Source organism: Schistocerca piceifrons, chromosome 5, assembly GCF_021461385.2.
Source record: "Schistocerca piceifrons isolate TAMUIC-IGC-003096 chromosome 5, iqSchPice1.1, whole genome shotgun sequence".
NCBI classification, from domain to species: Eukaryota; Metazoa; Arthropoda; class Insecta; order Orthoptera; family Acrididae; genus Schistocerca; species Schistocerca piceifrons.
Window position 1 is genome coordinate 483,113,472 of NC_060142.1, and position 1,153,433 is coordinate 484,266,904.

Sequence of the window (1,153,433 nt, forward strand, 5' to 3'; positions counted from 1 at the left end):
CCACCATCAGTTGTAATAAATTTTATTTTCTTCCACTGAAGATTGTTTTTATGAACTGCCCTCTCAACTCCTTTAAAAATATCTTCGCCAGTGGTCGTCCCGTGAATACTGTGAACATCAAGGAGCTCTTCATACACTTCATAATTTTTGTCAGTCCCTCGAATAAAAAGTAGTACTTGAGAAGTATCTGATACATCTGTTGACTCATACACGGCCAAAGAGAACCAGTCTAAGTCTTGATTTTTGTCACGCAGTTGTGCTGATATATTTTGTGCAATGTCATCTATTCTTCGAGCTACAGTGTTTGCCGAAAAACTTGTGTTTTTAAATAAATTAACTTTTTCTGGACACATTTCTTCTGCTGTTGCAGTAATGCAGTTCTTAATTAATTCACCGTCGGTAAATGGCTTACACTGTTTCGCTACTAAATGAGCTACACGAAAACTAGCACGAGTTGCTGCATGTTGTTCAGCATTTACTTTCTTAAACAGCGACTGCTGGGTTTTTAGCTGGCGTTGCAGAGACTCATACATTTCTAATCGTTCGCATCCTGTAAACTTGGAGTAATTCTGAGAGTGCTTAGTCTCATAATGACGTTTTATATTGTATTCTTTGAAGACTGATATTGCTTCATTGCAAATGATACACATTGGTTTGTTGATTGACTCCACCACGAAATATTGACATCCCCAGTGCTCTTAAAAATTCTACATTCCCTGTCAACCTTTCGTTTTTTTCCATATTTGTACAGAACTTCAAAAAAGATTATAACCTGAAAATAAAATTGTGCTATTTAATACTAATAAAACTAGGGAGTAGTCTGCCTAAACAAAATGCAATGACTTTATGCTTAAAATACTTTAATTACTAAATTGAATACTCACAATTACACTGTAGTTCCGCTAAAAAATACAGTGAAAAAATACTCAAATCGTGCTATACGTATTTAGATTTTCCGATTTTCCTTATCTCTTCGAATTCAAACTCTGAATTGTCCCACACTTCGTCGTCTCACCTACTAGTACAGCGCATAAAACACTAAAAAAATCGTGAGACACTCGCAACATAGACACAATCACGCAACTTTGCAGGACGCTTTCGTGAAGCATGTGAAGTGACATACTTTTTTGTCGGTGAAATTCGCCGGAATAAATAAACCAGAATTTCGGTCAGGTACGTTCACCAATCAAAATTATGTAATTAAATAAAAATCGTAGTTCGTTTCAGTGCTGGCTATTCCCACAACCTTAGATTTTTGGGATTTCATCTTTCCTTTAGCCTTACATTACGGTGATCATGGAATGTTAGGATGCTTTAATCTCACAAGGCAGATCTTGGCCCTTACGACTTCGTGGAGGAGTCAATGTGGCCTGCGGACTATAAAGTTTGGAGATCCCTGCCCTAGAACTACTTAAACCTAACTAACCTAAGGACATCACACACATCCATGCCCGAGGCAGGATTCGAACCTGCGACCGTAGCAGTCGCGCGGTTCCGGACCGAAGCGCTTAGAAGCGCTCGGCCACCGCGGCCGGCGGGGTGAAAACTCGTTGGAAGCCCGTACAGGAGACATGCTGCCCCTGTAGCCGTCCGTAACTGTAAAAGTGTCGCCGTTGCAGGATTTTGTGCACGAGTCGACCGCTCGATTATGTCCCATAAACGATCGATGCGTAGCCAAATCATTGACTCGAACTGTCCAGAATGTTCTTCAGACCAATCACGAACAACTGTAGCCCGATGAGATGGCGCATTGTCATGCATAAAAATTCCATCGTTATTTGGGAACATGAGGTTCACGAACTGCTGAAAATGGTCTCCAAGTAGTCGAACATAACAAATTCTAGTCAGTGATCGACTAAGTGGGATGGTGACTACCAACTGTGGGCAAAATGGGGAGACACCAAAAAAACATTACCACCCATAATGAAGTGTAGGAGAAACTTTGGCATTCAAAACAGTTTCCAGTCGTCTTCGGATGGATAAATATAGACTCTGTATGGTTTTCAACCGAATATTGTACCAATATAGAATGAGATTTTCACTCTGCTGCGGAGTGTGCGCTATTATGAAACTTCCTGGCAGATTAAAACTGTGTGCCGTACCGAGACTCGAACTCAGGACCTTTGCCTTTCGCAGGCAGGTCCTTTACCAACTTTTTTTTCCGCTTTTTTCTATGCAATAATCTTTATCCAACAAACTAACTGTACACAATGCAACAGTTCTTCAAGGTACAATTTATACATATACAAATGATTGTTAGTTTAACAAAAAATATTAGAAAAACATTAAATACAACAAAATATAACACATTCTGTCTTATTTTTATTTCTCGATGCATGAGAACGTGGATAAATGTGTTGCATCATGTGACGGGTAGGCATGGCACACCCCAACTTTGAGGGGGGTCAAGGAAGTCGCTGCGGAGATAACCAGCAAAGCTTCGTCGGTAAGATGGTTTTCGGGTGAGGGTGCTATGCGTGATCACAACTTTGTACCAGAAGTCGAGAACTGTATGCGAACCACTCTGAAAGAGGTATTCTAAAGCCTGTCCTCGTAACCAGATAGCGTATGGTGCTTAGCAAGAGGGTAGTGAAATGTCTGAGGCATCAACAAGAAATCTGGGGTTACCGTCGTTGGCGGGGCACGGAGGTAAAAGCCGACGATTCGTTGGATGAGGAGCCAAACGTTTCATTTCAGGGGGCACGTAAGACGGTGCTCGTCGGTGTCTTCGATCTGACAGTCAGGGCAGAGTGGGGAGCTGCCCAGTGCTATGCGATGAAGTCGATTATTAGTCGGGAATTTTCCATAGACTAGAACATACCAGAGTGCAGACACAGACAACTGTAAAAAGAGTGCATGCACACACCCCCAAACCGTGGATGAACTGAGCTATCCAAGCCCGACTCACGATCCGTCCTCACAGCTTCAGTTCTGCCAGTGCCTCGTCTCTTACCTTCCAAACTTCGCAGAAGCTCTTCTGCGAAGTGCCTCGTCTCTTACCTTCCAAACTTCGCAGAAGCTCTTCTGCGAACCTTGCAGAACTAGCACTCCTGGAAGAAAGGACATTGCGGAGACATGGCCGAGCCAGAGCCTGGGGAATGTTTCCACAATGAGATTTTCACTCTGCAGCGGGGTGTGCGCTATTATGAAACTTCCTGGCAGAGTGAAACTGCGTGTCGGACCGAGACTCGAACTCGGGACCTTTGCCTTTCACGGGAAAGTACTCTACCAATCTTCCTACAAAACAGTGGCAAGTTCAGGTAACGTAGATAGAGGTCGATATCAACGATGCACACCTCTCCAAAGTAGACAACAAAGGCTCATCCGACAAAACAGCATTCTTCCATTGCTCCATAGTCCAGTTTTTATGACGTCGACGTCACGTTTCCCTGTACCGGGCATTTTCATCGCTGATGAGTGCTTTTAGAGCTCACCCTGGAATTCGCTGCGTTTGCTGCTCCATTTTTTCCTGCTGATATGGATTGCGAGTGCGACATCCAGTTCGGCAGTGACTTTTGCAACAGTTTTCCTCTTTTTTTTCCATCACAATCCTCTTCGATGATCATCTGTCTCGATCACTCAAACACCTTTTCGTCTTCAATGTGACTTAGCGGATGATGTTTCTTCGCTTTCCCTGTATGCGATATAAATCTTAGGAACGGTGCCTCATGAAATATCAGACAATTCGGCTGCCTTGGTTAGGAAGAACGAGGATGAATTGTCGCATTTCTTCTTGTGACCACAGTCACTCACTTACAATTTGCCCGCGTCTGAATTCCTTTAGCTCGGAGACAATGCACTCACAACTACGGAGAACACTGTTCCGATCACGGCTCACACTTGGAATATTTTGAGAACATTTCTCATGTGTTCTTAGTGGTCAAATAGAACAGCATCTCCATTTTTGTTCAAGCACATATTTCCACCTGCTGTAGTATAAAGTACTACATCATCAATGCTGTCAGAGCCTCCATTTCACCATGGATTTTTTTATCTTAGTATGGATCAAACGAAATTGGTCAACAAAAGATTAGTTTTGATAGTCAGTCGTTATGTACAATTATTTATAATAAACTCCCCCCGTCCCACACTGTGCACTAGGCGACACCATTGTGAAACGAATAGAGCTGTTGCACTAATTGGTCTATTGGTCGAAATAAAGCTATGTTCAAATGAAAGGCGCTACTGTTCTCTCATGCTATTGCCTGTCTGTCTGATATCTCACAAGCCCCCATTCCATCACAAAATTCCAAGTTGGATCCAAAATTGCTGCCGTTTTCGTAACACAGCCTCATATGTTCTCCTGTTTAATACTATTTGACTTTAAATTTACTTTTTTCCACCCGGTTTTGTTTTAGAAGAGTGTTTCCACATCTGTGTACTACTCTATACATCTGTTTAGTGGATGAAAGGAAGGGAGAAGGTCACACAGACTGCCACACTGAATAGAACGAAGGAACAGCTCAGTGTATGTCACAATGTGAGGAAGCAGTAAAATATGAAGCCATATCCACCGCCTCTATAACACACCTAGAAGTATTACGAATTTAACGCATGACGATAGCGAACAGTTATGGTTACGAACACTGCGCCATGTCCTCATCTCTCTTTTTTCAACCACATACTGATGACAAAAAGCTTTCACCACCAGAATTTGAAGCAGATATTCTGCATGTAGTGCTGACTGACTAGCTGCGTTTTGTCCTTGTAAACAGGGCGGGCATTACTGACTGCAAATGTGGTAACTCACACACAACGGCAGGTCTCTGAGACTAGGAAAGAAATTTATTTCACGTATCTTTCCGGCTGTAATTTTACCAAACTCGTACGGCACATTTGCTCGTAAGTATTTCATCTTTAATCTGCGTCCAGCAATATTCATTAGGTGTTTCTGTGTAAGTCGGTGGTTCACAAACACTCCATTTTACTTTCTCCTACTTAGATAACGCTTTTTGATTGCAGCCCCACCCTTCCATCGGTAGGATCTCCAGTCCTGAAGTACTAAATGTCCTTCAGAAGCACAACCTAATCATATCCCATTATCCCAATCCTCTGCAGAAATCTGTCTCTTCACTTCTCCAGATGTCTACATAATCTTCACATCACTGTGCCAGATACATTTGTCCTATTTTTGATTCCATTTCTTCCATCTGTCTGTCCAGAGTTGCTCATCAACTCTCCAGACATAAACCTCTGGTCGCTACATAGAAGTACGAACATCATCGCCATGTAGCTTATCACGCGTTAACCATCGCTACGAAAGAGTGATCATCGCATCTAAATCATCTGGTTTTAGTTATATCATCCGTATGTTTTGATCTGTCTATGTTTATTTTAACCACATTGTACTCAATCGCCGGCCGAAGTGGCCGTGCGGTTAAAGGCGCTGCAGTCTGGAACCGCAAGACCGCTACGGTCGCAGGTTCGAATCCTGCCACGGGCATGGCTGTTTGTGATGTCTTTAGGTTAGTTAGGTTTAACTAGTTCTAAGTTCTAGGGGACTAATGACCTCAGCAGTTGAGTCCCATAGTGCTCAGAGCCATTTGAACCATTTTGTACTCAATCATACTGTCACTCGCCCAGATAACTGCATGGGTTAGCACGCCTCTTATGGATTTTGTGAAGACGCGAAAGCTCCGGATCGAATCTGCCCGGCGGATTAACAAATACGACCGATCTTCTGGCCAGCCTGGATGTGGTAGTTAGGCGGTTTTCCACATCCTACTACGTGAACGCCGTGTTGGTGCCCACGACCCGCCTCAGTTCCACGATTCGCAAGTATTTCGAAAACGTTGCCACACTTTCAAAAAGGATGGACGCAGATGGTTGTTCAACATAAATTAACCCCCCTGTAACGCGAGGGGAAGAGATGACGACCAAGATTAACATGCCGACCCTGTAACGATACTGATCAAGCCAGGGAAAATGGAAAAGAATCTCTCTTATTGTACTGCTAACGAGTAATTACATAATGGAAAGAAGTCGGTGGTTACACGTTAATCGAGGTCATCTCAGAGAGAAATGGAATGCACTGCCGCACTTTTTGTTCAGTCGATAAACTGAGCCTTTCGCTGAACGGCTCGCGAGGGTATCAGTGTTTGGCTGTGTGTAGAAACGTCAAAATACGAGCTGCTGTTTGAGGAGGCGAGAAACCGCAGCCATTGGCAGAGTTTTAGTGCTGAGATAAGGCGTTGCCAGGGAAGGCTTTTACTACCTGCTTACGTGGCCGGCTCGCGGCAATGGGCACGAACACTTATTCGTCCGTCCGTTTAGCCCGCTCTTCGTGAAAGAAGGTGCCGCGTTTTACGCCAAAACTTGTTTCTCTATCTTTCGATCACTTCTTGCGCACTTTGTAAGCTTGACAGGTGACGAAAACTGGGTTCACCATTCTGAGCCCGAAACATAACGACTGTCGATGGAATGACGCCAATCGCGCTCCCCACAGAAGAAAAAATTCAAAGCAACTGCTTGCACTGGTAAGCTCAAAATCACTGTGTTCTGGGTTTGTGAAGGTGTCTACATCTACATTTACGTGATTACTCTACTATTCACTACAAAGTGCCTGGCAGAGGATTCAATGAACCACCTTCAAGCTGTCTCTCTACCGTTCCACTCTCGAACGGCACACGGGAAAAACGAGCACTTAAATTTTTCTGTGCGAGCCCTGATTTCTCTTATTTTATCGTGATGATCATTTCTCCCTATGTAGGTGGGTGCCAGCAGAATGTTTTCACAATCGGAGGAGAAAACTGGTGATTGAAATTTCATGAGAAGATACCGTCGCAACGAAAAACGCCTTTGTTTTAATGATTGCCAGTCCAATTCCCGTATCATGTCTGTGACACTATCTTCCCTACTTCGCGATAGTAGAAAACGAGCTGCCCTTCTTTGTACTTTTTCGATGTCATCCGTCAGTCCCACCTTATGCGGATCCGACACCGCACAACAATACTCCAGAATAGGGCGAACAAACGTAGTGTAAGCAGTTTCTGTAGTAGACCTGTTGCATCTTCTAAGTGTTCTGCCAATGAATCGCAGTCTTTGATTTGCTCTACGCACAATATTATCTATGTGATCGTTCCAATTTAGGTTATTTGTAATTGTAATCCCTAAGTATTTTGTTTAATTTACAGCCTTCAGAATTGTGTGACTTATCGCCTAATCGAAATTTAGCTGATTTCTTTTAGTAATCATGTGAATAACTTCACACTTTTTCTTATTCAGAGTCAATTGCAACTTATCGCACCATACAGATATCATATCTAAATTTTGCAGGTCGTGTGTGTGATTCTTATTGATGTGATGCCAACAGGTGGTAACATTAATTCAGAAGCGTATGTCGTCATACTCAAGACGCGCTTCCGGAGATTTCGGCGCCACAACAAACCAAAAGATGCTGCAACACGATAACGCTCGGCCCCATACACGTCTGGGGACTGCTGAACACGTTGAAAAACAGGGTTGCACAGTGTTATCCCATCCTCCCTACAGTACTGACCTAGCCTCCTCGGACTTCCACTCTTTTAGACCATTAAAAGATGCCATTCGTGGAAGACTATTTTGAGGACGATTGAGAGATGTTTCACACAGTGAAGCGCTGGGTCGCCAACAGGACAAAGATTGGTACCGACAGGGCATACACGTTCTTGTTTCGCGCTAGAGGAAGACCATAGAACGGGATGGAGATTACGTGGACAAGTACGATGTGTAGATAAAACATCATTCTTTCGTGTGTTTAATTATCATTAATTGCAAAAGAATGACCCCGTTATTCACTTTCAGTGGTTCAGGGAAACAACAGGAGATAAGAATGCGTTTCCGTACTGTCACCTAATGAACAAGATAGGAGCGTACATAATCCAGCTTTGCGACCGGATTGAAGTTCGTAACAAATTGGACATACTTTTATATTAACGCAAACAATACTTCTAACCATCATAAGCACCAATAAAAAACTTTCATTTTTTATCATTTTTAAGGAACCTCATGCCTTAAAGAAAGGAACACAAAGGTAATGACTTTCATAGAGCAAGGCAACTGACAAAATTTTTTATAAAGTAAGTATAGAAGTGTGCTGATCATTAGAAAATGGGGCTTCGCCTGTAAGTTAGGAATAAGCCAAACTGTTAATGTTTTGTTGGAAAAAATGTGTTCTAGGTTCATTTATGTAACGAAGAGTGAAGTATTTAAAAGTTGTATTCGTAGTGGATGATAAATGTTCACTAATATGTGAATCTTTATTTTTAATACTGGTGATGTGTGAATCTTGATTTTTAATACAGGTCTCTATAGTATTCAAAGTATTAAGCAAATTGAAATCTCTGATGCATTTTTCCTCCACCTATGCATTGTGAACATTACGAGGGTGGTAGACAATCGTAAGTACGATGTAGCAGTAGCCGCATACAATAAGCAAACGTAGCCTTTGATCAAGCGTGTGGAATAACTACTAGTGTGGCAGCGATTGTAGCACATCACCGTCGCAGTCAGGGATAGCGCTAACTAGAAATTACACTTAACTGCGAGAGGAACTTTCCAGAAATGCAGTACAGGTTGTCTAAGGGCGAATCGCGCGCTGTCTTTCCCTACCGGTGATGGGTAGGCCCGCTAAGTATCGAAGAGAAACATTAATAACACACAAATCAGCCAGAAAATTATGCTCTCCGACCTGCTATAGACATAAAATCATCCAGGCAATAGCGGCGTCACTTGTCGAGGAATGACTGCTAGTCAGACACACGCAGGGTGCATGTAGTGTTAGTGAACGTGCAGTCAGTGTGTAGGTTGGCAAAAGCGCGCTATCTATCTGAGTTTGATTGACGGCAGATTGCGATGGCCCGGAGGCATGGCAGGAGCATTTTGGAAACTGCACAACTTGTCGTGTGTTCGAGGAGTGCTGTGGTGAGTGTCTTCAGTACCTGGCGAAACCTAGGTGCAGCCACGTCCAGGCGTCGTAGGGCTGGGCAGCCACCCGTCATTGCCGGCGTGGGTGGCCAAGCGGTTAAAGGCGCTACAGTCTGGAACCGCGCGACCGCTACGGTCGCAGGTTCGAATCCTGCCTCGGGCATGGATGTGTGTGATGTTCTTAGGTTATGTAGGTTTAAGTAGTTCTAAGTTCTAGGGGACTGATGACCTTAGAAGTTAAGTCCCGTAGTGCTCAGAGCCATTTTTTTGAACCACCCGTCATTACAGACGTCGGACGTGACAGACTGGTAAAACAGGACAGGCGGCGAACTGTGGCGACACTAACATCAGACTTTAATGCTGGGCAGAGTACAAGTGTGTCTGAACACACAGTGCACCGAACAATCCTAGCGATGGGCCTCTGCACCCGATGGCCCGTGCATGTGCCAATGTTAACACCACGACATCGGCAGCTACGACTGAAATGGGCACGTGACCATCGCCACTGGACGTTGGCGCAGCGGCAGAGCGTTGCAGAGTCTGATGAATCCCAATTTCTTCATCATCCCGATGGGTGGGCGCGAGTCCGTTGTCTTCCAGGTCACATGTACGGGTCGTCGGCTGCGGAGACCCATCGTTACGAGTGTTTGGTGCACTGTTCAGACACATTTTCACTCTGCCCAGCATCAAAGTCTGATGTTAGTTCCGCTATAGTTCGCCACCTGTCCTGTTTTACCAGTCTGCCCAGCTTGTGACATTCGACATCTGTAATGACGGGTTTCCGCCCTACCCTAAGACGTCTGGACGTGGTTTCACCTTGGTCTCGCCCAGTATTGAAGACACTCACCACAGCATTCCTCGAACACACGACAAGTCGTGTACTTTCCAAAATGCTCGTGCCAAGCCTCCGGGCCATCACAATCTAAATGGCTCTGAGCACTATGGGAGTTAACATCTATGGTCATCAGTCCCCTTGAACTTAGAACTACTTAAACCTAACTAACCTTAGGACAGCACACAACACCCAGTCATCACGAGGCAGAGAAAATCCCTGAACCCGCCGGGAATCGAACCCGGGAACCCGGGCGTGGGAAGCGAGAACGCTACCGCACGACCACGAGCTGCGGACCATCACAATCTGCCCTCGGTCAAAGCTATTCTGCGCACGGAGACAAGCTGGCGGCGGCTCTATTATACTTTGGGGAACATTCGTGTGGGCATCCGTGAGTCCAGTGGAGCTCGGGCAAGGCCAAGGAGTATCGCACACTGGTTGCAGACTACGTACACTTCTTCATGACGATCATGTTTAGCGAGGGCAGTGACATTTTCAGCAAGATAATGCGGCATGTCACAAGGCCAGGAGTGTGACGGAGTGTTTTAAGGAACACAAATGATATGCTTGCCGCCCAACTCGCCAGATCTGAACGCGATCGAACACATCTGGGATGTGACTGAAGGCGGCGTCAGAGCTCATCACCTGCCTCCCCGGAATTTACTGGAATTAGGTGACTTTTGTGTCAACTCTCTCCAGCGATTCAGCAAGGCCACATTGTTTCCACGCCACGACGTGTCTCCGCTGTCATCCGTGCCAAATATGGACGTATCGCCTATTAGGTAGGTGGTCATAGCGTTGTGCCTGGCCGCGCTGAATTAGCCGAGCGGTGTGAGGCGCTGCAGTGATGGACTGTGCGGCTGGTCCCGGCGGGGGTTCGAGTCCTCCCTCGGGCATGGGTGTGTGTGTTTTGTCCTTAGGCTAATTTAGGTTAACTAGTGTGTAAGCTTAGAGACTGATGACCTTAGCAGTTAAGTCACATAAGATTTCACGCACATTTTAACATTTGTTGTGCCTGATCAGTGTATATCATGTAAATAGGAAGAGATGTGATAGGTTCAACAACAAGCATTCTAGGATGAGATTTTCACTCTGCAGTGGAGTGTGCGCTGATATGAAACTTCCTGGCAGATTAGAGCACTTGCCCGCAAAAGGCAAAGGTCCTAAGTTCGAGTCTCGGTCCGGCACACAGTTTTAATCTGCCAGGAAGTTTCTTAACAACCATACTGCCCCCGCATCATTAGCGACAGGAGTAGGAAAGACGGAACGTGATACTGATAAACAAAGTACCCTCCGCTATACAAAAATCAACTATCTTGAGGATTATAGACATAGATATAGATGTAATTTTGGCTGGCACGCAGGGATGTGAACCCCGCGCTTTCCGTGTCTCCCCAGACGTTAAATAAGCACGTTTCCCGTCATCTCTTGAAAGCGGTATACTTCACGAGTGAAGTGCTGCTCGTGACGATCCTTCTCGGAAGGGCGTGTGGTGTGCCCGCAGCGAGCGGGGTAAGCGGTGTACACAGCGAGTAGCGAGCCACATCCGGCGCCCTCCGCCCTCCGCCCTCCGCCCTTCACTCATAATGCAGCCCGCGCCTTCTGCTTCCGCGCGGGTCTTTACAGCCGGCACTTAAGGGCGCTTCCGGAAAGAGTGCGGCCCGCGCTGCTCTGCAGAGAGAGATTGCGGCGATTAAGGCGGAGGAGCTCAGGCACGCTGAATGTAGGCGCAGCCGGCTAGCTGTTCCTGCTGCGACGGCGGGGAGGAGGGAATTAAAAAGAGACGGCCGCATGGACAGTCGGAATTCAGGTCTCACAAAGACAAAGCTGAGCAGAAAGGACAATTTAGGTTCCGAAAATAAAGTACGGGTTGATTCCGTGATGATGTTCCAAACTCTCAGGGGTGATGGAGAAGGATAAATGCATCAATTTTAGGTATAAGAGGAAACCTACTTATTTCCTTCTTAGCCTCGCCAGCGCTCATGTTAAGGGCCCCAACTTCCGAGCCTTAACTATGACTTACAAAACTCACACTAAATACTCCCCAATACCTCAGATAATTTCCACTGTTGGTGGACTAGTAACGGCGCACATAACTTGACGTCAGCGAGACCGAAAATCGGAAGTCTACGGTACAGTAATAACGAATTCCACTTACCTGCACAAATTTCAAAAGTTGCTACATGCACAAAAGATGTTGAAAATGGTGGTGTCCTTCAGCGTCAATGCCGGCATGGCATCGTCACACAAAGTTCTTTCGGTGTCGTCTGAACAGTGTCGCAAGTAGTAAAAATTCTTGCCAGGAGATCCTCTTCAGTCTCGATGGGCGTCTCGTACACAAAACTTTTTATATGGCCCCACCAGAAGAAATCAAGGTGGGTGACATCAGGTGAACCTGCTAGCCACGAAACGGGACCTCCTCTGCCTATTCACTTTTCAGGGAATGTTTGATACAGGTGTTCACAAACCCTCAGTCCAAAGCAAGGTGGCTCTCCACCGTTTTGGAACCACATACATTGACGAATCGCAAGTGGAACGTGTTCCAGGAATCCTAAAATCTTAACCAGTACAGGTATTCCACTGTCAGAGGTATCAGAAAGATTTTCGCTTACAACCAGGGTACTTTACCTCAAAGTGATACATTCACCCTTCTCCATTATCCCTATAAGTTTGTAACACCGTCACAAAATCACCCTAAACGTGAAGAATATCACAAGACCTAAAGAGAAACTGTGTTGACGTCGCCATCCGACAGAGTCGGAACATTGTGATACACGTTCCTGGGCGTGGGTGGGACATTGTCGTGTACTGTAGCGAGCTCATAGCCAAGAAGCCTCATCCAGTGGATGCGATGTTCCAAACTCTCAGGGATGATGGAGAAGGATAAATGTATCAATTTTAGGTATAAGAGGAAACATATTATTTCCTCCTTAGCCTCGCCAGCGCTCATTTAAAAATGTGTCTCTTATTATTACACGAGATGACATTGGGTTGGACGAGTAAAAAACCTCCTATTAATGTATGTTTGTAAAAATATTACTTATTTGAGATGTGAGCCACTTTTTTCAATGACCAGCTTTTTTCTGTTGCACTCACCATCCATTCTCACGTATGCTTCATCTTTCACGTCTCAAGGGATCATGAACTCGTGCAAACGCATCTGCCCTGGATTTACACTCTCTCTCTCTCTCTCTCTCTCTCTCTCTCTATCTCTCTCTCTCTCTCTCTCTCTGACGTGTGCACGTTGTCAGTAGCCGTGGAGTACGCCATCACTTTCAAATGCGCCATAGCTGTATCTATGAGAGATTAGCGGGTGCCGAACGGGGAGGCTACGCTACGGGAACCCCTCGACCAATCTGTCGCTCATGAAACGTTTAGGCTAGGTACTGTCATGCGAGCCACGAGAAATGGGATGGTACCCGTCATGCATAAAGTAACTCTGTTGCATTTCACAAAGTGCAGTGCTTTCCAATAGCGCAAGTAATTTGTCGTGTAGAAAATGGTGTGAAGCACCACGTGCTAATCATACAGTAACAGCAAACGGAACATGATACCTCGGTTTAATGATCGCTAGAGGCTTGCCTCTCCCTACACATAACTATTTTGATAGTTTACTGTACCAATCTTTGTAAATTACTTCTCAGCCATTCTCGACATACCTAAAATGACTCATGTCTCAACAAGTCTTTTTCTAAGTTTTACCAGTACTATCTCCACTAGGAAAATGCGATTCTCTCTTTTTTTTAAACACCATGTACAGTATGGGATCAAAAGTATCTGGGCACCCCTAAGTAATGCGGAATTCACTAAACGTCACGAGGGACGGACCCGCCAGTATAAACGGAAGCAGGGAGTACTTTGAAGCGGTAACGGCAGAATGGGTCGGTTAGGAGAGTCCGGTGACTTCGGGCGTTGGCTTAGTCATTGGATGTCATCCATCTGAGACTTTCAAGCCATGTAAACCTCCCCATGTGAACTGCTGATTATGTGATTGCGAAGTGGAAATTCCAAGCAACAACTGCTATTAAACTGATACCAGGCAAAACCCATGTACTATAGGGGAGGAAACGTCGAGCTTTCTCGAAGGCGGATGTAAAGTATCACATGAAATCAGTGGAAGGAATCACTCCAGAGTTCCCATGTGCTACCAGCAGTCCAGCTAGCGTTATGGGTACGTGTAGGTAATTCAAATGAATGGGGTACAATCGGTGACAAGCTTCTCTAAGCTATACATTTCTGTTGTGAATGCTAAACGACATCCGAAGTGGTGTAGAGAGCGTCTCTTTCATACAGTGGATGAATGAAAAAGAGTGTCTGACGAACCACGCTATACTCTGTGGCAATAAGATGGACGGGTTTCGGTTTGGTGGAAACTTAGAGAAAGTTACCTGTCCCCCAGTGTAGAGCAAACACGTGGTTAAGATGCCACCCTGTTCCGCAACTTACGAAAAGACCAAATGCAGCCGCGCGGGATTAGCCGAGCGTACTAAGGCGCTGCAGTCAAGGACTGTGTGATTGGTCCCAGCGGAGGTTCGGGTCCTCCCTCGGGCGTGTGTGTGTGTGTGTGTGTGTGTGTGTGTGTGTGTGTGTGTGTTGTCCTTAGGATAATTTATGTTAAGTAGTGTGTAAACTTAGGGACTGATGACCTTAGCAGTTAAGTCCATAAGATTTCACACACATTTAAACAAGACTAAATGCAGAAGGCTATGAACACATTATAAAGCATTATGTATTTCATGCAGTAGAGTAACAGATCGGAGACGATAACTGGTTCAGCAAGATAATGCAACGTGCCATAAAGCTGCATCTATGAAGTAATGGTTTGTGGACAGTAACATTCCTGAAATTGACTGGCCGGTCCAGTGTCCCGTCTTTAGTCCAATGAATCAGCTTTGGGTTGAGTTATTTTATTAATTACCTGCCCTCCTCTTGACAGTCAAAGGTTGCTGACGCAAACTTGATTCTAACATCGCAACTCGTACCAGCTATCTACATCGCATTAGCGCTTGCACTGTGAGAGGTCCTTGTATCGATACTTCATCAACAGCCAATGTATTGTAACTGAAGAATCAAGGCATATGGCAGTTTTGGAACTGAAACAGCTAACTTCAAAGTGAACAGTAATACAATCAGTAGATCGGCTAAAACGTAAGACTAGTGCAACAATTGGACTGTGCCGTTGCTCTGTGACGCATTTAATTAGGATTTTTAATTAACAGCCATCAATTTCGTGGTGGTAGGCAAGCTGTTTACCACAGAGGGTGCCCTCATGAAGTTCGAGTGAGAGATCTGTCGCAGTAAGACAAGAGAAGTGATACAAATTTATGTAAGTTTTGGTCGCTTGCTAAGGAAGCCCCATTTCAGTGCACTTCTTCAACTCCTTTCTTGCGAGTCTGCGGCACGAAACTTCCGATGGTGCATTCTAGAACAGCGCAAAGACACGCATTTGGCAAACTCCTGGTCCATCGATTTTAATAAAACTTATTACCTTGTAACGACACAGTTTAACACCGAGGAGAAGACGCCCACTAATACACCGAGAGGTAAAAGTTCCTTAATAATACGAGCAAACTCATTGTTTTGGGTCAAGGTTGTACTGGTGTGTCACGTTATGAACAGCAGTTGATCTTCGTAGCTACAATAGCTCCTTTTCAGATGATAACCCCATGTTCTCCTTAACTCTCACAAAAATGCTAAATTGGCTATAGGTGAAATACTAGAGCTTTCGTCGATTTGGAAAGCTTCTTGTTGATGAAATCAATTATCAGTTATCAACACGACTGCCAGTTGGAGATCAATATTAATGAGTAAGTACGCAAAAAATTTCATAAAAGTGATAAACGTGGCAGTATCAGGTCTAGCGTGTACACATTTCGTATTTAAAAGCGACAGAAGGTACTGGGAAATTTTTTTACTACGTAATTGTACCCGTATGGTGACAACACAGTATTAGTATTCTTAACGTTTTGTTTTTCGCCATATTCATTCGAACATTTTTATTGTTGTTCGTGGAACAATACTTTTTACTAATATGCTTGGACGGTTTTTGAAAATACAAGTATACTTAATGTTTTGGGATGTAGCTTCTCGCAGACATTGTCGAACGAACACAAACTGAATGGTAAGCGTGCTGTCTAAGAGCGCTGGCAGGCGATGTTTAAATGGCAATAGAGGTGAAGTAGAGTCGGCTTTGATCCTCAAATTTGTCACGTTTCCTTACTATTTTTTGAGAAATGTTTCACTACGAATAATAAGGAGGACACATCATAGTACTCCTATTTGCACAAATCTCTATTGCCGTATGAAATGTACACTGCCTGACAAAAAATGTGAAGCACCTACAAGTGTAGCAGGAAGCGAAATGAAACTTCACAGGTTGGAACGGTATATGAGGGTGTTTCAGTTATTACAAATTGGACTCAAATTTACAAAAAACTTGGCAGTATGAGCCCACTTATGACAATGGGGCCTGGATGTATGCATTGACTCGGTTGTGAATGGAGTCATGAAGCCGGTGAATGCCTTTCTGAGGGGAGCTGGACCACAACTGTTGTAATTTGTCCTTGACATATTCTATACTGTCACTAGGGGATGCAGTTCGATCTGGTCACACACATGCTCTATCGAAGCAGGTCTGGGGTTCTTGCCGGCCAGGGACGTACCTCAGTATTACGCTGATAGTTCAGAGAGACATGTGCCACGTGTGGACTGGACGTTGTCCAGTTGAAAAACGGCACCACAGTACTGTAGAATGGGAGGTGGCGCATGAGGACGCAGGATGTTCCTGACGTAGAGTTGTGGCGTCAGGGTTCCCTCACCCACCACAACCTTGACCTGAAGTGATACCCGAAGGCTTCCGAAGGCATGGCACTTGGGTCATACTGCTATGCCCCTCCAAATCATTGCCCCTCTCATAAGGTCGCCTCTATACTCGCCGACGATGGCAATCTGTAGTAGTGAAGAATTGCAGTTCATCGCTGAACATCATGCGGCGCAATTCATCAGCAGTACACTCTTCGCGGCCACGGCAGCACTCCAAACGCTACCGTTTGTATTTTGGTGTTGTCGGCAGCCGACGCATAGCTCAATAATTGCCTACTCCGGCGGCTCAAGTCTCCGGCCAATGGTGCGGCCTGACACAAGACTTTTCAGTGTGTCCATACTTGTTGTTGAAAGGGAGGAGCTGATGAGAAGGAGGTACGTTGTGCTTGGTGCTCGAAACGGCGATCCTCGCTTGTGGTGGTCAGATGCGCTCTATCGGAACCTTGACGACGAGCGTATCTGACTCCACCTTGGCCCACTGTCATATCCGAATGTCCGAAAAATCTCGATGGTGCTCGATTCGACGAGCCGGCTCAATGGAGACCTACACTACTGGCAATTAAAATTGCTACACCACAAAGAAATGCAGATGATAAACGGGTATCCATTGGACAAATATATTATACTAGAACTGACATGTGATTACATTTTCACGCAATTTGGGTGCATAGATCCTGAAAAATCAGTACCCAGAACAACTACCTCTGGCCACCTGGGCATTGAGTCAAACAGAGCTTGGATGGCGTGCAGAGGTACAGCTGCCCACGCAGCTTCAACACGATACCACAGTTCATCAAGAGCAGTGACTGGCGTATTGCGACGAGCCAGTTGCTCGGCTACCATTGACCAGAAGTTTTCAATTGGTGAGAGATCTGGAGAATGTCCTGGCCATTTCAGCAGTCGAACATTTTCTGTATCCAGAAAGGCCCGTACAGGACCTGCAACATGCGGTCGTGCATTGTCCTGCTGAAATGTAGGGCTTTGCAGGTATCGAATGAAGGGTAGAGCCACGGTTCGTAACACATCTGAAATCTAACGTTCACCATCACGCCGGGTGATACACCAGTATGGCGATGACGAATACACGCTTCCAACGTGCGTTCACCACGATGTCACCAAACACTGATGCGAGCATCATGATGCTGCAAACAGAACCTGGATTCATCCGAAAAAATGATGTTTTGCCATTCGAGCACCCAGGTTCGTCGTTGAGTACACCATCGCTGGCGCTCCTGTCTGTGATGCAGCGTCAAGGGTAACCGCAGCCATGGTCTCCGAGGTGATAGTCCATGCTGCTGCAAACGTCGTCGAACTGTTCGTGCAGGTGGTTGTTGTCTTGCAAAGGAATCGAGATGTGGCTGCACGATCCGTTACAGCCATGCGGATAAGATGCCTGTCACCTCGACTGCTAGTGATACGACGCCGTTGGGATCCAGTACGGCGTTCCGCATTACCCTCCTGAACCCACTGATTCCATATGCTGCTAACAGTCACTGGATCTCGACCAACGCGAGCGGCAATGTCGCGATACGATAAACCGCAATCGCGATAGGCTACTATCCGACCTTTATCAAAGTCGGAAACGTGATGGTACGCATTTCTTCTCCTTACGCGAGACATCACAACAACGTTTCACCAGGCAACGCCGGTCAACTGCTGTTCGCGTATGAGAAATCGGTTGGAAACTTTCCTCATGTCAGTATGTTGTAGGCGCCAACCTTATGTGAATGCTCTGAAAGGCTAATCATTTGCATATCACAGCATCTTCTTCCTGTCGATTAAATTTCGCGTCTGTAGCACGTCATCTTCGTGGTGTAGCAATTTGAATGGCCTGTAGTGTAGAATGAGATCGATTACTAACTCTGTCAGCTGCTGATAACTCTGTATCACACGAGTACTCTGCATCTCCATGTCCTTCACAGCGATCACTTGAATTCTGACACTACTGTCGCATTATCTATAGTCAGCCAGGCCTGGTAACAAAATTAAGCACGAAGAACACTAACGCATTTTGGCGGTCGTTCTACCTGCCACAGAGAATTGTAACTCTCATGGTTTACATATCCGCCAATGATGTGTACGTGTAAGAAGTGACATTGATGACCGACCACATCTTCCGGCAGCTTCACTTTTTTTCTCTCAGGCATTGTGCAGACGACGGAAATATTAATTCGAAAAGGTGATATTAGATAATGGGGTATATTGATTACAAGTTTCTTTGTTGAAACGAGAGAACAGTCACAAATACTAGCAAAGATTATGCAGAAAACGTAATGGGTTTTATGTGAGCGGGTTATTGCTATGGAAACTGTGTAATTCGACAGTTTCATAGAAGCGTCTCAGAATCGCGGTTGAGCTGTAATGATGACATTAACGCGCCCAATAGCGTTTTTAATTAAATTAGAAGAAGGAATATGAACATTCGGTTAGCAATTATGAACACTGTCTGTTAATGAAAAGGCATTAAGTTGTAAGTAAAATTGTCCACTTTTGTCTTTGATATTACTACGTCAATGTTAATCATACGATAGTAACAGAATGCATAGAATGAATTAGAAATAATACACTACTGGCCATTAAAATCACTACACCACGAATATGATTTGCTACAGACCCGAAATTTAACCGCCAGGAAGAAGACGCTGTGATATGCAAATGATTAGCTTTCCAGAGCATTCACACATGGTTGGCGCTGGTGGCGACACACCTACAACGTGCTGACATGAGGAAAGTTTCCAACCGATTTCTCATACACAAACAGCAGTTGACCGGCGTTGCCTGGTGAAACGTTGTTGTGATGCCTCGTGTAAGGAGGAGAAATGCGTACCATCACGTTTCCGACATTATTAACGGTCGGATTGTAGCCTATCGCGATTGCGGTTTATCGTATCGCGACATTGCTGCTCGCGTTGGTCGCGTTCCAATGACTGTTGGCAGATGGAATCGGTAGGTTCAGGAGGGTAATACGGAACGCCGTGGTGCATCCCAATGGCCTCGTACCGCTAGCAGTCGAGATGACCGGCACCTTATCCGCATGGCTGTAACGGATCGTGCAGCCACATCTCGATCCCTGAGTCAACAGATGGGTGACGTTTGCAAGACAACAACCATCTGCACGAACAGTTCGACGACGTTTGCAGCAGCATGGACTATCAGCTCGAAGACCATGCATGGCTGCGGTTACCCTTGACGCTGCATCACAGACAGGAGCCCCTGCGATGGTGTACTCAAAGACTAACCTGGGTGCACGAATGACATAACGTCATTTTTTCGGATAATTCCACGTTCTGTTTACAGCATTATGATGGTCGCATCAATGTTTGGCGACATCGCGGTGAACGCACATTGGAAGCGTGTATTCGTCATCGCCATACTGGCGTATCACCCGGCGTGATGGTATGGGGTGCCATTGGTTACACGTCTCGGTCATCTCTTGTTCGCATTGACGGCACTTTGAACAGTTGACGTTACATTTCAGATGTGTTACGACCCGTGGCTCTACCCTTCATTCGATCCCTGCGAAACCCTACATTTCAGCAGGATAAAGCACGACCGCATGTTGCAAGTCCTGTACGGCCCTTTCTGGATACAGAAAATGTTCGACTGCTGCCCTGGCCAGAACATTCTCCAGATCTCTCACCAATTGAAAACGTCTGGTCAATGGTGGCCGGGCAACTAGCTCGTCACAATACGCCAGTCAGTACTCTTGATGAACTGTGGTATCGTGTTGAAGCTGCATGGGCAGCTGTACCAGTACACGCCATCCAAGCTCTGTTTGACTCAATGCAGAGGCGCATCAAGGCCGTTATTACGGCCTGAGGTGGTTGCTCTGGGTACTGATTTCTCAGGATCTATGCACCCAAATTGCGTGAAAATTTAATCACATGTCAGTTCTAGTATAATATATTTGTCCAATGAATACCCGTGTATCATCTGCATTTCTTCTTGATGACAACAATCGAATTCAGCCCATAAAGAGACGGGTGTTTACTCTGATAGTAGCTTTCAGTTTTTTTACGAAGTCGTGGACATGGACATGTCCTTTGTTAGTAAGGGAGCGACCGGATATTTGTGGTCCCCAAAATCTCCTGAGAAAACATGCAAGGAACTTCCCGACAGAATAAAGTTTCCATTGCTCCTGCGATGTTTCTGCTAAATCTTCATCGAAATTGAACAAATGCTATTTATTTAATGACCAAGAAATAATCTCTGAAACGCAAAAATGTCGTTAACATCAGATACGAATGACAGTCCTTCACCACCGTCGGTAAGTCAGGCGAAGCGTATCAGAGAGATTCGCTCTGGGGATTGGCTGCAGTCAGTACAAGCAGCAGGAAAAGCAGCTAAAACAATAATTAGGACATGGGCAACAGGAATGAGCTTATTTCGAACAATATTTTATACATCTGAAGATTTTAGGGCCTATATTGTAGGACTGTGGTTGCTCAATTTCTTGTTTTGAGGAAACGACCGGCGTCTGAGAGCAATATGAAAGCGTGGCGTCTGTTCTTTCGGACTTGTCAGAAAGAACAGACATCACACGGAAACAGCAGCTGTGATACACATTACGTAAAATGAAGGTGGAGTACAGATAAAGGAAAGGAACTGATGATATCAGCTGCGCAACGACTTTATACGGAATCAGCGTTGGTGGTTGAAAATGAGTGACGGACTGGGATTCGAACCCGGAATCTCCTGCTTAGTGGGCAGTTGAGTTAACCACTGCACCACAGTGTTAATCGCAAATGCGAGGACTATCTCGATACGCTTCTCTCCTGACCCACATTCTCACCAAGCGCCACCTACGATCCACAGTCACCGTCCTTATCCTCCACGTTCACTAATTTTAGGTCTCCTCTGGACGTCGAATTCAAATTTGCATCAGCATTGATGGTTGTGGATTCATAGCCCATCGAGGCATATGAATTATACGGATATAATATAATATAATTGATACGCCTTGATGGGGTGCGAATCCACAACCTTCAGTGTAGATGCACATTTACGTTTGACCTTCAGCTTGAATCTACGAATAGCGAGTGCGGAGGAAATGGACAGGGTCTATGGCTCAGATATGGCGCTAGGTGAGAATGTGGGTCATGAGAGGAGCGTGCCGAGACAGTCCTCGCATTTGCCATTAACACTGTGCCCGGGTTGTGCAGTGGTTAACGCAACTGCCTTGTACACAGTAGATCCCGGGTTTGAAAACCGGTTCGTCACACATTTCCACTCGTCGCCCCTGGTTCCGCATAAAGTCCTGATGCAGCCTTCCCTTTCTCTTCCTTTCTCCTCCCTCCAACTTCAAATTACATATTCTCATAGGTAACTGTGAAAGTGTCAATAAGAAAATATCGTAAGGAAAGTGAAGAGATTTTGTTACTCTCCAAAACATGGATGCCTAGAGAAACAACAAAGGATGCAGATCAGCCAATTTTGGTATCAGTGTCGAAAATCCATTCCTATCAACTTCAGAAACCTGGTTCTGTTTCCAGTTACCGGGATCCTACAAGAGAAGAAGCCATTACTCCTTAAGAAACACGTATAGCCTTCCGTCTCCACTATATCCCACCTGGCAGATTTCTGTGACTTGATGACGCACCCTGACGCGAAAGGTTTTTGGTTTGCACGATGAAGGCTGTGTGTATGGAGACCCGATAACTATCGCTGATTCCCAAGTTTGTAAAAGGGTGAATGTATGTACGAAGACCCAACAACAATCGCTAGTTACCTAATCACATTATTGGAACAGCACAAATTGGAAAAAAAGTGGGAGAATACACTTAGCTAACGTTCCACAACATCCCGGCCCCTTCCGCTTTGCAACTAGTTCACCCAGCACCATTTGTACGCCACAGTCAGCGAGTTAGCCAGTAGCGTTTGTAAGGTGCGGCAAGCCATCCACCCTTTAGGGCGAAGATGGTGTTTTCAAGTGGATTTCTCGGGTAGGTGAGTGTCGGTATGGATATAGAAAAGGTGCCGCAACCCATGCGGGACGGAGGTTGTTCAAAATGGTTCAAATGTCTCTAAGCACTATGGGACTTAACATCTGAGGTCATCAGTCCCCTAGACTTAGAAATACATAAACCCAACTAACCTAAGGACAACACACACATCCATGCCCGAGGCAGGATTCGGACCTGCGACCGTAGCGGTAGTGCGGTTCCTGACTGAAGCGCCTAGAAACGCTCGGCTGCACCGGCCGGCAGCGTGTCCTCCTTTTGATTTTAATCAGTTATCCCCTTGTGTTTCAGATATTATCGGTGGTAACTGATAGAAAATGGTTCGAGATGATGTAGTAGTGTAGTAACGGTTTTCGGGGTTAATATTCCAGTCTCGTGCTCGGATCTGAGGGCTGTGACGGTTTTCCATTGAGTGGCTTGCTGTGCTTCGCAAGGATTTGAGTTAACTTGAGGCACGACATGCTGTGGTGGGGAAGTGTATTTTAATAGTTGTGGTAGTCAGCAGTGGAGATCTAGCAATGTCGTGAAGTGCTAATAACCCGTCGTGCGCGGTCATGCACAGGGGCACGGCGCTCGGTATGAAGAAAGTAACCGCATCTTTAGGTGGCATTGCGTGGCTGAGAAGAGTGGCGTAAGGTGGATGCTAAGCGCCTTTAATTGATGTGACGTTGGAAAGGCGTTGTGGCCGATGAATTCTATGAGGCTGAATAAAAGTGAATCGACTTCGGCATCTACAAGTCTTTAGAACTTCGTTCATTGCCCGTGCTTCAATTCTTTTAGTGGGTTACACCCTGTACTTAAGAGCACTAACTGCTATTAGATTTGCGTCAATTTTTTACCTTATCTTTATCTGCTGGCAACACTTGAAAGACAGGGGTTTTATGACTAAATGTTCTGTTAATGGGGTTTTAAAATTTTTTTGTGTTTTAGGTTTTACTGACCTAGCTTATTGAAAAAGACTCTTACTTAATCACACTAATTTGCAACCATAGATCCATTGTCGTACAGCAGTAATCGATTTGCTATTTGACAGTTACTGTTAGAGTTTCATTGCGTACAAGTAAAGTAACTACTGAGCAATTTTGGCGGCTCCATTAGCTGACGCCGGGTATCCTTTATTTAAGTATATTCTTTAAAATTTCTTCTTATGCACGAAAATATTCTTTAATAAAAACAGTTGCTGTTATTGTGTGTTATAATTCCCGAGCTCTTGGTAGGTTTTGGTCGTTTAAAACAATTGTACTTTGTTTTTATATGTAAGCTCGTTCCTTATTTTAGACCAGACTTTTCACGCTAACGCATGCGGCCGCTGTCAAAGTAGTATGGCGCCCAGGGGCCTTATTGTTCCTGTTTGTAACAGTTTTACAACCAATAATGTTTTTGAACTGGAGCTATTTAATTAATGTAAGGTATTGTAATAAAGTGTCTTGAATTTACATTTTTGTAACTTCTGCCTTATATCCCGAGCACTCTCGAGATTGAACGTAATTTATTCCTTCTTCTCGTGTTTATGATTGCTCTTTGGCTGTATTTTACTAGCTAGAATTACATTTTCATGTTCTACTTTGTCGATAAAACTGGAGGGACCGTTGATGATTTATTAGTCTTCCAGGAGCAGTTACAGTTTTAAGCCTGTCTCACGGATTAAGGTGAAGATGACCCTTATTTAGACTGATTTAACAGTATAGCAATGCTCAGGGTTAATCCGGATCCGCCAACAAATGTTTCTGGGAACATCCACGGAGCAATAAGTCGCTATGAATGCGTAGATTCTCGCTGCAGCCTTCGTTTGTTTGTCTGGTTATTTGTTTTGCACATGATCAGAGCCGCACCTCATTAAGTGTTGGCCATCTTGTATCTTATACCTTTACGGAACATGAAATACATTTTGTAAGTAATAAAAGTAAGCTGACCACGTAGCTTCTACGCTTTTACGTAACCAAACCAATTACTTTTGATGTAAGTATTGTTGTTGCTTTGTACTCAAGAGAACTTTCTTCTGCAGAAGCAAAGGGAAGAGTTTCCTGGTATTACTGTTAAATGCGAAAGTTGTTTATGAACAATAGAAACATGTTTTCTCTAAGTTTGGCGAAGTATTGAAGCAATTTTCCACATATTTTTGTTTTGCGTGTTTTTAATTTACTTTTTTTGATAAAATCACGTTTTTTAGTGCTGTGTGATGAATCCGTATTTCTTTATTTTTCCAGCAATATCCATCTTTTTTACGTTACAAATCAACAATTTTAGCATAATACCTGAATTAAACATTAACAATTTCAATTTTGCTGTAAATATTGTTTATTTTTAAGTAACTGACAAGAGGATGCAGAACAAAAATGTTCCGCAGGTTACACGGCCCTTTATATATCCTCACTCAGGTTCTACACAGATCACCACTTTCCGTTTCTAGGGGAATCTGATAACACACTGATCATGTGTGTAAACAAAGCGATTGATATCAGGTAACGCACGATAGGTATGCAACACATCTAACGTACAGATAACGTTGGCACGACCTTAATAGATCAAGGGTATTAGGAAAACTAGCATAGTCTACACTTACTTATGATACCCTGCAGCAGTTTTGTAGCTACACTTACGACCTTCCGAAGGAAGGAGGGAAGCTTTGCTTTCATGTCGCATCGACAGCTATGTCATTAGAGACAGAGCACAAGCTCGGATTTCAAAAAGAGGAGAAACGAAATCGCCAGTGTCCTTGTCAACGGAAACATCCCGGTATTTACGTAGAGCGATTTATGGAAATCACAGGAAACCTAAATGTGGAAGGCCGGACGGGGATCTCAGCTACCACCCTGCCAAATGCGAGTGCAGTGTGCTAACCATTGCACCAACTCTTTCGATATAACCATTCGAAATCGAGGCATTTTCCGCTTACTTTTTCGTCACAATACTGGCAGTGGAAATCACTGTTAGCTGGGCACTGATCGTGGTGCTGGCGTGTAAACACAGTACTGCCGCAGCCGTCGCCCCGTGACGTCACTGTTCGCCCGGGCCCGGTCGCCGATCTTCCGTCCCGGGGGTGTGTTTGCCCGTACGTTAAGCGGCCAGCCCTGTGACGTCCCGCACTTACGTAATTAACCGCTGTGTGCCCGGCGCATACAGCGCCGGCCGCAGCACGCCAGGCGGCTCTCCGCTGGCGGACCCCGCCTGCAGCCAACTGATGGCGCCAGCGATTCAGGCACCAGCCGCTGATTCTGTGTTTCTATCCGGGAGATGTCGACGTTATTAGCAAGACCTTTTCTCTGAGCCAGCCGCCCAAACGGAAGTTTATCGCAAAGATTTGAAAACACTAATCGTCAACGACTTTTCACTGCGCTGCGAAAATTTTCCACTTGCTTATCCGTGGTATTCTATACAGGGTGTTACAAAAAGGTACGGTCAAACTTTCAGGAAACATTCCTCACACACAAAGAAAGAAAATATGTTATTTGGACATGTGTCCGGAAACGCTTACTTTCCATGTTAGAGCTCATTTTATTACTTCTCTTCAAATCACATTAATCATGGAATGGAAACACACAGCAACAGAACGTACCAGCGTGACTTCAAGCACTTTGTTACAGGAAATGTTCAAAATTTCCTCCGTTAGCGAGGATACATGCATCCACCCTCCGTCGCATGGAATCCCTGATGCGCTGATGCAGCCCTGGAGAATGGCGTATTGTATCACAGCCGTCCACAATACGAGCACGAAGAGTCTCTACATTTGGTACCGGGGTTGTGTAGACAAGAGCTTTCAAATGCCCCCATAAATGAAAGTCAAGAGGGTTGAGGTCAGGAGAGCGTGGAGGCCATGGAATTGGTCCGCCTCTACCAATGCATCGATCACCGAATCTGTTGTTGAGAAGCGTACGAACACTTCGACTGAAATGTGCAGGAGCTCCATCGTGCATGAACCACATGTTGTGTCGTACTTGTAAAGGCACATGTTCTAGCAGCACAAGTAGAATATCCCGTATGAAATCATGATAACGTGGTCCATTGAGCGTAGGTGGACGAAACTAAAATGAGCTCTAACATGGAAACCAAGCGTTCCCGGACACATGTCCACGTAACATCGTTTCTTTATTTGTGTGTGAGGAATGTTTCCTGAAAGTTTGGCCGTACCTTTTTGTAACACCCTATATTTGTACAGCCGGCCGGAGTGGCGGGTTCGAATCCTGCCTCGGGCATGGATGTGTGTTATGTCCTTAGGTTAGTTAAGTTTAATTAGTTCTAAGTTATAGGCGACTGATGACCTCAGAAGTTAAGTCGCATAGTGCTCAGAGCAATTTCCTATACTTGTACATTTTACTCGATGTCAAACAAGATTATGACTTTGTTTGGCCTTAACTAAAAAAGCTGGTATTTAACTGATAAACATTGTTTGTTTAGTGCCGCTCTAGCCGAGGTGAAGATAGCCAACTTTTATTTTATTTACTGAGTATAAGTGGGCTGTAGCATCACCAAATGGTAACACGAAGGTTAGAACTAAATAATACGAACGCTCGTCTTTAAAAATCATGGTTAAATATCCCGTTAGGCACTTTCTCACCAAGCAGATGGAACCATTCCTCTGTTAAGTTCCCCCCACCCTCCTCACGCCACCCCACCTCCACCCGCACCCCTCACCCCTCACGCCAAGAAATTATTTATTTATTATTATTGCATCAAAGTGCAGTTAAAGTGTTCGCACCGTAAACCATCATTCAAAATAGCCTACTTTTTTTATAACCAGCCAAAAATTATTTTTAAGAGTGTCTTCGAACGTAGAAAAGTGAGTCACAAATTCCTAATCTCCCCTATTCCTAAACAAGAAATCCTATTACGAGCAGTACTGCCATGTTAGAGCTTCAGTAACATCACACTTTCGGAATCACGCCGCATCTTCCATTCGGGGTAGTCAAACGGTTTCATTCGGAAAAAATTTTGACGAAAATTAGCTTACATTGTTTGGATAAATTTAAATATATTATAAAGTCAGGAATTTGTTGAATGTCGGTCACCTCAATATTATGTGGAACAAATACAAAAAGAAAAAGAAGACACTCATTCTATAGAACCAGCTCTCACAAGGAAAAGTCGTATTTGGTATTGGTAGGACTCAAACACGGAAGGTGTGCATTAAAAGATTGATTTTTCTGAGAACGGCAGTTAAAAGTGTACGTACCGATTAAATCTCCCTAACACGTACGGCAAAAATTTTATCAAATGAGATGACTGTAACACTGATGTATTTACGTCATTTTCTAAATGCTGAGTACCGAGACAGGCATTTGATTAATCCAGCGTAGTTACTAGCGTATTATACATAAGGTTTCAATGTTCAAAAATTGACTTGGAAAATTATCTGGAATTTACTGAAAGAAGAAAAATTCCAGTTCCATTCGAACGCAAGGAAAGTCATTAACAAATTCGAAGAAATGGCAGCGACGAAATGTACTCTTTTCTAAAGCAATTGTAGATTACACAAGAACGGGTTGTCATTCATCCACAGAAATTCAGACATCTCACTCAAAGTGTCTCCAGCAGAGTTCGAGGCGTCATATAGGCGAATGGTGGACGCACCACATATTTATGTCCACTAACACGTGTACAAGTATTTTATCAGATAATGTATCTGTAATTCAAAGCTACGGTACGAGAACTTAATAGTTTTCCGCAATGACCACATTTTAAGATCTTTAAAAAGGCGGCACATCTATCGAATGTTTTCAGAATGACAAGAATTTCGTAGTTTATTCTCACATGTCAGCAGCTTTTGTCAGAAGTTTGTACTAGATACAGCAACAGTTAGCTCAACACCTAACAACATCCACAGCCCGACTATTTAACACTTACACTGAAGCGCTAAAGAAACTAGTATAGGAATGCGTATTCAAACACAGAGATATGTAAACAGACAGAATATGGCGCTGCGGTCGGCAACTCCGATATAAGACAACAGGTGTCTGGTGCAGTTTTTAGATCGGTTACTGGTACTATAATGGCAGGTTATCAAGATTTACGTGAGTCTGAGCTTGGTATTATAGTAGGCGGACGAGCGATGGGTCACAGCATCTCCGAGGTAGCGTTGAAGTGATGATTCTCCTGTACGGCCATTTCAAGACTGTACCGTGAACATCAGGGATCCGGTAAAACATCAACATCGCTGCGGCCGGATAACGATCATCCAAGAACGGGACCGACGACGACTTAAGAGAATCATTCAACGTGACGGAAGTGCAGCTCTTCCACAAATTGCTGCAGATTTCAATGCTGGGCCATCAACAAGTGTCAGCATGCAAATTATTCAACGAAACATCATCGATATGGGCTCATGTACCCTTGATGACTGCACGACACAAGGCTTTACACCGACATTGGAAACATGTCGCTTGATCGGACCAGTCTCGTTTCAAATTGTATCGAGCGGTTGGACGTGTACGTGTATAGAGACAACCTCATGAATGCATTCAGCAGGGGACTGTTGAAGCTGGTGGAGGATCTGTAATGCTGTGGGGCGTGTGCAGTTGGAATGATATGGGACCCCTGATACCTTTAGATACGACTGTGACAGATGACACGTACGTAAGCATCCTGCCTGGTCATCTGCATCAATTCATGTCCATTGTGCATTTCGACGGACTTGGGCAATTCAAGCAGGACAATGCGACACCCAACACGTCCAGAATTGCTACAGAGTAGCTCCAGAAACACTCTTTTGAGTTTAAATACTTCCGCTGGCCACCAGACTTCCCAGACATGAACATTATTGAGCACGTCTGGGATGCCCTGCAACGTGCTGTTCAGAAGAGATCTCCACCCCCTTGTACTCTTACGGATTTATGAACAGCCCTGCAGGTTTCACGGTGTCAGTTCCCTTCAGCACTACTTCAGACATTAGTCGAGTCCATGCCACGTCGTGTTGCGGCACTTCTGCGTGCTCGCGGGGGCCTTGCACGATCTTAGGCATGTGTACCTGCTTCTTTGACTCTTCAGTGGATGTTGAGTCTCGATTGCGTTTCCTTCATGTAACTTTTATGTTTTCCTATGTGTAATGTAATATCTGTGTTTCAGTGTTCTGTTACTCATCGTATATATAAATGATTGTTCTTTTTGGAAACACGAGCGCCCGAAGACACTCCTTAGGGACTAACCATCTATGGTAACTTCGTACCTACGCAAACGACAGAATGAGGCGAGTCCCTGCACATCAGCCACTAACTAGCTTCCTAACTGAGCCTCTGCCATGAGAACTGGCAATCGCAGGGAAGCCATACACGACTCACAAACAAACCCCCAACATGTATCACACTGCCAGTTCCTTCAGGACCACCGAACTGATAGACCAACAACGACACGGCTATGTTACAGGCGCAGGAGCAGCAGCAGCAGCAGCTGGCCCAGGAGACATCGTCGACCCAGCAGCAGCAGCGCTCGCCTCCTCGACAGGACTTGCTTCTATGGTACTGATGCATGATACCCAACCGCTAACATAACCTTACCTTGCACGAGCTGTCGCAGATAGCAAGAAACCGCTACTGCCCTTACTACCCAACCTGACACTGTCGCAGAGGTTTTTTTCCCTTGGCACTTGCCTTGGCACTTTTTTCCATCTGCCCTTCAAACCGCTCTTCTTTCAAGCTTGACTCTGTCGAGCTTTTTTCGACCACTTCTATCACCCAGATGCGCCCGTATTAATGGGTAACCCTACCCAGACGCACGGATAACATCGCAGTTCCTCGCTCCTGCGATCTCCTTGATTCTAAACACTAACAATGCAGAGGAGACAGTAGGCCTTTTGAGTTGGTCACCATGCTTGTGCGAGCGTGGAGGGGCTACACCCATAAAATAAAATAATATCTGTAAAGTTGCTGAATATAAGTTTCAAAACTACTTTCTATCACAAAAGTATTACGTCAAAGTATTGTGTCTAAAAATGTTTCATTAGTAGCGAACGTAGAATATACAGATGTAAAATTTGCAGGAAGTCCCTGCACAAAGAAAACTTGAAGTTAGGAATATAAAAGGTGGTTTGACGTGAAAGACCGACAGAAGTCTTTGGAGCACAGATAGTCGGATTAGGCAACCCGTTCGACTTCCTCCAGGCGTTAGAGCAGCCACGACGCTGAACTGGTGTCGACGTTCCTGACAGGTACATTTGTACTGTGTTCAACAAAGGTACGTGGTTGGGACCGAGGGGCGAAATGGGGAGACTTAGAGGAACCTTCGCCGTTTTATTCACGCCCATGTTAATTTTTCATCGCTCCCTCCCCTCACTACCCCGGTCCCCTCCCTTGCACTACCGCCCCCCCCCCCCCCCTCTGTCCTTTCCTTGTCCGCGCCACATGAGGGCTGAAAAAGAGTAAATACCCTTTACTGCTTCGAATGACGTTCATATTTCGTAGAATGATTCTGAACTGTCGCTAGTGGTTCCACCCTGCACACCAGAGCAAAAACTACGCTCGCACTGCACTGGAACTGGGTCAGATCACGTTCAGTGGTGTTGTAGCCCAACGGTGTCCTTGGAGTGGGTTTGGAACGCTAGGGGGTGGCAGCAGTGTCAAACGTTGTCAAGAACATCGTCATGTTGCTCACTGCACTGCTAACTGTCGTTTTCGACCACGAAATGTGTGGTAATCAACGTCCCAAGGGAACAGGTGGTTACACTGACTACAGTTATTCCATCCCCTGAGGTGTTTTCGTGTCGATTCTGACCGGAGGCTGTCTGAAATGTTTTGCTAGACTGACAATAACAAAACCTCATGCTTTCAACACTAGGTGTCGCGGTTCTGACCTCCATCATAGAGACGTCAGAAGGAGTGAAATGTGGATAAGACAGAATGTGACGACCTTCACATCGCGTGACACGTCCGAGGTGGGCTGGGCAGAATTGTGGCGAAATTTGTTGAAAATGTGACATCATTAATCCACCTTACACGTCACATGAACTTCTGAGCTGTGGCCTTTTCTTCGCATGGGTTCGACACCTTGCTTTCTCAAGCGCCGCCGAACCCAAGAGTCGGCCGCCACGCTTTGCTAAATTTAACTTAATAAATGTTTTACAATAATGTAGCGCTGTCACTACTGACTTCATAACGGTTAAAAATCTATTCATAAGAATGCACAGGATCTTAAAAACGAGTATTCTGTGTTTTGCGAGGTGGTAATATGGACCAAAACAGGGAAATATAATTTCCAGTAACGATGTGCACTAAAATGCATACCTTCAGAGCTATCATCACTTGCTGATCTCCGATATTGTCAAACACATCTCTTCAAAAATGGCTCTGAGCACTATGCGACTTAAATTCTGAGGTCATCAGTCGCCTAGAACTTAGAACTAATTAAACCTAACTAATCTAAGTACATCACACACATCTATGCCCGAGGCAGGATTCGAACCTGCCCCCGTAGCGGTCGCTCGGCTACAGACTGTAGCGCCTAGAGCCGCACGGCCACTCCGGCCGGCCACATCTCTTCCACTGCAAGTTTCTTGCTGTTGCGAAAGACCTACCGAATGCAGTAAACAAATGAGTAGCCATTCCTGTGTTACTGTCAATAGATACAGTACGCTGTTAGTTTTTATACTGTAAACCGTATTCACAGTTCTGGGCTGGTGCAGCACAAGCTAATGGAAGCAGTTTTTGTTTTGATGAGTTTGTGGAATGCTTTTACACTATAGGTTTATCTTTGCACTTACCAGCATAATTGAAGCCTATTATTTCTCGCGGAGAATAACTGATATGATCGTCTGTTACGGTCTGTCAAATGGAGGCAATGTTTGCCATTTCCGTTGTGGGATAATAAGCTCTCAGTACGTTTCATTAGAACTAATGGATGCGCTGCACCTTCCCAGAACTACGAATACGATTTGCGTTAATGCCACTAACTGATGTTTACTGCATGCTGTAACAGTAGATAATAACATAAGAATGTATACTCATTTATTTACTGCATTCTGTAAGTCGTTTCTAATGACAAAAAGTTGGCAGCAGAAGAGATGTATTCCACTATAGTGAAGATGAACAAATACTCATAGCTCTTAAAGTTAGAGCTCATGTATAATGGAGTTTTTTTATTGTTTTAGTCCACAATAGCACCTCTGAAAAATGTGGAATATCATTTTACCATTCTGTATAGCGTCGCCACATATATGATGATCCCAGCCAACGGCGAATAAACAGTTGACATTATTTCAAAAAGATAGCAGGCAAACAGTTCTTTCATTTTCCTTGTTGTCAGGTTGCAAATGAGATACCAGTAGTGCACATTATTAAGATAGTTGGCAACGAGTGCTTGCAAGTATGCTGGTTGGATTGCAACTTGCGTCGTCAGCGATACCTTTTGCTATTCTGGACATTCGGAGATGCTCATAGTGGTTGGGAATGGCATAGAATTAATGCTACCGTTGTTATTGTATTACCCATGTTCTTGTACGCCTACAATGAATACCATGCAGACATTAATCTTATTAGTTGCTGTTGATGGCTAATCTTGGTTGATACGCATCAGTGCGTTGCATAAGCGTTGTTGGATTAAGGTTTTTTGCCAGGAAATGGGCCACTGGCAGGAAACATAAGCACTCTCTCTAGCCGAGGGCTTTAACGCACACCTGTGTAGTGGCAGTTGGTTCGAATACTGATGATGTAAGAAATTTTGATCGCTGATCAGCAAGGGGAGACGAGGTGGTAGCACACAGTTTCTGATCATCAGACTCGTCCCACTGTCCAGTGGAAAATTGTAAACCTCCCTACAGCGATTCATACGAGTGGAAGCATGTAATTTGTCCGTATGTTGGGTACCTTAAGCGCTGTGGTCCCCTTGGTGCTATTCGAGAGAGATAGTCTTTGAGGCGGTTTCAGATTCCACCCTCTCCGTTCCCTTCTACCGTAACAATAGAAAGACTACACTACACTACAGAAGCGGCAGTTACTGCCTTCCACGCCACGCAGATACACACTAGACAGTGGGTAACAGGTCAGAGTAAGGAAACGGCAAACCACCTCGACTAGGGCATTGCCCAGTACGACAATACGTTTGCCGCATCTGCCCCCAGAGCTCGCTTCCTGAGTGTAGGCTGACTTTTTACTACGTCGAAACGTATGTCAAACAAAAATGAAGATTTTAGGGAGCATGAACTATACAACCAATGTTTTCACAATTAAGGCAAATTAAAGGATTAACACATTTTTCCTCTAATGGCTCTGAGCACTATGGGACTTAACATCTGTGGTCATCAGTCCCCTAGAACTTAGAACTACTTAAACCTAACCAACCTAAGGACATCACAGATATCCATGCCCAAAGCAGGATTCGAACCTACGACCGTAGTGGTCGCGCGGTTCCGGCCGGCTACATTTTTCCTCTATTCCTAATTAACACATTTGTAGTAAACTCGTGAAATTACTCGAGTGAGGTATAAAAGATGATTGGTACATTCATCGTCGCGTGTGTGAAGACTTCCATGATGAATACTACTGAGGGAAGCTCTCAGGTTCCCTGCCTGGTGGTTGTGTTGTGATACCTCGGCGTTTCGTCGAGTATCATTCCACCTTTTGGCGAAGTTAAGATGTTTTACGGAAGTCCCTATATTTATACTGGTAGGGCGGCCACACCTTTCACCTGTCTAATAGTTGTGTTCCGCTAAAGTGGTGTTGAGATTGCGATCGAATTTCTCCATGGGCACTCTTGGTCAGTGTAGTGTGGTGCCGGGCACGCCCTCTTCCCATAGCTGCTAACGCGGTATTCCACGACGAACTGATGATCTTCGTCCCTCTTGAGAAGACAGACAGAGAATCCATAAAAGATCTACATCTATATATATATAGATACTCCGCAAACCACGGTACTGTGCTTAGCGGACGGTACCCTGTACCGTTACTGGTCGCTTCCTTTCCTGTTCCAATCGCAAATAGAGAAAGGCAAAAACGACTGCCTACATGCCTCCCTATGAGCCCTACTATCATGTACGTCTTCCTGGTCTTCAAGGATAGTGTTTGTTGGCGGAAGTAGAATCGTTTGGCAGATTCAAATGCCTGTTTTCTAAATTTTCTCAATAGTGTTCCTCGAAAAGAACGTCGCCTTCCCTCGAGGGATTCCCATTTGAATTCCCGAACTGCTTTGATGTCTTCTTTCAATCCGACCTGGTACGGATCTCAGACACTAGAGCAGTACTCACCACGATAAAATAAGGGAAAGCAGAGCTCGTACGGAAAGATATAGGTGTTCATTCTTTCTGCGCGCTGTACGAGATTGGAAAAATAGAGAATTGTGAAGGTGGTTCAATGAACCCTCTGCCAGGCACTTAAATGTGATTTGCAGAGTATCGAAGTAGATGTAGATGTCGCACCAGCGACATATCTGCAGTTTCATTTGTAGGTGAACCACTCTTTCCCAAAATTCTCTCAATAAATCGAAGTCGACCATTCGCCTTCCCTGCCACAGTTAGATTGCATATCGCTTTGCAACGTTACCCCTAGATATTTAAACGACTTCACAGTATCAAAAATGGTTCAAGTGGCTCTGAGCACTATGGGACTTAAAATCTGAGGTCATCAGTCCCCTAGAACTTAGAACTACTTAAACCTAACTAACCTAAGGACATCACACACAGCCATGCCCGAGGCAGAATTCGAACCTGCGACCGCAGTGGTCGCGCGGTTCCAACCTGAAGCGCTTAGAACCGCTCGGCCACACCGGCCGGCTTCACAATATCACGCAGGACACTAGCAATCCAGTATCCGAACATATCAGGTTTGTTCTCCCTACTCATCAGCATTAATTCACATTTATCTACATTTAGAGCAAGCTGCCATTCATCACACCAACTGGAAATTTTGTCTAAGTCGTCTTGTAACTTCATACAGTTACTCAACTTCAACACCTTACCGTACACCATACCATCATCAGCAAACAGCAGTAGATTTCTGCCCAACCGTTTCCCCAAATAATTTATTTATGTATAGAACAACAGTGGTCCTATCACATTTCCCTGGGACCCATCTGACGATACGGTTGTCTCTCATAAACAATCGCTTTCGAGGACTGGGTTCTATTACTTAAGAAGTATTCGAATCACTCAGATATCTGCGAATTTATTCAGTATGCTTGTACCTTCATTAACGGTCTGCAATGGGGCACCGTGTCAAATGCTTTCCGGAAATCTAGAAGTATGGCATCTGCCTGTTGCCCTTCATCCATAGTTCGCAGCTGAGTTTCGCGCGAACGATGTTTTCCAAAACCATGCTGGTTCGTGGACATAAGCTACTCAGTCTCAAGGAAGTTGATTATATTCGAACTGAGAATATGTTCAAGGGTTCTGCAGCAAACCGATGATAGGTATATTAGTCTACAATTTTTCGGGTGCGTTGTCCTTTCTTTTATCCTTCTTATGCAGGGTGTTACAAAAAGGTACGGCCAAACTTACAGGAAACATTCCTCACACACAAATAAAGAAAAGATGTTATGTGGACATGTGTTCGGAAACGCTTAGTTGCCATGTTAGAGCTCATTTTAGTTTCGTCCACCTACGCTCAATGGAGCGCGTTATCATGATTTCATACGGGATACTCTACCTGTGCTGCTAGGACATGTGCCTTTACAAGTACGACACAACATGTGGTTCATGCACGATGGAGCTCCTGCACATTTCAGTCGAAGTGTTCGTACGCTTCTCAACACAGATTCGGTGATCGATGCATTGGTAGAGGCGGACCAATTCCATGGCCTCCACGCTCTCCTGACCTCAACCCTCTTGACTTTCATTTATGGGGGCATTTGAAAGCTCTTGTCTACGCAACCCCGGTACCAAATGGGAGACTCTTCGTGTTCGTATTGTGGACGGCTGTGATACAATACGCCATTCTCCAGGGCTTCATCAGCGCATCAGGGATTCCATGCGACGGAGGGTGGATGCATGTATCCTCGCTAACGGAGGAAATTTTGAACATTTCCTGTAACAAAGTGTTTGAAGTCACGCTGGTACGTTCTGTTGCTGTGTGTTTCAATTCCATGATTAATGTGATTTGAAGAGAAGTAATAAAATGAGCTCTAACATGGAAAGTAAGCGTTTCCGGACACATGTCCATGTAACATATTTTATTTCTTTGTGTGTGAGGAATGTTTCCTGAAAGTTTGGCCGTACCTTTTTGTAACACCCTGTATACTGGAGTCACATGCGTTTTTTTCAGTTGCTTGAGAACTTGTGCTGGACAAGAGATTCACGATAAATGCACGCTATGTAAGGGGCAAAAGCCGTTGAGTGCTCTTTGTAAACTCGAATTGATTCGGTCCGGACGTGGTGATTTATTTGCTTTCAAATCTTTCAGTTGTTTCTCTACGCCAGGGATGCTTATTAATATGCAGTCCGCATGGGAGTCTGCCAGCTCGGCATGCACACATCCTAACCATCCTAGCAAGAGTAACTGAAGAAGTAACCTATAAAAGCAGACAGAATTCTAGATATGCAATTTCCTACCCTCTTGGTGCGTCATCAATGGTCGCTGATGCGTAGCAGGCTGTTCAGTGAGCAACTACAACGCTACAGACTGAATGAACTTACACTTACAAAAACGCGAGATTGAACCTCTTAAACAGAACAAAGACGCACGAAATGTAATAACTATACTACGAGGGAAACACAGAAAAAGACAAACACTTAACTGGCCGCTCTGTTGTTGTATATAAGCTGAGAGCTGGAGCCTGACGTGAAAGGAATCCATAGAAATAACGATTACCGAGTATCACGAGAATTTGGACGAAGGTTATCTCCTGAGTTTGCAATATCTGAGATCGCTAATATAGCCAGAGAATTAGCGACATTAAGTCTTCCCGAAAATTTCAGGCGAGATGGAAACTGATAACTACTTTGACACGAATTCGAATCAATCGTCGCTCAACTACTTCAGACTTACATAGGATAGGCATCAAGGATAACTCTTTCTGTGAATGTCAAAAGGAAGGAGATGGAAACCACGTGCTGTCTTCCTGTAGTTTCCCCGAAGCGCAGAAAAACCACTTACTGAAAAATCTTGTGAATTTGAACGTGGCCTTTCTAGCACATATTCCTGTCACTCATACTCTTTTCCCTAGCCTTTATCCAGTCTAATTCTGGATCCGTTTTTTCCAACACGTGTTCCTATCGTACACACTTGTGACTTTCTTTTCCCTAGCGTTTATCCAATCTAACATGGGGTCCGTTTCTTCAGGCTTCGGCACATTTTTGTTTTACTACTTAGTACTGTGGCCGGGTGCCATTCCAGGCGCCACAATCTTCAAGGTAACGTAAGGGAGGGAAGCTATGTGCGTCATCTGCCTATGAATCGTGTAAACTTTGTTCCGTGTGTGATGGTAAACCATCCACTGTTCGTGTAAGATAGTATCTCAGGTGGAATTTGGGGCCAGCCCAATATTGGCCTAAACGAGCTTGAAGAACTGCCTAAAAACCACATTGAGGCTGACAGGTGTACCAGCCCACGGCCGTTAATGCGCCCCGAGGATGCAATCCCGGTCTAGCGCACCTCCCTGTCTCGCAAGCTAGAGCGCTACGCGTTAACTACGAGGGCTGTCCAGAAAGTAAGTTACGATTGATCACGAAATGAAAATCACAGTGAAAATCGGAAATGTTTCATTTGTAACAGTTAGATACACCTTTCAGTTACTTCTCTACGTAGTCGCCGTTCTGACTCAGACATTCGTCGTAGCGTTGTACCAACTTTCCAATACCCTCATCATAGAAGGCAGCCGCTAGTGCTTTCCGCCAATTCTCTACGCTGGCCTAAAGTTCGTTGTCTGTGCCAAAATGTTGTCTTCATAGCCAGCGGTCCGTTTGAGCAGAGATGAAACACAGTGGGAGACAATTACGGGCTGTATTGTGGGTAACCAAACATTTCCAATTGAAACGATGCAGGAACATCTACATTGCCCATGCAGAATGAGGCTGAGAATTGTCTTGAAGAAGAAACCGCACGACAGTTATGTAATGTTGATTGCATAGCCTCAGGGGAAAATTCTCACCAGGCCCTCGTACTTGGCGGGAGAGACTCTTTTCTATAACATCTTTACGCGCTCACTAAGAGCTCAGGAATGAAAAGAGCGACATAATTCTACCTAGAGTCATACTAGAGACACTCCCCAACACATCTTTGCAAAGCTTTATCGGATTTTCATAGTCGTTTCCATTTCGCGACCGATCGTAACTTACTTCCTGGACAGCCCTCGTATAAGAGCAATCCCCTCCTATTATAGACAGAGCATTTTTTTTTTTTAATTTTATACGAATTAGTTACGTGTGTAAATGAAATTTGGTTTACTATAATGGTGTAAGCAGTATAAGTCCATATATTTATATTGGTGACTCAACAACATCACATCAGCATTTACATCATTGCAAACAAAAGATTATAGATATCACAAGTCTTATATTTTTAGGGTGGTTAGTACCTCCAAGAACGTGTGGCATGAGCAAGCCATTAATGTTTATTTTCCCCTAGGCAGCAGATCAGGTGTTTAAATGTGGACACGTGGACGTGGAACGGTTAGTGTATACTAACAGGTGAAATCAACTTAGTGCTGCAGGTACAGCCATGCAGAGAACATCAGTTCACAGAGTCTGTGATGTGTTTGTGGGAAGACTGTTCGAAGCAGAGGAAAAATAACCAACACACTAATGTGTGTACATATTAAGATACCACATAGAAAAATATCTGCACTGATACCCGTTACGTCATGAATAAATTCGCATAAACACTTATATCTAGGCGTAAATTTCCCAACCTCTATTTCAGTGCTTTTTTATTCTTTTTTTGCTATAGTTGAGATCATGGTAAAGATGTTTCAGCTGTAAATATTGTGCCTACGTGGACACTGTAACTAATCTGAAATCATTGCGCCAATTATTTAAACTGAGGTGTGTTTGTATGTATGACTCTATTTCTGTGCCAACCTGTTGACGGTGCCCGCATCTCGTGGTCGTGCGGTAGCGTTCTCGCTTCCCACGCCCGGGTTCCCGGGTTCGATTCCCGGCGGGGTCAGGGATTTTCTCTGCCTCGTGATGGCTGGGTGTTGTGTGCTGTCCTTAGGTTAGTTAGGTTTAAGTAGTTCTAAGTTCTAGGGGACTTATGACCACAGCAGTTGAGTCCCATAGTGCTCAGAGCCATTTTTTGAACCTGTTGACGGTGCAGTCCAGTAAACTTAAGTATAATAATAATAATAATAATAATAATAATAATAATAATAATAATAATAATAATAATACTAGTAATGAAGCTCTGCATACCTGTGACAATTCATTAGATAGTTAGTATGATACTCGTGAAAATGTCGTGGCATGTAAATAATGCCACCAACCTGCAAACCTCAGAGCTTTCCATCAGATCCATTACATCTTAAATCATGAAACAATATACCAGGTGTTCCAAAAATCAATTCAGAAATCTATGATTGGATCCCTCAAATAATAAAAAGAAGTGTCTAGTAAACAAGGGCTCTAAAATGCATTTCTTAAAAGCTATAAGCACCTCTTCAATCTTCGATATTGTAATTCAGATCTCTTATAGTGTAAGCTCTTCGCTTTCAATATTTTGGGAGGAGGTAGTACGGACCAAAACAAAACAAAAAACAAAAAATTAAAAAATTTAAAAAAATAACATTTCCAGTAAACACTGGCTCTAAAATACACTCCTGGAAATGGAAAAAAGAACACATTGACACCGGTGTGTCAGACCCACCATACTTGCTCCGGACACTGCGAGAGGGCTGTACAAGCAATGATCACACGCACGGCACAGCGGACACACCAGGAACCGCGGTGTTGGCCGTCGAATGGCGCTAGCTGCGCAGCATTTGTGCACCGCCGCCGTCAGTGTCAGCCAGTTTGCCGTGGCATACGGAGCTCCATCGCAGTCTTTAACACTGGTAGCATGCCGCGACAGCGTGGACGTGAACCGTATGTGCAGTTGACGGACTTTGAGCGAGGGCGTATAGTGGGCATGCGGGAGGCCAGGTGGACGTACCGCCGAATTGCTCAACACGTGGGGCGTGAGGTCTCCACAGTACATCGCTGTTGTCGCCAGTGGTCGGCGGAAGGTGCACGTGCCCGTCGACCTGGGACCGGACCGCAGCGACGCACGGATGCACGCCAAGACCGTAGGATCCTACGCAGTACTGTAGGGGACCGCACCGCCACTTCCCAGCAAATTAGGGACACTGTTGCTCCTGGGGTATCGGCGAGGACCATTCGCAACCATCTCCATTAAGCTGGGCTACGGTCCCGCACACCGTTAGGCCGTCTTCCGCTCACGCCCCAACATCGTGCAGCCCGCCTCCAGTGGTGTCGCGACAGGCGTGAATGGAGGGACGAATGGAGACGTGTCGTCTTCAGCGATGAGAGTCGCTTCTGCCTTGGTGCCAATGATGGTCGTATGCATGTTTGGCGCCGTGCAGGTGAGCGCCACAATCAGGACTGCATACGACCGAGGCACACAGGGCCACCACCCGGCATCATGGTGTGGGGAGCGATCTCCTACACTGGCCGTACACCACTGGTGATCGTCGAGGGGACACTGAATAGTGCACGGTACATCCAAACCGTCATCGAACCCATCGTTCTACCATTCATAGACCGGCAAGGGAACTTGCTGTTCCAACAGGACAATGCACGTCCGCATGTATCCCGTGCCACCCAACGTGCTCTAGAAGGTGTAAGTCAACTACCCTGGCCAGCAAGATCTCCGGATCTGTCCCCCATTGAGCATGTTTGGGACTGGATGAAGCGTCGTCTCACGCGGTCTGCACGTCCAGCACGAACGCTGGTCCAACTGAGGCACCAGGTGGAAGTGGCATGGCAAGCCGTTCCACAGGACTACATCCAGCATCTCTACGATCGTCTCCATGGGAGAATAGCAGCCTGCATTGCTGCGAAAGGTGGATATACACTGTACTAGTGCCGACATTGTGCATGCTCTGTTGCCTGTGTCTATGTGCCTGTGGTTCTGTCAGTGTGATCATGTGATGTATCTGACCCCAGGAATGTGTCAATAAAGTTTCCCCTTCCTGGGACAATGAATTCACGGTGTTCTTATTTCAATTTCCAGGAGTGTACATACCTTAAGAGACCGAACGCTTATTCGGTAGAAGAGATGTGTTTCATTGTAGCGAAGATCGAGTGCTCATACCTCTTAAGCTATGTTCCTTAGAGCCGATATTTACTGGACATTTTTTCTTGTTTTGGTCCATAATACCACCTCTCAAAATATGTAAAGGAAAGAGTTTGCAATGAAAGCGCTTTGTTTCACAGCTTCAAAGATGAAGTGCTCATGTCTATTAAAGTATGGTATGCTCATTAGTGCACATGTTTACTTAGACTTTTTTTCTTATCGTAGCATGAAGAATCCCTTCCTGAAATTTCGTCGTCTATTTTTGGGACTCCCTGAAAGCCAGAACCGGTCTGCAGACGTGCGTGTTGCTGACGATGCGTATTTAGGTGTGGACCCCGAAGTCAGCACAGGGACATGGAGAGAGACTGCACGCCGCGTTGTTATCCCGGGCGGCACGGCGCGGTCACGCCAAGCAACTTTTAATGAAAGTAGCGGCGAGACGACGGGAGACGAGCACGCGCAAGGAGCGCGACCGGCAGAGCTGGCTCCGAGAGCTAGGCGCCCATTTGATATGCAGCCCGCCTTACGGCTTTGTCCGACATTGCGTCTGCATCCTAGGCGACCGCCAAAGCAAGCCGAAAGCAGCTGTAGCCATCAGGGCTGTTGGTGATCGTACATAGTCGTTACCGAGTAACGGGAATTCCACGTGACACGAGGTACCGTTCCATTACCGGCTGAAATGTTTCGTTACTCGGCTGATTTCTTCCCCGCACGTAGTTCGTACCCGACCAGAGCCGAGTTGGTACTCCCCTTATTCGTCCAATTTGTTACCTTCAGCGCATTGCGAGTAACCGAGAGATTTCGTTGCTCGCTGTCTTTTTTTTCCGACACATTCGTATCGTCTCTGTAATTTTTGTTTTCCTCAAGTTTCTTTTTTGCATCAGAGCAAATCTTTAGTGAAACTGAGTACCAAATACATGTTGCCAACATTGTAACTTGAAGTGTTCATTTGTTAACCAGTGTCTAGGTAAAACAGTATGGACTTGAGAGTCCGCCATGATAAAAACCCTAATTGTTAAGTACTTTATCCATTATCAGCAACAGTATTTCTGTTTGTTGAAATAATCAGCAACCATTTGCACAAAACAAATTTTATGCCTTCATGGGCTTCACAGCAAAACGCTTCGAGGACAGACAAACTAAAAGCCACTAATCTTTCACCCACGTAGTTGGACTAACAAAACACACACCACACATGTGAGCCTAATCACAGCTCATTTCACAGTTCAACCAATCACAATGCAGCTATAACAATTTGCCTGAGGAACCACTCGCAATTGAGTTACAACCGATTCCCAGACGCTTGATACAGGGTAGACCAGAAACACATACATCAAGCAAACTCACTACCAAGCCTCTCTGACACGAGTTTATCGATGACTGCCGCAGGAAACAAACCTAACTTGATGTTGCTAGAACATGAACGAGGCTAGTCAGTTCATTCACATTTCAAAATATGGTACCAAGCCATGTGACAGTAGAGAAAAACAATTAAAAACACCTTCCATTTTCAGGCGCATACTGCACAGGATCTAACACACTGCCGATTTCGTCGCACATGACAGAACTCACTATGAGAATGCTGCAACCGTTATTACTGAAATATTGTACAGGATATCAATCGGACTGAGCAACTCAGACATCAATGTACAGCTGGCCGTACTAAACACCGAGAGTAAGCTTCAGAGGATTAAACCTCTAAACATTTCGCGTGTATGGCAAACGTAAATATCCTATTAGTAGCGGCACGTTACGCTGGAAAACTCGCCAAAAGATCAAAACGATTTCGTTAGACGTGGAGCCAAAACTGCCGGCAATACACGCGCTCCCTGGTGCAAAACATGAGACCGACACAAATTAAAAACTATTCCTACAAGCAGTGCGCACACCAAACAAACACAACACATATTCATAATCACTAACCATGAGTCATTTACTAAACCACTTTCAGTGGAGCCAACGCATTTCAGAACACGTGATTCATGATAATTAAGAACACAAACACGTACCACATACACCACGAACGACGGGGATTTTGGCTTGCCGGTCCCTACAGGAAATAACTCTTACTACAGATAGCAGAAGATCAGAATTCAGTCAGATGCTTCCAACATTCTACGAATGAGTAACCACGATCAAACAACAGGACCAAGTACTTTTTAAGCCGTTCAGCTACACGGAAGAATACTGTACACTACACAGCTCCACTGTACTAGATGTGATAGATATGACGGCTCGAGGGAAAGCCTGTCACAATAATTTATAAATACGTAACTTGACGCCTCGGCGATACAACGAGGGAAAGCTATAACTACAAGCACAGGAGGCGGCTATTACTGGTAGCTAGTTCCGCACTATTCCATGTTGCCGGCCGCAGTGTCCGAGCGGTTCTAGGCGCTTCAGTCTGGAACCGCGCGACCGTTAGGGTCGCAGGTTCGAATCCTGCCTTGGGCATTGATGTGTGTGGTGTCCTTAAGTTAGTTAGATTTACGTAGTTCTAAGTTCTAGGGGACTGATGACCTCCGACGTTAAGTCCCATAGTGCTCAGAGCCATTCCATGTCACTCGACAGAATACCAAGGTTTCTGGCCGTTGCACGCCTCAGGTCGTGAAATCCGACGCCAGAGGGAGTCACTTTGACAGCAGCTCCGAACACCGCAGGTAGCGCTGTTTCCAAAACATCGGAGGGCAGGCCCACAGGGCACTAGAGACATCCGTGGCTGTCGGTTTCCTTTGGACGAAGACGTGCACGCCGGGTACAATCATGGTTCCCCAAGCAAACACAAACGTTTTTCCATGAAGTCAATGACCATTTTGTCTCGCAGTATGATTAATGTATTAACAGTTATGGCGATTACATTTTAATTAATACACTGTTTACTTACTTATTTTTCATCTGTCACGTCATCATTTGAATGTCTCTTACAGAAACGACTGTTCAAGTGTAGAGGACCAACTCTAATGTCTCATTTATGAGCACAGTTATACTCACAACTTGCTAGGTTACCAGAAATGCATTAATGTGGAATGGTTACATCAGCAACGACGTTCAGTAAAGAAAATAACGATCACCGAACGCTTGGATAAGGTTGGTTGGTTGTTTTGGGGAAGCAGACCAGACAGCGAGGTCATCGGTCTCATCGGATTAGGGAAGGATGGGGAAGGAAGTCGGCCGTGCCCTTTCAGAGGAAACATCCCGGCATTTACCTGGAGCGATTTAGGGAAATCACGGAAAACCTAAATCAGGATGGCCGGACGCGGGATTGAACCGTCGTCCTTCCGAATGCGAGTCCAGTGTCTAACCACTGCGCCACCTCGCTCGGTCTTGGATAAGGGTATGTGTCTTGACAATACCGAAAACATATGTTGCTTAGACAGACCCATTAGCCACAGATCACTGTTAATGCCAAGTTCACCACGCACTTGTTCCCAGGAGCGGAGAACTGAACACCACATAGTGCAGCTCTATCACAGGCACACAAAAAAAGAGAGAGAAAGAAACCGAAAAGGTGCAAATGATACACTGGCAGTAAACCTGTACACAAAACAAAACAGTCGCTAAGTAATCGTGAAATTCCTCGCGTTGTCAATGTGATGTAACTTCCAGATCACGGGTGACGTGTATCACATCCCACAATACACGCAAAATAAAATGTACAGAACGAGAAAACAGAAAATTTCGAAGCCAATATATGTCGCCGAATTTTCTTCAGTGGAAATGCGTCTCGTAGGCTATCACAAGAGTGGAGACGAGGACACTGCAAGACAGAAAAAAAGTAACTTTCATTTTATTTAAGTAAAAATTACGGTGTGAACTGTTACAAATATATGGGTAACAAAGGTAAAAATAAAACTATACATTTTGCAGAAAGATCCATTAAAGATTACTTTATTGTAAGAGACGAAATGAGTCTGAAAATTAAATTTTACCACCTCAGCAAGAAAAGTCGTTTAATTTATGAAACGAATGTTGTTATACTCGCTGCAGAAAATTGTCACACAGCTAATGGCCACATAGCTGTATTTATGTCCCTACAGAGCGAAGAAGGTATTTAGCCCGATTAAAATTACTTGATAATTGACATCTGTCACTTGCTGCTCCAGCGTAGCCACATACGCTGCCGGTTACTGCTTGGTTATAGGGGACACACGAACACGGCGGGTCAAATGACAAATGAAACGGAGCACACAGCGAGGTATGTCCGAAATGCGAGATGCTCTGTCTACAGCTGATGTTATGTGCCCAATGACTGAACTGCTGCAGACGACACGTTTTGTAGCCACGAATTTAAACTCACTTCCTAGCCTAACCGCAACCTCTTGACGTGCAATGTATCCGAGAAAACGGCAAGCTGTGGCAGAACTACATTCACGACAGCTTTGTTCACGGCGTTTAAGATTAACTTCGAAGAGCGAATTCAAGATAGAAAAAATTCATAATATGTTTGTTTACATAGCCACCTCCCGCAACAAAATTTCAGTTTTAGCTGTAAAAGCAAACTGATTTCTCCCTGTCATTGGTTATCTGAAATGATTGACACACTGGTTACAAGGGATGCCGCGATACCAACCGATGAGCAGCGTTAGCTGGCACTTGGTTACAGATTATCGCCGACACAGATTCCAAATGAAAAATAAGAGCAAATATAAGAGTCAATATGACGATGAAAATGACGCGGCATCCAAAGCATTACAAATAAAAAAATTACATTTAAACCAATTAACTGAATAAAAATGATGAACTGTGTCTTTAGATCTGATTTAGAAACATAAAAATCTCCCCTTCCCTTTTATGACTTTCGAACATTCGATCTTTTATCGTAAGGTTTACACGGTAACCACAACGCTATTCCATTACACTGTAAAGCGCTCTTGTATTTACGACTCTGGTGTTGCAGTCACAAAGCTTAATAGACAGCCTTAAAAAATTCGACTTAATTCAGTGTGTTACAAAGCTTATCTACCGTAAACTCATCTCTGTTATAATAAGTATATAAATGACGCTGACTCGCATCTTTTGCAGAAGGATTCAGTAGTGTTGGTTAGTACTGTGTGTGGAAGTTGTGTATTTAGTCAGCGTGTGTGTGTGTGTGTGTGTGTGTGTGTGTGTGTGTGTGTGTTTGGTGTCGTTATAACATGTGCTGAAATATGAAAAAGAGGGCCACACCCAGGATTCAGGATGCAAACACAAGACAGAAAGCCTGACGGGGAACTGGAAGCGAATTAATTGTTGTGGCAGTTTGGGAACAGCGAACGGTTCGGGCGTGGCGTTGAGCGCTCTGATTGGAGGAAACCAGCTAAAGTGCCTGCAGTGTCGACTATCAAGTAATTTTAATCAGACCATAGTGTGCGATACCACTTACACTACCAGTCCTACGCCATTCAGGAACTAACAGGCCGCCTTTCCAGCATAGAGTCACTTTGTATCGTGCTGGTCTGTACTTTATCTGCCTCGCTGGCACTGTGCGTGCGTGACTGGGCTGCTTATTAGAGCTTACTTGGACAACTCTTTGGATTGCGAATGCTCGATGCTAATAGACTTGCGTGACCTCGAACTGTCCGGATTTTCTCCTGGTATTTGCCTACGACTAACGACGACCCACACGAACTAATTTTGTCAACTGTCAAGTGATAATTGCGCATTCATCCTTATTGCGTAATGAACAGTGTTGGACATTACATCACGTAACTTGCCTTATAATGCAGCTGGGATCTGGAGTATTTTACGAGAGTACAAAGAAAGTATGACTTGGCAAGTTCCCTTGAGATTTTGCGTCAAAATATGTAATCCCAGCTTCAGCTTCATCTATACTCTGCAAATAACTGTGAAGTGCATGGCAGAGGGTACATCTTGTACCAGTTACAAGGTCTCTTCCTCCTCCTATTCATGTGGGGAGCACAGGAAGAAGGTGTGTACTGTAATTAATTTTGTCCTCACAATTCTTCGGGAGTGATACGCAAATTGTTAAGATAAACTCACAGTTAAAGTTGAAAAAATACTGGGCCCGGCAGGAGTACAATTGTTCTTATGGGAAGTTCTATCGGTTTACACAAATTTCAGTTAAGACGCATTACGAACTCATTTTTCAGTGCCTAGCGTAATTAAATTTCGTTTTAATACAAACTTTTAATGTTACAGTATTTTTAAGTGTTAATTTTTCCAAAATGAGTACAAGAAATGTAACTACAAAGCTAACAATCCACTGTTTACTTGTTTGTAAAGTATGGCAGGGCAGCAGCTGCGATAATCACCTCAACAGTCAACTTGTACAATGCATTTAAATAAATTGTGAATTAACATTTATATATGTATCTGATGCTTAGTGTCATAACCAAATCGAGTTATAATACTGAATAAAAATTTAAAAACAGTAGCATGCGAAACACGGTAAATAGGAAAGAGACAGCTCTAAAGGTACAGATAAACGTAATACACTTCATCTATGATAATTAAGAATGGAGAAAAAATCATTAATGCTGCTGCATCAGATTCAGGAAACAGATCTAAGCAACTTCGTAGCGCTGCGCGTGAAGTCACCGAGACATTACCGCTGGAACTGAGGGTTTATGTTTCTTATGCCATGACTTGGTCCTACTCATTCAGGGCAGCATGAACACGAACCAGCAGGTTTATTTCAACATTCTAGGGGACTATATGTTGCTCTTTCTTCTAAATCTTCGTGATGATTACACTGTCAACAGTCTTGTCTTCCAAGACAACGGCAGTATTGACAAGGCGGCCGGCATGTGTTCCTGGCTTGACAGCCACTGAGACATCCTGCCACAACTCGACTGGCATGCCAACACACGCGTCCCTCTGAGGTGGTACAATTTGCGATTTGATACGTAATGTGACTTGCGATGTGATAGAGAAGCAACCCACATTCGTGGACTGCATAGAACCAGTTAGAGGGGTCCATACTGGGACGATAGTGCTACAACATTGACACCTACCTCTATTGTGCATCCCAGTACAAGACTGAGTGCTGGCAGCTCCGTGCAACAGAACAGTTCAAGAGACAAGGAATGGAGGACCCAATATCATGACGTCTGATGCGCCTCGAGAAAAAAATTGTTTTACCTAAATGGATTAAAGGTACATCTGTCTCCGTAAATAATTTCTCAGTAAAGCTTTTATATTTTGCGTAAAAAATATGAAACCACGGTTTTCGATTCCATATGCTGTTAATTACACAGTCTTTATCATTCGATTCTAAGGAAACTATTCAGTAAAAAAAATTATTATTTTTTTCATCTTATAGTTTCACATTTCGGCTAGGTAACGAACTGGTTTTTTTTCACTATTGCCCACAGTTACCGTCATACTTCAAAATTAAGTAAACCGCTCTGCATATTTTGAAATGTTTACAGCGAAAAATGCAGTTCCTGGCCAACTTTAGTTTGTTGCAACGTAGATCACACAATGCTGAATTTGAAACGCAGGTGTACATCGAATTTGTTCAATACTAACACCTCTTTCCAGTCTCAAGTAAATATTAGTGATATACACAGATGGGGAAAAAATCACAACACCAAGAAGGAGTTGTGCGAGATAAACTAAAGCTGGCAGGCATGTTTCTATACCTGAAGGATGATGTCTGTTCAAACTTCGCGCCAGTGGCACAAGAGCAGCGCTAGTAGGCTCTCCTTGGCAGAGCGTAGGGGACGATGCAGGGGACCCGCACCGCAAGGTCCTAGCGGAGGTGGTTTGCCATTGCCTTCCTCAGACCGTAATGGGGATGAATGACGATGATGAAGACGACACAACAACACCCAGTCATCCAGAGGCAGGTGAAAATCCCTGACCTCGCAGGGAATCGAACCTGGGACCACGTGCTTGGGTAGCTAGAACGCTAGCAGTGCCACTATCAGGATACAAATCAGGTTCGCTTTAACGCTGCAGTGGTCGTGAGCAGGGCGCAAGCGCGGAACAGAAGACGGAGTTTGACTTTCAACCCCGTCGCGCGTATGCTGGGAATTTTTTGCGCCGGCTAGGAAACGGCAGTAGTCTTCAAACCACCAGGGGGAGAGAAAGAGAGAGAGAGAGAGAGAGAGAGAGAGGGAGAGAGAGAGCAGTCTTTGATTGCGTTGACTAACCGTGGCATGAGATGCGCTGACGCCCTGCAACGCCAAAGCTGTGCTCTGAATTTTTGTCCTGCTACTTAATCAAGGGTGAGCATTCTCTGGAATCCGGAATCCACCTAGGAGTATTTTTTCCTACAGTTCAGTCAGGTCGTTTTGCACTGGTGTTGGTGATATTCCGCTTACCGTGTCTTGGGCTCGAATTCTAGTTGGGAGAAAATGTTGCTTTTGTTGAAACTGTTACCCTCATCCTGCACTCTAAGTAACATTAATCTTAAAACTGTAACCAGTGGTTTTTACTTTATGTTAAAAAGGAAGAACTTAATATCTAATTTTCCTAATTCAAGATCTTATCCTGGTCATCAGTTTATTCCTACTTTGAGAAGTCATTTGAGACTCATTTGTCTGCCATAACGTATAAACTTATGTTGCTTCTCTGTCCGTTTTAGAAGCCCGCTGGTTAGTGTGTACCGTAGAGATTATTTAGTGCATGGTGTGGGTGCACTGGCGATTTGGACCAACGGTTGCCTGAAAATGTTGAGACTACTGAAATTAAACACGCGCCTGCTCAAGGAATGTACATGATGCACTGTGTTCGCACATCTGGGTATAGGTTCACGACTGATTTCATATCCCGTGCAGTTTTCTTGACTGGTAGTGCTATTGTTTTGTAAATTCTGTTTTATTGTATTTTTTCCCCTAAACTACTCAGTCTGTAGGCCTCTGATAAAGGTTCACTGCAATGCAATTTTTTGCGAATGAAAATCGTTAGCTCGTCAGCTTTGGCAGCCACACTCTGTTTTACTGTAAATGTGTAAAGTTTTGATATCTGCTTACTACTGTAAACTCTGACTGGACGCTGTTTAAGCAATTAGCTAGGATTTACAACCTTAGTTGCTTAAATTTAAAGTGGGCTACAGTCCGTACTTACGTCTAGTCATTCTAATGTGCAGAAGCCCGCTCTATGTGTAACTGTTTATAGCAGAAACCCGGTAGTTATTTCGAAAAATTTTGTTCAAATCAGAGCGGGCTAGAACCCATGCAAAGATAACGTACATTATAGATCAAGTTCTCAATTGATCTAAGGGCAAAACGCCATTAGTCTTTCTTAAAACCAGAAATAGTCGATGTACAGGGTGATTCAAAAAGAATGCCACAACTTTAGGAACTTAAAACTCTGCAACGACAAAAGGCAGAGCTAAGCACTATCTGTCGGCGAATTAAGGGAGCTATAAAGTTTCATTTAGTTGTACATTTGTTCGCTTGAGGCGCTGTTGACTAGGCGTCAGCGTCAGTTGATGCTAAGATGGCGACCGCTCAACAGAAAGCTTTTTGTGTTACTGAGTACGGCAGAAGTGAATCGACGACAGTTGTTTAGCGTGCATTTCGAACGAAGTATGGTGTTAAACCTCCTGATAGGTGGTGTATTAAACGTTGGTATAAACAGTTTACAGAGAATGGGTGTTTGTGCAAAGGGAAAAGTTCTGGACGGCCGAGAACGAGTGATGAAAATGTAGCACGCATCCAGCAAGCATTTGTTCGCAGCCCAGGAAAATCGACTCGCAGAGCTAGCAGAGAGCTGCAAATTCCACAATCAACTGTATGGAGAGTCCTACGAAAAATCTTAGTTATGAAACCTTATCGTCTGAAATTGGTTCAAGCACTGTCTGCAGTTGATAAGATTAAAAGAATCGATTTCTGTGGTTTTATCCTTGCTCAAATGGAAACAGATGAATCTTTCGTTTCAAAGATTGTGTTTAGTGATGAAGCAACTTTCCACACTAACGGGAAAGTCAACCGTGACAATGTCTGTATATGGGGCACTGAGAATCCGCGGGAAACAACTCAGTATGAACGTGACTCGCCTAAGGTGAACGTTTTCTGTGCCATTTCAGCCAATAAAGTTTTTGGTCCCTTTTTCTTCGAAGGTGCTACTGTAACTGGACTACAGTATCTGGAGATGTTAGAGAATTGGCTGTTCCCTCAGCTCGAACAAGAAGCACAACAATTCATATTTCAGCAGGATGGAGCGCCACCACATTGGCACTTATCTGTCCGTAACTACCTGAACGTCAACTACCCGAGGCGATGGATCGGCCGCCAGGCAGCCCGTGACAGAGCACTTCATCACTGGCCTCCAAGAAGCCCTGATCTTACCCCCTGCGATTTTTTCTTATGGGAGTATGTTAAGGATATGGTGTTTCGGCCACCTCTCCCAGCCACCATTGATGATTTGAAACGAGAAATAACAGCAGCTATTCAAACTGTTACGCCTGATATGCTACAGAGAGTGTGGAACGAGTTGGAGTATCGGGTTGATATTGCTCGTGTGTCTGGAGGTGGCCATATTGAACATCTCTGAACTTGTTTTTGAGTGAAAAAAAACCTTTTTAAATACTCTTTGTAATGATGTATAACAGAAGGTTATATTATGTTTCTTTCATTAAATACACATTTTTAAAGTTGTGGTATTCTTTTTGAATCACCCTGTATTTTAACCAAATGTTTGTGGGCTAAGGCCCAGTTCTTTTCTGTAACAGTCTATTTAGTTGGATCTAGCTGGATGGTCTTTTTGTGAAATGACATATCAAGTCAGTTTTTGGTGAAAATGAGTTACTGGTAGACACCATTTCTAAGATTGTAGACGCATCGTTCAGTAACTAAATCTGGTGCTTAGACTGGCACGAGAAGCCTGATTTTTTAAAAATGTAATCTCTTAGTAAGTCACATTACGTTCCACCATAAGCAATTTAAAAAAAGTTCATCTTTCAAGTGCCGTGTAACGAATGGAGACAAGCTGGAAGCGCGCAAAAATGCGATTCTTCAACTGTACTCTGTAGCTGAAAAGAGTGTGAAGGAACTATAGCCTTTATTATTGCTAGGAAAATTGCCAACGGGTAGATTGCGCCAACAAGAAAACAAGGGGACAGACGAAACAGAAATTGTGCAACAAATTAAAGAACATATACGTTCCCGCCCCGCAAGCATCACTCACAATGCTTCAAGTGAAATTAAGTATCTTCATTCGGCTCTGACTACTACAAAGTTTTGTTGTTTCTCAAGGGAAAGTTTCCATATTCACAGGTGTAGTATTCATCACATTTAAAGATATTCAGAGTTTGCTTTGAATCGTCTCTACGTAAACCACAGGTTGATATTTGTGGTATTCGAGAACAGCTCAGAGTTAGAGAGTCGTACTTTAAAAACGATGAAGCAGCAGTCTGTGAAAGAAAAGCTTAAAAGGTTTACAAAAGTGTATGAGAGATTGAACAACTACCTAAAAACAGTAATACCATTGGGAGTCTCACGTTCGATGTCATGCACAACTTATCCGTGCCATGCATTCAAGTTCAAGAGGTGCATCATTACAAGCAGCTTTCTATTTTGCCATTTACAGTACATAATCTTTTTGCACCATGGAGGCGAAGGGAAGAAAGGCACAAATGAAAAACGTTAACAAATTTTCAGATATTTGGATGAGCATGCTTTCCCGAAGATCAGAGAACTTCATCTCCTTAGCGATTCCTATGGAAGATAAAGTAAGAACCATTGGATGATAAGATTGTTACTAGACGTCACAGACAATAAGAAATTTGACAAATGTGATTACCGCTTTCAATCCGCGATCACTCATTCTTAAGTGTGACGGGGAGTTTGATCTTGTAAGGTGAATATTCAGAAAGAGAGGTAGCTACGATGAACCGTAGAAGTTTGTGAAAATACCTGTTCTGCAGCAGTTCCTGATAAATTTAATATTCACATGGTTACATCGGAGGGTGTACTAATTTTTAAAACATGGTGGCCAAAACAGTACAAGCGAACATGCTTATCAGAAGAATGTAAATCAAGTACAGTTCCACGATACCAAAAACAAGCTTCACCATTGCTAGTTTCATGAATTTTGAATACAACTAAGCCAACACGTAGGGCTTTCGATAAAACACACTTTCGTACTCAGGCAACAGAATCATTTGAATGTCACATGTGTAATGCCAAGAGAAGCAGCATGTGATGATGAAAAATTTCCTATCAGTCATGATAAAATTAAAGACTTACCTAACACGAAATATATAGCAGATGAACATAAAATTTTATAGAGCTCTCTTCCACAGGAAAACAAACAATCTTCTGGGTAATTATGTTTTATAACTTACTGGTATTCGTTAAATGAAATAACCTATGCTATTCGTTTATTCTAAAAGAAGTGAAAACAAAGTATTATTATTGTATATATAATATTATTCGATGTTTTTCCTAAAATACGTGCATTTATTTATGTTTATTTATGTAGAGGTGTAAGTGAAGAAAATTTTCAAAACTTCAACTTTTTTTGTGGGTGCCCTACACTGCTCATGTCTGAAACCTTCCCATTAAGCGATCATACATATACGGACAAATACATTAACGAATGTAAAGTGTGGCGGGCAGAAGCCTGATGAGTTTCTAAAAATTTGATGTGGTTTTATAATTCTGTAATGATTATTTATGTTATGAAATGAAAGTAACTGTTCAAGTACCAATGTATACTTAATTTGTATTGCAGTTATTTGCTGTACAAATAAAATTTTGTAAATAAGTGTTCATTGGCTTACCACTTAAGGATCTCTGCACAAACCTGCTCTGTGGTTAAACCTCCATCAACTGCATGTGAGAGATGGTACGCACTTTCACTACAGGGTCGATCTCGTAATCCCGATGAATAATGTATGGGGCTCCCATACAGAGCCCAGCCAATGGGCTATTCCAATCTGCTGAACAGGTCTGTCCCAACCCATTCGCATGTGTTTGGCCGATTTTAACAATGGTCAGATCCACAGTCTGAGTGCGTCAGTTTGCCGGTCGACCTCTACCGGCCGGCCCTGGCTGCTAGCTGCCAGTCCACATTACTTCAGTGCAGGCAAGCCTTGGCCCACGAGGAAGACCGGCCGTGGCACACACATCAAAGCATGTGACACTGCAGGTCTTTGAGTGCCAGCAGCCGTCTCCAGTGGGGACCGAATAACTACACTCATGCTCATAAAAAGGATAATGCTGATGCCTGGTGAAACAACGCTCTGGTGGGCGGTTTGCGGGTTTAAATCACCTCGGGTTATGATCATGCGGTGCGTTTGACCTGCGCTCGTTGCACGTTGGCGCTGGCAGCAGTCCACATACGCAGATGTGTGTTGGTGCATGTCAGAGTACGGTGCAGCGAGTAAGTGTGCAGACGTTTTCAGATGTGCTAATGGTGTCAGTGTGTTGAAAATGGCTCAAAGAGCACATATTGATGACGTTACGAGGGGTAGAATACTAGGGCGACTGGAGGCTGGTCAAACACACACGGGCCCTCCGTGTGACACAAAGCGTGATCTCAAGATTACGGCAACGATTCCAGCAGACATCAAACGTGTCCAGGGGCTACATTTCGGGACGTCCACAGTGTACAACACGACAAGAAGACCGATATCTCACCATCAGTGCCCGCAGACCGCCACGGAGTACTGCAGGTAGCCTTGCTCGGGACCTTACCGCAGCCACTGGAACAGTTGTCTCCACACTCACAGTCTACAGATGACTGAACAGACATGGTTTATTCGCTGGGAGACCTGGTCACAGGAGAGCCAGTAAAGCCTGGTGTCAAGAAGTCAGTACATGGTCAGTGGAACAGTGCTCCCAGGTTGTGTTCACGAATGCGTCCACGTATAGTCTGAGCAGTGATTCTCGCCAGGTTTTCGTCTGGCGTGAACCAGGAACCAGATATCAACCCCTTAATGTCCTTGAAACGGACATGTATGGAGGTCGTGGTTTGATGATGTGGGGTGGGATTATGATTGGTGCACGTACACCCCTACATGTCTTTGACAGAGGAACTGTAACTGGTTAGGTGTATCGGGACGTCATTTTTCACCAGTATGTCCGCCTTTTCAGGGGTGCAGTGGGTCCCACCTTCCTCCTGATGGATGGTAACGCACGGCTCCACCGAGCTCCCATCGTGGAGGAGTGCCTTGAAACAGAAGATATCAGACGAGTGGAGTGGCCTGTCTGTTCTCCAGACCTAAACCCCATCGGGCACGTCTGGAATGCTCTCGGTCGACGTATCGCTGCACGTTTTCTAACCCCTACGACACTTCAGGAGCTCCGACAGGGACCGGTGGAAGAATGGAACGCTGTACCCCAGCAGCTGCTCGACCACATGATCCAGAGTATGGCACCCATTGTGCGGCCTGTGTACGTGTGCACAGTGATCATAGCCCATGTTGATGTCGGGTACATGAGCAGGAAACAGTGGCGTTTTGTAGCACATGTGTTTTGGAACGGTTCTCTCAACTTATCACCAATACCGTGGACTTACAGATCTGTGTCGTGTGTGTTCCCTGTGTGCCTGTGCTATTAGCGCCAGTTTTTTGTAGTGCCACGTTGTGTGGCACCACATTCTGCAATTATCCTTAATTTATGAGCATTAGTGTATTTCAGAAAACTTTAATAGTTATTGACTACGCATTTAAATGCATGCAAACTCTCGCCACATGACCAAGTTAAGATCTTAAGTCGGTACCTTTTCAATTACATATTGATTTCCCGTGGGCCCTGCACGGAGCCGGGCATTCGCGAAGTGTGGTGGACCAGCTGACTAGTGCGGCGTCACAAGTTCGTTGCAGCCCACGTATTTCTCGTGGGCCCCCAAATACAGGGTGTTTCAATAATGACCGGTATATTTGAAACGGCAATAAAAACTAAACGAGCAGCGATAGAAATACACCGTTTGTTGCAATATGCTTGGGACAACAGTACATTTTCAGGCGGACAAACTTTCGAAATTACAGTAGTTACAATTTTCAGCAACAGATGGCGCTGCAAGTGATGTGAAAGATATAGAAGACAACGCAGTCTGTGGGTGCGCCATTCTGTACGTCGTCTTTCTGCTGTAAGCGTGTGCTGTTCACAACGTGCAAGTGTGCTGTAGACAACATGGTTTATTCCTTAGAACAGAGGATTTTTCTGGTGTTGGAATTCCACCGCCTAGAACACAGTGTTGTTGCAACAAGACGAAGTTTTCAACGGAGGTTTAATGTAACCAAAGGACCGAAAAGCGATACAATAAAGGATCTGTTTGAAAAATTTCAACGGACTGGGAACGTGACGGATGAACGTGCTGGAAAGGTAGGGCGACCGCGTACGGCAACCACAGAGGGCAACGCGCAGCTAGTGCAGCAGGTGATCCAACAGCGGCCTCGGGTTTCCGTTCGCCGTGTTGCAGCTGCGGTCCAAATGACGCCAACGTCCACGTATCGTCTCATGCGCCAGAGTTTACACCTCTATCCATACAAAATTCAAACGCGGCAACCCCTCAGCGCCGCTACCATTGCTGCACGAGAGACATTCGCTAACGATATAGTGCACAGGATTGATGACGGCGATATGCATGTGGGCAGCATTTGGTTTTCTGACGAAGCTTATTTTTACCTGGACGGCTTCGTCAATAAACAGAACTGGCGCATATGGGGAACCGAAAAGCCCCATGTTGCAGTCCCATCGTCCCTGCATCCTCAAAAAGTACTGGTCTGGGCCGCCATTTCTTCCAAAGGAATCATTGGCCCATTTTTCAGATCCGAAACGATTACTGCATCACGCTATCTGGACATTCTTCGTGAATTTGTGGCGGTACAAACTGCCTTAGACGACACTGCGAACACCTCGTGGTTTATGCAAGATGGTGCCCGGCCACATCGCACGGCCGACGTCTTTAATTTCCTGAATGAATATTTCGATGATCGTGTGATTGCTTTGGGCTATCCGAAACATACAGGAGGCGGCGTGGATTGGCCTCCCTATTCGCCAGACATGAACGCCTGTGACTTCTTTCTGTGGGGACACTTGAAAGACCAGGTGTACCGCCAGAATCCAGAAACAATTGAACAGCTGAAGCAGTACATCTCATCTGCATGTGAAGCCATTCCGCCAGACTCGTTGTCAAAGGTTTCGGGTAATTTCATTCAGAGACTACGCCATATTATTGCTACGCATGGTGGATATGTGGAAAATATCGTACTATAGAGTTTCCCAGACTGCAGCGCCATCTGTTGTTGAAAATTGTAACTACTGTAATTTCGAAAGTTTGTCTGCCTGAGAATGTACTGTTGTCCCAAGCATATTGCAAAAAACGGTGTATTTCTATCGCTGCTGGTTTAGTTTTTATTGCCGTTTCAAATATACCGGTCATTTTTGAAACACCCCGTATATAGCGTCCGCCGAGCAGTTAGCGTTGCCCACACACAGTCAGATGGAGTGGCAACGGAGCCGGCGCACCGGTCGGGCTGTGAATGGGCGGCTGAAGAAGTGTCACCACCCCGGGCGTTTTCTGAGGCGGCCCGGTAAACGGCAGGGCGCGGCGCGGCGCTGCGTGGCCCGCTATAGCCCAGTGAAGCACGCGGGAGGCGAGCGCGGCGGCCGCCGAGGACCGCACCGGGCCCGGGCAGAGGGCTCTCTTCAATTAGAGAGCTCTGCCGGCGAGCAATTAGGCCCGCAGCGGTGGGCCCGGCAGAGCTCCTCGTCCGCCACCGCCGCCAAGCAAAGCGCAGGTCAGGGCCTGCAAACCGCGCGCCTGCTCTGCTCTGCCGCGGCTCGCGTAGCGGCGCCACTGTAGCGCGAAGCACTGGCAGCGACCGCAGCAGTACGGTCTGCTGCAGCGCCCAATCTCAGCTCGCGTCAGCTCTGCTGCGTACCGTAAGGTCCGTGTCCTAACACAGAGAGACACTGTCGCCTACGCATTTCCTATTTTCTTGTCACAAAATTACACGCTGAATATCCAGTACCTGTGTAATCTCCCCACGGAAAATTACCCTCTACCACGCAATAATTAATAATGATCAACCAAATCATCCACATGTATTTACGTTTGAAAAGTATCTGATCAGATTTTTTAGTAATATATGCGCCGACAGCTCGTCGACGCCAAGGTATTTTTCTAGTACGTTTATTCTTTGGAACAACAGAGGTACAGAAATGTATGCTCCATGGTTATTATAGAGAGAGAGAGGAACAGCTTCGGAAGTATCGGTTGGAAGATTTTCGGATTGCTAAAAGAGATTTATTTACTCTTCTTCGCACTAAAGCGAGCTAGGAAAGTTTGTGCCGCTAGCGTGATAGATAAAGAGAAAGAAAAACCTGTAAAAGAAAATTACATGAGACTTAGAACCAAAAGAAAACGGAACATGTACGGAAATGGATTCAATATACAATTTTCCTCAGAAATAAGGTTTGTGACCATTTTATTCTAGAGTGAATGACGAATGAGTTCTCTGTCTGAACCATTGATGATTGTCTGGGCCCTGTAATTAATTGGGAAGTTTCAGCTGTGACGAAGAGAGCCTGCAATCTCTGAGTTTTTTGAAATCGTCCAAAAAGGCTTCGTCCACATCTGAAATTTTAGATCTGTCGTAAACTGAACGAATTGTTCAAACGATCGATTTTCCCAACTGAATGCAGCGCTTAATAATAATAACAAATGTAAAGATCTTTTCTAGCAAGCCAGCCGCTGAATATTAAGACGAAGGGCTCCACCAGAGATTCTACTAGGCTGATTTCACGTAAATAATATATTTAAACTGTACACAGATAATGGACAGAGAGAGAGAGAGAGAGAGAGAGAGAGTGAGAGAATCCTCCATTAGCATAATTGTTTCTCTGTCTTTTCACGGATCAGCCTAACTAGAAAACACGAAGCCCTGACTTTATTGTACCGATTTATGTGTGAGATGGAAAGAGCGATAAAGGCGACAGATACACTTCTGTACAGACAAAACATTACACCAAGTTAGCGGCAAGCTGCATTCACATAGACTTTCATCATTTACAAAAGCAGAGTAGAATTCATTATACTTGACGATTTTGTCATCGCACCTCTCCCCTTTTTCTGGGCCTCAGTCTGTAAAACCGTAACCCTTATACATTGTGTAAGTAGGCTGTTTAGGTTTTTATGTTGGTAACACCACGTAGCGCTCTGCATGAAAGTCACTGACTGTGCTGGTTTGCGTTGTTGTAATATTAGATATTGTAGCGTTGGGCAGTTGGATGTGAACAGCGCGTAGCATTGCGCAGTTGGAGGTGAGCCGCCAGCAGTGGTGGATGTAGGGAGAGAGATGGCAGAATTTTGAGAGCGGACGGTCTGGACGTGTGTCCACCAGAAAGAGTAAATTTGTAATACTGCATATCATGAACCGCTATATATAACGACTTTTGAACACTATTAAGAAAATACATTGTTTGTTCTCTATCAAAATCTTTCATTTGCTAACTATGCCTATCAGTAGTTAGTGCATTCAGTAGTTTGAATCTTTTATTTAGCTGGCAGAATTGGCGCTCGCTGTATTGCAGTACTTCGAATAACGAAGATTTTTGTGAGGTAAGTGATTCATGAAAGGTATAGGTTATTGTTAGTCAGGGCCATTCTTTTGCAGGGATTATTGAAAGATTGCGTTGCGCTAAAAATATTGTGAGTCAGTTTAATGACGATCAGAATAAGTAAAGAGAGATATGTCTGAGTAAGTTCAGTTTTGCACATCTGTTTGAAAATCAAATAACGTAAGTGGTTTACCAGCACAGTAATTCATAAATGTTTCCAAGGGGAGATTTCAATTGAAGCGCCAAAAAAGAAAAAAGAAAAAAAAAAGAATGGTAAAGGCATGCGTATTCAAATACAGAGATAAGTAAACAGGTAGAATACGGCACTGCGGTCGGCAACGCCCATATGAGACAACAAGTGTCTGGCGCAGTTGTTAGATCGGTCACTGTTGCTACAATGGCACGCTATCAACATTTAAGTGAGGTGGTGGTAAGTTCCGATGGGACCAAACTCCTGAGGTCAACGGTCCCTAGGCTTAACACTACTTAATCTAACTTAAACTAACGCTATGGACTACACACACATCCATCCCCGAAGGACTCGAACCTTCGACGGAGGAAGCCGTGCAAGCCGTAACAAGGCGCCCCTGACCGCGCGGCTACCCCGCGAGGCCAGTTAAATGATTTGAACGTGGTGTTACAGTCGGTGCACGAGCGATGGGACACAGCATCTCCGACCTACCGACGAAGTGGGGATTTTCCCGTACGATCATTTCACGAGTGTGCTGTGAATATCAGGAATCCGGTAAAACATCAAATCTCCGACATCGCTCCAGCCAGAAATATATCCTGCAAGAACGGGACCAAAGACGACTGAAGAGAATCGTTCAGTGTAACAGAAGTGTAGCCCTTCCACAAATTGCGCAGATTTCAGTGCTGGGCTATCAACAAGTATCAGCGTGCGAACCATTGCACGAAACATCATGGGCCTTCGGAACCGAAGGCCCACTCATGCACGATTGATGACTGCAAGACACAGAGCTTTACGCCTCGCCTGGGCCAGTCAACGCCGACATTGGACTGTTGATGGCTACCGGCCAGAGTGGCGGTGCGGTTCTAGGCGCTTCAGTTTGGAACCGCGTGACGGCTAAGGTCGCAGGTCCGAATCCTGCCTCGGGCGTGGATGTGTGTGATGTCCTTAGGTTAGTTAGGTTTAAGTAGTTCTAAGTTCTAGGGGACTGATGACCTCAGATGTTAAGTCCCATACTGCTCAGAACCATTTGAACCATTTTTTGTTGATGGCTGGAAACATATTATGTGGTCGTTACAAATTGTATCGAGCGGACGGACGTTTACTGGTATGGAGACAATCTCATGAATCCGTGGTCCCTGACCGAGCGAGGTGGCGCAATGGTTAGCACACTGGACTCGCATTCGGGAGGACGACGGTTCAACTCCGCGTCCGGCCATCCTGATTTTGGTTTTCCGTGATTTCCCTAAATCTCTTCAGGCAAATGCCGGGATGGTCCCTTTGAAAAGGGCACGGCCGACTTCCTTACCCAGCCCTCCCTAATCCGATGAGACCAATGACCTCGCAGTTTGGTCTCCTCCCCAAAAATAAAACCCCAACTTCCCCTCATAGAGGCCTTCATGGCCCCTGCATGTCAGCAGGGGACTGTACAAGCCGGTGGAGGCTCTGTAATTGTGTGGGGCATGTGCAGTTGGAGTGATATGGGATCCCTCATTACTCTAGATACGACTCTGACTGGTGACACGGACGTAAGCCTCTTGTCTGATCTCGTGCATCTATTCATGTCCGTTGAGCATTACGACGGACTTGGGCAATTCCAGCAAGACAATGTGACACCCCACACGTCCAGTATTTCTACAGAGTGGCTCCAGGCACGCTCTTCTGAGTTTAAACACTTGCACTGGCCACCAAACTTCCCAGACATGAACATTATTGAACATATCTGAGATGCCTTGCAACGTGCTGTTCGGAAGAGATCTTCACCCCCTTGTAATATTACGTATTTATGGACAGCCCTGCACATTCATGGTATCAGTTACCTCCACCACTACTTCATACATTAGTCGAGTCCATGCCACGTCGTGTTGCTGCACTTCGAGGTGCTCGCGGAGGCACTACACGATATTACGTAGGTGTACCAGTTTCTTTGGCTCTTCAGTGTAGGATAGCTTAGCTGCCAGTATCTCTGTCTGGTAAGGCCCCTTTTTCTTTGAACAAGGTGGCGTATCTAATTCAAATCTGTCTATATTTAATTCTATGCTCTCTTGCTGATGTAAAACATTTAAGCGTCTAAGCTAATTAAGTTAGAAGATTCGCTCAGTTATGTCACATATTTTGAAACTCACAAACGCATTCTCATCGTAATCTTCCATTCAAGAATTAGCCTGTTGCCTGTTCCGAACTCACAAATAAAATCACTCGCAGCTTGTTCGAGGTCTTCCAAAATCTCTTTTCCCATTCGTGTTGTTGTTCAGGATCTTCTGAGGAATTCTGTTTCCTGGCATTCTCGTGTGGTGTTGTCTCCAATCTTCGTTTCTAATCATCTCTCTTCTTACGCAGCCCTTCGTCTTTCTTGGCAACCTCATCCCTGCTGTTTGCAGAAATGGTTCAAATGGCTCTGAGCACTAGCCGGCCGCTGGTGTCCGAGCGGTTCTGGCGCTACAGTCTGAAACCGCGCGACCGCTACGGTCCCAGGTTCGAATCCTGCCTCGGGCATGGATGTGTGTGTTGTCCTTAGGTTAGTTAGGTTTAAGTAGTTGTAAGTTCTACGGAACTTATGACCTCAGCAGTTGAGTCCCATAGTGCTCAGAGCCAGAGCTCTGAGCACTATGAGACTTAACTTCTGAAATCATCAGTCCCCTAGAGCTTAGAACTACTTATACCTAACCAACCTAAGGACATCACACACATCCATGCCCGTGGCAGGATTCGAACCTGCGACCGTAGCGGTCGCAGGTTCCAGACTGTAGCGCTTAGAACCGCTCGACCACCCCGGCCGGCGAAATAGATACAGTAACCGTGGTAACTGCAGTAACACAGCAAGTGCTTTTAAGAAGAAAGTGAAATGCAACTATAGAACTTCGAAATCTCCAGAGAAGATTGAAAATGCAATTTTTTATATTGATCTAATGTTTAAAGAAATAGAGAGATACCTACATTGTGTGTGTGGTGAACAACTGAAACTAAATGCCGCTCTGTTTAGGTTTAGGCTGAAAAGTCTCAATAATGTGCGGTAAATGTGGAAACGTTGGTGCATTCCGAAAGAGTGCCATGATTAGAGAGAAGAAAAGAGTGTATGCAATCAACCGACAAATTGTTTACACTTTGCGGTTCTTAGGACAAGGTTTGTCAGCAATCAGCTTGTTTTGTGGATTGATGAACCTTCCTCCTCCAATAAAACAAACAACATACAACCTGATTGTTGACAGATTTCAGGACTGCCTTTGTCTGTAGCAGAAGAGTCAATATCACAAGCTGGTAATGAAGAAAAAGCTTTGGAGCAGAGTAATGAAATTGCTGTTAGTTGTGTCAACAGTCATTGGGGTAAAATGTTGTGAAGTTCTTGACACAGAGGTACTATATTTGAGTTGTAAATCTTGTCAATTTTGGAAAAATAAAAAGAACACTGTAGAATATGCTTAATGGATGGAGAAGCATGAAGGTAAATTCAGCATTAATCATACAGAAACATCTGGCAGTATGGAAGCAGAAGGGATGAAATCAATTTTCATGCGATCTGAAAAGAGCATAGTGTAAAATATTGTAAATTCATTGGAGATGGTGATGCGACAACTTTTATATCAATTTCTAAAATGCAGCCATATGGTCCAGATACTCCTGTGGTTGTGGTAAAGTATGAATGTGTTGGTCACATACAGAAGAGAATGGGTACGAGATCAAGAAAGTTGAAGGCAGACTATAAAGCAACAAAACTGTCAGATGGAAAAAGTATTGCGGGAAAAGGTCGCTTGACTGATAGTGCCATAGCAACATCAACCAGTTATTATGGCAATGCAATCACAGCAAATAGCTCATCTGTTGAAAATACGAAACAGGCTGTCTGGGCTGTTTGGTTTCACAAGTCTTCTACAGATGACAATCCAATGCACTCACTTTGCCCAAAAGGAGCTGATAGCTGGTGCCCGTACCAAAAAGCTTTACATGAAAATAATATGAAAATGTATAAGCATAAAAACAGCGTTCCAGTTGCAGTAATGGAAGCAATTAAGTCAATCTTTCAGGATCTTTGTGACCCAAAATTGTTAAAAAGGTGTGTGGGTGAATTCACTCAAAATCCCAATGAGTCATTCCACTCAAAAATTTGGAAAGTTTGCCCAAAGACTGGCTTTTATAGAAAGAGAATAGTACGAATTGGGACTTATGATGCTGTGGTTACTTTCAGTGTTGGTATGGATGGCAGATTAAAGGTTTTTGAAGGACTGGAAGTACCTTTGGGCCACAACATCATAACATATTTTAGGAATGAAGACATGCAGAAAATATGCAGTTCCCAAAAAAGGCAAAACGGTCCACGAAGGATTCAAGAAAAGCAAGGAAGAGGCTCAAGTTACAAAATGAAGCTAGGAAAGAAGACGAGCATCTGGGCAGTTTTAGTTCAAAAAACTTATATTAAGGTGCAGTAAAAAGATTTTCGAACTTCAAAGTTGATTTTCTCGGTTCATGTATTTCTAAAATGGTTTCCCTGGTAACTCTTTGTTTGATGCTCATACTATCTTCTAATTTTCAGTGAACACTCACGATACCATGATCTACAGCATGGACTACAAGATCTGAAGAAAAATGAAAATTTAATGATTTATGATTTTTTTTTTGTTGTATATTTTGAACGAAAACCTTTTTATATATTAGTTTTTTAATAAAAACATTTATATAAAGAAAACTTTGATGATTCTAGAGGATAATTGTGTATTATACCTATAATTCTAAATTACAATAAATTCAAAGTATTGAATACTTATTGTTCTATAACGAAAACCTTGATAATATGCACATTTGAGTTGTTAAATTTTCATCGACAATTGGGACTTTATCAACCTTCTATATGATACCTCGGGAGCAAATGTCTCTTCCAGCAACAAGTAATTAGCCATCGATAGTTTGGCAGCAAGTGTACCCTGACTTAACTCTTCAAAACCTGACTATTTCTGCCAGTGTAAGAATCGATTCAGCCAGTTACAGCAGACCTTCCGAGTTCTGACCAATAATAAATTTCTAAATAAGTTACACGCACTCCTGAGTGCCCGGTTTTTGCCATGTTTAACCAAGGATGTTCTGGCACAATGAGTAAGTCAGAAAATCTGACCCTCTCCATGAAAGGTTGCTAATCCTAGCCAGCTGACGGGCCTACACAATGACACATGCGGAGAAAGTGAGCCTTCTACGGCAATAATTGTTGTAAGTCAATCAGAGTGCTCATCTCTAGAATTTTAAATGAACATTTTTTTCATGGTGTGACCCCAAAGAAAGAGCCAGTCTCGGAACGCCCCCATTCTGGCAGCTACACCTGGATTCACATGTTATCTATGGAAAATTATTTCTTTTAGCGTCCTACACAACAGAGCTTTATGGCAGATAGGCCGCTCCATCTCACCTGCTGTTATGAACTCTGCTTCTCCTGCCTGCTCAGGCCGACAGTATTCAACGTTTATGACTCCGTATACTCCTTTCAAGTAAACTTTCATGCTGCATGAGTAATTAAACATCGATAGTTTAACAACGTCGCCTGACTTAACTCTTCGAAACTTGACTATTTCTCAAGACTGCAGAAAGTAACAGGCCTCCCTCACCATAATAAAAGGAAATGAAGAGAAGTAATTAGCAGAGCAATATTGAATACTGTCTGCAGTTATGATGCTGCTTTAAGGGATTGGCTACATTGACAACTGGGATAGGTGGATCACAAAAATGTTGCGTGATGGTTTTAGGTTATATTTCTATGTAGGAACAGCTTCAAACCAGCGACTCTTGTGTTTTAGATTGGCTCTGAGCACTATGGGACTTAACATCTGTGGTCATCAGTTTTAGATTGGATTCGGCCTTTGTTGGCTCTGTCAGTGTGAAGGGTTTCTTCGAAAGCGTGCCGTTGCAGCCATATGTCCCACAGTTCATACTCTCCTGCTCTTCTGCGTTGTTGTCCATTAATTATAAATCGATATGCTACTTTACTGGATGTATTATGACCGAAATTGAACACAGCGCGAATAGCAGTGACTGTTTTGAAAACGTCGACATTGTTGTTGTTGTTGTGGTCTTCAGTCCTAAGACTGGTTTGATGCAGCTCTCCATAACGTCGACATGCCCCAAATCATACGCACTCCTGAACTTCGTGCATATGTGTCTGCAGCACAAATTGTGTTATAAAAAGAAAGGATGAGATTCAAAAAGGTATGATATTTACCCAGGTTGAACTGTTACCCATTTTCAATCTAGTGATTTATTTTGGTCGGCATCCCATTACTGTTGTTAATCTAATTGGTATTAACGCAAGTTAACAGACAATATATCAACCTCCTAGAAGGAAATCATTAAATTGTGTTATTGATTTGTACTACATTTCCTAACTATTCAAGATTTTTCCTCATTTTTGGGTAATGTGTGTTTACGAAGTAGTAGTTATTTGAGCTACAGCTAACTGTGAATATACTACTATGGAATGACAAGTATGCTGTTCTTTGTCCTGGTGCAGGAGGAGAGAAGAGAGAAAATGTGGAGGTAGTGACCGCGAAAGCGCTCTGAAGATCTGTTGCTGTTGTTGTTCTTATTGTACAGACGTCATTTCACTGAGCCTTATTCTCTGTAGATTCTAACAGTGTCTGCGCGACGCATAAAAGACTCTTGTGTCAGTTACCACTGTGTAAGATTTGTGTGTCACACGTTTCTGTATATAAAATTTAGAGCTTTACCGTACAGCTGGCCCGGATCTTCTTCATTTTTACTGACAGCACCATGAAAAGTTCCTGCAGAGTACAGCTTTAAAGTACATGAGCTTAAGAAATTGTTTGTAATGCGTATGTTTATTTGATCATCCGCATTCTTTCACGTTGTATGAAGTGGGAGATATTTACGGAAAGCTTGTCTCCACTGACTGAATATATGAAAATCATCTCCAGAGTTGAGCTGTCTGCCGTCGGTAGACAGTACCCCCCTATTTAAAAAGGAAAAGAACGAAAAACGTTTGGTACTTACCGGTGTACGTCGTAATTGCTGCTTAGACCCACACTGGCTCTGTAATAAAAAAGGTCTGCTACAGTTTCACGATTCCACTGCTTAAATGCTCTCCGGTGACGACGTATTACCTACTTTACCAAACCCGAAGATTCTGACTGCGTGGCGCTCTCCATTTGTCCCGTTGTCATTCATCTCCGTCATTTGTTGTCATCGATAAACTGTAACAATTTGCAATTGGATGTTCGCAGTAATCGATGGTGATTTCGACTTCAGGTTAGTGATTTTAATTCCATTGCAGCAGTTTTCTCTAGCACCAGCCACATTCTAATCTGATGAGGCTGCTATTGGTAGCATTTTTTATATTAGCGATGCAATTTGGACCTTGTAATGACGCAGATGCTGGGACGGATATCAAGGTACGACCTCTGGAGAGGAAGAGATTACCGCCAATATTTGTTGGATGCTACCTTAATATAAGCTTCATATGGGCCATAATGTTTAGCTTTAAACTATTAGACAAATTAATATACTTACCACAGGTTTTTCAAAGAATATGCTCTAACTGTCATATGTCGGTGGAGAAACCGTTACCCAAATTAATTGCAGTCTTCGCAGTCCTCAAATGTTAGCGCTTGTCAAGAGACTATTTACCGCTGCGCACTGCAGTTTCTGCACAAAGTAATTTTTGAAATATCTATTAAGCTTCAACGATTCAATCGCTGCTGTTGTCATCTGCCACGTCATTTTCTCTTGAGCTGGTTCATATTTGCAGGTTTGCGTATAATATTGTTCCTAAACCGGCATAACAACGTCGATTTCTTGTTTCCCTAGTAGCTTTCGACATCCTTAATCATTTAGTACGTACAACCTTCATGTAGGGGGGAGTGTTGCATCCAGTGGACAATGTACCCAGGAATACGTGACTTTACTTGATTGGTGCTTCGGTCCAATGAGTGGTTTTAGATTCACTTAAAGGAGTGCGCACTACAAACGGCCACAAGCCGTTTTTTGAATTTTCTATTTTTTTTGTGTTATCAAACACGAGGATGTGTTTTGTGCAGCGTTTGTAAATATTATGGGCACTATGTATATAAGTAATGTATAATACATTAAAGTTATCTGGAAGGTATTGTTAATTCCCTATGGCCAGTGAAATTCTGTATGTTTTTAAAACCAGTTGCGTAATGTGTGGACAATGCAGCCATAGTTTGTCAGTCGTGAACAATTGTGTACCTTGAACTGAAGAAGGTTTTCAGTATTTGAAAATAAACTGAATTTCTTTAATGTCTTCACAATTTTCTCTGTCTTGTAAATGGAAATCTGCATTGGCTACCAACAGCGTCTACTTCGAAATGTTTTTAAGTTGTAACTGGTTTTTCATAATTTTTTTCTTATTGAGTGTTAGTGTGCTGTAGAATAATAATGTAATACATAGGCTACAGTACCAATGAGATTTTGTCGATTATAGCACTTTTAAATTTGAACAGAATGTTTGATCCTTGTTACATAGTTTTTCACATTTGAGAAAACCTTAATAATGGCTCAAAGTCCGAAACAGTAATAGTGAAGTGAAATAAATGGAGGCCTACGCGGAAAGTAACAGCCGTTTTGAAATAAAAATTACCAACATTGAAAAACCAGGTTTTACTATGCATACACTCTTAAGCTATTTTTTACATAATCGCCATTCAGACTGAGGCACTTGTCATTCCATGGCACAAGTTTTTCTATACCATCTTTGTAGAAATCTTCCGGCTGCGATTGCAACCACTGGTTTGTACTGGCATGCAATTCGGCGACAGTATCAAAGCGTTGTGCAGCTAGCCACGTCTTCATTGCTGGACAGAGGTGGTAGTCGCTCGGCGCCAAATCCGGGTTCTATGGTGAATGATCAAACATCTCCCATCCAACACACCGTAGGAGCTTTCGGATACAATTGGCCTTATTTGGGCGTGTGTTGTCGTGAAAAAGCAAAATTTCTGCGGTAACTTTTCCCCGACGCTTGTTTTGTATCGCTCACTTTAACTTTCTCAGTGTTGAACAACTGGTTTGCAGTTTTTTGCCAACATAAACCTAATCATAGAGCCCACCTCACAAGTAGCGGGATTTTCTATTGCAGCGTACATCTTAACACGTCACAGAAAGCAAAGCAGCAGGCACGCAGACCACATGCAACCACCGCTGGATGCATATTGAATGCTGGAACATTATGGCACAAAGATGGCGGCTGTAGCCACGCCCTGCGCCGTGATAGACCAAAACGTCAGTTACTTTCTGGGTAGACCTCGTAGTTGCCTACAGTCAACAGTGAACATGATGTCTTTCAAAAGATTGTGCATGACTGTGAACACCGACCATGAGAAGTTACAGTTTTTCAGAGTTATTTTTTGTGTTTTTAGAAAACGCCTGTAGCACGCATTAAGTGAAAGCTGTAATTTCAAAATGGATAAGAAAATACATTAAACTTGTATTACGGTGCTGGCTAGAGGTGAAAATCTGAAATGTGTTGCAAGTTACAACACTCTCGCCTATTTGATATTTCACCAGTACTGACTCAAAACACCTCGTTACTGTATCTGCACCCAAAACATTTCCTATTCGTTCACATCAGTTCTGAGCTTTATGCAGAGATGAGTAATTTATTGCTGACACAACAGTTTATTCAAAAGCTGTCTAAATGCAGTTCCAAATTCGCTTACCTTTATTTCCACATGACCAGTTTAAGGTCAGATGCCCATTTTTAGATCTATTACAAAAATTTTAAATTGCATATGGTTCACATTACAAGTGGTTTAACATTTATGTCTAGAAAATTTCAACATCCTTCAGAAATGTATCACAATATAATACTTGTGCAACATATCATTTGCTACAGTATGAGAGTAACTTCTCGAATACGAAACCGAAAGTTCACTGTCTTAACTAGCCATACACTATCGTGTTGCGGATGTATCCTCGTAAGTATAACATGAAACATTGATGTGGGATTTAATAGCGTTAAAATATTTTAAAACAACTTTTTAAAGAACATTAACAAAAAACTTAAAAAATTTTGTAATAACGACCCCAACTGGTGCAAAGCCTGTAGCGCTCAGAAGTGTCCTACATGAACTGATATAATACCTAAACATGTTCCTAAATTAGACATATTAAACATAGGTGAGGAGATTAACATTACAAAAAATTTTGAAAGAGCTTAAAAACTTCCAAAAATATCTTCTCCTCCTTCCATTTGGCGATAGTAGACTGAAATAACTCATACTTTAAAATTTTAAGTATGCATGACATACAAAACATAAATCATGTGTTTAATATCATTAAATCTTTAAAAGAAACTTTACAAAATTCCCTAAGTATCTTCTCTTGCTGTTATTTGGCGATCGTTGAGTTTCTACTGTGCCAGGCTGAACACCGTGCCATGCTGAAGTTTTCTCTGCCGTGGCCAGTTCACCGTTGCCAGTGCACTGAGGGCTGGCGCAGCTGGTGGTAGAGCATCTTACATCATGCAGAGCAAAGCTGTAATATCTCTTTAAAATGTTCGTAATGCTACTACGCATGCTGTCGCTTTGCTCATTACGTAATTTCTCTCGGTCTTTCAGTTGGTGATACTATATTTCCAATTCCTCCAGCACATTCACATAAAAACTTTACGGAGCTCTGCGAAACACTTTAATTTGCTCATTTATTACGCTAACCTCATGCCTCCCATCCTTTACGTGCGCTCCACATTCTGTTCGGTCACTGTGACTACATTGTGCTTTGTTGTAGAAATAATTCAAAAGCCAATATCGCTTAAATACTGTTTACTGGATAACCGGTTTTAACACACTGAAGTTGCCATCATCGGATCTGTATGTAGATACACGTTAATCTACATAAAGATCCGATGATGGCACCTTTAGCGTGTTGAAACCGGTTATTCAGTAAACAGTATTTAAGTGATCTTGGCTTTTGAATTATTTCTGCAACAGAGCGATCGCCCCACTACGCACTGTGTGTTCAATGCAAAATTTTACTTTGCATTGAATTTCGAAATTTCGACCGTTTGATCTATGTAATACTCATCACACACCGCGCATTTAATCTTGTGAACACCGGAGTCATTCTATTTATTTTGCTCCGTTGCGTGCGCCATATGCCCTTCATTTTGATACGCCATTGCGATTTTTTTTTTTTTTTTTTTTTTTGGAAAGAACTTCGCACCTCTCTTCGGCTTATGCCCTTCGTATGACAAATATATCCGGTTTCGATAGTTTAATCCACCGACGCTTTTTTAATCTTTATTGAAAATAAATGTGCGTGTGTCCTCAAAAAACGCGCAGCGTAATATTTCTGTTACTGTACATCCATGAAATTTCGGTGTGGACAGAACAACTAGAGCCTAATATTCTGGATTTTAAACGGTATACGTAACACGAACAAAATTTTTAGCTGATTATCTGACTTTGACTCACTTGTTAGACAATAAAAGGAATTATAGTGCAAAATCAAAGCATTTTTAGTTCCATATTTTTATAAAAGTTCAAGTACATTACGCACTTCTAAAATAAAACCTTTACAAAGTTAGCTATAATATACATTCAACCTAATATACTGATTCCACCCATCCAGCACAAGTGGAAGAATAAATGCATTCTTGGATGAAGAAGTACATAAACTCCTTTTTACCAGTTTTAGAGCCCGGGCCTCATTGTGCAAGCGATCAGGAAGATGAGGGCGAGGATTAAAAACATTGTAGAAACCATGGTTCACCTGGTCCAGTTGACAGAAACCTATGTTGGGCCCTTCCTTGAGTTACAGCAAAGAATTGGACGGTAGTGAAGACGGAGGCATTGGACATCCGTTCGGTGAAGCTGGCAGAGGTGGCGTTTCAGTTGACAAAATTCACTTTACGCCTGATTTGGGTCAAGCGGCAGAGTAATCAGCGTCTGTTCACCAGAGCTGCCGCCGGAACTTAACATTCTGGAACCAAACCCTTCAATTTTAACCATAGGTTCTTTTTTCCAAACTGAACCCTGTAATTCGAAGTACACTAACAGAACATTTTAATAACCATAAAATTACCCGTGTTGTAACAACTCCTTCGCCACCTGTGCTACAACTAGTCTATAGGATTCTGGGGAGACTTGGATGAGATGTTATATCCCAAATCAGAACAAATCTGAGTTCTCTGGTCAATTGCAGAACAAAAACAAAACTGTGGCGCAGTCATCACTAACTCACTCCTAAAGCTCTACAAAATAGAAGGGACAAAAATTAGTCATGCAAGAAGTAGTAGTGTCAGATGAGAACACTATGAAATTTTAAAAATTACACGATGTTCACTTGTGAAACAGACAAAAAGTCTTTAAAACTACATCTCATCTGAAGTTGCATTCAGTGTTCCAAGACATTCTTAGTTACATGATCGAAATAAAACTTGTGAGCAACAGATTACTGATAACGTCTTCGAAATGTGCAAATGAATATCTACACACTCTGTAACGCACATATGTGAGTCAACCGAGAAAATAAACCTAGGAAAAGCAAATAACTCATGGTAGATGGGAGAAAATACAACCGATAAAATTCCACAAAATGGCATGAAAATTCTAATGAATTTCAATGCACTGTTATGGAAAAAGAGGAAATTTAGGAAAATGACTGGTGAAAATCAACCGATCAGAATGTAAAAGGGTAGGTGGAACCACACAGAAATTTGTCTCAAAATTATGACAACCCATTTTAAGATGAAAGCCTCAGAACATAAAAAGCATGGCGATTGCCCAGCAAGAATGTAGGCGAATTAAAAAATTGATCATATCATAGTCTCGTATCCATACTAGAAAAAAAAATTTAGTGTTCAAGTACGCAAAGGAGTAAATATTGACACAGACCGCTACCCAACCCAAATTAAATTAAATTTCAAGCCCAAAGCTTTAGCAAAAGGATGTCAGTAACCTCTAAACTTGCAAATAGCAAACTCCAGTCACTACTGTTAGCAAACGAACTCGACAAAAAGCACAAAAACACAAAATTGGGGATAGATCGAACACAAGCTTGTCAAAATTGCACGAAACCAAATTCTTTTACAAACGAGCAAAAACGTCCTTGGTGGAATGAAGATTGTGAATAAGCTGTAAAATCTCGACGCAAGGCATGCAAAACTTAGAACAGTAAAAAATAAGAAAATGCACTTGACATGTTCCTGGTGACTAGAAAAGGAACTTAAATGAACTGGGAAACAAACACACAAAATGAGAACAGTTGACCCGGTGAAATTAAGGAAGACTTTTAAAATAGGCTACACCAGGACTTTTTATAAAACCTTTAAAAAAGCTTAATGGGTACTAGCGAAAAATCTCTACAACAGGAAGTAAAATGCAGGAAAATGGTAAACATTTTTAGAAACCATCTACATAAGCATGAGTTCAAAAAATGGCTCAAATGGCTCTGAGCACTATGGGACTTAACATCAGTCCCCTAGAACTACTTAAACCTAACTAGCCTAAGGACATCACACAACACCCAGTCATCACGAGGCAGAGAAAATCCCTGACCCCGCCGGGAATCGAACCCGGGAACCCGGGCGTGGTGAAGCGAGAACGCTACCGCACGACCACGAGCTGCGGACTAAGCATGAGTTCATGGAAGGATTTCCACCAGATATTTATGTGAAAACCGATCCATTTTCAGAAGCACAAAGTGAAGAAGAAATTCTTAGAGAAATTAAAAGGTTACAAAATTCTTGCTGAATTTCTGATGTCAACTGGCTACAAAGCATTAATAGAAATCACATTTATCATGAAAATTGCCCTATTACATTCACCACGTAAACAGAAAGAAGGGGTATTAATAACTATAGAGGGATTCTCTTCTTGATAACACATACAAAATGATCTCTCATTGGACCGAGCACAGAAACAGCAACAAGAATACAAAATTGGCTAGTATAAAACAGGTTTCAGACCGAATACATTTCATGAAGAACAATTTTTAATTCTGAAACTAAGTCCCAGGTATCAAAAAATTAACAATAAGAAACTATTTCGTAAATTAGTTGACTTTAACAAGGCTTATGGACCGTAAGCCTCACTTGAAAATTCTAAAAGAATAGTGTTTGGACCACAAAAAGGCTGCATTTATTAGCGAAACACTCAATGGTACAAAATGTATGATAAAATTCTGGAGGGAAATTTTGGAACATTTTAAAATTAAAGCAAAAGTGAGACACGCTGATGGATTTTCTCCATTACTTTTCAGCTGTTCCCCTAGAAAGAATAATCCAAGAATGGCGGGAACTAAAATCGGAGCTTAAAACTGACGAACCAGCCAAATTAGGAAGAACCAGAATAAGGACACATTGTTTAGATTTTGCAGGTGACCTAGAGGTTCTTTGTCAGGACACACGCACCATAAAGCAAATAGAAGTTCTTAAAGAAACAGAGGAAAGAATGGGGCTCCAAATATCGTTAAAAATGTGCCCAGCAACTATCTGGCATCCAGAATTATAAAAACTAACAATGAAAAGGTCGAGAGAGTTTCTCAGTTCAAGTATTTAGGCAAAAGCTTTCGGGGAAATGGCATAGAAAAGACTGGTTGCGAAATTGGTTGTCACGAAATGGAAACATCTTTAAACCTTACAAGAGACATCTTTAACAAAAAGTACATCTCAAAATACGCCGAATTCAGACACTGCAACAGTCATCAAACCAGAGTGTCTTTATGAGGCTGAGACAATAATTTACACAGCAAGACAGACGCTGAAAAAAATTCAAATGAAAGAATGAAAAGTATCGGAAAAAGTGCAAATTATGTTGAAGAATGTACGTACAGACTTTAGAGTAAGTAAAGAAATTGAAAAGTAACCAAAGTATATTGCGATATGAAGAAACGATGGCTAAAATTATATTGGTATATTTAAAGAATGAAACAACCAGATTACATGATACGTTGTGGAATTCTATGTCCGTAAAGACAAAATTGAAGCTGAAAATTCGCACTGCTCAGTTGACCTGGCAGAAAAACCCAAGAATGCAGGAACAGTGTGATCTTACTAGCGGAAAGCAGTCCATTCTGAGAAAATTAAAGTAATATCGGCACAAAGTAAAGCTAAAACAATGATATGTTAATTGAAGATAGCCAATCAGATCATTGTGCGCGCACATTCAAGCAAGCTGCCGGAGGCTGTGTCACTAAACGTGTCCTTAGCTTGGTTTCCTCAAATAGAACAAACGGAGCTTTTGCTCACCTAGCTTAGATTTATCACTTCCGAGGGTACGTTTTAAGTGGTAATGGACATTTCAACAGGTGGTAACTCACGACCTCACTGATGTCTCTGCAATACCTCATATTAGCATCTGCAAATGAAACGACCAGACTGGCTAAATTCAATGCTAAATTTCTCGGTCCCCATAAGTAACAGGTCAGTGCATGTGACTGCTATGCGAAGGACCCAGGTTCAATTCCCGGTACTGCTACGGATTTCTCCTTTGTCAGTCCAATTTCGTCATACTTGTTGATGAGATACCGGAGTGAGAGATAGCGGCTACAAGGTCTGGAAAGATCACAACGGCCGAGAGAGCGGTATGCTGATCCAATACTCTACGTTAACGCATCTGAGTGGTGCCACTGACAGAGGACGACGCGGCGGTCGGCCGCAACCGAATGGTACATTAGGGCCTGAGCATGGAACAGGTGGATCATAGCAGTAAGCTATTACACAGGTACGACGAAATGCTAGACGGTATAATCAGTTATTTCATGAATTACGAGGTAACTGTGATACTACGAAGCACCATCTCACATTCTTGCATTAGTTATGAAGTTGTACCTCATCGTCCCCCGTAAAAAATTTCATTATAAAACACTGTATAGCATTTACACTGTCCAGACATATTAACGTTACTTCTTGTCAAAAAGCCTGAATAATCACCTTTCGCAGCATGGACCTCTGCGAGACGAGTGAGAAGAGAGTCATTGAGGTTCTGGCAGGTATCGACACTGATGTGGAGCCATACCGACTCTTGTACCGTTGCAAGCTGCGCTAGATTTCTCGTTTGAGAATCCCTGGTGGTCCCACAGATTCTCGACTGGGTTTAAATCCGGAGAATTTGGTGTCCAGGGAAGTACGGTAAACACATCCTGGTATTCTTTGAACGATGAACACTCACTGCAAGCAGTGGGACACGTTGCATTGTCCTGCTGGTAGACGCCATTGTGCCGAGGAAAAACAAACTGTGTGTAGGGGTGGACACGGTCCCTTACAACAGACGCATGTATCTGTTGATCCACTGTGTCTTCGAAAAAGACGAGATCGCCCGAAGAACGCCAAGCAAACTTTCCTGAAACCATAAGCCTCCCTCGTCCGTCCTTGACCCTTCCGACAAAGTGTTTGCTCTCAGTCCGATGGAGCATAAGATGTGACACATCATTATAAAAGGCCAACTGTCGCCAATTAGTGGACGCCAAGTTGAGGTACTGTCGTGGCAATTCCAGCCTTCGTCGCCGATGACCATGTCAGCTTGAGCGCATGAACATGGCACCTGCTGCAGAGGCCCATATCAGCAAATTTCGCTGAGGAGACACTGTTGGTTGCCTCTTGGTTCAACTGGATGATCAGTTGCTCAACAGTTGCACGTCTATTCGCCTGTACAAATCACCGCAGCCGTCGCTCACCCCTGTCAACAACGGCCCTTGGTGCACCACAGTTGCCTCATCGCCAGTTTTGGAAGCACTACTTTGCCAAGAACGGCAGCAGGGCAACAGTTTACAAACTTAGGCGTTTCAGATGTGCTTCCACCCTTGGCCCGAAAACCAATGATCGTGCCCTTATGGGCGTCAGATCAATTGCTCCGTTTCCGCAGTACAATAATAAATGTATTATTTTACGTGTCCCACTTCGACACGCTATATATGCCCTCCACTACCAGAACCCTCATACGCCGTCTGAGAGGGGGTGTTGCAAATTGACGTCGAACGTAAGCGGTGCACACGTTACTGTGGCTAGATCGCATATTACAGTGATAAGAGTGTCACCACGGTTAGTACTGTATAATCAAATTCGAGATTCCAATATGCAACTGCTTAAATACAGTTAATTCCGTTACTATTGTAAGTAGGCTGTTTAGGTTTTTGTGTTGGTAACGTCACGTAGCGCTCTGTATGAAAATCACTGGCTGTGCTGTGTGCAGTCTGTGGCTGGGTTGCATTGTTGGAACATTGTTATTGTAGTGTTGGGCAGTTGGCTGTTAACAGCGCGTAGCGGTGCGCAGTTGGAGGTGAGCCGCCAGCAGTGGTGGATGTGGGGAGAGAAATGGCGGAGTTTTGAGAGTGCATGATCTGGACGTGTGTCCATCAGAGACAATAAAGTTGTAAGACTGGAAGTCATGAACTGCTATATATATTATGACTTTTGAACACTATTAAGGTAAATACATTGTTTGTTCTCCATCAAAATCTTTCATTTGCTAACTATGCCTATCAGTAGTTAGTGCCTTCAGTAGTTAGAATCTTTTATTTAGCTGGCAGTATTGGCGCTCGCTGTATTGCGGTAGTTCTAATAACGAAGATTTTTGTGAGGTAAGCGATTCATGAAAGGTATAGGTTATTGTTATTCAGGGCCATTCTTTTGTAGGGATTATTGAAAGTCAGATTGCGTTGCGCTAAAAATATTGTGTATCAGTTTAGCGTTGATCAGAATAGGTAAAGAGCGAAATGTCTGAGTACGTTCAGTTCTGCTCAGCTGTTTGAAAATCAAATAACGTAAGGAGTTTACCAGCACAGTAATTCATTAAATTTTCTAAGGGGACGTTTCACTATTAATCAATGGCTATATTACGTTCACAGACGCAGGCACGCATTTGAGGTAGTCTTCCTTTACCATTTGAATGTAGAGAAGCTGCTTGGCATTATCGATTGAAAGTTAACTGGGCCAGTTGTGTCACCAAACCGGACTACCGTGGCCATGTACAAGCCTTTTCAGTTATTATCGTCAGTGAGTGATCAGATGTGGAATTCTCAGGAGGCCTCGTTTGATACCCACTTTGGTCAGCGGATGCCCCTTCCGTTATATGTGAAAGTGTGTGGGAAAGTAAAGAATAACACAACGGAGGAGCGATCGCTAGCACTACCTAAACAGCCATTCCCATGAGAGGACACTTCACAAAACTTTCTGTTGATACGTAAGATAACAGATCACTGAATCTGTTATAGAGATATTAATGATAATTTAAGTGATAAAAAGCTAGCTTTCTGTCAATAAAGTGCACAAATTAATATGTTGTTAGATTCTTTTTTGAAAGATTTCTTCTCCACACAATATTTTGAAAGCTGTAGTCCCATAACAAGTGAATACTAGTATGCGTTGCGCATACTCAGATTAAGTAACATTGTACACAGCGCATTATCTATTCACTTGCATTCTCGTCATCCTGTAGGAATATTTCAAGGCAAATACTTGTTTTAGTACACTGAAGAGAGTCGAAAACATTTATAAGGAATTGTAAAATTCAGTATCGACTTTTTGTTGTTAGGCTTCTCTCTTATTACATAAGATCATCACTATTAGATACAAGCTGCGCAAAACACTGTTCAAAAGTAATGTGAAGGATCAAATGAAATGCACAAATAAAAAATCTGCTGTGCTCTTTTTTGGAAGGTGTCTTCTGTGCATAAGATATTGATAGCTGTAGACTCATAACAGCTGAATATTACTATTTCTTGCGGATACTAATTTTAAACAAGATTTTACACCATGTGTTATTTATATAACTGCGTTCTCATGATCCTGTAAGAATATTTCAAAGCAAATAATTGTTTTGGCAAACTGAACAGAATAAAAAGATTTGAAAAAGATTTGTTGGATGCTATGGATGCATGATCGATCATATTTCTAGCGCTCAGTTAAGTAGGTTGTGCATAAATGTTTTCAGTTATCAAATATTCAAACTGATAAAGATAAGTGCAGTTGGTTAGTAGCAACGAATGAGTTCAGTATTGTCTCTTAAAATGTTTAATTAGTTTGTATTCATTCTGCGATTTTCTTCCGTTAAATTTGTTTTTTGTGCGAGTTCGGCTGCAAATAGGAAGTGAAAGTGAATTTTGTGCTCAGGCGACATTACTCCAAACACCATCCAGTTGACCACTGCAGGATCCAAGGGTGAGACGGTTTGATAAAGGTTTCAGATTAGATTCTGTAAAAACGGCGAAAAAAAAAGAAAAGAAAACTGTAGGCTATACGTATGAACACTGAAAAGCATTATCGTGTAAACTTTATTGGAACACATCAAGTATCTTGCGTAACTTAAAATGTTGTTGTGTTAGAATCAAAGCGTCGTGTAATCTAAGATTATAATAAACAATTACATAGTGTCAGTGGATGTAATTATAAAGACACAAATAAAACTATTCCCGCGTCGACATTTATTGACTAGAACTACAATTTTCCAGATAAATTAACCTGAAATTTGAACAGATCAAAGCTGTTGAGAGACACTGTTAAAGCTGAAGTAGTAATTTAAAGATAGCGTAAGCTGATAAAATTTTGAGCACATATATTATGCAAATTTCAGAAATGAGAAATGATTGTTCTCTGGTAACACAGAAATTGCTTAGAAAAACACTCTGCAGACATGCTCTGCAGACATAAAATACAATCAATGGAGTACGCCAGACTGTTCGCAATTTTTGTTTTATAATCGACTTTTTATACCAGGTATATCCTGTAGGGAACAAGTAGACGTAAGGAATAACAATCTTTATTGAATTACTCTGATAGGTTGTTTACATAATCTTCGAATCTAAAATTCCCTTCGGTAAGCAACAATAACTCTCATTGCACACTTGGTCCCAGAATGTGCTGGATATGTGCATTTCTGCTGCTGCTCCTGCTGCTGCTGCTGACGTCACAGTGTCGGCGCTCACAGACGTCATTGCTGCGGTGAGCGCCACGGACAGACAGCTGCCATGTCTGCGTATTGTGATGGCAGCGGCCATTGCGAATCTTTCTGCAAGTCAATGATTTTACATACAAGTCGGAAAAAACATACTTCTGTAAGTGTTTTCAACAAATATATGCCGTAGATCTCTCTCTGGAAAGGCACACACCAACTGTCTTGTGCCTATATGACAATCATACCTTTTACTTACCAATTTCATGTTGTATATACATCTTTTCAACTAAATGGAAATGCCGTGTGGCTAGAGCCCCCCGTCGGGTAGACCGTTCGCCTGATGCAAGTCTTTCGAGTTGACGCCACATCGGCGACTTGGGTGTAGATGGTGATGAAATGATGACCCAGCAGGGAATCGAACCCGGGCCGTTACGCATGACATTCCGTCGCGCTGACCTCTCAGCTACCAGGGGCAGACTTCAACTAAATGAAAACCCAAAAATCGAACGAGGAATTTTACCCACAGTTTGTGGTTAAACCTATTTCATCACGAAGTTGCTCTACACATCTGTTCTGACCTATAATTCTTTATCTTTAGCTTTTTTTTCACAATATAGCTTAATAATGTGGTGTGGGAACAGCACAGGTTTGGAGTAACTGAGGCGACAGCCGAACTACAATCTTCGTGTATACGGGACATGTAGAACGAAGTTCGCAGTTCGTGGTCTAGTGGATCACGCGCTCCCGTGTTCGATTCCCGGCCGGGTTGGGAATTTTCTTGCCAGAGGACTGGATGATTGTGTTGTCCTCATCATTTCATTATCATCATTATTCGCCACAGTGGCTAAATTTGACTATGTGAAAAAATTGGGACTTTGTACGGGCGCTGATGTCCACCCCACAAACGGATCATCATCAACACGTGTAGGACGAAGCTGATGCAGAAATTTGAGGAGAGGGGGAAATCTCATCCTCTGATAGAGGATACGTGCAGAAGACGAACACAATAGTGAACGATGACGCCAGTTTTGCCTTAACTTTTCTAGTTTCTCAAGTGCTAAAACACATATTCAAGTACTTTATACCGTTTTTATTGTGGATGAGATGCAATGTTTTTCGGCTTTCAGTTTCTCTCAGGTTTTCAATAGACTGCACCAGAGTTATGTCTATGAATTTCCTTCTCAGGTGAAAACATAGATAAAAGGTTGTTACAAGGAAATATGCATTTCTATAACGATTCAATTTAGCGACCTTCTGATATTTCAAGATATTCTACAGGCTTTTTAACGCTTCAGGTCTAGGATCTATTCAGTATGAGGGGAGTCCAAGAAGGAAGTTACTTATCTTGTCCCACGCCAAGAGTACTTCGTAATAAGAGTGGCACGTTGCCAGAAGAGATTACATGTTCTGATTTTCCTAGAAACAGAGTTCTACTGCGGTGCAGATAAGAGGTGTGTCAGAGTGTGGGAGTGGAATGTCACGGAATCTGGAAATTTACTCCAAAGCTGAATTACGAAGGACAGTACTCCTCTTGCAGGCAAAAAATCTAAATTGCACGCACATTCATCACGGAATTCTGGTGGTACATGGATCAAATAAAATGACACATTCAGCCATAATGAAGTGGTGCCAATGATTTGACGAAGGTGGAACATGCGTGGGTGATGTTACTCAGGAAGGAAAGCCATCGACATCGATCAATGATGATAATTCCCAGGCAGTCGAGGAACTGAGTCGCAATAAAAAAAGATTTTCCGACGATAAGGATGTTTCACTACTGGCCTGGCAAGATGACGATGATGATGATTATTATTATTATTATTAATATTGTTAGTTTGTGGGACGCTCAACTACGCGGTTATCAGCGCCCGTACAAATTTCTATACTCAGTCCAATCTCGACACTTTCATGAATGATGATGAAATGATGAGGACAACACAAACACTCAGTCCCCGAGCAGAGAAAATCCCCAACCCGGCCAGGACTGGGCCGGCTAGTGACACCACGCACCAGATGTGTGGTCGCGAAGCGCTGGCTCAGTGGTCAGCTGGCATTCGGTGCCGACAAGAACACTCTCTTCCGAGCCATATTGCACTGTTCACAACAGTGCTGGGGATTTTGACAGTGCACTGAGGTCAGCGAGCATGGGACAAATGCCCAGTCTGTCCACGAGATGTGGACATGGCGCACCCCTGTACCTGAAGAAAGTACATTACATGTATATGTCTGCAACATGAACATTGTGAATTTGCGACCGATTAACAATGACGAACGCAATGGTTATCTTGTGAGGATCGGAACGATCACCCTGACAAACCTATATCTGCTCCCCCACCCTTCAATTGGGTTTGCGCTACCTAATATTACCGACTCATTAAACAAATAAAATAGATGCCTCTTATAATTTCTTTGCTATTAAGCAACTGTTACATCAACCAGAAGCTTGGGTGGAGTCTTGCGTCGTACTGAACTTGATGTTGTTGGAGGAGCACTCTCGTGTTCTCCAAAAACGATGTCAAAGTTAGCGTAAGGAGGGCCATGCGTGAAGCGTTCAGTGAATTCGAAAGTAAAATTCTATGTACCGACTTGACAGAAAATCCTAGGAAGTTCTGGTCTTACGTTAAATCAGTAAGTGGCTCGAAACAGCATATCCAGACACTCCGGGATTATGACGGCATTGAAACAGAGGATGACACGCGTAAACCTGAAATACTAAACACCTTCTTCCAAAGCTGTTTCACAGAGGAAGACCGCACTGCAGTTCCTTCTCTAAATCCTCGCACAAACGAAAAAATGGCTGACATCGAAATAAGTGTCCAAGGAATAGAAAAGCAACTGGAATCACTCAATAGAGGAAAGTCCACTGGACCTGACGGGATACCAATTCGATTCTACACAGAGTACGCGAAAGACCTTCCCCCCCTCCTAACAGCCGTGTACCGCAAGTCTCTAGAGGAACAGAGGGTTCCAAATGATTGGAAAAGAGCACAGGTAGTCCCAGTCTTCAAGAAGGGTCGTCGAGCAGATGCGCAAAACTATAGACCTATATCTCTGACGTCGATCTGTTGTAGAATTTTAGAACATGTTTTTTGCTCGAGTATCATGTCGTTTTTGGAAACCCAGAATCTACTATGTAGGAATCAACATGGATTCCGGAAACAGCGATCGTGAGAGACCCAACTCACTTTATTTGTTCATGAGACCCAGAAAATATTAGATACAGGCTCCCAGGTAGATGCTATTTTTCTTGACTTCCGGAAGGCGTTCGATACAGTTCCCCACTGTCGCTGATAAACAAAGTAAGAGCCTACGTAATATCAGACCAGCTATGTGGCTGGATTGAAGAGTTTTTAGCAAACAGAACACAGCATGTTGTTATCAATGGAGAGACGTCTACAGACGTTGAAATAACCTCTGGCGTGCCACAGGGGAGTGTTATGGGACCATTGCTTTTCACAATATATATAAATGACCTAGTAGATAGTGTCGGAAGTTCCATGCGGCTTTTCGCGGATGATGCTGTAGTATACAGAGAAGTTGCAGCATTAGAAAATTGTAGCGAAATGCAGGAAGATCTGCAGTGGACAGGCACTTGGTGCAGGGAGTGGCAACTGTCCCTTAACATAGACAAATGTAATGTATTGCGAATACATAGAAAGAAGGATCCTTTATTGTATGATTATATGATAGCGGAACAAACACTGGTAGCAGTTACTTCTGTAAAATATCTGGGAGTATGCGTGCGGAACGATTTGAAGTGGAATGATCATATAAAATTAATTGTTGGTAAGGCGGGTACCAGGTTGAGATTCATTGGGAGAGTGCTTAGAAAATGTAGTCCATCAACAAAGGAGGTGGCTTACAAAACACTCGTTCGACCTATACTTGAGTATTGCTCATCAGTGTGGGATCTGTACCAGATCGGTTTGACGGAGGAGATAGAGAAGATCCAAAGAAGAGCGGCGCGTTTCGTCACAGGGTTATTTGGTAACCGTGATAGCGTTACGGAGATGTTTAATAAACTCAAGTGGCAGACTCTGCAAGAGAGGCGCTCTGCATCGCGGTGTAGCTTACTCGCCAGGTTTCGAGAGGGTGCGTTTCTGGATGAGGTATCGAATATATTGCTTCCCCCTACTTACACCTACCGAGGAGATCACGAACGTAAAATTAGAGAGATTAGAGCGCGCACGGAGGCTTTCAGACAGTCGTTCTTCCCGCGAACCATACGCGACTGGAACAGGAAAGGGAGGTAATGACAGTGGCACGTAAAGTGCCCTCCGCCACACACCGTTGGGTGGCTTGCGGAGTATAAATGTAGATGTAGATGTAGATGTCTTACCCCTTGGAACTTCAGTTCACTGTTATAGTATGACACAATGCTACAGATAAAAAAATGAGATAGTAAATCGTTATCTGCTGATCCACAAAGGTATTCGACATACCGCCGTCAATAATCAAAATCTGTTTGGTTCAGATACGTTTTACATCTCGTAGTTAAATATTCCCAGAAAAGATCACAGCAGATTCGTTTTTACACTCTTGTCTATATAATCTAAAACTTTTTTCAGAATATGTGAGGAGGGGGATAGTGGGCTCTAGCTGCACTGTTTCCAGATTTCAAATCACTTCTTCCCCCAACCCATCGACTGCACTGTTCCCCTACTGGCAGACAAAAGAATATGTTGTGGTTTCTTAACCCCATTATCCAGAACAAAAGAACGGTACAATACACCCTTTCCCTCCCCCCCCCCTCCCCCCAGCGAGTAACAAAAGATATGACAGGGCTGTCACCAGTGGTATAGGAAAGACAGTACGGTCCAGGACGATTTATTACCTTCTCCCACACACACAGCCTCTCCCAAACCCAGGACAGACATAATACAGACCTAGACCCAGAATTCCCCCGAATCTATCACAAGGGTTGAAGTCGTTGAAAGTTCGATGAGATTTCGGGATTGCAGCCGGATCACGTTGACTTCTTGTGGCAAGAAGTCAACGTGATCCGGCTGCAATCCCGAAATCTCATCGAACATTCAGTACGCCGGGAAAACTTCAAGAATCACAAGTCATTGGAAGTCTCCCGCAGAAATACTGAGCCATGCTGCCGCTATGACCGTCCATAATTGCGAAAGTGTTGCCGGTGCATGATCTTTTGCTCATGCTCATTTCGCGCGATCCTGATGGCCAAATCATATGCTCCAATTGTGCATAATGTTCCTCAAAGCAATTGCGACCAATTGTGGCCCCGTGATGTGGGGCATTGTCATCCATAAAAATTTCATCGCTGTTTGGGACGTGAAGTCGATGAATGGCTGCACATGGTCTCCTAGGCAATGATTGAATCAGTTAGGCCAAAGGACTCAGTTCGTTACATATAAACGCAGCCCACACCATTGCGGAGCCACCACCGGCCTGCACAGTGCCTTGTTGACAATTAGCGCCCATGGGTTCGTGAGGTGTGCGCCACACTCTAACCAACTGAAATCGGGACTCAACTGACTGGACATGGTTTTTAGTCGTCTAGGATCCAACAGACATGGCCATGAGCCAAGGAGATGGATTGCAGGCTATGTCGTGCTGTTAGCAAAGACACTCGCGTCGGTCGTGCGCTACCACAGCCCATTAATGCCAAGTTTCGTCTCACTATCCTGACTGATAAGCTACTCTTACGCCTCACATCGATTTCTGCTGTTATTTGCTCGTCTCTTAGGACTGACAGCTACCCGTTTGCCGCTGCTCTCGTTCGTTTAGTAAAGGCCGTCAGCCACTGCTTTGTCAGTGGTAAGAGGTATTGCCAGACATTTGGTGTTGTCGGCACACTATTGACACTGTGGTTCTAGGAGTATTGAATTCCCTAACGATTCCCGAAACGATGTCCCATACTTGTAGCTCTAACTACCGCACTGCGTTCAAACCCTCTTAAATTCCGCCGAGTGGCCATGATTACATTGGAATTTTCACAGGAATCACCTGAGTATAAATAACCTCCCCGACAATTCATTGGCCTCTTATACCTTCTATAAGCGAAACTATCGGCATCCGTATATGTGCATATCGCTATCACATGACTTTCGTCACCTCTGTGTATGCAGTTTATACTATCAATGATTAATGAAAACCACTTCATCTGCATTTTTCTACATTTCTTGCGTTTCGACCGGTTTCGTTTCTTTGAACATCTTCAGGTTGCCAAATTGTGCTGAAGTCAGTACATAGATAGTCTGGTTGTCGTATGTTATGTTAAAGGCAACATCAAGATCACCGATCGGAAGGAATCTGTCGACCACTTGGAAAGAGATCGACTGGTTCTTCACGACCAGTGATTTTGGATGTTGTCTTTAACATTACATACGACAAGCAGACTATCTATGTCTTGATTTCAGGTTCAAACGGCTCTAAGCACTATGGCACTTAACATCTGAGGTCATCAGTCCCCTAGAACTTAGAACTACTTAAACCTAACTAACCTAAGGACATGACACACATCCATACCCGAGGCAGTATTCGAACCTGCGACCGTAGCAGCAACGCGTTTCCGGACTGAAGCGCCTAGAACTGCTCGGGCACAGCGACCGGCTTGATTTCAGGACCCGACAGTCCAAGATTCTCAAAGGAATGAAATCGATCATAACGTAATAAATGAGTAAAAATACAGATGAAGTGGTTTTCATTAGTCATTAACAATAATGTCAGCTATGGGCACAAATTGATCAAGACTGTTCAAAAAATGGTTCAAATCACTCTGAGCACTATGGAACTTAACATCTGTGGTCATCAGTCTCGTAGAATGTAGAACGTAGAACTACTTAAACCTAACTAACCTAAGGGCATCACACACATCCATGCCCGAGGCAGGATTCGAACCTGCGACCTTAGCAGTCGCGCGGTTCCGGACTGAGCGCCTAGAACCGCATGGACACCGCGGCCGGCGATCAAGACTGTTTCTACTGTCTTTGCGTTGGGTACCTTGAAACAGCGGGAATGAGCTCAAGCATGATAAGGAAAAACAAAGTCACAAGCGCCTCCGTAGCAGGTGTGACGAAATTGTCGCTCGTCGGAAATAATAATCTCCTCATGACTTCCTCTATATATCTCCGCCCCCTTCCCATTTTAGTTTCTTCTAACCCATTAACTTCTTCTTCTCCTTCGTCTCCTCCTTCCATTTTCCTTTACCCTTCCTAACTTTTTTCTCCAATCGCAGAACTGACACCATTCCTCCCCCAGTGACAGCGTCCAGCGCGCGCGCCTCATTTGGAATTCCCTAACTACGCCACTGGCTGGTTATTTACCTGCTGTGATTTGGGATAACTTCGTAAAACCCACAAATCTGAATGCTTGAACTGGAAATGACCTCGCTACTCTACTTCACTGCGCCAGCTCGCGTGGCTGAAGTGCATGTCGTCGATGACGACAGAGCGACAAGTGTTAGCAGAGATGTGACGTCGTCAACCGCCCCCGCTGATGTAACACAGCGGAGTTAACACGCGTAGCGTCGGGCAGTGGAGCATTGCGCAGTGTGTGTGTGTGTGTGTGTGTGTGTGTGTGTGTGTAATGGGGAACAGCTGCGTGGGCTGCGGCCGCGTGACGGATGGCTGTGACACGCACAGCCGGCCCCCTTGTGATACAGGTCAGCTCTGCGTGCCCGGCTGCCAGCAACTAGGTCAGGCACATTCCAGACCACCAGTCCGGAGCCAGCGCCCTACCTTCCGTTTCCAGGTCAGTTTTTTATCGAGCCTCTTATAACAGCGTGTAACATTTCTGGCACTTCCAGCAATGATTACTTTATTCTCAATCAGAGCATCATAAGTAGCGGGCACCAGATGTCACTAGGAAGTAATGATCGGTATATGCGACCACGTGTCGTTTTGTAGATGGCACCAGAGTTCATCTCCTTCGTGTAGCTAACGTGGAACCGACTGAGCGACCCTGTACTCTAATTGGCTACTGTTCATGAGTACCAAAATATGTAACGTCTTTACTTATTATTTTCTGAATAAGACGACAATAGGAATTTGCGTCAGTTTAAAGGATCTCTCACCAACGTCGTCATTAGCAAGTACTTTTGAAAATAATCTGACAACAACATTTGTAAGACACAAAAAGCTATGAACAGCCCAAATCACTTCGTGCTGGCACGAATGATGCCTAACGGCAGTGAGCCGTGCTGGCTGTAAAGAGAGTTCAAGTTCTTTCCGGCGGCCAGTGAAATTTTGTTTTGTTAAGCTAGGTGGCTAGAATTTAAGTCCTGTCGGTAGCGGCCGGCCGAGGTGGCCGAGCGGTTCTAGGCGCTACAGTCTGTAACCGTGCCATCGCTACGGTCGCAGGTTCGAATCCTGTCTCGGGCATGGATGTGTGTGATGTCCTTAGGTTGGTTAGGTTTAAGTAGTTCTAAGTTCTAGGGGACTGATTACCTCACAAGTTAAGTCCCATAGTGCTCGGAGCCATTTGAATTTCAACCTGTCGGTAGCCAGTAAATACTGGTGTGTATTTTGTGCCGCGAGTTTGTGAGCACTGCAGAGCGGTCATACAGTGGAAAAGTGTTCTCTATTGTCATTTGTGTATTAAAATTGTGTTGATTAAAGGTGTGGATTATTTTGCTTGCAGATTCGTGGCACACAATTTTATGGCGAATGTGGTTTTGTTGTTTTAACCACCGGCGTATCAGAAATAAAATAATTGGCACCCCTTTTGAAATTTCAACAGCGACGCTTAATAGTGTGTCTGAGGATGAACATCCATTTCACGCACAGTAGAAATACATTTCAACCAACAGTACATGATCAAAAGCCGACGTATCACCTTTCACTGTTCTGCTACAAATACCTAGAATAAAGACACAACTTAGATACAATGTGCAGAACTTTGCAACCTTTTCCGACGAGAGTCAACATCCAACAGCGCCCCCCCTCCTCCCCCCCCCCCCTCACTCTCCATCTCCAAAGATCGCAGTTTCAGAACAAATGAGGCCAATACGGAGGATAATGTGGTAACATTTTAGGGGGAAGGCTATAATTAATATATCTGTTGAAATGTGGTGCTACAGAAGAATTCTTAAGACTATATGGCTAGATAACGTAACTAATGAGGAGGTACTGAACAATCTTGCAGAGAAAAGAAATTTGTGGTGCAGCTTGAATATAAGAAGGGATCTGTTGGCGAGACATATTCTGGGGCATCAAGATATTGGAGGAAATTTGGGAATCGCAGGCGGAGAGCAAGAGATGAATACAGTAAAGCGATTCAGAAGAATGTAGTTGTCAGTAGTTATTCGGAGATGATGAGGTTTGCACAGGATAGAGCAGCATTGAGAGCTGCATCAAACTCGTCTTCGGACTGAATATCACAACAACAACGCTTTAATAAGAGATTAAAAGACATAAGGGTCGTTCCGAAACTGCAGCTTCCCATGTTTTGTTTTGAGTGTCGGACGCCAGATTATGTTCGTGTGTTATTAATTATTGTTTTGAGTGTCGAACGCCAGATTATGTTCGTGTGTTACTAATTATTAAATCGTCCTGCTAATGTCCTGTTAGTGCAGTCGTTGTGCTGCAGATAGCAGCGGTAGGTTAGCGTTCCACAATGACATTGACTTGCGTACAAAGGAAGTCTTTGTCACTGTATTCCCCATATCTCAAAAAAATTGAGCCAATTGAAATCTATCGACGCTTGCTCTAGATGTCTAAAGACCACACAGTGCACGTGGATTGTGTGATGGGGAGGGTACGGCATTTCAGGAGTGACGAAAAGGACGTGCACGACAAGACGCGCCCCTGCCGACCATGTTCAGCTGCCATTCCTCATTATGAACAGCTTCTCGACCAATTCATCAGTGACGACCGGGGGATTACGATCAAGAAATTGTGGGCACCCCTGAAATGTCGGTTGCAACGCCTTACGCAAGATGTTACGCAATCTTGGTTATCGGAAAATGAGTTTGACAAGGGTCGTGCAAAAGCTTACACAAGGCTAAAAAAAATGACACTCAAGGCGAATTTACCGGGAACTTGCAGACCAACACTAAGATGACGGATACAAATTTCTGAACGCCACCGTCACTGCTGATGAGACGTGGTGTCATAGCTATATGCCGGAAACCAAAAGGCAGTACATGAAGTGGCCACATGTTCTCCAAAAACGAAGTAGTGCAAGACACAGTTCACGGAGAGGACTAGAATCCGTACTTTCAGCATGTTGGCCGTGAATCTCAGCCACTGCGCTACGCTAGCTTGGTCGAGACTTGGCTAACGTTACGGCTACAGAAGGTGGGCACAAAACTTCGATTTTCTCACAAACTAAGGACCGTCGCATTGATTTCGTTAGAGATGGAGCATGATAAGCCTCTCACGACAAGTCCCTCTAGAAAATACCTAAGTTATAAACTTTCGTGATTAATAACTCTGATGGTCCTCTTGTGGGTAAAATGGTGGCGGCCTTGGGACAATCTGACAATTTGTCAGATACACTCATACAAATTTTTTGCAGTAACTACTCAAGCAGTATTTGTTACACAGAGCAATAATCTTAGACGAATGTGGCCGAAGGAGGTCGCAGTTGTATTCCAGAATCACTCTTGAATCCGTGTTCTCAAATCTTTCAGTCATCGGCGGAGATCTGTGTTAAAACTCTCAGCTTATCACAATTCACCATTTCGCGTCATAAACTAGGAATTATATTCTGACTTTCGTATTGACTTCCGTTTAACTGCATGTTGACATTTCAGTGTTTGATTTTGCTCTGGTAGTGTGACATCCGGAAGTTCCTTCAGAACTAGTACTCGTCTCTACAACAGGCACTATTATTAATAACTTACCGAAAATGTTTTGCCCACATGTGAGGGCAAAATTATGTATTACAAGAAAGGAGACTGCACCGAACCTGACGCTCGTACGACCAGATCCCCGGAGCGCTCTGCCAAGCTACGATTTCGCGCGGTGGCTACCTCGCCTCGTAACACGGTACTGGGCAGCTAGCCGCTTACCTCAGATACTGACGTTAAAGGTACTAGGAACACATCCCCTTTGTTCGTATATGTATAATTCATTACTACCCGACCGTGATATTCAATTATAATCACTGCTATGAATATCCCATATGCCCTATGATGATCGAGAACAATTTGGCCTGTTTGTGGGTGATGTTCAAGGAATTGTTTAACTCTCATTGTTACCCGGAAAGAAAGAAAAAACAATGATTTACCAGATGAGGTACAAAATCAATTTTAAAGTCCCTCTAACAATATAAAGGCATATAAAAATAAACGAATTTCAGAACCCAGCAACACCTTTTCAGACTGAATCCACAGAAGGGCTGTATACTTGAATGTTATACGAGGGTCAGTCAAAAAGTAATGCCTCCTATTTTTTTTTCTACGTTTAATTGTCAGAAAATTTAAATGCAATTACATAGGTTGAAAACCACAACATTGAGGATCATTTTGTCATTTTTCAATGTAATCTCCGCCCATCTCTACAGTTTTGGTCCATCTTTGAACAAGGGCATGTATCCCAGCACGGTAAAAATCACAGCTCTGCTTCCTAAGCCATTGACGCACGGATGTTTTGACGGCCTTCTCATCTTCAAAATGAATCCCACGATGAGCTTCTTTTAGTTGCCCGAACAGATGGAAGTCTGATGGTGCCAGGTCAGGGCTGTATGGGGGATGAGGCAAAACTTCCCATCCAATTTTGACAATCTCGTCAGAGGTGTGACGACTGGTGTGTGGTCTTGCATTGTCATGCAAAAGAAGAACATCTGCCATTGATTTTGTTGGGCGAACTCGCTGAAGATGTGCTTTAAGTTTGTTGAGGGTTGTGACCTATTGAACAGAATTTATTGTGCATCCCTGCTCCAAAAAAGCAACCAGAATCACACCCTCTGTATCCCAGAAAACTGTTGCCATAACTTTCCCTGCCGATCGCACAGTTTTGAATTTTTTCTTCCTCGGCGAGCTTGTGTGACGCCACTCCATTGACTGCCTCTTTGATTCGGGTTCAAAAAAATGCACCCATGTTTCGTCCCCGGTCACAATTTTTTTCAGAAACTCATCTCCCTCCAAACGGAAGCGCTGCAAGTGTTGGGAGGCTATTGTTTTCCTTGCCTCTTTATTCTGATCGGTTAACATTCTTGGAACCCACCGTGCACAAACTTTTGAGTACCCCAATTGTTTAATAATCGTGATCACACTGCCTTTACTAAGAGAAATAATGCGACACACTTCATCTGCAGTCACCCGACGGTCACCACGAATGATGTCATCAACATGCTGAATGTTGTGTGGAGTCACTGCACTCACCGGCCTGCCGCTCCGCTTTTCGTCAGTCAACGGTGTTTGCCCTTCAGCTTCCTTACAACGACGAACCCATCGTCTAACAGTGCTGAAATCCACTGTCACAACACCATACACCTTCTTCAGTCTTTCATGAATGCGTATGGGCGTTTCACCTTCTGCATTCAAGAATTCAATCACACAACGCTGTCTCAAACGAACATCGATGTCGGCCATCTTACAAACTTCTGCTGTGCTGCCACCTGTTGACACAGAAAGTTACTACTGCTGTGGATTGCAGAAGAAGGTTTGAGGAATGGCGCCAAATTCAAATTTTTCACTTAACTTAATTTCTTTAAGTAGAAAAAAAATGGGAGGCATTACTTTTTGACCGACCCTCGTAACAATAGAAGTACAGCACTAGGAAACCAGTCGCTTCGGACATGAGCAAATAATAGATAATTCCATATACGAGGACAAATCGAAAAGTCTTTGCCCCCTATATTTACTGCTGTAAAAGCGAAGTCAACGTATCCGTTCCCAGCGTTGTACCTTTCTTGGTTCGTGCTGGCCCTGGCCCTATTTGCTGGAAACTCCGCTGCACGGCGCTGCTGTCAGTTATTAAAGGCGGTGGTTGTTCTTCACGTGTCCTCGGCGTTAGAGCAACGAAGTGTGATTCATTTTATATGGAGCAATGGACGAACGCCCGTCGAGATCTACAAGGAAATGCAGCCCACAAATGGGGAAAACCGTCTCGCTTTGAGAACTGTGAGGTGGTTGCGCTACGATTTCGACAAAGGCCGTGAAGTCTTGCATGACAATGAGCGTTGGGGGAGCCGGCGTTCGTCTCAGACTGACAACAACATTTCCTGCGTGGATGAAATGGTGAAAGCGGATCGGCGTGTGCACCTCACGGCCGTTTCCCGGGAGCTTGGCATACTGTATGTGAGTGCTTACGACATCATTCACGGGTCCTTAAGGTACCGGAAGGTTTCATGTCGGTGGGTGCCTAAGCAGTTCGATGACATGATGAAAGGCAAGCGAATGATGTCTTTACTGGATTGGTAGCCCATTTGGAATTGGTACATCTGGAATGGTACTCCAAGGAGGGTGAAGGTTTTCTGGACCGCATTGTTATAGGCGGTGAAACGTGGATACCGTATTGCACGGCGGAATTCTAGCAGCAGAGCATGGTGTGACCAAAAAAAAACTCATTCAGTGCCATTCGTTGGGAAAGTGATGTTAACGGCCTTCTGGGATAGCCGTTGATCGCTGCTGCTGGATTTCATACCACAAGGTGCAACCATCAATGCAGACGATCATTTTTCTACACTGTCACGACTGAGGGTTGCCATCAGGCGAAGGCACCAAGGGATTCTCCATGTGGGCAACATGATTCTGCTCTACGAACGTGCGAAACCACATGTGGCAATCATAACTGACGAAAGGCTCCGGGCATTTCACTGGGAGATTGTGGACGACCCATCATATAGTCCAGACCTCGCCCCTAGTGATTTCCACGTTTCTGGACCGCTGAAGCAGTTCTTGGCAGGACAGCAATTCACAATTAACAGTGGAGTCGGACGAACTGTACAGCAGGAGCATCTCAAATCAGTGCTGCGATCGGACAAATGTGTGAACCGGTGTGGAGAGCAAGAGGAAAATTAGTGCAAGGTATGTGCTCTAGGATGTATATTCGTCTTTACCTGTATTTACCTTACTTTGGGTAGTGAAAAATAGGAGCAAAGACTTTCTGATTTGCCCTCGTACGCTTTTAGGAAGGAAGTTAGTACTGTGAGCTAGAAACGAGAGCTCGCTCAAGAGAGATCGATACGTTCGTATCTTATAGTTTTCTGTCGGAGATAGTGAAGTGAATTTTGTGAAATTTTCTGCCGAATATATCCGCATCATTGGTAATTTAAATGAAATAGTTTTACAGGTTGTCATCATGTATTGCATACTGTTTAAAGTTAGTTAGATGGTTCATTTTTCAAATGTACTCTAACTAATCATTATATTGAAACATATTAACGTAGCACACCTCTGACTATGACAAACAGGATTGACTTATGAGTAAGATAGATACAGGTACTACGGAAAAAGTGTACATGTGTTAAAGCGCAAGAAAAAGCAGGAAGTAGGGCATGTGAGCATCTTTAGTTCTTGCAGATGTCAATAATTGATCTTACCCTACCAGGACACGGCGCATTAAAGCGAAAATACGCTTTTTGATCAAAAGTATCCGGACACCTAATACTGGACATTAAATTGGAGTTGATCCACCGTGCACCTTCATGGTGGTTTGAACTCCACTGCAGACACTTTGAATGAGATGTCTGAATGTCGGTGAAGGAATGGCACCCTCTTCTTCTTCAAGATCCGAAACCACAGTAGGAAATGATTCTGGGCGCTGAGGTCTGGAGCAAAGTCAAATTTCTGACTCATCCCAAAGATGTTTCATTGGTCTCAGGTCGAGGCTCTGACAAGCCAGTAGATGTGAGGAGTGTTATTGTCCACAAACCATTGGCTCTTATAGGTGCTGATCTATGACAGGGTGCATTGTCATACTGATACAAACAACCACGGTCCCCGAACTGTTCCTCTATCGTGCTCAGTACACGATGGCGTGAAATGGGCTCATATACTTCCGCATTCAGCGTTTTTTTAAGGGCAATAAGGGACGACACCGTAATTACCAAATACACCACCTCCTCCCTACTTCACTATTGTCATTACAGATGATGGCAGGTCACATTCTTTATGATTCACCAAACCCAAACACTTGCAGGATGACAATAATTTCCGCAGCTCGTGGTCTTGCGGTAGCGTTCGATTCCCGGCGGGGTCAGGGATTTTTCGTGCCTCGAGATTACTGGGTGGTTTTGTGTCGTCTTCATCACCATCATCATCCATCCCCATTACGGCCGGAGGCAGGTAATGGCAAACCAGCACCACTAGGACCTTGCCTAGTACAGCGATGCGGATCTCCTGCATCGTCCCCTACGCTCATCTGAGTACGGAACCACATCATCATCATCATCGAGGAAAAAACGTAAATTAGTTACAAACTACGGCGTGCACAAACTTTATTCAACAGATAAAACTAACTACAGATATTCGGATTTAGGTTATAACATGTTCAATATGTCTACCATCATTGGTGATGTGGCGCAGACGAATAGCGAAATTCTGCATGGCCCGCTGAAGCGTCTCAACATCGATGCTGTCGATGACCTCCCGATTGGCTGTTTTCAGCTCAGCAATGGTGTTGGGGTATTAGTGTACACCTGTACAGGAGTCGCATATGTTCAGATCCGGAGAACATGGTGGCCAATTGAGATCCATACAAATGGCCTCTTGATACCCCAGGGCTAGAATGTGGTCCACAGAGTGCTCCTCCAGGACTCTCCTGCTTCGATGGAGTCGAGCTCCGTTTGCATGAAACACATCTTCTCGAAATCGGTGTCGCTTTGGATAAATGGGATGAAATGATCTTCGGAAACCTTCACGTACCGTTCGGTAGTCACCATGCCATCATGGAATACCGCAGCGATTATTCCGTGACTGGAAATCGCATCTGTTGAGGGTTAAGAGGCTTCTCGATCGCGAAATGCGGATCCTCATTTCACAAATGCCCCAGTTTTGCTTACTGATGAAACCCTCCAAATGAAAGTGGGCTTCGTCGCTAAACCAGAGCACACTAATTCCCATCGTGCCTCGCGGTCAATCGGGCAGTTTGAACGTCCTAACGCAAACCGTTCAGAAGTTATGACGTTCTTATTTCATGTAGTTCAACAATTGTAACCCTGTACATCGCATTGCCACAGAGTGTAGCGTGTTCTATCACTGCATATCACTATTTTCAGTCACCCACTATCCAGTGGTGTCTCTTTACACCAGCTTAAGCTCCGCTTAGTACTTACTATAAAAATGTGTGGCTCCTAAACTGATCGAGCATTGCACGTCGTTCTTCACGACCTTTTACGCACAGTCATTGTGCTGGCTGGACAGCTTGTAGCACTTTGGAACTCAGAGGGAATCCATCTGCTGATTTCATGTTATATGTTACAAATGCTCGACGGTTCCTGTCCACATGCTGCCTGGGCTCGGTTACGCTGTGGGTGTTCCTTGGCGTCTCCAATTCATAATTACATCACCGACAGTCTACTTGGGCTACCTTAGAAGAGTTGAAAGGTCACTAATGGATTTGTTACTCACATGACTTGCAGTAACTATCCTACGTTCGAAGTCACTATGCCCTCCTGACGGACGCAGAATGCTGCTTCCCTACTAACAACGCAATATTCCCCCACCCCTTTCATACTGGTGGATCGACCGGCTCTCGCCACATCTAAAGGTCAATTGCACATTCCATAGAGGTGCCCGGGCACTTTTTAATACATGGTATATTGGCACTCTGCCCAAAATAGGTAATTATAGTGGCTTAAAACGAAAATAATAATTATCATTAAACATACATAATGCAGTTAGACGAAAATTGTAATACTGACACTGTCCTTTAACTTTAGAGCACAACCATCGTCCCATGTTTGCAGCCGCTAAGTATTTATTACTTCGCACGGTAGTTTTTAATACCTGTAGATCAATGGGCGGAACGTAAGATACGCGTCCTGGCAAGGGAAATTTTGTTGCAATTAACTCGAATAAACATAAGGTTAGAGCTGTTTTCGAATTAAAAGCCATTAGCGCAGTACTTAAGGTTTATTATATCATGGTTTAATTCTGTGATAAAAGATATGATGCAATGAACTAGTGAAATAAAATGAAAAAGTTCTGTTTTTAAATTTATTTAGCTTTTTAACAGAATTAATTTGTAGTTCGTGGCAGCCCGTAATAGTAGATTACACGGGGAAATATAAAAAAAGGCGTTTTACTACAATTTTAGCTTCACAGTTGCTTTTACTTACAATTAAAATTGTACAGCAGCTACAAGTCGTAAGTAACTTTCCTTTACTGACATGATTCACTCGACAGACGTGAGCATTTGCAGACATTAAGCAGCTAAGAGCCACACGTTAAATGTACCTGGCTGTATATAGTGACGACGTCATACGTAAAAGTTACATGTATGACGGCTTCACTATATACAGCCAGGTGCATGCAACATGTGGCTCTTGGCTGCTTAATTTCTTAAGATGCTCGAGTCTGTCCAGTGAATCACGTGAATAAAAGGCAGTTACATGCGACTTGTAGCTGCTGTACAATTTTAGTGTTTTACCGTCGCCGTTGCTCCTGCAGGCGATGCCTACGCTCGCAAAGTTTGTTCTTACGTTGTAATTCGCCTGCAACGACTCGTACAGCTGCCATAGAAATACTGCATAGTGCGCACCAACGACAGTTACATGCATCATAATGCTGTAATAGTGATGTTGACACATTTTTATAGGTTTTCCGACTGGTGGTAATATAATTATTACAAACAAATGAATATTTCACAAAAAATAAATTCATAGTTTTAAAATTTGTACATTTCACTACTGCGTTTCCCGCTAAAGCGTATACAGCGGTCGCGTGATCATAGCTATGACGCTGCGAGCCAGTAAGCAACCTATCATATGCTGTGGATCTTAAGGCACCGTGCATGTTTCTTGGTTCGGATTAAATTAGTTACGCAAGAAATCGGATTCTGTTCCTGGAAATCGAGGTTATATCTCCGATTTGCAACACTCACTTTCGAAGACATGACTTGCTGCAAACTCCTTTTGCTTTTAGGGGTTGTGTGACTTGTAAAGAAAGAATGTGTTAGAATGAAAATCGCTGCTTACTACTGTCATTTCACGACATAAAATCTCGTTCCGATACAATGAACTAATTTCCACTGTGATGCACGTCTCCTGAAGGCACTTTACGCAGCAGAAACACGAGAGCTTCATTGCAGCGATTTTTCACGCCACGCAGCGAACTCACCGACGACAACCGCCTCCATACGCAGTTAAGTTCAACTTAACTATTACGCCACATATTTTGTAGTGCCATTTGTAAAGGCTGTTGATTACATTATTGCCCTTCTATACTGTTGCTGTAGCTGCTCGATGGGCGCTTTAGAAGATTATCAGAAATAACTCTACGCCTGTAGATTGTTTATGACTAGTTCTGGCATCTGTCAGTTTTTACTATGCTACGTATTGCCTTCAACCACCCAGTCAATTATGATTACTTCACGATGTCTGACACAGAAAACGCTGATAACAACAATCAGTTGCAGTGTCTTATGAGAGTATGGACGAAAGCAGGAGCTATTATTTTGCCTTTTTTTTTACGAAGTACACAACTTTAAAGACAGAACTTCTACTGAAGATTATGAATATTCTAAGGATCGTTTACAGGAACTGTCAAGATCAACCGATCTTGATAACAAAATACGTAATCTTCTCGTTGACGATAATAATGCTGTTGACGTGTCAAAACCTGACGAATACACAGAGGCAGCCAAGCGCGCAATTTTACCGTCGTCACGGGAAACAGAGGGGAACGTATGACTTCTATGGATTACATCACCGTCTTTGATAAACAACCCGCCGCGACAGTCAATCCACCATCTAATATTAGACTGCCCACTATAAAACTTGATACATTTTTAAGCGATGTTGAGGGACGAGCTTGTTTCTGAGAACAGGTCCAGAAATTGATTGAGCAAGACCCCACGATATCCATATACATAAAAAGATTTTTCTTTGTGGCTGTGCCGGCCGGTGTGGCCGTGCGGTTCTAGGCGCTTCAGTCTGGAACCGCGTGACCGCTACGGTCGCAAGTTCGAATCCTGCCTCGGGCATGGGTGTATGTGAAGTCCTTAGGTTAGTTAGGTTTAAGTAGTTCTAAGTTCTAGGGGACTGATGACCATAGATGTTAAGTCCCATAGTGCTCAGAGCCATTTGAACCATTTGAACCTTTGTGGCTGTTTAAAGGGGAGCCAAAGCGTTTAGTTGGCGGTATCGCTGAGAGTTCTGACACACACGAAGAAATTAAGAGAATTCTCAGAAGATAGCATGGCTATAAAAACAGAATTATAGAAGCTCATTTGGACTATTTGGAAGCTATGAAACCAATACCCTTCTCGAATCCAGACTGTCTTAATTCTACCTTTATTGATAACAACAGACGCGGCCAAGCTTTGCGCGCGCTCGCTGAAGACGTAAATGCTTACGGTCGCGTACTAGTACTAAAAATTCTCAGATCATTTCCTGATCATATCTGCAGACGTTGGCCTATTCAGCTCAAAAAAACAGCTTCTCAAAAGGAGGCATACCTCAGTTATAGGAATTTATAGGAACAGGAATAGCGCTTAATTCAAAGATGATACGTTGCGACATTAAAATCTTGACTTCAGCTTCCGCAGTTGCGACCGTTCAAATCCGTGCTAAGGAGAAACACAACCCAAGGGTAATAAAAATTATTGTCCATTTTGCGGCCATTGTAAAGAACGTGGCCATTAGTGCAAGAATTTACGAGGGTCGTTCAATAACTAATGCCTCACTTTTTTTTTTTCTCAGAACGTATTATTTTATTATTAAGAATCAGAATTTGGTGTCAATATACATCAACATGTCTTGTCCATGTACTATTTTTCTACGTATCTCCATCACGTTCTATGGTCGTGCGACAAGGTTGTGGAAGAGCATGTATTCCCTGCTGGTAAAAGCTCTTGTCCTGTAGGCGTAGCCATGTTTTCACTGCATGACTGACTCTCTCGTCATCTTCAAAGTGTGTTCCCCGTAGAAAATCTTTAAGCGGCCCAAAGAGATTGAAGTACAAGGGTGTCAGGTCTGTACTGTAGGCTAGATGAGGAGGCAATGATGTCCAACCAAATCTGACGATGTGTCTAAATCACTGCAGACGCACTTCCAATGCTGACCGATAATTGTAGAGCCAATTGTCGAGTTATGATGCACTGGTCGGCGCGATTAATGGCATCCACAAGAGTCAGCATGTCTGGAGCAGTGGCTGTGACAGGACGTCCCGAGCGTGGCTGATCGTGGAGCTCTATTTCTGCATTTCCTAAGGCTATAACTTTCTTTATCCATCGCCATACACTGCGCAAAACTTTGTGGATATTCACCACAAAAGAAATGGCTCTGAGCACTATAGGACTTAACATCTGAGGTCATCAGTCCCCTAGAACTTAGAACTACTTAAACCTAACCAACCTAAGGACATCACACCCATCCATGCCCGAGGCAGGATTCGAACCCGCGACCGTAGCGGTCGCGCGGTTCCAGACTGAAGCGCCTAGAACCGCTCGGCCACTCCGGCCGGCTATTCACCACAGTTTCTTTTTCTGCACACAGGAATTCAATAAAAGTATACTGCCTGTAACGTGAGTCGTATGTAGACGCCATTTTGACGCTGTACTACGGCTCTGCCATCTGCCAGAACGGTTTGAAATTCACCGGCTCACAGAACAAACATCAAATGTGAAACACCAACAAGGATGTTTGTCTGTCTATATTAATGGCTCTTTAAAGAAAATGTTTGGAATTACTTCATGAGCGACCCTTGTAGTAACGTTACTGACACCACAGAATGAAAACAGAAATTAAAAGTCGCTAACCGGTGTTGTCTATAACTAAAAAAAGGATATAACGTGTAAAATTGCGGAGAGAAGGGTCGAGGCTTTTGCGCTAATTGTTAAAAAATCCACATGACAAGCCGATATGCGCGAAAGATACGACATGTAAGAGAGTAGCGCGGAGTAAAGTCGCTTCTGTTTGCAAAATTGACGCAATTACACCCTCCTTCACATTCTTGCAAACTGCTCCGGTGAGCATCGTGGCACCAACAGGATTAAGCAGACTTGCTCGATACGAGCCAGATAACGGAAGCCTAGCCTCTACAGGAGGTGGGCACAAATATGGGAATACCAAAATCACACTGCCATGCCTATCACGGTGTAGTAAAACCAGTGGACTTGAAAACAGCATCGTCACGCGATGGACAAATACAGGTCCAGTATGGAAGTTTTATAGGATTCTTCCTGCAAATCAGAGGCAAGTTCAGGGAACAATCAGGGTTCTGGATAGTGATTACACACTCTTCTCTCCAAAGTACACCATAAAGGCTCAATAAAATCGAGATATGGTGGCTGTAGTGGCCAGGGGATTTGCGATAATTCATTCTCCTGTTCACAAAACCAGTCCTTGACGATACGAACTGTGTGAACATGGGACTTGTCGTCTTGGAACACAGAATCGCCAATGGGGAACAAACATCGTACCTCGGGATGGACCCCATCAGCCAAGCCAATCGCATAATCTCTAGGGGTAATGCGATCTTCCAGAATGCCTTGGGGTTCGTGGAATAGCGCGATGTGGCTGCCCAAAATCATCATCGACCCCAAGGCATGCGTCACTCCTGGGACGTAAGATCTGCCGATGTAGGAAACATTGCGAAACAAGACTCATCCGATCAAATTATTTTCATCCATTGACCATAGTTCAGGTCTTATGGCTTCGGCACCCCGTTTTTCTGTTACTGTCATCTGCATCAGTAATGAGTGGTTTTGGAATTCCAGCTACATCTACATCTACGTGATTACTCTGCTAATCACAATAAAATGCCTGGCAGAGGGTTCAATGAACCACCTTCAAACTGTCTCTCTACCGTTCCACTCTCCAATAGCGCGCGAGAAAAACGAGCACTTAAATTTTTCTGTGCGAGTCCCAATTTCTCTTATTTTATCGAGATGATCATTTCTGTCTATGTAGCTGGGTGCCAACAGAATGTTTTCGCAATCGGAGGAGAAAACTGGTAATTCAGATTTCATGAGAAGATCCCGTCGCAACGAAAAAGGCCTCTGTTTTAATGATTTCCACTCCAACTCATGTATCATGTCTGTGACTCACCCTGCTATTCCCTCCTTTTCGAGTTCCCTTCCAGTTTTGGTGCTGACAGAATTCACGTGTTGGACATTCAGTTCTGCAGTAACTTTTGCAACTGTCGTCTTCTTATTTTTCATCGCAATCCTCTTGTGTGACTGTCTGTCGGCCGGCCGTTGTGGCCGAGCGGTTCTATGCACTTCAGTCCGGATCCACGCTGCTGCTACGGCTGCAGGTTCGAATCCTGTCTCGGGCATAGACGTGCGTGATGTCCTTAGGTTAATTAGGTTTAAGTAGTTCTAAGTCTAGGGGACTGATGACCTCAGATGTTAAGTCCTATAGTGCTCAGAGCCATTGTTGTGACTATCTGTCACGATCGCTGACACACAAACTCTGACCAGTGTTGTGGCTTAGCGGATGATGATTTTTCCGCTTTCCCTATGTGGTATGTAGCTCGGATATGGCGCCTCTTGAAACACCAAACACTTCGGCTACCTTGGTTAGGAAGCACGAGAACGAATTGTCGCATCCACCCTGATCACCACAATTGCAAGAGCTTGGTTACGGAGGGACGCACCATATGGGCACCAACGATTTGCACAATAATTCACTTAGTTCCAATATAATACACTCGTAGCTACACAGAACACTATTCTCACCACTACTGGCAGTTGGAAAGTATTGAGGACATCAGACAAGTGCCGATCGTGGTCAAATACAACAGCGCAACCTGCAGGCTCTGCTAGCATCTGCGTTTATGTTCAGACATGCGTTTCCCTCAGTATCTCGATACTTTCGTCCAACCCCTGTACAAACAGGACCTGCCCAGACAGGGCTCATCACAGACTTAGCGACAGCACGGCCTTGTCCAGCAGTCCAAGCTTCACTTACCAGCGTGTCCCGCCTGCTGCGTCACGTCGGCGTCCGTGGCTATTTTTGCGGCGCGCCATGCTGGCTAAGCGCTGCCGGGGACGGAACCTGGCGGCTGAGTGCGCGTTCTTCGCGGACAAGCGGACAGGTCAATATTCTGCGCCAGCTAGCCGAGCCTTAATTAGAAATTAACATGGATGAAACATGGCGCTCGTCAGCCAAAATTACGACGGACTGCACTGCTGATGGCACAGGCGCCGGGGCGAAATCGCGCCTGCCGACGGGGAAGCGAACTTGCAGAGGAAGCGTAATTAAAACGTTGGAATAATTACGCTTCTGCAAATCTCCACCGTAACAGTTTCCTTACCGCTGACTGGCTTTCTCTGTGAGGAAGAATTTCTGTGGCACAGAACAGAGATGCTGCTTTCTCGGCGGGAGAAAGCACGTCCGTTTCATCCGAAGCGACGTTGTTCCGCTGTCAGTTTGCAAATAAAACAGACGTTTCGCTGTCTAGCGTACACAGCTACATCTTTAAACAAGAATCTTTAGTATTCTTATTTAACGGATCCGCCGGCCCTACTCTCAAAATACCTAAGTACTCTGCATTTTGGTATGTTCGGAAAATCACATACAGGTATATACATGAAGACAGTAACTGTTCTCGAAAGAACAGATACTGTAGATGACCGTGCAGCTTTTCCCTGGAATAAATGATAACTAACTGAAACCCTCAGCTGCCGACAGGTGTTGTTGATATACCTCGATGTGAACAGCTGAAAATGTGTGCCCCGACCGGGACTCGAACACGGGATCTCCTGCTTACATGGCAGACGCTCTATCCGTCTGAGCCACCGAGGACACAGATGAATAGCGCGACTGCAGGGACTTATCCCTTGCACGCTTCCCGTGAGTGAATGGGCAAATGTCTTCATATATATAGCTATAAGGCTACCCAGCCATTGACCTTCGTCTGTGCTAAAGCGCACAGGTTGCCCAAACTCTTACGGGAATCGCCAAAGTGTGCGCGAGTAATGAGTGAAGGAGCAAATGTCTATAAGGTACATCACGTAGGTAGAATTGTGGACAGCTGGGAATGTCTCACGGGAAGCGTGCAAGGGATAAGTCCCTGCAGTCGCGCTATTCACCTGTGTCCTCGGTGGCTCAGACGGATAGAGCGTCTGCCATGTAAGCAGGAGATCCCGGGTTCGAGTCCCGGTCGGGCCACACATTTTCAGCTGTTCACATCGAGGTATATCAACAACACCTGTCGGCAGCTGAGGGTTTCAGTCAGTCATCATTTACATACAGGTATCGTAAAAGTAGTGCACCGATTTATAAAACAATATACGTGGTGTCTGCTCATTCGGACATGTCCAAAATCTCAGCACCACATATACAGGACTTTACAACCATTTCCAGGAGTGTATTATCCAAAATACAGTGTGTTAAAATTACCGTCTGAATGTTCTGAGGCAGATTATCGTCGTTGAATAAAAGCAGATACACGGAATCCGAGATGTGTTCTTTGACGTAACCACGATTTCTTCCAAGTAGCTACATAAGGACTGCTCTAATAATTTCAAGACTTCATCGGAATATCAAACTGTGACGTATGATACTGTATTCATATTCGCGCCGTTACTCACTCTTCTGTATTTAGCGTAACTGTCAACGACATCTCTTTGTAACAAGGAAAACCAACAATCGTCAAAAACTTTCAGCTAAGATGTCATCTTGAAGTTGTCTGTTTTCAGTTTCGATAACACGGACACACAGTCGATATCTCCGTACTAACCGTTTTACTGTAACAAATCTTGTTTACTCTATCGAGATTGATTTCTGGAATGAAAAACATAACTTACGTCACAAAATAGTCAATATACACTGTTTATTAATCGCTTCACGAACCGTGCTTCTGAAGGCTTAACCTCTAAGAACTCATCCTTAATAAATGAACTTATTATTCACTGTGTGCTTCCGAAGAAATAAAAGTTAAATCAAAGATGATGAAACTCAGTTGATATACATCATATTTACAGTTGTTTTGTAGATAAAAATGTGTAGATGTCACATTACTAAAAAAAACTGACTAAGGGGATTAAAAGAGATTAAATTTGAAGTTATGATGTATTTACAACTTACGAACAAGCGAATAACTTTCCTTCTCTTTAAGCTGAATTGTTAAAATTTTATTATTGGGTTGAAAGAAAAAAGTTTTTTTATTATAAAAAGACCGTAGTTTCTATTTCTTTTTTTACGGATGTAGAAATGTTCACAACACGATGAAATTCTCTCATACGTTGGCTTCTATTGTTATGACCTCACTTTATGAACCTGACCGACGCGGTTCTTGAGTCGTGAACCTCATCACAAGTTTGGAATGTAAAGCGGCTTGTGCTACAAAAGGGACACGGGCAGTCCTATAGCCAAGGAGCAGCTACCGTACTAGCGGAGAAATATTTTACATCAATTTTGTGTGTATTCAGGACAAGGCAGCCCGGTAAGAAAAAACGCCCGTTAGCTCAGTAAGGACACAAAAAAGAAAGAACGTTACGTTCCGTTTCAATGATTCCTCGACGTCGAGGTCCTTCAGGACGGAGCGCTAGTTTAGCTGAAGAAGGACTGCTGAACCACCCAGACATTCGCCTGCACACAGACGTGTGGCTGGCAACGCAGGCAGCTTTATTTGTGGGCTGTGGGTTTAAGTCAAGTCACTTGCCTTGGGTTACAGACGTTTTTATTCTGGCACGGATGAATGTAGCTCACGGCTGAAAAGAATTAATGATATTAACCGACATTTAGTAAAGGTAAAGGTAAAATCGCACAGCGCTGTTCGCTGGAAAACCCCGACGACTTTTTCAGCCATCTAATTGGAAAGGCTTCCCTTGGCGAAGTGTTATTGATTTGTCTTAAACGTATCTGTCACATCTAAATTAGTTGGCATTTGGCAGCTGGACTGGATAGACAGCTAGCTAGCTGCACATCTCCAGCCAGCAAGAAAACGATGGGAGCATTCTGTTTCAACTCCGCAGCCAGTTCTCCACTATGAAACTAGTCTGTGCCTAACAATTTCCGCTTGTTTCAAGAAGAAAAGTAACTCCTATCTTAATAAAAATTATGAACTGCTTTTGTTACTGTTAAATACACAGTAGAGATCTAGACTATCAGTGAATTTCAGAATTTGACTTAATTTTTGAAGGAGGCGGCGATTTTAAACACTGTACTTAATCCGATTAATTATCGAGAACCTGCAAAGAAAATTTCGGCTCGAAATATCTGTTGCAGAGTGAGGTATTTTGGTAGCAAACGTAAAAAGTAAAATTTTTCTGTGTGTTTAACAGTTCTCGAGATAAGACGTAATAAGTTTGAAGCCGTTTCCCGCACGGAGAAATTTTACTCGTTTCAAAATAAAAGTTACAAAGCTCCGGTCCTAATTAAAATTCATTGCCGGTCTTTGAATGTTAGAGATCTAAAGCACATTAATTTCAGATTTTTTATAGAGATTTTGTAGGAGGCAGCGTTAAGAGGCATTTTTCTCTCTCGCTGCGAAGAGCAGAATAATGTGTTGGTTGACGCATGCAGTGCTTATCTCGTGGGGCCCCACAGGAAATGGGGACAGCGCAACAAACTTGTGACGTCACACTAGTCGCCTTGTGAGACACTCAATGCGAACTCTTGGATATTTCCGGGCCAAGCGGCAAATCAGATGTCAATAAAGGCCTTAACTTTTTCGTGTGTTATCGAGAGCGTGGGTCAATTTAATACCACGAAGTGTTAAAGTGGTCTCAAATAATAACTCACTTGCCGCTGGAGACGCTCGCTGCAGCTCTAAGACCTGTAGTGACACGTGGTGTGACGTACGAGCCGCGGCCTGTCTTTCTCGTGGACCTCGCTATCGCGAAAACGTTGCAACTTCAGAGCTTAAGGGTCAGATGCTAAATAATTTAAATCAGATTATTGTATGTATGACTGTAATGAGCGCATGTGCAGTTTTGGTGTCACGTTTGTAGTGTCGATGAGAGAGAGAGAGAGAGAGAGAGAGAGAAGAAAGTGGAGAGGAACTCAGTACCGCCAAAAGCGTGCTCCTACTGAGCAGCGCAGCTTCACACCCACCGGTCGCATTACATTTCATTGTTTGATTTTTGTATTCTTAACACAACTTTTTTTATTAATAATATTCTTCTCGGGTCTGCAGCTGGATCAGGAAGTAATCTTGACATAATATTTCCACGGTCCACCTGGCCGCCATCTTCAGGTGAATATGCTGTTGCACAATCCCGCCGGAACTGAATTCAAACTGCGAGCGGTTGCGCCGCGAAACGACAGGAGCGCGTGCGCAAGTAATCGTCGTTAACTGCCCTCTAGGGCAAGTTAACGGATAGCCCCTCAGTGGTGGAAGCTGACAAAATCGATAAATTGCCACTATTCATATGGGTGACTCAAAGACCGTGTCTTTTTAATTTCTGACAGAACAGCGTTCAAAATGTTATTTAAAGGGTAATCCTTGTCTCTGTTTATAATGTTGTCAGGTAGTCGAATTTCAATGAACTCTTTTAAAACACAGTCCCATTAGCGAGACGCAGAGTTAACTGTTTGTGTCTCTTCGTACAACATTTTATGTCCCTCGGTAGGACAGTGTTCTGTCACCGCACATTTCGCAGGCTAAACCAAGTGTGTGTGGCGCTTTTCCTCAACATATCGGTCCTGAATGGTAAGAATTGTTTGACCAATATAAGCTTTCCCACAATGGCAGGAATTTTGTGCACACTGGGCTTCCTCAATCCCAAATCACCTTTTACTGAACCAAGAATCTAATCTTGGCTGGCGCACGGAAAATAGTTTCGATATCATACCATCTTAAAATTCTTGCTATTTTCGAAGACATGTTCCGAGAATATTTTCACCTAAGCTAGAGGGCAGTTACGTCACGTTCTTGTACACACGCTGTTGGCCTTCCGCAGCTTATAAAAGAGCCGCTGCTCGTAGTCTGAGTTGAGTTCCGGCGAGTTCGTGTACTCCACCTGAAGACGGCATCTGGGTGGATCGCGGAAACATTGTGTCAAGATGACTTCGTGATCCAGACCCTAGAAGAATATTACCAGTTATCACGTCGGGAAAGTCTATGTAGTCACAGTTTTTTTTATTATTTATTTTTTCCGGTCTAAATAACCGGCGACACCGGCTATCAACTGTGTACAGACTTGTGTACATGACTTTTTGGAAACGTCTGATGATCAGTTATTGTACGGCACCTCTTTAATCACCCTCCCACCCCCTCTCCTCCCTCACCCCCCAATCTCAGAGCTCCCAAACCTGCTGTCAAAATCGGCGTAGGCTAGTAATAGGGGCCTCAGCTGGGGAGACGGGTGTTGGTTAGCCAAAGAGTATCACTCGGTCGGTCGTATTTTTTACATTTTCGAGTACAATAGCGGCTAACTGTCGCAGTAGAAACTGCCTCTTGACTCAAATTTATAATTTCTTTTCAATTTATTTATAAATTAATGTCTTTTTAGAAAAGGCTTTAGACATTGTTCCTCGCAAGCGGCTTTTAATGAAATTGCATGGCTATGAAATATCATCTCATTTGTGCTACTGCATTCGTAATTTTCTGTCAGAAAGATCACAGTTAGCAATAAATTAGGGTAGTCATCTAGTAAAAAAGGAGTGGGTCCTCAAGCAAGTGTTGCAGGCCCTCTGCTGTTCCAAATCTATATGAACGCTTAGAACAACGGTCTTAGATTGTTTACAGACTATGCTGTCGATTACTGTCTACTAACTTCATCAGAAGATCAAAACAAATTATAAAATGATATCATGTTGCCGACAGTTAACCCTGACCAATGAAAAGTGTGAAGTCCTTCACATGCGCATTACAAAAATTTCGTTACGTTCCGGTTACACGGCAAATAACACTAATTTAAACCCTGTAGCCGGCCGGTGTGGCCGAGCGGTTCTAGGCGCTACAGTCTGGAACAGCGCGATCACTACGGTCGCAGGTTCGAATCCTGCCGCCGGCATGAATATGTGTGATGTCCTTAGGTTAGTTAGGTTTAAGTAGTTCTAAGTTCTAGGGGACTGATGACCTCAGATGTTAAGTCCCATAGTGCTCAGAGCCATATTTTTTTAAGCCTGTAGATTCATCTCATTACCTAGGGCTTACAATTACAAACAATATAAACTACAATCAGCTCATAGATAATGTTGTAAGGAAGGCGAATCAAACGCTGCCTTTCGTTGTCAGAACACTTACGAGATGCACCCTAACTATTAAAGGGACTGCCTACTCTACGCTTGCCCGTTCTCTGGTAGAGTCTGCTGTGCGGTACGGGATCCTTATCAGACAGGATCGAAGTAGTACATCGAGAAAATTCAAAGAAGGACAGCTCGTTTTGTAATATCGCGAAATAGGAAGTGAGTGTCACGGAGCGGGCGTGTGTGTGTGTGTGTGTGTGTGTGTGTGTGTGTGTGTGTGTGTGTGTGTGTGTGTTGTCCATAGCGTAAGTTAGTCTGCGTTATATTAAGTAGTGTGTAAGCTTAGGGACCGATGACCTAAGCAGTTTGGTCCCATAAGATCTTACGGCAAACTCTAAACTATCTGAGTGTCAAGGATACAGTAAGCAAATTGGGGAGGCAATAAAAAAAAAAGGCGTTTTTCATTGTGACGAATGTAAAAAATCATATTTCTCTCCGAACGCCAAAATATTTTTTTTAAGTCCAACATACAGAGCGAGAAATGATCACTATAACAAACTAAATGAAATAGCTCGAACGGAAAGATTTAAGTGTTTATTTTTTCTACGTACCATTCAACAGTAGAACGTTAGAGATATAGTCTTGTCTGAAAGTAGTTCTTTGAAGCCTTCGTCAAGTGTGAAATCGCAAGCTAAATATGTGGATGTTGATGTAGAGTTTTTTTATCACTGATTACTATTAATATCATTTCACACTACGTTTGTTCATATTCTATCATTGATTTATTATTAATGTCATTTCAGACTACGTTTCTTCATATTCTCTGATAGGTTGTGTGTTGTAAATATAATTATTGGTACTAGGAGTGTGGTCTGCTTCTGAAGATGTTTCGAGAAGAAAGGAAACAAGTATGCCCACTGCTCTTGCGGTCTCGCTCCCAGGTTTGTGGAGGCTGTTGGAAGTAAGGGGACGTTTCACTTGCGAGTGGAGGCGTGGTGCAAGATTTTATGTTGGTGGATTCATCAGTGTCCACAGCAGGGGCACTCCTCGGGCTACAAGTAAGACGTCGTTAAGGAGAAGTGGGCCTGACAAATTCGCCGACCGCCCAACGCCAGGACAGAATGGCAGAACCGCTAGAGCCCGGTGCGGCCAATGTCGGCGTCAACCGACGATGCCACTGCAAAACCATTTTCTTCAGCACCAGCAACGACTGATGACGCCTCAGCAAAAGAACTACGTGTTTTCTTGAATAACAGTTTTAATTATAACTGTTGACGTTTCTAGTGTAGTATTGCTATTCGTTGTTCATTGTTAGCCAGACAGGATCCTTTAACCTCTATCAAATTGAAATTCCAGTCATCTTTAATCATGAAATATTGAGAACTAGTTTAACATATGAACCAAGCATTTCAATTAGAGAGTTTTTTATATTTAAACAACTGCAGTTTTGAAGTCAGGTATGGTTTAAAATTTCTTTGAAGAATAACGGACTTTGGTCTCAAGGTCGTTATTCGCAGTTATTATTATTTGAAAACGTTCTGGCACCCGAATTTTTGTAGTTTTCTGCTACATTTGCCGAGTGTTCGCCCGACGTTCAGTATTTCCACGTTGCTGCGCCATTTTGAATAAAAAGTGTTTAATAAGCTAGAAGTGAAATAACAAATATATGCGAATTTACTCAGTTCATATTTTTTATACCGAAACCTTACTGTGTCTTAATGTTGTTCAATATCCTGTGTGTATCTGGTTCATTTAGAAGTAATTACTTCTACGGCGATATATGAACTCCTAAAGCCACTTTACGGTGTATAGTGAAGGGTACTTTGCGTACGACCCTCACTTCCCCCCTTTACTATTCCAGTCGCGTATGGTACACGGGAAGAGCAGTTGCTGGTAAACCTCAGTGTGGGCTCGGACTTCTCTAATCTTACCTTCATGGTCTATTTTCGAGATATGGGAGGAAGCAATTTATTGGTTGGCTCTTCTAGGAAAGTTTGTTCGCGCAATCTTAACAGAAAGTCACACCGTGGTGCCCAACACCTCTCTTGTAATGTCTGTCATTGGAATTGGAAGAGCATCTCCATGACACTTCCGAGTCTGCTAAACGAACATGTGACGAAACGCGCCACTCTTCTTTGGATCTTCTCAGTTACCTGTATCAGTCTATGGATTCAAGATTGACGAGAATATTCATTTATCGTTTTAACGAAAGATTTGTAAGCAGCTCTGTCGTGCGTGTTACAGTGCGTATTTCAAAATTGTTAGATAATGTCTTTTCTGAAAGACATGAATTGCATCCGCTCAGACAATGTTAATATTTGATTCATTAAGGGTGCTGTACGATTCTGAATATCATTGTTCACGTGTACATGGTAGTGTACAGGACCTAAGTTGAAAAATTTCATATAATTAATACCACAGAACAATATTTTTATTAAAATACGGAATCAAATTAAGGGAAGAAATATTCTCCATTTTCTATCTGAAGAATATCTGAAGTTAATCAAATTCAAATGGCTCTGAGCACTATGGGACTCAACTGCTGTGGTCATAAGTCCCCTAGAACTTAGAACTACTTAAACCTAACTAACCTAAGGACAGCACACAACACCCAGCCATCACGAGGTAGAGAAAATCCCTGACCCCGCCGGGAATCGAACCCGGGAACCCGGGCGTGGGAAGCGAGAACGCTACCGCACGACCACGAGATGCGGGCTGAAGTTAATCAATGCAAAAATAAAAGACGATATACTCGTAAATAATCAAGAGAGAAAATTTACACGCCAGCGTAATAAGAACCATATTAATGAGTAGTTGACTGAACACTGAGGACAGTGTTATTAGTTTATTTTCGATTTAACTGGCATTATACGCACTTCGAGTCAGGTATGTTGAGATCAGCACTATTAATGGAATTTATTAACAGTTACAATAAAATTTTTGAATGTAGGGCAGGTGTCTGTTTCGTAGCATATTTCACTCATTCCCAGTATGATCAGAGGTTTTTCGCACTGAAACTTTGTTTCGAAACAGCTCGAAACACTACCATATGGCATTAACGTAATTACAAGGATCAATATCTAGCAGTGCTACAACCCGAATCATCAAGTTTAAGCGGACAGGAGGCCAAAGCTTTACATTCCGATACTCTACTATTAGCAATCATTTCGGAAATCCCTCTCGAGGGACAACAGCACTACCAACCGATAAAAAGTCCGTTTCAATATTTTCACCAAGTGCAACATTTCGTTAAGAGAATCTGCGTTCGGCGACTCCAAACTGACGTCAGGTAATGATATATTGAGTTCCATGAGTTGAGATGTTCTTACGAAAACGTCTTTACGGCGACAAACATTACGGTATATGTGAAAATGTCGTAGTAACTGCCCTTGTCACCTACGAGCAAATGTTTTTATTTTTCCTTAAAATGAGTTTTCGTTAGAAATCATAACACAACAATGTGAAGAGATTTAATACTTGACTGTAATAGTCTAAACAACATGGAATATAAACAGGAAGGGTGCACAGAACTGCAAAGTTAGCACTACATTTTGATTCGTAGCAACTGATACATTAGACAAAATGATAAAAGGGACAAGGGCTTACAAGCTGAAACATTTGTATCCCGCCTGGAAGGCGAATGAAGGAAGCGAGTAGCAGCAGGTGAGGTAAAGCACTTCGGTACTGCAGTTAAAGATGTGTACTATAGGCAAAAAGAAGTTAAAAAAGGTTACATAACTTTGCGATGATGAACTTGTAATTGCGAAGCCGTATTCCCGTCGTAAGTAGTACAAAGTCTCAGAACCAAGCTATCACTCTCTGATAGTAGACGCGACGTTTCCAGGCCGCCTGCTCTTGATGAAATGGACAGAAAGCAGAGCGGCGCTCTTTGAGCTCCACAACGTCGGCCAGAGGGCGCTGTGGTCGGCTTAGTTCGTCCGCTCTCGTAGTGACAACCTACGAGCGTTCATCTACGCTGTGGCATCAGAACTATCGATACCACAGAAACCTCATCCATGAGGCCAAAAAACCACGTCCATCTAAAAGACTGTAGCTTCACTAGTCTCAACACATGGGTATTTATAAATTTTTGACGAGTTGTTAGTTTAAGAGTAAGTTCCACGGTTTTGCGTCTTTTATGTTCGAAATATATTTAAAATATGTGTCGATTGCTCGCCTTACATAGGCTGCCGAGGTATTTGCTGAAGTCAGCAGATGTTTTGGAACATACTACTGTTAACGAGCTTAGTTTGAAAGTACTAAATCACATCTATATCTGCATCTACATCAATAGTAAACAAGCCTCCTGACGGTGTGTGGCGGACGGTACTTCTGGAACCACTAACTGGTTCCTCTTTCCCTGTTCCACTCGCGAATGGTGCGTGGGAAGAATGACTGTCGCTAAGCGTCTCTGTTAGCTATAATTTCTCTAATTCTCTTGTCGTAGTCATTTTGCGAAATGCATTTTGGAGGAAGTAATATGAAGTAGCATGTTGCCTTAGTCTTCCCGCAAAATATTCTCGTGAAATTACAATAGTAAATCCCTCCGTGATGCACAAAAAAAATGGCTCTGAGCACTATGGGACTTAACTTCTGAGGTCATCAGTCCCCTACAACTAAGAACTACTTAGACTTGTCTAACCTAAGGACATCACACACAGCCATGGCCTGGAGACTGATGACCTCGATGTTTAGCCCCCATCAAACCCCAAAACCAACCAACAAACATCCATGCCCGAGGCAGGATTCGAACCTGCGACCGTAGCGGTCGCGCGGTTCCAGACTGAAGCGCCTAGAACCGCTCGGCCACTCCGGCCGGCTGTCTGATGTCCTTAGGTTAGTTAGGTTTAAGTAGTTCTATGTCTACGGGACTGATGACCTCAGATCTTAAGTCCCATAGTTCTCAGAGCCATTTGAACCACTGCGGCGGGCACGGAGCCTCTCCGTCGTTTCTAGGCCCCCGGTTAACATACAGTACATACATAGAATAGAATGGTCACTGAGTGGCTGAATAGCTGATTTCGATCCGCTTACTGATTTTAGGTAGGACCAAAATCCCTTAAGTTTTTTAGGCATATCGGTTGACAAAAGTTGAGTTTCAGAGTCGTTGAACGCTTCTCTCATTGCTCTACTTACACTCCGTTTCGTCAAGCTTTTGGCTGTTAGCTAGGTTTCCACTTCTCTTACATCTGTATCGGAGCTATGTATGTTTACATATCAGTTGTGCCGTGGAGCGGAAAATTCGTGATGGTCAGCGTCTTTGACGCTGGGCGGTGGCGCCATCCTGGGCCGGAAAACGGAGCGAGAGGCGGAGAAAGGCGTTCAGTGTGAGTTTGTAAGTAGGCTGTTTAGGTTTTTTTTATTGGTAACGCCACCTCTGTATGAAAATCACTGGCTGTGCTGTGTGCAGTCTGTGGCTGCTTTGCATTGTTGTAATACTCGCCATTGTAGTGTTAGGCATCTGGCTGTGAACAGCGCGTAGCGTTGCGCAGTTGGAGGTGAGCCGCCAGCAGTGGTGGATGTGGGGAGAGAGATGGCGGAGTTTTGTAATTTGTCATGAACTGCTATATATATTATGACTATTAAGGTAAATACATTGTTTGTTCTCTATTAATATCTTTCATTTGCTAACTATCCCTATCAGTAGTTAGTGCCTTCCGTAGTTTGAATCTTTTATTTAGCTGGCAGTAGTGTCGCTCGCTGTATTGCAGTAGTTCGAGTAATGAAGATTTTTGTGAGGTAAGTGATTTCTGAAAGGTACAGTTTAATGTTACTCAGGGCCATTCTTTTGCAGGGATCTTTGATAGTCAGATTGCGTTGCGCTAAAAATATTGTGTGTCAGGTTAAGCACAGTCATGTATAAATTGTTCAAAGGGGACGTTTCATAAGTTGACATGAAGAGGTGACTGGTTCCTCCTGGGAACTCTCAGTAGGGGATTGGGGGCGGATTTGTCTGGCTAAAGCACTCAGTGGACCTTGGGAGTGGTCAGTGTTTATCCTGATTTTGCGGTCGGTCATGCTTATGGAGGTATTGTGGGACTGTGCCCTGAGGCGGAAATTGTTGGATTTTGTACGACAGCAGTATACTGCATGACGTATGGACAGCAAAGGATTAAGGCGGTACGTCTAATCGAAAGTTCTACACCTGTATCTCTGCTCTATAACGTGTGCCTACGTTTTAAATTACGCAGTCTGTTGTAGACATTAGTGGTGACAAATCAGTATTCCGTTAATATTTTGTTGCTAACGGTTGTGGTTACATCAAACAGTTGTCTCTCTCAGGAGCAGTTCTAAGTCGGATGTCAGATCGAGCCGGTTCTCCTTTCGCCATAACCTTTCTCATTATATGTGTGCCATATGCAACGCCTGGGCAGACGGATGTGGAATGAGGTATTTCTGTGTAATAAGAGCAGAGTGAATTTAAAGATTTGCGTTGCAATGACTAACATTCAAATATACATGTATGTAGAAACTGGTATTCAAGTACGCTGAAGGACTGTCCGTCTATTTAAGAAGAAAAGGGCCTTCGTTGCTTTGCTCATGCTGTTAACACACGATGGTTGAGTTAATTTCATGACCAGTAGTAACTGAGACTTGTGTAAAGACTACTAGCTTAGTCCTGTCGCTGTAATTTTCTCGCAACTTAGTAAAATGGTGTGGGTATCTGTCCTTAGCGATATCGGTTTCAGGAACTATTTATGGTTGTTTTCAGATTACGTGATGAACTATCTGATGTAATGTTCGCGGATCTCCAGTGAATATTGTCAGTACTACTAGTCCGGCGTCATTTCCCGCTATATGGTGCGTGGCGGTTGTCTGCATAGCGGATCTGGGAACTACTGGGTCGCCTGTGTTGTCAAACAAGCTGCTGTCAAAAGAAATGTACTAATCCCCGTCACGTGTTGGTAATTTAATGTATCCTTATGGGCTGTTACTGCTAACTCCTTGTGACAGTGCTTGAAATGCTTACAATGCCTGCTGAGCGATGTGTGGACACAAACTGTAAAATTTCTTCAGTTACTATTTCATGGTTAGTAGAAAATTGTGCCTGTTATACGGAGTTGTGCACATAATTATTATGGTTTTGCGGTTTTTCTGGTCAGTCTGTTTCAAGTAAATTTTAAGTGTGTAAATGGCCATTATGCTTTTATGATTTTTATCGTTAAGTAACGAGATATAAATTAAAATTAAAAAAAACCAAATATGATCGAATGTGTGTGTGAAATCTTATGGGACTTAACTGCTAAGCTTACACACTACTTAACCTAAATTATCCTAGGGACAAACACAAACACCCATGCCCGAGGGAGGACTCGAACCTCCGCCGGGATCAGCCGCACAGTCCATGACTGCAGCACCCCAGACCGCTCGGCTAATCCTGCGCGGCAAAAATTTAAAAAGAAGTAGCTCTATTTAGCTGCTATCTTCCGTGGATTATTTAATTGAAATCTATTTGGTAAATACCTACTGGAATATACACTCCTGGAAATTGAAATAAGAACACCGTGAATTCATTGTCCCAGGAAGGGGAAACTTTATTGACACATTCCTGGGGTCAGATACATCACATGATCACACTGACAGAACCACAGGCACACAGACACAGGCAATAGAGCATGCACAATGTCGGCACTAGTACAGTGTATATCCACCCTTCGCAGCAATGCAGGCTGCTATTCTCCCATGGAGACGATCGTAGAGATGCTGGATGTAGTCCTGTGGAACGGCTTGCCATGCCATTTCCACCTGGCGCCTCAGTTGGACCAGCGTTCGTGCTGGACGTGCAGACCGCGTGAGACGACGCTTCATCCAGTCCCAAACATGCTCAATGGGGGACAGATCCGGAGATCTTGCTGGCCAGGGTAGTTGACTTACACCTTCTAGAGCACGTTGGGTGGCACGGGATACATGCGGACGTGCATTGTCCTGTTGGAACAGCAAGTTCCCTTGCCGGTCTAGGAATGGTAGAACGATGGGTTCGATGACAGTTTGGATGTACCGTGCACTATTCAGTGTCCCCTCGACGATCACCAGTGGTGTACGGCCAGTATAGGAGATCGCTCCCCACACCATGATGCCGGGTGTTGGCCCTGTGTGCCTCGGTCGTATGCAGTCCTGATTGTGGCGCTCACCTGCACTGCGCCAAACACGCATACGACCATCATTGGCACCAAGGCAGAAGCGACTCTCATCGCTGAAGACGACACGTCTCCATTCGTCCCTCCATTCACGCCTGTCGCGACACCACTGGAGGCGGGCTGCACGATGTTGGGGCGTGAGCGGAAGACGGCCTAACGGTGTGCGGGACCGTAGCCCAGCTTCATGGAGACGGTTGCGAATGGTCCTCGCCGATACCCCAGGAGCAACAGTGTCCCTAATTTGCTGGGAAGTGGCGGTGCGGTCCCCTACGGCACTGCGTAGGATCCTACGGTCTTGGCGTGCATCCGTGCGACGCTGCGGTCCGGTCCCTGGTCGACGGGCACGTGCACCTTCCGCCGACCACTGGCGACAACATCGATGTACTGTGGAGACCTCACGACCCACGTGTTGAGCAATTCGGCGGTACGTCCACCCGGCCTCCCGCATGCCCACTATACGCACTCGCTCAAAGTCCGTCAACTGCACATACGGTTCACGTCCACGCTGTCGCGGCATGCTACCAGTGTTAAAAGACTGCGATGGAGCTCCGTATGCCACGGCAAACTGGCTGACACTGACGGCGGCGGTGCACAAATGCTGCGCAGCTAGCGCCATTCGACGGCCAACACCGCGGTTCCTGGTGTGTCCGCTGTGCCGTGCGTGTGATCATTGCTTGTACAGCCCTCTCGCAGTGTCCGGAGCAAGTATGGTGGGTCTGACACACCGGTGTCAATGTGTTCTTTTTTCCATTTCCAGGAGTGTATAATTCACAGAACGCATACCGAAAAAGCGAGATTGTGATTAATGATTTAATAATTTGTAATCTCTGGTGAATGTTTAGTTTTAATAAACACCTAGTCCTTACTCCACATTACCTTCTGGTACAAATTTTTCTAACGGCTATTAAACCACGGAAGGTCTTCCCAATCACTTAAGACCTTGCTACGAACATGGTTGCATAAGGCATACTGAACGGAGCTTTTTTTCCTTTTGCGCATCACGTGCTCATTCTAGGCACTACTTATTTGATGTTGACTACTCAGACACAGTGCAATTTGTATCCCGTCACGATAGCTGAGCAAAAATATTGTCCTACCTTTCTTAATATTCCTGGTAACGCCCGTAGTCATAGTTGCTGTCACAGCCTTATGATCGGATACTTTCCTCTACTTTAACTGACTCGATTAGTTTTATGAGTAGCTGCGTATCGCCTGGAACGTAATCTGGTGGATGCACTGTTGGAATATTCACAAGGATTTTTCTTGCCCATCTCGTGCACCTTTCTGCACACAGCCGCAGTTTCACCAGGAGCAGTTCAGACTAACAACCCTCTCTAGAAGGAAGACCTCTGACGTCGTGTGTGAACCGAACGACTCACAGTTTGTTCTATTTGTTACGCCAAAACTACTGCAGAGGGATCTGACTGTTAGCAAAGGACTTCATAAGAACACTTCCGAGAAGAAAGTATTGCCCATGCAGCAGCTCGCTACATGATAAATGTACCCGTCAGTTCAAGTACGGCGTTATGATGCCTAAGCGAGAATTCAGTTAACTAAATGAATTTTGAGCACTTTTCTACCGCTCTTATTAAGGTACAAGCGTATCCTAAAAAATGCTATGCGCAGGTGTCCCATGTTTAAGAAGAGGGGTTATTTATTACTTCAAAAATTTTCGATGGTCCACCATTACCTTCAACAGTTTCTGTCCGCTGAATACTGGATGAAAGTATGCCAACTGACTATTTTTAGTGCACCAGCGCCCCGTTGCTGCCATATGAAGGTGGGCAGGGACAAGCCCCCCCCCCCCCCCCCCCCCGGCTATAACTGTATACACAGATATCAGTGTAGAAAGCGTTGTTAAAACCCCATCAGGAAGTCGCAATATCCAACTCTGTAGGTAGTACATGCAAATACGTTTCGTACTAAATTTTTTCTCCGAAAAACTCCTCCACTCTTTGTTATGTTAGTGATCAAATTTCATGTAAACGAAAGTTCCTCCGTTACCTTATCATTCCGATTAATGACCTTAAAACTTCTGTAATCACTCACAGAAGGTCCTAACAACAGAAACAATAGAAATTATAGATAAGAACCTCAAAACTTATTGTCAACTCCCTGATGATCATATTAAGGGAATATGCACACTAATAAAGCTCATAACAGAACAATATTACTTCCAATTTAATAATGAATTTTATTTAGAAGAAGATGGATTACCAATGGGGTCCCCACTTGCAGGAGCCTTAGCAAATATTTTTGTAAACCACACTGAACAGACCATTTTCACAAAAAATGGTTCAAATGGCTCTGAACACTATGGGACTTTACTTCTGAGGTCATCAGTCCCCTAGAACTTAGTACTACTTAAAATTAACTAACCTAAGGACATCACACGCATCCATGCCCGAGGCAGGATTCGAACCTGCGACCGTAGCGGTCGCGCGGTTCCAGACTGGAGCGCCTTGAACCGCTCGGCTACACCGGCCGGCATTTTCACAAAAACAGTAGCAAAAGAATACAACATATTATATTGGTTCAGGTATATGGATGACGTCCTACGGTTAATAGATGAACCACAAAAAAAAAATTGAAAACCAAAGCAGAGGGAAAAATCCTGTTGAATAACCAAGTACACATGCTAAGCAATTCATTATTTACACTAACAGAAGAATAACGTTCGCAAATAGTATTAACAGATTAATACTGTCCAATATGATAATAATAATAAATAATAGAACCCAACATCTTTACACTCATCCACGAACCCCTTCACAGAACACTGAAACGAAAAGTCAAATCAGCTGTCGCCAAAGTTGTCAACCACTCGCTAACAATAAGTACAACCCCCCCCCCCCCCTCTCTCTCACTCTCTCTCTCTCTCTCTCTCTCTCTCTCTCTCTCATACACACACACGTCTTTAGGTTGGCAACAGATGGGTAAACATACCTAGCAAGATGAAACATGTAATGTAGTCGCAATATTTACGTTGTGGAAAACAGTGTACGACGAAATAGGAAATAGTTGTACCGAGTGGCAAAAGAACAATAGTCCACCACAAAAAAGAGTGAGAAACATGGTGAACAGTGTGTGGAAGGCGAGAACACAAAGATGTGATTATATGGCAGTGATAAACGTGGTAGTGTGACCTCCAGACCAGATGTGAGGAAACGCAGATCAGCAAATAATAAGTAATTACTTTTTTTACAAAAAAATCGCGAAGTGAACTGCTTAATAATCTAAAACTAACAAAACTGTATTGTTATAGATCCCGCTGATGATGCTTTAGAATAGGAGGAAGCGAAACGCGTCTGGAATAAATAAAGCAACTAGCAGCAGGAAAAGGCAGTTTTGTTTACAAAACAAGTATCCATATACATTATCCGATCAAATGTATCGGGTAACTGTCAGTATCATGAATGTAGGGTGTGTCCATCCCCTACCTTTTGACGACTTGAGGAGGCTTTCAGTGATTCGCCTGAATGTATGCGGAGGGATGGGAGTCCGTTCATCCTCAAGAACAAAACAACGGAAAGTAGTGATATTGGACACTAGAGTCTGGGGCTACTTCGACATTCTAACTCATCCTACTGGTGCAGCATTGTATTCCGGTTGGGAGTCTGGGCAGACAAGTCCATTTCAGAAATGTTATTGTCCACAAACGATTTTCTGCTTTACGATAGGCTGCCCTGTAATGCTGATACATACAACTGACCCCTCCGAACCGTTCCTGTACTGTACGCAGTGCACATTCCTGTAAAACGTATTAATATTCTCCCGAATTCAGCGTTTTCTTCAGCGTAATAAGGGGAGCACACCATAACCACGGAAAACAACACCCCCCTCCAAACCGTAATACCACCTCACCTGTGCTTCACTGTCGGCACTAAGCCCTCTCATCGTGCTGTCACAAAGTATCCCGTGACTGATAACTCCAAACCTTTCGTTTCCAGTCGGCTGCTGTCCAGCGACGTCTCTCTTTACACAGCCTCGAGTGCCGGTCAGTACTGACCACGCAAATGTGGGACTTATGAGGCCTTGTTCCACCAACATGTCCCATTCTTTTTAACTCCTACCGCAATCACGAGCTATTCCTTCCGATGATTTCATGCCATTTTTTTTTACCCTCCCCCTCCCCCCCCCCCTCCCCCCGTCCTTCGTAAATGAAGTATTCATAGCCTTAGTTTAGCTTAGACATTCCTTCGCGCTTCCACTTCGCAATCACAGACGTGACCAGATTTAGAAAGGTTGAAATGTCTCTGATGGATGTACTGCCCAGGTGACATCGAATAAGTAGTCCACGTTGGAAGCCGCTGAGGTCACTTGAGCAACACGTTTTGCTGCCAGTGCCTCCCTACCGACAGCACAATGCTTCCCGCCTTCTTTTACGCTTGCTAGTCCTCTGGTGATACACAATGGTCAGTTCCGGATTACATAGGTGCGTCCAGGTACTTCTGATCGCATAGTATAGCCATAGAGCGAATGATGGCAAACATAGACGTGCAAAGAGTGTTCCCCGTGATACGCAGACGCTGTCTCCTGCGTTGCGCAGGGAGCCAGTATCTTCACGAGCAGGCTACCGGCGCTGCGCGATTCTCCAGCTCGTTGCTCGGACGGTTTGACCGGCAGGGAAAGTACGAGGGGCGTTTGAAATGGCCGTACAAAGTCTGAGAGATTGTCATGTTTAGTTAGTACCATCTTTGAAAAGAACGTACACCAGGTTTCAGCCATATTGGTGTATTTCTTTGTGTTTGGCATTCGTGTGAATCAAGGAAGTTGAATGATTGTCAAACCATGTACGAAGAAGAATTTCGTTTGGTGATTGAACATTACTTTATGAAAGGCATAACGACTCAGGAGACATTACGGTGACTCTGCACCTTCGATTAGAAACGTTCATAAGTGGTTTCAAAATTTTCGGAGTGGCCATATGCGCACAAGTGAAGCTGAACGTTCTGGACGCTCTGTGGAGGTTACGACTCCAGAATTCATTGATAAAATCCATGATATGGCGATGGATGACAGAATAGTTAAGGTGAGTGAGATTGTTAGTGCTTCTGGCATCTCGAATGAAAGGTTACATAATATTTTGCATAAACATTTGGAATTGAGAATGTTATCCGCAAGATGGGTTCCGCGATTGCTCACGCTTGACCAAAAACGGAATCGTGTGAAGTGTTGCAAGGATGGTTTGCAGCTGTTCAGGAAGAATCCGCAGGACTTTAAGCGTCGTTTCGTCACTGTGGATGAAACATGGATACATTACTATACTCTTGAGACCAAACAACAATCTAAACAATGGGTTACTAAGGGAGAATCTGCACCAAAAATGGCGAAACCAGTCCTTCGGCCAGAAAGTTCATGCGACTGTCTTTTGGGATTCACAAGGGATAATCCTCATCGACTATCTGGAAAAGGGTGAAACTATTACAGGTGGATATTATTCATCGTTATTGGTCCGTTTGAGAACCGAGCTGCAGGAGAAACTCCGGCGATTGGACTGCAAAAGAGTCCTTTTCCATCACGACAATGCACCAGCACACACCTCAGCAGTTGTGGTCGCAAAATTAATGGAAACAGGATTCCAAGTCGTTCCACATCCTCCGTATTCTCCAGACTTGGCTTCCTCGGACTACTATTTGTTCCTCAATTTGAATGGCTGATGGGACAAAGATTTTATTCAGACGAGGAGGTGATTACAGCAACTAATAGCTATTTTACAGACTTGGACAATTCCTATTATTCGGAAGGGATCAACTAATTAGAACAGCGTTGGACGAAGTGTGTAAGTCTAAAAGGAGACTATGTCGAAAAATAAAAAAGGTTTATCCCAAACACGTAAGTAGTTTTTATTTTTGCACGGATTTTTCAAACGCCTCTCGTAGACCGGTTAGGAATGGCCTTGGGAAGCAATCCCAGAACATCGTCTGCGCCGTTTAGCATCTGCTCACACAACTGGGTACTGAGTGAAACTGAAAACTAACAACATAAATTCGGTGCTTCGACTGATGAATCAGTTACTGTCGCCTGACCTCAGTACGGGAAAGGTTAATAAAGTGCTCTTCTTTTCTTGTGAATCATTGCTGCTTTTATCGTGGTTCGTCAATTTTCAGAACAGTAGACGTTGGGGTTATGAAAATCCTTAGGAATTCCATCGAGAGCAACTGCATGTTGTGAGAACGGAAGCGTCATATGCTATTTGTGTAATACGAATTTTGTGGCTCATATTTTCCTACCAAGCTATAACTTCTGATGGGTATATGAACAGTATATATTACTTTTAGCAGTACAGTGCAAGATTATGCACCACCGATGCTTCTATAACAGTATTACGGGGATTAAGATTATGGGAATTGGCCTTTGAGTGAGAGTTTGTGCACAGACCTGTGATCAGACGCTACTGAAAACCCAGTCTGAAGTGATAAATGGCGCAACGATTTACTCGGACTTCTTTCACACGCCACTCCCAGCCCCGTTAGTTCCTTCCCGGTTCAGACCAACACCCGTTGCCACACAGTCCGAGCAACGGGTCGCAGATTGATTCATTGATAGCAGCCACAGTCTGCCCGCAAGGCTGCTAACGTATGCACAACGGCGGCGAAAACGATTGGGTCGCATTTGAAACTCCGTCTATGCCAGAGTTAAGTCAATAGTCATGTTCGCGTGGCAACTGTTAGCGGAAACCGGAAGGCCGTGCATAACAGAGGTATAATTTACCCTCCATCGTAAACGTGCGGAGGCTTGCGCAGCGTGAACATAAAAGCAGTTCTTGTGGAGAGGTCAATATTCGGTTTACGACCCGTGTGCGACTGCGTTCAATGCAACTGGGAACGTGTCACAGTAGTAGCTGCGACGGCAGTAATAGTCGGCTACACACTGAGATAGGTACCTGGCTGCGTCCTACAACACCGCCGTCTTGCTCAAAGCGTTACTTCCCTGCTCGGCATAACATATCGATATCCTTAATATACACTGATATGCTCTCTGAGGTTACGGAAACTCAAGAATTCTGAATAATGTGTTTACCAAGTTTTTGCTATCTGGTCCTAACCAGTTTACAAGACTGGATGGGATGACACTACAGATTGTGCACAAAAATGAGCGCTTGAAGCAGTCGCAAGAAAGGAAAAAAAAAAAAAGAAAAGGAGGTTGCAGTATGGAAGAGACAGAGGAAGCCATCAACGAAAACCGAAAACCTTACTAACTCCTATCAGAAAGCAGAGAACAAAAAGCAGAGAAGGAGTACAAAGATAAGTGAAGTCACGCTAAACATTCAATAAGAAAACGACACAAAGATTCGTGGGATGAAATGATTACAAACACTGAACATGAAATACAGGACATAATTTTGCTTATAAAATGTTGATGAACTTAAATCTATCTGAAAAAGACAACGCTAGAATTAATGAATAAAGAACAATGGATGAAACATTATAAGAAACTGTGGAATAATGAAACTGATGGATCAAATATGCAGCACGTGACACCCCAATACAATAATTTTCTCCATAACACTACACGACCGCCAACAAGTTTAAAAAAGTCGTAAGGCGTGCAGCTCAGATGGAATAAACTTATTAAGCATGGAGGTGTTCCGTGTCAGTTAAGGCTTTTAAACTTGTTCAGTGAATGCTGGAGAGGTTATAAAGTCACGGCTGATTAGAAGACCGCAGAGATAATCTCGACTATTTAACAAAAAAGTTGCATTTGAAAATTACAGTCGTGTAAGAATTTTGAATGTAGCTTATAAAATTTACTCAAAACATTAAGTAATCGCTTCAAAGCAATAGCAGACGCATTTTTCAGAGAGTAACAAGATGGGTTAGGCAAGGGACGCTCCCCCGAAGATAGAATTTTCAGCGTTAAAAGAATTCTAAAAATCATCGCGGTCTAGAAACACATATTGCTTTCATTGACTCGGTTCTTGGAAACAGAGTATGGACAATAATGGAAGAAAGAGGGTATACCATACATCTTAAACAGACAATCAAAAACGTACATGAAGATTGCAGCTACCAGCCGGCCGGGGTGACCGAGCGGTTGTAAGCGCTACAGTCTGGAACCGCGCGACCGCTGCGGCGCTGGTTCGAATCCTGCCTCGGGCATGGATGTGTGTGATGTCCTTAGGTTAGTTAGGTTTAAGTAGTTCTAAGTTCTAGGAGACTGATGACCTCAGAAGTTGTCCCATAGTGTTCAGAGCCATTTGAACCAATGGTGCAGCTTGCCACAGACACATTTCAACATCTGCACTGAGAATCTCACAGGAAATGGTAGAATGAAGTACTGAAAAAAAGAAAAAGATAGAAATATCCTTTAAAGGCTATGCCGTGTTCTGATTTTGTAGCCTTAATATATAATAATGGGGCAAACTTACAACATTTGGTGTATAGATTATATGAACCAGAAAGACAACTCCACAATCGGAAAATACCCAAAATTGAAATTAAAGTTATGTCTCACATAGGTAGAATTCTTACTGAAGACAATACACTGGAACAAATCTTCAGCTTTAGATATTTAGAATGCAGTGTCAACCTGAATAATATATGAGGAACTACCAATAGAATCTTAAAGAACAAGACAAGGAAGGACACAGAATTAAAGTTTTACAAATAGTGGCTGTGCCTGTCTTATCCTGAGGCAGTAAATCTTGCATTGCGTAAGAGGAAAACATAGGAAAACAATCATCTGAAATGAAATTTGTAAGATCGGTCAAAGGTTGCTCAAGGCGGGAACTTATAAGAAATGAGAATATACCAGAAGAATAAGAAACATTTACCTTAAATGATAAAATGGAAGAACGTATAGACAAATGGAGGCAACTTATTATACGTAGTATGAGGACAGAATATACACTCCTGGAAATTGAAATAAGAACACCGTGAATTCATTGTCCCAGGAAGGGGAAACTTTATTGACACATTCCTGGGGTCAGATACATCACATGATCACACTGACAGAACCACAGGCACATAGACACAGGCAACAGAGCATGCACAATGTCGGCACTAGTACAGTGTATATCCACCTTTCGCAGCAATGCAGGCTGCTATTCTCCCATGGAGACGATCGTAGAGATGCTGGATGTAGTCCTGTGGAATGGCTTGCCATGCCATTTCCACCTGGCGCCTCAGTTGGACCAGCGTTCGTGCTGGACGTGCAGACCGCGTGAGACGACGCTTCATCCAGTCCCAAACATGCTCAATGGGGGACAGATCCGGAGATCTTGCTGGCCAGGGTAGTTGACTTACACCTTCTAGAGCACGTTGGGTGGCACGGGATACATGCGGACGTGCATTGTCCTGTTGGAACAGCAAGTTCCCTTGCCGGTCTAGGAATGGTAGAACGATGGGTTCGATGACGGTTTGGATGTACCGTGCACTATTCAGTGTCCTCTCGACGATCACCAGTGGTGTACGGCCAGTGTAGGAGATCGCTCCCCACACCATGATGCCGGGTGTTGGCCCTGTGTGCCTCGGTCGTATGCAGTCCTGATTGTGGCGCTCACCTGCACGGCGCCAAACACGCATACGACCATCATTGGCACCAAGGCAGAAGTGACTCTCATCGCTGAAGACGACACGTCTCTATTCGTCCCTCCATTCACGCCTGTCGCGACACCACTGGAGGCGGGCTGCACGATGTTGGGGCGTGAGCGGAAGACGGCCTAACGGTGTGCGGGACCGTAGCCCAGCTTCATGGAGACGGTTGCGAATGGTCCTCGCCGGTACCCCAGGAGCAACAGTGTCCCTAATTTGCTGGGAAGTGGCGGTGCGGTCCCCTACGGCACTGCGTAGGATCCTACGGTCTTGGCGTGCATCCGTGCGTCGCTGCGGTCCGGTCCCAGGTCGACGGGCACGTGCACCTTCCGCCGACCACTGGCGACAACATCGAAGTACTGTGGAGACCTCACGCCTCACGTGTTGAGCAATTTGGCGGTACGTCCACCCGGCCTCCCGCATGCCCACTATACGCCCTCGCTCAAAGTCCGTCAACTGCACATACGGTTCACGTCCACGCTGTCGCGGCATGCTACCAGTGTTAAAGACTGCGATGGAGCTCCGTATGCCACGGCAAACTGGCTGACACTGACGGCGGCGGTGCACAAATGCTGCGCAGCTAGCGCCATTCGACGGCCAACACCGCGGTTTCTGGAGTGTCCGCTGTGCCGTGCGTGTGATCATTGCTTGTACAGCCCTCTCGCAGTGTCCGGAGCAAGTATGGTGGGTCTGACACACCGATGTCAATGTGTTCTTTTTTCCATTTCCAGGAGTGTATTGTTGTAAACAGGTGCAAGCCCTCGGGAAAAAAAGACATTGGAAGATCGAGAAAAAGGTAATCTTAAAATGTGTATCTTAAAATGTGTATACGGAACAGGCATATTGACTAAACCTGAGAAGGAGAAGGGGAAGAAGAAGAAGAAGAAGAAGAAGAAGAAAAAGATGACGATATTTAGATGGGAAGGACGAAGGATTGAAGATTAAGATCCCCATCCAGCTCGAGGTTCTTGTAAGAGTAGACGGAGGATTAACTCAGACGCCAGTAGGATGTAGGACGCAATTGGCTGTTATCTTTTAGCAAATCATTTAACTGAAGTAATACAAGATACCAGTGAAAACACACAGAAGACTAACCAGACAGGGATTCAAACTTCAATCCTACAGGGTATCTGATATTAAAGCTCCAATTTCAAAACACTGTAGAAATCAACAGACGTGGGGCACAAGGCTGTTCTTCAGTTTGTTGCAGAAGTTTCATACAGTCAAGGTGAAAAAGAGCATTGGTACGATGTCTGCTTAGCGTCTAGAGAAAATGATTAGTAAATTTGAAGCATCTGAAATACAATGTGGCAGACGGAGGAAAGCAGTTGAGCCGGCATCTGTCGAAAATGAGGCCACAGCATTGCAGGAGCGGCCAAACTGTGGTATGTAAATATTCCGTGCACGGGTAATCGCCCGAAGGTTGGACATACCTGCGAGTACAGTACATAAAATACTACGAAATATGATGCCTAACTATCCATACAAAATTACCTACGTTAAGGAGTTGCTTTCTGTTGACCTGTCAGTAAGAAAGACTTTCGCTTTGGAACTTCTTGCTCGCATGGAAGTGGACAATGAAAGGTCATGCAACATTCTGTGGACAGACGACGCCCATTTCCATATCCAAGGACACGTCAATACGCAGAATTGCAGAATATAGGAAACGAAAAATACTTCATTCTGCCGTGCGGGATTAGCCGAGCGGTCTAGGGCGCTGCAGTCATGGACTGTTCGGCTGGTCCCGACGGAGGTTGGAGTCCTCCCTCGGGCATGGGTGTGTGTGTGTGTGTGTGTGTGTGTGTGTGTGTGTGTGTCCTTAGGATAATTTAGGTTAAGTAGTGTGTAAGCTTAGGGTCTGATGACCTTAGCAGTTAAGTCCCATAAGATTTGACACACACAACACACACATACTTCATTCTGCGCAGGTAACTGTGTGAAGCAGGTTGTAAGGAGGCTAAAATCTGTAGTGGAAGACAGATATTGGAATACATCCAACAAATAATTGAGGACGTAGGGTGCAAGTGTTGAAAAAAATAATACAGAAATCACTGTACCCCCGCATGCTGTCGGGTTGTTTGTTTCCATGTTCTTCTGTATGCGCATCGTTGGTATTCCCATTTTCTCGTTTATTGCTATTCGCTGTCTGATCACTTAGTCTAGTGCTAATGACAATACATGTCCCTGTTAGACTGGCTGGCTGGTTTGGGGGAGGAGACCAGACAGCGAAGTCATCGGTCTCATCGGATTAGGGAAGGACGGGGAAGGAAGTCGGCCGTGCCCTTTGAAAGGAACCATTCCGGCCTGGAGCTATTTAGGGAAATCACGGAAAACCTAAATCAGGATGGCCGGACGCGGGATTGAACCGTCGTCGCCGGCCGCGGTGGTCTCGCGGTTCTAGGCGCGCAGTCCGGAACCGTGCGACTGCTACGGTCGCAGGTTCGAATCCTGCCTCGGGCATGGATGTGTGTGATGTCCTTAGGTTAGTTAGGTTTAAGTAGTTCTAAGTTCTAGGGGACTGATGACCACAGCAGTTGAGTCCCATAGTGCTCAGAGCCATTTGAACCATTTTTTTTTGAACCGTCGTCCTCCCGAATGCGAGTCCAGTGTGCTAACCACTGCGCCGCCTCGCTCGGTCCCTGTTAGGCACCAGTGTCGATTTCAGTCGCTGTACCTAGTGTTTGTATATTTATTAAATATAATTCATTTTGGTTAGTTGTAAATGACAACAGTAGCTGGCTTTCAACGCTTTTCTACGAGCCCGCACTTGGCAGTTCCTTGCTTCTTTAATCGCTGCGTGGCAGCCTTACCCATTTATGTCGGGAGCCTTCCCTCCTTAAGGCATGCAGATCTCGTAAGGATCATTACACGTATTTCGGTCCAGCTGAGATGCATCACCGGCCTGACGCTCTGGTCGTTAGCGGTACACGAGAGCTGAGCGCCCCCTCTGGGCTGTGACGCCCCCGGCAGCAGGTAGCGTGCGCCGCGCCCCTTCCCACAGCCTTATCCCTTCCCTCCACCCCCACACCCACCCCCACCACCATCAACCAGCAGAGACGGCACTCATCTTGGCAGCGTCGCCGATCCCCGGCGTCCTTTCAGACGATTTAATGAGCACAGGCCGGGGAAGAGGAGCCCGTATTCCCGGCCGGGGCAAATGAACCACACTGGCTTAAAAAATAAAGTTACGCCTCCCGGTCCGACAGGAGACGCGGCCGGATCTTTTTCTGTTTTTTGCCCGTTTTTCGCAGAGCACTGCCGCTGACGAATAAAACACCGTTTAAGCCACTGTGGCGCGAGGCCCGGTATTGATCCACCGGCGGCGGGGGCGGCGGTGGGCGGCAGCCGCCTCCAGCCTTCTTACCGCCTCCCCATTCATGTGGCCACATTCCACGCCACGCCACAGTTGCCGCCGCCACCGCAGTTTAGCCCACAGCGCGCGCTCTGTGCGGTGTGTGCTGTGAGCTGTGATCTTCCGCTGTAACAAAGCCCTGGGGTTTGCTGGCACTCAGCCCACTCAACCGCAAATCCCCGAAATCTCGGCCGCAACCAGGCAATGCTTCCCTGTTTACAGTAAAGGTTACGGCTTTCTAATTGTTGAAGGGCCTCTAAAGTCCAACAGTCAATCGTTTGGTTTCTGACTTTTCGGTCATCAGTCCTCTGGTTTGATGCAGGCCACCACGACTTCTCTTCTGTACTAACTTCTTCATCTCAGAATACGATGTGTATGAGAAAAAGAGACTGATTTTTCATGTACCAAAGGCTTGTATTTTTTCAAACAACAATATTGTCCCCTTGAAAGTAGTTCTCTTCGTCAGCTATATACCGACGGAATCGCTTTTCCAGTCGTGGTGACAGCGCTGAAAAGCTTCAATTTGTGGCGCCCTTACCACGTTGGTCACATTCTTTTGGACGTTATGCAGAGTCCCAAATTGATATTCTTACGCCTCATTTTTCAATTTTGGGAAAGGAAAAAAGTCACAAGGACTCATGTCAGTTGAATTCGAGGGCTGTGGAACAACCTGGGTGCCTTTTGAGCTCAAATTTTCCGTGATAGAAGTAGCCTTGTGACATTAGGCGTTGTCATGATGCAGCATCCACTTGTCTGCAATAACTGGTATCACTCGATTCATCCTTTTCTGAGCCTTTCAAGAACGTCTGTAAAACATTTGATTGACATTTTGTCCTGGAGTAACAAATTCTTTGTGTACTATACTCCTACCGTCAATAAAGCATATCAGCGCTATTTTGATCTAGAAACGATGGAGAGGCTTTGTCCCGCCTTAGCCCTCAGTGGTTCACAACAGGCCACAGCAGTCCACCCACCTCACCGCCGCCCCATACCGAAACCAGGGTTATTGTGCGTTTCGGCCCCCAGTGCCCCCCCCCCCCCCCACCCCCCGTGCACCCGGAACGTCTCGTACCAGAAAAGTGTAACCCCAAATGCCTGCGTGGCAGAGCAATTATGGTGTACGCGTACGTAAAGATAGTGTTTGCGCAATTGCTGACATAGTGTAACTGAGGCGGAATAAGGGGAACCAGCCCACATTTGCCGAGGCAGGTGAAAAACCGCCGTAATAGCCATCCACAGGCTGGACGGGACACCGGACCTCCACACAAATCCGCCGGGCGGATTCGTGCCGGGGACCGGCACGCTTTCCCACTCACGAAGCAGCGCGTTAGACCGCGTGGCTAGCTGTACGGACGAACCACTCGTGGTCGTTCCAATTCTCTCAATAAAATCAGCGCACTCGTTTCTTCGGTTGTCCATATTCTCAGATGAGAGATTTTTCGGCACCGTTTTGGCATAAGCCTTTCGCATGTGCAAATCTGCGATTCAAATTTTGATGTGCGATAAAAGTATTTAACAGGTTATCCATTATTCCTATTGTTAAACGTCAATCTGACCTCACAAGAGCACGCACAAGTTCGACTTTTTCGTCCGTTTGAAGTTGAAGGCCTCCCTGAACGAGGTTCATCTTCAATATGTTCTCGGCCTTACAAAAATGATTTGTGCCAGTGAAAAATTTAGTGCTCTTGCTAAGGCCTGTTTCAACATTTCAAAGATTACACTCGCGGATTACCCAAACTTAACACAAAACCTGATTGCAAAACTTCACTCTATATTTCTCTGCTCCATTTTCGTAACACACGACAAAAACGTAACTTCACTGATGGTGGTCTCAAAAATCGCGAGACGGCAATTCGGAGCTAAAACTGGAACTGAGTACCTGGAAGGGATGAACACCCCAGCCTACAAAAAAATTGCTCTGAGCACTATGGGACTTAACTTCTGAGGTCATAAGTCCCCTAGAACTTAGAACTACTTAAACCTAACTAACCTAAGGACATCACACACATCCATGCCCGAAGCAGGATTCGAACCTGCGACCGTAGCGGTCTCGCGGTTCCAGATTGTAGCGCCTAGAACCGCTCGGCCACTCCGGCCGGCCCAGCCTACACAAGTTCAACAACACAGCGTTGCCAGATCGCTCGCAGTATTGTCAGTCTCGTTACTTTTCTCACACATTCTCTTCCGCCTAACGTCACCACCTGCGTTCCCGTTCAGTTTTTACTTTCCACAGCTCGCCCTAGCACCATGGAAGTTATTCCTTGATGTCTCTTAATACACATGCTATCATCCTATCCCTTCTTGCTGTCAATGTTTTCCATTTGTTTCCCTCCTCGCCTGTTCTGTGCAGAATCTTCTCATTTCTTATCCCATCAGCCAAATTAATTCTCAGTATCCCTGTATTGTACTCTATTTTACACTCATCGATTCTGATCCCTTTCAGCTTTCCCACAATTCGTAATTCACTTCCACACAATGTGTGCCCCAAATATATTTCCTCACAACATTTCAGATCGGTTCTGTATTTCTAGATTTCCGGAAGCCTTTTGACACTGTACGACATAAGCGGCTTGTAGTGAAATGGCGTGCTTATGGAATATCGTCTCAGTTATGTGACTGGATTTGTGATTTCCTGTCAGAGACGTCACAGTTCGTAGTAATTGACGGAAAGTCGTCGAGTAAAACAGAAGTGATTTTTGGGGTTCCCCGAAGTAGTGTTATAGGCCCATTGCTGTTTCTTATCTATATAAACGATTTCGGAGACAATCTGAGCAGCCGTCTTAGGTTGTTTGCAAATAACGCTGTCGTTTATCGACTAATAAAGTCATCAGAAGATCAAAACAAATTGCAAAGCGATTTAGAAAAGATATCTGAATGGTGCTAAAATTGGCAGTTGACCCTAAATAACGAAACGTGTGAGGTCATCCACATCAGTGCTAAAAGGAACTCGTTAAACTTCAAATAAATTGAAGTAAATACCTAGATATTTCAATTACGAACAACTTAAATTGGAAGGAACACATAGAAAATGTTGTGGGGAAGGCTAACCAAAGGCTGCGTTTTATTGGCAGGACACTTACAAAATGTAACAGATCTACTAAGGAGAGTGCCTACACTACGCTTGTCCGTACTCTTTTAGAATACTGCTGCGCGATGTGGGATCCTTCCCAGATAGGACTGGCGGAGTACATCGAAAAAGTTCAAAGAATTCCAGAACGCTTTGTATTATCGCGAAATATGGGAGAGAGTGTCACTGAAATGATACAGGATATGGGCTGAACGTCATTAAAGGAAAGGCGTTTTTCGTTGAGACGGAATCTTCTCACGAAATTCCAATCACCAACTTTCTCCTCCGAATGCGAAAATATTTTGTTGACACTGACCTAAATAGGGAGAAACGATCGCCACGATAAAGTAAGGGAAATCAGAGCTCGTACGGAAAGATATAGGTGTTCGTTCTTTCCGCGTGCTATACAAGATTGGAATAATATAGAATTGTGAAGTTGGTTCGATGAACCCTCTGCCAGTCAATTAAATGTGATTTGCAGAGTATCGATGTAGATGTAGATAAATGTGCTCTTTTCGTGTGCTAGTTTGCGTCTTAGGCCCTCTTTGCTTTGTCCATCGTACGTTGTTTTGTTGACAACGTAGCAGGATCCCTTCACTTCGTCTACCTTGTGGAACCCAACTTTGACGGTAATTTTCTCGCTAACCACTTGTGCTATTCCTCATTACTTTCGTCTGTCTCCGTCATACAATATTCTGTACTAAGTAGACTCTTCGTACCATTCAGTATTTTCTGCAATTCTCTCTCTCGTTTTGGCTGAGGATAGACAGCATTGTTACTAGCAAATCTTATGATAGTGTTTTAGCCTGAATTTTAATTCCACTCTCGCATCTATCGGTTTCTTGCTATTCCTGTCAGCAGCTCGTGGTCTTGTGGTTAGCGTTGCTCACTGTCTATCCGGGGGTCCGGGCTCGATTTCCGGTCGGGTCGGGGATTTTCTCCGCTCGGAACTAGGCGTTTGTGTTGGCCTCATCATCGACGCGACAAGTCGCCGATGTTGCGTCAACTAAAAAGACTTGCACCAGGCAAGCGAATTACCCGGAATAGAGATCCCGGTCACAAATGCCATACAACATTTTATTTTATTTCATTTCCCTCATTGTTGTGTTGCGGACTCACAAGTGGTGAGGGGGGGGGGGGGGGGGGGGAGGCACGACATTCGGATCACGGACTTACTTCAAACTTCGTATTCCTTTAGTAGTCCAGTAGGACAACATAATGTGCAACTGTAAGACATGCTATGTAGGCTATTTGTAGAAAATCGCAAGGGAAGATCTACGCATCAAAAATACCTCCCGCAGTCGGAGAGAAAACGTTAAAAGAAGGAAGGTTTTATACATCGACAATGACCTATTAGCCCGGATGTTTTAAGTGGAGTTTTGTGAATGCCTCGATATCTCAATAGCAGCGCATGTTAAGGATGTGCACATGTGCAAGATGGGGCACTTCAAAATCGCATCATAACCTCGAATGCACTACGCTTACGCTTATTCGTCTGCGACGTCAAGTCGAACTTGCTGAAGTTCAAGAGACCCATCACAGCGTGTGACGTTACAACGTAAGCTCAGGCCAAAGACTGGGGTACATCAGACGGCTAATTAGCTAAAACGCGAAGTGCAAATATATTGGAACCTTTCATTTTATTCATAATTCATTTAATAGTAATTCTTGGATAAGCTCCAGTGTCGTTAAAGTGACCAGGTGTGTAAGGCTTGAATGACGATCTGTTACAGTACAGACGTGAATGGATGGCGTCACTGAGGTTCTGGTATGTACCAACAGGGATATGGAGTAATATCGACTCCAGTGCCGTGGCCAGCTGCGCTGTGTTTCCGGTTGAGCATCCATGGCATGTGGAGCCTGATAGTGGCAGCCCTACAGATTCCCGACTTGGTTTAAAACTGGTCAGGTGAGTATGGTAAACTTCATTAGGGCTCTCTTTGAGCCACGCACGTACCGTAAGTACACAGTAAGCTGTGTGACCCCTTACATTGTCCTGCTGGTAGATGCCACCACGCCGAGCAGAAACAGACGGCATGTAGCGGTGGACATGGTCCAGAAGGACAGATGCATATATGTGTTGTTCCATCGTGCTTTCCAGAATGACGAGATGGCCCAGGTAATGCCACGATATAGTTGTCCAGACCATAACGCTCCGTCTTTCGGCCTGGACCTTTCCGACGATTGTTGGAGGGCCGTACACGCCGAAGGACATCTGTCCAATGGAGCATAAGACGTGGTTCATGTGAAAAGGACACTTGTCGCCTTTCAGTGGATGTTCGGTTACGGTATTCTTATGAGTGACCGAGCAAATATTTGAGACACATCGCCGCTGATAATCGACACGAAAGGGTTCTAGGGGGTGGTACAATCGGTGCCTAGTAAACCAAATTTGATTCCCACAAATTTCGTGGTTCAAAACAGCGTTTCTCGGTGCGATGAGGAATAGGGGGAAGTTCTTCGCAACCTTTCACACTGTTGACAACCTCGGATGTTTCACCCCTTACTTAAGGACATAGTCGGGTTGCATCACCATTGAACGTGATTCCACCAGTTTGAAGTACTGCGCGACCGCAATTTTTGCTCTCAGGTGTTTGTGTTAATCACTAGAGAAGATTCAAAATCGTTTAAGGAATTTTGAACGTATACGTTCAGAAGTTTCGACACCATGTTAGTTTGGCGGCAGCTGCAGCACCTACAGGCTATGCAACACCTTTGACAAATCTGGGTTGCGGTTTGCCTACTTTCAGGCGCTGGAGCAGCCTCGAGGCTCGAATTGATATCGAAGTTCCTGACAGGTACATTTTTTAATGCGCTCAAGAAAGTTGCGTGGGTGACACCGACGAGGGGGGAGTGACACTTTACCATTGCATTCACGCATATGTTAATGTTGGCTGATGGCGCCACAACAGGGCAGAAAACTGGAGGTCTGAAGAAGCGTAAGTACTCTTTCTCCTACGGATCACATTCAAATTTCGTTGAATGGTTTTGAACGGTCCTTAATGATTTCAGTTTGCACACAATGTGACATCATTAACCCACGTTACAGCTCACATCAGCTCCTGAGCTGTGGCCTTTTTTTGCACGTGTCGACACATTGTTGTTTCAAGCATCACCAAGCCCCAGGTGAGACGTCGTTGCATGGCATCACTATTTTGCACCATTACAGACGAAGGTTGTACTCATCTTTGACCTAAATTTCAGTGACTTACAAGTTCGTGGCGCTCTCCATCGGTAATGCTGGGATTCAATATTGTGCTGCCCCACCCTTAGCCTTGATGACAGCTTCCACTCTCGCAGGCACACGTTCAATCAGGTGCTGGAAGGTTTCTTGGGAAATGGCAGCCCATTCTTCACGGAGTGCTGCACTGACGAGAGGTATCGATGTCGGTCGGTGAGGCCTGGTACGAAGTCGGCGTTCCAAAACAACCCAAAGGTGCCCTATAGGATTCAGCCTAGTCCATTACAGGGATGTTAATGTCGGGGAAATCGGAGAAAGACGAAGGTAATGAGAAGTAGTAGAAATGAGAACAGCGAGAAACTTAACATCAGGATTGATGGTCACGAAGTCAATGAAGTTAAGGAATTCTGCTATCTAGGCAGTAAAATAACCAATGACGGACGGAGCAAGGAGGACATCAAAAGCAGACTCGCTGTAGCAAAAAAGGCATCTCTGGCCAAGAGAAGTCTACTAATATCAAATACCGGCCTTAATTTGAGGAAGAAATTTCTGAGGATGTACGTCTGGAGTACAGCATTGTATGGTAGTGAAACATGGACTGTGGGAAAACCGGAACAGAAGAGAATCGAAGCATTTGAGATGTGGTGCTATAGACGAATGTTGAAAATTAGGTGGACTGATAAGGTAAGGAATGAGGAGGTTCTATGCAGAATCGGAGAGGAAAGGAATATGAGGAAAACACTGATGATAGGACATCTGCTAAGACATGAGGGAATGACTTCCATGGTACAAGAGCGAGCTGTAGAGGGCAAAAACTGTAGAGGAAGACAGAGATTGGAATACATCAAGCAAATAATTGAGGACGTAGGTTGCAAGTGCTACTCTGAGATGAAGAGGTTAGCACAGGAAAGGAATTCGTGGCGGGCCGCATCAAACCAGTCAGTAGACTGATGACAAAAAAAAAAAAAAAAAACCCAATCCGTCACAGGCCATGCATTATGAAGAGGTGCTCGACCGTGTTGAAAGATGCAATCACCATACCCGAATTGCTCTTAAACAGTGGGAAGCAAGATGATGCTTAAAACATTAATGTAGGCCTGTGCTGTGATGGTGCCACTCAAAACAAGGGGTGCAGGCCCCCTCCATGAGAAATATGACCACACCATAACACCACCGCCTCCGAATTTTACTGTTGGAATTATACATGCTGGCAGATGACGTTCACCAGGCATTCGCCAAACCCACACTCTGCCATCGGATCGCCACATTGTTTACTGTGACTCGTCACTCCACGCAAGTTTTTCCACCGCTCAGTTGTCCAATGTTTACACTCCTTACACCAAGCGAAGCGTCGTTTGGCATTTACCGGCGTGATGTGTGGCTTATGAGCAGCCGCTCGACCATGAAATCCTAGTTTCCTCCCCTCCCGCCTAACTGTCATAGTATTTGCAGCGGATCCTGATGCAGTTTGGAATTCCTGTGTGATGGTCTGGATAGATGTCTGCCTATTACACATTAGGATCCTATTCAACTGTCGGCTGTCTCTGTCACTCAACAGACGAGGTCGGCCTGTACGCTTTTGTACTGTACGTGTCCCTTCACGTTTCCACTTCACTATCACATCGAAAACAGTGGACGTAGGGATGTTTAGCAGTGTGAAAATGTCACGATCATACGTATGACACAAGTGACACCCAACACCTGACCGCTATGGAAGTCCGTGAGATCCGCGCAGCGCCCCATTCTGCTCTTTCACGACGTGTGATGATAACTGAGGTTGCTGATGTGGGGTACCTGGCAGTAGGTTGCAGCGCAGTGCACCTAATATGAACAACGTATAATTTCGAGGGTATACTTTTGATCACCTAGTGCACCTTGCTACCGTCATCCAAGGCCCTGAGTTTTGTGGGTCATTTTGCTATCCATCTTATAGATGGGTGTGACCTGCGCTTTCTTCCAACTGTAGGTCACACATATCAGGGTTAAAACGGGAGCTAAATGAGCTACTAATGTTATGTACTTCTTTGAACACAATGGCAAGTAGAGGGGCGCTAGAGAATTGTGCAGCAACTGTCGTTGTACGAAAGCTAGACAGGAGCAGAAATGATTTGCGAACATGTTAAGGCAACAGAAATAATATTTACTTAACTCTAATTTCTCACAGTGTACGAGGACTAATTACAAATAACGCAGCATGAATTAGAGCCGAACTCATTCAGTAACAAATAGGATGAGGCTCATCGCACTAAGCAGGAACGATAGTGTCGTAGCGATGATGCTCCAAGAGCAAGTGGATTGAGTGGGTGCCGCCGCGCCGGCTGTCCTATACTGTGGCGGCAGAGGGGGCTCGCGATGCACAGCCGCTGGAGGCGTGGCCGCGTAGATGCGCACCATTGGGCCTGTCACATGGATGCTTATAGTTCCGTTGCTATGACGCCCGTGATACCACAGCTAATTCTTTATAGAATCTGATAGGGATTCAAACGAGCTATGGTGCCTAACTCTGTTTAAGAAATTTCAGCTTTTTGTCAACACTACTCCACTAATATCGATGTAACCTATCTTTGCAGAGGTAAGGGAATTAAACTGGAGCAATACTCGTCGACCTTCATTTGTAACAGAACATCTCAAACAGAATACAGCAATTCTGCTTTTGCTTTGTGAACCTCAGTTTCAGTTCCTGCATCAGCCATGAGTATCTGGACACGTAACGTTGCCGCCACTGACAAACGTTACACGTGGTCAGAATTGCTTTTGTCAGAGGTCTTTAATATTGTGCTACGACATTCGTTGAAGGATCTACTCATTGTTCTACTGACAGTGAAAAGTGTTTTGTTTCGTAATTCTCTGTCTATAGTCCTATACCTTGTTTGACACCTAACGTGCAATAGTTGCTGTTTGTTTAAAACTTTCTTTACAGAGACTGTGTGGAGTGTATCTCCCATCACAAACTGTTCTGCTAGATACATATGGGTCCAGCGCTTGGTCAGTTATTATTCTAAACTTTACCAACAATTCCTCTACATTCTCCCATCTTTCTTTCTTTCTTTCGCTTGTGCCTGTTCCCACAATGACGCAGGGTCGGCATGGTTAATTGGATTTGGCAAGGTTAATTTAAGGGATGGCCGGATGTCCTTCCTGCTGCGACCCTGTACCCCCCAGCACGGAATTAGTGTACCCCAACTGTCTGTGTCTAGTGTAATCCATGGAATAGTACGAACGTGTTCAGATGTCTGCAAGCCGAGTAACTGAGGCGGCACTTGGGGCCAGCCCGGTATTCTCCTAGCGGAATGTGGAAAACCGCCTAAAAACCACATCCAGACTGGCCGGCACACCGGCTTCCGTCATTAAGCCGCCGGACGGATTCGATCCGGGGCTGGCGCGCCTACCCGAGTCGAGGAAGCAGCGCATTAGGGCTCTCGGCTCACCCGGCGGGTTTCCACTTTCTCCCATCTACATTTAAATACATAGAGGTACTCATTCGATATGAAACATGCACCTCTTTATTTAGCTTCCTGCACATATATAACTTTCTGTTTACTTTAGTCGTCCTCCTGAATGTGATAATCACATTTGCTACAACGGCTAAATGGGAAATGGTACCGCGGATATGCTTTAAGTTGTAAAGTGTATTATTTGCCTTTAAATCTAATATACACTGCGCGACACAACTAAAGGATCACCTTTTCGAAACCCTCTAATTGTCTCCTATTATGATGCATAAGTTTGAAATTTGGCTCAAAGGTACCAACAACCTTCCTCTGTAATGGTGACGCCTTCCTCGGGCTCTGACGCTTCAAACAGCAAAGTCTCGACATACGCGAGACAAAGGCCAGGGCACAGAAGTTCATGTGACGTGTAAAGTGGATTAATAATGTCACATTGGCACCACATTGCACCATAGTTTTGTTCAACGGCATTGTTGACGTGTCACACGATGCGAAGGGCGTTACACCCCCTCTTACCCACATTTCAAACCCTTCTTTTGGTGCCTGTGCGGTGAAGTTGAGAATCTTTGAAGCCCATCGTTGAAATCAGCGGTGTCTTATGGGTGATATAAGAAAATTTTTTAGACATACAGACGCTTAGAATCAGCACGAAAAGGCTTCAGGGTCTGATATAAAAAGCACCAATGAAACCACCCCCATCCCTTCAGGCGTTGATTCCCACGAATTAGGCTGTTGATACGACATTCCGCGGAGTGACGAGCAACAGGACAAGTTCTTGACAACGTTCGACACTCCTGACAACCCTTGGACTAATCAACACTTCTCTAAGTACATTGTGGGAGGTACAACCCCGTCGAATGTGATCAGACCCCTTTGGAGTGTAGCACCACCTTAATTTTCACTCTGATAAACAGGGTGAAACCACGAGGGTCCGTTCAAAACTCATTCGACGAAATTCAGACTACATCCTAAGCAGCACAGGGTGTTTATGCTTTATCAACCCTCTTGTATTGCGCCCTTGTGTGGCGTGATTAGCCGGCCGGGGTGGCCGAGGGGGTCTAGGCGCTTCAGACTGGAACCGCGAGACCGCTACGATCGCAGGTACGAATCCTGCCGCGGGCATGGATGTGTGTGATGTCGTTAGGTTAGTTAGGTTTAAGTATTTCTAAGTTCTAGGGGACTGATGACCTCAGATGTGAACTCCCATAGTGCTCCGAGCCATTTGAACCATTTTTTGTGGCGTGGTTACTGGGGGAGGGGGTTGGAACATTGAATAGTTAGTGACTAGAATGGCAGAGGGTCTCTCTTCGACAAGCATTAAGCTGAGTGGCTCTGCATTGGTGCTCTAGGGCCCTGCCTGCTGGCATACGGAAAATGAGGGGTGTCGAAGGGACTGGCTGCCATCAGGTGGTAGAGCACTAGGCGCGTACCACATAGCTGAATGAGTGTCGAAGTCTCTACACAAGTACATTTTTAATGTTAACTTATAATGCATTCTGGCCCGAGCTACAGGAGTTGGCGAACATGTGTGCGTGAGGTGTCCTTGCTTGTGTGTATGAATTGTGTGTGTTTCTCTTTTGCTGATGAAGCGGCTAATCCCGGCGGAGGTTCGAGTCCTCCCTCGGGCATGGGTGTGTGTGTTTGTCCTTAGGATAATTTAGGTTAAGTAGTGTGTAAGCTTAGGGACTGATGACCTTAGCAGTTAAGTGCCATAAGATTTCACACACTTTGGAACATTTGGAGCTGATGAAGTCTGTGGCCGAAAGCTTTGCGTAAGTGTCTTTCAATGTTCCCTGTTTGCAATTTAACGTGTCTTCTTTACGGTAAGTAGCACTCTAACTTTTCCTACGTTTTTGATATTCTTGCCTGGAGGGTTAAAAAAGCATAAACATACTTTGCTGCTTCAAATTCCATCCAAATTTCGTCGAATAGTTTCCGACGGTTCCTAGTCGTTTCATCGTGTATACCAGAGCAAAAGCTGCGATCGCGCTATACTCAAAAAGTGTCAGATGACTTTCTTTGGGGTTGCAGCCCCACGATGTTCTTAGAAAGGGGTTGAGTAGTCCATCGGTACGGCTCAAATGGCTCTAAGCACTATGGGACTATGAGGGACATCTGAGGTCATCAGTCGCCTAGACCTACAACTACTTAAACCTAATTAACCTACTGACATCACACATCCATGCCCGAGGCAGGATTCGAACCTGCAGCCTTACCAGCAGCACGGTTCCAGGCTGAAGCGCCTAGAACCGCTCGGCCACAGAGGCCGGCTAGTCCAGTGGTAGGCAGGTGTGTCGAACGTTGTCAAGAACGTCACTTCGTGGATGTTTTTTCGAGCGCATAGTGTATGGGAATCAGTGCATGAAAGGAAGGGGTGGTTTCATTGCGTCCTTTATATCACCCTCTGAAGCCTTTCCATGCTGGTTCTCAGCGGCTCTCTGTCTGAAAATTGTCCTATGCCACCCACAAGAAACCGCGTAACTTCAACTCTGGGCGTCACGGTTCTGTCCACCATCGCAGAGGCGTCAGAAGAAGGGGTGAAGTGTGGCTAATAGGGGTTGTGACATCGTGTGAAACGTCTACGGTGGCGTTAGGTAACATGGGGCGTGTCGACTTTCCCAGCGGGTGACACGTCCACAATAGCGCTGGGCAGAAACATGGTGAAATTTGCTGCCAATGCGACATCATCAACCCACGTTCCACGTCACAAAGACTTCTGAGCTCTGGCCTTTTTCGTTCGCATGTGTCGACATCTTGATGGCTGAAGTGTCGTCGAGCCCGCGGAGAGGTCGCAGGGAGCCACGATTTCGCACCATTACAAAAGAAATACACTATGTGATCAAAAGTATCCTGACACCTGCAAAAACATAAGTTTTTCATATTAGGTGCATTGCGCTGCCACCTACTGCCAGGTACTCCATATCAGTGACCCCAGTTGTTTCTAGACAACGTGAGAGAGCAGAATGGGGCGCTCCGCAAAACTCACGAACTTTAAACGTGGTCAGGTGATTGGGTGTCACTTGTGTCCCTACGCGAGATTTGTACACTCCTAAACATCCCTAGGTCCACTGTTTCCGATGTGATAATGAAGTGGAAACGTGGAGAGACACGTATAGCACAAAAACGTACAGGCCGACCTCGTCTACTGACTGACAGAGACTGCCGACCGTTGAAGAGGGTCGTAATGTGTAATAGGCAGACATCTATCCAGACCATCACACAGGAATTCCAAACTGCATCAGGAGCCACTGCAAGTACTATGATAGTTAGGAGGGAGGTGAGAAAACTTGGATATCATGGACGAGCGGCTGCTCATAAGTCCCAAATCACGCCGGCAAATGCCAAACGACGCGTAGTTTGGTGTAATGAGCGTAAATATTGCATGATTTAACAGTGGAAAAACTTTGTATGGAGTGACAAATGGAAATGGAAATGAGCGTACGGCTTTGTGGGCCGGGAGTCCCCCATTCAGGGAAGTTACGTGGCGTGACAAATCACGGTACGCAATGTGGCGATCCGATGGCAGGGTGTGAGTTTGGCGAATGCCCAGTGAACGTCATCTGCCACGTCATCGGAGGCGGTGGTGTTATGGTGCGCTCGTGTTTTTCATGGAGGGGGCTTGCATCCCTTGTTGTTTTGCGTGGCATTATCACAGCACAGGCCTACATTGATGTTTTAAGCACCTTCTTGCTTCCCATTGTCGAAGACACCTTCTTGCTTCCCACTGTCGAAGAGCAATTCGGGGATGGCTATTTCATCTTTCAACACGATCGAGCACCTGTTCATAATGTACGGCCTATGGTGGAGTGGTTACACGACAATAACATCCCTGTAATGGACTGGCCTGCAAAGAGTCCTGACCTGGATCCTATGGAACACATATGGGATGTTTTGGTCTGCCGACTTCGTGCCAGGCCCCACCGACCGATATTGATACCTCTCCTCAGTGCACTACTCCGTGAAGAATGGGCTGCATTTCCCAAGAAACCTTCCAGCACCCGATTGAATGTATGCCTGCAAGAGTGGAAGCTGTCATCAAGGCTAAGGGTGGGCCAGCACAGTATCGAATTCCAGCATGACCGATGGAGGCCGCCACGAACTCGTAAATGATTTTCAACCAGGTGTCCGGATACTTTTGATCACATAGTGTATGTAGGTAACTTTGAGCCAAGTTTCAAACTTATGCCGTCATAACAGGAGAGACTTATGGGGTTTCGAATAAATGGTCCTTTAACTGTGGTGCGCAGTGTATTTGTGTCATAAGCGAGTTTTCAAACTATCTTTTCGATGTGGTTTTCTGACAAAGTATGTTGTATTGAGAATTCGTAGAAACAAAACAGTCATGGATCACAAATTTCATTACTTAATTCATTTTCCGGTTTCGATAATTACCATCATCTTCAGATGCATCTAATAAGTGAAGGACGTGCTTACTTAACACTATTGTTTTGCAGGATGGCTTGGTTCGCCACCACTTAGAAATCTATAATTAGCGTAATCGGCTACTGTATGACTGAAGTCAAATACAGTGATCTCATTATGCTTTGGGAACGTATGTAATAACAAGATGAGGTTTCCTCTAAAAATTTTAATTATATATTGTTGTAAGTCTGATGGTCGATACAAGGACTAGTTGCACAGTTACGGTCATCTTTGATACGGAGTGTTACCCATACATTTTTACTCTTTCTATCTCAGCGAATTTAAGTCGAAATCTAGTGGCAAGCCAATACTGTAAGAACTACAAACACTGGCACACTACTGACACAGAAAATCCAAATTTCCTTTCAAGAAATTTACATCTTCCATTCGCGTTTCCCTTACTGATTTCACCTGTTCGTCCCATACAATATCGCTTCTTAGGGTCACCCTCAAACGTTTAAGCGATGTATCAGATACGAAAAATTAATCGTCTCGTAATTGGTTACTGTTGGGTTCTTTACACCTGTTACGAGCGGTATGCCGTATATATCGACATTCAAAGAGAACTGAAATTCAGTATATGAATTGGAAATAACGATTAAGTCATTCTAAGTCCAACGATATACTCGTAGAACTGTAGACAACAGCACAGTAGACGAAAAATCTGTGCGCGCTGGTGACAATACCCTAAAGAGCTTTAGCAGGTATTCAGAATATTAGCAGTCCTGTGACGCTCCGTTGTGACACACTTGTTACTATCGTCCTTATTGAAAACTTGCAGTAAAATACAACTTTCTGTCATATATCAGTTAACAGTTCTTCAAGACAATCACATATCCTCGGTGGTATTACGCATGATCGTGTCTGACTGTCAGTTCATGCTGTGATAGACTGTCAAATGTCTTATGGAAGTCTAGTGGAAGTCTAGGAAGACAGGTAGATTCTACCTGTTAATATTTAATAACGTTTCAAGGTATTGTGTATGAGTGTGAATAAAGCGAGCTGTTTTAGGGACGAGCGCTTTTTCTGAAATCGTGCCGATTCTTAGACGGAAACTTCTTTTTCACCAGGAATGTAATAATGTACCAGCTTGCAATATGCTGTAGGATTCCAGAACAGACAGAGGGTAGGGATATTGTGCACCCGTCCTTTTATTCTTTTTACAAACAGAAGTAACCTTCATTCGTCGACAGTCATGCGAGACTGTTCACAGCTCGAGAGATTCTCAATAAACAAGATCTGAAAAATGCTCCAATATCGCTGCTTATTCAGTATAAACTCCAATAGCAGTTCAGCGCCGTCTTGTATCTTTCTTCGATTTAAATAGTCGCAGTTGCTTTTCATACTGAGAGGTTTTATTTCAGCACAATCCATTTGAGAGTTACTGGAAGTCAAGCAGAGTGACGTGTATCTTGAATACATGTTTGAACACAAAATTCACTATTTCCGATACCTGGCTTCAGTCTTAAAACCAGACTGATCGATAAGAGATTGGCTGTATGGCTTCGTCTGCAGAACGAGGCCTCATGTAAAAGTTGGTACCTCGCAACGGCACCACAACCAAAGACAGTCGTTCGTTAAACGAATCGGAGATGTTGGCGCAGAGACGCCTTCAAGTGTTTCCCTTATGACCGAGGGCAGTGCCGCCCGCCCAAGTCTCCATATAATCAGCAACCACTTACAATCATCGCTTACGACAACAACAACAACAACGTCTTATCACAAATTCGGCTGCGCGCAATAAAATAATTATTCATAACTTTGTATCAGGATGCAGACAATTTTACTGTGATGTGAAATAGTCATTCTCCAATGAACGAAGCACTAAATGTTGTGTCAGCGACAGTTGTTGTTGTTGTCTTCAGTCCTGAGACTGGTTTGATGCAGCTCTCCACGCTACTCTATCCTGTGCAAGCTTCATCTCCCAGTACCTCTTGCAGTGTACATCCGTCTGAATCTGCTTAGTGTATTCATCTCTTTGTCTCCCTCTACGATTTTTACCCTCCACGCTGCCCTCCAATACTAAACTGGTGATCCCTCAATGTCTCAGAACATGTCCTACCAACCGATCTCTTCTTCCAGTCAAGTTGTGCCACAAGCTCCTCTTCTCCCCAATTCTATTCAATACCTCCTCATTAGTTATGTGATCTACCCATCTAATCTTCAGCATTCTCTTGTAGCACCACATTTCGAAAGCTTCTATTCTGTTCTTGTCCAAACTATCTATCGTCCACGTTTCACTTCCATACATGGCTACACTCCATACAAATACTTTGAGAAATGCCTTCCTGATATTTAAATCTATACTCGATATTAACAAATTTTTCTCCTTCAGAAACGCTTTCCTTGCCACTGCCAGTCTACATTTTATATCCTCTCTACTTCGACCATCATCAGTTATTTTGCTCCCCAAATAGCAAAACTCCTTTACTACTTTAAGTGTCTCATTTCCTAATCTAATTCCCTCAGCATCACCCGACTTAATTCGACTACATTCCATTATCCTCGTTTTGCTTTTGTTGATGTTCATTTTATACCCTCCTTTCAAGACACTGTCCATTCCGTTCAACTGCTCTCCCAAGTCCCTTGCTGTCTCTGACAATTACAATGTCATCAGCGAACTTCAAAGTTTTTATTACTTCTCCATGGATTTTAATACCTACTCCGAACTTTTCTTTCGTTTCCTTTATTGCTTGCTCAATATACAGATTGAATAACATCGGGGATAGGCTACAACCCTGTCTCACTCCCTTCCCAACCACTGCTTCCCTTTCATACCCCTCGACTCTTATAACTGCCATCTGGTTTCTGTACAAATTGTAAATAGCCTTTCGCTCCCCTTATTTTACCCCTGCCACCTTTAGAATTCGAAAGAGAGTATTCCAATCAACGTTGTCAAAAGCTTTCTCTAAGTCTACAAATGCTAGAAATGTAGGTTTGCGTTTCCTTAATCTATTTTCTAAGATAAGTCGTAGGGTCAGTATTGCCTCACGTGTTCCAACATTTCTACGGAATCAAAACTGATCTTCCCCGAGGTCGGCTTCTACCAGTTTTTCCATTCGTCTGTAAAGAATTCGCGTTAGTATTTTGCAGCTGTGACTTATTAAACTGATAGTTCGGTAATTTTCACATCTATCAACACCTGCTTTCTTTGGGATTGGAATTATTATATTCTTCTTGAAGTCTGAGGGTATTTCGCCTGTCTCATACATCTTGCTCACCAGATGGTAGAGTTTCGTCAGGACTGGCTCTCCCAAGGCTGTCAGTAGTTCTAATGGAATGTTGTCTACTCCGGGGCCTTGTTTCGATTCTGGTCTTTCAGTGCTCTGTCAAACTCTTGACGCAGTATCATATCTCCCATTTCATCTTCATCTACGTCCTCTTCCATTTCCATAATATTGTCCTCAAATATATTGCCCTTGTATAGACCCTCTATATACTCCTTCCACCTTACTGCTTTCCCTTCTTTGCTTAGAACTGGGTTTCCATCTGAGCTCTTGATATTCATGCAAGTGGTTCTCTTTTCTCCGAAGATCTCTTTAATTTTCCTGTAGGCAGTATCTATCTTACCCCTATTGAGATAAGCCTCTACATCCTTACCTCTGTCCTCTAGCCATCCCTGCTTAGCCATTTTGCACTTCCTGTCGACCTCATTTTTGAGACGTTTGTATTCCTTTTTGCCTGCTTCATTTACTGCATTTTTATATTTTCTCCTTTCATCAATTAAATTCAGTATTTCTTCTGTTACCCAAGGGTTACTACTAGCCCTCGTCTTTTTGCCTATTTGATCCTCTGCTGCCTTCACTCTTTCATCCCCCAAAGCTACCTATTTTTCTTCTACTGTATTTCTTTCCCCCATTCCTGTCAATTGTTCCATTATGCTCTCCCTGAAACTCTGTACAACCTCTGGTTCTTTCAGTTTATCCAGGTCCCATCTCCTTAAATTCCCACTTTTTTCAGTTTCTTTAGTTTTAATCTACAGTTCATAACCAATAGATTGTGGTCAGAGTCCACATCTGCACCTGGAAATGTCTTACAATTTAAAACCTGGTTCCTAAATCTCTGTCTTACAATTATACAATCTACATGATACCTTTTAGTATCTCCAGGGTTCTTCCATGTATACAACCTTCTTTCATGATTCTTGAACCAAGTGTTAGCTATGATTAAGTTATGCTCTGCACAAAATTCTACCAGGCGGCTTCCTCTTTCATTTCTTAGCCCCAATCCATATTCACCTACTATGTTTCCTTCTCTCCTTTTTCCTACTCTCGAATTCCAGTCACCCATGACTACTAAATTTTCGTCTCCCTTCAGTACCTGAATAATTTCTTTTATCTCATCATACATTTCATCAATTTCTTCATCATCTGCAGAGCTAATTGGCATATAAACTTGTACTACTGTAGTAGGCGTGCGCTTCGTGCCTATCTTGGCCGTAGTAATGCGTTCACTATGCTGTTTGTAGTAGCTTATCCGCACTCCTATTTTTTTATTCATTATTGGACCTACTCCTGCATTACCCCTATTTGATTTTGTATTTATAACCCTGTATTCACCTGACCAAAAGACTTGTTCTTCCTGCCACCGAACGTCACTAATTTCCACTATACCTAACTTTAACCTATCCATTTCCATTTTAAATTTTCTAACCTACCTGCCCGATTAAGGGATCTGACATTCCACGCCCCGATCCGTAGAACGCCAGTTTTCTTTCTCCTCATAACGACAGTATCAAATACATTACCGTCAGGACAATGATTGTTTCCAAAGTTAAGTATTTGGCATCATCAAATTTTAATAAGACATATCTGAAACGTAAGGGACAGTTAAATGGAAACCGAACGTCCACCACAACCGGATCATGGAATGGTTCCACTGAAAAGTTATCACCACATGCGTTAAGACATTTATCCCATTGGGAGACGATCAGTTCCTGTATCGTAAAACGCTGCTGGTCGCTGTTGCATCCACAACCACATCCACTCTTGCACTTCCTCGTCCGACTGAAATCGACGTCCACCCACGTCTTTCTTCAGGTCACCAGAGACGTTAAAATCAGACGGTGAAGGACCCAGGCTGTACGGGGGATGTTGCAGTGTTTCCTGAAGAAATCGCTGAAGCGTAGCCTTCACCGGATCGGAAACGGGCATTACCGTACAAAAGGATGATTTCGTTCGACAGCGTTCTTGGACTTTTTGACTTTATGGCGCATCACGGTTCCTGAAATGTGTATTCTCTGTGCTACACAATGATTGCGGTTTCACGCTCGAGGTTCTCGACGAGCAGCGGACTCTTGCAGTCGAAGAAAAAGGTCACCATGACCTTGCTGGAAGTTGCGTGAACAACTTTGGATTTCTTTGGTGGGGAAATGTTGGTTTCTTCCACTGTTGGCTTTGCCGTCTAGCCTCGGGCTGCAGGAATGCTTTCGGACGGAATCATCCTGTTGCACTAAAATGCCCCCGCCAATCGAAGAATACTCATCAGCAATTTGGTTGCGAAACACTGCAACACCCTCCGTACAGGTTGGATCTTTCACTGTGTGACTTTCATACTCATAGCGACCCGAATATAGACATGCGTGGACTTGGGTTTCAGTCGGACGGGGATGCAAGAGTGGGTGCGGTGTATACCCCTCAGCGTCCGAACGCGTTCTACGAAACAGGAACTGATCATCTCGTCTGCCAGTGGGTTAATGTCTTAAAGTGTGTGGTGGTAACTTTTGAATCGAACCATTTCATGGTCCCGTTGTGGCGGACGTTTGGTTTTCATTTGACTGCCTCTCATAATCTAGACTTGCTGTAATACACCACAACTATCGAGCTATCCATTGATTTTGGGTAAGTTCGGAACGTCCCACGAGTTGTTTCATGGGCTTTCCACAAGAGCCAGACTGGATCTTGTAGGGTTCTCGCGCAGCCTTTCTTTACGGAACCGAGAGAGGTGCCGTAGCAGTGAAACTCTGGATTCGAATTTCTGAGAATGGCGTTCAAATCTCCGTCAAGCCGAACAGTTTAAGGTTTTCCGCGGTTTTCCTAAATCACTTAACACAAGTGCCGGGATGGTTTCTTTGAAAAATAAATAACCGGTATCTTTTCCTGTTCCGAGATTGTGCTTCGTCGCTGAACACCTTAACATCGAAAAAATGTTTATCGCTTATCGCCCTATTTTTTATTTTTGTTAATGATTCACGAGTTTCCTTTACATTCTCTTTTTAGTGATATTGTAACAGTATCAGCTGTCGTTATACAGGGTGTCATGTGTGCCCTGTGCAAAGGAATACTTGAAGCTATCTGAAGTTCTGCAGTCCTCTATAAAATGTATTGGGAGGCGCCAGCAACAGGAAACAACAGGAGAGACGGGGTTTTACGTTCCACCACTGGTGTGTGTTCGTTACCTGTGAGCTGAGAATCGTCCTATACTGACGTCAAGTGTCGCGGACCGCCACCAAGTCTGCAACTCGACCGGTCATAATCAGCTATTTGCTCCTACATACTCATTTCAGTGGCAACAAGGCCATGTTAGTTAATGACCCACAACCTTGAGCGTTCCTCAAGAGCGGCGTGCCTTACACAGACGTTCAGAAATCGCAGTTTAGCGTAAGCACTTGCTTTAATTAATGTCATACCGGACACTGAATGACCTACAAATATCTCTTCTCATGGGACGGTCGTAAGTGGTCAAGTAGCGCCATCAACAACAGCAACTTCCTTATGCAATAGCGACCTACATTCCTCCTACAAGCACTTCAGTTTTGTCCTGTACGGTACGGTTTAGCATCTGTATATAAAGATATGCTACAGAATGGAGCCCTATAAAAACATTTCTAGGTGACGAATCTGAAGATTTATTCCTAGAAAAAAAATCTGTGGGTCACCTACGAGTCTTTATTCGCAGACTTGGAAAGGACGGATGACAAAAATGAGAAAGTTATTGTTCGGGAGACTGTATATTTCAGACAGACAGACAGAGAGCAAAAAAGAGGGAGTCTTACGTCAATAGTTCCGAATGACAAATTTTCGACAAAATTTTTGTAGTCAGTCTCTTTTATATCATAAAGTACGCCGACAATCTTTCGCTTATCCTTAATAGCTCACCTGGCGTGAACATAAATTCAGTATTAAATTTTTTCCAATGATGTAACTCTGGGAATCGATTTTTCGAAAACTGAACTCCATAACTGTCTATTAGTCCCAAAGAACATCCGCTATCGTATAAATTACTGGAAGGCCTGTTCATCGCAGTGCTGTAATTGTTAGGAGGCGGAGTGAACACCGACTTGGACGTAATGTTTAGTACTGGTCGTGAAGCCTCGTCGTATAGGTAAACTAGTGTCAATTCTGTAACAAAGTCAGTAATAAACTACAAGAGAAAAAACTCGAGTATTTATTTTTTATATTTAAAAGGTACAAAGTATTCCCTTACCCTAACGCAGCCACTACATCGTCTCCATGTTTCGACGCAAGGCAAGAGTCGGAGGACCAGGGCGCAGCAAATATCGCCTCGACGCCGACAGCGCCATTTCCTCGAGCTTGCGGAAGAGTGGTAACATATTCACTTTGCGGAAATCGATCATTCGCTCTCCAGAGTTGCCGTCTGCCACTAATTCACATGATACAGAATCCAAGAGCGGTTTCTCGTGAAAATTTGTGTGACATGGCTACGCCTCTCACGACAAACGGAATTCTGTCACCGTAAACAAAACTGCACATAGGATGAATTATAAGTCAGTTCTGACGTGTTGATACTTCTGATATTAAGGTACATTTGGATTTTACAAACTGTTCGAAATAGACTCTGCAGCATTACATACAAATTTGTGTCATAAAGAAGGCATATCAGAAATCATTGAAATTTTACATCAGTACTAGCTGTAGAGGGCCAAGCGATGACGTGGCTGAGTGTGGTTAAATGGAAAAGATTAAGCGAAAAATCACATGCTAATCTCCTTCTCTGCCCTGCTTCTCTCCATCTCCTCTTCCTCCTCTCTTTGTCAATTTCCCTCTCCTTCCCCCTCTCTCTGTTCATCACCTCCGCCTTCTTCTCTCTGTCCCACTCCTCGCCTTCTCTTTCCATCTCCTTCTGCCCCCGTTGTCCTTCTCCTCCTTACTGCTCTTCACGTCAATTTCCTACCACCCATCTGTCCATCTCTTCTTCTCTCCTCTCACTAGCCTTACGCCTTGTTTATTACACTACTGGCCATTAAAATTGCTACACCAAGAAGAAATGCAGATGATAAACGGGTATTCATTGGACAAATATATTATACTAGAAATGACACGTGATTACATTTTCACGCAATTTGGGTGCATACATCCTGAGAAATCAGTACCCAGAACAACCACCTCTGGCCGTAATAGCGGCCTTGATACGCCTGGGCATTGAGTCAAACAGAGCTTGGATGGCGTGTACAGGTACAGCTGCCCATGCAGCTTCAACTCGATACCACAATTCATCAAGAGTAGTGACTGGCGTATTGTGACAAGCCAGTTGCTCGGCCACCATTGACCAGACGTTTTCAGTTGGTGAGAGATCTGGAGAATGTGCTGGCCAGGGCAGCAGTCGAACATTTTCTGTATCCAAAAAGGCCCATACTGGACCTGCAACGTGCGGTCGTGCATTATCTTGCTGAAATGTAGGGTTTCACAGGATCGAATGAAGGATAGAGCCACGGGTCGTAACACAACTGAAATGTTACGTCCACTGTTCAAAGTGCCGTCAGTGCGAACAAGAGGTGACCGAGACGTGTAACCAATGGCACCCCATACCATCACGCCGTGTGATACGCCAGTATGGCGATGACGAATACACGCTTCCAATGTGCGTTCACCGCGATGTCGCCAAACACGGATGCGATCATCATGACCCTGTAAACAGAACCTGGATTTATCCGAAAAAATGACGTTTTCCCATTCGTGCACCCAGATTCGTCGTTGAGTACACCATCGCAGGCGCTCCTGTCTGTGATGCAGCGTCAAATGTAACCGCAGCCATGGTCTCCGAGCCGATAGCCCATGCTGCTGCAAACGTAGTCGAACTGTTCGTGCAAATGGTTGTTGTCTTGCAAACGTTCCCATCTGTTCACTCAGGGATCGAGACGTGGCTGCACGATCCGTTACAGCCATGCGGACAAGATGCCTGTCATCTCGACTGCTAGTGATACGAGGCCGTTGGGATCCAGCACGGCGTTCCGTATTACCCTCATGAACCCACCGAGTCCATATTCTGCTAACAGTCATTAGATCTCGACCAACGCGAGCAGCAACGTCGCGATGCGATAAACTGCAATCGCGGGAGGCTACAATCCGAGCTTTATCAAAGTCGGAAACGTGATGGTAGGCATTTATCCTCCTTACACGAGGCATCACAACAACTCTTCACCAGGCAACGCCGGTCAACTGCTGTTTGTGTATGTGAAATCGGTTGGAAACTTCCCTCATATCAGCACGTTGTAGATGTCACCACCGGCGCCAACCTTGTGTGAATGCTCTGAAAATCTAATCATTTGCATATCACAGCATCTTCTTCCTGTCGGTTAAGTTTCGCGTCTGTAGCACGTCATATTCGTGGTGTAGCAATTTTAATGGCCAGTAGTGTATTATCGCAGACACAGATTATGTATGAATGTTTAATAGAGTATCCTTTAAAATTTCAACGAAATCGGTGAAGAAATAATATTACGTATTTATTTATAGTGTACATAATATCTCTTTAAAAAGAGGTGTACCAAAACAGGCTTATTCGAGTGCAAACTAGTGTCAAATTTCAAGCCAGTCGATCGACGTCCTTTCGAGTTTTGCTAGCACCAAAATACGCAGGCTGAATTTTTATACACTGACGCAAAAAAATCGCAGCAACAAGGAGGAGTTGTGCGACGTAAACGAAAGTCGGAAAGTCGGCTGGCGTGTTCCTATATCTGAAAGATGATCTCTACTTAAATTTCATGCCAGTCACATAAAGGTGGCGCCAGCAGCAACACTACCAGTTTTAAAACCAGGCTTGCTTTAACCACACGCTGAATGGTCATGAGAGTTAGTTACCTTTAAGATTGGACGTGCTGAGTTATTTTAGTCAATGCTGCCGTTTAGATGACAAAGATGTCATTATGAGTACCGCACTGAGTTAGGGCTACGAAAGGCTGAATGTTCCTTCTGCAATATTGCAGAAAGACTTGCCAGGAATGTAGTCGCAGTACATGATTGCCGGCAGCGGTGGTCACCAGAATGTAAGATCGCGTGAAGATAGTGCCCCGGTGGGCAACGTGGCACGACCGAGAAAGAAGAGCACCGTGTTCAGCGTATGGTTCTGGTGCATCGTACTGCGTCTGTAGCAGCAATTTGAACAGCAGTTGGTGCCACAATGGCACAACAAACTGTTGCAAATCGGTTACTTCAAGGAGAGCACCGAACCAGATGCCATGTAGCGAGCTTTCAACTGACCCGAAACCGCGGCCATTTGCGACTTCAGTGGCGTCAAGCGAGAGCTCACTGGAGACCAGGGTAGGTTTCTGTTGTGTGTTCTGATGAAAGCTGGTTCTGTGTATGTGCTAGTGATGGCCACGTGTTGGTTAGAAGGAGGCCAGTTGGGGACCTGCAACCAAGGTGTCTGCTTGCTAGACACGCTCGACCTTCACCTATAGTTATGGTCTGGTGTGCGATTTCGTATGACAGCAGGAGCACTATTGTGGCTATCCCATCCATCCTGGCTGCAGATTTGTCTGCCAGTCTGGTGATTCGACCTGTTGTGCTGCCAGTCATGAACAGCATTCCAAGGAGCGTTTTCCAGCAGTATAACGCTCGCCCAGATATCACTGTTGTAAGCCAACATGCTCTACACAATGTCGATGCATTGCCTTGGCCTCCCCGATCAACAGATCTGCGCCAAGCGAGCACAATAAGGGACTTCATCGGTCGACAATTCCAGCGTCATCTACAAACAGCATTAACCGTCCCTCTATTGACCGGCCAAGTGCAAAAGAATGGAACTTCATCCCACAAACTGACATCCGGGACCTGTGCAACACACTGCATGTACATTTTCATGCTTATATTCAACGTTCTGACTGTTACACCAGTTATTAATGTATCAGCATTTCACATTTGCAATGACTTACCTCGCACTTACATTAACCTGTCACCTTGAAATCTCAGTCACTTAAATATGATACCTGGGCAAATGAATTCTCGAAATTTCGTTACTACACGTTAATATTTTTTGGTGTTGCAATGTTTTTCGTTAGTGTGTATAAATACATGTTGCAGATATACAAAAGTAAATAAACAAACAAAATTGGTTCAAATGGCTCTAAGCACTATAGGACTTAACATCTGAGGTCATCACTCCCCTAGACTTAGAACTAATTAAACCGAACTAACCTAAGGACATCGCACACATCCATGCCCGAGGCAGGATTCGAACCTGCGACCGTTGCAGCAGCGCGATTCCGAACTGAAGCGCCTAGAACCGCTCGGCCACAGCGGTCGGCTAATAAACAAACACATGTACAGAATAATAACACCATATTATTTCTCTTAAATGAGTATTTGTTGGTCTCCATGTGCAGTATTAAGAACCTTTGCAGGTATTGACACAGAATGAGGCAGGCTACCAAAGTATTCCGATGAATACATTCATTCTATATGTTTAGATATCAAGAAGGTTTTCGACACCGTTCGTCACAAGCGTCGTCTAACTAATCTGCGTGCCTATGGAATATCGCCTCAGTTGTGCGACTGGATTCGTGATTTTATGTCAGAAAGGTCACAGTTCGTAGTAATAGACGGAAAATCATCAAGTAAACAGAAATAATATCCGGCGATCCCGAAGGAAGTGCTATAGGCCCCCTATTGTTCCTGATCTGTATAACCGATATAGGAGGCAATCTTAGTAGCAGTCTTAGATTGTTTGCAGATAATGCTGTCATTTACCGTCTTATAAAGTCATCAGATGACAAAACGAGTTGCAAAATCATTTAGATAAAATGTCTGTGTGGTGCTAAAAGTGCCAGTTGACGCTGAATGAAGAAAAGTGTGAAGTTATTCACATGAATACTAAAAGAAATCCACTAAATTTAGATTACACCATAAATCACACAAATCTGAAGGCTGTAAATTCAACTAAATACTTAGAGATTACAATTGCAAATAACCTAAATTGGAACGATCAGATAGATAATATTGTGGGTAGACTAAACCAAAGACTGCGATTCATTGGCAGAACACTTAGAAGGCTCAACAGGTCTGCTAAAGAGACTGCTTACACCACGCTTGTCAGGCCTATTCTGGAGTTCCGCATCAGTTGGGACTGACGGATGACATCGAAAAAGTAGAAAGAAGGGCGGCTCGTTTTGTATTATCGAAAAATAGGGGAGATAGTGCCACGAACATGATATGTGAATTTGAGTGGCAACCATTAAAACAAAGGCGTTTTTAGTTGTGACAGGATCTTCTCATGAAATTTCAATCACTAGTTTTCTCCTCTGATTGCGAAAACATTATATTGGCGCCCACCAACATAGGGAGCAATGATCACCACGATAAAATAAGAGAAATGAGGACTCACACAGAAAAATTTAAGTGCTCGTTTTTCCCGCGCGCCGTTCGAGAGTAGCCGCGCGGGATTAGCCGAGCGGTCTTGGCCGCTGCAGTCATGGACTGTGCGGCTGATCCCAGCGGAGGTTCGAGTCCTCCCTCGGGCATGGGTGTGTGTGTGTTTGTCCTTAGGATAATTTAGGTTAAGTAGTGTGCAAGCTTAGGGACTGATGGCCTTAGCAGGTAAGTCCCAAAAGATTTCACACACATTTTTCGTTCGAGAGTGGAACGATAGAGAGCCAGCTTGAAGGTGGTTCATTGAACCCTCTGCCAGGCACTTCATTGTGAATAGCAGTGTATTCATGTAGATGTAGATGAATAATCTTCTGGATGGGTTCTATAAGAGTTCGAAGCTCAGTTGTCACTCATAGGCTATAATTTTTTGATACACACCTCTTTAACTGTCATCCCGGCTTAAATATTCTGCAACCTGTTCGTATGACACATTGTGGGAGCATTCAGGTTCAAGCGTTTAGCCCTAAAGATAAACTATAAACGAAATTCAGCACTCCTAAACAACTCATTTTCATCTGAACAACAGTTACGGTTGCTCCGCTCAACCAAAGCACCTGTATCCGTTAGCATGTCGTTCCGTGCTTTGAATGCCCTGTAAAATTCTGAGCATCTGAGTATTTCCTGCACACTATTTCCGTATGTAACACATCTGTACCGTAGCGAAAATTGGTATTGGCTATATGCTTAGGAGAATTTAAGTTCGCCCTGAACCATTTTACATCGCAATGGTCAGCAGTGAGTGGTACGTATAACTTCCTTCCGTACTTAGCGACCAATGAACTTACTTTTTACGAACGGGTCGTGTCAATAGCAAGACGAGTGAAAGAGAGTTGCAGCCTTACAAGCGAAAACAAAATTTTCTTGCCATATTCATCGTGAATATCGCAGCAGTTCTGACCGCCTTATGGGAATGGGAGATGGGGGGGGGGGGGGGCAGGCATTTCAACGAAAGTCTTATTACAAGCGTGTTGGAGTGCACTTGAGGTTGATAAAAAAAACTTAAAACCGCTATTTGGGTAGGCGGCAAGATTTTTTATTCAGTCTTTATGTTGATGAAGATATGATACTGTCTAATTTTTAATCACCGCGTATTTCTCTTAGCTTCGATAATACGTGTCACAACGAATGGATGAATCCGTGATTCTATCGAAGTAGGTTTTTTAGAATGGCAAAAAACCAATCACTCATTTTAGAAGGACAGGTTTGGAACATTTCCTACATCTCCTCAGGTGGTTTAACTCCCCATCGGGATGTATCATGCAGATGACGCATACTTTACTTACAATACGCGAGACCAGCCTGCCTTCGACTATGTACGACGCTGTTTTCACCAATCGATGTCAGTGCTTTTAAAAACTGGTTCCTTGTTTTGTGCCATTTCGTCAAATTTTTTAGATGTGCAACAGAGATAACAGGTACTAGGATGATACAGGTTGTGATCGAAAGCATCTCCTATGCAGCAAATGAAGAGCTTCGCAACTCAGTTTTAATGACGCCGTTGATCATTATTCACACTCATTTTACGACCTTAGATCACAATTTGTAACAGGGTAACGCATAGTTTATTTGAATCACAGTATGTACCATTCGCATGAAATATCTACACTGAACGCAAATCACCTGAACATGACTAGCGTGTGCTCGAAACAGGTATTGGTTTACAGAAATATACGTTCTTCTGGCACATAATGTCTTTAAAATACAACATTTATTTCTCGTAATTTTTATATGCTTTAAGAAGGGAACTACTGGATTTTCTAAAACAGTAGTGAATTATTTCTTCCGTTAAACAACTTTCTACGTGTCAAAGGTCATTTCAGCTGTTAGGTTTAGAGGTAGTAGAACATCCGTGGGGGAGTGTCTTAGTATGGTGTTAAATTTAACCGGTAGGGGGCTGAGGGTAAGAGAACGAAGGCAGAGGCAGAGAGAGAGAGAGAGAGAGAGAGAGAGAGAGAAGTGCGGTACTTGTGTGTTTGCGCAGGCTGCAGCAGAGCAGAGTTGCCTGGGGGAGTTTTCGTGCCGTAACAGAGCGACGCGGCCCAGTGAAGGCAGCCTTTTAACGGTTTTCATCACGGCGGGGAGGACGTTTCTCGTTTGCATGCTGCGGCAGTCGCTAGGCCGCCTCCGAAATGCTCTAAATCAATACGGCGCCTGTGCCATGCCGGCGGTTATTGAAAGCAGAAATTGCCTCCCTCGTAAATAATCTTGTGGTACACAAAAGCGAGTCTGCACGGAATGCATAAGATAGCAAGGGCATCGATACTGGCTAAAATTGAGAGCTACGCAGAGCTGATCATTTGCTCACTCAGACGGCCGTGCGTCTTCACTTATCGGGCTTCTTCTTTGTGCTGTGTTTCCATCTCCCACTGCCCTGTCTGCACCAGCAGCAGAATACGTTCGATTTATTTGAGTCTCTGTCCTTCAGCTTTGATCGGAATACCCTTTCGCAATACTCCACCGCGTTGTCATTTTATGAGAAAATGATTGTAAGCACGGTAAGTTATCCGGCGAATAGTCGTACAAAACATCGACGTCATTCGAACATTCAAGCGCTATGTGCGACACAGAACATTTAAAATCTGAATCGTAGCGATCTCTCGAGGTGAACAACATCAGCTGATAGCTGCTGACTAGAAATCTGAGGAGAAGGCACTGTGTGCGGGCTTTTTGAAGGCAACGGGGAAAAATGTGTCGACCTCTGCAGTACAATGAATCGAGCGCGACCACAGAATAGCCAGAATACGGAAAGGAAAGCGGAGGGTGGCTCCTTTGCTTTATATGAAGTCAAGGGTTGTGAGTGAATGTGAAACGATAGCAGCCTCCTGCTACGGCTCTAAATAGACGTTCTTACGAAACAGAAGTAGTATAGCCGACTAACTGGAAGCTTTTACGAACGGAAACACTAACGAAACGAGTTATAATAAGTTGTTAGTTCAAAACTTATGAAAAATGGTTCAAATGGCTCTGAGCACTATCGGACTTAACATCTGAGGTCATCAGTCCCCTAGAACTTAGAACTACTTAAACCTAACTAACCGAAGGACATCACACACATCCATGCCCGAGGCAGGATTCGAACCTGCGACCGTAGCGGTCGTGCGGTTCCAGACTGAGCGCCTAGAACCGCACGGCCACCCCGGCCGGCAAAATAACACATAGGTATTACTTTAAATGAAGACAGTAGGCTGCATTAAAATTTAATTTATATGAAGTGTTTGAATTAGGTAGAGACCCATAAGTTCACTCTAACATATTACGTTATATGAATCATAACCGTCTAATAAATGATAACTGAGAAGTATCAAAAAGAAAGTTTTGTCATGCTTTGTCTAAAATATGAAATGTCTTTCATTTTTTCTATTTTGAAACTGTTGGTGCAGAATGTCTTCTTCTTCATCATTTTCTTTCACAAGTAAGTTCACGATTGAGATGCAGGATAATTGCACCTGGCACCGTCAGGTAGCGTCCTTGATGCCAGTATCCTCAAATAAAACTCTTCAATTTCTATTTTCTCCATACTGCAGTGAGAAATTGTTTCCGTTCAAACTTTAAAAACAATTTCGATATGTTAGCTACATTTAGTACGCTGCAAAGTGACAGTTAAAGTGAACCAAACGTAAAACAGCCAGTGACCACATTTTTCACCACAAACCCTTCAAATCTTATCCTGCAGAGTATTTGAAAATTATCGTAGTAGCTTCGATCAATGTCGAAAAAAATAGACTTTTATCATCAAGCGGTGATATGAAACTATAAGATACGAAAGAAAACAGTTTGTGTACCAAGGCGAATGAGAGGTATTATATACTGCAGTGCAGAAAACGCGCAAATGCTTAACATGTTGTTTTAAGTTTTTTAAAACAAAAAGGGGACTATTTACCGAGAAAATAACTCCAGGAGTAGTAGCTTTGCTTCATTTACATACATATTTTTTTCATTTTAGTGAGCTATTATTGTCAACAGCAAAAAAAACTGAATACTCATTTTTCTCATGTACTGCTATCAGCCGCTTCGTGGGAATCTCTCTTTACTTTCCTGAGTGGTACATTAAACAAATGTTTACTTGTTTGTAATCCCAACAGCCAAAGTGGACAATTAGTGAAATAAACCAAACGTATCCTTTCGCCTTTGTCTTTAGACACAACTGATTACTAAATTTTTGTGCATGGATGTAGCAGAGTTTCCATTCTATGTACTCTCTGTTCTGTGGCGAGACCGTCTTGTGGGGCCATACAGTGATGGTGGTCGGGAGCATGGGCGTTGAGAGGTAGGAAAGCATCAAGAAGCACAGAACATTCCTGTGTGGTAGTGTGCTGCCAGGTAGAGGGCAAAGCAGACAGAACTAACCGCAGGCCGCAGCACCCAGTTTAAGGCTACATGAGAGCATCTGTAACATTCATACTTACGTGAAATTTCGTTCATCATGTTAGACGTTTCAGGGAAGTCCGAAACTGTGTCATTCACGACTTAAATATTGAAAGCTTCGCCAGTTACTTATGTTTGGAAGTTAGCACAAATGTTTCGAGAATGTATTCTCATTTTCAGGTACATTTGTACATCTGTTTACATGAATGTGTGTGTGAAACCTTATGGGACTTAACTGCTAAGGTCATCAGTCCCTAAGCTTACACACTACTTAACCTAAATTATCCTAAGGACAAACACACACACCCATACCCGAGGGAGGACTCGAACCTCCGCCGGGACGAGCCGCACAGTCCATGACTGCAGCGCCTCAGACCGCTCGGCTAATCCCGCGCGGCTTTACATGAATTTGTTTGGTAAAGTTTGCACGCGTGATTTTCTGCCTCTCATGTGTCTTTCTGCGGTTAGAAGGTATCTTGTCTCCATTACACAGACTATCACATATCATAGTATCGCAATATCTCTGTAGCATGTTTTGTAAACAAACAGTGAAGTGGCGGTTTGCAAGTATGGTACTCTGTGTAACGGAGGAGGCACAGTACCATCTAACCTCAAAAAGACAAAAGAGCGGAAGAAAAATCACACATGCAAATATCACCAAACGTATTCACGTTAACAAATGCACAACTTCTTTTTTGGTCTTCACTCTTCTGACTGGTTTGAGTCGGCCCGCCACGAATTCATCTCCTGTGCTAACCTCTTCATCTCAGACTAGCACTTGCAACCTACGTCCTCAATTATTTGCTGGATGTATTCCAATCTCTGTCTCCCTCTACAGTTTCTGCCCTCTACAGCTCCCTCCAGTACCATGGAAGTAATTCCCTCATTTCTTAACAGATGCTCAGCACAAAGTGTTTCGAGAATTTGTTCTCATTTTCAAGTGCATTTGTACATTTGTTTATGTGAATAACTACTACTTTTAGCTTCAGATGACAACGAAGCTACTTTGTTTTGTAAATATCAGTTTTTTTCTTGCGGCAACTTTATTTTACTCCTTAATGTGTCTTTTCCGGGACTTCGAGCTGATAAATCAGCTTCACTTCCAACAGAAACAACTGTTATGGGACGCTGTATTGGAGTTTCTGTGTTTACATCAGTGTTGAAATTTCTATTCACGTTTTCTACCTCAAAATAATACATATGTGTTATATTAAGATATGTATTACATGAAAGAACAGATACCATCTTCATATAGTTAAGGCTAACTGACCATTGACCTTCTCCTTATCAGTGTTTTCCACATATTCCTTTCCTCTCCGATTCTGCGTAGAGCCTCCTCATTCCTTACCTTATCAGTCCATCTAATTTTCAACATTCCTCTGTAGCACCACATCTCAAATGCTTCGATTCTCTTCCGGTTTTCCCACAGTCTATGTTTCACTATCACACAATTCTGTACCGCAGCCGTACCTTCTCAGAAATTTCTTCCACAAATTAATGGCGATATTTGATATTAGAAGACTTCTCTTAGGCAGGAATGCCTTTTTTGCAATAGATAATCTGCTTTTGATGTCCTCCTTGTTCCGTCCGTCTTTGGTTATTTTACTGCCTTGGTAGCAGAATTCCTTAACTTCATCTACTTCGTGACCATCAATCCTGATGTTAAGTTTCTCGCTGTTCTCATTTCTACTACTCCTCATTACCTTCGTGTTTCTTCGATTTACTCTCAGTCCATATCGTATACTCATTAGACTGTTCATTCCGTTCTGCAGCTCATGTAATTCTTCTTCACTTTCACTCAGGATAACAATGTCATCAGCGAATCGTATCATTGATATCCTCTCACCTTGAATTTTAATTCCACTCCTGAATGTTTCTTTTATTTCCATCATTGCTTCCTCGTTGTACAGCTTGAACAGTAGGGGCGGAAGACTACATCCTTGTCTTACACCCTTTTTAATAGGAGAACTTCGTTCTTAGTCGTCCACTCTTATTATTCCCTCTTGACTGTTGTACATATAATATATATACCCGTTTCTCCCTAAAGCTTACCCCTACTTTTTTCAGAATTTCGAACATCTTGCACTATTTTACACTGTCGATCGCTTTTTCCAGGTCGACTAATCCTATGAACGTGTCTTAATTTTTTCTTTATTCTTGCTTCCATTATTAACCGCTACGCCAGAATTGCCTCTCTCGTGCCTTACCTAAACGGATCCTCGTCAATTATCTTTTCCATTCTTCTGTACATTATTCTTGTAAGCAACTTGGATGCATGAACTGTTAAGCAGCTTGTGCGGAAATTCTCGGACTTGTGAACTTTGCACAGTTGCACTTGAAAATGGGAATAAATACTCGAAATGCATTGTGCTAAGCAACAAAACATAAGTAACAGGTGCTGTTTTTATTATCTGAATAATTACGTGAAATTCTTAGTGCATCGTAACATACTATTCCCCAAATATCTAGTTAAACCGGCACTATGCGGCAAGTCACGTGGAAGAGTTTGCAAAAAAAAAAATAGAATATTTGGTACTATCCCCCGTTGGCCCCCACCTGGCACCAATTAGTTACTCATGGCACTGACCGTACTTTTATGGCTATCTGAAGTAATTGAATAAAATACCGCCAACAGATTACTCAAAGGGTCCTCTGGAAGGGTAGCCACGCACATTCATCAGAATAGAAATGGTCTGGATCAAAGGGCATTGGTACAATCTGTGAAGATAACACTACAGAACGATGTAGATGTTTTCTTTTTCCTTTGCTTGCTTTTTCTTTGTTTTCTGTTTTGTTTTCGTGATACATTCGAAGAGCTATTTTAGGATAACTTTTAGCCGGCCGCTGTGGCCGACCGGTTCTAGGCGCTTCAGCCCGGTACCGCGCGACTGCAAGGATCGCAGGTTCCAATCCTGCCTCGGGCATGGATGTGTGTGACGTCCTTAGGTTAGTTAGGTTTATGCAGTTCTAAGTTCTAGGGGACTGATGACGTTAGATGTTAAGTCCCATAGTGCTCACAGCCATTTGAACTATTTAGGATGAATTTTGTAAATTTATTTCTTTGTGCAATTTCGTTTCTGTTTACATCATGAAGTTGGTACGAATGTAATCGCTATTTACATTTTACTGGTGCTGTATGTTTGTACTTTCATTAACATGTTATTTAAAAGCATTTACCATGAATATGATAATGAGAAGTTGTAATTTTGTGTGAAATTAAAATTGTTGCTCTCGTTGTAGTGCTGAGTGATATCGGTTGAGCGATGTGGAAAGATATCGATAAATCGACAGGGGAAAGTGTTGTGCACATAGTTCCGTGTTGTCAGCGCGTACACAACTTTCCCACTAGAGAGCACCCCGCTAAGCACAACAGCGCAGGCGCAGCGCTCGTCCGTCTCCGCGCTACGAGATGGGGCTGCCATAGAGACGGACCAAATTCTGCTTCCGTCGATCCGCGTATTAATATGTAACGCAGCCAGTGAGATTGCTGCTAACGGAGAACCTTTTCTCCTCGCGGATCACACTCGCGCAGTGATACATGAATGTGCGAGGTATTATAACGAGTGTACAGACCTCCGATTAGTCAGTCTGCATTTGTCTGTACCAGTCTGCATTAGTCTGTACCAGTCTCTACGAGTTCTACATTTGTCTGTACCAGTCTATAGTCAAGTTTCAGTCTGCGCCTAATAAGATTACCATATTCCTGTACATAGCCATGAAGATAAATGTATAGACACTTTCGTCAAGTATCAGAGATATATGCGAGAATAAGATTAACTTCCCAATGCCGAAGGAACTGCAGATTGACAAATTTGGTCACTGTCAATCTGCTACTCTAAGTATGCAAGTAGCATTTCTATCGTCTGACCTAACGGCAGAAGATAAACACGCCACGATAAGATCACGAGACATATTGCTGACACTCGCCTACTTCGTTAGAGCGACAAGTCAAATAATCTGATGGTATGTGTACTGAAGGTCTTACAGTACGCACACCAGAGAAAGCATCCATAACAAGGCTGGAGCGAGGATAAGAAGTAACTTGTGGTGCTGCGTGAATGCTTGTGTGTACTGTGTGCGTGACCGATGTAATCATTGATACGCTTTTGTGATTCCGGTGTGTACCGCGTATAAGGAACTAAATAACAACACGTGTCGCGTTGCTCATAGTGGAACTGCTATCGGCAAATTAATCTTGAAAACTATGACGTGCAGACCGCTAGGCTGTGTAAATCCTGTAATCACATCGTTTTCATTGTAGACAGCACAGACTGTTTAGTGCATAACGCGATCTATTAAATTAAAATGTAGCACGGTAAAGCATTCTCTTGGCATGAACTGATATCAGGAACATTAATCTTGAATATACGGCGTGTAGATTGCAGCATATATAATGTGACTGCGTGGTAAGTACTGAGTGCACCACTGTCTCTTTGGTACCTACCGTGGACTGTTAATTCAAATTACGAATAGGTTGGTTACGTGAATGCGTGTTGTTTGTTCCCTCGGTGATATCCGAAAGAACAGACAGAACGCGGGTACTGCAGCTAATATATACACTACTGGCCATTAAAATTGCTACACCACGAAGATGACGTGCTACAGACGCGAAATTTAACCGACAGGAAGAAGATGCTGTGATATGCAAATGATTAGCTTTTCAGAGCATTCACGCAAGGTTGGCGCCGGTGCCGACACCTACAACGTGCTGGTATGAGGAAAGTTTCCAAACGATTTCTCATGCACAAACATTAGTTGACCGGCGCTGCCTGGTGAAACGTTGTTGTCATGCCTCGTGTAAGGAGGAGAAATGCGTACCGTCACGTTTCCGACTTTGATAAAGGTCGGATTGTAGCCTACCGCGATTGCGGTTTATCGTATAGCGACACTGTTGCTCGCGTTGGTCGAGATCCAATGACTATTAGCAGAATATGGAATCGGTGGGTGTAAGAGGGTGATACGGAACGCAGTGCTGGATCCCAACGGCCTCGTATCACTAGCAGTCGAGATGGCTCTGAGCACTATGGGACTCAACTGCTGAGGTCATTAGTCCCCTAGAACTTAGAACTAGTTAAACCTAACTAACCTAAGGACATCACAAACATCCATGCCCGAGGCAGGATTCGAACCTGCGACCGTAGCGGTCTTGCGGTTCCAGACTGCAGCGCCTTTAACCGCACGGCCACTTCGGCCGGCGCAGTCGAGATGACATACATCTTATCCGCATGGCTGTAACGGATCGTGCAGCCACGTCTCGATGCCTGAGTCAACAGATGGGAACGTTTGCAAGACAACAACCATCTGCACGAACAGTTCGACGACATTTGCAGCAGCGTGGAGTATCAGCTCGGAGGCCATGGCTGCGGTTACACTTGACGCTGCATCACAGACAGGAGCGCCTGCGATGGTGTACTCAACGACGAAACTGGGTGCACGAATGGCAAAACGTCATTTTTTCGGATGAATCCAAATTCTGTTTACAGCATCATGATGGTCTCATCCGTGTTTGGCGACATCGCAGTGAACGCATATTGGAAGCGTGTATTCGTCATTGCCATACTGGCGTATCACCCGGCGTGATGGTATGGGGTGCCATTGGTTACACGTCTCAGTCACCTCTTGTTCGTATTGACGGCGCTTTGAACAGTGGACGTTACATTTCAGATGTGTTACGGCTCGTGGCTCTACCCTTCATTCGATCCCTACGAAACCCTACATTTCGGCAGGATAATGAACGACCGCACGTTGCAGTTCCTGTACGGGCCTTTCTGGATACAGAAAAGTTCGACTGCTGCCCTGGCCAGCACATTCTCCAGATCTCTCACGGGTCTGGTCAATGGTGGTCGAGCAACTGGCTCGTCACAATACGCCAGTCACTATTATTGATGAAGTGTGGTATCGTGTTGCAGCTGCATGGGCATCTGTACCTTTACAGGCCATCCAAGCTCTGTTTGACTCAATGCTCAGGTGTATCGAGGCCGTTATTACGGCCAGAGGTGGTTGTTCTGGGTACTGATTTCTCAGGATCTATGCACCCAAATTGCGTGAAATTGTAATCACATGTCAGTTCTAGTATAATATATTTGTCCAAGGAATACCCGTTTATTACCTGCATTTCTTATTGGTGTAGCAATTTTAATGGCCAGTAGTGTATTATGTAAAGCGAAGGCGGGCGACAGAAAGGAAGGGGAAGGGGAGGAAAGAATTATATAAGTGATGAATAAAAATATATGCTTGACCGGAGATCCAACCGAGGATCTCCTACTTACTAGGCTGCTGTGCTAACTACTGGCCATCTTAACACAGTTTTTACCGCAAATGCGCGAACTATTTTGGCAAACTCCCCGGCCGACTAACATTCTCACCTGGCGCCTCCTATCCGTACGTGTCCTCCATGCTCGCTAATTTTAGATTCCCGCCGGAGTTCAGACTTTCGACAGGAATCTAAAATTGGCGAACATGGAGGACATGAACAGGAGCTATGGATGGGTGGCGCTAGGTGAGAGTGTCAGTCGACCCGGCAGTTTGTCGAGACAATATGCGCATTTTCGATAAATGTCAGGGGTGTGCAGTAGTTAGCGCAACTCTTAATAAGTAAGAGATCCTGGGTTTAAACCCCGGTCAAGCACACATTTTCTCTCATCGCTGCTCATTCCGCGTAAGAGTCCTGACGCAGCCGATATCATTAATTCATTCCATTTCGTACCTCCCCCCCCCCCCTCCCTCTTCAGTTTTCAGAAGAGATTAATGTTCTTTCGTATTGTGGACAGTAGTGTTGCGAAATGCGCCGAGTCGCTATCGAACAGGAAACGATAAATTTGAAACTGTGACTATTAAGACGTTGAGCGCAGAGCTGATTTTACTGGGCTTTCCGCTGAGGCAGCTGTCTCGAGTGCCGGCGACCACCTGACATGTGTAGTTCGAGTGAAATGGAAAACGTGACGAACAGAAGTAGTTTTATCGAAAACCAAGAACTGTTACTGAATATAATAACGGAAAAACAGCTGTTCGCAATTCTGATGATACGAGTGCATGCAGCAATCCATTGAGAAAGACAGTAAAATGGTATCGAAAGTTAGCATTCCTTCTCTTTTTGTACACCGTTGTTGTGATGCCTTACGTATATCCCAGTGCGTGGCGCGACGGAAGGTGTCAATCACGATATTTCGGAAACAGCTGGCAGATGCGTTCTCTTACAAACTCCAGTCAGTATCGATACGTGAAGAAGCAAACACCTGCTTAGCTGAGTGGGTACCGTGTATGCCTACCATGCTACGGGTCTGGGTTCGATTCCCTACCATGTTGGAAACTTTCTCGGCTCGTGGACTGTGTGTTGTGTTGTTCTCATCATCATCGACACCCGAGTCGTCCAGTGTGGCGTCACCTGGAGTAACACTTGCATCTCGGTGGACGAACTTCCCCCGGCCATCAGTGCCTTATGATCATTTCATTGGTTTTCGTATTACAAGACAAGCACAATAATATTTGGCTGAAATACAGCTATGATGTTAACTAAACTCGTAGTTACCGGTTTTGATACGTGCAAATCTAAACCCCACCTTTGTACCGAATGTCTTAATAAATTTCATTAAAATTACAACACTTGTTTCTGAAAGTCGTTGTTGCCGTTCCCATGCACTGATGTCATCCAAACGAAAAGTACACTGTCAGTCCGGACGGACTGACGTTCGAACTAAAAGTACACTATCACACTCAGAGGACTCAGGCCGCCCAAACCCAGAGTCCACTGTCACTCCCAAGGGACGCGTGACGGCGTCGGAATACGTCACGTGTTAGGTGAGTAGAGTATGTCTTACTTTCGTCACTACATGTAGATAAGCGTTCACAGCGGGCGTGTACGACCAAGAGGGACAACAAGACGATGATCATTATTGGACTGCACGCTTAAAGTTTGAGGACCAACGACGCGGACGGCGACGACTCGCCGACAGCACCAGCTAAATGAAGATTAATTTATCATACGGAAGCTCAATCCACGTGAAAAGTCGTCAAAAGAACTTTATATTCAACTTAATATTGTGTTCAAGTTATGTTACTTTTTCATTTTCACTATCTTTCGAAAAACTGAAGTTGCCGTTGAAGTCGAACTGCATTTTTTTCAGTATCTTTCAAAATTTAAGATTGAAATCTTTTTTTTTCAGTATATTAATTGGTTTTACATATGTCATTTCCTTGGAAGTCTTTTATCTTACTACACTGTTCTTATTATTGCAATTATTAGCTGAGATACTAAAGTCCTCACTCGCAATTTCGCGTTCGCTTTTAATATACATATTTACTTATATATGATATTTGTGCATTTTTTTCCAATGTTTTCGATTTTTGTGTGTAGATTAGTGTCCTGTGATGATCAAATACGGGAGTTGTACAGCGTCCGCCATTCTATTAGAACACAGTAGCCCAAGATGACTTGTCCATTGCGTATGGTGAAATATTTCGTTAGGGTGAAGCTTTTTGGTTTTGGCTGATGGATGAATACTCATCATGTTATAGTCTTATGAGCTTTCCTTGCGTGAATGGGCGTAATTTTCACCTAATTTTTGAGGAAAGTTAAATATGCTTGTTTGAGTTCCATCAAAAGCTACGTTCACGAGGTATCAGAGGAGACGCATCAGAATTCCTCCAGTTTTATTAGATAAATAAGGTCATTTCAATGGTCTAACACCTGAGGGGATGTCCTCCCCCGGTAGCTGAGTGGTCAGCGTGACAGAATGTCAATCCTAAGGGCCTAGGTTCGATTCCTGGCTGGGTCGGAGATTTTCTCCGCTCAGGGAGTGTGTTGTGTTATCCTAATCATCATCATTTCATCCCCAGCGATGCGCGAGTCGCCGAAGTGGAGTCAAATCGAAAGACTTGCACCAGGCGAACGGTCTACCCGATGGGAGGGATTCGCTACACACGTATCTGACGGGATCCTGTTTGGTCACAGACCATACTCTCAGGGTTGAATAGCAATACTGTGCCTGTCGATCGATTGCAAACCTGCAAGGTGGGTACGGGTAGCAACAAATAGTGTATTATTTCGGCTGGATATCCAAAATAATTTATAAACACATGTACCTTGGGAAAACGACATACGTTCTTAATGAATTTCAGTCCACAGATAAAATGATAAAAACGCAGAGAAGTCCTATGAGCAGGGGAGAAGACAGAGGAACAACTGCCCCAGTGATTTGCCACGCACGGAGAGTTTACGCCGTAGTGCAACGTGTCTTGCTGTGGCGACAACGGTCTCAGAGCCAGTCGGATCCAACGCCGGAAGCAGAGGCTCATCCATCACGGAAGCGGCTGCACGACACCTATCCACTCTAACACTGGCCGTCTGCAAGTAGGTCCAAAAAAGGATGGCATTTCCTCCGCGGCTGGCTTCAGGACTGACGTTCGCGAGGTATCAGGAAAAACAGAAGAATTTCTTCTGTTAGGTTTCCTCGTAAGGTCGATTTTGCGTGACGCCAGAGACTGACAATATCTGTGTCGTCCTTGCCGAGCTTGAACCTAAGGCCCTCAATCTCACTTCAATCCCAAGAAGCGGCCATTGTACGAGAGGCGTTCAATAAAAAATGCAATATATTTTTCTTTCTGAAAGCAGGTTGGTTTTATTTAGAATTCCAATACGCCGTATTATTCCTTACTCTTCTTGGCTACGACAACGTAATCTTCGTTCAATTGGACAGTCTTTCGCCACGTTATTGGGAGGGCCTGTATGCCCGCGTGATACCACTCTAGTGGTCGACGTCTGTGTCAATGTCTTTTTGTATCAATAACCTGCCCACCATCCACGTATTGCTTCCCGTGGAGTGCATCCTTCATTGGACCAAACAGTTGTAAGTCTTCCGTTAGGTAGCGACAAACCCATCGGTCTCACAGCTTTCAGTACCCCAACTGTCGGACGAGTGTGTCAGCACTACCAACGGAGACGTCATGTTGAGCTGCAAGTTGTTTGATTGTGAAACGTCGATCATCTCGAATGGAGTGTCCGCACGTTTCAACACTAAGGGAGTCACAGCAGGGTGCAGCTGGACGGCACGCGGGAGATCAGACAGGTTTGAGCGACCTTGTTGCGATGATGACAGATGCCTCGCTCAACGACTCACCCGGCTTTTATTCACAGTCTGGTTTTCCGCCGAAAGAAACTCAATGACAACTGTCTGCTTGCAACGCACCTCTGTTCCCGACGTCATTTTGAAGGCTACATATAGCGGCGCCACCAATCGGAGCTTCAGGAAGCATTAGGGGCTGAAGTGGAAACATTCCACGACGTCCTACAAGAAATTCCGCATTTTTTCAACCCAAAATGGTCGAGAAAGAGAGGGTTGCATTACTTACTGAACACCTGTCGTACAAAATTTCTCCCAATATGCGACCAAGAGTTACATCTGGCCAGATACTGGCCATGCCCTTCCGCTGATATCACCCTCGTTAACGTCACTGACACATTAAAAAAATAGATCTATATACTTTCCCAATATCAGGTGTCTAGCTTTGTGGTGACGAATCGAAACATTCGTCATAAAATTTTCATAATGTATAGTAGGCATGTAATTAAAGTTTACATATCATGACGAAACTTTGTGGATTATCATAATATGGGAAGACACCAATAATATGATGGAACCAGTGTAAGAATGTTTGTAGTAACTAAGCTATCTTGAGATGATAAATTCCTATTTAATTTTCATTCAATTACAAACAAATCGAACAATATGCCTTTACATATGTGTTAACTTGGGAATAACGGAAGCCATGTTGTGCAAGAGAGAGAGAAATCTATGTGCATCGACATAACCGCGGTTGAAGGACTCTCCTATTCTAGTCACACGATTCATGTCGAAGCATATAGGAACTTCACGCCATTGTTTTGAAGTTAACTTGTTTCCCTTTCACCTTTCAGATAACGAATGCAGAGGTTCTGTAAAGACTTGGGGATAAGTAACTTGACAAAGGAAGGGATCGATTGACAAGAACCACTCAGAGTTATTCAAGCAATTTTAAATTTGGTGATGGATGGAAGTGAGTGGGAGGTAATAATTTTACAGGAAAACAGAGACTTGGCTACAATACTGAGAGGTTCCCATGCCCTCTTTTGCACGTCGCCTCTCATTTTCATCAATTTTATTAATGTTTTATGATGATAGACCGAATAAGGTTATCTTAATGAGAGTATTTGTACGAGAGCTCAAAACACTTCTCACTTGATTGAGGTGCATATTGGGAACTGTACGTGATCTTGCATTTAGTTTCCTCTGTTACTTTCCTGGGTGGCCTGTTGAGGGGCGAGCACCGGAGGACATGGCACACTGCATTTCCAGAGGGGGCTGCAATTCCATGCTTACTGAGAGGGTCGTACATCAATAAGCTTGAGCACCTGGTGCGATGACTGACGTCAGTCGAGTTTCGCCTATTGTATGCAGGGCTAAACGACTGGTGAACCGTATGAGTGTCGCCGCAGTTTAAGTGTTTACCATTCCGGTGTATCTGGAACGAAGACTGCTGGCGCGGACTGACTGCATTGTCCTCATGATTCTGAGAATACTTGTGGACTGTGCCCTGCTGGGCGCGACTGTCTGAAGCCAGATGGCCGGTGGTCTAGGCATGTTGTTTTCGTAGCCGGTAAAACGGAAATTTCAGTGCCCACAGTTGAATAGCAGAGGCATGATTGGTCAACTGAAACTGAGGCCAGTTGACGTCATAAAGACCTGCTTGAAATTGGAGAGAACGCTCGCCACTGGCGTGAATGATGTTCTGAGGTAGTGTGGGGGAATTTTGGAATCAGCACTGAATACTGATTCGCAGTTTTCGAGGGTAGTGGGGAGTTGAGTAATGTTGGCTTCGCTCTTGCATTGCGCGGAGGTAGGGCATTCGGTAACTGATCTTCATCAGAGTCGGACGGTCTTGAGACTTAGTCGCACTTTTTCGGCAGAACTTAGAATTCTCGGACAGCCTTCGAGGCTAGGGGTTGAAACAGAGTTGCTGCACAGCAGAAGTCGGCGCCTACATCATCAGAACGCTGCCTAACGACGACGTGCTGCGAATTTCAGAACTGGTAAAGTATTTTGCAGCTTCGGCATTGTAGGACCTATCTTTTTTATACTGAAGTCCTCAGCAGCACGCTCGCTCGATTTGCTACAAGTCCACCTTGCTTGTTGCTCCATGTGAACTCATTTGAGCTCTCACTACTAATCGCAGTACTCGGGGAGTAATATTTGATTCCTTAGGACCTCCAGTCATTATCGCCAGTCTATTAGATCACAGAGAGTCGGAGCCCCTTGTTCTTTAGCCAACTTTTGCTCTCACAATAGTTCATTATACCATATCCTTTAACCTAGTGTTTCTGTCGATAATCAAGTGCCTTTATGTTCTGATGTGCAATAAATGTCATTGTAATATTTAATCCGCATATAATTTCATAATAGACGCAGAATTCAATTTCCTGTCATTTATTTTGACAAAATTCCCTTGTTTTTTTTTTACTGAGTAGATAATGATTTTTATTAAATTATTGTGAGTGTGCACTCCTTATTTTCCCAACTAGCAGGGTCCACCATCAATTCCTTTCATTACCGTTGTGCACATAACCAATTACGTGGTAGGCGAGGAGGGGGTCGAGTGCATGACCAGTTTTCATGTAAAATTCGCCAGAATTAAAGAGGTACAAACTGTTCTCCACCCCAGTACCTCGCAAAATGTGGCTTCAAATATAGATTACAATAGTTGTACAGAGATGAAGAGGCTTGTAATTGATATATTACTGAGGGAAGTTGTATCAAACAGAGCTTTAAACTGAACACAACAACACTACATTCCTTATTGAAAAGACCACGTGACTTGGGTTCTGGGTTTAGGGATGTTTTAGACGAGCTGCTGCCGGCCGAAGTGGCCGTGCGGTTAAAGGCGCTGCAGTCTGGAACCGCAAGACCGCTACGGTCGCAGGTTCGAATCCTGCCTCGGGCATGGATGTTTGTGCTGTCCTTAGGTTAGTTAGGTTTAACTAGTTCTAAGTTCTAGGGGACTAATGACCTCAGCAGTTGAGTCCCATAGTGTTCAGAGCCATTTGAACCATTTTTAGACGAGCTGCTGTTAATTCTAGATTTAGAATTCGAGCTATTACGTTTCTAATACTCCAGTGCAGCAGACCTGTGCTAAATACAGTTTTGTTGAGACTGATTTTTGAAATGATCGTGTGGGTTCCATGCTTAAATTGAATGTAATAAAGATAGTTATATAGTATTTGACAGTCTTATTTGCAACCACTTCGTATGCATCTCATAGTCTCTGCCGACTGTCCACATTTAACTTACTTATACCCTCACTCAGTCTAAGTTCAGTGCAACACAGGCATATACATTTGACAGCACAAAAAATGGCGGTGCCTGGAATTTGAAATGCCCGAAGTGTAACGGACGAGCCAGTTACTTTACAGAGTGTATATTTCTACTCATAAACGTAAAGACACGTTTTATTAAATGCCAGAACGATTCGCGCAAGCTCTAAGCACACACAAGAAAGTCTGCTCTTTGTCCTAGAATTTCAGACGCGGAAAATCCACTTGAAGCCATGAGGTGAAGTCAGGGTCGTAATAACACTAAGAAAAAGTTGAATATCATAGGCTTTACCGTGCGACTGCTACGGTCGCAGGTTCGAATCCTGCTTCGGGCATGGATGTGTGTGATGTCCTTAGGTTAGTTAGGTTTAAGTAGTTGTAAGTCTAGGGGACTGATGACCACAGATGTTAAGTCCCATAGTGCTCAGAGCCATTAAGTGCTCAGAGCCATCATAGGCTTTTTGCACTGTTACTTCGTAGTTTGGTGGCACTGTTGACAAACTCTGAAGCAACTACGCGACGGCAGAATTCGAGTCGTACCCCACTATTGGCAATTATTTTTTGTTTCAATGAGTTAACTGATTAACCTGCAGAAATTACGAAAGTAACAGAAAAAACAGGTCACGATATGTAATCCGTTTTTCTTTAGTATCTGGAAAGGACACATCATGTGTTTTCCTTAAGATCTGACATCCCTTTCAAATGCCTTTCGCTTCAATGATCAATTACGTCCTGCGAGGTGAAGAATATATAACGTCAGTAATCAATCTATCATTTTCTGCATCTCCTCCCGGGTAGCTAAGGCGACGTTATAAAAGGTCGTCGCGGATTCTTAACACCGTATCAAAACATTTTTCTCGTACGATCCGTTTCGCTTTCGCCCCTACGTTTTCAACGAGTTGAAGTCGGGTGCAGGACGAAGCCAGCTGAGAAGGTAAATTCTGTTCTGCACTCCACTCCTTCACCACAGCTGAATGATTCTTCTGGAAACAGATTAATCCCTAAGAATATTGTCGTCGCACTGATGGGATCATAAAAGTACCGACGATATGAGCTTACTGGGCAGCATGAAGTCGGTCATGTGCCCTCTGAAGCACCCAGGGAAGGACGTCCAATCCAAACTCCCATAAGCTCTGCGAGACGACTCACAGATATATTTGGCGTTGAAATGGACACATCTGACCTATACGCTCGTACGTGAATCACGAGTCGCTATGGAAAATTCTGATTCACTTGAAATTACAACATTCTGTCAGTCATGGTAGATACTTTCCCCGGGAAATGCTCATCAGTTCGTTAATGATCGTCACGGAGATTCCTCTTGATGGCTGTTTGTTTACTTCGTAGTCCAGCCTCCCAACCATGGCAGAACCGGTGTTAACAGACCTGGGAAATGCAGTAGTATGTTTGAGCTGCGCTACGTTTAGGAAAGGACTTTGCTGTGATGTGCTTATAAGTTCATTATCCTTTATTGACGTTGTTACACCCCAACGTACAGATCCCAAATGTATAGTTTTCTATAATATCAAGATATTGTTTGATTCATCGCTGCGCAGTGCCATAGCGTCAGGCGCCGTCAAACTCCCTCTCTCCTGAAGTGCAATGTCGAGCTCGCGATTAGCCTGTTACCAATGAGTCATGGCTCATGAATGTCTATTCCAGAACGTATGCTGCAATGATAGATATAGCTACCCTCGTCAGACTGCCAGTCGGTGCAGCAAAATACTGCCACCATACGGGGATGACATTACTAGACATAAGTTTTAGAAAACAGTCACAGCGTTTGAGTGCTTCAGAACTTTAAACTGGAGAGTTGGTGCAACCGCCGAAGACGTCCTGAGTTCAAATTCCTATACATACACCTCTACATCTACATCCATACTCCGCAAGCCACCTGACGGTGTGTGGCGGAGGGTACTTTGAGTACCTCTATCGGTTCTCCCTTCTATTCAAGTCTGGTATTGTTCGTGGAAAGAAAGATTGCCGGTATGCTTCTGTGTGGGTTCTAATCTCTCTGATTTTATCCTCATGGTCTCTTCGCGAGATATCGATAGGAGGGAGCAATACACTGCTTGACTCCTCGGTGAAAGTATGTTCTCGAAACTTCAACAAAAGCCCGTACCGAGCTACTGAGCGTCTCTCCTGCAAAGTCTTCCACTGGAGTTTATCTATCATCTCCGTAACGCTTTCGCGATTACCAAATGATCTTGTAACGAAGCGCGCTGCTCTCCGTTGGATCTTCTCTATCTCCTCTATCAACCCTATCTGATACGGATCCCACACTGGTGAGCAATATTCAAGCATAGGGCGAACAAGTGTACTGTAACCTACTTCCTTTGTTTTCGGATTGCATTTCCTTAGGACTCTTCCAATGAATCTCAGTCTGGCATCTGCTTTACCGACGATCAACTTTATATGATCATTCCATTTTAAATCACTCCTAATGCCTACTCCCAGACAATTTATGGAATTAACTGCTTCCAGTTGCTGACCTGCTGTATTGTAGCCAAATGATAAAGGATCTTTCTTTCTATGTATTCGCAGCACATTACACTTGTCTACATTGAGATTCAATTGCCATTCCCTGCACCAAGCGTCAATTCGTTGCAGATCCTCCTGCATTTCAGTACAATTTTCCATTGTTACAAACTCTCGATATACCACAGCATCATCCGCAAAAAGCCTCAGTGAACTTCCGATGTTATCCACAAGGTCATTTATATATAATGCGAATAGCAACGGTCCTACGACACTCCCCTGCGACACACATGAAATCACCCTTACTTCGGAAGACTTCTCTCCATTGAGAATGACATGCTGCGTTCTGTTATATAGGAACTCTTCAATCCAATCACACCATTGGTCTGATAGTCCGTATGCTCTTACTTTGTTCATTAAACGACTATGGGGAACTGTATCGAACGCCTTGCGGAAGTCAAGGAACACGGCATCTACCTGGGAACCTGTGTCTATGGCCCTCTGAGTCTCGTGGACGAATAGCGCGAGCTGGGTTTCACACGATCTTCTTTTTCGAAACCCATGCTGATTCCTACAGAGTAGATTTCTAGTCTCCAGAAAAGTCATTCTACTCGAACATAATACGTGTTCCAAAATTCTACAACTGATCGACGTTAGAGATGTAGGTCTATAGTTCTGCACGTCTGTTCGACGTCCCTTCTTGAAAACGGGGATGACCTGTGCCCTTCCAATCCTTTGGAACGCTACGCTCTTCTGTAAGTTTTCACGTTGTGAGGTAACGGAGTTAGCGTGGCCGCACCGGCCGCTCGGCGGGTGGGGGCCGCTTGGCAGGCCGACCACGTGGTGCCGGACGTTGGCCGAAACAAGAGGGGTCCAGCCCGTTAGCGTGGCTGGGAATTCCATGATGACACTATGCAACCGACGGTGCTTTGTGTCGATGAAGGAGATGCCTATGCCGGGAGTGCCAAAGATGGTGGACTTTGTGAAACCATAGTAGCAGACATTTCACAGTTCGTATAGAAATTAACTTGTAGCCAGATGAATCATGACACCTCAAAAAGAAACATGTACATTACCATTATTTGTACGACTATTCTGATGGTGTAATCAGATTTTCAATATCTTTATTAGTTTAAAGTTTAGTATCTGATGGTAAATTATACAAGTAACACCAACCAACGAATTTCAAAAATTTAAACTGTTCATCCGATTTCGTGGATAGATGTGTCGTTAGAAAGCTGTTAGTGTAAACCTAAATTTGTATAAATTACAGGCATGTAACTTGAATAGTACATAAGTTATTGGAGGTCAATGTGGCCGATTACATTCGATCAAGTCAGGCCATAAGTACTCCACAGTTACACAAAGAAACGGTAGTAGCATGCTTATAAATATATTTATTCGTCTATGTCTTTGTTTATATTCAACATATACTATTCATGAAGAAATTGGTTAAATATTTACTGTATTTTAGAAAGCACAGAGACATTAGGCTTCTGCACTATCTCAGAAGGGGTGTCCAGCTTACTGTAGCCCTATTACACTACCTCATACAAAGTCAGTCAGGTGTTGATAATGGCGTTTTTGTCCCCTTAACGACATTCTTGGCTTACATCAACTCACCACGTCCAATATCAAAGATAACTAACTCTAACATCCGTTACAGCGTGTATTTAAAGCAAACCTTATTTGTATTCTGGTAGTAACGCTACTGACGCCACTCTTATGTGACATGTGCGAATTTTGAACAGACATTATCTTTCAGATGTAGAAAGACGCCCGCCAACTTTCGTTTATGTCACAGAACTCCTCCTTGGTGCTGCGAATTTTTCCCATCTGTCTAGTTTCAAATTACGATTTAGGCAGTCTGTTATCATTAACTAAGTTTCTAAATTAATTTTATAACTGCGAATTCCTTCACTTAAGCTGTATTTGCTCTAGGTCTACTACTCAACACTGACGTATGAAAAGCTGTGGTGGACAGGGACTCGAACCTGGATTTCTCACTTGTCACGAGTGGTCGCGTTAACCTCTTTGGCTGTTCATTCACGCTCCACGAAAACGACCCAAAACATTTAAGGCGACCGCTCGCGATCAGTAAGAAATACGAAATCGAGTCCCGGTCTGACCTAATTTTTATATATCGCTATTGAGTAGTGGGTCTATACCTAATACGCTTATGTCAAGGCATTCTTAGTCAGGCAATTAATTCAAAAAAATATTTAGTACAGCTGTAGATAGTAATCAGTCTCTGTTCTTGCAGACATGATAGTAAGCATTATCTAATTACCAGTATACGTGATTTCATGAACGCAGTCCAAGTCTATTTTCCAGAAACTATAGCCGAGATTACATTAAACAAGCATGTACGGGAGAGCCTTTTATTCGGCATACAACATTCCATTAGAACTACTGAAAGCCTTGGGAGAGCCAGTCCTGACGAAACTCTACCATCTGGTGAGCATGATGTATGAGACAGGCGAAATATCCTCAGACTTCAAGAAGAATATAATAATTCCAATCCCAAAGAAGGCAGGTGTTGAGAGATGCGAAAATTACCGAACTATCAGTTTAATAAGTCACAGCTGCAAAATATTAACGCGAATTCTTCACGGACGAATGGAAAAACTGGTAGAAGCCGACCTCGGAGGAAATCAGTTTGGATTCCGTAGAAATATTGCAACATGTGAGGCAATACTGACCTTACGACCTATCTTAGAAGAATGATTAAGTCCTAGAATTAGTAGACTTAGAGGAAGCTTTTGACAATGTTGACTGGAATACTCTCTGTCAAATTCTAAAGGCGTCACGGGTAAAACACAGGGAGCGAAAGGCTATTTACAATTTGTACAGAAACTAGATGGTAGTTATAAGAGTCGAGGGGCATTAAAGGGAAGCAGTGGTGGGAAGGGAGTGAGACAGGGTTGTAGTCTCTCCCCGATGTTATTCAATCTGTATATTGAGCAAGCAGTAAAGGAAACAAAAGAAAAATTCGAAGTAGGTATTAAAATCCACGGAGAAGAAATAAAAACTTCGAGGTTCGCCGATGACATGGTAATTCTGTCAGAGACAGCTAAGGACTTGGAAGAGCAGTTGAACGGAATGAACAGTGTCTTGAAAGGAGGGTTTAAGATGAACATCAACAAAAGCAAAACGAGGATAATGGAATGTAGTCGAATTAAGTCGGGCGATGTTGAGGGAATTAGATTAGGAAATTAGACACTTAAAGTAGTAAAGAAGTTTTCCTATTTGGGGAGCAAAATAAATGATGACGGTCGAAGTAGAGAGGATATAAAATGTAGACTGGCAATGGTAAGGGAAGCATTTCTGAAGAAGAGAAATTTTTTAGCATCGAGCATAGATTTAAGTGTCAGGAAGTCGTTTCTGATGGTATTTGTATGGAGTGTAGCCATGTATGGAAGTGAAACATGGACGATAAATAGTTTGGACTAGAAGAGAATAGAAGCTTTTGAAATGTGGTGCTACAGAAGAATGCTGAAGATTAGATGGGTAGATCACGTAACTAATAAGGAGGTATTGAATAGAAATGGGGAGAAGAGGAGTTTGTGGCACAGTTTGACCAGAAGAAGTGATCGGTTGGTCGGACATGTTCTGAGGCATCGAGGGATCACCAATTTAGTTTTGGAGGGAAGCGTGGAGGGTAAAAATCGTAGAGGGAGACCAAGAGATGAATACACTAAGCAAATTCAGAAGGATGTAGGCTGCAGTAGGTACTGGGAGATGAAGAAGCTTGCACAGGATAGAGTAGCATGGAGAGCTGCATCAAACCAGTCTCAGGACTGAAGACCACAAAAACAACAACATGATACAGAGAATTTATACATTTTGAATGTTCTTTTGGCTATTATTACTAGACACATTGTCAAGGCAAAGTTCAGAAAGAGATTGTTTGACCGATAATACTACACGATATGCTTTCCAAATGTCTATTTTTTTCTAAAATTAAGCTGTAGTGATCTGAACACTTTTTCTAGAGTTACGTTCGAGTTATCCCCTATCAGTGTTTTAAGGCCCATCGAAATCGATGGGTCGTCGTGTGTTCATCTTCCATCTACATCTAAATACATCTTCGGCAACTGACCATAAGGTGCATGTCGGAGGATAACTTGTACAACTACTATTCATTCACTATCCTCTACCACTCGCAAATGGAGAGAGGAAAAGGAGACTATATACAAGCCTCCTTACGAATCCTAATTTCTCTTATCTTGACGGTCTTCAAGCGAAATGTAGAATCTGCAGCATTACAACAGTTTTGCGGCAGATGCATATATCGGTTCCCTATTTTTTTTTTTTTTTTTTCAATAGCGTTTCGCGAAACTGACATCTTCAAAATGGCTCAAATGGCTCTAAGCACTGTGGGACTTAACATCTGAGGTCATCAGTTCCCTAGACGTAGGACTACTTAAACCTAACGAGCCTAAGGACATCACACACATCCATTCCCGAGGCAGGATTCGAACCTGCGACCGTAGCAGCAGCGCGGTTTCGAACTGAAGCGCCTAGAACTTCTCGGATTCAGAGGCCGGCATCTGCCGTCTTCCCTCAGGGGATTCCTATTTGACTTCACATAGCATCTCCAAACCTACCAGTTACAAAATTTAATAGTAAGCCTCTGAACTGCGTGCTGCAGTTAACTGCCAAAAATTTGGACATGAGGATACCTCTGTTTGCGTGCTGCTGCTCTTGTACTCAAGGAATAATCATTTTTTACACTATTCGCCCTTCTGCTCCACTGTGAAGGAATTAATTTATTATTTCTATATTATTACTTTAACATTACCCTTTTTCGGCTGTAGGTAGCGTTTGTTATACTGTATCAGAAATAATAATAAGTTTTTGCAGTAGTCATAGCCATCCCGCATGTGTGGTCAGACAGCAAATGTTTTGACCAGTTACATCATACTTGCCACTAAAAGTGACCCTCTCATTTGATTTAGAGCCTAAAAACTGTACATTTACTGTATGAAATAAATTGAATACCATCGAAATAGGGGTATATTTTCTATGTAGTATGTGTCTCTTACAGCAAGGAAGGAAAAGAAATTATTAATACTTAACGTAGAATCGAGGGCAACGGCCTTGCCCCAGTGGATACACCTGTTCCCGTCAGATCACCGAAGTTAAGCGCTGTCGAGCGCGGCCGGCACTTGGATGGGTGACCATACAGCCGCCATGTGCTACTCGAGCGAGCAGTAGCGGCTCCGGTCACAGAGGACCGTCCATAACGACCGGGAGAGCTGTGTGCTGATCGCATGCCCCTCTTATCCGCATCCTCAACTGAGGATGACACGGCGGTCGAATGGTCTCGATGGGCCACTTGTGGCCTGAAGACAGAGTTCTAACATGGAATCGAACCTCTGCTCTTGTGCATAGAAAGGCTACAGCTTGATCGCTCAGCTACAACAACGAGCAGCAAATATTTACCTCTTAAAGTTTTACATAGTGTATCTGTATCTATTGGCAGCAGAATAAGTTTTGTATCTTCTTAGGCAACGTCTAGAATATGCACAGGTACATTTTTCTGTAATATTTCAAGTAATAGTTCCTCTTTTGCATGTTCTCAACGTAATCTGTAAAAACAGCGTATTACATTTCATTTCCATCAGTATAGCGGACACAGACGCCGGCTGCGTTTTTCTCTGCACTTTTTGTACTGTTAAGTGTACGTAGCTCAGCGCACTAAAAGCCTACTACCCCACATTGCACTCCTACATGAAATGTCCTAAATAACTGCAAGCGTAGTGAACTTGCGACGTTCAAGCCGTCTGAGTACTGCCCGGAAGCGAATTTCCTCCATAGAGATCAGAAAAAATTACAACTTCGCTCGTTTGTATTCTCCAGCGTGAATCACAATGAAAGAGTACACAGATTTTGTGTCGACTCGAAAACCACAGCAGACATAAAGAGAATGAGAGAGAGAGAGAGAGAGAGAGAGAGAGAGAGAGAGAGAGGTAGACAAACTGCGTCACTTGTCGCGAGAGATTTCGCTCTGTTGACGTCCCGCAAACAGCGAAATATCGAATTGCGTTCGAAATATATGCAGCACGGCCCATTAGAGCGATGAAATATTTGGTGCGGTAGGACGCTAAACAACGCATGCAAATGAAGTTTGTTGGCATTCCGTGCTTATATCGGATCCCGGAGCGCGACCGTTATGAACGGCTACATTAGCGCATTACGGCGGATCGAGCAAACAGCGGCGCGCGGAACGAACGACAGGAGCCGGCGTCGGCAACGGGGCTCTCGCTGCCGAGTTAGTGCACTGCCGGTGGCCGCCCCGCCAGGCGTCAGTTTAAGGCTGGCCGCTCGGCAATTGGCCGCTCTGAAAGATTAATCGGCGTGTGATGAGCGTTTTTGAAACACCTGTCACCGGCCATTCAGCCGACCTGAGGTTCCGCGCGGCTGTAATAGCGGCGCGGTAATGAGCCGCGATTACCAAATATTGTGCCTCTCTCCCCCGAGCACCGTTTAGCGCCGGCTGCCCCGGAGACAATGGCCAAAAATTGCCCTCATTGTTTCAAATGACTCCTAATTGGAGCTCCAAGCGTTCTGAAATTTTACGATGCTGCACCTGCAATTTGTACGCGGCGCCGCTACGATACTGGATGGATTTACGGCGAACTATAGCGGAAAACAGAGGGAAACGAGGCGCTGCAAACTTAGGCCTCTGACAGAAATGAATGTTAATGTGCGACAGGAGCGAAAGGTAAGTAGCGAATAAGAGAACCAGTTCTGAGATTTCCGGTCATTCTTGAAAAAACGTATGATTTTGTATAGTCTACGAGTATAAGAACCGCTTACAAAAGGGTAGGACCGATTTTGAGAACAATTCACTATTAACGATAGAATTACTGCTGCAGGAAGACTGAATTTTCAAAAAGACTCATCTGATTGCACAATACAGTACTTCTACATGGGAGAAAATAGAATAGGAGATAAAATTTATCTGAAGGTGGCAGGACGTCAAACGGGTCGACTTGGAGCAGGAGAGGCACCACAGGGCATTTTAATTTCCACTGCGTATACTTTCACAAATAAATACTTACAACTTTGTCAGCGTGACCAGGAAGGATTCAAGATTCAAATTCATAGCAATGAAAGTTCAAAAACATAACCAAATATTTTTTTTTTTTTTACAAGTGAAATTTCATAATTTTTTCGCTTACTATTGGCTGCATTTGTTGCTATAGGTACACTTTTCTTCATAAGTAAGAGTGATTCTTCGATGAATTTTGCACAGCATACAAACCATACTTACATGTGCATGAAACTATAGAATTTATTTAATTTATGGAAAAATGAATGAGCTGTTACATTTTAAACTTCATATTTAGAAGAAATTCAAATTTTATAATTATTTATCTCAACTGTTACCACAGATTTTAATAGATTTGGAAAATTCTAGAGTTTTGCATTAAGGAGCTTGTGTTTAACAAGCAGTGCAAAATTCGTAGAAGAATCTCTCTTACTTATGAAGAAAAGTGTACCTATAGCAACAAATGAAGCCAATAGTAAGTGAAAAAATTATGAAATTTCACATGTAAAAAAATTTATTTCCTTCTGTTTTTGAGCTTTTACTGCTACAAGTGTGAATCCTGAATCCTTCCTGGTCATACTGACAAAGTTTTATGGATTTATTTGTGAAAGTATAGACAGTGGAATTTAAAATGTCCTGTGGTGTCTCTCCTGCTCCAAGTCGGCCCGTTTGACGTCCTATCCCCCTTAAGCCTAGAACTACAAAGTTTTTATTTTCAAAATAACTATTCTTTCTGACGCATGCACGCACACACACACAGCCACACCACACACACACACACACACACACACACACACACACACACACGTGGAGTAACTTTTACAAGCCACTGTAAGCATAATATACACACGGAAGACTGTCGAACTCGTCCTATTCTTTTCCGAGTTTGTCTGAAGCTACTGCATTCACTGCTGTAGCTATGCTGCATCAGCCTTCGACTAAAGTCGTTGGAAACGAAGGCGCATAAAAGAAATGCGCCTATAATGTAGATTATCATGAAGTAACAGTGCTCAAATGGACGCTGATTCAAAATTTATTCTTTTTTGTATAGTAGTCACTGGATGTAAGCCGACGAATTTACTGAGTCGTTTCGATCCTAATGATCATTAGAAAATCTGAAAGAGCTATAGAGAACAGAAGAATAGTGTAGCGGAGTTGTTTAACATACAAGCAATGACAAACAAGAGGAAATGCAAAATCAGAGTGCACAACCACCACATACTGCTGCGTGGGATAAAATTTCATACGATCAGTATGGTGTCGTGAGCATATTACACGTTCCAAGATGATAACAAAATGGTCACCATATGGCACTGGTATGACATGTCGAAGCGTTAAACACAAACACAAATGTTCATACGTAAATATAAAGGGTGACAATTATTGAACTACCTGAATAAAACGTAAATTAGTTTCAAACTACGGCGTGCACACGCTTTACTCAACATGTAAACGTCACTAGACATATTCGGATTTAGGTTATGACATGCTTGATATGCTTGCAGCCACTGGCGATGATGTGGCGCAAACGAAAAGCGAAATTCTGCATGACCCGCTGAAGTGTCGGAACATCGATACTGTCGATGACCTCCTGAATGACTGTTTTCAGCTCAGCAATGGTTTTGGGGCTATTGCTGTACACCTTGTTTTTAACATAGCCCCACAAAAAGGATTTTCATGAGTTCAGATCAGGAGAATATGGAAGCCAATCGAGGCCGATGCCAGTGGCCTCTGCGTACCTCATAGTCAGAATGCAGTACCAAAGTGCTCCTCCAGGACATCAAACACTCCGTCTTGAGATGGGCGCTGATATGTCATCTCACTATACACGCTCCTCTCGGAGTTAATAGGTTGGTAGATAAAATAGTGGTGGAGGAAAGAAATCACTTGGATACATATATAGATGGATGTGCCATTTAATTAAAGTGAGATTGGTGGGAACCACATGATAGTCCCAAAATTATAATTACGAGATATTTGAATTTTGATGAAGCATGATAATCTGAATTCATATTAGCCAGCACCGGCCGCGAGAAAGCATTATCAGCATGAAGGCGTAGGTGCTCGTAAAGAACTCCAGTCATCTTGGCGGGAGTTCAGACTTCGGTGTCTCGAAGTCCGGAAGTCTGGCATAAGAAGAACATTCGTAACAGTGAGAAAACATAAAAATATGACGAAGTTTGTAGGGACGGACTTCCCGCAGGTATGATCTGGTGAAGTAGCCCAAGAAAAAGCAGCAAGGAAAAGGAAAAACTGTCCATCATAAAATTACAGATTATCAGAGGAAGGAGATAGGAGAAATTATGTCATGCACCTATATGAGAATGTCTCCGCTGGAGGCACAGAGTTAATCCATTAGAATAAGACAAGCGTTAGTATTCCTCAAGTGGATTGTCTGTGTCGGTGCAGCACAGAAATGTTGGCAGTGGACATGGGAAGCCATTGTTCAGAGAAAATGCAGCTGGTGTTCAAAGAGATCGGACGTACAGTGAAAGTAAGCCTCACCTCTAAGGGATATTAAGCTTTGTCTTTGCTCATACAGAGTTAACAATACCTAATCAAATACAGTTACATAGGCAATGGATTTGATTAGTATTGACAAAGTTTATTTTGATTTATTAGTACATATGCAGAATTAGATAATGATAGGTAATGAGCAAAGCTTATTGTGTGATAGGTCGTCATTCCAACTCATGTGCCGGCCGGAGTGGCCGTGCGGTTCTAGGCGCTACAGTCTGGAACCGCGGGACCGCTACGGTCGCAGGTTCGAATCCTGACTCGGGCATGGATGTGTGTGATGTCCTAAGGTTCGTTAGGATTAAGTAGTTCTAAGTTCTAGGGGACTGATGACCTCAGAAGTTGAGTCCCATAGTGCTCTGAGCTATTTGAACCCTATGAACCAACTCATGTCGGTAAGTGGGATGATATGTCCTCTCCAGTTGTTTACTGCTGCAGAGTTGTGATTGTATTGTCGGTGATGAATTCTTGGCCGTGACCGCAGGATTAGATATTTTTAATGTCTTGGAGAACATCATGCTATTAACTCACTCCCAAAATCTAAATTGTCCTTGCATTCTGGTTTTAAGTCCCACCTGGCAGAGAGCGTAAAACATATGCTGCACTCTATGGCAGTGTTGTGGCAGCTCAGACTTACAAATAAATACGCGAGTAATCATCTTGTGGTGTTGCAGTTCTTCTTATGTCCGTGCTTGCTATGAAAATAGGACGAGGAAATCCGCCCAATTCAGTTTCGTTTCACCCAGACATGTTCCAGCACTTCTTGCACTATCTTCAGTGGTCTCTATTAATTTTATTACAGTAAAATTGTTGTTACGTATTAACATTTACAGAAACTTTTGGTACAAAATATTTACAATTGTGAATGAATAATTGTTGTGAAATAATATACATAATTTGTTTACGGTTGACAGTTGATATGTATTAACGATCTGATGCACTTTATGCTGTTTATCACATTACGTCTAAAGTTCTAGTTTAATTGGTAAAAGAGCGAATGTGTGCGTTAATTTATAAACCTTACATGAAGCTATTGTGTATTTATGTTGGTAGCTAGTCTGTTACACAATCTACGACTTGTCATCTGCAAACAGCAAACCGTAATTTTTATTTTTCTGTTTATTATGCATGTACGAACGGAAATGAGTGATCGATTGACAACGCTCTTTCTACGAATTTTCAAACATGGGCAGAGTTATCGCCGCCATTACGAGATGTTGTAGCTGTTTCGCGCCTTACCCAGAAAAAAAGGCCACGAAATAAGTGAATAATAGACAGCTGTTATTTATTTTCTATTTCGTCTCATTATTTTTTGCAGTGATGAGGTGGACTTCATACTTCTGTGGTATAATAATTCTTTCTCAATTTTCTGAATTCAAATAATTGATGTGCAAAAAGAGGTACACAGTTTTTTAATCCTCCTGACAAATGTGAGGTTTGGCACTAAGGAGGTTTTCCACTTCCGCTCTTCGTACAGTTTTATGAAATCGAACGAGTCTTTTTTAAACACTCTATACAAGATGAAGAGAACCCATTGAAGAGGAGTAATGGGAACAGACTATTGTGTCACATCATCACACATCCTTTCCTTGTTCTCATGCTTTAGGCTTCGATTTTATTTCCAGGTAGAAAGAGTGATCCGTTGTGTAACTCCTGGAGTTATTTAGTCAATTTCTTGTGCACTAGTAATGCGGATGAGGCACTTAGAGTCACATGGAAAAGCATGGGAAGGGCTATCCATTTATGGCATTTTACGTACAAACATGAGAAGAAAGAGGGAAAATTAATGGCCAATGAGATTACTGAACACAGGTCACACAGCCTCGAATAGGAAAAAGATGAGGAAAGAAACTAGTCGCTTGTCAGGGACTCGGTTCGAGTATTTCCGTTAATAGATTAACAGCAAATTACCGACATCTTACCCGTCTCCTAACCAGAGTTGACGCACGCTCGTGTGGTGGCGCTGAGCTGTGAGGCAGTCGTTTTGAATCCTGCAGCTGAAAGAAATTTTCACAGCCAATTTTTGGCCGGCACGGAGAGGAGAACGAATGACACAGAGCTGCTAACCACCAGGCTCTGTGCCAGTACCATAGGTAATATTCTAAACCTTTTCGCAGTTTCTCTGGGAGTGAGGCCATATGACAATCTTGATGGTGACCCGTCCGTTGGACGGGAAAGTTACTCTCGGAAGCCATCTTGATACCATTCTAGATGCGTAGGCTGTGTCCAGCACTGGGATTCACCTACTCTTTCTCTTATCATCGTACAACACACATAGAATACCAGACACCACAAAAACCGATAACAGTCACCAACACTCAACATATATACTTATGACCAAACTCACACCCTGCTAGGAAGAAGAACCTTCCTGATCAGGCTCAGCATCTTCCAGCCACAAACGCAATACCAGTCTTTACGGACACGTAAAGCTAGGTGACCGACCGGAGTTTGAACCTCTGTCTCTCCGCCGAATACCAGTACAATCCCTTAAAGCATGTTCCACCAGGGTTGATTACAGCTACACGAAATCTCATAAAAACCTTGATACATCAGATAATAGGGTCATTTTCCTTAGTTTGTGGTGTAAAGTGACCCCATTCAAAACATGTAAGTCTATTGAGTGTATGTGAATAGTGCATAGGTGCATACAGAATTCCGACAGATAAAATCCACTGATAAGAGAAGGACCCACGTATTTAATAATAGGGATACTGTGTGAGATATCCACTTTCACAGCCCAGCTTCCTAACGGTCGTTTATGTGTAGCACTCATTCCGGAAATACTCTGTTCGAATTGTAACTGCGCAAGCAATTTTCATCCGTTATCTTCTTACTAATTCATCATTTATGCATAATTCCACTCTTGTATTAAAGTTTCCTGCTGTTATTACTTCTGGTGGTTTTAACTTGGTTGAGTTGGTAGTCTAATGTATTATTTCCACTTGTAAGAAGGGGAACAGATTAGATACTAACTGCTACAGACGCATTAGTGTGAACTGCTCATTTGGCAAAATTACGTATGAGAAAATAAGGCAGAATGTTGGCCACCATACTGGGGAAGAATAGATCCTGTACAGGTACGATCTTCACTTTACAATAGCTGATGGAGAAATTTATAACAGTACGGAAGTAGTAACACATTGCCTTTGTAGCTCTAGCAAAACATGACACTGTTTCTAGAGAAAAGTATAGGCACTATGTGCAGAGATAATAAGGTATAGATTAAAAGAGGGTAGAAATTAGCAGAACCTATTTATACCACAAAAGGACTGAGACGACGTTCTAGTCTGTCACTCATCTTGTTCAATTTGCTCACAGAAATGGATTTCCAAAGATAAAACAACACTTGTGGTGGAATGAGAATTATACCTAATGATGTACAGATGTTTTCGTTATGTTTCACCACGTGAGGTGGCGCAGTGGTTAGCACACTGGACTCCTTTCTGGAGGACGACGGTTCAAACCCGCGTCCAGCCATCCAGATTTATGTTTTCCGCGATTTCCCTAAATCGTTCCAGCAAATGCTGGGATGGTTCCTCTGAAAGGGCATGGCTGATTTCCTTCCATCCCCCCCCCCCTTCCTTTCGTTATGTTTCGCTGATGATGAAGCCATTTAGCACGATGTTGAGTTTATGATACGACTTTTACGTCAGGAATATATATATCTATGGCAGCAAATAGTGACACTAGATCTGAAGCATACATCAATGACGGAGCAGTGAGAACTGTCGATTTTAAACTTTCTCAAAATGAATGAGATAAAATGAAACACTGATACATAAAATTAAAAGAAAATCCAGAATGAGATTTTCACTCTACAGCGGAGTGTGCGCTGATATGAAACTTCCTGGCAGATTAAAACTGTGTGCCCGACCGAGACTCGAACTCGGGACCTTTGCCTTTCGCGGGCAAGTGCTCTACCATCTGAGCTACCGAAGCACGACTCACGCCCGGTACTCACAGCTTTACTTCTGCCAGTACCTCGTCTCCTACCTTCCAAACTTACAGAAGCTCTCCTGCGAAACCTTGCAGAACTAGCACTCCTGAAAGAAAGGATATTGCGGAGACATGGCTTACCACAGCCTGGGGGATGTTTCCAGAATGAGATTTTCACTCTGCAGCGGAGTGTGCACTGATATGAAACTTCCTGGCAGATTAAAACTGTGTGCCCGACCGAGACTCGAACTCGGGACCTTTGCCTTTCGCGGGCAAGTGTTCTACCATCTGAGCTACCGAAGCACGACTCACGCCCGGAACTCACAGCTTTACTTCTGCTAGTACCTCGTCTCCTACCTTCCAATATTTGGAAGGTAGGAGACGAGGTACTGGAAGAAGTAAAGCTGTGAGTACCGGGCGTGAGTCGTGATTCGGTAGCTCAGATGGTAGAGCACTTGCCCGCGAAAGTCAAAGGTCCCGAGTTCGAGTCTCGGTCGGGCACACAGTTTTAATCTGCCAGGAAGTCAAAAGAAAATCGTTTAAGTGATGTACTTTTTGAGAACGTCAGATCATCAATGGTCACAGAAAATTTTCGAATGGAGATTACGTGACAGACGTAAACGACAATATCAACGAAATAGTGGAGCATCGCGGTGTACGCAACGAAACCCTGAAGGAAAAGGCTTGGCAGAAGATAACATAAATGCAAGAAAATGTTTTTATGAGGTGATCTTTGTCTTATTAATTCTGTATTATTATTATTATCATTAATTTTGATCCCATTATTTGCCCTGAATGAATGGCAAAGATGGTGTAAAAATCACTACACGGTGCAACATCGTTGCTTAAATTCCGAAAGTTCTCTATAGTGTCTGTACCAGATGACTCAAACTTCGCAAGGGAATGATGCTCAGTGGCTCCAAATAGCGAAGACTGAGAACCCGTAAGGGCTTTTCGAGCCAACAGTTCAACGCGACACTTCTTTTCTGTAATGGAAGATGCACTTTCTCCTACACTATTCTTGGGTGTGGGGGGGTGGGGGGCGGAGTGGTCAGAAGGGGCTGCGAAAACTGGTCAGAGATACCATCGAGAAGCAAAAACAAATGATGAAACTTCGCTTTTCCTATTTCCAGAAAGCACAAGTGTATCTGTAGAGAGCCTCTAGAACAGTAGAGATATTTCGTCACACAACTACTCTGACACACGAAATGACACTGTCCTCTGTAACATGTACTAAGTATCCATCTATACTTAGCAAGCCAAATTGTGGTGTGTGGCTGAGGGTACTTTGTGTACCATTGTAACTTCCTGCATTTCCTGTTCCAGTCGCAGATGGTGCGCGGCAAGGACGGTTGTTGGTAAGTCAGCTCTAATCTCTCAGATTTCACCTTCATGATCTTATCGCGAGATACACGAAGGAACAAGCGGCTTCTCGTTTCTCCTTCAAGCAGTTCGGAACTCGGTATTCGCAACCTCTGAGTGGTTTTGAGTATTGCTAAATGCCGGATCAAAAGTAATACTGGTTTCTGTGTTACCGGCAGCAGCAGGAGTCCCTAGGACGGTACGTACGATTCTTCCCCAATTCAGACATACCAAAAATTTCTACAGCGTATCGGTGACTGTTATGAAATACTGTCAGTCTGCACCTGCGGTTAAAATAGCGAAAATACCATTGAACGAACAGGTATAATGAATAAAATTTCTTGAGTTGTTTAGTGAAGAGAAAGAAGGAATGGGCGAAGGCAGAAAAAAAAAGAAACCGAGGAAGCTCCACAAATTCAAAAGAGAGCAAGCATCCTGTCTCCTGTAGAAGTGACTATCCTGGTACTCAAGTGAAGTGGTTTTGGAAAATAGCGGTAAACGCAAATAATATCTGCCGGATGGACGTAGGGACTCAGTATCTCATTATTACGGCACGCTGGTCTGTAGCTGTCCTGAGACCCTTTCGTCGAACCGACGGATTTCACTTTCCGAGGCACGAACAGGTCGCAAGCCAATCTCATTAGCATTAAGGAGAGCGCCATCGTTAGAGGAAGACCGACTTCTTCCACCGGAGCTCTAACAACCCAAGTTTCTGGGCTGCTAACGATTTGACTAATTATTACAGAAGAACGGTCTCACTCCACTTTCTGGCAAAACTTTTGTTAGGAGGAAACATCCCTGACGGCAGACATCTCTTGTGAAATTCTGAATATTTGTGATGTTTTGTTTTTTGACATCTAGATACGTCCAGTTCTGTTTCGTGTCCAATTTACTCCCAAAAATTCAGGAATTTCAGCAAATTATGTGGGCAGTTTTGAGTGACATTATGTACGCCGTACGCTACACAAATGTTTCAGACAAAAATGCATGTGTTATTTAGAACTTTTTACGATTCACAGGCCCCTCATATCCTTGATGAATCTTGAAGAGTACATGGTGTACCTGTATAGCTACCCCATCACGTAATAAGCAATTTTCGGATATTCACTGGGAAAATACATTGACTATATTTCTCCAAATGAAATTCTCTCATTTCTTCTTTTTTGCTCGAGGTTAACACGGGGTTTATGCGAGAGAGAACAGTGTTTTCCTAGGCTCCTCTCGAATAGCTGTGTTCTGAATTTTATGCGTCATTATTTTCTTGACACTCATCCTCTTTACTTGCGGCAGCAGTAGAATTTGCTTAACGTACCGATGACGACAATGACATCTCATGTAAGCAAACTCTTGACAAATCGCGAATTTTTCCATCTACTCTCAGGATGGTAACTGTTTTTCCATGGAATTAGGTTTGTATGGTGTGCACATCGTACGGTGCACCGACTAGCACCCCTTCAATTTTCGACAGCGTTAACTGACTCAAATAACTTATCGCAGATTGTGTATACGAACAAGATAGAACAGATTCTCCTCTTCACCACGCGAAATAACATCATGTTATCTCTTATACTTTCTCTATGAGCGATGTGGCCCATCTGCTTTCCGCTATTGATGTATTTTCTTACTTTCTTCAATTTTACTCCAATTCTCGGATGAGGTGTTAATAGCGTTTAACGACTAGAAGGAATATTTACTAAAATGGAGTACTGGTATCTATTATGGACGTAGCTCGGTTTGGCGTCTAGGTGTTGTAAATGTTATCAAGATAATAACGTCCTATAACGTTTCATTGTTCACCCTTGGAGTCCGAATTTAAGAAGGGAAAGTAACGAACTCGACACAACGAATACAACAAATTTAACCAATGTTAACAATTACATAACAAGCGAGAAAATCCCACTTAATATGTCACAGAATTGATAAAATAGTTTGGATTTACATTAACAAAACTTATTTTCGCGTAAGTCGGATCTAGAATTGAATATATTATTTTATTTTCGGTGACTGAAGGCGTGCACTGAAGGACAGTACTTTCATTACTATAATTATTAGTTTCATTTTTGCTGCTTTGGTTATACACTATTTGAGGTGTAAAAATAGGGCGCCTCTCCTTGCAAGTTGTATGTGACACTGTCTTTCCCAGAATCTATTGCAGTTAAATAAATTTTGGTGTTTTGCTGTTACATGATATAAATAAATGCTGCCACGTTTCGGCTATGTTACAGGCAGCCTTCATTAGGACAACTAGTTGTGACGTATCCCTCCAGCTGTGTATCGCTGTTATGTAAAATGACACGGACGTCTTTGACTCCCCGGGGGGTAATTGGAGGACAAGAGTAGTGATGAACGAGATTACTTGATTAATGAGGAGAATGTCCGATATTAATTTAAAGTGATCATCGTTTACGGCCCAAACATAGTATTCCTAGCGTTTATCCAAACAGATACTTATCAGCGGAAGGTATAAGATAGAGGTTACACGACACAGCACACACGTCGGACAACAACTGGCTTTGCGGGTTGCCTGATACACAGGCCAAGGGGCCGGCTACACCTGTGAAGCACACACGTCTTGTAAACACTTTGTTATGGGAACCAGCAGGCACTGACAGCATCAAGGCAACGTCGAGGACTGTCAGCAAATTTCGCCGACTCGGTGACGTAAACCAATAAAAACTAAAATAAAATTCTTCCCGCAGTAACGAACTGATACTTCTCCCCCTGTATCCTGCCAGCTTGTTAGCAAACTCGATGTCGAGAAACGACTATCGTGTGGCAGCTTCTGGGATAGCACGCATGTAGCTGTACCGACATTTAGCAAGTAGTCACCCTAATGGAAGCTATGTATAACATAGGCCGTAGTGTTGGTTAGTTTTATTTGAATCATGATACCGGTACAAACACAACAGAAATTCAGTGAAATAATAGTGATCGTTGTCTGAGAGTGTGTCGATAGAGTTCTGGCTCACGCTGTATGCCCGTCACGAAATTTGGCCCAATTGTGGATCTTGATCCTCTTATGTATACACACCACATACATTGTAACAGCAGTGTCAGGTCGACTCAATGGGAGAACATTCAAAATAAATCGAGCCAGACTATTCTTCGGACATTGTTCTCAAGTTAGTAGAACACTAAAATTTTGTCTCTAACACATTCAGTATGTGATAAAAAGTATCCGTACAACCCCAAAAATATACATTTTTCATATTAGGTTCTTTGTGCTGCCACCTACTGCCAGGTACTTCATACCAGCGACCTCAGTATTCATTAGACATACTGAGAGACCGGAATGGGGAGCTCCGTGGAAATCACGGACTTCGAACGTGTGTCATATATCTGCACGCGAGTTTTCCACAGTCATAAACACCCCTAGCTCCACTGTTTCCGATGTGATGGTAGAGTGGAAACGTGAAGGGACACGTACAATACAAAAGCGCACAGGCGAGCCTCGTCTGTTAACTGATAGAGACCGCCGACAGTTGAAGAGCGTCGTAATGCCTAATAGGCAGATATCTATCCAGACCATAACACAGGAATTCCAAACCGCGTCAGGTCCCACTGCTAGTACTATGAAAGATAGGCGGGAGGTGAGAAAACTTGGATTTCATGGTCGAGCGACTGCTCATAAGCCACACATCACGCCGGTAAATGCCAAATGACGCCTAGCTTGGTGTAAGGAGCATAAACACTGAATGATTGAAAAGTGGAAAAACGTTGTGTGGAGTGATGAATCATGATACATAATGTGGCGATACGATGACAGGGCGTGAGTTTGACGAATGCCCAGTGAGCATCATCTGCCAGCGTGTGTAGTGCCAACAGTAAAATTCGGAGGTGGTGGTGTTATGGCATGGTGGTGTTTTTCATGGAGTGGGCTTGCACCCCCCTTTTTTGCGTGGCACTATCACAGCACAGGCCTACATTGATGTTTTAAGCGCCTTTTTGCTTCCCACTGTTGAAGAGAAATTCTGGGCTGGCGATCGGGCACCTGTTCATAATGCACGGCCTGTGGTGGAGTGGTTACACGACAATAACATCCCTGTAAAGATCTAGCCTGCACAGAGTACTGACCTGAATACTACAGAACCCCTTTGGGATGTTTTGGAACGCCGACTTCGTGCCAGGCCTCACCGATCGACATCGATACTTCTCCTCCGTGCAGCACTCTGTGAAGCATGGACTTGCATTCCCCAAGAAACCTTTCAGCACCTGATTGAACGTATGCCTGCGACAGTGGAAGGTGTCATCAAGTCAAAGGGTGGGTCAACACCATATTGAATTCCAGCACTACGATGGAGGGCGCCACGAACTTGTAAGTCATTTTCAGCCAGGTGTCCGGATACTTTTGACCACATAGTGTATCGTCTATACATATTTAAATTGAAGTCCCACGCCTCGTTTTTCTGTCTGTATCTTTTGGTTAATTTCAGGAGATAGTGTTGGAATTTTGATACGGTTTTCGTAACAGAATACTTTGCGAGAAAAGATTTTATATATCAATGATTATTTATAGTAATGAGTGTATAGTATACGAGTAGATACTGTTGTCTGTTCCGTAATTAATTGGCGTTTGGAGTGATATGTCATAGCAATGATGGGAGCTACCAACTGGTCAGCAATAGTGGAGGCGGTATCTGCAGGGGCAACCAGTACATTAAACAGCTGCTGCAACTCCAGATAACGGCAAAGCTTGACCAGATTCTCGACAAATTATAAATTAAAGTCTTTTACTGCAATATTCTTTCTGTATGTGAACGCACTACAATTAGGAAGCTATTGCAGAGATTTCGATATGGTTTTAGATAAACGGATTCACAAGGAAGGATTGTGTGTATTTCTTTTCCGAGTCTTCAGTCTTTGGTTTGATGCGGCCCGTCACGAATTCCCCTCCCGTGCGAACCTCTTCATCCCGGAGTGGCACATGCAGCCCATAGTTTTGCAAGTGATTTATGACTAATTACTACAACGTCTCCAGTTACAAATGAAAAATTTTATGTTGTCTAAGGTCTGTAGGTGCAAGTTCCAGATTTATATGAAATATCGCTGAAAAGATTTAAGTTTAATACACTGAGGTGACAAAAAATCATGGGACAGCGATATACACATATACAGATGGCGGAGGTAGTATCGCGAACATAAAGTACGAAAAGACGGTGCATTGGCGGAGATGTCATTTGAACTCTGGTGATTCGCGTGAAAAGGTTTCCTACGTGACTAAAGACGCGCGAGGGGATTTAACACACTTTGACGCTGACTGGTGGTTGGAGCTACACGCATGGGACTTTCCATTTCGGAAGTCGTTGGTATTCAGTATTCCGAGATCCACAATGCTAAGGGTGTGTCGACAACACCAAGTTTCAGGCATTATTTGTAATCACGGACAACGCAGTGACCGACGGTCTTCACTTAGCGACCGAGAGTTTTGGCTTTTGCGTAGAGTTTTCAGTGCTAATAGACAAGCAACACTAGATAAAGTAACCGCAGAAATCAATGTGGGACGTACGGCGAACGCGTCCGTTTAATGAGTCATGGCAGCATGCGACCGACGCGAGTTCCCTTGTCAACAGCACGACATCACCTGCAGCGTTTCTCCTGGGCTCGTGACGACATAGGTTGGGCCTTACATGACTGGAAAACCGCTGCCTGGCCAGGTGAGTTCCGATTTCAGCTGGTAAGAGCTGATGGTAAAGTTCGAGTGTGGCGCAGACCCCACGAAGACATGGACCCAAGTTGTCAACAAAATGGCTGTGAGCACTATGGGACTTAACATCTGAGGTCATCAGTCCCCTAGGCTTAGAACTACTTAAACCTAACTAACCTAAGGACATCACACACATCCATTCCCGAGGCAGGATTCGAACCTGCGACCGTAGCAGCAGCGCCGTTCCGGACTGAAGCGCCTAGAGCAGCTCGGCCACAACGGCCGGCACCCAAGTTGTGAACAAGGCACTGTGAAAGTTGGTGGTGGCTCCGTAATGGTGTGAATTGTGCTTTCGTGGAATTGACTGCATCCTATGGTGCAACTGAACCGATCATTGATTGGAGACCATTTGCAGACACTTATGGACTTTTATGTACCGAGACAACGATGGATTTTTTATGTATGACATTTCACAATGTCACTGGGACACAATCGTTGGCAGATCGTTTGAAGAATATTTCGGACAGTTAGAGCGAATGATTTGGCCATTCAGATCACCCGACGTGAATCTCACCGAACATTTGTGGTAGGTAATCGAGAAGCCGGCCGGAGTGGCCGAGCGGTTCTAGGCGCTACAGTCTGGAATCGTGCGACCGCTACGGTCGCAGGTTCGAATCCTGCCTCGGTCATGGATGTGTGTGATGTCCTTAGGTTAGTTAGGTTTAAGTAGTTCTAAGTTCTAGGGGACTGATGGCCTCAGAAGTCCCATAGTGCTCAGAGCCATTTGAACCATTTGATAATCGAGTAGTCGTTTCTTGCACGACACCCTGTACCTGCAACACTTTCGCAAATATGCACGGCTATAGATGCAGCATTGTTCAATATTTCTGCAGGGGATCTCCAATGACTTGTTGAGTGCACACCACGCCGAACTTCAAAAATGGCTCTGAGCACTATCGGACTTAACTTCTACGGTCATCAGTCCCCTGGAACTTAGAACTAATTGAACCTAACTAACCTAAGGACATCACACACATCCATGCCCGAGGCAGGATTCGAACCTGCGACCGGAGTGGTCGCTCGGTTCCAGACTGTAGCGCCTAGAACCGCTCGGCCACCCTGGCCGGCACCGAACTTCTGCTCAATGTTGTGTAAAAAGGAGGTCTGACTCAATATTAGGAGCTATCCCATGACTTTTGTCACCTCAGCGTAGACACCGATATCCGAAACGGGTCTCGAAAGCAGAACTTCTGCTTAATGAGGCAGCTACCGAAGGCCGAGACAACGGAGCAGGCACTAGACTGCAGGTCTCTATCTTTAGAGATACGCAAGAAAATCGCTCTGGTAAAACTTTGTAACGAAAGATTGGCGGGAGGGGGGGCAATGGAATTAGAGATATAAAAGTAAGCAAACAAATGCTGTAAGTCACACCGTGTGCTGTTGACTCATCAGCGGGGAGTGCGAGCGTCAAACAAAAGGCCGCCGCGGCCCGCGCGCAGCCACGTCCCGGCGTGTCGGCGAGTAAAAGGTTCGGAAACAAGTTTAGTGCGGCCGCGATAACCAGCCAAGTGCATTAAAGCACTCAGCCACCGCAGCCAGCACCCACCTCCTCCCATCGCCGCCGTTTTTATGCAGCCCCTGCCCCCACCTCACCCCCCCCCCTCTCTGCTGCCGCGTCGTCCCGCGACAGCAGCGCCGGTCCAGCTCTGATCCGCGTTGACAAGTGACAGTCGACGCACCTGCCGGACACGGCCGACCTGCAGTAAAAAGCTTTCCCTGTCCTCTGACCGCCGCGTCACTCTCACAACCTATACAGCACACCGACACCGTTTCCACCTTTATTTCCACGATCACAAATTTATCTTGTTCAACCTACTGAAAAGAAAGATTTTTATAAACTTTGTAAATGATTACACGAGTGTTCTGCATACGATCTGGTTCAAGAGGTTCCGGTGGAGGCACGTACACTACTGGCCTCTCAAATTGCTACACCAAGAAGAAATGATGATGATAAACGGGTATTCAGTGGACAAATATGTTATATTAAAACTAAGATGTGATTACATTTTCACGTAATTTGGGTGCATAGGTCCTGAGAAATCAGTACCCAGAACAACCACCTCTGGACGTAATAACGGCTTTGATACACCTGGGCATTGAGTCAACCAGAGCTTGGATGGCGTGTACAGGTACAGCTGCCCATGCAGCTTCAACACGATACCACAATTCATCAAGAGTAGTGACTGGCGTATTGTGACGAGCCAGTTGCTCGGCCACCATTGACCAGACGTTTTCAATTGGTGAGAGATCTGGAGAATGTGCTGTCCAGGGCACCAGTCGAACATTTTCTGTATCCAGAAAGGACCCTTCAGGGCCTGCAACATGCGGTCGTGCATTATCCCGCTGAAATGTAGCGTTTCGCAGGGATCGAATGAAGGGTAGAGCCACGGATCGTAACATATCTGAAATGTAACGTCCACTGTTCAAAGTGCCGTCAGTGCGAACAAGAGCTGACCGAGACTTGTAACCAATGGCATCCTATACCACCACGCCGGGTGATACGCCAGTATGGCGATGACGAATACACGCTTCCAATGTGCGTTCACCGCGATGTCGCCAAACACGGATGCGACCATTATGATGCTGTAAACAGAACCTGGATTCATCCGAAAAAATGACGTTTTGCATTCGTGCACCCAGGTTCGTCGTTGAGTACACAATCGCAGGCGCTCCTGTCTGTGATGCAGCGTCAAGGGTAACCGCAGCCATGATCTCCGAGCTGATAGTCCATGCTACTGTAAACGTCGTCGATCTGTTCGTGCAGATGGTTGTTGTCTTGTAAACGTCCCCATCTGTTGACTCGGGGATCGAGACGTGGCTGCACGATCCTTTACAGCCATGCGGATAAGATGTATGTCATCTCGACTGCTAGTGATACGAGGCCGTTGGGATCCAGCAATGCGTTCCGTGTCACCCTCTTGAACCCACCGATTCCATATTCTGCTAACAGTCATTGGATCTCGACCAACGCGAGCAGCAATGTCGCGATACGATAAACCGTAATCGCGTTAGGCTGCAATCCGACCTTTATCAAAGTCGGAACCGTAATGTTAGGCATTTCTCCTCACACGAGGCATCACAACAGCGTTTCACCGGGCAAGTCGGTCAACTGCTATTTGTGTGTGAGAAACTTTCCTCATGTCACCACGTTGCAGGTGTCGCCACCAGCGCCAACCTTGTGTGAATGCTCTGAAAAGCTGATCATTGGCATATCACAGCATCACCTTCCTGTCGGTTAATTTTCGTGTTTGCAGCACATCATCTTCGTGGTATAGTAATTTTAATGGCCAGTGGTGTACATTAGGTCTGAAATTTATTACCTAGAATTTTATGCGATCTCGTGCATGTAATTGACATCTGCATTCCGAAACGAGACTATTTCTATATTTACAGCTTATGCATGGCTGAAGTATTACTCAGTGACGATTATCATGTTGGGCATGTTTTTAATATTATGATGGCGATATGTTGTATTTTACTGAAGATTTTCGATTATTTTTAACGTACTTCCGCTACAACATGTAATCCAGCTGTCACTAATATCCTTCTGAAGAAGGCATATTTATAAACGTTGAAATCATGTTCAGGCGGTTTGAATAAACCTTCCATTTAGCAGCTGATTGGCTGTTTATTATTTCTTCACGAAAAAGTGTAGAATTAATCGCATTAGCATCTTGTACTCGATTCTCTTTGTAGGTACCTAATCACTTAGGCTCTGAAGACTGTCTTGAACAACTAGTGATTGCAATAGTGTGTATAATTTGCAGGTAACTTCGCAGTATGACGCGACATATCATAAAGTTGCACCACCTCTAGCCTGGCTGCACGCCCTGATTAGTTTGGGCAGTGTGCCATAAAGCCGTCGTAACTATTCTAAGGCAAGGTGGCACACAATTGTTGAAAAGAGCCGGCGGGGTGGCGGAGCGGTTCTAGGCGCTACAGTCTGGAACCGCGGGACCGCTACGGTCGCAGGTACGAATCCAGCCTCAGGCATGGATTTGTGTGATGTCCTTAGGTTAGTTAGGTTTAAGTAGTTCTAAGTTCTAGAGGACTGATGACCTCAGAAGTTAAGTCCCATAGTGCTCAGAGCCATTTGAACCATTTTTGTTGTAACGAGTCCTTGATATCCCGGATGCCGGTTCTAGGATGGAGCTGACGTCCAAGCTGGACTCACAACTGTTCTATTAAGGACAGGTCTGGGGATCTTGCTGGCAATAGTAGTACCTCAACATCAAGCACACTGTTCCCAGATATAGGTAGCATATGTGAACGAATATTCTCCTGCTGAAAAATGACGCCACAATACTGTCACATGAGAGGTAACACATTCTACTGCTGCAAAATGACACCACAGTACTGTCACATGACAGATAACACATGAGGACGCAGTTTTGCCCTGGCATATTACCAGTGGTGACCTGAAACCTACGTCTGCATTTACATGGATACTCTGCAAATAACATTTAAGTGCTTGGCAGTCGGTTCATCGAGCCACCTTCACAATTCTCTATTATTCCAAATTCAAAATGGTTCAAATAGCTCTGAGCACTATGGGACTTAACGTCTGAGGTCATCAGTCCCCTAGAACTTAGAACTACTTAAACCTAACTAACCTAAGGACGTCACACACATCCATGCCCGAAGCAGGATTCGAACCTGCGACCGTAGCGGTCGCGCGGTTCCAGACTGTAGCGTCTGTAACCGCTCGGCCACCCCGGCCGGTCTATTACTCCAATCTCGTATAGAGCGCGGAATGAACGAGCACCTATATTTTTCCGTATGAGCTCTGATTTCCCTTATTTTATCGTGGTGATCGTTTCTCCCTATTTAGGTCGGCGCCAACAAAATATTTTCGCATTCGGAGGAGAAAGTTGGTGATTGGAATTTCGTGAACATTCCGTCACGACGTAAAACACTTTTCTTTTAATAATGTCCAGCCCAAACCCTGTATCATTTCAGTGACACTCTCTCTCATATTTCGAGATAATACAAAACGTGCTCCCCTTCTATTAACATTTTCTATGTACACCGTCAGTCCTATCTGCTAAGGATCCCACACCGCGCAGCAGTATTCTAAAAGAGGATGGACAACCGTAGTGTAGGCAGTCTCTTTATTAGATCTGTTACATCTTCCATGTGTCCTGAAAATAAACGCAGCCTTTGGTTAGCCTTCCCCCACAACATTTTCTATGTGTTCCTTCCAATTTAAGTTGTTCTTAATTGTAAAACCTAGGTATTTAGTTGAATTTACAGCTTTTAGATTTGACTGATTTATCGTGTAACCGAAGTTTAACCAATTCCTTTTAGCACTCATGTGGATGACCTCATACTTTTCGTTATTTAGGGCCAATGCCAATTTTCCTACCAGTCAGATATCTTTCCTAACTCGTTTTGCAATTTGTTTTGATCTTCTGATGACTTTATTAGTCGATAAACAACCTAAGACGGATGCTGAGATTGTCTGTCAAATCATTTATATAATAAGGAACAGCGAAGCGCCTATAACACCACCTTGGGGAACGCAATAAATCACTTCTGTTTTACTCGATGACTTTCCGTCAATCACTACGAGCTGTGACCTCTCTGGCAGCAAGCCACAAATCCAATCACATAACTGAGACGATATTCCATAAGCATACGATTTCACTACAAGCCGCTTGTGTGGTACTGTGTCAAAAGCTATCCAGATATCCAGAAATATGGAATTGATCTGGAATCCCTTGTCAACAGCACTCAACACTTCGTGTGAGTAAAGAGCTAGTTGTATTTCACAAGAACGGTGTTTTCTAAATCGATGTTGACTGTGTGCCAATAGACCGTTCTCTTCGAGGTAATGCATTATGTTCGAATACAATAAACGTTCCAGGATCACGTTGCATATCTACTTTAATGATATCGAACTGTAATTTAGTGGATTGTTCCTACTACCTTTCTCGAAATTGGTGTGACCTGTGCAGCTTTCCAGTTTTTGGGTCCGGATCTTTTGTCGAACGAACGGTTGTATATGATTTAAGTATGGGGCTGTTTTATCAGCATACTCTGGAAGGTCCCTATCTTTTATACAGTATGGACCGGAAGACTTGCTTTTATTAAGTGATTTAAGTTGGTTCACTACTGCGAGGATATTTACTTCTACGTTACTAATGTTTGCAGCTGTTCTTTATTCGAATTCTGGAATATTTACTTCGTCTTCTTTTGTGAAGGCATTTCGGAAGGCTGTGTTTAGTAACTCTGCTTTGGCAGCACTGTCTTCGATTGTATCTCCATTGCTATCGCGTAAAGAAGGCATTGATTGTTTCTTGCCGCTAACATACTTCACATACGACCAGAACTCTTTGGATTTTCTGCCAGGTTTCGAGACAAAGTTTCGTCGGGGAAACTATTACAAGTATCTCACATTGAAGTCGACGCTAAATTTCGAGCTTCTGTAAGAGATCGCCAATCTTGTGGATTTTGCGTCTGTTTAAATTTGGCATGTTTATTTAGTTGTTTCTGCAACACCGTTCTGACACACTTTGTGTACCAAGGAGGATCAGCTCCGTCGTTTGTTAATTTATTTGGTATAAATCTCTCAATTGCTACCGATACTATTTCTCTGAATTCAAGCCACATCTGGTCTACACATATATTATTAATTTGGAAGGAGTGGAGATTGTCTCTCAGGAAGGCGTAAAGTGAATTTTATCTTCTTTTTTGAATGGGTATATTTTTCGTTTATTTTTGGAGTATTTAGAGGCTACCGTGTTCAGTCTCGCTACGTCAACCCTGTGTTCGCTAATCCCTATATCGGTTTTGATACTCGTTATTAACACAGGATTCCTTGTTGCTAAGAGATAAAGTGTGTTTTCACAACCGTTTACTATTCGTGTGGGCTCATGAACTGACTTCTCGAAATAATTTTCAGAGAATGCGTTTAGTACAATTTCGGATGATGTTTTATGCGTACCACCGGAATTAAACATGTATTTTCGCTAACATATCGAGGGTAAATTAAAGTCACAACCAACTGTAATCGTATGAGTCGGTTACGTGTTTGAAATAAAACGCATGTTTTCTTTGAACCTTTCAGCAACTGTATCATCTCAATTGGGAGGTCGGTAACATGATCCAATTATTATTTTATTCCGGTTGCCAACAATGACCTCAGCCCATACTAACTCACAGGAACTATCTACTTCAATTTCGTGACAAGATAAACTACTTCTAACAGCATCAAACATGCCACCGCCAACCGTGTTTAGACTATTCTTTCGGAACACCGTTAGGTTCTTCGCAAAAATGTCGACTGAGCTTATCTCCGGCTTTAGCCAGCTTTCAGTGTCTATAACAATTTGAGAATCAGTGCTTTCTACTAGCGCTTGGAGTCTGGTACTTTCCTAACGCAGCTACGACAATTTACAACTGTTAAATCGATGGTTCCTGTATCTAAGTTCTTCCTGTGTTCAGCTTGCACCCTTTGTGACTGAAGCCCTTCTTGTGTTTTCGCAAGACCCTCTAACCTAAAAAACCGCCCAGTCCACGCCACACAGCCCCTGCTACCCGTGTAGCATCCTCCTGCGTATAGGGGATACCTGACCTAATCAGCGGAACGCGAAGCCCAACCACCCTTTGGCGCAAGTCGAGGAGTTTGCAGCCTATACGGTCGCAGAACCGTCTGAGCCTCAGATTCAGACCCTCCACTCGACTCTGTACCAGAGGTCCGCAATCGGTCCTGTCGACTATGCTGCAAATGTTCAGGTATTCTTTCATCTTGCAAGCAAGACTGGCAGCCTTTACCACTTGTGTTAGCCGCTCGAAACCAGAGGAAATCTCTTATGATCCAAAGCGACGCACATCACTGAGACCGACGTGAGCAACCACCTGCAGTTGGCTGCACCCTGTGCTCTTCGTGGCATCCGGAAAGACCCGTTCCACACCTGGAATGACTCCACCCGGTATGCACACGGAGTGCACATTGGTGTTCTTTTCCTTCTTGGCAGCCATGTCCCTAAGGGGCCCCATAACGCGCCTAACGTTGGAGATCCCAACTATCAATAATTCCACCCTCTGTGCTTGTCCGGATCTTACAGGCTGAGAGGTTTCCTCTGAAACAGGACAGGCGACAGCATTTGCCTCAACGACAGTGTCAGCCTCAGACAGCACCTGGAACCTGTTTGCGGCCGCCTGGGAAGTCTTCCGCCGCCTGTTACGTCCCAGGGCGACCTCCTCCTCGACCACAGGTGAGGGGTCAACCTCAGTGCTAGCGGTAACTGGGCTGGCCACGGGTGAGAACCGATCGGATGACTCGGACGTTGTGGACGTCAGTTGGATCCTCACGGCCAGCCCATAACATTGGTGCCCATCCACTGCAGCCTCAAGCTGCGTAGCCTAAGCCATCACAGCCTGAAGGTGTAATGACTGGCAGTTATCTCTCAATATTAGTAAGTGTAACCTACTGCGTATAACAAGGCGAAAATCACCATTAATGTACGAGTACAAAATAAATACCTAGTATTTTGAAGCAGTAACTTCCGTCAAGTATCTGGGTGTGACTACTCGAAATGATGTCAAATGAAATGATCAGATTCCACAAGTAACGGGCAAGGCGAACTTTAGATTGCGGTTTGTTGGTAGAATTCTGAAGCGATGCAGTCTTTCAACAAAGGAAATAGCTTACAGTACGTTAGTTCGTCCAGTCTTGGAGTATTGTTCGTCTGTATGGGTCCCTTACCAGTTGGGTCTGATTCAAGAAATTGAGAAGGTCCAAAGAAGAGCGGCAAGATTCGTGACTGATACATTTAGCTATCGCGTGAGCGTTAGAAATATCATAGAAAGTTTGAAGTGGGACACACTTGCAAATAGGCGGCTCGCTAAGCAGAAGGGTCTGCTCACTAACTTTCGAAATCCGATCTTTGCCGAGGATGTGGAGCATATATTATTACCACCAACTTTCAAATCGCACAATGATCACCATTCAAAGATAAGGGAAATTAGAGCTCGTACTGAGGCGTTCAGATAGTCGGTTTTCCCTCGCGCGAACCGCGGGTGGAACAGACTAGGCGAAATATGACTTTCTCGCGAATTGTGCCTTCCTCCACACACCGCTTGGTAGCTACCGGAGTATATATGTAGATGTAGAAGGTGAGAGCGATGTGTCACCAACTCGCCTGGCATCCGCACACAACAATCGTAGTCCCTGTCCATACTAAGGGCCGTGGACCATATTAATTAAATACACAGAAACTCAAGAAACTATACTATTAAAGCACACAGATGATATAAAATTCGTTCCTGGTTAGGAACTTGTAAACAATATCGGTTAGTTCCCTGTTGCTACTTGTTTCTCGGCCGGCTGCAGTTGCCTGACTCATGTATCACTGTGACGCCAGGAGTGGGCTATTACCACTGTAATTCTCCAAAATATTAAGCCAATGGCCCTGCCGACGCCGGTTCCTGTCAGATCACCAAAGTTAAGGGCTCTCGCCCTTGACTAGCATTTGGATGGGGCACCGTTCGGTCTGCCGAGCGCTTTTGACAAGCGGGCTACACTCAGGCCTTACGAGGCCAATTGAGGAGCTACTTGACTGAGAAGTAATGGCAGCGGTTACGAAAACTGCCAACGGCCGGGTGAGCGTTGTGCTGACCACATCTCCAAAACCGCACCAGGGACGCCAAAGGGCTGAGGACGACACGGCGGCCGATCGGTACCGTGGGGTCTTCCAGGCCTATCCGGACGATGTTTGTCTGTTTTTCCAAAACACTGCGAGTATAGGATCCCTTGCAAGGTGATCCCCATACTCACCGATGATGATCCTGTGGGGCAAGTCAGAATCGTGATTCATCACTGCACACGATACGACGCCATTCAACAGCAGTCCATGCTTATTGGCCGTGGCACCACTCCAATTCAACCCGTTTGTGTTGTGGTGTTAATGGCAGCCTAAGCACTGGAAGGTAATTCCGTACTCCGGTTGCTACTTGTCCCCGACCAATCGTGCGGCGTGACACAGAATGTTGGAGGGGGCCCATTTCTTGTCCTAAGATTGGAGGCACAGGTGTGAAGGGGTTGTGATGCGCTTGGTGCACAATACGGTGATCCTCGCTTATGGTGGTCAGACCGAAACCTGGACGACCAATACACCTGAATTCAAGTTCTTCCCATGTACTCCAACATCAGTTCACTGCTGCTTCCAAATGTCCCACAATTCTGGACAACTCCACTGCGCTCTGGCGGCCGTTCTACGTGCCACAGAGAATTGCAACTCAAATCATTTGCATATCCACCAACGGTGTGTATGTGTACGAAGTTACATTGACATCCGATCATGTCTTCTGCGTATTCCACTCTCTCTAGGCAGTTGGTCTACTTTAGACTGCGCAGTTACAAACACGCCTGACCTTGGCGATAGTGGTGATGTAAAGACAGGATTTGTCAGTCATGGTGTCTTCTAAGCCAAGAAGCTTACTAAAGTTAATCCAAGGAAAATGGCTAGGAGAGATTTTATACTGGAAAGAGCAGATAGTATACTACTTAGATTAAGAACAGAGCTCATTTAGTTCCAAGGTAGTGAATGTAGACATATTATGGACAAAATTTAAGATGACTGCAAATCACACCGTGATGAAATACGTTTCTAGTAAGTGGATCAGCAACAGTAAAGACTGGTTTAATAATAGAATTCAGAAGATGCTGAGAAAACATATCTTGTTGCACTCCTGGTTCAAAATTGAACGCAGAAATCTAGAGAACCATAAACCACACTCATGCTCATAAATTAAGGATAATGCTGATACAGGGTGAAACAACGCTCTGGTGGGCGGTTTGCGGGTTTACATCACCTCGGGGTATGACCTTGCGGTGCATCTGACCTACGGTCGTCGCACGGTGGCGCTGGCGGCAGTCGACATACGCAGAGGTGTGTTGGTGCATGTCAGATTACGGTGTAGCGAGTAAGTGTTCAGCCGTTTTCAGATGTGATAATGGTGACTGAGTGTTGAAAATGGCTCAAAGAACACATATTGATGACGTTATGAGGGGTATAATACTAGGGCGACTGGAGGCTGGTCAAACACAGCAGATCGTAGCACGGGTCCTCCGTGTGCCACGAAGTGTGATCTCAAGATTAGGGCAACGATTCCAGCAGACAGGAAATGTGTCCAGGCGCAACAGTTCGGGACGTCCATAGCGTACAACACCACAAGGAGATCTATATCTCACCATCAGTGCCCGTAGACGGCCACGGAGTACTGCAGGTAGCCTTGCTCGGGACCTTACCACAGCCACTGGAACAGTTGTCTCCAGACACACTGTCTACAGACGACTAAACATACATGGTTTATTCGCACGGAGATCTGCAAGGTGCATTCCACCGGCCCTTGGTCACAGGAGAGCCCGTAAAACCTGGTGTCAAGGACACAGTACATGGTCATTGGAACCGTGGTCCCAGGTTATGTTCACGGACGAGTCCAGGTATAGTCCGAACAGTGATTCTCACCGGGTTTTCGTCTGGCGTGTACCAGGAAACTGATACCAACCCTTAATGTCCTTGAAAGGAACCTGTATGAAGGTCGTTGTTTGATGGTGTGGTGTGGGATTATGATTGGTGCACGTATACCCCTGCATGTCTATGACAGAGGAACTGTAACAGGTCAGGTGTATCGGGACGTCATTTTGCACCAGTATGTCCGCCTTTTCAGGGGTGCAGTGGATCTCACCTTCCTCCTGATGGAGGAGCTGCCATCGTGGAGGAGTACCCTGAAACAGATGATATCAGGCGAATGGAGTGGCCTGCCTGTTCTCCAGACCTAAACCCCATCGAGCACGTCTGGGATGCTCTCGGTCGGCGTATCGCTGCACGTCTTCAAACCCCTAGGGCATTTCAGGAGCTCCGACAGGCACTGGTGCAAGAATGGGAGGCTATACCCCAGCAGCTGCTCGACCACTTGATGCAGAGTATGCCAACCAGTTGTGCGGCCTGTGTACGTGTGCATGGTGATCATATCCCATATTGATGTCGGGGTACATGCACAGGAAGCAGTGGCGCTTTGTAGTACATGTGTTTCGGGATAGTTTTCTCAACTTGTCACCAATACCGTGGACTTACAAATCTGTGTCGTGTGTGTCCCATATGTGCCTATGCTATTAGCGTCAGTTTTGTGTAGTGTCACGTTTTGTGGCACCACATTCTGCAATTATCCTTAATTTATGAGCATGAGTGTAGTATAAATTCATGTATCTATATAAAGGCCGATGCACGAAGTATACAACTGCTATCATCGTCATACCTTAGCGAGAGATCAAGCCAAGAAAACCAGAAAATTTTCTCATTACGCCAAATCTCGCCAAAGCAGTCAAGGCTTACGTTCAGTCAGCCGGTTCAAATCCACGTCCGGCCATCCAGATCTTGGTTTTGAATGGTTTCACTAAATCGCTCCAGGCAAATGTCGGCGTGGTCCCTTTCAAAGGGCTTGGTCGATTTCCTTCCCAATCCTTTCCTAATTCGAGCATGTGCTTAGTTTCTGATGACCTAGCTGTCGACAGGACGCTAAAACATTAGTCTTCCTCCTTGCTTTTCAGTCACTCGTAGACCAGACAGGTGTGGCAACACAAGGCAGCAAAAGGGAAGCAAAAGTTTTAAAGTTCACTTTTAAGAAATCTTTCATGCAGGAGGAGTCCACAAGCTTACCGTCGTAATCAAAGGCTGAAAAGTTGCACAAAAAAATGGTTCAAATGGCTCTGAGCGCTATGGGACTTAACTTCTGAAGTCATCAGTCCCCTAGAACTTAGAACTACTTAAACCTAACTAACCTAAGGACATCACACACACCCATGCCCGAGGCAGGATTCGAACCTGCGACCGTAGCGGTCGTGCGGTTCCAGACTGTAGCGCCTAGAACCGCTCGGCCACTAAGGCCGGCAAAAGTTGCACAGTTCACAACAATATTCAAGACAGGTAATAGGAGTAATCCACCAATTACAGGCCCATACAATTAACGTCGATATGCAGTAGGATTTTGCAACGTGTATTGTGTTCGACCATTATGAATTACCTCGAAGACAACGGTCTATTGACACACGGTTAACACGGATTTAGAGAACATAGTTCTTTCGAAAACAGCTAGCTCTTTATACACACGAAGTTTTGAGTGCTATTGACAAGTGATTTTAACTTGATTCCGTATTTCTAGATTTCCAAAAGGGTTTTGACACTGTACCACACAAGCAGCTTGTAGTGAAATAGCGTGCTTACTGCATATCGTCTCTTTTATGTGACTGGATTCGTGATTTCCTGTCAGAGAGGTCACAGTTCGCCGTAGCTGACGGAAGTCATCGAGTAAATTAGAAATGATTTCTGTCTTTTTCCGAGTCAGTGTTATAGGCCCTCTGCTGTTCCTTATCTACATAAATGATCTAGGAGACAACATGAGCAGCCGTCTTGGGTTGTTTGCAGATAGTGCTGTCGTTTATCATCTAGTAAACTCATCAGAAAATGAAAAGAAATTGCTAAACGATTTAGAAAAGGTACATGAATGGTGCGAGACTTAGCAATTGACACTAAATAATGAGAAGTGTGAGGTAATCCACATTATTGCTGAAAGAGATCCGTTAAACTTCGATTTCACTATAAATCAGTCTAATCTAAAGGCTGTAAATTCAACTAAATACCTGGGAATTATGATTACGAACAATTTAAATTGGAAAGAACATACAAAAAATGTTGGGGGGAAGACAAACCACAGACTGCGTTTTATTGGTAGAATACTTAGAAAATCGAACAGACCTACTAAAAAAGACTGCCCACACTACGCTTTTCCGTCCTCTTTCAGAATACTGCTGCGTGGTGTGGGATCCTTACAAGATAGAATTAACGGAGTATATCGAGAAAGTTCAAAGAAGAGTAGCACGTTTTATGCTATAGCAAAATAGCGAAGAGAGTGTCACGGACATGATACATGATTTGGGATGGAAACCATTAGAAAGGCGTTTTTCGTCGCTGCTAAATCTTCTCATGAAATTTCGATCACCAACTTTCTCCTCCGAGTACAAGAACATTTTCTTCATGCCGACCTTCATTGGGAGAAACGGTCATCATAATAAAGTTATGGAAATCAGAGCTCGTACAGAAAGATAGGAGTGTCCGTTTTTTCCGCACGCTGTTCGAGAGTGGAACAACAGAGAATTATGGTGAAGGTGGTTATATGAACCCACTGCCAGGGAATTAATTTGCAGAGTGTTCATGTAGATGTAGATGTAGACAATCGCAGAGAAACCTGTATGGAGGACATAGCGATACGCATCTCAAGCGCTGAAGAGCAGCTGAAATATTTGATAACAAGAGTCGTCAGGGGGGTATCAGAGCATGTTATAGCGAAGATAACAACCTTATTTCAAGGTTACTGATTAGGTAAGACTTCTGCTCACCCCCCCCCCCTCCCCCTCCATCATGGAAACACCGCATCTGGGGCAAAGGAGAATGCGAATGCACTCGTTTTGTTTACTTCATTTTACTACTGCAGTCGGTCACCCCCACCTTCCTTGCTACTCTATATGAAAGTGGAATTAATACAAAGGTTTTAAGAACATTTCAAATGCCCTCCTTCAGAATCAGAGGGCAGTTTAAATTTTTAAAATTTAAATTGGTATTGGACTCGAACCGATACCGTTTTCTGGCCGTATTTTGCTTGCTATAAACCTGTGTTTTATATCCTCTCTACTTCAAATATCTTCAGTTACATTGAGACAGCAAAAGTCTGGGATAGTCGTATGCACTTATACAGATGTCGGTATTATTGCGTAGATATGATATAAAAGGGCAGTACACTTGCGGAGCTGACATTTGAACTCTCGTGATTCATATCAATAGGTTTTCCGACATGATTATGGCCGTAAGACGGGTATTAAAAGACTTAGAACGCGGAATGGCGGTTGGAGCTACACGCATGGTACATGTAATTTCGGATATTGTTAGAAAATTCAATATTCCGAAATACACAGTGTCAACAGCATGCTGGGAATAGCAAATTTCAGACATTACCTCTCATCATCGACAACGAAGTGGCCAACGACGTTCACGTAACAAACCAGAGCAGCGCCGTTAGCATAGAGTTCTCCGAGCTAACAAGTAATACTGCGTGAAACAGCCGCAGAAATAAATATGGAACTTACGACGATAGTATTCGTTAGGACAGTGCGGCGAAATTTGGCGTTAATGGGCCATGGTAACAGACGGCAGACGCGAGAGTCTTTGCTAACAACACCACAGCGCTTGCAGCGCCTCTCCAGAGCTTGTGAGCATGTGGTTGGACCCTAGACGACTGGAACCCTGTGGGCCGATCAGATGAGTCCCAGTTTCAGTTGGTAAGAGCTGATGGCAGAGTTCGAGTGTGGCATCCACCACACAAAGCTATGGACTCAAGTTGTCAACAAATCACTGTGCAAGCTGTTCGGGGTTCCATAATGACGTGGGCTGTGTTTACAAGGAATTTGCTCCAGCTGGATCGATCATTGACTAGAAATGGTTTTGTGCGGCTACTTGGAGACCAATTGCAGCCATTCATGATATGTGCCAAAACAATGATGGAATTTTTATGGATGACAACGTACCACGTCATCGGGCCACAATAGTTCGCGATTGGTCTGAAGAATATTCTATACAGGGTGATTCAAAAAGAATACCACAACTTTAGGAATTTAAAACTCTGCAACGACAAAAGGCAGAGCTAAGCACTATCTGTCGGCGAATTAAGGGAGCTATAAAGTTTCATTTAGTTGTACATTTGTTCGCTTGAGGCGCTGTTGACTAGGCGTCAGCGTCAGTTGATGCTAAGTTGGCTGTAACTGGACTACAGTATCTGGAGATGTTAGAGAATTGGCTGTTCCCTCAGCTCGAACAAGAAGCACAACAATTCATATTTCAGGAGGATGGAGCGCCACCACATTGGCACTTATCTGTCCGTAACTACCTGAACGTCAACTACCCGAGGCGATGGATCGGCCGCCAGGCAGCCCGTGACAGAGCACTTCATCACTGGCCTCCAAGAAGCCCTGATCTTACCCCCTGCGATTTTTTTTTATGGGGGTATGTTAAGGATATGGTGATTCGGCCACCTCTCCCAGCCACCATTGATGATTTGAAACGAGAAATAACAGCAGCTATCCAAACTGTTACGCCTGATATGCTACAGAGAGTGTGGAACGAGTTGGAGTATCGGGTTGATATTGCTCGTGTGTCTGGAGGTGGCCATATTGAACATCTCTGAACTTGTTTTTGATGAAAAAAAAACCTTTTTAAATACTCTTTGTAATGATGTATAACAGAAGGTTATATTATGTTTCTTTCATTAAACACACATTTTTAAAGTTGTGGTATTCTTTTTGAATCACCCTGTATATTCCGAGTGAATGATTTGGTCAGACAGATCACATGATGCGAATCCCATCGAACATTTACCGGATGTAATCGAGGGGTCAGTTCACTTGTAAGGTTGCTATTATTTCGCACCTTACAAACACTCATCCACATACTTTGCCGTGATCTACAAACACAATTAGGTATCATGTGATAGGTTGTACATCGTATATATGAATATATAAATGAGACTGACGTTGTCACGTACACCTTCTAAATAACTGTAAACGCTTATTACATGAAAGGTGACGGAGTGTCTTTGTTAACAGAACGGCGCAAATAATGACTGCCTAGACTAGCAGAGGTTGGAACGACAGTGGAAATGAAACGGCAGGCGGAACTCAAGCCCTGGGTGGAAGGGCCACACATGTGTGTGTTGGTCCTGCTTAAACACAGGAAGTAGCAAGACGGACGTTGGGACACCTGAGCGCTAGAGCACAGTAGAGTCGCGACTGGGCGGTATTGTAGCCGGGTGGGAAGGATTATACATCGGAAACTACGAAAATCATGGACGCAGCTGAGAGGAACGAGGAAGCATCACCTTGGAAATCATGAAGGCTGGGTTATTTCCGCGGGTTTTTACTCAGAACCGCACCACTGAACGGGTATAGGTTTTCCTCGCAAACTTTCCGCGCTGGACGCAAAAGACTAAAATACGGTTGGTCGGCGTTCCGAAGAATATGGAGAGAGGGACAAAATTCCGTGGTTTCGGGAATATGATTCGTTTTCGAAATTACGAGGGTGGGGGAGCCGAGTCTTGCTGGGAAGCCGGCGTTGGAGGGACGTGGTCTTCTGTTTTGAGCGTAGTTCAAAAAATGTGCAAATGTGTGTGAAATCTTTTGAGACTTAACTGCTAAGGTCATCAGTCCCTAACCTTACACACTACTTAACCTAAATTATCCTAAGGACAAACACACACACCCATCTCCGAGGGAGGACTCGAACCTCCGCCGGAACCAGCAGCACAGTTTGAGCGTAGTAGTATAGTAGTCAGAGGACCGGCTACTGAAGTCCTAGTGTTTGAAAGAGTTTTATTTTGTGGCTGTAGTTCTTCCATCGACGCAGACGTGTACGAGAACCAGCACGCCGACGCACCAGACGCAGTGCATACGGTGATATCGCAAATTGCTTCGGCTCATTACAGATATAAATAGTAATATCAAAAATTGAGTCCACCTTGATGCAAACACCGTGTTTTTTGTTTATTTCTTTATTATCCCAAAGTAGTTTCGGCGACAAATGTCACTATCATCAGTGGTTTTTCTTTTTAATCTAAAAGATTCAGAAAATGATATCGTTGTACAAACACAGTAAAACATAATTACATTTTTACAAATCGTCTTCTGAAATATAGTTTTATATTGATACTTTTATACTACCTTATTTATTGTATGCTACAGCATGTTTTAAGCTATTATTGGCGCTGTTTGTGACATATTTTCTGTGCTCTTTTTCTGTTTCCGGCTTTTTATTCTTAGTGAACATCTTATCTGCCACCATGTGAGCGGCTGTTAGTAAACAAATACTCAAAGGTAAACTACGTATGTCAGCAGTATATACTTAGGGTTGTGGTAGTGTTTGCGGAAACCAATTATTTTGGTGTGTATTTAGCTATAGCTTAGCTATTCGTGTACTCACGTTCGTTGGATGGTGTGTGGCTGCTTTTTACACAGAAAAACAAAACTTTTGCACTTTGTTTCTGATCCATAATCTTACGCCATAAACAGCTGTGATCACGTTAGTTTATTTCCACTAAGGTTCCACACCACTGAAGATCATCTTTGAAAGTAGTGTCTTCTAGTGTTTGGTACCTAAATAATGTCAGTCATTTCCCGTTATTAATGTTAAATCGGGTGGCAATAAAAGGGGGCAGAGTTGGGCAATTGATTAATAATTTTACTTAGGAAATATAGAAATTTGTCATAAAGGGTGTTTTTTTAATCTGCAATAAACGTATAATGAGAAACAACGTTTATCATTAAGTAGTATCAGTTACCTTCACCATTCAGTTATATTTAGATTGTAATTTATGGAATTAAGAGATCTTAAGATCTGTTTCAGGGGGTAGTCAGACAGTGCCAAATCATCATTTTAGCGTTTATTATTTTCCGTTGCGCACATTCATTTTACACCTGCTTGGAGTAGCATCTTGGTCACTTTCACAATTATGGAGGCGGTATGGCTCAATATTTCTGAAGGGGACTTCCAGTTACTTGCTCAATCCATGCCACATCGAGTTGGTGCACTATGCCGGCCGGGGTGGCCGAGCGGTTCTAGGCGCTCCAGTCTGGAACCGCGCGACCGCTACGTTCGCAGTTCGAATCCTGCCTCGGGCATGGATGTGTGTGATGTCCTTAGGTTAGTTTTAGGTTTAAGTAGTTCTAAGTTCTAGGGGACTGAAGACCTCCAAAGTTAAGTCCCATAGTGCCTAGAGCCATTTGAACCATTTTCTGCACTACGCAAGCCAAAAGGAAGTCCGACACGATATCGGAAGATATGTCATGATTTTTGTCACCTCAGTGTATTTTGCTGCCGAAATAGCAAAATTCATCTACTACTCTTAATGTCCCATTTCCTGATCTGGTTCCCTCAGCATCGCTTAACTTAAATCGAAATGCTACATGAGTTACATTAGGAAGCCCTGGAGGGAAGGAGACACTGTTTTTACGAAATACTGCTGAGAAAGGTCAGAGAGCCGGCATTTACGAGAGAATGCAGAATGACTAGCGTCACAGTGACAGCGGGTCGGCTGTCCGCGCTGTGACATCGATTAGAGGCTGTCGCTGTGGGTGTGTGCGAGGTACCGGGCTCAAGCCTCGATGGGCGTGTGCTGTGCAGTGTGCACCGAGCGGCAACCCTCAGCACGTGCCAGTGAGCTGCTCGGCTCTGCCTGCTTCCTGCTCATAGGGCGGGTCGCTGCTGTTACACCTGCTGCCGCAAACCACCTCGCTGCCGACGCGGCTGTACAATGACCAGCCAGAACATTACGAACACCGACCTACTACTGATACAAACCCGTCCAGACGGTAGCAGCGTCACCTGGAGAGGAATGACTTCTAGTCAGTAGTCAGACACACGCACGGTGCATGTAGTACCAATGAGCATGTTGTCCGTGTGTATCCGAGTTTAACAGAGGGCAGATTGTGATGCACCGGAGGTGCATATATGCTATATATATATATTTCGAAATGTTCCTGCCGATCCTCCGGTGCATCACAATCTGCCCTCTGTTAAACTCGGAGATATATATATTCAATGTCAGTGCTGAACAGGGACAGGAGACTCAGGTTTTAGACATCATTACTTCCTCAAGTTTAGAGCAGTACACTTCGATTCCTAACTTTGGCCAGACTTCTCCTTTGGGAATGCGCAAAGATTCCAGCTTTTTAAGACGGCGTAAGCGAAGTCTGACGAATTCGAGTGACAGCCACCCGCATCATCCGCAGTCTACAACTTGGCACAACTACTACGGTTAGGATATCAAGCGGCATCAGTAGGTTAGGAAGAAATGAAGTTAGTAAGTTAAATTCATGAGCCACATCCAAGATCTAGCCAACAGGAGTAGTTGCATGTTATTTTCATTGGAACCTTTACGGGATCACGTTGTTGTCGGTCTGTCTGCCTGTCCGTCGTTTAGATTCTAAAAGACTCATTTTCTCATGAATGGATAGATGCATCAAATTGAAATTTGTGTCAAATACTAAGGATTCCAGGGTGAAAAATTGAAGCTCCTGAAGTCAGTGCAATCAAAAGATACAGCAATTTACGTCACATATTTCGACACTCGCAAACTCATCAAAACTTGAATGATGCTTCCCGTTGGCCTAGAATCATGAAATTTGGGCAGAAGCAAAGTTTCACCATATAAGTAAAGGAAAATTGCCGGAAATTGTGAATATCATACGAAAAAATATTCCTCTTGTCATTTGTTATCCGACTTCAAAATTTTCTCGGGAGTCTTGGTACTTCCGGGACCGATATCGTGCCAAAATCAATGTCGATAATGGCATAAATCGTCGATATTTTCGATTCAAGGTATGGATGAAGTTCCTATACACACAATTCAGTTTGTTCGGAACCCTGAGAGTACGAGTTCTACTCGCATATGGTCAGTTTTTTACTTGGCACGATCTTATAATCACTGCGCCTCTAAGGCGGCTATGTTTCATACAATTAATATTCTAGGATGTTGATTATTCGTAATCCCTGTCTCCCTTTTTCAGGACTCTTCCGATGTGCTAGTGTATCTCAGTAAACTGTTCGCATTACATCTTTCTTTTAACATGTGTTGAATTAAACCTTATGTCATTGATCGACCTTTGCACACTGAATGTGATTGCAATTGGCTTCACTTGGACCAAGGTTTAACTTAGTTGTTAGTTAATCCGTTTTCCATGCAGTATACTTCATTGATTTTGTGAAGCCTAATACCAATGACTCAGGTTACCACGGCACCCATTTGATATCGTTAAACGCGTGGCGTGACATTTATTGATTTAGTAACTGAGTTCATTGGAGAGCGATCGGCTGATGAACATTCAATAGCTTTCCGAGAGGAATGCGTTCAGGCTCGGCTGGATTTTCGGAATATGATCTCCTTATTTTTCTGTTCACAAAAGTTGAGTGACTTGTATTTTCAGCACACAAAGCGCTGTTTTTATTTATATCTAAACTATGCATTTTTCTTAGTGACCTGTGCAGTGTTTTCCTCTTAGTTCCTTCTCCGAATCGTTTAGTCCCCAAAACAACTTTGCACTATCACATATTACACATGGGTACATAAATAGAAACCGTGTGATCATTATTTTATGTAAAGGCAGCCGACGATTAGTATAACAAATGGAAAACAGAAATAATGACTCATACATCAAAACATTTCCATATATTTGAATACTGTGCTAAAACGCTAAAAGATCTGAAAGATGCTTGTGTGGAACACGGAATTTGAATCAATACAAAGAGTATGGTGATCGGTGAAGGAAGGAGACTGGCAGATATTAAATAGGAAGCGCTATTATTAGCCAAGTAAGAGCATTTAAATATCTTGGAAGTACAATTACTGTAGACTTGAGATGCAATTAGGAGGTAAAAACTCGCATTGCTCCAGCGAAGGAGCCATTCAATAGCAAGAGGAGATAATTATGTGACCTATCATTACTAGATAAAGGTCTGAGGAAAAGACTAGACAAATGTTTTGTCTGGAGTGTGGCACTATGTGGGGCAGAAATATGTACACTGAGACGAGAGGATGAGAAAAGACTAAAAGTATTTGAGATGTGGATGACAATGGAGAGGATAAGCTGGATGGAAGAGTAAGTAACGATAGAGTGTTGGAAAGTGTTGTCAGAGGAGAAGACTGCTGCAGATTATAAGACAAAAGAAGAAAAACTACGTACATGGGACATTTGTCAATACTGGAGTGCCTGCAAACAGACACGCTGGAAGGTCTAGTTTGTAGAAGGAGTTTGAGAAGAAGGTAGAGATACAGAATGAGAGACGACATAAATGGAAGCAAAAATTACGTGGACCTCCCTAAATACACGCAGTGGAGTGAATAATATTTTTCAAATTTACTGGCACACTCAGCTTTGAAATTACATATCCTTATCTTCTATGTTTTGTTCGGATATGAGTTTTTGCTTTATGTTATTTGCTCTGCCAGCTGTGAAGGACTTGTTATTGAAAATGATTCTCATAAAACAGTTTTTCTTATTCTATACACATACAGAGTTTGTTTCCTACGTTTTATTCTTCCTTTGAATAACGACGCTTCCTTGCAGTAGCGCATGCGACGTAAAACTTTTTTTTCGGAAACTTACTCATTGGCGACGGCTGGTTGTACTTCCTACCTCGTTGCTGTCAAATTACTCTTAAACAAAGCACTAGATCAACTATTTTACCTTATGTATGTACTTAAGAGTGAGATTCACAGACAAAGCGTCTGTCGAGACGGAAAGAGGAAGATTTATTTTTTATTTTTGGTTTTTATTTGCAGGAGGACTGTACGAACTGCGTTCTTTGTCACTGTAGCTGAGCTATAATGTTGCTATTGCTCTTACCTAAGAGCACCAACTTGTTGCGGAAGGGCAATGTTCAATCGCAAAAATGTTCAAACGTGTGTGAATTCCTAACGGATCAAACTGCTTAGGTCATCGGTCCCTAGACTTACACACTACTTAAACTAACTTACGCTAAGAACAGGACTCGAACCTCCGGCGGGAGTGGCCGCGCAGTCCGTGACATGACGCCTCAAACCGCGCAGCCACTCCACGCAGCTGTTCAATAGCAATTTGGAACTATCTAACAGTTAATGAAGGAGAGAATAAAACTCTACACAATATGAAATGCACCAAAACAGAGGAATTTGATGAAATAATTGAGTCTAATTAGTTTTATGTACATATAACTCATAACAAATTTAATGTATTACATGGAAGAAGAGAACATACTAGCTCTGCATTGATATACCATTGGTTTAAGTAGCTGACTCGGGAAGACCGAAGGTCGCCTTGCCCGCTCTGACTACTACTCTACATTTAATTCTGCAGTTGAAACAGTTCCTGCCGATTTAGTCATTGTTTCCGCAAGGCTCTAGTCTGAACTACTCGAGCGAGTCCGTGCTGTCTATCGTAACAGACGCACAGCTATTACTAAAAGATTGTGCTAGTTACTACTCCTTCACTAAATATTATCAGTGCTTATGAAATTACGAGCACTGCCATAAAAACATTGCTACAGCTGACCTACCACTACATTTATGCGAGTAAAAACCTGCTTTCTGTCGTGTGATTGTCCCTACGGGTTATCAGTACGGTCCATATTCACAGCAGTTACAAACTGGCTATCGATCGGTGTATAGCCCCTTCTGTTGCGTCTGGAAATGTGGTGGTTTCTTCATTTGATGTTGCCAGCGACGTCATATCACGCAGCGAGATGAAGAGACACATGCATTTATGGTGTAAAAGATACAATAAATTTTCCTCATTACGGGCACTCACGAAACTGCCGCTCATTAGAGCATCCCCAGGTCTACTGATTCCATCGCCACTGTGCACTATACGTTTTCTGGAATCATCAGTCTTCTGACGGGTTTGATGCGGCCCGCCAGGAATTTCTCTCCTGTGCCAACTTTTTAATCTCAAGGTATCATATGCAACCTATGTTGTCAATTATTTGCTGGATGTATTCCAGTCTCTGTCCACCTGTACAGTTTTCATCTTCTAGTTCCCTCTACTGCGATGGAAATCATTCCACGATGTCTTAACAGTTGTTCTATCATCCTGTCCCTTTTTATTGTTAGTTTTTCCATATATTCCTTTCCTTGCCGATTCTCCAGAGATCCTCCACATTCTTTACGTTATCAGTCCATCTGATTTTTAACATTCTTCTACAGCACCACATTTCAAATGATTCGTTTTTCTTCTTTTCCGGTTTTCCCATAGTCCAAGTCTCACAAACATATACGCTGCGTTCCAAACGTACACTCTCAGCAATGTCTTCCTGATCTTAAGGACTATGTTTGATACCGGCAGACTTCGTTTGGCAAGGAATGCCCTTTTTGCCAACACTAGTCTACTTTTTATGTCGTCCTTACTCCGTCCGTCATGGTTTATTTTGTTGCATAGGTAGCGGAATACATTGCCTACTTGATCCCCAATTCTGATGTCAAGTCCTTCTCATTATTTTCGTTCCTCTTCGATTTACTCTCAGTCCATATTCTGCACGCATTAGTGTGTTCATTCCGTTCAATATATTCTGTAATTCACTTTCACTGACGAAAGCAATACCATCAGCAAATCTTATCATTGATATCATTTCACCAGGCATTTTCAATCTCTATCTCAACCTTTCTTTTTTTCCGTCATTGCTTCTTTGATGTGTATATTTAACAGTAGGGGTGGGAGGCTACATTGCTGTCTTACTTCCTTTTCAATCCGAGCACATCGGTCTTTGTTCCCTCTTGGTTCCTATACAGAATGTGTATTATCCGTATTTCCCCACAAGTTACTGCTTTTTTTCTCAAAATTTCGAATATCTTGCATCATTTTACATTGTCGAACGCTTTTTCCAAGTCGACAAATCCTATGAACGTGTCTTGATTTATCTTCAGACTTGCTTCCATAGCAACCGCAAGGTCAAAAATGCCTCTCTTGTGCCCTTACCTTTCCTGAAGCCAGACTGATCGTTCTTCTTCTTGTTGCGTTACGGCCTCTGTAGGACCACGGGTAGCCCCTTCGTGGACTGCATTTTGCTCCTCTTCTCCCAGAACTTCATTCTTTCTCTTCTCCTCTCCCGCTCTTCTCCCGAGATCTTCAGTTTCCGTTTCTCCTGGCGGCTCCACTGGTGACATTCTAATCTTTTCCTGTATTCTTCTCAGTCATTGATCTCCGGCATATTTGTCGGTGTATATTTGTTCCTCCAATTTTCCTTTCCTTCGACCTTGATTCCCAATTCCAACCGGTCCTTCCGAAGTTCAACAATCCACTTGGTTCCTGTCTTTCCTCTTGTCCTCCCTGTGGTTTCCAACACTCTCTTCGTCATTCTGTCCATATTCATCCTAACTACATGCCCAGCAAACCTTGCCCTTTTGAGTCTGATTTCTCCGGATATTGTTCTCATGTTCCGGTACAATTCTTCCCTAGGTCTTCGCATCCACCTCTTTTGGGACCTAGTATTTTTCTCAGTATTTTCCTCTCTTCTTTCTGTAGTTGCTCTGCCCCATTTCTTTCTAGTGTTATCGTCTCAGCAGCATATAATACTGCATTCCTCACAGTTGCCTTGTAGTGGCTCATCTTTGCCTCTGTGGATATATTCTTTTTATTGTATACTTCTCTCGTCATGCAGAAGGTTGACCTCATCTTCTTTATCCTCTCTGTTATTCCCTCCTTGCTCTTGTTCCTTCCTGTTATAAATTTTGCCAGGTATCTAAATTTGTCCACGATTTGCACAGTGCCTTCCTGTGTTTCCCAGTTTGCAGTGGTGTTTAATGTCTTTGTCTTGTTATAGGCGATCCTCAGTCCCACCTTTCTGGCTACCTTACTTGAGTTGTCGAGTTGTGTCTTTGCGTCTTCTTCCGTCTCACTTACTATTGCTACGTCATCTGCAAAGGCTAGGCAGTCCACTTGAGCCCTGTTGTCCTTTTTGTCCCCCACATGGGTCTTTGGTATTCCCATTTCCTCGTTTATTGCTCTCCACTGCCTGATCACTTCGTCCAGTGCTATATTGAACAACAATGGTGACAATCCATCTCCCTGTTTAACACCAGTCTTGATCTCAAATTCTTCTGACAGTGCTCCTCTGAATCTCACCCTTGCTTTTGTGTCTGTCAGAATTTTTTCTATGCGTTCTTCTGTAGTTCCATCAAGTCCTCTGTTCTTCAGGATCCTAACAAGAGTCTGTCTGTCGATGGAGTCATATGCCTTTGTGAAGTCCACGAAGGTTATTACTGCCTTTTTGTTTTTTAAGGCCCTATGTTCTATCACTTGCTTCAGGGTAAATATCTGTTCTACACAACCTCTCCTCTTCCTGAATCCCGCTTGGTAGTCGCCAACTGTACTTTCTACCTTTTCTTTTACTCTCTTGAGCAATAGTTTTGACAACACCTTGTATCCGACCTCTAGGAGCGATATTCCTATGTAGTTGTTTGCATCTCTCTTGTCCCCTTCTTGTGTTTTGGTACTACAATTGCATTCTTCCATCCTTCTGGCAACTTCTTTGTTCTCCAGATCTGGTGAATTATGTTGGTCATGTTGTCTATTGCTTTGTAGCCTCCCCACTTTATCATCTCGGCTGCTATACCATCTTCTCCAGTTGTCTTATTATTCTTCAGATCGCTTATGGCATGTGCGACTTCATCCCTGGTTGGAGGGCGTGGCTCTCTCTCTTTTGTGTCAGTCCCCAGTTCCAGCTCTTCTTCAGGTGGTTCACAGATCAGCAGGTCGTGAAACTGCTCTACAAAAATCCGACAGTTCTCCTTCGCACTGACAGCCAGCTCCCCTTTCTTATCTCTTATAAACAGTTCTCTACTCTTGTATCCAATCAGACTCTTCTTGAATTTCCCTAAAAAGTGTCTGCTGTTGTTTTTCTTGAAGTTGGTCTCAATCTCGTCTGCTTCATCTTCTGTCTTCTGGTCCATCTTATTGTTCGGGCTGCTTCCTTTCTTGCTCCTAAGAAAACTTTCCAATTTTCCGGGTCCTTCTTGCTGCTCCAGTCTCTCCAGGCTTTCCTGCGAGTCTCTACCGCTTCCTCACATTCCTTGCTCCACCACCAGTACTTCCGTTTCCTTTCTTCCTTTCCCCATAGTTCAGCCTGTTTCGCCATATTTCGCTTCATGTCGTCCCATTCATTGAATGACTGAATTCCTTCCTCATATCTGGATCGATTGTGTCTTAATTTGTCTCTGTCTACCTTCATGTTTTCTGTTCTTCTGTTCGTCTGTGGCAGTCTGTCCCTGTTTGGAATCCAAAGGCACTTAACTTCTGTAAGATAGTGATCCGATTCTATTCTTGTGTTCTTCCTGACTTTTGTGTTCATTATCTCTTTAGCATTTGTCCAGATGATTGCTATGTGGTCAATTTGGAATTCCCCAAGGAGGGGGCATGGGTTTGCCCATGTCTTTTTCTTACACGGTTTGGCCCTGAAGTGTGTTGTCATCAATCTCATTTTGTGTTCTCCACACAGTTCAATTAGCCTTTCTCCATTTTTGTTTGTCCGCTGGTGTGCAGGGTACTCGCCCACTACTCCTTTATGCTGCTCCTCTCTTCAAATCTGTGCATTATAATCTCCTACTAGTATATTTACATGTCTATATGGTATGTTTTTCAGTATATCATTTAGCTCTTCCCAGAAACTATCAGCAACTTTCTTGTCTTTCCTGTTCTTGTCATTTGTAGGTGCATGTCCATTTATTATTGTATACTTTTTGTTCCCTGCTTGAAACGTCAGTGTTGATATCCTTTCTGACCTGCTCTTCATTTCAGTTATGCCATCCTCGTATCTCTTGTCTACTATGAACCCTGTACCAAAGCATCCAGGTGCATGTCTTTCCTTTCCCACTTTAACTCCTGGTTTCCCCTTCAGTATTATGAAGCCTTCTGACTCCACCGTGTCTTCGTCAGTGTATCTTGTTTCTTGCATCGCTAATATTCCAATGTTTCTCTCTTTCATCTCATCTATAACCTGTTTACGTTTACCAATCCCAATCATTGTCTGTACATTTATGGTTCCAATCCTGAAAGTGTTTTTAGTTTTAATCTTCTTCCCTTACGCACTGTTTGGCAGGTCCCCCAGAATCCTAATGCCTGCTTGCGTCGACCTTGGTCAACGGGGGATTGTCCCCCTGGGGTAATCTCGATTCCATAGTGCGATCCATTCCATGAGCTAAAGAATTTTTTGATGGGACGGCTCATGTCCGTCCAGTTATACGACTGAAGTTGTTAGCCCCAGAAGTTGTGTTCAGGCCGCCCTTACATGGGGACACAGACCCCTTTGGTAGCCGCCCCTAACATGGAGTACCGCCGCTACCTGATACATTTCAGTGGCTCTTCCGCTCTCTCTGCCGTTGGGAAGCGACCTTCCTCTTCCGCCTTCGAGACCGTTGGCCGGGCTTCGCCTGTAACCCTAGGTAGGGGCCCTAACTGGGTGCTACCATCCGGAGCCAGATGGACCCAGGTTTTTTTACGAGGTTGTTACTCCTCCCCCTCCTCCTTCCCCATGACTTGCGAGATGGGACCCCGGGCTTGGGACCGGCAATTTAACAGATCCTCAGTTTTCTTTTCCGTTCTTCTGTATATTATTCTTTTCAACAACTTAGATTCACGAGCTGTTAATCTGATTATTCGGTAATTCTGACACTTGTCGGCTTTTGCTATCTTCGGAATTGTGTCAATGACGCTTTTCCAAAAATCTCATAGTATATCGCCAGTCTCGTACATTCTACTCACCAACGTCAATAGTCGTTTTGTTGTCATTTACCCAATGATTTTAGAAATTACGATGGAATGTTATCTATCTCTTCTGCCTTATTTGATCTAAAGTCGTCCAAAGCTCTTTTAAGTTCTCTTTGTAATACTGGATAAACTACACCGGTCAGAAAAGTTGGGACCCACAGGAGACATCAAGCAAACACCGTGTAACATCGCTCTAGTGTTGAAAGTCGTCTCGATTCGGTGAGGAAAGGTCACGCGATTCTTCAGGCATGCAATGTCCATCGAAAACCAGGCATTGACGATTATTTCCCATTGAGATACCAAATTGCTGAGGTAACTGTATTCCACCCGCTATTGCTAATAGATCCGTCCATTCTCTATGGGATTATGATTGGAAGATTTAGCGAACCATTCGTGGAGCGATACCGTGCATGAGCGTCAAACCAGGATCACATGTGTGCAGCCCTGTGATTATGGCTGCGGTCATCTAGGAAGATGGAAATAACCACAGCATATTCTTCGTCAGGAGGAACAGTAAACAGCAACACCTGAATGCCTATTATGTTGAAATAAATATCCTGGTTCAGGAAACGTGAATGAGTGCCTCCAAAACATGAATCAAAGAACACTCTGAACTACATTTTCCAGACAGTGCAGATTAAACGCCTCATTAGGCGTTTGGTGCACTTCACCATTTATCATTGTCACTGACAAGGTTTCAGTTAGGATCTTTCACGAGCGCTGTTCTTACGCCATGGTACATGGCTACAAGGAATGTACGAGTCCATGTAGACATACTGGACAGTCTAAATGGATACATCAACAAATCGGGCAACTTCATTCATGGTGTAACCGTGGCCATATCCAACCACAATCGCTTCTTACTGCCATTATGTCTCATTTCCATGACAACTCCTCTCATTGTGCTAATTGTATACAGCTGGCTGGCTCTTTCTCTCTCTCTCTCTCTCTCTCTCTCTCTCTCTCTCTCTCTCTCTCTCTCTCTTTCTTTCTCAAGACCAAAACGTATGGAGGGTGTCCCAGAAATGTTGCGACAAACGTAGAGGGTTTGTAGAGGGTGTGTTGAGGAACGAATCAAGTATTGGAACCCGTGTCTGAAAACGTCATCCAACGACGGTACAGAGCGTTGAAGTTATAGGCGCTGGCGCCTTCAACTAGGCCACCCAACTGACAGAAAACATGATGGCTCTGAGCACTATGGGACTTAACTTCTATGGTCATCAGTCCCCTAGAACTTAGAACTACTTAAACCTAACTAACCTAAGGACATCACACACATCCATGCCCAAGGCAGGATTCGATCCTGCGACCGTAGCGGTCGCGCGGTTCCAGACTGTAGCTCCTAGAACAGCTCGGCCACTTCGGCCGACAGAAAACATGACTTCGTATGCTTATGGACCTCATGAGGAAAGTCTCGCTATGAAGTTTCTTATTCAGTGACCGTGACTGATCGTCATGCTCGCTAGTGGGGGAGACAGACCTAGCTGCTATGGAGACAGGCCTTGTCTCTTCTCTTGCGTTAATGGATGTCGGTTTTGGACACGAGTTTCTATCCGCAGTATTTTTTATTGTATACCGAAAAGCATTGGAGATTTTAGAGGGTTCCAGGAGAAAAATAAACTACAGAGGGAGAAGCGTGTCTGAAACCTTCATCCACAAAGGCATCAAAGCATTGTGTTCACAGGAAACAAGGCCTTTCCATGCAGCCGCTAGCTCCATCTTCTCCACTCGCGATTGTGGCATTCAGGTGCGTTCGTAGGATAACAAAAAGCGTTGCAAGATGCTCTACCTACAGTCCGTCAATGTACAAAGTCACGTTTCTTGCGAAGGGGTTGGCCTACTCTCTGTCAGCGCCTGTAACTATGACGCTCTCCAGAGACGAGAGAGAGAGAGAGAGAGAGAGAGAGAGAGAGAGAGAGAGAGAGAGCGAGAGCTAAAGGCCTTCAAAACGTATGTCCTGTGGTCGGTATCCGGCAAAAGGCGTTCAGTAGTGAAGTGAAGTTTTCAACAATGGACAACCTTACAGTAATCGCAAAAATAGGAAAAAAGCAGCAGAGGTGAAAAAGGGCATGAAACGTTTCCAGAGAAACAAAAAAATATGCGGCCTCTATGAAAATGCAGAGGGCTGCCGCCTGAGGCGCTACCTCTGGGGGTAGCGCCGTGTTTGGGAATTGGCCACATAAATTTGTATTAGCGCCCCGCAGTAAATCTCTGCAGGAAGTGGCGACAGGCGCTCTTAAAAAGGGCTTATCTGGCGGCGCGAGATAGCGCCGCGTCCCGCCCTTATATCAGCGGCCGCGAAGACATCGGCCCCGAGGGCGGCGACTGCGGGGCACCGCCAGGTGAGCGCCTGACGAAGACAAACGAGCACCGGGCAGACACCTTACAGATTTCGTACCCGTCAGCCACAGGTCGAGTACTTCTTTTATGCAACGACAAGGAGAGAATGCCCTGATACCCCACGCAGACGTTGCCAAAGTCAATGAAACTTTTTATGTTAGAAGAAGATGGAAGATTAGATTTTAACCCGTGGACAGCGTTGTCATTAGCGATGGGGCACGAACTCTGACTACGAAAGAATGGGTGAAGGAAATCGGCCGCGCCCTTTTAAAGGGACCATCCCAGCATTCGTCTGGAGCGATTTAAGGAAAAAAGAACCTAAATATGCATGGTCGGACGGGGATTTGAATCTTCGTCTTTCGAATATGAGTCCAGTGTGCTGACAACTGCGACATGTCGTTCGAATTTTTTTTTTTTTTTTAAAAAAAAAAAGGTTGGTGCTGGTTGTTAGTGGCTCAGTAGGTAACTGTCACACCATTAATCCAGAGGTTCGTTGTTCGATCTCCAGTCAGTCGTAGTGTTGTTTGCCCTCAGTTATCGCTTATTTTCACTTCTGGCAATGATTTACTAATTTGTAAAATGCCACGTCACACTGTGGTTCGCAGCCCAGGTTAAACTGTGGGTCCTCTCATGACTGGCTGGATAAATCCGTTCAAATGGCGAAGGTAGGCAAGGGCATACCATCACTTCTTACAAGACCACGAACAGTAACGAAAAGCGTAAATTGGGTAAGCCATTCAGGGCTAGTGCTCTAGGCGCTGTTAGCGATGAGACGCAATTTTGTGACTGGCGAAAAATTGACGAAAGGCTAAAGGAAAGCGGCAGAATGAGAATAGAAGGGGACAAAGAAGGAGAGGGGAAATGATTGGAAGACACTAAAATGGGATGGGAGTGGAAATGTATGAAAGAAAATCACGAAGATATTCATATTGGAGAGTTCCATTTCTTCCTGGTATGACTCCACTTGTTTCTTGTTTCCGGCTGCTAGATAGACTTATGCCAAATAACCCAACACAATGAATGTGTAAGGAGCATATTTTGATTATTCGTTTCCTTTGTTGCGATTTTGCACCGATTGGCAATGAAATAATGAAACGGGAATCCATTCATTGTAGGATGCAATGCGACTCGTACAAGGAAGAATTATTGAAATGTGTACTTTTTATTTCACAGTAACCTTTTGATCTCAATGAAAAGGCGAAGCTGTAACGATGAATTAGATATTGACACCATTAGTGGGATTTTGATCTAATCACTTCCAGTTTCATCATTATTACTTAACAGGTCCGCATGTCATCAGTACTACCATTTTTGTAGGTGATGTACTTGTGAAGTGAGTTTGCGTGGAATATTTTATTCCAAATAATCTATATTACTATCTCCTAAAATATTTACGGTTCTTCCTCAAACACCTTGTATTTATACGTGTTTATAGCTATTCCTTAACTATTTTTGTACGCCATGGCATTGCCGTCTAACGGATCGTCTAACTAAGATGCATCGAATTGCCAGTACACGCTAAGCCCAAAGGTCTGCTCCTTGTGAATGCAGTACTTGAGTCGGTGTTTGCATTGGTGGGCATAGCGAGGTCGGTTATGGAGTGCACTACATTACCACCTACGCCTTTCACCGACATAAGACGCATTGAAGAGCGTAAAATTTGCTACATATGTTATGTGGTTTCACAGACAACCTACATTGCTTTCATCTGTGCGCAGGAGAACGATTCGTCAACTTCTTATCAACGTGTGCCTTTCAAGCACATGTCCTCCGCACTGTGTATTCGAGAGCGCTAACCTTTGTGTGATACGCCGCCACCCAGACATGAAATGTCAATGATCCGCTGAAGAATAGCGGCACATTTTGTTTTCTGGTGAATGTTAATTTTTTCTTTAAGCAGGAGGCGTTCCCATCAGGCGTTAGAGTCGCAGCAGTGATAACTAATCAAATATACACTTTGTAAAGTCTCAGTTTGAAGTATTATTGTTTTCGCCTGCGAGAGCGCAGCATTGTAAATAACATAGTTGGCTTGTAAGCGTTCCGTGATTTTTTTCAAACTTGTGTATTCCGTGACTTTACTCATGATTTTTTTTCTGAACGTAGACTTGGCTACGGAAGGACGTATTTTCAGAGGAGGTGTACTTCTGCTGTTAAAAAGAAACGACAGCCGCCATTGCTGCTAGATATCAGAAAATATGAATTTTTGTCAATATACTCTCATTTAAGAAGCTGAATATATACTTTAATAGCTGAGCACTGAGGAGAACGTTTTCGTGAAATAATAACTGTTAGCTTAAAAGGTAAAATTTTTTTCATTCCTCCAGTGAATGTTATGCTCATCTTTCCTCTCCTAGTAATTACGATACAAAGCGCAAGCAAGCAGAAGACTTATGATTTTGAATGCTAGGTAGTACTGTGCGATCCCTATTCAATAACACGGTCTTATGAAATGAACAGATTATATTTTTTGAAAAGCGAAAATTTGTGGAACGTGCCCTACCGACACGGACTATCACAGTTGTTCAGAACCGTGTCCGTCTGACTTGCTCTTCAATAACAGCGTCGAGAATTTTTGAGAGATACATTACGACGCAGATCTTGAAAAGCTGTTTTTTACGCCGGCTGCTCAGAAGAACTTTAATCTTGGGTGCGCTCGATTGCACTCCGTAGATGTCACGTATTACTGCAAAATTAATAATTTACTCATTTTCAGCGAAGAAGACAGTAATTAAGATCCACAGCCCTAAATATTTTATTTTTGATGAAAAGGTCAATTTCAATTTTCATATTCAAACTTAACACCAAAGGACACATTTATTTAAATCATTTAATACTAGGACGGAAGGAGGACCTGGTAAGAGTAGGGAACAGTAGTAATAATTAATTTTGGAGCAGAAAGTTGCGAGTCTGCCTGTCTGTTTGTTCTTTTTGCTCTTAGCAAGAATACATAATAAATTTTCTAGTAGCCGTGGGAGGGTCATTAGAACGTTATACTTTCTTTCTTTGTTTAGAGGAAGGGAACGACTGCCTGCTTTGTTACGACTATTTACCTGACAAAAACGTATACAGTCAAAAGTCGTCGAGCAAGTTCCTATCACCTCTGCGAGGTCAGCCTTATTGCATCACCCGCCTCCGTATACGACGTCACATTCACTCAGTCACCACGCTGGCACCGCAAAGGAAAATAACACAGAAAAGGTCGTCATACTGAATTCAGTTTTCCAGATTGTTTCACCGTGAAAGATCGTAAAGCGTTCCCTCCTTTCAATCGTCCTACGCGCGTCGTAGTGACAGATATTGAGATGAAATGAAATGTCGTGTGGCTACGGCCTCCCGTCGGGTAGACCGTTCGCCTGGTGCAGGTCTTTCGATTTGACGCCACTTCGGCGACCTGCGCGTCGATGGGGATGAAATGATGATGATTAGGACAACACAACACCCAGTCCCTGAGTGGAGAAAATCTCCGACCCAGCCGGGAATCGAACCCGACCACTCAGCTACCGGGGGCGGACGGATATTGAGATAACCGATCGTAAAACAGAAAAGCATCTACAACCAATTAGTAGTTGAAAGGCATCACTATCAGATTCCACAAAGATTATTTAAAAGAACTTGCCCCCTTTCTAGCAGCAGTTTATCGTAGATCGCTGGCGCAACGAAGGGTACCTAATGACGGGAAAAAAGTGCAGGTATTCCTGTTTTCAAGAAAGCCTGTAGGACGCATGCGCATAATTATAAGCCTATATCGTTCACATCAATCTGTTGTAAAATTAAGGAACGCGTTTTATGTTAAAGAATTATGATGTTTTTGGAGAACGAAAATCTCTTTTGCAAAAATCAACATGGATTCCGCAAATATCTTGCGAAACTAAGCTCGCTCTGTTCCTCCATGAGATCCGTAGCGCTGTAAACAACGGTGCTCAGGTTGATGCCGTGTTCCTTGATTTCAGCAGGACATTTGACACCGCCACACACTGCCAGTTAGTGAAACAAATACGAGCTTACCGTGTGACGGACCAAATTTTCTACTGGATTCGAGACTTCCTCGCAGATAGAACTCAACACGTCGCACTTAACGGAACAAAATCGACAGATGTAAAGATAATTTTCGGTGTGCTCCAAAGAAATTCGACAGGAGTGTTATTGTTTGTAATGCGTATAAGTGCTCTAGTTGGAAGTGTCGGAAACTCTTTAAGACTGTTCGTAGATAATTCGGTTGTCTATAACAAAGTAGCATTGCCAGAAGACAGTGTCTATTTGCAGAATGACCTCCAGAGGACTGATGAATGGTACAGGCTCTGGACGTAAATAAATGTAACCTACTGTGCATACACAGGAAACCAAATACACTACTGGACAACTGCAACACTGACGATAAACTTCTGGAAACACTGTCTGCTGTAAAATATCTAGGAGTAAGTATCCAGAATGATCTTACGTGAAATGACCTCATAAAACAAACAGCGGGAAAAGCAGATGCAACAATGAGAGTTATGAGAACAATCTTAAGAAAATGTAGCTCGTCCACGAAGATAGTGACTTACAAGACGCTTGTTCCAACGATTCTTGAGTAGTCATAAATATGGTATCCTTGCCAGGTAGGACTTTTAGAAGGGTGGAGAAGATCCAACGAAGAGTAGCAGGTTTCATCAAGAGATCGTTTAGACAGTGTGAGAGCGATTCAGAAATGGTCAGCAAACTCGAGTGGCAGATGTTACAAGGGAGGCATTTGTATCCCTGAGAGGTTTAGTACTGAAATTTCGAGAGAACACTGTTCCACCAAGAGTCGAAAAACACATCACTTCCTCTCACACATATCTCTCGAAATGACCACGAAGAGAAAATTTGAAAAAATAGATGTAATACAGAGGCTTATTGACGATCCGACGATCATTCTTAGGACGCGTCATTCACAAGTGAACCAGGGTATGGGGATCAGTTCGTTGCACCCGAAGTTCCCTCTGCCACACACTGTCAGATGGCTTGCGGAGTATGGCATAAATATAGGCATACGTTAGCGAGGTGGCGTTGGACTCGGTGTCAGCCGCTTCAAACCCACGCTGCAGAAAAAAAGTTTCACCCCCAGTGTCTGGCCAGAAAGGGGAGCTAAATGGGTGGCATACACTCATTGATCACTAGACTTTGTCCCATTATCTTGCGCACAATTTGAAACCTCTCCGCAGTGTTTCAAGGAACGGGAGAATGTGGCAGTCTTGATAGAGATGTATCCGACGGAAAGGAACGTTGGATTTGATGAATCCCTTGGTGCTATTTGAGAGGAATAAGCTATGTGCTGTCACCTGGTTTCACCCTCTCTCATAGTCATCAACAATACGAACAAAAAATATAAGCTAAATATTACTCACCCACTTAAAACAGTTCACTGGTAGCCATGTAACACTACGACTTGTGTAGTACTGGCGCCAGGCGAACATGTAACCCTCGAGCACTGTATAAGCCAGTCAGCTGAGTGGAATCAGTGCAGTGGGGCCGTCGTGGAAACGAGACAGAATGGAAGAAATGAGCGATAGTGTTTGCAAGTGGCCCTGGCTAGACCGTGAATGAAAAAAAAATGGTTCAAATGGCTCTGAGCACTATGGGACTCAACTACTGAGGTCATTAGTCCCCTAGAACTTAGAACTATTTAAACCTAACTAACCTAAGGACATCACAAACATCCATGCCCGAGGCAGGATTCGAATCTGCGACCGTAGCGGTCTTGCGGTTCCAGACTGCAGCGCCTTTAACTGCACGGCCACTTCGGCCGGCCCGTGAATGAAGTTGTCCGACAGGCTAACGTATCAACGCCGATTTTACAACGTGTCTATAAGGGATGGTGTACACTTGTAGCTATGCAACACTATCTAAGAACAGTGGTCACAATAATCCTAATCCTTAGGGATTCGAGCCCTGTAACACTAACCAAAACGGCCTTGCTGTTGTGGTACTGCGAACGGCTGAAAGCAAGGGGAAACTACAGCCGTAAGTTTTCCCGAGGGTATGCAGCTTTACTGTATGATTAAATGATGATGGCGTCCTCTTGGGTAAAATATTCCGGAGGTAAAATAGTCCCCAATTCGGATCTCCGGACGGGGACTACTCAAGAGGACGTCGTTATCAAGAGAAAGAAAACTGGCGTTCTACGGATCGGAGCGTGGAATGTCAGATCCCTTAATCGGGCAGGTAGGTTAGAAAATTTAAAAAGGGAAATGGAGAGGTTAAAGTTAGATATAATGGGAATTAGTGAAGTTCGGTGGCAGGAGGAACAAGACTTTTGGTCAGGCGAATACAGGATCATAAATACAAAATCAAATAGGGGTAATGCAGGAGTAGCTTTAATAATGAATAGGAAAATAGGAGTGCGGGTAAGCTACTACAAACAGCATTGTGAACGCATTGTTGTGGCCAAAATAGACACGAAGCCCACGCCTACCACAGTAGTACAAATTTATATGCCAACTAGCTCTGCAGATGATGAAGAAATTGAGGAAATGTATGATGAGATAAAAGAAATTATTCAGATAGTGAAGGGAGACGAAAATTTAGTAGTCATGGGTGACTGGAATTCGACAGTAGGAAAAGGAAGAGAAGGAAACGTAGTAGGTGAATATGGATTGGGGCTAAGAAATGAAAGAGGAATCCGCCTGGTAGAATTTTGCACAGAGCATAACTTAATCATAGCTAACATTTGGTTCAAGAATCATGAAAGAAGGTTGTATACATGGAAGAACCCTGGAGATTCTAAAACGTTTCAGACAGATTATATAATGGTAAGACAGAGGTTTAGGTACCAGATTTTAAATTGTAAGACATTTTCAGGGGCAGATGTGGACTCTGACCACAATCTATTGGATATGAACTGTAGATTAAAACTGAAGAAACTGCAAAAAGGTGGGAATTTAAGGAGATGGGACCTGGATAAACCGAAAGAACCAGAGGTTGTACAGAGTTTCAGGAAGAGGATAAGGGAACAATTGACAGGAATGGGGGAAAGAAATACAGTAGAAGAAGAATGGGTAGCTTTGAGGAATGAAATAGTGAAGGCAGCAGAGGATCAAGTAAGTAAAAAGACGAGGGCTAGTAGAAATCCTTGGGTAACAGAAGATATACTGAATTTACTTGAAGAAAGGAGAAAATGCAAAAATGCAGTAAGTGAAGCAGGCAAAAAGGAATACAAACGTCTCACAAATGACATCGACAGGAAGTGCAAAATGGCTAAGCAGGGATGGCTAGAGGACAAATGTAACGATGTAGAGGCTTATCTCAAGAGGGGTAAGAGAGATACTGCTTACAGGAAAATTAAAGAGACCTTTGGAGAAAAGAGAACCACTTGCATGAACATCAAGAGCTCAGATGGAAACCCAGTTCTAAGCAAAGAAGGGAAAGCAGAAAGTTGGAAGGAGTATATAGAAGGTCTATACAGGGGCGATGTTCTTGAAGACAATATTATGGAAATGGAAGAGGAGGTAGATGAAGATGAAATGGGAGATATGATACTGCGTGAAGAGTTTGACAGAGCACTGAAAGACCTAATGCGAAACAAAGCCCCAGGAGTAGACAACATTCCATTAGAACTACTGACAGCCTTGGGGGAGCCAGGCCTAACAAAACTCTACCATCTGGTGAGTAAGATGTATGAGACAGGCGAAATTCCCTCAGACTTCAAGAAGAATGTAGTAATTCCAATCCCAAAGAAAGCAGGTGTTGACAGATGTGAAAATAACCGAACTATCAGTTTAATAAGTCACAGCTGCAAAATACTAACACGAACTCTCTACAGACGAATGGAAAAACTGGTAGAAGCTGGCCTCGGGGAAGATCAGTTTGGATTCCGTAGAAATGTTGGAACACATGAGGCAATACTGACCTTACGACTTATCTTAGAAGCTAGATTAAGGAAAGGCAAACCTACATTTCTAGCATTTGTAGACTTAGAGAAAGCGTTTGATAATGTTGACTGAAGGTGGCAGGGGTAAAATACAGGGAGCGAAAGGCTATTTACAATTTGTACAGAAACCAGATGGCAGTTATAAGAGTCGAGGGGCATGAAAGGGAAGCAGTGGTTGGGAAGGGAGTGAGATAGGGTTGTAGCCTCTCCCCGATGCTATTCAATCTGTATATTGAGCAAGCAGTAAAGGAAACAAAAGAAATATTCGGAGTAGGTATCAAAATCCATGGAGAAGAAATAAAAACTTTGAGGTTGGCCGATGACATTGTAATTCTGTCAGAGACAGCAAAGGACTTGGAAGAGCAGTTGAACGGAATGGACAGTATCTTGAAAGGAGGGTATAAGATGAACATCAACAAAAGCAAAACAAGGATAATGGAATGTAGTCGAATTAAGTCAGGTGATGCTGAGGGAATTAGGTTAGGAAATTAGACACTTGCTGTAGTAAAGGAGTTTTGCTATTTGGGGAGCAAAATAACTGATGATGGTCGAAGTAGAGAGGATATAAAATGTAGACTGGCAATGGCAAGGAAAGTGTTTCTGAAGAAGAGAAATTTGTTAACATCGAGTATAGATTTAAGTGTCAGGAAGTCGTTTCTGAAAGTATTTGTATGGAGTGTAGCCATGTATGGAAGTGAAGCATGGACGATAAATAGTTTAGACAAGAAGAGAATAGAAGCTTTCGAAATGTGGTGGTACAGAAGAATGCTGAAGATTAGATGGGTAGATCACATAACTAATGTGGAGGTATTGAACAGAATTGGGGAGAAGAGGAGTTTATGGCACAACTTGACTAGAAGAAGGGAACGGTTGGTAGGACATGTTCTGAGGCATCAAGGGATCACCAATTTGGTACTGGAGGGCAGCGTGGAGGGTAAAAATCGTAGAGGGAGACCAAGAGATGAATACACTAAGCAGATTCAGAAGGATGTAGGCGGCAGCAGGTACTGGAAGATGAAGAAGCTTGCACAGGATCGAGTAGCATGGAGATCTGCATCAAACCAGTCTCAGGACTGAAGACCACAACAACAACAGGGATTCGAGATAAGTTCACGCCTTGTCAATGGCAATCGACTGAAAATTAGACATAAAATGCTGCTGTTATTGAATAACTGAACGGCAGCCACTTAACGACGAGCGCTTTTACGATCCTCCTGAATTTGCAGTACACATCATGTCTGTCACTCGTTTGACCAGCCTGCCGATCAACGTGTCAACTGCAAAACGCCGGAGCAGTGATCTCTCCTGAAATGCTAAGGTATTTGAACCCGAGTCAGCCAATAAAATACTAGGCGATAGTTTCGCTTGATCCGGCCCTGGCTTGGATGCACACAAGGCACCCTACTTCCTGGATGATCGTCGTTCAGTGGCACAGGTGTACTGACTCCTCTTGCCGTCGTTTCAAGCACACCATATAAAGCCGATATTCAAATGCATATTGCCGTGCGAATTGTGTTTAGCTTGACAGGATTATCGAGTTTGCAATTTCGTGTGCTAAATTTGGGTCTTTGTTTGACTTAGGATTTGTTCTATAGCAGGAGTTATCTCCAATCCGTTTGGATGACAGGCATCCTAAACCTGAACCGACTTACACGCATCTCAACTCACTTTAAATGACAAATGGTTCAAATGGCTCTGAGCAGTATGGGACTTAACATCTGAGGTCATCAGTCCCCTAGAACTTAGAACTACATAAACCTAACTAACCTAAGACATCACGCACAACTATGGCCGAGGCAGGATTCGAATCTGTCGCCGTTGCGGTCTCGCGGTTCCAGACCGAAGCGCCTAGAACCGCTCGGCCACTCCGGCCAGCTTTAAATGACATGTTCATTCCACGTGGAATTCTATTTTTGTAATTTGGTTTTGAGATACTGTACAAAAAGCTTTTAAAATCAGCCTGTTTCAGTATGTGAGTACAGCTACCAGTCCTGAATTGTGTGTATGATTCCTGATTCCGTTATAGTGTCTGTCAGTTTAATTTGCCTATAGACATTCATTAATTTACTTCACCTTAGATTTAGAATTGTGTTATTAGATCAATATACGAAATATTTATTTAACAGGTTGGAAATAGAGATGAAAGATTACAAAGTTCAAGAACAAGCCAGCACTTGTGCGCTCTGTAATGGGATTACTCCTGCGTTGAGGCAAGCATCAACTTTCTGGTCCTAGTTAACGAACTCGAAAAGCCTCGGAACGGTTTACTTCAGCCCACCTCAGCTTATATGCTTGATCAAAGTTATTATTTAAGTGGGGGAAGAGAGTGCTCACTGGGAAGGAATAACAATCACATTACTATTGAATCCGAATTCAAGCACTGTTCCATCTGTTAGTTCACACAGGTATAGCAGTGATTATATAGCAATGTAAAATAGAAAATCTGTCCCATTAGCGACGAGTAGTAGCACCAAACGCTACTACGCCTTATTTAGGAACTGTCTTCAGTTAATTCCTCGTCTCTCAGGACGTTATGTACTCGTAATCTTGTTAGAATAATAAACTTTTTGTTCCTGTCGTTGACAGGAGCGAAACATCTTAAACTATAGGGCACGTTCGTTTCAGCCAAAAAACATCTACTGAACATCTTAAAGTGTATTCAGTACTTGTTACTCTAGAAAACAAACTCTAGAGTAAAAAGTACTTAAGCAAGGTTCCTGTATTTTTTTTATTATTATTATTTCTGTAAAGTCATCTTTGCCAACCGAATATTTCATTTCGTAGTCCGTAATACTTATTTGTGAAACTATATTCATTGTGAATGTGTATTCTGGTTTGAGAAAAAGGACAAGGGCTGGCCTGGGTGCCCGAGCGCTTCTAGGCGCTACAGTCTGGAACCGCGCGACCGTAACTGTCGCAGGTTCGAATCCTGCCTCGGGCATGGGTGTGTGTGGTGTCCTTAGGTTAGTTAGGTTTAAATAGTTCTAAGTTCTGGGGGACTGATGACCTCAGAAGTTAAGACCCATAGTGCTCAGAGCCATTTGAAGCAGTTGAGAAAGGACAAGCATTCCTACAAAGAGCAAAACTCGAAGGAAAGTTCCTACAGTTACATGCCCGAAAACCAATAACTGTCGAGATATGGGCATTTTACTTGTGCCGAGAAATGTGTTGCATTCGGTGGTGTAGGTCGTCCTTCTGTTGTGGTTCATTGCATGGTGTATTACCAATGCCACTGCGCTTGTAATAGAGGTCCATTCCAAGCTGTGACTGAGTTTCTTTTGATGGAAAACCAGAGCTTCACAGATATTCATAGGCGCTTGCGGAATGTCTACGGAGACCTGGCAGTGGACAAACGCAAGGCGTCTGTCATCACTGCAATAAGGTCGCTCAAATCTGTCCGATTTACCGCGCGCCAGCCGGCAGTACACAACTGTGATTCCTGCAGCGCGCGCACTCTCATTCAAGGTAATCGACGGAGGCAAACAGACTTCTCCTTCGCCAGGACAACGCAAGCCCTCACACAACACTGCGCACCAGAGAGGAGCTCACAAATCTTCACTGAAATGTCCTTCCTCATTCACCGTGCAGCCCGGATCTCGTACCTTCCGACTTCGGTCTGTCTGATCCAATAAAGGATGCACTCCGCGGGAAACATTACGTGGACGATGGGGAGGTTATTGATACAGTAACTCGTTGGCTCCGACGTCGATCAGAAGCGTGGTACTACGCGGCCATACAGGCTTTCCCAGAAAGGTGGCGTGAAAGGCCGTAACACTGTACGCAAATTATGCTGAAAGTTAGGGTTTAGTAGTCAAAGGAATGCGCAATAATATTGTGTGTTGGAATCCTGTATAAAACTAACCACCTTTCAGAAAGAAATAAGTTTTGCACTACATATTGAACGCATCTCGTATTTTGCGTTTGAAGACTTCACTAATAACTTTCATGATGTAACGTGATGTGGTTACGATGAATCCAAAGCGTGAGAGAGTCGTAGGTAAGGAGCAATACAACAGGTTTTGAAGTCAAGGCAACCCAAAGCTCGCCTTATTTGATGAAGTTACGAGGTGTAGCTAGAAAAAAACCGGACTAATACTGGTGAAACAATAAAACGAATGCAATAAGGCTGAAAGTCGTGTGGCCTGTCACGTGACTCTCGTTCCGCCTACTGCTCGAGTTTCATCTGCCTCCTGTACTCAGTCTGTCCGTGGCGTCTGTTTTAAGTAGTTGACGTTTTGTCTGTGCGTCGGAAAATGTTGAGTGTACAGAAAGAACAGCGTGTTAACATCAAATTTTGTTTCAAACTAGGAAAATCTGCAAGTGAAACGTTTGTAATGTTACAACAAGTGTACGGCGATGATTGTTTATCGCGAACACAAGTGTTTGAGTGGTTTAAACGATTTAAAGATGGCCGCGAAGACACCAGTGATGACACTCGCACTGGCAGACCATTGTCAGCAAAAACTGATGCAAACATTGAAAAAATCGGTAAACTTGTTCGACAAGATCGCCGTTTAACAATCAGAGCAGTGTCTGAGTTAACAGGAGTTGACAAGGAAAGTGTTAGGCAGATTCTTCATGAAAGTTTCAACATGAACAAAGTGTGTTCAAAAATGGTTCCAAAGTGTCTCACAATTGAACAGAAGGAACGCCGAAGAATGATTTGTTCTGACATCCTGGAAAATATTGAAAGTGATCCCACCTTCTTGCAAAATGTTATTACTTGCGATGAATCGTGGTTTTTTACTTACGATCCCGAAACTAAACGCCAATCGATGCATTGGAAAACTCCTGGTTCTCCACGACAAAAAAAGGCACGGATGTCAAAATCGAAATTCAAGGCAATTATGATTGTTTTTTTTTTTTTTTTTACATCAAAGGGATTGTGCACATTGATTGGGTACCAGAGGGACAAACAGTGAATCAGCATTACTACATTAGCGTCCTGGCTACCCTACGTGAGCGAGTACGGAGAAAACGGAACGATTTGTGGAGAAAAAAGTCATGGATCCTTCACCAAGACAATGCCCCAGCTCACAGTGCGTTGTCAGTGAAGACGTTTTTGGCAAAACACAACATTCCCATCTTAGATCATCCACCCTACTCACCTGATTTGGCCCCCTGTGACTGTTTTCTTTTCCCTAAAGTCAAGTCAGCTTTGAAAGGAACTAGATTTGAGACTGTTGAAGCAGTAAGAGGAAAAGCGACGGAAGTAATGTATGGACTTACCGAAAATGATCTGCAGCATTGCTATGAACAGTGGAAAATTCGTATGGAGCGGTGTAGAGACCGAGGAGGAGAGTACATTGAAGGAGATAACATGAAATTGTAAATAATTGTAAATAAATGTTTTTTCCAGCATCAGTCCGGTTTTTTTCTAGCCGCACCTCGTATGTTGGCGTACTCACCACAACACCCCACATCGTGGCGAGAGTCACCACAACCGGTATGCAGTCTGAGAGCGCGCTTCTGCACCACTCGCGCAGGTACCGCCTCTGTAAATACGCTCTACAAATGGGAAATCGACAGTGACACGCGATGCACAAATCGTTTATGATGCTATTAGTAAATATCTACGTAAATAAACGTGGGACGACAGTGGAAAATCTTCAAATTATAAGCAGTAGTACATATGTGAAACCAGGTTTATTATCCATCTTGATTGCGGTAATTTTTTTTCAATGACTGTTTTCAATTTGACATGAACCATCCTCAGATCTCTAGAAAACAGTAAAATAACTAATCAGCAAATACTCCACCAACGGCCGCTGTCAGCAGACGGCTAGTCAGTTCGCGACTCACCACCAAAGCAGCGACCAGACGAGGAAGCAGACCACAGGTTAGACAGGCCTAGAACAAGGCCATGGCCATGGACATGGGCACCGCCCGTCTCTTATGGGGACCGATAGGGTGACGGTCGGAAAAACTCGACTTTTTTATCATGCATTTCGAATGTGTATACACTGAAGAATTATTCCCCAAAATATTATTCGCGAACTCCAAAAAGTAACTGTTCTGTGAGGGTTTGAAGCCTAGCGTTCACTGCAAGCATCGGCCTTAGAGAACCGGTTCAGCGCTCACACTTCGTTCGTTGCGTCCGTGAGATGTTTAGGGCTGATTCTAATACAGTAAAATTTGAGTAAGCCTGGTTGTTTGATCAGTTTCACTCAAAATGTGAACGAAAGTTTCAATAGTCTCATTTGGAGATACGCTCCAAAAATAACATCCAGGCAGAACGAAATTGTAAATATTGCTTAAAATTTGGCCGCAAGTCTATTCAATGTAGGCCATACTGCTTTAATGCACGTGGAAAATACCCTTCAAATCAAAATCGGCGATGAAATGCCCGATTCTGTGAAGACAGAGACGCCAGCGGCGATGCACTCAGCGACGAAAATGAGGGCCTATCAGGTCAAAGTAGCACAAAGCGGCCATCCACTAGCCGGAGTGATGATTATTATGGACCAGGCATCGATAATATCCCATAAGTTTCAAGCTTTGTCCTTTTTCCTGTATGATAAATTCTTCTCAAACTTTAAACGCGTTTGGCATGATTGTCGTCGCTCACGCTACAATTTTCATCCGATTTTAATGATCTGTGGTCTCCCTTGAAGCAAACTGAATTCTCTTCAGTTCGTGGTAGCCGATTTCTTATGTTGCTATTTAGTTTTTTTTTCGGCCAGAAACGTGGGGTCCAAAAAACTCCCATTTTTTCAAATGTCTGTAATTTCGCCATTTTTTTCAAATCCATAGGATGAACTAAAGTTACATCTGCAAGGATGTTACTTTCATCTTTCAGTTACAGCGACAACCGTCGATCTACATACTTTCAGAGTTGCCACGAGAAAAACTCTATTAGACAGCGAAGATATTAATATTTTTCTGTAAAAAAAAATACCACTAAAAGCTTCAATGTATGGTTTATTCATTGCAGCGAAGCTCATTTGTCTACTACTTTCCAGTACGGAGAAAAAATCCTTAATTTGAGCATATTTTCGTCCGTCGTCCTGTCGTTCCCGCTTAAATTACAAAATTCTTCATGATATTTGTATAATGTATTTTAACCTTGATAACACACATATTTTAATTAAGTACACCCAAGAACAGTACCCTTACAAAACAAGCAAAAATTAACATTAATTCAATGTGAGTGCACGTGTTTTATTAACATGTGACAAATTTAGCAGACGCCATCTGTTGAAAGTATTATGGGCTATATTAATAAAGTGGATTCTGCCAAATCACTATTTAATTACGGGACGTCACATATTAATTTTGCTGACAGTCGGACGAGTTACTCTCGTAATCGATACTATCAAGAACGTTCTGGTGCATTTGATGTTTGATGATGGCATGGTATGATAACTTTGTGCTTCGTGGAATAGTTGCTTATTAGTTATTGTACTGTTGTCTACAGATCTGAAGATGGCTCATGTGGAAACGGAACCGGTCACTCAAAAAATTAATGCAGTCAAGACGGATAATAAATCTGTTTTGAAACCAGTGTTTGCGGATTTTATCTCAAACGGGATTATATCATATTTTGCAAAGTTTCTGAAACCAAATAGACTGGAGTGCTGTGCCAGCTCGCACATGTGCCTACCAACAGCCAAAAACGACACGTAGTACACTAATAATAATAACAATAATTTGTGATAGATATTTGGATATTTGGTATCAGGTGACGTTTTAACGCCTCTGTCGCGTCCGCAGCTCGTGGTCGTGCGGTACCGTTCTCGCTTCCCACGCCCGGGTTCCCGGGTTCGATTCCCGGCGGGGTCAGGGATTTTCTCTGCCTCGTGATGACTGGGTGTTGTGTGATGTCTTTAGGTTAGTTAGGTTTAAGTAGTTCTAAGTTCTAGGTGACTGATGACCATAGATGTTAAGTCCCATAATGCTCCAAGCCATTTGGACCAAGCCTCTGTCGCTTTTAGTGCGTAGGTGACCATACGTATGGTCATTGACAGGCACGGTAAGTCGTGAACTATGTTGCAGTCTGATCGTAAACATATTATCCAGCACCAGAAGCAGTAGTAAGAAGTTCGCTGGCGTTTCCGAAAGTGTCTGAGTGTGTAAATAATAGCACGAATACCTGGAGTACATACCACTAAATTGTGGAACAATGGCCAATATTGTTTTCTTTTAACTCACGACAGGCTACACAAGACTGACACAGAAAAATGCTAGACGGTTTCTCACTGATACAGTGGGTCGATATACCATTAAAATTACACCGTTACAGCGTTAAATTGGCCTTATTTTTAACAGTGTAGCTTCTTTTTCCTTTCATCGCCCCCCCCCCCCCTCTCAGTGGACTAAGTAAGTACTTTTTACTGCTGATCTTGTCAGCCGTTCCGACAGTCAACAAACCAAAAGCTCTGAATTGACATAAACAAAATGTCCAACCGAAGACATGATGAAAATGGACTTCTCTATTTAATTCTAGGAAACGAAGGGGCAGAGGAGCTCTTAAGTTCCTTTAATGTTCGGATTTTTACGGCGGCGGGGTTGTATCACGTTCCGGAATTAATAACAGACCCAGGATTTACGGCTGTTATAAAACTGAGGCGGATATATCTGCACATCACCTCTGGTAAAAGATCCGCTAGGTCAGATTTCTGGCCAAGCTGCGCACGTAGTAGCAGCGGCATCACCCCTAAAGTAGTTTATGTATTATTTGATGACTTCCGGTCGGCCTGCAGTCACTTATCTCCCTCACGGCCAGGGAAGCAGTTTGGGGACACAGCTGCACTTGCGGTTGCAGAAAGAGGGCGGGAGGCTGTCATTAGGATATGGAAGATAGCGAGAGACGGCCACGCAGCTCTAAATCGCTTCCTAGAGCATATCTTACAGTTATATTACAGAGATAGTGGGTGATAACTGTGAGACATAAGGTCTCATAGCGGGTTTTCAATAATATTCACCCGATTTCACAAAGCTGCTACATGAATGACGACAGAAAATTGCGGTGGCTTGTAACTTGAGCACAGGACTATAAATATGGGTTAGAGGGCTACTGCTTAAGAGCTCTAAGACGGCCGTTTAGTAAGCAATGAAACACATTCTTGTCCTTGGCCAGTAAGGTGGGACATCGTAGAATATTCCTGCTTCAGCACCTATAACGTCAAAAATTTCCGATGTGCGGCGGCCCTATAAGTAGCCTTCAAAATGGCATCTGTAACAAAGGTACATTCTAAGCAGAGTGCTGTCACTGGGTTTCTTTTGGCGGAAAGCCAGAGCAGGTATTCAAAAATGTGTGTGAAATCTTATGGGACGTAACTGCTAAGGTCATCAGTCCCTAAGCTTACACACTACTTAACCTAAACTATCCTAAGGACAAACACACACACCCATGCCCCAGGGAGGACTTGAACCTCCGCCGGGACCAGCCGCACAGTCCATGACTGCAGCGCCTGAGACCGCTCGGCTAATCCCGCGCGGCCGAGCAGGTATTCAAAGGCGCTTGTAGTACATCTACGGAGACCTAGCAGTGAACAAAAGCACGGTGAGCCGTTAGGTGAGGCGTCTGTCATTATTACACCAAGTTTGCGCGAGCCAGTCCCATCTCTCGCATACGAGCCAGCCCCACACAGCTGTGATCCCGGCTATGCTGGAATGTGCAGACACTTACTCGAAGTGATCGACGGATCACAATCAAACACCTGTCTGCGCAATTGGACACCTATCAGAAGGCCATAAAGAGCAACGAAGGACCGTCTGTGCGGAATTCTTTACGAAGCTGATCGTGACAATTTTTTTCGAACGTTGTTACGGGCAATGAAACATGGGTTCATCAGTTGGAACTGGAAACAAAACAGAATCGATAGAGTAACACCACACCACCTCTCGTCCAAAGAAAAAGTTCAAAGACGCACTCCCAGCCGGTAAAGTCATGATGATGATCTTCTAGGACCCTGAAGGGGTCAGTTTGTTTGATGATCTGCATCATGGAGCAACGATCACTTCTGAAGTGTATTGTGCTGTCCCCAGGAAATTCAAGAAACGACTTCAATGCAAACGAACTTCACCTTCTCCATGATAATGCAAGGCTTCACACAAGTCATCACACCCAAAATAAGCTCAAGAAACTTCATTGGACTGTTCTTCCTCATCCACCCTACATCCCGGATCTCGCACCTTCCGACATCCGCCTGTTTGCCCAAATGAAGGATGTACTCCGTGAGAATCAGTATTTGAATGATGGATAGTTTATTGATGCAGCAAGACGTTGGCTCCGACCTCGACCAGTAGAGTAGTACCATTCGGGCATACAGGCCCTCCCAGTAACGGGGTGTAAGGCCGTCGCATTGAACGGAGATTATGCTCAAAAATAGGGTTTTGTAGCCAAAAGAGTGGGAATAATATGGTGTACTGGAATCCCGAATAAAACCAACCTGCTTTCATTAAAAAAATTGTTGCATTACTTACCGAACGCACCTCGAAGAATTTTCAAATGCAAGCATACTTACACCTTATTTAAAAATATGTTGGCTCCATGCCGCCGTTGGATAAGCAGCTGCAGCAGCAAGTCGTATACCCCTAGCTTACTTATTTGTTACATAGTTTAATTCTTAATTTCTTTGCGTGTTTTTGGGTACTTGCATTGTTTAATTCATAAATTTCGGGCGTATTATAGTATTTGAGAGTTGTAGCATCGCGCTTTAGAGTTTACTTCGTAGATTCTTACTTAAATTGCGCGTATGTTTCGTATAGGAGGTGTAATTTCGAGTTTTAGTTCCTGTAATCGTAAATTCAGGCAGATTGTAGCGCAGTCGTTAGGCATTTGTACAGGTTAGTTAATACATTCTTTGCGTGTTTCCCTTGCGTTATCTAGGCACGGACTCGTGTTTCAGTAACTGTTGTTCAACATCGATTAGGGTCCTTCCGGATGCCATGAGGAGCACAGGGTGCAGCCAGCTGCAGGTGGTGGCACATGTCGGCACTAATGACATGTGTCGCTTTGGATCTGAGGAAACACTCTCTGGATTCCAGCGGCTCTCTGATTTGGTGAAGGCTGCCGGTCTTGATTACGAGATGAAAGCAGAGCTCACCATCTGCACCATCGTTGACAGAACCGACTGCGGACCTTTGGTGCAGAGCCGGGTGGTGGGTCTGAATCAGAGGCTCGGACGGTTTTGCGACCGTGTTGGCTGCAGATTCCTTGACTTGCGCCATAGGGTGGTGGGGTTTCGGGTTCCGCTGAATAGGTCAGGAGTTCACTACACTCAGCTGGCGGCTACACGGGTAGCGGAGGCTGTGTGGCGTGGACTGGGCGGTTTTTTAGGTTAGAAGGCCTCGGGAAAGTACGGGGTGGGCTGCAATCTCAAAGGGTGCATGGCAAATACAGGACGTGCTTGGATCAAGAAACAATCGGAATTGTAGTTGTAAATTGTTGTAGTTGTGCTGAGAAAGTACCTGAGCTTCAAGCGCTAATAGAAAGCACAGAAGCTGAAATCGTTATAGGTACAGAAAGCTGACTTAAGCCTGAAATAAGTTCTGCAGAAATTTTTACGAAGTCTCAGATTAGGAAAGATAGATTAGGCAGAATTGGTGGTGGAGTGTTTGTGTCTGTCAGTAGTGGTTTATCTTGTAGTGAAGTCGAAGTAGATACTCCGTGAGAATTGGTATGGGTGGAGGTTATACTTAACAGTCGAACTAAGTTAATAATTGGCTCCTACCGACCCCCGGACTCCGATGATATACACTCCTGGAAATTGAAATAAGAACACCGTGAATTCATTGTCCCAGGAAGGGGAAACTTTATTGACACATTCCTGGAGTCAGATACATCACATGATCACACTGACAGAACCACAGGCACATAGACACAGGCAACAGAGCATGCACAATGTCGGCACTAGTACAGTGTATATCCACCTTTCGCAGCAATGCAGGCTGTTATTCTCCCATGGAGACGATCGTAGAGATGCTGGATGTAGTCCTGTGGAACGGCTTGCCATTCCATTTCCACCTGGCGCCTCAGTTGGACCAGCGTTCGTGCTGGACGTGCAGACCGCGTGAGACGACGCTTCATCCAGTCCCAAACATGCTCAATGGGGGACAGATCCGGAGATCTTGCTGGCCAGGGTAGTTGACTTACACTTTCTAGAGCACGTTGGGTGGCACGGGATACATGCGGACGTGCATTGTCCTGTTGGAACAGCAAGTTCCCTTGCCGGTCTAGGAATGGTAGAACGATGGGTTCGATGACGGTTTGGATGTACCGTGCACTATTCAGTGTCCCCTCGACGATCACCAGTGGTGTACGGCCAGTGTAGGAGATCGCTCCCCACACCATGATGCCGGGTGTTGGCCCTGTGTGCCTCGGTCGTATGCAGTCCTGATTGTGGCGCTCACCTGCACGGCGCCAAACACGCATACGACCATCATTGGCACCAAGGCAGAAGCGACTCTCATCGCTGAAGACGACACGTCTCCATTCGTCCCTCCATTCACGCCTGTCGCGACACCACTGGAGGCGGGCTGCACGATGTTGGGGCGTGAGCGGAAGACGGCCTAACGGTGTGCGGGACCGTAGCCCAGCTTCATGGAGACGGTTGCGAATGGTCCTCGCCGATATCCCAGGAGCAACAGTGTCCCTAATTTGCTGGGAAGTGGCGGTGCGGTCCCCTACGGCGCTGCGTAGGATCCTACGGTCTTGGCGTGCATCCGTGCGTCGCTGCGGTCCGGTCCCAGGTCGACGGGCACGTGCACCTTCCGCCGACCACTGGCGACAACATCGATGTACTGTGGAGACCTCATGCCCCATGTGTTGAGCAATTCGGCGGTACGTCCACCCGGCCTCCCGCATGCCCACTATACGCCCTCGCTCAAAGTCCGTCAACTGCACATACGGTTCACGTCCACACTGTCGCGGCATGCTACCAGTGTTAAAGACTGCGATGGAGCTCCGTATGCCACGGCAAACTGGCTGACACTGACGGCGGCGGTGCACAAATGCTGCGCAGCTAGCGCCATTCGACGGCCAACACCGCGGTTCCTGGTGTGTCCGCTGTGCCGTGCGTGTGATCATTGCTTGTACAGCCCTCTCGCAGTGTCCGGAGCAAGTATGGTGGGTCTGCCACACCGGTGTCAATGTGTTCTTTTTTCCATTTCCAGGAGTGTAGTTGCTGAGCAGTTCAGAGAAAATTTGAGTCTCGTAACAAATAAATACGCCACTCATACGGTTATAGTTGGTGGGGACTTCAACCTTCCCTCGATATGTAGGCAAAAATACTTGTTCAAAACCGGTGGTAGGCAGAAAACATCTTCCGAGGTTGTCCTAAATGCTTTCTCCGAAAATTATTTCGAGCAGTTAGTCCACGAACCCACGCGAATTGTAAATGGTTGCGAACAAAAACTTGACCTCTTAGCCACAAACAGTCCAGAGCTGGTAGAGAGCATCATAACTGATACAGGGATCAGTGATCACAAGATCGTTGTAGCTGGGCTCAATACCGTTTCTTCCAAATCCACCAGAAACAAACGCAAAATAATTTTATTTAAAAAAGCGGATAAAGTGTCACTAGAAGCCTTCCTAAGAGACAATCTCCATTCATTCCGATCTAACTATGCAAATGTAGACGAGATGTGGCTCAAATTCATAGATATAGTAGCAACAGCAATTGAGAGATTCATACCTCATAAATTGGTAAGAGATGGAATTGATCCCCCATGGTACACAAAACAAGTCCGAACGCTGTTGCAGAAGCAACGAAAAAAGCATGCGAAGTTCAGAAGAACGCGAAATCCCGAAGATTGGCTAAAATTTACAGACGCGCGAAATTTGGCACGGACTTCAATGCGAGATGCCTTTGATAGGTTCCACAACGAAACATTATCTCGAAATTTGGTAGAAAATCCAAAGAAATTCTGGTCGTATGTAAAGTACACAAGCGGCAAGACGCAGTCAGTACTTCGCTGCGCAGTGCCGATGGTACTGTTACCGACGACTGTGCCGCTAAAGCGGAGTTATTGAACGCAGTTTTCCGAAATTCCTTCACCATGGAAGACGAATGGAATATTCGAGAATTTGAAACACGAACACCTGCTAGCATGACTTTCTTAGAAGTAGATACCTTAGGGGTTGCTAAACAACTCAAATCGCTTGATACGAGCAAGTCTTCAGGTCATGATTGTATACCGATTAGGTTCCTTTCAGATTACGCTGATACAATAGCTCCCTAGTTAGCAATCATATACAACCGCTCGCTCACCGATAGATCTGTACCTACAGATTGGAAAATTGCGCAGGTCGCACCAGTGTTTAAGAATGGTAATAGGAGTAATCCATCGAACTACAGACCAATATCATTGACGTCGGTTTGTAGTAGGGTTTTGGAGCATATACTGTATTCAAACATTATAAATCACCTCGAAGGGAACGATCTATTCAAAAATGATTCAAATGCCTCTGAGCACTATGCGACTTAACTTCTGAGGTCATCAGTCGCCTAGAACTTAGAACTAATTAAACCTGACTAACCTAAGGGCATCACACACATTCATGCCCGAGGCAGGACTCGAACCTGCGACCGTAGCGGCCGCTCGGCTCCAGACTGTAGCGCCTAGAACCGCACGGCCACTCCGGCCGGCGAACGATCTATTGATATGTAATCAGCATGGTTTCAGAAAACATCGTTCTTGTGCAACGCAGCTAGCTCTTTATTCGCACGAAGTAATGGCCGCTATCGACAGGGGATCTCAGGTTGATTCCGTATTTCTGGATTTCCGGAAAGCTTTTGACACCGTTCCTCACAAGCGACTTCTAATCAAGCTGCGGGCCTACGGGGTATCGTCTCAGTTGTGCGACTGGATGCGTGATTTCCTGTCAGTAAGGTCGCAGTTCGTAGTAATGGACGGCAAATCATCGATTAAAACTGAAGAGATATCAGGTTTCCCCAGGGAAGCGTCCTGGGACCCCTGCTGTTCCTGATCTATATAAATGACCTGGGTGACAATCTGAGCAGTTCTCGTAGGTTGTTCGCAGATGATGCTGTAATTTACCGTCTAGTAAGGTCATCCGATGACCAGTCTCAGTTGCAAAGCGATTTAGAAAAGATTGCTGTATGGTCTGGCAGGTGGAAGTTGACGCTAAATAACGAAAAGCGTGAGGTGATCCACATGAGTTCCAAAAGAAATCCGTTAGAATTCGATTACTCGATAAATAGCACAATTCTGAAGGCTGTCAATTCAACTAAGTACCTGGGTGTTAAAATTACGAACAACTTCAGTTGGAAAGACCACATAGATAATATTGTGGGGAAGGCGAGCAAAAGGTTGCATTTCATTGGCAGGACACTAGGAAGATGCAACAAGTCCACTAAAGAGACAGCTTACACTACACTCGCTCGTCCTCTGTTAGAATATTGCTGCGCGGTGTGGGGTCCTTACCAGGTCGGACTGACGGAGGACATCGAAAGGGTGCAAAAAGGGCAACTTGTTTTGTATTATCACGTAATAGGGGAGAGAGCGCGGCAGATATGATACGCGAGTTGGGATGGAAGTCATTAAAGCAAAGACGTTTCTCGTCGCGGCCAGATCTATTTACGAAATTTCAGTCGCCAACTTTCTCTTCCAAATGCTAAAATATTTTGTTGAGCCCAACCTACATAGGTAGGAATGATCATCAAAATAAAATAACAGAAAACAGAGCTCGAACAGAAAGGTTTAGGTGTTCGTTTTTCCCGCGCGCTGTTCGGTAGTGGAATGGTAGAGAGATAGTATGATTGTGGTTCGATGAACCCTCTGCCAAGCGCATAAATGTGAATTGCAGAGTAGTCATGTAGATGTAGAAACATGAAAAGTCAAGAATTCACTTCGGGCTATAAGTAGCAAAATCATGGTTCAGAATAATGGCCTGCCAAAGATTTCTGCATTAGGAAAATGGTTTAAATGGCTCAGAGCACTATGGGACTTAACTTCTGAGGTCATCAGTCCCCTAGAACTTAGAACTACTTAAACCTAACTAACCCAAGGACATCACACATATCCATGCCCAAGGCAGGATTTGAACCTGCGACCGTAGCGGTCGCGTGGTTCCAGACTGTAGCGCCTAAAACCGCTCGGCGACTCCGGCTGGCTCTGCATTAGCACCCATGGTTTTCAATCTGTGTATTGCTTAGATCCCAGGCACCAAAACACACAGATTTACTTACGCATACGACCTGGCTATCTCATATCAAAGTGGGAATGTTAATGCCGTCGACAGAATTCCGTATATAAACATGAAAGTACTGAGCACCTACTACTCCAAATGCCATCCACAGCCAGACTCTAAGAAAAAGACCAACACCATAATCCATCTGAACTATAGAGATATAAATAGAAAACTACAGCTCTGTATGAATGGACCCGGCCACAGTGGAAGAGCGGTTCTATGCGCTTAAGTCTGGAACTGCGCGCAGGTCGCAGGTTCGAATCCTGCCTCGAGCATGGATGTGTGTGATGTCATTAGGTTAGTCAGGTTAAGTAGTTCTAAGTTGTAAGGGACTAATGACCTCAGACCTTAAGTCCCATAGTGCTCAGAGCAATTTGAATCATTTACTGGGAGCTGAGATGGTAAGTGACGGTCCGCTGATAATCAGGCAGTCAAAGGTTAATTGGAATTTGGAAAAGATAAAGAGCATAGGAGTGGGAACAGCACTGCATAAATATTGATTTAGGTCCTCCTAATATTTCTTATGGCCCAGGTGGCCTGACAGCTAGAGCACTAGACTCAGGTCCTGCAGGTTCTGAGTTCACTTCGAATAAGGGTGGGGATTTTTCCTCATTCCAATCCCAGATCCACTCATCCGGCTGTGAAAATGGGTACTGGGGATCTTTCCCGGTGGTAAAATGCGGCCGGAGAGAGCGGCCCACCAGCCGTCCCTTTCCTAAAGCCGCGGCGAATAGGAAGGCTGCATAATACCTAGAGTTACTGTACATTTTCTTATGTCTTATCTCTCATCAGGGACAGAATGGCAGTAAGGCGGACAGTTGTCTTACAACGAACTGCACGGGTAGCTGTGTACAAGAGGGGCCTCAAATAGCCCGGCGCGCGCCACAGTCGCCGGCTCTGCGATGGAATCGAAGCGCGGCCGGGTGTGTGGCGTGACAGGGTGGACGCGACACCTGACACGCAGGCGGTCAGCCACCTGTCCTGGACGCACGTCATCCGAAGGCCGCGGCGTGACGTGACGTGACGTGAGGCGGGGCAGGGCGTCCAGGCGCTAGGCGTTCCCTCGGCCCCTAATGGGATTGCTCTACCGGCCTCCGGTTTGCGCGCGCATCACCGTGACGTGGCACCAGCGTCATTCGGCCGCGGCCTTCATGCTGTCGCTTTGCGGGTATTTACCTGTACATTCTCTTGTGACTGCCCCTGCTCCCTTTTCCACACTGGCCAACAAAACTTTACTTTTTTTCTGAAAAGAGCAAAGCTTTGTGTTTTCGGTTGTGATGATTACAAAAATGTTAGTGAAAATGCCAGATTAGCTCTCGTCTTGAGGTTACTGCCTACTTAATCTTAAGCACATACAGGAGATAGGAAAAATAATGTGAACAATGGTAGTAATGGGATAGTTGTGTTTGACAGTCAACAGCGCTGTAAGGCACGTGTCGCGCTCGACTTTCCATATTCAGTACGGACTAGGCATCAGTACAGATTCTTTAAGAGTAGTGCACACTTCTAGCCGAGCGATCTAAGGCGCTGCAGTCATGGACTGTGCGGCTGGTCATGGCGGAGGTTCGAGTCCTCCCTCGGAGTGTGTGTGTTTGTCCTTAGGATAAGTAGTGTGTAAGCTTAGGGACTGATAACCTTAGCAGTTGAATCCCATAATATTTCACACACATTTGAACATTTGAAGGAGGACAGATTTTAGGGGCCCGATTAGCTGGAGCATCAGTAACCAAGACAGAAAACTTATTGAATGCTTCAAGAGCAATTCTTTCAACAGTCATGACAGCCTACACAAAACATGGCAAGACATCATCGTGTAAACGTAATAGCGGGCGCAAACCAAATCTAAATGACAGAGATCTTCGCACGCAAACACGAACAACACAAAACTAAAGCGGCTAAAGTGACAGAGGAGCTCAATAGCCATCTTCGAGATCCCCTATCTATCGACACTGTACGCCGAAAACTCCATAAAGCGAATATTCATCGACGAGCTGCTATAATGAAACCATTAGTGACGACAACCAACGCAAAGAAGCGTAAAACATGGTGTTAGGAGCATAAATCCAGGACAGCTGATCAGTGGAAACACGTCATATGGTCCGACGAGTCAACGTTTCCGTTATTTCCGGTTTACGCCTGAAGAACACCAAAAGAAGCCTACAATCCTGATTGCTTGGTTCCAGCGGTTTAGCTTGGAGATGGAAGTGTGATGGTGTGGACAGCCATATCATGGTATTCTGCTGGTACCATCATTACTCTCAAAGACCGTTTTACAGCCAACAATTATGTGAACATTTTAGGTGATGATGTGCACCCCATGATTCAAATGTTGTTCTCCAACAATGATGCATCCATTCACACAGCCAGGACAGTACAATCGTGGTATAAGGAGTATATAACTGAACTGCAGCGTCTTCCCTGGCCAGCACAGTTCCCAGATTTGAACATTATCGAACCCTTGTGGGCGGTGTTGGACGCAGACTTCGAAGCAGATTTCCTTCTCCCTCCTCACTACATTAGTTAGAAGAGGTTCTGATCGAGCAGTGGCAGAACATTCCACTGGAGACTATACAATCATTAAACGCCTGTATTCCAAGAAGAATCGCAGCTGTATTACGAGCAAATGGGAGTCCTACTCCTCAGTAATAAACCGTTCCCAAGAAAGTATAGGTGTTCACATTATTTTGCCTGTCCCCTGTATTTACCTTGGTGTTATCCCTTGGAGAAAGGTCACTGAAGGTGCAACTACTTTGCCTGGCATTTGTAGTTTTCTGCTGGTGATTCCCTGATTAATGTCCAGCTAACACTAATACACTCTACCCTCCTTGTTACCTGGTTTCTGTGTCCTGATATGCTGACGGAATCGTTCTCCGCGCTCGTCGGTTACAGTACCACAATCGTCCGGAAAGAACTGAGAATCTAGAACATGTAACTTTAAGGACACTTGCACCCCAGTCTACTACAGCAGTGCGGAAGATTTGGTACAAGATCGTTATAGTTTTCTGCCCTCTTATTTCCTAGGAACTTTGTTGACACTTGCACATAGCCATCCAAAGCTAACTTTTAATCGTATCAGGATGGTGTTGAAATGCTCATCGTTGTACCGTTTGCGTATCTACCGATCCACAAATATGCTCTCTTTTATTTTCGCCTCACTAGGACGTGGAAATTTCTCACTTAAACAGAGAAATACTTCCCCACATTTGTCCACAGTCTTAGCGAAATTTTTCATTTGGCCCGTTTTGTATGAACATCAAGGAAGATTATGTTTTTGCATTCGACAAGTGCTTCGTGCATAACAATGTGAGGTCCTGGTTCAAGTGGCTTAGGCCAATCTTTCTTTTTATAATGAAGTGCTTTGTGACTGTCCGAGAGGCACAGGAAGCAACAGAATTTGGTTTAGCAGTGCAGTAGCCCAAGTAATATTGTAATATTTTTGGCTTTGTAGCCATCATATTCACCTACAAGAAGCTGTTTCTAGAGCGAAAGAGAAGGCAGCAGTGGAAAGATGACGTAATGTGGTGTGAGGTACCGATGATAGATGGTTTTTCGGTACGGGTATCGTGAGAAAGACCGCCTAAATTGTGGTCCTTCTCCGCGATTGGCTACTGCATTCGGAAGTTGCGCGCCAAAATGGTAATCTTCTGTTATTAATATTAGACAAACTACGCAGCGTATTTACTTCCATTTCATATTTAAAGCATCTCTCAATAGCGGGCTATCATTCCATTATTTCACAATTATTAATAATGAGCAGAATAACAAGCAGCTGCTAAAGGAAAAGGTAGACGAAGCGCCTCAGTGATCTTCGGATCGCACCTTATTTGGATGGCGGGCGAAATGGTTCGGCTGTAAGATCAGAGCTGTTTTGGGAATATGTCAGGACAGATATATTGTCTGCCGCGGTCGGTGTTAGTTAAAGATTCATTGTCAAAGTATGGTTATTTGGACCAATTAGTTGAGAACAATGTTACAGTAATTACGGAAATACGCAGTTCATTAATTTGTTCAAGAATAGAACTTATTTGTGAGTCTAAAGTGGAATGTAATTGAGAATTTGCTCGTGCTCTGACAATAAAAAGCGAGTGGCATTGATTGGAAGAATGCAGGTTGGTGAACTTTTATTAGAACTTATACATCCCACTCAGGGCGGAGGAAGCAATGGCGCCGGCCGCGGAGGCCGTGCGGTTCTAGGCGCTCAGTCCGGAACCGCGTGACTGCTACGGTTGCAGGTTCGAATCCTGCCTCGGGCATGGATGTGTGTGATGTCCTTAGGTTAGTTAGGTTTAAGTAGTTCTAAGTTCTAGGGGACTCATGACCACAGATGCTAAGTCCCATAGTGCTCAGAGCCATTTGAACCATTTGAAGCAATGGCACCTCGCGTGCACTGTACTGCAGTCTTAATACAAATGAGATTAGTGATACATCATCTGTGTTAACACAGAGGAGGTATGGAGAAGAGAAATGTTTTTGAGGGAAGGGGTTTATCATATGCACGTATATCTTTCCCTCACACCCACTCTCTTTTTCAACTTGCCGTAATACGCCGAAGACATTCAGATGCCCGGAAATCAGCCACTTGAACTTGTAGTTCAATCGCAGTAACAACTTTTATTGGATGTTTCCTTCACGTAAGACGTATACGCAATCAGAATCGATGGTAACACGTTTCCACTGTGCAGTAGCACACACTTCAGATTTACGTTGGACAAGTCGATGAACAACCCCCACTGACCACTTTTATAGGCAATGCTTCTAGCTGCTATTAGTCCCTGTACATCACTAGAAAATACTAAGTTCTTTTCCCTTTCGAAAAATTGAAAGAATAGCATATGGCGGTTACGGAACGCAGGCACATTTACCTTCTTATCAAGACAATTCCACTGTTGCAGTCTTGATTCCAATAGTTCAACTTCACCTTCCAGCAGTTTTACATCTCTCACTAGGTCATAAAGTTCACACTGTGTTACTGTGTGAATCTCTGTAAACTCATCGTTACGCAAGAAATCGGGATACTTCGAAGAACTGATTTTTTGAGATGGCGGTGAAGCACTTGTTTCACTCTGCCCTCGTCACTATCACAGTCAGGTGGGACAGGAACAGGCATTCCGTCTACCTGAGGCACTTGTCGCATGGTCGACAGGATGTTAGGATACGTCAAGGAAGCCTTTTTCTTCTTGGAAGTACCATATATTAATGGAGCTGTCATACAAAAGAAATAATCATTCACAGGGCTTAGTGCAGGGCCGGCCACGGCGTGTCGAACTTCACGTGTGCAGGATTTTCGGGCCACGGGTGGGCCAAGCCCTGCCTGTCACTCGGCTTTGTTCGGTCCTCCTCGGAAATGCCACGAAGCGCGACATTTCCTTTAACGTTGCGGTGCGGCATTTTTCGGTCGGCACAACTGTCTTCAGTTCGACAGAACAGTACTGTCAGCCTGTTAAACCTCCGCTGTTTGTTCGTGGCATGAAGGATATCCACTGGTCCTGTGGCTGTTTGCACAACGGAGCCAGTCTAGCGATCTATCGTCGGAATCTTTTAAAATCGATGGGGATGACAAAAGAGAAGGATGAGAATTATTAATTCGCATAAGCGACAGGTACTGCATATTTGCTATGAAACGACATTACAATACTATACAGAAAGAATTAAAAGATTTAATTGATGATGAAAGGGCAAAGAATTATAGATCGACAGGCGGGAATTTATTGTTTTGTGCCTCAAAAAGCGCTTTGTGTTGAATTTTCAGGCCTTGAGCAAGTGAAGAAATTGGGTTACGAATACTAAAATTTCTGAAGTCAGAGACATTATTCCATTGTCACTTGCTACAGTTTGTATGGAACTGAACAAACAGTAAAGAGACTTCATTTGTTACTGCAAAGCACATAGGTTAAGACAAGGGACATGCCTGGAACGACTTTTCGATTTAAAACTCACTACCGTTTAATTTCTTGAAGGATAAAGGAGTGCAGGATAAAAGTTAGAACATCCGGAATGGAATGCAGACTTCGCAATTTAATTGAACTTTACTGCAGACTGCCCACAATAAGACACTGAGAGTAACTTTTTTCCCGATTTGATGGAGATGCATTTAAAAAGTAAATCTCGTTGTATAAGGGACACATTCTGACAAATACAGCCCAGTTCTCTAAGCTCAACGACACTGATGAAAATGCGGTGTTTGAAGAATTCATTATGTGCTAGGAAGAATTGCCAGGATTGTTTTATAAAGATTTTGACGACAATATCAATTTAACATGAGTTTCCGAGCTGTTTTTGAGACCTTTGCCGTTTCAGTTGAAAGTGCTCCTGTGCATGTTCAGATGTAGCTGATTGCAAGGTAATTCTAGTTTTAATCACAAATCTTTTTAAGTTAAAACTGTCTAGGACATCTACATTACTTTTCTCAGGTAGATTTTCCACCTCTCCATAATGAAATTGTAAAAGTGCATCAATATTTCGATCGACATATTTGTGAGAAGGTCCTTTTCTCGATTACGAAACTAAATAAGTCACGAATACTTGGCAACTTGAGGGCAGAACTCTGTGAAATTGTCTGTGTCTGTCCGTATGCCGACAGTTTTTACCATATAAAAATTATGTCTTCAGAACGCCAAAAATAATTAAATAATACTGAAAATTTGTTTGGTTGTGACCTACGATGCTGAGAAATACGAACTATAAAACCAAGTCGCATGCAGTGTGACTACACTGCAATTAAAAGCGACGCTTTCGCATTTTTCCCCTATTCCCCCTCCTCGTACTCGAATGCTGTGGTAGTGGGGGTAACGTGAAGCGAGGCTGAGCGCTTTGGCAATTGTACGCCGAAATCCTGGCCGCCGTGGTTTAATAATTCTCGCCAGATCATGTGTATAGGAAAGCCCATGGAAGACCTTTTACAATTCATCCACAAATGAAGACTCGAGACACAAGATATACAACATACATTATGAGCCCAGGGCTTGTCCTGGTGCCCGATTTCACAGCCAAAATACCGTCTGTAAGGCGTTATTGGCCACCATTGCGATTTCAGTGTAGCCAGTCCACAAATGCAGAAAAATATTTTCAGCAAGTTTATACATTTGCGAGGCATATTGAAAAACAGGAATTTCAATGCTCACACACACTAACTGCTCTTCTGTAACATGATCTTCCAGCACATAAACAGAACACAGCTTGTAACAGATTCCAACTACGCTTAAATGAAACATGGTCCGCTTCTCCCTTTTCCCCGTCCCCTTCATGCTACTAGCCTGAACTAAAAACAACAACAAAATTCCGTTGGAGAATTGCGGAATTTGTTGGTGGCCATCGTGGAATATTCCCACTTCAGCCTGTATTGTTTCGCAGAGTTCCGATAGATGGCGACGTTATCCGTAGCCTTCAAAATGGCGTCTATAACGAAGATGCGTTCCAACCGGAGAGCTGTCATTTGACTTTCTTCTGGCAGAAAATCAGGGCATCACAGATATTCGTGGGTGCTACGTCTATGGCGACAACCTGGTACTAAACAAAAGTACGGTGAATCGTTGTGCGAGGAGTCTGTCATCATTGCAACAAGGTCGCGCAAACACGTCGATCTCCCACGTGCCGGCTGGCCGTATACAGCTTTGACTCCTACAGTGTTGGAACGTGTGGACACAGTCATTCGAAGTGATCGACAGATCAGAATCAAACACCTCAGTTCACAACTGGACGACGCCTCTGTTTGTGCTACAGCAAGAAGTTGGCTCCAACGTCTGGAAGTTCAGTGGCACCACGGGGCTTACAGGCCCTCCCAGAAGGCTCTCGTATGGCCGTCGCAGTGAACGGAAATTACGTTGAAAAATCGGATTTTGTAACCAAAAGAGAGGGGAACAATATTATGTATTGGGTTCCGCAATAAGACCAACCTCCTTTCAGAAAAAAAATGTGATGCATTAGTTATTGAATGTCCCTTGTAGATAACATCTGCGTTTCCCAAACGAAGAAATATTTTTTAGTGTGCTTTGGTGATGTATTGAGCAAAATGCTTATCCGAAGTCATGAAATACTGCACCCTCCTAAATGAAGTTCACTCATGGCTTTCAGAATATCATCTGAGAAAAAAGCGAGTTGGCCTCCACGTGTCCGTTATTTTCAAAATTCAAGCTGTTGACGTGGAGAAGTTCATTCTGTTTGAGATACCTCATTACGTTTAACATCAGAATATGTCCTCCGAGTTCGGAAGTCAATGATATTGGACGGTAGTTTTGTGTATGAACTCTACTCCCCTTGTTGTTGACGGGTGTGACCTGTGTGTTCTTTCGAATTCTGAGTACAGCCCCAAGTTCTGCACAGAACCGAAAAGAAATTCCGTTGGAATGTTACAAGTTTAGCGATTTCGGCTGTTCCCAATGCCTCGGAAACTAATATACTACTAATGTTTGCACTTGTGCAAGGCTTATATTGGGACGTACTCCTGGATCCTTCTTTGTAGTGAAACACTTGAAAACGGAGCTGAGCAGCTCTATTTGTTTTCTTTCGGTTTCAGTATCTGTGTTGCCCACAAACCGCCGCCCTGTAATTTACGGGAATTGAGTGGCCTGCGAGTAGGCATCTGATGCCATAAGCCTCCAGAAACTCATCACGGACTTGTGGAATCCATGCCACATAGGATCGCTTCTGCATTGTGTTCCAAAGGTGGTCCAATATTTTATTGAGCAAGTAGTCACAATTTTCTTCCTCATTAGTGTGTGTGTTTGACTCAATTAAAGCGTATCCTAAATTATCGTCTACCTTGGCATACGAAAACCAGTGGAATATGGATTGCATTAAACGCTTCTTTTACAGTTCAAAATATCCGTCGTTCAAGTACCATGAATAAAACACACACCTCCAAGTATCCCACCTTGACATGTAGAAGCAGCAAATACCTGTTCATCTTATACCGTATGTTCACGTCAACGCTGCCCTGCCTTCCATCGGCGCTACAGACAGCTGAAGGGTCACTCTAGCTTCAGATGATTTTCATTATATGCTGTTGCAACCAAAGCAACCTCAAGATCAGACACTACTCACGTGCCTCCGCTGACACTATAAGATACCTGATACAAAGGCTCCAATTAAGTCTAACGTACAACTAGTAGCTTGCAAGACGATATCTACATGTCAGACGTAAATTTCGTATGTTATTGTTGGCTGGGATATGTCAGTGGGTGAGTTCAGATGCCTGCCGAAAAGGGTGTTCTCTCTCGATGTACGTTGGCCCCTTACCTTATGGATATATGACAGTTGTGTCGTATATGTATTTATAGAACGTAGATGAATATAATTAATGAGTGTCTAGTTTAGTGTTATGTTTGCGTTGGATGACGATGATGAGAGAAGGGAGAGGGTGAAACCATGTGCCGCCAGGTATCCTACTCCTCTCGAAAAGCACAGAGGGGGCCGCCGAGCTTAAGCGTCCCCTTTCGACTGACGGATCACCGTCAACAGTATCCTCACTTCAGGAGACACTGTGCGGAGGTTTGGAATTTAATCCAGGACATTGGCGCGATGTCTGCTGATCTGCAACTTTGCGTCACCACCTCTCTTCCCCTTGCTGGTGAAATACTGGCAGTGAAATCTTCATAGACAGCAGGATTTGTAACCGGCTTACCTCCGACTCAAGGTCTACTGCACAGGCGTGCATCAGCGACCGCGGCTCCGGAGGCAAGTTATGATACCGGTTAAATTACTAAACTACAAAAAATGCAAGTTGAACATGGGAACTAAATTCTTCCACTATCTTGGATACACAAAAAATTATTATCCAACCCATTCTCACTTCTGCTTATGTATCCTGGAAATCAGTATTCCAAATTTCTACCATTACCTTCAATTTATTGAATGAAATTATTTACCCCTTATTTCCCACGTCCGACCATCGCTTCCATCCCGTTTTAAGCACGAGTTAATATATCTTAAAACAGTATGAATATTGTAACTAATCCATCGCTTTCAGAAAGTCCGAAATACAGCGTCCCACCGTTTCCATACTCATGAATCCCGGCTTGCTGCTGACCCTGTAGCAATACAGTTCTCTTTTCCTACACAACCAACTCTTCAAAACTTCTCTCTAAATAATTCCAGTAGACTGCCTCTCCAAAATATAGGTCTCCTTTCCTTGTCTGTAGTGATCAGCGTGCAGTTTTCCATACTCATCCTTCCACATCCAGCACCATTTCCCAAAATTGCAGTCGCCCCCTCGAGACTCCCATACTTACCCTCTCAAATCTTGTAACTTCTAACTACCTGCTCACCTGCTTGATGCCATTGTCTCCCAAGAGCTACATCGTCCCATATGCTGGAGCACAGCATGTATGAATCACCATAAAACTATGATAACCACACTAAAATTTCATGTTACTTATTCTTTGACATTCACTGACACAACAAAAATTTCATACCTGGTATGAAGATTACAAATTGGCTGGTGTGACCCAGCCCCCAACCTGCAATTCGACATTATCAGTAAAGGAGAAAAAAGAAATTACCTCAAATATGTTTGATCGATGTAATTCCGGAACAGTTGTTTAAAAAGTAAAGACCTGGCATCGATTTCATGGCAATTTTGACACGCCGTGTGAACTTTTTTGTCTCATTAAACTGACTGACTTACCATGTGTTAATGATTATTTGCGAAGCATCACAATAATAAAATGACGACAGGCTTGTAGATGTTGGTGACCGATGCTGATCAAGTTGTCTGAGTTGGTCGATGTAGTACGACGTAAGTTGGGGAAGCTACTTGATAAGGACGTTGAGGATTAGATTTCTGCAATGAGATGTACAAGGAAGCAGCTGAATTTGTGATGAAATCGGTATAGGGAGTGTATTGTTTTGAGTTTCGGGGTCCAGTTAGCTATCAGGACTGTGCTTCCAAAGAACAGGATTTTTAATCTTACAGAAAGAGGTGAAACTCTATTACATGACGTTACGTACTTTTTGAACAGATGCCTGATTCTCCAGATTTTGGAGAGAGGCGTCTAATTCGAAGCCAGGTACGGGTGTGAGGCTCAGCGTGGGCTGAGGGGAAAAGGCTATAACCATCATCAGGTTTCATTCTATCCTTTGTTTTCGGCAATAATCGACCATAACAAAATTACAATCCCAATGTTACAGTGGACAAGCATCCACACAGTGTACACATACGCGCTTACTCATTAACGAGTTCTTATTGGCAGCCTGTGGACTGCTAGGCATCGTCTAATTCAAATCAAGCTTTACTGTTGTTGTAGAACGACTGAAGTTTAAAGAAAAACTCAGTTCCCTTTAAAATATAGCTAACAAAACGGAAAAAACTTTCACCTGTGACATTTAAGAACATAATAAGACACTTAAATATTAATTGTGTATAGAGTGTGCGGAGTAACTAGATTATATACATTACATACAGATGCCTGCGACGTTCATCACTGACGGAATAATTGAGTAAATTCGATAGTCGTTTCTTAACAACAGCACGGGTTTTGGATACACGTCGCACTTCTTTTGAAGACTGTGGACATAGATGTAGATAACTGAAGACAACGCAAAGAATTGGTGTTTTGTCAAACATATCAAACATCTCTCATGCGCAACCACTTTCTGGACAGCGATTAAGTCTGAAAATACTTAAAGTCGAACTTCTGAGCTCCTAAGTTGCATTATGTCTGGAAAATAAACTAGGTTGGAGTGTCGACGTTTGTGGGAGACGGTCAGTCGACAACCATCTCTTGCGGTTACCTGTAGAAAGTAAAAATATCTCTCAAATATAGAAATACGAGTAATCGTAGGTCATTAAAGAAACCAACCTTATAATCCTTTCCTAGTATTTGAATGTCTCTTGTTCTTATTTGAGTTCTTAGACACATACCAGTGAAAAGGAATTTTAGTGGCAAGTATTTGTACGATTTTTAATGGACCCTGCCCCCACGACCAGTCCAGTTGCAGATGAGGATGATCTGTCAGGTAGTGGTGTAGTCCTCTCGAATGGTAGGAAAACCTTGTCGGGTCCCAAAAAACCAACCAAAAACAATGCCCACAGTTACAATTGTGATCTTGGCCACCCACCGTATATGATAGTCTCGCCCCAACTGAAGAATAATATCCCTCCTTAAATAGTAATCGCAATTAATGAATTATCGAGAGACGAATATGATCTGGAGATGAAGTAGGCTGATATCCGTTCAACCAATCGCCATCAGTGTAGACTTGGTGATGAACAATTATTCTCTACCTGTGTACAATATATCATCGTCCTATGCTGAATATCAGCGAAACTACTCCTCGCAACGGGGTTCATAATTTAGCACTCAGCGTAACGTGGAAATGAATTCTTATTCTTTTATCTTCAGGTGATTTCTCAGTGTATCTGGTTTCCGAGTAGCAAGAAGTACACCCATTCTTATAAAATGTTTGTACTCATGCAACAGGCTCTTGCCTCTAGAGCATTTTAAATCGTAACACAGGTAGCAGAGTCACAAACATTCCTTCAAGGGCTCAGATGGCAGCTTGCTATAAGATTCTTCTACGCGTTCATTGTGAGAAGCTCTAGATGTGCTTTACTACATTCTAGAAGAAAAGTATTTACATGGATTTTCTTTACCCTTGACCAAAAGAAAAGGTAAGGAATAATGACATGTACAAGATAGGAGAAAGTAAAGTACACGAGAAATGAAACATTTCGCCTTGTCAGATTACTTGTAGGCTGGTGATGTCTTCATCCAGTATCTGGTGGTGTACAGCATTTAACGATGTACGCCATTTAAAGATCGATATTCTTGTGATAGCTGTGTGCTGTTCCAGAGAGAAATCCAAGTACTGTATTAATTACATTCCGCCGAATTAAACTGTCAAAAACCATCTTGAGTTAAATGCAGCTAAATATATGTACAGAGCGAATCAGCTGTCTCTATCTGTAGGTTTTATGCAACCTGCGCCTTCAAAACCAGTGCGAGATTTTCATATTCTCTCACTCGCTACGTGAAAACTGTAAATTTAACGTAGCTGAATTTTTTAACGGAATAGGTTTCTGCCGGAGGCCACAGTTTTCGATTTATTCAAGGAAAACGAGGTTTGAATGTCACTTTTGTACGTATTTTGAATAATTCGAGAACTATAGTCTGTACCGAGAATGAATCCTAGCTCAAAATTCAACTACATGAAATTTACTACAGAAAGGTCCTGTTCATTTTTTCTGTAGGACTAGTAGTCCGCGCAAAGCGAGAGGGAGAATGTGGAAATCTCGCAGATGGTTTTTGAAGGCCTTGTGGGTTACATAAGACCCATAGCTGGTCCAGCTAAATCACCCTGTATGTGAAGCTTAACTACATTACTTGCATTTTATCAGTTATCACATAGTATGGCATGTATCATGAAACAAATAAATGAATACAACATGAAAATATCAGTCAAAATATTGGAGCACTATAATTACTATTTTCTTTTTAAATATAAGTATAAAACTGAAGTAATGTTAAAACACAACCTTCTACCAAGCTGCAGTTTAGTAGAATAATAAGTTGCTGATTCATCATCATCTGAAAACTACAAATACATTTTCGTGCAGTTTTAAAAGAGCTAAGCTACCTTAGCATATTATCAAATAATGTAAGTTTCTACCAATTTAAATTGGTACAATACGTCAGAGACATGCAGCTGCGAATTAATAGCTTTATTAGGCATTAATTATTTTATTGATAAGTGGAAACGTTTGCTTCGATGAGAACAACATTTTAAACCAACTTCATTAGTAATAGTGAAAACAGTAAACTACGTAATAACCTGGAACAGTATGATAAATTATGTGGAATACCTTGTTCACCATGCTCGACTTATGTTACATGTGGTAGCTGAGGTGTGCACGCTGAGAGCTTGTAGAGTCTGTGACTGTCTGCTGGCATTCTTCCGATAGTGGAGGCAATAAAGGGGGAATCGGCGAACGCTGTAGTCGCAGGACATCAGTCATGCGAAGATTGTGTTTTTACTATTTCCATTTCTCGCTGTACATGCGCCGGCGTTTCTTAATCCCACTACCTTCAGGCGAACTCAAATCTTCTCTTGATAACAGCATTCCAAATGGAACGGAATTGGATTACGCTGCATATAAACTATATGACAATCACTTTCAGTTCTAACGTCGAGGAAACAAAAATAATTTAAAAAAGGATTTATCCACATGCTCATAGAATAGATTGAAGACAAGAGAAAATTAGTGAGCTGTGTAGCGAGAGAAGTATGCTACTTATGGATTCTGCATGTTTTCGTTTAGAGTAACTTTAACACTGGTATTTTAATAATGAGTTTTAAAATGCAACTATTGTAACTCGCATGTTACGGGAGTCCGATGAATCGGTACATGCACCTTCATTAAACGATAATTTTACGGTAACCACACTGAAACGTTACTAAAGATGAGCACTTTTATAATTTTGTTTTAATAAATGTAATATTTAAAGTACTGCAAAAATTCTTCAATTTTGGGACCACAATGAGGAAACAAAACTTCGATACACTTTGTAACTAACGAAGTAACTCCTTGGAAATGAGCATAAAGCATTTGTTCTGGCGACGGACTAATAATAAACAGCTCGATGATAGTAAATGAGAAGTAGGCGTAAAGGTGTGCTGGTGTTCCTGCCTTCCGTATGCAGTATTTTACCAGCAGGGAAGCAATGCTAGTGCAGGAGACAGGTTGGCTTTTTAAAAATCGTGTTCTTAAAATAAGCAGACCTGAACATATGAGGAGGGACTGAGACCTCATTTGTAAGGTAGTGCACTGTTCGTCGACTCCTTGCTGCTGCTAACAAAAAAATAACGAACAGCGCGTAGCAGATACACTTCGTGTTATGGGCGTACTTTTCATGATGATAATTTCATGAAAGATGAACGCTAAAAACACCACGTCTTTGTAGTATTCCATAAGGGAGAGTTTATCAGAAACGAAGAGACAAAATTATTCTTTCAATCAAGGAATGAAACAAATCAGGCGTTACATTTTTGTTGCTTTTTTCATAAGCTGTTTAGGTCATAAAACAGAAAATATTTGTGAGGAAACTGATTAATCGTTATTACTGAGAATGAAAACTGGCCGGTTTGTAACAGAAGAGTAAAATGTGATTTGAAATCACAGAAAAGAACACATATTTATAAAAATAAACGCGAATAGCAGCCAAATGATTCGCTCAAGACATTCCCATGCTCAATGACAGCGAGGAACAATTACAGAACGCAATGAATGGAGTGAATTGTCTACTGTGCACAGAGGGCGTTCCTGGGCAAGAAGTCTACTAACATCGAACATCGGTTCTAATTTGAGGAAAAAATTTCTGAGAATTTACGCCTGGCGAACAGCATTCTATGGAAGTGAATCGTGGACTCTGAGAAAAACGGGAAAAATGAAAATCGAACCGTTTGAAGTCTGGCGCTATAGGAGGATATTGAAAATTAGATGGAATGGTAAGATAAGAAATGAGGAGGTACTACGTACATTCGGCGAGTGCAAAAATACGTATAAAACACTGAACACTGACTAGAAGAAGGGACAGGATGATGGGATATGTGTTAAGACATCAGGGAATAACTTCCATGCTACCAGAGAGGGCAGTAGAGCGTAGAAACTGTAGGAGAAGACAAAAATGGCAGCTGTTCAAATGGTTCAAATGGATCTGAGCACTATGGGACTTAACTACTGAGGTCATCAGTCCCCTAGAACTTAGAACTACTTAAACCTAACTAACCTAAGGACATCACACACATCCATGCCCGAGGCAGGATTCGAACCTGCGACCGTAGCGGTCACGAGGTTCCAAACTGAAGCGCTTAGAACCGCACGGCCACACCGGCCGGCAGGCAGCTGTCTAACAAAGAGCGTGAGCGAAGTGCATTTTGAGAAGAGAGAAAAGGGTATGCAGGATGAAAACAGCACCGGGAAACTGCGAGGAGCTGTAGAGGGTGTCTAGAGGTACAAATTGATGGTGGAAATCCACGTTCAGAATCGTCATCCAATGACGCTGCAGAGAGGCCAATGCCTGCCTCTTTGGCATACCTTCGGCAGCAAGTGTCAGTTCGTTTCTTCCACCCTTGAGCTTGTCGGTCGCTACAGTGACGTTGTCTAGTGTATAGCATGCTGTCAAGCTCCAATGGCGTAAGAACACATGTTTGCTGCAGATGAGTTGGCCTAGCGGCACACACTGGACCCTTTAATGTCGACACACTGAACGTGGGTTCCAGCCCTCAGTTTCACTCTCAAGACATTTACAAACTTGTGAAATTGGTCACTGTCGCTTTGTTCCTCTATTTATAACTGCTTGATAACTTTAACAAGTTTCAACAGCCGCGCGGGATTAGCCGATCGGTGTAAGGCGCTGCAGTCATGGACTGTGCGGCTGGTCCCGGCGGAGGTTCGAATTCTCCCTCAGGCATGTGTGTGTGGGTGTGTGGCCTTGGGATATTTTAGGTTAAGCAGTGTGTGAGCTTAGGGACTGATGACCTTAGCAGTTAAGTTCCATAAGATTTCACACACATTTTTTTAAGCTTCAACAGACTCACCGTATTGATATCGGAAGGAGAAAGCAGTATTTGGATGATCAAGCAGCAAAGAAAGAGGATGATACACGCATTTAAGGTGTGGTTCTATTGAAGGGTCCGCAGCTCGTGGTCTTGAGGTAGCGTTCTCGCTTCCCGGGGTTCGATTCCCAGCGGGGTCAGGGATTTTCCTGCCTCGAAATGACTGGGTGTTGTTGTGTCGTCTTCATCATCATCATTCACCTCCATTACGGTCGGAGGAAGGCAATGGCAAACCACCTCCGCTAGGACCTTGCCTAGTCGACAGTGCGGGTCTCCCGAACCTACCCCTATGCTCCTCGGAGTATGGGATCTCATCATCATCATCATAATCATCATCATCATCATCCACAGAAGGATGTTGAAGATCAGACAGAACAATAAGATAAACGAGTATGTTCTCCACAGAACCTGTAAGAAAATTGTGCAAAAATAATGACGAGAAGAAGGTACAAATCGTAGGACGTGTGTTAAGACATCAGAGAATAACTCTTGAAGAGCAATACACGAGGCTGGGGAAACACATGCTGCACAGTAAACAAAATACAGTTGTATATGTGAACGGACCATAACGATTAAAACTAGGCTGAAGTAGAAAAGGCAGAAACAGTACAGGCAAGATGGTAACAACAGACGCACAGATAAATGCAAAGTTCTTGGTGGTTGTGATCACAGCGGTACGCCAAGGAAATATGACTAATCTCCACTGAAGAGCGGTGAAAAGCAAACAAGTTTGAAGAAATCGCAATACCAGGAGACATGGGGGAAATCAACAGACGAGGGGAAAGATAGGTAATATTGAAACTGATAAATGTAGTAATAATGTAAGGAAATAACAGAAAGCAAAAGAAAATTGGTTACGTCAGTCGTAAAGAAATTAAAGTTGGCTGGAATTGCAGAAAACGTATAGGCTAATTATAGTAGTTTACAGCGCTATCACATATGTTTATGCTGTGTACAGTAAACTTCTAGGATGGCTCGAGACAGCTTGCTATCTAGCGATTTGTATAAGGAAGACTGTCTGCAGATGAAGTGTTCTCCTTCCGGCACAACTAACATGTACAACAATGGGAGTATGTTCTTTTTCTCCAGATCTACATGGTGAAGCAGTGTAGTAATTTACTGCGGCTCTACTCCTCCACATATTCAAAATGAGAGAGTTGTAGCTATTTACTGTGACCCTTGTAACTATTACGCTTGTATTGATTAAGCTGTGAGGTAACAGTAATAATTGCTAACTATCGTAATAGGAGAGAGGGATGTAGACTGTCCACTGAGGAAGAGATGCTGGATATGTAATTTAACGCGGGAGTCCATGAAGATCCTTAGCTTCGAGCATTGTTACCGCGTTAGTTAATGGGTTTACATCATAGTGATAGCCGAAGTCACAGTATATTACTATCGCTAACTTCACCCAAAGCAGATTCGATAAAGGGGAAGGTACTCGTATTGTTTAACGCCTTACTTTCTGTAAATACTGCACCACTCTATGTTTCTGCACAATTACAGAACCACCTAATCCTAGGAGTCTGTTAGAGGAACTTAGAAACAGTCGAAGTACAGCATTTAAATTGGGGAATTTTTTTACGTAAGGTGTGAGTTTCAAAAACATGTTGTCCTCAACTAGGTTACGTTTATGTTGTCTGATTTCCTAAGTGGTAGCGTTTCTATGGTGATTGTGTGACATACCTTTCTTGTAAGGTGAAACGCTATGCTATTGGATCTCTTCTTTGTGTTTGCTACTCTGCGTATCATCTTCACGAAGAGGCTGTTCCTAAGTAGTGTGACTGTACCCTCATTGTGACGGAAGTGTGACAGAAGTTGTTCAGAGGGTAAGTACGATATAAACAACTGGTGTGGCTGTTTGTATCGCATAACAATTGCCTAGTTGACTGAAATGATTGCAAACATTGTATTGAGAAACAGTAAAAGTTAGACACAAAGATGATTACAGGTCATGAAAACTGGCGTGTTGAAATGGATAGTTCTTTTCTCCTGGAAAAATCGATTGTAGAGCCTTGTATCTGTCTTTCCATGCCACTATCAGTTCATCGTCGGAGCAGCTGAATCCTAAAGGAAATTACGGAAAGATGTATATGCAGAAACGAGACATCACCTACGCTTTGCTCAGCAGTAATTTTTTGAAGGCATAAACGCGTTCCATTTTGGGGATGTCACATATGTAATATGGCTTTGCATTTCTCAGGTTGTTTAGCTTTGGTTTTCTGGATGTTCGTTGATGCTATTTGTATGCCCATCGCCTAGATAGTCTCCACCATCGTTATTAATTATTTTTATGGCTACAAACAGTTGTAACTCCTAAACGAATTGGTTGGTCAGCGTAGCTCACAACTCATTCTCGCTGATGTTCCAACATTAGGAATTAACTACAACACAAAGAGCAACACACATCGGATTTAATGGTGCTAACTCGAAAACAAATACAACCCAAGTCATTATATACACTCCTGGAAATTGAAATAAGAACACCGTGAATTCATTGTCCCAGGAAGGGGAAACTTTATTGACACATTCCTGGGGTCAGATACATCACATGATCACACTGACAGAACCACAGGCACATAGACACAGGCAACAGAGCATGCACAATGTCGGCACTAGTACAGTGTATATCCACCTTTCGCAGCAATGCAGGCTGCTATTCTCCCATGGAGACGATCGTAGAGATGCTGGATGTAGTCCTGTGGAACGGCTTGCCATGCCATTTCCACCTGGCGCCTCAGTTGGACCAGCGTTCGTGCTGGACGTGCAGACCGCGTGAGACGACGCTTCATCCAGTCCCAAACATGCTCAATGGGGGACAGATCCGGAGATCTTGCTGGCCAGGGTAGTTGACTTACACCTTCTAGAGCACGTTGGGTGGCACGGGATACATGCGGACGTGCATTGTCCTGTTGGAACAGCAAGTTCCCTTGCCGGTCTAGGAATGGTAGAACGATGGGTTCGATGACGGTTTGGATGTACCGTGCACTATTCAGTGTCCCCTCGACGATCACCAGTGGTGTACGGCCAGTGTAGGAGATCGCTCCCCACACCATGATGCCGGGTGTTGGCCCTGTGTGCCTCGGTCGTATGCAGTCCTGATTGTGGCGCTCACCTGCACGGCGCCAAACACGCATACGACCATCATTGGCACCAAGGCAGAAGCGACTCTCATCGCTGAAGACGACACGTCTCCATTCGTCCCTCCATTCACGCCTGTCGCGACACCACTGGAGGCGGGCTGCACGATGTTTGGGCGTGAGCGGAAGACGGCCTAACGGTGTGCGGGACCGTAGCCCAGCTTCATGGAGACGGTTGCGAATGGTCCTCGCCGATACCCCAGGAGCAACAGTGTCCCTAATTTGCTGGGAAGTGGCGGTGCGGTCCCCTACGGCACTGCGTAGGATCCTACGGTCTTGGCGTGCATCCGTGCGTCGCTGCGGTCCGGTCCCAGGTCGACGGGCACGTGCACCTTCCGCCGACCACTGGCGACAACATCGATGTACTGTGGAGACCTCACGCCCCACGTGTTGAGCAATTCGGCGGTACGTCCACCCGGCCTCCCGCATGCCCACTATACGCCCTCGCTCAAAGTCCGTCAACTGCACATACGGTTCACGTCCACGCTGTCGCGGCATGCTACCAGTGTTAAAGTCTGCGATGGAGCTCCGTATGCCACGGCAAACTGGCTGACACTGACGGCGGCGGTGCACAAATGCTGCGCAGCTAGCGCCATTCGACGGCCAACACCGCGGTTCCTGGTGTGTCCGCTGTGCCGTGCGTGTGATCATTGCTTGTACAGCCCTCTCGCAGTGTCCGGAGCAAGTATGGTGGGTCTGACACACCGGTGTCAATGTGTTCTTTTTTCCATTTCCAGGAGTGTAGATGCGAATGTTTTTATTTGTTTTAGATTTTTCTCTTCACCACATCAAACTCTGTGCTTGTTTACGTGCTAAACATTTTTTCCGTGTCGCTTATCTGTGACTTTGCATTATTCTTAAAGTATAGTGTACTTGGACAAGCGAATTGAACTATAGTCTTTTACATTTAAAAATTAAGGTTCATTGCCATTACTTTTATACCACTAATGTAATTTTCAACGAAATATATTAACACAGGGCATTATCTCAAGTTATTGAGAGGTAACGAATCTCGTATTGATTCCAAATGTAATGAGTGATGAGACAATCCGCATTAGCTACTAATAATGAACTATGCTTTATTCGAAAGTTTATGTATTTACATGCATGCATAAAAGCAGCGTTAAGGATTGTTCAGAGATATTAACATTTCTTCAACACAACATGAAAGGAGAAGAAAGTAAGACCGCTGTGAATTAAAAAACCACTTTTGTATCGATATTATTTCCTGCAGTAACCGTTTTTATACACCCGGCATTGTGCTCAATGTTGTTGTTGTTGTGGTCTTCAGTCCTGAGACTGGTTTGATGCAGCTCTCCATGCTACTCTATCCTGTGCAAGCTTTTTCATCTCCCAGTACCTACTGCAACCTACATCCTTCTGAATCTGCTTAGTGTATTCATCTCTTGGTCTCCCTCTACGATTTTTACCCTCCACGCTGCCCTCCAATACTAAATTGGTGATCCCTTGATGCCTCAGAACATGTCCTGCCAACCGATCCCTTCTTCTGGTCAAGTTGTGCCACAAACTTCTCTTCTCCCCAATCCTATTCAATACTTCCTCATTAGTTATGTGATCTACCCATCTAATCTTCAGCATTCTTCTGTAGCACCACATTTCGAAAGCTTCTATTCTCTTCTTGTCCAAACTATTTATCGTCCATGTTTCACTTCCATACATGGCTACACTCCATACGAATACCATCAGAAATGACTTCCTGACACTTAAATCAATACTGGATGTTAACAAATTTCTCTTCTTCAGAAACGCTTTCCTTGCCATTGCCAGCCTACATTTTATATCCTCTCTACTTCGACCATCATCAGTTATTTTGCTCCCCAAATAGCAAAACTCCTTTACTACTTTAAGTGCCTCATTTCCTAATCTAATTCCCTCAGCATCACCCGACTTAATTAGAGTACATTCCATTATCCTTGTTTTGCTTTTGTTGATGTTCATCTTATATCCTCCTTTCAAGACACTGTCCATTCCATTCAACTGCTCTTCCAAGTCCTTTGCTGTCTCTGACAGAATTACAATGTCATCGGCGAACCTCAAAGTTTTTATTTCTTCTCCATGAATTTTAATACCTACTCCGAATTTTTCTTTTGTTTCCTTTACTGCTTGCTCAATATACAGATTGAACAACATCGGGGAGAGGCTACAACCCTGTCTTACTCCCTTCCCAACCAATGCTTCCCTTTCATGTCCCTCGACTCTTATAACAGCCTTGTGCTCAATATGCTTTGGTTATTTTATTGCAGTACTTCCACCTAGTCTGTCTGGATAAGAAAACATTCCTTAATTCTTACAACTGTAGGAGTGCAGCTCGCACAACACAGATGTTGCAGATGTAGATCAGAAAAAAAACATCTTTCGCACTGTGAGCAACACAAAACGCTCAAAGAATGTTTTGTACCACCCTCATGTCTTGCATAATTTTCGGTTATTTTCATTTCAGAATAATCCTCTTTCTCGATACTCTTTTGACAACAGGAGAGCCCTATGTGCAGCCAGCTGTGTAATGGACGTAAAAAGTAAACGTCTGTTTGCATTGGAATTTATCAGGGCACGCTGTACCTCCAGTGTCGAATTGTGCAATGTTTCTTACGTACACTGTTCAGACCACCAACATGTATCGAAGAGTCATTTCACGCTTACATGTCAGACTGTGGGCACACAGACAAGGCGAGTTTTCAGGGTCGGAAGTTGCGCGCAGAATTGTCGTGGCATAAGACGTGTAGTTTCAATCAACACCAGCTGGTCACAGCTGAGTACAAATCACGACTCATAGGAACCCCGAGGAGAATGTTTATTTAGAGGCAGCTTGGAGGGCAAAGTTCCGATGCACCAGTTGAAGTAACCTCGTGTCGCAGAGGAAACTGTGGTGTAGTGGTTATGATACTGGACTATTGCCTGCATGGTCGGGAGTTCAGAACTCACTTGAACTTTAAGATTTTAATTTCTATATTCGGTTCGAGTACATTCTAGAAGTATCCCCAAATGTCAAGAATCATTGTACTGGTATGTTCTGTAACTGTATATATACCATATGTGTTCTGGCCGGAGGCAGTTCGCTCCGCGCTCTTGTATGTGCAAGTGCTGAATAAACCTTCGTTCAGTGAAGTTAGTGTTCATCTAATTACACCTAACCATGAACATATTTTGATTTCAGATACCTGCAGACAAGTAAATTTTAGAATCTGTTTTATTTTGTTTATCCCCTAGTTTTACTTCATATTAACACTTTTCATAATGTGTATCCTTTCATTGCCTGTTGTCATTGAAGCAGAACATAAACGAGATGTCTCCTGAACAGCAACGTGGAATGTAAGATAACTGATAGTGGAAGGGAAACTAGATATGCTAGGAACGAGAGAAGAGCGACTTCCAAAGAGTAGATGTTCTAATAGCGGGGATTACAGATTCCTAACATAATGAAAACGAAAATGGAAGCAGAAGCGTATAATCAGAGTGTAGATTCGGATTTATTCGAAATGTGGTGGAGCATTACGTACGTGGAAGTATTGATGAAACTGCCATGACATGAAATGGGAACTAGCTAAAGAAGCGTTCTTTGAGATGGGAAATAAAATTCTGTACAGAGGGAGGCGGAGGAGGAGACGGACAAACTGTAGCCTCAGCACAATGAAAGAAAATATAGAGCGAAATATAGCACGATATTAGGCAGGATACTGACAATACAGAAATGCGATGAACAGATAAAGAAAGCATGTGGAGAATAGTTTAAAATTAATGAGGGAGAAGGATTAAACTATGATGAAAGGTAACATTGAGCGAGTGTACCAAGATCTTCAGTTCAATGACCGAGCGGCTCTAGGCGCTTCAGTCCGGAACCGCGCTTCTGCTACGGTCACAGGTTCGAATCCTGCCTCGGGTATGGGTGTGTGTGAAGTCCTTAGGTTAGTTAGGTTTAGGTAGTTCTAAGTCTAGGGGACTGATGACCTCGGATGTTAAGCCCCATTGTGCTTACAGCCATTTGAACCATTCAGTTCAAAACAAGACTTTACCAAATAAGTGAAAGAGGACAGAATAATAACAGATGATGAAAAAGTAGCAGTATTATGTATACAAACTGTAGGAAGGAAAATATTATGATGAGAACTCTCTGGAAATGAAGAAATCGTCAGAGGACTAAATGAGCTGCATGATCATACAGGTTCGAAACTAAAGTCGCTCGGAGAAAGAACCCAAGAGACATTGTTTAAAATGCTAATCAATATGTACGTGAAGGGGGAAACAATCCACGATTTGCCGCAAACGGGTACGATAATTATCCTGAATACCATCAACGCAAAACAGTGCAAGCAGTGTACAGGGCGTCCCAAGAATGTTGTGACAAACTTCAATAGACTGTACAGGGTGTCTTGGGGAACAAATCTAGGATAGGAAACCGTGTCGGAAACGCCATCCAACGATAATACAGAGCGTTGAAATCATAGGCGCCGATTCCTGATACTAAGCCATCCTTCCGGCAGCAAACGTGACTTTGTACATTGACGGACCGAGTCCTCAAAATAAAAGCCATGTTGCTAGTAAAATAAGACGTTCCGATGTCCCTATTGAACACCTCGCCAACTTGAAATGTTCGAAAAGCAATAACATCTCTGTTATTGAAAGCCTCCAATCCAGAAACACCTTTAACGGTACTACCATCGTACCGTACAATAGCAACAGTTATCCAGCTATTACCAAGCTGTGGAGCTTTAGTTTTGGGAACACTAAATTGCAAAACACCTCCACAAAACGTAGACGGGCCCTGAAGAATCACTTGACCTCCAAGACCTGACGTTGTAGTAATTTCAGCATCATCTTTGGCCTTATAAACAGGAAGGCACGAACGCCTAAATCTCCTCCTATAGCGAGGCATGATCTCTGTGTGATCTTCGATGCTGCTGCACGCGCGGCTGCACGACGAATGACGCCGTATTTACTGATAACAACACTGATATAGCTGCCCGGAATGGTATCTAAAACGCCACATCCGGTCTGGCAACTTGAATTTAGTGCTCGCACAGTGTTGCTTGTTGTTCAGTGATCGCTACTGATTGCCACGTACGCCAGTGGAGAAGACGTAGCCAGCTGCTGCGGTGGTGCTCTGTTGCCTTGACGGATGGCATGGGTTTCCATCAGCAGTTTATTTTTGTCCTGAAACCCTCTAATGTCTCCCATGTTTTCTGGTACACAGGAGAAAAGTAAACTGCGGGTGGAAACTCGTGTCAGAAACCATTATCCTCCAAGGCAACAGAGTATTGCATTTAGAAGAGACAAGACCCGTCTACGCAGCAGCTAGCTTCAACTTCTCCACCGGCGATCATGGCAATCAGTTGAAAATCAGTGAATAACAAACACCGTTGAGAGACGTTCCGCCTATGGTCCGCTGGTGTACGAAGTCATGTTTGCTAGTGGCAGGCGACGGCGTCTATAACTTGGACCCTCTGCAGCGTCATTGGATGACTTTCTGGAAAAGGGTTTCTATTCTCCATTTGTTCCTTAAGGCACCCTCTACAACCGCTCGAAGTTTGCCGCAACATTTCTGGACACCCTGTAGAAAAAGCAGGCTCATATTTTACTACAAAGGAAAGGTAGTGAAGGAATTCTCTGAAATAAGTATCACTGAATATGATCCAACGTGCCGGTTTTCATTACCTAATTAGCCAGAAACAAAAACAATCTGTCGAATGCGGTTTACTTGTTTTCAGCAAATATTGTACATTAGTGAAAGGAAAGAGAACATGACGATGAGATCTTATGTGGTTGAGTGGAAGCTCTGTTTTGACAAGGATTAGAAACGAAACCAACCATAGCCGTTTCAAAGAAATTATCCTTCTATTTTCCTGAAGTGAAACTATATACACTCCTGGAAATGGAAAAAAGAACACATTGACACCGGTGTGTCAGACCCACCATACTTGCTCCGGACACTGCGAGAGGGCTGTACAAGCAATGATCACACGCACGGCACAGCGGACACACCAGGAACCGCGGTGTTGGCCGTCGAATGGCGCTAGCTGCGCAGCATTTGTGCACCGCCGCCGTCAGTGTCAGCCAGTTTGCCGTGGCATACGGAGCTCCATCGCAGTCTTTAACACTGGTAGCATGCCGCGACAGCGTGGACGTGAACCGTATGTGCAGTTGACGGACTTTGAGCGAGGGCGTATAGTGGGCATGCGGGAGGCCGGGTGGACGTACCGCCGAATTGCTCAACACGTGGGGCGTGAGGTCTCCACAGTACATCGATGTTGTCGCCAGTGGTCGGCGGAAGGTGCACGTGCCCGTCGACCTGGGACCGGACCGCAGCGACGCACGCATGCACGCCAAGACCGTAGGATCCTACGCAGTGCCGTAGGGGACCGCACCGCCACTTCCCAGCAAATTAGGGACACTGTTGCTCCTGGGGTATCGGCGAGGACCATTCACAACCGTCTCCATGAAGCTGGGCTACGGTCCCGCACACCGTTACGCCGTCTTCCGCTCACGCCCCAACATCGTGCAGCCCGCCTCCAGTGGTGTCGCGACAGGCGTGAATGGAGGGACGAATGGAGACGTGTCGTCTTCAGCGATGAGAGTCGCTTCTGCCTTGGTGCCAATGATGGTCGTATGCGTGTTTGGCGCCGTGCAGGTGAGCGCCACAATCAGGACTGCATACGACCGAGGCACACAGGGCCAACACCCGGCATCATGGTGTGGGGAGCGATCTCCTACACTGGTCGTACACCACTGGTGATCGTCGAGGGGACACTGAATAGTGCACGGTACATCCAAACCGTCATCGAACCCATCGTTCTACCATTCCTAGACCGGCAAGGGAACTTGCTGTTCCAACAGAACAATGCACGTCCGCATGTATCCCGTGCCACCCAACGTGCTCTAGAAGGTGTAAGTCAACTACCCTGGCCAGCAAGATCTCCGGATCTGTCCCCCATTGAGCATGTTTGGGACTGGATGAAGCGTCGTCTCACGCGGTCTGCACGTCCAGCACGAACGCTGGTCCAACTGAGGCGCCAGGTGGAAATGGCATGGCAAGCCGTTCCACAGGACTACATCCAGCATCTCTACGACCGTCTCCATGGGAGAATAGCAGCCTGCATTGCTGCGAAAGGTGGATATACACTGTACTAGTGCCGACATTGTGCATGCTCTGTTGCCTGTGTCTATGTGCCTGTGGTTCTGTCAGTGTGATCATGTGATGTATCTGACCCCAGGAACGTGTCAATAAAGTTTCCCCTTCCTGGGACAATGAATTCACGGTGTTTTTATTTCAATTTCCAGGAGTGTAAAACATATGTGGATCATTAGATCGAGATAGGAACACCGGTCTTCGTTAATACTGAGTGCCCTGTCTTAACCACTGCCCTACCACGCTCGGTTAAGTAGCAAGTTTATTTCTGTAGCCAACTGACTGGCTCCTTTTTTGTTGTAACAAAAAAAGAGCAAAATATCTGAAAATGTCTATAGCAACCAGCTTTCTCTACAACCTTCCTTCTCCTTTAGAAAAACATGTGTCTGGGCGCCTAACAGAAATGCTTGCGAATGTCACAACTACCACCAAATCATGTTACTACTTCCAAATTTTATCAACAGGAACTGTCTGTCAAAGAGGTCACAGTTAATATTTTATTAGATAACGCAGTCGCACATAAATACACAGCGCACAGATACTTGATAGACGATGCTCGCACATTAGCACTGAAACAGAACACCTTGAATGAGAAGTAAATTCCATCAAAAATATTTAGGTGTACCAATTACTCAACAATCCAAATGTAAAGCTTATCCAATAGGCTTAAGGCAACATTAGCTGTAAAGGAGCAAAACTAGACAGGGTGCAAATGATGTGTGTTCACAGAGTACAACGTACCGTAGTGGTGTAAATGAAATCAAGACAAACAAATTTCTTTATGGTCCATAAAGCTGGGAAACAGTTTCGAATTTGCCTACAAAGTTCACCCACACTACAGAGCTTGTGCTCTGCACGAAATTTTGGCTGGAATTGTCCCTGAATATTAAAATCGCATTGTCTTGCACCTAGAAAATGTGAAATTGACGTTTGTGTAAATTTTATCTAAAAATATTTTGAATTTTACCAGCATAAAATTAGCGATTACATCGTTTTGTTTGTTTGACCTTCTTATTACTGAACTTCTGGGCTTGTAAGGATTACGTTTAGATTTAATTGTAAGCGTAATTGGTTTCTTGATAAGTTTTACAGAAGTTTTTATTTCCTTTCATTACCTTCAAGGGAAAGTTTAAATTAGTAATGTTGAAGAAATAGCTATTAATGCCGGTGGCGTAAGAGAGGGAGAGGATACTGAAAATCGCGCATGCGCAGCAGCTTACATGTCTTCTTATGGGCCAATTTGAGGCTGTTTCCCGGCTTGACACTCCACAAGTGCCCTATACCAATTTGTTGGTCTCGATTTTCCCTAGCCCACTGTGATACCTAGTAAACAGTTAACGTTTACACTCTGTAGAACAGCCATCATACAAGTACAGAGATTACTATACTTATACTTTAAAAAAATCTAATTCTGTGCTTACAAAATAAGTGGGTGGAAGTGGACATGAAGAGATGAACACAAAGAGGGGAAGAGAGGGAGCGGATGAATAGAGAGAGAGAGAGAGAATAGGAGGAGGAGGACAGAGAGAGTGGGAGGAAGAGACGGACAGAGAGAGTGGAGAGGAGGAGATGGTCAGAGATAGTGGGACAGAACATGGATAAGATAGGGAAGGAGGAGGATGAGATGGACAGAGATAGGGGGAAGAGGAGATGGACAGAGAGAGGTGCAGGAGGAGATGAACAGGACAGGGGGAGCAGGAGACAAACAGAGGACGAGGTAGACAGAGAGAGGGGAGATGGAAATAAACAGAGAGAAGGAGAGGTTGAGAGGGATAGAGACAGACCACAAGCGTCCTGTACCAAATTGTTGGTCTCGACTTCCTCTACACCACTGTGGTACGTTGTAAACAGTTAACTGTTCACACTCTGTAGAAAAGTTACCATATAAATACAGAGATTACTATACCTATAGCACATTTTCGAAAGAAACTTCTAATTCTGTCTTACAAATAAGCTACAGTTGTGGGTGGAAGTGGATATTCCTTTCAGATTCAGTGGTTGCATGGTATTGTATTAGTGTTACGAAATACAGTGTGCAACAAAAATGTACTTCACAAATTGCAGGGCACATACCTCACACATAAACGAAGAAATTGTGTTACATGAACATGGGTCTGGAAAAGCTTTATTTCCATGTTACAACTCATTTTCTCTACCTCATTAACCATTGGAAACACGCACGAACAGAAGGCACCAGCATACCAAATGCAACTCTTTCTCACAGGAGATGTTCAATATGTCTCCCCTGAGTATTCATACATGCATCAATGGCTTCAAACTTTTTCCTATCGAAGCATCTTCGATCCATACATCACATGGGCATCTAGCATCTACATTTGTGTATACTGCCATTCCATGAGTCAAGTCTGTGATTAAATCTATGCAGTAACCCGTGTGCTTGCAACGGTCATAGTATTCGCTAAAACAGTTGAAGTTATCTGTAAACAAGCAATGATGTACGTCGCATGGCAGCAGGGACATGTAAAACAAAAAACTGGCGGTGCACAACGTAACCAGACGTCACCAAGAGTGCATGTTCTCCAGGATTCTAACGTTCTGTTCTTGTGCGTTTCCCTTTATTAAGGGGAGTTTTACTATCTTTGGCCCGAAGAAAGCATGTTCTTTGAGAATTTTTGCTCGGGATGTGCTATAGATATCAATGTCAATTTTGGTCAAAATGTTTATAGATATTTTCTCTACAAACTGGAATTTTTTCGACCGTAAATGTCGAAGAGCAAAGGCGGAAGTGCGGTCTGAACGAAACAAAATTTCGACGTAGACCTCCACGCGCGGTATGTCAGGTCAGCCGGCACGTCTGAAATCAAAATTGGTTGACGTTAGCGAAGTATATAAGATTCTTTAGGAGTTGTACCTCGCTTAAATTATTTGGACCATAGGATGCAAAATGGCGGCCATCTGAAAAAATTTGGTTTCTTTCATCGATTTTTCGACTTCGTCGGCCACGTAAAAATATTTATAGTTGATGGATCGGAATAAAAGTGGTACAACTCCTAGACAATTTAGTTATTTTCGTCGGAAACAAAGAATCAATCCAGTCGGTTCACTAGGTTTGAAGTTACCATACACGCCATAAACAAAACGTCATTTCGAGTAAAACGCGTTTGAAGTTTTGACTATATATAAATGCAATATTATGCAACGTACGTTCAATCTGCTATTCAGGGTCCAAAAACTAGTCCTTCCTCTTCCTCATAGAGGGCGTTCTGCTCGATCTGGGCCATCCTGCGCTGCTCCAGAGCTGCTCGTACGGCCGGTGACAAGCGGTTTTCGGCCGCTTGAATCCGGTGGTCGTCCGAATGCCTGGTGAACTGCGTCGAATAGAGTCCCAGGATGACGTCCATCGTTGTCATGGTCTTCAAAATTGCTGAATACCCTTCGTTGAAGCTGCTCACTGCCAGGAAATTCGCAATCTCCACAGTCTTCGCACCAGAATGCAAATGCTTGGAGGCTAACTTCCAAACACACGCGTTCAAACTTTCATTTGAATTTTGTGTGTTTCCTCCCAAGCACCGGTGCAATAACTCGTCCTCCGAAAGAAAAAAACTGGTGCGTGAAAAAGGCCGATTTCAGGCAGGTGCATGTTTTTGTTCAACCGCGAATAACAAACATTTCCGTTCCGTATTCGGAAAAACCGTTTCATGGGTGGATTCTAAACACTTTTATGGATCCAAAAATGCAATTTAAAAAATATCGATTTTTTGAACCAAAAGATAGTAAACCTTCCCTTAATGAGTTGGAGAAAGTTAGTTGTACCATGAAAACAGAGCGTTTACAGAGCCACGTTCATATAAAATAATTTCTTTGTCTCCATGAAAGGAATGTGTCATGCAAATGTGCTATACATTTGTTTATACCCTGTATACCATATACATCAATCCTGTTCTGGTGATTACCACGTGGTGGTGTAATGTGAGGAGACATCATCACGCATCAGCTGTGAGACGTCATAATCACCGTATGTTCCGCTATGTAGCAGTGGAAATTATTTAATGAGGATTCTCGTATAAATTTCGAAGTTGTCATGATACAGAATGGAAAAAACGTCTGAAAATCTCTAGTAATGTGTAGCTGAAGCTTACGATAGAACTTTTTATTGTGTATGAAAATAAATAAATTTTCAGTGGATCCTAAACTACGTATAGATAGTTTACGCTTTTCATGTAGTCACTTTACGTACTCAGAAAGGAATAAGCTCTAGTCTCTCAAAAAGAAAAGAAGGTGAAAGCATTTTTAAATGACTCTTAATTTTCTCCGTTAAAATAGAACAGAACGAAGAAAAGCTATTTTTTAATTCTTACTGGAAGCGCTCTGAATAATTTAAATGAAATTTAGAATGTCTCTGACAAGCATATGAAAGGATATTCCGCACCACAATACGGCGTGTAGAGTGAGAAGCATCTAATATAGTGCTCCACTTTGCGAAAAGCTAAATAAAAATGTTTTTCCAATAAGATACGTATAGGTATAAATGTTTGTTTTTAATCAAGAATTGCTAAAGAGAGTAAGAAAGTGAAAACTGTAAGTATTCGATACAAATGCTGCAACTAGTTATCGAACTACGGCGCAAATCAGATACTGGAAGTTTTAATGAGTAACTTCCAATTTAGACTGTTGCTTCTTCTCGTGCAGATAAGAATAAAGTCTATAACTGTAATGAAAACCCATGCATAATTCATGTAATACTTGATAATGTATATAGTATGAATACGTAAAAAGTGAAGTGAAGTAGAGAGAAAAATGTATGAATAGAATAAAAGTGTGTGCGTAATAAAGTATGCACGAGAAATCGCCATGCACTGTAGGGCAGAGTGGTGGTACCCGAGTCACCAGGGGGAGTTGGACTGCCGCCACGGCCCACGGCCGACGCCTGCAGCGGGATAAGAAGAGGAGAGAGGAATACTCTGACTGTGAGCGGCACCTGAAAGAGAGCGCGCCTGTTAAACAACACCGACAGCCTCTCGCCGCCCAGCGCACAGCCTCAGACGCGCAACAGCTTCCATGCTTACACTACCACCAAAAGATACACACAGTCATAGCACAGTCATTATCATGAACACATTGCCGACATCGCAGTATCGATTCTGCTGCACGGAGGTACTCAGCAGAGCAGACGAAAAACTAGGAGAGAGGTCTTCGTTCTGTTCGGATAACAAAGGCAGCGATCCTCGCAGAGTGAATATGTGTGCCTCCAGTCGGAGACTCGACGTTAAACCTGTGACTGCAGCGGTTAACACTCCACTTGTAGAATTCAGTTGGCTGGAAGTGGATCACTCCACAGCTCACCAACTTTACGTTTTTTTTATTTTTTTATTCTAAAGGTTTCACGTTCCAACAGTAAGGGGAGGATGACAAGGCCAGCCTCTGTAGACACATTTTCATTACATTTGTCTAATAAAGGAAAAATCAGTGACAAAACATACCACGATCTTTCTGGGAGATACTTCCTCTGTGAATCCAGATCTGACTTCAGAATTTCTGTATCGGTCTCAGTTTCCATGTGATATTGATTTGTGCAAATGCTTACATCAGCGTACGTACTACACCATTATATGTGTCTTGTAAAAAGAAAAACAACAACTTTCTGCCAGTATACAAATTAATCAAAGAAACGAGCAACGTAAGAGTAAAGAAAAGTGAATAGAGATACATGTTACGTTATCATGCTACTGACTGAGTCACTGGGTGTGTTGGACCTTCCATCGAGCTACGGACCCCCTTGAAGATGTCTCCCGCAGTCAGAGACGAAACATTGGGAATTGACCCAGAATTCATCAACCGACCACGGCATAACAGCCCGGATAATTATAATGGACATGATATTTCCGGCCGTGAAAGTCTACATTTTAGTATGTTATGTTATGTTAACTGGGGACCTAGAAACGACGGAGAGGCTCCATCCCCGCCGCAGCTGCAGTGGTCCACAACCCCACGACGACTACCGCAGTTCACTTCACCCCTAAGCCGCCCCACACCGAACCCAGGGTTATTGTGCGGTTCGGCCCTCGGTGGACCCCCCCCGCCCCCCCCCCCCCCCCAGGGAACGTCTCACACCAGACGGGTGTAACCCCTGTGTTTACGTGGTAGAGTAACGGTGGTGTACGCGTACGTGGAGAACTTGTTTGTTCAGCAATCGCCGACATAGTGTAGCTGAGGCGGAATAAAAGGAACCAGCCCGCATTCGCCGAGGCAGATGGAAAACCGCCTAAAAACCATCCACAGACTGGCCGGCTCACCGGACCTCGACACAAATACGCCGGGCGCTCCTTCCCGCCCGGAAAGCCGTGCGTTAGACCGCACGGCCAACCAGGCGGGCGAATAAAGATACATAATATTATTTTCTTCCTGATTTGCTAAGATATTTTACCTCTGGAATGTCAGTTTTTCACTGTGACGTATATGTCTTAAAGCGGATGGTAAATTAGGGTATTACACAGTTTTCTTTGTTTTAGAGGTGATCGCAGCTATTTTTGTCATAAAAAAATAACAGCTTGTTGAGAAATCTGTTGGTTGCCTTCAAATCATGGGGACACCAAAGGACATGTGATCTGATCATTTTAACCAGTCTGTCAGGACTGTAGCACATGTCGAACAGCATATGTGAGAGGCCAATGTTTTGTCTTGATCGACAACCTTGCACCACAAATAAAGTTCGTAATGTGGTATTACGTATCGATACGCCCCACGGGCGTCAACGTTGTAAGTTGGAATTGCACGTTTCCGTCTGAAGCTGACAGTGGTCGCGCGGGATCTGGTGGAACCAATGGGGTGCGCCCGCTGAGCCATGCTTACAGTGGCTGTGGACTGTGAGCACCCTCACTGCCGCTATATAGGATGGCCAGACACTGGACACACTTGTGCTTGGAGCCACATCACTGTGGGATGCTATGTAGACGCCGTGTAATCGTGGCACTGACACCATTGTTCACGCTTCAGAACAGTCAGTCTCTTCCTGGCTGACATTGTGATAGTTGTACTCTGTTTCTTGCTACATTATTTGTTCTGAGTCTTCGTATACTTGGAGAAACACAAGTTAAGTACATCTTTTGTTTGTCGCTTTAAGTTTTTCGCTAATCATGTCTACTCCCGTCCGGCTATTCTACAACGACGGCTGCCACACCACACTTTAGCCCACCTCTCATTACCGTCATGTATGAAGTCGTACACAAAATGCAGCATTGTCTTTACAACAGGATTAAGTGTGCGTTTTTGCGATTACAGGGTTAACGCGCCACAGATATAACAAGGAGAAATGGGTTGTTTATACAGGTGAAGACATTCCTCTTTCTGAATTCGCATAAAGCTGAAACTTTCTCGAATCTGCAGCAACTAACTCCGCAAGGTCAGAGCTCTCTCACTACTGAAACTGATGCAACAAACATAGTGCGATGCGACGTAACACCAGGGTGACATACGCGCCTCCTTCGTATCCTGGCAGTGAACGTCGGAACTGGGGATCAGGCATGGAATTCCCTGTATATATTCCGACTGTTTACCAACAATTACAGCCGTAAAAATAAATAAAAGCAAATAATTACGCAATACCAAAGTAACCAATATGCAACCTTTTCAAGTTATTTTATACATAGATTGTAATGCATCACGAAAGTTTCGAATTCCGTATGACAAAGATACTGTTGAGCAGAGTGGCCGCATTTCATTTATCACAAGGGGAACGAACGCAGATAGGAGTCTTTTGTTCCAAGTATATTCTAAGTTACACTTATACTCGAATGAGACTCTCCAATTTCCACAGTAGATGTTCTACGTTGAGTGAACCTTTGTGTCCTTCCTCAAACCAGTGCCACACCAAGCTGTAAATCAGAGCTTTGGATCTGGGAGGAATGAGGCAAGTACAAGGAGACAGACTGTGTCACAGTTTATTATGTCTCCCAACGGTAGTGGATCCGCGTGGCATAGTCGAGTGAGCGGCGCTTGCTCCCGATCACTCGCTATCCACGTCGTTCGGGCCTACTTGCTTTCAGGGAGGAGAGCACTTTTCGAGTGCGACCGAAAATGGTCGTGGTCCCCTTCAGCGACTAAGAAAGTATGGATGTGGTGCCCACGAAAACTACGGGCCACGCAACGAACTTGGGGCGACACACCAGTAGCCTTATCCGCCATACTTCGCGAATGCTCTACACTGTGCAGGGCCCACGGGGAATCAGTATGTCAATGAAAACATACCCACTAAAGGTCTTAACTTTGTTGTGTGTCATGGAGAGCTTGCAATCATTTAAATGAACAGTTAAGAATTATTAAACTCGTCTGAAATCGTTACTCGCTTCCCGCCGAAGACGACTGCTGGCACTGGTAAGACCTGTAGTGTCACGTGCTCTGAAGTACGCACCACGGCCTGTCCTCGTGGGCCTCGACATTGCGGTTAGTGACGTCACAATGCAGCTCTAGGTCTAGCAAGAGCAAATCGTGTGGTCACTGCAACATCACGGCCACTGTGACATTGTGTGAGGTAGTGTCGGCCATCTTCTGCAACTTCTGCCAGGCTGTGCCAAACTTACTCGTCCTCACTCTTGCACACCGCAGCCTCGTAAACGCAACACGAATCGGGCACGCGCTTGCAGTGCTCTAGTCCCACGTTTCTCAACCTTTTTTCCTTTGCAGTACACCCAAGTACTTTTCAAACTTTCGCGACGCTCTATGGAGTGATATTTTTTTTCCTAGATGCAAAATAGCAAACACAAATTACAAACAAAAATTTTTATTACTGATATACATGTAATCATAAATAATGATGGGCGATTTCTTACGAATTGAACTACTCCAAGAAACGATTTGGTGATAATTTTTTATGCTCTAGACATTTTATCTACAGAATATTAGAATACATTAAAAATATCGCAGCACACATGAAACACGTATTCGTGACACAGTAGTGTGTCACCACGGCACGTTGATTGAGAAACGTTGCTCTAGTCTCTCCCCCCCCCCTCCCCCAATCACCCCCCCCCCCCCACACACACACACTAAACAGAACATGCACTCTCACCCATTTTTACCACGCCACAGAGGCCTTAGATTAATAGTAACAGCAATAAGACATTAAAAAGTTTCAATATAATTATATATATATATATATATATATATATATATATAATATACATGATAATTTATTATGCACTATGTAATCGAAAGTATCCGGACACCTGGCTGAAAATGACTCACTAGTTTGTGGCGCCCAAGATCGGTAATGAAGGAATACAGTATAGTGTTGGCCCACCCTTAGGCTTGATGACAGCTTCCACTCTCGCAGACATATGTTCAATCAGGTGCGGGAACGTTTCTTCGGGAACGGCAGCCCATTCTTCACGGAGTGCTACACTGAGGAAAAGTATCGATGTCAGTCGATGAGGCCTGGCACGAAGTCGGCGTTCCAAAACATCCCAAAGGTGTTCTGTAGGATTCAGAATGAAAGGTGCAATAGCCAGCCCCGAATTGCTCTTCAACAATGGGAAGCAAGAAGGTGCTTAAAACTTCAACGTAGGCGTGTTGTGCGATAGTGCTACGCAAAACAACAAGTGGTGCAAGCCCCCTCCATTAAAAACATGACCACACCATAACACAACCGCCTCCGAATTTGGCAATACATACGCTAGCAGATGACGTTCACGTACCCACACCATGCCATCGGATTGCCACATCGTTTTCCGTGATTCGACACTCCACACAACGTGTTTCAATTGTTCAATCATCCAATGCTTACGCTCCTTACACCAAGCGAGACGTAGTTTGGCACTTACCGACGTGATGTGTGGCTTATGAGCAGCCGCTCGGCCATGTAATCCAAGTTTTCTCATCTCCCGCCTAACTGTCAAGTACTTGCTATGGATCCTAATGCAGTTTTGAATTCCTGTGTGGTGGATCGGATAAATGACTGCCTATCACACATTACGACCCTCTTCAATAGTCGGCGGTCTCTGTCAGTCTACAGACGAGGTCGGCGTGTGCGCTTTTTTGCTGTACGTGTCCCTTCACGTTTCCACTTCACTATCACATCGAAAACAGTAGACCCAGGGATGTTTAGGTGTGTGGAAATCTCGCTTACAGACGTATGACACAAATGACACCCAATCATATGACCACGAACGAAGTCCGTGAGATCCACGGAGTGCCCCATTCTGCTCTCTCACGATATCTAATGACTGATATGGAGTACCTGGCAGTAGATGGCAGCGCAATGCACCTAATACGAAAAACGTATATTTTTGGTGGTGTCCGGATACCTTTGCTGACATAATGTATATAAGATTCAATATAATTATAAAAATCTGTTTAACAGCGAAAATACCGTATAAAATCTCTTACTATACTAATAATTTGTATATTAGTTGTTAGTACACCGCTTTATCATATGTTCCAAGAAATTTCATTTTAGAGAAATATATCATTTTTAAAAGCAATCATCCCAATATTTAAGTACATGTGTCATACAACCGAGGCACTGAGAACCATTATGGTCTAAAGAACAGAAACAAAGTTTAGAACAAAATAAATGTTTGTGAAAATTAAATTTATAGGCAAACCAAAGATTGTATTTATTATTAGTATTAATTCACAAAATTTCCATGTATAGGCTAGTGACAACAGCGTCTTTTGACACTTGCAAAGTTTGTAATTAACGTGAAACCAGAATCAGAATATGAAAAACAGGCACTAAAGGCACCACACACACGATTATGACGTATTCCAGCACTGTATGGTCCTCGTGATCATCATTTTCATTAAGAAAACTTTCTGCCTTGAGCTTCAGATAAAACTGCCAGTACACCAAGCATTACTACGACGTTCATAATGTAAACACTAAATTACAGTGATAATCCTGGATAACAATTGAGTAGCGCAGATAAACAAAATTACGCTTTATTCTTTGCGCGTATATTGGAATGAATATCCTAGAAATTAGTGAGACACCTTTTCGTAAATGTTCATATATACAGTGTGGGGCTAGAGACATAGATAAAGCTGGTTCACCATAGGATCAACGTATGTCAAGAGCATGCATACATGCTACAATCTCAGAATAGATGTTTATGTGCTTTAGTCCCTTATGGTTCTCATCGCCGCAATCGATTTAAGAACTGTAACAGAACTTTAACGTTGTTATAGTTCTAAACCATGTGAAGCTCGAATAACGGTAGTTAAAACAGTTAAAAAATTTGCATGCTTTGTATTGCATATTAATCACTTACAGTAAAATCGACTGCTCCATTCCTTTCGATAAATTACATTCCAAATACAAATTTAGGTGGATATAAAGTATTCTTGTAAAGGAGACGAGACGTTTTCCTGAAGAAAAGGTTTCGATTTTTAAAAATCTTTCATTTATGACACCAAAAAATATGAAGTGGAGTAAGCAAGTTTCAGTGTATCGATGGTACTAACAGCGTATCGTCTTCTGAAAATGAACGCAGCTCCATTCAGTTCCTGCGGGAAACAGTGAACACGAGCGTTCCACGACAGCTAATCGTCTCTCTTTAATCTGGAGTGTTCTGCTCCACTTATCGTTCCATCATTCCAAGAAAGATAACTGACAACGTGATCAGAACTGTATGTCAGAAAGTATGTATAGTACATTAGCTGATTGCGGAATTCATGAAATGTATTAAAATATTGGTACGGATGCATCGTACTTACCGTTCAAGCTGTGTGCACACTGTTCACTTCCCCCCACTCTTCCAGCTAGTGTAAATCATTCTACTGCGAGTAAGTTGTCTCTGAAGTATTAGATTACAGCAGTTCGTTTCTGTGAATTTTTATAATATTTTATACTTCGTTGTAATTGTTAATGAGGACGTAAAATCGTGGTCTCTGTGATGACATTAATATGCTGCCCATCCGTGTTAGATAAGAGGAGGAAATACGTTCTCCATGTACCCTGTTGTCTGGTATGCTTACACGCTCCAGCGAGTTCGGACACATGTGGTCAGAGCAGCTGTAAGACGGCAGCTACTTACGTGTCTGCTTCCGTCGCGATTAGGCGTACCGCACCGTTGACAGCGAAGCCGTGACGTGGAAACGAGGTAACGTAAATTCACGATGGTATTTATTGAGTATTCATGCTGCCGTTGGTCTCATAAAACTACAGGACATTGTGTCTGCAAAGAAAGACAAAACTACTAAGGTAAAACAATGAAACATCGAACTGTTACGTCTTTGCGATTTCTTTTGTGTTGCTAAAACAAGAGTTCGGATTATCGAATTGGAGAAGAAAATATCATTCTTACCAGCTCATAACTTCCAAATAACATTTTCCATCTTAAATTCAAAGGGCTGGCTCAACATTTAAGACGAATTTAAAGTCATTTATTTGTATATCGATAACTACAAAAAGGTACAGTGTGTTAACGAAACTAATAACTACAGAAATAAGTTGAATCGTATGCAAGTAGCTCAATTTTATATTGCATTTTTAAGCTATACATGGACGTTTAATATGAGAACCGACTGACTGTCGCCCAAATAACAGAAGAAACTCTAAGACACGTACTACTTCTTTATGGTAATGTCGAATACGTTCTGCTCTACACCGAAGTTTCGTACCGTCCCCACACCACTCCCATCCGCACTCCGATTCCAATACCCCATAAAGCTTCGTACTTGGCTGATAAATCCTTCGGCGCCAAGTGATTGCTCTTATCGCTAAGTGAACTATGAGAAATACGATATTCAGTCATGTAAGAAGACGCAAAACGCCACGAAAATCAAGACGCGTCTGGGGAAAAACTTTCTTAATATTCAGTACGATTCTCACAGAAATCATAATTACTATGAGACCTATCGTAAATATGGCCTTCCAACCAAACCTGTATGTGTCACTAAAGTGTGTGAAAATGCACGAAACAATTTACGCAAATGTGATTAAATCATACAGCAAACAAACTGATGAGCCAAAACATTATGACCGCCTGTGTAAGAGACTGGCGGCTCTGGGTGGTACGGATTCGACGAGTAGGTTTCTGGAGTTCTGCGGCAGCAGATGTCGCCATAGGAGTCACTCAATTTCCGTAAATTATGGACCGGTGGTTTGCGGGGAGGAAATGGCGCCCCTTAGCCTTCAGAACGGGCGAATCTGGTTAGCAATGAATTAATGAGAGTTCACTCTCAGTATGCAAGAGAACACCAGGATTGGACAATGGAACAACGTTTGTCTTCACCGACGAGTGTAGGACTTGTCTGTTGTCTGATGATCGCGGTTGGAGAAGTGAGCGGGTACCGACACACATTTCAGCTATGCAATCCGACGAGAGGCAGCGCCGTCATATTTTGGACCAGTGTCGTCGAGAATCGTCGGGCGCCTCCCACTGTTGACGAGCGTAATTAGTATAGGGACAGGACCCTCCAACCATATTTCAAGACTTACAGGCAACATTTCGGAGACGGGTTTGCCTTTTAAGAAGACAGTTCACGAGCACACCGCGCACACTTTGAGAACACTTTTCCCGAGCAGACAGGAGTTCACGGAGTGGAATGGTATGCGTTATCTGCTAATATGAATGCGACTGACCACGCTTGGGGTTAGTCTAAACTTGCAGAACGTCTTCGTCACAAGGTCGCTGCACATATTCTCGATGACCACTGGAAGGTCGCCCTCGATGAGTGGAACAAGGCTAAGCGAAAACGTCACGAACATCCTGTGGACATCATGCCAAACAGGATCCGAGCACGTTGCACGCAACGGAGTGTGGCAACACGGTACTGAATGTTGCCCGGCTGCAGATTTTGATTTCACAGACGTGCACTTTATAACAGGCTGTCTTCATTTGGTGGTACTTTTATCTTCATTTCACAAGAGAGTTATTTTTAGTTTCATAGTGCTTACATTTTCATTCTCTGCTTTCGTTGCATCTCAGCCCACAAAGAACAGCGAATAATCAGCTCTTGGAAGACTTTTCTTAATGGTTTATACAGGATGGGGAAGATACATTGCTGAAAATAGCTAAGGAAAACGGACATCGTTGGAGAGGAATAATCACAGGTTGTGACTGTCGACATGAAACATAGTACGTACGTAATAGAGCTGAAGTGGTATATTTGTAACGAAAAATGGTACAGATTTCACAACATGGGAAAGCAGAATAACAACATAAATAACGTTCATGTTTGACACAGGTCAGACTCCAAACATTAAGTCGATATCGGACCCTGAACAAGAAGGATGCCCTCCTCGGACACTAATGCACAGTTTGCACCTGTTATTCATGCTGTAGAGTTCTTGGCGATATTTTCCTATTCCTTTCTCAAGGCGGTTTTCGGTTCTTGCACGGTTCGGAGGAGGGGTGTTCGGAAATAAACACTTATACCATGGACATTCAGGCATGCTCTATAGGGTTTAACTTCGGGGAGTACGCAGGCCGTCCCATACATTCAGTATCTTCACTTCCAAGTATGTGCGACACTTTAGTGGCGCTGTGCGGGCTGGCTATATCGTCCATAAACAGGAAGAGGGGACCTGCCGCATCCCTAAACAGACTGACACGATCCAGAATGCATGAAATGAATTCACAATTGCGAATAAGGACAACCATCAGATGTAGAATGGAATGACGACAATGAAAATTTGTGCCGGACCGGGACTCGAACCCGGATTTCCCGCTTATCTCGAGCGGTCGTCTTACCATTTGGCTGACCAGACCCAAACTTCCACATGTTGGTTATTGCAGTGCCTGTGTTATTCCCATTACGATGCAAAGTTCCTTCGGACATGGATGCACGTCGAAAGGCACTGTGCATCGTAATTAGAATAACACAGGCACTGCAATATCGAATTTATTCGCCGATACCGGGAAAGCAGCTTTCAAGAACGACGTCTGACCTGCACGGGAATATACTTAATGGATGTACGAGTACAGGTCGTAGACGCATGGTTGACGACATATGGAGGTTCGGTTCAGGCCTTAAGTCGTGCACGGATAGTCAAATGGTAAGCGGGAAATCCGGGTTCGGGTCGCGGTCCAGCACAAATTTCCATTGTCGTCATTCCATTCTACAGCTAATGGTTGTCCTTACTCGCAGTTGCGAATTCATGTATTTCATAATTGTTGTAGTAGCATGTCCAAAGGAACTTTGCATCACAATCAGAATAACACAGGCACTGCAATATCATAGTGATTCAGAGCAATCTGCCTGCTACAGCGTTGTGCTGTGAAGGTTCCTCGCGTAAATGTACGCAGCGTTATTCCATCATTTTGCGTAACGCCTGCCCACACCGTATCGCCTAGGCCGCACCGACGACGTTCATGAATGTTCTGTTGTGTGGGCCGTGTTCGCCTCTCTCTGTCCACACTAACTGGTGGCCACAATCGCTAGCAACAATAAAGCAGTATTCGTCGGAGAACATCGCTTTGGACCATTGTTGCTGACCCCAACTATCATGCTGCCTACACCAAGGAACTATTTCTGAACAGTGGCGTGGTTGAAGTGTAACGCATTCATCGAGCACACAAACCAGCGTGAGTTAATCGCCGCGACATGCTTCTGTCAGACATACGAATACCGGCAGCGTTTCTAAGGGCTGCAGCGATCTTCTTAGGAGTGAGATATCTGTTTCCTTTTCGTCACTAGGGCTACGTATCGATCCTCTTGCGGTGTGGTGGTCCGCCTACGACCACCGTCATGGTTTCACACAGAATTTTATCGGCCTTTTTTAGTCGCGAGATGACGCTTTTCGATACACCCATTACTGCGGGCACAATAGTGACTCTTTGACCGGCTTTGAACCTTCCAATTTCTCGTCCACGACCCTAAGCACTCAAATGATGTTTTACAGACATGTTTCCATACCCCATGGAATGTTGCACTAATCGGTTCCAAACAACCTTCGTCAGTTGTACTGTATAGACTATCGAGTGCATAGCGAGCGTTCTTGTACAGGCTTTGCTGCAGTTAATAACACGTTCCGCCTCCTACATTTTCTTTTGTTATCATTGGTTGAGCGTTCCGTAACAACTGTCGGTTATTCCGAAGCAATTACCATTGTTCGTTACTAAGTTGTTCCTAAGCAATAGTCAAGCAGTGCAAAACTGGCCTGGAAATTATTTCTTGAAGCGTAAAATAGGAAACCAAACTTACGTCATGCACATTTTTGGTGCATTTTTTAGGTTGGGTTGCCTGTTTTAAGGTGCATGAAATAATTTCCAGGCCAGTTTCATTTTTCGCTGCCCATAAAACATCTTGTGCCATGATGAAGCAGCTTTGGCTCACGTGCACCCACGTAACATGAGAAAAGGAAATAAAAAAACTATTTTATTAGTGTTTTTGATGGCGCACGCGTTGCCGTCAATTCCCTGTGAAATTTTGATTTTTGGTTGTTGAACTGGGACCTTTAGAAAGGAAGGAAAAACACATCTTAAAGCGTTCTAGATTCTTGCGCCTACGGATGATGCCACTCAGTGTCCACTGCTACGGACACAGAAGCTCAAATAACTCAATGGCGAAGTAAGATGAAGATACTGACTGTATAGAATGCGGGGGAGTTTTTCCTTCCTGACCTCCAAGTACCAGAACAGTGCAGATGAAGAAGACGTTTGACACGGGACATGAATGAACAAGTACTGGCATACTTACATCAACTTTTATAGTCATTAAAATTCCGATATGGAAGGATAGAGAACACAATAAAATATTTTTTCCGAAATATGGCAACCATACAGACCTCGGGTACCCTGCAGCTCAAGAAGCCACAACTGTCGCAAAACGAAGTCAGATGTACTGGACAGAATGATTGCAATGACAAGCTATGGTCCGCATTACCAAAAGAAAAGTGAAGAAGATTATAATGTAATTAACTACGAACGTCTTCGGAAATCATTTATTATTTTATTAATCACTTTTGTTACTAAAGAAAATAGATTTACTAGTGGTGTATAACTTGAAAAGTGCTTGTAATATTAAGGTATTCCATAAAGTCGACTGAAAAACTGAATTATGTTCTAATATGCCTCATTATTTCACCTTAATCGCCTTTGGCACGGCAACTACTGGCTATCTGGGGGAGTCTCTGCAAGTACAAGAACGTAGTTAATAGGAAACAAATCCACCACGAAAAATGAATGTTCCTTGCAAAATAAATATTGTAGAAAACAGCAGAACACTCGTATAACAATGATAATTAAGTTTCCAGTGTAATTTTCTATCTGAAGGTAGTAGGATACAGCTCGAGTGTATCAAAACAGTTATATAAGCGTAGGAAGTAGTAATTATTTTCACGAGTGGTCACGCTCTCTCATGATTTCTTTCTGTCCCAGAAATACCTGTTTTCGGCTTTGTTAGAAAAAGTAGTGTTTTTTATCACTGTGTTTGCTTTATCAGCGTTTTGAGAGTGCTGCTTCTTCTTTGTGTAATTTTGTTCCTTTATGTATTGCTTTAACTTTACCTCCGGCGTATTCGGTTAGTGCAGTTCGAGTGTGTTACTCGCAAGTTTGTCCTGCTTCTTTTGCGATAACGAACTTACAAAAAGATAAAACACGGGAACAGACAACTGAAGACTGTGGGCCAGAAATAAATAATCAGAATGTTGATTTTAAATTGGTAATGACAATGCAGAAATGCTCGTTTCCTTATTCATTTCGAACCCCTTTGAATGTTTATTTGAAACTGCTGTCTGGTCGCTGGGTGCTCTAGCTCTTCTTTATCGTCAGCTCTACGAACAAATTAGGTTACACGTATATAATTACGATTAATGAAACGATTCTTTCATTCGGACTATATTTAATGAGTAAATTAATATGTAGGTGTGTAATTCCTTTACACAGCTTCTTTATCGTATTATGATTGATCAGGAGACTTGCCCCATCACGGGCATAGTACACTCCTGGAAATGGAAAAAAGAACACATTGACACCGGTGTGTCAGACCCACCATACTTGCTCCGGACACTGCGAGAGGGCTGTACAAGCAATGATCACACGCACGGCACAGCGGACACACCAGGAACCGCGGTGTTGCCCGTCGAATGGCGCTAGCTGCGCAGCATTTGTGCACCGCCGCCGTCAGTGTCAGCCAGTTTGCCGTGGCATACGGAGCTCCATCGCAGCCTTTAACACTGGTAGCATGCCGCGACAGCGTGGACGTGAACCGTATGTCCAGTTGACGGACTTTGAGCGAGGGCGTATAGTGGGCATGCGGGAGGCCGGGTGGACGTACCGCCGAATTGCTCAACACGTGGGGCGTGAGGTCTCCACAGTACATCGATGTTGTCGCCAGTGGTCGGCGGAAGGTGCACGTGCCCGTCGACCTGGGACCGGACCGCAGCGACGCACGGATGCACGCCAAGACCGTAGAATCCTACGCAGTGCCGTAGGGGACCGCACCGCCACTTCCCAGCAAATTAGGGACACTGTTGCTCATGGGGTATCGGCGAGGACCATTCGCAACCGTCTCCATGAAGCTGGGCTACGGTCCCGCACACCGTTAGGCCGTCTTCCGCTCACGCCCCAACATCGTGCAGCCCGCCTCCAGTGGTGTCGCGACAGGCGTGAATGGAGGGACGAATGGAGACGTGTCGTCTTCAGCGATGAGAGTCGCTTCTGCCTTGGTGCCAATGATGGTCGTATGCGTGTTTGGCGCCGTGCAGGTGAGCGCCACAATCAGGATTGCATACGACCGAGGCACACAGGGCCAACACCCGGCATCATGGTGTGGGGAGCGATCTCCTACACTGGCCGTACACCACTGGTGATCGTCGAGGGGACACTGAATAGTGCACGGTACATCCAAACCGTCATCGAACCCATCGTTCTACCATTCCTAGACCGGCAAGGGAACTTGCTGTTCCAACAGGACAATGCACGTCCGCATGTATCCCGTGCCACCCAACGTGCTCTAGAAGGTGTAAGTCAACTACCCTGGCCAGCAAGATCTCCGGATCTGTCCCCCATTGCGCATGTTTGGGACTGGATGAAGCGTCGTCTCACGCGGTCTGCACGTCCAGCACGAACGCTGGTCCAACTGAGGCGCCAGGTGGAAATGGCATGGCAAGCCGTTCCACAGGACTACATCCAGCATCTCTACGATCGTCTCCATGGGAGAATAGCAGCCTGCATTGCTGCGAAAGGTGGATATACACTGTACTGGTGCCGACATTGTGCATGCTCTGTTGCCTGTGTCTATGTGCCTGTGGTTCCGTCAGTGTGATCATGTGATGTATCTGACCCCAGGAATGTGTCAATAAAGTTTCCCCTTCCTGGGACAATGAATTCACGGTGTTCTTATTTCAATTTCCAGGAGTGTACATTAGGCGATATGACACGCACTCACGTGTAATAGGAGCAGAGTAACACTTCGACGGCCTCAACTAGGAATTTCGTAAAAGATTTATCTCCATAACTACTTCACTAAAACTGCACCTCCCTTTTAGTGTAATTCGACTTAATTTTTATTTAACTGTCTTTATCGTACAGCTTTTAGAATAGAAATACTGGTTTCGGATATGCAATAATCATCTTCAGACTACGTTGTTGTTGTTGTTGTGGTCTTCAGTCCTGAGACTGGTCTGATGCAGCTCTCCATGCTGCTCTATCCTGTGCAAGCTTCTTCATCTCCCAGTACCTACTGCAGCCTACATCCTTCTGAATCTGCTTAGTGTATTCATCTCTTGGTCTCCCTCTACGATTTTTACCCTCCACGCTGCCCTCCAATACTAAATTGGTGATCCCTTGATGCCTCAGAATATGTCCTACCAACCGATCCCGTCTTCTGGTCAAGTTGTGCCACAAACATCTCTTCTCCCCAATCCTATTCAATACTTCCTCATTAGTTATGTGATATACCCATCTAATCTTCAGCATTCTTCTGTAGCACCACATTTCGAATGCTTCTATTCTCTTCTTGTCCAAACTATTTATCGTCCATGTTTCACTACTTCCATACATGGCTACACACCATACAAATACTTTCAGAAATGACTTCCTGACACTTAAATCTATACTCGATGTTAACAAATTTCTCTTCTTCAGAAACGCTTTCCTTGCCATTGCCAGTCTACATTTTATATCCTCTCTACTTCGACCATCATCAGTTATTTTGCTCCCCAAATAGCAAAACTCCTTTACTACTTTAAGTGTCTCATTTCCTAATCTAATTCCCTCAGCATCACCCGACTTAATTCGACTACATTCCATTATCCTCGTTTTGCTTTTGTTGATGTTTATCTTATATCCTCCTTTCAAGACACTGTCCATTCCATTCAACTGCTCTTCCAAGTCCTTTGCTGTCTCTGACGGAATTACAATGTCATCGGCGAACCTCAAAGTTTTTATTTCTTCTCCATGGATTTTAATACCTACTCCGAAATTTTCTTTTGTTTCCTTTACTGCTTGCTCAATATACAGATTGAACAACATCGGGGAGAGGCTACAACCCTGCCTTACTCCCTTCCCAACCACTGCTTCCCTTTCATGTTCCTCGACTCTTATAACTGCCATCTGGTTTCTGTACAAATTGTAAATAGCCTTTCGCTCCCTGTATTTTACCCCTGCCACCTTTAGAATTTGAAAAAGAGTATTCCAGTCAACATTGTCAAAAGCTTTCTCTAAGTCTACAAATGCTAGAAACGTAGGTTTGCCTTTCCTTAATCTTTCTTCTAAGTTAAGTCGTAAGGTCACTATTGCCTCACGTGTTCCAGTATTTCTGCGGAATCCAAACTGATCTTCCCCGAGGTTGGCTTCTACTAGTTTTTCCATTCGTCTGTAAAGAATTCGTGTTAGTATTTTGCAGCTGTGACTTATTAAACTGATAGTTCGGTAATTTTCACATCTGTCAACACCTGCTTTCTTTGGGATTGGAATTATTATATTCTTCTTGAAGTCTGAGGGTATTTCGCCTTTTTCATACGTCTTGCTCACCAGATGGTAGAGTTTTGTCAAGACTGGCTCTTCCAAGGCCGTCAGTAGTTCCAATGGAATGTTGTCTCCTCCGGGGGCCTTGTTTCGACTCAGGTCTTTCAGTGCTCTGTCAAATTCTTCACGCAGTATCGTATCTCCCATTTCATCTTCATCTACATCCTCTTCCATTTCCATAATATTGTCCTCAAGCTCATCACCCCCTGTATAGACCCTCTATATACTCCTTCCACCTTTCTGCTTTCCCTTCTTTGCTTAGAACTGGGTTTCCATCTGAGCTCTTGATATTCATACAAGTCGTTCTCTTATCTCCAAAGGTCTCTCTAATTTTCCTGTAGGCAGTATCTATGTTACCCCTAGTGAGACAAGCCTCTACATCCTTACATTTGTCCTCTAGCCATCCCTGCTTAGCCATTTTGCACTTCCTGTCGATCTCATTTTTGAGACGCTTGTATTCCTTTTTGCCTGCTTCATTTACTTCATTTTTATATTTTCTCCTTCCATCAATTAAATTCAATGTTTCTTCTGTTACCCAAGGATTTCCACTAGCCCTCGTCTTTTTACTTACTTGATCCTCTGCTGCCTTCACTACTTCATCCCTCAAAGCTACCCATTCTTCCTCTACTGTATTTCTTTCCCCCATTCCTGTCAATTGCTCCCGTATGCTCTCCCTGAAACTCTGTACAACCTCTGGTTCTTTCGGTTTATCCAGGTCCCATCTCCTTAAATTCCCACCTTTTTGCAGTTTCTTCAGTTTTAATCTGCAGGTCATAACCAATAGATTGTGGTCAAAGTCCACATCTGCCCCTGGAAATGTCTTACAATTTAAAACCTGGTTCCTAAATCTCTGTCTTACCATTATATAATCTATTTGATACCTTTTAGTATCTCCAGGGTTCTTCCATGTATACAACCTTCTTTCATGATTCTTAAACCAAGTGTTAGCTATGATTATGTTGTGCTCTGTGCAAAATTCTACCAGGCGGCTTCCTCTTTCATTTCTTAGCCCCAATCCACATTCACCGACTATGTTTCCTTCTCACCATTTTCCTACACTCGAATTCCAGTCACCCATGACTATTAAATTTTCGTCTCCCTTCACTATCTGAATAATTTCTTTTATTTCATCATACATTTCTTCAATTTCTTCGTCATCTGCAGAGCTAGTTGGCATATAAACTTGTACTACTGTAGTAGGTGTGGGCTTCGTACCTATCTTGGCCACAATAATGCGTTCACTGTGCTGTTTGTAGTAGCTTACCCGCATTCCTTTTTTCCTATTCATTATTAAACCTACTCCTGCATTACCCCTATTTGATTATTTATTATAACCCTGTAGTCAACTGACCAGAAGTCTTGTTCCTCCTGCCACCGAACTTCACTAATTCCCACTATATCTAACTTCAACCTATCCATTTCCCTTTTTAAATTTTCTAACCTACCTGCCCGATTAAGGGATCTGACATTCCACGCTCCGATCCGTAGAACGCCAGTTGTCTTTCTCCTGATAACGACATCCTCCTGAGTAGTCCCCGCCCGGAGATCCGAATGGGGGACTATTTTACCTCCGGAACATTTTACCCAAGAGGACGCTATCATCATTTAATCGTACAGTAAAGCTGCATGCCCTCGGGAAAAATTACGACTGTAGTTTCCTCTTGCTTTCAGCCGTTCGCGGTACCGGCACAGCAAGGCCGTTTTGGTTATTGTTACAAGGCCAGATCAGTCAATCATCCAGACTGTTGCCCTTGCAACTACTGAAAAGGCTGCTGCCCCTCTTCAGGAACCACACGTTTGTCTGGCCTCTCAACAGATACCCCTCCGTTGTGGTTGCACCTACGGTACGGCTATCTGTATCGCTGAGGCACGCAAGCCTCCCCACCAACGGCAAGGTCCATGGTTCATGGGGGGGCTTCAGACTAAAACAGAAGTAAAAAAAAATAATAATAATACATACTAGCTACCACATTAAGAGGTTAAAAACAAGTGACAGCACTTATAATAAAAACAGAAATAAACCTTTCATTCTGCTGGACTGCAACAAATCAAGTCAAAACAACACGAGTAAATAGGGCCACGCATACTTCAATTAGTCATATACAGAATGCAAAGGGATCCTACGGGCCTTCGATGCACACATAACGTACAAATAAATATACAAAGTAATTAAAAGGAATTTCATGTAAGCGTACCGTTCTTTAAAATATTCTTAGCTAAATATAAAAAGCAAGATTTTTAAAAAATATTTATACATATGAAACATATATTCGTCTTCTGACAGTTGAAATTGGTCAGAATTTTCCAAAATGTTCAAGAAACAAAAATTACTTACAGAAATTATTTTAAAACTGAATATACAGAGAAGGCTCTAAAATAAGTCTTATAAAAGAAATAGACGGAATAAACTTTGATAACATTCATATTATCCTTCTCTCATATACCAGTTTATATTTTGATTAGGACAGTTAGTATTAAAAATGAAAATCGAACTGGAACGGAAGCAAAGTACCGAAAATAAGTAAATTATGAAAGTATTACAACAAAATAAATAACAGATAGCGTAATTTATTCTAGGAAGGAAGTAGAGTGTATTTAATTTTAAGAATTATTTCTGTAACCAATTTCTATTTTTTTTACGTTTTGATAATTTATGACCAGTTTAAACTGTCAGAAAACGAATACATATTTCATAATGATATACTTTTTTTTTAAATTATTGCTTTCGTATATACAATTTAGAATATTTTAAAGAACCAAATTTTTAACTGAAATTCCTTTCAATTACTTTGTGCGTTTATTTGAACGTTACGTATGCACAACAAAATCGCTTTCCATCTGGCTGAAGCATGCATTGCAGTTCTGACTCCTGCTATTTTTACATGTTGTGATTCGTTGCAGTGCAACAGAGTGAGAGGTATATTGTGTTCTTTTTAACCTTTTAAAGTGATGTTCTTCCTTTTACTTGTATTATAGTGTCTGAAGATGCTTATAGCATAGCCTAAACGGTAATTCTATTCAAAACGCTGTCCGAACTAGACAATTAAATGAAAAATTATGAAAATCATGATCGCTCCCTAGATGATCATTTTATGCCAACTTCTATTCGTCTGAAGCTGTAGCTGACTTGATTTGAGTACCACTGTCTTACTGTGGAAGAAACATGCGATGCAAAGAAACTCATTAGTCACCACCACAGACTGGAGTTAAATATTAATTCGTCCCTTACAAAAAGACGCAAAACATTATTTACTATTCAGTTCCGTATGGCTCGAATTCATGTTTGATCTTTTATGTCGTTAAGAAAACTCCCGAGCACGACATAATACACTTGATGACAATAAATAACGTTAGTCTTAACAAAATAAGCAAGCGGAAGAATCGGAAATCACGACCTACAGTGTTTCAAAACTATAATGTATTCTGCCACTTCGTCCCGTAGCAGAGCTAAGCGGATTACTGTCTGTACCTCCATACGTGATCAGACCCGCTGTACGTGCTATGCTTTTATTTTCGCTTGACAGGTGGTAAGAACTACACCAATGCGTCGTGTACCAATTTCGAAATCACAGATTGTACATAAAGCTCTGCGAAGAAAATTCAGCAGTTACGAAACACATATCATTGTAGTACTAGTGCGCGCGCACACACACACACACACACACACACACACACAACACCAAATCGCTAATGACGAAGTATTGGTTTAGGTGAATAATACTTCTCTCCTGTATTTTCAGTTATTAATTGTTATATCGAGTAATCCGACGCTTCTATGTGAACATATTTCTAAGGTGCAGGTTCTTCTGTAAACTGTTTGACATACTCTACATTCTACCCTTGTCTTATTTTTGAGATGAGTGTAATCCTGGATTCGGATACACGTAGTATATTGGGGTATATTGATCTGTAGACCCAGAGGAGATATTTGTCTACTTTAGCGAAAAATAAAGAAAAACTAAGGTAGTTGCGCGAAAACAATGTTCCAAACAAAACGTTGATTGATTTAATGTATAGGACGCTGTCAGAGCAGATTCGCTTCTCTGTGAGTACAACGTATCTATAGTTGTCCTCACAATAGCAAAAGGCATTATAGCCCACCGATATACACTCCTGGAAATGGAAAAAAGAACACATTGACACCGGTGTGTCAGACCCACCATACATGCTCCTGACACTGCGAGAGGGCTGTACAAGCAATGATCACACGCACGGCACAGCGGACACACCAGGAATCGCGGTGTTGGCCGTCGAATGGCGCTAGCTGCGCAGCATTTGTGCACCGCCGCCGTCAGTTTCAGCCAGTTTGCCGTGGCATACGGAGCTCCATCGCAGTCTTTAACACTGGTAGCATGCCGCGACAGCGTGGACGTGAACCGTATGTGCAGTTGACGGACTTTGAGCGAGGGCGTATAGTGGGCATGCGGGAGGCCGGGTGGACGTACCGCCGAATTGCTCAACACGTGGGGCGTGAGGTCTCCACAGTACATCGATGTTGTCGCCAGTGGTCGGCGGAAGGTGCACGTGCCCGTCGACCTGGGACCGGACCGCAGCGACGCACGGATGCACGCCAAGACCGTAGGATCCTACGCAGTGCCGTAGGGGACCGCATCGCCACTTCCCAGCAAATTAGGGACACTGTTGCTCATGGGGTATCGGCGAGGACCATTCGCAACCGTCTCCATGAAGCTGGGCTACGGTCCCGCACACCGTTAGGCCGTCTTCCGTTCACGCCCCAACGTCGTGCAGCCCGCCTCCAGTGGTGTCGCGACAGGCGTGAATGGAGGGACGAATGGAGACGTGTCGTCTTCAGCGATGAGAGTCGCTTCTGCCTTGGTGCCAATGATGGTCGTATGCGTGTTTGGCGCCGTGCAGGTGAGCGCCACAATCAGGACTGCATACGACCGAGGCACACAGGGCCAACACCCGGCATCATGGTGTGGGGAGCGATCTCCTACACTGGCCGTACAACACTGGTGATCATCGAGGGGACACTGAATAGTGCACGGTACATCCAAACCGTCATCGAACCCATCGTTCTACCATTCCTAGACCGGCAAGGGAACTTGCTGTTCCAACAGGACAATGCACGTCCGCATGTATCCCGTGCCACCCAACGTGCTCTAGAAGGTGTAAGTCAACTACCCTGGCCAGCAAGATCTCCGGATCTGTCCCCCATTGAGCATGTTTGGGACTGGATGAAGCGTCGTCTCACGCGGTCTGCACGTCCAGTACGAACGCTGGTCCAACTGAGGCGCCAGGTGGAAATGGCATGGCAAGCCGTTCCACAGGACTACATCCAGCATCTCTACGATCACCTCCATGGGAGAATAGCAGCCTGCATTGCTGCGAAAGGTGAATATACACTGTACTAGTGCCGACATTGTGCATGCTCTGTTGCCTGTGTCTATGTGCCTGTGGTTCTGTCAGTGTGATCATGTGATGTATCTGACCCCAGGAATGTGTCAATAAAGTTTCCCCTTCCTGGGACAATGAATTCACGGTGTTCTTATTTCAATTTCCAGGAGTGTATGTCCAGTATCTTTTTTCACATGCCTGCAAATTTGGACATGTTATAGGTACATAACGGACAACTTTATACCTCGACGATGAGACAGAAACACCACAAGCAGGTACAATTTTGTCGAATCCACTTTTTACTTATCGTGACTAGTTTGCACTTGAGACCATCTGAAGAGGGCAGAGCATATTTCTCGATTAATTACACCGTACATTCTGAATGATAAATACATAAAGTTGCACAAGAAACGAATACCATCGTCTGGAGATGAGCTCAGAATGGGAACTAGGAGCAAATAAGTCAGTTATGACTGGTTTTCGTGTTTTAAACGCAATAGAAAAGTTTGGAGCCCATCATGGATAAATCGTCTCTGTATACTGGGAGAGTCACTAACTATTGCCACCAAGAATAACTTCGAAAGTCTGATAGGAGCTGAAAGGTTTGTGGGACAAACGTTGCATGGGACCACGGGGGCTATAATTGGACGTTCGTTTTTTGTTGCTAGGTGGGGCCGCTTGATAGATATGAAGGTCAACTTTATTTTTTTTAAATGGTATGCTATAGTTTGGTACTTATTTTCTGATAGCGGCTATCGAGACGAATCTGATGACATGTAACAGTAAGGTCTTTGAAGGTCAACGAAGGTCACAAAGGTGGCATGAACATCCATTTACAGAAAGTGTTCGAAGTGATGACCATTGGTATCAATGCAGTGCTGCAATCTTCTTATCATGGATTGAGTGGTATTTCTCACCAAATCGGCACGTCTTTATAAACAATGTCTTAATGTCTTTTACGAATCTCCACAAGAAAAAATCCAGAGGCGTCAAGTCTGGCAAACGAGCTGGCCACACCACATCTCCTCTGCATCCAATACAGCGATTTGGGAATTGTCTCTGCAACTCATTTCTAGCCATCAGCGAAAAAATGTGCTACACCCATCGTGTTGATACCACATTCTAAAAATGGTTCAAATGGCTCTGAGCACTATGGTACTCAACTGCTGAGGTCATTAGTCCCCTAGAACTTAGAACTAGTTAAACCTAACTAACCTAAGGACATCAAAAACATCCATGCCCGAGGCAGGATTCGAACCTGCGACCGTAGCGGTCTTGCGGTTCCAGACTGCAGCGCCTTTAACCGCACGGCCACTTCGGCCGGCCGATACCACATTCTGTTCTTTGTTCTTAAAGGTATTTCTTCCGATAACAGACCTAATGTCACTTGCAGGATTGTGGTGTACTTCCTCCCATTAAGATTTCCTTCGATGAAATAGGGGCCTATAATTCTGTCCTCCAGAATCCCACACCATCCATTAAGCGACCACGGTTTTTGGTGTGCAACTTTCCACAGCCAAAACGGATTTTCAGTTGCCCAATAATGCACGTATGCAAATTAATATTTCCATGGATCATGAATGTAGCCTCGTCAGTAAATAAAATCAAATTAATAAATGTGTCATTTCTCTGAATCTGAAGTTGACCCCATCGGCAGAATTCGGTGCGACGCATACAATCCGTACCAGTTAATTCTTGGTGGAAACTGATATGGTAAGGATGATATTTATGGCGACGCAGAACACGAACTATGTTACTCTGGCTCACGCCAGATTCCCTTGCGGTTTGACGCGAAAACACTAGGATCTCGAACCACAGTGGCTAGAGTACCAGTTTCCGTTTCCTCGTCAGTAACTTTCCTTTGTCGGATATGCCTCCGATGCGTTAAAGATCCAACTGTTCTCAATTTATCATACACATATTTAAATGTACAATGTGTAGGGTGAGTACGTTGAGGACATCTTTCAGCGTATAAATCTCTAGCTCTCACTGAATTTCGTTGGAATTCTCCGTAAATGAGAAGCATATCGACCTTTCCTTTGAAAGAATACATCATTCACATTCGCTTGATTCGACGATACTAGTCTTACCGTTCCTATTAGTGTTGTATTGAGAAACCGTCGAATGGTGTTTACATGCCAATGGCACGTTAGATGCATACGGCGTATTCGGCGAATATTTACTATTTGCACAATATACGACAGAGAATTTCTCAGAGCATGTTCTTCGATAAGTGATAAGGAATACCACCGTAAGACTTCATCGTCTCCTGACCTTCATTGCTCTCACAATCATATTCCACACATCAAGACGCTTCATTCGAACCCAAACTCGATAAGATAAAGTCAATGTTGTGTGAATTCTTGTAAACGATATGCAAATAACTAATAAATCGCAAGTGCTCACTGTGGTTGAAATACTCGAGGCTAGCGTACACACATACATTCCAGACACGACGGAGACAGGAACTTTTAGTTCGAGAGAGGCAACCGCACGCCAGGAGGCCAGTCCCAACCCATCTACGTCAGCCGGTGGCCGCCCGTGGAGCGGACAGCGTTCGCCCGAGGGAAAGGAGGAACGACCCCGCGTTCAGCTTAAAAGCAAATTCCGCTACATTGTGTGGGAGCGGCCAGCCTACGCATTCTTTACACATAGCACGCTGTTTTAGAGATTTTCACAGGGAGACAACAAACGCCAAACGCCGATACTACAGGTTTCCGGATTGGTCGCCTTAAACGAAACGTCATTCTCCCGTTTTAGAAGAGCAATGCTGATTGGCAGACGATATTTCTGACGCCTTGAGCTGAAGGAGTAATGGAAGAGACCGAAAGATATACCCCTTCACGTCTGGTGTGAAGAGGCGCCGTTCCGTTGTCGCTCTTGGAGCGAGCAACAAGTCTCTCCTCTGTACTTCACTGGGAGAGCACCTCTGTCGAGAGCGAATCGGAGTGCGACTCTCTATATTGAGTCCTTGCTATTAAGCGTTGTTCACTGTGTTGGCCGACTGACACACTTCTAGTGTGGTATGAACGGACAGAATTATAGTTAAACGCCTGCGAGCGAATTTTTGAGTGGCATCGCGGTGGACTGGTTATCTGACCGGTGTACCACGCCAATAGTTAGACTAGGGGCGAATAGGAATCCTTGACTTCATCAAGGCGTAGGGAAAGTTTGATTGGCGAAGGTCAATCCAGATAGAACGAGAGTTATCTTATTTGTCAGCAGCGCAGACAGCAGTCATCGCAGCTTACGGTATAGTGCGCTACAGCTATTGCAAGCCCCATATTTCTTCCACAACGGTACACTTCACTGCATTTCACATGCGACAGCCTCTACCGTACCTAACAACATTCTAAAGGATAATTATTCAAGTTGAGTAAGCGCGCCTCTCAGCCATTCTGCCAAGTCAATAACAATCTTTGTATAGAAATTTCATTAGCCAATCCTATCCTTGAGAGATAACTTCACATTCCTAAAAGAACCAGGATATACCTTGTTCAATTCATAACTAGTAGTGCCATTGTGATTTCTCAGTATTTTTGCTAAATAAATAATAATTTTCGTTAGTTTCATGTTTTTCTTACACTAACTAGCTCTACTCCAGTACCCAAGTATCCCACTAGTTAGGTAAGAAATTTTGTGAATTTTTGTGCAATTTCCTGACAGCGGACGACTCCAGAAGATATTTATTGCTGAACGTTAGGAGCGTCTGCCTGACTTCTGTAGTAGTGTGGGAGTGGAAATTGCATCTTGCAGGAGCCACAGGGTAAAGGGTACATCTCAAATTAATCCGTTGCGCAGAATAACAGAATCTCAGATCAACCACACACGCTCACACCATTTAATCCATGATAAGAAGAGTACAGCACTACACTGATACCAATGGTCATCACTTCCAGCACTTGCTGTAAATGGACGTTCATGCCAGCTTTGTGACCTTCGTTGACCTTACTGTTACACATCATAGGATTCGTCTCGATAGCCGTTATCAGAAAATAAGTACCAAACTATAGCATCCCTAAAAAAAAAATAAAAAAAAAAAAAAGTTGACCTTCGTATTTCTGACGTGAACCCACCTAGCAACAAAAAATCAACGTCACATTGGGGCCCCCGTTGTCCCATGCAACATTTGTCCCACAGACTTTTCAGCTGCTTTCATTATTCTAGATGGTAACAATTAGTGACTCACCCTGTACAATATATACTAAATAACGGGCGTATTACTACTTTGCTCAGCAGTACATGGTGTTTTGATACACAAAAGTGAAATTCTTCTGAAGAGAAATTCATCGTTTAATTGCATGACAAACGTATCGCCTAAGGTATTTAGTCTTCGTCTCGCGTGATGTAAAAGTTATAAAACAAAGATACCATCAGGAAACAGATATACCATTCTGATTGTGCCGTGGAGTGTGAGAAACTAACTGTGGTTGTTTAAAATAATTTTAGCAGAAGGGGTCTCGTGTGGCGTGAGAGGTACCATCCGCTCACATCGCACATTTTCATGTCCGTCACCGAATTAGCTTAAAATGCATAGAGGTCAGTTCACCAAACAAACTATTTTATGATGTTGCTGCTTTAACATTTTAGAGTACCTACAGAGATGGGGAGATTGTAATTACCTTAACAAGGAATATGTCATGATCTTTATCTGAAGTGGATTGTTTTCTGTTGAATGGTTGTATTGCGTTATTGATTTTTTCACTCTAGCTGCATTGTAGAACGCATACAAAAAAATGCAGTCTGACGATAATTTATAAGTCATAATTAAACGACATTTCCAAAAAGCCGCAAGTTCTGCTCAGATAATAATATTTTACTACTGTATTGCAACCATGGATGTTCATTTGTCACAGTTTCGCAGATGAGTTAATATGACTCATGACCTCTTAGTGTCCGTTTGTGACAAAACAGTGGATTTCTTAAACGCGATCTGCTGGTACAAAGATCGTTGTCCACATCGACACACTACATACAGCATGAAGTTCTAAGGAAAGCAGTTGTGTAGGATGTTTTACATTATCCGCAGAAAACCCTTCCCGCAATGGTTATGAAAAAGAAATTCTGCTTATACTTCAAGCATATTGCTACAGACATGTTCGTATAACGTCCCATTACCCCTGGGTGCATCAGATATTAGCTAGTTCCCCTCAGCTGCAGAGTCATCAACATTAGTGCTTAACTAACTTTTAGAATGAAAAAGAATTATGATTGAATACTTTTATGTTGAGAGTGGTGAAAGACAGTTTCTGCAGCTGTTTTATTATATAATGAACTAATGGTTCTGCTTATTTCTAACAAACTTTTTTTATAGAATGATGAAGCACTTAGCAGCGCATCGCGAGTGCTACCTGTAACTCCTCTTCAGAAAAGAAACCTAACTATCCACATTGAGGATAGACATTTGTTAAAAAAATATGCTTACTCTACACTACTTCTCTGCGTAGCAACTCTTGAGTCACCCAACTTTACTCTCCCATTTGAAAGCAACCAAATAAAAATGCGTGCGCTGAACTTACTGTTTGTAAATTACTTCACTACTGAACACCTTTCTTCGGAAGTGGTAGAAATTGGAAGACCTTATTCTGCCAATTCATTATGTTTGACCAATGCCACTAACATTAATAACACTGTGTTGGCCCTACAGCAATTTAGTAACCATTACGCAGTTACTGTTGTGTTGTGATGGATTATCTGCTACCAAGTGAATAATCAAGCAGTTTCTGGTCTACTGTGGGACTATTTTCAGGTCCGAGATGTCAAATAATATTTGATACACGTGTATCAATTTTCCTTTCATAGATGCGTGACACCATAGTAAAATGTTTGTGTGTAGTAAGTGGCTACGTGAAGAAAAATATTTTCATACATTCGTTTCGTAAGTTTTATCCTCAACCAAACTATGTCACGGTTTAATTCTCGTATTTCAAAAAAAAGAAAGAAAATAAGGACAGGGAACTTACTAACCAGTGTTACAATCTTGCAAAATGGTGATACTAATACTGATCTTTAAAAAATATCTGTTTCCTAAACGGAACACCATCGACCATCAAATTATTGTTTTTTTACCCCTAAGAAAATTTCATTTTACCACTCAGGGGGTAATTACCCCAGATTTGGAGCCACTGTTCCAAAGAGATTTGTTGTTCACGCATTTGTTCACGACACACACACACACACACACACACACACACACACACACACACACAGGAGAAATTATCGTTATTGTTTGAGGAATTACACGAGGATGCAGACGTAACTTTAGTTCTTAAAATTATTTATTTGTTCTACGGTATCTGTGATGCACCTTAAATGACATTTCGATATAATAAACTAATTGTACGAGCAAGTGTTGTGTAAAATAGGCACCTTTGGGTATTTGCGTACCTTGGTGGACGTATATCTCAGCTGAAATCAGACAAAGTGAAAGCAATTATTTCTGTTGATTTGTAACATCGAAACACTTCAGTGACCAATTTCGTTCATTATTTACGCATATATGCTTCAATTGCTTACAAGATTTCCAATAATTCTTATTAAGATCTGACCTCAACACTGTTTTGACTGATTACATTTTAGTTTTATTGCGATGTGGAAATTTTAGTGAACTACTAATATTCTGGAGCTTTTATTTTGTTAGCGTCCCGAGGCTTCATGCTCCACAAGATGCAAAATGACATTTTGAGGTTCATATACCACTTGCGCAAAGGGACTGTGACAGTTTCATAATTTCCCGTAATAGACAAAATGATACACTGAAATTCAGATCCAAAATAACAGAGGCACTCTGAAAGCAGGTAAAAGATATAATGAAATAAGACAGGTAGGTCTTCAGCCAGTATGGAGACAGAACTACTATGCAAGAAGCATCGGGGTCCAGCAAGACCGACTCCAGATTAGTCTACCCGAACAGACGCAGTAGGTTATTGGCCTCAGGTTACAAAGATATGTAAAAGACTATATTGTAAAGGACGGACAGTATACACATGTGGTAAGTTAATATTCTTCTGCTTCTGACAATTTCGTAAATAAGAATACACAAGGTGTAATGGGTAATAAGTGCAAATATTTCTGTTGGTGACTGAGGACGGTGTACTGGATGACATTACTTCAGTATTTAAGTAATTTGCAGACTAATAATTATAGCTATTACAAGTGGTTTGTTTTTAGGCTGGTTAGTACCTCCAAATACGTATGGCAAGTGCTATTAACGCTTGTTTTCTCCTGGGCAGCAGATCAGGTGATGACGTGTGGACACGTGGACGCAAAACGGTTAGTCCATACTGACAGGCGTAGTCCAGTGAGAGGTGGAGTAACTGCAATGCAGAAAATATCAGGTCCTAAAGTGTGTGATGTGTTTGTGAAGAGACTGTTCGATGTACAGAAAAACAATCAAAACACTGATGTGCATACGTGTTAAGGTACCACGTATAAAAATATTTGCACCTATACCCGTTTCATCCTGTATTTTACTGTCTTTAAAAAGTATGCCAACACGTATTTCTCATATTTAATGATGTAAATCTATAGATTTATCATAAATATATTAAATAAAATTGTTTTACTGAATGAAGTGATGAAAGCATTCAATTTTTCGAATGCCTGTTGTAAATATGCAACACACTGAGTTGTACCTGACAGGTATATCGTACCTTACATTTGACGCTTCATTACTGGCTACAAAGTACGATTTTTGATTTTTTCTTTCAAAAGGAAATTTATTCAGGCATTAAGCGCTTAATATTGATTATAGATGGCAGAAACAGTTTTGTTAATGTCTTTCACTCACTTTGGTAGATTACAGTGTAGGGGCGTGTTATGTAGCAGTTTAAAAATGTGGAAGAACAGATTACCAAACGAAAACGTACAAAGAATACTTAATAGGCAGTATGAGTTTCATTTTCCTGGTCTTCAGGTACTTTGACTACTGTCGGTCCTGGTCTTTCAGTATCTCTGGGTAGAGAAAATCAATCTTCACGTTTCCCGCGCTCGTCAAACAAAACTAAATTTCTAGAATGAAATTTTTACTCTACAGCGGAGTGTGCGCTGATATGAAACTTCCTGGCAGATTAAAACTGTGTGCTGGACCGAGACTCGAACTCGGGACCTTTGCCTTTCGCGGGCAAGTGCTCTACCGACTGAGCTACCCAAATATGACTCGCGCCCTGTCCTCATAGCTTCAATTCCGCCAGTACCTCGTCTCCTACCTTCCAAACTTCACAGAAGCTCTCCTGCAAACCTTGCAGAACTAGCACTCCTGGAAGAAAGTATATTGCGGAGACATGGCTTAGCCACAGCCTGGGGGATGTTTCTAGAATGAAATTTTCACTCTACAGCGGAGTGTGCGCTGATATGAAACTTCCTGGCAGATTAAAACCGTGTGCCGGACCGAGACTCGAACTCGGGACCTTTGCCTTTCGCGGGCAAGTGCTCTACCGACGGGGCGCGAGTCGTGCTTGGATAGCTCAGTCAGTAGAGCACTTGCCCGCGAAAGGCAAAGGTCCCGAGTTCGAATCTTGGTCCGGCACACAGTTTTAATCTGCCAGGAAGTTTCAAAAATAAATTTGATGAGGCTTGCAAAGTAGAGATTCTCCACCTGTTCTGTGGACAATATTCGGTACTTGGGAAAGGACAGCACAGCCGGGGCTGGCGTGAGGCGAAACAGCCGCACGCAGCGGGCGCACTGCTGCAATCAACTCGACAGCGAAAGGGCTAAAAAATATTGTCTTGCTAAAAATATACCATAGTTCATTCAATATGTACTGCTGTAAAACTTACGAGTGTGTCTGTACTCACCTCTTTGTATTGTCACTCGTCCAATACCCTATTATAATTCATTTTACGATTGAGGATAAAACAGGTGGACACAATTTAGGTGACTCGACCAATATAGTCACTACAGAAGAGAGGCCTCACTGTTGTAAAATTTGGGAATAGATTTTCATTTAGCTCTCATTGCGTCTTCTTACTTCAAAGCTGCCAGGTCATTTGCTGGAGCCTGCCTAGCACGTAGTCCCGGCGCACTGTAGGCGGCTATGGAGTGTCGGTCAATGCGTGGAGGTTCCCCCTGAACAACGCGGGCCAGAAATACTTACCGGGACGGGGCGTGCCGTCACTTGAGACTGCGTTCCAGGCTGCACTCGGCCCCTGGGCTATTTCTGGAGTAGAGGCGCGCCTCGGTGACGGCGCACGTCATCTGCGCCGCCGTTCCAATACGTGCCGGCCAAAGTCTCAGAGGGGCGGCCTCAGCTGTACGTGTATACTGACAGGCTGCTGCAATAATCGGTTGCAGCAACCGCGACTCTGACGCGATATTTGAGAGGGCTCGATCTCGCCTGATGCCAAGAACACCAGAACCGTTATTTTTGATGTGTAGAAATAAATATCTGCCCGATTGACCGCACACGCCCAATTTCAAAACGCTCGAATAGGCTGCTTTGAGAAACGAATTTCAAAGCTGGATGTATTAGGGTCATTCGGTAAGGAAGGTCCAATTTCTTATAAAATAGACGATTACTTTTCTTTCAAAAATGTTTTTATTTAATACCTTACATGTTTCTCTATTTTTTCTAGGTAGTTTCCATGTATGTGTAAACATCTGTCATAACGTTCTATAAGCTTTTGTATCACTAATCCATAGCTGTCTGCCACCTATGAGGATAGCCAGGGTCATCTGCTGCTTTCTTGTCGCCGTCTGCTACGACGCGCTGGTCATCGAGAAACTCCTTTAGGTTGCGGATCTAGTTGAAATTGTGAATCGCCGATGGGCACGAATAGTTTCGTCCACAGCTTATACCAAAATCTTCTGAGACCACTCATAATCGGTCTGACCGCGGTTCATCATGGGCATTTTCTTGCCCTTCTTCGAGACCTCTCACCCACTCACTCACTTTGCTGTCACACATCGCATCGGGACCATAGACCTCACTTAGCTGTCGATGAACTTCAGCTGCTGCCACGTTCCTTGCTGTCCAAACCGAATCACTAACCGTATTTCACAGTTGGCGGACTGATCAATTGTTTTATCGTTTTGAACTCACACTGTAAACAGAACACTCCCACATACCAATGAAAATGACGTCGTTTGGCGAACAAGACATGCAAGGAGTCGGTGTGCATGCGCGTTTCAATTTTCGCGCGGAATTCGATTACCTACGATTGTTCGGAACTTACTTTCTGAATAACCCTCGTATTAAACGCTGTATGTAACACAAGGGCGAAAGGTTTGTAGAGTACCCTGTCAGATGTTTCAGAGCGTGCACAGGTCCTCCGCATCTGAGCTGTCCTAGCTGTTCACAGTGTTGTCGACTGCTATTCGTGTCTCAATGAGCTACCTGCCAAACTGTGTATATGTGGGCACACACAAGCGGAGTTATTAAGTTTTAATTATCACCGCGAAAAATAAAAATTACTTAATTTTTGGTTTGTTTGGAAGTGTATGTCTGCAGTCTTGGTACACACTGAATTCCCCGCGCTACAGTACCATACCACACCGAAAGCTGATCCCGTTAAGAAAAAGGAAACGGGCTCTGCCATTTTATTTTGGCTCTTCTAGCGCCAAGTTGCCCTACTGTGACGAGGGGAATTCATTGTCTGTTAATCGCATGAATTTATTTCCCGATATAATAATTAAAACTTTATTACTGCTACTCAGATGTGGGAAGAGTGTGATTCCAGCATCACAATTTTCAGGATATGTTCTAAACCCATAATGGTAACTGTATAATAAACTCTAAGACAAAAAAAATCGACACACCATGAAGGAATTATCCGAATAGGATGGAAAGCAATACATGTGATGTGCGTGTACTGACAAACAAACGACTACAATTTCAGAAAAGTCTGATGATTTATTCAAGAAAATGACCTTCACAAATTGAGCAAGTCAATAACGCTTTGATCCACCTCTACAAGCGGTTATTCTGATTGGCATTAACTGATAGACTTGTTGAATGTCCTCGCGACGGGTGTCGTGTCAAATTCTGTCCAATTGGCGCTTTAGATCGTCAAAGTTCCTACCTGACTGGAGGTCCCCTGTCCGTAATTCTCCAAACATTCTCAGTTACGGAGAGAGCCGGCGACCTTGCTGGCCAAAGTAGTGTTTGACAAGCACGGAGACAAGCAGCAGAATCTCTCGCCGTGTGCGGGCGGACATTATCTTGCTGAAAGGTAAGCCGAAGGTGACGTGTCTTGAAGGGAAACAAAACGGGGCGTACAATGTCGTTGACGTACCGCTGTGCTGTTAGTCTGCTGCGGATGACAACCAAAGGGATCCTGGTATGCAAAGAAATGGCACCCTAGACCACCACTTCTGGTTGTCGGGTCGTATGGCGGACGACACTCATGTTGGGGTCCCACCGCTGCTCAAAATGGTTCAAATGGCTCTGAGCACTATGGGACTTAACTTCTGAGGTCATCAGTCCCCTAGAACTTAGAACTACTTAAACCTAACTAACCTAAGGGCAACACACACATCCATGCCCGAGGCAGGATTTGAACCTCCGACCGTAGCGGTCGCGCGGTTCCAGACTGCAGCGCCTAGAACCGCTCGGCCACTCCGGCCGGCAATGCGTTGTTGGTTTGGTCAATTTGCGAAGCTCTTTCTTTTGAATAAATCATCCATTTTTTTCTGAAATTGTAATCATTTTTTTATCTGTTCATATACATCCCATCTACCGACTTCCGTACCATTCAGATAATTCGTTCGTGGTGCATCGTTATTTTTGTTTGTTATTTTTGTATCCCAGAGTGTATGCTACACTGCTGTACGATTGTCAGTTAAAGTGGTAAGCCAAAAGCTATAGAATTTCACTTACCGTCAGCGATTAGATTTCTTAACGTAAGACTGCACGCACTGACTGTTGATGAAATAGGTGTAATATGCACTCAGAATAGTAATCGTTACCATTTCGTCAGTTCAAATTTCGAAGATATGAAAAAAGCACACACACAAAAAACATCGATACCAAAGATAATAGCTGTCGTGTTTTTGGATAAAATAAGTGTGGTAGTCTTATGGAACCGAGACAGTCAACAACATGTGACAAGTTCTGTTCAACGCTTTCACAATCGACGATGCTAAAGGCAGTAACTGGAACGGTCTTCGTTAATGATAATGCATGCAAGGCCTCACGTGTACATCCGCAGCTGCTGGTGTGTTTTTGGATAAAATAGATGTGGTGGTCTTATGGATCCGAGACAGTCAACAACACGTGACGAGTTTTGTTGAACGCTTTCAGGATCGACGATGCTAAAGGCAGCAACTGGAACAGTCTTCGTTGACGATAATGCATGCCCGGGTTGACTTGTACATCCGCAAGTTCTGGTGGGAACTTTCCGTCCACCCTGCCTACTCGCGCCACTGCTTGTACGTCGCGGCATAGGGTGATTGTGAATGTTCTGAACATAGAGACGCTTTGAAAACGTCGTTTTTAAAGAGAACGTAGTCAAGGTACCGGAAGTTCCCAGAGAGTGATGTTGACTGCGGCAAAAAATGAAGAGATTTGATAAAAACATTTATCTGAGTTTATTTTTTATTTTGATATTCTTCTTACGTAATAGTACTATTTATTTACAAAACTTTTGCCTTATGTAAAAATTCCTGGTTTGAATGCGAAGTTGAAATAATTATGCAACAGCTGATGCCAGGTAATTTCAGAGTTCACAGGAGGAAAATATCACCAGTTCTCTGCGACACAGATGTATAATCTATTCTTTGTAGCTCGCTAGTCATTAACCTGTCTACAGTCAAAAAAATAAAAAGAAGTAAACTGTTTACCTAAGAAAAGAATTATTTTTGTGCCATTCTATCGCCAGTCAGTTGTATAAGGTCTGCCACCATATTTAACCACTGAACGAAATATAAAACTGTTGAGGCTTCTGTGGCCAGTTTTTCACGTATTGCCTAATTGTCACGTTTTGTCTCAGCGCCTTCGGCTGACGCTTGTTCCACGATTTTTCTGAGGTTTTGGCAGTACTTTTGACTGGCAGTGCCAATGCTTCAATTTCCATTGCTGAAGATCTTATGATGGTGGACACCGAAAAGCTGTATAACGTGGTACATCAGTGAAAAAGTTTGTTGTGATCGACTCATAAGATGTAATTTTGTGCACACAGCTTGCTGATATCTGTCGACAACGATCTGGTTTGCATTCCGACAGAAAATCAAAGTGACGGAGCTCCTCCGGAACTTCACGCAGATCGACGTACAGAAAGGTTTTTCGTCCGTCATAAGAAATACTCTGAATGAACTAATACTACCATATGCAAAATAAAATGAATCAATTATGAACGAAATATATTACGTTTCTGAGTGAATTACATTGGAATACGATTAGAGCATATAACTGATGACGTAATTTTCACTTTAGTTTTCTCAAACTTCTCGTAGACTCTGCTTCATTTTCAATAAATAGTACAAGTTATAGCACGCGACTGTAGCAAGCAAGGAACGCCACGTTTTTACATCAGGTTCGTAAAGATGCATGAAGCTGAACTAGTTATTAATGTAAAAATCTTGAATCCTTGGTGCTCTGTAGCTTCCAGATGTTTATTAAGGGACATCTTCTATACGCCATGAGTTGCACTAGAAATTTTTATTTGTCGAAACCTATTTTCGGATTTATAACCCATTATCACTGGCATCTGATATAGAGGAACAGCCGCCCGTTGTCGCCGAGCTGTTCTAGGCGCTTCAGTCCGGTACCTTGCTGCTGCTACGGTCGCAGGTTCGAATCCTGCCTCGGGCATGGATGTGTGTGAAGGTGTTAGGTTAGTTATGTTTAAGTAGTTCTAAATCTAGAGCACTGATGACCACAGATGTTAAGTCCCATAGTGCTTAGAGCCATTTGAACCATAGAGGAACAAAAAAACTGTTGGTGCATCGACTTCTACAAAATGAAATCGGTATATATAGTAGAAGTAATGTTAGTCTATTTACATTATGTTCCTCTGTAGTAGTGACATGAGTGTAAGCTAATACGGTATAATCTAGAATCTGTTCTGTTACACAGTATACAGGTTGTCCTGTATGTTACTGCTGTCAAATCTTAGACAGTGACAATTCGTGAGTACTTTGACATTACAATCACAGAGTGTAAACGTGGAGCTGACAGGTCAAAGAGTCTACATCGTGTGTCTTTTGTTATTCCTAAGCTCAAATTTATATATGTCAGTGACATGCATTCATACATGTTGGCTTATTTTGCAGCTTTACAAGTTTTGTATATTCTACCTTTATATACCAACTGCCGAAAAATTGTAATTTACATATAAGAACGTATGTCACACACTTAAGTAAATATATCTGTGACAAATACCAAAAGACAGGTAATGTAAAATCTTTGACATGTCAGTTACACTTTTACGCTATGTGACAGTTACGTCAAACGTTATCAGTATTTGTCACTGCCTAAGATCTGACAGCAGGAACATACATAACAACCAGTGTATTATATGATAGGACAAATTTCATATCCTATCGTGTTAATTGAGACGCATGTCATTATTAAAACTTACATAATGTGAGTAGACTTATACAGGGTGAGTCACCTAACATTACCGCTGGATATATTTCGTAAACCACATCAAATACTGACGAATCGATTCCACAGACCGAACGTGAGGAGAGGGGCTAGTGTAATTGGTTAATACAAACCATAAAAAAATACACGGAAGTATGTTTTTTAACACAAACCTACGTTTTTTTAAATGGAACCCCGTTAGTTTTGTTAGCACATCTGAACATATAAACAAATACGTAATCAGTGCCGTTTGTTGCATTGCAAAAATGTTAATTACATCCGGAGATATTGTAACCCAAAGTTGACGCTTGAGTACCACTCCTCCGCTGTTCGATCGTGTGTATCGGAGAGCACCGAATTACGTAGGGATCCAAAGGGAACGGTGATGGACCTTAGGTACAGAAGAGACTGGAACAGCACTTAACGTCCACATGCTAACACCTTTTTGTTGGTCTTTTTCACTGACGCACATGTACATTACCATGAGGGGGGAGGTACACGTACACACGTGGTTTCCGTTTTCAATTACGGAGTGGAATAGAGTGTGTCCCGACATGTCAGGCCAATAGATGTTCAATGTGGTGGCCATCATTTGCTGCACACAATTGCAATCTCTGGCGTAATGAATGTCGTACACGCCGCAGTACATCTGGTGTAATGTCGCCGCAGGCTGCCACAATACTTTGTTTCATATCCTCTGGGGTTGTAGACACATCACGGTACACATTCTCCTTTAACGTACCCCACAGAAAGAAGTCCAGAGATGTAAGATCAGGAGAACGGGGTGGCCAATTTATGCGTCCTCCACGTCCTATGAAACGCCCGTCGAACATCCTGTCAAGGGTCAGCCTAGTGATAATTGCGGAATGTGCAGGTGCACTATCATGCTGATACCACATACGTCGACGCGTTTCCAGTGGGACATTTTCGAGCAACGTTGGCAGATAATTCTGTAGAAACGCGATGTATGTTGCAGTTGTTTGGGCCCCTGCAATGAAGTGAGGACCAATGAGGTGGTCGCCAATGATTCCGCACCATACATTTACAGTCCACGGTCGCTGTCGCTCTACCTGTCTGCGCCAGCGAGGATTGTCCACGGACCAGTAATGCATGTTCCGTAGATTCACTGCCCCGTGGTTTGTGAAACCCGCTTCATCGGTAAACAGGTAGAACTGCAACGCATTCTCTGTTAATGCCCATTGACAGAATTGCACTCGATGATTAAAGTCATCACCATGTAATTGCTGATGTAACGACACATGAAACGGGTGAAAGCGGTGACGATGCAGTATGCGCATGACACTACTTTGACTCAGTCCACCGGCTCTCGCAATGTCCCGTGTACTCATGTGTGGGTTCATGGCAACAGCAGCTAACACACCAACTACACCCGCATCTCCTGTGACGGGCCTGTTACGGACCCGTTTGATTGCTACGACCATACCTGTTGCATACAGTTGGCGGTAGATGTTTTGCAATGTGCGGCACGTTGGATGCTCTCTGTCCGGGTACCGTTCTGCATACACCTTGCAGGCTTCAGCTGCATTTCGTCGACACTCGCCATAGATGAGTATCATCTCTGCCTTTTCAGAGTTCGAATACACCATGGTCACAGTTCCTACAACACTACATTATCACAGACGTCTGGTAACACGGTGTACTACAGTTGGTCTGCGTGCGGAGACGAATGCAGAATAACAATAGCAGCAAGCGCTACATGCGGACACTGCGACAGCTAGACCAAACCACAACAGCCACACTCGTAAACACGGTCGTCATCGTAAACATGTCCCTGCAGATGCTGCTCGCCGACCGTGGCCCGTGTCTGTTAGAACACGCAACTGAACGTCGGAGGTTTCAAGCGTCAACTTTAGGTTACAATATCTCCGGATGTAATTAACATTTTACAATGCAACAAACGGCACTGATTACGTATTTGTTTATATGTTCAGATGTGCTAACAAAACTAACGGGGTTCCATTTAAAAACACGTAGGTTTGTGTTAAAAAACATACTTCCGTGCATTTTTGTATGATTTGTATTAAACAATTACACTAGCCCCTCTCCTCACGTTCGGTCTGTGGAATCGGTTCGTCAGTATTTGATGTGGTTTACGAAATATATCCAGCGGTAACGTTAGGTGACTCACCCTGTATTTCTGCTACTCTAAGGGTTTCCAGAACTTCCAGTTACAAACTTCTAGGACCTGTAGAGGGGAGTGGGTACATAATATGATTACGTACGCTTTCCCGGCGGGACTCATCAGCAGAAGCAGCATTTTCCTGAAGATGGCGACCAGTTGGATCGCCGAAATATCGAGTCAAGTTGATTTTAGGATCCGGCAGCAAACCCAAAGAGACTTTCAAGGGTACATAATATTTTGAACAGAAACCAATGTTCGGAAACCTACATCTGAAAAACATGTTTGCTAGATAGGTATGTCACAGGGTAGTCATGGTGGGATGAGGTTACGTCGGATCGGCTGATGTCACCTCACGTCTGTCCTACCTCTTCGACCACGTTCGAGTGTCATTCACGTTACTGTGAGTGTTACAGCAACATGGCTCAGAACACGTTTGTAGAATACACCGACATGTTATTTCTGAATGGCGCAGGTCACGTTAGTGGAAGAGCTTTATCAGGCCCGTTCTCCGCAACGTCCGACTCCGTCGCACATCATTTTCTCCACAACTACGCAACGCCTTCGAGGAGGGGTACCTTCACCGTCAGCAGACGTGACTCGCGCGTTCCAAGGAGACCATACACATCTGAATTGGAAGAGGTCGTGCTGCATCCAGTTAAGGAGAAACCTCCAGTGAGTACAAGAGCAGTTGGAAATTTTGGAAATTCGTGGTAAGTTCCTATGGAATCAAACTGCTGAGGTCATTAGTCCCTACGCTTACACACTACTTAATCTAACTGAAGCTAACTTACGCTAAGGACAACACACACACACCCATGCCCGAGGGAGGACTCGAACCTCCGACGGTGGAAGCCGTGCGAACTGTGGCAAAGCGCCGTGGCAATGCGCAGTTGCTTTGGCTGTTAATAAGTGGAATTGGAAAACAAGTGATGTGCTGGGTTACGGCTAATAAATTACTTGTAAAAGTGGTTTCGTTACCAAATGTTTTCAAATAGTTGTAGCACGGAAACGGCACATTCCCGCACTTGCATTCCCAGTCAAAATATTATCTACTCAATCTGCTTTAGAAGTCCTAGAATTTTGTAACGAAAATTTTCGAACACACTATAGATACTTTTGTCATTTTGTAGAAGTCGATGTATATACAGTTGTCTGTTCCTTTATATCAGATGCTGCTGATGACGAGTTACAAACCCGAAAAGCGGTTTAAGTAAATAAAGATTTCTATTGCAGCCCAAGGTGTATAGAAGACGTCCTTTATCAACGTTATTAATGAAGTTGAAGTGTACACAAGATATAGCGTATAGTATTAGTGTGCTAATTATTATCATTTTGGATTACCGTTCTGTTTCAGCTGAAAAAATAATTTTTTTCAGTTTTCCAAGTAATCTTACGGGTTAATAAAAATCCCGACATCCTTGGGTTGAGAATTCGAAAACAAACAAAGTTCCATATGACATGTATTTTGCTCGTGCAATCTGCAGACATTCACGATTCACAAGTGTTGCGCTGAGCATGCCTACGGCTGCAGCAGCGGACGGTACCTGAGCCAAGGCGACGCTGCGGCAAGTACTCACCATCGGGCGATCTGGCGGTTGAACGGATGATAGACGAACTGTACAGAGGCCGTGGCTGACGCGGGGTTCGAGCCGGCAGTTTTCCTGCAACACAAAGCATCGGCTAGAAGTCGTTCCGTACAGTTTGTGAGCTGGTCAGGCATACAGTGAATCTTCAACAGTGACAACTTATTTCTTCATAGCGCTTATTGCTAGTTACTATAGGAGTTCGTACACTACTGGCCATTAAAATTGCCACACCACGAAGATGACGTGCTACAGACGCGAAATTTAACCGACAGGAAGAAGATGCTGTGATATCCAAATGATTAGCTTTTCAGAGACACCTACAATCTGCTGACACGAGGAAAGTTTCCAACCGATTTCTCATACACAAACAGCAGTTGACCGGCGTTGCCTGGTGAAACGTTGTTGTGATGCCTCGTGTAACGAGGAGAAATGCGTACCATCTCGTTTCCGACTTTGATAAAGGACGGATTGTAGCCTATCGCGATTGCGGTTTATCGTATCGCGACATTGCTGCTCGCGTTGGTCGAGATCCAATCACTGTTAGCAGAATATGGAATCGGTAGGTTCAGGAGGCTAATACGGAACGCCGTGCTGGATCCCAACGGCCTCGTATCACTAGCAGTCGAGCTGACAGGCATCTTATCCGCATGGCTATAACGGATCGTGCAGCCACGTCTCGATTCCTGAGTCAACAGATGGGGACGATTACATGACAACAACCATCTGCACGAACAGTTCGACGACGTTTGCATCAGCATGGACTATCAGCTCGGAGACCATAGCTGCGGTTACCCTTGACGCTGCATCACAGACAAGAGCGCCTGTGATGGTGTACTCGACGACGAACCTGGGTGCACGAATGGCAAAACGTCATTTTTTCGGATGAATCCAGGTTCTGTTTACAGCATCGTGGTGGTCGCATCCGTGTCTGGCGACATCGCGGTGAACGTACATTGGAAGCGTGTATTCTTCATCGACATACTGGCGTATCATCCGGTGTGATGGTATGGGGTGCCATTTGATACACGTCTCGGTCACCTCTTGTTGGCACTGACGGCACTTTGAACAGTGGACGCTACATTTCAGATGTGTTACGACCCGTGGCTCTACCCCTCATTCGATCCTTGCGAATCCCTACATTTCAGCAGGATAATGCACGACCGCAGGTTGCAGGTCCTGTACGGGCCTTTCTGGATACAGAAAATGTTCGACTGCTGTCCTAGCCAGCACATTTCCAGATCTCTCACCAACTGAAAACGTCTGATCAATGGTGGCCGCGCAACTGGCTCGTCACAATACGCCAGTCACTACTCTTGATAAACTGTGGTATCGTGTTGAAGCTGCATGGGCAGCTGTACGTGTACACGCCATCCAAGCTCTGTTTGACTCAATGCCCAGGTATATCAAGGTCGTTATCACGGCCAGAGGTGGTTGTTCTGGGAACTGATTTCAAATAATACCCGTTTATCATCTGCATTTCTTCTTGGTGTAGCAATTTTAATGGCCAGTAGTGTATAAACACACACATAAAGAAACTTGAACCAAGTGTTGGTGACGCACCAGGACAGTACCAAGTTACCTACTTAGCTTCCTCTGTGGGATTTTATGGTTTAATGGTTAAGTGCCGTAGTACTAGGATGAGTAGGATATGTGAATGTTGTGTGCGGACGCTGCAGGAGCTGGCTGCAGTTCGCGAACAGCTGAAGACGCTCTTGTCCGGGATCAGCCATCTTCGGGCCGCTGGCTCGGGGTATAGCGGCGGTGGAGGATCTGGCGCGTCGCATGGGGCACCTCAGGTGTCGTTTGTTTCAGCCTATATTTCTGTTGCCGTGGCACCTTGCACTGTATGCAACGCGATGGCTCCACCGCCACCTCTGAGTGGCGGGTAGTGATGCGTTCGCATCACCAGAGACGGACTGTGAATGTGGAGGCAGACGGCCTGACCTCGCCCATTCACACTGTGAGTAGACATGTAGCCACTCCTTCAGCAGGGTCCGAGCATGCACACGAGGTGAGGAGCTCCAGTGTTAGATGCTTCCCTTAGGGAAATAGCACCCAGGGGTGGAAAGAAATCTGCTGTGCACTCAGTATGCCTGCCAGGGACATCATCCTAGATGTGGAGGTGGTCCTGCCTATGGTTATCGAGCGTGCAGGGTGCAGTCGTCTGCAAGTAGTGGCACGCAATGACACCAATGATGCATGTCGCATGGGTTATGAGGCCAACCTCAGTTCATACTGGCAACTGGCGGAAGTGGTGAAGACTGCTGACCTCAAGCATGGGGTGCAAGCAGAGCTCACAATTTGCAACATCGTTCCCAGAATGGATTTAGATGCTTTGGTTTGGAGCCAGATGGAGGGTCTCAACCAAAGGCTCCATCATTTCTGTGACGGTCTTGGCTGCCGTGGACGTGCATTACGGGGTGGAGAATTGTAGGACTCCTCTTGATGGGTCAGGGGTCCACTACACAGAGGAAGCAGTTACTTGTGTAGTAGAGTGCGTACAGAGGCAATGTGGGTGTTTTGTTAAGCTAGGCGGTAGTTTGAGATCCTCTGATGAAGACACGCCAGATGATACGCAGATAGCGAAATAAGACCGGGACGAAAGTAAAAGCACTTCAGCTGTCAAAATTTTATTCTCGGAACCGACAGCTGGATGAAACCTGAATCAGAAACTTCTGAAATATTTAGCCAGGCATGGGACGGATATCGAAGAGATAGATTACACTCTTGAGAAAGGGGAGTGTTTACTACAGTCGACACAAATATTGTGTCTATCGAGATGCAAACTGAATGTAGTTGTGAAATTATCTGTATGCGAGTAACAGACCTAGGTGAAGTCACTTTATCTGTCAGGTGTTTTTACCAGCCATTTGATTCCACCGTGACAGTTTTACAACAATTCAAAGAAAGTATACGTTAAGCAGCGCGGTAATACCCAAATCATGCAGCACTAGTTGGAGGCGACTTTAAACCACAGAGTATAGACTGGAACCTCTACGGATTCATTGCACCTGGCACAAGCAGATAATCTTGTGAAGTAGTTTTGAACACGTTTACTAAAAACTGTATTGAGCAGCTAGTTTGGCAGCTCAAACACAATGGGAATATTTTAGACCTTGTAGCTACAGACGGGGCTGACCTTTTCGACAAGGTCAGTACATAAACAGACATCGGTGGTCATGACATCTTCATAGCGGCGCTGGTTACTAAGGAAGGCTAGGAGAGTATTTCTGCTGGAAACAGCAGATAATCAGCTGTTAGCACCACATTTAGACAATGAATGGACATCATTTAGTTCCATTATGACGGACGTATCGGAGTTATGGCAAAAATTGAAAATGGTTGTAAATCGCGCTGTGGAGTGGAGTGTGTCGAGCAAGTGGGTTGAGAACGGACTTTTCCGTGGTTTAATAACATAATTAATAAGAAAATTCGGAAAATCCCGAGAAATAGGAGACTGTTGCACTCTCGGTTCAAAAAACAAAGAGCAAATTCCGACAGCCAAAAGTTGTAGAAATTCACGCGTGTCCAAAAATATAAATGTGCAAAGTAAACAACAATTTAGACAATCATGCTTTAACGGAAGATCTTGCCGAGAACCAGAAAAAATTCTGGTCGTACTTAAAATCATTAAACCGGATGGATCACACAGTAATAGACAATCCTTGCATAGAGAATCAACTGAAAGAGTTGAAAACAAATAAACCACAAGGCTCTGATGGAATTCGAATTCGGTTTTACAGAGATTACTCTGCGGCATTGGTCTGTTACTTAGCTTGCATTTATCGCGATTCTCTGAGCCGCGCAAAGTCTTAAGAGCCTGAAAAAAAGTACACGTGACTAATGTATAGAAGAAGCGTAAAAGAACAGATCCGCAAAATTACAAACCAACATTCTTAGCATCGGTTTGCTGCAAACATCTTGGTCATATTCTGACTTCAAATATTCCCTGAGACGGAATAGCTTCTGTCTACAAATAAGCACTAATTCAGAAACCATCGCTAGTGAAAAACACTGCTTGCCTTTTCTCTCATGTTATCCTGCGATCCACAGATGAAGGCCAACAGATGGAGTCCACATTCCTAGATTTCGGGAACGCGTTTGACACGATAACCCACTGCAGAATACTAACTAAGGTCCAAACATTTTGGCTAGGTTCCCACAAATGCGAGTGGCTCGATATAGAACCCAATTCGTTGCGGTAGCTCATCAAGGGCTAGGATGTTACAAGGAATGCACCAGGGTAGTGTGATAGAACCGCTCTTACATTCTGCACATAGAAATGACCCGACGGACAGGCATCGTTGAGTGACTCTAGGAGGATATCGGATTAATTAGACATCATTTTTAGTTGGTATAATGAATGGCAGCTTGCTCCGTATGTTGAAAAATAATCCCGTAATTATCGAATGCAGCATTAGTAGTCTGTTGCTTGACACGGTCACGTCCGACCTAGGAGTAACGTTGCAAAGCGGAATGAAATAGGACGACCACTTAACGTCGGTAGTAACGAAGACGAATAGTTGACTTCAGTTTATTATGAGTATTTTAGGAAAGTTTAGCTCATCTGTAAAGCAGACCGTGTATAGGCCACTAGTTCGACTCATTCATGGTATTGCTCAAGTGTTTGGGATCTGCACCGGGGCGGATTAAAGGAAGATTTCGAAGCAATTCAGAAGGGTGCTTCTAGATTTTTTACCGGTAGGTTCGATCAATACGCATTAAGGAAACGCTTCGTGAACTTAAATGGGAATCCTTGAAGGGAAGACGATGTTCTTTTCAAAAAATACTGCGTAAATTTAGAGAATCGCCGCTTGAAGCTGACTGCAATACGATTCTACTGCCGCTAACGTACATTTCGCGTAAGATCCACGAAATAAGTGGAATTAGGGCTCGTACAGAGGCATCTAGACAGCCGTTTCCCTCTCGCTCTCTTTGAGAGTGGAACAGAAAAGAAAGTGACTGGTGGTCGTACAAGGTACCCCCACCATATGGTGGTTTGCGGAGTATGTATGTTGATGCAGATGTAAATTTAACTATTCCGTCCCTGATAATGCAGTGTGTTTGTGTGGATCCTATACTCTTTTCATTAAACGTGTGTTTATTCATACGTCTGTATATAAGGTGAACCATTTATTTTGAGGATTCCGAATACATTTTTGTCCCGGATACAAAACAAAAATGTGTCAAGCAAATGGTGTTTATCTACCAGAGGGACATTAACCAGTAAGATTGCCTTTATCGAAACTTTATTTGTTTGTTATGAAGACGTCAGCAGTGGTACATCTTTCAGATAGCAACATATATTTATTCGGTAATCCACTTCCTATTTCAAGACCTGTTCAAAAATGTATCACGTATCCACGTAAAAAAAAAAAGTCTGCTTAATAAGAAACAGAAACGGAGATTTTAATACTGTTTTGTAGTGAAGGTGGCTATAGATGAACTTGTCCTGTTTGAGCCAGTGTCAACGGAAAACTGCTTATCGTATGGGTACCCAAATTATTACAAATAATGTTCAGACTGTGTGCTGAAGGATTTGCCTTGATGGTCGTGTCAATGTAATGACTTGCCGTTAGGCGCAGGTACTGGTACGGCGACGTAGGATTGAAACACAAATATCAACGACCGAGGACGTACACGATGAACGGCACACGTTACTGTGATCTATTACGCCAAACGTATGATTCCTCATCTACGGGAGAAAGGAAGTTTGGACTCATTTGTTGCGATTCACGATGGAATTCCACCTCATATTTCTACTGAAGTCACATTTGGAGGAAACCGAATCATTTGCCGATCGTTCCAAACTGCGAGGCCACCACAATCAGTAGATTTGGACCCGTGCGATTTTTGGCTGTAGGACAGGGTTCATCAATGGGACACTAACACACGTTGGAGGTTGAAGATAAGCATAGCGAGGGAGGTAGCAAAAATTCCACCTGGAATGTTTCAGACAACATTAGAGCAATCTGCAGTGCGGTTCCAGGTTGTCGTGGATGCAGATGATCGTGACAATGAGCAACGTTTGTAACTCAGAACGTAAATATGGTGCACAATTAACAAATTTTACCCTCTCACGTGGAAATTAAGATGTATTTCTTTCAATAATTTGTGTGTTATTTCCCTTCCGCATGTCCTTACAAATGTTTCAGCAAGGTTTCATTGTTCTACGCTCACTCGTTTTTCATGGAGGTCCTTTCGGGTAGCGAAAGTTTAATTATAACCACCATGCACTGTAATCCGTTGTGGGAACGAAAGGGCTAAAATATTCAAAGGTGCTGTTATTGGCGACTATGGACAGTGATACGCCACGGGTTTGATAAAGAATTCACCGCTGCTTCCAGTGTCGCCTGACGAAGTGAATTACAAGCGAGTACGACGCGTTCCTGCATGTTCGGTAGAGGTGCTGCAGTATCGCAATAGACGCCTTATATGCGTCCCCTAAGAAACTAAGTCCAGAGGAGTTAATTCAGCAGACAATCAGGTCAATTCAGTGATATACCACGACCAATTCATTGGGTAGGATACCTTATGCTAAGATCACGACGTGCCCGCAATGCGTTATGTGCTGGACATCATCGCCTCGGTACCACCTAAGTATTTTGGCTCTTAGAGGCACTTTATCCAGACGACGAATAAGAATTCGTACGAAAAAGCTGGCATGTGCCTTGCCGTTCAGGTTACCATTGATGAAACAAGCGCCAGTAATTGTTGTACCAAGCATCCCATATCAGACACTAACTCTCCTCTTACACTGGTGCCCCACCCATTTAACTGTAAGCTATTGCGGGTTTTCGCTGGTTCAAATGGCTCTGAGCACTATGGGACTTAACTTCTGAGGTCATCAATCCCCTAGACTTAGAACTACTTAAACCTAACTAACCTAAGGACATCACACACATCCATGCCCGAGGCAGGATTCGAACCTGCGACCGTAGCGGTCGCGCGGTTCCAGACTGTAGCGCCTAGAACCGCTCGGCCACTACGGCCGGCTTTTCGCTGGTTCAGTAATGCATCTTCTTTGTATTTACCTGTCCTTTTTGTTTGAGAAGGAACATTCATCGGTAAAAGAACACTGGAGCAGAATTTCCGATTGGCGAGGATTTGCTGCTGTGCCCACTTACAGAACCGTACACGCCTATGGATTTCTATCCCATGCAATTCTTGGTCTGATAAGGATGGAACTGATGACTTGATGGAATGTGATGTACGCTGGTCTTAGGAATTCCAGTCTCCTATTTAAGCTGTCGTGAGCTCACGTGTGGATTCATTGCAATAACAGGGAGTACAGTAACTTCGACGGCTTCATTTGTGCTTGTTAGCGGCGACCGCGTTGCGTTGGGCTGAAACTTCCCGTCTCCGGAAGTGTCACAGAGAGACTAGAAAACATCCGTCGAGAATGTGTGTGCTTCACAGGATTTTCTGTAGAGATTCACTGCCTAGATAGCTACACCCACTTTCAACAATAGTGAAGGAAAAGTAATGATGATTCGGTTTTTAATTAACTACTGCTTTTACTGCACACAACATGTCATTTAAAAGGACTACAGTTGAAAGATGTACGTTTATTTGAGTACGTCTTTACTTATAGTATATCCTATCAAGTGGATACGGAATTTTATCATTTTTATATGCCTTCGTAATCATTTCCTATTTCCGGCCGATTTCCTTCCACATCTTCCCCTAATCCGAGCTCGTGCTCTCTCTCTTATGACATTGTTGTCGACGGGACGTTAAACACTAATCCCACTCCTCGTCGTCCTCCTCCACCTCCACCTCCTCCTCCTCCTCCTCCTCCTCCACCTACTACTCCTCATCCTCTTTCGTAATCACATTCTGTATTGCATGAAATCCATTCTGTTAGCTTGACTATGAGCTAAGGCGAGCTTTGTGCTCTAAAAATGGCTCTGAGCACTATGGGACTTAACATCTGAGGTCAGCAGTCCCCTAGAACTAAGAACTACTTGAACGTAACTAACCTAAGGACATCACACACATCCATGACCAAGGCAGGATTCGAACCTGCGACCGTAGCAGTCGCGCGGTTCCAGACTGGAAAAAGCAAAGACTGATGGCAGAGGATCCCAGCGCCCCGTGTCTTGGCGTACGTGGAACGACGTAGGCGTAGGTGGAACGACGTTTCCCACCGAAGTCGTGGGCAAGTGTTCCCATCCGTTGTTAGAAATGTATGATATACGATTTGAGTTCTTTCTAGAGAATCTCTCAGTTAAAACGAAAGGATAAGGAATGCGTAGGGCGCGCTTTTGATGCGAGCCGATTAGATCGTTGTGTTGTGCCCGGAAGTTAGGCCCCTGATTGGCTGGAATGTGCGCCAAAAAATGCTTCCTCTCAGGGTATCGAGAAGCGAACGGTGGGCAGTTGAAGACGGGGCGGTCTGCAGTCTGGACATGTTGGAGATGCTGCCGGACTTTGGGGACACGCCTTACAGCTGAACCACGAGGCAACAACGATGAAACACAATGCGACTGCCTGCTGGCGTACTACTAGTTACGTCGCGATCAGAGCTTGTTCGTAGTCACAGTCCTGTGAACCAGAGTATTTCCGTATTACTGTAATCTTCGCCGTTTGTGTCATAAGGTAAATTCTTTACACCGCCCCCCCCCCCCCCCGCGACCCGCCCTTTTTTTAGGTTGACCAGTTTGTTCGTTCTCTTGCTTCAATAACTGCACCTAGTATCCACTTTTCTCTCGCTCTCCTCTCGTCCCGCGCAAATCGGTTAACGAATTTGTAAGTTTATCAGTTCCGCAAATCTAAAAATGGTTCAAATGGCTCTAAGCACTATGGGACTTAACATCTGAGACTTATAACTACTTAAACCTAACTAACCTAAGGAGATCACACACATCCATGCCCGAGGCAGGATCCGAACCTGCGACCGTAGCAGTCACGCGGTTCCGGAGGCAGGATTCGAACCTGCGACCGTAGCAGTAGCGCGGTTCCGGACTGAAGCGCCTAGAACCGCTTGGCCACAGCGGTCGGCCCCGTGAATCTCTGTGAATGAGTAACAGCAACTTTCTCTCTTGTTCTTTGCTCTCAGCAACGCTTATCTCGGTTGCAGCATGTTGGGTGATGATCCCGAAGCTTATAAAATTCTTTGCCTTGTTACCGTGCCGTAGAGGCAACCCCCTAACCCCCCCCCCCCTCCCCCAATTCTGATCACTTTGTCTGCTAAGATATTGCCAAGCCTTCCAAGCTTTCATTTTGTTAGGGACTGTGGCAATTACCTTCGTGTAAAGGTAACTGTTAATAAATCCAAAGGTTTAAATTCAGTCTTATTACTTCAAGCCCTCCCTCCCTACCCCCACCTCCAAGATCATTTTCAGATGCATCAGGCAATAGATTAAGAAACATATGAGTCACGAATAAACATTGTGTTTGTCTCCAGTGTTCGTTGTGTTAGGTTAAATATATTGCTTCACATGTTTTCAGAGCAAATATTTTACCCGATTTTCATTAATCACGGTGTAGCTATTGCACTTACGGAGTACGACACCATCTTCAGTTTATGTGTTAAAGGAACAACAAGAAATCTTTCATTAGGGTATTGCTGTCACGTTTTTCCCTATTTTCAGCCAGAAATACGGACTACGATCACCAGTTTACGTTCAGACTACTCCATGTTATCAAACTTAAAAACGCAGCCGACAGCTTACACGGTATTGTACTACGTGTACTCGTATTGTAAATGAAGAAAACTTTATTGCAGTTACTTTTCTGCTATCTTACATTCTCGATAGATGAGAAGGATTTGTACCTTCTCTTCGTCGATGTATATTGTACTCACATAAATGTTCAGTTTAAGGCAGTTGATTGAATTACGGTGCGTATTTTACTTGTTTTATCATTTGCTTACTGTAAAACTATAGCAAGTGGACGAGTTACACCACCAAGTTGTTTTCCATGTTTACGTGATCCGTTTATAAACAGGTCTTGAAGAGAGAAAGTGGATTACAGAATTAAACATATATAGAGAGCTATTGAAAACATGTAGAGATGCTCATATCTTCGTAACGAACAGTTACGAGTAAAATAATTATGCTGGTTTGTGTCCCTCTGGTAGCTAAACGATATTTGTTTGCATGAACTTCCGCTGAAATTTTCCAAAGAGGGGGCAAGATTCAAAACTTAACATTCTTTATTCTTTGATTCGGCGAGGTTAAAATCGTATCGTGCTACAAGAACTAGAGTTGACAATAAGTACAATGATCGCAATGTCTGTCAGACGATTCATAGATTCAGCTGAACATTGTTTGAACAGAAATTAATTCGAGATCTGTGCAGTCTTTTTGTTTCATCAATACGAATACAAGTTCGACCTTTTCGATTCAACAACATGAAATTGCATGCCCCATATTTTAAAACCCATTCATCCAACTAACTAGAAGGTAAACTAGAAACACTTACAAAAAATATTTTTTTTCATATACCAATAATGTTTCACACTGAAAATTAAAAACCTTGAATATAGAAGAAGTCTGAAAACTTGAGAACATCATGTCCGTTGTTAACAAAAGCAGGTACGTCACTGATTAATATTGTTCAAAGTTGGAAAACAGCATATAAACTTTAGAAATGATTACATAACTTTGATACGATCTACAAAAATTCGTTTGCTTACAAAAGTTCACATCATATTATGGTAATGCATCTACTGAGTTATATTGATTTTGCGCTAGGAATAGGCCCCAGAATTTGCGCGCCACCGTCCTGGAGTGGTCCATATTTGCAGTTCGTTAATGGCTGTAGACGAAAATGGCAGAGAATATAGTAATAACTATTTTGGTAATTTTCTGTATATCTTTACATTTGCCATGTTTGCAGGATAGTACAGCAACCACCAAATATTCGCAAGTTATAGAGTCGTTTCTAAAGCCACAATAATTCCTGTTGCACACGGCGGCGCTAGATCTGTATCCGGTTAAAACACAAACACTTCGGCTAGCTTGATTACAGAAGCATTCACCATACGAGCGCCAACAACTTGCTCGTGTTCGAATTCACTTAGCTCCTACATAATGCACTCACATCCGTACAGAATATTGTCCTGACAATGAGAGATACTTGTAACGTATCTAGGGCATTGCACAGGTGCCGTTCGTGGTAAAATACCACAGCGCAATATGCATGGTAGTTTAGCATCTACATTTGTCCAAGCACGCGTTTCTCGCAATGTTTCATATATTTGTCCAACCACTGTAAATAAAGAATGAAAAATTTCTTTCGAAATGAATTATTCAAAAATGGGTCTGAGCACTATGGGACTTATCATCTGAGGTCATCAGTCCCCTAGAACTTAGAACTACTTAAACCTAACTAACCTAAGGACATCACACACATCCGTGCCCGAGGCAGGACTCGAACCTGCGACCGTAGCAGTCGCGCGAATAAATTATTCACGCCCAAAATGAAACATGTTTTTAATTTGCAAAACGGGCATGTAACAATTTAGTAGAATGAAAATAATATTTATAGCTGGTATAATTACGCAGAGCAGTGACACTGCATAAGCCGTCCACAATATTATTGGATCTTGTAGTGAGGGTGCTTCGGTCAGCTTATCGTGAGTTTTTATCGTGATATTTCACGAAGACGCGCGGAACCACTTTGTAGTGTATGCTGAACTGTCTTGAAATCATTCACAAGGCGATGCATTTTCCTTGGTCACCGCTGTAATTGTTTACTGTAACGTCAACGCTGCCATGGGCTGAGAAGATGAACTGTGAGCAGCAACATACGTCCTGACAGCATCTCAAACACGTTTTAATATCCTTATTCAAGAATAAGAATTAGGATGATTGGGTTTAACGTCCCGTCGACGACGTAGTCATTAGCAACCGAGCACAAGCCAAGCTCGTATAAGGGAAGGAAATCGGCCCTTTTCTTTCCGAAGGAACCATCCAGACTTTTCCCTTTTGCGATTCAGGTATGTTACGTGAAACCTAAATCTGGATTGTTCAGCTGTGATTTCAGCCGCAGACCTACCGAATTTGAGTCCAGCGTCTTATCACTGCATCGCTTGGCTCATCCAGTCACGTTCTGTAGAATGCAGTTCGGGAGATCCTGCACCGTAATGTTTGTAGCTGAAGGTATTAGCTCTAGAGGCAAGCTATACTGCATACCGTATTACTAGTCACAGTATTTTATTTGACCGAGGATAATTTTACGGTGATAAAGCATCTTTCAGCGTAATACAAGGGAAGTCTGTCCCACTTATCTAGACCACACCAAATGGGTTTTTGTTGAGGAGGAGAACAAAAAATGTATCAAACAGCCGTCCGCAAAAGCGGGTAGGCAGCTGGGGGGGGGGGGGGGGGGCGCACAAGAGGGGTAGCTTGCCCCTCCTGGAATCTGAGCTACAGATTACAAAATTCTCATGTCTTTGTAAAAGTGATCATCTGTGATTGCACTACACCGTAGATCTAGTAACGCCGAGTGCAACAGGAATTATTTTGGCTTTAGAAACGATTCTGTAGCTTTGCATTGCTTGGTGATTGCTGCGCAGTCCTGCAAACATGGCGAATATGAAGAGCATCGTCAAGGTATGGTTTTGTGAATACGAGGATGAATTATCACACCTCCCCTGGCAACAGCAGTCACCAGATCTCAATATTTTTGAGCCTTTGTGGTCTACTTTGTGTACGTGATGGCTAACCACGTCTGTCGTCTTTACCTGAACGTGTCACTATTTTGAAAGAGGAATGGTGTAAGACCCTCTTGAAAGCAATACATGACCTGCATTTATCCGTTACGAGACGACTGGAAGCTCTTCTGAATGACAACGGTTTTCCTATAGCGTATTAGGCATTGTAATGTGTTGTGTTTTTGGTCACCCCTTGTTTTTATCCGCCCCCTGTATGTTGTGTCGCGTAGTTTGCTTTTGGTTCAGTATCACAACGTTTGAGAGATACATTTTGCCGTTTTTCTTGCTGATTTTTCCATAGTTTATAGAGAATACTAGCCATACCCGGCGAACTTCGTCCCACCTCAGAAAATCTTTATATGTTATAGCTGACCCGGCAAACGTTGTTTTGCCATACAAATTATCCCTAGTATATAAGAATAATGTATACGTGTAACACAATAGCCGTTGTTCGCGGGATCTCGTGACACAAACAATAATAATGGCCGAAAACTGTGTAGAGAGTGACAAAAAGCTTATGGGGAATTCCGGCAGTATCAGCCACTATTAGTTCTAGCGTTTCTATGGTAGATGGCGCGGATTTAACAATTGCAGCCTATACACAGCTCGTCCATGAGCGTACAAACATAGCGGCAATTTCGTGTCGAAACGTGTTAACCAGCATTATGAATAAGGCCAAGGGCACACGCATCAATTTTTATCGTGCGTAAAAATATTGTACCATTAAATTCTTTTAGAGGAACAAAGGAGAGCATGGGAAGTTCTTTGTTCCACTAAAAGAATTTGATCGTACGATATATTTCCGTACGATAAAAATCGATGCGTATGCGCTAGTCCTAAATGCCAGTTTGGCGAATGACGCGTGCTACCTAGTTAAACTTCTCGGTCTAGTTACGTCGATTCAAAGAGGGATATTCGAGTCGTTGCTTTTGGTACGTTTTCTTCAATTACCCATCTATCGAATAGTGAAAGACTATCACTGGTAGACACCTGGCGGGTATAACTCATCAAGTGATAATTCATTGGTTATCGATAGGGGTTGAAAATTATTAAATTACTAAAATCGCTATTAAAAAATAGGGGTTAGTGGTAGAGAGGTGAAAATTTAGGGTTGCGTGTTTTTTTTAATGCCACATCATAAAAAATAAAAATAAAAAGTTCTGTCCAAAAAATAAGAAAAAATTTTTGGGGTGGATCACCCTTATCACATAGGGGTATGAAAAATTGATTACGACCGATTCTCAGACGTACCGAATATACATCTAAAATTTCATCAGAATCAACAGAGCCGTTTCGGAGGAGTTCTAGCAACTAACACAGTGACACGAGAATTTTATACATAAGGATATTACTGGAGAATTAGGAAAAAGGTGACAAGAATGTTATGCAAAAGTACGAGGGTTGGAACTTTAATTGTGGCAACTATTTATTTACAGCTCGTACAAAACAGAAACGTGTTTCAAAGTTTTACTGACCTCCAAAGTAGCCACCAGCATTGCGTATAACCCGTTGCCAGGGATGTGGAAGTCGTAGGATACTCTTAGCAGTGCCAGTTGTGATGACAGTTCGAGCGGCGCGGTCTATTTCCCGACGAATTTGTAGCAGTTCTGAAGCGAACGCCGTGAAGAGTTTCCCTCAGTTTAGAAATCGAGCTGAACTCACGAGGGCTTAATTCAGGGGAGTGCAGTAGGTGATGTAGCACTTAGCAGCCCCATCATTAAAGCAAATCAGGAAGTGTACGTGCTTGAGCATTGTCCTGCAAAATGATGGCCTGGCCAGGTCCTGCAGAAAGTCTCATCACTTGTGTCTCTATGCTGTTCACTTTTGAACCACAACCTACATTCGCTTCAGAAATGCTACAAATTCGTCGGGCAATAGACCGCGCTGCTCCAACTGTCAACACAACTGGCACTGCTAAGAGTATCCTACGGCTTCCACATCGCTGGCAACGGGTTATACGCAATGCTGGTGACTACTTTGAAGGTCAGTGAAACTTTGAAACACGTATCTTTTTTGTACGAGCTGTAACTAAATAGTTGCCACAATTAAAGTTCCAATCCTCGTAATAAGCCTTTCACTGTCATCATGTCATGCGAGGCAGTGTGTTGGTGTATGAAATGAAATCGTTGTTTGACACTGTGAGACGATAGCAAAGAAATGTGGGCCGAGGACGGCAGCAGGAGCGCGAGATACGTGGCGGCGTCGCGGCCCTTGTTTTGCGACCCACGCGTGGCGACAAACAAAGTGTTTGCCCGCACGGTGTGGCAGCCGGCCTGTCGCAGCCGGTGCCTCGGAAATCAATGGCCGGCCGCGAGGACCCACTCAGGGCAGCCCAGGCCAGGACTTACGTCGCGGCCTACTCCGCTATTGGCTCCCGTAGGTCAATAGCGGCCGAGCGCTGGGAGCAGATCCACGTGAAGCGACGGTTAACGTCGTTGTGCGTCCGACAGTCACGGCGCGTCCCCTACAGTTGAGTGTAATACAAATCAGACGGCTGCGTGTGTGGAACAAGTAATTGGTGAAGTGCCACTGAGATACGTAAGTAGTGGAAAAATTGGTAAAATGACTTAATATAGTTTCCAGACAAAATTAAACACACTGGTCAAAATGCACTATGCGACAAAAGAGGACGCACCACAAACAAATTATCCGAATGGGACGGAAATCGATAGATGTGATGCATATGGAGACAACTTCAGAGAAATTGCATGATTTATCCAAGAGAAATAGCTTCACAAACTGAGCAAGTCTATAACGCATTAGTCAACCTCTGTCCCATGCGCAAGCATTTTTCGGCTTTAAACTGGTAAGGCTGTTGGATGTACTCCAGACGGATATGGTGCCACCTCTGATGACTAGCGCGTTAGATCGCCACAATCTCGATCTCGATGGAGGTCCCTACCCCTAATGATCCAGATGTCCTCAATTGGGGAGAGATCCGGGGACCTTGTGGCAAGCACGAAAACAAGCAGTAGAAAGTCTTGCCGTTTGAGGGCGGCCATTATCTTCTTGAATTGTAAGCCCAGTGTGGCTTCCCATGAAGGGCAACAAACGGGGCGTAGACTGTCGTCCACGTACCGCTGTACTGTAAGGGTGCGGTGCATGACAATCAAAGGGGTCTTGCTATGAAATGAAATGACACTCCAGGCCATCACTCCCTGGCATTCCCAAAATAGAACTTCGCTTGGCATTACGTCGTCAGGTTTTGGGCCTTTGGGATGCAGAATGGCACATCCTTTCTTCGCCGAACAAGCTCAGGGCGGTTAAGGATTCTACAACTCCGTGGCGGTCCTCCTTACGGGCCTCTAGTAGGGCCTGTGTCGTCCTATGCCGGCTCCGCATCGGCCATACTTGGCTGACTCACGGTTATCTCCTCCGTCGTGAGGACCCCCCTCTATGTCTTTGTGGATCGATGTTGACTGTGGCTCACGTCTTATTGGGCTGTCCCAACTTGGCCGCCCTGCGACGGACTTTTGGCTTTCCAGACTCGCTACCCGTGGTGTTGGCTGACACAGCCTCAGCCGCGGATCTCGTTTTACGTTTTATTCGTGATGGGGTTTTTTATCGCTTTATTTAAGGGGGGACCTTCCACCTGCTCGGTGAGTGAAGGGGATGGTAGGCCCTCTTGCTCCCCCCTTCACCCCGACTGGATTGGCTTCAACTGGGCTTGGTGGTTCACCCCAGCCCTTTGCCTTCCCACTCCTTTCCTTATGGGGTTTGATATGTCTTGAGCGTCACTCTTGTCTCCTGTGCTTCTTCCTTCACCCCCTGTCATTAGTCACTTTCTTTCCCTCACCTCTTCTTCCGCTCTTATCCTTCCTTCCCTGTCAATAGTTTATCATTTTATGGACATTTTAGTTCCCTCTTCTAGTACGGGATTTTATCGGCTCTAGTTACTCCAAGGTCGGAGGGACTGATAACCGCTTAGTATGGTCCCTTCTCCACCCAACCAATCATCATTCCTGGTTGTCGGATCGTATGGCGGGCGACAGTCAAGTTGGTATCCCACCATATTCTGCGGCATCTCCAGGCACCTCTTCGCTGGTTATCGGGCCTCAGTTGGAGGCAGGGCTCATCACTGAAGACAAGTCTACTCCAGTCGATGAGATTCTAGACCGAATGTGCCGGGCACCACTGCAGCCGAGCGATTAGCGTATTATTCCAACCGGCTTCTTTGAATCCAGCTACACGTCCTCTCTCAAAGGCTTATATCGGCGTATATTGTTCAAAAGACTGTCTGCGAGGCATAGTTACTGTCCATCTGAGTACACGGAATGAAATTCTCAGAGACTTTATGCTCTGGTATAGAGCTGTTTACTATACCTGCCAATTGCGTGGCGAAATTGCGCTGCAGCGTCAAACATTCAATCTTCCTTCACCAAACTTTACTATTTTGCTTTTCCGTCAATACCTTTATGATATAAATTTATGAGCAATTTGCGTAAGTACTTCGTGGTGTGTTGTTTCTTATCACTCTCCATTTCTTTTTCTTTAATTTTTTTTTTTATTTTCTTCTTCGAGTGTATTAGTCGCCCCCTTAAAGGAGTACATGTCCGCCTCTTTGGCTAAGTGCTAAGCGTGAATGACTAAAATGTGGAGGGCCCGGGTTCGATTACAGTGGCTTATCTTCTTTGGATAAATGGAACGGGACCCATTCAGCCTAGCGATGCCATCTGAGGAGCTGCCTGAAAAGAAGTAGCAGCTCCCAAGTTTGGAAGGCCAACAACGGCTGGGAGAGTTTTGGTTGATCCCATGACCCTCCATAACGCATCCGTGTGGCGCCGTATGGTGTAGGATGACACGGCGGTCTGTCGGTTCTCGCGGTCCTCTGGGCCTGATCACGGAGCACTTGCGAACACTATAGCTGGTGTGTAAATGTTACCAGATACTTATATGAATCTCCACCGATCACGTAAATAATGGCAGTGAACTGGCGTATTTGTGCCAGTCGCCTGTAAAGAACCAGCGCATTAAGAGGGGTCGACCTGGGGCGTGACAGGATAGCAAAAGGAGCTATCCGGTCTGGAGAAACCCATGATCATAACGTGTATGAAGTCCGTTTTGTTGGTACATAAAAGTGAGTTGTCCAATATACACTATGTGCTCAAAAGTATCCGGACACCTGTCTGAAAATGACTTACAAGTTCGTGGAACCCTCCATCTGTAATGCTGGAATTCAGTATGGTGTTGGCCCACCGTTAGATTTGATGACAGCTTACACTCTCGCAGGCATACCTTCAAACAGGTGCTGGAAGGGTTTTTGGGTTATGGCAGCCCATTCTTCACGAAGTGCTCCACTGAGGAGCGGTGTCGATGTCGGTCGACGAGGCCTGACACGAAGTCGGCATTCCAAAACATCCACCGACATACAAATTAAGTGATGAAATATCAGGACCTATTGGACATGGTCGATCTTCTTGAAGTTAAATACAGGAAATATTACACTACTGGCCATTAAAATTGCTATACCAAGAAGAAATGCAGATGATAAACGGGTATTCATTGGACAAATATATTATACTAGAACTGACACGTGATTACATTTCCACGCAATATGGGTGCATGGATCCTGAGAAATCAGTACCCAGAACAACCACCTCTGGCCATAATAACGGCCTTGATGCGCCTGGGTATTGAGTCAAACAGAGCTTGGATGGCGTCTACAGGTACAGCTACCCATGAAGCTACAACACGATACCACAGTTCATCAAGAGTAGTGACTGGCGTATTGTTACGAGCCAGTTGCTCGGCCACGATTGACCAGATGTTTTCAATGGCTGAGACATCTGGAGAATTTGCTGGCCAGGGCAGCAGTCGAACATTTTCTGTATCCAGAAAGGCCCGTACAGGACCTGCAACATGCAGTCGTGCATTATCCTGCAGGGATCGAATGAAGGGTAGAGCCACGGGTCGTAACACATCTGAAATGTAACGTCCACTGTTCAAAGTGCAGTCAATGCGAACAAGAGGTGACCGAGACGTGTAACCAGTGGCACCCCATACCATCATGCCGGGTGATACGCTTGTATGGCGATGACGAATACACGCTTCCAATGTGCGTTCACCGCGATGTCGCCAAACACGGATGCGACCATCATGATGCTGTAAACAGAACTTGAATCCTTTTGCCATTCATGCACCAAGGTTCGTCGTTGAGTACACCATCGCAGGCACTCCTGTCTGTGATGCAGCGTCAAGGGTAACGGCATCCATGGTCTCCGAGCTGATAGTCCATGCTGCTGCAAAAGTCGCCGAACTGTTCGTGCAGATGGTTGTTGTCTTGCAAACGTCCCCATCTGTTGACTCAGGGATCGAGACGTGGCTGCACGATCCGTTACAGCCATGCGGATAAGATGCCTGTCATCTCGACTGCTAGTGATACGAGGCCGTTGGGATCCAGCACGGCGTTCCGTATTACCCTCCTGAACCCACCGATTCCATATTCTGCTAACAGTCATTGGATCTCCACCAACGCGAGCAGCAATGTCGCGATACGATAAAACGCAATAGCGATAGGATACAATCCGACCTTTATCAAAGTCGGTAACGTGATTGTACGCATTTATCCTCCTTACACGAGGCATCACAACAACGTTACACCAGGCAACGCCGGTTAACTGCTGTTTGTGTATGAGAAATCGGTTGGTAACTTTCCTCATGTCAGCACGTTGTAGGTGTCGCCACCGGCGCCAAACTTGTGTGAATGCTGTGAAAAGCTAATCATTTGCATATCATAGCATCTTCTTCCTGTCGGTTAAATGTCGCGTCTGTAGCACGTCATCTTCGTGGCGTAGCAATTTTAATGGCCAGTAGTGTATTTTTCGCTGTGTCGCTGAAATCAGTATTGTATTCAGTGCTACTGTTCAGAAATAAGTGAGGTGATATGCACATTCTATATATATAAAGGAAAGGATGTAGTTTGACTTTTACAGTTTAAACCTCAAATAGTATATACACATATATAATAGATACAATTGTGAATCCCTGGTGAAACAACATTATTGAAAAAACCTCAATAAAACGCAGAAGCAGCAAGCCAGATCCCTACTATACCCTGTAAGCAATATAGACAGACCTAACAGGACAGGATGTAGTTTACCTTTTACAGTTTAAACCTTAAATAGAGTAAGTAACATTTTAAAGGCAATTGGTTTCTCTTTGTTTTTATATGTCCCATAGACGTTAGGTATATGTTACTTCAGTTCAAAAAAATTGTTCAAATGGCTCTGAGCACTATGGGACTTAACATCTGAAGTCATCAGTCCGCTAGAACTTAGAACTACCTAAACCTAACTAACCTAAGGACATCACACACATCCATGCCCGAGGCAGGATTCGAACCTGCGACCGTAGCGGTCACGCGGTTCCAGAGTGAAGCGCCTAGAACCGCTCGGCCACTCCGGCCGGCTTACTTCAGTTCAAAAGATAAATAACCAGCCGTCATGAAAAGTGTGGTTTATAAGATAATATCCCATGAGTGGCAGCCTTACTATAATGGACAGACGGGGAGATGAATCTGTACTATGTTCAGAAAACACCGTTGAAGCTGGAGATTAAAGAAGCCAGATTCTGCCTTTGACGAACTTTGCTTAGACTAGAGCTACAACTACGTAATAGATGTAGAAGTCCTGCATATAGAGGGAGAGGGTGCAAGATTCATTCAATCAGTGATGTTAGAAATTAAGAAACAGGTATGTGCATAGCCACATTTATTATTCAATGCGCAAGTTCTGTTCAGTTGTTTCTCCTTTTAGACAACGTGACAAGCTCTTCATAGGAGAAGAAACTTCGTGCATGAATAGATAAGGACAAAAATTCCCAAACCTGTACACAGCCCTACTCCAGTGCATGTTTAGTTATAGTCTAAATGCTGTCCATATGAATTCTGTAAACCTATGAGCAACTGCGCCGAAATTGTCGACGGGTATAACTTCCATAGTTTAAGTCAAGAACAAATAAATTACACTGAGGTGACAGAAGTCGTGGGATAACGATTAAAACGTATACAGATGGCCATAGTATTGTGTACACAAAGTATAAATAGGCAACATATTGGCGAAACTTTCGTTTGCACTCAGGTGATTCATTTTCTGATGTGGTTATGGCCACACGAGGAGAATTAACAGACTTAGAACGCGGAATGGTAGATGGAGCTAGACGCGTGGGACATTCCATTTCGGAAATCGTTACGAAGTTCAGTAGTCTGTGATCCACAGTATCAAGAGTGTGCGGAGAATATCAAATTTTAGGCACTACTTTATCCAGAGGCTGACGGCCTTCACTTAACGACCGAGATCAGCGGCGCTTGCATAGAACTGTCAGTGCTAACAGACAAGCAACACTGAATGCAATAACTGCAGAAATCAGTGTGGCACGTACGACGAACGTATCTAGTAGGACAGCAATGACAGCAGACGACCGACGTGAGTGGCTTTTTTTAATAGCACGACTTCACCTGCAGCTCCTCTCTGGGTTCGTGACCATATTGGTTGGACTGTAGACGAATGGAAATCTGTGGACTGGTACGATGAGTCCCAATTTCAGTTTGTAATAGCTGTCGGTAGGCTTCAACTGTGGCGCAGACTCCGCGAAGCCATGGGCCCAAGTAGTCAACAAGGCATTGTGCGAGCTGGTGGTGGCACCAAAATGGTGTGGGCTGTATTTGCATAAAATGAACTTGGTCCTCTGGTTCAACTGAACCGATCATTGACTTGTTTGGGTACTGGGAGACCATTTACAGCTTCTCATGGACTTCATGTTCCCAAACAACGACCTACTTTTCATGGATGACAATGCACCATAACACCGGGCCACAATTGTTCGCGACTGTTTTGAAAACATTCTAGACAACTCAAGAGAGTGATTTGGCCACCTAGATTGCCCATCATGAATCACAACGAAGATTTATGGGTGGAACCGAGATGTGAGTTCGTACACAAAATCCTGCACCGGCAAAAATTTTCGCAATCTTGGACTGCTGTAGAATCAGCATGGCTCGATATTTATTCAAACTATACCTATTCAAAAAAGCTGATAAAAATTCACTTGACGCCTTCCTGAGAGAGAATCACCACTCATTCCAAATTAATAACGTAAGTGTACACCAGATGTGGCTTAGATTCAAAGAAATAGTATCGGCAGCAATTGAGATATTTATACCAAATAAATTAACAAACGACGGAGCTGATCCTCCTTGGTACACAAAACGGGTTAGAACACTGTTGCAGAAACAACTAAACAAACTTGCCACATTTAAACAGACGCGAAATCCCCAAGATTGGCAATCTTTTACAGAAGCTCGAAATTTAGCGCCGACTTTAATGCGAGATGCTTATAACAGTTTCCGCAACGAAACTTTATCTCGAAACCTGGCAGAAAATCCAAAGAGATTCTGGTTGTATGTGAAGTATGTTAGCGGCAAGAAACAATCAATGCTTTCTCTGCACAATAGTAATGGAGACACCATCGAAGAAAGTGCTGCCAAAGCAAGCAGAGTTACTAAACACAGCCTTCCGAAATGCCTTCGCAAAAGGAGACGAAGTAAATATTCCAGAATTCGAAACCAGAACAGCTGCCAACATGAGTAACGTAGAAGTAAATATCCTCGGAGTAGTGAAGCAACTTAAATCACTTAATAAAAGCAAGTCTTCTGGTCCAGACTGTATACCAATTAGATTCCTTTCGGAGTATGCTTATGCATTAGCTCCATACTTAACAATCATATATAACCGTTCGCTCGACGAAAGATCCGTACCCAGAGACTGTAAAGTTGCACAGGTCACACCAATATTCAAGAAAGGTAGTAGGAGTAATCCACTAAACACAACTAGCTCTTTATTCACATGAAGTGTTTGAGTGCTGTTGACTAGGGATTTCAGATCGATTCCGTATTTCTGGATTTCCGGAAGGCTTTGACACTGTACCTCACAAGCGGCTCGTAGTGAAATTGCGTGCTTACGGAATAGCGTCTGCCGGCCGTAGTGGCCGAGCGGTTCTAGGCGCTTCAGTCTGGAACCGCGCGACCGCTACGGTCGCAGGTTCGAATCCTGCCTCTGGCATGGATGTGTGTGATATCCTTAGGTTAGTTAGGTTTAAGTAGTTCTAAGTTCTAGGGGACTGATGGCCTCAGATGTTAAGTCCCATAGTGCTCAGAGCCATTTTTTTGGAATATCGTCTCAGTTATGTGGCTGGATTTGTGATTTCCTGTCAGAGAGGTCACAGTTCGTACTGACGGAAAGTCATCGAGTAAAACAGAATTGATTTCTGACGTTCCCCAAGGCAGTGTTATAGGCCCTCTGCTGTTCCTTATCTACATAGACGATCTGGGAGACAATCTGAGCAGCCGTCTTAAGTTGTTTTCAGATGACGCTGTCGTTTATCGACTAATAAAGTCATCAGGAGAACAAAACAAACTCAAAACGATTTAGAAACGATATCTGAATGGTGCGAAAAGTGGAAGTTGACCTTAAGCAACGAAAATAGTGAGTTCATCCGCACGAGTGCTAAAAGGAACTCAGACTTCGGTGACACGATAAATCAGTGTAATCTAAAAGCCGCGAACTCAACTAAATACCTAGGTATTACAATTACGAACAACTTAAATTGGAAGGAACACATAGAAAATGTTGTGGGGACGGCTAACCAAAGACTGCGTTTTATTGGCGGGACGCTTAGGAAATGTTTAGATTACTGCTGCGCGGTGTGGGGTCCTTACCAGATAGGACTGACGGAGTACATCGAAAAAGTTCAAAGAAGGGCAGCACGCTTTGTATTATCTCGAAATATGGGAGAGAGTGTCACGGAAATGATACAGGATTTGGGCTGGACATCACTTAAAAGGCGTTCCTCGTTGCGACGGAATCTTCTCACGAAATTCCAATCACTAACTTTCTCTTCCGAATGCGAAAATATTTTGTTGACACCGACCTACATAGGGAAGAACGATCACCACAATAAAATAAGGGAAATCAGAGCTCGTACGGAAAGATATAGGTGTTCGTTCTTTGTTCTTCCATATAGAATTGTGAAGGTGGTTCAATGAGCCCTCTGCCAGGCACTTAAATGTTATTTGCAGAGTATCCATGTAGATGCAGATGTATTTCTGCAGGGGACTTCCAACGAATTGTTGAGTGCATGCCACGACGAGCTGCTGGACTACGCCGTGCATAAAGAGGTTCGACAAGGTATTATGAGGTATCCTATGACTTTTGTTATCTCTGCGTGTATATTTTAAATTCTAAATTTACTACACTTTTGCATTATTTTATTTTGTGTCAAAATTGCAAACTATGTGAAAATATAATTTACATTCCTTCGAATAAAATTGTCACGTATTTTTCTTGCCGTCTTTACATTTTAACATTGTGCACTTCAAGAGTTCCGTAGACTTCAACTGTGTAATACGTATTCGTTACCGTTACAATGTTACGAGATATTGACCTTGGCCTTATTAATACAGATGGTGCGGGAGATATTCAGCTGCTGTACGCGAGAGTCGATTCAGCTGGGCTACTGAGGTGTGACAGGAACGCGACACGTCGGGTTATTAGGGGGCGTCCGCAGAGGGAGATTAGCCGCCACTTGCATCCAAAACAATAAGCAGCAGGGGCGGAGGGTGGGGTAGTGGGGAGGGGGGAAGGGGAGCGGCGGAGTAGAGCAGAGGGGGGGATTCCCGCCTGTCGCCGCTTTTCATCACCAGGCTGCCCCGCCACGCCACGCTGGTTTTATCGGAGCCACAAAGCGGCCGCGCGCAGATGTAATTATACGACAAAAACGCCGCGCGGACACGGCCGCGCTCCTAACTGTATTACGGGCGGAGCGCGCCCGTCACAACTTCCCTCCGCCCTCTGCATTCCTCTGTCCCAGCGCGCGTGCTCCACCTAACTTGCTATCACTACCTTCCACACAACTTGTTTCTGTGTGCGGTTGTATCTGTTCCTTTCCCCTTTTTCGTTTAGATGTAGCCACGGACTGCTCCCAGTCAAAGACTCTGAGGCGGAGCCGCCCTAAAATAAATAGTAAATAAATTTTCGACAATTATCGGGATGCATTTCGAATTTCCTCCACGCAGATTTAAGTAATCACAGTAACCTGTTTTAAATCTTTAGAGAATGAAAACGTGGTCCAAGTGGGCTGTATTCTTTTTATTATCCGTTCAACTTGCCAGTTTCAACCGTGAGTCATTTTCAAGTTCATATCTTAAGCTTCCAGTTTCATATCAAAATTGTAATGCATTGCTGGTAAATATGGACAGGTAGACTTAGAGAAATATTTTGACAATGTTGACTGGAATACTCTCTTTCAAATTCTGAAGGTGGCAGGGGTAAAATACAGGGAGGAAAAGGCTATTGACCATTTGTATGGAAACCAGATGGCAGTTATAAGAGTCGAGGGACATGAAATGGAAGCAGTGGTTGGGAAAGGAGTGAGACAGGGTTGTAGCCTCTCCCCAATGTTATTCAATCTGTATATTGAGCAAGCAGTAAAGGAAACAAAAGAAAAATTCGGAGTAGGAATTAAAATCCATGGAGAAGAAATAAAAACTTTGAGGTTCGCCGATGACATTGTAATTCTGTCTGAGACAACAAAAGACTTGGAAGAGCAGTTGAACGGAATGGACAGTGTCTAGAAAGGAGGGTATAAGATGAACATCAACGAAAGCAAAACGAGGATAATGGAATCTAGTCGAATTAAGTCGGGTGATGCTGAGGGAATTAGATTAGGAAATGAGACACTTAAAGTAGTAAAGGAGTTATGCTATTTGGGGAGCAAAAGAACTGATGATTGTCGAAGTAGAGAAGATATAAAATGTAGACTGGCAATGGCAAGGAAAGCGTTTCTGAAGAAGAGAAATTTGTTAACATTAAGTATAGATTTAAGTGTCAGGAAGTCGTTTCTGAAAGTATTTGTATGTAGTGTAGCCATGTATGGAAGTGAAACATGGACGATAAATATTTTGGACAAGAAGAGAATAGAAGCTTTCGAAATGTGGTGCTACAGAAGAATGCTGAAGATTAGATGGGTAGGTCACATAACTAATGAGGAGATATTGAATAGAATTGGGGAGAAGAGGAGTTTGTGGCACAACTTGACTAGAAGAAGGGATCGGTTGGTAGGACATGTTCTGAGGCATCAAGGGATCACCAATTTAGTATTGGAGGGCAGCGTGGAGGGTAAAAATCGTAGAGGGAGACCAAGAGGTGAGTACACTAAGCAGATTCAGAAGGATGTAGGTTGCAGTAGGTACTGGGAGATGAAGAAGCTTGCACAGGATAGAGTAGCAGGGAGAGCTGCATCAAACCAGTCTCAGGACTGAAGACCACAAAAACAACATCGTACTTCTCTACGTATGTGACAAAAAAAAAATACGCGCAGTCATACGATGTATACCTGTCCACATGTACGAGCGATGTTTCACAATGTGAAATTAAGCTGCATGCTTAAGATGTTTGCTTGAAAATGACCCACAGTTGAAACTGGCCAGTTGCATGGATAGTAGACCAGCCTACTTGGACCATATTTTCATTCTCAATTCACTTTGAGACTGTGGACACCCATAAAAATAAAATTTAAAAAGTTTTCAATCTGTTGCTAGTGAGTGGTGATTTTCAAACAAGCAATGCTCCTATTACGGCAGCACAATGAAATAGCGAGTAGCCCCATGTAGCAGAGATTCTAGGGCGTGGCTGATACAGAGTACACCTGTTATGGTCTCCTAAAAGACTCAACTGACTGCTTCTGGATTCATACCAACCTGAACAATGAACGGGAATTAGCAGACTGGCTGAATCTTCACTCTCGAATTCAAGTCCTTATATCAATATATTATGCTTTCACTTGTTATTAATCTAAGTTAAATTTACGTTTTTATGGTGTTAAATATACTCTTTTGTTTGTGACATACGAAATTCTACACACTGTAATAAAGGCATGCTGATTTGTACATGACTCAGTAGAATGAACTAGAATACGGCAACTACCTAGTGGCAATTCCACAATCAACTGTATGAAATAACAGAAACAGGTATCGCTAATAATACTTGCTAACTAATTCTTTCCTCGCTACTGCTATTTGCTTGATAAATGCATTATTTATGGTAATTTTTATTTTCACTAATTGTGCATTTGACGATTTTCGCAATGAGTATGTTAGAAATATAAAAGGAACGTTAAAGATGAGATAAAAACATGTCACCAACTTCAGGGATTTACTGTTGACATCAAAACGTTACAAAACGTGCATATCAACATGGGTCAGAAAATCCTTTGTTACACAGGTATGAATGGAATTCCCTATAGCGACCTCTGATTGTAAGACTTACCTCACATGAGCATTTTTACTCAGGTTCTTATTTGCAGTTGGTCATGGCATTTCTTTTGTTTTATCTGTCTGTTCTTTGTTCTGTTTCAGAGTAGCTTCAACCACATCTCGTCAGAAAGATGTATACAGTATCTAAAATGACGGATGTGCTCTACATGTGAGGCCTAGCAGATGGGAATGCCGTCGCTAGCACGTCAGCTTTTTCCTGTATGTCACCCTGGGAGGCAGTTATCGTGTGCGAGAATTCCAGCAAAGCTTGTGAGAGACAGGCCCAGTTGAGAAGAGAGTTGTAGACGGTGGGAGACCATGCGGTGTACGTACGCCTGACCTTGAACAACGAGCTGTTCGCAGTATGGATGAGTCTCCATCAGCTAATACGAGAAGGGAAGGCGTTAATGACAAGACGACCTGGAACGTCCTGCATGAATGTACCCTTATCACCTTTAACGGGAGCAAGGATTAAATGAAGCAGACTCTCAGCCAAGAATAGCTTTCTGTCTATGCATGTTAGGGCACTTTCTGCAGTTCTTAGCATGTTCGTTATTCACCAATGACGTTGGCGTTTCAGATGGAGGCGTCTTCAGTTATCACAAGAATCTCGTTTGGGCTTATGAAAACGCTCAACAAGTGCCACAAGACAGACAACAGAGGTTCGGCCTCAACGTGTGGGCTGAAATCATTCGTGATTATCCCACTGGCCTCTACTTCTTAGCGCAGTGTCTTATTGGACAATCATATCTCCATCTTCTTATGTTATATGATTTTCGTCATTTACTTGATCGCGTATCTCTAGATGTCATTCAACCAATGTGGTTTACGCACGATCGTGCTTCACCTCACTGATCACGGATCGTTTGCCTGTATCTCAATAGTAAAATTTGCCAACAGATGGATTGGTTGAGGGGATACACTACATGGCCAACCCGATCACCAGATATGAATCCAATGGATTTCTTCATTTGGAAACATCTAAAATCCTTGGTAAATTCAGCTCCCGTACCTATTGCCGATGTTCTGAGCGAACGTATCCAAAATGGTTTTGACCAAATACGCAAGACGCCAGGAATGTTCCATAATGCACGGCAAACTATGGAACACCAACTCAGGGGATGCGAGGAAGCAGGAGTTGGTCACATAAGCCATTTTTGTAAATGTAAATGTGTTTGGTAAATCCATAATTTTTGTGCCATGAATTATAAATCCTTTCATACTTCCTAACGAAGTATTTGCGGAACTATTTCCATTTGAACTTTTTGCAGTGTTATGATGTCAAGAATAAATCCCAAAAGTTTCTGGCACCTGTTTTTATACACACCCTTGTCTGGGGCATTTCCAGACTGGCCTTCAGCCTCGAATCTCATTGACTGTTGTATTATTGTCGGCAGTGATGAGTCCTGCTTCGAACGTAGCGCCGATGAACAGCGGAGACATGTCAGGAGACACCCCAGACAGCGGTAGGATACCTAACTGACTGCCGCCAGCCATGTGGTCCGACAACTAGGATGGTCGGATTCCCATTTCTTATCATAGCAGCACACATTTGGTTGTCATCCGTGGCAACCTTACAGCACAGCGATACAGAAGGTCTCATTTTGTCGCCCTTCATGGCAAACTATCCTGGGTTTAAATTTCAGCAAGATAACGCCAGCCCGCATATGGCGAAAGTTTCTACTGCTTGTCTTCGTGCTTGCTTAACCCTATGTTGGCCAGCAAGGTCACCGTATCTATCCTCAACTGACAACATTATGGACATCTCTCCAACCAGGTCTGGATTTTGACGATCTAAAGCGGCAATCAGACTGAATTTGGCACAATTTCCCTCACGAGGACCTCCAGTAACTCTGTCAATCAATACGAATAACTACTTGAATAAGGGACAGAGGTCAGTCGTTACTATGACCATTTCCGATAGATGCGATGATCGAAGTTGCGACGAATTTTCACACGCTATTTTATCCATGGGCCTATTACTCAATAGCGTGCTCCACATCTCTCCTTCAATATCAAACACCCACGATCATCCCATTAGTACAATATCAAACCACATACGTCCTAAATCGTGGCCGTACCTACGAATTACACTGCGCCTTTCTCCATCTACACCTACATGTACATTCCTACTCCACAAACAACATACGACTATATGCTTCAGTATGACTCCAGTTTCTTGTCATCTTGTCTTTACAGTCCTTACGAGGGATGTACGTTGGTGGTTGAAGAATAGTTCTGCTGTCTGTCGCAAACCCTAGTTCAGTTAACTTTCTTGTAGTCGCTTTTCTTTATTTTCTATTAACAACAAAGTGGGAACGGCGGTTTATTGTAATTTGCATGATGTAAATTTCAGTTGCTCAATTCTTGCCTCCATATCTTAAAAGTTTGTTCGTTGCAAAAATACAGCTATGATCATAACTTATGTAAACTCTGTGGTTGTATTGCGGAGAGTGTTATTTTTGTCTTTAAATTAATAACGCCAGAGGTAACCAAACGAAAACTTTTTTCTTTATTTTCATTGTCTCCAGAGTGAGAGAAACTATTTCAAGGAACTGAAAAAATAAAGATTCTCTGAACTGCAGTATTAGTTCATTTTGATTACAACTTTCTCTGAAATCCGAAATTATTTTTTTGGTAACGCGCAGTAACATCTGACAAAGTGGTTGTTATTGGTAAAATTTAAGAACTACGAGTAGGTGAGCGTTTAGTCAACCAGTGTTAATAGCCGATAACGGCGGAAAGAATTGTCTTTTTTCGTTATTACTGTTCATGTGGCAATGAAATAATAATTGTACCTGTATTATAGACGGAAGCAGCAATGTCGAACTGTTGTACACAGTTTGTATATGCATTTACGTACGATTGTAGGCCGGCCTGGGTGGACGAGAGGTTCTAGGCGCTTCAGTCTGGAAACTCGCGACCGTTACGGTCGCAGGTTCGAATCCTGCTTCGGGCTTGGGTGTGTGATGTCCTTAGGTTAGTTAGGTTTAAGGTCTAAGTTCTATGGGACTGATGACCTCTGATGTTAAGTCCCATAGTGCTCAGAGCCATTTGAACAATTTACGATTGTAAGCTAGTAGCTATGTGGTACAGTTCATTCAAGACTATAATCTGAATTAGTCGTAAAATTTTCTTCCATCTCTTATAATCGTTTTTGTCTTTGAAGTAATAGAGCTGCATTTTGTTTGGTGGATCAAAAATGGTTCAAATGGCTCTGAGCACTACGGGACTTAACTTCTGAGGACATGAGTCCCCTAGAACTTAGAACTAATTAAACTTAACTAACCTAAGGACATCACACACATCCATGCCCGAGGCAGGATTCGAACCTGCGACCGTAGCGGTCGCACGGGTCCACACTGTAGCGCCTAGAACCGCTCGGCCAGCTCTGTCGGCGTTTGGTGGTTCGACTGGGAAACCGATGATCACATCGGAGACTGCCAAATACACCATCTCCAACAGAAGAATACCAAGCAAAGCACTATGGCGTTCAGTCCAACCTTGTTGTTGATGACTGCTCTACTTCTGACTCCCCGAGTTTAGAAATAGAACTGAGTAGGCGCCCATGTTTGACTGGAGTCCCTCACCACATGCAAGCTCGCGAGACTAGGAAAGCGGGTTGTTTTAGTCATATTTATTGCGATAGCAGTTTAGAAATGTGGACAGCGTTGGTGCAGAGTATGATCATCAAGAGCAGAACTAGAAGCAGTAGCCATTCAAGATCAGCTACTGGATACACACTTCCTTCAGACTTCTCCGAGGATCACGATCTTCATCCAACAAACGGTGAGGTCATCGATTCCATCGGATTAGGGGCGGGTGGAGAAGGAAGACGGCCATGCCCTTTCAAAGGAACCATCCCGGCGTTTTCCCGTAGCGATTTAGGGAAATAATGGCAAACCCAAGTCAGGATGGCCGGACCTGAGTTTGAATCGTATTCCTCCCGAATGAGAGTCCAGTGTGTTAACCACTGCGCCGCCTCGCTCGGTCATTGCGTATTTCTCTCAGATACCTTCTGTACTATACTTAGCAGTTCTTCCTACGTATCGCGCAAGTTTCATAGAGATATGTTGCATGGCAGTGAAACATCATGTGAACGTTAGTTTCGTCTGTAAAGCATTAGACACCCGTAGTTATTTGATTTTAAAGTCTGCTCTAAAACTCACTCTGTTACGCTCTTGTAATCCTTGTTTAAATTTATCTACATCAGAAACAAACAGCATAATGTTATCTGCACAACGAAGGTGGTTCAGCGATGTTCCAGCAACAGATTTTCCCTCTCCCTTCTCCCATTTGAAGATCTGAGAACTTCTCCCACGACTAATGAGATTAGTTTTGGTGATATGAAACCTCTCTGTTTGATTCCTCTATCAGTTCTGATTTTCTTGTCCTGTGTAACGCTTAAATAAGTGCTAAGATAACTCAAAAATTAAAACTACGTGGACGAATTGTATAAAATATTGCGACTGTTAAGAATCACTAGATACAGAGAAGATAAAATTTCTTTGAACAAGCTGGAATCGCAGGTAGCTCTTAAACTAACAGTGTTATGTTTAAAACCCAAATGCCTTTGATTGCACGTATCTTTTATCATGATAATGCAGTTAGGTGACACAATTCATAGAATATCTCCTAATACCGTGTCGGACCTTCTTTTGCCTGGTGCAGTGCAGCAATCCGATATGGCATGGCCTTAACAAGTGGTTGGAAGTCCCATGCAGAAATACTGAGCCATGATGCCTCTGTAGCCGACCGCAATTGCGAAAGTATTGCCGGTGCGGAATTTTGTGCACAACTGACCTGTGGATTATGTCCCATAAATGTTCGATGGGATTGATGTCGGGCGATCAGAATGTTCTTCAAATGGTTCAAATGGCTCTGAGCACTATGGGACTTAACATCTATGGTCATGAGTCCCCTAGAACTTAGAACTACTTAAACCTAACTAACCTAAGAACATCACTCAACACCCAGTCATCCACAATGTTCTTCAAACCAATCGCTAACAGTTGTGGCCCAGTAACATGCCGGATTCTCAACTATAAAAAATCCATCGCAAATGCTGCAAACTGTCTCCAGGTATTTATCAGTAAACACTTCCGGGCTAAGTTGCCGTGGTCGATCTGTAGAAATTCTTCTACCTGACGTTTCGTTCTCAACTACGGAGAACATCTTCCGAGGTGAGTCGACGACTGGCTGCAAGGAGCTGGGGCTGCCGCTTATATGGAGATCGTAGAGGGCGCCACCACACGTCACGTGGCGTCGATGTGTGGCTATCTCTGGCTATCGTCTGTTCTCTCGATTGCAGGCAATAGATTGTCACCTGATTGATGCAACGTCGACCGCCATATATTGTTCAATTTTAATCCTTCTTCTTTACAATTAAAATTGTATTGATGTTTGTGGATTTCAATTGCCTCTCTATACATACATGTATAATAGTGCGACGTCCTCGCTAGCACACTTGTCTCACCAAATTTTATTTCGTGATCTCCATCCTTAAAAACATGTTCCGCTACTGCCGATTTGTCGACATGTCCCAAGCGACAGTTTCTTTTGTGTTCCGTCAACCGTGTATTGATGCTTCTTTTTGTAGTTCCTATGTAAACCCCGCCACAACTACACGGAATTTTATATACCCCTGGGGTGGCTAGGGGGTGACGAGCATCTTTTGTTGATCTTAGGCATTCACTAATTTTCTTAGTAGGTCTGAAAATAGTCTCCACCTGAAACTTGGCTACTACTTTTCCAATGCGATCAGTGATGTTATGGATGAACGGAAGAAATACTTTTCCAGCTGATGGTTGTTGCTGTCTCCTATTTTTAGGCATTTTTCTACTTGGGTGAAGTGCTCGGTTAATCTCGTTTTTCGTATAACCATTTTTCGCAAAAGCCATTCGTAAATGATTTATTTCTTCTTGTAAGTAGCCTGGTTCACAAATATTATTGGCCCTATCCACTAGTGTTTTTATGACCCCCCTCTTTTGCCTAGGGTGGTGGTTTGAGTTCTTATGGAGGTAGCGATCAGTATGTGTACCTTTCCTGTAGACCTTATGTCCTAAGGTCCCATCCACCCGTCTCCAGGTAGCCGAATATAACCACTTCCAGTCAATGACTGGTTCAGTTGGACGAGAGGATGCAGTCCATTACATGTAAACACAGCCCACACAATTATGGACCACCACCATATAGCACAGTTGCAATTGTTGACGATTGGGTCCATGGCTTCGTAGATCTGCGCCACACTAGAACCCTACCATCAGCTCTTACCAACTGAAGTCGGGACTCATCTGACCAGACCACGGTATTTCAGTCGTCTACGATGCAACAGATATGGTAACGAACGCAGGAGAGACGCTGCAGGTGATGTCGTGCTGTTGACAAAGGTCGTCTGATGCCATAGCCCATTAACGCAAAATTTCACCGCACTGTCGTATCAGGTACGTTCGTCGTACGTTCCACATTTATATCTGAGGTTATTTCATGGAGCGCTGCTTGTCTGCTAGCACTGACAACTCTACAGAAACGCCGCTGTCCTCGGTCGTTAAGTGAAAGCCGTCGGCCACTGCGTTGTCCGTGGTGAGAGAGAATTTTAGGAACACTTTTGACACTAAGGATCTAGAGGTACTGAATTCTCTAAAGATTTTCGAAATGAAATGGCACGTTCCGTATTCAACGCCTGTTAATTCCCGTCGTACGGCCACAATCACGTCGGAACTGTTTTCACGTGGATCACCTGAGTACAAATGACAGCTCCATCAGTGCACTGCCCTTTATACCTTGTCTGCACGATACTACTGACATCTGTATAAGTGCATATTGCTATCACATTGCAGTGCGATTACTGCTATTGGCGCTCAGTCCAATTTCCGGCTTGCTTTCGGACGGTTCTTGTGATGTTTGCTCGATACTACACGAGGACGAGATTCACATAGGATCTGCAGTCCAGACGCTCTCTGTGATGAACTCCCGCCGTCATCAGCTAGATCTAGAGGGGCGATGGTTATCTCCCGACCCCCCCCCCCCCTGCCGCCTGCCCCCCCCCCCTCCACCACTCTCAGTACCCGTACTGCTGCCGAGAGCGAAAACAGATGCCTGCGGAAATGACGCGGGTGCTATTCCCAGGGCGCACTTGCACGTGAGCAGGCAGCATGGGACGTAATTAAACTTCAGCCACTTCTGGCATGTCCTGGGAGGACTAGGATGCGAACACAAACCTTAATTTGCCGGAATGCGTGTGGTGTGACGTATATACCAACGCTTCTGGGAATTGTAGCCCCGACAGATATACATTTAAACTCTGAGCTACGTATCAGATGTTACATAACTGATAGTACATAAATCAGTAGGTTCATGGACAAGTCGTAAACCCTGACTTTACAATTCACTATGATTTCATTCCGCAATTTGGGGAAATGGAAGCTTCTGTAAGTCAGTTGTCTAATCAAAGATGAGTGGGTAACTCCCTGGTGCATTCTCCTTCCATGTAAATAAAACATACACAAAAACTGTTAACTCAGAACAAGTGTGGCTATCGAACAAACAGTCGTCAAACTAAGCGTGTAGCAACTAGCTGCACCGCTTACATAGGTTAGCATCGAGCGCGAGAAATTTAGTAGGGTGATGCTCTGCAGCGACCTGGAATCGTAATATACAATGTAGTAATTTAAATTCCTATCAGTATGAAATAGTATAACCTCAATAGAGAAAAAGCAAATAAAATTAGCAGGTATAAGAAAAGTATTTCATGGTATCAAACTGTACCAACTACAATATTTTTCCGCTGTGTAAAGGCAACAAAAACTAAACTTAAGACATGAGTAGCATGTTTCTCTAGTGTAAAGTGCAGGAAAAATTGTTAAAGGAAAAGTTCAGGAAAAAATTTTAAGCTTTGGTACCGAAGTTGCAGGAAGTAAATGCAGTGCCTCCTTGTGATGAACTAACTTGTCAAGGAAATAGTGCTATCTTGTGAAACTAAAGGAAAGTATCGCAAGACGTATGTGAGGAAAGCAACGCTTGCGAAGAGGATGTGGTGTCGACAAACAAGGCACCCGCGACAAGATGTTACGCGGGATATAAGTCTCCGTTTATGCAACCGCTCGTTTAAAAGCTGGCCATCTTTCCTTATCGTATGTCTAAAAATCTTTAAATCTTATAATCTATCCAACCTCCACTCTTTGTTTTGTTCATGCAACATTTCCATTTTGTCTGCTCTTTTCGGATTATGACCTGACGTTAACAAATATTGTGCGAAAGTAGAATTATGGATATTGCTATTGTTTTTAGTCAAAAGGTGGTTTTTTTATATCTAACATTAAACGCCTTCCCAGTTTGTCCGATGTAAAACACAGGACATACGTCGCATGTAATCCTGTAGGCATTCGAGCTGCGTAAGGGATCGATTGTGGTTTTGATAGCATGGAGTATGTTTTTCTGAAGCCATATTCTTTGATAAATAAATGTATTACTCATTATGACATATTACTTACAAAAATAATTGAAACATGCCTTTCATTTTCACTTTTCCCGTTTTTAAAGTCACCTAAGTTAGAAACTCCATTCGTTTTCTTCTTAAACATTTTGTGTACAAAAGATGGATCATATCCGTTGTTACAAGCTACCGTTTTAATTAAATCCATCTCTTTCCCTATTTCTTAAAGGTGTACTATTGCACGATTTATGGCTGAGTGAGGAAAAGCCATCTTGTGGAGCTTAGGGCATTGTGAGTAAAATGATATAATTTGATCCATACCAGTTGCTTTGCGAAAAATATGGAAACTCGTTCCGTCATCTTTAATCTCGAGTTTGAAATCTAAAAAATTTATTTCATGATTTACATTTTGTAGCTCAAAAATAAATTTAATACTATTGAACATTCCAGAGAGCTGCTTAATTTCATCTTCCATTCCATTATGTACAGTTAAAATGTCATCAACATACTTCGTATGAAATATTTAATTTTGTAGGTGGATGACTTTCAAAAAATTTCCTTCTAACGTATTTATAAAAATGTCGTCCAGAATGTCCGCTAATGGATTGCCCGTTGCAAGGTCGTGTGACGGTTGATACAGTTTTCCATCAAACTCGAAACTGTTGTATTTTGCTACCATTTTTAACAGACACATTAATACTGTAATGTATTCACGAGTTATTTCTTTCTTATTTGACCTCAGGGTCTTCTCCATTATTTCTAAAGTCATTGGAACCAACTGACTGGTAAAAAGGTTAGCAATTATGAAATAAATTAGTTTAGTTTCTCGGCTACACTTCAGAATCTTTTTATTTTATTTTTTTTTTGCCAGGTCCTGTCTGTAAGTTACTGAAAAGATATTTCGAAAAACATATGATTTTTTATCTTTCAATGCAAAACTGTTGCTAATTCAGTGTATCCAATGGTAATACTGTTAACCACCAAACGAATTGGACGGTTCTGTTTTATGGACTTTAAACCTGGATTGTAGCTTAGGAACCGGTGGATTCAGGTTAACCAATCGCTTTCTTTGAAATGGTTTTAGCAATTGCTTGGAATCACCTATAGCGATCGTAATTTCTTTGTACAAGATTATAGTCGGCCCCTCCTCCAATCAATGTCAAACGAAATAACTGCTTGCGCAAGGGCTATAGGTGGCCCAACGCATTATTGACTTGGTCAATCTGTGAATCTCTTTCTCATGCATAAATCATCCAATTTTTTAAAAACTGTAACTATTTGTTTGTGTGTACATGTAAGTCGCATCTAGCGATTTTCGTCCGATTTGTATAATTGCATCGTGGTGCCTCTGTTTTGTGTTAGAGTGTATTTTTGACCTTCCTTTTGTTTTTAAACTAAGCGAATCTCTCGCTAGGTAACAAATGTTTCCTTTGTGTAGTCGCGGTACTCTGGTGTAACTGAGAAGACAGAGCTGTGACTCAGAAACATTTACGCTGAGAGTATCGCTAACTATTCTTCGGTATTCTTACGATATGCAAATAAATGCTGCACGGAACGAATTTTCTCTGCATACAGCAGCCGATTTAAATTACTTTTATACTGTTGACTAAAGCCGTAGGATCAAGTACCATCTGTGACGTTGGAGCGGTGTTAACAGTTACTGTACGTTTATTCCCCCTAAATAATGTAGCACTGACAGGAATGTCCATATGTGTGCTTATTAAGATGTGTAGATATACAATGGATGGACCATACATGAAAAAAAATGCATAACCGTCCCAATTCGTGGTTAGCAGAGGAGGAAAAAAAAAACGATCTTCTGAACTGATCATAACTGTCAAAAAATAGTGTGTTACTTCTTAAACGATAAACAAAAATAAAAATGCCACTATCTGCAAATGAATGTATAAGTAATGACAAAGAGTGTAGATTAATCCCTAATAAACATTTATGACTACAAACGTATCAGATGGTTACATGAAGACCATACTAATTTTATGGGCACTTGACACACAAAAATATTGATCATCGATACACGAAATAACGACATTGCTCGCAAACTTTACAGCATAGCGGAATCACATGCCGCTTGCATGTTCTGACAAAGTACGAGCCACCTGTCAACTGCAATCACCCCACGTTATTAACATTCCTGCTGTTTCGTTACGCTTCGAGAGTCACTGCACAAAAAGATAGCCTGTCGCGTTGTCAGTTATCGAGGACTGTGGTGCAGCCTTTGGAAGTATGCTGGTACGCGGCAATGTGTAGCGAATGCTCACGCAATAGGCACCCGGCCCGCCGAAAGCCAAGGATTACAGGTTCGGAGTGTCAGCTCTAGTGCGCTGATACCACAACTTTCTGCTGGCGTTAATTACCAGCCGAAACAAATTCCTCTTCATTCTACGGCAACCATTAAGCACTTTATCACCGGAATGAAATGTTACGCTCTCTCATAACAACAGCTACAAAAGAGAATATTACAGCCATCTGTTCCACAGATTACGAACATAAACGCGGTTTGGGCCTGTTTGAATACCATGCAAGCTGTATGGTCGGCCACAGAAACATAGGCTTATGTTATTTGTGCAAGTGGAATAGAAAAATAAATTTTGGGGAATAGTACGGTTGAAAATGTTTTATATTCTATATATTTTGAATGTTTGTTACAAAAAACTAAAATAATATAAATACCACCGTTTTAGAGGTGAACAGAGTGAGAGAGAGATTCGAACATATCTTCACCAGGCAGTACGAAGAACAGAAGAAAACGATAATAGAGTTCAACGTTCCTCTGACTTCGTGGCCGTCAACGACTGCTTTACACGTAATGTTTTTGTTTACAAGCAAACTTTCTCCAAAAAGCAAGGATATCACCGATTGCTGGAGGAGCAAAAATCGCATCTACTCAACGCCTCCCACGCATATCCTATGCTTAAGGGAAGGCAGTTGATATCTTTGCTTGCCAGGAAAACTGTGATGTCTTTGCTTCTTGGATAAACTCTGATCGTAAACAAAAACTTTAGTACAAAGTACATGTCTAAAGCAACAACTGTCATTAGAAATATTGTGAAATGTTAGTGTGCAACCATTGATGGTGCAAGAGATGGTGTAGTGTGGAGCGTGCTGTTTACATTTGAACATTTTGTGCTTGCTACCAAGAATATGTAAGGGCAAATGATGAACGAAACATGCTTCACTATAAAAAATTTAACGGATAAAAACTTTTTCACTTCATATGTTTTCAATTGCACTGACATTAGCACATTTTTCGAAATTATATAACTCATCTTTACAGCCAATAAATTGTCTCTAACTATTTAGATACTCTTATGCAAGCAACAGGCAACATGATACTGACGATTTTGACAAGGTTCTAAAACAAGAGTAGGTATCTTAAGGGAGCAATAATATGTCTAAATCGGTCATGGCTATAAAAAAACTTCTTAAAATTATTTGTGGCTGGTTGCGACCTCGCTCAACAATGTTTAATTGAATGACAACTATTTAGATTAACAAGATTCGGCGTCAGTAATTTTACGACACTTCCAATAGCTTCAATCATTTCTGTCTCGTATGAAGCTTGGTGCTTGCTTTGTAAATTTCTCTAAAATCATGATTTAAACTGGAAAGAGCCTTATAGGGAACAACAGTTTAAAAATAAAGAGAAAATGACATGGGAAGCTGCTTTTTAGATATAAGTAGTACATTTAAGCGTGAGTGCTTCATTTTGATCTAAAACACACTCAAGAATAAATTACGAAACATTGTACCACTCTCCTGCGTTTTGAAGTAATATTTGCATTTGAGCTTTCATGTCCGGCGTAAGTTATAAGTAATAAAGTAACAAGATGTGTTGCACATCAACGTATAGTCAGTCGTGCTGTAAAAAGTCACGGCGAGCCCCAGTATTTACGGGAAGTAACGTATCGAAAGGTTAACTGCTGAAGCTTGCTTCGCACTTAGAAAAAGCTGATGGACTTGAAACAATAGGGAAATGGTGCCGTGAAAAAATTTGTTAACAGTCATATAACAACAAAACACTACAGACATAAGTTCTTTAACATAAAGTGAAAAAATAAATTTATCTTGTTACAGATAATGTATGTAATCGTTAATGATTTCGCTTATACGATCTTAGTTCTCACATTTGCATTGTTTTCAGATTGGAGACAACAATAGGATCAAAAAACATGGAGAACTGAATCATATTCAGTTATCTGTGAGGTCTTGCGTCCCAACCGTCAATAGTATGATCGATATTCTAACGCGTTTGAGAAAAATGGAACCAGTCTCTACTTACTTTATCATCGTCACACCTGACTTGCATTCTACCAAAACTATTTCATTTCGAAAGTGCGTACTGTGTGTGAATCATTGTTCGTTATCTTAATATTTTTCCTCAGGCACATCTTTTATTTCATCTCGAACATTCATCTAAATTGTGACAGGCCTTGGACGCTATTTTCATAGGCTTTTGAAGTAGAACTTTCATCAAGAAAGCAAGATAACAGTATGGAGATAGTATCGTCATGGCTAATAAAGAATTTTTGAACAAAAAGTAGTGAGTTCTACATTGTTATACACATCACTAACGACACGACCCGTCTTCGCGCGTGTACCATTAAATATCTACGGCCAGATGATTTGACTGGCGCAATTGTTTTCTTCATGGTTAAGAATAAAACTCAGAGAACAACACCAATATGACATCTTTCATATAACTTAAACAATGTAAGCAGCGCACGGTAGGAACATTGTCTTTGAGGCATGAATGTTAAGCTTAGCATTCACTGTGATCCATTTTTGAGACTCCTTGCCGCAATTCTTTATTGTGGACCTTTTATGGCAGACTTCGCCGTTTCACGCAAATAACGGTGCCCGCAAGTCCGTTTCATTCAAGAGAAGCAGAAACCTGAAAATTGAGTCATCTAGTACTCTGCAGAAAGAACGCATGGCATGCAGCAAAGTTACTGAAGTACTGTTTTGGAAAACGTTTAACTTGAAGGATAACACATAAAACACTACATGTTTTGGATTCGCATGTTTTTTCGCTATGCAGTTGTTCTCAAACGATTGCAGAGAAACTATTGGTTAAAAATATTTGATTATTAAAAATAGTGAGTCCTCAAACCACACCCTGCTGATGAGGTAGTTATCTTTCCGTTACTCATCATGTTTACCGATACTTCAAAGCTGAGAATTGGCAGTGAATTAAGACTGCTCATTGCGACTGGTAATCTGAAGCTATAAGAAACTGGCAGTTTGAAATTGTGAACATATTTCAAAATGTGTCCCTGAAACATCTGTAGAAGTAGTTCGAAATCTTATGTAATTATCGGCAAGAAATTTTGGAATAACAATCAAGAAGGTCGTGCTTATGTCTTTATGATATTTAAAAGCCCTAAATCTCATTCCCGATAATGGAGATTCGTTTACCAGTCTTCTTTATGATTTGAAAATATCAAAAATATTGTGCCCCACCAATCAGATAATCGTATTGGCATCTACATCTGACCCAAGGAAAGCAGGAAGCCTGAGTCACTCGCTGAGCTGCTGCAAAAAACCAGGTACAGGTGCATCCCAAGCTGCGCTTTACTCTATGCATAAATAACTGATAAGGACGGGTTTTGGATTCGCATACTTTTCCGGTAGGCAGTTGTTCTGAAGCCGGCCGGGGTGGCCGAGCGGTTCTAGGCCGCGCGACAGCTACGGTCGCAAGTTCGAATCCTGCCTCGGGCATGGATGTGTGTGATTTCCTTAGGTTAGTTAGGTTTAAGTAGTTCTGAGTCCTAGGGGACTGATGACCTCAGCAGTTAAGTCCCATAGTGCTCAGAGCCATTTTAACCATTTTTTGTTCTGAAACGACTGCAACCAAGGCGACTCTAACCTGTTACCAGACCGAGACAAATAGAGCTGCAGACTAGCGTGGAATCCGACCCACGTTTCGTTTCTGGCGAATCTCCACATCATTGGGAGGTGAATGTTAGGTTAAGAGGCAGAGTGGGAAGAAAATCTGACCTTGTCAGAATTTGATCGTGCAACCTTTACACTATTAGCCAAACACTCTTCTTTTCTCATTTTGCCTAACTATATATTTATCTAAGTTTAATAAAAAAAAGAAACAAAAATCAAAACTACCCATACTTGGCGCCGCCAGTTTTACCCTACCATAAAAAAATGAACAGTCTCTCTTCAGACATTGCCACTAATTATTCCTAAAAATTCTGCCATGGCGATAGTACCTACGGTTATATTTTCTTTTATTTTTTATATTTTAATACACAATTATAATTAGTAAATGTGTACAAATGAAATTCTATAAAGCATTATGTTACAAAAAATGATATTCAAAGGATAAACAAAAATGACATTTGTGTATTACTTGTGCTACTTCACCTATAAGAATCTTTCTTCAAGAAATAGAGCGACTGGTTTTTTCTTGTCCACTGCCATTGGCGTTTTCTACCAACAACAAAGACCCTGTAAAAATATTTACAACAGACTCAATCTGAATGGTCGCCTGCCCCTACCATGGATGTACTTCTCTATCAAGTAATGGGAGACTCATTCTACTTTGCCTCAATGATTGCAACTTTCCATGAATCAGCCGGTCTCTTTCCTTTCTCTCTGTTTACAATTCAGGACATTCTGTCTTCAATGTGATTGTGATGCTGTGCGGATGTCAAATTGAGCATGACGCTCCATAACTGGGGGTGGCAAGGGGGGAGGGGCGAGGGCAGGGGTGTTAATGAAAACACTGCGTAAACAGTTTGTGCAGACCGTACGGCACCCCGATGTGCATTCGAGGAGTTTGTGAGTCTTTTGCAGGTACCACCAGAAATCATGCTCCACTTTCTCCCCTTAGCCGAAGATGTAGTCGGGTTATTTCCTTGAACCATGTACACGCGTAATATTTTGTGCGGAGAAATTAATAGTCATCCGAACAGAGGGGGGTCCGAGGTGTGTCGTGGAAGTAACAAGTTAAGGTTATGTGTGTCAGCCGCTAACGTTGGACGAGATGCATGTGAAGCGATATGAACGGGACCGGCTGCTTTGGCCGAGCGGTTCTAGGTGCTTCAGTCTGGAACTGCGCTGCTGCTAGGTCGCAGGTTCGAATCCTGCCTCGGGCATGGAAATGTGTGATGTCCTTAGGTTAGTTAGGTTTTAGTAGTTCTAAGTTCTAGGGGACTGCTAACCTCAGATGTTAAGTGCCATAGTGCTCAGAGCAATTTTTTTCACTATGAACGGTGTCGAGGAGGCGACAGTCAGGGCAAAATGGGAGTCCATTATCCGATAGCGTGGAATCAGCGTCTAGTTACATATTTTCTATTGGTGACTTGACACTATGTAGCGTGACAGTGGCGGGCAGAAAGTGGTGCTGGATCGTTTTCCACACTCGTGGCCAATCGAGTCTTGAGTACTACCTACCACGTTATGCGGAACCGACCGTAGAAGGGTGATGTAAGATCTTTTCTCTTCGGCGACTGCAATTCGTGGAGGTCCGAATCACATAGCTGAATAAGAGAATGAATGTTGGTACATGGGGGATCTGTGTCACAACATGTACCGACACGCGCGGGACATGAGAGACGAGAACCAGAACGTCTAATAGACGACCAGAGGGAGAAGCATGTTGACTGGTTCATGGTTTCAACATATTGTGCATATAGAGGGCAGCTGCCAGTGCCTAAACGTTAACCAGATGGTTCAAATGGCTCTAAACAGTATGGGACATAACATCTGAGGTCATCAGCCCCCTAGACTTGGAACTACTTAATCCTAACTAACCTAAGGACATCACACAAATCCATGCCCGAGGCAGGATTCGAATCTGCGACTGTAGCAGCACCGCGGTTCTAGACTGATGCGCCTAGAACCGCTCGGCCACAGAGGCCGGCCGTTAACCAGTCCCAGCCCTCCATGGTGCAGGGGGGAGCGTGGTATTGGCGTAATATATTTTAAATAAATGTCCTGTGGAATGGAATAACCGAAGGCCGACTGAAGTATGCTATCCATCACCGCAGGAACGACCTGTGCCACGTGATTGAATTTCGACGTCACGTAGAGGTTCTCGTATTCCACACGCTGCAGCTGTTCCAAGTTCTGGAGGTTGTTCTGGCGCACCATCACGTGTACAATACGTAGTAGCCATCGATAGTTCGCAGCGGACGTTCAGCATACACCCTTCGTTAACGTGACTTCCAAATATCTCAGTCCAGTGACCGCCGCGAGTGGCCGATAGCACGTTGCCGAAGACCGCACCTGATACCCAACGCCGCCAACTTGTTAATGTTCAGAAGACTGCCTGCTGCCTATCTGTATTGCTGGATCCAGTTTATTGTGCTGCGTACTTCATCAGTGGAAGGAACCAGCAGTAGCAGGTTGTTAGAGTGCGCCCTATGGAAGAAGGTAATGTCCAACAGATAGCCTGCAGTTGTGACCTCTGAGGAGTTGATCGAGCACGACTGCGTGAAGGTAGGTAGAAAGAGGGCAACATTTGCCGTAGAGACTTCTTAATGGGTATTGGGCCCTCCGCCCATCTGTTGACTTGGACCTTGTGCCAGAAGGCGCCGCAGGGTGTCAAGAAGGCTATGGGTAAATCCCATGCATTCTATCACCCCTAGGAGAAAGCTATGGAGCACTCTATAGAAGGTCTGGTCAAAACTCGCTCTCACGCGGCACGCCAAGGTGATCATTATTAAGCCCCTGCAGTTGCTGGTGGTCATTTGTATGTTGGCGTCTCCCCCTTGCGACGTCTGTTCGAGGGCGAGGATCATTGGCAATGTCGTCTTAATGAGGTCAGCCAAAAGCCTGGCAAAGGTCTTGAAGTAAATGTTCCACATTGTAAGTAGCTGATAGTCACTGGCCGATTGTCCTCACGCTGGCTTGTGTACTGCTATAAGAAGTCCTTCGACTAAGGTAGGAGGAACAATGCAGTCCAGTGAAGCGAGTTCGTTTAACACTGTAATCCAGAGGGGCTCATAAAGTCATGGAAGATCTGGCTGAACTCGATTGGTAGGCCATCAGGCTCTGGAGATTTGTTGACCACACCCTTACCCAAGACATCCTCCACCTCTCCACCTGTTGCCTTGTCGATAGTGCACGTCACCTGTTGTAACACTTCTACAGTGGCCTCGACATCTATAGTTCTTTCCTGGTGAACATGATGAAAATGGACTTCCATTACATTCACTATGGTTGCTTGGGTTGTCAAGAGCAACTGTCTTGCATTGTAAGGCGTGTGAGTAACCTTCAGCGATGTCTGTGCATATCTGCCAAAACGTGGTGCATAGTGTGTGCCTCTCAGCTATTCGGTCCTATCTTCGGTTCTGTTCTTGTTGTCTTTCCAGTGATGGCGGTAGAGTGCCTAAGTACCTGAGCATGGCATAGTAAACGTCCAGGGTCTGTCGGTGCCACGAAGCTATATCCTTGCCAAATTGCACAAGTGACTTGCGGATTGCCGGTGCCAAAGTCGAGGGGTATCGGGAGTGACGTCGTTCGTAGTTCGCTTGCGTTGCGGCGACTTACCGATGGCAATCTTAGTCCTGGAGGTGAGTTATGTTCGTCTTCTAAAAGCCGTTACTGTACCAGACCTGTAGCGGGATAAGATGCATCATGCAGTTATAGGTGCTGTGATCGGAGGAAGGCAGAGGCCATTGTTCAGTGATCCCTATTCCCTGTGAAAGACCTGTGACACATATACGTGATCCAGTCGGCTCGCTGAATGACTGGTAAGATGCGTGCGTTCAGAGCTGTCGCAGTGTACGGTGCATAACGTTGCATAACCACAAAACCATAAAGATTCAAATTTCCTGCAATAATGTGAAGTCAGCTCCTGTGGCTCTATAGTTTCCCTCAGGAGTTGGATCTTGGCAGTGGAGCTAATCATGTTGACATTCATTGTCGCTAAGTGGTAAGCCAGGCAGTTCGGTGGTTAGGCAGGGTTGTGATATCGCAAGTGACGTCACACCCGTCCGACTGTGGCACTCCCGGTGGTGTTCAGACTGGATGGACCTGCAGCACTCAGTAACCCAGGATCGGAGTCCTGTCAAATCTTGATCTCCTTGGCCCACGACTTGGGCACAGTAGTCTATTGAAGTTCCGTAGGGTCGTATTGGTTCATAGGAAGGGACCGAGCTGCTTCGAAGCCTGCACTGGAACCTTTCTGTTAATGACTATTAATTGCAGAGGACTGGCAGATGAACGTTCCCATCCTGCTGTCCATTCTGCAGGGGTAATATCTTTGGCAATGGTGTCAGCCTCGCGGTCAGCGTCCTGAAAGATCAGTTCTTTATTCTCCAGGCTTTGTTTTCCGGGTTTCGGTGAATATTGTTTTCGTGCGTGGCCTTCCATGTCGGACAATGACACTGACATGCCTCACTGGCACAAAGTCTGCAGTTGGTGCGATAAATGAATCGATTGCCATCCTGCTCTCGGAGGTGCCTGCAGTATTTGGTGGTAACGATGGCGTTGTACAGAGTTGTACTACCACTGACCACGCTGATTGATCGGCGTGGCGTTGGTCTACAGAGGGTTGTTATGGTACAGCATCGTTGGTATAATTTGCCTTTACGGATGAGGACTTCGTGTACACTATTGATTAAGTCACTGGAGGATTCTCGGCGTCGTTATAAGTAGCACGTCCTGCAGTGGAAGTTGTGTGATCCGGTGCTGTAGGCACTCAGAATGTAGGTGACCTCCCTTGCCGCATCCGGAACAGATTTTAGGCTGGCTGTCATAAATAATTATGGTCCAGCAGCCTTCTATCTGGAGGTATGATGGTTCGTGTCATCGGAGTTCGATGCCAACCTGGCATACTCCATTGAGGACATCTTAAATTGGGTACACTTTTCTGCCATGTGTTCTTGTAACATGCTGTAGGGTCAGACCGCCGCCACGTCGTTTGAGGCAGACATTTCCGTATGCAAGACAGAAACGGAGTCCTTGCTTCATCACTTGATGAATCTTCTCACATATGGCGTCACGATGTCGACAGCTGGGATTTTGGCCTCCTCTTTTAAAAAGATGTTAGACATCGAGTGCTGTTGATCTAGCAAAGTTGTTTCGAAAAGCGAACTTCAATGTTGATTATCTGTGTTGATTGGCCATGATCTTTTCGTGCTATAGCGTCACGTCATTGTTGGCCAGAGGAGGTAAACAAGGCGAGCATGCTTCCGCTGCAGGAATAAACACGTAGCATATCCGCTCCACTCGGCTGCCTGAGTTGGACTGTCGCTTGACCACCGAGTGCTTGGTCACACTTTCTAATAACTCAAGGCAGTGCTGCTCTCATGAGTTACCACCGCTGTTCGGTAGGTGGCAGGGGCATCGTTTTCAATATATACGTATATATTGTGGCATAACAATTGGAGAACATTTAATGCATATTGCGTTAAGGGGCTCACTACTACTCACATGTAAAAGCTGACATTAACGGAAAGCAACACGTTGTTCTTTGAACAAGGTAACAACAAAGCAGGCTTCACGCAATTTTTCCAAGGACAACTTCGCATAATACCCACTTTGACAGTTGCGTGTGACAATTACCGCTAGTTATTTGTCAAAAAATGTTACCCATAAACTGTAGCTTGGGCCCTTATTTAAACGGTGCTGCTGCAACTGATTGGCAGTGAAAGCAAGTTGACGAGGCACGTTCGACTGCCCCACCCCATGCCACATTCCACGCGATGTTCGGATTGCGGCTGCGGTACAAACATGCTAAACCCGTGGAGCTCGTACGATGCGTATCGGCTTTACAAATTGGTAATCGGAAATCATACGGCTCACTTTCACTGACAAGCATAGGATAATGCTGGCAACCAGCCACTGACCTACTTTGTATCTCTCCTAGTTTTCCAGCACTGAATTAAATCTTGTATTTGCTACGTAATTCGATAAAGATTAGTTTGAGAGGGGTCCAATGTTTAATATACTTCAGTCGTACTACGGAGGAGAGGGTGAAATTCCGTCCCGCCAGCTATGGGTATGTTACTCTTCAAGGTACTCATTTCTTACTGCATACAATCTTTTTGCGTGGCGATGAATGGAAAGTGATGTCTGCAAGGTACAGTATATACAGTATGAGTCACCAGACCCCTTTTACTTCGTGAACGGATACACATTTCGAAACGTGGTTTTCGGCAGATGTTAGAGCGTCGAGGGATACGTATGTTTTTGTCTGGTCAATGTTTTTACCGCTGATATGAAATGAGAAATTAAATTAGGTACTTTTTTAAATGGAACGGTGTACTTTTTATAACTGCATTCGGTAGCTCTTGAGAAGACAATTACAGTGATATAGCATTTTTAATGTTGATATTGAAACCTATCGTAAAAAAATTCGAGAAATGTCCTAGAATGAGAAAGCACGGGAGACGGAAACGGTGTTTGCAGTGAAAACACTGCCAAACAGGCGTCTCGGAGCAGGCTGCGTAGCTATATACCGTACGGTAGACCTGCTCTTCGAGAATAAAGCTTTATTTCCCCCTGAACCAACTTACGACCTAGATGCAGATGCACCTATGAATGTTACGTATGGAAATACGACATGGGCTAGAATCTAGCGTATCACAAAGGACTTAGAAAAACTATTCCACATTTGTGTATCCTCCCAGATTCAGGTGAGCTGAAACACAGTAATCAGTTGTTCATTCTTTAAAAATAAAGGGGTCTTATACGCTGCTAAAATCAACTATTGTATTAAACATCTAAATGTTCGAAGGAAGATTTGACCTTTCCTTTTCAGTACTTGTTTGTGTGCTTCTTAGAGGTAAAATACCTGCTGTCGGACAACTATCTCTGTCTACACTGCTCTAAATAATATCATATTAAATACATTCGTTGAACTAAACAATTTATTAAAAATACTTTTGGAGCACCTGTACACCGTAAAATAAATATTCCCCTTAAAAAAGTTTGTTTCATGCTGAACGTAAGCGCATAATGACAGTGTTACCAGCTACGTGCAATATACGCTGTCGACTTCTTTGACATTGCAATGCAATTTCGTACACACGTAACTGAAATAAACAACTTACTAACAATGATTTGGTAACCACCCAAATCACATAAAATAAATTTTGTCTTCCAAAAAAAATAACTCTTTCCTTTATTTAAGCACGCGTTCAAACTGTTTTCCATGGACTGAAAGGCAGGTCTGCAGTCGCCGTTCGTAAGAATGATGAACAGATGCTGCGAGCGAAGAGCTTCTCTTCTTCTGTCTCGATGAGTGTGAACGTCGTTACTTGGTCCGCGGGAGACAGTGAACAATAAATATTACTCCAAAATTTTTAAATACAAAGTAAATGACTAGATTCCCATTTTGTCACAATGTGCGCGCAAAATACCGCCCCCCCCCCTTTTTCTCCTCCCGCCACCTTGGTATTGCCAGAGGTAAGAGCTATGAGCACTTCTTTATCTCTGTCCTGCAAGCTCTTCGCTTTCTCTCATAAGCTTGCTCTCATGTTGGCATCGCCCACACAACAATTCCTTGCTCCACGAGCAAACACCTAGTTCCTTTTAGTTTTTATTTTTCAAATACAGCATCGTCATGGCGGTGATGACGGGTACAGCAACAGTGGTGGTCTCCCCCAAACTGAGGGCTCACTCTTCCCGTGCCTCTTTCGTTCGACGTTACGCTCTGTCACCGATGACAAGAGAAACGCAATCTGCATGAGCAGTGTATCTGCGAATCCCTTGTTCGCAACCGCATTCGCATTTCTTTAGTCCGCATCTCCATTCGAAGTCCAGCGCTCCCGACCAAACGACTTTATTTCATTGCTCCAAAGTCCGGGTTTTATGGCTTCGGCACCTCGCTTTACTGTTTCGGTCATTTGCATAGCTGGTGAGTGTTTTTGGAATTCCAGCACCCCTGAAATGGAACGCCCTTCATGTTGCTTTGGTGCAGATATGGTTAGAGGATCTTACAGTTTTGAACATGGCTGTTATTTAACAACCCTATATTAGTTTCAGTATAAGATTAAACAGACAATCGGTTGCATATAAACGTTAGGTACACTGACCTAAGTTTCGACACCTACTAGGGGTGTCTTCATCAGACTGAAAGTTGCTAAATCGTAAAATTACACTGCTTTACGTCTGACTCGAGCATAGCTACACCAAATTCTGACTGTTGCTTTTTAGCAATGTAATTTTACGATTTAGCAACTCTTCATTCTGATGAAGACACCCCTGGTAAGTGTCGAAAACTAGGTCAATGTACCTACTGCTTGTGTGCAACCGGTTGGCTGTTTAATCTTATACTGAAAGTTCACGCGTCTGGTATTCAGTCCTGCAGTGACTTCTGCAGCTGTCGTCTTCTTGTTTTTCGCCACAATCCTCTTCAATGCCCGTCTATCAAGGTCACTCTACACACGCTTTCATCCATGTTGTGCCACAGACCATGATGTTTCTTCTCTACCCATGTACTCGGTACAAATTTTATATGTAGTATTTCTTGAAACACCAAACACTTCCGCTACCTTGGTTACGGAAGCACGCACCGTACGAGCACCAACAATTTGTTCACGTTCGAATTCACTTAGTTCCGATACAATACACTCACAGCTACACTCCACACTGTTCTGACCACGACAAACTTGCAACGTACAGAGAACACTGCACGAGTGCCGTTCGTATTCAGATGTAACAGCGCAATTTGAAGTCATGGCTAGCTTCTACATTTATGTCGAAGCATTTCTCAAGGTCTTTCCGTATTTCTCTCCAACCTCAGTATAACCATAGCAACTGGAATGAATTTAAGTAGGTAATAAAACGTCGAAGATAAATAACTTTGTGTTTATATGGTATTATAGTTAAACTACAGTCATAGAAGGAAAAGAAACAGAAAAAAAGTCGTCAGTAAAGAGTCACAAATTGATATTCATTCAGTTATCGACGGAAAATGCGAAAATTATAAATATTGTCGATCTGTGGACGAATATGTGACGCTGCAGCGTAATTTCACCACGCAGCTGGAAGTATATTGAACAGGAGACATATCGATACCAGGGCACAAAGTCTTCGCGTATTTCATTTCGTCTACTCAGACAGAGAATAGCTTGGGTGAACGATATACGCAGACGTCTGCGTTTGAGGGAGGACGTGTAGTTGGGCTCATAGGAGCTGGTTGGGGTAATCGGTAAATCGCTCGACATTTGAATACGAAAGACGCCACTATTCCACGATTATGGCAGGAACGGGTGAACCACACCGAACATAGCGTCGAGAAGGGAACGGCGGACCTAGAGAGACGCCAATACGTGAAGTCCGAGCACTCGACAAATAGACATGCAGAGGTCCTGATTCGTCATTATCATTGATCCGACGTCAACTGGTGCTTCAGTGACCCACAGTCCTTTAATAGGAGGCTCACAGAAAGGGGGCTGAACTCAGGACGCCCCTTGAGTTGTATTCCATTGACGTACACCAACAACACGTCTGCATTGGTGTCGGGCACATTCCGCCTGGAGTCTTACCGTCTCATTGACTGGAGTATAATTGTCTTCAATGATAAGTTCTCTTCAAATTGAGTCCCAAAGACCAGTGACGACGTGTCTGAAGACGCCCCGGAGAACCGTGGTGTACCAGCCTGACTGTCGCCCATCATATGGCCCGTCAACCACGAGTGATGGGGCTACTGTGCCATTTCATTTCATCGCGGAACCACTTTTACTGTCATCCGCGGCATCCTTACAGCACTTCAACGACATTCTACGCCCCGTTTTGTTGCCCTTCATGGCAAGCAATCCTGGACTTACATTTCAGTAAGATAATGCACGCCCACACGTGACGAGAGTTTCTTCTACCTGTCTTCGTGCTTGCCAAACCCTACCTTGGTCAGCAAGATCACCGCATCTCTCCCCAATTGAGAGCGTTTGGAGCATTATGGGCAGGGCCCTCCAACCAGTCCGGTATTTTGACGATCTTATGCGCTAATTGGACGGAATCCTGGACGATGTCATCAGGAGGACAACCAGCATCTCTATGAATCAGTGCCAAGCAGAATAATTGCTTTCATAAGGACCAGAAGTAAATCGACGTGTTTTTGCCTTGTTCGATCTGTAATGCTCTTTCTCTTGAGTAAATCATACAATTTCTCTGAAATTCTAAACATTTTTTTTGTCTGTACGTGTACATCGCATCTATCGATTTCTGTCCGTTTGGACGATTCCTTCATCGTGCGTGACTTTTTTTGTGTTTTACAGTGTATTTTAACAATATATACACCACCATCTAAGCTACACAAGCACGACTCACGCCCCGTCCTCACAGCTTTACTTCTGCCAGTATCTCGTCTCGTACCTTCCAAACTTCACAGAAGCTCTCCTGCGAACCTTGCAGAACTAGTAATCCTGGAAGAAAGGATATTGTGGAGACAAGGCTTAGCCACAGCCTGGGGGATGTTTCCAGAGTGAGATTTTCACTCTTCAGAGTAGTGCGGGCTGATGTGAAACTTCCTGGCAGATTAAAACTGTGTGCCGGACCGAGACTCGAACTCGGGACCTTTGCCTTTAGCGGGCAAGTGCTCCACCATCTGAGCTACCCAAGCACGACTCACGCCTCGTCCTCATAGCTTTACTTCTGTGAAGTTTGAAAGGTAGGAAACGAGATACTGCCAGAAGTAAAGCTGTGAGGACGGGGCGTGAGTCGTGCTTGGGTAGTTCAGTTGGTAGAGCACTTGTCCGCGAAAAGCAAAGGTCCCGAGTTCGAGTCTCGGTCCGGCACACAGTTTTAATCAGGCAGGAAGTTTCATTATCAGCGCACACACAACTGCAGAGTGAAAATCTCATTTTGGAAATACATACACCACTATGAAACAGCTGGACAATTAAAATCATTCCATAAATCAAGTTCACACCTGGCCTTCATGACTATAAGTAATATACTGCCATAAGAAAGAATCACCTTGTCGTACCATCCAGACACTTTCTCCCCTCTCATGTACCATTCGCAGAAGTTTAGGTGGAGGGAAATGAATACTACCCTGCAGTGTGCTGTGAAACTTCGTAAGAACTGCTGTTTCAAGTCAGCTCTGATCTCACCAACAGCATGCACCATTAGTTACTCTTCTTCACTGCAGTCGGCAAGTACTGTTGAAATACTGTTGAAACACGTTGGTCTTGAGTCACCATATCACGAATGAAGTATGTCCAGTAGCAAGGACATCACAGTTATTTGTATAACCACCAGTGTTACATTCATTATACCCAGTTTTTGTGCATCGTGTATTAAGGCTGCTGGCAAATAATTAATACCATAAACACAAATTGAAATTATTTACTTGACAACTCCTCACATTCTATAAGCGAACTTATGAACAGACTAGTTGTTAATGAAGTGGCCAAGGAGAGCTCTGTCGAAAGCTCAAGGAATTGTAACCACCAGACACCGCTAGCAAGCGGCGTAGGGTGGTTACAATTCCTCGAGCTTTCGACCGAGCTCTCCTTGGCCATTTTCAAGTGGTAAATGACTGCCTGTCGCTATATAACGATAATGACGATGCCACATCTACACAGTAGTCGTTGATCAGTTGACAATTCCCAAGTACAGCTCCGACAAAAGCTCGTGGGATTTTAACCATCCCACGCCGCTGGAAGCCTGATAAGATTTAATTAACTCAAATCGCTGTGAGACCATGCAGTCAGACTTGCTGTTACTGGCAACTCCACTCACATATCAGTAGTTTTGTTGTAATGAGCGATGGTGCTGAACGGAGTGGCCACGCGGTTTGAGGCGCCATGTCTCGGATTGCGCGGCCTCTCTGGCCGGAGGTTCGAGTCCTCCCTCGGGCATGAGTGTGTGCGCGTTGTTCTTAGCGTAAGTTAGTTTAAGTAGTCTGTAAGTCTAGGGACCGATAACCTTAGCAGTTTAGTGTCATAGGATTTCACACACATTTGAACATTTGATTTGAGTGACGGTGAGTAAGTAAGCTATAACGTCAGTTGCCCTCACATGCCTGTCTGTCTGAAGAAGCACAGCTTGTGATGTGTGTTCACCCTCACCAGCCACGATGTATGATGCGGCAGCATATGCAACCTCGCCTCGGAACAGTGTGTTCGGAGGGCCATGGGAAGAAGCACGCATCTGCGCAACATGCTATTTAAGTATCTGTACATAATACAGGCTGATTATAATTAAAGTTAAGCTTTCAAAACGCTGTAGAAATGGCACCGATGGCCAGAATGACGTCAAATTGCAACAGAATATTATCGGAGAAGCGGGAAAACGTATGGTAGAAGGAAAAAAAATAGCTTGAAAATTGATCAATGGATGGCGCTGTATGTGTCAGAATACGTAAATGAAAACACCTGTCATGCGCACGACCCATTGAAATTGGTATAAGCACTCCGGGTACACGGCTTTTAGTCCCTTCGTGTCTGCGACGTTCGCCATGACTGTCTCGATGCAGGATCACGCTCTGCTTGTAAAGCTGTATTACAAGAATGATGACTGTGCACACGTCGCTCTGCAGAAGTTCCGTACAAAGAAGGGTTTAAAAAAAGGCTTTGGTCCGATGACTGCCGTGGGTCTGGAGAAAATGATTCGGAAATTCGAAAAGACGGGTTCTCTTGGTGTGCAACCTGGTAGGGGAGGAAACGAATTGATTCGACGTCAGTGGAAGCAGTGGCTACAGTAATTTTGGAGGAGACGAGTCACCTGCAAACGTGTAGTGCACGGAGAATTGCCCGAACCCGTAAACCGCGTAAAATGATACGAAACTTCCTTCTTTGCTATCCGTTCAAAATTACCCATGTGCAAGAGTTACTTCCTGTTGACCTGCCAGCGAGAGAGATGTTGCTTTAGAATTTCTTGCTCGCATAGTAGTGGACAATGATTGGCTGTGGAAGATTTTGTGGAAAGACGAAGCCCACGTCCATCTGATAGGATATGTAAATACACAGAATTGTCGAAATGAGCAACGGAAAACTCACACGCAAATCAACCAGTACCACTTCAGTCTGAAAAGGCCACTGTGTGGTGCGGGTTTGCCGAATCCTTTATCATAGGGCCGTATTTTTCCTTAGAGACAGTTGCTTCCGGTCCTGTTGCATGTACCATCACGGGTAAGCGCTACGAGTGTCTTTTGTGCAACCACGTCAGTCCATCTCTCTAGCAACGTGGATGTGAGGATGGGATCATTTTTATGCAAGATGGCGCACCTCTGCACATTGAAAATCCATTTAAGCAGCTGCTGAAGCGCCATTTCGGAAATGCTAGAATTATCAGTTGCCATTTCCCTACAGCCTGCGGAGTCAGGGATTTTCTCTGCCTCGTGATGACTGGGTGTTGCGTGCTGTCCTTAGGTTAGTTAGGTTTAAGTAGTTCTAAGTTCTAGGGGACTGATGACCATGGATGTTAAGTCCCACAGTGCTCAGAGCCATTTGAACCATTTGAACCTACAGCCTGGCCGTCCCGATCACCTGATCTTAATCCTTGTGACTTCTGGATGTGGGTTTCTGAAAGATGTTGTGTTCAGTGTTCCGATTGCAAATCTAACTGTAATGGAGGCACGCATTGCGCAACGTAATCTGAACGTGACCCTGGCATCACTTCGATCAGTTGTGGAACATACTGTTTCTCGATTTCAACTTGTTGCAGAAAACTTTAGACAGCATATTGAACATGTTTTGCGTCAGTCACACGGAAGTTAATAATCGGATTTGATTTTGATTGCTGATTTTTAGGCGGTTTTTGCCATCAGGACAATTAAAATCTGATGTGTTCGATGCTTTTTACGCGGTTTTGGCCTCAGGACAATTAAAAACCGGTGCGATTTATGCTTTTTCTGCGGTTTTTGGCCTCAGGACAGTTAAAAACCGACATGAGTGATGCTTTTTTGTGGTTCTTGATCTCATGACAATTAAAAACCGATTTTTCCCATCCGATGTGCTATGACCTTGCCGTGGCGGATGCGCTTAAGTAACTAACAGTATCATACCCGTACACCCATACATACTGAGTGGTACAGTTTAACGTCAAACGTACACCGCAGGCATTGTTGTAAGATTCATTTGTCATTTGTAGTCGACCACTATTAAATTATAATGCTGCATTTTGTAACTATTTCTTTCTTCTGCCAGACGTTTTCCCCCTTCTCCGATAATACTCCATTGCAATTTCACGTCATTCTGGCCAGAGCGGTTTGAAAGTTTGATTATAAGCACCCTGCACAATGTGTACATTGTGCAACATATTTAATAATTTTTAACAGGGTTTACGTTCACTAATGTAAGAAAGATGTTTCACTCTCCGCTTCAGCCTCTTAGGGGTCGATCTTGTTTTTCTATTTTCTAACTTCGTAGAGAAGCCTTTGTTCTTCCTCAGGGTTCAAGATATCTCCATACTACATTTAATGGAAATCGGTTCAGCAGTGTAGTTGTGAAAACGTAACAGACAATGTTACTTTAAAATTTAATAATATTAGATATACCAGTAGGGAAGTGTGGCTTACACATGTTGAGGATTGCATAAGCATTGTCTTCATTACTTAGAATCGCAGTATGTAGAACATATCAACCAATAAACGTATTTTCAATCAACCAATAAAAACATTTACACAAATATGATAAACTTCAAAAGTCAAAGAGTACGTAGCTTCTCCAAAGAGTATACAGTTTCCCTAATTTGCGTTCTGTTCTTCAGATCAATAAATATCTTGTGCTACACACTTCCTAAGGTAGCCTATGTTCTGTCCCAGCGTTCAAACTATCTCCATACCAAATTTCATCGAAACTGGTCCAGCCGTTTAGCCGTCAAAAAGTAACAGAGAAACAGACTTTCGCATTTGTAATGTTAGTATAGATACTATGTAAGTGGTTGAGTTACACATATCACATTTTGTTGTGGATTAAAGTTAAAAAAGAAAAAAAAATCCAGTGATGTAAATGGGCAGCAAGTAGCCATGTTTCCACAGAGAAACATTTTTAAACCTACTGGCACGTTCCGTATAATAATGAGTATGAACCAGGGAACATGCAGAAAAATTAAACAAAAGTCTCTTAGACAAGGGAAACGTGCTCTCTAACCAGCTGGCCATGACACTGAGGCTAGAGCCGTCGGACATGCTGCAGGGCTCTTCATAACAGCTGGGACAAAATTCGAGTGCATACCTGACGGCAGTAAGTCCGTACATACGGGCAGATTACATTCGGGAGGAAAACTGCTTAGGCCTGCACTCGCCCTTAACGAATTCCGGAGCACGGCCAGTACGAGCAAATACCGCCGCGAGCAAATATTGCTCTGCCGAGGAAAAGAACGAAAATAGCGCGCGCGCTGCCGCTGCCCACTGTCGTGGTGTCGGCAGCAGCAATTAGCGGGGGCGGCGCGGCGCAGGCACGGCTAGTGGCGTCAGTCACAGTGGGGGCGGGGCAGCCCCCGCGACGCCGACGGGGCTCGTTAAACGTGCGCGCCCACCCCCGATCCGCTGGAATGGGTGGCGGTGCGGGGGGAGGGGGGGGGGGTTTGAATTAAAACTGCTCCCCCTGCTCACCTATTAAACAGTTCGCCAAGTGTTGTACGCCCAAACCATTGCGCGCGTACAGGAAACTCGACGAAGAGCCACCGAAGACAAAAACTACTAGGGGCCTTCAATAAGTAACGCAACACATTTTTTGGACAATGTCGGTTGAAAAAATACGAAATTTGCTGTGGGACATTGTGGGATATTCCCACTTCAGCTCCTATGGTTTCATGAAGTGGTGGTGGCGCCATATGTAGCCTTGAAAATGGCGTCTGTAACGAAGGTACGTTCCAAGCAGAGCTGTCTTTGAGTTCATTTTAGCGGAAAACCAAAGCATCCCAAAGCGCCTCCAGAATGTCTACAGAGACCTGGCAGTGAACAAAACCACGGTCAATCATTGAGCGAGGCGTTTATCATCATCACAACAAGGTCGCGCAAACCTTTCCAATCTCCCGTGTGCTGGCCCGCCGCACACAGCAGTGATTCCTGCAATGTTGAAACGTGCGGACACTCTCATTCGAGGTGATCGACGTATCACAGTGAGACACCTCGCTGCTCAACTGGACGTCTCTGTTGGTGGTGCTGACACACTCGTCCACCAACTGGGATACTCAAAAGTGCGTTCCCCTCTAAGATTCTCGCAGCATAACAGAAGACCCTAAAGAGCAACAAAGGACTATCTCTGCGGAATAGCTTGCGCGTTACGAGGCTGATCTTAACAATTTTTTGCTGAACATCGTCACAAGTGTTTGAAACATCGTTTCAAACAAAACGGCAATCAACGAAGAGGTACCACACCATCTCTCCTTTGAAGAAAAAGTTCAAAGCCGGACCTCAGCTGGACGTTACAACGGTCTCCTGGGACTCTGAAAGGGTTATTTTGTATGAGTAACAGGAACTACTTCTTCATGCCAATGCAAGGCTTCACACAAGCCCGCAAACCCAAGAGGTGGTCACAAAACTTCAGTGGACTGCTGTACCTCACCCACCCTACAGCCTGGCTCTCGTACTTTGTGACTTCCATCTGTATGGCTCAATGAAGGATGCACTGGGCGAGCAGCAGCACATGATGATGGGGAGGCTATTGATGCTGCAAGACGCTGACTCCAGCGTTGATCAGTATAGGGGTTCCATTTGAACACACAGGCGTAAGGACGTCGCACTGAGCCGAGGTTGGTTGGTAGTCAAGGGAACGGGGCAGTAATATGGTATATTGGAATGCTGAATAAAACCAACCTGCTTTCAGAAAGAAATGTGCAGCATTACTTACTGAACGCTCCTCGTAGATACGAGAGGGAATGTAGGAACAATGAAGGGAGCTGGGGTCTCTAGGGAACAACATGCTCTCTGACAGGCACTGTAAGGTATTCCTGAATGGACAAGCTAGCAGATGAAAGATTCCAAATAATGACCTACCTCAGGGATTAATTCTGGCCCCTACTCTTATTAACGTATGTATCCATGACGTGTCAGAGATGGACTCTATGAAAATCCGGTACACAAATAACCGAGCACGAGCCTTCCACAATAAAGATCTTAGGCACTACGAGAATGTGCTTACAAGTGATCTGACGAAATTGAATGATTACTTCCTCAAACGGAGAGCACAGCGTAAACCATTTACGACTGAGACTACAGCATCCTATCTAGTAATATTAAGACAAGGGAAGTTAGATATAACTTTCGATGGAAAAGAAGTACCCATATGTATAACCCAATATATCTAGGAATCAGTCTCGGTCTAGCCGGCCGAAGTGGCCGTGCGGTTAAAGGCGCTGCAGTCTGGAACCGCAAGACCGCTACGGTCGCAGGTTCGAATCCTGCCTCGGGCATGGATGTTTGTGATGTCCTTAGGTTAGTTAGGTTTAACTAGTTCTAAGTTCTAGGGGACTAATGACCTCAGCAGTTGAGTCCCATAGTGCTCAGAGCCATTTGAACCATTTTTTTCAGTCTCGGTCTGTCCTTGACATTCAAACAACAGCGCACCATGTAACCTAATAAACTGGACAGAAGAGTGAACCTACCTCGCAAGACTGCCTGAAGCAATTAAATTGTGAATGCCAATACTTCTGCTTGTGACTGTTGCGCTACTCTGAGGGAAAACAGCACCCACGTCACAAAGATAATGTACCTTAACGAATCCAAGAGATTTATCACTGGTACTTTTATATTTGTTCCCATTCAGCAGTTACCTGTCCTAGCTAACATTGCCTCCCAAGATCTAAGGAGGAAAGCAGTTAAGGTAAACTTGTTCAAGAACATCACAACTCAAAAACTTTCCCTTGTATGACCTTTACAAGATTGATCAGTAACTCGTCTGAAATCACGCAAACCACAATGGGTTGATTCAGAAGATATCAGATCTTTTGACGTGCCCTCCAAGTGCCTTGGAAGATTCCAAGTACCCGGCCAAACCTGGTCGAAGCTGAACCACATTAGAACAGATCGAGGAAGGTATGGCTACACTTTGAATAAGTAAGATTTCCGTTCATCTGCTAACTGCGATTGTGTAGCGGAGGATCAAATAATACAGCTCATTCTTAAGGAGTACCCGTTTCGAGCATTTGACCGTTATCTAGGGACTCTACATCCGGTGAATCCAAATTCTCTGAACTTGTCGTCGAATTTTGTGTTGCACAACCATTTTTGTCAAAATAGCAACCTCTTTAATTAAATTTCAATAAATTAATAAATCCAGCCAGTCTCAATTAACCCGAAACTACGAGTGAGAGTACAACTATGATGAAAGTTAATGTCAGTATTGACATATTCCATAACAATGATTCCATATTAAATTCTTCTTATGGTGATCTGTTTAAATGTAGCTGGGAATCTTACTGACTGCAAGCTGCAAAGGCCACCCGAGGAGGAGAGACAGCCAATGTCCAGCCATTAATAGGGACCACAGACCTTCTCAAAAGGCAAACACCGCCAGGAGAAGGAGACGCACAGGTAGAAAGTTCGGCACAATATGTTGCAAGCAGGCTAAACTCCGTCAAAGAAGAGCTGTCTGTGTTGTGTCTGAAATGACGGAAAGCCGTTGTATCGTATTTTCAATGTGTCAAGTCCACAGGCGCCATAGAGAACACTCCACGTAGTGGGGGAGAGCCGTATTATAGCGCCCTGCGCACCGCAGGAAGCTAGAATTCTGGGAACTGCAAGACCGAAGCGGTGCAAAGATACTATCTCTCAAACGGAACGAGACGGGGCGCCATCCAGCCTTTTTGTGTTTAAGGACGCAAGGCCCACACTCTTCAGGATGGCGCCAAGTTCATTGCCTTGTTGTTGGCTCTTTTAGGAACAGTAAGAACAGCTGCATTGGATAACATAAACAAATACTCGAGTGGAAGAACTGAAACCGATGTGTGTACGTAGAGAAGGCCTAGTTGGCTAAAATGTGAGACAGGATGGATGGTGGGAGTCGGGAGTTGCTTGTTCCTGAGTTGCAGAAAACGCTCGCACGACTGGTTAATTATGTTTGAATTAAGTATGTAAGGCCGATTGCTGCATTATTAAATGGATCTGACTGGTCGACAGTCCCAAGAATCTCTGTCATTGGTGTGCAAAATCATGCAAAAGGAAAAATTCTGCTTCTTCCTGGGAGCACACTGTAGAATTTTCATCCACCTGAGGTGCACGAGGCATCCTTCACTGGACAGAATTACTTTGATTCCGGACCGTGATGGACAACAGCCTTCGACACAAGCTAGATGACAGAATTTTGAGCGGGACTGCTACGGTCGCAGGTTCGAATCCTGCCTCGGGCATGGATGTGTGTGATGTCCTTAGGTTAGTTAGGTTTAAGTAGTTCTAAGTTCTATGGGACTGATGACCACAGATGTTAAGTCCCATAGTGCTCAGAGCCATTTGAACCATTTGAACAGAATTTTGAGTCAACACAAACCGGCACCGGTAGCGGTAATTATCGCAAAATGCTGCAGCGTTTGCAAACGAAGTGAGAGGATGTGCGCAGATTCTTTATATTGACGTTAGGGCTTTTATATTTCTAATTCAAGTACATATATTAGCAATCTCAAACACAACATTTGTTTGATCAAGATACTGGGTGAATGCTTGATTCGTTCTGTGGTCCTTTCTTTCCATCGTGATTTACATGTCTGACATTTCTGAACTTATTCGTTGTCAGAAATGAGGTGAATGCCTTAAAGGCAACACAACAACCTCCTTACCCTATCTTTACCAAGGTGCTACTATTTTAATTCCATTGTAATTTGTTCTAGTGTTTAACAGATGTAACAAATTCATGTCCTTGTGCACTTGTGTTTAACCTGATATCTACAACAAATTTTAATAAACAAGGTTTTATAGTGACCGTTGTTTCATTCGGTAATTTGATGAAACTTCATATTTTAACACCTTTGAGTTACAGCACCCGCGTTTCATTAATGCTAGGGCCATCCCTGTTCAATACAATAAATTCATTTAGCAACAACTGTAACTAATTTCAAGTGATTCTGTGAGAAGTGAGCTGAGTATCGGTAAGGTCACCCGGTTTAGCTGTTTTTGACATCCACATGGGTATACTGATTTCCATTCGACTGTAGATACTTTAATGAAGTTGTAAGACGGTACGATATATAGTGCAGGAAACATCACATAAATATGTTGTAACGCTGTCTCTGCCTTTGATAATGGCCTCAGTTTGTGGAGGAAAAGAATTACAAGTTCCTCCAGGTGTCCAGCAGGCAACTGAATCCACTTACTGATGATTTGATCCCATAGATGGCAACACTCAGTCACCAAGAATGTTCAAAGAAATTTTTTGCTACATGTCGAATATGTGGACCCAAGTCATGGAGCGAAACATACTCCAAAAGCATCACTGAAACACCTTCAACCTGAGCTAAGCCCTAAGTCGTACGAAGTTACCAGCATACGGAATAGGTTCACAGATGTGTGAGTGGCTCGAAGACTTCTTAAGCAACAGAATCCAGTACGTTGTCCTCGATGGTGAGTGTTCATCAGAGAGAAGAACATCGTCAGGAGTACCCCAGGGAAGTGTGATATGACCGCTGTTATTTTCTTTACTCATAACTGATCTGGCGGACAGAACGAGCAGCAATCTGCGGTTGTTTGCTAATGATGCTGTGGGGTACGGGAGTGTGTAGAAGATGAGTAACTGTAGGATAACAAAAGATAACTTACACAAAATTTCTAGTTGGTGTCATGAATAGTAGCTGGCTCTAAATGCAGAAAAATGTAAGTTAATGCGGACCAGTAGCAAAAGCAAACGTGTGATGTTCGGATACAGCCTTAGTGGTGTCCTGCAGATCAAAGTCACGTCGTTTGATTATCCGTGCATAACGTTGCAAAGCGGTATGAAATGGAACGAGCATGCAAGGGTTGTGGTAGGGAAGACGAATAGTCGACCTCGGTTTGTTGGGAGGATTTTAGGGAAATGTTGTTTATCTATGTGGGAGATCGCATATAGGACGCTAGTGCGACGTATTCTTGGGTACCGGATCGAGTGTTTGGGATCCGAACCAAGTCGGATTAGAGAAAGACGTCGAAGCATTTCAGAGGCGAGCTGCTGGATTTATAGACGGTAGGTTCCAACAACACGAAACCGTTTCAGAGATGTTTCGGGATCTTCAAAAGAAAGTACTGAAGGGAAGGTGACGTTTTTTTTTCGAGTAACACTATTGAGAAAATTTAGAGAACCGGTATATCAAACTGACAGAAGAACAATGGGCACGTCGAAAGACTGTAGGTCATTTTCACCAGTCTGTCATGTCTCTTCACTAACCCGTCATATTGCGCTGATTCAATACAACTAATTCGCACGTACACGATACTTAATTGCTTCGATTTTCATCAGTGGTGAAGGGTGACATGGCCGACTGGTACCACCTCAACGACGTGTACAGCGCTCTAAACTGGCCCGTATGCTCTCATAAGAGGGGTGAGTAATACGAGGGGGCGATCAATAAGTAATGCATCACTTTTTTCTCGACAAATATCGGTCGAAAAAATACTGAAATTGATATAGGAGATTGTTGAATAGTCGCGCTTCAGCCCCTATAGTGTTCCGACGGGTGGCGGCTCTGTAAGTACCCTTCAAAATTTCTTCTATAACGGATGTACGTTCCAAGCGGAGATCCAGCGCTGAGTTTCTTTTGGCAGAAAACCAGATCATCGCATGCATTCATAGGCGCTTGCAACTGGGAGACAACAAAAGCACGGTGAGTCGTCGGGCGAGGCGCCTATTATCATCGCAACAAAGTGGAGCAAACCTTCAAATGGTTCAAATGGCTCAGAGCACTACGGGACTTAACATCTGAGATCATCAGTCCCCTAGACTTAGAACTACTTGAACCTAACTAATCTAAAGACATAACACACATCCATGCCCGAGGCAGGATTCGAACCTGCGACCGTAGCAGCAGCACGGCTCCGGACTGAAGCGCCTAGAACCGCTCGGTCACAACGGCCGGCTGGAGCAAACCTTTCTCATCCACCCTACAACCTGGATCTCGCACCTTGTGACTTTTATCTGTTTTGCCAATGAAGGATGCACTCGGCGGGAAGCAGTACGTGGGAGATTATTCATGCATAAGACGTTGGCCCCGAAGTAGACCAGTAGTCTGTAAATTAATGCAGATGAATAGGGAAAAGAATCCTGTAATGTCTGAACACTCCATTAGTAGTGTAGCGCTTGTCACAGTCACGTCAATTTAATATTTGGGCGTAACATTGCAGAGCGATATGAAGTGGGACAAGCATGTAATGCCAGTTGTGAGGAAGGCGGATAGTCGTCTTCGGTTCATTTGAGGGAGGACATAGAAGCGATTCAGAGGCGGGCTGCTAGATGTGTTACTGTTAGGTCTGATCATTACGCGAGTGTTACGGAAATGCTTCAGGAACTCGGGTGGGAGTCTCTGGAGGAAAGGAGGCGTTCTTTTCGTGAATCGCTACTCAGGAAATTTAGAGAGGCAGCGTTTGAGGCTGACTGCAGTACAATTTCACTGCCGCCAACTTACATTTCGCGGAAAGACCACAAAGATAAGATAAGAGAGATTAGTTCTCGTACAGAGGCAATCGGCAGTCATTTTACCCTCGTTCTGATTGGGAGTGGAACAGGGGAGAAGATGCTAGTTGTGGTACGAGGTACCCTCCGCCACGCACCGTATGGTGGATTGCGGAGTATGTATGTAGATGTAGAAGCGTTAAGTGTGGTTTGTGCAGTATCGGCCGCTGACCGGTCGGCCGCACCTTCGATTACGCGCGCCGCCAGTTACGCCCCCACGTTTCCTACAGACGCCACCGAGGCACGAGGGCGCTGCCACGAAAGATTACGTCGCTGCCAATGATACGCAAAGAACCCATCTCCGGAATTCCAGCGGTGGGTGTACTTAACTTCGAACGTGTACGTGCTGTGCCCCTTCTTTTCCGTGAATGCCAGTTGAATAACATTTACAGGCTTTCATAGTTTCCAGGGCTCGACATCTTCTGAATAGACGTTGTTTTGAAGAGTTACAGATTTACAGATCTTTTAATCTGTATGCACACTGATCTGCCAAAACATTATGACCACTGCCCACCGTGACGTTGAATGCCGGCTGGAGCCTTTGCGGGCACGTGACTCGGTAACAACAGTATGTAAGCGGAGCAGATACGGACAGGCCATCATCCTAGCGAAGATACGAAATACAAATGGCCAAATCCACTGAGATAAGCTACTTTAACAAAGGACGCTTGCTTATTAAGCAGGGTCTGTGAACGAGTATCTGGAAAACGGCGAAGCTGGTCGAATGTTCACGTGCTACTGTCGTGAGCATCCATGGAAAGATGCAGAAGGACAGTGAAACTATCACTAGGCGCTAAATGGTTGCACGTCCACGACTACTCACAGAACGTGGGGTTCGGAGGCTTGTCTGCTGTTTCAAATAGGATAGATGGTAATATGTGGCATCTCTGGCGAAAGAACACCATCCTGCTGCACGCACACGTGTTTCAACGTACACTGCTGAACATGGAGTTCCGCAGCAGATCAGCCGTACGTGTTCACATGTTGACCCAACGACATCGTCAGTTACGGTTGCATTGGGCACAGGATCATCGGAATTCGGCCGTCGATGAATGGAAACGTTTCTGGCTCTTCGGTAGAACCACATTTTTGCCACACTCGGTCGCTGGCCCTCTCCACAAACGCCGTCATCGACGTGATGATGATGAAGTCCCATACTCCTTGACAGAGCATAGGGGAACGACGCGGGAGACCCGCACCGCCTTACTGGGCAAGGTCCTAGTGGAGGTCGTTTGCCATTGCCTTCCTCCGACCGTAATGGTGATGAATGATAATGATGAAGACGACACAACAACACCCAGTCATCCCGAGGCAGGTGAAAATCCCTGACCCCGCCGGGAATCGAACCCGGTACCATGTGCTCGGGAAGCGAGAACGCTACCGCGAGACGAGCTGCGGACTCATCGAGGTGAACGGAGACTCGAAACGTGTAGTGCGCCACGGATGTAGGCTGTTGGGAGCAGCATTATGCTATGGTGGACTTCTTCTGCGCTTGTATGGGACCTGTGGTAATAATCAAAGATACGCTGACAGCAGTGAACCACCTGCATCCATTCATGTTTGATGTCTTCCCCGACAGCGATATCATTTTTCAGCATTGTAACTGCCCGTGTCTTGGAGCCAGAACCGTGCTATAGTGGTTTGAGGAGCTTTATAGTGAACTCACGTTGATGTCTCAGCGCCTGATATAAATCGTGTGGAAAGCATCTGGGTCGCTATAGGGCACCGTCACCGCGTGGGCAAATCAGCGGCCTGTCATTTACGCGAATTACATGGCCTGTGCGTAGACATCTAATGCCACATACCTACACAAACCTACCAAAAAAGCAGTCGGATCCCTGATACGCAGAATCAGTCATGTATTTCGTTCTAGAGACCGACAAACAATATATTAAGCAAGTGATCATAATGTTTTGGGTCCTCAGTTGAGTGGTAATGTACTCGGCGCAATTGGAATGTGTCCGTCGCTGAGGCCAGTGCAGCTTGCTGCCCACTTCGACAGCTGCTGACAGATGGAGGCTGGACTCTGTAGAGGGCCGCTCGAACGGAACTTCTGTGAAAGGAAGAAAGCCAGGAAGGACGATTAGTTCTCAGTATCCTGTTGGCGAGGAATTCCTCAAAGATAGAGCATAAGTTCGTGTTGGGGAAGGGAATGTACCGTGCCCTTTCAAAGGAATCATCTTGGCAATTGCCTCAAATGGGTTAGGGAAATCTTGGGAAACATAAATCTGAATGACTGGGTAGGGGTATGAGCAATCAGTCTCCCAAATGTGAGTCCCGATTCTTACCGTTGCCTCACCACGCACGTACCCGGTGTAACATGATCATTTTTATTGAAACTGTCAACTAACGTATTTTAGAGAATTATTTGCAAATTCCATTGATCATCAGTTGTACATCTCTGTAATTGGAGATCTGGATTAGATCGCGAGTGACTGTTTTTCGCCTTACTGTTTGTTCCTCTTCTTTTCCTATGTACCTGGTGTACGTTTCAAAGGCCCGAAGGCCTGAAAGTGGGTTGCGTGAGGTAAGTGTCCTCTTAAGAGGAATTTGTCGCTATAAAACTGTTGTGCTCTGGGCAGGCACCTGACCGCAGGTAGCGAGATAGGCCTTCTCGTTCCTCCAGCTCGCTCTTCAAGAGGATTGCTGAACACACGTTCTTCTATCGTTAGAAACGTGGAAGTCCTCACAGAAGCCTTTTAGCTAGGGAGTTAGGCAGGTGTGGCTCACCTTGTGGCATGTGAATGTTCGTTACAATACCTCAGAGCAACGTTCAGTTTAAACTTTCAGAATACCACCTTCTTATAGGAACGTTGTGGTTGTACCCAATAGCACCCTACAGCACAAGACCTTGACCTGACGTTGTTTGTCTTCTGCGAATTCAGTCACTGTGATGCATTTCCCCTGTCTGCAGCGAATCAAAATGCGGCCATCATTTTCAAACAAATAAACCTGGATTCGTCCGAAAACACTATCTGACGCTATTCCTGTCCCCAGCGACATGGTTCCATACATCATTGACGTCCAGAATGTTTCTGCACATTCGTCAAAAGTAGGCGGAGAAGGGGATGAGGTGCACGTATCCCAGGCCACAATAAACAGCGACGGAGTGTCGCCCCTGATAGTGCACGATGTGTTACACGTTTCCACTGTTGCGCCAGGGCCGAGGAGGACGGAGATTTGTCGTGCAATGCCATTCGGATGAAGTGTCCATCTTCTCGGGGAGTGGTCTTTGTGACGCGATCTGACCATCTCGTCATTTTCTATGCTCTTCCGCCTGAATCATTCGGCACACACCTGTTGCACTGCAGAAACACTTCGTCCCACACGCGCAGCAATTTCACTGATGGACGCATCACATTCTCTCATGGCAATGATTTGCCCTCCTCAAAACTCACTGATTTGATGGTACGGTTCACGCATATGTCTGCGAGGCAACCTTCACGTCTGCTCAAGTCACACTGGTCCATTACCTTCGGTTCATAGCGACGAGAACTACAGGCATATTTTACGCGTAAGGTGGTGTTGCGCCGTGATATCGGTGTTGACCTTATACCCGCCGGCCAACATGGTTCAAATGCTAATCATTTCTGCAGAACATAATAATGTACGTGTCGTGTGAATATGATCTCTCTATCTATAGTCGTTGCCAGCCGCTCGTGGTCTCGCGGTAGCGTTCTCGCTTCCCGAGCACTGGGTTCCAGGTTCGATTACCGGCGGGGTCAGGGATTTTCCCTGTCTCGAAATGACTGGGTGTCGTTGTGTCGTCTTCATCATCATCATCATTCATCCCCATTACGGTCGCAGGAAGGCAACGGCAAACCACCTCCATTAGGACCTTGCCTGGTTCGGCGGTGCGGGTCTCCCGCATCGTTCCCCTACGCTGTCACGGAGTATGGGACACCATCATCATCATCTTTAGTCGTTCAAGGTGCTCTGTTTTTATGAACATGAGTGTATAATGAGATAGAAAAAGGTAGGAGACTGTTCAAGGCTGTTACGAATTTTTCATTCGTCCGAACTCTGAATCCCTATCCTCAATGGGAAACGATTTTCAGTTCTGCAGCAACGCAGCCGAGCTACAGACGGCTCCTAATATACTTCGTTTCAGGCTGTGGTAAACACTTCACCTTAGGCTTTTGTAGAGTGAAGACTTTTGGTTAGGACAGGAGAGATGACTGATGAGGCGAGCCTTGCTGCCACTGAGGAACGTCCGTACTTGAGCACTAAGAACAAAGCGAGGGCGGAAGTCATTCTCCAGCCGCTGTTGCCGCTGGCTACCTTATTCACGTTGTGCGTGCTTTGGGAAGACGAGCCATCGTCGCACCCGCCAACGACATTCAGACGCCAAGTCAATTCACACCATTTAGGAGCCGAGTACGCATTGTTAAAGTTACTTATCCAGCTTTTACTCCCAATGCCCATTCCGGCAATTCTATACTGTTCTCTCATATCTCACTACTTTTAACTAACAACTTCGCAGTCACTAGTCATACACGCGAACTATTAACATAACTTTGTTTCATCCTCCCTAACCACCTGTTCCGACCTCATAATTCAGCGTTATAATCTCTTTTTCACTTGCCAGCGGTTTTTTAAGAAATCAGTGGGTAACTTTCATGTTCAAAGTCAACGAATCTATTTGTTATAGTGACCATTTCTTCCCATTCATAGCCATAAGCTCGTCCCATTAATATGTTTACATGTGTGGTATGGTACCTATTTGTTTCAAGCCCTACAAATATTCATTTAAATAAGACGTTTTCCATTGTGCGACAGTATCCTTGTTTTCATTTAATTTGCATGATCCTTTGGGGTGGTACCTCATTCTGTTGGGGACCAGAATTTGGTAGTGTGCATCCTACGGGTATGCTTATAGCACAAACGACACCACACACTGGTCATGGCCTTTGAATTCGTTTATTCCGAAACGGACGCGTAGTGACGTAACGAATTATACAGTAAGTACTTTAGGCGTGCGCAGAAGTGGTCGAATTGAGTGGTGCGTCGCACTGCCTGGCCTCGTCTTGTGAGGTGCAAAAAGTATCGATAGGACTGTATGTAGAAATCAACCGAAAAGTAACTTCGGAATTAACGCAGGGGAGTTTTACAGAGCTGAAACCGTTCACGTAAAATACACGAATGAGCTGGCAGGTATAATTGGAAGCTCTGCGATGCTGTTCGCAGACAATGCTGTTGTCTTAGGAAGGTTGCAACGTCACAAAATCGTTGCGAAATGTGGGAAGATCTGCTGAAGGCCGGCTATGGATGCAAGGACTAACGGTTTACGTTCTGAGTAAATAACTGTAACTTATCGCGCATTTATTACTATTAATAACAGATCATTTGGAACGATAAGTACCACAAGGTACCCATGAGTAAACGTCTTTTACGACTTGTCGTGTTATCTGTCCTGTTTTACTAAATAAAGACAGGTCGTTTAATATCGTTACCGAAACTCTGGAAAAATTCGTAACCGATTTGCTTCAGATTTTCACACAGTACTTTAATGAAAGTTCCGACTGATAAGGGCAACATATTTTTAAAATATTTATGGTCTATAAATACTTAAAAATACTATATAAAGCGTAGCTGTTGTTAGCAAAAATCTCGAAAATTTTTTTACCGTTTTACTTCAGTATTTTACGTGATACTCTCATAAACTTTCGCAAAACCGTAGGCTATGTAATGCTTAATATATATACATGCTATAGTACTGAATAAAGACATACCGCCGTTTAATTTTGCTACCAAAAACCTCAGAAAGTTCTAGCCCGATTTCATCCAAATTTTAACACGACACACTAATACACTGTCGGAAGGACATAGGCTATATATTTCTTTAACATACAGTTTTTATGAATATACCTATACTATATAAAGGGGAAACGCTGTTACCAAAAATTTCTAAAAGTTCTTGACCGATTCATTTCAGATCTTTAGACGATAATCTACTAAACGCTTGGAGATACAATGGCAACATATTATATAAATTCTAAACCGAGGTTTGGCAACAACAATAAACAAGGCTCAAGGTCAGAGAGAGGTGGAAGACGAAATGGACAGAGTGTGGAGGGTGGGGAGAAAATGGACGTAGAGAGGAAGATGGTGGAGATAGACAGTGAGAGGAACAGAGGAACAGATGGACAGAGAGCGGGGAGAAGAGGTGATGGGCGGAGAGAGAGGGAGAAGCAGGTTAGGGTGTATATCTAATTCCCATGCATATTCATTAATTGTGAAGATTTTTCTGGGTTCGCTAGTGACAATATAAAAATAATTTAAGAATAATATCAGCCAGGCTGAAATTCATTAAAAGATGATGATGTTTGGGGTGTGGAGCGCTCAACTGCGCGGTTATCAGCGACCATTCAAATCCCCAATCTTTGCTCAGTCCAATCGCACCACTTTCATGAATGATGATGAAATAATGAGGACAACAGAAACACCCAGTCATCTCGAGGCAGGTGAAAATCCTTAACCTCACCGGGAATCGAACCCGGGACCCCGTGTTCGGGAAGCGAGAAAGCGACCGCGAGACCGCGAGCTGCGGACCAGTAAAAGAAAGTAAGGAAATTCAGCCACTAAAAAGGTTATTCGACCGTCTACCGAGTATTGCTCTTCAACCTGCGACCCACCTAGGATTGATATGGAAATCTGAGAAGACCCAAAGAACAGTGGCACTGTTCCAAATGGCTCTGAGCACTATGAGACTTAACTTCTGATGTCACCAGTCCCCTAGAACTTAGAACTACTTAAACTAACCAACCTAAGGACATCACACACAACCATGCCCGAGGCAGGACTCGAACCTGCGACCGTAGCGGTCGCGCGGGTCCCGACATTAACGCCTAGAACCGCTCGGCCACCCCGCCCGGCAGTGGCACTCTTCGTCAGGGGAAGGCTTACTAAGCGCGACAGCCTTACAGAAGTGTTCCTGAAACTACAGTGTCAGTCGATGCAGGGGAGGCATTGTGTGCCATGAATTGGTATACTGTTAAAATTACGAGATCGAACATTTCAGGAAAGATCGGGCAACTTATTACTTCCTCCCACCCATGTCCCGCGAAATGACCAAAACGAAATATTCAGAGAACTCAGAGGTCATGCGGTGGCTTACTGATTGCAGCCTTCCTACGCAGCGTTCGCGAATGATACCGGAAAACGAACAAACGAGAGCTGCACGAGATGTACCCCACAAAATAACGAAGCTTGCGGAATGTACATGCACATGTGGAGTCTCTAAATAGTTGTTTTGTAATACCCATAATGGCAACTAACGTGATACCAACGCTCATTTCAGACTCCGTGTTAAGTTGCTGAGTGAAGTTGTTGGGACGTGGGTTTCTATTACGCAGAGAATAAGCTTGAGTAAAGAATTTACTCTGGAGTCCGGCCAAAGTTAATGTACATTAGAGAATGCGCAATACTGATGACTCTCACCGTTTCATTACAGCTGGAAATCGGGTAGTATTCGTGAGGGAAAGATTCCATCTTACATGATCTATAAAAAGCATTAAAAGCATTTTCAAATCGATTTGCTTCCGTACTGGAACGCACAAAATTTGTAGCTGAGTCTTTCATAAAGCAAGAAGATCAAGACATCTAGATGTTTCCAGATACATCGGTTCCATGATATGTCAAGCGAATCTTCAGACTACAGAATACCTGCCGACTTGATACCTGCCGTCTTACCTACCCCTAGATACATATTGCTTCTCATAAATGTGTAATGTCGCGTTGCCATTAACACGAGGTGTAATATCCTCCATCCCTTCAGCAGTTGCTATTCAGAATGATCTGAATACATAGGAGTTGATAACCCACCTTGAATCCCAAACCATCATATCGGAATAGTAATGGTTGCCAAGCCGCGAAAATAGTTCTGTGAAATTTACGCCTAGCCCGAAACATAATACACTGCTAGCGACAGTGCGAAACATAATATACTGCTGACCATTTCAATTGCAAAACTACAAACATGTTAAGAATAGAACATCAAAAGTGTATTACACTGAAGAGCCGAAACGTTATGACCACCTGTTTGAAAGTTTGCTTGTCCGTCTTTGGGACGAAACACATCACTGATTCTGCATGTCAGGGATCCGACAGTTTGTTGGTAGGTTTGGAGAGGTATGTGTCATTCGATGTCTACGCAGTTGTTGCGTAATTCGCGTAAATATAGGCCGCCAATTTCCTTAAAGGGTGATGGCGCCAGATAGCTACCTAGATTAGTTCCATAGGAGAAGGCAATTTGGTGGCCAAAACATCAACTTGAGTGCACCATAACGCTCCTCAAACCACTGTAGCACGGTTCTGGCTCCGCTCCGAGGCACGGATAATTATACTGTAGAAAGACGTTATCGCCGTCGGGGACAATATCAAGCATGAAGGGATGCAGGTGGTTAGCAGCTATCAGTGTGTCTTTGATTACTGCAACACGTCATATGCACGCGGAGTAGAATATCTCGAATAGCATAATACTGCTACCACCATCCTACGTCCGTGGCGCGCTGCATGTTTCGAGCCTCCGTTCAGCTCGATGACGGCGTTTGTGGGGACGACCATCGACCTAGTGTAGCACAAATGTGATTCACCCGAAGAGATGACACGTTTCCGTTGATAGAAGGTCGAATCCCGGTGGTCCGTACCCAGTGCAGTCATAATTGACGATGTTGTTGGGTCAACATGTGAACATGTGTGGGTGGTCTGCTGCGGAGATCCATGTTCAACAACGTACGATGAACGATGCGCTCCGAAACACTTGTGCGTGCACCACCATTATGCTCTTTCTGCAGAGATGCCACAGATCACCATCTATCCTACTTTACAGAGAAGACAAGCCTCGGAATACCGTCTTCTATGAAGAGTCGTGAACATCCAATCATTTAGCGCCTAGTGGTAGTTTGACTGTCCTCCTACCTGTTTCCGTGGAAATGAAATGAAATGATCACAGGCTCTGCGTAATAATCAACTGCTCTATGTCAAAGTTGCTTATCGCAATGGATTTCCCCATTTGTAGCTCACATCTTCGCTAGGGCCATCTCCGTCCATGTCTGCTTGGCTTACATACTTCTGTCACCGACTCATGTACCCGCAACGCAACCAGCCGGCACCCAACGTCGCGTTGGGCAGTGATCATAATGTTTTTATTGGTCAGTGTACATGCCTGGTACTGCAAATGATTAGCACCCCAGCACAGCCATGTAAAGTAATCAACAACGTACTGTATACGGGAAGTTCCAGGAGGAATGGTCGGTATTCAGGCGTATGACAGGAACGATCACTCGAAGTAAAAGTCAGCTGAACACGGGCTCTGAACTGCATACCTTAAGAGCTACAGCACATCCTCGTCTTCGATACTGTGAAACACATCTCTTCCATTGCAAATTCTTTGCTTTCTATATATTGAGAGGTAGTAGTGTAAATCACAACGAAACAAAAATGTCCAGTAAACATGAGCTCTAAAGTGCATACCTTAAAAGTTATTAGACTTGCTCATATTCGCTGCAGTGAAACACATGATGTCTCCCACTGAAGATGTGCTCATAGCTCTTAGTGATACGTACTTTACAGCTCCCGTTCATTAGTGAAATTTTCTCACTTTTGTCCCTACTTGCTCCTCCCAAAATATGGAAAACAAAGAACTTGTAGTAGAAGAGATTTGTTTCACGGTATCGAAGGTGAGGAACTACTCGTAACGCTTAAGGTGTGCATTTTACAGCCCATGATCACTGTACTTTTTTGTTTCGAATGACTGTACCTCTCATATCCGTGAATACTGAGCATTCCTCTACATCAGGAAAGAAACCAGAGCGCTGTTGTAAGAGTCGCAGGATACGAAAGACAAGCACTAGTGGAGAAGGTAGCGAGATAGGTTTGCACCCTATCTTCGATGTTATTTAATCTCTAAACTGGCATGAGCAAAGGAAATCAAGGCCAAATTTTGAAAGAGAATTGAGGTTCAGGGAGAAGATGTAAAAACATTAAGATTTGGCGATCAAGTTGTAATTCCGTCAGAGACAGCAAACAACTTCCAAGAGCATATGATCGGAATGAATAGTGTCTTGAAAAGGGATTATAAGCTGGACGTCACAAAAGTAAAGAAAGGGTAACGGAATGTAATAGATGTGGGTGGCAGTACCTATTCAGAGATAATGGAACTTCCATAGGGTGGGCTAGCGTGGAGAGCTGCATTAAAACTGCCTGCGAACTGAAGACGAGAACAGCGACAACAACAAAAACAAGATGGGGAAACATCTACCAACACGTGTCGGAATTAAATACTGCCAAGGCCGTGGTGCTCTATCGGACCAGCAGTTTATTGTTTCGTGAGACCGGCCGGGGTGGCCGAGCGGTTCTAGGCGTTACAGTCTGGATCCGCGCGACCGCTACGGTCGCAGGTTCGACTCCTGCCTCGGGCATGGATGTGTGTGATGTCCTTAGGTTAGTTATGTTTAAGTAGTTCTAAGTTCTAGGGGACTGATGACCTCAGAAGTTAAGTCCCATAGTGCTCAGATCCATTTGAACCATTTTTTTGTTTCGCGAGACAGCTGGAACGTGGAATCGAAGGGCTTAAGGACGGTCGTCCTCAACGCGATGCAAGATCTCAGCGAACGCGTTGCGAAAGCGCCCGAGAGGGGAAATGTTGTTCGCTAGGGTGTACAGCGTCATACAGCCACGTCACGTACACTGAGTTAGGAAACAGGTTTGTTTTCAACAAGACAAGAACCCAAACAGATACTGTGATGAGATACGGAGCACCTAAACACCGGCGTTTTTGCTACTTCCCTTGACACCGTGACGGAGAGGGGGTCACTGACAAGGGTGCGCTCAACGAAAATTCTGTACGCAGGAGGGGAAAACGTCTTATTCTCAGCGAATTCCGGTTTTGCGTACAGCGTCAAGTCGGACATAGCCGCGTGTGCAAGTTCCGAAGAGAATGGACGTTGCAGGATTGTGTTTGCCGTCGCCATGGGAACCCAGCATCGGAAGATACGGTACAGTGTGCCACTGGGTACACAACTCCAAAGCCTCTGGTTCGCACAGCAATTAATTTGGAAAACAAACGTTACAGTTTTGACGTGTGAGGGCCATTGGCTGTACCGTATCTTCAAGGTTTCCCTAACGTTACGTTTCAGCGAGATAACGCAAGACCGCAGGTTGGCCGTGCCATCATGAGTTACCTGGGTTCGACTACTACCCTGGCCAGCGTGTTCTACAGGTCTGTCATAGCAACGCTGAGAAACACCACGTCCAAAAATTGTAAACATGGCCGACCCGCGCTCACACAGTATTGACAGAATCAGAAATGACTGATTTCGCCAGTAAAGATAACCGTCACTAGGAGGCCCCAATACAGGTACAATGCCATCAATGACAAAACCATTACTGTAGACAGAAAGAAATTCTCATAGGCTAGGTAAAATACGTTAAATAGGAGATAAATTGGATAAATACAGGGCGTACGTAATGTTCGGAAACACTTTCAATTATTTATTGCACAAGAACCAAACATTGTACAGATATCATACATATGTCATTTTGAAGAGAAATCCTGAAAGTTTTTTTAATGTATACCGCCACAGCGTAGTTTGGTAATTTGCCGATAGTCAGCGCTAGTCGCAAAAATGGCGTGTTCAGGTGCGGAGCTACAAAAAGAGACAGCTGATTCATTAAATGGCCTCCCCGATCACTAGATCTCAATCCGGTGATGTTTTTCTGTGGGGACACATTAAAGATCTGGTGTATGTACTGCCTCTAGCACGTGGTGTAGCAGAGCTCCGGGAGAGAATACGACTGCCACAGTGGACGATGCCAGGCTGGGGCGGGTATGGCAAGAATTCGATTACCGTATTGACGTCTACCGGGTCACTTATGGTTCGCAAATCGAATGTTTGTAAAAAAAAAATTCTTCAGAGTTTCTCTTCAAAATGCAATATATATGACATCTGTAAAATGTTTAGTTCTTGTGCAGTAAATAATTGAAAGTGTTCCGAACTTTATGTACACCCTCTATTATTACATAATCCTATCCAATACTAGAAGCATGGGGTTCAAGCATGCGAACGTAGTACAATTAAATAAAAAAGATTTAGAAACCAGTAGAAGAAATGCGGCAGAGCTACGTAATACAACAAACAGTCGGAAAGCTGACAAACGATAAGAAGATAAAATAAAAATAATTATATAACGTTCAAATTAAAACCTTCCTGAACAGAAATCTTCATAACTAAAAATTTAGTGAAACTATGAACGGGGGCACGAGTTAGAAGGTACATATGCGGGAACGCTTGTCAGTAAAAAATTTAAAATTTCTTATAAAGAGTGACTAGAACTAAAAGACGGTCATTAATTGTCAAGAGCGTATAGCCCAAAAGACAACCTGGTGCGCGCGGATCGGTCATCGCCGGCCGGGGTGGTCGTGCGGTTCTAGGCGCTACATCTGGAACCGCAGGACCGCTACGGTCGCAGGTTCGAATCCTGCCTCGGGTATGGATTTGTGGTGTCATTAGGTTAGTTAGGTTTAAGTAGTTCTAAGTTCTAGGGGACTTATGACGTCAGAAGTTAAGTCCCATAGTGCTCAGAGCCATTTGAATCATTTGGATCGGTCACCGACACTTTGCGCTGGGCCAGTGTTAACAGTTTATGAGCTTGTCTCACTCTTCTCTGCTATGACTGGCGAACCACATCACACGAGGTAAGGTGGCGATTGCACTTTTCAGGTATTCTCGGGTCGGTTTGGTGGATATTATACCACCTTTTACAGTGTTTTTCAAGTTCGTTTACGGGGCATTTTAGGCGTACTGTACGAATGCTTTTTGACAATAATTATAACATTTTTTATGTGCTTTTCTATCCTTTACGTCTTACGTACTTACGTTTTTGGTTTTCACTTTTGAGTATAGACGCTCAGGATAGGACCAAGATCGATTTTTTATCGTATCCATTTTTCGTTGTACTTCCAGATAACCTGACGATTCCCTAGCCTGTTGCAATGTATTGTTTTTGAGCCAACGGATTGGAATAAATTCTAGTACAGTACATAAATGTAGAAAATATTTGACATGGAAATCAAACGTTATGCACCAAACTACCCGTAGAATGTTATTCTTCAGTTTCTCCCGGCGTATTTGTTGCTCGAACAGTCCACGGGTCTACTGCCGGTTCGTAGTGTCCAACGGGCACAATATTTCGGCGATCAGACATGTGGCCATCGTCAGGTGCGCGACAAACTGAGCTTCTGAGGGCGGGCGGCCGATTTAAATGCCCCCCCCCCCCTCCCCGCGGGGGGCCGCTCTCTCCGTCGTCCGAGCCCGCGCGCCGGCGGTCGCGAAGACGTGGGCGTCGGAATCTGTCGTAGCGTCGTGTGCTTGCTACGTCTGCCCTGGTCGCCAGTTCGTACTTCTTGCTGAGAGTCTTGTTAATTACATCATTCAGTGCCGGGTCCCAAGCCTTGCTGAGATTGTAGCCGCGATCTCGGTTGGTAAGATCTTCCCTGGTGCGAATTTCGATAGCCTCCCTTATGACGCTGTCCCAATATTTAGAGGTCTGAGCGAGGATCTTGGTACGCTCATAATCCATCTCGTGTTTCTCGGACGAACAGTGCTCTGTTACCGCCGACTTATTTGGATATTTCAGTCGAGTGTGCCTTTGATGTTCTCGGCAACGATCTCCTATGGTGCGTACTGTTTGTCGTACTGTTGTCAGTTCGTCAGCGCACCTGACGATGGCCACACGTGTGATCGCCGAAATATTGTGCCCGTTGGACACTATGAACCGGCAGTATACCCGTGGACTGTTCGAGTCCCCGTAGAATGTTTTCCTCTTCACTTGTGGGAAACGTTTCCCGAAAGTCTGTCGGAAACTTTTTGTTACCTGGTGTGAACAGAGACTTTTAACAGCAAAACTAAACTCTTCCAGAAGCACTACATAACCTTCATCATTCATCACAGGTGTCATCGTTCTCTTGAATTTTCCTGCCGCTGCGTTCGTTTATCGCCGAAGTCTTTCTTCGTCGTTTGGCTCGGTCATCCAATCACCGGCGCGATCGTCACTCGCCGCGGACGATCTGTCGTCGCCGTCTGTATCGTTAGGCGGCGCTTACTTTGGTGTTGTCGTCACTGCAGTCTCTCTCTCATCAGGGCAGTCTTCCTATCATCGCCTGCCCCAGTCGCCATTACCTACAGCGCCACGGGCAAACCTCTGATTCATCGTTATTTATCAGAATTATTTATAAGTCAACCATAACAGACGCTCTGTCTACTATAACGGCCGCCAGCTAAGCTTTCTGTTCTAGCAGTCACTTCAAGTTTTATAACTACCATCCCCTTCCATACAGCGCTACAAGATTTCTTACTCTCCGCGCGGGATGACAAAATTGTCGACTTGCTGCATCGTTCCAAGGACTGGTCGTCCTCCTTTGCTTAAGTCCTTTCGACAATTGGGACAAAAGAATATAAAACAGGAACTGAGGAACATTAATAAAGAAAATCGGCTGTGTTGTATTGAAGACAATCATCGTGGCACTTGCCTTCATCATATACGGAAACCATGGGCAACCTAAGTCTGGATTGCCAGTCGGGGATTCGAACGGCCACCCTCCTAAATGCCAATCCAGTGTCCTATCGCTCACGGCGGCGCGTCAATCGGCGCGAGCATACAGAAAACACGAACATATGCTGACTATACATGACAGTTTTAAGGTTTCTAGTATATTTTTTAGTGTTGAATGAAAATGATGTGATCTTTCTTTTTTATTCGATGTATCATACTTCACATTCGTACATTGGATATTTTTCAGACACAAGTCTTCAGTAGTCGATATACGGGGTGTTCAAGAAGTCTCTCCGCAGTGCCTTATGATTGTTAGCCGCGCGTGCCGTATGCCGCAGTGAATAGTTATTAATTTATTGAATATTCATTTTTACTTACAAATTTTCACATTAAATGTTGATAGTGTCCCCCCTTTTGCTGAATACACAATTCATTTCGTCTAATCATGTTTCCAAACACAAGCTGTAACATTTCTTCTGTAACAGAAGCAATGAATGTGGATATTGCAGTTTCCAATTTATCTATGGATTTTGGACGGTTTTTATAGACAGTTGCTTTCGCTGCACCCCAGAAGAAAAAGTCAAGTGGCGTTAGGTCAGGCGATCGTGGAGGCCAAAGTCCCTGTGAAATTATGCGATCACCAAAAACATCAGCAAGCAGTGACATGGAAACGCGAGCTGTATGCGTGGTTGCACCATCTTGTTGAAAATTACCGTTCAGTATTTTACTCGACACAAGTTCTTCTATGAATGGGTACAGAATATCACTGCAGTATCGTTGTGTGTTTACTGTTGCTTTGAAAAATATAGGACCCACAATCCGACGTCTAGAAATTTCAATCCAAACTCCTATTTTCACAGAATGAAGTGGTTCCTCATGAACACACAGTGGATTTGCAGTACTCCACATACGAGAATTTTGCGGCTTCATGTACCCGGATAAATGAAACCACGCCTCATCAGTCAAAAAGTTTTCATTAAGAATGTCCATTCCATTTTGTTAAACGAAATTTTTTAACCACTGACAATAATGCAATCTCTTGCCATGATAAATAATTTTCAGTTTTTGCACGATTGTCACTTTGTACGGGAAAAGTTCTAATTTTTTCCTTGCAGCTATGTGGGCCGTTCCGACAACCCACGCCCGGGTTCCCGGGTTCGATTCCCGGCGGGGTCAGGGATTTTCTCTGCCTCGTGATGACTGGGTGTTGTGTGATGTCCTTAGGTTAGTTAGGTTTAAGTAGTTCTAAGTTCTAGGGGACTGATGACCATAGATGTTAAGTCCCATAGTGCTCAGAGCCATTTTTTTTTTTTTCGTTCCGACAATAACATCGATTTCCTGGGCGAGATTTCTTACTGACTTGTTCATACTAATGGACATTTTGTCGTAAATATCGAGTAGTTTATCCTCAGACAAAACGCTAGGACGACCACGTCTCGGTGCATCTGTCACTGAACCGTACTTCGAAATTTGTTGCCGGCAGGAGTGGCCGTGCGGTTCTAGGCGCTATAGTCTAGAACCGAGCGACCGCTACGGTCGCAGGTTCGAATTCTGCCTCAGGCATGGATGTGTGTGATGTCCTTAGGTTAGTTAGGTTTAATTAGTTCTAAGTTCTAGGCGACTGATGACCTCAGAAGTTAAGTCGCATAGTGCTCAGAGCCATTTGAACCATTTTTGAAATTTGTTAGTCAAATCTCGCACAGCATCGCGATGTGGGAGTGTTGTCTCCAGGAAAACTGAATTAAATGTTAGACGAACTGAAACTGTGTATTTACCGCCAGCTTTGAACACTTGTTGGACTAAAAACACGCATTCTTCAATGGTTAGCATTAAACAGCGACAAAAACGAAACAAATGAACAAATGAACTGAACTTACGCGTTCACGTCAACACGTAAGGACACACACCATCGCATCGATACTACTGACGGTGGCTCAGATAAACGAAACAGCGGAATGTTGGGAGAATCCACTTGAAGGGAAGTAACCCAGGCAGGTGAACGATCATACGGCACGCGCCCCTAACAGTCATACGGCACTGCGGAGAGACTTTTTGAACACCCCGTGTAACGCCACAGAGGTTCTGAGTACAAGCAATATGATCTTTGGTTGTCAGTAGCACTGTCGTTGCTGGTAGCGTTTTGTGGCAATTAAGGGAGAGATTCGGGTGCTGGTTACGCTGCTGAGTTGTCTACATTTACATCTACATCTACGTGATCACTCTGCTATTCACAATAAAGTGCCTGGCAGAGGTTTCAATGAACCACCTTCAAGCTGTCTCTCAATCCTTCCATTCCCGAACGACGCTCGCGAGAAACGAGCACTTCAATTTTTCTGTGCGAGCCCTGATTTCTCTTATTTTATCGTGATGATAATTTTTCCCTTTATAGGTGGCTGCTAACAGAATGTATTCGCAATGAGAGGAGAAAACTGGTGACTGAAATTTCATGAGAAGATCCCGTCCCAACGAAAAACGCCTTTGTTTTAATGATTGCCACTCCAATTACGTATCATGTCTGTGGCACTATCTCCCCTACTTCGCGATAATACAAAACGAGCTGCCTTCTTCGTGCTTTTTCGATGTCATGCGTCAGCTGTCCGAAAATTGCTGGCAGAGCACCGAGGTACTAATGCCGAGAATGATGAATTTTGAAAATATAATTTGGTAAGGACTGATTTGAGAACTGTGAAGATTTTCAGGTAATGTTGTTGCTCCATCGCTTGCTCACGAATCATTTATGGTGAGTTCGGGAGATTTTCGGTGACTTTTCTTTATTGGTTTAGGTTAGCTAGTTCGACTGGTGAGACGTGATTAAACAAAGGTATCTGCTCACATGGAGTTATAGGCTTATCAGTCCTTTACTAGTCTATTAATTAATTTCATGGTAGGGTCATATTTTCATAGCAAATTATTTTCGTTTTGATGATTGTAATCGTTAAGGAGTGGTGTCCATAATACAGTTTTGAATGTTAGTCTGTTTTCAATTACTTAATAAGTTGAGTTTTTACCACCGTCTCCCCACGAAAATTTGGTTTCGTAGATATGTGTCGTCACATTGCACTGAGCGGAACACAATCATCCTAAAGTGAGCATGGTATGTTTAGCATAACTGCTCTTCCTTGTATTGCACTTGTACATGGCTTTCTCTTCTTCGCTGGTTAGCTGCTGGGCTGTATTTTAATATTCGTCACCTTCGAGTTTTAATGAGTTTCCGTTGCCACAGGTAAGCCACGCAAATGCGTTAGGACCCGTTTAATAACAGTCAGGACACAACAAGATCATTTATTGTTAAACTTTGGATTTCAAAATTATTGTTAGGTTCAGTTTAAGTAAAGTTCGGTTCTGGTTATCATTTCTTATGCAGACATTCATCATCTTAGTTTTGTGTGTTGGAACTGCAAGATACGTACTGTGACGTCACACATTTTATCACTGTTCACCACGACACAATGCAGAACCTCACAGAATAGATAATTTAGTATAAAGGCTTATGTTTTCTCATTAAGTTTGGTAAAAGTTAATTGTATCACAGTTTTACAATTTTAGACATTTGGCGACTCTTTTATTAGGCAGCGTTTACGTAATCACATTACTTGCATTGTTCAGCTTCATATTCATCACACACACGAAGTTAAGAAAACGAAACCAGTCCAGCTCAGTTAACAGAATGCAAGAACAAACCCAACAAGTTACACAATAAATCAGTTAAGATAGCAGAAAGCTGTGCGAGGATTACAAGATTTCTTGAACAACATTTATATTCAAAATACCTAATGAGCATATACTTAATCACGAATATAACGATATTTCAAAAGTGAACTCATGTTGAGGCGTGGCGCCTTTATGTTGCTCCTGTCTGGAGCCTGTGTATCGGAGAATGACTCATGCGTGCACAGTGACATAGTCTGAAGAGGGTTCAGTCGAGTACGTAGGCAACAGCCTCAAGCTGCACGACCGAAGTCAGCACCGCCTGCAGCTGTGAGCGAAGGGATACCAACTCAGCCCTCATCCGAACACAGCAATCACAGTCCCTGTCCATTCTAATCGATTTTGAACAACAGTTACTGAAACACGAGTCTGCGCCTAGATAACGCAAGGGAAACACACAAAGAATCTATGAACTAACCTGTACAAATGTCTAACGACTGCGCTATAATCTGCCTGAATTTACGATTACAGTAACTAAAACTGGAAATTACACCTCCTATACGAAACTCACACGCAATTTAAGTAAGAGTCTACGAAATAAACACAGAAAAGAAGCTTTATACGTATCTTTCTGCTCTGTAGATGTGCACCAACTGGGAGCTCAGGCGGCAGGGAGCACACTGGCTGTGATCAACCGACACTGGCCGTCCAAAACAAAAACAGAAGACAGACGACTACGCGAATTTACACTATACAGGTACTAAAGCGCGATGCTACAACTCTTAAATACTATAATACGCCCGAAATTTATGAATTAAACAATGCAAGTACACAAAAACACGCAAAGAAATTAAGAATTAAACTGTGTAACAAGTAAGTAAGCTAGGAGTATACGAGTTGCTGCTGGCAGCTACTTATCCAGGAGAGCTTTTAACTGCTCTGTCAATCAGTGCCAAGCCGAATAATTGCTACCACAAGGGACAAGGGTAGGCCAACGCATTATTGTGTGTGTGTGTGTGTGTGTGTGTGTGTGTGTGTGTGTGTGTGTGTGTGTGTGTTGTGTTGTGTTGTTTGGGGAAGACCAGACAGCGAGATCATCGGTCTCATCGGATTAGGGGAGGACGGGGAAGGAAGTCGGCCGTGCCCTTTCAAAGGAACCATCCCGGCATTTGCCTGGATCGATTTAGGGAAATCGCGGAAAACCTAAATCAGGATGGCCGGACGCGGGATTGAACCGTCGTCCTCCCGAATGCGAGTGCAGTGTGCTAGCCAACGCATTGTTAACTTGATCAGATTGAGAAGGTCTTTCTGCTGACTAAATCAACGAATTTTTCTCAAGTTGAAATCATTTGGTTGTCTGTACATGTACATGACATCCATCAATCTCGATCCAATTCGAATAATTCCTTCGCGGTGTGTGGTCCTTTTTTTTTCTTTTTCTTGAGTACTTTTAGTCACGTATTGCTTCCATAGTGTAAAGTCACGATAAGCAAAATTTCGTCTTGCACTATACCTCCATGTGTTGAAATTTTAATGGTGAGGAGTGTATGCTCCGCGATTTTACTTCTCATTCAAAATTCCATTTCGCCTCAGCGTCACTTTAGCGGGACGCTAAAACATAAATAGGATTCGGTTACGGTCGGCACTCGGTGTGTCGCAGTGAATTTGCGTAATCTGTACGCGCCTGTAGTTGTAGTTGTAGCCGCGGCTGCCTGTGTGAGCGGTTGGCTCGCACGCCGATGGCTCGGACGCACGCAGGGCCGGCGTCGGATTGCCACAAGCGCGGCAGCTGGTGGCTCGCCGGATTACATTAATGAAGAGCCCCGAAATAATTGCTTCTGGCCGCGAACACGAGCCGGCGGCGTCGATCGCGCCTTGGCTTCTCGAGGGCGTTTCATTTGACCCGAGGGACAGCAAATTCTGTTGACCGACCAAGCGCAGTAAAGAATCTAGTTACGCGTCCAGGCTATTTTAACGTCCGCAGAACACACCTAATCCCACTACGAATATCATGTTTCAATGTACGGCAGCCGTGGTGGTCATTTACTGGAAACTCAATGAAACAGCCGGCACAGTAACACGAAACTGAAACTAAATTTGCTACACTGAAGACCCAAAGAAACCGGTACACCTGCCTAATATCGAGTAGGACCCCTCGATCACGCAGAAGTGCCGTAACACGGAGTGGCATCGACTCGACTAATATCTGAAGTAGTGCTGCAGGAAATTGACACCATGAATCCTGCAGAGCTGTCCATAAATCCGTAACAGTACGAGGGGCTGGAGATCTCTTCTGAACTGCATATTGCAAGGCATCCCAGATTTGCTCAATAATCTTCACGTCTGGGGAGTTTAGCGGCCATCGGAAGTGTTTAAACTCATAATAATGTTCCTGGAGCCACTCTGTAGCAATTCTGGACGTGCGGGGTGTTGCATTGTCGTGCTGGAATTGCTCAAGTCCGGCGGAATGCACAATGGACATGATTTGATGTACGTGATCAGACAGGATGCTTACGTACGTGTCAACTGTCAGAGCCGTATCTAGACATATCAGGAGTCCCACGTCACTCCAATTGCACACGCCCCACACCATTACAGAGCCTCCACTAGCTTGAACAGTCCGCTGCTGACATGCAGGGTCCATGGATTCATGAGATTTTCTCCATGCCCGTACACGTCCATCCGCTCGATACAATTTGAAGCGAGACTCGTCTGACCAGGCAACATGTTTCCAGTCATCAACAGTCCAATGTCGGTATTCACGAGTCCAGGCGAGGCGTAAAGCATTGTGTCGTGCAGTCATCGAGGGTACACGAGTGGGCCTTCGGGTCCGAAAGCCCGTATCGATGATGTTTCGTTGAATGGTTGACACGCTGACACTTGTTGATGGCTCAGCATTGAAATCTGCAACAATTTGCGGAAGGATAGCGCTTCTGTCACGTTGAACGATTCTCTTCAGTCGTCGTTGCTCCCGTTCTTGCAGGATCTTTTTCCGGCCGCATCGATGTAGGAGATTTGATGTTTTATCGGATTCCTGATATTCACGGTACAGTCGTGAAATGGTTGTAAGGGAAAATCCCTACTTCATCGCTGCCTCGGAGATGCTGTGTCCCATCGCCGGTGCACCGACTGTAACACCATGTTCAAACTCACTTAAACTTTGATAACCCGCCATTGTAGCAGCAGTAACCGGTCCAACAACTGCGCCGGACTCTTGTTGTCTTACATAGGCGTTGCCGACTGCAGCGCCGTATTCAGCGTGTTTACGTAACTCTGTATTTCAATACGCATGCCTATACCAGTTTTTTTGGCTCTTCAGTGTAGATTTAAATGCAATAATCATCTTTTACAGTTTGAGAGGCAGTAGATTTCACAAAATGTACAAGAATTGCCATGCTATAGAGGATACGCCTAAGACGGATCAATCTAATTTTAATATTGCTACCACATGCTTCAAAAATTACATTAAATGTTGTAGATAACAGATGAAATGCTAAAATAAACCGAAGACTAGGCGAACAGAATAGGTAATAAAACGAGGAGACTCATGCTAACGCATCAAATTAATTTAGAAAGAAGAATCGAGAAGAACGTAAAAAACATATGAAATGTTCGTCGACCTATAGAAGACGGTAGATTCCTTTCGAGAAATGAACCGAAATTAATTGAAATGATAGACTATTAATGCTCTGTTTATTCTACATTCAGAATAAAGAAGTAAATAGTGATGGCATTAAAAAGAGACTAAAATTATAATGTACTTGGGGCAAGATTCAAATAATTAGTTTTAAAAAAATGCATTACTACCGGTGAAAAATAAAACACAAGGCATAGTCATAGACCAAAAATAGTCGGTTTTCAAGAGATCATTCATTTAACGTATCTAATGTGTAGCTCACAAAACGCGTTAAACATTTGTTAAATATTATTCGGAACTGGACCCATCGCATGAACAGAGCGGCCGATAGTGTCCCAGATGTGCTCAATAGGACTGACATAATATATGGCCTGGGCGGCCACACAGAAACTCTTATGTTGTTGCAGTTTTGTTCAATCAATTCTGACACAATTTTGGACGAGGGGGTGTTGCATTGTGTAGTTAGGTGCACAAATAGCACCTTGGTGCGAATAACCAAAAGCACGTTACCGAAAAGCAAGTTTCTGCATCGTTCACAGGTGAGATGACAGCGTATGTATCAAGGTCCTCATTTCATGTCAATCCCTCCTACACAAAAACAGCACCACCAGTTGTCTGAACAGCAACCTGTCACCAAATCGGGTGCATCGCCTCATTTTGCTCGTATCCTTCCAGCGGAATGTACAACAACACATCATACTAAGTGGCCTCTCTCCATTCTTCGACTACAGAACTGCAGGCGCGGGACAGAGCGGCGTTGTGTTTACTTCAGCTGTGGTGTGGTGTGCTAAAGGAGACGGCGGATAAACTTCGCACAGCCTGTCGTAAGGTGCCGAAGTAGACGGACAGTACCTCCCCTAATGACACGGCAGTCTGTGCGACTTGCATAGCCACGTGGAACTCCTGTGTATGCGCATAGGCCAAGAATCTGCAGTGTGTCGTTCTCAGTGCTCTTCCTATACGGTTAGCGCTTCATAGTTGTGACGTAGATAACCGTCATGTTTCATAAGCCGGTATTACACGGCATACCTAACGCGTAGAAGTCAGATGCAGACGGCACGTCACCTAGTGGGAGAACGGGTGTAGCAGCGATTTTAGCACACAGTTTATCCGCCCGGGAGAAATAGGGACCGCTCTATTTTGCCGTGGATCAGCTTATGCGCCGTAGACGAGGTGTACATGCGCATGAGCACAGCGCAGCATTTCGAGCGGACCATCTGCTTGTTACTGTTTTCACTTGTCGGCAGCAGACGAGAAATACGTTAGGTCTTGAGGCCTCTTTTGGCTACTGTGCAGGGGAATTACACATTTTTTATAAAATACAATAATAAAACAGATGAAAATTCTCTTTTCTTGAACTGCCGTTGAGAACAGCTGCATTTGTAACGTCAGCTTCTTATGGTACTAATGGAATGAAACAAAGAAAGTATAAGTGCTCTTATTGAGGCATACAGCAAGGAAAGGTGACTATGTGATCCTCTAGAAACTTTGTACCATAATCAGTTATGTCTACAAACGTTTAATTCTGAGTTTACATGTTTTACGTAAATGTCTATGTTGTTTTGTTTTCGACACGTGTACGTATCACCTTAATTGGTGAAAGTACCGCATGTGTTTGATTTGACTACCTCTTTTGCATTATTTCAGTTTGCCAGGAAGGACGGTGTTTTATAGCAGTTGTGCCGGCCCCGAATAGCGAGAACTGTAAAAACCTTTTTGCGTCTTTGCTATCGCACTATTGTGAAACAGCTTTCCTTATTACTGTGTCGCTTGTGTGAATCCCGTCATGTATTATCGACGGTAGCTTGTCAATACGAGGCGTATCCATTCTGACGAAGTTCCTATATTCCCGAGGATTTCTGAACCTCAGTTCTTTCATTAACAGGGAATATATGCCCCTGCCTCCACCTCTTCTTCCCAGCCAGGGTCCAACCCAGTTCTTACTCCTGGCACTTTTGTACGTCGTCGTTCCGTCCTTCTCCTAACGACTAAGACGGGTGCTGTCACGGCAAATGCTGCATAGATAATTGAGTCCACCTTGTCGGAAAAACTGTGAAACGTAAATATAGGTAATCATTTGCTTGTACCACATGACATAACATGAACATTTTAGTTTAAAATTCTGTATAATCATAACGCAATTTCATTCTTTCTGCACAAGAAAGCAGTAACTGCTTAATGAATAGGGACTTAAACGTCTCAGAACTTTCAATGTCAGAAAACAGCAGCTTTGTAAAAACATCAACTTTCACAGTCAACGACGTAAACAAACATGCAGTTCCGAATATGTAACCTTGGGTCGCTGGCGCAGAGTTACACATTATGTGTATCATGCAGTAAAGTGAGATGCTCATACGAACGTGACATAAAAAATGGTTCAAATGGCTCTGAGCACTATGGGACTTAACATCGGTCATCAGTCCCCTAGAACTTAGAACTACTTAAACCTAACTAACCTAAGGACATCACACACATCCATGCCCGAGGCAGGATTCGAACCTGCGACCATAGCAGTCGCGCGGCTCCGGACTGAGCGCCTAGAACCGCTAGACCACCGCGGCCGGCGAACGTGACATAAGGATAGTGCAATTCCATCAGATAAATGTCTTCTAGTAATCTTTAACATTATAGGATTCTAAGTTGAACAGCGAACTTTAAAATCTCAAGAGGCACGTCATTCCCTGTACATCAAGGCTGGCCACAGCGTGCCAAACTTCACGCGAGCAGAGTCTGTGGACTGCGTGCAGGCTAAGGCCCGGCCTGTCTCGGCTTTGCGCGGTCTTTGTCGGAATTACTCGGTACAGCACGATATTTCGTTCACGATTTATTTTTCGATCGCCACAACGGGCCAGAAGGTGGGCCGCGGGCTCTGAGTCGTAACTCACCTGTCTGGCCCGTTGGTGTGACCAACGGCAAAACGTTAGTAGAAGTTATTATTACTATGTACTGCAGTACTAACATTTTAGGTTTGACAAGGCAAATATCTGGCATGTTTTACTTTAATTTTATATTGTGACGTTGGAACGTCCCCTTAGAAAAATTATAAATGACTGTGCTTAAACTGACACACAATATTTTTAGCGCAACGCAATCTGACTTTCAAAACTCCCTACAAAAGAATGGCGCTGACTAACAATAACCTACACCTTTCATGAATCACTTACCTCACAAAAATCTTCGTTACTCGAACTACTGCAATACTGCCAGCTAAATAAACTACTGATAGGCATACTAAGAAAATGAAAGATTTTGATAGAGAACAAACAATGTATTTACCTTAATAGTGTTCAAAAGTCATTATATATATATATATATATATATATATATATATATATAGTTCATGACATTCAGTCTTGCAAATTTACTGTCTCTGATGGACACACGTCCAGATCATCCGCTCTTAAAATTCTTCCATCTCTCTCCCTACAACCATCACTGCTGGCGGCTCACCTCCAACTGCGCAACGCTACGCGCTGTTAACAGCCAACTGCCCAACACTACAATAGCAAATTCCAACAATGCAAACCAGCCACAGACTGCACACAGCACAGCCAGTGATTTTCATATAGAGCGCTACGTGGCGTTACCAGTATAAAAACCTAAGCAGCCTACTTACAACGTTTCTGAAGAAGGATACATTATTATAGCCGAAGTCTAGGTAAAGTTTCTTAGGTTATGCAACTGGAGACTGAAATTTAATATAATTAAATGTTAACAAGATACAAAGCTGTATTTTCCTTTCCTGACGTACGATGCGTGACACGTGTAGGTTGTTTAAACTACAGTACACCCGCTTCGTACTTATTCTTAGTCGAATTTCCTTCTCTACCTCACTTTCATTCGACAATGTTGACCTCAGCTACTTGAATTTATAACTCCTTCAAAATTATGACCGTCCATACTGATGGCGTCCGCATCATTTTGTCGACGAGAGACTACCTTATACTTTGTTTTCTAATCACTATCCAGTAACACTTGTTTGCTCGCTTCTAGCACAAATCCAGAGGTATTTGCCGTCATCTCAATTAGTGTTGAGCCCACAATCACCACGTCATCCATTACTCTACATTAATTATTTTACGGTGTTGTGGTTTTTTTCGACAGTGTATTTAAATATCGACTGGTATTTTTTATTATTATTAGTATTATTGTAATTATTAACAGTATATATCTCAATAGAAGGCAAAGAAGTTTCAGTTTATGCTATGGTTTAATATTTTTTTGTCACTTCATTAACATAACTAGCAGCAGTTGTTCATAAAATCTCGCAATTTTTCCTCATATAAGTAGTTCAGTTTTTCTTAATTAGCCTGGTTACTTTGAAGACTATACCTCATGCTGGTGAATTGGACACCCTGTTTGTCCATTTCCCTCTGTTAAAAAAAAAAAGAAAGAAAACCAGTTTGTATTCTACAGACTATGTATCCAATAGTAGCGCAGCTAATTTATGCTTGGATTTCGGCACCATAACAAAACCAACAATTATTTTCAATACGGTACTGTTAATATAGCGCTTTCAGTTCCTCTCAATAAATGCAGTCAAACTGTAATGCTATATGCCGATGTTTTCATGTAGTAATGTAAAATTGACAATGACGTCTTTTACGGCTTACATCTACTAAACTGGAGGAGTATAATGGCTGACTGCCAGTCGAAAATACAAGGGAAGCATTTGGTAACGAAGAGATATTCCTTAATTTGACTTTGGAGTGCCTCTGGCGCCTTTAGCTGGCAATAAAGTATTCGGCCTTATGGAATCATCAGGTCTGGCCTACCCAGAGACTTTGGTACGTCTCCATCAGGAATGGAAGCCGCCCGCCTCGAGTTGTGTTGGCCTCCCCCACCTCTTACCCCTTCCCTCCCCACCCCATCACCTCAGCAGCGAGACGCCAGTCCATGTTATTAACTCCGCGGGGGACGTTACAGTTTAATGGCGCCACTGCGCTCGCGGAATGAGTTAGGCCGTATTATTGCTAATGCAACAAACCGCTAACTGCTTCCGCGACGCAGTGCCCCAGCTAATACCGGGCGCCAGGAATTCAGCCAATAGAAACGGTAACTTCTCCCCGTTTCACCTATCTGCGTACAGTCCTACGCATTATACACTGAGGTGACAAAAGCCGTGCGATAGCGATATGAACTTATACAGATGGCGGTAGTATCGAGCGCACAAGGTATAAAACGTCAGTGCATTGGTGGAGCTGTTTCTGTTCTTCGTCGTGTGTGCTTCATCGCGGGTTTAACGTGTCTTGCTCTGGAGTGTTTAATACTGTGGCCAACTTTTAACCTGTGTGTGTGACTTCAGTGTCTTTTCATGCTCTTCGAATCGCCAATTGCGTTTTTTTTAACTTTATGTCGACTTTTTAATTGTCCCCCCATGAACGTCGCCATGTCAGTGTATTTTTACCTCCATTATCTCCCCTTACTCAGGTTTTGTGTTCCCTTTTTTATCGCCCTTATATGTATAATTTTCTTTTTGTATTAGCTGTCATGTCACACGGCTGAAGAGTGGCGGATTGTGCCGCTGACAGCTCTCCCCTGCCCATATGGGGCAGGGGAATGAAATCACAACAAAGAAAGAAAAGAAAACGGAGCTGTCATTTGTGCTGAGGTAATTGATATGAAAGGGCGTTCGACACACATTAACAGATTTTGAACGCAGAATGGTAGTTGGAGCTAGGTGCATGGGACATTCCACTTCGGAAAAAGAGGAATTCGGTATTCTGAGATCCACATTGTCAAGACTGTGCCGAGAACACCAAATTTCAGACATTACTTCTCAATACAGACAATGCAGTGGATGTCGGCCTTCACTTAACGACCGAGAGCAACGGTATTTGCATAGAGTTGTCAGTGCTAACAGACAAGCAACACTGAGTGAAAAAAACGCAAAAATCAATATGGAATGTACGATGAACGTATCCGTAAGGACAGTACAGTGAAATTTGGCGTTAACAGGTTATGTCAGCAGACAACCAATGCGAGTGCCTTTGCTATCAGCACGACATCGCCTGCAGCGCCTCTCCTGTGCTCGTGACTAAGGTATCAGTTGCACCGTATACAGCTGGAAAACAGTGGCCTGATCAGATAAGTCCCGATTTCAGACGGTGAGAGCTGATGGTATGGTTGGAGTGTGGCGCAGACCCCCAAAACCATGGACACAAGCTGTCAATGAGGCTGTCGGTGACTCCATAATTGGTGGGCTGCGTTTACAAGGAATGGAGTGGGTCCTCTGGTCCAACTGAACCGATCATGACTGGAAATGATTATGTCGGCTACTTGAAGACCTTTTGAGTCATTATGGACTTGATGTTCGCAAACAACTATGGAATTTTGATGGGTGACAGTGCGCTAATCACCGAGTCAAAATTGTTCGCGATTGTCTTGAAGGACATTCTGGACAACTTGAGCGAATGATTTGGCTATCCAAATCGCCCAACATGAATCCTGTCGACCGTTTAAGGGACTTTAATCGAAAGATCAGTTCGTGCATAATCATCTGCATCGGCAACTCCTTCTCTATTTCGGACGGCTATACAGGATGTTTGGGGAGGAAAGGTCAATACTTTACACAGTGATAGTATAAGCAATTCTCAACAAAAAATGTTATATGAACTTAGGTCCGCAAATGCTTAGCTAGGGAGGTATGGGTATTGAAAGCAACTTTAATTCTGCAAAACCGATGTGCACAACGCGAATGTATACGCAATACAACTGGACCGTAATGTTATTTTCATGAAAACAATATTACAGAGAGGACAGTTACGTTACACATTTTTACATAATGTTTATTAACTTTGCATTTAGTATATAATGCATTACAACATGCATGTTACATGTATTCAGTTGAAAAAGACGTAGCACGTGTTTTACAAACGGCTTTAACACTTACCGTACAGATGTTGTACAGTTCACAGAACAGGTTCGAATATCCCACCATGAGCGTCAATGCACTTTTGCGCTCTAGCGATAACATGTTGTGTTGCTTGTTCAGTTGCCTGTGGTTGGTTCCTAATCAATCCAGCAACGTCCAGGAAGCGACGAAGCAGTTCACCTCCTGTACTTATCTTCACTTTGTACATCTCTGATTTCATCCAACCCCATAAACAGAAATCTAAAGGTGTAAGGTTAGGTGACCTTGGAGGCCAGTTAGTAGCACCGCCACAGCCAATCCAGCGATGAGGGTAGGTGCGGCTGAGATAGTCCCTCACACGTAAGGTAACATATGGAGGGGCACCGTCGTGTTGAAAGTACATTCCAGTTCGCTTGGCTAAAGGAACGTCTTCCAATAGTTCCACAAATCTATTTTCCAAAAAGTGCAGGTACCTCTCTCCCGTCAGTCGCTGTCAAAAGGTTACCGGTCATGCCGCACCAAACATTTATGGCAAAAAGAGCTTGGAAACTTCTGCCAACTGAAGCGTGTGTATTTTCCCGTGACCATCGATCGGTCTGGCACACCGTTTTAACCTGTCAGAAAGTTTCATATCAGCGCACACTCCGCTACAGAGTGAAAATCTCATTCTAGAATGACTATTCTCAATTTCCCAGTGACAGAATTGAAGTCGTTGGGCATTGTCGCAAACGCGGAGATTTTTGGCACGCTGAATGTGAAATGGATACAGGCTTTCCGCATGTAATATTTCCCATACACGTGTCTGTGGGACATTCATAGACAGCGACATTCTTCGTATGCTCGTACCGGGACTTCGCTCAACGCTTGCCATAATTTCTTCCTGTTCTTGCAAAATTTGTTATCTTGCACGCTCTGATGAAAAATGTCTACCTGGAAGAGAGCCTGTAGCACGCAAAGTGATGAACACTTTGGTAAACACCCCGCGATGAGGTAATCGTCGAGTCGGAAAGCGCTTGTGCAGCGGTAGCATTACCGTCGCTGAAGCAGTACACATACACCATATCTGAGTACTCCTCATTTCTCTAGACGTGTAGCATTGTTAGCAGCGCTTGCACGAACACAGTTAACACCATATACTACACAGGTGACCTATACGTCGCCGGTACACTACAAAATGCGGCTTAAACAGCAGAACTGCGCAAACAACGGATGATTGTACGACGTACATCACGTGACCGTAATACGTGGTAGGTGCCATAGCGTAAACATGGCATGTACCCGTGCATTGTTTGCAAGAAAATCACGTTATTGTCCAGTTGTATTGAGTATACGTTCACGTTGTGCACATCAATTTTGCAGAATTAAAGTTCCTTTCAATACCCATACCTCCCTAACGAAGCATTTGCGGACCTATGATCATATAACATTTTTTGTTCCGAATTACTTATACTATCTCTGTGTAAAATATTGACCTTGCCTCCCCAAACACCCTGTAGAGGCAGCATGGGTCAGTATTTGTGCAGGGGCCTTCCAACGACTCGTTGAGTGCATACCACGTCGAGCTACTGCATTACGCCGAGGAAAAGGAGATCCGATCTCACTGTACAATAGCATATCAAAATTAACTGAAGATTCTAGTGTCAGAAAAACAACACAAAACTTACTTCAGAAGAGCTCATCGTCAAGACCAATTGCAGTGGATTCAGTCAAAGAATGTAACTGTGGTGTCACCGCCAGACACCACACTTGCTAGGTGGTAGCCTTTAAATCGGCCGTGGTCCATTAGTACATGTCGGACCCGCGTGTCGCCACTGTCAGTGATAGCAGACCGAGCGCCACCACACGGCAGGTCTCGAGAGACTTACTAGCACTCGCCCCAGTTGTACAGCCGACGTTCATAGCAATGGTTCACCGACAAATACGCTCTCATTTGCCGAGACGATAGTTAGCATAGCCTTCAGCTACATTTGCTACGACCTAGCAAGGCGCGGTATTCAATTGATAATTAATATTATGAAGCATGTATCGTAACGAGAGATGTTCTACAATTGTGGATTAAAGTTAAGTATTCTACCAGTTTCCTCCTGTTTTGCTAGTCTTATTTCTCTGACCTGTTCCAGACCTAACGCCAGTCAGCGTGTAATTAAACGCGTGCATTTCGGCCTCCTCTAGCAACACTGTGTTGGCTCTTCTGCCAACACAGCAGTAACACAAATAGAAAATTGCACTATGTAACAAAAAAAAAAAGTGCCGGCCACGGTGGCCGAGCGATTCTAGGTGCTTCAGTCCGGAGTCGCGCTGCTGCTGCGGTCGCATGTTCGAATCCTGCCTCGGGCATGGATGTGTGTGATGTCCTTAGGTTAGTTAGGTTTAAGTAGTTCTAAGTTCTAGGGGACTGATGACCTAAGATGTTAAGCCCCATAGTGCTCAGAGCCATTTGAACCATTTTTGAACAAAAAAGATTGAAGTACTCGTAAGCAAAAGACATGATAAAATTTCAGTGTAACTTCGTAAACTTACGCACCGTCGGCGAATATGTAAATGAGAAGAGTTTAAACTGTCTATCATAGGTAGAATAGGCAGCAGAGTGAAATAGCGTTGTTTGTGTTAAGTATTGTTACATTCCTGATACAATATATGAGCGCCGCACAGCGTCAGATGTTGAGTATTCGTTGTGAAATTTATGGACGGATGACGTGTACTCCTACGAGACGGCGTTATCTGCAACTGACAAAGTCTGAAACAAGCCTGATTTTGGGCTTCTATTTAGTATGTTGGTCGAATCGTGCAGTACTCTGATTTGCTGGGCATTCGGATCTTACAAAAAGTATGTGAATTGCTAAGGAACCAAACTGCTGAGGTCATCGGTCCCTAGACTTACACACTACTTAAACTAACTTACGCTAAGAATAAGACACACACTCATGCCCGAGGGAGGACTCGAACCTCCAGCGGGAGCGGCAGCGCAATCCGTGACATGGCGCCCCTAACCGCGTGGCCACTCCGCGCGGCTCAGATTTTACAGTGGCCTAGTGTTGGACTGCATGGGAACGTGAGGACTCCCACACTCGTCGTCAGGATTCCGATCAACCCTGTCTGTCTACCCTCAAGTTAAGAGCGTCAGATTGTGCACAAAGCACATCGTCACCCCTGCACATCTCCGCCTGCCATCCGTGAACAAGTAATGGACTCCCTACAGTATTCTGTGTCATCCCGCACCGTTAGTCAGAGATTAGTAGTAGTCGAACAAGGGAATTAGTGTTCTACTCTTAAGCTGCCGTTAACCCCATAATGGAAACGACTGCATTGGGAGTGGTGCTCTCACAGAGAAGCATGGGTTGCTGACGAGTGGCGTAGTGTCGTCGAGTATAGCGGCTCCAGGTTCTCCAGTAATAATCACAAACTAAATCGTTCGTTAAGCTGGTCTTGCCTTCCTCCCTAATAGCTGATAGATGTTCAGCACATTGGAGTAAGACATGTTGATACTATCACAGAAGACTGCTCGGTTACGATATCAAGCCTCTGATCAAGTGCTCTTCCACTCATCACTCCAAAAGTTGATCGTACAGTCTAGTTCTAAACTCCAAGCTCAATTCCACTATCGTGTGTGCACGTGTGTCAGTTACTCGCTAAGCCGTCAGGCGTCGGGCGTTATGTGTCAGGCGTTAGGTGTCGAGTGATTACCACACCCCCCACTCAGCTCGCTTTGGGACATGATGCCTGGACCTCTAGATTCGAACCTCCACATTTTCCCGGGCGTACGCTACCAGCTCTCCTGCTGCTTAGTCTTCTCGAATTGCCCTATAGAACCTTATTTTTACAACTTTTGCTAATGAATGCTTATTGAATGTTGTTACTCGTATTCCGCGGGTTTTAAGCTTTGAAAGCGGTTTCTCTGTTGTTCATGTACAATATCCAGTCCAGATCATTTTGATACAATGTAACCATCCTATTTAAGCAGCTTCCTATGGGAATGGAGCTTTATAAACAGATTTTTCGTGTCCTATAATGTAGTAAACATGCCCCAGTCCATCATTTTCGACCAGGACTTCAACACGTGGCTACGTACCAGTGCTATTAACAGTAAATGGAGATATTTTATATTCCCGAGTCATAGCCTGATTTCGCCAAACACTGTCTTTAAAACAATATTTAAGACTTGTCAGCACATCTGCAATAGTTTTTATCTTTTCCCGGTTGCAGTTTATATTCTTCCTTTATGGCAGTTGTCTTCACTGCTCGTTGGGGCGCATTCGAAGACTCATCACTGAGGACAGTTCTACTCGAGTCAATGAGATTTAAGACCGAAGATGTGTCTGGAGACGCTAGTTCAAGCAGTTGGATGCCAAGTCGATTGTCGCCCGCCATACGGCCCAGCAACCACGAGTGGTGGTCTGGGGTGCCATTTCATTTCATGTTATAGCCGGACCATTTTGGTTGTCATCCGCGGCACCCTTACAGCACAGCGGTACGTTCAAGATACTCTACGGCTCATTTTGTTGCCCTTCATGGCAAGCCATCCTGGACTTACATTTCAGTAACATAATGCCCGCCCATACACGGTGAGAGTTTCTACTATCTGGAGTCTTTGTGCTTGCCAAACCCTACCATGACCAGCAGGGTCACCGGATCTCTCCCCACTCAAGAATGTATGGAGCGTGGTGGGCAGGGCCTTCCAACCAGCTCTGGATTTTGACTATCTAACGCGCCAATTGGACAGAATTTGGCTCGATTCCCTCAGGAGGATATCCAACAACTCTGTCTGTCAATGCAAATAGGAATAACTGACTGTATATGGGTCAGAGATGGACCAACGTATTGTTGAGTGGCTCAGATTGTGAGTGAATTATCCAATTTTTCTGAATTGTAATCAGTTGTTTTCCCGTACACGTATGTCGCATAATGTAGGATAACTCTTCCGTGGTGCGTCTTTTTTGTGTATTTGTAGGCAATACAGTAAGAAGGAGTGCTTTTTTTCTGATGATATGTTCTCGGTTAACTTTTCGAGTCAGATTAGAACAAAATCTCAAATTTTAATGTTTTGATTCTTGGAACTGTAATTTGACATTGATTTATTGTAAATATAGATACCTGGGTCTTGTTTTAGGCGTACAAAATGAAAGACGTTACAGAATAAAAGCTCGGCGTACAAGAAAAGCAGAGTTTTACGTTAAGCTTCTGAGAATGACAATCTTGAGAACATTATTGTTTTGAAGACGAAATTAGACTGTACGTAACGACTAACAAGCCAGTTGCCTCCAAACCTTTGTACGCTGCCTCGCAAGATTTTACTCATTACTGAAATTCGTTCGCACGAGGTGTGAAGGATTGAGGTGATGTGTCAGACGTCTTAGCGACAAACAGTCCAGAGGAAATACAAAACATCTAAGCAGATACAGGCAGCAGTGATCAAAGGGCAGTTGTAGCGAGAAAGAAACAACGTACCAACCAAATCCGCCAAATTAAACTCAGAGTATATCTGTTTAAAAAAAAATACATAAAAATTCTCTTGACGCCTTCCTGAGGATCTCATCAGAAGTCCCATATTAACTACGTCAGCGTTGACCGGATGTGGCGTAAATTAACAGAAATAGTGTCGACGGCAGCTAACGTTTTGTACCAAGTACAAGTAAATTAATAACGGACGGAAAGATTTGCCATAATACAGTAAACAGACCAGGGCACTATTGCAGAAGCAACAAAGGAAGTATGTCCAATTTAAAAGAAGGTAAAATATTGAAATTTGGCAACTGTTTTCAGATTCTCAAAACTTAGCGCAGACTGTGACCGAGATCCTTTAAATAGTTGCTACAACGAAACTGCTTAGAAATATGGCTGAAAATTCAAAAAAATTCTAATCATATATAAAGTACACCAGCAGCAAGACACAATTAATACCTTCACTACGAGATGGCAATTATAATGTTCCCGATGACAGCGCCACAAAAGCAGTGATGCTTAGCACGGTTTCCAAAAATTCCTTCACCAAAAAGGATGCATTAAATGGTCCTGAATTCGCATCAAGAATAGCTGCCAACATGAGTAATTTGAGAGCAGAGATCCTTGGTCTAACGAAGCAGCTTAATAAAGGCCAGTCTTATGATTCAGATTGTACACCAGTTAGGTTCCTTTCGGTGTATACTGATGAAACAAGTGCATCACATACAATTTTTAGCTCGGTTAAAGATACAGACCTAAGGACAGAAAATTAACGCTGGTCGTATCAACAGCAGAAAGGAAACAGAAGTAATTGGCTGAATTATAGTCCGATATCACTGACATCGATTTATAACTGGTTCTTTATTCACACGAAGTAATGATGTTATCGACACGTGATCCGAAGCTGATTCCCCATTTCAAGATTTCCATAAGGTTTTTGATACTGTTTTTCTTCTTATCAAACTGCGAGTTTTTGAATCAGTTGGCGGACTGGATTTTAGAGATTACCTGTCACAAAGACCTCAATTCGTAGTAACTAGTATGTTGAAAATTCAACCAAATACTAACGGATTACATTTAGAAACACCTTATTGGAACTATCACACAACAAATGGTATGGGGACGGCGAACCAAAGACTGTGTTTTATTGGGACAGAACACTTAGAAGATGTAAGAAATCTATTATAGCTGCCTCCACAACGCTTGTGGAGCCCCTTTCGGGATTTTACTACCTGGTATGCGATACTTAATTCACTGAAAAAATGGGAGACACAGAAAAATCTCAAAGAAAGTTGGCATGTTTTGTATTATCGCGAAATAGGTGAATCAGGGATAATGTAACGAGTTGGGGTTGGCTGTTATTAAAACAAAGGCGTTTTTCGTTGCGACGAAGTCTTTTCATGAAGTTTCGATCACCAGCTGTCCCCTCCGAATGCCAAAATATGTTTTTGACTCCCATATTTAGAGGTATGACTGGTAATACAATACTTGGAAAGTAAACTTGGAGGAAATGGCACTGCCCAATCTGTTATTCTTAATGGAGCAATTTTTTTTGCGGATATCGACTTAATTTTTCACTGGACGTCACAACTGGAGCAGCTGGCAGTGGGTGGTTTACACTCGCAATCGTCCGCTGTGAGAACGCTTCCCTTCCTGGACTAGAATCTTTTGCCGACCGAGATGTCATCGCCTACAAGACATGGCATTGTGGAATCGACCCGAAGACACAAAGTAGACCTTGTTTCGTTTATAGTCGAGAAATAGTCTGAAAATAGTTGTGTTGAAATTCTGCCAAATATTTAAATGCAACATGTTCGTATCATGAGAGTCAGCAACTGTAATGATGTTTAAGACAATTCTTATCTGTTGTTCTGTTGCAGTTGCACATTTTAATCACATGGTATGTTTCGATCACTGAGGATCATCTTCAAACCTAAAACAAAGTAAAACTGAATATCTATCAGCTAATATTTTACGATAAGTAGAAAAAAAGAAAATAAGTTGTACATGAATGTAAAATTTACCTAAGTAGTTGTGTCAGCAAACCGTACCGTCTACTGCGAGCAGCATATAAGACTACTGAAACTCCAGTCAATCTTCAAATTGGTACATGTTGGAAGCAGGGGAAAGAGGCGGGAGAGGAAAGAAAAATGGAGTGAGGGTGACTGGGATAGGGGAAAGGAAACAGGGAGGGGATGGTGGGGAGGTATGAGTTTAACAAGAGTGACCTTGTTAAAATTATAAAATGTACAATTACATAAAAATTCTCTTTAAATTCTAATAGTGTAGAACGATGGATATGAAAAATGTAAACAGCGTAAGAGACGAAAGTTATGAGATGAAACGAAGGAGATACAGAGTAGGCAAAAAGGCACGGGATGGGGGGAGGGGAGGTAAGATTAGTGGCAAAGATGCTAAGGGCACCTTTCCCCTCCCTCAACCACCCTCACTCCGTTTCCCTTCCTCATCCCTCCCTCGAATATAAGCCTATCTGAAACATCAACCATAGTTGCAAAACACAGTACTCTGGTATGTTTTTGCGAGTAGACGAGACAGATTGCTGACGCAAATACTTGGACAAATTCTACGTTTATGTACAATTTCTTTTCATTTTCTCCGCTTGCTGTCAAATATTTGATGGTATGTATTTAGTTTTATGTGCAACTGAGACTGAATAATAAATAAGAATTATCTTAAAGTTAAGTGTGAATTGCAGAGTAGAGATGTAGGGGTAAATGCAGTTCTCCGCCAGAACGTAATTTCAGTTACGCAGAAGAGTAAGGCGTACAATAAGTGCCCAAAATGTGAGTGACATTCTAGTCGTACACGATTATGTGAAAAGGTTCTCACCAAACTCGTTTACTGCCAAACTGCATAGATTTATTTATTGTAAGTACGGAAGGTACGTATTTTTTCCTTTTATTTATTTTTTTAATTTTCAGGCTGAATCTCACGCAGAAAGCTAACAAGAAAGAAAAGCTTCCTTCATCTTGATTGTTGGGACTCTTAAATAGATCGCATATTTTGTTGGAGCTATGTTTGTAGTTGACTAATTTTTAACTATAAAGCGTTTTTATGAATTAGTTATACAAAAGTAGTTCTTAATTGTGGAAAGGGTTAAAAACTTAGAGTAACGTTTGATGCATCACTGAGTGGAGTTTATCTTCAAGTCTTATTCGCCCCTAACGGTGTTAATTCTTGACATTGCCGCTATGTGGCAAGCGCGAATGAGTTATTCCAACAGTCATCGTGGAGTCGTATAATGGTTGCACTGCATGCGCAGTGTTGTATATGCTTTCATGAATACAAATCCGCTACTACAGCTCAGAAACAATTCAGAACTAAGAATCGCAAACCAACACCCTGCAGGCAAGCTGTTATTAATTGGTGCAATCGTTTCAACAAAACTGGCTGTGTATCATATAGGACTCCGGTCAGGGTCAGCGAGCCGTCTCTGATGCAGCAACTGAACATGTTCGCCAGTCTTACGTTAGTAGTCCGGATAAATTTACGAGACGTGCCAGCTTAGCATTGGACATGCCTAGTGTTAAACTGTGGAAGGTACTACGGAAACGTCTGTCACTCAGCCGGCCGGGGTGGCCGAGCGGTTCTAGGCGCTACAGTCTGGAACCGCGCGACTGCTACGGTCGCAGGTTCGAATCCTGCCTTGGGCATGGATGTGTGTGATGTCCTTAGGTTAGTTAGGTAAGTAGTTCTGAGTTATAGGGGACTGATGACCTCAGCAGTTAAGTCACATAGTGCTCAGAGCCATTTGAACCATGTGAACCACGTCTGTCACTCAAACCCTACGAATTGGCACGTTTGGAAGCTTTAAGAGGAAATGACATAGAAAAAGGAGCTGTGTTTTGTGTAGAAATGGTTAACGTATTGTATACTGAAGATGATTTTGTTAATATAATTGTGTTCTGCCACGGAGCCATCTTCCATTTCTGCAGTAAATTGAATCGGCATAATGTTTGAACACAGGGTGAGCAGAAACGACGTCACGTAATCGAATGTGTACGAGACTTGCCTAGCGTAAATGTGTTTTTGTTCTGTGAGCTAAAACAAGATGTACCGGCCTTCATTTTTTGCCGAGTCAACTGTAACTGGTGTATGGTACCTGGACATGCTTGAGCATTATCTAATGCCACAGTTACAACGGGATTAAGGCACTAAGCACTGTGGTACTTAACATCGGAAGTCATCAGACCCCTAAACTTAGAACTACTTGAACCTAAGTAACCTAAGGAGATGACACACAGTCATGCCCGAGGCAGGATTCGAACCTACGACCGTAGCAGCAGCGCGGTTCCGGACTGAAAGGGACAGAATTTGTTGCTCAACAAGATGGCGCCCCACCACATCATCATTGCGAAGTTGTCGCGTATATCTGTTGGAATGTGCCGACTTGAATTGTACGTGACGGAACAATACTTCGGCCACGACGCTTGCCTGATGTAACCGTAATGTCTTGTTCCCCGGCTTCTGGGAGAAGTCGAAGAGCTGCGAGAACAGGTGAAACAAGCAGTTGCCACTATACAGGGTGAAGAAAAATTAGCACATTCAGACTTCGGAGCGCGATTCCTCACGTACTAGCAATACAAAAGTATTTCTCACAAAATTTAATCCTGCGCATATTTCGGAGAGTAAATGGAGGTTAGAGATTAGGAGTCTAGCAACACTGTAATGACGTGTACGGTAACTACATCTGTCAAGGTATGGCAGTCGTGCTTTGCAGTTGGTGCAGTGCAGTGGTTAGTATGCAGGAGGTAAAGGATTTGATTCTGGGTCGAGACTTACTTGTTCTTATTTGCTAAGAGCAGTCTGCGTGGTACGGTATCTGACGCCGGGTACCGTACCATGCAGACTACTTTTAGCAAATAAAAACGAATAAGCGTCAACCCAGAATCGAAATTCTGCGAGAGACATTTTTGTATCGCTAGTACGTGAGGAGTCACGCTGTGGAGTCCGAGTGCGTGAATTTTGTTCACCCTGTATGCCCCGACTCGTTTCGTAGTGTTGTAGTTGTGGTTGTCAGTCCAGAGACTGGTTTGATGCAGCTCTCCATGCTACTCTATCCTCTGCAAGCTTCTTCACCTCCCAGTACCTACTGCAACCTACATCCTTCTGAATCCGTTTAGTGCATTCATCTCTTGCTCTCCCTCTACGATTTTTATCCTCCACGCTGTCCTCCAATACTAAATTGGTGATCCCTTGATGCCTCAGAATATGTCGTACCAACCGATCCCTTCTTCTAGTCAAGTTGTGCCACAAATTTCTCTTCTCCCGAACTCTGTTCAATACCTTCTCATTAGTTATGTGATCTGCCCATCTAATCTTCAGCATTCTTCTGTAGCACCACATTTCGAAAGCTTCTATTCTCTTCTTGTCTAAACTATTTGTCGTCCACGTTTCATTTCCAAACATGGCTACACTCCATACAGATACTTTTAGAAAAGGCTTCCTGACACTTAAATCTATACTCCATGTCAACAAATTTCTCTTCTTCAGAAACGCTTTCGTTCCCATTGCCTGTCTACATTTTATATCCTGTCTACCTCGACCATCATCAGTTATTTTGGTCCCCAAACAGCAAAACTCCTTTACTACTTTAAGTGTCTCATTTCCTAATCTACTTCCCTCAGCACCACCCCTCTTAATTCAACTACATTCCCCTATCCTCGTTTTGCTTTTGTCGTTGTTCATCTTATATACTCGTTTACTGTCCATTCCGTTCTACTGCTCTTTCAGGTCCTTTTCTGTCTCTGACAGAATTTCAATGTCACCGGCGAACCTCAAACATTTTATTTCTTCTCCATGGATTTTAATTCCTACTCCGAATTTTTCTTTTGTTTCCTTTACTGCTTTCTCAATATATACAGATTGAATAACATTGGGGGGAGACTACAGCCCTGTCTCACTCCCTTCCCAACCACAGCTTCCCTTTCATGTCTCTCGACTCTTGTAACTGCCATCTGGTTTCTGTACAAATTGTAAATAGCCTTTCGCTCCCTGTATTTTACCCCTGCCACCTTAAGAATTTTAAAGAGAGTATTCCAATCAACATTGTCAAAAGCTTTCTTTAAGTCTACAAATGCTAGAAACGTAGGCTTGGCTTTCCTTAATCTATTTTCTAAGGTAAGTCATAGTGTCAATGTTGCCTCACGTGTTCCACCATTTCTACGGAATCCAAACTGATCTTCCCTGAGGTCGGCAGCTATCAGTTTTTTCCATTCGTATGTAAAGAATTCATGTTAGTATTTTGCAGCCGTGTGTTATTAAACTGATAGTTTGGTAATTTTCACACCTGTCAACACCTGCTTTCTTTGAGATTGGAATTATTATATTATTGTTGAAGTCTGAGGTTATTTCGCCTGTCTCATACATCTTGCTCACCAGATGGTAGCGTTTTGTCATGGCTGGCTCTCTCAAGGCTATCAGTAGTTCCAATGGAATGTTGTCTACTCCCGAGGCCTTGTTTCGACTTAGGTCTTTCAGTGCTCTGTCAAATTCTTCATAATTATCATATCTCGAATATCATCTTCTTCTACCTCCTGTTCCATTTCCATAATATTGTCCTCAAGAACATCGCCCTTATATAGACCTTCTATATACTCCTTCCACCTTTCTACTTTCCCTTCTTTGCTGAGAACTGGGTTTCCATCTGAGCTCTTGATACTCATGCAAATGGTTCTTTTTTCTCCAAAGGTCTCTTTAGTTTTCGTGTAGGCAGTATCTATCTTACCCCTAGTGATACATGCTTCTACATCCTTACATTTGTGGTAGCCACACCGAACATTTGTAAATAAAACCTGAAGATATACTGCATTGAGTGTTGTATCAAACATTTCTGTACGTTGTTTAGCTTTTCTACAATTAAAGGTTACTTTGGTATAACTAATTTATAAACATCCTGTATTTCGTTAAATTTCTTGCAAGGAAATGAGCAAGAACATGTGACTGTTTATGCTGTAGTAAATAGATCTTGGAGCTTTAGATTACCCTACACAACTGGATAGATTGAATGAAAGTTTATGAGCTATCAAAGTGTAGATAAGATGAACGCTGCGAACATTGCTCATGGAGTGAGCATTGCGGCCTGGGCCTAGCTGCGGCTTGCCAGCTGCGGGCTGGTACAGTCCACGCCTCTGACAGGCAGACTGAGACTGGAGAGAGGCTGGTTGGCCGGCGCTCGGACTGCCCAACCGAGATGGGCTGGACCGCCGTGGCGGGCTGAGAGCGATTGGCAGTGAGCAGCACGTGGCTCTGCCCACTGGCAGATCATTACATTCGGCAGATTTTATATGTCGATTACAGTGATTCCGTTTGATTGACTAATATTTTAGCAAGTTTGGTAGGGTTCCTTTTCGTCATTGGCGTTTCTATGTCGGATTCATTATTTTTCTAATTCGTTACGATTAACATACGCTTCATTTTTCTGGGGAATCAAGTAACTGCTGTCAACATGTGTTGAGTTCCACTTCCTTCTCATTCAAAGACCCGTTCCATGCGTAAAGTGATGGAACTGAGCTAGGGAGCTTTTGTCACCTATTGTAGCCAATATTTTTATCGAAGAATGACATTTTCACTCTGCAGCGGAGTGTGCGCTGATATGAAACGTCCTGGCAGATTAAAATTGTGTGCCACACCGAGACTCGAATTCTAGTGCTCTAGCACTTGCCGGCGAAAGGCAAAGGTCTCGAGTTCGAGTCTCGGTCTGGCACACAGTTTTAATCTTCCAGGAAGTTTCATTTTCATCGAAGACTTCGAGAAACATGTGCTGGGGTCTGCGGCATTGAATCTTGTATGGCTTTTTTTATGTGTGTAGAACATATTTGTGTATTCGGTCTCGTGACAGTAAGAGTTACACGGTTTAGAGAAAATCTCAGTTCAATCCACCTGAATATTCTATTCGCGTAGAGGTGGAAGGAGATGGATTCCCTCCCTCCTTGATGGGTTACTAGGGAGGAAGGCTGATGATACATTAGGAAGTGCCGTTTAGGGGAATTCTGTGCAGAACACGATAACAGCGCACTACGGCATTGTGCTGCTTTGTACACTGCAGAATGCTACACTTATATAGTGATACGTAGGTATGTCGCTGAATGGAAGGGAAGATGCGACAGTCAATTTGACTTGGTTTGGAGTGTGACTTGTAAGTGAACGGTTGTCATTCACGTTTCCAGTTGTGTTTTTTAGTAACATTTGATTTACTGAAATGCAATATATGCAGTTAATCCATAATTGTCTGCCCTTAAATGAAATGTAATATTTAATTGCATGCCATCCGTCATATGTCAAATACTTAACATATCTGTCTTGTTATGCTCTATAAAAGTTGTTACCACGAAATGTGCACTTGCGACCGAACAGGATGGGATAATGTCTTCTTCACCTTCATTCTTTTATGCAAGTACTTTTTAAACTATGTATTTCTTTTTTTCCCTTGCTTTTCCAAGAGGTGTGAAATTACATTAGGAAGACTTACAGAAAGTAAATTGATACTGAATCAACGGAAATGTCAGTTTAACACTTTTTGTCTTCTGAAATAGGAGTTTTAGAAGAAACTAAGGAGTTTAATTCATCCAAATCAACTTTGGAAAGATAGATTAGCAAAGCTAAGAGTTGACAAACAAGATGGGAAATTTAAAAATGTGTTCACTCAGGATAAAGGACGAGATAGTAGCACACCTCAAGTGAATGGACTTTTTAGACCAGTGATGAAACATGTCAGTTTCAAACCATTAGCCAGTCAATAGCAGAAATAAATGGTTGTCTAGCTGGAAAATATTGGCTTACAAGACCTATTACTAGGCATCCTATCTTGCCTATTCGCAAGCCAGAAAATGAAACTGGTGCCCAAGCAATGGTATTCAATAAAGTAACAGTAACAATAATATGGCATTAAGCATTAAAAATCATTGTTAATTTTTCAAAATAACATTACAATATTTTCTTACTGTTGCAGACTTTTTAAAGATCCCGTATGCCATAGTCTGAATTGTTCATTACACAACTTTATGCTTTATTTTTCAGACGATATTTAAATATTTTGCAACAATTTCACAAAAAATTTCTTTATTCCTTTCTGCCCCACATGTGGTGCAGGAAGGGAAATAAGCAAGCATTTCTTTGAAAAAACGTAAAAAATAGCCAGTGTCACATACAGTTTTAAGTGATTTTCAGGTAAGATTCGTTACGTTATACTACAAGGCGATTTTTTGTGTATTTAAGAAGTGTTTTCTTGTGTTCCTTTATTTTACAAAACTTTTTGAACGTTAAGTATCCCGCTTCACCTCGAGTCCCCTATGGGAAGCCATACCTCACTGCTTCAAGCTGATAGTTGCCACCAACCTCTCAGCGTGAAGGGGTACTTTATATCTTGGTACACAGGACTCATGCTGTCTCAGGACCAGCTGAATCAGCCCATCTTGAAGATACCTTTCACCAGAATGTGTATGATGAGGGACACTTTAGACCTGTGTTACGCTATTGTCCTACTGTGAAAAGGGTGAGTGACGTGAATGATACCGGTCAAGCCGTCAGGTCCGTGGAGCGCCGGGGTATGGAGCATAAGCGGCACACAGTCATACAATAGCCGAGAAAGTCTGCGATTGCAGGACAATGCGTCGGTACCGGTCATCTGAAGTGGTCGTAATACAACGACATAGAGATTCTGGCGCGTAGTTCCAGTTACTGGGATAATGTTATTAATAAAGCTGTTGAGATTGAACTAGCAGGCGACTTTGTAAGTAACCCGCACACATAGTGTGTCCTCTTGCCGGACGGGGAGACGCACGTTGATGAACCCGGTTGTGCGCAGAACCACAATTTTACCTGCTCTTGGAGTGGTCAACTGCGAATCGAATAACATTTCTAAATAAATCATCTGCGCCTGGTGAACAATTATTGAGTCAACTCAACTGCATGTGGAAGAAAACACGAGTTCAGTTGGCACTATAGCATTTTCCTTCCCGTTTTCAGAGACTTAGGGCTCTCTATGGCCGCTAAGCAGGACATGTGGACTCTCAGGTATTGCTAAAATGCTTGTAAAATATTCATGTCTATAATGAGGCAGTACTCAAAGTATCTAAAGAGATATGGAACCTACCTTCATTCCATACGATAATAATAAGAAACGCTTTTCAACAAACTCAAACGTGTCATAGGCCCATTTCTGTACTTTAAAATCAAACCTTGTATATACTGCGCCAACCGCATTGCCACAGTGGTAACACCGGGTTCCAGTCAGATCACCGAAGTTAAGCACTGTCGGGCTTGGCTACCACTGGGATTGGTGCCCGTCTGGTCTACCGAGCACTGTTGGCAAGCGGGGTGCACTCAACACTTGTGGAGCAAATTGAGGACCTGCTTGAGTGAGAAGTAGCGGCCCCGGTCTCGTAAACTGACATACGGGTGTGAGAGCGACATGCTGACCACACGCCCCTCCCCATCCGCCCCCATTGACGCCTACAGTCTGAGGATGACACGGTGGTCGGTCAGTTCCATTAGGCTTATTTCACATCAACTCGGCAGCCGACAAGCCGGTATTTTTGCCGGGCAGACACAGGACCTACCGCCTCTTCACACATAGCCGGCAGCCGCACGGCATACCGTCCTTCCTTGTCTTGTGCATATTCAGTTGACCTCGACAACAAATGGAGCACGACCAGCTATTAGCGTGGTATCTCTTGTACAGACGTTTGAAGAACAGTAGAAGAAGAAGAGTGCATTGGGTCCAACCACTCAGTATGAGACGAGACGAAGTGGGTGCATTCTTTGTTCTTTTTGAGAAATTAAGGGGAGATGAAAATGACTTTTTTAATTATTTTCGGATGAGTTTACGAACTTTTCACGATATACATGCACGAATGAAGAGTTCCATTCAACGCGTTAATACATCCTTCCGAGAATGTATCCAGCCTATACAAATGTTGGTAATTAGAGTCAGCCGCACGGGGTATCCGCCTTCACACGATCCGTGCTACTCTCGTCGGAGGTTCGAGTCCTCCCTCGGACATGGGTGTGTGTGTTTTCCATAGCGTAAGTTAGTTTAAGTTAGATTAAGTAGTGTGTAGGCTTGTGGACCAATGATCTCAGCAGTTTGGTCCCATAAGACCTTACCACAAATTTCCAGATTCCAATTACAGTCATGTGAGTGGGAAAGAAAACAATAGCTAAAATTTAAAAAAGTTATCATCCTAAAGGATGTATAGTTTTGCTATGACCTTAAAAAATTAAAACATTGGTTAATATTTCCACAATCAGTAAAGTAGTCAGATGTCTGTGCCAAGCTATTTGGTCTCTGCGTTATGAATGTATGTCTCTACCCACCAAAGACGACTTTGTAAACATTGCTCGAAAATTTGAGCAAGGAGCAAATTTTCCTCACTGTGTTCGAGCTGTAGGTGGAAAGTACATTCGTATCGTCCATCCATGATCCATTTCACTCATTGTACTACAGTTACAAAGGATATTCATCTATAGTGTTGACGGCTGTGGCTGACTGACTATAGATTTATCAACGTAGATATCGGCAATTATGGTGGCTCTACTATATTTAAAGAATGTTCTTTGTAGAAATAACTGATGGAAATAAATGTTAATTCCTGAAGGCAGGTGCCTTCAGACTACAGTAAGTCCAAAGGTACCTTATTTTTTTATTGGTGATGAAGCGTTTAGACTGCATCAACACCTTCTACGACCATACACTGGGCACCAATTAACAGTTGCTAAAAGAGAGTTCAATTATCCCCTGTCAAGAGCCCAGAGGTACGTAGAATGTTCATTTGGAATACTGACTAATAAATGGAGGATTTTCCACAGAGCTATAAATTTAAAACCCGATTTTTCTCTTGACATTGTCAAGGCGTGTGTTGTTTTGCACAATACCGAAGGTACTCTGTCCATGACTGGACTTGAATGTATAACAAGAAGTGAATGTGTATGTGGGGTAATTTCTGCCAATAATGTACGAAAAATGATGGCAGATTATTTTATGACACTGGAGTGATCTTTGAAACGACAGTTATCTAAAATTTAATGTGGCACTGATGTACTTTTTTTTGTATTTAACGTAAAAAAAATAATGATTTGTAATTACCATAGTCGTCTCTGTCTTTGTTACACTCCATTCATATTCTTCGGTCAGTTCTTTGCAAACTTCGATTCATGCATTCCGTGTTTGTGTTCTGTCCTTATAAGTACCTAAAGTCTTGGCCGACAAAACTGGTCGTTCCTGAACCAATGTCATAAGGATTTAGATATCAACTTCCGCCTTGACTAGAAATGTCCACAACAGATTGAACCACCAACAAAGCAAAAAACAACAGACCGGCACACGATAGTTTTCAGGTATATGTGTAGCGCTCTACTGTTCTGGATGCCCCAAAACCTGCGCTGGTATTTCCGCACGACACCGACATCGGGCCGACACAGTGGGGCCCGCCGGCATCCCAGAGCCTCGGCCCGGCTGTCGGCTGTCGTTTAGCCGTCCACATCGTCTGTCGGCCAGGTGTGAAAAGTCCCGTAACCGCCACACCCTCACAACAGGCTATACGGTGCTGGGTGCCGGGTAGATGTGAAATAAGTCTTAGGGTACTCCGAGACTTGTTCGGACGGAATGGACAGGAGTCTGTCTTTCTTTCTTTCTTTCTTTCTTTCTTTCGCTTGTGACGTTTTTCCTGCGGATACGCAGGGTCGACATGGTTAATCGGATGTGGGAATGTTAGTTGAAGGGATGGCCGGATGCCCTTCCTGCCGCCACCCCGTACCCCCTGGGAAGAAATTAGTGTACCCCAACTGTCTGCGACTAGTGTAATCCATGGAATAGTGCGAAAGTGTTCAGATGTCTGCGAGCCGTGTAACTGAGGAGGAACGTGGGGACCAGCCCGGTATTCACCTAGCGGGATGTGGAAACCCGCCTAAAAACCACATCCAGGCTGGCCGACACACTGGCCCTCATCGTTAATCCGCCGGGCGGTTTCGATCCGGGGCCGGCGTGCCTACCCGAGTCCAGGAAGCAGGGCGTTACCGCGCTCGGCTAACCTGGCGGGTCATTGAAAATGTTCTTCACGTTATCAGATGCGTGAGTCTTATCTGTATCATTTATTTTAGTGTATGTGGTTGTCTAACTCTGAACGATAATGTCAACAAAATGATACAAATTAAGGCCGAAAACCATGTGAAGTGCCTCGCAAGAAGCGCTAAAAACCTGATTTTTAGATAATGTATAAAATGTGTATAGCAGTTACACAACAGCATTATAACAGTTGGGATCACGGCACAAACATAAGATCTATTCAGGTTTCTTGTCATATATGCATTTTTATTCCACGTTAGTAGGTGTAAGGACAAAATTATACAAAATTTGAAGAAAATGAAAGGTTCTGTACGTAATGACTTTAACATATATAACGATACAAGTGCCATCTTATCGATTTTCACTCATTTAAGAATGCTTTCGTAAAAACACTCTTCTCTTTTAGAAATGGAATCAGTTTAAATACATTTCTTTCTTTCAGACAACCTAAGTTCACAGTGTGGTGTTACCAGCTGCTCCTGTTGAAGATCAGAAGGCTTCGCATTCCTCTTCTAGATGTAATGTCCCTCGAACTCTTCAGCGAGCATTGAAATTTGACAGAACTTGCAGTACTGCTAACCGTTCAGCAGTCAATTTGATCCACTGTGCTTTTGACGTATGTACATTGGTGACATTTTGTGTTTTTCAGCAGCTGAACTAAAGTCCAAAAGAATCTGTTTCTTGCTTAACAGTCTCTATGAATGGTGTTGTGTATAAGTAGCTTCACCGATGATACGAACTAAATCTTTCGAAACTTCAGACACGATTAGCCTCTTTCGTTTCTCAATGTGAGCAAAACCACGATCTCAAGACATAAGAGTGTCCTTTCGTTAAAAAATGGTGTACTACTTTCGTAAGTTAACTCTTTGTTGCTTTGTAAACCCACAGAAACACCACCATCTTATTTTTCTTCTGCCCACAGAAATTGTCACTCCACATTACCAGTTTACAAGTAATTTTCAATGTTTGTGCACACAGGAAGCAATTTCAGTCTCATCCCTGCCACATACAGCCTCACGCCAGAGAACGTGTGACCGGCTTGATTATCGCCAAACATAAATGCAAAAAATTGTAATTTGAGAGCAGCCATAAATATCACATTTCACTGAGCCTTAATGAAGAAAGAGCACTACCTTCACTTCCCTTCCTCCGTTTTCGTGCAGTTTTCCTTTCCGTTTTGCAATATTTCCTATTATCTGTCTAAAAAAATTAACTGAGCGATGCTCTGTTGCTGCGTACAAACCAAAGAGGGACTAAAACTTCCTGGCAGATTAAAACTGTGTGCCGGACCGAGACTCGAACTCGTGACCTTTGCCTTTCGCGGGCAGGTGCTCTACTATTTTTTTTTCTTTTAATCTCATTTTGTTCGCTTTCGTTCGTTGCATTTGCTCGGGCGGACGTCGTAAGACATCCGTTTAAGTTCGTTGTTGATCGATTAACTCAGTTTCTTTTATTACAGATGGCTGCTAACCCTTTTTCTTTTTTTTTCTTTTTTTGGAATATCTCCTTTGGCGAGCTGCTTCATCTGTATTCAAAAGAACACAAATTCTCCAATTATACTGTTTTCTCCGTCCAGTAAACAAAATTTAGTCTCCTTCGTCTTGATGGCGAAAAAGCACTCTTTTGGAACAAAAAAACGTTTCTCAAAGCCAAAATCAAATTTCTTTGTCCTTTAAGAACAAATTATGAGGAATAAACAAGTTTATATATATATATATATATATATATATATATATATATATATATATATATATATATATATATATGTTGTCGTGCGACTTTTAGTTAAAGACCAGTTCTTACTGGAGCGCCTGCAGTGTCTCCGCCACCAGCAGGCCAGCTCGTCCAAACGTGTCTTTTCATTGCGTAGGCGTGGGTTCTGGGTAGCAGATCTATTCAGTTCAGTTCGGTTAATACAGTTTTCAGCTTCTCAGGGCTTGGACGTTCCAGCTACGAGGTGGGTCATCGAAGGTGCTACGTAAAAAATTGGAAAAATATTCCTTATAGCGTGGGTTGCGTATCAGGACGCAGTGTCGTTCGTTGAGGTAAGTCCAATCCTCTGACCGAACACGCTGAGCTACCGTGCCGGCACCATCTCAGCTGCCCAAGCACGACTCACGCTCCGTCCTCACAGCTTTACTTCCGCCAGTACCTCGTCTCCACCTTGCAGAAGCTCTCCTGCGAAGTTTGCAGAATTAGCACTCCTGAAAGAAAGCACTTACCTGCGAAAGGCAAAGGTCCCGAGTTCGAGTCTCGGTTCGGTACACAGTTTTAATCTGCCAGAAAGTTTCATATCAGCGCACACTTCGCTGCAGAGTGAAAACCTCATTTTCAAATAGGTATTATCTTCATCATGGCAGCAACACCAGCAACCGTTACGAAATTCTCTCGAATGAAAATCAGCCCACAGTTGCACTAATTATGTTTATTCTAAATCTTGACCATTGTTTCAACTATAATAATATAGCCTTCTTCAGAAGTCCTAAGTACATGGTCCTTTAGTTCCACTTGTAGGCTTGTGATTAATATATTATCGTAGATATCAACTAGTTTCCTCATAAACGGTGCGTTGTAGCTCAATGTGGGGTTCAAATGGCTCTGAGCATTATGGGACTCAACTGCTGAGATCATTAGTCCCCTAGAACTTAGAACTACTTAAACCTAACTAACCTAAGGACATCACAAACATCCATGCCCGAGGCAGGATTCGAACCTGCGACCGTAGCGGTCTTGCGGTTCCAGACTGCAGCGCCTTTAACCGCACGGCCACTTCGGCCGGCCTCAATGTGGGGAGCGCCACCAATGGCGCGAAGGATGTAGCACATTTGACGACCGTTCGCCTAGTATAACAGATGTAGTGGCGGAGGACATACGGTGCCATGTGTAATTTTACTTATGATGGAAACAGGCTTATGTCTGTCGAAGTTATTTTTATTTTGTTGATCTTGACGCAGCCGCTGAGCTAAGACGTTGTTCATTTTTAAAAGCTTATGTAAATAATATGTTATCACATACGTAATTTTAGAAGTTTATTTATAGATTGTATTACTGGTCTAGATGTTATTTTGATCACTTTTTAGGACTTCTGAAGAAGGCTATATTATTATAGTTGAAACCACGTTCAAGATTTAGAATAAACGTAATTAGTGCAACTATGAGCTGTTTTTCATTCGGGACAAAGAGGTATCTCAATTTTCAGCAATTCACACAAGAACACGCTAAGAAATTAACAGACACTTGGTGCATGACTCGTTATTTGAATGTCAGTTTTGGTGTTAGACACGACTGCCATTTTGAGACAGCTGGAAACGCTGTTTCTCGTTATTTTGGCGCTTGTGTCAGAATATATATTATCGCCGTTGGCATTTGCGGCGAAATTTCACCAATAAACCAAATTTTGATTTTTTGGCACTTGATGCGTTATTTACTTACATGCCACTAATAGGTTGTTGTTGTTGTTGTTGTTGTTGAGGTCCTCAGTCCTGAGACTGGTTTGATGCAGCTCTCCATGCTACTCTATCCTGTGCAACCTTCTTCATCTCCCAGTACTTACTGCAGCCTACATCCTTCCCAATCTGCTTAGTGTATTCATCTTTTGGTCTCCCTCTACGATTTTTACCCTCCACGTTGCCCTCCAGAACCAAACTGGTGATCCCTTGATGCCTCAGAACATGTCCTACCAACTGATCCGTCCTTATAGTCAAGTTGTGCCACAAACTCCTCTTCTCCCTAATTCTATTCAATAGTTCCTCATTAGTTATGTGATCTACCCATCTAATCTTCAGCATTCTTCTGTAGTACCACATTTCGAAAGCTTCTATTCTCTTCTTGTCTAAACTAGTTATCGTCCATGTGTCACTTCCATACATGGCTACACTCCATACGAATACTTTCAGAAATGACTTCCTGACATTTAAATCTATACTCGACGTTAACAAATTTCTCTTCTTCAGAAACGCTTTCCTTGCCATTGCCAGTCTACATTTTATATCCTCTCTACTTCGACCATCATCAGTTATTTTGCTCCCCAAATAGCTAAACTCCTTTAATACTTTAAGTGTCTTATATCCTAATCTAATTCCCTCAGCATCACCCGACTTAATTCGACTACATTCCATTATCCTCGTCTTGCTTTTGTTGATGTTCATCTTACACCCTTCTTTCAAGACACTGTCCATTCCGTTCAACTGCTCTTCCAAGTCCTTTGCTGTCTCTGACAGAATTACAATGTCATCGGCAAACCTCAAAGTTTTTATTTCATCTCCATGGATTTTAATAGCTGCTCCGAAATTTTGTTTTGTTTCCTTTACTGCTTTCTCAATATACAGATTGAATAACATCGGGGACAGGCTACAACCGTGTCTCACTCCCTTCCCAACCACTGCTTTCCTTTCATGTCCCTCGACTCTTACAACTGTCATCTCGTTTCTGTAATCATTGTAAATAGGCTTTCGTTCCCTGTATTTTACCCCTGCCACCTTCAGAATTTACAAAGAGAGTATTCCAGTCAACATTGTCAAAAGCTTTCTCTAAGTCTACAAATGCTAGAAACTTAGGTTTGCCTTTCCTTAATCTTTCTTCTAAGATAAGTCGTAGGGTCAGTATTGCCTCACGTGTTCCAACATTTCTACGGAAGCCAAACTGATCTTCCCCGAGGTCGGCTTCTATCAGTTTTTCCATTCGTCTGTAAAGAATTCGCGTTAGTATTTTGCAGTTGTGACTTATTAAACTGATAGTTCGGTAATTTTCACATCTGTCGACACGTGCTTTCTTTGGGATTGGAATTACTATATTCTTCTTGAAGTCTGAGGGTATTTCCCCCTGTCTCATACATCTTGCTCACCAGATGGTAGAGTTTTGTTAGGCCTGGCTCTCCCAAGGCTGTCAGTAGTTCTAATGGAATGTTGTCTACTCCCGGGGCCTTGTTTCGACTCAGGTCTTTCAGTGCTCTGTCAAACTCTTCCCGCAGTATCATATCTCCCATTTCATCTTCATCTACCTCCTCTTTCATTTCCATAATATTGTCCTCAAGAACATCACCCCTGTATAGACCCTCTATATACTCCCGTTCCTCCTTTCTGCTTTCCCTTCTTTGCTTAGAACTGGCTTTCCATCTGAGCTCTTGATATTCATACAAGTGGTTCTCTTTTCCCCAAAGGTCTCTTTAATTTTCCTGGAGGCAGTATCTATCTTACCCCTGGTGAGATAAGCCTCTACATTTGTCCTCTATCCATCCCTGCTTATCCATTTTGCACTTCCTGTCGATCTCATTTTTGAGACGTTTGTATTCCTTTTTGCCTGCTTCACTAACAGGTATCCAAGAAATAATGAATTTTAGAGAATAGTTTTATACGAACTTCCCTACTTAAAAATTAAGTTATCGATACCAATACCCATTGGTATCGGTTTCAGGATGTGTGTCAGACTTGATTACACGACAGCAGACATCCGCCCGGATGCCAGCAGGGTGGCGTGTGACGAGGTTACGGACACGGCCGGCCGCGATGTGCCTCTGCCGGCACTAAATCACGGAACATTAGCTGCCGGCCGGTCCGCACCGGACAAACGCGGCACTGCGCGGCCGAGTGGCAGGCCGAATTTATAATGCCGGCCCTTTTTCCCTTTATCCTCCACCGCTTTTCCCCGCTCCCCTTTTTCCTCGTTCTGGCGCTGTCCAGGTGCTACAAAAAGCCGCTTTGTTTTCCGACGCCTTCCGCGGCCGGGAAGCCGGGGAATTATGAAATTTGCGATAGGATAGCGCGCTGCCCACATTTCACGTCAGCGGCAGAGCGCCGATTTATCGGCGTCAACACGGCTCCGGCCGGTTACGCCAGCGCAGCGTCCCTCGGGGTCCCCCGCCACGCACCGCGCATGCGCACGCGTCGCCTCGAAGCGATTCCCAACGCGGGGCGCAAACAACACTGCAGACAGAATCACACCAGCGCCATAAGCAAAGGCGTAATAGTGACTGCAACGGCTTCTGCCTTCTACTTAAATCAGGTAAATTCCTTCCAATACGTTATTAAGTGCACCAGACAGAAGATTACCCATTCCGACGATACTTCACGCCAATATACGTAACTCCGCGTCTAGTCTTCATAAGGACTTCGAAAGGGCGTGGAAATAGTCCACAGGTTTCTTAAAGTATTCCATATCCAGATGAAGAAACTGTATAACGAGACTGCTGTCTGAACCGTGATTTATGTTCAAAGAATATTCTTATGAATTTATTTTATTTACTAGTGATTCATCAAGAACATTAACACATTTAATCACACTATGTAAGCATGGAAGAAGTTGCCAGGGAGTAACTGATGAAATCATAACCAAACCCCTTTTAACAAATGGGAATTTTATTAACTTTAATAGTGCCTAAAAGCATTTTATAAAAGAAACTCTAACATTCTGCGTGGAGTCTGTGTCTCCATACCACTTTCGCGCAACGACAGTCTGAGCGTGTTTTTTAGGGAATTGACTAGTTTGAACCTGGGACCTGTTGCTGGTAAGGAGACGCCAGACCACACATGACATGTAGAATTCAGAAGAGTTCAGTGAGACTAGCGATGATATAACCAAATACTTAATGATTTCAGCGTCAGCTCCACTGCACTCCCTGTAAAAGAATCTTAATACTAACTAAATTTAGTGGAAGGGGTTCAAGGCTTTCCTATTTTTAGTTAGCTGGTAAAATAAGTCGAAAAAGCAGTTAAGGTTACCATTGGAAATTTTATTCTACTCACAAAACATCGTTTATAAATTGCACTATTGATAAAAGGAAATTTTTTAATACAGGATGGTAAAAACCAACTGCGTTCATCAAAAATGTGAACGAATATTCCCTGAATGAGTTTCCAAGTTCTACAATGGATCGAAGGATGACCTATGCCATATCACATCTATAATCTAGGTTTAAATTAAGTTTCACAAAAAAGCAAATTATCAAAATGGTCTACAGTGACCCTCAATTATCTTTAATTACTTATCTAACTTGTCGTAAATTACAGTGGCTGATGTGGCTTCTCAATAACTATATAACAGAAAAATCATCGCGTTTCAGATTTTTACTTCAAGTGGCAAATGTGAGCACCATGAGCTTTAATTGACGATCGACACTAGTATTACGCAAAAAGGGGATGTAACAGATGAGACTTCTGCAGTTCTGAGTGAAGCCTTATGCGCTCAAAAATGCGGGATCGCGTGCGTTCATTACCTTGTCGGTGTTCGTCACGGGGCGGCGATCAGCACAGCTCCACTCACCTCGCTGTCTCCGAAGCGACTGTCCTAACTTCTCCTTACTACAATTTACCGAAGTTGGTTTAAAAAAAACTATGTGGCTGTGTTTTCATCTGACCAATCAGGGTCTCCATGTTTACCTTAAACTCCACCTACAAAAATTCTGTCCATCCAATGAGAAACGTTATACTTTTCGTGGTGGGGCAATGTTTTTAAAGTTTGCAACGTAACAGAGACGCGAAAAAGTCTCACGCTAAAACTTGCGGGTGGTGTGGTCCTAGCGGTTAGCTGGCGACGTGGGCGTCCGTCCGTCCCTTATCGTAGAGCCTTCCAGCTGCTTTCGGCTTCTGTTCTCGTTTCCCCCCCTTTGGAACTGCGTCTGTCTCATGGTGGGAAGGTATGACATGCATTTAGGCATTCTTGTGTTAGTCTGTGGTATTCCATTTGCTCATTCGTTACTCGTATTACTTTGGTTAATTTAATGTTACGATTTATTCGGAGCTATGTGACATACTACTGGATTTGCTTATCATGTCAGGGTTTTCATGGAAGGTGTTGGATTTGCCTGACACCTTACACGGTAACCGTAGTCCTGGAGATGAAAATGTGCCTCGTCTGACATTCACAAGTTGTTTAGAAGTTAATCGTCATTGCTTATTTTTGTTATAATTTTTTGACAGAATCTTAATCGTAACCGGTAATCGTTGTCCTTCAATTTCTGAACCATCTGTAGTTTGTACGGATGAAATTTTAAATCAAGATAAAGAATTCTGCGAACGCTTTCCCGGTACATTGCAACCACTACTGCGTGCTTACGAATTGAATCCCATGGGCTCCGTCAGACAAACTCGTGTACAACATCAATATTCGCTGGAGAACGCACACTTCTTGGTCGTCGTGTTGGTTTCTTCTTGAGGACAGATCCAGTCTCTTCAAAGATATTAATCCAACATTCTAGCGAGTGTTTCGACGGAACGGCATCATGACGTCCTAAATTATAAAAACGTTGAAACTCCCTCTTCGCCGCTACCAAACTATCATTGTTTTTATAAAAAACATTTTTATGGCTAATGCACGCTGTTGTCCGTTCCACATTTATGACTACTGAAATGGTGGGTTGCTTACTCGCTAACTGTCGCAAACCGCAGTGCTGCCCATGGCTGCCACTACTTATTTCAAACATTCCCGTTATTCTGTGACGCCCTGTATATATATTCCGAAGTATAAAATATTTTGGAAATTGAAGAGGAAGCTGGCGAAGATGAGATGGATGATGCGAGAGTCGGCCGTTGTGGCCGAGCGGTTCTAGGCGCTTCAGTCCGGAACCGCGCTAGTGGTACGGTCGCAAGTTAGAGTCCTGCCTCGGGCATGGATGTGTGTGATGTCCTTAGGTTAGTTAGGTTTAAGTAGTTCTAAGTCTAGGGGACTGATGACCTCAGATGTTAAGTGCCATAGTGCTTACAGCCATTTGAACCATCTGAACTTGAATAAAAATGTGATAATCCCAGTTACAAAGAAGACAGGCGCTGAGTAACGAATGTACCATTAACTTAATAAATCAGGGATGCAAAGTCCTAATATTAATTATCTGGAGTAGAACTGAACGGCTGGTAGTACTTAATCGAAGGGAACATCAATATGGCGTATGGAGAAATGCAGGAATACGCTAAGCAGGACTGAATGTATGGCCTAACGTTGGTCGCTACTTTTGGGCCTGGTGATGCAGCGACAAGGCGCGTCCCTGGAAAAAGAGAGGTCGAGGGATCGAATTTTGATCGGAGCACGGAAATTTTCAGTCTGCCTTTAATCTAGGTTTCACTTCTTAACGATGTGAGACGTCGCCAGGAACGACACACGGTTCGGATTACACGTCAAACTGCATATCCCTTGTCTCTGTTTGATAACTTTGGTAGATTAGGGACACGAATGTAGCTGAAGTGAAATACCGTCGAAACACTATTACGCGGCTATTCAGCCACACGAAATCATAATTATTTTCTTGGAAGATAGGTCGAAGGAGGGCAAACCCAGATTTACTGCATTAGTGAATGGAGAGAAAGGTTTTTGCAATGGTAACTGGCATATACTGAACTGGAATTCTAAGGTTATCAGGAATTAAGTACTGGAACGAAAGGTTATATAGAACTCGCACAAAAACCAGACTTCAGTTTTAAGAGTCGAAGGAGATGAAAGGGAGGCAACAGTCGGGAACCGAGTGAGACGGGTTCGTCGCCTACTTCTCACGATATCCAGTCTGTAAATTGAGCAAGCAGGGAATTAATGTTCAGCGAAAAGAAACAAAAAGCAAAGGAAAAATTTATGTTTGTCGAGGACTTGGTACATCATTTTTACGGATTGCATATTGTGTTGAAACGAGGTTATAACAAACGTGAAACGAGGATAATGGGTTGTAGTCGAATTACGTCAGGTGATACTGACAGATTACGAAATGAGATGGTGATAGCAGTAGACGAGATTTGCTATTTTGATGGCAGATCAAGTGGAAAGAATATAAAATGTAGACTGGCAAAAGTAATAAAATGTTTCCTGAAAAAATAATACTTATATCTTACTGCCGAATATAAATTTAAGTGATAGAAAGTTCCTTTTTTAAAGTTCATTTTTTTGAGGTGTAGCGTTATACGGAAGTGAACCGTGAACAGTATAGACAAGAAGAGAATTGAAGCTTTAGGAAAGTGGTTCTACAAAGGAAAATTGGAGATTGGATAGGAGGATCCGTTAAATAACGGAGATGTACTGAATTTACAGGAGAGCAAGTGCACTAAGTGGCACCACATAGGCGTAATGTGGAGTAGCTACGCTAATATTGGAAGACTTGCACAGAACAGCCTAGTCTGAGAGTTGATTGATACATTCTCGGCATGTCTACATCAAAACACCACGACCATCGCCAATAACAATAATAATAATAATAATAATAATCCCGTCATTCGCCTAAGGTAATTCAGCGGATCAATAGAAAATGTAATTCCAGATGACACGAGGAGAATCCCATGCAGGCTCCGAGTAATAACGACTTCGGCATCTGACTCGTTATACGAGAATGGCAAGCTCATACGACGTGCAGACGGATGAACAAAAAAGTCTGGGATTTATATGCTCTTTAATGCTTTTATTTCACGTTCGCCCATCGATGTAAGACAAAAACGACGAGCTAACCATTAATCAACCTCAGCTGACACGGATTAACGAGCTCTCAAATACATCTTAAAGTGGAACGTTTAGCAAAACTCGTTAATCCTCGGGAAGCGGTACCTGATTAAGATTAAAAAGCAAGCACTCCTCCTGATTTTAATTTGATGGAACAGCCACTTGTAGTCTGCGGTAACGTATTAGGAGATAATATTTTATTCCTAATTGATGCAGGAAAACTCCTTGGCTGTGAGTACCCCGGTAACGACGAAATCGAGAAAAAGAAAAGTGCCTTTTGGCGTTTATTGCCTATTTAACGATTAATTCTCTTACCTAAAGGTGAGAGGTGAGTGTGTGTGCGTCGCGGGAGTGTCGAGTTAGAGTCAATTTAAAAAAAAAAAAAAAAAAATTTGTGAAAATGTTGAACTCAGCTGTTTCAATATCCAGCAACAAAACTATGAACTTCCCATGAAAGTTTTATAGGAGTCAGATTTTGTGCAAGTTTTCCGCGTTACCCGGAGACTCACTCTGTGAAGCATAAACTAAAATTATGACGTGTTATTCACTCCGCCGATGATTCTCCGTCTAGTCTTGTCGCAACATGCTGCTATCCAGTCTCACCTAACTTAATCCACGTATTTCCGACTCTGTAGGTTTTAGTGAGCAACTACGCAACATCGGATAGATATTAGCCATTTTTAAAGTGGCTTTAACAGACGTTTTCTTGTGGCATTGCAGTCTTATAACAAACAATCCACTCCGGAATGTATCTGATGCCTCATTCAGTTCATTTTAAAAAGGAACAAAGAATCTTAGGGGTTAACATACCGTGACGAAGAAGTCATTAGTGGCAGAGCACAAGCTCCGATTATATAAGGATGCAGATCTTTACTGGCCGTGTCTGTTCCGAAGGAACCATCCTTGCGTTTACCTTGACCGATTTAGGGCAACCAAGAATACCTAAACCTGGATGACTGGATGAGAATTTTGACCATCTTCCTCCAGAATGTGCGGAATGTGTAGCAACTGATGCACCTCACCCGGTAGTTAATTTTAATTTCACGCTACACAGTTAGCGTGACAAATGGCTGTTCTGTCGAGAGACATGCAAGCAAAATTGCCAGAACACTGAATGTCCGCGCGGCCTGGGAGCTGCCATGTTTCATCTATCTGCTGCATGTCATCTCAGCAGTAATGGTACTTAATGATATAATGAGATCAAGAAATTAAAACATACACTAATAAACTGAAGATCTGTAAAACCTATACATTTCAATGCTGCTGAAAGGGATGTACCTTTGGTACACCTTTGATCTATATTAATAAGAGACACGCAGATAGATGGTACATACGTGCTTCTTAGGGTGACTAAGAGGCTGGTCAGGATGCATAGCTGAGGAATCTCGATCTCTAGTGGCTTGCTGCAGCACTCACTCATTCGATTTGTTGTGGTGATTGTCTTTAATTGTCAGGTGTATGAAGACGAACATGGCGATCTTGTTTTACATAAACACAGAAACCAAGCTGGTGGTTACTTTTCTTATTTTCACTAAGAAATTACTATTCTCACGCATTCTTACAACGTCAATTTCCTATCAGGAGCATAAGTGGAAGGAAAATGTTTCCATTGACTCATGGTACTCGCTGCTAATAGCTCACCGAAACGCTCTTTTGCCGCTGCAAATTTAGTCTGCAAGGATGACAAGATGATTACGTCATAGATCGAGCACAGGTTCACATTGGTGTTGGAAAGAGAGTGACATCGCTACTGTCCTTTTGAAATGAACAACCCAAGCGTTTGCCTAAATTAGTTTACAGAAATCACAGAACGTCCGGACGGTAATCTGAATATTACACCGCACGATTTCCCTTTTCTAACAGATTTTTTTGTGAACGACACTTTAAGCCATAATCTTCCTTCATTCCTCTTCCTTGAAAGTGCAAATCCTGTGTCTTTACAATTGTACCACGTCGTTTGGTTCAACACTTCAGTCTTGTCTCAGATTTTGTCCCCTGCAGAATTTGTTGAACCAAAGTAAAGATACAGTAAAGATGAAATCAAGTATGCACCTCAGGTAGGTGACTGCGGGATGAAGTGAAAAAGCATAAGAAAGAAACCTTCTCTGTAGCAGTGATGGTAATCGTGTCGCAGTGCGTCTGTATCTGTATTCGCCTTCGTAGTCGAAGTCGCTGTCGCACTCGTCCGTAGTGGTACTCGTCTCCGGAGGTTTTAAAGCTGGTGGTGGAAAAAGAATTTCATCACGGATGTGTGGCCATTGAGGGGAGGCGAAATTCTAATGTAAAGTTTCTGCTCATTAGATTTTACACCTATGTCCTAAATTAAATTTCAGACTTTTATACGGCGTCTCGCCAAGAAAAGGCATGTGACATTGCTGATGGTGGTCTATCCGTCGAATGGGGATGTAAAGTTTGGCGGTCCCCTTGGTGTTGTTCGGGAGGTATAGGCTATATGTTCGCACCCTTCTCTCATTATCGTACTGTACAAACATGACGAACTTTATCGGGTTTCGAGCTTGCAGTCCGATGATGCCAACATCTTGCCACGATATTTCGGCTGACAACCGTTCAGCCACCTTCATGTGACTTTTATACTATAAACTGTCAGTACGCGTCAGTGACTTTATATCTAAAATTGGCGTAGAGGAGCTTGCACATGAAGGTAGGTTATCGCTGCATGAGCACCCCCTGTCGAGTTCAGTGCACTATATCGAATATTCTTCCATCTGAGACGCGCAGGATCATGGGTAACGGAGATAATGCATGCACTCCCTCTGTCGAATACACGTCTGCGGAGTTACAATTGAGAAATAAAAATAGTGAAATCATCTGTCGATATACGTCCCATTGATCATTAAGCTTTGCCATTCTGAACATATTAAAGAAGTCATCGCGCTACACGCCGTAACAAGTTGAAAACAGCCATCAAGGTTAAGAAGATCTTCTGCCAAAAGCGTATCCACCGATTCCTTAATACGTAATTTAGTCCAAGAACGAACTGGCCGTGGCCAAGTTTCACGGGAAGGATAACCCACAGAATGACTTGTGGAGATATAATGCTCGGTTATGGTTGCGAACCTCCTCTCATGAACCATGGACCTTGCCGCTGGTAGGGAGGCTTGCGTGCCTCAGCGATACAGATGGCCGTACCGTAGGTGCAACCACAACGGAGGGGTATCTGCTGAGAGGTCACAAAAACGTGTGGTTCCTGAAGAGGGGCAGCAGCCTTTTCAGTAGTTGCAGGGGCAACAGTCTGGATGATTGACTGATCTGGCCCTGTAACAATAACCAAAACGGCCTTGCTGTGCTGGTACTGAACGGCTGAAAGAAAGGGGAAACTACAGCCGTAATTTTTCCCGAGGGTATCCAGCTTTACTGTATGGTTAAATGATGATGGCGTCCTCTTGGGTAAAATATTCCGGAGAATATTAGAATAGTCCTCCATTCGGATCTGCGAGCGGGGACTACTCAAGAGGACGTTGTTATCAGGAGAAAGAAAACTGGCGTTCTACGGATCGGAGCGTGGAATGTCAGATCCCTTAATCGAGCAGGTAGGTTAGAAAATTTAAAAAGGGAAATGGATAGATTAAAGTTAGATATAGTGGGAATTAGTGAAGTTCGGTGGCAGGAGGAACAAGACTTTTGGTCACGTGAATACAGGGTTATAAATACAAAATCAAATAGGGGTAATGCAGAAGTAGGTTTAATAATGAATAAAAAATAGGAGTGCGGGTAAGCTACTACAAACAGCATAGTGAACGCATTATTGTGGCCAAGATAGACACGAAGCCGACGCCTACTACAGTAGTACAAGTTTATATGCCAACTAGCTCTGCAGATGGTGAAGAAATTGATGAAATGTATGATGAGATAAAAGAAATTATTCAGATAGTGAAGGGAGACGAAAATTTAATAGTCATAGGTGACTGGAATTCGAGTGTAGGAAAAGGGAGAGAAGGAAGCATAGTAGGTGAATACGGATTGGGGATATTTGCGCCCGGAATACCATGGCCAGCTTTCCTAGAGAGAATGCGCTCACTAATCTAGTCTGTGCTCCGTATATTCCGGCACCAGCACTTTCGACTCTTTTCGTCCTGCCAGGAAACCAGTCTCCTGAGCGGTATCGTGGTTTTGTGTGTGTGTGTGTGTGTGTGTGTGTGTGTGTGTGTGTGTGTGTTCTATATATGTATAAAATTTATGTGGAACATATTGTCGCAGAAAAAGGTAAGAATAGCTTCCATCTTCCGAATCCGAAAGAGATTTCTGGCAGGTTTATATTGGTTGTAAAGTAAATGCCAAAACTAGGTATTCTCTCCTAAATATTCTGAATTGGTATACTCTTGCCCCAACCCTATTCGGCTAGAATCTGGCTGAAGAGATTCGCATTCTATAAAGCGCGATATTGCAAGCAACTCTCCTTATGAAGAAAAAGTCACAATGCGAAAACGTTAGTTCTGTCTTGGACAGAGAATACTGACCGTGCAATGTACTCTTACGTCAGAACGTTTGGTCTTGATGGAGACTTGTAAAGGCAGCTGTTGACAAGACCAGCTCTAGTAATCTGAGGATTCAACGAGACCAGAAACCAGGCAAATGTTTTGAGGGCCTTACACAAACAATTGTGTCCGTATTACCAACAGAAGGTGCAGGCATTACAGCTAGCAAATCTCCGGCATCGAGAGGACTTGGTATCAACGTGCAACAGAAAAATTGTCACTTTCTTGCATTCGTTGCGGCCATATTTACAAGAAATGGCATATACAACAATAGGGATAAGCAAGCATTGAAATGCCGAAAGTGCACACATGCTGATGTGTCGGAGCCATTAATGTGCTGTATTGGCTGGTACTGTGAATGAGTTTCTTAGCGGACCTAACGTACTTTGCGACAGACTTTACAAAGCATATATTCTTGAACGTATCTTCTCCAAGTTTCTGAAACACGTGATTACGATCACAAGGAAACCCTTCATACTGTAAATCACGGATTTTGAGGCGCTTCAAATTGTTGTAGAGGCACTTACCCTGGGTACCTGGCTATCCGGTTTTTTAGCTACGGGCCTTTGTTTTTGAGAAAATCGATTTTGAAGTTCATTGCGTGCTTTATATATCCGTAACATTACATAAATTCCGGGCAAGTCAGCACAGCGCAGCGGTAAAGATTCACGGCTACCACGCTGGAGGTACCGTGTTCGGATCCTGCTCGTGTACTTTTTTTTTTTTTCAAACTCGACCGTATTTTTCAGTTTTATTTGAAAGAATATCAACAGTGTAAGGTTATTAATTTTTACTGTCATACAATATTCCAAAATCTAATTTTTCATCATACACATTGATTGATTGTGCCAGAACAATATCGTGGGTGATGCTTGATGTGGCAGAACAATATTGTGGGTGATACTTATCATAAAAACAACAGAAGAACAAATTTTCGCAGCACCACGCACATTTTATGAAAGCAACCGTCTTGCATGTGCACGGTTTCTTCATGAGCGATACCGGGAAAAACAATTCCTTTTACATCCAGAAAGATTTCTCTTTCATCCGCTAATTTCGATGTGAACCATGCGTATCTAATCATGTTTTCAAAATTATGTGCGCTGAATTGATGTAGGATTAGCGAATGTAATTTTATCGAATCTTCCCTAGAAGCGATCTCTCTATTTTCTTTCTTCAAGTCGGGAGCATTCTGAATAATTTTCGTGAAGATTTTCACCTGTCGGTAAAAATAAACATCGCAGGGCGGGCAATAAGGAGTGCACTTCGGTGGGACCACTTTTAGGGTGCAGATGCTCGCTTTCCTTTCATCAGTGAATAGATGATCGCATAAAGTTGAATCGGTGTGCCCTCTCCACGAAACGATAATGTACAAAAAAAATTTCTGTGCCACGTACGGAACAATTACAGAACGCAAAAAGTCTTCGTACGCCAGTCTCGTGAACAGGACCAAATTTTCCTGACGGTTCTTGCATACATAGAAAAATAAATGGGAGCAGGATTAGAACACGGTACCTCCATCACGGTAGCCGAGAACGCCGACTTTCTCGGAATATATGTAATGTTACGGGTATACAAAGCGCGCAATGAACTAAAATCGATTTTCTCAAAAACCAGGGCCCGTCGCTAAAAAACCGGATAGCCAGGTACTCAGGGTAAGTGCCTCTACAACATATTTGAAGCGCATCACAATCTGTGATTTACAGTATGGAGGGTCGTCTTGGTAGTAGTAGGACTGCTGCGTATTGGCTAGTAACCTCCACAGCGGGTAGCCGAGATTCAGGCGTCGCCCTGCACAACTGGCTGCAAATCAAGCACCGATTACGCTCGCCTCGTGACGTTAATGAACTTCCGGACAACAACCGCACAGGTCGACTTGTCCTTGGAGTCTGTGGCAGCCGCCACGGGAGGCGCCTGATTTGCTGCCAACCGATGTCACGTGCCCATATCCATGCACCACGACAGTATTCACGCTGGCGCACAACCACGGAATGGCAACCGGTCCATCCTCCGCTACTCAAGGATGGCATGCACTTCTACTCCTCCCTCCTTTTATTACACACTACAGATCGTCGAGTGCTTTGCATCTAATAAATCAATACATTATTAATTGAATATTACCACAGTCAAGACAACGTATGTAACAGATGTAATCATACACATAGCAGGTACGCGTATAAAGGGGAGAAGTGTCACATTATATCTAAGTCAAATTTCCATCTCTTATTTCTTTCATTAAAAAAACTTTTAATTTAAAACACATCTGCAATTTATTATGCATCTTTCTTATCATTATCTAAGTTAGCAACGAGTATAAAGAAAATTGTATAATACATTTGTACTTTCTAATATCTTTTTTTATTTTTTTAGTTTATTCTTTTTTAAAATTCGAAAAATGCACTAGTAATAAAATCGAATTTGTATGATGTAACATGTAAAATCACAAAATGTACGACCTGATGTATAACAGGCAGCTCCTTAGTTGAGAAATAATTAAATAAACATGCACTCTGCCTAGCCTTTCAGATCCGCTGACCCTCCTCACACTATTGTACTTTTAAATATCATTCTTTTTAGTTTTTTTTTCAATTCCAAAAATGCAGTAGTAATAAAACCGAATTTGTATGATGTAACATGTAAAATCACAAAATGTACGACCTGCTATATAACAACAGGCAGCTCTTTACTTGAGAAATAAATAAATAATCATGCACTCAGCCTAGCCTTTCGGTTCCGTTTACCCTCCCCCACACCTATCCACTGTCCATTTATAAAACTCGCCAACCTACTGCTTCATCTTGAACGTCTCTGAGTATCCTACGTTACCTGTAAACTCGACACTACCCACCCTCTAGTTTCCCCACAGCTCACTCTGCCACGCCCCTACCACCACATTTCCCGCAACCCAGCACTACACCTCCACACCCTGTCACAACAAAACTTTAAATCTCCTTCTCTTACATGACCATGATATCCGTTCTGATACGTATGTCCGCCCTACCAGAGGGAAAAGCACCCACCCCACCTCTCCCGGGTGGGGCTTCCTTCCTCTCCACTCCTCTTCAAACACATCCTAAGGCTTTGTCCGAAACAGCATCGCTCTTCACTTTCCCAAATCCATCCATCCCCCTCCCCCCCTTCCAGCCATCCGCCCACACCGACACCCTCTTACGTACTACCGCGGCTGCTACAGTCCCGTGATACCCCTCTTCCTGGCACATCCATGCCCGAGGCAGGATTCGAACCTGCGACCGTAGCCGTCGCGCGGTTCCAGACTGAAGCGCCTAGAACCGCTCGGTCAGCCCGGCCGGCGCCATTTAGTCTGTATCAATATATTAATTAATAAACAAATCAGCCTTTTATATTTGAACTTACGCAACTGACATTCTGTCTTTTTATTGTGTCAGACATTCACTTTTGTCAACCGCCATGTCGAATTTTATAATATGTTTTAAAATTTTTACTTTCATGTGGCTGAAGAACGGCGACTTGTATTTATTTATAGTCTACCCCCACCCCATATGGGGAAAGGGGGATGTAATAACAGTACAGGAAAAAATAAACACGGAGTACCAGTTCGGTCTCAACCATAGAACCAGTTCGCGTTGGGATGTCTCTGGGCAATTACGCCAAACAGCTGCTGCAGTGCCTCATTCAGAGTCTCTCCGTGAAGTGTCCTGCTGTTCCAACTCCAACGTTGGACAGAGTTGCAGCCAGACCGTGACCTGGAAATGACTGCCACGTTAGAACTTGGAGCCGCAGTCTTCCTGTCATCACCACGCTGAGCTGGCTTTCACAACTGGGCATACACGCTCGACACGGTATCATGCCAAATGGAGTATTTGGATTCAGAGAATGTCATTATACAGTGTGTCCCTTCAGAATTATTTCTCCAGACAAACTATTAGGACCTTGATTTATCCAATGAGAAGTATATATTTACCAACAAGAACTGACTGTTGTTTCCAAGTGTTCAACTGTTTTCCTTCATCACGGAAGAACAATGGAGTTTATTTGTGTAATTGTTATAAGTCCCTTGGTCTGAGCCTACTGGGCAGCCTGTTCATTCTGGTATGCGCCGTCAACGACATATCAAGGAAGATGTTGACGTGCAGTTACACTAGTCACGATTGACCAGTTCAATCGTCAGTGCGGTCACCAGACATGACAGCGACGGTCTGCTGCTGTGATTACAGCTACTGAGATGACACAAACGGACGTCCAGAAAACTAAAGTATGCAGTGTGTGATATATTGCTGTTCCACTCGCTACTCGAGATCGATTATGATCAATAGATCTATTACAGCTTGACTGCTTGAGATGGAAACTGCTTTTTTCATCATAACCTAAATGATACACAACAAAACGTAACTTAACGTACATTTTAGACCAGGACATAAAATTGCTTGAAATTCTCCGTCCCTTTCGACAGCGATATTTTTACTAATTTAAATATACTTTACCACCTTCCCTTAACTGGTTCGAATTTTCTTATTCGGTTTGTTTCTCAGAACTTATCCCCAGCTTAAGTAACTTCGGTTTTGTGGTGGGTAGCTTCTATCAAAAAATACTGATAAGCCTTATACGAGAACACAGTTGATTTTAACAATGACACTTTAAGAAATACTTCTGAAAATATTTGTTAATTTCGATCGAAGCACGAGGTCAAAATGCTTCGGTTCTGATTACTAGTTTGACGTAAAAAGGGATGGTGTAATTATTGTTATTCAGCTCAGAATAATTAACTAGCTATGACCGGCCACGCTTTGCTGTAGCTCAGGCTGCTTAAGTGAAAAAGAATCGAGAAACCGCAAGTTTCTAATGTGTATGAGGACTGGATACACGTTCTTATCGCCTTATCTCCCTAGCTTACGTCCATCTCACCCCGCGCCATTCTTTGTCCACCGCACCTTCCCCCTCTCTTTGTCCATCTTCTCCTTCCCACCCACCCTCCTCCCTCTCTCTCTCTCTCTCTCTCTCTCTCTCTCTCTCTCTCTCTATCTATCTCTATCTCTGAACTTCAGCCTTGTTTATTGTTATTGCAAATTCAGACTCTGTAGTAGCATTCTGACCATCAACCAATAATCCATAGATAAAACGTTCCTCCTTACTAACAACGTTTCACTATTATAAACTTTATATATATATATATATATATATATATATACACCCATCAAAAAAAGTTTTGCATCACCCCGGTTGCCAGAACTCCTGAAGATAGACGTTGACTGTGGATATTGTATCACAGGCACAGTCCCTTTGACTGTTTCGAGATGTCACTAAACCCGGATAAAGATGTAAACAACCATGCATGAGCAGCGCCTATAAGACGGACGGGGTTCGACAGCCAAACACTTCCAGTCGTCCCACCAGGAACGAGGTACACGGCTCATGTTGTCTGTAATTCGACCATGCCTAGACGTTCAACACCGCGGTTAGATCGCGTCCGCATTGTTACTTTGTGCCAGGAAGGGCTCTCAACAAGGTAAGTGTCCAATGTCTCGGAGTGAACCAAAGCGGTGTTGTTCGGACGTGGAGCAGATACAAAGAGACATGCTTCGCCCGGGCCGCGAAGGGCTACTACTGCAGTGTATGACCGCTACCTACGGATTAGGGCTCGGAGCAACCCTGACAGCAAGGCCACCACGTTGAATAATGCTTTTCGTGTATCCGCAAGACGTCGTGTTACGGCTCAAACTTCGCGCAATAGGCTGCATGTTGCGCAACTTCACTTCCGACGTCCATGGCGAGGCCAATCTTTGCAACCACGATACCATGCAGCACGGTGCAGATGGGCCCAACAACATGCAGAATGGGCCGCTCAGGACTGGCGTCACTTTCTCTTCTGGTGGGCATGGAAGGCGTTGTAACGGCTGTACGATACGTGAATGTCATCCTCCGACCGATAGTGCAAGCGTATCGGAAGCACATTGGCGAGGCATTCGTCTTCATGGACGACAATTCGCGCCCCCATCGTGCACATATTGTGAATGACTCCCTTCAGGATGAAGACATCGCTTGACTACACTCGCCAGCATGTTCTCCAGACATGAACCTTATCGGACATGCCTGGGATAAACTGAAAAGGGCTGTTTATGGACGACGTGACCCACCAATCACTCTGAGGGAAATTCGCCGAATCGCCGTTGAGGATTTGGACAATTCTGGACCAACAGTGCCTTGATGAACTTGTGGATAGTATGCCAAGACGAATACAGGCATACATCTATGCAAGAGGACGTGCTACTGGGTATTAGAGGCACCGGTATGTAGAGCAATCTGGATCATCACCTCTGAAAGTCTCGCTGTATGGTGGTACAACATGCAATGTTTGGTTGTCATGAGCAATAAAAAGGGCGGAAGTGATGTTTATGTTGATCTCTATTCCAATTTTCTGTACAGGTTCCGGAACTGTCGGAACCGAGGTGAGGCAAAACTTTTTTTGATGTGTGTTTATTTATATATCATAAGTATGTAACTATATATGTCCGATTTACTTCCAATTTTTAAAAAAAATATTTGTATCACAGAATTATGTAGCTAAAAACCACGCCCTAATTAGAATAGAACGTTGTGCGTTGTGTCAAAATTTGAAAGCAATCGGTCAACAACTTCCAGAGTTACATGATTTGGAACAAACGAACATTTACATTTTTATTTATATAAATAATTTACGTAGACAAAACGCAATTTCATTTTCTTAAGCCTCTGATCAAACGTAATCATTTGATATGCAGCAGCATCAACATTTTGTTTTACTTCTATTTTGTCACGTTTTCTAACGATTTTTGTTCTTGTATATTTTTAGCTCTTCAATGCTATTTCAGCCATGTTCAATACGTCTTTTATAAACACGATTCACATTCTGTCAGAATCGGCAGTTTGTGAGGGACTTACCGTGTCATTTGGCTGCACGAAATTTTATACATAACTGGCTCTCAGCAAAAGTTAAAATTACACGAAACTTAGTTTGTCTCGTATGACACGTAATTCTAACGTAGCGCTTGTCTGATGCAATGGGAATGACATCACGAGCCACCAAAATAAAAGCAGCAGCCGCGGCTGAAAGGTAATAGTGGTGGAGTGTTGACACGGTATTCGCGGCTGTAGCAAACAGACGCTTTAACAATACAGACGTGCGTGTATTACCGAGATAGCGTTGTATTGTCTTTGCCTAGCGTGGAGGTGGCAAAGCTGATGCAAAGAGACAGTTGAGTGCATCTCACTGGTGTTGTTCAAAAAATGGTTCAAATAGCTCTGAGCACTATGGGACTTAACATCTATGGTCATCAGTCCCCTAGAACATAGAACTACTTAAACCTAACTAACCTAAGGACATCACACAACACCCAGCCATCAGGAGGCAGAGAAAAGCCCTGACCCCGCCGGGAATCGAACCCGGGAACCCGGGCGTGGGAAGCGAGAACGCTACCGCACGACCACGAGCTGCGGGCCACTGGTGTTGTTGTTCTTAATTTGTAAGTCAAATAAACAAACATCACGCTAGGTTTTCATTTCTTATTGGTAAAGCTGAGAAACATAGAATCAACATATGAAGACGTGAACGAGTAACACTGTACAACATACCATCACAAGGTAAGTAATTTATTTTCTCTAGGGGCCGCAGCATGGTAGATGTCTTGTAATGACATTTTAACAATGTTATTAGACTAGAATGCTGCTATAATTAATATTGTTTTATTGCTGTAGATTGTAAAGTAGCTATAGGCCTATTTGAGCTCTATGGCCACCTTCAGATTATTTGCAGACAAATACATTTCGTTAAAGTTACAAAATTATAACTAACAACAATTTAGTTTGATTGGGTATTGGTACGTACATCCGTATTCCACCGTAGCGCTGTCGCTGTCTTATAATCTTAGTGCTACACAATGATCTTCAATTCCAGCCTAATTTTATTTGTTAATCAGGTACTCCACTTATGATTACCGTTGTTGGGAAATGTCAGCTTAGGTAATTCATCGATCGTATATAATGTTCAGTTTTGACAGCTGCGGCTAACAGCAATCCAGCGACGTAGTACAATTTGTTTATTTATTTGTATATGTATCGTAATGATCTATTTTCGTAGTGGGTATACCACAGTCTAATAAATACGGTCACGACACTCTCTGTTGCGAATGTTGTTAGCGTTTGACAGCTAAAGCGACACTAGCGCTCCAAGCGTTGAGAAAGCAGTCACATGCATCATAAGGATAACGCTTGTTTCCAATTATTTTCTGTATAATTAATATATAGCTTTTATCTTTTTGCTTTCTATGCCTTAGACCTGAATTATCATGAAATACATGTAAACATAGCCGAGTCACTCTGATTCAGTGACGTAAGCTACAACTCGTTCACGCAGGAATACTTTCGAATACGTTTACATTCGTAGCTTATTCCGCTGAAAGCAAGAGGATATAAATACATTTCATCCCTGAGAATCATATATTTCTGTTGTTGTCTATTGTTATTATCATAGGCACTTTCCTTGACACTTCAAATATTTTATGAAGTCCAATGACTTACCTTTTCTTACACATCACTCGATTTTCCTATATATGAACATTTTTGCATATGTAATTACTTTTGCTCCAAAAGTGAGTTTGTTGAAAATTCTTGCCATTTGTGGTTCAGATTTAGTGGCAACGGTGAAACTAGTTTCACCTGTGTTGTGAAATAGTTTATTGATTTTGACGATTTATCATCACATCCGTGCTGTTTTCCCTTAAGCTATAGTTCAGGTGCATTATTTGACACGTTGAATAATGTGGGCCTTACATTCGATATAGGTTTTCTACGGTCAACATTCACTGATTCAGCTAAAAGTGTATCGAACAAAACTCTGCTTTATTGAATAGCTATACGAAGTCTTTCTGTAAAAGGTCAGGTCTTTGGTGCTTACTAGCAATTTTTTGTTATTAAAGGAAAACAATGTTATTTAGTAAACATCTGCACGTTACAAGAGAATCGTAAATAAATTGTCTTGCAATGCACCGTTTCATATCTTCCAGGGTCCTAGGGAAACTAAATGATCACAAATGTTGCGTAACTTTTTATTTATTTTCGATTATTGTGGCACTACACACACACCCTATTGTAAAAAATATCTCACAAATAAGTAAAAACGTTAGTATTTACAATTACCCGATATCGTGTTCAGAAGTGCCGCTTGCTGGTCGCTTGCGGTGCTGCTATGACTGGTGGTAACAAAAACTAGACGGAGGGTCGCGACTCTGGTCAGGCTGTGGTGCATATCGTTGTCTTTATTTTGTTTCGATTATCTGGAATAGATCTGTATGATTTCAATAAAGTTATCCATATAATTTTATGTATCTGGCCCGATTTGAGTATTTTATATTTTATCAGGGTTTATGCGTGAGTGTTTGTATATTAAATAAACAAACGGACCTGAGACATAAAAATTACTTAGATGAAGTTACCTAAATCATACAGCTTGACTCCGGATAATTGAACCACAATAAAAACAAATACACTATGTGATCAAAAGTATCCAGACACCTGGCTGAAAATTACCTGCAACTTCGTGGCGCTCTCTGTCGGTAATGCTGGAATTCAATACGGTGTTGGCCCACCCTTAGCCTTGATGACAGCTTCCACTCTCGCAGGCATACGTTCAATCAGGCGCTGGCAGGTTTCTTGGAGAATGGCAGCCCGTTCTTCACGGAGTGCTGCACTGAGGAGAGGTATCGACGTCGGTCGGTGAGGCTTGGCACGAAGTCGTCGTTCCAAAACATCCCAAAGTAGTTCTATAGGATTTAGGTGAGAACTCTGTGTAGGTCAGCCCATTACAGGGATGTTATTGTCGTGTAAGCACTTCGCCACAGGCCGTGCGTTATGAACTGGTGCTCCATCGTGTTGAAAGATGCAACCGGCATCTCCTAATTGCTCTACAAGAGTGGGAAGCAGAAAGTTGCTTAAAACATCAATGTTAGCCTGTGCTGTGTTACTGCCACACAAAACAACAAGGGGTGCAAGCCCCCTCTATGGAAAACACGACGACACCATAACACCACCGCCTCCGAATTTTACTGTTGGCACCACACGCGTTGGCAGATGGAGTTCACAGGGTATTCACCATACCCACACCCCGTCATCGGATCGCCACGTTGTGTATCGTGATTCGCCACTCCGCACAACGTTTTTCCACTCTTCAATCGGCCAATGTTTACGCTTCTTACACCAAGCGAGGCGTCGTTTGGAATTTTCCCGCATGATGTGTGGCTGATAAGCAGCCACTCGACCATGAAATCCAAGTTTTCTCACCTCCCGCCTAGTTGCCATAGTACTTGCAGTGGATCTTGGTGCATTTTTTAATTCCTGTGTGATAGTCTGGATAGATGTCTGCCTGTTACGCATTACGACCCTCTTCAGCTGTCGGCGGTCTCTGTCAGTCAACAGACGGGATCGACCTGCACGCTTTTGTGCTGCACGTGTCCCTTCACGTTTCCACTTCACTTTTTTTTTTTTTTTTGTCATCAGTCTACTGACTGGTTTGATGCGGCCCGCCACGAATTCCTTTCCTGTGCTAACCTCTTCATCTCAGAGTAGCACTTGCAACCTACGTCCTAAATTATTTGCTCGACGTATTCCAATCTCTGTCTTCCTCTACAGTTTTTGCCCTCTACAGCTCCCTCTAGTACCATGGAAGTCATTCCCTCATGTCTTAGCAGATGTCCTATCATCCTGTCCCTTTTCCTCATCAGTGTTTTCCACATATTCCTTTCCTCTCCGATTCTGCATAGAACCTCCTCATTTCTTACCTTATCAGTCCACCTAATTTTCAACATTCGTCTATAGCACCACATCTCAAATGCTTCGATTCTCTTCTGTTCCGGTTTTCCCACAGTCCATGTTTCACTACCATACAATGCTGTACTCCAGACGTACATCCTCAGAAATTTCTTCCTCAAAGTAAGGGTGGTATTTGATATTAGTAGACTTCTCTTGGCCAGAAATGCCTTTTTTGCCATAGCGAGTCTGCTTTTGATGTCCTCCTTGCTCCATCCGTCATTGGTTATTTTACTGCCTAGATAGCAGAATTCCTTAACTTCATTGACTTCGTGACCATCAATCCTGATGTTAAGTTTCTCGTTGTTCTCATTTCTACTATTTCTCATTACCTTCGTCTTTCTCCGATTTACTCTCAAACCATACTGTGTACTCATTAGACTGTTCATTCCGTTCAGCAGATCATTTAATTCTTCTTCACTTTCACTCAGGATAGCAACGTCATCAGCGAATCGTATCACTGATATCCTTTCACCTTGTATTTTAATTCCACTCCTGAACCTTTCTTTTATTTCCATCATTGCTTCCTCGATGTACAGATTTAAGAGTAGGGGCGAAAGGCTACAGCCTTGTCTTACACCCTTCTTAATACGAGCACTTCGTTGTTCATCGTCCACTCTTATTAGTCCCTCTTGGTTGTTCTACATATTGTTTATGATCCGTCTCTCCCTATAGCTTACCCCTACTTTTTTCAGAATCTCGAACAGCTTGCACCGTTTTATATTGTCTAACGCTTTTTCCAGGTCGACAAATCCTATGAAAGTGTCTTGATTTTTCTTTAGCCTTGCTTCCATTATTAGCCGTAACGTCAGAATTGCCTCTCTCGTCCCTTTACTTTTCCTAAAGCCAAACTGATTGTCACCTAGCGCATTCTCAATTTTCTTTTCCATTTTTCTGTATATTATTCTTGTAAGCAGCTTAGATGCATGAGCTGTTAAGCTGATTGTGCGATAATTCTCGCACTTGTCAGCTCTTGCCGTCTTCGGAATTGTGTGGATGATGCTTTTCCGAAAGTCAGATGGTATGTCACCAGACTCATATATTCTACACACCAACGTGAATAGTCGTTTTGTTGCCACTTCCCCCAATGATTTTAGAAATTCTAAAGGAATGTTATCTATTCCTTCTGCCTTATTTGACCGTTAAGTCCTCCAAAGCTCTTTTAAATTCTGATTCTAATACTGGATCCCCTATCTCTTCTAAATCGACTCCGGTTTCTTCTTCTATCACATCAGACAAATCTTCACCCTCATAGAGGCTTTCAATGTATTCTTTCCAACTATTTGCTCTCTCCTCTGCATTTAACAGTGGAATTCCCGTTGCACTCTTAATGTTACCACCGTTGCTTTTAACGCCACCAAAGGTTGTTTTGACTTTCCTGTATGCTGAGTCTGTCCTTCCGACAATCATATCTTTTTCGATGTCTTCACATTTTTCCTGCAGCCATTTCGTCTTAGCTGCCCTGCACTTCCTATTTATTTCGTTCCTCAGCGACTTGTATTTCTGTATTCCTGATTTTTCCAGAACATGTTTGTACTTCCTCCTTTCATCAGTCAACTGAAGTATTTCTCCTGTTACCCATGGTTTCTTCGCAGCTACCTTCTTTGTACCTACGTTTTCCTTTCCAACTTCTGTGATGGCCCTTTTTAGGGATGTCCATTCCTCTTCAACTGTACTGCCTACTGCGCTATTCCTTATTGCTGTATCTATAGCGTTAGAGAACTTCAAACGTATCTCGTCATTCCTTAGTACTTCCGTATCCCACTTCTTTGCGTATTGATTCTTCCTGACTAATGTCTTGAACTTCAGCCTACTCTTCATCACTACTGTATTGTGATCTGAGAGTATATCTGCTCCTGGGTACGCCTTACAGTCCAGTATCTGATTTCGGAATCTCTGTCTGACCATGATGTAATCTAATTGAAATCTTCCCGCATCTCCCGGCCTTTTCCAAGTATACCTCCTCCTCTTGTGATTCTTCAACAGGGTATTCGCTATTACTAGCTGAAACTTGTTACAGAACTCAATTAGTCTTTCTCCTCTTTCATTCATTGTCCCAAGCCCATATTCTCCTGTAAACTTTTCTTCTACTCCTTCCCCTACAACTGCATTCCAGTCGCCCATGACTATTAGATTTTCGTCCCCCTTTACATACTGCATTACCCTTTCAATATCCTCACACACTTTCTCTATCTGTTCATCTTCAGCTTGCGACGTCGGCATGTATACCTGAACTATCGTTGTCGGTGTTGGTCTGCTGTCAATTCTGATTAGAACAACCCGGTCACTGATCTGTTCATCTTCAGCTTGCGACGTCGGCATGTATACCTGAACTATCGTTGTCGGTGTTGGTCTGCTGTCGATTCTGATTAGAACAACCCGGTCACTGAACTGTTCACAGTAACACACCCTCTGCCCTACCTTCCTATTCATAACAAATCATACACCTGTTATACCATTTTCTGCTGCTGTTGATATTACCCGATACTCATCTGACCAGAAATCCTTGTCTTCCTTCCACTTCACTTCACTGACCCCTACTATATCTAGATTGAGCCTTTGCATTTCCCTTTTGAGATTTTCTAGTTTCCCTACCACGTTCAAGCTTCTGACATTCCACGCCCCGACTCGTAGAACGTTATCATTTCGTTGATTATTCAATCTTTTTCTCATGGTAACCTCCCCCTTGGCAGTCCCCTCCCGGAGATCCGAATGGGGGACTATTCCTGAATCTTTTGCCAATGGAGAGATCATCATGACACTTCTTCAATTACAGGCCACATTTCCTGTGGATACACGTTACGTGTCTTTAATGCAGTGGTTTCCATTGCCTTCTGCATCCTCATGTCGTTAATCATTGCTGATTCTTCCACCTTTAGGGGCAATTTCCCACCCCTAGGACAAGAGAGTGCCCTGAACCTCTATCCGCTCCTCCGCCCGCTTTGACAAGGCCGTTGACAGAATGAGGCTGACTTCTTATGCCGGAAGTCTTCGGCCGCCAATGCTGATTATTTATCAAAATTTAGGCAGTGGCGGGGATCGAACCCGGGACCGAAGACGTTTTTGATTATGAATCAAAGACGCTACCCCTAGACCACGGGTACATCCTTCCACTTCCCTATCACATCGGGAACAATGGTTCTAGGGATGTTTAGGAGTGTGGAAATCTCACGTATAGACCTATGACACAAGTATCACCCAATCACCTGACGACGTTCGAAGTCCGTGAGTTCCGCGGAGCGCCTCATTCTGCTCTCTCACGATGTCTAATGATTACTAGGGTCGCTGATATGGAGTACCTGGCAGTAGGTTCAAAATGGTTCAAATGGCTCTGAGCACTATGGGACTCAACTACTGAGGTCATCAGTCCCCTAGAACTTAGAACTACGTAAATCTAACTAAGCTAAGGACATCACACACATCCATGCCCGAGGCAGGATTCGAACCTGCGACCGTAGCGGCCGCGCCGTTCCAGACTGTAGCGCCTAGAAACGCTCGGCCACTTCGGCCGGCTGGCAGTAGGTGCCAACACAATGTACCTAATATGAAAAAAGTATGTTTTTGGGGGTTCCTGATACTTGTGATTACAGTGTATACACACACTAATAAAACATCGCAAAAATTATACTGCCACGCCATGTATCATTACGATAAATATACAAATAAACAAATTGTAACTAGACAGCAACGCAGAATTGGTGTCAATAGTAGCTGTCAGAACTGTGACAGTATATAAGATCGATAAAAGACCTAAGGTGACATTTTTCGACGACAGCATTCATAAGTTAATTAAATGACTACGAAATGAAAATAGGCCTCACCCGGCCGTTATGGCCGAGTGGTTCTAGGCGCTTCAGTGTGGAACCGCGCGACCGCTACGGTTGCAAGTTCGAATCCTGCCTGGGGCATGGATGTGTGTGATGTACTTAGGTTACTTAGGTTTAAGTAGTTCTAAGTTCTAGGGGACTGATGACCTCAGATGTTGAGTCCCATAGTGCTCTGAGCCTTTTCAAATATTTTTTTTAATTAGGCTGCAATTTAAGTTCCTTATGCAGCAATGAGATTAAAAGACGGGTGACGACACCACCATGCAATATGAATGTAAACACTAACAACTGAATAAAATTTTTATTGATTATAAATTTACGACTGTTAACAAAACGTATTTGCCTGAAGATATCCTGGAGATGGCTACAGAGCTGAAATGGGCCTATTGATACTGTATAATCTACAGCATTAATTATAGCATCATTTTGGTTCGTACAATCTCATTACAAGATACGTATAAACGCGGGAGTTCCGGATTTAGGCTGCTGCATTATTAGTGAGGGCCCGCACTAATACCGTAGGTAGGGGAACTCGCGGCAGAACGGGATAGCGCGGCACAATGGGAAATTACTCTTTTCTAGACTGGACAGTGTTGCAACCTGTTGTATGGGCATGTAACTATTTCTCCGAATGGAAGGGAAGTGAGGGCAGCCATTCTGATTTAGTTTGAACTGCGAGATCTAAGTGAATTGTTGTCCGTCACGTTACCGCTTGCGTTGTTCTAACGTTTGGTGAATTTCAAGGCCAGGTAAGCTGTTAATTGCATACCCTAAAATGACACATTCTCTTAAAGTGCATGGCATTTGTTATACTTTAGTTATTTAATGCGTTTCAATACGTCAGTTATTACACTCAATAAAAGTTGTTAACATCAAAAGTGCTCTAGGGGCGGAACGGGACGGGGCAGAGTGGGATAATGTCCCGTCCTGCCCCCGTCATATTTTGATACAAGTAGAAAGCAAACACAGCCTGGATGTTCATGGATGCCAGACTCTCCCAACCAGCTATGTTCGCCGAACAACTGAACTTTTCAGATATCGCCCGAGGCTGTCATTCTAATCCCACTAATCTGTCAAAATACTCGGTGGACTACAAGACGAAAAGGAAAAACCGTCATATTAACAGATTCTCCTTAGAAGAAGGAACTGCAGAATGCTGTCGCACGTAAAGTAGACCTACAGAAAGGAGGAGGGTGCACAAATATAGACAATGTCAGGACAGGGACGTCAGGTGCAATGCAACTTAAGGCAAAACTATCAAACTGTACACCCAAAAAAAACCAAAACAGAGGACATCAAAGACCTTAAGAAAAATAAAAGGAAGAAGATGATGGAGAACAGAGAATCGAGAGAGAGAATGCTGAGTGTCTCTACTCTGGGGACTTCTACTCCGTTTATAATGAGGGCTGGGTCGCATGCCAGAGTTGGCACACAATTCATGTGTTGGCATAGACAGTGAAGATGAAGAGGAAATACTGATTTTTGACTATTGTCGAAAGGGCTAGTAGTTAGTGGTTTGGTGGTTAGTAAGCATTCTACATTTTTCAGAATGACATTAAAATATTTTCTTGTTTTGAAGAATGACTTTTTAATTGTTTAAATTAGACATTCCTTAGTCTGAATTGCCTGTTATACAACATTTTGTCATAGTTTAATACGATATTCGTAATTCAAATTCGACGTTTATGCAATAATTTAACAAACAATAGCCTTATCCCATTCTGCCCCGTGGGTGTGGCGGAACGGGAAATATGCAGGACTTTCTTTGAAAAATTGTAAAAAATGCAAAATGTCTTGTTTTAAGTGATTTTAAAATAAGGTACATTAGTTTACACTACAAGGTGTTTTTTTATCACCTTAAGAAGTGTTTCCTTGTGTTCCCTTATTTTATAGAAATTGCTGTTCCTGATCTATATAAATGACCTGGGTGAGAATCTGAGCAGTTCTCTTAGGTTGTTCGCAGATGATGCTGTAATTTACCGTCTAGTAAGGTCATCCGAAGACCAGTATCAGTTGCAAAGCGATTTAGAAAAGATTGCTGTATGGTGTGGCAGGTGGCAGTTCACGCTAAATAACGAGTTCCAAAAGAAATCCGTTGGAATTCGATTATTCGATAAATAGTACAATTCTCAAGGCTGTCCATTCAATTAAGTACCTGGGTGTTGAAATTACGAACAACTTCAGTTGGAAAGACCACATAGATAATATTGTGGGGAAGGCGAGCCAAAGGTTGCGTTTCATTGGCAGGATACCTAGAAGATGCAACAAGTCCACTAATGAGACGGCTTACACTACACTCGTTCGTCCTCTGCTAGAATATTGCTGCGCGGTGTGGGATCCTTACCAGGTGGGATTGACCGAGGACATCGAAAGGGTGCAAAAAAGGGCAGCTCGATTTGTATTATCAAGTAATATGGGAGAGAGTGTGGCAGATATGATACGCGAGTTGGGATGGAAGTCATTAAAGCACAGACGTTTTTCGTCGCGGCGAGATCTATTTACGAAATTTCAGTCACCAATTTTCTCCTCCGAATGCGAAAATATTTTGTGGAGCCCAACCTACATAGGTAGGAATGATCATCAAAATAAAATAAGAAAAATCTGAGCTCGAACAGAAAGGTTTAGATTGGCTTGGTTCAAATGGCTCTGAGCACTATGGGACTTAACATCTGTGGTCATCAGTACCTTAGAACTTAGCACTACTTAAACCTAACTAACCTAAGGACATCACAAACATCCATGCCCGAGGCATGATTCGAACCTGCGACCGTAGCAGTCGCGCGGTTCCGGACTGAGCGCCTAGAACCGCTAGACCAACGCGGCCGGCAAAGGTTTAGGTGTTCGTTTTTCCCGCGCGCTGTTCGGGAGTGGACTGGTAGAGAGATAGTACGATTGTGGTTCGATGAACCCTCTGCCAAGTACTTAAATGTGAATTGCAGAGTATCATGTAGATGTAGGTGTAGATGTACATGTAGAAGTATCCCGTTCTGCCCCGAAGGAGTAAAACTGGGGATCAGAATAAGGACGCCGAGGTGCTTTAGTAATTAGGAACATAAAGGAGTACTGGTGGCTGTCACACTCTCTGTTTAAGAGTGAAACACGCCAGGCGGTGAAGTCAAGGAACGGGAGGGCAGAGAGGCGCTGAGTAAGGCAGGACTCCGCAGAGGGAGATTATAATCGGCGCCGGGCGCGCCTTTCTGCAATCAGCGCCAACTAGGCTCGCGCCACTGGGGACGTAGTTACGGCCGCGACGCGCAGCGCGACGGCCAATCGATAGCATCTGCCGCCGCCGCCGCCGCCGCTCACTGGGTCAAGCGCTCGCTACCCCCGCTCTCGGCCCGTCCGCTCCCCTCCCAGTCAGCCCCCAGCGACGGCGTGCGTGCTCCGTGCTCCGTCCCAATCCACTCTCCCCTGTCTCCCCTCCTGCGCGGATTCTCCACATTACGGGAGTTTATAATTAAAACACATCTTCTTGCGGAGGTCCAGTGTTGGCTGTAATTATCGTGTGGCTGCCAATCTTGGTAGACGCGCCAATTCTTTAGGGCGGAAAAAATTTAGTTCCTGTTGTGGCCACCAGGTGGAAATTTGGCGCTGTGCACTGTTTGTATGACGGTATGACACCAGCCCTATCATTATATATACTAAGATGGTATCTGTTGCCGGCCGGAGTGGCCGTGCGGTTCTAGGCGCTACAGTCTGGAGCCGAGCGACCGCTACGGTCGCAGGTTCGAATCCTGCCTCGGGCATGGCTGTGTGTGATATCCTTACTTTAGTTAGGTTTAATTAGTTCTAAGTTCTAGGCGACTGATGACCTCAGAAGTTAAGTCGCATAGTGCTCAGAGCCATTTGAACCATTTGGTATCTGTTCTTTCGGACATGTCCGAAAGAACAGACACCATCTTAGTATATATATAGTTAAGGTTCACCAGCCACTTGACCATCTTCTTCTTCTGTGCGAATGCACGAACAGTGCCCGAACTCTTACGGGAATCGGCAACGCACCGCGAGTAATGAGTATAATGGGCGGGGGCACTACGAATGTAGTGCGGGACAATACGTTGAGAATGTGGGTTTCGCGGGAGGCGTGCCAGAGATAAATCCCTGCAGTGACGCTATTCTCTGTGTCCTCGGTGGCTCAGATGGATTGCCCGCACGGTAGCTCAGCGTGTTCGGTCAGAGAGTTTAGCTACCCTCTGTAACAAAAAAACTGAGTGAACGAATCAACGATCAACCTGAACAGGCGTCATCGGACGTCCGCCACGAACAAATTCAACGAACAATCTAGAACAAAATGAGATTTAAAAAAAAAGATGGATAGAGCGTCTATCATATAAGCAGGAGATCCAGGGTTCGAGTCCCGGTCGCGGCACACATTTTCATCTGCCCCCTTGACGTATGTCAACGCCTGTAAGCAGCTAAGGGTGTTCATTTCATTGTAAAACGCTATCATTTCCAAAGCCATAAAGAGAGTTGACGGCATGGCTATTGAGAAGAGAGGCCGTACGCTGTTACTGAAACTGTTTTATGTGAACAGCAGCAATCCATGGGCTGCATGAAACAGTATTGCTGACTGAAAGGTCTGACGCCCGTTGTCATAAAATGGTTTAAAGAAGATTATAATGAAATTCGAAAACACAAGTGAGTTTTGTGTGCCACCTGCAAGTGGAAGACGTCCTATGCCGATGGAAGCTATTGACGAGGTTGCTGTTGCTGTAACAGACCACTGTTGCAGATCTCAGTTGGGCTGGGTTGTTTGGAGGGAAGAGACTAAACAGCGAGGTCATCGGTCTCATCGGATTAAGGAAGGACGGGGAAGGAAGTCGCCCGTGCCCTTTCAAAGGAACCATCCCGGCATTTGCCTGGAGCGATTTAGGGAAATCACGGAAAATCTAAATCAGGATGGCCGGACGCGGGATTGAATCGTTGTCCTCCCGAATGTGAGTCCAGTGGCAGATCTCAGTCCCGCCAGACATATACACGAGAAAATTTGAGAACTCTTTCACTGAAGCAGTCCAGAAATCGGCTACAGAGGGGAGTCAGTTTTTGAAACACGATAACAGCGCGAGGCGACCGAAGAGTCTCGTGACAAACAGAGTTACACTCACTGCTACGCGACCGACTGCACGCCGGAACACAGCGAGCAAAAGCAACAGGAAGGAGTCTTCAGAGACGACCAAATATGGTAATGGAAGAACACTATGTACGTGACAAGCAGTTCAGAGTGCTCTGGAAGCAGGCGTAGGGGCCATATGAATAGGAGTGCACCGAGAAAAAAGGAAGAGTAAGAACAACGTAGCCTCCAGTCGACTCGTCACGGTGTCACGTTTCGCCGCACGTCGGACCTAGACTGTTTGACTATCTTCGGCACCAGCCGTTGCTATTGAGTTGGGTTTTCAGAGTACCAGATGGGCTGCTGACGATGAGTTAGACTGAGAGTGAGTGCCAGAGGAGACTTCAACTGTTGTGTAGCAAGTGAGGCACTTACAATTTCTCCCCTCATTCCTTAATTATCCTCACCGAGTTTCGTACTCTGCACAACTTGTAGCTTGTATCTTGCGGCTGTCTGAGTTCTAGAAGCAGCCGACGCAATCTATCACTCATAGAGTATTCGCCTGAGCTAAAACCCCTGTTACTGTAGCTTCGTGTGCTTGGTAACCGCTATCAGGACACGACCAATGCAGCGCCAGATTTGCACCTGGTGGCCAAAATTGAAACTACACCCATCAAAATGTTTTGTATCACCGCGGTTCCGATAGTTCCGAAAACTGTACAGAAAATTGGAATAAAGATCAACGTAACTATCATTTCCGCTCTTTCCATTGCACCTGAAAACCTCACATTGCATGTTGTACCACTATACAAGGAGACCTTCAGAGGTGGTGGTCCAGATTGCTGTACACGCCGGTACATCTGATACCCAGTAGCACGTGCTCTTGCATTGATGCATGCCTCTATTCTTCTTGGCATACTATCGACAAGTTCATCAAGGCACTGTTGGTCCAGATTGTCCCAATCCTCAACGGTGATTCGGCGTAGATCCCTGAGAGTGGTTGGTGGATCACGTCGTCCATAAACTGCCCTTTTCAATCTATCGCAGGCATGTTCGATACGGTTCATGACTGGAGAACATGCTGGCCACTCTAGTCGAGCTATGTCTTTATCCTGAAGGTAGCCATTCACATGATGTGCACGATGGGGGCCGAATTTTCTTCCATGAAGACGAATGCCTCGCCAATATGCTGCCGATACGGTAGCACTATAGGTCGGATGATGACATTCACGTATCGTACAGCCGCTACGGCGCCTTCCATGACCATCAGCGGCGTACGTCGGCCCCACATAACGCCATCCGAAAACAGCAGCCTTGCTACACTGGCTGGAGAGTGTGTCTAAGGCGTTCAGCCTGACCGGGTTGCCTCCAAGCACGTCTTCGACGATTGTCTGGTTGAAGGCATATGCGACATTCGGTGAAGAGAACGTGATGCCAATTGTGAGCGGTCCATTCGGCATGTTATTGGGCCCATCTGTACCGCACTGCATGGTGTCGCGGATGCAAAGATGGACCTCGCCATGGACGTCGGAAGGGAAGTTGCGCATCATGCAGCCTATTGCGCGCAGTTCGAGTCCTAAGTGTGAGACCTGAAAAGGTCTCTGGAACCGTGTAGTTCCAATATTGTTTGAAGTAATTGTCTTTTATGTTGCAAATAATCCCTTTACAGGATGTTACGTTAGATACATCGTATAGAAATAATTAGTGGTTCCACAAGAAACGCGAACATTAATAAAGTGTTCCACTTATCGAAAAGATAAAGAAACGCCGTTCCATAGCTATCCTCATTTTTACAGAAGCTTCTAGGAACAATATCGTTATTTCGATTATTTTTGCGAATTTTATTGTAAGAGGTATACCTCATAATATTCTCGCAATGTGAAGCGCAGTCGAGGACAGTGCGGCTGGTCCCGGGGAGGTTCGAGTCCTCCCTCGGGCATGGGTGTGTGTGTTTGTCCCTAGGATAATTTAGGTTAAGTAGTGTGTAAGCTTAGGGACTGATGACCTTAGCAGTTAAGTCTCATAGGATTTCACACACTTTTATTTTTGAAGCGCAAAGACACCTCAATAGCAGGCAAACTCGAGACCCGCTCACTAGCGGATGTACTTAGTTCGGGCAGGGAGACTACGACAGGGAGAAGCGGGCAGACGACGAGCGAATGTAGAGGCTGGCCGCAGGACCCGTCATCTTTAGTCCTTGTCGTAGCAGAACCAAACGTCGAATCTGAACCAGTCACCTCTTTGTCTACCTGATGCCCAAAAAGTCGGATTTATCGGAAGATCCACTCTCGTTTATTCATTTGTCTCTCATAAGCTCATTCTCCTCAACTACTCGGGGCCGCGGCGGGGCTTGCCACCGCCTTGCCATGGGCGAGCACTCAACACGACGGCAGCGTTGACAAGCGAGTCACCTTGTGGGAGCGAAAGGAAAGAAAGAAAATCAGATTTTAAAATCCTGTCGACAGCTCGCTCATTAGAGACGAAGCACAAAACTCGGATTACAAAAGGATAGGGAAGGAAAACTGCCGTATCTTAAGAAACGATCCCGGCACTCACCTGGACCGATTCAGAGTCCAGTATGCTAATCACTGCGCCACCTGCCACGGTGTTATGGAGGGAGTTGTCTGAACCATCTCGCCGCAGTATTTGACCGTATTCTAAAATACATTCTAAGACATAAAAAGCGACGCAGCACGAAGGAATTATCCCAATAGGACGGAAATTGGTAGTTGGGATTACATGTAAAGATAAACAAATAATTACGGTTTCAGAAAAACTGGATAATTTACTCAACAGAAAGAGCTTCACAAATTGAGCAACTCAATAACGCGTTTGGTCTTCCTCAGTCTCCAGACAAGCCCTAGGCCTGGAATCTCATTGACTTTACTAGAATTATCTTCAGTTGTAAGTCCCGCTTCGAACTGAGCCCCAATGACCAACGATAACGCGTCTGGGGACATCCCGGTCAACGATGGGATACCAACCTGAGCGTCGCCCGTCATACGGCCCGAAAACCAAGAGTCATGGTTTGGGGTCCCGTATATTTTCGTAGCAAGATCCTTTTGATTGTCATCCGCAGTACTCTTGCAGCGCAGTGGGAAGTCTACGATATTCTATGCCCAGTATTGTTGCTCTTCATGGCAAGCGATCCGGTATTACCTTTTAGCAATGTGATGCCCGGCCGCAGACGGCAGAAGTTTCTACTGCTTGTCTTCGTGTTTGACAAATCCAACCTTGGCCAGCAAGGTCGCCGGATCTCTCCCCAGTTCAGAACTCCCGGAGCGCTATGGGCAGGACTGTCCAACCAGCTCGGGATTTTGACGAGCTAACATGCCAACTGGACTGAATTTGGCACGATATCCCTCAAGAGGACATCCAGCAACTCTATGAATCAACTCCAATCCGATAAACTGCCTGCTCAAGAAACAGAGGTGGACCAACGGGCTATTGACTAGCACAGTTTGTGAAGCTCTTTCTCTTGAATAAATCGCCAAATTTTTTGCAGTTGTAATCATATCTTTTACTGTACATGTACATCACATCTACCTATTTGTACCCCATTTGGATAAACCTCCATGGTGCATCACGTTTACTATTATTATTATTATTATTATTATTTTCTTTTGCTTAGACTGTACTTCCCCAGCTCATTCACAGCTGAGAAACTCTCACATGTCTCTGTGATCCCATTATAGCAACTGTAGCTTCCATTTTAATTCATTAGATATCTTCAATCTAAACCGCATTTACAATTCTATTCCAAGGAGATACGAACCAGTAAGTTAGCCGTTAGAGCCCTCTGCAATACCGAACCCACCCACTAAACCGAGTGAGATGGCACAGTGGTTAGCACACTGGACTCACATTCGGAAGGACGACGGTTCAATCCTGCGTCCGGCCATCCTGATTTATGTTTTCCGTGATTTCCGTAAATCGCTTCAGGCAAATGCCGGGATGGTTCTTTTGAAAGGGCACGGCCGACTTCCTTCCCCATCTCACCCGAATACGATGAGACAGATGACCTTGCAGTTTGGTCTCCTCCCCCAAATCAACCCTACCCACTTACTAATGTAGTAACTGCGAGAATGCATCATATGCTGGTTTTACCATATGAAATGAGCTTAGTATACTGAGAGACATTTAACATCTGATACTGATGTGCGTGAAACACACATTTTGTGTCAGTGGTTGTATTCCTGAAGAGTACGGAAAACCAGTGTCACGTACGATTTGGTGACCGAATGTACAAATTTAGGTCTCATCGTGGAGTAGTCTACACCCACTGCTACAGGCTCTGTCAGAATAGTGAGTACAATATACACCGGGGTGTGTTAAGTTCCCTATAGCTGCTTCTCCTTAGAGTTGTCGACAGAATTCCTATATCATTTGTATTCCTGTTATCTCTACGCGTCAGATTATAGTAAATGCAGAACTTTCCGCTGCATGCCGTGCCAGCTCGCCATAATCCGACATGCGATCGGCAGAATATTTGTAATCATTGTCTCTGGATCTCATTTTTAACGTTATACACGACAGCCAGATCATTTACATCATGACTTCATCCTAAATCGGCATCCTGAAGATGTTCTAAGAACCAAAACGGCCGTGGCACAATAAATGTGTAATAATACGGCTGAGAGGTTTCTCGTTACTCATTAAAGCTGTCGGCTGTGGCGCTCAACACGATCAAGATTAAAACACTCACAGGTTTTTATAACAGGAGTAGTTGCGGAACTAGCTATTGATCCTTCTTTTGGCCTCTCCAGGTCTGCTAATTGCGCCATTGTTTATGTTAATTGCGTAACAATTCATGTTAATTGCGTCAAGTGTTCCGACTACGGACATTTTGCATACTTAGTATTTAATTTCCGTAGGTACTAAATCAGCTAGCTACACTGATAAACGTCTTCTTAACAACATGAGGCACGTAATTTTCATAGCGCCCTGTAACCAAGATTCTTTACTTTCATTTTCCCTGCTCTACTGCCTTCTGTTCCGTAGACAATCAACTTGTTTTCGTGTTGTCTGCCAGCGTTGCTTCTCGCATTAAAAGTCCATCACTACCTGCATAAGTGAAAACTGGTAACACAGACACTATCCGCTACAGACCTGTTTTGAATCCTCTGTTTGGTGTAGTAAACGCAGTTCACGTCAATTGTATCTATACTGCATCGGTCAATACCAACCACTTACATTGGAGGCTGGCAGAAAAGTCTTCCTACTGATGCCTAGTCTTCAGATGTGCCCTAATGAAGCAGTTTAAAGCTCATCAGCGCCGCCTAAAAGGCAGAACTAGTTGTTTAAGTTATGTATAACGTGGGACGAAGGAATGCTGACTGCCACTAACCGCCAAGGGAAACGCTACTTGGGAGTGTGTTGTCCGTCGTCCACAGCTGTTTACAAATGTTGTACCGAACTGAATCGTCCACATTCATTAAAATCGCTTGTATTCTCTTGAAATAGAAATCCGTCCACGGAGAAACCCATTTCACGACAGTGTGGCTTACGTTAGCAGAAGGGTATCTGGCGATTCATATCCTTTACATTGGACCAGTCAGTGTTCTACCAGCATGACATGACCACTGTTACATCATCCGTTTGGTGATGAGCGCTTGATATCGAGCGGTTCTATGTACTACACTCTGGAACAGCGCGACCGCTACGGTCGCAGATTCGAAACCTGCCTCGGGCATGGATGTGTGTGATATCCTTAGTTTAGTTAGGTTAAGTAGTTCTAAGTTCTAGGGGACGGATGACCTCAGAAGTTAAATCCTATAGTGCTCAGAGCCATTTGAACCATTCGGTTGATCCTATCGCGGTATTGTAATCTTCATTGTAGGTGCGTTACCAGAAGAATGTGAAGCCTTAATTAAAAATAAATAAAAACCTAGAAAAATATGTCAGTTAAGAAGGTGATGTCGAACCGAGTGTACATAACACGATATGTCATTAGTAAAAACAGATTGCAGACAGCAGTGTTGCGCCCTACATATCTGCATTTTAAGATAACGAGACAGTCAGCAGCACAGGATCAAGGGGGGAGGAGATGTAACAGTACTACTTTAGTTACGTATTCTATAAGTACAAAAAAAAACAAGAAAGATGCAACTAGTCCAGAGAATCGTGTGGTGGCGACCAGACGCTACACCTCATTCACATAGACTCTAAACTGGTCTCAAAAAATTGACTGTGCCGTGCTGCAGTCCTTTCACCAAGGAAAAATCCGTGGCAGTGCTGGGAATAGAAGCCAACTAATCCGCGTGGCTGTCACACACGGTGACTGCTGGACTAGGAGACGGACGTATTCTGGTAGTTGACACGAGGAGTTTATACCCTCGAAAGCTGTCCCTCTGGACACGCATCTCTGAAGACTAGAGGTGCTTAACGTCTTGGCATACCTTGTTGTTGTTGTGGTCTTCAGTCCTGAGACTCATTTGATGCAGCTCTCCGTGCTACTCTATTCTGTGCAAGCTTCTTCATCTCCCAGTACTTACTGCAACCTACATCCTTCTGAATCTGCTTAGTGTATTCATCTCTTGGTCTCCCTCTACGACTTTCACCCTCCACGCTGCCCTCCAATGTTAAATTTGTGATCCCTTGATGCCTCAGAACATGTCCTACCAACCGGTCCCTTCTTCTTGTCAAGTTGTGCCACAAACTCCTCTTCACCCCAATTCTATTCAATACCTCCCCATTAGTTATGTGATCTACCCATCTAATCTTCAGCATTCTTCTGTAGCACCATATTTCGAAAGCTTCTATTCTCTTCTTGTCTAAACTATTTATCGTCCACGTTTCACTTCCATACATGGCTACACTCCATACAAATACTTTCAGAAATAACTTCCAGACACTTAAATCTGTACTCGATGTTAACAAATTTCTCTCCTTCAGATACGCTTTCCTTGCCATTGCCATTCTACATTTTATATCCTCTCTACTTCGACCATCATCAGTTATTTTGATCCCCAAATAGCAAAACTCCTTTACCAATTTAAGTGTCTCATTTCCTAATCTAATTCCCGCAGCATCACCCAATTTAATTCGACTACATTCCATTATCTTCGTTTTACTTTTGTTGATGTTCATCTTATTTCCTCCTTTCAAGACACTGTCCATTCCGTTCAACTGCTCTTCCAGGCCCTTTGCTGTGTCTGACAGAATTACAATGTCATCGGCGAACCTCAAAGTTTTTATTTCTTTTCCATGTATTTTAACACCTACTCCGAATTTTTGTTTTGTTTTCGTTACTGCTTGCTCAATATACAGATTGAATAACATCGGGCCGGCCGGAGTGGTCGAGCGGTTCTAGGCGCTACAGTCTGGAACTGCGCGACCGCTACGGTGGCAGGTTCGAATCCTGCCCTGGGCATGGATGTGTGTGATGTCCTTGGGTCAGTTAGGTTTAAGTAGTTCTAAGTTCTAGGGGACTGATGACGTCAGAAGTTAAGTCCCATAGTGCTCAGAACCATTTGAACCATTCTTTGAATAACATCGGGGAGACGTCACAACCCTGTCTCACTCCCTTCCCAACCACTGCTTCCCTTTGATGTCCCTCGCCTCTTATACCTGCCATCTGGTTTCTGCACAAATTGTAAATAGCCTTTCACTCCCTGTATTTTACCCCTGCTACCTTCAGAATTTGAAAGAGTGTATTCCAGTCAACATTGTCAAAAGCTTTCTCTAAGTCTGCAAATGATTGAAACGTAGGTTTCCCTTTCCTTAATCTAGCTTCTAAGATAAGTCGTAGGGTCAGTATTGCCTCACGTGTTCCAGTATTTCTACGGAATGCAAACTGATCTTCCCCGAGTTCGGCTTCTACCAGTTTTTCCATTCGTCTGTAAAGAATTCGTGTTAGTATTTGGCAGCTGTGACTTATTAAGTTGATAGTTCGGTAATTTTCACATCTGTCAACACCTGATTTCTTTGGGATTGGAATTATTATATTGTTCTTGAAATCTAAGGGTATTTCGTTTGTCTCAAACCTTATCTTCTTAAATAATGATCATTTTTTTTTATTCAAGACTCCCTTTCGAATGACTCCTTGAAGCTAGAAAGCTAGTACACATAGCATCTTAGTTTCATTTAAAATTGCAACGTGTCTTCTGAAAAAAGAAAACCGTTTAACACAGTATTCTTGTATTTTACATTGTTACAGTGCTGCACTGCTCTACATTTTAAAGAAGTGTGTTCTATTTATTTTGTTTGTAGCTGATGTGTAACTGGGTCATACTGCATAAAACTTTGAGACGTGGCGGCCATACTCGTATTTTAAGCTTATAATAAAAGTTTCTTCTTGCACACAAGTATTTATTTTATTTACTCATCCTTACGCATTTAGGCCTTACGCCATTTTTAAAGGAACCATGCTTTTTCGTAGCCCTGCTTGATCTTGAAGACAGTCCCGGATGTCACGTATCTACATCCACATGATTACTCTGCATTTCACAATTAAGTGCCTGGCAGAGGGTTCATCGAATCACATTCAAGTTAATTCTCTACCGTTCCACTCTCGAACGGCGCGTCTGAAAAACGAACACTCTTCCTGTGCGAGCTCTGATTTCTCTTAGTTTATTGTGATGATCATTCCTCCCTATGTAGGTGGGCGCCAGCAAAATATTTTCACTCTCTGAAGAGAAGGATGGTGACTGAAATTTCATGAGAAGATTCTGTCGCGACAAAAAACGCCTTTGTTTTAATGACTGACACCTCAATTCACATATCATACCGTAGTTCTCTCCCCCCTTCTTCTCGATAGTGCAAAAAGAGCTGCCCTTCTTTGAACATTTTCGATGTCCTCCGTCGATCCTTTCTGACACGGTCCCATAGCTGACTGCAGTATTCCAGAAGAGGACGTACAAGCGTAGTGTAATCGATCTCCTTGGCAAACCCGTTGCATTTTCTCAGTATCCCGCTAATAAACAGCAGTCCTTAGTTTGCTTTGCCCACACTATTTTTTGTGTGATCGTTCCAATTTAAGTTATTCGTAATTGTAATTCCCAAGTATTCAGTTGAATGTACAATCTGTACACTTGTGTGATTTATTGTGTAACCGAAATTTAACAGAATCCTTTTGGTTTTCATGTGAATGACTTTACACATTTCTTTATTTAGAGTAGGTTGCCACCTTTCGCACCATACAAATACCATGCCTACATCGTTTTGCAGTTTGTTCTGATCATCTGATGACTTTATACGGCGGTAAATGACAGCATCATCTGCAAGTAATCCGAGAGTGCTACTCATAAAGTCTCCTAAATCTTCTGTGTGAAATCTTTTGTGTGGATCAGGAACAGCAGAGCGCCTGTAACACCGCCCTGAAGAACGCCAGGTATCAATTCTGTTTTAATCGGTGATTTCCGGTCAGTTACTACGAACTGTGACCTTACTGACAGAAAATCATGAATCCACTCACACAACAGAGGCGATACACGAGAGGCCCGCAGTTTAATTAGAAGATGCGTATGAGCAACGGTGTCCAAAGTGTACCAGAAATCTAAAAATACGAAATCAATTTGACATTCCCTGTGAATAACACTGATTACTTTGTGGCAATGAAGAGCTAGCTGTGTTTCACAAGAACGATATTTTCTGAATCTGTGCTGAGTATTTGTCAATAAATGGCTTTCGATCAGCGTAAACTGGCGTAAAATCGTACGCCAGACAACATTTCTTGGACCTCATGTTCATCGTCTTTCTCAAAATGCCTCTTTTATATTAATTCGTTACACTAACGTCTCTCAACGCACGTCTAGGCACAGTCTTGAACGAGTAATGCAATAAAGCTTTGCGAGACGTGGCGGTCACGTTTTGCACTTATAACAAAACTCTCGTCTTCATCACACGTATTTATTTTATTTCGTTCATCCTTAAGTGTTTCGGCATTACATCGTTTAAAGAAATGCCGCGCTTTCACAGTCCCTGCGCCTCCTGAACATAGAGACCGAGCCAGCTTTTGCCCTTTTGCTGTTCTTGAAGTTGCTGTCCACACTGAGCTGGCCTTAAGACACCTGCGTTAACCTGTGACAGATGCTCCGCTCCAGTCAGACACCTCTCCAGGCAGCGACACGCAATGGAGTAAACTGCGCCGCACCCTCGGGCGCCTCCGCGCACAGGGACACACGCACACGCACCGCAAGCTGTGGCGAACGGACGCGGAGCCGCGGAGAGAACTAACACGCTTAGCTCGAGATCATCGTGAAGACAGTATTGTTATACCAAGACGCACGTGCTCCGCCTAGCCAAATAAGTTAAGAAACGTTAATGAAATGAATAAATCGAGAGAAACACGATGAACGTAAGATTCTACAAATTTTGCCCGCCTACAAGATCGAGCAGTCTTATGAAAAACATGGTTACTCTGAAAGTGGTGTAATGTTTAAATACGCAAGGATGAAAGAAATAGAATACGAGTAAATACACTACTGGCCATTAAAATTGCTACGCCACGAAGATGACGTGCTACAGACACGAAATTTAAGCGACAGGAAGAAGATGCTGTGATATGCAAATGATTAGCTTTTCAGAGCATTCATACAAGGTTGGCGCCGGTGGCGACACCTACAACGTGCTGACATGAGGAAAGTTTCCAACCGATTGCTCATACACAAACAGCAGTTGACCTGCGTTGCCTGCTGAAATGTTGTTGTGATGCCTCGTGTAAGGAGGAGAAATGCGTACCATTACGTTTCCGACTTTGATAAAGGTCGGATTGCAGCCTATCGCGATTGCCGTTTATCGTATCGCGACATTGCTGCTCGCATTGGTCGAGATCCAATGACTGCTAGCAGAATATGGAATCGGTGGGTTCAGGAGGGTAATGCGAAACGCCGTGCTGGATCCCAACAGCCTCATATCACTAGCAGTCGAGATGACAGGTATCTTATCCGCATGGCTGTAACGGATCGTGCAGCCACGTCTTGATCCCTGAGTCAAAAGATGGGGACGTTTGCAAAACAACAACCAACTGCACGAACAGTTCGACGACGTTTCCAGCAGCATCGACTATCAGTTCGGAGACCATGGCTGCGGTTACGCATGGTGTAGTCAATGACGAACCAGGGTGCACAAATGGCAAAACGTCATTTTTTCGGATGAACCCAGGTTCTGTTTACAGCATCATGATCGTCGCATCCGTGTTTGACGACACTGCGGTGAACGTACATTGGAAGCGTGTATTCGTCATCGCCATACTGGCGTATCACCCGGCGTGATGGTATGGGGTGCCATTGGTTACACGTCTCGGTCACCTCTTGTTCGCATTGACGGTACTTTAAACATTTCAGATGTGTTACGACCCGTGGCTCTACCCTTCATTCGACCCCTGCGAAATCCTACATTTCAGCAGGATAATGCACGACCGCATGTTGCAGGTCCTGCACGGGCCTTTCTGGATACAGAAAATGTTCGACTGCTGCTCTGGCCAGCACATTCTCCAGATCTCTCACCAACTGAAAACGTCTGGTCAATGGTGGCCGAGCAACTGGCTCGTCACAATACGCCAGTCACTACTCTTGATGAACTGTGTTATCGTGTTGAAGCTGCATGGGCAGCTGCGCCTGTACACGCCATCCAAGCTCTGTTTGACTCAATGCCCAGGCGAATCAAGGCCGATATTACGGCCAGAGGTGGTTGTTGTGGGTACTGATTTCTCAGGACCTGTGCACCCAAATTGCGTGAAAATGTAATCACTTGTCAGTTCTAGTAATATATATTTGTTCAATGAATACCCGTTTATTATCTACATTTCTTCTTGGTGAACCAATTTTAATGGCCAGTGGTGTACTTGTGATTAAAGAGACAGTTTTATTGTGAGTTATGTAATTTGTATTACAGCAACTGAAATGCCCGTACAGTAATTATTCACATGTAGATGAATCCAAGATCTGTGTCAACTATCCAAATTAAGCTTTTCTGCAATTTCTCTAAACAACAGTACCTCAAAGAAGAGTCTGCAGTAGCATTAAAAGCATGTGAAGACTGTTAGTGAGAACAGCTTACAGTGAATTCTTTCATGCTGCTTAGTTGCAGGAGGCGCCGTATTTTTTTATGATGGTAGTTATCCTAAAATCCAATTTTAGTCAGTCAATAATTAATAGCATGTAGTGTTGTGGGTACTGGATGTGTAATAAAATAATGTTACAGGTGCGGTACGATTCCGAGTACTTGATTTCCTTCCTTTCTGGTGAAAGTTAATTAGTACTACCGAAAACGGGAGCAACAGAACACTGAAATCGTAGTTTAGAGAACTGTAGTTCCAGTTCAATTTGGGAAATGTTAATGAAATTTTCTGTTTTTATTTTATTCTCACTGTGTATCAGTCAGTGCTGTGACGCGTCACTGCTCGATTACCTCCGACCTTCGACTTATCACTCGGTCTCTCAAAAGAGATTTATGTAACTGAGTTGTTCAGTGCCGAGTACAGCACGTTTACCATTGTTAGAAGGGTGTGCATTAACGCGGGGACTGAGAAGGTGAGCGGATTGTGGTAGTCGAGGGAGGAATAAGTTTCCGGGAGGCGTTGTGTGCGTGGAAATTATTCCACACGCAACTACGGTGATTGTAATTTGTCCCTTGCAGCTTACCTGCGGGAGAGGAGCGTATCCAGTATATTTTGTGAGAGTGGATTTTTTGATCACCAATAACTTGTAAGGGATGCGTGATGTAAGTCCGTTCTCAGTTACTCAAGAATAAAAAATCATTTTTATAAAAGAATAAAAAAGGAGTTTATTCATGCTCGCAGCAGTGAGAACTTAGCTGAAACTGGTTAACCATAGATGCCTTGAAACTGAATAGTCACAGAAAAAAAAGACACACCAGGATGATGGAATTATCCGAATGAGACGGCAGATGTACTGTACCTGCACAGACGAAGTAATAATTACAATTTCGGATAAAAATAGGTCATTAATTCATCAGAAAGATCTTAACAAATTGAGCAAGTCACTAACACGTTGGTTTACTTCTGGCACTTTTGGAAGTAGTCATTCGGCTTGCGTTCATTTCTAGAGTTTTCGGGTGTCGTCCTAGGGGATATAATGCCAAATTCTATGCAACTAGAGCGTTAGATCTTCAAAATCTCGAGATAGTTGGAGTTTCCTGCCCACAATGTCCAACAGTTCTCAATTGGAGAGATATCCGATGACATTACCGGCCAAGGTAATACAAGAAGTAGAAATCCTCGTCGCGTGCAAGAGGACGTCTTGCTAAAACGTAAGCCCAAGATGGGCAACAAAACGGGACGTATACACTACTGGTCATTAAAATTGCTACGCCACGAAGATGTGCTACAGACGCGAAATTTAGCCGACACGAACCAAGATGCTGTAATAAGCAAACGATTAGCTTTTCAGAGCAGTCACACAAGGTTGGAGCCGGTAGCGACACCTACAACGTGCTGACATGAGGAAAGTTTCCAACCGATTTCTCATACACAAACAACAGTTGACCGGCGTTGCCTGGTGAAACGTTGTTGTGATGCCTCGTGTGAGGAGGAGAAATGCGTACCATCACAATTCCGACTTTGATAAAGGTCGAATTGTAGCCTATTGCGATTGCGGTTTATCGTATCGCGACATTGCTGCTCGCGTTGGTCGAGATCCAATTACTGTTAGCAGAATATGGAATCGGTGGTTTCAGGAGGGTAATACGGAACGCCGTGCTGGATCCCAACGGCCCCGTATCACTAGCAGTCGATATGACAGATATCTTATCCGCATGGCTGTAACGGATCGTACAGCCACGTCTTGATCCCTGAGTCAACAGATGGGGACGTTTGCAAGACAACAACCATCTGCACGATCAGTTGGACGACGTTTGCAGCAGCATGGACTACCAGCTCGGAGACCATGGCTGCGGTTACCCTTGACGCTGCATCACAGACAGGAGCGCCTGCGATGGTGTACTCAACGACGAACCTGGGTGCACGAATGGCAAAACGTCATGTTTTCGGGTGAATTCAGGTTCTGTTTACAGCATCATGTTGGTCGCATACGTGTTTGGCGACATCGCGGTGAACGCACGTTGGAAGCGTGTATGCGTCATCGCCATACTGGTGTATCACCCGGCGTGATGGTATGGGGTGTCATTCGCTACACGTCTCGGTCACCTCTTGTTCGCACTGACTGCACTTTGAACAGTGTACGTTACATTTAAGATGTGTTACGAGACGTGGCTCTACCTTTCATTCGATCCCTGCGAAACCCTACATTTCAGCAGGATAATGCACGACCACGTGTTGCAGGTCCTATACGGGCCTTTCTGGACACAGAAAATGTTTGACTGCTGCCCTGGCCAGCACATTCTCCAGATCTCTCACCAATTGAAAGCGTCTGGTCAATGGTGGCCGAGCAACTGGCTCGTCACAATACGACAGTCACTACTCTTGATGAACTGTGTTATCGTGTTGAAGCTGAATGGGCAGCTGTACCTGTACACGCCATCCAAACTCTGTTTGACTCAATGCCCTGGCGTATCAATGCCGTTATTACGTCCAGAGGTGATTGTTCTGGGTACTGATTTCTCAGGATCTATGCACCCAAATTGCGTGAAAATGTAATCACACGTCAGTACTAGTATAATATATTTGTCCAATGAATACTCGTTTATCATCTGCATTTCTTCTTGGTGTAGCAATTTTAATGGCCAGTAGTGTAGTATCATCGACGTATCACTATGCTGTAAGGAGGCCTCGAATGTCAACCAAAGGAGTCCTGCTATTGTAAGAAATGACACCTCCGACATCACTCCTGGTTGTCGGCCTGTCTGGCGGGCGACAGTGAGGTTGGTATATCCCACCACTGTCCGAGGCGTCTCCAAGCATTTCGCTGCTCATCAGAGCCAACTTCGAAGCGGGACTCATCACTGCAGACAATTCTGCTCCAGCCAATGAGATTCTAGGTCGAAGATGTGTCTGGAGCTGAGGACAGTGTTCGGATAATAAGCTGACTGTTTCCCACCATACGGACAGACGACCAGAGTGATAGTCTGGTGTGCCATTTCTTTAGTTAGTAGGACTCCTTTGGTTGTCATCCCCGCGCACCACTACACCACAGCGGTACGTCGACGATATACTACGACTCATTTTGTTGCTCTCCACGGCAGGCCACCTGGGCTTACATTTTAGCAAGCTAATGCCAGCCTGCACAGGGCAAATGTTTCTACTGCTTGTCTTCGTGCTTGCCAAACGGTGTCTTGGCCAGCAACGTCTCTGGATCTCTCCCCAACTGAGAAGTTTGAAGCATTGTGGGCAGCGCCCTCCAACCATCTCGGGATTTCGACAATATAACGCGCCAGCTGGGTAGAATTTGCCATGATATCTCTCAGGAGGACATCCACCAATTCTCTCAAGAAATGCTTCCCCGAATAACTGCTTGCATAAGGGCCAGAGGTGGACCAACGCGTTATTGACTAGCTCAATCTCCGAAGGTCCTTCTAGTGAATAAATTATCCATTTTTCTGAAATTGTAACCATTAGTTTGTCTGTTCATGCACATCATACCTATCGATTTCCGTCCCATTCGGATAATTCCTTCGCTATACGTGTCTTTTTTTCTTAAAAAAAAAGAGAGAGATAAGAACAACTTGTATTGTAGAGCATGGAGTGTGCAGGAAGGGTAAGGTAATAACGCAGTAACACGACAGATTCACTTCAATCTTTCAACGACAAGACATTGGCGACCTTAGAGCATCGCGGTTCAAATTTATCTGCCTCTTCCACCCCCTGGCTCGGAATGTTTAAATAAATGATAATTTACTTTTTTAATTTAAAGTTAATGATGCTCTTTCCCGAACTTCCTGCCATCTTGCACCCAGCACCGATAATTCCCTTTCGGTAAATGCTGAGATGACCTGCACAGGAAACATATATGTTACAATTATTTTTCAATTATTTTGGGACTTAATCACTTCCTTTTTAGTATATACCGCTTCTTGTGGGAACTCTTTTTTGCCTAAAATATTTGTCATTTTTTTTATTTTTATTTTTATTTCTGTAATTAATATACACAATTAGAGAATCATTATGTCGAAACGCCGTAGTTGTCTCCCATTGCGACGCTTAAGTTTGAAATTTGGCTCACCTACAAACTTTCTCTGTAATGGTGCAAAACCGTGGCGCCCTGCAACGTCATCCTCAGGTCCGGCGACGCTCAAAGTAGCTGGGTGTTGACAAATGAGAATGAAAGAAAGACCAGTGCGCAAAAGTTCATGTGAGCTGTAAGATGGTTAATGATGTCACGCTTATTCCAAATTTCACCACAGCTCTGCTTAACGCCACCGTGCACGTATGAGACGATAAGAAGATCGTCATAGACCCTCTTACCCACACTTCATCCCTTGTTTTTTTACGCCTCTCCGATGGAGGTCAGAACTGCGACGCCCAGTGTTGAAATCATACGATAATCTTACGAAGGGCCTCGGAAAACTCTTCAGACACACAGCCGATCAGGCCTCAGGGAGTAACATAAAAGGTGCCAATGAAATCACCCCTTTCCTTGGGGCGTTGATTCCCACACATTTCGCGGTCGAAAGCGACAGTTCACATTGCGGTGAACACGGCGACGTCGTTGACAACGTTCGATGTGGCTGCCACCACCTGGGCGTTCCAATCCTCCTCTAAAGGCAGTCTGGGGCTGAAGGTGACCTGACCGCTTGTTTGCTCTTTTATATAGGACAGAACCACTAGGGACCTTTTAAAACCGTTCGATAAAATTTGAGCTGATCCGAGGTAGCAGAGGGTGCTTAAGCTTACATCAACCTTATCATTGGCGGGGATAAAACAGCAAATGGTCTCTATTCGATCCCTAAGTTTGGCAACATCCTCGGTGCCACTCAAAAACGTTTGTTGGACACTTTAAAAATATGTCGGTCTGCAACTTTGACACCTATTCAGCCCCGCGGCTGCTCTAGCGCCTGGGCGTTAGGCAGCCCCTCGTCATCCTTTGGGTGGGGTTTGCCCACTTTCAAGTACTAAAGCAGCCGTGAGGATTAATTGGTGTTGACGTTCCTGACAGGTGCATATGTAACATTCTCATCAAATGTACATCGGTGGCACAGAGGGTGTTGTCAAGCTAGGGGGGGGGGGGGGGTCTTAAACAGACCCTTTGCCATTTTATTCACGCTCACATTAATGTTGCACCCCACCACGATCACGCCACAAGATGACTGAAAAAGCTTAAAAACACGTTGCTGCTTCGGCTCACATTCAAATTTCGTCGAATGATTTTGAACGGTCCCTTGTCGTCTCACCCTGTAAACAAGAGCAAACACTGCGATCGTGCTGCGCTCCAAATGGGTCGAATCACGTTCACTAGGGCTGCAGCCCCACGATGTCTCTAGAGTGGGGTTGACGTCTCTAAGGAATGGCATCCGTTTCAAACGTTGTCAAGAACGTTCTCGTGTTGCTCATCGACCACAAAATGTGAGGAAGTTAAGGCCCCAAGTGAATGGCTGATTTCATTGGTGCCCTTTATGCCGCTTCTTGAGGGTTTTTCGTGACGATTCTACCCGTATATGTGTCTGAAACGTTTCAGTCACCCATACAAAACCGTGTGATTTCAGCGCTAGGTGTCGCGGTTCTGACTTCGATAGCAGAGACGTAAAAAAAAAAAAAAAAAAAAAAAAAGGGTGAAATGTGAGGAAGAGGGTGTATGACCATCTTCCATCGTGTGACACATCCACAGTGGCGTTTGGCAGAATTGTGGTCAAATTTGGAACCAATGTGACATCATTAACCAGTCTTACAGCTCCCATAAACTTCTGAGCTGTGGCCTCGCTTTCGCATTCGTCGACACCTTTCTGTCTAAAGCTTCACCGAGCTTGAGCATGACGACGAAGGGCGCCACGCTTTTGCACCGTTACACAGGAATGTTGAGTCCAGTTTCAAACTTACCCGTCGCAATGGGAGACAATTACGTGGTCTCGAAAACATGATTTTGTTGCAAAATGGGTTCAAATGGCTCTGAGCACTATGCGACTTAACTTCTGAGGTCATCAGTCGCCTAGAACTTAGAACTATTTAAACCTAACTAACCTAAGGACATCACACACATCCATGCCCGAGGCAGGATTCGAACCTGCGACCGTAGCGGTCGCTCGGTTCCAGACTGTAGCACCTAGAACCGCACGGCCACTGGGCCGGCGATTTTGTTGCACAGTGTAATTACAGAATATGAATTATCCTTGCATGTACTAAATATAGCACTGAATTTATCTTGAGGTTTACTTTCTATTCTCCCATTCAGACGCAACTGAGGATTTCGGCATTTCGGTTCGGATACGAAGTTTACTGTTAAGTAAACACAGTATTTATGAATATAGACTGTAAACTTAATTAATTATTGGCAGTAAATAGAATAATATTTTGTGAATGATGATAACAGTGACAACAGGCGATAACAGAGTGGTGTCAACGATAATGTTTCAATATCAGACACGATCGATTGTAATCGAATGCGCCAGGGTGAGGCGAGTCCAGTTGTTACTCTCCAGCTTTGCAGAGAGGTGGGAAATTTGTTACAGACTTCGGTAACACTTCTGGGCTGAGGGGCCGTGGCTAACATGGTTACAGACACTTTACAGTGCTGGATAGAGACATATTTAACTGTGAAACTGAAGCCGTAATGTGTGTATCCGAATAGCATTTCTTCACACACTGTACCTGCAACTTTTCACAGGCAGTAAAATGTAAACATGTTTGTGTGGGCGGGCTACATACCATATGTAGCAAGTGACGCAATTTTCTGCACAATATATTTACCTTTCGCACAAGTAAAAGGCTGAGTAAGTGTTTAAGTGCTAGATTCAAACGGCATTTAATTTATGGAGGTAATCAGATCCTTTCAGTAAAACGGAATGCAACTTGTCTCTAAAATCTGACAATTTTCCTTTCTTCTCCACGCACTCCTTTTACGTTCATCTTTGTGCCCCCGGCGAAACGTGTGTGGAAACAGTTTCCTGTTAATAGCAACTGAATAATTTAATCCACACCACTGCATCATCAGCTTTAAATGATGAAAAGAAAAATTAGTCTATTTAGTGCATAAATAAATGAAAATGCATAGCCGGCCGCGGTGATCTAGCGGTTCTAGGCGCTCTGTCCGGAACCGCGCGACTGCTACGGTCGCGGGTTCGAATCCTGCCTCGGGCATGGATGTGTGTGATGTCCTTAGGTTAGATAGGTTTAACTAGTTCTAAGTTCTAGGGGACTGATGACCACAGATGTTAAGTCCCATAGTGCTCAGAGCCATTTGAACCATTTTTTGAAAATGCATAGCGCTCCTTTTATGTTTGCTGTACGTCCTGAGATGTCTTCACGTACCCCTGAGGATGCGTGTACCCGCAGAGAGTATGCCTTCCCTTGTTGTGTAGCGCTGCTTTAGCTCAACCAATAAAAGTACAGTAGACTGATTTCACTCAGAAGAATGAATGGATAGTTTTCAACTAAAACAGTAAAGGGTCTTTTCAGTAGAAAAATCGAATATACGGTTCAGTTGACAGAAAAAGTACAGACTGGTTTCACTTGAAAAGAAAGAATGTGTAATTCAGTCAATGTACAAAACTACAAGGCACTGCACTGATTGTTTACATTCGGTTTCTCCAACAGTCTGGTTTCACTCGAAAGAAAACCGACTGATTCGTAAAACTACAGCCAACTGATTTGACTGTTTCTGTCGCTTGTTCCCATAGACTGAATATGTCAACCGATACGAAAAACTGCAACCGAATAAGTTAACTGTTTCCCAACAACCGACTCAATCGATTGTTAAGATTCGACTGTTCCCATCACTATCTCTACGCCTGACGGCCATCTTTACTTCACCCAGTCCCTCGAAGCAGCTTTCCTGCATATTTTCGCGACATTATTGTTAAATAATAATCTGGTGTGGCACAATGGCCTCCTGCAAGTCTTTCAATTGGACACCGCTTCCGCAGCGTGTTTATATCGAACCTACCCCAGTTATCCAACGAAAGAAACGTGACCTGTAGTTTAATGTGGAATACGAACCACGTGTTGTTCCCGGGGAACCTTCACTTCATTGAGAGGTGAATGCTGGGTTTGAAGGCGACCTGAAAAATTAGAAGTGCGGCCGAGATTCGATCCCACATCCTTTCCATTTCCAGGCACGCGCTTTACCGCCAGACCAGCAGGCCCAGCGAAAGCATAGCTCGTACTGTCCCCACGTAACGTGCGGTGTTTCCTGGAAAGGAGACTTTTTGTTACGCGTATATGGGAAGGGCGCTTTATGTTTCTGCAAAGCGGTATTTCCTGCGGCTACAGTTCTCTTGCGGCACTGTTTCATCTAACTGGAAACGCAACGTGTTCGCAATTATAAACTTTTTCCTGCAGTTTTTAAGGCGCAATGTGCGGTGCCGGTTAATTAAAGGCGCCAGTGTCCAGACGAGGACATTTTTCAGGGACAGTCAGTGCGGGCTTTAAACACGGCCTCGTAAAAGCCACGTGTCCGCCGTGCTGCGAGGCAATATAGCCCAGTCGCGACCGTCCCCGGGGCACGTATTGCAATAAAAACGAAATATCGGCGAAAAGTCTGTCCGGGAATATTTGCCGAAATTCATGGTCCTCCAGAGCTATTCTGTACCGGTTAGGTACACACACAGCTCGAAAATTTAAATTATAAAAAAGTGTTTTCGAGCGATTTTGGAATAACGCCCTTGATTTGAGTGCGGTACATGCTCATAAATGTAAACCTATCTCTTGCTTTGTAGTACTTTATGATCTTTGAACAAAAACAGCTGAATCGCATATCGTTTAAACCGATTATTAACTCTGTAAGCGTATTAGAAATACTGGAATCCCGCAATTTTTAAAAACTGTTGTTATATTCCCATTGTTAGATAGTTTAAATATTTATATAATCGATATTTGCAATAACCTGATGAAGTTGCCACAATTATCAACCTCAACGCAGCTCGAACAATAACGCTGGAACCTACTACTGCATACAGAACTCAGACTGGATTCTACGCTTTGTTCCCAGGACACTGTTGCAATGAATCTGCATAACTGATTCTATTGTTTTTCTCTTAAAATAAGGAAATTTTTACCAAGAAGCCGTCACGTTCTGCTAAACGATTTCATTTTTCTCTGTTTCTATTGTCCACAACAATTACATTTAACATGCAGCAGCCACTAAAACAGTCCTGCTTTCTTTGTAGTTGATTTCTGGAAGTCCTTCACTTACATTTATGAACTTGCATTTCTCCACGTTGAACAATCATGATCGTATTATCGAGAAACCATCTTTTTAATCAAATCAGGATCTACGCTAATGATGATTTGTGTGCGTGTGAAATCTTATGGGACTTAACAGCTAAGGTCATCAGTCCCTAAGCTTACACACTACTTAACCTAAATTATACTAAGGACAAAAACACACACCCATGTCCGAAGGACGACTCGAACCTCCGAATGATGATTTACGAAGCACCAACAAAAAAAAAGGATCAAATGGCTCTGAGCACTATGGGACTTATCATCTGAGGTCATCAGTCCCCTAGAACTCAGAACTACTTAAACCTACCTAACCTAAGGACATCACACACATCCATGCCCGAGGCAGGATTCGAACCTGCGACCGTAGCGGTCGCGCGGTTCCAGACTGAAGCGCCTAGAACCTCTCGTTCACACCGGCCGGCTATGAAGCAACAGAACTGTACTAAGAACTAGTAATACAGCAACACAAGGTGTTTAAAGGGCCTGGGATAGTGCTTACAAGAATATTTGGGTGTAGGGTGACTGTTTATCGTTCCTGAAAAAAAAAAACAAATTCTCAATAAGTCCTACACTTTCCTTCGTGTCCTTCAGTGTTAATAAGAAAACATTTGGAATATGGCGACGTGTCGGAACAGTACTAACGAGCAGTTAATCTTTTCTTGATTGCCGAAGGACAAACACCGCTAGAAGTCCATCGGAGAATGAAGAATATGTATGGTGCAGCATTTCCGACGATAATCATCGTTGTGGGAAACTGTGACAAGGGTTGCTGCTGCTTCGTGATAACACACGTCCCCATGTCGCCTATGTCGTAACGCAGAAGTTACGCCAACACAGGTCGGAGACGCTTGAGTACCCGCTCTATAGTCCTGATGTCTTCCCCTGCGATTATTACGTCTTCGGTTCCATAGAAAAGACCTTTAAAGGTCGATAATCCCTGTCAGACGATGATGTCCAGCAGGCTGCTACGGACTTCTTAACGCATCAGCAAGAGATGTTTTACGAAACAGGTGTCTTCAACCTGGTGCGTCGGTGGGATGAATACCACACTGCTCACGACGATTTTGCCTGATTGGCATACCGATTCTGGTCTGTACGGCCTCTAACTGAAACTTTTTGATGGCCCCTTTAGTTATAATGTTTTTTTAATAATATACACAGACATCAGTGGCACATTAATGCCACAAGAACGTGCTACATCGTAATTCTGCAGAAGATGATTTGCAAGCTTACTACTATCTCTTAAAATCTAGACTTTAATAAAAATGGCAAGGTAATGTTAATCAGAACACAAGAAGTGATATAAATGACAATAGATTTATTGTTCCTTAACATCACAAGACAACAACGCTTTCACTACCACGCGGTCTATGGTGGACAAAGTGATCAGCTAGAGATCGACACACCACATTAACCAGAACATTAATCGCTTTTATCTGACTTCATACACGTGAATCCGGGTTATGGCACCAAACCTACGCAACCATCAAGCAACTGTACTCTACCATTCAAAAAAGAAAAGTATAGTTCAAAAGAACAGGGTGCCCTACGCTGTAGCAGGGAATACTTTACCCTGCTGCTGGTCAAGGCGGCACACCACGATGCATTCAGTGACTGAAGTCATGGACGGCCGCAATCTGTTATTAATGGTGAGCGCCCGAAAAATGTAAGTACGCGGTCTTGCGTTCGGTTAATTCGGAAATCAGGTACTTTCCTATGAGCCTCTGAAGCCATGGTTGTTTCCAGTGTGCAGCTGGACCCATTTGCTGGTCTGCCAAACCATTTCGACTCCGTGCCACAACTATGCGTGATGCAATATGTCAAATGTTTAGACGATCGACTCAAGACAAATAAGTACACCCAAACATCCTTCGTTGTGCGCGTGATGCTAGAAGCAGTACCTCTGACGTTTCAGAAGGTGACTGGCACAGGCTTTAAATGGCACACTTGCAAAGGACACAAGTCTCACTGTTTGGGTAGAGACCCGCAGTTCTTTACTAACGATGTGCCAGTACAAGAATGATCTCTTTCTGTCCGCTTTCCTCCTCAGCTCGGTAGCAAAAACCCATTTATCAGTAGCAAAAGCCCATTTAAATCTTAGACTTCCCCCACTTTAGCACAATCCAATCACGAGCTGGAGCGTGACATTCGAAGCTCGGTGAGCGCCCTTTGCTCTGCATACACCGATTTGACCAATCAGAGACTTTAAAGGTAATTGAAAAAAGATACAGCTTCGCGGCCTCTTTCTCATGTGCGTACGCCATGTCTTTTGTTGACAACATGACCAGGATGGAACCATAGCCCCCGAAAAAAGCTCGTTATCTCCCCCGTTGCGTCCGTTTCGAAGTTTCCAAAGAACGGCCATAAACTCGCTAAAACCCGCACGCTTTCACAAATATGTTTTGTAACAGAGTCCGGACATATGGGCGCCAGTGACTTGTCCCTCGGAAATTCGCAGAATGCTCACAGTTGTCTTGTCGGCTTCCTGCCTAACAAGGGCCCATCCTCTGCTTTACTGCCCGTCTACAATGTGCTGGCCATTGCAGCGGCGACTTCTCGGCGCTAGTCAGCCTACCTGAATGCGGCTGCCTCCTGACTGGCGCCAACCAACGCGCCTGCACAATGAGCCCGCCGAACTCGGCCGTCCAGAAATGTTTCCACCCATGTTCTGCAGAAAAAACGCGCTTCCCTTGGCCCAGAGTCGCCGTGCTTTTACTGCAGTCGTTTAAATCTGCACCCTATACCTTTGAATGCGGATAAAGCTTACCGTTATTCCATCCCTAGAGCTCGCAATCAAGAGCATTAACTATTGCCCACCATTTCATCATAATTTATGAATTCAAATAGCAATGAAGACCATATTCCCTAAGAAAATAAAGCGGCATAACACCGAATCGGAAGTGAGAGTGCCCTGCTATTTCTCAGAGTTACACGGAACTATTCGAAGGCCATGTATTTCATAAAAAGCCCTCACCATGTCTTGAAATATATGTTACAGTATGGGTCGCAGTAGTGTTTACCTCCTAATTTTATTGGAGTGAATGTAACTAGTTGTAAACCATATATAGAAATAACTGCTATAGCGTACTACAGAAGGTAACTCGAAGGAGTAAGCAGTGACACAAAAGAAATGACACTTTCATTCAAAGATCATAATAATACTGAAGTCACCGCGATTCATGGTGGTCCCCTGGACATTATGAAAGGTGGAACATCGTTCTTAATAGGGTGTGTGAGTGTCATCATCGCAACGGTAATGCGTGGCCTGCCACGGATTTACCAAGCTGGCCACAAGGGTGATAAGGAGTAATTGTGATAGGACTTTCCATTGCTCCACCAGCGCTGTTGCCAACTGCTGAATGGTCGCGCATATGGACGTGTTGCAACACTTTCCAACGCACACCAAACGTGCTAGATGGGAGTTTCGTTGGGGGAAAGTGCAGGCCACTCAATTCGTCGAATATCCTCTCATTCCAAGAGATCCTCCACCGGGGTTCTTCGATGCAGTCGCACATTGTCATCCGTAACAATGAAGTCAGGGCCGAATACAACCCCGAGAAAACGCTCGTCGAGATGGAGTACTGTATCACAATAACGTTGCCCGGTGAATGTACCGTATTCAAGGATTCAGAGGTAAGTGCGCCCATGCAATATCATGCCTTCGCACACCATACCACCTGGACCACAAAACGATCAGATTGGACAGTGTGCCTGGGTGTATTACGCGTTCTCGCATCTCGCCAAATGAAGATACATCCAGCCTTAATCACACAAAATAAGAAATTTCACAGTCCTGTTTGGACACATTTTGTAATAACGTCGCCATGGTTCACGCTTCCGCTTTTACCGCACGCATGTCGGAAAGACACGAATGTCACAACTAGCCTTGCTTGCATGCCGGTGCTTACATACTCTAACCGTAGTCCCGCTAAGTTGAAAATAAGATGTGGCAACGCCCTCGAACGGAAAACTTTTGATCGCCCACTAAGTAAGAACTATCGACAAGCGGTACTGGAAAAAATGTCATGTATCTATAACTTTTTGTGACAGTCTCGCCTCAAGTGTAAATCTCTCAGAAAGTGATATCTGTGTGCAGTAGACCCATGGTAGTTTCTCTGTTTATGATTTGGCTCCGAAGCGATAGCAGCTAATATGGCTTCCGTTATATCTGAGTAGAATTTACTTCAGTACGGAGACACAAAATTTTCGAAGTATGCTCTGATCATTGAAGAAGTCTTCAAAAAAAGAAATGTGTGAAATCTTATGGGACTTAACTGCTAAGGTCATCAGTCCCTAAGCTTACACACTACTTAACCTAAATTATCCTAAGAACAAACACACACACCCATGCCCAAGGGAGAACTCGAACTTCCACCGGTTTCAGCTGCACAGGCTATGACAGCAGCGCCTAAGACCGCTCGGCTAATCCCGCGCGGCGAAGAAGTCTTCTGAAGATTACAATGAGATGAAATTCCATTGTACAAAACGTCACTACTTGATTTTTGTGACGAGCCAAAATTTTATTGCGAACCGAGCTAAGTAAATGTTCTGAATCAAGGTGAGAGAAAAGTCTTCGTACGGAAGGTAAGTCTTATGGGGACAAGTGTAGTACTAAGTTTGGTTTTCATTAAATAAACTTCTTAATCCCCATAGAAAAAAATCGTGATGCGAAACATTTGAAAATAGAAGATCCTCGTTAAGACGCAACTGCCTGATATAATTTCCGTTTCGAACAATACTGAACTGTGGGATTTTCATAATTTGCAGGAAACTTATTAAAACACAAAAGCATTAGATATAAAAGGCAAAAATTTTTGTTCGGATTAAGTAGAAATCGCCAGCTTTGATCTGCCATTTAACAGACAGTCGAGCGATGCGTTCGTCCACCATGGATTACAGTAATCAGGCTGCTGAAGCCCTTTTCTGGCAACGGAAGGTAGGAATTTCAATTTTAATTACGTCTCAGACGGATCACCTTCATCTGTTTCACATGGTCCAGACAATTACAGACAAGGAATTAAGAGTTCTCTGACAATGCTAAAAAGAAAAGTAAGATGACGGATAATTATTCTAAGGATTTGTTGAACTCTAAGATGTTAATATTACACCACTCTCATTTGTTATGATAAATGATATCGACGAAGTGTCATACAGATCAGTGCACATGCTTCCTCCTAATCATTCTCAAGCAGATTTCTCTTAAGAAAGAAACCATAACGTCGCAGGTACACTGGACGTGCTGACGTCGTCACCGCCTTTCTTCTGTATATTAGCAGAGAAATACATTTTCACATACGATACATTTTCGTTTTCGTTTGTGACATATTGTCTCAGAATAAAATTAAAAATAGTTCTCTCGGAGCGGACTAAAATTTTCGAGAAGATTCCTCTGGACATCACGCTGGTAACGGAACTGGTGACCCCTTGCAAAATATGTAACACCATAGCTCTAATGCTGTGCTGATTTATTTTGTTGTTTTTTTTTTTGCTTTATTTAATGTTACATTGTTGATCGTCTGTAAATGTGTTTGAATCGATAACAAAATTGTGTACTCTTTTCTTTGTCAAACCTTTGATGTCGTGATTTGATTCTATGCTGTGTAGCATATGTCTCGTTTAAATGCTTTGACCCATTTGGAGGGAACAAAGCTTACTGTATACGATTGTAATTTTGTGTGAATAATTTTTTGTAGACATTTTAATATGTGCAAATGTTCTGTGTTATTCAATACGTTTGTTTGCTGTTATGTAAACTGCTGATCCTCACTTAGGAATCTTAGTAGTTTGGTGTATAAGAGGTAGGGTGGTTCCCCTCGGGAACGGAACTGTGTAGCGCGCGCAAATTGTGGTTGGCCTAGGTGGAAAAGGTGGAACTGATAGTCAGTCGGGGACGAGCCAGCAGTCGGGGACGAGCTACGAGTCCGTGCTCTGCCATGTAAGGGATGCATATTGTGCTGATTCCGAGAGAGGCTTTTCCTGCTTCTTTCCAAGGCCTCGGATGGATGGATAAATAGCTGGAACTATTCTGGAGTTTTGTATCTATCATCGCCACCAAGAAATGACAGAGTCCAGCAATTCTGCCTACAATTCCATCTACCAATATGCAGTTGCCACCACATTGCGCAATCATTGCAACGTAATACTATAATGATGTACAGCGAAGGATCAGCTTAACGGACGTGCTAATGTGCTGAAATATAAGGTCATTTGTATCTGAATTTATGTACCTACCTTGATTTTTCTCCTCATCATAACACCTCTCAGGTTCCTCTCCGTTTGAGCTAAAGTGATATCCGAGTGTCCTTACTTAGAGCCTAGAGTTTTGCTAATAATGCCTCTTGAACTTAGTAAAAAGAAAGTTAAAGTTAATGCGGCAATAGAGTGAGTTAAAGTAAATGTTGTTTGTTGAAAATATTCCTATTAAAACTGCTTACTAAAGTGCTGTTGCCAAATTCAAAATTAAAAGTTCTTAAGATTGAGGCTTATAAAGTAAATGATCACATTGTTGCCAGTAGTAAATTCTAAAAGGTGAGTCAGTTTCTTGCAATTTTGTCAACATTGTGTTTCGCTGTAGTAAAAAGTGAGAAACTGCAATAATACAAAACTATATGTTCATGATTGCTAAGTGTTTGTCTCTCTTGTGTATTAGAAGTGCATATTAAGAGTAATGTTATAAAGACCATTCACTTTGTGTAAGCCCTGAAAGTAATAGTGCGTTACGGTATATGTTATAATTAGCAAATAGTTCATGCTGCTCCAGTTGTTAGCTTCAATCTTAAAACATATGTGTGTCAGAGTTCATTGCACTCGCGTGTGGCTAAGTCTAGGTTGTGTTTGTCCATTATAGTTACTTATACCTACTTTCATAAACGAGAACGTTAATCTATTTCTTGCCTAATTAGGCTGGCGACCGTTTCCCTTATTCTATAAACAGTATAGCTAGGCAAAATTTTGTTTGTTACTATTCAAATATTTACGTAATTCTGACTTTCATTTCCGATAAGCCACATCCGTTAGGAACAACACGGTCAACATAACAAAATTCCTCTCGGAGGGTAACACTGCTCTGTTGCTTTGTGCCATAGTTGCTTTTACGAAATAGTTATGTATCACAACCTGTTTCTAGCATTGAGGTTATGGTACAGTAGTAGCAGAGTGGAAGTGTTATAAATATTCTCAATTGGCTCTCACTCTATGCCACAACCAGCGCACGTGACATGTTCAGAAATCCCTCACTCTCTAAGCTCGCCTGATAGTTTGCTGAGAAGAACCGAGGCTCTATAATCCTGGTATTAAACAGCACGTTCCGCACCTTTGAGTTGATTAGAGGATGACCAGTGTATAAATAGGGTTACTCACAAGTTTCAGAAGACGACAACACGAAAACTGCAAGTCATGCAAAAGAATGATACGTATCAGTAGAGAGAGCATGTCCCCAAGTTTCTGTTCGTAACACTCGCGGTGGCATAATCGCACAACGGATCAGGCGTGTCAGAACATGTAGATTGAAGCAAGCCATACACCGATGATCCAAAACATTCTGACCACCTGTTCCATAGGGTGTTGGTCAACTTTTCAAACACAGCACAGCAGTGATTGTGCTTGGCATGGATTCTACATGTCCTTGATAGGTTTCCAGGCGCATGTGGTGAAATGGAAAGAAGACAAGGATATCTGGTCAGATGAGTACAGGGTAATATCAACAGGAGTAGAAAACCGTATAAAAGGTGTAGGAAGGTAGGGCAGAGAATGTGTTACTGTGAACAGTTTAGTGATAGGGTTGTTCTTATCAGAATCGTCAGCAAACCAAACCGACAACGATAGTTCAGGTATACATACCGACGTTGCAAGCTGAAGATGGAGGGAGAGGGAGAGAGAGAGAGAGAGAGAGAGAGAGAGAGAGAGAGAGAGAGAGAGAGAGATATTGGAAGGGTAATACATTATGTAAAGGGATATGAAAATCTAATAGTCATGGGAAACTGGAATGCAGATGTAGGGGAAGGAAGAAGAAGAAGAAGAAGAAGAAAAGGTTACAGGTAGATATGGGCTTGGACAAGGAATGAGAGAGGAGAAAGACTAATTGAGTTCTGTAACAAGTTTCAGCTATTAATAGCGAATACTCAGCTCAAGAATTACAAGAGGAGGTATACTTGGAAAAGGCCGTGTGATACGGGAAGATTTCAGTTAGATTACATCATGGTCAGACAGAGATTCCAAAATTAGATACTGTAGTGCAGATTTGTTTCTGTGATTGTGTTTCCAAATTACTGTTACGTCAGTGAAAATTTGCGAATAGTGACCAAGAAAGCCAAGACAGCCACGGTAATGGAAACACCTCAGCGCATCACAACGGGATTGCCACGCCAGAAGAACAAAGATAACCACAGCATTTATGTAAAAAAAAAAAAAGATGGAAATGAGCGTTTTGCGTCATTGGCTGGAAGGCCCTTACAGGGTAGGTCCGGCCGCCTTGGTGCAGGTCTCCTTACATTCGACGCCACATTGGGCGACCTGCGCGCCGGATAGGGATGAAATGATGATGAAGACAACAAAACACCCAGTCACTGAGCAGAGAAAATCCCCGACCCAGGCGGGAATCAAACGCTGGACCGTAGGACGGTAATCCGTCACGCTAACCACTCAGCTATCGGGGCGGACAGCATTTATGTAAAGACTATGTAACATCAGTATGACCTTACTGTAAAATTGTTTTTGTAATGCCATTTAGCCTGAAGATGAAGTATTCCGTCGAAACATGTCGCTGAATGAATAAGTAATACAATAGTTAACAAAGTTTGTGACTGTTAGCAGTAATTTAAAAAACCTTTTCATATTTCTTGAGACGGTCACGGTCAAAAAAAATAGTCAAAATGGCTTCAAATATTAAGTTCTTGTCAGCGACTTCAATGAGCTAAACTCTCGTATTTGCGTTTTCTGTGCCACGAGCTATGCACAAATTGCGCACCTGTTATGTGAGTTAAAATCTGGAGGGATGCTCTATCCAATGATTTGTACCTTTGTCTGTGTATCTTATAGATATAGCATATTCATCTTCTGATAACCTGGTGATGCTTATAAATAACTTTAGATATAGGTGATCAAGTCATATTAATGTGACCACTGCCTATATTCGACGTCAATGTCCAACAACTATTCACAGACAGCAGGTGGCAGTACTAGCAGTGCAGGGTATATGAAGCGTGTCTTGGGGGACGCTGAAAACGGTGCAGTCGTTGTCGTATTGCGGAAATGGGGCGATTTATCTGACGTCCGAAAGGGGAAGGGCCAAGGTGAAAGCATTTTAGAAACTATCAAGTTTGCAAACTGTTCGCATGCTGCCGCTGTTGAAGTATACCCTTCACGGCAAAATGGCGCTATCCAAAACCGGGGCCGAGGCAGTTGTAGTGCAGCACGGCCACGGATGACAGGGTTGAACGACGGCTGCGGAGATGTGTACGGGGAATAGTCGAGCAAATGTTGGGCTTCTCACCGGCCAAATGAACAAAGGGACTACTGACAGTGGCTCGGCTGGTCGCTGTGGCCGAGCGGTTTTAGGCGCCGCTTCAGTCCGGAAACACGCGGGTGCTACGGTCGCACATTGGAATCCTGCATCGGCCATGGATGTGTGTGATGTCCTTAGGTTAGTTAGGTTTAAGTAGTTCTAAGTTCTAGGGGACTGATGTCCTCAGATGTTAAGTCCCATAGTGCTTGGAGCCATTTGAATTTTTGACAGTGGCTCCTCACGGACAGTTCGATCGTTTCTGCGTATGGAGCTCAACAGCACGCACCTGGTAGATGAATCACTGCTGACTGCTGTTCATCGGCGATGAAGGTTGGATTTGCAAGCCAGTACCGCAACTAGGCGTCAACTGAGTGGCGACGGGTGGTCTTTTCGGATGAATCACGTTTTATGCTCAACTGGACAGATGAATCACGTTTTATGCTCCATTTGACAGATGGCCTTTGCCGTGTATGACCCTGCAGTAATCTTCGGAAGCGTACAGGCTGGAGGAGGGCGTGTTATGGTCTGGGGAATGTTTTCGTGGCAGTCCCAGAGTGATCTCGTCATTCTGGAAGCCACGATGGATCAACACAAGTTTGCCTTTCTCGGCGTGTTGGCATCTAGCAGCAAATTGATGCAACATGTCACACAGCTCACAATGTACGTGCGTGGTTCGAAGAGCACCAGGATGAGGTTACCGTACTGCCCTGGCTGCCAAACTACCCGGATTTCAACGCAATCGAGAATCTGTGGCACCACAGCGATCGGGTTGTTCGAGCCGTAGATCCTCAGCCGAGAAACCCAGCGCATCTGGCTACGGCACTGCAGTTGACATGGCTCCACATCCCTTTCAGTACCTTTGAGACCCTCACTGAGTCTCTTCCTGGACGTCTCGAAGCGGTCTGCTCTGCAAATCGATGGAATCCTGCTTTTTTTTGTCAAGTGCAATGTTTTCTGATGGGACCACATTCCATGCCCCTGGGTATGTGAACAAGCACAAGGTTCGCATTTGGGGGTCACAGACTCCACACAGTATAAGGGAAAAGGTCCGAGATAGCCCGAAAGTGAGTGTTTGGTGTGCATTCGTGTGCGCGTTTGCTAAGAAGACTATCACAGGAACGACATACCTAGTAATGTTGGAGATGTTTGTTTTTCTCGGGGATGAATACCTGCAACCAAACCTTTTGCTCCAACAAGAGGGTGCTGCACCTTCCTAGTCGTTAGATGTTCGGATATCTCTGATTCGAATATCTTTTCTTTAGAAAGCAACAAAACTACAATCTGCCTACAAAGACTCGAAGAACATACTAAGCACTCACAGCAACAAAAAACTCATAAAACGTTAAAAGCCGATGAGGTATGGGAACTTAGAACTACTCAAACCTAACCTAAGGACATCATACACATCCACGCCCGAGGCAGGATTCGAACTTGCGACCGTAGTGGTCGCGCGATTCCAGACTGAAACGCCTAGAACCGCTCGGCCACACCGGCCGGCATCACGGTTTCCACGCTTGAAACTGCCTGGTGTACGGCCTTGAATTGTGTCGCTGTTGCAACACAACACACTTTTGTCACTGCTTCCAGTTGCTTGCGAAGCGAGCGTTGAAAGCGATCGTAACAATTAAATAGTCGAAGAAAAAAATAACTTACTTTTTATTCATAACATATCTTCCAAATTACTGTCGACTAAACACAAATAAAAATAATGTTTTTAATACGTAAACGTTAGTCTTATTCACTGTAACTACTACAAAACTGTGAAATATTGAGCCAATGTTGCGAACATGTATTGTTTGTGCACAGTCGATAGAGAACTATGGCCGACATTTGAGATCTCTACATGCCGCAGGCGTACGGTTTTAAATAAAATGAACAGGAGTTAGGAAACAATCCAGCATAATATCGGTATATTTTGGGAAGTGCCATGCGTATTTAATCATATTTTGAAACCGAGGCGGGGGAAACTGCACCAGCGACTCCAATTTGAAACTGTTGTCACGCTGGTAGATTGGAAACTGCGATGATCCCTTCGCGAAAATTTTGTCTCGTAATATTCTCTAAAATGTCTTCCATTCATGAGAAATTCCTCTGTCTGCCGGTTGAAGCATTTCGTCGTACCACGTAGATCTGAAGCAGTTTTAGTTGTTTGTCATGGAGGTTTCGAAATGCAGCTGCCATTGAATCAGAATTATAACTTTATCAAGAATCTAGAAGGAAAAGGAACCTGTTCGCGCGAAACAGAAAAACCGCGTGACACATGATAAATATAATGTATTTATTTCTCATTTTTCCAGATAACTTCAGTTGGCGTCTTTTGTACAGCCCCCTAGCAACAAACGCAACATTCACAGGACTTGCCATCACCTACAAGGCGAGATTGAATGTGTAGAATGTTTTTTGAAACTCGAATAGGATCAGAAAGATGTATTCCAAATACTTACTAGAAATTAAAAGAAAGAGCTTCAAAAAACAAATGTTAAGTTCGTATTTTTACAAAACTTCTGAGGTCCCTCTTCAATGAAGACTGTGACAACGAGATGGCCACACTTTCTCCGACCATGTGCAAAACTCTCGCCATAATAGCTACTAACGAGACCCAGGAATATCCATCTCTTAGCCGCAAGCACCAAGCAAGAAATTCACCTTTTCGTTACTTTTTATGTAGCTTCCAGTTCATGACGGCAACTGAAATTTAGCTCGTGGATGTTAACTGACGTTAACTAAGAGCCGTGGAAAAATTACAGCATGTTTAGACATGAAAAACCTGACAAGCCTCCGCCAAACTTGGTAGACTATTGAAAAAACTGTGTAAATGTCTGTTAATAATAAAGTCAGCATTATGCTTTTCTCACTTGTTTGACATTTTCTGCCCACGTCCCGTCCTAATCCATTACACCATATGAACACTGGCGTAGGTATGTTAAATATTTAGCCTCTTACTTTTGTACGGAAAATATGGAGCAAGGAGGAGTTGCTACATTTGGCAGAAACTGTTTTAATTCCAAGAATTTTCATACTGATAAATTTTGCTTAGAGGAGCACTTAGAAGCCCGACCAACAAAAGTAGTATATCAAATAATAGTAAGAATATACAAAGCACCTTCAGGAAATACGTCTTCATAAAAAGTCTAGAAGCACTGTTGTCCCATATCACAGTAAAGAACAAGGAAACAGTGGTTGCTGACGATTTTAATGTGGATTTATTGAAAAGCTCTGTCAGTAAATAATTATTGCAATCATTAAGTGTCATCCAGTTTAATTCCTACCATGAACTTTGCAACTAGGGTATGTCAATGGTCTGTGACTGCTAGTCATAATATCTTTGTAGTCAAACATAGGGAAAAAAGTCGTGTCACAAAATCAATAGCAAATGGGCTATCTGGTCACGACACGCAGCATATAATGTTAAATGCTAAGATTTTTCAGGGTATAAAACCTCTTAATTCTGAGTACAGGAGGGTAATAAATCGGTCAAAAATTGAGAATTTTAGGAGAGTGCTCAAATATACGGAGTTGATAGATGTTTACAATACTTCTAAGTCAAACGGAAAATTAGAAGTATTCGATATTGAAATTACTTCCTCATTTGAAAACTGTTTTCCCCTAACGGTTACTCAAATAGAACATAAGCCTAAAAATCAAACATGGATTTCACAAGGAATAAGGGTATCATATAGGACAAAAATGAACTTGTATCTACCATCCAGGGACAGCTCTGATGTTGGCATTAGAGTTCATTACAAAGAATACTGCAAAATATTGCAGTAACTATTCCAGAACTCTAAGCAGCTTTGTTATGACACAAAGATAGTTACACCATGCAACAAAATAAAAAGTATATGGAATACAGTGAAGACACAGACAGGTAGGTCCAGAAGGGAAGAGGAACAGACAGGTCTGAAAATAAATGAGATATTGGTAACACGTGCATGTTGTGTCGCAAACCTCTTAAACAAGAACTGTGTTTCTGTTACTCACGGCTATCAGGTTTAATAACCGGTGCAGTAGAATATCTGAGGCCAGTGTCTACAAATAATTCCAGTAAAATGGAAATGACATTCACTTCTCCCAAAGAAGTAGCATCCTTCACAAAATCCTTAAAATCAAAGTATTCTAGTGGGTACAATAACATATAAATGATGGTAATCAAAGAGTGTTTGAGAGAGTTGAATTTGATCAATCTCTGAACATTTCCAGACTTTCCAAAAGATGCTAAAGTTAAGCCTCTTTGCAAGAAGAGGGTTATGGAGATACCGTCAAACTATCGACCAATTTCACTTTATCAGGCTTATTCGAAAATATTTGGAAACTTATTGTTCAAGTGTCTTCTTAAGCATCTGACTGCACATGATATATTGTCCAAGTCACAGTTTGGGTTCCTTAAGGGTTCCATTATAGAGAAGGGCATTTACATACACAGTGGGAATTTACTTAATTCATTAGACAACAAATTAGAGAGTACTGACAATTCTGTGACTTGTCTGAAGCCTTTGAATGTGTCAACCCCAGAATTCTTTTAAGTAAACTGGAATATTTTGACGTCACTGGCGGTGCTACAAAATGGTTCACGTGTTACCTAAGTAACAGGAAACAAAGAATGTCGTTGCGAAATCAGTCTTCATCTGTTTGGGAGTTAATTACATGTGGTGTTCCTCAAGGTTCCATCATGGGTCTGTTGTTTCTTCCTGTGTACATTAATGACCTCTCGTCTATTACACTGCCAAATGTTAAGTTCGATTTTTCTTCAGATGATACAAACATATCAATACATAGCAAGTCATGTACAGATTTAGAAAAGGCTCCTAATCAAATTTTCACTGGTATTAATAAACCGTTTAAAGATAATTCACTGCCATTATACTTTGAAGAGAATCACTGTATGCAGTTCAGAGCCTGCGAGAGATTTACTTCAACCATGTGTGTAACATAAGTAAACATGCAGACAGTAGAGGTTGACTGTGTTAAATTTCTGTGATTACAACTCGATAATAAGTTCAGTTGGGAAGGGGACACCACAGAATTGCTGAAGCACCCAAATAATTTGCTATATATATAAAGGCTTGCATACTTTGCTTACTTTCATTCTGTTATGTCATATGGGATCATATTCTGGGCTAACCTGTCAAACTGAGAAAAAGTTTTTTATAGTGCAAAAGCGTGTAATGTGGCTAATTTTTGGAGTAAATTCAATAACAACTTGTACAAATCTGTTCGAGGAACTGAGAATTTTAACTCTTGCTTCTAAGTATATTTATTCCTTAATGAAATTTGATGCAAGTAATATGTCTCTGTTTGCAGTCAATAGAAGAATACATAGTATGAATATAAGGAATAAGAACAATCTACATAAAAATCTAAAACCACTTACCTTGGCCCAAAAAGAGGTCCAATATTCAGGAACACACATTTGCAATAAATTGCCAGCAACCATTACAAACATTTTGGTAGGCAGCTGCTTCTACTGTATACATGAATATTGTAATAGTTACTTCTAGACCACCTTAAGTAAAAATGTCTGTTACAATTCAGATTTGATATCACTTGGTCGCAACTGTCAAGGTTAGATATTTTATGTATGATAAATTTAGTAGAAGCGCACAAATATGTTTCATTGTGACGATGTAGTAATGTATTGACATATCTTGTCAACCTCCAGACAAATGATCAGGGAAGTTAATATTATATTCAAAAATTCTATGTTTTTTATATTATACTTTATGACATGTTCCACACCCACGAGCATCTCATTTTTTAGTCTACGGAATGAAAACTGAATCTAATCTAATCACTTCTTTACGTCTTTCTTGCATTCACAGCGCCAGATTTGCACCTAGTGTCCGAAATTGGAACTATTTTTTCTCCTCCGTAAATTTATTACGGCATTAGAATCTCTAACAAGTTTCTCTGCCATATGATAATTACAACTTAAATTGGGCCTCTGTGAATAGCTGCACAAGTGTGAATGTAAGATTGTCGGCCATATTTCTGGCGATATCTGTTTCAGTTTGCTAGCTGCTGCGCAGAGAACACTATCGTGATAAAGGAAAAGCTGCTCAGTTATTTATCAGCATTGCCCTCGGGATGGAGCTGACTAACCCGTTGCAGGACAGAGCCACCGGCCGGCTGCAGGCTCGCTGGCCGCAACGGCAGCTAATAATAATAATGCGTGCGGCACGGCGCAACGCAGCGCAGAGGCGCGGCTTTGACTCGCACTCACCTGATTAGGTTCGGCTCGCTGCCCTGGCCTGGATGGCGACCCATGGAGCTGGCGGCAGAGGTCAGCTGTCCAGCGAAACTGCAACACCAACAGACCACGACTGTAAAGTTCCCTCCCGCTCTTGCCCGTATTTCAGACGTTATTATCAGCCGCAGATTTAATCAAAGACACTCGGAAATTATTTAGTTGAGACTGAAGAACTCATGTACAGACAGGTAAACAAGGAGACATTAAAAGCTGTTCCAATCTCAAATCACTGTCAAAAATTTAATACACTTTAAAAATGGTCATTGCAATTTGTAAGATAATAGGTTGTGCACAGTTTATATTCAAAAATTCGGGTGAACGGCACTTGTAGCGTGATTCAGATGGCCCTACCTGTGAGTTTTATGCAACCCGCAACGCATTCAAAAACCGCACACAAGATCTTCATATTCTCTCTCTTGGTATGTGGAAACTACACTCCTGGAAATGGAAAAAAGAACACATTGACACCGGTGTGTCAGACCCAACATACTTGCTCCGGACACTGCGAGAGGGCTGTACAAGCAATGATCACACGCACGGCACAGCGGACACACCAGGAACCGCGGTGTTGGCCGTCGAATGGCGCTAGCTGCGCAGCATTTGTGCACCGCCGCCGTCAGTGTCAGCCAGTTTGCCGTGGCATACGGAGCTCCATCGCAGTCTTTAACACTGGTAGCATGCCGCGACAGCGTGGACGTGAACCGTATGTGCAGTTGACGGACTTTGAGCGAGGGTATATAGTGGGCATGCGGGAGGCCGGGTGGACGTACCGCCGAATTGCTCAACACGTGGGGCGTGAGGTCTCCACAGTACATCGATGTTGTCGCCAGTGGTCGGCGGAAGGTGCACGTGCCCGTCGACGTGGGACCGGACCGCAGCGACGCACGGATGCACGCCAAGACCGTAGGATCCTACGCAGTGCCGTAGGGGACCGCACCGCCACTTCCCAGCAAATTAGGGACACTGTTGCTCCTGGGGTATCGGCGAGGACCATTCGCAACCGTCTCCATGAAGCTGGGCTACGGTCCCGCACACCGTTAGACCGTCTTCCGCTCACGCCCCAACATCGTGCAGCCCGCCTCCAGTGGTGTCGCGACAGGCGTGAATGGAGGGACGAATGGAGACGTGTCGTCTTCAGCGATGAGAGTCGCTTCTGCCTTGGTGCCAATGATGGTCGTATGCGTGTTTGGCGCCGTGCAGGTGAGCGCCACAATCAGGACTGCATACGACCGAGGCACACAGGGCCAACACCCGGCGTCATGGTGTGGGGAGCGATCTCCTACACTGGCCGTACACCACTGGTGATCGTCGAGGGGACACTGAATAGTGCACGGTACATCCAAACCGTCATCGAACCCATCGTTCTACCATTCCTAGACCGGCAAGGGAACTTGCTGTTTCAACAGGACAATGCACGTCCGCATGTATCCCGTGCCACCCAACGTGCTCTAGAAGGTGTAAGTCAACTACCCTGGCCAGCAAGATCTCCGGATCTGTCCTCCATTGAGCATGTTTGGGACTGGATGAAGCGTCGTCTCACGCGGTCTGCACGTCCAGCACGAACGCTGGTGCAACTGAGGCGCCAGGTGGAAATGGCATGGCAAGCCGTTCCACAGGACTACATCCAGCATCTCTACGATCGTCTCCATGGGAGAATAGCAGCCTGCATTGCTGCGAAAGGTGGATATACACTGTACTAGTGCCGACATTGTGCATGCTCTGTTGCCTGTGTCTATGTGCCTGTGGTTCTGTCAGTGTGATCATGTGATGTATCTGACCCCAGGAATGTGTCAATAAAGTTTCCCCTTCCTGGGACAATGAATTCACGGTGTTCTTATTTCAATTTCCAGGAGTGTATTAGCCCCACAGAAAAAATGAGCAGGGCATTTTTGTAGGAAATTTCATGCAATTAAATTTTGTACTGGGCCACGATTCGGCTGAAGGCATGGTTTTCGAGTTATTCAAGAAAACCCCGTTTCAAAGCCACGTTTGTGTGTTTTTCTTGAATAATTTGAAAACTGCAACATCTAGCAAAAACGTATCCCAGTATAAATATAGTTACATTCAATTTCCTACAAAAGGGTCCTGTTCATTTCTTCTGTACGACTAATAATTTGTGCAAGGGAGCGAGGCAATATAAAAAACTTGGCTGTGGCATTTGAAGGTGTTGCAGACTGCATTGAAGCTCACAGCTAGGCACAACTGAATCACATTGTGCAGTACTGTTTATTAGACGAAATGTGAACCGTAACAAGCTACAGTGCGTATTCATATTACCCACTTAATTGGCTATATATTTCACTCTAGTCAGTGCTGTTCTATAAATTTTCCAATGAAAACCACTAAAGCTTAAATGAAACAACGTATAGGTCATTTACTGTATATTATTCTCCACAAGCATTGTTAATCGTAAATGTTTGAACCACTTAAAATTATAAATCACCTTTTCTAATAACTCCTCATAGTCATCCTATCATTTCCACTGAATTTTAATTTACTTCCTCCTATTTCATTTCCAAACCTCCGACATTTATTTCACTTTTGATATTCACTATCATTCAGCGTAACTTCGTTCCTTCTTTACTACAATGCCCAATTAATGTACGTCAGTCAGAGAATTTGGTCCCCAGTATAATGTCTCATTGTATTAATTACCTATTTGGTGTTAGTGTATATTTTTATAAACTGATCCAATAAAGACCTTAAAGCTAAGAGCTCATATTGTATCTGGGAAGCCACTACCGTTCAATTGTTTTCTGAATTTTCTCGCACCGACAAAGAGAAGATACGAATGTGAAATTTTTTTTGTTACATTACGAGAAAAGGGGCGTATACTTGCTGCAATAATGAGCTATCTGTAGGAAGTTTTCGCATGATCTCAAGCGGCCTTTGAGATGTACGAGCTACTGTCCACTAATCAACACGGATTCAGAATGCTTCGCTCGCGCGAAACTCAGCTTCCCCTTTTCTCACATGATATCCGGAGATCCGTTCCATTTTTTTATTGGGAGAGGAATAAAGAGAAGAATGTAAAACTGTGTGAGAGCTAGAGATAATGAGTGATAGGGAGTCTATGACACTGACAAGGGGGAAGAGAGGCTTAGTAAGAGTGAGAAGAGACAGCAGCAGTGGGAAAGACGGAAAGAGATAGTAGTAGTAAGGGAAAGAAGGAAAAAGGAAAGAAGGAATGAGATAGTAGCATTATGTAAGATGGAGACAGTGACAGTTAAAGGAGATTGTTGTAGTAGTAGTAGTAGTAGTAGTAGTACTAGTAGTAGTAGAAGGACACAACGAAGGAGGCTGTGGCTGTGACAAAGGAGACAGTGATAGTCCAGGAATAAATTTAAATTCCCGTGCCACGAGACCATGACACGCCGCTCGAAGAGCCAAATTAAATGGTGCAGGTCGCTGATAAAATGCAGTATCGTGCACTAATTAGTTTTCTGCATTTGAAAGAGGTTATAGAGCAACAGCCCATGCTGAACTAGTGTAAGCGTACAGCAACAATGCACAACAATATGACGCAGTGCCTGGTGGCACGGACGCTTCCATTGTGGTGAAACAAGACTGAATGTCGAAGAACGAAGAGACTCGCAGTTTCCCTGCGAAGAATAGGGAATCACACGAGAACTGGAGGACGTATCACAATAGTAGCGATAGTCGAAAAAGCGAAAACAGTGATGGGTTACTTTTTGTCATTTTGAACGCGACAGAGGTCGTCGCCCACTGGGCTACACGATTGCTCACGCCCGTTCAAAAATCCATCAGAACCGAGGCAGAAGTGGAAATGTTGCAGCTGTGTGAGGTCAGTCCAGGCGACTTCTTGTAGCCGCCTAATCTCCGTGGACATGTACTGCTATGACTCAGAGACAAAGGAGCAAGCAGGGCAGCGGAAATGCCAAAAACGATGAGGTCCCATTCGTCATCGGGCAAAGTGACGCTGAGTGTTCCTGGATCTGCCATGATGTGCTGATGAAGATCATGCTCGGAGGGCGCAAACCTTCATAGCAGCATACTACAGAAATCTCCTGCTTTGGCTACAATAGGCTGTCAAGACGAAGAGTCACGAGCAGCTGCCGAAGTGGGTGCTTCCGCTATACAGCAACGCTCCACATCATTCTGCGCAGCACACGGCCACACGTGCTGCTTGTTTGGGCTATCAAATTCCAACTTAACTCAATATTCTCCTGATATTGTACCTCTTTTCTTGGATGAAGAAACCATCGTGTGGCAGGCATTTCCACAATGACGACAAAGTGATTTTCAAGATGGCACGTTTCGTAAACATCCAAAATGCAGACTTCTACAACGAAGGTTTCCGACAAATCATTCATCGTCTGGTATCAAGCTATTACTGCAGGGTTGGAGAGGGCTAGTGGTTCTCTGCTGGAGGTTGGCCATGGAGTGGACGAAGAAGGTAGCCGATCAGCTGAAAGAACACTTTATTGATGAACACGAGCGGAGTCGTTCAGCACATTTGAAACAGACTGCATGCGACGGAACGTAATCCACGGACGCCAGCAGACTGAGATGGGAGTGCCGGCGCAGGCGTTTCCAGTGGAGGGTAGCGGCAGCCCGGGTACCGCAGCATACTGGCGGATGGCGGCTGAGGGCTGAGGGGTTGCGATGCGGCGCAGAAGCCGTTGGTTCGCGGCCCAGCGGAGGCGGTGTCATAGATGCGGCGACGACCGGCAAAGGCTGCGCTTTACCGAACGCCCAAGCTGTGACTACTTGCTGACGGGCTCGTCCTGCTGGTTTAAATCCAGTTTGGACTTGCTAACAGCTGCGGCAGGCCCCCAGTATCGAGACCGCGTCGAAACATCTGGAGTGGGTTCGATGGCCTTGTGTGGCGTAAAGGGTAGGTCGGTGGAACATCCGACTGGAATCTGTGTGACGTCCCTCACCAGGAAGCGCCAGTGTTTTCTGATGCTGCTGAGCAGGCAGGGCATTGGACAGTAAATGCGGACTGCTTTCGGTAGCTGGCCTGCGGTCCCGACTATCGGTGTTTGAGCCGTTACAGTTGGCAAAAATGTGTCGTATTAAAGAGTGAATACGTAGAGAATAACTGACAGCATCACAAAATTTCATGCTCGGAGTTCATTTTTTTACATTTTAATTACACTGAAGAGCCAAAGAAACAGGTACACCTGCCTAATATCGTATAGGGCCATGCGAGCACGCAGAAGTGCCGCAACACGACGTGGTATGGACTCGACTAATGTCTGAAGTAAGCTGAAGGGAATTGACACCATGAATCCTGCAGGACTGTCCATAAATATATGGGAGTAGGAGGGGCTGGAGATCTCTCCTGAACAGCACGTTGCAAGGCATCCCAGATAAGCTCAATAATGTTCATGTCTGGGGAGTCTGGTGGACAGCGGAAGTGTTTAAAATCACAAGAGTGTTCGTGGGGCCACTCTGTAGCAATTCTGGACGTGTGGGGTGCCGCATTGTCCTGCTGGAATTGCCCAAATCCGTCGGAATGCACAGTGGACAGGAATGGACGCAGGTGATCAGACAGGATGCTTACGTACGTGTTACCTGTCAGAGTCGTATCTAGAAGTATCAGGGGCCCCATATCACCCCAACTGCACACGCCTCTCACCATTACAGAGCCTCCGCCAGCCCTACTTACTTGCAGGGTCCATAGATTCATGAGGTTCTTTCCTTACCCGTACAAGTCCATCCGCTCGATACAATTGGAAACGAGACACATCCGACCAGGCAACATGTTTCCAGTCGTCAACAGTCCAATGTCGTTGTTGACGGGACCCCGGCGAGGCGTAAAGCTTTTTGTTGTGCAGTCATCAAGAGTACACGAGTGGACCTTCAGCTCCGAAAGGCCATATCGATGATGTTTCGTTGAATGGTTCGCACGTTGACACTTTTTGATGGCCCGGCACTGAAATCTGCAGCAATTTCCGAAAGGGTTCCATTTTTGTCATGCTGAACGATTTTCTTCAGTCGTTATTGGTCCGTTCTTGAAGGATCTTTTGCCCGCCACAGCGATGTAGGAGATTTGATGTTTTACCAGATTCCTGATATTCATGGTACACTCGTGGAGTGGTCGTACTGAAAAATGTCCATTTCATGACTACCTCGGCGATGCTGTGTCCCATCCTTCGCGCGCCGACTATAAGACCACGTTCAAACTCACTTAAATGTTGATAACGTGCCATTTTAGTAGCAGTAACTTAGGTAGTGGCGGTCGCCTTCGAGGTACTACCCGTTTTATTCCGTACAGGAGTGGACTCGTTCGTTCCAATACTAAAAATACTTCTGTGTGTCGTTTCTCATGTGGTTGTGTAGACGAGCCACCGGTTATTACCTTTTTGCCTCGCCTCTGCGCCACGACAAATAGTTTTTTACTAATGCGAGCAGTCACGTTCCTGTATTGCGGGTGTCGCACTCTGTGTGCATAATGGGCCGTCCTCGAGTTGTTCATGTTAGCAAAGCTACCGAGAGCACTAATGTTCGTAACAAAGGTAATGATGAGCAAGGCAAAAACCGTGAATTCCTGGCGGAAAAAAATGAGCAGTAAATATATTCTGATTCGAAAACCATTCGAACAGAACAAACATCTGTCTTGCTTTTAACGATCGTTTCGTTTGTATGCTGGTTTCCTTACTGTTCTCTTTTCTACTAAGTATTGCATAAAAAGCTATGACTTTAGTGATGCGTTGCACCAAAACAAATTACACATTGTTCTGAGAGTAAATAAATGGATTCTCACTAAGCAATAGTTCAAATGGCTCTAAGCACTATGGGACATAACATCTGAGGTCATCAGTCCCCTAGAACTTGAAACTACTTAAACCTAACTAACCTAAAGACATCACACACATCCATGCCCGAGGCAGGATTCGAACCTGTGACCGTAGCAGCAGCGCGGTTCCGGACTGAAGCGCCTAGAACCGCTAGGCCACAGCGGCCGGCAAGCAGTAGTTCATTGCATACGCCGTAAGTTAGTACACACAACTGTTTTTTGATGTAACAACTAAATTCTGACCTTGCCAAACCTTAAAAAATGTATACCTGCTTTGCCCGAAGACTGTGCTTGACTTATCCTAATTTGCGGTGATATTTACTCTTTGATTAACGCAACGGCCAGTACGTACTGCACAAAAATTGTGAAGGATTAACGTACGGGTGAATGGAAAAAAGTAAGGCTGCTACAATGTGTCAGAGACTGTCTCATATTTCGTTACGACGCTTCTAGCAGCGTAACGCGTGGTAGTGATAGTGGTAGCGTAGGAGTAAACAGGAGAAACGTAGATGACGACATAAAGGAGATTGAATATTTCCGTCCGCCTACATCTATATTTTCAAGACTACTCTTCAATACACACTTAAGAGCATCGCAGGGGGCTCGTAGAATCACTTTCAGAGGCTATTTCTCTGCCCTTCCATTTAGATTAGCGTGAGAAAAAGGAACACTCAGATCTTTCTGTGAGAGCTCTGATTTCTCTTATTTTATTGGATATTTGTGGTAAGGACTATAGAACCAAATTGCTTAGGTCATCGGTCCCCAGGGTTACGCACTACTTAATCTAACTTATCCTAATCACAACACACACACACACACACACACACACACACACATGCCCGAGGGAGGACTCGAACCTCCAACGGGGGGGGGGGGGGGGGGGGAGCCGCGCGTCTCTCTTATTTTATTACGATGATCGTTTCTCCCTATGTAGATGGGCTTCAACAAATTGTTTTTGTATTCGGAGGAGAGAGTTGTTGATTGAAATTTCTTCTGTCGATCTCGACGCGACAAAAATCGTCTTTATTTTAATGATTGCCATCGCAACTCGGGTATTATATCCGTGACACTCTCTCCCCTGCTTAGTGATAGTACAAAACGAGCTGCCTTTCTCTGAACTTCTTCGATGTGTTCCCTTACGGATACCATCCCCTCCCCCCCCCCCCCCCCACTTTCCAGCAGTATCCTGAAGAGGACGAACAACGGACAATAAGTAGTCTCTTTAGCAGATTTGCTGCATCTTCTAAGTCTTCTGTCAATAAAACACATCTTTGGTTCGACATCCTCACAAAATTTTCCATGTGATCCTTACAATTCAAGTTGTTCGTGATTGTAATTACCCGGTATTTGGTTGAAATCACAGACGTTAGAATTATGTGATTTATAGTATAACTGAAATTTAACAGATTCCTTTTAGTACTCTTCTGGATGCCCTTCATTGTGTAGAGTAATTGCTACTATTCGCACAATAGAGATTTCTCGTCTAAATCATTTTGCATGAGTTTTTGATCTTCTCATGACATTACTAAACGGTAAACGACAGCATCATCTGCAAACATCTAAGACTGTTGCTCATGTGGTCTCCTAAATAGCTTGCATAGATTAGGAATAGTAGAGTAATCCACCAGATATCACGTCTGTTGTACTCGATAACTTTCCGTCAGTTACTACGACCTGTGACCTTTCTGACAATAAATCACGAATCCATTCGCTCAACTCTGTCGATACTCCATATGCAAGCAATTTAATTAAATGCTGCTTATGTGAAATGGTCTCAAAAGCCTTCTGCAAGTCTAGAGATATGGAATCAATTTGAATTCCCCTGTCAATAGTACTCATTACTTCGTGTGAATGAAGAACTAGTTGTTTTTCACAAGAGTGGTATTTTCTTAATCCGTGCTATGTGTAAACAGATCGTTTTGTTCGAGGTAACTCGTTATGTTCGTACACAATGTATGTTCCAAAATCCTAGTGCAAATCGATGTCAGAGCTATAGGTCTGTAATTCAGTAGAGTACTAGTGTGACCTACGCAACTTTCTAGCCTGCAAGTACGGAGCTGTTAGCAGCAAACCCAAATTGCCTGTGGAAAGCGAATGCCGGCTGAGATCGTACTAGCAGATGACATTCTTACCACCAGCGTCTCTCACTGTTGTCCACATAGCCTGTGGGGCGGCGTGGAGCTGGTCTGTTTACTTCCTGAGGGAGATCTTCCACAGGAAACAGGAAGGGATGACGGGATAGGGGGGCGGGAGGGATGGAGATATATGCAGGGACGGCACACAAGAGAATTGGGGCGGAATCGAATAAAATAACTTTCACTCAGCGGCTGGACCGTTGCAAGCGTTATTGCAGCATAGCCCATCTCCTTTGAAAGTATTTCTCTACACGCCGACTTAGGGAGAATACAGTGGACGCTCTCTCATGTTGTCTTGACTAGGCACGTACGAATTCCAGCGGGCGAATGATATGCGTTGGTAAAAATGCGAACCAGTACAAGTAACGAAGTGAGTAAAATACCGGGTGGTTATAATTAAAATGCAGCTACTCACAGATGTACAGTGTGGGCTGTAATTGTTGTATTTGCAGCAAAACTTCGTAGGTATACTAACGCGTTCATGCGGGACCGATCTACGCTGGAAAAAATTAGTTCCAATTTTGGCCGCCAGGTGCAAATTTGATGCTGTGAATGCGAGAAAGACACACAGAAATGTTTCCATACGTAATGGATTAGAAATGGAACGTTGGCAGAAGAGGTCAAACAAGCTTTGGCAGAGTGAGGCAGTCGAAGTTCAGCTGTGTTAGAGTTAGGCTGATAATGTTTAGCAGTGTTAGAGTGAGGAAGCTATGGCAGTATTATGATTCAAATTTAATGTCTCAGTTTATCATTTTGTTGAATCAATATGATTATGAAACAGGTTTGTGAAGGAATAAATCTAATGGAATGTCAAGCAAATACAATAACGGTGTTACTTTTTTTTCACTATTGCTGCCCCATCGACCTAACTTGGTTATTGTACTGAAAGTTGTTAGACTTGAGAGATAGGTATGTGTATTGTTCGGATGTTGAGAAGTTCACTAAATTAAAAATCTGCCTTGAGCACTTTTTTCTCAACATACAAAAAAATATAGTGTTGTCATTTTTGCACACATTTCATTTTCTTACCAATCTTTCTCTCGCAGTTCTTTTTAATGGATCATACAACCAAGTATGTACGATAAACTGTTCAATTTTCAATTAACAGAGAAGTCATTGCACCTCTCGCGTGTCTCTGTGTACATACAGTGTTTTTCAGCTTTAGCGTGTCTCTGTGTAGATACAGTGTTTTTCAGCTTTAGCATAGCCGCGCAAGACAGAGCTGTACTGCAACGCGTTATCCAGATTTGTGCAGAACAGAATTGGGAGAAAAAAAGATTAAGATTTTTTTTATTTATTCAATCATGGCCAACTTATGTTATTCAGAGACAGTTTTTGTGATCACATTTTGCAAAGTCAATTACTCTAGGTTTCATATCCAAGTAAATTATCCAGGCAGTTTATACTGTTCAAAATTCTTGCAGTCAGACTGCTAACTTTTACAGTATAAAGTACTTCCCTTTTCATTATAACAATTAATTACTTTTATAGTGTAGCTTGGGTTTCAGATTACGACAGTACAAGTTTCATTACGAAAGTTCATTTATTATCACGGCTCAGGCTTACAATCAGAAACAGGTTAATTCATGCAATATTTTTATTTATTAGATAATTTTCGTCATCCCGGTTTCAAGAAGAATCGTCGAACAGACGTACACATCTGGCGTCGGTCTGTTGTAGAATTTTGAGGCATGTTTTATGCTCGCGTATTACGATATTTTAGGAGATCGGAAATTTGGGTTTCTAGGAATGACGAAAGGTCTTGCAAGCAACGATCGCTTGTGACCCAGCTCGTTCTGTTCGTTCACAGGACCCAGGAAGCAGTAACAGTCGTCACCCAGTTCGGTGTTGCCTTCCTTGACTTCCAGGCGGCATTCCATACAGTACCACACTGCCGCATAAGGGACAAATACGAGCTCTGTGACACTTCTGATACAGTTCGTTCCAAGGCGACTTTTCATTTGCACAGACAACTCGCTATTGTCGGATTTTGGAGTAGCTGCCAAAGCACTTCAGCGCATTATTACAGAAGAATTGCTGTCGCATCTCTTCAAGCAGTATTCCGAAGTTGACGGCATCAAATCTTCAAATGCTTCGTTAAAAAACTATGACACAACTGTCGTAAGTGGTACATTTTGGGTCATTCATCTACATCTACAACCACATCTGCACGACTACTCTGCAATTCGCACGTAAGTACGTGGCAGATCGTTCATCGAACAACCTTCAGAATGTTTCTCTATCGTCCCAAACTCTAACAGCGCGTGGGGAAAATGAATACTTGCATCATTATGTGCGAGCTCTACTTTCTGTTGTTTTACGATGATGATCATTTCTCCCTATGTAGGTTTTGTACAGTAAAATGTTTTCACGGTTAGAGGACAAAGTTGGCGGTTCAAATTTCGTGAAAAGATCTCGCTCCAGCGAAAAACGCCTTTGTTTTAAGGACTGTCATCGTAACTTTGTCAATTCTATTTGGTATGGATCCCATGCAGCCCAGCTATACTCTAGCAGAAATCGAACAAGCGCGAGATAGGCAGTCTCTTTAGTACATCTGTTGCATCTTGTAAGCGTTCTGGCAAGAAAACGTAGCCGTTGATTTGCTTTTCCCACAGCATTATCTATGTGATCGTTCCAACTTTAGTTGTTCATATTTGTAATTCCTAGATATTTAGGCGAATTGACAGTCTTAGAATTTGTATGATTTGTGGCGTAATCGATATTAGCGGATTTATTTTTGTGGTCATGTGTATGGCCATTTTGCAAATAGTTTTGATCATCAGATGGTTTTAATAGACGGTGAATGACAGCACCATCTGCCATCAATCTAAAAGGGATGCTCTGATCGTCTCCTAAATCGTTTATATAGAATAGGAACAGCACAGGGCCTGTTTGGAAACATCGGATATCACTTCTGTTTTACTCGATGACTTTTGTCAGTTACCATGAACTGTAAATTGTCTGAGAGGAAATCTCGGATCCAGTCACACAGCTGAAGCGATACGCCATAGGCACGGAATTTGATTAGAAGTCTCATGTGAGGAATGGCGTTAAAAGCCTTTTAGAAATCTAGATATATGGAATCAATTTGACATCCCCAGTCGATAGAATCCATTGCTTTGTGCGAATGGAGACTAAGGGCAGCTCGCTAAGGGGCGTGTTAACAATCATTTTTCTCAGTCACCTCTGTGAATGGCACGGGAGAAAACCTTAGTGCTGATTCGAGATGTCCACATGAAGATGTGGAAGAGGATGCGCTGTCTTCCATGTGAGCCAGTGTCGGTTAGGCAGTGCAGTGTGTGCCGTGCCCTGTGTCATGACCCAGCTGGGCTGGCCGTGTTGTTGGCTGCGTCTGGGGTCAGCACGTCCGCAGCGCCGGCAGGGCTAATTATTGGAGCCCGCGGGCTCATTATGGCGCTGGAGGCCCAGGGCGGACTGGAACGCACGCCGAAGACCTGCTGTTGGCTCTCGCGTGGCTCTCTCAGGTGTCACAGCAGCCGCCAAATGTTTTCTCTGTCTGCGGCCAGCCGTTTTCCTCTCATACGCTACAAGAGTAATTCACTTGCCCCTACCTGTGTGTTTTATGCAACCCTCAACATTTTTAAAAACCACGTGAAAGATTTTCGTATTCTCTCACTCACTAAGGAAAAATGAATATCCGTTTTTGTAGGAAATTTAATGCGTGAAGAGTTTGACAGAGCACTGAAAGACTTAAGTCGAAACAAGGTCCTGGGAGTAGACAACATTCCATTAGAACTACTGATGGCCTTGGGAGAGCCAGGCCTGGCAAAACTCAACCATCTGGTGAGCAAGATGTATTAGACATGAGAAATACCATCAGACTTCAAGAAGAATATAATACTTCCAATCCCAAAGAGAGCGGGTGTTGACAGATGTGAAAATTACCAAACTATCAGTTTAATAAGTCACGGCTGCAAAATACTATCGCGAATTCTTTACAGATGAATGGAAAAACTGGTAGAAGCCGACCTCGGGGAAGATCAGTTTGGATTCCGTAGAAATGTTGGAACACGTGAGGCAATACTGACCCTACGGCTTATCTTACAAAATAGATTAAGGAAAGGCAAACCAACATTTCTAGCATCTGTAGACCTAGAGAAAGCTTTTGACAATATTGACTGGAATACTCTCTTTCAAATTCCGAAGGTGGCAGGGGTAAAATACAGGGAGCGAGAGGCTATTTACAATTTGTACAGAAACCAGATGGCAGTTATAAGAGTCGAGAGGCATGAAAGGGAAGCAGTGGTTGGGAAGGGAGTGAGACAGGGTTGTAGCCTCACCGCAATGTTATTCAATCTGTATATTGAGCAAGCAGTAAAGGAAACAAAAGAAAAATGCGGCGTAGGTATTAAAATCCATGGAGAAGAAATAAAAACTCTGAGGTTTGCAAAGGACTTGGAAGAGCAGTTGAACGGAATGGACAATGTCTTGAAAGGAGGATATAAGATGAACATCAACAAAATCAAAACGAGGATAATGGAATGTAGTCGAATTACGTCGGATGATGCTGAGGGAATTAGATTAGGAAAGGAGACACTTAAATTAGTAAAGGAGTTTTGCTGTTTGGGGAGCAAAATAACTGATGATGGTCAAAGTAGAGACGATATAAAATGTAGACTGGCAATGGCAAGAAGAACGTTTCTGAAGAAGAGAAATTTGTTAACATCGAGTATAGATTTAACTGTAATGAAGTCGTTTCTGAAAGTATTTGTATGGAGTGTAGCCATGTATGGAAGCGAAACGTGGACGATAAATAGTTTGGACAGGAAGTGAATAGAAGCTTTCCAAATGTGGTGCTACAGAAGAATGCTGAAGATTAGATGGGTAGATCACATAACTAATGAGGAGATATTGAATAGAATTGGGGAGAAGAGGAGTTTGTGGCACAACTTGACTAGAAGAAGGGATCGGTTGGTAGGACATGTTCTGAGGCAACAAGGGATCACCAATTTAGTATTTCAGGGCACCGTCGAGGGTAAAAATCGTAGAGGGAGACCAAGAGATGAATACACGAAGCAGATTCAGAAGGATGTAGGTTGCAGTAGGTACTGGGAGATGAAGTTTGTAGAGGATAGAGTGGCATGGAGAGCTGCATCAAACCAGTCTCAGGACTGAAGATCACAACAACAATAAATTTTCTACTGGGATACATGTTCACTAGACGCCATAGTTATCGAATTATTCAAGAAAATCGTACCTTCACATGTGTTTTTCTTGGACAACTGCACAACTCTAGCCACCAGGGAAAACGTATCCCAGTACAGAATTTAACTACATTAAATTTCCTACAAAAGCGTTCTGTTCATTTTCTCTGTAGGACTAATAGTTTGCATAGAACGAGATAGATAATACGAGGCGTATTCGAAAAGTAAAGTCCGATTAGGACGCAAATGGAAGCCTCAGTGAAAATCTGATGAAACTCTGTACAGAGGTGTTGGGCAGTGTTTCTACTATGCCATTGGTCGCGTGACGTCGCTCTTTTCAGTTCTGAGCTCATAGTGAGCTCGTAGAGATACCTACAACAATTTCTCCTGCCAAGTATGTGGATCTAGTGAGAGATTTCACCTGAAGCTAAGCAGCCCACATGACATAAATGTCATGTGTTTCTTTCTTCAAGACAATTCTCAGCTAAATTCTGCAGGAGCAATGAAGATGCTCCTGCGGCGATTTCGATGGGAAGTCTTTAATCACCCACAATACAGCCCTTAATTGTCTTCCTCCGATGTTCATCTCTGCTCACATGAATCGTTGGCTACGAAAACAACATTTTGGCACGAACAACGAAAGGCAGACCAGCGTAGAGAATTGGCGAAAAGCACAGGTGGTTGCTTTCTGTGACGAGGGTACTGGAAAGTCTGTATAACGCCACGATAAATGTGTAAGTCGGAGCGGCGACTATTTAGAGAGGTAGCTGGAAGGTGTGGCTAACTGTTGCGAATAAAAAAGTTTTGATTTTCACTGTGATTTCCATTTCGCGACCGACTGGACCTTACTTTCCTAACAGCCCTGGTATGTACTTCAAGCATGTGATTTTTGAAGGCATTTTGGGTTGCGTGAAACACATGGGTAGGGACAGGTGAATAACGCGGTATATTGCCATCTATGATGGAAATGGTAGGTATGGGAACACCATAGGGTAAGCTAAAATCTTCTAAGACTGACAATATTTTTTTTTTCAGTTAGATACTGCCCTTATTTTTCAAACGTAGTTAGCTTTCAGGTCAATAGGCTTAGTAAATATAACGGTTTCCCAGTGAACAGATTCCATTCCTGAAATGCCTTATCTAAGGCTTCCAAAATTTCTTCAAAAAAAATGGTTCAAATGGCTCTGAGCACTATGGGACTTAACATTTATGGTCGTCAGTCCCCTAGAACTTAGAACTACTTAAACCTAACTAACCTAAGGACAGCACACAACAGCCAAAATTTCTTCTCTGGATCTCAAACGCTCTAGTAACAATTTCCTTTAGATCCGCGGATAGTCATAAGAGAGAAAGTGAAAAATCTTGTGACCATGGTGGGTAGTGAAACAATTAGGGACAGACATCCTTCTGTTTTTCCATCACTTGGGTGCAAGTTTATTGCCCAGTCGCTGTAATTTTTCTTTTGAAACTCATACCTCTGTTCACTTTTCCATCCGGTTCCGAAAGCAGCTGTACGCTTCCTGGAAGAACTGGCAATAACATTTCCGGTAAGTGACAAGACTTCGCCTACTTATCTGCAAAGATATAGGCTTCCACAATTGATTTTATTACAGTTTGGTTTTTTCTGTGAAGTCGTCGCTCTTTACCTCATCTACAATGAAAAAAGATCGTCGAAGAAAGTGAGAGCAAATATTGCCGATAAATTCATTTTCTCGTTTACTTTTGGTACGTTTCCTACAAATGTAATGACCATAGTAACGAAGCTCCATCGTGGTTTATACTTTATGTATAATGTATACTTTCTTATGATATGCCTGTGATGTACGTAATTTCATCACCGCATTAATTGGTTGATGCGGCCTCTTTAACTGAAGAATAGCGATTTCTGTAGAGAAGGCGAACAGTCAGAAACACTTTCTTTACAACTATGTGAAACACTGAAAACTATTAACTCTATTAGAGGTGGAAAATGAGTTTTCATAAGTGCGTTTGTAGGGATGCTGTTAACAAGTCGCACCTGCAGTATACAAATACTAAAGGTACAGCTGGGTCAAAATTCTCCTCCTCAAGGAGCACAACAGCTAACAGAGGTTGCCCTTGAAGTTCAAATGCTTCAAATGGCTCTGAGCTCTATGGGACTTAACAGCGGAGGTCATCAGTCCCCTAGAACTTAGAATGACTTAAACCTAACTAACCTAAGGACATCACACACGTCCATGCCCGACGCAGGATTCGAACCTGCGACCGTAGCGGTCGCGCGCTTGAAGTCTTCAGATGAATTAAACACAGTGATTCCTTGATTAGTCGCACAAAATTGAAGATATATCTCGTTAATTTGTAGGAGATTTTCGAATGTAATAACAGAAAATGGCTTTGAATACTTCGTGCACTGAGGTGGTCTAAGATAGTTGGAAAATTAAAGTAGTCAACGGCGTTTGCCTTGCCATGTACTACAGCATGTGTATCTCCATCAGTGATGAGTGGAGCTAGAGGATGTTTCACAGAGTTTTCACGATTTCAAATTTGAATAATGCTCACTAAAAACAAAACAGAACGATGGTGGATACAGGACAGTAATCACGTCGTACTGACTGCAGCTACAGCGTGCGTTCGAAATGGAGTACATTTTCACTACGGCAAATCTGTCATGCGCATGCAACGTGTCTTTCGTAAGAATTTCAAGAATCAACAGCAATATCCAATTCCTGCTTGTGGAACATATTGAATTGGGTAATAAACTACCGTTCAACTACCAGTGGATCGAATTGAAAGTACCGTCCCTCGGAAACCGGTCCGAAGTCCCGAGAACATCAAACGTATGCTAGCAATTTGCAGGCAAGCCTTCGTCATTCATTACGAAGACGTTCAACAATACGGCGCGGCGCAAAATGCCACACATCCAACAATACCTTGCAACTTCTCAGCGAAGCGTTTGGCACCCGCGTAGTTTCCAATCGTGCTTGGGTCGAAAGGCCGTCTCGCTCACCGATTTAACCCTGTCAGACTTTCACCTATGGGGTTATTTGAAGGCGAGAGTGTACGCTGACCGGCCGAAAGCTTCCAACAGTTAAAAGATCAAGTTCACGGTGGAATTTACAGAACGAAAGACTCGTTCGAAAAGTGGGTGAAACGCCTCGAATATTGTGTGGGCGCGATTACTCGTTATTTGTCCGATGTAGTATGTTATACGTAAAATTGAATATATGCTGAACATTGTGCAAAGCGTTCAACTTCATTTCGCGATTAGTTAGTGTGTTATTCAATTTTGAAATTTTCAAAATCTTGTGTACCTTTATTAAGCAATGATGACCGCAGCTACAAGGTCTCTTGAACCGAGACGAGACATTGCGATCTAATTCGCAACAAATCGTGATTTAGACAATTCACTAAAGTTAGAGTACGTTATTTTCGTCACCCGACGAACATCTCCGTGGAGATGTGGAGTACTTTAAGTACTGGTTACTTTGAACCTAGAATACTGTTAACAAGAACGGCTACTCAAGAGAAAATTTAAAGCCGGATACACTGCCCACCGGTGTATGTAATTTCAGTCCTATCCATGGGCTGATATCTGCAAAAAATTTAAGAAACTAATTTGCACTCTCAGTTAAAGAGTTTCAAACAAAACGTTTTTCTTCGTCTTTAAGTGTAGCGGGACACACAGTTAACACGTAATTTCTTAAGCAGAACAGAGTGTTGAAGAAGAGAATAATAATAATCTTGTTTCTCTTTAGGCGTAAGATAGAGTCAAGCCATTTTAAATGCCTTGTCCTGCCGTTAGTTCATAATGACCGTAGGACGTCCTGCGCGCTGTTCCGTAATATGCTCCTTCAGTACGAACAGCACTTATGAAAATGATACTGTGTAAGACTCATACGCTACTACCGATTAACAACAAACTTTTACTCTCTTACTCAAATTACAGATGCATATTACAGTTGCTACAGACATTCATAATTTTATGACCTGATACAAAAAGGAATTTCATTTAAGAAATTTTTTAGTAGCTTGTAATAATATTATTGAACAAGAATGCTACTATAATTGAGGTTGTGTTATTAGTGTATATTATACAGTAGCAACAGGCCTGTTTCACCTGTATGACCAGTTTCAGGCCATCTCCAAGCAAATAAGCTTCGTTAGGGTTGCAAATTATGACTAATAACAATTTTATTTGATTGTGCCTTGGTACTTACATCCATATTGCATCATGGCGCTGTCGTTGTCTTATAATCTTACTGCTGCGTGAGGCCCTCCAATTCTAGCCTAAGTTTCTTTGTTAATCATTTACGAGTAATTTCGTTTTCAAAAAGGCTCAAATGGCTCTGAGTACTATGCGACTTAACTACTGAGGTCATCAGTCGCCTAGAACTCAGAACTAATTAAACCTAACTAACCTAAGGACATCACACACATCCATGGCCGAGGCAGGATTCGAACCTGCGACCATAGAGGTCGCTCGGCTCCATACTGCAGCGCTTACAACCGCACGGCCACTAATTTCGTTTTCACTTATGATTTCTGTTGCTGAGAAATGTCAGATTCGGACTTTTATGGACGGTATATAATGTTGCAGTTTTGACAGCTATGATTAACAGCTAATTCAGCGATGCGGTATAGTCACAGCATGTATCGTAATGATCTATTTTCGCATTGAGAATATGTTTGTTTTTATTTTGTTTCGATTATCCGTCATCGAGCTGTATGATTTCAGTAAAGTTATCTATATAATTTTTATTGTTGAGGTCCGTTTGTTCATTAAATATTTTATCAGGGTATGCCAGTCAGCGTATAAACATTTCGCTTTCTTCCAAAACGTCCATTTTAAATCCCTTTGGTTTATATCTAGGCCTAAGATTTTCATTTCTACCTGTTTGTCCTATATAAAACAAATAAAAGAAATACCCACAAAACAGAAGTTCAGATACATACCGCAAATTTACACCAGACTTATATCCATCTAACTAACACATTACTAAAGAAGACAACAGTTCAATTGGCGTACAGCAATTGGCACATCCTCAAAACACTGATCCTTCCAGATAAAGCAAAACCGCCACTACAGACACAACCAGTCATATATAAAATCAATTTTAAGGACTGTGATAAATTCTGTGTAGGTAAAACAGGCAGAAAGTTTAAGTTTAGGTGCAGATAACGTACAATAAATAGCGTGACAAACCAATCTACGTTCTTGAACCACTTAGAAACAAAAAAGCGTGAGGTCGATCACTTACAAACACAGTAACAATATTACATTTAACACCAAAGTGGTTTGAAATGAACGTTCTGGAAGAAATCGAAATCTGTAAACAGTCACGGACCGACAGTGATAAAATATTAAACTAACATTCGGACCTGAAACATAAAAATTATACAGATAACTTTACTAAAATCAAATAGCTCGATTCCGGATAATAGAAACAAAGTAAAAACGGAGATACACCCACTACAAAAACATAACAAAGACTATATACTACGCCATACATCATTACGATACATAGATAAACAAACAAACAAATTGTAATCATGCCGTATCGCTGGATTAGTTGTCATTCATAGTTGTCAAAATTACTACAGTGTATACCATCAACAAAAGACCTAAGCTGACATTTCTCAGCAAAAACAGTCGTAAGTGAAAATTCAAGTAAATGATTAACAAATAAAATTAGGCTGCCATTGAATTGCCTTATGCAGCAGTAATATTATGAGACAGCGACAGCGTCACGATGCAATATGGATGTAACTACCAACATACAATCAAACAAAATTGTTATTAGCTATACTTTTACAACCGTTAACAAAGCGTATTTCCCTCCAGATGGCCTGAAGCTGGCCATAAAGTTGAAATAGGTTTACTGCTGCTGTATAATCTACAGCAATAAAACAACATCAAATTTAGCAGCATTCTGGGCCAACACTATTATTAGAATGTCATTACAAGACGTCTGCCATGCTGCGAGTTGGACAGAAAATAAATTGTTCAGCAGCTGGTGTTCCCGCTGTCTAAAATTAAGGAAAATATGCTCCCATTTATTGACTACTAGAGGTATTAAACTGTTCGCTTAGCACAGCGACTTGTTATGATCTGTTATGAAGGCCGCGAGTTACTTGGCGAAAAGTAATTAATTCCTCCCGCCATTCATCACTCACGTAAAGTACACGATAAAACAAAATTGCACACAATGGCAATTCCTTTCATAACTACTAAACAAAACTGAAACAAAGACACGTAAATATTGCCAACGTCTGTTCAGCTCCTCCGTCCATCGGGTTCTCCTCAAATGTCGCCCATTCAAAATGTACACTACGGTGACAAAGTCATGGGATAGCAATATGCACATTTACAAATGGCGGTAGTATAGCATACACAAGCTATAAAAGGGTAGTGCATTGGCGGATCTGTCATTTGTACTCAGGCGATTCATGTGAAAAGACTTCACACGTGATTATGACCGCAAGACGGGAATTTACATGCTTTGAAGGCGGAATGATGGTTGAAGTTAGACGCACAGGACATTCCATTTAGGAAGTCGTTGGGGAATCCAATATTCTGAGATCCACAGAGTCAAGAGTATACTGAGAATGCGAAATTTCAGGCATTACAGTTCACCATGGATAAGTCAGTGGTGGACAGTTTTCACTTAACGCTGACCGCGGTGGCCGACCGGTTCTAGGCGCTCCAGTCTGGAACCGCGCGACCGCTACGGTCGCAGGTTCGAACACTGCCTCGGGCGTGGATGTGTCTGACGTCCTTAGGTTAGTTAGGTTTAAGTAGTTCTAAGTTCTAGGGGACTGATGACCAGAGAAGTTAAGTCCCATAGTGCTCAGAGCCATTTGAACCATTTCTTTCAATTAACGACCGAGGGCGGCAGAGTTCTCAGTGCTAACAGACAAGCAACACTGCGTGAGAAAATGTTCAAATGTCTGTGAAATCTTATGTGATTTAACTGCTAAGGTCATCAGTCCCTAAGCTTAGACACTACTTAAGCTAAATTATGTTAAGGACAAACACACACATCCATGCCCGAGGGAGGACTCGAACCTCCGCCGGGACCAGCCGCACAGTCCATAACTGCATCAACTTAGTTATATCAGAGACGAGATTCCGCGCATGAGACCGCCATGTGCGAAGAATTTCTATGTTTGGCTGCTACGACGGATAAGTTGTCATGTCATGCATTGGACGAAGATTTGGAGACATGTGCACCAAAAATTCCTTTTACCTTAGTTCGGGCACTGTGGTTCTCTGCCGCCTGTGGCAAGTTCAACACCAACCAACGGCTCCATGCAATTGGACTAGTGGACACTCCACTATGCCCGAAATGCCGCCAAGTGGATGACGGATGACGACCATCACCCTTAACTTGTATCGCGGTAGAGGACGTACGGCTCCTAGGAAGACAGATGGTGGCTTGCTACCTCCGTGTGACCCCGCAACATATTACACCTGCTTCCTTCTTACATCCGGAGGGTGACTACTTTCCGGCAACTAAATCACAGTCGATCATCTGGGTCAAAGGTTGGACGATCGCGTACCCGTATGGGGATGCTGCCAAGTCGCGACTTGACTTGTGGTATTTCTTGCAGCAAGCCCACAATGAGGTTCATAGATGGTCGCACTATCGGAAAACCTTTTCCAACTATCTTCAGTCAGTCTTCCTCGACCCCCCACGCATTTAGGATGTGCCGGGTGCAGTCGGTGTGCACATTTGACAGCTGCTAATGAACCTAACGCTTCTCTCACCACTCAATATGTAATGCACATACTATACCATGAAATGATCTACATGTTCCTTTTAACAGAGTGATCTTTATTGAAAATAAATAAATAGAAACAACATCCCTGTTCCTTTAAATTTGTGATTTGTTTTACAATGACTTTTTTTTTTTTTTGCTGAGGATGCATTTCATTTAGTGTTTGTGAACTGCCTAATTTTGTATCCAAATAGAATACCAATAAATAAATGTTCCAAAAAAAATTGTCTGCCATCATCATCATCCTATTATCCTCATCGACTGCAGATCGCCGAAGTTGCGTCAAATTGAAAGACCGGCACCCGGCGAACGGTCTGCCCAGCACCGCCAACACTTTTGCAATTACAGAAGGCTATAGAGGCATCATGGCTAAAATTTCTGCAGAGGACTTACAGCGACTTGTTGAGCCCACGCCACGTCGAGTTTCTGCATTACGCCGGGCAAAAAGAGGCCCGACACGATATTAGCAGGTATCCCATTTGTCAAGTCAGTGTAGCTGGTATTCCATCAGCCGCGAGTCCCTCCTCCCACAGCAAGTGCAGTTGAACTCTGCATGCCAATGGGTGTTTTCTCAAATCCCTGACGTTATGGGTTCATTCTAAGTCTATTTGATTTGATGAGTGCTCCCTCCACCAAATCATCAATTCGAACGTATAATATTGTCTTATTGCCGTTACTTTCATTGACTCCTTTAGTTAACAACGGATCGTGCTACTTTGATTAAAAAAAATAAACCAAAGTGCTCGAATGACTAAAAGGAGGAAGGAAGGAAGATTCGGATTTAAAGTCCTGTCGACATAGAAGTCTTTGGAGACGGAGCACAAACTCGTATTACTTAATGGATACCGAGCCACGTGGAGCAGTGGATAGCATTCGGGAGGACGACGGTCCAGACCCGCGTCCGCTCTTCCCGATTTAGGTTTTCCGCGATGTCCCTAAATCGCTTCAGGCAAATGCCGGGATGGTTCCTTAGAAAAGGCATGGCCGACTTCCTTCCCCATCCCTCCCTAATAAGACGGGACCAATGACATCGTTGTTTGATCCCCTCTTCCATATCAACCAACCAAGCAACCGACTTAACGGATGAGGAAGGAAATCGGCCGTGCTCTTTCAAGGCAACCATGCCGGCACCTGCCAGGAGTGACTAATGGAAATCACGGAAAACCTAGATCTTGATGACCGGACGCACATCTGAACCGTCATCCTCCCGAATGCGAGTCCAGTGTGGTAATCACTGCGACACCTCGCTCGGTCGTATTCCTAAGCAACTGTTTGTCGTGTGCTCTTGTACCATGTCAAGTTCAGCTTTCTGTAAGTCTTAACAGCAGTGAACGAGCTCTAGTGCTCCGTCGTAAAATGTGGTGTACGGGGTCTGACACAAGGTAAATTACATTCGTGCTGTAAATTTCCATATGCAACCAAGTATGTTCGGCAGCCCTGTTGGTATAGTTTACCATGCAGTTTGGGAGACAAGAAAGGTCATTTTAGGACCCAAGCGCTACAAGTAGCCGCTTGGGGCGAGAAGCTGAGTGCGGCGCCAGAGACGACAAATTGCTGAATTTGTACACTCCATGTAATATAATTAGCGACGGCAGACACTGCTGAAAGTATACGATAGCAGAAGCGAAAGGTTCTAGTAAACATTGGTCTGCAAACGAAACATTGAAAAGTAATACCTAATGTGTTGTTACGACCAGTCACTTACTGCTGAATAATCCCACTAGCTGTTATCCGCGGATGCGTTCGCGTATCAATAGTTTTGTTATGATGGGCGATGGTGAGTAAGTTGGGTAGTAATTTATAAATATCGGAGTATATAGTGGTGTAAATATGTATCATAATCAAATGCAGCCGCACTAAAAGCCTCCCACGTTCTACATCTAAAGACGCGACGTCTATCTGTTTGTCGCATGGAATTTAAATGATGCCGTAGTCATCAAGCGTCACAGAAGCTGTAAGAGACGCGTGACGGTCAGCGTCTATTATGCAATGGGCTTGTGACTTTTCTTATCTCTCTAGCTATTAAAGCTAAACATTCAAGTTCAGGAGGATTTCAGATTGCTTCGGACTTTTTGGGCTCGAAGAACATTCCCAGCTGGAGCTGCCTTAGAGCTTTGTACTAAATCGGACTTACGTTTGCCAGCCATGTCGTAAAATATGTAATGTCAGATACTATGTTTCTTAAGACCTTCCCAACTTAATAGTATCAAATACGATTCTCGGGCTTTTTGTCGGATTTTATTTTTAATCTCCACAACATTTCGCCGTAAAATTTATCCTGCTTCGCCAGGTGGTGTAGCAATTGTTTTTGAAATTTCAGAAACCACACCCATGAGTAAACATTGGATTCGCCCTCTAACGGAATAATCGACAAACACACCGTGTCGTCGACCTCCACACAGGCGTCGTTTGCATTTCACTCACGTACGTTTTATTTAAAAATATTAATGTTAAAAAATAATAATACAATTTTCTCAGGTATTCTTTGTTCTTCCTGAGAGTTCAAGCTAACTCCGTACCAAATTTCATAGAAATCGGTTCATCGGTTTAATCCTGATAACAATAACTGACAAGAGCTACTTTCGTATTTATAATATTAATATAGATGGACATAATTTTTAACGTATCCCCATCTAACATAGCACAAATATCACTCAAGACCTAAATGAACTAGAAACACGACGATAGTTCAATCTATTACATATTACAATTTGCTGCTGAGTTTTCTTCACACTGCCGGGTTCGATTCCCGGCGGGGTCAGAGATTTTCTCTGCCTCGTGATGACTGGGTGTTGTGTGATGACCTTAGGTTAGTTAGGTTTAAGTAGTTCTAAGTTCTAGGGGACTGATGACCATTGATGTTAAGTTCCATAGTGCTCAGAGCCATTTGAACCATTTTTTTTCTTCACACGTAATATACTTCCACAATTAAAAAGTATCTTATGCTTAACATGTCAGTATAAAATTGGATGGTTGTTTTTGTCTGTCCCGCTTTCTCGATGGAAAATGAAATAATCTGTAAATTATAAAATTAAAAAGTTGCATTGTTAGACTAAAAATTAATTTATATTCTCATTTTTCCACTCGATTTAATACCTAGCACACTTCTATTTAAGCTAGAAGAATACAAAGGGTCATTTTCTATCTGCTTCCACTAAAAGCTTCTAAAGATCTCTGATGCAATCTTCTTCTTTTAATATTTAACACTGGAATAATATTCAGAAATTTATTTCTGTTACAGAGAAATCTCTATGTAGCACCTATTTTAATAGAAAAAAAACCAACTCATTTTCACTATTGCTAGATTTGAATTCAGATATTACCAAAAGTTCAAGGAAACCTAATTATTGTTTGAGGTACCTCGAGGAGGGAAGGATGGGGGAAGGGTTTGTCGTTTGGGTGGAAAAATGTTCTATAAATCGAGGAGGAGGGCTCGGATCGAACCGAGAGGTGGATTAACGAAAGTTGGTCTGGTACCCTGTCAGCCTGAGTGCAGTTTTAGGTGGTTTTCTACGCTCGAGAAGGCAAATGTTTAGATGGTCCGTATCTCTGCCACAGAAAATACAGAACACAGATAGCTAAACTACGACAGCACACAGAACAAAGTTAACAAGATTCACAGACAGATGCGAAAAAGACCTGCCACTCTTAGATTAACTGGCGACTGTAGAAACAGGAATTGCGTGCGGACACACAGTGAGAATTGAAGTAGAAGATGCCAAATCCCGCACGAAGAGATAAACCCTAGGACAGAGAGAAACCAAATGTGCGCAGTTAGCGGTGGTCACCTTCAACGTAGAAGCCATTCCAGAACGCGCACGTGTGCATTCGTCCCTTCCTCTACTTCGTTCTTACTCCGGACGCAGTTTTCCGCAGGGCTGCTTGCCTGCGAGAGTCAGGAACTCACAGTGTAAATTACTCGTCCATCGCCAATTCTGCGGAAACCCAGTCGCTGTCTGTCAACGGCACTCTCGCTCCCGGCGGCCAACATGAAAGAAAGTTGCCCCCGTTTGCAGGGGCGGTAGAGATCAGCAGGCTGCTGAGATTCTAATAAAGATTTTCTATTTGGTCTCTCGCATTGTAAGGCATTGGAAATTTTCCTATTTATAGGGGGTCTTTGGCTAGTATGGAAACAGAAGAAGATTGGAGAGAGACATCACAACTTAAATAAACAAAAACAATAGAAGGTTTAAGGGGGGTAGGACGTCAAACGGACCAACTTGGAGCAAGAGACAAATAAATCTATTAAAAACTGTACTAAAACTTGAAATAATGAACTATAAAAATATGAGTTTTTTCTAAACATGAAGTTTAAAATGTAATAGTTTATTCATTTTTTCATAAATTAAATAAATTATAGAGTTCATACACTAGTATGGTTTGTATGCTGTGCAAAATTCATCGAAGAATCTCTCTTACTTATGAATAAAAGTATACCTATTAGCAACAAATACAACCAATAGTAAGTGAAAGAATGATTAAATTTCACATGTAAAAAGAATTATTTTGTTATGTTTTTGAACTTCCGCTTCTATGAGTGTGAATCCTGAATCCTTTCTGGTCAAGCTGACAAAATAATATGAATTTACTTGCAAAAGTATAGACAGTGGCCGGCCGCTGGTGGCCGAGCGGTTCTAGGCGCTTCAGTCTGGAACCGCGCGACCGCTACGGTCGCATGTTCGAATCCTGCCTCGGGCATGGATGTGTGTGATGTCCTTAGGTTAGTTAGGTTTAAGTAGTTCTGAGTTCTAGGGGACTGGTGACCTGAGATGTTAAGTCCCACAGTGCTCAGAGCCATTTGAAGCATATAGACAGTGGCAATTAAAATGACATGTAGTGCCTCTCCTGCTCCAGTCGCAGCCTTTGACGTCCCGCACCCCCTTAACAAGAAAAGTCGATATAGTCAGACATTACTTGTGGTATCGATGGCTACGATGCCACGGCGTAGGTGCAAGTTCTTAGGTTGGCACTACGACACCGACACCGACGACAGAACCTTCTAGCAGGCGCTCTGCAGGTCTACGAGCTCCGTTCCAGATTCACCCTATTTGATACCGAGGAGACGACCTAGCAACATTGTTTCTACTTCATAGGGGGATAGTAATTGCAGACTGCGTTACTTCAGTGACAGTTTGTCGAACTACCAGTAGCTGTTAGATTTGATGGATGAACGGGTTCGCACCTAAGTGCTCATCTGTACGCAAAGTTAAGTAAGGGAGTTATAACCTAATTTCAGTACCGAAGCATTTTAACCTTTTCCTGGTCCTACTCGCGTCCTACATTCGGCCTACCCTTCGGTTCACAGGAGCAGACCCACCCGCCGCCTTCCAGGCGGGATACAAGGTTACTTATTCACAATATTCAGATAAGGCCATAGAGAACACTTATGAGCCAAAACATCACGACCACCTGCTTGATTGCTTGTTTGTCTCTCTTTGGAACGAAGTACATCACTGAATTCGCGTATCGGGGATCTGACAGTTTGTTAGTATGTATGTGGAGGTATGAGGCGTTAGATGTCTGCGCACAGGTCATGTAATTCACGTAAATTACAGCCCGCTGATTTGCGTACGTGGTGATGGTGCCCGATAGCGACCCACATGTGTTCCATAGGATTTACATCAGGCGAATTTGGTCGCCGAGACATCAACGTGAGTTCATTATAATTCTCCCCAAACCACTGTAGGAAGGTTCCGGCTCTGAGACAAGGACAGTTATACTGCTGATAGATGACATCGCATCGGGGAAGACATCAAGCATGAAGGGATGCAAGAGTGTCTTCAATTACCATCACAGGTCCTGTGCAAACGCAAGAGAACGTCTCCCGTAGCATAATATTATTCCCACCAGTCTGCTTGAGTGGCGCCCAGCATGTTTCGAGCCGCCGTTCAAGTCGATGACGACGTTTGTGGATACGACCAGCGGCCGCAGCAAAAATGTGATTGTACCGAAGAGACGACACGTTTCCATTGCTCAACGGTCGACTCCTTATGCTGTCGTGCGCACTACAATCGTAAGTGACGATGGTGTTGGGTCAACATATGAACACGTAAATGTGTCTGCAGCGGAGGTCAATGTTCAAGAACATACGATAAACGGAGCGCACTGAAACACTTGTGCGTACACCAGTATTGTACTCTTTCGGCAGAGATACCATAGAGCACCATCTATCCTACTTTACAGAGCAGACAAGCCTCCGAACCCCACGTTCTCTGAAGAGTCGTGGACGTCCAACCATTTAGCACCTAGTGGTAGTTTCACTGTCCTTGTACCTCTTTCCGTAGATGCTCACGACAGTAACACGTGAACATTCCATCAGCACCGCCATTTTCGAGATACTCGTTCATAGGTTCTGCGTAATAATAATGTGCCATTTGTCAAAATCGCTTATCCCAATGGATTTCCACATTTGCAGTGTGTATCTTCGCTACGATCATTCCCCGTCCGTGTCCACATCGCTTGCATACTTTTGTTACCGACCCACGTGCGCGCAAAGCCGGCATCCGGCATCCAACGTCGCGGCGGGCAGTGGTCATAATGTTTTGGCTCATCAGTGTACTACAAGACTTAGCTAAAGTGGTCCGAAACTACACAATTCGAGCGGGTAGGAATCTCGTACTGAGGCTTCTATACTAATTTAAATAGTGCATTCCTCCTGGAAATCGAGAATCTGCGGTTTTTTGCTGTTACCGATATCGATATCGGCAAGAGACTTCTTGTGGGAATTCTAAAAATTTTGAGGATTTTTTAAGTCTTGGAATTAAATTTATCATTTAATTTCACATTCGCTATTGTAATCTTACATTTGTTTCATTAATTTTAGAATTATATTAACTTTCTGTTCTAACTGGCAATTGCAGATGCTGTTGTTGCTGCTGCTCTTGTTCCTGTCGGGATTACTGGTAAGATTTTATGGAAGTTTCCAGAGAAGAAAACGGTACAGCACGCCATGAGGCTGCTGTTGTTAAGCAAATCTCGTATCTTTCTGTGAACCGCTTCAGTGGATTACTTATACGTACCGGAAACTCATTCCAAACAATGGCTAGACGGCAAAGACATCGTTTGCACAGCGGCGGGGGACTTCATTTCATAGTAGCTCAGATAGTTATCACAAAATATTTGTAAATTATAAACGACAAACGTTCTTCCTGAATCACTCATCCTATTACTAAAAACCAGGTAAATATCCGTACAGTAGTTTCTATATTTTTCACAGGTTACGAATGCAATTGTTTACATTGTGAGAGTAAAAAAAAAAAAAAAAAAAAAAATGTGATGTAATTAAAAATCAACTATCCACGGGTTTTTACTTTACTTTTACTATGAAACCCTGCTTTTTGTCAAATTTCCTGATTCAAGTAACAAAAAATTGCCATATCTTTTAACTGGATTCACTTAGACGCTTACATTTTTCACACCGACAAGAGCCCGAAGATCGTAGCACATGACAAATTTCAATTATATACTTCTTCCGTTTCCTGAGAAAAATGGATCTTAACAGCATGAAGGACAGACGAACGAATAGACGAAGTAAAAGTAAGTAAACTTTTATTACTTCAAACATAATTGCCATAGCTGTGTGCTGAGATGCTCAGTGCCATAATGGAAAAAGGTTTGCGGTTGCGGGCCGACATGCTGCCAAGGATATTTCGACTTCGCTGCAGAAATTTCGCTGGGAAGCTGTTACACATTCTCCATTCAGTCCCGATCCCTCCTCATGCGATTTACATACACTCCTGGAAATGGAAAAAAGAACACATTGACACCGGTGTGTCAGACCCACCATACTTGCTCCGGACACTGCGAGAGGGCTGTACAAGCAATGATCACACGCACGGCACAGCGGACACACCAGGAACCGCGGTGTTGGCCGTCGAATGGCGCTAGCTGCGCAGCATTTGTGCACCGCCGCCGTCAGTGTCAGCCAGTTTGCCGTGGCATACGGAGCTCCATCGCAGTCTTTAACACTGGTAGCATGCCGCGACAGCGTGGACGTGAACCGTATGTGCAGTTGACGGACTTTGAGCGAGGGCGTATAGTGGGCATGCGGGAGGCCGGGTGGACGTACCGCCGAATTGCTCAACACGTGGGGCGTGAGGTCTCCACAGTACATCGATGTTGTCGCCAGTGGTTGGCGGAAGGTGCACGTGCCCGTCGACCTGGGACCGGACCGCAGCGACGCACGGATGCACGCCAAGAGCGTAGGATCCTACGCAGTGCCGTAGGGGACCGCACCGCCACTTCCCAGCAAATTAGGGACACTGTTGCTCCTGGGGTATCGGCGAGGACCATTCGCAACCGTCTCCATGAAGCTGGGCTACGGTCCCGCACACCGTTAGGCCGTCTTCCGCTCACGCCCCAACATCGTGCAGCCCGCCTCCAGTGGTGTCGCGACAGGCGTGAATGGAGGGACGAATGGAGACGTGTCGTCCTCAGCGATGAGAGTCGCTTCTGCCTTGGTGCCAGTGATGGTCGTATGCGTGTTTGGCGCCGTGCAGGTGAGCGCCACAATCAGGACTGCATACGATCGAGGCACACAGGGCCAACACCCGGCATCATGGTGTGGGGAGCGATCTCCTACACTGGCCGTACACCACTGGTGATCGTCGAGGGGACACTGAATAGTGCACGGTACATCCAAACCGTCATCGAACCCATCGTTCTACCATTCCTAGACCGGCAAGGGAACTTGCTGTTCCAACAGGACAATGCACGTCCGCATGTATCCCGTGCCACCCAACGTGCTCTAGAAGGTGTAAGTCAACTACCCTGGCCAGCAAGATCTCCGGATCTGTCCCCCATTGCGCATGTTTGGGACTGGATGAAGCGTCGTCTCACGCGGTCTGCACGTCCAGCACGAACGCTGGTCCAACTGAGGCGCCAGGTGGAAATGGCATGGCAAGCCGTTCCACAGGACTACATCCAGCATCTCTACGATCGTCTCCATGGGAGAATAGCAGCCTGCATTGCTGCGAAAGGTGGATATACACTGTACTAGTGCCGACATTGTGCATGCTCTGTTGCCTGTGTCTATGTGCCTGTGGTTCTGTCAGTGTGATCATGCGATGAATCTGACCCCAGGAATGTGTCAATAAAGTTTCCCCTTCCTGGGACAATTAATTCACTGTGTTCTTATTTCAATTTCCAGGAGTGTATGTTTGGCGCCCTGAAGAAAGACATACGCGTCCGTCGAGTTGCTTCGGGCAAAGAGATGCTCGCCTGGATACAATCATGTTTCCATAGGCAACCGCAAACATTTTTCCGTGAAGTCACTGACCTCCTTGTCTCACAGTGGGACGCACATATCAACAGTTACGGTGATGGCTTTTGAAATAATAAACAGTTTACTTACTTTTTCCCATGTGACTCGTTTTCATTAGACTGTCCATTATGTAAGAAGACACAAAAATTTCAAATCGCATTTCGTTCCTTTCATAAGACACCTTTGATGTGAACGGCAAATTATTTTCCTGACAGAAATGCAAGTAAATATTGAAAATGCGTCTCTTTTCCTTAGAAATTGCTATGAAAATATATTATTTCTTATGATACGTGAGCGGGAAACTTGTTTTTCAACACAACACGGCGATATACTCGACACGTCGAAGAATGACTACAGGAGCGAATACAGAGATTATTTGGCACGTAAATGTCGTAGGAGTGTGTATTATAATTTGTAATATGCCACATTTTCTTGTAATTACAAGCTTTATAAGGTCCGTTCTCCGCCAATACAAACTGCCCCAGACAATCCTTAACGAAGTCTGGATTACTCGTTTGTAAAATCAAACTAACCTAAACATAAATGCAGTGTAAAAGATCTCTATACTGATTAAACATTCCGTGAGAACTATTTTTTGCGTTGCAGAAAGCTGCAATCGGCTTGACGCCTGTCATTTGGGTGCCACGGATTGGCCGAAGTCAGATGTTTGAGGATAACTTACCTTACGACTGCTGTCTGTGCTCCGTGTTCTTACCGCACTTAATGATTTCCTTAACACTTTGCTAACTAGGGACGGATACTTTCACGTTGCTCGCCAACTGCCTCCTCTAAAACTGGTGCTGAGCAACGGCTCGGGCAACTTCAGAGTCATCTTCATTGTTGAGAGTTGCACCACATCGCCATATCTTGTGTACTCTAAGAGGGTACAGTGGGAAATAATCGCATCACAACTGAGGGTGCTATCCAGTGGCATTAGTAGAGGGTAAGATTACTATGAGTTAAAAAAATGCGTGGGGAAACATAAGAAAAAATAAAAATTGGAAGATAAAGAGGAAAATTTAGTAAAATCGATCACCCAGAGAAGGTCTTCGGTGTGTCGAAATAATAAAAGGTTATGAAATCATTTTGAAGTGAAGATATGCTAATCATTCACCTCATTTACCAATGTCAAAGATCAGTACGAACATCAGTTTAATGAATATGTAGAACGAGTTGGAATTGTGTGAACAATATATTTCGTGTGTGACGGCGCAAAGTGCACTGTGTAAAATAGACCTCTTTGGCATTGTCTAACACCCTTTGTGTGCGCTAATTATTCTGTTATGTTCGCTGTAAATTTTTTTGTTCTTGAATGTGCAAATATAATTATTAGTAAAATGTCCCTTTTTTCTCCTTAATACTTATTCAGCTGCGCAAATTCCAATAGAACGAAAGGATATAGATGTGAGCAAGTGCTCCGGCGAACGCAATGACGGAGCATCGGTCATGGCTGGCACATAAAATTGTGTGGAAAAAGGTTCAAGTTGCATTGTAAATTTAGTAGTTAAAGGCACCCTGGAGGCTAACACGCTAAATAAGTAACAGTTCTGTATATCGAAACAGGATGGATAAGGAAAAATTGGTTGTATCCTTTCCATTGGAACCATCCCAGCATTTGCCTCAGGCGATATGGTAGAAGAGATTTGAATAGCCGTCGTCCTGAATCTTGAATACGAGTCAAGGGTCGTAGCGGTGCAACATATCGCAACATGAAAGTGTCATACGACAAACCGCCTGAGGTAATTTTCAACATCTGCCAACCATGAGTCATTAATTATAGACTGACAAAAGCGAATTAAAGGAGTAGGGAAGCTTTTCGTCTTGCGTATGCCAACTGAAGATCGAGCAGGTGATTTCCCACTCCAGGTCACAGGAAGCAACTGCATGGTGTTTCACAAAGTTTTATCGATCTTCCACAGCGGGCCTTATGAATCGCTCAGGACGCAAAGCGCGGACTTGCCCGGGGCGCGTTTATTTTCCGCAAAATGTGTTAACACCACATGTAATGTAGATATCAGTTACTAATAAAACTAATGGAAGAAATGCATATGGGTAGAATCTACTTAAATCGCTGCACACTATTCTATACTGCTAGAGGGGATTGACTGGTAGTCATCTTGTGCGGTACCTGTAGTATTCTTCTGGGAACGGGAACTTACCTCAGCAGGAACGCTGTTCGTTTCTAGTTTACAGACAGTGCATACCTCTCCAGCACTTTCTGTTTGATTCCCTGGTGAGTAGACAAATTAACGTAACTGAGCTCGTGCTTTTATAGTGCCGTTGTTTTCGGTTCATTAAGTAAATGTCGTGTGACTAGGGCCTCCGTCGGATAGACCGTTCGCCGGGTGCAAGTCTTTCGATTTGACGCCACTTCAGCGCCTTGCGCGTCGATGAGGATGAAATGATGATGATTAGGACAACACAACACCCAGTCCCTGAACGGAGAAAATCTCCGTCCCAGCCGGGAAACAAACCCGGGCCCTTAGGATTGACATTCTGTCGTGCTGACCACGCAACTACCGGGGGCGGACAGGTTCATTAAGTGAGTGCTTTATTTTCAGTTGTTAAGTGAGCTATTACGGGGGCGTGCTGAAAAGAAATGCTGTCGAATTTTTACGTGAAAACGTTTGAGCTAAAACAACGTTATTAACATTTTTGTTCTTCGTGTCTACATGTTAATTTCTCTACATAGTTACCCTGGCGACGAACGCATTTCTCCCAGTGAGAGACCAGTTTGTTGATACCGTCACTGTAGAACGTTTGACTTCGTCGACTCAGCCACAACTGCACCTCTGCTTGCGTCACTTCATCACTATCAGAATGAAGTCCTCGAATGTCTTCTTTAAGTTTTGAAAACAGATGAAAATCTGATGGAGCCAAGTCGGGTGTTAATGAAGAATGATCAACGACTGTGAGTCGAAGGCGTCGGATTGTTGCAGATGTCGTAGCGTTGCGTGTCATCTGGCATTGTCATGATGGAGAGATTGCTCCTTGTGTGGACGAACTCTTCTAATTCACAACTCGATTACAGCACTCTGTTTCTCACTTACCGACATAGATACAGCGCCATGTTACACGCTGCAATTCTTAGCCCTCTAGCGGAAGAGGGTCGCAAACATGTAGACACGAACAACAAAGCTGTGGAATATTTTATTTAAAAAGCCTTAAGAGTTTTTACATAAAAAACTGAGAGGAATTACTTTCCAGCACAGCCTCTAATGCGAAAGAAAAAGCTTAACAGCTGGAGCTCTCAACTGCTTACCGCACAGAAGACCATGCCCCAAGTGTAGCATGCTGCCAATATCTATTCTGCAACGTTGATTTCATTGTCTCCACTATCACTTTCCTGATTACTTTTCACAGAATGAGGGGCATGAAACCCATCACCCAGGCAGAATTCTGACAACATGTAAAGGGGCACAGAGCCTCACTGCTAAACAAGTAGGTGTCCTACGTGTTATAGAACTTCAGATATTACGACATAAGTCAAGCAATGCTTTACAACAGATTAGTGTTCTAAGCTTGAGTGCGATCAGTCCCATTCAGTCAGACATGTTCACAATCTTCTTGGAAGATGTAGTACTGCGGCTGTATGACAAATAGTGCCACTGAGTGCAGCTCACTCTAGAAGCGCCAGCAATTCCAGAATTAAAGAGATTTATGTAGTCTATCAGTAACCCAATTAATGGTGAGAGAAGTGCAGTAACTTTCTGGCCATTCGTTAACTAATCACCAAATGACAACAACACAGTTACATGGCTTTACAAGATGCTGACAACAATAGAAAGCAGCGAAGTGTCACATCTACCAATCCAGTTACTTTACCATCAACACTATAAAGGCCACTACCAACACCAGACACTACTCACCAATTATATATAGGAACGTATTTAACATAAAAGCTACTAAACTAACCCACACATTTGTTTTTAATTCACTTCATTAAAATACAAATATTAATTTAAGGCGTTTGTAGGGGGCTGTAGACAATTTCATGGGCATTTCTCTAGTTTTTGGGTTTCATGAACGCCAAAGCGCCTTCGTATTTTTTGAAATTATATGCCAGCAGTGTCATCCTCAGAGATGTTGTGTCGCCTGAAGTCTTGTCTGGGCCGTTCTGCTTTACACGATGAGCGGGAGATGACGCACACCGTAAAACGTCAGATGGGGAGACACGTAGTCGGCAATTGTGTATCATGAGTAGTGCGGCATAGGCCGAGTGATGCGGTTGCAGTTACATTCTGAGGAAGTGCAACATGTTGATCAATTGTTTGAGAAGAGGAAAGAGATTGAAGCATTTTGACAATAATATTTTGTTGTTATTTTGACGAGTACTAGAAGAGGATTTAATTTAAGGTGACTGATTTTGAGTTTGTTCTTTATTGCGGCAGCTTGTAGTTATCATTTTTACTCATTCAGATTGGTTAAGAACCAAGTTTCTTTAAGACGAGAGCAGTGTCACTGTGTTCTCACTGTGCAACAGGTAAGCCAAAATTAAACAATAAAAAAGGGGATCGTTGAGTTTTCCACGGCCAAATTATCAATTTAAAAGTTTAATCATTCACAGTGTTAGACAGGAAATGAGATAGGCACTTTCATGTAACTTGCTCGCAGTCAGATTTTGCAACACATTCTCTCAGTCGACTTTTTGTGTTCAATGTTTTTTGTTGTAGTTTAAATAAAAAAACAATTCGTAGTGCGTAATGAACCTAACTAAACGAATCATTAAATAACATTAGTCATGAACCAATCGACATTCAGTGAAATATTATCAACGAAGTAGGCAACAAAGAGCAACCTCAACAGAGTACAAATGAATATGCAGGTGCGTAAGTTATGCAGAAAATGAAACAGCGCAAAATATTGATTTTTCTAAAATACTGGATCATGTTCCACAGAGAAAAACGAGAAAAAACTCATGTAAATAACTAAAGTATTTAGGTTACTAAGCAAATACGTACATTTCATTAGCAGCTTACACCTTTTCATGGACATTCCCAGTTATGTTCTTTGAAATTATTTATGTACACTTGTTTTGTCTAGAGTATTGGATACAATTTCATTTTTTGTGACTTCATTCCGTTTCTTATTTTGTTTATGCTTTTACTCTAAACGTAATGAAATTGTCTTTCTAGTTAAAAAAAGGATTATCGTAAGAAAGAGTTTGCTTTTGTACTTCATTAAAATGTAGTTTGAGTAGTGTGTTGTAGTTGTTATGTGCTGTGACGCGGGGAAAATAACTGTTTCATGTATGGGTGTATGGAGGAAAATTGCCGAGTTATGTCTCGCTTCACCAAAGCATTTCAAACAAAATACACTGTTTGATATACTCATTTTCCTTTATTTTTTCTTTTCACTTTTCGATTCAAGTGAAAGGAGGACGACAGGGTTCATGTTGTAATGTAGTGTGCGTGTGTGAGAGGAAGGTGGTAGGTGGTAGGGAGATGGGGGAGGTGCGGGCGACGGCCACCTCTTGTTGGGAATGGGATGGAGTGGGGTAGGCAATGCAATAGAGAGGGGGGAGGTATTTTATGTGCATGCCTCGATGCCCCCATAACTGTTCTCATGCCCCTGTAGAGCTTGTTGTCTGAACGAAGTGGCGTGACTACGCGAGCGACACTGCTGAGTTCTGTTAAATTGTTGCTGAAAGCAAGGCGTTAAACGCCTGCAGCAAAACGTGCCCGTGGCGGAGACGAAGCGGCCTATGTTGGCCGGCGTCGGAGCTGAAACGGAATACCGTGGAACGGCGGCAGTGCGATCTTCAATGACTCCAGAAGCATTGCCATCCAGCGAACTTCAGATCCCAAAAGATAGCGCCGTTGCTAACTTACGTGTAGGGGCCAAAGCCTATCTGTTGTGACACGGAACTGACTACTTCTCTTGCCGATAGAAGTTTCATATTCTCACTCGGCCCTCATGTGGAAGATGAAAGATGAGTTTAAAATTTGAAGAGAATACTTACCACATTTTAAGTACACTGTTCAAGATCGAGGAAGAGTTGCGCGCTAACACGCAACGATATATAGTTTGGTAGTAATACGAGCAGTCGTGTACCTTTAGCGTCACGGTCATACATGAGCACATATCCCTTCCTGATCCCTTCAAGACAAGGCATTTTTCACAAACCGTGTACATTGTTTTCTCAAATACCAGTTGTAAAGACAGGAAGATTATAGTTTATAGACACATCGGCATCTAAGCCGTTACAGATTGAATCAAGCATGACGTCGTAGGTCCTTATAATGAATACGAAAAGCTAAAATACACTCCTGGAAATTGAAATAAGAACACCGTGAATTCATTGTCCCAGGAAGGGGAAACTTTATTGACACATTCCTGGGGTCAGACACATCACATGATCACACTGACAGAACCACAGGCACATAGACACAGGCAACAGAGCATGCACAATGTCGGCACTAGTACAGTGTATATCCACCTTTCGCAGCAATGCAGGCTGCTATTCTCCCATGGAGACGATCGTAGAGATGCTGGATGTAGTCCTGTGGAACGGCTTGCCATGCCATTTCCACCTGGCGCCTCAGTTGGACCAGCGTTCGTGCGGACGTGCAGACCGCGTGAGACGACGCTTCATCCAGTCCCAAACATGCTCAATGGGGGACAGATCCGGAGATCTTGCTAGCCAGGGTAGTTGACTTACACCTTCTAGAGCACGTTGGGTGGCACGGGATACATGCGGACGTGCATTGTCCTGTTGGAACAGCAAGTTCCCTTGCCGGTCTAGGAATGGTAGAACGATGGGTTCGATGACGGTTTGGATGTACCGTGCACTATTCAGTGCCCCTCGACGATCACCAGTGGTGTACGGCCAGTGTAGGAGATCGCTCCCCACACCATGATGCCGGGTGTTGGCCCTGTATGCCTCGGTCGTATGCAGTCCTGATTGTGGCGCTCACCTGCACGGCGCCAAACACGCATACGACCATCATTGGCACCAAGGCAGAAGCGACTCTCATCGCTGAAGACGACACGTCTCCATTCGTCCCTCCATTCACGCCTGTCGCGTCACCACTGGAGGCGGGCTGCACTATGTTGGGGCGTGAGCGGAAGACGGCCTAACGGTGTGCGGGACCGTAGCCCAGCTTCATGGAGACGGTTGCGAATGGTCCTCGCCGATACCCCAGGAGCAACAGTGTCCCTAATTTGCTGGGAAGTGGCGGTGCGGTCCCCTACGGCACTGCGTAGGATCCTACGGTCTTGGCGTGCATCCGTGCGTCGCTGCGGTCCGGTCCCAGGTCGACGGGCACGTGCACCTTCCGCCGACCACTGGCGACAACATCGATGTACTGTGGAGACCTCACGCCCCACGTGTTGAGCAATTCGGCGGTACGTCCACCTGGCCTCCCGCATGCCCACTATACGCCCTCGCTCAAAGTCCGTCAACTGCACATACGGTTCACGTCCACGCTGTCGCGGCATGCTACCAGTGTTAAAGACTGCGATGGAGCTCCGTATGCCACGGCAAACTGGCTGACACTGACGGCGGCGGTGCACAAATGCTGCGCAGCTAGCGCCATTCGACGGCCAACACCGCGGTTCCTGGTGTGTCCACTGTGCTGTGCGTGTGATCATTGCTTGTACAGCCCTCTCGCAGTGTCCGGAGCAAGTATGGTGGGTCTGACACACCGGTGTCAATGTGTTCTTTTTTCCATTTCCAGGAGTGTAAATACTTAATTTATATAACTGTCTGGTAGATGAAAACACTGCACTGAATTGGGACGAATCAGAATTCTTGGCTTTCATGGACAGCCCTGCACGTATCACTTGTTTTGGTTCCACTCAGCGTTAAACAAACAGGAAGATTCATATAAACATGGAATACTTCAACGAGTCATAGTTCTCCACCGAAAGCTCGTAGAAACGGGGAAAGTTGCTCTGCTAGAATCGGAAGTACCGACCGTTGTTGGCAGGTTGATTGTTGCTTCTACCCATGAGGCCCTTCGTCCAGTATAGTGCCGCTCCTTCTCGGATTGTGTAAGAGTGATCTTGCTTCATTTGCTGAGAACTTTTTCAAGTCTTCCATTTTTGAGTGGATAGCAACTGACTTAAAAAAAAATGGTCCCTTGATCGGTGTATAATACCTCTACGACGTTCTTGAAGGATCCAGAGCCGAAGCTTCGTCTAAAACAAAATTTTCAAAAACACAGGCCTCAGTCGCGAACACAATTTGTGACCTAGGTTTCGGTGTCACAAGGGACACCTTCTTCGGACAAAATTAAAACTAAATGTTACAGCATAATGTACCAAAAAATACAAAAGCTGCGGTCATACCTGATTGCGTCAGATACTCGGAATTAAAGTAAAATGCAACGGAGGTGCAAGCCACTAGGGGCTGCCATGTGTCCTCTGCCACAGTGCGTGTGCGCGTGCGAGCGATCGCGCTGCGTGTTCGTAGCGGCTCAGACTAGCTCAAATAAATTATCACAGAGTGTCTATTGAGAACAACTGCTTGGCGATGCTTATTTAAAGAAATATTTGGGCTGCTTTTACTGAAATTGATCATCAGATCAGTGAGCAACCAAAATTAATTGTCTCCAGTCGGAGTGCAATGCTCTTTTTCTTCTTCATTTTTGTCAAAGACGTTTCTCGGGGCGAAGTAGCTTTATGTAAGGTCACGCAGTAAGCATTCTTGAATTACCTCAGGAAACTTGTCTGTCGTGCTCTGTTCCACTTTGTGTATCACACGTACATCATCATCTCGTACATCTGTTGAAATTACTGCGCAATAAAGCTTAACGAGAGCAGTAGTAACCCCATGTTGAGTGTTGAAAGCATTTAGCACTCACTTAGCTTCGTGCTTGCTGTTCCTTCAGCACTGAAACAACCACCGGTCTGCCATACGCTAAGCAGACGTGGATCACGCTGATCTTTTTGCGTCATCACCCGACTCTTCTGACGAGAGACGCCGCCTTCAAAGTCACTGGTGTCCGTCATGTAACAAAACGCTTCTGTACAGGAAACTACCAGCTTTCCTTCTTATTACAGCAATCCAAATAAATTTGTAATTTTGTGCATTCATCGTTTCACCTGTACAAATCTTCTCTGAATACTGATAGTTGGAAAGATTATGCTTGTACACACACTCACAAATACACATCCACAATGGATAAAAGTCTTAATATATAAAATTAATTTCTGTACATATAACCTTTGCTGTATGCATCATAGTAAATGACACAAGTGTTCGAACGTGCACTGCAATAGTACTTGTCATATAACGAGCGAGCGCTGTTGATATAACAAGTACGTAATTCTTTTGTCTCTTTTTTTGCAATTTTCTTATAGTACGTGCTGTACTTCAATCATTTTTATACAAAGTGTTCTAAATATGATTATGGAATTAACTGATGCTATGTTCCAAAGCTATAAAATGCGTAAATGTACTAGGTCTTGCGAGGCCACAGAATTGTAAATTAATAGCTAGGAGTAAATGGCCTTCCAAACTTTCATGGAAAACGAGGAAGACTGTGTGAGACGTACTCAAGTTTCAGAAGTAGTAGGCAAAATGCAAATATAGCGCTGACCACTAGCTACGACGCGTGCTGGAATCTATACAATGAGGTGAGAAAAGTCATTGGATACATCCTAATATCGAGTCGAACCTTCTTTTGCTCGGTGTATTGCTGTAACTCAACGCTAGTCGTTGGAAGTCCCCTGCAGAAATATTGAACAGGGCTGCCACTGTAGCCGTCCATAACTGCAAAAGTGTTGCCGCTGCAGGATTTTGTGCACAAACTGACCTCTCGATTACTTCCCATAAATGTCGGGCGATATGGATGGCCAAATCATTCGCTGCAACTACCAGAATGTTTTTCAAACCAGTTACGAACAATTGTTGCCCAGTGACATTGCTACATTGTCATCCACAAAAATTCCATCGTTGTTGAGGAACATGAAGTCCATAAATGCCCGCAAATGGTCTCCAAGTAGCCCAACATAGTCATCTCCAGTCACGGTTTGGTTGGACCAGAGGACCTAGTCCATTCCACGTAAACAGACCCCACTCCATTATGGAGCCGCAACCAGCTTGCGTAATGTTGTGTTGTCAACTTGACACCATGGTTTATTAGGATCTGTTCCACACTCGAACCCAACCATCAGCTCTTACCAACTGGGACTCATCTGTCCACGCTACGTTTTCCAGTCGCCTGGGGTACAACTGTCATGCTCACGAACCCAGGAGAGGTGGTGCAGGACATGATGCGTTGTTAGCACAGGCACTCACGTCGGTCGTCTGCTGCAATAGCCCCCTGACGCCAAATTTCGACGCATTCTCTTAACGGATACGTTCGTCCCACATTGGTCTCTGTGGTTATGTCTGGTCTGTTAGCACTGACAACTCTACACAAACACCGCTGCTCTCGGCCGCTAGGTTAAAGCCTTCGGTCACTGTGTTGTCCGTGGTGACAGGTATTGCCTGAAATTTAGTATTCTCGACACACTCTTGAGACCGTAGATTTTGGAATATTGAATTCCCTGACAATTTCCGAAATGAAATGTCCCACGCCTTTAGCTCCAACTGCCTTTCCGCTTTCAAAGCCCGTTAATTTTAGTCGTGCAGCCGCAAGCACGTAGGAACTGTTTTCACATGAATCCCCTGCATACATATGACAGCTCCACCAATGTACTACCCTTTTATACCTCGTGTACGTGATCCCATGACTTGTCAACTCATTGTTCGTTACCGAATTTCTAAACCGGTCACCTGAACAACCAGCACCAGTGGCAGGTTGCCCGTCTAGCAGCTTCCATGAGCAACAAAAGTTTCACTTTTATTATTTCTCATAACTGTTCACTGAATTTGAAATGTGTTGTAATCTACTCGACAAGTGGTACAATCTCACGTTAAGCGCTTAAATAATAAGTCATTGAAGTCAGTAACTGTGTGTACGTCTTGAGGCAGTGCAACTCACAGTGTGTGTATTATCTGTCTGTGGATTGTGTATTGAACAGCGGATCTAGAAACGACGGAGAACGTAAAGACTTCTTTCCGATGTATCCCTCAGTGGTTCACAACCCCACAACAGGCCACAGCAGTCCACCCACCCCACCGCCGCCCCACACCGAACCCAGGGTTATTGTGCGGTTCGGTCCCCAATGGACACCCTCCCCCCCCCTCCACTCCTCCCCCCCCCCACCCCCCGCCGTCCCACCGGGAACGTCTCATATCATACCAGACGAGTGTATACGCAAATGTTGGCGTGGTAGAGTAATTATAGTGTATGCGTACGTGGAGACATGGTTTACGCAGCAATCGCCGACATAGTGTAACTGAGGCGGAATAAGAGAAATCATCCCGCAATCGGCGAGGCAGATGGAAAACCGCCTTAAAAACCATCCACAGACTGGCCGGCACATCGTACCTCGACACTAATCTGCAGGGCGGATTCGTGCCAGAGACCAGCACGCCTTCCCGCTCGGGAAGCAGCGCGTTAGACTGTGCGGCTAGCCGGTCGGGCTGCATATTACCCGTATTATATTCATCGATTATTTGAGAATGAGAGCGCTTAGAGATTTCCAAAAAACATAATTTCAAACATTTTTGAAATTTCTTCTCGCTTGTCACCCGCACCTCCTCCCCCCCCCCCACCCCCTCTTACCACACCACCGCTACCACTACAATCACCACTACCACATACACTAATGGGAGTGAAAAAGTTTATCGCGTATTACGTTTTCGTACTACGTTGTCCATGTACTAAAACTTCAACAGCAGGCAGAACATTTTAATTTAGTACTTCTATGCTGCTAACTCTATTGTCAACACATACTGCATACAGTTTCCACGTATGCCGCTGAATGTGGATGGCGAAATTACAGCATTGCACGTCACTTAGCTCAGGGGATATGACATCATCAACACTGAGATGCGTGAAAACTAGCTGTTTTATACATGGGAATTCGTTTCTCTAAAGAATTGGGTTGGGTGCACGGGGGGTGATATTTGCGTTATAACATTTCTCCAGACGCTTACTCCCTGGTAAATGTGCGTTCAGAGTGATGTACACATGTACATGAAAACGAAGTGGATTATTAAAGAAGATTGGCATCTCACACCACAGTAAGCAACACGTCGAATATTTGTATCGGTAGAATACAGTTATGTATTTTTAGTCATCAGTCCTCTGACTGTTTCGATGCGACTCTCCACGATTTCCTTACTAATTCAGCCTCTTCATTGCACTTATATCAAATGTCCTCAGTTATTTGGTGGATGTATTCCAATCTCTGTCTTACTCTACAGTTTTTACCCTCTACAGCTGCCTCCACCATGGAAGTTATTTCCTGATACCTTAACACATATCCTTTCATCCTATCACCTATTCTTGTCAGTGTTTTCCATATGTTCCTCTTCCTCCTTTTCACCAGTCTTCTACAGCATCACATCCCAAACGCTTCGATTGTCTTCCGTTACGATTTTCCGTCCACCTTTCAGTATCACACAATGCAGTGCTCCCAGAAATTACTCTCTCAAATTAAGGCCTATATTTTATAATAGTAGACTTCTCTCGGCCAGAAATTCTCTCTTTGCTTGCGCAAGTCTGTTTTGTATGTCCTCCTTGCTGCGTTTATCGTAAGTTATTTTGCTTCCTAGGTAGCGGAAGTCCTTAACTTAATCTACTGCGTGACCACCAGTTTTGATGTTAAGTTTCTCACTGTAATCATTTCTGCATTCAATTCAACAAGCTCTTAAATTTCACTGATCATAGCAATGTCATCAGCGAATCTTCTCATTGATATCCTTTCACCCTGAATTTTAATCCTACTCCTGAACCTTCCTTTTATTTTCGTCATTGTGTTTTCGGTATCAAGATTGAACAGTAGCGCCGAAAGTTTACATCCCTGTCTAACACACCTTTTAACCCAAACTCTTTGTTCTTGCACATGTTGCGCATCGTCCGTCTTTCCCTGCAGCTCACTCCTATTTTTCTCAGAATTTCGAACATCTTGCACTATTTAATACTGTCGAAAGCTATTTCTAGATTGACAAATCCTATGAGTGTATCTTAATTTTTCTTCACTCTTGCTTCTATCCGTCATTATCGTGTTAACGTTCCTGCGACAATTAAGACACGTCACAAGGCCGTGATGTATACGACACTTAGCTAAAAAAAACTGCTTTTCCCCTTATAAATCAGGTTCATTTGGTTTACATACATAACACATACAAGCACACACGGGCGCTTTGTCCCCTGTAAACGAAAACAAACAAGACGTGTCTTGTGGTAGGAAGGTTAATATTACCTGTGATAATATCCTGAAACTAATCCTATTTATAACCGAATATCATTGGGATAATGAAACAATCAGCGTTGTTAACACAAATTGAGTGACTAAATTTTCATCCGAAACTAATACAAAATTAACTTTCCCCGTCATTAAACTAACTCAACAATTAAAGTATTTGATAAAGGTCTTCCGTTTTAAAATCATACGCTGTTCAGTGCCATGAAAGTCACTTGAATTAGTTTTTTTACTATTAATTTTTATTGCTCTATTTTTTCGTACTTTTAACTTTTTTTACGTATCTTGTGGGGTTAATGATTCGATCTCGTTGTGGGTTGTGATGCAATATTCCCACGTTGACTCATCCAGTCTCAATACAGCATTACTTCATGTGTTACTCAGGAATGTTATTGTAATAGTTTTGTTTAGACTAGCATTGCCAAACTGCAAGCGTTATTCTGTCGTGGCGCGTTGGCACTGTCGTGTACACGATATTTGAATCACGGTAATTATAGTCCTTGTTTAGTACCAGTATTTTGTTTTTAAACTTCGCAAAAACTGTGTTTCAAAGGAACTATGTGTTGAGTCAGACGGGGAAATTTTCCTTCTGTCCTTTCGACCGTCTGCGTAATAGTAACTGCACGTATATGTCAATATCACAACGCATGATTTTGATACAACTAATTTGTTGTGCACTGGAATCTGTCATATTCGAATAGTGTTCCTTTTGTTTTGCAGCAGTTAATCTCATTTCTTTTCCAATTATGATAAATAATGACCACTGCCACTGTTTCAAATTCTTAATGATTTGCACTACACCATCGCAGCTATTGCTGTAATGAAAATTAAGTAGGAGAGGAGATTGTCATTTCTGAAGCAGATGTACATTTCCCCATCTCGTTTCTGCTGCGTTATTTCCGAAAAGTTAGGTTCAAAGTGGTTCAAATGGCTCTGAGCACTATGGGACTTAACATCTGTGGTCATCAGTCCCCTAGAACATAGAACTACTTAAACCTAACTAACCTAAGGACATCACACACATCCATGCCCGAAGCAGGATTCGAACCTGCGACCGTAGCAGTCGCGCGGTTCCGGACGAAAAGTTAGGGTTCCGATCATGCGGTCATTGTACAGGGTGATTCAAAAACAATACCACAACTTTAGGAATTTAAAACTCCGCAACGACAAAAGGCAGAGCCAAGCACTATCTGTCGGCGAATTAAGGGAGCTATAAAGTTTCATTTAGTTGTACATTTGTTCGCCATTTCAGCCAATAAAGTTTTTGGTCCCTTTTTCTTCGAAGGTGCTACTGTAACTGGACTACAGTATCTGGAGATGTTAGAGAATTGGCTGTTCCCTCAGCTCGAACAAGAAGCACAACAATTCATATTTCAGCAGGATGGAGCGCCACCACATTGGCACTTATCTGTCCGTAACTACCTGAACGTCAACTACACGAGGCGATGGATCGGCCGCCAGGCAGCCCGTGACTGACAGAGCACTTCATCACTGGCCTCCAAGAAGCCCTGATCTTACCCCCTGCGATTTTTTCTTATGGGGGTATGTTAAGGATATGGTGTTTCGGCCACCTCTCCCTGCCACCATTGATGATTTGAAACGAGAAATAACAGCAGCTATCCGAACTGTTACGCCTGATATGCTACAGAGAGTGTGGAACGAGTTGGAGTATCGGGCTGATATTGCTCGTGTGTCTGGAGGGGGCCATATTGAACATCTCTGAACTTGTTTTTGAGTGAAAAAAACCTTTTTAAATACTCTTTGTAATGATGTATAACAGAAGGTTATATTATGTTTCTTTCATTAAATACACATTTTTAAAGTTGTGGTATTCTTTTTGAATCACCCTGTATTTTAACCGATCAGGATGTGAGGGTGTTATATCACCATTGCACGAACGGGCCGCACATCTCTCCTGAGTCGGAGAAGTTAGCATTTTCAAAACTTTACAATGACTGTACAAACCGAAAGTGAAAAATTTTAGCTTCTGTTATGCCTTGAGCCAGTAGGATTGTGATGTGGAAGTCCTTTTCACAGATGCATCAGATAATAACAAGCTTTCATCTCTGAAAGCCTCTTATCTGACTGGTCACCCCATATGATGAAATACATGGTCGTTTGTCCTGACGAGTAGAAATTTGGGAAAGCACGAGGACAGAAAATCGCCTCTCTCTCTCTCTCTCTCTCTCTCTCTCTCTCTCTCTCTCTCTCTCTCTCTCTAGTGCCCCAAGTGGAGCCTCAAGCTGTTATTTCCAACCTTCTGCGGTAATCCCGGCCTCACAGTTTCCCATTTTCGTGGTGCGCCACGCTCTCTTCCATTTTGCAAGCCAACCTCACTCTGATTAAAACTGTGACGGTACCGGAACTTGGAGCGTCTAACTTCGTAGCTGTTAACAAAGTACTTTCCCGAAGTAGGTCAGAACGCTTGCACGAAAAGCTATGAATTATGCGCACGCTGGCTGCAGAAACACACCGTCGCCCAGGTCGCGTTAGAGGGCGGATGCCCTCCCCCTTTCGCCCCCCCCCCCTCACCCGTCCCCTCCCCCTATCCCCAACTCCCCCTCCCCTCCTTGCGGCTTAGCTGAGTAAATTAACTTGCACAACCTTGCACCACAGCACACCGCAACTCGCAGTGTCTGGCACGCTGTGTGTCGATTCGGCCCCAATCCTTTCGGTGTGGCAGGACTCAATTTCAGACTGAAAGCCGTGTGATAGGTACACTCTGTTGTGGACATTACGTGAAGTCTCGCAACCGCTTCGACTGTACAAGAAACTTCGAGTTCTCTAATTCTATTATTTACTTGGTTCCGTAGCCCGACAGGCGCTGAATAACAATTGAAATCTATCTAAATTTCGTGTCGATGATTTGTCTGCATCATGCTACGTTATATTTGAAATTGTGGACCATGCAATACTTTTGTTTAAGTTGGAACATTAGTGTATCAGGGAAAACCGTCAAAACTGGTTCACTTCATAACTACCTCGTAGAAAGTAGGAACCGGTAGATAGTTTAATAAAATGGGAAGAGACGTGAATCTGACGGGTGTCATGAGGAACAGGGGGAGGGAAAGGACTACCATTTGACTAAATTTTGCGTCTGTTGCGTTTCTTAACATACGAATACGTCAATGATCTGCCACTAAAAATGACGAGTGACTGAAAGAATTTTGTCTTTGAAGATGTCATAAGCAGTATTTTGGATGATTTATAATGTGATATAAATGATGCAATTAATAATGTAGACGGTAACTACATCAAGTGGATTTCAGTGAGCAGTTTACTCACACGGAACTCCTGTGAAAGCGAAATTGTTACTGTCCCAAGATGGTCAGTCAGTGAAACCGCCCATTTAAATTTCTTCGTGCTGAGCGTATATGAAAAGCTTTCTTGGAAGTACCACAAGTAAGATATTGGGGAGAAACTGAATGCTTAGTTACTAACAGACCCGATCTTTTCGAGAGCGTCACCAATGATAGCGAGCTTAGTGACCATGATGCTATTACAGAAATAATGGTCAACAAAGCCAAAAAGGTCATCAGCATAGCTAAGACAGTATTTTCGTTTGGTTGAATTGATAGTGTGTCATTATCAATGTATTTAAAAGACGAACTCAGAACATTTAGTTCAGGTGTGGGAACGCGAAGAAATTGTGTTTAAAGTTGAAAGAGGTAGAAAACTGCGGTCTGGATAAGTATATTCAAAGTAAGGTAATACAAGTCGTCAATAGCACCATTCGTAGAATGTCCCGAAAACAACAGCTTACCACACTCTCGTTAAAAGTGAGATTGCGGGGTTGCTGATAGAGAAAATTAATAGCAATTCGTGCATCCGTAAGAAGGGATATACATGGATCCGACAACAGTTTTCACATTCATATACTGGTGAAAGATTTATCATCATGTCTTAGGAAGTACTGGTGATAAGTAAAGTCAATGAACGGACCGAAACCTTCTATTCACCTTACCTTCTCTTGGGTCCGTCTGATGTCGAAACTGAAGACAGCACACAATTTTCAAATTACACCTTTCGATATTCCCGCAGGAGGATACTAACTCATTAATCCAGAAAGAAATTTTCACTCTGTAGCGAAGTGTGCGCTGATATGAAACCTCCTGGCAGATGAAAAGTGCGTGTCGGACCCAGACTCGAACTCAGGACCTTTCCCTTTCGTGGGCAAGTGCTCTACCACCTGAGCTACCAAAGCACGACTCACGGTCTGCCCTCATAGCTTTACTTCCGCCAGTACGCCGGGACAAAGGTCCCGAGTTTGAGTCGCAATCCGGCACACAGTTTTAATCTGCCAGGAAGTTTCACTAACTCATTAATGTTTGACCGCCGCACAGACATTAATGAGCAATATCAATCTTATATTTTCAAAAAAGCAATTGCCCAGATGCTAGTAATACTCGGGTATTGAGGGTTCAGTACAAACTTAATTGTGTATATAGACAGTTCATCCATCCCAGGAATAGAGAATCTTGACGATTTTTGCCTATTAAATACTCTGATACTGTGAATTCTGATACTGGGAATTCCAAGACTTTTGAGGATATTTTAAGTTTGTAGTCGGATAGCAAATAACAAAAAAATATTTATTTCGTGCAATATAAATATAAATTAACAATTTCGGATTTTTTCGTTTACTTGTACTGTTAAACCTCGGTTCTTCACAAATTTCATGAAAATAGTCCAATAGAAAGTACTTGTAGGTTTTGATGAGTGAGTTTCCGAGTACCAAAATACGTGACAAACTGCCATATATTTTGATTGCGTTGACTTAGAAGTTTAAATGTTTCACACCGCCAATGGAACGTAGACCGTAGTATGCGATACAAATTTTATTTGATACGTCTACCTGTTTCTGAGAAAAAAGGGTTTTCAACAGTCGAACAGAAAGACAGACAGATAGACAGACGGACAAGAAGTGATAGCATAAGGGTTCCGATTTTACCAACTGAAGTCGGAACCCTAACAACTAAAAACACTTAAAGTGAACAAGGCACATGGCTCTGACAGAATTCCAGTGAGACTTACATTAAAAACGCCACGGTATCAGCTCATAATAATGGAGAAGCGCTTGCGCATCGAATAGTGCCGTGTGATTGGAAAAGATCGCAGGTTACTCCTGTTCACAAGAAAAGCAATAGATAGGATGCACAGTTTTATAAACCAATATCACTAACGTCTGTTTTTTGTAGGATCCTACTGCATATTCCAAGCTCCCGTAGTATGCCGTTCGTAGAGGAAAACAAGCTTCTGTCAAAGAATCTGAAGGGATTCAGAAAAGAAAGCCACGCGTGTGAAACACAGCTTTCTTCATTCATAAACGACATCTTGCAAAAAACAGATTACGACTTCCAGGATTTCCTTAGGGCGCTGAACTCAGTACCACGTTGTCAACAAAAATAAGACACGATCGTACGGATATCATGGCAAATTTGGGATAGGTTGGAGGAATATTTGACTGACGAAACCTACTTCGTCCTGCCCAGTGGACGACGAATGTTCCAAAAAAATGAAAATAACTCCGAGTGTGCCACAATGGAACGTAATAAGACCTCCATTGGTTTCCATGTGTGGGGTGATCAGAAGTCATATCCTATAGGACAAAGTCTACATTGATGATTCAATAGTTTTGGTCCACAGGACGAAGTCGATCATTCGAAGTAAAAAAGTCTGGTAATCATGGACTCTACAAGCATACGTTAAGAGCTGTGAGCACTTGTTCATCTTTGCTACTGTGAACCTTAACAACTGCTCATAGCTCTTAACGTATGCAATTTAGAGTCCAGGTTTACCAGACAATTTCTTGTTTTGGTCCATACTACGAGGGACGTTAATTAAACAATGCAACCGAATTTTTTTCTCACCCGGTTTCGGATGCAAAAAATGCGAGCGCACATACCTGGGACTCCTGCAATGTGTTTGTCGCCGCACAAATGCAAATGAACTTCTCCTTTTCCATGACAACGTATGGCCTCACACCAGTCTGCGCACCCGAGAGGAACCCACAAAACTTGATTGGGCTGTTCTTCTTCATCCACCCTGCAGCCCGGATCTCGCACTTTCCGACTGCCATTTATTTGACGCAATGAAGAACGCACTCCGCGGGAACCACTACGTGGATGATGAGGTTATTAATGCAACAAGACGTTGGTTCCGACGTCGACCAGTAGAGTGGTACCATGCGGGCATGGCCCTCCCAATACGACGGCCTAAGGAAGTCGCACTGAACGGATATTATGATGAAAAATAGGGTGAGGAATAATATGGTATACTGGAATCCTGAATAAATTCGACCTGCTTTTAGAAAAAAAAAAAAATGTTGCATTACATAATGAACGCACCTCGTAGGTTGCAATTAGTTTCATGACCAAGTCTCTTTGGCTTTCATGATCCTACGTAACCTGATAAATAAACAAATACGTATTTCAATTATATAAGTTCAAAAGAAACACGCCTTTTTCCTGCCACACAGAAAGTTGTTTTATTTATCCTGTACAACCAGGTGTGTTAGTTACAAGGGATCTTCAGTGGGTGTCCTGAAATACTACAGGATTTTTTCGTTTACATATGCAGGTTATCGTTCTCACATGTAAGTTATGGACTTAAAATATTTCATTGAGCTTTTTATAATAAAACTGAAGAGTAATTACACATCCGAATCCATTTCATTATTTTTAAGCCAAACAGCTTTCTCTCATGATACACACTAGTTGAAAGATTATAGTTTTCTATTGATCACTGTTTTCGAAGTATAGTACTGTCACTGCAGTTTTCATAATGCATATGTATTTGCATATTTGGATCCTTTTTCCCCAGTTATTGTGTATTTTAACTAAAACTTAGTGACGATCCTTATTTTCGCTCTGTTTTTAGAATATTTTAAAAATTTTGATGGCCGCTCTCTAGCTCGATCTCATTTTGATGTCTCACAGATTGACCGCGACTGAAAACTGCGTGCAATCAATAACCGAAAGGCCACTGCTTTGCGAAATCTTTACAGAAGAGGAACTGGAACAGGCAGACAGAGTCAATGCTCCTGCGCCCGCGCACCCGGTTAATCCCCTACGCTGTCATACCATGCGTGTCGGAACAATTAAATTAAACTGCGCAAACTTTTAGTCGCAACTCCACTTTTTTTTCAGTTTAACTTTCTGTTTACTTGTATACAGTTGAAAGAGTTTACGGCGTGTACTGTGTAACTTGTGCGCCATTCTGCGGATCGGAGCGTGGAATGTCAGATCCCTTAATCGTTAGGGTTAGAAAACATAAAAAGGGAAATGGATAGGTTAAAGTTAGATATAGTGGGAATTAGTGAAGTTCGGTGACAGGAGGAACATGACTTTTGGTCAGGTGAATACAGGGCTATAAATACAACATCAAATAGGGGTAATGCAGGAATAGGTTTAATAATAAATAAAAAAAATAGGAGTGCAGGTAAGCTACTACCAACAGCATAGTGAACGCATTATTGTGGCCAAGATGGACACGAAGCCCACGCCTACTACAGTAGTACAAGTTTATATGCCAACTAGTTCTGCAGATGATGAAGAAATTGATGAAATGTATGATGAGATAAAAGAATTTATTCAGGTAGTGAGGGGAGACGAAAATTTAATAGTCATAGGTGACTCGAATTCGAGAGTAGGAAAAGGGAGAGAAGGAAACACAGTAGGTGAATATGGATTGGGGGGAAAGAAATGAAAGAGGAAGCCATCTGGTAGAATTTTGCACAGAGCATAACTTAATCATAGCTAACACTTGGTTCAAGAATCATAAAAGAAGGTTGTATACATGGAAGAATACTGGAGATACTAAAAGGTATCAGATAGATTATATAATGGTAAGACAGAGATTTAGGAACCAGATTTTAAGTTGTAAGACATTTCCAGGGGCAGATGGGGACTCTGACCACAATCTATTGGTTATGAACAGTAGATTAAAACTGAAGAAATTGCAAAAAGGTGGGAATTTAAGGAGATGGGACTTGGATAAACTGACTAAACCAGAGGTTGTACAGAGTTTCAGGGACAGCATAAGGGAACAATCGACAGGAATGGGGGAAAGAAATACACTAGAAGAAGAATGGGTAGCTCTGAGGGATGAAGTAGTAAAGGCAGCAGAGAATCAAGTAGGTAAAAAGACGAGGGCTGCTAGAAATCCATGGGTAACAGAAGAAATATTGAATTTAATTGATGGAAGGAGAAAATGCAAAAATGCAGTAAATGAAGCAGGCAAAAAGGAATACAAACGTCTCAAAAATGACGTCGACAGGAAGTCCAAAATGGCTAAGCAGGCATGGCTAGAGGACAAATGTAAGGATGTACAGGCTTATCTCACGAGGGGTAACATAGATACAGCCTACAGGAAAATTAAAGAGACCTTTGGAGAAAAGAGAACCACTTGTACGAATATCAAGAGCTCAGATGGAATCCCAGTTCTAAGCAAAGAGGGGAAAGCAGAAAAGTGGAAGGAGTATATAGAGGGTCTATGCGAGGGCGATGTACTTGCGGGCAATATTATGGAAATGGAAGAGGATGAAGATGAAATGGGAGATATGATACTGCGTGAACAGTTTGACAGAGCACTGAAAGACCTGAGTCGAAACAAGGCCTCGGGAGTAGACAAAATTCCATTAGAACTGCTGACGGCCTTGGGAGAGCCAGTCCCGACAAAACTCTACCATCTGGTGAGCAAGATGTATGAGACAGGCGAAATATCCTCAGACTTCAAGAAGAATATAGTAATTCCAATCCCAAAGAAAGCAGGTGTTGGCAGATGTGAAAATTATCGAACAATCAGTTTAATAGGCTGTTGATGTACTTTCTGGGATGTGAGGTCGTGGTCCAAAAACTTTTCTGCTCCTTACGTTTCGTCCAGGAATGCGCTGGACTTCCTCAGAGGCGCTGCTCCGCTGAGTCTTGCCGACTGACTAGTCGGGTGTCTGAGAGCGACTTATATATTGTGAGAAAGGGGGGCGTGGTTCAGGTGACACGTGATGAGCAGTGATAATCCATAGCAAAGATAAGGTTGACTATTGATTACCACCCTGTCAAAGATAAAAATTGTTAGCAATTATATAGAGAAGCTATTGAAATTTATAAACATCACGATAATTTTAATAGGAAAGAGGAGGCTATGAAACTTAGCGATATATGGACAGTGGCTCTACAAAATTGCTAACAATTTTTATCGTTGACAAGGTGGTAATCGATAGTCAACCTTATCTTTGCTATGGATTATCACTGCTCATCACTTGTCACCTGAACCACGCCCCCCTTTCTCACAATATATAAGTCGCTCTCAGACACCCGACCAGTCAGTCGGCAAGACTCAGCGGAGCAGCGCCTCTGATGAAGTCCAGCGCATTCCTGGACGAAACGTAAGGAGCAGAAAAGTTCTTGGACCACGACCTCACATCCCGGAAAGTATATCAACAGCCATGTCACCCGGTCGTGAAAGCCTTCAGTCTACAATCAGTTTAATAAGCCACAGCTGCAAAATACTAACGCGAATTCTTTACAGACGAATGGAAAAACTAGTAGAAGCCGACCTCGGGGAAGATCAATTTGGATTCCGTAGAAATATTGGAACACGTGAGGCAATACTGACCTTACGACTTATCTTAGAAAAAAGGTTAAGGAAAGCAAACCTACATTTCTAGCATTTGTAGACTTAGAGAAAGCTTTTGACCAGATGGCTGTTATAAGAGTCGAGGGACATGAAAGGGAAGCAGCGGTTGGGAAGGGAGTGAGACAGGGTTGTAGCCTCTCCCCGATGTTATTCAATCTGTATATCGAGCAAGCAGTAAAGGAAACAAAAGAAAAATTCTGAGTTGGTATTAAAATCCATGGAGAAGAAATAAAACCATTGAGGTTCGCCGATGACATTGTAATTCTGTCAGAGACAGTAAAGGACTTGGAAGAGCAGTTGAAAGGAATGGACAGTGTCTTGAAAGGAGGATATAAGATGAACATCGGTAAAAGCAAAACGAGGATAATGGAATGTAGTTGAATTAAGTCGGGTGATGCTGAGGGAATTAGATTAGGAAATGAGACACTTAAAGTAGTAAAGGAGTTTGCTATTTGGGGAGCAAGATAACTGATGATGGTCGAAGTAGAGAGGATATAAAATGTAGACTGGCAATGGCAAGGAAAGCGTTTCTGAAGAAGAGAAATTTGTTAACATCGAATATAGATTTAAGTGTCAGGAAGTCGTTTCTGAAAGTATTTGTATGGAGTGTAGCCATTTATGGAAGTGAAACATGAACGATAAATGGTTTGGAGAAGAAGAGAATAGAAGCTTTCGAAATGTGGTGCTACAGAAGAATCCTGAAGATTAGATGGGTAAATCACGTAACTAATGAGGAGGAGATGGGGAAGAGGAGTTTGTGACAAGTTGACTAGAAAAAGGGATCGGTTGGTAGGACATATTCTGAGGCACCAAGGGATCACCCATTTAGTATAGGAGGGTAGCGTGGAGGGTAAAAATCGTAGAGGGAGACCAAGAGATGAATACACTAAGCATATTCAGAAGGATGTAGGTTGCATTAAATACCGGGAGATGAAAAAGCTTGCACAGGATAGAGTAGCATGGAGAGCTGCATCAAACCAGTCTCAGGACTGAAGACCACAACAACAACAACAACAACAACAACAACAACATAGCCGGCCGAAGTGGCCGTGCGGTTAAAGGCGCTGCAGTCTGGAACCGCAAGACCGCTACGGTAGCAGGTTCGAATCCTGCCTCGGGCATGGATGTTTGTGATGTCCTTGGGTTAGTTAGGTTTAGCTGGTTCTAAGTTCTAGGGGACTAATGACCTCAGCAGTTGAGTCCCATAGTGCTCAGAGCCATTTGAACCATTTTGAACAACAACATATGTGAAGCATTCACTGCAAGCAATATTCCTCTTCACAAACTTACAAACCCTACCCTCAGAGGCTTCCTACGCAAATATTGCTTAAATCAAAATGTATCAGATGAATTAACATCACCTAAAAATTACGTACCTACAATTTAAGTAAATTTTCTGGAAGAAATACGCAATGAACTAGAGCACAGCATTATCTGGATTTCAGTTGACGAAACTGCAGATACTTGTGGACGTTACATTCCAAATTTAATGGTTGGTGCTTTAAAAGAAGAGCCTCCTCCTTCCCGTTTAGCTGCCTCCAAGGAACTTGAAAAAGTAAATCATTCTACGATCGCCTGATTTGTTAATTAGGGTATTAGAAAAATATTTCCAGAATCTTCTGCACATGAAAGGGTATTTGTGTTTATTTCCGATTCTGCTCCCTATATGACGAAAGCATGAAAAGCGCTCTGAGAATTTTATTCCAATTTGAATCATGTGACTTGCTTAGCTCATGGAGTACACACCTTGCTGAAGAAGTTCGTTCCACGTTTGCGAATGTAAATAAACTGATTTCATCCACAAAGGAAGTGTTTCTAAAGGCTGCTGCTCGCATCAAGACCTACAAAGAAAAACTACCATATGTTCCTCATGTTCCTTTACCTCTCGAACCAGTGGTAACTCGTTGGGGTACGTGGGTCGAAGCTATGTTGTTTTACAGTGGACATTTCGAGGCCATTAAAGGGGTAGTAAACGACTTCGATAGTGCAGAGGCTTTGGCAGTTCGGCAGTGCAAGGAAGCTTTTAATGATTCCGGTATTAAAAAATACATTGCCGTGATTAGCACCCATATTTCCCATATACCTGCAAGTATTAAAAAGCTTGGAACTCAAGGTTTGGTGTTGAATGAATCTATTCAGTTAATGAATAAAATTATTCTAGTGAACTCCTCATTGCCGGAGGTATTCACAAGGAAACTTAAAGAAAAGTTTGAAAACATTTTAAACAATGACCCGGGCTTTGAACCCTTGCGCCAAATTGATAGTTTTATTAATGGAACGACTGAATTTTACCATAAATAATAGGTGCCTACATAGAAGCCAAATTCAAATACTAGCCAGTTATCCCAGTTGATGCAGAACGGCCCTTTTCTGCTTATAAAAATGTTTTGAGTGATCGAAGACACTATCTTAATACTGAACATTTGGAACAGTACTTGATCGTAGAATAAATTGTAAGCGAGGCTTTGGTCCAACAGTATTAATTGAAAATTAATGTTTTTCAAGAAGTTCATAATTGTATATTGTTTTTTAAATAAAATATTACGGAGTTTTTGAACTTGTCTCTCTGCGTGCGATATACCTTGAATCTTGTCCAGTACATATGGATTGTTTCGCTGTGACTCACTCGCATCGCATCCGCATGTTACCGACAACAATAGCAAAGGAGGAATAATTCTTGGAACACGGTATGCATCCCCATTTCGCAAATTTTTAGAAAATAATCCCAGAAAGGCCCCCTTCCTAGCTCTCCAAGAATGTATTCACAAAATGATACCAGCGTTCTAAATGTATCAATTTTTCGCCTGGACGGTGCTATTCCTCGTAACTGATATGCACGGGTTACTCTGTGAGATATAATGCACGCAGTAACTAGCATGTTTCTTTATTATTTGATCTTGCATGCATTTTAAGCATATTTTGTGCGTATTTGCATGCATATTTCAAGGTTTCTGTGATGCATATAATCCGGTCTCTACTTATCTCTAACACTTGTAGTGTTCCACATTACTACATCGTCCAGAAAGAAGTAAGACGGAGAAAATGAAATAGGACAGCAGCTTCCGGCGGCGCTCTTTATGTTGAGAGCGTCAGCGAACGAGTAGATAATGTGCTTCTTCGTGGAGGCGTTAAATCACATTTTCGGAGTGGATGTAGAGTGCCTTGGAAATTCTCAACACAGCAAGTGTGTAACGAGATACATTGTGAGTGCAGTGCGGCAACCGGAGGGCCTGTCAGAACCTGTATAGCAATAAACGAAAGCTGTGTTCGATCAGGTCGGCTCAATAAACCAGCGACAGCGGAACTCCATCGCAACTGTGGGCAGCCTATAAAGTTCCCGCAGGTCCAAGTGCTTGGCAGGCAGCCGTGGATGCCCCACCGTAAAACAGAAAGGCGATCAGGTCCTCGAGGCCGCCTATCAACGTCGGCCGGGACGACACTCACCAGACGTCCTTACTGCCTGCGTTTCCGTGACCGGTACCTCGGCAGAGCCTCTCCGGGGTCTGGAGCGGCCAAACACTGTTGCGACTGTGTAAACAAACAGCACAGGCATTTCTGCGACCAGAGGGACAGTGCGGTCCATAGAAGTTTGCCGTCGAATCGTAGTTGGCCAATAATTATCAGCAAGCTTTGAAATAGACGAGTAGACTCCTGTACTGGGTGTTAGTGGTACAAGTAAAGATATTGTGACCACTGCTATATTAATATGTACCCACTTCAGTGTGTTAGCTGTTTCGTCTCGGCGTGTAATAGTCTTCCAAATAACACGTCGCCGGCCGCTGTGACCGAGAGGTTCTAGGCGCTTCAGTCCAGAACCACGCTGCTGCTACGGTCGCTGATTAGAATCCTGCCTCGGGCATGGATGCGTGTGATGTCCTTAGATTAGTTACGTTTAAGTAGTTCTAAGTCTAGGAGACTGATGACGTCAGATGTCAAGTCCCATAGTGCTTAGAGCTATTTGAACCATTTTGAAAAACACGTCACATAATTTACTACCTGATGTTTTCTGCACGATCGTAACTCCACCACTAAGTGGACTACACCTCTCAGTACGACTAACCATTTTTCGTGCACGTGGCCACACTTCAGCACCTGACCTACTACCCAAGGAAAAATAAACATTAAGCCTTGCTGTTTCCACGTGTACTTGGAGGTACTGACTAACCTAAAAACATAGTATAGCTATAACTATTAGCCTGCAAATGAAGTAAATACTGATGTACTATTTTTCAGTGCGCTGTCCTCAGTCACCAGTAAAAATGTCTGTCCGCGCGGAGTGGCAGCGCGGTTTGAGGCGTTCTGTCACTGATTGCACGGCCCCTCCAGCCGGAGGTTCGAGTCCTCCCTCGGGCATGGGTGTGTGTGTTGTTCTTAGCATAAGATAGTTTAAGTAGTGTGTAAGTCTAAGGACCGATGACCTTAGCAATTTGATCCCTTAGGAATTCACAAACATTTGAACAAAAATGTCTGCACTTAATTCCAGTAGTTTCCAAACCACTCAAGTATAAGGCAGTCTTGTCTTCCGCATTGACAGACACAGACTTGCCGTATAGAGTGTTCGTCATAATTAATGGCGTAAACACATGTTACTGAAAATACACGATACTAGAAGCAAAAAAGTCTCAGTAAACACAGACCCACAGACTAACCTCAGACACGCGCACCTCCCTCCAACATTTCAACAAAGGCGTAATCAGTCTTATATCAAACAAATATTATATTCGGAGATAGGAAATCACGGGTACAACAGAAATAGCGCATCACTTCACTGCAATTTGCATTTATTGTAACATTTCATACCAGACCAAGAAAATGCCGCGTGTAACACTTGACAGATAGTAACACTAGAACAATAATAAACACCTGATACATTTTTCTGCGCTTTAGTCAAAGTTCAACAAGCGAACACAATTTAAGTTCTTCCATAAACATAAATATGCGCGTAGGCGCGTTAAAGAACTGGTTCTGAAACAGTCCTAACGTCAAGGCAGGCACACTCCATTTAACGGGAAAATAATTAGCAATTTTACACATTAACTAGAACATTAAGGTGAATAACAGGGAAGTGCATCGTCCACAACACCTGACGGAGACAGTTAACCTCCAATAAATTCCTTTATTTAAAATATGGCATTAAGTACAGCTCAATAGTAATAAAAAACGTTTAGATTCCTCTGATTATATGCGCATAAGCCGGTGGAAAAACACTAAATTGGAAATTGACAAATCTATACTCAAAGGACCCGCACTCCAACGAATCACCCCAAAAATGGTGACTTAATGGCTACCAAGAGTAACAAAATTAAGAATAGCATGTTTGGAGACTGATTAGAATAAAGGAATAAATAACACATACACGGCTTCCGACGGCCGACATACTGTGTTGGGCTATTGAGCAGTGATAAATTTAAACTATCCACAACATACGCTAACCAGGTTAGCGGCGTATTTAAAGACAAGCGTCGAGCAATAACACTGGTCAGAAGGTAATGGAACCGGTACTAATTTACAACTAACTACAGCATTGACATCAACTGAGGACAGGTTGACGATTACCGATGTGGCGTACGATGGACAGTCAATAGACTGAACACTCAGCTGAAGCAATTATAATGCTGAGGGGCGAAACGCCCAGCCCAAAGCATGTTTAGGGAAAACACCTAGTTTGAGAACAAAACAACTATGAAACATCAGGATGATGATGGAGCTTGCAGTACAAATGCCAGAGCCCCAATACAGCCTTAACCCAAGGCAGGACTAAAGTACAGTAGTTTCTCGCTCAATTAAAGTTTCCAAAACAAACTAGCAGGACTCCCCTACACGGCAGACGTGCCAACAGTTCCGTTCATACCCCAGAACTAACTAGCGCAACATAAATCATTAACACATTTCAGATACTATTTTAAAACAACATACTTAAATACCTTTGTTTACCACAAGCCTTAATTAGTTAACAGGTCAGGCTCTGTTATTGATGCCACGTAAGTGAGGTAGCAGCTTAAGGTCTACAATTCTACTGTGCCATTTAACACGCGTCGTGATGAACAAAGAAAGAATCCAGCTAATTAATTGAAAGTCACTACTTGGATTCAGTATTTGACGATACGCTTAAAATCAACAGACAAAGGTGAGAGTCAAGTTTACACTCGCAAGCAGCACACGCAGAACACAAGCATAAGGTGAACATTAAATAAACTGCTCCTTGTTCAATCATTTACACACAGACGAAACATATAATCTTCGCCGAATTACTGCAGACACCGAAATCCCCAGTTGCTTGCAAATGACGCAAATAATGGTCAAAACGTCTTACTTTAAGTTCGATGACATCCATAGGATAGGAGTTTCAATGGACAACCAGGCCTCATCCCCTTGGACCCACCTGCAGCCAAGACAATAACATTGGCTGAGATCACGTCTCTAACGATGCATCACACCTGACATGAGTCACGCCAAACTATCAACAAAACGGAGTGGCCTCCTGTACGTTCCCAGACATCCGCCATCAGATTCCCTCCTCCCGACCGACGCTCTCCCGCAAACACGGTAGGCAGCCGGCCGCAGCAACGCCACAGCGCCCTCTGGCTATGGTAAGAAAACGACAGAGCGGAAAGCGGGAATTTCAAAACGAACGCGCTACAGACAAGGAGGAAACGCAGAGAACCAACCGTAAAATTTCTTCACGGCTCATAAACGTTTGCGAAATAAATGCGGCTTAGTGGTTACCAGCCATTGCTAACCCGAACCTGCCTAATCACAGCTTGCTGGTCTGTGGAGCGGTGATGACTGGGTGTTGTGTGAGTCCTTAGGTTAGTTAGGTTTAAGTAGTTCTGAGTTCTAGGGGACTGATGACCATAGCTGTTAAGTCCCATATTGCTCAGAGCCATTTGAACCATTTGTGGAGGGGTATTTGTTTACATTTTCGAAACTTGGAGTTGTAAATTGATCGCATACACAGTATCAATTGATCAGTTGTTTGTGGAGACCTATTTCTGTTGCACAAGTGACGGTGGTAACGTCAAACATTATAGCAGTTAGAAGTATGCCGATACGTATTTCACGTATGGCAGGGCTAATGGCAATGCACGGGAGGCTGCACGCCTGTACCAAGAAGCATACCCTGCCCGAATGCACCACGAGAGTCGAAATTTTACAAGGACGCATCAACGCCTCCGACAACCAGGGAGTTTTACACATCCTGTGGTAGCGCGTAGGTCTGCACGAATTGCACCTATGCTTGAAGATTGGTGCGGAGAACAGTCGAACACTCTCCAGGAATCTCGACAAGGAGACTTGCCTTACAAATTCTTGGAGTAAGCCAAACTAGTGCTTAGAGAATAATCTAGTGTCCCGTATCACCCTAAACTGTTTAGTGACTCAGTGAGGCGCACTTTGATCCTACACTAACGTTCTGTCAGCGGGTACAACAACAATCTGTATGCAACCCTGTATTTGACAGTGACATTTGTTTTACAGCTGAAGTAATGTGTTTAATTATCACAGTACTCACCTTTAGACTCATCTAGACTTCAACCCACATGCTGTGCATGATTCCCCACATCACTGAGATTTCTGATTGAATGTGCGATTAGGGGTACTGGGCGATCGTCTTATTTGGCCGTATATTTTACCAAACAAATTCAATGAACGGAATTACCTTCGATTTCTGCGGCATCATCTCGCAGGATTGCTTGAGGATATTCCCTTAGGGTAAAGCCACAGGACATGGTACATGTACAATGGAGCACCAGCAAATTTTGGTGCTGTGCTGAGAAGACATCTATCGTGCCGATACGACCAAACATGAATTTGGCGGGGACCACCTGCACTATGGCCTCCAAGATCATCTGATCTGAAGCCCTTGCATTTCTGTGTTTGGGGTGACATTAAAATTGTAGTGTAACCTGTCCGATTAATACCGTTGAAGAATTGGAGCAGAGACTTGTCAGTGCTAGCCAAGAAATTCGAAAGTATCCAGGTGTGTTTCAGGGGAATATAAACTCATTGCAACGCCTCTCAAATGCCTGCATCTGGCTACTAGGATGCCACTAAGAACACCCCCTGTATCTAGGGGTACAGTCGTGTAACTTATCTTGTTCATTCAAAACACCTGCACTTCTACCACAGTATGTCCAATAACTTTTCTTGACGTTGTACGGTACTGTTATCTTTTCCTAAATGGGATGACATTTACACACAATCAGGTCAATGTTAGCTGGTAAGTACGAAGTCTCAGTTATCTCGCAACATCCAATGAAATTTCGAGAATACACTTGTCTATGTAACATATCTGAGTGATTAGCGTTAACGTACGCACGAGAAACGCCATTGCAAATGTGAAATTTAGGTACATTAATAACGCGTGTAACTATCAAAATGTTGAATGAAAGCATGCAAACGTGCAAGCATTGTGTCGCACAGGTGCCGGACTCCGGTTTGTCGGGCGGAGTTCCACGCCTGTTGCATTTGGCCGGTCAGTACAGGAACGGTTAATACTGGTTGCGGATGACGCTGAAGTTGTCCCCGATGATGTGACATACGTGCTCGATTGGAGACAGATGTGGTGGTCGAGCAGGCTAAGGTAACGTGTCGACACTCAAGAGAATGTCGGGTTACAACAGTGGTATGTGGGAGAGCGTTATCCTGTTGAAAAACACCCCCTGGAATGCTGTTCATGAATGGCACTAAAACAGGTCGAATCACCAAATTTGCAGTCTGGGTGCGTGGAATAATCACAAGAGTGCTCCTGCCGCCATACGAAGTCCCAAGTATAGGTCCTGTCTGTCTAGACCGCAGACAGCTCGATCGGAGGTGCTCACCTGGCCTCCTCCTAGCCAGCACACCGCCATCAATGGCAACGAGGCAGAACCGGCTTTCATCAGAAAACACAAAATACCTCCACTCCATCCTCTAATGAGCTCTCGCTTGACACTAGTGAGGTCGCTAAGTGTGGTGGTTTTGTGGTTAGTGGAATGCATGCTACAGGTGTTCTGGCTTGGAGCTGCCCTTGAAGTAAGCTGTTTGCAACAATTCGTTGTGCCACTGCAATGTCAGCGCTGCTCAAATCACTGCTGCAGCCGCAGTACGATGCGCCACAGGCATTTACCAAACACGACGGTCTTCCCTCTCGGTTCGCCACATGGCCGTCCGGAGCCCAGTCCTCTTGCTACAGTGCCTTTCTGCGACCACCGCCGCCAGCAATCATGCGGACTTTTATTTACTGAGACTTTTCTTACCTCTAGTATCGTGTACTTTCAGCTGCATGCGTTAATGCCGTTAACTATGGCACACCCTTTATGTACCACCCAGGCCAACTGTTGAGGTCGTCAGCACGGTCATGCCATGCATCGCCGCCCGTCATTTGCCGATCTCTGTTGTGGGGTCACTATCACTCTTCTGAAACAACTATCATCGTTGCAACTGGGCTGCAAACGAACGACAGCCTAGACATCAGGGCGCCTTCACTGTGCCGCCATCTCCACGAGGCTGCTTGCTGAGGACCCTACCGCTGCCTCAAGGTTCGAGGTATGAACTGACATCCTCCCAGCCTCATGCCGCTGGTGTCCGACTACACCAGACGCAGCGCCGCTTCAGGATTCGTCACACTGTGGTCTGTCCAAAATTATCTTATGGCTGACAGCGAGGACGGAAGTGGAAGTGGCAGTGGGTGGGGGGGGGGGGGGGGGGGGAGCTCCCGCGGCACCCCCTGGCCACTTTTCGCCAGTATCACGCCACATGCAGCCACGGCAAATCCCCGAAGTTCCCATATCTTCATCCCACACACCAGTTCCTGCATGCAGTGGGCTTCCGTTTCAGTCAGCCTGCTGTCCTGCGTGATTGTTGCTCCCTGTTACTTTTGCTGTGTTTGTTTTTACAGTTGTAGGAATTATTCATTTATTTATTGTTACTGTTACTCATTCCGTTAGCGGGAGGTTCGTAAGTGGAAAAGTTCTAGCTCGTTCTCTTCGCCAGGGGATGCCGTATGAGGCCAGTAGAGAAAAATGGTTTGAGCGTTACACACCTACTTTGAGAATGAAAAACGTAATGATGGCCCACTGTTCTGTTCGCAAAGTAATCGACAGAACACCTCCAGCTTTGAAGGAAAAAAAAATCACTGCTGTAAAGGTTATGAGGGAAATGTTCGACAAAGAAGAGGAAGCTGAACAACCATCAAAACTTAACACCCCTGGGAAAAAAATTCGTATGGATAAGCGAATTACCAATATCGATTCGTTTGCAGAGGGTGCGATTCGTCGTCATATTAATTATTACTACAATAGGAGGAAACGTACGACTCAGGAAGTTACTCGAGGCACTTACAGAATCAGGACTCTTCCAAGGCAATCGCACATCCTTGTCCACAGTTGTATACTACCTACGCTTTCAGTATGGACATTTCTGTGGCCATAAGCTGTTGGTGGAAATAGAGGATATAGGTGCATGGCGATGTCGATTTTTAAGGGACACCTGTAGTATAAACATCGGCGAAGTGGTGAGGCTTGATGAAACGTCAGTCAGTTCAGAGGGTATACACTCGTTAGGCTATCACCTTACCATCGCCATTTCAACTCAACAGAGTTAATATGGGACCAAATTAAAGGTTAAATTTCAAGGAATAGTAAAACATTTGCCATTTCTGCAGTGGAAGCACCCACAAGAGAAGCTGCCAGTAACGTCGCATATGAAGATCGGACGAAAGCCGGCAAACATACACAGAGCAGCTTGGAAAGATCATGGTAGAATGAAGCTCTTTTGGAAAATTCTCTGGAGGAAATGATAATTTTATTAATTGACAACAGTGTCGGCGACTGTGATAGTGACACTTCAAGAATCCGTCATAGCAACAAGAATGGTATCATTGAAGTTCTTCCATTAATCCCGCAGAAATGGAGCACAGGTGGATTCAGCTACGCGTTTGACGCATGCAGTTTACATCTGTAAGCACCTACGTAGAGAAATTGTATAGTCATAAGTTATGAAATTTTAACAAGAAGGCTTCTATAGCTACTAATTCCAAAGTAGGTTCATCTCACATCACACAAACTAAATAAGTATTACCGTTTATCAATATAACTGCTGTAATACAGAGTCCTTGCTATTTGTATCGCTTTTCTTCTTTCTAAACAATAGGCGTTTGCCTATTTAAGATTTGTTTTCCCGCCGTGATTAACACGCTTAATCTTATTTTTTTATTGTATTAGAATTAAGTGGATGAATCAGAAAAATTAATAACAGTTTCATTATAAACCTATGGAAATCTGTTCCTCGTGACGAAAATTCTTAAGATTCCATTCCCTTGATGTATTCACCTAGCCTCAATAAGAAAAAAGTTTCCCCCCATGTCGAAAATTCGGTAAGGGACGCTTGGGGTAGCTGCATGGCCTGGGCGCCTTGTCTCGGTTCGTGCGGCTCCCCCCGTCTCAGGTTCGAGTCCTCCCTTGGGCATGTGTGTGTGTGTGTGTGTGTGTGTGTGTGTGTGTGTGTGTATGTGTTGTCCTTAGTGTAAGTTAGCTTAAGTTAGATTAAGTAGTGTGTAAGCCTAGGGACCGATGTCCTCATAGCTTGCCTGTTTGAGTGAGCTGAATGTGTTCCGTGAGAGACGTGGCAACTCTGTTCCGCGTCAGCACGTCGTTCTGTCGAAGTGTAAAACCCAAAATAATTTTGGACGGACTATAGACAACACCGCCGTCTTCCGCAATAGCTGAGTCGGCGTAAGTTTGTTCCAGACAGCGGCAGGCTCGCGGGTTTACATCAACCAATAACGTAGCGTGATTTTTTTAAACGTCACAGCTCGGTTGACGGCTACTGTTTTCGCCTACAGCAGTTAGCGCTTCAAAGCTGAAAACCGGCAACAGCGCTGCGAGTTGGCTGTCAGGGGCCTATTTACGTCGTCTGCACTGTGGGTTGGCCACTGACCGCCCTCGCTCCGCCCACACGAAGCCGTGACGCTGTCACCCCATCCTATCTCGTCAACAACCAGTTGCCAGAACGCGCTATTAGAAAGGCAGCTCGCTATCGTCTGCCTCTTCGAGAAGGATAACTTACGATTTACAATTGTGCAGTCCTGACGTCATTTTGGCATCACACATTGTACCGAAGACCGAAAAGAGTTGTCTACCGACTTTCGTGACCTTTCAGTTCACAACACATGAGGTGACCATGAAAACAATAGCATACGCCTCAAGCAGAGAGAACTGGAGGTTACTCCTTTCCTTCACTGCAAGGTACGTTAACCTCGAAGTTACGTTGTTTATAAACGTGTCTGTAAAATTCTACATTCTCGTTGACTGGGTAGCGGATAAGGGAGAGACTGAAGAGTTTGCAAGAACTGAGTCTGAAAGTTACTGAAAAATTTGTGCTAATTATTTTTCCTAGTACGCCTTCAACAGTCCCGATTGTGAGACGACTTACTACTTACGAGAAAAAACAAGCTGAAGTCAGCCAACACTGAATACAATGCCGTACGTAGTCAGCAGTGTTCATTCGCGCGTCTCAACAACTTTATTTTTAGAATCTCTGGCCGGCCGTGGTGGCCGAGCGGTTCTAGGCGCTTCCGTCCGGAACCACGCGGCTGCTACTGTCGCAGGTTCGAATCCTGCCTCGGGCATGGATGTGTGTGATGTCCTTAGGTTAGTTGGGTTTAAGTGGTTCTAATTTCTAGGGGCTGATGACCTCAGATGTTAAGTCCCATAGTGCTTAAAGCCATTTGAACCTTTTTTTTTTTTAGAACCTCTGAAAACTAGTTTCAGGAATTTGTCTGTAATCAGAAAGGGTGGGCATCCATTCTAGGAGATGCTATTTACCTTTCGTCCTATGAATAAATGGTATTTCAAAACATTTTACACGTGGAGCATCTCTAGAAAACACTTCGATATTGAAAAAAAAATTGCCGTAATGAAATGACAAAAAATTTCATATTGGTGGTTAAAGTTGTTCTTTACTTGGAGTCTTTCTTCTCTGGAACAGAACAGTCCTGTAAGAACTAGCTCATATATTTTCTATTATACTTTAAAGATGGCTGAGTGTAAGTTCCGTTTAAATTTTTTTATTACGCGTGGTTGTTTGTTTTACCAGATTGCCAACATGTTTCGAATATATTACAGAACATATTTCCATTAAATTAATAAAGAAGTCAAAGAACAATTGAGAAACGTGAAGGTGAAAAAAATGGACATGGTAGGACACAAACCAGACATCTGGCTACTTTATTTGGTAGCGACACGCTTATTGCCACTATACCACATTGAACTTAGGAAATTTCGGCCTATAACAATTAATATGTCATTACGTCACCTGTAATTATAACGAATCTTATCAAGAAAGACGACTTTTTATAAACCTTCGAAATACCAGCCTTGAAACGGCATTCTAATACGAAGTTACGACATTAAAACAATCAACTTCGGAATGCAATGTGAGGTCACGAAAGCAACCCGCGTCGAACGCAAACGAAAGTCGATAGCAGTCCCTGCGATCATCGATAGCTGCGTGTGACGTCAAAATGACGTCATGTGTGCACGAAGTCTTGTGAACTGTAGGGTAACCCTTTGAGAAACGCTTACAATAGCGCATGTACAGCGGCCGCGCCTTGATGCAGCGTTCAAAGTCCGTCGCTTGTCGTCTGCTCGCTATAGGCATGTTGCATTACATCTGTTTACGGTTAAGAGCAAAGACTTTTATATGAATGCATGACGTCTGTTCTTTCGGACTTTTATGTCCTCCTTAGCACGCTGTGTCGTTCTTTAGTGGATACAGGAGCGAGGAGCAGATGACGTTGATGAACAGGCAATTCAGATATTAATTTTTCTACATCTAATATCAACTATTGTAGTAATCATAGTTCATAAATCTGTTGCTGTAATCGGAGCGTTAGTTGCTAACAGTAGCTTTGAATGTAGAAATACGTACAGATACCAAAATTTTACACATCTGTCGCTCTTCAAAACAATGTCTATTCCGAAGATGTCGAGCCCTGGCCACTACGAAAGTCTGTAAACGTTATTCAACTTGCAAACCCACAAAATGGGGTCTGTGCATGAATATTCAGACTTAAGTACATCCGCCGTTACAGCTCTAGAGAGGGGATACTTGCATGTCATTTGGCAGCGGCATAGCCGTTCGTGTCAGCTGTAGGAAACGCGGTCGCATAACTGGTGGCGCGTAATTTGAAAGTGTGGCCGACCGGATAGTGACCGATACCGCACGGAAATGCCCGAAAGAGTAGACAGCACGCACAATACTCAGCTGAGATGCATATTAGGTAAGTTGGAGCTGGAGGGGGGAGAAAGGAAATGAAAGGGCCAACTAATGATATCAGCCACAACAGGACTTTGTGTGGAAGCAGCAGCGACAAGTGAAAATGTGCGCCGGCAGGGACTGGAGACCGGGGTCTCCTGCGTAGCAGGCAGTTGCGTCAATCACTGCGCCATCCGGACACAGTCTGTGCATTTGCGTTCAACACTATCTCTGCACGCTCCCCAGCCGACTCACATCCCTACCCAGTGCCACCTATCCGTAGTCCCCATCCTCACTAACTTGAGATTCCCGCTAGTGGTCGAACGAAATATGCCTCCACACTGAATGTTGTGGATTCATTGCCCCCTGAGGCGAAACAGTTATACTAATGTTTGGCGTCTGTTCTTTCGGGCATGCATCATGAAGGACGTGTCTGAATGGGGCGGAAATCGATAGATGTGATGTGCATGTACACATGTACGCACAAACAAATAGTTGTTGTTGGGTTGTTTGGGGGAAGAGACCAAACAGCGAGGTCATCGGTCTCATCGGATTAGGGAAGGACGTGGAAGGAAGTCGGCCGTGCCCTTTCAAAGGAACCATCCCGGCATTTGCCTGGAGCGATTTAGGGGAATCACGGAAAACCTAAATCAGGATGGCCGGCCGCGGGATTGAACCGTCGTCCTCCCGAATGCGAGTCCAGTGAAACAAATAACAAATAATTACTCAAACGTTTTTTATTCCAGTCTTTGATCACAATATCACTTCTTTTGACGATGACCGGTTTCAGTCCGTAATGACCATTGTAATGGTACTTGAATTACATAACCATTGCGGCAGCTCACCTGAACCTCTCGATACCAGCAATACTCTAATGTGTTTCTGTAACGTAGTTGACATGTTTCTGAGACAACGTTCAGATTTGATTTCATTAATGTAGAGATGCTTTGATACATCGATATGATTATGTTGCAATGATATTATTCTTATGTGTATTCTTTCTTTTGTCACTATGATCTTTGACGTACGTGTAACTCTGATTTTTGGGCGCATAAGCGATTATTAGTTGTTAGAGTGTCGGACCTTGAGAAAGTCAAGTCTTGGACGTCACGTTGGAAAGGCACATATTGTAGTCAGCTTATAAAATGTGAAATTTAACAGTGAGGACGATGTTTTCAAGTATGTTTTGTATTGTGAAGTGATGTTTTGTGTGTTACGTGATACTGCAACAAAAGCAATAAAAAAAGAAGTGTAACTTAAATTCTGAGTGCTGATTATTTTTTCTACATCACCATTGTGCTAACTTTCAAAGTTTTAATCTTCAAGAATGGTTTGTGAAACACATCTATAAAACTTTGGAATATAGCAGAATAAAACCTAGGCCTCTTTGCATCCGAGCTTGGAATCATCACCACCTAGATTTTCGACGATTGAGCCAGGATTTTACAACGAGACTAGCGTGGGAAACACGAAAAGATGAGTGCCTAGTTTATTCATTATTACATGAAATGACTTTATTAACTGTGCTCTAATGACGCCTGCCACATAATAACTTTGTTGTTGCCCGAAAATGCAGTTTTTAGCAGCGTGAGCAACACCACAATCATCATTAAATTTTGACCTTTGTTGTGGTAGGGTTGTGAGACCATCCTCAGATCTTTTCTACACCATCTCCTATTAATTTTTATCAGGTAACTTTACAGGAAATACGAAGAAACATATACATATTATCTAAACCAAAGAACATATTGACAGAGACACACATTACGCATAATTCAACACAGAAAGAGATACAGTCGATACGGAACATAAGTGTAACACGGTGTAAATAAGACCTAACTCAGAATGGGAAAGAATAGGAACAAACTGCTCCAAAGACTGGGTAGCAATGGCAACGAATAGTCTCTATGCGAGGGATAAAATTAGTTCAGACGAAGCGACTTGTTTTGGAATGGATTTTCATGATCAGCTAGGAACAATCACGGTGCAGAATGCTCCTCCTCTTGCCAGTTAAGTCGATTTCAGGTGTAAAGACGAGATGAAGCCGCCCTGAAGTGTCATCGTAGCTGCCGTCTGCTTCACACCTGCTGTGCAGCAAGCTACGTAAATTTAAGTAGTAACTGTGTTTTTCTTACTTTTCACTTCTTTTTCCGTGTGTTTCTGCTTTTAGGAAGCTTTAATTTTCGAGTACTAGTAATAGTGTTCCTTACATTTCGTGGTCGTTTTGACTACAGTCCAGAGACAGGTAGTGCTTATTTTCATTGTTTCCAACAAGAAGTGTCTAGTAACCACAGTTTAGTCAGCTATCAGCCGCCTTTAGTGAATTAGCAGTCTAGTTAAAAGTTGATTAACTCTCTATAGTAAATTGTTGATTTCTTAGGATGGATAGGATGTGTGACTGCTGTGTACGGACGTAGGAGGAGCTGGCCAATGTTCGCGAACCGCTAGCTGAGCGTGCTGATGGCCGCGATCAGCCGTCTTCAGGCTGCTGCGTCGGAGTGTAGCGGCAGTGGGGAATCTGGTGCGTCGCATGGTACACCCCACGTATTACATGCCTCGCCCACGGTCCCTGCTGTCGAGACATCTTCGCGGGTACCGGGCGCGGTTGGGCCACCCTCTCCCCAAGGAGAGTGGCGGGTTCAGCGGCGTTCGCGTCGCACGAGGCGGAGGGTCAATGTGGAGGCTGGCCGTGTGGCATTGCCCGCTCTGCCTGTGAGTGGACATGTGGCCGCTCCTTCAGCAAAGTCCGAGCAGGCACACGGGGGGGGCGGATTTATTAGTGATTTGTGATGGAGCCCCTTAGGGAAATAGCCGAAAGGTCGGGGAAGGAGGCCAGTTTTCACTCTGTTTGCTTGCCGGGGGGGGGGGGGGGGGGGTCATCCGAGATGTGGAGGAGGCCCTGCCGGCGGCGACAGAGAGCACTGGGTGCACCCGACTGCAAGCTGTTGCTCATGTCGGCACCAATGACTCCTACCGTCTGGGTTCAGAGGTCATCCTCAGTTCGTACAGGCGTTTGGCGGAATTGGTAAAGGCGGAAAGCCTCGCTCGCGGGGTGGAATCTGAGCTAACTACTTGTAGTATCGTTCCCAGAACCGATCACGGTCCTGTGGTTTGGAGCCGAGGGGAAGGCTTAAACCAGAGGCTCAGACGATTCTGCGGAGATCTGGGGTGCAAATTTCTCGACCTCCACTATCGGGTGGAGAAATGTAGGGTCCCCCTGAACAGGTCAGTCGTGCACTACACGCAGGAAGCGGGTACAGTGGTAGCGGAGTACATTGGAGTGCAATGTGGGTTTTTTAGGTTAGAGAATTCCCTCCCTAGGCCCGACAAGACGCCTCCTGAGACGCGAAAAGGTAGCAGGAGGCAAAACGCAATAGGGAATGACAATATTAATGTGGCAATTTAAACTGCAGGAGCGTCTACAGAAAGGTCCCAGAACTGCTCTCATTAATAAACGGTCACAATGCCCACAAAGTACCAGGGACGGAAAGTTGGCTGAAACCAGATGTAAACAGTAATGAAATTCTAACCTCAGATTGGAATGTATACCGGAGAGACAGGCTGGACAGTAAAGGGGGAGGCGTGCTTATAGCGATAAAAAGCGTCAGGTAATTGACGGGGATCCGAAATGTGAAATAATTTGGGTGAAAGTCACGTTTAAAGCAGGCTCGAACAAGGTAATTGGATGCCCCCTGCCTTAGCAGCTGTTGTGGTAGAGCACTTGAAGAAAAATTTGGAAAATATTTCGAGTAGATTTCCCGACCATGTTATAGTCCTGGGTGGAGATTTTAATTTACCGGATATAGACTGGGAGACTCAAACGTCTATAACGGGTGGCAGGGACAAAGAATCCAGTGAAATTTTTTTTAAGTGCTTTATCTGAAAACTACCTTCAGCAGTTAAGCAGAGAACCGACTCGTGGCGATAACATATTAGACCTTCTGGTGACAAACAGACCCGAACTACTTGAAACAGTTAACGCAAAACAGGGAATCAGCGACCATAAAGCGGTTACTGCATCGACGATTTCAGCTATAAATAGAAATATTAAAAAAGGTAGGAAGATTTTTCTGTTTAGCAAAAGTGACAAAAATCAGATTTCAGAGTACTTGACGGCTCAACACAAAAGTTTTGCTTCAAGTACAGATAGTGTTTAGGATCAGTGGACAAAGTTCCAAACCATCGTACAATATGCATTAGATGAGTATGTCCCAAGCAAGATCGTAAGAGATGGAATAGAGCCACCGTGGTACAACAACCGAGTTAGAAAACTGCTGCGGAAGCAAAGGGAACTTCACAGCAAACATAAACATAGCCAAAGCCTTGCAGACAAACAAATATTACACGAAGCGAAATGTAGTGTGAGGAGGGCTATGAGAGAGGCGTTCAATGAATTCGAAATTAAAGTTCTCTGTACTGACTTTGCAGAAAATCCTAAGAAATTTTGCTCTTATGTCAAAGCGGTAGGTGGAACAAAACAAAATATCCAGACACTCTGTGACCAAAATGGTACTAAAACAGATGATGACAGAATAAAGGCCGAAATACTAAATGTCTTTTTCCAAAGCTGTTTCACAGAGGAAGACTGCACTGTAGTTCCTTCTCTAGATTGTCGTACAGATGACAAAATGGTAGATATCGAAATAGACGACAGAGGGATAGAGAAACAATTAAAATCGCTCAAAAGAGGAAAGGCCGCTGGACCTGATGGGATACCAGTTCGATTTTACACAGAGTACGCGAAGGAACTTGCCCCCTTCTTGCAGCGGTGTACCGTAGGTCTCTAGAAGAGCATAGCGTTCCAAAAGATTAGAAAAATGCACAGGTCATCCCCGTTTTCAAGAAGGGACGTCTAACGGATGTGCAGAACTATAGACCTATATCTCTAACGTCGATCAGTTGTAGTATTTTGGAACACGTATTAGGCTGGAGTATAATGACTTTTCTGGAGACTAGAAATCTATCTGTAGGAATCAGCATTGGTATCGAAAAAGACGATCGTGGGAAACCCAGCTCGCGCTATTCGTCCACGAGACTCAGAGGGTTGAACGAAGTAAGAGCATATGGACTACCAGACGAATTGTGTGATTGGATTGAAGAGTTCCTAGATAACAGAACGCAGCATGTCATTCTCAATGGAGAGAAGTCTTCCGAAGTAAGAGTGCTTTCAGGTGTGCCGCAGGGTAGTTTCGTAGGACCATTGCTGTTCACAAGATACATAAATGACCTTGTGGCTAACATCGGAAGTTCACTGAGGCTTTTTGCGGATGATGCTGTAGTATACCGAGAGGTTGTAACAATGGAAAATTGTACTGAAATGCAGGAGGATCTGAAAGGAATTGGCGCATGGTGCAGGGAATGGCAATTTAGTCTCAATGTAGACAAGTGCAATGTGCTGCGAATACATAGAAAGATAGTTCCCTTATCATTTAACTACAAAATAGCAAGTCAGCAACTGGAAGCAGTTAATTCTATAAATTATCTGCGAGTAGGCATTAGGAGTGATTTAAAATGGAATGATCATATAAAGTCGATCGTCGGTAAAGCAGGTGCCAGACAGATTCATTGGAAGAATCCTAAGGAACTGCAGTCCGAAAACAAAGGAAGTAAGTTACAGTTTACTTGTTCGCCCACTGCTTGAATATTACTCACCAGTGTGGGATACATACCAGATAGGGTTGACAGAAGAGGTAGAGAAATCCAACGGAGAGCAGCGCGCTTCGTTATAGGATCATTTAGTAATCGCGAAAGCGTTGCGGACATTATAGATAAACTCCAGTGGAAGACTCTGCAGGAGACGCGCTCAGAAGCTCGATACGGGCTTTTGTTGAAGTTTCGAGAACATACAAAAAAAAGGTTCAAATGGCTCTGAGCACTATGGGACTCAACATCTTAGGTCATCAGTCCCCTAGAACTTAGAACTACTTAAACCTAACTAACCTAAGGACATCACACAACACCCATGCCCGAGGCAGGATTCGAACCTGCGACCGTAGCAGTCCCGCGGTTCCGGACTGCAGCGCCAGAAACACACGGCCACCGCGGCCGGCTTTCGAGAATATACCTTCACCGAAGAGTCAAGCGGTATATTGCTCCCTCCTACGTACATCTCGCGAAGAGACCATGAGGATAAAATCAGAGAGATTAGAGCCCACACAGAGAGATACCGACAATCTTTCTTTCCACGAACAATAAGAGACTGGAATAGAAGGGAGAACCGATAGAGGTGCTCAAGGTATCCTCCGCGACACACACCGTCAGGTGGCTTGCGGAGTATGGATGTAGATGTAGAGTTGCAGATCGAGACCATGCATCCAGCACCGTAGCGACGTTACTGACAAACCTGCTGTGATTTCTATGTTTCTATTTAGCATTGGCCACCAAACAACAGTGGCGACGACTCGATCGTCGTCATCGTAACAGAAAGTGTCCTCAGCAGAGTTCAGCTTTTCATAAAGGCATAGGGCGGTTCACCCCTTTTGGACGTCCACTAATACTAATACTAATTAAAGAAAGCATCAAGAAGCTGAAGAGACATAAAGCTCCTGGAAGTGATGGTATAGACACAGATATATGGAAGCTCAGTAAATTTCCTTTTGTAAACTGCTTACACAAAATCATCACCAACATCTGGAAGCAGGAACAGGTCCCACATGATTGGAAAGAAGTAGTTGTGTGCCCTATATACAAGAAGGGGGACCCAACAAATTGTTCAAACTACAGAGGAATTGCGTTACTAAACACAACATATAAAATTCTGACAAATATACTGTTAGCAAGGATAAGCCCTTACGTTGAAGACTCCCTAGATGATGCCCAATGTGGATTTAGACCTAACAGATCGACTATTGACAATATATATGTCCTAAGGATGTTGGGTGAAAAGAAATATGAATTCAATCAAAATGTACATATGCTTTTCATTGATTTTAAAAAAGCTTTTGACAGTATCAACAGGGAATATTTATGGAAGTGCATGAGGCAGATTGGCATCCCTAACAAATTGATAAATTTAATAAAATCTTGCACTTTAAACTCAAAATACAAAATAAAAGTAGCTAGCAAACTTTCTGAAGACTTTGAGGTTAAAACTGGAGTCAAACAAGGGGATTCACTCTCACCAGTTCTTTTTAACATAGTAATCAATAGAATAATCCAAAAAGTAAAGCTACTACAAATTGGAGCACAACTGGAAAGCAAAATTAACATTGTAGCATACGCTGATGACATTGCATTATTATCTGACAGTGAGAATGATTTGAAGCTTCTTACAGCACAATTAATTAAAGCCACAAATGGCACAGGCCTCCAGCTGAACACAGACAAAACAATGTACTTTATCTTATCCCGCTATCCATCAAATAATAATGTACTGCAAATTAATAACACAGCTTTCACAAAGACAAATGAATTTAATTACCTTGGTACAATAGTAACCTCTGACAACTCCATAAAAATTGAAATAGAATCACGAATTCAGAAGGCTAACAAATGCTACTATAGTCTCTTGACAGTTTTCAAAAGCAAGTTAATTTCTAGGAACACCAAACTACAAGTATACAAATCATTGATTATACCAGTACTCACCTATGGATCTGAAACCTGGACTCTCACAAAAAAAGAGGAAAACAGATTAAGAGTATTTGAACGAAAAATTTTGAGAAAAATATTTGGACCCATAAGAGATAGGATCAGTGATGAATGGAGATTGCTAAATAACAATGAAATTTACAAATTATATAAAGACTCCGATATAGTGGCCAAAATTAAAGCCAAAAGACTGAAATGGATAGGGCATGTCATCAGAGCACCACCAAACAGGACCATCAAGAAAGTGACTGAAGAGATTCCCACCGGAAGACGACCTCTTGGACGCCCACGCATGAGATACTTGGACAATATTCAAGACGATCTCAGAAAACTAGGACATGACAGACAGTGGCAAATTACTTGTAAAGACAGAGCAAAGTGTTTCAACATTGTCCATTCTGCAGCAAAAAGCCTTCATGGATTGTAATGCTTAATAATAATAATAATAATAATAATACTAATACGAGTAGGTGGCCGGATAGTTTTGATCGGATTGTGCACAGCCACTGTAGTGACAAGAGTTTTAACAGTTGCCTCACATAGCGGGTAAGAGTTTTAAGGTACTACGAGTCCAACTATGCGTTGCCACTTTACTATGCCTTTCTTCTTACTGTAGGGTGAGTAACCTGTTGAGAGCGACCGAAAGGCTCATATTTTGTGAAACTGCAAGAAGTGTAAACAAATATCTGATGATACAGACAGCATACTTTTCTAAGGTCTATGTCGTAATACCGCCTTTTCGTTTTCCTATTAGTGTGTGTGAAAACTAACAAAGGAAGAACGATATACAACGTGCCATGGAGCGTGAGTGTAAATGAGCGGAATGGAAACTAACGCCTTATAACAGCGGTAATGATTGGTGTAATTGACAGAGAGCGACCTCTTGGGCGCGCGCCGTTCAATTAGGGCTTGATGCGGACTTCATTTGAGAGGGCGCGCCGTGCCGCGCCGGCCGAGGGAAACTTGCGCTCGGGCGGCCAGCAGCGGCAGCCGGCAGCTGCGCGGGACAGGCCCTTGACGCGTTCCATTTGCTTCTATGGCGGGATTCCTGTGTGCCGGCGGCGCCATTTGCACATGGGCGCCGGTATGCGAGCACATGCCGGCTCTTCCCCCTCTCCCCAGCTCTGCTCCGCTCTCCAGCGAAAGCTCTCGTGCCTTCTGCAGTAATGGGACTCGTTAACTCGCGAACGCAGCAAACTCGCCACAGAGGCGCAGTTAGCCTCTAACCGCTGTCGTAACACCCTAAGTTGGCAGCACTGCATCGCAACACAAAAACTGTACCTCCTTGTAATTAAGCTGAACACGGGGGGAACTGAGCTCGAAGTAACCAAATTCACGACTGTTGTGTCTCTACTACAACGCAAAAAAAAAAAATTCTGCTAAGTTGCACATGTGACGGAGGATTTTTCTGGTATGCTAGACTATATAAATGGCAAAGTCTGTAAGAAGAATAGAGAATGCGGTTCACCATTTTTAAACGGGCTAATGGTTGCATATTCCGAGAAAGGAAGGTCTGTCTCACACAAGCCCGAAGAGGTGAAACGATCTGTAGGGTCCCCGATGGACGCCAACACTACGAATTTGTACTCATACTTTGTATGGAGTATCTATTAATTGTTCACAGCCTCCTGAACCAGGGCTACCTAGTTCGGCAAAGGTCTGTGAAAGTCGGTCAACCTATAAATGGGTCAACTTGAGTTACAAAACCGGGTTAACTCTGGTTGAGCACATTTCAAGTCAGCCCGAGTTAGACTGCCATTAACTCGAATTGTGTACATGGGGTGCGTGGCGGCCGCCTCTGTCGATGACGGTTTCGCACGCGCCGTCCAAAACCAAGTTGAACCGAATTGAGTCAATGCCTACACAACGGAACGTCTTTCGCTATAATTCTTAAAAGTGCAGCGAAATCAAATGGCTGTAAGCACTATGGGACTTAACTTCTGAGGTCTTCTGAACTACTTAAACCTAACTAACCTAAGGACATCACACACATCCATGCCCGAGGCAGGATTCGAACCTGCGACCGTAGCAGCCGCGTGGTTCCGGACTGAAGCGCTTAGAACTGCTCGGCCACAGTGGAAAGTGCAGCAGCTAATTATGATTTATTTTGATCGAAATTCTTTAGGGGATTGATAAGTGTTTTTTATGAGTGGGTTGAAGTGAGACTACCTTCACATCCCTATCTGAAATTCCTTCCTCATTTCAACATCACCTGAAGAGGTCATTTTAGCTCGAACTTCTAACTTTCTGGGCTTTATACTGTTATGTCTATATCCAGTTCCAGTGGAACAATGGCCTTTAAAAAATTAGTACAAATGAATTTATTATCTCAGATTGAATTTCACATTAGTGTACTACATGATTTATTTAGCGACTAAGGAGAATAAGCCGTTTGTCAATAATCCAACTTTGAAATTTCGCGGCATGAACTGTGCAGTCGTGCTGCAACACATATTCTTGAAAATTTTCCCTATTTCTGAAAATCTACGATGTTTATTCATTATGATCATCTAAAATGATAGCTCTACTTGCGGGCAAACGGCAATAATGTTAGTAATATTTTATTCAAAGTGATTGGTTATTATTGACTAAAATAAAATTTATATTATTGTGCTTCATATTGTTTGGAATTACACGTGGAACTACGTTAACTTTTCCTAATTATATCTCCGACCTCTAAGCGGAATATAGGGCCCACTTTTTTGGTATATGTAACCAAAATTATCTCATCACCTTTAATTATTATTTTGTAAATCTCAAATTCAATAATGTATTCGACTGTTTCGTTTTGTATAAAAGGAAGTGATGCACGAGACAGGAGGTCCGTCTGTCTGCATTATTGTCTTTCGTTAGCTGTTTGTGCGAGAGTCTTTCGGAGGCTGTCAGACGGTCATTGCATATTCCACCTATGAATGTGGTAATCAGTCACAGTATAAGACAAGAAAACTGACTGTTGTAACAAACGATGTTAAGTATAACTCAGTCATCATGCCCTCCACATTTCTAGACGATTCAACTCATAGCCGGTGAGTTGGCATACTGAGGGAAAATTCGTGAAAGTCAGAACAAAAAAGGTACTACTAGTTTCGCCAGGAGGTAAATGCTATGTGCTAATATCGGCAGACGAACTTCGCCACTGGCAGGAAGAGCAAGTCACCACATGCCCATCCCAAGTGATTCAGACTGCTACAGAGACATCTGGTGCACAACTATTCTTAGGAAGAACAGGGGCAGAAGGATACCCACGGGACATCCTAGCGCCATACCCTTATTTCCAGAAAGCGAGTCCACATTTGAGACATTCTGTGTGATGTTCAGTAACGGTTACTGCGAAGTGTTATGAACAGGAGCGTCCTAAGGCTACAGAACGGCTGGAGCTGAAAGGTAACAGCATTCTGTAATTTACGGTGCAGCAAGGATAACTTTTCACCTCCCAGCAACCATAACTGGGGCTACAATTCTATACATACCATGGCCAATACTATTTACATCTACATACATGTGATTACTCTGCAGTTCACAATTAAGTTCCTGGCAGATGGTTCATCGAACCACCTCCATGCTACTTCTCTAAGATTCGAACCTCGAATAGTGCGTGCAAAAAACGAACACTTAAATCTTTCCGTGCGAGCTATGATTTCTTTTATTTTGTTATGATGGAATTCCTTCCGACGTAGATTATCGCCAACAAAACATTTTTCGCTTTCTGAAAAGAATTTGGTGATTTAAATATCACGAGAAGGTACTGCCGCCAACGAAAATCTGCCACCCCAGTTCGCATTTCGTATCAGTGGCACTTTCGCACCTATTTCGCAAAGATACAATACGAGCTGCACTCCGCCGAACATTGAACTCTGTCAATCCTGTCTGATGGGGGCCCTATACCGCACAGAAATACTCTAGAATCTTCACAGTGGCTCGGTAAAGGTTCTTCAAGACAAATCTTACGAGGTCTGTCCAAAAAATTTCGGAAAATTTGTAATTTTGCACCAATGGTGTGTCGGGGCGAAATGCGGTTTCCATCCCTGCATACACCTTTGTGTAATGTGTAACTGCCGATAGTTTAATAGTTGTGTGTCTGTTAGCTATTGTTCAGTGCTGTATTGCGTAGAACGTTGTGTCGAACAGTTTGCGAATTTCGAGATGGCGGAGTTAGAGGAGCTACGTTTCTGAATTAAATTTTGCGTGAAGCTCAAGAAAACTTTTGCAGGGACACGCCGTATGATGCAGGAAGCCTACGGTGATGAGACCTTAAGCCATACTCGGTGTTACGAATGGTTAAAAAATGGCCGGACGGAAGTTAATGATGACCCTCGTTCAGGCCGGCCTTCGACTTCGACCGACCACGTCATGCCAGGAACGTCAACAATATTGTGCCTGCCAATCGAAGAATGACTGACTGAGAGATTGCAGAAGAGTGTAACATTTTCGTTGGATCATGTCACGAAATCCTGACACAGCATCTTGGAACGCATCGTATTGTCGCCAAGTTCTACCGACGGTTCATGAGTCAAGACCAGAAAGACCTTCGCCTGTGAAGAGCTTTTGGATTGCGCAAATGAGAATGAGATGTTCCTTAAAATAATCATAACTGGTGATGAGACGTGGGTCTACGGTGTGATGCTGAGACCAAGATTCGATCTTCACAGTGGATCGGTAAAGGTTCTCCAACACCAAAAAAGGACCTCTAGAGGTCAGGTCAAATGTCAAAGCCATTCTGATAGTTTTCTTTGACTTTGAAGGATTAGTTCATCATGAATTCGTGCTACAGGGACAAATTGTTAATCGATAGTACTATCGGGACATGTTGTGACGCGTGCGAGAAAATGTGAGAAGAAAACGGCCTGAAAAGTGCTGAGACAATTCATGCCTCTTGAAGCACGGTAACGCAACCGCACATTCATTCCTGCTGGTGTTTGACTACCACAAAAAACAAACGAAATCGCTGTATTGGATCATCCTCTGTACTCTACAGACCTGGCCCCTGTGGACATGTTTTATTTCCAAAGTTGAAAACTCCGTTCAAAGGACAAAGATTTGCAACGATAGACGAGATAAAAGAAAATTCTCAAACGGCGCTTCGTTTGATCCAGCAAGAGCCGTACCAAGACTGATTCCGGAAGTGGAAATGGCGTTGGAAGCAGTGTGTCAGTTGTGGAGGAGAGTATTTCGAAGGAGACCGTACGCAGTAAGTAAAAGGTAACGGTAGAAAAATTTTGATGACAAAGTTCAGGAATTTTTTGAACAGACGTCGTACGTCACGATATTCCTGCCGCCTGCCCACGGCTGACACAGCCCTACACACTCGCCGGGATACTGACAGCGCTTTTTCACCGCAGCGCGCCACGTGCTGGGCCAAGTAGACACAGCCACCTGGGGCCAGACTTTGCCGCACGCCGCTGGCCGCATTAAGGTGACCCCTACGACAGATGTTTTGATTACTAAGCATAAACCTGTTATTTTCTTTCACTGCTTCTACACTGACGAAAAAAAAAATCACAGCACCAGGTAGTTCTGCGACATAAACGAAAGTAGGTAGGCGTGTTTCTGCATCTGAAAAGTGATGTTTGTTCACGTTTCACGCCTGTCGCATAAGACTGGCGCTAGTAGCGCCACTATAAAGCCTAATTTACACGACGACACCAGGCCAGGTTGCATGCAACTGCGCTACCGGCCACTGCGCATGCGCGCCGCGCGCTTTCGCAACTCGTTGGTGAAACTAAACACTTTCGACGTGTTCCAACTCAGGCGACACTAGTTACATGCGTTTTGAGATTGTGTGTGTTCGCAGTGTGTAGACAAACTGAAATATGAAGTAGGGGACGGAGAATAATGTTTGTTTTTTGGATATATATGCTTTGCATAGGTGTTTGTGGGATTTCAGTGATGCTGATTACAAAAATAAGCAACATATTGATGCCGCTGAGACCGACATGTGCGATCATAACATGGATTGTTTGACAATATCTGAGCTTCAGAGTAAAATTTATTGAGTTAAGAGCGTATATACGATACAAGCAAGTGTAATTCTAGCTGTGGCAATCGTCTCGTCTACAAGACTAAAATCCCATTGTTCGAGTTGGCCAACTCTTTGTTAAGGAATATTGTTGACAGGAGGGAAGGCTATACAAATTCAAAAAGCTGCATTCTTTATTCGGTACTCATCTGAAACGTCGCTGCAGTGCTCCCCATTCACATATGTTAGAATTTTGAAATATTGCCACTGTAAAGATCTGTCTTCAAGAGAGTAATTTGCAAACCATTCTCTTCTTAATGCCGCCTGATTCGAGTAATTATTGTTGCTAATTTTAATAATTATTACTGTTAATGTTAATAATTATTGGCGTTAATGAAATAGCGCCATCGCCAACTAAATCGTATCTTTTAGCATGCCGAGTGTTCTCGATTTTAATGCACGCAATATGACATATAATTGCAGTTCTGGCGACAATGCTTCATGCATTATGTACCTTTATTTCTTATCGCATAATTAACTTTATTTAAGAGAAACGTGAACAGTTCTTGTGACACTCTAAGACAATTAAAAGAACTTATTGGATCTTCCTTTATAAACTATTTCAGCAAGGGTGCTGAGCAGCCGAGCTGACGTCTTTTACTCATCCAGTCACGAATCGAAACACGTTTCTAATTTTTTTCTTATGCAGCGATTCCAGGCAACAAGCTTTAACTCCATCACAACTCGTGCGACACGCAGCTGCCTAAACTTGCATTTCAGACACGACTCAGGGACCCACAGAACGACGAAACTGAAGTGTATACTGGCGTCGCCGTGTCTGCAGTCAACTATGAAACCACTTACGTGCAACTCATTCCACGCAACGAGTGGCGCAACCCAGTGTCGTCGTGTAAACTAGGCTTTAGAATGCAAATTAAGTTTGCTTTAACTACACGCTGTAACAGTCGTGAGCGTTAGCTGCCTTTGAGATTGCACGTGGCGAGTTGATGTTAGCCAAGATTGCCTTTAAGGTGACAAAGACGAATTTATAAACACCTCACAAAGTTTGAATGAGGTCGTGTAATAGGGCTACGAGAAGTTAGATGTTCCTTCTGTGATGTAGCTAGAAGACTTGGTTGGATGTAGCCCTGTAGTGATTGCTGACAGCGATGTTCATGGGAATGTCAAGACCGGTTTCCCCGCGGTCACGGTGCACTACTACGAGGGAAGGCCATTGTGTTCGGCATATCGCTCTGGCGCACAGTACTGTGTCTGCAGCAGCAATTTGAGCGGCAGTTGGCACCACAGTGGCACGACGATCAGTTACAAATCGGTTACTTCAAGGACAGCTCCGATCCAGACGCCCTGTAGCGTGCTTTCCATTGACGCCAAACCACCGCTATTTTCTACTTCAGTAGTGTCAAAGGAGAGCTCACTGGGGGGCAGAGTGGAGGTCTGTTGTTTTTTCTGATGAAAACTGGTCTATCTCAGTGCCAGTGATGGCCGTCTGTTGGTTAGAAGGACGCCAGTTGAAACCCTGCAACCAACCTGTCTGCGTGTTAGACACACTGGACCGACAGCTCGAGTCGTGGTGTGGAGTGCTGTTTCTTATGACAGCAGGAACAATCTCGTGGACCGGCAGTACACCAATGGACTGTTCGAGCGATCTCGTGGTTATCCCACTTACCCAGACTGCAAGTGTATACGTCAATCTGGTGATCTGACATGTTGTGCTGCCATTAATAACAACACTCCTCTGCCTCGTGATGGCGGGGTGTTGTGTGCTGTCCCTAGGTTAGTTAGGTTTAAGTAGTTCTAAGTTCTAGGGGACTGATGACCATAGATGTCAAGTCCCATAGTGCTCAGAGCCATTTTGAACAGCACTCCAAGATGTTTTCCAACAGGATAACGCCTTCCCAAACAGCGCTGTTGTAACCCAACGTGCTCTACAGAACGTGCTCTACAGAATGTCAACTTGTTGCCTTGGCCTGCTCGATCTCACTGTCTCCAATCGAGCACATATGGGACATCGTCGGACCATATCTCCAGCATCATACACAAACAGTATAATCTTCCCTGCATTGACCGACCAAGCGCAACAGGCATGGGACTCCATCCCACAGACTGAAATCAGGCGCCTTTAAAACGCAATGCATGCACGTTTGTCTGTTGACGTTCATCATCCTGGCGGTTACACCGCTTAAAACGTACAAGCTTCTCGCAGTACTGTGGTGGCTTATCTCTTGCTTCCATTGACCTGTATTCTTGCAGTGTTAATCACTTGAATGTGTTACGTAGGCTTCATCACTCTACATTAATTACTTTGTGGCGTTGTGATTTTTCCGTCAGTGTAGGATCCTGTGGCGGTTAATTACCTGGCTCTTCATGCCGGCTGCCCTGTCGCCCATCCTGCAACGTCAACACAAACTGCTGCTCGAGCCATCATGTCCCTGTTATAGCGTAGTGAACTGTGATGTGCGTAATATGTAGAGATAAAACGGCGTTTAGCAGTTAATGTTTTAAATAATCAGTGAGGTCAATTTGTTGTGGCAGAACGCAAAATTAACGTGGCGGCCTCTCGGCTTATCAGAAATATTTAATACTGTCTGACTGGTCCATAAATTCTCCTTTCTGATTCGTTGTTTATAACATAGATTTGCAGCAGAGCTGCAGTGTCATTCATTTAATAAAGAAACTGTTTTCTCTTCATCTGCAATAATTACAGCTTACTACAGAGGAAAAGACGTGAAACCTAAAGTCGATGGCGGAATGGTCTTGTAGGACAATAAACTACAGACGCCAACTTCTTCTTCGTCTGCCAATGACGTCATTCGATGCAGTACTGCCAGGGTAAATCTTTCCTACAAACTATGTCAGTTTCCGAAAACGGAAGCACTGGAGCACTCTCAGCCGCCTCCTCATATTTCCTCATGACCTTAAGTAAACCCCACCCCCGCAAACCCAATTCCTGTTATTCCAAGGTAAATATCTATTGTTTCTTTGGCGGGGGATCGAAACCATGGTTCCCTGTTGACGGGGAGGCGGACCTCTATTTTCTTGGATCTATTTTTTAATGAAAATTAGATTAAAAGAAATATTCATGAAGCGAAACATTTGGACCACTACAAGCATTTCGTAAACGTATCGCATTCTTCTAACAGATTTACTTGAAGCTCTTTGGACTCTAAATGAAATCTATTTTGCACGTATGAAAAGTGCAGCGTCATTTATAAAACAAGTAATCTGCATAATCTATAATGAAATCAGATACAACTTATGTACTAACATTCCGCGATGTTTACAACAAATCAGTATACTTCTTGGATACTGGATTGATGATTTCGTTACTTTGATAACGTTTATGTGGATGAGCACAATAATGAACTCACTTCTTCTTTGAGCACGTAAGTTTCAATCTGGAGGCTCTTAGCTAGCAGGCAAGTAAATAATCAAAAAAAAAATATTGTACCTGAAGATCAGTCAAAGATTAAGACTCTGCGATGGAAGTCCACCGTAAAACCAGCTATCAGGTACAAAAAATGAAGCTCAATTACAGTACCAACAAATTGTTTAAAATGCAACTTTTCCTTTGAATTAGTTGTTTATGTAATAGAAAGGGGCAACTACCAGAAGATAATCTTAAAAAAGCATTAGTGGAAATTAAAATGTCGATGGAATCCAGAAATTAAGCGTGAAAATACTTCGCATCATTGCAGCAAACACGTAAACACAACTAAAACCATGATCTGTATGACTGTACCGATGTATAAACCCAGCAGCTCAAGTATAATTCCAGATTTGAGCACTAGGACAATCAGGTCAGATCGAGGCAGTGTGCAGGCTAAGATGTTGCACCCACATTCGACATTTTAAAGCATTTTTCCTGCGGTCGTAAATAACGTCCACAAAAACAGACACAGCCAATCTCTATTGAACTCGACATTGGCGAGAAATTAAAATCTAGTCCCTTTATACACTGCCGAAAAAATCGGTAACAACAACACATAAGTAATGTAGATTAATGAAATTTTGGAAATACATTTGTCAATGTGACATATTTAAGTCATTAACACTGCAGGATCACAACTTAATGTAAGCAAGAGATAAGCCACCACAAATGTGAAAAGCTGGTACGTTAACAACGGGTATAACTGGCAGCATATTCAACGTAAGCATACAAACGTGTATGCATTGTGTTTTACAGGCGAGGGATGTCAGTCTGTGGAATGGAGTCCCATGCCTGTTGCACTTGTTCGGTCAATACAGGGACGGTTACAAGGCCCTCATTGGCATTTTAACGAGAAGGAAGTACGTCTCTGAGCGGTATCAGTAACCTGGCGTCTTGCTGCTTCAGTAAGTCCCTCGTAGCACAGTAGTAGCGCTCAGTCGCCAGGTTCCATGTAGGTGGTGATCCTGCTGAAGTGGAGTGTTTAGGGATGCCAGTTGTTAATTGTCAACAACGTTTGAACTATACTTGTTTTAATACAGAAATTGCTTTGTCACACACGTCACAGAATCAGTATTTGCATTATGGCGGCTCTGGACTACGCCGTTATATTCGACCCTTTTCTTACATTAACATAGTTTTCTGACTTTACATAATGATAGACACTGTCCACGACACGTGGCGTTCTTATAAGTAATAACTTCACTTTATATCTTATTTAACATCTGAAATATGCACTCACAACTGTTCTTTTAGAGCTGCTCCGGTTACTCGACCGTGCGTTTTGCGTGGCTCCTCGCGACTGACTGGCCCTGTCTTCCCAAAGGAGAAGAGAGACCCCCTCCCCTTTCTCCCTCAGCCTATAAGGACACTTCTCTCGTTTCATATATATATATATATATATATATATATATATATATATATATATATATATATATATATCCTCTCTAGTTGCATGCAGTGAAGGGTCGCTGTTCCTTCACACGCAGACTTCCCACGCAGCGTCTCTCGTCACCTGGGTGGTCCGGTGACAGGCGGGCACTCCTGATCTGGAAAGGGTTAAGCCGACGGGTGTGAGGAAGTCGAGTGAATGCTTTGCAGACGCCGACATTCTCAAAAGACACGCCCGGAGGGGTCTGAAGTAGCGGCTGGGCTAGAGGTTCCGTTACTTCGCAGAATCTTAGCGAAAACACTTTCTGGTGGGCTACCAGCGAGGCGTGGGAATGACTTGTGTACCCAGGCAGTTCTGGCGGGAAAATTCCCGCGCTTTCTGCAAAATAGTAACTGTGATTGGTTGGATCAGGGCATAGCTCCGTGACGTAGCAAAATCAGCGCAGAACCTGGCGCCAAGAATATCCATTGGTGGAATGGTAGTGCTCCGGCAATGGAGTGGAATTTTCCGCCGGTTTTCGAGTTGCTGATTGGAACGTTTAACCACGGCCACTGTTGTGGGGGCGGGAATGTTGTGTGTTTGGCCTGTACGGGTGCTCTAGGTAGTCGGCTCTCGCCTTTCGGTCGAGGACGTCGAAGCAACCAGCTCTCGCCTCCGGTACGCCAGATCGTGTTCTGGCAGTTAAGAAGACAGTTTGCTAATGTATGTCCACAGCACCAGCAGATAGGGATTTTCCTAGGTGATAATCAGAGCCCAGCAGAGTGCGCCTGTTCGTCTTTTTCTAACTTTGTTCTGTCTTGAGTAGCAGCAATTAATGTTGGATTAGCTGTGTGTCTCTCTTGAGATTTGAGTGGCAAGGAATTGGCTCCACATACCACTTCGTCATAAACCTCACAATCTAGTTTAGGGACAACTTCACCTTCACAGCGTTTGTTTGTGTATCCAATTTGAGCCAATTTGATGTATTATAAATGTTTCATGTGTTTTTGTTTATTATTTTGTGTTTAGTCTTAATAAATCATATTATTATTTTGGACAGAACTTTCATTCTGTTAATCGGTAGAGCAACCCATCATTTCTCACTACGTTAATGAAACCTTCCTTTATTTAACTTATTTATCAAATTAAATTATTGCAGGTGCCAAACTCTTTTCTACTCCACTTGCAGAGTTGATTACAGTCAGTTCGCGTATATTTTTTAATCCTTGTGCAACAGCAAAAGTCGGAGTTAGAATAGGGGGGGGGGGGCTTAGAGCATCATTTACATGTGTAGATTATAGAATTTAGTGTTAAATACACTGCTAGTCCCGGCACCTCGCAATATATATATATAATCTCCAAACTTTCAGCCAATCGGCGTTCAGATCGCTGTTGCTAGGCGGATCTGACGTCACGTTTGCGGACATTGTGACGGAAGTTTGTCTTGGAACACTGTCTCAGATTGTAAGATCCTAATCCCGAATAGTCGGATCTTGTCCCTACTAAGGTTGCACAACATTGCCTCCTATGATTTCATCACTAATGCTCTTGCTGACGCTTAGTAGTTAAATGTACATGTAGCGTGGCTGCTACTGAGCATTTCCAATCGCATAAATGTGCGTAAGCCTTGGCTCAAACACGCGAAGGGAATGCATATATGCATTAAACGGTTATGATGTTTGTGGATGATGTTGGAGATGTCGTCTCGATTGGTGACAGATATGGAGATCGGGCGGGCCAAGGCAACAAGTTGACATTATGTAGGCCTAGAGCACGTCGGGTTACAACAGCGCTATTTGGGTGGGCGTTATCCTGTTGGAAATCAACCCTTGGAATGCTGTTCGTTAACCATAGCACAACATGTCAGATCACCAGACTGACGTATAAATTTGCAATAAGGGTAAATGGGATAACCACGGGAGTGTTTCTACTGTCGTACGAAACATCACCCCACACCACGGCTTGAGGTATAGGTCCAGTGCGTATAGTACTTAGACAGGTTGCTTGTAGGCTCTCAAGTAGTGTCGTCCTAATCAACACAAAGCCATCACCGACACTGAGGCAGATCAACTTTAACCAGAAAACATAACAGACCTCCACTCTGTCCTCCAATGAGCTTCTGCTCGAGACCACCGAAGACGCACACCGCGGTTGTTTGGGGTCTGTAGAATGCACGCTAAAGGGCACATCGCACGGAGCTGTCCTAGAAGTAAACGCTTTGAAACAGTTCGTTGTGTCACTGTGGTGCCAACTGCTGCTCAGACTGCTGCTGCAGATGCAGTACGATGCGCCAGAGCCATACACCAAACACAACGGTCTTCCGTGTTGGTCGTACACCGTGGCCACCCGGAGACCGGTCTTTACATTTCCACTAACATCTCTGCCAGCAATCACGTACAGTGGCTTCATTCTACCAAGTCTTCCTGCTATATCACAGAGGAACATCCAGTTTCTCGTAGCCCTATTACACATACTCGTTATATACAGTGAGGTGCTTTAATGGGATTTTTATCGTTTTAAAGGCATTCTTGACTAACATCAACTGACCACATCCAATCTCAAAGGCCACTAACTCTCACGACCATTGCAGCGTGTATTTAAAGGAAAATTTGATTTGCATCCCCATAATGGCGCTACTAGCGCCACTCTCATCTGAGTGACGCGAAATTTGAATAGACATCATTTTTCAGATGTAGAAACACGCCTGCCAACTTTCGTTTATGTCGCAGAACTCTCACTTCTGGTTGCGATTTCTTCCCTAGTGTATTTAAATCCTTCGTTCTCTCAAGTAGACGGATAGTTGTCTCTAGCACAAAATAAGAATCGTCGGTTAGAAATTCACAGATCTCTTTGTCTTTTAGCTTAAGGTCTACGTCGCCGTACTGCTATGAAAACGCTTACTCGAATGTTATGAAAGACAGCAAATCAATTCTGCGGATCGAAGACGTAAGGGAAGTACCTGTGTAGGTAATAGGCCACGTGTTTGAAGGACGACACGTTAGTTACAATTATGAGTATCTTAATTATGGCTAGGAATTGCTTTGTTACCTAATTCATTGACGCTGTTGCTTACGCGACTATCGAAAGGAATTACGTAAAACGCTGATGCATACTATATTCATGTCTCCTGCGTGATCGAAACAGCCCAAAATAGCATATGTCCCACAACCGCTCTGCGGACACCTGAAACTTAGTTGTCCAGGACAGTGCGTTCTTTAAGTGCCGTCATTCACCATCAGACGGCGACGTGCGTCATACTGTTTGTGAATAATGTAGCAGAGGACTGGAGTTAACCTACACTCAAGAGACAATGAAGAAAGAGAGTACAGCCCTTTCACATACGTGCCTTGGAGAAAAACGGTCTACTGTTTTCACTGCTTTTGTCTCGCTACTAATGGTGTGGATGCAAAATCGGAACAGTAAGCTACAAACTCTTGTACTTAGTTAATTTGTTGATATCATTTACAAATCGAAGTAGGGAGGGAAAAAAAAGTAAATTCTCAAGTGAAAGTTTTATTAAATTTAAACACGTTTTTCAGAGAATCTGTGTTTTGACAGCATGATCATGAACGACGTTACTGTCATAAATGATAAAAGAAATAATTTTGACAAAATATCTAAAACGTTATCACTGCGCAACTCGAAAAAGTCTCCAAATATAAATGCATGTTGTTTCGAGTGTGAACCAATTCGCTTTCCATCTAGGGCCGTCGACTCCAGAAAGCACTCAGAAACAGTTAGCTTATGCGGGCAGTCAGAGGCAGTTGCCAGTATCTTACACGAACTAGAAAGTTTGACATCATGAGATCTACGCCGTTCCGTTATTTGGGTATTTACTCAACTAAAAATTAAGCTACTCTATAAAGACCGGAATTTGAATCTTACAGTAAGGTTTGTCATTGTGAATCTTGAAATTTTCCCTGCACACTGAATACTATGCTTCCGATCGGTCTTCGTTTACTGCCACGCACGATACGTTATCGGCCACCTGCGAAACAGGTCAGGGGAGCTGTAGAAGACATCGGCTACCCACGTCAGACAGCTTTCGTTAGCGCGCTGTATGCGTTTTGCGCTTGCGTCTAACTGCAGCACCGACCACATTGCCAGCAAGCAGCGCGACGTCGATGGCCGAAATGCCAAACGCAGACGTTCTGTGGGTTTCTCCTCGCCTCGGCTCCTAGCGTACTCTGTTGTCTTCGCTGGGAGCAAATGGCGGAAATAATGGGATTCCATTCTTCATGTACTCTTTATTAATGGATTCCCAAAATGAATTAACAACAGCCAAAAACTGTCGTATTATCGTATTCCATAGCATGACAGGCGAATATACAGTGCCTAGCAAAGGCAGACTTTGTGGTCTGCAAAAGATAAGCGCGGGGTCAATGTTCTACGCAACGTTCTTCCACGGTGCGTGTCGTCTGATTTATACGGCATTTTACTCACAAAGCAGCTGACAGCGGGGCCGAAACACAAAACTTTCGAATAGGGACTCATCGCCTTTCAAATAATAGTGAACCAGTCGAAACCTCGTAATGTCGCAGACAACAATGATAAAACACACGCGGCTGAAGATCGGCGGAGATACCACCCGACATGCATCGTCAGATGTGGATTCAACTAGACATAGCACCCGTACTCTTTAGTGTGGAAGTACACAACGTACTCAATGCCAAGTATCCCATGAGATGGATCGAAAGGAAAGGAGAGGTCCAGCTTCATGGCTACCTCAATCCGTTGATCAAACACCTCTTGACTTTTTTTTCCAGTGGCGCAACGAAAGCCTCATATACGTGACTTCACTTCCCGACGAAGAAACGCTTCTCGTCAGGATACTTGCAGAATCTAATTAGTTTCGCGCGATGCTTGGTGCATTTGGTAGACTACGCCGGAATTTTCTACGAAGATGTATTAAATGCGGTGCTTACTATTTTGCTGCGTCTAGGGCGTCTTGTCACGGTCCTCCCGGCTGCCCCCGTCGGAGGTTCGAGTCCTCATTCTGGGATGTGTGTGTGTCGTCCTTAGCGTAAGTTAGTTGCTGTTAGACTAAATAGTGTGTCTGGCGCGAAGTCGTCGCTTGACGGCGCGTTCGGCGGGGCCCTGTCCGTTGCCGGCGCGCCGTAAGGCACGGAGGCTCGCACTGGGGCGTATCGCTTCTAGTGGGGGCGTGCCGCGGCAGTCCTCACACAGGGAAGTGATGCGTCTCTCATAGCCTCTCCTTCCCAAGTGGCTTTTTCCGCCTTCCCGTGGTGCCAGACGTTGAGCTCGGCATTCTGCCTTGCGACAAAAGGGAGAACTGCGACCCAACCCGATGCGAAAGCGAAGGGTGCGTGGCACAGGGGGAGCCGTGTCGAGGGACCCAACACCAGTCCCTTTCTGTTCGCAGGGCACAGACCAGCAGGTGCTCTGCATGTCGGCGATCTCGTTGGTCGGCGTGGGATCGCGGCGCGAGTCGGCAAGGGTGCTTCGCCGCGCCCCTGGGTAACCGGGGCGTGTTCTGCCAAACCCAGGAGGTGGTGACATCGCCTGGGCCAGGTTAGATGGGCCCAGACCGCCGAACGTCTGGGGGCCGGCCCGCCACCTGAGTAGGAGTGGGTCCTTGGCCGAGAGGTGGAAACTCGGGCTAGTAGGCGGCGAAGGGCGAGGGGTGCATCCGCCTCTCCGGAGTGCGGGGTGCAGTTGCCGGAGTCACCGAGGGGGATCAGTGCACTGGCGACGGTGCGCTGAACCCAGCAGTTCGGAAGTGCCCTTGACCTAGGGGCGAGGTCGGTGGGCGTGCTGCAGAAGTCCCCCCCCCCCCCCCCCCCCATGCCAGAGGAGCCGGTCCGGGGTAAGAGACGGGCTCCCACCTCCTTTTTATCACTCGTACAAAATGACACCAGAGACGAGTGATACGAGTGCGCTCTCGAGAGCTTCTCTTGGGCCTGATCCCTCTCCACAGGACGAGGTGGGACAGGCAGATGAGGATTACTCAGTGATGAAGAGGCACGCTAAAATTACGCTGCTCCTGGAGCAAAGGATAAAAAATGGGAAAATAAGCCAGGCAGCAATCTCGAAAATAAAGAATGAATTGGTTGCATGGGCAATTGCTCACGCAAAACTGGAAGGACGTGTAGAGGAGCTAGAGAAAGAGAATACCCGATTGAGACAACAACAACAACAACAACAAGCGAGCAAGACCTGGGCGGCTGTGGCTGCACAAGTCCCCACTAAACAAAACAACACGAAAGAGACCATAGACAGGGTGACTAAGATACAAGAGACGGCGGTCTTTCTCAGGACCTTGCCTGGACAAGATACAAGCGTCAAAAGAATCCAGGAACTTTTAACCACCACAATTGACCCTGTGAAAGACAAAATAGAGATTAAGCGAGTTAAACCAAGCCGAAACTCGGTGATTGTAGAAGTTGCGTCTGAGGAGGACAAAAACAAGCTGCTTGAGAACCCGAAATTAAACGCAGTTGCAATGTGTGAACCACCAAAAAAGAGGAACCCCTTAGTCATACTGTACGATGTTCCTACAGTAATGACAAACGAAGAACTATGTGAGGCAATTAGGAAGCAAAACTTTGAGAGCATGAACGAAAATGGTTTCAAAAACAGCTTCAAATTGAGATTTAAGACGGGTCCTCGGGACCGTGATGTCGTACAACACGTAGCCGAGGTCTCCGCAACTATGTGGAGGCAAATTACAGCAATGGGCAGACTATACCTGGGATTCCACGCAATAAACACAAAAGACTACATTGTGGTACCTCGTTGTCACAATTGCGGCGACTTGGACCACATTCTAAGGCACTGCACCAGGGGGTCGGCCTGCTCCAAATGCGGTGATAGCGGTCACACGCGAAAAGATTGTAAGGCCACAGGCGTCTGCATCCCCTGCAAGAGCCGTGGCAAAAAGTCTTGCGGAGCCACAGGACGGAACTGCCCTACCTACAGGATGCTCGAACAAAGATTAATATCACGAATTGATTATGGTTGAAAACGACATACCAAGCTGGATGCCAAAGCATAAATCCCCGAGCAAAAGGAGGGGGGGTGCTATGAGAGCAAGCAGATTCAGGAAATTCCTGAAGTCGCTTACCAGCGCTGACGTACCAACAGTCGACAAATCAATACAAACAGAGTCCCCCACAAGGAACATTGGCATTCAAACTGAGCTCCCCTTAGTGGTCAGAGCACCCTCCTCCCAATGCCGGGACACGCTGCCGACTAAAGATCCAGAACGGCAAGAGCATCCTGTGGTAGCGACAGATAAAGCTGCAAAACCTCTTCAAGAAAACAAGATAACAAGCTCCACCGCCAACTCCGTCACAAAAGATAGCCCGGTGGTCAGGTTGTCACCCGTAGATCCGGTGAGGGTGTACCCGAATCTCGAGTACACCATGCAACTAGCCAGGCTGGAGCAGCCGACTGCCCTGACCACTGCCTTACGACATGTGGTCCGAGTAGGACATGAGAACGGACGGAGGGTAACCTTCTCGGTGATGGAGGCTGTGGACAGAATACAATTAAAGTCAGTCAACCTCCCCACTGACTTCGGAGCACTGCGCGACCTACTCAAAAAGGTTTTTGAAAGACGAGGAAAAAAATTTGACCTGAATGAAATCTACCATCAGTCAGTGATGGCAAACGCACGACTAGCATATGACTGGAACAAAACCTGGCCACACGACCACATACACACTTACTTTCTATGAAGACCAAAATAAAAATAGGACAACTCAATACCCATAACAGTCGACTAGTAATGCAGGAGCTCCATAAGGAAGTGGTGGAAAAGAGACTGGACATACTCTGTTTACAGGAGCCGTACTCTCTGGCTGGAAAAGTTGCGTTCACTGCCGCAACATGGCAAACCGTCAGCAGTGGGGATACCCCCAGAGCGGCCATCCTGGTAACAAACACCGCACTGCGCGTAACACCTCTGTCACAGTACTCCAATAGTCACTGCAACGTCGTGGAGATACAATCTCCTGCTGGAATTGTAATTATCATTAACATGTGCTTCCAGTACGGAGACAGAATCGAACAGCACATAGACCATCTAGTGAGTGTGGCCACGGCGTTGCAGGGACGCAAAATCACCATAACTGCTGACATAAACGCCAAATCCCCCCTATGGTACAGTGGCACAAGGGATAAAAATGGTGCTAAAGCAGAAGAAATGATTATGGCTCTTCAACTAGTGGTGGCAAATAGACCAGGCAATCCCCCCATCTACGTGGCCGGAGGGGGTCAGGGTACAAACATTGATGTGACGTTGGTCACGCCAAACGCAGTAAATATGCTCCAAGAGTGGAGAGTGGTAGACAACGCCACCACTGGTGATCAAAATTTAATTACCTATATTGTAGGAGATAGAGAGTGCCACTGGGCCATGGGGTGGGAGGTGCAAAGAAACTTTAGGAAAACAGATTGAGAACGCCTAGCCAGAGAGTGCGACATTCCTCCATTACCAGAAGAGGTCGCACGGCAGGACTTTAACGTGGACGACAGAGCCGAGGGGCTGGTACGCGCAGTAACAAGGGCGATTAAGGCGGCCGTACCAACCAGGAGGAGGGCCATGGCGGCCACACCGTCACCATGGTCAGCCAAGCTACAAGAACTGCGTCAGTCTGTCAGAAGACTGAGAAAGCACTACCAGCGCAGTGTCGTCTGGTGGGAAAAGCAAAGATGGCTGCAGTTATACCGGGAGGCAAAAGACAACTTCCAAAAAGAATTACAGAAGACCAGAATAAAAAGTTGGGAAACTTTTGTAACCAACCAGCTGGCCCTCGCCCCTTGGGGTGTGCCATATAGATTGGTGAGGGAGAAGATCCGCTCCCCAATGATGATATCAACGATCAGGCACGGGGACGGGATGACGGAATCCTGGCAGGAAACTGCCGAGGTCCTCCTCCGGTCCCTGTTGCCTGACGATGACAGGAATGACGACACTGAAGAGCAGCGTCAATTACGGAATGAAGACCTTGTTAGGTACGAAAATGACGAAGCGGTCCTACCCTTTTCTGAGGAGGAGGTTGCCGCTCTCATCTAGTCCCTAAAGAAAGGAAAAGCCCCCGGGCCAGGCGGCATTGTGGCGGAGATGGTGCAGTTCTTAGCCCCACAGCTAGTTGCGCCGCTCACACATCTCTTCAACGAATACCTCAGGCAGGGCGGATTGCCAAAAATATGGAAAGCCGCAAATGTGGTAATCATTAAGAAAGGCCCTGAGAAGGACCTTGCTGAGGCCAAATCCTACAGGCCCATTTGTCTGCTGGATGGCTTTGGCAAACTTCTCGAAAAATTATTAGCTGTCAGACTGACTGCACACCGCATGCTGCATGGGACGAGCGACAGGCAATTCGGTTTCAGGCCAGGGCGATCGGCATCTGATGCCATCGCCTTGGCGGCCGAGGTCTGCGGCTCAGCCCCGTGTAAGTATGTTGTTGGCATCATGGCGGATATCAGTGGCGCCTTTGACAACCTGTGGTGGCCTTCGCTTTTCTCCTGCCTTCGGGAGAAAGAGTGCCCAGGGCTACTATATGGCTGTCTGAGGAGCTATTGTGAGGATCGGGAAATATGGCTATCATGCCCTAGCGGGAAAGTCGGGAAAACTATCACCAAGGGTTGCCCCCAGGGCTCCGTGTTGGGTCCCATTTTCTGGGACATCCACATGGAGCCTCTTCTGGACAGCCTGCAACAGAGCGAAGAGGTGCTAGAGGTGATAGCCTATGCTGATGACCTCCTCCTGCTGGTCGGCGGCCGAAGTCGCGAGGACATAGAACCGAAAATAGAGAGAACAATAGACAAACTACAGCTATGGTGCCGCAACACCAAGATGACTATCTCACCAACCGACTTATCTATTACTCAAAGGACAGCTAATGAGAAATCCGACCGTGAGAATTGACGGTACGTCGGTTCTTCGGAGACGAGAAACGTGCTACTTGGGAATCATCATCGATGAAAGGTAGAACTTCGCAAGGCACATTGAAACCGTAACCCAGAAAGCACTACAACTACTAAATAACCTGATTTCCATCCGACGTAAGAGATTTCACCTTCCGCCTCATCTAATTAAGCTTTATCATAATAGTATACTGACGTCAATAGTGGGTTACGGCTCGGGAGTCTGGGCTCACAGGCTCACGAGGGTGGTGCCCGCCGTGACGGTGAGAAGAGTACAAAGGAACATGTTACTAAGGTACGTGGGAGCATACAGAACATCTCCGGGAGGAGCCCTGTTAATCATAATGGGGCTCTGTCCCCTGGATATAAAGATAAGGGAACAGGCCGCATGGTACTGGGCCAAGAAAGATAATATCACAAAAGCAGAGGAAATTATGGGGGCACCAGTTAGGGAAAAAGAGGAGATACGGGGAAGGGGTGAAGATCTATGGCAGGAGATATGGGAGTCAGATGAAGCTTGTAGAAGAACCTTTCAGTTCCTACCAGGTGTTAAGGAAAGAATGAAAATGAAATACTTCGAGCCAACTCGGGGATTGTTCCACTTTCTCACTGGTCATGCCCCCTATCCGACTTATCTATGTCGATTTGGAAAAAGGGCAACGCCCGCGTGCAACTGTGGCGCATCGGAGGGTACTCCTGACCATGTGGTTTACGAGTGCCCCCTTTTCGATGATGTAGCAGACACACTAAGACGACAACTACCAAGTACAAACACTTATGACCTTCCAAGACAAGAGGAGACCTTTCAGAGACTGAACACGCTAGCCAACGAGGTATCACAAAAAGTATTAACAACTCTTCTCAGAGACCTTCGTGAATAGATAACTAGAAATCACCGATTGTGACCACTGCCCCAATCCCGTACCGCCTGTTCGTGGATAGGTCGACTTTACAGTTGGAATCCACCACGTGCAGGAATAGGGGGACTAGGGTGATCCTCATCACGAACTGTGACAACGCACCATCTATGACGTAGAATAGGTAGTAGATTTAGTTAAATAGAATAGGATAGTAAGATAGGAACCTGCAGCGATAAATCCCTTCTTGCCTGCCCTGTGCCAGGGGCATGCTCATAGGGATTAGCTCTATGAGCGAGGCATCCAAGTAGGTTTATATTATTAACACTGGCACAACTGTAACGCTGCAGGCAGTTAATACTAACCTTTCGTAGATACTAGAAATTATGCTAACACCAGTAAAATTAGAAGTAGTCTGCCTGGTAATAAATATAGTACTGTCTGTAGTCAAGTAGAATGTAGAAGCTGCTATTATAACACTAGAAATATAAGACCCACTAATCATTAAGGTGGTGGGTCACTTTGTATAATTATTATTGTTATGAAAATATTTTTTTTAAAAAATAGTGTGTAAGCTTAGGGACCGATGACCTCAGCAGTTTGGTCCCCTATAGACCTTACCACAAATTTCTACGTTCGGTTACTCTGAGACCTTTTGCAGCCATTCAAGAATGGAATTTTTATGGATACATTGCGCCATTGTCCGTAATTAATTTTAATTTAGGGGTGACTAGACACTTCAACAAAAACCACAAACAGCAGGATTAGCGTTCCCACAACTTAACAAATAGCCTCTAGTCCCCTAATGTTACATCAGTGCCAGTTCCCAACCGGCCATGGTTGATTGGCTAATGGACATGGGTGCCTTCAATAACTGCTTACACAACATTACTGATTTACGTAAGTTACTGATAATAGTTCACTGAGAAGCAAGTGTTAAAACACTTCATAGAAAGGCTGGTTAAATAAATGTTAATTAGGTAATAAATTCTCAACCAGTAACAGTAGCAAAAAACATCACTTCCAAATAAAAATTACAGGCTCGTAATGATAGGAAGGTACTTTACAAACTTCAAAATTCACTTTCATTTAAAACGCGGATGTAAAAAATATATCCAAAACGCACAGTTAGCATATCTGTCAAATTCCATTATTCATAACCCCCTGAACTACAGCGCAGAACTGACAATTTCAAATCTGTCCAATGAGTAATCCTGATAACAGAAAATTATGTTCAGAAATAAGAAATACAATAACTTTACCACAACGCCCATCCGGCATTGGCCACACTTTTACAAAATCGTAAATTTCGATGAAAAGTGACAGTTACTGCTCAATCTACACACAGTTGAGTAAACTCACACCGCAAAAGTCACTGAAGGTTAACCCTGCTGTTCTGTTCGGGTCTATATGACCCGAAACGAATATGAACGTTATTTTACATTATGTAAATACCAATATATATTTATGAAACTTTGTGACTTTGTCTGAAAATGGATGAGCAGCATGTGTTTTAAAAGGTTTTAAAAAAGTTTAAGAAGTTTGGGCTTCAACTGTAATAGTTGCATATGTAATGTTCGGGTCATAATGACCCGACACAAATATGTTTAGTGTAACTCGTATTTATTTCTAAAATCTGGAAATGGCGAAAATTATTTTTGTTGTGTTGTGTGGGAATAGTGACTGCATCATTCCAACTTACTCTCAACAATCACCTAAAGCTCCATGCGTTCACAACAATGGGCTTGTTTGTTGCTTTCCCCAGGAAATAATAATTGGCAGTTCTCAATAATTGGAATGCTTTGTTTCTGCCCAGTTTGACTTGTGACACCATGGCGATGAGACCATTGAATGATCGTGAGTTGGAAGAAATAGTAAATGCCTCACCAGATGAAGGATCACTTTCTGAGTTTGAAGATCACATCAGCAATGCATCTGAAAGCGAGTGTTCCGATGACAGTTACGACAGTCCACAGCCCATACAAAATAGTGTAGAGACTTTTCTTTCTAAAAATGGGAATATAGAATGGCAGTTGCATCCACCAGCACAACATGGTCGCCTACCAGCTTCGAACATCATCAAGAGTACCCCAGGAGTTACCAGGTATGCAGTCAGCAGAATATCTGATGTAAAATGTTCATTTGAAGCAGTATTTCACACAGCGCTTCAAAATGAAATAATAGAGATGACAAATATTGAAGGGCAGCGAGTTTATGGTGAACAGTGGACAGATATTGATGGTTCTGTTTTCCATGCATACTTAGGACTCTTACTCCTAGCGGGTGTATATCGATCTCATGGGGAGTCTACAAAAAGTTTGTGGGATAAAGATACTGGGCGAAACATATTTCGAGCAACCATGTCTCATGAAACATTCTGTAAGATATCACGTGTCCTGCGATTTGACAAGAAATCTACTAGAGAGGAAAGACGACGTACTGACAAACTTGCCGCAATTCGTAGTATTTGGGAGAAGTGGGTAGAGGTCCTTCCTAAACTGTATAATCCAGGAGAAAATGTTACTGTTGACGAGCAGTTAGTAGCATTTAGAGGTCGCTGTCCATTCAAGCAGTATATCCCAAGTAAACCGGCAAAATATGGGATCAAAATATGGACCATGTGTGACAGCAAAACTTCATACGTACTGAAAGCCCAAATTTATACAGGAAAGGTGAGTGGAGCGGCACCAGAAAGAAATCAGGGAATGAGGGTGGTATCTGATCTCACTTCTGAGTTACGTGGTCAGAATATCACGTGTGACAACTTTTTTACGTCGTACAATTTGGGGCAGCTGCTTCTGAAAAGGAAATTGACTATGTTGGGAACTATACGGAAAAATAAGCCGGAGCTTCCACACAAAATGACCAACAAGGAGGTACACAGCTCTTCATTTTACTTCACAAATGACACTACTGTGGTTAATTATATTCCTAAGAGACACAAGAATGTTGTACTTATGAGCACTCTCCACCATGATGCGGAAATCAGTGACAGGGCTGATAAGAAGCCAAAAATGATTTTGGACTATAATTCAACCAAAGGTGCTGTAGACACGCTTGATCAGTTATTAGGTACATATACATGCAAACGAAAAAGTAATAGGTGGCCAATGATAGTTTTCTACAATATTCTTGATGTTTCTGCTTATAATGCATACGTTTTGTGGATTTCGGTTGACCCTAATTGGAATGCAAGCAAATTGACTAGAAGGAGAATATTCTTGGAGGAACTTGGAAAGTCACTGATAAAAGAACATATTGCATCAAGAACGCATTTCCCAAGAACAGAAGATTCTTTGAGAATGGTCACAAGCATCCAAAACCCGAATGATGTGGGTGGTGTGTCAGAATCGGTAACAACAAGAAAATCTACAAAACGTGCACGCTGTAAGTTCTGTCCATCAAGTAATGACAATAAAACAAACATGGTGTGTGGAAAATGTAGTAAACATATTTGCAAGAAACATGTAACCTACTTGTGTCCACAGTGCAAGCAGTAAGAAAAGAACTGTAGTATTTTATAAGATGATTGTATTGAAAATTCTGTTGTTTCAAATTTATGTGAATACTTGTGCCTAAACTACAATCAGTAAGAAGAGAGGATTCTAAAGTTGTAGTGCTTTCTATGTTGGAATGTAATAAAAAAACTGTAGTGTGTTCTGTACTGTAGTGTGCTCTAAGATGAATATCTGTAATGACAACTGTCTGTTGTTAGAAAATGTCAATACTTACGTCTAAACTGTCAACAATAAGAATAGAAGTATGGAAAAACTGTAGTGCTTTCTAAGTTGAATGCCTGTAATGGAAACTGTCTGTTGTTTCAAATTTATGTGCATATTTAAATGAAAAATATCCCTCAATAAAGTTGTATGCATTGTTATTATTATTATTATTACCATTATTATTATTATTATTATTATTATTATTATTACTAACAAGGTACTGGAATAGAACAACAATGTCGATAGCTAAAACTGTACCAAAATTTATGTTTCTAAAGCATTTTGATATGTCGGGTCATATTGACCCGAACAGTATATATGTCAAGTAAAAGTGAACAGAACAGCAGGGTTAATACACGTAGCGTATTCTACTGCTTTCTTCTCCAATATAATGACTTCCTTATTGTGGGCGAACATGCTACAGCGCAGCGTGTTCAGGATGGGCCCACGCTGTTTGTTTATCCGCCGCGGCAAAACACCCACAAACGACATCGGCCACAGCTAGCCGTAAATTGCGTCCATACAATTGCAGAGCCCACAGCTTATCGTTCCACAGCAGCGTTGAATTCCCAAGCGTCTCGGTTTCACCACCAGTTCATTTCGACAGAGTGACAAAATTATTAATTCACAACGCGGACCGTCCGGACCCCAACACTCTGCCGTTCTGTCCTCCTTGCTCAGTACTCTCCAACCGTCCTCTCTTCGTCGCCAGTATCTGCGCCCCAGTATCTCTGGCGAGGCCATTACAGACCTCAACACTAGCGACCGGGACACAATCGTGCCGAAAGTCGGCTCACCATGTCGGCGGGCCAAAGTTGTTCCCGACTGGTTTCAAGAACATTCTCGAGAGTTCTAACGAATGGTTTGGCCACTCAGAGTGCCTGACATCAATCTCATCGAACATTCATTGGACACAATCAAGAGGTCAGATAGTGCACAAAATCCTGCCCCAGCAACACTTTCGCAATTATGGGCAGCTATAGAGGTAGCATGGCCCAATATTTCTGCAGGGGACTCCCAACGACTAGACTCCATGCCACGTCGAGTCGCTGCACTACGCCGGACGGGCGATGAAAGAAGGTCCGACACGATATTTAGGAGGTATCCCCTGACTTTTGTCACCTCAGTGTATTCATCACGCGGCAGTTTCAACACCATCTCTGAACATCACAAGCGTCAAAACCTTCATGGTCCCCTAGTGCGGAAACGGTGCACTGTCGCATAAAATGTTACTTTTTATCTCTTCTAAACACCGTAAAATTTTGTATAAGTAGTATTTTATCCCCCACATAGTGTAAAGAAACACCTACTGCAGGGAACTGGAAAACTTTTGCGTTAGTTGGAAATCTCCCGAAGAGTACTGATTAATTTTTTCGATTAAAATTTGCGTAAATATATTGTCTAGACTCTTAAAATGGTTCAAATGGCTCTGAGCACTATGGGACTTAACTTCTGAGGTCATCAGTCCCCTAGAACTTAAAACTACTTAAACCTAACTAACCTAAGATATCACACACATCCGTGTCCCAGGCAGGATTCGAAACTGCGACCGTATCGGTCGCGTGGTTCCAGACTGTAGCGCCTAGAACCGCTCGGCCACCCCGGTCGGCTCTAAACTCTTAGTTATGGTGGCATGTCTGCGTGAGTGAAGTTATTTTAAAGCACAACGTCCTGGAATTCGACTTCTGTTTTTAGAAATGTTGCAACAGTCAGAAATGTTCTGTCGGATGAAAAAGCAATACGGTAGTAATTTCATGAAGTGTGCGAATGTTTACAAATGGGTGGAAAACATCGGAAATTGACGCTAAAGCGTAACCGCCGAGCACGGCTCCGGGCGTCTGGCAGCAGACCGATTTTGGCGTTGCAAATTCGTATTGATTCACTTATCCAAAAAGACCGACAACTATAATTTCAAGAAGCTGCTTTAAAAACTATCTAGTAAGTATTGAGAAACCTCATTTCATCATTCAAAACAAAATGAACTGCCTTAAGACCTGTGCGAGACTATTTCACAGAAACCTTACCATTCATAACAAAGAACAGAGATTTCGTTTTTGAATAGAGCTCAAAAATCGTTTTAGAGCGAAGATGGTGCACTTTAGGATAGGACTCCAACCTGTGACGAAACATGGACACATCATTTTCAGCCGCAGTCGAAGTGTCAAATCATACAGTGGAAACTACCTGAAATTTCGGTATACAGCCATCGGCTGGTAAGCTCATGTTAACCACGTTCCTTCAATTTTTTGTAGTCTATTGGAGGAGCAACACACTAGCAACAAGTGCTAGTAAATCTTATGGGTTGTTTAGTGTTGGCCCATTAAACACTTCGTCCAGAAATGTGCTGGGTATCTACAGCGGTGCTTGTGGTTCCGTTGAGTTTTGTCAATTGGTTGGTTGATGGTGAGGAAAGGGATACTCGGTAATGCGATAACAGACTAGCTTTAACAACAGGCTGGCCCGCTAATTTGTTTTTTCGTTCAATCGTTTTTTCAAGTGGAATGGAACAACTAAAAGAAACCAGTTTTCGCGTCATGTCAGCTGTATAAATGTTCCACTTAATTTGAACAATTGACACAACTATCTGACAAGTGATATGAATGTTTCCCCTCACTCTCCCTGTTTTAGTGATATTACTGAAATATTTTTTCAGCGTTTTCAGTTATATATGAACCATTACTAAGGTTGCCCACTTTTTTAGAAACAAAGTATCTTATTTCAAGGAGTGGCAAATTAAAAGTATGTTTGTAAAAATGAATTCTTTTCAGAACTTATTTATTAATTCCTTAACACGAATCTTTTGTAGTTCTGGCATTAAAAATAGATATTTCTAGGTTATAAAACGTTGAAATAAATGAACAATAACTTTTTCATTCAAATTTATTGAAGGTCTGCCTTTACACCCATCACCACTAACTCTATTCCAGTAAGTGCTGAGGTGAAGCGCACAAAGCATACAAGATACAATTTTTAAAATTGTTTGATGACTTATCACTTCCTTTTTAAGCTTATACTGTCACTAGTTTGAAGGCATTTTTGTGAGAAACATTTGTCACCATTCGTTAATTTTCTTTGAATTCCTCTTGTTAATACACTGATATCAAAAAATGTTTTGCGTTACCCCGGTTCCCAGAACTCCTGAAGATAGACTTTGATTGTGGATCTTTTATCAAAGACACAGTCTCTTGAATTGTTCAGAGAAGTCACTAACCCCGCCCAATGATGTTGACAACCATGCATGAGCAGCGCCGATAAGACGGAGGGTGTCCGACAGCCTGTCACTTCCAGTCATTCCACCAGGAAGGAGGTACACGGCTCGTGTTGTCTGTAGTTCAAGCATTCCTAGACGGTCAATACTGCGGTTCAGTCACGTCAGCGTTGTTACTTTGTGCCAGGAAGGGCTCTCAACAAGGGAAATGTCCACCGTCTCAGAGTGAAGCAAAGCGATGTTGTTCGGACATTGAGGAGATACAGAGAGACAGGAACTGTCAATGACATGCTTCGCTCAGGCCGCCCAAGGGCTACTACTGCAGTGGGTGACCGCTACCTACAGGCTATGCCTCGGAGGAACCCTGACAGCAACACTACCATGTTGAATAATGCTTTTTGAGCTAGTCGTGTTACGACTCAAACTGTGCGCAATAGGGTGCATGATGCCAACTTCACTCCCGACGTCCATGGCGAGGTCAATCTTTGCAAGCACGACACCATGCAGCGCGGTGCAGATGGGCCCAACAACATGCCGAATGGACCGCTCAGGATTGGCATCACGTTCTCTTCACCGATGAGTGTCGCATATGCCTTCAACCAATCAATCGTCGGAGACGTGTTAGGAGGCAACCCGGTCAGACTGAACGCCTTGGACACACTGTCCAGCGATTGCAGCAAGCTGGAGGTTCCCTGCTGTTTTGGGGTGGCATTATGTGGGCCCGACGTACGCCGCTGGTGATCATGGAAGGCGCCGTAACAGCTTTACGATACGTGAATGCCATCCTCCGACCGATAGTGCAACCATATCGGCAGCATATTGTTGAGGCATTCGTCTTCATGGGCGACAATTCGCGCCCTCATCGTGAACGTCTTGTGAATGACATCCTTCAGGATAACGACATCGCTCAACTAGAGTGGCCAACATGTTCTCCAGACATGAACCCTATCGAACATGATTCGGATAGACTGAAAAGGGCTGTTTATGGACGACGTGACCCACCAACCACTCTGAGGGATCTACGCCGAATCGCCGTTGAGGAGTGGGGCAATCTGGACCAACGGTGCCGTGATGAACTTGTAGATAGTATGCCACGACGAATACACGCATGCATCTATGCAAGAGGATGTGCTATTGGATATTAAACGTACTGGTGTGTACAACAATCTGGACCACCATCTCTGAAGGTCTCGGTGTATGGTGGTACAACATGCAATGTGTGGTTTTCATGAGCAAAAAGAGGGCGGAAATGATGTTCGTGTTTATCTCTACTCCAATTTTCTGTACAGGTTCCGGAACCCTCGGAACCGAGGTGATGCAAAACTTTTTATGATGTGTGTAGTTTTGTAATTTGAATCAGCGTTACAGATACTGTTTATTGCATTGTATTTATCTTGTGGACCACTTTTTATCTAGTGATATTCTTTTTTCCATTCCCACACCATTAAGCATTTCTACATTTTGATCCAGGCACGAAGTGCATTATTATGGAAGCGCCTACCCGTAAACATGGACAAAATACTGAACTAAGAACTATTTATTGGCACTCAATGAAAAGAAAATATCGGAACGGCAATAATAGTGACCATAGGTGATAACAGAGTGCAGTAACCAATAATGATTTAACAGTACCAAAATGATCGAACGTTTCCGTTCAGAAGTGAATGCGCTTTACTGCGTCGCTGTTTTCATGCAGTTGCTCTCTCAGACTGGTTTCACTCGCAATAAATGAATGAATAAGAAACCAAATACGCGAAACTGCAACAGACTGAACTGATTGTTTTCATTCAATTGCCGCCACGGACTGGTTCACTCAAAAATGGATGAATCATTGAGCCGATACACATAACTAACGTCGAGTGAGTCGATTGTTTTCCAGTAACCGACTGAATGGATTTTTTCATTCTTTTGTAGCCATTGCTAAACGTGTCAGCAGTTTGCACGTAGTCGGCATAGACTACCTTTGTCAGAGACAAAACTTAACTATCGAACTGTCGTTTGTCAAAGATAAAACTTATCTATCGATTCTGTAGAGCTACTGACCATAAATGGATCAAATGGCTCTTAGCACTATGGGACTTAACTTTTGAGGTCATCAGTCCCCTAGAACTTAGAACTACTTAAACCTAACTAACATAAGGACATCACACACATCCATGCCCGTCGGCCGGTGTGGCCGTGCGGTTCTAGGCACTTAGGTCTGGAACCGCGTGACCGCTACGGTCGCAGGTTCGAATCCTGCCTCGGGCATGGATGATTGTGATGTCCTTAGGTTAGTTAGGTTTAAGTAGTTCTAAGTTCTAGGGGACTGTTGACCTCAGATGTTAAGTCCCATAATGCTCAGAGCCACTTTAAGCCATCGATGCCCGAGGCAGGAATCGAACCTGCGACCGTAGCTGTCGCGCGGTTCCAGACTGTAGCCCTTAGATCCGCACGGCCACTCCAGCCGGCTACTGACCAAATATCACTAAGTTTGATGGCCTCTCCTTTTTTGTTAAAATTATCTACATTTTTATGAATTTCTATGGCCTCTATTAAATAGTTTTCTATAAAAGTACGTCGTTGTAAATCAAATTTTGGTTTCGGAAAAAAACTTTATTTCATGATTTCTTAACTTCAAAGTATGCTCTACTATATCTGTAGCTCTATATACATGGTCCAGTTACATTAATATGACCACCGCCTATGTTAGGTATCAACGCGCAATAATCATTCACAGACGGCGAGCGGCAGCACTAGCAGTGGAGGTTATGTAAACCGTGTCGGCGTAATGCGAAATACAGTGCAGTCGTTCTTATAATGCGTAAACGGAGAAATTTATCTAACGTCCAACGGGCCACGATCATTGGCATTCGGGCCTGGGCTGGAAGCATTTCCGAAACCGCTAAGTTCATACACAGTTGGTGCTCCGCCGTAGTACACAGTGCATGGCAAAATGACGCTGTCCAAAACCGGCTCCGAGGCAACTGTGGTGCACCATGGGCGTTAGCTCACAGTGAACGATGACTGCGGAGGTGTTTACAGACGAATAGACGTGCAGCTGTTGAGCAACTGACCGCCCAGATCAACTAAGGGGCTACCAGCAGTATCTCCTCAACGACTGTTCAGCGAATGCTGCTGTATATGAACCTAAGCAGCCGGCGCCTGGTTCATGGGCGGCCGCTGTGGCCGAGCAGTTCTAAGCGCTTCAGCCCAGAACCGCGCTGCTGCTACGGTCGCAGGTTCGAATCCTGCCCCGGGCATGGCTGTGAGTGATGTCCTTAGGTTAGTTAGGAATAAGTAGTTCTAAGTCTAGGAGATTGATGACCTCAGATGTTAAGTCCCATAGTGCTTAGAGCCATTTGAACCATCTGAACCTGGTTCATGCACCTATAGGCAACGGCCTTGCCGCAGTGGATAACACCGGTACCCGTGAGATCACCGCAGTTAAGCACTGTCGGGCGTGGCCGGCACTTGGATGGGTGACCATCCGGGCCGCCATGCGCTGTTGCCATTTTTCGAGATGCACTCAGCCTCGTGAAGCCAAATGAGGAGCTACTCGACCGAATAGTAGCGGCTCCGGTGAAAGAAAACCATCATAACGACCAGGAGAGCGGTGTGCTGAGCAGATGCCCCTCCTATCCGCATCCTCAACTGAGGATGACACGGTGGTCGGATGGTCCCGATGGGCCGCAAGTGGCCTGAAGGCGGAGTGCTTTTTCATGTACCGTTCATCGACGATGAAGGCCGGAATTTGCACGCCGATACCGCAACTGGGAGTCCACTGTGTGGCGATAGATGTCGTTTTCAGATGAATCACATTTTACGCTTCTTTGGGCTGATGGCCATTTGCGTGTACGGAGTGCAACGTCTGAAAGAAAACACCATTCAAACAGAAGGGAGCGTTGTGGTCTGGGGTACGTTTGCGTGGAATTACCTGCGTGATTGTGTCATGCTGGAATGACACAGTGGATCCATACAAGTATACATCTGCCGTATGGGACCACGTCCAGCCGAACATACAATTCTGTTTTCCCTTGGGACGATGCCATCTACCGGCAGGAAAACGCAACGTCTCACACAGCTCGCAGTGTGTGTGTGTGCGTGGTTTGAAAAGCACAAGGATGAATTTACCGTACTCTCCTGACCACCAAACTCCCCAGATTTACAACAAAGCGAGAATCTGCGGGACCACGTCGATCGGGCTCACGCCATGAATCTCCAACCGAGAAACCTAGCGCAGGTGTCCACAGCACTGAGGTCGGCGTGGCTCCACATCCCTGCCGTTACTTTCCAGAATCTCACTAACTCTCTTCCTGCATATCTTACGGTGTGAAATGTTGTTAGTCATGCTTTTGACAAGTGGTCATATTAATGTGACTGGACAGTGTAGCTTAGCTGTATAAAATATATAAACCTGGGTGTAATTTTAACAGAAAAGAAGAAGCCACGAAAGGTATTGATTTACCAATATCTTTGACAAAAGACAGTTCGATACTGTCTATCGATACTGTTTATCTGTGACGATGATTATAGTTGCCGATCAATTATTGAGTCCTACTACGTTCCTTTTTAGGAGTACTTTTTACGTTAGTCTCCGCCAACTGGCAAGACTGAGAAGTGTTACGAGCACATCTGAATGATGTTCTTCGCAACTCTGGACGAAACGTTAGGAATGGAACTGTTTTGCATGGACACAACCATACAACCCGAAAGATTTACCGGCAGCTAAGTCAGCTGGCAAAAGTCTTCATTTCACTATCAACTGCCTCTTCTATTCAGGCACGATTGAGAAAGAACTCATACGTCGTAACTGACGCTGGAAACTATTGACAGAGCGAGTTGGGAGCAGTTAGTTGCCTCTTCCTCTTTACAGCCCTTCTTATTTTTATCTATTTGGTCCAATGAAAGAAAAGGTTTTTCATTCCACGATGTTCAACGGCAACGCAGAAGTAAAGAAAAACGTTCAAATCTTGCTTCAATATCAAATAAAATAATTCTTCCCTGATAGAATGAGACGCCTCTTAAGGAGATGGGAAAGGCGCATAGAATTTCGTGGAGATTACACGAGAAAAACTGGCCAGGTGCAAGTAGAAGTCGCGCACTGAGGGTTCTGCACAAACTTAATTATGTATGTAGAGAGTTCATCCATTCCGAAAATCGAGAATTGCGACCAGTTTTGGTGTTATCTACATTGATACTAACAAAGTATCGGTCCCATGGATTCCAAAATTTACGAGAATGTTTGAATTAAGAATGTGACATGGTCGCGCAGAAGGCAATCGAACATAATAATAATAAGAGTCAGTAGTCTTCACAGAAGCTGACTGGGCCGCAGTAATCTATCCTGGATATCTGAGGATGGATAAATTCCGAAACGCGTCGTATGACCAATGAAGTTTCTTTTGCCTGATGACTGACTTTTACCATTGTGACACAGTCAGCCTGAATGCAGAACTATTGGCTGTTTTAATTTGAAGTCTGACGTCAAATTACAAATGACAAAAGAAATATTTTTTCGTGTGATATGATTAGAAATTAACATTTTTCGGATTATTCCTTTTCTTGTACTGTGAAACCTTGTTTCGCCAATCGTCACCGCTGTAGATAAACGGAAATAGCCCTATAGTTTTGATGAATGAGTTTTCGAGTATGAAAATGTATTATATAAATGGCCCTATGTTATGATTGTACAGACTTGGAGGCTTCACTTTCTTGCTCCGCCAATGAACCATAGACCTCAGTAAGTGACAGATTTCAGCTTGATACGTCAACCCGTTCTTGAGAATAAGGCTTTTTAGTAGTTGGACAGACATGATGTACTGAGAACTATGGATGAAGGGCAACAGGCAGATTCCATATTCCTAGATTTTCGCGAAGCATTTGACACGATGCCCCATTGCAGGCTGTTGACGAAGGTATGAGCATATGGAAGTAGTTCACAGATATGTGAGTGGCTCGAAGACTTCTTACATAATAGATCCCAGTGTGTTGTCCTCGACGGCGAGTGTTCATCAGAGACTAGGGTATCGTGAGGAGAGCCCCAGGGAAGTGTGATAGGACCGTTGCTGTTCTGTATATACGTAAATGATTTGGCGGACAGTGTGGGCAGCAGCCTGCGGTTGTTGGGTGATTATGCCGTGGTGTACGGCAAGGTGGCTAAGTTGAGTGACGGATACTAGACGACTTAGACAAATTTTCTGGTTGGTATGATGAATGGCAGATAGCCCCAGATGTAGAAAAATGGAAGTTAATGCGGATAAGTAGGAAGAACAAACCTGTAACGTTCGGATACAGCATTACTAGTGTGCAGCTTGACACAGTCAAGTAGTTTAAACGGCCCCTTCCACCGGAGGTTCGAGTCCTCCCTAGCGCGCGCGCGCGTGTGTGTGTGTGTGTGTGTGTGTGTGTGTGTGTGTGTGTGTGTGTGTGTGTGTGTGTTGTTCTTAACATAAGATCGTTTAAGTAGTGTGTAAGCCTTGGAACCAATGACCTGCGCAGTTTGGTCACTTAGGAATTCACACACATACATACAATCAAGTCGTTTAAATATCTGGGCGTAACATTGCAAAGCGATATGGGGTGGAACAAGCATGTGAAAACTATGGTAGGGAAGGCAAATGGTTGACTTCGATTTATTGCGAGAATTTTAGGAAAGAGTGGTTCACCTGTAAAGGAGACCGCATACAGGACGCTGGTGCGACCTATTCTTGAGTACTACTCGAGTGTTTGGGATCTGTACCATGTCAGGTTGAAGGACACCGAAGCAATTCGGAAGAGAGCTGCTAGATTTGTTACCGTTAGGTTCCAACAAAACCTAAGTGTTACGGAGATGCTCCGGGAACTCAAATGGGAGTCTCTACAGTGAAGGCGGCGTTCTTTTCGGGAAAGACTACTGAGAAAATTTAGAGAACCGGCATTTCAAGCTGACTGCTGGACGATTCTTGTGGTGTGCGTACTGTAAGACCTTCAGTACACACACCATCAGATTATTTGACTTGTCGCTCTAACGAAGTAGGCGAGTGTCAGCAATATGTCTCGTGGTCTTATTGTGGCGTGTTTATCTTCTGCCGTTAGGTCAGACGATAGAAATGCCACTTGCACGCTTGGAGTAGCCGATTGACAGCGACCAAAATTGACAATCTGAAGTTCCTTTAATATTGGTACGTTAATCTTATTCTCACATATATCTCTGATACTTGACAAAAGTGTCTACACATTTATCTTCATGGATATGTACAGGAATATGGTAGTCTTATTAGGCGCAGACTGAAACTTGACTATAGACTGGCACAGACTAAGGTAGAACTCGTACAGACTGGTACAGACTAATGCCGACTGGTGCAGACAAATGCAGACTGACTAATCGGAGGTCTGTACACTCGTTATAATACCTCGCGCGTTCATGTATCACTGCGCGAGTGTGATCCGCGAGGTGAAAGGTTCTACGTTATCAGCAATCTCATTGGCTGCGTTACATATTAATACTCGGATCGGCGGAAGCAGAATTTGGTCCGTCTCTATGGCAGTGCCATCTCGTAGTGCGGAGACGGACGAGCGCCGCACCTGCGCTGTTGTACTTAGTGGGGCGCGCTCTAGTGGGAAAATTGTGTACGCGCTGACTACGCGGAACTCAACAATTCTGTAGCCGCTAATACACATCGCGCTTAAGGACCATGAAGATACGAGAAATTAGTAGTGACTTGTGGAGTGTCTATGTAGATGTAGATGAAGATGTAGAGAGAAACTGACAGACAAAACTGCGACGCTATAAGGCTTCGACTTTTATCGTTTGTAGCACGGGGCCCTAAAAGAAAAGAAGAATTGAACTGTTAGAATTAACCCTTGTTGATGCACAGCTATTTATCTGTTTTATTATTGGATGACTCTCGTAGAAAGAGATCCAGAGGAATGTCTCAGCACTGGAGGCTACGCTTCCCTCTCCACGGATTAGCGGCAGAGTTTTCTCGGCCGAGTGCCGCTCTGGAATAGACTAAGCTGAGTAAAAATTTAAGAAGGACCCGGACAGACAAGAGACAGAGGCAGGCCCGCGCGCTTTTTCAAGCCAGGCCTCGCCTGGGGAGACAGAGAGCGCGCTCGCTTTTTCACGCCACGCCAGGCCGTGTGAGAGCGGCTGTTGACGTGCAGCCGCGGGCAGGGCGTCAAGTTGTGGACACGGGGGACGCGACGCCGGCCCATTGTGCCCGCTGCCCGCCAGACGACTCCTAATTGTCCGCCTGCGCCGGCGCCGCCTCCGCGCCTTGCGGCAGGTCGCGGGCGGCCGGCCGGCCAGCAACGAGCCAGCACAGGGCGGGGCTTCGCTGTCTCCCGGCAGAGCGCGCGCGTAAAAGTCCGCGCAGGAAGCAGCGGCCGATGCCCAGTGAGCAATTTTCTTCCAAAGGGCTGGGATGGTTTATTCCTTTGTTCGGAAGTGGAGGCCGTCACCGTTTGACCACTTCCGCTGAGTTGACAGAATCTCCTTCAAACGATTCTAGTTTCATTTTCCTGTTAGTTATATACCACCGGCCTTTAAAATTGCTGCACCAAGAAGAAATGCAGATGATAAACGGGTATCCATTCGAAAAATATATTATACTAGAATTGACATCTGATTACATTTTCACGCAATTTGGGTGCGTAGATCCTGAGAAATCAGTACCCAGAACAACCACCTCTAGCCGTAATAACGGGATCATACGCCTGGGCATTGAGTCAGAGTTTGGATGGCGTGTACAGGTACAGCTAGCTGCCCATGCAGCTTCAACATGATACCACATTTCATCAAGAGTAGTGACTGGGGTATTGTGACGAGCCAGTTGCTCGGCCACCATCGACCAGACGTTTTCAATTGGTGAGAGATATCGCGAGTGTGGTGGCCAGGGCAGCAGTCTAATATTTTCTGTATCCAGAAAGGCCCGTACAGGACCTGCAACATGCGGTCGTGCATTATCCTACTGAAATGTAGGGCTTCGCAGGGATCGAATGAAGGGTAGAGACACGGGTCGTAACACGTCCGAAATGTAACGTCCACTGTTCGAAGTGCTGTGAATGCGAACAAGAGGTGACCGAGACGTGTAACCAATGGCACCCCATATATCATCACGCCAGGTGATACGCCAGTATGGCGATGACGAATACACGCTTCCAATCTGCGTTTACCGCGACGTCGCCGAACACGGATGCGACCATCATGCTGCTGTAAACAGAACCAGGATTCATCCGAAAAAATTACGATTTGCCATTCGTGGACCTAGGTTCGTCGTTGGGAACACCATCGCAGGCGCTCCTGTCTGTGATGCAGCGTCAAGAGTTACCACAGCCGTGGTCTGCGAGCTGATAGTCCATGCTGCTGCAAACGTCGTCGAACTGTTCGTGCAGATGGTTATTGCTTTGCAAACGTCCCCATTTGTTGACTCAGGGATCGAGACGTGGCTGCATGATCCGTTACAGCCATGTGGATAAGATACTGTCATCTTGACTGCTAGTGCTACGAGGCCGTTGGGATCCAGAACGGCGTTCCCTATTACCCTCCTGAACCCACCGATTCCATATTCTGCTAACAGTCATTGGATTTCGACCAACGCGAGCAGCAGTGTTGCAATACGATAAACCGCAATCGCTATAGGCTACAATCCGACCCGTGATGACTGGGTGTTGTGTGATGTCCTTAGGTTAGTTAGGTTTAAGTAGTTCTAAGTTTTAGGGGACTGATGACCATAGATGTTAAGTCCCATAGTGCTCAGAGCCATTTACAATCCGACATTTATCAAAGTCGGAACGGGCTGGTATGCATTTCTCCTCCTTACACGAGGCATCACAACAACGTTTCACCAGGCAACGCCGGTCAACTGCTGTTTGTGTATGAGAAATCGGTTGGAAACGTTCCTCATGTCAGCACGTTTTAGGTGTCGCTACCGGCGCCAACCTTGTGTGAATGCTCTGAAAAGCTAATCATTTGCATATCAGAGCATCTTCTTCCTGTCGGTTAAATTTCACGTCTGTAGCACGTCATCCTCGTGGTGTAGCAATTTTAATGGCCAGTAGTGCAGATGTATAATAGCTTCATGATGATGTGCACAACATTTCTTTAATGGTCATAGTTACTGAGATATTTGCATCTGAATATGACACTGCGTGAAATTCGAATAAGTTGCCAATGACAAATAGGGTTCGCTATGAGTTTGCATTCGGTACATATTACACCATATGATGCTGCATATGATATTCAGCTAACATATTGAATTTTTCATTACACTTCGTTGGAGGTCTGTATCTGTCATTAACCTTGTGATAACTGATTTGACATAGCACGCTCATTTACGATCGTACGCGTCAGTGAAAAGGAAAGAATGAAATATTCATAACATTCTTCGCATTTCATGAAGTTTTCAGATACAGCAATGAGATTTTTGCAAATGATAGCACACAAGGGGGAGAATATTTTGTCATGTGGTTATTACAGAGTTATTTCACTAATTGCCGGCCGGAGTGGCCGTGCGGTTCTAGGCGCTACAGTCTGGAACCGCGAGACCGCTACGGTCGCAGGTTCGAATCCCGCCTTGGGCATGGATGTGTGTGATGTCCTTAGGTTAGTTAGGTTTAAGTAGTTCTAAGTTCTAGGGGACTGATGACCTCAGAAGTTGAGTCCCATAGTGCTCAGAGCCATTTGAACCATTTCACTAACTAGAGACCTTTTCGATGAAAGAATGTCATTTTCAATGGCCATCAATAGCTGGTGAAATAAAAATGCTGTGAGTTTTGGAACAGCATAAGTGAATACATTGTACAATTATTTTTGTACTGGGGATATGCTTCTTCATAACCTATTGACCTTACTTTTTCACAAAAATTTAAAGTTTGTGGTGAGGTCTTATGGGACCAAACTGTTGAGGTCATCGGTACCTAACGCTGGTGATGATGAGGTCCCATACTCCGAGGGGCGTAGGGGACGACGCGGGAGACCCGCACACCTGTACTACGGTTCCTAGTGGAGGTGGTTTGCATTGCCTTCCTCCGACCGTAATAGGGATCAATGACGGTGATGAAGACGACACAACAACACCCAGTCATCTCCAGCAGGAAAATTCCCTGACCCGCCGGGAATCCAACCCGGGACCCCGTGCGCGGGAAGCGAGAACGCTACCGCAATACCACGAGCTGCGGACCCCTAACCCTACACACTACTTAATCTAACTTAAACTAACTTACGCTATGGACAACAACTACACACACCCATGCCTGAGGGAGGACTCGAACCTCTGATGGGGGCAGCCGCAGCGACCGTGACAAGGCGCCTCAGACCACGTGGCTATCCGGCGCGGCCTTAGTTTTTCTCCGTTCCACACTTGATAAACTTGATTAAAAAAACTATTTGACAATTCTCTCGCACTTGTATCTGCACAACATATTATTAAGGTGACATCGTGTAGATTAAACTGTGTATCGTGTAAATTAAACTGTGTTTTGGTGAAAGAAGAACGTTTTAATACGGCAATACAACAAACGTATCCTTCATCCAAAATTCGCCACACATGACGCTTCTCTGAAAGCTACAAGTAGTTAAAAAGCCAGGTGAAAATAAATCACTTCTTTGGTTGCACGTTGAGTGGAATTCTTTCTAGATATGAACCAAAGCAGAGGTGACAGTAGATCCTTTTGAATCTACATCTGCATCTACATCCATACTCCGCAAGCCACCTGACGGTGTGTGGCGGAGGGTACCCTGAGTACCTTTATCCGTTCTCCCTTCTATTCCAGTCTCGTATTGTTCGTGGAAAGAAGGATTGTCGGTATGCTTCTGTGTGGGCTCTAATCTCTCTGATTTTATCCTCATGGCCTTTTCGCGAGATATACGTAGGAGGGAGCAATATACTGCTTGACTCCTCGGTGAAGGTATGTTCTCGAAACTTCAACAAAAGGCGGAACCGAGCTACTGAGCGTCTCTCCTGCAGAGTCTTCCACTGGAGTTGATCTATAATCTCCGTAACGCTTTCACGATTACTAAATGATCCTGTAACGAAGCGCGCTGATCTTAGTTGGATCTTCTCTATCTCTTCTATCAACCCTATCTGGTACGGATCCCACACTGCTGAGCAGTATTCAAGCAGTGGGCGAACAAGCGTACTGTAACCTACTTCTTTTGTTTTCGGATTGCATTTCCTTAGGATTCTTCCAATGAATCTCAGTCTGTCATCTGCTTTACCGACGATCAACTTTGTATGATCATTCCATTTTAAATCACTCCTAATGCGTACTCCCAGATAATTTATGGAATTAACTGCTTCCAGTTGCTGACCTGCTATATTGTAGCTAAATGATAAAGGATTTTTCTTTCTATGTATTCGCAGCACTTTACACTTGTCTCCATTGAGATTCAAATGCCATTCCCTGCACCATACGTCAATTCGCTGCGGATCCTCCTGCATTTCAGTACAATTTTCGTTACAACCTCTCGATACACCACAGCACCATCTGCGAAAAGCCTCAGTGAACTTCCGATGTCATCCACAAGGTCATTTATGTATATTGTGAATAGCAACGATCCTATGACACTCCCCCGCGGCACACCTGAAATCACTCTTACTTCGGAAGACTTCTCTCCATTGAGAATAACATGCTGCGTTCTATTATCTAGGAACTCTTCAATCCAATCATGCAATTGGTCTGATAGTCCATATGCTCTTACTTTGTTCATTGAACGACTGTGGGGAACTGCATCGAACGCCTTGCGGAAGTCAAGAAACACGGCATCTACCCGTGAACCCGTGTCTATAGCCCTCTGAGTCTCGTGGACGAATAGCGCGAGCTGGGTTTCACACGACCGTCTTTTTCGAAACCCATGCTGATTCCTACAGAGTAGATTTCTAGTCTCCAGGAAAGTCATTATACTCGAACATAATACGTGTTCCAAAATTCTACAACTGATCGACGTTAGATATATAGGTCTATAGTCCTCCACATCTGTTCGACGTCCCATCTTGAAAACGGGGATGACGTGTGCCCTTTTCCAATCCTTTGGAACGCTACGCTCTTCTAGAGACCTACGGTACACCGCTGCAAGAAGGGGGGCAAGTTCCTTCGCGTACTCTGTGTAAAATAGAACTAGTATCCCATCAGGTCCAGCAGCCTTTCCTCTTTTGAGCGATTTTAAATGTTTCTCTATCCCTCTGTCGTCTATTTCGATATCTACCATTTTGTCATCTGTACGACAATCTAGAGAAGGAACTACAGTGCAGTCTTCCTCTGTGAAACAGCTTTGGAAAAGGACATTTAGTATTTCGGCCTTCATTCTGTCATCATCTGTTTTAGTACCATTTTGGTCACAGAGTGTCTGGATATTTTGTTTTGTTCCACCTACCGCTTTGACATAAGAGCAAAATTTCTTAGGATTTTCTGCCAAGTCAGTACATAGAACTTTAATTTCGAAGTCATTGAACGCCTCTCGCATAGCCCTCCTCACACTCCATTTCGCTTCGTGTAATTTTTGTTTGTCTGCAAGGCTTTGGCTATGTTTATGTTTGCTGTGAAGTTCCCTCTGCTTCCGCAGCAGTTTTCTAACTCGGTTGTTGTACCACGGTGGCTCTTTTCCATCTCTTACGATCTTGCTTGGCACATACTCATCTAATGCATATGGTTTTGAACTTTGTCCACTGATCCTCAACACTATCTGTACTTGAGACAAAAGTTTTGTGTTGAGCCGTCAGGTACTCTGAAATCTGCTTTTTGTCACTTTTGCTAAACAGAAAAATCTTCCTACCTTTTTTAATATTTCTATTTACGGCTGAAATCATCGATGCCGTAACCGCTTTATGATCGCTGATTCCCTGTTCTGCGTTAACTGTTTCAAATAGTTCGGGTCTGTTTGTCACCAGAAGGTCTAATATATTATTGCCACGAGTCGGTTCTCTGTTTAACTGCTGAAGGTAGTTTTCAGATAAAGCACTTAAAAAAAATTCACTGGATTCTTTGCCCCTGCCACCCGTTATGAACGTTTGAGTCTCCCAGTCTATATCCGGCAAATTACAATCTCCACCCAGAACTATAACATGGTCGGGAAATCTACTCGAAATATTTTCCAAATTATCCTTCAGGTGCTCAGCCACAATTGCTGCTGAGCCAGGGGGCCTATAGAGACATCCAATTACCATGTCTGAGCCTGCCTTAACCGTGACCTTCACCCAAATCATTTCACATTTTGGATCTCCGTCAATTTCCTTCGATGCTATTGCACTTCTTATCGCTATAAACACGCCTCCCCCTTCACTGGCCAGCCTGTCTCTGCGGTATACATTCCAATCTGAGTGAATGATCACTATGCAAGTGTTGGTATGAAGGGGCTGCATTCCATATTTACAAAAACATGAAAGTAGGCTTCAATATAGAACAGTACTTCTCCTCCAGCAGTTCGCATTTCCTCTAAAGCGTATTGACCGCAGTCGCCATCACTACCGCTCTCCCCACACATGCCCTGCCAATTGTGCATCTACAGGCCACGTTAATCTGTGTGGACTCTTATCAGCCGGTTCCACACCAAACATGATGCCTTGCAGCTGCCGCCATCACACGCCTCCGTGTTCTTACTTACACTTCCTTTCATAGAAACTGAAACACAGAGAAATCGAATAAGATAAACATTGCAACGTAGATTAAGTAAAAATGTGTTCAAAAAATATCGGTACTTTTTATTTTTAGAAACAATCTGTGCCATATGGTACTTACAGCCAGCCGGCCAGGGTGGCCGAGCGGTTCTAGGCGCTACAGTCTGGAACCGCGCGACCGCTACGGTCGCAGGTTCGAATCCTGCCTCGGGCATGGATGTGTGTGGTGTCCTTAGGTTAGTTAGGTTTAAGTAGTTCTAAGTTCTAGGGGACTGATGACCTCAGCAGTTAAGTCCCATAGTGCTCAGAGCCATTTGAACCATTTTGAACTTACAGCCAGCTTATCTCTGGCCTTTCGGCTCAGGTTGGCTACAGGTTTAATTTGAGAGGCCCACTGCTTCGATTGGTCGTGCACACGGCAAGCAGGCAATGCCCTCTTGCGTACGGCATGGGAACGTGTGCAGCTCTGGCAGCGGCGTGGAGGCGGAAGGTTGTTGGCGAGAGTGGTTCAAAAAATGGCTCTGAGCACTATGGGACTTAACTTCTGAGGTCATCAGTCCCCTAGAACGTAGAACTACTTAAACGTAACTAACCTAAGGACATCACACACATCATTGCCCGAGGCAGGATTCGAACCTGCGACCGTAGCGGTCTCGCGGTTCCAGACTGCAGCGCCTAGCACCGCGCGGCCACTACGGCCGGTTGGCGAGAGTGCTTCGGTATGTTGTGCAGTGGGCCACCTCAAAGTTGTGCCAGCTTCTCCGTTCCCTGAAGGTAATTCTCTGACACTTTTGTTGAATGGTTTTGGACTTGTGTTCAGATGTTGCTGCGGTTTTGAGTGTTACAAGGATCAGTTGGGCAGTCATCGAATTCGTTTGGTTTGTTGCAGTTGTGATTAAATTTTCATGTGGTTTTAAGAGCTGCACAGATCACCCGGGCAGCCATTGTCTTTGTTAGCTTTGTAGAAGTTCGTTGTTTAAATTTACCTGTGGATTTAGGTACTGTTAAGATCAGCTGGGGAGCTGTTGAGTTCATCTGAGTTGTTGTTATTGTTGACTGAATTTCCTTCGGTTTTAAGTAAGTTGTACAGATCAGTCAGGCAGCTGTTGGCATGCTGCAGATTTTGCTTATTAAATATTAAGGTGGAGTTAACTGCTGCACAGCTCAAGCTAGCAAGCCTGCAGGTTGTCCTCAAGGCAGTTTTGAACTGAAGGAATCTGTATCTGATATTTACCATTTCCATTACAGTTGCAGTAGTATTCGTTGGACTGCACAAGGCGATAACGAAAGTGTCCATTTACGTCTGAAGGCAGGAATAATAATAGTTTCAGAGTGCTGTGAAACAAGTATACCTTTCACCCTTGATTATCTGAAATTAGTGTGTGTCCTTGTGGCCCGAGTGGGTTGTCAGTTCCGGCCACTCATCTGGTTGTTGAAATAAGTGCTTCTTAAGGTATTGCTATTGTAATGATTCCCTGCCATCCCTTCAAGAAGCATTCTTGGGATCGAGCTCGGGTTACGTATCTTATTTATTACCCTACATCAATTTTATTCTCTTCCGATAGTACACACTTATGGCAGCGCATATCTCTAAGAAGAGGACTTATCTCATGACGTGATGCAAGAAGAAATAGGGTTAAACAGGGAAGAAATATGAACTCCAGTATTGGAATCGAAATTTGAAACAGATTTTGGCGACTTAGAATGAAATAAGGCGGAAAGGACAAATAACATTCCATACGAATTTCTAAAATCAATGGGAAAAGTGCCAGCAAAGCGACTGTTAACGTTGGTGTGTAGAAAAGATGAGACTGCCGATATACAAACAGACTTGTGGAAAACCATCATCCACACAATTCAGAAATAGCAGGAGCCAACAATTGCGAGAAGTATAGCACAATTAGAGTAAAAGCTCATGTATTCAAGTTACTTACAAAACTAGTACACAGAAGAATGGAAAAGAAAACTGAAAAACTATTAGATGACAATCAGTTCGGTTATCAGAAAGGTAAAGGCACCAGAGAGGCAGTTCTGACGTTTCGGTTGATAGTGGAAGCAAGGCTGAAGAAAAGTCAAGACACTTTCATAGGATTTGTCGACTTGGAAAAGGAGGTAGACCGTGTCAAATGGTGCAAAATATTGAAAAGATATGGGTAAGCCACGCGTAAAGATGGGTCGGGTAATACACAATATGTACAAGAAACAAGAGGGAACAATAAGCGTGGAATACCGAGAACGAAGTACTCAGGTGAAAAAGAGTATAAAGCGATGACGTAAGTTCAAGAGTGAGATTGAATTTCAAGGTGGAATGATGTCAACGATGAGATTCTCTGACGACTTTGCTATCCTCAGTGAAAGAGGAGGAGAGTTACAGGACCAGTTGAATGGAATCAACAGTCTATTGAGTACAGAATATGGATTCATCTACATCTACATGGATACTCTACAAATCACATTTAAGTGACTGGCAGAGGGTTCATCGAACCACCTTCACAATTATCTATTATTCCAATCTCGTATAGCGCGCGGAAGGAATGAACACCTGTATCTTTCCGTACGAGCTCTGATTTACCTTATTTTATCTTGGGATCGTTCCTCGCTATGTAGGTCGGTGTCAACAAAATATTTTCACATTCGGAGGAGAAAGTTGGTGATTGGAATTTCGTGAAAAGATTCCGTCGCAACGAAAAACACCTTTCTTTTAATGATGTCTAGCCCAAATCCTGTATCGTTTCTGTGACATTCTCTCCCATATTTCGCGATAATACAAAACGTGCTTCCCTTCTTTGAACTTTTTCGATATACTCCGTCAGTCCTATCTAGTAAGGATCCCACACTGCGCAGCAGTATTCTAAAAAGAGGACGGACAAGCGTAGTGTAGGCAGTCTCCTTAGTAGATCTGTCCTGCCAATAAAACGCAGTCTTTGGTTAGCCTTCCCCTCAACATTTTCTGTGTGTTCCTTTCACTTTAAGTTGTTCGTAATTGTAATACCTAGGCATTTAGTTGAATTTACGGCTTTTAGATTAGACTGACTTATCGTGTAACCGAAGTTTAACGAGTTCCTTTTAGCACTCATGTGGTTAACCTCACACTTTTCGCTATTTAGGGTCAACTGCCACTTTTGACACCATTCAGATATCTTTTCTAAATCGTTTTGCAGGTGGTTTTGATCTTCTGATGACTTTATTAGTCGATAAACGGCAGCGTCATCAGCACACAACCGAAGACGGCTGCTCAGATCGTCTCCCAAATCATTTATATTGTTAAGGGACAGCAAAGGGCCTATAACACTACCTTGGGGAACGCCAGAAATGATTTCTGTTGTACTCGATGGCTTTCCGTCAATTACTACGAACTGTGACCTCTCTGACAGGAAATCACAAATCCAATCACATAACTGAGACGATATTCCATAAGCACGCAATTTCACTACGAGCCGCTTGTGTGGTACATTGTCAAAAGCCTTCCGGAAATCCTGAAATACGGAATCCATCTGCGCACGACGCATTGTTGGTGAGATGTCTGATACGGTCGAAACGATTGCTCTACGCTTGGTGAGAAACTTAGGCTGCTTAGTTTGGCAAGTGCAACATCAAAGTCGACAGCGTCAGAGGCTTTGCTAAAGTCTAAGAAGAACGTGATCGGATGTTGATGTGTGCCAGAGACTTACGGTTACCCCTCACTGGCCTGCAGCCCACGCGAACAACCTGCTGGGGAAGCAGCCTTTCATTTCTCCGCCGCACCGCAGTACGGCCGGACCTCTGACTGTGGCGTTGCCCTCGCTTCCGCCCCACCTCCACACCGACTGAGTTAGTGGCGGCTGGTGGCAGCTGGGGGCGCGCTTGGTCGCCCCGGCCTTCCCAGACGGCTTGTTCCCCGCTATACTCCTGCCGCACCTCGTCCACTACAAGCCACAAAAAGTATTCACACTTCTCTCCTTGGCGACTGAGTTTCTGGCTGATCCAGTTAAAAGGTGGTTCTCTGTCTGACGAATAATGCTAATTTGTGACATGTATAATTAAGGGGACATTGTATCTCCTATGCAGCCAATGTTAAATTATCGAATTTTGTGACCCATTATCTTGGAAACTTTGAAAGACACCAGCTTACAATTTTCCATAATTATTAAATGCACCTTTCTAATTACACTGAACTAGAATTATTACTAAAACTGTATTGTGTGGCATGTTTTTGTTTTTCTTTAAAACACCCAATTTTTTGACAAATTGGTAAATAATTGAACATAAAAACCAAAAAACTCAGGATATTTTAATTATTCTAGTTCCATATGTGTTGAATCTCACACTTCGCATGCTGTGAAAATTTCATGTCTCTACGATCAGTACTTTTTTAGAAAAGGGGTCATTTATTACAAAAAAATGTTGTTCAGAGATATTGATGTTTAAAACCTTTTTTATTACAAATACTTATAAAGACTTACATTTCTGCATCTTTTGTGCGCTAGAATTGGCCTCACCCATAGTGTCGCAACAGCCCAGTGCTTGCCTCCTTTTCTTCCTCGCTTCTTTTGTCATTTGCTGAGCGGCTAACTCTGCTTCACGTACACAGCTCATCCAGTTCCCGCAGTCCTTTAGCTGTGTTCTGTCCACTTCTTACCCCTGTTTTCTCCAGAACCTTAAGTCTTTCATAGTTCCCACCATTAGAAGTTATTACAGCATCAGATATTGCAAACTTTAGAGTCCTAAGGCCAGCAAATACATTTTTAGGCACGGCACCACACAACATTATTGAAGGACTCATTCACATTCTGGGTCTTCCCATGTAAACAGTTCTTTAGTAGCTCAGGATTTGCCAAATCTCTGTAAATAGGTTTTATTGCCTCCATTACTGTCCATAAACTTTAACCACTGTCACCCGTTTCTAAAGTTACTTTCCTTTTCGATGCACTACGGGTCGTGGACACTTCAGAAACATTATCGTGGTTTCCTTCAATGCTAGCACACACGTTTCAAGTACTTCAGAAGAAAATGCAGGTCTCACATATCTGTTACCCGCAAATTTGCGTTTCTTGAAGGTACTTCTACGTATAGTAATTTTATTTACGTATAAAAAGCAATAGCAGTTAGCTTACTATACAAAATAGCCAATAGTCACACTACATTCAACGAAAACTAGTATCAGGAACAGAGGACTGATTTGTGTATTCGTAATGCCAACTTCCGTGACGTGGCAGCAGGCACAAAACAAAGCAATTCACAGCCTTCTAGACTGTGTAATTCCCAAGATATGACTGCTCAACTGATGCACTATATGAGTAGCCACGAAATTTTACAGTCCCATGTCAACATTCAAAATATTATTTGAAAGACTCACAATTGTCTGATTTTAATGTATTATATGCCAAAATGTTCAGGGAAGTCCAAATTACAAATTTCAACGAATTTCAAATACAATGTCCCCTTAAAGAATTTACATCTGCATCTACATGTCCACACATGCCCTGCAAACCGATATGATATGTGTGACAGAGTGTACTTTCCATTGTCTTACATTATTTCCTCGCATTCCCTTTGCAAATGAAGCGCAGGAAGAGTGTCTAAATTCCTCTCTGTGCACTGTCTTGTCTTCGCGATCCCTAAGGAAGATGTAAGGTTGTACATAAACGCAGAAGGCAGTCAAATCTGCCGGTCTCAGTGTTGTATTTGACCAAGAACGGCACCTGTGTATTGACCTCAGTATGTTGCAAGTGTCATTAATGGTCGGAACAGTATTCTGTGTAGTTGAGAATACATTATGTTGGGGCTAAATGACTTCAAATAGAAAAAAATTATGGCTGCTCTTGCGATGGATGCTTCCGCAACTGAGGTAGCCAAAGTATTTGGTTTTTCAAGAGGACTGCATCAAAGATTTATACTGCATACAGGGAAAGCGGAAAAACATCATCCTCTAAGAATGAGATTTTGATTTTCACTCTGCAACGGAGTGTGCGCTGATATGAAACATCCTCGCAGATTAAAACAGTGTGCTGGACCGAGACTCGAACTCGAGAACTTTGCCTTTCGCGGGCAAGTGCTCTACCATCTGAGCTACCCAAGCACGACTCACGCCCCGTCCTCACAGCTTTACTTCCGCCAGTACCTCGTCTCCTACTTTCCAAACTTCACAGGAGCTCTCCTGCACAGTGAAAATCTCATTCTGGAAACATCCCCCAGGCTGTGGCTAAGCCATGTCTCCGCAATATCTTTTCTTCCAGGAGTGCTAGTTCTGCAAGGTTCGCAGCACAGCTTCTGTGAAGTTTCGAAAGTAGGAGACGAAATACTGGTGAAAGTAAAGCGTGAGTCGTTCTTGGGTAGCTCAGATGGTAGAGCGCTTGCCCACGAAAGGCAACGGTCCCGAGTTCGAGTCTGGGTCCGGCACACAGTTTTAATCTGCCAGGAAGTTTCATCATCCATTAAGTCACAACGCGGACTAAAGAGTGTGTTGAGTGATCATGACTGTCGGTCACTGAAGATGACTGTAATGATAATAAGACGGCAGCTACAAAATTCAGTGCACACTTGAATTTTGTACTCTGAATCCTGTCAGCACGAAAAAGAGTACGCAGGGATCACCATAACCAAGGAATTGCAGGGCGAACTTGAGTACCTAAACCACTCATCAGTGATGTAACTGCCTGTGACAGGAAAACGTGATGCTGAAGACACAAAACATGGACTATGGGACAATGGAAGAAAGTCATTGTGTCGGACGAGTCTTGTTTCACACTTTACTGAGTTTACGTTCCAAGAGTGAAACAAGGCGGGGGTTCAGTGAAGGTTCGGGCAGCCTTATCGTGGTATTCCATGGGCCCCACTGGTACTCTGCTAGATCTCATCACTGCCAAGTATTCTGTGACAATTCTGGGTGATCAGGTCCATCCCAAGGCAAAATACTTATTTCCCGACGGTGGAGCTGCGTTCCAAGACGACAAGGTACTTGTTCACAGAGTTCGAGTCGTCCAGGACTGGTTTTGTGAGCACGAGGCTTAACTGTCGCGTCTCCCATGGCCGCCAGTCACCAGATCTCAGTATTATTGACCCTTTCAGATCGACTTTGCAGAGGAGGGTGCATGGTTTATATCGACATCACAGAAAGAACGGTATAAGATTGCCTTGAAACCAATACAGGATCTCTATTCCTCCAGTGTGAAACGACGATGTTCTTTTGAATGCCAACGGATTTCCTGTACCGTATTAGCCATGCTAATGTGTTGTGTTATTGGTGTTTCCATAATGTTGTCTACCCACTCCCCCTCTCCCTCCCCCTCCCTAATTCCGCAGTGTGTGAATTATGTGAACTACTACTTCCTCTGCTTAAAAATTTTTACGTCTCTCGGCTACCTTATTGTTGGCCAATTAACCTTTCCCACAAGGTATATTTGTTGCTCATATTAAAGGGACATTGTACGCAAAATTCGTTGAACTTTGACATTTGCTGTTTTCTACTCCATAATGCACTTTGGACTTTCCTGAACATTTTAGTACTACATTAAAATCAGACAATTGTGAGACCTTCGAATAATATTTTGAATGTTGACTTGTGACTGTCAAATTTCGCGGCTACGAATATGCTGCCACAGTTGAGCAGTCATATCTTGGGAACTACACTGTCTGCAAGGCTCTGAATTGCTTTGTTTTGTGTAGGACATGTCAAGAAAAGGATGGAAACACGTCTGCTTAACGTAAAAACTAAGGTGGGTAATACAAAGCTGTCTGATGTCAAGACAACAAAATGTGCTGGAAGACTAACGGACAAAGTAATTGATGAATTACAGGAATATTATGGGAAGGCCATCAGCGATTACTGTGACAAGTTAGAGAAGATGAAAAGAGCTGTGTGGAGCATTTTCTTTCAACGAATATCAACCGATCAAAAGACATGTCATCCTGTGTGTCCACCTTCACCAAACACTTCGTGTAAATACAGGCAAGCTGAATTTTCTGGCATCCTGCATGAATTTATACACAAACATTCTCTTCGTTTGGCAATAATGGAGGCAATCAAACCTATTTGCAGAGATTTGGCAAATCCTGAGCTACTAAAGAACTGTTTACATGAGAAGACCCAAAATGTGAATGAGTCCTTCAATAATGTTGTGTGGTGCTGTGTGCCTAAAAATTTATTTGTTGTCCTTATGACTCTAAAGGTAGCAGTGTCTGATGCTTCAATAACTTTTAATGGTGGGAACTATGAAAGACTTAAGGTTGTGGAGAAGTTAGGGGTAAGATTTGGACAGAACACAGCTAAAGGACTGCCGGAACTGGATGAGTTTTTCGTGAAGCAGAGTTAGGTGCTCAGCAAATGACATAAAAATCAAGAAAGAAATGGAGGAAGCAAGCACTGGGCTGTTGTGACACTGAAGACGACACAGACGATGGGCCAGGGCCATTCTAGTGCATAAAAGACACATAACTATAAGTCTGTATAAGAATTTGCAATAAATAAGTTTTAAATATCTCTGAATTACATTTTTTGCAATAAATGACTCGTTTTCTAAAAAAGTACTGATGGTAGAGACAAGAAATTTTCATAGCATACCAAGTGCCAGATTCAACACATATGGAACTAGAATAATTAAAATATCCTAAATTGTTTTGTTTTTATGTTCATTTATTTACAAAATTCTGTCAAAAATTGAGTGTTTGAAAAAAAAAAAAGGTAAAATGCCCCACAATACGATTTTAGTAATCATCCTAGTCCAATGAATTTAGAAAGGTGCATTCAATTATTATATAAATTGTAAGTTGGTGTCTTAAAAAAATTCGATAATTTAACATTCGCGGCGCAGCACATACAGTGTCCCCTTAAGAAATGAAAATACCAAGTAGTGAATGTTTTGCAGCGGTTTCCCTGCGTCGTGTCTACTTACGTAGCAGAAAGCGTTGGAGAAATGCCAGACAAATCTGAAAGCGACTGTAGGGTTCCATAAAGCAACGAGCCGACCCGCACGCTGCCGGTGGCACGGAAACTGTCTTGACCTAAAGAAGGAATCGATGGTAATGAAAAACGCGGCGTGCACTCGCAGAACATTAGTGGGGCAGGTGCGGCGGCGGTAAAAGCCGTCGGCTCGGACGGAACTGTCCTCGGAAGCGACACGCGCTGGAGGCAAATGAAGGCGCTTTTTTTGTTTATTCATGACGGAAGCCGGCAGGGGGCGGCGTGCGCCACTCAATCCACGGCACCACAACAACGCCCCGCGCCGCACGCAATCCGGTCGTCGGCAGACGACACGCAATATCCACATCCGACTTTTTCCCTCTCCGTCTCGCGTCAGAATAGTTAACCACCCTTTCGTAGGTAATAGCTCTACTATGACGAATATTTTATGATAAACAAGGACTGAATTCATTTCACGGCATGAATAGTTTATCGTACAAATATGCAGCAAGGAAGCGAAATAACAGAAGGAAAGACTGTTCACGTTTAACGTTCTTTTTACGTCAAGTTCGGTCGATTCGGAGCTCAGCTTGGGTAAGTAGGGAAGGAAACCGCTAAGTGGTTTGCTTCAGGAACTGCCAGCTTTTTCTTGGATAAATTTTGGAGAAACTAAATGGTTCAAATGGCTCTGAGCACTATGGGACTTAATTTCTGAGGTCATCAGTCCCCTAGAACTTAGAACTACTTAAACCTAACCAACCTAAGGACATCACACACATCGATGGCCGAAGCAGGATTCGAACCTGCGATCGTAGCGGTCGCGCGGTACCAGACTGAAGCACTTAGAACCGCTCGGCCAGTCCGGCCGGCTTGGAGAAACTGTGCGGAAACTAAAACTGGATGACTGTGTAGGGACTTGCACCCTGCTTGCTTTCGAATGCAATACTGACATCTTCGCTGATGCAAATAGAGATACATAAGCAGAGTTCCATCACTATTCTAGTTGTCCGAACTTAGGCTGTCCGTGATTTATCTGCATCAATTCAGGGAATGTTAGGATAGCTCCTCTGGTAAGGCCGCAACCCTTATTTATCCCACTGACCACTACTTCGTCTCTGCTGATATACACTATTGGCCATTAAAATTGCTACACCAAGAAGAAATACAGATGATAAACGGGTATTCATTGGACAAATTTATTATACTAGAACTGACATGTGTTTACATTTTCACGCAATTTGGGTGCATAGATCCTGAGAAACCAGTACCCACAACAACCACCTCTGGCCGTGATAACGGCCTTCATACGCCTGGGCATTGAGTCAAACAGAGCTTGGATGGCGTGTGCACCTGCCCATGCAGCTTCAACACGATACCACAGTTCATCAAGAGTAGTGACTGGCGTATTGTGACGAGCCAGTTGCTCGGCCGCCGTTGACCAGACGTGGCGTATTTTGACGAGCCAGTTGCTCGGCCACCGTTGACCAGACGTTTTCATTTGGTGAGAGATCTGGAGAATGTGCTGGCCAGGACAGCAGTCGAACATTTTCTGTATCCAGAAAGGCCCGAACAGGAGCTACAACATGCGGTCGTGCATTATCCTGCTGAAATGTAGGGTTTCGCAGGGATCGGTTGAAGGTAGAGCCACGGGTCGTAACACATCTGAAATGTAACGTCCACTGTTCAAAGTGCCGTCAGTGCGAACAAGAGGTGACCGAGACGTGTAACCAGTGGCACCCCATACCATCACGCTGGGTGATACGCCAGTATGGCGATGACGAATACACGCTTCCAATGTGCATTCACCGCGATGTCGCCAAACACGGATGCGACCATCATGAGCTCTAAACAGAACCTGGATTCATCCAAAAAAAAAGACGTTTTGTCATTCGTGCACCCACGTTCGTCGTTGATTACACCATCGCAGGTGCTCCTGTCTGTGATGCAGCGTCAAGGGTAACCGCAGCCATGGTCTCCGAGCTGATAGTCCATGCTGCTGCAAACGTCGTCGAACTGTTCGTGCAGATGGTTGTTCTCTTGGAAACGTCCCCATCTGTTGACTCAGCGATCGAGACGTGGCTGCACGATCCTTTACAGCCATGCGGATAAGATGCCTGTCATTTCGATTGCTAGTGATACGAGGCCGTTGGGATCCAGCATGGCGTTCCGTATTACCTTCCTGAACCCACCGGTTCCATATTCTGCTAACAGTCATTGGATCTCGACCAACGCGAGCAGCAATGTCGCGATACGATAAACCGCAATCGCGATAGGCTACAATCCGACCTTTATCAAAGACGGTAACGTGATGGTACGCATTTCTCCTTCTTACACGAGGCATCACAACAACGTTTCACCAGGCAACGCTGGTCAACTGCTATTTGTGTATGAGAAATCGGTTGGAAACTTTCCTCATGTCAGCACGTTGTAGAAGTCGCCACCGGCGCCAACCTTGTGTGAATGCTCTGAGAAGCTAATCATTTGCATATCACAGCATCTTCTTCCTGTCGGTTAAATATCGCGTCTGTAGCACGTCATTTTCGTGGAGTAGCAATTTTAATGGCCAGTAGTGTAGAAAAGCAACTGAAATCGCTCAACATAAGAAACGTTTCTAGACCAGACCGCATATCTATTCAATTATACACAGAGTGTGTGAAAGGGCTTGCCCTTCTTGTAGCTGCAGTGGACCGTAGGTCTCCATTGGAGCGAAGCGTTTTTAATGATTGGAAAAATGAACACGTTATTCCCGTTTTCAATAAGAGTCGCCAAACACGCAGAAAATTAGAGGCGTAGTATGGCATTCCTCCGTAGAATCAACATGACTCCGAACTTAGCGTGAAACCCAGCTCGCTCCTTTCGTCCTCGAAACCCATAAAACTGTAGATACTGTCACCCAGATAGATAAAACCCTGTGGTGTTTGTAATGTATAGCGTGTGTTCTTGTGGGTGCCTAATGTTGTCCCTGCAGTGGAATTCTCACGCCTACAAATGGTTAAAACGACCATGTCGTTGACAGCCTATACCGAGGGATTAGTAAAAAGGAAGTACCGTGTCGTGGTTTTACTTCGTTTCAGTATAGCAAATCAGAACAAATTATTCCTATCGGGATGCTAATAGAATGAATCAGATCTAGATACCATAAATTATTAACTCTCAAAATACGTGTAGATTGCAAAAAATTGTGAAAATGTGAAGTACACAACGTTGGATTCTATCCTAAATGTGGTTTCGACATTGGTAGAACATACACTGATGAGCTAAAACGTCACGACCACCTGCTTAAGGGGAGGTTCACTATCTTTTGGTTCAAAAAATCGATTTTTTAAATTGCATTTTTGGGTCCACAAAAGTGTTTAGCAGCCATCCCAGCAACGGTTTTTCCAAATACGAAACGGAAATGTTTGTTATTCTCGGTTGAACATAAAGATGCATCTGCCTGAAATCGGCCTTTTTCACGCACCAGTTTTTTTCTTTCAGAGGACGAGTTATTGTACCGGTGCTTGAGAGGAAAGACACAAAATTCAAATGGATGTTTTAACGCGTGTGTTCGGAATTTAGCCCCCAAGCATTTGCATTCTGGTGCGAAGACTGTAAAGATTGCGACTTTCCTGGCAGTGAACAGCTTCACCGAAGGGTATTCAGAAATTCTGAAGACCATGACAATGATGGACGTTACCCTGAGACTCTATTCGATGCAGTTCGCCAAGCATCCGAACGACCACTGGATTCAAGCCGCCGAAAACCGCTTGTCACCTGCAGTACGTGCGGCTCGGGAGCAGCGCAGGATGGCCCAGATCGAGCAGAACGCCCTCTATGAGGAAGAGGAAGAACTAGTTTATGGGCCCGGAATAGCAGACTGAACGTAAGTTGCATAATATTGCATTTATATGTAGTCAAAACTTCAAACGCGTTTTCCTCGAAATGACTTTTTTTTTATCGCGCGCTGTGGTAACTTCACATCTACTGAACCGATTGGCATGATTCTTTGTTTCCGACGAAGCTAACTAAATTGTCTAGCAGGTGTACCACTTTTATTACGATCCATCCACTATAAATATTTTTACTTGGCCGACGAAGTCGAAAATTCGATGAAAAAATAACTTTTTTCAAATGGCCGCCATTTTGTTTCTTATGGTCCAAATAACTTAAGCGAGGTACAACGCCTAAAGACTCTTATATACTTCACTAACATCGACTCAGTTTTGATTTCAGACGAGCCGGCTGACCTGTGACATACCGCGCGTGGAGATCTACATCGGAATTTTGTTTCGTTCCGACGGCACGTCCGCCTTTGCTCTTCGACATTTCCAGTCGAAAAATTGCAGTTTGTAGATTGTAGAGGAAATATCAATAAACATTTTGACCAAATTTCATATTGATATCTATAACACATCCCGACCAAAAAATTCTCAAAGAACATGCTTTTTTCGGACCAAAGATAGTAAACCTCCCCTTAATAGCTTGTTTATTCGTCTTTGGGACGAAATTTATCACTGAGTCTGCGCATCAGGCATCCGACAGTTTGTTGGTAGATTCCTGGAGATATGTGCCATTAGACTTCTACGCACCGGTCATGTAATTCACGTAAACAACGAGCCACTGATTTGCGTACGCATTGATGGCACCCGATAGCGACCCAGATGGGTTCCTTAGGATCTACATCAAGAGAATTTGGTCTCCGAGACATCAACGTGAGTTCACTATGATGCTCCTCAAACCACTGTAGCACGGTTCTGGCTCCGAGATACGGACAATTACTCTGCTCAATGATGATGTCGCTGTCCGGGAAGACACTGAGCATGAACGGATGAAGGTGGTTCGTAGCTGTCAGCGTGTCTTCGATTACTACCATAGGTCCGATACAAGAACAGGAGAATGTCTCCCATAGCATAATACTAGTCTCACCAGACTGTCTCCTCGATAACGGAGTTTGTGGAGGCAACCGTCGGCGTAGTGTAGCAAAAATGTGATTCACGCGAACAGCCGACACATTTCCATTGATCGAAGGTCGAATTCCGATGGTCCCGTCCCACTGCAATCGCAATTGAAGAAGTAGTTGGGTCAACATGTGAACACGTAGGGGAGGGCTGTTGTGAAGCCCCGTGTTCCACGACGTACGATGTACGATGCACGGTGTGCTCCGAAACTCTTGTGCATGCACCAGCGTTGTGCTCTTTCCACATATCACCATCAGTCCTACTTTACAGAGCAGAAAATCCTCAGAACCCCACGATCTGTGAAGATTCGTGTACTTCCAACCATTTAGCACATAATGGTAGTTTCACTGTTCTTTTACCTCTTTCCGTAGATACTCACGACAGTAATACATGAACACTGGACCAGCTTCGCCATTTTCGACATACTCGTTCACAGGCTCTGCGCAATGACAATCTGCCCTTTGTCGATGAAGGCACCTGAATGGATTTCCTTTTTGCACCTCACATCTTCGCTACGGTGATATCTCGTCCGTGTCTGCTCCGCTAATGGACTTTACTTCCCATCAAATTAAACTCTTTGCTGAAAATTAATCTGCACCTCCTATGGGATGGAAGCTCATCTGCGATCTGCAACCCATTGTACATGTTGGAATGCCCCTTCCTAGGAGGGCTGTTCAGACAATTGCATGTAAGACTACTCGCGTCGAATACACGTCCCCCCCTCCCCCCATCAAAAAAAATCTATGACGTAACTACTACGCCGGTTGCAGAAGGACCTGACTGTAGTCCAAGTTATTAAGTCACTCATTGAACCTATTACATGCCTTTCTCCTTATTAGAAAGCCTAGCCATTGGCTATAAGCAACAGAAGGATCATTTAACTACGTGGTATAAGTCTGAGTTTGATTTGTCCATAGTTTGCCAAAGGCCCACATCGCAGTTCATAAGGTCAAAGGCAAGAGACCAAGATGCCTGACACAACTTTTTTTTCCTCCTCTTACAGCACTAACCGTACGCAGTTGTCAATTATGCAGCGCCACTGGTTTGCACATTGTAGCTTTTTCGACACTGCGAAGCTAACAAAATATTCAACTTTCATATAAATTGCTGTTGGTGTACCCTAGTTTTGGCAGTACTTGATCTTTTTCCCTTATTCATAGGAATCGACGTAGCTTGAAACTGCGCAGGCACTGTTCTATAGAAGTTTTTTTTATGAATAAGAAACAGCCAAATTAATATTACAGAGCCGCGCCTAGTGGCTGCGCAGTTAGAGGCGCGATGTTACGACTTGCGCCGCCCCTCCCGCCGGAGGTTCGACTCCTCTCTCGGACATGAGTGTGTGTGTTGTCCTTAGCGTCAGTTAGTTTGAGTAGTGTTTAAGTCTAAGAATCGATGACCTGAGCAGTTTGGTCCCTTAGGAAATCACACACATTTGAACATTTGAATACTATAGTTACAAAGTAGGAAGCGCGTCGTGTATGTGGTACCCGTTCGTGTAACGGTTTGCGCGCGCGCGTGTGTGTGTGTGTGTGTGTGTGTGTGTGTGTGTGTGTGTGTGTAGCGTTTTTTAGCAATGCCAGTTGTAGTCTTCTCCTAAGCAGGAGATGAAGTTAAAAAAAAGTAGAGTCGCTGTCGTATTTTAAATTAGAATAGTTACTAGACTCTCAAACGCAGCTAAAGTGACACCATTTCATATTCAACATCAACTCAGATATTGCGGGAAAAGTATTTTTGGTCACCTACTTTTTTCGGTGATGTCACAAAATATAAACTCCCGTTCAATAAACTATTACAATGAACGGGCTGGAGAACCGTCAGTCATTGCAGATTAATAATGCGTTTACTTGGTGAACTCTTTATAGAGTTGAAGAGTGGAAGAATCGTGTGAAGACATCAATTTCCATCATTGTTGACGCAAATTGTTACTGGCTATATAACTTGGATTTCGTATGACACATTTCGTGAGTCCGTCGTTCATTGTAGTGGCTGCTATTTTGCTCGCCAGATGTAAGAAATGGTCAAGTTGAAACACACAGTTTGAAACTTATTGTTACCGGCCTATAGGACACAATCAGTTGTTTGGTTTTTGATTTTACTCCTCAATTTTTCATGGTAACTGTCGATGCATATTGTGAAACTCTAAGACAACACGAAATCAGCAGAAAAATCAGACCACTCCCTCCCCCCTCCCTCCCCCCCCTCTCTCTCTCTCTCTCTCTCTCTCTCTTTCTTTCTTTAATCTTTAAAAATAAATCAAAACAGTGTTTCACAGTCCTCGTACACCGGTATACACCTGTATACAGTGTGCTGTATATATACATATTATTCTGTAGAGATTGCTAGTTAGGTAAGTGACGTCACCACTTGGTCAGTATAACATTGTCAATATAAGCAAAGTCTCATTACGTTAGATCTATCTGTCAAAATATGTTATTATATAATGAGCAGGAGAACTCACCCATCTGCAGTTCAGTTCGATTGCGTGAACGAAAAATTAACGCATAAAAATTTTCGAGCGTAGAAAAGGTGTGGATCACAGCATAGAGAGAGGGGAGGTGGCAAATGCAGACGCCCAAACTAACTTTTTTAAAACATATTTCTAGCCAGAATTCGATTATGAAACTTTGCGACGTTATTCTTAAAGAATCAGTCTAATCACCTATGCAATAAAAAAACTTGAATTTTTCGCTGTTTTCCCCTACATCTGCCCTTAAGGCATATAGCGGGATGGCTCCTCTCTAAGCAGGACACAGCCAATTTCGTTCCCAGTCTTTCCCAATCCGTGCATATGCTTCGTCTCTTGTGACTTCGTCGTCGACGTGACGTTATACCGGAAGTTTCCTTCTTCACTTTACCAAACTAGACTCTTTCAACAACGTTCCTGTTATTTTTGCGGCTATTGCTTCCCTTCCAGGTGAATGCAGACAGACAGTTAAGCAAATCGAAGCAAGACCCATCTGCAGAAAGCACATTACTCCATTGAGTCTCTGAGCAAAATTGGTGGCGCCGACTCCACAAGGAATGAGTACACCTCTGTACCGCTGAGAACCGCGCTCATCAGCCTGATGTCTGGAATTCAGACCAACTGCTTTGAGCCAGCGAGCGATATTTAGTGCCTGGGAACTCCAACTGCTGTGCAATGGCTGTATCCTTCTGCAAACAAAATTTTTTTTCATATCGTTGCATTTAATCGTCCGTTTAAGACCAGAGGCTATTTGTGGTCTAACTTACACTGGTGCTGATGAATATTTTGTGTGGTTCGGAACCTTCGCCAAAACCTTGACGTGACATTTTGTAGCGTTGAGACAGGGATCTTAAAGCGGACGAGAAATTCAACAAACGTAATACGGTTCAGATGGCATTTTTGTGACTTTACGCTACAAATTTCACGTACAGACTTTCTTCTGCCCCCAACTATACTGAAAAGACGACTGAAATGTTTTGTATCTAATCGGATGATTTGTTTTATCTTTGAATAAGGGGCTCATTCGAAGTAGCAAGCATTCTTTTATTATACACGTACAATAATCCCGGTTTGTGTAGAAATTTCGACTGTTCACATTTTCTCGTTCCTCTGCATTCTTTTCCCGATCATGACCACTTTCTGGAACTTTGTAAAATTATTTATATGCGATGCCCTGATTGAATATTAAATAAGTTTCGAACATTTTGCACACTGTCATCCGTTGTCTTGGAATTTCCACAAAATTTGTCGTTTACTGTTTGTCGTGATCGTTACATGAGCTCGGGCAATACACATGGATTTTTACACTAATTCTACTGCGTGTAATGGTACCTATATTAGACAAAGTGACTGACTCCACGAAAATCTTCTTTACATAATAGATTGCTCATTTTAGGAGGCCGAATATGATGTAATTTGCCTTCTTGCTTTATTACGAGTCGGGTGGAAAGTCTCGAAGAAAATGTATTTGGCTTCGTATCCCAGGGGAAGGGCTTCGTACTTCATCCAGAAAATCCTGATATTTTACAACAAGAACCTAATCGGATTTGGTATAGTTACTTCAACGTTGCATTGTTAACTTTACCGATGATGTTGCTTTTTTTATACGTAATTCGGTTTCTAAACTCAGTAGCCGTTATGCTATATATGTAAGACTGGTAACTACCCAACCGCCGGCCGCGGTGGTCTCGCGGTTCTAGGCGCGCAGTCCGGAACCGCGCGACTGCTACGGTCGCAGGTTCGAATCCTGCCTCGGGCATGGATGTGTGTGATGTCCTTAGGTTAGTTAGGTTTACGTAGTTCTAAGTTCTAGGGGACTGATGACCACAGCTGTTTATTTAAGTCCCATAGTGCTCAGATCCATTTTTGAACTACCCAACCCTCAGTCACAGAAGGAAGTTACGTTCCCTCTCTAACTTTGGCTGTATTTTTGCCAGTTGCGGCATGACCACGATAAGGAGATCCAAGATCTTTCTGCAACTGAAGGAACAGTTTTAACTCTTTAAATGAATTGCCATGCAACAAACGTTATCCAGTAAAGAAGTACAATCATGGCTCATGAATTTATTGTATGAAGAGAAATACCTACAAAGATACCTAATAACTTGAAAGTAGTTGTCACGTGCCGAACAGCGAAAGACAAGCAAGAAAAAAATTTAAGATTTAGATGGAGCACACATCCTTGCTCATGAACAAATTTATTTTCATTGTGAGATCTGATCGGAAATGGAATTTCAAAAGAACGTCATAGAAACTGCGTTGTGAAATAGATCACATTCGTTCATGTAATGTGTCCATATGATGCGAAAGGGCTTTCAAAATCTTTAATCCCTGAGTAACAATGCTCAGTTTCTAACGCCATTTAATTGACGATGACGTTAGTCATTAAGATCTTATTTTTCTCAAACTTGACATCAATCGGGTAAGGAGTCCAGCTTGGTTTCGTGCAATTAACAACCCCTTACCTTCCGAGATTTATAAACACCACAGACAAGGAGATTACGCGATTATACAGAAAATGAGGGCAGACTGCCGGCATGCGCTACGGTCTGATCAATGAAAGCCCAACCCGGAGCGGGGAGTTGTATTAGTGACTGGGTCGAAACTGTGGATGCGGTGCAGCGGTATCACTACATTTGTAACTTGGTGCACCGGCGCCTGAACAGTCGGTTAGCCAAGCACGTCTTTGTCAGATGCCAGTCTTTAGAGACGACAAGAACGCAATATCTTTTCTTTCAGAGCTGGCAGTCTCGCAGACAATGCGGGACTACCTTTGAAGGGATTTGAAGCAGCAAGAAAACAACGTGCACTGGTAAGCTGCTCTTCCTGGCTGCGATGGCGGCTCATCGCTTAGACTTTAGAGGACTCTGCCACAGTCAGACATCTGCCTCCGATCCTGTTCCAGAGCACCTTACTGACTTTTCACTAAAATCGTCTCTATTATTACATAAAGGTTTTTTTTTAGCACAATTGGACATTAAATAATCAAAAAGCACAATGAAAAAGTTGTTTCGCAGGTCTGGTGATTCCTATATTTGTGTTTCGTAAATTGCTTGTGCGGATGTTGTGTCAATAATTTAAACACAAAACTAATAAATTTCGTTACGACATTTAACAATATGCGCTATTAGCGACCATATCTCTATAATATTTCATCGCAAAAAAAAAACATTGCGTTGCGTATCTAGCGGAGGGTAAGGCTTAAGCAATGAATTTTGGACTACAGCCGTACGTGTTTCATGAACAGAAATGGTACCCCTGTGCTATTCACATAATCTCTGTTATACAGACTTTGGTTTGGTATACATTTTTCTTCAGTTTCTGTAACTACATCACCTACAGGAAGCAAAACATTACACTATTTCCAGAATGAGTTTCCACTCTGCGGTGGAGTGTGCGCTGAATTGAAACTTCCTAGCATATTAAAACTGTGTGCTGGACCGGAACATTAACTTGACACCAGTAAAGTTGTGACAGTGGGTCGTCAGTGCCGCTTGGGAGTTCAGTTGGTAGAGCACTTGCCCACGAAAGTTATAAGAGACACGTTCCAGTCCAGGTCCGTCACATTGTTATAATCCAGGAAGTTTCATTGGCTGATTTTGGAGAGCGGACCAAAGAGGGAGCCCATCGGTCCCAAGTTTCACTGCACCAATTACCAAGTCAAGATGATCAGTTGCATTAACTGTCATATAACACCAGCTAAAGCTTACTAATGTGAAATTCCCTGTGTATTGCTGTATGTAAAAAAAAACTGCATTTACAAATATATTCATTTTTCAAATTTTTTGTTTGCATGCATTCTGACATCTTTATCGACTGTAGCTATTTGTTACGCAATTACGGCCTAATAATTCTAAAGACGATCCACAATAAGTAAATACACTACTGGCCATTAAAATTGCTACACCAAGAAGAAATACAGATGATAAACGGGTATTCATTGGAGAAATCGATAATACTAGAACTGACATGTGATTACATTTTCACGCAATTTGGGTGCATAGATCCTGAGAAATCAGTACCCAGAACAACATCCTCTGACCTTAATAACGGCCACGATACGCCTGGGCATTGAGTCAAACAGAGCTTGGATGGCGTGTACAGGTACAGCTGCCCATGCAGCTTCAACACGATACCACAGTTCATCAAGTGTAGTGACTGGCGTATTGTGACGAACCAGTTGATCGGCCACCATTGACCAGACATTTTCAGTTGGTGAGAGATCTGGAGAATATGCTGGCCAGGGCAGAGTCAAACATTTTCTGTATCCAGAAAGGCCCGTACAGAACCTGCAACATGCGGTCGTGCATTATCCTGCTCAAATGTAGGGTTTCGCAGGGATCAAATGAAGGGTAGAGCCACGGGTCGTAACACATCTGAAATGTAACGTCCACTGTTCAAAATGCCGTCAGTGCAAACAAGAGGTGACCGAGACGTGTTACCAATGGCATCCCATACCATCACGCCGGGTGATACGCCAGTATGGCGATGACGAATGTCAGAACACTTCCCATGTGCGTTCACCGCGATGACGCCAAACACGGATGCGACCATCATGAAGCTGTAAACAGAACGCAAGCACCAATGTCGCGATACGATAAACCGCAATCGCGATAGGCTACAATCCGACCTTTATCAAAGTCGGAAACGTGATGGTACGCATTTCTCCTCCTTACGCGAGGCATCACAACAACTTTTCACCAGGCAACGCCGGTCAACTGCTGTTGTGTATGAGAAATCGGTTGGAAACTTTCCTCATGTCAGCACGTTGTAGGTGTCGCCACCGGCGCCAACCTTATTTGAATGCTCTGAAAAGCTAATCATTTGCATATCACAGCATCTTCTTCCTGTCGGTTAAATTTCGCGTCTGTAGCACGTCATCTTCGTGGTGTAGCAATTTTAATGGTCAGTAGTGTATTAATTCACCAACTCCTATATACGAGGGGCATTTCATATGAAACACAACATATTTGTTTCTGAAAGCAGGCTCATTTCATGTAAACTAAAGGGGCGTTACTGCTGTCAGCTGCAGCGAGACCTTATGCAGAATCAGTGGCGACGGGCGAAAACGTGTACAGGACCGGGATTCGAACCAGGCATCTGCTGCTTACTAGACAAGTGCGTTAGCGACTGCGCCATCTGGGACACAGCAGAATTGCAACTGCGAGGACTACCTCGGCACGCCTCACGTGCGATCCACATTCCTACCGAGCGCACCAATTAGCAGTCCCTGTCCATTATACTCCCGTTCGCTCTCTGAGATTCCCACAGGAGATCTGACTTATTTATGCATCCGCACTGAAAAAAAATGGTTCAAATGGCTCTGAGCACTATGGGACTTAACTACTGAGGTCATCAGTCCCCTAGAACTTAGAACTACTTAAACCTAACTAACCTAAGGACATAAACACATCCATGCCCGAGGCAGGATTCGAACCTGCGATCGTAGCACTCGCGAGATTCCGGACTGAAGCGCCTACAACCGCTTGGCCACCGCGGCCGGCGTCTGCTTAGTACAAGAGGAACGTCTCAGAGTTCCCTGTTCTGGTATGCAACAGGGTAGACACGATGGCGTGTACTATGTCAAACGATCCCCAGATGTCACTTATTGTCCGCTTTGCTGTGAGACCGAGTCAATAATTGCGCATCACCGATAGAGGAAAAATGGTACAGTACACGTTTGCGGAATACACAGACATGCTCCCTCTGTATGGCGAAGCTGGAGGTAATGGAAGAGCTGCTAGTCGGCTGTATCACGAACGTTTTCCACCCCGTCACACTCCATCGCACAAAGTGTTTGCCCAAGTTACACAAAGGCTACGAGAAACAGGTACCTTCACCGTGAGGAGACAGGACTGTGGTGCTCCACGGCGACGCCGCACTTCCGAATTTGAAGAAGGTGTACTGCGTCGCATTGAAGATAGCCCATCAACGAGTTCGCGAACAATTGCGCGTGCAATGGCTGTTAGTCACAGTACGGTCTTGGACGTGCTGCATGAGCAACAATTACACCCGTACCACTTACGAAGGGTACACGCTATGGGTCCAGCAGACATTCCACAACGCGTCGCCTTCTGCACATGGTTCCTAAACCGTTACATCGACGCGCACCTCTTTCCACGTCTAGTTCTCTTCACAGATGAATGTAGGTTCTCAAGAGATTGTGTTCTGAATGCTCGAAATAGCCATGTCTTGGCGGACGAAAACCCTCATGCCACGCCGGCCGGAGTGGCCGAGCGGTTAAAGGCGCTACAGTCTGGAACCGCACGACCGCTACGGTCGCAGGTTCGAATCATGCCTCGGGCATGGCTGTGTGTGATGTCCTTAGGTTAGTTAGGTTTAAGTAGTTCTAAGTTCTAGGGGACAGCAGCTGAGTCCCATAGTGCTCAGAGCCATTTGAACCATTTGAACCTCATGCCACGCATGTTCAGGGATTTCTTTCAAGACAGGTTTGGAATTAACGTGCGGGCAGGTATTCTGGACGGTCATGTGATTGGACCATACCTCCTTCCATCCAAGCTAACGGGTCCCGCATACTTAGTCTTCCTATGACACGTAATGGACCCATTCTTGGGAGATGTGCCATTAAATGCCCGTCAGGAAATGTGGTTTCAGCATGATGGAGCACCACTTCACTTTTCACTGGCTGTCCGGAGACATCTCAACAGACGGTATGGTGAAAGATGGATAGACCAAGGTGATCCAGCCGCGTGGCCGCCACGATCGCCGGATTGAACCCCTGTGGACTACTTCTTGTGGGATCGTATGAAGAGCCTAATTTATGGGACACCTGTAGGACAGAGGAAGATCCGCCAGCACGAGTTCTGGCCGCTGCACAAGACATGGAAGAGACACCAGGTGGGATGGAGAGATTGTACCAGATCATGCTTCGGAGGTGCAATGTGTGTAACAACGTTGATGGTCGTCACATCGATCCGCTGTTGTAATGCATCGGTACGTTACGGCTGGTGCCGTAGATGCTGGGTTCTTGTTGTTGTCGACTAATGGAAACCACAAGGTGTAAGTTGTAACGCAAATGCGTAAGTAATAACGGAACGAGTCAGTATTATTTTCAAATGGATTGCACGCCTAAGTACATTCCTCACGTTGGTGTGGATGAGATAATCATCTGCATTGAAACTGTCTTAGGACGGAAACGATAAGTTTCAGGACATGGGTTCGTATTCAAAATGTTATGTACTCATTACCCGCTACACCTCCGAGAAGTTTGTAACAGGAATTTCCCACCACCCTGTATAATGTTCCACAGCTGCGGCTTCTGCATGGTGTCTATTCTTTCGCACATTTCCGAAAGAACAGACTCCACGCATTCATATAAGGTTGATTTTATTCAGGATTTCAATACGCAATATTATTCTCCACTCTTCTGGCTACAGAATAGTATTGTTCGAATTGATATGTGTTCAGTGTGACGGCCTTACGCTACCATACTGGGAGGTCCTGGATGCCAGCACTGTACCACTCAGCCAACGTCATGTTGCACCAGTAACCTCCCCATTACCCACGTACCAGTTCCTGCGGAGTGCACCTTACACTGGGCCAAACAGATGGAAGTCGGGAGGTGCGAGATCCGTGCTGTATGGTGGATGACATCTACATCTACATCTACATCTACATCTACATTGATACTCCGCAAGCCACCCAACGGTGTGTGGCGGAGGGCACTTTACGTGCCACTGTCATTACCTCCCTTTCCTGTTCCAGTCGCGTATGGTTCGCGGGAAGAACGACTGTCTGAAAGCCTCCGTGCGCGCTCTAATCTCTCTAATTTTACATTCGTGATCTCCTCGGGAAGTATAAGTAGGGGGAAGCAATATATTCGATACCTCATCCAGAAACGCACCCTCTCGAAACCTGGCGAGCAAGCTACACCGCGATGCAGAGCGCCTCTCTTGCAGAGTCTGCCACTTGAGTTTATTAAACATCTCCGTAACGCTATCACGGTTACCAAATAACCCAGTGACGAAACGCGCCTCTCTTCTTTGGATCTTCTCTATCTCCTCCGTCGGCCTCGTAACCCGCAAGCAATTGTGACGGAGAACAGTCCAGGGAAGTTTTGTAAGCTCCTGTCGTGTGCACAGACCTGTTCGAGGCCTTGCATTGTCAAAGAATTTCGTTTGCATTTTCGTGGCGACAAACACACTGAAGAAGTTTCCTCATTTTCATGAGGGTAGCACAATACACTTCAGAGTTGACCGTTGCATCATGAGGGAGGCCATCAAACAGAATAACCCCTTCAGAGTCCCAGAGGACAGTTGCCACTATTTTACTGGCTGAGGGTGAGGCTTTAAACTCTTTCTTTGGAGGAGATTTGGTGTGGTGCCACTCAATGGATTACCGTTTTGTTTCCGGTTCCAAGCGGTGAACCGAAGTGTGGCGGTGCTCGACAAGAAATTTTCCAGATCGGCCTCGTAACCCGCAAGCAATTGTGCACGGATGGTCCCTCGTTGCTCTTTATGGTCTTCTTAGGCGACGTGGAACCCAGCGGGCACACACTTTTGATTACTCCAACTCAAATGGTTCAAATGGCTCTGAGCACTATGGGACTTAGCACCTGTGGTCATCAGTCCCCTAGAACTTAGAACTACTTAAACCTAACTAACCTAAGGACATCACACACATCCATGCCCGAGGCAGGATTCGAACCTGCGACCGTAGCGGTCACGCAGTTCCAGACTGTAGGGCCTAGAACCGCACGGCCACACCGGCCGGCTTACTCCAACTCGTGGACGAGTGTGTGGGCACTACCAACAGAGACGTCCAGATCAGAAGGGAGGTGTTTGATTGTGATCGTCCATTACCTCGAATGAGACAGACCGCAAGTTCCAACACTGCGTGAGTCGCAGCTGTGTGCAGACGGCGCGTGAAAGATCGGACAGGATTGCGCGACCTTGTTACGATGGTGACAGGCACTTCGCCCAACGAATCACCGTGCTTCTGTTTACGATCAGGAGTCCTTAGACATTCTACAAGCACCTATGAATATCTGCGATGACAGAGCTGTCATCGAGTTACAGCCGCCATTTTGAAGGATACGTATAGCGCCGTTATTTATCGGAACTTCATGAAACTATAAGGGCTGAAGCGGAAATATTCCACGATGTCCAACAAGAAATTCCGCAATTTTTTCAACCGAAAATATCCGAGGGAAAAAAGTGTTGCATTACTTATTGAACGCCCCTCGTGTATTTATAAGAAGCCATAGTATTGGCCATTGACTGTAGGAATTATTTATTTTCACCATTACAGTTTCGACCTTAAGGCCGTAATGAAGCGGTATACTGCAAAAGACACTGCTTTAGCACATATCAGTGTTTAAAAATCTTTTACCACATACATGCGTCATCGTCATTTCTGAGCCTTTCAAATGTAAAAATACAGCAACATTAAACGAGTGTGAGCCCGCATCTCGTGGTCGTGCGGTAGCGTTCTCGCTTCCCATGCCCGGGTTCATGGGTTCGATTCCCGGCGGGGTCAGGGATTTTCTCTGCCTCGTGATGGCTGGGTGTTGTGTGATGTCCTTAGGTTAGTTAGGTTTAAGTAGTTCTAAGTTCTAGAGGACTAATGACCATAGATGTTAAGTCCCATAGTGCTCAGAGCCATTTGAACATTTTTTTTAAACGAGTGTGAGGCTATGTGCATTGTGAAAGTGGTATAAACTATTGCCAATGTTATCATCTGTAACACAAATCCCAACGAAACACTGTTGTTGTAAAGTGTTTTCATGAGAACTGAGGCAGTTCGCATTTCACGGTCAAACTTACACAGAGATCGGATTCAGTCCTGAGACACTTTTCTTTTCATAAAAGTTGTAAAAGAGGGCGGGTCATGGAGTGCCAAACATCACGCGTGCAGTGTGTGACGGCCGCGTGTTCGTTCCTTCCCGAAAATACTCCGTACAACGCAGCATTTCATTTAGTATTGTGATGTGGCATTTTTTTCGTCGGTACAACTCTCTTGAGTTCGGTGGAATCGTGGTGTCAGCGCTGTTTGCCCTTCGTTGTTTTTAGTGGCATGAAGGACGTTCACAGGTCCAATGGCCGTATGGACAAAAAGAGGCAGTCTAGAGGCCTATCATTAGAAACCTATGAAAAGAATGGCAATAACAAAAGAGAGGGATGACAACTCTCAATATAAGGTGTTTCCCAAAACAACACTGACAAGCTTTAATGACAGGTCCCTTACACTAATACAAGAAAAAATTGTCTAGTAAACAAGGGCTCTAAAATGCATACCTTAACGAGCTATGAGTATTTGTTCATCTTCGATACTATGATACAAATGTGACTTATTTCAAGAACTTTGCTTTCCATATTTTGGAAGAAGGTAGTATGGACCAAGCCAAAAACAAAAAATTAAATGATAATTAAATCAAGACCCTAAATTGGCGACAGACGTTGATATACATCAACGGGAACAGTTGAAAATGTGTGCCCCGACAGGGACTCAAACCCGGGATGTCCTGCTTGCATGACAGACGCTCTATCCATCTTTTTTTTCCTTTTTCCATTTTGTTCGGTATTGTTCGTTGCGTTTGGTCTGGGCGGACATCACAAGACATCCGTTCAAGTTGATCTTTGATTCCTTTACTCAGTTTTTTTTTTTTTTTATTACAGGAGCGAGCAGCCCTCTGACCGAACACGCTGAGCTACCGTGACGGCAAATGCATCTGAGACACTGAGGGCAGAGAGGACAGTGCGACTGCAGGGATTTATCCCTTGGACGCTCCCCGTGAGACCCACATTCCCAACTCAATATCCACACACCACATCCGTAGTGCCCCTGCCCACTACACTCATTACTTGCGGCAGACAATCGTACCAAGTCCCGTAAGAGTTCGGGCAATGCGGGTGCATCCGCGCAGAATGAGGTCAATGGACGGTTAGCCTTAACTATAAGAAGACGGTATCTGTTTCTTCGTACATGCCCGAAAGAACAGATACTATCTTCATATAAAAACAAAAAATGTCCAACAAACATTAAAACATGTACTTTAAGAGCTAGTATGAAACATCTCTTCTACCGAACAAGTGCTCATAACTCTTAAGGTACGCATTTTAGAGGCCATGTTTACTAAACTTTTTTACTGATTCGGTGTAAGGAATCTGTCCCTAAGGCTCGTCGATTCTTTTTTCGTTTTTTTATTATTTTTTTAGGGTGGGGTGGGGGCACTGTACATTATGCTGTCACATAAGATATGGACACTGCATGTTTGCTAAGAAACGAGATTAAAACAGCAGGCAGAAAGAACTTGAAGATTTGGTTCACAATGAAAGAGCAAAAAATCACAATTATCTACAGACGGGATTCATTTTTCTGTACATTAAAAAGCAGTTTGTGCTAAATTTACGGGTATGGAGCACGTGAAAAAATTGGTGGTACGATTACCGAAATTTCTGAAGGCGCAATGTTATTCCACTGTCAGTGGCAACAGCTTTCGATGGATGTGAACGAAGAGTGTGGAGACTATGTATTTCAACAAAGTACGTTGGTTAAGGCAAGGGGTGTGCCTGAAACGATTTTTCCATTTAAAATTCGCTATTGTTTAATTTTTGAAGGAAAAAGGAATGCAGAAAACAAAAATTAGAACATCGAGAATGGATAGCGGACGTCGCATTTGAAGTGTACTTGACTGCACACTGCCCACAGTAAGACATTGCAAGGTGTGATGCTCCCGATTTGATGGGGATGTATTTAAAAAGAAAACCACATTGTGGAATAACATACTCTGACAAACACCGTCCAGTCTATAGGCACACAGCTGTTAAAAAATTACAAGGTTTTAAGAATTCATTGTGACCTTGAAATAATTACAAGGCTAGTTTTCTAAAGATTTTCAACACACTGTCAGTCTTACATCTGTTTTCGAGCTGTTTTCGAGACCGTTTGGCGTTTCAGTTGAAAGTTTCCCTGTGCATGTACAGAGGTAACTGACTAATCTGCCATCCAATTCAAGTTTTAAAGACAAATTCCTTTAGCGTTAGTTTGGTCCCATAGAATCTTACCACCACCTTCAACGTTAATACTGTCCAAGACGTTTACATTGCTTTCCTCAGGTAGGTTTTCCATGGGTCCATAATGAGGTTGGAAAAGTGCTACAATATTTTGACCAACGTATGTGTATGAAATACTGTTTTTCGATTACGAAACTAAACAGGTCACGACTATATCACAACCTAAGTTCGAAAGTCTGCGCAACTGATTGCGTCTGTTAGTATGCCGAGAGTCTGTACCTGACAAAAACTGTATTATGTCTTCAGGGCGATTTAAATTATTATATACTACTGAAAATTTTTTATTTGTGAGCTATGTTGTTGAGGAATGTGAAATGTAGAACCTAGTCGTATGCAGTGCGACGGCACTGTCATTTAAATGCGGCGCGTTTGCAGTTTTCCCTACCCCCCCCCCCTCCCCCCCCCCACTCACGCTCAGACAGCGCAGCGTGGCGATGGGGAATGTGCTGGCCAGGCTGGGCGCTATGGCACTCGTGCGGTGGTGGCACAACCACGAGCCGAATTATTGGCTACCGCTGTTGTACAATGTAGGCAATATAACACACATCGCGCACAAGTGCGCCAATAGAATTGATGATTATATTAAGAAGTAGTGCATAAATGTACTGCTGTAGGTAAACCCGTTTTGAGGCACTCCTTTCATTTTTAGGTTGTGGAGTAGAAACGAGTTCCTTGCAACGAACACCTATCATATTAAATTTGGAAAAAAAACACTGTTACAATCGCAGGATTTCTATACGAAAATAAACATGTTTTAGTTAATAAGAAAGACTTACGAAAAGCAGAGAATTAAAGAATCCGATAGCTATCACCAGATGCCAAAAAACATATTGAATTTGAAATCATGACAAGGATTGGATGACCTCACATCACAACCACATATATGGATCTGTTACAGGTCGAACTGGTAACAAGTTTCCTGTTTTTGTTTTCTTGCAGTTTTATTCATCTGTGGAAAATGAGACTGCTCACAAGAAAATTTTGCGTCCCTTCTTAGAATATTGCTGAAGTGAGTGGGACCCATACCAAATGGGCCCATCAGGAGATGCAAAACTTATTGAAAACAAGGTGGCACGAATGGTAATAGGTTTGTTCGCCTCCTTGGAGTGTGTCACAGAGATGCTTGAAGACATCAGTCTATCCCACAAAATCCTAGTTACAAAATTTCAAGAACCAATGTTAAGAAATGAATTTGTAAACTACTCTCATACCCCTATTTTTTGCTCATGTAGGTATTGCCAAGATAATTTAGAGTTATTACAGCGCACGCATAGGTATTTAAGCAGTCTTTCTTTCCTGCTCTATACGTGTATGGAAAAGGTAGAAACCCAGCAAGCGGTACAAGGCTGACTACCCTTTACCATACTCAGTAGCTTGCGCAGCATGTAAGTAGATGTAAATGGTCTCTCTTAAGAGCACGAAGGTATTAGATTGAGATGATAATACTGCTTGTTCCATTAAGATACAGACACAGTCTGTATAAAGGTTCCCTGTATCATTCAAATACTCAACCACTGCTACAAGACTGAATGAGGTGACGCATGCTGGAGGACGGTGGTTCAAATCGCCTTCCGACCTTCCACTTTTTCGGTGATTTCCACAAATCGCTTAAGAGAAATAGAAGGACGGTTCCTTTGAAAAAGCATGGTCGATGGGACATCAAACCCTAATATTTCTTCCTTTTTTTACCAACATAACTTAGTTTACTTACACATTATTTGACGATCAGCAGCTTTAAAAAATATTAAAATTACTCTCTGAACGCAAATTTCAAGGTAACAATTGTAACAGGTATAAATGTAATAGACAATTGTGACATATGAAAATTTGTGCCGGACCGGAAATCGAACCCCGACATTCCGTTAATTGAGAGTGGTCGCCTTAACGTGCACATTCCCAGGCCCGATCCAAAGTTAGTTTGTTGGTTATTCGGAGGTAAACTGCTCGATTTCTGGTGATGAAATTTTCATCGCCAGTGTCTGGGGTACAGGTGGAGATGAAACAGCGTACAACTGTTTTACTCCAAAAGTGCGCACCGATGTTGTGGGCTACACCACAAGCCTCTCTGCACTGTTGATGTAGTGATATGTCATTGTTGATTATGATCCCTCCAACGGGTGGATAATGACATTTGGTATTAATCTAAAAGGTACTATTTGCTGACTGTTTAACCCACTATTTCATTCCAGTCTGCAGGCTCTAGATAAGTGATAGAACGTGACACTTGACAGTGATACGTCCATTAGATAGGGATGAACTCTGAGTATTGTTCGGGAGGGGTTGTCTAAATGCTACTAGAATTTAGCACCTCCACTTCCTTTGATCCCCCACTATCTAGTGGAGTGGTCACGTATAACTCTGTTGACAGTGATTTGTCTGTAGGATAGAGACAAAATTTTGGAATTATTCGAGAGTGACAGTCCTCGTGCCTTCTTCTGGTTCAACTTCCTCCTCCATTTGTTCGGTACTCTTAATAACAGAGCAATCACAACAATAGGCTGCACAGCCCTCGTCACAAACACGCATACGATACAGGTGCATACTCACTATTTAATAAGGGTCGAAGGAAGACACGGCAGACCGCATCTTTGGTGTCTAAGCGCGGGACGAACTAGGGTGTGGAAACCCAGTTAGAAGGTAAATCGACGGCTCGAAACGCAGTAAGAGCGCTCGTTACGATGGCAAGTAACGTAATCTCAAATCAGTATCAATTCACAAAGCTAGAATCATCTTAGGCAGCAAATCATAATGACACAGAGAGCTCCAAGCCAAACTCCAGATCCAAAACAAAGGGTAGCAGTTGTAATGGATAATGGGCGTACGGTGGATTCAGTAACGAGATATGAAGTACCGAACCACCCACCGGGTCTGGTAATTAATTCTTGCAGTGGGCGAACGACTATCCTCGTATGTTGTATTTGTTGCGACCCCTGGAGCCACAGTGGCAGAAACAGGAACTGTGTAAAACAAACAATATCGCCACCGCTCTCCAAATCAGTCTCCTTATCGCTGGAGAGGTAGAATATCTGAATCCACACTATGCCTTTTTCCAGGGCGTAACCTGGGATTCTCGGAACGTTCACACAAATTGCTGCCGTAAATGGGACCGACTGTAGTATTTATAGAACGCTTAGTAGCGTGAGGCGTTTCTGATGATAATGATAAGGTTTTGTGGGCGCACGACAGCAAGGTCTTTAGCGCCAGTACTGAAACGTAATGTGACGAATATAGAGGAATATCATAAAATTCCTAAAATAAGAACTGCGAATATGAACAGGGCAAAAACGGAGAAAGCAATGGAAGTAGTTAAAAACAGACAACAGACACCTGCGGCTGGCCGATTGCGAGAAAAAAGGAGGTGGAGGGGGCGGGGGAGTTTGAGCCAGACTTACGGCCTACCCAAAATCCTCACGTGCTCTGGTACTCAGCAGAATGACATTTCTTCCCCCGCAGCTGTAGAAAGTAGAGTTGGTCGTATATGAACTGGACCAAATCCTCCATTGGGTACACGTGCTGCATGATTATAGGGCACCAAGGGAATCGGAGCAGATGAGAAAGTGTGCTCCATTGTCTTCAGGAACATACGGAACTCTACTGAAAATACAGTATGGCTATAGAAGAGGCGAATTCTGATGACACAGTCGGGGAAGACGACCGAGTAGCCAAGGTAGTCCTCTTGTTGAGAGCCATATGTATACATTGTTGTAAAACCATGACGCCTGCCAAAAAAATGGAAATACTGAGATTAAAAAGTAAATTTGGGGGCGCAATCTTTCTTTTGCGGCAAGTTTCCCAGAAGTTGCCCGCTAACAACTGTTCCGCTCCAACAGCCATGCGGCTCACCGACGCGCAGAACACTTTGGGATAGAGTATCTTTTACAGTTGTTTTTACGATCCTCACGATCCAGGTGGTCAAGCCGAGATCCCTGTTCTCCGCGGCACACAACGGCCGCATTGCACAGTGATCGCTGAAGCATATGTAGAGCTTGTAGTGTCAGAGGACTGGCGGCACTCACCAGTCCCAAGCTCAGGAAGACCGGGGTCGGCAAGCCCGTTCCCAGGAAACTAATACTGAGCTCCCTAGGGGTACGAGACATTTCAGCAGCATGCTGTCATTATCAAATGGATTAGAATTAGATGAATATTAATGAGAATTGTGATTACGTTAATGTGAAGTGTGATTAGGTCTTACAGAAATCCATACAACACGGATCCATTTTAGTAGTGCACTTCTTGATTAAGAACTACATCATTGCTGATCTTTTACTGTGGCGTAAGGTACTCAGACAGTGGAACTCTACAAAGAACGACTTCCTGACAATAACTTACCTAACTGACGGAGCCGGGAGGGGTGGCCGAGCGGTTCTGGGCGCTACAGTGTGGAATGGCGTGACCGCTACGGTCGCAGGTTCGAATCCTGCCTCGGGCATGGATGTGTGTGATGTTCTTAGGTTAGTTAGGTTTAAGTAGTTTTAAGTTCTAGGGAACTTATGACCTCAGTTGTTGTGCCATAGTGCTCAGAGAAATTTGAACCGTTTATCTGACGGATGTTTCCTTGTTTTGCCGTGAAGCTTCAGGAAACGGGATGTTTCAACCCAAAGCAAAGCAGTTGTCACACAAATCGCATAGGCGATGTCGTGGACGTTATTATTCTCGCTTCTGTTGCAAGTCGATACGTGAGCACGCGACAGCTGTAACAGAAGACTGGCATTCCTAAAATTTCTCTTCGTTGGTTTAGATTATACTCAAACAAGCCTTCAAGAAAACAATTTGGGTCCTTCTCGTTAGCTGCACGACCAGCGAGGCAGATTACCGAGCGAAGGGGCCCAGGTTCGACTCTCGGCCGGGTCGGAGGTTTTCCCCGCTAGGGGACTGGGAGTTGTTGTCCCTACGCTCGTATCATCATAATTGACATTTCTCTACTGAGATGACTAAATGGGTATGTCCTGAAAGCTAGTAAACTGAAAAAAATGACGGGTGACGATGATGTGTTGCTCACACTGAAACAGGGAAAACAGCGAAGTTTACGAAAGTTTATTGACTAAGGAAAGAAACGTCTGCTTCGACAATAATAACAAAAATCACAGTTACAGATTGTAATGTTTTCGTAAGTTGAGGTTCAGCAGCTGTAAACTATTTTATAAAATGCATTTCAACCATTATCCGTTTATTTGTCCGCTTAGCCACCTACCACTTCCTATTCTTAACCATCATCCGGGATGTAGAGTACAACAGATTATGGGACGCTTTTAACTAATCTGTTGTATCCTACTTCCCAGATGATGGTTAATAACCGAAACCGGTAGATGACCAATGGGACAAATATATAGCTGATGGTTAAAATGCGTTTTATAAAACATAATTACAGTGTCTCACAGGTATTAAGTCTGGATGGTATGGTGATTCCAGAGTCTGACAAAGTAACAATTAGGATCTTCATAGATAAATACACTTGTATGGAAAATATTCTAAGTGCAATGAAGTTATCCTGAGTAACACCACCATAGGAACAGAAAAGTTTAGCCTGGGTACAGTCTGATTTCACCAAAGGAAACAACGATGACTGCTGAATACAGCGGCGTTGGTCTCTACGACGGGCTTCGAATGCGTTCTAAGACGACAGGGTGAGTCGCACCCGCCCAGAGGCGAGGAGATACTCTCGAAGCTGACCTGTGCAATTTTATTTATTTTTTCCTTTGTTGTGTTTTCAGTTCCCCATCCGGGGCGGGCTGGCAGCAGCATGGACGCTGCTCTTCAGCCCAGAGACATTACATGTAGAGAGGAAGTCATTTATAACTATATAAAGAAGAAAACATGGTGGAATATAGAAAAAAGGCTGAACATAAGAGAAGGAAGCATATAAAAAGCGGTGACTGTAAAGCGGAGGTAAAAATCTAGAAGAGTATTATACACAAAAAAAAAAACACACTGTAAGGTTTAAAAGGCACCAGACAAAGCACGGCTGGAGCATAAAAAGTCGTAGAACGATTAAAACAGGCACGCGATGGACGGCGTACCACGGAACAGACATGGACAGCAAACTATATACAGGTCGAGCACACAATTAAAACCGCATCACTTGATAACACTGTATAACGGCACCGAACACAACACTAACGCAGCACGCGTGAAGATGAATAAAAGCCTGTGAGGAGCTACCGTGGGTGGGGTGGGGGAATAAGGGAGAAGGGGAAATGGAGGCGACAAGGAGGGGACCTGTGCAACTCTGGGGACGTCCTTCACAGCGGCCCGCGGCGGAAAACTCGCGGCACTATTTTTTGGTCAAGTGAGTGGCTGACACGAATAGGTCCCTTGGAAGTGGCGGCCTCTGTTAGCGCTGGTAGTGCCGCCTGGTGTCCGTCCGTCAGTTACTGCGACAGTACACTGGACTCACATTCGGGAGGACGACGGTTCAATCCCGCGTCCGGCCATCCTGATAAAGGTTTTCCGTGATTTCCCTAAATCGCTTCAGGCAAATTCCGGGACGGTTCCCTTGAAGGGGCACGGCCGACTTCCTTCCCCATCCTTCCCTAATCTGATGAGACCGATGACCTCGCAGTTTGGTCTCTTCCCCCGAAATCAACCCAACTGCGACAGTGCGAGTTTGCGACGCTGAGTCGTGCAGGGGCTACGTAGGCTGCACGCGTGACCGAGGTGCCCGAATGGTTGCCGGTCACTTTTACGAAGATCTCCCGTAGCAGACAGAACTAGTGGGCATTTACCTTGTTTTTCTATTTGTTTGCGGTCAGCTCCAGCAAGGACGACTTACGATCCCCTGGATATATGCATTGTGTGCTAGTATAGGACAGTCAAAGTCATTTTTTTTTTTTTTTTGGAACTGACGTCTTGTTTATGTGAACAGTCCTTGAGAAGAGGAAGTGGATTACACGATTAAATATTCAAACTGCTATTTAAGAAAGACATACAACTGTTCATACAATCGTAACGAACAAAGTTACAAAAAAAAAAGAAAAGGGCAATCACACTGATTAATGTCCCTCTGGTAAAAAAAAGAAAAAATGTATTTTTTTTTTTTTTTTTTTTTTTTTTTTTGCTTCTGGACGAAAAGTTACATGGGACACGTTGTGTGACGAATTCGCAAAAGATCTAGGGCGGAGCTGCTCAGTCACACACGGTGTTTCCTCGCTGAATGCGCTGGTAGCGAGGTCTACAGCGGCCACGGCCGGTTAAGTAAGGCGGCAGTCAGTGAAACGATCAGCTGGGAAACGCAAGGCGTGCGGCGCTGTCCTGTGGACGACAGGAGAGCGGGCCGTGCGTCTTTTGGTGTCTGGATAGCGTGGTGGGCCCACGGGCGCCGATAGGGCCGATCAATAAGCGGGCGTCTCGTCTCGGCGCGCCGCGGCCAGCAAACTCCCGCAAGATCGCCTGCTTACCGAGCAGCGCGGCTGCACTCAGACCGCGCCAGCCCCTGATTTACGAGCCGGCTTCGGCGCCGCGGGCCGGATTCGCGGAAGGCAACCTATTCCACCTGCCGCCGCGCCAGGCGACAAATCGTAGCCACCCGCCGCGTCGCTGCGGCGCCACCCAAACACATTTCCCCATCTTCAAGATTAGAGCTTTATTCATATGTCTGTGGCTGACAAGGAAAGCCTCTGACATATGCGGCACTGATTTTGATCAAGTTTATGTGCTGAAAGTAAACAGGGAGGTGCTTCAGCTTTTTGTTCAAAAAATGTTCAAATGCGTGTGAAATCTTATGGGACTTAACTGCTAAGGTCATCAGTCCCTAAGCTTACACACTACTTAACCTAAATTATCCTAAGGACAAACACACACACCCATGCCCGAGGGAGGACTCGAACCTCCGCCGGGACCAGCCGCACAATCCATGACTGCAGCGCCCTAGACCACACGGCTAATCCCGCGCGGCATCTTTTTGTTAGGCGCTCCCTAGTTTCTGAAACAAATTGAAGTCAAACTTTATGAAGGAAAATTGTATTATCAATGCTATACATCAAAAGATTTTCCAAAAACAAACTTCTTTCATTAATGTAATATGGGATCCTATGGCAATGACGTCCGAGTTATTAAGGTTTTTGTCTTTCCATTCTTTAGCTAGGGTCTCCTTCCATCGGTCGGCAGTCGAGCGGCCAATGCCTTAGACTACCAGACCTCTGAGCCGTGTTCGATTTTTGGTGATGGCTTTTCTTTTTCATTCCATATTTTTACGGTGTATCTGATACTATTCTGATAATGGAAATACCTTTCTTTTCCCTTTCTCTTAAGTAAAACATTGGGAGGAGAGATTAATAATCAAACAGGTATTTATAGGGTGTCCCATTTACCTTGACCACCCTAAGTAACTGTTTGTCCAGATGCAAATTACAAAATGTTTCAAGCGAACGTTCTTTAACCGTCAGGGGGACATCAATCAGGTTGATTGCCTTCGTTGTAGCTTCGTTTTTTACAAAGATATGAACAGCGATTAGACTTTTTTAAATGGCACTCTGTATTTTTTATTCCGTAATTCATTTCGTCTCATAAAGACCTACTCAAAAATGTATCACAGTGTACCATTCACTGAAACACAACGTTATTAACTACATAACACAACACTGACGTTGACGCTCCCAGCGCTCAGTGCAGGTACTCGGGCTGATGGAACACATGCACGTCCTGACGTTGATAGAGGACAAATGTAAACATAAGTAGAATGCACACCCGTCATTCCGTCAACCACCGTCAGTTGAAGAGTTCTGCGAGTAGAATGTACACCGACGAAGAGAAGGTAGAAATGCTACTCATCTATGGGGAATGTACATTAGCAGAACAGTAATTGCAATACTGGTTTCTTAAGTACGGGTACATTTACTACAGTAGGTTAGTTCTTGTCAGTACTGTTGTGTAGAGTAGGCATACAGTACAGGTTGTCCTTCCTACAAACTGCATCGACATAAAGTTTCTTTCATTGTTGTTGTTGTTGTTGTTGTTGCTGCTGCTGTTGTAGGTAGGCGAAATGCTACGCAGGCAGCGGAACTGTACAGAGAGCGATATCCTGACAAGCACCCACCTTTCCGACGGATGTTTTCTCGTCTTGTTGCGACGCTTCAGGAAACGCGAAGTTTCAACCCACGACAACGCAATAGTCGTAGCACTAGCACAGACGAAGCTGCCGAAGCTACTGTTCTCGCTTGCGTAGCAATGAATTCACATGTGAGCATACGACGGACTGAACACGAGATTAGCATTCCTAAAACCAATGTACATCGTATTCTTACACGTCACCGGTTCCATCCTTACCATGTACACCTACATTAAGAATTGCACGGGAATGATTTCCAGAATCGTGTACAGTTCTACAGTTCTGTCAGTGGGCACAGCAGCAAATCCTCACAAACCCGAACTTCTTTTCCGATAAATGTTCCTTCTCAAACAAAGGCCAGGTGAATACAAGGAACATGCATTATTGGTCCAGCGACAGTCAACGATGGCTTAGGCAGGTGGAATATCAACGTCAATGGAGAGTTAACGTCTGGTGTGGGATGCTTGGTACTACAATTATTGGTCCTTATTTCATCAATCGTAATCTAAACGGCACAGCGTATGCCAACTTTCTCTGACGAATTCTTCCTCCTGTTCTGGATGAAGTGCCGCTAAGAACCAGAATGCTTATGTGGCATCAACACGATGGATGTCCAGCACGTAATGTCTTGCGAGCACGCCGTGTTCTGAACCAAAGGTATCCTGCCAGATGGATTGGTCGAGGAGGAACGATTACTTGGCCTGCTAGGTCTCTTGATTTAAAGTCTCTGGACATTTTTCTTTGGGGATTCATTAAAGACGTTGTCTATAGTGATTCCAACAACTCCAGAGGATATGCAGGAACGTATCATACTTGCTTGTAATTCTCTTCAGCAGGCAACACTGGAAGCAGTAAATAATTCTGTCATTCAACGAGTGCACCAGTGTACCGGTGTCCAGGGTCACCACTTTGAGCACCTTTGAATGTTCTGCTCCTGGGAAATGATACAGGAGAGTCAAAGACAATTTTGTGTTATATTTTTACTTGGTTTTCATTTGTTTTCTGACAACTCCAGCAAGTGGACGAATTTGTGATCCTGGGCTGAAAGTCAATGTTGTGTTATGTAATTATTAACGTTGTGTTTTAGTGAATGGTACATTGTGATACATTTCTGAATAGGTCTTTATGAGAGGAAATGAATTACCTAATAAAATAATAGAGTGGCATTTAAAAAAGTCATACTGTTGTTCATAACTTTGTAAAAAACAGAACTACAACGAAGACAGTCATGCTGATTGATGTCCCCCTGACGGCTAAAGAACATTTGCTTGAAACATTTTGTAATTTGCATTTGGACAAACAGTTATTTAGGTTGGTCAAGATAAATGGGACACCTTGTATAATGAATCGACAATTATTTTCATCTTGATCCACGACGCTCTACAGGAGAGCTTTCGTAGATGATGATGATGATGCTCATCCGACCTGCACCATGAAAGGGATACCACCGAAATGTACTTCTCTTTGTCAACGGTGAGACGTTTACTTTTTCCGAAACGTAAAGAACTTCAGTGCACGACCTCAGAGTCATGCGACATCACAGCAGAGCAGATGATAACAGGATATGGCGGATAGTGTCAACCTTCATGCGTTGGCCCATAACCATCTTTCCAGCTTTGCTTTGATACTAACCAAAATGGTATCTGACACAGCTGATTTTAGCAACATGAATCAGTTATACTTTACACTAATAATATGAGAGGGCATCAACATAGCGAAATTTAGATCATGTATTTTGCCTATTTCTATGATAAGTATCAGCCCACAGACTGCGAGAAAGATTACGAATAGGCAATAAGTTAGAATTACGCAATTATATGCTCTGGGTGTATTTTTCTACTATATATCAAGGTGAAAATAACTGAATACATTATATGTACTTATTTGATTAATAATCACACGTCCCGAAGTTTCACTTTAAAAAAAGACAAACAAAGGTATTATGATTATCAGAATATTATGAGATACACCGACAAAAATATCGAATGAAAAAAAGCCACCCCCAAGGATCGAACACGGACCAGCACTTTGGTGGTGTAATGCCTTGACAGCAGCGCCGACCTCACTTTGCAACGCATCTAGAATGACGGGTCACCAAGCTACAGCATGAAAACACCTAACCGTTAATAACTATAACACTATTAACTTTGGAGCCTGGATTACATTTACAAAAATGTTTGTTTTTAAAAATCTTTCGATATATAGCACTGAAAATGTTATTTCCGTCATCAACTTTGCCTAGATCTTTTTTTTAAAACTGGAGAGTGTCTAGCAGAAAGCCGAAACACATGTCTTTATTTTCAGTACAGAACGTCCTTGCAAAACTTTATCAAAAAAGGTGACCCACGTGTCAGATCCCCTTGTGAATTTAACGTTGTTAGCTTAACTCCGCGAAGAATATTCCGTCATTTTGTGTTCCTTACGGTTGGTGGTTGTGCTCGTTCCTCCCATCCCCCATGAAATGTTCCTTATTGGAAAGTTGGATGAAAACTGAGGCCTTGGCCTTTCGTAGACGACTTAGTCACGCAGAAGAGCTCGGATGCGTGTTGGGAAACGGAAACAGCCGTGTCTTTTCCATGGAAATTATCCCGGTATTTACTTCAAGAGACTTAGAAACGATACAGAAAACCTAAATGTGGTTGGCCTGTAGAGGATTGCAACATAGCTCAGTACCCTCTCCACTGCGTCAGCTTGTTAAGTAGTTCTGATTCAGAAGGTAACCTGAAACTTGCTTCCTTTACATACTTTCATCCATTGATGCGATCAGAGACTATATTGTAGGCAAAGCTAGTTCACTCTTAATGAATATTAATGTCCCAGAAGCGAAAAATGACAGCCATATGTTGTGTTAGTTTTTAGCAGGCTCTCGCACATTTGCATGAGCTTCGTAAACTACTGCCTCCGAATATTTGATTGTGTTCTCAGTCTTTGTTGATGTATTACATGCCATACATCAACAGAGTCGACTTTCCCGCTCCACTGACGCAAGCTAGAAGCCTCTGCCGCTAGAGGCTCTGAATTGTAGCTTGTAACGCAGCCGTGTATAATGTAACTCTATCGGTGCTTGAGAGGCACCCAGAAAACTGAAAGCACGAATTCGAAGAGTTTGTCCGCACACGTCGCGCGGCTCCCCGCGTCGGAGGTTGGAGTCCTCCCTCGGACGTGTGTGTGTGTGTGTGTGTGTGTGTGTGTGTGTGTGTGTGTGTGTGTGTGTGTGTGTTTTGGCCTTGAAGTTAGATTAAGTAGTGCGCAAGCCTAGGGAACGATGACCACAGCAGTTTGGTCCCATAGTCCTTACCACAAATTTCCAGTTGGCCCGCACGTGAAGCACCCTCTCCTTCAGCCAGACCACGCGTGAGGGTTGTGACACATGCAATAATTCTACGCCTTGCGTTCACTGTCATCGATCATCCTCCGTACATTCCCTATTTGGCCCTCTTCAACTTTCATCTGTTTCCGACACGTAAGGACCACCGTCGAGGATTTCACTTTGATAATGATGAAGCGCTGCAAGCAGAGGGGAGGGTGTGGCTTTGAAAACAAACTCAAACACTCTATAGTGACAGATTCAACGAACTGGTCTCTCGTTGGGACAAACCTGTTCGTCGCCAGGGTAACTATATTAAGAAATAAATATATAGGCACGAAGAATATGGAGTGGAATGTTAATAACGTTTGCTTTAATTAAAAAGTTTTCACATGAAAAATTCGGAGGCATTACGTCTCAGCATGTCCTCGTATATTTAACAAGCTGAGACGTATTTCACTGACACCGCATTACATCTACCTCTGAGATTTTTGAATCATACTACATATTTTTAAAAGGCTCTAAAAGGTGTTCAAAATTGTTTGGGCCAAATTACAGTTACTGAACTCTAGAATGAAGGCTTAACAACACAAAGGTAAGTAGAAAAATTCAGTCTCTGAATAATGGTGAGTTTCGATCAAACCGGAAATTGTTGGATTTCAGTTGCACCGTTAAAGGTCTGAAATGCTCGGTACCTCCAGTGAGAGTATTTACTGCTTTTCGTATATTGTCGTGTGAATTTTTAGTACCCTCTCGGACAGCCGTGGCGTTTTAAAGCGGCGCTTCCGGGATGAAGAGGTGCGCCGGATCGGTTGCGTCCGGCGAATTTATGACGAGGGTTGACGTGTCGACCTCCCTGGATGTGACTTTTAGGCGGTTCCCCGCATCCAACTAGGTAAATACTGGGATGATACTCAAATCCCGGCTCGGCTACGTGGTTCATAAACAGTAAGGAAACTCGTTCACCTTCAGAAGACTGACACTAATTGCGGTCAGAAAAGGGTACAGAGACATCGCCTGGGGGAGGGGCGATGTGACGACAGGAAAGGGATCCGACCACCCCTTCCGTTAACCATATGAACTCCGTAAATAACCTTGCGAATCTGCGTTAGTGCGGGACAAAGGCAGAAGAAGGAGGCAGTAGAATGCTCAGGGTCGTTACACGCCACTTGCATGTAGCTTCCAAGTTCCCATTCTCATTACACGACTACTGATTTTGATCAACTTTGTGGGAAAACTGCAGAATCTCCTGTCACTCTACTCAACATCGGATGTCCTTTTTGGCTTTCTTTTCCTGGATACTAGGTTCTCCCACTACTACCGAATTCTGTCAGATTGGAGCAGTTATCACGTCCTATGGTACTATAATACAAGTAGAGCATTAAATATCACTGGTTTCGTTTAACGTATTCGACATTTATGCTGCATATGTGAAGTAAATAAGGCGCAATTCAAAATGTTCAAATGTGGGTGAATTCCTAAGGGACCAAACTGCTGAGGTCATCGGTCCCTAGACTTACACACTACTTAAACTATCTTATGCTAATAACAACACACACAACCATTCCCAATGGAGGACCCGAACCTCCGGCGGGAGGGGTCGCACAATCCGTGACATGCCGCCTCAAACCGCGCGGCCACTCCGCGCGTCAAGGAGCAGTCAACAGAAAACGAGACATGGAAACCTTATTAACAAGTGCTGTTACAACACTACATATGGGCGAGTTCACATGTTGCCAAAGTTATTTCGACTATGGTGCAGAAGTTTGTCTGTGAAGACATTACACAATCTCCATTGCGTCACAATCTCCCCCCATGTAGTTTCCATATTTTTGGAGCCCTGAAGACAGACATTTGTGGACGTCGATTTGCTTCAGACGAAGAGGTCCATGCCAGGGTACAACCATGTTTTCGCAAGCAACGGCAAGACATTGACCGTCTTGTCTCAGAATGGGACAAATCTATTGGCGTGTCGCAAGAGCCGTCAGGCGCTGACGCCACACTGCAAGACACCGCCGTCACGTTGGTTGGTAGGCTCAGTTCCTGCGAGAACACAACGTTGCGGCTCCGCAATTCGCAGCCCAGAGGTTCTTCAGGTACACCGGACTAAAGCACAGAGGGCCTGTAAATTAACAAGAGAGGTCGCGCCTTCCACGAACCTTTTGCTGCGTCCGTCAATGTCGCGTGTTGGAAGAGTACCTCCGCCTTGCGGGTATTTAGGACCTTGCCCACACCGATCACGGCAGTTACGACGCAGCCAGCCAAGAAAAGTCTGCTCTGGATTCATCGCTGCCAAGGGACCTCGGTAACGTGTTCGCGAGCCTATTGGTATTCTGTCGGACTCATTTGGCGAGACTGTAGAAACTGTGAACTAGTGTTACTCTATTCCAATGTGCTCCGCTCAAGAAGAGTGAGGACTTCAACATTTGGTAGTCCAACTAGTCGAGAACTAACTCTGATTGTAGAAGCTTTCATTGGTTATTTTCTCAGCCAAGACTTTCGGGTTAGGAACTAGTTAACAGGATTGTTACTTGTTTTTGATGGTCGACGAAGACCGTTTGTGTTGAACTCACTGTTTTCTTATGTATAGAGGTTGAACTACATGCTCGTGTGTTTCATGCGGCAGTCTTAAGAGTCCCTAATACTTCAACTTTTAACAGTTATGGCAATTCCTTTTGAAATAATGAACTCTACCTACTTTCTTCCATCTGTCTAGTTTTCATTTGACTGCCCCTTATAATTGGTAAGAGTTCATGTCAGAGTAATCTTGACAGGATGATAATACACCGTCATGGGTAACATGTTGCGCATATCCGTCATCCTGTTTCACTCATCAAGTCCAAACATGCGATGACGAATAGCCGATACAATTCTTCATAAATCGTGCATCGTAATCCATTCACAGTAATGGGTCTCAGTTTGTAATATATTTATGCAAGGTGAAAGCCTCAAAGAGAGGAAAGGCTTCTGTGATGGTACGATGTAGTTGTACTGAACTCACTCCCCGCCCCTTTTGGTATATCCGAGCTCCATTAAAATAGTTCGACATATTCCCAATCGATAGCTTCAGAAAGAATAATCTTTGTTCGTTGTAACCTAAGTTATTACGTAGTAAAAATTTCTTCTGATGTAAGGTAACTGATACTTCCAGCCACAGCATAAAATAGTTCCATATTATCTGTTCCTTTTCACATCGGCCATTTTACTCGTATTTATGAAATATCTTCGTCTGATTGAAGTTTTCAAAAAATGGTTCAAATGGCTCTCATCACTATGGGACTTAACATCGGAGGTCATCAATCCCCTAGACTTAGAACTACTTAAACCTAACTAATCTAAGGGCATCACATACATTCACGTCGGAGGCAAGATTCGAACCTGCGACTGTAGCAGCAGCGCGGTTGTGGACTGGAGCGCCTATTGCCGCTCGGCCACAGATTGAAGGTAGAAGGTCGAAAAGCCTCGATACACGTATTTGTTTGGTTCAAACAAAAATATTATAAATGATATTAATAATTAGTACATTTCTACAAGTACATGAACGACATCCGAGACACGTCATCCTGGAATGATTAAAATGCCGTCTTTTATTAAACAGCAACCACATTCTGTGTAATTTTGACGTTCTATAGTGTTTTTGGTTCAAATGGTTCAAATGGCTCTGAGCGCTATGGGACTCAACTGCTGAGGTCATTAGTCCCCTTGAACTTAGAACTAGTTAAACCTAACTAACCTAAGGACATCACAAACATCCATGCCCGAGGCAGGATTCGAACCTGCGACCGTAGCGGTCTTGCGGTTCCAGACTGCAGCGCCTTTAACCGCACGGCCACTTCGGCCGGCTATAGTGTTTTTCGTTTTTCTATGTTTTGCCTTTTTACCCACATGTCAACCCGGCTCAACCAATATATCGTTAAAAACCACTAATATGTGAGGGTACCTCGATTCTGTTTTCATCAGATGACTCATACGGAGAAACGGTCTCTAGCGTAATGGAAAATTCTTTAAAAATTCTGTTGTTCGTTAGAAACGCCGCAATTCTACAGCAGAATGTTTTACGACGCAAGTTTAACGCCACAAGCCACCATACTAAAGGAAATGGTTTCAGCTGGAGTTGGACAGTTACGGGCAGCTGTAGAGAGTGCTGGGATAGTTAGGCCAGAAATTCTGATAATCTGATTTTTTTAAGTACTATTGTGGCAACACCCAGGGTAGAAATAGACCAAGATGAATCTGTTCTTGTACTTAGCACCGATAAATAAAAATTACGCAAAGCCTTTGACTGATATTTATAAAGCTGAGATCACCTCAAATATAAAATGGATCCGGGAACCTGTAACGTTAGACAAACCAACAGAAGAGAAGTATACCCACAGATTTGAGAACCTGCTTATGAGGAATCGCTTTTTATACGTTGTGGAATATGGAAAATGAGGTAGTTCTCGATGATATACAGCAAAAGTTAATCAGTACTCTTGGAGGATGAGAAGGAAGTCTTTCGCGACGGCACTGTTGTATAAAACATTCTCGGACTTCTTGCCGTGTCAGTTCAGGATAAAACCTCGAGGCTTCGATGATTACCTCCATCGTCTTCGCCAGGGGCAACTGACTGTCTAAACTGGATGATAAATACTCTGGGTGCTAAGATATAAACCATTGTGTGTCAGCTTGCGGTACACTGAGTGGCCGACAGGTCGGTGCAGTGAAACCTGGGTCCAGGCCCCAGCAACGTAGCAAGACGTAGTATTCACAAACGAGCGGGAGAAAACGTTCACCTCAACTAAACATTAACGCCTTTGGCACACAAAAACAAACTTGTCACAGCTCAGAACCAGCCAGTTACTGCAATGACGACATGGTGTACTAATCTAGAGCTGTGGCTGATATAAAAGGAGCCCGCATCTCGTGGTCGTGCGGTAGCGTTCTCACTTCCCACGCCCGGGTTCCCGGGTTCGATTCCCGGCGGGGTCAGGGATTTTCCCTGCCTCGTGATGGCTGGATGTTGTGTGCTGTCCTTAGGTTAGTTAGGTTTAAGTAGTTCTAAGTTCTAGGGGACTGATGACCATAGATGTTAAGTCCCATAGTGCTCAGAGCCATTTGATATAAAAGGAACAACCCACTCTAGGTGCTTCAGTCCGGAACCGCGCTGCTGCTACGGTCGCAGGTTCGAATCCTGCCTCGGGCATGGATGTGTGTGATGCCCTTAGGTTAGTTAGATCCAAGTAGTTCTAAATCTAGAGGCCTAATGACCTCAGATGTTAAGTCCTGTAGTGCTTAGAGCCATTTGAACTATTTAAATTTATATTCGATGCAAACAAATTTTTCTTTTTAAGATATGCATTTATTGCTATTGCCAATCGAAATTTTATATTCTCACTACTTCTATCATCATCAGTTACTTTGCTAGCCAAACAAATCTATCTGCTACTTTCAGTGTCTCGTTTCCTAATCTAATTACCTCAGCATCATCTGCATTAATACCACAACAATTTATTTTCCCGGAGGTTTTATTCCTTTGCCAAATATACCCTTAGTTTCCGTCACAGGTTGTCCAATGTAAAGCTTGAACATTGGGGATAGGCTACTAACCTGCCTCGCTCTATTATCAACCACTGCCTCCCTTTCATGTCCTTCAACTCTTGTAACTGCAGTCTAACATCTGGACAAGTGGTTAAGTAACCCTTCGCTCCCTGTATCTTGTCACTGCTACTATCAGTATTTCAAAAACAGTATTCCAGTCAACATTGTCTACACCTTTCTATAACTCTACACAATTTATTAACTTAGATTCGCTTTTTGTATTGTCACTTTGCTGACCTAAGTCGCAAGATCAGTGTTGTCTCGCATGTTTCTACATGTCTCTGAAATCCAAACTGGTCTCCACAAGATCGGTTTCTATCAATATTTCCGTTTTTCTGTGGATAATTAGTGCAGAGTTTTGCGACAACGATTTATTAAACTGATAGTTCGTCCTGTGTACGTGATAATGTGCTTCGTGACAGTATCACCAGAGTGTGCTACCAAGCGGGCGCCGTCCACGCTATGCACCTCATAGTTCTCAGCAGTCGCCACACAGGTGGCACTCTAAAATGGGAACCTACAAGGATTAACTGGAAAGTAAGCCCCAATTCGCTTTAGCTAATCGAATGTTGAACAAACAATAAAAGTGCATGCTTATCGACTACCACCATGCCTTGCTCGTCAAACGACGCCATTTGCATTGGTATTGTCGCAGTGCGATGTTTACAGTGTCAGTTCAAAATGTTTAAAACGACTGGTCAGCCCGCCGACTATGAAATACGGTCAGTGATTGGGTTTTTGACAGCAATTGACATCACAGCAGCGGAAATTAATCATCTTCGTCTACCTAAACGTTCATAAATAATATTAGACAAACAAAATAAACAAGATCATCGACAGATAAGACATGTGGTTGCCCCATTGCGATGAATGAAAGAAAATTATGTAAGTGGGTGAGAACTTTCAAGAATGGGAGGGAAATAGCGTATGATGAACTGCCATGGGGCAGTGATGTCAAAAGATTTGGTCAAACTCATGGACGAGATTCACGGAGACCAGCGATTCAGAATCTTAAATTCAGCACTGTAATTTACGAATTTTGGCAGATCGACTTTACACAACACTGTCTCTGAAAAGTTGCAAATTCGCTAATTGTGTGCATGTTGGGTTCCCAAGCTGCTTACTGAGAAACAAAAGATGAAAAGAATGGCTTGTGCTTTTGATTGTTTTGACCAATACCATATGGAATGTGACCAGTTTTAAAAGAACACTGTCACAGCGACGAGACGTGGGTTTCTCTGATGATCAGGCATACACGACATCACGAGACAAAGTCAAGGCCAAGCAGACAATCTCAATACGCAATGTTAGGGCAACCGTGTTTTGGGACGGACATTGGATCTTGTTATTCGCGTTTATGAAGCAAGAAACAACTATAATGCAGCCACTTACTGTGCTACTCTGACTAAACTTCGACATGCAATATAAAATACGCGACATGGCCTTCTGACATCTGACGTTCGTTTGCTGCATGACAATCCCAGGTCCCATTCTGCCATCCACACTCAAAAGTCGAATCATATATTTTCGATGGAAACAGACCGTCCGCTGTCTATGCAGTCCAGACATGGGATCGAGCGATTTTCGCTTGTTCCGGTATTTAAAGGAGTTTCTCGACGGAAAGCGATTCACAACAGATGACGAGGTGAAAGAAGCAGTTAAACTGGTTATCCTCACAGCTAGCAGAAGTCTATGACTTAGGGATACAAAAGCTTGTAGAATGTTATGACATATGTTTGAAAAAATGTGGAAAACTTTTAGAAAAATAGAGAAACATGTAAGGAGTGAAATAAAGTCTCCTGAAAAAAATTGTCTGATGGTTTCTGTTTTACAAGAAATCGGATCTTGCCTTCCCGATAACTCTCGAATTTAAGCTTCCGCCACGACTCCTTCAAACAGTCAGCTCCATGTACCTATAACAAATCGGCAGCCACAGAGAGTGCTGATACCTAGAACTACTTTCCTCTTCCATAAAATAGAGTGCAGATGGATATAGTTCCACCAGATGCCGGTAAATGAAGACGCACTGCACACAGCCAGTTGAGTTTGGTGCTCATCAGTTGCAGATCGCCATTCGCAGTTGCCAACAGTTCCAGTTCATCGCCAGTAACAGTTCCAGTCTACAGTTATCGCAGAGCATCAGTCGCTACCATTATAACCATTCGCTATTAAATGATTACCTTGCAGTAAACTCTGAGTACCTAATTGACATTCAGATTAGAGCCATATTTACTAACCGTAAAATACAGTGGTCCACACTGAACGTCATTAGATTAAGTAGTTCTCTTCCAATGGACTGGGTTAGATTATCTTATAGCACTTTGATTACACAGCCACGCATCGTAATCTCTAAAAGCTGAATATTCTGCAGTAGAAACGTGGTAGGATACTCCCTGACAGCCGATTCATCTTTCATTAAACGACGTGATTTAACTCAGGGTGTAATGAACTCCCCCTCGAGTAATGCTCATTACACCGTGTCCTTGAAACACAAATGGGAGATAAAATTTTTATACCTGGTATTCACAGTCATGTAGGACTTTATAAAAGACATATTTACGCCAGTGACTGTAACAATTTCTTTTTTTCACGATTGCAATTTCGGCCTTAGGCCATTATCAAGCGAAGATAACGACGTATAAATATGTCAGTTCATTTTAGGTTGACATGGCCTAATAGCCATAACATCTTCACTTGATAATGGCCTAAGGCCGAAATCGCAGTCGTGAAATAAAGGACGTGTTACAGTCACTAGCGTAAATATGTCTTTTACATATGGGAGAGATGCTTGCGACAGTAATAGCGTCTTGATCGGTATATTATTTATTTTAATTTAGTACTGTATTCTTACAGCAAGTCTATTCCTGGTATACTGGTCTGGCTTGGACTGAAATTTCTGCAGGGAGAGAGCAATTGTCCTCTCGCTAGACCTCCTCAAGCGGTAAAGACGGAGAGGTATTGTCGGAAGAGGCTTAGCTGACCAGAGGATGCCGCCGGACTCCTTGACGTGCCTGCACGGTTCCTCTCTAGCCTTTCTTAAAGTATCCGAGGTTGCCTATTCACAGAGACTGCCTCTTGCAGCGGAGAGTGGCATCGCTGAGGTGTCGGCATGATACGTTCAGGCCACTTGAGTATGCTAGTGTACGGCACAGCACGAGTCCTGAGTGTTCCACTTAGGAGCTCAGTCTGCAGTTTCTCCGAGCATCCTATGCCCAGCCGCAGAACACAGAATCAAGTACAGGGGCCTCTCCCGTGGCGAAGGACCGGAGGGCGTGTTCTCCTACCCTCCAGCCCTTGGGTACCTAACGGCGGTCAGCACAGCACCAGTCTGGCTGCGGTTTTTTGTCCCTGCTTGTTTACCAACTGCCTCATCTCGCCTTTCTATCGAAATTGCTTTGCATCTGTTAAGTTTCAGGTCATTTACATAAATGAACGAATAAATTCAATAATGCATGTAACGTTATGAACAAAATAGGATATGTTGCATTGTTTTCTGAAACCAGGCAGCACTGACTGAAAACGATCTGGATAAGTGCGAGTAGGGCACAGGCATCGAGGGTTCTGTATAAACTTAGTTGTGTACATAGATATTTTATTCATACAGGGAATCGAGATTGTGACGATTTCTGCCTGTTATCGATATCGATACTGGCAAAATATCAAAATATCATAAAATAGTCGTATTGATTGCAATGACATTAACGCTTAAACTTTTTTACGCAGCCGGGGGACCGGACTATGCCACATAAATTTTAACGTGACATGTCTACCTGTTCCTAAGAAAATGATGTCGTATTAGACAGACAAATAGGCAGTCGGATAACATGACAAAGAAGTTTTCTTCGTGTGAAATGCTAGCAATTTCTGGATATCCCTTTATTTTAAACGTGCAATCTCTTTTCTTATCAAATTTCATTATTGTAGGTCAAGGGGCCTCCCCCCATGAACCATGGACCTTGCCGTTGGTGGGGAGGCTTGCGTGCCTCAACGATACAGATAGCCGTACCGTAGGTGCAACCACAACGGAGGCGTATCTGTTGAGAGGCCAGACAAACGTGTGGTTCCTGAAGAGGGGCAGCAGCCTTTTCAGTAGTTGCAGAGGCAACAGTCTGGATGATTGACTGATCTGGCCTTGTAACATTAACCAAAACGGCCTTGCTGTTCTGGTACTGCGAACGGCTGAAAGCAAGGGGAAACTACAGCCGTAATTTTTCCCGAGGGCATGCAGCTTTACTGTATGGATAAATTATGATGGCGTCCTCTTGGGTAAAATATTCCGGAGGTGAAATAGTCCCCCATTCGGATCTCCGGGCGGGGACTACTCAGGAGGACGTCGTTATCAGGCGAAAGAAAACTGGCATTCTACGGATCGGAGCGTGGAATGTCAGATCCCTTAATCGCGCAGGTAGGTTAGAAAATTTAAAAAGGGAAATGGATAGGTTAAAGTTAGACATAGTTGGGAATAGTGAAGTTCGGTGGCAGGAGGAACAAGACTTTTGGTCAGCTGAATACAGGGTTATAAATACAAAATCAAATAGGGGTAATGTGGTGTCACCGCCAGACACCACACTTGCTAGGTGGTAGCTTTAAATCGGCCGCGGTCCATTAGTACATGTCGGACCCGCGTGTCGCCACTTTCAGTGATAGCAGACCGAGCGCCACCACACGGCAGGTCTAGAGAGACGTACTAGCATTCGCCCCAGTTGTACGGACGACGTAGCTAGCGATGCACACTGACGAAGCCTCGCTCAATTGCAGAGCAGATAGTTAGAACAACCTTCAGCTAAGTCAATGGCTACGACCTAGCAAGGCGCCATTAGCAGTATATTGTCTGAAACTATAGAGTCTCACTTGTATCGTCAATAGCGATGTACCAAGGATGGATTAAAGTATTCCAGAAGCTACGTACTTTTCTTTATAGCATTCATTACGTATCCTGTTTCAGACCTCACGCCATCCTGCGTGAGCTTATAGCGTGTATTTCGGTCTCCTCAAACCACACTGTGTCGGCACTTCTGTCGACACATCATTTGGCGACGAGGATGGGATTCGAAACCACGCGTGCACAGCACTGTACATGGTTCGGCATCGATGCTGCGATTACGAATATGTGCTCTTCTTGCATGGCGTGTACCGAACAACAATCCGCACCGCCGCGGAAATTCTTTGCATGGCCGAAAGCCACTTCCCCTTGGCAACGCTTACACATAGATTTTGCAGGTCCATTCTGGAATGCTCGATGGTTGGTTGTGGTGGATTCCTTCAGTAATTTTCCTTTTGTTGTCCGGATGTCTTCCACGACGTCTTCTGCCACCATCCAAGCCTTATCCGCTATCTTTTGCATTGGAGGCCTTCCACAGACTATTGTTTCCGACAATGGCCCACAATTCATGTCCGCAGAATTTCAGTCATTCTGCACGGCCAATGGTATTCAACAACTGACATCCGCGCCGTTTTCGCCTCAGTCGAACGGTGCCGCTGAACGATTGGTCCGGACTTTCAAGTCACAGATGTTGAAGTTGAAAGAGTCGCATTCGCGGGAGGACGCGTTGTTGCTCTTTTTGTCTTCGTATCGCTCTCAGCCCCGAGATGGTCGCTCTCCGGCTGAGTTGCTCCACGGTCGTCCTCATCGAACCTTGATGTCTTTGCTGCATCCGCCGCATCAGGTTCCTGTGCAGCGGCAGACTCCTGCTTTTGCTCCAGGCGACGTTGTCTATTATCGCAACTATCACGGTTCACGGCGTTGGCTCGCAGGGCGCATTATTCGCTGCCTCGGCCGCGCTATGTATCTGGTTTTCGAGGCCTCTGGTGAGGTGCGTCGGCATCTCAATCAGCTGCGCCTCTGTCGTCGCCCGGGTTCTGCCGCTCCCCGTCTGCTTTCAGCGACGGTGCCGTCCGGTCAGCGCCCAGGGGACCCATCTACTGGCTCGCCTCATCCCCAGGTGTTACCGACGCTGCCTTCCATTTTGCCTCATGGCGTCGCGCCGCCGCCACCGCCTGTTCTCCCGCCGGCGCCGCCCGCAGTGGACGCGTCGCTGCAACCGCCTGGCGCCTCCCTGGGTCACGCGCCGCCGATCGCTTGCCGTGACCAGATGTCCTCCGTCATGGAACTTTTGCCCGCTCCGGACCAGATGTCGTCTTCGCCCGTCGGGTGCCCCGACGCAATGGAGGTCGACCCTTCGGCCCCTCCTATATCTCTAAGGGCGCATACACCGCACGTTGGCGTGCACCATGGACTAGGTTTTCAGGCGTTTCCTAGCTCCCCTCGGACCGAATGGCCGGGTGCGGGTGGCACAGCCTCGCCTGTTGTTAGGCTCCCCACCTCATCGCATACGTCAACATGGGGTCCTCCCCACGGCGGGCGGAAGCCTTATAACACGACAGTTCGCCGATTTGCGGGGGAGGAATGTGGTGTCACCGCCAGACACCACACTTGCTACGTGGTAGCTTTAAATCGGCCGCGGTCCATTAGTACATGTCGGACCCGCGTGTCGCCACTTTCAGTGATAGCAGGCCGAGCGCCACCACACGGCAGGTCTAGAGAGACGTACTAGCATTCGCCCCAGTTGTACGGACGACGTAGCTAGCGATGCACACTGACGAAGCCTCGCTCAATTGCAGAGCAGATAGTTAGAATAGCCTTCAGCTAAGTCAATGGCTACGACCTAGCAAGGCGCCATTAGCAGTATATTGTCCGGAACTATAGAGTCAATAGCGATGTACCAAGGATGGATTAAAGTTAAGTATTCCAGAAGCTACGTACTTTTCTTTATAGCATTCATTACGTATCCTGTTTCAGACCTCACGCCATCCTGCGTGAGCTTATAGCGTGTATTTCGGTCTCCTCAAACCACTCTGTGTCGGCACTTCTGTCGACACATCAGGTAATGCAGGAGTAGGTTTAATAATGAATAAAAAAATAGGAGTGCGGGTAAGCTACTACAAACAGCATAGTGAACGTATTATAGTGGCCAAGATAGACACGAAGCCCATGCCTACTACAGTAGTACAATTTTATATGCCAACTAGCTCTGCAGATGACGAAGAAATTGAAGAAATGTGTGATGAGATAAAAGAAATTATTCAGGTAGTGAAGGGAGATGAAAATTTAATAGTCATGGGTGACTGGAATTCGAGAGTAGGAAAAGGGAGAGAAGGAAACACGGTAGGTGAATATGGATGAATATGGATTGGTGGTAAGAAATGAAAGAGGAAGCCGTCTGGTAGAATTTTGCACAGAGCATAACTTAATCATAGCTAACACTTGGTTCAAGAATCATAAAATAAGGTTGTATACATGGAAGAATCCTGGAGATACTAAAAGGTATCATATAGATTATATAATGGTAAGACAGAGATTTAGGGACCAGATTTTAAATTGTAAGACATTTCCAGGGGCAGATGGGGACTCTGACCGCAATCTATTGGTTATGAACAGTAGATTAAAACTGAAGAAATTGCAAAAAGGTGGGAATTTAAGGAGATGGGACTTGGATAAACTGACTAAACCAGAGGTTGTACAGAGTTTCAGGGACAGCATAAAGGAACAATCGACAGGAATGGGGGAAAGAAATACAGTAGAAGAAGAATGGGTAGCTTTGAGGGATGAAGTAGTGAAGGCAGCAGAGGATCAAGTAGGTAAAAAGACGAGGGCTAATAGAAATCCTTGGGTAACAGAAGAAATATTGAATTTAATTGATGGAAGGAGAAAATATAAAAATGCAGTAAATGAAGCAGGCAAAAAGGAATACAAACGTCTCAAAAATGAGATCGACAGGAAGTGCAAAATGGCTAAGCAGGCATGGCTAGAGGATAAATGTAAGGATGTAGAGGCTTATCTCACGAGGGGTAAGATAGATACAGCCTACAGGAAAATTAAAGAGACCTTTGGAGAAAAGAGAACCACTTGTATGAATATCAAGAGCTCAGATGCAATCCCAGTTCTAAGCAAAGAGGGGAAAGCAGAAAAGCGAAAGGAGTATATACAGGGTCTATACAAGGGCGATGTACTTGCGGACAATATTATGGAAACGGAAGAGGATGTAGATGAAGATGAAATGGGAGGTACGATACTGCGTGAGGAGTTTGACAGGGCACTGAAAGACCTGAGTCGAAACAAGGCCCCGGGAGTAGACAACATTCCATTAGAACTACTGACGGCCTTGGGAGAGCCAGTCCTGACATAACTCTACCATCTGGTGAGCAAGATGTATGAAACAGCCGAAATACCCTCAGACTTCAAGAAGAATATAATAATTCCAATCCCAAAGAAATCAGGTGTTGACAGAGGTGAAAATTACCGGACTATCAGTTTAATAAGCCACAGCTGCAAAATACTAACAGGAATTATTTACAGACGAATGGAAAAACGGGTAGAAGGCGACCTCGGGGAAGATCAGTTTGGATTCCGTAGAAATGTTGGAACACGTGAGGCAATACTGACCCTACGACTTATCTTAGAAGAAAGATTAAGGAAAGGCAAACCTACGTTTCTAGCATTTGTAGACTTAGAGAAAGCTTTTGACAATGTTGACTGGAATACTCTCTTTCAAATTCTGAAGGTGGCAGGGGTAAAATACAGGGACCGAAAGGCTATTTACAATTTGTACAGAAACCAGATGGCAGTTATAAGAGTCGAGGGGTATGAAATGGAAGCAGTAGCCTCTCCCCGATGTTATTCAATCTGTATATTGAGCAAGCAGTAAAGGAAACAAAAGAAAAATTTGGATTAGGTATTAAAATCCAGGGAGAAGAAATAAAAACTTTGAGGTTCGCCGATGACACTGTAATTCTGTCAGAGACAGCAAAGGAATTGGAAGAGCAGTTGAACGGAATGGACAGTGTCTTGAAAGGAGGATATAAGATGAACATCAACAAAAGTAAAACGAAGATAATGGAATGTAATCGAATTAAGTCGAGTGATGCTGAGGGAATTAGATTAGGAAATGAGACACTTAAAGTAGTAGAGGAGTTTTGCTATTTGGGGAGCAAAATAACTGAGGATGGTCGAAGTAGGGAGGATATAAAATGTAGGCTGGCAATGGCAAGGAAAGCATTTCTGAAGAAGAGAAATTTGTTAACATCGAATATAGATTTAAGTGTCAGGAAGTCGTTTCTGAAAGTATTTGTATGGAGTGTAGCCATGTATGGAAGTGAAACATGGACGATAAATAGTTTAGAAGAAGAGAATAGAAGCTTTCGAAACGTGGTGCTACAGAAGAATGTTGAAGATTAGGTGGGTAGATCACGTAACTAATGAGGAGGTATTGAATAGGATTGGGGAGAAGAGAAGTTTGTGGCACAACTTGACTATAAGAAGGGATCGGTTGGTAGGACATGTCCTGAGGCATCAAGGGATCACAAATTTAGCATTGGAGGGCAGCGTGGAGGGTAAAAATCATAGAGGGAGACCAAGAGATGAATACACTAAGCAGATTCAGAAGGATGTGGGTTGCAGTAGGTACTGGGAGATGAAGGAGCTTGCACAGGATAGATTAGGATGGAGAGCTGCGTCAAACCAGTCTCAGGACTGAAGACCACAACAACAACAACAACAACAACAGGTCAAGGGGAAGCAAACTTTAAGAGTAGTGTGATGATCCTGGTTCCATTTTGCTTAATAATAATGTTCATAGGAACACACTACGACTTATGCTTCAGGATCACCCAATAAATTATTTCAGTTTCTGTCATGTACAGTTATTACAATGACTTTTGAGTCAGTGGGAGGAGAAATCATTAAAACTGATCCCAATTTCTGTGTATTCAGTGACCACAGTCTCATTTCATTTAGAGCTTAAGAACTCAAGTCCTCGTGCAAAGCCATTTTAATAAATTACTTTCGTAATTTTGTGTTTTCCGAATTACTTCTTTCAGATATAAGTCCCTGTAATAAAACCTGTTGAAAGCATACAAGTCAGCCGCCTGCAATAGCAACAATTTTTCTGTAGTAGGGGATCCGCTTCCTGCTGCCTTGGATGTTGGGCATCATATTCGTTTTGATAAATACATTCACGTAGGTAGTAGTCACACCTGTCAGCACACCCCTTCTGTGGAACAGGAATTATTACACTCTTCTGTTAATGGTATCATACATAATTTGCGACGCTGTGCACGTAGTTCAGAGATTTCACACCTGTGTAGTGGGCCTACAGTTTTGTTATGGCCAAGAGTGTAAGGGGGGTAGGAATTAGAAAAATTTTATTAAAACACACACACACACACACACACACACACACACACACACACACACACACACACACATTATATGTATATATAGGGTGTTACAAAAAGGTACGGCCGAACTTTCAGGAAACATTCCTCACACACAAATAAAGAAAAGATGTTATGTGGACATGTGTCCGGAAACGCTTGATTTCCATGTTAGAGCTCATTTTAGTTTCGTCAGTATGTACTGCTCAATGGAGCACGTTATCATGATTTCATACGGGATACTCTACCTGTGCTGCTAGAACATGTGCCTTTACAAGTACGACACAGCATGTGGTTCATGCACGATGGTGCTCCTGCACATTTCAGTCGAAGCGTTCGTACGCTTCTCAACAACAGATTCGGTGACCGATGGATTGGTAGAGGCCGACCAATTCCATGGCCTCCACGCTCTCCTGACCTCAACCCTCTTGACTTTCATTTATGGGGGCATTTGAAAGCTCTTGTCTACGCAACCCTGGTACCAAATGTAGAGACTTTTCGTGCTTGTATTGTGGACGGCTGTGATACAATACGCCATTCTCCAGGGCTGCATCAGCGCATCAGGGATCCCATGCGACGGAGGGTGGATGCATGTATCCTCGCTAACGGAGAACATTTTGAACATTTCCTGTAACGAAGTGTTTGAAGTCACGCTGGTACGTTCTGTTGCTGTGTGTTTCCATTCCATGATTAATGTTATTTGAAGAGAAGTAATAAAATGAGCTCTAACATGGAAAGTAAACGTTTCCGGACACATGTCCACATAACATATTTATTTTCTTTCTTTCGTGGTTGTCGTTTCACATGTGGCTGAACACTTCCTGTTTCCTTAAATAATGTAACGGTCCGGACACTGGGATGATGTCGTCCAGGATACCGAGCAGCATTCATAGCACACGCCCGTTGGGCATTTTGATCACAACAGCCATACATCAACACGATATCGACCTTTTCCGCAATTGGTAAACGGTCAATTTTAACACGGGTAATGTATCACGAAGCAGATACCGTCCGCACTGGCGGAATGTTACGTGATACCACGTACTCATACGTTTGTGACTATTACAGCACCATCTATCACAAAGCGAAAAAAGTGTTCCAACTAAAACATTCATATTTGTTTACGTACTACACGAATATGTAATAAAAATGGGGGTTCCTATTTTAAGAAATGCAGTTGATATCCATTTGACCTATGGCAGCGCCATGTAGCGGGCCCACCATAGCGCCATCTGATTTCCCCCTTCAAGGTAGACGAGTTTGGTTCCTTGTAGTTCTTTCGTTTGATGCGTATTTCGTGAGATATTTGGCCCGGTCACTATTAATGTAATAACATACTGACACAGGCAAAATCAAGTCACGCCAGAGACGGAAGAGGAAGGAGGAAGCAAGCCAGTATGTCATAAGTGTGTCACGTCATTGACACATTGCGACACTGTCTGCCAACTGAGGATACGAATTTAGCAGAAAGGTGATTGTGGCAGAAAACCAAGGGAAGTGATACAAGCATATTGGAAGAAACTCTCTCTTTCACAAGTTCGTATGAACTACATGCTGCTCACCATCTACCATCTGCTGATGCAACTGACTGTTTTCCAACAACACCACATTACAAGCCGGAGCCAGCAGTGAACTTCGACATGATAGCCAACAACAGGGTCTCATCGTGTCCACATTCCTTATCAACAATCAGGCACCTGCAGGTGCTGAAACCTACTATTAGTGGTAGGAAGGAGATCGAACACCAAAAGAGTGCCAACACCAGATGGCACTCCAGATCATCACCCCTGGTTGGAAGGCCATTTGGCGGGCGACTGTCATGTTGGCATCCCACCGCTGTCTGCTGCTCATTTCGAAGTGGGAATCATCGCTGAAGACAGTTCTATTCCAGGCGGAAGACGTGTATGGAGACGCACCGAATGGGGCCATCAAGGGTCATCGTAGAATTTGGGCCGGGACGGAAGCCACCCAGCAGCCGACCTGGGGCCACTTCACACTGGGCACCAGCTGTGCCTGCTTGCTGCCAACCAACGACAGTGCCGAGGTCGTTTACACCAGAGCCTGGTCATCAGCTGGAAACCAACACACAGCTAGGCTGGTGTAGAAGAATGACTTGTAGAAATTGAGGGTATAATATTGAAATCTAATAGTGTTTTACTAACACCACTATACTTTGTAGGCTCCCAACAGCTATCCCGACTCCGAAAAAAACTTTCTCCACTCATATTTCTGTAGTTTCAAGTAAAATCGACTGATTTTCCGTAAGCCACTGTCTATTTCCACCGAATAGAGAAATGGCGACGTCGAGAATCTGCGCGAGTTGGTTCGCCTGAGACGCGATCCGAGGTAGGTGGGAGGGCGCGGGCGGACGTTTGTAGAGTACACGGAGCGGCGCACTATGCCGGGGATGATAAGGGGCTGGAGCTGCAGGCGGAGCCGGGCTGGTGAATAATCCAGGCGGCCGACACACGCCGGCCGCCATTGAGGGCCGCGCGCTGCCTCCCCGCTACCTGCCGGCTCAGGCAAATGAAAGTCTCCCACGGAGCAGGGCAGCCACCATCCCCCGGGGATCTTCGCGGTCGCCTCCCTCCCTGTTATTACCAGTTGCTCTCCACCGGCCCTTGAGCGCTGCATTTGTCATTACTGCCTCATTTGTTTCTTCATTCAAGTGTAGAACGGCTGTCAGTACTAGCGAAATAACCGACCATCGCTTCCGATTTCCTAAGGTCGAAACTTAAGGTTGAAATTGCACCTCCGACTTCATTTTGATTTTGATTTTTTTTTTCGCGCAAAGGTTTTACTGAAGGTTTCAGCTCCGTAAAGACCACTCAAGCCAGCACACATGTTAATATAAAGGCAGACAAAATTGCCCAGCACATGGTACTAAATGGAAAAACAACCCAATCTAGAAAGCTAAATAACAGACCAATAACACAGCAGGATGACCAAGAAAGTAACATCCTATCTCCGCCGTTTAGTGAAGTTGAACTACAGTCACCGCTGATCGAGTGCAAATTAGGTAAAGCAGCTAGATCACACAACATACGAGTAGAACACATTAAGAACTCTCCTCCTGTTACGACGCGCTGGCTACTATATTTAATGACCAACTGAGTCCGGGATTGCAAGATACCCGAAGTCTGGCGGAAGGCTAGAGTAACTGCTATCCATAAACCAGGCAAAACCCGCCTGGATCCTAAAAGCTGTAAGCCTGTTTCCTTGCTCTGCCACTGCTACAAAGAACTGGAGAGGCACATCTTTCAGACTGATAGACTTTTTCTATGCCACAATAAGCTGGCTTCAGAACAGTACAAACTGTACGTCAGAGAAATTACACTTGACGTAGCATCTCGGGGACACCTCGTCACAGGCTCTGCGGCTTACTACAGTCAGTCGTCAGCTTCGTCTAACAAAATGCATGACATCACCAAAGACTTCAACTTCGTGTCCAACATTTGAAACCTTCTCCAGAGCCGAAGACTATTATTGGAGTTTCAGGGACAAATGAGCACATAGAGAACACGAAATAATGGGTTACCACAAGAAAGTGTGCTCGCGCCATTATTATTCAACGCCTACACTAACGATGAGCAATTGTCTGAAGGAACTCAAAGTTTTGTCTTTGCTGCTCGGGACGAACGTTTCGAAACGGTGGAACAACCCTTGCCTAATGCACTGGAAGATTTTACCACCTATCGTAATGAAAATCACGTGAAGCCGAATGCTGCCAAAACTCAGACCTGTGTGCACCATGTAAGAAACAAAAAAAAAACAGATAGTGCCCTCCGTATAATCTGGGAAGGACAAAAAAATCCGACACATCACAAAGGAATCATCCGGAAGGGATGGAAATAATAGATACAATTTACATGTACGAATCAATAAATGATTACAATTATAGAAAAATTAGATGTTTTATTCGCTATAAATAGCTTTACAAACTGAGCAGTAATGTGTTGGCCAAGTTCTGGGCCTTATGCGAGCAATTATATCTCCTCGCATTGACTGATGTCCTCCTGAGGGATATCGTGCCAAATTCTGCCCAATTGGTGTTTTTGATCATCATAATCTCTAGCTGTATGGAGAGCCCTGCACATAATGCTCTAAATGTTCTGAAACGGGGATAGTTCCGGCGACGTTCTTGGCTAATGTAGGGTTTGGAAAACCCGAAGGCAAGCAGCAGAAACTCTCGCCATGTACGAGCTGGCATTACCTTGCGGAAATGTAAGCCCAGGATGGCTTACCATGAAGAGCAACAAAACTAGGCGTAGAGTATCGTCCACTTACCGCTGTGCTGAAAGGGTGCCGCTGATGACAACCAAAAGGGCCCTGCTATGAAAAGTAATGGCAACGCACAACATCACTTCTGGCCGTCAGACTGCATGGCACGCGACAGTCAGGTTCGAATCCTAACGCCATCCGGGGCGTCCCCAATCACGTCTTCGGCCTGAAATATCATTGACTACAGTAGAACTGCCTTCAGTGACGAATCCCGCTTCGAACTGAGCCCCGATGGGCAGCGGAAATATGTCTGGAGACGCTTCAAACAGCGGTGAGATGCCAACACGACAGTCGCCTGCCAAACGCCCAGAGAACCAGAGAAGTGGTGATCTGGAGTGCCATTTCTTCGTTGTCATTCTCCGCACCCTTTAGACCACGGCGGTACGTCGACGATATTCTGAGCCCCGTTTAGTTGTCCTTCATGGCAAACCACCTCAGGTTTACATTTCAGCAAGATAATGCCCGCCTCCCTTGGCTAGAACTTCTACTGCTTGTCTTTATGCTTGCCAAATCATCCTGCGGCCAGCGAGGTCACTGCATCTCCTACCTACTGAGAACGTACGAAGCATTATGGGCAGAACCTTCCAAGCAGCTCGGGATTTTGACGACCTAACGCGTCAATTGGACAGAATTTGGCACGACATCCCTCCGGAGAACGCCCAACAAATCTGTCAATCAATGTCAAGCGAATAACTGCTTGCAAAAAGGTAGAGTTGGACTAACATGTTATTGACTTGCTTAATGTATGCAGCTCTTTCTACTGATACTGTAATCATTTGCTTAACTGTACATGTATTATCACATCCACCGATTTCCGTCACCTTCAGGTAATTCCTTCGCGGTGCGTCGTTTTTATTCTTCTAGAGTGTATGTGAACCACTGCCCAGACAGAAAGTGTCTGCCAGTAACAACATAATGCGGAAACTGACGGGTGCCACATGAGGAGCTCGCGATGGACCTTGAGAACTAGCACGCCAGCCCTGTGTTACTCTAGCGCTGACTACGCACGTTCGTCATAGTACAAATCCAGCCATTCCAGAATCATAGAATTGGCGCTTAATGAGACGGGTTGTTTACGACCTTAGATAAACGTCATTGTCTTGCTGGCATAACCCGTCCTGAAATTACGAGACACTAGATAGCGGCTGGAAGCGAGAAAAGCAAAGTTGCAACTACGGAAGTCCACGCTCTATACGGCCGCTAGCCAGCACATCCTAGACTGAAATCAAAAAGGAAGTGTTTGGCAATTACTGAAGCTCTTACAAGAACACCACAACAAGCAAGGATCTCGAAGTGGCGTGGGAAATGTTAATATTTGGAGAAATGGAGGTTTCCGAAGGAAGAGCTTGCTCCTTGTGTTTCAGAGAACTCGACAGCATGGCAGGCTCCCGACAGACAACGCTCTAGTATCACGAATGCAAAACCAACATGAAGAAGTGGGTTTTTTGCACGTGTGATGCTGTGCTAACTAACAACCATCTACTGCAGTGTTCTTCGTCTCCAGGTGCATACACTATGAGTGACCTGATGAGGGCGACGCCGAATGCACTCCACGTGGACGATCTCTAGTCAATCTGTGTATATACTGATGTCAACGATCCAAATCCTTTCGTTGATTTTATACTTTGTACCTCTGACAAGGTAATAAATAAAGCCCCGAAGAAATGCAGCTGAAATCCGCAACAAGCTACGGAAAGGTTCTTGTAAACAAGCTTTGAGTCAAACGAGAACATCTGATTAGTTCAAGAGATTTAAAGGAGTATAAAATTTATGGAGGATGACACACTTGAGCCCCGTCATCACGCAAAACTCCAGAAATGATCGCCAGAGTGTGTGAAGTTAATTACAAGGACAAAAAACAAATATCCCATGAACTATGTGAAATTTTATTACTTAAAGTTTGCGACAATTACTGTTGGTGCTTTAGGTTCTTATTTGTGTTATCTTATTCCTAAATTTGCAGTTTTGTACGAGACAGGTCAACGCGTTTTGTTGGTGAACTGAATCTAAGACAACGGCAGCGAAGTTCGTTCCTTGACTTTTGAACGCCAACGCTTCATACCAGTGGGTTCAGGTGTCCACTGAACTGCAAACAACTGTTCGCATGAACTGAATTCCTCTTCTGGATCATGGCTGCAAATGAATAATGGTTGTACGGTTATGATCCTGTAACGAAATAACAATCTCCACAGTGGAAGACACCGTCCCCGTGGCCCTAAAAAGCGCACCAAGTTTGCAGCAAAAACAAGCGAATACTAATGACTTTTTTTACATTATGAGCTTTGAGACTATGTTTAGAGGAGACTGATAGACGCAAACGGCCTGAGAAATGTGAGAACAAAAACTAGTTGCTGCATCATGAAAAGCACATTCACACACCTCTCTCATTGTAAGGGTATTTGTGGCAAAAGACAACATGACTACTGATCGCCGTACACTCTTCTCGCCTCATCTAGGCCCTTAAGATTTCTTCCTCTTCCAGAAAATGAAACTGACGCTGAAAGTGATTTAACCAGTAGACTTCCACCACTACTTCCAATAAGGGGAAAATTGATGCAAGCGTACCATACCAGTACGAGTGGACTACTCTGAAGGCCAGGTTGGAAATTAGGTTTGACGGTTAAATATCTTCGGAAATTTAGGGTAGCACCTCGTTACTCTGACAATCAGCGGTTGTAGGGGCTACAGTCTGGAACCGCGTGACCGCTACGGGCATGGATGTGTGTGATGTCCTTAGGTTAGTTAGGTTTAAGTAGTTCTAAGTTCTAGGGGACTGATGACCTTAGAAGTTAAGTCCCATAGTGCTCAGAGCCATTTGAACATTTTGACAATTAGCTAACTACATCCACATGACTGCCCTGCAGTTCACTCTAAAGTGCCTGGCAGAGCGCTCATCGAATCAACTTCAGACTATTTCCCTACGGTTCTACTCTCGAACAGCGTGTGAGAAAAATGAACCCTTAAATCTTTCCGTATGGGTTCTACTTCCTATTATTGTGTTATGATGATCATTTCTTTCTATGTGAGCTGGAGCCAATAAAATATTTTCACATTTAGAAGAAAAAGTTTCTAATTGGAATTTCGTTAAAAGATTTCGCCGCAACGATAAACGCTTTTGTTTCAATGATTGCCATCCCAGCTCGCTTATCATATCTTTGACACTCTCCCTCTCTTTCGTGATAACAGAAAACGAACTGCCCTTCTTTGAACGTTTCCAATGTCCTCCGTCAATCCTATCTGACGCTGATTCCACATAGTGCACCAATAATCCGGAAGACGACGGACAAGTGTAATGTAGTCAGTATATTTAGATGATCTAGAATGCAGCAACCAGTCGTCCTTTTTAAACTTTATTATGCAAATCCAGGTTTCGGCTAGTAGCTGGCTATTCTCAGTGCTAAAAATATAAGAAGTACATAGTCAGATGCTAAGGTAAAAAGTTACAACTAATGGCATAACTTATATGGTTTGTATATTACGTACCGTTATTTTTTTATTTTCAATGCGTGTAAGTCTCTGTTGTTCAGGCGTCACTCACATTTCTTTGAATACTACTGTATACAGAAGGTAGGCTGTGTGGAGAACACATCGGTTGGTTATATGGCGCCCTCTAAATGAACTACGTATATAATATTTAAGGGAAGTGAAACGCTTCAGATTTACATGGGAATTTCATAAAATAAAACATAAGTAAAATTCTTTACATTGCTGTCTGACTTATTTCATATTTGCCGGTAAATACAGAAAATATATATAAGAAAATTTCCGGGTTCACTCCTTGTGAGTCAGTTGTTTTATACTTTAAACATCTAAGTAACGTCAGATGGGTAAAACGTTTCTTAAAAAATTATTTATAAGACACAAGAAGGCACATTCTACCTACAACTATTAGAGCTGATCTGATTTAAATTTTTTTATCTTTGTATTATTTTTCTCTCTTTATTAAAACATCATAACAGGTATATTGTTCCTCTTATTTACTAAATAGTTCACAGATGGCGCCAAACGTCAGTCAGATGGATGGTTGGTGTAACTGTGCTATTCAGTATACAGTACAGGGCTGTTCTGTATACAGTAGTATTCAAAGAACTCTGACTGACGCCCAAACAACAGGGACTTACATGCATTGAGAATAAAAAATAGGGTATGTAATATACAAACCATATAAGTTATGCCATTAGTTGTAACTTTTTATTATAGTGTCTGACTATGTGCATCTTGTATTTTTAGCATTAAGAATGGCTAGCTACAAGCCGAAATCTAGATTTTCGTAATAAAATCTAAAAAGGACGACTGATTGCTGAGCTCTATAATTTGTAAGTCATATACAGTCGCTGAGTGCATCCACTTTGCGAATGGAAGGTAACCTGGTTTAGCAGATCTGTTGCACCAGCCTTTGGTTAGCGTTAACCACTACATTATCTGTGTGATCATTCTAATTTAAGTTGTTCGTAATTTTAATTTCCAGGTACTCTGTTGGATACACAGCCTTTAGATTTGTGTGATTCGTCGTGTAACCGAAATTTAAAGGAATCTTTTTAATATTCACGTTTGTGTGATCTTGGATCCTCTGACAGTCGATCGCTCATGGAGGTGGCGGGCTGTGCGTAGACCAGATTTAGAGGACCGGGTTGTGCAGGATATTGAGACGAACCCTAGTACAAGGTCCAGGCAAGTGGCCCGCCGACATCGTGTAAGCCATAGTACTATTATGTGTATCCTACATGACAACCGCAACTAGCCCTATCACCTGCAACGAGTGCAAGGATAATCAGCAGCAGATTTCCCTCTACGGGAAGGAATTTAGCGATGGCTTTTGCACCAGACCATCAGAATTATGGGATTCCTGTCATCACTGCTCTTTACCGACGAAGCAACCATTACCAGAACTGGTACCATCGACCTGTATAATCGTCATCTTTGGGCTACAGATAGTCCTCGAGGGAATGGTTGGGGCGTCTCATCAGCATCTGTTCAGCGTCAATGTCTGAGCAGGGATTTCTGCTGACCACATACTTGGACCGGTTATTGTTGTACAACACCTCGACGGAGGAACGTAGCGAGACTTCTGCGGAAACTCTACCTGGACTGCTTGAGACAGTATCTATGGCAATACGACAGGTTATGTGGCTTCTGCATGACGGAGCACCATCCCACGTCAACACTACAGTTCGCTGACACCTCAACATCTTCCCCGGATGTTCGATAGGACGTGGAGGCCCTGTAGCATGGTCTGCTAGATCACCAGACTTAATCCCCAAGGATTTTTACCTCTGAGGGCATCTGAAAAGCGTTTTGTATGCTGAGCCTGTTCGTGAAGTGCAGACCGTTCATGAGCGTGTTCACGACAGCTGTGAGACTATTCGGAGAAAGGCCAGAACGTGCGAAAGAGAGCGGCAGTCAGTGCTGTGGCGTATGAACGCGTACACTGCATCCCATAGAGCCCACTTTAAGCATCTGTTGTGACGTGGATGCCATATAGCTGTGTACTATGTTCCAGGACAATTTGTTGCCGTTGCACGCACACCGTTCGTTTCCCGGCGCCTGTTCATTGGATCTTTTTATCTCCATTTCCAATAAGAAATCCGTTCCTGCAGTTTGTCGCTTATCTTAATATTCACCTTTTATGTATAAATGTTTATAGTAAAATTATTAACAATTACCACACACTTTTAATACATGAATACTATTCTATGTAAAAAAAAATGAAAACAGCTATAGAATGAGCCTGTGTGTTATTAAACAAAATAGGAATTTGTTATAAATAAAACTTCGTATTGCTGTTAATGGACTTGGTTCTCAGAAAATGGACTCTCCTTTAATTTTGAAAAAACTCACTATATCCAGTTCTGTACACCGAATAGAGTTATACCAACAATTGATGGAGCATACGATCAAGGCTCAGTTAACAGGGTATATTCCTCCAAATTTTTAGGTGTTCACATTGGTAACAACTTTAACTGGAAGAAGCATATTATTGAGCTTCTCAAACGATTAAGTTCGGCTTCTTTCGCTCTTCGTATAATCTCTAGGCTTGGTAGTAAACAGATGAGCCTCCTAACGTACTTTGCATATTTCCAGTCAATAATGTCTTCTGGAATAGTTTTCTGGGGTAACTAAACACTTAGACATAAAGTATTGATTGCACAAAAGAGAGCAGTGAGAATAATTAGTGGTGTTCACCCAAAGACGTCATGTAGGCATCTATTCAAGGAGTTAGGTATTTGAACTGCACCATCAGAGTACATATATTATAATGAAATTCATTATAACTAACCCATCTCAATTCGCGAAGAACAGTTATGTTCATACGTGCAGCACTAGCGGGGAAAAATGACCTTTCCTATCCGTTATTAAAGCTGTCAGTTGCTCAAAAAGAAGTACATTATTCAGCAACAAAAACCTTTGATCATTTGCCCAACAACATAAAATGTCTGGCGGGTAGCAGATCAAGTTTTAAATCTAGCTTAAAATCATTTCTTTTGGACAACTCTTCTATCCCATGGACGAGTTTCTGTTTCATAACTGGTAAAAAGAGAAATTGTACCTCTAAATGTAGTTGCATGTGTAGAACTAGAAATTTCAGTAATATTAATATTAGCGCTTTTCATATGTGTGTACATGTATTTTGTAATTTGACTTGTTCCACATAATATCGATAAAATAATCGTGAAAATTGTCTACGGAACATGTCATACCGAAACTAAACTGAAGTGTCAAAACAGGAAGTCCTCCACAGTTACACAACAAGATTAGCCTCTACATAAATTATTTCTACGATTACCTTTTATTGTTTATATGCATTAATAAGAAAGTCTACCTCCGTATCTGAGTGGTCAGTGCGGCTGGCTGGCATTTGAGGGACCCTTCTTCGATTCCCGGTAAAGCCAGTGATTTTTCCTTGGTTGGGGGGCTGGTACAGGGTGCACTCAGTCTCGTGAAGTCAGCTGAAGAGCTACTCGATCAATTAGTAGTAGCGAAAACGCTGCAGGAGCATGTTCATTGCCCCTGCAGAGTGCGACCGAGAACTGTCATGAGGAACAAAATACATGACAGTTTTGCCACGTGGGCTGCACGACATCAGGCGAAATCTCTCATCGGGCCATCATACTTGGCGGGAGACATTATTTCCTAAGCATCTTTACGTGCGCACTGTACACTCAGAATTGAAGAGCGACGTGCCACGGTCGACAGACATACTAGACTCCCTACCCAACACGTCTGTGCAAACCTTCATAAGATTTCTGTTGAGGGGTTCCTTGAAAAATTAAGCTGATTCTTATGTTATATATTGATTGCGTTTCCTTAAATTTATGGGTTGACTTTTTTTGGGTTCATAAACATTTTATTTTATCTGTTATTTTTACGTTGGAATTTCATGCACTGACACTTTCCATGACCTTAGAAATTTGCTCCTCAATCTGGTCCTACGAACTAGACGTGTAAATAAATAAATAAATTTTCGCAGTGGTTTCCATTCAGCGACCGATCGGAACTGACTTTCTAAACAGCCCCCGTATTTGAAAAATATTCACATTACCGGTCTCGGCAAATAGGTGCCACAGAGATGGGCTTAATCCACAAAAAGCTACCTACAGACTGGCAAATGTCGCTACGCTCTTTGAACATCATAGAGCCGTTTAAGATTTCAGTGAATGTATATAGCGTCAAACGATAGAAGACATTTGAGGATGGCAACTATTTGCCGAAACCGGTTAATATAAGTATTTTTTCTGTATCCAAGCGATTGCAGACGTAATAAATTATCATACGAGCTAGACTAGGTTCAGGAAGTTCCAGCGTAAAATAGTTATCTGAAACATAATTTGAGCTATATACAGCTCTATTCTGTATATTAAAGAAATGCAATCGAATTATAAAATGTATCATGTTTGTTTAGTTTGAAATATGTTTAAAAATCTATAAATAATATCAGCTGATAATCTAGTAGTTAAGAGTTGACATGGCTACAGTGGTGATCACGTGACACAGTGAGGGCGGAGCGAGTACAGCATGTTTAGGATTCTTTCGTTGTCAGTGGCTATTCTAGGTTCGGATAAGAGCTTGCACGGCCTGCAAGTTGCTTAAAGATTTTTTTAGAATATTTTTGTCTCGCAATTTTTTTTTACAGAAACTCATTTTTACGTGTTAATGTATGATTTGGAAAGTCGTCTGCTTAGTTTTTCAGTATTTTCTTTGGCCTCCCTGATAACAAAGAGACTCTTCAAAGCGCCTGCCGCAGCGCTCTGCAAAGATTGATGTTTCTTCAGGAGTTTCTGAGCTACATTCCTCCTGAAGAACAATAAACGTTGCATGGACTAGGTTCTCTGGAGACTGCATCCCGCAGTCTGACCCAAAGATGTTTTACAGGGTTTAGGTGTGGACTTTCCTTAATTTTTGGCTTTGCAGAAACCATGAGGGATTATTCTTCCACAAAATACCTCTCTATCAACATTATTTTTTTCTGAGAGTTTTGTTGGCTGGATATACGCATGTTGTTCCCCAGGACCGTCCACGAACATAATCTGTTACACTTGTCCACCGATGGTCTTTTGTCTTTCCTGGAAACCATCTGAGAAATATAGACATTGGCAACTGCCCGCCTATCGACGCCAATTTAATCCTTCACGATATATTTTATTTTTAGTGTTTGGCGAGACTTTTGTTTGTCGTCCAGCTCTCTTGTTGTTACTAACATTACCATCATCTCTGTTAACCCCAAAGCATACCGATTTTTTGATCAACACGCAATGATTGAGCATTTTTGGTTTTGGGCATTTCACTGGGATGGAGGCCATGAATCTGGGAACGAACATGTTCATGTTTTGGTCCCAGTTATTAATGAAGACACCATTAAAAAAATTAAAAACACAGACAACTACAGAACAGTGCTCAGAGAAAGTTAACGAAACTTTCACAACGCCGTCTTTTTTTATCTCGTTAATTAAAATTTAGTGAGGAGATTATGCGATATCGACCGCTTTCCGGTCTGTCACATTTTCAAATACGCGTGCCGCCAGTTTCGCCGCCGCGTTTCCTACAGCTGCCACTGTGGCACAAGGGCGCTGCCACGAACGATTACGCCGCTGCTAATAAGACACAAGCATCTCCTATCCGGATCTCCAGCGGCCGGTGTACTCTAAGTTCAAACTTTCATGCACTGAGCCCATTTTCCGTGTTTGCTAGCTGATTGTCATTTACAGACTTTCCTAGTGGCCAGGGCTCGACATCTTCTGGATAGACATTGTATAGAAGAGCGACTGATTTGCAAATCTGCAGTATATGTGTAGGTTTCAATTCAGTGCTACTGTTAGCGACTGTCTCTGCAACTACAGCAAGAAAGTTATGTATTATTTTTACTATTTGATATTAGATGTAGAATAAATTGATATCTGAATTCTCTATGCATGAACGGCATCTGTTCCTAGCTCCTGCACACAGCGTGCGAGGAAGTTATAACAGACTACTTTTCTGTTCTTTCATTGGCTAAAAACAGGAATACCTGATAAATTATCGAATGACAAATTTTCAGTAAGTTACCAGGTAGAAGTATGTGGTGTCACCGCCAGACACCATACTTGCTAGGTGGTAGCTTTAAATCGGCCGCGGTCCATTAGTACATGTCGGACCCGCGTGTCGCCACTGTGTGATCGCAGACCGAGCGCCACCACAAGGCAGGTCTCGATATACGGAATAGCACTCGCCCCAGTTGTACGGACGACGTAGCTAGCGACTACACTGACGAAGCCTCGCCCCTTTGCCGAGCAGATAGTTAGAATAGCCTTCAGCTAAGTCAATGGCTACGACCTAGCAAGGCGCCATTAGTAACATTGCATGTATCTAAAGAGTCTCACTTGTATCGCCACAATCTCCGAATGTACCAAAAGGATGGATTAAAGTTAAGTATTCCAGAAGCTACGTACTTTTCTTTATAGCATTCATTACGTATCCTGTTTCAGACCTCACGCCATCTGCTTTAGCTTAGCGCGTGCCTTTCGGCTTCCTCTCATTGTGTCTAGGCTGTCTTGTCTAGACACAACAAAGTATGTTAAATTAGGAAACTTATCTGATTAGGGGAGGAGCACGAGTAGCAGGCAATCAACAGTGGGAATGTGATTAAAATGATACAGCAAGTATTTTAAACTAGTGTAAAGTTCATGCAGCCAACGCCATCTGTTGGTGTGAAGTGGTACTATCCGAGCATAGTATCAAACTTCGGTGGCTCTTTTCATTCCATGTTGGATTTGAACTTCGTGATTTCAATGCATCGGTTTTTAAATCTGGGGTTGCGTTTTCATAGTGTGGTATTTTGAACAACTGTATTGGACAATGCGTTTGTCAAAAAAGTAAACGTTGGCTGTGTACGCTCTGCTTGCTGTGATTATTAGTATTCCAAAGTCATATTTAATTCTTGACTCTTTATCATCATTGTAAGACTACCATTTCAATTAACTCCTTTTCTTGACATACATAAATTAACACTGAATGTAATTTTGGTGCCAGAGTACATCCTTATCCTAGCGGACTATTCCCGATTCATCTTATTTAATATTTCACTTTGCTTGTTCCTTAGGTTGACTATCTAAGGAATTTAACAGACGAACCACTAAATTTATTGAATGGTTACGTGCTGCACACCAGCTACTAAACAGCAGCACATTGGTTCACCTCATGATGTAGCTCATACCCAGGACAGGGGCAGCCACCTGACCAACACTGTAATCATGTTAACTCTTAACTACTAGACCATCATTTCACTTCATTTTTTGTTGTTGTAAGCCAAATGGTACGTTGCGATTGGTTAGTATTTGTCAGAAAATAAATCACGAGTAGCGCACATGAAGTTGCAATCTTTGCTATGACCGACTCAAGAAAAGAACAAAATACTCTTGTTGGCCTATGTCTGTAACGTACTAACGATACAGTCCAATCAGATTAATGTGACCACCGCCTGTGCTCGACGTCAAAGTGCGGTAAACACAAAAGGTAGGTTGCAGCACTAGCAGTGAAGGATATATAAAGCGTGTCAGGGGGACGCGGGAAACACTGCAGTCATTGTCGTAAAGCGGAGACGGAGCGATTTATCTGTCGTCTAAAAAAAAAATGTTCAAATGTGTGTGAAATCTTATGGGACTTAACTGCTAAGGTCATTAGTCCCTAAGCTTACACATTAGTTAACCTAAATTATCCTACGGACAAACACACACACACACACACCCACGCCCGAGGGAGGACTCGAACCTCCGCCGGGACCAGCCGCACAGCCCATGACTGCAGCGTCCCAGATCGCTCGGCTAATCCCGCGCGGCTGACGTCTAAAAGGCCACTGGTTTTCGCATGGAAAAAAAGTAAGATTAGTGTTTAAAGTCCCGTCGACTACGAGGTCATTAGAAACGGAGCACAAGCTCGGATTGAGCCAAGGAAGGGAAAGGAATTCGGTCGTGCTCTGTTAAAGTAACCATCCCGGCATTTACCTGGAGTGCTTTAATTCAGTCACGGAAAACCTAAACCCATGCTGACTGCTGCTGATCGACGAAGAAGGCTGGAATTTGCACGGTACTACCGAAATTGGACGTCTACCGAGTAGTGACAGGCGGCCTTTTCAGACGAACAACATTTAATGCTCCATAGGACAGATGGCCGTTGGTGCGTACGGCGGGAAACGTCCGAAAGCAAACACCGTGTAACAATTGTCGGAAGGGTCCAAGCCGGAGGAGTGAGCATTTTGGTCTGGGGAGTATTTTCTTGGCATTCCCTGGGTGATATCGTCATTCTGGAAACCACAATGAATCAACATATGTATGTATACATTATATATTCTTGGGGACCATGTCCACCCCTACATGCAGTTTGTTTTCCTCGGCACGATGACATCTACCAGCAGGGCAATGCAACGTGTCACACAGCTCGCAGTGTACGTGCGTGGTTCTAAGAGCATTGAGACAAGTTTACCGTACTCCCCTGGCCACAAAACGCCCCAGATTTAAACCCAATCGAGAACATGTGCGCCCATCTCGATCGGGCTTTGCGCACGATGGATCCTCAACCGAGAAACCTGGCGCAGCTGGCCACAGCGATGGAGTCGGCACGGCTCTACATCCCTCCTGGTACCTTCCAGATCTTCATTTACCCTGTTCCTGCACGTCTTGCAGCGATCCGCACTGCAAAAAATAGTTAATCAGGCTCTTGACTAGTGGTGGCATTAATGTTACTGGACAGTAGGTCGTCAAGAGAGAACGCAAAAATAAGAAAAGTCCCAGAAAAACTGTTAATATTGTACGCGAATATTTGTATGTAGGCCGTCCTGACGATCAGTTAGTAGCTCATCACATTTGCCGTAGTCGGTTACATTTTATTGCTGACACCTGACTAGGTAACGATGGACACTTCTCACACGTGCTGACACTTCTACGCTACTGATCATCAAAATTGCTGCACCACGAAGATGACGTGCTACAGACGCAAAATTTAACCGACAGGAAGAGGATGCCGTGATATGCAAATGATTAGCTTTTCAGAGCATTCACTCAAGGTTGGCGCCGGTGGCGACACCTACAACGTGCTGACATGACGAAAGTTTCCAATCGATTTCTCATACACAAACAGCAGTTGACCGGCGTTGCCTGGTGAAACGTTGTTGTGATGCCTCATGTGAGGAGGAGAAACGCTTACCATCACGTTTCCGACTTTGGTAAAGGTCGGATTGTAGCCTATCGCCATTGCGGTTTATCGTATCGCGACATTGCTGCTCGCGTTGGTCGAGATCCAATGACTGTTAGCAGAATATGGTGTCTGTTGGTTCAGGAGGGTAATACGGAACGCCGTGCTGGATTCCAATGGCCTCGTGTCACTAGCAGTCGATATGACAGGCATCTTATTCGCATGGCTGTAACGGAGTCAAGAGATGGGGACGCTTGCAAGACAACAACCATCTCCCCGAACAGTTCGACGACGTTTGTAGTAGCATGGACTATCAGCTCGGAGACCATGGCTGCGGTTACCCTTGACGCTGCATCACAGACAGGAGGGCCTGCGATGGTGTAGTCAACGACGAACCTGGGTGCACGAATGGCACAACGTCGTTTTTTAGATGAATCCAGGTTCTGTTTACCGCATCATGATGGTCGTATCCGTGTTTGACGGTATCGCGGTGAACGCACATTGGAAGCGTGTATTCGTCATCGCCATACTGGCGTATCACCCGGAGTGATGGTATGGGGTGCCATTGGTTACACGTCTCGGTCACCTCTTGTTCGCATTGACGGCGCTTTGAACAGTGGATGTTACATTTCAGATGTGTTACGACCCGTGGCTGCACCCTTCATTCGATGCCTGCGAAACCCTACATTTCAGCAGGATAATGCACGACGGCATGTCGCAGGTCCAGTACGGGCCTTTCTGGATACAGAAAATGTTCGACTGCTGCCCTGGCCAGCACATTCTCCAGATCTCTAACCAATTGAAAACGTATGGTCAATGGTAGCCGAGCAACTGGCTCGTCACAATACGCCAGTCACTACTCCTGATGAACTGTGGTATCGTGTTGAAGCTGCATGGGCAGCTGTACCTGTACACGCCATGCAAGCTATGTTTGACTCAATGCCCAGGCGTATCAAGGCCGTTATTACGGCCAGAGGTGGTTGTTGTGGGTACTGATTTCTCAGGATCTATGCACCCAAATTGCGTGAAAATGTAATCACATGTCAGTTCTAGTATAATATATTTGTCCAATGAATACCTGTTTATGATCTGTACTTCTTCTTGGTGTAGCAATTTTAATGGCCAGTAGTGTACTTATGAACTCGACAGCCGAATCTGATGCGCATTGAAGATTGGGCTTTTCTCTTTCCTTCGAACTGCTCCCCGGCAAGTCTTGACATTTACGCGGCAGTGCCATCGCGGCGAGTCTCGGATCGAACAAGTGATGTTTCGGCCGACTTGCCGGGAACCGGGCGCACAAAGGACGTCGCTAAGGCTCCACGCGAGGCTGAAGCACTCTAGATAGCGGGCCCTTGTCCGGCGCGCCCGCCATTCAGTCCCGTGCGCTCGCTACCCGTATATTGATTAGCCAAGTGTGTAGCCAGTGGCCACTGTCACACGGCGCCAAGCTTCACCACCTCACAAATATTTCCCCGCGGCCTAGATACCGGTCTGAGCTCTTTTTCTAATTTCCGTTGGTCTAATTGGTACACACTAACTTGCTGGAGGAAAAAAAGAGACAATCAGAATGAAGCGGTGTGTGTGCGCCGGGAGAGTCCGGAATTTAAGGTTTTTTTCCGATCGCTCTCCTTGGTTTAAACTATACAGCGAGCATACGGTGATGCACACGTCATCATTAATCAAAAAAATTATACGTAACAGAGAATCTCTGATTTGTAATGCAAGAGAGAAGCTATGCGCTCTGTCTGGACTTCACGAATGAGAAATGGTAGAAACGTTCTGGTTTTAATTATCCGACTAGGTGGACGTGTGCTGTATTTTGTATGGAGCTAATTGAATGTATTATTGGAGGTCAATCATCTTGTGAAATTTTGGAACCCAGTTAACGCTGACAGGTACTGTGAGATTCTGAAAAAACTGAAACGGGCAATTCATAATCGCAGAAGAGGAATGTTGAGCAAGAGCGTACACATTCTCCATGACAACGCTCGCCCACACATCGCTCGGCAAACCGTTGCTCTCCTGCAACAGTTTCAGCGGGACATTATCACCCACCCACCTGACTTGGCGTCCAGTGTCTATCACCTGTTCCCTAGATGAAAAGAACACTTGGCCGGAAAGCGATTCAGCTCCGACGACGAGGTGAAAGATGTTCATAACTTTCTGGACAGCATGGCGGTGAACTGGTATGACATGGGCATTCAAAAACTGCCACAGCGTCTACAAAAATGCATTGACAGAAATGGTGAGTATGTCAAAAATTATCTAAATGTTCAAGCTGTAAACAGATGTAAACCATTGTAGAAATAAACAGGTCTATGTACTCGAAAAAAAAATTGGAGGCCTTACTTTTGGGATTACCCTCGTATAATTCTATGGGCGCGACGGCTGTTTGATGGAAAGGTTTTATCGCGGGTGCGCAAGCAAGGCACGAACTACTACGGGAATCAAGAATCTTCTTCCTGGGGGTTAATGAGCAGCGGTGCGATTGGAATGTTAGGAATTTGCGTCTGACAGGAAGAGCGTCCGGATGGTCGAGGTTGCCGGCACGGTAGCTCAGCTGCCCTCTGTAACAACAATAAAAAATTTAAAAAATCTGAGTGAAGCATTCAACGATGAACTTGCACGGGTGTCATGTTGTGTCCGCCCAGACCAACCGCAGAGAACAATGACGAACCAAATGGAAAAAAATAGGGTTGTCAACGGAACCCCTCTAGAGGAGCGGAACGTGGGGGTTCAAGTCCCGTTCCAGATAAATTTTCATCTCTTGCCGTTGCATTTCCGAAATTGTCTGTCATCATCATCATCATCCACATGCGCATCTACATCTACATGGATTTAAGTGCCTGGAAGAGGGTTTTTTCGAAATAACTTCGCAATTATCTATTATTCCAATCTCGTATACGCGCGGAGAGAATGAACACCTATATCTTTCCGTACGAGCTCCGATTTCCCTTATTTTATCATGGTAATCGTTCCTCCCTGTGTAGGTCGGTGTCAACAAAATATTTTCGCATTCAGAGGAGAGAGCTGGTGATTAGAATCTCGTGAGAAGATTCAGTCGCAACGAAAAACGCCTTTCTTTTAATGATTTCCAGCCCAAATCCTGTAGCATTTCTGTAACACTCTCTCCATCTTTCGTGATAATACAAAACGTGCTGCCTTTCTTTGAACTTTTTCGGTATACTCCGTCAGTCCTAGCAGGTAAGGATCCTACACCGCGTAACAGTATTCGAAAGAGGACGGACAAGAGTTCAAATGGTTCAAATGGCTCTGAGCACTATGAGACTCAACTTCTGAGGTCATTAGTCCCCACGGACAAGAGTAGTGTAGGCAGTCTCCTCTGCCAATAAAACGCAGCCTTCGGTTAGCCTTCCCCACAACATTTTCTGTGTGTTCTTTCCAATTTAAGTTGTTCGTAATTGTAATACCCAGGTATTTAGTTGAATTTATGGCTTTTAGATTAGACTGATTTATCGAGTAACCGAAGCTTAACGAGTTCCTTTTAGCACTCATGTGGATGACCTCACACTTTTCGTTATTTAGGGTCAACTGCCACTTTTCGCACCATTCAGATATTTCTTCTACATCGTTTTGCAGTTTGTTTTGATGATCTGATGACTTTATTAGTCGATACACGACAGCGTCATCTGCACACAACCGAAGAGGGTTGTCCAGATTGCCTCCCAAATCGTTTATATAGATAGGGGACAGCAAAGGTCCTATAACACTACCTTGGGGAACGCCAGAAATCACTTCTGTTTTACTCGATTATTTTCCGTCAGTTACTACGAACTGTGACCTCCCTGACAGGAAATCACAAATCCAGTCACATAACTGAGACGATATTCCATAAGCACGCAATTTCACTACGATCCGCTTGTGTGGAACAGTGTCAAAAGCCTTCCGGAAATCCAGAAACGCGGAATAGATCTGAAATACCTTGTCAGTAGCACTCAACACTTGATGTGAATAAAGAGCTAGTTGTGTTGCACAGGAACGATGTTTTCTAAACCTATGTTGACTGCCAATCAATAATAACAAACAAAACAATTACTGTAACGTGACAAGTAGGGATAGCTCAGAATGCGTCGACACACACAAAGAAATGTGCTGAAAAGATGACATAGCGTTTGCGGCACTTGGCACCCTCCCCCTTCGGTTTCCAGCGGACGTTATCCACTCGATATCAATTGGTGGCTGACCCCGCTAATGGAGTGTGAAACGATATGAGTCATTTGTTCCGGATAATTTGCCGTCTATTACAATTGCGAGCCGCGGCCAGCGGGACCCCCTGGTAGGTAGGGGCAGGCGCGAGGGCGCGCTGCGCGGGCGTTTTACGACGCAGCCGCGGTTAAAGCGAGTGCCGTTATGGGCCGCTCCCTACTCCGACCCTGCTGAGTGCACTCGCAGAAAAGAGCGTGTTAAGGGGCCCAGCGCCACGGCGCTGGTATCAGGCTTAAGCGTTTGTCTGAACATCGCAGTATTTCATAGGGCAGGTGCCATTTGATTGCCTTTTTCTGTTTTTTTTCTTCTTTATTCTTATTTCATCCCTCTCGTCCCACATGGGAGGAGTGGACGGGACAGGAGGGGGGGTGGGATGGCGTGGCAGCGGTACAAATAACCCACTCTTCACCCAGCAGAACTTAACGCTGACTTTGCCGGCCGCGGTGGTCTCGCGGTTAAGGCGCGCGACTGCTACGGTCGCAGGTTCGAATCCTGCCTCGGGCATGGATGTATGTGATGTCCTTCGGTTAGTTAGGTTTAAGTAGTTCTAAGTTCTAGGGGACTGATGACCACAGAAGTTAAGTCCCATAGTGCTCAGAGCCATTTGAACCATTAACGCTGACTTTGAGGATGAGACAAAAACAAGGAGACATATGTACTATGAATTTAAAATTATTTGAAAAGGTGATATGTATGAGAGATGTATTAATAATACAATGTTGTCTTCATGACTCCTTTAAAAACAATGATAAAAATGTGGACAGACAACACAGTTAAAAATACTTGAGAAACACTTGAACAATGCTGTACACGACAAAAGATGCACTGATCATTAAAAACGAAACTCCGTGTACTTTTACTAAAACCGGAGAAGGAGCTACACTGGTACGGTAGACGGTAGACAAAAAGAAGGGTGGGTATGGAGGGACATAGGAGACTGGTGTTGATGAGGACTGAGGGCTGATAAGAGGTGATGAACGGACGGTAGACAGTAGACGAAAAGAAGGGTGGGGATGGAAGGAGACAGGAGACTGGTGGTGATGAGGAATGAGAGCTGATAAGAGGTGATGAAGAGACAGGGGTGGTTGTGAAGGACAAGGAGAGAGAGGTAACTGGTATTGGGATTTATAGATTGGAGTGGAAAAGGTGGGTGGGGAGAGGAGGGGGAGTAGGAAGCTATTGGGAAGGGGGGGGGGGGGGACGTGGATAGGATACGGTGGATTCAGAGTCGGCAGGACGGGCACATGCTGGGGCGGAGATCGTGACGGGGGAAATTTCCGTGGGGCAGGACTTACCGCGTGAGGAGGTGAAGGCTGGTGGGACGTGTAGGTAGACGCCCGGCAGCACATTAGGATTGGAAAGCAGAAAGGACACCATACGATTGTTGGATTCGAGTTTACGTGTGGTGCAGGTTATTCGGAGGTGTCTATTGCGAGTGAGGAGAGCCTTGCTATACGCTGACCGGCGGTTTCCTCAGAGAGTTACGTGCAGTACTTACAAGGACTGGGCAGAAATAATAAATAAAAAGAGTGAAATTGTGGTCTGCTGCACTGCTTCACAATCGCTAGCGAACAATTATGCATGAGGGGCGTTCAATAAGAAGTACAAGACATTTCCTTTTCCCGGACAGTTTCGGTTTAGAACAGTGTGCAATTTGTAATGGGACATCGTGAAATATCCCCGGTAGTTTTTTGAAGTTCCTATAGGTGGCGGCGCTATACGTAGCCTTCAAAATGATGTCTGTAACGGAGGTGCTTTCCAATCAGAGAATTATCACTGAGTTTCTTTTGGTAGAAAACTGGAGCATCGTAGCTATTCATAGGCATTTGCAGAACGGTAAACTGCAGTCTACGCAAAATTGGCAGTGAAAAAAAGTACAGTGATTTTTAGAGCGAGATGTCTGTCATCATCGCAACAAGGTAGCGCAAACCTGTCGAATTCCCGGTTGCCGGCTGGCCGGCCGCACACGGCTGCGACTCTGCGATGTCGGAACGTGCGGACACACTCATTCGAAGTAATCACAACCATACACCTCGCTGCCCCACTGAACGTCTCCGCTGGCAGCACCGACACATTCGTCCATCTGTTGGGGAACACAAATGTGAGTGCCCGCTTGGTTCCTCGCCCCCTACCACAAAACCACAAATAGCAGCGAAGCGCCGTCTGTGCGGAATTGCCTCGGCGCTACGAACCTGATCGTGACAATTCTTTGTCGAACATCGTCACAAGCGATGTAACATGAGTTGACCACATCGAACAGGAAACAACACGTTAACCCATGTACTGACGTCACACCACCTCTCTTCCGAAGAAAAAGTTCAAAGCCGCACACCCAGCCGGTAAAGTCATTTCAACAGTCTCCTGGGACTCTCAAGGAGTTGGATTTGTGGTAAGTTCCAGTGCGACCAAACTGCTGAGGTCATCGGTCCCTAATCTTACACACTACTTAACCTAGCTTAAACTAACTTACGCCAAGGACAGCACACACACCCATGCCCGAGGGAGAACTCTAACCTCTGACGGAGGGAGCCGCGAGAACCGTGACACGACGCTCTAGAACGCGCGGCTCTCTCGAGGACTTATTTCGTTTGATGTCTCCCTCACGATGTAACGATCAACACTGAAGTGTATTGTGCTACACTCAGTAAACTGAAGAAATGACTTCAGCTTGTTCCTCGTCACAAACATGTAAACGTACTTCTCCATCTCCATCATAAGGCAAGGCCTCACACAAGTCTGCACACGTGAAAGGAGCTCGCAACACTCCACTGGACAGTTGTTCCTCGTGCACACTTCAGCCCGGATCTCGCACCTCCAGCACCCATCTGCTTAGCAAAATGAAGAATGCACTGCCCGGGAAGCAGTAAGTGGATGATAGGGAGGTTATTGATGCAGCATTACGTAGTCTCCCGCGTTGACCGGTAGAGCGGTGACATACAGGCCGTCCCAGTAAGGTTGTGTTAGTTAGTCGCACTGAACATGTTGAAAAACATGCTTTTGTTGTCAAAAGAGTGGGGAATAGTGTGGTGTAAAGGAATCTTGCATAAAACCCACCTGCTTTCAGCAAAAACTATGTTGTATTACTTATTGAAAGCATATCGTATTAATCAGAACTGCAAGTAATACTTAATCCCATAATCAAAATCAATATGGTTTTCAGAAAGGTGTGTAACATATCGATGCGTTTTTCACGCTACAACAAATCGTACACAATTGACATCAATATAAGTATATAGGCTTCATTTACTATAGACTTACATTCACATTCGTCCTCCTCCGTGACTGTGTGGTCGGCACGACTGGCTGCCATAGTTAGTGCCGTGGTTCAATTTCCGGTACTGCCAGGGATTCTTCCTATGTATGAGGACTGGTGCTGTGTGCACTCAGCCTCGAGAGGTCAAATGAGGAGTTAATCGCGGCTCCAAGATCATGAGCGGTGTGCTGACCATACCCGCCTCCATACTGAATATAATGGTGCCACTGGCAGAGGATGACACGGCAGTCGGTCGGTTCCTAAGGCTCATCTATGGCTAAAACGTGGAACTTAACCATTTTTACATCAACATATACTCTAGTAGACGTTATTTGTCATTGTAATGAAGTATGCAGCGCAGGCTGGATAACTGCTTTAATCACTTTCTCGTGATGTAATAGTTTAATCTTGTCTTGACGATCCACCCGTCAGACGGCTGAAGAATATCTCTAAATTCCCTTAATACTACTTCCTGAAACTTTGTACATAGGATATTACTTTGTAATTAACACCTAACTTCAACAATCTGCTAATCGGGTTTTCACCATTTCGGTGAAGCTACGCTCTCTCTCCAGTCAAATAAATCTATAACCCTTCCTGCCGTTCTTACCTAAATACGTTCGATACCCCTTTTTAGTTCTACATGGTATGGGTCCCAAACATTTGAGGAATTTTGTAAGACCAGGTGCACTGCCTCCTTTGTAGAATAACTGCATTTATCTAATATTCTACCAACGAACCGAATTCTGCCGCCTGTATGACCTACGACAGCTGCAAAGACGGGCGAAACATTGGCATTTTAGTCATATTAGTGATTCATAACGACGAGGACTCATACCTAAAAAAGATTTTATTCGCATTTGACTTCATATTTCTTCACAATTTTTCAGGTTGCACTTCATTACAAACAGCTGCGTCGTCATAAGAATCTCTGAGGCTACTGTTCATATTGCCCGCCAGGCTACTGATATACAGCGTAACAAGCACGCGTGAAGTTTTTTTCTTTTTCTGCCGCTGACTCTCCATCCAGCATCATATGCTGCGTCGTCCCTACCAATTAATCCTCAGCCTAGCCATAACCTTCGTTTGGTACTCCCAGACGATCGTACTTTCATTAACAACCATTAATAAGATACTGGGTCAAATGCTTTGTGGAAGAAATACTGTATCCAACTCATCGCCTTGATCAACGGCTTTCAGGTTTTTAGAAAGCTCTACATTCTGTGACGTCTCTTCCGGGTTTACCTATTGCACGTATACTCTGAGGTGACAAAATTTCTGGAATACTTCCAAATACCATGTATCCCCGTAGTGCAGCAACTCGACGTGGCATGGACTCAATAAGTCGTTGGAAGTCCCCTGCAGAGGTGTTGATCCATGCTGCCTCTATAGCTGTCCACAATTACGAAAGTGTGGTCATTCCAGGATTTTGTGAACGAACTGACCTCTCGATCATGTCCCATAAATGTTCGATGGGATTCATGTCGGGCGATCTGGGTGGTTCAAATGGCTCTAAGCACTATGGGGCTTAACATAAGAGGTCATCAGTCCCATAGACTTAGAACTACTTAAACCTAACTAACCTAAGGACATCACACACATCTATGCCCGAGGCAGGATTCGAACCCGCGACCGTAGCAGCAGCTCGGTTCCGGACTGAAGCGCCTAGAACCGCTTGTCCACAGCGGCCGGCCGCGATATGGGTTGCCAGATCATTCGCTCGAATTGCCCAGAATGTTCTTCAAATCAGTAGCAGAACAATTTTGTCCTGGTGACAGGGGGCATCGTTGTTTGGCAACATGAAGTCCATGAATGACTGCAAATAGTCGCCAAGTATCCAAACGTAACTATTTATAGTCAATAAACGGTTCAGTTTGGACCTGATCATGCAACCCATCCCATGTAAACACAGCCCACACCATTATGGAGCCCTCACCAGCTTGCACGGTGCCTTGTTGACAACTTGGGTCCATGGCTTCCTGGGGTTTGCGCCACACTCATGCCCTACCATCAGCTCTTACCAACTGAGAAGGCCACGGTTTTCCAGTCGTCTATGGTCCAACCGGTATTTCATGAGCCCAGGAGCGGCGCTGAAGCTTTTAGCCAAGTCACTCGCGTCGGTGGTCTGCTGCCGTAACCCATTAACGACAGCTTTCGACGCACTGTTCTAACGATATGTTCGTCATATATCCCACATGGATTTCTGCTGTTATTTCACGCAGAGTTCCTGGTCTTTTAGCAATGACAGCTCTACGCAAACGCCGCTGCTCTCGGTCGTTAAGTGAAGGCCATCGGCCGCTGCGTTGTCCGTGATGAGAGGTATTGCCTGAAATTTGGTTTTCTCACCACACTCTTGACGGATATCGGAATACTGAATTCTCTAACGATTTCCGAAACGGAATGTCCCATGCGTCTAACTCCAGATACCATTCTTCGTTCAAAGTTTGTCAGTGAGCACAATTGACAGGTACACCTATGCACCGCTCTTTTATACTTTTTATACGCCATGCTACCGCCATCTGTATGCGTGTATGTAGATAACTCATGACTTTCATCACCTCAGTGTAACACCAAAGAATGAGACGAAGGAAACCTACGTTGTTGGGACCCAGACCCCCAAGGACTGTATTCAATGACACCAGGGTATAATATGGGCGTACTAAGGGTTTCTAGTATTAGTGATTCATTTGTCACCGTCATCGGCGAGCAAAGGGAGCTCAGGAGGCCTGTCTGTGCACCCTCTGTTTTGAATCTTCAGGTAGCAACTGCGCTTAGTTTAAACGTGAACAGTATTTACGACATTCACAGTAGGGTTCAATAATGCCTCATCGATGAGTAAGTACTCCTGTCGAACAGCTGCAGCCATTTGAACAGGGTGGCATTGTGGACCTGAGGGAGGCTGGATAGATCTCTCTACGGATTGCACCGCATATTGGGCACAGTGTGTTACTGCTTTCAACAGTGGTCTGTGGAACATTCCTACATGTGTAGAACAGGGTTCTGGAAGTCCGCATAGTACAGATGCACGTCCAGATTGACGCATTGTCCGAATAGCGGTGGCTAACCGATCTTAATACAGAGCTGAAATCTGGACAAATGTTCAGCTGCTGCGTCATGGGACCATTGGGAACCGTGTTGGCGTCCTTTGCAGTGCCATGTGTGCTTCAAAAGTTCAAATGGCTCTAAGCACTATGGGACTTAACATCTGAGGTCATCAATCCCCTGGACTTAGAGCTATTTAAACCTAACTAACCTAAGGACATCACACATATCCATGCCAGAGGCAGGATTCGAACCTGCGACCGTAGCAGCCGCGTGGTTCCGAACTGAAGCGCCTAGAACCACTCGGCCACAGCAGCCGGCATGTGTGCTTCATTTGGTCTGAATTTGTTATACTCCTACGTGACACTAAAATGATTTTATCCTTGAAGTGAAATGACAATTTCAGAGACATTACTGGGCTCATACAGACATGACTTTATGGATTTAGAGTGAAGCTGTGAGTGAAAATTTGTACCAAGGCCGGGAATCGAACCCGCGCCTCCTGCTTACTAGGTAGGTGCGTTAGCCACTAAGCCGCCTTGGCACAGCTGTTCATACAATTTCACGGATTACTCTGTCACACTTCCCTCCTTGAACCTAATTCTCACTGTTCGTGTGTAGGAAGGAATTTAAAGTAGACTGGGGCGGTAATCGAGGAGGGTCTACAGTAATACGTGCAGTTGTGTGAAGCCAAGGTGGCTTTGTGGCTAACGTACTAGCCTCGTAAGCAGAAGACTCTGGTTTGCTTCCCAGCCTTAGTACAAATTTTCACTCGCCGGTTCAGTCTACGTACATAAAACTATCGTTGAAGGTGTTGCTTTTTTCCGGAATTGTATAAATGGCATGTCTATCTATCGGGAAACGACAGACCCACTAAATATTATCGATAATATTAGGCAAGGATGTCTGCCTGTCGCGAATTCCGTATTCGACGATTACATCAAGAGAGGGAAGAGCCGTGACAGCTACTCTGAAATGTGTCAGTCTGAACTCTTATCTCTGCTGGCGATCTGCTTATAATAAACTCTTCTGGAAATGACCAACAGATGTTAATCTGTTCGTTAATTTCGTCGTAGACTACAATTTTGAAATATTACAAATGGAGCCCCAAGTGATAACATTCTGCGGGAAAGACATCATAAGATGAGAGAATATGAGTTCGTCATATCATAAAATTGACACTTTCTGAATACACGATTACACCATAGAGATTGAAAACTAGCGTCAGTGGAAGTCACGTACAGATGAACCTTGAAAAAAGCGAGGGTAATCGTCTACGGTCTGTGAACAGTGCTGCTCGCCTGTGCTTTGGTACCAAGGTTTGCGTTAGGATGCTTCCAGTAATCATGATACCCGCCGAGAGCATAAAATACATTCTACAGTAACTGGTACGATATGATAATTTTTAATGTGATCGCATTTTCTTTCTTTGGTCCACTGGAGCTGGTTGACAATATACGTCTGAAAGCAACACGCTACTCCACTGCTGTTGGTTTAAGTCACAACGCTTCATCCTCCATGCTGTTTGGTATAGCAGTAGCAGGTAATTTCTGCCATCTGCCTTACGTGCTTCTAAGAATACAGCGAGACCTTTTACAATGCGATACTTTGCTTCTGTCTCGCCCTCGGAGCTACCAGGCCTCGCGGTAAGTTCCACTCTCTCCGCGGCATTCTTAGAGATTCCCGGCGGGTTGGGGAAATTATGCGATGCGGTGCTGCGCAAGTTTAATTAGACTTTTATTAGCGGACCTGAGTAATTCTCATGGCCGCTACACTATTTAACCAGTCTAAACAATGATCTTCAGCTTCGTTTTGTCCTACGAGACAGTGTTAAAATTGTCTTAAATTATTCCAGCTACTTTCTTAAACTCCCAAATCCTACCACTAGACTGGAAAATGAACATCACAAAATGTCACTGCTTCGTCACCATTTGGTTTCTGGCAGATAAACACACGGCGCATAAACAAAACAGCATAAAAAAGGAAACGCATGCAAAATCATCACACTCAAGTTTCCACTGCAAAAAAGGGAATCTATTGTCTTTTATCACGCCTCGCCAAGTGCTCCACATTCATTAAGTAACACCCTAAGTTAGTAAATGGTTCCATATTCTGCTATGAGGCCTCTTCCTTCCTCGCACGTGTACGCCCACTGAATTTCAAAACTCTCTTAGAAAACCGGCAGAATGTCAAACCGAATTCCACTGGCGAACTCGTTCAAAACTTTCTGCACAGGCAGCACAACTTCACTGATCACTAAGCATCTTGCACTCGCGATTTCATACAGCAAAAAATTTGAAATATCTCGTCTACCACATACCAAGAAACTTGAAATATCACTTCTGCGCCATAGGGCCCAAGTCACCCTCCCAATATCGCAAAGGCTGCTCACCAACTTCAGAATTTCCCTACAAAAGGGTTCCTCCACCGCTGATCTCTGAACACTTGCCTCCTACACCTCACGAAGGCTGCCAGACTAGTACACATTCCCGCGACCTCAGAATCTGAAATTATTTTACAACCCGGCCTTTCAACTAAAGGGTGTGTCCTGAAAGTTTCGAGAATAAAACTCTCCAGCGAACCAAAAGGCCTAGAGCGATGCGATTTGCGGCGAGAACCGTGATGATACGTTGTGGCGTAAGTCTTACATCATTAAGGCGCTTTCTATGCTTAGGAGGATGTGGTTTGTCGACCTGTCAGCCCATAAGAACCTAGGCGTACCGGTTACAAATTACCCCCTAAGGAGGTACCACACGAATCTCAAGACTCCGTAAAATTGATATCTCACAATAACAACCCAGCTCTGAATTATTAACTTCACCTGACTGCTCAGAAATTGGCGAGAGCAAAGGGAAGCATTATGATTCTTGAGTAAAAAATGTCCTCTTCTAAGAATAACTCACAAGGAATAAACACAGAGTAACTTTCATAAATATTCCTACCTCTTTATAAGGACGATTATGCTCCACTCTGACTTTAAACTGAATCGCAGATCACAGTAACAATCCAGGTTAAATTGAAACACAACTATGTTGTCTCCGTGGCCGAGCTAATCAACATGTGGCGTCCAAGATGGTCGAATTGCACAGGTACTCACGCTGCCATCAACTATTGGACGCAGCCTCCAGGCCAAGTTCGGGTACTTTCTTACGGCCGGCTGGTACGCTCTTTAAGGTCCGTTGGGAAACGCTCACCCTTTCCCCACGAGCAGGCGGTCTTGGGCTTCCCAATATGCGAGTCTGAGCTGCGACCTTGTACATGGCCACCGTGGACAAGCAGTGGAAGGGGAGCGCCTTCATTACGCGCAGCTTGCTGGACATTCTTATGGCCACGTCGATGTCCCCGCCGGTACCAATAGGCTACTTAATGGCACACGTTTCTGATTTCATCGTCGACTTCAGTTATGCTCACACTCACTTATCGAGCACGCGCAATCCTCCAAACAAAGATTTCTACACCTACCTGCTAGTAATGTAGTGTTGGATAGTAGTGTAGTTCAGAATTGCAAATTACAAAAGTGTGATCTACCAATGCTGCACAGTGCAATAGACCAGTAGCGTGCTCTTCCTGGATTCCGGATGAACAGATGATTAAAGGTAGTATGTAGACGTTTTCAAGTTGTTATTATTATTATAATATTCTTTGTAGATTTTCCCCCTTAAACAGCATAATGCTTAGTTATTACTAACACATTTGAAATTATGTCAAAATATTATGTGCTATATTCATATCAATTCATGTGCAACATTTGCTCTGTTCTTTGATATCGGTAACAGACTAGAAGAAAAGAGCAAATGGCTTTGAGCACTATGGGAATTAACTTCTGAGGTTCAAAATGGTTCAAATGGCTCTGAGCACTATGGGACTCAACTTCTGAGGTCATCAGTCCCCTAGACCTTAGAACTACTTAAACCTGACTATCCTAAGGACATCACAAACATCCATGCCCGAGGCAGGATTCGAACCTGCGACCGTAGCGGTCGCACAGTTCCAGACTGTAGCGCCTAGAAAATAGCAAATACACAAATAAATAACCCACCTACTTCTTTGCATGTCCCGCAACAACGTCGCACTCAAACATCCATTGATTCAGTGGGTCACGGTTTGGAGTCATGTCATCCTGCCTTTCTATGTCACATGTGAAATATTCACCACAGATCAACGTCTTCACGGAACAGAGTTGCCGGAGACTCCGCTCTGTAGAATTTTCCACTTAGTGGACGACGATGCTCACCACCTGACTTGCGCTGCCACCAGTGACCTCTGGAAACTGGGTCGCTGGTCGTTGCCCGGTACCTCCGCGTTCCGCCGGACTCGACTGACCTATGGACTTTCATGCATAGCGCGGACACTCATTTCCCCGCCACCAAATTCACGCTATTGTATGGCTCAGATGTTAGATGATCACTTATCTGTATACTGATGGCGTTAAATCATGCCTTGACTGGTGGCAGTACTTGCAAACCGCCCACATAACCGGTCAGGTTACCGGACCTTCTTCGACAAATATTATTGCGCCATCTTTACGTCAGTCCCGCTCAGTGGTATGGTGCCACGAGATCCGCACTCCCGCTCCCACTGCTGATGTCTGAGACACACCGCTCCAGATGTCTGTATCGTGCCCCACAGCATGGCAGACACACGGCCACGCATTATTTATATTATGCCCTGTATCAGGCCAAGCCGGGCATGTTCCCCCTCCTAGGCTTCTGCCATTCTTTCGTGCGCTCCTGTCTGGTGGTGGTGCCGGGGTCACTGTGACCAGGCTTCGCATGTTGACCCGTGCCCACTCTGTCGTCACTGAGCGAGGTGGCGCAGTGTTTAGTACAATGGACTCGCATTCGGGAGGACGTCGGTTCAAACCCGCGTCCTGCCATTCTGATTTAGGTTTTCCATGATTACACTAAATCGCTTCCTCCCCTAATCCGATGGGACCGATGACCTCCCTGTTTGGTCCCCTCCTCCCCCCCCCCCCCCCTCTCAGAATCAACCAACGATAGTACACTGCCACCTTGCCCCCTCCGCTGAACAGCAGAATGCCTGCAAGTCTTCCCACGCCCCAGCCCCCCCTTCCTTCTTTGTCTACGGCATCACACCTCTCAGTTTACTTTAAGAGTTTCACACCTTTTAAGAAAGACTTTGTCCAAGTGCAATGTCTAATGCTGGTTCTACAGGATTTCCTATATGTTGTATTTCTGCTAGGGCGAATAAATATGTCGTGTCTAATCTGCTTCTAGTTTCCAAAAAATGAAAACATAGAAAAGAAAAAGGTCGCTAACGCACCCTTGTGCGGTGGCACACAATCCGGGGGTCAGCCGGTTCGAATCCTGGAGGTGAAAAAAATTTTCAGCTCCAGTATATGGCCGGCAAGGGGTGAAGAGGTGATGGCGTAAAGTTCCTGATCACCAGTCATTTCGCCAATGACCTGGATTAAATACCAGACCTCTCCGCAGTGTCTCATGAAGGGCATGTGACACTGTTTGATGGTGATCCGTCCGTCAGATTGGTGTGTTAAGCCTGCTGGCCACCTTGGTGCTACTCGTGAGGATTAGCCTATGCGCCAGCACCACGTTTCATCCTCTTCCTTCTGTCATCTTCATAAAACACATAAAATCAAACATTGCATCTCACTCACACACACACACACACACACACACACACACACACACACACACACACACACACACAATGCATACATGCAGTATTGCAAATATTGTAATAGACCATGCTACAAATAAACAGCAAAAATAAAAGTATTTTGTCTCGATAGAATTGCAGTAACGCACCACTTAATAACCTATCAATCATTGGCTCATAATAATTTTACGCAAATCCCTGTATAATCAAGATTATTCAAGATTAGCTCGGCACTAAGATCTTTACGAAGTCAGATACAGATCAGAACAGAGCATTTTTATATCGTTTCTTAATATTCTCAATCGACGCCTGCGAGGCTATGTACTCTTTGACAACTGTCTCATTTGAGTTAAAATCTTCTGGGTTATTAGGCGTCGTCATGTTTCTTCTAAAATGATCGACGTTTCGACCCCTCTGCTGGGATCATTTTAGAAGAAACATGACGACGCCTAGTAACCCAGAAGATTTTAACTTCAGTGACAACGGCCACGAAAGCCTGCAGACTTACATAACTGTCTCATTCTCGCATGGCTGTCGTCTGCACACTGCTATCGACCGATACTCGGGTCACCGATCGCTTTACCAGCAGCGGCGCCCCCTAAATTGCTCTAAGCTTTCTGCAACACGTATCAGTTTCTCTTAACACCTTGCTCGGTTGGTGGTTGCCCTCTCATCTGCCTATGAAACTTCCCGTCATGACGTGTCTGCACCGTGCGAACTCCGGTAAGGTAATTTAAGGCGACCGATACAAGCGGTCCGTCACAACGTTTAGGCTAATGAATAAGATTTGACTCAGTCGCCTCTGGGTAGTCATGAAATGAAGAGCGCGTTTAGCGCGTAGTGTGGTTTGGTGACGCTTCAAAATTTAAAATTCAGTGGTTGTTCGAGCATCGATACGCAATCAAATTTCGAATTAAACTCAAAAAACTGGGATCCAGGACAGTGGGCCATATTCGGTAAAGCCTTCTGGAAGAAATCAATGATCCAGTTAAGAAGGCACACGTGGTGGGAGATGTTCCAGAAGACCGAAAAACGTCTATGAAGCGCTTCGGACATCCGTGAACGTCCCAAATGCACGGAAATGAGGAGAAAATGCAAAAAATTTTGAACGAGGGCCAACACTTGAGCGTAAAAATAACAGAACATTGCAGTGTGCTGAAATCTAATGTTTATCGCACTCTGAGAGACGAATTAGTAATGAGAAAGGTATGCACAAAGATGGTCCGCGGAAGGGGCAACCGATGAATAGAAGGGAATCCGAGTGCTAAAGTACCACATAGATTTTGAACGAGGCGAAAGTGATCCTGAGTTTTGGACGTAGCAACAAGCGGCGGGACACGTATTTCCGAGTACGATCCTCAGTCACGGCGTCGTTGCAGACGATAAAAGGTGCTTCGACGCGCTGACAGAGATGGCAGTGACCAGCTAACCTTCAGGAATGTACACTGAGGTTGCAAAGGCCATGCGATAAAGATCAGCCAGAACATTATCTACATCTACATTTATACTCCGCAAGCCACTCAACGGTGTGTGGCGGAGGGCACTTTACGTGCAACTGTCATTACCTCCCTTTCCTGTTCCAGTCGCGTATGGTTCGCGGGAAGAACAACTGAAAGCCTCGGTGCGCGCTCGAATCTCTCTAATTTTACATTCGTGATCTCCTCGGGAGGTATAAGTAGGGGGAAGCAATATATTCGATACCTCATCCAGAAACGCACCCTCTCGAAACCTGGACAGCAAGCTACACCGCGATGCAGAGCGCCTCTCTTGCAGAGTCTGCCACTTGAGTTTGCTAAACATCTCCGTAACGATATCACGGTTACCAAATAACCCTGTGACGAAACGCGCCGCTCTTCTTTGGATCTTCTCTATCTCCTCTGTCAATCCGACCTGGTACGGATCCCACATTGATGAGCAATACTCAAGCATAGGTAGAACTAGTGTCTTGTAAGCCATCTCCTTTTTTGATGGACTACACTTTCTAAGGACTCTCCCAATGAATCTCAACCTGGTACCCGCCTTACCAACAATTAATTTTATATGCTCATTCCACTTCAAATCGTTCCGCACGCATACTCCCAGATATTTTACAGAAGTAACTGCTACCAGTGTTTGTTCCGCTATCATATAATCATACAATAAAGGATCCTTCTTTCTATGTATTCGCAATACATTACATTTGTCTATGTTAAGGGTCAGTTGCCACTCCCTGCACCAAGTACCTATCCGCTGCAGTTCTTAATGCATTTCGCTACAATTTTCTAATGCTGCAACTTCTATGTATACTACAGCATCATCCGCGTAAAGCCGCATGGAACTTCCGACACTATCTACTAGGTCATTTATATATATTGTGAAAAGCAATGGTCCCATAACACTCCCCTGTGGCACGCCAGAGGTTACTTTAACGTCTGTAGACGTCTCTCCATTGATAACAACATGCTGTGTTCTGTTTGCTAATAACTCTTCAATCCAGCCACACAGCTGGACTTACACTCCGTAGGCTCTTACTTTGTTTATCAGGCGACAGTGTGGAACTGTATCGAACGCCTTCCGAAAATCAAGTAAAATTATGACCATCGACATACTATCGACATAAACCCGCCCAGGTGACAGCAGTGTCAACTGGAGAGGAATGACTGCTAATGAGACACACGCACGGTGCATGTAGTATTAGTGAGCATGCTGTCCATTTGTAGAATTGGGAAGGTACGCGATGTATCCGAGTTTGACCGAGGGCGGATGGTGATGTCACGAGCATTTCTCAAACCGCGCGGCTTATCGGGTGTTCGAGGAGTGTTGTGGTGTCTTCAACACGTGGGGGAACCAAGGTGCAGCCACGTTCAGGCGTCGTAGGGTTGGGCGGTCACCCCTCATTACAGATGTCGGACGTCGTAGACTGGGCAGACTGGTAAAACAGGACAATCGGCGAACAGTGGCGGAACTAATATCAGATTTCAATGCTGGGCAGAGAACAAGTGTGGCTGAACACACAGGGCACCGAACACTCCTAAAGGTGGGCCTCCGCAGTCGACGACCCATGCATGTGCCAATGTCACCATCACGACATCGGCAACTACGAATGAAATGGGCACGTGACCATCGGCACTGGACGTTGGAGCAGTGGCAGAGCGATGCATGGCCTGATGCATCCCGACACCTTATTCTTCGTGCCAATGGGACGGCACGAATCCGTCGCCTTCCTGTGGAACACCTCCTAGACATACGTACTGCCGGACTTAGACAGGCTGGCGGCGGCTCCATTATGCTCTGGGGAACATTCACACAGACATCTATGGGTGCAGTGGAGCTCGTGCAAGGCACCATGATGGGCAAGGAGTATCGTATACTAATTGCTGACCACATACACACCATCATGATTATCATTTTCCCGACGGCAGTGTCATTTTTCAACAAGATAAATACGCCACGTCACAAGGCCCGAAATGCGAAGAAATGGTTTGAGGAACACAGTGGCGAGTTCCAACTGATATGCTGACCCACCCCCTCCCCCAACTCGCCAGATCTGAACCTGGTACAACAAATCTGGGATGTGATTGAATGTGGCGTCAGAGCTCATCGCCTTCCTTCCCGGAATTTGCGGAAATTACGTGCAGATATTGTGCCAGCTCCCTCCATCTATCTACCAAGGAATCACTGCTTCCATGCCACGACCCGTCGCCGCTGTTATCCTTGCCAAAGGTGGACATACCGGCTATTATGTAGGTGGTCATAATGTTCTGGCTCCTCACTGCACACAGATGAAGGTACCATTGCTCACAGATGGTGTAAATGGGCAGTGCATTGGTGGAGCTGTCATTTGTACTCAACTGATTGATGTGAAAAGTTTTCCGACATGATTGTGGCCACACGATGGGAATTAACACACTTTGAAAGCATAATGGTGGTTTTAGATAGACCCATGGGACCTTCCATTTCGGGACTTGTTAGGAAATTCAATATTCACAGGTCCACCGTGTCAAGAGTGTGCTGAGAATGCCAGATTTCAAGCACTACTTCTCACAACGGAAAACGCAATGGCTGATGACCGTCGCTTAACAACTGGGAGCAGCAGCGTTTGCGTAGAGTTGTCAATGTTAACAGACAAGCAACACTGCGTGAAATAATGAGAGCGGAGAAATTTGGCCTTAATGGGCTATGGTAGCAGACGACCGACGTGAGAGCCTTTGCTAACAGCACGACATCGTCTGCAGCGCTTCTTCTGGGATCGTGACCATACCGGTTATACCTCACACGATTGAAAAACCGTAGCTTGGTCAGATGAGTCCTGATTTCAGTTGGTAAGAGCTGATGGTAGAGTTAGAAAGTGGCACAGACCTCACGAAGCCATGGACCGAAGTTGTCAACAAGGCAAGCTGGTGGTGGTTCCATAATAATGTGGGCTATGTTAACATGGAATGAACTGAGTCCTCAGGTCCAGCTGGACCGGCCATTGACTGGAAATGCAGACGTTCAGCTACTTGGAGACCATTTGCAGCCATTCATGGACTTCATGGTCCCAAACAATGATGGCATTTTTATGGATAACAAGGTGTGTTGTGAGGACATTCTGGAAATTTCTAGTGAATAATATGGTCAGCCAGATCTCCCGAATGAATCTCATTGAACACTGGTGGGACGTAACTGATAGGTCAGTTCGTACACAAAATCCTGCGCCGCCAACGCTTTCGCAATTTAAGAGGCTTAGTGTATGTGCAACTTACCAAAATTGTCAAGATATTTTCATAATCTCGTTATGTTGCATTCCACATTTTGATGTCACTTTTGGCATACGATTGTGCCTTTTATGAGAAATATTCATTTTTAAGCCAACAGCAATTATAATTTTTCTTCCGGTTGATGATGCTTTAATTAACCGAAACGGTGACGAATAAATATTAGATATACAGCTGATGGCAAATAAAAATGCGTTTCTGCAAATATTTCACAATTGTAACTACACAAATTTTTAGTTCCCTCTTACTCCATCTGTGCTTGTATATTTCGCTCTTAAGCCAGTCCCCCCAACAGTAATCTAATAGAGCAAGATCGGCTGACCTTGTTGACCAATAAATGACTCCACGGCGACCCATCCAAGACCCAAGAAACGTTTCAGTGAGGTATTATGTCATTCGCCGTACAGAATGTGCAGGAGCTCCAATGTGCTGAAAATAAGTAAGATGTCACGTTGCCAAAGGAATACCTTCCAAGTTCCCTGGTAACAATATTGAAGGAAATTAAGATTTTGCACATAATTAAGATGATTACCTAAAACAACTAGATCGATTAATTGGTCATCAACAATAAAGCGCCACACGTTTACGGAGAAAAATCGCTTAAAATTTGTTCCCACAGTACCATAAAGATTTTCACATCTTCACACGTGAGATTTGCATGTGTTATCGATGATGAGTTGAAGGTAAACGTTGATTCATCAGTTAATAGAATACGTGGAATACAACGTTCATTGCCTTTGATTCACTGATGGATTTCCTTTAGTCTGGCATCATCATCTACATGTGGATGTTACACAATGTGCTGATTATACGGATCCATACCTGTCATGTACTAGGCGTATTACTCGTGTTTCTGGAATACCATTATGTGTAGCAAGTCTTCTAGAGCTGGCAGTTGGGCTCAGTTCTACCATTTCAAGAATGTTCTCAGCTTTAGTAATATCTTGTTGGAGGAGACGTCCAGATACAACATATGCGCAATCTGTCAAACGCTCTGCTAAATACTGTGCTATCCTTAACTCTGTGATTTGGAAATCGTCGTTCATTATCGCCAACAGCGGCTCAGGAATTCCCATTGCAAAACCTGTAGACAAATATCGTGTCACCGTAATCGGCATTTATGGAGACCTGTGGCATTTCCACTACAAGGACGCATACTTTTTTGACTCTACACGTAATAATATTGTATTACAACGGTCCAACCGCTGTAATATTACGACGTGACGTAAACGTGTACACTTGCAGTACTCGTCGCCCGCCCCACTACGTGCAAGTGAACTGTACATTTAAATGGTCAAAAATGGTTCACATGGCTCTGAGCACTATGTGACTTAACTTCTGAGGTCATCAGTCCCATAGAACTTAGAACTACTTAAACCTAACTAACCTAAAGACATCACACACAACCATGCCCGAGGCAGGATTCGAACCTGCGACCGTAGCAGCAGCGCGGTTCCGGACTAAAGCGCCTAGAACCGCTCGGCCACCGTGGCAGACTTGAAATGGTCAGTAAAGACGAACTATCTACCTCAGTGTCGCTTTGTTTATATTCGCATGTGAGTACTGGTGACGAAGGGCATGCGACAGACGCCCGTGATTTTAAAACAGTTTTATGTCTGATACGGTTAAGAAAAGTGTTTTGTTCAGAATAACCAACACTGTCACCCGTCATAACATGAACCTTTCCTCATTCACCCTGTATATTGTTAAGCGTAGTTCCGCTGGCTGGCTGGTTGAATTTCAACTCACCCTCAGGTCGTCACTTGATACAAGAACCGTGGCTCTTAATATGACCGTTTTATACACAGGATAACCGTACCTGAAATCGAACGGCAAAATTTTAACTGCTCGCACCAGTTTGGTTCAGGGGTCCCTTTAGAGCTGCTCTACTGTCATGAACATCGGCCAAAACAAACTGTTACATTTAGTGATTAATATGTTGGATCAAAGTAGATACAAGGACTGAAAATGTAAAAAGATTCTTTTCGCATCCTGCTTCTCTCTTTGAGTTCTAGAGTAAAATCTTAACCAATCTGCAGTAAGCTGTTCTGTTATACGGTCTTCGCACATTATATAGCAGCATGCAGTAAACAATTGACGACGTTTTTCTCGGTATTCTGAGCTGTAAAGCGTTTAGGTTTCCTTTGTGGCAGCTCCTGTGAGAAATGTTGAGAACTCTTTCACGTCCAGGAGATTTAGAAGGCAGCTTCTCGGTAAGCCGCACTGGAGATCCTGGAAGCTATATGTGGCGATGCGGGACTTCGCTAAAGCAGCGCGCCTTTCCCCTCTTGTTTACCAAGTTTATTTCGGTCTTTCACTTCTTCCCGCCACCGCAGACTCCCTGAATACTGCGCGCCACCAAGTCTCTGCCAAAGTGCAAAGCCAGATGCGGCATAATGCAGAGCTCTCTTAGTGCATTAGCGTCGTATGGAATTTTAGTAGCATCTTAGAAATAAGATGAGGAAAAAAATATTAATAAATCTGAAGGAAGAAAAATGTGTTCAGTAATACAACAAACTGACAAATCGAGGGCGACTTTGAATAAAAAAATGTGTAATGATTTAAGAACGTGGGCTAGTACACAGCAGTAATTAAACACTGAGGATATCAAAGAGATCTAGAAGAGCATGAGATGGCCGATCCTGCCGCCAGAAACAGGACGGATATCGTCTAGAATGACAATATGTATCTGCTAACGAAGTGTTTCCTTGTTACGAGTAAAGCAATATTGTATCAAGTGCCCCGCCTCAGCGGATTTAACGTACTAACATCATCAAAAATATCCGATTGATCTGAACTTCGGACAGAATAACTTCTATGCAGCCCACATAACGTAAATTTATTGGGGTTCCTCTATTTATCCGGTGCTACAGCCATGTGGAAAAAAATTAAACTCTGTCTTCAAGTCCTGAGAACAACGCGATAGTCGACCGACCGCCATGTCATCCTCGTTCATCATGGGATGACGTGTGGAGGAGCATGTAGTCTGCACACCGCAGTCACGCTCATTGGCGACGTTCCGACCTTGGAACCGCTACCTATCACACAGGCAGCCCTCAGTTGGTGCCACGAGGCTGAGTGCACCCTGGTGCAGCCCGCAACAAGAAAAATCCATAGATTTACCAGGAGTCGAACCCAGCTTCCCTATATAAGAGTCTGTCGCGCTGCTTACCACTCGGCTATGGAGTCACAGTCATGACTATTTGTCACCACAAGAGACCACCATTCATGTGCGATTCGATCCATGGTGGCCGTCTTTCTTTGGTCGCCTTTTGGAGATGAAATGTCCAGAAGCGCTGTTCAAATGCCTAAAGAAAATATCGAAGACAATACCAAAAGGATGTCCACAGGGGTCAGCGTGTGGCCCAGAGTTGTGTAACGTAGCATTGGAGCCCACTCTGCAGAACTTAAATGACAGCGGTAACATAAGCGGACTGGTAGCATTATTAGATTACGTGCTGTTTGTTGCAAGTGCTGACTCCAGAAGAATTATAGAAGACAAATGCAATGCGGCGCTCCACGGACTTGAAGGCTGGCGTCGAAATGTAGTCACTAGCATCTCACAATACAATGTACCTCCTGCTGAAAGGAAACCTAGCAAGAAACCCCGAAATAAAATTAAATTATGTGACGATTAGAAGAAGCGCAGTGAAGATTCTTTTTCCTCTCTTGTGGCAACCTCTTCATCTCAGACTAGCACTTGCAACCTACGTTCTCAATTATTTGCTGGATGTATTCCAATATTTGTCTTCTTCTACACTTTTTACCCTCTAAAGCATCCTCTAGTACCATGGAAGTTATTCGGTGATGTCTTAACAGATGGGCTACCAAGCAGTCCCTTCTCCTTGCAGTGTTTTCCATATATTCCTTTCAAAAAATGGTTCAAATGGCTCTGAGCACTATGGGACTTAACTGCTGTGGTCATCAGTCCGCTAGAACTTAGAACTACTTAAACCTAACTAACCTAAGGACATCACACACATCCATGCCCGAGGCAGGATTCGAACCTGCGACCGTAGCGGTCACGCGGCACCAGACTGTAGCGCCTAGAACCGCACGGCCACTCCGGCCGGCTATATTCCTTTCCTCCCAATTTTCCGGAGAACCTCTTCATTTCTTACCTCATCAGTACACCTAATTTTCTACGTTCTTCTGTAACACCATATCTCAAATACTTCGATTCTATTCTTTTCTTTGTAGCGAGGTATATATGGGTAATTCTATACGAACGTCGTAACATTGCACACCACATACAGGAAGCAGGCAGAAAAGATACAAACGTGATGAATAAAATTATAACCATTGCAGAGAGGCAATATCGGCTTCCCTTGAAAACTTTCAGAGCATAGCATCAATCTATGTCAGCACTAGTCGTAGGGTATGGTGCGAGCGTTTAGGCTCATAGATTGCTGTTAGCGAAGCTAGCAGCCTCATTAGTCAGAAGTTACTAAGGTTAACGGGAGCCTACTGCACAACCCAGATTCATGCTTTGTTAGTGAGTCTATGAATGTGTCAACAGAACTTCGAAATTAGGAAACGGTGAGCCCTTTATTGGTTAAAGAAAGGAAATCAAATGGTAATACGAAGGATGCTTGGAACTGAGGCCAACCCGAGAAAGTTAATAAAAGTTCGGATATTACGAGTACAATTGTGGCGAAATCTATGGGACACTTCAGGCACACGCAGGAGAATATTCGAATTTCTCCCAAACATTAGGGAGAAACTAAAAACGTGATTTCTTAACCCGTCGAATGTATTGATATATTACCTGACTGGTCGTGGCCCGAATGCTATTACATATCTTTACAATATCAAAAGGCAGAGGAATTCGCCTGCCCCAGTGTGGGAGAACGGATATCCCAGTCCATTCTGGTAATTCTAGCACGTGAAAGGAACGTCTTCCTCAGAACAGCACGATAAACACTCGAATTATTATCCATTAAGATGAAATTGCCATCAAAATGTCGGCGATACGATGCCGCTATTGGTTGCAGTATAACTTAGAGGGGTAAGATTGCCCTCAACAACAACGGGAGATACACAGTGCCCTATGCAGTGCCACCCTAGAACATCACTCCCCTGTTACCTTGTTGCACATGAGGAACTTTGACGCGTTTAGTATTACCAGGCCGTCTTGAAACATGGTGTCTGCAATTTTCAGGGCACAAACAGATACGAGTTACGTCCGTAAACGACACCCGACGCCAATCCTAGAGCGTCCATCCTGCATGATTTATTGCCCAACTGTAACCGTGTCCATGGAATTGTGGTGTACGACATGGTGTTCGCCGTACTCGTCGGAAACTGAGGTTCATATCATGCAATCATCTCCTAACAGTCTGATGCGATACATGACATTCGGCAGCCTCTTCAAACGCCGAATTCACTTCTGGAGTCCTTAGTCTACGGTTCCTTTGACTCAAATGTCGGAGATATCGATCATCCTGAACATCTGTAGACAGTTGACGAAATGTCCGGTGTAAGTCCTCAACAATACCCGCCAATTGGAACCCATTCCACGCCCTCATCACGTCACTTTGATTCCAGTGTACACGTCGAGCAACTTCACTGGTTAAAAAGTTCTACTTGTAACACTACGACGTGCATCTTATCATTAGTCGCGATTGCCCTACGTTGTGTGATGGGTGGTCCCCCTACTGTTCCACTAAAGTCTCTAAGGTATCTCTACTGGCACTTGATTTTCAACTGAATGCTGCAATCCATTCGAGTACGGCGATCCACCTCAAGGCAGTACTCATGGTAACCACGCTTAAGTTTTCGAACAACATCAGGGGCGATATTACGATCGGTACAGGAAGAATCACAATAGCGACATAATTGCATGGCGAATCGTGGTTATGCAATACTTTTTTGATGTGTTTATTTATCCAGGCCAGTCTGTCTCTAACTGAATGGCCTTGTGGTTGAGATAATATTCAGTGTATATCCAGTATAGCAGACTAGAAGTTCATTCGCGTGCTAGCTGTTGTTCATGATATTCATTTTATTTTGTAATGGTGTACATGTTAAAAGAGAAGTCAGGGGGAGAGAGCCGATGGTAGCTATTCCTATATTTAGGATGGGTTAATTTCGAGAAGCTACTGATTACACAATCAGATGAACTAGTCGATGAGAAGCAGGAATGACATCTGATAATTCTGGAGCTTTGGGCAGATGACTCTGATTAGTTTCTTCTCTGCGAACTGAGAGTGTCGAGAGGGAGATGTTGGTTTAGGCATATGCTGCTGGTGAATTTCCGGGTTATATTGTCGTGGTTCGTGAAAATATTTTGTTCCTGACCTTCGTCTAATTATTTATACTGCCAAGGGACCATAAATCTTATTACGTAACATAAATTTCATCTTGATAGCCCCACCCATTCCTGAGAAAAAGGCGTCTTAACAGTCGGACAGACAGACAGCCGCACAGACGAACAACAGTGTGATCCTCCGTTTTAGTTGAGGTACGGAACCCTAAAATCGAAAGATTTATTCACCTTCAAGGTAATAACAAGACGCGACTCTTTGGAATTGAGAGCGGTAAGTACGATGGGCGTTCAATAAGTAATGGAAAGCATTTTTTTCTTGAAAACAAATTGATTTGCTTCAGGGTTCCAGTACACCATAATATTCCCCGCTTCTTTGCTATAAAATCCTATTTTTCAACTTTACGCCACCTTACTGGGGAGGCCTTCATTCACGCATGGTACCACTCACTGCTCGACGTCGGGGCCAGTGTGTTGCGTCGATAACCTCTCCACCATCCACGTTCTGCTTTCCGCTGAGTGCACCCTTCATTGGACGAAACAGATGGAAGTCGGAAGGTGCGAGATCCGGGTTGAATGGTGGCTGAGGAAGAACAGTCCAATTGAGTTTCGTGGGCTCCTCTCTGGTGCACAGACACGTGTGAGGCCTTCATTGTCACGAAGAAGGAGAAGTTCGTTTGCATGTTTATGGCGGCACACACTGCGAAGTCGTTTCCTGAGGTTAGCACAATACGCTTTAGAGCTGAAGGTTTCAGCATGACGGAAGAAATCAAACAGAATAACCCCTTCAGAGTCCCAGAAGACCGTCACCATGACTTTACCGGTTGGGAGGGAGGGGGATGCTTTGACTTTTCCATCAGAGAAGTGGTGTGGCGCCACTCTATGCGTTGCCGCTTTGTTTCCGGCTCGAAGCGATGAAGCCATGTTTCATCACCTGTTAGGATGTTCGACAAAAGTTAGCTTAGTCTCGTAACGCGCAAGCAATTCGCGCAGATGGTCCTTCGTTGCTCCTTATAGTCTTCTCTCAGGTGGCCAGAACCGAACAGACACACACCTATGAGTGCCCCAACTAGTCGACGACTAATGTGTAAGCACTACCGACAGATACATCCAGTTGAGCAGCGGGATGTCTGAGTGTGATCTGTCGCTCACCTCGAATGAGAGTGATGATAATAGTGATTAAAATTCTTCTGGGTATTATGCCGCGTCATTGCTAAAATCTGACATCAATAATAAACTAAAACCGACGTTTCGGCCGAATTGCAACGGCCTTCCTCAGGGCACGTCTGGTATTGCATGGGGATAGGTGCTTCTATTTATTACAGACTATCAATGTCTGACGTCACTGTTGTAAAACTTTTAATTGGTCCTCTAATATGATTGGCTAGTCATGGCGTAAGGGAAGGTGGAAGGAAAGAGGCTATTCGTGGATGTCCATGTCGTCAACGATTGGTAGCTGTCCGCCAATCAGCGTTCTGCTTCTGGTCGGCAAGTTTTTCTCCTGGTGTGCGCGGAAGTGGACTGACAGTTGCTCTACAGCCGTTTGTGCAGATACGTCCGTGTTCCGTGTAGCTTCTGCCCCGCAACCGCTCGCAGTCCGTCGGACTGGGATGGCCGGCAGCCAGAACGCCGGGAGTTGGTAGCCATCTTCTCTGTTGGTGTTGTCAGGCTGCTTAGTAATTTCCATCGCCTCCCGTATTTTGCGTTCTCGCATCCACGATTCTTTCGCCAGTATTCGGGCTTCCTGGAACCTGACAGGTTGTCCACAATCACGGTGGTGTTCCGCTACCGCCGATTTATTACATTATTGTAATCGTACATAGCGTTCGTGTTCTGCTACTCGTAAGCTGACAGGTCTCCCTCTTATATCAGTGATGATGATGTTTGGTTTGTGGGACGCTCAACTGCGTGGTCATCAGCGCCCGTGCAAAGACCCAATTTTTTCACAGTTCAGTCTTTTTCACAGTCCAATCTAGCGAGTGTCACGAATGATAAGGATGATGAGGAAAACACAAACACCCAGTCCCCGGGCAGAGAAAATCCCCAATCCGGCCGGGAATCGAAGGTACCCCGTGATCCAGAGGTAGCAACGCTAGCCACAAGACTACGATCTGTGGACTCGAATGAGAGTGTCCGCACGTTCCAACGTTGCAGGAGTCACAACTCCGTGCAGCCGGCCGGCACGGAGGAGAGCGGACAGGTTTACGCTATCTTGTTGCAAAGATGACAAACGTCTCACCCAACGACTCTCCGTGTTTTTTTTTTTTTTTCACTGCCAGGTCTCTGCAGACATTCTGCAAGCGCCTTTGAATATGTGCAATGTCTGGTATTCCTCCAAAAGAAACTCAATGACAGCTCTCTGACTGGAACGCACCTCCGTTACAGAGTCATTCTGAAGACTCGGTATAGCGCCGCCACCTATTGGAACTTCATGAAACTATAGGAGCTGAAGTGGGAATATTCGACCGTGTCCCACAACAAATTCCGAATTTTTTCAACCGAAACTGGAATAAATAAAAAATGTTTTGGATTACTTATCGAACGCCCCTCGCATAAGTTTATAAAAACGATGAGCAAGGAATGTCCGTCCCTTACCGAACGCGGAAGGAGGGGGTTTTGCTGGAAGATTGATAGTACTTGTGGCAGATGAGGATGCTGGAGGTCTTCCAGACAGCAAAAGTGAGAGCGCTCCCCGGTGGCTGGAGCAGCGCCGCCGGCAAGTGCCCCTGCTGTCCCGGGCTGGCCCGGCGCGCCGCGGCGGCCGCTTAGGCGACGCATCGACCGGCCGGTCGGCCTCCCGCCAGAGGCCGCTATCGACTGGCGCGCTCCCAGCGGCCACAGGGATACACAGCCTACCTACCACCATCTCCCATCTGCAGCCAGCAGCTTCAATCGTGCACAGTTAGCTTCCGGTTGCTCCTAAACGCTGACAGCCGCATGTGAACAAGCACACCGGACCAGAAACTAGTTATCCGCGGGGGACACCACGCTAATACGCTACTGGCCATTACAATTGCTACACCAAGAATAAATGCTGATGATAAACGGGTATTCATTGGACAAATATATTATACTAGAACTGACATATGATTACGTTTTCACGCAATTTGAGTGCATAGATCCTGAGAAATCAGTACCCAGAACAACCACCTATGGCCTATGGCCGTAATAACGGCCTTGGTATGCCTGGGCATTGAGTCAGAGCTTGGATGACGTGTAAAGGTACACCTGCCCATGCAGCTTCAACACAATACCACATTTCATCAAGAGTAGTGACTGGCGTATTGTGACGAGCCAGTTGCTCGGCCGCCATTGACCAGACGTTTTCAGTTGGTGAGAGATCTGGAGAAAGTGCTGGCCACAGCAGCAGTCGAACATTTTCTGTATCCAGAAAGGCCCGTACAGGATCTGCAACATGCGGTCGTGCATTATCCTGCTGAAATGTAGGGTTTCGCAGGGATCGAATGAAGGGTAGAGCCACGGGTCATAACACATCTGAAATGTAACGTCCACTGTTCAAAGTGCCGTCAATGCGAACAAGAGGTGACCGAGACGTGTAACCAATGGTACAACATACCATCAAGCCTGGTGATACGCCAATATGGCGATGACGAATACACGCTTCCAATGTGCGTTCACCGCAGTGTCGTCCAACACGGATGCGACCATCATGATGGTCTCCGAGCTGATAGTCCATGCTGCTTGAGGCCGGCCGGTGTGGCCGAGCGGTTCTAGGCGCTACAGTCTGGAGCCGCGCGACCGCTACGGTCGCAAGTTCGAATCCTGCCTCGGGCATCGATGTGTGTGATGTCCTTAGGTTACTTAGGTTTAATTAGTTCTAAGTTCTAGGGGACTGATGACCTCAGAAGTTAAGTCCCATAGTGCTCAGAGCAATGTGAACCATTCCATGCTGCTTCAAACGTCGTCGAACGGTTCGTGCAGATGGTTGTTTTCTTGCAAACGTCCCCATCTGTTGACTCAGGGATCGAGACGTGGCTGCACGATCCTTTACAGCCATGCGGATAAGATGCCTGTCATCTCGACTGCTAATGATACGAAGCCGTTGGGATCCAGCACGGCGTTCCGTATTACCCTCCTAAACCCACCAATTCCCTATTCTGCTAACAGTCATTGGATCTCGACCAACACGAGCAGCAATGTCGCGATACGATAAATCGCAATCGCAATAGGCTACAATCCGACCTTTATCAAAGTCGGAAACGTGATGGTACGCATTTCTCCTCCTTAGACGAGGCATCACAACAACGTTTCACCAGGCAACGCCGGTTAACTGCTGTTTGCGTATGAGAAATCGGTTGGAAAATTTCCTCATGTCAGCACGTTGTAGGTGTCGCCACCGGCGCAAACCTTGTGTGAATGCTCTGAAAAGCTAATCATTTGCATATCACAGCATGTTCTTCCTGTCGGTTAAATTTCGCGTCTGTAGCACGTCTTCTTCGTGGTGTAGCAATTTTCATGGCCAGTAGGGTACCGTCTAACACCGCAAATGCCCTTCGTCAATGAAGAAGAGAGTCCTCAAGTTTTTAGAGGTACCCAGGTGAAGCCACTCATTAATCTGATCCCGTAGAGTTACCGAACTGAGGGAAAGTTGATTGCTACATTTCACTCACTCTACCAAATGGTACCCGATATTAAAATCGGATGATTTTTGCCGACTAATCGAGATGCGGCATGCTGCCCACGTGTTCGTCAAATCAGGAACGTAGGAATGCGGTCCTATCAATAAGGCTGCGTTCATTTTTGAGGATCGGAGTGCACATAGCACACTCATCAAGAAGCTGCAGAAAAATTGTAGCTCTTGAATCAGCGAGAATGTTGAAATAAACATCGTAGTTCATACTAATAGTACCTAGTATGTGGGCCCAAATTATGGTGTGGAAGAAACATCACAGAAACATGGCAGAACGGCTTCCGGCCTGAACAAAACTCTCCACACACTTTGGGCTAAGCACCTTATTGAGCAGTTCATACACTCACCGCCTCAGATAATTTTAAAAGAGAGAAAATCACGACTTGTCGGACCATAGGACACTCCTCCAGTCAGATACTGGCCAGGTTCTCTATTATTTGGTCCAATGAAAACGTGAAGCTCCATGTGCTGCTGACAGCAATTGCGTTTTAGAAGGTACACGACTGCAAATGTCGATTTAAGGGTCTCCGTATGAAATCTCGAAATTTTCAATTTTTGTTTTTTCAGTGATATTAATTTACGTAATTTCACCTTTCCAAAGACATATAATACATTACTACTGCCTCATTTATGGTTCATTCATTCATTTAAACAAAACACTTTGTGGGCATGACCATTTTCTAAGAATAAGAACAGTTGAAGAAGGTAAGAGTCTCTAATTATTTAGGAGATGGGGATTCAGAAGCTTTCAAAGCAGTTGAGCATGAGAAGCCATACGGAGAAAATGTAACTATTACTAAATTGGAGCGAATAAGTCATATGCAAAAGTGAATGGATACAAGGCTGCGACGACTGAAAACTGCATTCAAGGGAATGAAACTGGAAGATGGTGGATGACTGCACTGTAAGAACAGACTCACAGAATCTATCATAGATAAAATCCCAAATTATTATGGCATGGCCATCAGGCAAAATGTTAGTGGCGCAGAAGATGAGAAAGGCTGCATGGGCAGTTTCGTATCACCTCTCTTCAACGGAAGATACAGCTGTTCATGGCCTATGCCCTCTAAGAAGTGATTCGAGGTACAAATACAACAGAGCACTGGTAAGAAATTTATTGACAAACCACCTATGCCTTTTTTCATAGTGGAAGTCTTGAATGAAACTTTGAAAGACTTGTCAGATGTAAGGCTTTTGAAGACATTTCTTCATGGCCGCACTCAGAATCCTAACGATTCCATCAACAACGTGAACTGGGTCAGACTTCCCAAGACGGTGTTTGTATCAATTAGTACACTGCATTTTGGTGTCTCTGATGTAGTGGCAACGTTCAATGAAGGAAATGCAAGTTGTGAGGTCCTGAAAAGAGTGCTAGAAGTTGTTGGTCGTTTCACAGCGAAGCAAAGGTTAAACTTAGATAAAAAAAGAGTTAGAGCATCAGAGAGAGATATTAGAGCCCTTGAAACAAGGGCAAGACAACGCAGGCGAGCAGGAGAAAGGACATTGGAACATGAGATGGAAGAGGATGCAGACAACCCAGGTTACGGGACTGTTATGCATTGACAACTTTAATCAGAAAAGGACATTTCAGGATGAGTTGAAAGATGTTGTAGACAGCCCATCTTATGGAGCTTGAATGCACTGGCAACTTTAATGGCTCTTTCTCGTAAGTTGTATTTTTTAATAAAAAAGCATATTTTTTCTCATCTTCAACTTGCCAGAATTTGTTCAAAATTACAGGATACACTAACCTGAGTATTCTGCATTTTTCAACGCAGCGGTTTTCCTATTTTGTAAATCTCAAAGAAGTTATAGCTTTATGTACACAGAAAAATACAGAGTTTCAGATTTAGATGTCCACTTTTTGCAAGAGTAATTATTATCTTAAAACTAATCAATATTTTCAGAAATTCTTTTCTTAAAGTGTTTAGTAATGTGTAACCAAAAAGTCATATATATTACAAATTCTTTTCTCATTAATTTTCAATAAAAGGTGCCCTTCATATGAATAAATTTTACATTATTTAAGATAGGGATTACCAATTTGCCAAGGCCCCTTAATACAATTTCCTTTTCAATTTTCGCTAGGGAACCGCCTGAGAAGGACTTGCATTTTCTGACAGTACCAGTTCCTACCTGTTTCAACGTGACTACCATCGACAAGGCACGACACGTGTCACCAATCCCAGTTGGTATGGACCTTTGCAAGGCAGTTATTCTTACGCCGTGTTACAAGGCTGCGACGGATTCTCCATTGTTTGTATACACTTTGGACAATCTCTAATGCACCAACAGAACGATTAATTTCATTCACAGATGTGGTCTTGGAGACATTCAAACACGATACCTCTTGTGACGCTGCAGGCTCTCCTAACGGTCTAGTTATAGAAATGGTTCTGGGCAAGAAGTCAGACGTCGTTGTAAAGTCCCCACAGTATTTCATTGGCGCAACGTCTTCATGTACGACGAACACACTGTTGAGCTGTAACTGATGTTTCCTATTTACGCCAGTACAAGCAGAAAACTCGCAGCCGTGAACACGTCAAATCTGGGAGGGAATAGCGTAGACTCCCCAAATCGGCAGTGAGAAGTACAGCAACTCAACTTGTCCGATGATGAACCAAGGACTTCAGCGCTCTTGCGAAGGCTGTTCTGCTGAGCGCTGCTGTCGAACGCACCAGCGCTGTCTGCGGAAGTCACCTGCCAAAGTACGCTCTTGCGATGATGTGTGACAGTCCTCGCTATTGTCATGTCAATAGTTCTCATGGAGTAACAGATCGAGCCGAGTTTCGCAAGATCTCTGTGTGCGGAATCCATGTCAATTTTTATAGAGAAAGTTTTCCTACTCTAAAAACGTCATAATACATGAGCATAGAACATGTTTCATAATTCTACAACAATTGACGTCAACGAAATTGGCCTATAATTATGCGCTTCTGTACTAGGACCTTTCTTGAACGTGGGAATAACTGCGCCTTTTTCCAGTCGCTAGCATCTCTTTGTTGCTCTAGCGACCTACAATAAACCGTTGCTAGAAGGGGAGCAATTTCTTTCGCATAATCTCTGTAGAATCTTACAGGCATATCATCTGGTCCTGAAGCCCTTCTACTACAAAGCGACTGTAGTTTTTTTTTTTTTTTATTCCGTTAGCAGTTAGTATCCACCATTTCGAAATTCGTACCATGATTGAAACGAGGGACCGTCTTCTGATCTTTCGCTGTGAAACAATTTCGGAAGAGATAATTAATATTTCGGTATTCTCTCTCTCATTTCTCGTTTCGGTGCCGTTATGGTCACTGAATACTGCATACATGATTTCGAACCACTTACTGAGTTTACGGAAGACCAAAACCTCTTAGGATTTTTAGCTAGCTCGACTGAAACAATTTTACTTTAAAAGTCACTGAACGTTTCTGTCATTGCTCGCCTTATGCTTATTTTCGCTTCCTTCAGCTTTTGTTTGTCAGGTAGGTTTTGATTTCTCTTACGTACCAAGTGCACCCGTGGTCTAGCGATAGCGACCTCTGTCCCGGGTTCGAAACCCGCAACCCTTTAAATTTTGTTTCGTAATCAGCATTGGCAGCGGACGACTTCCAACATAAGAAGTCACCCTCGTTCTGCCAATGACCTTGCCAAAGAAGTACAGAACACTCTCTTGCCCTTGGGACGGGAAGCTGCCCCTAAAGGCGGAAGAATCAGCAATGATCAAAGCCATGAGGACGCAGAAGACGATGTAAACCACTGCATTAAAGACACATAACGTGTATCCACAGGACATGTAGCCTGTAATCCAAAAGTGTCACGATGATCTCTCCACTGGCAAAAGACTTCCGAATAGTGCCCCATGCCGACCTCGGAGGGGACTGCCAAGGGGGAGGTGACCACGAGAAAAAGAGTGAATAACCAGCGAAACAATAACGTCCTACGAAACGGCGTGGAACACCAGAAGTTTGAATGTGGTACGAAAGCTATATAGCCTGAAAAGGGAAATGCTGTAGCTCAAGACTAGATATTGTGGGGTCAGTGAAGTGAAATGGAAAGAAGACAATGATTTCTGATCAGATGAGAATAGGGCAATAGCAACAACAGCAGGAAATGGTGTAACGCGAGATTCGTTATGAATAGGAAGGTAGGCCAGAGAGCGTGTTACTGTGAACAGTTCAGTGATAGGTTTGTCCTCATCAGAATCGACAGCAAACCAACACTGAGAGCGGTGTGCTGACCACATGCCCCTCCTATCCGCATCCTCACCTGCGGATTACACGGTGGTCGGATGGTCCCGATGGGCCACTTGTGGCCTGAAGACGGAGTGCATGCCCAAGGCAGGATTCAAACCTGAGACTGTAGCAGCAGGGCAGTTCCAGACAGAAGCGCGTAGAACCGCTCGGCCACAGCGGCCGGCGCAGGTCCCGTCTCCCTAGCTTAGTCTTATGTCTCAAGTTTTATTCCTCAGTTCAAAACTAATAAATTATGGTCAGCGTCCACATCTGCCCCCGGAAACGTTCCAGTTTAAAATCTGGTTTCGAAATCTATCTTTCCTTTATGTAAACTGTTTGAAGCCTTCCTACGTCTCCAGGTCTCTTCCACATATACAGCCGTTTTTTTATGATTTTTGAACAAAATATTACCTATGGTTAATTTATGCTCTGTGCAGAATTCTACCAGGCGGCCTTCCCTTTCATTTCTTTCCCCAAATACATATTTTCCTGTTATTTTTCATTCACATCCTTTTTTATATATAATTCGAGTACCATTTCAATTAAATTTTCGTCTGCTTTTAGTATCTGTACACTTCATTTCACCCCATCACGCATTCTTTTAATCTCTTCATCGTTTACGGAGCTGGCTGTCATTTATACTTGTACTGTTGCGGTAGGTGTGGCTTCGTATCTGTCCTGGCTGCGATAATGCGTTCACTATGATGCTCATAGTAGTTTACCTGCATTCCTATTTTCTTGTTCATTATTAGACCCAATGCTGTCTTTCCCCTATTTGTTTTTGGATTTATGAACCCGTACGCGCCCCATCAGCAGTACTGTTCTTCCTGCGACCACCCTTCATTAATTTCCATTATATCTAACTAGAACTTATCCATGTCCTTTTTTTAAATTCTCTGGTCTACCTGCACCATTAATGAATCGAACATTCCACGCTCCGACCCGTTGACTGCCAGTTTTGTTTCTCCTCATGGTGAAATACTTTTGAGTAGTCCATGCCCGGAGATCCGAATGGGAGAGTATTTTACCCCCGAAATATTTCACGTAGGAGGATGTTATTACCGTTAAGCATTACAGTAGAACACCACACTGAATACAGAAGGAATGCATTTTGCTTTTATACCTTCACTTTATTTTCTTACAACTCACTATCGTTCTACAAGCTTTCCAGCCCACTGTGAGAAGTACCTCCCCTTCTTCAGTGATAGCCTTTTCCACATAGAACTTGTAAATTACCTGCGGAATGTACTACTAGTGCCCCTATTAACTTAGTGTAATGGAAATGAAAACGTAAGAATCATAGGTGGTACTAATCGATGGAACCAATGGTCGGGAACTGTACCGGGATCTGGCTTCAAATGCAGTGAATTATGTGATAAGAAAAATATATTTCTTATGTAGTTATGTGATGCTTTTAGTTGAGAGAGACCTGCCGATAAGAAGTAAGTACTGAAGGATGAGGGGAGAGTGAATAGACCAAGAAGGAGGTAGGTAAAGTGGTGTTTTTTACTTTGCAGGAAGTGGGCAGAATGAAGAAATCTCACAGCTCTGGCGGCCGTGATGGCGAGAGAGGTCTTAACAAACTGAGTGCTGGCCCCAAGCCTTGATTAAACTGAAATCGCTGGGCCTGTTTATTAAGTTTTCAGATAACTTTAATTCTCTTTATTTCGGTAGACTCCTTAATTACACTGTCGCAACACTGTACTGGGCTTGTCCTATTTATTTCATGATTATACTCACGGTATTTCTTGGCGACAGCTGTTTTGTTTGGTTGTTTTAGTAGTTCCTTGCATCTTTCCTCACTCGTTATCATAGTCCGACTCACGTAAAACATGTCACATTCGCGTGAAATGCGGTACACACCCGGCTTTCGGAGACCTAGATCATCTTTCATATTACAAAGAAGACACTGTATCTTTGTTGACGGGAGCGAAATATTCTGGGTGCCATGTTTCCATAGGAGCCTATCTATCTTTCCAGATACTGGGCCACCGTATGGTAGTTAAACGATTCTCAGTTTGTCTTTCTGCGTCTCAGTCTTAATTTCATTCTCAGGCAGTCCCGATTTTAGCTACAACACCGGCTCACTGTAAGGATCTGAGTACCCACAACCTCGGAACACAATTAGTAGGATCTGTAATTATCTAGGAAGGCTCTCCCTGTCTGAAAGTATTCGAGCACTATGAACCAAAGCAATGAGCGTCGAATTTCTTTATGACGAATACTGATGACTCAAGTTGTGGAGGTGTAAGAAATGGTGGATTCGTTTTCTATAGAGTAGTCAAAAAGAATATGAAAAGCTTGTAGAATGCTGCTGGGTAGTTTGTGCTGAGAAGTAATTGTTTAAAGAAAATTCGACGCGTTGCTCCGTTTCCGAGTTAATTAGCATTGAAGTTAGCAAGTCAGACCGTTGCGCGAGCAAATTCAAGCGGCCCGCCTGAACGGTGTCGCTAAACGTGTTCATCGTTTGGTTATCTAAAACTGAACGAGAAAGCGATACAAAAATTGGACATGGAACGGTAGTAAGGATCGAACCCGAACCAAAGCATGAGTCGTGTCATGCGCTATAAATTATGCTGTGAGAACAACTCATGATAATTCTGTCCGGCGGGCACTTGAATGGTACTTGCAAATGTCGCAATGGATCGAATTCTTTTAATAATTATTTCTCAGCACAACGTATCCTGCAAGACCCTCACAAGCTTCTCAAACTGTTCCTGAAACCCAGTATATACAATATGACTCAGAGATCCGTCCGGTGTTCTCTTAACTAACAAGGCGAGGAAACGTAGTTGGCTCTCTTTTTCAAGTCCTACTGAATTTTGTTTTCAGATGGGTAGTTCCTAAATGATCCAGGAACTCTCCAAATTTTTTTGTTACATGTGGCCTAATCACAAACGTAGCTTTGTCTATGCACAACTGAATATTTGTGTAGCTTCTTCCAGACATTACTTCATTAGTCAGCTGCATCATCTGCAAAAAGTCTGAGGTTACTGCTAATAATGACCGTAAGGCCACTAATATACACCATGAACAACAAGGGTCCCAACTCACTTCCCCGGGGCACATGAGAAGTTACTTCAGTATCTGTCGATGACTCTCCGTCCAAGATATGCTGCATATCCCCTACCAAGAAATCCTCACAACTGTCGCTTGATATCCTCATATGATCGCTTTTGAACTTCTTTAGTTAGACAGAAACACATTGCCATGAATGTTTGGGTTTTGCAGTTACATCAAACACGACTCTACTCTTAAAGTAGCGAGTGAATGTCACTGAAGACATACACATTCTGAAGCACGAATTTTTATAACGTCTGGACAAACATGGCGAATTCAGAACGAATTGAAGGTAGTGAAATCTGAGTTCGCAGGACAGGGCGGATCAGTTTCTGGTTGTGGAGGAGGACGTAATCAGTTACTGTTAGTTGCACAAAACACACAAACTTCTTTTCATTGATTAGTTGTCGTGAAATCAATAAAAAAACGCACCTCATGTTCTAATGAAAGCATGAAAGCCGTCTGACCATGAATTGTAATGATTCGAAACCGGTAATGGTACCTTTTGAATAAAGGAACTTAAAACAAATTTGTGGCTGCTAGCTGTCTCAACACCATCGACATCTGCTTTCAAATACCAGCCACGGTCTCCAACCATGTCATCACACGACAAAATCGCAAAAAATGCACTAATAACGAATATTACCGTCAAGTCATCTTCGCTTGTTACATGGATTCAATGTAACGTCTTCTGAGAGAACTGCGCTGCTTGTGCATAACTCATCGGAGACACACACTAGAGAAGATCATCTAACAAGAGCATCTCTCAAGTGTTCAGTTCGCTTAAACATCGTAAACTGGGCCGACACTGATGCTTTTGCCTATTTCGCTCCTCAAGATACTGACGGCTACAAGTGTTCACTGTGATGTACATTGCCTTCCTGGGGCATACAAAAGTCTCATACTCGGGAAATCGGCACTTCGTATTTCCATTCCGCCATCCAGATTTATGCTCCCGCGTTTTACTTGATCCTTCGAGCCCCAACAACACAAAGAAATTTAATTTCAAAAATTTTCACAAAATTGATCCTTACCATCATCGTAAGCAACGAATGCAAGAAGAAAGTGGCAAAAGTAAACAGCTAATTGTTTTTAAGTTCTGGTTTCACTTTGAAACTACTGGGACACACAATTTTCAGTAACGCATTATTTCATGAAATTATATTTGGAAGCAATTTCGCATGTTTCCTAGGTACGATCCCACATCTCCAAACTTCCATGAGCTCACAATGCCTAAAACAAATTATAGTCCTAAACAACAAGGAAAACTGGACCTAAAATTTAATAAATTTGTATCACAACTACGTACTGATGCACTGGTTTCATTTTGAAACCACTTATAGAAGCAGTAGTTTAAACGCAAATTTACGTAGCAATAACTTTAGATGTAAAAAAGATTCCAAAATAGCAGTTTATTGCCCAGATCGCAGTTGATACATATCCCGATTACTAGTTTCAGCAAAGTTATATTGCCATCTTCAGATGGTCGGATACGTGAGTTATAAAGCCCCTACGCGTGGTCGTTGAAAATATGGCCAGATGGCAATCTGCCACAAGTAGCGGCTTTATAATTCACGTATCCGATGATCTGAAGATGGAAAAATAACTTTGCTGAAACTAGTAATCGGCATATGTATCAGTTAAAAAATGGTTCAAATGGCTCTGAGCACTATGGGACTCAACTGCTGAGGTCATTAGTCCCCTAGAACTTAGAACTAGTTAAACCTCACTAACCTAAGGACATCACAAACATCCATGCCCGAGGCAGGATTCGAACCTGCGACCGTAGCGGTCTTGCGGTTCCAGACTGCAGCGCCTTTAACCGCACGGCCACTTCGGCCAGCTATGTATCAGTTACGATATGGGCAATAAAACTTCTATTTTGGAAGCTTTTTTACCTTGATATAGCCACCGCTCTATTTCTGACAATGTCAGGTAATTACACAATATTAGATGTACTTACTTTTACCGTCAATGACCTTCTCAATATGGCCACTATAAAAAAAGTCACAACCTCCTACAGTAACGTACACAATCTTCGACTGCTACAGTGCATTATATCCATAATAGAAGTACTTCAATGTGCCACTATATGTCTCTGTCTTGCAATAGGATGGTTTCTTTGAAACGGCGCGCTCGATTCAATCCGCATCCTTTATCCGATCATGTCCTTCGTCTCTAGTGACATCATCGACGACGGGACGTTAAACCTCAAACATCCATCCTTCCTCGGTTCCACAAAGTGATGACATTGGGCTGTTTGTCAGCACATTCAATTTACATTACAGCCTGGCAGAGTTTTTTCAATTATAACCATAAATGAAATTAACGATAATCGGTTATTGTTGATGATTAGGCAGCGTTCCACCTACAGCTTCTTTGATGTTTCCGACTGTATTGTGAAATGTGTGCCCGAGTATAAACCGAAAAAGTATTTCCATGGGTGCCGGTAGAGGAAGACAATGAATCTTTCCGAGCCTGCTTATCTGCTGGCTTCAATCTTTCTTCCCTCTCTCGTTAGGTGCCACTCGAGTGGGCGCTGCCTCTTTAGTGATGCCTTGCACCTGACCTAGATGGTCCCGCCCCTTCGCACAGTCCCGCTCCGCCCACGCCATAACTCCACACCCCTCCCATCCCCCAACCCACCCCCGCAGCGTCGAAACAACTGCTCATTTATTCTGCGTCGTCTGCAAACTTTAGCATTCGTATCTATTCTGTTCGCACTTTTCCCTCTCTTCTCCCGTTTGTTTCCACTTCTTTCATTGTTCTCTCACATACAAATGATACAATAAGGGCTTTAAACTGTAATCCTTAACACTAACTTACCTCTATCTTTTTATTTTTAACACTCGCACTAGCTTTTTCGTATATTAACTGCCTGTCAGCTACTACACCTTATACCGCGAACGGCCATAGGTTACTCTGGGTCCACAGACATTCATCTGCCTCTGCGCCCTAAGAATCACTGAAAAATATCTAGTACTCGTAGATTGTAGTCATTGTTATCTCATATGTTAGTCTCTTCCCGTTGCAGTCATCGATGTGACGTAGAAAGAATGAGTACTTGTTAGCCTTGCCGCAAAGCTGTCTTTTCTATGTTTCTGTTTTCATTATGCGTACAGAATTGTTATATTGGACGCTGCAGGTATTCATAGTCATTTCTTGGATTTTCCAAGCACGTTTTCGCGAGGGTTAGGAACGCTTTTCCCGAATGTCTATGAGTTCAGACTTCGCAATATTTCCGTTCCGCCGGCCGCTGTGGCAGAGCGGTTCTATGCACTTCAGTCTGGAACAGCGCGACCGCTCCGGTCGCAGGTTCGAATCCTGCCTCGGGCATGGATGTGTGTGATGTCCTTAGGTAACGTTAGGTTTAAGTAGTTCTAAGTTCTAGGGGACTGATGACCTCACATGTTAATTCCCATAGTTCTCAGAGCCATTGGAACCATTTTTGAACCATTTCCGGTCCGCTCGAACGAACTATCCTTGTTTTGCATATGTTGGATGTCTTATGTTAGACTTGACATGATATCGAGACGCGTAAACAGCATTCCGCTAACGCACGTAGAAGTATTTTGAAAGCAAGCCCATTTGTCGGAAACTGCATCTTCCTACCCATAAATCGAAGTCCCAGTGCTTTGACAACGCCTGTTCTTACGTGATCGTTACACTATATTTTTGCGTACGCTGTTACCCCCCAAATACTTGTTTGACATAAGCTGCACTACGTGTGTCTCGCTAACGGTGTAGTCATGGCTACTGTACTACATTTGTGGCTTTCATAAAACACTATTTTTACACTTAAGAACAACGTTTCAGTCATTTTCAATAGAATGGATCCCTTCTCAACATCTTACTGGATCTTACCACAAAGTTTATTTGTCTAACTTTCATCATCTGTGAAAAGTCAGAAGTTTCAATTAACAACACTCTCTAAAATATTTTCTGAAAACAGTGGTGCACAGCTTCAGTGAATTTAAGGAACGATATAGGCTCACGAAACCACCAGAAACTGCTGCATTTTGTGTTTATGTGCGGACAACCAGTTTCGTTCAAGCGCCCAAGGCACCTACACATTAACAAGAACGTTTATGAAATAGTACACGTCAAAATAATTAACGCGAGCTATTGTGTATAGAAGACAGTTGCCATTACATCAAGTTATACGACGTTTATTCGGCGTCAAATAGGTATGTACTCTCAGATTCAGCATCCAAAATGAAACAGTTAACAATACGTTGTGCGTAAAGACATTAAGAACATTTTATACACATGTACACACGTTGCAGATATACACAAATCTGAATTTCTTTAACTTTCATATGCGTCTATTAACTAATCAATTCTTCTATTAGTCACTAGATGCACAAACTGGAAGTCCATTTTACTTTCCTGTATACCGTCTCACTAAATTCGTATAACAAAGTAACAACTGAACGAGATGACGATCGTTTACAAATGAGTACAGCTATTTGGCTTAAAAGTTCGGTTAATCGATCATAACCTCATCAGAGATGCATAACGTACAACATCTGCGTCCTTGTGTATGGACGGAAATAAAATCAGTGAAATAGAAGAAACCACCCGGACCATCAAGCCTTGAAATGTACAATGAGATACAAAAAGATTACCCGGTCCGAATGATTTGGAGTGCAAGAACAGAGCACTGCTCAAAGCTCTGAAGTGCCAGTGTTCACAACTCTAGCTGCCTGTGGAGCTACAGCTTGGTGTTTACATTGTCAAGTAGAACCAATATAAGAGTAACGATACAGTGTACGTCGAGATTCATTGTAACTTAACTCATCGTATCATTTCTTTTGGAAATCATTATTCGAGTACTTAGGAACGGTCAAAACGAACTCCATGTTGTTAGAATTAAATCTGTTTGAATGAGTGAGCGGCTGCCGGCACGATAGATCAGCGTTTTCGGTCAGAGGGTTATCTAGCCTTTGTAATGTAAGAAATGAGTGAATAGATCAACGATTAATTTGAACGGGAGCCATGGGACGTCCATGAAAAAATGCAACGAACAATAACGAATAAAATGAAACTGAAAAAAAAAGAAAAAAGTGGATAGGCAGACGGTTTACGAAAGTAAGTGACGAGCTTTCGAATGGTTATGTCATCTTTCCTTTTTTCCTTTTTCTTATTTAGACCTAAGCAGATAACATTTTAAACCTTAATTCGTTATAAATTGTGCAGTTGTAGGATTTTCTAGGTTATAACCTTTAAACAAACAGACAAATCGTCATAGTAAAAATATTCGGAATGGATGTAATTATTTGTAATTACTTCGACTGCCACCAGGCGTCTCTATAATTTTCATTTAAGAGAAAGGTAACAGCTGATTGGCATACGTTACAGGTATGCTTCAAAATGGTTGATATGAATGTTCGCGAGCAATTATTGCTCTCTTTCAAAACGGTGTTAGTGCATCTGAGGCAGGTCGTCGTTACGGTGCTGATGCTTCCACAGCAAGGCAATGGATTGGTCGAGTTAGAGATAAAAGTGAGGTGTCGAGACGTCCAAGACGTTCAATACCTGGAAGACCACGAGTACTCTACACGGAGACAAGATGAAGAATTGGTCAGGGCGGCCCAGAATGCTCATTTGTAACTCATCTGGGAACTAAGGAGAGCTTCATATTTCCCGTGCTCGTCGAGAACTGCTCTCAAAAGATTAAACGACCATGGAATCAGGTCCCGTCGTGCTCTTATCAAAGAACCGTTGTTTGACGAACAAGTCGTGGATAGCAATTGTGAGCTCCTGGGAAGATGTCGATTAGAGGAAAGTCATTTTTTCCGACGAGAGCACAACTGAATCCACGAGCAGAGGTCCTACTCATGTTTACCGTACAGATGGGCAACGATATGATGCGGGCTCCGTGGTCACAGGCGCTAGAAGTGGACACGTAAGTGTGAAATGTTGGAGCTGGTTGTCTTACATGGATGCAAGAAACTTGGAACAAATCCAAAGCAAGTCCAATTCAGCATGCCATAAATATTTCCTTGAAAATATAATCATCCCTGGAACTCGACTTCGGTACTCCGAAGGACGTCTTACCTACCAACATGATTATCATCCGCCACACACTAGCATTAGGATTCAGAGCTGATTTCAAAGGAGGGAGAATATCATTCAGTGCCATCCATGGCCTCGAAAGTCTCTTGATCTCAGGCCCATAGAGCGCGCACGGGCTCAAAAAGACTCTGTGGGACAATTGAAGAGACCCACCTCTGGGAGCTGTAAATGCCGTATGGGCTTTGGTTCATTCTTCATGGGAGAGAATTGCCATGGATAAGGACTTTTTCCATAGACTTACCAGTTCTATGCCTCGAATGACTCAAACCGTTCTTGATGCCAGTGACTTGTGGTTGAAACACTGAAAATATCGGTACCTACTCCTCATTTTATTTTATTTCAATTTTCTGTAAAAGGCCTACGTTTCTTTCTGCACGTTATAAGATTAAAACGTGTGAACCTTTGTATGTAAAACGATCGTTGCATCACTGCAGGAGATAATGCAAAAGAGTATAATATCTTTCATCCCGATGCAGTTTTCATCTACATTGCAGTAAGTGTGAAATGACTAATCGATCATAAATTGTCGTAATTTCTTGTGACCCGTTTCTGATGGCTTTGCTTCCGTTTATTGGTTTTAGTGTATTTTTCGTAATATTTGAAAGAAGTGTGGTTGAATTATTAATGCAGTTTTCCATGTTTTTGATTACATTTGAAAATAATGACTCAGTGCGTCGAAAGTAGTTATTTAACTTTTTAAATAAATTTTTAATGACTATGGCTTCACGACCGTTTGTGGTGTCAAGTAAACATTTTAAGCTTATAAATTTACTGAGCCAACAATATTAATTTCAAAATACAAATCTACTTGCTACTGTATTATTTATATTTTTATGAGAGATGAGACGAATATCACCCTGCAAGGAAGAATATTTGTATTTTTATGTGAGATCAGATAAATATCACCCTCCAAGGATGATTATTTTTATTGTTGTGGGAGGTCGGATAAATATTACCTTCCAAGGAAGATTATTTTTAGTCATCAAATTCAGAAGCTTTAATTAGTTATTTACTGAAGAGAATATTGAAAAAAGTAAAAACAAAAAAGAATATATGATTTACTAACAAAAAGTAAATAAAGCACGAAACATTTTCGTAGCGATAAATTAAAAAAAAAAAAACTTCGGTGAGGTTCGATTCAGCACATAAAACAGCTACAGGTACAGTAAGCTAACACGCTACCACAGAGCTACCGATCTCTTCATTTTAGCGTAACGGTAGACTAGGCCTACCGTAGTCGAAAAACGAATATTAAACTGGAAACAATAGATACTGGAAGGCGCAACCACTCGCTCGTGTAAACCGCCCGTAAGGACTTAGGAAAATACGGCAATCAGCCGATACGTTTCTCTTAGCTGGAAACTATAGAGACAACAGGTGTCGAAGTAATTATAAATAAATAAATAAATCCATTTTCAGTATTTTAATTATGACCATTTGTCTGTTTGCTTAAAGATTAGACTATTATAAAATGGAATCTTTTGAAAGAATGTGGAACCTAGAAAATCCTACAACTGCACAATTTGTAGCGAATTAAGGTTTGAAGTATTACCTGCACAGGAGTAAATAAAAAAAGACGCTTAACTCAAGTTAGGTTCGAACTCCCGCCTTTACGTTCGTAGACCATCAGCCTATCTACTCTTTTTAAACTTTCCTGCTTACATTTATTTAAGAAGGGATGTTGTCGGGGAGGGGCAAAGTTGGGAGGGGTTGTTTTATGAGGCCTGGCCGCGATGTCTCCATCGCCGAAAAGGACCATATGGTAGGGATGAATGACCACAGGGGAACACTCATTTATTAATTGACAAAAATAAATCTATCTTTCCATGACCTGTCTCTGAAGAAAAGAAAACAAACACAAAGTTACACTTCTGGAATATCGACATGTGGCGTCGATGATCCATGGACTCTGCCGCCCTATCTTCACGGCATGTCTTCTCATAATGTCGTGTAGGTACCATTATCTTTTCGTCTCCTACGTGTGAACGAATCAAATTTATCTCCTCCAATGAATAATCCAGCTACGGGGCGGATCGTGGAAGATGCTTCGCAAGAAGTTAGAAAAGTTTGACTGTACTTTCAGCTCTTCACAATAGCACAATGACGAGACCTATGACATCACCTCCAAACAAATAATGAAAAGCGTGAAATCTGATCCACGTGACAGTGTTGTGTTTAGTCCTCGGTTAATAAACAGCGTCCGGATAGAGGAGAGTCCGTGAATTGATATAAACGGGTGACACACGTGAAAAGAGAGTCAAAGTTTCACGCACAAAATACCAGATCTCTTCCGCCGGCTCTCAGTGTAGCCGGTGTTCCTCTGTATCCTGAACGTCGCAGTTCACACATCAAGGCGAATCTGCAAGATGGATCTTACGGAGTCTCCCTCGAATAATCTGTTAGCAGTCAAGTACCAGGTCGAAAGTGCTTCTGTATCTAGCTTTACCGCGTTGACAGTGCGCCATACTACGTTCCAATGCAAGGTAGGACATGTCAGTTCGACGACATTAGGCGACTGGCGGCGAAGTAGAGTGCTATAGATGTCACTGGCCGTTGGTAAGTGAGAGACAGGGAGAAAGTCCCGCAGGCAGCTATCTATACTCCAGATAAAATCTCCTTTGGGTACTGGTATCTCAGTAAGGGCCACCGTAGGGTCAAGGAAAGATGCGCGAGAGCCCCCACCAGTAAGCCTGTGAGGCTGGTAGGGCATCGCCGCCAAAGCTTGAGGCGCATACCAACATTTAGAGACACTGCCCTATCATGAACACTGACAAGGCCAAGTCCGTGACGTTCTTTAGGAAGCGAAGCTTAAACATCATTCCAGTGTTTACAAATGAACCGAATACCGCGGCTATGACCTATGATTTTACGTATCGGTAGCGTTCGTGCTACGTGCGGAATTCCTGATGGCTGATAGACATTCATAAATTCGGTCTGGTGATGAAGGTCCAAAGCACAGAAATGATGATCCACATGTCCAGCATGGATGTGTTGCAAGAGGCTCCAATAATTAAGGGTCGTCGTGCGTTAGCTGCCGTTTGTGAAATCAATACCAGCGGATTTTATCACACACTCTGAGTGGGGCCAGGCTTGCAGGTATCACCCCAGTGTCCATATTCAAGGCCATCGATTTATGTACATTTATACGGCTCCTCGAAGCTGCGCCATTAGTAGCTAACCAGTCAAAGGCTCTGCGTACATCATGTTCGCACGAAGAGTTAACATCAGATCATCTGCATACGTAGCGCACCTAAAATTGATGCCACCGAGAGACAAAGGCGGCGTCGCAGACCGCACAACAAAGGTTCTAATGCTAAAACGTAAAGTATTGTCAATAAGCAGTATCCCTATGTAACAGAGCGGTGAATCTGGAAGGTGTTCGACAGTCTACCGTTGACAAGCGCTTTCGTTGTTGCGCCACGTAGTAGGCGGAGCACCACCACGGCGAAAGCTCCCGGGTTATGCATATTCGGAAGAACATACGACTGCCGCGATCAAATGGTTGACTGAATATCGCAGCCACCACTCCTGGTACACGACGCACCTTAGCGAGGGTAATCAGGTCCCTGTAGTAGCACAGGGCTGCGCGGATATTACGCGTCCCACCCATAGATGCCTGATCCATTGATAGGACGCGAGACGTATTGCATACGTGAATTTCCTTCAAGGGTTTATGCTAATTATTACGCACATTTATGAACCATTGCGAGATCTAAACGCTCGGGAATGCTCTGTGGCAGCCAGGATACATGTCCATCTGACAATTATGCGTCAGCAAGTAGCATTAACGACAACATCATAAGAGGCAGTGTTGTGCAACCTTAGTAGGGACAAGATCCGACTATTCGGGAGTAGGATCTTACAATCTGAGAAAGTGTTCCGAGACAAACTTCCGTCATACTGTCTGCATCTACATCTACATCTACATTCATACTCAGCAAGACACCCAGTGGTGTGTGGCGGAGGGCACTTTACGTGCCACTGTCATTACCTTCCTTTCCTGTTCCAGTCGTGTATGGTTCGCGGGAAGAACGACTGTCTGAAAGCCTCCGTGAGCGCTCGAATCTCTCTAATTTTACATTCGTGATCTCCTCGGGAGGTAGAAGTATGGGGGAGCAATATATTCGATACCTCATCCAGAAACGCACTCTCTCGAAACCTGGCGAGCAAGCTACACCGCGATGCAGAGCGCCTCTCTTGCAGAGTCTGCCACTTGAGTTTATTAAACATCTCCGTAACGCTATCACGGTTACCAAATAACCCTGTGACGAAACGCGCCGCACTTCTTTGGATCTTCTCTACCTCCACCGTCAACCCTACTTGGTACGGATCCCACACTGATGAGCAATACTCAAGCATAGGTCGAACGAGTGTTTTGTAAGCCACCTCCTTTGTTGATGGACTACATTTTCTAAGGACTCTCCCAATGAATCTCAACCTGGTACCCACCTTACCAACAATTAATTTTATACGATCATTCCACTTCAAATCGTTCCGCACGCATACTCCCAGATATTTTACAGAAGTAACTGCTACCAGTGTTTGTTCCGCTATCATATAATCATACAATAAAGGATCCTTCTTTCTATGTATTCGCAATACATTACATTTGTCTATGTTAAGGGTCAGTTGCCACTCCCTCCATCAAGTACCTATCCGCTGCAGATTTTCCTGCATTCAGCTACAATTTTGTAATGCTGCAACTTCTCTGTATACTACAGCATCATCCGCGAAAAGCCGCATGGAACTTCCGACACTATCTACTAGGTCATTTATATATATTGTGAAAAGCAATGGTCCCGTAACACTCCCCTGTGGCACGCCAGAGGTTACTTTAACGTCTGTAGACGTCTGTCCATTGATAACAACATGCTGTGTTCTGTTTGCTAAAAACTCTTCAATCCAGCCACACAGCTGGTCTGATATTCCGTAGGCTCTTACTTTGTTTATCAGGCGACAGTGCGGAACTGTATCGAACGTCTTCCGGAAGTCAAGGAAAATAGCATCTACCTGGGAGCCTGCTTCTAATATTTTCTGGGTCTCATGAACAAATAAAGCGAGTTGGGTCTCACACGATCGCTCTTTCCGGAATCCAGGTTGATTCCTACAGAGTAGATTCTGGGTTTCCAAAAACGACATGATACGCGAGCACAAAACATGTTCTAAAACTCTACAACACATCGACGTCAGAGATATAGGTCTATAGTTTTGCGCATCTGCTCGACGACCCTTCTTGAAGACTGGGACTACCTATGCTCTTTTCCAATCATTTGGAACCTTCCGTTCCTCTAGAGACTTGCGGTACACGGCTGTTAGAAGGGGTTGGTTGGTTGGTTGGTTTGGGGAAGGAGACCAGACAGCGTGGTCATCGGTCTCATCGGATTAGGGAAGGATGGGGAAGGAAGTCGGCCGTGCCCTTTCAGAGGAACCATCCCGGCATTTGCCTGGAGTGATTTAGGGAAATCACGGAAAACCTAAATCAGGATGGCCGGACGCGGGATTGAACCGTCGTCCTCCCGAATGTGTTAGAAGGGGGGCAAGTTCTTTCGCCTACTCTGTGTAGAATCGAATTGGTATCCCGTCAGGTCCAGTGGACTTTCCTCTGTTGAGTGATTCCAGTTGCTTTTCTATTCCTTGGACACTTATTTTGATGTCAGCCATTTTTTCGTTTGTGCGCGGATGTAGAGAAGGAACTGCAGTGCGGTCTTCCTCTGTGAAACAGCTTTGGAAAAAGGTGTTTAGTATTTCAGCTTTACGCGTGTCATCCTCTGTTTCAATGCCGTCATAATCCCGGAGTGTCTGGATATGCTGTTTCGAGCCACTTACTGATTTAACGTAAGACCAGAACTTCCTAGGATTTTCTGTCAAGTCGGTACATAGAATTTTACTTTCGAATTCACTGAAAGCTTCACGCATAGCCTTCCTTACGCTAACTTTGACATCGTTTAGCTTCTGTTTGAGAGGTTTTGGCTGCGTTTACACTTGCAGTGAAGCTCTCTTTGCTTTCGCAGTAGTTTCCTAACTTTGTTGTTGAACCACGGTGGGTTTTTCCCGTTCCTCACAGTTTTACTCGGCACGTACCTGTCTAAAATGCATTTACGATTGCCTTGCAATTTTTACACAAACACTCAACATTGTCCGTGTCGGAACAGAAATTTTCTTTTTGATGTGTTAGGTAGTCTGAAATCTGCCTTTTATTACTCTTGCTAAACAGATAAACCTTCCTCCCTTTTTTTATATTCCTATTTACTTCCATAAGGGAAGCTGCAACGGCCTTATGATCACCGATTCCCTGTTCTGCGCTTACAGAGTCGAAAAGTTCGGGTCTGTTTGTTATCAGTAGGTCCAAGATGTTATCTCCACGAGTCGGTTCTCTGTTTAATTGCTCGATGTAATTTTCGGATAGTGCTCTTAGTATAATGTCACTCGATGCTCTGTCCCTACCACCCGTCCTAAACATCTGAGTGTCCCAGTCCATATCTGGTAAATTGAAATCTCCACTTAAGACAATAACATGCTGAGAAAATTTATGTGAAATGTAGTCCAAATTTTCTCTCAGTTGTTCTACCACTAATGCTGCTGAGTCGGGAGGTCGGTAAAAGGAGCCAATTATTAACCTAGCTCGGTTGTTGAGTGTAACCTCCACCCATAATAATTCACAGGAACTATCCACTTCTACTTCACTACAGGATAAACTACTACTAACAGCGACAAACACGCCACCACCGGTTGCATGCAACCTACCCTTTCTAAACGCCGTCTGTGCCTTTGTAAAAATTTCGGCAGAGTCTATCTCTGGCTTCAGCCAGCTTTCTGTACCTATAACGATTTCAGCTTCGGTGCTTTCTATCGGCACTTGAAGTTCCGGTACTTTACCAATGCAGCTTCGACAGTTCACAATTACAATACCGATTGCTGCTTGGTCCCCACATGTCCTGACTTTGCCCCGCACGCTTTGAGGCTGTTGCCCTTTCTGTACTTTCCCGAGGCCATCTAACCTAAAAAACCGCCCAGTCCACGCCGCACAACCCCTGCTACCCGTGTACCCGCTTGCTGCGTGTAGTGGACTCCTGACCTATCTAGCGGAACCCGAAACCCCACCACCCTATGGCGCAAGTCGAGGAATCTGCAGCCCACACGGTCGCAAATGGGACGTCAGATCCGCCTGGCAACAGCGATCTGAACGCGCATTGGCTGAAAGTTTTGATATTTAAATGCGTAGGAGACAAGTGGAGTATCCCTGTTGGCTGAGGGAGAAAGGTGAGGTCTCTCTTGTGTGTCGGGTAGACGGTGCGAAGTCAGTAGCAAAACGCACTGTCGAGTAACCGGAGGCGGCTCCAAAGGGACGGTCGCGAGTAGGCAGAGGCAGTAGCAGAATGCACCACTGACGACAAAGATAGAAGTGATAAAGATATAAAGTTAAAGTGAACGGTATTATCAGTGAACGTCACGTGTCGTGGGCAGTATCTATAACGAGTACTGAAAGTGATAACTGTGTTGTAAAGTGCTGAGTGTAACAGCGCAGCCAAGAGCTGCCATGTTGGAAAGTCTGTGACGCGTGTTTTAAAGTCTTCTTCAGTAAAACGATTATATTACAAAACGTTGTTAACCTTTAACTACTGGAATCCTGACACACTCCATTTCAGCAGGAGCACAAACTTACATTGAACCTGGCGCCTAAGCGCTACTACTGCGACGAGGGGCAACCGAAGCAGCAAAACACCAGGTTAGTAATAAAGAAACCAGATAATGAGGGCAGAGTCGCTTCCTTCTCGCTACAATGCCACACATAAGGAGGAGGGCATTGTAACGTCATACAAAAAATTCGAGATGCTAGTAGACATGTGAAGATATATCACAGTTCAACAAAGGTAATGGTTGGTAGTCCGTAATAAGTGATCCTCCCCAAGGTTTGCGGGTTGGTATGATATGACACCTTCCACGAAGGCAGCCGGAAGTTGCCTCTAAGACGTCATGGGCTCTTGACATACAATAGTCCAATAGGGTACGAAGTCTCTGGAACGTCCTATAAAACTCCAGGGGTAATCCATCCGGTCCTGGTGCCTTATTTGGTGCCCCGTTTCCTTTGACATCCAATACTACTTCTTCATTCACCAGTCTAGCAGTTACTGTTAGAGTTCCAGAGTAACCATGACCTGCTACGAAACTGCGACGGCAGCAATGATCTCTGCATCAAATCTCTTCTCCGCATTCAGGTTATAACAATGGGTAAAGTATGCGTTGTTTATGTCTCTTTGCGTGACCTGATGTGCGCCACCCTCTGCCATCACCTCCTGGATCAATATCCCATGTCTATGCTTTCTTTCCATGGCTATATGGTACATGGAGGGCCGTTTGTTGGCGATCTCGACCGTTTGACGAGTACCAATGATGGTCGCTTCCAAGTGTTGACGCGTCGACGTCACAATCTTCGCTTTTGCTCCGTTTACTGTCATCTGGTGCTCCGGTGATGGGTGCATAACGGAGCACTCCTTTAGGATGGCGTAGTAGAACTATGTAGTGCCCCACCTCCATGCCGCAGTTTCCCTACTAAAAGTCTTCAAGGTGTGTCGAAGGCTCAGCTTGGCACAGTCCGACCGTCACTGTAAAGCAGACGTATACGCTCCTCGTCGTCATATGCACAGTCTCCCAGTGGATCCCATCGCCGCTTAACATTTGTGGTAAGGTCTTATGGGACCAAACTATTGAGGTCATCGGTCCCTAAGCTTACACACTACTTAATCTAACTTAAACTAGCTAGCGCTAAGGACGACACACACACACACACACACACACACACACACACACACACACACACACACACCCATGCCCGATGGAGGACTCGAAACTCCTACAGGGGGACGCTTAACATTCCGGTGAGGTCAGGTGAGCGGTGTTAAATTTCCACGGGTTGCGGGTGTGTCACAGCTGTTCGTGTCGAAGTGTGGTGTTATAGATTTAAGTAAGGTAGTCAGTATATTCTGCTGGTCACAACTCGGCGGCAGTGACCGCATCGCTGAGAGGTATATACCGTGTCAACTCTACTAGACAAATGTTCCGTGAAGTGCGTGAAATCCGGTCTATCAACATAGATGATATCCAAAGTGTCTAACAAACCGAGCTCGCGAAAGCAGCACCGAGTGCTGGGCATGGTGCATGGTGAGGAATTTGGTCCTTGAGAGATTGGGTACAATTAAAATTGCCCCCATCACCATATCATCTATCCTGATTTGGATGATTGCGATGATTCCTCAGTAAAGAATAGCGAACGTTCTCGCCTCTTTTTGGCACAGAACGTTGCGTAAACATTTCCGAAGTGTATTCCTTGAACCATAAGCGCCATAGCCCTGGCTTCCGGTATGTAACGTACATCGGTGGCTATGAAACCTTCTTTGAGAAGCATTGCGACGCCACTGCCCGTATCTGATGCATGTGATATGTCATGTCGTGCCTCCAGTGATGTTCAGGAAGCCAAGAACTTATGCCTCTTTGCAATGAGGCCACGCCAATGTCGGCTGCATAAATTGTGTCGCGAAACAATGACAGCTTCGCGCGCGACGTTGATGTTGATAGTCGCGAATCGATATGACTGTCGTTCCCCACGAAGACAACACCAGTCATCACTGTAAGCAGTGGCGACTGGTCTGGTCGCCTCAACGCCACCCTGTCGTATCTATTATCATGGTCCGCAGGAGAAGGGGGAGGGAGGGTGTAACTGCACCTCTTCTGCAAGTGATGTGCCCACCAAAGAGTCGTCTTCCGCGTCATCCGCCCACGAGTCACTGGAGAGAGGCTGTCGTCGTGTTACATAGGCTATCACAACCAGGCCCTTGACGTGATTCCTAGCTGCTGTGACGGTGTTCTATCGTTCCCTCCATCAGCGAACGGGTGTCCAGTAGAAGAATAATCTATCCTCTCAGTTCCTAAAGAGGGAGCACCGTCGATCGACTGCTCCGTAGCAGGAGCGTCTACGTCACTGTCACTGTCGAAATCGGTACAACTGTGTGTATCTGTCCGCAAGAGAGAGTCGTCAGTCGGCGCCGGTCGGAGTTTCTTGTGCTTGCGGGTTGAACACTGCTTCCGAGCGTGCGTCTCCGTGTCGGAATGTGAGTGCAGATCCGACTCCTTGCGCCTTCCGAGAGGAAAGCTTGGATTGGCTCGACTCGTGGATCGACATCAAAATGGTTCAAATGGCTCTGAGCACTATGGGACTTAATATCTGAGGTCATCAGTCCGCTAGAACTTAGAATTACTTAAACCTAACTAACCAAAGGACATCACACACATCCATGCCCGAGGCAGGATTCGAACCTGCGACCGTAGCAGTCCCGCGGTTCCAGAGAAGCGCCTAGAACCGCTCGGCTACAGCGGCCGGTAGTTCGACATCCATCCCCTCGTTGTGTGGAGGCAATTGCTGCTCGGGTTTATCTGGAGACTTCCTCTGCACAGAGCGGGCGATACGTGCCTCATCAGGAACGTGTCCGTCTGTCTGAGGTGCTTAACTATCCTTAACTCGACCGCCATATGTCGTAGGTGCCGTCACTTGTGCGTAAGTAATTGGTAGAATCGAAGGAAGAGCATCTTGTACGGCTTCTCCCTATGGAATCTGGATGATCCGCTACTGCAAACAATCAGAGCGAACACGACCCTCCTGTCCACATCCTGAGCATGTGCGCTGTTGTCCATCGTACATGATAATTGCACGACAACATACAAGTGTGAAAGAACATCCTCCATGAGTTCGATTTTGACATATCTTATTCGATTGAGCACGAGATACATTGTGAAACACTGCCATTTCTCAGTTACGTGGCTAATGACAGTCCAGTACGGCATAAGAGCGGAGATACTTGTAACGGAATCGGCGGGTACCTCAAATGGTCACTGGAAAACTCAGAGGGTCCTAATGCCTAGGCCCGCATGTTTAACGGTAACAGCGCCGATATGTCCATCTCAGCGGCTGAAATGATCTTTGCCGGCACGAACGGTAGCCACCTGTGTGTACGCTTCTTCGTTAATCATCTTAACATTGACTACGTTGGTCGCGAACGAAAAGTGAGTACCAATAGTTTTCTGTGGCTGTAGACGTGGTTCGTCACGCAAGAAGTTTTCTACTTCGTATGCTCGCTGTCATAGATATTTGGCTTGGAACGTAATCTTGATAGTGTTCTTCCTATACTATTTCGCCGTATTACTTCAATTAACTTGTAGTAAGCGACTAGACCGGAGGGAGACTAACCACACGTCCCTGCCGCTGCGTTGCTTACGGCCAACTTGTCCACTCAGCCATTGAAACAGATGTGAAACGCTCGTTGTTGTAGTAATTCTACCGACGAGAGGTTCCTATATTTCAACCGTTTCTACATACTAAATAACGATTTTTCAAAAGAAATAATACGATGAGTTAAAATGCAATGAATCTCGACATATGCATCCTAACTATTATATTGCTTGTATTTGATTTGATTTGACAGACCGCTATAGTTGTGGATACTGGCACTTCTGAACTTGGGCATGTGCAGTGCTCTGTTCTTGGACTCTAAATTGTTAGGGCCGGGCAATCTTTTTGCCTGTCATTGTACATGCCAAGACTAGGCTAGACTGGTGAAATCGTATTATAACAGCATTTGTTTATGTTTTATAAATTTTTGCTGTAAAAGTTTCGCATATTGGTACTATATTTTTTGTATATGAAAAAGTGTACTATACTGGAGGTTAAAGTTCTTTGCATTGTATGTGAGTAACGTGTGTAAGATACAATGTAAATTGATTATTCCGTTAAATAATTTTCTGATGTCATTCTGTATTTAAAAATATTTGTGTGTATAAACTGTTCATGTTGATGTAAATTTGACTATTGTAAGAAATGGTCACGTTTAGGAACAATGTAAGAAACAGATGTTACGTAAGAGCCAATGTGATTTTGTTTAGAACAAAAGTGGCTGTGGGGAGTAGAAAAGGTGGCAAGGGCGAACTGGCGCGCTACCTATAGCAAGCGCAGGATGTAAGTCTGTAGGCAGCAGTGAGTGAGGTAACACCCTTGTGGAGCAGGAGAAGCTTTGCCTCCAAATTTGCATAAAAATGCCTCGGATGAAGACTGCAAACGGCTTACGGCATAGCTGCGAGTTGTTGAGCTACTGTATGTAAAACTGAACGACGCAAAGAAGCGGAATTGAGCCCATACAGCAAGACACTTGCAGGCTGTGCTGTGGGTAGTGTAGCAGCCGTAATTGTTCGCCACACCCAAGTCTACAGCCACCAGATAAGATTTTTGTTGGTATTTTTCTTTTGTACGGTGTAAACCATTAATTTAAACTGTGTTTTCTTAGTGAATAATCATTCTTGAACTTTAAAGAAACTGGTTCAACCTGTTATTTCATCCTAATCATACACCTAATTAGGGTTCTTTCCTGGTGTTTGATTAATCCTGTTTTAGAGATTTATGAAGAGCCAAGTCAGCATAAAGAGGCACCATTTAAATTATTTTTGTGTAAATAATGAGATATATATGTGAGGGACTAAATCCTGTAGTAATGAAATCAGTCTCAGTAGTGGAAGAGTGTAAATTGAATAGAGTGAATTTAAATGTAATTTTTCATCATAAAATTACGGAGTTCGTAAATATTTTTATCTTGAGCAATAGTTAAAGAAAAGTTATCTTAGTTGTTTCACTGCAAGGCGGTAATGAAAATTTTAGTTAGTGTAATAATGGTCGATGCTTTAGTACATTACAGAGAAATAAAGTCCAACTATTCTTGCTTTAAAAGTTTTCTTAACTATTGCAAAGTGTTATCATTAAAGTTTGCTTACGTAAATTTCAGTCAGAATGAAGAAAAGTTACTAGGATCTGTTAAATGACTATACAGAGTTAGTTCAAAGAGTAACAGCTTTTGAAAGTATATTCCAGTAAGAAAGAAGTTTTCTTGAAGTAAAATTTTCAGTATAAAAAGTAGGTGTGCATTAGTATCTCAGTATTTTAATATTTAAGTTGGTTGGTTATGGAGAGTGCTTTTCTATATGTCCACCCTGGCCGATTTTTTTTTAGTTCCCTTGAAGTTATCTACTGGGCTTTTTCTCTTTTGAAAATGTAATGTATAAGGGCGTGGTAGTCAAATAATTCCATTGTCTGCACCAACATTGTTCACTTGGGGTAATACTTGTTTGGAGAAGCATCTTAAACAGTAGCAAGAAAGTAGGCAAAATTCATACTTATGCTTTTCAAATACTTCATTGTTTCATTGCCTAAATAGGCTGGCGACCGATAGTGCATATTTTAAACCACTAAATGAACCTGGAACTGAGCTGTCCTAGCTTCAATATAATACTACTCATACTGCGTTTCTTTCTAAGTGCTGGGAAAGATCTTAGGAAAAGAATTGATTAGTCTGATTTACTTATCCATTAGACACAACACACGGTCAACTCCTGTAAAAAGGGTAACTCTATTGATTAGATTTTCCTATTGATAGTACTATTCTCCCATAGTGTACTTTATTTGAAAATTGAACTAAATTTAGTAAGAGGGTTATATGCGGCAACATCGAGACCGGGTTTTCTTGTAAATAATAGATTTCAGCTATCAGTTATCCTTTTTAATTTTTTTTAATTTTATTGGCAGATCTAGATTTCAGCTAGAAACTAGCCATTTTCAGTGCATTATCATCTTTGATCAATGCATGTAATGCCTGTTGGTCGGGCTTCATCCACAGTTCATCGAATACTACTGTTTTACTACTAAACTAGTAGATCTGCCAATAAAATTTAAAAAGGACGACTGACAGCTGACATCTATTATTTACAAGTCAATATAACAGTCGCTGCGTGCAACAGCCTTCTGAATGGAAGGTAACCTGACAGGGTTTTCTGTTATTTCGGTAAAAGCATACTAAATTACAATTGTAGTGGTATGGCGCCCAATAGTACATCGATCCTTATACAGTATTCTTTAAAAATGAAAACTTGCCAAGATTATATCGTAGATTATTTCAATTCATTTACCCACAATCGCACATCTCGGGATTCCCATGCACGTTTTAGAATCAAAGCAACGAGAAGGCATGCACTGTCGTATTAATTTTCGTCGTAAGCCCTGTCATAATCTATGAGAAGAAATCGGTAGGTGTGTGACATGTGGAAGTTTGGGTCGGTCCGGGAGGCATGTTCGGATAGCCCACGTGTAAGGCGATTACTCGCGAATGAGTGGGAAATCCGGGTTGGAGTTCCTTTCCGGCACAAATTTTCATATGTCGCTTTAGGTAGTACATCTATGCCTTTTACAGTTAAGTGGAATTTAAAGAATAAATTTCAATATTTGAACTTTAGTTCGTCATAAAATATGAATATAATATTACATCTCAGTTTATAAACGCAGACTAGGCTTACAAATAATTCCATAATTGGCAGCCTAGTTAAAAACATTTCGATATTGTACTGTTTCATAGAATATTATGTAATTTCGATAACAATCTACTTCTATTGGCCTCATATTGTAAAAAATGGGTAACGTTTTAATAGATTTTTAAGAGGATGCCCATCAAGATTACATTAGCCGAAGCAACGGTCACTTTACATAGCACAACTGACCCACAATATGTATACCTTTATATTATGTTTTTCAGTGTCTTTACACAATTTGTGCCTTCAACTGTTACATTTAGATGCTGCAAGTGGCAGTAATTAAGTACTTATCACCAGTGAAACTTCCTTTAACCTGATGTAACGGAGTCCATGAACACAGCAGGTCACCATACATGTTTTGACGTTCACTATTTCTTATACGTTTTTGTTAATATGTGGGTGACTTAAAGATGACCGCTTGGCCGAACTGCTATTTCTAAAATAAATACTCATTTAGTAGCCGTTCATCAACTACTGACTAAGCCATTTATGTACATTATGAATAAGAACGATCCTGTTATCTGGGAGACATCGTGTATTATTCTATGTCTGTTGATGACTAACCCAACACGCTAGTCTTGCATTGTCATCTTTGATCTTTGACAGAGCATTTTGGCTACTTCGTTTGACAGTTGTGTTATATGTGTGAAGTTTTCTGTGCAAACCAGGCGCAGACATTGGTTCCTTGTTATATACTTGTACGACTGTATACTTTTGTCGTTCATGCTTCAGGGCCTGAAGATGCCTCGACTGAGGAGTAGAAACTGGTAGCATAAATAGAAACTATAAAAATAAAGTATGTTGGAATACTATTTTTACAATTTGTGACAGTTTCTTCGTTTTCTGAACTACATTCAACATCTCCGACGTCATCCACTTAGTTCTTACTCTTGTCTTCATTTCCCTTTCTAAAGCCACCTCTTTCTTCTGCAACGGACTCTTTTGAGGAAACCCTAAAATTCACTGGCACTGCAGTTCTCCTCCACTGCATTCAGCCTTAGATTTAGTCTTTGGTGATACAAATTTTTCACTCTTTCTTCTTGTAGAAGATGGATCCAATTTCTGGATCCTCTATAGTTGTACTTCCAGCATCGTCCTCTTTCCTCTTTCTCTTCCCCTTTCGCCTTGATCTTAATCGTAAAAACAAGTTCTGATGTGACCATAAAATGACCGCAGCCACACTCTATTGCTCTTATTACCCTTATGTCAGGCACCTTAATTGTCCGCTGCCTTTGTATTATCACGCAGTCTATAACTGATTTAGGGTCCTTGACGGATTGGCCTAAATGTATTTATGTATTTCTCTTTGCTGGAATTGGCTATTCATCACAGTATACTTCCGATTCTTACAGCAGTCAACCAACCTCCTTCCCTTATCATTCTTATGTGCCCTCCCCATGGTCCTACATCAACAATTAAACTTTTTCCATTTCGTCCATTTAAGTCCCCATTATTAACAATCCACGTCCATCTGGACATACAACTCCTTGTTGTACGTCATCGAAGAAGTACTTCTTCACGTCAGCGGCATCTTCATTAATTAGAATTTTATTACAAGAGGATTTATTAATGCGCTTATTATGCTTTCATTCACTTCCTTCCACTTAATTGTTCCGTCTTTCCATTTCATTCTTAAAAGAACTGCTACTCCTGATCTTGCTCTTCCAGTTTTCTCCACTCCACTTCGTAACAGAATACAGTCTGCAGTCACTTCTTATCCACATCCTTTTTTTCCGTTTCTGCCCTTAGCGGGGTGTCCATTTTCAGTACTTCGATTTCTTTAATTACCGGTGTATTTTCAAATTTTCCTTCTAACCCGTGTACATTCCATATTCCACAAATCAGCCTCTTTTTTCTTAACCAGAGTGATGCCATTTCATCGACTCGGCTTTTTTTATTTTGTTTGGGAAACGTAGTGAAACATGTTTTTACCCCAACCTCTGCCGAGACCACAGTCTCGAGGACCGGGATATTTTCTCGGGGGGCTCCACTAGGTGTGGAGATTTCCACGAAGAACATTTGAAAATAAGTGGAAGATGTCTAACAGAAACAATCTTTCAGTTAACACAAAAAAATTATGAAATACTGGAATGGGTTACATATATTGCACTTAAAGGATTTCTTTCGATTCACAGAATTACTTGATTAGATGATGGAAGTATGTCCTCTTCACAGACATATCAGTGTGGACGTCTATCTCAAAGTTTAGTAGCCCCAAACGAAAATTACTGTAAACCAGGTGATTAAGGGGAAACGGAAGGGAAGTGGGCTTCAAAAATTCGATATTTAGATTTTAGCATATCTGAAGTGTATGGTCTTTCCTGCGTGAAACAGTTTTTGTTTTATATAAGACAATGTTTTTGTGAGTTGTTATGGTTTTCCTGACGCTCTGTGCCACCTGGTATTTAAATGCCACGCCTTCCTTTTTGCCCCATGCAGAGACAGTGCATAGCATTTATACTCCTTGTGTATTTCATGTCTTCATGCGAAAACCGAAAATTTAAATGAATGTGTGAATTCTGTCATTTGGAACCTGTTACCGAAAACTGTATTTGTTCAGCTTATAACCCTCAAATTTGGTGTTTATGATGATATTTTATGCTTCATTGATGGTGTAATTAGAAAAGTAGATGTTTTGTAATTATTGAGCATAAACTTTAGTGGAAATACTGCAAAATCCTTGGTGCAAAGATAAAGAGAGAACCCGCAAAGGAGATATTGCTAATTTAAAATACACAAAAGAAGCCAGACAGAAAAGGAGAGGGACCAAGAGAAGAAAAGAAGGTCAGTATGGTGTAGGAAGATATTAGTAGTACGTAATTCTCACCAATAACTGTACTATAATTGCAATATTAAACTTAAAATGGATTTTTCTCAAAACTACATTTATTTTTACTTTCAGGTACTATTATTTGATAAACTAATGGGGTTAGAAACATGAAATTTGGCCAATTTATACTGCAGATAGTAATACGTTATTACAAGTCAATTGAGAACCACCAAACAATCAGAAACATTTATAATAATTAATGTACAGAAAAGTTGCATTTTACTATTGAAAGAATAATTTTTTCCTTCAAAACCATAAGAGGTATTATGTTCATTTAGCTTGTAAATTGAAGTATATATGTTATATATATGCAGTAAAAATTTCATTGTTTGATCACTTATAGTTCTTTTAAAAAGTGTACCTACTCAAGGGGTAAAATAACATTGGCAGAATACGGATAAAAATTGCCTTCCGTCCCCCCTTAATCAAGAAGCTCAAATTTTCAATACGGCAATGGTTGACCTGAAATAGTTACCTTACATTTTGTCTGCAAGTGCAGACCAATTAATTCCTTATCATAACGATCAGCTAGGTATGCTCAATGTAATTACGTATTCGCACACAGCCATGGTTACTGTCACTGTCGTGCGAATAGCTCTGCCATAGGAAAGCCGAAGGTGCATTGCTGCTGCCGCAGCTTTGAACGCCGTTCGTCTCCTAGGATGGGTGCTGATCTCCAGTGTACGATGCTGACCTACACAAGACGTGCACAGCTCCAGGTCTCTTCCAATTCACTCTCCTACAATCGTAACCACCGACTCCTCTAATTTTCACAGATTCCTAAGCTCTGCTTTCATTTCCCGCTAAGCACTGATGACCATTAATAGCGAAAAATACTTACATGCTGGCCCGGAAGAGTACATCCTTCCAGCACAGAAAATCCTGCAAAGACAGCGTGTCGTGGTACAAAGTCAGCCACCTGACGGTACGCCTTCCTGCTTCCACCTCTATGACAGCATTGACTAATTTAATTTAACAATGGCGCAATTTTGCGCCAAGCACTAGCCACGCTCAGAGGTCCCCTGAATCTGGAAAGCTCCTCAGAAGACTAGGTCATTATTTTCTGCAAGTCGTCTTTCTGAATGAAAGCGAGTGATGGTATCCTAATTTCTGCGCAGACAGACGCCTGAGGCTCCTGGCAGCGCTGATGACAAGGACCGCCTTTTTTGTAGCATTCTCTGTCCAACCTGTCTCAAATCCACTGTGCTGTGCTTGGCCATGCACACGAAAATCATCCAGAAGACAAGACATCACAGCACCATGTTAAATAAAACGAAACGAACATAGAAAGAGCAGCGCAACATGTCAAGATACTGTCACTCGATAAACTTTAAATAAAACTATTGCCCAAGAAATCTGCACTGTTATGTCTCTCTAATTACCTAATCAGCCTCAGGTTGAGTGAGGAAGGCACGTGAAAGAGCCCGCTGCTTTTCAGTGTAAATGGGTATGTCCTCTGCTCTTTTCAAATAACTGGGAAAAGTACATTCAAGTCAAGCATGGAGAAACATTTTTCACAAATTCTATAAAAAACTCTTCATAGAGCTCAGTAAAGCATTGATGCTGTAACAGTAGCTTTCGACCTGGTTGTGCAACGGACAAAATCTTATTATTGTTCAAGTATATTTTAGAAATCCTGTGCCATCATCAGTGGGTCGTATTTTATTGACATCTGAAAACAATTCCTAAGTGAAAAATTTGGCCTTAGAATGGTTTTTATCCGTTGTGATCTTTTTCTTAGTCCCTGAAAAGTTAAGTTTCGTAGGATCTTCATAAAATAGTCAGACCACTTTCATCTGCAACAATACGTTTTTTGTGAGGGTAGGAGAAGTATTCATGGAATTACTTTTTCGTTAACTAGACTTTTCCTCATTATCCCTGTTATCATATGCATGATATCTTCCAGACATAAGATCAGAAACATGGTACATATTAATAATAGTTTAGCTCCTGCAGCCATGCAGCCAGTTGATGCTGAATACAAAATTTTTTTTAGTTTGGTATCGCGTCATAATGTAAAGAACTATACTGGAGAAAACAACATTTCAGCCACCGTTACAGTGGCCATCTCCTGGATCTACTGGCGTGCTTTTGCTGTGCAGAAGTCACGTATACTTTGTCATTACTACTCACTAAGCTTGGTGTTACATCTCAGTCTTAAAAAAAAAGGCCGTTGTTATAACAATGATATTTTTTAAAATCGTGAGGTAATGTCATAACACCGATCGGTATTAAAATTGCGATCTAATGTCACTCTCAGTGAGCAATAATGACCAAATATAAGTAGATCTGGATAGCTAAAGCACACCAGTAGACCCAAAAGATGGCTACTGTAATTATGCCCGAAACGTGTGTTTCTCCAGTATAGTTCTTTAAATTATGTCGCAGTACTGTTATCAGAAAACTTTTATGTCAAAGGTGCATGTTATTTTAGTGAGCAAGGACTATTATGTTAAACTATTCATGTTTTCTTGCATGAGTGAAGGTGTTATTTAACTTGTTTCTTACATTTGTTTTTTCTGCTGGTCCCACCCACGTAATCTGTCTGTGTGTTGATTATTTTATCTGTTTGTGTTGTCGTTTCTGTGTATAGCAGACACAGTTAAAAAAATAAACCAGACAAACAAACATCGAGAGAGAGAGAAACACAGACATACAGACAGAGGGAGAGAGAATGTAAGTGATAGGACATTTCAAGACAAAAAATATTCAGATTGAGATGACGCGCCCCCAATGAGCACGAAGACAATTTTCCTTCGCTAAAGGAGAGTCTGTCTTCTCTTCGGAGGCATATACCATTCGAAAAGTGGTGACATGTGAACAACAGTCTCACTTAAGCAGTTTAAGATCATATCAGATAGTACGAGTGTCATTCAATTTAGCAGTCCTCCAATAGGGCACAGTTACAAGAGCACCCATACGATAGTGTGTGGAGTGGTAAGGAGGGGGTGTGGCATCTAGACCTGGAGGTATGGGTTAGTCTTAATATCTTGGAAGACGAATGACGACTTGTAAGTAGGTACAAAAAAGTTCCACCTTCGACCCTGTCAAAAATCTCCGTAATACCAACTTTTAAATAGGTATCGGCACCCTTGTACAGACAGTTAATCAAATATTCTGTGCATCAATCAAGAAGTTTAATAAAACAGTGCAGTAGGCAGCAGATACATTCTATATTTGTGAGGAGCCACTCAGTAATAAAATTCGATGAACATGTGAACTAATTAGGAAAAGACGCAACGAACATATCAGAAACACACAATCTCAAAGTGTAATGAATTCAGATTAACACTACTGTTAAGCATGAACCATTCAGAAGTGTGAAAGGTGGTGGAATCAATCTAAAATAATAAGAGGTGAAAGCTACGCAAACGTACAGGCTGACATGTTTCTAATATCTTGGTCTACTTCGTTTGAAGAAAACAGAAGACATAATATATTTAGTAAGTAGTCATCTGCATCAAAAACTATGATTTCCCAACGCTGTATCTGTGACTGGCACGTCATTTTGTGATTTGAGCCACATCGCCATTTTTTATTGCAGCTGCATGACAAAAGTCAAAACGAGTTATTTAACCTTTTAGTAAAATTTGGCCAACAGCAGCCAATTGCTATCGACTGTTTGTTACCCACAAACGATATGGGAGTATATAAAATACAAGTTAAATTTTTGTGTATCTAATATAATTATAAACAATACAGTGCTGTAACCATGAAAATAATTATTTCAGCATATTTATGTAACCTTTCAATACATACCACGAATGTATGATTAGCGTGACCAAATACCCAAATAAAATAAAAACCTGAACCAGACACTGTCGAGCGACGAGGTATTGTTGAGCTTCAGGAAAACAGCAGATTTTCAAGACATTACCAACACCTGCTGTGTCATTCATCTTTGTGGTCATACGACAATTTTGTGAAATCAGCTTTCATTTATTTCAGATCCTGTAAGAACGTCTGAAAAAAGACTGCAAATTTTCTGCATGCGTTTTTTTTATTATTATCTGTGTCGGTCTCTAACTTGCCAGCTATTACCTGTACTCAAATTGCGTGTCACTGGCTACCTTACGATGCTATCCCTTTTTTATTGTCTTTCCTTCCATTAATAACCAAAAGGAGATGGTAAAGCTGGCATCAACATGGAACTGAAAAGCACACTGCTTCACTATACATTGTCCTTTTGGAGTTGGATGTTGTCTTCCTTTTACAGTAGAAGTGCATACGCAGCCAGTTATACAAGAGCCGAATAAACAAATCATTACCAGGCGTGAAAAGTGACAGAAAAATCGTTGAACCGACCAGGAACTGTTCCTTGCATCTTTGGATTCATTGCTAAATTTAAGTTAAAGGTCATAAATTCTTCTGCCCTGTGTTCATCTTTTCTCAGGTAAATTTTATAGATTAGATTAGATTCAGTTTTCGTTCCATAGACTCAAAAATAAGATGATTCTCGGTGGGTTGGAACACGTCAGAAAGTATAAAATAAAAACATAAAACTTGAATATAATACTTATTATCCTGGTTATTTGTCAAGAGGCTGTCTAAACAGGTGAATGGATTACGGTAAACTGGATCTGCTAATATTTACGGATTTAATACACTGTCAGAATGAAACACTGTTATGAACTTTTAATAAATTTATCATACGCAAAATATATAATCTTGGCTGTTGTGGCCAAGTGCTGTCGTATCAAATCTAACGGGCATTTTTACTTAAGCTGGTCTAACAGTCCTTGTTAAGATATTCATCTACAGAGTAGAAGGGTTGCCTATCAAAAAGCCTTTCAAACTCTGTTTAAGTCGTGCGTTATCTGAAACCGTATTTTTAATGGTTGCTAGTAATTTATACTGAATACTGGACCCCTTTTTGGACCTAGGTAAGTGATTGTAGGTCTTTATATAGATTGTTCTTATTCCAAGAATTGATACCATGTATTGAGCTATTGTTTGGAAATACAGATATATTACTTGCAACAAATTTCATTAAGAAATAAATATACTAAGAAGCAGTGGCTAGAATATAAAGTTCCTTGATCAGGTTCCTACATGATGTTGATCAATTTACACGCTTTTGTACGCTAAAACCTTTTGCTCGGTTTGATGAGTTACACCCGAATATGACCTCGACTGACATAATAGAATGAAAGTTAAGAAAGTATGCAAGGTTTTCTTTATATTTATATATCCTACATGTGACATTTTCACTCCAAGTACACACTTATTTAGGCACTTCAGCAATTCTGTACCGTACCCGTTTCACATCTTTTTTACTTTTTATATTCCTGTACGTTATTTTAGTCAGAAGCTTATTACAGTGACATGTCAGACTGTAAACACTGACTATCTTATGTTTCATTAGTGCAGAATACCTATTTAAAGATAAGTAAACGGACGTTGGAGCTCACTTTCATTATATCTGTGAAAATAAAAATACCCACTGACATAACTGAGGAAAGAATCCAAAGATTCAAAATTTTAGTTTCGAATAAAAATTTAGAACAAATCTCATCCTTCAGTTATTTAATCTGCTAAACTAGTAATGTTGAAGACAGTCACTAAGAAAAACTTATCGATCCCCAAGCAACATGCGATATCGTGCTAAACACTTCACTTTAGAGAATTAAACAAGACCAGAAATAAAATTTTATAGATCCATGACAGTTTCTAGAATTTCTGTACGGGTATGGGAGAAGAAAAAATGTTTAGAGGCCATAATTGTGAAACGTGGTTCCTAAGGAGCGATCATTTCGAATCGCGTAACGCTGGAGTTTTTCTGATAACTAAAACTCCGTGGGAACAGGCCTCGGAAGTCCCAACTGCCGTGTCATCCTCATCCGATAGGCATCACTAGATGTAGATATGGAGGGAGGGGCATGCGGTCAGCATACCGCTCTCCTGGTCGTTGTCAGTATTCGTGACCGGAGCTGCTAGACCTCAGTCAAGCAGCTTCTCAGTTGGTCTCACAAGGGCGCAGTGCACCCCTCTTGCCAATAGCGCTCAGCAGACCCTGACAGTCATCCATTCAAATGCCAGCTAAGTCCGAGAGTGCCTAACTTAGATGATCCGGCGGGAACCTGTATTACCACCGCGGCAAGGCCGTTGGACATTCTGATAACGACCAGATGGGAAATCAATTGCATATTGGAATACGAGGACTAATTTAGTGGTATTAATTTTTTTTGCAAAAGTAAGAGGACATTTTATAAAATTCTGTGCATTGAACGTAAGTGTTTGTAAATGATAATTAATTGAAACCCTCAGCTGCCGACAGGCGTTGTTGACATACCTCGATGGAGACAGCTGAAAATGTGTGCCCCGACCGGGACTCGAATCCGGGATCTGCTTACATGGCAGACGTTCTATCCATCTCAGCCACCAAAGACACAGCTGAATAGCGCGACTGCAGGGACTTATCCCTTGCACGCTTCCCGCGAGACCCACATTCCTAACTGTCCATAATCCACATACGTAACGTACCTTATAGATATTTGCCCATCCACTCAGTCGCGCTATTCATCTATGTCCTCCGTGGCTCAGATGGATAGAGCGACTGCCATGTAAGCAGGACATCCCAGGTTCGTGTCCCGGTCGGAGCACACGTTTTCAGCTGTCCCCATCGAGGTATATCAACACCACCTGTCTGCAGCTGAGGATTTCAATTATCATTTATTCTAGAGAAGCCGCACGGTCATCAATGGTATATGTTCTTTCGAGAACAGTTACTATATATATATATATATATATATATATATATATATATGTGTGTGTGTGTGTGTGTGTGTGTGTGTGTGTGTGTGTGTGTTTATTTGACGTAAATGCTTCTGTTGCGTTCTGTATCACTACATTGTTATTCAGTACTTGGTCTTTGTGATTAGTTACATATCATGAATATCTCTCACTCTCCGCCCTCTTCAAAGCAGACTGTGACTTGAATCACTGTTGGCTTATCCGCTCTCTCTTGGGCACGCTCATGGCACGAATTGAGTGACCCCCTTACGCCGAAAGTCTTCGATCGCTCAGTAATTTTTATCGAAAACCAAGAGACTGATACGGTCGAATTAAAGACTGTTAGATTAAAGAAGAAGCTAGCAGTTCCCAGTGTATACGTTAATGCAAAATGATATGCAAATTTAAGGAATAACAGCATCCACTCCCTCAACCAAACACCCACGCATTTCGAATCCACTGAAGGAGTTGGCAGGAAGCTATTTTAACATCCGTCCAGATATTTCGCGTGTTACCTCCAAGTACTTAGTGATCTGAAGAAAATCCATGGCATGATTTCGTATTGGTTGAGGATGAGTACAACCACGTGAGAATTTAGATTCCGTCAGAGACTGAGATATACACCCATGCTCATAAATTAAGAATAATTGCAGAATGGGGTGCCACACAAGGTGGCACTACACAAAACTGGCGCTAATAGCATAGGCACATAGGGAACGCACACCACATAGATCTGTGGTAAGTCCACGGTATTGATGATAAGTTGAGAAAACCGTCCCGAAACACATGTGCAACAAAACGCCACTGTTTCCTACCCATGAAACCCGACATCAATACGGGATATGATCACAATGCACACGTACACAGGCCGCACATCTGGTTGCCATTCTCTGGATCAGGTGGTCGAGCAGCTCCTGGGGTATAGCCTCCCATTCTTGCACCAGTGCCTGTCGGAGCTCCTGAAGTGGCCTAGGGGTTTGAAGACGTGCAGCGATACGTCGATCGAGAGCATCCCAGACGTGCTCGATGGGGTTAGGTCTGGAGAACAGGCAGGCCACTCCATTCGTCTGTTTCTAGGTACTCCTCCACGATGGCAGCTCGGTGAGGCCGTGCGTTATCATACATCAGGAGGAAGGTGGGACCCACTGCACCCCTGAAAAGGCGGACATACTGTGCAAAATGACATCCCGATACACCTGACCTGTTACAGTTCCTCTGTCAAAGACATGCATGGGTGTACGTGCACTAATCCCCACCCCACACCATCAACCCAAAACCTCCATACAGGTCCCTTTCAAGGGCGTTACGGTATTGGTATCTGGTTCGTGGTTCACGCCAGATGAAAACCCGGCGAGAATCACTGTTCAGACTGTATATGGACTCGTCCGTGAACATAACCTGGGACCACTGTTCCAATGACCATGTACTGTGTTCTTAACACCAGGCTTTACGGGCTCTCCTGTGACCAGGGGGTCAGTGGAATGCACCTTGCAGGTCTCCAGGCGAATAAACCATGTCTGTTCAGTCGTCTGTAGACTGTGTGTCTGGAGACAACTGTTCCAGTGGCTGCGGTCCAGAGCAAGGCTACCTGCAGTACTCCGTGGCCGTGTGCAGGCACTGATAGTGTTATCTCGGTCTTCTTGTGGTGTTGTACGCTGTGGAAGTCCCGTACTGTAGCGTTTGGACACGTTTCCTGTCTTCTGGAATCGTTGCCATAATCCTGAGATCGCATTCTGTGGAACACGGAGGGCCCGTGCTACGACCTGCTGTGTTTGACCAGCCTCCAGTCGCCCTAGTATTCTACCCCTCATAAGGTCATCAATGTGTGTTCTTTGGGCCATTTGCAACACACAGGCACCATTAGCACGTCTGAAAACGACTGCACACTTACTCGCTGCACCGTACTCTGACGTGCACCAACACACCTCTGCGTATGTGGACTGCTGCTAGCGCCACCGTGCGACGACCCCAGGTCAAATGCACCGCTTAGTCGTATCCCGAGATGATTTAAACCCGCAAACCGCCCAACAGAGCGTTGTTTCACCATGTATCAGCATTATCCTTAATTTATGAGCCTGAGTGTAGATTTTGTCATAGACCCGACGGTCTCTTATGTAGTCTAATGACTTCCTTAACAGTCATAATATTGTGTCGTGAGGAACAGATCCGGCGACTTGGTTGGCCAAGGTAGGGTTGGACAACCACTAAGACAACTAGTAGAAATTCTTGCTGTGTGCGGGCGGGCACTATCTTGCTGGAATGTAATCCCAGATTGACTGGCCACAAAGGGCAACAAAACATGGCGTACAGCACCGTCTACGTACCGCTGTGCTGTAAGGGTGCCGCGGATGGCTATCAAAAGGGGTCCTGACATGAAATGAATGGCACCCTTCTCCATCATTCTTGATTGTCGAGTCGTACTGCGGGCGACAATCTGGTTGGTAACTCACCGCTGTCAGGAGCGTTTCTAGACTCGTTTTCGCTGGCCATCAGTTCGAAGCGGGTCCCGTCGCTATACACAACTCTACTTCACTCAATGAGATTCCAGGGGGAATGTGTCCGACATCCCTGCAAACGGAATTGGTGAGCAGAGGTCAGTGATAGCCGGCGCAAGGGGCGCAGTGAGCTCAACCCGCTTTCTGTGAGCCGCTTATTAATGGTCACTGAAGCACCATCTGCACGTCAGATCGATGATAATGAGTAATCCGGGGCTCTGATTGCTTCTCTGACAGTTTATCGCTCCTCACATTCTGTCGTCTATCTATGGGTCTGCTTCCCTCTCGACGCTGTGTTCGAATATTCCTACCAACAGTGCCATCGCTCCTATTCAGATGTCGAGCGATTCGTCGATTATTCCAACGGGCATCTTTGAACCAACTTCATGTCCCCTCTGCCCGCCCCGATAGTTGAGTGGTCAGCGTGACGGATTTGCCTCCTACGGACTCGGGTTCGATTCCCGGCTGGGTCGGAGACTTTCTCCGATCAGGGATTGGGTGTTGTGTTGTCACCATCATTTCATCCCCAACCGGCGCGCAGGTCGCCCAATGTGGCGTCGAATGTGGTAAAACCTGTACCAAGGCGGCCGGACCTGCTCCGCAAGGGGCCTCCTGGCCAATGACGCAAAACACTCATTTCCATTTCTAAGTCCTCTCTCAAATGCTGGAGTCTGCGTTTACTGTTCACGGACCTGTCTGTGAGGCATCGTTAGAGCGTGTTCAAACAAGGTGTTTGGCAAAAGATAAAATTTTGCTAAATGTCAAGATATTGGAGCAAATATGAACTGTGTACGTGTTTGTAATGGAATTCCTTAGCTTATGGGAAGTTTCACGTTTCGCAGAAATAGCTAAGAAGCGTGCTGAATTTAGGACTTAATTCTACCCTCAGATCATAGCCACACAGCCTCAATCCCATTACGATACGTTTGCGTGCGCCGGAGAAGAATTTTCACTGGAGCAGTAGTTATCGTTCTCAAAATTTTATATACTTCTAATGTATAACTGATAACATAAACAGGACTATTTCTCCTCTCTAAACACATGGCTCGGAGGACATGATCTCGGAGTGCCACAGGAATCGTTTATTCTGAGGCGTTGACGCACGCCAACGATTTCGACTGTATTCGGATTCAAAGATCTACTTTATGCGTTGTGCAGTAGGCCACTAACAGAGGAAACAAATACAGCACGTCACCATGAGCGGAAGATGGTTCAAATGGCTCTAAGCACTATGGGACTTAACATCCGAGGTCATCAGTCCCCAAGTACTTAGAACTACTTAAACCTAACTAACCTAAGGACATTACACATATCCATGCCCGAGTCAGGATTCGAACCTGCGACCGTAGCAGCAGCGCGGTTCCGGACTGAAGCGCCTTTAACCGCTCGGTCACAGCGGCCGGCTCGAGCGGAAGAGATTTCATAAATTCAGTGTAGCTCCATTAATTGATATACTATCACAAAACTCAAAGTTTTGTACTGTTGCAGCCGCACTTCAGTTTTCTGCCACCAGAGCGCAGCACTGAGCAGTTAGACAAGATGATAGGCGCTGCTGAATCGTATGTTTTACTTGAAATGCATTCGCATCACTCTGCTGTGTCATGCAGAACGAAGTTCAACAACGATCCAACTCTAAAGTACACATGTGTCAGGACATGGTGGAAGAGAGGCTCATGCCACAACTGGAGACCGACAGTGTTGACTTCATCTACCAACAGGATGGTGATCCATTCCACTTCCATAACCATGTTCGTGAATTCTTGAACAGGAAATTGAGAAACCGATGGATCGGTCGTGGTGGTGATGATAATCAGCAATTCCTGTCACAGTGTCCACGCTCTCCCAGCCTAACCCCTTGCGATTTCTTTTTTGTGTGTTTACGCCTCCTATACCAACAAACCTACCAGAACTGTGAACTCGCATCAAGAGTGCTTTTGAACTGTAGATACGGACATGGGGCGCTGAACTTGGAAACAACTTAATTAACGACTTGAGATCTGCAGAATCAGTAGAGGGGAGGGGAGCGGCACATATGGAGCACCTGTGCTATGTAAAAAAAACTTTCGATCTTTTATACGTGTATGCAAAGCCCTCTTGTATCTCACATATTATAGCTTCAGCGAATCTGTGAAGTCGCTTCAGTCATTTATAATAACCCCGTACTTTTGTGCTAACAAGAACAATATTCATACGGAAGTCAGTAGCGGTTCGTGATCACAATTTCAAAGTTGCATCGAAAACGGATCAACTGGGGACCAATGTTTACTGGAACGTCTCTAGTTCTGCTATTACATTCTTTCAGCTATGTCAGATTTCGCCATTAATTATGATATACTAAACAAAGTCCGGTCACGTTTTGTCAATAGTTAACTGCTTCGGTGAACTGGCCACGACCAGCACTCTTCATTTATAACCCAACTTCCCGCAAACAAACTAATAATATTAAAAATATGATACCGTTAGAGACATACTAAGGACGTACATGGTTAGAAATTAAAGAACTTTATCATCACTGTAGTGCAGTTATTGATATATAAACATTTAATAGGTACGTGTCATACAATTCCACTGACATCTTGCAGCTGAACACACCAGCGAAGTACTAGGCTTTAAACCGTCACAATTTCCGTCTACTGTGCCTCATGCAGCCATTGAGAAGTTTCTTCTATAGACATTACGTAACCTAATAACCGAAATTATTCATAAATTACTATTTAAAATGTAAAAATCTCCGCATACCATGTAAAGTCCGTATGAACACTATAGGGAGTTCCAAGCTATTCAGTTGTATGGCTATTGGTATAACGGAATTTGAACGTTTTGAAGTCAAAGGCGTACATCGTAGTTGTCAAGACTTCGACGCCGCCGACGATTTGAGATCTTAGTCGTAGGTATGCCGGCACAGCATATAGGTTCATCATCTTTGCTTTGGAATAGGGTGGCGTCAGGAATTACAGTGGCCCTGAGAGCCTGAGCAAAATAAAGTCTATCTATCTGTCCGCTGGAAACAGGATGCTGTGCTAGTGCCTGCTGACACGTTGATTCTTACTTCTAAGCAGCAGTATGAATTGATTTCTGTTATGATACCAGTAAGCACCACCTCGTTGTACGCCTCATAATAATTAAAATTAACCGTTAATGTTTAATCAATAGAAGATGAATCAATAGTAAATGGTGCAGTACAACAGATATTTTAGTGGAACTAAAACAGCAAAAAAGGAACAAGTTCATTTAAACTGTAACAGCAGAATATGACAATAATGCTAAACAACGATAAAGTCATTATAGAAAAAGGTGCAGGGTGGAAGGAAAGACGACAGAGCAGCCTGCTTCACATCTGTAGCTAGTGGTAAGATTTTCATGTTTTTACTGTTAGATACGAGTATTGTACATTTTTATAATGTTGCATCATTTTATATTGTTATTTTGCTTATGTCCCGTAGGATATTTGAGAAGACGCTTGGTGATGACCAATGTACCGAAACCGGTTAATAGAAAAAGAAGTGCGTCTTGGACTTTTATTTACATAATATTTTGTAGCTGCAAAGCAATACCTCAGGGAAATTAGATTGCTTTCGTCTCTCTTTTTCATATTGCTCCCAACTTCAATGGCTCGTCAAATCTGTTTGGTTACCCGCTTACAACTTATTTTTTTCGTGTATGCATGCCTTGCATGTGTTTACAGGTCCTACAAACTTTGTCAATGTTCAGTTTACGCTTCTCTCTGCACAGTCGTTAGTTACGCATTTTCGCGGTTTCGTTCGCGTTACGAAATCAGATGAGAAAAAAGGAATACGTAATGTAAATGAACGCGTTTCATACAAATGTGGGGCACTGAATTTTATAATACGTGTATTGTCACGGGACTTGTGTGAGAAACACATCGTAACACGTCACACACAGTCGCAGGTTACGTACTCACAAATGGTAATTATGAATCAACATGCATAATTACAATGAGAGTGGAAATTTTATGAGAGAATTTCAAGTCTCTATTTAGAAACTGAGAAACTGTATTATTGAGATTCAGAGCTGAATAGCTGTCACCCATACTTTCTTCCTTGTTTATTGCAACACAACTCGAGAAAGAATTGTAAGTTGCGGCGTTAGTCACCATCCCGTGTCCTTAAGTCCACGCTTTCATTCAAAACAGATTGAAAGTTGCGGAGCACATGATGACACATTGATGCATTCCTTCAACCTCGCCTATGCCTTGTGATGAGGTTCATGTACCGAAACGCGAATCAGTTCATGTATGCTCACCGTGTGTCACAATGTATTCTCATATACGACTATCACAAACAGAGAATTCTAACAAGTCTTATTGTTAACACACGTAATTAATTTACGGAGAACTGGCATAACTTATCATATAACACTGACAACTACGACGTAATCGATGTGAGACAGCAGCTTTCTACAAACTCTTATTTTATTTGCCGTTGTGCTGACATTATTACTCCATGTAAAAACAATGAAATACTCGTATGTGAAGATAGGAAGATCTCAGAACTTCGTAACGCTTACCTGAAACAATAAAATAACCACTGGACCAGTCCCACAACCTAACCCAAATGTTGTCCTGGTATTTAAATAATGCTTACCAGCAAGCGTTTTCTTACAGACATCGTCTGTACGCTGAGTAATTGAAAGGTGGCAAATTAGTTCGAAATAGACAAAACTACAGTAATAAATAATTGGCGACAAAATTTCATTACAGTTTCTACTACTCTGAAGTATACTTCTTAGTTTTAAAAACTCTTGGCAGTAATGGATCTAGTTTTGTTTCTAATTATCTATCCAACCCTGTGTGTGTGTTCTGAATATGCAAGATAATCGTAGAAAGAGCACTGTCTTCTACTCAGTTATTACCGTCTGCACACAGTAGAACGCAAGAGGTGTACATAAAAGCACAAATATTCACTGGAGCTAAGTCTGAACTATAGCCGTGATACTCAAGAGACAATCCCACTACACAATGTACGGAAGTGTTCATAAAACTGTTCAGCGGTATTCAGTATATGTGCGAGTGGAGAAGTTAAATGTTATTAAAACACTGAATAAAAGATGTAGGGGAGAGAGACGGGTAAGCGAACAAGTGGAAAACGTGAGTGGATGACTGACCATGGAACAAGAATAGTACTGCAAAGGTTAAATATATATTTATTCTTAGAAAGTGTAAAATAATACATTAATTAATGTCTTTTAGTAATTAAAATAATTGTTTTACTTGATAATAGCAGGCATCTTCAGTGGAGTCCACAAGGAACATAAATGAGTTATTATTACCATCAGGTAGTTACAAATTTATAGTATTACTACAGTTTTAAGGGCCAGTATCAGCAAATGACATTCTACTACAATGTGCCAAAAGCTCTGAGAAATTTTCGGTACAACTATTACAGTCAGAGTTTTTTTAAGTCATTATGAATTGTTCAGTGCGTCAGATTTTTTTGGCAGTGGGCTCCAGTAATGAGATATATATATATATATGAGCAAGTGTGTGGTTTTTTCCCATTCTTATTCACGATCATTTGTTTGGTCATTTTTTCATTATTTTTTTCTCACTTATGAATGACGGGTTTTGTGGCATAGTAGTGTAAGTAAGATTTTGACGAAAATGAGTTCACTGCTGTGTTATGTACTAGAAACTGAATGCAAAACAGCAGCACAATGGCGTTCTGCTGTGAAATGGTTTGTATGATACATGTTATGGCAAAGTGAAGCGAGTCTGACTTAAATTAGATTTTCTGTCCCACCACTGGGAAGTTTTCCTTTATTATTATTATTATTATTACTGTCATATTATTTTGCATCAAAGTTAACAGTTTTGATAATGTTAAAATAAAATAAACTTCGATGCAAAATAATATGCTTTAAAATATATGTTATTTCACTTACTTATGCTCAAGTATTGTTGATTCAAAGTGAAATTGTTAATTGAAATTGAAATTTTTGATTAAAAGTGAAATTTGTAATAATGATGATGATAATATTAACACTACTACACTTAATTAAATCTCTAGTATTAATATTATCCCTCATTAGACTCAATATCCCTATATATACATTTATTAGGCTGTCCTGATTTTTCTATTGTTTTTTACAAAACATTCACACTCTGAAAATGAGCAAAATTGACTTATATTAATGTGCCATGAACTCCTTCAAATATATTTGGTTGCAGCTGATGTGATAACTAATTAGATACATCTGTCCACAGTTATTATTATTATTATTATTATTATTATTATTAGAAATATCCACTTGAAAGGTATAAAATCATTTATTTCACAAGCAAGGATTTGAAGTTTGACATGCCTTACATCAAAACTATTTACTTCCATCGTATCTGCAGATGTAAAGGCATCCCCACTTGTAGAATTTGAAATATTACTTACAACACCCAATTAATTTTTTCATGTAATATTCTAAGAATTACTTCTACTCTATCAGGTGTTCCTAACGTAAATTTAATAATCGGCATGCAGCTGCTAGCCCACGTGAGTGCCGTGCAGAATTCCGCCCGCTCCTCCTGAAGGCCTATTCTGCGCTGTCAAGCGTGCTGCCGCCCTCATCGTGTGTAGGGGCCGTGCTGAGTCGTCCCGTCCGCCTGCCCGTTGTTCGCCAGACGTCGTGCGGGACACCGCTGAGACGGCACAAGGTCGGCCGCGCGATACAAGTCGGCCTTAACGAACGCACGGGGGTCGTGCCAAGGAGTGCAGCGTGGCGAGCGGCGCCGCGGGCCGCCGCTCGATACTCGACACCTATGCCGAGGTCGCCGGGCCGACGAATGCCTCGCGTCGCATTTGCTTCCACAAACCTCACAATCCAGACAACCGCATTAAAGGCGCTGTCCGCTGGTTGACAACGCCAGAAGAAGCAACCACAGTGCTCAGAAGATCTAGACGTACATTCAGGGAAGTGGCGAAGCTATTGAAAGGTTTAGACCTATAATTGTTGTCGCCCCGGAAGGAAGATAATTAAAATTTATAGGACTGAACGTTTCATTTGTGCTACTATTGATGATGTTGCACACATGTTATTTCTCATAAAGCCACTAACACTTCCACACATCAAAAGAGTAAGCATTCTTTTGTAATATAATTCGGCTGAAGTAACATATAAAGCGCTTGTTGATAAATGGAATACGTCCTGTATCGTTAACTTTTATCTGGTTTTTTGAACCGCCTTGTACAACGAAACGTAAGAAATAAAAATTGTAAAAGACGACTATTGGAATATTATCGTCCAAAATAATTGAAGCAACTCTCCGAAAAAAAAAAAAAAAAATCTCCGGATAGGTGCTATTAGAACTCGCGTAGAAGGGGTGCCGTACAAATTCAGTTATGAATGCAAATAGTTTACCCATCTCTAGAATCGAGAATGTCAACTATTTTTCCTGTTATCGACATCAATACTGGCAAGATACCGGCCCCTGGAATTCCAAGAGAAATGAAAAAATATTTTTTCTTGTGATATAATTAGAAATTTTCAATTTTCGGATTTTTTTCCTTTACTTGTAGCGTGAAACCTTGCGTCTTAGCAAATTTTCACGATTCTATGTCAATGGGAAGTACTCTACAGATTGTCATGGATTAGTTTGAAAGTATCAAAATATGTGTCACAAATGGCCGAATTTTCTGATTGCATTGACTTAGGAGCTTATATTTATTACACCGTCTAGTAGCCACAAACTTTAGTATGTGACATAAATTTCAACTTGATATGCCTACTCATTCCTGACCAAAAGGGGTCTAAATACGCTGACTGACGGACAGATAGTCGGATAAAAATGACAGAAATTTGTTTTCCGCGTGATGTAATTACAAATTAACAACTTCCTGAATTTTTCCTTTACCTGTATTGTGAAACCTTGCTCCTTGCCAAATTTTAACGGGTCAGCGGGTCGTATTATAGATTTTTGATGAGTGATTTTGTGAGTATCAATATGTGTGATATAAAGAACAATATCTTTTGATTGCAGTTACTTAGATGCTTCAGTTTTCAACACTTCCAATGAATAGTAGACCTTAGCATGTGACATAAATATCGATTTCATACGTCTACACGTTCGTGAGAAAAAGGTCTTTTAACAGTCGCAGAGAAAGAAAGACAGACCGACAACAAATTAATCCTATAACGGTTCCGCTTTTGGCGATTGATTACGGAACCCTAAAAATGGATTTACATTTACAGACAGATAAAATCATCGTGTACTAGAGAATGGCGTCACACTTACTCCAAGGCGACTGAGACACTTAACTTCCTTATCATATTACTCGAACGTAGAAGGTCAATGTCCCTACGACCAAAAATCTTGCTGTTGTTCCATGCAAAATTTTCCTCAAGCACTTCAACGAAAGGTGGAAAAAGTTTCAAATGCAACAAAATTATATAAGGAATAAACATCATTAGGAGTTAGCTGTCATTATAGGGTACGGTTGTGGCGATATTCAGACATCAAAGTATACGGGAAATAAGCAACACCGAACACACGTTATTACATGTGTAATGCACATGCCTGAAACACGAAGGAAGGAGGATAAAGTGAAGATGTAGAAGATGAAGTATTCTTTGAGAGGATGGGTGGAGAAAAAAAAGAATTGTTAAAACTGACTACAAGCACTTATCTCCCACTACATCACAAAATTTTCTTTTTGAGAAACGGCTTTTTGATCTAAGGCCACGATTTTGTAAGAAAGATTCTTTGAATATGCCAGTAACTAAAAATTTCTGTTGGGCAAGTTTTGAATGCTAAGAAGATTTCCATTAATGCTGGCCAAAGTACATCACTGTGATTGTTTTCTGGAAATCAGTGGCATTCACAACGATAATATTTCAGAACAACATAAGCATTATAATTGAAGAGGAAGTAAACAATTTGAGTATCTTTGTCTATGATCCCTTTCGGTTATCGATGTCATTCATTGGACTTTTACCAAGCGCTCGTTTCGTGAAACTTAAACAAAGGTTGATTTACTCTTATAGAAGTTGTTTCCAAGTTGTCATCCCACATTTATGGGATTTACAACAGGACGAAGTACGTATCATTTTCAACGTGATCTCTTTTCTGTCTTACACTAGCAAATATACAAAATAATGTATTCCAGCATTCCGCTTCTACATGACGAAACGGAGATAGTTACTCAGTACTTCTCTGCGGATCAATACATCTGTAACCAATTAATTAGTGTGATACCATCATCACTTACTGCTTATGGCTGCCACAGAAGTGAAGTATGAACACCGACACTACCGTGTGGCTTGTGAATGCGGCACGCCACGTTTCAGTCGCACCACTGGGCGCCCTTACCACCACGATTGGCTGCAACATACTTACGCGAATCATAGTAACTAAAACCGTATATATCTAGTAGAAGTAAGAGACTGCAATAGATTATTCTTTATAGTTGCTCCTACGTCAAGTTACCACTCATTATTATACCTACTCGAGTATCACTGAATTTGGAAATTTTGGAACACTTGGTACTTTACCTATCTGTTTTATCTTACTGTAACTTTCAGAAATAGTAATACAATAGTCAAAAACTTCGTTAACATGTTTTAGACAGAACGGTGCGCTGCCGAAGATGAAATTTAGAGGTTATAAGTGTATCACATTCACTTAACAAAAAAGAAAAAAACTCTGAAATCTTCGTACAGATGTACATTCACGCTATGTAAACCACTTTACAGGTTATAGCGAAGGGCCCTTCTCACCGTTAATAGCCAGTTCTAGTCCCACTCCCGGAGAAATATGTACTAGTACATCTTCCTACGACACGGTGTCTCTCATTCTCTCATATCTCATTCTCACGATACCTGCACGAGATGTAATACAGGGGAAGCAAAGTTTACCTCGAATATCGGTTCTCTATATTTATACACCAGGGTGCCGCGAAAACAACGTGGTCTTTCTTCCAAATATTGCCGCTTACGTTCCTTGAGTGTTTCCTAAAAACTTCCTTATTAGTCAGTGCGTGTCTCTCTTACATCGACATATATTATCCGACAACTGGATGTATGAAGACTCCGAATGCTACAGTAGACCTCTATATTAAGGTGCAGTAATGTTTCTTCTGTGTTTACTTCAACAGACGCAAGGTCATTTGCCTTTTCTGCAAATTTCATACGTTAGATGCAGTTTCTAGTGTAGTAACAAAACTTCTGGGCCACGATCCACCACCATTAGATACAGATTGGCTGGAGACTTAGCGACAACGGAACATTATGTTTGTTAACAATCTTCAAAAACTTGTTCTGAAGGCTGGTAAACAATTCGCGCCAAATCGCTTCAGTTTCTCTTCGCTCTCCAGAGTACATCCTGGAATTGATGGTCAATGCTCTTGAGGAGTCTGCGTGATTCTCCTCTATTGTTTACGAGGTTACGAGGAGAAACTACTCACTTGTAATGTGAGGTGTAGACGGGGGGGGGGGGGGGGGGGTTGAAGAAGAGAACAGAATCCTTAGTATTAAATATGCGAAAATAATTTTTCAGTTGTACGGGAGGTGAATAGCTGACTAGGATTTATTGGGAAGGTCTGAGAACGTATATCGTAACAAGAAAGGAGACCACATACAGACCGACTGTATGGCCCATACTCCAATACTGGGATAAACACCAAAACAATTCAGAGGGGTGCAGCACCATTCCTTATCGGTCGGTTTGATCAGTACGAGAGTGTTACGGAAATGCCCTCTGAGCTTAGACGAGATCCTTGGGAAACGACTAGAGGATCCTTTTGCGAACCGCTATTGAGGAAGTTAGGAAAACCGCCATTTGAGAGAGACTGCAGAATGATTTTACTGCCTGGAACGTTCGTATCGCACAAGGACGGTAAAGACAAAATAAGGGGTAATAGCCATTATTTTCCCCTCGCTCTGTTCACGAGTCGAACAGGAAAGCTAATGCCTAGCAGTGATGCACCATACAGTGGATTGTGAAGCATGTACGTGAATGTAGAAAATAGATCTAAAGACGTTAAGTCTTTGGCGCCCATGCTGTCGACTGCAAGCCGGTCCTCCAGAAGGGACAGAAGACAGCGCCGCAGGAAATGTCCACGGCGCCAGGAGGAGGAAGAGGTTTCCGGAGCAGAGAGTTCCCGCGCTCGAAGCGTCCCGGGCCCTGCACTCGGCCACTCCCACGCAGCGCAGCTTCCGCGAATCCCTGCTTCCCACCACCGCCCTCAGCGGACGCCAGATTTATATTTAATCACGGCCTCACGCCAGAAGAGCCACTGTTGTCCCTATGGTATAGTTAAATGACGTGTTCTTTCCGGTCACTGTCCGAGACAGTGGCTACTGCGTTCGCTATATGATACAGTAGTCGGCAGTAACTGTTACCCCTGACCTGCCATTTCTACGTTTCTTATCATTCGGGGCACTGCGCTTCAAGCATGAAACAGTTGCACTCTGCAGCCCATGGAAAGTCGCCTAGAGCAGATTCTCGAACCAAACGGCTATCTGCGAATGCACCGAAAGGCGTAACAGCAACTTTGCAGTTCACTTAAGTGACTCCAAGAATCGACAATAACCGTCACTGTCCAGTACTAGAGGAATTTTACGCTGTCTCGTCAGTCATTCACAGACTGATGTACTTGCAAATTTAGTACAGAATTACTGCGGCGATTTTCCTACAGCAGTTGAGAACTCAAGCCCTCCACTGCAATTCATTTCACTTGGGGTATGCGGGGCTCGTTGCTGTACGTTTCGGCCCGTCTTTCCCGCGAGACGAGACTGGAGGAGTAAGCCTAGGAGATCGATAACACGGAGATTCCTCTCGGTTGTTTACACAGGAGAGGTACGCCGCGAGGTACAGCGGCCTGCGCCTCAGTCTCCAACAATTGAATTCTGAATTATAATAGGATCACGTATTTTTGCACACTTGATTTTCGAAACAACAACCGAATAAACCCTGTGTGATTCCTTAGCAGATATGAAAACGAATCTGGAGTAGGAAGATTACTGAAGGGGTTATTATCATTGAAGCCTAGAGTTAATCCTTCGTATTCCAAACATTGGAACGTAGGTATTGTTCATGTGGCTATTTAAATTTAAAGCGTAATAAAGAGCTGGGATGATTGAAAGCTGTAGATTGTATTACTTTCAGCAAGAGTTCCTTCTATACCCATAATGCTGAATTCAGTTAATTTTTCCTAAAATAATGCATCTTCGGCACAGAACTTCCCCTGAATATACTGTCATAACCCGTGTATATATTATATATATTCACTATAGTTTCATAGTTTCCTTCTGTCGTCGAATTATGAATTATCTGGCAAAAGGATTGTAGAACGTTGATTCATTACAGGAGCTCGTAAACGTTGGTTCGTAAGAACTAGGCTCCTAAACTCAACGATGAACCCACATGACTCACGTAATCGGAAATATTTACGTCTATTCTAAGGTATGTCAAAGGTTTGGAGCACATGCCGCAGATAGTGAAGACAGTAATTAAAATTGTGGAGTAAATGCATCTTTTTTCCTGCTCGTAATTTTGGAGTGTATTTCGACTGTGAATTAAGAAGAGGAAGACGTTGATAGCTGGGATAGTTAAGGCGGATTTCGACGAATGCTGGCGCACACAGCACGGCACAGCACCACCACAGGCGACGCCGTCGTGTCCGAGGCCGGCTTCGCTGGCTAGCAGGCAGCACGCACACTAGCACTCACCCGGATCCGGACACCCTCCGGTGGAGGCTGCGGACGGACATGGGGGTGGCACGCGCGCTCGGGGGTGCTGTGCGATGAGGGCGGCCGCTCCTCGCATCGCCGCGCACCGCACTGCACCGAGGAGGCTCCCGCACTGAGCCGCCGCCGCCGGCCCACGCCGGTCGATGGGCGCCGCCGCCCCTCCGCCGCCGCCCCCGAGCCCGCGCAGCGCCGGCGCCGCCCCCGACGCCGCCGCCCGGCCCCCACGCCGCCCCCGACGCCGCCGCCTGGCCCCTACGCCGCCCCCGACGCCGCCGCCGGCGCGCGCGCGCTGCCTCCCTATTGATCCTTCCACCGCTACCTCCGCCGCCGCCGCGGCCGCTACCGCCTGCTAGCTCCGTCGACCGTGGCGCGCTCTTTGAACCGGAGCGGCTCGCCGACACACCTGACAGAATCGTGTCGTACCCGAAGAAATCTACCGGGTGATCAAAAAGTCAGTATAAATTTGAAAACTTAAGAAACCACGGAATAATGTAGATAGAGAGGTAAAAATTGACACACATGCTTGGAATGACGTGGGGTTTTATTAGAACCAAAAAACAAAGTTCACAAAACGTCCGACAGATAGCGCTGGACAGCAAAACTTCAGTCACTGGGCATGACAATCTTGTATAAAAGGAGCTGTAATGAGAGAGAGAATCAGATGCGTCAACAGTCGCAGCATGTTGACGTTACCTGAAAAGGCGCTTTTAGTGAAGCTGTATTATCAGAATGGGGAATGTGCTCGTTCAGCGTTACGATCCTATCGCCAGAGGAAGGGGATTCGAACGGGTTGACAAATGCAACTGTGGCTAGAATGAATTCGAAGTTCGGAGCCACGGGTCGTTTAGACGATAGACCCCGTAGTGTCCGACCGAGCACAAGGCGTAATGCTGCTGCGACTGTTCAGGAAGAAATGGAGACTGTAGCGGGTTCGTCTATGCACGGGGAAGTCAGTGTGAAACGTCCCCTTAGAAAAATTATACATGACTCTGCTTAAACTGACACACAATATTTTTTGCACAACGCAATCTGACTTTCAATAATCCCTACAAAAGAATGGCTCTGACTAACATTAACCTATACCTTTCACAAATCACTTACCTCACAAAAATCTTCCTTACTCAAGCTACTGCAATACAGCGAGTGCCACTACTGCCAGCTAAATAAAAGATTCTAACTACTGAAGGCACTAACTACTGATAGGCACAGTTAGGAAATGAAAGATTTTAATAGAGAACAAACAATGTATTTACCTTAATAGTGTTCAACAGTCATAATATATATAGCAGTTCATGACATTCATTCTTACAAATGTACTGTTTCTGATGGACATACGTCCAGATCATCCGCTCTCAAAATTCCGCCGTCTCTCTCCCCACATCCACCACTGCTGGCGGCTCACCTCCAACTGCGCAACGCTACGCGCTGTTAAGAGCAAACTGCCAACACCACAATAGCCAACAACAATGCAAACCAGCCACAGACTGCACACAGCACAGCCAGTGATTTTCATACAGAGCGCTACGTGGCGTTACCAATATAAAAACCTAAACAGCCTACTTACAAGTGCTCGTGCAGTCTCACGTCGCACCGGAATTCCATAGACTACTGTTTGGTTGGCACTTAGGCGTACCCTCCGTGCTATCCGAACAAAATCCATCGGCATCATGAACTGTTACCTGGCGATTTAGTGAAGTGGAGGGAATTTACGATGTGGACGTTTCAAAAGATGGCGGAACATGACTGTTGGTTAAGTAACGTGTTGTGGACCGACGAAGCTAATTTCACGCTCCGAGGGTCTGTCAACGCCCACAACTGCAGAATTTGGGCTACCGAAAATCTTAGAACTGTCGTGGAAACTCCATTGCACGACGAGAAAGTCACGATATGGGTTGGATTTACCACATCTACCGTTATCGGGCCGTTCTTTTTCGAGGAAATGCGTGATTCTGGTTTTGTAACTGCTACCGTGACGGGTGAGAGGTACGCCGACATGTTACAGAATCGCATCATCCCCAGCCTGGCTGATAAACACCTGCTGGGACGTACGATGTTTATGCAGGATCGAGCTCCACCCCATATTGCTAGACGCGTGAAAGATCTCTTGCGAGCGTCGTTTGGTGATGATCGTGTGCTCAGCCACCCACTTTCGTCATTCTTGGCCTCCCAGGTCCCCAGACCTCAGTCCGCGCGATTATTGGCTTTGGGGTTACCTGAAGTCGCAAGTGTATCGTGATCGACCGACATCTCTAGGAATGCTGAAAGACAACATCCGACGCAAATGCCTCACTATAACTCCGGACATGCTTTACAGTGCTGCTGACAACATTATTCTTCAACTACAGCTATTGTTGAGGAATGATGGTGGACATACTGAGCATTTCCTGTAAAGAACATCTTTGCTTTGTCTTACTTTGTTATGCTAATTATTGCTGTTCTGATCAGATGAAGCGCCATCTGTCTGACATTTTTTGAACGTTCGTATTTTTTTGGTTCTAATAAAACCCCATGTCATTCCAAGCATGTGTGTCAATTTGTACCTCTCTATCTACATTACTCCGTGATTTATTCAGCTTTCAAATTTATACTGACTTTTTGATCATCCAGTATATGTACACTAGCTGTTACCCGCTCCTTCTCTTGCATGTCAGTAGTTTTGTTATGAAGAGTGATGGTGTGTAAGCAAGCTAGTAATTTTACAAAATGTCTGTGTGCATAATGGTGTAGAGACGTATGTATAAAAAAAAATATTCGCAGTGCAGGTTAGCAGGTACATAACCAAAGCGTTTCTATTATTTTGCTGTATGTCGAATCTGAAATAATGCATTATACAGGGTGTATCGAGGGCGTGTGTCAAAAAGAATCGTCCCATTTGGCACAACTATATTTCTGAAACCAATAAAGATATACAATGAATTTTGTTTTTTGATTATTAGGAAACTCAAAAGATTTTTTTATCATACCTTTTCATAGGTCTTCATTATGCTCCACTTGAGACGCACGGCATTTATCAATGTGGAATTCAAATTGTTCCCGCACTGCAGCAAGCTTTTCTCGAGTTAAAACTTCCACATGTGCAGTTATGCGATGTCTCTGTTCATTCACTGTTGTTCGTAACGAAGGCGCATAAACAGAGTCCTCTATAAACTTCACAAAAAATAATCACATACAGTCAGGTCCGGTGGCGTCGGAGGCCAGTAATTTATGGCAGAATCATTTGGCTCAGTGCGACCGATCCATCGTTTAGTAAGCCAGCCGGAGCTGCAGTGCGGTTCTAGGTGCTACAGTCTGGAACCGAGCGGCCGCTACGGTCGCAGGTTCGAATCCTGCCTCGGGAATGGATGTGTGTGATGTCCTTAGGTTAGTTAGGTTTAATTAGTTCTAAGTTCTAGGCGACTGATGACCTCAGAAGTTAAGTCGCATAGTGCTCAGAGCCATTTGAACCATCGTTCAGTAATCGTTTGAATTACAAATTCCCCGTCTTCCAGATGCCAATATGGCGGTGCCCCATTATAATGGTAAATAAAGTCGTTCGAATCAGTCTACAACTGCGGGAAAAAAGTTCTCAAGCGTATCGAGATATGTGCTTCCTCTAACAATGTTCTCAGCAAAGAAAGTGGGCCATACATCTTTTCCCATGAAACTGCACAAAACAAATTAAATTTTGGAGAGTCACTCTCATGTTGTACAACTTCATGTCGTTGTTCCGTACCCTATATTCTCTTAGTATGACGGTTCGCCTTTCCATTTAAATGTAATGTTGCCTCGTCACTAAACACTAAGCGTGGAAGAAAACTGTCATCCTCCATCTTGCCAAGAACGAAATTACAGAAGTCCACACGTTGTTGTTTGTCATCTTGGCGAACAGCTTGCAGTAGCTGAATTTTGTATGGTTTCATGTGTAACCGTCGACGCAACACACGCCAACGGACATCCGGGCATCTTAAGCTGTCTAGCTGCCCGGCGAACAGATTTCTGCTGACTCCTTGTGAAACTATGGCGGTTGCGTTAGACGTCTGTGTCAGACATTCGGGGACGGCCCGGCGATTTGCCTTTACACAAACAACTTGTTTCTTGGAACTGTTCTGTGCTGTAAGAGGATCCACACCTTAAGTCGTGCGAAAGTCACGCTGAACAGTTAATACTGACCCGCACTGCACAAAATGTAGGACAGAAAACGCTTTCTGTTGTACCGACACCATTTCTACTAGGACTGAAGTGGGTACACACTGCTGCTACCTAGCAGGAACCATGTAAAACTCTAGAGTTTGCTCTTTGCAACAGTACGTTGTTCACGCACATATCTCAAATAACATAACAGTTATGATTTTCTTAAGCCGGATGATTCTTTTTGATACACTCTGCATTTTCTAATATATTTAAAAATGCTTCGATTCATTACACTCGTGGAGAAGTATGGTTTCTATGGCTCACCCAGTACTGGATGTGAGGTTTTGCCATCAGGGCAACACCTTCCAACGGCTTCTCCATTCCGTGTTATTGCGTTATTGTGACAACTTTTTGATGCCTCCCCTGTGATGACTGATTTATGACTAACATAGTCAGTTAATAGGTCATAATCAAATGCAGCCTCACCAAAAACTTACCACATGTAAAGGTATGCCTATCTGTTGTACAGCCTTTCAATGACGTCATCGTTGTGACTCTTCATGCGTCTTGAAAACTGTAAGAGATGCGTGTTGCTCAGCATCTAAAATGGACGGGTTTGTTACTGTTCCAGTGCCTCTTTGGTCTTAAGGCAGCCTGTTGTTCTACATTCAAGATCCAGCAGACGTGAGATTGCTCTGAGTTTTATTGGATTCGAGAAACTTTAGCAGCTTGCGGTCTCTTACAGCTACAAGCTGAATCAGGCTTATGTTTGCGAGGCTTATAGTAATAGTTTTAATTATGGTTCTCGAGCTTACCGTCCGATTTTATCGTTGTATCTTCACCAAATCTCTCCAACTATGACAGGTGCTGCAGGAACTCAATATCATAAACCACTCACACAGTAGCATTGGATTTGTAGTGTGGAATAATTAATAACTACTAAGAATCGCTGATCATCATACGGCGTCGTTCGCATGCCACTCACATATGCTGCATTTAAAAATGTTAATAATACTCAAAGAAACAGAACTAACTAAAGTACCCTATGGTCTTCCTCAAGCTATTTCCATACCATGCGCCATCGGAATCAGTTGAGCGGTAGAGTCGTGAAAACATAGTGAGTTACTTTAGAAGTTAATAATATAGATGTTAGCATCGTAGTAAGGATTAAACACAGAGGACCGTATAAACATTGTATTCACCACGCTGAATCGTATTATGTAGAACATATCAAGCAATAAAAGCATTTTCACAAATATGATATAGTTCAAAAGTTAGAGAGTATATAGCTTTTTCAAAGAGTAATTATAAATGCGTGTTTCGCATTATATTCTTCAAATCAGTTAGTATGTTGTACTTTCTAAAGAGGCCTTTGTTCCTCCTCAGCGTTCACGCTATCCCCATACCAAATTTTATCGAAATCGGCTCAGCGGTTTGTCGTGAAAGCGTAACAGAGTTACTTTCGCATTCATAATATTAGTATGGATAACGAAATCGGACAGAAATGCTATTACAAATTGTAACGACTGTGATTTACAGTGAAAGTACAGTTGGGCTAAGCGTCGCGGTGATCGCCCCGAAACTAATGTTCGTACTCATTGCGATGGTTATTACTATATTGAATCGGACATCTGGGGCACTTGATCAAACACTACATATCTGACCATTTCTTAGTAATTTTTTGATCTTTCTTTTACTTTCGCAAATGTATTAGTTTTCTCATAGCTTTGAAGTTCTTTCCACGTAAATAAGTAGGTTCGACAACAATTCTGAGGAGAGGACGCTGTTCTCCACGCTGACTTGCAGAAAAAACTTTCTTAATTATTAAGTCAGAAGTAACAATCGTTAGGCGGAATCTGACAATAATAAATATTTTCGGTCAACATATTAAAGTACATTCTAAGACAAAAAATAAAAATAAAAATAAAAAAGATGACGCAACACAAAGGAATTATCCGAATGAGATGGAAATCGGTAGATGTGACATGTGCAGAAAATCTAGTCATTACAGTTTCAGGAAAAATAGATGATTTACTCAAGAGAAAGAACTTCACAGAATGAGCAAGACAATAACGCGTTGATCACCTCTGGCCTTCATGCAAGCAGTTACAGTGCATGCCGCCACGATGTTTTACCCTACGGCCAGCGGACGCAAAAGAATGGTATCCGCAATATCAATAACCTCGCTGTGCTCTGTAACAATGATCGAAAACTTTTTCTCTCAGTCTAGCACCATATCTAGTTTTGGCTTGTGTATCCTTGCTTGTTCCGATGTCAAGCAGAATTCAGTTACTGATCTTACTATCTCTTCTTAGGATGCCCAACATTTATTTTCCCTTGAAGTGTAAATTTGTATATTAATTTACGTATTCGTTCATGTGACATTCTTTGAATGTGTTCATACCATTCCTTTCTGTACTCTTTTTCTGAACTATGCTTTTGACGCCTAGTTTATTTCTGATTTTACTATTCTTTATGCGATCTATGAATATGTAGCCAGCTAGAGACCTTAGAAGCCCCATCTCTGTTGCTTCAGTCCTCTGACCCATACATCGGATCTGGTACCGCTGTCACATTATAGAATTTTAGTACTGTCTGTTTCCTGATTTTTTTTCTTTTTTTTTTTTGAGGAGGGTGTGACTTATAGTATCTAACAGTTATTGGAGTTTTCCCAGTTTGTATTCTTGATCTTTGGATGTAATTTATATTGTAATGTATACAGTGTGAGAGGAGCACAGCCACGTATCTCACAGAAAACAAAGAGCATTCTGAGAAAGTTCAAGAAATAAATATATGGGTAGATGCGACTATTGCATAAATAACACCGAAATTAATGAAAGTTATGTAAATGAAAACACTTTAATATGTTGACCGAAAATATTACTGGCAGATACAGCCAAACGATGATCATTTCTGCCGTACTGCAAAGGAACGTAGTTAATCCTGTCCTCTACTCAGAATTGTCAACCTAACCTGCATATATACGTGAAAAATGCTTCAAAACTGTTAGAATACTAATATTTTGGAGAATGTAAAAAAAACATAAATATTAACACGAAGTACACTTAAGGGAAAAAAGGCGCACCATGAAGGAATTATCAGAATGGGGCGGAAATCGGTAGACGTGATGTACATATACAGACAAATAAATTATAACAATTTCAGAAAAATTAAACGACTTATTTAAAAGAAAGAGCTTCACAAATTGAGCAAACCAACAACGTGTTGGCCCACCTCTGGCCCTTATGCAAGCAGTTATTCGGCTTGGTTCTGATTAACAGAGTTGTTGAGTATCCTCCTGAGGGATATCGTGCCAAATTCTGTACAAATGTGCGTTAGATCGTCAGAATCCCGAGCTGGTTGTAAGGCTCTCCCATAATCCTCCAAACGTTCTCAGTAGGGGAGAGATCCGGCTGCCTTGCCAAGATAAGGTTTGACCAGCACGAAGAAAAGCAGTTCTCGACGTGGTCGGGAGAGTATTATCTTGCTGACATGTAAACCGTTGATGGCTTGCCATGAAGGGCAACAAAACAGGGCGTAAAACATCGTCGACGTACCGCTTTGCTGTCAGGGTGCCGAGAGTGTCAACTAACGGGTCCTCCCATGAAAAGAAATACCGCAGACTCCTGCCTGTCGGGCAGCATGGCGGGTTGGTATCCGACGGCTGTCAAGGCTAAAGACGTCTCTGGAAACGTCCTAAACAACCATTTAGACTTGAGGGAGGCTCCAACGACGGATAACCTCTACAGTAAAACCTAAACGCTGTCGGAGCCAAAGACTAGTGGAATTTACGACAGTAACTTCAAGATAAGGCGACAAGAAACTAATAAATTATATAACTTGGCAGGCTTTTCCGGTGTATTAAGTTTTGAAAGTCTCTTCCGGTTTAATGCTGGATCCTAAAATCACATCAATTCAATATTTCCGCGATCCAACTGTTCGCCATCTTTAGGAGAACGCTGCTTCTGCTGATGAGTCCCGCTGAGAACTGATGCGAGGCTGCAAATCACCGTCCTATGTATCGTACCGGACACGGCGCATGCGCCGTGCGTCACAGTTGCTGCCGTCCAAGACAGAGCAGGTGCGCCGCCTTAGAAAAACACCGGCGGCAACGATATATCGCACACAGAGACGATCTTCAAACACTGTGACTGGCCGCAGCGAAGAACGTTCTGTTTTGATCCGGGATAGTACAGGATTCCACGTCCTGCTTTGAGGAAGCCCATTATGTCTATTAATTAAATCATACGCCAACCTAGTTTCAATTGCCTCTTTATAGACACCGTTTCAAAAACCGGAAGTGTTAGCAATAATCGAACGGCCTATGTACGCCTTCCCATATTGACACGTTATTTTGTATACACCAGTCTCAATGTAGGAAGGCTTACGTCACCCGTTCGATCTGCACAGTTCATTACAGATGTGTGCAGCATCGCCGTCGTACGAGGCTACAACAGACGGAAAAATTCGCTGTAGCAGACCATTGCTTAAACGCAGGACACGGTATGAAATTTGATAAAACTGTGATAGTTGCTAATGCTTCCGGTTTTTGGAACAGTGTCTTTAAAGAGGCAATTGAAATTAGGTTGGCGGATAATTTAATTAATAGAGACAATGGGTTTCCTCTTAGCAGGACGTGGAAACCTGTACTATCCCGGATCAAAACAGAACGTTCTTCGCTGCGGCCCGTCAGAGTGTTCGAAGATCGTCTCTGAGTGCGATATATCGTTGCCGCCGGTGTTCTACTAAGGGTGGCGCACCTGCTCTGTCTTGGACGGCAGCAACTGTGACGCACGGCGCATGCGCCGTGTCCGGTACGATACATAGGGCGGTGATTTGCAGCCTCGCATCAGTTCTCAGCGGGACTCATCAGCAGAAGCAGCGTTCTCCTGAAGATGGCGAACAGTTGGATCGCAGAAATATTGAATCGAGTTGATCCGGCAGCGAACCCGAAGAGACTTTCAATAAATTATATATTTGCGCAAAATCTAAATGCATCGAGTGCATAGAAATCTTGTAACCTCACACAATCAGAAAGGAAGAAGCAATGTTCCATTTTTTGTTTGTTTTGATCTGTACTGTGCTTTTACTTCAGCTGCTTGAAGATACTTCTTTAAAAACTGACTATGTGTAAAGGAAGACTACGGTTAACGTCGTGTCAGCAACGAGGATCCGGAGAACATACCGGCTCGACAGGAATAGAAAAGAATATCAGCTGTCTCCTTTTCACAGGAACTGTTGCGCCCGGAAAAGTTCGGCGCGAATTGCGATTTTTATTTTTTTAAAGTTTTATTCCTACGTGTGGCCAGGCAATAGAGGCCGACCCTGCCGATGTGCTACTCGAACGAGCCACTGACATTAAGCGGGCTACACCAGCGTGTGGCTGTGGGGCCACACCGGGCACCCCGGATCATTTGGTGTATGATTGCCACCTCTTCGACGATGTAGCGGCAGAATTAAGACAACAGCTACCAAATTACGACACGTGCCACCCGCTCAGGCTAGAGTACCATTTCCAAATCCTGAATAAACTTGCCATTTAAATATCAAGCAAAGTTATAAAAGAATTCCTAAGGAACAACCATTAATAGATCATACTTGATTAGACTCTGTACACCTCTCCTGTTCCGCCGAGGCGTGGATTTGGCCAACCGCTTCACGGCTGCGATCCGCCACGTCTAGGTTTATGGGGGAGGGAGCATATTCTGATTCAGACACTAACCGGACATGACTGTAGGATTTAGTATTAGGTTATACGTAGGATAAGATACGATAATTTAGCATAGGACTGCAGCGCTTCGCTATTCTGGGCCAGTCCGTTGCCAGGGGCACGCCCACTGGGATTAGATCGGTGGGCACCGCCAACAATGCAGGTTTATAAACGCTGGAACACCTGTAACGCTGCAGGTAGAGTATATTAGCAGTAAGTAGTAGATAAGTAAAACACCGATAACCCAAAGACATGGCAAGTAATGCCCTTAGTGGAAACAGGATCAACACTACATTCCTAGATCTTAGATAAGCTACAGTAATTGTAATTGGTATAAATTAGGACCCAGTGGTGGGTTAATGTATCATGATTTGAGGAATAAAGATTTTTTTTCAAAAAAAATAAAAGCACTGCCATTACACACCGGAACGCGGGCGAGGCGCACGGAATCGTTAACGCCGCAACACAGTGTGACCTAGAATGACGTAATATTTTGTAACTCGGGCACCTACGTGCTACTGAGAAACTCACATGTTGCAAATTTAACCAGGCCTAGCAACATGTGACTGGGGTAGAGCAAACTATGAAAAGCTGCCAGGACAAGTACCATGAAGCAAACTTACTTCGCTACGGTCGCAGGTTCGAATCCTGCCTCGGGCATGGATGTGTGTGATGTCCTTAGGTTAGTTAGGTTTAAGTAGTTTTACGTTCTAGGGGACTGATGACCTCAGAAGTCAAGTCCCATAGTGCTCAGAGCCATTTGAACCATTTGAACAAACTTACTTATCCCCCTCCAGAAGGCCTAAGTCGGAAGGTTTCCCGTAGAGTTATAAATGAAGGGTTTATTTCAATAGTGGTACAAGTCCATTTTTTTCATTCTGAGATACAGAATCTGCAGTTGAGATACCAGAAATATTGAAGTATATATTCTTCAATATTTCTGGTATCTCAATTGCAGATTCTTCAGCGATCATTTAGCTTTAGGACTCTGTATCTCAGAATGAACAAAAATGGACTTGTACCACTACTGAAATAAGCCCTTCAAATAATAATCGAACTTAGGGGCTCACAACATTCAGTCGTGGCGCCATTCCGTCTGGGTCTTGAAGCGGAGACGGGCTTTTGAGTTTCAGAGGAACCACAACCCGCCCTGGGTGAAGGAAATCAGTTGCTAACATGCCGCAGATTAACTTGTCGAGTTCCAGCACAAGGCGCGCCATACCTGTGGCGTGGTGACTGCGGGACTCGGACGAAGTTTGGCCGATGCGGGGAGCTGGGGTCCAGCCAGGCTCTGCCCTCTGAGCTACTTTCGCCGACGGGCTGCAAGCGGTCTACGATCTGGCTGGGGGAGGCGCAACCTTGCGGCCTCCGGGCCACACAGATATCTTCAGCCACTGTGCTGGTCTACCCCTGGGCGGTGATCGGAGCATTGGTGCTCGGCATAAGGACGTATAGCATTGCCTAACGCGTCCTAGTGCACGACATGGGGACAAGAGAACGCTCGGGGGTGCTTAGTCGACACGACTCCGGAGGGCATGGGCGGCCCACCCTTGTTTTTGTAACTGGCGGTCCGCGGTCGCTACGGAAGCAGCCAGCGCGACCTAAGACTAAAGGCGTCATCGGGCGTGACGAAGTCGTCAGTGCAATCCACAATCGGCTGCGTCTGCACGTACACAATGCGGTGCTGAGGCGGGCCGGAGTGCTGTATAAGGATTCTTGAAGCAATATCTGTCAATGCTACCACTCTTTCATTGCACACCTTGCTGAATCTGTCCTCTGCTAACCATTTCTATCGCCCTTCCTGACGCGTAGGGACCCGGAATAGGCCGGATTGTTACAGAACAATATTTAAATCTAGATGGCGTAGTAGAGGTTTGAACCCCGTTCCTCCCGACTTGCGACCATTACATTGACCACAGCGAGACTTTCCTCAGTTCCGATCTGTGAAAGATGAAGAAGGAAGGAAGAAAGGAATACCAATTAGATTCCTCACAGAGAATGCTGATGCAATAGCTCCATACCTCACAATCATATACAACCGTACCCAAAGACTGAAAAGTTGCGCAGGTCACCTCAATATCCAAGAAAGGTAGTAGGATTAACCCACTTAATTACAGGCGCATATCATTAACATCGTTACGCAGTAGAATTTTGGAACATATATTGTGTTCGAACATTATGAATTACCTCGAAGAAAATGGTCTATCGACACACAGTCAACACGGATTTAGAAAACATCGTTCTTGTGGAACACAACTAGCTCTTTACTCGCATGAAGTGTTGAGTGATATTGACAAGGGATTTCAAACTTATTTCGTATTTCTCGATTTCCGGAAGGTTATTGACACCGTACCACACAAGCGGCTTGTAGCAAAATTGCTTGCTTACGGAATGTCGTCTCAGTTATGTGACTGAATTCGTGATTTTCTGTCAGAGAGCTCACAGTTCGTAGTAATTGACGGAAAGTCATTGAGTAAAAAAGAAGTGATTTCTGGCGTTCCCCAAGGTAGTGTTATAGGCCCTTTGCTGTTCCTTATCTATATGAACGATTTGGGAGACAATCTGAGCAGCCGTCTTAGGTTGTCTGCAGATGATGGCTCTGAGCACTATGGGACTCAACTGCTGAGGTCATCAGTCCCCTAGAACTTAGAACTAGTTAAACCTAACTAACCTAAGGACACCACAAACATCCATGCCCGAGGCAGGATTCGAACCTGCGACCGTAGCAGTCTTGCGGTTCCAGACTGCAGCGCCTTTAACCGGTCTGCAGATGACCCAGTCATTATAAAATCAATATAAATTGCATAACGATTTATAAAAGATATCTGTATGGTGCAAAAAATTGGCAATTGACCCTAAATAAGGAAAAGTGTGAGGTCATCCCCGTGAGTGCTATAAGGAATCCGTTAAACTTAGGCTACATGATAAATCAGTCAAATCCAAAGGTCGTAAATTCAACTAAATACCTAGAGATTAAAATTAAGAACAATTTAAATTGAAAGGAACACATGTTATGGGAAAGGCTAACCAAAGACTGCGTTTTATTGGTAGAACACTTAGAAAATGTTGCAGATCTAATAAGAAGACTGCCTACACTACGCTTGTCCGTCCTCTTTTAGAATACCGCCGCACGGTGTGGGCTCCTTACCAGATAGAATTGACGGAGTACATCGAAAAAGTTCAAAGAAGGGCAGCACGTTTTGTATTATCGCGAAATAGGGAAGGGAGTGTCACTGAAACGATACAAGATTTTGCATGGACCTCATTAAAACAACGACCTTTTTCGTTGCGGAGGAATCTTCTCACAAAATTCCAACCACCAACTTTCTCCTCCGAATACGAAAATATTTTCTTGACGCCGACCTACATAGGCAGGAACGATCACCATGATAAAGTAAGGGAAATCAAAACTCGTATGAAAAGATATAGATGTTCGCTCTTTCTGCGCGCTATACGAGATTCGAATAATAGGGAATTGTGAACGTGGTTCAATGAACCCTCTGCCAGGCACTTAAATGTGGTTTGCAGAGTATCCATGTAGATGTAGATATAGACCGTCCCGTCGACAACGAGGTCATTAGAGACGGAGCACGAACTCGGATTGTGTCGAGGATGGGGAAGGAAATCGGCCATGCCCTTTCAAAGGAACCATTCCGACATTTGCGTGGAGTGATTTAGGAAAGTCACGGAAAACCTAAATCTGGATAGCCGGACTTAAGTTTGAACCGTCGTCGTCCCAAATGTGAGTCTATTGTGCTAACCACTACGCCACTTCGCTCGGTTAAAGGCGAAGAATAATTTTATGTTCAATCAAATAGAATGTTATGTGAAAAATGTAGAGGTTGTATCGATATTATGACGTTCACAGAAGGACTATACCACCAGCGGATGCATTCAAAGTATGTTCTGTAATTTTTACAGTCGTCCTAACTTTGTATTCACCCCTGTACGTCACTATTTATTGTTTGAAACTAAATCGATTCCTGATAGCAGTACGTTCAGTAATGCCAACGATATTTACTTGCTAGCCTCGGTGCAAAATACTGCAACCGAATTTGCGAGATAAGGCTGGTGCAGGCAGATGATTTGTTTTGTATGCTTCTGTGCTGAATATTATACATTGAACTATTCCAGATGAAGTGTTTTATTGAAACCGATAATAAAGAAAAGTGAAACAGGAGAGAGAGAAAGGGCATAAATTTATTTCAAAAGATTTTTGATTTTATACGAAAACTGCAGTAAAAATGATACCTTATAATTTTAAGCTTTTATTTTATTCAGGCGTAATTCAAGAGATGCGCTTAACTTTTTCCGTGTTTCGTAACACGATCATCTTTCTCCAAGCTGGTAAAATCGTCAGTTAACCCTGTGTCACACATGTCCACTGCAGTGGACAGTTTTCTTTGCTATTTCAATCAGTCTTGAGCCTGCAAATGCACGCACGGCGCATCATCAGTAGGGAGCGTCCATAGGAGAGGGCTGTGTGCATTTGCTGCCTCGGGACTGATTGACAACGCCAAAGAAGCGACATTAACAGCTGTCCTCTGCAGTAGGCAAGTGTACCACAGGGTCAATCCTCCAAAAAGTATAATTCCTAAGGGTAGTAAGCAATTCTTTAAGTGGAAAGAGATACTACTGAAAGCGAAAGTAATATAATCGGAACACAGGGAGGGTACGATTCTGGATCTACCAGCAAAACAAACATTCTTCTTTGCATGTCTTAGTGGGCGTAAAATAGAAACAGAACCATATGATTTTGATACAGATAATTCAGCACCGCGATCCTAACTCGCACACTTTTAATCCTAATTTTTAGTGTAACATAGCATCATCTGGTATTTTCTTATTCTTGAGGTTGAGTTTTTGCAATTAATTATCTCTTATATTTAAACAAGTATCATCTACAATGCCCGCCCGGTTAGCCGAGCGGTCTAACGCACGGCTTTCCGGAGCGGGAAGAAGCGCCTGGTCCCCGGCACGAATCCGCCCGGCGGAATTGTGTCGAGGTCCGGTGAGCCGGCCAATCTGTGGATGGTTTTTGGGCGGTTTTCCATCTGCCTCGGCGAATGCAGGCTGGTTCCCTTTATTCCGCCTCAGCTACACTATGTCGGCGATTGCTGCGCAAACAAATTCTCCGCGTACGCGTACACCACCATTACTCTACCACGCAAACATAGGGATTACACTTGTCTGGTGTGAGACGTTCTCGGGGGAAGGGGGTCCAACCGGGGGCCGAAACGCACAATAAACTTGGGTTCGGTCGGGCGGCAGAGGGTTGAAGTGGAATGCGGTAGTCGTCGTGGGGTTGTGGACCACTACGGCTGCGGTGCGGACGAAGCCTCTCCGCAGTTTCTAGTCCCCGGTTAACATAACATCACATAACATAACTCCATCTACATTTATATTTACATAGATACTCCGCAAGCCTTGCCTTTCCTGTTCCACTCGCAAAGAGAGTGAGGGAAAGACGACTGTCTGTACGCCTCCTAATTCCTCGCATTTTATCTTCGTGATCCTCACGTGCGATGTATGTTGGCGGGGGCACAATCGTTCGACAATCAGCTGCAAATGCCGGTTTTTCCCGAAAAGAACGACATCCTTCCAGGGACTCACATTTCAGTTCCTGAACCATCACCGGAACACTTACATTTTGTTCGAACCTACCGGTAAAAAAATCTAGCAGCTCTCCTCTGAATTGCTTCGATGTCTTCCTTCAATCCACCTGGTACGGATCCCGAACACTCGAGCAGTAGTCAAGAACAGGTCAAACAGGTCACACCAGCTTCCTATATGCTGTCTCCTTTATAGGTGCACCGCTATTTCCTAAAACTCTCCCAATAAACCGAAACCGAGCATTCGACTTCCTTACCACAGTTCATATCACTTTGCAACGTTACGCCCAGATATTTAAATGACGTGACTGTTTCAAGCAGGACAATAGTAATACTGTGTCCGAACATTACAGGTTTGTCCTTCTTACTCATCCGCATTAACTTACATTTTTTCCCATTCAGAGCCAGCTGCCATTCATCACACCAACTGGAAATTTTGTCTAAATCGTCTTGTATCTTCCAACAGTCACTCAACTTCGATTCTTTACCGTACACCCAGCATCACCAACACAAACAATTGCAAACTGCTGGCCACCCTGTCTGCCAAATCATTTATGTGTATAGAGAACATTAGAGGCCGTATCACACTTCCCTGGGGCACTACTAACGATACTCTTGGCTCTGATGAACACTCGCCGTCGAGGACAACACACTGGGTTCTATTTTTTAAGAAGTCTTCGAAACACGTATATATGAATTTATTCCATATGATAGCAACATCGACAACAACTTGCAATGATGCACCGTGTCAAATGCTTTCCGGAAATCTAGATATGTGACATCTGCCAGTTGCCCTTCATCCATTGTTCGCAGTAAATCGTGCGAGAAAAGAGCAAGCTGAATTTTGCACGAGCGATACTTTCTAAAACCATGCTGATTCGTGGACGTAAGCTTCTCAGTCTCAAGAAAGTTTATTATATTCGAACTGAGAATACGTTCAAGGATTGTGCAGCAAACCGAAGTTAGGGATATTGGTCTATAATTTTGCGAGTGTGTTCTATTACCCTTCTTATATATTGGAACGACCTACTCTTTCTTCCAGTCGCTTGGGACTTTGTGCTGGGCGAGAGATTGACGATAATTGCAGGCTAGTAAGGAGACACTGCCGTAGAGTACTCGTTATAAAATCGAAATGGTATTCCATCCGGACCTGGTGATTTATTTGCTTTCAAATCTTTCAGTTGTATCTCTTCTCCAGGGATGCTTATTATTGTGTCGTTCATAGGATAGTCTATACCAGGGCTTCTCAACCTTTTCAGCTGGCGGACCCCTTCTTCAGTCAAAAATCCTTGGCGGACCCCTACTCAGGCAAGAGCATAGTAACTTTAAATTTCAGAGTGAAACCCATGGGAACTGAAAGCTTCTTAATGCAAGTACTATGTTCCCAATGACCCCCCTCCCCGAAGTATCAATAGTCTTTGGTTTAGAGATGAATGAAAACAACTTGAAATTAACGATCCAATTTGAGTTCCCACTGTATCCAGACACTTGCTAGTGGATTTACTCCCTTTGTTCAACACATTATAGCCTGATTAAAATTACTTGATAATTGAAATTTCACACGTTGGAGCTGCCTTCCCCCAAGAGCAATCAACGTCACGTCCAAACTGTTCGCTGTTGACAAGTTGCCGCTTGTGGTCTGTTCACTTCCACTGTTTGGCTCCTGTTGTGTAAGGAGCATGCACATTTCGTAACAGTCGTGTGTGTGTGTGTGTGTGTGTGTGTGTGGTTTTTCGTGAAATCCGAAGAAAAATGTTCAAATGTAAAGATGTAAAGACTATGGGACTTTACACACTATTAACCTAAGTTTAACTTCCGCTAAGGACAAAACACACACACACACACACACACACACACACACACACACACACACACACACACACACACACACACACACACACACAGACAGACAGACAGACAGACACGCCCGAGGGAGGACTCGAACCTCCGGCGGGAGCGGTCGCGCAATCCACGACGACATGACGCCTTAGACTGCGCGGCCATTCCGCGCGGCTGTGAAGAAAAGAGGCAGACCCATGATTCGGGATACAAACACATCACGAAAGAAAAGAGGCCAAGGAATTGCCTTTAAAGGACTATTGTGACATCTGTTGTGCAACGTGTGGGAATACATTCACCCAGTTTACATGCGTTTCCAAAACCGGATTTCGTAAACCGATGTCCCAGTTCCACTTTTGGTTGGTCAGGTAAACACTACAAAATCTGCTTTTATAAAGCCGTTTTCCAGTTCCACAATCGATTTTCGTGCCCGTGTAAACAGGTCGGAAAGTCTACTTATTTTTACGTCTCTCCGTATCTACTGAACGGCAGATGGTAGCTGGCAACTGGTAGGTGGCATGGCAACAGTTCAGCCACAGCTGACAACTTCAACTACTACTTGGACACTATATCGTGGCAGCCAACCTCTACTGTAAACAAATTAGGAAAACAAACAGATTCTCTTATTTATATATAAGAAGACAAAGCATTTCACAGAATGTAAGATTCAAAATGGTTCAAATGGCTCTGAGCACTATGGGACTTAACATCTGAGGTCATCACTCCCCTAGAACTTAGAACTACTTAAACCTAACTAACCTAAGGACATCACGCACTTCCATGCCCGAGGCAGGATTCGAACCTGCGACCGTAGCGGTCGCGCGGTTCCAGACTGACGCGCCTAGATCCGCTCGGCCACACCGGCCGGCAGAATGTAACACTTTTTTTTCTCAAAGAAAACAATTATGGCAGGGGAAGTTTACCTTTCACAAGGTAGCACGTGAAAAGTCCTCATTTGTTTAAGCTCGCAGCCAGTTGTCAAAATATAGTGTCAGCAAGTAATTGTAATTGAAGTATAGGCAGGCCATATTTTTAACTGAGAGGACGGAATATATTATAAAGAAAAGAAATTATCTTTAGAGATCATTTTAATTTTCGTAACAAACATATCAATGCCAATAGAATTCTGTTAATAATTATCTTGTAAATGATAGAAGACAGAAACAAAATTCCTACAGTTATAGTTCAGGTACGTTCACTGAGCTTCTACAAAGAAAAATGCTTTCTTCTTTACTATACTTGAGTTTGCAGGAATAATAATGGAATCCTAATGCGATGGGTGAGGGTGCTTCTGCTGACAATTTTTAAAAGTTGGGTTCAGTTCTTTACAGTTGGAGAAGGATGTCTGGTTCCGCATCTAGACAGCTTCGGTACATAGTTTTGTGGGCAGCACATAGATCGAGAATCCAGATTCACACATGTATGTTGTGGCAAACGGAAGAAGTACACGTTTTGCCTTTTCAACAATGGGGTAGTATTTCTTGTTATCCAAACGGATCCAAAAACCGTCAGTGTCAAAACTTGATTTCAGGGTAGGGTTTCTGGCAATTTCTAACAACAACTCATATTCATTTGGTGATAGAATGTTCGGCTTTTTGGATACAGTGAATGGGTTGACCACCCATTCGTATTTCTGCAGCTTCGCATCTTCAGCTGTTGGGAAATAATGCTCCAACAATGACATCAAGCTTCAGAGATGTTCCAGGATTTGATGAAACAAATTCTTCCCATTCGCCAATGTTTTGTCTTTCAAAAACTCCTTCAGAAGAGGAAAACACTCGACCTCATCCTCCTCGACACTCTCTGCCCAACAATTGATTTTCCTCTTGAATGCTCGAACTTTGTCAATAGCAATGACCTTTGTTTCACTTTGCCCTTGGAGTTAAATATACATTTCGTTCATTTTGGAGAAAATATCTGACAAATAGGCAAGTATACACTGCCAATTTTCGTCATTAATAAGGTCTGCTAATTTCGTGTTATGCTCCAAAAGGAAAGCTAAGACTTCCAGTCTTAATTCATACAACCGAGAGAATGCATTCCCACGTGAGAGCCACCTCACTTCTGTGTGGAGAAGCAGGGAACGATGAACGTTTCCCATGTCTTCACACAGTATTGTGAAGTTTTGACTTCAACAGCCTTGATTTCATGTAGTTAATGATTTGAATGGATTCGTCTAAAACATTCTTGAACGAAACAGGCATTTGTTTCGTAGCTAAAGCGTATCTGTGGGGAGCACAATGACTACTGCTGCAATTCTTGGCGTTTTATTTTCGTTATTGCTCCGACTGTAGGACCCGTCATAGCTTTTGCACCATCTGTTCACACATCTATGCAATTAGACAATGAAACTACGTTAGTCCTTAAAAAATCATCCAATAGACGGAATACTTCAGCATCTGTTGTATTGGCAGGTAGTATGTAATATAATAATGTCGTGTGGCTAGGGCCTCCCGTCGGGTAGACCGTTCGCCGGGTGCAAGTCTTTCGATTTGACGTCAATTCGGCGACTTGCGCGTCGATGAGGATGAAATGATGATGATTAGGACAACACAACACCCAGTCCCTGAGCGGAGAAAATCTCCGACCCAACCGGGAATCGAACCCGGGCAATTAAGTCGTGTGTAAGCTTAGGGACCGATGACCTCAGCAGTTTGGTCCCGGAGTACTTACCACAAATTTCCAAATAAATATTCAAACTAGATTGCACTGATCTAAACTGTATGCTGTCTACTAGCACAAAATTAAAACTTAGTGATGTGACGGAGTTTCTGACGACGGGAAAATTTACACATGGAAGCCGCCCTACACAAGGTTATTCACGAGACTTAAGCAAAAATTGACATTCTGTCGCGCTGACCACTCAGCTATCGGGGGCGGACTTGGCAGGTAGTGGTCTGCATAATAAGAGGTCCTCCTCAAAACATCCAGAATATTCATAACGGACAAAAGCCAATAAAATCGCTAATCCTGCAACATCGGTGGATTCATCTATCTGCAGAGAAAATGAATTGTGTTGGATGCGAGAAACAAGAGTGTCTTTCACATCATATGACATGTCAACAATGGGTCTCTTGACAGTATTGTTTGATAGTGGCGCCGAAGATACAAGCTTTACTGCCTTTTCGTCTAGCATGCAAGAAACAATATAATTAACACTCGGTTTTATGAGATTTTCTGCAATGGTATGAGCTTTGCCTGTTTTTGCCGCTTGATGACTAACCAGGAAAGAAGCTTTTAATGAATTTTCATCAACTGTTTTTGCATGAGTTTTCATGCAATGTTGAGAGGCAGCTAGTTCAGTAATCTTCCTTTTGAAAAAAATCGATGTCTTTAGCCCGGAAATCCGGGTGAGTATCTTCAAAATGACGGCGCAATTTAACTGGAACCATTGAACTGTTCGGTAGGACTTGCGCACAAATTACACACTGAGCTTTACCCTCCTTTGTCTCCATAAAGCCCATTTCTTTCGGTGTATTTACGCTTCTTGGTTATTCCACTTCCACAGGATACTGCAACCAATGGAGTACTTGCAGCGTTTTCACATAATAAATCCGGCTGTGGAGCTTCTTGTGATTGTTCCTCCTTTGGTCGTCCTCCCTCCTCATTCATTTCAACTGGAAACTTCTCTTGTGAAGGCGATGGAGAAACTGCACCCTTCTTCAATGTTCCTTACTTCAGCCACCTATCCATGTTAGAAGTAATAAACGAGTCAAAAATCGACTTATGAAATAGGTAGTGCGCTGGCAAGGCAAGTTTAACATTTAATGATGCCTAGGGCCCCATACGTGCCAGCGAGCGCTGTGATTGGTCGACAAAGCTCGTTCCGCACATGCGTAAAAGGTTTCAGCCCATCTAGCGCCGTGAGCCGGCGCACAAGCGACCTCCGTATTGTTGCGAAACAGTCGATCAGAGAAGCCGCATTCTCCGGCACTAAATTGTGTATACGTTCTCACTTAGGAACCGCAAAGGCTGCTTGGGAATACGACCTGAAGTAAAAGTACACATGTTTTTCACACGAAAAGAAAAATAGTGATGAATTTGATTTCCACATTTTTATTCAATAATTTTACTCATTATTTTACACGATTTGGTGAAAGGTGGCCGCGGATCCTCTACAAAGAGCCGGCGGACCCCTAAGGGGTCCGCGGACCACAGGTTGGGAAGCCCTGGTCTATACGATGGTCAAATGACGGTATGTTGGTACGGTTCTCCTTGTGAACTATTTCTTGAACGCGAAATTTAAAACTTCGGCTTTCGTTTTGCTATCTTTAGCTACCACACCATACTGGTCAACAAGGGACTGAATGGAAGCCTTAGACCCACTTAGCGATTTTACATATGACCCGAGCTTTCTCAGGTTCCCTGCCAGATCTTTTGCTAAGGTGTCACGGTGGTAGTTGTCGTATGCTTCACGCATAGATCCTTTCACAGACGTACGAATCTCTAATAACCTTCGTTTGTCGTCATTTGTGCATTCCATTTTGAACAGCCTCTGCTTCGTCAACATCCTACGAATTTCGTTATAAGTGGGCCTTTTCCGTCCTTTATCCACTTACTATGCACGTAACTCTCGAGAGCACGATTTACAGCCGGCCGCTGTGGCCGAGAAGTTCTAGGCGCTTCAGTCTGGAACCTCGCGACCGCTACGGTCGCAGGTTCGAATCCTGCCTCGGGCATGGATGTGTGTGATGTCCTTGAGTTAGTTAGGTTTAAGTAGTTCTAAGTTCTAGGGGACTGATGACTTCAGATGTTAAGTCCCATAGTGCTCAGAGCCATTTGAACCATTTTTGAACCACGATTTACAGTCTGCTTAAGCTTTGCCCCTAATTCCTCTACATCCGCCTTACAGGTACTAAGTGAGGTCAGTTCATTGTCTAAGTGAGCTACTAACAACTGCTTATCTGCACTATCTAGCAGAAACACTCGCCTAGCCTTCTTGGCTGATTTATTAACTGTCGCAACGACCGGAACGTTCGCACCAGAGGCAGGTGTGGTCCTCTGCTTGTCAGACCGTGATGACCAGTTAAGTTCAAACTGGCTAAACGCCATTTTTATCACATTACTTGTGAGATTTGTTCAAACTTCACTCTGTCTACGCACAACTCTAAAATCCCATGTAAATCATTTTCTAGTGCAGCAATGAAACTTGGTTGCAAGTCAGTATGATGCAGAAGTCACTCAGAGCAAGTTTAACGCCTAGGCGTCACAAGTCGCCGCTTTGGTCGCCAAGCTGAGAGGTATGGCAGAGGCGGCGGAATTAAAAAATTGTAGACAGATTGTATCATAATTAGCAACGAAAACTGACACAGACGAAAATACACATCAACTCTCGCAGAAGCGAACACGGATGCGCAAACAAGAAGTTTATGAGATAGCTGAGAATTTGTGCTTACCAGCCGCCACTGATTTCCCTATTAAATGTTGACCTAGTTGGTATAGATGTATTTGTTACGTGAACCTGTTACATTAAGGGGATACGGAATCACCTATCCCCGCAATGTTAATATATGCCTACTATAGGGAACATTTTCTCACAAACTATTGGAGACAGAGAGGTAAAAATTTTACTGTATGTGCATTCATATGTTACAACAATACTGAAACAACAGTTTATTGTCAAAGTATTTTCTTACAGAGATATTGTACATTTATTTTTAAGTAAATTTTTTCCATCGCTTTTTACTAGACTATCACCCCTAAGTCTTTTGTAAATCAAGTAATTAAAAAATCGTTGTTTCAGTATGTAATAGGGACCTATGTCACTACGTCATAAAAATTTCAGACTTCTAGGTTGACCAGTACCTGAGATAATGTTCCTAGATGAAGTAAAAAGTAAACTTACGCGAAACGGAGAAAGAAGATTAAAACATTCCTGATCCGTAGCTAATACCCCCTTCACAGTCTTCATAATCATCTTCAAGTCTTCTTTTGGCACCCCTCTGCACCTGTCTTGCTTTTTTCACTAATGTCTTGATTATATTATCAGCATGCCTTAGTCTGTGCTGATCTAAAAAGAACATAGCACGTACCGTACGGGAACCAACACACATACCCAACTTTTGAAGGACCTGGCATTTAGTTATATTTCCAAGATTGAAGGTTGCCACAGCATCATACACACCAAAATGTAGTGTATTAATTCCGACAAACACTGTTTTTGGGAGACGATGCCATATCACACTATTCAAGCACTCGTTGGGGTTCTGCGTTTTTCCGTGAAGACATTTCGTCAGAAGACTTCTGTCAGCCAGATCTCTGAAAATGGGCTTTATTTCTGCCATGATGGCTGATGGTAGACTGTGGTGGTGAATGTATTTCTCTCCTGTTGTTAGTCCCCTATTGCATTTACACCAGCTGTTTTCACCTTTGGGGCACAAACCATGTTGTGGATGCTCATCCGTGGATGCGGTGTGGAAATATAAAGCCCATATAGCTCTCCTCATTTCTTCAAGATTGCCTGTATTTTGCCTGATTGCAAGGCCATAGCAGTTCTGAATGTGGTCTATTATGGAATCAGTCAATCTTCCTCTGCCATCCAAGGTTTTCCCATCATCTAGTTTTTTCCCTTTCATAACTGATTTTAACCTTCTCAGCCTGGCACCCATTCTCTTCTGCACATGTCCTATACATTCAAGTTTGCTTATATTTACATTGTTCCCATATGGTTTGCTTTCCAAAACTTCTTTGAATGCTTTAGAGTCACCATCTCCCAGATATTTGACATAGCGAACATTATACCACTGTGAAGAGCGATGAAAAATTTTCTTCACCCCAGCAACCTCCATGCCACCACTACTACCATAATAATTAGCAATACAGTCATCACTGTGTTCATTTTTCAGCCTGCCTGTGCACCTACAGTATTTAGACATTATTGCAACATCAATAACCTTGCCAGTATCAACACTAGTTGCTGTTACAACACCATTGTTGGAGGTGTGGCCCCTTTTCTGCCACGTGCCATCAAACGCCACTGTGAGGTCACGACTGCCGTCATTTTCTTCCACTGCGTCTTCCACAGCAACCTGCATTGACTTCTGTGCTACATCTTCAACTGCAGATCCTAGTACATAATTGTAAGCTTCAAACTTTGAAGGTGCACTTGGAAGATTTAGAAAACCACATAGCATATCACCAGCTGCTTTGCCCTTACCAATTGCTCGCAATCCATAAACTAACCTAATATTTACACTATAAAGTTCAGTTTTCTTGTATCCATTATTTACAGTTACTGAAACCGAACTTGGAAACTTACAGCTGTATTTACAAACACTGCATATTAAATTAAACTGGGCAGCCAGGCCAACATGGGATTCTACTTTCAGAGAAACGTTTCCATGACATTTTTTGCAGCACAAACTGTTTTCAAGAGCTTCACACAATATATTCGTATCAATGAGTTCAAAAACTTCATTCCCTCTATCAAGTAAATTATATTTCTCTTCCAAATCTCTTAGTTTTTTATGAGAAGCACTGTTTTCATTTGGTGTAAGTTCGTTCGGCAAATCAGTAATAAGTGGATTCACATTTTCCAACAGTGATGATGATGAACTGCTTTGCTTTGCTAATGAATCATTATTTCTTTTCTTTTGCCAGTTCACACGCTTTTTAAATACTTTTGCTTTAGCTCTAGGCATTTTCACTGCGAAAAATGAAGCACTAAATACGAAATAACTCAACAACAACTACTTTCTTATATCACACTGTTTACAAAACAGTCCCGCCACAAAGTCAAAGAGTAACTTGAGGAAACCAGAGAGAAACATTTTCGGGCAACTAGTGTATAAATAGTCGCTGGAAACCGGGATATTTGAATTCATGTCACTTTAAAGGTACTGCCAAAAAGTTCATGGTCAGCCACGAGAGACGTGTATAACTAAAGCGCAATACCCGATCTCACAAATATATAAAAATAAAATAGTTATAATTGTAGTAGAGCTATGTATGATACGTCATTTTAAAGAGGAAACATGGCAGAATATAATACGCCAATAAAAAAAATTCGATTTTTTAACCCAAAATCCGATTCCGTATCCCCTTAAGTTAAATTTTACCTAACTGTACTTCACCTTACACAAAGAAGGTATTACATATGTAGGGTTAATCACCTTCAACTTGTGTATACGTATACAAAGTGAATCACCCTAAAACTTGCACGGCAAATATTTCGATAGTGGAGGACATCAATCATACGCGAATTTCCCAGATTGAAATGGCAGCAGAGGCCCGCCTACGCAGCCCATACACAAAGTTTCATGAGTTCCAAACGTGCATTTAGCCTTAAAAAAGGTACAAATATTTCAGTGGTACAATGCACATTGACAGTATCACAATCCAAGCACTATAAATTATAACGTCAATGGTGTTCGTTGCAGCAGGCTAGTGCAACTAGTTTACAAGATATCTTAGTTTAACATTGTAAACACCTACAGTTGTTTTTTTTTCGTGTTGCAGCACAAACGAATGTGCATTTCACGTGGGTGCTCGTGTGCAACCCAACACAGATGTTAATAACTCTCCAGAGGCGTCGTGTTACGAAACGTGACATTGCCTAGGACAAACTAAAGCCAAACAAAGATGAATGCAGTACGTCTGTGAAGTCTGACACGTAAAGAACCAAAACACCCACAAAGCCTGTGCTCAGAATGACCACCACCACCAGCGTCAAGACAAGCTTGCAGTCTGCCATGCAACCATTGCTGCACACGTTCCAGCATTTCAGTGGAAACTGCAGCGTAGGCAGTGTTAATACGCCGTTTCATATCATCAGCAATTGCTTGAAGAGGTTTACTTGGTTGACGTCTATTGGGATATCTTTAGGCGTACGCCGCACACGAACGAACGGCATTCTTCCTACGTGTCAGTCTTTTTCTGATTGGGAAGTACCATCTACCAAGTATGTTATGCTGGGTTCACTATCTACGTCTACATCATACTCCGGGAGCCACCTAATTATGTGTGGCGGAGGGTATTTTCGGTACCACTGTCTCATCCCTCCAACCCTTTTCCACTCGCGAACAGTGCGTGGTAAACTGATGTATTAGCTCTCATTTCTCGAATTTTCTCCTCGTGGTCAATATACGAAATGTACGTGGGGGAAGTCCAACTCCTCCTCAAAAGTGCTGCCCCGAAATTTCAATAGTAAATATCGCCGAGATGCACAACGTCTGTCCTGTAACATCAGCCAGTGGAGTTTGTTCAACATCTCCGTGACGCTCTCTCGCCGTCTAAACGATCCGGTGACGAAACGCGCCGCTCTTCGTTGGCTCTTCTCTATATCCTCTATCAGTCCTACGGGATATGGATCCCAGTTAGATGAACAACACTCAAGAATCGGGCAAACAAGCGCCTTATAAGCCATTTTTTTCGTGGATGAGCTGCATTTTCTTAAGATTCTTCCAATGAATCTGAGTCTGGTATCTGCTGTCCCTAGTGTAAATTTTTCCGTCGTCATCACCGGTCGCGTGACTCAGTTGAGAAAGTGACCGTTTACTACAGGCTCCATACTCAGTGTAGCGGCAGCCGCCGGGCCGAGAAGACTCTCAGCAGCGCCGCCAGCAGTAGCAGTTGTCTGATAGTAAATTACTCTTTTTTTACAAACTTCTGCAAAGACGTGAACTGTACGTGTGTATTTTACTGTGTTAACTAGTGGTCAGAAAATTAATAGTAGTTTTTATTTTTGCTTAAGTCTCGTGAATAACCTTGTGTAGGGTGGATTCCATGTGTAAATTTTCCCGTCGTCAGAAACTCCGTCATATCATTAAGTTTTAATTTTGTGCTAGTAGACAGCATACAGTTTAGATCAGTGCAATCTAGTTTGAATATTTATTTGGAAATTTGTGGTAAGTACTCTGGGACCAAACTGTTGAGGTCATCGGTCCCTAGGCTTACACACGACTTAATTTAACTTAAAAAAACTTACACTAGGGATAACACACAACCATGCCCGAGGGAGGATTCGAACCTCCGACGGGGGGAGCTGCGAGAACCGTAGCATGGCGCCTCAGACTGCACGGCTACCCCGAGCGGCTGAATATTTCTCTCGTGCAGTACCTTTTCGGTAAACAGGGTTTCTAATAAGAGTTATTTCAGCAGAGAAATTTATTTCTGTTTAATAGCTTCTGGTCTCAGAGTACAGTGAGAAATCTGCACAACAATTTTTAGTGTTACTTTATTCTCCTTTAGTGTATTTTGTATACATTTCAAACTCAATAGCGCCATTTAAGACCTTATATCTATTTTATACATCGTACGATATGGCTATTGACTGTGCTTGTTGTGAGCGAACACAAGAAGAGTTCGCTGCTGTCCCTAACCAGCTGGGAGCTGCGCTGGCTACCGTCGACAAGCTTCTGGCTAATGCTCAAAGTTGCGGTGACGTAGGGGCGCCAGTGACGAGACCTGCAACAGCTTTCGTGCCACTGGAATCCCCTGGTGAGCCGGACGTCGCTGCAGCTTCTGATATGCAACATCTGTCCGGTCCGTCCTCACTCCAGAGTGGGTAGTAGACATTGGTGGGTTCGCATGTCACTGGGCGGAAGGCGAAAGAGGGAGCCGGCCGTGCGGCTGGCTCCCTACGACTTAGCAACAGGTGCGAGGTGTTACCGAATTTTGATGATAACTCTGAGCCAGCACGGGATGCCTTTCCCGTTGGGCTAGTGGTCGATTTTCCTGCCCAGTCCTGACAAGTATAGAGGCTGGGTATGCTTGTCATTGGGAGCTCCAATGTTAGGCGTGTAATGGAGCCCCTCAATGAGATAGTAGGCAAGGCGGAAAGAATTTCAGTGTGCATTCGGTATATTTGCCGGGAGATATCATCCGTGATGTCGAGGAGGCGCTGCCGGCGGATGTCGAGCGCACTGGTTGCAAACGGCTGCATGTAGTCTCACATGTCGGCACGAATGACGCCTGCCGCTTGGGTTCTGAGGCCATCCTCGGCTCCTCTAGGTGGCTGGTTGTTTTGGGGAAGGCAACAAGCAACACACGCGGGGTGCAGGCTAAGCTATTTGTAGCATCGTTCCCAGGATTTGTCGCGGTCCTCTGGTCTGGAGCAAAAGGGAAGGTCTAAACCAGAGGGTCAGACGACTCTGCGACAGTATCGGCTGCAAATTTCTGCACCTCCACTATTAGGTGCAGAATTGTAGGGTCCCCTTAATGCGTCAGGCGTGCACTACTCTCAGGAAGCGGTTACTAGGGTAGCGGAGTACGTGTGGCGTACACATGGGGCTTTTTTAGGGTAGACAACCCCTCCCTTGGAATCAAAGACCATTTGCCTGTTGAATCAGCCACAGTGATCTCAGAGAATCTTGGTCCTCGCAGATCAGAGATATAAAAGATTAATATGATTTTAGTAACCTGCAGGAGCATCCAAGTAAAGGGCCCATAATAAGTATCGCTTACTGAAGGTGATAATGCATAGATAGCATTGGGAGCAGGAAACTGCTTGATGCCAAACATCAATGACAACGAAATCCTAAGTTCAGATTGGAATGTTTATAGTCAGGATAGGTTAGTGGCCAAAGGTGGCGGAATGTCTATTGCAGCAAAAATTTCGATAAAATTTTGCGAGGTTATCACGGATTCAGAACTGAATTAATCTGGGTGAAATTGAGTAGAAAAGAACGGTCAAAAACGGCCATCGGATGCTTTTGTAGACCACCTGGGTCAGGATCTATAGTTGTAGACCGCTTCAGGCAGAAATTTGCAGAATATCATTAATAATTTTCCTTCTCATGCCGTTGTAATAGGGGGTGACTTCAACATGCCAGGTATAGATTTGGAGTGTTATGCCATCAAAACTGGTGCCAGGGACAGGGATTCATGTGGCAGTGTTGTGGATGTCTTGTCCGAAAATTGCCTTGAGCAGATAGTTAGAGAACCAACTCCTGAGGGTAACGTCTTAGACCTCCGGGCAACTTACAGACCTGAACTTCTCGAATCAATTAACGTAGAGGATGGTATCAGTGACCAGCTCTAACAGCATCTACGACGACAGGTCCTACAACGAACGTTAAGAAAGGTAAGAAGATATATATGCTCAGCAAGAGTAACAGGATACAAATTTCAGAATATCTCAGCAGTCAGCATCAAATATTCGGTGATATGGACGGAGAACAAACGGAAAAAATTCAAAGGCATCGTTCAATATGCCCTAGACAAGTATGTTCCGAGTCAGCTTTTAAGGGATGGGAAAGATTCAGCGTGGTTTAATAGCCGTGTTAGAAAAGCGCTACGTAAACCAAGAGCACTTCATCTCAGATTGAAGAGTAGCAAAAACCTAGCTGGCAAACAAAAGCTGAAATAAGCGAAAATGAGCGTAAGGAGAGCAATGAGAGAAGCGTTCAATGATTTTGAAAGTAAGACGTTCTCAACCGACCTGAGTAAAAACCCTAAGGGATTTTGGTCGTATGTAAAATCAGTAAGTGGGTCAAAATCATCTCTTCATTCCCTCAGCGACCACACCGGCACCGAAACGGAAGATAACACAAAGAAGGCCCAAATACTGAATGTGATCTTCCGAAGTTGTTTCAACGCGGAAGATCGTAACACTGGCCCTCCTTTGAATCGTCGTACAAACATCGAAATGGCAGATATTGAGATAACCGATCGCGGAATTGGAAAGCAGCTACACTCGCTTACTATTGTAAAGCGTCAAGACCAGATGAGATACCTATAAGATACTATAAAGGTTATGCGAAAAAAATTTGCTCCACTTCTAGCAGTAATTTATCGTAAATTTTCTTGAGTAACGGATGGTACCTAACGACTGGAAAAAACCGCAAGTCATTCCCGTTTTTGGGAAAGGCCGTAAGATAGATCCACACAATTATAGATCTATATCGTTGATGTTAATCTGTTGTAGAATTATTGAACATATTTTATGCTCAAGAATTATGACGTTTTTAGGAAAATGAACATCTCCTCTATAAAAATCAACATTGATTTCGCAGGAATCCTGCGAAGTTCAGCTTTATCTGTTCCTTCATGAGATCCACAGGGCAGTGGACAATGGCGCTCAGGTTGATCCCGTGTTCCTCCATCTCAGTAAGGCATTTGACACCGTCCCCCGTTGCAGTTTAATGAAAAAAATACGAGCTTACGGAATATCGGAGAAGATGTGCGATTGGATTTAAGACTTTATTGCTGATAGAACTCAACATGTCGCTCTTAAAGGAACAAAATCGGTAGATGTAAAGGTAATATCCGGAGTACCACAGGGAAGCGTGATAGAACCGTTGCTGCTTACAATGGATGTAAATGGTCTAGTAGATAGCGTCAGATGCTCCTTAAGGCTATTCGCAGACGATGCAGTTGTCTGTACCAAAGCAGCATCGCCAGAAGATGATAAGAATCTGCAGAATGACTTGCAGAGAAATGATGAATGGTGCAGGTTCTAGCAGTTGATCATGAACATAAATAAATGTAACATACTGCGCAAACGCAGGAAAAGAAATCCACTGCTGTACAGCTACACTATTTATGACAAAGAGTCGGAGACAGCGTCTGTCGTAAAATATCTAGGCGCAACTATCCAGAGCGACCTTATGCGGAATGGCCACACAAAACATACAATAAGTGAAGGACCGTCGCAATGCACACGTCACAATGTGAACAAGCACAGAATCGTCACCTAGCATGTAAGTGATAGGATCGAACAAACAGCTGCCGGTGTTTACTGTGTTCACAATACGACTTCTCATAAAGTACTTACACTGGCTTCCTGCAACAAACACCACTGGCATCCTCATTTTGCTGCTTTTAAGATTTTACTGTCAATCGGCATTGTCCCTTTAAAAATCTGTAACTTCTGTATAAAACTGCACTTACGTCAACGTCTCACAATCTGTTTATCGGCTGCAAATATGCGCCCTTGCCTATAAGTCAGTTCTATGACATCACCGTATCCATGGTGACTTCCACGTACGAAATATTTGCAGTGCAAGTCTTAGGTGACTCGCACTAAGTATATACAGGGTGTAACAGGTATAATTGTAGATATTTCTGTTACTAAATGAGGACAGTGTACTGAATAACATTACGTCATTATTTACGTCATTTGCAGACTAATAAATATAGCCATTACAAGTCGTATCTTTGTAGTTTGGTTAATACCTCCAAATACATGTGGCAAAAGCAAGCCATTAATGCTTATTTTCCCCTGCGCAGCAGATCAGATGAAGTCTGGACGTGTGGGCCAAAACGATTAGTCTATACTGACACTACAGTCCACTTAGCGCTGCAGTACGACCGAGCAGAAAACATCAGGTCGTTAAGTTCGTAACGTGTTTGCAGGAAGATTGTTCGACGCAGGGAGAGAAACAACGATATTTATGTGTGAACATGTTCAAGTACTATCACATATCACATATATTTGCAATTATACCGTTACACTTAATTTTTAACTTTCTTCTCTTACAACAGGTCTCAAACATTTTGAGTCTCTTCTGTTCTAGTTTTCCCACTTTCCATGATTCATTACCACACAATGCTGTGTGCAAATGTACATTCTTCCACAGTTTGAGGCCTTCGTTTGATACCAGGAGACTTCTGTTGACCAGGGATTCCCTCTATGCATGTTGTAGCCTGCTGTTTATTTTCTCCATGCTTCGTCCGTTGCGGATTATTTTGTTTCCAACGTATCAGAATTCCTGAACTTCGTCTGCTTGGTAAACATCAATTTTGAGGTTAACTTTCTCGCTATTCTCATTCCTGCTGGATGTCATTACCTTTTTCGTTTTCCAGTTTGCTCTCAGTCCATATTATGTACTAATTAGACAGTTCATTCCATCCAACAAATCCTGTAATTCTTCACTTTTATTGATGATGTCAGTGTCATCAGTTAATATTATCGTTATCCTTTCCCCTTGAATTTTAATCCCACCCTGTGACATTTCTTTTATTTCCCTCAATACTTCTTCGATGTATAGACTGAGTAGTAGGGAGAAAGACAACATCCCTATCTTACTCCCTTTTCAATTCCAGCATTTGGTTATTTCTTATTCTTTCCTCTTGCTTCTTGTACATACTGTACATTACACGTCCTTCCCTATATCTAACTTCTTTTTTATTTTTATTTTTTTACAATTTCGAACACCTTGCACCATTTAACATTATCGAACGCTATTTTTAAGTCGACAGATCCTACAAATGTGCCCTGATTTCTCTTCATACTTGCTTCCATTATCAAGCCCAACGTCAGAACCGTTTCTCTTGTGCCTTTACCTTTCCAAAAATCAAACATAATCTACAGATCATCAATTTTCTTTTGAATTCTCCTATATAATATTCTTCCTGTCCTTGAGCTGCCTTCGGTATTGTGTTGAGGATACTTTTCCAAAAGTGTGATGATGTGTCACCGGTCTCATAGATTCTGCCCACCAACTTGAAAAGTCGTTTGATTGTCACTTACCCCAATGATCTTAGGAATTCAGATGGACTGTTATTTACCCCTTCTCAATTCTTCCAGAGCTCTTAAATTCTGAGTGAATTATTTATGACTTTGTTAATAGAAAATTTCTCTTTCACTATACTTGGAAATTTGTGTTCTCCTTCTCAGTTACATAACTATTTTTATCATCTTTATCAATTGTGAGCTGTTTTCATCCCAAATATTCTAAGATTCACTTACATGTGAACATACATCTCAAGCAGGTAAAGAGTGTCTTGTGTTGAACACGTCAGCATAAAATTAGATAACTTTTTTTGTATTTCTGTCCCATTTTTAAGTGTAAAATGAAAAATTGTAAATCCATTATTAACAATTTGAAACTAAGTTTTTTTTTGCATTCTCGCCTGCTTCTCTGGACTGAGTTATTTTGGATTTATTGCATTACATAGGTTTTTGAAATAAAACGAACTACTGTCTTCCTATTTTCTCATCAAATCATTTTATTGTGTAATTATTACATGGAAGCGTTAAAGTTTTTGTTGAGGTAAAGTTTCGAAGGAGTAGTTAAAACAGTGCCAAAAATACCAAGGCCACAAGTATCTCCAATTTCTGTTCCTGTTTCTGTGTGCACTTTAATATCTGAAATGAATCTATTTTCGACATGGCACAATTTAAAAACTTTTATTCCAAGTTTGTGCCTTTTGCTTCGTATATACTGTTTGAAAACAAGTCTATCTTTGAACACAATTAGAAACTCGTGACAGCATAAATCTCTGTCTGGATTTAGAATTGACATGAATTTCACTGGCAAAAGTTCACAATATGCTTTATTTTATGAACCCTATTCGACCTCTCAAAACGCCTGCATCACTAAATATTCGACGAAATGTAAGAACCTGTATTTGGGTATTAGTTTCGAAATGGAAAGTGTTTCAGTCAGTCGGTCTGTTGACCAAGAGTCCTTAATTCTTTTTTATGTGAACCATTAGCTTACAGGCAGCTAAAGCTGATAGAGATCTCGTGTGTACTTGCGCCTGTCCGCTGTATTCCCATGAAAGATCCTTGACATCGTTCCTTCACAACTTTACAGAAGCTGTGAGTTTCGCTGGCAATGTATCCCGTCAATTGCTTGTCCAATGTAAGTTCAAAACATTCACTTTCACTAGGTTCCTCATTTAGCCTACAATGACGATTGACTACAGAATTATCATTAGAAAAATCGTAAATCTGAGGCGTAAACACGCCGTCTGTCAGCCATCTGTAAACACTGTTTCCTTTTTTCTCGTATGTGAAGGGCCCGGCTCGTGAATAATTTCGACTTCACTCGTAGAATGTTCACTTTCTCTTGGTGGTCTTCGAAACAACTATCATATTTCGCAGGCGAGTGTTCATTTAGGAGTATTTCTCTAATTACATCGTCACTCAAACATTTCCATCGCTTCATCTCACCAATCAAGAAAACACAAGAAATGTAAATATCGAATTAAGTTCCCACAGATCGAAGGCATAGAAGGTCTCCTGAAAACCAAATAGAGCCAGATGTTCGCAACAGATTTCAGTAGCATTCAGTCACAGAAGGGCGCAATCATACCGATAAGGCACAGATACACATGACAGAGAAGCGAAAATGTACACAAGGTCGTAGGCTGGCGAGACAATATGTCTACCGCCGTACCGGTACGACTGCCGTACGCAAACTTACTTACGAAGTAACAGACATTTTATATATTCATTCCTTGCAATGACTTTTAAAGCACATTTTTACTGAAGTTAGGACATTAAAAAAGGTCACGTAATTTGTGTTGTCAACAAAAGCTGTTAAAGATCTTATAAATTACGTGAAGTGGAAATAAATTGCTACTTCTTTTAATATTTAGCACTGGAATAGGATTCAGAACTTTATTTCCGTTACAGAGGAATCTCTATGTAAAACTAATTTTAAAAGAGAAAATAACCCATTTCCAAGATCACAAGGAGGAGATTCACAATTAAAGGTACTACCAAGCACCCAAGAAAAGGTAATGTATGAAGAATATGAATTTTTTCCTTTTGGGTAGATTACTTGCCGACGTGATACAGAATTTCCTCTCCAACACGGTTGTTTCTCATTCCTGTCACTTTTTTCTGTTATATTATCTTTTTTCTCTTGTCTTTTCTATTGTCAGTTTTCTTTCTTTTCATATGTTCCTCTTTCCATAGTTAGGTTTATTTTTCTTTCCTTCTCGTACCTTCATTGAGAAAATCTTTTGTTACATTTTTCCTCCGTCTTACCTCTATCCTTATTATCTACAGTTGTAATAATTTAAAATATAGTCTTAAAAGCTGCCTCATGAAACACGTCAGTATTGTGTAAAGCTTGAAATAATTAATAATTTTTGGACGTTAGAGAAGGCCTAAAGGCTTCAATCTTTGTAAGTACAGTAAATGCTTAAATAAATTTTAAACAATCGCACGTGAAAAGCAGTGACTGTATACTGGTTAAAATTATCGTTCTAAGGAGTGCCCGACAGTTGCGTTAACAGACCGTTGCGCCTGCATTTAGGCACCACCGCATAACAGGTTGCCCTGCTACTCGTAAGTTGGTCCATGACTACAGTTACAGCAACGACGTTAAAAAATAATAAACTTCCATTTAACTTTTAACAGTAGCATCAGGCGTGCTTAAATACATTCCTGCAACAGTTCACGGAAGGTCACACGTATCGGCATATATTCGAGCTTCAGTTATTTAGGGAATAAAAGTCGATGATAATATCGTAAAGGGCATATCACTGAAAAGAATAAAACAAATGATACTTTCAGATCACCTTTACACAGCCGTAATATTTTAAACAGAGAAAATGCATAGGAAAAAACGTCGCATAATATTAGTATGTTTTGAAACTAAATGTTTTGTCGCCTTCAAAAGTCTAATGGATTTCATTGATTAATGCAAAATATTCGTAGCTTATTTGTTAAAATTCGTCTAAGTACGTTTTCACAACAAAACATGGAATGTTACGTCTTTTTTACTTTATTTACTTTCCCTTGTTTCAACTCCACTCGACAATGAAGCTGAACCTTGTTTACATTTGATGAGAATAAACGAAGAGCTCCAACGTAAACTTTTTTCACGTCTACATCTACATGGTTACTCTAAAATTCACATTAAGTGCCTGGCAGATGGTTCATTGAACCATTTTCACACTACTTCTCTACCATTCCACTCTCGAATGGCGCATGGGAAAAAGGAACACCTAAATCTTTCCGTTCGAGCTCTGATTTCTCTTATTTTATTATGCTGATCATTTCTCCTTACGTAGGTGGGTGTCAACAAAATATTTTCGCATTCGGAAGAGAAAGTTGGTGACTGAAATTTCGTAAATAGATCTCACCGAAAAGAAAACCGCCTTTGTTTCAGTGACTGCCACCCCAACTCACGTATCATATCAGTGACACTCTCACCCCTATTGCGCGAGAACACGAAACGAGCTGCCCTTCTTTGCACTTTTTCGATGTCCTCCGTCAATCCTACCTGGTAAGGATCTCACACCGCGCAGCAATATTCCAGCAGAGGACGGACAAGTGTGATGTAGGCTGTCTCTTTAGTGGGTTTGTCGCATCTTCTAAGTCTTCTGCCAACAAAGCACAGTCTTTGTTTCGCCTTCCCCACAATATTATCTATGTGGTCTTTCCAATTTAAGTTTCTCGTAATTGTAATTCCTAGGTATTTAGTCGAATTGACAGCCCTTAGATTTGTGCGATTTTTCGTATACCCAAAATTTATCGGATTTCTTTTAGTACCCATGTGGATGACCTCGCACTTTTCTTTGTTTAGTGCTAATTGCCACTTTTCGCACCATACCGAAATTCTCTCTAGATCATTTTGTAGTTGGAATTGATCGTCTGATGATTTTACTAGACGGTAAAGTTCAGCGTAATCTGCAAACACTCTAAGGGGGCTGCTCAGATTATCACCTAGGTCATATACACTCCTGGAAATGGAAAAAAGAACACATTGACACCGGTGTGTCAGACCCACCATACTTGCTCCGGACACTGCGAGAGGGCTGTACAAGCAATGATCACACGCACGGCACAGCGGACACACCAGGAACCGCGGTGTTGGCCGTCGAATGGCGCTAGCTGCGCAGCATTTGTGCACCGCCGCCGTCAGTGTCAGCCAGTTTGCCGTGGCATACGGAGCTCCATCGCAGTCTTTTAACACTGGTAGCATGCCGCGACAGCGTGGACGTGAACCGTATGTGCAGTTGACGGACTTTGAGCGAGGGCGTATAGTGGGCATGCGGGAGGCCGGGTGGACGTACCGCCGAATTGCTCAACACGTGGGGCGTGAGGTCTCCACAGTACATCGATGTTGTCGCCAGTGGTTGGCGGAAGGTGCACGTGCCCGTCGACCTGAGACCGGACCGCAGCGACGCACGGATGCACGCCAAGACCGTAGGATCCTACGCAGTTCCGTAGGGGACCGCACCGCCACTTCCCAGCAAATTAGGGACACTGTTGCTCCTGGGGTATCGGCGAGGACCATTCGCAACCGTCTCCATGAAGCTGGGCTACGGTCCCGCACACCGTTAGGCCGTCTTCCGCTCACGCCCCAACATCGTGCAGCCCGCCTCCAGTGGTGTCGCGACAGGCGTGAATGGAGGGACGAATGGAGACGTGTCGTCTTCAGCGATGAGAGTCGCTTCTGCCTTGGTGCCAATGATGGTCGTATGCGTGTTTGGCGCCGTGCAGGTGAGCGCCACAATCGGGACTGCATACTACCGAGGCACACAGGGCCAACACCCGGCATCATGGTGTGGGGAGCGATCTCCTACACTGGCCGTACACCACTGGTGATCGTCGAGGGGACACTGAATAGTGCACGGTACATCCAAACCGTCATCGAACCCATCGTTCTACCATTCCTAGACCGGCAAGGGAACTTGCTGTTCCAACAGGACAATGCACGTCCGCATGTATCCCGTGCCACCCAACGTGCTCTAGAAGGTGTAAGTCAACTACCCTGGCCAGCAAGATCTCCGGATCTGTCCCCCATTGAGCATGTTTGGGACTGGATAAAGCGTCGTCTCACGCGGTCTGCACGTCCAGCACGAACGCTGGTCCAACTGAGGCGCCAGGTGGAAATGGCATGGCAAGCCGTTCCACAGGACTACATCCAGCATCTCTACGATCGTCTCCATGGGAGAATAGCAGCCTGCATTGCTGCGAAAGGTGGATATACACTGTACTAGTGCCGACATTGTGCATGCTCTGTTGCCTGCGTCTATGTGCCTGTGGTTCTGTCAGTGCGATCATGTGATGTATCTGACCCCAGGAATGTGTCAATAAAGTTTCCCCTTCCTGGGACAATGAATTCACGGTGTTCTTATTTCAATTTCCAGGAGTGTATGTAAATCAGGAACAGCAGAGGGCCTGTGACACTACCTTGCGGAACGCCAGATATCACTTCTACTCCATAATTTACCGTCTGTCACCACGAACTGTGATCTCTGACAGGAAATCACGAATCCAGTCACACAATTGAGTCGATACTCCATATGCACGCAGTTTGATTAATAGTCGCTTGTGAGGAACGGTACCAAAAGCCTTTTGGAAATTTAGGAATATGTAATCGATCTGAGATGCCTTGTCGACAGTACTCATTACTTCATGGGAATAAAGAGCTAGCTGTGTTGCACAAGAATGATATTTTCTGAATCCGTGTTGGTTATGTGTCAATAAGTCATTTTCTTCAAGGTGATTCATAATGTTCGAGTACAGTATATGCACCAAAATCCTACTGAAAATTGAGGTCAGTGAGATGGGTTGTATTGTCACAACTTTTCTACGAGTTTTCTACTTGTCATTTTCATGCGAAGTGTCAGATTCATTTCCGGTTCGTTCCTTTATAGCCACTGGACTGCGGACTGTTCCACAGAGGAACCATTGCAGCATCTTTCGCCATAAAACGAGAACTTGTGGCATATGTTTGACACGAAACGGAAAGGGGTGTAGCATGAACACTGGCTATACTCTAAACATAGCTCTTCATACTTGATATACCTCTGATAAGCGCGTATGTACTGGACATACTGGCTCATATGAGATCCTGTTGAAAAACAGCAAATGCCTGTATCGAGACCCTTACCTTTTAAATATAACACAAGCGTTTTGCTTTTTTTTATATAAATATTTTTAACTTGTAATCGGAACGATGAAATGTTTCGTATATTCAGATGAAATGGTGGGTTCGATTGCTTATCTATATTTTCATCCCATAGAAGCACAATAGGGCTTTTCCCGTCTGACTTCTAGCATGGTCAGTGGTGAAATGCAATATAAATGATTTTTTGTATGCATGTATGTCTGTATGTCCGTAATCTGTTATGTCCTAAATTTTCTAGTTACAGTTGTCGGGTTCATGTCCAGTTCGTTCGTTTACAGCCGCTGGACGGCAGATTCCGACTGGTGGGCCAATCACGTACCGGAGGTAGGGACGGGTCTTGGTGCTGCTGTCTGTTTTACCCGCTGCCTTCAACGCGTGAACATTAGAAGCTCCTGACGTAGTTCCGCTAACGCTACATTCCATGCGGAGCTCTTCTGAAAACAGCTGTCCGAGTGGACAAGGCCGACGTGTACCCTTATATCCACAGCCTCTTTGAAAAACAAACATGTGTTTTTTCGTTGATATTGTGCTCTGTCACTGTCGACTTCTCTGTTTGGTCGAAGCGAACGCTCCTCACATGATCTGAATAGCGCTGCAGGATACATCGCTGCCTCTGGCCGAAGTACTGCATGCCACACTCGCAACTGCAGGTGTAACTTTCTTGATCGTAACTGTTGAGTGGAACACCAGGCTCTTGGTTTGTTCTTCTTCATTGCTTTATTTCTTCTTCTTGTTCGCTCATTCATTTGTGTCTCTGAGTTCCCGTTCTTGCTATTGGTCCACCGACTGGGCCCTCTGTGGAACAGTCCGCAGTCTAGCGGCTACAAAGGAATGAACCGGAAATGAATCTGACACTTCGCATGAAGATGACAAATAGAAAACTCGTCGAAATGTTGTGACAATACGACGCCATGACTCGGCTGATAATCAGAAAAGTTGTCATCGATTAAATTCACCGAGAAAGCTTGCATTCCCACACAGCCATATAAAACTTCGTGTTTTTTAAGATGTTTCACTAGTGTTGGTAAAAATTTCAAGTGATGGTTTCATGTAGAACTGCTCACAGAAATGTGTGTCTTGTTTTCAGATGGAAGTGAAGATACAGCGACTTAGAGTCGAAGCGTGTAGTTACGATACGATTAAGTTTGAAACAAATACCAACAAACACGCAACTTACGTCTAAATCATAACATACTGCGGCAACTAAAAGCTCGCTGTGGTAATACGCGTAACACTTTTGTAACTCCACACATGATTCCACTTGGGAGGAAGTGGAATATGAAATCTGCCTGAAGCATCCCTCTCGCTTGAAGACTGAGCCTCTACCCGTTGCCGGCTCCCCATCCGGCGGAGGAGAGACAGGATACTATGAAAATGAATTATTTCCCCTCTCCCCTCCCCAGATAAATAGCTCCCATACTACAGTGAAACATCAATGGGTTCAGGATACACCTGCACAGAAACGCCCCTTGTGCTTGTGTTTACAAAAAGACAGTTTAAAGCTTCTGACACCTCTGTGCTACGAGGAAGCATCCTCCATCGCAAGGATGACCTGAATGAGGAAAGGGCTAAGAGAGCAGTTGCTGTGTTTGGTAATAACACACGTCACTCCTCTTCACTCCTCTCTCTGTCCCTAGTTACTAACCTGCAAGCAGCTGCTCATGATGTTCATGTGGGTCAACGGATTGCCATTTTCTCTCTTTATTTACCGCTGCAGGGAGACCAGTGATATCTTAGACCAATTCCCTCACCCACTTCTCCTTCTGGGAGACTTCAATGGCCAGAATGTATTATGGGGCTCAGATATTCTTGCCGCAGGGGTCAAGTTTTAGAATGCCTCATGTCGTAACAGAAACTGTGCATTCGCAGCACAAGCAATGCTATTCATTTCAATGCTGCCGCTGGATCATCATCCACTGCTCCCCGTCCCTCGCATGTTCGGCTCAGTGGCAAGTTACTGATTACCATTCCAATTACTTACCACTTAGCACTCTGGATTTACCTGCCGGATGGAGCAATCCTTGAAAGAAAGCCACCAAGCTGGATGATCAGCAGAGTCAACTGGAGGCTGCTCCGCTAGCTGGCTGTCTCAAGGACACTGAGAAGCGTCCAGGAAAGGATGGACCACATCGCACAAGTGATCCACCATGCCGCTAACTTATCCATCCCAAATGGGACTTTTAATTTTTTTTTTTGTTTTCCTCTTGTCTTACTAGGACTTTGACAGTTTTAGAACATCTGACCGTTTTAACGCCGTCTTACAGGATGTGAGCTAATATGATTGTGCGAGTAATCATGAGTGAGATGGAAAGAGATTGACTGCACTTATATCACAGATTGCTTCTTACTTCCTTTATCGCATTTCCTTCGTTTGACCATATTCGATTTGACTGATTATCTTATGGGCGTTAATAAGCTAAAACACAAACAAACACACGACATGAAGTTTATTCAAGTGTTTCATGAGAGAAAACAATCTGCTGTACGTGAAAGCACACTAGTCAGCTTCCTGGTCTAATAGAATGTGATTCAAAAGTGCTTACCCGTTTCTCCAAAGAACTGTGTGCTCGGCGCTATCCAAAACCAGCAACAAGCAAGGCAACTGTGGTACACCACAGACCACAGGTGAAGGGGGTGAACAACGGCTGCAAAGATATGCACGGGCGAATAGACGTGCTACTGTTGAGCAACTAACCTCCTAAATGAACCAAGGGGATACCAACAGCGTGTCCTCAAGGACCGTTCAGAGAAAGTTGCTGCCTATGTGCCGCCGCAGTAAGGGCCTGGTCCATGCACCCATGCACTGTTCATCGACGACTAAGACTGGACTTAGCACGCAAATACCGCAACTGGACGTCCATTGAGTGGCGACAGGTGGCATTTTCGGACGAATTATGTTTTTGGCACCATCGGGCAGACGGCCGTTTGCGTGTATTGCGTGAAACGCCTGTAAACAAACCCCCTGAAACAATCGTCGGAAGCGTCCAGGCTAGTGGACAGTTACTGGGTGATCTCGTCATTCTGGAGGACACAATGGATCAATGCTTCTATTCTTGGGGACTATAAAGACTCCTACATGCAGTTTGTTTTTTCTCGGCACGATGGCATCTACCAGGATGATATTACAACATATCACATAGCTTTAACAGTACGTGCATGGTTCGAAGAGCGCCAGGACAAGTTTACCGTACCTCCGGATTTAAACCCAATCGACAGTTTAAAAAAAAGATAACACACCTCGGTCGGGCTGCTCGCGCCGTGGAATCTCATCCGTGAAACCTAGCACAGCAGGCGACGGGATTGGATTCGGCTTAGTTCCATATCACTGTCGGTTCTTTCCAGAATCTCATTGACTCCCTTGCTGCACGTCTCGCGGTGGTCCGCGCTGCAAAAGCTAATTATTCAGTCTTTTGACGGGTGGTTACATTTATGTGACTTAACAGTGCATATTAATGTATTCTCTTTCGAACAGTGCACCGTGTCTTAGTACCCCTATTTTGTATAACACAAGTACAAAAATAGATTTCAGTGGCAGGGCAGTTGTTTTGGGGTACTGCTATGACACTCAATGTCTCTCTTGTAGTAGCTACTAAGGAATTACATTTGTGAAACATTAGACTAAAGAACAGGCTTTTGATTAACAAGCAGTCTGCAGTCTGCTAAAGCGCACAAATTGGTGTCGTGTGTATTTTAGATCTTTAGAAAAAGTTACAAGCTACAGATAAAGACGAGTAATGTGTAACATGTACAGAACCGAGAGGAAAGAATAATTACGGAAGGCAGAGACAGAAGTATGCTTATTAAAAAGAGCACGACACGGTTGCAATATTTCTCATTTAATGATCAAACCCTGCAGTGAAGAAGTCATAAAGGAAATAAAAGAAAGATTCAGGAAAGGGATTAAAATTAAGTGTTAAAGGATACCAATAATAAAGTTTGATTTTGACACTGGTATCACAACATGAAAGTGAGGAAGATTTAAGAGCATAAGGAATGGGATGAACAGCCCCACTGATCAGAGAGTACCGATTAAGAATAAACTAGAGATAGATTCAAGTGTTAAAGAGCAACAGAAATTTGCTTATCGACAAACTTAGCATCACAACTGGGAGCAGGCAGACCATGAAATGAAGCAATTCTGCTGCCTGGAAAGCAAAATAGCGCACAGCAGAAGAAGCGAGGAGCGAGCAAGAAACATACTATCACAGCATCACTCACTTTAAGAAGTCTACCAGTATTTATCATGCTGTAGACCTTAATTTGAGAAACACATTTGTCGAACTTGTCTGGAGGACAGTAACGGACTCCGGGAAAACTGGAAAAGAAGAGAATCTAAGAGTTTGAGATATGGTGTTACAGAAGGATGCTGAAAATTAGGCGGACTGCGAAGATTATAAATCAGGACGTCCACCTAATCGGTGAGGAATCGGGTCTGTGGAAAACACTTAACTACAAAAAGGAACACGATGGCGGAATACCTACAAAAGCACCAGGGAGTAGCACAGGGAGCTTCAAATGGAAAATATTATGCGTGTACACAGACACTAATAAGAATACAACACATACCTGATCATGTGCGATGAGGATGCTACTCTGATCATGTGGTACGTGAGGGGAAATGGTAGCGAGCTGTTTGAAACTAGTCAGAAGACAAATACGTCAAAACATTGGCCAGGTGCGACTAGGATTCGCTCTGTGTGGGTTTCTTACAAACTTAATTACGTATATACACAGTTCATCCATCCCAGGAATCGAGAACTTCGACGATTTTTGCCTATCATTGACATTGAGACTGGCAAGATATCGGTGCTGAGAATTTGAAGAATTTCGAGAACGTTTTAATTTTAAGTTTGAAGTCAGATAAGAAATGACAAAAGAAATATTTTTTTCGTGTGACACACTAACAAATTAACATTTTTCTTACTTTTCTCTCGTGCACTGTGAAATCTTGGTGCTTGCCGAATTGCATGGTTCTATGTCAACTGGAAGTACTCTTTAGGTTTTAGTGAGTGAATTTACGAGTGTAAAATTGTGACAAATGGCTGTATATTTTGTTTGCATCGAGTTAAACGCTTAAGTGTTTTACACCACCTAGGTTAGTACGTGACGTAAATGTCAACTTGATAGTCTACCCGTTCATGAGGGAAAGGGGTATTACCAGTCGGACAAACGGACAGACGGACGGACAAAAACGTGGTTCTGTGAAGGTTCTGTTTTTACCGACTGAGGTGCGGAATGCTAAAAATGAAGACAGGCGAATCAGACAAGTGCGGTGGTGCTGTCAGGCGCTGACCAACTGCACGGAGCTCTGCCTTGGCACACTTAGCAGGGGGGTTACGAGATAAGGAGGTCAGTGTGGTGCGGGCGTTCGCCTGGAGCAACAAGCCGCCGACGGCGTCTGGCTCGCGTCCAGCAGTTGCGGTCACTGCACTCCTGCTCGCTGCTCCCTGACCCAGACACAAGAGTTCACTCTTACCCGCCGTCGGAGAACACATACATCTATATCTACACCTACAAACGTATTCCGCAAGCCACCATACGGTGCACCGTGGAGGGTACCTTGTGCCACTTCTAGTCATTTCCTTACCTGTTTCGCCGGCCAGAGTGGCCGTGCGGTTCTAGGCGCTACAGTCTGGAGCCGGGCGGCCGCTACGGTCACAGGTTCGAATCCTGCATTGGGCATGGATAAGTGTGATGTCCTTAGGTTAGTTAGGTTTAATTAGTTCTAAGTTCTAGGCGACTGATGACCTCAGAAGTTAAGTCGCATAGTGCTCAGAGCCATTTGAACCATTTGAGCCTTACCTGTTTCACACGCAAATGAAGCGAGCCTGATTTCTCTTGTATTTCTCGTCCTTACGCGAAATTTGCGTTGCTAGAAACGTTCTGCAGTCACCTTCAAATGGCACTCTCTAAATTTTCTCAACAGTGTTTCGCGAAAAGATAGTAGTCTTCCTACCAGGGATTCCCATTTGAGTTCGCGGAACATCATCTTAATAATCGCATGTTGATTGAATCTACCGGTAACAAGTCTAGCAGCTCTCCTTTGAGTTGTCTAGACGTCTCCCTTTAATCCGACCTGGTATCGATCCCAAACACTAGAGCAGTATCAAAGAATGGGTCACACTACCCTTCTATACGCGGTCTCCTTTACAGATAAGCTACACTTTTCTAAAATTTCGCGAATAAATCGAAGACGACCATTCCTCTTTCCTACTAATGTCCTTATGTGTCCGTTCCATTTCATGCCGCTTTGCAACGTTAGCCTAGTATTTAACCGACGTGACTGTGTCAAACAGTACATTACTAATACTGTATTCGGTCACTACAAGATTCAATGAATGTAACTCCATCTTCTGGTGGACAATACCAATCGCAGCTGTATAGGTTTATTTCCAGGCAACTAATTTCGACGTTATACTATGTCATCTTCAGGCCCAAACTGCTCCAATCCAGTAACCTCCGTGTTATAAATATAGCAGTGCCTTTAACTGGTCTCGTAATAGCTATTATCAGTATATGTGCTCGCTGGACAGCAGTCAGTAGGTTGCCTAAAATAAACCTATACAACGGCGAGTGGTATTGTTTCTATTGAACACTACAACATTGGTCTTACTATTCACCTGCTTTTACATTCATTTTTCTACATTTAAAGCAAGCTACCATTCACCACACACAAATAGAAATTCTACGTCAACCTGTATCCTTCCACAGCCGATTTTTTCCCTTTATTGAATTTGGATTAACCCCGAAGGGGGGGGGAGGGGGGGGACTGCCAACAGCTTTGTGCGCCGCTCTTCAGACTACAGAATTTGTTTTGAAAAAATGAAGATAATAAATAGTAAAACCAGGAGACCGGTGACTTAAATGGTAAAATGGGGGAAAATTTTGGAACTTAAAACACAAAACAAAGGGTTGGGGATGCTAAAAAATACACAGGAAGCAGGCAGGTAAAATAATAGACAATTAAAAAACACAGCGACAGTCTGGTTTTTGTTCGCAATAGATATAAAAATCACACCCAGCGACAACATGATTTCTGTTCGCGACACTTTGGAAAGACACACAACACTGAACATTCACTTTAACACTGCACTAAAAAGTTGGCACAAATACGACACACCACAGCCGATGGCAGACGGGGTGGGAGGGAGGGGGGGGGGGGGACCTGGACAGATGATTGGGAAGGAAAGGAAAAACGAAGTGAGGGGAGGTGGGGAAGGAGCCGACAGAGGACGAGGACCCATAAGAGGGGGGGGGGGGGAGGAGTCTGGGCAGACGCGAGATGGAGTAGGGAAAGGCAGAGGAGGCGAATGCAAAAGGACTCTGGGGAGGGGGGGGGATAAAGGAGGCAGAGAGAGGGTAGGCAGGGTAAAAAACAGGATGGAATGGGGGAGAAGAGGGACCACAGGGAAAGAACAGAGGAAAGGAGGGGGAGATGAGGATCAGAGTTGATAGGAGGGATAAATGGAGGGAGAGAGGGCATCATCAGGGAGGGGCAGTTGACGGAAGCCACCTTGGGAAAAGAGATGAAAAGTGTAGAGACGGAGGGTAGGAGGGACACAACGGTAATGACGCGGCAAACGACAGGGGTTGGAGAGGAGTCCACAGCCGATCAACGCCAATACTTCTCTATATACCGCAGCGTCATCACCAAACATGCGCAGATTGCTGCTCACCTTATTCGTCTCATAATTTGTATATAAGAGTGTGCTGAAAAGTGATGCCCCCTAATTTTTATGTGAAAACTCTCGAAGCTTTTCAAGTAAGACAAACGTTATTAAAATTCTACGTGTTTCTTCTTCACGCCTATATATTTGCAGCATTCTGCCGCTAGAGGGTGCCGAATTATAGAGTGTAACATGGCGGTGTATTACGTCCATGTGTGAGGAACAGCATGCTGTAATCGGGTTTCGTATTTGAATAGTTCGTGCACTTTAAACCCGCTCTCCTTCAACATGACAACGGCAGAACGCACATGATAGCTACTATACCCGCAAAAATTCATCGCCTTGAGTACAATGTCAACGATTACCCTTCTTACAGTTTCTACTTGGCCCCATCCGATTTTCATCTATTTCGCGAACTTATAAAACACCTTTGAGGTCTTTAGTTTGAGAGTGACGATGCGGAGAGAGCAAAGGTGAGGTTGTGGCTCCGTTACCAAAACCACATATTCTACAATGACGATATGAACAAGCTGTTCTCTCGTTGGGAGAAATGTGTTCGCCTCTGGGTGACTATCTTCAGAAATAAAAATGTAGACATGAAGAAAAAAGATGGAGAATGCTAATAGCGTTTGTTTTATTCAAAAAGATTCAAGGAGTTTCACATAAAATATTCGTATGCTGCTTTATTTTTAGGCATGCTCTAGTGTATATAGAACTAGGGCCTTAATATCACACTTCCCCAGGACACTCCACACGGTATCCTTGGCTCTGATGAACACTCCCCGTCGAGGGCAAATTACTGGCCTCTATTACTTAAATAGTCTTCGAGCCATTAACATATTTGGGAATGTATTCCGTACTATCGGATCTTCGTCAACAGGCTGCAGAAAGCATATTGTGTCAAACGCTCTTCGGAAATTAAGCAATAAGCCCAAACACAGCCGGCCCATCTTTTTGAGCTGTCTCTGTACTTTTTGCAATATGAGGTACCATAGTGCGTAACTGGACACTTCTGGATTACCAGACCTCTTCCTACCTTACTCCAAGATTACTTAGGTAAATGTGGCCCTGCATGGCGACGACACAGTTGCAGGAATGCTGTCCGTCGCTTCCTGCTTAATGTGGTTTTAATATGCCAGTTTCGCAAATGGTCAATCCGATCTGTGACATCCTGCTTGTTGCGTGGACCAGCATTTCATTTTGAGAAAGTTGAGTCATCTTTCTTCCCACATTATGGGCTTAAACTTTTACTGACTTACACTACTGGCCATTAAAATTGCCACATGGAGAAGAAATGCAGATGATAAACGGGTATCCATTGGACAAATATATTATACTGGAACTGACATTTGATTACATTTTCACGCAATTTGGGTGCATATGTCCTGAGAAATCAGTACCCAGAGCAACCACCTCTGGCCGTAATAACGGCCTCGATACGCCTGGGTATTGAGTCAAACAGAGCTTGGATGGCGTGTACAGGTACAGCTGCCCATGCAGCTTCAACATGATACCGCAATTCATCAACAGTAGTGACTGGCGTATTGTGACGAGCCAGTAGCTCGGCCACCATTGACCGGACGTTTCCAATTGGTGAGAAATATGGAGAATGTGCTGGCCAGGGCAGCAGTCGAACATTTTCTGTATCCAGAAAGGCCCGTAAAGGACCTGCAACATGCGGTCGTGCATTATCCTGCTGAAATGTAGGGTTTCGCAGGCATCGAATGAAGGGTAGAGCCACGGGTCGTAACACATCTGAAATGTAACGCCCACTCTTCAAAGTGCCGTCAATTCGAACAAGAGGTGACCGAGACGTGTAACCAATAGCACCGCATACCATCACGCCGGTGATACGCCAGTACGGCGATGACGAATACACGCTTCCTATGTGCGTTCATCGCGATGTCGCGAAACACGAAGCGACCATCATGATGCTGTAAACAGAACTTGGATTCAACCGAAGAAATGAGGTTTTGCCATTCGTGCACCCAGGTTCGTCGTTGAGTACACCATCGCAGGCGCTCCTGTCTGTGAGACAGCGTCAAGGGTAACCGCAGCCGTGGTCTCCGAGCTGACAGTCCATGCTGCTGCAAACGTCGTCGAACTGTTCGTGCAGATGGTTGTTGTCTTGCAAACGTCCCCAACTGTTGACTCAGGGATCGAGACGTGGTTGCACGATCTGTTACAGCCATGCGAATAAGATGCCTGCCATCTCGACTGCTAGTGATACGAGGTCGTTGGGATCCAGCACGGCGTTCAGTATTACCCTCTTGAACCCACCGATTCCATATTCTGCTAACAGTCATTGGATCTCGATCAACGCGAGCAGTAATGTCGCGATACGATGAACCGCAATCGCGATAGGCTACAATCCGACCTTTATCAAAGTCGGATACGTGATGCTATGCATTTCTCCTCCTTACACGAGGCATCACAACAACGTTTTACCAGGCAACGGCGGTCAACTGCTGTTCGTGTATGAGGAATCGGTTGGAAACTTTCCTCATGTCAGCACGTTGTAGGTGTCGCCACCGGCTTCAACCTTGTGTGAATGCTCTGAAAAGCTGATCATTTGCATATCACAGCATCATCTTCCTGTCGGTTAAATTTCTCGTCTGTATCACATCAGCTTCGTGGTGTAGCAATTTTAATGGCCAGTAGTGTATGTACACCTGAGAATGTGAGGTTGTATCATGAAACCGGTCATGTTCCTGTAAATAAAGTTTCGCATACAGCTGGATGCGGTTTTTGCGTCAGATATGGATTGCTTCAGCTGCGATTGCCCACAACATAAAAGGTTACTCACAACATGAAACTGTTTGCAATATCAATGCATGTTACCTTTCTAATAACTACACTGAAACGTAGCCTCGGGTGTATCCATAGACGTATTCACAGGCTGCACATCGTAGAGATAGCTTTCTGCTCTTGCAGAGATGAAGAGCACACAGATCACCTTTTGTTTCTTTTGGATATGCTGTAGTTGAATGTCACTATTAATTCAGCCCAAACATCTCTGGTAGCAGAAAACTTAATTCCTATTGTGGTTTAGTAATATGGGTAGCAGATTTCACGCTTACTATTAAAACACTTGCTTGCCACAGTGACACTGAAAGTAAAATGTCACACACAATAAGAAATAAGCAGTAATACTTGTTAAGATGTGATACAGTATAGTACTTAACTTTGATGCAGTTTGATGCATGGTATTTGATATTGTATACCTTGCATAGTGAAATATAAATAGCTTTGTTATCACTAGGATTGAATGTAATGATGAAGACACCCGTTTAATTGTGCTAGTTCCCTGCAAATGGCGACTGCAAAGTCGGAACGTTGTCTTCGGAAAGGAACTCTTATAACTGTGCTCTGTAGCGTAATTGCGAGAACTGCACGCAGCTGCCTGCAGGCGCCGAACTTTCTCGCCTAACTCCAAGATCCGAACTGTGTCGTAGGATCGGAACTGTGTCAGTGTCCACGGTAAGTCTTGTTCCGGTTCATTCTCCGCCAGTACAAGGCGAACGCAATGAAGTCTGTAAAATATCTGGGAGTATGCGTGCGGAACGATTTGAAGTGGAATGATCATATAAAATTAATTGTTGGTAAGGCGGGTACCAGGTTGAGATTCATTGGGAGAGTGTTTAGAAAATGTAGTCCATCAACAAAGGAGGTGGCTTACAAAACACTCGTTCGACCTATACTTGAGTATTGCTCATCAGTGTGGGATCCGTACCAGATCGGTCTGACGGAGGAGATAGAGAAGATCCAACGAAGAGCGGCGCGTTTCGTCACAGGGTTATTTGGTAATCGTGATAGCGTTACGGAGATGTTTAATAAACTCAAGTGACAGACTCTGCAAGAGAGGCGCTCTGCATCGCGGTGTAGCTTGCTCGCCAGGTTTCGAGAGGGTGCGTTTCTGGATGAGGTATCGAATATATTGCTTCCCCCTACTTATACCTCCCGAGGAGATCACGAATGTAAAATTAGAGAGATTAGAGCGCGCACGGAGGCTTTCAGACAGTCGTTCCTCCCGCGAACCATACGCGACTGGAACAGGAAAGGGAGGTAATGACAGTGGCACGTAAAGTGCCCTCCGCCACACACCGTTGGGTGGCTTGCGGAGTATCAATGTAGATGTAGATGTAGATGTAGACAGTACTCTCTATGGTGGCTGACAACGCTGTAAACAGGCTACGAAGTCCATGGACGTGGCGCGGAAGTAGAGAGGTGTCCCAATTAGTGAACGCCATCTGTAGGTTCCTGCTCAGAACTGAGGGGTGCCAGCAGGTTATGCCCGTGTTGCGGCGGCCTCTCGTGGTATTTGCTGTGCATGTACCCTGAAGCCTGGTAAACAAGACATGGGTTGCACCAGACTACATGGAAGCACTACAGTCCTTATAGCTGAGTATCTAGCATTGCCCATTTATGTACACAGACAGAAAAAGAAACTCGTCACCAAGAAGGAATTGTGTGACATATCAGAGGTGGTCGCCGTGTTTCTACATCTGAAAGATGATGTCTAGACCTCGGACTTTTAGCTTCTATCTCTCTTAAATTAGTTACCTAAAACAGGTTCTATCACTTACAAAAATAGGTTATAAAATCAGAAAATAGGTGAGCAAGATCTGACATTTTACTGTCAATAAAAATAACTAGTAACAGAAGTCCACATTGTATTATTGTCCATGTCCATAATTACAGTAAATAACCAACACTTTCTCCAGATTTTCCGTTGAGAAACTGTATCTCTTGTCCGTTAATTGCATTTTATAAGCCTAGAATGAGCGTTCCACGTCAACAGATGTCACCGAAGCATATTTAAATGACGGTATCGGGCACAAGGGGACCGCACACTCATGTTCTGTTGATTTACCTGATATGGTGTCAGCCACAGTGCAGAAGGTGGTCAGTCAGAGGTTTTTTTTGTAGTATTGTCTTTAGTTCCTCACTAATTTACATACCAATAGAACCTGGGACCAAGATGATTTTTTCTTTCGTCTCTTCTATCAATCGCAGTTTCTGGTTTCTCTGAACACTCTAGAGCTTTGATGATAGGCACCAAAAATGAATAGATTTCATATATGCAATCTCATTGGAAATTGTTGGATCCTTTAGAAGATATTTAGCTGGGGTAATTCTCACTGCCTCCTCCCGCAATTTAAGAACAATGTTCTTAAAGTCTTCCAAATGCTCACTGTAATATTCCACGGCCTTTTGCCACGTTCCCCATCGAGTAATTATGGGTTCTGGTAAAATTGGTACATTGGGAAGTTCCTCTCGAAATAACTGGATTCTTGTACGTGCTTTAGTATAAAAAAAATTTTTGATGGTTGAAAGTGGCTTATTTACATGTGTAAATTCGAGACTACAGCTACACGATTGATGGAATGGGCAAGACATGTAATTTGGAGCAAGGCTGGGTAAAATACTTTCAACAATTTAACAGCAGCAATCATGTATGGAGCTGCATCAGTGTGGATTACAAGTACTTTATTTTCAATAGACTGTTGGAGAAAAGTAATTTGAGGGCTTTATTAACAAAGTGATCAATTGCTTCCTGGTGAGTCTTTTTCAGCTCCTTGTTGCAGATCAGATGAGGTACAGAGCGAGTGCCGGGATCTAACTTTCCAACAATCAAATTAGCCACATATCGACCTTGTCAGTCAGTTGGCTAATCGACAGAGATCGACATGTATGAATCTCCTGTATCTTCTCTTATTCTGCTCAATGTATTTTTATTTAAAGTATCTAAAAGGTTCTTTCTCAGTGTGGATTCTGATGCAATGTTGCGGAGACAGTATTTCTCTAGGAAACTTCTGAACTGGCTATTTTCAACTGCTTTGAATGGTATGTTTGCTGCAGCAATGGGTCGACACAGGTCAAGATAAAATTGGTTATTCTTTGTTGCATTTGATTTAGTTAAAGCTTTTATTTCAAGTTTGGTTCATTTTTTTAAATTTGCCTGGTGTTTAATCCTTGCAACATGCTGACTTAAATGCGACCTCTGTTCAGAAAGAATCTAAAAACGAAAAGAAGTGAGAAAAACTTTGTGAAATAATTTATTTACGAAATCTACTTAGCCAAATTAACCTACATTATGGGTTTAGAAGCAATATTTTTGCATTCATGTGTGTGTGGTCCAAGTTAACTCCGTAAAAACAGTGACATCACTGTTCTATGAGTGGCCGAAGCAGATAAAAGTTTAACATTTTAATTACAAATTTGCTGCAGACATTGCAGTGAATAACACTTCCGTCTGTAGAGAAATCAGACATTCCTGTGACCACTGCCGATTCAGAGATGATTTGGAGATGGCTGCTTTCGGCATGCTTGACTTTCCACAAATACACTGTCACTGTCACTGTGAAATATTTCACCACATCCAAGCAGCACGCTGACCGACTGAATGAAGACAGTGCACTTGCTGTAAACTGGCTGTTCCGACAGGGCAGGAAGGCGCCCGAGGCAGATCAAGTTTCTTCTGCAGGCCCATTTGATGGTTCATAGCGGAGCAGGGCGGGCTGGAAACAGCCTGGCGTATGCTCAAATGGTTCAAAGGGCTCTGAACACTATGGGACTTCACATCCGAGATCATCAGTTCCCTAGAACTTAGAACTACTTAAACCTAACTAATCTAAGGACATCACATACATTCAAGCCCGATGCAGGATTCGAACCTGCGACCGGTGCGGTTACGCGGTTCCAGACTGAAGCGCCTAGAACCGCTCGGCCACACCGACCGGCGCCTGGTGTATGCTGTCGTCGTCGTCGTCTGACTCACGATTGGGGTTCACGCATGCAAACAAACCAGTTGTCATTGAATTATAGTTCTCTAGGTAGCCAGAAATACCAGAAGAGTAGTTTTAATCATACAAATTATAACTGGATTTTTTTTTAAAAAGAAGGTAAATATTTGCGTAATTCTTAGCTGGGAAGACCACGAGAGAATGTTAGCCATAAAAAATTTCATTTAATTGGATTTTTAAAATTTACGTACAGTCAGGTGCTAACCTGAAATTAGGTATTTTTAGGTGCTATAAAACTATCGCTTTCGGTCATAAATTGGCGTAATTCGTGTATGTACAACTTTTGTTGCCTTTATTTAATGATGAACAAAAAAGGTTTTTACCTAAAATCCGAGGTCCAGTCATGTCTATTCAAATTTAGCCCCAGTCGCATAAGCGTAGCTAGCAGCGCCGCTATGAGGATGCAGATCAGGTTTGCTTTAAATACACGCTATAACGGTTATGAACGTTAATTATCTTTGATTAAGGCAACAAACACACCATTATGAATACCTCACTGGGTTTGAATGACGTCGTGTAATACGCCTACGAGAAGCTGGATGTCCCTTCTGTGATGCTGCAGAAAGACTTGGCAGAAATGTACCCACCGTACATGACTGCTGGCAGCTGTGGTCATGAGAATGTACAGTCGTAAGAAGGCGGGCTCTGGACGGTCACGTGGCACTACCGAAAAAGAAGAACATCGTGTTTGGTGTATGGCTCGGGCGTATCGTACTGTTCCTCTAGTAGCAATCTGTACAGCAGTTGGAACAACAGTGACACAACGAACAGTTAGAAACTGATTACTTCAAGGACAGCTCCGAGCCAGATGGTCTGCAGCGTGCATTCCACTGACTCCAAACAACCGTCATTTGCGACTTCAGTGGCGTCAAGGAAGAGCTCACTGGAGGGGATGAAGGAGGCCTGTTGTGTTTTCAGATGAAAGCTGGTTCTGCCTTGGTGCCAGTGATGGCCGTATTGCCATTGATGGCCTGCAGCCAACCTGTCTTTGTGCTAGACACACTGCACCTACACCTGGAGTTATGGTCTGGGGTGCGGTTTTGTATGACAACAGGAGCTCTCTCGTTTTTAACCCACGCACCCTGACTGTAAGCTTGTACATCATACGACGTGTTGTGCTGCCTTTCATAAACAGCACTTCAGGGCGTGTTTTCCAAACTCCCGCCCACACACCGCTGTTGAAATCCAATATGCTCAATTGGTGTTAACATGTAGTCTTGTTTGCTCGATTACTAGATTTGTCTCCAATAGAGCACATATGGGACATCATCGGACGATAACTCCAGCGTCATCCACAAAAACCATTAACCATCGCTGTAGTGACCGACCAAGTGCAATGTGCAGGGAACTCCATCCCACAAACTGACAACCGGCACCTGTACAACACAATGCATGCATGCTTGCGCTCAACTTTCTGGACATCGGTCATTAATGTACTAGTATTCCACATTTCCAATGGTTTATCTCGCGCATCATTAACCTGTGATCTCACAATGTTAATAACTTAAATATGTTACTTAGACAAATGTATTCCCTTAATTTCATTACTCTATTTTTCGGTGTTGCGATTTTTTTCCGTCATGGTTACTCCAGTCTTCTGTTAGTCCATCTCCTTCTCTCCCCCCTCTCCGTATCACTGCCATCTCGTCCTCTCCCTTCTCTCTCCACACCAAGAGGAAGTTGCAGGTTCTTACCCTTACAGTATTTATTTACAGGTAGTAAGTAATGTTTGTACCAAGTTTGGTTGAGATCGATCCAGGGGTTTCGAAGGAACTTTTTATCCGTGACTGCGTACGCAAATTTGACGTATATTTCACTTATATTTAACGTATTTCACAGATAATTAGTCTGTATCTCCTGCGAAGTTCACGCAACTCAAAGTTTGTGACATATTTTCTGAACAGTCTGTCTTACAATGACATAATTTTGCAGGTACGTCTAGTTATTTTTATGTAAATACTATTTGCGAAATGTATTTTAATTAGATTCAGTAGTAAAAAAAGAATGAATTAAAAGGTCGTCCCTGGTGTGGCAGTTTTACTGCATGAACAGCCAAAATGTCTTAAGTGATGAACTTTTTTTCGTTTCATCAGTTTATAGGGTGTTTGAGCGAAAAAAAATTCGCAAAAGTTTTAAATTTTGTGTAAAGTTCATTGCCAGTCACAAGGTCTTCTCCTTCTCAAATACTGGGTGAATTTAGTCTGTTTATTAGAGAGTCCTAAGCTACGCTCTTTTCCACCTCATTTCATCCCTTTGACAGGTAGGTAGTCTTACCCCAAGGGTGACTCTTTCCAGACAGTAAGTGATGTGTGTACCTAGTTCGGTTGAAATCGATCCTGTAATTTACTAGGAGATGTGGAACATACATAGATACATACATATATCCTCTTTCGTAGTATGTATGGATTATGAAGCTTGGTCATCCTTGCAGACCGGACGAGCACACAAGCACTTTACTCGCTACGTTCCAGAATGAGCCTTCAACGTTGTGTGTGACGAACAGACTTCCTGAACCATGATATCGGCACAAATCCGTGAGAATTTCTTATGAAGACTGTTGGCAGTGTTGCCTGACGACATTCATTGAATGAAACTAGCTGTGACATAATAAATGTGCTTGATACAGTCGTAGTGCTTCTTATCAACATTAAGTGAATGAACTGAGGAGCGCAAAATGATCACAATTGTCAATCACTGTCTTTGTTATAACTCAGTTTTTTCGGAAAACACTCTCGGCTTCACGTCCCATGCAAACCCAAAACCAACACTGGTTTGGAACTCAGTTGTATAAGTTACCGCGAATTTTTTGTGTTTATAGCGCTATGAAATATTAAGATAGCCACTAAGAAATCTTAAACCATCATCTCCGTATGCAACACTGGATTATTCCTTTTTTGTTAGATGGCAGGAGAGCTCTCACTATTATGTAAAAACTATTCTGAATCAATTTCCTAGTATTTGCTTACTGTCTCGAATTCAAAACTGCTTTGGAATATATGTTCTTTGAAACTTAACGATGACTAGGCCTGTGTGCCCGAAACATAAGGAGAGCACGAGACCTCGCCTTTCACGGACGAAATGGTTACCCACTGAATCATCCCGACACTCCAGTTCAACAGGAGTGGAAATACATGATCGGAGTAACAGGTATCTGTAGAATGTATAGGAACCACAAATTTATTTGAGTTTTCGTTGTGGTTCTCAGTTTTCCTTTAAGCTTCATGATGGTACCCCAAGTATGGTATTTCTTCCTAATGCGGATGTCGATTTCACAAATGTCTAAGTCCTCCGTCATCCGCCGGAGATGAGGACAGTTTATTCAAAGGAGGATTCGCTCGCTTCTAGGGGAGGGGTATACGGTGCAAACGCTGCTCCACTCAACACTGGTTGCGTTGGTTAACATGTCCGCTTAGTTGCTTCCCATCTACGGCATTCACGTAAGTGTAGTGGACGAATGGGAACGTACTTTCTCTACAGTGAAAGTGGCCACTTTAGATCTAATTGCCGGCCGTAGGTATTTGTACTGAAGACCTCATTTGAACAGCGTCGAAAACTGACGTCACCTGATCTCATTTCGCCTACTCGCGAGATTCGTGCCACGTCTTCCCCGGGTGAAACAGAACAACAGAGGGACTTCGGGGCTGTTGCTCCTGAATTTTCTTCATTACTTTCACATCTCGGTACTGAAATTGTTGTTGCCAAGCCGGTATTGTCGTCGGTGCAACGTAAAAGACGCCGCACACAGGATGGTGAAGAGTCCTGCTCACTTACCTCTCCCTGAAATAAGTTTCTACGTTGATGTCTTTCGTAGTGCTGAGTCCTGCACTCATGTGGGGTCGGTGGTGTGAAAACAGCTGCTGATGTCTCTTCTGTTTTTCTGTGTGTACCTCTTGGGGCTGAGTGAACTCCTCTGGAACCACCCAGGCGTGGGAAAGTCGATGGGCCTTCTTGTATTTCAATGATTCAACAGGGCACCCCTTAACCCACCTTTTCCCTTAATGTCACCTATTCAGGTGCGGCGATTGGTAGCCTGGTACCTGTCGACCTAGACGTTCTGTTGCCTGCTCCCTCTTGTGCGTCGATCTGAATTGCAAGGGTCTTATTCTGCGGAGTGGAACTCTGAGGCTCCTTATTTGTCACTACCATGAATAACGTTAAAGAACCGTCTACATCCACGACTGCAAGTGATATACTGCATCGTAGTCGCTGTGAATAACACGTCCAACCTGAGCGGAAGATAGATCACAGCGGCCGGCCGGAGTGGCCGGGCAGTTCTAGGCGCTACAGTCTGGATCCGAGCGAGCGCCTAGGTCGCAGGTTCGAATCCTGCCTCGGGCATGGATGTGTGGATGTGTGTGATGTTCTTAGGTTAGTTATGTTTAATTAGTTCTAAGTTCTAGGCGACTGATGACCTCAGAATTTAAGTCGAAATGTGCTCAGAGCCATTTGAACCATTTTGTAGATCACAAAAAATAAAAACTTTTTTTTTAAAAACTCCGAAGACGGCTAAGTTAGTTTAAGTTACATTAAGTAGTGTGTAGGCTTAGGGACCGATGACATCAGCAGTTTGGTCCCATAGGATCTTACCACAAATTTTCAAATTTTTCCTCTCTTCGTCAGAAGAGACCTTGGACGGCCCAAAGGTACCCATCGACCGCCGTGTCATCTTCAGCCGATAGGCGTCATTGGATGCGGATATGGAAGGGCGGTCAGCAAATCGCTCACCCGGCCGTATGTCAGTTTACGAGACAGAAACTGCTACTTCTCAGTCAAGTAGCTCCTCAACTGGCTTCACAAGAACTCTGTGCATCCCCCTTGCCAACAGCGCTTGGCAAATTCAGACGGTCAGCCCTCCAAGTGCTAGGCAAGGCCGACAGCGCGTAACTTCGGTGATCTGGCGAGAACCGGTGTTACCACATACGTGGGCGATGTGATGGAAGTACTCCGTTCTCCTGCTGAGATTCCGTCGCTCACGGTTAAGGTGGATGCCTTTTGCCTTGTATGTGGTGCCAGCAACAGCGACAAGTTTCGGTTGATGAGTATACGGGGTTTTCATAATCTTGTCATTCTGTGAGCAACAGTGGTCGAAATGGTCGATGGACATCGGTCAGAGCTGATCGCTCCCCAGTTAAAATGGCTACACTAAAACGGATGTCGGTTACGGGGAATATACAAAGTGCAATCCTGAAACATTAACGTCCGTTCTCCCAACCTACTTCAAAATATTCCGATCCTGGATTACTGCATTTTGTGCAAAGCATACTACATCGCTCAAGTCTTTCCCCTACCCGTGATGATGGTTAGGAAATTGAAACAGCTGTCTAGTAGTTTTTTATGGAAGCATTACATTTTTCGATTAAGATATGAGGTGATTGTTCGTGTGCATTCCATCGGGGGTTTGGGACTTCAGGTATTCAAAGGAAAGCGTCTGTGTTATTTGCTCGGCGTACCTTTGAAACTTCTTTATTTAAATGTGTGTGTGTGTACGTAAGTTGCTGAATGACTGAGAAGATGAAACTTCTACGTTATTTGATTCCGAAACAGCTGAGTAAAACTGAACGTACTGAGCCTACTTTCTCTTTACTTTTTCTTATCATGTCAACACTGACCCACAATATTCTATCGCAACACAATTTGACTGCTAAAAAAAAAAAAGGATACAACCTGACTTCAAATAATTAAAACAAAAGAATTACACTGAATGAGAAGCAATCCTGACAATAACCTATACATTTCATTAAGCACTTACGCTAACTACTGTAATACAGCGAGCTTCAATATTGCCAGCTAAATAAAAGATTCTAACTACTAAAGACGCTAACTACTAATAGGCATTTGGTTAGCAAAGAAAAGATTTTGTTGCAAACCAAATAATGTATTTTTTACCTTAATAATGTGGCATTCAGTTCAAACACGAATATAAATCATCATTGACATTCAGTACAAAGATATATAATCATGAATAATTTTCAGTCTCCAAGCCGGATACTTCCAGATCGTTAGCCTACGCTAACACTTCAGACCTCTACCTTGCATCAATGCTAACTTCTCACATTTAACATCCATCACTGCTGGCTGTTCACATCCAACTACCCAACAGAACTTCCATGACTGTTGGCGACTAACTTACAACTGCCCAACACTAGTGGCGACTAACTTCCAACAACGAGTACAACCAGCCACAGAGTCTCTTACAAAGAAAGAGCAGCCAGAGATACAACGCAAAGTGCTACACAGCGCTGCCAACACAGAAGCAGCCGACTTACACCTTGTTGAGTCTCTCACGCAATCCACATATTCATATCTCGATTATTTCACTTTCTGCGGTCGTGCTGTCTTGGTCCGCCTGTCGACTTCGGTCGGTTCAGTTTTCAGTTAAAACATATGCGTGAATTTTATTCGGTTGTCAGTTACTTGGGAGGCGATATTCTACAAGCCCGGATCTCACAACAAATTTTTGTTAATGTGTGGGAGGGAGATCGACTGAACGGCGCCTGCTGAACGAGCGTTGCCGCAAACTTATTGGAAGATGGTGTAGTTACAGCTTAGCCTTCCTGTTCTCCCAACACCGATGGCATCCTCGTGTTATCAAGTGGTTCACAATCTGTTATTCATCAATGAGCACACATTTCGTATGGCACTTAGTGTCGCGGATCAGTGCAATTCCTGTCCTGTCACACATGTGTTACAACATAGATTTATCTGTGATGGTGTCTAAACTATCTGACACTGGCTTAAAAAATAATTAGCGCATGATATTTTGTTGCGTTCAAACAACTATTTTCCGAGGGCAAAGTCACACACAACTGGATAGCTGTTGGGCCAATATGTTCATTATATTGTAGATGAAGGGGACGATACGAAAAAAAAAAGCAAGAAATCCCTTGATTTCATTGGCGCGGAGTCCACGGATCGAGTCTCGCTGACAGCACTTTTTTTTTACTTTTATCCTCTTGACCTAAACGGAAAAAAAAATCTGTTCGGTTAGATGACTGGCTACCCGCTGTAATTAAAAATGAGTGAGTCAAGTTTTCATCGATAGAATGAAAGATGTGTCATGTGACATCCCCACAGACTTGCAGGAAAGAGAGACGAAGAAACAGGTTAGAACGAAAAAGCCAAGTGGTAAAATGCCAGACTACAACTCCAAATATCCCATGTTCAGTCCTCTGTGAGTCCTACGATTTTTATCTGCCATTTCTCACTTCTTTCATCTCTGACTGTTTGTTGTAAAAGAAGCCGATGCTCCATGTTCCGAAATCCACGTTCAACTGTAGACACCCCTATAACTGACTGTAAATCAGTTCGAAGCTCAGTGGAAGGTCACCCTCAACAGGACCGTGCCTAGTAAAGCACTGTGATGTTCAAAACCATTTTCGCATTGATGACAGTTCTACTTATTAAGGCACGGTTTGCAGATTATCACAGCTGCTGTTCAATTTGAAACCTGAAGAATCAATGATGTGAAGGTAAATTGTGGGAAAGCAATAACAGAGGAAGTGGAGCTCATACCAACGATAAGGGCCGCAGATGATGTGGCGTTTCTGTTCGGATGGAAGGAAGTTACGGTGAAAGCCTGACCTTTAACTGCTTTAACCTTTGGGTTTATAGGAGACTATGACCATGCTTCTTATGCCGTGAAATGCGACCCCTTATGTACAATCTGACCCACATGCAAGTAAACGCAGTCTGACTATGATGACGAAAGAAGGTCATTAACTCATTCGAAGGAACAGAGTGAGGGAAGGGGGTTAATGAGAGTTAACCTAGTAGAATTGATATCCGAATCCACATCGTAGACTTCATAAATAGACTAACTGTTGTGTAAATAATTTAAGTCTAAAAGATACAACTTGTGCAATGTTTGTTTTTGCCAGCCATGCCCTAAGCTACCTAATAATCTGAAAAACCGTGAGCTTGCGTACTGGCAGAAATTATCTCTATCACTTCGTTTCCGCCGGCACGTGTCTCGAAGGTCTACAGTGATACATACTTAAATATACTGCTGAAAATTTTTACACATTGTAATTCTGATCACTGCTTAATGCAGACTACCTCATCCCAGAACGGGGTAAGTTTTGAGAACGTAGTTAGATTTTGAACACATGTGGAGATAGGGAGCACGTGGAAAGATCTATTAAACTAAGACCGTGGAAGAGGATAATAAATTCATAAGGTCTCACTTATACTCAAATGTAATATAATGATCAATGTTCATCTGCAGGGTAATATCCTTCATGGGTAAATTGAATTCAACAGGCAATGCGCTTTTACATTCGCACCGGGCACCACAGAGGAAAGAATATTACAAAATATTGTTATTAGTTTGTGAAACATGGCCTTACGAAAGGAGAAGCATGGAGGTAAGTCACTTAAGAATTTGGACAATTAAACTGGAAATGGATATTGATCCTCATCTTTTATAAAGTAGTTGAAAACTTGAACACTGACCTAACATTCCCCACACCAGATACGACTGCAAAATGTATCGCGGAAAGAAACATAATTCTCCACTATCTCAAAGGCCATGTAGTTTATAATCCTGTAATTCACGATCATATAAATATGCAAACTCAGCAACGATTTCACCGTAATCTACGTCAAAGTCGGCTGAAAGCACCCATTGCATTATCAGAAGACAAAGCGCCTGTACTAAGAGGTAAACCAGCACGTCCAGTCGTCCAGAGGCAGGATCAGCAGCAGTGTCCCTTTGTACCTCCAAGCTGATACATAACATCCAGCATTCTGACTGTCCCAAGCCAGACGAAGCTCTCTCACCCCGTCAATGTAATCCTTTGAGTTCATACCCAGAGATGCACCACGCTAGTAGACAGACAGGTGACTGTAGATCTTTGACGCTGACAAGTGATGGTCCTAGTACACACGAATACGCTGATGAGAGACGTTTGTGATAAAGCAGACTACTTCCAAGAAGGCCAGTGGGATAGAATGGACAGCGTATTTGTCACAGAATGTTGCTTAAGAATTAACAGGGTGGCGACTAAGACGATGAAGGGTATTATTAAGGAGAATAATACGAGGTCGTGCTGAATAACAATGCCTCCGAATTTTTTTTCTTGTCTCAATAGCGGTTGACGTATTACATGTCATGCGTATTACTCAGCTGACGCAAGTTGCAACCTTCTGACGCTAGAGGCCTCCGAATGGTAGCATGTAACATTGTGGTGTGACGTAACTACGTGTGAGAAATAACATGTTGTAATCAAATTTCTAACCGCAGAAATCGTCCCTCCAATTGAAATTCATAGAAGAATGAAAGGGGGGGTACGGTGATGATGGGTTCCTTGACAACAAAGTGACAGATGATGAGACCTGGACTCATCCTTTTGAACCCGAAAATAAAAGTGTATCAGTGGAGTTCTGCCAAAAAGGATCACCGACGACAAAAAAGTTTAAGGACGTAACATCAGCAGGCAAAGTCATCCTTACAGAATTCTGGCATGTTCAAGGTACGGCACATATGGAATACGTGCCGAAATACAACACCATTAACTCTGCAAGATACTGCGAGACCTTCAGAAAACTGAAAGCACGAATTCGAAGAGTTTGTCCACACACTGAACGCCCTCTACTTCAGCATGACAATGCCAGGTCACACATGAGCGTCGCGTCATCTCCAGCAATCGCACGCCATGGGTTCACTGTCATCGATCATCCTCCAAGCAGTCCTCATTTAGCGCCATTTGATTTTGTTGAGAGTTTTAATGCATGTGGATACTGTCAGTATATTACTTCAGTTGAGAACACTGATGAACTTATTACTGTACGCTTCATTACACCACTTCAGGTTAAAACTGTTCGATGAACGTAACATGATGTATGACAAGGCACTGTAAGTAGGCTGTTTTGGTTTTTATTTTGGTAACACCACGTGGCGTTCTGTATGAAAATCACTGGCTGTATTTTGTGCAGTCTGTGGCTGGTTGGCATTGTTGGAATTTGCTATTGTAGTGTTGGGCAGTTGGCCTGTTAACAGCGCGTAGCGTTGCGCAGTTGGAGGTGAGCCGCCAGCAGTGGTGGATGTGGGGAGAGAGATGGCAGAATTTTGGGAGCGGACGATCTGGACGTGTGTCCATCAGAAAGAGAAAATTTTTAATATTGGATATCATGAACTGATATATATGATGACTTTTGAACATTATGAAGGTAAATACATTGTTTGTTGTCTATCGAAATCTTTCATTTGCTAACTATGCCTGTCAGTAGTTAGTGCCTTCAGTAGTTACAATCTTTTATTCAACTGGCAGTAATACCGCACGCTGTATTGCAGTAGTCTGAGCAACGAAGATTTTTGTGAGGTAAGTGATTCATGAAAGGTATAGGTGGTTGTTAGTCAGGGCCATTCTATTGTAGGGATTAGTGGAAGTCGGATTGCGTTGCGCTAAAGAAAATATTGTGTGTCAGTTTAGTGATGATCAAAATAAGTAGAGAGAAAAGTCTGAGTACGTTCAGTTTTGCTCAGCTGTTTGAAAATCAAATAACGTAGAGGTTTTCCAGCACTGTCAATCATAAAATTTTCCTAAGAGGATGTTACAGCATAACACTGTAACAGATAAACACTGGCAAGTAGACGCACAGTAAAGTGGGCCTTTAGTGAGCATGAGCAAAGCAAAAGACATACAAAGATCATGGGTCACACCAGTCCATAGATGTTCATTTGAATGCCCTGTGGCTAAACTCAACACACATTTTCTTAAGAACATCTTGATTCATACAGTTCATAAATTCTTAATCTTTTTGTCATTATGTCTGCTTGCGTATCACTTATTTGTAAATATACTGCGTTTACTACTGTATTACACACAACTTCCCTTCCACAGTGGTGTCTAGCATCAATATTCTTTGACTTTTTATGATCAGGATCAACAGACAAATTTAATTCACTGTGATGATCATTAAATAAAGTTACACACTTTTCATAGCCTATCAGTTCATACAGTAAACTTCCTAAATAAACGCTCTTTCGACAAATTTCAGAAAAAGCCATTCATTCATCCTCTGTGATAGAAAGAGCAACAGTGTTCTGCTTATCTATTTGCCGTGATACTACAGAACCACACAAGTTAAAAATAAAAGGAGTACCTGATTTCTCGTCTAAGGAACAATTTGTCCAATCACCATCTACAAACCACGTAATTCCAAGTCTTTTTGTAAACTTTTGACAATAAGCCCTAATTTTCTTGAAATATCTCAAAATTCTCTTGGTACATTTCCAATGCTTGTTAGAATATGAAGTATTAAACTGGCTTGAACAGCTCACACTGAAAGGAATATAAATGCAGACAAATACATTAACCTACCTATTATGGCTTGATAAGAAACTTCATCAATCTTTTCTTCTTCACTTAGAAAATCAAGTTAGTTTCAAAAGGTGTTTTACAGTTTTACACCCTGTCATACTGAACCTTTCCAAAAACTGATCAATATACTTCTCTTGACTTAAAGTCAACACTCCATTAACTTTATCATATTTGATTTCCGTCCCTAACCAACCTTTATCTATTCCTAAATTCTTTACTTTGAATTCCAAACTTAACTTACGTTTCAAGAATTCAGTCTCACATGTGTCATTTGAGGAAATTTAAAAATCATCAACTTATAAAGCTACCACAGTTAATAAGCCTTGGACGTTCTATTTTAAAGGCAAGCAAGGTTCTAGTCTACACCTATTGTGACCCAAACAATGTAAGGCATCACTTGCTCTATGATTCCACACTCTGGATACTGTTTTAACCCATACATAGATCTTCTTAGTTTTAAAGTATTTCCCTTAACCTTACAAAGATTAAGGGTGCTTTATAAAAATTTCTTCCTTGAGAATACCATTTAATAAAGCTGTCTTCACATCAATATGTGTGATGTTTAAATCTAGTTCAACAGATAAAGCCAAGTCTAAGTGTAGAACCCCTTATGACAGGTGAGAAGGTTCATGACAATCAGTTCCAGGTTTCTGAGTGAACCCTCTTGTCACTAACCTGGCAAAAGGCTACACTTTATTGTCATTTTTAATTTCTTTCTTAAACACCTATTTTACTGTACAACATTAGCACTTTCTGGAAAATCTACATTTCTCAAGAATCATTGTCTTCAAAAGCTTGTATCTTTTCATCCATAGTATGTTTCCATGCTTTTGCATCAGGTCTGGATAGGGTCTCCTCCACGGGTTTTTGGTCTTCCATCTGATATGAAGTTTCTGCAGAAAAATGTCTCATAATCATCTTATCTCTCATTTGGTTTGAACTGCCATTGTGATCTTCTGACTTCATCTTTCTGTGAAACAAAATTTTGATCATCACTTTCTTTCTCTGACTTAACGGAATCTTCTGAAGCACCAAGCACGAAAGTCTTCTTTTTATACAGTATCAGGCCTCTTTTTACCTTCGCCCACTGAATTCTTGATTTCTTCATTATTCTTTACTTGAAGTTATATGTCATTGCAATTTCCATTATAGTCACATCTCTGCTTCTCACTACATTATTTGCTTCAGGATTATAAAGCTTACAATCTTTTGTGGTATTGCAATATCCCAAACTGTAGGATTACATAATGGCTGGTTTCCTGCCAGCCCAGAGTTCATAGGGTGTTTTATTCTCCAAACTTAAGATTACTGACCTATTGTTGCAAATATGCTGCACTGTTAACAGCTTCAGCGCAAAACCTTTTATCTAGTTCACCATCAAATAGTATACAACTTCCTTTTCTACCAAAATTCTATCCAACCTCTCCACAGCACCGTTTTGTTCTACTGTTTAACTACTAGTCAGTTGATGTATAATCCTAGGCTTTCTCAATACACAGTTCAAATTCACACTATACAATTCTTTACTATTGTCTGCATTTACTATTTTGATTTTCCTACATTGCTGATTTTTGTAATTTTTTGAAATTCTTGAAGTTTTTCTCAAGTTTCACCCTTTCGGCTATAATAGTCATCCGAAATGAGAAAATGCTTTGCACCATCAAATGACCTGACTTCCATTGGTCCACAGAGATCTGCATGTATAACCTGAAGTAGGTTGGTAGCTATACTGCCTTCATGTGAAAAGGCTGTTTCGTTTACTTGCCTTCGTTTCCTACCACACAATTCCGCCTACAAATATTAATCGTATATAAATTAAAGATGGTGCTGTTTTCCTTCAACATCATCTTTCATATTTATAAGATCCTTTTCATTTAAATGTCTTAATCCTGTAGGCCAACTAAACGCAGTAACCATTCCTAAAAAGTTATTTTCCCTGTCAATGTTCAGCTTACAAACACCATTAACACAATCTGCAGTTACAACTAATTCTTGATTCCCGTTAAAAATGTGAAATCACCACCACTAAATTCAACCGAGTTTATTTGTTGAGACAGCCTGTTCACAGACAGTAAATCTGTCATTTCTGGAGCACACATGCAACATTTTTCACTGTATCATCATATCAAGTCTTACCAACTACTGCTGACGAATTCTCAAAATTCGTTGAGGCTGTGTACCGCCAAAATAATAAAATTCTCCAGGAGTTTCAGTTTTTGCTTCAATCTATTTATTTTCCATGCAACTGATCCAGTTTGAATGGTGAATCTTTTTCCAGCACATATTTTAAGCTTTACACTTCATTTCACGTTCTGGTGTATGTATTAGAACGCGAAATTAAGCGTGAAGCTAAAATTATGTGCTCGAAAACGATCCATGGTTGAAACTGGCCACTTGCACGTATCATAAGCAGATAACAGCCTATCTTAATCATGTTCTCCTCCTCAAAATTCGTTGACGCTGTGTACCGCCAAAATAATAAAATTTTAAACATTTTTTTTATTTGCAGTGAGATACACACTAACACCAGAGCCAACATACCAATCACTTCTGTTAAAGAACCACTTAAAAACATTACACATTGAAGGCATTTGAGGTTCTGATTTGTGTTACATTACTAAGCTTCTTGTTAGGACACTTTCCTTTAACATGTACTGGTTTTTGCACTCACGGCAATAACTTCTCTCTTTCCACATTCGTGAAAGAATAATTTTAGTTTCTGCCAGAAGTCTATTGTCGTTTTGCTTCTTTTTCCATGAACATTAGAAGACCGATCAACAGAATTATTTTCGTCCTGCCCTTGACACCTTCGGATACAAAAACTTGTGAGATACATTTTGTCAGTTCTTCGAGAACAAGCGCGTTCTCGATTACAAAAGCACAGTCTCCGTGATTTCCACGTTCTTTTAGCCTTGGCTCATCAACCAAGTAATTTGTCGCCCTCTTTGCTGAGTAAAATAATTCTTTTATTGAGCATCAGTATCCTGGACTCTGCCCGTAACTCGTCGCAAGTTCTAACACATGAGGATACTCCCAGTAAATTGCTTCTACCGAAAACACTGATCAGCGTATGATTGTACACTTTATTAGACCACTTCAGGTTAAAACAAACTCGTACTTCACACTGCAGTGATTGCTGCATGACATACCTTACGAGTAGCACAGCACAACAGACGAAACATAACGCAATAATAGGTACACACAGACACAAGTGGGGACTGAGCAAAGCGAAAGACAGTAGTACGTAAAAGCAAAGACATATAGAGATCATGGCTCACATGTGTGGGGTATTGCCCACTCGTCTCGTACAGGGTGCCTAAGGGATGCTGCGTTCTCGGAATGCTATACAACAATTCAAGCAAATAACATTATTAGTTTTTATTACAAATAAGAAGAATGACAATACTAAACTTTTATTTACAATAAGAGTCGGTAGCTATGGGCGACATGCAACCAGTAATTATCTTCGCTATAGTTAATGTCCAAACAAGCTATACATATAGATCACTAATATTCTTGTCGTAGCACTGTCTGCTAGGCCGTGCCAACACTCTGAGAATACTGTCCACTAATGTACGGCCGGGACTGGCAGGAGCGGCGTTTATATTCACTTCGGCTAGATGCCGCTCCTTTCGTGGTGACATCAGGGTCAGCGCGCTATTGGCCGACGTCGTTTCACCGTCTTCTCTTCTTCTGCATTCTTCATCTTCTTTCTGCCGCTTGTGGTTACGTCAGATGAGTCTTCAAATGCTAATTTAATACTTTTGACTAAACTGAACAGATTTTCATTTGTTTCGTCTGTTTAACTTTAATAGTGCTCAAGCTGTTCAAGCAGAGGTGACGTTACGGCTTCGTTAACCATGTCAACCATTTTGCATTGACGGGATCAGCAAACTACTCTCTCGTTGGGAGAAATGTGTTCGTCGCCATGGTAACTATGTTGAGAAATAAATATGTAGAGAGAACAATAAATATGTAGAATGTTAACAAAATTCAAATTATATAAAAAGCTTTAAGAGCTTTCATACAAAACATTCGGGGGCATTAATTTTCAGCACGTCCTCGTAGCTTGCTTAACATGTAAACCGGGAACGACACAGTTATGGAAGAAGTGAATTACACAGGAAAGACAGAGCAAGACAGATGACGGAAGTGGATTGCCACAGGTGAAGAAAACTGTCTTACATAAAATAGCTCTGTTGGTATCAGATAAAGAAGTTCCCTATGGTTTTAGATTTGGAACAAAGCATTGTATGGACGTGAAAAGTGGATAATTGCTAATCGGGAAAGAAAAACTGGAAGCTTTTAAAACCCGGTGCTATCGAAGAATATTAAAATTAAGTGGGCAGATAAAGTAAAAATAAAAAAGTACTAGAAAAAAATAAGGGAAGAAAGAATTTCATGGCAGACGCTTGCCAAAAAGAAGGGACAAGTTAGCTGTGTACTTGCTCCGGCATCCAAAAATAGTTCACTTTGAACTGTCAGAGAAGCAGAAACGATTAATACTCGTTCAACAGCCGGCCGTTGTGGCCGAGCGGTTCTAGGCGCTTGAGTCTGGAAACGCGCGACCGCTACGTCGCAGGTTCGAATCCTACCTCGGGCATGGATGTGTGTGATGTCCATAGGTTAGTTTGGTTTAAGTAGTTCTAAGTTCTAGGGGACTGATGACCTCAGATGTTAAGTCCCATAGTGCTCAGAGCCATTTGAACCATTTGAACTCGTACAACACCCGAAAAAAAGCAAAGCACGCAGAAGGAGAGATCGAAACAAAATTAGACTTCATGGTCTGAAAGGGTGCGTGATGTTATTCCAGTTATTATAAAATCGACTCACATTTAGAAAGAAGTATGAGTCTATTTATCAGCATGGCGGTGCACCCACTCTGGTCTTGGTGAACGCACTTATTCCAATGGGATGGATGTCATTAAGCCTTTGTATCCTCTCCTGAGGCATATTGGACCACAGCTGTTTCACTGGTCCTTGATATCTTTGTCACTACAACTGGGACAGGTTGGCGTCCGACCTGATACCACACAAGTTTCATCGATGACAGGTATTGGGAGCACGCAGGTCACGAAAGTACGTCGTGCAAGTAGTAGTTGAGACACGTGTCGTGTGGACGAGTAGTGTCCTGTCGAAAAACGGCACCACGTTACCGTCGGTTGAAAGATAACACATGGGTATTTTGGATGTCCGTGACGTACTGTTGAGCTATCAGAGTTCCCTCATTCACTACCAGCAATGACCTCAAAACTGTACCCGATGGTTCACCGCATCACGACGCCAGGAGTAACGCCACCGTCTCACTAGATCACCATGTTTTCCGCCCCGATAGTTGAATGATCAGCGTGACGGACTGCCGTCCTAAAAGGCCCTGGTTCGATTCCCGGCTGGGTCGAAGATTTTCACCACTCAGGGACTGGGTGTTGTGTAGTCTTCATCATCATTTCATCCACATCCGGCGCGCAGGTCGCCCAGTGTGGCGTCGAATGTAATAAGACCTGCGCCAAGGCGGTCGGACCTGCCCCGTAAGGGGCCTCCCGGCCAATGTCGCCAAACGTTCGTTCATTTCCATAACCCTGTACTCGACGACGATACTCATCCGAGACTCATCGCTACACAAATGCGACACCATTCATCTGCAGTCAACGCTTAGTGGTCACGGCACCACTTCAGTCGTAGCCGTTTATGTTATGGTGTTAACGGCAGTCTATATATGGGACGGAGATTCTCTAGTCTGGCTGCTGGTAGGCTCCGACCATTAATGCGCGATGGCACAGACTGTCGAAGGAATATTACTTGTTCCCAGATGACAGCTGCAGACATGAAGAGGTTACGGTATGTCTGTTGCACAATATGGCAATGCTCCATTGCGATGGTCACATGTGGTGGACCGGAACTCTGGCGACAAATATGCCTTCCCTCACTAAGCCACACCACAGTCCAACCTCGGACAACCGTTACACCATAATGCCTCACAAATCTGGATGTTGCATGATTCGAGCAGCTACCAAATGGATACCCATAAATGAGGCCCCTTTCGAACTCTGTGAGGTGCTGGTAACGCTAGCTTGAAAGAGTATGCGGCCTCTCCGTGTTCTTCACAGTGATCACTAAATCTCGCGCTATTCAAGCGCCTTACACATGTGACTAGGGCTGCCGCTAAAATTCCGATGTTTCTCCAAAAAGACGTAGATAACAGCCAGCCATATTTTCCCACGATGTATCGATATCAAAATGGCAATATCGAATGCTGGTGATTTTATTTTATACTTTCTTCGCATTTTTCGGTAAATATTTGAAGTTGTTCTCTTGAAATTGTAGTAGAACATAATTTTGCTTTCACTGTGTGAAGGTGTGTTACTAGTTTTTGAGCTTTCATTACGTCCAGTCTTTCTCTTTGAATATGTGAAGCAAGCACAAAAGGAAGTCCGACTGCACTTGGTGGGAGGCGGGAGTGGTGGCGTGAATGGGTTAACAGAATTTCCAATAGGAAGAAATAGCACACCAGTTGTGCTATTTCTTCACATCGGCATTCCGCAAAAACAGTTGCTGTAAATCATGAACAAAAACCTGAATGACAAGAACTATTAACTTCACCAATCAATTTTGGCACTACAACTGCTAGGTCGCTGGCGTTGAAAAAAAAAATAATAATAAAAACCGGGAAGTCGACACGAAGTGTTCCGGACAAATACGATATGTGACGAAACAGAACGACAGACCCATTTGACACCTTTTATTGTGCGACTTACATGCAGTTACCATTGTTAGCGGAGTGGTTATGGCCAAGCGTGAACGTGCATTGTTTTCCTTTCAATTCTTGTACTAAGGCAGGCTGCTAGCTTTTTGATGAGGAGAATATCTAATGATAAATCAATACTTAAATATACAACTCTAAAACAGGCAGTATATTTACAATGTGCAGCCGATATTTTTATACGTCTGTAAGTCGATACTTCTTTTGTCGATATACGCACCGATTACTGTTTCGATATGTCGAGAGTCGACAGCAACATTATTTAAATATCGATATATCGGATTCACAATATTTTTAGAAATATTAACAAAATGGCTCTGAGCACTATGGGACTTAACATCTGTGGTCATCAGTCCCCTAGAACTTAGAACTACTTAAACCTAACTATCCTAAGGACATCACACACATCCATGCCCGAGGCAGGATTCGAACCTGCGACCGTAGCAGTCGCGCGGTTCCGGACTGAGCGCCTAGAACCGCTAGACCACCGCGGCCGGCAGAAATATTAACAGTCCTACATCCTATCAGTTCTGGTAACAACACTAAACAGGAACATCACTAATGCGTTCTGGTGGCTGTTCTACCTGGCACAGACATTTGTTACTCCAATAGTTTGCGTACAGGCCGATGGTGTGTTCATGTATGAAGTTATCTTGACATTCAATGTCCTCTGGGAGTTTCACTGTTCTCAGGCAGTGCAGTAAGGGAAAACAAGCACTGAAGTAAAGGATGTTGGCCGGCCACTGTGCCCGAGCGGTTCTAGGCGCTTCAGTCCGGAATCGCGCTGCTGCTACGGTCGCAGGTTCGAAGCCTGCCTCGGGCATGGATGAGTGTGATGTCCTTAGGTTAGTTAGGTTTAAGTAGTTCTAAGTCTAGGGGACTAATGACCTCAGATGTTAAGTCCCATAGTGTTTAGAGCCATTTGAACCATTTTTATACAGGATGTTGTGTGTAATGATCACATAGAAATGAGAAGATTTGCATCAGAAAGGAAACAAGGACAGAATCAAACCAGTCGAAATACTGATCATTACAAAAGATAGCTGATACAGTAGGTGCCTTTTCCATGCTGGAATAGTAAACGATATAGAGAAGACAACGAAGAGCGCCACATTTCGTCACGAGATAGTTTAGTAGGCTCAACAAACCCCAGTCTCAGAAGCTACAAGACAAGTGTTGTGAATCACGGAGAAGTTTACTGCTAAAATTTCGGAAGTGTACGCAACACGAACAGTCGGACAACATACGAGGGCTGTCCAGAAAGTAAGTTACGATCGGTCGCGAAATGGAAACGACTATGAAAATCCGATAAAGCTTTGCAAAGATGTGTTGGGCAGTGTCTCTAGTATGACTCTAGGTAGAATTATGACGCTCTTTTCATTCCTGAGCTCTTAGTGAGCGCGTAAAGATGTTATAGAAAATAGTGTCTCCCGCCAAGTACGAGGGCCTGGTGAGAATTTTCCCCCCAAGCTATGCAACCAACATTACATAACTGTCGTGCGGTTTCTTCTTCAAGACAATTCTCAGCCTCATTCTGCATGGGCAATGAAGATGTTCCTGCATCGTTTCAATTGGAAATGTTTGGTTACCCGCAATACAGCCCGTAATTGTCTCCCACTGGGTTTCATCTCTGCTCAAACGGACCGCTGGCTATGAAGACAACATTTTGGCACAGACAACGAGCTTTAGGCCAGCGTAGAGAATTGGCGGAAAGCACTGACGGCTGCTCTCTATGATGAGGGTATTGGAAAGTTGGTACAACGCTACGACGAATGTCTGAGACAGAACGGCGACTACGCAGAGAAGTAGCTGAAAGGTGTAGCTAACTGTTACAAATGAAACATTTCTGATTTTCATTGATTTTCATTTCGCGATCAATCGTAACTTACTTTCTGGACAGCCCTCGTATTATGTTCTCTGACAGGCATCACCAGGACGAGGGAAGCTGAGAAATTAGAGCTCATACTGATGTTTGTGGGCAGTCGTTCTCTCTCAGCACCAGTCGCTAACGAAAGATTAAAGGGACTAAATGATAGTGGGACTAAAGTCTATACTTAGATATAAATATTTTCTGAAGCACCATAGCAGCACTACTACGCTCTCAAGCATATCATTTTACCCAACTCCCTCCCCCCTGCCCGCCAGAAGCATTTACTCCTAGAGAAAAGAGATTCAGACCAGGAAACAGCGTAAATACGGCTTAGCCTCGGTGAGAAGACTGGGTGGGAGCAATCTGGCGGACCCAGCCAATCGAACAAATACCGAATTCACAACACGGATCCCGATTTCACGCAAGCAGAAGCGAAACCGCCGGCCGGCAGAGCCGCGTGGACAATAGCAGGGTGTTCCGGGCGCGCGGCCGATCCCTCGCGTTCCCGTTTGTTTACCTCTGCTCTTTTACCATTGTCGACGCTAATGACGTTCGACCGCGCCGCGCCAGTGGTATGGCGGCTGCAGTCCACTCTTCTCCACTGGACTGCGATTCACTGCGCTGGCTGCAACCTGGAACGCGCACTTGCCACGTCCGAGAGTTGCTTCGTCTTATTTACAGTTGTCCTCTGCGTATACTTGTCAAAAGTGCTAAAACCAGAAAGTGATTCCGTCTAATTGTTTAATTCTGGCTCCGACTGCTGTGCTAACAGTGCAGTCAATGGCTGATTGTTCTCTGCCTGTGAGCTTACAGGCCTGGATGGGACCTGGCCGAGCTGTTCGGCATCGAGACGGCCGAGTGTCCCAACCAGTGAAGACCAAAAACGGTCGACCGGGAAAAAAAATCTGTGTAGTTGCAAATTTTTGTACAATGGTGGAGAGAGGAGTCATGAACAACATACTAAAAATCGTGATTGGTGGTGTGTCAGCGTGTGGGTATGGAGTGGCGGGGCGTTTAAAAGTCGTCTTTGTTTTTCTAGAATTTCCCGAAAACAGCTGCTTCTAGCAAAAAATTTCTCAGAAGAAAATAAAACTAAAATGAAATTTTGACTCTGAGCGGAGTTTCCGCTGAAATTTCCTGGCAGATTAAAACTCTGTGTCGGGCTGAGAATCGAATTGGAGACATTTTCCGTTCACGTGCAAGCGCCCTACCGACTGAGATAGCCAAGCACGACTCATGACCTTCCCTCACAGTTATGAGAAGAGACACTGGCGGAAGTAAAGCTTTGAGTTCAAATGGTTCAAATGGCTCTGAGCACTATGGGACAACTTCTGAGGTCATCTGTCCCCTAGACTTAGAATTACTTAAACCTAACTAACCTAAGGACATCACACACATCCATGCCCGAGGCAGGATTCGAACCTGCGACCGTAGCAGCAGCGCGGTTTCAGACTGAAGCGCCTAGAACCGCTCGGCCACACAGGCCGGCAAAGCTTTGAGTTGGCAGCCGCTGTGGCCGAACTGCTCTAGGCTCTTCAGTCCGGAACCGCGCTGCTGCTACGGTCGCAGGTTCCAATCCTGCCTCGGGCATGGATGTGTGTGATGTTCTTAGATTAGTTAGGTTTAAGTAGTTCTAAGTCTAGGGAACTGATAACCTCAGATGTTCAGTCGCATACCCACTTGAACCAAAGCTTTCAGTCGTACTTAGGTAGCTCAGTCGTCAGAGCACTTGCCCTGGAAATGCTAAGGTCCCAAGTTTGACTCCTGGTCCGGCACTCTGTTTTATAGTTCCAGGAAGTTCCAAAATTAAACTATACTACATTTCCTAGAACCACCCCCCCCCCCCCCCATTTCATACTTACTCTAGAATTAAAAATTTCCGCGTTGCAGGGGATGTAAAAATCTCGGATTATTAAAAGGAGTATTTAATGTTATAAAATTCGACGCGTAAGTCGCCGAAGTGGCGTCAAATCGAAAGATTTGAACCAGGCGTACGGTCTACCAAACGTGAGGCCCTAGTCAGACGACATTTACATTTTTATATTAAAAAATTAATGTTAAAAAATTAATGTTTATTGTTCAGTGACATATCAAACGTGTGTACCATATCAAAGTGAAGGAGAACCGTATTAAGGAATAAATTGTGTTCTGTGGATGTGATAGTGCGGAAAGGGACGGTTGGAGGTTAGAAGTTTGAGGATAGGTACGTCACCGGTTTGCGGTAATGCATTTCCCTCCTTTTAGGTCTGCGAAGTGAAGAGCGAGTAGGCGATTCCCCACTCTCTACCCCAATATGTCACAAAACCACTACAGGGTGTACCGACCCTTTCGCAACCTGCCTTAAGACCGGTTCCCACCAGTGTGCGGCAGAGGCAACCAGCTCGCGGAATTGGGTTTCCCACCTGGGAGCAGCAGACGCTAGCGATAGCCAATGACGAACTGTCACTGAGGTATGGCTGGAGATCCACTGAAGTGTGGGACACATTTGATTAACTATACCAGGAATCTATACAAAATAAAGACGAACTTTGTGAACACACATTTTTTTAAGGTTTCTTTATTACATTCATTCACATGTTTCATTATTCATGTTTTCTTATTTCACCGTCTACAGGCCTGATGAATTACAGTTTATGATTGTTCCATATCTCGTTGTGTACATTTAGAAAACCGATCTCCCCAAAACAAGAACTTTCTCTGGCTCTCATAAAAGCTTATAGCATTACCTTTTGCAGAAGCTAAATGCAGTTTACTGTAACGATAGTAAGTTATCATCTACGTTGTAGGCATTGTTTAACACTGAAAATGTCTGACAGTCCATCTCCAATGTTTGCTGTGTTAAGATTACATACGTTAACTGCTCTGCAGGTGTTAGTTAATGAAACCATGAATGAAGCAGTATTGCAATGCTGAACACCATCTGCAAACTGCCAATAACATTTTCATATCCAAGATTAACAGAAAGTCAACATCTGACAAAGTGGTAGAAGTTTATAAAGTTTTTACGCCTACTAACATCACGGATGAAGAGACTGAAGGAATATACGATAGGATAAAATAAATTATTCGGATGGCTAAGGGAGACAAATGTGATGGACTAGAATTTGGTGCTAACAGAAGATAAAACAGGACAACATGGACTCAGGGGAAGGAATGAAAGGAGAAACCACGTCGTAAAATTTTGCACAGAGAAAATTTAGTCCTAGCTAACAATTCGTTTATGAATCATGAAAAAATTTTATTACGTGGAATAGACCTGGTGACGCTAGAAGTTTTCAAACGCGTTATATACACATCAAAAAAAGTCTTTGCATCACCCCAGTTCCCAGAACACCTGAAGATAGACGTTGACTGTGGATATCACAGACACAGTTCCTTTGACTGTTCAGAGATGTCACCATATCCGCCCCAAGATATAAACAATCATGTACGGGCAGCGCCTATTAGGCGAAGGGGGTCCGACAGCCAATCAGTTCCAGTCATTTCACCAGATAAGAGGTAACACAGCTCGTGTTGTCCGTAGTTCAACCACGCCTATACGATCAATACCGCAGGTCGATCGCGTCCGCATTGTTACTTTGTGCCAGGAAGGGCTGTCAACAAGGGAAATGTCCAGGCGTCTCTGAGTGAACCAAAGCGATGTTGTTCGGACAGGGAGGAGATACAGAAGGACAGGAACTGTCGATGATGTGTCTCGCTTAGGCCACCCAATTGCTACTACTGCAGTGGATGACCGCTGCCTCTGGATTATGGCTCGGAGGAAGCCTGATAGCAACGCCACCATGTTGAATAATGCTTTTCGTGCAGCCACAGGACGTCGTGTTACGACTCAAACTGTGCTCAATAGGCTGCATGATGCGTAACTTCATTTCCGACGTCCATGGTGAGGTCCATCTTTGCAACCACGACACCATGCAGCGCAGTACAGATGGGCCCAACAACATGCCGAATGGACTGCTCAGGATTGGTATCACGTTCCCTTCACCGATGAGAGTCGCATATGCCTTCAACCATACAATCGTCTGAGAGTGTTTGGAAGCAACCGGGTCAGGCTGAACGCCTTGGACACAATTTCCAGCAAGTGCAGGAAGGTGGAGGTTTCCTGCTGTTTTGGGGTGGTATTATGTGGGCAGACAAAGTCTACCCCTCGTTTGTTATGCTGATTATTTTTCATGTAAGAAGTATCTCCCTTTAATATAAGCGGACGCAGTGCTCCATGGTTCCCATTTGTACCGCTATGTGTCTAATTCTTTCAATTAGGCCCGATAAATTGAGATATGGGTAATCAAACCCGCTAGAAAAGATAGTATTATAATTTAAAAATGAAGCAACGGATAACCCAACATCGGTGAATGGCCATGGAACGATACGTGCACATTAGGGGCTGTAAGACTTTCTTTTTTTTTTTTTTTGATACTATGAATTCAGTTGGTAGCATAAAGAGCATAATGCATACAATGGATATGCCTGGATTGAAAATTCATAGAATATAGTCATTAACTCAGCAGTATGGATGAAGGATACTGAATAACGCTAAGAAAGAATATCATTCTGATTTATTTCGATAATACTTAAGAAAACTATTACCCTCTGTGACGAAACATACATGAAATCTATTATATTTAAGAAAACGACCACTCTCAGTGACGAAACCTTCATGAAACACTATCTCTTGCATCTCGTCATACCGGAAACATAGACAACACATCGTCGCCAGTTACATCTACTAATGATTAAAATGGGTAAATATGAATGTTACTGAATGGTGGCCTCTTAACACCATGTAGTTATTGTCACACCTATTTAACGCGCGGAGTAGGGAAGGATATTACCTTTCACTCTCTCAAACATTACTTGGGTTACTACACATATAGTACCATGCGGGTAAGTTCATGTTGAAACCGCGTATTATGCAACCGCAATCCAACGTGAGCAAACCAGCCTAGGCTTCATGACTCCACATTATTCATGCTACGATTAACGAAAGGCAAATCCAGCGACTACCGTTATGAATGCTGGCAACACGTGGCCAAGTTCGACAACAAAGAAACGAGTAAAATAAACCGTTGAATCATGAAAAATTTATATTACTTGTATCCAGAACTGAACTATGCAACAAATGAAACATTAATGAACCTATCCGCTATTGACCTAAGAACAAGAACCGTTGGTTCATGCCCTCAATCACCTCGCACCCAAATCCGCTAGTTGAAACATATTAATCTGAAAAATTTCTACAAATAAAATATCGCTGAACGTTTCCCAGTATTAATTCACACCCGAACATGTTTCATAATCAATGTTACCCCAAAAAACCTACATTATGAATAACTTTTCTCACCATCCATGACCAGCGCCGCACCCCTGCGTCCGGCTCGTTCAATCGGCGGCCCCAGAGTGTCCTAACATAGCGCGTTCCAGGACCAACCGCCAACCGTTCAAAATACCTGGTGGTGGGGGTAGGGCCTCAGTGAGAACCAACCTCACAAACTCTGCCCTGCTCATCCCCACTATCTTCGCAATCACGAACTCTCTGCCGAATCTGCTCACGTTGTTATCTTGGTGCAAACCTATCCTACTGCTACGATCTCTGACTAACCCAGATTATTATATATTCCATGCAAAATTACGTTTATCCATCCACATACATCACGGGATCAAAGGATGAGAGAGGAGGTGTGAGACCAACAGAAGAAAAATACACTCCTGGAAATGGAAAAAAGAACACATTGACACCGGTGGGTCAGACCCACCATACTTGCTCCGGACACTGCGAGAGGGCTGTACAAGCAATGATCACACGCACGGCACAGCGGACACACCAGGAACCGCGGTGTTGGCCGTCGAATGGCGCTAGCTGCGCAGCATTTGTGCACCGCCGCCGTCAGTGTCAGCCAGTTTGCCGTGGCATACGGAGCTCCATCGCAGTCTTTAACACTGGTAGCATGCCGCGACAGCGTGGACGTGAACCGTATGTGCAGTTGACGGACTTTGAGCGAGGGCGTATAGTGGGCATGCGGGAGGCCGGGTGGACGTACCGCCGAATTGCTCAACACGTGGGGCGTGAGGTCTCCACAGTACATCGATGTTGTCGCCAGTGGTCGGCGGAAGGTGCACGTGCCCGTCGACCTGGGACCGGACCGCAGCGACGCACGGATGCACGCCAAGACCGTAGGATCCTACGCAATGCCGTAGGGGACCGCACCGCCACTTCCCAGCAAATTAGGGACACTGTTGCTCCTGGGGTATCGGCGAGGACCATTCGCAACCGTCTCCATGAGGCTGGGCTACGGTCCCGCACACCGTTAGGCCGTCTTCCGCTCACGCCCCAACATCGTGCAGCCCGCCTCCAGTGGTGTCGCGACAGGCGTGAATGGAGGGACGAATGGAGACGTGTCGTCTTCAGCGATGAGAGTCGCTTCTTCCTTGGTGCCAATGATGGTCGTATGCGTGTTTGGCGCCGTGCAGGTGAGCGCCACAATCAGGACTGCATACGACCGAGGCACACAGGGCCAACACCCGGCATCATGGTGTGGGGAGCGATCTCCTACACTGGCCGTACACCACTGGTGATCGTCGAGGGGACACTGAATAGTGCACGGTACATCCAAACCGTCATCGAACCCATCGTTCTACCATTCCTAGACCGGCAAGGGAACTTGCTGTTCCAACAGGACAATGCACGTCCGCATGTATCCCGTGCCACCCAACGTGCTCTAGAAGGTGTAAGTCAACTACCCTGGCCAGCAAGATCTCCGGATCTGTCCCCCATTGAGCATGTTTGGGACTGGATGAAGCGTCGTCTCACGCGGTCTGCACGTCCAGCACGAACGCTGGTCCAACTGAGGCGCCAGGTGGAAATGGCATGGCAAGCCGTTCCACAGGACTACATCCAGCATCTCTACGATCGTCTCCATGGGAGAATAGCAGCCTGCATTGCTGCGAAAGGTGGATATACACTGTACTAGTGCCGACATTGTGAATGCTCTGTTGCCTGTGTCTACGTGCCTGTGGTTCTGTCAGTGTGATCATGTGATGTATCTGACCCCAGGAATGTGTCAATAAAGTTTCCCCTTCCTGGGACAATGAATTCACGGTGTTCTTATTTCAATTTCCAGGATTGTATACACGGAAGCATTCTTGAATCCAGAGGTTAATTAGCTAGACGAAACATTGAAAGGACGCTCTCGGCGTAAAATTAATTATTAAACATGTAGAAATTAATCAGTTAAATGAAGCGAAAACCTGTGACGTTTCAAGACGTACGCGGCTGGTGGTGGTCGTGTAAGGCGCCGTAATGGCTGCACGATACGTGAATGCTATCCTCCGACCGATAGTCCAACCATATCGGCAGCATATTAGCGAGGCATTCGTCTTCATGGACGACAAATTGCGCCCCCATTGTGCACATCTTACCAGCTCGTCCCACGCATCCCCCGATCTGACTACGGCTGTGGCTGCCCGGGATACTGCCCACATTGAGATTGACCCCTCACCCTTGGTAGAGTGGGAGGTCGTCTCGAGGTGTGGCAGGGGGCGAAAGACATTCTGGAGGGCTGAACGGAAGGCCTCTCCAGTTTGTCGAACCGGTTTCAGGCTCTGTCTCCGGCTGATACTGATCTACGGCCCGACATGGCTGTTTGTCCTGTTCCAGAGGTTGCCCCTCAGTCTGCAAGATCCGAGCGGTCGCAGAGGGTGGGCTTAGTGGTAGTTGGGAGCTCCAACGTCAGGCGCGTAATGGGGCCCCTTAGGGATATGGCAGCAAGACAGGGGAAGAAAACCAATGTGCACTCCGTGAGCATACCAGGGGGAGTCATTCCAGATGTGGAAAGGGTCCTTCCGGATGCCATGAAGGGTACAGGGTGCACCCATCTGCAGGTGGTCGCTGATGTCAACACCAATGATGTGTGTCGCTATGGATCGGAGGAAATCCTCTCTGGCTTCCGGCGGCTATCTGATTTGGTGAAGACTGCCAGTTTCGCTAGCGGGATGAAAGCAGAGCTCACCATCTGCAGTATCGTCGACAGGACTGACTGCGGACCTTTGGTATAGAACCGATTGGAGGGTCTGAATCCGAGGCTGAGATGGTTCAGCGACCGTATGGGTTGCAGATTCCTCGACTTGCGCCATAGGGTGGCGGTGTTTCGGGTACCACTGGATAGGTCAGGATTCCACTACACACAGCAGGCGACTACACGGGTAGCAGGGGTTGTGTGGCGTGGACTGGGCGGTTTTTTAGGTTAGATGGCCTCGTGCAAGTACAGAAAGGGCAACAGCCTCGAAGGGTGCGGGGCAAAGTCAGGACATGCGGGGACCAAGCAGCAATCGGTATTTTAACTGTAAACTATCGAAGCTGCGTTGGTAAAGTACCACATCTTCAAGCGCTGATAGAAAGCACTGAAGCTGAAATCGTTACAGGTACGGAAAGCTGGCTAAATCCAGAGATAAATTCTGCCGAAATTTTTACAAAGGCACAGACGGTGTTTAGAGAGGATAGATTGCATGCAACCGGTGGTGGCGTGTTTGTCGCTCTTATTAGTAGTTTGTCCTACAGTGAAATAGAAGTGGTTAGTTCCTGTGAATTATTATGGGTGGAGGCCATACTCAACAACCGAGCTAGGTTAATAACTGGCTCCTTTTACCGACCTCCAGACTCAGCAGCATTAGTGGAAGAACAACTGAGAGAAAATCTGGAATGCATTTCACATAAATTTCCTCAGCATGTTATAGTCTTAGGTGGAGATTTCAATTTACCAGATATGGACTGGGACACTCGGATGTTTAGGACAGGTGGTAGGGACAGAGCATCGAATGACATTATACTGAGTGCACTATCCGAAAATTACCTCGAGCAATTAAACAGAGAACCGACTCGTGGAGATAACATCTTGGACCTACTGATAACAAACAGTCCCGAACTTTTCGACTCTGTAAGCGTAGAACAGGGAATCAGTGATCGTAAGGCCGTTTCAGCATCCCTGAATATGGAAGTAAATAGGGATATAAAAAAAAGGGAGGAAGGTTCATCTGTTTAGCAAGAGTAATGAGGAGGCAGTTTTCAGACTACCTAACAGATAAAAACGAAAATTTCTGTTCCGACACTGAAGATGTTGAGTGTTCATGGAAAAAGTTCAAGGCAATCGTAAAATGCGTTTTAGACAGGTACGTGCCGAGTGAAACTGTGAGGCAAGGGAAAAACCCACCGTGGTTCAACAACAAAGTCAGGAAACTACTGCGAAAGCAAAGAGAGCTTCACTACAAATTTAAACGCAACCAAAACCTCTCAGACAAACAGAAGCTAAACGATGTCAAAGTTAGTGTAAGGAGGGCTATGCGTGAAGCGTTCAGTGAATTCGGAAGTAAAATTCTATGTACCGACTTGACAGAAAATCCTAGGAAGTTCTGGCCTTAAATCAGTAAGTGGATCGAAACAGCATATCCATAATGGCATTGAAACAGAGGATAACACGCGTAAAGCTGAAATACTAAACACCTTTTTCCAAAGTTGTTTCACAGAGGAAGACCGCACTGCAGTTCCTTCTCTAAATCCTCGCCCAAACGAAAAAAATGGCTGACATCGAAGTAAGTGTCCAAGGAATAGAAAAGCAACTGAAATCACTCAACAGAGTAAAGTCCAGTGGACCTGACGGGATATCAATTCGATTCCACAGAGAGTACGCGAAAGAACTTGCCCCCTTCCAACAGACGTGTACCGGAAGTCTATAGAGGAACGGAAGGTTCAATATGATTGGAAAAGAGCACATGTAGTTCCAGTTTTCAAGAAGGGTCGTCGAGCAGACGCGCAAAACTATAGGCCTATATCTCTGACATCGATCTGTTGTAGGATTTTAGAACATTTTTTTTTGCTCGCGTATCATGTCATTTCTGGAAACCCAGAATCTACTCTGTAAGAATCAACAAGGATTCCGGAAACAGCGATCGTGTGAGGCCCAACTCGCTTTATTTGCTCATGATACCCAGAAAATATTAGATACACGCTCCCAGGTAGATGCTATTTTCCTTGACTTCCGGAAGGCGTTCGATACAGTTCCGCACTGGCGCCTGATAAAGTAAGAGCCTACGGAATATCAGACCAGCTGTATGGCTGGATTGAAGAGCTTTTAGCAAACAGAACACAGCATGTTGTTCTCAATGGAGAGACGTCTACAGACGTTAAAGAAACCTCTGGCGTGCCACAGGGGAGTGTTATGGGACCATTGATTTTCACTATATATAAATGACCTAGTAGATAGTGTCGGAAGTTCCATGCGGCTTTTCGCGGATGATGCTGTAGTATGCAGAGAAGTTGCAGCATTAGAAAATTGCAGCGAAATGCAGGAAGATCTGCAGCGGATAGGCACTCGGTGCAGGGAATGGCAACTGCGTACGGAATGATTTGAAGTGGAATGATCATATAAAATTAATTGTTGGCAAGGCGGATGCCAGGTTGAGATTCATTGGGATAGTCCTCAGAAAATGTAGTCCATCAACAAAGGTGGCGGCTTACAAAACACTCGTTCGACCTATACTTGAGTATTGCTCATCAGTGTGGGATCCGTACCAAGTAGGGTTGACGGAGGAGATAGAGAAGATCCAAAGAAGAGTGGCGCGTTTCGTCACAGGGTTATTTGGTAAGCGTGATAGCGTTATGGAGATGTTTAGCAAACTCAAGTGGCAGGCTCTGCAAGAGAGGCGCTTTGCATCGCGGTGTAGCTTGCTATCCAGGTTTCGAGAGGGTGCGTTTCTAGACGAGGTATCGAATATATTTCTTCCCCCTACTTATACCTCACGAGGAGATCACGAATGTAAAATTAGAAAGATTCGAGCGCCCACGGAGGCTTTCCGGCAGTCGTTCTTCCCGCGAACCATACGCGAGTGGAACAGGAAAGGGCGGTAATGACAGTGGCACGTAAAGTGCCCTCCGCCACACACCGTTGGGTGGCTTGCGGAGTATAAATGTAGATGTAGAATAACTTCCTTCAGGATAACGACATCGCTCGACCAGAGTAGCCAGCATGTTCTCCAGCCATGAACCATATCGAACAAGCCTTGGATAGATTGAGAAGGGCTGTTTACGGACGATATGACCCACCAACCACTCTGAGGAATGTACCCCGAGTCGCAGTTGAGGAGTGAGACAATCTGGACCAACAGTGCATCGATGAAATTGTGGATAGTATGCCACCATGAGTACAGGCATGCGTCAATGCAAGAGGACGTGCTACTAGGTGTTAGAGGTACCGGTGTGTACAGCAATCTGGACCACCACCTCTTAAGGTCTCGCTGTACGGTGGTACAACACGCAATGTGTGGTTTTCATGAGCAATGAAAAAGGCGGAAATGACGTATATGTTGATCTCTATTCCAATTTTCTGTACAGGTTCTGGAACTCTCGGAATCGAGGTGAATAAAAACTTTTTTTGATGTGTGTATATTGGTAACAAACAGTTTTCGAAACGCCGACTGAAGATAATTAATTGGTTGCAAACTGCAGAGTGGAAGTGAAGACATAGCAAAGGGACATGAAATTAAGAAAATATAAGTTCTGATGCAGAGATTTTCGAGAATGTCAGTGGGATCATTAGACAATGATCGACTACAACAGGGGAAGGAACACACTACAAGACGAACTGGTAGTTTTGATAGATGGAATAATGAAGCCACCACAGAATAAAAGTCGGAAAAAATGCAGCAGAAATCCTTGGATAACACATGTTATATTGAGTTTAATTGAAATCGAGGGAAATATAAAAAGCAAAAATGAGGCAGCCAAATGGAATGCAGATTTCTAATAAAGTGAGAGTCCGAGAAACTGCAAAACTAAAGTGATAATGGCTATGTGGAAAACAGAGGGCTATTAAAGTATGCGTGGAAAAGCTGGGTGCAATATACAGGAAATTAAAAATTCTCTGGGCAAAGGGTTGCAGCTCCGTGACTAAGAAGAGCTCGGTTGGTTACCCAGAACTAAGTGCAGAAGGGAAGGTTGGAAGGATTTTAAGAGGGGAAGAAAGCTATATAAACGAAATTGAACAAAATGTGAAATTCCTGTGATAAATCCTAACACGTGAAACAGTACTGATTCTACGACTTTTCTCAGAAGATAGACTGAAGAAAAGCGAATCTATGCTTATAGTATTAGTAGATTTAGATTGTTAATAATTAGATTTTTCCCGCGACTTCGTCCGCGTGGATCTCGAACGCACATAAATTTTGAAAAATCCTAAAGCTTATTATCGGTGAGAAAACGGATACAAAAAGCTGAGGGTGAAACCGTCAAAAGGGCGCAATGGTAAAACACTGATGTGTTTATAAGTAATAGATACAGATATTTGAAGTATGAAATGCCAATGTAATAAAATGATCCTTACACGAAACTGAATCGATCCACGTCAAAATAAAGTTTGCCATTTTTACTAATTTACATGGACAACTCAAGCTTGACCAAAAATTTGATTAGGCTAAAATTGTTTTCACAAAAAAGTATCTAAAAGTTCCTAAGACAGTTTCCCTGTATGTGCAATGGAGTCTGATTTCCCTGTACTGACAGTACTCGGCTTTCAGGGGGCATATAGAGATGAAACATATACCATATTTTACGTTAGATCTCCAACAAAACAAATATGAAAACCGCTTGCAATTTCATGCAGTAGTTTCAGCGTGATGCGCGTACAAACAAACATACAGATAGACAAAAATTCTAAAAATAATTATTTTAGCTTCTCTTGCTGTTACAAAGCCCCTCATATTAAGTTTTATTAAAATGTTCCTATGTACAGACATCGGCCAGTTATAATTATATTATACATATAGACCTTGACTGGAATGCACCCTTTCAAACTCTGAAGGTATCAAGGATAAAACACAGAGACTCAATAATATCATGTGCAACTTGTACAGAAACCAGACAGCAGTTATCAGACTTGAATGACTTGAAAGGGAAGCAGTAATTGCGAAGCCAGAAGCAGAGAGGATATAAAATGCTACATGGCAACAGCAAGAGAAGCATTTCCGAAAAAGAGAGAATTGTTAACATCAGACATAAATTTAAATGTTATAAAGTCTTTTCTAAAGCATTTGTCGTAAGTGCAGCCTTGTACGGAAGTCAGACGTGGACGATAAAACAGTTCAGTGGAAACGCGGATGGAAGCTTCGGAAATGTGGTGCTACAATAAAAGGCTTAAGATTAGATGAGCAACCTAATGAAGATGCACTAAATCGATGTTAGGAGAAAAGGAATTTATGGCACAACTTGCCTAAAAGAAGGGAGTGGTTAATGGAAGATAGCACGAGGTGTCAAGAAATCTTCATCTCGCCAATAAGGGAAGTGTGAGATTTGAAAAATGTAGAGGGAGATCAAGACTTGACTAGAATAAGCAGCTTAAGAGGAATGTAAGTTTATGTAGTTTTACAGAAGAGAAGAGGCTTGCACTGGACGGTCTAGTGTGGAGAGATGCTTCAACCGACCTTTTGTACTGAAGATCACAAGTAAACAGCGAGGTGATTACATGTAGTTCAAAAAATGGTTCAAATGGCTCTGAGCACTATGGTACTTAACATCTATGGTCGTCAGTCCCCTAGAACTTAGAACTACTTAAACCTAACCAACCTAAGGACATCACACAACACCCAGTCATCACGAAGCAGAGAAAATCCCTGACCCCGCTGGGAATCGAACCCGGGAACCCGGGCGCGGGAAGCGAGAACGCTACCGCACGACCACGAGGTGCGGACTACATGTAGTTATAAAACATTTGAACGGTTTTAAGTAAGCAAAAGTTCTTGATGCACCCTGAAATATTTAAAAATTAGGGGCTACAGAGCGATTACGTCTTGTAAGACAACAACAGGTTTCGATTAAATCTCTGTAGCCCATATAGAACATAGCAAATATCGACGTGTACATACGATATTCTTCGACAAGCTACCAAAGGCTGTTAAAAAAAGTACATTGATTCATATCTCTGAGAATAAAAAAATTTCGAGTATTAATCATAATATGAAGTATGCGTCTATTTGTGCGCAAAAAAACTCTTTCCAGTATCTTGAACTGTTTATGAAATGGCAGTTGTTACAACGGCATTCTTCCCAACGAAAAGGGACGGAATTGGTTGTACCACTCACGACACGTCTGCTGTATATAAAAATAAATATCTCGATAGTGAAAAGAAATATCAGTCTGCTCTCAACTTCAAATACAATTTGGAATGATGACTAAACTTCATACACGGTAGTGCCTGACCTAAAAGGAACCAAAAGCAAAGGCTGTGAATGCGTTTTTACTTCTGCAAACTTTAAAAATTTGTGCAGTGTTTTACTTACTTTCATACTAGCTATGATTAATGAAAATATATTGTCCTTTATCGGACGAAGAAATTAGGTTCTAAAATGAGGAAGAATCAATTTTTTCACTGGATACCTTCCTTAAAACTGAACAATAAGTATTCCATATCGGTTGTCACATCCACACCAGTGCTTCGGCGACAGTTCGTGTAGCCCGATTGTCTACACGTGACGTCACGCTCAGCTCGTTCTTTGATTGGTGGTGCGGACCTTCAGCGCGTCACGGGGCAGCCAACGCAGTTCAACGCTGAGCCCGCCATGACATGCCCCTGAGGGCATTTCCACGGTAACCCTGCCGCTGCCATGTAGCATATTTTCAACAAAGTGTGTTAACACTACATTGGATATAGATATTTACTGATAAGTTGAGTTGTAATACTTAAGTAAGGGAAAAAGGCAGACGGATTCTACATAAATCTCTGCACACTATTCTACACAGCTAGAAGGGAAATAGAGTCTGTCATCCTTTACGGCAGCTGTACCATTCTTCATGGAAAGGCAAGATCGCTCCACCACGAGTGCAGCTCGTTTTTCGGTTTACAGACATACTATACCTCCTCAGCATTTTTCCTCCAGTTCACTTATGTAAGTAGACAAAATGTTTATATAGTGGAGTTATTTGCAGTTCATTAAATGTGTAATTGTTTGCAGTCGGTGAGTGAGCTTTCATGTAAAATACGTTCCTGCAAGCAATGGCTGTGAAGTGATTAATTTGTGTAGTGCTGGTGGCAAAGGGGTTGGATTGGTAAATGTGGCACCTTACTGCTGTCTTTCACTGACAGCATACCGTAAAACCGTGTAAATGTCTTATAGTCACGTGGGGGTGAATTCATGAATGATCAGAAAATGTCTGCACTTCTCTCGCCATTAATTATGTTGTAGGTTGCCTGCGTAAATCTCTTCCACTCAAGAACTGCTGGCACTCTTAGAGTGGGCCGCACTAAGTGGAGCCACTTACCACAAATTCATATTATATGCTGCAAGATGGGTATAAATATATCTGATGGAATAGGATTGATTTCGTTTAAATCTGGAACAGGAATCTACTGCAATGCATTGCGTGGTTTGTGTTGGTGACCAACTTCTTTTACAGAGGGCGCCAGATTAAATCTCTGCACCTGCTCAGATGTTGGGAGAGCTGCGAAATTCAAACCATTGATAATGGGAACAATGAAAATTGACACTGTCGAATAAACGTTGGCAAAACTATACGTTTAGGGCAGGATCTGCAGTGTCGTAGCCGGCCGGAGTGGCCGTGCGGTTCTGGGCGCTACAGTCGGGAGCCGAGCGACCGCTACGGTCGCAGGTTCGAATCCTGCCTCGGGCATGGGTGTGCGTGATGCCCTTAGGTTAGTTAGGTTTAATTAGTTCTAAGTTCTAGGCGACTGATGACCTCAAGTTAAGTCGCATAGCGCTCAGAGCCATTTTGCAGTGTCGTAGGCAGTTGACAGCTCCACCTATTGAGTTCTTTTAAATAACAGCTCATTTAACAACTGCAAATCTATACTCACTTAATAAAATTAAAATAACCCTACTATAAAAACATTAGCTCAGTGAATTAATTTTGCTTACTCACATGAGAGAACTGGATAGGAAATGGCGGGGAGATTTAGTCTGTCTGTAAAATGACTAGCGGAAAGCACTCGTGGTTGGGGAGGTTGTCTTTCCCAGAAGAATATTATGACTGCCATACAAGATGACTAAGAATCAGTTTCCCTCTAGCATTCTAAGGCAGTGATAAGAGATTTACGTAGATCCTGTCCGTATACGTTTCTTGCGTGATGATTAACAGTAATTCACACACACACACATGTATGTGAAATCTTACGGGACTTAACCGCTAAGGTCATCAGTCCCTAAGCTTCCACACTACTTAACCTAAATTGTCGTCAGTAGACTATAAGGCGAGCTGCAGAAGGGTCAGTATAAATTTGTGAATAGCCCTGTAAATGCATTTTGTGATGCAGAGGGGTAGAGACAGTGTGAAGTTGCCCTCTTGCTCTTCCAGTCTGAAGACTATGAAGGACGGAAGAGCGTGACCAGAATCTGGCGACATACCTGCCATCACATTTCGAACCTCTACCCCACTTTCCACACTGTTACACACGCAGAATTCAATTACATTTAATATTTGTTCTTAACCTAATTCATTTAAAAAACAGTAACGTCGAAACTATTAATCCTAGACAAAAAACTGAATAGAACTTTGATTGCAGGAAATGTAGCTTAGTTTAATTTTTTATTCCGAAACGTTTTCGCTAGAAACCGCGGATTTCGAGATATTCTAGAAAAACGTAAAAAGTGACCTTTCATCGCACCTTTCCCCATCTTCAAGCTCACACCATACTGGTCACGATTTTTGATACATATTTCATGAAACTTGCCCCTACCACTGGACAAAAATTTGTAATTACAGAAATTTTTTCCTCTAATTTTCCTTCACTGGCGCAACTAAAGCCTAGCTCGCTCACGGCGAGCACCAGGACAGCAGGCGACAAGAAGCGGCACGTAAACCCCAGTAGTTGGGGGTAGACGTGTACACTTTCTAGCTACTCAATATAACTTGGAAATACATGAGAAATACCAGAATTTAATTTAATTGAGACTCAAAGAATATGAAGATATCAAATTGTACGTCTTGATTTCACGAGTTGATTGCAGCATTGCACTTCGCTGTTGGACCTCCAGTTAATGAGTAAGACAGCTTCCTTTAATCTATGACAAACATTTTAGCATTAACTACTGGCAAACCAATGTGGTCACACTCTTCATCAATGTGTGAAACTGAAGTTTATGTATACAGTAAATACCATAACTTGGTTCATCTGAAACCCTAATGGTAGAGTAATAGCGACCTTAATTAACACTATTCAGTCAAATGAACGAGAGCTCAAAGTAATCACCAGAAACTCGTAGCATGACATCAGCATGTGTTCTCTTAGACCTTTAACCTTTCCCTAACTGGGTTTAATATGAGTTCTAAATAACTTTTATGTGCCAAAATATGTATTATGTTGGTAGATTGAAACAGGCCATTCCGTAATGCGGCCACAATTTAAATCTCTTGTGTGTTAACTACGAAGTGAGTATATCACAAGAAATAATAGACATTTGTGTACGTTTTTGATATGGCACAGTTATTTACACATGCATATAGCCTTATGTTTTATTCATCTGAAAGTGGTAGATGATATCACTATGTTTTTAGTGATTACTATATTTTTCATGTTAGAACGATTTGAAAGGTGGGAGCGTAATCAGTGTGGGATGGCGGCCATTTGGCGTGTTCTATCGTAGTGAAGTTTTTACATTTGTTTGGGACACAAAAACAGTCTCGGCTGCGATTTTTAATGTCAATGACGCATTTCACCCTTTTAGGGCAACATCAGATTGTGTAAAAGCAGCTGGATGCGCGACTCGTCATAATACCACATATAATATTAAATAGACACCAAGGTAACCGGATATATAATCCATCTGTCATGACACATCTAAACCTGAAGTGGATCTTGGGCGCACCAGCCGGTTCCGTCGTGGCAGTAAAAGATGGGGCCACGCTTACGAAACCGCTGTATGAGCCACATATGGCTTTCAAAATAAACAAGGTATTTCATCAAAAGACCAGTATTCTCATCCGTCAGAGGGACAGTTTTGGAACTCCTCCCCTATAAGCTACGCTAGTATGAAACCATGAGGAGTTCATCTTTGCCATCGATAGGTGCGGGCAACACACTTACCAAATCAGCCATGCAAGACCGAGGGCTCATACCTCAGTCTGCTGATACCTCTCTTCTGTTCATCTAGTTGTACAAAATATCTTGTTGAACAAGCACTCCTTCAAGAAATAGTATCGCGGAGTATCGCTTAGTCATAAACTACGGGTAGTCCAGAAGGTAACTATTCCATTCCACACCGGAGCGTAAGCCATTAAGAAACTTCCTGGCACTATACATTCGCCAGGAAGTTTCAGAAATAGCGTCCCTTTCTTAAACAATGATGTCGATGCAAACCTCACAGTCAGCACTCATATTCTCTTCTGCATGAGAAAATACGTCCATAACCAGTCTGTGTGTGCTTGTACGCCAAACACTCGGCCTCGCTTTCTGTAGTAGCTACTATAAAATACCCTAGCGCTTCCGTTACAAATGAACGCTCCACTACGCACTTTCTCCACGTAACGGCAATCCTGCCGCCTCCTACCACCTACGTTTTGTCTGTTGACCTTTCCCAATGCCACATTCTCTCTCATATTACTTCCCCTCCAGTGCTGCCTGCTTCCACATCGCTCACCTACCACCGTCTCAAGGAGCATAAGTAGCCGTTTTTATTGCTGCGAACGTATTTTATTTCTTTTAAGGTTTTTCACAGAAAATCTAAAGGATGTAAATAGCATTTAAAAATTAAAAATATTTGCCTGGCGCTGAGGTGAGTGCTGTAAAGTGGTGCACTTTGTAAAAGCACACAAGGAACTGTTATTGCACTTGTAGCAACTGCAAAATAGGGGACTGAGCACTAAAAACACTGAAGCACCAAAGAAACCGGTATAGGCGTGCGTATTCATATAAAGAGGTATGTAAACAGGCAGAATACAGTGCCGCGGTCGGCAACGTCTATATAAGACAACAAGTGTCTGGCGCAGTTGTTAGATCGGTTACTGCTGCTACAATGGCAGGTAATCAAGATTTAAGTGAGTTCGAACGCGGCGGTACAGTCGGCGCATGAGCGATGGGCCACATCACCTCCGAAATAGCGATGAAGTGGGGACTTCCCCGTACGACCATTTCACAAGTGTACCGTGAATATCAGGAGTTCGCTAAAACAGCACATCTGCGAGGCTGGAAAAAGATCCTGCAAGAAAGAAACCAACGACAACTGAAGAGAATTTTTCAACGTGACACAGGTGCAACCCTTCTGCACACTGCTGCATATTTCAATGCTGGGCCGTCAACAAGTGTCAGCGTGTCAACCATCCCACGAAAAATTGCTGATATGGGCTTCTAGAGCCGAAAGACCACTAGTGTATCCTTGACTGCACAACACAAAGCTTTACGCCTCGCCTGGGCCCATCAACACTGACTTTGCACTGTTCATGACAGGAAACATGTTGCCTGGTCGCACGAGTCTCGTTTCAGATTGTGTCGAGCGGATGAACGTGTACAGGGCCATCAAAAAGGGCCAGCGTGCGCATCATTTAATGAAACATCATCGATATGGGCTTTCGGAGCCGAAAGCACACTCGTATACCCTTGATGACTGCACGACACAAAGCTTTACGCCTCGCCTGGGTCCGTCAGCACCAACACTGGACTGTTTATGACTGGAAACATGTTGCATGGTCGGACGAGTCTCGCACCAAATCCCACAGACATTAACATTATTGAGGATATATCGAATGCCTCCCCGCTTGAACCATGGACCTTGCCGTTGGTGGGGAGGCTTGCGTGCCTCAGCGATACAAATGGCCGTACCGTAGGTGCAACCACAACGGAGGGGTATCTGTTGAGAGGCCAGACAAACGTGTGGTTCCTGAAGAGGGGCAGCAGCCTTTTCAGTAGTTGCAGGGGCAACAGTCTGGATGACTGACTGATCTGGCCTTGTAACATTAACCAAAACGGCCTTGCTGTGCTGGTACTGCGAACGGCTGAAAGCAAGGGGAAACTACAGCCGTAATTTTTCCCGAGGAAATGCAGCTTTACTGTATGATTAAATGTTAATGGCGTCCTCTTGGGTAAAATATTCCGGAGGTAAAATAGTCCCCCATTCGGATCTCCGGGCGGGGACTACTCAAGAGGACGTCGTTATCAGGAGACAGAAAACTGGTGTTCTACGGATCGGAGCGTGGAATGTCAGATCCCTTAATCGGGCAGGTAGGTTAGAAAATTTAAAAAGGGAAATGGATAGGTTAAAGTTAGATATAGTGGGAATTAGTGAAGTTCGGTGGCAGGAGGAACAAGACTTTTGGTCAGCTGATTACAGGGATATAAATACAAAATCAAATAGGGGTAATGCAGGAGTAGGTTTAATAATGAATAAGAAAATAGGAGTGCGCGTTATCTACTATAAACAGCATAGTGAACGCATTATTGTAGCCAAGATAGACACAAAGCCCATGCCTACTACAGTAGTACAAGTTTATATGCCAACTAGCTCTGCAGATGATGAAGAAATAGATGAAATGTATGATGAGATAAAAGAAATTATTCAGGTAGTGAAGGGAGACGAAAATTTAATAGTTATGGGTGACTGGAATTCGTCAGTAGGAAAAGGGAGAGAAGGAAACGTAGTAGGTGAATATGTATTGGGGGGGAAGAAATGAAAGAGGAAGCCGCCTTGTAGAATTTTGCACAGAGCATGACTTAATCATAGCTAACACTTGGTTCAAGAATCATAAAAGGAGGTTGTATACCTGGAAGAATCCTGGAGATACTAAGAGGTATCAGATAGATTATATAATGATAAGACAGAGATTTAGGAACCAGGTTTTAAATTGTAAGACATTTCCAGGGGCAGATGTGGATTCTGAGCACAATCTATTGGTTATGAACTGCAGATTGAAACTGAAGAAACTGCAAAAAGGTGGGAATTTAAGGAGATGGGACCTGGATAAACTGAAAGAACCAGAGGTTGTAGAGAGTTTCAGGGAGAGCATAAGGGAACAATTGACAGGAATGGGGGAAAGAAATACAGTAGAAGAAGAATGGGTAGCTCTGAGGGATGATGTAGTGAATGCAGCATACGATCAAGTAGGTAAAAAGACGAGGGCTAATAGAAATCCTTGGGTAACAGAAGAAATATTGAATTTAATTGATGTAAGGAGAAAATATAAAAATGCAGTAAATGAAGCAGGCGAAAAGGAATACAAACGTCTCAAAAATGAGATCGACAGGAAGTGCAAAATGGCTAAGCAGGGGTGGCTGGAGGACAAATGTAAGGATGTAGAGGCTTGTCTCACTAGGGGTAAGATAGATACTGCCTACAGGAAAATTAAAGAGACCTTTGGAGAAAAGAGAACCACTTGTATGAATATCAAGAGCTCAGATGGAAACCCAGTTCTAAGCAAAGAAGGGAGGGCAGAAAGGTGGAAGGAGTATATAGAGGGTTTATACAAGGGCGATGTGCTTGAGGACAATATTATGGAAATGGAAGAGGATGTAGATGAAGACGAAATGGGAGATAAGATACTGCGTGAAGAGTTTGACAGAGCACTGAAAGACCTGAGTCGAAACAAGGCCCCGGGAGTAGACAACATTCCATTAGAACTACTGATGGCCTTGGGAGAGCCAGTCCTGACAAAACTCTACCATCTGGTGAACAAGATGTATGAGACAGGCGTAATACCCTCAGACTTCAAGAAGAATATAATGATTCCAATCCCAAAGAAAGCAGGTGTTGACAGATGTGAAAATTACCGAACTATCAGTTTAATAAGTCACAGCTGCAAAATACTAACGCGAATTCTTTACAGACGAATGGAAAAACTGGTAGAAGCGGACATCGGGGAAGATCAGTTTGGATTCCGTAGAAAGGTTGGAACACGTGAGGCAATACTAACCTTACGACTTATCTTAGAAGAAAGATTAAGAAAAGGCAAACCTACGTTTCTAGCATTTGTAGACTTAGAGAAAGCTTTTGACAAAGTTAACTGGAATACTCTCTTTCAAATTCCGAAGGTGGCAGGGGTAAAATACAGGGAGCGAAAGGCTATTTACAATTTGTACAGAAACCAGATGGCAGTTATAAGAGTCGAGGGGCATGAAAGGGAAGCAGTGGTTGGGAAAGGAGTGAGACAGGGTTGTAGCCTCTTCCCGATGTTATTCAATCTGTATATTGAGCAAGCAGTAAAGGAAACAAAAGAAAAATTCGGAGTAGGTATTAAAATTCATGGAGAAGAAATAAAAACTTTGAGGTTCGCTGATGACATTGTAATTCTGTCAGAGACAGCAAAGGAACTGGAAGAGCAGTTGAACGGAATGGACAGTGTCCTGAAAGGAGGATATAAGATGAACATCAACAAAAGCAAAACGAGGATAATGGGATGTAGTCAAATTAAATCGGGTGATGCTGAGGGAATTAGATTAGGAAATGAGGCACTTAAAGTAGTAAAGGAGTTTTGCTATTTGGAGAGCAAAATAACTGATGATGGTCGAAGTAGAGAGGATATAAAATGTAGACTGGCAATGGCAAGGAAATCGTTTCTGAAGAAGAAAATGGCTCTGAGCACTATGGGACTCAACTGCTGAGGTCATTAGTCCCCTAGAACTTAGAACTAGTTAAACCTAACTAACCTAAGGACATCACAAACATCCATGCCCGAGGCAGGATTCGAACCTGCGACCGTAGCGGTCTTGTGGTTCCAGACTGCAGCGCCTTTAACCGCACGGCCACTTCGGCCGGCGTTTCTGAAGAAGAGAAATTTGTTAACGTCGAGTATAGATTTAAGTGTCAGGAAGTAGTTTCTGGAAGTATTTGTATGGAGCGTAGCCATGTATGGAAGTGAAACATGGACGATAACTAGTTTGGACAAGAAGAGAATAGAAGCTTTCGAAATGTGGTGCTACAGAAGAATGCTGAAGATAAGGTGGGTAGATCACGTAACTAATGAGGAGGTATTGAATAGGATTGGGGAGAAGAGAAGTTTGTGGCACAACTTGACTAGAAGAAGGGATCGGTTGGTAGGACGTTTTGAGGCATCAAGGGATCACAAATTTAGCATTGCAGGGCAGCGTGGAAGGTAAAAATCGTAGAGGGAGACCAAGAGATGAATACACTAAGCAGATTCAGAAGGATGTAGGTTGCAGTAGGTACTGGGAGATGATGAAGCTTGCACAGGATAGAGTAGCATGGAGAGCTGCATCAAACCAGTCTCAGGACTGAAGACCACAACAACATCGAATGCCTTGCAACGTGCTGCTCAGAAGAGATCTCCACCCTCTCGCACTCTTACGGATTTATGGACAGCCCTACTTCAGACATTAGTCGAGTCCATGCCGCGTGGTTTTGCGGCACTTCTACGTGCTCGCGGGGGCCCTACACGGTATTAGGCAGGTGTACGAGTTTCTTTGGTTCTTCATTGTAATACGAGGTGAGACAAGAAAAGTGTCTCAAGGCTGTTCAAATCACAAAGGAACTATTTGTGACAGGTTATCACTGTGCGCCTGTGTGCTGAACTTGTTTTGTTTCCTACGCTGTGACTATTTACCATATGTCATGGCATCACTGTTGCGTTTCAGTGTAAACAATTAGGAGGAATCTGATGGATATGTAAGCTATCACGTGTTCTGAATTGGAGGTATTAACACCTGTTTCCCTTCTCTTTGTTTCACGCCGCGTGCGGATATGCAAGTCCAACGGTGGACCGTAAGAAGGTCTTCCTTGGAACTACTGCGAATATTCGATAAAATTTCAAACATATCTGAACAGAACTTTCCTTTATATCATGTTATGAGTCAAGAGCCAAAGCTTTTGTTTTTTTTTTTTTTTTTTTTTTTTTTTCATCAGTCTACCGACTGGTTTGATGCGGTCCGCCACAAATTCCTTTCCTGTGCTAACCTCTTCATCTCAGAGTAGTACTTGCAACCTACGTCCTCAATTTATTTGCTTGACGTATTCCAATCTCTGTCTTCCTCTACAGTTTTTGCCCTCTAGAGCTCCCTCATGTCTTAGCAGATGTCCTATCATCCTGTCCCTTCTCCTTATCAGTGTTTTCCACATATTCTTTTCCTCTCCGATTCTGCGAAGAACCTCCACATTCCTTACCTTATCAGTCCACCTAATTTTCAACATTCGTCTATAGCACCACATCTCGAATGCTTCGATTCTCTTCTGTTCCGGTTTTCCCACAGTCCATGTTTCACTACCATACAATGCTGTACTCCAGACGTACATCCTCAGAAATTTCTTCCTCAAAGTAAGGCCGGTATTTGATATTAGTAGACTTCTCTTGGCCAGAAATGCCTTTTTTGCCGTAGCGAGTCTGCTTTTGATGTCCTCCTTGCTCCGTCCGTCATTGGTTATTTTACTGCCTAGGTAGCAGAATTCTCTAACTTCATTGACTTCGTGACCATCAATCCTGATGTTAAGTTTCTCGCTGTTCTCATTTCTACTACTTCTCATTACCTTCGTCTTTCTCCGATTTACTCTCAAACCATACTGTGTACTCATTAGACTGTTCATTCCGTTCAGCAGATCATTTAATTCTTCTTCACTTTCACTCAGGATAGCAATGTCATCAGCGAATCGTATCATTGATATCCTTTCACCTTGTATTTTAATTCCACTCCTGAACCTTTCTTTTATTTCCATCATTGCTTCCTCGATGTACAGATTGAAGAGTAGGGGCGAAAGGCTACAGCCTTGTCATATACCCTTCTTAATACGAGCACTTCGTTCTTGATCGTCCACTCTTCTTACTCCCTCTTGGTTGTTGTACATATTGTATATGACCCGTCTCTCCCTATAGCTTACCCCTACTTTTTTCAGAATCTCGAACAGCTTGCACCATTTCATATTGTCGAAGGCTTTTTCCAGGTCAACAAATCCTATGAAAGTGTCTTGATTTTGCTTTAGCCTTGCTTCCATTATTAGCCGTAACGTCAGAATTGCCTCTCTCGTCCCTTTACTTTTCCTAAAGCCAAACTGATCGTCACCTAGTGCATTCTCAATTATCTTTTCCATTCTTCTGTATATTATTCTTGTAAGCAGCTTCGATGCATGAGCTGTTAAGCTGATTGTGCGATAATTCTCGCACTTGTCAGCTCTTGCCGTCTTCGGAATTGTGTGGATGATGCTTTTCCGAAAGTCAGATGGTATATCGCCAGACTCATATATTCTACACACCAACGTGAATAGTCATTTTGTTGCCACTTCCCCCCAATGATTTTAGAAATTCTGATGGAATGTTATCTATCCCTTCTGCCTTATTTGACCGTAAGTCCTCCAAAGCTCTTTTAAATTCCGATTCTAATACTGGATCCCCTATCTCTTCTAAATCGACTCCTGTTTCTTCTTCTATCACATCAGACAAATCTTCACCCTCATAGAGGCTTTCAATGTATTCTTTCCACCTATCTGCTCTCTCCTCTGCATTTAACAGTGGAATTCCCTTTGCACTCTTAATGTTACCACCGTTGCTTTTAATGTCTCCAAAGGTTGTTTTGACTTTCCTGTATGCTGAGTCTGTCCTTCCGACAATCATATCTTTTTCGATGTCTTCACATTTTTCCTGCAGCCATTTCGTCTTAGCTTCCCTACACTTCCTATTTATTTCATTCCTCAGCGACTTGTATTTCTGTATTCCTGATTTTCCCGGAACATGTTTGTACTTCCTCCTTTCATCAATCAACTGAAGTATTTCTTCTGTTACCCATGGTTTCTTCGCAGCTACCTTCTTTGTACCTATGGTTTCCTTCCCAACTTCTGTGATGACCCTTTTTAGAGATGTCCATTCCTCTTCAACTGTACTGCCTACTGCGCTATTCCTTATTGCTGTATCTATAGCGTTAGACAACTTCAAACGTATCTCGTCATTCCTTAGTACTTCTGCATCCCACTTCTTTGCGTATTGATTCTTCCTGACTAATGTCTTGAACTTCAGCCTGCTCTTCATCACTACTATATTGTGATCTGAGTCTATATCTGCTCCTGGGTACGCTTACCATCCAGTATCTGATTTCGGAATCTCTGTCTGACCATGATGTAATCTAATTGAAATCTTCCCGTATCTCCCGGCCTTTTACAAGTATACCTCCTCCTCTTGTGATTCTTGAACAGGGTATTCGCTATTACTAGCTGAAACTTGTTACAGAACTCAATTAGTCTTTCTCCTCTTTCATTCCTTGTCCCAAGCCCATACTATCCTGTAACCTTTTCTTCTACTCCTTCCCCTACAACTGCATTCCAGTCGCCCATGACTATTAGATTTTCGTCCCCCTTTACATACTGCATTCCCCTTTCAATATCCTCATACACTTTATCTGTTCATCTTCAGCTTGCGACGTCGGGATGTATACCTGAACTATCGTTGTCGGTGTTGGTCTGCTGTCGATTCTGATTAGAACAACCCGGTCACTGAACTGTTCACAGTAACACACCCTCTGCCCTACCTTCCTATTCATAACGAATCCTACACCTGTTATACCATTTTCTGCTGCTGTTGATATTACCCGATACTCATCTGACCAGAAATCCTTGTCTTCCTTCCACTTCACTTCACTGACCCCTATTATATCTAGATTGAGCCTTTGCATTTCCCTTTTCAGATTTTTCTAGTTTCCCTACCACATTCAAGCTTCTGACATTACACGCCCCGACTCGTAGAACGTTATCCTTTCGTTGATTATTCAATCTTTTTCTCATGGTAACCTCCCCCTTGGCAGTCCCCTCCCGGAGATCCGAATGGGGGACTATTCCGGAATCTTTTGCCAATGGAGAGATCATCATGACACTTCTTCAAATACAGGCCCCATGTCCTGTGGATACACGTTACGTGTCTTTAATGCAGTGGTTTCCATTGCCTTCTGCATCCTCATGTCGTTGATCATTGCTGATTCTTCCGCCTTTAGGGGTAATTTCCCACCCTAGGACAAGAGAGTGCCCTGAACCTCTATCCGCTCCTCCGTCCTCTTTGACAAGGCCGTTGGCAGAATGAGGCTGACTTCTTATGCCGGAAGTCTTCGGCCGCCAATGCTGATTATTTATCAAAATTTAGGCAGTGGCGGAGATCGAACCCGGGACCGAAGACGTTTTGATTATGAATCAAAGACGCTACCCCTAGACCACCTAGACCACAAAGCACACAACGTAAGAAAAATAATGCCCTTCGTTTACTCATTGTCAAAATTCGAGATTTCTCTCGCTGACATTTTCTAATGATGAAAAATCCGTCCCATTTCTATGCTTATAGTTTTCCATGCTTCATTTACAGTAAATTCATATAATTTGATCTTCTTGGCAAATTTAAGTTCTCCGCCAAACCGGGACTCAAGCTCGTGTTCTTATCTTCAGCTACGCTACCCAAAAAATGTTCAAATGTGTGTGAAATCTTAAGGGACTTAACTGATAAGGTCATCCGTCCCTAAGCTTACACGCTACTTAACCTAAATCATCCTAAGGACAAACACACACACCCATGCCCGAGGGAGGACTCGAACCTCCACTGGGACCAACCGCACAGTCCATGACGGCAGCGCCCCAGACCGCTCGGCTAATTCCGCGTGGCTACGCTACCCGATAACGCCTAAAGCTAGAGGGAGAGCATCCAGGGATTTACACGGAATCAGAGAATAAGAGGATACTGTCTCCTCTAAAACTGTGGGACGCAAGTTGTAAGGCTAAGTCGTCACTTATTTCAGATACTCATGAATCAGACTAAGGAATCTTCCACAGAGGGCAGGTGATGACAGACGTGGATGCAGCCAAATTATCAGCTTAATAAGGCAAGCTCGCAAAATACTGAAACAATTATATACAAAAGGATGGAGAAACTGGTAGAGGTTGACCTGCTGAAGCATCAGTTTGGATTCCTGACATGTAGCGCCACGACTTTTTTAGGAGATAGACTCAAGAAAGATAAATCAAGGATTTGTAGATTTACAGACAGCTTTCGACAAATTTGGCTAGCGTACATTCACTGTAATTCTAAAGGTAGCAGGAATAAAATACAGAGGGCGAAAGTTTATCTACAATTTGTACAGGAATCAGAAAATACGAGAGGCGTTCAAAAAGTAGTGCAACACTTTTTTCTCGGCTAATTTCGGTTGGAAAAATGTGGAATTTGTTGCTGGACATCGTGGGATATTCCTACTTCGGCCCCTATGATTTTACCAGTATGAAGTTCTGATAGGTGGCGGCACAAATGTAGCCATCAAAATGGCGCCTGTAATGAAGGTGTGTTCCTAGCAGAGAGCTCTCATTGAGTTCCTTTTGTCGGAAAGCCAGAACATCTCAGATATTCGTAGGCACTTGCAGAATGTCTACGAAGATCTCACAGCGAACTACAGTACGGCGAGTCGTTGGCCGATGTTTCTGTCATCATTACAAGAAGGTCGCGTAAACATATCCCATCTCCCGCGCGCCGGCCAGCCACACGCAGCTGAGAGTCCTGCAATGTTGGAACGTGCGGACACTCTCATTCGAGATGATCGACGTATCGCAATCAAACACCTCGCTGCGCAACTGGACGTCTCTGTTGGTAGTGCTGACACACTCGCCCACCTGTTACGGTGCTCAGAAGTGTGTGCTCGCTTGATTCCTCGCCGCCTAACAGAAGACCATAAAGAGCAATGACGGACCATCTGTGCGGAACTGCTTGAGCTTTACGAGGCTGATCGCGACAATTTTTTGCCGAACATCGTCACGGGCGATGAAACATGGGTTCACCACTTCGAACAAGAAACAAAACGGCAACGTATGGAGAGGAGCCGCGCCGCCTCTCCAGAGGAGAAAAAGTTCAAAGCCGCACACTGAGGCGATATAGTCATGGTGACGGTCGTCTGCGATTCTGAAGGGGTCATTCTGTTTCATGTCCTCCCTCATGGTGGAACAGTTAACCCTGAAGTGTACTGTGGTACCCTCATGGGATTGAGGAAACGATTTCAGCATGTTCCTCGTCACAAAAATGGAAATAAACTTCTGCTTCTCCATGACACCGCAAGGCCTAACACAAGTCTGCACACCCCAGAGGAGCTCATGGAACTCCATTGGACTGTTCTTCCTCAGCCATCCTACACCCTGGATCTAGCACCTTCGAACTTCCACCTGTTTGGCCCAATGATGGATGTATCCAGGAGAAGCAGTAAGTGGATGATGGGGAGGTTATTGATTCAGTAACACGTTGGCTCCGACGTCGAACAGTACAGTCGTACCGTGCGGGGGTACAGGTCATTTGAGTAAGGTGGTGTAAGATCGTCGCTTTCAACGGAGATTATGTTGAAAAATAAAATTTTGCAACTAAAGGAGTAGAGAATAATATGCTGAATTAGAATCCTGAATAAAACTTACCTGCTCTGAGAAAAACAATTTGCTGAGTAAGTTCTTAAACGCCCTTCATTGGAGTCGAAGGACATGAAAAATTCTTAATGTAGTCGAGAAGGGGGTAAGACAGGGTTGTAGCCCGACAGCAATCTTACTCAATACGTACACTGTGCAAGCATTAAAGGGAACCAGCAAGAAATCTGGAAACGGAATTAAACTTCAGGAAGCGTGCGTTAAAACTGACGTTTGACGATGATATTTTAACTGTCGCAGATAGCAAAGGACTGAAGATTACTTGAACGGAGTGAGTAGTGTCTTGCAAAGGGGCCAAAATACGAAGAATATAAAATGTAAGCTAGCAACAGTAACAAAACCATTTCTAAAAACGATAAATTACTTAACTTTAATATAAGAGCAAATGTTAGGAGGTCTTTTCTGAAGGTAATTGTATGGAATGTAGCCTTGTACGGAAGTGAAACATGGCGATAACCTTTCCAGACAAGAATAGAACAGATGGGTAGACCATTTATAAATGAGCAGGTACTGAGTCGAACTGGGGAGCAAGAATGAATGGCACAATTTGGATAAAAGCAGGGATCGGTTGATAGGACGCATCCTGAAGTAACAAGGAATAATTAATTTGGTAACGCCGTATGTGCTTGGAGGCAAAAAATGTCGACGAAGTTCACGTCAAGACTACAGAAAGTTGGTCCAAATGGTGTAGGATGCGGCAGTTCTGCAAAGATGAAGAGGCTCGCGTAGGATAGACGAGTGTAAGGATCTGCACTGAAGCAGTTGTGGAACGGTAGATAAGAACAAGCAGAGAAATTTTTTATCAACTTTAGAGCATAGCATTTTGTCAGTGTTATGACCAGACGAAACCTCTGTCATCCGGCCATAACTGTGGGTTCTTTGACTTCTTAGGGAACTAGGTCATGAGGACTACAACATATGAAATATTAGTTCGCTTTATCACATGAATGAATAAAACAATTTACTTAACTTGGTACAATCCTTTGCCACAGACGTGCTTCGTAATTTACTACTGTCGTTGACTTTCAAGCACCACTTGATGCAATAATTAACAAACTCTTCTCTTGAAGTACAGTTTTCAACACTTACAAAAGTACATTTCCATTTGAGCGTTTGAGTTAGTTGTATGTTCCATAGGTCGGGTAGCACGATAGATAGTAATGATGTGGAACGAGTAATTTTATATTCACATCTACATCTACGTGATTACTCTGCTATTCACAATTAAATGCCTGGCAGAGGGTTCAATGAACCACCTTCAAGCTACCTCTCTACCGTTCCACTCTCGAACGGCGCGCGGGAAAAACGAGCACTTAATTTTTTCTGTGCGAGCCCTGATTTATTTTATCGTGATGATTATTCCTCCCTATGTAGCTGGGTGCCAACAGAATGTTTTCGCAATCGGAGAAGAAAACTGGTGATTGACATTTCATGAGAAGATCCAGTCGCAACGAACAACGCCTTTGTTTTAATGATTGCCACGGCAACTCAACTCATGTACCATGTCTGTGGCACTATCACCCCTATTTCGTGATAATACAAAACGAGCTGCCCTCATTGAATTTTTTCGATGTCATCCGTCAGTCCCACCTAATGCGGATCCCACACCGCACAGCAATACTCCAGAATAGGGCGGACAAGCATGATGTAAGCAGTCTCTTTAGTACACCTGTGCACATTTTAAGACCTCTGCCAATGTATCGCAGTCTTTGGTTGGCTCTACCCACATCATCTATGTGATCGTTCCAATTTAGGTTATTTTTAATTGTAATCCCTAAGTATTTAGTTGAATTTAAAGCCTTCAGATTTGTGTGACTTATCACGTAATAGAAATTTAGCTGATTTCTTTTAGTACTCATGTGAATAACTTCCAACCTTTCTTTATTCACCCGGCCGCTGTGGTCGAGCGGTTGTAGGCGCTTCAGTCTGGAACCGCGCTGCTGCTACGATCGCAGGCTCGAAGCCTGCCTTGGGCATGGATGTGTGTGATGTGCTTAGGTTAGTTAGGCTTAAGTAGTTGTAAGTCTAGGGGACTGATGACCTCAGATGTTAAGTCCCATAGTGCTTAGAGCCATTTTTTTCTGTATTCAGGGTCAATTGTCACTTTTCGCACCACACATATCTTATCTAGACCATTTTGCAATTCCTTTTGGTCGTCTGATGACCCTACAAGACGGTAAATGACATCAACATTTGCAAATAATTTAAGAGGGCTACTCAGATTGTCTCCTATGTCGTTAATACAGATCAGGAACAACAGACGGCCTGTAACACTTCCTTGGGGAACGCCGTATATTAATTCTGTTTTACTCGATGATTTTCCGTCTATTACTACGAACTGTAACCTTTCTGGCAGGAAATCACGAATCCAGTCGCAGAACTGAGGCGATATTCCATAGGCACACAGTTTGGTTAGAAGAAGCTTGTGAGGAACGGTGTAGAAAGCCTTCTGGAAATCTAAAAACATGGAATCAATTTGGCATTCCCCGTTGATAGCTCTCATTACTTCACGAGTATAAAAAGCTAGTTGAGTTTCACAAGAACGAAGTTTCCTGAATCCGTGCTGCAATAAAACGTTTTCTTCGTGGTAATTCATAATGTTCGAACATAATAAACGTTCCAAAACCATATTGCAAATTGACGTTAGTGATATGGGCCTGTAATTCTCCGTATTACTCCTATTTCCCTTTTTGGGTATTGGTGTGACTTGAGCAGTTTTCCCGTCTTTAGGTACGGAACTTTCTGTGAGCGAGCGATTGTATATAATTGCTAAATATGGAGCTATTGCATCAGCATACTCTGAAACGAACTTGGCCGGTATATAATCTGGACCGGAGGCCTTGACTTTATTAAGTGATTTAAGCTGCTTTGCCACACCGAGGATATCTATTTCTGTGTTTCTCATCTTCGCAGTTGTTATTGATTGGACTTCACGAATATTTACTTCGTCTTCTTTTATGAAGGAATTTCGGAAAACCGTGTTTAATAACTCTGCTTTAGTGGCACTGTTATCAGCGACTTCACCGTTGTTATCGCGCAGTGAAGGTGTTGAGTGCGTCTTGCCGCTGGTGTGCTTTATATATGACCAGAATCTCTTTGGGTTTTCTGCCAGATTCCGAGACAGAGTTTCGGTATGGAAATTATTAAAAGCATGTCGCATTAACGCACGCGCTATATTTCGAACTTCTGCAAAACTTTGCCAATCTTGGAGATTTTGCGTTCTTTTAAATCTGGTATGTTTTTTTCTTTGCTTCTGCAACAGTGATCTGACCCGTTTTGTGTACCATGGGGGATCGATACAATCACTTATTAATTTATGTGGTATATATCTCTCATTTGCTGTCGATACTCTCTCTCTGAAATCATTCCACAACTTTTCTACGCTTACACGACCAGATCGGAAGGAATGGCGTTAAGAGCATTTGTATCAGCTTTTTTAAATAGATATACTTTGTGTTTCTTTTTGATGGTTGTAGGTGTTACGGTATTCAGCCTAGTAGCAACTGCCTTGTGGTCGCTAATCCCTGTATTCGTCACAATACACCCTATTTGTCCAGCATTATTTGTTGCTAAGAGGTCAAGTATGCTTTCACAACCATTTACGCTTCGAGTAGGCTCATGAACTAACTGTTCAAAATAATTTTCTGAGAAAACATTCAGTACAATTTCGGATGACGTTTTATGCCTGCCGCTGGCTTTAAACGTTTAATTTTTCCAACATATCGAGGGTAGATTGAAGTCACCACTGACTATAATTGTATGAGTGGGGTACCTATTTGAAATGAGACTCGAGTTTTTTTTTTTAACTGTTAAGCAATTATATCTTCCGAGTCGTGTGGTCCGCAAAAGATCCACTTAATAGTTCAGTCCGATTGTCAAGTATAACCTTTAACCATACTATTTCGCAGGAACTAATTCAATTTCACTACAAGGTAAACTTCTGACAGCAATAAATACTCCAGCACCAACTGTATTTAATCTATCCTTTCTGAAAACTGTTAGGTCGTTTGAAAACTTATTTCCGGCTTTAGCCAGCTTTCCGTACCCATACCTGTAACTATTCACATCTCAAACTAATTTGTACACATTCACATTCTGAACATTTCTAATTTTTTTATTTTTTTTATTGCAGAAAGAAAAGAGATATACAGATGTGAGTAATTCCTACCCACCTCCTTTTAATGATTACAGAAATACAAATAATTCTACGGAATAGGAGGAGTTGTCAAGGAGAAACGTTTACAGTCTGTTTTCAAATTTTACTTTGCTATCTGTCAGGCGTTTTATATCACTAGGTAGTCTAAGTGATCAATCATTTTTGGTGCAGCTTTATGCATCCTTTTATGTATTAAAGTCAACCTTAATTTGGAATAACGAATGTCGTTTCCCCTTCAGGTATTGTGCGCAATTGCTCCTTTTGAACTACAGTGGATTATTTACAACAAACGTCGTGAGGGAATAACTATATTGTGAAGCAGTAGTCAGTATGCCCAATTCGAACAGGTGTCTAAATGATGACTCTATGAGCATCACATATTATTCTAAGAGCACGTTTTTTAGTAATGAAAACTTTCTTTCTTAAGAATGATTTACCCCAGCACATTGTTCCATATGACATTATTAAATGAAATATCCCGAGTATGTTAACTTACTAATTTGTCTCTCCCAAGATTTGAAATGATTCTAAGAGCAAATGTGGCTGAAATAAGCTGTTTTAGGAGTTACAAAATGTGTTTTCTCCAATTAAAATTCTCATCAATATGGATACCTAAAAATTTTGAAGGTTCCGCCCTGTTTCTTATTTCATCACCACATGTTACACTTATAATTCGTGTAGTATCTCTAGATGTGCAGAAGTGAATGTTATTCAGTTCTGCACATCTAAAATTGAGGGTGCGGTCACTCGCAGAAAGCCAGTCAATAATACTTAAAAAATTTTGTGTACCGTTTCTTCTGTTCCTGTACGTATGCTTGGATTGATTACAACGCCACTTTCATGTGCAAAAAGAACTAATTATGTTTGTTTTACACCAACGGAAGATCCTTTACACATGAGGAAGAGCGGTGGACCTGAACAGAATCTTGGGGACCCCCATACGTGATTTCTCCCCAATCAGAAGTACGTCCCTGGACTATATTGCTTGAATTACTACGTACAACTTTCTGCATACTTCTGTTTAAGTGTGGCATTACACATTGTTTAGCTATACCATCAATCCTAAAAAACGTCAGTTTATCTAGATTACTGTGACTCATTCAGTCAAGTGCCTTAGAGAGATAGTAGGAAACACTAACTGGCACTGTTTTGTTGATTAATGGTTTAAAATCTGGAGAGTTAACATATAAATGGAATTCTCGATAGAGAAACCCTTCTGAAGCCCAAACTGTGATTTGCTAAGTTTACTATTGTTGCTAAGGTGAGTGACTACTTCACCTTCTGAAAAATTTTGGAGAATGATGTCAGCAGTGAAACAGGTCGGTAGTTACTGAGATATCTCCTATCGTCTTCGTCGTAGGGGAGTTTAACAATGACATATTTGAGTCTCTCTGGAAAATTGCGTTGAGGGAGTGATGCAATACAAATTTCGAATAAGACTGCGCTTATTACATGGGAACAAATCTTTAGTACTCTATTGGGAACACCATCAAACCCGGCTTATTTTTGAGAGACTGTATAATTTTCTTAACATTAGGAGAAGTTGGTGATACATTCATATGACTGAATTTTACGAGAGTTACATTTTCAACACACTGTGATCTTGCCCTTTAACTGTTTGTCCCTATGCTTTCTACTATATTTAAGAAATGAGTATTAAATGTTTTTGTTAATTGTGATTCATCATTTATAGCGCTTCCATTCAGTTGAGTGGTGATGTCTAGTTCTGTGGCTGTTTGTCCTGTCTCTCGCTTCATTATATTCTAAATAGTCCTAAGTCTGTTGTTGGAAGCACCGATTTCTGACGTTATGTGCATGTTGCGTGATTTTTAATAATCTTGCTTAGCAACTTCGAGCAGTCTTTTTAGTATGTACTGTAGGATCGCTACTTGTTTTTGTCAAAAGATACATTTCATTTTTCCTCTCATAAGGTAATTTAATACTTTTAGGGATCCATGTCTTTTTATGGCTGTTTAGTATTCTTTCTGATTAGCTTATGCAGAAAGCTATTTGCAAATAATGATATGAATTTATTATTAAATAAATTAAATTTTATGTTAGCATTTGGTTCATTTTAATTTACATCCTAGGTCATCTCCTGTAAGCTGTTCTTAAATACATTTGTCCTAGAATCAGTAATTATTCTGATTTTCACTGAGGAGCATCCATACTGTAAGGCACTATGTTGTTTATCCTAAATGTGCATCATAATCAGAGAGAGCATTTGTTACTGAGTACACATTTATTTTCTTGCTTTGAACTTCATCAAAGAAAATAACAATTAGAGTCCTACTGTTTTTATCCATCTGTGTTGGAAGTTAATAACTGAGATCAAATTGTAGGATTCAAATAAGGTTTCCAGATCATTTTCCTTAACAGAATTCTTTGGAAAAGCTACACTGAAGTCACCACAGACGTAACTGCTTGCTGCTATCTGACAGATAGCCTAGTAAGGAATCCAGATTCCTCAAACAGTTCAAAATTTCACAATGGGAATCTATATACAATTGTAATTAAAGACTATTTTTCAGTATTACTTCACAATCACACATTTCTGTGTGTTGGTCACTACAAAATCTACTTGCCTCAATGTTTTTGAACTTATGTTCTGTCTTAATACATGTAACACCTGCTCCTTTTTCCCATGTTAGTTCTGCACAAGTAAGCTGCAATAGTGTAATCTTTTATATGCAACTTATCTAACCATGTGGTAATGTGGTGTTGAGAGAGGCGTAAGTTGCATCTTTTCAAAGCTCTCTAAATTTTCCAGACAGGCAAGAAGCTCTTGCCTTATTACTCAGTCATCTAATATTTTCATGAAATAAGCTAACCTTACTTTCCATCCTGAAGCGTTTTATGAGACTCTTCTGTTATTTTCACTTATTTCAAAACAGAGTGCCAGAATCTTAATTCTAACCTAAACGTGCCTCTCTGACACCAGTAACCACAGTGACCTTGCTATGTGTGATGGTGATCCCCTGTATATTATCTGCAAGAAGCTCAACCAACCTGTCTTTCCCTCTTCTGTTCAGGGGTAGGTCATGTCTAGTATATCCGCATCTCTCAATTGTAGCAGCTGGCACTGCACTCATAAGAGAATTCATTTCAGTCAGCAGCAGCCATCTGAACTCAGTCTTTCCACGACTCACAGCAGTGTTTACCCACGGCTGGTCATGGTGCTGCAGGACCTCTACAAAACTCACATTTGTATGTGAAGTTGCAATTCATATTTCATCCAGGTCACCCCTAATGCTGTAGTTAACTGTTTTAGCTAGTCGGTTCCCTGCTCCACTAACTACAATAACCTAATCCTCTGCCAAAACCATCGCACAATTCCCTATGTTCTCTGTGATTTGGCTTCACAATGCTTGTGAACCGGTACCCTGTTCCTAATTTCTCCTGTACATCTGGCCTAGAGCCCTGCCACTACTACTACCTGGCAGCAAGACCGTTTTCTTCCTACTTTCTTTTGGTACTGAGTTACATTGAATTTCTTTGCTAGAGATCTGCTGCACCCTGCTGTGAACTACAGCTGGATGAGGCCCTTTCCATTCTACTTCAGGTAACAAATCAAATTTATCCAATACTGTTATCTCAAATGCAGATGACGCTGAAGAGCTGTTGTCATTTCGCCCATTGCCTCTTAGCTTCACCCAGTTCCCAGTACCTGGCACAGAGAAACGGTGTACTCAGAACACTGGTACACCGGGCACGAACTCTGTCAGATCCGGATAATTTGGCGACGGAGATAGAACATCTACAGTCCATGTTCTACAAAAATGGGTATTCTTCTCGAGATCTTCAAAAGGCGTTGCACCTTGTTTCCCCACGAGAGGTTCCTGATGAGATACAAGAAGAAGCGCAAAAGGTTGCACATTTGCCATATGTTGGGCTGATATCTGCCAAAATCAGCAGAATTCATCACAAATATAACATTAAAAGCGTATTCCATCCACCCAACAAGATTCAGGCTCTGCTAGAGAGAGTGAAGGTTGACCTGAGTCTACAGAAACCGGGCGTTTACCACGTACCACGTGAATGTGGCATGGCATACATCGGCCAGACGACTAGGACCGTTGAGATCAGGTGCAAAGAGAACCAAAGGCACACAAGACTGAGACAGGCAACCATGTCAGCGATTGCCGAACATTGTTTAGAACTCAATCATTCTATGAAGTATAATGATGCCAAGATTTTAACACAAACGTCGAGATACTGGGACAGCGTCATCAAAGAATCTCTTGAGATTAAGGTTGCGGAGGATCCCATTAACAGGGACGCCGGTTTCCAGCTGAGCTCGGCCTGGAGCCCAGCACTCGATCTTCTGAAAACGCAACGTAAACAACATCCAGACCCCAAGGGAAGCAAGTATAAGGATGGAATTAGAGATGACAGCCCAGTACATGTAACTAAGGACGTACATTAATGCCACCTCAGACAACAAAGTATCTGAGGACGCTCTTTCGAGTCTCGAGCGACGATCTGAACGCAATCGGCCCGAAAATGACGCTGCAGCCGCTACTAGGAGGCAAGAACTTCGGACGGAACGCCTAACACGACACAGCACGGTAACAGGACGGCCTAAATCACAGGAGGACTCAAATGATGACAATCGGAAGATAAAACGTCTAGCACAGCTTGGACGCCATTCAGAGTTTAACTCAGCTATACTGACAACGGACAATAACCAGAAAGCAAACGCACAGCGTTCCGAACAGCCGCAGCTAGAAGAAAACGCTACCGCCGTTGCTACTGGTCGGCGTACACCACGGACAGAGCGCCAGACGCGGCGCGGACCGCAGAGGGAACGCCTAGCACAACGTAGGCATAAATACCGGACTCGTTCTACACTGGACTCAGTATCAGACAGCACCTGAAGAAGACTGCGAGTAACGCAGTTGAAATATCGTGCAGGAAAGACGCGAATAACCGGCAGAAACCCGATTAATCAACATGACAACGCCTCGCCGGGAAAGCTTGAAGAATTACAAGAACTTCGCTCTGCACGTAAATAACCGAATAGTGCGAATGAAAACATTTTTCCTGCTTGATGATGTTGATTGCTTCAACAGATGTCATGTCACGATCGGGCTGAGCTCTTCCCAGATCGGCTCTATAGCGAGCTCCATGCGAGGGCGCTGTGGTGCTGAGAGAGTGTGTGTCGTCTGGTACGCGTCCCATTTGCTGTCGCGGACTGCAATGAGACATTCTAATGTCTGTGGTATTGATATGTATTACCGATTTTGGCGTGGGACCGCGATCTCTGGAGGATACCATAATCAAGAATTTGCTAATCAAGCTATCCATATAATTTACAGAGGAAATGGATGATGAAACATATCCACTCGTCCGCTTCTTGGTAATCCAAACCCAAGACTATTTATCGATATTTATAGGACATACAGAAACAATGAGGCAGAGGCTGCTTACGTAGCTCAACTTTGTTTAATATATATGACTGTATCGTCTGTATTCATGTGATGGTTCACTGTGCAGTGTAGTCATCTGCCCGTTTTCTTATGCTTGCTTACGGATACGAAAAGAAAACATACTTCATAGCATAGTCCCCTCAAAGAGCATAGCTGGAACCCGCAGGATTAACCTCTCCTTCCATGACGCACAACACAGAAGAATTTGATTGCTGAACACTCTGGTAATAAGGAATTACACGACGCCGCGTCTACTCTGCTCGTGATCTAAATGCAAATGAACATTGCTAACATTAGGATTGGAACTGATATCTCAGGTCCAGAGCCAGTTACAATGACTTCGTCTGCACTAACATACATCTATAACAACATAGATAACTAACCCATTTAATAATTGTCTTGACTTCCCATTTTTCTTCTTTATATCCAAAGGTGGCATAGTAAAGACATTTGCACCAGAGTGAAAATCTCAATTCGGATAAAAATGCGAGGTTTGTGAGGGATCTATTACATTTCATTTTGCTGTGGTAACTTATATTAAACTTCATCTGAAATTCGCTTTTTTGGTTTTAAATGCCATCATCGAAAATGTATGCTGTCATGACGTGTTGAAAATGTCTACTACCCGATTTCATAATGTTGTTGGCGTTTTGTTAATTACCTGCTCGTTACTCCAGTAAATTATTCCTGAAAAAATATCAGGCAAAAATAAAAAATCTGACTTAATATATTTTTGCGTATGCTTACCGCGACCAGAGTCAGTTGACTTAAAACTTTTTTGAATGTCGTACGGCGTCCTAGTGTAAAAAACTGTACTGGAGAGACCAGTGTTTCGGTCATGCTAACAGTGGCCACCTTGTGGGTCTACTGGTGTATACAGTAAGCGTGGCTGAAACGTTCGTTTCTCCAGTATATACTTTTACATTAGGACTCGATACAATGCTCAGAAAACTTTTGAGTAATGGTGAAAGATACTTCTAAATCCAAAGCAAATTGAACGAAGGAATGTTTTTTCTACCCTCTTGCCGAAAAGCAAACCATTTTACTTTAGCAGGCTTTTGTAATTATGTGTAAGAGTAGCGGAGAAGAGTTACTTCACTTGGTTTTTATTTGTTTTCTAAGCACATTCCACATAATCGGTAAAGCTAAAGAACATCGTTAAAATGAACATACACAAAATCGTAAAATGTTAGTATTTCACGTTCAAAATTACTTTTGAATTCTCATAAATATTCTTAAGTCCATTTAAATATTCAACAGTACTTTAAATTGAAATCCACTTATAACTGCGCAGCACTGATCGACTTCCGTTTGTTCGTTGCCAATGAAACATACTTGCAGAAATCTACAAGATTAGTTTGGAGATAGTAACGACAATCACACTCTATGATAGACTTGTCCTTTAATCGAAAACACAGGACTGAATTGATGTTCTTGACTGCTCATGGGTCATGGAAGTAACACCAATGTTGTCATTTGAAAGTAAGCATTGTACGCTTTTCACATTTTGTAGAAAATGTTTTGATTCTGAAGTAACTCCAGTTATATAATGTAATTCCCATGGAGGCACTTCTGAATGTGCTAATCAGATTTGTCCACTCATACAACATATACCTGATATGTGATTGACTTCTTGATACAACAGCCAAGATCTCTTATTGCCATAACGATGTGCATCTCCCTTTGTTCTGGAATATTTACATCGCTAGTTAGAAAAATGTATTCACTTATTACTAAGCTTCGACATGACTTGATACGGATGAATCGTGGAACACCGGTATCGAGAGTTTAGACGTACTACTGGAAGTTGTAGATTAATGTATACTCTAGCCTGATCCGAATAAACCTTAATCCAGGCCCGGCCACGGCGTGCCAAACGGCACGCGGCAGTGTGTGGGCCCAGGAGAAAGTGAAGAAACTGAATTGAATTTCTGAAGTCACACGCTTTATTCCACTATCTACTGCAAATATTTTTCGATGGGATTGGATGAAGAGTGTAGAGACTATATATTACTACGAAGTAAGTTGGTTAAGTTAAGGGCCATGCCTGGAACTATTTTTCGATTTAAAGCCCCGAATCGTTGAATTTATGGAGGAAAAAGAGTGCAGGAACGAAAATTAGAACAACGGGAATGGATTGAGGACCTCACATTTTAAGTGGAGTTAACTGTACACTGCCCATAGTAAGACACTGAAAAATGAGAAACAACTTAATTCTGATTTGATGCGGATGCGTTTAAAAAGTAAATCTTGACATAGAAAGAACAAATTCTGACAAAAACACAGTCCAGTTCCCTACACTCACAGGTACTAAGGAATATTTGAGGTCTGAAGGATTCATAATGGTCTTGAAAGAATCAGAGGATAGCTTTCTAAAAGTTTTTGAGGACACTGCCAGTCTTACATATGGTTTTTGAGAATGTCACTGCAGTTTGAAGCGCCCCTGTGCAATGACCTGCCCCTTTCAAAGACAAATCCTTTTACGTTAAAACTGTCTAGGACGTCTACAATGATCTCCATTGTGATAGTTTCCAAGTCCCCAAAATGAGTCTGCAAACGTGATAAGGTGTTTCGACTAGAATATATGTGTGAATGGCTTTTTTCGATTATGTAACTAAATAAGTCTTGATTATGTTACTGCGAAAATCCGTGAAATGGTCTGCATCGGTCTATATGGCGGCAGTTTGTCCCTGATAAGAATTTATGTTTTCAGCGTGCCAAAAATAATTGCATAGTACTGAAAGTTTGTTGCGTTTGTGAGCCACGTTGTTGAGAAATATGAAACCAAGCCGTATGCAATACGACGGTACTGCCATTTAAATACGGCAGAAATGAGCAGTTCCACTAAGCGTTATGGCACTTGGGCCAAGATGCGGCTCACGGCCCGAATTCTTGGCCACCCCTGCCTTAATCAAAGAAATGCTATGTTACGTTTTATTAGGAGTACAATGTGTCATAATCCAGTTGGAAATTCTTTTTTCTGCTTACTGTAATCATAATAACAATAATAACGGCTGCTGCGGTGTTAACAGTGTCATATTTAACTTTCCATAGATGGCATAATGAACTGCTGCTTCCAGTACCCCTTCAATTTCTATTCTGGAATCTCCGAAGGTATTACCTAGTCAACTTTGTAGTCTGGCTGCTGCTACTACTACTACTTTCTCATCTCGTATTCTTAATTTATATTGTACCTCTCTCAAATCTGTTTTCGGGGTTTCCCTCATTTCTTTCGCATACTGCTGCAACTGAGTTGTTATTCTGTGCATATTTTTGTGATGTTCAACATTCCTTATTCAATATTCATTATCTGTGTCGGATGCCAAAGGGTTGTTTCTGTGTTCCCGGCTGTCCTCTGTTACCCCCAGTGAATTATTTAAATTCAAGTCCAAAATGTTGTTTTCAACAGCTTTCCACCTGCGTTTAACCGGCCTCTCTTTTGTACTAGTGACTCAGGAATCATCCCTGTCAGTTGTTGCAGTTGAATCCTCGGCTTCTTGTAGGAAATTAATTTCCGATGTTCTGTCTGCATATCCGTCAGCATTTCCCCTTTGATCGCTTCATTAGATAAGTCTATGAACATACGCTGTAATCATCGTACTTCATTTTTTACTTCTGCCTCACATGTAAGACCATTATTCTCACGATAACATGTTTTAACATTATCCTCGACACCACCTTATCTTTAATCCCCTTCCTCCTCAGGATGAAGGTGGATCTCATTGAAAACTACATATAATATAGCAAACTAACTAAAATAACATAAACCTAGTTTACCTAGTACAAAATTAAATTCACATAACCCATTCCTCTATTACTTAACCATAAACCTAAGTCCATAGGATACATTCTGTGCTAGCTTAGTTCTATGTGATAATTCTTCGGCGATAATGACGGCAGTACTTACAGTAACGCATCAGCGGTAGCCTTAAATTGCTCTACCCAACTAAAATTCAGTATCGACGTTTTTATCACCAACTGCAACTTGACATTGACCGGTAAACTCATCTCCACTACCTGATACGATTTTGCACTTTTCATCAAGAATTTCTTAGTCAATCTTTTGGGATAAAAGGGTTCGTCAGTAGGACACACTTCCATTATCTGTACTGAGGTAGCTTATTTGTACCTTGTCGAATGAGTTCTTGACACTCCAGTACTTTTCTGTTAGCCTGCCTGTTGCCATACGTATTTCAACGGTTTTGTGAATTGCTTCACATGTGCACCCTGTGTACCCAACATCAGCTGGGTGACGTCAAAAGTTGGAGACATATTTCGTCCTTCCACTACACTGTATCTGTTCCTGTACGAACTTTGGAGTTGTTCGCACTCACCACATAACTTAGATTTATATTCCAGTCTGTTGGTCATTGAAGTAATAACATTTTCTCTACTGGATAGCGAACTTGCTCTGTATGAATATTTGATTGTGGGTGAAACGGACTAGTACACAACTTCCTCACTTTTAACAGTTGACGTAACTGCTTCATCAGATCAGAAATAACATTAGTTTCTTTATCTGTGACTGTAGTTTCTGGTACTCCACATTTAAGTACCCTAATGTTAACCAAGGCCTGGGCTAGAGGGAGCGCTTTTTGATCGTATCATCAATAGGTATCTCGAAATGGTCGATCTTAGTACATTCTTACTCCTTGCTAAACTATCAAATGGTCCTAAAATGATAATTTTTACCATTTGAAATGGCTTCTCTCATTCTGGAAACCTTTGTAGCTGTGTTTCCTGGTGGCTCCAGTCTATTCACTGAGCACTTGGGATGGAACTTTCAACGTATTGTTCCACATCCCCATGTTGTGTCCTTGATCAAAATCTATCTGCAGTTCGTCTGCAGTAACTGTTTTACTTCCATGTCCTGACACCACATTGTCATGTGCCTGTAATAACACTTCGGTTCAGAGTGCTGCAGGAACGACGATGCATGGCCTGCAAATCGTAGACTTTCATAGTAAACCTTCGCGCATAAGAAACCGTCGTTGCCCGCTGTGCAATTTACGATTCGATAAAATTACTATAATTCCTGACCAATGGCTGTTGCTGTGTTCTGTTGTGCCTTTTTAAGGCTGCTGATCTACGAACTGTTCTGTCAATGGCTGGAGATGCTTTGATGGTCTACATTGCTTGTGGGACACGGGTGTAAGATTGACAGAATCCAATGTTGTGTCATGGACAACGCAGGCAGTAGACTATCTAAATCAGATAAATATTTTTACTGCACTAAAAACGACTCTAAGACCGACCGATCATTACCCTTTAAATGTAACTACTACACAACGCAGTTGTGTTAACATTATGCTCCAACACTGACATCTCGATATCTTCTTCATCGAGATATTCCACTGTAGCTATTGATAACCCCTTCGGAATGCTCACTTGATCCATTCCGAAATCGTCCAGTCTTATTGGCACCATAACTTTGCCGCCTATGTTCGTTGCATGTGCTGTAGTTCTTCGTACAAAACAATGCTGTTCATCCAAAATGTCATTACTCGACAGCTTGGTGCGGTACATTGAGACCTACAATAACAAATTAGTTTCCCTGTGCCTGGCATTACTGTTATGCTAACCAACTTTTAATGCTCTTTTGCATAGTTTATTTGGTTCCACCTTAGCAATGGGCGTACCTTGTGACATAGAAGCATCTGAAACTACTGTACCCATCGTACTACTGTACGATTTTAGCGTGATGCCTAACGAGAATGTCTAACCAAAGAATTGCAAAAAATTATTGTCCCACAGTTGGCAACACTGCCATTCGCTAAAGAAAACGTGTTTCCTAAATTTAACTTGAGCTGTGTTTTCCCTACTGAATCTATCTTATCATCCACTATTTCTCGCAATCTGTATCTCTGAGTTTTCAGTCTCCTCTCGTCCACTGGGCCGAGACCTGCAAACAATACGTGGCTCCAGTATCCTCTAGAAATTTATACTTTTTATCATTCACCCAAATTACCAAGCAACAATTCGTCGCTACATACGTTTTTATTGTACTGCAGTTTATTGAAAACTGCCTCCCGATGGTAGGAATATTCCCGCCGGCATTTGACTGTTTCCATTTCCCATTGTGTTTTGCCTGTTTTTTGCATCCACAATTCCGAGCCTTATGACCGAACTGTTGGTAATTGTAACACAGTGCTTGGCGAAGTTGTGCATTCAAATGCCCCTGGTGATCGCAAAGGTAAAATTCCTTACTAGTCGTAAATATGTTTCCCTCATAGCGCATTTTTGTTGCACTATATTTCTTGCAAGCGTGTACCAACGCCAAGTGCTGCAATTAAATCCTCAGGGATTTCCATTCCCATCCACTAAGAAAAATCTGGGGGAATCCCTCTCAGGAAAACCTCTAATGCTCTATCCTCTGCTTCTTCAAGCAGCACCCTGTCTGCATCTGGCTATTGCGTCAGCTCGCAAGTGTTTTCTGTCAGAAAATGACTCAACCGTTTCATTCGCTTTCTGTGTCAAGCTACGGAGTTTTTCCCTGAAAAACCGCGGACTGTTTTGGTTTATACACTTTTGCCGTAAACCGTTTACTAATTCTGCAAATGTGGACGCCTTATTAAGAGTTTCATGATACACGATATAGGCCTTAACCTCGCCCTCGATATATAACCTGGGCTGTCCACAAGCATGTTTCATCTGACCAACTACTTAACTCTGCCGCGGCTAATACATGCCGGCCGCTGTGGCCGAGCGGTTCTAGGCTCTTCAGTCTGGAACCGCGAGACCGCTACGGTCGCAGGTTCGAATCCTGCCTTTGGCATGGATGTGTGTGATGTCCTTAGGTTAGTTAGGTTTAAGTAGTTCTAAGTTCTAGGGGACTGATGACCTCAGATGTTAAGTCCCGTAGTGCTCAAAGCCATTTGAACCATTTTTTGCCTAATACATCGTTTATGAATACAGCAACGTCTGATGTTTTTCCGGAGAAGGGGCTATGAGAATCGTGGCAACAAGAAAAGGATGAGAAAGAAACATTTACTACATTTTAATTTTCACCCAGACCCGATTGTGGTGCTGACCTGCCTGCACAGCCTGTAACTACTGATTTAGCTGTTGATTGTGTGATTTCTGCTGTTCACTGCCCTCTAACAATTTAGAAACTTGATTCACATGAGTAGTTATCGTATCACTAGTACTAGCTGCTCGCGGCTGCACCATGTTCGTGCACTTCACTTTTCCTTTTTTCTCGAACAAATTAGTACCACTTCCAAACTTAAATCAATGATTATAGTTGCAACCAGGGTAAGTACATCTAATTCTTACACCTAATCACTGCTGAGTGACACTATGAGGAATCATCTGCAGCGTGTCCACATTCCTAGATGTAGCACATTTTGCAGATATAAATTCATCACAAGTTACGCTATGACCTGTTAAACTACAAATTTTACTCTTGCCGACTGTTACCCTTAAGTGCGGATAAATCAACTGGATCACTTGGCCTACGAAAAGAACATTTCCAGTCCTTAAGTCCTGTTCTGGACATGGTAAATAATACAGTTTCGTTGAAAATAAGTACGATATTCCTTTCCGACTCGCAGGGAATGTTGCGGATGTTGGTGCACTGGGGCGGAACCACTTCCAGAATCTCTGCCGTCCTTAGGCTTGACCAATATTTCTTGCTCTACAATTCGAATTAGTGCTGGGATTCAGCACTTCTTACATAAAATTTGAAAGGGTCGCCCACTCCAGGCCTGGAAACCCCTACTGTTCCGTCAGGATGGAGACTGAGTAACATGTGTGTTATCGCCAGACGCAATAAAATAAGAATAAATATTTCTTTCATTTCACAGCATATATCTTCTCGCCGTGTCTTCCACAGTAGCTGGTGACTTCATAGGCTGGTGTGGAATCTGATGAACCCAGAGGCAGACTCAGGGTTGCCGAAGGTCGTTGCATCAGCCCCGAGAGCTGGCGTTTTACTCGAGTATGGCGGGTTGCCCGCCCGTTGGCTCGGTATATGCTTCCTGTCGGCTGGTCTGCTATAGATGAGGCCGTTAACTGCAGCGCGTATGTCTGTGGCTCACACGCCTCTCGAGTCACTGCACATGTTGTCCTGTCAGACAGACCTCGGTGTTGGATGCTATGATGTGATGAATGCTGATCCTGGCCTGCCGGTTTGGTAGGCCATCTGGCCCAAACGATGCTGAAGGTTCAGGGCAGCTGGTGATACAAACTGGAACTGTGTTGGTAGACTCACGGACTACCCATCAGTGATGGTTTCAGTACTGGATGCTGGTTCGTAGTCACCTGTGGCTCATCACCTCAGGCAGAAAGCGTATGAACAGTACTGGAACAATCTCACACAACATGTTCCAATATAATAATCGCAGAAACGACTGCAAACGACGTGAAAGTCATCGAGCCTACTGACTGACAGCTTCTAGGCTATGGGGGTGGACTATTTATGGCGTCAGCTGAGTGATCAGCGCGGTCGTCTGTCACGCCAGGGGGCCCGGGTTCGATTCCCGGCTGCGTCGGAGATTTTCTCCGCTCGGGGACTGGGTGTTGTGTTGTCCTCATTATCATTTCATCATCAGCAGTGGAAGGCAACGGGACACCACCACTGGAATCACTTCCCTAAATGCTCATGCGGTGGACCTCTCTGACGAGGCTTCCCCATGACGAGACCTGTCGTAAGGCAGAACACAAAGTTTTTATTAATGGCGTCAGGGAGATGGCTTTTCTGTAAGACGTCACTTGTAATGACAATCAGTCTCGCTCATTACCAGTCATCAGCAGTCTTCAGTTTTGTTGTATTGGCTTAATTTGTTTCTGTATCACAGCTGCTTCGTCAGACCCCTGATAGGTGTTGTTGCATCCTGTCTAGTATTTCTTACATAATGTTACGAGAGTATCAGAGGCAGGTCGGTCTGCACTTGTACACGTTTCCTCTGAGCTCGCCCGCACTCATACTCAGAAGTGTTGCTGTCACAGTCTTGCTGTCCGACTAACCGTTTCGAAATTTTTAAGCCTAACTGTTGTGACTTGGCAAGACAGCCAAGTCACTATGAGAGGAAGCCGAAAGGCACGCGCTTAAGCTCACGCAGGCTGGCGCGAGGTCTGGAACAGTTAAGGGAATTAATAGTAGCAAATAAAGTACGTAGTTGATGTAATACTTAACTTTAATCCATAATTGGAGAACATCGCTCTTGACGGTACATGTTTTATAATTTCAATATTAACTGGTAATGGCGCCTTGGTAGGTCGTAGCAAATGACGTAGCTGAAGGCTATGCTAACTATCGTCTCGGCAAATGAGAGCGTATTTGTCAGTGTAGCATCGCTAGCAAAGTCGGCTGTACAACTGGGGCGAGTGCTAGGAAGTCTCTCTAGACCTGCCGTGTGGCGGCGCTCGGTCTGCAATCACTGACAGTGGCGACACGCTGGTCCGGCGTATACTAATGGACCGCGGCCGATTTAAAGGCTTCCACCTAGCAAGTGTGGTATCTGGCGGTGACACCACACTAACGACTGGATCTTGTTGATACTTAACGGGCCATAGAGCTTAGAAAAATGTTTCTTCCCCCCCCCCCCCCTCTCTCTCTCTCTCTCTCTCTCTCTCTCTCTCTCTCTCTCTCTCTCTCTCTCTCTACTGTCTTCGTGTGTAACTGTGTTCGACTCCAGTGCCTGACACAGAATTCCCTTAAGGAGTCTAATTGTAGCTGATTGTAAGGAAAACCCCATGCTCCTGCATTTTGTGACATTTACAGGGACATGAGACATCAATGAGATACCTATATCGAATCAGTAGGTAGACTTCTTGAATATGTTCTATAAGGAGTCTAACAGCGAGAAGAAAACATGTTTTGAAGGCAATAATTCGGAAATCAAGCATTTCCAGACATGTTCTAATGAAATTCTATTATTGTCTACAAATGGGGATTACCAAGTTGAAAATATGCCCTCTATTTTTCAGACACGCTGTGTATCAGTTGCGGTCGGGCGAGCCGCGGTCCTCCACCGATACAGTTCCGCCATTGGTGCTACTCGCACATATTCCATGGGGAAACCCCTACTAGCAGCATTCACAAAAATTACGGAAACATAAGTGATAATGAAAGGCTGGACCACACCTAGCAGAATGCTCAGAATAGCCCAGTAGTTAAGGCGATTGCTCACAGTAAGTAGGAAAACTGGTTTCGATTTAGAAATTTTCAGTTGGCACTAAACAGCTGATGGTCCTTTCAGTACATCCCGGCCATCGTGTCATTTGCATTCAGTTTGGGGGGGGGGGGGGGGGCGGTGGAGGGGTGTATGTAGTCAGGAAACCGCTCTACTGCCGTTGTCAATTTCCCATACCTTGGAAGCTCTACTTCTAATCCAAGTAGCTCCTCAATTCGTGTCTTGAGACTGAGTACACCTTATTCCAATCCATTTCCTAACCACATACTCCTAGTTGTACCGTTAACTGCAGCTGGTTAAGTGAAACGTGATTAAGGAAGTGTGATTTGTGGAAATTATGATCTGACACCGTCTTGGTCTCGATGCGGTCGCCTATTTTGATGTTTTGATGTTTTGCTGATTCGGAGCTGCAAGGGGGCGCCAAATAACATTGTTCCAGTAGTCGTTTAGGGACTTCGTCTCGCATTGTATATGTTGGGTGCTGAAAGAGAGCCCGAATTTTCTTGCAAACTACTGAAGTACTCGTAACTCAGAATCCGACGTTGAAGACCTGTATTAACTCTTCTTAATGCAGCAACTGATTACTTCCATTCACAAGAACTTCCATAGTGCTTGAAATAAGGCAGTCTTGATTCTAAATTGTCTTATATATTCATTGGCAATGACGTGTTTTGCCCGTGTAGGGGCATCTTCAGATTAACTTATGAAGTAATGTGGTGAGCCAGCGTCAGTCCTTTAATGCCATCATATGACATTAAGACAAAACTATAAGGAAACGTCGTCTCTGTGTGTGTGTGTGTGTGTGTGTGTGTGTGTGTGTGTGTGTGTGTGTGTGTGTGTGTGTGTGTGTGTGTCCTTAGGATAATTTAGGTTGTGTGTAAGCTTAGGAACTGATGACCTTTGCAGTTAAGTCCCATAAGATTTCACACACATTTGAACATTTTTGAAACGTCGTCCTATCATTAGGCAAATTATGTCTCCCATGCTTTTATTTGTCTAATGACGACAGAGTGATGTTTCCTTATAATTTTATCTTAATGCCATATGATGACTAAAGGATGGATGTTGAGTCACCACATTACTTATTACGTTAATCTGAAGATGCCCTAAATGCGAAACCCATCGTTACAAGTAAACAAAATAATTTGCAGCCAAAACTGTCTTATATCAAGAACTTCATAACCGATTTCTGTGCCAGCACCCAGGATGAAATGGAACCAGTTTTAAATTTGTCTTCAAAATACCGTAAGTTATGATGACTGATGTTTGCATCATCTTAGTTCAGACAAGATTCAGCTTACAGTTCATTACATTTTTGCATTTCTCATCGTCTGCACCGTTGTCGTGGAAACCCATTTTTCTGTAGCTGCAAAACTACTCCAAGCTTCGACGTCAAGAAACAAGCGGCCCCAAAGCAGATGAAGAATAACCGTCCCACCATGTAGATGTTATGCGCCCACATCTTTCACAACACCTGCACATATTAACCATTCTTCCCGCAGTGTGATGCGCAAAACTTAACTACTAACAAAATAAACTGTCTTCAAATTTCGCAGACATCTTTCTTCGGTATGAAAACTCGAGAGACGTAATATTTTATCAAAACTGATATGTCACATCTCTCCAGGTCCTCCACATTGCAGTCAAACATGTTGAACCCTTAGCTTTGGAGGTGGATCTACACTTATTACGAGTGTTAAATCTGAGTTCTGATAAAGTTTTATTGCACCTGCTTCTGTTGAATTTCTGGTTGATTTTAAAGTCATTTAAGGCACTTTTCAGTCTTAAAAACAAAGTGCAGATTTAAAGTTATAGAAAATAGTACGCAAACATCTATTGGAAAGTTAAGCTTATCCACAGAACGAAGGGAAAACTACTGGCATTGAGTTATTAATTATGGTAAATTTTTGTCTGTCATTGAACTGACTGTCACACTTCCATTGCGTTAAGCGAGCTGTCACAGTCGTAGGACACTGGACTCGCATTCCGGAGGGCGGAGTTGAAATCCCTGTCTGGCCATCCAGATTTAGGTTTTCCGAAATAGCCTAAAGCAAATGCGGGACTGGTAGCCCTGAAAAGTGAACGGCCGGATTTCTCCTCAATCTACGCTCGTGGTCCGTCTGTAATGATCTGGTAGGCGACGCGACGTTAAAACCTAACCTTCCTTCTTGTTATTCGTCCAGTACCGTGACAGGAAGAACAACATTCGTTGGCACTTGTAGCACTGATTTTCAGTTACTTTCAGCATCTTTCCTTTTAACTTATAAATGGCCTACTGTTCGAAACACTGGTTTAACAAGATAAGTAGTTAGAGGAAGCCCTGATTTACTGAAGCTGTGCCTTGTTGTATTTGACCGAGCGAGGTGGCGCAGTGGTTAGCACACTAGACTCGTATTCGGGAGGACGACGGTTCAATCCCGTCTCCGGCCATCCTGATTTAGGTTTTCCGTGATTTCCCTAAATCGTTTCAGGCAAATGCCGGGATGGTTCCTTTGAAAGGGCACGGGCGATTTCCTTACCAATCCTTCCCTAACCCGAGCTTGCGCTCCGTCTCTAATGACCTCGTTGTCGACGGGACGTTAAACACTAACCACCAACACCTTGTTGTATTTGTATTCATGAACCAGAAATCAATTTTATAGCGTAATCTGACTTCGAAAATAAGAAAGAGAAACAATCACAGTAGAACACACAAACCGCGCAACTGGCAACTGACAGGCATAGCTTGTATAATAGAACATTAAACAATATTAAACCATCCGTCAAATTCAATCACAACTGCAGTGTGTGGAGACTGTCAGCTTACATAGTCAAATCGTAGAAATGGATGGTGTCGTCATCGTCATTCCCCAATACAAAATAGTACCTCAGAAAATGGGTACTTACTATTAACACCTCACCAAAGCAATATATAATGTGGTTCGATAGATAAACTCTGTATGTAATACAGCGTGCGGTGCGAGAACTTCCTTATTTTTAAAAAAGTATTAGAGACAATTTTTTTCTTTACAAAGAGTAACGTCTAAAATTTTATTCCATTAAGTTTTGAAAATTATATCTTGAAGGTGGCCTCCGCTCTGCTCAATTCATTTGGAGAGTCGAAATCGAAAGTTTCGGTTCACTTCTTCCAACATGTCTCTGTCGATGTTGGCAATAGCAACACGAATATTTTTCCGTAGCTCAGCCAGGGTCAGCGGACGATTGGTATACGCCAAGGATTTGAGATAGCCCCATAAGAAAAATTCGCAATGCTAAATAGGCGAGCATGATGGAATTAGACAAAGAATGGACGATAATTATGTAAACTACATTGAGTTTCAATTAAACAGTGGACACAAGCATCAAAGAGTGTTTATGCTTTTTCAGCCCTCCTGTTTTGCGCCATCTTGTGGCGTGATCTCAGAGGGGTGAAACATTGACGTGTGCATGAATAAAACGGCAAAGTGTGTGTCTAAGATCTACCTCTTTGGCAACACGCTCAGTGCCACCCACGTACATTTGTAGTGCATGTTAAAAAATGTATTATCAGGAGCTTTGCATCCATTCAGATGAGTGGCTGGTCTATCGCCTGGGAAAAGGCAACCCCACGTAAGGGGTGTTGGAGGGGTTGCAAGCCCTCTGGCGCCTGAGTGGCGACCAAGTACCACACAGCTGAATGGATGTCGAAGTTTCTGGCAGTATATTGTTTAACATGCACAACAAAGGTGTTCAAGATGTTCACTCCCTAGGCTTGCACACTACTTAAACTAACTTAAATTAACTTATGCTAAGAAAAAACTTAGCACAGGTTAGTTTAAGTTAGTTTAAGTAGCGTGCAAAAAAAAAAACTTACATTGTAATTCTATCAGAGACAGCAAGGGACTTGGAAGAGCAGTTGAACGGAATGGACAGTGTCTTGAAAGGAGGGTATAAGATGAACATCAACAAAAGCACAATGAGGATAATGGAATGTAGTCGAATTAAGTCGGGTGATGCTGAGGGAATCAGATTAGGAAATGAGTTTTGCTATTTGGGGAGCAAAATAACTGATGGTCGATCTAGAGAAGATATAAAATGTAGACTGGCGATGGTAAGGAAAGCGTTTCTGAAGAAGAGAAATTTGTTAACATCGAGTATAGATTTAAGTGTCAGGAAGTCGTTGTTGAAAGTATTTGTATGGAGAGTAGCCATGTATGGATGTGAAACATGGACGATAAATAGTTTAGACAAGAAGAGAATAGAAGCTTTCGAAATGTGGTGCTACAGAAGAATGCTGAAGATAAGATGGGTAGATCACGTAACTAATGATGAAGTACTGAATAGAATTGGGGAGAAGAGGATTTTGTTGCACAACTTGACAAAAAGAAGGGACCGGTTAGTAGGACATGTTTTGAGGCATCAAGGGATCACAAATTTATCATTGGAGGGCAGCGTGTATGGTAAAAATCGTAGAGGGAGACCAAGAGATGAATACACTAAGCAGATTCAGAAGGATGTAGGTTGCAGTAAGTACTGGGAGATGATGCTTGCACAGGATAGGGTAGCATGGAGAGCTGCATCAAACCAGTCTCAGGACTGAAGACAACAACAACAAGAAAAAAAACACCCATGCCCGAGGGAGGACTCGAAGCTCCGGCAGGAGGGGCTACGCAGTCCGTGACATAACTCCTCAAACCGCGAGGCCGCTCCACACGGCCAACAAAGGGATATAAGTGGCACTGAGTGTATCCCAGAACTAGCAGATTTTGGAGGGATCCGTTGCTGTTTCATTTACGTAGATGTTAATGTTGCTCCCCTCCTTGATCATACCACAGGAGGGTGTGAAACAGGAGGGCTGGGGCACTATTCTGTATCTTCAGCCATTTTGCCGATCGGTTCAGTAGCGAGTGCACGGAACGGTCTTGTTTTCGAAACAGAGCCCCAACATTATTCAGTAAGCATTTCGAAAGCGATACCTAGCGAACCGGAACGCTGTTGTCAGTTCACCTCGCGCCAACCAATGTAAAGCAATGTGCTTCAGATCCGCGCATGCGCATGGCAGCGCCACAGTGGCACAGTGGCACGAACTCGAAGTGGCTTCCATGAATGCAGGATAACGATAGAATATTGACTGTTCTGGAAACTGTCGTAAAGGTCACGTTATGTCATTTTATTCTCATTCACATCGGCGTTTTGTGGATTTTACGTTTCGGAATATGAGTTAGGAATGGGGTGTAGTACCACATTGTAGAAATACATCTCTAGAAATACCCAAAAAATTCGTCATTTATCTGTTTTCCGTCATCCCTTAGTCGCATCAAAATTCATGGAGGTATCTTCCGCGTATGCAACTAATTGAAGGCAGTTTGTTTATTGCCATACGCGTTTCGCTTCCTTTATTTGTGATGACGCTTCACAAATAAAATAAGCGAAATACGTTTGGGAATAAACTGGCTTCAATTAGTTACATTGGCGGAACACATCTCCACGAACCCGAAAAAATTAAGAGAATGTCAAAGGATAAGAAGATGCATAGAATGTGATTTTAGCTCGCTCCAAAAAATCGAAATAATGAAGTAACCTACTTCTCTATATGATACATCAACGATTTGGTTCATAAAAATAAAATTTACAAAATCGCCCTTTCGAGCCCCTATGGAGAGTGCAGCTATAGAAGTTCGTAGTAGTTTATAACATGCATCTGATGAATCAAAATGTTCCATATATGATGGCATAGTCAGAAAATATTGTGGCGGGAACCTTTCATCTCTGTATACTGTTGTTAAGGATTCGATCGCAGATAAATATTTGTGACAAGCTTCAGAATAAAGACGATTGCTGCTAGTTTCATTCGCAGCAATTTACGTTTTGCTCTTAAATTCCCGTCTGGCCACACTCTCGGAAATAGCTACGTATTCCGAAAAAAAAAAAAGTGAATTATTTGTGGAAAGAAGTAGTATAAATGTCACTCAGTTGTTTCACGCACAGTAATTTCATCTTTCATTTCTAAAACATATGGAAGTCACGAAATCGGAGATACTCGTTACTGAAAAAGCGCGCTCTTACGTGTAAATTACAACCAATATTTCAGAAAACTTAACTTTGACGATTAACGAAGTCTCACAATGTGTTGCAAACACGAAGAGGAAAATGTATTTTCGCATCCAGCGATATACGAACATACGTCCTTCGCCACGGCAGTTCGTCGCCTTACCACCTTCGATATTACACTTTCATGCTGTCAGCGCTTTATTTTATGTAATTCCATTCGAGAGAGACGTAGGCTCACTTCCTTGCCAAATGATACGGGCGTAAGCCGTAAATGCATGACATTTTGGAAGGTTTCCTCTATGAGATTTCACAAAATTCCTTTGCATTGTTACTTAAAAGTTTTAAACGCAATTCGATAATTAATAAGTAAACCATCTGCGGAAAAAGAGTACGCGAAGTCACTAGTAATTTCAGCTAACACTCATATATACGCAAGCAGAGGCCATGTCTTGATTTTTAATGATCTTTAAATTCTAAATTGCATAAAAATAACATTTGAGAGAATATTGACCGAAAACTTTTTTGTATGTTGTAATCATTCACAGTAACAACCTAACCATATTTCCAACAAAGGAAAATAGTCTATTATGAACTCACTTTCCAACCAGACGCGTCTTGTAGTGATTCTTTAGTAACACAATCATTAAATACAAAGCTAAAACTGCTTAATGTGTTTAAAATAAATTTTAGGTGTAAATACACCACAGCTAACCGATTGACAGGGCCACACAGAAATCCAAAACCTCTCAGTACAGTTGACGAAAAATCGGGAGGACCACTCGGTAACAGGTCTCAGAAGCTTACTGAATAGGAAATTCGGATAGAGAACCGGAAATTACGTCACTACCGAGACTAACCTACTGCATGATCGGTATGAACGATATAGAATAGGGCCCCTGAAGAAGTGAAAACACCTTTCACTACTTCGGATCGCGTTCTAATTGTTTTGAATGGTCCCTAGTGGTTCCACCCTGTATACCCGAGCAGAAAACTGCCCCCGCATTATATGTTCAGTGGGGCTACAATCTCACGATATTCTTAGAGTAGGGTTGAATCGTCCAGAGATGTCAGCAGTGGCGAACATCGTCAAGTACATCGTACTGTTACTCATCGCACTGCGAACTGTCGTTTTAGGTCGCGAAATGAGTAAGATTTTACTCCACAATGGAAAGAGTGGTTTCGGTGATACCCTTTATGTCACCTCTTGGAGTTGATTATGAACGTGGTTTGCCGGCCGCTGTGACCGAGCAGTTCTAGGCGCTTCAGCCTGGAACCGCACTGCTGCTACGGTCGCAGGTTCGAATCCTGCATCGGGCATGGATGTGTGTGATGTTCTTAGATTAATAAGGTTTAAGTAGTTCTAAGTCTAGGGGACTGATGACAGATGTTAAGTCCCATGGTGCTTAGAGCCATTTGAACCATTTTGAACTGTGGTTTGTCAAATGTTTTCATCGGCTACCCACACTCTTAAGAAAACCGTGTGATTCGAACTTTGGGTATCGCCGTTCTGACCTGCACGCCCCCTATGGCGTTAGGCAGGGTTGTAAATTTCGGTGCCAACGTGACATCACTAACCCACCTGAGACCTTACACGAACTTCCCGGCTGCGGCCTTTTTCTCGCACGTATCCATCCCTTGCTGTTTGAAGTGTCACTGAGCCCGACGCTGACGTCGCAGGATGCCGCGCCTTTACACCATTTCAGAGCAAGGATGTGGACACCCTTGAGCCAAATTTCAAGCTTATGCTTCGCAGTGGGAGACTATTACAGCGTTACGAAGTAGTGGCAACCTTTTCGCAGTGTAATTTCTATCGACCTACAGAGAAAGTATTGCTCGATACAAACCGTATTTGGCTATCATAATTCTTGTTAGCCGTGTAAGGCCACACTTTCCTTCCCAGTAAACATCAGCGACAGTACGTTCACTTCGCATCACTGTTTCTAGATACCGATCTGTGCTGTCTACCAACACTACATTGACACCGATTCTGTTTCACTGTGTGAGAGAAAAGGCGCTCGTTTAAGAGCTACAACCAAAACCTTTCCATATAGCCTAGAAACGTTTCAACTTCGATTTCGATCTCGATGAATTAAAAAATGGGTGTAGCGTGGTGCACGGTCCGACTATCATATGTCACTGTAAATGTAGCAGAGCGTTATAACTGCTCCGTAGGAAGTGATCTCACACAGAGAGGTCACATAAGGTCAGAGGTAATGGCGCTGTGCTGCCTAGCAACTGCTGCTTCGCACGGAGAGCGCAAGAGAATGATTTGCCAGTGTTCTGCGGCAAGCGCACGCGTTTTGCAGTATAACTAGGAAAACGACAGCGCGTGCTAAATGTGACTGCGGTTCATTTTACGAGCAGCAGTAACCTTAAATACTGACAGCAACACTGGCACTTCACTGACGTAATATGTTCTTGAAATGTGATGCACAGCCAGTCTATGTTGCCAGCATTAATCCGACAGAATATTCTCAACATTACAGATATTTTGGTTTATTGTTATAAGGCTTTAGTCCAAGACATAATTCTCTGCCTAACGTTTCGTCATCTACTGCTGGAGCAGGGCTTTAACGACCCCGAAAGCTGTTACAGATTCAAAACAAGTTTAGCAAGCCAAACTGTTTATATGTATCCACCCAACTGTTGGTTCGTGGCGTCAGACGTGTTGTAGGCCCCTCTTGCTAAACGGAACAAACAGCGCCTACTCGTCCCCTCCACAGTTTCCATAGAATATTGGGGCGCGTCTCCGCGATAGTGGCCCATAAATCAAATATCAACGCCTTAAATACTAGCCCTGAAAGCCTACTTAATGTGATCTTAAACGTTATTTACTGATTACGCGATTGGTTCAAATGGCTCTGAGCACTATGGGACTCAACTTCTGAGGCCATCAGTCCCCTAGAACTTAGAAATATTTAAACCTAACTAACCTAAGGACATCACACACACCCATGCCCGAGGCAGGATTCTAACCTGCGACCGTAGCGGTCGCGCGGTTCCAGACTGTAGCGCCTAGAACCGCTCGGTCACTTCGACCTGCGATAACGCGATTGTCTGTAGCGGTATTCGTAATATATTTTACCTCAAAATACACTTGTTTCTTGTGCTCATTTTGCCGTGTTCTCCTTGGTTGAACATTTTAGACCAAGAAAGTTCTGCTGGATTGCAAGAGATAAGATCCATGAAAGGAAGGAAGACTAGAATCTAATGTCCCGTTGACGACGCTTTCATCAAGAACAGAACACATGCCCGAAGGGGAGGAAGAACGGGCAACGAAGTCAGCCGTTCGCTTTCAAAGGAACCATACTGGAATTTTCCTTAAGCGTTTCACAGAAACCACAGTAAATGTAAAAATAGATGGCTAGACGGTAATTTGAACCGACATCCTCTGGGAAGGAAGCTAAATAGTCTCGGCATCAAAGCGGTAGTGCATGAAATAAGTTCGTGGCTTGTGGAAAATAATTTGATGCTAAATCACAGTAAGACTCAGTTTTTACAGTTTCTAACTCACAATTCAACAAGAACTGATATTTTAATCAGACAGAATGGGCATGTTATAAGCGAGACGGAACAGTTCAAGTTCCTAGGCGTACGGATAGATAGTAAGCTGTTGTGGAAAGCCCATGTTCAGGATTTTGTTCAGAAACTAAATGCCGCTTTATTTACCATTAGAACAGCATCTGAAATAAGTGACATTTCAACACGAAAAGTAGTCTACTTCGCATATTTTCATACGCTTATGTCATATGGTATTTTTTGGGGTAATTCTTCTGATTCAAAAAGGGTATTTTTGGCTCAAAAACGGGCTGTTCGAGCTATGTGTGGTGTAAGTTCGAAAACCTATTCAATAGTCTGGGAATTTTGACGTTGCCCTCACAGTATATATTTTCTTTAATGTCGTTTGTTGTTAGCAATATTAGCCTATTCCCAAGAGGTAGCAGCTTTAACTCAGTTAATACTAGGCAGAAATCAAATCTGCATGTAGAATGCACTTCCTTGACTCTTGTGCAGAAAGGATTGCAGTATTCTGCTGCATCCATTTTCAATAAGCTACCACAAGAACTCAAAAATCTTAGCAGTAGCCCAAACGCTTTTAAGTCTAAACTGAAGAGTTTCCTCATGGCTCACTCCTACTCTGTCGAGGAGCTCCTGGAAGAGCTAAAATATTAAACAAGTTCCAGTGTTACATTCTTGATTTTCTTTATTGAAACTAACGACGTGTCGCCTGAATATGTTTCTTATATTTCATTTTATCTGTTTCTACAATCTACAACTGAATATTTTTCTTATATTTCATTTTATCTGTTTCTACAACCGTGTTGTAATTTCATGTACTGACTCGTTCCATGACCATGGAGACTTCTCCTTGATGTGGTCCCACGGAACAATAAATAAACAAGGCCAGTTGCGCTGCCCCTCCTTTCCTGACGTCAACTATCACTAAGAAGCATTCTCTTTCCTCTCTCTACATTGGCAAACGCCTCAAGTAGTTTCACCCTTGAGAAAGTGATGGCACTAAGTCAGAAAACTAATTTTAAACACCGAACTGACGTGCCCAGACTATCTAAAACATTTCACATTTTTAGCCGTCGCCAATGACGTCATGACCGCAGAAACATTCAGTAGTTAACAATGAAGTAAAAATTTCATTTGTGCCCACCACACTGCAGCGGATTCCTATACGAACTCTCACAATGGCTTCTGCTGCACAGTGCTTGCCAGTGTTGCCAACCATACTTGTCTTACAAAGAATCTCTTGCTTAAATTTCACTTTATCCTTCGTGACATAGTTGTTGAAAATCTTTTGACTTCTACTGGCGAATAAGGTTTTCTACTAAAACTTCAGAAGACGCCCAAAAGCGATTACAAGACATGGGCATCCTTACATACACAAATAAGATACTAAAATGTTGACAATAAGTGTATCTACTACTAAAATCCACAAAAACTGCCATATCGTTTGCTGAAAGTTATATTTTAAGCAAAATATGCTAAATAAACTTCGCAATGAGAATGTTAACAGATTGCCTAAGACCGCGGAACCAGTGATAGAGTTCGATAAATGTCATTGTAACGTTACTTGTAGAAAGCTACTTGCCGAAACAGTAAAATATAAATAAGCAACATCTGATTTAAAGCGGGATGCCAAATAAATTCAAGTCGTACTATTACGTCCCACTGTAACCACTACCGCAGCGTTTACGACGTATTCAAAACGGCGAAAAGAATGCAGTTACATAATATAAATCGCAGCAACTTATGTTATTTGGTTCCATCATAACCACTGCCTCACAAATCGCCTCATATTTTGAAGAAAATTGTACACTGTACACCACATAATTACACCCCACTGTAAATCAAAGCTGTAGGATTCCTTTACAAAGTATACCAAGTAATTCCCTTTAGTTCATATACTTTTCACAAGAAATGCTACATCTGCGACGTTCTGAGACTAGTTCGAGGATTATCTGGAAGAGGTGATTCGAGAGGCCTTGCTTTTTGTTATAAAATTCCTTTCCGTCCGGATTAATATTGAAGTTATCCAGTATCCTACATCTACCTCTACTTTATTACTGCCTTAAGGCCATTCGTTTCGAGTATCAAATACTAGCGTGGCATCCACACAGAATTACTGTCCTTCAGTAAGGTAAACATACATGCTACGCTCTCAGCGAGGCTCTTAAATTTCACATTTAATTTTCGTTTCACTGATAAACTAAAAGGAATAACGGCATTATTGGTTAATTTAAAAAAAACTCTACTGTAGTGAATGTGGTAATTTTACTTACTGAATACTAAAATCCTGGCTCTGAAAGAACTTCTTCGTCCACAGAAATTCAACACTGGGCAAAACATATGATCAGTCATTTCAAAGATGGTACAATCGTGCACAGAGGTTATTATTCAGTGATCTCTGCTTTGACCATAGACAGATATAGATCGCGCATGCCACTGACGGAGGGCAAAAAGTGTCTTTGAGCTGACGTAAACAATTTTTCTCATTTGTACTTCAAATCAAGTATTGATTTTAACAATTGAACGACTTGGTGTAATAGCATTACACTTGTAGCAGTACAGTGAACCTAATTTCTACGAAATTCGTTATGCAGTGGCTGTCGTTTTTACATTTGTTTAAACGAAAGTGCAACAAGTCTAAGATATTTTATCAAGTTATTACAAGAAATAGAGTACGAAGGGGTGGGGATCACTTCTGAACAGCACGTTGCAAGGCATCCCAGATATTCTCAATAATGTTAATGTCTGCGGAGTTTGGCGGCCAACGGAAGTCTTTTAAGCTCAAAAGAGTGTTCCTAGAGACAATCTGTAGCAATTCTGGACGTGTGGGTTGTCGTATTGTCCAGCTGAAATTGCCCAAGTCCGTCGGAAGGCACAATAGACATGAATGAATGTAGGTCATGAGACAGGATGCTTATGTACGTGTCACCTGTCAGAATCGTATCTAGACGTATCAGGGGTCCCATATCACTAGAACTGCACACGCCCCATACCATTATAGAGCCTATACCAGCTTGAACAGTCCTCTTCTCACATGCAGGATCGACGGATTCATGAGGTTGTCTCCATACCGATAAACGTCCATCCGCTCGATACAATTTGAAACGAACTCGTTCGACCACGCAACATGTTGCTACTCATCAACAGTTCAGTGTCGGTGTTGCTGTGCCCAGGCGAGGCGTAGAGCTTCGTGTCTTCAGTCATCAAGGGTACACGAGTGGGTCTTCGGTTCCGAAAGCCCATATCGATGATGTTTCGTTTAGCGGTGCGCACAGTGGCACTTGTTGATGACCCAGCATTGAAATCTGCAGCAATTTGCGGAAGGGTTGCACTTCTCTCACTCTGAACTCGTTTCTTCAATCGTCGTTGGTCCGTTTCTTGCGGATCTTCCTCCGTACGCAGCGTTGTCGGAGATATGATGTTTTACCGGATTCCCGATATTCACGGTACACTCGCGAAATGGTCGTACAGGAAAATCCCCACTTCATCGCTACCACGCAGATGCTGTGTCCCATGGCTTGTGCGCCGACTTTAACACTGCGTTCAAACTTACTTAAATCTTGATAACTTGCCATTGTAACAGCAGTAACCGATGTAACAACTGCGCCAGACACTTGTCTTATATAGGTGTTGCCAACCGCAGCGCCGTATTCTGCCTGTTTACATACCTCTGTATTTGAATACGCATGCTATACCAGATTCTTTGGCGCTTCAGTGTATAATTTGTGCGCTTACACAAAATAAGTGTTTACGTTTTATGAATTTTGCTTAGTGCAGTACAGATACCGAAACAGTACGAAGATAGTAGGCATTATAAACAAGCGGAAAAATGATCCACTCGGAGCACAAAAGAGTGTTCCTTTTTAAAACACTCTGCAGAGAAGTGAGGAGCCAGGTGCCTCAATCCTCAGCAAACATATTTTGGCATGCAAACGTATTCGCGCTCTTTTAACACAGAACGTTGTAAACCCTTTTACCCAGACTCTCTTTGTACTTAAGCCTTCATACGCAGCGTCTTCCTCTCACTGCCGGTGTCTCCTTTTTGTCCCATTGACACTTTCTTCAGTCTGTCTCTCCCACTGTTACTCTCTTCATACCTTTCTGTCGCTCTTCTTTACCACTGTCTTCATCTCTGCCACTTTTATTGTCTCTCTCTCTCTCTCTCTCCCATTTCCATTGTCTTTGCCCCATTCTTTTTTCTCTCATTGCCACTCTCTCTTTTTTTCTTGTTTACGGTCTGCTGTCTTCCCCTTCAACCACCTTGTCTCCTGTCCAAATATGTCCTTGGAGATGGTTTTCTGGGAGTTTCGACCACTAGACTGGGGAACCTCAACACGTGGGTATGGGGCATAGAGCAAATTTTGCAAAATTTTTAAAATATCGGTATAGGGCTATGAGAGAAAATTGACAAAAGTCGATCCTCTTTTCATCCAACCCGGCAATTCGCGGACATGTAGGCTCCTTTCTTTCGTCGCTCTTGTGTGCACTTCTTTCCTTCTCTATCATTGATGCTGTCTCCCATCTCACTTACACTCTCTCCTTGTGCCTTTCTTTCTCACTGCCACTGTCTCTAACATACCATGGCAGCTCAAAAATTCTTGGGAGTCCAACTTATTTTTCTCCTCTACACACATGTTTAAACTCTTGGTCCAAAGTGGGCCCTCCCCTACACCTAAATGTTAAAGTTCACCAGCCCTGAGAGATCCAGAGCCCCCAAGCCTTTGTATGGTCTCCACTCATCTCTCCTTTTCATTTCCATTGTCTCCTTTCTCCTTTGTTCCCACTGTTACTACATCCATTCATCTCTCTTTTTCATTTACTGACACTGTCACGGTTTGATCATCACTATCTCCCCTCTCGTTGGCTAACACTGCTACTGTCTTCATCCGTCTCTCTTTCTCTTTCATTTCCACTTTCTCTTTCCCATCGTCACTGTCTCCTTTCTCTTTCAGTGGCAGTGTCTCCTCTCTCTTCCATCGTCATTGTCTCTCTGCTACTCTCTTTCAGCACAAAAGAAGCTAAATATGTTTGCATCCCAAAATTTTTGCTGAGAAACGTGGAATGCTACAGCAGTGTGTGCTCCTTATATAAAACGAATTCTGTATCTTATCAAAATTTTGACAGTTTTTTATTTACCTTGACACATTATACACTTTGACACAGAAAAACACACATAATAAACTAACACAAAATTGTTCGCATTATATTTTTATGGATACTTTGCTTCTCAATCACAGTTTATAGAATACGTCCCTCTTAAAATTCCTACCTTAATAGAATAAAAATGTTGTCAGAAATATTTTTCTGAATTTGGAGCCTTTCCTGTTTTACATGATTTTTGGCAGTCATGTTAAGTTCCTTTCAGCCAAGTTAAAATTATTTTTAGTCCATACTCTGTCACTGCTGCGCCACTTTGGGCATATTGAAATACCTGCAAAGTCTTATTGGTGAAAAAATACTGACTAAAAGCATTGTTTCCTGATCTCAGAACTCTTGCCACCTGTTCACTACACCAGTTAAAACTACGTTTGCGCCTCAGACTGGATATTCCGCTCATATTTTACGTGCATACGTACGGTAACTTTGAACCTCTGGATCTCGGTAACGGATAATGGTATAGAATAAAGTTTCAAGATTCCCCAGAACATCATCTTAATAACATATGGTAAAAATGTGGACAGTGTGCCATGAATATGAATTACAGAAGTGGAAGTTGACACAATGGTACTTTTGATACCCAAAAATCATGGTTTTTCGTTTGTACATTGATAGCAGATAAAGATTTTCGAAAACGGTAAAATAGCATTTCTAACTAAACTCCAAAAGAATATAGAGTTAAAATTTAAGCCCTTTGCTATATTTAGTTAATTATATAGTTGGGACCATGGTACAAAAAACTACGAAAAACCGGTTTTTGCATTTCTCAAGTACCGACCACGAACAAACGGTGCTTTTATAAACCGCCAGAGGCCATGATGTACCACACCTAACGCGAAAGGACAAACCGGTTTGTTCAATTTGCCTGGGCTGGAGGAAGTATTTAGTGTTTACATTTTTACCCTGTACTTTAGGATAGCTACAGTACGCCCGTTCCTCTGAAAGGTATACAAACGGTGGTTAGGAGAAAGGCTGTCCAGAACACTTGATGCCTTATCCCTGTAATCAGTAGAAAACGAGACATGACCCCCTGAAAAATCGCATTTTTTCGAGCGGATTTTTGGAACGTGTTGTACGAACCGATTATAAAACGTTGATCATAGAGAAAACTCTTGTAGTGAGTTAGATATTAACATTCTGTCATCTCAAACTCTTCATTCATCGAACTTTAAACTAAAGAACCGGCGTATTTTTACGAAATAGGTGTGTAATTATCAGAAATACTCTCAAATAGAAGATAATTCGCATTTACTTGGTAACGACATCATTCATTAGCTTCAGTCTTAAATTCAGTGACTTAATTTGGAAAAAAAGTGTACGTAGTTTTTTCTTACATTTTTAAAACGACTTTACTTGAGGAGCGATATATTACTTCTTTTAATAAATCCTTCGGACCAATCAAATGCTGCTATTGAAATAAACGATATCGGAATTGAAAAACAACTGCTATCACTTAGTAGCGGAAAAGCATCCGGACCAGACGAGATACCCTTAAGATTCTACAGTGATTATGCTAAAGAACTTGCCCCCTTTCTATCAGCAATTTATCGTAGATCGCTGGAAGAACGTAAAGTACCTAGCGACTGGAAGAAAGCGCAGGTCGTTCCCATTTTCAAGAAGGGTCATAAATCAGATGCGAATAATTATAGGCCTATTTCGCTTACGTCAATCTGTTGTAGAATAATGGAACATGTTTTGTGTTCTCGTATTATGACGTTCTTAGATAATACAAATCTCCTTCATCATAACCAACATGGATTCCGCAAACAGAGATCATGTGAAACTCAGCTCGCCCTATTTGCCCAAGAAATTCACAGTGCCGTAGACACTGGCGAGCAGATTGATGCCGTATTCCTGGACTTCAGGAAGGCATTTGATACGGTTCCGCACTTACGTTTAGTGAAAAAAATACGAGCTTACGGAATATCGGACCAGGTTTGTGATTGGATTCAGGATTTCCTAGAAGAAAAAACACAACATGTCATTCTTAACGGTTCAAAATCTGCAGATGTAGAGGTAATTTCGGGAGTACCGCAGGGAAGCGTGATAGGACCTTTATTGTTTACAATATACATAAATGACTTAGTTGACAACATCGGTAGCTCCGTGAGGCTATTTGCAGATGACACGGTTGTCTACAAGAAAGTAGCAGCATCAGAAGACTCGTACGTACTCCAGGAGGACCTGCAGAGGATTAATGCATGGTGCGACAGCTGGCAGCTTTCCCTAAACGTAGATAAATGTAATATAATGCGCATACATAGGGGCAGAAATCCATTCCAGTACGATTATGCCATAGGTGGTAAATCATTGGAAGCGGTAACGACCGTAAAATACTTAGGAGTTACTATCCGGAGCGATCTGAAGTGGAATGATCACATAAAACAAATAGTGGGAAAAGCAGGCGCCAGGTTGAGATTCATAGGAAGAATTCTAAGAAAATGTGACTCATCGACGAAAGAAGTAGCTTACAAAACGCTTGTTCGTCCGATTCTTGAGTATTGCTCATCAGTATGGGACCCTTACCAGGTTGGATTAATAGAAGAGATAGACATGATCCAGCGAAAAGCAGCGCGATTCGTCATGGGGACATTTAGTCAGCGCGAGAGCGTTACGGAGATGCTGAACAAGTTCCAGTGGCGGACACTTCAAGAAAGGCGTTACGCAATACGGAGAGGTTTATTATCGAAATTACGAGAGAGCACATTCCGGGAAGAGATGGGCAACATATTACTACCGCCCACATATATCTCGCGTAATGATCACAACGAAAAGATCCGAGAAATTAGAGCAAATACGGAGACTTACAAGCAGTCGTTCTTCCCACGCACAATTCGTGAATGGAACAGGGAAGGGGGGATCAGATAGTGGTACAATAAGTACCCTCCGCCACACACCGTAAGGTGGCTCGCGGAGTATAGATGTAGATGTAGATACTCCACCACTGTAATAAACACACATTTACTGAAAATACAGCCTACAGTTCAATAACGCGACCACCGCCCGTGTTCAACATAAACAAGCTACAAACACACACAGACGGTATGTGGCAGCACTGGCTGCGGAGAGTATATAAAACGTGTGAGACCTTAACTTTTCCCGGCGAATTAAATGTTCAAATAACTTACGGGTTTGTTGCTGGGTGGCGTGGTCGACCACCGCCGGTATTTCGACAGGCGCACACCCTGTCATTCTCAAGGCACAACTGCAAGGAGGAAGCAATGTGCAACGTAATTTAATACCATGGCTCACAGAGGAGAAACAAGGAAGAAACCACACACAGAACAAGTAACCGCAGAGTCAACACACAACCAAAGATAACCAATATCAGAAATATCGATAGGAAGCCTACTCACACTGACTTGTATCTGCGAGCTGATAGTTTTCACCATTTCGTACCTTGGTTCACAGGCCCCACATTATCTCAGACCCTGAAAGTTTGGCTGCTGAGCTATCACATCTCGAAGTCACCTATCGTCAGAATGGTTATAGTGAGAGGCAGATCAAACGTGCGTTGCGCTATCAGCCTTCTGTGCAACGGGTGAGTGACGATAGCTACGAAGTGGCACCTAAGTCTACGGGCTTTTTGCCTTACGCAGGAAGCATTTCCAATAGGATTGGCCGTATTTTGCGGAAATATGATGTGAAATGTGTTTTTCGACCACCTTCTAAGATTAAGGCCCTGTTGGCGTCCGTAAAAGATGATCTTGGTTTGCATAAGGCTGGTGTCTATCGTATTCCTTGCAGTTGTGGCATGTCATATATTGACCAGACAATCAGGACTGTGGAAGACCGGTGTATTGAACATAATCGTCACATACGCTCACAACAGCCGAGCAAATCCGCTATTGCAGAACATTGCCTTGACGCCGGTCATCCTATGGAATACAACAACACGGAGATTCTGGCTTGCACGTCCAGCTATTGGGATAGTGTTATTAAGGATGCTGTTGAAATCAAACTATCAAGCAATCTTATAAACAGAGATTGTGGATTTTGTTTAAATGTTGCTTGGAATCCGGTTCTGTCTCTCATCAAAAAACAAAGGGACAGAATTAATGCTACCTCACCTGTTGATTAATACACTCCTGGAAATTGAAATAAGAACACCGTGAATTCATTGTCCCAGGAAGGGGAAACTTTATTGACACATTCCTGGGGTCAGATACATCACATGATCACACTGACAGAACCACAGGCATATAGACACAGGCAACAGAGCATGCACAATGTCGGCACTAGTACAGTGTATATCCACCTTTCGCAGCAATGCAGGCTGCTATTCTCCCGTGGAGACGATCGTAGAGATGCTGGATGTAGTCCTGTGGAACGGCTTGCCATGCCATTTCCACCTGGCGCCTCAGTTGGACCAGCGTTCGTGCTGGACGTGCAGACCGCGTGAGACGACGCTTCATCCAGTCCCAAACATGCTCAATGGGGGACAGATCCGGAGATCTTGCTGGCCAGGGTAGTTAACTTACACCTTCTAGAGCACGTTGGGTGGCACGGGATACATGCGGACGTGCATTGTCCTGTTGGAACAGCAAGTTCCCTTGCCGGTCTAGGAATGGTAGAACGATGGGTTCGATGACGGTTTGGATGTACCGTGCACTATTCAGTGTCCCCTCGACGATCGCTCCCCACACCATGATGCCGGGTGTTGGCCCTGTGTGCCTCGGTCGTATGCAGTCCTGATTGTGGCGCTCACCTGCACGGCGCCAAACACGCATACGACCATCATTGGCACCAAGGCAGAAGCGACTCTCATCGCTGAAGACGACACGTCTCCATTCGTCCCTCCATTCACGCCTGTCGCGACACCACTGGAGGCGGGCTGCACGATGTTGGGGCGTGAGCGGAAGACGGCCTAACGGTGTGCGGGACCGTAGCCCAGCTTCATGGAGACGGTTGCGAATGGTCCTCGCCGATACCCCAGGAGCAACAGTGTCCCTAATTTGCTGGGAAGTGGCGGTGCGGTCCCCTACGGAACTGCGTAGGATCCTACGGTCTTGGCGTGCATCCGTGCGTCGCTGCGGTCCGGTCTCAGGTCGACGGGCACGTGCACCTTCCGCCAACCACTGGCGACAACATCGATGTACTGTGGAGACCTCACGCCCCACGTGTTGAGCAATTCGGCGGTACGTCCACCCGGCTTCCCGCATGCCCACTATACGCCCTCGCTCAAAGTCCGTCAACTGCACATACGGTTCACGTCCACGCTGTCGCGGCATGCTACCGGTGTTAAAGACTGCGATGGAGCTCCGTATGCCACGGCAAACTGGCTGACACTGACGGCGGCGGTGCACAAATGCTGCACAGCTGGCGCCATTCGACGGCCAACACCGCGGTTCCTGGTGTGTCCGCTGTGCCGTGCGTGTGATCATTGCTTGTACAGCCCTCTCGCAGTGTCCGGAGCAAGTATGGTGGGTCTGACACACCGGTGTCAATGTGTTCTTTTTTCCATTTCCAGGAGTGTAGTCACTATCGATATTTCTGATGTTGGTTATCTTTGGTTGTGTGTTGACTCTGCGGTTACTTGTTCTGCGTGTGGTTTCTTCCTTGTTTCTCCTCTGTGAACTGAGGTATTAAATTCCCTTGCACATTACATCCGCCGGCCGGGATGGCCGAGCGGTTCTAGGCGCTACAGTCTGGAACCGCGCGACCGCCACGGTTGCAGTTTCGAATCCTGCCTCGAGCATGGATGTGTGTGATGTACTTAGGTTAGTTAGGTTTAAGTAGTTCTGAGTTCTAGGGGACTGATGACCTCAGCAATTAAGTCCCGTAGTGCTCAGAGCCATTTTGAACATTACTTCCTCCTTGCAGTTGTGCCTTGAGAATGGCAGGGTGTGCTCCTGTCGAAATATCGGCTGTAGTCGACGACGTCACCCGGCAGCAAACCCGTAAGCTATTTGAATATATAAAACGTGTCAGGAGGGCATAGAAAACAGTGCAGTCGTTGTCGTAATGCGGAAACGGAGAGATTTATCTGACGTCCAAAGTGGCACGATCATTGGCGTGTAAACCCCCCGTGCATTGCAAAATGGCACTATGCAAAACGGATGCCGAGGCAACTGGGATGCGCCACGGGCCGTAAATGTCAGAGGTGAACAACGGCTGCGGAGATGTGTGTGGGCGAATAGTCGTGCAACTGTTGAGCAGCTGACCGCCCAGACGAACCGAGGGGCTACCAACAGCGCCTCCTCAACGACCGTCACCGAACGTTTCTACGTATGGGCATCCGCAGCTGACGACTGGTTCACGCACCTTGCTGACTGTTGTTCATCAGCGCCGATGGCTGGAGTTTGCACGCCAGTACCGTAGCTGGACATCTTCTGACTGGCAACAGGCGACCTTTTCAGGCAAATCACGTTTTATGCTGCATCGTTCTCACCTGCAACAATCTTCGGAATAGTCCAAGCCGGAGGAGAGAGCGTTACGGCCTGGGGAATGCTCTCGTAGCATTCCCTGGGTGATCTCGTCATTCTAGAAGGCACAATTGATCGACACAAGTACGCTTCTATCCTTGGGGACCGTGTCCATCCCTACACGCAGCTTTCTTTACTCGGCACGATGGCATCCACCAGCAGGACTATGCAACGTCTCGTAGATATTGCAGTGTACGTGTGAGGTTCGAAGAGCACCAGAATGAGTTTAGCGCACTCACCAAGTCGTCAGACTGCCCGGATTTAAACGCAATCGAAAATCTATTGGACCACCTCGATCGAGCTGTTCGTGCCAAGGATCCTGAACCGAGAAACATAACACAGCTGCCGGCCGTGGTGGTCTAGCGGTTCTAGGCGCTCAGTCCGGAACCGCGCGACTGCTACGGTCGCGTGTTCGAATCCTGCCTCGGGCATGGATGTGTGTGATGTCGTTAGGTTAGATAGGTTTAAGTAGTTCTAAGTTCTAGGGGACTGATGACCACAGATGTTAAGTCCCATAGTGCTCAGAGCCATTTGAACCTTTTTTTTTTTTTTTTTAGCCATAGCACAGCTCGCCACGGCACTTGTGTCGGCGCGGCTCCACATCTCTGTTGATACCTTCCAGAACCTCATACACTCTCTTCCTCCACGTCCCATGCTACAACAGGTGGTTATTCAGACTTTTGACAAGGTGTCTCACTGGACAGCGTACTACAGTTAAGACAAAATGAACAGTATTCGAGCAGCCGCCTGCAAATGGATGCCACCACTAGTCAGCTGATCGAGATATTAGTTCCACATAATGACGCCAAGTGCAGTCTGCATCTTTTGTGTCATCATTCACACTGCAGAGTCTTGTACCATGAAAGCAAGGAGAGGAATTTGTTTGGTGGCAGGTATCCTCTTTCTTCAACAGAACTGCACACGTGTATTAACAGGGTTCCTTATTCATAAGAACAAGAAGTTACTTATCTTTAAGCAAGTTTTTGTGGTACAATCTCTTCCGTAATAGTCCACGTTAGCCTCACTGCTGGTGAAGGACAAGTACCTCTCTAAACACTACACTCTCGTAGACGGTGACGTGAAGTGACAGATGGCAACTAGAATAGTAACTGAGCTAGTAACTGTGCTGACTGAAACTGCGACTGACTGTCTGTGACTGACTGAGCCCTCCAGTCCGCGGTGGCGATCTACATACTGGTAGTCGAGAGGGCACTGGACGGCGTGTTGCTATTGAGTTTGTCTTTGGCCTCTTTCTTGAAAGCCGCGCCTGATTCAACGCCTGTTATCAATCTTCTGGCAACCTCTTTGCTGGCCGGTGTCCTGGTGACAGCTTACTACAGCTTATGCCTCCTCCCCGAAATGCCGCACCGTCGTTGTGTAGGGAGGCTGAGAACGATCATCGGGAGGGAGGCAGGAGGCTGGATGCAGAGATGAGCCAGGAGCCATGACTCTGGAGGACGGCGTACTCCCGACCATACCCCCCCACTCCACCCATCTGACTTGCGAGACAACAGGAACTTCCTCCAGGGCACATATCCAGACGCGATGATGGCGATGGCGACTGCAATGAAGGGTCCAAGTCCATGAGGACGGCAACTGGGGATGGCGGGGACGAGGACGCATCGTCCATCCACCCCTCCTGGGGTGCCCTGGTGGCACCAGTCGGTGGCTGCAAAGGCCACGCGATCCCATGAGGCCATGAATCTGGGGGAAGAAAAGCAGTAGAATCACAGAGCAAATGATATGCACGAAGTTGGTTCTGGTAGCGGCGCTGCAAACCATCGGGATCTACAATCAGATACATATAGGAGACAATGCGTTCCTCAATTACAGCTGTTTCCCAACGCCCATGCTTCCCATAAACCCTGAAAAGAACAAGATCGCGCGGTGCAAAGCGATACTTGTGGACCATTGACGGCGCCGGATGCTGCGGTGAGTGTAGCATGTGTAGCAGCGTCCGATGCGGCGGCCATGCAGAAGTTCCGCCGGGCCGGCCGGAGTGGCCGTGCGGTTCTGGGCGCTACAGTCTGGAGCCGAGCGACCGCTACGGTCGCAGGTTCGAATCCTGCCTCGGGCATGGATGTGTGTGATGTCCTTAGGTTAGTTAGGTTTAAGTATTTCTAAGTTCTAGGCGACTGATGACCTCAGAAGTTAAGTCCCATAGTGCTCAGATCCATTTGAACCATTTTTGAAGTGAACTATGGTCCATTGTTCGACACAAGTACTTTTGGCAATCCTTCTATTCAAAATATGGAGGATAACACTTGAACTGCGCTACGTGATGTGGTAGAGTTCATGGTCACCGCAAATGGAAACGTACTAAAAAGAGTCTACCACTATGAGCCAACGAGTGTTCCAAAGTGGTCCTTTAAAGTCAATGTGCAATCGTTGACATGGCCATTGAGTCTTAGGCCAAACTGAGAATGCCTGTGGCGGAGTGGATTGGTTTTCTTCGCAAGTGCGACACTATCTTTTCAATGAGGGCGTGTATACCCTTGTGAGGTAATGGGCGAGTTGTGGCGCCATGGAAATATTTTAAGCACAGGGTTGGCAGCCACCGCTCGGGCCGCTCGGCAGGCCGTGGCTTGTTAGCAACTGCGTGATGCCGCACAGCGGCCGCACCACGTGGTCCAGCTGACAGCATGGCTTGTAACTCCATGGTGACGCTGTGTCGATGAAGGAGACATGTCGGGAGTGCCAGAGATGGTGGACTTTGTGAAACCTTAATGGCAGACATTTCACAGTTCGTGTAGAAATTAGTAGTAGCCAGATCATTCATGATACCTCAAAGAGAAACATGTACATTACCATTATTTGCACAACGATTCTGATGGTGTAATCAGATTTTCAATATCTTTATTAGTTTAAAGTTTTGTATCTGATGGTAAATTATACAACCAACACCCAGCAACGAATTTCCAAAATATAAACGGTTCATCCGATTTTCTCGATCGACGTGTCTTTAGAAAGCTATTAGTGTAAACCTAAATTGGCATAAATTACAGGCATTTAACTTGAATAGTACATGACGTATTGGAGGTCAAAGTGGCCGATTACTATCGATCGCGTCAGGCCATAACTACTTCACAGTTACACGTAAAAAACGGTAGCAGCATGCTTATAAATATATTTATTCATCTATGTCTTTGTTTATATCCGATATATACTATTCATGAAGAAATTGGTCAATTATTTACTGTGTTTTAGAAAGCACAGGGACATTAGGCTACTGCCTTACTTCTGTTCTATTCCTTTGATATATGTTTATTTAATTTGTTTATGTATTTAATAATTTTTGTTTCAGCGTGTTTATGGTCCAGCTGTAGGAATATTTATTTAAATTCAAGTTATTTAAATACAAACTCAGTATTTTGAAAGCGTTTCATTATGTTTGTGAGTGCGTGTTGGCTCGGAGACAGGGCAGGAGCACTCTAGCCAATCACAGCGATCGTTGCAAAAAGGACATGTGGAGAGACTGTATGGAAGTGGGGGAGGAGCATTGTTTCGAGAGAGGACAGGGGAGTTCTGCACAGTACAGGAGAGGACACGAGAGAGTCCTGGACAGCAAGGCGCGACGGACGCCAGCTTGCGGGAAGGACTTGGAGAGTGGAGCAGTTTGCATGTGATTGCAGGAGACAGAAATATTTCGTAGTGCCGACTTGTGCACTTGTGAGATTACCATGGCTTCTGCAGTGAAGACGTAGTATGCGTTTAGAAATGAATATCTCGTGAGATATGTTATTGTTCATAACTAATTACGCGAAGTAGGAATATATTATTTAATTACTAGACCACTGACACCCATAAGTGTTTTACAATAATAAAGGGCATTCTTAAAGGTATTTCTGCTATCGTACCCATCATTTAAAGTCGTTAAAATAGTACCTGCAGAATTTACTTAACTGCAAATTACCATAATTTCTGTATAACATTCAAAATTCGCAATTGCCGGGTAACCTTCGACCATTCGATTCATGTGTATATTCATATTGTATAATGTAGACTTAGCAGTATTTGGCTTGTAATACGGCAACTACGTATCCCAGCCCCTAGACAACGAAACCCGCCAAAACTTTTAATATTTCAACTTTGAGTCAGAGGGTACTTAGTTGAGGGCCACCACACCACACCATTTTATTACATGGAAGCCCGCACCCTGCCGAGTCAGTGCTGTCGCGCTAACAATTCCCCAATGTCCTTGGTCTATTTCCGTGTCCTGTGATATTTTTCTGTAGCGCACGGAAAATTTAGTCCTGTGCATCGATTTGGCAACAAGATGCTACAGATGCATCAAAATCAGAGTCTGGGTCAATCGGGAGGCAAGATAGGACGTCTGCATTGCCACACTTTGCCGTATGTCTGTACACAATTTCATAATGATACTGCGAAAGCAACAAAGCCCAACATTGCAATTTTTGAGCAATGCATGTGGGAACCGGCTTTGACGGATGAAACAAGGACTGCAAGGGCTTCTGATCTGTCACTAAATATAACTTGAGACGATACAAATAGTTATGGACTTTTGTAACACCACATACAGTAGCGAGAGCCTCATTTTCTATTTGGGAAAAATTGAACTGAGTTCGAGTTAACAACTTTGAGGCAAAAGCAATAGGTCTGTCTTGTCCACCAATTTTGTACGAAAGCTCAGCAAAACCACTGACGTGCCAAGGCAAAATGCACCAACATCTGTTACTAAGCAAGGCATTTTTGACTTTTTGAAATGCGTCTTGACAGTCTTCAGTCTACACAAAAGGTACATTTTTCCGACGCCATTGATGCAATGGAGCCGCGATAAGAGAGGGCATTCGGTATGTACCGAACGCAGTATGTCATCTTGCCTAGTATTGACTGTAGTTCAGACACATTGCGAGGAACAGGCAAGTCACGGACTACAAGCAAAGAAATTGGAAGTCGTGCACACACTGACTGTTTATCACGTGAACTAAGTACTGCAATTCAGTTTGAAAGAAGTCACACTTTTCGAGACGACACTTGAGTCTGCTCCCGACAACAGTACGCAAATTGGTAATGCGTTCCTCTGGTGTACGACCTGAGACGACAATATCATCAAGGTAGTTTGAACAGAACGGTACTTTTGCAGTCAGCTGCTCAATTAACGTTGAAAAATGGCGAGCGCAGAAGCACTGCCGAAGGGCAAACTCAGATACTTGAACAGTCCTAAGTGTGTATTTTCAACAAACACTTTCTTTGATTCTTCATCCAATGAAATTTGAAAGTAGGCATCACGCAAATCTATCCTAGAAAAGTAGCGTTCTGCACCAAGTCCGTCCATGAGTTCCTCAGGGCGAGGTAACGGATAAGTGTCAACTACTGTCTGTGGGTTGACTGTAGACTTGAAGTCAACACAAATGCGAATGCCACCAGAAGGTTTAGGCAACAAAACGACAGGGCTTGCCTATTGACTGGCTTGAATGGGAGCAATTGCACCGTTATCTTGCAGTTCTTTCAGTTCACTGTCTGTGGGTTGACTGTAGACTTGAAGTCAACACAAATGTGAATGCCACCAGAAGGATTAGGCTACAAAACGACAGGGCTTGCCTATTGACTGGCTTGAATGGGAGCAATTGCACCGTTATCTTGCAGTTCTTTCAGTTCACTGACTACTTTGTGCTTTGTGTTGTAAAGCAATTGGAACGGGACGGGCCGGAAAATACTTAGACTGTGCTTTGTTTTTCAATGTAACATGCGCTACCAAGTTAACTTTTCCCATTGCTTCTGACAATAGTTCAGGAAATACTTTAACCAACCTAGCGACACTGTCTTTTGGTGCAAATGTAGAGACTGACAGCGCTTTTTCGTTGATGCTAAGGCCAAACAAATCAAAGGCATCTAAACCGAGAATGTTCTAACTGTCTCGTGTTTTCAACACAGTAAAATTCACTGTCCTAGTGTGGGATTCGTAAATTGCAGGTAAACTACAATGTCGAAGCACTGGAATTTCCTGTCCATTGCAAGCAGTGAGGTGCTTGGTATGTTTAGAAAGGCGTTGTGACTCTAACTGTTCGTACGTGGCACTATTAAGCAAGGTTACTGAGGCACCTGTGTCCAACTGAAAATTCACTCGACGGCCAGCAATCCGTAACGAGACAGTTTGTTAGAACGTCGTGGCACAGCACTAGGGTGAGAATGAGGCACAAACTTAACCTTACTTTTGTCAGAACCTGTGGTAGGTTTGGAAAACACAGCGTTCACTGCATGTGTACGAGCCTGTTTTTTCTGGGAGCAAACAAATTTTTGTGCCGTTGCAAACAAACTGCATGGATATGGCCTTTTTCCCACACGTATAACACGTTGCGTTACGTGATGGGCAATCCTGTCTTTTATGGCGAGCAAAACATCGAGGGCAAGATTTTACTAAGTTCGCAGGCCTGTTTAGCTGTCTACGTGGCTGTGTACGCGCTCGTTGTTGTGGATGCTTGAGGCGTTCGCGAGGAAGCTGTGACTCGACCCGACAAATCGAGGCCTGGTCAAACTTATCAGCCACTATGGCACCAAAATCATATTGCTCTAAGATTTGCAATACTCGGGAAAGTTATGGATCTAAGTATTTTAAGATCTGTTCCCGTATTCTTCTATCTGGTACACCAAGATAGGTTTAAACACATAAATTCTTGTCCTGTTGAGAATGGGCTTTCTGATCACGATGCTCAGCTAGTTACAGTATATGACATAGCTCCATTCAGTAATTCAAAACTACCCTCCAAAATTGTGCGTTCAATTAATGACTCAAAAATTAGAAATTTCAGAGAAAATCTTCAGTAGTTAGACTGGGATGAGGTGTACAAGGAACCCGATGCTAATTTAAAATATAACTTCTTTCATGATACACTTGTAAGAGAATTTGAAAACTATTTCCCCAAGAAAGTAGTTAAATTTAATTATAAGAAACCATGCAAAAAACCTTGGATTACTAAAGGAATAAAAATATCTTGTAACCACAAAAGGGAACTGCATCTAACAACAAGAAAGAGTAATGACCCAGAAACAGCCAAATATTATAAAAACTACTGTGCTACATTAAGAAAGGTTATTAAAAAGTCCAGAAGCATGTGCGTCATGTCTGAGATTAATACCTCTGATAACAAAATCAAAACAATTTGGAATATTATTACAAGGGAGGCAGGGCAACCAAGACTACAGGATGACGGCATAACCATCAAAGAGAATGGAAACTTGATAAACAACGAGCCGGAAGTCGACAATATTTTGAATAATCATTTTTTAAATGTTGTGGACAAAATAGGATCTAAATGTTCGTTAGAAGAAGCAAGGCAGTTAATGGAAGAGGCCTTACCCAGACCATTTGATACAGTTGAAATTCCATCCACCTCTCCTTCTGAAATTAGAAAGATAATAAACTCTCTCAAGAAAAAATGCTCACACGAAATTGATGACATTTCCAGCAGGATAATAAAAGTTTGTTCCCAAGAAATAAGTGGGATTCTTAGCCACATATGTAATAGCTCTCTGAAGCAGGGTATTTTCCCAGATAGACTGAAGTATGCCATTGTTAAACCACTGCATAAAAAAGGGGATACGTATGGTTGGTTGGTTGGTTTGGGGAAGGAGACCAGACAGCGAGGTCATCGGTCTCATCGGATGAGGGAAGGACGGGGAAGGAAGTCGGCCGTGCCCTTTGAAAGGAACCATCTCGGCATTTGCCTGGAGCGATTTAGGGAAATCACGGAAAACCTAAATCAGGATGGCCGGACGCGGGATTGAACCGTCGTCCTCCCGAATGCGAGTCCAGTGTCTAACCACTGCGCCACCTCGCTCGGTGGGGATACGTATGATGTCAACAACTACCGCCCTATCTCTCTTCTGACTGCCTCATCCAAAATTCTTGAAAAACTGATGTATTGTAGACTAGCTTCACACCTTTGTAAAAACTAAGTTTTAACAAAATGCCAGTTTGGTTTCCAGAAGGGTTTTTCATCGGAAAATGCTATATATACTTTCGCTAATAAAATATTAAATGCTCTGAGTAACCAGAAGTCATCTGTTCGAATTTTTTGTGATCTATCAAAGGATTTTGATTGTGTAAATCATGGAATACTTCTAGATAAGCTCAAGTACTATGGTATGAATGGGACAGTGCTCAAATGGTTTAAATCATACCTAACTGGAAGAGTGCAGAAAGTTGAAATAAGTAGTTCACATAATATGCAAAAAACTGGTGATTTCTGAAACTCGAGAACAATCAAGAATGAGGTGCCGCAAGGTTCGGTCTTGGGTCCTCTGCTGTTCTTAATACATATTAATGACTTGCCATTCTATGTTCACGAAGATGCAAAGCTGGTACTTTTTGCCGATGATACAAGTATAGCTATCACACCCAACAGACAAGAATTAACTGGTGAAATTGTAAACGATGTTTTTCAGAAAATCATTAAGTGGTTCTCTGCAAATGGGCTCTCATTAAACTTTGACAAAACACAGTATATACAGTTCCACACAGTAAATGGAATGACACCATTAATAAATATAGACTTCGATCAGAAATCAGTAGCTAAGGTAGAATATTCAAAATTTCTAGGTGTATGCATTGATGAGAGGTTGAACTGGAAAAAAACACACTGAGGATCTGCTAAAACGTTTGAATTCCGTTACTTATGCTATTAGGGTCATTGCAAATTTTGGCGATATACATCTCAGTAAATTAGCTTATCACACCTATTTTCATTCTCTGCTTTCGTGTGGCATCATATTCTGGGGTAACTCATCATTGAGTAAAAGTGTGTTCATTGCACAAAAGCGTGTAATCAGAATAATTGCTGGAGCTCATCGCAGATCATCCTGCAGACACTTATTTAAAGAGCTAGAAATCTTCACTGTAGCCTCACAATATATATATATTCACTTATGAAATTTGTTATTAACAATCCGAACGAATTCAAAAGTAATAGCAGTGTCATGGCTACAACACTAGGGGAAAGGGTGATCTGCACTACTCAAGGTTAAATCTAACTTTGGCTCAGAAGGGGGTAAATTATACTGCCACAAAAGTCTTTGGTCACTTACCTAATAGCATCAAAAGTCTGACAGATAGCCATATAGCATTTGAAAGGAAATTAAAAGAATTTCTTAATGGCAACTCCTTCTACTCATTAGATGAATTTTTGGATATAGTAAGTGCGTAATTTCCCAACCCCCACAAAAAAATGAGTGTCATGTAATATTTTGTGTAACGTAGTATCTTGTATAGACACCTTTTATTAACCTGACACGTTCCACATCATTACGAAGTGTCGTATTCATGATCTATGGAACAAGTACTAATCTAATCTAATCTGAATGTTACTGCATCTCTTGTCATTAAATCACTGTAAAAGTTGCCAAAACAACGCTTAAATTTACACTTCATAGTCATGCCCGTTAGTTCTGGGTACCAATGACGGTGCGTCTGTTCCGGCTTTTTCTGCAAGCGAAAAACTGATATCTGCGTGCAGCTATTTGAATTTTCTGCTCCTGATATTGAGTTAATGCAGCGATTACTTTGGTCATAACTGAGTTCGTCGGGACACGCGGTTGGGAATAGTTCATGTACTAACCTGAACACTGGGGACACCGCAATCGAAAGAAAGTATTGTTGCCTTACAGAACTTTCAACACGATGAACTTGACAATGTGCTTGGAACTGTGTCAGGTATTCGAGCCATTCCTCTTCGGCGTTATTAAACTGCCGGAACGGTGATATGCTGGTCGGCGGCATTTGTTGGGGTGGTCGGTTTGTCGTTTGTTGCTGTGCAGCCGACGCAGCTTGTGCAGCCAGAAGCTGTTGTACTGTCGTCAGCACGGTAGCAATTTGTTAGTCCTGGAACTGAAAAATTCGTGTTAGAGGGGGCGGGGTAGCCATGATTTACACAAATACGTTAACCGAAAAAAAGCAAGCAAAGCCTCTGAAAAGAGAAATTTGATTAGTTCTGCGGCTCACCTCCTAGAATACATGCAAGAACTCAACAACAAATTAGCAAAAGGATCACCACTGCAAGCTGAAACACAAGAGAAGCAAGTAATATCTTCTTCTGCACTGAATTATCCTCGTCACCACTATGGTGTCGTCGTTGATACTGTAGAGTCTTTTACCGTGAGAAGCAAGGAGAGGATTTTGTTTGGTGGACAGTATCCTCTTTCTACAACGTAACTTCACACGTGTAGTAACAGGGTTCTTTATTCATAAGAACAAGACGCTACTTATCTTTAAGCAAGTTTTTATGGTAGAAGCTCTTCCGTAATAGTTCACGTTAGCCTCACTGCTGGCGAAGTACAAGTTCCGTTATAAACACTACACTCTCGTAACCGGTGATGTGAACTGACAGACGCCAACTAGAATAGCTTAAGCCAGCACAACATCATTTATTCTTCAAAAAATGGCTCTAAGCACTATGGGACTTAACATCAGTCCCCTAGACCTAGAACTACGTAAACCTGACTAACCTAAGGACATCACACACAGCAATGCCCGAGGCAGGATTCGAACCTGTGACCGTAGCAGCTACGTGGTTCTGGACTGAAGCACCTAGAATCGCTCGGTCACAGCGGCCGGCTCATTTATTGTCTAAGGATATCTACACTGCTGCGATGTGAAACTTAGTTCCTATGTATAGGGCTGCAGCGAGTCTACACACATTTCTGGTATCTGCATTGTACGTTATCTTGTAGTTTCGATCGGTCTGAACGCGATTAAGGATGATTTACCCATTTCAGATTAAAAACCTCAAGAAAGTGACTGAAATAGAGAATTATCGGAATACCTTGAGGTTCCAATACTATACTACACTGATCTGCAAAACTTAAGGACGAGGTAGATCAAGTAACCTGACATGCGAACTACTCGGTGGAAATGAATGCGGGTGCATGGTACCAGGGTTTCTGAGTCATGCAAAGAAACTTAGACGTCAAATGGCGCCAGGTCAGTGTGGCTATACGGGCAAACAAGACGCAGTTGCAGGAACAGAAAAAGACAGTGTGTGACAATCGGCGAGCAGTTATGGGGCACTGTGTTGGTGTTCTTCATCACATCATGGCCCGGAGACAATATCTCGAATAACTTGACACGGGGAAGAATCACCGGAAAACAAGAAGAAGGATGAAGTGCCTTGTGTGTAGACCAGGATTTTGGTACTGTTCCCAGCAACAGGAGTGCTCTGAAAAACAGGCACTGCTGTCCGAACTAGAGGACATGATCGCCCACGGAGAAGTACGTCAGCAGAAGAGGGTTACATTGTGGAACGGGCAAGAAGGGACCCGCGTCAAAGAGCGAGTGCAATTGCAACCACATATAGCAGGACTGCAACGCATTCCCACGCTCCACAGTGGCATAACTACTGCATGTGGGTGGTCTCTTTGCCCGACTACCAGTAAGCTGCGTGCCGCTGACAGCCACACGTTGCCAGTACCGTTTGCGATGGTGCCAGGAGCATACAGACTGCACCAACCAGGAGTCGAATCGCGTACTCTTCCCGTACGAGGGAAGATTCTGGATCATGTCGAGATGTCGTACATCGAGATGTGGGAACACAGAATGCTCGCAGGAACGTGGTCTAACATTTTCGTTTTGGCTGTCCAGGTGTTATGGTGTGGGAAGGCATAGTGTCGCATAGGCGTACTAACCTCCAAATCTATGAATACTTTACACTCCCCAGTATCCGTTCTTCATATGCACCTTTACCGGGGTGCATTCGGGCCAGACTTCATTTTTATGTATGACAGGGGCGACTGCATCGAAGAGCGCAGGTGGAAGAGCTCTTGCGACGGGAGGACGTTCGGCGAATGGATTGGCCTGCCCACTCCACCAGCTTAAAACATATCGGGTACGTGTGGGACGCGTTGGGGAGACAAACTGTAGCAAGTCCACACGCACCAATGACCATCCAACTGTTGCCAACTGCGCTGGTGGAGGAATGCACCCTTCCCCGTTTTCAAGAAGGAACGTCGAACAGATGTGCAGAACTATAGACCTACAGGGTGATTCAAAAAGAATACCACAACTTTAGGAATTTAAAACTCTGCAACGACAAAAGGCAGAGCTAAGCACTATCTGTCGGCGAATTAAGGGAGCTATAAAGTTTCATTTAGTTGTACATTTGTTCGCTTGAGGCGCTGTTGACTAGGCTGAAGACCAAACTACCCGAGGCAGCCCGTGACAGAGCACTTCATCACTGGCCTCCAAGAAGCCCTGATCTTACCCCCTGCGATTTTTTCTTATGGGGGTATGTTAAGGATATGGTGTTTCGGCCACCTCTCCCAGCCACCAATGATGATTTGAAACGAGAAATAACAGCAGCTATCCAAACTGTTAAGCCTGATATGCTACAGAGAGTGTGGAACCAGTTGGAGTATCGGATTGATATTGCTCGTGTGTCTGGAGGGGGCCATATTGAACATCTCTGAACTTGTTTTTGAGTGAAAAAAAACCTTTTTAAATACTCTTTGTAATTATGTATAACAGAAGGTTATATTATGTTTCTTTCATTAAATACACATTTTTAAAGTTGTGGTATTCCTTTTGAATCACCCTGTATATCTCTTACGTCGATCAGTTTTAGAATTTTGGAACACGTATTATGTTCGAGTGTAATGACTTTTCTGGAGACTAGAAATCTACTCTGTAGGAATCAGTATGGGTTTCGAAAAACAGTCCACAAGACTCAGAGGGCCACAGACACGGGTTCCCAGGTAGATGCCGGGTTTCTTGACTTCCGCAAGGCGTTCGATACAGTTCCCCACAGTCGTTTAATGAACAAAGTAAGAGCATATGGACTATCAGACCAATTGTGTGATTGGATTGAAGAGTTCCTAGATAACAGAACGCAGCATGACATCCTCAATGGAGAGAAGTCTTCCGAAGTAGAGTGATTTCAGGTACGCCGCAGGGGACGGTCTTAGGACCGTTGCTATTCACAATATACATAAATGACCTTGTGGATGACATCGGAAGTTTGCTGAGGCTTTTTGCGGATGATGCTGTGGTATGTCGAGAGGTTGTAACAATGGAAAATTGTACTGAAATACAGGAGTATCCGCAGCGAATTGACGCATGGTGCAGGGAATGGCAATTGAATCTCAATGTGGACAACTGTAATGTGCTGCGAATACATATAAAGAAAGATCCCTTATCATTTAGCTACAATATAGCAGGTCAGCAACTGGAAGCAGTTAATTCCATAAATTATCTGGGAGTACGCATTAGGAGTGATTTAAAATTGAATGATCATATAAAGTTGATCGTCGGTAGAGCAGATTCCAGACTGAGATTCATTGGAGGATCCTAAGGAAATGCAATCCGAAAACAAAGGAAGTAGGTTACAGTACGCTTGTTCGCCCACTGCTTGAATACTGCTCAGCAGTGTGGGATCCGTACCAGATAGGGTTGATAGAAGAGATAGAGAAGATCCAACGGAGAGCAGCTCGCTTCGTTACAGGATCATTTAGTAATCGCGAAAGTGTTACGGAGATGGTAGATAAACTCCAGTGGAAGACTCTGCAGGAGGAACGCTCAGTAGCTCGGTACGGGCTTTTGTTGAAGTTTCGAGAACATACCTTCACCGAGGAGTCAAGCAGTATATTTCTCCCTCCTACGTTTACCTCGCGAAGAGACCATGAGAATAAAATCAGAGATTAGAGCCCACACAGAGGCATACCGACAATCCTTTCCACGAACAATACGAGACTGGAGTAGAAGGGAGAACCGATAGAGGTACTCAAGGTACCCTCCGCCACACACCGTCAGGTGGCTTGTGGAGTATGAATGTAGATGTAGATGAACTCCTTACCAACCTCGGGCCAGCTTGGGAGCATGTTGCAGAACATCACAGACCTATTAACGAACATATACTGCCGTTTTAATGCGCAGGATACCATTATAACTGACGCTGATTTCAGTGTAATTGGTGTCTTTGAACAAAAGTGTCTTCTCTTTTCGTCGGATTGTGTATTTTAGTTACCTTCTGTACTATACTGTTGCATTTCTCTCCATATGTGGTCCAACCTTCGTCGAGCTTTGTAACTTGACAGTGACATAATTTTTGCACACCAATATACACTCATGCTTATAAATTAAGGATAATTGCAGAATGTGGTGCCACACAACGTGGCACTACACAAAACTGGCGCTAATAGCATAGGCATATAGGGAACACACACGACGCAGATCTGTAAGTCCACGGTATTGTTGATAACTTGAGAAAACCGTCCCGAAACACATGTGCTACAAAACTCCACTGTTTCGTGCGCATGTACCCCGTCATCTATATGGGATATGATCACCATGCACACGTACACAGGCCGCACAACGGGTTGGCATACTCTGGATCAGCGGGTCGGGCAGCTGCTGGGGTATAGCCTCCCATTCTTGCCCCAGTGCCTGTCAGAGCTCCTGAAGTGTCATAGTGGTTTGAAGACGTGCAGCGATACGTCGACCGAGAACATCCCAGACATGCTCGATGGGGCTTAGGTCTGGAAAACAGCAGGCTACTCCCATTCGCCTGATATCTTCTGTTCCAAGGTACTCCTTCACGGTGGCAGCTCGGTGTGGCCGTGCGTTATCATCCATCAGGAGGAAGGTGGAACCCACTGCACCCCTGAAAAGGCGGACATACTGGTGCAAAATGACGTCCCGATACACCTGACCTGTTACAGTTACTCTGTCAAAGATGTGCAGGGGTGTACGTGCACCAATCATAATCCCACCCACACCATCAAACCACGACCTCCATGAAGGTCCCTTTCAAGGACAATAAGGGGTTGGTATCTGGTTCCTGGTTCACGACAGATGAAAACTCGGCAAGAATCACTGTTCAGACTATACCTGGACTCGTCCGTGAACGTAACCTGGGACCACTGTTCCAATGACCATGTACTGTGTTCTTGACACCAGGCTTTACGGGCTCTCCTGTGACAAGGGTCAGTGGAATGCACCTTGCAGGTCTCTGAGCAAAAAAACTATGCCTGTTCAGTGGTCTGTAGACTGTGTGTCTGGAGACAACTGTTCCAGTGGCTGTGGTAAGGTCCCGAGCAAGGCTACCTGCAGTACTCCGTGGCCGTCTGCGGGCACTGATGGTGAGATACCGGTCTTCTTGTGGTGTTGTACACTGTGGACGTCCTGTACTGCTGAAATCGTTGCCATAATCCTGAGATCACACTTTGTAGCAAACGGAGGGCCTGTGCTACGACCTGCTCTGTTTGACCAGCCTCCAGTCGCCCTGATATTCTATCCCTCTTAACGTCATCAATATGTGCTCTTTGAGCCATTTTCAACACACAGTCACCATTAGCACGTCTGAAAACGTCTGCACACTTACTCGCTGCACCGTACTCTGACATGCACCAACACACCTCTGCGTCTGTGGACTGCTGCCAGCACCAGCGTGCGACGACCGCAGGTCAAATGCACCACATGGTCATACCCCAAGGTGATTTAAACCCGCAAACCGCCCATCAGAGCGTTGTTTCACCATGTATCAGCATTATCCTTAATTTATGAGCGTGAGTGTAGAAGACGCTTGTATAACCAGAATAATTTCTTTCAACACATAAACTATGAATTTTACTGTTTCTCTCATGGTTTTGTTCCTGCTAGTAATAACAGAAAATTTAGTGCACCAGATATATTTGCTGTAGTTTGTAACTTTACTGCGTATATCTTGCAGGAAACTGGCAAGCATTTGCAGCCGGCCGGGGTGGACGAGCGATTCTAGGCACTACAGTCTGGAACCGCGCGACCTCTACGGTCGCAGGTTCGAATTATGCCTCGGGCATGGATGTGTGTGATGTCCTTAGGTTAGTTAGGTTTAAGTAGTTCTAAGTTCTAGGCGACTGATGACCTCAGAATTTAAGTCCCATAGTGCTCAGAGCCATGTGAACCACTTTTTTTTTTTTTTTGACAAGCATTTGCAGTGTTATTCTCGAAACCCATTATCTATCATATAGGCTATCTTGTTCTCAAAATAGATTACATGTAGCACCCATGTGTACAGTTCATTTTCCTGAAATTATTTAATGCCCTGTTCAAGGAAGTATGCTATCGCTTTTACAGCACATGTGTTTATGACAAGACTGATTACACAAAGTTATTTTGTGTAGACTGATATGTAGATGCCCTTGCACAATTTAATATAACTTTATAATAAGTTCCGGTCACGAAAGCTGACAACGACCTGGAGAGCGGTGTGCTGACCACATGCCTCTCCAACTCAGTATCCGGTGACGACCATAGGCTGAGGATGACACGGTGGTCGGTCAATAGCGTAACGCTGAGACCTGTTCGTACGGAGCTCAGTTAGTTCAGTTTTTTAATAAAGGAGTACTTGCCTTGTTAATATATTATACTTGTTGGTTTTGCCTTGTCTGAACCAACGATGTTAACTTCTTAAAGAGATACCTGCGCTGTTTACAACACGTCGTTTTTGCGAATAACGCGTATTTAAACGTCTGGCTAATATAGTACCTTACTTATTGATTTTTGCTGCATCTCATGGCGTTCTTTTCAGTGCAACACAAGGTATGAATAACGCATAAGCGAAATAAAGGCCGGCCTGGGTAGCCGAGCGGTTCTAGGCGCTACAGTTTGGAACCACGCCACCGCTACGGTCTCAGGTTCGAATCCTGCCTCGGCCAGGGATGTGTGTGATGGCCTTAGGTTAGTTAGGTTTAAGTAGTTCCAAGCCTAGGACACTGATGACCTGCGATAGTGCTTGTAGCCATTTTTTGAAATTAACCAGAATCTAGTTTCTGATCTATTTGTCAATATGCGTATCGCACGAGATTTTTTCAAACTGTACAGCGGAACCATTAATTTCCGATTCTGTGGACAAATGAGGTGTATTCATGAGCTTATTACATTCCATATTCATGATCTATGGAGAACAACATAATGACCTGTTTCAGCACTTGTGCAGGAGCTCCTGGGGTTCCGCTGTATAGATTCTGCTTCATTTCACGTACGCTTAACTCTTACCTTGCGTTGTCTTGCAAAAGAACACCATGAGATGCAGCAAAAATCAATAAATGAGGTATTGTATTAGCCAGGCGTTTAAATATACGCAATTCGTAACATCAAGTGTAGTATACGATGCAGACGCCTCTTACGTATATCGTGTGGCTCCTAAGAATCGTCAAGTGCATTTTCCCGGGTGTTTCGGCAGATATCTGCATTTTCATTTTTTACCATGTCTAGCTGGAGTCAGCCCCAATAATACTGTTGAAGACTTTCATGCGACGCCCAGGGTGTGCAGAAAGTGTCGCTTTCTCCATTAGAAACAAAATTATTTTTAACATTGAATCGTGTTTCTTAACAACATAAACACTGCAGTATCATATTTATCCACCGATACTGGGCAGCGACGTTCAATTTTAATGTCCTCCATTGTACGGGAGTTACATAAGGTATGTACGAGCACAGGTTGTGGAGCAGAAACTACGACATATGGAATTTACACTGTATAATAGTTTCAAAATTAAGGACTATGTTCTTCCTATCAAGACACTTGTTCCATGAGTAGGTCCGTTGCCAGAAATATTTCCATACAGAGCCAAAGAAACTCGTACATCTGCCTCATATCGTTTAGAGCCCCCACGAGCACGCAAAAATGCCGCAGCACGACGTGGCATGGACTCGACTAATGTCTGAAATAGTGCTGGAGGGAAATGACACCATGAACCCTGCAGGGCTGTCCTAAATCCGTAAGAGTACGAAGGGGTGAAGATCTCTTCTGAACAGAACGTTTCAAGGCACCCCACATATGCTCAATAATGTTCATGTCTGCGGAGTCTTGCAGCCAGCAGAAGTCTTTTAAGCTCCAAAGAGTGTTCCTAGAGCCAACCTGTAGCAATACTGGACGTGTGGGCTGTCGCATTGTCCTGCTGAAATTGCCCATATCCGTCGGAATGCACAATGGATATGAATGGATGCAGGTGACAAGACAGGATGCTTACGTACGTGTCACCTGTCAGAGTCGTATCTAGACGTATCAGGGGTCCCATATCACTCCAACTGCACACGCCCCATACCATTACAGAGCCTCCACCAGCTTAAACAGTGCCTTGCTGACATGCAGGGTCGATGGATTCATGAGGTTGTCTCCATACCCACCCGCCCGATACAATTTGAAACGAGACTCTTCCGACCAAGCAACATGTTTCCTAGTCATCAACGGTCCAAAGTCAGTGTTGATGGGCTCAGGCGAGGCGTAAAGCTTTGTGTCGTGCAGTTATCAAGGGTACACGAATGGGCTTTCGTCTCTGGAAGCCCATATCGGTAATGATTCGTTGAATGGTTCACACGCTGACACTTGTTTATGGCCCAGAACTGAAATATGCAGCAATATGCGGAAGGGTTGCACTTCTGTCACATTGAACGATTCTCTTCAGTCGTCGTTGGTTCCGTTCTTGCAGCATCTTTTTTCCGGACGCAGCGTTGTCGGAGATTTGATGTTTTACTCGATTCCTGGAATTCATGATACCTCGTGAAATGGTCGTTCGGGAAAATCCCAACTTCATCGCTACCTCGGAGATTCTGTGTCCGATCGCTCGTGCGCCGACTATAATACTATGTTCAAACTCACTTAAACGTTGATAACCTGCCATTGTAGCAAAAGTGACCGATCTAACAGCTGCGCCAGACACTTGTTGTCTTATATAGGCGTTGCCGACCACAGCGCCGTATTCTGTCTGTTTACGTATCTCTGTATTTGAATACGCATGCCTGTACCAGTTTCTTTGGGGCTTCAGTGTACATTCAAGACGTATCACACACGTTTTGGTAAATAACGTTACTAACGCACATTGTGGAAAACGACATTTTCATTTAGGCGCCTCGATCAATCTACTGGGGTCTCCAAGCCAACATTCAACATTATTTTTATGGCTTCATAACGCTGTTGCTGGTGTACCAGCCATGGGATACCCCGTAAAGTCTGGCAAGTTTTGGTGTCTTTCGGAAAGAATAAGCACTGTATCGGTATAACGGCACGAGGTACCGTTCTCTTCCTTCATTTAGTTTCCGTAATAGTCCATAACAACAACACAACATTGTGATACTTAAGCACCCACTACATTCATCCATAAAGATGACATATAGCGCTGTTGGATGAGAAGAACTTTTCCTCAGGAGGTATAATGGACATCCATAACAATGGATCGCAGCGTTGGCGTTATTTTACTTGAAGCATTATTTTCCGGAGTTTCGTGCTTTCGCTTAGCGTGTTTTCTCCGTGAGCACGGCATTTGCGCACGACAGCACTCTGCTTATGTAAGCCCCGTTACGCGGATCGCGTTGGTTCCACGTGTAGCTCTTTGTCTGGAACCATTCAGTTAAAATACCACGATATTTCTGCACACAACTTTGCTGTTGGTGTTATCACAACACTGTCCTTGTTAATGCTTTTTTTATTTACATACTCTCCAGTCCCAGCACGTGAAATCTTTGTCGAAACATGTAAGCCATTACGTTACTGCCACTTTGCTGAGAGAAATCTGTCATTTCTCCACATTTTGAATCATCTGATACACACTAGGAACGTTACTGCCTGCTTTTAATTCAGCAAAAAACACACGACAGTGACGGTTCGGAGCGCGAAACCAGGGCACGTAGAGAATAGTTGTTTGGCAACAACAGTTTCAGACAGAAATTCCACTGTGAACCAGAAGCCCAGCCAATGATATTCCCTCTGTGATGACCATATAATAAACTCTTATGGCCTACCTCGAAAAGACGCCTGTGCATCATGTACCACCTGCTACTAAACAAAAAAATTTCTTCTTGCAAACGAGCTTTCCAACTGTGTAGTCAACGATTAGAAAATGGTATCTTAATCTGGCTGTCATTTTGTCACGAGAGTTTGTTTGCAAATGAGGCTACGACGTTACGACGATGACTATCCGTGGCACAGGCGATATATTCCAGTGAGAAGTTGCAACTGGATGGGAAATGAAGGCTGCTGCTTACCTATATAATTATTTCACATCTCCTCCAAAACCACTGGATCGAAATCAAAGAAACTTAGTACACATATCGCTTACTATCTGAAAACAAGCACTGACTAGGTAAGAACTGTCCTCATTCCCTACTATTCAGGGTGGGCAGATGGTTACAAAAACATAACTCAGGAACGGCTGGAGCAATTTTAGCCAAACTTCTATATACATATTATCTGTACACAAATACTGGGGGGGGGGGGGGGAGGGGGGGATTACATACCCCTAATATTTCTTGATATGGTAGTGAACGACGACAGGTAATAACATCTGAAAACGACCGATATTAGTATCGTATCTATAATTAGGCTCCCTCTAGATTTGGAGGGGAGAGACAAAGACAGTAACATACCGATGAACATATCTCTGCAACGCCTGAAGCTGTTTCTACCGGACTTGACACACATGGTAATTGCTATCCACAAAAAAAGTCTTGTGATAGCAAGACACCCCCAGCACCTCTATGGCTGAGGTTTGCGGTGGCAAAATAGCATAATTCAGCAACGTCTGTGGCAGTTTCAGCCACATTCGGTAAATACGTATTGTATGTTAACCAGGGACCTAGAAACGACGGAGAGGCTCCGTCCCCTCCGCAACCGCAGAGGACCACAACCCCACGACGACTACCGCAGTCCACTTCACCCCTGCACCGCCTCACACTGAACCCAGGGTTACTGTGCGGTTCGGCCCCCGGTGGACCCCCCCCCCCCCCCCCCCAGGAAACGTCTCACACCAGACGAGTGTAACCTCTATGTTTGCGTGGTAGAGTAATGGTGGTGTACGTGTACGTGGAGAACTTGTTTGCGCAGCAATCGCCGACATAGTTTGGCTGAGGCGGAATAAGGGGAACCAGCCCACATCCGCCGAGGCAGATGGAAAACCGCCTAAAAACCATCCACAGACTGTCCGGCTCACCGGACCTCGACACAAATCCGCCGGGTGAATTCGTGCCGGGGCCAGGGGCTCCTTCCCGCCTGAAAAGCCGTGCGTTAGAACGCGCGGCAAACGGGAGAGCCGGTAAATACGTTGTAAGAGGTCCATGATTAAGGAATTTGTTGCTAGAGCACTTGATCAGATGTAATTTCGATGGATTGCTCACGCGCTGTCTGCGATATGTAAGCTATAAGAGAATCTCAGACCAAAGAGCAGTGTTGTATGCACTAAGAGCAGTGTCAGTAGCAGTTCATGTAGTAGTAGCTATCAGTCTGGTGTATCGTGTTGGCTGGGCCGGTCGTGGGGAGCGATGGCGGAGCCTGAACGATATATTATAATGTATAAGCAGCCTCGCGCATATGTACTATTGTTATGTCAAGCCCCATGTAAATGTTTTTAAAAATCTCTTAATAATGATCATTTTTATAAAAAATTAACTTTTGATAATCATTCATCTTAATTTAAAGAACTTACTAATTTCTTCAATCCATGGTCATCCCGATTATTGTAAAGAAAAATCAGTTGTTTCTTTTTATACATGACAAATCTATCGGCCAGCATTGCACAGGGCTGTGCCAGAAAAATTTCTTATAGGAGGAGATATACGCGTTATCCGGCGACCTTATTGAGGTAAGAATTTTCAATTTATTCAGAATGATCTTTCAGGGCCATGACGCAGCGCTGCTGACGTCCAAAATTCACCAGTTTAAATTTACAGTCATTATTGAAAGGTTATAAGTGAGCGACAACTTTATTGAGAAGTTAGTCACATTGTATTATTGGTAGGTTACGAAATTTTACTGTTGGGAGGTTTTGGAGTTTATCTGTTGGAAGGTTACGCTCAAATTGAATTATAAATAATTATATTTTTTACTGTTGGGAGGTTTCGGAATTTTTCTGTTGGGAGGTTACACTTGTCGACAACCTGCCAGGATCATATTTCTTTGTGAATTTCTGAGAAGTAGTCAGTTATACATCTGCTCTTATTTACTTAATGTTAAATGGAGTTTGCATCTGGCGCAACGCATTTACAAACTTGTCACTCTTTCTTTCACAGATCATCGGCAATTTATTGCTTTTGTTGTAATTGTATTTGTTCCATTTTTGCTTTGTCTTTGTTTAATTTTGTGCTAACTTTTGAGTTGTGAAAATGCCACGTAAAACTGCCAACAGTACATCGCGATCCGCAGTGAGTGAAACAGCTGACTTGAATAATTTGACTGATACTACTAGCAACACTCAGTGTCATAATGATAATCCTCTAATTACATATAATCAGTGCGTACCGACCACTAGTAATGATTGTAATCCTAATGATGGACCAACTAATTCAATTATGTTCACACTAAATTTAACGACAATTGATGACGCGGCACGTTCCGTTACAATGAACGCTGCCCAATTTGACACACCTGATTTGCAAAATTTACGTAGCGAACAGATAATTGTTTCTAACGAAGGTGAACAATGTACTCAAAGTACGTCAGACTTATTTGATTCCGGTATAGTGACCAACAGTGCACATCCAATTGGAAAACCTTTTCAAGAATCAGAGAATGACCAAATGGTTACACAAAGCGTGACAAATGCAGATGCACCATCACACAGCACAGAGAATACAGCAGCTAATTTTGGCGTGGATCAAGTTATGGCATTTTTGCTACAACTTAACGAAAATCTCAAACAATAACTTAATGAAAATCTCAAACAGGAGAGTGAAATACTAGACAACCATTCCAAACAACTTAATGAATCGTACAAACAACGTAATGAAAATCTCAAACAGTGGAATGAAAAACTAAACAACAATTTCAAACAACTTAATAAAAAACAAGACAACAATTATAAACAAGTTAATGAAAATCTCAAACAGTCGAATGAAAAACACGACAGGTCGTTTAAACAAATTAATGAAAAACTTGACACCCCTATTGAACATCTTAATGAACAGATTACAGCCATTTCCGTGCAATGTAATGATACTAAAGAACAATTACATGAGGAAATCAAGGCTTGTGCTAGGAATAGTAGTGAAGAGTTACGTAGTACACTTGCAGCCACAACAAAATCGCTTAGAGGTGAAATTAGTGCGGTTGGTAAACAATGTTCAGAAAACGCAACACAGTTACGCGACAAGGTTAAATTAATGTCAGCAGAACTTTCACACACTCTGGATGCGAAAGTCGATAAGAGATTTGAACAACAGAACAGCCAAATTGACGAACATTTTAAAGTGACAGAAATGAAAAATGTTTCAGTCCCTAACACGTCACAGCATATGCCACATCTTGAGCATTTGTCACACTCACACAGCCAGTGTAACTTAGGTAATTTAGAGAGCGTACGTGACTTAAATTCCGAACAGTCACACACAAACAGATTATCATACAATCCTGAACCTGTTCATACATACACAAACGATAATTTTGATTACAAGCACGTTCTATCTGTTAGGAAATTTAAGGTATTTAAAAATGACAGAACACAAATACACCGTTTGGACTGGATACAACAATTTGCTTCTGCATTTCCACCGATTTGGCCTGTAATGCGGAAACTAAAATTTATTTGCAGTGCGTAAGAGACCTCAGGGGATTCATTACACTTCGATGAATATGAGCCGTAGCGTGCACAGGGCCCCGAGCCGTAGTAGTGCTAGCATCTTTAGTTTTCTGCACTGCTGCCTTCTCTTCAACTAACGATCTATCTAGAATCAGGAATGAGTAAAGAAAACCTGATATGACAAGTTTTACCTGAAAGTGACAGTTTTCATTAGACACTCCTGAAATGACAAGAACTACCAGTATAATTTTAATAAGTGACAAAATTTTAATCTTCAGTATCGTCATAACTTTCATCAACAGCAAACATAGTTTGCCAACAATAGGTCTTTTCCCACAACAGCAACAAAACCAGCCGGTTAGCATACCTAACCAACAATGTAATGTACAAGGTCAACCAAGCTTTAACGTTTCGCCGCCTACACGTACAGCGTCGGCTCCGCCGAATTGTAACGCACAGCAACAAGGAAATCACTACGTACAGGAAACACATCATTTCAATTCCTATCGCAATGCGCCGTATAGCAATGAGTATTATGACAGACGTAAAAGTAATGAGCACAGTTTTCAGCATAACAGTCGGTCTTACCAGCAGCAGAGTCATGCGCAACAACAGATTATCACGAATGAACCAGACTGTCGGTATCATCCCGAACCTAATACGTCAGGAAGAAATAAAAGAACAGTATAAATAGTCGAAATGCCACAGCATCCTCCTGCAAATAACAGCACGTTAAAAAGAATTTGACTAGATACAGTACAGGTTGCATATTCCAGCAACGTAAGCAATACTTTTGATACACAGACTCTTGTTCACGAAAATGTTATTACTTTTGACGACATCCGAGACACATTTTTGCATGAAAAACCAGTTATACAAAAGACCATTTCCCACCCAGTTATTGAAGTAAAGACTGGATCATACACATTTTCAGCAGTAATCGATTCTGGATCACCTATGTCAGTTATAAATGTAGAAACTTTTAATGAATGTAACAAAGAGAATACTTATCCTACGTTACCATTAGGCAAAACTAAAGTAAAAGGAGCAGTATCTAGTAAAGGAGTATGTGTAAATTTACAGACACACTTATCATTTTGTATTGCAGGTCATACCTTCCACTCAAATTTTGGGATTGTTCCCTTATTGACAACAGACGTTATTTTAGGTACGAATTTTTGGTACAACATGACGCAGTTATTGCCTTTCAGGATTCCTATTTAATGTTAAAGGATGAAAAGTTACAACTGGCATTAGAATTTCAGCACTCTATCTGCAGAAGAACAAACAATTAATCGGGCAGAGGTCGTTTCTGCATCACGTAACATAGACTGTCATTCCACATTGTTCACAGATATGTATGTTCACAACTACAATACACCATACGAAGACGACTATGACGTTATACAAATGATTTCTGATAAGGTTAAACAGAGCAGTGCAAATACAGATGACCAATGTACTCAGCTACGCAATATTCTTTCACAGCAAGCTCCTGTTTTTGACAACATTCCTGGTAATTTAAATCTAAACATTATCCAGTTCCTTATATCCACAGAGAACAAGCTAAGAAAGAATTGCAAGCTACGCTCGACCAAGGAATTATTGAATCGGCAGTTAGTCCTTACATAACCCCGCTGCATATTGTTAAGAAAAAGGATAGTTCACTTCGACTCGTGCTTGATTCGCGTCAACGACATTATTATTAATGAAACAGATCGCCCACAGGCACTAGAAGAACTTTTACAGAAATTTCATGGTACTGCTGTTTATTCCACATTAGATTTGAAACAGGGATTTTGACAAATTCAGCTCCATCCTAACTATAGAAAGTACACAGCATTTCTCTGTTTTGGTGACTGTTACCAGTTTTGCAAATTACCGTTCGGTTTAACTATTTCTTCAGCAGCATTTATTCGCGGTTTGAATACTATACTTCCGACAGAACTGAAAGACAGAATCACAACATATGTAGAAGACATCCTTATCGCAGAAGCTAACTGGTTTGAACACAGTTTGATTCTTGAACAACTGTTACAAACTTTTCGTTCACAAGGACTCACAGTTAATCTTAGCAAATCACACTTTGGCAAAACTTCTATAAAATTTCTTGGACATGTAATTTCAGCAGAAGGCATTGTGCCTGACTCGGAAAAACTTCAAGCTTTACGTGACATTACTGTTCCAACGACAAAGAAACAACTACGCAGCTTTCTGGGTTTAATTAACTTTTTCCGTAAATTTATTCATTACTCTGCTTTAAACACCCCTAGATTATGCCAATTGACGGGTAAAAATGCTGTTTGGTTCTGGGATAGCCAAGCACAGTCTGAGTTTGTTAATTTGAAACATGCGTTGTTGAACGCACCACTTGTATCACACCCAGATCCTACCAGAAATTTTTCCATTGCCACAGACAGTTCTAACAAGGCTTTAGGCGTACACATTTTTCAGGAAATTGAAGAAGACGGTACTAAAGTGATTAAAAACATCACCTTTGCAAGTCGCATTCTGTCACATGCTGAACGCAATTATTTTGTTACAGAACTTGAAACATTATGTGTTTTATGGGCATTTACGAGATTTAGGCATTTTCTTTATGGAAGACATACTACCGTTTACACAGATCATAGAGCTATACAGTTTTTACTTTCCGCTGAATTTACACATGACAGATTAAGCAGATGGAAACTTTATTTACAGGAATTTAATTTTACAGTTGTTCACAGTCCCGATGCACAAAATGTTGTAGCAGACGCACTATCCCGTTCTCTCAGCAATAATCAGCAAGACATCGCAACCAACTTCTGCCAAGAAAATTCTAGCGTCATGTACACAGGGTGTTACAAAAAGGTACGGCCAAACTTTCCTGAAACATTCCTCACACACAAAGAAAGAAAATATGTTATGTGGACATGTATCCGGAAACGCTTACTTTCCATGTTAGAGCTCATTTTATTACTTCTCTTCAAATCACATTAATCATGGAATGGAAACACACAGCAACAGAACGTACCAGCGTGACTTCAAACTCTTTGTTACAGGAAATGTTCAAAATGTCCTCCGTTAGCGAGGATACATGCATCCGCCCTCCGTTGCATGGAATCCCTGATGCGCTAATGCAGCCCTGGAGAATGGCGTATTGTATCACAGCCGTCCACAATACGAGCACGAAGAGTCTCTACATTTGGTACCGGGGTTGCGTAGACAAGAGCTTTCAAATGCCCCCATAAATGAAAGTCAAGAGGGTTGAGGTCAGGGGAGCGTGGAGGCCATGGAATTGGTCCGCCTCTACCAATCCATCGGTCACCGAATTTGTTGTTGAGAAGCGTACGAACACTTCGACTGAAATGTGCAGGAGCTCCATCGTGCTTGAACCACATGTTGTGTCGTACTTGTAAAGGCACATGTTCTAGCAGCACAGGTAGAGTATCCCGTATCAAATCATGGCCGTGAATCGAGGAAGCACAGTACATACTGACGAAACTAAAATCAGCTCTGACATGGAAATTAAGCGTTTCCGGACACATGTCCACATAACATATTTTCTTTATTTGTGTATGAGGAATGTTTCCTGAAAATTTGGCCGTACCTTTTTGTAACACCCTGTATTCAACAAGTTGCATTTGAAAATTTCATTTCCTCGTCATTACGAGACACAGCACAAGAACAGAACAAAGACAACGTGTGGAAAGAAATTAAACACCTTTGGCAAGATAGGAATAACGCTACCATTAGAAACCATTATACTGTACGCAAGAACATTCTGTTTCGCCGCTCTCACCCTGACAGCAACAACTGGTTATTATGTATTCCTGACGAACTTGTTAACAAATTAATTTGGTATACTCATTTAAGTTACGCACATTATGGAGCCAGAAAATATTTTCTTATACTGAGACAGAACTGTTATTTTGCCAACATGGAGAAACGTATTCGACGAGTTTTAGCGTCATGTAAAATCTGCCAGAAAGCTAAATCAGACACGATTTCACATATTCCTCCTTTACATCCCATTGTACCCGTTAAATTGAAACAAATGGCCGCTGTTGACATTTTTGGTCCGATTCCCAGAACTAATAGAGGTTTTTGCTACATCTTTGTCGCTGTTGAACTTACTTCGAAATTTGTTACCTTCACTTCTGTATGCAAAGCTACTGCTAAATCTATGCATTTGTAAAGCATTTTTTATTTCATGTAGGGCATGTATTGAAAGTAATTTCCGACAATGGACCACAATTTCGATCTGCGATATGGACACGTATGTTACGAGCAAGAAACATTTCTCCGATCTATATATCCAGGTACCACGCTTCTTCGAACCCTTCCGAACGACTAATGAAAAAAATTGGTAAACTATGTAGGATATACTGCCATAAAAGACATATTGATTGGGATACACACATACTCTCATTCCAGGATGTAATTAACTCCATACCACATGAATCTACTATGCTATCTCCGACTGTTATACTGAAAAATGTTGAACCACGTAACAAAATTAAAGAATTAGTATCTTTTCCTACATCTCGTCGACTACACCACCATGAAATAATTGACATTGCTCTCAACAACATCAAACGTGCCGCAGAGCGCCGGAGAAGACAGCAAAAACAGGTTTGTACATGCCGTGACTTTCACATAGGACAGAAGATATTAGTACGTGCACATTATTTATGCAACAGAGGAAAGAGTAGTTGCAGTAAATTTGAGCTTCTATACGCAGGTCCATATAGAATTCGCATCATTCCTCACCCCAATGTGGTACACTTCGAAACTTTGAGAACCAGAAAAAGCAAAGGCAATTACCATATTTCCAATATTAAACCCTTTATTGAATGAACATACTTTATGATTTTTCTACACTGTAATGCCATTTCCTGATATTTATATGGCCACTTATGCAATTATATTTATGTGACTACTTTCTGATAATGATTGTATTTTTTTTCTTGGCAAGTGCCCGGCAAGGTAAGGTTAGCAAGTCGCTTTTCTTGTCGTTAGACATCAGACCGTGCACATTTTCCATTTTTATTTATATATAATGGTTTTCCTATTGAAAGTAGAATTTTTGTCTGTATGTACCATGAAATCTTTTAGATATAACAAACACCAGTTGACTTTCACATTTTTCCTTATGATATCTCAATATCTTGACTATTCTACATTTTTTGCTACTACATTATGATACTGTGTGTGCATTTTTGCACTTCAAAACTGTCTATGTTTTTGACCTAATATGTTTTCTGTCATGCTATACTGTATGCTTAGTTATATCACTAGAAACAAGTTTTCATTTAATAGGTATATGACTTAAATGCAAGATATTAATCCACATTCCTCATTTTCAGAGAGCAATGACGTGTAAAAGAAATAAATTAAACAAACCACAGTGGTTTACTATGAAATGGGACTTTCACCTTCGGAATGAGCGAAAGAAAATACAATAACTTATCATGAAGACTAAATTAATCAGAATTAACAAGCATTAACAAGACTATACTATACACACTGTATAATAGCAGTCTTAACTAATTATTTTCTTTCAGAATACGAGGCGATTGATGCAGGCTGTCAGACAGAACTGCACATGTTAATTTTAGTGATGAAATATGCTAGAAGTAAGAAACTCTATACTATGAATAGTTGTATGAAGTAAATGGTAATATGAATAATAAATAATTGTCTATTTTTTGCAGATCATAATAAATGATGATGAATAGTTATATGAAGTATATGGTAATATGAATAATGAAGTTTTTCTTTGCAGATGATGATAGTAATGAAGTTATGATAGTATGAATAATGAAGTTTTTCTTTGCAGATGATGATAATGATGAAGTTTATGTATTTACTATTAGTTAAGAGATGCTATGTAGTTATTTAAGTATTTGTTGCAGTTCCTTTTGACAGTATGTCTTATGACACATAGTATAATGAGTGAATGTTTTGGGAAAGACTGCTAGAGTACATACATATTAAGTACACATTTCATTACCTGTTAATTCGAAGTTTACTTCTTTTCAGCATAATATACATTTTTTCTTTCAGGTCAATAATCCATTCTGTATTTTTTCCAGGAGAAGTTTTTCATTATATTAATATGCTATAAGCACTTATTTATTAAACCTGTTCTAATACTTGCATTTTTTCCCCAGTTATGTATCATTTATGAATGTGATCACATATACTCTACTTGTTTCATAACCTTGCTACAGCTGACTCATGATGAATGATGTTATTAATTCTTATTTCCAGCAATAAGTCAAAAGCAAATATTTTCATACTCCAGCAATTGACTATCGATCCCAACACAATGCATTGCTAGCACAAAAAAAATTACAGTCCCAACTATTAGCAGTATACAACTAAATAATGCTACCAGTTTAAGATATATTTCTAGTCCTAAATATAATGCAAATTTTTCTGTGTATTGATTCCATTATGTCTATGTATTATTGGACTACAGACCTTGAGTAATAGTTACAATGTCTTACATTTTAAATATGTCCTATGTCACTTACATGATATCATATATAAATATTAGCTGCTTGATGCTACATGCAGTAACTCTTGTTTTGAATGATGACTTCTGAATAATACTGAATGATGTTTTGTCATACTGTATAAATGCTATACCAATGATCACTATAATGAAATGGCTTATGCATAACTAAATGCCAATGATTACTGTAATGAGATGACATGATGCTAATAATTACTGTAATGAGATTTATGAATGATGCTTTGTAATACTGCATAAATGGTATGCCAATGATTATTATAATTAGATGACTTCTGCATAATTGCTATGCCAATGATTACTATAATGAGGTGACCTATGAATAATGTTATGTAATAATCCATACATACTACTTAAATGCTGTGTAAATAGTCAACGAATGCCAATAATTATTCAGATCGGTTGATACACAAGTGTAATTCTATAATGACTAGCATAAGACTTAATGTATCCTTCACCTTGTGACCTAATTACTAGCAATTACTGCAATATCCGTATGTCTTGTCCATCCTCATGATCATGGAGCACTATATTTGATTTGTGCACTAATTTTTCGTTGGTGTAAGAGTATGGATTCTACAAGAATGTGGTGTTGACATACCAAGCTGTCCACCACCTTGAACGATGGAGATGTTATTATGGTCCTACTGTTTGGTGTACCTAATGTACTACCAAAATGATAACATACAATATTAATGCAACATTTCAGTGTCTTGGCTACACTGATAAACACTTCAGGGAAGAGAACTTCAGACTGTCTCACTTGGTGTTGTGCTTCTGTAGAATGATATGGACTTTCAGTGCAGCTACATGCAACCTACTGTGCTACAATCATGATGCTATCCTTCCCATTCCTTTTCTAGTTCTTGTAAAAATGATAAAGACTTTTACAATGCGTGTGCACTTTATGTCACTTCTTAATGTATTTAGTTCTTGTAAAAAAATGCTAAAGACTTTTACAGTGCGTGTGCACTTTATTTCATTTGTTAATGTATTCAGTTCTTGTAAAAAATGCTAAAGACTTATACAGTGCGTGTGCACTTCTCTTCATTTGTTAATATAACCAGTTGTCCTAAATATGCTAAAGACTTTTACAGTGCGTGTGCACTTTATTTCTTTTTTTAATGTATCCAGTTCTTGTAATATGCTAAAGACTTTTACAGTGCGTGTGCACTTTATTTCATTTGTTAATCTATTCAGTTCTTGTAAAAAATGCTAAAGACTTATACAGTGCGTGTGCACTTCATTTCATTTGTTAATATGATCAGTTGTTCCAAATATGCTAAAGACTTTTACAGTGCGTGTGCACTTCATTTCTTTTCTTAATGTATCCAGTTCTTGTAAAATGCTAAAGACTTTTACAGTGCGTGTGCACTTTATTTCATTTCTTAATGTATTCAGTTCTTGTAAAAAATACTAAAGACTTATACAGTGCTTGTGCACTTTATGTCATTTGTTAATATATTTTGTACTCATTGCGTATACATTGTGTCATTTCTTAATATGTTCTGAACTCAGTGCTTGTGCCCTCTATTTCATTTCTTAATATGTTCCGCACTTGTCAATAATGTATATACTCTGTGACTGTAGACTTAGTTAACTAAATAGATTATAGAAAAATTTGTTGCTCGTGGCAAGTCCAATTGACTCACCATCGCTGCCAAATTTTTGCCCCCCCCCCCCCCTCCCCAGCGGAGGGTTACGTAAGAGGTCCATGATTAAGGAATTTGTTGCTAGCGCACTTGAGCTGATGTAATTTCGATGAATTGCTCACGCGCTGCCTGCGATATGTAAGCTATAAGAGAATCTCAGACCAAAGAGCAGTGTTGTATGCACTAAGAGCAGTGTCAGTAGCAGTTAATGTAGTAGTAGCTATAAGTCTGGCGTATCGTGTTGGCTGGGAGGGTCTTGGGGAGCGATGGCGGAGCCTGAGCGATATAATATAAGGTAAAAGCAGCCTCGCGCATATGTACTATTGTTATGTCAAGCCCCATGTAAATGTTTTTAAAAAATCTCTTAATAATAATCTTTCTTATAAAAAATTAACTTTTGACAATCATTCATCTCAATTTAAAGAACTTACAAATTTCTTCAATTCATGGTCATCCCGATTATTGTAAAGAAAAATCAGTTGTTTCTTTTTATACATGACAAATCTATCGGCCAGCATTGCACAGTGCTGTGCCAGAAAAATTTCTTGTAGGGGCAGATATATACGCGTTATACGGCGACCTTATTGAGGTAAGAATTTTCAATTTATTCAGAATGATCTTTCAGGGCCATGACACAGCGCAGCTGACGTCAAAAATTCACCAGTTTAAATTCACAGTCATTATTGAAAGGTTATAAGTGAGCGACAATTTTATTGAGAAGTTAGTCACATTGTATTGTTGGTAGGTTACGAAATTTTACTGTTGGGAGGTTTTGGAGTGTATCTGTTGGAAGGTTACGCTGAATGTGAATTATAATTTTTTTTTTTTTTTTTACCGTTGGGAGGTTACACTAAATCTGAATGATATATAATATTATTTTTACTGTGGGGAGGTTACAACGTGACTCCTGTACCTGTACTCTACCGTAGATCCCAAATAAAAAACCGTGCACAATTGTTGGAATAAAGCATAGTCACACCCTTTTGCAAAATTGGTGGTTGGATTTTACAGAATCTTACAACATATTCTGAGCTCAAACGTAATGAGATATATCGAACAGGATTATCTCTTCTATGCAAATCAGCATGGATTCCGAAAACATCGATAATGTGAAAACCAACTAGCACATTTCTCGTATGACATACGGAAAGTTTTGGAACAAGGGATTCAGGGAGATGCAGTATTTTTTGATTTCCGCGAACCATTTGACTCAGTACCAACGCTTATTATCAAAACCGCGATCGTATAGAGTATCGAGTGAAAGAGGATCGCAACAAGTAATCTTGAATGAGAAGTTATCGACAGACGTAGAAGTAGCTTCAGTGGTGGCCCTAATAAGTGTGTTGGGACCATTGCTGTTCATGTTGTATATTAATGACCTTTTGAACAATACTAGTAGCAAAATACCTCTGAGCACTGTGGGACTTAACTTCTGAGGTCATCAGTCCCCTAGGTCTTAGAACTACTTAAACCTAACTAACCTAAGGACATCACACACATCCATGCCCGAGGCAGGATGCGAACCTGCGACCGTAGCGGTCGCGCGGCTCCAGACTGAAGCGCCTAGAACCGCTCGGCATACTAGTAGTAAGGTCACACTTTTGCAAGTGATGTAGTGACCGGTAACAAAGTACTGTCTGAAAGAAGCTGCATAAATATTCAGTCAGATCTAGATAAGATTTCAAAGTGATGTAAAAATTGCCAACTTGCTTTAAATATTAAGAACTGTAAAATTGAGCCCTTCACAAAACGAAAAAATGTAGTATCCTATGACCGTCATATCAGTGTGTCACAGCTGAAATCGTTCAACTCATACAAATACCTGGGTATAACATTTTGTGTGGACATGAAATGAAATGATCACATAGGTCCAGTCTTGGGTGAAGCAGGCACTAGACTTGGTTTTATTGGTGGATTACTGGGGAAATGTAATCAGTTTACAAAGAAGATTGATTAAAAAGAACCCGTGCGTCTCATCCTAGAAGACTGCTCAAGTGATTGGTACCTGTGCCAAGTAGGACTAACAGAGGATATTGAGCATATACAGAGAAGGACAGCACAAATGTTCGTAGGTTTGTTTGATCCATGGCAGAGTGTCACGGAGATGTTGAAGAAACTGAACTGGCAGTCTCTTGTATATAGACGTAAACTGTCCCGAGGAAGTCTAATTAAGAACTTTGAAGAAACCGGTTTAAACGGTGACTCTAGCAATATATTACAAGCCCCCACGTATCGCTCCCATATGGATCATGGAGACAAGGTCAGGTTAATTACAGGATGCACTGGGGCATTAAAAGTATCATTCTTCCCGCGCTCCGTGTGTGAATAGGGCCCTAATAATTGACGTAGCGTTTTGACGTACCCTCTGACATACACTTCACAGTGGTTTGCAGAGTACAAATATAGATGTAGCTGTTGATTTAGAGCTCATTATTTGTATACAAATACTGTGGGAGTTAGAGACCCTGTCGCTCCAAGGAGTGAGGGTATGGATGTAAAGGGGTGAGTTTAAAAAAGTTCGAAAACTACCTGTAGGAATTTCCTTGCAGCATTTAATTGATTTGAAAGCCTTTAAACGTTTTGACTATTTTGCAGGAATAAGGCGTGATGTTGTAACGTGGTCACGTAATTTTGGTTTTGTAAGTTATCGACGTGCATGCCAGAGAGAGAGAGAGAGAGCAAGCTATATTACTGTTAAACAATCACTGGTCTTGTCGTGGCACAGTCTTTACCTCTGCGCAATCTGATATATTCTTAGTTGAAGCGCAGTAGGTGACGGACGTATTCAGTAGTGCTGTTTTGACTTGCGATTGTATATATTTGATGAAGAAAGGTTTATCATAAAGCACAGCAAAGATGAATACGATGTATATACTGAAAAGCGAAGAAAATATAAATTTTGAACAGTGTTATTTTTTTTAAAGAGAAAATGTTTGACGTAAGAGGGCAGCACTGCACAACTAATTACACTACTGGCCATTAAAATTGTTACACCATGAAGATGACGTGCTACAGACGCGAAATTTAACCGACAGGAATAAGATGCTGTAATATGCAAATTATTAGCTTTTCAGAGCATTCACACAAGGTTGGTGCCGGTGGCGACACCTACAACGTGCTGACATGAGGAAAGTTTCCAACCGATTTCTCATACACAAACAGCAGTTGACCGGCTTTGCCTGGTGAAACGTTGTTGTGATGCCTCGTGTAAGGAGGAGAAATGCGTACCATCACGTTGCCGACTTTGATAAAGCTCGGATTGTAGCCTATCGTGATTGCAGTTTATCGTATTGCGACATTGCTGCTCGCGTTGGTCGAGATCCAATGACTGTTAGCAGAATATGCAATCAGTGGGTTCAGGAGGGTAATACAGAACGCCGTGCTGGATCCCAACGGCATCGTATCACTAGCAGTCGAGATGACAGGCATCTTATCCGCATGGCTGTAACAGATCATACAGCCACGCCTCAATCCCTGAGTCAACAGATGGCGACGTTTGCAAGACAACAACCATCTGCACGAACAGTTCGACGACGTTTGCAGCAACATAGACTATCAGCTCGGAGACCATGGCTGCGGTTACCCTTGACGCTGTATCACAGACAGGAGCGCCTGCGATAGTGTATTCAACGACGAACCTGGGTGCACGAATGGCAAAACCTCATTTTTTCGGATCAATCCAGGTTCTGTTTAAAGCATCGTGATGGCCGCATCCATGTTTGGCGACATCGCCGTGAACGACATTGGAAGCGTGTATTCGTCATCGCCATACTGGCGTATCACCCGGCGTGATGGTATGGGGTGCCACTGGTTACACGTCTCGGTCACCTCTTGTTCGCATTGACGGCACTTTGAACAGTGGACGTTACATTTCAGATGTGTCACGACCCGTGGCTCTACCCTTCATTCCATCCCGGCGAAACCCTACATTTCAGCAGGATAATGTACGACCGCATGTTGCAGGTCCTGTACGGCCTTTCTGGATACAGAAAATGTTCAACTGCTGCCCTGGCCAGCACATTCTACAGATCTCTCACCAACTGAAAACATCTAGTCAATGGTGGCCGAGCAACTGGCTCGTCACAATACGTCAGCCACTACTCTTGATGAATTGTGATATCGTGTTGAAACTGCATGGGCAGCTGTACCTGTACACGCCATCCAAGCTCTGTTTGACTCAATGCCCAGGCGTATCAAGGCCATCATTACAGCCAGAGTTGGTTGTTCTGGGTGCTGATTTCTCAGGACCTATGCACCCAAATTGCGCGAAAATGTAATCACATGTCAGTTCTAGTATAATATATTTGTCCAATGAATACCCGTTTATCATCTGCATTTCTTCTTGGTGTAGCAATTTTAATGGCCAGTAGTGTAGTAGAAATAATTATTGGCAGCTAGTTAACTTTGTTCGCGGGCTCCGAGCCGATAGAAATGACCACTCTACTTTCCTGGACCATGCAGTAAAATATCAACTGCATAAGTTGTTTGATTTTTATAGCAATTCCCTGTTGACACTGTCCCCATTTAAATCATCGTTCACTTTGCTTAGCGCAGTAGTGTTCAGACCAACAACAAAAATCGTTGTCCTGGAATATCATTCCATAGGAATAGTTACGCTCTGCAACTCAATGTCTATCATTACGCATGACCACACTGCACTATGTGGTATGAAACAGTTTGAATATTTACTCAGAACTATAAATCTAACTTAGCCTCTGCCTGCTTACTGTTTGTTGTAGTGCTTGCGAGAAATTTGCAATAATATTGTCAATAAGGTAAGTGGAAGTTTTGATTAGGGCCACATAATTGTTTTATTTAGGTTGCGCATTTAATAAAAAGACAAGTTGTATTGAGAACAGTTACAGTTCAGTCGGCCGGCCGTGGTGGCCAAGCGGTTAAAGGCGCTACAGTCTGGAACCGCGCGGTCGTTACGGTCGCAAGTTTGAATCCTGCCTCGGGCATGGATGTGTGTGATGTCCTTAGGTTAGTTAGGTTTACGTAGTTCTAAGTTCTAGGGGACTGATGACCATAGCTGTTAAGTCCCATAGTGCTCAGAGCCAGTTCAGTCAAAATTAGGTTCTGTTCAGCCAAAGGTTAGCATACGAGTTTAAGCTGAATAATTGTTTGTGAGTAATATGTGGACCTTTTATAGAGTGGAAGGCAAAGTTGGGCTAAATTTCATACAGAGACAAAAATAGTGGGAAGGTTACAATGTATGAATGAATTGAACCTACCCTTACGGTATGTCAGCTTCATCCCATTATGTAACGATTTTCTGGCGTGTGACGTCATACATGCACAATCATGAAAAGAATAGAACACTGACAATATACTTTTTTTAATATGGGTTGTGTTAACAAGATGAAATGTAGTGTAGCTAGAAGTCTAGGTTAGTTTGAAAGCTGATATTTCTGTTGTGAGTTGGTGAAGTGGTGTCGAAGGCTTCAACTAATACATACTTAGTACTAAAACCTACAAACAAGTTTGGTGAACGTAACGAGTAAGCTGAAATCAATGTTACTTTCAAAACTCCTCAACAATGTTGTTGTTGCGTGTTTCTGTTTGAAAACTGGTTTGGTGCAGCTCTCCACTCTGTCCTGTGCAAGTTTTTTCATTTCCGAATAATTACTAAAAACCGACAACCGCCTCCACCTGCATACTTACTCTACTCTTGGTCTCCCTCTACCATTTCTAGCCCCCCATACCCCGCTTCGCCCCATTACCAAACTGACAATTACTTGATGCCTCAGAATGTGTCTCCCGACTGCCGACTGATTCATTATTTCCTCATTAGTACGTGATGTAAACATCTCATGTGCAGCATTCTTCTAAAGCATCACACTTCATAAACTTCTACCCTAACACTTTAATTTATATTGGATATTACAAAATTTCTCTTTTTCAGGAATGCTTCTTTTGCTACAGCCAGCCTACATTTCATGTCATCTCTACTACGATAATCATCAATTATTTTGCTGCCCTTATAACCAAATTCATCAACTATTTTCAGTGTCTTACTTAGGCGCTACAGTCTGGAACCGCGCGACCGCTACGGTCGCAGGTTCGAATCCTGCCTCGGGCATGGATGTGTGTGATGTCCTTAGGTTAGTTAGGTTTAAGTAGTTCTAAGTTCTAGGGGACTGTTGACCTCAGAAGTTAAGTCCCATAGTGCTCAGAGCCATTTTTTTGTGTGTGTCTTATTTCCTTATCTAATTGCCTGAACATCGACTGATTTAATTTGACTATATTCGTTTCACATTGTGTTACTTCAGCTGATTCGAGTCTTATATCATCTTTTCAAGGCACTATGCGTTCCGTTCAACTGTTCTTACAACTCTCTGCAATGTCTTGACTGCATCAAGAGTCGTAATCCCTATTTAGCACACAAAAGACCTACAAACCCCATAGCACAGTGCAAGCGAAAGGCTTAAAGTTCCACCAAGGTGAAACATTTTCGTAAGGGGAATGTGCATACTAGACGATTACAAGAGTAAAAGTTACTTATTAAAACAAATGCAAATGAACAATATTAAACCGATTGAAGATAAATGGACGAAACAGACACGATTTCTACATTATATAAGTGAAAGTTACTTATTTAAACACATAGAAATGATCAAGATTATATCGGTACCAAGTAAATGGACAGATCAGACCCGGTTTGAACATTACACAAGTTAACGGTATTTGTTAAAGCAAGTGCAAACGATCAGTATTAACGGATACAAGATACATTAACTAATCAGATACCAATTCTAATCTAATGCAAACCGCCGTGCTGGGTGGCCGTGCGGTCTAGGGCACTTTGTCACGGTTCGCACGGCTGCTCCCGTCGGATGTTCGAGTATGGGTGTGTGTCTTGTCTTTAGCGTAAATTAGTTTAAGTTACATTAAGTAGTGTGTAAGCTTAAGGGATCGATGACCTCAGCAGTTTGGTCCCATAGGAACTTACCACGAATTTCCATTTCCATTTCTGAGACACACCACTACAAAATGCTCGTAACTTTAACACATTACCCAAGGCAAAGACATTTGTTACTGAAAGGTGTCAACTACATAAGAAAATAAATGGCATATACAAAACACATGGCGTTGTAATACAATAAATAGATAACAAGTAACAAAACCACAAATCCGTTACATGTGTCAATGTTGTTCATCATTCTTTAAAGTCATGAGTCATCCTGAATATTCTCACATTTTATGCTGACAGAGTAAATATAATACACTTAAGATCCAAAGAAACTGGTACACCAACTTAATATCGCGTAGGACCCCCGCGAGCACGCAGAAGTGCCGCAAAACCACGCGGCATGCACGCGATTAATGTCTGAAGTAGTGCTGGAGGGAACTAACGCCATGAATCCTGCAGGTCTGCTCATAAATCGGTAAGAGTACGAGGGGATGGAGATCTATCCTGAACAACACGTTGCAAGGCATCCCAGATATGCTCAATAATGTTCACGTCTGGGCAGTTTGCTGGCCAGCGAAAATCTTTAAATTCAGAAGCCTGAAGCCACTCTTTAGAGATTCTGCACGTGTGGGGTGTCGCATTGTTCCGCTGGAATTGCCCAAGTCTGCCGGAATGCACAATGGATATGAATGAATGCAGGTGATATGACAGGATGCTTACGTACGTGTCACCCATCACAATCGTATCTAGACGTATCAGTGATCCCATATCACTCCAACTGCACACGCCCGACACCATTACAGACCCTCCACCAGCTTGAACAGAGCCCTACTCACATACAGGGTCCATAATTCATGAGGTTGTCTCCATACCCGTACACGTCCATCCGCCCGATACAATTTGAAACGAGACTCGACCGACCAGGCAACATGTTTCCAGTCATCAGCAGTCCAATGTCGGTGTCGAAGGGTGCAGGCGAGGCGTAAAGTTTTGTGTCGTGGAGTCATCAAAGGTACAAGAACGAGGCTTCGGCTCCGAAAGCCCATACCGATGATGTTTCGTTGTATGGTTCGCATGCTGACACTTGATGGCCCAGCAATGAAGTCTGCAGCAATTTGCAGACTGGTTTCACTTATATCACTTTGAACGATTCTCTTCAGTCGTTGTTGGTCCCTTTCTTCCACGATCTTTTATCGACCGCAGCACTGTCGTAAATTTGATATTTTACTGGATTCCTGATATTCACGGTACACGCGTGAAATGGCTGTACGGGAAAATCCCCACTTCATCGCTACCTCGGAGATGCTGTGTCGCATCGCTCGTGCACCGACTACAACACCACGTTCAAACTCACTTAAATCTGGATAAACTGCCATTGCAGCAGCGGTAACCGATCTAACAACTGCGCCAGACACTTATTGTTCTTATATAGGGCTTGCCGACCGCGACGCCGTATTCTGCTTGTTTACATATCTCAGTATTTGAATACACATGCCTATACCAGTTTCTTTGGCGCTTCAATGTACAAGCAGACACACAAAATAACATGTACGGTGCAGGTTGTACCGAACTTTAAGTTCGCGAGGTTATGAAGAAGCAAAAGATATAGTCACAGAGCAAACGCATCGAATCATTAGCCTCGGACACTAAAGGCGACGAGACACGTTTACAATACCCGATGTATCTGAATGTACTAAAGGTCAACTCGGACGTCACACGCAGGATACTCACAGCGCAGACACATCACGTGGATGTGAATTGGGACAGATTGTGCAACGAAAGCGGTGCTCGTAGACACTGCCAACGTTGAACTGTGGCGCCAACGTTTTAAAGGTCCGTTGTCGCTGACTCTGGTTCTCCCTTGTTCTCGAATGGTAATGATCAATTTCTCGACACTGTTCATCGGAAAAGGTGCCAGGCACATGGTACTCAAGGATGGAGCAAAACTAATCCGTTAGCTTGCAGCAACTTACCCTCTGAGATTAAATTACAGTTGTCTCCCCCACAGAGAGAAAAGTAGCACTGATGGACACCACCGAGTGATGGTGGTTCAAAAATGTTCAAATGTGTGTGAAATCTTATGGGACTTAACTGCTAAGGTCATCAGTCCCTAAGCTTACACACTACTTAACCTAAATTATCCTAAGGACAAACACACACACCCATGCCCGAGGGAGGACTCGAACCTCCGCCGGGACCAGCCGCACAGTCCATGACTGCAGCGCCGTAGACCGCTCGGCTAATCCCGCGCGGCATGATGGTGGTCTTATTCAAACATTGTTAGGCCAGGGTTGCTTTTTAAACTACACCATCACAAGGAAATGCCGTAAAGACTCATATCGATCAGATGAAGTAATAAATTTTGGAGCAGGATTACCAGTACTTCATCCATGAGTTATAACAGGAACAGGATTAGAGAGGAAATTAGAATTATATATTAATACCTTCAGCAGCTGACGGGTGTTGATATATATATCAACGGGGACAGGTGAAAACGTGTGTCTCGACCGGGACTCGAACCCGGCATCTCCTGCTTACATGGCAGACGCTCTATGCATCTGAGCCACCGAGGGCACAGAGGATAGTGCGACTGCAGGGACTATCTCGCGCACGCCTCCCGCGAGACCGACATTCTCACCTTATATGACCACACATTACATTCGTAGTGTCCCTACGCAACAAACTCTTTACTCGTAAGACATTCTTACCAAATCCCGAGTCCCGTAAGAGTTCGGGTAATAAGTGTGCATCCGCACAAAAGAAGAAGGTCATGGCCGGTATTTCCAGAACTATATACTTATATGGATATGGTGTCTGTTCTTTCGGACATGTCCGGACGAACAGACACCATTGATGACCTGCAGCCATTTAGAACGAAATTAGAATTATATATTAACAGCTTCAGCTGCTGACAGGGGTTGATAAAAATCAACGGGGACAGATGAAAAGGTGTGCCCCAACCGGGACTCGAACCCGGGATCTTCTACTTACATGGCAGCCGCTCTATCCGTCTCAGGCACCGAGAGCACAGAGGGTAGTGCGGCAGCAGGGACTATCTCGCTCACGCCTCCCGCGAGACCCACATTCTCACCTTAAATGTCTTCCACGAGTAATGAGTGTGTTGGGTAGGGACACTATGAATGTAACGTGTGGACATATAAGGTGAGAATGTGGGTCTCGCGGGAGGCGTGCGCCAGACAGAGCCTGCAGTCGCACTATCCTCTGTGCCCTCGGTGGCTCAGATGACTAGAGCGTCTGCCATGTAAGCAGGAGATCCCGGATTCGAGTCCCGGTCGGGGCATACATTTTCACCTGTCCCCGTTGATATACATCATTGCCCGTCAGCAGCTGAAGGTATTAATATACAACTCTAGTTTAGTTCTAGACGGCTGCAGGTCATCAATGGTGTCTGTTCTTTCGGACATGTCCGAAAAAACCAGACACCATATCCATATAAGTATAGAGAGGAAATGGTTTTTGCTGCCTTATGCAGAGTCCAGACACGTCCGCAGACCACGTACACATCATTCTCAGAAGAACGTCTGTCAGTACCTGGTTAAGGAGCGCCGAAATCTTACAATTATCCCCATTAGGTGCACAAAGAAATTTCCGAAGTCCATTACCTGTGCTCGCTGGGGATTGTTGACAGAACCCCTCCTGGCCGTAGCTCCATTCTGCTGGTGGCCTCTCGACCAGCACAGCCTGCCTCATTCCACGGCTCTTGTAGCTGCCCGGCTCACATGTGTTGTGCCCTTACGTCTGGATCTGCAGGCGTATACCACATGGCACCTGGCTGTGCCCCCGTCCCCATCCCAGAAGGCGCAAGGCCTGGGGTTTCCACCGGTACAGTGACCTCCGCTGTGTGGTGTCCACTCTCGCTCTCAAGTACCCCAGACGTGAGACTGGTTGTCGAGGTTCTCTGTGGTGACCGCTCGGTCGCTCCATTACGTCTGTGTGCCGTGTGTAAAAGTGTCCATCGTACTTTCGTCACATCTGTATAAATATCAAGACCCCCCCGTTACGGTCCTATCTCTAGATTAACAAACACATGTAAAACAGCCATAGCATCTTTACAATGTATATGACAGAAGGTCCACCTGTTTTCCTTTACATAGGTTGTTACAATAGCGAGGATCAACAACTTTTCTTTTACTAACAAAAACATGTATCACACCCACAAGTTTATGTCCATTCTTCAATTTCTCATTAAAAAACATAAATTAAATTTCTTTTTATTCATGTTGTCACTCAGAAGGAGTATAAATTGTATTACCAGGTGCACATATACTTTTTATTTATGGATAGACAGACTCTATCCGACACCAGACTAAATAATATTTAACATACACACAGCGCCCTACTTCATTACATGCTTAAGAACCACACCTACTTACTATCTGACCTACTGATACCCATATTGGTCTTCATAAGGCATGTCCACCATGGCTCCACATATGCTATTTTACAAAAATGAAACTACCATGGAAACCACTTGCTACAGCTAATTATCACTTCTTTGTCCCATCGTATTATCAAGTTTCCCATAATGTCCTGTCCAACAACAAACTTCTAAACAAAGACAGACAAGTAACATACAACAACTGACCACACGCGAAATATATTGGAGCAATAGTCATATCTACTTACACCTGATATTATTATCAGTCAAGGAAAAATACTGAATATCAATTTACCTGGCGATAATACTACACATCTCATTCTGGTATACTCACTTTTATATCGCCTTCACCCTTATTTCTTTCATGTCTTGTATCCTGTTTACATGGTACATTAGTGCCTACACGTCATCATACTGTCTCTGGATCGGCTCCTGGCAATACGGCGCTTCTATCGACCGTGCAGGCCTTGTTTTTTTATCTCTGACTGTTCTTCTTCGTGGTGGTACTTGCGGTTCTCTACGGCAGGTAACAACAAAAAGAAAAAAAAACACATTAGAGCATTTCGAAAGTTAGTGCAGACTGTATATTACTAATGCTTCACTTCCGGCTGCTTGATGTCCACTCTTTCTTCTTGGTGAGCTAGATTCTCATCAGTGCTCCTCTTCAATACAACATAATGTAGGGAACTGTCTTATTAATAATCTCTGTTCGAGCTCCCTAGAGCCTAGAATAATCATACAAAAACATCATCAACTCCAATACATAGTTCATGTGAGCTTGTGTCATTGGACAACAAAAGCCGTGCAAAGATTCCAACGCTCATTTGGTATGGTCTACAAAAAGCATCATCACTCTCTAACCTAACTCATTCTCTCTGCTAAAATAAAGACAACATTCCATTGTGCAAACAAAGACTCAATTCCTGCCTATCACTAACCAAGCAACACTCTAACCTACATTAATTTAGCAGATATTTCCATCACACACCCACATCTCTACCTACACTGAAGCTTCACATCTTCTGTGAGAGCCTCTTATTCAAATAATTTCACGTCTGCTATAACACGACCGTTGCCTCTACTTGTATACCATTTATTCCACACGAAACATACATAACACTCACAACCCTATATATCATAAAAGAAGGCTGTATACATGGAAGAAGCCTGGAGATACTGACAGGTTTCAGATAGATTATCTAATGGTAAGACAGAGATTTAGGAACCAGGTTTTAAATTGTAAGACATTTCCAGGGGCAGATGTGGACTCTGACCACAATCTATTGGTTATGACCCGTAGATTAAAACTGAAGAAACTGCAAAAAGATGGGAATTTAAGGAGATGGGACCTGGATAAACGGAAAGTACCAGAGGTTGTACAGAGTTTCAGGGAGAGCATAAGGGAACAAATGACAGGAATGGGGGAAAGAAATACAGTAGAAGAAGAATGGGTAGCTTTGAGGGATGAAGTAGTGAAGGCAGCAGAGGATCAAGTAGGTAAAAAGACAAGGGCTAGTAGAAATCCTTGGGTAACAGAAGATATATTGAATTTAATTAATGAAAGGAGAAAATATAAAAATGCAGTAAATGAAGCAGGCAGAAAGGAATACAAATGTCTCAAAAATAAGATCGACAGGAAGTGCAAAATGGCTAAGCAGGGATGGCTAGAGGACCAATGTAAGGATGTAGAGAGGCTTATCTCACTAGGGGTAAGATAGATACCGCCTACAGGAAAATTAAAGAGACCTTTGGAGATAAGAGAACCACTTGTATGAACATCAAGAGCTCAGATGGAAACCCAGTTCTAAGCAAAGAAGGGAAAGCAGAAAGGTGGAAGGAGTATATAGAAGGTCTATACAAGGGCGATGTACTTGAGGACAATATTATGGAAATGGAAGAGGAAGTAGATGAAGATGAAATGGGAGATACGATACTGCGTGAAGAGTTTGACAGAGCACTGAAAGACCTGAGTCGAAACAAGGCCCCCGGAGTAGACAACATTCCATTGGAACTACTGACGACATTGGGAGAGCCAGTCCTGACAAAAGTCTACCATCTGGTGAGCAAGATGTATGAAACAGGCGAAATACCCTCAGACTTCAAGAAGAATATAATAATTCCAATCCCAAAGAAAGCAGGTGTTGACAGATGTGAAAATTACCGAACTATCAGTTTAATAAGTCACAGCTGCAAAATACTAACACGAATTCTTTACAGAAGAATGGAAAAACTGGTAGAAGCCGACCTTGGGAAGATCAGTTTGGATTCCGTAGAAATGTTGGAACACATGAGGCAATACTGACCCTACGACTCATCTTAGAAGCTAGATTAAGGAAGGGCAAACCTACGTTTCTAGCATTTGTAGACTTAGAGAAAGCTTTTGACAATGTTGACTGGAACACTCTCTTTCAAATTCTGAAGGTGAAAGGGGTAAAATAAATGGAGAGAAGGGCTATTTACAATTTGTACAGAAACCAGATGGCAGTTATAAGAATCGAGGGGCATGAAAGGGAAGCAGTGGTTGGGAAGGGAGTGAGACAGGGCTGTAGCCTCTTCCCCGATGTTATTCAATCTGTATATTGAGCAAGCAGTGAAGGAAACAAAGAAAAAATTCGGAGTAGATATTAAAATCCATGGAGAAGAAATAAAAACTTTGAAGTTCGCCGATGACATTGTAATTGTATCAGAGACAGCAAAGGACTTGGAAGAGCAGTTGAACGTAATGGACAGTGTCTTGAAACGAGGATATAAGATGAACATCAACAAAAGCAAAACGAGGATAATGGAATGTAGTCGAATTAAGTCGGGTGATGCTGAGGGAATTACATTAGGAAATGAGACACTTAAAGTAGTAAAGGAGTTTTGCTTTTTGGGGAGCAAAATAACTGATGATTGTCGAAGTAGAGAGGATATAAAATGTAGACTGGCAATGGCAAGGAAAGCGTTTCTGAAGAAGAGAAATTTGTTAACATCGAGTATAGATTTAAGTGTCAGGAAGTCGTTTCTGAAAGTATTTGTATGGAGTGTAGCCATGTATGGTAGTGAAACATGGACAATAAATAGTTTGGACAAGAAGAGAATAGAAGCTTTTGAAATGTGGTGCTACAGAAGAATGTTGAAGATTAGATGGGTAGATCACATAACTAATGAGGAAGTATTGAATAGGATTGGGGAGAAGAGAAGTTTGTGGCACAACTTGACTAGAAGAAGGGATCGGTTGGTAGGACATGTTCTGAGGCATCAAGGGATCACCAATTTAGTATTGGAGGGCAGCGTGGAGGGTAAAAATCGTAGAGGGAGACCAAGAGATGAATACACTAAGCAGATTCAGAAGGATGTAGGTTGCGGTAGGTACTGGGAGATGAAGAGGCTTGTACAGGATAGGGTAGCGTGGAGAGCTGCATCAAACCAGTCTCAGGACTGAAGACCACAACAACAACAACAACAACCCTATAAAAGTCAACAGGAGTATCGAACTCCTAGACAAGAATATCAATCCCTCAAGACAGACCACAGAAAAGCCGGACAAACCAATACTCTTACATGTCTCACTCGGTAGCCTACACGACCATTGAAGAACTCATAACCCCTTTCCTCCAAGTAAAACCCAAAATTTTCCCTTGACAATCCCCTCTAGATTAGCACTATATTTCTCAATATGTGAATTAATTTTGACTAGCGAATCCAATTATTCTACTAAAACACCTCTTGCAGGCTTGTTGCCTCAGTACTCATATTGTTATTGCATGAAGGGCTTAATGTTGCAGATGCGAAGTATACTACAAGATTTGCATGACGTCAGCTACTCCACCTCAATAATGTTGCCATGCATAAACCTGCGTATGCAGAATGAACCATATCATAAAATGAAAAACTTGTGGCGCAACGCCCTTTGTTTGTTAGACAGCTTGAGTGATTTAATAAGCACCTTCTGACTAGTTTCATAGCGTTGAAAGTTTGCCTTCTTATCAATTTGCTCCTTTCTTTTCTTACCAGGCTCTCATATTCACTAGATGTCTATGGAAATTACTTCCTTATGTTCGCAGGGCTGATGGAACAACTCCTGAAATCTGTCCTCTTCCAGTTGATTCTGTGGTACGGTTACCGGCTGAAGAGGTTATTCATTACTTACCGGAAGTTCGGTAGAAAGGAATTTCACGATGTTTGATGTTTGACACAGTGCAGATGAAAAAGGGTGCCCAGTGGAAGCATGATTCTCCCTGAGGGATTTGAACTCGGATGGTAAGTTTAAATGAAAACAGTTCTTATAATATACCTCTTCAGCATATTCTTCCACTTCCATGAGCGAAAATGTGTGTTGTTATCGGAGATCAGTTTCTCGACTCTCTGTACGTGTTCCAGAAATCTCTTCCGGAATGCATCCGACATTGTCTTTGACGTGACTATGCGACAGAACCAAGGTGACAGATTTAGAGGTTAGTTCCATCATGATCGAAACGCAACAGAACCAGCTGCCCGACCTCGGTAGCCGGCCTAGATGATCAGTGGCTCTGAGATGACACAGTCTTTCTGGTACAATCGGGAACAGGGGCATCGGATGTGAAGTAACGGGTAGTTTCGCTTTCAGTTATGGTTTGCATACCACCAATATTTTCTGGATCCTACGTTCCGTGTTATTAAAATAGCATATGGGACTCAACTTCAAGAAACACTTCAAAAGTCCAAAGTGGGCATGGCTCAAATGAGCATATCATATTAACTTATTAAGGAGGTCGTTGTATACGCACAATAAACTAGGCTTTTTTGACGAAACCGGACTCCATTCTGCAAGAGGTGGAACTGTCGAATTGCTGGCTGTCCTCTGTTCTGCACTTTTCTTTTTAATTCACAAAGGACCGGATACTTATACTGCTCTCTTGCTATATCATTCAATGACACTGAAATACAGTTTTCGAAAGCTACTTTCTCCATATAGAATAGGATGTAGTGGTCTGCCTCTAGTTCTTCTTCTATCACTTCAGATAACTCTATAGGAGGATGTGATAGTGCGTCTGCTATGACAATAACTGAGCCCACGATGTATGTGGTGGCAAACATGAATTCTTGCAGATACAGAACCCAGCAGAGTAACCTTCCGTATGTCAGTTTGCATTGAACAGGAGTTGTAGCGTCTTGTGGTTAGTAAAGACATAAGTTGTTCAGCCATACAAAAGTAAGCGAAACTTCTGGAAGTCCCACACGAAGGCAAGTGCATCAAGTTCTCTAACCAAGTAGTTCTTCTCGCATTTAGACAGGATACAGCCCACAAACCCAACTGCTTTCCTCATCACCTGTCCATCCTTTTCAAATTCCTAAAATGGGACTATGTCTAAAGCAGACTTTGCGCTGTCAGTAATAATACGGATATCTCCTGAGAGATCAGGCTTTGGCCGGCCGGAGTGGCCGTGCGGTTCTAGGCGCTACAGTCTGGAACCGAGTGATCGCTACGGTCGCAGGTTCGAATCCTGCCTCGGGCATGGATGTGTGTGATGTCCTTAGGTTAGTTAGGTTTAATTAGTTCTAAGTTCTAGGCGACTGATGACCTCAGAAGTTAAGTCGCATAGTGCTCAGAGCCAGATCAGACTTTCTTCCCAGTCAACTCGCAAAATCGTGTCATTGACAATGTTGGCATACTAATGAATCTATGGTTTCCTGGTCCTGTGTGTCTGGTACTGTTCTACCAACCCAGTTTCCGACGGGTCAGGTGATATGCCAGACCTCATGATTATGTGTGCCAGAAATTTAACTTGAGCCAATCTGAAACAAGACGTCTCAATGTTTGCGGTCACTCCATTACACTCGATCATGGTGGCTCCATGAGTTCTCAGCAGTTAAGATATCACCCACGTACCACATCACTTTTTGGCACAACAACGCATTTAGTGCACTATCCAGGCTGCGGATATATGCAGCGGCAGACACGACCAACACAGACATAAGGCATTTGAACTGATAACAGCGATCAAACGCCAGAAAAGCCTGTACTGACTCGAAATGCCAGTAACTTGAACAGACGTCAAGAGATGAAAAAATTCGTACTCCGTGGTTTTTTGGAACAAATTCTCCAGGTCTTAAGCCCTGTTAGCCTGTGATAATACTATTTGTCTGACGTGAGTCAAGCACTAAACGGATCATCCCATCTCGTCTCTCCACCACTCAGAGGTGTTTATTATACAAAGGAACTGCAGGTTCGATTGCAGCTTGATCAAGCTTTATCCTCAAACATTCCGCGGAGCAGGAGACGAAGTGCTGGCAGAAGTAAAGATGTAAGGAGAGGTCATGAGTCGTACTTGAGTAGCTCAATCGGCAGTCTGCTTTCGGCAACGGCAGCGGCTCAGACGTCCTATTTACGTCCCTGTAGCGTTAGCGCGCGCGCGGTGTTGTGGTTTTCAGCCGACTCCGTGCAGCTTACTTCCTTCGACGCACCATGACATATTCAAAGACGAAAGTCGAGATTGAAGCACAGTTTTACGAAAGAGTACGCACTACCGAAAGCATCAGAAATCGAATAGCATTTACGAGGTGACGTTCACATCGATTACCACGACACAATAGGGAGTCACATATCCATCGTGAGCAGCGTGGTCTACGTGAAGGACGACGCGACTCGTGAAAAGATTCTCAAAAGGATGAGCGACCTTCAGTTCAGGCATTCGGGCGGACACATTGGCCCTGTGAAGGTGGAACATGCAGGTCTCGGCCAGGGGCAGTCTGTGTGTTCGAGTTGCCGTTTGAGGTACCAGCAGAAACGGTAATCGCAGCATTGAGACCCTATGGCACTATGATGAGCCATGAGACGGAAAAATGGGCACATTTTACTACGCACCTCGATCTGAATGGGGTGCGCCTGATGCGCATCGACCTTACTAAACATTTCCCGTCCTCGGCAGATGCCGTGCCATCGTAATTTACGACTGCCAGCCAAAAACCTGTTCGGGGTGCGGGCAATTGCCGACGGGAGAGGAGGAGATGTCCCCGATCCAACGGTGCTCCCACTGACATGCGTGGGGGCCCTTCAAACTGTCCCATCTCGTCATCAACCGTCGACAGAAGCGTCGCCTTCAATCGACACTGAGCAGCCTCAAATGCAGCGGCATGGCACTACAGACGGACGTTCTGCACTACCAGAGCGAGCCATGGTATCAGCTTTGCAATGCGAGGAGGGAACGGCCTTGCAGAAAGGTTGGGTACCACAGAGTTGGTGGTGAGAACCGACGCTTTTGTCCCCGATGGCAACGACCTCCAGTCGTTATCGGATATGGACGCTCATATCCGCAAGCAACAGACTCCAAAGTGACAGAAGAAACATCGACTGGCTCCACCCAATACTTGCCGGACGAAGTCAACCTAAGACGAAGATCTCGACGGTGACGACTATCCCAGTGGGAAGATATGATTGTCGGTTCCCCTGGCAGGATTCTATTAGCAGTGGATTCGAATGAGGTGCCTCGAAGTGCCATGTTTTTGGATGAAGGGCAGCAGATAGATTCAGTATCTGACCCTGTCACATATGTGCTTCAGCATTCGACCACCCCATTAATTCCAAGGCATGATCGCAACACAAGCCTGCCTGCCTGCGTGGGCCGACGATTTCAGGGACGTGACGTCTGCTGCACTAGCTAAAGCTGTGTCAGTTGCTTCACATCACGATAGTTAAATGTCATTTGACATAGGAGGGGACCCACTGTTGATAGCGGAATCTTCTTCCCGTCTTCCATCTCCATCTCTTCCAACAGGCGCCAATGCCAGGCCTACAGGTTTGGCAACATGTCTCAATACCATTAGTTCTGAGGTCAAGCTGCAGATGTTTCGTGACTTCTTGCATGTGACAGATCTCGATGTCGCACTCTTCCAGGAAGTGCGCGCCGACCAGTTCCCGTCTGTTTATGGATACGACGTTTATAAGGCGCCATGCACTGCTAATGGCAGCCGTACGGCCGTTTTTGTGAAGGAAGGCATCGTGATTGATGGTGTGACCTACCTACAGTCTGTATGAGGACTTTCTGTCGCATATCAAGGCATCAGGATTGTGAATATGTGTGCCCCCCTGGTACAGACAAGAGGAGACACCGTTTGAGATTTTATGTGGAGGAGGTCACGTCCTTACTCGAGGGACGCTATGGTCATATCATCCTAGGGGGCGACTTCAGCTGTGTCCTGCCACCACAGGATCAAATACCGCACTTTGGCACATGCAGAGAACTGCAACGCCTGGAGCAAGACCTTTGCCTTGTCGGAGTATCCATGGCAATGAACAGGGCTACACATATGTTAGCGGGCATTCAGCGAGTCGCCTTGCCAGGTCTGTGTCTCCCAGGTACTTACGGCAGCAACGCTTGATGCTGAGATATGGCCGGCAGCCTTTATAGATCATAATGCCTACCTGTGCACTATCTCCTCCCACTACAGAGGGTGTGGCACAGCAGGAGGACATGGAAGAGGAATGCAGCGCTCCTCGAGGATACTAAGTGTAGGCAGAGAATAGTGGAGACCTGGAGGAACTGTGAGAGGTGGCTCCCGACGTTTCCTTCCACGATCCAGTGGCATCTCGAGTGCGCAAAACCTGCACTGCGGTGTATTATGATGAATTACGATCGAGAGGCAGCAGCACGTCATAGAATATCATTTTATGCTATTGCAGAAGATATCCGCCCAGCCACTGTCGCCAAGGAGTCAGGCTGAGATCCGGAGACTGCAATCAAAGATCACAACGCTTACACACCGTAGTCTCGAGGGCACGCTTGTGGAGTGCGTAGTCAAGACCGGATTGGGAGTGAACCACCGGCCATGTAATACATCATCCGCGAACGTCGCAGACGTCGCAGAGCATTGATCTTCGTGCTGTATATGCCAGATGGCCGGAGCCTGACGGCCCAAAAGGATATTTCCAACGCCTCCCTGTATCATTACTGGCGGTTCTGCGCCGCAGAAGACCAGGATGCTACGGTGATGGATGAAGTCCTCCACTTGCTACCTCGGACCCTCAAGGACCCCATAATGGGGGAAGACGTCGCCGATGATCTCAGCAAAGGCGCGAACAACAAATCGCCAGGCCCAGATGGTCTCTCGACAGAGTTGTATTGGGCGTTCCGTGATGTTATGATGCCCCGATGGGTTACGATGTACCAAGAGCTGATGGATACTGCAGTGCAGATGCCACCTGCCTTTGTCGATGGCGTTCTTATATTGGTCCCTAAGCCATCTGACGCATGGGTGGTTGACTGTTAACGCGGCCTCCTACGCTGCTCAACAGCAGTTTCAAGATATTTACGAGAATTCTGGCTGCCAAAATCTGGAGTGTCCTGCCCCAAGTTCTTTCTACCCAACAGACCTGTCTTGGCTGTAGCAACATAGATGGCGCTCTGTGGTTGCTACGATGTCGTCGCACTGGCGAAGGCATGTCACATGCACGTAACCTTAGTATCAGTGGACTTCTACCAGGCTTTTGATCCGGTATGCCACGATTACCTCAGAAGGTGCTGCTACGGCTGGCCTTCCCCCAATCCTTCATAAACACCATTATGCACCGTCTGCATGGCGTGACTTCACAGGTCACAATCAATGGACATATAGCGGGCAAGATCACCATTGCCCACTCTGTGAGGCAAGGTTGTCCCCTATCAGCGGTTACGTATGTCATTTCCATGGAGCCACTGTTACACAGACTATGATGCCGACTGCAGGAACGTACTTTGAGAGACCATACCTTTGTCTGCTGAGCGCATGTGGACGATCTGGTGTTTTTCGTGCATTCGTCGGCTGCTGTCCAAAGATCACTGGAGTGGAATGCCCAGTACGATGTTATAGCTGCAGTCCGCTTGAACTTGGAGAAGTTTGGACTGGTGATCATCGGCAGCTGCTTCCCAGGAGAGAGAGAGAGGGTCCCATACCCATTCCGGGATACTAACAAATGGTTGGGGATTATCTTTATGTATGACAGTCGATGGACATCACACTTCACCTATACTCGCCTCCTACAAGGCATATGTACAGATATCAATAGCAACTTGCTGTCATCTCTGAATATGGTAAATCAGGTGGCTTATATCAACCTCTGCTTGGCATCCAGGATGTCCCATCTCGCCACGGTCCTCCTGACACCAAAGCACCCAGTGCAGTGGCGCATATTTCGCCACCACTATCTCACTTAAAGGAGTTTTTGATGGACTTAATTTATGTCAACGCTGACCTGCCGAGTGAGCGACTTTAGGTTAGGACAGGAGAGGCGATTGATAAGACGAGCCTTGCTGTGACTGGAAAGATGCCTGTACTTGAGCATTAAGTACAAAGAGGGAGCTGAAATCACATTCTCCAGCCGCTGCTGCCACCAGCTACATATTTAGTAAGATAGGCCAAGGTCGTACCCGCGGATGTCATACAGACGTGAAGTTAATTCGGCCCCTTCAGGAGCCGAGCCCCAGATTTTAAAGACACATATCGAGCTTGTTGCTCTCAATGCTCATTTTGGCAATGTTATGGTGTTTGCTCCTATATTTCCGTGTGCTTTCTATATTTAACTAACAGCTCATGCAGTCATTGGTCATTTCTGCGAATTACTAACACAACTGTGTTTCATCCTTCCCATCCACTTTTTCCAGTATTATGCTATAGTGTCATAATTTCTTGTCCATTTGTCAATGCTTCTTTGTAGTAGATTAGTGGGCAACTTTAATGTTTAAAGACAATACACCTAACTGTGATATGAACCATTTCTTTCCATTCATAGCTAGACGATCCCTCCTCCCATTAATATATATAAGTGAGTGATGTAATGTCCATTTGTTTCGTGTTTATTGGGGCCACATTCATTTAAACAAGACATTTATATTATATGGCAGTATCCCTGTTTTAATTAATTTGTCTTGTCATTTGGGGTGATTTCTTACTCGGTTGGTCACCAGTTTGATCCTGCACATCATAGGGGTATGCAGTCAATCACAATTGGCGCCCCACAGGAGGAATTTAGACATGAGAGCTGAGGTTCTTCTGTATCAGTTAGAATTGAAGATGGTCAGTGTATGGGCATCAGCATACGAACAGTGTCACCTGAATTGGAGCACTTTGACTACAAACAGTACTTGTCTGTACAAAAGTTTCAGCCATTCAATGATAGCGGAAATACTTTACATCTCCAGGCTTGGCTGAAACAGTTTGACTGGAATCGCCTATCTTCTTTCTCCACTGATGCAACGATTATAGTTCATCTGCGGGCCTCTGGAAGGAGAGATGCAAATGCATCTGATCGCACTGCAGTGCAAGTCGTATAAGGAGTTCCATGAAGCGTTTCTGATCGAGGGCTGTGCAAGAAAGCGTGAACGTAGAGATGATCATGAGTTGAGATTTCGAGGTGTCTGGAGCTCGCAGCCCCATGAAATTTCTGGAAGTGACGTAAAAGAAGAATTAGTCCCTAGGTGTCCCATATAGTCCCACCAAGACTATTCGGTTTTGTTACTAGAAACTGACTTTGAATTATCAATGGATTTTTACAGGGTGGCGTGGTGAATACATTGAAGCTTGCTAGAACTTGCTACAAGAGGTACAATTCGGGTAAAGAGGAGATTAGTTGGCACAGACAGTATGGGCCAGCGCCCAAGTTTTCAGAGCTACGGCCATCTCATAGTGAACACGGAGACAATTGGTTTCATACTAACGGTGACGAACAAATCTCGTCACACCAGCTGAACTGAGGAGGCTGGAATCGTTATCAACACCATAATAACCCTAAGTTAAGGCCGGGAGAAAATAATCTCAAACATACCTGATCACAAGTTGACATAATTGACGTTCGAACTCCTGATCCATGATCAGATCCAGTTGTGGCCCCGTCATCTCGGCAGTGACGAGAAGCTATAATGGGCAGAACCAAGCCACATCTCGGATTACGCAAAATTAATGTCATCGAGTATGAAAATTTAACGGATATTTTGTTAGAGGAAAAGACGAACATGACAACTTACAATTTGCACCCTGCAATGTCTTTATTTGCAGGAGCTGTGACACTGGGAGCTGTTCTATTATAGACAGTAGGAGCCAGCTGTCGGCAATATCAGAATCTGCCTTTCTTCGATGTGTGCTACAGCAGCTAACATGAGTCCTTCACAGCAGCAGAGTACATGGAACACTGGCAGAGCACGGAGGTGCGATAGCAAGGGCGTTCTGTATTTTCGTGTCAGAGAAACAAACGAGAGCGGAACTTTTAGCGGTGCCAAAACTAGCCACATCGTTGATCTCAGGCATGGACCTCACAAGAGAATCAGACAATTATGGACTTAGGATGCAGAGAAAGGTACCCCAGACACATTTGTTTTGAGGAACAAGACCTTGGGAACAACTTCCTGCCAACTAATTACAACTTCGTATCGAATCTGAAGAATTGAAAGTAGGATCTTGTAATTGGTATGAACAAAGGGGTGATTCCCATCAGATGGTCGGGCCATGACGGAAGTCGAAATATGAAGGAAAGTTCAGGAGAAGAAGTATGCGATTCAAGATGCTGTAATGAGAGAGAAGAAGGAACAGTGCAAAATTTTGAATTCCAGCGTGTCTGTATTTTTACTGAAGCTGGGAGTAATTAAGAACTTTCAGGATAAATCCACAGTGAGGAAGCACACTAAGCTTTTTGCGCCCCTATATTTGATTCTGCTGGAATACAAGCAGAAATTATGTGATGAAATTAGAATAAGGCTTCCAAAATGAGATTTTCACTCTGCCGTTGAGTGAGCACTGATATAAACTTCCTGGCAGATTAAAACTGTGTGCCGGACCGAGACTCGAACTCAGGATCTTTGGCTTTAGTGGACAAGTGCTCTACCGATTTTTTTTAACCACGAGCGTTCGCCTTACCATTTTCTTCATATTGTTGCTGTGGAGCAGAAAGGCAGGTTAAATAAAATATCTTTATTCTTTCAATGGTGCCCTTGAAGGGTAACGAAACATAAATAGAATGTAAAGACTGCCCTTCCGGCAGAATCAACATTAGTCACAACACCCGCTGCTGCCATCGATCAACAAGCTTATAGATCCTTCTAACCCATCATTCGGGCTGGGCACGTCTTCACGAACAAAGAGTTTATATGATTCTGTCACTTGTTCCGGTTCGTTCCATAAAATAAAGATGCACATAGGCTAACTTCTCATACCCGGTACACCCCAACTGTGGGAAGGGTCCAAGAAAACACTACCCAGATAATTAATAAAGGTCTGGCGGTAGCTAGGGTGGTGTCGTAGACTAGTGAATCGTTCCAATAGGAAAGTCCAAAAATCGATAAAGTGTTTGTCATCATCAAGGTAAAGATACAATACAATCAGGTCCTTGATCCATATCACTGCATTCATCTTAGTACGTGGATAAAACGTCATATCTGAGATAAGAAGGGATGGCTAAGTCACTGTTGTAGGAGTTGTTTGCTGAATGAGAGCTAACATCAGTCTGGTCAACCTCCACACTTCCGTGGCGGACCCACATTCCAGACGGTGTTTGTTTGTATCAGGTACATGGGGCCGGAGCATAACGGAGAATCAGCCGTACGTATGGAATTGACCCTGGCGATTCATATATTTGTGGTTGACCACCAAATATCAGGCCGCTCTGGCATCAGAATCGAAAAGAGCACTGTACACTGAATACCAAACCACCAGCCAAGTAACCGAGGGTAAACGACTTTCAATCGGATTTCGGGGATGGCCTCGCATCTAATAGCAGTAAACGTCAAGAGCCCTCTGCAGATGCATAAAGTGTTTACTCTGAAAAGGCCTCCAGTTGAAGTGTCTACCTGAGCCCGCACCTAAGTCCAACGCTCAACATTTTTATTACAGCAAATTTCTCTTAAAAGGATTCCTATGCCACGCAGCCAGCTTTAAGATTTTAAGTCTTGGAAACCTCCATTGTACTACATTGGAAAGGTAAAGAACAAACGGTGAAAAGAAAACAGTCGGTGACAATGCTCACCCAGATATGCAATTACAGAGTAGTGTAACTGAACAATTACTTGATGAAGGTAATCTGAAATATGTTAGTGGACAGTTTAGAGAAAGATGGCCACGTTACAATTGGTACCACATACGTTGCCTTCGACCTTTAACGCACGCTGGTTTTCATGTATTCTCGCTGATTTTCTACGTTGTTAAACTGTTCGTTGCTTATAGGAGAATCTGCTCTAAAGTCTTCACCTTCCCATTAACTCCATTAATGACAAGTTTGACAGATCTATGAATGTTTTACTTTATCTCCGTTCGTGCTTCGTTCATCTTCGTCTTTAGCTACTGATCCAACTTCTTAAGTAAATCGAGGATCATTAACCGAATCTTTCTGTTCTGCAGATTGAGGTGAGGACAGTGTAGGCGAAATCAACTGCGTACTTCACATGATGATACTGGGCATTACTGCAACGCCCTCCTCCTCATGGTTCTGAATAGTAACTACTGCATCGATGGGACATCTTCTTCAATGTGACGACTTCCTCTGCCTAATTCTAAATTGTTTACTGGATTAATTCCAATTACACTATCGTTTGGAACCTCAGGTTCCGGAGATAACAAGACCTGCTCTCTGACAGCTGCCATTTCCTCCCTAACTTGACGTGCTTCCATTTCATCTAACTGAATATTTTGTTCAAGAGCTCTCTTAAATCTAGCCTGACTTCTAGAATGCATGTAATTGTCGATAACCAGAAGAAGAAGATTCTCGACACAGTCTATCCTGTTGGAACACGCTGACTAACCCAAAATATATCGACACACAACACACATCAGAAACGAACTCCTCCAAAATTTTTCCAGCACGGTATTTGTTGCAGATCAGAAAACTAAAACTAACAGACACTCATAAATATCAGCTCAAATATGACAACTGAAAAGGAAAACACATAGGTTAAGCAAAATGCGCAGTTAGCTTAATAATTTCCATCGCCTTTATGAAAACGTTAACCATACGTCACAAAGACTTTAACAGAGCTTTGGCACTAAATTCCTCCCTACTTGGAATGGTATATTCGAAAGACACCATCATAAGTAAAACTGTTCATAGACACAATCATCTCTTCAACCGAAGAACAACAAAGAAATCAGACGATAATCAAAATTTTAGAAATTTAAAATTCTTGAGTGCGAACAGATTTAACGAGAAACAGTTTCACGTGTTCCGCCATTCTGAAGCACGATGGTACTTTCCTAACTCAAAAATAACGAGTGAAAAGCAAAATGCAGCTTCTCTGACTCGAACTGAAGATTTCTTATGAGAAAGAAACTACAGAATCGTCGGCGACAATTTAGTACAGGACGACACTTACCTGACACCATCCACACCATCAGAAGATTACCTAAAAGCAAGGTCCTTCGCAGGGTCGACAACTGACTACAAGACGCCACTGGGCTAGGGCTAAATTTAAATGGTGCCTTTGACCTGAATAGAGTGAGCCCATTAGATATGCAGATCGCCCTCCCCCCCTAACCGGCCGTTGTGACCGAGCGGTTCTAGGCGCTTCAGTCCGGAACCAAGCGGCTGCTACGATCGCAGGTTCGAATCCTGCCTCGGGCATGGACGTGTGTTATGTCCTTAGGTTTGTTAGGTTTACGTAGTTCTAAGTGTATGGGACTGATGACCTCAGATGTTAAGTCCCGTAGTGCTTAGGGCCATTTGAGCCATTTGAGCCTCCACCCCCCGCCCCCTAAAACTCAGATGTATTGAATAAATGTGCCCAAGGTAAACGGAAGGAGAGGGGATGGTTTTAAGAAGTGAGTGGAGAGTGTGGTTATTGTTGAAGTACATAAAGCTAAGTGAGATCGAAGGGTTAATCTGAAGTGAAAGAGTGGTAACTTTGACTACAGTTTATTACATAGTATTCCACACTTGGAGCGGTGCATTGCAAACGATGGAATAATCAGCTCACACACTGGAGATGAGTAAATCATTACATGAGCTCCGTGCAGTTACATGGTCGCCAGAAGCCAGAAACTGAATGACAAACTCCATAGGAAGAGCAATACCATGATTGCATCGTTCAGGTGGTGTTAGGAAAATACATGCATGAACCGAAATAACTGATTCATGGTTAGATTATCGACTATCAGAACGCGATTTACAGCAAGATCCTCAGTGGTCTAACTGAAAACGTACCTATTCCTGCCGCACTGGCATTTCACCTCGTTTTGCTGCGAGAGCTCACCACTTTTAAGAGGCAAAATACGAGCCGAAATCTCCGCAACTGCAAACAGCACACGCGCTCCAAAGCTGTCACAAAATGGGCACAGGATGAATCCCATGCCTGAGATCCCGACCACTCTGCGTACTGACCAAACGTCCTTACTGCTTCGCATTCCGAATCAAGTCCTTCCTGCTTCACATCCCATCCAACAGAAATTTACTGCTTCAAGTCCCGTTCAAGAGTCAAGTTTAAACGATGCTCCTCTGAGCTTTATGTAGAAAAGACCGTCAAGAATTATTGAATCCCAGTCAGACTGAATGTTTAAAATCCTGCTAATGAGAGGCGACATTCCAAACATTTCCCTCTCTCTTCCGAAAAGTTTTTTGTTTAATGGGTCAATCACCTAATCTTTTAGTTTAAACAGTATGCTGTGAGACTTCCACCCTCGGAAACGGTGGTAGCTTTAACCAATCTGAAATCAGCAGAATTACCGTCCCTTCGAAAGAAGACACCAGCTCCCCCACCAGGGATATCTTAAGAACAGCTTTCAATCACGAAGGCGTAACTCCCCACATCCAACACACAGGTCGATGAATTCTAATAAGCCTTGAGACTATGGAGGTGGAGGTGGGAAACAGCAGTGGCCTAAGGCAAGAAAGCAATCTACGGCGCCGTACGATCTTATCTACGGACCAAACTCCGGCCTAGATACTCCAGGAACATCCGCTTTGCTCACAAGCGCGGCGCCAGGCGGGATGTGATCAAAATTCCCAGCCAGACCTAGTGGACAGGCGACTACCTCTTACGACCTCTGCGAGATCGTATCTGCAAACGACACATTGGCCAGGAATTTTAGGATAAGCCAGAGCTCAGCGCTAGCCTGATAGCAAGGCTGGCCTTGCATTGCACTCTATAGTGTGACTGACAAAGAGTTGGGGGGGGAGTCTGTTTGTTCATCTGTTATACTGGTCATTCGTTCACCTGAGTCTGGCAAGCTCCTGTACTGTATTCTTTGAAACGCTTTGCCACCCATGGCCCCCTCTATCCTGTTCCAAGACGCAGAAAAATCAATATCCAGCCCTAAGTGCAAATTAACGTGCAATTAATCGAAAAATGTTGAGTCAGAGGGGAATAATAACCTCGGCAATCATCATACTAGATCATTTGTGTATCAGTACCTGGAATGTAGTCGAACGAATGCCAAAACTACGTCTTTATCTCCCAGTTTAGTAACTAGTACTCTCAGTGAGAATGAAACCGGTAGGTTAGCTCGAGCTTGAAATGTTTCAGTTTCTACTAACATATTCAATTACCAGTATTATAAACTAAACGAGCTTAGGTCACAACGTCTATACACTGTCAATTATGCCATGAAAATTTGGTCGACCATGTTTTGTTTCATATGAGCCGAAGACTTCCTGGGTAATACACGAGTGACACACAGAATATCCTTTCTTCCAGCTGTCCTTCTGGTATGCTAAACTGTCGGTTCTTACACACATTCAAACAAATACTCTGTGCTAATGACTCTTTTTACGACGCTGCAGCTGGCAGCACATCGCAAAAGATGCTCTTTAAGTAGCAAGTGTTTTTTTTTAATTTGCCTGCATAACATTAAGAAACAATTTAATAAAAATGTATAACTCATAGTCACTGAACATTATTCACATCAGAGTACATTACAGAGGCTTCTGTTATAGTTAGCAGGCTCGCAAGGAGGGTGCGCTTAAAATCGCGGCTGAGCGAATCGTAACTACCGCCATTACAATGGGGGAATGTTAAGTGCTGCACGAAATAACTAACTGTACTTTTCTGAATAAAAATATTTCTTATATCCTGAATCACTTTGGACCCATTGTACCTCAAGGTAGGAGGGTCACTCCAAAAGAAATGCACACTATTTTTTTTAAATCCATCTTCTATTTTACATGTTTGAAAGTTTTACGGTGTGTAGATACATCGCTTATGAACAGTATTTTCATTTCTCTACATAATTTCCATCCCTCTCAACTGCCTCACGCCATCTTGGAACCAGCGCCTGTATACCCGCACGGTAAAACTCTGGTCCAACCTGTTAGAGCCACTGTTTGGCAGCGTGCATAAGGGAGTCATCATCTTTAAACATTGTTCCACGAAGAGAGTCTTTCAGTTTCCCAAAGAGATGATAGTCACATGGAGCCAGGTCAGGACTCTAAGGCGGGTGTTTCAGTGTTGTCCATCCGAGTTTTGCGATCGCTTCCATGGTTTTTTGACCGACTTGTGACCGTACATTGTCGTGCAACAGCAAAACATCCTGCTTTTGCCGATGTGGTCGAACACGACTCAGTCGAGCTTTAAGTTTCTTCAGTGTCGTCACATATGCATCAGAATTTATGGTGGTTCCACTTGGCATGATGTCCACAAGCAAGAGTCCATCGGAATCGAAAACACCGTGGCCATAATTTGCATGATGTCACTCCATTGATTGCCTCTTCGTCTCTAGTGAAAAATGATGGAGCCATATTCCATCACCTGTCACAATTCTTCCAAGAAATTCATCTCCACCATTCCCGTACTGTTCCAAACGATCGCTGCATACCGTTTTTCTTGTTTCTTTGCGAGCCACTGTCAACATCCTGGGAAGCCATCTGGCACAAACCTTTTTTAACCCCAACACTTTCACTATTCTGCAAACACTTCCTTCCCCTATCCCAACATAGCGTGACAATTCGTTCACTGTGATGCGTCTGTCAGCAGTCACCATTTCGTTAACACTCTGCACATCGTCTGGATTGTGTGCAGTACGAGGCCCGCCGCTGCGAGAACAATTCTCAATATTGTCGTGCCCGCTTTCATCACGTAACCTGCTTGCCCACCGACTAACTGTACTGCGATCGGCAACAGCATCTCCATACCTCTTGTGGATGTTCCCCACTGTCTCGTTTTCACAGCACAGGAATTCTATGACAGCACGTTGCTTCTGACAAACGTCAAGTGTAGCAGCCATCTTCAAGACATGCTGTGACGGCGCCACTCACGGGAACAGGTTGAACTAAGTTTGAAAACAAGCGGGAAGGATGTATCTACACACTGTAAAACTTTCACACATGCAGAATGAAAACTGTATTTTTACAAAAATAGTGTGCATTTCTTTTAGAGTGACCCTCTTATTTGCCAGCATTTCGCAACATGGCAATCTGTCTATGTGGCATGAAAACACTCAGGAGCAAATCAATTAGAGATCGCTGTTGTAATGGAGCGGTAACGCTTTTATTGGCACGGCGAATCATACGCCGTCAGACCTCTTGACAGTCGATCGAATGGCGCATGAGAAGCGCAGTACAGCTATTTGATCGCGGCTATAGCCTGCAGTTGACGTCCAACGCATGGAATACTCCATCTCGGACGTCGCGCAGATACTGGGCATTCACGTACCATCGTGTCAATGGTGTTCCGTGAGTTCCTCCGTCTGATGACAACCACAGCTACCGGAATAAACTGCCGTGGGCAACAACGTGTTGTTGACAGCAATCGCCGTGCGCTATCGCCGGTCGCAACAGTGGTCAGACGGACCAAAGTCCAGTAAATAACTTGCCAGTTCAGTACGGGATAATAGAGATTGGTGAGCAGCCATAACGTCCAGAACACCTTCCTCGGATGGGATACAGAAGTCAATATCTGTGCCACTACTCACTGTAGTCACAGGTCACAAAGATTAGCAGGGATATGAGAGCACTGGTATGAGAGCATTGCCATTGGATGTTGGGAGTATGAAAGAAGATGGAATGGGTTGATAAGTTGTGTACATGTTGGTACACGCTGCTGGCGAGACACACGTCATCAGTACCCATACGATGGGATCCATCCCTTTGATTGCAGGCACCGAGTGAGGTAGCGGAATGGTAAGACAGTGGACTCGCAATTTAAATCTGGTAATCCAGCTTAAGTTTTCCTGTGGTTTCCTTAAATCGCTTGACTCAAGGTAAATGATTACAAGGTGCCTTCAGATGGACGGTGAAGCTATTTTCGTGTTAATAGTGTTTATTCTGGGTGAAATGGGGCCTTTGGTATGCCAGCTGTCGTCTCTTAGCGGTGAACGATGCTGGACCCTCGATCACTTGCTTGTGTACCTTTGTACACCGCACATCGTAGGCGCCTTGTAGTTTCCACAATATAAAGCACTGTCCTATCGCTCCCGAGCTGTAGCATGCCTTCCGCATGAAAGAAGATAGAAATTTGCGGAAAATTTTAACTTATTCATCGAAACGGAAAGTTTACCTCTGCGCCAGTTTCAAGTTCTGGGTTCGTGTGCTCAACAGTAGACTAGCTCACATGTCCATCATCTAATGTGCGCCGATTTCACATGACGATAACACAGCAACGAAAGCTGTTGTTTCCACAGGTGCAATTCAATTATAATTGTGTGAGTACGGCAAATAAGGCAAACATAAAGGGCGCAAGAGAGATTCTGGAGGAACACCTACATGCGCTTGAATACACGCCTAGAGCACGCAAAAAGTCGTCATTTCTGCATTCACTACCAGACGTATATGATCAATCTAGTCCACCGAAATAAAAAAAAAAAATGTTCTTCCAATTGCAGATAATGAGGACGTGTAAATGTATGGTACATCTGTTATTGTTGTGGTCTTCAGTCCTCAGACTGGTTTCATGCAGCTCTCCATGCTCTTCTATCCAGTGCAAGCTTCTTCATCTCCCAGTACCTACTGCAACCTACATCCTTCAGTATCTGTTTAGTGTATTCATCTTTGGTCTCCCTCTACGATTTTTACCCTCCACACTGCCCTCCAATACTAAATTGGTGATCCCTTGATGCCTCAGAACATGTCCTAAAAACCGATCCCTTCTTCTAGTCAAGTTGCGCCACAAACTCCTCTTATCCCCAATTCTATCCAGTACCTCCTCATTAGTTATGTGATCTACCCATCTAATCTTCAGCATTCTTCTGTAGCACCACATTTCAAAAGCTTCTATTCTACTCTTGTCCAAACTATTTATCGTCCATGTTTCACTTCCATACATGGCCACACTCCATACAAATACTTTCACAAACGACTTCCTGACACTTAAATTATACTATATTGAGGGATCTGACATTCCACGCTCCGATCCGTAGAACGCCAGTTTTCTGTAACCTTCGTCATCTGCACTAGTACTCTACAAGAGGAGATGTGAGTACTAGCATGTTGTTGTATATTATTTACATTCACAAGACCACTCTACAATTCACACTTTAATGCCTCGCAGAGGGTTGATCGAACCATTTTCATTGTATTTCTCTATCGTTCAACTCTCAGAAAGCCTGTAGAAAAACCGAATATTTAAATGTATCCGTGTGAGCTCTCTGAAGTGTAGGACCGATGTCCCCAGTGGAAACATTGTTGACAGTTAATAATGACTTTTATTGACTTTTTGTAGAACTGATAAACAGTCAACCAGTTGCAAAATGGAAAGTTTATTTCAGCCCCTTTACCCTAGTTTCAACGTTAATAAAACTGTCTTCTTTTCAACGAAATACTGACAGCTGGGTTACATGTTGTGGCGGAGATACGTTAAAATATGGCCAAATGGCGTCATGCAACCCCATTTTAAGTATTTACTTCTGAAGAAGGTGCTTTTATAAACGCCGAAACCATGGTGAAGGGGTTTAAATAAACATTCCATTTTGAAACTGATTGGTTGTTTTTTAATTCTGCTGTTGCTGCTCCAGCCATGTATAAAATATCACAACTTTTATTGACTTCAGTACATGACGTGAGGCAACCACGCCCCTCTTTGTTTTCCCTAACCGGCGCTGAAGTAAGGGCAGAGGCGTCTGTCTTGGCTGCTGAGCTGGTGTTCTGCCATTCTGACGACAGGGCCCACAGAAGACCGGCAAGCTTTAGAGGCCACAGACACTGACGTAAGTAGCACAGTAGTTACTTCGGCATGGTCGAGGTTTGGCGGCTTGTAACCTCCCCCTCATTTATCGACCTTAATGACAGTGAAAATTTAAACCGCGTGCACCTAATGTAAATTTGTGAAAAAGCAATCGTCACCGAACTTAATTTGGGGAGGAAAGGGTTACATCTAAATGAAAGGAAAAATGCAAATGAAATTGGTGGAAATTAATTTTGAAAAGGGGTAAAGTTAATAAAGAAAGTAAATGTGCGGTCGTCACGTTAACAATTAATTGGCGTTAATTAGATATTTGAGATTTGGGGAAAATTACGGTCGCCAGTCCTATTGACAACTACTATGATAACTGAAAAAGAAAGATTATTGGACATATAATTAGCACTAAAAGCGTGGCGACTGAAGGTTGACACGTGTTGTGTGAAAACTGAAAGTTTGTCAGAAGTAATAAATTTCGCTACACTCTGACTTAATTTAGCAAAAGAATTAATAAAACCGGAAAATTGAAAGTTAATTTAGTGACTGAAATTAATAGTGAGATTTGTTTCTGAAGCACTACGAAATTCAGTAAAATATGGTTAGTCTTGGGCTACCTCAACAATCATTTCAAAAGCTACTTGAATCTACGCAATTTAGAAATAAGAGATTTAACTTTGAACTTGAATTAAATGATTCTGGACAGTTAAAAATAGTAACATTTAGTACATACCACGCTGAGCTGCAGTCACAGGTAAGCTAAAATATGCTAACAAAACTCCCACTCTTAATTTGTGCTTGTGTCATCTAAATATTGTAGCCAGCTATGAATACCTTAACTGAATTTTGAAATTAAAGAAGTGAAATCGAATGATATTACTTTACTGCTGGCGTTTGAATTTCAACGACACTCGGGTTCATTCCGGAAAAGGAAGGGACCCTGCTTGGTAATGCAATTGGGACAATGAGCAACAAAGGTTCATGTTACGTTGCTGTAATTTAGTGAGACAAATTTAACAGTTTGAAAGCCGGCCGAAGTGGCCGTGCGGTTAAAGGCGCTGCAGTCTGGAACCGCAAGACCGCTACGGTCGCAGGTTCGAATCCTGCCTCGGGCATGGATGTTTGTGATGTCCTTAGGTTAGTTAGGTTTAACTAGTTCTAAGTTCTAGGGGACTAATGACCTCAGCAGTTGAGTCCCATAGTGCTCAGAGCCATTTGAACCATTTAACAGTTTGAAAAGCTGAGGTCTGCCATACAGTTCTAAGACTTTACGTGCTTCCAGTCTTCCTTGTTGGTTGATTGAAGGTTTGAAGTCGTCGATCGAGGAGATGGCGACAGTCACTCATTGTCGGCCGTCGCTGTTTGCAGAAGCTGGATGTCGGCGCGCCTCCTTCTCGACACGGTCACCAGACGAAACAGGCTCTTGATGTGCGCCAGCTGATGCTTCCCGTCCGCGACACCGTGTCAGAAACTATCATAGCATCATAGCAAGTCGAGCGCAATTACATGCTGCCAAACCCCGAAAGCGCGGCAACTCGCGGGAGCATCACACAACACACCTGCTCCACTGCACCACCCCAGCCAGACACTCTCTGCTCTGCCCGCGCTCCACGCGGCAGAGTTAACACTACCAAAGATCATAAACACTTTGGTTCTCCACACAACCTATCGATGTAATCGTTCGATAGCATAGTTTTCCCTAGGCAAGACCCAGCGTCAAAATACAAATAATATTTACAAAACAAACCAATTATACATCGACATAAATGCATATATATATATATATATATATATATATATATATATATATATATATATATATACAAATAGTAAAACAATTACAGTATATAAAGACACAGAAATGTCATATCTTGAGGTAACGAAACAAGGAAAAAATATTATAGTACAATAGATGGAAATAGGAGGACATGCATTTCCGGCGTTACAGGCTCCTCGCTCCGCTACGTCACCTCAACAGAATCTGAAGATTGTTGTGCACAGGTTGCGACTTCTGGCCCTCAGGCAGGAGTCGCCAAGTCCTACTAGGAACTCGGCGTCGATGCCAGCAGGCTTGGATGCCAGGCTGGAGGCATGTGGCATCAGGTCCTGTGAACGTCTTAGTGCTGGATGCAGGCGCAGCCCCGTCTCAAATCTATAGCTGCTGCTGGTGGCGCCCAGTCGTCTCCGTCATCATGGTGGTGCTATTGGTTTCCAGCGACAAGGAGTAGTTCCCGTCTCGAAATTCAGACTTATCTATATTCTTCTTGTTTACTTTTATTCCACTAAAACCTTGCACCTAGTCGCATCGCACATAACAAGAGGCTTGCCCTAGTGTGGTGACATCGCCCTGTTGGTTACTCGATTAATGCTGTGCGGTAGAGCCTACGGCTGCACTCAGCTTTCCTGGCTTAGTAATCCAAATGCATATTTGTCTACCGGCTCTCGGCCGTTAACACACTGCTCCACGGCGGCTTCCACACTGCTTCTCGTTGCTTTTGTTAACGTCTTGTAATTTTTACTTAAAGACTAGGTAGCGGCATACACTCGCCCCTCCACGGAGAAGATCCAGTCCCTTGGGTCTTGCCCCGGCCAGATTCTCTATCGTAATTACCCTTATATGGTGAAACAACGCTCTGGTGGGCGGTTTGCGGATTTAAATCACCTCGGGGTATACATTTGACCTGCGGTCGTCGCACGGGGCGCTGGCAGCAGTCCACATACGCAGAGGTGTGTTGGTGCATGTCAGAGTACGGTGCAGCGAAAAGAGTGCAGACGTTTTTGGACGTCGTAACGGTGACTGTGTGTTGAAAATGGCTCAAAGAACACAAATTGATGACGTTACGAGGGGTAGAATACTAGGGCGACTGGAGGCTGGTCAAACACAGCAGGTCATAGCACGGGCCCTCCGTGTGCCACAAAGTGCGATCTCAAGATTATGGCAACGATTCCAGCAGACACGAAACGTGTCCAGGCGCTACAGTACGGGACTTCCACAGCGTACAACACCACAAGAAGACCGATATCTCACCATCACAGCCCGCAGACGGCCACAGAATACTGCAGGTAGCCTTGCTCGGGACCTTACCGCAGCCTCTGGAACAGTTGTCTCCAGACACACAGTGTACAGACGACTGAACAGACGTGGTTTATTCGCCTGGAGACCTGCAAGACGCATTCCACTGACCCCTGGTCACAGGAGAACCCGTAAAGCCTGGTGTCAAGAACACAGTATATGGTCATTGGAACAGTGGTCCCAGGTTAAGTTCACGGACGAGTCCATGTATAGTCTGAACAGCGATTCTGACCGGATTTTCATCTGGCGTGAACCAGGAACCAAATACCAACCCCTTAATATCCTTGAAAGGGACCTGTATGGAAGTCGTGGTTTGATGGTGTGGGGTGGGATTATGATTGGTGCACGTACACCCCTGCATGTCCTTGACAGAGTAACTGTAACAGGTCAGGTGTATCGGGACGTTATTTTGCACCAATATGTCCGCCTTGTCAGGGGTGCAGTGGGTCCCACCTTCCTCCTGATGAATGATAACGCACGGCCCCACCGAGCTCCCATCGTGGAGGAATACCTCGAAACAGAAGATATCAGGCGAATGTAGTGGCCTGCCTGTTTACCAGACCTAAACCCCATCGAGCACGTCTGGGTCGACGTATCGCTGCACGTCTTCAAACCCCTACGACACTTCAGGAGCTCCGACAGGCACTGGTGCAAGAGTGGGAGGCTATACCCCAGCAGCTGCTCGACCACCTGATCCAGAGTATTCCAAGCCCTCGTGAGGCCTGTGTACGTGTGCTGGTGATCATATCCCATATTGATGTCGGGATACACGCGCAGGAAACAGTGGCGTTTTGTAACACATGTGTTCCGGGACGGTTTCCTCAACTTATCACCAATACCGTGGACTTACAGATCTGTGTCGTGTGTGTTCCCTTGTGCCATTGCTATTAGCGCCAGTTTTGTGTAGTGCCACGTTTTGTGGCACCACATTCTGCAATTATCCTTAATTTATGAGCATGAATGTATATTAACTTCTGACTTTGTAAACCTATCTTTCACCCTTCGCTCGCGGGATCCAGTCTATCGGATTGGGTTCTCTCACGACTCCGTCATTTCAAACATATAAGGCTGAGCAAAATCAGACTCAGTGCAGCGCTATGAATTTTGACACTGAAGATCACAGTCACCTGATATCTACCATCCCGACACTGTTCCACGTGCTGCAACAAATCCTCTACTGTAATACACCCCTCCTTAATGAACAGTCCAGTCCTGTTTCCCAGGTGTCGTTAAGGAAGGTAAGGTTAAGGTTTGGATAACAACTTTAGAGGTTCATCTGACCAGTACACCAGTGGCTGTGTTACATTCAACGGAGTAACTTCTGTCACAGCTGCTGGCAAATGAAATGTGGGTCTCGATTTCACACTTAGTCACGCAGATTAATAAGCCACGATCTGTCAATTCTAAAACGCCTTACCTCCATGAGTTTTAGTTGCTCATAACAGCTACCAACCACACCCAACCACGTAGTTGTATACAGAGTATATCTAAAGCAAACTCGTTCTCTGGCAAGGTCGACCTCCGTTTTACCCGAGAAGAGTTACCTCATGCATGCACTCTCACTCATGGCAATCTCACGAGTCATGCATGTGGTGACTACCCCACTCTGCATTGTTAGAGCTCAAGACGTGTCGGTCCCTGTCTTCTACTAATAGTAGCACGCCTTCCTCTCTCACTTGCACGAATTTCTCGACTGTGCCAACTTCAGCACCCCTTCTTCTCGCACTTGCACATACTTCTGAACTGTTGCCAACGTCACCAGATCAGTGTGCAGATGTTGTTATACCCAATGAGAGCTTCTGCAAATTTGTTAACTCCCCTCGTGCATCACAGATATAATCCCCTAGTGACTTCAATGGTCTCTTCATTGTGAAAGGAGTCTACTGGGATACATTTATATGTGACACCAGAATACTGTAATGATACTAATGTAAACTAAAATGAAACTATTATATTGTAAACGATATACCTTTATGTGATTAAAAGTATCCGGACACAATTTCGTGGCGCACTCCATCGGTAATGCTGCAATTCAATATGGTGTTGGCCCACCCTTAGCCTTGATGACAGCTTCCACTCTCGCAGGCATACGTTCAATCACGTGCTGGAAGGTTTCTTGTGGAATGGCAGCCCATTCTTCACGGATTGCTGCAATGAGGAGAGGTATCAATGTCGGTCGGTGAGGACTGGCACGAAATCGGCGTTTCAAAACATCCCAAAGGTATTCTATAGGATTCAGGTGAGGACTCTGTGCAGGCCAGTCCATTACACGGATGTTATTGTCGTGTAACCACTCCATCACAGGCCGTGTATTATGAACAGGTGCTCGATTGTTTTGGAAGATGCAATCGCCATCCCTGAATTGCTCTTCAACAGTGGGAAGCAAGAAGGTGCTTAAAACATCAAAATACGTAGTTCAAATGGCTCTGAGCACTATGTGACTTAACATCTCGACCGCCTCCGAATTTTAATGCTGGCACTACACACGCTAGCCAACTGCTTTGGCGCAGTGGTAACATCGGTTCCCGTCAGATCACCGAAGTTAAGCGCTGTCGGGCTGGGCAAGCACTTGGGTGGGTGACTATCCGGTCTGCCGAGCGCTGTTGGCAAGTGGGGTCCACTCAGCCCTTGTGAGGCAAACTGGGGAGCTACTTTATTGAGAAGTAGTGGCTCCAGTCTCGTAAACTGACCTACGGCCAGAAAAGCGGTGTGCTGACCACATGCCCCTTCATATCCGCATCCATTGACGCCTGTGGGCTGAGGATAGCACGGCGGCCGGTCAGTACCCTTGGGCCTTCCAAGTCCTGTTCGGATGGAGTTTAGTTTTTTAGTTTTACTACACACGCTGGCAGATGAGGTTCACCGGACATGCCATACCCACTCCCTGCCACTGGATCGCCACATTGTGTACCGTGATTCGTCACTCCACGCAATGTTTTTCCACTGTTCAATCGTCCAATGTTCACGCTCCTTACACCAAGCGAGGCGTCGTTGGCATTTACCAGCGTGATGTGTGGTTTATGAGCAGCCGCTCGACCATGATATCCAAGTTTTCTCACCTCCCGCCTAACTGTCATAGTACTTGCAGTGGATCCTGATGCAGTTTTGAATTCCTGTGTGATGGTCTGGATAGATGGCTGCCTATTACACATTACGACCCTCTTCAACTGTTGGCGGTCTTGTCAGTCAACAGACAAGGTCGACTTGTACCCTTTTGTGTTGTGTGTGTCCCTTCACGTTCCCACTTCACTATCGTATCGGAAACAGGGGACCTAGGGATGTTTGGGAGTGTGGAAATCTCGCGTACAGACATATGACACAAGTGACACCCAATCACCTGACCACGTTCGAAGTGCGTGAGTTCCGCGGAGCGCCCCATTCTGCTCTCTCACGGTGTCTAATTACTACTGAGGTCTCTGATATGGAGTACCTGACAGTAGGTGGCTGCACAATGCACCCAATATGAAAAAGTATGTCTATGGGAGTGTCCGGATACTTTTGACCACAAAGTGTATATATGACACTGACAGAGGGCAGATCGTTGTTGCCTGATACCTGGAAACAAGCATCTCGGAAATGGCATAGATGGTCGCCTGTTCATGTCTTACTGTGGTGAACATCTATGGCAAATGGTTGAAGATCGGTGAAGCCACGAATACGAGACAAGATGTTGAAGGTCCACGTCTCATCACAGACATGGAGGTTGGAAGCTTGCACTTCCTGTGAACGAGAACAGGCGGAGATTTGTAGCAAATCTGACGATAGAGGCAATGCTGGTGCACGCACAAGAGTTTAGGATAACACCGTTCAGTGCACATTGTCGGACACTGGATTCTGCAGCAGACAACGCCTACATATTCTCATGTTGACCAAAAGACATTGTCAATTACGATTGCAGTGGACACACAATCATCAAGATTAGATCTTGGATGAATGAAACGGGTCGCCTGGTCGAATTGATCACGTTTCTTGCTACATGGGTTGATGGTTGCATTCAGATATAACGTCATGTGGATGAACAATTGCTCGAAACATGCACCACACCAAGGACACAGGTTGATGGGTGTAGGGGGATGGGTGGCGGTGGGGAAAGTTAACTGGGGCTTCCATGCAACTTGCGATAATAATCGAAGGCACCACAATAGCTAAGGACTACACGCACACTACTGCAGAACATGCGAATCCCTTCATATTTGATGCCACATTCCAGCAACCTAACTGTCCGCGTCGTAAATCCCGAATAGCGCTTCGTTTATTTGACGAACATGATAGTAAACTCACGTTTAGGTCTTTGCCATCGGATTAACATGACCTGAACCTGGTGGAACATAACTGGGGCGCTAGCAGGCGCCAGTTCTGCACCCACATACTACGAGTCCATAATTTACGAGAACTGCATCACCGGTAATTAGACATCTGGTGCCCCATACCTCTGGAAGCCTGCCAAGGTTCAAGTGGTTCAAATGGCTCTGAGTACTATGGGACTTAACATCTGAGGCCATCAGTCCCCTAGAACTTAGAACTACTTAAACCTAACCAACCTAAGGACATCACACACATCCATGCCCGAAGCAGGATTCGAACCTGCGACCGTAGCAGCAGTGCCGTTCCGGACTGAAGCGCCTAGAACCGCTCGGCCACAACGTCCGGCGTCTACCAAGGGATTGCCTAATTAATGCACACAGAATGGCTTCTTTATTGCGTTCCAAAGGTGGACCAGCATGTTACTGAGCACGTAGTCATAGTGTTTTGACTCAACAATGTGTATTTCAATATGAATTTAACAATTTCGCAGCTATTCACTTCTGGTTCCAGCCAGTTTCCTGTCCTTAATAAAATGTGGGAGGGGGGGGGAGCATTACTATCTTTCATAATGAATACTACTCTTGTTTCTTTACCAGCGATGCTCCTACTGTTTACTAATATCACATTAACATTTCCTTCTTCCGATCTTCAAGGACGAAAGTTCTCTGACAATAATGTTGCTGACCTATTTTTGCAGGTAACCTATCTATATAAGCACGTAACCTCCAGGAATGGTTCCTCTAACATAAAAAATGCTCTTGTGCATGCAGCACGTTCTCTGCCAGCTGCTTCTTTTGGCTACTGTAAACCTTACCTATTATCGGATAGAAAAATTCACATCTGATACCATCGCAGAAACATCTCAGTGTCTGGTTTAGACCTTCCTCTCGACTCCAGACCAGAGGACTGTGATCGACTCTGAGTACAAATAGTGCACCAAATAGTGAGCCGCTGTCGCATTCTGTATGAGACGCTAGAGCTTCTTTCACCACCCAGTCAATCGCCTACATGAACCGAGGATAGCCCTAGAATCCAGGTGGCAAATATATTTGATGCCAACATGCGCTACAAAATGTAGCCAATTGCACGCAATCCGTTCAATAGCTATCGGCTCTGTTTCATCCGCATCTCGGACGAGACCTCCTGGCAAACATATAGAATGCACACTGGTTCTTTCTCCACCTGCCTGTTATTTCCTCATTCAGCTCCATTACTTGTCTAAAGGCCCCCATTCATAGGCCAATCAGTCGGCTGACCCCCTGCTGAGCAGATCTACCCCGACCACTTTGCCCCTGTGTGGGCGATTTTGTCGCAGTTGGGTCTGCGGTCCATGTACGTCGGTTTGCTGTCGGACCCCTGCCTGCTTGCACCAGTTGCTACCTGCCATCCCACACACCATCAGTGCAGGCAGGCAGCGTCTACAATATAGTCACAGCGAGCCCCCACATAATCAGACAGAGTGGGAGGGGTGGCGGGATTCGGGTAACTGGTTCAGCTGTGGACAGGGAGCTTTAGAACTCCCAATGACCAGGATACCCAGCCTCTGTGTTTGTCCAGACTTGGCAGGAAAAAGAGCCACTGCCACAACAGATAAGGCATCCCGTGCTAGCTCATGAGTTGTCAAATCTTGGGCAGCAGCTCTTACCTGTTGTCAAGGCGTAAGGAGACAACTGTGTGATTAGTTCCTTGTTTCCCCCTCCGTCCACAGATACGCACAGATGCAGACGGTTAATGTGCTGACAGCGTTTTCGTACATCCACCTTCTGATGGATCTTGGGCAGACAGATTTTGCGTAGTTAGGATGGCACTCTTTTTAGGTCTTATTTTTATTTCAATCGATTTCGGTGCATAAGAACACTGCAGTAAAAATAAGACCTAAAAATACAGCCATGAGAGTCATCCCTACTACAGAAAACGAGCGACAACGCTGTTTCAAAGGGATTCCAACGGCACCAAAGGTGACACAACGTTCGCCATTGGTGACCTAACGTCACTGTAGTTTAAAGAAACAGCCTGAATTCTGTCAACTGTTGCCAACGCAGCATCTAACTCTTTCGGACAGTAGCCAATTCTCTTTGTGTCCGCACAAAACAAGCATATTCCGTATAGATTTCTTACTGTGTAAGACCATATAAATATCACGAAAGAATATACTAACGAAAGTAGTCACATACTAACTGAGGAAGAACGAACAGACCGCAAGAAGAGAAAAATTACCCTAGTGTGTAGTTAGTAAAGCTGCGATGTATGTAAATTACGAAAATGGAAAAAACTAGCTCTAAAATCTGCTCTAGAAAGTTTGCAGTCTACACTAAATATCGCAAATTGGACAACTTCATACAACAAAACAAATAACATTATTGATAACAGCTGGTCTTACCCCAGTGGTTGCAGCACTACTATTCAAAAAAATAATATGCGAGAACTAAATTTTGAGATTGATTGCTGAAATTATTTAGTAGCTTTCTGAAAAATATTGGAATGAAACGTTGTCGTCGAAACATGTTCCTTAGGAGTGCCACAGAAATTAGTCCTAGTGCCCTTGTATATCATTGACATCTAACTGGCTCTGTCTTCCCGGAAATACTATTTCTGTACAGATCACCTCCAGCTTTACTTAACCGCCAGACTTGAAAACGCCAGCTCTGTCTCTATTAACTGAATGACGACCTCCCACAATGTGCAGAGGGGTGCAAATCCTGAGGCTTAAACTAAGTGCAAAGAAATTCCACGTGGCCTTAAGATTTCATCAGAAGTTTATTAGTCCTGCATTCCACGAACAAATGTCACCTATTCATCTCTACACTATTGGAAAATGGCAAAGAACTTGGGTGCAACTTCGGATGAGCGCATCGACTTGACTCTCACTAAAATAAAATATGCCTAACTCTTGCTATCGATGCTAGAAGTTACTCTCATGATTGAACTTAGATTTGCAATATAAGCTTCTTACGACGATATGAAATCTGCCTTTCTGTAATCCTATCTTCTTACCGTTATACAAGTACATTCGCTATTAGTCTCTCTCTCTCTCTCTCTCTCTCTCTCTGTCTGTTTGTGTGTGTGTGTGTGTGTGTGTGTGTGTGTGTGTGTGTGTGTGTGTGTGTATGTCTGTGTGTGTGTGTGTGTGTGTGTGTGTGTGTGTGTGTGCGTGTATGCGGGGGGGGGGGGGGGGGGGGGTGAGTTGGCACAATTGTTGTAATACTCCGGGAAACCTCAATGAAAACAGACGAAGGAAGGAGTTTGTTTAGCCTCCAAATAAGAAAAGGACGAGATACTCCATACAGACAATTTATTATCAAGACGCGGTGGCTTCCAGAAACCTTGCTTAACATAAATAACAGTTTCGACGTAATATATGCTTGGCATCATATTGCAAGAAGCTGTCACGGAGAATCATAAAGTTAGAACATGCCTTCCACAAGGCGTCTACGCAACATTATGGAATCCATAAAAATATTTTTTATAGCAGGAGCATCAAAACTCGATCACGAAAACAAACGTGCAAAGAACTTTCCTGCGGCACCGGTATTTAAACGAAACTCAACAAGCTTTTGAACACTGCGTCTACCTTTAGAAAGTTTACTACACAAAGTTACAACGGTCTTATAAATTCACACGTCGCGCTGTGCCGCAACCAAGTAGCCATTAGTAGTACAACACCCACATTGAGAAACAAAACCAATGCAAGCAAATTCCATTGGCGTCTTGTATCTTCTTTATCCACGATTGAAAGTTCACTTAAAAACAATTAAACTTCGTAAATACACTCCTGGAAATTGAAATAAGAACACCGTGAATTCATTGTCCCAAGAAGGGGAAACTTTATTGACACATTCCTGGGGTCAGATACATCACATGATCACACTGACAGAACCACAGGCACATAGACACAGGCAACAGAGCATGCACAATGTCGGCACTAGTACAGTGTATATCCACCTTTCGCAGCAATGCAGGCTGCTATTCTCCCATGGAGACGATCGTAGAGATGCTGGATGTAGTCCTGTGGAACGGCTTGCCATGCCATTTCCACCTGGCGCCTCAGTTGGACCGGCGTTCGTGCTGGACGTGCAGACCGCGTGAGACGACGCTTCATCCAGTCCCAAACATGCTCAATGGGGGACAGATCCGGAGGTCTTGCTGGCCAGGGTAGTTGACTTACACCTTCTAGAGCACGTTGGGTGGCACGGGATACATGCGGACGTGCATTGTCCTGTTGGAACAGCAAGTTCCCTTGCCGGTCTAGGAATGGTAGAACGATGGGTTCGATGACGGTTTGGATGTACCGTGCACTATTCAGTGTCCCCTCGACGATCACCAGTGGTGTACGGCCAGTGTAGGAGATCGCTCCCCACACCATGATGCCGGGTGTTGGCCCTGTGTGCCTCGGTCGTATGCAGTCCTGATTGTGGCGCTCACCTGCACGGCGCCAAACACGCATACGACCATCATTGGCACCAAGGCAGAAGCGACTCTCATCGCTGAAGACGACACGTCTCCATTCGTCCCTCCATTCACGCCTGTCGCGATACCACTGGAGGCGGGCTGCACGATGTTAGGGCGTGAGCGGAAGACGGCCTAACGGTGTGCGGGACCGTAGCCCAGCTTCATGGAGACGGTTGCGAATGGTCCTCGCCGATACCCCAGGAGCAACAGTGTCCCTAATTTGCTGGGAAGTGGCGGTGCGGTCCCCTACGGCACTGCGTAGGATCCTACGGTCTTGGCGTGCATCTGTGCGTCGCTGCGGTCCGGTCCCAGGTCGACGGGCACGTGCACCTTCCGCCGACCACTGGCGACAACATCGATGTACTGTGGAGACCTCACGCCTCACGTGTTGAGCAATTCGGCGGTACGTCCACCCGGCCTCCCGCATGCCCACTAGACGCCCTCGCTCAAAGTCCGTCAACTGCACATACGGTTCACGTCCACGCTGTCGCGGCATGCTACCAGTGTTAAAGACTGCGATGGAGCTCCGTATGCCACGGCAAACTGGCTGACACTGACGGCGGCGGTGCACAAATGCTGCGCAGCTAGCGCCATTCGACGGCCAACACCGCGGTTCCTGGTGTGTCCGCTGTGCCGTGCGTCTGATCATTGCTTGTACAGCCCTCTCGCAGTGTCCGGAGCAAGTATGGTGGGTCTGACACACCGGTGTCAATGTGTTCTTTTTTCCATTTCCAGGAGTGTATATCTAAATCCTGTTTCACTCAATTTTCATGACCGGTTAATTTTCCAGCCTTAGTCTCAGTTTCTCATAATCTCTTCTAAAGTTTCCAGCCCTAAATTTGGCGGTCTCAATTACTGACATGTTTCCTAGCCATGTATCTTCGAAGGCACGCTTGTAAGAACTGATACGGAAATCTACTATGTGTGCCATATCCTTCGCCTCACAATGTTTGCAAACATGTAGAATGTACTGCGACTGGCGGGCTTCTCAGGTTACAGTGCTGCCCTCTTCTTCCTATGCGCCTGTTATACTGTGTTCTCGCTCTTATTTATTACCTCGAACCACCCCTGGTGACTTCTTTATCCATAACATGTGGTGACTCAACAAATTTATGCTTTACTGATACATCTGTTATACGTTAAACTTCAACGTGAAGTTACCTCTGGATTTTTTTTTCCTCTCTTCCCATGTCAGAACTATTACTCGGTACCGCACTATTTTCCTTTCATCCGCCCATCAATTCCGATGGACGAATCCATTCTCGTGGGTAAGGAGTCTGTCGGCGTAAGCACAGAGTTTACACGTAGAATATTTTAGTCCCATTCCATCTTTGTGTTTTGCCCCCCCCCCATCCCTTCTCTAGGCCGAGATTACACCCTTATACCTTTATGTCATTCATTGATACTAGTGCTAATGCAAAACAAAGTAATTTTCCGAGCATCCCTATGCGTAATGGAGTCTGCCGCATTCCATCAAATTAACATACAGACTGCTTGTTTCATTTCTTACAAATGTATTACATACATCAAGTGTGAATCATATCGTCTTTCGCCTGGACGAATTTAAAACTCATCTTTTGAATTACTACGTCCGAACAGACCTCTGAAGGCCCAACTGTACGACCGACCGCCATGTCATCCTCAGAAAACAGGCGTCACTATATGCAGATATGGATGGGCATGTGGTCAGTACACCGCTCTCACAGCCGTTGTCAGATTTAGTCACCGGAACTACTAGTTCTCAGTCAAGTAGTTCCTCAATTGGTATCAAAAGGGCGGAGTGCAGCCCACATACCAACAGCACTCGGCAGACCCGGAACGTCTCACATCCAAGCACTTCAGTGCTCTGACGGGAACCAGTGCAACCACTGCAACAAGGCCGTTGACTTATTGAATTAAGTTTATTTATGTTTTGCTGTGAGGTACAGAACGCATCGTGGTTGGCTGGTTGATTTGGGGGAAGGGACCAAATAGTGAGGTCATTGTTTCCATCGGATTAGGGAAGAATGGCGAAGGAAGTCGGCCGTGCCCTTTCAAAGGAGCCATCCTGCACTTGCCTGAAACGATTTAGCGAAATCACGGAAAACCTAAATCAGGATGGCCGGACGCGGATTTCAACCGCCGTCCTCCGGAAAAATGTACTGTGGACACAAAGATTCCTCACAAGCCCTACACTTACACACAATCGAGTTGACACGCTTAAGGTCCGCCTTCCTTGTTTTTAAAAGTTACCAAGTTTTTTAAGCACTAAAATGATAAAGTAATACTCTGAAATTACTGTGAGTTGCCACGTTTGAGACTGGACATAAACTACTCGTACTGTTGTCATGTGCCGAAAGACTTCCTCTTGCGTTTATAGTTTCGAGAAGTTTCAGGACATTTTTCTGCAGAATGCAAAACGTAAACTTACGCTGTCATTTGATCTGTCGAACCTTAACCACTGTTATGTAATCCATCACTGCACGAGGTCCGCCCCGATAGCTGAGTGGTTGGCGTGATGGATTGCCGTCCTAGGGGCCCGGTTTCGATTCCCGGCTGAGTCGAGGATTTTCTCCGCTCAGGGACTGGGTGTTGTACTGTCTTCATCATCATTTCATCCCCATCCGGTGCGCAGGTCGCCCAATGTGGCGTCGAATGTAATAAGACCTGCACCAAGGCGGCCGGAGCTGCCCCGCAAGGGGCCTCCCGGTCAATGACGCCAAACGCTCATTTCCATTTTTTCCACTGCACGAGAAGTGTTAACACTAGACGATTAGAACTGTTATGTAGACTGAAGGTGGAAGAGGGACGAACGAGAGGAAAGGGAAGGGAAGAAACTACTGATTCAGCTGCTTCGGAATTTTATGCAGAATCAGAGGCGACGCGTGAAAATGTATACTGGACCAGGATTTGGATTCGAACCCAGTATTTCCTTCTTACTAGGCAGTTGCATTAACCACTGCGCCACCTGGACACGGTGTTTATCGCAGTAGTCCACCTCGGCACGCCTGTCGGCCGACCTAAATTCCCACCTAGCGCCACCTATTCCCAATTCTCGTCCAGGTCCATGTTCTCCACACTCGCTACTTTGATAATGATGATGATGTTTGGTTTGTGGGACACTCAACTGATCGGTTATCAGCGCCTTTACAAATTCCCAACCTTTACTCAGTCTAATCTCGCCACTTCCATGAATGATGATGAAATGATGAGGACAACACAAACATCCAGTCATCTCGAGGCACGCTACTTTGAGGTTCCCATAGGAATGTAATTGTGCATCCGCGCTGAAGGTGGTGGATTTATTTCCCAGTGAGGCGAATCAATTATATGAATGCCATGCATATAACTGATCAGAACTATGTTTATCTGTATGTATTACATGTGCTAGATCTGTCAGTTTATCCATGTCTCTGCTTCATATGATCAGCGATAGAGGTTGCGAACAGACAAGTTATGTGAGTACTGTACGCTGTATCTACTTCATATATCTGCCTCAATGTGCATGCATCCCAGTACCTCGCATCACAGTCTGGAACACGTCATCGCAGCGTAACTAGAATGCAAAGTTCCACTTCTCTAGTATCCTAGCTGGGTAAATCGAAAAAACCGAGACGTCCTCAAACTGCTTCCCGCACTGCTTCACTACACCTCTGGCACAAGATACTTTGCACTCAGCAGACAATTCAATATGCTGTTGAATTCAAGAAAAAAGGTCCAAATACTTCCTCTTGTCAGCCTCATAACTTTTCTCTCAAAACTCAACAAATACGGCCATTTATCTCATTCAAACTGTAAAGCAAATGCTCACTTTTTCTACTACTTACTTTTCTTTCAGTTTCCGTTTCTCAGTCAGCCACTTTTTATCCCTCTCTTCACTACTTGTGTTTTGTCCATTGCTCTTTCACTTCCTCTCGCACGTCTTCGCTCACATCTAGTGCTGACGCGGTCCATAATCTTAATTTACATGCCTATAAATTATGTTTATCATTCCATATTAGCTGTAAGATCTCATAGCATGTGTGTCATAACGTATGTAATTTAAAATATGAAGAATACTAGGTTCGACAAAAGAGGGCCTTGTTGTCTTAATCTTATCAGGATAAAACGATAAATCAATAAATATGCCGTAACATCTACATCTACATTTATACTCCGCAAGCCACCCAACGGTGTGTGGCAGAGGGCACTATACATGCCACTGTCATTACCTCCCTTTTCTGTTCCAGTCGCGTATGGTTCGCGGGAAGAACAACTACCGGAAAGCCTCCGTGCGCGTTCGAATCCCTCTAATTTTACATTCGTGATCTCGTCGGGAGATATAAGTAGGGGGAAGCAATATATTCAATACCTCATCCAGAAACGCACCCTCTCGAAATCTGGACAGCAAGCTACACCGCGATGCAGAGCGCCTCTCTTGCAGAGTCTGGCACTTAAGTTTGCTAAACATCTCCGTAACGCTATTACGCTTACCAAATAACCCTGTGACGAAACGCGCCGCTCTTCTTTGGATCTTCTCTATCCCCCTCAGTCAACCCGATCTGGTACGGATCCCACACTGATGAGCAATACTCAAGTATAGGTCGAACGAGTGTTTTGTAAGCCGCCTCCTTTGTTGATCGACTATATTTTCTAAGGACTATCCCAATGAATCTCAACCTGGTACCCGCCTTACCAACAATTAATTTTATATGATCACTCCATTTCAAATCGTTCCGCACGCATACTCCCAGATATTTTACAGAAGTAACTGCTACCAGTGTTTGTTCCGCTATCATATAATCATACAATAAAGGATCCTTCTTTCTATGTATTCGCAATACATTACATTTGTCTATGTTAAGAGTCAGTTGCCACTCCCTGCACCAAGTGCCTATCCGCTGCAGATCTTCCTGCATTTCGCTACAATTTTCTAATGCTGCAACTTCTCTGTATACTACAGCATCATCCGCGAAAATCAGCATGGAACTTCCGACACTATCTACTAGGTCATTTATATATATTGTGAAAAACAGTGGTCCCATAACACTCCCCTGTGGCACGCCAGAGGTTACTTTAACGTCTGTAGACGTCTCTCCATTGAGAGCAACATGCTGTGTTCTGTTTGCTAAAAACTCTTCACCCCAGCCACACAGCTGGTCTGATATTCCGTAGGTTCTTACTTTTTTTTATCAGGTGACAGTGCGGAACTGTATCGAACGCCTTAAGGAAGTCAAGGAAAATAGCATCTACCTGGGAGCCTGTATCTAATATTTTCTGGGTCTCATGAACAAATAAAGCGAGTTGGGTCTCACACGATCGCTGTTTCCGGAATCCATGTTGATTCCTACAGAGTAGATTCTTGGTTTCCAGAAACGACATGATACGCGAGCAAAAAACATGTTCTAAAATTCTACAGCAGATCGACGTCAGAGATATAGGTCTATAGTTTTGCGCATCTGCTCGACGACCCTTCTTGAAGACTGGGACTACCTGCGCTCTTTTCCAATCATTTGGATCCTTCCGTTCCTCTAGAGACTTGCGGTACACGGCTGTTAGAAGGGGAGCAAGTTCTTTCGCGTACTCTGTGTAGAATCGAATTGGAATCCCGTCAGGTCCAGTGGACTTTCCTCTGTTGAGTGATTCCAGTTGCTTTTCTATTCCTTGGACACTTATTTTGATGTCAGCCATTTTTTCGCTTGTGCGAGGATTTAGAGAAGGAACTGCAGTGCGGTCTTCCTCTGTGAAACAGATTTGGAAAAAGGTGTTTAGTATTTCAGCTTTACGCGTGTCATCCTCTGTCTCAATGCCGTCATAATCCCGGAGTGTCTGGATATGCTGTTTCGAGCCGCTTATTGATTTAACGTAAGACCAGAACTTCCTAGGATTTTCTGTCAAGTCGGTACATAGAATTTTACTTTCGAATTCACTGAACGCTTCACGCATAGTCCTCCTTACGCCAACTTTGACATTGTTTAGCTTCTGTTTGTCTGAGAGGTTTTGGCTGCGTTTAAACTTGCAGTGAAGCTCTCTTTGCTTTCGTAGTAGGTTCCTAACTTTGTTGTTGAACCACGATGGGTTTTACCCGGCCCTCGCAGTTTTACTCGGCACATACCAGTCTAAAACGCATTTTACGATTGCCTTGAACTTTTTCCATAAACACTCAACATTGTCAGTGTCGGAACAGAAATTTTCGTTTTGATCTGTTAGGTAGTCTGAAATCTGCCATCTATTACTCTTGCTAAACAGATAAACCTTCCTCCCTTTTTTTTATATTCCTATTTACTTCCATATTCAGGGATGCTGCAACGGCCTTATGATCACTGATTCCCTGTTCTGCGCTTGCAGAGTCGAAAAGTTCTGGTCTGTTTGTTATCAGTAGGTCCAAGAAGTTATCTCCAGGATTCGATTCTCTGTTTAACTGTTCGAGGTAATTTTTGGATAGTGCACTCAGTATAATGTCACTCGATGCTCTGTACCTACCACCCGTCCTAAACATCTGAGTGTCCCAGTCTATATCTGGTAAATTGAAATCTCCACATAAGACTATAACACGCTGAGAAAATTTATGTTAAATGTATTCCAGATTTTCTCTCAGTTGTTCTGCCACTAATGCTGCTGAGTCGGGAGGTCGGTAAAAGCAGCCAATTATTAACCTAGCTCGGTTGTTGAGTGTAACCTCCGCCCATAATAATTCACAGGAACTGTACACTTCTACTTCACTACAGGATAAACTACTACATCAACAGAATACAAGACGTTCGTTGTCCCTGTAGTGCGGTATGCCACTGAATGATGGGCAATAACTCTAAAACACTGAATGACACAGCATATTCTACCGTATCCAAACCTGCATACGACTAGGAACTAAATGCTAGTGACCACAACGACGACTTATATATATGCCATGAAGCTATAAATAAATGCATAAAGATAATAGTTCATTGTTTGGAAGTTTCAACAGACTAGGGAAAGTGTCCTTCAAAGCTCTTGTAAGCGTATTGTCATATCGCTGGCTTAGTTGTGGAGTATCTTTGTGGGCAGCCGTGTCTGTCGAGTCGAGCACGGGACACGGAAATGTTATGTTGTGTTGTGGGTAGCTCTGCATGTGAGAGGCATTGTGAGTATGGAATTTGAAGTGTTGCTACAAGTGCTATTACAGTAAAGTTATAAAATATGCAAATGATTCAGAGGAAAGTGCGTCAAGAAGTAATTTAAAAATGAGCAATGCTGCTGATAACGTATCTGTGTATCCTCTCGTTGCGTGTCGTACCGTACAGTATCAATCATCCGCGCCGTATTCGGTCTCCAAGAATGAACTAATGTAATCAGAAAAAAATTAGTTACCACAAAAGAGTGCAGTCAAGTGCCAGTGTCTTGTAGCGAGCGTGAGGACGTGCGTTCGATCATCGCGTTTCCGCATTATCAACAATCAGCCGCGCCGCGACGGTTACGCGCACACTCGTACAAGTGAGAACTGAGAATTGAAAGATTAACTTTACGAACAGTGTTATAATATTACTAGTGTCAAGGAGGACTAGTACCAAAAGAAATCTGTGTATGCGTGGCGAGCCTAAGAACTTTCGTTTGATTATTCGGCTTTCGCATCATCAACAATCATCCGCGCCGTGTCGGTTACGCGTACGCTCGTCCAAGTGATTTGATGTCCAGACAATCACCTAGAAGTTGACATCAAAACTTATGTCTTAGACTGTGATTTCTTATCGTCTCAGAATGTAGATGTTCATACTAGACGTAGGACAGTGTTGTGTTTTAACGTTGAGTGGCTCCCCTAAACCCGCTTCCATATTTCGATATATACACTCCTGGAAATGGAAAAAAGAACACATTGACACCGGTGTGTCAGACCCACCATACTTGCTCCGGACACTGCGAGAGGGCTGTACAAGCAATGATCACACGCACGGCACAGCGGACACACCAGGAACCGCGGTGTTGGCCGTCGAATGGCGCTAGCTGCGCAGTATTTGTGCACCGCCGCCGTCAGTGTCAGCCAGTTTGCCGTGGCATACGGAGCTCCATCGCAGCCTTTAACACTGGTAGCATGCCGCGACAACGTGGACGTGAACCGTATGTGCAGTTGACGGACTTTGAGCGAGGGCGTATAGTGGGCATGCGGGAGGCCGGGTGGACGTACCGCCGAATTGCTCAACACGTGGGGCGTGAGGTCTCCACAGTACATCGATGTTGTCGCCAGAGGTCGGCGGAAGGTGCACGTGCCCGTCGACCTGGGACCGAACCGCAGCGACGCACGGATGCACGCCAAGACCGTAGGATCCTACGCAGTGCCGTAGGGGGCCGCACCGCCACTTCCCAGCAAATTAGGGACACTGTTGCTCCTGGGGTATCGGCGAGGACCATTCGCAACCGTCTCCATGAAGCTGGGCTACGGTCCCGCTCACCGTTAGGCCGTCTTCCGCTCACGCCCCAACATCGTGCAGCCCGCCTCCAGTGGTGTCGCGACAGGCGTGAATGGAGGGACGAATGGAGACGTGTCGTCTTCAGCGATGAGAGTCGCTTCTGCCTTTGTGCCAATGATGGTCGTATGCGTGTTTGGCACCGTGCAGGTGAGCGCCACAATCAGGACTGCATACGACCGAGGCACACAGGGCCAACACCCGGCATCATGGTGTGGGGAGCGATCTCCTACACTGGCCGTACACCACTGGTGATCGTCGAGGGGACACTGAATAGTGCACGGTACATCCAAACCGTCATCGAACCCATCGTTCTACCATTCCTAGACCGGCAAGGGAACTTGTTGTTCCAACAGAACAATGCACGTCCGCATGTATCCCGTGCCACCCAACGTGCTCTAGAAGGTGTAAGTCAACTACCCTGGCCAGCAAGATCTCCGGATCTGTCCCCCATTGAGCATGTTTGGGACTGGATGAAGCGTCGTCTCACGCGGTCTGCACGTCCAGCACGAACGCTGGTCCAACTGAGGCGCCAGGTGGAAATGGCATGGCAAGCCGTTCCACAGGACTACATCCAGCATCTCTACGATCGTCTCCATGGGAGAATAGCAGCCTGCATTGCTGCGAAAGGTGGATATACACTGTACTAGTGCCGACATTGTGCATGCTCTGTTGCCTGTGTCTATGTGCCTGTGGTTCTGTCAGTGTAATCATGTGATGTATCTGACCCCAGGAATGTGTCAATAAAGTTTCCCCTTCCTGGGACAATGATTTCACGGTGTTCTTATTTCAATTTCCAGGAGTGTAATTTCAAGCAAGCCAGCAGCAGTGTGGAGCAGAACAGTACGACCACTGCGGGATTATCAGGTACGTGGTGTGGAAAGGGCGCACAGTCCAGAAGAAGCGGTCGAAACGACAGCCAGTTTAAGGGCCCTCCCCCACCCATTTGTACCCCCAGGCGTGTTACAATCTGAACCCTGCTAAATCAGAGATATGCAAGAAAAAGAAAGAACACGAGTAGGCTGAATATCTGCATTATAGAAATAGTTCTTAATCCACTGTCCCACTCACATCGAAGGAAACCTTCCCATCTCACACGCCGCGCGGAGTAGCCGTGCGCTCTAGGGCGCCTTGCCACGGCTCGCGTGGCTCCCCCAGTCGGAGGTTCGAATCCTCCCTCGGGAATGGGTGTGTGTGCTGTCCTTAGCGTAAGTTAAAATTAGCTTAAGTAGTGTGTAAGCCTAGGGACCGATGACCTCAGCTGTTTGATCCCATAGTCACTTGCCACAAAGTTCCATCTCGTACGTGTCCTACAGCTGCTGGCTGCTCCTACTCTCCATTACACATTGAGAGATTTATAACATATCACTCGACATTATAGTCAGATTACAATTACTTGATAGCTGATGTCTGTCAGCTGCCACTCCAGTGTTGCCATATCGGCTGCCGGCCACCACTCCGTTACAGGTGACACACAAACAAGGTGGGTCACTTCACAAGTGCTGTTGATGGGTAGCACAGAGCAATACTGAAAGTGGCCGTCGCGAGGTATGTCAGAAATGTGAGGTGCTCTGTCGGCAGTTGATTTTAAGTGAAGAATGACTGAACTGCGGCAGACGACGCGTTTTATAGCCCTGAATTTAAACTCACATCCTAAGCTAACCGCAACCTCGTGATGCGCATTGTATCCATCCACTCAATACAATTTGAAACGAGATCGTCCGATCAGACAACATGTTTCCAGTCATCAAGAGCCGAATGGCGGCGTTGATGGGTCCAAGGGAAGAGTAAAGCTTCGTGTCGTGCAGTCGTCAAAGCTACACGAGTGAGCTTTCGGCTCTGAAAGCCCATATCGATGATGTTTCGTTGAATGGTTTGCACGCTGACACTTGGTGATGGCTCAGCATTGAAATCTGCAGCAGTTTGCGGAAGGGTTGCACTTCTGTCTCGTTGAACAACTCTCTTCAGTCGTCGTTGGTCCCGTTCTTGAAGGATCTTTTTCAGGTCGCAGCGATGTCGGAGATTTGATGTTTTACCGGATTCCTGATATTCACGGAACACTCGTGAAATTGTCGTACGGAAAAATCCCCACTTCATCGCTACCTCGAAGATGCTATGTCCCATGGCTTGTGCACCGACTTTAACACTGCGTTCAAACTCACTGATATCTTGATAACCTATCATTTTAGCAACAGTAACCGATCTAACAACTGCGCCAGAAACTTGTCTTACATCGGCGTTGGCGAACGCAGCGTCGTATTCTGCCTGTTTACAGATCTCTGTGTTTGAATACGCATGCCTATACCAGTTTCTTTGGCGATTCAGTGTCTTTATGAAGTAAATTCCGCGATTTGTGTCTCTTCCTCTTGGTTACATGTTTCATAGTCCACTGTTTTTTCCTTCGCTGTTAGCGAAAATTGGAGTAAAAAAACGTATTTGCAATATTGCTGAGAGTGGAACAGGTGAAACTTCATTTCGATTTATATGAAAACAACTTTTATCAAGCTTACGAAAGTGAAATGAAGTGAAAAAAATCGTAAATACCAGAAAAGAAAAAAGCGAGTTGTTAAAAGCCATTAAATCGCGAAAAGTAAATGTTCAACCATGCGTTTTTCGACTCCAAACTCCGTTTACAAAGAAGGAAAAGCGGTGGATTTTAAAACATGTAAACGAGAGGAAAACACTGCAGCGAACACAGATGTTACGTAAACGTAAGCATCCACAGTCGGCTCCCTAAAAATCTTCAACAAATTACCACTCTCAGCGTGGTCCACGCCAGCTAAATTATTTCAAAGAAAACTGTACAGCTGGCTGGCTGAAAATCTATTTTATAATATAACGAATTTCTGGAAGAAAAAATGTGAACATATTTAAAAATTTGTGACCTTCATTCAAATGAAACCTGGTCAGTGCGTCTACCTTTGCCTCACACGAGAGGTGGCGCCATCTATTGGTAGAGAGACTGACGCCTGCGCACCGTTTGACGATGCATAGCGCCACTGTGGTTTCAAGCTAAAGTGAAGTTGGTCATACAAATTATCGTGCACTACCGAACATGCATGCGAGTAAGCAGGAACAGCGAGGAGTGATCCGATTTTTGGCGGCAGAGGGAGTTGAAGGCCGTGAAACGTATCGACGGATGTAGGCTGTGTACGGTGAGTACAGTCTGAGTCGTTTAAGTGTTGTGGAATGGCGCAAACGATTCCTTGAGGGGCGCGAGTCACTGGAAGCAGATTCTCGTCCTGGACAGGCTCACCGCGTCATCACACCGGGAATGGTTGCGGAAGTGAATGCTTTAGTCTTGGATAATCGCAGAATCACCGTGGACGAGATCCATCGGTTACTGGGTATTCGCGTGGGCAACGGACTACGAAGTGTGTGACTGGGTCCAGGCCTGGATCCGACAGCAGTCTACTAGCTTCTTCAGAGATGGAATCGACCGGCTAGTGTCGCAATGGGATAAATGCATCAACAGTTTTGGTGACTATTTTTCAGTATGGCTGGCTCTGAGCACTATGGGACTTAACTTCTGAGGTCAACAGTCCCCTAGAACTTCGAACTACTTAAACCTAACTAACCTAAGGACATCACAGACATCCATGCCTGAGGCAGGATTCGAACCTGCGACCGTAGCGGTCGCACGGCTCCAGATTGTAGCGCCTAGAACCGCTCGGCCACTCTGGCCAGCATTTTTCAGTATGTATACTGTGTATGACTACATTTTTGAGTTAATAAAATCGTAACCGTTACTTTACTCTAGTGACTGGGTTTCATTTTAATGCCTCTTATAAAACATATGGCTAAATGTTTGTAATTGTAGGTAATTCAGTAGAAATGCTTTAAATTGTGTATATAATTAAGTATAAATATCTGTGACTGGGCATGTAAAAAAGGATGCCGAACATATGTTAAAGTGTACGGTTAACGAATGTAATTGTAACTAACCATATTAGTATTATGTATAAGACATAAAACCTCTTCCGTTATGTTAATGGTCAACGGCTAATAAAGATGAAAAATATGAAACACATCTGGTGAAAAATACCTTTTAAACTGCAGGAAACGTAACACAGGGAAATATATTAATAATGAACTGCAAATAATGAAGCGATTGTTCTTCACGGCTCGTATAGTTTCACCGTTCAATGTCCCACTCGTTCAAGACTGCCATGAAGTTGCTGCAGGCCTCCTTATAAGTTTCATGTAATTAGTTTTATCTGTATCCTAACATTATTTCACAAGGAACCCCTTGAGTGCGAGGTCGCAAAAGGCCAATGATGTTTACGGCATTCGACGCCCCACATCTTGCCTAACATGAAGCCACAATATTGGCTGCTAATGGTAACAGGGAGTGGGACTGGAGGTATCCAGTGGTGAGCAGAGCATGAGGCTAAGGAGCTTAGCTGAACCTCTTAGTCGACGAGTAATTTACAGCAGTACTGTAGTGATAGTCGTGTTGATACAAAGCAGAACAATGGCAACGATAAAGAAAGAAAACATTTCGTTACATCTACAACAACAGTTAACGAAATTGACATTTCGTCTGAAAGAAACCCAAGGACTTTCTCAGAGTGTGGAAGAAATGGCAGATGAAACGTTTCTGCAAGATGAACCAGTGGAATGTGTGGTATCGTATACTCTCGACTGCGAGGACAGAGTACATAAGAAGTGCAACGATGACGATGCGAGCTTAAAAAATGAAAGTGATCTTGAAGTAGGTGTCGAGACACGTAGTTCATGATCCTTGTCGTGCCGCTAGCCACAAATCCCGTCTCAAGTGAACCGTAGTTGACAATCGTTGTACAAGGAGTGGATATTAAACACAATTACGTACATGGAAGATCATCTGAAACATAATTATAAAGAAAACCATAATGAACAGATTTCGAATAAGTCCGTAGCAATATGACCTTGTAGTGCTTAAGAAAAAGGATATTCAAGAAAAGACAAGGCGCACTTGTTACAAAAACTGGTGTTTGCGCGTTTCAAGGATGCTCGATACGATTTACAGGATATGCATGATAGTGACCTACTACGTTATGCACACCAAATTGCGCGCGACGTAGGTTACAGTGATTTCAAGGGAATCAGTGGATGGCTATATAACTTTAAACACTGCTCAGAATTGGAAGATGTAAGATAACGAATTTCAAACAAAGCATCAGCTTGACAATGCACAGCAAACTGCAGAATCGGTCCGAAAATTTGTAGATGAGATAAACAAGCTTATCCCATCGGTCAATAAGGAATTTCTTTTCAACTCCGACCATTTGGGATTTGAAGAAAAAAAGCGTATGAAAGGAATCTGCAATATTATTGGGCTCTCCGTCGTATGAAAGCTGTGAGTACCCTTGAAAAGGCATTCACCTAGCTGTTATTAAATGATCGGCTTATGAGATGAGACCTGTTCTTTGAAAGACATTTGTTTTATATAATTTACGTAACCGTAAAGATGCGCATCTAGCGCGAACGCTAAAAAAAAGATTGCGCAGTCAAAGAAACATTTTAACAGAAGCTGAACTGAGCGTTCCGCTTCGATCTAAATAAAAAATGACAGTAGAGACCTTTGTAGGTCTTCAGATTTTATCGTACTTCTTCTTGTTAGGTGAAAGCGTGAAGAAGGTCGTCTTTAAGCCATAAAAGTGAGCGGTCTTGCCAGCGTGCAGACAACAGTTATTAATTAATAAAATTCGAGTAATTTATGTTCGATACTGTAAATCGGCAAGTTATTGTTATGAAGGTGTTGAACGGTGCAAGAATTGTCTCGAAGGAAGGAGAAAAGTAATGACTGAAATTTGTGACAAAAACGTGAACCAAGAAGTTAGCACAGGACAGGCTGAAATCTGATCGCACCATACAGTCAGAAAATTACTTATGTAAGTTATACTGTTTATAAATAAGCCCTAATTGCTTGTGAGAATTATTTGAATATATTTAGTGGTTACCAGATTTTTTTATTCTATTCTTTTCCTTTATTTTTTTTACCTCCATGTCATATTATTTTTATAAATGTCAAACAGCCTTTACTACAGCAGAGAATACTGCGGCATCCTGGTCGTAGACAGAAGGCCGCTCCTTGTCTTCCATACAACTCACAGCTGCCCCATTTATTAATGATTTCATTTGCAAATGCAATTCTTTTTATTGTTCATTGTTAAAGGTCCGTTACGTAATTATAAACTTCATACTGATTACGTAAAGTAATCCGAGTTGTTCTTTTCCAAATAATAGAAGCCTTTGCGTAATCAAAAACTAGCCTCCTTCTGACAACGATCAGGAGCCGACCAGAAGACGGACGTGTTCGACCGCTTTCGTGTTTCCTGTGGCAAAGCTGTGCCAAACTTGGAAACGACACTCTAGTATGAAACACAATATATACATAATTATCAGATTAAAATTGAAAAAATTGAAATATATTTAACTTATTTTTTTATCATACTAGAAACCGTAGAAATTTGAGGTACAAGAAAGTTGTATCAGAATCAACTAACATCAATGCCTCAACGGATTTGTATACAACTATGCCGACCGTTTAACGTTGGATGGTAAATGGGCCGGAAAGTTATTTACAGTGATTCGGTTAAGTTGGAGGTGCTCTGCCCCCTGCGATTCTCTCTCGTGTGCGTGACCCTGTAATGGCGGTAGGGAATATTTACGTCACAGCAAGCAAGAGTGGGAAAATGGGCTTAAGAGAACTACAAATATGGTATGCACACTGCTTTTGGCCAATGGCTGGTCAAACTGATTTGCTTTTGATTGACTCCTGGTCTGCAAATGAAAATCATTCTTCTTTAGAGCAAACAATCCGTAAGAAAAGTGCGTGACATTGCAATTCATAACACCTGGAACCAAGGGACAAAGTCAGCCTCTGGATGTTTTCCTCCGTGCCTATAAACATATTACTGCACTATCTGCAGCTACGCCTTGAAGAATACCGAATTTCATGATAAGCTACTTGACAAACTATTTCGCATTCGGTTGCATGCCATCGCATTCCAACAGTTCTCATCATCCCGTTACACCAACATGATTCTACAGTACTCTTTATCCAGCTGAACGTCCTGCACGGTTTTTAATTCCCAAGCAGATCGCCTTCGATCTTGATGCTGCGAACCTTTGTGATCACTTTGGCGCGTCAGTTTTCAGTCGATGTTCATGGTGCAAGTTAGTGATTTGTTTTGAACGTTTTGAACATTGTTGATGTCCACTTTGTGAAGTGTAATCCCATAGAAGCTTGATCTCTGCACCTTCTGGAAACTCATTTTCTGTCGCCCTCTTGATGCAGATGTTGAGTCATTATCAGCTAACATTTTTCCTGTCTTAATTGTCAACACGACACTTTCATAGGAGCCTTACTAAAGACTGAACTTGCGACCTCGCACTCAAGGTGTTCCTTGTCAATCAGTACCTTCAAATGTTATCATACATCAAATTGAGGGTTATCAATAAGAATTTCACTGCTCTAGGTCGAATATTTATGAAGAGAGAATGTCTTCTGTTTTTCGTACTCACATTGTCAAAAACGAGAGAAACAATGAGTAGATTTAAATTTTCCTAATGTTAATTGTAATGTATAGTTAGGTTATATGCAGTATTTGGAACAAACAATGTTCATTCAGTGTCTTCATTATATACAAATATTGCGCTTGGGCGCCACTCTCCGCTAGGCTGCAGAAGCGGCCACTACTAACTGTGATATGTCCTGTCTAGAAATCTCCCAGGCCCTGCTCTCAGTGTAGCGCCCAAAGTCATGGCTGTTATCACTCGGGCCTTAAACTGCCCTGGTTACAGCAATCCATGCTGAGTCAGTGGAAGAACAAGGCAACTACACGCCATTATACGAAACACTGGTTAGGTGGCAAAAATGCTTACATTATGGCCAAACAACTCGTAACAATGAATAACGAAGTTACAGGAAGGTAGGTGGTAAGATCCTATGGGACCAAACTGCTGAGGTCATCGGTCCCTAGGCTTACACAATACTTAGTCTAACTTAAATTAACTTACACTAAGGACAACACACACACCCATCCCCGAGGAAGGACTCGAACCTCCGACGGGAGGGAGCCGCACGAACCGTGGCAAGGCGCCTGAGACCGCGCGGCACGAAGTTACAGACCGTCCCTCTGTGCAGAACCCGGAATCGCTAGAGAACAGTCGGCCCTGGTCTCGAAGACCGACATTTTACAATCAAAACGTGAAAATCAGTTATGAATCAGTTTTCAAATCTCGCACGACATTCTAAATATGAAAAACGTCGCAGCCTGCTGGGAACAGCTACCGTTCACACTTACAGGATGCACGCCGAATCGAGGCAGTAGCAGAAATGTTGCAGCTGTGTCAAGCTAATACAGATGATTTCTTTCGTCGCTTAACCACCATGGGTGAGTGTTGGTTGTATCATTATGACCTCAACCCAAAGGAGCACAGCAAGCAGTGGAAACATGTGGGTTTGCCACCTCTCTAAGAGGCAAAGATTTTTCTCTTTTTGGAGGGAGTATGTAGGGATGGGGTGGATGGGGGTGGCATTAACAGATTATGTTCGTAAGGGCCAAATGCAAACGGTCATAGGAGCATACTACTAATATCTCTTGACAAGGTCATCAGAGGCTGCTAAGATGAAACGTCAGAGGAAGCGGTCCGAGGGAGTGCTTTTACTCCATGACAATGATCCAGCTCATTCTGCACTCACTCCACGTATTGTCTTCGCATGGCACCCAGTGACTTCTTCCGCTTTCCTTGGGTGCAAAAACCAGTACAAAAAGAAAAAAAAAACCTGTCGTGTCCTAACACAAGACAGAGGGAAGACAGGGGCTTACAGGTCAGTCTGCAATTTCCGAGTGATTAGAACCAAATCAAATTCATACACACAGACGTCCAGTGAAGGCAGGTTGATTGCATGAATCAGTGCCGAACATTGTCAGAGCGCACCAATGAGAGGCGCGGACTTTGTAACTCAATGTTTGTAGCAGGTTACTCAAGTATACTCAGGGGTCTGATTAACACTATCTATGTGCCATCAGATTAACTACGGCGCTGAAGGCAAATTCTAACCATTAGAAAAAGCAATGGATGCAACTGGTGGCACAAAAGAGGTGTCTGAGTCCTTGGGATGAGAGCTAACAGACATAGGAATCACTAGCAGTATTGTAAAATACGAAACTTTGAGAGCAGCGCGCCAAGTGAGAGAAACAGGCTTGTCAGAGCTTACCTGGGGCTGGCGATGAGAAACACGCAGTTTGCGCTCCACCGATCTGACTCGGAATATAAACACATGGGTTTGTAGCGGTGCAGTATATCTCCCTGCCTACAGACAGCCCACAAGTCCACTGGCATTTTAAAGGCTTTGGCCAATCTGACGGCTGGCTCTGCACCTCCACAGCACCTCTGTCCAACAACATTCGGATTCTTCCCCTTCTCCTACTCGGTAGGGACGGATGTTTCTGGTCTTCATTCTGGTCTTTAAATTATCAAACGCCAAGTTTGATAGCACCAGCGTTCAGCTGAAAGCTGCACGTTACTACCCTTCCCATCATGGCTAACAACAACAGCACTTTACATCAGATGGCACCGTCCTGATGTCTTTCGTGAGTGAGGACTGTTGTCATAGCACTCTAACCTTTGTAGACCCACTGACATTGTCATTAAGTTAGCAGTTAATTCTCAGAAGTGTAACTTCCCCCCTGGAACAGCTGCCCAGAGCTTCTGCAATTCACAGGGCTCTAACGTTACTGTTTACCTCTGGTAACCTAAATACTAACACAGTTGCCTGCTCTCTAAATTGCATCTCTGATTTCCTTCCTTGGAGTAACCTAGCTGACATCCAACAGCCTAAGCGTCACAACACAACGTACAAGTCAATATGTCTTCAGTATATGATAAACCACTGCATGGCAGGCATTTCCAGAACGACGACGTGGAACAGACAATGTGCAGACTTCTACAACAAAGGCTTCGCTGCCTCCTTCCCCTCCCCCCCCCCCCCCCCAAAGCCCCTCCAAGACAGTCCTCGTTTATAAAAACATGTGAAGGGTGAATATGTAAAGGAGGACTCACAAAATCATAACATATCATGGTCACAGCTTTTTTTTCCGCAAAGATAATCAAAACTTCAGGACTGTCCCTTGTATGTGTGAACAGAGTGAAATTGCCCAGTATGAGCCAGTTATGAAATTTAAACTACGGTACCTCTACATCCATAATCTGCAAGCCAATGTAAAGTATGTGGCGGAGGGTACTTCACGCAACATTAACTTTTCCCCTTTCATAATCCATCCGTGAAAAGTGGGCGTGGAGAATGATTGGTGGCGAGTCTGCACATTAGGTCATGTTTCTCTCCATGCCTGGGGTTTACCTTATCATGACACTGCTGTCGACATGGAGTGAAACGCTATTAACCCATTATAGCCCATTCTATAATTTATCATACATTTGCTGTTCTCAGGCATATTTGTTTTCACCAGCTCTTTGTCAACAATTGAAATATTTCTTGTGTGTTTTATTGTTAGTTAAAAGTCCACTGTTGAAACTAACAGTAGCAGTGGAGGTAAGGATTGTTTATTTCCCAGTGGAAGGTATTTGTTATAGTGCTATTGACTCTGCTGCTTCTCATCATAGATAGGCAGTAAGTAACAACAAAATTATGATGTGTAGGTTCACAATTTCACTCATATTATTGCGGATTAATAATTTGAATACTTAAATGCAATATGTAAGCACAATTAGAAAGGAGTACTTTATTTGCTTTGTTGTGGTACTTGCTTGTATCTTTACATCTGAAATATCATACAGCGGACAGTAAGGGGTCATTTTCTCGCAGTTGGTCCGATTTATTTCAGATATAATTTGGAAAAGGAGAACGAGACACTGAATAGAAGGAAGACTAGACTATTCACAAAAATTTGAGGTACCTCGTGACCCTACACCTGATGTACTAGAACATCTCCGCACGCCAGACTCAACTCCAATAGATCTTTTTCGTAAAGTTTTTGATACTGATTTGATTGAGATTCTGATGAGAGAGACAGTAAAATATGCTGCCTTAAATGGACACAATGTGCAAATAAGTCATGATGATGTTTACAAATACATCGCTATTTTGCTGTTATATGGATATTGTAAGGTCTGTCATCATCGTCAATGCAAACTTACATGACACTACACACGGTATAATTAAATGACATCAACAGTCTTTAAGGAACTGCAGAGGGTGACCTACAGAACAAATCGAGGAGGATAGGAATCCATGTCAAGATACTTTATTCCTTTGTCGAAGATGTAGGGACCAATAGATACTGCAAGGCCACCTCTTCGTAATCAAACGTGTTTGTATGTTGGCAGATCACAAGTTGCACTTCCTATAATGGGCCTGACAATATTCAGTACTTTATGTGACGCCGTATGTGACCACACCTGCTGCAAAATGTTCAAATGTGTGTGGACTCTTAAGGGACCAAACTGCTGAGGTCATCGGCCCCTAGACTTACACACTACTTACACTAACTTATCCTAAGAACAAAAAATGGTTCAAATGGCTCTGAGCGCTATGGGACTTAACATCTGAGGTCGTCAGTCATACAAAAGAATCTCACTCCACTTCTTTGTCAGACAAGCAAGAGTCCTCTGAAAGCAAAGATGAACCTGAGTGCTAAATAGAAATAAGATCATTGTACAAGCATGAACCACTAAGGAAAGGAAAACGTATATGAATGTGTACAAAAAACAGCAACTATGCTCATAAAAATAAAACTATTGAACAACTGTAAATGCTTAAACTAGTCCATTTACACAATACTGAAGTGAAGAACCTGATAAAGGTATTACATGAGGACAGACAAATAACTGAAGAGTTGACACAGAAGAGTGTGTAAGTGACAAATTGGTCAAAATTCCAATTTTGCGTGGGGAACAACCTATGTTTCTTTGCCAACAGTGTTGAGAGAAATCTAAGTCAGAAGTGTCTGCTTGCAGTTCCCTAGATGCCATCAGATGGCATCTGATGCAAGTTCATGGTTATTGGCATGGAGAATGATGCATGTGACATTTTTTACTCCGGGAGAATGGATACCATGTTTAGTAAGCACTGCATGTTGTGTTGTATTCACTATTTGTTTATGTGCATCATTCACTTACCAAATTGAACAGAGTTAAGATCTCAAGTAACATCCCAAAAACAAAGAAGGCATTTAACCTCCCAAAAAGGTAAGTTTTAGCCATTTCTTTGGGAAGTCTTCAAGCCATAGTGAATATAAACTACTCTGTGCTTACATTACGACCCATTCATTATTAATGGTCATTCCTTTTGTTCATTCTATCCAGGCGTGCTGTAAATGCCACTATGGATACCAATCATTAAGCAAGAGTGACATCCAGATGCTGCATGAGGTTTTCTGACATTTATGAAGGGAAGCCCAAAGCATGTATTCAATGAGTCGTATTCATTTCGTGAACACTGCAAGAAGATGCCATGGAAGCTATGAAGCTCCATCGGAGAGCAGAAGACAGGTGGCAACTATAGTTACTATTCCAACACATCAAAGCACAGTATGGGTCTGCAGTAACACCTTCTTAGCAGTAATAGAGATATCAAAGAAGAGAAATAAAATTCTCTTGGAAATGAGAAGAAAGGGGATACTGCGTTCAGGGATGCCCAATGCACATCAGCCATGTCACACAAGAGAAAATATAATGGCACTGACATAAGTATCACTAAAAATCATGTGTGATCATTGCGAACAGGAGAGAGCCACTACTCCAGGCAGAAGATCCAAAGTTTAACTAGAATATTAACTGGCTTTATCATGTTTTCATCATAGCTAACACTTGGTTCAAGAATCATGAAAGAAGGTTGTATACAGGGAAGAACCCTGGAGATACTAAAAGGTTTCTGATAGATTATATAATGGTAAGACAGAGATTTAGGAACCAGGTTTTAAATTGTAAGACATTTCCAGGGGCAGATGTGGACTCTGACCACAATCTATCGGTTATGAACTGTAGATGAAAACTGAAGAAACTGCAAAAAGGTGGGAATTTAAGGAGATGGGACCTGGATAAACTGAAAGAACCAGAGGTTGTACAGAGTTTAAGGGAGAGCATAAGAGAACAATTGAAAGGAATGAGGGAAAGAAATACAGTATAAGAAGAATGGGTAGCTTTGAGGAATGAAATAGTGAAGGCAGCAGAGGATCAAGGTGATAAAAATATGAGGGCTAGTGGAAGAGGAGGTAGATGAAGATGAAATGGGAGATATGATACTGCATGAAGAGTTTGACAGAGCACTGAAAGACCTAAGTCGAAACAAGGCCCTGGGAGTAGACAACATTCCATTTGAACTATTGACAGCCTTGGGAGAGCCAATCCTGACAAAACTCTACCATCTGGTGAGTAAGATGTATGAGACAGGCGAAATTCCCTCAGACTTCAAGAAGAATATAATAATTCCAATCCCAAAGAAAGCAGGTGTTGACAGATGTGAAAATTACCGAACTATCAGTTTAATAAGTCACAGCTGCAAAATACTAAAGCGAATTCTTTGCAGACGAATGGAAAAACTTCAGTCTGTATATTGAGCAAGCAGTAAAGCAAACGAAAGAAAAGTTTGGTGTAGGTATTAAAATCCATGGAGAAGAAATAAAAACTTTGAGGTCAGAGACAGCAAAGGACTTGGAAGAGCAGTTGAGCGGAATGGTCAGTGTCTTGAAAGGAGGGTATAAGATGAACATCACCAAAAGCAAAACGAGGATAATGGAATGTAGTCGAATTAAGTTGGGTGATGCTGAGGGAATTAGATTAGGAAATGAGACACTTAAAGTAGTAAAGGAGTTTTGCTATTTGGGGAGAAAATAACTGACGATTGTCAAAGTAGAGAGGATATAAAATGTAGACTGGCAATGGCAAGGAAAATGTTTCTGAAGAAGAGAAATTTGTTAACATCTAGTATTGATTTAAGTGTCAGGAAGTCGTTTCTGAAAGTATTTGTATGGAGTGTAGCCATGTATGGAAGTGAAACATGGACGATAAATAGTTTAGACAAGACAAGAATAGAAGCTTTCGAAATGTGGTGCTACAGAAAAACGCTGAAGATTAGATGGCTAGATCACATAACTAATGAGGAGGTATTGAATAGAATTGGGGAATAAGAGGAGTTTGTGGCACAACTTGACTAGAAGAAGGGACTGGTTGGTAGGACATGTTCTGAGGCATCAAGGCATCACCAATTTAGTACTGGAGGGCAGTGCGGAGGGTAAAAATCGTAGAGGGAGACCAAGAGATGAATACACTAAGCAGATTCAGAAGGATGTAGGCTGCAGTAGGCACTTAGAGATGAAGAGGTTTGCACAGGATAGAGTAGCATGGAGAGGTGAAGACCAAAACAACAACAACATCATGTTTTCATGGAGAAATTTCCTGGCACACATATCAATGCTTGGTTACTGTATAGTTATCAAAAGGGACTTTCCCAATCTCTGTTTTAATGGTGAAAACAGATACCTGCCACACCTGCAGCAAACTTACATGTGAAATAAATGCCATTAGAAGATTCTCTGTGATTGCTGCAAAAGAACTTCACCTCAGGAAAGGTGAGAAATCTGCAAGACAACTAACTAATTCCATGGTATCTAGTCAATATCCTTCAAGCACTGTAGTGACTGTGGCTATTGGTATGCAAAATGTTATGTTAACGCCTAGTTTGACTCACAGCAACATATTCTACATGCTCTGTCAAATCACAATTTTTGTATTCATGTGGGATATTCTGCTTTCATGTGTATGCGGCATGAAGGAGGAGGAGAATATGGAAGCAACACTGTTCAGGTCTTTTAAAGATTCTGTTCACTCAGTTTACACCCAAACACTACTGAAAATATGGTTTGACAACTGCACTGAACACAATAACAGGGCGATGCTGCGTGTTCTAATATATCTAGTGGCTGCAGAATACTGTGATTACACTGAACTGAAGTTTCTGGTCTCCAGACATTCTTATATGCCTTGAGATCAAGATTTTGCATGTTTGCAAAGCCATGGTATCTGAAGAAATTCAGACTGTAGTTAGAACTGTAGATTTTAGAATCCATTTCGGCTTAAGACTATAGATAAAACTGATTTCTTCGATGTCTCTCATGAATCTGGTATGTTCATAACACATCATCATTGAATATCATTAATAAAATGTGGATTAAAATATCAGTTAGAAATTTTTCACAAATAAATACAAAGAAAATCTTCAGAAAAAGAGTGGGAGGATCACATTGTTTTGAGAAAGGGAAAATACGCAGAATTCAAGAACATACACACCTTCAACAGTGACACACTGGTAATATCCACTATCCACTAGTGCTGGCAAGAAAAAAGATTTACTGGCAACACTGGACTATCTGAACCCAAAACATCATGAGTTCTATGACGAAATCTGTTCTTCCTAATTTTGTATTTTGTGGATAACAATGATAATTAAAATTACTGATAAAATTATTAATGATAATAGCCCAAAACACAAAATAGCACTGATTTTACATAAAAATACACAAATAAATCATTTTCAAGATCCCAGTTAAATTTCTTCTTTCTCCTGAAAATTTTACTTTTGTCACTTGCATGCTTTTCCACGTTAGCACCTCAGCTAGGTATCTCATTTATACAATATAGCACACAATTTTCCTAAACAACACACATCCCTCACAAGAAATGAAATATTTTTTGAAAAGTAGTTCTACATATGAATAACAGACAAGCACTGATGGTAAATGTACGTTATAATTATTTGATTTGCCTTCAAATACTTCTCTGGATGAAAGATTTATCCGTAGTCAGTCAACCAAGCAATCAAATAGTTACTAAAAAATAAAATTTGTGTGCATTCATAACTGAAAAATTTTATTTGTGGTCTCAAAAATTATAAATTGTCCGCATTTTAATATATATGGGATACAAAAGTCATTTTCAGTTTTTGCAATAAAAAATATTTGCAACAAATAATGTAAAATTGGCATAACATGTAGCACAACACAATATCACCGTACATACATTCTGTGTATTTGTATGTAAATATAAATTAAAGTAATTCTGTTTGTATTAACAGATGACTAGACAAAGTAATTAGTGATTACAAACAAAATTATTAAAAAATTGGCACATTCTTATAAAAGTTAAGTACTTCTTCAAGTATTTTCTCTGCATTTAAAATTTAAGATGACATAATGCACTATCAGTATCACTGCACTTTGCTCACAATTAAATAGTGTCTGTTACGGAAGAACATGGAATTCCAGTCACTGGTTGCATTTAATGTGAAAGTAAAATATAGAATGAAAGAAAGTCTGGCATTTGAACCAGTCAACCATGGGTGTAAATAAAAGCCGTAATTTCCTAAGTATGTTAATTGTATCACAGGTGCACATGATGTCACACGCACTTTATAAACTACAATAAATAAAAATTATTTGTGCTCTTTGTACTATTTCTAACAGGATTTCTAAACCATTTATTTAATTCAACAATAGAATAAATTAGATTTTAGTAAATGAGATCATAACACTAAGCAGTACAACATCAAGAAATAAAGCAACAGTAAGTTGTCATATCCTACGATGGAATGACTTTCTTAGAGGAACCTCATTCTGTGTTTATATAATATTACATTTCCAGTCTGCAGGAATAACACAACAAATACATCTTTGGTACATTGGCTTTGGAGGCAATAAATTAAGATCATCTTCATCTGGAGAAACATCAAAATCTTCAATACTAAATGTGTCAGTTAGTTCTTGTTTACCATCCTTCATTCTTGAAAGTGGGAAGAAATTGATGTCTTCATCACTACAAATAAAGAAGATCTCACATTATCAAATACATAGGAAAATTTTTTAAATAACTGATTAATTTTCATTTACAAAAATGTTCTTTTTATTATTTGTCAAATAAATTTCTAAGTTTCTTGGTAATTAGCATATAATAAATTTCCTTCACTTCACATCTACGGTCACCTTTTTTTTATGATTAGGCTACCAGTTTCAGTCTATAATGACAAAGAAAAAATTGTGACCATAGACATGAAGTAAAGGAAATTTATTCTATACACAGGTCACTGTTTAATTCATGACAATGTGAAATTAGCATATACAGGGTGTACATAAAGTCCAGGAACACATTCAATTATTTACTGCACAAGAACCAAACATTGTACAGATATCCTACACGTCATTTGAAAAGAAACCCTGAAAAGTTTTTTTTTTTTTTTTTTTTTTTTTTTTTTTTTTTTTTTTTTTTTTTCCCCCCCCCCCCCCTGGCATGTATACCACCACAGTGTAGTTTGATAATTTGCCAACAGTTAGCACTAGTCGCAAACATGATGAGTTCAGGTGTGGAGCGAGCTTTCTGTAAGTTGGAGTTCGACAAAAACAAGTGTGCTACAGCTGTTCAATGGATGTTTGGAACCATGTATGGTAAGAAGCCATGGACAAGGAAGGGCATTTACCACTGGCACAAAAAATTCGTTATGACGGGTTGCTTGTGCCCAACAAAGAGAAGCGGACATCCCAGTGTGTTTGTGTGTGAAGTGAATGTGGAGCACATACGAGAGACATTCATAAGTAGCCCAAAGAAATCGGTGCATCATGCATCCCGTGAATTCTAAATGGCTCCAATGACACTATGCACATCCTACGACAGAAGCTGTCTATGAAACCATTCAAAATGGAGCTAGTGCAGAAGCTCAATGATAACGACAAAGACAAGCATTTTGAGTTTTGTTCACAACTGCAACAACTGAATGAGGATGGGGATGGAATTGTTGATTACTTAATTTTTAGTGATGAAGCCACTTTTCACACTAATAGGAAAGTGAACAGGCATAATTGTCGAATCTGGAGTACAAAGCATTCACACTAATGCATTGATTTTGGGCGTGATTCCCCAAAGGTAAATGTTTTTTTGTGCCGTGTCACATTGAAAACTGTAGGGGCCATTCTTCTTCGCCGAGAGCATTGTCACTGGATATTCCTACTTGGACATGTTGGAGCAATGGCTGATGCCTCAAATGCAATCGGACTCTCCATTCATCTTTCAGCAGGATGGAGCTCCACCTCATTTTCATTGTGAAGTTTGTGGGTACCTGAACACGGAGCTGCCACATCGGTGGATTGGCCGTGCTACAGAAGGGGCCAGCTGTTTCATGAAATGGCCTCCCCGATCACCAGATTTCACTTTGTGTGACTTTTTTCTGAGGGGACACATTAAAGATCTGGTGTATGAACCACCTCTACCATGTGATGTAGCAGGGCTCTGGGAGAGAATACAGGAAGTGACTGCCACAGTTGACAATGCCATGCTGGGAAGGATATGGCAAGAATTCGATTACCGTACTGACGTTTTCCAGGTCACTCAAGGTACACATATCAAATGTTTGTAAAAAAAAAAACTTTCAGAGTTTCTCTTCAAAATACAATACGTATGGCAATTATACAATGTTAAGTTCTGGTGCAATAAATAATTGAAAGTGTTCCCAGACTTCATGTACACCCTGTAGTTTTATTTGTATGGATATTCTTTACGTACATATATTTCCTACTTAACAATTACACTCATTACATACTTAAAAAGAAATTTAAACTACTTCAGCCAATTAAAGTGAAAATTCGGACCCATTACTGGTAACTTTAAAAGATCTAAATCATTCTATTAGCTGCTTTTCTGAGTACCACTGTGCTGTTAACAAAACCACTTGTTTAACTTAAATGAAATGTAGTTATATGCTTTGTTAATACAAAAGCAGTCAATAAGCAGAAAGACTTGTCAACACAATAGATTCAGAGGTCTGAAAGTCCATTTCTTTAAAAAAGCAGCCTACAAATTAGACTAAGCTTACCTGAATTATCGGCAATGAATAGCAAAAAAATAAAATAAAATAAAGGACCACCACTGTTTTGCAGCAAAAAAAAATTTTTTTTCTAAATAACAGTCACTCATATGAATCAATCATGTGTTATGCAATACAATGAGGTTTCCCATCCTTTGGTGACAGACTGCACTACTACTCCATTTTGGACTTTGGTTAACTGCCAGTGGGACATTCTCTTCTCATACATATCATTTCTCTGAACAAATGGAAATTTCAATTTCCAAAGTCTAGGTTGTATATGGGATGAGAAACACACTATCAGGAGAGCAATCCCTTGCAGTATGGGTAACATAAGAACATATATTGTAAAGAGGCCAACTGTACACATCATGTAAACAGACTAGGTTGTTAATGATATGACAAACTAATGGACACTGGTCGTCGATATTGGTGTGATTAAAAAGAGAAACTTGTTTTTCCATTTAATCTTGTGTATGTAAAACTATTTTGTGTTTAAAAATAAGTTCACTCTCTTACTGCACCAACACAATGAGACACCTTCAAATCTGAAATTCACTAAGTTCCTTAGTTACTGCAAAACAGCTCTCAACACTAACTAAAATGCTTGTAACCCTCGAGCAGGTGCACCTATGTATAAAATGTGCCAAACACAAATAAAACTGTTTTGCACTTTTCCATTGTTGTTTCACAGTTGTAAGCCCATATTTATTGCTTCATTACTGTGTCAGCACAGTGACAAATTGTGTTGTAATATGCACAGGTGAGCAGCAGTAACAAAAAATAAACAGTGAGCTAGGTCAGAAAAAATTTATGATCCATTTAAGAAAATGACCCACATTATGAGCTAACAGCACATCCCACAATGGCGTAGTTGTCTACGAGATAATGAGTAATCAAATAAGTGGTTGGCTGAGATCTGATACAACTGGACTGTTTAATTTACTGAGAGGATTATTACAATGGTGTAACACTTGTGATGGAAACAGAGTGATACAAGGAAACTTTATTTTATTATTGTGTTCTTAAAAAGTGCTTTAGCTCATATGATGTAAGTTTATTTTATCATTGTTTAATTAAATTAAACTATGATTTTTCCCTTACATTCTTACCTTGGTAACATAAAGACAGCTATTCTTTACATGTGTACAACGTACTCTGGACACCCTCTTTGGTTATTGCATCTTCCTGTGTATTGCTTTATAAAACACAGTGTCTGAATAAAGATATAATGGTAAAAATGATGTATATTATAGCCTTCTGCTATGTTATACTGAATGATGGAAGAGTGTTAGTCATAAAACTTGATCAAAACTAAATAAATAAACATGGGCACAATATCTTGAGAATTCTGAACCAAATGCAGTACTTTTCATCTTCTGGAATGAAAAGGAAAAATGTGGTGGAAACTCTGACATGAACTTCATGGAACTATGGGCTTGTTTTGGATTCAAGACGACAACAATAAGTAATTCCAAGTCTTATTCACAAGAGATATACAAATGATAGCATTAAAATTGCTTCAGTGAGACTGTAACAGAGGAAAGAGGTGTACTTATTCAGAGAGTGGGAGTAGACAGATAAAACAGATAGCTGCATTTCTATAGCACCACTTAACACTTGTCAACCATTAGCATCAATAATATTTTAATCTTGAGATCAAAACTGTTTTAAGGACTAGTCAGGTAGTTAGTTATCTGCATGTTCCATGGATCATAACTGCAGCCTCTTGCTACAATATGCAAGGAGTCAGCTTTAAAATTACAGAACATCTCAGCAGAAAATATGGCAGTGTGCTTATCATTTACATGATTTCTTAAGTTACTTTTCAGTTTGTGTTTGAGGTTAAATTCATTATTTAATAAATTTTTTACATCTCTCAGCTGACAGTCAAAGATTTTTATTGTTGAATACATCACTCCTTTGGGAACCACACTAAGGCTGAATGATGGATATTGTAAATTAGCTCAAGTCCAGCAATGGAAAAGTTTTTGTGTGTTTATGAAGCAGCTTCAAATAAATCAGTAGGTGTCTTACAATGCAAACTGTGTAAAAAGTTACTAAGCACTCATTTGGGAATCTCAGTATCTTATGTCATATTTGCAAATTTGGTCATCAGTTTCCTCACTCCAGAACTATTGTGAAAGAGGACAAAGACATAGTGGCTGACAAATGTATGATAAGAACTTGGTGCTGTTTAGAAGTATAGAGGGAGCAGACTTTCTAAATTTATGACAAACATTGACTGAAATATGAAAAAAAAAAAAAGGCTCAATGGATCTGGAAAATCTTATGGTTTCTCGTGTGACAGTTTGTATGAAAATCCAAACCTGACATAGTGTGTGCAATTTATTGTGGTACCTGCACAACTAAATGTGATTTATGAACAGGCAATTACAAAGGAATGCATTATACGTTTGTCAAAATGCACCACTGAAATTCAGACTGGCATCTGAATAAGTATGTATTAATATGTTCAGTATTTCCTGACTGTCCAAAAACTGGAACAAACATTTGAAGTGAGTCAGAAGATCAATTAAAAACTGTTGGTGTTTCTCTTAAGGGCACTGCCAAAATTACATTTTCACCAACTGCGACATAGTCGCGAATACAAACAGTGATCCAGTACTGTCAAATGTTTCTTATTCCAATCTTTGATCACAATATCAATTCTTTAGACAATGACCAGTTTCAGTCTGTAATAACCATCGTCAGATCTTTTTTACACCATGTCCTAAAGTGATAAGGCCATAATAGCATCATCAAAACATATAAATATAATGAGACATATAAATATAATGTGGTGATGCTGTGCTGATTATATTTATATGTTTTGATGATGCAATTATGGCCTTATCACTTTAGGACATGGTGTAAAAAAGATCTGAGGATGTCATCACGGACTGAAACCGGTCATCGTCTAAAGAATTGATATTGTGGTCAAAAACTGGAATAAAAAAACATTTAAGATTACATTTGTCACAGATCATGCAATAATACTGTTAAGGCTTTCAACACATATAAATGTCTACCACACAAGTATAAACAGGGTTTTCAGGCACTTTTTGAGCAAACAGATTTTGAAAGAAAATGTCCCAGATGTATTAGATGTTCTTAATTCAGTTAGGACTATGGTTTCCTACTTTACGAGAAGAGGTCACTGTACAAAGTTAAATTCATCTTAAAAGCAGAAAGTTTCGACTCTTTGGAACAGTTATTTTAACATGCTTTAATCAGTACATAGACTGAGTCAGTGCAGGATGTTTTAAATAATGGTGGCTCTGATAAAATGCTAGGTTATGACCACCATATAACTGGCCAGCTTATAACATTTCTCAAGCTATGTAAAGCAGCCATAGTCGATCTAGAGGGTGATGGAGAGACAATCTTATATTTAGTTCTACTTTTTTTTTTAATTTGCACATCTAGTTCTGTAGGATCAAATTAAGGAGCAAATCTCCAAGGGCATAGAACGTGTCAGTACATGAAAGTACAACATAAAGTAATAACAGATAAAATAAAATGTTTATGAACCCAAAAGAAATCAAAATCAAGCCATATGTTTAAGTAAACACAGTCAACAATATAAAATAGGAATCAGCTTAATTTTTCAAGGAAATCCTGGACAGAATAGAAGGAGTGATCCATGAGGAGACTGTTCAGTTTCGATTTGAAAGCATGTGGATTACTGCTAAGTGCTAAGATTTTTGAATTCCTGTAGTACCTTACCGAAAGTGGATGCCGCAGTATACTGCGCACCTTTCTGCACAAGAGTTAAGGAAGTGTCATCAAAATACAAATTGGATTTCTGCCGAGTATTAACAGAGTGAAAGCTGCTAATTTGTGGAAACTTTCTGATATTGTTAACAAGAAACAGTGGTAAAAACTATATATATTGAGAGGCTAATGTCAGAATACCCAGACTAGTGAACAGGGGTCGACAAGAGGTTCATGAACTTACACCACTTATCACCTGAACCACCTGTTTCTGAGCCAAAAATATCCTGTGACAATGGGAAAAGTTTCCCCAAAATATAATACCATATTACATAAGGAAATGAAAATAAGTGAAGTAGACTAATTTTCATGTTGAACAATCACTTACTTCAGATATTGTTCAAATAGTAAAGATGGCAACATTAAGTCTCTGAACAAGATCCTGAACATGGGCTTTCCACAACAGTTAACTATCCATCTGTACACATAGAAATTTGAACTGTTGAGTTTCACTAATCATATGCCCATTCCATGAAATTAAAACGTTGGGTTTTGTGGAATTGTGTGGTTTAAACTGTAAAAGCTGAGTCTTACTGTGATTTAGTGTTAGTTTATTTCCTACATGCCATGAACTGATGTCATGAACTGCACTATTTGAAACAGAGCCAATGTTGCACACAACATCATTTACTACCAAACTAGGGTCATCAGCAAATGTAAATATTTTAGAATTACCTGTAATACTAGAGGGCACATCATTTATATAAATAAGGAACAGGAGTGGACCCAACACTGATCCTTGCCCTTACCCTCCCCTGCCCCGTTTGACCATGCCCCATTCAGATCCCACATCACAGCCACTCTCAACACTGTGAATAATGATCTTTTGCCATCTGTTGTTAAAGTTGGAGGTTAAACCAATTGTGAGCTACTCCCCGTATTCCATAATGGTCCAACTTCTGGAGCAATATTTTGTAATCAACACAATCAAATGCCTTTGTTAAACCAAAAAAAAAAAAAAAAAGCCTAGCATTCAAAACCTTTTGTTTAATCCATCCAGTATCTCATAGAGAAAAGAGAATATAGCATTTTCAGTTGTTAAACCACTTCTAAAGCCGAACTGTACATCTGACAGCAAATTATGTGATATGTGTGATTTTCTGTATTCTGCAGGATAATGATGAAGAGGTATGTAATTTTATTTCATCTGTATCTTATGACATCTCTTGTGAAGTTTAAATGTTGATATTAATGTGTTTTCAGTGCCTGAAACGTTTGGAACAAGCTGCGAGTTCCTTTCTAGAGCAGAAAATGGACATTAGTATGTTGTATAAAACTGCTATGTTTGTGGTGCCTAAATATCACTCATTAAGAAAGCCAACTGATGAAAAAATGTGTGTATCAAGCAGCTCAAAAGATGTGTGTTAAAGATAAGTTTCTGAGTTTTTGTATACTTTATTTTAATTATGTGCAGGTTAACTAATTGTAGGATCCCAACATTATTCTGAAAGTATTAGTTTGAACATATGTACACTCATGTTCAGAAAAAACAGAATACCTTGAATTACAGGAGATAGGAAATTCATATTCACAGGACATGTACATTACTGTGTTCTGCAGAAATGATTAGCATTTGAATCATGTCAGCCCACAGGTTCTAGTTCAACATTGATATCACAGTGCAACATCACCTACTGGTAAAATGTGCCCTCAGCTCCTGCTGTTGCTATAAACCGAAGGTAATGGATCAGTGTGACTTGAGCAGAAGTGCAGGATACTTCGCAGCTGTATCCACAAACTGTACCATCAAATCAGCGAGTTTGAAAGAGGGTGCATTATTGGCGTGTGTTTCAGCAGCGCAACAGGTGTGTGCCGAATGGTTCACGGAAGGCCATAGGGCAGGCCACACCACTCAGACCATCCCCTGAAAAGACCAACACCTTGTCCAAATGGCATTGCAGGACAGATCTGCTTCCTCCTCAGTTCTAGTGGAACAGTGTAACACATCATACACTATCAGGAGTGCGAGTCCATCGCTGGTTATTATGGCATGCGTTATGTGCACGACGTCCACTCCTCCGCCTACCTTTGACGAATGTGCACAAACATGCTACATGGAAATGGTGTTTGAAATGACATCACTGGGGCAGGAATGGCATCACATAGTTCTATTTGCTTGAAAATGATGGTCGCATTTTGGTTTGCCACAGACAGGGAGAGCAGCATCACAGTGACTGCATTCACACACGACATGCAGTGCCAACTTGAGCCCTTACAGTGTGTGGTGCTATTGGGTACAACCACAAATCACAGTTCGTGCATATCCAGGGCACTGTGAACAGAGTGACCTATGTGAATGACACCCTGCGACCCATAGCCATACCCTTTCTGCATAACACCCCAGACACCATTTTTCAGCAAGATAATAGTCATGGGTAACTGGAATTCAAGCGTAGGAAAAGGGAGAGAAGGAAACATAGTAGGTGAATATGGATTGGGGCTAAGAAATCAAAGAGGAAGCCATCTGGTAGAATTTTGCACAGAGCATAACTTAATCGTAGCTAACACTTTGTTTAAGAATCATGAAAGAAGGTTGTATACATGGAAGAACCCTGGAGATACTAAAAGGTATCAGATAGATTATATAATGGTAAGACAGAGATTTAGGAACCAGGTTTTAAATTGTAAGACATTTCCAGGGGCAGATGTGGACTCTGACCATAATCTATTGGTTATGAACTGTAGATTAAAACTGAAGAAACTGCAAAAAGGTGGGAATTTAAGGAGATGGGACCTGGATAAACTGAAAGAACCAGAGGTGGTACAGAGTTTCAGGGAGAGCATAAGGGAACAACTGACAGGAATGGGGGAAAGAAATACGGTAGAAGCAGAATGGGTAACTTTGAGGGATGAAGTAGTGAAGGCAGCAGAGGACCAAATAGGTAAAAAGACGAGGGCTAGTAGAAACCCTTGGGTAACAGAAGAAATATTGAATTTAATTGATGAAAGGAGAAAATATAAAAATGCAGTAAATGAAGCAGGCAAAACGGAATACAAATGTCTCAAAAATGAGATCGACAGGAAGTGCAAAATGGCTAAGCAGGCATGGCTAGAGGACAAATGTAAGGATGTAGAGGCTTATCTCACTAGGGGTAAGATGGATACTGCGTATAGGAAAATTAAAGAGACCTTTGGAGAAAGGAGAACCACTTGCATGAATATCAAGAGCTTTGATGGAAACCCAGTTCTAAGCAAAGAAGGGAAAGCAGAAAGGTGGAAGGAGTATATAGAGGGTCTATACAAGGGCGATGTACTTGACGACAATATTATGGAAATGGAAGAGGATGTAGATGAAGGTGAAATGGGAGATATGATACTGTGTGAAGAGTTTGACAGAGCACTGAAAGGCCTGAGTCGAAACAAGGCTTCCGGAGTAGACAACATTCCATTAGAACTATTGACAGCCTTGGGAGAGCCAGTCCTGACAAAACTCTACCATCTGGTGAGCAAGATGTATGAGACAGGCGAAATACCCTCAGACTTCAAGAAGAATATAATAATTCCAATCCCAAAGAAAGCAGGTGTTGACAGATGTGAAAATTACCGAACTATCAGTTTAATAAGTCACAGCTGCAAAATACTAATGCAAATTCTTTACAGACGAATGGAAAAACTAGTAGAAGCCGACCTGGGGGAAGATCAGTTTGGATTCCGTAGAAATGTTGGAACACGTGAGGCAATACTGATCCTACGACTTATCTTAGAAGAAAGATTAAGGAAAGGCAAACCTACATTTCTAGCATTTGTAGACTTAGAGAAAGCTTTTGACAATGTTGATTGGAACACTCTCTTTCAAATTCTGAAGGTGGCAGGGGTAAAATACAGGGAACGAAAGGCTATTTACAATTTGTACAGAAACCAGAAGGCAGTTATAAGAGTTGAGGGGTATGAAAGGGAAGCAGTGGTTGGGAAGGGAGTGAGACAGGGTTGTTGCCTATCCCCGATGTTATTCAATCTGTATATTGAGCAAGCAATAATGGAAACAAAATAAAATTTCGGAGTAGGAATTAAAATCCATGGAGAAGAAATAAAAACTTTGAGGTTCACCAATGACATTGTAATTCTGTCAGAGACAGCAAAGGACTTGGAAGAGCCGTTGAACAGAATGGACAGTATCTTGAAAGGAAGATATAAGATGAAGATTAACAAAAGCAAAACTAGGATAATGGAATGTAGTCGAATTAAGTTGGTTGATGCTGAGGGAATTAGATTAGGAAATGAGACACTTAAAGTAGTAAAGGAGTTTTGCTATTTGCGAAGCAAAATAACTGGTGATGGTCGAAGTAGGAGGGTATAAAAAGTAGACTGGCAAGGGCAAGGAAAGCGTTTCTGAAGAAGAAAAATTTGTTAACATCAAGTGTAGATTTAAGTGTCAGGAAGTCGTTTCTGAAAGTATTTGTATGGAGTGTAGCCAATTATGGAAGTGAAACATGGACGATAAATAGTTTAGACAAGACGAGAATGGAAGCTTTCGAAATGTTTTGCTACAGAAGAATGCTGAAGATTAGATGGGTAGGCCACATAACTAATGAGGAGGTATTGAATAGAATTGGGGAGAAGAGGAGCTTGTGGCACAACTTGACTAGAAGAAGGGATCGGTTGGTAGGACATGTTCTGAGACATCGAGGGATCACCAATTTAGTATTGGAGGGCAGCGTGGAGGGTAAAAATCGTAGAGGGAGACCAAGAGATGAATACACTAAGCAGATTCAGAAGGATGTAGGCTGCAGTAGGTACTGGGAGATGAAGAAGCTTGCACAGGATAGAGTAGCATGGAGAGCTGCAACAAACCAGTCTCAGGACTGAAGACCACAACAACAACAACAATGCACAACCACATGTTGCTGCACAAACACATGCCTTCTTGGTGTCACAGGCTGTCAGCCTTTAACCCTGGCATGCCATGTCACAGACTTGCCACCAATAGAAAATTTATGGGATATGCCTACATCACAGGACGCCATTCGCGTCTTATATACGTCGATGCCATCACACATGGACCAAGTTATCATGGCCGACGGTGGGTCCTGTGCTTTCTAGGCAACAGGACACATGCTGAACCGAGATGGCTGAAATGCTGATCACTTCTGCAGAACATACTAATGCACAAGGCCTATGAATATGAACATCCTATCTCTAGTTGTTCAAGGCATTCTGTTTTTTCTGAACATGAATGAATATTTTCAGTGCATAAATCAAACAATGGAAAATCCAGGATGGAATGTAACAATATTATGAGAAGGAAATTTGCTACTCGCCATACAGTGGAAATGCTGAGTCGCAGATAGGCCCAATGAAAAGACTCTCACAATTAAAGCTTTCGGCCACAGGCCTCCGTCAACAACCACACACACACACACACACACACACACACACACACACACACACACACACACAGAGAGAGAGAGAGAGAGAGAGAGAGAGAGAGAGAGAGAGAGAGAGAGAGCGAGAGAGAGAGAGAGAGATATGCAGATATGCAAAGCAACTTTCCTTCTCATAATATTGTTATAGTTTTGCAAAGCAACTTTCCTTCTCATAATATTGTTATATTTTCAGTGCATTATAGGAAGATGAAATTTGAGGACTAGGCAAGAGATTCTCCTCTCCTACACGATGAAGTCAGTTCATGAAACTTCCTGTTAGCTGGAAGAGATTCTCCTCTCCTACATGATGAAGTCAGTTCATGAAACTTCCTGGTAGATTAAAATTATGAGCCTGGCTGAGACTTAAACTTCGGACCTTTGCCTTCCGCTGGCAAATGCTCTACTGACTGAGCTACCCTAGCACAGCTCACAATCCACCAGAACCTCATCACATATCTTCCAAAGTGGCAGAAGCGCTAGGGTAGGGGCAAAGATCTCTAGTTTGAACAGTCTGGCACAGAGTTTTACTCTGGCAGGAAGTTTCACATCAGTGCATAGTCCACTGCAGTATAAAAATCTATTTCTGTAAGTCAGTAGATACTTACATGAAAGCTACATAATCAACAAAAATTGTATAAAGTAGTGGAAAATAACTCCCAATGGCTCCCTCAGCTTGCTTCCTCCAGTGACAGAGTCTTTTGCTGCATGGCAAATATAAGTACTGAAAGATGATCACATCTTCATGCAGAAAGGCGTAACAATCTCATCAAAGCTCAATCACACCACAGTTGGTACACCCACTAAGAATACAGTCAGCTTAAACATCAGAATTAAAAACCACAAATGGTACATAGGAAAATATGAGTTAAAATTTTGTATTCAAGTGTTTAGCTTTCTTTGTTGTTCTTTTTCAGAGATGATTACTGAGGCAATGTATTATAAGGTACTACTTAAGCAATTTATTTTTGTTTGAGATTAAACCTTTTCATTTTAATCCTCTCAAATTATATTGATTGTTGTTGACAAACTATTTTCACTTACTTATGTTTGCTAATTAGTGAAACATTTTTTAAGATGATCTGGTTTGGTTGAAATAATTTGTGCAGTGGAAATGAAGGATATTTTGTACATATTTAAATCTGTTCTGCAGAATAATATATTCATTTGCTATCGATCAAGGCAATACCTAATATAAATTGCTTAAATGAACAATGTTTTGTGTTGAGTCCCATATACACCACAGAAAGTAATTTCATTCTTGCATTTGTATATTAACAGAAGTCTCATAATTATGGTTCAGAAGTTGCAGACTTACAAACTGCCTGAAAATAGTTATAAAAATAGCCTGTAACATTCCTATAAGGACATAACGCCTGGAAAATAGCACAAAAATGTAAACGAAATTAAAAATACAAATTTCTGGTGGTACATAACTCAGTGCAAAGAAAGCATAATATGGATGAAAAGCTTCTTCTTTCTGACATATATTTTGTGGATTAACATAATATAAAAAATGAACTTCGCGTTACTTAAAATGTATTTGGGGAATTTATAGTGAACTATTTTGGCAATTCAGAATGAATTCAGCAAACCCTGAACACCCATCCTGGAAAAAGTAATTAAAGTTGGTAAAACTGGGGTCATATTTGGCTAAAACACATGAAGGTTACAGAAACTGGTCTTCCTAAACCTTACTTTAGAAGGCATTGCAGTACAACAGTAGTATTCATGTTCTTAGGTGCAAAGGATCTCGATTTTCAGAGCAGGTTCTGCTTATTACCGAAAATGTGTTATCTGTGACTCAATGAAAGTCCAAATCAAGAATTTAGAATGGCAAGTACTAGTCAAAATAAGGTGCAGCTCCAGAGAAAAACATTCATATCTAAAAATAAATAAGCCCCAAAAATGCCAAACAAGGACAAATAAAATCCACAATTTTCTGGTCTACAATGACTTGAAATGAATATATTCAAGGGTGGTTTGAAAAGTTTCGGAATCACCACAAGATCTCAGCACTAGCGCAACGAGTTGTTCACGTGATATTTATTGAACTGTTGCCTGAAACACATGCCACATCAGTACTCTTGGAAGAGAGCTGTGGCAGTGATGTAGCTCTGTTGTTGTTCCCGCATAGTGATTTCCAAAGATGGAAAAAATTGAGATTTGAGCAATGATTAAGTACTTCGTAAAGAAAAGTATGAAAGCAAAGGACATTCATGCAAATTTCCAGAATACACTGGGGGACTCTGCTCCTTCATATTCAACTTTTGCCAAGTGGACAAATGAATTTAAATTGGGTCAGGAGAGCTTAGATGATGATGATCCATGCAGTGGTCGGCCACGATTTGTCACTACTCCAGAAATCATTGCAAAGTGCACAAAATGGTCATGGAGAATCACCAATTGAAAGTGAGTGAAATTGCTCTTGCTTGCCAGATGTCATCTGAAAGGGTATATCACATTTTAAGTATGTCACATTTTAACTGAAGAATTAGAAATGAAAAAATTATCTGCAAGATGGGTGCTGCGACTCTTGATGCTGGTTCAAAAACACATGAGAATGGACATATTGGAACAATGTTTGGCCTATTTTAGGAGAAATGAACAAGATTTTTTGTGCCAGTTTGTGATCACAGACAAAACTTAGGTGTACTAGTATACCCCAGAGACAAAACAACAAAGCAGTGAAAACATGCTGATTCTCTGCCACCAAAGAAAGCAAAGACAATTCCTTCAGCAGTAAAGGTCATGGCAACAGTGTTCTGGGATGTGAAGGAGATTCTGTTTGCAGATTATCTCCCAACTGGGCAAACAATTACTGGAGAATACTGTGCTAAGCGCCTGGACAAATTGCAACAAAACATAGGTAAAAAAAGGTCAGGTTTAGCAAGGAAGAAAGTCATCTTCCATCACAACAATCTGCACCAACACACGTGCCATTGGCATGGCAAAATTACACGAATTGTTGCCATACCCACCTTTTTCACCTGATATGGCTCCATCAGACTTCCATTGCTTCCCAAAACTGAAAATTTTTCTGACGAAGATTCTTTTCGAACGAAGAATTGATAGCTGGAGTTGACAACTATTCTGCAGGTCTGGAGCAAACTCATTTTCGAGATGGGATCAAGGCACTGAGACATTGTTGGACCAAGCACATTAATCTACAAGGAGACTACACTGAAAAATAAAAAAAAGTTTCAGTGATTTAAGTACTTTTTTTTCTATTTTCTTCCAAGAATGTTTCAAACCACTCTCATATTATATTGGTCTTTATCTTGTGACACTTGTGTAAAAAATGCCTTTTCATCAACTTCTGAGTCCTATGTATAACACTACAATGGAAGTGTACATAATAAACTGCTACATAGTGTAGCACAGTGAAAGATGGGTAGGCAACCAAGATCCTTGTAGCCTGCTTGGGTTGGGCATAGCTTGGCTTGGATGGGAGTAAATCAGCAGAACCTGTTCTGAAAATCGAGATCCTTTACACCTAAGAACATGAATACTACTGTTGTACTGCTGATAATGTGTGGTAGCCTGGCTACTAGGCAAATATGTGTAGGTTAAAAGCGCAATACACATACTTCTGACTTTCATCTCCGAAATTTGGTATTAACCATAATGCAAAAGTTGTAGAGCTTACACAATTAAGATTTGTAACACGATTTCCAACTCTGGTCCTTATCAACATAAAAACTTATGAGAAATGCATGAAATTTCCAAACTGAGTTTAGGAACAGTAATGACACATTGTTGACCTACATAGATGACTTAACCAAGTTCTAGCAAAAGTCAAATACTGCCACATGCTTAAGCACTCCAAATCACAAAGTTTTAGAAAAACCTGATGTAGAGTTAAAACAAAAGTCAACAAATGCAAAAAATTACTCTGAAGTATCTTAGCTTTCTTCCCATAGCAAGCAGTTGACAATACTGGAGTGGACTGGGATGTCACATTGCTGTGTGCCATGTTACTCATTATTGTAACAATATTTACTGGCAGGAATAGAGTTACAGTGAGACTTTATTGTCATCAGAACACCTACTGCTTACTTTTAGACAAGTATTCACTTGATGTTCTTTTGCTAACCTACAAAAAAGTATTGCAGTCTAACACAGAATGGATGATGATGATGATGATGATGTTTCATGTGATTCCAAAAACAGTGCACAGGTTTAAGAACATTTTGGTGGGAGAAAATCCCAGTTCAAGAAGAGCTTACATCGCCCTGACATACCAAGCAAAACATGTAAAAAGAACCTATTATTATGTGCACTCATGGACTTGAGGTTTCATCTACAAAAGTTAAGGAATGAAAGAATGCAAAGCTGCTGAACTTTGTTATGAAGACATTACCCTGTCTGATCACTATGTGACATCATTGAATAAAATAGATCAAATTAGTCTCTGTCAAAATTTCTGAATATTTCTTCACCTAGTGAACACCCAGAATGCAAAAATGTAGAAAACACAAACAGTGAAGCATACCATTAGAAAAGGGAAATAATGTCTGTCTGTGCTGCCACTTTCCAAGGAATTACTGACATGCTGAAGGACAGGTTGTCCTATATAGCATACAGGTTCCATGAAGGTGGAAGGTTTGCAAAGGAAAGGAGAGAAGATGACAGCACTGGACAGGATCGTAAGGATATAACTATTGTCATTATTATATCTAAAAACAAAGATGATGTGACTTACCAAATGAAAGTGCTGGCAGGACGACAGACACACAAACAAACACAAACATACACACAAAATTCAAGCTTTCGCAACAAACTGTTGCCTCATCAGGAAAGAGGGAAGGAGAGGGAAAGACGAAAGGAAATGGGTTTTAAGGGAGAGGGTAAGGAGTCATTCCAATCCCGGGAGCGGAAAGACTTACCCTAGGGGGAAAAAAGGATGGGTATACACTCGCACACACACACACATATCCATCCACACATATACAGACACAAGCAGACATATTTGAAGACAAAGAGTTTGGGCTGAGATGTCAGTCGAGGCAGAAGTGCAGAGGCAAAGATGATGTTGAATGACAGGTGAGGTATGAGTGGCGGCAACTTGAAATTAGCGGAGATTGAGGCCTGGTGGATAACAGGAAGAGAGGATATATTGAAGAGCAAGTTCCCATCTCCGGAGTTCGGATAGGTTGGTGTTAGTGGGAAGTATCCAGATAACTCAGACAGTGTAACACTGTCCCAAGATGTGCTGGCCGTGCACCAAGGCATGTTTAGCCACAGGGTGATCCTCATTACCAACAAACACTGTCTGCCTGTGTCCATTCATGCGAATGGACAGTTTGTTACTGGTCATTCCCACATAGAATGTGTCACAGTGTAGGCAGGTCAGTTGGTAGATCACGTGGGTGCTCTCACACGTGGCTCTGCCTTTGATCGTGTACACCTTCCGGGTTACAGGACTGGAGTAGGTGGTGGTGGGAGGGTGCATGGGACAGGTTTTACACCGGGGGCGGTTACAAGGATAGGAGCCAGAGGGTAGGGAAGGTGGTTTGGGGATTTCATGAAATCCCCAAACTTAAGGCAAATAACCTCTCATAGGCTTCCCCTGCCATGGTGACTCTCTCTGCATTTTTATTTCTTTATATCATTCTAATAAAGACAATATGATTATAATAGAGGGAAACATTCCACATAGGAAAAATATGTCAGTCGAGGCAGAAGTGCAGAGGCAAAGATGATGTTGAATGACAGGTGAGGTATGAGTGGCGGCACCTTCCCTACCCTCTGGCTCCTATCCTTGTAACCGCCCCCAGTGTAAAACCTGTCCCATGCACCCTCCCACCACCACCTACTCCAGTTCTGTAACCTGGAAGGTGTACACGATCAAAGGCAGAGCCACGTGTGAGAGCACCCACGTGATCTACCAACTGACCTGCCTACACTGTGACGCATTCTATGAGGGAATGACCAGTAACAAACTGTCCATTCGCATGAATGGACACAGGCAGACAGTGTTTGTTGGTAATGAGGATCACCCTGTGGATAAACATGCCTTGGTGCATGGCCAGCACATCTTGGGACAGTGTTACACTGTCCGGGTTATCTGGATACTTCCCACTAACACCAACCTATCCGAACTCCGGAGATGGGAACTTGCTCTTCAATATATCCTCTCTTCCCGTTATCCACCAGGCCTCAATCTCCACTAATTTCAAGTTGCCGCCACTCATACCTCACCTGTCATTCAACATCATCTTTGCCTCTGCACTTCTGCCTCGACTGACATCTCAGCCCAAACTCTTTGTCTTCAAATATGTCTGCTTGTGTCTGTATATGTGTGGATGGATATGTGTGTGTGTGTGTGTGTGTGTGTGTGTATGTGTGTGTGTGTGTGTGTGTGTGTGTGTGTGTGTGTGTGTGTGCGAGTGTATACCCGTCCTTTTTTCCCCCTAGGGTAAGTCTTTCCGCTCCCGGGATTGGAATGACTCCTTACCCTCTCCCTTAAAACCCATTTCCTTCGTCTTTCCCTCTCCTTCCCTCTTTCCTGATGAGGCAACAGTTTGTTGCAAAAGCTTGAATTTTGTGTGTATGTTTGTGTTTGTTTGTGTGTCTGTCGACCTGCCAGCACTTTCATTTGGTAAGTCACAATATCTTTGTTTTTAGATATATTTTTCCTACGTGGAATGTTTCCCTCTATTATAATCATATTGTCATTATTAGAATGATATAAAGAAATAAAAATGCAGAGAGAGTCACCATGGCAGGGGAACCCTATGAGAGGTTATTTGCCTTAAGTTTCCACAGTGATTAAAATGTTGAAGAGATTCTGTGAAGAAATAAAAATCTTAGGACTGAATAAATCCCCCTATCAATGTACAAAAACATATTTTACAAACATTTCAGTTTATCATGCAGACCTCCCCATATGGAAACCTTTTCCGCTTGTAAGGCTGGTTTAATGGAAATAAAAGTAGAAACATGTCTGGAGAAGAAGAATGAACTACAAACTAGACACAGATTATATAAAATTTGTGCAAAGCAGTTTTGTGGTGTAATGAAGGATAATAATCCAGCTATCATTAAAATTTCCTCTGACATGCAGCAAAACCAGTCTGTTCAAAAACTATCAACCAGTGAGATTTCCTATGCTAGACAAGTATCATTATAAAATCTGTGTATCATGATCCATACTAACGAGCACAAAGGGAAGCATCATTTTCTACACCTAGTTGGAGATAGAATCTTCAAGAGGGTGCAATCACATTGCTTTGGTTTTGCAGGACTTTCTTTCCAACTTAGTTAACAAACAACCAAATGATGGCATCAGTACTATACACTTATTCTCAGATTCTTACACCCGTCAAAATAAAAACACTCACTTATATGATGATTGTGGTTGCAGTGTTTTTGGAACAGAGCACAAAATTCAATCGTATTCATCACTTCTTTCCTGTTTGTGGCCACATCTATGTGCCTTGCTTTCCAACAGTAATAACATCCACCCTTTTATTAAAGCAAAATATGGTTAGCAAAGGAATGAAGACAGATATTTCTACCTTGCTAAAATACAGGGTTATTCTAAATGATGGGCGCATTTTCAAAAATTTGTATGTATTCAAGTACAAATCCAAAATGAACAAGCTTTATACCAATGAAAAGAGGGAGTTTTAAAGCTTTTGGCAGGTGGCAGCAGGCGGGCGGTGATGGTTTCAGAAGCAGCCGATAGAGTTCATGTGGCAATAGGGCCATCATTTTGTTTCACAGTCAGTTGTGAGTGAGATGGTGACTGTGGAGCACAAGGTTTTCTGCATCCTTGAGTTCGCAAAAAGTGAGTCGCAAATTGCAGTGCAGCAGGAATTTTGTACCAAATTTGGTATTTAACCACAAACACACACAAACATTAGCCATTGGTTTAAGTAATTTAAACAGACTGGGAATGTGTGTAAAGGAAAAAGCACAGGCCGACCACATGTGTTGGAGGATGATGACCGACAGATTCAAGAGAGTTTTGTGCACAGTCCCAGTAAGTCTACCAATAGATCCAATCGAGAACTTGGAATACCCCAACCAATTATATGGAAAGTTCTGAGATGGTGTGTGCTATATGAGCCCTACCAATTACAACTTGTCCAGGCTCTCAACCCCAATGACAAAGAGAAGCATCTCGCATTTTATGGTTATGTGCTACCAAAGATGGAGGATGGCACATTTCTAAAGTGTGTAATTTTTAGCAATGAAGTGACGTTCCACCTTACTGGAAAAGTTGACAGACACAATGTTCACATACGGGGTTTGGAAAATCCACATTCACCACTGCAACACAAAAGACACTCACCGAAGATCAACATGTTCTGTATCCCATACAAAGGTTTACGGACCATTTTTCTTTGCGGAAAGTACTGTAATGGGAATCATGTACCTGGACATGTTGGAACAATGGCTGTTCCCTCAAGTTATGGAAGATTTCCAGGACTTCATTTTCTAACAGAATGGAGCTCCACCCCACTGGCACCATGATGTATGATGCTTTTTGGATGACTCCCTTCCTCACCACTGGATTAGTTGCAGGGGACTTGAGGACCTGGCTCTGCGTTTCTGGCCACCGAGATCTCCTGATCTCACACCCTGTGACTACTGCTTATGGGATTATGTGAAGGAAGCTATTCATGTCCCACCTCTACCAACCTCTCTGAACAATCTGTGGAACTGGATCACTGCTCCCGTGCACTCAGTAAAAGCAGAGACACTTTCGTGTGTGTGGGACAAGTTTGGCTACTGCATTGATGTTTGCCCTGCAGCCAACGGTGGCCGCACTGAACATTTATAACATTTATCACATTTATAATTACTAAATAATTATTAAAACTAATTAATTACAAATTATTAAATGTATTAAATTGATATGAAACATTATAAAAAAAACTTTGAAACTTCCTCTTTCCATTGGTATAAAGCTTGTTCATTTTGGATTTGCACTTGGATATATACGAAGTTTTGAAAATGGGTCCATCATTTAGAATAACACTGTATTTTGAAATACAGATGATATAAAGGTGTTTTACAAAGATGTCCTAGATTAATAATGTACAGCTATATGAGAGAAAACTTGATAATAACAGTGTAACTATAATATGCAACACTTTTTATAGCACTGTTATTCATATATTATTTTTTGTAGTCTTGGTAATAGTGATGTAGGGTACATAATTACGCTAAAATAGTTATCATTGTTATTATTGTATTATGCCTCTGTATTTTTGTTATTATTGTTTGTATTGTCAATGAAGTGAAAAATTGTAAATAAAAAATGCTATATATAATAATGTATGCAAATATATGTATTGTACACAATACAGGCATATAATTAACACTAAAGAACATTTAAAAAATTACTTGTAAGGAAAATTAAAAAGCTACACAGAACTAAAGAAAGGCAAAGTAACTCAAACCAGTTATAACTATAAGCATTTATCAAAATTTTAAAAAAAAGAAAAAGAAAAAAGAAAGGAAAGAAACCAGAAAATCACACCTTAATATACTGTCATTAAAATTGACATTGTGGAAGATCAGTTTGGATTCCACAGAAATATCAGAACACGTGAGGCAATACTGACCCTACAACTTATCTTAGAAGATGGATTAATGAAAGGCAAACCTACATATCTAGCATTTGTAGACTTAGAGAAAGCTTTTGACAATGTTGACTGGAATACTCTCTTTCAAATTCTGAAGGTGGCAGGGGTAAAATACAGGAAGCGAAAGGCTATTTACAGTTTGTACAGAAACCAGATGGCAGTTATAAGAGTCGAGGGACATGAAAGGGAAGCAGTGGTTGGGAAGGGAGTGAGACAGGGTTGTAGCCTCTCCCCGATGTTATTCAATCTGTATATTGAGCAAGCAGTGAAGGAAACAAAAGAAAAATTCGGAGTAGGTATTAAAATCCATGGAGAAGAAATAAAAACTTTTAGGTTTGCTGATGACATTGTAATTGTGTCAGAGACAGCGAAGGACTTGGAAGAGCAGTTGAACGGAATGGACAGTGTCTTGAAAGGAGGATATAAGATGAACATCAACAAAAGCAAAACGAGGATAATGGAATGTAGTCGAATTAAGTCAGGTGATGCTGAGGGAATTAGATTAGGTAATGAGACACTTAAAGTAGTAAATGACTTTTGCTATCTGTGGAGCAAAATAACTGATTATTGTCGAAGTAGAGAGGATATAAAATGTAGACTGGCAATGGCAAGGAAAGTGTTTCTGAAGAAGAGAAATTTGACAACATCGAGTATAGATTTAAGTGTCAGGAAGTCATTTCTGAAAGTATTTGTATGGAGTGTAGCCAATTATGGAAGTGAAACATGGACGATAAATAGTTTGGACAGGAAGAGAATAGAAGCTTTCAAAATGTGGTGCTACAGAAAAATGCTGAATATTAGATGGGTAGATCACATAACTAATGAGGAGGTACTGAATAGAATTGGAGAGAAGAGAAATTTGTGGCACAACTTGACTAGAAGAAGGGATCAGTTGGTAGGACACGTTCTGAGGCATCAAGGGATCACCAATTTAGTATTGGAGGGCAGCATGGTGGGTAAGAATCGTAGAGGGAGACCAAGAGATGAATACACTAAACAAGTTCAGAAGGATGTAGGTTGCAGTAGGTACTGGGAGATGAAGAAGCTTGCACAGAATAGAGTACCATGGAGAGCTGCATCAAACAAGTCTCATGACTGAAGACCACAACAACAACAACAACAACAAACAAAATCAAATTTTAATATATTTCATTACAATGCTTCCTTTATTTCAGTGAGATCTAGTAATCATGTAAAAATTCAAATGTTTAGATATATCTGTCTAGACAAAAACAGAAACACTCATTTTATGAAAGACTCTATCTGTGAGTTTTGAGAAAAACACTCCTCAATTTACAATATTCCATTTCATTTAATAATTTATCCTCATGCATTATTTCTAATGGTGTGGTCAGGCCTTGTGCTGTCATGAATTGCATATATTTGCTTTTATCCAAATTCAGTGAGAGTTCACTAGCAGAAAAACATTTACTAGCTTTCAAGAAATATAATCTATATTTACAAATGTTAAAGTTGCTCCTATAGGCTTCATTATAATATTTGCATCATCAGCAAAGATAATTATTTCTGCTTCCTTGATATATGCTGGGAGACCGATTATGTGTAAGAACAACAACAGTGGACCCAATTTTTCCAAATGCACAGTGACAGTTACTCATGCAACAGCTAAATTCTTAAATTTTTGTTAGTATAAAATCAGTTTGCAAGTGACACTACAGCAATGATTAACTTCCAAAAAACATATTTTTTTCCAGTCACTCTTCCTCATATTGTGTTCCATAAATATCATCATGAAGCAGAGCCTCCAGGCAGGTGAAATGACCAATACATACATTAACAAGGAGTATCAACCACTACAGCTATGTCTGCAAATTGCACCAGCAAAACTACCACACTGCTGATTTACTGAAAATTGACAATTACGCTGCTGATAAACTATTTCGAATTTGATTTTTTTAGACACACACACACACACACACACACACACACACACACACACACAGGTGCGTGCGCTCGCAAGCACAGACACAGACAGACAGATAGACAGAGAGAGAGAGAGAGAGAGAGAGAGAGAGAGACAGAGAGAGAGAGAGAGTTGTAAAAGCAAACCGTACCCTTACAAATGTGATATCAGTAAAGTTTTCATGATTCTTAAAATTGTTTTTTTATTTTCATACATTTTCAGTTGATTCTATTATTTTATTTCTATATACATTCAAAATACATAAAGTGTCACAATGAAGTTACTTTATTAGTTCTTCACATTATATAGTGTCACCCTTAAAAAATTCACTGATTGGCAGATAGGTATCATTTGCCAATTTCTTTGCCGGAATACATTGAGATGGTCACATCAGTTAGTTTTGAAATCTGCATAATGGCAAAATGTTTCTATCAGTATCTTTGGCTCATTTAGTGCATGAGAGGAGAACTTATGAAAGTATAGTCCTGCTACCGGAAACCAGCAAGTATTAAGATCATGTTTGTTGAACAGTTGCATTACTTAACAGCTCTACAGGCTGGTTGCACAAAGTACTGTTCCTCCTTGTTTATGGGACAGCTAAAACATCAAAACCTATTATATTGTTATGGAATGGCCTACAAGACAAAGATGTTAAGAACAGACCATTAGTTGTGCCAAATACATACTGCCTCTGCTTCATGTTAGGTTAGGTCTGATTAATTTTGCAAAGGCTCTTGATAAACAGGGTATGGTGTTCAATCTTTTTTAAAAAAGTTTTTTGTGAGACCACTGAGACCAAGTTGAAAGAAGTTGCATTTATTGGACCACAAATCTGGAAATTGCTGATCAGTGTGACCTTTGAAGCTAAACTAATGAATGTCTTGAAGCTGAACTGTGGATGATGGACAGGCAGTGACAGTGGTTAGTGGTGTGGCTGCAGGTTGGTGGAAGCTTAAGAAAACATTAACAAGTCAATTGCTTTACTACAACCATGCAGCCACCCCTGATTTTGCAGTGTAGTGGCCACACCCCTCTGGGTACATGGAGCGGTGGGTGTGTGAAGCGTGGTAACACTGTACTGCCCTGTACATCTGGCCCAGGCTCCATGGTTTCTAAACAACACCAACTATCACCCAATGGCATACATATTACTGCATTTAAATTGCTATATACTCCATTATTTACTTTGGTGGAGCCCACATTTACTTTGTCTGCCATTAAAGCCTCAGACTCCACAATTCCACACAATATTAGAATTGATACCTCTACATTACTCCTTTTAACATCCACGATGTACACATATTGCATAAACTCTCAGGGATTTCTGCAACACTGGTACACTCTCCATTAACTATCTTAATTTCCCCATTTAAAAGATCGCCTCACCAGCTGTCAAGTTTTGTCCTACTCTTCACAGGTTTGACAGGCTTAACTACACCAATGGTAGTTGGATGCCTTGAGTGAATCAGTAAACTCGACACAAGTCTGTTCATCTCCCTTTCTTTCTCCTTCTCTGCTGTCTCCTTTTCCATTCTTTCCATCCCCTCCAAAATCTTCTTATTCTTTTCACCTTCTGAAGTCCACTTACAATCCACGAGTCATTGAGTCTTCTCTCTCTCTCCTCCACATAATCCAGTGCATTGCGAAAACCTACTTCCTCCTCCCTAACTTGGTGTGCTTCGAGTCTCTTAGACAACTTCGCATTGTTTCCTTGCATCGTGTTTACTTTGGATGCTACAATTTTTAACACATCCTTCTTGATAGCTCCTTGTGGTATTGGAAAACTCCAGAACATGATTACCCTTTTGTCAACCACTGGAAAGCAAATGACAATGACACTTAAGCATACTACTATACCAGCACTTCTTGTTACTTTACATGCTTACATACTGAGCTACAGTTCCTTGCTCAACACCACTGCCAATTCCTAGTGGCACAAACTAACACACATTTCCTACAATGCTCTCTGGTGTCATTTAAACTCTGTGGTATCACATATCAGTGCCACCCCATGGACATCATAAGTTGTAAGCTTCTGTCAGACACTGACAGCAGTCGTGTGGGATCTGGCAGACCCAACGGAGCACACCCAATGAGCCACATCTCCAGCAGCTCCATACCATGAGCACTCACTGCTGCCATAATAGTACAGCTAGTGGCAGCCATACAGCCCACTCACACTCAGAGTCCATTCACTGCGTGATGCTACGTAGACACCGCCTGTCACTGCTCTGGCATCATCATTATTCGTGCTTTAGCGCAGAGAGTCGCATCCTTGTTGCTATTGGATCAGAGCTGGACTCTTGTTTCTTGCTGCATTATTTGTAATGAGCCTTTGTGTGCTTGGATAAGTACAAGTTAAGTAAATTTGTTTACTGCATTAACTTATTCACTAACCATTTCTGCTTCTGTCCAGCCTTCCTACGACGACAGTTGCCACACCACTCAGTAGCCCATGTCTCCTTACCATTGTGTATGAAGTTGTGTTCAACAAACTCTGTTTAATAAATATAACTACACAGCAAAATATAATAAAATTATGAGGAGGACAGTTAATCATAATATTATCATAATATCTCTTACTGTAACTAAACTACTCCACTTGAGTGGCTGCTCAGACCTACTACTTACAAACTGACAACAATGAATACTTCTTTGATAGCACTCAGCTCCCCCTCCTGAATCGATACATGTGGTTAAACTCTCATATACTTCTAGATAATAAGCTGAACCTACAGCTCACAGTAACACATATTGCAAAATTACCATTCTTATTCACACACCCACAGGTCACTGTCTGCAACTAACTGCCACAACTATGCTTATCAATACAATCACACACCTGGCAAAAGATAACTGCAAGGGAAAAAAAAGACTGCACTCAGTCCCTCAAAACTCTAATTCTGTCATAGACCAGTCATCTTCATCATCCACAGATGACTGAGTGAGGTGGCGCTGTGGTTTGCACACTCAACTCGCATTCAGGAGGACAGTTCAATCCCATGTCCGGCCATCCTAATTTAGGTCTTCCATGATTTCCCTTAATTGCTCCAGGCAAATGCCAGGAGGGCTGCTTTGAAAGGGCATGGCTGACTTCCTTCCCTGTCCTTCCCTAATGCAATGAGACCGATGACCTCGCTGTTTGGTCTCTTCCCCAAAACAACTCAATCCCTACACCATCCACAGACGGCGATTGTAGGCTTCATCAATCCCTGTTTGTCACCAACTGCAATCAACCCAGGTGTGATGGGCCACTTCCACACGGGAGTGGGTGGCAACAGTGGATCATAGCAAGGATGTTGATTGTTGGCAGCTTAGAAAAACATTGACAAGCGAATCATTTCATTATAAACCTCGCAGCTACCCTCCTATGCCGCAGTGTGGTGGTCATGCCCCTCTAAGCATGTGGTATTGCAAGTGCATGTGGTGTGATGATGGCTCGTGGCCAGCCAGTGGGTTGTATGCTGACACCCACAGCCAGCCAACAGAACACATCCAAGTTAGGCATGCTGCACTGCATGTGAATGGCATCAGCAGCACCCAAAATGACCAGAACAGTTCCAGAGGCTGCCAGCCTCTCATGGGAAGTCCCACTTCTACTAACCCTTCATAGAAGGAAGATGGGCTGTATTTCTCTGGTCAGAGCCCATGGGCCCCAAACAGGAGTCAAGCTGATGGCGTTGTGAGCTTGGCAGCGGCCCACCAGAGGAGAGGCATCACACTCCAGATGGAGAGCCTGGTGCTAGCAGGTGGTGTGGTGATGGCAGCTGGCTGGACTCATGGTGTCTGTTGGCTGACCTATGGTGCAATACTGTCTGTGTAGCACTCTTGTATACTGTTTGCTGGGCTGTATATATATATCTTGGCTAAAAAGTTAAAGCTATTTATACAATATACCAGCTCATTTGTTGTCCCAATGTGCCACTTCTAGTAACTTTCCTGGCAACATTTCTGCCACCTGCTGGCGGAAAAACTGATTGACCTATTCTATAAGACACTGGCCTTCCTATTGTGCTGACAGATTTGTAGTACCAGGCCTGGTCTGTCTCACAATGTGTAAACAGTCCTGTTGCTGTAATCAGCATGCTGATACCCTGCGCTTGCCAGCTGTCTATGGCTTCTGCAATACTGCACTGCCAAGTTTCCACAGAATTGTCAAAAAATAATGGTGACGCTAAGTTGAGCTACATGCTTTGGCTTCTTTCAAAGTGATTGTTCATGGCTTTTTGGGTAACATAGAGAAGTCTTTATGATTTTATTTTATTTTGTTACAACCAGTTTCAACACTTCAATGCATCATCTTCAGGCTGTTGTTGATGCGGTATGAGTTGATATGACCCATGGCAGTGTGAAAGTGACATGTTTGGCTAACGCATGTGATGTGTGAGAATGCCGGGAGACCGGTAGTGAGTGCAGCAAATGGCAAGCAAGGATGTGTGGCGAACGTTGACTGTCACTAGTGCACGTGGAAGCCGGTGCAGCTGTGAGTGGTGTTGGGTGAGTGTGAGAAACAGAGTTGTTGGCTGAGTCATGTGGCTGGCACGTGGGAGAGGGGGATTGTTTATCAACATGTGGCATGTCAGTCCATGCGGAGGAGGTGGGCGTGTTGCTTGTGCGAGAGCAGGTTTGGCATTCGGGCACCCTGCCTGTATGCACGACACAGGGAGGGACAGGCACATTGTGGGTGGTATGCCTGCTGCCACATTGTGGGTGGTATGCCTGCTGCAGAAACCATTTCATCACATGCAAAATGTTTCATAGGATTGACCTGAGAAGTGGCTAGGCCGGAGCTGGTAGAAGAAACTTGTCATGTTACTGGTGTCACAACTTGCAGGTTCTGCAGCTGAATGCTGGCAGAGGTGAGCTCGTTAGAGGTGAGCGAAATGTGGCATCATTCTCCTGATGGATTTTCATTGCACACTCATACTCTGACAGTGAAACCTTTACGCCTCTCAGAATGTCACCCATGAGGGTGGAACACTTGTGCACCAAACTATTTGCTGCGAGAACACTTGAGCAGGAAAGTAAAAGGCGAGCGCACTGTATGTGTGTGTTCATAGGGTGGTGCAGCACTGTGCCCTGAATGACGTTTGCAGAAAGTTTGTGGTGTGACAAGAAATCCGCCCCTAGGATCGGCTTGTCTATGTTGACTATGTAGAAAGTCCAGGGGAAACACAAGAATTGTGATAGGCAAACTTTAACTTTGACTGAGCCAGAAGCTTTTATGGTCGAAGTGATTGCTTGCAGGAGGGTAGTCGATGGAGAAGGCGTAGGTGGAGATATTGATGTAGGGATTGCAGATACATCGCGCCCATGTTGACCAAAAAATTGAGTTTCGAAGAAATATCTGTTACATACAATCTTTTGGGAAAAATGGGGGAATGTATGGAGTTGGTGTCTACTGTGCCCTGCGGATGGCATTTGGATGCTGGCAAGGTGATCTACACTTCTGTGCTGTGTTGCCTAAGACCTTGTGATACCAGCAGTATGGATGAGCTGGATGTGGCAGAGGTGGAGAGTTAGCAGGAGGGGACAGCTTGTCATCGTCGATTGCTTTAGGTAGGTAACTGGCAAGTACGGTGTGTGTGTGTGATCCACGAGTGTTCGGAGAGTGGGTAGTGTGAGGGTAGGCTGCTAGGTGCCATGGAGGATGGAGCAGTGAAGCAGGCCCTGCCCCTTGCAGCAACCAGGTGAATCTCTGATGCAGGCATACCAACCTGTGGCAGAGAACATGGAAGTTGGCACTGTCCCAGGAGAGAATGCAACTGATCGGCAATCTGTAAGCGTGATCTGACTGACTTGAAGGAATGTGGTAGCAGGTGTATATGGAGATCGGTGGGTAGCTTAGCAGACCACACCACCCAGAACATTATATCCGTCATAGTTTGTTCGTTGGCTATCAACCATAAGTGGCACCAGAGTTGCGACAGTGTCCGGTCCCCGAGGTGTTCTTCATATAAAATTTTTAGGATGAGCTCCTGGGGGAAACAGGTGAGGCTCTCAATTATCCTCTTCTTGGTGAAGTTGTACTTTGGAGCATATGGCGGAGAGAGGAGCAGGTCACATATCAGGTCCGAGTGGTCATGAAGGTGGGTCATGCGACATAGGAACCTGGAGTTGTCATCGGAAAAGTGGTGTAGCTTGAAAATGTGCTCTACCTAAGCGAACCACGATGCAGGGTTGTCTTCTGACAGTGGCAGTAACTTTGGTAGGCATCCAGTGGGAGGAGACGGAGGAGAATTAGGAATCTCTGGGAACAGTGAATTGTCTTTGTGAGCCCGTTCTGGCCAGGAAATGGTAGCACGGCACTCCGGCACGGCAGGCATGGGTAGTCCCGCAGAGAAAACGGACATAACAGTGGAGGGGGGTATAGGTCCAAAAACATATTTGTCATACCTGCCATGTGTGTGATCACTGAGCATACCTGTTGTGTCGTGGAAGGCCATTGCAGCAGGTATGGTTGGTTCTGTGGAATGAACAGGTGGAAAGGTAGCAGGAGCTGGGGTACCTGAAACTGATACACTGGCCAGGGGTGTCACGTTGAAGTGTCCAACTTCAGAGAAAATGCAGAAGGCCGTCATGGCAGGCACAGCCAGTGCTGTGGAAACAGTGAAAAGGTTTACGGAAGGAACTGGAACCCTCTAAGCAGGGGGAATGGATTGTGAATGTGTGCGACACAAATTAAAGTCTACAACACAAGGCTGCGGAAAAGTTTGTTGTGTGGTGATGTGCATCGCAGGATGGGGGTGAGGGTATGCATCCATCGATTGCACAACACTAGCAGCAGGTGGTGGCCCAGCAACTGAACTCGCACTATTATGGCCAATTTTTTTTGTATGTCCATCCTTTTGGCAAGAGGTCTCTGGGACGAAGATCGTTTACTATTGTGACAAAATAAAACACCTACAGCCATCCTTATGATTTTATTTTGTTGCAACCAGTTTCAACGCTTCAGTGCATCATCTTCAGGCTGTTGTTGATGCGGTACAGGTTGATATGATCCCTATATATATCACATCAGTTGCCAACATTACTGGATATGCAGATAATCTGAAACTTACACGTCAGCACTCCAACCATCAACTCATGGGTCATATCAACAGCAGCCTGAAGATGACACATTGAAGTGTTGAAACTGGTTGTAACAAAATAAAATAAAATCATAAGGATGACTGTAGGTGTTTTATTTTGCCACATTTATGGTCAATGGCCTGTGAAGAAGTCCTGGGAAAGGCCTGTGGTGCACTATTAGTGATGATGTGTCCTTGGCTAGTATTCATGGGTGACATAACAGGTGCAGAGGACAGCTGATTGAAACATGTTACGCGTTGCAGTAATGGTGGCCTTGCACATGGCATGACAGTAACTGTCTTGGGGGCACGCTGTGAATGAATGTTCAGCTGTGGGGGCAACTTAACCTGTCATATCAGATTATGATTGCAAAAAAGACTGTTCTGAATATCATCTGAGTTGAACTGCACATGGTGACAAATACAATCTAGTGATACAAATTGTATTGCCCATTGTTCTGGCCAGAGGTGTAGCAAACAGCTGATGTGGCAAGAAAAACATCTCATGTGCCATGGGTGTAACATGTGGATTGTAGTCAGCAGGAGAAAATCCAGTCACGAGAGATGTACAAATACATCGGGAAAGTTGGTTTGAGCTGCTAAGCCCACGAGGAAAGCATTGTGCGGAGAAGTTATGGCAGTGTACAACCACTTGTAGCACAATGAACTAGTGCAGGAGACACAGAATGTACTCAATATTCATAATGGGATCACCATTGTGGGAATGGGCTGTGTTACTGTCACAAAATCAAACACTTCCACTTTATATTTCATTACAGATGTATATTTAAGTACAAGCATCTACATGTGTATATACAACAAGTCACATAAACAGTTGGTATCATCTCAGACTTTTCATCCAAAGAACTCATGAGCAGAGAGAGAATCCTCATTTGCAACTCGATGTTTATATCAATGCCACGTGTTCAATATGAAGCAGCTGAGTAGTGAGGAAAGAAGAGTAGTGTCTTTTTTCAAAGAGACTGCTTTTCTTTCAGTATACAAATATCTTGATTTATGAGATAACAAAATGAAAAGAGTCTAGACGTAGTAATCATAACACTGATCAGCAAATCATAACTTTTTTCATCCGCTTTTTAAATTGGTGAATTTTCCTATTTTTGGGATGCTAAATTTAGAGGTGCAACTGTATTTTCTCAATAATGTTTCATTTATGAGATACAAAATATGTGGTGAACATGGATAAAACCAAAACAGATACACTTAATCCTAAAATTATTTTAACTTAAAACATCGAAACAGTCATCTTATTATATGAAATGTCACATAGACCATCAAAACAGTAAACATAATTAAAAATGTTATTTCATTACAGAGTTCAATGTCAATTTATGTTGAGATATGGGATGAGGATGCTTTTCTTTTGTAGGATGTCTCATCCATCTCTCTAAAGAAAAATCAACAGCAATCTTTCATCACTGATAACAATGTTTTATGGTAAGAATGCCTTGTTAGAAGGGTGTACCCTGTTTTCCACTAAAAGGATCCAAGTTTTGCAGGATCTAGGCATGAAAGTAAAAAGTGTATTGTCAGTGACATTCTATACCCTATTTTTTTTCTTTTTGTAAATGTTTATCCACTGTAGAAACATAATTCCTTTGTCCTACTCATTTCAGTCATCATACTTCAACCCATGGGCATACTCCCCACACCACGGACATGTTTGTAAACAAGGAACCCCTCATGTGCAGCATTCAGTATTCTCCGTCACTGACGAGACAATGCATAAGATACTTACCACTGACGGCCCTCCTATCCAGCATAAAGGCAAACACATCAACTCTATTAAATTATGTGTGGCACAACAGAAAATTAATTGAAACTTCCTGGCAGATTAAAACTGTGTGCCCGACCGAGTCTCGAACTCGGGACCTTTGCCTTTCGTGGGCAAGTGCTCTACCAACTGAGCTACCAAAGCACGACTCACACCCGGTACTCACAGCTTTACTTCTGCCAGTACCTCGTCTCCTACCTTCCAAACTTTACAGAAGCTCTCCTGCGAACCTTGCAGAACTAGTACTCCTGAAAGAAAGGATATTGCGGAGACATGGCTTAGCCACAGCCTGGGGGATGTTTCCAGAATGTCTCATGCCAGGAAGTTTCATATCAGCGCACACTCCGCTGCAGAGTGAAAATCTCATTCTAGAAAATTAATTATCTGTTTCCTGCAGGTATACTACAGACATTGGACAGTAATTGGTTGTTGCCTATTTACCTCGCTACCAAACATGACGGCAAATTTCACATGTGTGAGTACTACAGGCATTTAAATATGAGGACCATAATAGACAATTACCCAGTGCCAAACCTCAACAACTTCACCCACCTGTTACTGGACGCATCCATCTTCAGTGTAATTGACTGTTAAAGTGCCTGTGGCACTGGCGCTGGCCTGTGGCACTGGAAGATATACCCAAGACTGCAATTATCGCCCTGCTATGTTCATTTTGTGTCTAACAGTGTTCTAAATTTCCTTCATTTTCTTATTGTAATGTTTAATTTTTTTATGCCAAGTGCATAACTTTTCCTTTTTGATGACAGGATGAAGAACTGTGCAACACTGATTTTCATACAGATTCAATGTATGATTAAATCTAGTCCTTTCAATTAAACAACACTCTTCCTTCTGGCACAAGGTACTTTGATCCCAGATGTTAGCCACCTTTCCTCTCATCTTCCACTGTACTTTCCTCAATTTGTCAAGGGAAACTGGACTCATCTTATTGTAATAATACCTACTGTGCCACTGGTGAACTTCTTCCCATCGCTCATCCAGTATATTCTCTGTATAACACTGTAAATGAGTCAATATATATGATTCTGTGAAACTATTCATCTTCCTTCTTAGCAGAAACCAGCTGTTTTGACTGCTTTATTGCTGCCATTTGACCACTATGGTCTAATGAACCATTTCTTATGGCACTCGCACCTGTTTCATGAAATAACAGCTGGATTTAGGCATCTGTTATTACTACTGTGCTGTGCCATTTTCTTGTTGGGAATTTTGCTGTTAAAAACAAATCAACATTAGCAGCTCTAGGTGCTAACAAATTGGGACAAATGCTTCCTAACAAAATAAAGAGAAGCTTGTAGCTCAGATACAGAGGGGTTCAGTGTTCATTCTCAGTTCATCCAATGATCAGCTAAAGTAGAGGTCAAGGGTCTAACAATCTGAGAACTTTCCATATTATCCACACACAAAACATAATTAGCTAAAATCTGACGTACTGTAATCAGGGTGTAAATGGTAACTGTTTAAAATGTATAACAGTGCTGTAGTGGAAGTCGAGATGAACAAATCATTACACAACACATGTGACTGTCAAGCTGGAAAACAGACCAAATTGGTCTACAAAAGCCACCTAAGATACAGCGCATGCATGCTGAATGAGATTCTGTCTAATATCATCCTTGAATTTTAAAAACCCCTTGCTATTGAATGTAAAAATGTAAATTGATTTTGTGTAAATTTTTCTTAAAGATATTGTACATTTTAAAACTAAAATTTGGAATTAAATCATTTTATTTATCTGGCCTTCTTACTACAAAACTGCTGTGCTTGAGAGGATTAAATTTAGATGATATTGTAAACAAAATTAGTTTCTGCATAATGTTTACAAAAGTCTTTTTTCTTTTTTACTCTCATGGGAAAGTTTAAATTTATGCCAATGAAAAAGCCAACTAAGACAGCAGCATTAGAGAGCAAACGGATACTGACAATCTTCCACATGACTAAAAATAATAATGCATTCATTAATGTTGACACTAATCATGTATACACATCCTGTAGACTGTCCCACTGCCCATCATTTTGATATAAATAATCATTCAAAGGAATTATGGAACATGAAACTAACTAATTAACTACGTAATTTGTGTGGTGAGCATGTGCTGTAGTTTAAATAACTTTTGTTGGCCAATGTGAGGTGGTTTTTGGCTTTAAAAATTGCAAGTGTCCTGTATCGAACTGTTCATCACCACTGTGGCACAATGTAAATAGTCATCATTTACATCCCGCAAGATCTCCTACACAAGATTTTGAATGCAGAGAATAGGATTCTAGGTTCTCTGAATTTCTTTTTCAATTAGTGCAACTGATGGATAGTCTCAACATTACTCACAGAATCTAAGAAAATGAGGAAGTTGGTGCTATTACGTTATATTATCGGTTCTAACAACCTCATGAGTGTATGGATCTCAGCAGCAGGTAACACAATATCCAGAGAATGGCAAGACCTGGAGATGTGATAAGCAGGAAAAAATGAAACAACTAATGGTGCCTTCACATTGTTCACACACCATTCACATTAACATTTAAGAATATGCTAATAATCACTTGCAGAGAGCAAACTGTGGGATTCATCAGATTATACAGATGTTGCACTATCAGAAACAAGATAGCATCTGTGTCTGCTCCCGGTAAGCAACATGATGGAATTTTGGTGACAATGAAAGAGATGGTGATGTATGTTTCACACAACATGAGGGGACTTCTCAACTGTCAAGTGGCAGTTACTTGGTCTCAGCACACAAGCCAGGAAAATGGCTAATCCTCCCATTGTTAATTATCTTTATATATCAGTAAATCATAGTGTTGTGACAGTGCCACGACATTTAACAGTGCCACCATGACAGTACGCGCAAACGGCGATAGAGGCGCTCTGCAACTCGGCTGAGCGCGGGAGCGCCACCTAGCTACAAACGGCGCCAGCCGCATGTCACGGCATGGCAATCGAAGAAGAGATACCGAGTTCTTATCATGTAACGAGCTATTGTTTCTAAGTGAGTGTGTTTGAATATCCACGCAATTATTGGTGATTAAAGGTTATAACACTTTTTGGCGACAAGGTCAGATATTTTCACTGCATTGTGGATTTGTGTGTTTGTGACGGGGCAGACATGGAACAGCTTATGCAAGTGCTCATTGAACAACAAACACAGCTGACAGCTGCTATTCAGGTGTTGTCGACGTCGTCTGTCTTCCTCTTCTCTGCCTCCATTCCCTCTTTACGATGAGGCCGCTGAAGATTGGGAGGATTATGAGAAGCGTTTGCGGCAACACTTCTTGGCTTTCGGCATTGTCGATGCTCCTATGTGTAAGTCGTTATTTCTATCTTGGATTTCCCCACGGATCTATCAGCTGCTATCTCAGTTAGCCCCTCTGTGGGAACCTGCCTCTCTGTCCTTCCAAGAAATGTGTGACTTATTGTCTAACTATTACCGAAAAAACACCCATGTTGTTGCCGCCCGCGTGGCGTTCTACTGGTGTCATAAACAGCCCCATCAATCTTACCGGGCTTGGGCAGCGGAACTACACAGTCTGAGTAGGAAATGTCAGTTTGTCACAGACACTCATCATGAGTCTTATGCTGATCCAATGGTTAGGGATGCTATTCTATGGCTTGCTCCTGATAAAGAAGTTCAGCAACGTGCCCTTCAACTGCCAAACCCGTCGTTGTCGGAAGTTCTTATCATCACTCAATCCTTTGAAGTGCCTCACGCTGCTGGCGCGCAAATAGACGCATGGTGTGATGTAGGTGCTGTACAGTCAACTTTTGACACGGACAATTTGCCTGTTTCACAGGAGAACGAAGATGTGGCGGTGATTCACTCGCGTTGGGCCGCAACGCTCTCAGCGAAAACAGCAACCACAGAAGCAGGTTCGTTCCGCACTTCCTTCTGGTCCACGTTGTTTTGTACAGCATGACAGGGCCAAGTGTCCAAAATGTTGGGCCACGTGTAATTCATGTAGGAAAAAAGGCCACATTGCTTCTGTGTGTCAGTCCCCTAAAGTTCCTGTCGACGAGGACGAGGCATCGGACATGGATGTTAACTGTGTGCTTTCTCAAACAAATAAGTTGTTTGTTACTGTTCGTGTTCTGGATAAAGACATTCGCATGCAAGTGGACACTGGCTCTGCAGTAACTCTCATTAATTCTTGCACGTATTTGGAGTTGGGCTCCCCTCCCTTGTCTCCAGTTACGCGAAATCTGAGAACTTATAATAAACAGAAAATTCCTGTCATTGGCCAGTTTGATGCTTCCACTGCCTACAAGTCTGTTGTTAGGCCCCTCACGTTTTATGTGGTGGATCATGTGGGCACTGAAAACCTGTTCGGTTATGATGCTTTCCAGTTGTTCGGGTTCTCCATTGATGATGATGTGCACCTCATATCTGAGGATATTCCGTATCAACAGCTGGATGGATTATGTTCTGAATTTTCGTCTGTGTTCTCTGCTGGTCTGGGTCGTGCCAAGAATTTTGAAGCCCACGTTACTCTTAAACCTACAGCTCGCCCTAAGTTTTTCCGGGCACGCCCTATTCCGGTGGCGTTGCGTGCACCTGTCAAGGCTGAGATAGACAGGTTAACAGCTTCATGGATTCTCCTTCCTGTTACCTCCAGCAAATGGGCATCGTCAATCGTGGTGGTTTCTAAACCAAATGGGAGTCTGCGATTGTGTGGTGATTTTAAAGCCACTGTCAACGCTCAGAGCCGCATTGACACTTATCCTCTTCCCCATCCTAAGGAGTTATTTACCAAGCTCGCTGGGGGCCAGTTCTTTTCCAAACTTGACTTACCGGAGGCGTACCATCAGTTGCCGTTGGATGCTTCTTCCAAGGAATTTCTCGTCATCAACACTCCTTGTGGGTTGTATCAGTACCAGCGGTTACCATTTGGCATCGCTAGCACGCCGGCCATTTTTCAGCGGTTTTTGGAACAGCTCACGGCTTCCGTTCCCGGCTGCATAAACTATCTGGATGACATTGTTGTCACGGGGGCCTCCACTGAGGAGTTCCTTCGCAATTTGCGTTCACTGTTTCGGGTTTTGCATTCGGCTGGGTTGAGGTGCAATCTGGACAAGTCACAGTTCTTCCAACCCTCCATCGTGTATCTTGGTTTCCACATGTCCTGTGAAGGTATACGTCCTCTATGTCAGCACGTTGCGGCCATTAACGCTCTACCCCGGCCGTCTACGGTTAAAGAACTTCAGGCGTTTCTAGGCAAAATTGCTTATCATCACAAATTCATTCCATCCGCGGCAGCGGTAGCTCATCCTCTGCATCAGCTGTTACGCAAAAACGTCCCTTTCTGTTGGTCCGACAAGTGTGAGCAGGCTTTTGTCCACCTGAAGGCTCATTTGCAGTCTGCGCCTTGTCTTGCCACATTCCGTCCGGGTCTGCACGTGATTCTGGCGACTGACGCGTCACAGTACAGCCTAGGGTCTGTTCTCGCCCATCGGTATGAGGATGGGTCGGAACGACCCATCGCCTATGCTTCCAAGACCCTCAACGATGCGCAATGGAATTACTCTCAAATCGAAAAGGAGGCGCTCGCTATCATTTATGCTCTAAAAAAGTTCAGCGTTTTTTGTATGGTTCTAAGTTTCACCTCATCACCGACGACAAGCCGCTGGTCTCTCTGTTCAGCCCATTGGTGTCGCTTCCGGATAAGGCAGCTCACCGCCTGCAATGTTGGGCCTTATACTTGTCTCATTTTCACTACGAGATTCACTATCGCCCCACGGCCCAGCACGCCAACGCTGACGCATTGTCACGATTGCCAATGGGCCCCGACCCGGGTTTCAATCGTGATGAACTACTCTGTTTCCACATTGATGAGGAAGAACATCGTGCGGTCGAGGGTTTTCCACTTACAGGTTCGCAGGTCGCGTCGGCTACTGCGCAGGACCCGGTCCTGCGTCAGGTGATCGGTTTTGTTCAACGGGGTTGGCCGGACAGGACCAAGGGCCGGGCATCGGGTTCCCTTTGCAACTACCATGCCTTGCGCCTTTGTCTGTCTGTTCGTGATGGTGTTGTTCTTCTGGCCACGGATGACGCATCTCCACGGGTCGTGGTGCCAGCCTATCTTCGCAAAGATGTTCTCAAACTGTTGCATGAAGGCCATTGGGGTATTTCTCGGACTAAGTCCCTGGCCCGCAGGCACATTTATTGGCCCGGTATTGATTCGGACATCGCCCACATGGTTGCTGCGTGTGGTCAGTGTGCTCAACAACTGGCTGCACCTCGTACAATCCCCTCTCCGTGGCCTGATCCGGCGCATCCATGGGAATGGGTGCACGCTGACTTTGCCGGCCCCTTCCTCGGTACTTATTGGCTACTGCTATTTTTGACGCCTTCTCGAAGTTTCCATTTGTTGTTCGATGTTCGTTGCCCACCACTGCGGCGATGACGCTGGCTTTGTCCAAAATCTTTGCGCTAGAAGGTCTTCCATCCACGATCGTCACGGACGATGGCCCTCAGTTCTCTTCGCAGGCCTTCTGTGATTTTTGTACTGGACAAGGGATTCATCATGTTACAGCACCACCCTTTCATCCGCAGTTGAATGGGGAGGTCGAGCGCCTTGTCCGCACTTTCAAAAGCCAGATGAAAAAATTCCTTAGTGATTTTTCCACAGATGACACTCTGCTGCAATTTCTGAGTTCTTATCGCTTCACGCCTCTGGGTGATTGCAGACCTGCTGAACTCTTGCATGGCCGCCAACCGCGCACTCTACTGCACCTGCTTCACCCTGTCAGGCCTTGTGCTGTGTCCCCTAGTGCGGGAAAATACTCGGTGTGCGCCGACGTATGGGCACGAGGGTATGGATCTCGCCCTAAATGGATTCCAGGGGTGGTCAAGGTTCTTCGCTGCTGCCGGCTTTGTGAAATACGTATGGACGACAGCATGGTTGTTCACCATTATGACCAGATGCGCCCACGAGTGGTGGCCACGCCGGTGCCACCGCCCCTTCCTTCACCTCCACCAGCCCGAGAAGCCAGTCCTGTCACTGCTGCCGATCTACCGTACGTGTTGATGCAGCCGACGTTGCTACCGCTTCCAAGTACGCTGGAACCGGCCCCAGTCGCGACACCACCTTCTCCGGGACGCATCTCGCTGGAGCACACCCCCGGGTCCACGACACCTATGGATGCTGCTCCGGAGTTTTCACCCATCATCTCATCCAGGAGGCACGTTTCACGCACGAGCTTCCGTCCTTGACATTTTCGACCATACTCTCGTGTCTCTCCGCGGGATCTTCTCAGGGCCTCACAAGAGGCCATGGATGTCTCTGCACTGTCCATGTCTCCAAGGAAGTGAGTGTTTTTTTTTCAAGGGGGGAAAAATGTTGTGACAGTGCCACGACATTTAACAGTGCCGCCATGACAGTATGCACAAATGGCAATAGAGGCACTCCGCAACTCGGCTGAGCGCAGGAGTGCCACCTAGCTACGAACAGCGCCGGCCGCATGTCACGGCATGGCAGTCGAAGAAGAGATACTGAGTTGTTATCATGTAACAAGCTATTGTTTCTAAGTGAGTGTGTTTGAATATCCACGCAATTATTGGTGATTAAAGGTTATAACACATAGGAAACCCATTGCGGCACAACCTACCATCTCCACAAAGTTTATCTACACAATCTAAGTTTATCTACACAATCTAAGTTTATCTACACAACCTAAGTTTATCTACACAACCTAAGTTTATCTACACAACCTAAGTTTATCTACACAATCTGTGTTTATCTACACTATCTACGTTTGAGAGGTTGTGGAAGTTATGGGCGTGAGAAATGGCTGGAATTGCAGACAGGTTGTAAAAAGTAGAATAAATTTTTCAATGCAGATCATCAAGAGCATACCCAAGATTTAAGCTACAGGAGAGACACTTATATAAGATTCATGGAAAGTGGAATAGTGGAGGAAATTAAGTACAGTTTATTACAAAATAAAATTCAAAATTGTGGTGCATTTGTTTAAAAATTGATAAACGCAAAGATGGAAGTAAAAGTTTTGTTAATATATACAGTCCTGATTTTTTTCTGTTTCTTATTTATCTTTAAGATTAATTACACAGAAAACTACTTCACTGTTCACATGGCATAGCAATACAGTAATGTACTACAATATAACATTGTAATACCATATTTTTCCATAAATGCTTGCGAAGCAGAAGTGCAAAATAGCAACAAATATTAGTGAAATACAACACAAAATACTGCCTACACAATACTGCAATTTAAACAACATCATAAAACCCTTCCCCTTCTTTTGCTAAAAATGCTTCATAAGTTTTAAGACATCATTTTTCTTTTCCTTGCTGATTATGTTCATCCGTTCCAAGGTGGCTACTTTCCTCACTCTGTGGCTGTAGTTTCTGGATTTCCATACCTCAACCTCTACAACAATTCCACATTATAAATGGCTGATACTTACACCACTACCTTCTTCACACACTTTTCATAACTCATCACTTACTGAGCAGTTATTTTGAAAGGCGTCTTAGATCACAAGACTTTTAGTTCACTGGACTTGAGATCATTTGCTTCTCAATCTTTATTTAGTACCTTGACAATGCCATGTTGTTACAGCACTTTACAGTATTCAGTCAGTGAAAGAACATTTTCCTTTTTCAGTAGTCTTTTCCCACTCTACAAACACCCTGCAACAAGGCATACAGGTGTGACCAAGAATAGGGAAATAATGTACCAGCTTATTAACAGGACAGCCTTCAGAGAGGAGGAGGAGGCCAATGTCCAGGAAGGTAGCACACTGTGTTGAGGAGGACCAGGTAAAGTGAATGGGAGAGAAGTGCTGAGGCTGTGAAGTAATGAGGATATGTGTGTCTTGAACCTGAGTCCATATCACACAGATATCATCAATGAACCTGAACCAGACCAGGGGTTTGGGGTTTCTGCAAACTAGGAAGGCTTCCTCTACATGGCCCATGTAGAGGCCATTGAGGGTGCCATGTTGATGCCCATGGCTGTGCCACAGATTTTTTTGTATAGCTGCCCTTCAAAAGAGAACTAGTTGTGTGTTAGGATAAAGTTAGTAAAGTGTATGAGGAATGACGTAGTGGATTTAGAATCTGATGGACACTGGGAGAGGTAGTGTTCAATTGCAGCCAGACCAGAGGTGTGAGGGATGTCAAAGCCTAAGCAGTGATTAGCAGTGATCCAGGAGTTAAAGGGATGGGGATGGTGGAGAGTTGGTGAAGGAAGTGGCTCGTACCTTTAAAGTGAGAGGCTAGATTTTGGGCAATTAGTTGGACATGGTTGATCAATGAGGGCCAAAATTCTTTCAGTGGGGGGCACAATAGCCAGCTACGATAGTGCATCCAGAATTGTTAGGTTTGTTGAACTTTGGGAGCGTGCAGAAGGTAGGTGTGTGGGGTGTCAGAGGTGAGGACATGGACTCAGGTGAGAGGTTCTGGGAAGGGCCTAAGGGTTTACGTAGGGATTGGAGGTTATGTTGACTTTGTAAAGGGACACCCTTCTCTAGCATTACCTTTCTTCAACAGAAGTAATCAATACCAAAAATATTTTTCAAATTTTGAGTAGGTTAATATTATCTCAGCTGTTTTTCTAAAAGAACTTCAAATGATTTTGTACACTATGTATTATATTTATGGCTAAAATCCATAAAAAGGAATTACTTTATTTTCTTTGTTACAATTGATATCTACTAGCTCCGAATATACAGTTAAAATGACTTTTCTTTTAGAAACGTTTAAAGTTACAAAATATTTGGCACATTTAAAATCTCTATTATTAATTTTGCAATTTAGTGTGATTTATTAAATTTATTTCTGGATTTATTCATAAAATAAAAATAGAAATTCATAGGAATTCATTTGTCACGAGAATTTGTAAATTCTTTGGAATATTGTTAGTACCACAGAGTGAAGTGGTAGTGAGCATGCCTCTGATGTGATCAAATGTTGTTGTTGTTTTTTTTTTTTTAGAAGAACAACATAATTTGTGGCTTTGTTTAAGTGGAAGCTGTAAAGACAATGTGATATAGAAAAATGTGAGAGAATAAAATTTGAGTAAAACAAAGAAAAGTCAGCGCAGGATTACTTTGAAATTATTATGTCAGTTGGAACCATGAGAATCTACAGTGTCAAAAATTTCAGCTTCACGAATGAGCCCCTAGAAGTGAAGAACTGGAACCAACTACGAGAAAAGGTGATATGTAAAAAGTTTATTGTAGACCTTACTCCTCTCAAAGATTATTAAAAGAGTTAACTATGAAGACAGTGAAAATCAAAAAATGATGTGGGGGAGGGGTAGATTACAACTTCTGGGATGAGATCACACTGGCAGAGTTTGTAGGTGGAGGAGTCACACAAAGCCACACAACTGTGATTCCTAACGACAGTGGTAGAACTTTTAACCTTTGTCTGGTGGTAGGATGATTAATCTGGATCTGTTTTGAGGTTGTGTATGGCTATCCTTTCTTCTGCGGAAAGGTTAGTGTTCTTAGGTAGGAACCTGGGGAAGGATGGTGAGGCCAGGTTGGAGGTAAGAAATTCCTACAGGTGACTAGGGAGTGGTTAGGTGGGAGGTGGGGGAGGATCACAGCTGGATAGTGGTGTGACCTGGGAGAGGCAGGGTTCAACATTGGTATTCAACATAGAATTTCATTCTAATCCATGGCATACCATGCCAATGCAAATATCCTATCATTGGGGCCAGACAAAAACACCTCACCACATCTGCTGTCACACTGAGGATCAACCTCCAACACACCTCAAAGACCTGTAACTAACAGCATTGCATGTCAAGTAAATGACAGTCAAGGATCACCTTCTACAGCATGTATTTGACTACATCTGCAATAGCTGGTCTATAGGATTTTGACCAAAAAGTCTGAGGTCCATGCTTGCCATCCATCTACTTGAGATGCACTAGGTAGCATTCCTGCTGTCCACAATGACTGAAGGCAACTATCTAATTATTTCACAGTCAGATATCTTAGCACTCCTTATAACAGACTGTGGGACAACACTAGAGACAAACAGCTTGTGCACCACTATGTGTATTGGCATAGCACGAACAGGGACACAACTGAGATGGCTGCACATTGTAAGGTGTGTGGTACATCCCAGCAAACACCTCATCAGCAGTGTCAGTCCACCCACAACCAAAGGGCAGTACTATTGCTTTCAGGTGATCTCTACAGAACCATTTCAGAAACATATGTGAATGGTAGTGCAGATGCAAAGACATATTTCTCATGTGTGATCTGGATGTCTAACATCTTAGTGGAAGTCACCATTAAGGTATTAGTCAACAAATTCACAATAGATCTCTCCCAAGTCCAACAACAAGTATTGAAGAACTTCAGTGACATTACTAGTATCTGCCATGTACTATAAGCAATATTATGCACCTCATGGCCTAGTGGCTAGCATTGCTGCCACTGGATCACGGGGTCCCAGGTTGGATTCCTGGCTGGCTCAGGGATTTTCTCCTCCCGGGGACTGGGTGTTTGTGTTGTTCTTATCACCTCATCATCATCTGGGTAGTAGCGAGACTGGAAATGGAAAGAATGGAACTTGTACAGGCGCTGATAACCACGATGTTGAGCACCCCATGAACCAACATAATCATCATCATTCCATTCATATATTAATGGTCCAGTGGAACACCTAGTATAGAGCCACCATACACAAATGGCCTCTGCCCCTCAGGAGACTGACTGTGCAACACTATTAACCACCTTTATAATCACCTATCACAACATTGGTAAGGGCACTGTTGAATTATTCCATTGACACCAATCACGAACAGTACTTAATTTATTCAACAGCTTTGGCCATCAACACCACTGAGTATGCAGAACCATCACTGACCTCCAAGGAGCAGCTATGGCCACCACAATCAGGAATCATCCAATGACCCATCTACTGAGCCATCCCTATAGCCCATAGCAGGACAGACTGCTCCCTCTTTCATAGGCAGAGCCCAGCTCAACATCACAACCAACAAGGAAATTTGGCTCAAAAGTGGGGACGGCACAACCCCATACCCCCTATGTCAGCAGACATGTCAACACCAACCACTCTGAGGTCAGAATCATGCCTCAACCACCACATCCACTGCCTAGATACAGAATGAAGCTAAAGCAGTTCACAGCAGACCACTGGAATCCTCCACTGCCATCATGGAGTACTCTGCTAGGTTTCACCACTACCACCTCACCCAGCTGCTTCTCCACAGGCTTTGACTCCATCCACAGCACTTTTTGATAGGTCATTAACTTTGGAATATTTCCCAGATTCATATTAAATAGTCTTGTCTGATAGGCTCTAAATCTTCAGCAATATTCCATGTGTTAATAATGACTGTTAGCAGAATCAAGTAGGTGCTGCACCTCCTGAAAATATTTATTGGCCAGATCCACAGTTCTTGAACTACTACATTGTGTGTTCCTGGATAGAAGGATCCAGTATCGGCTTGCATGCATGTCTTGAAAATGTATAAACTAACTGCATCCAGACTAGTGTTGACTATTTGCTGTGGGATGCAGTACTGTGAACAGAACAGTAGAGTACCAAAATATCTATTATGTTCAGTTGGTGATTCTGTATGAATACACATATCAGTGAGACGTAAATTTCAGTGAGAATGCAGTAAACTCAATACATATGTGGTTTAATGCAAGAACAACCAACACAAAAAAAATCTTGTTTGTGGAAGTCAAGAATTGAAATTCTGAGAAAAGTTATTTTTGATAATGTGAGTGGAAAACAGTGATCTAAATTCAATTTTAATAAAGCAATCCATCTTGATTGCATTTTGCAATAAAGCCCAATCACTTTATTAAACATTAGTACTTTAATCTGTACTAATAAACATGATCATAAATGCTATTATTGGTGTTATCTAAAAGCTCTCTTGTTCTTTTCTGAACTATAATTTTTGGACATTGGACATCTTTGTATTGAATTAGTTTCAGTAACTTTTAGAATTTGATTATTTTTATTACCTTTATTAATTAAGAAATATGCATATTTTTGCTGTTCTAGGTAACAGAATAAAACCAGGTACTTGTGTAATTAAAAACAGAGTATGTTCTATATTTCAGTCTTATCCCTTTATATTGGTATAAAAAGAAACAATATTTGATAATGTTGCCTATAATATCTGAATATCTGAATATCTTCTCCACATGGAATCACTGCTGTGTGTATCAGTTCATAATAGCAAAAGCTGAAACAACCCCTAAAAACTCAAATAAAATATAATTTTCATACTGTGACATTATTCATCATTGCTTTCATCTGATAAGTACCCCACACAGTTTCCTGCTGGTAAAATGCCCTATTCTGTGGATGTATAAAAGACATTGATGGCTGTAGATTTTTGACCTTTTCTGCAGATAACGGTTTAGGTGTCATGTGAATGGGTCGCAAGTTATAATTCAAGAGATATTTGCCTCTTTGGTAGATTTAATATCCTGAACTCCTCTTATGGACTGAAGGTAAAATTTATAGTATACATTCCCAGGTGAATTACACATGTATTGCAACCATTTTATCTTCAGCCAAGGAACTAACTCTCCCAAAGTGTTTTTTCATCAACAAAGAAGTTCACTGAAATTTAGAAAAATGCTGTGCTCATGTTCAAGTGCATTTATCAGTGGTTGCCTAGAAACTAATCTGATCAAATTATCCCAATCCCTTGATATATAAATCCCTTGATATATAAATTTTTGCAGTTTTTTTCTGACAGTTGGAGGGAGTCACTCTCCATTTGGGTGCAACCAGCTCAAGAACCTTATGGCTAATAACCTCCAACTAACTAACTAACACAGTATTTTTTCTCATAAAATATATTCATGAGCACAACTGAGAAATTACTCTTCATGTCCTAGCCCCTGCAAAGTCACTAAATATACTGACATTGGCTGTTCTAGTAGTGCAAACAGAGTACATAGTATTATGCATTTATGATATGACACTGGTTGCCTGGAAACCATATTCTCCTATTCTCATTAAATTTAGGCTTTAGTTACTTGGGAATCAAATAACAATGGCTGGAAACTGATTGAATTTCCTTTTATCAAAGGACTGGTGATTAAAAGTATGTGCTTCCCACACAAAGACATCCATAAGGAGACTTATAATAAGATACCTGATGCAAAATTCAGAAATTGTTGACTGTCATGCTATAACCCTAGATATTCACTTTCAGGAAGTTCATTTCCAAAATTCTGCAGTTTTTCTTCATTGTTTGCATTTTTGCCATTATGACACAGTAATAATGCTATTTGCACCTTATTCTGTTAGCCCATAGTCACCACAAGGGTATTCTGTTATGATCCATCAGTTCCAAAGTGTTTTCATTTATCATCTTACCTCTTACTCATTGCACTAACCATTCCACAGTGTAAGCCCCACGTTTTCCCTAGTTCTTCTCATCACCACTTTCACTCCTCCTCATACTTTCACTGCATCAACATTTGAAAGAAAACTTATCTCCTCATGAACAGAAAATACTATGATCAAATTAAAAACTAAAAAGATACAGTACCTTTCATCTGTTTCCCACTCAACTAATGGTTGTTGTTCCCTTTGGGTCGAGGAACCTGGTTTATTCGGAATTGGTAGTCTCTGTATAGGTATTAGACTAGAATTCTTTTTATATTCTTGAAGTCTGTGATTCTTTTTAGCTTGCTCTATCCTTTGCTCTGAAAATGAGAAGACTTGTGCTGTTCATAAAATTAAAGTGATATGACAGTCACAAAACTGTTTTATAAGCCTTAGATACAACAAAGGTAAACAGTGAAAAAGGTCAGAAGTGGGGCGTGGCTCTTTTCTGTAAAGTTCCATATCTCAATGCTCCATAGTAGTCACAATAAGCACTACTATTCTATTTCACGTTGTTATGCTATTAGGGGACTTCAAACAGTTAGTTACACATGTCCCACACTAAGACCATTGTACAACAAGAATGCTGCATTGGGGAAGAGAACACAGGTTCCAGATTTCCTGCCAACATATTTCCATCGTGGTGTGGTTTTCATGTGAACTACAATGTTGGGGTGAAATGGTGTGGCAACTGGAAGCATACACCAAAGTTGATGTACAAGGAATAGTACAATTCTTGTAGGCAAAATGTCTTAAATTGGACACAGAGTCACCATGACATTCTGGCACTAGAGACCAAATGCAAACCAGCGTCCAACCATAGTGGAAAAGTGCCAACAATTTGACCAAGGGTGTACATTATGCCGATCAGGAAAGGCCATAGACACCAAAAATTAGAGACAATGTCCAGGCAACTGAGGAACTGATTTGCAGTGAACACATAGTGCGTAGTGGGGAGATCACACTGTTGTAGAAATAATTCAAAAGCCAAGATCGCTTAAATACTGTTTACAGGATAACCAGTTTCAACACACTAAAGGTGCCATCATCAGATCTGAATGCAGATTAACATTTATAAACCATTTGGATATAATGATACATGAAGCAGACCAGCTGACATAAAATAATTGTCACAAAAAATAAAAGAACAACTGCTCTCATGGTCATTCATTTCATAAGATATGTAACACCGTAGCCACAGGATAAAATTATTTGGTACATGACCACTGCTCGACTAACAATGGCCAGCATACTGGTTAGCCAGTAAGCAGTATTTAAGCAATCTTGGCTTTTGAATTATTTCTAGAACTGATTTGCACTAATCACATAAGATCCAACAATGAGGACATTCACATAGCAGTTCTCGAGTGCCTCTGCAACAAACAAGTGGATTTCTGTTATCAAGGACTTGAACGAGATGAGATTAGATTATATTGGCTAACAGAACATTCTGCCAATTGTTTACAAAGACTTGTGACTGTTGAAAAATAGTGTCATGTTTCTGTGTCACTTTGAAATGTAGTGCAGCATTCAGTGAAAATTACTTGACCTGCCATAATCATGCGTAGCTTACTTTTTGAAGTCTCCTCATAGTTTTCAGTACAGTTAAATTTTATTTTATTCTGTTCATATTCAACACATCAACAAAAGACATTGGGTAGGTTGCCAGCTTTCACCTGTCACAAGCCGAAATGATCTGCAGGTCTCAAGGATGAGTGACACCTCTTACAACATTTCTATTCAGTCTTCCCACTGATGTTCTGGCCTACAGTTATATGAATGGAAATTATACTTTCTGTATTGGATAAAAACTCAAAGCCAGAGAGGACAAAAGCAGAAGTATCATTACTGACGCAAGGAAAAAGATTTCTGGATCAAACACGATTACAAATGCATATATCTACACCTACATCCATACTCTGGAAACCACTGGGAAGTGTATGAGAGAGGGTACTAAGTGTTGTTCCACACTGACCACCAGATGCAATGGTTTTTTCACATACCACTCGTGAATGGAGTGTGGAAAGAATACCTGCTGCAATGTCTCTGTGCATGCTGTAATTAGTCTAATCTTGTCTTCAAGGTCCTTATGGAAAGAATATGTAGGGGACTGAAAAATACCTCTATATTCCTCACTCGATATTTGTTGTGTAGGATTTTGTGGGATATTTTGCATCTATCTTCATAAGTCTGCCAAATCCAACATTTCCATGATGTTCTCTCACAATTCAAACAAAACTTGACAACAGTTAAAATATTTAGACCATAATAACAACACAGTTTCAAAAGTAACAGGAAAACTGGTTTTGTTATATACATGAAATACATAGTCACAAGGATTTGAGTCATTATAGCAATTAGATATCAGAGTCTGGAAATAGAATATAGAATGATTTTGAAAATAATACACACAAAAATCACTTTGAACTATTTGGTTGCAAAAATGTCAAAAAATTTAAAAAAGGAAGAGAATTGAATCAACAGTCCCAGGTTCAATTCCTGGTGGGGTCAGGGATTTTTCCTGCCTCAAGATGACTGGGTGTTGTTGTGTCATCTTCATCATCATCATTCATCCCCATTACAGTCGGAGGAAGGCAATGGGAAGCCACCTCGGCTAGGACCTTGCCTAGTACGACAGTGTGGGTCTCCCCCATTGTCCCCTACACTCCTCAGAGTATGGGACCTCATCATCATCATCATCATGCTTGGTATGTGGCACACAGATACATATAACAGCACAGGGGCTTAACTAGCTTTTATACTACTACTCGTATTTGACACTTTGTGTCGTCATGATTGCAGACGGGTGCATTTAGGTATGTGTGTGATTGTGTTTTTCAGAATAAATACTAACGACAATTAGTGGTAGTTTGAAAGTTAATCAGATTTCCGTGCTGATGCATATGTATACGCATCATACCACAATCAGCTACAGGTGAGTTATTGTCTTCCCTCACTTCTGTTTATCATTTCCATCCTTTTATCTGCACAAGGTGTGACAAGAGCACAGACTGTCATTGTTGGCACAAACATAAATTATATGAGTTGATGGTGGCTCAACAGCAAAGCTGAGAACTGAACTCTGGAAGAGAGAATGAAACTCAATGAGCTAGTCAATCTATGGGGAGCAGAGTGTCCTGACACCACCTGAACATGAGCATGAGAATAAACACAAATTTCACAAGCTGCGAGATGGTCGCAAAAGGAACAAACATGCAGAAAGTGTAGAATAAATTTCTTTATTTCTTGTCTATGATCACAAACTTATTAGGTTCTCAGACTACCAGTTTTGGTCAGCAATGACCATTTTCAGATCTGCAGGAAAACATGGGAAAAATAAAAAATGCAGCTAGTGGCTTGTCTACAGCTTAAAACAGCAAAATAATCCATGATGAAAAGTATTATTGACATACATGTTAAAATTTATACTCACCCCCCCCCCCCCCCCCCCCTGAAAAGGCCTTTTCTTCACATAAGGCCAAAAATGGCACGGCTTTGGCTGCAATCTCCATCAAAAAACCAGCAAGGGCAAGAGATTCCGACCACAAAAGGATGCAGCTAGTTCCGCTGGAGAGGTGGAAGATTGAGGAGGCTGTGGTGAAGATTGGCCATCAGCAGGAATGAGGACTCAACCTCTGGCAAGTAGGGGAAGGAGGGTGCCAGGTCAAATTCATGGCCTTCTCATCAGCGGTCATGGGAGCTGTCCCCGCTGGTGCCTGATTTTCTGCTCGAAGATAGAATGGCAGAAGGTGTAGAGGGAGCAGCAGAGAGTACATGGTGAGGTAACTGGGAGCCTTCTACCTGACCAATGCTGTGACCAACTCCATCATGTGGTCTATTTAGAGATGGTGGCAGTGGGGGCCCCACAGGTCATGGGTGCAATTGAGTGGAATTATGAGTCAGCTGCTCCCGTATGACATCCACCATAAACAAATGCAAACTTTTATGGCCCACCACTTTGCTGGCAGCCCCCCTGCTGTCAGGCAAAAGACTGGGCCCAAACAGTAGCCCAGTGAGGAAAATAGGGTGGGCCACGATGGTCGGAGCATGTGACTCATGACGCAACAGATTCAAAAACCCAAAATCTGGCACCCATGCAAACACTCCGCTGGACTGCAGTCATTAACCAGCGTCACCTGGTATATGGCAAGAAAACTAGATATTGCTTCATCATGGGATGTGGCAGACACAGTCTTTTCTATCTGAGTGTTAAACATCTGCACAAATTACTCCACCTCCACCTTATAAGCTGTGTGGTAGTCGTATGCTGGATACCATTTTGGATAAAAAATGAAAAATCTGTGAACTCCCAAGAAACTAATTCCTAAGTGTTATTAGAGACTACGGTCCGAGGCGAGCCCAATACCAGAAATGGCCAGCCACACATGAATGTAGATGTAGGAAAAGTGGCTGTCAGCATAGTGGAGGACAGTTTGGCAATGTATGGAAAATTTGATAAAGCACTTACCACCAAAAATACACACTACCCAAAGAGAGGCCCTCAAAATCAATGAGCACCCTGTCCAAAGGATGCTATGGAACTGGCCAAAGGGAAAACTGATATGGCAATGCAGACTGATTCTGTGCACAGGCCACACAAGCCCGCATAAGGTGTTCAATATCACGATCTATCCTATCCTCTGGGATCCACCATTAAGCAACACAGACACGTACTGCAGGCTGCTGCCTCTCCAGGCCACTGGCAACATCACCATGAGAGATGAGGATAAACAGTACAACCACAACCTACAGTAACACATGGCACCAGCTTCATCGCTAGAGGTGTGAGAGGTGTGGCATTTGGCACAGCAATTGCAGACACCAATTCTTCCTCCGCACATCACATGCCTGTTGATCACCTTAGCAGTGTCCTTCCATTGGCTATAAAATATGACACCCAGCTGACCAGATCCAGTTTGTATCAGGATTCACTTTGGGCTGAATACCAACAGCATCCACTGGGCCGTCAATCAGAGATGCTTTCATCCCAGCACAGTTGTTCGCTCAGAGTAGCAGCCAAGGCTTCTCTCCAAATCTTATCTGAGTTCTCCGTACAAGCTACTGACATCTTTATTCTGAGCCATGTCTGAAGTCTACACCCCACATCTCATCCAAATTCTCCATGTTGGGACCTGACATCAGCAGCCATCAGGACACAACTCACCATCACTTCCAGATCACACCAGCTGGGTCCATGGCCTCTCCAGTGTAGCCCATCTCTCCACAGCAGCCATGCTACTTCCGACTGGCTACAACCTTCTCCCTTGCCAGGACCTCTATCCTGAACCATCTTTGATACCTACTGCTCTCCACCAATCTGAGTGCACTGTATAGCCCTTTTTGGGTCCTTCACAGTGCTATGTCAGAAACTACCAGTGGACTGGAAAAAGTAGTGCTGGTTCAAGTCTGAACGAATGTTTTGTTGTATTCAGTTGATGAGAGTAAATAAAGTTCATTTACTTCTTGCTTCTTGGGTACATTAAATGGTGTAGCTCTCTCAGTCATGACACATAAGCGATCAGTCACCAGCCAGCAAATATGATGCTACACCAAAGCCTTCAGATGATACATACTCCAGCACAACACATGCAGTAATGCCAGATGGATGACTCAACAGCTTTGCTCCTCTGTGGCAAGCATGAGGACACCCTGGACAACACTAAGCTTAGTAGAAAAAACATATGCCATACCAAAGCTGCTTCAGAAGGAGCGCACTCGGGTCATCCTCAATCTGGACTGGGGAAATTATTTTCCAGAAAAGTGGGACAGTGGCCATTGCAGCCACAGCCTACTGTACTATCAACAAGAATCCAGAAATGTCTCATCCACAGGGGCAAGGCAATCTTTGTTTAGCATATGCCCCAAAAACTGCACCTTTGGGGAGGAAAAAAACTACATTTTTCCAGATTACAACAAAGGTTATTCTACAGAAGATGTCAGAAGGCCAGATGCAGATTTTTTAAATGCTCTTCTCATGTAGACCCCACTATCCAGATGTCACTGAGGCAGTTTACGCAACAGAGAATGCACTGAATCAACTGCTCAAAATATCGTTGATAAATTCCTGGTGCAGATGAGATTCCAAAAGGCAAGCGATTAAAATAGTAAAGCCCTTCAGCACATTTTCAGCACCAGGAAATTCCAAGAAGCAGCATCCATCAGTAACTCCAGGTATGTGTCGCACAGGACAATGCATGGAAAATACTGGCTCCCTGACAACTTTGCTAACAATTCTTTTGGCCATGGAATTGGATACAAATCCACAATACATTGCATGTTGACCGTGTGTTTAAAACCACTGCAAATGCGCATGGTGCTGTCTGGGTTCTGAATCACAACCAAAGGTATGGCCCACTGACTCGAGGAAATAAGAGAAACGACACCGAGGTCCAACCAATCCTGCAAATCAGCCATGAACTTGTCACACATGGCAACGGGAATGGGGTGGGGGGGGGGGGGGGGGGGGGGGCAACAAAATTAGATACCACCAATGGCTTAAGGGAGGCGTGTGCCTTGAAATTTTCTGTTCGACCCAAGATATTCTGAAACAGCTGGTTGTACATCCACAGTAACGAGTTCAAATATTGGAAGGGGTTTGAGCGACACTAAATGTAGTTTGTCAACTACATGGAAGCCAAAAACACAACAGGTGTCTAACCCCAAAATATTTTGCACCAAAAGTGAATTCACTACTAACACATTAAGTTGCCTTTCAATGTTCTTATATTATCCAGAGACTGAGAATTGTTCCCTAAAAGGAATGCATTGTTCCTGTAAGTCACAAACTGAAATAGTGGCTGTTGCAACACACGGCAACCCAAGAGCCTTTAACTATCTGAGTTAATTAGGCTGACTGTTGCGCCCATGTCAACCTGAAACTCAATCTGTCATGCATTCAGTACCAACATTATTAGAATATGTTGAGGCGATGTTTGTGGGATACCAGAGACAGTACCCTGGGAGATAATTGGTGAAATTTGTAACGTCTAATAAAGATACACAAGAATGTTGCACTTCATTGTTTACATTACATAAATTGTAAAATTTTACATAAGCTGTGACTTTTAAATAAAAATTAAAACTAATTACAAATTTAACATGACATTTTAATCACTGTACTCATTTAAGCAAGTGCTGAATAATTAATGATATTCCAGATGATCAAAACCAATGTACCAAGTTTGAATTTTAAATAGTATTAATGTAATCATGTAAGAAAATAATTTTTCAGTGAAAAAACACAAAGCAAGAACTACACAGCATTAAAAGCAATGTAAAATTATTGTAATGTGAGTAATTTAATTGTAAATGAACTACACAATAATGGTATGTTTCAAGATGATTGTTATGCTTTTACAAACAGAAATTCAGTGGAGGCCAGGTGGCTTAGGGCTGAAATGGTAGAGATGGTAGAGACTGTATGATTTTTTCACTTTATGTATTAAAGTACAAATGGAAGAAAAAGTACTTCATTAAAGATACTCAAGGACCAGCTCACCTCGCTACCAATTTCTATTGGTAGCAATATTTTTTTTTTTTTTTTTGCCAATTTTATCCCTAGCACTGCTACCTCCACCACTGACATGTGGTGGTGATTATGTGGTTTTTGTGCTAAAAAGAAAGAAATATCATTATAGTGATATGTTAATTATATCTAAAATTATTAATTTTGAATATATTTTGATGGAATAGTGACATTTGAAGCACAAGCTCTGATCAGAGAAGGATGGAGAAGATACTCGACCATGCCCTTTCAAAGTAACCGTCCCAATATGCCTTTCTACAATTCAGGAAAACCATACAAAACATAATTCTGGATGCCAGTGTGAATTTCAACCATTGTCCTCCTGTATAAGTGACCACTGTCTTACCACTGTATTACCTTGCTCTGTGCAAGCCATCTGAACTCCCACTTTCTCCCACCATTTCTCATATGCTCCTCTGATGACCCTACAGAACTATCACTCCTGGGAAACAAAACATAGTGTAATGAGCAAGTTAACAACCACCACAGGGTTGCTACTTGAATGAATTTTTTCTCTCTGCATAGTTTTTATTCACCAGAACATTAAAGACACTTTACAACCATGTAAGGAACCATAATCCATCCATAAAAACCTGCTTTTTGTCATCTGTTATTTGTTGTCTGTCAATTGTATTGCCAAGTCATAACTTACAAATTATTTTAAAAGCTTTAACATGAACATAGTGTAATTTACCTGGATAGGTCTAGAAAAGCTATGAGTTATCAAGTTCTATCTTTCTACTATCATGTTATGAAGCACCACTGGGGCAAAATGACAAGTCCCAACTGACTAAAATGTTTTGAAAGCATTATTGGTATCTCCCATCTCTTTCTTCATAACACCTTACAACAGAGAGTTGATTCTGCCTTCATTTTCTCTCTGTCAGATGTGGGAACCATGTAGTATGAACAACTGGTAAGCTCTTGCGACACATAGTGTTGTATTTGAACTGTTATAAATATGTTTATCATACATTGTGGCATGATATGAACCAGTACGTAAAATTTTTGAAGCGATATGAATGTAGGTATAAACAAATGCGGGTATGAACAAAATGACAGGTGGAGCCAATTTTTCAACTCTCAAATCCACAGGTGTATGTGGGGGATATTACAATGTGCATATTTGATGATAGAGGAGATGGAAATAAAAGCAACAATGAAATCATAAAAATGACAATATAAAAATGAACATCACCAACAAATATTTCCAATTTTACAAATAAAAAAAGAGTGTGTGCTTATCAATTCCCATAATAGACACTGAAAAATGGCAGACAAACACACAAATAAAAATATGTGGTATAATCTTGCAAGTAGTTTAACTTACATGTGAAAAGTTAAAACTATATGCTAGTCTGGAATTCAAACCTAATTCCTGCATTTTTCAGGCAGTGTCCTGTTAATTACACTACCTGAGCACACTTTATGTATCACATTCTTATCCATGATTTACAGCATTTAATTATTCAATAGAATCTTTATATTTTTCTCTTTCATTTTTTTCTAATTATCTCATTTCCTCTTTTAGAAGGAATTGTTAACTTCATAACTGGTAATGGTACACCACTATAATCCTATTAAATTAAGTCATAGTGTGAATGTGTTATCATCCCAGTTACTAGATATCATAAATTCATGTGGTCATAAATAAATGGAAAGACAGGAAGTAGTGTATTATTCTTGACCGGACATTTCATGGAATAGTGACTTCACAAAAAGGAAGACTGCAAATATCATCTGTAGCTTCAAGCTGCAGAAAACAAATAGGAGGTGTTGACAAGAAAGTTGGAGCACTTGTAAGCTACAAAATGCCATCAAAATAACTGAGAGTATTGCCAGGACACTTCACTATATATCCTTGAAATCGTACATAATGTTTCGTATAAATGATGGGCTACTACAGAGTTTGGAATAATACCTCTGACAAGTTTCTAAAAAAAAAAAAAAAAAAAAAAAAAAAATAAAAAAAAAAAAAATTCATACTGATTTAAAAAAAATAAAGCCTACTTTTGGAGAAATGGATAGATATCACTGTTTGATGGTCACAATCAGCATGATTTTCTTTACTTCATGAGGGACATTCAATAAGTAATTTAACATTTTTGTCTGAAAACAGGATGGTTTTATTCAGTATTCAAATACTCCATGATATTCCCCAATCTTTTGGCTGTAAACCCCTACTTTTCACCATTACCTCATTCAATGCAAAGGCCTAATGCCACCTTACTATGAGGCCTATATGACTGTGTGGTACCACTCTACTGGTCAAAGTCAGAGTCATCATCCTGCTTCATCAATAACCTTCCATACATCAACATACTGCTTCCTATGGAGTGCATCCTTCATAGGGCCAAAGAAATGGAAATCGCAAGCTGTGTGGCTGTAGGTTGGATTAGGAAGAACAGTCCAATGAAGTTTTTTGAGTTCCTCTCAGCTGTGAAGACTTGTTTGAGGCCTTGTATTGTCATGAAGGAGACATTTGTTTTCATTTTTGTGGTGATGAACATGTTGAAGTCATTTCTTCAATTTCTTGAGGATAGCACAATACACTTCAGAGTTGGTTGTTGCATTACAAGGGAGAACATCAAACAGAATAACCCCTTCAAACCCCAAAGGGCCATCACCATGACTTTACCAGCCAAGGGTCCAGTTTTGAACTTTTTCTTCAGAAAAGAGGTGGTGGGGTGCCACTCCATGTATTGCCATTTTGTTTCTGGTTCATAGTGATAAACCCATGTTCCATCACCTGTGGTGATGTTTGACAAAAAATTGTCATGTTCAGCCTCATAATGTGCTATCAGTTCCATACAGAGGTCCTTCGATGCTCTTTATGGTTCTCTGTTAGACGACACAGAACCCAGTGGGAAGACACACTTTAAGTAACATAACTGATGGATGATGGTGTCAGCACTAGCAACAGATAAATCCAGTTGAGCAGCATGATGTGTCCATATGTTCCAACACTGCAGAAGTCACAGCTGTGTGCGGTTGGTTGGCACATGGGAGATCAGATAGGTCTCTGAGATCTTTCTGTGACGATTACAGACACGTCATCCAACAAGTCACCAGGCTTTTGTTCAGTGCCAAGTCTCTGCAGACATTCTGAAAGTGTCTATGAATATCTGTGATGCTCTGATTGTCCACCAAAAGAAACCCAATGGTAGCTCTCTATTTAGAAAGCACCTATATTCCTGATGCCATTTTGAAAGCTACATACAGCATCCCCAGGAAACTACAGAAGCTGAAACATGAATATTCCATGAGGTCCACAACAAACTGCATTTTTTCAGCCAAAATTGTTTGACAAAAAAATGTGTTGCATTACTTGCTGACCGTCCCTCATTTACTGGTTTGAGAAGATTACCTTCCATTTTCAAAGGCGCACCTTCCACTGGCTTGAGTTGGTGTTCTGTTAATATGTTAGTCCGTAGATGCACACATCAGTGGTAAACAGCACTGGAAGCCATTGCATGTACTGTTTACCTATTACAGACACATCAAAGGTGAAACATACCGCCAGCTTATCAGATTCAGTCTGTGAACAGTGCACATCTGAAAATGAGTCATAGTATCCTGATTCCAATAACGTAACAAAGTAAACTTTACTGAATATGGCTTTTGGACAATTATTTCTAAGTCCTGTTCAATCCCAAATAGAATCATGCATGTTGATGTATGGAAGGTTATTGATAAAGCAGGATGATGGCTCTGACTTTGACCAGTAGAGTGGTACCACACAGGCATATAGGCCCTCATAGTAAGGTGGAATTAGGCCTTTGCATTGAATGAAGTTTGACTGTGCACCTTTTGTGGTGTTCACGACTCACTGTCAAAAAAAGTATAATGCATTTTGCATAAGTCACATGGTGTATACCCTGTTATGAGATTGATAATTCAAAGTACAGAAACTGCATTTGTAACTTTTATTTATTTTATCCCACCTCAATTTACTACTGCTTGATGACCACCAAACAAATGTTCAAGTGCTGTTTCAAAGACTGCTAAGAAACATTTACAAAATCTCCAGACAATCAGGAAGTCAATCTAGTCCTAATTCTCTAGCACACGCAAATAACACATAACTTCTGAAAATAACCTTACATGAAACTAAATTATAAATGGCTGTCATTTTCAACATGGATAACTAATGTCACACTGTAAACAAACTAATTCTGGTGTGTGACTTGAGCAGTATTGGTATGGCAGTCAAGAGAAAGATGGGCAAGGTGCTTGACATTAAGACATCAGTCACAGTCAAAGCATGGGTGTCCATTTAATGGGACATATCATCTTTCAGGTAATGCTGGCACTGGTACTTTCACATGCCAGAAATGTCAAAAGTGCAGAGTCAGCATTAATAAAATTTCAGAAATATTTTCTTCTTATACAATTTAGCTTTATAAATGATGACATAATGTAATAATATGTACAGCCAAAAATTAATTTATTTGTGCTTTCTTCTTTTCCAGTAATAGCTGTAACACCCAATATTTGGGTCCAGTGTGACAGTATGCACAGTAAACAAGAATACTGATCAGCTACATTCATACCGAGCTTTCTGTGGAGCTGTTTTGCACTGCTTTTTTGGGGAGTTGCCACAGTGGTGCTACTGCATGAACTGTCACTGGCCTGGAAATAAACAGAAATAAGATAAAACAAATTATTAATTCTTCATTTCTCAACAGTGAACTGAAAATATAAGAGTTAACCACAATATAATATCGGCATACTCCAGAAAGACCTCAACAATATCCGCATTCAACAGAATACGATTATCACAATGTATTGCAGTACAAAAGTTTGTTTTGGTGACAGTATTAAGTCACTGTTGAAGTACAACATATCAGAGAAGTTGCAAATAAGGTTTCTGACAATGAGGCTCCTGCTGTGAAAAGAAAGCTGTAATGCACAGGACGTAGAACTTGATCATGGGACATTGATGGCATCTTTGTTGACTGCATCTGGCAACCTGCTCACAGTTACATGGGAGATGGCACTTTTAAATCTCCCATCTGTGTCCTGCCAGTCAGCTCGCTCTTCCATTGCTTGCCATCTCGGATGGGGTGGGGGTGGTGGGTGGATGGAGGGAATGGGTAATGGGGAGTGAGGGTTGGGGGTGGGAGGATGAGGGATGGAGGTGAGGGTTGGGGGAGGGAGGGGGAAGGATGGAGGTAGGGGAGAGAGTGGAAGGGGTGTCATGCGTACACACTGCCAGAGAATGCTGAATTAACATGCAACTCTGATTGACTGGTGCATCTTTATAAGCAGCCACACTCATAGCTTCACCCCAGATTCAGTGAACTTTCAGACTTGCATCAACATATCACAATGCTATTAAGTATTTCTAAGTTTCAGTGACTTACCAGGTCATATCAGCATCCAAGACTATTTCTTTCTGTATTAAGAACACCACACACTTTGCAGATAACTGAGCACCACAGAAGACCTACAGCTGCACAAAGTCGTGTGTATCTCAATTATTAACTGTACATATTGTAAATAAGTAAATAAACTCATTAATGCATTATCTTTTTGTAGATGTCTGACTGTATTAATTGGCCCCTTAAACTACTGACACATCATATATCCACTGGAAATCAGTCTTCTGCATAAGTGTGGCAGTTGTTAGAAATACATAAAACTTTTAATAATTTTTGTATGGTATATATTTCACATGTTCTGAGACATCGAGGGATCACTAGTTTAGTATTTATCACTAGTATTTATCACTAGTTTAGTATTTATCACTAGTTTAGTATTTATCACTAGTTTAGTATTTAGTAGTGGAGGGTAAAAATTGTAGAGGGAGACCAAGAGATGAATTCACTAAGCAGATTCAGTAGGATGTAGGCTGCAGTAGGTACTGGGAGATGAAGAAGCTGGCACAGGATAGAGTAGCATGGAGAGCTGCATCAAACCAGTCTCAGGACTGAAGACAACAACAACAACATATATTTCACAGCATTTTGTGTGGTATTTATTTCACAGCATCTCTAATTTCTATATGTTATGGCAACTTATGGAGAGCAGTTACTCACTACACTTATCCTTCACTAACCAATATTGCCAGATTGATGGATGCACAATGAAACCAGCATCAACCAAAGCACAGAATGCCAAGTGCGATATCCTCCTTTCCACTCTTTTGGTGTAAAACAAGAGAAATGGACAGAGTACTACCTGCAACTCAAGCAGTATTTAGCAGCATACAACATATCAGGTAAATCATGATGCTCTTCCTTGTTTTCGTAGGTAGGAGCGTATATTTTTACATTTTTCAGGAATTCTTTCCTTAGTTAAGTGCCACAAACCCTACCCTACATAAAAATTGCTTGAAAATGGACAACTTCTTCAGAGCTCAGATTCATGTAGCTGGACTCATTTTAAATTTCTTCATACATATCATAATAATCAGCCTTACAAGGAATGAATGGCTGAACTCAAGGGCACGACTAGAAACTGTAAATTTTTTCTGCTTTTGTGGAGTCCCATTTCAAGATATGTTTCACGATGCTATTATTCAAAACCCTGCTGATAACAGAATGTGGACTGACATACTAAAGCATCTTAATGACATGCTTAAAGTAATCAGAGCTCAGGAAATGTGAGACTCAGCTCAAGTTGACTGTAATGTACCTATTGTTGCAAAAGTGACTGCAGATAGCTCACAGTGACTCTGGTATGAATTGCGTGGGATAACTGGCACCACAGGCAATAGCTTAACAACACTGCGGGGCTCCCAGCATGTATGCATGCGAAACAAACACAATGTAAATTCTGTTCCACGCAAATATTGATTTGAGAAAATTGAAATAAATATGAGCTCTCATTTTAAGTCTGTATGCAGTACTCTTGGCAATCCAGATAGGTAACATGGACAAAAGCAAAACTTGTCTCATTCAAACCAGCTCTCCTCTGTTAGATGTACAGCTAAAGGCTTTTTCAATAGCAGTTCAGACAAAGACAGTTCCCTGAAAGTCTGAACAGGCAATCATACTCAGAGAGCAAATTGCAAACAATTTACCTCTCTGCTAGCAAATTGCAAACAATTTACCTCTCTGCTAGCAAATGGCAAACAATTTACCTCTCTGCAGGTTTGTAATCAATATGTACCACTTTAGTTATGTACTGATGCTTCAGTCACACTAATTAATGAAAATATTTATGATGAATTGGGAGATATTCATATACAAAAACAAAATGCCTTCAGTTCATGGCCTAAGTAGCAAAAGTATATCTGTTCTCGGAATGCATACTTTACAAGCAAAATACAAGAATACAACTACATCAGCACCTTTCACAATAGTTCAGTCACAGCCTAGCCACAATATTTTTGGCATGAATGCTTTTGAGTTTTTATGTTTTAACTATTCAGGGAATATGCCTGCTACTGATATACAATTTTCCCACACCAGTGGTCACCATTTGTGTGAAAGACAGACATGGGCAATTGTTTGGCAGCACACTAGGACACATGAAGAATTTTTATGTGTACATTACACTCAAAGAACAATGCAAAATCTCAGTTTTGCTGCACTTGTCCAGTATACGATGCCATTCATGATGAAGTTCCTTTTGAACTCCACAGATTACAAAAAACTGGAGTTTTTAAACCCATTTCTACAGGTTTATTGGCATCTCCCCTTATGATCATGAGAAAAGTAAATGGGAAGATCAGACTTTGTGCTAACTTTAAAGCTATAATTAACATTCAAACAGTGATTGACTTCTTTCTGGTTCCATGTACTGATGAACTTTTGGATCACCTAGCATGTGGACAATTCTTTCCAAAAATTGATTTAGCCAATGCTTATCTTCATCTTCCCCCTGGATGAGGAAACAAAACTTTTATGGTCATTAACATGCACAACAGCTTGTTTCAATAATGACAGCTTCCATTTGGAAGTGCCTTTGCTCCTTTATTATTTCAAGGATTTCTTAAAAAATGATGTCAGAAGTTCCCCCCTGTTTCCAGCCAAACACCAAAATAGCATCTTAAAAATTTGTAGTCTCTTTTCTAAGTTTTATCCAATTCAGGACCCAAGTGCAATTCACAGAAATGTTCATTTTTCAATACTGAAATTTAATATTTGGGATATATCACTGACCTCTATTGCACTTGTCCCTCAGCTAAGATTTAGAGCCCATACAGAGACTGTCTTCTCCCATAAATGTATGAAAACTCCAACCTGTTCCTGGCAAACTGACATACTTACATTAACTTCAGTCTCAGTGCAGTGCAAATATCTACTACTTTGCATTGCCTTCAGCATAAAACTGCTGCTCTTGAATGGACTATGAAAGTTAACAATCTTTTCAGAAACTTAAATACATTTGCTTTGTCACCCATGTTTATGCATTTTGATCAGAAAAAACCAGTAGTGCTTGGAGTGTAGTGCTTGGAGTTGATGTGTCATCACATGGAATAGGGGCAGTTATACATCACAAGTTTGGTAACACAAAATGCCCCATAGTATTTGCATCAAAGATATTGAACAAGGATCAGGTCAACTACAATGAGCTAGAAACCGAAGCTTCAGTCATAATTTATGGTCTCACAAAATGTCATCAATATTTGGGTAGTAGAATTTTTTTAATTCTTGTGACTGATCATAAGCCAAGGACTGCTTTATTTCATGTGGCAAAAGATGTACCTGATCATATAGTACAGAAGCTGAAACATCAGTCACTACTTCTTTCCAATTATAAGTATGAAACTCTCAATGGCCCTCCGACAAAGCATGCAAATGCAGATACACTGTCTCTTACCTATAGTAAATGATCCGTGTTTACACACAACAGAAGTTCCTCATCTCCAAATTGATCACTCTGATTCACAAGCACTGCAAATGTTTCCCACTAAACCTCAGTGGATCAAACGAACCACTGAACGCCATCAGCCATGACTACTCAAACACTACATTCAGATGGGTTGGCCTCGTAATCTGAAATAAATCTTGTTTGCAAATACCATGCACAACAGCCTTTCTCTTCAGAATGGTGTAATTTTACTGCATTCTCCTAATGAACAAACATGAGTCCTCATCCCCACACCTTTGCAACAACATGTGTTGAAACTATCACACAGAGGACATTAAGGAATCATTAGAACTAAGCAGCTAGCTCGCCAGCATTGTTTGTGGCTTGGGATTGATAAACAGACTGAAGATATGACAGCCCAGTGCTGCTCATGTATAGATAACCTGGCAGCACCAGGCCAAGAATTTTTTAAATGGGCCTCGACCTGACCTGATGGTCCTTGATGACAATTTCTTATTGATTTTGCTTATTCTTTCTGGAACACAAGATGGCTCATTATCATTGATGCACACAGCAAATATTCTTTTGAATGGTGGGCTCCATGTGGTTCCCAAGTCTTGCAGCGACTTCAAACCATAAAATTACCAAATATGCAGCAACCAGTTGCAAAATCATTTATTCACTTTTGCAAATCGATTTCATCTGATTAACAGCCATCATTGGTGCTTACAACCAATATGTACCCGGAGTAGTAATACTGTCTTAAGCAGAGGTCAAACATAAAAAAACCTCTGCTTAAGACAGTATTACTAGTCAGGGCACATATTGGTTGTAAGCACCGATGATGGCTATTAATCAGTTGAAATCGATTTGCAAAAGTGAATAAATAAAACATGATTTTGTAACTGGTTGCTGAATATTTGGTAATTTCAAATATTATTTTGTTATTCCAGTGCATTCAACTACTAGTGCTAGAATTATTTAAGCATTTGCTTCTGTCTTTGGTTAGAAGGTCTGTCACAAACAGTTGTTTTGGAGAACTGTCTGCAATTTTCTTCATCAGGCTTTCAACAATTTTGCCAATCAAATTTAATTCAACATATCCAGATGGCATCATTCTCTCCTCAATTGAACAGTGAAGTCGAATGTTTCACTCACACTTTCAAAGCTCAGGCCCGTGATCATCATTGAGTTTATTTGCGGGTAACAAAAAACACAAAATGTTTCTTTATTATTGTACTTGACTGTGCCTGAGACAGCTTGGCTTCCATTCCATGTGAAACAAAATCCAATGAGATTCCAGCAAACATGGAAGAATACAGCATGTAATGTATACATCAGGTTTATGAATGCAGGATAGGTACACAATTTTCCAGTGCTTGGTTGATTAGTATTCTAAAATTGAGCCACAGTTCCTCTACATTGGTCTGTTCCAAAGCTACTCAATAGGTTGTTGGCACTGCCAGGTACCGTTCAGCTTACTTGTGAGCATACACACGTTGGGTACACTACCTGCCAAATGGTTCTCCTGCACATATCCTGGTCATTTGGCCACTGCTGCCCACAGGCCGCCAGTCATTGTAGTATAGTCACATATGCTACAGCCCAACTGTCTGACTACCCATGCATCAGCTGTTTTTCCATTCCTAGCTACCTGTGCCTGTGGGCACCTGGCTGCTGCTAGCAGCTATGCGAGCTGGTACAGCCCACTCTATCATCTTCCAGCTCATAGTTAAACACTACATTTTCCACTTTCAGGCACAAAACTACACCTCTTTATTTGTTTTACTATTTGTTCTAGGTTCCCTTTCTAATTTGGTAATCACTGTTGCTTTATCACCTAATAGCCACTGACACCAGTTCCAACATGGATGTACACACTAGGGTTACTGTTAAATCTATTTGCATCATGAGTAAGCTTCCTAACTATCTGTTGTAGATAGTTTTCAGAAAAAATGTTCAATATTATTTTGCAGGACATCTTGTTATGTCCAACATTTATAAAATTGTAATTAACTCAATCAACTGTTGGATGATTAAAGCCTCCTTCAATGATGGCAGTATTATGGGAGAAAGTATGTACTAGATAGCTGAGGTTTTCTTAAAAGTTTTTCACTAATAGCACTACTTCCTCATGCCTGTATCAGCTTACATTCTCCTATATTTATGGCAAGGCTGTCATTCATCACTCCAAATAGAAATTCTATGTCATCCTGTGTCTTCTTACAGTTACCTAACAACTGGCAGTAGGTCTACAGTAGGAAGTAATGCCATTAGTGAAAAACTTTTAAGGAAACCTCAGCTATCTAGTACATACTTTCTCCCCTAATACTGCCATCATTGAAGGAGACTTTAATCATCCAACAGTTGGTTGAGTTAATTACAGTTTTATAAATGTTGGACATAACAAGATGTCCTGCAAAATAATATTAAACATTTTCTCTGAAAACTATCTAAAACAGATTGTCAGGAAACTTACTCATGATGCAAATAGATTTAATGGTAACCCTAGTGTGTACATCCACGTTGGAACTGGTGTCAGTGACTATCAGGTGATAAAGCAACAGTGATTACCAAATTAGAAAGGAATTAGGTATCATAAACAAACAGTTGCAGATTACTACTCAACTTATTCATCACATCATTCACATATACAGAGAACAAGAATGGTCCTTTTACATTTCCCTGGAACAACTTTACAATACCCTTGCTGCCAATGAACTTTCACTGTCCAGGACAACATACTGGGTTCTATTGTTTAAGATGAAGATGATGATGATGATGATATGTGGGTGAGAGTGCTAAAAAGCAAGGTAATCAGCAGCCTTGCACGAATGATATACAGACAAGTATGGTAAAAACCTATTAAAAAATAATAATAAATCAGTCAAGTTGCATTGACCAACAAGAACTGATGAGACAACCTGATAAGGTGGCCAGAAAAAGACCTCAAAAAAGTCAGACAAAATACTGCAGAATAACTAGATGAAATGAAGGATAAAATACCAGTACAGACATTGTTAAAAAAAGCACAGGTGACTTTGGCTGGGTGATCACTTAGATATAATGAGTGACTGAGCCACTCTGTAACAAATTAAAATTTCACATCTGGTATTTTGGGAAGAATTCCAGATATCACACAAAACCTTCAAACACAAATCAGACTCACCCCATCATCAGTTAAAATGGACGACAGGTCATGTGGGAGACACGGACCACCCCTCAGGCTGTCACATAAAATACTCTCAGTTACAATTTGTCATATCAACAGCTTTGTCCCACATCTGTGACACACCAGGGGCTCCTATTGATGCAAGAGAAAGCCATGCATTAATGGGCAATGTCCCACTCTAAGCCACGTAAGGGCCACTTCTTCAGCTCATCATGGTCACAATGAGGTAAACCACAATCTCACTGAAGGTTTTATGGAATGTAGCTTATTATTCCTCATTTCCAGCCACTGAGCATACCAACAATACCTGATGATATTGGTCACAAATGAGGTAACAGCCTGCATGAGGAGTGAACACCAAACACGAAGTGGAAGGGAGCAAGCCTCCTTGGCAGCAGCAGCATCAGCAAGTTCACTGCCTGAGTCCCTGCGTGGCCTGGAACCTAGCAGAAAATTATTTCTTTGTCCTGTCTTTGCAAGAGAAGATGAGCATCCTGTACTTCTTGCACCACTGATGTTCTGGGTACATCTGACCTATAGTGAGAAGAGCACTGTGAGAATCTGAGCAGATGAGGAATTTCTTGCCATGGCCTCCCATCTACTCCATTGCCCTCAGGGTAGCTAACAATTCTATGTAATAAACTGAAAACTGCTCTGGGAGCCCTTTCCTGAGGACAATGTTTGGGGAACATAACAGAGCAGCAGATAAAACCCCTTTGCTTAATCCCATCCATGTAGACAGCAACACAATCTGGGTGGTGGTGTAAAATCTGGTTGAATTTACTTTTAAAAATATAGCCTGCTGTACAATTATTCTGATAAGCAGCCAATTCGAAAAGTAAGGTGGGCCACTTTAGTAGCCAGGAGGATCCCCTACTCCATCGATTGCTTTGGACATTAATGCCCCCCCCCCCCCTCTCCCTCCCCTACGTGTAGTGACTCAAGACCCTCCCTTGCATTGATTCCAAATAACCTCTTTGCCCACGATTGGTTATGGAACAGTTGCTCCAGTGGTGGCTGTGCAACAAAGATGGGTGCTCATGATTATGGAATGGGCAAAGCCCTTTATGCTTGGTGTACCATGAGGAGATGACATCAAATAGACAGCAGAGGCTCAGCAGCGTCTGTGCACAGGCTAGTAGCTGGCCTCATGCGGTAACCCCTGCTGACAGCCTAATACCCTCATGCTGAACCACATATAGCATCTTGGGGTATGAAGGCCTTGCTAATCCATAAACCTAGCCAGGGTGTATACGTGGACGAGGAAAAAAAATTCCCGAATTTTGTCAGATTTCCCCGTTTAAAAATACACTTTCTCCCGGATGAAAATACACTTTTTCCGTGTTAAGTAACAGTATACTTTTCCTCGGAACTTATCAATCCTTTCAATGGTTGTGGTTTTGTACACCAGTGTAGAATTTCCCGGCACTTTAGAAAACGAAACTCAGGGGGAAAAACACGTTTTGGAAAGATGTCTGATGTGCGGCAACATGTACAATGAATATTTTCGTATCAAAAAGTATAAATTCAAATTCCACCACACACCACATGTTACTTTACGAAGGATTGAAATCGAGATTGTGATGCACTTTTGTAAGCCAGTCGTAGTTCATATCAAGCGATCTTGCCAGCCAATGGCAGCGGATATTCAGAGCACAGGACACGTGATGTAGTCAGCCAATAGCAACATCACTGTTAAGAAGCACGAACACACAAAAAGAAAAATATAATGGTTTTAATTAATAGTGTTGCTACAAGAAAAGAAAAGCTTTTACGTATAATATTGGACTCTAAGATAAATAGGCTGCAAGAGAAACTAAGCTGCCACACATTAAGTTGATATTTTTTGTGCGTGTTACACTTTAAGACACATCACACAAACGTGCCAGTAAATTTTTTAACGACAACATAAATGTCTGATCTCCTGGGCGCGAAAATATTCTAAATGATCGTCCTCAAAGATATGATTTTTGAATGAGAGTCAAACGCTCTGTGATTTAAGAAATTCATCGAACATTCGCGTACAGATTTCATCTTGCGAAAAAGGAAATTTACTTTGAAAGTAACGCTTTTCAAACAACCATTCGGAATGTTTTCCCGCAACCTGTTAGAAATAGATTTGTTTCAGCAGTTGCCAGAGAGCGCTAGATAACAGGCGTCACCGTGCTTGCGCAGCTACGATGACGCAGGAAGCCAGTGCGTTCGTATGTGTAAAACATTAAAAGATCTTCCATTATGTCACAAAAGAACATTAGAGGATACTCCAAGAACATGGGAATTTTGTGAACCATACTAAAGTGCATAATTCGGCTTAAAGTTCACATTCGTATGTCCAGAGTCAGATGTAAATTTTCTTGGAGTGCCAGTTCTGTATTATCTCATGTTTGGTTCTTAATTATGGCATAACGCCATATGTGCTAGAAGATGAAAACGTGAACTTGAAATGCAGCGAACAGTTGAAACTAGCCAATAGTGCTCAATTAAGCACTTCGTTTCAAATAAATTGACTGCCTCAGCAGAGAAGATTAATAAAAGTCAAATTTCTTTAACAAACCGACAAAAATGACTTCATTGTTCTGCAAGGCGATTAATGCTTTACTCTCAGAAAGGTGGAAATAAAATAAAATCTGAAACTAATACCATATTTTAGCCTTTCATAATTATGTGAATGTATTTTAATTCACTTGATAGCTCCCAGCCACAGAAATCCGTTTTGTTTTCATTTGACGTTAGAGCAATAAACGAAGATGAAACAGCAAAATCACTTAACGTAAACACGGGTCACGTAGAAAATACCACGTCCCCACAACAACTCAGATGACTCTGTGCATCAAGTCCGGATCTACGGTATTTCCGAACCGGGTCACTATTAGACAGCGGCACTCCCCCTCCCTTGAGCGTTTGACGTAGGACGCCATAAATTTAAAAAATCAATTTTTCAAAGATATCTTCATTTTTTAGCGCACATCTTTCTGATACATAAAACATATATGTTCAAGGGAACATAAGACATGTTATTTGGTCTTAAGTGTGCCGAAGTGCACTGCCACGCCTCTTCACAGAGCATTCTTCCATCGCACGTCTCTGTATTATGTTCTGTGGAATTCAAACGTCTAATATTTTGTAATGGGTGCCATCAAACTATATTCAGGCCAGTGGAAAATAAAATGTCCTGTGGTGCCTCTCCTGCTTCCAGTCGGCCGGTTTGACATCCTGCCCTTCTTTTAAAAAAAAATGTCACAATTAATACTAGATGGGATTATTTGTAACCGGCAGAACAAGAGCTCTTCAAACAATTTGCAGTCTTTACTGCCTATTAGCTAATAAGTGTTTTGTGTGACATAAAATTAAATATAGGATACATAAAACGAGTAAAGACAAGAGACAAGCAAGACAGTATGAATTGCTTCAATCCTTAAGTCCTAGCTTTTTTTCTCTTTAATCTTGCCATAGCTTTATACGGCGTACTTTCCTTTCTGGGAAAGAATCTGTTACCTCATCAAAGTTCATCAACGTTTTGCTGCATGAAAAAACGAAATTTCGTTGCTAATACTAGAAAATCTGTTAATACAAATAGTACCCAAGACTGGAGTGGTTTCTCGATCTTATTACGTGTATTTTGTCACTGTTTGTTACATAAAACGAAACGGTCCTGACTAATATTGCAGCAATTGTTATGCACACCAAATAAACGAGAATCTTTTGGCATAAATGGTCATTTTTATAACACGACAGAGTATAATTCACGAAGTACCAATATCAAATGCCTATTAGGCCTACTACATGCAAAAAGTTTTGTGTTAGGAAATAGTTTCACATGTTGATTCATACTCTCTAGCTTCTGAACTATGAGCTCGAAAAGTAGTAGTACGAAATTTTTATATAAATCTGGAATCGTCATATTCTTCCGTAATTTGTGAGAGTCCCCGTTTCTTCTCCTTCCTCGTTCTAGCAAACAATCTTGTCATCACTATTCCTGCCAGTGTCAAAACTTATTCTCTGTTTAGCTTCACTAACCCTGCCACAATCACCGGTTTATTTATTCCTCATTTATTCTCCGGTAAGGTGTTATTACACGTTCGTACAACGCATTTTTCGCGCAATTCCCAGAATAGAACTTTAGCGATTGCTAGCCGGGGACTGTGTAACTGGCCCTTAGTAGTGTAGCGCGGTTTGGCAAAAATTTACTGTCAACATTTCATTTTCTTGGATACATGGAGAAGAAAATGCATAATCTTTGTTGCCTGTTATTCCTGTTAGTCGTTTATTTCCACTCTGGTAGTCTGAATCAATCTAATTCGCTAGTAATTATAACAACGCTGATCAGTTGCAAACCCAGCTTACCACATAAACAGCGATTGGCATTCACCCGTTCGGCTTTATTCGCTCAGCTCGTATAGCTCCGTCCCCTTTTTTCTTTATTTCTAGATGCGGTGGGGATTCCCCCGACAGACACCACGTACTATGGGGTAGCATTCATCTCACGCTAGGTGAGGAGAGCTCTACGTCATAGTGACGTAACGCTACGTCATGATGGCATAAATAAACCTAAATCGACTTCATGAGTACGTATGTCGATCTTTGCAGTTGTACCACAGAGGTTGCACGGTAACGTGAAAGCTAAAGCCGGGTTCACACACACAACGAAAGTATCGCCAGAAGTCAAGTCACTCTGAAGTGGCGCTGTGAGCTACCGTTCACACAGGACGCCACAAATTCTTTGTAATTGCGCAGTTTGCAAAATGGCGTCACCTGTAGCAGCAGATTAAACAGCTGTACATATTACTAAATAAGATGTTTTGGCAACATAATAAATGTAAAATATTACTTACCAAAGTGTTTCTCGTCTCTCTTGTCTTGACTGCATGTTTTAAGAACCGGTCTGCAGCTTCAAACCAAGCAAGGCTGGGTTTATAAATACCGTCTGTAGACGCACCACTCTTAAGTGATTTCAGTACTTTTTTATGTTCATTCATGTAAGCATTTCGAATGCTTCGAATTTTTAACTTTGTTGTAGCTACATCAATTCCAGGTACATATTCACGCATACTGTTTACTATTTCAATTAATGCAGCATCTCTAAAATGTCTGTCTTTGTATGATTCGCTTTTGTGGTTCCAAAGGCATTCTCCAAGAATCTCATAATTGTCGCTGTTGACCACTTTTTCGACATATTAATAGCAAACGCATAAACAAAAGCACTATCTGCGAACGAATACGCACTAGAAAGGTTTGAATCCAGCCGCGAGGTAGCAATCGAATGATGTTATTCGATTGTGGAGAAGGCAAAATGGCGCAACAAAGTAGAACCAAGTTCAACTTTTTGTGGCGTGACAAAAGTTGCGCTTCTTAAATGGCGCCACCGAAAACTAGGAGTTCACACATGCAACTACGAAGCAACTGCAATTCGCCATTCGCAGTGGCGATACATTTGTCGTCTGTGTGAATCCGGCTTAAATGTAAATATACGTGTACAAATGAAGTGACAGCAGTTGTGTGGTATGCTCCTCCCAGTTGAATTACTTACTAAGCTGTAATCTCAACAGTTTTCGAAGTTATTGTGTGTTTCTTAATGTAATGAATGTCTGAACGAAGGAACCAAAACAATAACAAAAGTCAAAAATAGCCTCTAGTCATTTTTTTAATCCGATTAATTGTGCATAAATCATGTGGATAGAAACGTGAAAAAGAGAGAAATTAAAGTGTTTCGCATTTTTATAAAAGCCAATGGATTGTACATAATTCTTCTGGACAGAAACGTTAAAATGAGAAATTAATGTGGTTCCAAAGATAATTCCGAATGTTGCGGGAATTTTAATTTTGCCTTCATGCTGTAGATCTGCACAGGCACTTTTGCTCTTCAGAAATAAGTTATTGCTGATGATTATAATGTACTGACCTGTTATAACACATGTCGTTATTTTTCTTCATATGTGGTATACTGTGAAAAAACAATGACATGTAAGTCACATTTACCAAAATTTTAAGCAACTGGAAGCAGTGAGTGCTTTTGCCATTGTCAGCTATTTTTTTGTATGACTCTTAGGCAATATGGAAATAGCTATAGTAATCGTGCCAAACACCCCCAAAATTAATACCATGTCTATTGACAGAATAAACAAACACAGTATTCCACCGTCGCATATGAAACATCGCTTAGTGCAGCTAAAACTGTAGGCTGTTGTGGCTATTTTGTCAAGTAGCTCAACCATTGTGACAGCCAGTGTTCCAACATCATTTGGCAACTACTAGGAGACTTCCTTTTTTTTTGTAGTTGATACTGTTTACATATTAAAATGTGAGTAACAATTATAGACGAAATATCATTGTTTTTTCACAGTATACAGCGTATAAAGAAAGAAGGCAAAATTAAAACTCCAGCAACATTCTGAATTATCTTTGGAACCACATTAATTTCTCAGTTTAACATTTCTGCCCAGAAGAGTTATGTACAATCCATTCGCTTATATAAAAATACGAAACACTTTAATTTCTGCCTATTTCACGTGTCTGTCCACATGATTTATGCAGAATTAATTGGATTTTTTAAATGACTACTCGCTTTGACTTCCGTTGTGGTTATGGTTCCTTCGTTCAGATATTCGCTATAACACCATAACATCCCACATTCTTGGGATTAGAGCTTAATAATTAATTATTTCACATTTCTGTCGACACAATCATGCACGATTCATGGGATTTTTCAAAAATGACTACAAGCTTTTTTTGACTTTCGTTATATTCATGAAATACCCAATAACATCCAAAATTCTTTGGATTACATCTTAATTATTACTTATTTCGCATATCTTCCACATGATTTATGGACGATTCATCGGATTTTAAAAAAATGAATGCAAGCGATTCTTTTTTTCTTTCGTTATGGTTCCTTCGTTCAGACATTCATTATGTTCAAGAAACACACAATAACATCTAAAACTGTTGGGATTCCAGCTTCATAAGTAATTCAACTGGGCTGAACATATCACATTTAGCTTTCACGTTACCGTGCAACCTCTGTGGTACAACTGCAAAGATCGATACACGTACCCATGTAGTCGATTTAGGTGCATTTATGTCACGATGACGTAGCGGTACGTCACTATGACGTAGGGCTCTCCTCAGCTAGCGTGAGATGAATGCTACCCCGTACTATGGACGCATTCAGAAATCAGCTTACGATTCACTCACAAATCAACTTAGATTTTGATCAAAAACCAACAGGGATGCGTTCAAAATCATATGAGTAATCGATAGACCAACGTGTGCGGGATGCTAGGCGCTTTGTGCAACAAGGTCTTTTTCCTCAATAATCAGCCTTCTTCTCTGTCCCCCAAAAACAACAGAAAGTTGGATCATGTCTAGAATCAGGCATAATGGTCTTATGTAATCGAGCCATTGAGGAATGTCTCTTGGTGGTGTTAGGAGACATACCTATTGTCGTATAGCCGCTGTTGGTGGTCGTGATTTCTGCTTTGAGATCCTCCTAATGGCTTCCCATACTTTACTTGCAGATGAGGACCTATTGCTGGAGTTCAAGAACTCTTGCCAACACCTCTGGCTATCCTCCCGAATGTTATCCAAGATGAAGTAAATATTCCAGAATTCGAATCGAGAACAGCTGCCAACATGGGTAACGTATAAGTAAATATCCTCGGAGTAGTGAAGCAACTTAAATGATTAATAAAAGCAAGTTTTCTGGTCCTGACTGCATACCAATTAGATTCCTTTCTGAGTATGCTGATGCATTAGCTCCATACTTAACAATCATATACAACCGTTCGCTCAACGAAAGATCCATTCCCAAAGACTGAAAAGTTGCACAGGTCACCCCATTATTCAAGAAAGGTAGTAGGAGTAATCCACTAAATTACAAGCCCATATCGTTAACATCGATATGCAGCAGGATTTTGGAACATATGTTGTGTTCGAACATTATGAATTACCTCGAAGAAAACTGTCTATTGACACACAGTCAACATGTGTTTAGAAAATAACTTTCCTCTGAAACACAACTAGCTCTTTATTCACATGAAGTGTTGAGTGCTATTGACAAGGGATTTAAGATAGATTCCGTATTTCTGGATTTCTATAAGGCTTTTGACAGTGTACCACACAAGCAGCTTCTAGTGAAATATGGAATATCGTCTCATTTATGTGACTGGATTTGTGATTTCCTGTCAGGGAGGTCACAGTTCATACTAATTGACAAAAAGTCATCGAGTGAAACAGAAGCAATTTCTGGCGTTCCCCAAGGTAGTGTCATAGTCCCTCCGCTGTTCCTTATCTATATAAACGATTTGGGAGACGATCTGAGCAGCTGTCTTACGTTGTTTGCAGATGACGGTGTCCTTTCTCAACTAATAATGTCATCAGAAGATCAAAACAAATTGCAAAATGATTTAGAAAAGATATCTGAATGGTGCGAAAATTGGCAGTTGACCCTAATTTACGAAAAGTGTGAGGTCATCCACATGAGTGCTAAAAGGAATTCGCTAAACTTCGATTACACGATAAATCAATCTAATCTAAAAGCCGTAAATTCAACTAAATACCTATGTATTACAATTACAAACAACTTAAATTGGAAGGAACACACAGAAAATGTTGTGGGAAAGGCTAACCAAAGACTGTGTTTTATTGGCAGGACATTTGTAACAGATCTACTAAGGAAACTGCCTACACTACGCTTGTCTGTACTCTTTTAGAATACTGCTGCGCATTGTGGGATTCTTACCAGATAGGACTGACGGAGAACATCAAAAAAGTTCAAAGAAGGGCAGTACGTTTTGTATTATGGCGAAATATGAGAGAGAGAGTCACAGAAATGAAACAGGATTTGGGCTGGACATCATTCAAAGAAAGGCGTTTTTCATTGCGATGGAATCTTCTCGCAAAATTCCAATCACCAACTTTCTCCTCTAAATGAAAAAATATTTTGTTGACACCGACCTACATATGGAGAAACAATCACCACGATAAAATATGGGAAATCAGGGCTTCTATGGAAAGATATAGGTGTTCGTTCTTTCCATGCGCTATACAAGATTGGAATAATAGAGAATTGTGAAGGTAGCTCGATGAACCCTCTGCCAGGCACTTAAATATGATTTACAGAGTATCGATGTAGATGTAGAAGTCCTGGACAATGTCACATGGCTCGAAAACAATTAACTGCCTGTAAAGCATCCATTTAGGATTTCTGAACAGCCATTTTGACAGGATCCTTTCGGGGTCTGCTCTTATTAGGCAAATGGGTCCACACAGGGTAATGGTCATTACCACGAAGGTCATGATTCACTCCACAATGAGCAGTGTCTGCATGGGTGGGCGAGCAGAAGGCTAGGTCTTTGGGTGCAGATGAACCCATAGCAGTGCTAAAATGCTTAGCTTGACTCATGTCTGTAGTTAATGTCAGATCCTGAAGTATCCAAATGCAAGGGCAAGTGATGTTACAACCACATACCACAATTTGTACATTTAAGTCCCCTAAAAGTGTAAGAGAACTTGGTAGTTCATCAAGAAAACGTGTGAGAACCTCACTGTCAAGGAGTTTATGGGGGCAGTGGATAAACGGATCACACCATGACTGCAACATGGGCCAGTACCCAAACAGCAACTGCTTGTAGCATTGCGGTTAAGTACATGTGAGGATTGGAATATGTCCTTGATGAGCACTGCTACTCCACCTTTCGCCCTGTCACCAGTAAGATATTTTTTTTCTTTGGAGGTGTCAGCCTCCAAATGTAGATGCATAAGTCGGTTTAAAGTGAGTCTCTTGGAGACAGAAAAAGGTCTGTTCTCTACAAACAGTCTCAGTTCCTCCGATGAATCCTGTATCTGTTTATATTCCAATGAAGTACGGGAACCTTCTTAGCCATATGGTTTTGTTTTACATGTATCCTTGCGCTGGAATGATGAGACATTTGTAGAGAGAGGGGGAGTGGAGGGGCTGCCTGGGTCCTGGGACGAGGTAGTTAAATCCATTATGTCCTCCTCAAAAGTCACACATGCCAGAATGACATTGATGGCATCCAGGACAGCCTTTGAGCTGAACATCGTGACCCTTTCCTTGTTTCCTCCCCCTTCGAGGATGATGGGAAAGGAAGCATTGAGAGGTACTCTGCTTTTGGGGTGCCTTCTCAATACTTACTGTGAAAATGTTGCTGGTCTCTTCCGTTGTAGCTGCCTGCGTTGCTATGTCTTTACTCACTCTGATTTGACATGTACAGGTGCTCTGTGGCAAAGCGTCTACCTTGGGAACAGGTTTTTGCACCATTCAAAAATACAAAGTAGCAAACACAGGGTTTTATTGCCTTATATTCTTTTTTGGCTTCTTAATAGTTTAGTTACCAAATTTTGCATTTTTGGTATAAACATGGCAGCCTCAGCTCCAGAATGGGTGGCTCTCAGAGCAGTCAACGCATACTGCAGGAGACGGGCATTCAGTCCCAGACTCATGTGCTACCTTCCCACACTTACCATACGGCGCTTCACCTCCACAACTCAGTGGTGCATTGCAAATTTGCTGACATTCGTAGCACCACATAGGCTGAGGTACAAAACGTGTAACCCTAAATCAGAGGAAACCTGCATAATGTGTTCACACAGCATTGGAGAACTGAAGGTCACAATAAAGATGGCAGTCTTCTCAATTTCACCATTATTCATTCATGTCCTTTGCTCCACATCCACTGTCCACTGTATGCCCATACTTGTTTAAGTTCTCAGATGTTTACGTCCATAATAACGCAGCATGTGACCACGCCCTTGCCTCAACGGATGGAGTCATGCAACTCAACAATCATCTCAGTTACCCAATTTTTCTGATTTCCTAAGAGCTTCCACTTGCTTTACCCTGTTAGTCTTAATCAATAAGGAACTATTTTGTAACCACATAATAGACTATAAAGGTACCAGTAAGACCTTCTAAGCCATACAGAAATGGGACACTTTTTCAAACATCCTCTCCTTCCTCTCAATCACTACAGACAAATTCTGTTTTATGACTTCTTAAGCCCTGTTACTAACTACGAATTGATTATCAGGAGGACTACCTTCCCTCTTTCATTTGGATGTGTGGGCGTGAGTAATATCAAATGGTCCAAGGGTCCCATCTCTGTCCCATGAGCAGCTATGGAAATAAGGGTTTACTCAAAGCCCCACTTGCTGGAGTACGTCTTATACAAACGAGGGGCAAGAGGTCCACAGTGGTTACCCACTAATGACCGCTTCCCTCCAACAGCCATGCACCTCATTGGCGTGCACAACACTCTAAGACTGACAGTTTTTTTTAGAGAGGTCTGCACCATTCTCATGACCCAGGCAGCTAAGCTGACATCCTCAGTCAGGTTACAGTGACAGAGGACTCATCAGTCCATAGCTCAGGAACCTCCAATTTGCCAAGCTTATAACCAGCAAAAAAATGCTGCATCCCTGAAGGCTATTATTTAAGGTCTTCGAGCCACGGGGCACCAAGTCAAACAGTTTCAAGAAATCTGCAAATATGGTAGCTATATCTTGCCCTTCATCCATGGTTTGCAGGATATCACGCGAGTAAAGCACACGCTGAGTTTTGCACAAGCAATGCTTTCTATATCTGTGCTGATTTGTGGACAGAAGCTTTTCTGCCTCAAGGAAATTTATTGTATTCGAACTTAGAATATTCTTAAGAATTCTGCAATAACCCAATTTTAAGGATATTGGTTTGTGATTTTCTGGGTCCATTCTTTAGCCTTCCTATATACAGGAGTCACCTGCTCTTTTTACCAGTCTTGCTTGCTCATATTTCCGAATCTTGTTGTTGAACTACAGTTGGTCTCTTCCATCCTTAATACACTTACACGACATACACAATTTACAATTAGTTTATATACTTTGCTCGTGATTCCTCTATGTCCATCATAACTGAATTAAATAATGTATACTAATCGTCTAAATAGGATGCTAACAATTGCTTATCTACTCTTTCCATTATAAAAATTCTGCTGCCTTCTTGACGGATTTATGAAGTTCAGTAAGCATTGTCATTATGATGACATCGTGGTCACTAATACCTGTCTCTGTACTGACACTATCAATAAGGTCATGCTTGTTTGTAGCTACAAGGTCTACAGTATTTTCACTGTAAGAAGGATGTCAAACTAGCTGCTCAAAACAGTTTTCAGAAAATGTCCTCAGAACTGCTTCACAAGAACATTTGTCTGTACCAACTGCAGTGCACTCATATGACATCCTAGTCTATACTCAATTACATTAAGGTCACCTCCAACTAGTACTGCTTGTCACAGTACTTCTGCACTGCTTTTAGCAGACTTTCTTTGCATGATTCTTCAGATGTAAAAACTTGAGTTCACCTAAGCCAGTTACTTGCATCCAGATAACTTCGCAATCAGAGCCAACTTCGATCTCTACAGACAACTAACCTGTCTTTTCTACAATGAAGCACCAAAGAAACTGGTATAAACAGGCTTATTCAAATATAAACAGGCAGAATACGGCACTGCAGTCGGCAAGGTCTATAAAAGCAACAAGTGTCTGGCGCAGTTGTTAGATCGCTTACTACTGCTATAATGGCAGGTTATCAAGATTTAAGTAAGTTTGAACATAGTGTTAAAGTCAATGCATGTCCTATGGGACACATCATCTCCAAGGTAGCGATGAAGTGGGGACTTTCCCATACGACCATTTCACAAGTGTACCGTGAATACCAAATCTCCGACCCTGCAAAAATGGGACCAACAACGACTGAAGAGAATCGTTCATTGTGACAGAAGTGCAACCCTTCCACAAATTGCTGCAGATTTTAATGCTGGGTCATCAACAAGTGTCAGTGTGCAAACCATTCAACAAAACATCATCGATATGAGCTTTCGGAGCCGAAGGCCCACTCGTGTATCCTTGGTGACTGCACAGCACAAATCTTTATACCTCACCCGGGCCCAACACCAATATTGGACCACTGAAACACCGATATTGGAGCACTGACAACTGGAAACATGTTGCCTGGCCAAAAGAGTCTCATTTCAAATTTTATCAAGCAGATGGACGTGTATGGGTATGGAGACAACCACATGAACCGATGGACCCTGCATGTCAACAGGAGACTGTTCAAGCTGGTGGAGGCTCTGTAATGGTGTGGGGTGTGTGTAGTAGGAGTGATATGGGACCCCTGATATTTCCGGATATGGATCTGACAGGTGACACATATGTAAGAATCCTGTCTGATCACCTACATTCATTCATGTCCATCATGTATTCCGATGGATGTGGACAATTCCAGCAGGACAATGCAACACTACTCATGTCCAGAGTGGCTCCAGGAACACTCTTCTGAGCTTAAAAACATCCACTGACCACCAAACTCCCCAGACACAAACATTATTGAGCACCATACTGTTCAGAAGATATCTCCACCTGCTTGTACTCATATGGATTTATGGACAGCCCTGCAGGATTCATGGTGTCAGTTCCCTCCCCCCCCCCCAGCATTACTTCAGACTTAGTTGAGTCCATGCCACGTCATGTTATGGCACTTCTGCATGCTCGCGGGGGCCCTACACAATATTAGGCAGGTGTACCAGTTTCTTTCGCTCTTCAGCGTGTGTGTGTTCACTGCTTCATTAAATATTACAATTCTTTCTCCTTTGGGTCCTGTCCAGTTCTCGGTTCTGAGTATGATTTGAGTGCAACAGCTTTCCTAGAAGATAATAAATTCATGAACTTTGTTGTGGATGCTCCAGCAATTTACTGTTAAAATTATGACACTCAAAGTATCTTCACTTTGTATGTGATTTGATTTCACTCTCTGCATATCAGCTGGTGTGCATTCATCAGATGACATCACACTACCACATACCCAAAAGAAACGCCCATCTGCATTCCACATGAGGAGGGTGGTTACAGTTAAACTTTTGCTACTAGAAACCATGTATGCAGAAAACAATTGACCTTACAGGTACCCAGCTTTTTGAGAATGACGTTTAGACTGTGTGCTGCAGGATTTCCATTGTTTGTAGTGTTAATGTCATGGCTTGCCGGTAATGCTATGGCAATGTAGGGTTGAAACACAGGCATCAGTGTGCATTACAGTTGCAGACAGTCAACATGGTCTGGAGAAGGCAAGCAAGGCTTTACTCGTGAAGCGGTTTTATCAAAACAATAACACATTTGGTGAAAACAAATCATTGGCCAATCATTCCAAACTGTGTGGTCACCAAGACCACCAGATCTCAATGTGTGTGATTTCTGGCTGTGGCATTATCTGAAGAAAGGTACCCAACATCCTACTTGAGGTATTTCCGGCAGCGATAGATCAATCTATAGAGGGGTTCCAGGTTGTTGTGGATGCAGATGGTTGTCACATTGAGTAATGTTTGTAACTTGGAACATAAACAAGGTACACAAATAACAAACATTACCCTCTCATGTGGAAATTAATGTGTGTTAATTTCAATGGCTTATATGTTATTTGTCTTCTGAATGTCCTTAAAAATGTTTCTACAAAGTTTCATTGTCTTTCATGGGAGCCCTCTCAAGTAGCTAAAATTTAATTATAATACCAAGTACTCTTGCGCCCCCTCCCTCCCCCAAGTAGCTGCTTTCTCTGTGTAGTGCAACCCTGAGCTATCAAGGGAATCCTACAATTCTCCACTTCACAACAAAGTGCCAGAATTCTGCAGCCAAACTGTCATGGAATAGATGGAACCTTTGGTTGAGACCCTCCTGGCTGCAAACCAGAGGCCTGTGATCAATTCTGCTCAGCAAACTGTAAGCTCCACTTGCACCTCATGAGCAATGCCAGCCATCTTCTTCACTTCCATCATCATCTGTATGAACAGAGAATGGCCTCAGAACACGAACAACAAATGTCATCGGTGCCGACATGAGCCACAACTTGAAGGTGACTGCACCCTGCACATTATCATACTTACATACTAGAACTACAGTTCTGTAGTATTTGTTAAGACCATTTAGGTTTGTTATTCAGCCGGACCCACGGAATTGTAAACACAGTATTTCATTTAGTATATGATCATTAACGTTTATTAATAGTTACACAAGGGTGGATCAAGGAGTACTGCATCCTGTGTCATAAAAAATTTAATAATGAACATATAATGGCAGAATTAGTACAGAGTATTGCCTGAACTATCCTTTACACAACACTAGCATTCAACATAGTCACCATGCGTTTCTACACATTTGCACCACCACTGAACCCAGGCATCAAGACCATTAGGGAAAAATACAGTGTTTTGATTGTTGACATATGATTTTAAGGTTGTTTTAATCTTATTAATGCAGAAAGTGGATGAGGACACTATGATGTACATCAGCAATGCGTAAGAAATTTGGTAATCGAGAAACGGACATCGCACTGAGCAGCAGCTGACCGACAACATGTGTCACGGATGCCAGTCGAAGATGTGCTAATGAAACAAATCGAGGAGACAGGCATGTTATAGTTCACAATCAACAGTGAAACCTGAATTTTTAGAATCATGGGTTAAGAAACAAAACCATCAATTTTTACAAACTGGTATTGATGCCTGGATTCAAAGATGGCGCAAATGCTTGGTGATGAACAGTAGTGTTGTGAAGAGGACAGATCAGGCTATGATCTGTACTAATTCCATCGTTATGAATTCATTACCAAATTCATGATACAGGAGGCACTACTTTTTTGTTCATCCTTGTATTTTCTTATTTAAAATTGCAAAATAACACGCTCTGTGATATTCAGACATAAAATGTTGGCTGTGAACCAATTGCAGACCTGTTCAGCTAAAGCCTATATCTTACTTAATATAATTGAATTTGGGCCCTTCTGAAAAATTCCATAAAATATCATGAAGGTCATTTACGTCTACCTATAGAAAAGTGCACCACTAACTGCTGTAACATTTTAGTTTACCACGTACAATTTCATAATTCACACAAAGGCCTGATCAAGGACATGAAACATACCAACAAGATATATTTTCTCATTTACCACTATCAGGATGGCACCATGGAAACCATGTACGACAATCATTGTAGTGAATCCCTTATGAAAGGAAACTGGGAGACATTTATCGAGTTACGCTACAAATAACGAATCGGTATTCAGCAATAGGCCACTTTCTCACTTATAGTTTTAGACAATAAAATGAATTAATGTCTGTGTAATTATTGATGATTTAATTATATTAATTTCTTTCTAGATGAGTATCACCACTTCAAATATAAATATTTTATTGATTACAAATATAGCTCGTAAGTCTCCCCATCAAATCAGCTGAAGATTTTAATACTATGCAAGAAACGTTTCCTTAGTTTAAACAAGTACTCCGTTTTAGCAGATTACTGTTTTTGATATTTCCTTTTGAGTTGTAATTCTCAAACTAATGGATGCTGACAGTGTAAATGTGTCATCATTTAAGCCACTGATATTACCTGAGGGTTCAGTTTCATTTGCCTCACTGTTGCTAGATCTCCCTCTCTTTAACAATGCTACAGTGGTTTATTTTCATGCTTAATACACGTTTTTCACTTTTTTATAACATTTCGGAAATTCTACAACACTGGTGGTAATGGAACTTCACCTTTTAATTATAGCTAGGCTTCTGAATTGTGAAGAGGTTTCTTTTCCTAATACAAGATACTTTCATCCTAGATGTTGTCCAGCCTTTGTCCATGCTTCTGTTTAATTTTTACATTCATTCATTTTAGGGGGTAACAGGACTGGAAGTGCTGTTGGGAAGAACTTTTTTTATTTAGTCTCTGGTTTCAAAATCATTTACTTGTAATCTTCCCATTGCGACTAAGCAGTGTTAATAAATTTGATCTGCTGTTTTCCTATGTAGCTAGATGTAACTTTTAACCACAATGTTTGAAGATATTAAAAGAATGGAAAAGGAAAAACAAAAGATTATGCTCTCCTGTCAATGACGAGGATGTTGGAGAGACAGAGCATACACTCAGATTGGGAAAGGAAATCAATTGCATTCCTTTCAAAGGGGCCTTGTTGGCCTTACACTATTGGAGGAAATTGCAGAAAACCTAAATCTGACTGCTCAAACTGGAGGGAGAGGTGGAGAGACTTTTTCCATCCAACAAAAAACTGCTCTTCGGATACACTGTGTAAGCTCATGCCACCTGTTTTCATAGATTCCTTTACACTTGTAACTTTTAACTGTTCCAAGACCTTTCCATGCATTATGGTCTTCAGCTATACATACCCAAATTTCTTCTGAAAATTTTGTAACTTCATACGCTCATCTTCCATTTAGTTGTTTTCTCAGTCCTTACTTGTTTCTTGTAATCCACCAAAGACCTTCCATCGTCCAGCCACATCCCATTTGCCATGTCCTGTCCACTTGTATTTTATTTTTTGGCATGATTATGACCCCTACTCCAGTCTGGGCTCTGATCTGTTTGTTTATTTTTCTGTCTCCCTATAGCTTGCAAAGGAAACCTGTTTCTGAATGATTTTCACATCAAAAAATCACTTATTACTGCAGACAAAACTGGCAATACGCAATGATCAGATATCATAATTTTCAAAAAATATATAAAAATTCTATTTAATTTAGAAAAAGCACTCCAAGTCATTCTTACTCTGCTGCTCATTTCCTTTGCTGTCCACCTGGTCCTTATCTTCAACTGTCCTAAATACATTCATTAAATGATCCTAAAATTTCATTGTTAAGTTCTAAAATTCTCTTTTTGATGTGTTCATTGTATTTTATTTTAGTTTTATTACAACTGATTTTCTGGACCTACTTTCCAACTTGCTGTATTATGTCCATCCACTCACTGTAGAAGTTTATCTGCATCAGAGGTTCAAATGGCTCTAAGCACCATGGGACTTAACATCTGAGGTTATCAGTCCCCTAGACTTAGAACTACTTAAACCTAACTAACCTAAAGACATCACACACAACCATGCCTGAGGCAGGATTCGAACCTGCGACTGTAGCAGCAACGCAGTTCTGGACTGAAGTGCCTAGAACCGCTCGGCCACAACGGCTGGTTTGCATTAGAGGCAAACAGTACACTGTAATCGACAAAATGCATATGAGTGGCATGCATAATTTGCATTAGAATTGCAAAAGTCTCATGATTGTGAATTTATGGCAGACTGCCTAATGCACATAATAAAAATATTTTGTCCATCATCTACATCTACGTGATTATTCTTCTATTCACAATAAAGTGCCTGGCAGAGGGTTCAATGAACCACCTTCATGCTGTCTCTCTATCATTCCACTCTCGAACGGCATGCAGGAAAAACAAGCACATAAATTTTTCTGTGCGAGCCCTGATTTCTCTATTTTATCGTGATGATCATTTCGCCCTATGTAGATGGGTACCAACAGAATGGTTTCCCAATCGGAGGGGAAAACTGGTGATTGAAATTTCATGAGAAGATCCTGTCGCAAAGAAAAACGCCTTTGTTTTAATGATTGCCACTCCAATTCACGTATCATGTCTGTGACACTATCTCCCCTATTTCACAATAATACAAAACGAGCTGCCCTTCTTTGTACTTTTTCAATTTCATCCGTCAGTCCTACCTGATGCGGATCCCACACTGCACAGCAATACTCCAGAAAAGGGCGAACAAGCGTAGTGTAAGCAGTCTCTTTGGCAGACCTGTTGCACCTTTTAAGTGTTCTGCCAATGAATCACAGTCTTTAGTTTGCTCTACCCACAATATTATCTATGTGATCGTTCCAATTTAGGTTATTTGTAATTGTAATCCATAAGTATTTAGTTGAATTTACAGCCCTCAAATTTGTGTGAGTTATCACGTAATCAAAATTTAGCTGATTTCTTTTAGTGCTCATGTGAATAACTTCACACTTTTCTTTATTCATGGTCAACTGCCACTTTTCCCACCGTAAAGATATCTTATCTAAATCATTTTGCAAGTCGTTTTGATCATCTGATGACTTTACAAGACAGTAAATGACAGCATTATCTGCAAACAATCTAAGACGACTACTCAGATTGTCTCCTACGTCCTTAATATAGATCAGGAACAAGAGAGGGCCTATAACAGTTCCTTGAGGAACGGTGGATATTACTTCTGTTTTACTCGATGACTTTCCATTTATTACTATGAACTGTGCCCTTTCTGGCAGGAAATCACGAATCCAGTTGCACAACTGAGGCGATACTACATAGGCACATAGTTTGGTTAGAAGACGCTTGTGAGGAAAGGCGTTGAAAGCCTTCTAGAAATCTAAAAATATGGAATCAATTTGACATCCCCTGTCGATAGCACTTATTACTTCATGAGTATAAAGAGCTAGTTGTGTTTCGCAAGAATGATCCATGCTGGCTATACGTCAATAAATTGTTTTCTTTGAGGTACTTCATAATGTTCAAAAACAGTAATAGTTCTAAAACCATACTGCAAATTGATGTTAGTGATGTACGCCTATAATTCAGCGGATTACTCCTACTTCCCTTTTTGGGTATTGGTGTGACTTGAGCAATTTTCCAGTCTTTAGGTAAGCATCTTTCTGTGAGCAAGTGGTTGTATATAATTGCTAAATATGTAGCTATTTTATCAGCATACTCTAAGAGGAACCTGACTGGTATACAATCTGGACCAGATGCCTTGCCTAAGTGATTTAAGCTGATTTGTTACACCAAGGATATCTACTTCTATGTTTCTCATCTTGGCAGTTGTTCTTGATTGGAATTCAGGAATATTTACTTTGTCTTCTTTGGTGAAGGGGTTTCGGAAAACCGTGTTTAATAACTCTGCTTTAGTGGCACTGTCATCAGTGACTTCACCATTGTTATCGCGCAGTGAAGGTATTGATTGCGTCTTGCCACAGGTGTGCTTTATGTATGACCAGAATCTCTTTGGGTTTTCTGCCACATTTCGAGACAGAATTTCGTTGTGGAAATTATTAAAAGCATTTCGCATTAAAGTATGCGCTATATTTCGAACTTCTGTAAAACTTTACCAATCTTGAGGATTTTGCGTTCTTTTAAATTTGGCATGCTTTTTTCGTTGCTTCTGTAACAACGATCTCACCCGTTTTGTGTACCATGGGGGATCAGTACCATCACTTATTAATTTATGTGGTATATATCTCTCAATTGCTGTTGATACTACCTCTTTGAAAATATTTACACAACTTTTCTACACCTACATGATCAGATCAGAAGGAGTGAAGCCTGTCTCTTAAAAAGGCATTAAGAGCATTTTTATCAGCTTTTTTTAAATAGATATACTTTGTGTTTCTTTTTTATGGTTGTAGGTGTTATGGTATTCAGTCTAGCAGCAACTGCATTGTGGTCGCTAATCCCTGTATTCGTCACAACACTCACTATTTGTCCAGGATTATTTGTTGCTAAAAGGTCAAGTATGCTTTCACAACCATTTACGCTTCGAGTGGGCTCATGAACTAATTGTTCAAAATAATTTTCTGAGAAAGCATTCAGCGCAATTTTGGATGTTTTATGCCGCCGGCTTTAAACATAAAAATTTTCCAGCATATCAAGGGTAGATTGAAGTCACCACCGACTATAATTGTATGAGATGGGTACTTATTTCAAATGAGACTCAAGTTTTCTTTGAACTGTTCAGTAACTACGTCTTCTGAGTCGGGGGGTCAGTAAAACGATCCAATTAATAGTTTAGTCTAATTGTCAGGTATAGCCTGTACCCATACTATTTAAGAAGAACTTCAATTTCGATACAATGCAAGCTACGTCTGACAGCAATAAATACTCCACCACCAACTGTATTTAATCTATCCTTTCTGAACACTGTTAGATCGTTTGAAAAAATTTCGGCTGAACTTATTTCCGGCTATAGCCGGCTCTCTGTACCTACAACTATTTGAGCTTCAGTGCTTTCTATTAGGGCTTGGAACTCTGATTCTTTCCCAACACAGCTACGACAATTTACAATTACAATACCAATCGTATCTACAACTACCTTACTGTGTTTTACCTGCCCACTTTTAGACGGACGTCCCTTCTGTGGTTCCATGAGACCCTCTAACCTAAAAAATCGCCCAGTCCCTTGCACACCGCCACCTCCTGTGTGTAGTGGACTCCTGACCTATTAAGCGGAAACTGGAAACACACCACCCAATGGCGCAAGTCAAGGAATCTGCAGCCTACATGGTCACAGAACTGCCTGAGACTCTGATTCAGACCCTCCACTCGGTTCTGCACCAAAGGACCACAGTCAGTTCTATCGATGATGCTGCTCCTTAATCTCGGCAGTCTTTACCATTTCCGCAGGCCACCCGAAACCAGACAGAATCTGCTCCGATCCAAAGCAAAACATGTCACTGGTACTGACATGAGCCACCACCTGCAGTTGGCTGCACCCTGTACTCTTCATGGCATCCGGAAGCACCCTTTTCACATTCGGAATGACTCCCCCCAGATTGCACACGGAGTGCACACTGGCTTCCTTCCCCTCCTTGGTAGCCACGTTCCTAAGGGGCCCCATTACGCGCCTAACATTGGAGCTCCCAACTACCAGCAAACCCACCCTCTGTAAATGCCCAGACCTTGTGGACCAAGAAGCTTCCTCTGGAACTGGGTGGAAGACTGCATCCGGCTCAGAGACATTGTCAGCCACAGATAACATCCAAAACCTGTTCGTCAAACGAACCAGGGAGACCCTATGATCGGCCCCTCAGAAAGTTTTTCGCTTCCTGCCAGACTTAGGAATGATCTCTCACTCGGCCATGGGAGAGGGGTCAACTTCAGTGCAGGCAGAACCCGGGGAGGTCGCAGCAGTGGACCGATCGGAGGACACATGGGACGTGCTCAACGTCCCTCACATCCCCGCATCCGATCCTCCACAGTGATGCCCCTTGGCAGCAGCCTCATGCTGTGTGATGGAAGCCAACGCAGCCTGAAGCTGTGAGCGAAGGGTCGCCAGCTCAGCTCGCATCTGTACACAACAATCATAGTTCCTATCAATTTACTGCAGTTCCTCCTGTTTGAAGCTCGTAAAAATTTGCAACAAAAGAATGGTGTACTCGCCTTACTAGTAGCAGGAACTAGCGGTGCGCTCTCGCTGACTGTGTAACTGACACTGAGCTCATCATATGAAAATAACTTCAAAGAACTAAACTGTCTGATCAGTAGTTGCTTATTGTATTTCTGAAATGGTAGATTATACAGAAGAGAGGCATGGTGTTTTAAGTGGAATCTGGTATTATGCAGGAACCAATAATTTGGAGGCATTCCTTGAAAACGGCACACACTGAGGCTCATTCCTTCAACTCTGGCTAGTGACCTATGCTTTTAGCCAAACTAGAAGAGTTAGGGGACTCACTCAGCACTTCAGACTAGTGTGTTAGAGCATTTGGACACAAATGCAAAAAAAATTTTAAAGTAATAGTAGGACATCAAGCGACTAACTCAATTCAGCTACAAAATGTTTAAATAATTTTCATTTGCTTGCCTCGCACAAACTGCCCAAATTTTTAGATATTTTAGATTGTACCAACTTTCACATAATGAACAAATGATTACACTTTGTTTAAACAGAATGAGGACATCACTAAAAGGAAGCTTAACTTTTGTGGCTAATATGGGTGTGCAGGGATGCATGAAGTTCTTTATTTGTAGTTTGTTGGTTAATTACATCAAGGAGAAATATTGATCCAACTCAACACTGGCAACTCAGACAGATGGTATTGGCACCACAAAATTACTGAGAAAAAGCAGTATCATGACTGTCTGTCTATCTGCAGGCTCCTTCAGGTGTATACCCTGAAAGACAATTCCTACATTGGTTTAGTGTGGTGGTGACTGACTACAGAGAAGAAAAACACACTACATATATTTTGGAACAAACTCTTCAAAAACACGTGACTCAATCAAGTCCTTCACAGCAGTTGTATATGTAATTTGCTCCTCACAGTTGACATTCAGAGCCCACACTCAACATAGCTTTACAAACTGACAGAGAAGTTGCAATTTATATCAGAAAAATTCATTTAACTGCTCACAATAAAGAATGTTCCGGTAACTTTAAAGTTCAATTAAAATTCCTTAATGTGAAAAGAATCCACTCACCACAGGAAAATATATGTTGATGTTACACAAGAAACAGTTTATAAGGTTTATCGTGCTCCAGTGCCTCAACAAAACTTTAGAGTCTGAAATTGAGTACGAAATCTAGCCTAATGAAAAATCATCAAGTTCACATGGTTTCCAAGGCAAAGCACAGACTACCACAGTGATGGAGTCCTCGTATCACCCCCACTCCCCTCTGGCCAGTGAGGGGCACACAGTTCACCTGGTGGAGTAGATGGGACATCCACTCTCAATTCACTAGTGGCTGCTTTCATTCTGAGAAAAATGTGGTTTATCCAACCAACTAAATTACTTACAGCATTCTCATTTGGGTCTCTGTTATAGCTTTATATTGTTTTAACATACATGGAAATTTTTATGAATGCAGCTCAGAGAAAAGTATCATCCTAGTCTGCAAAATAAAGGCACATGAATTTAATTAAAGTCTTGGCTGGGCCAGCTGAGGAAGCTGAAGGAACTTATAAAAAATTTTCTTTTGGCTGGAGTAACAGCTTTGCATTGCTCTAAAACCACACATCCCTACAACTTCTGTACTTCTACAATGTACAACACACCAAAATATTGATACTGAGTGATAAAAATCAAAGGTAGTTAATAAACAGTTTTCACAATACCTATTGGAATCATTAATTTCAAAATAGCAGATAGTTATAAATGAGCATTGGGAATGCTTGCTTTATAGGAAATACACATTACTGCTTAATTACAGCTCTCTAGTGCCATTCCCTAGCGGTAATAAACATATTAAAGAGACATCTCCAAAATTTTGACAAACTTTCCAAAACATGCTTTCATCGTATGTTCTATGCATTGACCTCATTATATTTGTTGCACCAGTTTTCTTGTGGGGATCTAAAATGAGTGCACAACAGGCTGCAAGGTCACTGTTGCGCTCTGGATATGGATAGCTGACACAGTGGTGGCAGCTACGAGGAAGCTCACTTGCCTCCCCAGAATAGGACACCGTGCATCACAAAAGATACTTAAAATACTATGAACTGATGTTTCAAAATGCATAAACATAGATTACTTTCTACTATATATATCTCACATAATGATCATTATGGCAAGGCAAAATTAGAGAGATTCCAGCTTTCAGAATATGTACTAAGACTCATTTTACCTTTGCATCATTTGTAAATGGTATACTGGAGCTAAAACGACACTGACACACTATGTAACTTTCAACAAATATCATAAGGGGGTTATCTGAATCTACATCGATAATTGCAAACGAATGTGAAATATATGTCACAGGATACCCCTAACTGTACTGTGTACTATGGTTTCTGCCCAATCTACCAAAAAATGGAGTGCAGAAAGAGCAACTGCCTAACTGCCTCTGTGCATGCAGCAGTTAGTTAATCTTGTCCACACAGTCCATATGGCACATTAACTGGTCAACACAGTTAGTTCTGAAAGAACCTCTTAACTGCAGCTGTCACAAAACTCTTCAGAAACGTGTTATATAGCAATTTGTGCTCTATATGTACTAATTAAGAAAGCATTTTAATAATCATACAACTGAAAGCAGCTCTGGAAGAGTTTTAAATATACTATCATACTCATCAATACAACTATTTCAGAGAATGGGCATTTTATAGAGCACAGAGTGCCAAAGAATGTATATGGTAATATACTTTCGGCTAAGGTGATATCAGATTTGAAATGTGTAATAAAAATAGATCATACATCAATTTCATTGCCAAATAAGTTAACTCAACAAATCTCTTTCTCACTTTTTCCTGTCTTTATATCCTTTTGTCCCACTTGCATACTTCGCAAATTAATCTCTTGCCCCTGACTTACTAAAACCTCACTACTATTACTCCTGCTTTTAAATATTTATTCCACTTCCTTTATTAATTTTAGCAATACTCTTGTACCTGATGTATCTTCTAACCTTAAAGAGTTAAGTAACTTTTTCTTTTCTCAATGCTATACACACCAATCTTTCTTCTTTTCTAGATCATTATGGTTTAAAAGTTCTGGAAGGAGGCTAGTGGTAGTGGTGGTTCACTCTGAGGATACATGGTGGCTAGTCTTAGGGCTTACACAATCATAATTTTAAAATAAAGTCTCTGTACTGACTCCGTAATAGGACTTGTGTGTTAAAATTTACTAATACTTGAAATTTGATATAACAAGACACAAGATAAAATTCCTCCACAGATAAATTGGACTATCTTCCCAAAGATACAAAATGAGGGATGAGTCAGCCATTCTGTTACACAATAAAATTTCCACCCAAAAGCTAACAGAGGTTGTACAGTTTATCTCAAACTTTAAATGTAAGTGACTTTTGCACTGTTGCTAGACAAAACTTCTTGTACTGGACCAAGTGGAAGTTGAATGCCCGCTGGAACAAAAGGATCACAGTGGCTTATAGATGGCAGTGTTGCCACAGCATTGAGGGCAGTGTCACCACGGCATTGCACTCGCCTATTGAGTGCGCCACCGTCTCATCACATGAATACAGCAGCCAACAGTGTCCCTTGTAGCCTGTATAAATACTGCCGCAACTTGACCACTCAGTCATTCATGCACTTTGTCTGATAGCGTTCACTACTATTTCCTCCGTACTACTGACTATTGCTGAAGAATACTTGACAAAGACTTTCTGGTCTCAATTTGGATTGTGGCTTCTACTTGATCTGTTGGCAGCATTGTTTCAAAAAATTCTGGCACTTTGTTGTAGCCTAGTTTGCTATTGTCTTGCTCCTTTTGTGTTGAGATCCACCATTTGTCCACCCTGTTGCTTGACTCTGCCGTGGGTTTGAGTCCTGACCGCAGGCTGTCTTCCCGTCTTGTATCACCATCATTTTCCATGTTCTCTGAATGAGCACCAGTATCCAACGACTCGTGGACATAGCAAAACTGGTGATAGTTCATCTGAAAGTATAGGGTCGTCTTCCTGCCAGAATTTAAGATACCTAGAATTAAAGCATTAAATACAGGGCAAGCAAACACCTAAGGAATCACACATCATGGGTTTTCACATTTAGGAAGATAGTTTATAATGCAGTCTATTTTCAGCTACCAGTCCCCGTCTCACAAACCTCTGTCAGGAAGTGAATATTATGTGTTTTTATCTGACTTTCTAGTGTTTATTTATATTTAGAGCTTGCATATTTATTTCCTATAGTAGCTTTTGGGTGAACTGAATTTCTAGTGCAAAAGTAACTTTTGCTGCATCTGTTTTCAGTAGTGAAATTTATTTCAGTTTTAATATCATGTGGATCTCATGATCTTTGTGTTTAGTGAGAACTCTGCAGATCAGATGCTACTGTCTGTTTATTATTTTTGTTTATATTTCGTGTACATTCCAACCTCAGCTGCACCACAGTTGGGAGATTTTCTCTCCTATGGGGGTCTGTTTGTTCTTCCTCAATTAGTCCTGGCTGCTTTTCTCATATTTTTGAGGTTTTAAACATATATATATTTTTACACAGTACGATATGGGTAGGGACTGTGCTTGCAGTGTGTGGACGCAAGGAGAAAGAGCTGCTATTCATAAACAGCTGGAAGCTGTGTTGGTCATGGTTGACAGGCTTAAAGCTACTGCTCAAAGCTGTGACCCTGTGCCACCAGTGACGAGCTCTGCAATACCATTGGTGACAATGGAATCCCCTAGTAACGTCCATCGTCACTGTGTCTTCCAATAAGCAACATCTTCACCTGAGAATGAGTGGTGAATGGTGGTGGGTTTGCATATCTCTGGGCACAAGGCAAAAGTGGGAACGGGCTGTACAGCTGACTCCTTACACCTTACCAACTGGTATGACAAGCTATCCAGTGCTGATAATACTTCTGAGCCAGCATGGGATATCTCTCTTGTTAGGCCAGACGCTGACTTTCCTGTCCAGTCTAGACAAATGCAGAGGACAAGTACGCTAGTCTTGGGGAGCTCCAATGTCATGTGGGTTATGGAGTCCCTCAGAAAAATAGCAGGCAGGTCAGGACAGAATGCCAATGTGCATCCAGTAAATATTTGTCATGTATTATTGTTTTTCTGACATATTCCACATACTGGAGGACCTCATCACTATGAATCAATTGGAATGAAAGTAAATCTAACCTAATCTACATTTGCCAGAGGCAGGAATCTCATCCAAGATGTGGAGGAGGCTCTGCCAGCACACGTTAACACATTAAAATCTCCCTAAAATTTTAGGAAACAAGTTGGACATATCACAAAACCTTAAAATTCTAACCACATTAAAACAGAAGACAGATCTGTTGGAAAAACTGGTCTGAAAATAAAACACAGACTAACAGAATGTGGTACACAGTGATCTGCCTGCTTCAAGCACCATTGGAAAATTCTCTCACTGGAGCAAGAAGCATGCATCACATGCTCTGGCCTATGTGAAGACAAGTAAGGAGGACCTCATCCTGTCTGCATGGCTGGAAGGAGGTACACCATGGATGCATTGTGGGCTTTATTAAGCAGAGGTTATTGTCTGTCACTTACAACCACTCATCTTCCCATTGACACATGACTCTGTACCTCAACAGTGAGATGGCAGCATGCACGGGGATGGGATGGGAACTAACTGTGGATCATGATACACCTCCTTGGCTGCTATATCTGCCATTTCATTCCCCGCAATAACCATGTGTCCTGGCACCCAGCAGAAAGACAGCTCCTTCCATAGACTTTGTAAGTGGAGAAGGGCATCCTGTATACCTTGGATTACTTTATTGGCTGGATAAGGAGACTGAAGGGCACTCAGGGAGTCGGAATACACGAGGAACTTAGCAGGCATGGTACGTCTCGTCTGCTCCAGCACCCTCAAGACTGCGGATAATTCGGCACTGAATACATCGAATTCTGGAGGCAACCGAATAGTGAGGATATGATCTGGAAAAACAAAAGAGTAGCCAACAGAAATACCCCTGTTTTGACCCATCTGTGAATACAGCTACATAGTTGTTGTGCTCATTTAAAATTTTGGAAAATATACAAATGGGACAGCAGAGAGTGTCCAGGAATCCTTGCCCTGACCTCCTCTCATTCTCCTTGTGATGCATCAAGCCTTCATCTACATCTAAATGGATGCTTCACAAATCACACTGAAGTGCCTGGCAGAGGGTTCATCGAACCACATTCACAATAATTCTCTATTACTGCACTCTTGAACACCATGTGGAAAAAATGGACACCTATATCTTTCTGTGTGAGTTCTAGTTTCCCTTATTTTATTATGATGTTCATTTCTCTCTACATAAATCGGTGCCAACAAAATATTTTTGCATTCAGAGGAGGAAGTTGGTGACTGATATTTCATGAGAAGATCCTGCAGCAACGAGAAACACCTCTGTTTCAATTATGTCCACTCCATATCCTGAATCATGTGCGTGACATTCAACTCCTTATGTTTGGATAATACGAGGGTAATCTGAAAAGTAAGGTCTCCTATTGTTTTATAAGTACAGAACTCTGTTTGTGTGGCAGTTGGTCACACTGTTATGAAGAGGGCTTCACATGCTGTGTGTAAACATGCGCACAGCGCGCTTAGGTGCTCAGTCTTGGCTTGGCAGCTGTTGAGAATGGAGCTCCCATTGGATGTTACCGCCAAGTGTGAATTGCGCGCAGTTATTCGGTTTTGAACGCAAAGGGCACTGCACCGATTGAAATCCATCGCCAATTGACGGAAGTGTATGGTGAGTCGTGCATCGATGTCAAAAATGTTCATAAGTGGTGTTAGAGTGTGTCGGACCAAAATTCACGACGAACAAGGGAGTGGGAGACCATCAATTTCTGAGGAGACAGTGTTGAAGGTTGAGCAAAGCATGCGTGAAGATCGGTGGATCACCCTGGATGATCTCTGCACATTGGTTCCTGAGGTTTCCTGAAGCGCCGCTCACAGACTTTTAACGGAAACATTGAACTACTGGAAGGTGTGCACAAGATGGGTGCTACGCATGCTGACTGAGGACCACATGTGGAAACAAGTTGATGCTTCCCATGCGTTTCTTTACCGCCTTGCACCCGAACAGGAAAACTTTCTGGACCCAATTGTCACAGGTGATGACACCTGGACATACCACTTTACACCTGAGACCTAGCAACAATCATGCCAGTCGCGGCATCCTTCTTCGCAGCATGGCGGCAAGCTGGTATGACATGGGCATACAAAAACTGCCACAGCGTCTACAAAAATGCATCGACAGAATTGGTGATTATGTTGAAAACTAGCTAAAGGTTCAAGCTGTAAACTGATGTAAACCATTGTAGAAATAAACAGGTCTGTGTACTTATAAAAAAATAGGAGACCTTACTTTTGGGATTACCCTCAAACAAAATGTGCTGCTCTTCTTTGAACTTTATCGATGTAGTCCATTAATCTTATCTGGTAAGAATCTCACACTGTGCAGCAGTACTCCAAAAGAGAGCAGACAAACATCATGTAGGCAGTCTCTTTACTAGATCTGTTGCATCTTCTAAGTATTCTGCCAATAAAACACAGTCTTTAGTTCACCTTCCCCGCAAAATTTTCTGTGTGTTCTTTCCAAATTAATTTGTTCGTAATTGTAATTCCTAAGAACTTATTGAATTTATGCCTTTAAATTTGACTGATTTATCATGTAACTGAAGTGTCATGGGTTCCTTTTAGCACACATGTGGATTATCTCACACTGTTCATTATTTAGGGTCAACTGACAATTTTCACATTGTGGCGCCGATGAGGTTGACACCAGCATCGATCTGAGTATAGTCTTTGAACTAAGCTAAGATTATCTTTGTGCACTTCCGCTATGTCAGTTCTTTGTAAGTCTTGCTTGTGTAAAGAGGTGAATAAATGAACTACTGTTAAAATGGTGTAGTTTGGTGCAAACAACCTGAACTTCCTCACTGCTGACGCCGAGTTGTAACATCATCTGTTTTCACCGTTTTACTGTGTCCGTGACCTCCGTGTTGGTTATTTTCAGGTGTATTACATTGACACAGTATTCGAACAATGACTTCGGCCCAGTGCCTAACGCCAGATTTTGTGATCAACATGCATCATGTTGCCGGCGATGTACACTCGCCAGGACTGCAACACGATGCCTCTCACTTGACGATTACGCCGGTTTCACTGGACGTTTTTGTGCCTGCAACAATAAGTGAGGTTCGGAGTGTGCATGACTCCGGCTATCAAATGCCTTTGTTCCCCCCACATGTGCCCTCCCTCATTGACTGTGCAGTTACCTCTTACGGATCTCTGTGCAGTGCGGGACCAATGCCGATTTCTGCAAATGCTTCGTTGGACAACCTACCACCGCCAGGACAATGATTTGCCACGCCGCAATCCATGCAGTACTACGCGGATACCTGCCACGTGGCCGGAACTGCTTAGTTCACAGGTCAACCTCCTCAGCATCCAACCATGCCCACGCCTGCCTTGGTTCAGCATCAGCACATGCCTTCCTACTTCGATACCTCGGCCTGCAACAGGAACAATAACTTGTTATCTGTGCCTGACCTCCATCTCTGTCCCACTGCTACGCCTCAGTGTTTTGTGCCACGACATTTACCTTATCCGCACACCGTTTTGAGTGGAGTGACTATGAACAGTGAACATTCACACATTCCGTCCCACGTTCGACATACGCTACCATTCTCGGCACATCTCGGTGCCTCATCTGCGTCTTGTTCCGCGATGCGTCAATCCGGACACACCCGCTACGTGTTGAGCTTCCGCAACTGCAATCGACACATTACGGTGCCTCACCGGCATCGGCCTTCCGCGTCATGAATGATCGCACTCAACCACAATGTGTCACCTTCACGCTGCCATCCAAACAGCCATCGTTGCCTCATCCCCTGGAGGCACACTCTCTGGGAACACTACAGCAACAACAGCTCGATTCAGGCTGTGCCCCGACGAGCTAAACTCAACCTGTCCTTCCGAACATTCTACAATGCTTACTGACGCTGCCACTGTTTAATCCCGACAGAGCAACAACCTGTTTCAAAATTGTGGACGAAGTGCTGCTCGAGCTTTCGTCGAGTCACGGGTATCGCGTTTCAGATGTCCAGCTATCATCACAACTGACCAGGGCAGACAATTTGAGTCAGCCCTCTTCAATGAGATTTGTAACATACGCGACATCGAGCGCATCCATACCACAGCATATCACCCGCAAAGTAACGGGCTAGTCGAGTGCTGGCACCGCACTTTCAAGGCGGCTCTTCGATGCCACGACTCTCTATGGACAGAGGCCCTTCCCCTTGTGCTACTCGGCATTCGTGCGATCTAGAAGGAAGACCTCAAAGGCACAATAGCCGAGTTTGCATATGGCCATAACATCTTTCTCCCTGGCGAACTTGTGAGCCCTTTCCGCTTCTCTCCCTCAGTCTGACTTACCGTCCTTTGTGGACCATGTCAGACGTCACTTCATCAACCTCCACATCCCCACCCGCTAGCCATTCCTGCCCTAAGGTTCACATCCCAAAATCTCTGGACAATTGTGAGTATGTCATGCTCTGAGATGACACTGTCTGTGCTCCCCTCCAACCTCCGTATACCGGCCCATACCAGGTTCTCCGGCACTCAGCCAACACCTATGACATCCAGATGAAAGATTCAGCTGTTACAATCTCTCTCAACAGACGTAAGCCTGCTCATGTCGAGCCTTCTTCTACCCCCCTTCAGGCCATGACCACGCCACTCACCGTCGTGGCTCACGATACTCCAAGCACTCCCTCCACGTCGGACTCTCACACTCGGTCGAGTGACTTCCAGCTCCAATTGTCGAGCTCTCCTCCGACCTCGCCCTCTACTCCAGTCTCACGCACTCCGCCAAGTGACCACATGCTCCCCATGTCGAGCTTACCTACGATCACGCCCTCACTGCCAGGCCCTTCGCTGGTCCCTTTGACCTCTCCACCGTCCCCTGCCTCGCCCTGTCAAGGTTTCTCAGCCCCCCCCCCCCCCCCATCTTGAACGTGCCCTTGCTCGAAGTGTTTGTGACTGTCCCCTGGACATAATCCACGACATCTCAATAATACTATGTGATGATACACTGTTCGTCGTGTGTTTCCCTTCATCCAGTGCTTATGACACAACCTCCGCCATTCCCTGAAATGTGTTCCCCTCTCGCCTGACGTTGATCTGGATATGCTTCGTGTGTTCGCCACGCCCACAGGAGACATAGTCATCGTCGCTCCGTTCCACATGTAAACCGCCGGCCTACCTGTTGCCGCACGACCAGAACGATGCCCAGCTCGCTTCAAGGACTTCCAGGTTCAGTGGCCGAACCTTCCTTCATGGCATCTACCCACACAGTTCCCCCACGACGCTGTCGAGCTGACCATGGTCCGGCTCCCGCAGACCACCCCTGGCGACTCCATAGTCACCCCCCCCCCCCCCCGGCCTCTCAAGAGTACTCGGTACTGCGGGGGGGATAGGCTTTGTGGCACTGATGAGGTCGACACCAGCATCGATCTGAGTATCGTCTTTGAACTAAGCTAAGATTATCTCTGTGCAGTTCCGCCGCCATGTCAGTTCTTTGTAAGCCTTGCTTGTGTAAAGAAGTGAATAAATGAACTACTGTTAAAATGGTGTAGTTTGGTGTAACTAACCCGAACTTCCACCTCAACATCATGCAGCCCTTGCCAAGGGAAAGGCTGCGAGGTTTTCCACCATTGGGCAGCGCTTAAGCCATCACAGAGCTGCATGCCTTAAGTGGATTACTGAACAGCACTCATCAGTTCACCATGGGACAGGTGGTCTCCTAGGATGACAAGAGGACTTTGGGATGGAGAAGTCAGCTGCGTGGTGGATTACTCATGTGGTGTGGTCTACCCACTCCTGGATTCTGTTGTGGCATTCAAACACAGTCAGCTGGCTGAAGAGTGCCAAGTTGGCTCTACTCATCATTAATTGTGGCTCTCTCCTTAGAAGACATTCAGTAGATGAATCCAGAGTGGGAAGTGCTCACTGGAACGACTTCGCAAAAAGAGAGGTTGATGGCTGGAGATGACCCACTGACAGCACAGAAACAAGTGGGAGAGCTTGTGCGGAGGATGTACAGCTCGTGAGATGTCTTGGGGCTCTCCAAATCCTGATCCCGAGTGCAAGTAGAGGTCGAGCCCCAAAAGACATGATGGGCATTGCAGCCTTCCAGTAGGAAAAATGGTTGGAGGAGATGTTCTATAAGATCCGTGGGAGTCTCAGAGTATATCACATCTTGGAGGAGGTAAATACAATGAGCAACAGTGGCCCTCTGAGTCAAATGAATTTCAACTGCAACTTCTTGCAGGTCAGTAGCCAGGGGAGATCAGAGGAGTGGTGTGCATTATCTTTATCAACAAGCACAGTGGCCCCTCCCTGGCCCTATCTCCCATCAGGTTATCCTTCCCATGGAGGAATAGCTCCTTATACAGGGTTATCAGGTGCTTTAAAATGTGTTTCCTGCAAAATATAAGCACAGGGCACGTTCCTGTGCAAGGAGTTCCAGTTTCTCCACCTTTGTCCTGAACCTATTAATGTTCCACTGCAGTATGGGGGCCATTTATTATGTGGGGTAGCATCTTCACTCTATCTTTCCACCAGGGTGGGAGTATGTAGTGGTTGGAGGATTGGTCTTAAGGTGAGATGAGCACTCCACGCTCACGTCACGACCCACTGACTTTGAAGACAAGTAATGGCAGACATCAGTGAGCGCTATGTCACCATCATCAGACTGCTTATTTCTCATCTCCATCAGTGGTTGATAATTTGCTCTGATATCGATTTTTTTGCTTGGGGAAGCTTCAGAGCCATAACATTTGAAGTGGTAATGACAGCAGTGGACAGTGAATCAGACTGAATCTTTGGAGGAGGCATAGAGCTCCACAACATTGGAAACCACAGCCTTTTCTGATGTTCTGGTTGGATATATGGGTTTTGAAGTAACTACAGAAGCATAATATCATTGATAAATGCAGGTAATACTGCCAACATTAGCAACCTCTTTTTGTGTAGCAGCATTGATCCTACGAACTGGCTGTTTAAGAACAGAAGCAAAGATGGTAGCAAACGTGAATGGCAGCATGGCTTTATACATCTTTTTGGTCTCACCATATGAGATGTACTCACCCCTTTAAGCCCTTGTAGCTTCTGTTCTTCAAGATATACACCATAGATGCTACTCAAGACAGGCTGATCACTGGAGCAATTTGTGTACTTCAAAGGAGACGAACAAGGAACTCCTTCATTAGCAGCTTTGCCACATTTGATGCACATGGTGGCTTCTCCCTTACACCCAAGAGTAGTATTTCCAAAATGCTGTCATTGGAAATAGCACATTAGGTTGGGGACATAAGGCCAGATGCTTAGGAATAGGAAACCTGCCTTGACATGCTCTGGAAGTTTAGTGCTGTTAGAAATAAGTATAAATGATTCCGACTTAACTCCGATCACCATCCACTCTTTTCATTATATTCTGGATGTCAACAATGCCTTCTTGGGCCCATACAGCATTAAGTTTGTCTATGGGAATGTCCACTAGATTCCTGCATGACACAACAGCTTTGCTGTAGTTAAGGCGATAAGGAGCTCAGTCTCAATGGCATATTCCCCAAGGCTTTTGACTTTTTGCAGGTTTGTTGCTTGTTGGGAATTAGTGGTTTTGACCAATTGCTTAACATATTTTAATATACCTTCACTCCCCTCTAACCTCTTTTGAATGTAAAAAGGTGAGACTTTTTCAGTGCTGCCCTCTTTCCTTTTAACTAATAAAACACATTCTGATTAGCAGCATGTGTTCATGCACTACAGCTCTGAAATATTCCTTGAGTTTGGAGGGCTGGCTACATGAGTCCTCTTGTTAGATGGGGCGTTAGTAACAACCAGCAGCCCACCCATTCCACTGGAAGAAGGAGAAGCAAATTTTGAGGGTTCCATCTCAGTCCATGAGCAGCTAGGGATACACAGGTCTACTCAGACAGAGCTCCGCTTGCCTAAGTAAGCCTTATATGACAGGTGTGGCAGTTCCCCAGAGGTTTCCTGCTACCAACTGTTCTGCCCCAACAGCCACATATCTCATTGGCACGCAGCAAACTTGAGGTTGAGGGGTTTTTATAGAAGTTTTTACCATCCTCACGACCCGGACAGTCAAGCCAAGACCCCTATTCTGTGTCACATGCAATGTTCCACTGTTGTGCTGCATGGTGCTTGCTGAAGCATGTCCAAAGCTTATGGTGACAGAGGACTGGCAGCACTTACCAGACCCAGCTCAGGGAACCCAGGGTCGCCAGGCCAATAACCAGCAAATGAATGCCAAGCCCCTGAGAGGGCTCTGGCAGTGGCTATCAAGAGCACTGAGTTCAACAGGCAGCAAATCATAACACATGTTGGCATGAATGACACCTGCCACTTGGTTTCTGAGGCCATCCTTGGTTACTTTTGGCAGATGGCTGATTTGGAGAAGGTAGCTAGTATCATACTCAGGGTTCAGGCTACACCAAGTTTTGCACAACTGTGCCCAAAACCAACCACAGTCCTCTAACTTGGAGCAATGTGGAAGGTCTGAACCAGAGGCTCAGACAATTCTGTGACGGTATAGGATGCGAATTTCTCGACCTCCACATTTGGGTGGTGAGTTTTTGGGTTCCTCTTAATAGGTCACGTGTGCATTACATACAGGAAGCAACTACTAGGGTAGTGGAGTATGTGTGGCATGCACATACAGGTTTTAAGGTTAAAGGAACATTCACCTGGGATAAGAGACGGACTGCCTGCCAAAATTGAAGATACATCAGCCACACTATTCTTACAGAATGCTAGACCTCACAGATCAGAAACAGAAAAGGATAATTGATATCAGTAAACTGCAGGAGCTTCTATAGAATTAGTATCACTTATTGAAGGTAATAATGCCCGGATAGTAGTAGCAACAGTGGTGGGTTGAAACTGGAAGTGAATAGCATTGAAATCCTAAATTCAAGGTGGAATAATTATTGAAAGGATAGGTTTCACACCAAAGGTGGTGGTGTATTTGCTTCAGTAATGAATTTAATAGTATTTAGTCAGGTTATCTAAGATTCAGAATGTGTGTCAATTTGGGTGAAGCTAGCATCAGAAAGGGGTCAAAAATTGTAATAAGATGCTTTCATAGATCACCTGAATCAGAAGCTGTAGTGGTAGAGCACTTTTAAAAGAACTTGCACAATTTTGTGAAAGTGTCCTGATGATGCTATTGTAATTCGGAGTAACTTGAACTTACGAGGTACAGAATGAGAGTCATGTGGTCAAAACTGGTGCCAGAGATGTGGGTTCATGGAATATTATTCTGAGTGTCTTGTATGAAAATTACTTCAAGCAGATAGAGAGAGTACCAACTTGTGGAGGTAATGCCTTAGACCTCTTAGTAACGAAAAGACCTGAACTTTTTGAATCAATTACTGTAAAGGAGGGCATCAGTGATCATAAGGCTGTGACAGTATCTATGTCTACATCCATTACAAGGAATTCTGAGAAAGGAAGGAAAATATTTTGGCTTAACAAGGATAACAGGATTCAAATTGGGGAGTATCGGAGTAGTCAACATCAAATAGTCAGTGCTGGGGAAGAATATGTGGGGTACAAATGGAAAAAAAATTCAAATGTATCATTCAATATGCTGTAGACAACTATGTTACAAGCAATGTCTTAAAGAGATGGAAAGGACTAGTCAAAACCTAGGTGACAAACAGAAGCTGAAAGAAGCAAAAATAAGTGTAAGAGGTGCAAAGACAGCAGTCAATGATCCCAAAAGTTAAGATTTTGCCAACAGATCTGACTAAAAATCCTAAGAGATTCTGATCTTATGTAAAATCAGTAAGCAAATCAAAGTCATCTATTTGGTAACTCAGTGATTATAGTGGCACCAAAACAAAAAGTGACAGAGAGAAGACAGAATACTTAATTTGCTCTCCCGAAATCATTTCATCATGGATAATGGTAATATGGTCTCCTCCTTTCAATCATTGTACGAATGTCGAAATGGCAAATATTGAGATAAGTAAACCTGCAGTAGCAAAGCACCAAATCACTTAGTAGTGGAAAGACATCAGGACCAATGCCATAGAAATAATGCAAAAGAACTTGCAGAAGTTTATTGAATGTTGCTGGAGCAAAGAAATGTTCCTAGCAACTGTAAAAAAGTGCAGGTTATTTATGGTTTCAAGAAGGTTCACTGGACAGATGCACATAATCATATATTATTCCACTGATGTCAATCCACTATAGAATTAAGGAACATGTTTTCTGCTCACGTATTTTGATATTTTCGGATAATGGAAATCTTCTCTATAAAAATCAACATGGATTCTGTAAAAAGAAATCTTGCGAAACTCAGCTAGCTCTGTTCCTCCATGAGGTCCACCATGACATAGACATCAGCACTCAGGTCGAAGTAGTGTCCTTTGATCTCCGTTGAAGTATTCCACACCATCATGCACTGCCATCCAGAGAAAAAATATGAGCTTACCAAATATCAGACCAGATTTGTGACTGGGTTCAAGGCTTTCTTCCAGATAGAAATCAACATGTTGCTCTTAACAGAATAAAACTGACACGTAAGGATAATTTTACTACAAGGAAGAGTGATAGGACCTTTACCTCTTTCGTGAGTCATAAGTCTTGTGACTGGTTTGATGCAGCCCGCCATGAGTTCCTCTAGTGTGCCAACCTCTTCATCTCATAGTATCACTTGCAACCTATGCCCTCAATTATTTGTTGGATGTTTTCCAATCTCTGCAGTTTTTGTCCTCTACAGCTCCCTCTAGTACCATGAAGTCATTCCTTTATGTCTTAACAGATGTCCTATCATCCTGTCCCTTCTCCTTGTCAGTGTCCACATATTCCTTTCCTCTCCAATTTGGCACAGAACCTCCTCATTCCTCACCTTATCAGTCCACTTAATTTTCAACATTCGCCTGTAGCACCACATCTCAAATGCTTTGATTCTCTTCTGTTTTGATTTTCCCCCAGTCCATATGCTTCAAATATACATTATCAGAAATTTCTTCCTCATTAAGGCCTATGTTTGATACTAGCAGACTTCTCTTGGGCAGGAATGACCCTTCCGCCAGTGCTACTCTGTTTTTGATGTTCTCCTTGCTCTGTCCATCATTCCTTAACTTCATCTCCTTCATGAGTATCAATCCTTATGTTAAGTTTCTCGCTCTGTCCTGATTTCTGCTACTCCTCATTACTTTCGTCTTTCTTCAATTTACTCTCAATCAATATTCTGTATTCATTAGACTATTCATTCCCTTTAGCAGATCAGATCATATGATTCTTCTTTACTGTCACTGATAATAGCAATGTCATCAGTGAATTGTATCACTGATATCATATCACCTTGAATTTTAATTCTACTCCTGAACCTTTCTTTTATTCCCATCATTGCTTATTCGATATACAGATTGAACAGTAGGGCTTAAATTGCTTCTTTGATGTACAAATTGAACAGCAGAGGTGAAATACTACATCCCTGCCTTACCCCCCTTTTAATCCAAGCACTTTGTTCTTGTTCGTCAGCTCTTATTATTCCCTCTTAGCTCCTGTACATGTTGTACGTTACCCATCTCTCCCTATAGCTTACCCCTGTTTTTCTCAGAATTTTGGACATCTTGCATATTTTACATTGTTCAATTCTTTTTCCAGGTTGACAAATCCTATGAATGTGTCTTGATTTTTCTTTAGTGTTGCTTCCATTATCAATGGAAATGTCAGAATTGCATCTGTGGTGCTTTTACCTTTCCTAAACTCAAGCTGATCATCATCTAGCACATCCTCAATTTTCTTTTCCATTCTTCTGTGTATTATTTTTGTCAGCAACTTGGATGCATGGCCTGTTAAGCTGATTGTGCAATAATTCTTGCACTTGTCAGCAATTGCAGTCTTTGAAATTATGTGGATGATGTTTTTCCGAAAGTCAAATGGTATGTCGTCAGACTCATACATTCTACACATCAATGTGAATAGACATTTTGTTGCAATTTCCCTCAATGATTTTAGAAATTCTGACTGAATGTTATCTATCCCTTCTGCCTTATTTGATCTTACATCCTCCAAAGGTCTCTTAAATTCTGATTCTAATTTTGGATCCCCTATCTTCTAAATCAGATCCTGTTTCTTCTTCTATCATATCAGACAAGTCTTCCAACTCATAGAGGCCTTCAGTGTACTCTTTCCATCTATTCCCTAACTTTTCTGCATTTAACAGTGGAATTCCCGTTGCACTCTTAATGTTACCAGCCATGCTTTTAATTGACTTTCCTATATGCTGAGTACATCCTTCCAACAATAATTTCTTTTTCGATTTCTTCAAATTTTTCAAGCACCCATTTCTTCTTAGCTTCCCTGCATTTCCTATTTATTTCATTTCTCAATGACTTGTACATCTGTATTCCTAAATTTCCATGAACATTTTTATACTTCCTCCTTTCATCGATCAACTGAAGTATTTTTTCTGTTCCTGTGGTTTTTTTCACAGTTAGCTTCTTTGTACTTATGTTTTTCTTTCCAATTTCTATGACTGCCCTTTTTAAAGATGTCCATTCCTCTTCAACTGCACTGCCTGCAGACTATTCCTTATTGCTGTACCTATAGCCTTAAGAGAAATTCAAGCACTGCTCTTCATTCCTTAATACTTCCATATCCCACTTATTTGAGTATTGATTCTTTCTGGCTAATCTCTTAAACTTCAGCCTACTCTTCAGCACTTCTACATTGTGATCTGAGTCTGTATCTGCTCCTGAGTACGCCCTACAATCCAGTATCCAATTTTGGAATCTCTTTCTGACCATGATGTAATCTAACAAATCTTCCCGTATCACCCGGCCTTTTCCAAGTATACCTCCTCCTCTTGTCATTATTGAACAAGGTATTCGCTACTACTAGCTGAAATTTATTACAGAACTCAATCGGTCTTTCTACTCTCTCATTCCTTGTCCCAAGCCCATACTCTCCAGCAACCTTTTCTTTTACTCCTTCCCCTGCAACTGCATTCCAATCTCCCATGACTATTAGATTTTCATTTCCCTTTACATACTGTATTACCCTTTCAATATCCTCATATACTTTCTCTCTCTCCATTCATCTTCAGTTTGCGAAATCAATGCATATATCTGAACTACCATTGTCGGTGTTCACCTACTGTCAATTCTGATAAGAACAACCCTATCACTGAACTGTTCACAGTAACACACTCTCCTCCCTATCTTCCTATTCATAATGACATCCGTTACACCTTTTTCTGCTATACTCATCTGGCCAGAAATCCTTGTCTTCTTTTCATTTCACTTCACTGACCCCCACTATATCTAGATTGAGCCTTTGCATTTTCCTTTCCAGATTTTATAGCTTCTCTACCATGTTCAAGCTTCTGGCATTTCATGCACTGGCTCATAAACCATTATCCTTTCATTGGTTATCCAATCTTTTTCTCATGGTCACCTCTCCTATCACCAACCTTCTCCCAGAGATCCAAATGCGGGCCTATTCCAGAATATTTTGCCAATGGAGAGATCACCATGACACTTTTTCAGTTGAAGGCCATATGTCCTGTGGATATGTGTGATAAGTGCAGTTGTTTCCATTGCCTTCTGCATCATCATGCCATTGATTATTGCTGATTCTTCCACCTTTATGGGCAGTTTCCCACCCCAAGGACAAGAGTGTTCCCTGAACCTCTGTCCACTACTCTGCCCTCTTTGACAAGGCTGTTGGCAGAATGAAGGTGACATCATACATACACGATCTCATAGAAAATGTCAGAAGCTCCGTAAGGTTTTACAGACGATGTGATTGTCTATGAAAAGTTAGCCACACCAGAAGAATGTAGTGATTTGCAAAAGGACCTGTGTAGGGTTGATAAATGGTACAGGGACTGACAGTTAACACAGAGGAGAGCAAATGCAACATATTGCTCATATATAGGAGAATAAACCCACTACTGTACAACCACAACATTGATGACAAATTGCTGGAAACCGTTATCTGCCATAAACTATCTAGGAGTAAACATCTGGAGTGAGTGTAAGTGGAGTGACCACATAAAGCGAACAGTAGCAAAAGCAGATGCCCAACAGAGACTTGTAGGGCATGAATCTTAAGGAAATGTAAGCCATTCGAGAAAGAAATGGTTTACAAAATCCATTTGCTATCAATTCTTGAATACTGCTCATCACTCTCGGGCCCTTAGCAGGTAAGACTAACAGAAAGGAGAGAAGAACCTATGAAGAGTGGTGCATTTCGTCACAGGATTGTTTAGTTACCATAAGAGCGCTACAAAGATTTTCAAGAAGGTCTACTGGCAGACACTACAAGAGTGCCACTGTGCATCACAGACTAATTTACTATTAAAATTCTGAGAGATTACATTCTGGGAGGAGTCGAACAAAACATTATTTCCTCCCACATACATCTCGCAAAACGACCTGAATGAGAAAATTCGAGGAATCGGAGATGCACCATTTGTGAATGGAACAGGAAGGAGGGAATCAGTCAGTGGTACAAGAAGTACCCTCTGCCATACACAGTCAGGTGGCTTGCAGAGTACTGCTCTAGATCCGTTAATGACTTAATCTAAGTATGGTTTGTATCACTTCCTTCTGTCTTTGTGTTAGGGAGGGTACGCACCATAGCTAGAATGCTGACTTTATGAGAGTAATTTGATAAGTCTGGTAGGAAAACAAAAAAAAATTTTTCTTTCATAAAAGAACTCATCTTACTTCTCGACATAGTCTCCTTCGAGAGGTATACACTTAGTCCATCAATCCCCTTGCTTTTCCATCCCATTGGAAAAACAGTCAAACTCTGCAAAATACTCGCTGACTGCAACTATCACTTCCTCATTTGATGAAAACTATTTCACAGCAAGTTAAAGTTTCACGTTAGGGAGTAAGAAGAAGTCACTTGGGACTACGTTTGATGAACAGGGTGGATGAAAAACCAAGCTTAATTCATCCACTTTTGCAATTGTCATCGGCCGGCCGATGTGGCCGTGCGGTTCTAGGCGCTTCAGTCGGGAACCGCGTGACCGCTACGGTCGCAGGTTCGAATCCTGCCTCGAGCATGGATGTGTGTGTTGTCCTTAGGTTAGTTAGGTTTAAGTAGTTCTAAGTTCTAGGGGACTTATGATCTCAGATGTTAGGTCCCATAGTGCCCAGAGCCATTTTTTTGCAAATGTTATCGATAATGTGTAGGATGATGCATTATCCTGGTAAAAGAGCACTTTTTTGCGTGTCAACCTTAGTCCATTTTCAGCCAACATTAAGTTTCAAACAACCCAACAATGAAGCATAATATGGTCCAGTTATGGTTCTGCCTTTTTTCCATATTATCTACAAGGATTATTCTTGGGAATCCCAAAAACCAGGGCCATTGGCTTATCAGCTGACAAAATGTTCTTTGCCTTCTTCGGTAACTTTCACCAGCCTTTGTCCATTGTCTTGTCTGTCATTTTGACTCAGGCATGTAATGACAGATCCAGGTTTCATCAACAGTCACAAATCATCACAGAAAGTCTTGTGAACTGTGATTAAACATCGCCAAGCATTGTGCTGAAATAAGGCCACATGTGCTTTCGGTCAATTGCGGCACCCACCTTGCACGCAGCTCCTTCATAGCAAATTCTCCATGTGGGATTTATGCACTTGCTCAGTTGAGATGCCTAGCGTCTCAGTAATCTTAAAAATCTTTATTCAATGGTCTTGCATTACCACATCATGGATTTTGTCAATAATTTCTTTTGTGATAACCTTAACTGAACGGCCTGAGCACACTTCTTCTTCACTGTTTGCTGACCACATTTAAATTCATTAATCCAAAAGTAAATAGTCTTCAATGATAGATGCAGAGTCTGCAAGTACTTCATCCAGTTCTGTTTTGATGTGAGCATCAGTCCATGTCTTCAAATAGAAATGTTTTAAAGTAATAGCATGAAACTTGGTTTTCTCCATTTTCAATCGCAGCCGACTTACTGACCAACTGAGATGGCTGCCAAATGTGAATGTGTGCTGTACTCCGTTGAAATTCTTCACACAATCCTTGGAATAATCAAGCTTACCAACCATGAAGGTGCAACAAAAACGTTCCATTCTTTCATGGAAATTTACCAGACTTATCAAACCACCCTCATATTAGTCACAGTTTGTTGTCTATTACTTGCAGCGACTCTTCTTCCCACTGACTCATTACATTAATATTTCTTCCGTGGATCTTCAGTACAACATTTCAGAACGATGTGGAATGTGGCAGTTTCACAAAACGTTTCTTTACATGGTATAATTAAATTTTTCTTTTTTTTATAATTATTGCTTCATGTCTAAAAGTTCATCTACTGAGTAGAAGGAGTTGTTATTCAGAAATTCCTTTAACTTGTTTGTAAATGCCGGTTAGCTCTCTGTCAGACTTTTGATGCTGTTTGGTAAATGACCAAACACTTTTGTGGTACCCCTTTCTGTGCCAATGTCAGATTTAACCTGGAATAGTGAAGATGATCCTTTATGCTCTTTAACACATGGCATGGCACCTAACAAAAAATTCCCTTCATTTTGAATGATCAGGAGGGCTCTGTGAGTAGTGTGAACCATTCTCTCTGCTGTCTGGATCTCCCATGTTAAATGGAAGGTATTCAGAGAGTCAACAGATGAGAAATTTCTTAGTATAGTGGCATGTCATCCACTTAAATGCTTTATATAAAGCAGAAAGTGCCCTACTACACATGCTATACATTTCAATTACATGGAATTAGAGAGTGCAATTACCTGTTTCAGTCTTAGCCTCATCGACACCTAACCACAGAAGCTATTATCGTAGCTCAGGTTATGAATAGTTTTGTTATACATTACCCATACCTAAACAGTCACCTACAAACTGGACCAAGAAAATTAATTATATTTTAACAATTACAGTAGCAATAATATGGTCTAGGGTATCTTACTCTTAGGAGACATTATTCAGTTGAGGCCGATGGCTTATGAGCTCCTGCACATATACTGGATGTTGGGTCGGTGCAATAAACAATGAGTTTGAGCCTAATCAATCTCACATTCACTGAAGCTGTTACGTCTGTATATTTCATTGATGTGACTGGTTCCAATGACATTCTGCATTTAATTGTCAAATACCATAGAATATTTTCACTTATTTGCTTGCTGCCAATTTTCTCATTAAGGAATTTTACCCCGCACTTTTTCTCCATTTCAACACAATTTTCTGCCAACTTCTCTGAAGCACACATAATACTATGTTTGTTACTAACAATTACAACTGATTGGTGATGGAATTTTAGCATAACAGTACATTTTTCTAAATTAACAATATCAACTGATTGGCTACGGAATTTTAGTATAATACTACATTTGTTACTAACATCAACCAAATGGTGTTTTTTTTGTGTGTTTTTTTTATCCCCCCTCTACTTCACTCTACTTCAGAAGAAGGCCCTTTGACTGAAAGTTTAACTGTATACAAGTTTTTTGTTGTGTCTGTCTGCAACTCAACATCATCTTTACACGGTGAGTAGCAATCTAGCCTTTTTATAGTACTGACATTGTATCTAAGAATATAAAATTCATTGTTGGGGTCAAGCAGTACAGTTTTACTTTCTCTTCAGTGCAAATTGGCAGCTCACTTCGGAAGCTACAGAACAGACGTGAGACAGATGTGACGTTATGCTTCATCTTATGCAAAAGTGGAAGCCAGTTGTGATATGACTGACCCCGAGCCTTCCTCCCAATATAAAAGATGTAGGATTGATTTGCTGTGGCCACTTCCATAATTTAAATCTCAACTGCCGCCAATACAGCTGGATGCACCAGCACTTCAACAGAAGTTGAAAAGAGGAAGTGTCCCACTTAGAATGCTGCTAACACCCTGTGAACAGATGTGATTAGAAAATAAACAAGCCTTTATAGTATTTGAGAGAGTGAATTCTTTACTGCTATGTTCTTATGTCTACGTGAGATCATGCTGGATAAAGATGAGTTTTCAATGCAAGCCATATGCTTTGGCCACTGATGTCTGTGTACCAACTGCACATGAGGCAAACATAATCTCTGAATATTGACCATCTATAGAATTACTACTCGAACTATTAACCCACAATCAAGTGCATGTATGTAAAAAGTGTGCCAATCACAAAATAAAAAAAAATTTTTGTACCATTCCGCTGTTGTTTTTACAATTGTGAGCCCATACCTAATTCTTCAACACTACTTCAGCTAACACACTGATAAGTTGTGTTTCCCAAGTGAGCAGTAATATGAAGAAAAAATTACAATCAGTGCAAGAAAAAGACCCAGATTCTGAGCTAGCAGCACAATCCAACAGTGAGGCAGTTATCAGTGAGGTAAATAGTAATCAAATAAACAGTTGGCAGGGATCTGATGCAACTGCGCTGTTTAATGCTTTTAGTGGGTCAATAGCATGGGGTAACAAATGCAGGAGGCAACAGAACGATATAATGTAAGTTTGTTTCATTATCGTTTAATTAACGAGTGATTTAGCTGATATAATTTAAGTTTATTTTATCTTCATGTAAGTTAACAAAGATTAAACTCTGATTCTGCTCACACACATTTATCTTGGTAACATAAAGACAACTTTTCATTACAAAGGTACAAAGTACGCCGCGCGGCCACTCGTGTTACGAAAAACGATGCACTAGCTTGAGTGTTAAGCAACTGAAGATAAGCTTTATCTGGTGTCGCATTTATTGACACCAAATCATAACAATAACATCACCTTCCAACTTAATCTAAGACTTCTAGTTACTTTACAGAGCAGTAAAGTTACTGCCAGTTTCATTCCAAACACATACCGCCAACAGAATTACATCTTCAGCTTAAGTTGCATGTCAGGGTTGCGAAAGTTACATGGACCATCATGTCGTATTCTGGATATTACTTAATAATCTGGGCAATATGGCAAAAATACAGAAATTTTATTAAAATTTAGATGGTGGTAAACCACAATTGTTTATGTAATATACAGTCTTAACTCCACAAAGCGGTTCACTGATTCCCTTATTTGCTTTCTTTCTTGTACATAGGATCTATGTATGGAAATGATCAACCATAATTTTTTTTCTGTATAAAGTATTATGGTGAAATAATAAGTGTGTAGGCTAACCATGTAATACATGTCACATATAAATTAAAGTCCCCTGCCACATTTTGCTGTTTGTGTGTCAAGGTTAATCTCAGGACCTACTTTAGGATTTTTGGTATGGTTTTCACTAACAGATGTAAAGATTCACAAAGAATGTTTGTGTACGTAAGGTATTTCTGATACAAAAGACAAGTTGTCCTGTCATAGACAATAATGCTACCCCTGTGAAATTGAGGGAACTCATTAGTTTCTAATTTTTTTTTTTCTGTTCTCATTTGAATGGCTTGACTCCCTACTGTTATTCCTGACTTAGACTACGTAATTTACTTTTTTAACATGCACTGTTGCAATACTTTTGACCTATTTTTTCAGCTTACTTTGTCTGTTTTAATGCTGTCTACAAATCTTGGCACAAGTTTGATACTTTTTTTTAATTATGACAACTCCTATATTTTGTAGTTCCAATTTTTTCACTCTTCAAAAGAAATTTTCATTCTGAAATGAATTGCAAAATATCTGCTGTAAACAGGAAACAAGCTGTAATAGACTGTAATTGATAACGTTTATTAAAAATAAACAGGGCCAAACACAATACTTAGCTTTCTCATACCAAAAACTAAAAATTACAATTAAAATTTTCCTTGTACTTGCAACTTGATATTACGCTTAAAACTATTCAATCACCTTTTCACCAACAGTGCAGTTGAACTGGCCTACATAACATTGTGTATCACATACACTATGTGATCAAAAGTACCTGGACAGCCCCAAAAAACATACGTTTTTCATATTAGGTGCACTGTGCTGCCACCTACTGCCAGGTACTCCATATCAGCGACCTCAGTAGTCATTAGACATCATAAGAGAGCAGAATGGGGCGCTCCCCCGCAGAGCTCACGGTCTGCGAATGTGGTCAGGTGATTGGGTGTCACTTGTGTCTTACGTCTGTACACAAGATTTTCACACACCGAAACATCCCTAGGTCCTCTGTATCCAATGGGACAGTGGAGTGGATATATGAAGGGACGCGTACAGTACATGAGCGTACACACCGACCTCATCTGTTGACTGACAGACCACCAACAGCTGAAGAGGGTCGTAACGTGTAATAGGCAGACAGCTATCGGAACCATCACACAGGAATTCCAAACTGCATCAGGATCCACTGCAAGTACTATGACAGTGAGGCAGGAGGTGAGAAATCTTGGATTTCATGGGCACGTGGCTGCTCATAAGCTACACATCACGCTGGTAAATGCCAAACGACATGTAGAGTAAACATTGGACGTTTGAACAGTGGAAAAATGTTGTGTGGAGTGACGAATCACAGCACACAATGTGGCGATCCAATGGAAAGGTGTGGGTATGGCGAATGCCTAGCGAACGTCATCTGCCAGCGTGTGTAGTGCCAACAGTAAAATTCAGAGGCAGTGGTGTTAAGGTGTGGTTGTGTTTTTCAGGGAGGGAGCTTGCACCCCTTGTTGTTTTGCATGGCACTATCACAGCACAGGCCTACATTGATGTTTTAAACACATTTTTGCTTCCCACTGTTGAAGAGCAATTTGGGAATGGCAATTGCATCTTTCAACACGATTGGGCAATTGTTCACAATGCACGGCCTATGGCAGAATGGTTCCAAGACAATAACATCCCTGTAATGGACTCGTCTGCACAGAGTTCTTACCTGAACCCTATACAACACCTTTGGGATGTTTTGGAACGCTGACTTCATGCCAGGCCTCATTGACCGACATCAATATCTCTCCTCAGTGAAGGACTCCTTGAAGAAAGGGCTGCCACTCCACTGAAACCTTGCAGTACCTGACTGAAAGTATGCCTGCAAGAGTGGAAGCTGTCATCAAGGCTAAGGGTGGGCGAACACCATATTGAATTCCAGTGCTAACAATGGAGAGTGCCACGAACTTGTAAGTCATTTTCAACTAGTTGTCCGGATGCTTTTGATAACACAGCGTATACATGCCAGCCATTAAATGAACTGTTCTACAGTTATGGTGTAGTACTGCCTTTATCAAGTATGAAAAAAAAACCTCTGTAAAAAGATGATGTATCTGCAAATAATGAAGAATTCAATGTGAGGTCTCGGGTTTCATCAAATAGTTGTGTTGTCCTCATACAAAAGTTCGACTGCTCATGCACATTTTACAATTAATGTTCCTTCAGTACAAACATTACTTAACACAAACAATGAATTACTGTGTTATCATAAATGAGTGTAATAGCAGGAAACTGGCACTTAAGATGTACACTTTTCATTGAAGTGTCATTGAGATGTGAGGCTACAACAGACACCCTCGATCTGTCAACAATTTGTGCGTGTAATTGACGGTAAATATTTTCACTTATATGTGATCATGATTTCTCTTCTCATCACAGTTTGGCATGTTGACTCACGTACTTACCTTTTGTTGCTATTAACGCAAAACAGTTTTCTTGTGCAAGCTGTTCTGCATGCATTATTATACATAGGGTCGAGGCCCCAGTTATGGCCACATTAAGGGCAATTTGAGATAAATCACATTTTTATTATAGGAAGAAAGTATACAAATTACTTCAAAAAATTGTATCTATTGCTTCAAAGTCTACACATTACAACCATGCAAAAACAAATATTCTAAGTTGTATAACAAAAGCAGAAAAAAATATTGAAAAATAAATGGCGCATTTCCCTGGTTTTGGCCATGTTAACCCTACCTATGGCCAGCTGATTCCCCACTTATGGCCACTTCATATTATAATAAAACTATGGCTAAAATAACTGTCAATCCATGTGCCAAAAAGTAATTTGTGCTTTATACAAGTATATAAGACAACAGACAACAAACATACAGGAAATAGGTAAATGGTACAGCAACTGAACGAACAGAACAAAAAAATCATTAGGCAAAGTATTGTCCCAGTAATTACTTAAATCAACTTGCAGACAAGTTTATTTCTCACGAGTATCAATGGAACCAGGAAAATTTGTTTTTAATGAACGTCCTTCTTGCATCAAGATTGGATCTGGCAGTTTCCCTACAATATCTTCACCCGTTATAGTCGAATCATCATTTTCAATGTATTCAAAACAACTTTTCTGAACATTAGAACTTTTTAGGCACTGAATTTCATATTCAGAATGAGAAAGCGCTTTCAAAATTACAGATACATACTTAAAAATTGCAGGTCTTGTTGTTCTATTTCCTGTTAAACTAAATTTTACCAATATAAAGTCCCTTACTTTCAAATTCTCACTAGAAGATAATTTCACATGTTCTGGTATTTCATCTTCATCTCCTCATACGTAGTCATCTAAACTGCTTCCACTGTCTGTCCATTCTTCTTCGTCGCGAGAACTTGTTGGCCTATCACTTAACTCTTGTCTGTTTCTTGTTTTCCCCCTTTTTTACATGAGATAATGCCAAGTGCTACTCTTCGGACTTTAACTCCTTCATAGCTTTTCTCTTCCTTTTTTCCTGCTCCTTCTCCTGCTACTCTTTTTCCTTCAGTTCATGATATTCCACCCACTTGTCACTAGTCACAACAGTGGGTGTGTGTGCTTTCTTTCTCTATGTGCTTCGTTGTTTGGGTTCTGGCCAAGTGATGAGACTATCAAAAACTGTTGCCAATGATTCTGGTAGTGTCAGTTGGATACGCACTGAAGATGGGCTATGGTTAGATGGAGGAGTACCTGAATTATATGAAATACTATTGAGGGTTGTTGATATATCTGCAGGAATAAGACTGTTGGTGGGTGTTGAAGGAATATCTGAATTTTGTAAAATGCTGTGTGTTGAAGATATGCCAATATTATCAACATTTTGAATGGATGAAGGATTAAGTCTGTCTGTGTTTTGTGAAAGATTCTCTGTTGGATTATCTTCAGAGAGAGGCGCTATGCTATCTGTCAGAATGTCATCAGTGTTACCACTAGCACCATGCATTTTAACGTCATCAGCTATTTTTTTCCAGAACTTGAAAAGCAATAATGCTTCTCGATTTCCTTCCCACTCATGATTCCTTTTCTTGGTTGCTCTGAACTCATCAAGGAAGACAGAATCAATTTGCTTTTCTATATATGAGAAATGTCTCTGAAGCTCCTCATTTATCTGAACTGTGGTTGACGCTGGTACACTACAAACAACTGTCTTGCTGTAATCTACATTGTTCACATTAAATGGAAACAGACCAGTTGCCCTGAAACCAGCACAAATATTTGCCACCATTTTAGGTTCTGTAATAATTTGTGACAGAACAGAAGGTACATCAGATTTTGAAATTTCAGTGCCATTATTTTCAAAATGCCATTTCTGAACAATCTTCTTCCACATTTTTTTCAAAGGTCCAAAGACAGCTACATCTAATGGTTGCAAGATGTCTGTAGAATTGGGATGGAGAGCAACTAGATGATCTGATTTTCCCTACAATATCTGCTCAAATGAAGTTTCAAATGAGAGCAGTGCCCATCTAAAAATATTACTACAGGCCAGGGAATTTCAGCTTCTTTCAAGAATGAATCAAATTCATTTGTTATATTCTAAAAAAAACTTTCACCTGTCATCCACCCATTTTCTGTTTTTCCAATGCACCAGTTTGGAGGAGCTGCTTTCACCAGTGATGCTGGAATCCTTGCATATTTGACCAGTGTTAAGGGAGGAACAAATTTTCCAGCAGCATTCACTGCAAAAAAATGTAGTAATGTTATCTTTTTCAGAGTTATATGACTCATCATAAACATGACGGCCACGAGGACCTATGATTAATTCCCCTTTAGGAGCCAGAAAAAAAGAAGTTTCATCCATATTAAAAATTCTATTTGGGTCATTTAGCACATCCATATCATTTAAAGTGATGGATACTTCGTGAAACCAGTTTTTTATTCTCTCTTCTGTAACAGAACCTCTAACACTATTGACATATTCTGCATGTTTTTGTGACAGAACCTTGTGTGTCTTAAGAAATCCATAATACCACTTTTTTCCAAGTCAATAGTTAGTAAATGTAGCCCTACAACTTTCCATATCTGCACTGTCAATAAGTTTTTGCAGAGATGCACAGAGATTTTCTTTAGTAACTGGAAATCCCATGCTAGAACAGTCCAAAACCCAGTCCACGATTTTTTTTTCAATTTGTTCTCCTAAGACAGAATGCGGACCACAGTGGCCGGTAGATTCTTGTGGAGGTACACCAGAAATTTTCTTTCTTAATGTTGTCCTTGGAACTTTGTACAACTTGCTTGCAATAGCAACCTTCATTCCCTCATCAACAGCCTCTAGAGCATCTATAACATTGCTGGGAGAATACTGAAACCTCTTATTCTTTGGTTGACTCATTTTTTCTATAAATAATGCACAAAGATGGAGTTACAGAATGTTGCATATTTGAATAGTGCCTATTGCATATTTTGTATCTTACAAGCATAGGTAAATTAGTATGATATGCCAAGAAAATACTAAAAATGAGGTATATATTGATTTAAAAATACCAAAAATATTTTAATAAGCCTATTTAAATAAAATTAGCCTAGTGTAATGTAGGACAGAACACCAATATTGATGTTTTTGTACCAGTTTTTAGAAGTGGCCAAAACAGGATACATATAGGCCTATGACTGCACTTACGGCCACATGCATGGCCATAACACGGAACCAGGGCTAAATATGCATCTGTTAATAGCCACATACTTTTGATAACATGTTTTTGGGCTGAGCCATATAAAACTTAAAAGAAATGAAAATATAATGTCTTATCTTACCTCTGAACAGATTAAGTTTCTTCTGATGTTTTATTTAAACACGTAAAATACAAAACACATCATGTGTTGCTTAAAGAAAACATCTGCAAAACCGAGCTTCTTCAACACTGATCATTTCACAAAATGGTGTCTCCAAACAAAAACAGACAAAAGAATGATTATGCAGACAAATGAATAGAGCCTTTCACAAAGTTTATAATAATCTATGGAACAACTGGCTGGTATTCCAGAGCAGCTTAAAAATTAATCTTTGACATCAAGGTGGCCATAAGTGGGGTAGTGGCCAAAACTAGAGCCTTCACCCTACTCATATGTAAATCATAATCAAATGGTAAATATATGGGGTACAAATTACAATGCCCATCACGAATGATTACATGCATTAAAGAGTTACTGATGTGATGCACTTCTTGGCCTTCTTAAGGTATAGGAAAAAAATGCTATGACACTTCTTCTTGATTTCACATGTAATGTGCATTCCACCTCTTACAAATAACATTTTTCTCATTATAAAATTAGTGAGTAGAAACTGTCATTTATGCATGACATTCACTTAGAATTATTTTAGGAAAAATAACAAATAAAAAGAGAAAAAGGAAGGAAGATAACTAACTCAAGCAACACAAGTCCTTCTTAATTACACTTGAGAATATTTACATACTTAATATGTACCAGCAGGGCACTGAAATTAATTTGAAATTATGTACAGTTGGGGAAAGAAGGGAAAATAAATAAGCTCTGGCAGTACAGTGCAAATTGAGCGAAGCATTGTTGAAGCAGAAAATAATCAAACCCACACTTGTCACTGCCATACTGCTTTGTAAAACACACATGTTTTCGTCCACAAATCATGTCATTTCGCTTCCGCGTAAGTGCTGCTGCTGATAGTTTTGTTACACGATGTGTAAACAAATAAGAAATAAAAACGAAGAATATACATTTCACTCCCCATGCGCCACGCTATAATAATGCGTTCAAAAATACTGATCCGCGTGTACACCCAACTGACAAGACATATTACCCCGCCTTGATATCTGACGTGTCAGTGGAGCTACGTTCATCCTCACTCCACAACTATAAAAATGTTGTCCAAAGCTATGTTTTATGTTACTTCATAAAAAAACCTTAATATTACGTTCTACGCCTATATCAAATTTTCCCCTTTTCCCCCCTGAAGATTGACTGTTACAATACAACTGTCACAGCACCAGACTCTAGATCAGGTTCACAATTTTAACTCATTTCAAGTCGCACGATGAGTGATTTAGGAAATGAGTAACACTATAGTTTTAGGAATTTCAAACGACTTGTTTTTTTGGCTTGTTATGACGTGTGCGTTTGATCGACAAGCAACTACATCGCTGCATCTACGAACAACGGTATATTTTGAATGAAGTGCCGAAAATGAATAATTTCCATTCTTACATGAAAGCTTTTGTCGTCTTCGTGAGCTGTTTGCTGTTTTGGATCGCTGTCAATTCCGCTATCGTCCACTGCAGCCCCATTCCCAGAATCCTTTCTAGAGCTCCAAATAAGTGTGCTGTTATCCAAAATTTTGACAGATCCATTTCCTGCCATTTAATGTCTTGCAGCAATTCAGGCAACGACGTGACAAAATATTACTAGGTGCTACTACATACTCATTTTCCCAGAATCAACTCCATATGCTACAAGACACTTGACATAAACACAAAATCTGTGTTTGTATTTCAAAGAGTAGCACCAGTCAACGTAAGAAACAACACTCATCCATGTGAGTTCTGATAACTTCATTCTTATACGCGAGCAGTAAATGAAAATTTCGCCAAACATGTGATATAAATGACTAGATTTTATAGCTTAATCCTCATGCGCACAGGATTAGCGAATACGTATTTTATCGCTAGCGACTGATCTTGCACGAGAGACTTTGTAGTGTTTTTGTTACAACTATGTTTACGTGGGTTCGCTAAACTGGATTTATGTATTCCTATTTCTTCTTGACGATCATATAAACATTCTAATTTCGTTTCTGAAAACGTGTATCTTGTAGGATTTCGATTACGCCATCGGGTTTCGTCCCTTTTAAACGTTCAACCGTAACGAATTTAAAGTGTTACATGCTTCTCACGTCGCTAAATGCTTTTAAAACGATGGTTTTATGAGGGCGAAGAAATTTTGTATAGAGTGAAAGGAAAGAGGTTGTGGACTAACGAGGAAATTTTTCGTTTATTTACCTGACGAGACATGCATAAATATTTAATGAATAGAAATTCTCAAACATTAATATATTTACTGAATTACCAAAGTCGAACTGTAAGGCAACAGCCCTATATTCTCCGTAGCTAGTTAATTTGTAAATTTTTCCACTCACTGTCGCTTTTAATAGCAAAATTCTCTTATACATAAGTAACTTGCCACAAACGACACGTGTTTCGGATTCCTCCCTTTCCATAGTTGGATAGTGGTTGGGACACGCAAGTCGCCGAAGCAGCGTGCAACTGAAAGACTTGCACTAGGCCATTGAGGCACGTGAAATTATTATTATTGTCAGAATATTCGCTAATCCATTCCGCAAGATTAACACTGTGTTTTAAATTTCGCGTTTAAAAGCTCGTGCCCGCAAGAGGATGGTAGAGATATACCATACCCCAGTTTGACAGTTGCTACGTCTTCCGTGTGAAAGACACAGAAACAGGCATCCCTAACACTGAGAAGCAATTGTAAATGTTGAAGACATACAAGAAGCCAGGTCTCGATACAATCTCAGTTCGGTTTCACCAAGAGTACTCTTCAGTACTGGAGCTTTACTTAGCTTCCATCTGTCACGAATCTCCCACTCAGAACAAAACCCCAAGTAATTGGAAATAAGTGCAGCTGACTCTTGTATATAGAAGGGTAAAAGAAAGATCTGCATGCTTAACAGCGATTTGCTACAGAAATCTTTCGCATGTTCTAAGTTCAAATACAATTAATTTCCTTGAGACAGAAGAACTTCTATCCACAACTCATCACGGTTTTAGAAAGCATCGCTCGTGCAAAACTCAGCTTGTGCTCCACTCACATGACGTTCTTCATACCATGGATGATGGACAACAGGTAGATATTGTGTTTCTCGGACCCCAGAAAGTGTTTCACACAGTCTCCCACCGAAGACTGTTAATGAAGATCCGAACATACGGAATAGGTTTCCAGAGATATGAGTGGCTCGAAAACTGATCCGACAACAGGGTGAGCAGCAATCATAACACTGTTACCTGATGCTGCTGTATTGTACAAGAAAGTGTCGTCGTCGTTGTGCGCGACTGTAGGACTATACATGATGACTTAGACAGTATTTTTGTTCAGTGTGATAAATGACAGCTTGCTCTAGATGTAGAAAAATGAAGCACTTCAGTGGCGTGCTGCTAGCTTTATTACCAGCAGGTTCATCTACATCTACGTGATTACTCTGCCTTTCACGATAAAGTGCCTGGCAGACGGTTCAATGAACCACCTTCAAGCTCTCTCTCTACTGTTCCACTCTCGAAAGGCGCGCGGGATAAACGAGCACTTAAATTTTTCTGTGCTAGCCCACATTTCTCTTATTTTTGCGTGATGATCATTTCTCTCAATGTAGGTGGGTCCAAACAGAATGTTTTTGCAATTGGAGGAGATAACTGGTGATTGAATGAGAAGGTCCCATCACAAAGAAAAACGCCTTTGTTTTAATGATTGCCACTACAATTCACATATCATGTCTGTGGCACTATCTTCCCTATTTCGCGATAGTACAAAACGAGCCGCTCTTCCTTGAACTTTTTCAATGCCATCCATCAGTCTCACCTGATGCGGATCATACACTGCACAACAATACTCCAAAATAGGGCGGACAAGCGTGGTGTAAGCAGTCACTTTAATAGATCTGTTCAGTCAAAATGAGAGTCTTATAGAAATGTTCCCTAAGAGGGAGGATAAGTTCTTTTTGTAAAACATTACCAGCTTTTATAGGTGACTGTGATTCTAATTTCACCAAATAAATTTTGCGAAAATCCTGTGAAAAAAAGATAATAAATATTATGGAATAATGGAGGCATATGGGTAGTCATTTTTCCATCGCTCTATTTGCGAGTGGAACAGGAGAGGGAATGGCTAGTAGAGGCGCAAGGTATATACCACCATGTATCATATGGTGGCTTGTGGAATACATATGTATGTAGGTGTACGATTCAGTAGTGGTCACATAACTAAAAGCATAAAGTGTCTTGTGGAACAACATTCATGATCTTCCATTGGCAAGTGTTCTGGATAAGAGTTCTGTGAGTGTATATCGAGAGCCAGAGCACCACATGGCATAAGATAGTGTTTCTGAGACTGTAAATTGCTGGTTGATTAAGTGTTGAACACTCGAAAACAGTCAGCACATATGATAGTTTCATGATAGTGAGTTCTGAGCTTTAAATTCTTTGGGGTTCAAGGATTCTGTTGTGTCTTCAGTTGCTGCTTGTTGTGATCTCACGAACTTTATCGTCATTTATATAGTTTGCATGGCTTGGAACCGTATTATTTCACTGCAATCATTATTTCCAATTGTGTCTCGAACGTGTTAAGTATTTGTTGCAATAGTGTTCGTGATTGGTGAACTTTAGTTTTTGCTGTGACTATTGGTGAGATTCCATGAAGATCGCCTTTCAGATTAGGCTGCTAAACTTCAAGATTTCCTACTGTTTTTTGTGAGTTAATTCATGGCTGTATGAAATTATTTTGTCCATGCTACTGTGTAAATGCTCTGCTTGCACTACATCACCACATTTTGCACTACTGGTTTAACTATTTTCAACTCATTTATTATTCATATACACTCCTGGAAATGGAAAAAAGAACACATTGACACCGGTGTGTCAGACCCACCATACTTGCTCCGGACACTGCGAAAGGGCTGTACAAGCAATGATCACACGCACAGCACAGCGGACACACCAGGAACCGCGGTGTTGGCCGTCGAATGGCGCTAGCTGCGCAGCATTTGTGCACCGCCGCCGTCAGTGTCAGCCAGCTTGCCGTGGCATACGGAGCTCCATCGCAGTCTTTAACACTGGTAGCATGCCGCGACAGCGTGGACGTGAACCGTATGTGCAGTTGACGGACTTTGAGCGAGAGCGTATAGTGGGCATGCGGGAGGCCGGGTGGACGTACCGCCGAATTGCTCAACACGTGGGGCGTGAGGTCTCCACAGTACATCGATGTTGTCGCCAGTGGTCGGCGGAAGGTGCACGTGCCCGTCGACCTGGGACCGGACCGCAGCGACGCACGGATGCACGCCAAGACCGTAGGATCCTACGCAGTGCCGTAGGGGACCGCACCGCCACTTCCCAGCAAATTAGGGACACTGTTGCTCCTGGGGTATCGGCGAGGACCATTCGCAACCGTCTCCATGAAGCTGGGCTACGGTCCCGCACACCGTTAGGCCGTCTTCCGCTCACGCCCCAACATCGTGCAGCCCGCCTCCAGTGGTGTCGCGACAGGCGTGAATGGAGGGACGAATGGAGACGTGTCGTCTTCAGCGATGAGAGTCGCTTCTGCCTTGGTGCCAATGATGGTCGTATGCGTGTTTGGCGCTGTGCAGGTGAGCGCCACAATCAGGACTGCATACGACCGAGGCACACAGGGCCAACACTCGGCATCATGGTGTGGGGAGTGATCTCCTACACTGGCCGTACACCACTGGTGATCGTCGAGGGGACACTGAATAGTGCACGGTACATCCAAACCGTCATCGAACCCATCGTTCTACCATTCCTAGACCGGCAAGGGAACTTGCTGTTCCAACAGGACAATGCACGTCCGCATGTATCCCGTGCCACCCAACGTGCTCTAGAAGGTGTAAGTCAACTGCCCTGACCAGCAAGATCTCCGGATCTGTCCCCCATTGAGCATGTTTGGGACTGGATGAAGCGTCGTCTCACGCGATCTGCACGTCCAGCGCGAACGCTGGTCCAACTGAGGCGCCAGGTGGAAATGGCATGGCAAGCCGTTCCACAGGACTACATCCAGCATCTCTACGATCGTCTCCATGGGAGAATAGCAGCCTGCATTGCTGCGAAAGGTGGATATACACTGTACTAGTGCCGACATTGTGCATGCTCTGTTGCCTGTGTCTATGTGCCTGTGGTTCTGTCAGTGTGATCATGTGATGTATCTGACCCCAGGAATGTGTCAATAAAGTTTCCCCTTCCTGGGACAATGAATTCACGGTGTTCTTATTTCAATTTCCAGGAGTGTATTTATGTGCACATTTCTGGAATAAAAATTTATTTTGAACTTTAAACTATTCATTTGAGCCCGCATTACTATGCTACAGGATTTTATATAATTATATATTCATTGAAACTTCCTGGCAGATTAAAACTGTGTGCCCGACCGAGACTCGAACTCGGGACCTTTGCCTTTCGCGGGCAAGTGCTCTACCATCTGAGCTACCGAAGCACGACTCACGCCCGGTACTCACAGCCTTACTTCTGCCAGTATCTCGCCTCCTACCTTCCAAACTTTACAGAAGTTCTCCTGCGAACCTTGCAGAACTAGCACTCCTGAAAGGAAGTTTCATATCAGCGCACACTCCGCTGCAGAGTGAAAATCTCATTCTGGAAACATCCCCCAGGCTGTGGCTAAGCCATGTCTCCGCTATATCCTTTCTTTCAGGAGTGCTAGTTCTGCAAGGTTCGCAGGAGAACTTCTGTAAAGTTTGGAAGGTAGGAGGCGAGATACTGGCAGAAGTAAGGCTGTGAGTACCGGGCGTGAGTCGTGCTTCGGTAGCTCAGATGGTAGAGCACTTGCCCGCGAAAGGCAAAGGTCCCGAGTTCGAGTCTCGGTCGGGCACACAGTTTTAATCTGCCAGGAAGTTTCATATCAGCGCACACTCCGCTGCAGAGTGAAAATCTCATTCTGGAAACATCCCCCAGGCTGTGGCTAAGCCATGTCTCCGCTATATCCTTTCTTTCAGGAGTGTTAGTTCTGCAAGGTTCGCAGGAGAACTTCTGTAAAGTTTGGAAGGTAGGAGGCGAGATACTGGCAGAAGTAAGGCTGTGAGTACCGGGCGTGAGTCGTGCTTCGGTAGCTCAGATGGTAGAGCACTTGCCCGCGAAAGGCAAAGGTCCCGAGTTCGAGTCTCGGTCGGGCACACAGTTTTAATCTGCCAGGAAGTTTCATATCAGCGCACACTCCGCTGCAGAGTGAAAATCTCATTCTGGAAACATCCCCCAGGCTGTGGCTAAGCCATGTCTCCGCTATATCCTTTCTTTCAGGAGTGCTAGTTCTGCAAGGTTCGCAGGAGAACTTCTGTAAAGTTTGGAAGGTAGGAGGCGAGATACTGGCAGAAGTAAGGCTGTGAGTACCGGGCGTGAGTCGTGCTTCGGTAGCTCAGATGGTAGAGCACTTGCCTGCGAAAGGCAAAGGTCCCGAGTTCGAGTCTCGGTCGGGCACACAGTTTTAATCTGCCAGGAAGTTTCATATCAGCGCACACTCCGCTGCAGAGTGAAAATCTCATTCTGGAAACATCCCCCAGGCTGTGGCTAAGCCATGTCTCCGC

General features: G+C 43.2%; 2 protein-coding genes and 1 pseudogene across 2 annotated transcripts; 1 reads left to right on the plus strand and 2 right to left on the minus strand.

Moving 5' to 3' along the window:
• Window positions 1-80,039: 80,039 nt before the first annotated feature.
• On the minus strand, window positions 80,040-784,102 carry LOC124799094. The gene is made up of 6 exons (XM_047262633.1): window positions 784,080-784,102; window positions 783,097-783,229; window positions 506,535-506,612; window positions 323,852-323,935; window positions 284,221-284,320; window positions 80,040-80,263 (listed from the first exon to the last, which is right to left on the minus strand). The coding sequence occupies exons 1-6, from the start codon at window positions 784,100-784,102 to the stop codon at window positions 80,040-80,042; spliced, it is 642 nt and encodes a 213-aa protein (XP_047118589.1).
• LOC124799857 lies at window positions 614,203-614,321 on the plus strand (annotated as a pseudogene).
• A 243,657-nt stretch (window positions 784,103-1,027,759) lies between the features above and the next one.
• On the minus strand, window positions 1,027,760-1,147,596 carry LOC124798695 (protein FAM219A). The gene is made up of 4 exons (XM_047262205.1): window positions 1,147,313-1,147,596; window positions 1,086,597-1,086,675; window positions 1,074,682-1,074,838; window positions 1,027,760-1,028,565 (listed from the first exon to the last, which is right to left on the minus strand). The coding sequence occupies exons 1-4, from the start codon at window positions 1,147,463-1,147,465 to the stop codon at window positions 1,028,373-1,028,375; spliced, it is 582 nt and encodes a 193-aa protein (XP_047118161.1). The 5' UTR covers window positions 1,147,466-1,147,596; the 3' UTR covers window positions 1,027,760-1,028,372.
• Between the last annotated feature and the right edge of the window lie 5,837 nt (window positions 1,147,597-1,153,433).

Bases quoted from the DNA above. Each gene is read 5' to 3' on its own strand.
- LOC124799094 (XM_047262633.1), bottom strand. From the start codon at position 784,102: ATGTATAATTTTTCTAAGGGGAC. The intron at 323,936-506,534 runs GTGAGTGCGAGT...TTTGTGTTGCAG, and splicing joins AGCGAGCCGAACCTAATCAG to GAAAACTGCCGGCTCGAACC. The intron at 80,264-284,220 runs GTACCACCACTC...ATTGACTTGCAG, and splicing joins AACTCCCCCTGGTGACTCGG to AAAGATTCGCAATGGCCGCT.
- LOC124798695 (XM_047262205.1), bottom strand. From the start codon at position 1,147,465: ATGGCAGGAAATGGATCTGTCAAAATTTTGGATAACAGCACACTTATT. The intron at 1,086,676-1,147,312 runs GTAAGAATGGAA...GTTTATTTCCAG, and splicing joins AAGACGACAAAAGCTTTCAT to GCCAGTGACAGTTCATGCAG. The intron at 1,028,566-1,074,681 runs GTACTGTATCTT...CTTTATTTGTAG, and splicing joins GAGTGGGAAACAGATGAAAG to TGATGAAGACATCAATTTCT.